Source organism: Podarcis muralis, chromosome 9 (assembly GCF_964188315.1).
Source record: "Podarcis muralis chromosome 9, rPodMur119.hap1.1, whole genome shotgun sequence".
Classification (NCBI taxonomy): Eukaryota; Metazoa; Chordata; class Lepidosauria; order Squamata; family Lacertidae; genus Podarcis; species Podarcis muralis.
This window is the reverse complement of record NC_135663.1, coordinates 18,743,267-19,896,699: the sequence shown is the minus strand read 5'-3', so window position 1 is coordinate 19,896,699 and position 1,153,433 is coordinate 18,743,267. Positions and strand designations below refer to the sequence as shown.

General features: G+C 42.0%; 4 protein-coding genes and 1 long non-coding RNA gene across 27 annotated transcripts; 1 reads left to right on the top strand and 4 right to left on the bottom strand.

The window, feature by feature from the left end:
• Positions 1-259,600: 259,600 nt before the first annotated feature.
• Positions 259,601-319,845, bottom strand: LOC114603945 (uncharacterized). Of its 2 annotated transcripts, none has more exons than XR_013394141.1 (3): positions 319,726-319,845; positions 305,586-305,722; positions 259,601-261,485 (listed from the first exon to the last, which is right to left on the bottom strand). It is a non-coding gene; the product is annotated as an uncharacterized LOC114603945 (long non-coding RNA). The 2 variants fall into 2 exon arrangements; XR_003708187.2 differs by lacking the exon at positions 259,601-261,485 and adding an exon at positions 275,636-277,462.
• Positions 318,838-621,756, top strand: UNC5C (unc-5 netrin receptor C). Of its 3 annotated transcripts, XM_028743496.2 has the most exons (17): positions 318,839-319,791; positions 497,848-498,069; positions 522,112-522,255; positions 540,116-540,219; positions 557,402-557,582; positions 560,631-560,798; positions 563,007-563,171; positions 576,270-576,326; positions 579,424-579,615; positions 582,360-582,704; positions 584,713-584,800; positions 590,380-590,548; positions 593,148-593,381; positions 601,923-602,072; positions 603,226-603,390; positions 612,559-612,737; positions 613,883-621,756. In XM_028743496.2, the coding sequence occupies exons 1-17, from the start codon at positions 319,665-319,667 to the stop codon at positions 614,046-614,048; spliced, it is 2,856 nt and encodes a 951-aa protein (XP_028599329.2). In that variant the 5' UTR covers positions 318,839-319,664; the 3' UTR covers positions 614,049-621,756. The 3 variants fall into 3 exon arrangements, with proteins under 3 accessions (XP_028599331.2, XP_028599330.2, XP_028599329.2); XM_028743498.2 differs by lacking the exon at positions 563,007-563,171 and having other exon boundaries at positions 318,838-319,791; XM_028743497.2 differs by lacking the exon at positions 576,270-576,326 and having other exon boundaries at positions 318,838-319,791.
• Positions 617,276-870,471, bottom strand: BMPR1B (bone morphogenetic protein receptor type 1B). Of its 4 annotated transcripts, none has more exons than XM_077933848.1 (13): positions 870,144-870,471; positions 759,491-759,572; positions 720,494-720,706; positions 670,785-670,944; positions 653,850-653,952; positions 652,318-652,420; positions 647,309-647,405; positions 645,058-645,196; positions 642,843-643,035; positions 640,501-640,798; positions 637,627-637,802; positions 636,286-636,416; positions 617,276-632,465 (listed from the first exon to the last, which is right to left on the bottom strand). In XM_077933848.1, the coding sequence occupies exons 3-13, from the start codon at positions 720,564-720,566 to the stop codon at positions 632,340-632,342; spliced, it is 1,599 nt and encodes a 532-aa protein (XP_077789974.1). In that variant the 5' UTR covers positions 720,567-720,706; positions 759,491-759,572; positions 870,144-870,471; the 3' UTR covers positions 617,276-632,339. The 4 variants fall into 4 exon arrangements, with proteins under 4 accessions (XP_077789974.1, XP_077789975.1, XP_077789977.1 ...); XM_077933849.1 differs by lacking the exon at positions 870,144-870,471 and adding an exon at positions 821,967-822,111; XM_077933851.1 differs by lacking the exon at positions 720,494-720,706.
• A 39,287-nt stretch (positions 870,472-909,758) lies between these two features.
• Positions 909,759-1,037,454, bottom strand: PDLIM5 (PDZ and LIM domain 5). Of its 13 annotated transcripts, XM_077933846.1 has the most exons (22): positions 1,037,196-1,037,381; positions 1,031,286-1,031,421; positions 998,863-999,014; positions 974,919-974,961; positions 967,571-967,587; positions 966,714-966,728; positions 965,685-965,702; positions 963,827-963,999; positions 962,682-962,718; positions 958,576-958,605; positions 953,492-953,602; positions 952,438-952,542; positions 950,927-951,055; positions 948,979-949,188; positions 946,941-947,087; positions 945,388-945,525; positions 934,182-934,366; positions 921,288-921,465; positions 916,075-916,255; positions 914,900-915,020; positions 912,217-912,332; positions 909,759-911,057 (listed from the first exon to the last, which is right to left on the bottom strand). In XM_077933846.1, the coding sequence occupies exons 2-22, from the start codon at positions 1,031,379-1,031,381 to the stop codon at positions 910,968-910,970; spliced, it is 2,292 nt and encodes a 763-aa protein (XP_077789972.1). In that variant the 5' UTR covers positions 1,031,382-1,031,421; positions 1,037,196-1,037,381; the 3' UTR covers positions 909,759-910,967. The 13 variants fall into 13 exon arrangements, with proteins under 13 accessions (XP_077789972.1, XP_077789973.1, XP_077789968.1 ...); XM_077933847.1 differs by lacking the exon at positions 966,714-966,728 and having other exon boundaries at positions 1,037,196-1,037,378; XM_077933842.1 differs by lacking the exons at positions 965,685-965,702; positions 966,714-966,728; positions 967,571-967,587 and adding an exon at positions 972,059-972,501 and having other exon boundaries at positions 921,288-921,462; positions 1,037,196-1,037,390.
• A 27,871-nt stretch (positions 1,037,455-1,065,325) lies between these two features.
• Positions 1,065,326-1,107,889, bottom strand: LOC114604147 (melanopsin). Of its 5 annotated transcripts, none has more exons than XM_077933836.1 (11): positions 1,107,365-1,107,889; positions 1,106,829-1,107,034; positions 1,087,611-1,087,747; positions 1,084,579-1,084,712; positions 1,084,018-1,084,221; positions 1,080,504-1,080,675; positions 1,079,153-1,079,311; positions 1,077,868-1,077,975; positions 1,073,313-1,073,487; positions 1,068,057-1,068,203; positions 1,065,326-1,066,691 (listed from the first exon to the last, which is right to left on the bottom strand). In XM_077933836.1, exons 3-11 carry the CDS (start codon positions 1,087,736-1,087,738, stop codon positions 1,066,293-1,066,295), a joined length of 1,626 nt encoding a protein of 541 aa, XP_077789962.1. In that variant the 5' UTR covers positions 1,087,739-1,087,747; positions 1,106,829-1,107,034; positions 1,107,365-1,107,889; the 3' UTR covers positions 1,065,326-1,066,292. The 5 variants fall into 5 exon arrangements, with proteins under 5 accessions (XP_077789962.1, XP_077789964.1, XP_028599830.2 ...); XM_077933838.1 differs by having other exon boundaries at positions 1,106,829-1,107,009; XM_028743997.2 differs by lacking the exon at positions 1,106,829-1,107,034.
• Between the last annotated feature and the right edge of the window lie 45,544 nt (positions 1,107,890-1,153,433).

The window sequence follows — 1,153,433 nt, the reverse complement described above, 5'->3', positions numbered from 1 at the left end:
TTGATGTTTTCATTACAATCATCTATCTATCAATCATCTATTCATCTATCTATCTATATCTATCATCTATCTATCTATCTATCATCTATCTATCTATCATCTATCTATCTATCTATCTATCTATCTATCTATCATCTATCAATCTATCATCTATCTATCTATCTATCTATCTATCTATCTATCATCTATCATCTATCTATCATCTATCTATCATCTATCTATCATCTATCATCTATCTATCTATCTATCTATCTATCTATCTATCTATCTATCATCTATCTATCTATCTATCATCTATCTATATCTATCTATCTATCATCTATCTATCTATCTATCTATCTATCTATCTATCTATCTATCATCTATCTATCTATCATCTATCTATCTATATCTATCATCTATCTATCTATCTATCTATCATCTATCTATCTATCATCTATCTATCATCTATCTATCATCTATCTATCATCTATCATCTATCTATCTCACGGATCTACCCCAATCACTAGAGAGAATTAGTAGTGCTTAGAAGTCAGGTTTATATGCCAGAGAACCTGCAGAGCATTGGAGAAATGCTCACAGAAGCATGTACACAACCCAAAGCAACCTCACAATGAAAAGGTAAGCTTCTCCCTGCATCCACTGGATTCTAAAGAAATTCTTAAGCATTCTGCAAATGAGGCAATAAACAGAAGCCTACTTTGCAAAGGAAGAAAAACCTAAAAGAAATTGGGGAGAAGTTTTTGGTACAGCACTAGCACGACTGTGATTTGGTAGCAGAAAAGACAACAATGACAGTTCTTGAATCCTGCCCCTATCATTATCTTTTATTTTTATGGCACCTATTGTATACTATATCCTGATCTAAATCATAGTCATTTTCCAGGTGGTGCCCAATTATTTTTTACCTGTTTCCTTCCTAGAAAATGAGTTTTGCTTTTATGTCTCAAAAGAATGTGCAGTGAACATGTTTATTTAGTCCTTTGACAAACAGTATAAAATTCTAAGGTGCTGCCAAGTGTTATCATTAGAGATTCCTTTATCTATTTTATTTTGGAAGCTGATGCAAGTATCTGAGATAAAGCTTTTGTGTTTATTTAATTTGTTTGACACCTTTGATTTTAGGAATTCAGCGAGGAGGAGGAGGAGGAGAAATAAAAATATTGATTTTTCTAGGTGGAAGTGGATTCCCAAACTTAGTCCAGCCCCATCCTTAGCCTGTTTCTCATGACAAAATGGCAGGCTGATTCCATTGCTCAAGCCAGGTGAAAAGAACCAAGACTCTTAGAGATGCTTCTTGAGCAGAGAGAACTGGCAAAGGCCCCGCATGAAAGTGAACTCAGGAAATGAAAAGAAAATGGTGAGAGGAATGCTAATGTTGAAAGATTTTGGCTGAACATGGGGGAAAAGAATATGAAAATATCAACCTTCCTCAATCTGGTGCCCTCTAGGAGCTTTAGATACCAGCTCCCATGAGCCGCATCCAGCATAGCCAATACTCTTGGGAAGAAGGGAGTTGTAATTCAACAACAACTGTTTGCACTGGGTTGGTGCAATAAGGCAGTGGGACATTGTGGTTCAACAAGAAATAACTGAGTCCACAAACTGTGGAAGCCAATCATGGGAAAGCAGGAATAGGGTGACCCAGCTGGATCTATACACATAAAAAAGTTACAGAAAAACACGTTGTAAATTGGCTCCTGGGCCTAATTGATACATTACTGATGTAACTGCCATAAAATTGGCCCACCTTGCCTGGGCTTCACACTACACTAGTTACATGTGGAAGCATCAATCACTAGTTATCTAGCTCACTGATTCCTTTCTTAGGACTCTATGACAGTCCTGGCACTGGCGTAAGAAGTAACCAAGTGGACATGGGTAATCTGTTTCCGAGCACAATTCAAAGTGCTGGTGTTGATCTTTAAAGCCCTAAATGGCCTTAGCCGAGTATACCTGAAGGAGCGTCTCCACCCCCATCGTTCTGCCCGGACGCTGAGGTCCAGCGCCGAGGGCCTTCTGGCGGTTCCCTCGTTGCGAGAAGCAAAGCTACAGGGAAACAGGCGGAGGGCCTTCTTAGTAGTGGCACCCGCCCTGTGGAACGTCCTCCCATCAGATGTCAAAGCGACAAACAACTACCTGACATTCAGAAGACATCTTAAGGCAGCCCTGTTCAGGGAAGCTTTTAATGTGTGATATTTTAGTGTTTTTTGGTTTCAATGGAAGCCGCCCAGAGTGGCTGGGGAAAGCCAGCCAGATGGGCGGGGTACAAATAATAAATTATTATTATTATTATTATTATTATTATTATTATTATTATTATCCATGAGATTTGAGCAGGGTGACTTAACTGATGGCCTTCCCGTTGGACGTCAACTCCTACCAGTCATAGCCAGCATACTCAATGGCTAGGGATGATAGGAATTGTTGTCCAACCAACATCTGATTAGAGCCTGCATCAGGGTGTTATCCAGATGCAAATTGTTGCTCAGAAGTTAGCATAGCAGACTATGGTATGAGTTGGGCCTTTGCTTCTTACTCTTAGGCATTGAATAGAGTCTATTCAATAGACTGTGTTGATCATGTTCCTTTGAAATCTGATGTTAATAAAGAGAGAAGGATCTTCTTGGAACAGCATTATTACTGTGACATTTGTAACAGATACATGTGCTGGGAGCTAGGAATCCATGACTGATCCAATTAAAATGAAGACTTCTAAAAGTTTTTGGTGTTTTAATTGAGGAAGAAGCAAGAAGAAGAAAGCAAGGTCCTGGGTCCTTTTTCTTCTGCTGCCAATGAGGGTGTAAGTGATACAGGAGAAGCCACTGAAACATTCATGCCTTCATTTTCCACTTTGTTCAGAATGAGAGGCTTCATTACCTTAAAGGGATATTTGAGAGAAAATTAAATCATGAATGCATGTGAAATGCTTGAGCTGCTACAAATATGAATGCAACATAAGTCGCAGTATCCATTAATAACTTAACAGTATTGTGGAGTCTGTGATAGCCATGACTAAGACAGGATATTGCTGAGAACCATAGGAAAAGACATTTGCAATAAAATAAAGCAGAAATTGGATTCAGTGTTGCAATTTCTCTCTCTCTCTCTGATGTCGCTAATATCACCTAGCAGAAAAGGTGAGGACATGTCATTGTGATTTGCATTTTATGTAAAATGTTGTGCTTCCCTCTCCAAAAAATGCAACCAGAAATTAATCAAATTCAAAGAAAAAATATTAATATTTATGCCTTTTTCTGATCTAAATATTTCTAGAAATGAAAGCATTGTAGTGAGGGTATGCATGTCTATGATATGCAAACACATATATGTGGTGTTCCTACATTAAGGTGTTCGTGCATTTTCTATTTGTGTAGAGCCCAGAATTTTATCTCACAAGGCTATTTGACCTGATCTGTAAATGTGTGTGTGTGTGTACACACTGTGTGTATACATTTGGAATGTTAGTTGAATAGTTAATGTGTACAACAACTGGGCATTGTACACATTCACCAGTGTGCTTGGCGAATCCTTCCATGAATTGGAAATTGTGCACATCTTCCAGTCAATGTACATAATCTTCAACAGGTCTTGGGGAATGTACATATATCAACTGAGCTCTGTACATTCTGTCTCCATTATGTATAATTTTCAACAAGCTTTGGGGAATGTGCAGATCTTGGCTGGATTTTTTACATTTTCTGGCTAATATGCGTGCTCAGTAGATATGGGAATCACAGGGTGGGTGTCAGATGGAGAAGACCAGTTAACTACTAAGTTGTCTTCAGGCTGCTTTCTTATGTGATAAGAGTGGGTGTGAGTCAAGCCTCCTCTGGTGCATAATTTCCCCCCTTTTTTAAATCTCTCTGTTAGTTGGAAGGTGGTTCTGAATGAGCGGGACTCCTACCCACATGATTTCAAACCCTGATTATGCTGTAGAACCCTGATTATGCAGTACTTCATGAGTAGAAGAAGCCTAGAACTTCATTCTTCAACTCATAGAGAGCCAGAAAAGGCAGGGGGAATAGGGACAATAAACAGGGAAATATGGGAAGTTTGTATACAGACCTGCCATTTCCTCTAACAGTCTGTACATGGAATTGTTGTTGTTTGTTGTTTACTCATTTAGTCATGTCCGACTCTTTGTGACCCCATGGACCAGAGCATGCCAGGCACCTCTGTCTTCCACTGCCTCCCGCAGTTTAGTCAAACTCATGCTGGTAGCTGTGAGAACACTGCCCAACCATCTCGTCCTCTGTCGTCCCCTTCTCCTTGTGCCCTCCATCTTTCCCAACATCAGGGTCTTTTCCAAGGAGTCTTCTCTTCTCATGAGGTGGCCAAAGTATTGGAGCCTCAGCTTCATGATCTATCCTTCCAGTGAGCACTCAGGGCTGATTTCCTTAAGAATGGATAGGTTTGATCTTCTTGCAGTCCATGGGACTCTCAAGAGTCTCCTCAAGCACCATAATTCAAAAGCATCAATTCTTCGGTGATCAGCCTTCTGTATGGTCCAGCTCTCACTTCCATACATCACTTCCATATATTTCATACATGGAGTACCCATGCATATATGCCAAGGTTGGGGGTCTGTTATGCCCTGTTGAGATCTTGCTGTGCTTGGTTACTGCACCCACATAGCAAAGGACCATGCCCTTTGCTTCAGAGGGAGCAGCTGGCATAGTTAAATTAGACTCAACTATGCCACCCATTGAGGAACCACATCAGAGAGTAGCTTGCATGAGAAACAACATTCACAAGTTCCCAGTTGTCACCAGCTACTGTATTATTGAAACCACTAAAGAGATGAATTTAGCTTCATTGGGTCAAGATTCAAAATTGATCTAATCAGAAGGGGAGTATTATTGTGTTGGTGAATAAATGCCTATATATAAATAAATACCTAAATAATAATGGAGTAAAATGGATTGTTTCTGGTTCAAGAAACAAGCAGCTGCCTTTTACTTTGGTCTGCTTAACAAAAAACCTGTCTGCTTTGACTGGCAGCAGCTCTCAAAGGTCTTAGGCTGTGGTTTAGCTCTGCACCGCTACATGGGATAGCTCAGTCAATAGAGCATGAGACTCTTAATCTCAGGGTTGTGGGTTCACGTCCCACATTGGGCCAAAAATTCCTGCATTGCTGGGGGTTGGACTAGATGATCCTCATAGTCCCTTCCAACTCTATGATTCTATGTGATACTTTTTGGAACAGAGATGCCAAGAATGGGATCGTCTATAACCTTAGGAGGTACTGCGCTCTAATACTGAGCTACAGTCCCTCGCTTATATAACAGAAGCCATTTATACCACACATTAAATTGCAGTGACCTCCATAGAAGTAAAGCACATGTCACCATCCACACAGCAGATCTTGAACCACGTCCTTGCATGGAGATATGTGCAGACTGGAGCTTCAACAAGAAGTAAGGTAAAGGTAAAGGTACCCCTGCCCGTACGGGCCAGTCTTGACAGACTCTAGGGTTGTGCGCCCATCTCACTCAAGAGGCCAGGGGCCAGCGCTGTCCGGAGACGCTTCCGGGTCATGTGGCCAGTGTGACAAAGCTGCATCTGGCGAGCCAGCACAGCACACGGAAACGCCGTTTACCTTCCCACCAGTAAGCGGTCCCTATTTATCTACTTGCACCCGGGGGTGCTTTCGAACTGCTAGGTTGGCAGGCGCTGGGACTGAGCAGCGGGAGCGCACCCCGCCGCGGGGATTCGAACCGCCGACCTTTCGATCGGCAAGCCCTAGGTGCTGAGGCTTTTACCCACAGCGCCACCCGCGTCCTTCAACAAGAAGTAAAGCACTTATAAAAAAAAGAGATCTGAAGTCATCATATGTTATTAGCAATATATCTTTTGAACCACCCCCTTTATCTGCTTGTGCTAGCACCTTTCATTAAATAGGGAAGTTGTTGTTTTTAAAACACACACACACACACACACACACACACACACACATAACATAAAATATTATGTCTAAACAAAAAGCTTGGTCAAGGCAATTGCTGACTACATGTTTTTATGTTTCTCTGCTTTGGAAGGGAGACGAAAAGGAGATATTAATGCTATTGATGCCATTAAATCAAAACTCGGCTAATGATACCCAGGGGATCAAGGTGAGGTCGGCTTCTTCTCTAATTGGATCCACCATTTAAAATATCTGGGCCAGCTATTTGTTGGCAGCTGCGTAGAAGTTACAAAGGCTTTGTGAGTTTGGTTTACGGGAAGATTCAAGAATGCAAAGCTGCAAGGCTAGGTGGTGCTTAAAGAGCAACCAACAACATTGGCCTTGAGAGACTCCGCTATTGATTATTTCTTTTTATGAAGCTTTGGGCTGATTGAATTTCTCCATGATTAGTAACATTGTTTATTTTATTTTATTGCCCTGAAGCTGGAATTTCACTGCCTTCAGGTGATCACCTGAAATGCTCACAAGGGCATTGTGGGATAGAATCATAAGGTGTGTGGGGGGGGGGGGTATAAAGGCATCCTGCACTCACCATCAAGGCTTTTGGCAGTGTAGATCCCTGGGATTTCTTGATGATTGGAGAGTTCAGGGATGGGAAACCTTTTTTGTAGCTGGGGTCCTGCACTCCCTTTGAGGGGTGTGCGTGTGATGTACTAGTCATGGGTGGGGCCAGAGAAAAACTAAGCAATGAATACCAAGTGGCTGGGTTTGAGAGCTGCAATTTCCAACAATAAATCATCAGTTCTGAAAAATTAAAATAGCATCCTCCAGAGCTAGATGCCCTAGATCAGTGGTTCTCAACCTGTGGGTCCCCAGATGTTGCTGGACTACAACCCCCATCATCCCTAGCTAGCAAGGTCAGAGCTCAGGGATGATGGGAGTTGTAGTCCAACAACATCTGGGGACCCACAGGTTAAGAACCGCTGCCCTAGATGAATGCTATGTTGGGAGCATTGTAGGATATTAAGTGGTGGCTCTCACATCTTTTCAGTGGAGGCCACCTGTTGCTCACCACAACACACTTTGACTACCCACCACTCCTGCCACCAGATAAACCCACCAAGAGAGCCCACCAACATAGGAGAGACCCCACCAGAAGTCACCTTGACATGAGACCCCCTTAAAGCTAGAACTAGCTGTGTTAAAATGGGCCTTAATTTTGTTACTATTCACCTACTGTGTCCAACTAAGAGTTAAGCACTATTTTACAACACAATCCCAACTTTGTAATTACTAAATTGCAGGCTGCAATCCTAACCCTACTTTCCTGGGAGTAAGGCCCATTGAATGCAATAGGGCTTACTTTTGAATGATCATAGTTAGATTCCACTCTTAGTCTTTGGGGAGAGGATACAAAGAACCAATAGAGTCTGGGGAGGGACTGCTGTAGGAAAGTTGCACAATGATTAAGAGATTACTAAGGAATATTGTTCTACTCAACCACTTCCATTCCTGAGAAGGTACTAGAATGCCCATATTGAATGACATATGGAATGCTATTGTCTCTCAAAAGCAGGAGCCTCCCTTTCTCATGCCTGAAACAGTCCTCACAGCTTATCCTGTTAATGCCCTCATTTTTTCCCTTTGACATTAAAAGCTAGTTGGATATCAACTGTGACATCCAATTGCCTCATTTCTGATAGGAGTGGTATTTAATCAGACAAGTGGAGATGTACTGGTTTAGGCAACTAAAGACTTTCATGTGAAACAAAGATAGTGGAGAACGACAGAGGTGCTGCTCCATAGAAATTGGAGTTTTGTTCACAGAGAGTTTATATAAATTGGACATGTCCTCTGATTTCAGACATGAATAATTAAGCAAGGCCACGGGAGGAAAAATAAGAAAATGAAAAGATGGGCTTTCTGGAAGAAGACAAGAACTTGGAAGGATTCTGATCTCTGCTCCGTATGAACTCAGCATTTAATTATGAATAAAATTTTTAGGTAAATGGATTGAGATTCAATGGATAGGACCACTACTGTTTGGCTCTCCAGGGTCTCAGACAGGTTTCACATTACTTACTTTAATTTTTACATTATATAACACTTTTCCTCCAGTGAGCTCAGGGTGGTGTACATGGTCCCAGCACCTCACCCTATCATCACAACAAACCTGTGTGGTGGGTTAAGCTAAGAATCTGACTCAAGCTGAGCTTCAGTAAGCTTCATGACTGAGTAGGGATTCACTGCTTCCCCACATCTTAGTCCAACACTGCAATCATTACACAACACTGCCTCTCTAACCTGTTAAGTGATCCTTTAAAAAACAAAACTTCATGGCAAAAAAGATCAAGGATAATAATTTGAAACCTAACTAAAAGATGCTGTGCAGTGATGTGCCATATTGATTTAGCGCATGCTTGGGGTGAAAAAGAAACAGTGCTTATGTCAAACCATGGCCCCTAACTTGGGTCAGAAATAACTCAAGCAGTCAATTGTTTCCTTAATGACAAATGGTTGTTAGTGGATAAGAATTTCAAATATCACCTCAGCCATGAAGGTGGCCTTAAGAACCCACTGTCTGTCAACTTCATCCTCTTATGGGGACAAAAACATTGACCTTCCATGCTGTAAGACAGGAGTGGCATAAATGTGGTGTCCTCCAGGGGTTGTGGGACCATAGCTTCCATCATCCCTGACTGTTGGCCATGTTGGCTGCGGCTGATGACCACTGGAGTCCACAACAGGAGGAGGACCACTGGTTAGCCTTCTGAGGGCCACGTGCTGGTGGTGAATGGGGCCAGAGGCAAACATGGGTGGAGCAATTAATGTAAATTTTACTTTGGTACAGTAGGCTAGATTCTACACGTGCTTGCACACCTCTTTGTCTATCCTCCATCCAGACAAACCAGAAGTTAGGGTTCAGAGTGTGAAGCAGGGCTGTTGAGGAGGATGGTTCTGGGGGAGAGAGAATGTTCCAAAGAGCCATATAGAGAGGCCTGGCTGGGCACATTTGGTCCCCCAAACCTTAGGTCTCATAACACTGTGTCAGATTATCTCTTGCTTTAGCTCGTGTTGAATCTAATCAGAGTAGGAAGTGAATTCATAGCCTTTAAAATTAAAAGAGATCCTTGCCATCATGAACTGCTGTCTTTGCACATAATCAGAGTGATCATCTACCCAGCAGATGGGTACTTAGCCAGTTGGCTAAGGGTTACAGTACATTTGCATTTCCAAAAAAAGAAGAGTGGGCTTGTTCAACCTTTTTAAAGCTACTGATTTCCCATGATATACTCTCACAATAAAATATCTTTATAAATGGTTTATTGGCTCAAATGCAAAGGTCAAAAATAGATATCCAACCAACTAATTAAGGGACCATTTTAATAACATATTTTAATCTTACCCCACTTATTACTTCTTGATTTTACAATCCTGGGAAAAAAATAATGACACTTGAGTGAGCATAAAGCTTAAACTGCACGGCTGCTCTGGATAATCTTTCAAACATTTAACAGCTTTTTGGCCATATGGATACCATGCATCCCATTAAAAAAAAATGGGACATTTCATCCACAGCCATACGATTCTGCTGGTAAATTGCAAGAAAATGTGCATGTAGAGGCAAAGGTAAATACCTAATTAAAAAGCCAAAGAGTGACGGTAGGATGAGCTTTGAGTAGTATGGATGTTTGTTGAGTATGACGAAATAACAGAATACATTGCCTATGCACAGGAATGTAGGAAGGTGCTTGTGTTCCATCTTACTCAGTATTTTCTACACTGACTGTAAGTCCAATGTTTCAGGCAGTAGTCTCTCCCAGCCCCACCTGGAGACACCAGGGACTGAACCTGCGACTTTCGTCATGCAAAGCAGATGCTCTGTCACTGAGCTGTGGCCCTTCCCCTATGGCACGGACATCCAACTCCCAAGAAACTGCGATCTACTCACAGAATAAAAAACTGGGAGTAATCTATCCATTTGGGGGTGGATGCAGGTCAAGGTTGTTGAGCTTTTTTAGGGAGGCAAGTCTGAATTGTTGACCTTTGATTAGGGGTGCAGCTCCCGCCAGCTACCATTCTTGAAATCATGCGTGGATAAATGAAAGAGGGAGAGGCGGGGCCAAATGCTCCTTCCTTCCCCATGGACAAATAACAGTCCACGATCGACCGTGATCAACTTCTGTTCTACCTGTTGTACATCCCTGCCCTATAGGAGGAACGGAATCAACGGAGTCTTTGGAGAAAAGACTAGCGACCTATTCACAAGCTCAAAATCTCCCTCTATCCAAGGTGCCACAGTTGTCTTTTGGGATAGCATCATATGATGAACTCTTCCACCATCACTAGCCATCTTATGTCATGCTTCCCACTCTCTATTGCACCTTTCTCACACTTTGACAAACTTTGCTCTCGCAGAAAGTTGTGTCCAACTAATGAGTCGGAGCAGACTCACTGAAACTAATGAATCTAAGTTAGTCATGTAGATTAATTCTAATGGGGCTACTCAGAGAATTGCTAACACTGGATACAGCAACATGTGCCCAGTGGAAGGGAAGAGGAGTGCGGGGGGAGCACACCACCCCCAGCAGCGTGATCCCGGGACCAGCGCCAGCCCTCTCTTGTAACTCTTGTAAATTCTTATTTCTAGACGCATGTTGAAAAAGAAACATAAAAGAACTATATGATATGATATAGACTTCCAACAGATTTATAGTCCTCAAAAAACCGAGGTATGGAACCAAATATCATGATATGTGCTAATTCACTTTAGAATGTATATACTTTATTATATTTATGATCTATGGAATTGAAGAACCTTGATTTATTTTGACATATTATTTGATATTACCAGCTGAAGAAGGCGTTTACTCAGAAACAGGGCCCTGTCCTGGTCACCACTACTGAGTCGTACATCTGATTCATACTCTGGATACTCCTTTTTGGCTCTTTATTCTTTATTCTGAGTTTATATAATATGGACTCTTTTTGACTACCATTGAGACTTGTATAAAACTATTGTTGTGTACTGGTATTTTATGTACCTTTATACTATATTATTGTATACTAATATCTAAATTTATTATTATCTTAAAACCATTGTACTCACACGTTGTGTTCAAATTTACTATTAGCTTTAAACTGTCATTCTTTGCAGAATATACACGTTTTTTTCTTTTCAACTCTTGAGTAGTAATTAATCCTTACATTGAAACTTGTGGCCAGAGTTCTTGGTTTATCCTTTTCAGGTACAGCGATGCAGCAACTTTGATGATAATTATTATTTCCTCCTTCCAAGCTGAAGAAAAGGAAAGGTGCTGTGCTACTTGAAGCTGAAGTGAAATTCAAATATGGTTTGGGCTCAGGACATAAAGACCCGGATACAGTCGTACCTCGGATCCTGAACGCCTTGCAAGTCGAACATTTGGGTTCCCAAATGGCATGAACCTGGAAGTTCCTGCAGCCAATCGGAAGCCGCGCCTTGGTTTCCGAACATTTTAGAAGTTGAACGGACATCTGAAGGCAGGCCTGTTTAGGGAAGCTTTTAATATTTGATGAATCATTGTATTTTAATATTCTTCTGGAAGCTGTCCAGATGGGTGGGGTATAAATAATATATTATTATTATTATTATTATTATTATTATTATTATTATTATTATTATTATTCTGTTCAGCTTCCGAAGTATGACTGTATTTCCAAATGGAAAGAACAGGGGACTCAGCTACATTAATCAAAATACAGTGTTATAAATGCGTTATAACACTGTGACGCCAAGAGGCACTGTAGAGCTGAAATTGCAACTCAGTGACGTTTTCAATTGTGAGCTGTACAACGGTCTTTTGCAGAGCAATTTTTGGGCGTTTTTTATAGCTGTGTAGATCTTGCCAGGGTTTTGTTTTTGTCTTCTAATGCACACACATAAAACACATAAACCCAGAGTTGAATCCAATGAAGGTGTTCTGTTCACATAACGAGTTATGCTTGCACAACATCAATTGCCCTCCCTCGCTTCTGCCTCATGGACCGCCTCCCCTCCCCCAAAATCTGCTCTGGAGAGTTTAGAAACCCAAAAGAGATTTGACGTACATGGGGAAGGAGAGGCAGGGGACATTCCATTGTGCAAAAGGAAATCCTTATGCAAATGAAATGACATTGCTGGATAAACTCTCCACTCACCCACCCACCCACCCACATATAGACATTTCTGTTTTATTTCTCACAAGAATGCAATTATTATACAACTTAAATTCAGAGAAGAGGCCTGTTCCTGTAAAACTGGTGGTGGTGTTTGTTTTTTGAAGGGCTCCTTTGGGGGATGAACAGGATGATGATGATGATAATAATAATAATATCAACAACAACTACAACAGGGATAATGCATTATATACTAGCATATTAAGAATACATGCTTCATACAATACATACCAAGATGTTAATATAAATAACATTACAATCCTATTAATCTTCTAAACAGCCTATAAATATAACAGTATATTGTTGCTCTTCAGATACTTAGGTACACTTAAGGTAAAGGTACCCCTGCCCGTACGGGCCAGTCTTGCCAGACTCTAGGGTTGTGCGCTCATCTCACTTATGGGTCACGTGGCTAGCGTGACAAGCTGCATCTGGCGAGCCAGTGCAGCACACGGAACGCCATTTACCTTCCCACTAGTAAGCGGTCCCTATTTATCTACTTGCACCCAGGGGTGCTTTCAAACTGCTAGGTTGGCAGGCGCTGGGACTGAACGACGGGAGCGCACCCCACCGCGGGGATTCGAACCACCGACCTTTCGATCGGCAAGTCCTAGGCGCTGAGGTTTTACCCACAGCGCCACCTGCGTGTATTGTGTATTGTAAGTACACTTACAATATAGTAAATAAAATGTACTTAAAAATACTTAAATACTGAGTAGTCACTTAATAACTTTAGCTTCTTCAGTTATAATTAAAGAGCAGAGACACTTAAACATTGATTATGTACATTAGTCACTGTGTGGAAAAGCTTCTATGCTGATCAGTATCCATGTTCAAATTTTAAAAATTGCCTGTCACCCTTTAAACATATAAATTCCACTGAGTTTACTCATCTTGCAGTCCTCCATATCTTTGCAGAACACTCTTTTTATTGCAGGTGAAATGCTGTTTCTCTATTTTTGCACTACTGACATTCACGCTGCTATTAGCAGGTTCCATAGTAGCTCTAATATCCACATTTTTAAGCAAAGCTGTCATGGGATCACAGTGATGAATCACTCTCCTTTGGGGAGGGGTTGAGGTTTGCAGAGCACCCTAAACTAGGCTGAAGCACTATGCAGGATACTCCATGTTCACCATCTGCTTCACACAGAAGACAACCAGTCTCCTGCAGCCTCCATCTATTCCCAATTCTGCAGCAGTTACACTTATACAGTTCCCAAAGTCTTATTCAAATTAATGCCAACATCGCATGAGCAATTACAGTGCTGCGTGCTAGATTAATCAAATCTTGTGTGAGTATCTATACTATCCCCCCCCACTCCAGAATAAGCGACGGTATTACAAGAAAATAATGCATTCAGTTGACTTATACTCAAAATATTTTTAGATTAATATGCCTGTCATCACTCTCTACTGTAGCTGGTAAAATACAATAATTAATGAATAAGTTAGTTGCTTTTAATGTTCCATGGTTTGGTGATATACAACTTGCAGCTTCTCAGAATCTTTTAGAGTTATGCTTAGATGAGCAAGCCCCTGATATATTGCTTCTTTGGTAAGAGTATAATAGCCAAAGAACAATTACTTGCTATGTGAGGATGGCATTTTATCAATGGAATTTCCATTAAGTTAGCCTTCCATCTTGTTAATGTCATGGTCTTTTTCTCTAGACCTTGACATCATTATACTATGTCACTGGAGGAGGAAAATCTGTGAACTTTTGAGGTACCTTTGGTATAAACATATATCTCTGCACCCTGTTCCCTTAGTGCAGAAAGCTAATTTTTCTCTCCCATTCTAGCAGCACCAGTATGCCACACACAGCTATAACAGCATTTGTGGCACAGCTTAATCAGGGGTGAGGGTGCAAAATAGTTTTGGAGCAGATCTCTTAACCTTGCTCATGCATCAGATTTCAACAAGGGCTTGCCATTATTAAGCCTCCCAACCTGTTTCAGATGTCAGGGGATTCTGAACCTAGACAGACATGGGTAGGACATCATTATGGAATTGCCTGTGATTACAAGCTCAAGAAGGTCACCAGAGAAGTCATGTGGCCATGTGATTACAGATCTGCGGGTGCATCATAGCATTATAGAGTTTGGACCCATCTAAACCAATCTCCTGCAATGCAGGAATCTCAACAAATGGCCATCCAGCCTGTGCTTAAAAACCTCCAATGAAAGAGACTCCACCACCTTCTGAGGGAGTTCATTCCACTGTTGAACAGCTCTGGTTGTCAGAAAGTTCCTCCTGATGTTTAGACAGAATCTCCTTTCTTGTACTGTAACTTGAAACCATTGGTTCAGGTCCTACTCTCCAGAACAGGAGAAAACAAGCTTTCTCCAACTTCCATGGGACAGTCCTTTAGATATTTGAAAAAGGCTATCATGTCACCTCTCAGTCTCCTCTTTTCCAGGCTAAACATACCCAACTCTCTTAACTCTTTCCCATAAGGCTTGATTTCCAGACTCTTTATCACCTTGGTTGCCCACCTCTGCATATGTTCCAGCTTGTCATGTTCATGTCCAGCTGCACATGTTCCTTCTTAAATTGTAGTGCCCCTACCTGGGCATAGTACTTCAGCTGGGGTCTGACCAAAGCAGAACAGAGTGGTACTATTTCTTCCCTTGATCTGGACACTACACTTCTGCTGATGCAGCCTAGAATAATATTAGCTTTCTTTGGTACTTTATCACACTGTTGACTTATGTTAAACTTGTGGTCTACCAAGATCCCTTGATCCATTTCATATGTACTACCAGTAAGCCAGATGTCCTCCATATTATATTTGTGCATCTGGTTATTTCCTGCCTAAGTGTAGAACCTTGCATTTGTCCCTACTGAAATTCATTTTGTTCGTTTTCACCCAGTTCTCCATTCTTGACTCCTGATTCTTTCCTCTGCAGTATTAGCTATCTGTCCCAGTTTGATTTAATCTGCAAGTTTGATGAGTGTCTCCTCAATTCTTCATCCAAGTCATTTATATAGATGTTGAAAAACACCAAGCCCAGGACAGAACAATCCTTAGGTCAATTCAGTGAGTCTGCTCAGAATATAACAGCATACAACCCATTATGTCAGATTGCAGATTTTAAAATCAGTGAATGGTATCCTAACAATACGATCTGTGTATCTTATTAGATCGTATATGACTTTTTCATCCACTTTATTTAGACTAGTTGTGAAGGAGGAGTATTAAGCTAGCAGGGGCTAACTTGTCCTGTTTTAGTGAGTAATAAGAAATAAGGGTGGCTGTCTCCCCTTCCCATGATTTCTCCCTTGAAGAAAGACTCTTCCTCTATTGCCATGAATGTTAATGGGGTAATAGTTACTGGCAAAGATATAAGCAAAGGACAAGCCTATGTGTTGATATGCACATATTCCTAATGAATATGCCATGTGTATTCCTCCAGGATGTAACTTTGTGCATAGGCTTCACATACTGCCTGCCTTGGATAGTGTGCAGGTGAAAAATGGACGCAATTTTAAGGCTGCAACAATTTCCAGAACTCTGTTATCATCTGACACAGCTGTACACCAACAAATTGCTATTGTGTCTTATCTAGGCCATTGGGGGGAAATGGTCAACATAGGCTATGCCATCGGAATGACCTCTCTTTTATATATTGCCTTCCAGTGCCCATCAGTATACTGTTGCTCATGAAAAACTGCTCAGCCACCTTTACTCACTTGAAACACTAACATAACTTTATTGCACAAACTGCACATATCCTCACTTGGGTCTCCCTGATCTTTTCTCTTCTGGTCATCACTTTTTGAGCATCAGATTCCTTCTCTTAAAAACAGCAATACTTGTTTTCTGGGCTCTATGGAGGAAAGTATAAGCACCCTGGCCAGAGGCAGAACAGCGTTTGGTTTTTAAGAAGCATGGAAAGATTCGAGAAATAAAAAGGAGACCACTTATTCCATAAGTAAGCAAAGATAACCAACTAAGAACCAAATTACGTGCAATGTGAAACATCCATAATCAGATCTCCCAGCATCTTTTTATTGTCCTTAAAACAGTATTTGGGCTCACTGGGAAGGTTAACTATTTCTGCCTCTGCCTATTTCCAATGCAAATCCCCCACCTCAATCTGCTATTAGCTGTGGAAGGAAAAACCAGGGCTGGCTCTACCATTAGGCAGAGCAAGATAATTACCTCAGGCAGCAGATGCTGAGGGAAATTGATGGCAGCCTCCTGAGCCTCCTGGCAATTTCCCTCTGTTGCAGATCAGAACCATGGTGCCATACTTTAAATTTCCTCAGCTAGCCTGCACCGGAGGACATCATCCCATTGCCAGAGTTGAAGTATGACCCAAATCCTAATCAACCTCCTGAACTTTGCCACAGACAGCAAAATGTATTGGACCAGCTTTTGAATACCTGTATGTTTTCCTCTTAACAGATAAGAATAGCCTTGGGAAAGGTGCAGTTTTCATTGCAGGATCAGCATGAGTCAATCCCTCTCTCTCCATGCCATAGCCCCAATCCAAAAAGCAAACACACACACACACACACACACTGGTGAGTCTGCTTCAAACTCTGTAATTATCATTTGCATCAGTTGTTGCTAAAAACCCTGAATCTGTTATCTGCCATCTTACTCCTCTTATTCAGGCACGTTCTCACTTGTGGTTCTGGTGCAGAAGCATCATTCATCCTGTAGCTCTTGCTCCTAGGCTTGGAATGTATAGTAGTTGTTGGTGGTGGGGTTCTGTCCCCAGGTTTAGATGAGTCCTCCTGAAAAATGCTGTCATGGGACTTTCCCTTTCCAGTTTCCAGCAAGTGTGTTTCTCTGCCTTCCCTATTTCCTGTTTGTTCCCTTTCCATAGGCTACTCAGAGGAGGGTGATGATCTTCCATGTCCCTTTCTTTCTCGTCCTTAGGGACTGTAAGTTGGAGGTGACCATAAACTGGCTTGTGGATAGACTCTGCTACACCCTGATGAAGCTTTGATCTGGGTTTGCCACTCAGAGCATTTCGGTGTATGCTGCTATCTCAGATATCTTCATTCATGTCCTTCCACTAGCTTACATCATGACATATTTTGGATTTGGCAAACAAGTGAGATAGGACAACCCTTCACTTCGCAACCCAGCTGCCTCCCCATGTGCTCTTACAATCTGGCAGGACCACTGAATATCTACCAAAGTTATCTTTTGCCTTAACAGGCACACCTTGTTGTGGAGCCCTTCTCAAGGTCCCACTACAAAGGAAAATCCCAGCAGAAGTAGGAAAACCACAAACCAGGAGGCTGCCTGAGGGAGGGCTTGGATGGCTACAAAGACGTGGTGCTCCTGAATGATTGCAAAGCTTTGATGCGACTGGATTACATCATACTCACAAGGAAATATGCAGCTGGGTGGCAGGGGTGGAGAGTTGTCTCCCTTTAGAAGTTGCCCCATGCCTTAAGCACATGGTACAGAATTCCATTGCTTTATTTATGCCCTTGCAAATTCTAAAAACAAACAACACCCAAATATTCTGATGATTGTGTTATTCCAAGAAATATTGATTGCGCTTCACATGTAACCTTGTAGGAAGCCCAATGAATCAATCTCTCGCTACCAGTTACAAATTTACCTGTCTTTTCACTCTGTTACTCAGGAGTCCCAGAAGATCCTCGCAGCTCCAGGAGAACACTTGCATCTGGTGGGCCCTATGCTCTCAGAGCTCAAGAGCTCCTTCTCTTTCTGCTTCTGTGCTACCACTTCCATCTGCCTACCCAAAGAGCCACTCTCCCTCTTTTATGTTGCTGCAGCAAGAGGCTGGCTGCCCTGCACCATTCCATCCCTGCCCACCTGGATTTACTTCTGGTTGGGTCAATAGTGGAATGAAGCAGAGGTGTGCTGTGCTCACGTCCACCTCCTCACACCACCTTTTATCACAACCATTTGTGTCACCCACTATTTATTTTCCTTTCCATACTTGCTCTTCACACTGAACTTTCAGATGGCATAAAACTGAAGGTAAGAACACATTAAACTGGGGAGATGAGATGGACTTTAATTATTAGAGGTATTAAAAATGCTTCAGATATCCCCCCCTCCCTGCTGTCCCATTAGCCAGACCTGCAAACATTGTCAACCTTGTCTCAGCTAAGGTGATTAATCACCAGAGGTTAGCAGGCAACTCTCGGGCACCCTCTTTCTCACCTTCCTTTTGCAATGAAAGATGATTTATGTAATCCAATGAGACTTAACAAACTTATCACAACTATTCATACTATTTTATATGGAGACCACCCTTGTGGCACTTCTGCCAAGCAAACAAACCTCTTACATAGTACAGAATCATGCCCAGCTACCCACCATTCTTATGAACTTCTTGATATTAAACAGCTAATCAAGGTATCTTTTCACTCACTTTCACCTTAATCGCTGTAAAGGAAAATGAGATACACATGTCCCAAATGTAGGAATAAAGACTGAAATTCCCTTAAAAGGACCCCTGACCATTAGGTCCAGTTGCGGACGACTCTGGGATTGTGGCGCTCATCTCGCTTTACTGGCCAAGGGAGCCAGCTTACAGCTTCCGTGTCATGTGGCCAGCATGGCTAAGCCACTTCTGTCAAACCAGAGCAGCACACGGAAACGTCGTTTACCTTCCCTCCAGAGTGGTACCTATTTATCTACTTGCACTTTGACGTGCTTTCGAACTGCTAGGTTGGCAGGAGCAGGGACCAAGTGACGGGAGCTCATCCCTTTGCAGGAATTTGAACTGCCAACCTTCTGATTGGCAAGCCCTAGGCTCTGTGGTTTAGACCACAGTGCCACCCACATCCCGTAATTCCCTTACCACCACCAAAATTTTAAACCATCACAAAATAATGAATATCAAGGGCCTAGATTTTATTCATATTTGAACCAGAACACACAGTACCAGTATCACAGGGTTTTGTCATATGTTGTGGGACTGGGGGGTGGGGTATGCACAGCAGAAGAATCGGAGTTCTAGCTCAGCCCTTAGAAAACCCCGAAGGTTCAAGTGTACCCTCCATTGCCAGTTCTGAGCATGTTGCCACCAAACACGCCAAAGTGATGGAAAGTTCTTAGACCATGCACTTTAAAGAAGAACCTTCCCTTAAGATATTTTCCTTTGCTTTTTCACAACCTTGAACCAATGCTTCAGTTCACCTCCCTAATTGCTGAAAAAGAATGCAGTATTTTCATTGTGCAGAAAATTTCATGGTAAAACTAGCCTTTGAGCAAAGAAGTCACACAGCATTAGCAAAATAATTAGTCCTTGTCAGTCCCCAAGGACAGGGCTCAGTGACTTATTTCAATATCTGTCTTTTGTAATGTATAATTATAATTATAATATAATATTATAATATAATATAATATAATATAATATAATATAATATAATATAATATAATATAATATATACAATACAATACAATACAGTACAATAATACAATACAATACAATATGTTTTGGGCACATACACCCTGCCTTTATATGAAGTACAGTATTCAAGGCATCATAAGACAACATCCTGAACAATCATATACATGTTAATTTGGAAGTTGGGATTCACTAAACCCCTCTAATCAGTGGAAGCCCTGTGCAAGGACTTCTGCCTTTACAACAGGGCATCCCCTCTCCTCCCATTGCATACCTCCTGATATTGGTCCTGCAGGGGTCAGAATAATCCGCAGAATAGATCACAGGGGAAGGAGAAGGGAGATCACTTCATCTGGCAATTTATTTCCTCCCCACCCCGTGATATTCACTAGCCAATTAGTATTATTACTATTATTTATTAAATCTGTATATCACCTTTCATCCGTAGATCTCAGGGCCATGGAATGAATGTTCAGAAAAGTGTTTTGTTTTTGGAATTTCAGCACAATAGTACTAAATATTACCATGTAAAAAGTGAAGCCATTACCCTCATTTCCTCCAAAGAATAGCAGCAATAGTTTTGCAGGATTTGGGTTCATCAATAGGTGACCTTCAGCAAAGACACTCCAACTAAGCTCCTATTAGCAACAAGGCCATAACAGTGATCATTCTGAAGATAACCAAGAAGGAAAAGCAATGTGATATGCTCAGCATTTTAATCAGGGGTGGGAAACCTCATGCCCAGAGTCCAAATCCAACCTCCCAACCCCTCTCTGTGACCTTCAGGATGTTCCCATGGCACACCTCCACCTGCTGTCCCCAGACCATGCCAGCTCTGCTTCATATCCTCTTTCAGTGCTTTTTTCATGGCTGGAATGAGCCCTTGAACTCTGATAATGCATCTTGCCTGAGGGAGGATAGAGAGGGGTGTTTGAGCATGTGTAGAAACTAGCTGTCTATGGCAAAATTCATTGCTCTGTCCACTTTTGCCTGTGGCCCCAGCCATGGGTGGTATGTGGGCCCTTTGAAAGTTACCCAGTAAGGATTGCATATGGAAATAGGGATGTCCTAAGGAAAAGTAGGACATTCCAGGATCACATCAGAAACCAGGATGGCTTCTGTAAATCTGGGACTGTCCCTGGAAAATAGGGATGTGGGTGGTGCTGTGGGTTAAACCACAGAGCCTAGGACTTGCCGATCAGAAGGCCGGCGGTTCAAATCCCCGCAACGGGGTGAGCTCCCTTTGCTTGGTCCCTGCTCCTGCCAACCTAGCAGTTCGAAAGTACATCAAAAGTGCAAGTATGGCGTTTCCATGCGTTGCCCTGGTTTGCCAGAAGCGGCTTAGTCATGCTGGCCACATGACCCAGAAGCTGTACGCCGGCTCCCTCGGCCAATAAAATGAGATGAGCGCCGCAGCCCCAGAGTCGGTCATGACTGGACCTAATGGTCAGGGGTCCCTTTACCTTTAAGGAAAAGTAGGACTTTCCAGGATCACATCAGAAACCAGGACGGCTTCTGTAAATCTGGGACTGTCCCTGGAAAATAGGGACACTTGGAGGGTCTGGAAAGGCAGTCTTTGATAGGAAAAAGTTTCCAAGTCCCTGGGCTATACACTGAACTATGCATCAAAATCACAGGATACAAGCAGTATAATACAATATCACAGCCTTCTTGAATCAGGCATGAAATGTATACGAAAAGGATATTACTTCAAGCAAGGCCAATTCAAGGGGAATAGAGAGAAAGAAGGAGAGAGATTCAATTTTTCTCTTGCCCTTTTCCAGCTATAAAAGTTGACAGCCCTAGACCCACCGCAGCCATTGATGTTTCTTAACATTTCCCCAACCCCAAGAAACAATAATGTATTTCCCAGATATCTTTATCAGCCCTAAGGTGTTATGTATGGCCAGAGCATTTACTTTTTTATTTCCACTGACTGTATCTTCGCAAAGAGCTTTTCTTAAGCCAAGCAGATACAGAGCCAATAAAAATCTCTCTCTTGTGCTCTTGGGCCATTTCGGCAACATAAGTTTTTGATGAAAGAGCATTGACCTTCATTATTGTCCTTCCTCTTTGCAGGGATTTTTAAAATTAGGAATCAGATACTGAAATATCTTATTACTTGCTTTGTTTGTCTATACTTTTTCCTCCCACTTACATCACTGGAAACATATTATTATTGGTTATGAGTCTATAAAGTCTACTTCACCCCCCTTTAAAGGTAAAGGTACCCCTGCCCGTACGGGCCGGTCGTGACCGACTCTAGGGTTGTGCGCTCATCTCACTTAAGAGAGCCGGGAGCCGGCGCTGTCCGAAGACACTTCCAGGTCACGTGGCCAGCATGACGAGGCTGCACTGGTGAGCCAGCACCAGTGCTGCACACAGAAACGCCGTTTACCTTCCCGCTATAAAGCGGTACCTATTTATCTACTTGCACTTAGGGGTGCTTTTGAACTGCTAGGTGGGCAGGAGCTGGGACCGAACGACGGGAGTTCACCCCGCCGCGGGGATTCGAACCACCGACCTTATGATCAGCAAGTCCTAGGCACTGAGGTTTTACCCACAGCGCCACCCGCGTCCCTACTTCACCCCCCTTACATTGGTGTAAGTGCAAGGACTTCAGTGCACTTCATGTGATTTGTATAGGGCAGGACTGGGGATTCTCAGGCCCCTAGCCTGGACCCCACCTGGAGACTGGCAATGAGGAAGCATGGGCCATCAATGCGCTGAATCAATAGATAATATAATGCTTTGGGGGGAAAGTAGGTGTGGGCATCACACTTATTGATTCCACCCCCTTGGTTCATCTGGCCTTCTTTACAGAAAAGTGTTTTATGTTTGTATTTGTTTATTATAAGCATTCAATTACTGCCTTTCAACTGAATGTTCCCAGGGCAACCCATAAAAGAGCAACCAAAATGGTCAATGGGGCTAAAGCAGCCAAGCAATGAGCCTCTTTTTGAACAAAAGAAAATACAAAATAAATTATATACATTTTTGTATTAAGTATGGGGTGGAGGAAGCTGACAGAGAGACTTTTTTCTCCCTTTATTATAATATTGTGAGATGGCCTGGGGTCTTCTAATGATTCTAATTGTTGGAAAATTAAGAAGAGGAAAAAAGGAAGTGCCTTTTCTTATAGTGTATGGAATTTGCTGCTACAAGATTTGGTGATGACCACCAGCTTCATGGAGGATATGTCTGTCAATAGCTTCTAGCCATCATGGCTATGTTCTGCTTCTACCATGGAAGGCAGTAATGCTTCTCAAAAGCAGTTGCTGGAAACTGCAGGAGGGGAGAATGCTCAGGCCATGCTTGCCAGTTTCTCACAAGCATCTGGTTGGCCACTGTGAGAAGAGGATGCTGGAATAGATAGACCATTGGCCTGTTCCAGCAAGCTATTCTCATGACACTGACCTCATGGTTTGCTTCTGGACTTCCTAAGGTTGGCCAATATGAGATGCAAGATATTGGACTAGATAAGCTTTTGGTCTGATGTAACAGGGCTCTGATCTTCTCACTGGAAGGACAGATCCTGAAGCTGAGGCTCCAATATTTTGGCCACCTCATGAGAAGAGAAGACTCCCTGGAAAAGACCCTGATGTTGGGAAAGATTGAGGGCACAAGGAGAAGGGGACGACAGAGGACAAGATGGTTGGACAGTGTTCTTGAAACTACCAGCATGAGTTTGACCAAACTGCAGGAGGCAGTGGAAGACAGGAGGGCCTGGCATGCTCTGATCCATGGAGTCACGAAGAGTCGGACACGACTAAACGACTGAACAACGACAACAGGGCTCTTATTTTTATACAAATAAAATCCATACACACTGAGACAAAACCAAAACCACTGTTCGAATGTAAACATCAGGCTTTGAATGGGTAACTGTTTGTACAGTATGTGTACATGCATTCACATTAATCTTACAAATGAGAGTACTGTGCTCTTGTATGCATGCCCAACATGTGTCACATAACACATGTGTATCATGACCGCATCCCATTCCATACGGTACATTTTCAGAGCAGGGCCCTTGTAAAGTACATGCAAATTTGTGAGTATAACTTGCATATCACAAATATGCACATGTAGACTTCACAGACCTGGTACAGCACACATCAATTTATTACCCAAAATTCATACTTGAGAATGATAAGCAAGGTGCAACTCAGCCCCATGACTTCTAGAGTTTCTCAGTCTATTCAAATTCAGACTTCTCAGGGAAATTGAATTTGGCTCACATATTAATAATCATTGTGACTGTCAACTCTCATATTTAAGTTAAATGACTTTATGCAGCACAAATTAGTTACAGATTGAAAAGATAATGAACCAGTGTTTCTTGAGAAGTTGCTTTTGTAGGGGTTTTTTGTTGCTGTTGTTTCTCTGAAGCTGCTGGGTACTGGCTTTCAGAGGCCTAGTATGTTTGTTAAATCACATTCTAGCATGGCTAGCAGCCCTCATTCGATTTCCAGTGTCAAAATGTTTGCATACGTCTACTGATGTGAAGGATTAAACCGCTTCATAAAGTATAATGGAAAGCATGTGATTAAATGTCTTGACGGGGAAAATAATTGCCAGCAGTTATGAAAAACAATGTGATTGTTTTAATAGAATGAATTTTAACATATTAACGAGCAGCACAGGGAAGCGTAGCTATATGGAGAAGCTTCATCAGCCTGACTCTAAATAGGTGGTATTACTAGCTGCCACTGCAATTTCTGGTCAGAGGCACCTCAGTCAGCACACACAGTTCTTGATCACTGATGTTATAGCCCCAGTCAGGGCACGAGCCTATTAGCAGCCAGTTAACCCATCTACTTAGCATGCTGAAGTTCCTTACAATATGCAAAGAGTTATAGGTCTGAGGAAGAAGCTGGAAAATAACCAGTTAAACATCCTACTACTCCCATAAGCTCATCAGGTAGCCGTAGGCAAGCTGCTATATCTCTCCTCTTAACACACACACACACCCCAAATTTGCAAAACAGGGATAATACTTACAGGGATAATACTTTCAGGTCCCACTTTCAGGAATGTTGCAAACCATAAAGCAATATAAAATATGGTTACCAGACGTCCCCATTACTGGACAGTCCCCAGATTTACAAATTTGTCCCTGGACAAAATCTGTCCCCGAAATGTCCCCGGATTTCATTTAATGTCCCTGGATTAAGTGTTGCATATTTATTAGTAGGGAATGAATGTTGCGTGATTGGTTCAACGGCACAAGACACATCATATGGGGACTTCCGGCGAGGCAAAATGGCGGGCGCCACAGCAACGAGCAGCTCCTGAAGCCAGCCAGAGCCAACTGCGCTACCAGGCTGGCTCCAGGCTGCTGAGACTGCTGCTGCAGCCACCACTGCTGAGGGGGAACCGGGGACGCCCATCGCATCAACTGGGGGAACCGCTGATCCCCACCATGTGACCCAAATCGAGCTGGGAGTGAGAGCACCTGGCCACCCGGCTGACTGCCCAGTGGCACTCCGGGGCCAGGAAAACCCCAGAGCAAACACAGGAAGAAGGAGGAGAGGAGAAGGGAGAGAGAGAAAGAGGAAGGAGAAAAATGAGGGGAGCCCTGACCGCTGCCACCGCTGCCGCTGAGGAGAAGAGGTAGGAGAGCACCAGGAGGGCAAGAACACATGGCCGAGCCCAGGCCTGACCTGAGCCTACTCCATGGCAGCTAGCGCTCCAAGAGAGCAGGCCGGGGCCCAGAGGAAGGCTGCACGACAGAGGAGACCACAGAAGATAAGATATAACTGAAGCACACCAAACAACCAAAGTACTGTAAGAATTTGAAATATGTTCCGAACATAGGAGCCAACTCCTAGGGGCCAAGGTCCCTTCACCCCTACCCCAATAAAATATTTGAGGGAGCCCCCCCCCCCAGTTGATGGACAGTGCATGTGTGTGTGCTGTGTCATGCAATCAATTATGCAGGGAGGGACTTACCTGGGCCCCCCAAATTTCATTCAAGTTGGCACCTCTGGTTCTTAATGATGTAACATTATCATAAGAAGAGCCCTGAGGGTTCTATCCAAAGATCCACCTAGACCAATGTCATGTTGTCAAAGTGACCAAGCAGACGATTATGGGAAGCCTGCATGCCACAGGCACTCTCACCACCTGTGATTACTAGCAGCTGGTATCTATTAAAAGGTATGGATTTTATATAGCATGCATTCATATCCCCCCAAAGTCTCTTTTCTTATGGCTGAAGGCAACATGGCTAGTCTGCCTGATGGCAAAGAAAATCAATACGAACTACTGTGTTTTTAAAGCTTAGTTGCTTAGGAAATGCGTAGCATTCACAATCAAAAAGAGTACACACAGTATGTCTTTAAGAGAGAAAAGATAACATATACAGAATAGCCTGGTTGTACTGTGTGCAGTCAAAAACACATACTGGGAAACACTAACCTTTCCCCACTTTCTTTTCAAAAAAAATATTGTTAAAGTTATATGGGTGAAATGATAGCTGCTAGCTTTTTTCTCTCTGTGAAACTGTGAAACCACATGCTATTTACTAACTGGTATCTGATCATGTTTGAACAGACCTAATATTCTGTTCTTCAACCTTGGGCCTCCAGATGTTGTTGGACTACAACTCCCATCATCCCCAGACAGCTTACCAATAGTCAGGAATGATGGGAATCATAGTCTAACAACATCAAGGCTTTAAGTCGGGGATGGGAAAGTTGTGACCCTCCAAATATTGCTGGATTCCAACTTCCATCAGCTCCAACTAGCAGTTTCAATGGTCAGGGGTGATAGAATCATAGCTGTCAACTTTTCCCTTTTCTTGCTAGGAGTCCTATTCGGAATAAGGGAATTTCCCTAAAAAAAAAGGGGAAACGTTAACAGCTATGGATAGAATCCATTGTCTATGCTCTGGAAGGCCACAAGTTCTCCATCCATAAACTAAGTTGGGGAGCCATGGAAGGGAAGTGAGAGGAGGTTTAGCTGCTCATGGAAGTGAAGCTGGAAGAGATCAGACCTTGAAGTGCACCCGAATATATTTCACATGGTGAGCTTGGAATAATCAAAGTTATTTCCTGTTTCACATTCCACCACAAAGGAATGTGCCAATCGGGTGAGCAAAAGCTACATGACTGGAGTGTCCCTTCAATTTCTTTGGCATGTCTATGCATGCTTTCCACTGACAAAGGGAATATATTCTCATGTAGTTCCTTATATTTTTGCACGTGTCTTTTGTACCCCTGATGCTGTACCCTTTAAAATTTGAAACACACCACAAGTTAAAGTGATCTGAGTTTCTCTTCTGCCAATTCTTGAAGGAAAGAAGCATAGCAGAAGCATCACTAAATAAAACAGTAAGCCTGAGTTGAAACACACACACACACACACACACACACCGGTTTTGAAGAACCCCCACTTCTCATCACATACAGTACTTGGAACTGCTACAGAATAAAAGTGTCTTAAAGTAGATCTGGAGTTCCTAATCCTCGCCTCCAAAGTTATCGCAGATGTTGTCACAGTTTTAAAAGAGAAATCACTTTAAAAGGATCCACCACTGTGAAATAACTGTATTTGGTATTTAATTGACCCGTGAAACTGATGCTTTGTTAAAAAGCTGATTCTGCAAGAAAAGCTGATTTTGAAAGCACCGTGGAAAGCAGATGCATTCTGGGAAGGAATTAAGTGCCTGCTGGTAGGGGGGTGATGGGTTGCTTCATTAATAAAATGTGAACAGCAGATAATGAACAGATACCATGGAATGCACATACAAAATTTATATAATCAAGGCACCTACCCAAAAGATCCAGCTTTAATTTATTGACAATACATGGGCTTCTACAAAGCAAAACTTTCCTATGCAAAACAGAGGGTGAATAAATAGTAATAGTATAATAATAATAATAGTCATGCCAAACAACTTGCAATGAAAGCAATCTAATACTGCTTTCCCAAAACATATGGCTAGACTTAAAGGCACATCAGACTTTATGGTTTTCCTACACAGAAAGCATTTCAGTGTAGGAAAAAGGAGGAAATTCCTGGAGAGCACCATATATGGTAATTGTACATATATGCATATTTGCTGTGGCTACATGAGCTAAGGCTAATTGCAGCTTCCCAGTCATGCAGCCAAATGCAGGCTGCTTTTTCTTTATCTAAGAAATGGGCTCTAATAGGGAAGAGAGTTTTTTCTCTGTAGTGGAGGAAGGTTTTCACCCACCAATTTCAGTTCCTTTACTAGCCCCCTTAACTCACATGATAGAGCAAAGGGCAGCCATTACTCTGGCTTTTCTACTGACAATATGAGGCTCCCCTTGCTCTGTCCCTGCTGCCCATGCCTTAGCATGAATGTTTGAGGTGGTGAAGTATTTGCATGTAGCCTTCCAAAAGTGTAGGCTATCCTAGAACCTTGATCATTCAGGTTTCCAGGACCTTCATGAAGGTTTCCAGGTCTTTGCATGCAGGCTGGACCATAGAGATCAGTGGAATCACACATAGCTGAGTATTGAATCAAAGATGTGGACCCACACAGTTGCTCTCACCCTCTCTGTACTTTGGCCCTTGATCAAAGTAGCAGATGAAAGGAGCTGCTCTCTCCCATAGAAGTGAATTGCAACCATTTAATTCTGTCGGAAAAAGTTAGCTGAAGTTAGAGCAAAATTTCACCCCTGACCTGCCAGAATGTGTGTGGCCCTGGTAATATCATTAAGAGCAACCCCTAACTTTCTCTCACAGAAATCTGCAGGAGCCAATTAATATTATAGAAGAAAATTAAATAACTGGATAGAAATTTTAGGTGGAAGTTAATTGATTTGGGACAGGAAAACAGAACTGGAAATAGAATTCCATCTGCAGACAGCAGACTTATCAGGAGAGCATACCGAGTCTGGTGTAAAAAAAGACAAGTCTGCTCATAAGTAATTTTAAAAATAAACAAAGCTGCACCAAATGTTCAGGCACTTACAAATTAAAAGGGATCCTGGATCATAACAAAACAATACCAAACACTTTAAAGAATGGTTTGCCTCAGATACATGCTATGAGTAGCTAATGGGCAGTGAAAGAGATGGAGAAGTGATTTTACATAGCACATGCAACCAGTTCTTCAAGAGCAGCTGCATACTTTTGTGAACTTCACTCGTATACTTCTGCATGCTTTAATGCACCTTGTGACAAAATTGGTTCTGAAGTAACTGTATGCTGAGGACAATGTACCATAATTTGAGACACCAACTGAGGTTTCTTCTATATAGTGGTACCTCAGGTTACATACGCTTCAGGTTACATACGCTTCAGGTTACAGACTCCACTAACCCAGAAATAGTGCTTCAGGTTAAGAACTTTGCTTTAGGATGAGAACAGAAATCAGGCTCTGGCGGCGCAGCAGCAGCGGGAGGCCCCCATTAGCTAAAGTGGTGCTTCAGGTTAAGAACAGTTTCAGGTTAAGTATGGACCTCCGGAACGAATTAAGTACTTAACCTGAGGTACCACTGTACAGGCAACTTCCAGTTTACATGGGGGTTACGTTCCAAGGCACCGCACACATCAGTGAAATCACAGATATTTGAAACACCATTGGAGAAGCCTGCAAATACCCTCTAAACATCTTTTGTAGATAATCAACCAAGGTTTATATCCCCTCTCTACTTAAACATAGTCAGGGACATTAATTGAATCAAAACTACTAGTGCAATGGGTTGTTGTGGTTGTTGGGTGGGTTACAGCACATAAAAATATAACACAATGATTACAATTTCGAAAAACCCAGTCCTAACCCAAAACAATGATTCCATACAACACATTAGTCATGATGATTAATATTAGTTGGATTGATAAATTGATCCATCAGTGTGACTATGGCAAATTTTAATTGCAGACAAGTTTTAATGTCAATCGGCTAGTTAAATATAGACTTGGTTAGGGTATTAACAGTAAGAAGGTATGAAAAATGAAGCATAAAAATGGCATTTGTCATTTTTGTTTATTAAATTTTAAGCTCTTCAGTTTCTCAGAAAGTCACTAGGATTGAGGTTTGGGTAATATGTTTGTAAGCATATTTAAATTTAATCAATTAAGTAACTGATTAATGGGTTAAAAGGCAACTGTAATACAACTAAAGGTGTTCTAGTTGTTTGACAGCCTGAAAAAGGGGGGGGGGAGAATTGCAAAACATACCCTTCCAAATATTTTTCATTCCTTTAATGATTGGGAGTGAGGTTTTAATAATCCTTTTATACAAAAAATGTTTCAGTTTAATATATATTATAAATACCCCGTAGTAGATGAAAATTATTATAGCTATTAAGGCCTTCTAAGGCATTATGCAAATTCTCCTTTAACTGTAATACTATTTCATACAACCAGGAGCAATGAAATATGAGATTAGTTTAATTGTAAGGAAACAAAGCACGACAACTTTGCTTAATAAAAAGGCAGGCAAGTATGGTGAGACCAACTCCCTATTCAGTGTGGTAGATAGAAAGGCACTGATATTCATTCAAAGCAGTACATTTTTACTAAACTGTGGTGGGAAACACCTCAGGTCCAGGGTCTTAAGTACAATAGTAGGGAACATTCAGTGTGTGGCTTAAGGAGTTAATTTTGTTACTGGTCTTGGGGCTAGCAGACTGGTTTGCTGGAGGTCCTAACCAGTTTAGCTGTCAGTGACGAAGACAACTGGGATTTGACAGCTGTAGTAGTTGTGGGGAGCAGTAGTTCTGAAGATGTTTACCCCCGTTGTAGATCTGGCTTAAATAAGACAAACCATCCTGCTTATTTCTCCTCAAATTGTGTCCTCTTTTGTTTGGTAAATTATCAGTTCCCCCCACCTCTGGATTCCAAGATGGCAGGATCCCCAAGGTCATGCTCTACAGGGAGCTGGCTTCAAGCACCAGGCCTATTGGCAGACCAACTATGGGTTACAAAGATGCCTGAAAATGTGACATGAAGGCTGCCAACATCAACCCCACTGTGTGGGAATCCCCACAGACAGTCAGCTTGCGTATCCAAGAAATGACCGCTGGGAGGAGCACAGAGAGAGAAAACACCATGGTGCATCTGCAGAAGCACAACCAGGCACCTTCATGTGCCCCAGATGCAACAAAACACACCTTTCTCTTATCAGACTCTACAGCCACAATAAGTGCTGTCACTCTCCAATGGTTTGTCTTCACCCCCAAAGCAGCACTCCTCCATTGTCTCCTGAGACAGATGCCAACAACATTCCAGTCACTCTGCTAACATAGACTTTTCTATCCAACCCCCAGGACTCTGCCCAGGCCACCCACCTCTCCTCAGGCCACCCCTCTTACCAGCTCTCTTCCACACCCTTGTTGGATGCTTTTACCTGCCTGAAATGTATTCTTGAGTTGTGATGATGCCTTTTGTTCGCCTGCGAGGAGAGAAAAGCTGGCTTTTGTGTGGCTGTGTAGTCTACTGGACAAATGTAAAGCCATATCTGTTGCTCTGCCCATTTTCATTTCTGGCCCTGGGCATAAGACTAAAAGCATTCCTCACCACTTACTAAATAGTGTCATCCAAAGCAATTCTAAAATAGGAGTAGGAAACAGACCTCCAAATCTAGAATATTCTTAATTAATGATCTCTAAATAATAAACACAGCATTGTCCTGTTAATTATAGAAGTGGTTTGGTTCTCTCTTTTGTCATAATACAAACATGAGGAGTACAGTGGTACCTCAGGTTAAGAACTTAATTCATTCTGGAGGTCCGTTCTTAACCTGAAACTGTTCTTAACCTGAAGCACCACTTTAGCTAATGGGGCCTCCCACTGCTGCCATGCAATTTCTGTTCTCATCCTGAAGCAAAGTTCTTAACCCGAGGCACTATTTCTGGGTTAGTGGAGTCTGTAACCTGAAGCATCTGTAACCTGAAGCATCTGTAACCCAAGGTACCGCTGAAGTTCTATGTGTGCAGGAGTAGTTCTATGTGTTTACATGACTTGTTAAATGTGCAGCCAGTGGGGACGGGGCTATGTGCCACACCCTCATGGTCCTCTTTCAATGTGTTCTCCTCATGCGAATCAATTTTCAGCCACAGATCAGGATGCAAAACATAGTCACGTTCTTCCCTCATTAAAAATATTAAAGACTGAAAGATGAAATTGCTACGTTGTAATCCAGATCTTTTCTTTTCTTTTCTTTAAAACGGGAGTGGGATCCCTGTGGCCCTCCAATTTCCATCACATTGGCCAGCATTGGTCCCAACAACATCTGGAAGCTTACAGCTTCTCCACCCTGCTCCAAATCAGCTGCTTAATCTGTAGCAGACTTAAGAAGCACAAGGAGGATCATCAAGGTTGGGTCTTGACAGCAACACAGTTTAAGGACTATGAAGTTGCATTCTTAGATACATGCATACATTGTGTGCCTACTAGATAGATGTTCACCACATGAGAGAAATGTATTTAGAAAGGTTTCCATAAAGAACTAAGTGGGTCACTGGTTAGTCTCAGCTGTGAAATGTTGGAGGGTATTCAGTGTGTTCAATGAATCTCAGCCAAATAATTTTTTAAAAGCAAATTTCTGGAGGAAAGTAGGGCATCTACTGATTCACCCATGCAATGTCAAGATGAAAAAGATTATTACTGTAGTGTACCACTTCCCTCACACTACAAATAAAGCAAAACATTGTTTTCTTTCATTAAAAACAACCAAAGCTAAATCTAACATGCGTTTGCAGCAAATTCTCCCTTGAAATTGATATTGGCCCAAGGCTGATCAATGGCTTCAGAGTTAATGCTTTATTTTCTGGTGTTACTTAAACTAGTAACACACAGAGAGAGAAGTTTCTAGTGAACATCTTCTCAAATAGACTCTTAAAAACTAGCTATAAGCCAAAGGTTAGATGCTGGAGAATTCCTAGATTGACTCTGGCTTTGATTCTGAAAGTTTTATTTCTGGCATAAGCCCCAGCCACTACAATGGAGCCTTTTTCAACAAATGGCTCTGAGAGGCAGCTGTCAAAGTGGGATGCCATTTATCTATTTAGATACATGACCCAGGTTCTTTCTAACAAGACTTGCTTCAAATAGTTAAAGATTTTTTTCTAGCCAATTAACTGCACAGCTTTGCAGATTAATCAATGTTTTATCTGATTAAAAAATAAAAACTCAGTTCTGATTTTATTTTTTTTGCTTAAAAACCCTCTCTCATTTTGTCCCACATGAACTACTTTCCCCTTTCTTTCGCTTTTCCAGAACTAGAATTGTAAATAATGTACCTTATTTGTTTGCACACAGATAAGAAGAGAGCTTGGCAGAGCTTCTGCAGTACCCCAAATGGGAACATATCTTAAAGACCTTCTGCCTATATACTGGTTATGTTCTGCCTCCACTGTTGAAAGCAGAATGTTTCTGAAAACCAGTTACTGAAAATCCCCAGAGGGGCAGAGTGCTTTTGTGCTCTGGTCCTACTTGTGTGCTTCCCAGCATGGTGTAGTGGTTAAGAGCGGTGGACTCGTAATCTGGTGAACCGGGTTCGCGTCCCCGCTCCTCCGCATGCAGCTGCTGGGTGACCTTGGGCTAGTCACACTTCTCTGAAGTCTCTCAACCTCACTCACCTCACAGAGTGTTTGTTGTTGGGGAGGAAGGGAGAGGAGATTGTTAGCTGCTTTGAGACTCCTTTGGGTAGTGATAAAGCAGGATATCAAATCCAAACTCCTCCTCCTCCTCCTCCTCCTCCTCTTCTTCTTCTTCTTCTTCTTCCCATAGACAACTGGTTGGTCACTGTGAGAGCAGAGTCCTGGACTAGTTGGGCCACTGACCTGATCTAGCAGGGATTTGTTCTGTTCTTATCCTGTTAGTTGACTAAGAATACAAGGACTGAGCAATGGGCCAATGATTCCCAGTCCCCCCCCCCAAAATTTCCACAAGATTAGCCTAACTGACCAACAGCTTTATCATAACCATGAATATTTGTTTTCAATGGGGCTTCATTCCTCTTTCACATATTTATAATTGCCTTGTTCCATCAAGAACTTTATATGACTTCACAAAAGAAATCTCAATGGACTTCAAACAACCTTTGGGATTTAGATACCACTCCCTAATTAGAACTGATTCCCCTACTTGTACATTCCATTTGAAATGCCTATCTTTGTTGCTGACATTATAGGATCCTGATTTAGAGTTTGAAGGCAAAAACCATTTGGCTCTCGATTATATGTGACTCCACAGCTGCTGTGTTTGTTTGTTCTCCCAGTTTCTCTATTATCAATGCTCTTATTTTATTAAGAAATATAGATCTAATATTCTTTTGGATGCTCTGTTTTTATGAATTTCTATTACTTCTCTAATAAAATGCCAGGCAAATGAATTTATGTGAAAACATAAAGAAAAACTAGAAAATGAATCCATAGGCAAGACAAAGAAAAAGGCACCACAGTATGAGTTCAGTTATTATCCACTAAAAAAAAGTTTATTGTTGCATTTTGTTTACTCAACAGCATATGTCTGCAAAAATTAACTTTTTATAAAGCCAAATATTCTTCCCCAGGCTACTCAGTACTATAACTTCTGCTGTATCCTTTAGATGCTTCTTAATACTCTAGCCAGAATAGACAGCCAATCTGTTACTTAAGTTACAAACTACTATTTCAGATGTGAAAAACTGGGACAAAAAATGATAAATGTCCACTATGGGTTGTGCTAGCATTCTCTGTCTGCTAGTGTAAGGGCAGTTGTGCTATCAGGGAAGTAAGATTTCATGCTGCACGATAGAGGAATGCAGTGTAACAGTTGCGCTGGCAGAAACTCATTGTGCAACTGATTGCACAATCTATTGTGCATAAAAGTTACCAGCAACCAGCTTATGCATTCTCTTCTGCAGCTATGTTCTGCTGGTGAGTGTACCAACCACTAAGTGACTTGAACTTACATTACATTAGATACAACCCTTGGTGTTTTAAGAAATAAAATCACACAGCTTTTGGGAACACTAACAGAAAGAATGGCACGTGTAGTAGCAGAGCTTACCTGGATAGAAATGGAGCAGAACAACAGTGAGATTGGAGATGCATGGGTGAAGCACCACCACCATTCAGCACAACTGCCAATGCACCAAACCGTCCCAACCTCACTGCTACCTTATCACCCTCAAGATAAGCAGCAGCAACATTGGTGTTGGAAGAGTGCCTCCATCCCAATATGTGTGCCACTACTACAGTGCTTTCCCAAACTTGGGTCTTCAGCTTATTTAATACTAAAATTCCCGTAATCTCTGAACCAGGAAGCGAGCAGGTGTGGGGGACTCCCTAGCCCTGAATGGGGTAACTGTGCCCCTGAAGGTGTGCAGCCTGGGAGTGATTTTGGACTCACATCTGTCCATGGAGGCGCAGGTCAATTCTGTGTCCAGGGCAGTTGATTACCAGCTCCATATGGTACGCATACTGAGACCCTACCTGCCCGTGGACTGTCTCGCCAGAGTGGTGCATGCTCTGGTTACCTCTCTCTTGGACTACTGCAATGCGTTCTATGTGGGGCTACCTTTTAAGGTGAACCGGAAACTACAACTAATCCAGAATGCAGCAGCTAGACTGGTGACTGGGAGCAGCCGCCGAGACATAACACCGGTCTTGTAAGACCTACATTGGCTCCCAGTACATTTCCGAGCACAATTCAAAGTGTTGGTGCTGACCTTTAAAGCCCTAAACGGCCTCGGTCCCTGAAGGAGCATCTCTACCCCCATCGTTCAGCTGGGACACTGAGATCCAGAGCTGAGGGTATTCTGGTGGTTCCCTTGCTGCGAAAAGCCAAGTTACAGGGAACCACACAGAGGGCCTTCTTGGTATTGGCACCTGCCTTGTGGAATGCCCTCCCACCAGATATCAAAGAGAAAAACAACTACCAGACTTTTAGAAGACATCTGAAGGCAGCCCTGTTTACGGAAGCTTTTAATGTTTAACAGACTATTGTATTTTAATATTTTGTTGGAAGCTGCCCAGAGCGGCTAGGGAAACCCAACCAGATAGGCGGGGTATAAATAATGAATTATTATTATTATTATTATTATTAACCACTGGTATTGCTAGCTACGGATAATGGGAACAGTAGTCCAAAAACAGATGGAGTCCCAAGTTTGGGAAACACTCCACTACTAAATGTGGGTGTGATGTTCTGAATGCAACTTCTCACCAGCTTCACTGATTTCAATCTTGACATATTTTAGCTAATTAGCCAGCTGGGAAGAACTATAAGTACTTGCATAGTGTTAGTTATGTAGTGGTGACTTTACACATGGAACAGTAAAGGTGAAAAGAGGTGAACCTCAAAGCAGTGCCATATGGAGATTATATTCAGAAAGTGCAACTGTCTGATGTGTTTTGACAAAATATATTCTACAACAGCCATAGTTTGGTTCTCATAGTTCTCCTGTGAGAAACATCCTGTAAGTACAAAAACACTGAGGCAACACCTTTTTGACAGATTGCTATAGTCAGGCAGGAATGAATATGCATTTGTAAACTAGCCTTTAGTTTACAATCTCTTAATCTTCCTAAACCAGGTATCTGTGTTTTGTATCTATCAGTGTAGCCTTGTATGGTTGTCTCTCACACAATGAAAGCCTTCTGTAGTCGATGTTGGAATGATGTCGTTTCAGATGTCTGAACGTGTCCCTTACCCTAAAGGAATTTGCAGTTCATTAATTCTTTATACCTGCTGTTGTATAAGCTACTCTCTTTTTTTCTTAACGTGAAAGAAGTGTACTTATTCTCATCCCAAATGTGTTAGTGGATTTGTCAATGATTTAGCTTCGGTGTGCTCCACTGCAAGTTAATTTTTCAAAAGCCAGTTTCTGTGCTATGTACAAGATGGGATGGGGCACACAGAGAAGGGCCTCAGATGACAAACGAAGGGTCTGGGTTGGTTCATATGAGGAGAGGCAGGCCTTGGAGTACTGGCATCTTGAGCCTCATAAGGCTTTATAGGTCAGAACGAGAAATTGGAATTGGGCTCAGAAACTAATTGGTGGCCAATGCAGCTGTGCAAATTGAAGAGCTAAGAAGACTATACCCCAGATTTTTTAACATCTTTGCTCTTTATCAGATTCATGCTATGTTCTCTGGCCCTGGCACCCCTCAAACTCAGAAGAAATCCTGGGCAGTGGAGGGGGACACCTCTTGAAGAGTCATCATCATCTTCTCCAAGACACAGCATGGAAGAAGACATGCTCCCTGCCATGTCAATAGCATAGAAACCAATGACTGCACAATAAGACAACTGTATTTCAAGGTCTTAGGCAGGTTCACAGAAGGGAGTGGGGCTAAAGGCAGAGGAAGGCTGGCTGCTACGCCTTGTTGGAACAGAAGCTCTTCTTACTATAGATCAGAGATCAGGAACCTGTGGCCCTCTGAAAGTTACTGGACTATGAGTCCCATCATCAGTGACAATTGTCCATGTTTGCTGAGACTGATGGGAGTCCAAGAACATGTGGAGGGATGCAGGTTGTCCATCGCCGCTATAAGCAAAAGCCTTTTCAGCCAGTGCTCTGTCCAAGGTTCTGATTGGTTCTGCTTAGTCTATCTTGCCTTACCTACTGGGACCTTTTCTTGCTGGATGTAACTTGACCAGGTTCTTGTCCTCAGTGGGTGCGCTATTGTCTTGTCCAAGCCTTACTTTGCCTTACCCACCTCCATATCTTCCTGCTAGCTGGTACCTGTACTGCAGCATGCTTTCCTGGGACCCTCAATCCTAGCAGGAATGGGCCAGGTCATTCTAACATTCCAATGTTCTGTTTGCTCAAAAATCTGCCGGCAGTGTTCCTCATATGCTGCATTCTTAGATGGCACTTTAATAAAGAAAATCTCCAGGGTTATAACAATTCTCAGCTGACAGTGTGAAAAGAAAGGAGAATTATTCACACTAGAGGAGTTTCTAAATTAGACCCCTAGTGTGACTGTAACATGATAAGAAAGCACATTAAGTAAGCAGCAGCCTGCTACTAGATTAGCACTTCTTTGGAGAAGTGCATGAGAGCCTCTATGATAACTCAGTGGCTCCATATCATATAAATGATGCAGATGCACAACAAAAGTAGTAGCATTTATAAAACTGGAAGAGATATCAGGGGGTCCTTGGCTAAATTTCATATGACCCTAGGCCTTATTTCAAAAGCCTTATGCAAGCAGTAAGTTCAGACCTCAGGAAAGAGCCACCTCTCTCTTTCCCAGCAGCCTCTGAGTAGACTAATGGAGGAGAGAGAAGAGGTGGCTCTGGTTTTAGCTCCACCCACTACAAGCATATGGTTTAAGAAGTCTGAAGCCAGCTGGTTCTCATCAGTGCCACCTGGTTCTCATCATCGCCTGTTCCTCCATGTCCTTGAAGGCTGAACAGCTGAAGGGGGAGTCACTCTGCCTTCTCTCCTTTCAGGCTGCTGTTCAGCAGGCAAAGCTGACTCCTGGCCCATTGCAATAGTCAGAGAAAGGGCAGGAGGTTGTTGTTGTTGTTGTTGTTGTTTCAATAGACCTTCCACTCCAAACTCTAAATCAGGGGTGGGGGAACTTGTGGCCCTCCAGTTATTGCTCAGCTACAATTCCTATCCTCCCGACCATTGAGCATGTTGTTTGGGTTCAATGGAAGTTGGAGTCCTAGAACATCTGGAAACCATCTGAGCAGTCATAGGTTCCACACTCCTGCTGTCAATAATTTGAAAACTGATGTACACAGAAGGGTTTTGGATCAAACCAAAGGCCCATCTATCCAGTATTCCCTTTTCACACCACTACCAGGTTTCATCTGTCATCACTCAGATGCAATGCATGTTGGACATGAACACATTATCCCTATTCTGTTTCTCTTGATTGTCCTATATTATTTGCAAAGATACCCTGTCTCTGAACAATGGAGGCTCCACTTAGCTCTTATGGTCAACATAGCACTTGAAAATGGAAGCAAAAACCTAATACAAGGCAAAAGGGACATTTTCCCATATCCCCATGATACTTCCCTAGGAATCATCTGTGCAACTTGAAAGAAATTGAGAATGTACTCTCCTCTATATTCATATCTGTTCTGCGAATGCTGAGTACAGAGGGCACTAGTTTTTATTTGCACTGTGGCATCATGAGACTGTATTACAGAGCAGAGAAACCCATAATCTGGGCACCAAAGGAATGCTTAGAAATACAATGTGGTGTCATCTTGAATCTTGAATGAAAATAAAGCAAATATTTGTAGTGCCTTGCACATAACCCCATTAGAATCTGTGTCATTCATGCCCTGCTCGCTGTACTTCCTTAAGCACAATTTGTGACTTTTGGACTGCTGAATTGTTACCAAAGGCAACTGCTGAAGGATGACAATATTTACCCAAGGTAAATGAGAGTGAAAATACATGGCTGTGCTCCTCCCCCCTCCGATGTGTATGCTGAAAAGTTGCAGCTTACAACGAAGAGCCCATTTTGCTGGCTCAGCCATTTGAGTTTAAGCAACCTGTATTACTGAAGAAGTACGATAAGGGGCAAGTCAACCTTCTGGGAACTGCATGCCAGTGTTGGTTGGGTCCAGAGGCAAAAGTGAGCAGTGTAATTAATTTAAATTTCCCCTTTGGTCCACTCAACTAGTTCCTACACAAACATACATACATACATACATATAAGCATGGGTTTTTAAAAACATACAGTGAAGAATGATGTTATAAATGGACACCAATGTTTAGGGCACCTCAGAGGCTAAATGTGGACCCCCAGGCCTCCCCATCAGGTCCCCAGGAATCTCCCCAAGCCACACCCCTCCAAAGCCACAGGCCACACCCATCATCAACTCTATACCCTACTTGGGTGTTTTTGCCTAGCAAGAGCATGTTCTTGAACTTTTATGTTTCTTGGTTTCCTAAAGGAAGGCTAGAGAGGGATGTGTGTAGAAACTAGCCTACCATACAATGCTAACTTTCGCATTTGTTACTTCAGTTATTTCTGCCTCTGGCTGCACCCACCATTGGCATGCGGCCCCTGGAAAGTTGTACAGCTGAGAATGTGGCCCTTGGTCTGAAAAAGGTTCACCACCCCTGTTGTATAGCATTATTGGGGGGAAAGGAGGTGGGGAAATTATAAGTCAGGTTTTTGTGCATAAGAACTCCTGCATTACACCTGCTATATATTTTTGAAAGTTGTTTGCTTGTTTGTTATGTATCAGGACACCTCTTAAGATATCAAGACCAAATTCTGCATGGTGGTTCCTGAGATCAAGTGTTTGTTTATTTTTGGATACAGTTGAAAGTCATTTTGAATCAAGATGGGAGAGTGAACCCTTCCAAACTGCACCCCTTTTAATCACAGATTTCAAAACTGCACTTTTGGGGAGTGGGGTTCCTTTCAATTCACAAGCAACCACAGGCATGGAGCTCGTAGTGTTATATAATGTGAAGAAAAGGATATACCCACTTTCTACTGCAATGGCTTTCACATTTGTGGTAAGTGTCTGAACCAGGATATGAGTGGCAAAAAGGGTTATGCTGTCAGAAGCAGTAATATGGCTTCCCCACCAGTACAGTTTACAATTCCTTGCTGCTTTAGTATTTATGCTGTGCACTTTGAATGACAGGGAGGATACTTGTGGTGGCCACATAAATCATTGCTACATTCTGCTGACTTTTCAGCCGGATCCTGCAGGTGTGACATGCTCGACTGGAGAGTCTAAGACCCATAAGCTACTCTCCTGTTCCGTATCCCTTTATACCCTCCCCATGGACTACAGCAGTTTAACCAGGTGGCTGCCACACAGGGAAATCATACTGCCTTGTAATTTTAAAAGCTATTGTTTGTGTTTATGGCAAGAGCAGAAAGTGGTGCTATCCAATTTCCTGAGTCACTGGCAAAATAGCTGGAGGCTAGGTAGGTTATTACTCTTTTAAAAGCAGATGGCAATACACAAAGGCCATCTGAGAAGCACCCAGGTCCCCAGCACAGCACATGATTCCTTGAAAACAAGCCATCCAATTTATTGCAGATTACATGAAATCTCTGCTATAAGCCTCTATTATCATTCTATTAAATATTCACCATGCAGCAATGCTTGTCAACACAATGAGCTTTGTTATTCAGGGTTTGGTGTTAAACACAAAAAGACTCGTGATATCTTGATTTTACAAGTATGCATTTTGGCATAGAAGCCAGTTTACAAAGTGAGTACCAATGGCTTGCCTTAGCTAAGGAAAGTTGGGTCACCAGATCTAAAGACAAAGCAACAGGGTGGTATTATCTGATAAATTTCTTTTAATGCAACCTCTAGATACAGCAATGACAAAATTATTGCTTCCCTGGTTTCATAGGACATCTCACTATTGAATCATTTCAGCAATCCATCTAGACTTCTTAAGGATGATTGTGAAAACAGGTGATGTGTTAGTGATCCATCAATATCACTTGTCCACTTATCTTATTTAAAAACAAATTAGTGAATAAATTATTTCAGTATTGATGGCACAGCAGTTTCGAAGCCAGCCCATCCGTGGATGAACAGTGACTTTTCCAATGCTAACTCTGCATTATCATACCATGGTGAAACCAGCTCCATAAAGTCTTCACAAATCTGCCAAGGAAGGACAAGACTTTTTTTATGTACGCCACAACAGCAGCAAGAATTCTTCTAGCAAAGTATTGGAAGACACAAGAACTACCCACGTTGGAAGAATGGCAGACGAAGGTGATCGATTACATGGGACTGGCAGAGATGACTGGCAGAATTCGAGACCGGGGGAAGGAGGCGGTGGAAGAAGATTGGAACAAATTTAAAACATATCTTAAAAACTGTTGTAATTTGGATGTAAATTAAGGGTCAGAGTGATAAGAAACAAAGAACTACAGCTGTTACTAATAAGTTAAGGAAGTTAATATATGAAATGAGTAAATGATGTTTATGACTAAAGGGTTGCTGGAAAAATTTGAAACAAGGATGCAGAAAAGGGGTGGTATGGGGAGGTCCATTTTATGTTTGTTTATGTTTTTGTTGTGTTTTTGTTGTTTTTTATTTATGGAAAATTAATAAAATTTATTTTTAAAAAAAAATTATTTAAAAAAAAAATTAAGTCTTCACAAATCAAAAGATGGTCAGGCATGGAGCACAGAACGTAAATTAGACAAGAAAAAGTCCAGGACAGGATATACCATACCTGAACTGATGAATTTGAAGAGGAGATGATTGGTTAAGTAAGTTTTCACTTTTCAGTAAAAGTCATACAGACCTGTAACTTGGGATAAAAGGCACACACAAGTATTACCTGTGACCATGTCTAAGGTCAAAGTTGAACATATGTATTACTTGAAGCCACAAGTAAACATGTTAGGAGTATATTGTGGCCTGCCTGACCTTCTCCCTGCAACTGTGTATACTCTGCCTTCATGATTCCCCCTTTCTTATACATGCCCTTCTTAAATCTCAGCTCATCTGTAGACTCCTTATGCAGCTACACCGGTTCCTATAGATGCCTCCAATTTTTCTTTCTTGGTGTATTTGTTTGCATTTGTGCCTTCAATATTTCACCTTTAAGAAATTCCCATCCCTCTTGGACTCTCTTCTCTTTGACTATTTATTGTGGGGATGTTAAGGAAAATAGGAGACGATATATTGTTTTGATACCATCTCTCCTCACTCACACTAGTGAGTAAACAGCAGAGTACATTGCCTTTGCAACTTGTTGGAAGCCGGTTGATGATTCGTTAGAATCCTTTAATTAAGCAATCCAGTCTGGCTTATCCAGTCTGGATTGTTCCTGGTTAGTTTCCCCTTTATTTCCCTCTAACAGCAACAACAACACAGTCTTCTTTAAAAGTAAGAATAAGGTTTTACTTACATTTAGTTCAAAGCAGTAATCTGAAGGCTGGATTTATCTTGTGGTTACAGTAAAAAGAAGTCTGAGCTACATCTCAGACTTTCTACTTGTGGGCTCCATCCTATGTGAAGGTTGAGCCATGTGTTGGCTAAGAGCCAGGAGACCAAGAGACCAAGAGTAAGAGTCCAAGAGAGAGATGGTTGAATGGCTAGCCCATTTATCTGGTCAGCTACAGTCACATCCATCTACCTGGTCACACACAGGGGGAGGAAGCTTCAGAGTAGGTATGATAAGAAGTCCTCCCTGTCTGGAGCCACATTCCCCTGTGTGTCTTTTTTAGGCAACAGGAAAATGTCGTAATTAACTAGTAATAATGCATCCCACATTTCTGACCATTTCATCCAGTAGTTCCTCAAAATCAACCTTATTAAAATCCAGAGTTCATGTCCATCTCCTGTAGTGGACGTGAATGATATGGATTCCCCAGTTCTTTGTTTTTCTCTCGGCAGCCTGAGGCTAAACTGGCTGCTATAGCAACTGGCATTTGCCACAGTTCTGACAGCTACGGCCAGATACTAAACCAACACGGCCTTTGAGACCCCACAGAAAGCCTCAGAATGGGCAGATGATGATGATGATTTACTGAATTTATATACCACCCTATACCCATGGGTCTCAGGGCAGATATCTCTCCTGGTCCTGCAAAGCATTTGTCAGCCAAGGAGGCCATAATTCTTGTCCAGCTTACATTTCAATCTGAGCTGGAGAATTCATAGAAATTGCTTAGAATGTACCTGCAATTTTGCCCCATAACTTTATTTCTAGGAGGGCTAGAAATATACTTAAAAAGAAAGAAACTCAGAGTCTGGGGCGGGCATAGGTAAAGGTGGCCCTCCAGAGTTTTTAGTTTTGAGACTACAATTCCCATCCTCCCTGACCACTGGTCCTGTTAGCTAGGGGTGATGGGAGTTGTAGTCCCCAAACATCTGGAGGGCCGAGTTTGCCTATGCCTGGTCTGGGGCATCTGTCCAGGGGTACCACTGAAAGTATTTATCACCGCCGTGGCATCTGAAAACACGGGGTTGGCAACCCCTGAGTCAAATTCAAGGATTGATCCAGTCTTAATCTTAATCACCATTACAAGGGTTTTGCGTCCTATTGAACACAGTGGCAATTACTTTTAAATAAACAAGCTTCAGAGTCATGTTCACAGAGGGTAAAATTATCCATCAAAGCTGTGTGTGTGTGTATGGATGTATAAACACACACATACAGCTGAGTCAGGGTTCTTTTTGGCATTCCAAAAAGGAGCAGAGTGTACACCACTTGCATATTATTACAGGAAGCTGCTAAAAAGCAATTTTCAGCATTATAGTAAAGCATATATTTAGTCATCATTATTTTACTTTTCAGAGTCTAGATGATATCATCCTCTCAGCTGCTCAGTGAAGGAGAAATCATAGAGATAATTTCTGCTGAGAGGAAGCAACTGTGAGGCTGGAGTGTCTTTTTGGACTCACATTGAGACTGCATGGCGTCATTGCTCAAAACAGATCCCCAAACAGTTTATTTTTTTTAAAAAAAAAACCTGCCCCCCCCCTTACTCTTCATGCTGCTTAAATGTAAAACCAATAACTACAAAACCAATTAATACCCCTCCAAAAATGAATGATTTTGTTAGTTAAACTCCCTGGAATGTTGAAAGGCAGTAAATACAGGACATGCTTATTCATTCATGCAGATATGATTCCTAGTAAAACCTACCGTATTTTTTGCTCTATAAGACTCACTTTTTCCCTCCTAAAAAGTAAGGGGAAATGTGTGTGCATCTTATGGAGCGAATGCAGGCTGCACAGCTATCCCAGAAGCCAGAACAGCAAGAGAGATTGCTGCTTTCACTGTGCAGCGATCCCTCTTGCTGTTCTGGCTTCTGAGATTCAGAATATTTTTTTTCTTGTTCTCCTCCTCCAAAAACTAGGTGCGTATTGTGGTCTGGTGCATCTTATAGAGCGAAAAATACAGTATTTCCTGATTTCACCAAAAGGCCAAAATTCAGGTTCAGCCTACTCAAGCAGCAAAATGTATTGGCAAAGTTCTGGTGTGGTTGAAGAACTACTTAGAAGTGTTTGTGGTGACATCAGTTTGAATGCACACTCTGTAAAACCCCAAAATCGGGGTGTTGTTGTTGTTTTTTAATTTAGCACATAAGAGAGAAAGGTTCTAGCACTCCTTGTTGTGCTAGCTTTATACTTGCAGGGATCTTTTTCACACAGAGTACCATTTCCCACCTGTTTGGTTTCTGCACTAGACCTTGTACAAAGAAGATGCTTCTGTTGGGAGCTCAGTCTTCTGCATAAAGAAGTGAACTCATGAGAAATCAGTTTCTTTCTCTTGCTAATGCTTTCTTGGCTTGTACCTGTGTTATCTTACCTGTAACAGGGTTTCAAGACCAGAGATGGCAGAGTTCGTTAATTGGACAAATTCCTCAGCTGTGAAGTGACACTGTACACTCTCAGTTCTGGAAAATCACAGTATGGATGTCTTCTGATTGGCTGTGAGGACTCAGGCCAGTTGCTAACCTGAAAAGTATAAATTGCCCATATTCCCTTTGGGTAATGCCTCACCTTTTCTTCCTTACCTTCCTGACACCTTTGTCCAGGTGGGGTCCTGGATTGTAGCAATATATTAGACTAGGCTAGTTTAGCCTTATCTTTTTTCATGTTTCCCAAATGCTATTGTATTCTTAACAGTATTTTCCTATTCCATTTACCTCTTGGTAAATTGGTTCTATTTTATGCTGCTATTTTAATTATTATTAATAAAATTTATCTCTTCGTTTTGGTGTGTTTTTTTAGAATCTAACCTTGGTACTAAATCCAGTAAATTGACTGTTTAGTCAAGTTGCTGCTGTATGATTTGGTTTTTGCTTAAGGCTCCATAAGTAGAAAGTGGGGAGCCATTCTATAACCTTCCAACTTCATCCTGTCACTTGCTTAAATCAAACTAAAGTAAGAAAATAAAAATTAACGGAAGTTCGGAACAATTTCTTGCCAAATCTGAGGCAGATTTTCAGGCTCAGTGTTGCAATGTCAGGCCTAGGTTTCCAGCTAATTCAAGTGGCATGCTGTTTGGAATACTGCAATTTGTATGAGGTGAGAGCTAATGGAACAAAGCAGCTGCAAATTCCATGATTAGGGAATAAGCAAAAAGTCTGCCAAAATAGATCGCAGGTTTAGCTTGCATGCTCACCCAGGCTACAATGGTGGGAGAGGACTTGTGCCATTGCTTCTGCAGAGATACCAGGTCCAATGCACTCCCTCCTGTCCCAAAACAGATTCCATTACAGCTCGTCACTTAAGAAAACTACCATTTAACTTGAAAAATTGACACTTGAGTTTGTTTTGCCCCCCCTCTTCCCTTCTCATCCTTTTTTCCTTTTGTGTTATTTGCAAAAGTCTGTGGGTAGGAGATTTGCTTTCATTAATTATATGTAAGCTACTCTGTGAGTTATTTCAGTTGAAGAGCAGGTTAAAAAAATACTCTAAATAAACAATAAACTTGGAGCACTGCCTGTTTTTATCTATGCAATCTTTTCCTTCACTTTCAAGGCAAAGAGTATCAGTGTAAAGAGTTGGACAAATGAAAGTCTTACGGGTTGGAACAAGTCGTGGTGTAGCTATCACGATCTGACAAAAATAACTAGTAACTTTATAATCTCTATGAAGGTATCTAAATGAATTTCTACAAAATAGGGGACAATCAAAAAGTTTTACAATAGCATGTCTCCTTGCTTAAATGGCACCATAATTGCTGGGTTGGCAGTTACACTGTAATTATCATTTAGCTGTGAGATAATTGTGCACCGGACCCTCTTATCATGACTGGGAAAATGCATGATGGTTTCTCTTTTTAAGTATACAGAATACTTGCATGCTTTTTTGTCATTAAAGAATCTGAGGAGGAAGAAGAAGGGAACATATAATGACTGCTCTGTTCAAGCTGATGTTCCACCAAACTTAGATGAATGTGAGATTAAATGCATGGGGTGCGGGTGGGCCGAGAAGTAAAAAAATTAGATGTGGGGCTTGCATAGAACTTCAGGGAAATGCTACAATTGGAAAATGCTACAATAAATACAACAAGGAATCTGTTTCTGTATGAGCACAACAAACCAGCTGCATTCTATTCAAGGCCAATGGCTAGTTTACACTTTTCATTCGGGCAGAGAAACCCAGGTCAGGCCGTAAGATTCCATCTTGTCATGTGTATAATGTTCCATTTTCAACTCCCCCTTTCCAGCCTAAGGCAGTGGGGCTTGGTGGTGCAAAAGAAGTTGCCTATTTGAAGTTCAAACATTTCTGTTTTTGCTGCCATTCCTTCAGTATCATCAACTATTCCAGTGTCCCAGCTGCTTTCAGGTGTATGTTCACATTTGCACTACCTTGTGAGTGTTTTAGTCTCCAAGCAGCACCAACAAGTAATTGTGTATGCAATTTTATGCATGCATACAATTTGAAAATTTCTAAAATGTGCCTTCATTTAAAGCATAGATTCCAGGGTGGTTTATCTTACTATATAATAAACTTGTAAGGCTGTCATCACATTGAACATGTCAAAATTGGCCAACCAGGTCAATCCTCATATGGATATGGCCTGTGGAGCCTAAAAGGTTCCCCACCTCTGCTTTATTGGTGACAGTCAACACTGTGAAGTAGGTGGAGAAATGTATGTTACCACTAGCATGAATCAAGTTTATGGATGTTTAGGAAATAGCAGCAGCTCTCCAGTCTTCTTTAATCCTTGGGGAAAAACTGTAGCAGAAAGTTTCTTGAACACTGTGCGCTATTCAAAGGACTTAACCAGACTCACTTTTGTGCCTGTGTAGTTGTATAGAAGTTTTCCCCTCTGAGACTGAAACTCTTAAGCAAGATCCCACAGTGGAAGACTCTTTAACCCTACATTTCTCCATCTTTAGAACATCTCTATGGTAAATCCTGTCTTTTAGTTAAGTTCCCACTGTGTTATAGATTTTTTTCCTGAGGTCAAGAGATAGAAGAGAGATGGTTCTTTTCTTTTCTGGTGCATCTTGGATGAAGTGATACAATCTTTTCTTAATGCAGGCTTCATTTTCTCTCCCTTTCCCCTGGCAATATACACAAGGTTATCAAACCCACTTCAGATACCACATAATAAAAAGGAATTACAGGATGTTGCCAAGCTAAGATCCAGAAAGGTTGAGGAGGGCTATGTACTCAAAAGAGCCTGCCATGTTGTGGTGGAGAAATAATGTAGCTGACATTGCACCACTAGGATTTTATACCACTGTTGAAGCACAACAGTGACTTCCAAAGAGGGAGTGTGCACCCTGCGGCCCCACTGAACACTTGCTGTGCAGCAAATATCCACCATGATTCTGCTACATATGTGGATCAGAGTTCAGGTGTAGCTCTTGCCCTCACAACACAAATGAGCATGTGAAACATGTTTTGGAGTCCAGGTCACAACTTTATTAAAATCAAGGACCGGCAAGGGCAAGGACTGGAATATACTGCTTTAGATATGACAGGAGACATTTTGTTTTTGCAGGAGGAACAGCAGATGATTTTGAAAATGAATTAAGTTCTCTCTCTCTCTCTCTCTCTCTCTCTCTCTCACACACACACACACACAGCTTAGCTTTAACTACAAAAATCAAACAGAGCAGCATTAGACAGTCTCACATCTTGCAAAGTCCAGGAACCTAGATTAAAAAAAACATAGGCCCCCATCGTCACTTTGCATTTAAAGCAGTAGCATACCTCTTTAGTCAGTTTTCCCAAATAATCCTGGTGACTGCAGCTTGTTAAAGGTGCTGAGAGTTTTTAGGATACCCTTATTCTCCACATGGAGCTACATTTCTCAGAGTTCCCTGGGAAAGGGGATTGAACATTAAACTACTCCAGGAATGATACTGCTTTAAATGTATTGTGCAGACGGGGACACAGTGATACCATGAACAGCAAAGTAGTGATATATTTTACAGCAAATTAGAGATGACAGAAAAAGAGAGCAGCATGAGACTTTGTGGCGATCCTGATTTAATTCAGCAGGGGGCAGCATTCTTGAAATTTTAGTTCAGCTTTAATTAGGAGAGGTAAAATCACCCTGATTCATCTCATCATTTGGCCTCTCCTCAGCCCTTGTGTCCTCAGCTTAAGCAGGACTTTGGAAAGGAGGCACAAGGCTCTGGCAGTGTCCCAGAGCCCCGCTCCACCTCTTTCCCAAAGCCCAGTAAGTGCTTGCTCAGTTTTTGGGAAGGAGGCAAGAGAGATCTATGACCCTGTCAGTATGCTCACACTTGCCTTCTGAAGCTGGGCAAACACTTATCAGACTTTAAGAAGGTGTACTCCTAAATTGCATGCCCAGTGTGACTGCACTACTTGCACTGCCCCAAATCTGCCTCTGCTGCCTGCCTCTCTCCATGTGACCTGGATTGGAAATCTATTTTGAAACAGCAATTTTGGAGGAAAATGCATTTCTGAACAGTAAATATTTTCAGTATATGGGGAATGGTGGATCAGGAATTCAGGATTTGGATATTGCAGAACATAAAAACCCTATGCTGGGTAAGACTAGGGATAGGTGATTCTGTAAATTTTTGTTTCTCTCATTTTCTTATCTTAAATTCACTACATTTCCACTTCAGGTTGTGATCTTTTTTTAAAAAAAAAAAAAGTCTTCATGAAAATTCGTCAGAGTTTCGGTGCTAATTTATCCCAATATGCATGCTTTGGAATGCAATTTCCCCTAACACACATTTTACAAAGCATGTTCTCCTAACTGAATCCATTTTATATGTTATTTTCACTATTATATGGATTTTATGCACTTTTAATAGCCGTGTATGCATTTTGGTACACATTACTCAGCTGAAAAACTACATTGCAAAATTCAGAGAACTGCAGATTTCAACATATGGCTTTGTTTCAGTTGCTTTATTGTTTTTGGAAAGTGTGAATCAGGTAGGTTCATCTTTAAGTGTGAGTTGAATCTCATTTTCCCCTATATCCGATGAAGTTAATTAAGGGTTTAGTCCTATGCACCATTACCTTAAAGTGAGCTCCACTGAACTCTGAGTAAATATGCATAGCATTTTGCTGCTCATGCAGAATTCTGATTCCAGCACTGGCTACCAGCAATGCCCAGAAGCTCACAGACAGGGCAATAAGCTTATTTTTTTTCTCCTGCTCTCAGAATCATCTGATTTTAGCTGTATGCTACCTGTGAACTTGCCATAGCTTTTGGTAGCCCTCTCTTCTACCAATTTCTCTATTCATCTCTCTCTCTCTCTTTTTAAAGTGGTCTAAGATACCCAGCACCATATTACCTCATATTTCCTTCTGTATCTTAACAAACCTCAGCCTGGTGACTGAGTAATCCACTGAAAGACAGATGGCTGATGAAATAAAAGTTATCTAATCAGCAGATTAAGCCTGCAACTCCTTGCAAACTTACCCTGGAGTAAGCATCATTGAACATAATAGGATGAGTAAGCATTGCACAGCACAGCACTATTAGAAAATATATTGTGGCACCTTCTGATAAATATCTGCAACTACATTGCTAAAGTTTGGAAGCTCCAGTACTGTGTCAATCAACATCCTCTTTATTAGTATTACAGGAATAGAGGGGTGAAAATTCACACCCAGCAGGAACTGGCAGAAGCATCTTACCCTAAACTCATAATTTGCTTTTATTTTGCTGCTGTTTTTAATCTTTTGTCCACTAAAAACATAATATTGACTTTTTATTTTCTTTTTTGAAGCAGACCCCTTGACATTAGAAAGCAATTCCAGTTACCAATTGCTCAGATTCAAACAATAAGAAAATTCCTTTAAATTCTATCAAAGTCTATTAAAGTCTGTTCCTTGTGATTTCAGGGTACTTGGTTGTCAAGGTTGCTGCTGTCTTGAGACTTGTTCTCTTTCTTCCCATTTTGTTGGAGAACAAACATAAATGAAGATTTGCACTGCAGAACTTTAAAATTGTGCATTTGCATGTGCGTTTATTATACAGCCCATGGATTTTGTGCACAGGAACACAAGATTACTCTAAATCAACCCGCCCTGACCCTGGTAGTGATCCTCACCATTGGATCTTCTTGCCTTCATTTTGTAAAATGGATTATTAATATGCATTCACATTTTTGATGCATTTATTTTAGTTTGCTGCTACTGCTGCTTTCTTCATTCTTCTGTAACAGACCGTTATGTTTCTGCTACACTGCTGAAAAAACATGGGGTAAACAGAATGTGGCACCCCTAACTAGCGTGGGATTCCCATGATATTCCCCTTGCAAAACTATAATTCCTAGAGTTTCCCAGGAAAGGAGTTTGATGGTTAAACCTCTCCAGAAATGTTACTATACCACTTTCCCATTAGGTTCCAACCCTTAATATCAATGAGCAATTTGTGATTGGCTGAAATAGTTTGTTGGGGCATAGTTTTTAAAGTACTGCAACTGTTTTCTGGGAGCCTAGTAAGCTGTATCAAGCAGCAGAACAACAAACAGAAAATCCTCAAAAGGGGGAAAGAAACAAGAGAAATTAGATAGGCCAATACTTTCCCCCAAAATAGGATGAGGAAACCAAAATAAATATACTCCAGCCTGGCTTCTGGGACACAAGGAAACTCCTCAGCAATTCCATTGGTTTAGATTTGTTCTCTGTTAGATGTCAAATCCTCTGATTCTACTCTACAATTTGGCCCTGTGTTCAGGCAATCCTATAGTTGGAAGTAACACCCCAGAAAGCTTTTCTCCATCTTCTCTTGCTTCCTTTCCCATTCAATTCTTGTCCTTTGATTGCCAGAGTTTATTACCACAGTATGCTATAATTCCTTCAGATAATGTCTTTGAGATTATGAAGAGGAGTTAAATTACTACCAATGCTGCCAATCCTCCGTACATCTTGCATACTGCGAAATCAATACTTCAAGGATTGCATTCACTGCTGTGAAAGAACATTCAGTGATTAAACATTTGTGGGTATCATCAGAAAGCATCTCTTACCACTTGAACAGAATGCATTATGTCATAGTGGCCCAACAGAAATACTGAAGGGCAAAAGAACATAAAACAAGCCCTGTTAGATTAGATCAAGTGTCCCTGTTTTGTGTGTGTGTTTAAAAAAAAAAACATTTATGAAACTACTGGAGGAAGTCATCCAGAGGTTGTGGGTGCAATGTCACCAAGACATGGATGACATTCAGCTCTGCCTCTTGTTTCAACCTGAAAACTCCAAAGAGGGTGCAGAACTCCTGAAACAATGTCCTGGGTTGCTGTTTTGGGGTAGATAAGGGGAACAAGCTGAAGCTTAATCCAAATAAGGCAGAGGAACTGTGGGTATGAGGGTTGCTGTCTCTGGATAGAAGTAAGCAACAAGTATTTTTACCTGTAGGGTGGCACTCCATCCGACTAGCCAGGTTCTCATTTCGAGAATGAGCCTCCTTGCAATCTGGAGAAACTGTGCTGGCGGTACTTTTGTGGCTCTGCTGGTTGGGACCACTTTTTCCAGCCTATGCTGTTACATCAATTGCAAGAGGCTTGATTTTGTCTCAGCTATCCATGCACTTGTCTAGTCTGAGACTACTTCAAGCCTCAGAAACTGTCTTTGAAGCCTCAGAAACATTGGCTGTGGTCCTGTTGTAAGCGCCAACAGTTGTGTGGCTTCTCTCTCATGTAAAAGCCCCCCTCTCTCAGCATCTCTGTTTTATCTATTTACATGGACATAGGCAGCGTGGCCTCCAGCCTGTCCTTGGTTGCTGGGGAAGCATCCTGCAAATATGCAAACAGCCATGAGTAGATGACTAGTGTCTCCTCAAAATCAGTTTGATACTGATCAGTTGTCCTTTGGCCCTGAATTTTGACTGGTTCCATATTTCCCGGCTCTGACTCACCTGTATATGGAGGCTCCACTCTGCTGTCATGTCCCAAAGCTATTAGCGCTTGATAGGCCTGACCTCCAGAAATGTCTGCACAAGTACGTAAATCTTGATCATGTTCTTTGACATTCACAACACCTGGCACACATTATTGGTGAATGCGTGATGATTGCTCATTGACTACCGAAATTAATAGGCTTGCTAGTTGATTGATTCAAAATGAGCATTTTCTTTTCTGCTACTCCTTACACATGCTTCATTTTGGAGCCATTCCCTCTTCTTCCAGCAGTATAAGCAAATTAGCACCATGGAGACTTGGAAACCATGAAAATACATATTCTGAGCATCTGTTAAGTGGATTTTTGTTATGCCATCTAAATGAGAATCAGACCTAGGTCAGGTCAAGTACTGTGAAGGACACACTAAACATCTCAATTTGCTGCAGTCATTCATTTGTATGTAAGGCAGAGAGAACAATAGCCCCTTCTTCCTTCCAGTGTGACAAATTATTAGAGGGGAAATTGACAATAGCAGAATGTAAAATTATAAGAATGAAAGAAAATAATGAAGACCTGTACTTCATTAAACATTTATTTATTTGTTTATTTATTTATTTATTTATTTACTACCTTCATATCCCATTTCTCTTCCATCATCAGAGCAGCAGGTATGGGGGTTCTTGGGTGGTCTTCCATCCAAGTACTGAACAGACCTTGACCTGCTTAGCTTCACCAAAGGGTGCTTCATTTGTCCTTAGACCATACCCTGGGACTAGGACCTGCCTCCCCTTGATTACAATGTAAGATGTTGTGTCATTTATTCTCTTCAAACTCCAGGAGTGGAGGGAATTGGTAAAATTGGAAAAAAATGATAAAATTCGTATGGTCCTGCCATAGTGGTCCATACATTCATAACCTCACAATTAAAACTACTGTGATGTGCTGTATGTGTGGTCCAGTTCAGAAGCTTCAGCTAGTACAATATAATACTGCTAGGATGTTTAGTGAGACACCCAACTTTACATATATTACAGCCATGTTGAAGGATCTATACTGGCTGCCTACTAGTTACGAAGCCAAGTTGAAGGCATTGTGGTTGACATTTAAAGCCTTGAGCAACTTGGTACAAGGATACCCAGCAGACCACCTTCCTTGTCTGATGAGACACAGCCATGATCAACACATTGTGAATTGGTGACAACACAGAAATGGGCCTTCTCGGCGATAGCACCTGCCCTGGAGATAGCACATGCTTCACACATACAATGACTCATCCAACGGTAACATGGATGGTAACATGATGATTGCATTCCTATTCCTCATGTAACTATTTTATAATTTGTATCTTAGGTGTAAGTTAGGAACTCTAGTGGTTGTGCATTAATTCTGAATCCAGTCCTGATAAGTCTATCAGTTAGGAACTTATCCAAGCTGAGCTTACTCCTGATGCAAAGGCTTCTGCTTCCTGGAGTATCTGTGACTTGGGTAGCCCAATCGCTAATCTACAATCAATTGTATTTCCAGAGAGACTGCCATTTACTTAATGGGCTTTATTTAGGCTCCAATGCAAACAAACAAACCCATTTGGATTCTCAGTTGGTTAAAAACTTTGCATGTCAAAACAATGGTTTATTAAGGAAGACTTTATTGTCCCCGCTCATTGCAATTTGTTAGGTTTTTGTTTTCTTTAAAAGTGAATGGTTGTAAACCTTATTGGGCACACTAATACTTAATGATACATTTCGATTCCATTTTACTTAAATTATCAAACCAGCTAGATCCGCCGCTTTGTGGCCAAGTTGCTTTGGAAGCACTCAATCAGCATTTTGTAAGGCATTTCCCTCAATTAACTAAATTGCTATCTGACAAGACTTTTTTTTTTTTTTAACTTCCTGCCTGGGGAAATTTATAGTCTAAGAAGGCCTGAACAAGAACTGAGAAGCCCAGTCAAATTAATAGATACATTCTACAAAAACATACAGAAATCAGACTGTGATATCAAGAAGAATTTACAGGCCTGCTAACAGTCTCTGTTATCAGCAAAGAAAACCACTCTGCTAGGTGCCGCTATGACTAATATGTCACCGAATCAGCCCTTCTTTTATGGCGCCAGCAGAGAGAGGTCCCAATAAATCAGAGTTGTTGTAAGGCTAAATAGCAGTGGAATGTCAGCTAGATCCTGATCTCAGTGTAGCACGATAATGTGTTTGGGTTTTTGGCAAGAAGGAAGCCATTTTCTGAAGAATTTCTTGCCATCTCTCTCACTAGTTCTCCTATCTTCTTATATCCTTTTAACTTGTCGTATCCCTTGGGAACTGGGAAGGGCAGTCACTGTATGAGGAACCCTTTTAATGGGTCTGGCCTAATACCAGAAAGCAGGAGGAGTCAGGATAACTTCAATGGTTCTGTTTAGTAACGAACAACAGGCTAGTAGCTCAAAGTAGCAACTAGGCCTTGCTGCACAAGGAACACCAAGGGATCCAATTAGTACCTACTGAACATTGGGCATAGGTGGCACCAGAGGGGAGCAGGTGGAAAGTATCCCCTCCAAAAAAAGGAGCTTGCGCCCACCCTCATTTTCTTCCCACTACTGCTGGATTCCTGACATTGCTATGTTTGTTGTTGTTTAGCAGTTTAGTCGTGTCCGACTCTTCGTGACCCCATGGACCAGAGCACACCAGGCACTCCTGTCTTCTACTGCCTCCTGCAGTTTGGTCAAACTCGTGTTGGTCGCTTCGAGAACTTTTATATGCCTGTTCTCTCTGTCCATGGAGTTTTCTTGGCAGGGATACTGGAGTGGCTTGCTGGTTCCTGCTCCAGGTGGATCACATTTAGTCAAAACTCTCCACTATGACCTGTCCATCTTGAGTGGCCCTGCATGGCATAGCTCATAGCTTCTCTGAGTTATTCAAGCCCCTTCGCCACAACAAAGCAGGGATTCATGAAAGAGCATTGCTATATATATATATATAGAGAGAGAGAGAGAGAGAGAGAGATTGATTTTTCATTCAGAGAGCTTAACATGGGACACAACTTGCCCACCTGGATATATACTTTTATAAGAATTCTAAGGTCTCAAATATAGAATAAATATTCATAAATGCACACATACCTAAATATATAAACCATGTGTCTGAAATAGTACTGGAGAGCAATCCTGAAGCCATTTTGACTCTCCCAATGACCTCAAATATTCCTCTGCAGTAAGGGAGGCAAATGGGGAAAGCCTTCCCATTCTCTTTTCACTTACAAATCCTGTCGTAAGGGCTTATTTGTGTATGAGTAGGGTCAGCATGTGACCTGGATTCAGGAAGTAAAGTATTAACCACCACAAAAGAATGGCCAGGCTGCCCAGGTAATGCAATCAGCTACCATTATCAGGTATCCTGGCAGACAGGATTTCTGCTGTAGACCGCCTCCTATGATGTATGTATGATGATTTGGGAGTGGTCTTTGGCTAAGGGGGTTGGGCAATGTCAAAAGTCTTTAAAGGTTCCTGAACACTTTTGTTCAGGGTCTTTAACCCCTTGGAAGGAGGGGAGGGAACTCTGTTGCTACAGAAAAATAAAGACCTGCCTTGTTTTCCACTGAATCCAGTCTCCATCCATTTTTCTCTGACCAATCATGGACTTAGGAGACTCAGAGTACCATAGGGAGTTGGGCAGCAAAAGCCAAATCTCAATTTTTACATCAATACTTTCTCCCCCCCCCCCCCCCGTGTGTGTGTGTGTGTGTATGTATTCTGGTGCTGGCACTGGCTATGGGGGCGAACCACACATTGGGGCAATTACATTACTGAAGAGGCGCGTGAGACAGGATATACACACTGCATAACCTGAGGGATGGCTTGCTTTTGTGGCTTCCCAAATGCAGGTTTCCTTTAATATTCAAGCTGCCAAGCTGGGAAGGTTTGCTGCAGTTTTCTTAATAACATAGTTTCCTAGAAAAGAATCAGTAGTACAATATTTGCTCACTGAGTGCTCAGTGGAGCCTAAGAACACAAGGAGAACCCTCCTGTATCAAACCAAAAGTCTATCCAGTCTAGCATGCTGTTCTCACAGTGACCTCACAGAAAAGCCCCAAAGCACAATACTCTCCTGAATGATGGTGATTATTACCAGTACTATTTTTCAAGGAAAAGAGGTGCCAGAACTCACCGTGAACTTCTCCCTTTGTTCACTTAGAATGGCAATGGTGCCCACTTGAGAGGTGCTGGAGCTGAGTTCCAGTGAACTCTGGCTGAAAAAAGCCTGGGTTATTATTATTTGCCCGTCGTGTTCTTGATGGGATACATAGCCTCCAATATTTCGCTGATGAAAATAGGGGTGCCCTATTGAAGAAGAAATAGGGACGCAGTTGGCGCTGTGGGTAAAACCTCAGTGCCTAGGACTTGCCGATCGTATGGTCGGCGGTTCGAATCCCTGTGGCGGGCTGAGCTCCCGTCGTTCGGTCCCAACTCCCGCCCACCTAGCAGTTCGAAAGCACTCTTAAGTGCAAGTAGATAAATAGGTACCACTTTATAGCGGGAAGGTAACGGCATTTCCGTGCGCTGCGCTGGTGCTGGCTTGCCAGAGCAGCTTTGTCACGCTGGCCACGTGACCCGGAAGTGTCTCCGGACAGCGCTGGCCCCCAGCCTCTTAAGTGAGATGAGCGCACAACCCCAGAGTCGGACACGACTGGCCCGTACGGGCAGGGGTACCTTTACCTTTACCTTTATTGAAGAAGAAAACCTCACCCATCTGACTGGGTGGCTTCCAACATATATAAAAATATAATAAAATATTAAACATTTAAAAACTTCCCTATACAGAGCTGCCTTCAGGTGTCTTCTAAAGTTTGTATAGTTACTTATCTCCTTGGTTTGGGAGTCACAGGACTTCATACCTTCCAACAACATTTCTCTGATGGAAATAGGGACGTCCTACCATACCTTCCAACATTTTCCCAATGAAAATTAGGTGACATAGGGACACTTGCAGAGTCTGGAATTACCAATTTTGGGGGGCTGGGGAAAACTTCCACACCTTTAAGAGTCAAGTGAAAAAAGACTTGTTGAGAAGGTTTAATACTACACTTGTATTGCACAATGAATACCACATGTCTGCTTGGTGGAGGGGGAAAAACATTTTTCTCTTTTTTTGCAGTGTTGTTTTTATAATGGCAAATTGTTCTGTTCCCTATTATGAATATAGCACTAGTAGCAGCAGCAATGTGTATTTTTCTTCAAAAAGCAAAGGCACCCATGCTTTGCTCTAGGGCCTTTTTACCATGATTAATAACTCATGATATCTAAAAGCATTCATCATTGCTAATGCAATTCAATAGGCAGCCCCCCGCGGCTCACACCAATAATTATCTGTCAATACTAATAGAGGAAACCCCTGAATACCCATTGCAGGAACAATCTGGATTATGTGGATTAAAGTAAGAGGGTGGCAGGTCTAGAGGATTGTAAAGAAGGTAACACATTGCAGGGCAGAATTACTCAGTTTGCTGCCACAAAGGACAAGAGGAGGGGTTTAATAAGTTTTTACTATAAAATGAAAGGTACCAAGTAATTTTACAGCACAATCCTATGTAGTGCTTATTGGAAGTAAATTGAAATGAGTCCAATGTAGTTTATTTGCCATACAAATGCATTGAGGATTTCAGTCTACTGCACACTTACCTGGGAGTAAGCTCTGCTGAAGTGTTCATTTTTGTGTTTAACTAACCACAGTTCATTGTTATGTCTAAACCCAGACAAACTGTGATTAGTCTTAAATGTTGTATTCATGAATCTGGCAATAATGGTTGATTAAGTTGTTGCTCTTAAACATGGTTGGTGGGGGGGGCAATGTTTAGGAGTTGGATATAATGTTCTTGGCATCCATCTGTCTCAGGAGACAATGAAGGAATGGGCCTCTGGGGATGAAGTCATATTGGAAGGTCACAGCGCCTGCTGTGGCTGTTGAGACCAATACAGGAGAGGCATTTTTTGTTGCAGCTGGTGCAGATGAAGGCATCCGGTTGTGCTGCTGCAGATGAACGATGGCATTTCTTCTCTCTGAGCTCCTCCCAGCAGCCATTCCTCCTCTGGTCACTGCTATGGATGCACGTCCTGACTGCCACTCTCCAGGCACTGTGGTCATCTGCAAGAGATTCCCACACAGTGGGGTTGATGGGAAATGGAAGCAAAATCTCCTCATTGCTATGATACCAGAGGAGGGGAGGCAGAGCACATGGACATAACACTAAACAGTGGCTTAGTTCCATTCAAACCAGGCATTTATAAGATACCTATTAAGGTACATACAGAAACTATTGGAACAGTTCTCTTCATCAGTTCATGATACAGTGGTACCTTGGGTTACATATGCTTCAGGTTACAGACTCTGCTAACCCAGAAATAGTACCTCGGGTTAAGAACTTTGCTTCAGGATGAGAACAGAAATCATGTTCTGGCGGTGCGGCGGCAGCTGTAGGCCCCATTAGCTAAAGTGGTGCTTTAGGTTAAGAACAGACCTCCGGAACGAATTAAGTACTTAACCCAAGGTACCACTGTACTTGAAGTGATAAAAAGAAACTTTTTATTAGACTATTTCAACAGCAGTAGTGTCTAGAAACAGGTTCAAACCTTTTCATGTGAGATTGATTTGGAGCTATCATATTAATAATAAACCTCTTTTAGAATCACATTCTTCAATACTATGGTCCACATATTTACCAATATCTGCCTGACAGCTACAGCTGTATGTTCCTTCCTAATATTGTATTGCATCAGGTCTAGTTTAGTATCTCAAAGAGCCGGATACTTAGCTATGTCAAAATGTATTGATTGAGATAATGGTAAAGAAGACTGATTCAATTTACACCAGTTTTTACATTTTTACACTGTTGGCTTTATTAATGTTATTTACAAGTTTTATTTTCAGAGCACACTGATCAAAATAATACCAAGGAAAGAAAGATACTGGAAATATTGGAATTGGTCATACTAGCACAGAAATTGTACCCATTGTCTAGAAATACATATTATTCAAAACTGACAGGTTAATGCTATTGCAGATATTAATATTGTGCAGTTTGAAGTGACAGGATGCATAAAAAACTGAATCCTGGGGAAAAATGAAGTGTTGTACAGACCCATTAAATTGTTCAAAAATTTAATTGCAGAGCTTGCTTCAAAACAAAAGCATCAAATGATGCATCCAAACAGTCCCTTAAGACATATGCCAGTCCAAGGCATTGGCTCAGCATCTTGCAAAATATAAAATAATTCCAACAGAGATAGAAGCAGGAATCTGCCTCTCTCCACTGCCTGCATCCCAGCCTCCATTTGCCTGGAGCTGTTTACCTGGAGAGCTTCATTTACATCCTCACTCTCACAGAGCCTGGGAACAAAGGACTTCAGCCACCACATTTCCAAGATGGTGAATTTGTAATTCAATACCTCTCGTGTGATCTAAGGTTAAACACTCAAGTGTCAGCTAGCAGAAAACAACAGTAGTTAATTATCAACTCAGTTAAAGCTCAAAGTCCCTTATAACACTGCAGTGGAATTTTCTAATGTTAAATTGTCCCCCCCCCCCCACACACAGAGACATAATCATTTCAGTGTGAATTAAATAAATTATACTTAGCAAATGCAGATGTAGGTGGCAGGGAGTCAAGTCTACAAGCAGCACCACATAGTCTGCAGCAATCAGCCAGTCAACCATTTAGATAATTTGGTTGTCAAGGTTGGGTATATCATTTCACTGTCCTCAAGTACTGTAGGCATAAGCTTGATCAATTCATCACCTAGAAAAGAGATGGTCAGGAAGGAAGGTAAACCTTATAGATGGCTAAACTGTGGTAAGGACAAAAATGGTCTTGAATTACTAGCAGCAAGCTACTAGTCTAATGCCTGGTAATTTGTGAAGGCAAGAAACTTATACAGAGGTATCGCACAATCAGGAGGAGAGATTAAAACCAGTTGATGTCTGAAGACTAAAGGGGCTATCTTCTACAAACATTCACATACCCCTCTCTGTCTTACATTCAGGCAAGCAAGAAGCTTGATCAGAGCTCAGGGACACATTTCAGTCCAGTAAGAACACTTGAGGAGGGGGTGGAGCTGGACTCGTAAGGAGTGTGACTTGGGGAGAGGAGGTATGAGCTGGGGAAGAGTCCTGTGGTCCCACCTTCAATGCTTGCCCTGAGTTTCTCAACTGCTGAGTTAGCCCAATGCATGGGGGCTTGATGAGAATAGCGTTCCTGTTTCTGATACCACATTTGCAAAGCTAAGCAGGGTCTGGTATGGTTTCAAATTGGATGAGGGACTGTGTGTTGAGATTCCTGCATTGCAGGGGGTTGAACTAGATGACCCTCAGGCTCCCTCCCAACCCAACTCTGATTCTATGATACTGTTCTAAAACAAGAAACATACTGATATAATGTTGCTCACATTCCCTTTTTGCTGAGAAGCCCTGAAGAGAAGCTGTTTTTCAAAAAGTTGTTTTTTCTAGCCCAGGACATTGGGTTACTTTTCATTATGATACATTTTCATTATGAAGTATACTCTAATCTCTGTGAGTGCTATTTTTATTTCTCTCATGTTTTAAAGAAACATTTCTTAAGCAATCAATACGATGTTAGAAGAAATATTTTCCATTCAGATCCTAATCTTTTTTTAAGCCTATATTTGGAGTTCTCTTTGGCAGATGTATTGTATTTTTCTAAAAACAATAAAAAGCCAGCGATTTTTCCCCCTTTCCATAAACCATTATAACCTTTATGAGATCCACATAGGCGGTGTTACATAGCAACAGGAAAAATTGCTCTCAGTTCAGACTACTCAGACACCATCTTACAGGGTTAGATTTTCTAAAACTGGGGAGAATAAAATGTTCTTTAAACTTCAGAGGGATTATTCAACCAGTGGCCTACTACTAGGAATTAATAAAGAGTTTAGAACTGGTCATGTGGCATTTGGCTGTCGTGTGTTCAATGTAAAAGGCCATGAATTTATAAAGCCATCTAGCAGAATGTTATTGTATCACAGCTTTCTCCAATCTGATTCCCTCCAGATGTTTTCAGATGTTTTGGACTAAAATTCCCATCAGCCCCAACCAGCAGCTGTGTTGAATGGGACTGATGAGAATGGTAGTGCAAAACATCTGGAGGGCAATAGGTTGACAAAAGCTGTTGAATCATATATCACATGGGAGGGAGTGTCTTGTTCCATCCACCATTGTGATGGCACACCATAGTTCGCATGTTATGGTACGCACATGAATTGCAGTGTAAGGGTGTCTGCCTGAGGAAGATGTGTTGAAGTAGATTGTTTTCTTATTCATCTGATCCTGATGATTTGCAGTATGTAATAATATGGCCAAGCTGTGTCTTGAGCACCTCATGCTGCTCTTGATCCATCCATAAAAATAAACACTGTAATTGAATTAGGTTAATTTAGCGTTTATGTAAGGTTGCGTGTGTACAGGGCTGGGCAGTCCTGAAGAGAGAAGAAACTTCAGGGCTTTGTTGGGAGCTGTACGCAGATTTTACACAGCTGTTGTAACACAGTGTAGCAAATGTACTTGGCTTATATTTGAACGTAGGAGTGGATGAATCAGTCTGTTTCAGTTTCTCTCCATTTCTTGTTTTCCAAACTTAAGCTCAGTTTGCCCAGTTTCTATATCATTTTGTGATTTCTTTTAAAGTCCTCATAAAAATTTGAACGCAAAGAATACATGTAGAAGTCACAGGCCGTGGGCTAGTCCTGCCTTTTTCCAGTAATAGGTTTGGTTGCCATGCCCTCTGCTGGGAAATTTGCTAGGGGGATCTTCTGGTATATACACACAATGGAAGGTTCTGGTGCATTCTGGTGCACTCTTACCAAATGTAACCCTACTACTCACAGCCTCCTTGAATGCATTGTAAACACACCCAATTCCACAAGCCTTTAAGTCCTTATTGGTGCCAGTGTAAGTACATATGTGCTAGTGCTGTGCTGAAAATTTATCTCTCTTTTTTACCATTCCCCATCAATTAATGAGAAAAAAATTGCATTTGAAAATAATCAAAGGGGGAGAGAAACTTTTGGTGAAGGACTCATGTATGGGATGCAGGGTTTCTGCTGTCATTGTTGCACTGACTTTGGAGGTGGTTGAAAGCTGTTTGTGAGTGCCTCTCCTTTCATTTTAATATAGCTGTTGTTATTTCCATTTATATTCTGACCTTCCTCCCAAAGGAGCCCCGGGCAGTGAATTTTCACATCAGGAAGCACAAGCAGCTGAGGAGGGTATGGGACACTGGATAAATGTTTACACAGGGTGGAGGGAGGACATGCACTAACCTTTAGAGAAATTGGGGGACAAGCCTCAACATAGCACTAGCATGTACAGCCCAGTGATGGATCTTGGGGTCTCAAATTTCACTGGCACCCTGTGAAAGGCCAAAATTCAGAGCTCAAGTGTAAATCATAGTTGTGGTGCTCCTGGCAGCGCCCCCAAGGCTCCACACCCAGTGTGACCAAACCAGTCATACTCCCCTAAATCCACCTCTGCACATTCCCTAACCCCCTACCCCCCTTTTAAGGAAACCTTCATTTTCCTGCATACAGTACATTGAAAATCTTTCCCCAGTTTATAGGAGTCCACTTCTTTCCCACATTTGTTCAATATGTTGTCACCAGCATATCTTGTTGAAATTCAGATGGATATATTCTTGTTGAACTTACTTTCGGATAACCTGACCTCTTCTAAGCTTCATCCACCATTGCATTTATTATGCTCTTTACTATGATAGGCATCAGTCAAAAGGGCTAGATCTTGAGGTGTTAAAAAAATTTAATAATCATATTATCTTTGTGGCATGTGCAGATCGACTTTTCTCTTAGCTTCTTCAGATTTTACAGGTGAAGATGATTCAAGTGCTTAAGATATAACATCTTTTTCTTTTTTACAGCAGTCACAGTTCATGGCATTCATAGTGACAGGTCATCTATTTCTGGTCCTCATCATTTTCACATTTGTTTATTCATAGCTTTCATCCATCCTGTTTATCTATAATGTTCTAATTTTTTTAATTCACTCAAAAATGTGTATTGAACTGGGAATTTAAATACATTTGTAAAGCTTATTTTTCACAAAATGCACATTTATATTTTTTAAATGTCCATCCTAACACTCATTTGATAAGGACAACTACATCCCAGTCCAGACGTTTGTTTCAGAGGTACAGGTTGGAGGTTGGAGATTGCAAATAACCTAATTTCCCAAGCACTCCTATCCAACAGCACACAACAGGGCAAGGGAAGTCATGTCTCTGTGGATGCTGCTAGACTACAACCTCTATCATCACTGGCCATTTGCCTCTATGCCTGGGGTTGATGGAAGCTGGAGTCCAACAACATCTGTCATAGGTCCCCCAAGCCTGGAATAAGTTATGGCTTGAAATGTCGAGGATACTATGACTCTTCACTTCCCTGTGGTTGCATAGGAAGACTTGATTTGCTTTGGCTGTGAACTGATGAGAGTAAGATTTGTTCAGAAGAAGGCTTCTGTGAGCCTTATGCAAGGTCTGAGAAGATTCAGGTTATCATTTCATCATAATCTATGGACAGCAGATGGAAAACAGCAAATGAGGGGGCATGGTACAACTGTATGTCAGTTCACACCACTGGGATGAATCTGTTTATCTTTGCCCTAGTACACAGAAACAGGTAGGAATTTCTGCACTTTGACCAGAGGTTCACATATAGAGCTTTTATACAGTACAGTACAGTGGTACCTCACAAGACGAATGCCTCGCAAGATGGAAAACTTGCAAGACGAAAGGGTTTTTGGTTTTTTGAGTTGGTTCGCAAGACGATTTCCCCTATGGGCTTGCTTCGCAAGACGGAAACGTCTTGCAAGTTTGTTTCCTTGTTCTTAAAACCGTTACTACAGTTGCAACTTGGCTTCGAGGAGCAACTCGTAGCAGGCGGTGTGGTAGCCTTTTTTGAGGTTTTTGAAGACTTTGGTGATTTTTGAAGCTTTTCCAAAACTTTTCCGAAACCGTGCTTCGCAAGACGAAAAAATCACAAGACGAAAAAACTCGCAGAACGAATTAATTTCGTCTTGCGAGGCACCACTGTAGATGTATTTCCTATTGTTACAGAGAGTTTGAAATGTGGAGTTCATAATGGCCACAATTCATTTTATTCCTTGCACACATTTTATTAACCCTTACCACTCTGGGATTTTTTTTTAAAAAAATAACAGTTGACATATTGGGGGGGGGGGAATGCACTGATTGTGAATATGGCTGCAGGCTGGATCCTTTGAAAGTCCATTTCACACTAAGCTTTCTCAACATGACCTGCATAAACAGGAGGGATCACTTGGAGGAGACATAGTTTGCATATGTGACCAGGCCCTCTGTCCCTCTTGGCAATCAGAATTTCATGATGGTTGGTGAAATACACAAAAGATGTTATTGTTCTTTAGTCGTTTAGTCATGTCTGACTCTTCGTGACCCCATGGACCAGAGCACGCCAGGCACTCTTGTCTTCCACTGCCTGGTCAAACTGATGCTGGAAGCTTCAAGAACACTGTCCAACCATCTCGTTCTCTGTCATCCCATTCTCCTTGTGCCCTCCATCTTTCCCAACATCAGGGTCTTTTCCAGGGAGTCTTCTCTTCTCATGAGGTGGCCAAAGTATTGGAGCCTCAGCTTCACGATCTGTCCTTCCAGTGAGCACTCAGGGCTGATTTCCTTAAGAATGGATAGGTTCAATCTTTTTGCAGTCCATGGGACTCTCAAGAGTCTCCTCCAGCACCATAATTCAAAAGCACGAATTCTTTGGCAATCAGCCTTCTTTATGGTCCAGCTCTCACTTCCATACATCACTACTGGGAAAACCATAGCTTTAACTATACGGACCTTTGTTGGCAAGGTGATGTCTCTGCATTTTAAGATGCTGACTAGGTTTGTCATCGCTTTTCTCCCAAGAAGCAGGTGTCTTTTAATTTCATGACTGCTGTCACCATCTGCAGTTATCATGGAGCCCAAGTGATCTCCTTCATGGATCACTGCCTTGTCGTGGTAAAGGGGCTTGAATTACCCAGAGAAGCTATGAGCTATGCTGTGCAGGGCCACCCAGACGGACAGGTCATAGTGGAGAGTTTTGACTAAACGTGATCCACCTGGAACAGGAACCGGCAAGCCACTCCAGAATACCTGCCAAGAAAACTCCATGGACAAAGACAACGGACAAAAACACAAAAGATAGTTGTTAGCAATTAGGGAGATGCGGACCTAGCTAGAATATTATTATTTTTCTGAGCACCTAACTGGAGGGTTGTTCAACACCAGCAGTTCACCGGATGCACATTTCTTTTCAGGACACCAGGAATCTGAAGCTGCTTGCAGAAAACTGACAATCAAAACCCATTATTTGAGAGTGGGAGAGAAGCAATCTTCACCACAGTGTGTCAACTGATTCTTTTTTATTGATATGACAATGGCGAAGAATCTGTCTGTGATGGCACAGTGAGCATAGATGGGAAGCCTGAAAAAGTATTTTTACAAGAACCTTAAATGCTTGGTAATCATAATAATAATATAAAAGAAAGAAATCCAAATGCTATCTGCCCCCCTCCCTAACCTGGCAATTGCAAGTTGGCAAAATAGAAGTTAATGGTTGTAATCCTGATTCCTTTGGGAATGGAGATAAATGCACATTATCTTCTCAACAGAAGCATCAAAATTGCCTTTTCACCCTGACAAGGATGCTTCTATGCCCACTGCATTACTGTCCTGCTTAGGCCACATCCTGTATAGGGAAACAATTGTACCACTCACCATAAGGAAGTGAAAAGCCTGTTCTTGCACAGGTGAGCAGATGGGCTGTTGAATCCCCTAACGTGAGGGCAGATCAGCCTTCACTTAGAAGAGGCCCCTTCCCGTCCCTGCACAATCACATTTGATTTCCACTTCAACCATCATGTAAGATTGATTTGATCTCTCCCCCCCCCCCCCACTTGTTCCTGATGTAGATCTTCACTCAGCCCTTCTTGTCTGGCAAAGAAGGGGAGCTCCATTTTGTGGTTCACCTCAGATGCCAAAATGTCTTCGGCCAGCCCTGGCTCCCTTCCACATGGCAGTGGTGGGCAGGACCCAAGCGAGCAGAGCAAATGCAGATTTTATCTTTGTACATTAGACTGTTGTCTACACCGACCTATACACCACTTTCTGTCCTTCATCTGTTCATCCATCCATCCATCCATCCATCCATCCAAGCAAGCAAGAAAGCATCATCATCAGAGTTCAAGAACACTTTCCAGGTAGAAGTTGTAGTTTGGGAAGAGTGCCAAGGGCCAGATAAAGTGGCCTGAAGGGCCACATTTGATCTCCAGGCCTTAGGTTCCACTTAGTGACTGTTGAATTCTCTTAGGGCTGAGGAACCTTCTTTTCAAGGGACAGCCCTGCCAAAATGTAGCATGTTCAGCATAACAATAGTGTATCAAATGTGGAGAAATGCAGGAAATAATACACTGGCTTCATATAAATACCTCCTCTGCACTTTGCTTATATGGGTGTAGGATTGTGACCAATAGATCTACTCAAAGATGCATGACAGAAAAGCATGCTCTATCATTTGATGGGCCAATGTAATGCAATGGCATCCAAAAACTTTTACGAGTGAAGAGAATGTCTTTCTGAAAATCCTGGGGCACCAACACCAAAAAGAGAGAGTGCAAATTTTGCATGAAGAAAACAGGAACATACTTTTGTAAACTGGTGGTTTTTATCAGAGCTGGTTAATTCCTTAAAAAGAATATTTGCTTCACTATACTTCCCCTGTCAAATATTTGATAATGTCATGTTTATTTCAGTTGCACAAACAAAGTAATATTTTATTTCAGCTGTGTGCTTATTACAGCCACATCTGATTGCTTGGATTTTTTAATAAAAAGAAAGAAAATAATTCAGTGTCAACAATGTAACAGTTTGCCCATGGGTAACTAAACGGATAACTGATCTGGAATTAGCCATTAAAACATGTTAAGTCCTCAATTTCTAGTGAATAAATCTCATTTGCTTCATGATTTATTTCATAGATTTTTTTTGGTATAAAATAGAATTCTTCTTCACTAACTATCTCCTTCTACCATTTAAAGGAGATTTGATTAATTCCATGTCCTTGTAAGGATGAAATATTATTTATTACTATCATTACTATTGCTTCAGTAAGATTAAAATGGTAATCATGGTGATAGAAAGCAAAAGCCATAAATATTTCTTCCCTTTCCAATTTGGCTTTTATTTTTCCAGTCACTGGCCCAGTGTCATAAAACGTGCCTCAGGTTACAGAGTCCACATGTCCTCTCTTTCAGAAAAGCAGAAGGAATTAACATGCGCTGCTACAAAAGAATGCCAAACCAAATACCTCATTCTATTCAGTTCCCAAACCTACAAATCATGTGGGAGGTTGTAAAGAAAAGAGGAGACAACCACCTTTTTCTAGCATTCATTTCTTCTACTTTCCCTTCCTGATTCAAAATGGCACCCAACACAGGCAAAAACCTGTTGCTTGGACTCAGGAACCATCACGCAAAATTTGGTTACAATTTTTTAAAAGTTGCCCAAATACATAGCAAACAATTTTCCAGTGGACTAACAGACAGCATTGCTGAGACTTCTAAGAATCTTTTTTTTAACTTTTTCTTTTAATGGAAAAAATATTGTTTTTAGTGTATTGCTGTTGGGTAAACTGTAATATACTTTACTGTTCGGTTAAAATCAGCACAGCCTTGAAAAGTTCAGTCCACCATCTTGATTCAAAATACTGTCCAAACATAGACAAAAACCTCAATCTGAGAAACTCAGCCTGAGAAACTGTCATGCCAAATTTGGTTATCTTAAGAGGAGTCCAAATGCATGGAAAACAGAAAGACTATCAACTCTTCAAAATATAGATACAGAAGAAAAAGATGAAAGATTAAGTAATTTCTATTTCTGTGATTGTAAGTTGTTTTAAACAGTTTTAAATGTTGTATTTTAAATTGTTGTAAGCTGGTGAAAGGCAGGTAAACAACAACAACAGATCTATAAAAGTGCTGGGACAGTTTGGGAATGGCCATTTACCCTGCTCTGGGTAGGTGGTATTTGCAGCACCTCATGGGCTGCCCTCCTTTCCAGATCAACAAGGAGTCATGTCCTTGAGGCTGGCCATTGCAAATCCCTGGCCAATTAGCCTGCCAATAAACAAAATCTGAATGACCCAATCATGGGCTGGTAGGGGGTAGGGCTTAGTCAGCAGACCTGAAAGAGGAACTTCTCATTCTGGTCTGCTGGGAAAGTTTAAATCAGGCATAGGCAAACTTGGCTCTCCAGATGTTTTAGGACTACAATTCCCATCATCCCTGACCACTGGTCCTGTTAGCTAGGGATCATAATCCCAAAACAGCTGGAGGGCCGAGTTTGCCTATGCCTGGTTTAAATGAATCATAATCAAAACCATATCTTGGACAGCCCTTTGGCACCAGTGTTGCAGTCCTATGCCTGTCTACTCAGATATGCCTCCCATGAGGCTTAGTCTCAGGAATGTGTATTTGCCAATGCAGCCTAAGGGTGCAATCCTGTATTCATTTACATGGGAGTAAACCCCATCGATTTAATTGGGACTTACTTCCAAGTATACACACATTCAGTTAGAGAACACTATACAATAGCATTCAAGCTATTCCTTGAAAAATGTTTGACTCTTCTGCTGACTGTGAAAAAAAAGCCATTTTAATCTTGGGGGTAGGCATACAAGGTGTGAGATTTCTCCATTTGCAATCTTTCAGAGGGTTGCAGGAGAGAGGGAGAGGCATGTGGAAAATGTTTCTCTTTTGCAGGAAGTTGAAATATGTATTTCAACAGACAGGATCTGTACTGCTATTTACATATCCAATACCAGCACAAGAGTAACATTAAGTAGAAGAAAATAGGTGCATCGTTTTGGCTGATGGGTAGTTGAAATTTACTGGAGGAGAGAGACAGCAAGCTACAATAATGGTATCTCTCTATTTACTTTGACAAAGCCATGACAGAACCATTCAGTTTCCTGATTTCCTGACTCATACGATTCTAGGAAATGTGCTGAGATTTCATCTTTGTCTGATGCTTTCTCTTCCCCAACCCCTTTTAGTAGCCGGATTTCATTGCAAACAAAATTCAACCAAATGGAGAGAGGGGTTTCTCCCTTTAAAATGTTCATCATCATCACCACCATCATTCTGTTTATGTGTTTGGAAAATTGCACAGGAAATACATTGATGGATTGGGCCCATAAAAACATGCAACTAGATAATGGATGCAAACCAGTGGAAATGTTTGCATGGTGTCATTAGTGGCTTCACATGGAGCATAGAACCATAGAGTAGACATAAGGAACCTGTGGCTTCCTGATGTTGTTTGATTCTAGGTCCCATCAGCCCCAGCCAATATGGCCAATGGTCAAAAGTGATGGAAGCTGTCATGCAAAACCATTTGGAAGGCTGCCTTTTTCATGTCTGGCACTGAAGATTCTTCACTGTGTGGAAGCTCTCCATCACATGCCTGGTGGCAACTGATGCGTGTGTGCAGGTATGTCACATGGATTGGAATAGTACACTGGTAAGCATGCCTACACCTTATATATTCACCTAGAACTGCTGCCACACAGAAGTGCTTCCCAGGCCTCCATGTAGCTTCTGCGATGTGAAAAACAGCTCTATAAAAATTGGTTTCGTGGGCCTTTTTGCACTATTGGGCATTGATGCCTGGAAACTGCCTTATACCAAGTCAGACTGATGGTCCATCCAGCTCACTACTGTCTACAGTAACTGCCAATGACTCTTCAGGATTTTGGACAGGTGTCTTTTCCAGCCCTGCCTAGAGCTGTGGGGATATAACCTGGGACATTCTGCATGTAAAGGAGATGCTTTGCCACTTGACTTCTTACACACAGAGGGGAGGAAATGGAAATTTATTCCCTATAGTGCTATTCCATGCCTCACCACTCTGAGAGAGGAAGAAAAGCAAAATAAGGTGATAGACACATGGAAATAGCTCTGTTCACATGGTTACACAACGTAAATCCATATTACAGAAACTCACATCTGGCAAAGGTAAGTTCTGAAGAAAGTAATTATGTGAAGGATTTTCCCTTTTCATAGTGGCTGAGGGGAGTCTTATTTCATGTGGGTTTGAATCCAATTTGAATCCAGGTGTCTCCTATCCTATTTCTTACACTATCTTGTTGAGAGGGTTGAACTGTTGCCAAATCTACAAAGGATGCTTTTTTCTGAGGTGCAACTAGGCAAAGCAGAGGAATTCTGTGGATAGAATTTAATAATAATAATATGAGGAGAATCAAGCATGTTTGTGATAGTGGGAGATGTTGGTTATAGCTTCTCCCACCCCACTTTCCCACATCCACACTGAAACATATAAACCAACTAGTTGCCTCACAGGGGATGTTAAGATTAAACTTCTTCCCTCCAGGACTCCAGGCATGAACTGAAGCTTCAGGAAATGACAGCAAGTGATCATCTGATATGCAGTTTTTCTTTTTGATCTCCCCATTCAATTCTACAGATAGAGGAAACTACGAACTCCATGCTGCCTTGGAGCATCCTTTCCAGTTAAAGAGAAAACTAGAAAGCTTATCTTCCTAGCAAGTCTTCATCATGGTCAGTGACTACCTTGCTCTTCTCAAAAGTAAGAAAGTTGTTTTTTGAGGCGGTTGCGAAGTACTGTCAAGTGGCAATGAATCTTATTCTGAGCCAAATTTTCAACCATTAAACCCTCTTCACTCCAAGTGGTCCCCTCTCATTTCACAATGGTTATTTCCTTTTTCTTTTATTTGAGATAGGTGAATGGAGGAAGGCAAGTGTGTGCCTAATACACTGTTCATTTTTTGAACTTTTATTGTGAACACCTGAAAAGGTTTGAGGGACCTTCCCCCTTCCACAATGCACTCTCAAATAAAATTTGCAAAAACAAGTGGAAATCGGGATGAGCTAAGAAGCATTTGTCAATCAACATGTATATTGTATATCTCCATTTAGAAAATTCATTATTACAAAGGCATTCAATTTGCTATCTCACCTGGAAAAGACAAGTGTAAATATATATTTCTGCTGGTGTGAGAGCTCACATTGGGAGAGCTCACTTAGTCGGCAGATATTGGGCTTCATACTTAAATGGAAAATGGGTTTGCTCTAGCTAATACATTCCCAAATGTTGCTGTGAGTCTCACCTTCTTCAGTAAATCTCATAAAGTCACTCCTCGGTACTGTTCAAGGTATCCATTACAAGAATCAAAGTGGATGAGAAAGCTAGGACACCATGAAATAAGGAACAGTATTAAGCAGAGAGAACCGGAAAGGAATATTCTAAAATTTCATTTCTGAAATGATAATGTAATGCATTCTCAAGCACAGATAACTTCCCAAGAAGATTATATGTTTTGGGAAGGTTAAAAAAGAAGAAAGCCCAGAAAGGTTACGTCAACTAGAATATTGGACAAGTATTAAGAAAAACACTTTGAGTCAACATATCCTACTAATGTAGTTACAGCTAGTGTCAAGCTTCATAATGTCTGGTTTAGAAATGCACATTTCATAATGTTCACATAGCAGTCCAGAAAAGATGTACCCTTCTCCCTTGCCCCTCACCTCCCGCAAAGCTCCTTATTTCCTTCCACTCAACCACTCAGTTCCCTTCCTTGCCACTGCTCTACAGAGAAGAAGGGAAGGTAGTGTCTCATTCTATGTGTCTTTTCCCACCTCCCCTTCTCTGGCATTACTAAGAACCCAAGAATAAGGTTGAATCAGGCCAAAGGCCCATCAGGTCCAACATCTTGCTTTCATGGTGTCCAACCAAATGTCTCTCCCCACTTAGATTCCCAGCACCTGGTTTTCAGACGCACCTCTGACACTGGGGGTGGGAGGAAGGTGGCATCACCATCAAACTTAGTAGTCTTATCTTCCATGCAACACATTTTACTTAGGACTGACTCTGAAGATGGTTTGGAATCTTCAGCTGGTTGCTCACCCAGGCAAGATGTTTGAGCGTATTTCACCAATCCTGGCCCACCTGCACTGGCTGCCAATTAATTACTGAACCGTCTTCAGAAGCAGTCCTGCATATAATGTGTTGCAGTAATCTAATCTAGAGGTTACCAGAGTACAGATGACAGGAGTTAGGCTATCACTGTACTGATAGGGCCACCAGCTGAGCCACCAGCTGAACTTAATGGAAGGCACTCCACATCTATGAGGCCACCTGAGCATCAAGCGACAGCAAAGATCCAGAAGGATCCCCCAAGCTATGTACCTGCTCCTGCAGAGGGAGTGCAGCCCCATCAAGAACAGCCCATCTCCCATCCATCAGGTCTAGGAAACCACTCATTAATAGTGCCTCAATATTATCCACATTGGGCTTCAGCACAACTCCTGCCACACCTGCAGATGTAAACGAGATGTAGAGCTGTGTGTCACCAGCATATTGCTGACAACATACTCCAAAACTTTGAATAACTCCACTCAGCAGTTTCATGTAGGTGTTAAGCAGTAGAGGGGATAAAATTGAACCCTGAGGAACCTAACAATGAAGGCTCTGAAGAGCACTCCCCAAGCATCACCCCTGGAAACAACCATTGAAGTAGGACCAGAACCACCACAAAGTGGTGCCACTCACCACTAACTCAGACAGCCGCTGCAAAAGGATACTGTGGTTGATGGTACTGAAAGCCACTGAGAAGTTGAGGACAATTAACAGGGCCACATTTGCCCTGTCTCTTTCCTGACAGAAGTAATCATACAGGGTAACCAGAGCAGTTTCTGTGCCAAAACCAGGCCTAAGCCCCAACTGAAATGGATCTAGAAAATCATAAACTTCTTAATTTCTCATGGGTCTTTGCAGAGGCAGAGCTATGTTTTGCCCTACTGCACATTATGGGGAATGTATGACAAATGGGTAGATCATTTCTCCATCAGATTGGCTTAGAAAAATTGTCCAATTTTTGCTAGTTTGGGGAAAGGGAGAGAAACTGGATAATTAACAAGTCAATCTGTGGTGAATTTGGGAGAGTTTGCACCTATGTATTTCAAGTTCATTTCAGCAAAAAATCAACATATTTCAACACGGTAAGTGTGTTTGCGAGGACTGTGAGGAAAGCAGACTGTGAAGCTGCTAAATCAGCAGATAAGGTCATAGTATACTCAATTTAAATTACAAGTAGAAGGCCATTTTCAGAGAAATAGGATAGAAGTTGGAGATCTGAGATGGATTTATCGTGTGTTCCTGGGTACATAACTGGACCTCTCTGTTTCAAGTCTCTTATATAATATGAAATTGTAGGCACCTGAATTACAGGTACAGAAGCTATTATTGTTCCTGGGGATGAACAGATCTTTCACACAAAGCCTTTTTCTACAAACCTCCAGGCTTGAGGCTTGTTTCAAACCCTGAATCAACAACATTTATGCAAAGGAAATGCTTTGCCTTCTGCACAAATACTGTCATCTTATATTGCACTAATAGGTTCTCATGCAAAAAGCAGGACAGGTTCTGTGTGAAGTTACTGGCAGATGAAGACTGTTGCTGCAAGAATAGATTGATTAAAAAATATATGCATTTCTCAAGAAGTAATATTCTGGTCAGCATAACATGTGAGGATTAGTTTGGCTCAAATTAGAAAATTAAACCCAATTTAACACCCAGCAATTGAAACAAAACCCAAACTCTTTTAATCCAAGTAATGCAAAATTAGCAGTCAAAACACTGTTTCTTGTTGTATTTACAACAGACAAATGGATTTTGTATAACACTGTCTGCCTGATTAACTTTTGAGTTTTATTCTCTACAAATTAATGAGATTTGGATTAGCATTCATATTTATTCTTTCCTCCCCAATCCCAAATTACCATTATAAAAGTTCTGATCATGTAAATATTTATTTAAGCATTCCCATAGGACAAAATCCCCATTGGGGTTTGGCCATTATCAGCATGCAAATTTCATTCTTTTAAGAACAAAAACCAAAAAGAAGAAATTTTAGGTTAAAGGTATATTTCTACTTTTGCACTGAAGAAGACACTTTATTACGATTATTATTCCTAGAGCTGAATGGAAGTCGGTTTTGCTTCCATATTTTCTTGGGTTATCATCAAATCTGGTGGCAGGGAAGCTTTAAACCTTTTCCAAGGGGAGAATATTTTTTTGACAGCCCATTAATTTAGTATTGCTCCTTGCATTGTTTGCCTTTCCTTCCAGAATTGCCGTGAAGATGGCATTTCGGAGTCATCCCGGCAGGTTTTCAGGAGCACCACGGTAAAAGGAAGGCAATGGAATTGATTGGAGGAGGGACTGCTGTCTGACGTGGCAGAATTTACAGTCAGGATGTGTTCTCTTCTCAATTCCCAGCCTATCATCTTTCATTAGGCACTTCAGTGTGGGGACTGAACACCTCATGGGCTACTTGTCACACGGACCAAGAAAAGAGATAAGAAATGATGTAAAACTATTTCCCTTGACACTGAGACACAGATGGAGACTTCATTCTTACCATATTGTCTGCTTTAGTGCCATCCCTGAAGCCATTAACTATCATAATGATGGGTCTCTGGTTATTTATTTCTTCCCGGTTTCCTGATGCTTTCCTCACATTCCATCAATGCATTGCATATTGTAGCAATCGTTCGTCCTTGAGATCTCCCGTAATTGTTCGCCCTTGCACATGCAAAACACTCAATCCAAGGTCCACAGATAACAGGTCAAGTGCAAATAACACAGATGAGAGGGCTGGTAAGAGAAAGAAAGCTAACACCAAGAACGGAGCTGTTGTTTTTATTTCACAGTTTCCCCATATATCCTTAGGCTTCAATTTATCCCTGAATTTAATTGTGCTTACTGTGCATTTGTTTCACTACACATACCTACACACATCACTTTATTTGTATGTCAGATTTCCAAAGTTAAAACCATGCTCAAGCGGCTTACAACATAAACACATTTGCATAGTCATGAAAAATAAATAAAACACACCAAGAAGTGCACAACCAAATTGAACAATTTCCACTTTAAAAATGCATGCATGCACACAGTGAAGACATTGACAATATTATCATTATAATACTACAGCTGGTAGTATTCTGCAAATTGGTGAATGCCAACATGACAAGTGCATAACCAGTTCTAGAGTTCCCCAAAGCAAAACTGCTCTCGCAAGACTCTCCTACTGCAGAGAGAGAGAGAGAGAGAGAGAGAGAGAGAGAGTTTGTGTGTAATATGATTGAGTGCTATACCTTGGGTGACACACTGGGGATGGGGACCTTGACCAAAGTCAAGGAAAGTGGAATGGCTCTTCTCCTCACATAGTTTAAGGATCTTGATTTTCTTTTGATTGACAACAAAGGGCTCCTCCAGACAGCATGTTTATTGAGCATTAATCCTGGTTTGATTGCAGAAAGCTCGCATCTAGTCTTTACTGATCATTCATTCTTATTTGTTTGCAGAGAGGTTACATGGCAACAGACTTTTGCCCTGCATTCATTTTGGTTTGCTTGTAGGAGGTTTATACATCTTCCCATTAATCATTTGTTTATGCTAATGAATTTCCATGTCTGCTTCATTTTCAGAAAGATTTGTTGCACTCAGGTGTCATTGCACAAACCTAAATTTCTTAGTGTGCACTTGATCCCTCACATGAAATACTGAAAGTCTGAAGGAGAATTGAAAAAAATCTGTCAGTTTCAATCAAATTGTCTAGTCGTTCTGTGATAGCAGGCAGTGGAGCCAATGCCGCCCTCCTCCTCCTCCTCCTCCTCCTCCTCCTCCTCCTCCTCCTTCTTCTTCTTCTTCTTCTTCTTCTTATCACTTGTAGCCCAATAAGACTGTCTTCCATGAACATGGTCTTAAAAGTGAGTCCATAAGTGACTGTGGAGGCCAATTCTGGATCCACAAGTCCTTCCACAGTGGGGACATAGGTTTCCAGGCGGGAGTTAATCACGGCGAGGGTTTACTAAATGTGCTGCCTTCTTAGCACATTCGTCCTGAGTTTGAGCATCTTCAGAGTCCATAACAACTTTGGTAAAGGTTGTTCTCCAATTGGAGTGCTTGCAGGCCAGTGTTTCCCAATTGCCATTGTTCATACCACTTTTTTTTTTAAGATTTGCCTTGAAAAAGTCTTTAAATCTCTTTTGGGACAACCTTGTCCTTCTCCTCCCAGTATGCTAATAAATTTAGGTGAAGAGAACTCATTAACTCCTGCAGAGAGCCTGAGAAGTTGACTGTTTTGTTTGGTAACATTCAGGCTGTTGTATTAAATTATTACCCCTCTTGAAGATCTTGTCAGAAAGGCAGTGTATAAAATTTTAAAAGCCAGTGAATAAATAAATGTAATGGATGAGGTTCATGTTGGCTTGCTTTTTTTGAATGCTGACCCCTGAAATGAATTGTCAAGATCTGAAGGGTTAATTTCCTCCCTGCCCTGTGCTCTCAAAGTGTAAAAGTTCTGAGAATTGGCTCGAGGCTTTCCAAGCACTATTCTGAAAGAGCAAACATTTTCACCTTTCACAAAGTCAGCTCCCATCCACCTTTTGCAGATGCACTATGACCAGGAATGCAGCGAAACTGAGACAGAAATTGCTGATAAGAAGTGTTTTACATCTGTGACATTTTCCTCTCCGGGTACAGTGGAGAGTTGCCTTACATTTCCCCCTCTCCATTCATGCCCTTCTAACTGCAATTGAGTCCAATGGGAGTTATGCATATAGACAACGGAAGACAAAATATAGCCCTTGGAGGCGTAGAGATATTTTAACAGGTGCTTATCTCTACCAGAAAGAGACCATAAAAGGAGAAAATTTCAAAGAGCAGAGAGATCCATCCTTGCGTTCATTTGCTTTCATTCAGGTGAGAAACTTGCCAAAGTGTTGGCCATGCCAGTTAAGCAATTACTGTGATCTTTAAGAACCCTGTTCTGTGTTGCATAAGCTCCATAAAGAAAGATATTCTTCACACGGACGGCGTTCATGAAGCTGCCTTGTCAATATGGGTCAGCAAACTCTCTGCGGTAGCTTTGAAGTCCTGTGTGGAAATTAATGGGAAGATATGTGGTCCATGGAGTTATTGCACAGAAAAAGCGTAGTAAGTATATCCAGTACAAAGGTAACCCTTCTAAGAAATGCAGGTACAGAAGCCAGTTCAGCCATGCAAAGGTGGGTCAATGTGTTGAGTCAAACCAGCCTTTGGTTTTTGCATCTGACTATAATGAAGATATACAATCACCAGCAGAACATTTAGATAATTTCAGAGTCTGGGCCCCAGGGTCTTTAAGAAGGCCACTCTTAATATGGCAACATGCATAAGTTCAGCACAAGACCCAAAACTCTTTTTGGAGATGCTGCTGACTTTTAAAAGCTACATGTGAGCAGAGCAGTCCTTGAACCAGAAGGCACCAATGCTCCCAGGGGCATTTGCAGCCCCGGCTTAAATGTGTGTGGCATTTCTAGTCATTCAGGGTGGTTATTTCCCATTTTAAAAAAGAAAATTAAAACACAGCTGTTGAACCACCTTGTAGAATTCATTGTGGATGCAGAATCCAAGAAGGGCCACATCCTAATCTGCACATAAATCCAGGAGCTGTTGATCAGGTCAAGTTGTTTCAACTATCAAATTTCTTCCATTATCCCTAGGTTTGATCCAACATGAAACTAACCACACATGCTGTCCCAACTATACTCCTATATGCAGACGTCCATAATTAAGGGTTGCTCTATGCATGGATGGAGAGGCCCTGGTGGCCTAGTGCCTTATTTCCATCCTTTGTCTTTTCCACAGAGAATCTCCATGCATAAAATATGTACGCATTTAGACTCTTTGCAAGAAAACCAATGACTGTTTGAAGACTGGGGGTGGGGCCAGCAATTACACTGCTCTTCCGTGTCTCGAATAGTCAAAGATTTTAATCACTGGCCCAGGGATCATGTGGTCATCCTCACAGTAGTGTAGAGGAATATGAATTTTGGTTCTCTTGTGTCTTGAAACTGTGAAGCCATATTCCACAAACTGAAGGTGGTGGAGCATTTGCTTCGAATGCAAACTTTCTGTAAGGTTGGTGTTATGTTATGTCATGCCATCACTTTCATCCTTCAGCAGCAAAGTGTGATACACATTTTTATAACAGTGAAATGTAAGTGGGTGTGCAGGTTCACCTATAGGCCCAGATTCTACACTGACATCTTTCTGTTCTGCTCCGCTGGTGTGTGAAGATGCAGAGCATTCAAAGAACAAGTCCAATTTAACTGACACTCAAACACTCTATAGCTTTCTCTAAAGTATAGGTTTAAATGGGAAAACTCTGCTAAAAATAAAGTTTCCATCTGCTCCGCCTCTCGGTGCATGCAAGCGACTGAATTACTTGAAAAGTTTGCCATACCTGTAGACAATTTCTATTCATTATCCTTCTATTCAGTGTCTAATTTGCTGAATTATATTGCCTGCATGACAACCTCGTCAATAAATTCTAAATAATCAACTGTAATTTATGAGCATGAATTTATGCATTCAGCTACCCTAAACTCAAGTACAAATGGCTTAATTATACCAAAATAATAGCAACCCACAGAACTGACTATAGTATATACATGTATTTATTGCTTATACCTTCCAATAAATCAGATATTATTCCTGTTGAAATCTGCCTAACTGACATTTTTCTTCTTCAATTATTGCCTGGAAATTTACACAGGGAATCAGACCAGATGCCAAAGTTTAGTAAAGAGAAAGACTATAGAGTCAGTTAGCCTGAAGAAGTGCATTATTTCTTATAGGAATGCAATTATTATATTCAGTAACAGGTTGTTTTGATAAGGGCCATTTTGGCTCAGCCCTAATTTCAGGCACAGTGAATAGTGCAAGTAAGCCAGCCTCCTAACTTTCTTCTTTTTGACTATATTTTCTTCATTGTTATTATGACCACTGATTAGCCACCTTTTTGACTATAGACATGTTCACATGTTACACTGAACCCAGGTCCAATCTGCCTGAACACATCCACAAGTGTTTGTGTGAAAGAGTGTATGCTGGTTGAGTTGCACAGCTCAGCTACTATATATACAAGTACACAGAATGTATACTCACTGACTGTTACATGTGAATAATTGAGCATAGAACTTGACTATTTGTGCACACAGGTGAGATTGTTTGAGTTCTGCTGCAGTTCTGCTAAGGAGCCACACATGACCCTGTAAAATAAACCTGTTCGTTGGATGGAACCTGAATCCAATGATCAATATTCAACAAACAGGAACTGCTCCAGAATCTGGTTTGCTGTAACTCCCAGAGTGGATTTCTAAATGTTACTGAAAGCAGCTTTAAGAGTAATTGTAGTCTAAAATGTTGTATACTAGCTTCTGCCTTCCAAAATTACCAGCATCTGAGGATCCTTTAGTATACATTTCTTCGTCCAGATCTAACACATCCTAGCTGCTAAACTGAGCATCCTGAACTACCAACACAGCAAGGTCAAAACAAGTGGGTGGGAAACAGTTAAATTATATCAACCCTGTTGTCACCACTTTTCTAGGAAACAAAGAGGTTTGTTTCAAAAGTTATTATTGGCCTCTGAGCTGTTGATTTGTTTTGTACAGTATTTCATATTGTATGGATTCATCTCATAGTCAAAATTATGGGTAAAGATAATACTGAGGTATATATTTGGGGTGAGAGCATATCTAATAAGCTTACAGCTGGATCAAGATGATTCTGTAGCCACAAGGATCTTTTTGTTGCTGGTGGCTCTTGAGGGATCCAATTGAAATCTGTATTTCTTCTCCCCAGATTTCAGAGGTCCAAATTGTCTTGTTTCCAAAGAGGAATTGATACATTAGGAAATCTCAATTGCTCTAGTTTTTTTGGTTGTTTTTTCAATGTAAGCTTGTGCAGCTTTCAAATTCTTCATCCCTCCCCAACCCCATTTAATTACCCAAGGGGATATCTGTATTGGTTGTTGTTGTTTAGTCGTTTAGTCATGCCTGACTCTTCGTGACCGCATGGACCAGAGCACGCCAGGCACTCCTGTCTTCCACTGCCTGGTCAAACTCATGTTGGTAGCTTCAAGAACACTGTCCAACCATCTCGTCCTCTGTTGTCCCCTTCTCCTTGTGCCCTCCATCTTTCCCAACATCAGGGTCTTTCCCAGGGAGTCTTCTCTTCTCATGAGGTGACCAAAGTATTGGAGCCTCAGCTTCAGGATCTGTCCTTCCAGTGAGCACTCAGGGCTGATTTCCTTCAGAATGGATAGGTTTGATCTTCTTGCAGTCCATGGACTCTCAAGAGTGTCCTCCAGCACTATAATGCAAAAGCATGAATTCTTCGGCAATCAGCCTTCTTTATGGTCCAGCTCTCACTTCCATACATTACTACTGGGAAAACCATAGCTTTAACTATACGGACCTTTGTTGGCAAGGTGATGTCACTGCTTTTTAAGATGCTGTTTAGGTTTGTCATTGCTTTTCTCCCAAGAAGCAAGCATCTTTTAATTTCGTGACTGCTGTCACCATCTGCAGTGATCATGGAGCCCAAGAAAGTGTATTGATAACACAATATTGTTATCTGTATTGATAACACATTGCAAAAATGCAATCTTGATTAGTCCTTAATTTATTCTGTTGGCTGTGTTAAATTCAGTCATTTGTGAGGGAGAGAGGCAACAAATGGAACCCTGTTAGTATGGTCATGACCTAGATTATTGGCTTGTGGTGACATGGAAGCAGACCTTTTAACTGATGGCACCAGTTTTATTCAAAGCAGTCCCTGCCGGGAGGTCGCATCTGAATTGGCATTCCACTAGCTTTCCACACACATCTTAACAATGGCATTCCTTTAATTGCTTCACTGATTCTCCTGTTTTCATTGTTACACTGTTTTAATGGAATTGTTTTATTGCATATTTGATTTTGGTTGTCATATTTTCATGTTTGTGTCATTGGTATTTATACCTGTATACTACTTAGAAGCCTATAGTGGTATTGTAGTAGTATATAAATTTCACAAATTGTGGTGATAAAGAAATTGCCCTCGAAAACCAATGAGAGGTGGTAGAATTTTAATGAAACGTTCAGGGGGTGTATTGGGGTGTGTGTGTGTTGACATTAACATTATAACTGTTTATTTACAAGGTTAACTTTAAATGTTAAAAGAAGCATAAACTCATGCAGCAATCTGACATCTCCACGACTCTGAAAAGCCAAAGCTCAGTGGCAGGACATTGCTTTGCATGCAGAAGATCGCAGGTTCTCCTTATCTGAACACAAACTTTCACTTCCATCTTTTAATTAAGTGCTCTATTTTTAATATACGGTGTGTGCAGCAGGCAAGTGCCCCTATCCCATTTATATGTGATGAGTGTGCACCTCATTGACTAGAGGAGAAGTGAAGTTGTTTAAAAAGTGATGACCCTGTTGTTTAAGAAGTGAAGTGACAATCCTATTGTTGTGATTTCTGTGACTGGTGTGCTTCAACGCAAAGTGGAAAGGAGCGTACTCTCCCACATGCTCCTGATTAAGTTTTCACTATGGCTCTACAGCTCAAAGGTCTCCAAACCAAATGAATAAATCTATAGATGCTGTCAATAGTGCAGCTATTTATTTATTTATTTTGCTGCTATACTTAGTGCCTGAAGAGAAAAGGTTAGCTTAGTTAACTTAGCATTGGTTTAGCTAATGGGCTTGTATGAGATACATACAGAGCAAATGGTTTAATCATTACAACAGATGCTTCGGAGCTTGCAGCCATAGATTTAAATCCCAGCAGGGGATTTACGATTAGCCTTGCCATTAGCATAAATTGATCGCTCTGATTGGCTAATCACTTAATTAGGAAAAGGCCTTTGCTATTGAGCCATTTGGAATAATTTCCATAACTATAGGACAGTGTTCAGGTTCAATCTCCATGTTAGGCTTCCTTTTTGCTTCTCAGGCACTGATGTAAGAATTCATTAAAGATCAGGCATTTTTTTGGCAGCAGCTAAAGTCCTTTTATATTCTGAAAATCTCCAAGAAGAACAGACAGTCTTCATGAAAAATTACCAGTTGCTGGAACCCACAGAAGGCGAGAGAGTTCTTGTGCCTGGGTCCTTATTGCAGGCTTCCCATAGGTATCTGGTTGGCCATTGTGAGAACAGGATGCTGCACTAGGCAGGCCATTGACCTGATACAAAAGAATATAAGGTTTTGTGACACCTCCATGTATGCAGTGCACCATTCACTTTCTGGGGTGTCAGGAGTGAGTTAGATGAATAGATGATAGACTGAAGCTAGTAGGGTCCATCTGTGAGATGAAAGGGCAGATACTGTATATGAGAAGTGTGTGCATGCAATCTAATAATAATAATAATAATAATAATAATAATAATAATAATAATAATAATATATTTTTGTACCCCACCCTGCCTGGCTGGAGCCAGGCTCAGGGTGGCTAACATCATAAAACTAACACAGTAGACAAAGAACATAAGAACAGGCAATCAATTAATTAAAATACATCTTAAAATTAGTTCAGAGCAAATTAAAATCTGGACAGATAGCAGTCCAGAGGTAAAATTGGGAGTGGTTAATATTCTCCAGGGCCAACTGTTACCACTGGTCTCATAAAGGACCTGTGAGCAGGCTAGGAGGCCTCTTTAATGCTTGTTCTTATACAGAAAGAAAATAATCAGACTGAACCCCGACCAAAGGCCTGGGAGAACAGCTCTGTCTTGCAGGCCCTGCGGAAAGATGAGTGTTCCACCAGGCTGGGGCCATGGCTGAAAAGGCCCCGGCTCTGGTCAAGGCCAGTCTAATCTCCCTGGGGCCTGGTATCTTCAGGGTGTTATTATTTGCAGACCTTAAGGTCCTCCGTGGGGCATACCAGAAGAGGTAGACCCGTAGGTACGAGGGTCCTAGGCCATAGAGGGCTTTAAAGATTAAAACCAGCACCTTAAATCTGATCCTGTACTCCACCAGGAGCCAGTGCAACTGGTATAGCACCGGATGTGCTTCCTATTTAAATAGGAAGTCTATTATTTTCAATCAATAATTAAACCCCAGCTAGATAGATTGAAGGAGTGTTTTACAATTGTAGCATATGCAGCACATGGCATCCAAGTTGGAATGGACATGAGCTATTTCCCCTCTCCCTAAAAAATAATGTCACCAGGGTCTGTTTCATCATCCTGGGGACCCCCATGAAGGAAGATTCTCACTACCCACTAAGCTCTATTAGATAACACAGTGCAGATGGAATGATGGTAGAGAACTGCCCTCTCTTCATCTTCATCATCACCCAGCCCAGCCTGAGACATTTCACTACTGAAGGCAAAATGCCCCCTGCCCTCTGCAGATCTGGGACCCCTCACCCTCCCTGCCCCCATCATGGTGCCCATGCTGCTTCCAGCCCTGTCTCCACAACTGCAGCCTCACCTGCGGTTGCGCCTGCTCTGCCACCACAACACAGTGGCAGCAATGCAAGTCCAGCAGACAAAGTGCCAAGAGCAACAGAACTGTGTTAGTGGCACACAGCCTGAGCTAAATGACTTGACCTTGCCTGATTCCCAGGCCGCCCCTGATCATCACTGCATGTTAGGTCTTCAAATAGGCTTTAGCCTCTGTTCAGTCAGATTCATCCCTCATCTTTCTCTCCTTGTAGCCATAAGGTATTATCTCCATCTTTTGTATAGCTGGTTTTGCCCAACGGTCAGCATTTTTTCTACACCTAGTTAAAGCTGTTTCCTCTATGGTTTCAGGTGGCTAGAAAACATTTCTCAAGGGCCTTAAAATAGTTGGTGGCTACTTTGAGAAAGACTCCCATATTTTCTATTTAGGAGGCTCAATGGTTGAGAGCCAGTGTAGTGTCGTGGTTAAGAGCAGTAGACTCGTAATCTGGTGAACTGGGTTCACTTCCCCGCTCCTCCACATGCAGCTGCTGGGTGACCTTGGGCCAGTCACACTTCTCTGAAGTCTCTCAGCCTCACTCACCTCACAGAGTGTTTGTTGTGGGGAAGGAAGGGAAAGGAGATTGTTAGCTGCTTTGAGACTCCTTAAAGGAAAGTGAAAGGCAGGATATCAAGTCCAAACTCCTCCTCCTCCCCCTCCTCCTCCTCCTCCTCCTCCTCCTCCTCTTCTTCTTCTTCTTCTTCTTCTTCGAGCTACAGACTGGACAGCGGAGGAGGCTGAGAGTTGCATCCCATGCTGCCTTGTGCAACATACTTCCAATTGCACAGGAGAACTTCCCCCTCCTCTCCCACACAGTCACCAGTACATCATCAAAATCTGTTCCAAGGGACTGGGGGAAACCATGGAGTAGATTTTGGAAGTGCACAGGGAGAGGAGAAAAAGGGGAAGTCCCACTGTGTGAGCAGAACACCAGTTGCACTGTGTTGGATAGAACCCAGAGGTTTTGCTGTTAACTTACAAGGAGCCACCGTGCTGTTGGATCCCATTTATATATACAGTCTGATGTTGGCAGAAGTGCTGCTGTTTTATAGATTGGTACCGTCTGTCTGGACAGATGCTCTGCCATGCTCCACAAGTATATTTTAAAATAAACAGATATCATAACTAGGGATGCTTGTTCACTGTGAATTGACACGATCTGCATCTCCCCAAATGTGTGTATTGGAACATAGCTTTGCATTGGATTTCACACTTTTCTGAATGTTGCAACACTGTTCTTGGTTGGAAAAAAGTATTAAAATATTTTATTTTATTGAGTGAGAGAAAGAGAGAACACATTTAAACTGTATATCTTAAGAGAATATACAGCAATTTAAATGAAATATTTTATGCAAAAATTGTCAATACTAGATTAATGGCAGAAGCAGAGAGAGAGAGAGAGAGAGAGAGAGAGAGAGAGAGAGAGAGAGAGAGGATGGAACAAGTAAAAATAACAAGGATCTGAATAATAATAAAAATAAATAAATAAATAAATAAATAAATAAATAAATAAATAAATAAATAATTTTATTTATATCCCACCCTCCCCAGCTGAAGCCGGGCTCAGGGCGGCTGACAACAATCAAATAATCCAACATTCTAAAAACATTTCATTATAAAAATTAATTAAAATCAAATTGATGGCAACCGTTAAGCAAAATTCTGTGCAGATTGCCAGAGGAGGGAGTCAGGCTGCGCCCTGACCAAAGGCCTGGTGGAACAACTCTGTCTTGCAGGCCCTGCGGAAAGATGTCAGGTCCCACAGGGCCCTAGTCTCTTGTGACAGAGCGTTCCACCAGATTGGAGCCGCAGCCGAGAAAGCCCTGGCTCTAGTTGAGGGAAAAAATGAAAAAGACTGAGCCATCCATTCCTAGCCATAATTCTCCATTGTCCCACTACTAAATAAAGAATCATATCCTATTGATATCTGGGTATTATGACCTGGAACCCAAGTGGATGTTGTGGCCCAGGAAGTATGTCAGAACCCATAACAAACACACCTATGCTCACACCTTCTGTCACAGAACACATCTCTGATAACAACTGATCTCAGCCTCTTAAGGGTTGAGTCTGCATAAACACGTTATCACAACCACAACCACAAGGTATCTGTGCCATTGCCCTGTATTGATAATGTATTGGAAATATAGCCACATCTCTCCTGCCTGCTTATTTTGCAAGGAATTCAGTGCTGCCTTGAAGTTCTAACAGCTTGCTAATTCTCCCTGCACCCCCTACTTGTGAATAAGAAGGCACATTTTTGTATTTTGCTGCCATAGCACCCATTGTGGGCCTCTCTTATCAGCTTCCAAGGCAGAGAAGAGCAAGCTAACCTTGAGCAGAAGAAATACTGGGAGATCTTCAAAGAAGAGAAACAGTAAATTCTCCTGACCCAGACAAGTCTTCATGTAGCAGATAGCAGAAAGGCAATATTTTGTATGAAATTTGCTTAAAGATACCTGTTGCCATAGTAATTAGGGGCAGGTTGTTCTAACCAATGAAATTAGTTTTTGCAGTCCACAAGCTGTCCCTGCATTCTGTTATCCAACCATATTACTGAAAAGGATTGTGCATGAGGTGATGACTCATGTAAATGTGATAAAAGTGTCTTGAATTTTGTATTCAGGGTCCAGAATTTGGAGAATTCCTCTGCACCATTCATTCTTGCTGCAGCCTGCAATAAATACGACGCTGCTGTCTTTATTTGGCTAAAGAGGAACAGACTCCCTTTGCAGGGTAACACTATAGCGCAGAGGTGGCTAACCTGCAGCCTTCCAGATGTTTCTTGACTACAACTAGTTCACTGACCTGTCAATTTTGGTTTATCTCAGACTATTCTTTTTTCCAGCCTTAAGTTCAGTTCACCAAATTTGTTTTCACCAACATTTGTTTTCTTTAAACAGTAATCACAAAAATTAATTCACATTTTAGTGTGCATTTCTCAAACTGTACACATTTTTTGCATGCATTTCCCCATAATATAAAGCATTTTAATGTATTTTTTTTTACTAATCTATCCATACTAATGTACACTTTCCCCTAGTGTACATATTAGAATAATAGAATCGTAGAATTGTAGAGTTGAAAGGAACCCATTTTTGCACATTTATTTTGGTTGGGGAACTGCACCACAAAATTCAGACAACTGCAATTTTTTGGAAGGATAGCTCTCTTTTGGATTCCATGATTTGAGGAGTTTCACACTGAAATGCAAACCAAAATATATTTCTCCCCAATCCCTAACTTTAATTTCCACTTTCCCTGACCACTGGCCATTCTGTTGTTGTTGTTTAGTCATTTAGTCGTGTCCGACTCTTCGTGACCCCATGGACCAGAGCATGCCAGGCACTCCTGTCTTCCACTGCCTGGTCAAACTCATGTTGGTAACTTCGAGAGCACTGTCGAACCATCTCGTCCTCTGTCGTCCCCTTCTCCTTGTGCCCTCAATCTTTCCCAATAGCAGGGTCTTTTCCAGGGAGTCTTCTCTTCTCATGAGGTGACCAAAGTATTGGAGCCTCAGCTTCAGGACCTTTCCTTCCAGTGACCACTCAGGGCTCATTTCCTTCAGAATGGATAGGTTTGATCTTCTTGCAGTCCATGGGACTCTCAAGAGTCTTCTCCAGCACCATAATTTAAAAGCATCAATTCTTTGGATATCAGCCTTCTTTATGGTCCAGCTCTCACTTCCATACATCACTACTGGGAAAACCATAGCTTTAACTATACGGACCTTTGTCAGCAAGGTGATGTCTCTGCTTTTTAAGATGCTGTCTAGGTTTGTCATTGCTTTTCCCAAGAAGCCATTCTAGCTGGGGCTAATAGAAGATGAAGCCCAGCATCATCCAGAGGGCCACAGTACCTGCTCCCCATAGTGGCAGCAGCAGCAGCAGCAGCTAGAGTTTTCTCCTCTTTGAGGTAATTGCTGAGACACACACACACACACACATACCTCTGTCATGCGGAATGAGAAGCACTGATACAGAAAGTGGAGTTCAGCTTTCCATTTAAAGATAATAGATGGGAACATGTTTCCTTTTCTGCAAAGGTAGGCATAAGACATAAAGGCTATCCTTTGTTGTTGTTTCAAAGGCCAGACCAACAGTTCTGTAAAAGAATCCCAAGGGCCTTGTTGCCACTTCACTTTCTGATGAGGCAGATTAGCTGCCTTGCTTGGTGACATCATAGAGGAACTAGTTGAAAACAGCACTTCAAGAGTTTCTTTCTTTTCTTTTCTTTTTTTTTAAAAAGCAAGAATTAAGTGAGCCTGTCTCATTTAATTTCATTTAATTTAAGTGATCCTCTGAACTGCATTCCTTTGCTCTAGCATTGAGCTAGGAGCCATGCTGACTGATTAATGCTTGGCTGTTTGAAGCATACTCTTTTCTTATCTGGTCCTGCACAGGCCTCACTACAGCCTGAGGAGACCTGCTGGTAAGTCAGCGCTTGGGGAGATTTTTGCCTGCTCCACCCCGAGGAGGATGGAGAAGAGATAAGCGGCAAGCTGTAAGACAGAAAACAAAATGAAAACCTGTTGCCCCATTTGAAAAAAAGAAAAGAATGCCAACCTTTTTTGACAAAAGGAGATGAAATAAAGGCCACCGAATCTCTGTGTTATATACAACTTCTAATTTCAGCTGTGCATTAATAATGATAGCATTTCAGTCAAGGATGATCAGATAGTACCATTGCCTAACAACTTAACATTGGTCTGAAAATGTCCTTGTTGCTTCCGTTTGGTCACAAACATAATGCATAAACACCGTGATAATCATTTCTTTCATAAAAAGCCAGTGTCATTATAGCTGGGGAGTTAAAAAGCCATGCATTTTGAAGATTTTAAGTGGCAGAGAAGGTTATTAGTCTGGAATTTTTAAAACCTCTGCTCCATTTCACAATGCTGCCTCTCAAGCATCCCTTCATGTAAGAGATACAACTCGCATCATCCCTGCCTATTGGCCATGTTGGCTGAGGTGGATGGGAGGTGGAGTCCAGCAACATCTGGAAGGCCAAAGGTTCCCCATCTCTGATATATACAGTAGTGAGAAGTGGCTCATCTAGGGGTGTAAGGAGGCAATGATTTCTGCCTCATCCTCTTTTCATCACAATCATCATTGTTTCTGTTCCAGTATGGTCTGTCACCCACTAAGTCCTACAATATTTGTCTTGCTATTCTCTGTGGTTGAATTAATTAATTATATAATCATTTCAGAGAAAGGGGAACATAAAAAACAACACTGAAAATGATGAAGCTAAATATGTAACACTCACTGACTAAAAAACAATAATAGCGAATACTGCTCATATTAGCATGAGTGATTTCCATTCCTTGGATAAAGAAGAAGAAGAGAAGAGTTTGGATTTGATATCCCGCTTTATCACCACCCGAAGGAGTCTCAAAGCGGCTAACATTCTCCTTTCCCTTCCTCCCCCACAACAAACACTCTGTGAGGTGAGTGGGGCTGAGAGACTTCAAAGAAGTGTGACTGGCCCAAGGTCACCCAGCAGCTGCATGTGGAGGAGCGGAGATGCGAACCTGGTTCACCAGATTACAAGTCTACCGCTCTTAACCACTATACCACACTGGCTCACATGTGAATTGGGCCTATTTCCATTCCTGTTCCAATTCCAGTGGAATTCTCTGACATCCCTACTTCAATAGCTGTTGCAGTGGTGATACGAGCTTGTTCAAATTTCAGGATATAGGGCCCATTGAGAGCCACAATAAAATCTTCAATTGGCAGGATTGTCGCTCTATTTTTCTGCAGCAGAAAGAGTCTTTCCCTAACATCTGATCTGTGTAACTGGCAAAGCCAAAGATTAAATCTTGGACTATCTGCATATAAATCTTGTGTCCCAGCTCTGGAAGCAGCCTAGGCTACATTCCCCAGTTCTTCCAATACTCATGTCTACAGCAAATTCTCAACCAAGGAGAACAAGCCCCTGGTCACTGTGTTTCATCTTTCCACTCGTCTGATTGAAGAAGCATTGGGAATACTGCTAAGGAGTGTGTTCTTGAGAGGCTTTCCAACTTCTGTAATGATAGAAAGTTATGTAAATGTCTCACTTTGAACATATAAATGATACTTTATTTGAGTAAGTTTTGATCTGATTGGTGTTGGAGCCAAGGAGTTAAAACGGAAGAAAGGGGAAGAGGAGTCGTTTGTTGTTGTGATTTGCTCTTGCTGTTTTCTTTTGCTGGTGTGACGGTTTTCCCCAGGCACACCATCAAACCGAATAGAAGACAGCATCCACCAAGATGAAATGAAGGTGGGCGGGGGGGGGGGGGACACTTGAAAATGTTTCATTTCACAGCTAGTGGATGAGCTTGAAGGAGACAGCAAGTGGTGGTTAAACCATGTTCATTATAATGAAGGGTGGCTTCCGATGCCTTTGTTCCATTGCAGTGATTTGTAGCGCCTGTTAACACTTTGATATCCATTCCAGTAAGAAGAGTGATGAAGGAAGTTTTTTTTCCCCCAGCCAGAAAAAGTAGTAATAATTTAGCAAGGTTATTATTTTGTTTAGATATTCATCCAGCACACATATCCTATAAATAAATATAAGTGCAAAATGGGCTTGAAAAATGGCAGCCACCAGTTGCTGTGCTGAATATAAGTCACATCCAGGTAATTGGGCAGAGAAGATGGAAAAGAGTTGGGTTTGCTTTTTAAAGTAAGCTATTGGCATCCAATAGTAGAGACATCACCTTGCCAACAAAGGTCCGTATAGTAAAAGCTATGGTTTTCCCAGTAGTGATGTATGGAAGTGAAAGCTGGACTATAAAGAAGGCTGATCGCCGAAGAATTGATGCTTTTGAATTATGGTGCTGGAGGAGACTCTTGAGAGTCCCATGGACTGCAAGAAGATCAAACGCATCCATTCTTAAGGAAATCAGCCCTGAGTGCTCACTGGAAGGACAGATCGTGAAGCTGAGGCTCCAATACTTTGGCCACCCCATGAGAAGAGAAGACTCCCTGGAAAAGACCCTGATGTTGGGAAAGATTGAGGGCACAAGGAGAAGGGGACGACAGAGGACGAGATGGTTGGACAGTGTTCTTGAAGCTACCAGCATGAGTTTGACCAAACTGCGGGAGGCAGTGGAAGACAGAAGTGCCTGGCGTGCTCTGGTCCATGGGGTCACAAAGAGTCGGACATGACTAAACGACTAAACAACAACAATTGGCATCCAGGCATATATATCCATATATATGCAAACTACGATAGATTGGTAACATACATGGATATATTTGCTAGGCTGTTGTAAAGCTGGCCTCTTTAATACAAGGTGAATTTTCTCCTAATTGTTCACTACCACTAGAATGACTACAAATGGAAAGTCTCTCTCTCTCTCCCCCCTCTCTCTCTCTCTCACACACACACACACTTAAACCATCTAGAATTGTATTTTGATTGATATAAGTGGTGGGCATTACCTAAATCAGTCTTTCTCAATCTGAGGCCTACAATCCCCATCATTCCTGATCATTGACTATGCTGGCTGGAGCTGATGGGAGCTGCAGCCTGAAGCTTCTGGAGGGCACCATGATGGGGAAGGCTGATCTAAGTGAATACCACAATTTAAAGCAGGTACCCCCAAACTCGGCCCTCCAGATGTTTGGGGACTACAATTCCCACCATCCCTGACCACTGGTCCTGTTACCTAGAGATGATGGGAGTTGTAGTCCCAAAACATCTGGAGGGCCGAGTTTGGGGGTGCCTGATTTAAAGTGAAACTGAAATTGTAGTAATAATGTAAAAGCCAACTTTTGTCATGTAACACCCTCAAAAGAAGGCTTTTAATGGTACTTTGGAAGCCTTTCATTACATTTTCAAACGGCATTAGGTTATAACTTTTCAGCATATAAATGTTTTTTAGGCACTGCCATTCTCCAGAAGTGTACTTCCCATCCCTCAAATAATTATGGAAGAAATTCTCCAAGATACAAATAGCAGGATCCAACACCATTAAGTCTGGAGTTTATATATGCTTTCATGGACCTTTCTCTTCTCTTTCTTCCAATATTCCCCACAGGAGGTGCATTGACTCGAGTGAATCAATTATTGCGCTTGTTATTTACTGTGCATACTTACCACACCACACAGCTTTCAGGATTGTTCTTCCAGCTGTAATTTCAACAGGGTAAATCACAGTGGCAATTTGCACATAAAAGCTGGTCCAAAATGCTCATTGTCCTTGCGTGACCTTCAGGCGAGCCATTTACCAGAATATCATTTTTCCTTTAGACTTTCCAGGGGAAAGGGGGAAAAAAAAGGTTACCTACTGTTTTTGAACTCATTAGTCTCATTAATTCAGAGTTAATCTACTGTAAATTAAATGCTGTGTCATGTATCGTATCTCTAACATGAATTATGCAAGATGATATAAGACATTGCACTCCAATGGAAGAGTTGTGCTTTACCTTATGGGTCTAACTGGTGACTAGGAATAGTTCAGCACAGGTAATTCCTCTCTCACTCCTCTGTTCTAAGAACTTTTTTTTTAGAAGACCTGTAGCCAGATATGTAGGGACGCGGGTGGCCCTGTGGGTTAAACCACAGAGCCTAGGACTTGCCAATCAGAAGTTCGGCGGTTTGAATCCCCGCGATGGGGTGAGCTCCCGTTGCTCAGTCCCTGCTCCTGCCAACCTAGCAGTTCGAAAGCACAACAAAGTGCAAGTAGATAAATAGGTACTGCTCTGGTGCGAAGGTAAACGGCGTTTCTGTGCACTGCTCTGGTTCGCAAGAAGAGGCTTAGTTATGCTGGCCACATGACCCGGAAGCTGTATGCCGGCTCCCTTGGCCAATAAAGCGAGATGAGCGCCGCAACCCCAGAGTCGGCCACGACTGGACCTAATGGTCAGGGGTCCCTTTACCTTTAGCCAGATATGTGGTGATGCAGATGAAGACTAAGGACCCACACTGCAGCATAGGAGTGGGGGTTATAACGCAATGCAATGCAAAACAGAAATACCTAAATGAAAGTCGTATCGTGTTTATTATTGATGTGAGCAATCCTGAGGAACCTGTTTCAGTCTGGTGAAGCTCACAATGCGCCCTAGTTTTTAGTGTGAACATTCAGGCTACAAAAGGCTGGCAGGCATTAGAGTGCAAGATGGCACAAGACCTATAGTGAACATTATCAAACACAGCATTCTTGTATACTGTTGTTACAGCATTTTCATTTATGACGTTCAGTTGTTTGCAGTGCTTTGGTTCACATGTACAGATGAGGGTTTGGATCAAGGAGTGTCAGTTTTCTGCTTGAGCCCCAGGTTAAAAACCACTAAACTGAATGCCTTTCCATCCCTGCATGGTGCCTCCCTAGTTCTTATAGGCAAGATTATTACCTGGTGAAGGATTTCAGAAATGTGCTCCAAACTTCTTGGAAGGTTGCCTTTTTATGTAGTTAAAGAGCAGGATTCTCTCATAGTTCTGCTAGGTGTAGGAAGTCAGGCATCCAGTTTTCCATGCTTGGCGTAGCTTAGACTTTCCAGTATCAGAGGACTATTCATTTTGCTGTCAATATGGCTCCATGAAACCATCCTTCCTGTCCTTTCTATAATCTTCACCAGGCAAATATGTAGAAGGTTGTTTTGTTGGTGCCTCCTGTTAGTAGGGGTTCATTCAGGACCAAGTTAATTTGAGTCTAGAAGGGTATAATTACTGGCTATTTTCATAACAGATGAATTAGGTCTGCTTGTGTCATCCGTGGGTGTAAGGGGCATGCCATACCCTCCAAGTATTTTCCAGGGGCAGTTCTGGAATTACAAAAGACATTCCAGCTTCTGATTTGATCCCAGAATGTCTCTATTCCCCCCACCAGTGCTGCCGCTGCTCAGCTTGGGAGGAGGATGAGCCAGTGCTTGTCCTGAGCAATGGCGCCGGCGGCAGTGGTGGCTATGAGAGGGCATCCTGTTGACTCTCCATGGCTGCTGCTGCTGCTCGTTTCCTTTGGGCAGCTCGTATTGGCTGCTGGGGAGTCGGTGAGGAGGAGGAGGAGAAGCGGCTGTTGCTGCTGTGGTTCAGCCCCATACTGCTGAGGGGCAAGGAGAGGGCAGGGCTGCCCAGGGCAGGAAAAAAAGGGGGAGCAGAGTGGAGCACAAGGAGTCTTGGTTTAGAAAAACAATGATTTGTGCATCCATATCAAATCTTTCCCCTTTCTAAAATTTATTTTTGTAAATCTACCAAAGAATAAAATAAAATTCAATTAAGGGGTTTTCTAAGGAGGGTGTATGTGTGTGTGTGTTGTGTCCCATTGGTACACTGATAATGGAAATGCTCTCTGGAGGGCAGGGAAAAACAAAAAAATGGAGGGGTTGGGGAGGGTTAGTTGAGGGGATGAGAAATGTCCCTGTTTTCATCTGAGGAATGTTGGAGTGTATACATGCATTTAATGTATGTTGGGTGTCCAGAAGGCCCAGAATACTGTTTTACAGTGGGTTAGCCTCAGTCTATAATTACTTGTGCCTAGTTTGATACTGTGCAAGTGTTTTTCACATTGTACAGTTGTTCGCCAAGCTTCCATTTCTTGGTTCCATTTATGCCTAATGGGATCTAGATCAGGACTTAGTTTTTAACATATTAATGTGTTCAGACACTATTCAACCCTGAATAGTGTCTACTTGTGTGAAGATAGATAGATAGATAGATGATAGATAGACAGATAGATAGAGATAGATAGTATTAGAGATACATAAAGTAAAGGTTCCATGTTGCTGCTTGCCCACACTGCACATGAATTTGGCTACAGTGTTTAAAATAACGCAGTTTATTTCTGCAGTTCTTTATAGTTCTTTAAAGTCAGAATTATCCACAGACAATAATGACTAATTATTCACTGTCTATTTTTGTAACTGAAATATCAAAATTAATGTGAACCTGCAGGAGATGTGAGAAGCGAAAACAGATTTTAGACAAATATAACAGGAAAGTTTGCAGATTCAGACATTTCAGGTAAACACTTTAAGTGCATAAGTGGAAAGTGATAATGTATCTGAATAAAGCTATTTGCTTTTGTAATTAAGGCTGGGCTGTGGCCTGCTTGGAACCTGCCATGTCCATTCATATTGATCCTGACTGCACAATCCTATACATGTATACTCAGAAGTAAATTTCACTGAGTTCAGTGGGGATAATCCACCTGTATCACAGCCTAAGACCTCAGTATTATAACAATACAGTATTATAACAATAGCCCTATGGAAAACATGGGCAAGGAGGGATATTATATCTTTTACAGGACCTTTCACAGATCCTAACACAATGCAATGAATTTAAAGCATTTGAGATGCTCCAATAAGAATTTGACCTTCCCCCAGCAGCTGCTTGACAATTCTTAAAATTCAAGCACACCATTGATGCAAAACTTGGCCCAGATGTGCTGAGTGCAACCGACACAACATATCACATGCAAACATTATGTACCTTCACCTTCTTGAGAAGGTGAGACACTGTTCAGGGCTGGCATAGTTGGGCATATGCTGGGAACCCACTCAAACTGCCCCGTCTTTTTACCATTGCAGCCTCCTTGCTTGTTTACTGCATTTTGCTCTGGCCCAGATGACTGTGGTGGAGGAACAGGAGACACCACTGCCTGCTTTTTAATTGGCTTCATTGCCTGGCAAACAAGAATGACAACAATGAGGTGGAAGAGGAATAGCATCATTGAGGAGGTACACTAACTAAAGGAGGAGCTCTTGCTCAAGAGCTTTCCAAAACCTGGACCTGGGCCTAGCATGGCTTCAGCATATATTTCCTACTGACTGATAATTCTATTTTGTTCTAGTGATTGCAGCCCCCACTCAGGAATGCCACTCTGTACTGCTTCCCCATGGAGCACTTTCTTCCATTGACACCGGAAGCCTAGGCTCAAGCAGGCTGGTGCATGTCACAGTCTGTGGTTATTGAACGGGAGACTGACAATCATTCTAGTTTCATTTAGAATATGAATATGTTTTTAATATTAACTTTCAGACTAATAACAATATAGATTGGCTGTGCAGCAACCACAAGATTCATCTTTTATCTGTATCTGCGGCAGGAGAATATGTTTTCAATCTGTTCTATGCTACTCTGATTTGATTTGTTATTCAGGTCTGAAAGTGATCTGTCAAACCCAAAATTCTGTTTCACTCCCCTCCTTTCTTTTATTTTAATGGCAATATCTAAAACAGTTATAATATCCCCCCCCCCATTCCCACATAGCTCAAATTTGCAGGCAAAGGCCCTCCAGGGTGGATTAAGCCTGCCAAATTTCAGGCAGATCCAGCTCCGAGGGTTCATGTAGGGTACTTTAAAACAGGAAAAGCCAATATGGAGCCCTTCAGATTGTGCTAGATCACAATTCCCACCATCCATGACCATTACACCCTCTGGCTGGGGCTGATGGGAACTGTAGTTGTCCAACAACATCTCGGGGCATCATGTGGGCAATCCCTCTTTTGTTTTGTTTTCTTAAAGAAATTGCATTTAACTTCTTTATTTGCCACCAGAACTCAATGCAATGGTCACCACTTCTGAGGGAATGAAGCCTGCCAAATTTCAAAAAATGGGTGCAGCAATTCTTCTACAAGGGCAGATTTCACCATTTGGGGCTGGAAAAATAGAAATCATGTTTCTCCTCAAGTTTTGGTTTTTGGTGTGTGTGTTTTTTGTGTGTGTGTGTGTGTGTGTTTTTTTTTTTTTTTGCAGTAAATGAGTTTGAAAACTAGGGCCATGAAGTGGGTGATTTTTGGTAAGGAATCTGTCAAAGTTCAGACAACTAGGTCCCAAGACTATTATGCTTGGTGATTTTAACTTCTTTATGAAACCCTGGAAAAGCTACATTTTTTTCACCACTCAGTTCCTTGAAGTATCTTCTTTGAAAGAGAGAGAGAAGCTTTGGTCTTGTTGTTTTTTGTTTGGGAAAAGAACATCTAGAAAAGGAGCAGGCCACCCCAGTTATCTAACTCCACCATTTACCCCCTGATCTCACAGCTAGACCTCAAAGGAAAGTGACAATCCATGTGAAGAACAACTCTTTTTATTTTCTACAGCTTCCCTTCTCCAAATCACTGTGATTGGAGTGTAAGGGGGAATAACCTACTGCTATTAAAAGTCAGGCCACATCTTTAAAACAAAAGAGCCTGCCCCACTCCTTTTCCAACTTTCCCTCTCCATCTCTGGACACTTCCCTAGTCAGCTTGGTTTTGTTTCTCAGAAAATGAAAAGGGGACATGGTGGAAAAGTTGTATGTTTTAAATACTGGGGAAAACTGAGGAAACATTGCTGCTTGGAAGTTTATGGTCTCCCTGATCTTCTTTGATGTGCCTTGTTAATTGTGTGATCTGACTTGGGAAGGCGAGAGTCTGCTCTGAATCACCTCAATGTATCTCATTATTAAGATGGGAGCTCAGCTCAAAAACTTTGTTTAGAATGACTGGTGAGTTGCTGAACATCTCAGAAGAAAGGTTTGATCCAATTCATTCTCTCTGATTGCTCATTCTGTTACCATATGCCATCCATTAGTGCAATTTCACTTCTGGTTAAGATGGGGCAATACAAGTTAATACGTGTCATTGTTTGATGAGTTTCAGAGTGACAGCTCTTCTTGACAACACACCAAATGAGACTACAATCGCACAGGGGGAGAAGTAAGTGGGAAGCATACCTCGAGCCAGTAGTTATCTCAGACCATTGGCTAGGTTCCCACCGATGGCATAGCAGGCACCAATGATTGTGGGAAGCAGCTGACAGCCGCATCAAAACCAGACTTGGACTCTGCAGGAATCAGTCATTGAAAACCACAGTGGCTTCAAACATCCTCTGGTGGGAACTTTGAGACAAAAGAGGAAAAACAGCTTGCAATGTTCTCATTATTTGCAAACAAAGCATTTAATAAGCATGCCAAAATGCTCCCTGTTTGCAAAGTCTGATTGCTACAGACCTTACGCTAATGTGGAAAGTCAGAAACAGTTGCCATTCTTTAAAGCAAGAGGAGGTTTATTTATATATCCACACCACCACCTATCCTATGTCAACCAACAAGATTTATCTGTATGTTACTTATTTAAGCAATTTATGTACTGCTTAACTACAGGAGTTTACCAAGTGATTTACAAAGATACTGTACCCCCCAAAATCAGTTAAAACTATAAAATCAAACATCAATTAAAATGCCTGTGGGGGGGAAGTCTTCAGTAGGCACTGGAAGTTCAACAGGGAGGGGGCCTGTCTGACCTCAGCTGGAAGGAAGTTCCATTAAATTGGGCCCACAATACTAAATGCACAGTTCTTGATGGATACAAGCCATGCCTCTGATCCATGGGGGACCACTAACAGTGACTCGCTTGATCAACTTCGTGATAAGAAAGGGTGGTTGCTGGCATTCATCTCTCTTGAGAGACAATGGAAGAGTTTGCCTTTAGGGGTGAAGTCAAATTGTTGGAGAGTTACAGTGCCTGCTGTGGCTGTGGAGACCTATACAGTAGAGACATGCTTTGTTGCAGCTGGGGCAGATGAAGGCATCCGGTTGTGCTGATGCCAACACTAAGGCTGAGGTTCAAAGAAAAACCAGAGAACTAAAGAGCACCTGGTAGATAAAAAAAGCTCAAGAGATCCAATACTTAGCCAACACTCATGTTGCACAGATTTTTTTGAAGCCACAAGACCATCTATGGACCAATAAGTCATGGCATATGCCCTCTTCTAAAAGATACCCCAGAAGGTACCCCACTTCTAAAAGATAAAGAAGGTATTGCACTGTGCTGAAAAGAACATTACCAGCATCTTCTTAATGGCAACTCCCCTGTAGCTGCTGAGGTCCTCTCACAAATTCTGCAAAAACAAAGTAGAGATGACTTTGCAGTATATCCAAATCTGGGAGAGTAGTGTACAGCTATTTACCAACTGAAAAACAACAAAGCCAGTGGACCTGATGGGATACCTGCAGAAGTCTTCAAAGTGGGCAGAACTGAACTTACACAACCACATCACAAGCTCATCGAAAATATCTGGGAGAGAGAGGAGATCCTAGCAGACTTTAGGGGCCAAAATTACCAATCTTTTTAAAAAGGGGGATAGAATGGATTGTGGAAACTATTGAGGCATCTCTTTATTAGCTCTGTCTGGCAAAATTCTTGCAAGGATTTTAGCAAACCGTCTCCTAACAATATTTGAGGCTACCCTTCCTGAATCCCAAAATGGTTTTCAAGAAAAATGCAGAGAGCACTTTGGTTGTTCTTTCCAGGCATGGAGCTTGAAAATGCAGGCCTGTGCCTAGAAAACTCAGGGCAGTCATCAAGTGACTGTAATCTGTTGAGAATTACACAGGCAAAGGCTTTCCCCCATAGCACTCAGCAGGGAGATTCCATGGTAGTTGTTACAGTCATGGCGGTCACCTTTGTTGTTGTAAAAGTTCACTATGCTGGAGTCACACATGTTTTGTGGCATGAATCCTTGTTCCCAACATTGGAAGAGGAGGCCATGGAGGTGTGACATGAGGGAGGAATCAAAGCCAGCTTTCAGCACTTCTGTTGGAATGCCACCCTATCCTGGGGCTTTACCACATGTCTGAGAGTTGATGGCGTTCAATTGTCACTGTGGCAGCTCCATGTCAACACACAGTGCTGACCATCTGGTAACATTCAAGTCTATCTTGTGCCCTTGGCCTGAACTTGGATTTCTCCAGGACACTTCCTGTTGTGCCTTTGTAGAGAAGAACATGCTTGTTATGCAGAGGCTGTGACATGAGCACAGTTAGAGTAGATTTTGTCTATTCTTATTCATGCTACTAATTCCAAAGTGTCCTATAAAGTTGTCCCATTTGTGATGAGCATTCCCACTTCCCAACAGGAATAGGTGTTCATGGTCTGGAACCCTCCTTACAGCCTGGGCTAGTTCCTCATAGAACTGATCCTTGGTCTATATGTCAGAGCACATATTGGGAACATAGATGCTCAAGATGGTAATCAGACCAGAGATGGTTGAGAGGCAGAATGAAAGCACGCATTCTGGGCCCTTGGTTGGTGGTTATATTGCAGTCAGAAGAGAGTTCCTACCTACAAAGCCTACATGTATATTAACACAAAGAGCTAAACAGAGGTGACATACCTATGAAAACTAAATCAGAACAGCATCTTGAAGACATCGGGTCTAATGAATAAACCTTATGATTGACTAGCAGTGAAATCCTAACCATGTGTACTCAGAAGTAAATCTTACTGTATTCAGTGGTACATACTCACAGGTAAGTGGGTTTAGGATTACAGCCTAAGACATGATAGTCTCGATCACAGAAGCCTGAAAAACACCAGCACCATATGGTGCCTCCTGTGCATTTGTGTGTGTGTGTGTAAAAGAGAGAGAGAGAGAGAGAGAGAGAGAGAGAGAGAGAGAGAGAGAGAGAATCAGTCACACATATATCGTAATCAGTCCAGGAAAAAAATATTCCTTTTTCAGTCGCTCTTTGGGAACATAAATTGTCAGTTTGTAAACAAACATTTTTTTAAAGTAGGGTTTTAAAAGTGCTACTTCCTCTGTATGAAAAACAAGCCATTATCCATGTCTCTAAATGAGACTGACTATATTTGCCAGTACCTCTAGCTTCTTTAATGTATTTTTGTTCCTTGACAGGAAGCCCTTTGCTCACTAGTAAAACCACCCCCAAATTTCCCATACAATCAAGGAGGTCTGGTTCTTCTCTTCTTCCAGTTGAAATCAAGCATTCATCCAATACAAGCAATGCAGTTACTGGCTGAAGTGCAATCTGTTTCCATGCTCTCCAATGTGTCACAAATGAAGAAGACCATGCTGATAAAGACTTCTGCTCTCATAACAAAGTTCACTTTGCAAATCCACTTCTTCCTTTGAATGTTATCTGTTCCTGAAATAAGTTAGATCATTCCCCATCAGAGTACATAGGAAAATAAAAATATTTTTTTAAAATAAACTTCACAAATAAATTAAGAAGTACGCCATGAAACTTTCCTGAAACTGAGCAAAATTCAGTAACCTGACACCCTCATATAACTGCTCTAGCTTCAGTCTTTGAAGCTATGATTTTGAAAGAAACATGCTGCAGAATCAATGAACCTCCATGGAAATAAATGACTTATATCAGGACTAAATTGACGACAGTGAAATTGAACAGACAGCTGCCTTTCCGCATAGTACATTGTGCCGATAATAACCAGTTCACAATATTCTGCTGAAAAAGTGCTTATGATGGAAACAACGCCCATCTCTTCCAAGTGTAGGTGAAAATGAATGCAAATCTAAATTACTCTCGTAGAGACAGCCAATCTAAAAATGTATATATTTGCTAGGAGCATTTTTGTTTTATTTCCTCTCCTGATGTCACTAACAACTTAGAAAGGACAGGCTCATAACTATGCTCCCTAACCCCTGTCGGAAATTACTAGCTACTCTGGAGATTGCTCCAGATGATGGAAAGATAATCTTCTGCCTCCACACATCTGCATATCCATCTGCACAGCCTCTCAAGATCAGACAAATTACTGATAAATGCCATAATAATTTTCTCTTTCCCCCTCTCCCTACTTCCCTTTGCCTTACCCTTTATCACACTTTCACGCCTGATGAACTGCTGTGACTAGTAGGGAGAACATTTATATATGCGGAACTCAGTGTGGTTCACTCTCAGAAAGAACTGGCTCATTTCATGGACATTTGTAATTTTTTCATCAAATGCCCATACATTTCTGGCAGTCTGGAAAATAGACAGTTTTGAATATGTCACTGCTGTCAATATGGATTCTCTTTATAGTCAGTGAAACACCCACCCACCCTTGCTCCTGTTTCAAAATAAAAGCAACCCAAATGAGTTGGGGGGGGGATGTTTAAAATTACCTTCCCAAAAATACCAGAGTCCTTTTTATTGGGAATAACCCAGACAGAAATTCCTAGGCATCAGAAAAGGCTATTTATGTATGCAACAACAGCAGCCTGTGTTTTGCTAGCCCCCAAATGGAAAATGAGCGAGGTCCCAGACAAGGAGGATTGGCAACTTAAGATGTTAGAATATGCAGAATTTGCAGGTTTAACACATAAAATAAGAGAGCAAGAAGAAAATATATTTAAAGAAGAGTGGAAAACATTTATTGAATATATGGAAAATAATTGCGCATAACTGAAAATGCTGGCAGCATTAAGATAAATTCAACAGTGTGATTAATGTCTGAATGGTGTAAAAACTGAAAACTAACTTGAATGGTTATAGTAAAATATGCAGGAATGGAAGATATATGAATGAACCGTGGAAAGAGAAGAAGGGAAGTCACTGGATATCAATAAGTTGGTAAAATGTTTATTTCAAATGGTAAAAAATTGAAAATGAAATATATATATATATATATATATATATATATATATATATATATATATACGCACACACATATATATACACACATATACATACACAAAATAAAAGCAACCCAAAACAACAATATATTTTCTTGCTTTAACTTGGTTTGGCTATTTCTAAAGATGTGCAGATATGTCGGAAGGAGGACACCTCAGTATATCTCATTTTCTGTTCCTCGGAAAGTCCAGAGTAGCTCTCATTTAAATTAACAGTGTTAACAATTTGCCTTGTGGGGAGTGCAACTATGGCTGAGAAATGATAATGATAATAGAGAAAACTGGGTGGGGCAGAAGATTTCCTGCTGCAATCCCACCATTGCTGCACTGACTGCTGCAGAAGAAGCCACATTATGGGAAAAGGCCGTAGCTCAGTGACAGAGCATCTGCAGAAGATCACAGGTTCAATCCCTAGAATCAACAGTCAAGACTGGAAAGAAACAGCCTTCTGAAGCCCTAGAGAGCTGCTGCAGTCAATGTAGGCAATAGTGAACTAGAATGTCCAATGCTCTGACTAGTTATAAACCAGCTCCCCACAATTCAGCATAGGAAGAGAAGAGGGATCCACCAGCTTCAGTTTCTGCCTGGTCTGTTGGCAAGGTTACCCCATCTGGGGACAGTAATTTCTTATTACCATTGGTAGAAACATAACTGTTGTAGGAGACGATTAAGGAAGGGTTCAGGCTGGCCCTGCTCTGCATCCGCTAAGTCAGGCTACTGACCACAAATGAGGAGAAGGACACTATCACCAGTGTTTGAAATGCCAGTCTAGTCTAGTTTCTGTACATAGAATTGGTAGAGGAGATTTGGCCTTCGCAAGGCAGCAAAATGTCTTAAACTGACCTTGAAATAACCCTCATTGATTTTCATGTATTTGTGGGAGTGACACAATTCTCAATGGCCATTCCTGCTCTTCCTTTTTGAAAGAAAGAAAATAGTCCAGGAATGGGTGCTTGGTTCCAGTCCTCTTTGTGAACCAGTACTGGATTGGTCTGCAAGACCACAGTTCCTCACATGCAACATTGCACTGCATGTACAAACAGTACCCTTACCTGAAAACCAGCTGGCTGCTTCTTTAGGGGAGGAGGCCAGTAAAGGAGAATATGATCAAAAAGTAGAGGAAGTCCAGAAATGTTTGAGAAATCCTGCTGTGGACCACATTTTCAACTTCCGCAACGAGAGTCAGTATAGTGTAATGGATTGTGTGTCAGAGTAGAGAGACCTAGGAGCAAATCCCACTCCCAGACTTAAAGCTCTCTGAATGACCTTGGGACAGTCGTCATCACTCAGCATAATTCAGCATAGGAGAGCCTCTATTCCAGGGATAGCCAAAACAGAGCCGTCCAGATGTTGGTGGGACTCCAACCGTCATCAGCCCCAACCAGCAGAGCCAATAATAATGATGGAAGCGGGGGGGGGGGGGGGGTTCCTGCCGGAACTCACTGGAGCTCAGCTCTGGCACCTCTCGGGTGGGTGTAATTGCCATTCTAAGAGAAGAAGGGAGAAGTTCATGGTGAGCTCTGGCAAGTCTTTTTCTAGAAAAATAGGAGTTAGAGTTCAGCAACATCTGAAGGGCACCACATTGCATAGTGGACTGTTGTCAATAGAGGCTGCAGAAGGCCTAGCCTTATGGAAATACTTTTACCATACGAAACTTGATTTTGTTTGCAGTCTAATTAAATTGGAGGAAAATCTTTCAAATCATTTGAGATAAAGCCTTGGTGATCAAAACAAAAAGCATTAGATTTAGGCTATTATTGCACTAATAGGCAAAGGATAACGCTGAATTAATTTGGAAAGATTATATGCTGTCATGTAACTAAATCTTAGGAAAGGGTTAGGAAAAGAAAACTTTTTGTACCAACCTGGGAGACAGTGTTCCTTGGAATCCTAATTATATACAATGCAGTATAAACTGTAGCATTGGCATTTAACAGAATTTCTTCACCCTGGGGACAGTGCCTCAACATGGAGCTTGTAACATGAGCTCATTTGCAATTCCAACAATAGTTTAAACTCAAGTCAAGGTCAAAATTAATAATCTGAAAGATGGGCAAGCTACAGAACTCCTCAGATATGATATAGAATTACAAGGAAAGAACACTGTGTTGCACATCAAAGTGAAATAGGGAAGGGCTGTAGCTCAGTGGGAAAGCATCCTGTTTTGCTTGCAGAAGGTCCCAGGTTCAATCTCTAGCATCTCCTTAATAAGATTGGGAGAGACCCTTGTCTGAAATCCTGGAGAGCCACTCCCAGTCAGTATAAACAATATTGAGCTTGATGGACCAACAATATGACTCAGTATAAGGCTGCTTCCTAAGTTTGTACGCTTGTATTAATTGTTGTCCCCTAGGCTATGCAGATCTACCGGCTGGAGAAGATTGGGATTGCATGTAGGTGCCTCCTAGAGAAAAGCTACGTCTCCCACAGGGCCCCTCATCGTGCTTGTGGAAAGCTCTGTGGACTGGTATTAGGCACAAAAATGTAGCATTCCAAGGAGGAAGGGGAAGCAGGGGATAAGCAGCTTTTGATCTGCTGAATCCAAGCCCCCTGCCTTCTTTGAAGTGGTGACAAGATAAGGCCCACCCAGGCTCCTCCAGACATCAGTGTAAATAATTTCCCCTCAATGAATCCAATGGAAGGAAATTCAGGGGGTAAAATGCTACTGGAAAGAGAGTGAGGAGAAGGGGAGAGATTCTGTGCATGCAGGTGTGAATGAGAGACTGAAAGTTTGTGTGAGAGAGATGTAATCTGTGTGTGTGAAGGATCTGTGGATGGTTTGTTGTTGTTTAGTTGTTTAGTTGTGTCTGACTCTTCATGACCCCATGGACCAGAGCACGCCCGGCACTCCTGTCTTCCACTGCCTCCCGCAGTTTGGTCAAACTCATGCTGGTAGCTTCGAGAACACTGTCCAACCATCTTGTCCTCTGTTAAGTCCAGTCAAATTTGACTATGGGGTGTGGTGCTCATCTCCACTTTCAGGCCAAAGGAGCCAGCATTTGTCTGCAGACAGCTTTTCCTGGTCATGTGGCCAGTATGACTAAACCATTTCTGGCACATGGAGCACCATGACAAGTGCCAGAGCGCACAGAAACACCATTTACCTTCCCACCACAGTTTTATTTATCTCCTCCCACTGGTATGCTTTCAAACTGTTAAGTTGGCAGGAGCTGGGACAGAGCAACGGGAGCTCACCCCATTGCACAGATTTGAACTGTCGACCTTCTGATCAGCAAGGCCAAGAGGCTCAGTGGTTTAGACCACAGCGCCACCTGTGCATTGTTCATCTTGTTCATACAAGTTACCAAAGCTATATGATTTACCAAACCATGTTAGGTGGTCTCCCCAAAAAATGACTTCCCCTCACAGGAAGATACACATTCCTTGTCAGACTCATTCAAACACATGCCCCACCATCACCTTAAGATTGGGTCATTTAAGCTTGCTAGAGAGATAACAACTGAAAAATGGAACCCATACAGTTAGTGTAAGATAAGGTTTAAAAAGACCCACATTTAACACACACACACCCCTGCTGCACTGCATGGAGTACTGCCACCTGACCATGGTTTAATATAATTTCTTCCAGTAGCACCTTAAAGACCAACTAAGTTAGTTCTTGGTATGAGCTTTCGTGTGCATGCACACTTCTTCAGATACACTGAAACAGAAGTTGCCAGATCCTTCTATATAGTGAGAAGGTGGGGAGGGGTATTACTCAGAAGGGTGGTGGGAATGTGTGATTGGCAGATAGCTGAGATGAGCCTGTTGATGACTCTTAACGACTGCAATAGGTCTTACAGGAAAAAGCAAGAAATACTCCTACCCACTCAAACCTCTCTTGTACCTGTGATACATTGACGATATTTTTATCATCTGGACACATGGTCAACAGACCCTGGACACCTTCCACCAGAAATTCAATGATTTTCACCCCACAATCAACCTAACAATGAATCAATCTATGCAAGAAATACATTTTTTGGACACTACTATAAAAATACAGGATGGGCGCATAGACACCACCTTATACCGTAAACCAACTGACCGACAAACATATCTACATGCCTCTAGCTACCATCCCAAACATACCAAACAGTCCATTGTATATAGCCAGGCACTACGTTACAGCCGTATCTGTTCCAATTCTACAGACAGAGACTCTCACCTAAGAGATCTACAGCAAACCTTTTTAGAACTAAAATACCCAGCAGATGAAGTTAGACAACAGATCAACAGAGCCAGACTGATACCCAGAGAGAACTTGCTGCAAGACAGACCCAAAAAAAGAAAATAACAGAACACCTCTAGTCATCACATACAGCTCCCAAGTTAAAACAGTACAACGCATCATCAGAGATCTACAACCTCTCCTGGACAATGACAGTTCTCTTTCTCAAGCTCTGGGAAGAAGACCTTTCATTGCCTACAGACAGCCACCCAATCTTAAACAACTCCTAACCCACAATAATACTACAACCAGACTTAACACGGACACTGGCACCAGAGCCTGCAATAAACCCAGATGCCAACTTTGCCGCCACATACACCCAGACAACACCATTACTGGCCCCAACAACATCACACATACCATCTCGGGACTATTTAATTGCTCATCGTCTAACATTGTGTATGCCATCAAATGCCAACAGTGTCCTTCAGCTTTCTATATTGGACAAACAGGCCAAACCTTACACCAAAGAATAAACGGACATAAATCTGACATCAAGAATCACAAGACAGAGAAACCAGTAGGAGAACACTTCAATCTCCCAGGACATTCTATACAGGATCTCAAAGTAGCTGTTTTACTACAAAGGAATTTCAGAAATAGACTGGAAAGAGAAGCTGCTGAATTGCAACTCATTATCAAACTTAAAACCATGGAGAGACCTGGTCTGAACAAAGACATTGGATTCTTATCTCATTATACATGACAAAGCCATTTTTCACCTTCTCACCCTTGCTTTTTCCTGTAAGACCTATTGCAGTCATTAAGAGTCGTCAACAGGCTCATCTCAGCTATCTGCCAATCACCCATTCCCACCACCCTTCTGAGTAATACCCCTCCCCACCTTCTCACTATATAGAAGGATCTGGCAACTTCTGTTTCAGTGTATCTGAAGAAGTGTGCATGCACACAAAAGCTCATACCAAGAACTAACTTAGTTGGTCTTTAAGGTGCTACTGGAAGGAATTTTTTTTTGTTTTGACTATGGCAAACCAACACGGCTACCTATCTGTAACTAATATAATTTCTTTTATTTTTCTATGCCACTTTCATTTTCAGCTTGGGCTATTTCTCAAATACACTCAGCAGGAATTTGTTCCATATTTAAGGCTGAAAAATTTGTTGCATGGAGGAATATCAGTAATGCTGATGCAAAGCCAAATCTCTCTCTCTCTTCTCTCTCTGTCTCTCTCTCTCTCTCTCTCTCTCTCTCTCTGTGTGTGTGTGTGTGTGAGCACGCATAGGAACTAAACAAATTGATGCTGTATCAGTGGGCTTAAGATGCAACATGTGGGAAGATATATCCTAAGGCTTTTCAAACAAGATTAGTTTATCCTTGAATAATCTTGGAGAAGACTTAATTCCAGTGTACCAGAACAAAAGGTTGTAATCTTCCACCTTAGGATATAAGAAACTAAAGAAGCTTAAAAGAAAAGCATTTCGGAACAGCTCACCATTTGAGCTAATTTCCACTCCCCCACCCCCCACCCCAGACACAAACATTAAGGAGCTGAGTCTAAATGGCTGACCTATGCAATGTTTGGGGAAGGAAAAGACATGGGGGTGGCACAGCTTTAAGGAACTTCTTTGCAGTTTCTCTCTAACATTTGCACCCAGCATTCCCACTCAAATACTTCCATATTTTGCTTTCCTCATTTCCATAAAGTGAGTTGTTGAATGCAAGGTGCCATTTGACCCTTCCTGCCCCTCGTTGACTCCCAGTGAGAGCCAGTGTGGTGTAGTGGTTAAGAGCGGTAGATTCGTAATCTGGGGAACCGGGTTCGCGTCTCTGCTCCTCCACATGCAGCTGCTGGGTGACCTTGGGCCAGTCACACTTCTCTGAAGTCTCTCAGCCCCACTCACCTCACAGAGTGTTTATGGTGGGGGAGGAAGGGAAAGGAGAATGTTAGCCACTTTGAGACTCCTTTGGGTAGTGATAAAGCGGGATATCAAATCCAAACTCCTCCTCCTCCTCCCAGTACTTTCCTTTGCCTTGAACAGAGTACCATATTTCCCCCTGTATTCGATGAGATCTTTTGACTCAAAAATCATGTCAAAAAACAGGGGTCATCCTGTACATGGATAGTGGCGTGGGGCGGGGAGCTGCAAGCCGCCTGTCAGCTGGTTGGCAGCCCATGCTTTAGGGAGCTTTCCACCCGCAGTGGCGTGGGGGGAGCGGCTGCCCACTTTGCCAACCCCTGCTGGGGTGCTGGTGCGCATGCAATTCCCCCTTAAAAAAGCTCAACATCTTTTGAGCCATCTCCCCTCATTTTCTTTAAATTTAGTCCCCCCCCAAATATACACAGAAAAATACGGTACCTTACTTTACAGGGAAGTGAATAGAAACCAATAACAGCAGCAGCAACAAATAACAATAACAGCATATAGCAGTTCTAATAAGGTGGAGATCCCCTTTCCCCAGGACTAGATGTACACACCTACACATCATTTCACGTCACTTATGGGCATTTTGGGGATGCGGTTGGCGCTGTGGTCTAAACCACAGAGCCTAGGGCTTGCTGATCAGAAGGTCGGCAGTTCGAATTCCTGTGACGGGGTGAGCTCCTGTTGTTCGGTCCTTGCACCTGCCAACCGAGCAGTTCGAAAGCATGCAGTGCAAGTAGATAAATAGGTACCGCTCCGGTGAGAAGGTAAACGGTGTTTTCGTGCGCTGCTCTGGTTTGCCAGAAGTGGCTTAGTCATGCTGGCCACAAGACCCGGAAGCTGTATGCCAGCTCCCTCGGCCAGTAAAGCGAGATGAGCGCCGCAACCCCAAAGTCGGCCACGATTGGACCTAATAGTCAGGGGTACCTTTACCTTTACTATGGGCATTTTTATAGGCTCTTCTTAACTATGTTGGAAGGGAAAGCAGCTTTTAGTAATGCTATATGCAAGCAGATAGTTTCAGTTTTGGGATGCTGGTTCTGGCATCCTTCAGAACAGCCTGCTCTTTAAAAAGGGCAGCACTCCAAAGAAACGTAACAAAATAATGAATGATTTTGCCACCATTGGCTTAGTATGATTGTCCATTCATCTTTAGCTTTTCACATCAAAGTCTCACAACACTGAACTAATTCTTCCGCTGCTTCAGAAAGTCTGAAAGAGAGAGGGAGAAATATCCACTATCAACTAAATCTTCAAGAGCCTGACACCCTCATTTCCCCCACATAAGTTCTCTTTCAAATTCTTACATTTAAATTATGCCCAAAAGACCGCATGGGCAAACCAAGGTAAGTGGGATTTAACAATACTCAGGGCTAACTGTCATATTTTTGGGGTGTTCACAATGAACGGATTAAAATTCTAACTGTAAACGTAAAGCGCCAGATCAAAGCCTAACACAGATTAAATGCTATAGACTTCAAAACTGGAGATCTAGAAGAACCATGCCTCTAAGACTAATCAGAAATTAAACTGTAGACAGAGAAGCAAGGTTCTGAAAAACTTTTGAAAGTCTCTGTTATCTCGTCTATAAATAAATAGCAAGTTGCATGAGAGGGTGCTTTGCATAGAAACACAGATATGCCTGCAGAAGAAGGTGAATGAAACTCAAAGAGCAGGGGAAAGTGCAGATCCATGGAAGTTAATTTGCAAGTGAGCATCATCTATGAGACTGCAGCCTGTTTCCTGCTTATATGATATGAAAAGTTAAAGCAGGTGCCTTAACTTTCCATACTTATGCTTTTTTGTGTGCATGGATTTTGTCAGGGAACTGACATCAGAGACACGGGAGAAGGAGAGGGTCTCAGACTCTGCCGGTGAAGGTCCCAGCACAAGGGGGAGACTCAGCTCGGTGGAAGGGGAAGGAAATACGCGTTACACCAAGAGTCCAGGAGAGCAAGGGGAAGAGGAGGTGGAAGGGCTCCGGGATTCTTCACTGGAAGTCAGTGAAGAGAGCCCAGGCACTCCGCTACCCACGCCCACCCTGCGCAGGAGACTCCCGCGCAATGAGAGGCGGAGACGATTAGGTGTCAAACAGCTTTTATGCTGGCAGAGGTTTAAGAAACGCCCACAGACAGATTCTGCCAGTGACTGAGGCAGTCAAGCGGAGATGGGCTGTGCAGTCCAAAGGGTTTAACCAGGCAACCAAGCACCCAAACGGGGTCGGCTTACGCACGAGTAACTCCAAACCACTACAGATTTATTTGCAGGTATCTTAACTCCTTTATCATGAAGGGCTTTGAATCTTCAATTTAATCTGTATGTACCCTAAGCCAGCAAGGGAATCAGAAAGCAGACAAGCTTCAAGAAAACAGCCAACGAGGATCTGGATGTTCATTTGCAATTCCATTGTAATGTGTGCCTTTCCAAATTCTGCAAAACCAGGAACCTTGGCATTTGTAACCTTTCATACTAACTGGGGTTCACTCTTAACTGCCAGTGGTAAGGAATGAAGCCTGGATGGTTCTGCCCATGACTGAAGTTGATAATAGCATAATATTCCAGGAGAACAAATGTTATTGTCCTGATTACAGGCTTCCCAGAGACATCTAGTTGGCCACTGTGAGAAGAGAATGCTGGACTGGATGGGTCATTGGACTGATCCAGGAGGCTCTGTTTATGTTCCTTTTCACTGTTGCTGGAGGGAGCTTCTGAGGGCAAATCATGCTCTCTACATGCAGAGAGAGAGATCTGCAAAATACTATGACCACTGGGGATGCCTTGCCAGGGCATCTGGGATTGAGCCCTTAGGCTTTTAACAATTATCTGGTTCCTCTTGTAGTGACCAGATGTTTGTGACAGGATGAACACTCATCCAATCCTTCAACCAATATTCCACTGTATTGTAGCAGCCTGTTTTTTGGGACTTTCTTCTATGTCATGTCTATGTTATTCACACTCACTCCATTCTGAAAGTGAGAGCAGCATGTTTTTTAGAATATCGGCTGGATCAATTTTCTCTCTGCACTGTGAGCTGTACAAGGCAGCAATTTGATTCAAATGATAAGCATCCTTGTCCCCTCCAAAAAAAAATTAATAAGTATTGCTCATGACAGCAGAAGGTATCTAACTTATCTCATGATCATTGGATACCCATTTCACTTTTGTACCAAAAGAAACACAAATTCTATCTAGAATCCATTCAGCTGTGGTTTCTTCCTATGTCTCTACATCCTCCGTAAAACACTTCTACACCAAAGCTTTCTGTTGCTTGTTAATAATAGCTTTAATTTTCCTTGCAACCACAGATATCTTGCCCTGATTTATTTAAAAGCCTAAAAAGCAAATTTATTCCTAACTAGTCTCAGGAAGAAAAACACACACTCTCCTATTGTGTGAGCCAACTGATGTGGAAATTCATTTGCCTCCTTCATGTTTTAGAGTCTTAACTGCTTCTATAGAATCTGGACAAAATTCAAATGTGGGGAATATTCATATCTTGAATCCCAGATTTTATGTGAAGCCTGCTCTGTTATGCAGCAGTAACATTACTGAAAGATGACATTATGCTTTCCAAATGTAACTAGTAAATACTACTTTTCATAGAATTATGGCTGTCTCAGAAGCTATCCCCCTTCCAACAGAGAGAGAAAGAGTCTTGCTGGGAGAAAAAGGCACAGTTGATTAAACTATTATTAAAATGTCACAAAGAGGAAGGGGTTGATATTTGCCATCCAAATGGGAGCCCACTCTGTTTGCATATATCTTAAGTTGTTAACACAGGCATGGCAAATCAACAAAAGCAAAATGAAGGTATCACAGTCCCTCAGAGGCATGGCAGGGGGTGAAGAATAAGGTTTGCCTTGTATACTAAAGGTAAGTAGGTAGGTATATTGACATTTATAGCACAGCAACCGCTAGTCCTGGTTGCTGCCCTAGCAGCAATTGCCTAAATATTTATGTATTTACTTACTAGCTTTATATGCCGTCCTGCCTCCCAAAAGAGTCCAGGGCAGCCAAAAACAAAAACCACAATTTTTAAAATTAATTTTCTTGGTTACACACAGAGATGATTCTTTCTCATAGCATGAACTCAGCCAATTAGGAATCACATTGTGAATGACATCATGTTACAATGATATAAAGTCCACTGAATTCATCATTAACCAGCAGTGACATTGTTACAGTCAGTGGAGTCAATTCAGAGTGAGGGTAACTAGAATTTTAGCCATGGCCGCTGCTTCATTAAATGGTTAATGAAGTCACATACCTGTTTGCAACTCCAACTCTGGTGGGTTTCCTGAAGCCAAGGCAACTGAGGTACTTTCCTGTCTATGGATCCACCACATGCTGTCCACCACAAATTAGCTACAAACATTCTCCTCCCAAAAGTATGGGCTTGTTTTATGGTCTGCTAACAGGGGTGTGTGACCTCAGGAGGTCCACGTCAGCTCAGCCTGAAGCGTGCTTTATTTTAATCATAAAACCATAGAAATGTAATTGGAAGGGACCCTGAGGATCAACTAGTCCAGGCTTCCTCAACCTCAGCCCTCCAGATGTTTTGAGTCTACAATCCCCATCATCCCTGACCACTGGTCCTGCTAGCTAGGGATCATGAGTGTTATGTACTGAAGTTCTCACCCTGGGCCAGCAGGGGGATACTGTAGATAGTTTTCACTCAGGTCCACATATGCAAATAAGGGATTGGAAGTGACGTTCAGTGATCGGATATGTATAGAAAGTTGTTACTGTTGCTTTCTAGTTGAGCTCTATATAAGTAGGTTGGCTGAACCCTTCAGCCTAGTCCTGTTCTGGCCTGTGAATAAACAAGAGCTGTTTGAAGAATCGCTGTGTCGTCTGATATGTTCACCCACAACCTAACAATGGGAGTTGTAGGCCAAAAACACCTGGAGGGCCGAGATTGAGGAAGCCTGTACTAATCTAAGCCCCTGAAATGCAGAACTATGCAGCTGTCCCATACGGGAATCAAACTTGCAACCTTGGCGTTATCAGCACCATGCTCTAACCAACTGAACTAGGACCAGCTTGGCAGAGGAGATGGTCTTATGTATATAAACAGAGGTGTTTTTTTAGGTTGATCCAAGTGAGCAAAAAAATTGAAGCAAAGGAGAATTGACTAAAGCTAACAGCACTGCTAGACGAGGAAATGTGGTATTTTTGTTTTGCTTTTATGGGACTTTTTCTTGAAGCAAGCCAATGGCGCTGGGAAATGATCTCCATGTGGGATAAATGACACCTTTATGCAGAAGCCTGTTAGACTTAATCTGAACAGATTTCACAAATGTGTGTTGGTATTCTGATATTGTTTGCAATAATAACTCTAATGCATCTGCTCCATCTTTGCACAGTTACCTAGACTACCTTGCCTGACACCACACTCTGATAATAACCTCCATCTGCTCTGCTCTGTCTGTCATTTCTTTTCTTCATAACGTATTGTGACAGAGGCTTCATTTACCTAAACTTATCTTGGCAACTTGTACTTCATTAAAGGGAATCCTGCAATCATCAGTTAAAGCTTTTTCCTATCTGGCCATGCATAGCTAAGCTTCATAAATCATTCTTTCACTTTCCATTTTGCAGCTCCTGGAAAGGTAACATTATTGAATTCAGATCACTGGAATAGACCAGTACTAAAATGTTTATTGACCGGCTTTTAGGCGCTGAGCGCTCACTTTTGAATGCAGACAGTAATATTAGCTAAAGCTTTCGAATTTTAAAAAAGGATGTCACTAATATGTTTTATACTTTGCTATAAATACTCCTGATGGCAGGCCATTCCAACAAAGCTGCTGGCAGAAAGCAAGCAGCGTTAGCATATAATTCCTTTTTCCAACACTTTGGTGCTCCGTTTAGTGTGCACTTGCAAAACAAAGGGCTAGGAAGGAAGGCATTCCTGAATACACACAAGAGATTCACCATTCGTTCTATGGAAAGTAGGAGGCACAAAAATGCTCTGAATTTTTTCCCTACCCATTACCCTCTCATATGATTGGCAGATAGCATGAAACCAGGAGCCATAGGAACAATGGGAGATGCCTTCAAGCTCAGCATTGTCTACACTAGGGTGGGACAATTCATTCTTTCTCAGCTCAACGCCCCATTTCCTTCTGGGCAACAATTTGGGGGCCACATGGCCTGAAGCTTTCCAGGTTTTCAGATAAAGGAGATTACCAGCCCTACCTGGGCGTGCTGAGGCTTGAACCTACGACCTTTTCCATGCAAAGGAAATGCTCTTCCACTGAACTATGGTCCTTCGCCATCACCTGCAACCCTGTTCAACATTGCCCTTTTCATTCAGTCCCATGCATGTGTACAATCCAAATTGTGTTTATAAATTTATACAAATTTCATGCAAGTGATCACCACTGAAGGAACTGAAAATAAAACTGCCAATATCATGATGCTATTGTACAAATTCATGTGCATAGTTCTGGTCACCTCCGCTCAGAAAATGGTATTGTAGAGCTGGAATGGGTTCGTAAAAGAGCAACCAAAATGATCAAGCAATTCCTCAATGAGGAAAGGTTGAAGCATCTGAGAAGAACTGAGAGTAAGAAGCTACATGATAGTTTATAAAATTATACAGCATGGAGAAAGAAACACTTTTCTCCCTCTTTCATAACAACAGAAGTCATGAACATTCAATAAAGCTGAATGTTCAAAGACTGATCCTTCATGCAGCACATAGTAACTATGTAAAGTGGGGAATCTTTGGCCAATGGGCAAGGATGACTGAAGTTGTAGTTCAGCAATAGGTAAAGGTAAAGGGTAAAGGGACCCCTGACCATTAGGTCCAGTCGTGGCCGACTCTGGGGTTGCGGCGCTCATCTCGCTTTATTGGCCGAGGGAGCCGGAGTACAGCTTCCGGGGGTCATGTGGCCAGCATGACTAAGCCGCTTCTGGTGAACCAGAGCAGCGCACGGAAACGCCGTTTACCTTCCCGCCAGAGCGGTACCTATTTATCTACTTGCACGTTGGCATGCTTTCGAACTGCTAGGTTGGCAGGAGCAGGGACCGAGCAATGGGAGCTCACTCCGTCACAGGGATTTGAACCGCCAACCTTCTGATCGGCAAGTCCTAGGCTCTGTGGTTTAACCCACAGCGCCACCCGCATCCCAGTTCAGCAATATCTGGAGCCAAAGTTTCTCCACACTTGTGTTAAACCAATGGCCTTTCCCCCTGCTTCCATTATGGGAGGGAAACTATTGTGTGGAGTAACACAGTTAATCAGAATAACCTAAGATTCCAAAGAGTGCCAGAATTGTTAGCAATTTCCTCCTGTGCCTTTAAATAGTACTTACATTTTCACACTGTTCCCATCAACAGCCTATTTTGCCTAGAGTCTTCCCAAGGAAGAATTACGCACATATAGCAAAAAATCTTCACCTACATATTCTAATTGGTTGACACTGTTTTATTGTGTTGGCTGCATTTTATGTACCCTTAGGGTAAATTTTGCCTGGAGATAAGATTTTATTCTGGGATTTACCAGTTTTGTTCTTCTACCCCTGCAATGATCTATGCTGATGACACAATCATCTCAATGTGACATAGTCACAGATTAATGGGTTTAAAAGAATATATTTGTGCGGATAATAGTCTTATTGGCCAAAGATAATAGCTGTCGCAATAGCTGCTTTTTATTTGTCTTGCAACTTCAGCTTAATTGATTTGATGCAGAGTAAGCCATCTAAATGCAAGCAAATATCCTCCAAATTGCAACAATTACTACATCCCATTAGAAAGGTGCACCTTAACGGCTGGGAAAATTGCTACAGGAGTTGATAAAAGATTTTTGCACATGATATGTGTTTATATTCTGTAAATACTGGCCTAAGGGCAGACAACCACTGTAATGGACAAAAACATGGAGTCAACTAAACTAAGGCCCCATCTGCAACATTATGCCACTTCAAACGGCCATGGCTTCTCCCAAAGAATCCAGGAAACTGTGGTTTGTTAAGGGTGCTGAGAGTTGTTAGGAGACCTCTATTCCCCTAACAGAGCTAAAATTCCCAGAGATCCCAATGAGGAGGGATTGATCCCTAAACCGTGGGGAGGATATTCCACAAACAGGAAACCATTACTGAGAAGGTCTTGTCACAGGTCAATGTGACAGCATCTAGCAGTGGCACCACCAGCAGTGCCTCTCCTGCCAAACGCATGACCTGAGATGGTTGATATCAACCCTTTTGGAGACTTGAGTCCCAGTCCCAAGCTTAGAGCTTTGTAAGCTAGTACTAACATCTTGAATTGGAGCCAGTAGCTCAGTGGCAGCCCATACAGCACTTTCAGGCCCAGTGACACATGGTCCCAAACAGATTGCCCTTCTTCACAATCTAGTTGTCTCATGCTGAGTTAAGTAGCCTTGCTCCATCCCATTTCAGTTCTGGAGGTAGATAGGCCAATGGTGTGATTCAGTATAAGGCAGAATTCTGTGTTCCTAAAACTTCTTACCCAGACTCGTTCCTCCTCTCCTGAACAGCACATAACAACAATCCTAATACAGTTTAAGCAGCCAATTATATCTCTTGGCAATCTCATATGGAACATACGCAGGGCTTTGTTTGATAGTGATCCAGCAGAAAAACATGTTTGGAAGGGTTGTAGCATGAAACACAGCCATCTTTCAGCATTCCCATGTATCCGAATTTTGTGTTGCAGTTCTTCAACCAAGCAATATTCACAAAAATGCATATATTCTGGGGAACTGTGCTTAAAAATTAATATATTAGTGAAAATAACATAATAATATATTATATAATATATTACATAATAAAATAATAATAATAATAATAATAATAATAATAATAATATACACATTTTTAAAATAACTTTTACCTAACTGAATGCATTTTTAAAGAAAATGTGTATATTATTATTATATTGTTATTGTTATTATTATTATTTTATCTATTGACTTTATATCCCATATTTCCTCCCTAAGGAGCCCGTGGCAGCAAAATGGCATGGGGGGTGTTTATAAGGAGGCATTCACATAAAAATGTTGGGGGATTTTCATGAGGATTTTTTTAAAAAAATAAATAAATCACAAATTGCTGCAGAAATTGGGAGAAATGAATTTAGGATTGGAAAAAATAAAAAGCTGAGGGAACATAAACTGACAGATACTGCCATCCTTATAACATTCACCAACTTTGTGGGGTTTCTCACAATCAGATCAACAATTTTATCCCAAGGGTGCATGTGTGTTTTGAGCGCTATGGTTAAGAGTGGTAGTCTCGTAATCTGGTGAACCGGGTTTGCGTCTCCGCTCCTCCACATGCAGCTGCTGGGTGACCTTGGGCAAGTCACACTTCTTTGAAGTCTCTCAACCCCACTCATCTCACAGAGTGTTTGTTGTGGGGGAGGAAGGGAAAGGAGAATGTTAGCCGCTTTGAGACTCCTTCGGGTGGTGATAAAGTGGGATATCAAATCCAAACTCTTCTTCTTCTTCTTCCTTTATTACTATGACACTCACATTTAGTAACTCCAGTCATCCTGTTCTTGTTTTATGCAGCACCTATGAAAAAGCATCTCTCCTGGTGTTAAGTAACTATTATCAGTGAGATAAAGATGTGTCACATTAGTCCTGGAGCCAGCCAGTCCTTATGTCCCCATGAAAAAGTAGCACTCTCCAAATTTGCTAAGACTACAAATTACAGTTTGCCGTAGGTTAGCAAAATCCTTAAAACCTTTGAGAATCAAGACTTATTGAAAAATCCATTTTGCTAGCTACATTTAAAAAAAAACAAACCCCCTCTTAAAAGCATTCTTTGTGCCAAGTGAAGAAAATGCAGCGAAGGTGGAAAGACATTATTACTGAGGCAAGTATTTGGCTTTTATCTTGCAATCCTTTCACTCTTATTAAAATGTTATTTCTTTTTTTCCCCCTTGACAGTGATTTCCCTTTTTCATGATAAAAGCCCTATGTGTCATCATCTAATTTATTTTTAACTGGGTTTGGGGTTAGAAACAGCAACACATACACCCAATTCTGTACAGCAGAGATATTTCGATTGTGTGCTGGACACCAGTGGCGTAGCGTGGGTTGTCAGCACCCGGGGCAAGGCAAGTAATTTGCGCCCCCTAACTCATGGATTTGCGCCCCCTAACCCATGGATTTGCACCCCCTAACCTGTGGATTTGCCCTAACCCCAGATGTTGCGCCCGGTGCGGCCGGCCCCCCCTGCACCCCCCACGCTACGCCACTGCCGGACACCAACATACTCATATACATTATGAGTACTCTAAATAATTTAATTAATGTTGCAGTTCTAGGCACAATCTACATACAAGGTGAAAGATCTGCTTCTGAGCAAACATACTTACTATTCTGCTGTCATGTGATCATCCAGATAGAAACATGGTGTGACAAAGCCATGGAGCCACCCTCCTGACGCCATCATCACTGTACATTGCCTGGACATGGCTGAGGCAAAATATCCAGAACAGGAATCAACCCGGTGAATGTTATTGGCATTTGCTGCTATTGTTGCTTTCAGTCCACAAATGATAGATAATTTATTATGCCCCCCCCCCCGCCAACTGTAATGTGCTGGCATTGCATTGAAATTAAAGGGGTGGAATAATGCAATTTATGTGAATAGCACAAGATTAATAACAAAGATGATCTGCAGGAGAAAAGAAACAGTGTCGCATGTGATGAATACAGGGCTGAACAGAAAACAATGCCTTCTCACATCCCAACTACCAGTGCATTGATGCAACCTTGACCAAGTTGTAGCGATGTCATTGTCAGGAGGGCAACTCTGCAGCTCTTCCCCAGCCACTACTGCCACAAGCATTGTGGCATAATTCAATGGAGGGGGACAAAGAGAGAGAGGCAGAAAAGCATATCTGCTTATTTCTCAGCTATGGAGTATGGCAGGTACACTGAATACTTTTCAACAGTATGCCAGTTCTCCAGTGGTATTTCCAGAGTTCCAGGGGACATGGAAAGCAGAAAAGGTAAATATGTCAGAATTTTCAGTGCTTATTTTATTTGTTTAAGTTGTTTTCTTTGCCACCTGCTAGCTGCTATGAATTGATGACTCTGAACCCTAGAAAAAGCTAATGGGGAGTAATACTAATAGCAAACTTAGCTTTCTGATTGCAGGTCCTTACATAGCTCAAGCAGCATCATACACACAGAGAGAGGTATCAGCGGAGTCAGGGCACTCCCAAAGTTTTCAGAAGTACAAAATAACCTCTAGGAAAAAATAGCCCAGGGCAAGAGAGAATACTAAGCAGCATGATGAGGACCAAGCATGTTCACTGGACATGGAATGTTGACTGGTTGCCAGGAGAAGAGATTGGACGCTGGGAGGAATAGGGAAGAAATGGAATAGCCTGAACAGAAGCATTTTGTTGCAGGTCCCACTTGACACTGTCAACCAGTCATCAATAAGTCCCTTCACCGGGCACCCAATGGAAAATTATGTCCAAGTTGATATGCAACCCCTTCAAACCTCATGTGTGATCAAGGCTATTGCTTCAATCACCCAGTTCACTCCACCAAAATGGGTGGTGATGAAAGTATTATAAGAAGTGTGTACTGTATATTGGATAGTGAAATGTGCTTTGCTCTTACATTTGACTACCTTCCCATGCAAATATGTGAGTCTGTCAACAGTTTAAATTAGAAGTGTAAGGACTGTGTATCTTTCCCTCAAATACAGTGTAATCCTATATACATCTTTGCCTAAGTAGGCTACACTGAGATCAATGGGACTTACACACAGCAAACTATGGTAAATTCTTAAAGAAATGGGAGTGCCTGATCACCTCATCTGTCTCCTGAGAAATCTCTGTGTGGGACAAGAAGCTACAGTTAGAACTGGATATGGAACAACTGATTGGTTCAAAATTGGGAAAGGAGTACGACAAGGCTGTATATTGTCTCCCTGCTTATTTAACTTATATACAGAATTCATCATGCGAAAGGCTGTGCTGGATGAATCCCTAGCCGGAATTAAGATTGCCGGAAGAAATATCAACAACCTCAGATATGCAAACGACACAACCTTGATGGCAGAAAGTGAGGAGGAATGAAAGAACCTTTTAATGAGGGTGAAAGAAGAGAGTGCAAGATATGGTCTGAAGCTCAACATCAAAAAAACTAAGATCATGGTCACTGGTCCCATCACCTCCTGGAAAATAGAAGGGGAAGAAATGGAGGCAGTGAGAGATTTTACTTTCTTGGGCTCCATGATCACTGCAGATGGTGACAGGAGTCATGAAATTAAAAGACGCCTGCTTCTTGGGAGAAAAGCAATGACAAACCTAGACAGCATCTTAAAAATCAGAGACATCACCTTGCCGACAAAGGTCCGTATAGTTAAAGCTATGGTTTTCCCAGTAGTGATGTATGGAAGTGAGAGGTGGACCATAAAGAAGGCTGATCGCTGAAGAATTGATGCTTTTGAATTATGATGCTGGAGGAGACTCTTGAGAATCCCATGAACTGCAAGAAGATCAAACCTATCCATTCTGAAGGAAATGAGCCCTGAGTGCTCACTGGAAGGACAGATCCTGAAGCTGAGGCTCCAATACTTTGACCACCTCATGAGAAGAGAAGACTCCTTGGTAAAGACTGTGACGGGGATGACAGAGGACAAGACGGTTGGACAGTGTTCTCGAAGCTACCAACATGAGTTTGACCAAACTGCGGGAGGCAGTGGAAGACATGAGTGCCTGGCGTGCTCTGATCCATGGGGTCACGAAGAGTCAGACACGACTAAATGACTAAACAACCACAACAAAGTGACAATAGGCGTACATGGCCTTTGAACCCACAGCTTGACTTCAGATCTTTCCCAAGTGCTTGGATGCAGAGAGAATACAAAATGTTCATAAATGCACAGTGTAGCAAAAGAGTGAGGGAAGAGACCTATACAGACATATTTCTGGATCTGTTCCAGAAAAGCACTTTACCTTTTAGAGCAACCTTCTCAATGACACTAAAGGGAACTACTCTGATATGCCTGGATCAGGACACAAATAAGTGTAAACACAAGTTTTCTTTTTTCTTTCTTTTTAAAGAAAAAACTGTACAAATACACAAACAGATATCTTCTGGTTGGTTTCTTGGTGGTTGTTGTTTTAATGCATCTCCATTTCCTTTTGGAGGTTCAGATTTGTACCTGACAGTAAATATGCAACAATGAAAATTAGTTAGATAACAATTTGTTGACCGTTCAGGATGCCCATTACCAGCTGACCAAGGCAGCCACCTCACTCTACCAAATAGTAGGACTGGAACTCAACACAACTATTATAAAAGGCCACTTAGCCCTTAGTTACCTCATTCAAAGGAACCAGAACCTGCACATCTGGATTTCTAACCCCTTGGGCAAGGAGGGGCCAACACATGAACAGTACATAATAGTAACTGGACCACAGTTTGCTAAAGTTAGCATGAAGATGAGCATGCTGGAAGATCTAAGTTGAGAAGAAGAGATCTATTTGATACACAGTGTCATTTTGATTTTAATGGCAAGTTTCACTTCTGGGTAATCCACATTTTTTTTTTTTTAAAAAAGTTAATGATCAAAACCCCAGATGGAAACATCTAAAACATAAGCAAATGTTAATGGGCGTATTCTGAAGCAACAGAAATAACACATGCCTTTTGGGAACCCATGTGTACCAAATCCATATTTTCACTAAGATATCTAACATTTACTCTCTCTCTTTTTTTTGTTAAATAGCACTTCCCCCCTCAGTACATCTTTGGTGCATGTTAAATGATTGCCTTCTCAAACTGATGTGCACCCTGAGCCTGGAGGAATCAAAAAGTATCAACAGCACAGTAGGCATCTGAGAATGTTAAGACATGTGAAGAATTGCCTTGCATCCTTGCATCCATATAATCAGCACAATACTCCATCCTCTCTCGGCCTAATTGCAGGGTAGTTGAAGGAACAGGTGTACATTTTGAGCTCTGTTAAGCACTAAAGTTTTTAAGTGTCTCTCTGGACTGATGACTGATGTGTCACTGGCCTCTGGGAAGTATTGAAATATTCCGTAAATAATGTGGACAGATTCCCATCAAGCTTTTCCTTTGTACCTTTGTCAGCAATTACTTAACATTAAAGGTTTATCTAATTAAATTCCTAGTATGGGGAAGAAACTGTAAATGGAATGGACCGCACAGCCTGTGAAAAGCAGGGTTGGGGAGCTGGCCATCTTGCAGATGTGGTTGCACTCAAAACTCCCATAAGCCCCCAGCCATAAAGGCCAATGATCAGGGAGGATGGGAGCTGTAGTTCAAATGGCTGTTGTAAATAGACAAATTACAGCAGGCAGGCAGAAACCAATGAACTGGGCATACAGTGTTCCCCAGCAAAGAAATGCCAAAGATGAGTTGTACAGCAGCAAGCCGTTTAGGTTTTGCTATTAAGTGTAATGCACATTAAAATCCAACCTCCAACTTAGAGGAAAGAGCCTTGTCTGAACACAGCCAATGGAAACAAACCAGATGGGGCCATTTTAACTTGGCATTGCCAAACAGCTACAGTTAGTTCATGAACTTGCTCACATATTTTTTTTCTTGCAGACTAAGGGACTAGCTGTCCTAGCCGAATTATGTGCTGTCATTAATTCACTGACCTTGAAATCTGGGACACAGACGTGGTCATGGACCTATTCAGGAAAAGAAAGGTCATATTCAACAGAAGTTACTCTATGATTTATTTCAGCCTAATATGCTAGAGGGGAACTTCACAGCTTCCAGAGACACAGCTGTGGGAAACATCCGTCTGTCCCTTTGGGTTATGCAGGAAATTTGCCAAAATACCTACAATTCTGAGATCACAGTGTGTGCGTTCGTATGTTCACACTAAAACAAGGCTTGATTTTTCTTGCCTATGGAATTTAATAAACTCAGGTCAATATGCAAGTCATTCTCTCTCTCTTTCCAAAGATTGAGAAAAAATGATTTTTTTTCTATGAACATATCAGTTTATACTGCTTTTTCAGCCAAATGTTGCCCACTTATATCCATTTTTTTCTCATTTTCCAGCCTGGATCATCCATTTTATTCATTTTGCTCACAGTGAAATGACGGTGTAAAACAGCATTCCCCAATCTGATACCCTCCAGATGCCCACAATTCCCATCAGCCCCAGCAAGCATGGACAAAGGTCAAAACACATGGGAATTATAGTCTAAAACATCTGGAGGGCACCAGCTTGGCGAATGCTGATTTAAGACTTCTACTATAGGCCAGTTTGCAGGATGACATATAGCATGCTTCCTTTGTCTACCTACTTTTCAAAGGTTTACAGTAGAGCACAAACTGGGTAGGGATAGTGATAATGAAAATTATCCATGCAAATTAGAAGTACGGTACTAAGGATATGAAAATTTTTTATAAGAGGACCACATTCATCGATTGACATCTGTTTTCACCCAGAACAGTATTTAGAGGCTTCTCTTCCAGTGAAGGACCTCAAGAATTCTGAGTGAAGCCGAAAGACATAGATTTCAGATTTCTATAGTTGGATAGAACTCATCTGAAACTAGATAGCTTGCTGAAATTCATTGTTCCTTGACAATCTAGAACAGGGGTTGTCAACCTGGTCCCTACCATCCACTAGTGGGCATTTCAGGATTCTAGGTGGGCGTTAGGGGGTTCTACGGCACAAGCTGAATCCTCCTTCCATCGAGCACTGGTGGGCGATAAGGAAATTTTACCATCAAGAAAGATGCATTAGTGGGCGGTAGGTATAAAAAGGTTGACTACCCCTGATCTAGAACATTCTTTAGTGGTACCTCGGGTTCCATACACTTCAGGTTACAAACGCTTCAGGTTACAGACTCCACTAACCCAGAAATAGTACCTCGGGTTAAGAACTTTGCTTCAGGATGAGAACAGAAATCATGTGGTGGCAGCATGGCAACAGCAGGAGGCCCCATTAGCTAAAGTGGTACCTCAAGTTAAGAACAGTTTCAGGTTAAGAATGGACCTCGGGAACGAATTAAGTACTTAACCCGAGATACCACTGTACATAGATTGCAGATTAGGCACTATCCTTTTCTGATGCTGCAGCTGCAGGAGTGGCAGAGAGGATCCCAAATGGTTCATGCATGCAAGGATTTCTAGACATGCATGTTCACCTGGATAGCCAATTCAAGCGGCTATTAGGACTTTATGGAACCATGGCTGTTTGTTAAGGGTTTGTTTGTTAATAGTTGCTGGAAATTGTCACTCTGTGAAAGGTAAACCACAGTGCCCATAATTCTTTGGGGGGAGAAATGTGTTTGAATGTGCGTACAGAGCCCACAAAGAGCCTGATATGATTAAACAAAGTATGAGCCAAAATCCTCAGGGAGATCCAGCAGAAATCTACCACCAGCTCTAGATATGACTTCATGGTAGAGCACAGGCAAACTACAAGAAAATTGCAATTCAGTTTGGAAAAATGCAACACCACAGAAAAGGATTGTGGCAATAATTTGCAGGTGATCTATTTGGCTTCAAATTAGATAACATAGGCCCTATTTACTGTCCTTTAGGAACATGTAGCCACCATCTGGGACATGTATTAGCCAGTATATTGAATCAGAACTCTGGCCTAAATTCTGGAAAATTACATCATCTAGTTCAGAGGAGTGGTAAATCTACAGAACCCACAAATGGTGGGCTACTGTGATTGTGGTTGTTTTCCCTACCCATTAGATTGCCTTTCTCATTATCAGGCCCAGAAGCTAACCCATACATCAGACATAACAGACATAACATAGCTTACATGCATAAAGTACAATATGTTAAATTCTAAACAATGCATTTATTGACTATTATTGTAATGAAGATTAACTGTAATCTGGGAAGCAGATGCATTACACCTAATACATGGGCATCCAGTGATCTTTGTGGTGAGACTGCAAGTCTGGTGGGTGGATCGGCCACAATTTACCTCCTCTTTTCTGTTAAGTCTATAGATTTAGAACCTTGTTCAAGTCAGCCCCAGGTGCTCGATGCTTAATATATTCATATATCACATACCATGTTCGTTTAAGAATACACATCCTTCTTGAAAAGAACACTCAAACACAAGAATTGTCAAGTATCCTTATGTCCCTTATCTTCCTGTCTCTCGTGTATAAAAATGTGTGTGGTTTCACTAAATAAAGAGAGACTGGCTGCTCTCTTAAATTTATATCCTTTCTTAAGTGCTTTGCTGGATCAGAGCCTTAGTCAATATGCATGACTAAAATTATTTATTGTTATTATGATATATATATTTAAGTTAGAACATCACATTTTTAATATTCAAACAATCTACATCCAAGCATCTACTCAAAGAAAGACCATTCAAATTTGAAAGACATTTCAGATTTGATTCTCTTATGCTGGTTAAAGAGGGAAATGTTAATTCGGTTAAAAGAAAATACAAACATCATGCTAGTCCTACTCAAAGTGATTTTTCACTATATCCCCCAAATAGCAAATACTTCCCAACTAGTTTCCCTGAGGAGAACAGAATCACAGAACAATCACTATTCAGCTCGCAAGTCCCTCCAAACCACCCAATTTTGAATGCTAATAGAAATGATAGCTGACCAGTAAAGCCATGCTATTAACAATCACTTGAAGAGAGAGAGATCAAAGCTCTACTTGCTGGCCCCACTCTGCTATCAGCCCATTCTCCCCACATCATGCATGCATTGGGAACTAATATCTGCAGCTGGAAGCCTGCCCTATGTCCATGGCCCCCCGCAGTGCTATTTTTCTAGGGAAAGGGGTGCCAGAACTCACCATGAACACCTCCCTCATTCTCTTAGAATGGCAATGGTGACCACCTAAGAAATGATGGAACTGATTTCTGGCGAGTTCTGGCTGGAAAAAAGCCTGGGCTCCCCTCATTATGTGAAATGATGATCACACATAGAGTAGTCACACCATGATAGACATGACCTAGAAGATGTGGGCAGTAGGAGCTAGGCTGCAAAGGATGCATGACCTCACTCTCCCACACCATGTGATTGTTATTCTCACATCCCAATTCAGCTGCACATCCCAATTCAGAGCCTTCATGTCATTGGGTGACTGCCATTACAATTAAAATTGACCCCCTGAAAGTACCTCCTGCTTGTAATTTGGCAAGCTGAATCCACTCTTAAGGGCAGGGGTCAGCAAACTTTTTCAGGAGGGGGCCAGTCCACTGTCCCTCAGACCTTGTGGGGGGCCAGACCCACCTCCTCCTGAAAGCACCCGCCTCCCAAAAGGACCCCCCCTGCCACCACTCATGCCGCAGCCGCCAATGCTGCCTCGCCTTCAGCAGCGTCGTCATCGTCCTCTGCCTCGGCCAGGGGTCCATGGAGCACAGAGTCCAGGCTACTGGCCTGGGGGCAGAGGCAGCCTTCCCGCCACCACCTCCTCCCACTCGGCTCTTGGCCATAAGCGGCCGCCTCAGCAGGAAGGAAGGGGCATCACCCAGCCGTCTCCGTGGCTTCACATTGGCTGCAGGAGCTTCCTGCAGCCAATCTGAAGCCGCGCCAGCGTCGTTGCCCTCCCAGAGGTGCCCATGGCTTTGTATTGGCTGCAGGAGCTTCCTGTAGCCAATCCAAAGCTGTGCCAGCGTCATGGAAGTCAGTCCTCGCACAGGAAGGCCGCCGCGCCAGTTTAGCATGGGGACTGATCAAATGGCCGGCAAGGTCCGCAAGGTTCGTGGGCTGGATTAACAAGCCTGGTGGGCTGCATCTGGCCTGTGGGCCTTAGTTTGCCGACCCCTGCTTTAGGGGCTCCTGTGCCTGAAAATTTCATTCACTTCTGTCAAAGGGGGAGAATTATAGCCATTTTTAGATTCCCAATAAGAGTGAATGGGGGAAACAGAACGTTGTTGTATACCGAGTGGATCAGAATTCAAATCACAGACTGAAGTAGACGAGGCACAGAGCGGTACAGAATCCCATATCTCCTCACAAACCTGGGGCTAGCACTACTTATCTGCTTCCTCCATTGTAGTCGCAGTGTTGCCCTTGGAGGAAAATTGGAATTAGGATCTGCCTGTCATTGGCTCCAGCTCCATCTACTGTTGGCTTCCCTGCCTTTCAACCTACTGATTTCAATGGGCAATGGCTGCCACATACTTGGGCCATACATAGAAAACTGAAAATGATGCTCATGAAAACTGTTGACTATAATCAAACAAGTATCATTGGCACCAGTTACCAATTAGAGGATGCCGTGAGTTTCTGAAGAGCAAATAAATCCTGTAATTTACAAGTTAATTACATGATAAAATGTTTTAGTACTCAGTTTACTTATTTGTGCGTGTGTTTGTGTGCATAGGGGGAGAAAGTGAGTGAGGCAAAAGCAGTCCCTCATTTGATTAATAGTCTTTAGCATAAGAACTCTATTTTTTAAAGAAAATTGGTCCAACTTGGTCAACCACATGTGACTTTCAATAACATAGTATGGATTTGTCCATATTTCATTGTGGATAGATGTAAAGGCATTTTTCTAAATCAGCCATAAACATGTTCCATTAAACTGAGTCATAAAAGATACAAAATGTATATACAGACTGTGCTCTGCAAAATCAGTTTTGCTTGCATCATCTGTTTATTACAGAAAAGCTAAAGTACTTATGTAATCTTTTCCATCTAAGTAAAATTGCATAAGCAGGCTTTGGCAAATTTCACAGAAGATGATCACACCATCTTCTTCAGATAGAAAAATCATGAAAAACCCATAGGAATGAGCTTGGCATAATACATATTTCATCTCTCATAAAAAAAAAAAACAAGTTGCAAAGTATTTGGTTAGTCAACGGGAAAACAAGCTGTTGGGCTAGATGGGCCCGATCCAGCAAGCTCTCTTATGTTCTTAAGCCTAGGAGAGTCTACTTCATCATATGAATAAATTTCCACATCATACTTGGGAGTACTTAATCCAGTATTTGCAATTTGCAAGCCACTGAGGAAGGCAACATGATTGAACATGTCTGGAAATTTGAATTATTATTACTAATTCCACATTTTCTGACTGAGCCTGCTTATGTTGTCAAAATGGCAGCACTTGTACACAAGAGGGAAGCCAGCCCGCTTGGGAGACACACAAATTTTGCAGAAGCACAAAAAACAAAGGGGGAGAAATCCTTACATTTTGAGGGAAGGAGGAAGTGACCCAAATCAGCCCAGTGAGGATGGAAATGTGCTCCATGGCTATGAAATACCGGTTGTTGTTGTTATTTTGTGGGTGGGTGAGTGAGGGGAAATAGAATGGAGTGGCTGGAAATATAAACTTCTGTGATTGGTTCTTTGTTTGTTTTCGTAATCTAAAATGGTTTATTTGAAGGAAAGCCACCCAATAAAACTCTCTTTAGTCCATCAGCTTTATAAAATATAGAGGCATGCTCTTAAAATAAAATAGAATTGGTTTAGCTACACATAGAGCGCTTTTTGTCTCCTAACCATTTTTAAAATTTGTTTTCTTTCTTTCACTGCAGAGATGTATTGGGAAATGTTTTCCTCCTGTTGCCATTCCAATGGTTGATTGGCTAGAAAGACAACGTGATTTATCATCTTCACTTCAGCTGTTAGGGTTAAACCTTTTAGGAAATGCTGCAGGGCTGAAAAGGGCATTGTTATCCCTATCTCCATCTCTCACTTTCCTTTGATTTGCCCATTGCTAATCCAGTGAGCACTGTGACTAGATTGCCCCAAGAGCTCACATTGCTACAATTATGGCATGCCAAGCCATTAAATCAGTTCACAGCACAAGTCAATGGAAATAAACTGTGATCTTAAAACATTTCAGGTACTGTGGCAGAGAAGGAGAAGACGATTGAAGCAAAGTTAAAAGCAATGTTAAGTCCCTTTGTTGCTAGCTAGGGATAAGTTGGGGGCTAGCTATTAAGTAACTTTGCATAAGTTTCTCATTATCTGATTACAGAATTTTAGGCTGCGATCCAACCAGTGCACACGCCACAAACACAGCATGCTTACAGCTTCTCAGTCTTCTAGGAGTCCCTCTCCCATGACCCCCCCCCCCAAACCCCTATTGCACTCTGGTCTTGCTTGCAGGCTTCCCATAGGCATCTATTTGGCCACTATGAGAACAGGGTGTTCTTTTGTTCTTATAGCACAAAATACAGTGGTACCTCAGGTTACAGACGCTTCAGGTTACAGACACTTCAGGTTACAGATTCTGCTAACCCAGAAATAGTACCTCGGGTTAAGAACTTTGCTTCAGGATGAGAACAGAAAACGTGCTCTGGCGGCGCGGGGGCAGCAGGAGGCCCCATTAGCTAAATTGGTGCTTCAGGTTAAGAACAGTTTCAGGTTAAGAACGGACCTCCAGAACAAATTAAATTCTTAACCTGAGGTACCACTGTACTACATAAAAGTGAAGGGTGCTACTGTGTCATGGCCCAATAGGTCATGCAACATAGTCCAGGGAAGGCAAGTGTGACTATGAAGGGTCAGAGATGCAGATGGCCCTGATCTTGGACAGGCAGATAGTGGGGTTTCAGAAAGTGGTGGGAGCAGCAGAAAGGAGGCAAGGTCCAGAAGTATGGATTAGGGACTAATGGGAAAGTCAAGCCAATTTGCATTTAAAGGCAAAGCTATCAAATTCACACTTTCTGAATGCACAAATTTGCTGCAGAAATGTGGAGAGCTTGAAACTGAGACTGGGAAAATGAGAAATGGAGAGAACCAAAATTTGCAGAGTCATTCATTCCTAGTTTGGATGGTGACTATGTTGCTCAAGGCTAGGGAACCAAGCCTGTGACAGTTGTCAGATAAGGCAAGCATGGCCCCTATTGGCTCTGCAGATCACCTGGTCTGACACAGCTCACTAAGTATGGCTTATATCCCTGCTCCCTTCAGTGTGGTGCTGTAGAGAACTAAGACTCAACACTGGCCATTTCATTCAGCCGGAAGTTGCACAGGTGGTACAGAGAGGAAGGTCCTTCATCCTGGTTTGAGCTGCGTATAATATTTCTGCTCATGCCATTAGGTTTCAAACAGACCTTAAAACCCCATTGTTTCAAATTGCATTCTATTAAAAGTTTAGTGAGTTGGGTTTTCAACTGCTGCTGCTGCACGTTTTTGTAATTAGATTGTTTTATCTTTATTTTTAAGATAGCTTTGTGATTTTAGGTAAGGCACTATGAGATGACTTTTCCCTAGCATATAAATATTGTAAATAAATGCATGGATTGAATAACAAAAAAAAAACAACAAACCTCTGTAAAGGTAAGGTAAGCCACTACCATCGTGAAGGTAAGCCACTACCATTGTGAGCAGAAACATTTGTGTCATGAGATGCACAGACTATTCCACCTATTGCAATTCAGCATGTTCCTGCAAATGGCTAGGACCATCTATTAGCCTTGGTGTGCTAAATACCAATGCATTTAGGGTTTGGCAAATGTGAATGTAGATTATAAATAATATACCTGTTAATTATGCATTGTGATACATTTTAATTTCAGAACACCACTCAAAACACCAATATTTTCCAACTCTATCAGCCTCTACTTTATTTGTCTGTATTTCTTACAATGGATGGATACTATTTTATCCCCCACAATCTAAATGTATAAATTATTCCCCTAATGATTATCTAAATTTAAATTGTAAATTATTGATGCTGTATAAATAATAAATAACGCTATTTTTTTCACCTTCTCTGACCCTGGATTTATCTCCCAATATATTCTCATTAACATATGTTCTAAGAATGAAAAACTCTCCAAATCTTTTCACGCCAACATTTCAGAAAACTCTCTGTATAGACAGTGGCAGGCTATCTCTCTTTTTTTAAAAATATTTTTTATTGAGTTTCTTTTCTTAGGTTCATAAACACAGGATAACAATAAGAAAGTGCAAGAAACAAATACAAAAAGAAGTATTAGAAAACAAAAAAAGGTTATTTCTGTCCAAGTTTCAATAGTTTTTTCAATATTCCAGGTGGACTTCCCCACATCCTCCAGACCCTGCGTTCTTTGCAATAAAAGTTTCAGCAATTTGTTACCTTGTTTCTTAACTTACTGTATCTTTCAGTTATTATGTTTCCGAATTCACAATCTCATATCCCAAACTTTGTACATTTAAAATTAACATAATAAAGTTGTTTCATATTACCACCTCTTTTTTCTTGTCTTAATTTTCAATTTACCTAATCAAGTTGCTAAAGCGAAAATTTCCTAATCGTGCATATTTCTTAACATTCATACAACTTATAATGTTTTTGCAAATAGTCCTTAAATTTTTTCCAGTCCTCTTCCATTGTTTCCTCTCCCAGATCTCGGATTCTGCCAGTCATTTCAGCCAGTTGCATATAGTCCATCAACTGCGTCTGCCACTCCTCCAACGTGGGTAGATCTTGAGTCTTCCAGTGCTTTGCAAGAAGAATTCTTGCTGCTGTGGTAGCATACATAAACAAAGTTCTGTCCTTCTTTAACACCCTCTGGTCCACCATGCCCAGTAGGAAGGCCTCTGGTTTCTTAGGGAAGGTATACCTAAGTGGCAGGCTATCTCAACATGGCACCTTCAACACAACACTCACCATTCCTTTCCATTATGGATGCCTGGGCTACAAACTTAAATATACCAACTAGGGAGTAAAGCTCAACAAACACAGAGTGACATACTTCTGAGTAAACTAAATTTATATAGGATTCTGCTGTATCTTCTGCTGTATGTGCCCCTTTGTTCAGCTCCCAGCAGTGAGACACCTCTTTGCATGGTACACAAGGCAACCTCTTGTTTTAATATACAGTGTACACCCAAAATTCTGTTCGCATATTCCACTGAGCACAGCTACAACTGTCTCTACAAGTGTATACACTTGTTGATTTGTACAGCTCAGCTACTGCATACACAAGTGCTCATTTTTACCTATAAAGCCTTAAATGGCTCAGGATCGCAATATCTCAAGGACTGCCGCTCCCCATAAGAACCTACCGAGACCCAGAAATCGCCATCTGAGGCCCTTCTTCAGGTTCCCCCTTCATGAAATGCCTAGAGAATGACAACACAAGAATGAGCTTATCTCCAAGGGTTGTCTGGCACCTTTATTATATATCTTGAAGTGGCAGGCAAAACCATTTCTCCTCAAACAGGCCTTTAACTGATTAAGATTCTACAGCCTTTTAAACGTTGGCCTTTAAAATGTTTTGTTTTCCTTTTGTTTTAACTATGTATTTTGTGCTTTCATCCTGCATTTTTATATTGTGAACCGTCCTGAGATCTTCAGATGAAGGATGGTATATGAATTTAATAATAAAAAAATGATGATAATAATAACAACTTTAATACTACTGTCAGGGAACTGCCACCAGAGGCACGGGAGAAGGAGAGGGTCTCTGATTCTGCAGGGGAAGGTCCAAGCGCTAGAGGGAGACTCAGCCGGGAAGAAGGGGAAGAGAATGAGTGTAACACCAGGGATCAGGGAGAGCAACGGGACAGGGAGGTGCAGGGGCTCCAGGACTCTTCATTGGAAGTTAATGAGGAGAGCCCCAGCACCCCACTGCCCACGCCCACCCTGCGCAGGAGACTCCTGCGCAGTGAGAGGAGGAAACGATTGGGCGTCAAACAGCTCTTATGTTGGCAACGCTTTAAGAAACGCCCACAGACAGATTCTACGAGTGACTAAGAGCAGCCACGCTAAGATGGGCTGCGTAGTCCGGAGGGTTTAACCAGGCAATCCGAGGCTCAAACGGAGCAGGATTACGCACGAGTAACTCCCAATCCCTACAACTACCACTAATAATAACGACGGTACACTCATTGAATGTTGCATGTGTACAGCTCAACTATTCATGGACACAGGTGCACATATTGTACACATGTGGAATGTAGTGTGTGAACACCCCTAGTATGGCATAGGAATCTTTAGTGTATGCCATACCAAAGTTTCATAAAGACTAAATGTTTGTCTTTTGAAATTCTATGAAATTCCTTTGAGACATAGCAGCTGGTTTGCAGAAATACAAATGACAAAGCAGTAAATAACAAAATAAGAAATTGTACCCTCACTTAGCCCCATGCAGCTTACTTAACTGGCAAAGTCGATGCAAGAGAAGAATTTGGTCTCCTATCAGGTATCCCTATGGAATTAAGTTATCTCCATTATACAGACGTGCTCATGGTAAATCAGTTTTAGTTACATGCTGTATCACATCAATTCTGGGAAAGAAAACACGGCTCATTTAATCAAAACACTCCTGAACTATTACAAAATTATCCTGCCTGCAAATCTGAAAATGTGACATGGCCTCAAAGTACATATTATTTTAATGAGTCGGTACACTATCTTTAAACATATGTTGATAGGCTAAGGATTCTATGTTTTTAAAGTAGTTATCAAATGGATTTCTCCTAGTAAAGAAGGCAAAAGATAGAATACAGATAAAATATAAGCCCTTCATGAAAGCACGAAGGGGGGGGGGAGTATTGTTCCTGTGTGTGTGTGTTTTAAAAAAATCGTAGTCAATATTCAGACATTGCATAGACTGTGCATTAGATCAGACAACAAATTGGATATTGATAGAGCCATTCTGAAGAGTCAATAAGCTTTTTGATGACTGATACCTTTAGGCTGGCTGGTAATATCAATACCACTATTTGGAAACTAGAGAAAGACATTGTAATGTAATATTCTCTTTGTGATATCCTTAAGGGTAACCTAAGCTCAGAAATCTAGCCAATTGCTCAGGCTCTAGGGTTTTCATTAACTTCTCTTTAACAGTAATGGGATGAACAGAAAATTAATCCTCCTTCAGCTCTTTCTATATGCTAGTAACAAATTAAAAAATTGAAGGCAGGGAAATGGTCCACCAAAAAGAGATTTTAGAGTATGCAAATAAATAAACAGGGAATCATACAAAATTAGGTGAAGGTTTTGCAATAAACAAATGAACTCTAAAGAAGCCAATTCTGCTAACGTGGATTAAGTTGACTTGATTAATTGAATTTATAAGTTGCCTTGCTATTAATTAGAACACTCAAGTTATGTAGAATAGGACATGATCAGCCAATTGAAAAAAACAACAACAGAGAAGAGCGGTAACAAATGTTCCATTAAATCCAGCTGCTGCTCCTAACAGCAAACTAAAGTGCTATGTGCTGACAGGTTTGTGGCTAAAATGGGGTCACTTGGGAAACAAGAGAAAGATAGGATTGCACATGGTGTGGAGACAGTGCATATGGAGAAGTTTTCGTCCTTCTCTCATAATATTAGAACTCAGAGCTATCAAAGAAAGTTGAATATTGGAAGATTCAGGACAGACAAAACAAAGCACTCCATACATTGCATTGGAATTCTTTTCCCCAAACAACAGTGATGGCCTCCTACTTGAATGGCGTGATTCAGTATGCCTCTGAATATTGGTTGCCGAGAATCACAAGCGGAGAGAGTGCTATTGCCCTCAGGTCCTGCTAGCAGGCTTCCTGAAGAAATCAAGACCCCTGCGTTGCAGGGGGTTGAACTAGACGACCCTTGTGGTCCCTTCCAGATCTACAATTCTATGATTAAGTTGGCTACAGTGCTAATAGGTCACTGGACTAGATAGGCCTTTGACCTGATCCATCAGGGTTTTCCTTATGTTCCTATCAGTATTCATATCTGGGAGAACCTGGAATTTCCTGGGAGACAATAAACCCACATATACAGCCCAATGAAGACTGATCATGCTTGGTAGCCACAGAATGGTTGGAAAAGAACAGTGGGACACCTGGTCTTCAGGGTGGTTGAGTTTTCTTGTGGGTGTTCAGTTGAATGTCTCCCTGCTCTTAACAAAAGGCAAAAACCCTCTGTTTCATTCTGCTCAAGTTATATACCATACCCTCTAACATGCTGAGGATGAAAACTGGGATGCACGTCTTCCCAACCGTGCTCCTGTGGGAGTCATGTGACCTGCACAAGAGCATAGTACCCCAAAATGGGATGCCCCAATTTATAAGGGACAATCGAGGGGTATAAACTTGTTCAATAAACTTTTACCAGGCTTTCTTCACTGGACTCCATCTACTTTATTCAAATGCCTCTGCTAACAGAAAGCTATGGTGTTTTTCTGCCATGTTTATTTGTGCCCAAAGGCATATGGCTGGCTCATACTGGAAATAAAATAGCAGACTAGTTGGGCCTTTGATCTCATCCAGTGAGGTAAGTCATGAGGCTTTTTCTTCTAGTGGAGTTTCATTCTGTACTCAAGGCCCAGCTTCTGCAGCAAGGTGTGCTATGTAGCCATGGAGAGGGGAAAACCTTTCATAAATCATTGTTGTTAGAATTGAATAGGCCATACTGTGTTATGGAAGTCCATGCAGCATATATTCTAATTTGTTTGTTCGTTGCTATTATATTGCACAGCCTCTTTTTCCTAATACAGACTTAATGAATGCACAACACTTATGGCGTATTAAGCAGGGAGTTAAAGAACATGTGTGGGAAAATGAATAAACATAAATCCTCTACTGAGAGAGATAAGAATAATAGAAGCACTGTGGGCCCCTCCCACACACAAATCGCAATGGAAACTTCTGTGGGCCAACAAAGAGATGGGAATTAAAGATGAAAAAGACTGAACAGAATTGTTCTCTAAAGTAATGGAAGAATTATGTATAAATAAATATAATCATCTGCTGACAAGGAGAGGCGTAAGCTGTGTACAGTTCATTTTTCCATATTGAAGCTCAGTAACCACTTATACTTACACATATAGTCCCACTGGCATCAGTGGGTGTATGGCAATATTAGCAACCTCTGAATAGGCTTGGGGCAACATCTGAAACATCCATCAGTTTGCAGTGCTGGTGAACCTAAAGCCATTAGGACATTGACTTCTATGCACAAGTTTCAGACTTGGGCTGAAATTACTGGAGGAATGGATCCCAGGAAGATGGGAGTTGGTAACAACAGCGAACATCGAAAGAGATCTCATCAGATGGATTATGTAGAATCTAAGAAGTGTGGCTACTGAGATACAGGAGTAGCAATCCACAGACACGATGAATGAAAACTATGGTGAAAAGCTAAGGGAGGTTAATGAAGGTAAATGGCAGGAAGAAGCATGGGCAATCAGGGAAGAGGAAGTATAGGCAGGCGAATACTCACTGGGCTGTACAGGCAAGTCCACGCAGGGAAGACCAAGACCCAACCAAAGAGTATTGACAGCCAGCCAAGGTTAGTGAGGAGCTGGACCAGTGTGCTTCTAGGTGGGGTTAAGGAATGGAAAGACAGGCAGGAGACAAGAGAAAGAGGGAGGGGGAGAACAGTAATATTTATCTGTCTGTAGTGTTGAATTGAACAGCACTAGAGCTGTTTGTGTGTAGACCAGGAATTTCCTGGTTCAGCTTTGGGCTACTACAATAGCCCTGTTCCTAATACAAGTAGGGAATGTGCAGGAAGCCTTGTTGCCCCATGTACTCTATCCAGCTTTCTTTCATTGAGTCTGAAGGGGTCTTCTAAGCACAAACAGGATTCCTGCACTTTCAGTTAGAAATCTTGTCAATGGTCATCTATAGGCAAACTGAAGATCCCTTCATATATTACTTTTCCATGCTGGAAGTTTAGATGTGGAGCCAGCATGCATGAGGACATTAGAGGAGAGGATAGCATTCACAGCCCACTGCTCCCTACAAGGCAATAACACCTGAGTTCCCAGATTCCCTGATATTTCCAGATAAGGACAAACTAAACAAGTCTTCTATCTAGCTTGGTTCAATACTCCTTTATTTATTCAGAGTAAACAATCCACAATTCACATAGACCACTGATCTGACTGTATATATGATTATTCCTTATATATGTCAGAATATGTTTCCTCATACTTGTAGACAGATAAAAACAGGAGATGACAAGTGTTTGTATTGAATTAGTTTTGCAAAATCAAACGACAAGTCTTCAGACGTCACAAAGCAATGATCACACAGCTGTTCCACAAGCAAAATGTCTCAATGGATTTTTCTAAACGAACCCAGAGACCACATAAAAGCTTACAGAAATACAAATCTACACCACAGAATGACTGAGAGGCAGTGACAAAGAAACATTTCAAGTAGACATTCTCAAAAAGCTCAATATTAGTCAAGATATTTAAGAGGACAAATATTACCCATAGAATGGAAAATTCCTCTTTATTTTATCAGTGCTAAGAACAGGTGGTGCTGACTCCAGCATTTACCTTCTTCAAAAGGTGTTCTTATTTGAAATGTTAAAGTTAAGAGGGAAACAGTGTGGTATTTCTTTGTGTTTGCTGACTTGTTGCAAACATAAAAATGACAGATGTTTGAAGTGAGAACTTTTCACAGTTTGCATGGTGCTCAAGTGTGTGAATGATATAAACAGGTATATGCATACATGCATATCGGGGTACCAGATGTTGTTAGACTCTAGCTCCCCTTAGCCCAAGCCAGCATGGCCAATAATGAGGGATGATGGGATTTGTAGTCTAACAACATATGAAAGGCACCATGTTGGCTAACCCATTACACACACACAAACAACATTCAATGATTTTTTAAAAACTGCTTTTTCAATATCAAAGTTAAGGCTATCTCACTTTGGTTCAAGCTATACAAATCTGGGAAAATGGGGTTAAGATTGATGCCTTAACACAGGGATGGGGATCTTTAGACCCGGGGCTCAAATGTGGCCCTCCAGGTCATCTGAACCAGGTCACACCTCTTCCCAAAACACACCCCTCCCCAGCCCTGTACCCCCCTTGATTGTTTTTGGCAAGATAGAATGTGCCCTTGTACTTTTATAATGTTCCTTGCATGTCTATATGGAAGATAGAGAGGAGCATGGGAACTCAAGAAAACTAGCCTGCTGTACAAAGATAAGAGTCATATTTGATGCTCCACCTACTTTTTCCTCTGGCCCTGCCCTCCATTGGCATGTGGCCTCTGGAAGTTTGCCCAGAAGGGAATGTGGCTTTCAGACTGAAAAGTGTTCCCCACCCCTGCCTTAACAGATGTGTCTCATAATCAGAAAGGGCATTGAGCAATGTTGCAAATTGTGCTTGCCTACAACTTGTCCGCCATGCACCCACACTTTTACCTGGTCCTTCAGTCCCAAACTGAGATATGATATAACCAATAAACAGGCATAGGTCAACTCAACAGGAGGATTCCACTAGTAATTCAGTAAGGCTCAGGGTCTTCCTAAGGCAATAAAGAACCAGATAAGGTGGGGCAACTTTTCTGCTCCCAGACACTCCATCCTTCCTGTTTGGATTTGGGTCCCAAAGACATTTTCATCATGCTGTATGTTGTTTTGCTGTGTCACATGAAGAGTGATATATATATATATATATATATATATATATACACACACACACACACACACACACACACACACACACCCTTTTATTATACAAATAAATAAATATAAATCTTTAAAAAAAGTATTTGGATGTTGTTGTTGTTGTTGTTGTTGTTGTTGTTGTTGTTGTTGTTGTTGTTGCTGCTGCTGCTGCTGCTGCTGCTGTTATTCGCCATTTTCTGAATAATGCTTTCTTTAAAAGCACTGTATGGCACTTAAACTAACCAGTAAGAGTTATACCAATGGTAAGGTTTAGGAAGAGGACAGGGCATGGTTTGTTAGGCTCAGCTGCAAAATACATTGCAAGAAAACAAGAGGAAGGGATGATCATATGGTATGCCCATATCTTTGCAGGAAATAACCAAGAACCTGGGAGATATTCTATAGTACAATATCATAGAAACATTAAGAGGAACCCTGCTGTATTTGTCAAAGGGCTTCTAGTCTAAATCACTGAGCCTCTTGGGCTTGCCAATCAGAAGGTCAGCGGTTTGAATCCCGTGATGGGGTGAGCTCCCGTTGCTCTGTTCCAGCTTCTGTCAACCTAGCAGTTCGAAAGCATACCAGGGCTAGTAGATAAATAGGTACTGCTGCGGCGGGAAGGTAAACGGCATTTCCAGGCACTCTGGCTTCTGTCACAGTGTTCTGTAGCACCAGATATGGTTTAGTCATGCTGCCCACATGACTCAGAAAGCTGTCTGCGGACAAACACCGGCACCCTCGGCCTGAAAACAAAATGAGTGCCACACCCCATAGTCGCCTTTGACTGAACTTAATCATCCAGGGGTCCTTTACCTTTACCTCTCACATTGACCAACCAGATGCTCATGTGAAGTCGACCAGGAGAACCAGAGTGCAACAGCACTCTTCCCACCCATGGGTCCCAGCAGATCAAAACTGTGCTAAAGCCCAAGAATGTTAGTGAGGAATGAAGCTATTTATAAATGTTCCAATACTCCATGCAGTATTCTCCTAGCACGCTAGAATACTCCTGGAGAGACAAGACACCCTCTGGGCATTTCTTGCTGCAATTATAAACAAGCCTAATGAAAACATGACAATATTTGTTGATCAAGGGAAATAACTAAAAAACTTTTCACTATGGCAGACACATTGTATAAAATGTCTGGAGTGGGATTTGTTAAGAGTTTTGAAATGGTGGCTGGAATTCATCAAATTCAAAAGGGCCAGGAGTGGGGAAATGCATTTGCCACACCCTCGCTACTTTTCAACTCAGCAGAATGCCTTTCAAGACATATAAGCATCCCAAGTTCATTTTAATGAGTTGCAAACAACTTCACCCAGGTTTTGAAAATGGATGACAAATGTTAGGTTGCAAGGAGTCTCCTCACTTTCTTAAGGCATGAAGTCCTTGAGAATGGGCTGGAGCCCTATCACACAAAACTTGTCTGTGATTCAAACCTTCTGCAGAAGCAGACGCAGATTTAGGGGAGCACAACCAGTTTAGTTGCACTAGGTGCATAGCCTCAGGGGTGCCAAAGCAGGGCGGGTTCCAACTGTATTGCAGAATGGAAGGCAGGGGGCACCCAATTTTGAGATTGTACAGGATTCCACCGAAATTTGAGACCCCAAGGCCTGCTGCTGCCGGAAGGTCCGTAAACATATTTCATCGCCATGTGAGCAGGGTCAAACTGACTAGCCCTATGCCTGAAGTTTTTGCAAGTTGCATGAATGTCTGCAGCAGGGAAATTTTTGCACATATACAGCTGAATGGGCAAAGGCTTCCAAATGATCTGGGTACCAGATCTGTGCATTCAGCTATATACTCACAAAGGCTTTCCTGCTGCAGACATTTGCACTGTACACCAGATGTCCAGAGCAGGGCAGCTTTAGGCAGCATGCTCCAAATCCCCGTTTACCCATCTATACTTGAGTCTATGAAATATATGTTGGTGGTTACTGTTGGCTTGCCCGTAAACAAATGAATGCCTATGGTATTTAGCTGAAACATTTTTATGCCGTCCCAGTTTATGAAAACTCCCAGGGCATCTTTCAACCATCATAACAACAATATCAAATGCAAAATATATCAATTGCTGAAAACTGATTTGGCTCTGCTCAGAGCAGACCCACTGAAAGTAAAATACTTAAGTTAATCATTAATTTCAGTAGGTCTGCTCTGAACATGACTAGCTAGAATCCATAGTCCCTGCCTTCTACTTGCAACATATTACACTGCACTGCACTAGCTACTAAGGAAGTACAAGTGACAGATTCACAAACTATCTGAATATGTCTCCCCCAGTCTTTTTTTAAAAAGGAAAGCAAAACATGGTTACAGATGTACAGACAGTGAAATAGGCACAGCTTGATCATCAGAGGGCATTCGCCAGGAACACCACAAGGACTCAGTGCTGTGTACAACGTGTCAACAGATCAATCTCAGACATAGACTGGGAAGAGTGGCATCATTCCGGGAAAATTATCCACTGAACTACTTATAAATGTGCTTGTTTATGAGGGCAGCAAGATGGTTATGTCAGTAGGCTTACTGAAAGCAGTGTTAGAATGCCTGTGTGAAAATGAAGAGACAGAAATTCAGCTATCCAGGCAGGCCTCCTCTCATGAGATTGTTTTTGGGGCTTCCATCCCATGGACTTCATGGGACTTGAAGTGGCAAGTCCATCTACACAGGTGAGTGATTCCAGCATAGACATCTATTAGGAGTCTTGACTAATGCCTGCATGTTAATTTACTGTATTTACTTCGATTTAGAATGTTGTTATTGTTGGGAGCGTTGCATCCCCAACCAGTAGATGGTGCTACGTTATTCCTGTCCACCCAGGGAGTGTTATGTATGCTTCCATCTTGTTGTTCAATTCTGAAAAGAAACTGGATGTTCATTGACATTGTAGTATATTTGCTGCATTGGAGATGCTGTAGTGCATTAAAGCTTATTTTGTTAAGCAAGCCTTGCAATATGTCAGAATCCTTCCTCCCTCCTGCGAAATTGAAGATGAGTTGAAGTAAAATAGCAAATGAGCAACGTGATCCTAAGCCATCAAGAAGTACTAAAAGGAAAGCCTCTGAGTTGCTCAGAAGAGCAAGAAGATTTGCCTAAAATTTGGGAAGGTTTACCTAATTCACTCTGACCAGAAGTGTAAACAAGTGTACAACCAAGTGGTGCAAAAAATTATGAAATAAATAAAATAATATTTGCACTTTTGTACACATTGGTTGGAGAATTGCACTAGGTACATAGCCTCAGGGGTGCAAAAGCAGGGCGGGTTCCAACTGTATTGCAGAATGGAAGGCAGGGGGGACCCAATTTTGAGATTGTACAGGATTCCACCGAAATTTGAGACCCCAAGGCCTGCTGCTGCTGGGGTGATATGATAGCCATGTTCAAATATATAAAAGGATGTCACATAGAGGAGGGAGAAAGGTTGTTTTCTGCTGCTCCAGAGAAGCGGACACGGAGCAATGGATCCAAACTACAAGAAAAAAGATTCCACCTAAACATTAGGAAGAACTTCCTGACAGTAAGAGCTGTTCGACAGTGGAATTTGCTGCCAAGGAGTGTGGTGGAGTCTCCTTCTTTGGAGGTCTTTAAGCAGAGGCTTGACAACCATATGTCAGGAGTGCTCTGATGGTGTTTCCTGCTTGGCAGGGGGTTGGACTCGATGGCCCTTGTGGTCTCTTCCAACTCTATGATTCTATGATTCTATGATTCTAATTGTATTGCAAACATCTGAGGTGTGAATGTCAAATGATACCTGTGTTTCACTTCACATACATTAGGAAATGTGAATTAGGATCATTTGCTTTACAATGTGAACTAAACTGAATTTCTCCCCCATTCTTCTTCTCAGAGCTCCCTGGAGGCTTACGACAATTTGGGGATATATGTGTTAATATCTCTCTCTCTCTCTCTCTCTCTCTCTCTCTCTCTCTCACACACACACACACACACACACACACACACACACACTGTGCGTAAGTGAAAGGTTCAACACCCCCATTAGACGTATAAGCCTATACCAGAGAGGCTCAGCTTTCTATGTCTCTCTCTCAGTGTGACTCCAAAAACTGCAGACCTAACTCATCCCCCTCCCACAGGCCAGGAGGATGATAAAAGAATGACATCTTCCTTTGGCCCATTTACAAAAGTTGAAGCTGAGCTGATAGCCTTCAATGAACAGAGCAACATGCCTGGGCAAAGATCTTTGCAGACCAGCTCTGGTTACTGGGAACACAAGAAGCTTCCTTATATAAAGTCAGATCAAGTTCAGTATTGTCTACACGGATTGGCAGCAACTATTCAGATATTTCACACGAGGATATCTCTCCAGTCTACATGGAAATGCCAGGAATTGAACCCAAGACCTTCTGCATGCAAAGCAAATACTCTTCCCCTGAGCTTTGGACCTTTTCCTTAGCTGGGGAGAAGCCATGAAAGATCATTCAGAATCACCCTCAAGCCCATAAGATTTTCAGGTATTGAAAAGAGATGATAATGCACACCTTTCCTTGACTGCTGCTATAGACTAGCTTAAGTCAATGGCAGAAATCCAGTAATGGAGCCCTCTACACAGCTCCATCTGCTACGGCCAGCAATCATGCCCTGTGTGCAGTCGGGATTCTGGACTGCAGCCAATGACAATATTAACCAGCTGAAGATTTCAACTGGGAACTGCTGTGTCCTTCTCCTCCTCTCCGTTGGACTTCTATACTGTTTACCATTCATGAAATAACCTTTTAGAACTGAATGTTGCTACTTGAGTGCTCGAAAAAGTAAACAGAAGAAGTGGAAACATCTGACTAACACTTACTATTGCTTTCCAAAATATTTAAGCTGTCCCTCCATTGTGGATTACCTTTCGTGCATTCCTGGAAGCACAGTTTGTGATATCGTAATGTACCAAATCTTCGGTAATGTACGAAGATCATGGCCGCTGGGCCCATCACCTCCTGGCAAATTGAAGGGATAGAAATGGAGGCAGTGAGAGATTTTACTTTTTTGGGCTCCATGATCACTGCAGATGATGACAGCAGTCAGGAAATTAAAAGACGCCTGCTTCTTGGGAGAAAAGTGATGACAAACCTAGTCAGCATCTTAAAAAGCAGAGATATCACCTTGCCGACAAAGGTCCCTATTGTTAAAGCTATGGTTTTCCCAGTAGTGATGTATGGAAGTGAGAGCTGGACCATAAATGCCCTATATAATGCTGGCCACCTACTACTATATAAATGGTAAATCTCAATAGCATCGGGATTTAGAACCTAGTTTAGGATTGGCTATCCTGTTGTCCGTATAGTTAAAGCCATGGTTTTCCCAGTAGTGATGTATGGAAGTGAAAGCTGGACCATAAAGAAGGCTGATTGCCGAAGAATTGATGCTTTTGAATTATGGTGCTGGAGGAGACTCTTGAGAGTCCCATGGACTGCAAGAAGATCAAAGCTATCCATTCTGAAGGAAATCAGCCCTGAGTGCTCACTGGAAGGACAGATCCTGAAGCTGAGGCTCCAATACTTTGGCCACCTCATGAGAAAAGACTCCCTGGAAAAGACCCTGATGTTGGGAAAGATTGAGGGCACAAGGAGAAGGGGACAACAGAGGACAAGATGGTTGGACAGTGTTGTCGAAGCTACCAGCATGAGTTGGACCAAACTGCGGGAGGCAGTGGAGGACAGAAGTGCCTGGCGTGCTCTGGTCCATGGGATCACAAAGAGTCGGACACAACTAAATGACTAAACAACAACAATGTACTGAAATAAGCCCTGTATTGCTTTCGGAGTCTACTACAAATAGGCAAGGGCAGTACTATGTCACATGACAGAAAAGGTCACCACCAGCTTTGGGACTGCAAAGGTTCACCCACCATAGGAAAGTGCTTGTCTGCCCTCTCTATGACATGCCCCATCAGTGAGGTAGACCATTGGCACCTGAGACCTCCCTCCCATAACAGTGAGGTATGGTGGCTCTTCAATGACTGGATAATCTGTTTGGGTGATTCACTGTGCTGTCCAAGTGTGTTTAATGTAACTTCCTCCCAGGTAAGCGAGTGTGGGTGGTGCTAAGGGTTCTTTTCATTTGTTTAAAAGCGTCATTTATTCACATATTTGTTTGTTTATGAATCCCTTCCCAAGCAACACCCCAAAGCAATGTACAATAAGAACATAAACAATAAAAACATAATATTAAAACCAATTTCAAACCCAGTACAGACACAGCCTGGGAAAAGTATTTCTGCGTAATTTTTCTTTCTCTCATTGAGACTGTGTCAGCCAGCATAATTCTTTTCTGTTAATTCTGCTCTTAAGCTACACTCCCCAACCTCATCAAGAAAAAGAAATACAGCAAATAACTATTAAATTCTTTAGCGTCGCTCCCTTCAGACACAATATTGTGTCAGTGCCCTATAATCTTCATTGGTTTCTTCTGCATAATTTCCAGGTGCAATGGAAAGTAATGCTTTTAACCTATGAAGCCCTAGACAGTCCTAATCTATATGTTTCATTATTACCTCTTTCAGTGGCAGCTGAGTTCTAATAACATTCTTGGGCAAATATTTTTGACTATCATATTTTTCCAAGGAGGAAATGAGGTGGGGGAACTGTTAAGCCTTTCTTTTGTCCTTTCCCCCAGTCAAGAAAATCAAAAATCTGATGATGATGCATGCTCTAGTCTATGGAAACTCTAGCTACAATAAATAGATTATTCAGTAAGATTACATAGGACCAATAGTTGGATTTTATTTCTGGTGGTGGTGGGGAAATCAAGTGGCCAGAGGGAAGGGGGAACTCATAGAATTTATGAACCCGGCTTGTTTCCACTACCCATACCGTATTAACCAATGCTTATAATAATAAACACACTAAACTATGGCTAAGCTAGAACAGAAACCTTTGATCTCTTCCTCAAAGTGACATGAAACAGGAGATGAGGGAGTTATGCAAGCCTGGGTGAAGTGTAGGCTCATTCTTGTAGAGCTAAACCATGGTTTAGCATGATATCTGAACACAGCCACTGTGATGCTCCCAAACAGAACAAAAATGAGCACTAAGGCTGATTTGGTATGTGTGCTTTGTACTTGAATCATTTAACTTTAGATAGTATGGCTAGCCTGAACACCGAATCTCACACTATATTTCCTGGACTGCAAGGAAAATATAAAAATCCTTGAAAAATATTGCATCCAAAAATATTGGATGTATTGCTCCCAAATTCCATTGAATTCAGCTCACTAAAATGTAACGTGCCTGGTTTACATAAGAATTCCTTACCCCTTTCCTTCTTTCTCTTTTGTTTCCCGGTCGATCTCATGTATAATTCATCCATCACATTCTTATCACTTTCCATGCTAAAAATAAAGGATGCGAGCATGATTTACTAGCATTGTTCCATTCTTAGATCAAACTCTACAGGACATGCATCCAATAGAGATGATCACAGTGCCAGCCAGAGCCTTCGACTCAGTACATTACTTCCGCTGTTGGAAACTCCCCCACCGCCACAACGTAATTAAAGCAGAGAAGGAAAGAGTTACAAATTAAACACCAATGCAATTAAATGGGGGAATTCTCACTCATAGGGTGGTCATGCCATTCATTAAGAATTAGGCTGCTTGTCTAATTTACCTCTTGTCATTTAGTTAATTGTCCTGACAATTGGAAGAATGGCCATTGTTAAATATCATTGAATTGTTTTGAAACTGCTGATGAGCTTTGGTTTCATGGTCATCCCACTAGGGCATGATTGCCCATGATTTACCCACCTGCTGGCCATTTCCTGATCCATTCTGGGGGCAATGTATTCATCACAGCATTCGCAAGTGAGAGCACTGCCAGCCAAATTCCACTCTAGGGCCCAAATATGGTAGCAGCTGCCACAATGATCTCTTTTTGCACAGACGTGTGGGAGGGGTCCCACCAAAATCAAAGAGATCTCTGGACATGCTTCTGTGAGCATGTTTCTTATTTGACTGTCCAAACACATACACATGCATACCACCTCTCTCTTCCCTGTATTATATTAAGCATAATCTGGCAATGTTTTGAGGGTGTCAAGAGCATTGAACACCCCAGGAGCAAAAATACTTATTAAGCAACAGTAGCATTTATTCAGGAAAACATAAGATAAATTCAAGCATATAAAAAGCAACATTAAATAGCTAATTAATTCTGACTCAGCAGAGATATTAAATACCACTGCTCGGGGCATCTGATTTAGCACAAAGCAAAGCTGATTTATTCAGGATAATAAGGCAGCGGGATACAGAAGATACTGCTTTCAACCAAAGGTAAGTTTTATATCTAAAGTGGGCAGAAAGTTAAAGTATGGTTCATGCATATTATACTTTCCTGTATCTTTTATTCCTTCTTTTCCTGAGCTACACCTTGCTTATCCCAACGTGGCAATTCTGGGCACCACTGCACTCTTGGTGTCCATCAAGGCTAGGAATGGAGATGAAATTTAATTCAATTCACTTTTAAAGGTGAAACAACCAAATTCCCATATCATCAAACAATGTGTAAGGCAAAATGCAGAATCATTTGAAATGTGCACTCTGAATTTTGCTATGCAGTTCTATAGCCAAGTAATGTGTACTAAAATGCACACACAAAAGAGTGCATAAAAATGCATGTATAAGTGAAAACGACATACACCAATGCATTGTATTGGGGAAAATTTCTTGTAAGAATGTGTGCATTGGGCAAGATTGCATTAAAAAATGGGCATACTAGGAGAATTTTGCACCAAAATACTGGTGTGATATTCACGAGGACTTTAAAAAAAAACTAATGTGGAAAACTGAAGACTGGAGAAATGGAAAATGGTCAGAAATTAAAACTGACAGATTTGCACATCCCTAGTCAAAGCCTCCTCTGAATTTTTGAAGTTTTTTGGGGGGGGCGTCCCTTTCAACAGAAATATGTGGGCCTGCCCCCCAGCCTCCTCCCTGCAGCAGAGCAATCATGGAAGGGAAATCTGAGGGTTATTACTGTTTATAATTTCAAGAAAATTCACAAACTGATTCTCTTACCTCTCTGTCGCTCTCTCTCTCGCAAACACTCTCACCCCCCCCCTCTCTCAACACACACCAAGCCTAAAATATATATCATAAACTGCTAGGCATTATTGAAAATGTTAAGCTGATTTAAAATGACAACGAAGGCCCAACCAGTCAGCTGGGGCCCATTTTGTGGTCAACCACTATTCTGAAAGAGGTAAAGCTGAACCATGATTGCCTATACAGAGCAATTGAAATGATCAAGAATTACTGAATGAAGCAGGCTTTTTGTGATCCACATTTTGGCAGGAATCCTGTGCACAGTTCTGTATAGTTAAATTCCACAGAAGTCAATGAGACTTGAAAGCACATAACTGCGCACACACAGCCAAAGTGTTTATCGCTGTGATACAAAATCATATCATTGTGCAGATCTGAAACAATTGCTTGCAGGCAGAATCTATGTGTAACATAGTGGAGGCTGGGGATAGAGTGTAATATGGTGGCAGCTCCTCTCCATGAGGAGATAGGGACTCTGCATTTGTCACCAGGGAATAGCTGTTTCCACCTGCCTTGTCCCAACCCTTGTCCCATCACAAACAGAGTTGATGCCCAAAAGAACTGTGATGGGGCTTTAAAACCACGCCCCCAAGATGCGTGCCATGCCCCATGGGGTGGCGTGCCACGCTCCTGGGACGTGCACCATGCCCCCGGGGCACACACCAGCCACACCCCTGCCTGCTCTCTGCCCCGGTGCCGGAGGGAGCAGCTTCGCCACTGCCCCCAAGCAATGAACCTGCTCCTTCTAAGTGAGTGCAACCCTATTCAGAACACGTTGTATTCCCATCTCCTGACTGAAAGGACTTGTCAATTAGCATAGAATATAGGAGTTTAGTGGATAGGTTGACAGCAAGGATTATTTTGGGTAAAGTAATGTCTCATTATGGCACTAACACAGATCCTCCAGGTGTCCCTATTTCCCAGGGATGTCCCTGATTTAGAGAAGCCGTTTTTGATTTGATCCCAAAATGTCCCACTTTTCCTTAGGATGTCCCTATTTTCATTGGAGAAATGTTGGAGGGTATGGAGTTATCCACCCCCCCGAGCTGTCTGAAGGCAATACTGTATAGAGAAGGTTTTTTTTAATGCTTAATGTTTTATGTTTGAAGCTGCCCTGAGTGGCCGGGGCAGCCCAATAAGATGTGTGGGGTATAAATAGTAAAATTATCATTATGGAAAGGGACATCCCTATTTTCATCAGCGATATGTTGGAAGGAACAGAGGAGTGTTCTGGGAGTTCAGCTGCCTGTCTTTGTAGCTTTCTTTACATGGTCGCCATATTCTGTTGCAAAGTTTGTTTCTCTGATTTGGCATGAAACTTGCATTGAAAGACTCAAAATGCAAGATGTACAGACTGCTGAGCTAAAAGCTTCCCAACCCACCTCTTTTATCACAGTAAAATACTCTAAACCACCTCATAATTCTTCCACCTACTTTGTGTGTGTTGAAGGGTTTGAAAGTTATAATCAATTTGCCAAACAAACAACAGTGGGGGGGGAAGAGGGGGAGAGAGATCTGTTGTTCTTTGTGAAACCTATAACTCACCAATAGTGAACAAACAGCATGTGCATACAGATTTGTAAGGATTTATAATGCTAAATGTAACTCTCTCTCCTACTCACAGAATTGCTTAAAATTCGAGGTCCTTGAAATTATATTATCTGTTCAGTAAAAGAAAACAGAAAGGAAGATAACTCTGGATATTAAACCTACTTTTTTAAAAGAAAAAGAAAGTAGTCATATATCTAATCCTGAATTAGATATGAAAGTGACTGGTGGGGTGCTGTTGGAAATCCGCTTTAATGTGCAAAAGCCAGGGCCTTCTTTGTTCCCACACAGATACTATGTTTAAAATTATGAAGTGGAGGGTAACTTAAAACCCTTCTTATAGGTTTATGAAAGATTTAAACATGGGAAAGAAAGAAAAGAAAGAAAAGAAAGAAAAGAAAGAAAGAAAGAAAGAAAGAAAGAAAGAAAGAAAGAAAGAAACCTGGGCTTCATTCATCTCTAATGAACCAATCCCTATTAACTGTTGAGCTGCTTTTCGTAATGACATTTTCATACCTACAGTGTGAGTATGGACTCGATGGCCCTTGTGGTCTATTCCAACTCTATCATTCTATGATTCTATAAAGCGAAAATGGTCAAACCACTGTATTTCTCTAGATGCACGTAGCAAAAAAGTATGTGCCTGCTTCCTGACACATGTGGTGGGTCAAAAATATACTAGCACAAGCATCCCTATGTTACAAACACATCATATATATTTATCATTCCCAGGGTATGTCATGGGGTGTTGGTAGCAGTCTAGAGTGAACCAGGAGTCTGGAACCATGGATGCAGACAGTAGTCAAAAAGGGAAGCGTTTTTCCAAAGGAGGCTGTACTGAGGAGCAAGTCAGGACCGAAGAGCAAGTCAGAAGTCAGAATGAAGGACATACTGGAAGGCAGAATCAAGGAACAAACCAGAAGTCAGGATCAAAAATTAAAGATGAAGAAAGACACCTACCAGAACTCTGCAAGACCTCTGTTCTTCTCAAGCCAGCCTGAACTAGAACACAGTGCTATTTTACGTTCCTTCCTTCCTGACCAGGTGGCTCTAATGGTGATGATGACCTCAGCCTTTGCTGACCAACTGAAAACTGCAGTTCAGTGGTTCACCACATGGGGCAGAATTCCATATGTAAGCATTCCATGTACAGTACAATTCTACGATTCTATGATTCCAAGACCACCAAGGTAGCTAGATACCCTTCATAGAGATCATAGGGATCATGGAATGCCACCTTTATTTATACCTGTTGGTATAAATAAACTTCATTATTGTGCTTTCCCACACTTCTGCTTTGCCAGGACTAGAAGCATACAAGCTGAATTCCTGCTTGATAATCTTTTGGTCCAGGAGCAGTTTTCCTGGTATGTCAGAGCTGCAGCAAGACCATCCCTCCCCAGCAGTGGCATTTCTGTAGTGACATTGTAGTGACATTGCTTCACTGGGAGAGGGGGTGATAAAGACATCAGCAAGGTCAGGTTGCTTGGATGTGCTCATGGAACCAATCCAGACTCCTACCACCACAGTGGCTGGGGAAACTCAGCCAGATGGGCAGTGTAAAAAGGTAAAGGTAAAGGGATCCCTGACCATTAGGTCCAGTCGTGACCGACTCTGGGGTTACGGTGCTCATCTCGCTTTATTGGCCAAGGGAGCTGACGTACAGCCTCCGGGTCATGTGGCCAGCATGGCTAAGCCGCTTCTGGCGAACCAGAGCAGCACACAGAAATGCCGATTACCTTCCCACTGGAAGGTATCTACTTTGACGTGCTTTTGAACTGCTAGGTTGGCAGGAGCAGGGACCGAGCAACGGGAGCTCACCTCGTTGCAGGGATTTGAACCGCCAACCTTCTGATCAGCAAGTCCTGGGCTCTGTGGTTTAACCCACAGTGCCACCCGTGTCCCATGGGCAGGGTATAAATAATAAATTATTATTAAATTATTATTATTGTACCTACACGGTTCTGACCTTGCTGTAATCTTAGCCATTCGCCTCCTAGGCCATTGCTATAGTTCAGCCCCACTGAATGAACTGCTTCTGTTGAGGTCACAAAGCGCAGTCAAGAGTGGATATGAGTTTTCCCTTTGAACATTGCAAAGGACATAAAAGCAGAAGATGTGCTAGTCACTCATGAATTCTTTCTGCTCGGTGTACAAAGTTGTCTTAAATGTGAGTCTCATCTCCAAGAAACATTCCAAGGATACATACTTTTTTGGCCAACATGATAGCATTGATTGTTCATGATCTTAACTCTTTAATTTAAAAAAGGAAGTTAATTCTTTGAATAAATTGTTGCATTGGCTTATAGGACTTTCTGACTTGTCATCTGTCATACTGTCTTGTTCCTTGCAGATCACTAAACTCTACAGTTTGTAGCCATCATTTAAACTTTCTCCCTCTTCCATGACCTTTCAGTCTCCCCATCCCTTTTGAGCTACCAGAGCTATTAATGACACATGGAAAGTCTCCAGGACTGTTTGGTGACTTTAGGTTTCACCGAGTCATCAAAGTTGGTATCACAAAGGAAAACCTCATTAAATCCTTCTCCAAGAAGTGATTCCCTCTAGGAAGCTCCACCAGATTATAATGGGTTTGCATCCCTCGTCCTGATTAACATAATAATAGCCCATAAGAATATAATGAAGCAATGGTAGAAGTTTTCAGTTCATTACTTCCAAATATTAGTTTTCCTTCTTGCAAGCTTTGCCCTGTAAATTAAAGTATATGAAGAATGGCATAAAAGAAAATGGGATATGATGATAACCTCCAGTATAGGCCTAAGAGTTTACTTTGTAGGTGATGTTTTGCTTTTCCCTAAAAGAGGTAATCTCCATGCTGGGGGGGAAGAGTGCCAACTTGCATGCATGAACTATGGTACAAGAGCTTTTGTTTTTGTGATAAGTGCACTTGTCTGTTGACTGAAGCATGGTCCTCTTGCAACACTGTTGTGTACTGTCTTCCCTATATGGAGATCTATTTAACTTCCACAGATATTACCAGCTCAATGAATGGCAACATGGTATGTTCGGGGCATCTCCCATATTGCAAACACACACACATATACAGTGGAACCTCGGGTTACAGACTCTGCTAAGCCGGAAGTAGTACCTCAGGTTATGAACTTTACCTCAGGATGAGAACAGAAATCATGCGCTGGTGGCGTGGTGGCAGCGGGAGGCCCCATTAGCTTAAAGTGGTACCTCAGGTTAAGAATGGTTTCAGGTTAAGAACGGACCTCCGGAACGAATTAAGTTCGTAACCAGAGGTACCACTGTACATAATTTAATGGAAAGGTAGGATTTCTCAATGGTGGGTGCCTCCTGCCTAGCTCCAGGGCTGGACTCACCCCTGCCCCACTAGGAAGATGCTGTGCCAGTCAGTTCCAGACACCTCCCCATTGTAGGATCAGCCAAAGTGCCAAATGCCCCTACTAAAGTGGGCTAAAGCGTGGACTGGGGCAAGAGCAAGTCTCAGCCCCAACATCTGCATGCACATGACCCCATTATTCAGTCCCCGACCTTCCCCATGTTGAGTGGGGAAGGCTTGTAGGTGGCTTTTACTCATGTTCCCTTCAATGTGAGCAGAACACCTTGAGAACACCTCAAGTGAATGTGAGTAAAAGCCTCCTGTGAACCTTTCCCACTTAACCCGAGGGCCAGGGATTGAGTGTGCAGGGTGATGTGCAACTGGAATGTTGGAGATGGTGTTTGTATGGATACCACTGGACCCTATTGCAGATATTAATATTGCGCAGCTTGAAGCAATTGGATGCATAAAAAACTGACTCCTTTTGAAACAAACCATTGTTCAGACCCATAAGTATCATTCAAAGCTTTGCTAGCCAGAACATCTTTAAAACAGGTACAACAACATCAATGAAACATCCAGAAATCTGTATAAAGCATATACATATTGAAGCATAGGTTCTTCTTAAATATACGATCAGAGCTGAACTCAGAGGTCTGTTTCTCCCATAGTTTGCATTAGTCTGTTATCATAGCCTTTCTCTTACTGTGCCTGGGAACAAAAGACAAAGTTAGCTCCCTTCAAAATGGTGAATTTGAAATTGAATACCTTAATCACATGTTCTAAGGTTAAACACTCACATAAAGACTAGCAGAGAACATCAAAAGTTCATATTCAACTCAGCTAGAAGCTTAAAGAGAACTCTTTCTAGTTCAGTATACTCCAATGGAATTTTCCAATGTTAAGCATCCTCCATTGTAATGTGCAGTGAAACCATCATACATTGCCAGATTCAGCATTTACATGTTCAGGCAAATGCTTAAAGCATGCCTTGAGGACTCGGGTATTCTGGAAAAGGCATGTGAGTCCCATGGCTTATTGATTATCTGGGCACGCTCAGAAGATCAGTTAACCCACCCAGCCAAAGAAGAACTTCCTGGATAAATGCTTGATTCAGAAATGTAGTCAAGCATTAAATACTGGAGAAATTCATATTCGTAATGAATCTTAACTGATTTTCACTTCAGGACTTTTTTTTTAAAATGGACATTTGTTCTATCTCTACTCCTGTAGCTAATGGGGCAGGAGACACCCCCCCCCCAAGAAGTTCCTGGTTCCTAGTGCAGAAAACCAATATTGTCTCCAAAGCCCCTTCTGAGCTCTTATTAGGCTCTGTGTTTAACTTCAGGGACTTCTGCCTCAAAACAGCTTTGGCTCTGTCACCACGCTGACTTCCCTTTCACAACCACATGCCTCCCATTACTGATGAGCAGCCTCAGCAAATTATGTTTGTTGTCTCTTATGTGTCTTACATGTTGTGGATTTAGAGAAGGAATGAATCCAAGCTGACAAGCTGCAGGGCTTTCCAAAAAAACCCTAGATGGTGAAGTGCAAATGAAGTGTTTGTCCTGGGGGGGAAATGAACACTGAAATGACATCCCAGTCTTGCAGAGAAATGGGAGATAGAAGGGAAACAAGGCAAACCAGAGAGCGGACTACTCTCCAGCAGGGCTTCACGTCTAAGTAAGACTTCAAGGATACAAACGAAACTGATTTGTAGAAAATGGACCCTGAAAAAAGAGACATCGCACATACTTTTGTAAACCCAGAAACCTTTAATAAAGACTACATATTTTTTTTAAAAAAGGGATAAAGGTGGCAGTGACAATCAAATTCTGGAGTTCTGGGTTCTGGATTCTGAAAATACTAGCTCAGGCTTCCTCAGCCTCGGTCCTCCAGATGTTTTTGGCCTACAACTCCCATGATCCCTAGCTAGCAGAACCAGTGGTCTGGGATGCTGGGAATTGTAGGCTCAAAACATCTGGAGGGCCGAGGTTGAGGAAGCCTGTACTAGCTGATGAGAATGTAAATTGCTTGACAGAACACTTTGTATGTTTGCAGACATCAGAAAATGCACAGGGTTCCCTGTAGTCTTTATCTTTTAATGTGATCTTTAAAAAGACATTTTAAGAAAAATCATCTCTTTTTGCTGTTGATACTTTTGTGTGTGTGTGCTTCTTACTTTTCCTGTCATTTCGTAGGTTTTTGCCCAACTCTACACCTATTTCTTGCTGCTCTTTTGTACTACCTAAATTAAAGTGGCCAAGATTGGATTTCAAAAATATTTGTCTCCCCTGAATGGGTGGAATCAGAACCTCAGTCTGGGCATGAAGGGACAACGCAGAGTGAGGAAGGCCAGGGGAAGATACAGCAAAGGATGTGACAGGTCAAAAGCAGACCAGGAACAAATTATTTCTAATTGAAATGGAGTCCCAGAGGAAGCTTCTGGATTGTGGCTCGATTGTGACTTTTCAGTCCAAAATCTTGCATACTAGAGATACTGTGGTGCTTTTAGTGAGATATGCATAGGAAAACTTTCCCATATTCTTGATCAGTTGTAGCTGTTGTCTAAATCCTTTCCAGTTTAACACCATCACTTTTAAGCCCTAAAGGAACTTTCCCCAACAATAGAACTGCAGCTTGTTACATAGAAAGGGCATGTGTGGAATGGACTACCTTAGAGGAAGCAGCAGCTGTGAGGTGGGGATGATGTTGATCAGGAAAGTGGCACCAGGGAACCAGGTTAAACAACCTCTTCTTTCCTTCACTCCAATGAAATTGACAGCTTCCTGCAATTGACCAGACCAGATCCAGGCACTTTTGCAAGAAACTGATTTTCTGAATCCTTTCAAACGGGGTTTAGCCCTGGCTTTGGCACAGAAACTGCTTTGGTTGCCCTGTATGATGCCCTCTGTCAAGAGAGAGACAAGGGTTACACTTGATGGGGTTACACCTCCTCTGAAGGAGCAGGCTCATAGCTTGGGGGTCTTCCTGGATCCTTTGCTGTCGCTCGAGGCTTGGGTGGCCTCAATGGCCCAGAGTGCCTTCCATCAGCTTCGGCTGGTGGCCCAGCTACAACCCTATCTGGACAGGGATAGCCTAACTACTGTAGGGGCTATGGTCACCTAAAGATTACTGCAATGTGTTATACGTAAGGCTGCCTCGGAAACTTCAGCTAGTGCAGAATTCAGTGGCCAGGTTGCTCAGCAGAGCAAGACAATTTGAGCATATTACACTGATCCTTGTCCAACTGCACTGGCTACCCATTAATTTCTGGGCCCAATTCAAAGTGCTGGTTTTGACCTATAAAGCCTTAAATGGCTCAGGACTGCAATACCTCAAGGGCTGCCTTGAGGTATTGCCTTGAGGTAGGACTGAACCTACCCAGACCCTGAGATCATCTTCTGAGGCCCTCTTTATATGTCTTCTCAAGAGGTCTGGAGGGTGGCAACATGAGAACGGGCCTCCTCTGCAGTGGCTCCCTGTCTGCGGAATGCTCTCCCTAGGGAAGTTCGTCTGGCGCCTTCATTATACACTTTTGGCACCAAGCAAATATGTTCCGAGTATAGGACAGTGTATAAATTCAATCTTCATCATCATCATCATCAACAACAACAACCACAACCACAATTGCATTTCAGTGAGCACGGAAGAAAACAAGCTGAAAGATCAGTCACAATCTCATGCATAACTTGTGCTTTGGTTCTATGAAACCTTGAGGTTTCTGACACCTTTCTGCTAAAACCAAAGGTACCTCTTTTCTCCAGAAAATGTCTACTTTGAGACTGAGAAAGGTCACAAAATGACATTTAAATCAGTCACTAGGCAGTGATATTTCGCTTATAAGAGGGGCAGTGAAGCATTAATGTTTTTAGTTGAGTCATTCGGAAAAATTTAAGAGAACAGGGCTTGTTTTTTCTTTCTTTCTCACGCCTGTGCAAACTTCCATTCAGAGTTTTATACCTTTCTTACCTGAGGGCAAGGTTGCCCTTGTTGCTTCCTGAGACATTCCATCCAAAGTATATGTGTTTGTAGAGGAATAGTGGGTTTACAGGTATTAAAGAACACAGAAGAAAATACTCTTAGCACAGCGACTAGGCAATATGGGCTTGGTCAATGTATGCAGAATGATAAGATGCTAAAATACTTATTGGTTGTACCTTGCCAGACCAAAGGGGAAAGTTATTAGGAGGCCGCATTCCCCCCACAGAGCTACAATTCCCAGAGTCAATCCTGATTCCCAGGGAACTCTGGAAATATTAGCTCTGTGAGGGAAATAAGGGTCTCATAACAACTCTTAGCGTCTCAGGGACGTGGGTGGCGCTGTGGGTAAAAGCCTCAGCACCTAGGGCTTGCCGATCGAAAGGTCGGTGGTTTGAATCCCTGCGGTGGCATGCGCTCCCGTTGCTCGGTCCCAGCGCCTGCCAACCTAGCAGTTCAAAAGCACCCCCGGGTGCAAGTAGATAAATAGGGACCGCTTACTAGCGGGAAGGTAAACGGCGTTTCCGTGTGCGGCTCTGGCTCGCCAGATGCAGCTTGTCACGCTGGCCACGTGACCCGGAAGTGTCTCCGGACAGCGCTGGCCCCCGGCCTCTTGAGTGACATGGGCGCACAACCCTAGAGTCTGTCAAGACTGGCCCGTACGGGCAGGGGTACCTTTACCTTTACCTTTAACAACTCTCAGCACCTGTCAGGGGACTGCCATCGGAACAGGGAAGGGAAACAGAGGGGCAGTTGGGTTACAGGGAACCTCCGAAAATCTTGCAAAGCAGTTCCTCTTCCTCTAGTGGGGAAAGCCACACCTCCAGAAGGGACCAGAGGATGCTGGAAGAGGGGAAGGGACCAGAGGATGCTGCTGGGAGCCTCAGCACCGCTCCTGGTCAAGCCAGGCAGAAGGTAAGCATGCCCCTTCCGCCGCCCACCCTGCGCAGAGGTGTAAAACACAAAGAAGGAAGGAAAAGGCTGGGGGTGACTAAGCTATTATGTTGGGGGAGGGCCCGGAAATGACCACTCCTGGATTCTGCTAGCGATTGAGGCAGACATGAACTTGTGGTTCTGCATTGTAAATAGTTTTGCACCAAAATAAAAACCTGTAAAAGACAGGCCAGAGTCCTGACTGGTTACTCACGAGCAACCACCATTGCCATCTGACAGCACCCTTATCAAGCTACACTTCCCAGGATTCTTTGAGGGAAGCCATGGCTGGTATGATACTGCTTTGACGGTATAGTATAGATGGGGGGGCGGGCCTAGATTAACCATCTCTTAGAGTTACTTCCTTTCTTTGTGGAGTGAATTTTAGTTCAAGGATTATTCAAATATATGCTCTTCTACCGTAAGTACCAACTACAAACTGAAGTGGTAGAGTGTGCATAGACCATATTGATAGATTGCATGCTCCAGAAAACACTGTTCCCTCTATTGTCTCCACTGTGTTCATTTATAGAGTGGTAACCCCTCAGGGCGGTGACCTTGCTGCATATAATTTGCAAAGTACCAGCAACAACAGCTAAACAGACAAGCCACTGTAATCTTCGTATACCTCTGCATGATGGCTATACAGACGAGAAGCTCAGGCAGGGAACACACACCATTAGCTCCTGAAATAACCATCAACAGTCTGAGGAACTGTTAGAATGCTTCTTCCTGAACCTTCCCGGGGGTTAGGACATCAAAAACAATGCAGTACAAGCTGGAGAGCTTGTGATGTGAGGTTCTGCAGGATTCTGTCTTGTTCCTTATGGTTTTCAAGCCATTGGGAATAGTCTATGATCAAAGGGCCTTCTCTATAATGGCACTACAGTTGTGGAACGCGTGCCTTCTGTACTTTCAGGTTGCACTAATGTTGTTTAGGTGCTGTTTGAGAATCTGCCTCTTGTTCCAGGCTTAATTTTAACGTGGAGTGATGCCTGGATTTCAGAAAACTGATTGATGTTCTATCTAATATATTATTGACTTTAAAATGTTTCTCTTATTACTGATTGTTTTATGTATTTTGTCTCATAGTGACCTCCCAGGGGTCACTAGGATGAAGGGCAGGATATACTTTTAAAATGTAAAGAAAAGAACCCACATGCTGGCATGCACACCCCATTGCTGAGTGTGATTGTTTTTGCATCTATTTTCCATATTGTTCCAGGAAGATTTTGTGTGTTTAGTTAGGCCTTATCATCTATAACCACTGGGATTGTTCCTTATGCCTGAGCATTCAGCACACATACGGTTACCAAATTTTATAGATCAATCATGTTTGCATAGAATCTGCAGTGACGGCATCCTAAGTGGCTGCACCAGGGTTGCCATAATAGTGGTTTGTTCACTCACAGCCTTTGTTCATGAAGAACTTTCTGCTCTTCCTTGCTGTTTTCTGGTTTTGATATTCATAGACCTTGTGCCTCTTATTAAAACTATTCTTCACGGAAACTTAGGAAATAGTCAATGGAGTCATAGAAATCAATCTATCTGTGAATGAATCACAAGGAGTATGAATGTTTTATGCACTCTGTTAGTCACCCAGCTTGGCTCATTACAAATTGGAATATTATTGCAAAGGAGTAGGCAGTTTTTACATTTTGGTCTGTCTCCTTTTATGTGCTTCACATTTGACGGTAATTCCTATAGTAGTAACACATTTCCAGATGCTCAGGTTTTTCAATAACTAGCCTAGTTAACAACCTGCAAAAAAATATGAAACTTTCCACTTTTATTTGATCATTTAGAATCTGAAGTCAATCTGGAAGATTCAGCTCATACAGAATGAAATGGCCCATCTGCCTTCAGGCAAGGGTGGAACAAAGGAAGCTACATTACAATGAAGCAGGCCATTTGTCTCCTTAGACCAGTAGCTGACTGGCAGGGGGCCTCCAGTGAGGAATTAAAGAACCTCTTAATGAGGGTGAAAGAGGAGAGCGCAAAATATGGTCTACAGCTCAACATCAAAAAAACGAAGATCATGGCCACTGGGCCCATCACCTCCTGGCAAATAGAAGGGGAAGAAATGGAGGCAGCGAGAGATTTTACTTTCTTGGGCTCCATGATCACTGCAGATGGTGACAGCAGCCACGAAATTAAAAGACGCCTGCTTCTTGGGAGAAAAGCGATGACAAACCTAGACAGCACCTTAAAAAGCAGAGACATCACCTTGCTGACAAAGGTCCGTATAGTTAAAGCTATGGTTTCCCAGTAGTGATGTATGGAAGTGAGAGCTGGACCATAAAGAAGGCTGATATCCAAAGAATTGATGCTTTTGAATTATGGTGCTGGAGGAGACTCTTGAGAGTCCCATGGACTGCAAGAAGATCAAACCTATCCATTCTGAAGGAAATCAGCCCTGAGTGCTCACTGGAAGGACAGATTGTGAAACTGAGGCTCCAATACTTTGGCCACCTCATGAGAAGCGAAGACTCGCTGGAAAAGACCCTGATGTTGGGAAAGATTGAGAGCACAAGGAGAAGGGGATGACAGAGGACAAGATGGTTGGACACTGTTCTCGAAGGTACTAACTTGAGTCTGACCAAACTGTGGGAGGCAGTGGAAGACAGGAGTGCCTGATGTGCTCTAGTCCATGGGGTCACGAAGAGTCAGACATGACTAAACGACTAAACAACAACAAGAACTGTCAGCCTGAATTGGCCACATCCCAGACCTCAAACCACACCAGGCCCTTCTGGGGCATGGCACCATCTGGGACATGGCAGAATCAGGTTGAAGGAGCCCTGGGTCATCCTTATTCATATCAGAACCACCTGGAGTGATCCAGAGCTGAAAATGTGCGGTGGTCTGGTGGCAATAATGGGAGGAGATGCAGAGGCAGCATGTGTGCATCTCCTTCTCACCCCAACCCCAAGTTTAAATAGGTTTCAAAATACCAGTTAAACAATTTGGCTGGGAGTGGGGAGAAGAAGAGGCACATTTTCTCCTTGGCTAACCACATGAGCCTTCTCCAAAGGACCAGATTGGGATTAGGTGGGAGCATGCATAGCTCTTGTCTGCAGGGTTTCTGGCAGAAGAACGTCTTTCTCTTCATCACCCACTGTCAGATCCTTCTTTGACTGAATATGCCAGCAACTAAACATGGAGTCATCAACATTCAAAAAATATGCTCTGCCTTCCGATTGCACATTTCTCCTGTCTGTTCACAAAGATGTTTAGTTTACTTGCAAATTTAATTCCATGTTCTTTAGACTTTGAAGCCCACGTATTTTGACAATGATGCACTGCACCAGTAGCTAGCGTGTACACCTTCATTTGAGCTGGTTACATCTGTAGGGACACAAGGCAGAGAAGCAGTGTCTTCCACTTGGAATGTTCAGCCAGAACTATCATTGGCATATTGGGTACCTGCCTTATATGAAGTCAGACCTTTGATCCATCTAGCTCAGTGTTATCCTCAACAGCCTTCCCCAAACTGGTGCCCTCCAGATGTTTTAGATTACAACTCCCATCAATTCCAATCAGAATGGTCAATGGTCCAGGACTATAGGAGATGTCATCCAAAACATGTGAAGGCTATTGGGGTGGACAAGAATGGCCTACACTCTCCCCCGTTTCAAGTAGGTGTCTTTTAAGGTAAAGGTAAAGGTAAAGGGACCCCTGACCATTAGGTCCAGTCGTGACCGACTCTGGAGTTGTGGTGCTCATCTCGCTTTATTGGCCGAGGGAGCCGGCGTACAGCTTCCGGGTCATGTGGCCAGCATGACTAAGCCACTTCTGGCGAACCAGAGCAGCGCATGGAAACACCGTTTACCTTCCCGCCAGAGCGGTACCTACTTGCACTTGACGTGCTTTCGAACTGCTAGGTTGGCAGGAGCAGGGACCGAGCAACCGTAGCTCACCCCGTCACAGGGATTCGAACTGCCGACCTTCTGATCGGCAAGTCCTAGGATCTGTGGTTTAACCCACAGCGCCACCAGCGTCCCTAGGTGTCTTTTAGGCAGGTTCAAATTTAAGGCTGATGTCTTTCCCAGCACTACCTGGAGATGCCAAGGCTTGAACCTGAGACCTTCTGCATGCAACTGAAGAGAACTCCTTTTTGTTTACTTTTTCACAGACAGCTATACTTGCATGCTAAAATAAATAAATAAATAAATTTGGCTATTTATTTTCAGCATGTATAAAGGTAAAGGTAAAGGGACCCCTGACCATTAGGTCCAGTCGTGGCCGACTCTGGGGTTGCGGTGCTCATCTCGCTTTATTGGCCGAGGGAGCCAGCGTACAGCTTCCGGGTCATGTGGCCAGCATGACTAAGCCACTTCTGGCGAACCAGAGCAGCGCACAGAAACGCTGTTTACCTTCTTGCCAGAGTGGTACCTATTTATCTACTTGCACTTTGACGTGCTTTTGAACTGCTAGGTTGGCAGGAGCTGGGACCGAGCAACGGGAGCTCACCCCGTCGCAGAGATTCGAACCGCCGACCTTCCAATCAGCAAGCCCTAGGCTCTGTGGTTTAACCCACAGCGCCACCCGCATCCCTTTTCAGCATGTATAGCAATGAACAAAACAGAAAAAGGAAAATAAACCATATCCAGAGATTATTTCTAGTCTACCTACATTTCCTCCAACAGTTCAGTGAGATTATTACAAGTCCAGAGAGAAAAAGTAACAGGATCCAGTCCAGCATAAAACAGATTTTTGCTCTCAATCATCTGATGCAAATCCCCAGATAGCCATGGACTAAAAATTTTAATTGCTCCATTCATCTCTCTGATGGCACAGGATTTGTTTTTAATCTGGTGCTTTTAAACACCTCTGTTTTATGCTCTTGGGTGCTCTTGTTTATTGATTTTTGTTTATTTATGCTTTTGTTGTTGGTTTTATGGTCACAAAATAGCTGGTTTTAGGTTTTATTTTTAGCTTTAGTTTTAGGTTTTATTTTGTGCATTGCTTAGAGCATTTCCCATGAGTGGGAAACCAATTCACATATTTTTTAAATAAAAGTTTAGAAAATTAAAAGACCATATAGAAATTAGCAATATGGGGGGTGGGCGTGTTGCTTTCTTCCCATATGCCCTTCCTTTTCATATATCTTGAATGGATCCATGTTGCTCTCCAACTGTTTTCTGACTAGTCTGTGGCACATGATATCATTGAACACTTACTTCTGCTGCAGAGATTAACTGTCTATGCTGGATTATCTATTGTAGTATCAAAAACGTTTTTGATGGAAGCAGCTTGTGGCTCATAGCCCCCCCTTATCTGCTGTGCAAGATGTATTCTTTCTGGGGTTCCAGAATTAATGTGCTTTTCTGCTCCCCCAGTCCCCCAATTAATGTGAACAAGGAGAAATAATTGTAGCTAATAGGCCTATCCTGAGTTCTCGCATGTCTCCTTTATAGCAGTTATAAATAGATGTTCTGTTTTTGCTGTTGCCAAGGTTTGTAGCATTGATGATAAGGAAGGGAATTGTCCATCGAAACCGTCAGGCAAATGAAAAACAAAGCCAGCTTAAATAAGTTGTTCAGCCATTACACTGGAGTAGATACTTCTAAACACAGTGGAACAGAACCTGAATCAATGAAATGTCAAAAAGAGACTAGACAATACAGCATGAGTTCCTTTTTTATAAAAAGTGCCAGATTATGCTTTCCAGGATGACACGTGACTCACAGAAACAAGCAAAATAATTGCCAAGCTCAGACAGTACGATTTGTAAGTTCACATCATTTTCCAGAATCTTTGTATCTTGAGATTTTGCTGAGCTGCAGCCTCCATCAGCTCCAGAAACCATGGGCAATGGCTAGGGATGGTAGGAGTTGTAGTTTAGCAATATCTGGAGGGACAAAGGTTTCCAATACTTAAGCTGACTTTTACTGATTCAGACCATCTAACTCAATATTATCTACACTGACTGGTAGCAGCTCTCCAGGGTTTCAGGTAAGGGAAAGTCCCAGCCCTACCCGGAGATGTGGAGGATTGCACCTGGGGGCCTTCTGTACTCAGAGCAGTTGCTCAGCCACTGAGCTACAGCCCTTCCCCACTTTGAATCAAAGAACAGGCACCTCAGAGTATATCTTTCAGCCCAATAATTTGTTTTCACTGCTAGAACCAAGTTCATAGCCTCATCACACAAAAACCAATTCCTGTTTTTCCTTCAAGTTCCAGAAGCCACCCTTGTGTTCTGGGGTGTGGTTGGACTTGTTGCCAGTGTTAAACAATTGGGAACCAAAAGGGATCTGCAGCAAATCATCCGGAGATCCACTAGCAGAATTCACTTTACCTTCTGTCCACTCCAGCCTGATCTATCTAACCAGTCTTCTTTCATGTCAAAGGATCCAGCAAGGGAAGAAGGCAACCTCATCATTTCATTTCATTTCAATTATTTTGTGGTGTTTCTTGTGGGTAGAGAAAAAGAATAAAGTTGCATTCTTTGGTACACAGTGCATAAAATTTCCTCAGGGAATCATTAGAGCATCTTCATAATCAGTCATCGTTTTGAATGAGACCTTCAAAGACCCTAAAAAATTTTCTTGCCTGATTCTGATACATTTAATATTGCATCTGAACCTGTGGCTCTGTTCCACTGTGCTCCTGGGATTCAACTGTTCTTCAATATTGAGTATGTTTTGTTGCATTTCTGTATCTCTAATTCTAGTCTCCAGAGCTTTAACAGCTTTTGTTCATTGTTTTCTTCTTTCCCGATGCTTGCCTGGTTATTTTGGCTCCGGGGACTACTTAAGCAGAATCCCACAGGAAAACCAAGGAAGTCTTGGCCCTGTTGCATTAATGCCAAAAGAAAAGATTGTTTTTAGCCATCCACCCTGAATGAAAGCAAGGAGGAGGAGAAAGGGAATGAGTTTTAAAGGAATTGTTGATTCTGGCACTTGACTCCATGAAGCCCTACCTTACACGTGCCATAGCAAAGTGTTCCTATGTACCATAATTTCCTGTTCCAGGTTGTTGCCTCCCATATATTTTGGACTACAACTCATCAGCTCCTGTTGGCTGGGGCTGATGGGAGTTGTAGTCTAAAACATCACACCACCTTTGGTGGGAGATTCTTATGAGTGAAAAATTAACCAATTCTTGCATAAAATGCAAGCCACTGGGGTCTAGAGAACATGGCTGAATTAGGTCAGCTTGCTGCCGTCTCTTGAAATTAGGGTTGGGGGGAATTCGGTTCACATTTATAAGTGAACCTAGCTAAACTACACTTCCAAAAACAAAATATGAACTGAAACACAGCCATCCTTAAAAATCCATGCTTCTCAGAGTCCAAGGTGCCCCTCAACCCACTAATGCTTCAGGGTGGAAGTGCAATAATGTATTTCCTTAGCCTACTTGCCCAGACTGTAGATAAAGAGGGGAGGGTTCCACAGCTGCAAAAGGAGGGGGAAGAGGAAGTGGTGCATCCATAAATGCAGGGCAGAAGTGCCCCCTCTTGTAGGGTACTCCTGCACACATGTAAACACCCCCACCCACTGGGAGAGAACCAACTCTTACTTTTTTTCCAGACAGGAGCAGGGAGTCAAACTCATTATCACTGAAATCAGGAAGGACATTATCCATGCAAAACAACTGCTCTACCACAACTGGTTTCTCCTCAAAAATGTATACTTTGTGTGCTTCAGGTTATCATATGGTGAGGTCACATGACGTTATATTGCCACCTTACAGAAAATCAGCTAGGAAAGAAACGACACAAGAGGAAGAGGTGGGCTACTGTAAATCCTTATGGAAAGATGTCTCTCGTGCAGCACGTCACCATTTGTTAAAAGTATGAGTAACATTTACTGTACAAATGTCCAGATTGAACTACCACGTCTTGTGTGTTTGTGACCTTCAAAAAAAGCTACTTAGCGAAGTTTTGCACAGCACATTTGTTTGCTGAATAACACATATTTATGTGCATTATCTTGAAAAATATAATGCACATAAATGTGTGTTATTAATAGATTCTAAAGCACTTGGTTGCATTGTTCGTGTTATTCTATAGCAAGATGCTTGAATAGATCCTTGGTTACTAAAGGGATGTCAAACTGAAGGTTATGCATTGGGGTTAACTATTGTTTCAACCATCAGTAATAATACAGCCCCTTCAATTCAGGGAATTCAAAGCACACTTCAAATACGAATGAGTTCAGCCTTATGGCTCTCATGTGCAATGGGCAGGCAATAATAGACCTCTTACTGATGAAGAAAATTAAAGATGAAATGACTCTTTTAAATGTTCACTCACAAAGGAACTACCGGTATATTATGGCAAAGTGTGAAAGTCCAAGGGCTCCCCAACAAAACTAGCAATTTTTCCAAGAAACAATTGCAAAGCTCCTGCTCAATGTTCATAGCCAGACCTAACCTCAAGGAATGCAAAGTGCCCCCTTTGACTTGCAGATTTTGGGCAGATGGGCTACCAAAGTGAAAGACAGGCACATGTGAATTGGGAGGGAGGGGCAAAGATGGATTAAAATACCTGTTTCTAAATGCATTTTCACTCAAAATACATATTTTCATGCATTTTTATATTGAAATTAAATATTTAAAACCCTGTGCATAATGTGGCTCATCTAGCTTTATTGGCAAGCGTTTTATGGTAGTGGCCTACAAATATAATGTAGCTGCATTTTTTCCACTTTCCCCCCCTCAAGGACATTTTGAAAATGAGATATAGCGTCTTGGGTGTTTTATCATATTAGGTAAAACGTTAATACATGGATAAATCTGAACACCTGCTGAATCTTGGTGGTGCTTGAGGATGTTTGAAAAGGGGCTGGAAGATTGCTCCGAGTATTTGGAAATCAAATGTGAATACCATACCTCTTGCCATGGCCACCAATCCTGAACAAAGTCTAATACTAGGGTGGAATTTACACGTGTAAAAAAGTCACCAACAAAGCTGTCTTCAGGAGTTATTCAAATGGAGATGCAAGCAGATGAGGTTGGACAGTGGTGGTGCACACAACCCCATAAGAACGTAAGAAGAGCCTACTAGATCCTGTCAAAGACCAATCTAAACATAGAATTGTAGAGTTGGAAAGGACCCCAAGGGTCATCTAGCCCAACCCCCTGAAATGCAGGAAGCTGGCCATCTAACCTATGCTTAGAAACCTCCAGCATTCTGTCATCTAAGTGGCCAAACATTTGCCTATGTGAAGCCCGCAAGGAGGACTTGAGTGCAAGAGAACTCTCCCTTGGTGTTCAAATGCATACTGCTTCTGACAGTAGAGGGAAAACATGGCTATCCTGGCTGCAACCACACAATCCCTTCCCACTTCCATCATCTTCCAATTCATTAAAGGAAACTGTCTGCTGTGGGGATCCCTCTGTACCCATGGAAGCTCCCCACATGTTTTGGAATGCAGATTTTTCCAGGTTTCAGGACTAGGAAAAGCAGTTGCCTAGGACATTCAAGAGTTACTGCCAGTCGGAGCAACCAAGGTAACTTAATGTACAGTGGTACCTCAGTTTAATAACTGAATCCGTTCCTGAAGTCCATTCTTAAACCGAGACGCGCTTTCCCTAATGAGGCCTCCCGCCGCTGGTGCCCTTCCACCATTCGATTTCCGTTTGTAGACCAAGGTAAAGTTCACAAACTGGAACACTACTTCCAGTTTTGCGGAGTTCGTAAACCAAATCATTCGTAAACAGGACTGTTCTTAAACCGAGGTACCACTGCACTGAAGTGTTGGTCTGGAACTGGGGGAATCGGAGTTCAGATCTTCAGTCACTATAAATGGTTGCTCTTGGCTTAGTTGCATATTGTTAGCCTAATCTACTTTACAGTGTTCTTGTGGCGATAAAAAAGTAATGAGCATTGTCTGCTACTACCCTGAAATCCTTGGAGAAAGGGTGGGGAATAATAATAATGATGATGATGATAATGATGATGATGATAATAATAATAATAATAATAATAATAATAATAATAATAATAATAATAATTTGTTTATTATTTATATCCCGCCCATCAGGCTGGGTTTCCCTAGCCACTCTGGGCGGCTCCCAATGGTATAAATGTGACAAGTGAATACTGGTCAAATGGAAAAATTGCCTACCTCAGCATAAAGACAGCATGCACATCCAATCGCCTGCAAAAGAAGGCAGCCCTTGCTAATCCAGTTGTTTTAGTTTTGCTTCAAAACTAATGTAACAGGAAATACTGTGAATAATATCTGCATCATTCTAGAAAGATGTGTTAGTTTTAAAAAGGTATCTATCTAGCTAACAGCTTTTCATGAGGGCAAAGATAAATTACTATCAATTATAATTAGTCAAATTGATAATGAATTGCTCTAGCATAAATATTTGTGGCGTTAAAAGGGTAATTATTTTAGTTTCAATCCAATGCTTCATCTACAATACGTATTATCTCAAGTTATAGCTGTCCATGACAACACAACATTAAGATTACATATTTGCACATCATGTTTTGGGAGATAAGCAATGCCGTTAGACCAGGTTCTAAAGGATTATGAATATATTTATGTAGTATTCTTAGGTGAGTGTTTACCCTGCAATAGTCAATAGTCACTTCAAATGTATGGTGTGAATGTTGCCTAGATTTCATCTGAAGTGAAGTTCAAAGCAAATTAGAGTTCTTCATCTGCTTTGGTGAATTTACACCTGTACCCATAATACAGCCTTAAATCATGTTCCACTTGGCAATCAGGCTTAGAAGAATTGAGGGTGTGTGTGTGTACACATTTATTTACCGTAATACCTGTTCTGGAAGGTCCGTATAGTTAAAGCTATGGTTTTCCCAGTAGTGATGTATGGAAGTGAGAGCTGGACCATAAAGAAGGCTGATTGCCGAAGAATTGATGCTTTTGAATTATGGTGCTGGAGGAGACTCTAGAGAGTCCCATGGACTGCAAGAAGATCAAACCTATCCATTCTGAAGGAAATCAGCCCTGAGTGCTCACTGGAAGGACAGATCATGAAGCTGAGGCTCCAATACTTTAGCCACCTCATGAGAAGAGAGGACTCCCTGGAAAAGACCCTGATGTTGGGAAAGATGGAGGGCACTAGGAGAAGGGGATGACAGAGGACGAGATGGTTGGATAGTATTCTCAAAGCTACCAGCATGAGTTTGACCAAACTGCGGGAGGCAGTGGAAGACAGGAGTGCCTGGCGTGCTCTGATCCATGGGGTCACAAAGAGTCGGACACGACTAAATGACTAAACAACAACCTGTGCTGGACCTTCAGTGGCAATAAGAACTTACAGCAGGAATGGGGGACCTGCAGCAGTCCAAACTGCTGGACTCCACCTGCCATCAACCTAGACAGCAAAGCTGATGGTCAGGCACAATTGGAGTAGGAGACCACAGGCTCCCCACTCCTGCTTTAAAGTAAAATAACAAATTTCAGCTGTGTACCTCTGAATTTACTGAATTTCAACAGTGCCACTACAGCTCCAGTCAAGTTAGATGCAGACTTGTCCATGTGACCTTGCATAGATTGTTACCGCAGTCAGGAACAAGCCTGTATTATTTCCACATAAGGGGTTCGTGTGCATCCGGCCTTGTGAGTGAATCCTTTCTGCTTGCAGTGACTTGACAGCTTTTACAGTGTTTCCAATTTTGCTTCCAGGGAACTGGAAATGACTTTTAAAACACACACACACAAAACTCAAGCTGAGGAAAAATATGATTGACATCTTGTCAGAAAGGATTGAAACATGCAACCAGATCTATTGCCATTATTGTTTCCCCTTCTTTCTTGTTATACATGTCCAAAGGTTTTTCCTGCTTGACGTGAAATATCGTAAATAGCGCACGTATGTGCAGGTCTGAGCCAAACTCCTGCTTTTGCAGCAATGGCTACTCGTTGTATAGCATAGGAAATAGTATGGACCTCCTCCATTGCATCCTCTTTGGGGAAGGGCTTAGCTCAGTGGGAGAACAGGAGGTTGGACCATTGGTCTGATCCAGCAAACTCTCGTTATGTTCTAATGTTCTTATCTGGAGACACGAGGGATTAAACCTCCATGCAAAACAGATACTGATTTTTCCCAATGTGGGGCTCAAACACACGACCCTGAAATGAAAAGTCTGATGCTCTACCACCTGAGCTATCCCAGCAGGATAGCTGGCGGCTATAATAAAATCAATTATTGATTTTATGTTATTTATACAAATTATTATATACTGCCCTCTCATAAAGATAACAGGGTGGTGTACAAAAATATAAAATCATAAAAATTATTACAAGCAGAACAGAACAATCATTAAAATGACTGACTACTCAAGGGAATTTTAAACAACTGCTATGCCTGTTAACAGAATTTGTATACCGTTTAATTGTAAATAAAATCTCTTAAGAGCTCTTGCCTGGAGAATGCACAGGATGATGAAGGGAATCAGTGGAATGACAAGAAAATCAAGCGCATGGTTCCAGATCTCACACTAAGGCAAGACATGCTAGTTTAATACATAACACATCTCTCAGTATTTGCACTCCTGTGGCGTAGAACTTGGATATCTGGGAGAAGCGATGCTCAATTCATAATACATCTGAGCATTATGAGTAGGAAAAATTCATATTCCAAACTGGGTAATTGCAAACTTGGGTGCTATCTTTCTTTGCAATCCATCATTTTAAACTTCCATTATCCTCTGCTACAAAATGTACTGGGAGCTAATTTTCAAGGTTCTGAAAATATTTGGCATATTTCTTTTAAAAATATCTATAGTATGAGTTTGACACTTCCTGAATTCATATCAAGCCTCTATACTTCAAGACAGACATTATAGGAAAAAAGCACACTATCTCAGGATTCTAAAAAATATCATTGCATAAATGGATGAGCGAGGAAATCCAACAGCCTATAGGGGTTTCTCAGTGTTGTTGCCCTTAAAAAGAAGAAGGGCTACTTCAAGATCCAGGAAGCTCCACACAGAACCGATCCTTCAGGACACTTATACAAATTTATTAAGTCACACACTATTCACAAAATGTCAGTGTTTTTGGTTAGAACTTGACATTTTCAAGAGCTGGCTCTATTAAACTGTAAGTTTAAGTATCCAGATTAACTGCCTTGCTTGTACCGAACCGTAGCTTAAGAATTTAGAACATAAAGTATACAAACCTTAATGAAAAATGAACTTGGTAAAACTTAACTATCATTAACACCTACATTACTGTCACATTGGAGGCTATACAAGAAATTACATTTATAGAGCACTCCACTGTGTATATAGAGGGAACGGAGATTTCAGGTGGGAGGGAAAGGAGATGGTACTTCATTTAGAATTGCCATACATTTCCCCAGGTTCGAAATTCATTTAGACCATTTTGAAAGCCCGAAAACATGCCTCGAATGTTCAGTGCACCTGCTTAATATTCATGTCAGATTTTTTCTAAAATGAGCATGATTTCTCACATGCACATTTGCTGCGAGAGTACACTGGAAAAGATAAGCAAAAGGGATCAGAAGGCCCAAACAGTACTCTAAGGGATGACTGCACAACTACTTAGCTACATTGCTAATGTAGCTTTGCAACCTGTAGAGCTTGATCTTCACATGTTCATTCCCGTACCTCTTTTTTCTTAGTTCAACCTAGCCTAACTTTAACTTTCCCCATGAATTGATTAAATGTGTAGGACATTGGGCTGTTGCAAAGTGCCTTCCCACAATTATTTCTGATGCAGGGGAAATTGGGGGAGACATTCTGCCAGTTTTTTAGGGTAGGGGCCCTCAAATTGGTTTAGGAAAGGGAAGGCTGCACAATTTTTTCTTCTTTTAGGTTTGGAAGTTTCGGCTTCTTTCCTTCCATTATCCACCTTTATCATGCCCATCTTACCTTTTTTTCTTAGCTATAAAGTCCCAAAGATGCTTCTAAGGTGTGTTAGCTTCCTTGAGACTCCCTCCTGCTTTTCCACTCAAAAAAAGGGTCTCGTTTCTTTCAGAGTCCAGGTCCGGGGAGACCATACAACGAATGCAAATCTGGGAAGACGAATGAGCTAAAATCTCCATGTTTCTTTGGCCACAACATATATTTGAAGCACCAGGATATCACTTTAATCTGTTACGGCTTCCCCCAAATAATTTTGTGAGCTGTAGTTTGCTAAGGGCATTGAGAGTTGTTCGGAGACCTATTCCCATCACAGAGTTACAATTGCCAGAGTTCCCCAAGAAGAAGGAATGATTGTTAACCTCCTCTGGGAATCATAGCCCTGGGAAGGGAATAGGGATTCTAACAACTCTCAGGATCCTTAACAAATGACAGTTCTGATAATTATTTGGGGGAAGCCATGACTGTTTAAAGTGGAAATATATTGGGGGAAAATTAAAAAATTGTCCAGTAGCACCTTAGAGACCAACTAAGTTAGTTCTTGGTATAAGCTTTTGTGTGCATGCACATGAAAGCTTATACCAAGAACTAACTTAGTTGGTCTCTAAGGTGCTACTGGATTATATATATTATAGATGTGTGTGTGTGTGTGTGTGTGTGTGTGAACTGTGTCAGATCAACATGGCTACCTACCTGAATGTTTAAAGTGGTTTCATGTTTCTTTGAATGTATCGTGTGAATGTGACCTTAGAAAAGTTGCATGTGCACTGGATTTCCATATAACCTTTTGCATCTAGAAACCATACCGCTGTTTGATATTACCCACATACACCAGATATTTAAGAGGCATAGGCCAGAGCTTATGAATAAAACTGATCTTGAGCGTGCGTGCATGCACACCCACACACCCACACACCAATTTTTATAGAAGAACTGGATCTAGCACACCAATTCAGTTTGTGTGTGTCATATTTAAATTGGCACAGCAGCCTATCCCCCCATATAGGATCTTGGCAAGCGTGGGTTATAAAGTGCACTGAGCAAGCTACAAACTATACTGATTGCTTTTGCAAAGAGCAAGCACTGTAGCTGGGTGTTGGAACCTTGACCATGCACTATAGATTTAACACTAACTGGTTACTGTTTGATGATTCCATTCTAAGCACTTCTCTTGCATCTGGATACCAGGATGAAGGCAAGTTCAGGCTTTGTTTGTTTTTTGTTTCTTTATCTGCCCCGCCCACAGCAATATGGAGCCTACTTGCAAGGTATTGATTCAAATGTCGGAGCTCAACTCAAAAGTACGAAAGATCGAAGGAAAAGTTTCAAGTTTTCTTTTTAATGATCACAGCTCACTTCTTTTTATACTTTTCTAGGATGCAAGAATAAATAATTATTTGTATTGATAAAGAAGTGGAAATAAATCATACATACATTTTTATATCTATTAACAATATTTTCTGCTATTGTCTGAAATTTATGTTTTGGTCCTTACCCAGGCTAGTTCCAAAATTGCATTTCTCTACACTGTTTTCATCCAGATTTTAAAACCTGGTCCTTTAAATCCACTTTAGAAAAGAAACTATACTTTTGTGGTTAGGAAAGAGATCAGGTAATGCATTGAAAAGTGTGGGATGAATAATGGTTAGTGAGAAGATACCCCACAACTGAATTAGGGTGAATTCGGGATGAATGCTCATTGTCATCTAACCACCCTGAAAACAAATCAGAACAAATGCCCAGTGAAGCCCAGATGTAGTCTAATCTCCGGGGAAGCTTTGAGCAAGTATATCAGGACAAATGCTCAATAAGCAGGTGCTGTGGAAGTCTGACTGTGGTGGCCAGCTAAAGAGACCCCACACCACTAAGCCTGTTAGTGGCATGAGGATAGAGTCAAAGATGCTAATCAGAGGAGTGTAAGAGAGAAACCGCCTGTACTGGCCATTGTGAAGCAACACAGATGATTGTCTCATGGAGAAATACCATTTCCTTAAGGGCTTTTTGACAGTAAAATTGAACACTCCCTTAATTACTAAAGAGGGTAGCTGGCATATGGGCACAGGGCAGGGATGTCAGAGAGTTCTGATGAAAATGGGAGAAGAAATTGCCAGCATTTATTTGTACTTCCATGTCTGGAATAGAAATCAATCCAGTGAATATGATTGGTATTTGCTGTTGCTTTCACATGATAATGGATAATGCACCCCATTTGCACTGAAGCTAATGTGGTGGAATAACATAAGGACAATTACCTAATTAGTTACGTATGTTACATAATTCCGTTACAGCAATGTGGAAGACAGGCTGCAGCAGAAGAGAAACAGTGTTGCATGTGATTAATAGAGGGCAAAATGGAAAACGATGCCTTCTTAAATCCCTAGCACAGGGGGCCAAAACAGATGGAGGGAGAGGACAAGGATCTCTAAAGATGGGGGTTCTCCCCAGAGCCATGCAGGGAAAACTTCTTCTCCTCTAAAATGAAAACTCCATTTCTTTCCCCAAACAGACATATATTTTTAGGATTTTGAGCACTGAGCAATGGTTGATGTGCACAGTGTGAAGGCAGAAGGAGAAAGAATATCAAAGACAGAGGAGTTGTATCTCATGGGAGTCTAGGTGTTGATGTAGAAGATTCCACAAGCATTCACAAAAGCTTAAAAAAAATGTTCACAGAACAAAAGAAGGTGAGAAGATAACCCAAAGGCAGTCATTTTTTTCTAAAAAAACATGTTCAATTCAAATTAATTCACTGGCAATTAATTAGAGTCCAGAGCGGACTGGAATGGATGTGCAGTGAGTGGGGAGGGGGACCTGAAGAAACAACATTGAATAAAGTTTGTAGAAGAGACTGAAAGAAACTAGACTAGGGGAACAAGGCACCTTACATATACAGAAATATTATATAAAACAGGCAGAAAACTGTTGACTCACGGTCTGGTTCTGGCTCCCTAAATTTCCCAAGTGACCCTGCCAGCCCGATGCAATTGATCAGCAGTAGCACCACTGAAAAAGCAAAAACCCAAACCACAAATGTCAAGTGGGGACCATAGCAAGCCTTTCCAAGGAGCCCACCAGCCAACTGAGTCAACCTCCATCTTCAAGGGCATGGAGGCAACAGTGCTGGCATGAAGAGCCACACGTCAGTCTCTACAGATGAGTATATGCTTGCTTGCCAAGTTCTGACATCACCTGTCCAAATAGCTGTGTCCACCTGGCTTTTCTAAAGGAGAGTGCAGGGGGCATGTCAACTGTTTGATTAACATCTTAGCTAAGCCTTAGCTAAGTCTTACAGTTCTCTGCTGCAGTTTACCTGCTTGTAACCTGTAAATCAGGATGGCGTCCCAGCCTGGAGGCCTGGTGATACCAGTGAGAGGTGTTGCTGCTGTCACTGTGGCAGCGATGGCAGAAAGGGGTGTGTGTGTGTGCAGTCATATTGGGGGTGGGGTGGGGCTGTGCCAATAGCTTCCTGAGGTCTGCTCCCAGCCTGCTTATAATATTGGGGCAGCACTGCCTGTTGTTGTGCTTCACCTGCCCATTTTGTATAGCTCTAATTGCTGCAGAGGAAGAGAGCAGATTTCCAACGAAAAACAAAGACAGAGACTCTGTAGGGCACAGCAAGCCAGCAGGTTGACATCTGTGAATTATGCAAACAGCAGAGCAGAAAACAAGCTTGTCCTAATAGGCAGGGCATATCGAGGCTGAAGGAGAGAGCCGGAGAAGGACTCTCAGTTGACAATTATCAAAGTCAGAGGGAGGGCTTATTCCCAAGGCCCTTTTCAGAGCAGAATAGTTTTGTTTTGGCTTGCCTCTTCAAGTGGAAACTTATGCGAATTAAAAAGGGGCATGCTGAGTTTTAGGAGCAGCCCTCGTGCTCTTGGCCAGAGAAGAGCTTTGGGCCGAGGGCAGCTTGTCATTGATCTTGGAAGCCTGGATACACTTTTTATCCCCTTCTAGTGAATACTAAATACTGCTTATGAATGAAAGTTCATGCTAATCAATGGAATCTTCACACAGCTGCTTCCCAATAATCACACACCATCCCACAGCTCCTCATACATGGATTGCTGCAGCATAACCATTGGCCTTATTTAGGAACACCGATGAGTCAAGTTATCCTATTCGGAAACATATTTCTGCATAAAACTTATTTTCTAGATACTTCTCTAACTTCGGCAGATTTTGTTTCTGATGACTGCATAAAGAGATAGTCTTGATGGCCCCTACAAACAAAGCTCTCTATTGTCAACAGCATTCCAGTATGTAACATTCCTGCTGTAAATGTTTTGGTAATAGTTTTCTGCTACTGAAGGCTTGCTGGATCTGTTTAATGGGTTATTGATATTTGTGTTATATGCCTTTGGCTCTTAATTTGTGTAAGATACTCTGTTGTTGTTGTTGTTGTTGTTGTTTAGTCGTTTAGTTGTGTCCAACTCTTCGTGACCCCATGGACCTGAGCACACCAGGCACTCCTGTCTTCCACTGCTTCCCGCAGTTTGGTCAAACTCATGTTAGTAGCCTCGAGAACACTGTCCAGCCATCTCATCCTCTGTCATCCCCTTCTCCTTGTGCCCTCAATCTTTCCCAACCTCAGGGTCTTTTCCAGGAAGTCTTCTCTTCTCATGAGGTGGCCAAAGTATTGGAGCTTCAGCTTCAGGATCTGTCCTTCCAGTGAGCACTCAGGGCTGATTTCCTTCAGAATGGATAGCTTTGATCTTCTTGCAGTCCATGGGACTCTCAAGAGTCTCCTCCAGCACCATAATTTCAAAAGCATCAATTCTTCGGCGATCAGCCTTCTTTATGGTCCAGCTCTCACTTCCATACATCACTACTGGGAAAACCATAGCTTTAAATGTACAGACCTTTGTTGGCAAGGTGATGTCTCTGCTTTTTAAGGTGCTGACTAGGCTTGTCATCACTTTTCTCCCAAGAAGCAGGTCTCTTTTAATTTTGTGACTGCTGTCACCATCTGCAGTGATCATGGAGCCCAAGAAAGTAAAATCTCTCACTGCCTCCATTTCTTCCCCTTCTATTTGGCAGGAGGCAATGGGACCAGTAGCCATGATCTTCGTTTTTTTGATGTTGAGCTTCAGACCATATTTTGCGCTCTCCTCTTTCACCCTCATTAAAAGGTTCTTTAATTCCTCCTCACTTTCTGCCATCAAAGTTGTGTCATCTGCATATCTGAGGTTGTTGATATTTCTTCCGGCAATCTTAATTTCGGCTTGGGATTCATCCAGTCCAGCCTTTCGCATGTTGAATTCTGCATAACTAATAATAATGATACCTAGTATACAGAGAGCCAGTTAGGAGCACAGGAATCTGCTCATACCAGGTCAGATTATTTGTTCATCTATCTTAATACTGCCTAGACTAACAGAGGTTCTCCCACTACCTGATTCTTTTGACTGGAGATGCCAGGGGAACCTTCTTTTTTGGAAATCATGACCTCTATCACTGCTTTCTCCCCAAGCCATTAAATGTGCTGTCATGTGTTGGATGAAGAGAGCTGTAGTCCAAAACATCTCAAGGGCACCCAGTTGAAAAAATGCTAGTTTAGAGCAATAATACCTAAACTGAGTATCACAAGATGAGCTTAGTTAGGACTTTTCATATGCAAAAAAAAAAAAAGGGGGGGGGGAGGGAATTAACCAACCATTTATAAGTCAATGCAACAGCCATTAGTCTGGAAGTGGGGATTTCTGAACTGCACTGAGCAAGAAATTGTGGATCTGGAATAAGAGATCCTTAAAGTAATAAGAGCAGAGACCTCTTGATGCTCTCAACATTGACCTCAGAAGAATTGAGTATCCCAGAGAAAGACATCCCTCAATCACTATTTGACTCCTAGTGTCAGTAGGTCACATCTAGAACCCCCACATTCAAGACCACCCTCTTCCACAGAGTGCTCCAATGCACACCAAAAAATGAAAAGGAGTTCTGAAGGACATTGTTGAGAAATATCATCCAATATACACCTCTTCCATCATTCTCCTAATGCAGAGCATAATTACACAAGATTTAGGCTCCACACTTCAGACCTTCTCCCACGAATAAAGTCTGGAGTAGAATTGGCAGTAATGCAAGGGCCAAGAAAGTGAGTAGTCTTCATCTCCCTTTCAAGCTGTTGTTAATTCCATGAGGAGAATGGGACTCTTCTCTCCCTGTAATTCTGCCCAGAACTTCCATTTATTTGACCCATTTGAATGTGAGATGCTGGCTTATGACAGCCTTACAGCGAATTGAAATGTAAGGGGTAAGATGTAATCTCAAGGGTAATTGTTGAAGCAAAAGCCTAGGGATGTTGAAGAGGAGAATATTCCTCTTCAACATCCCTAGGCTTTTGCTTCAACAATTACCCTTGAGATTACATCTTACCCCTTATGTGGCACTGTGGGTTAAACCACAGAGCCTAGGGCCTGCCGATCAGAAGGTTGGCGGTTCGAATCCCTGTGACGGGGTGCTCCCGTTGTTCGGTCCCTGCTCCTTCCAACCTAGCAGTTTGAAAGCACACCAAAGTGCAAGTAGATAAATAGGTACCGCTCCGGCGGGAAGGTAAACTGCGTTTCTGTGCACTGCTCTCATTCGCCAGAAGCTGGCCACATGACCTGGAAGCTGTCATGCCGGCCACATGACCTGGAAGCTGTACATCGGCTCCCTCGGCCAATAAAGTGAGATGATCAATGTTTCTATACTGGCTTTCTTTATCTTTCCTTTGGCTCTTCAGCAAAGACACACACAGGTGCACAAACACAGAGGCAAATAGCAAGGAATGTACAATGTAATTTCCCACTGGCTACAGCAAGGCCCAAATCATAGGCACATTGGCTCCCTGGGGCGTTAAACCACTGAGCAGATGCAGCTGAGCACCACAGGTACACCTGCAATCTGCATTACCTCCCCTTTCGTTTGCTACCTGGCCTGTGATTTCAAACACCACCCAGGTAGCCAGAAATAAATTAACTCTTCTCCACACACCTTCCAACCCCCCCCACCTCTTTTATTATTAGACTTAGGCTATACAAGCATGTAACTTGCACAATCACCAATACTCCAAGTCGTTCTGAAGATTGCAAATGACGTTGCGCCATAAGGAAAGAGACACTTTCGTGCCTGGCTCCCTTGATGGCACTCCCACAGCAGCTCCCCCACCCCACCACCCTGACTTAGACATACAGCACCGCATGTTTGTTTTATTCAGCACTTCCACGAAACGAGTCTGCAGTACAAATTCGAGCAAAATGTTTTTGCCACTGTGAGCCAAAGGGCGTCTGGTGCTTGCGTCGATTTCATGCTGAAGCTGAAAAGAGAAATATGTCATTAAGGATGATATCCTACACACACACACCCTTTAAAAAAAAATAAAGAAGGAAGGTAGGAAAGAAATGGATCATCTCTTAAGGATGCACACAGTGGGCTTTTGACTCTCCATCTCGATTTAGGATTCTGGTGCGAGAACTGACATGCCTCCCTCTGCCTGTGCTGTTTGCTCCCTGCTTGATAGTGCTGCTGTCACTTCTGTCCTCCTTTCATTCCTGCAGGTATTCGGCATCTCCAGGGAGCACTATCTTTGTGAGAATGAGGAATATGACACTGCAGGCTGGAGCCGGAGTGTTAATGGATCACTGAATGACAGCTGAGCCTTCTCTCGGCGGTATCAGGCTAGCGATCAGTGCCAGGAACACAAGGCCTCGACGTTGAAGCGTGCCAATTTAATTTCTGTCACATGTGGCCTAAGCTGTACACCCAGGGCTTCTTTTAAAAGCCTCCTTTGACAAGGCATGCACTGACACAGGCCTTAATGGAACATTGAAAGATGCTAATAATGGAATAATTGCACGAGGGGACTATCTGTTTTTACCAGTGTAATATAGATTTAGGGGAAATCACGGAAGGCAGGTTTAATATATCCTGGGCGCGTAGAGGGATATTAAATCCTTCCAATTTGTCACCCACCACACTGCTGTTACTTTTGCCTCCAAAAAAAGAGCTAACAGTGTGCTTGATTTACAAATTACAATAGTTCTTGAAACTGTGGCATACAAATAATCGCTCTGATTAATTAGCTTGAGGTGGGAGGGTTGGGGGGAGATTATCTATTTGTTTTAAGATCATTTCTGTACTGCCTGCTACTTCAAAGAAGGCTCTAAGCAGTTTGCAACATTATAAAACCATCACAAAGGCAAAAATGCAATAAATTCACATTTGAAAGCTGCACAGAACAATAAGGTAAAGGTAAAGGTACCCCTGCCCGTACGGGCCAGTCTTGACAGACTCTAGGGTTGTGCGCCCATCTCACTCAAGAGGCCGGGGGCCAGCGCTGTCCGGAGACACTTCCCAGTCACGTGGCCAGCGTGACATCGCTGCTCTGGCGAGCCAGAGCCGCACACGGAAATGCTGTTTACCTTCCCGCTAGTAAGCGGTCCCTATTTATCTACTTGCACCCGGGAGTGCTTTCAAACTGCTAGGTTGGCAGGCGCTGGGACCGAACAACCTTTCGATCGGCAAGCCCTAGGCACTGAGGCTTTTACCCACAGCGCCACCCGCTGTTCCTGCACAGAACAATAAGAGCCTCTTAAACATCAATATAGGGACACAGGTGGTGCTGTGGTCTAAACCACTGAGCCTAGGGCTTGCCGATTGGAAGGTCGGCGGTTTGAATCCCTGCAGCGGGATGAGCTCCCGTTGCTTGGTCCCTGCTCCTACCAACCTAGCAGTTCGAAAGCATGTCAAAGTGCAACTAGATAAATAGGTATCACTCCAGCAGGAAGGTAAACGGCGTTTCCGTGCGCTGCTCTGGTTTCACCAGAAGCGGCTTAGTCATGGTGGCCACATGACCCTGAAAAACCGTCTGCGGACAAATGTCAGCTCCCTCGGCCAGTAAAGTGAGATGAACGCCACAACCCCAGAGTCGTTCACGACTGGACTTAACTGTCAAGGGTCCTTTACCTTTACCTTTTTTAATAACATCAATATAAACTAAAACAACCTAATGTATTAAAATTATTTATTTCATTTCATTTTTAATTGCTTCGCAAGAAACATCCTGAAGTGACTAAAGATTTTAAAACTCCAACCATAAAATCCTATGTAGAAACAATTTTGCCTCCATCACCTATCCTATGGCACTTCAATGTACTGTAATTCCAAGTCCTGTATACATGGCAGACCTGCCTGTCGGCCCGCCCACAGGCTCAGAATTACAAGCTTTATTGCTTGTCACTGTTCAGTAAAATGTTTGACCAACAGTGGCAAAGGATTTGCTCACAGACCCACTCTTGCAAATCTGCTGGCAATAATGACTCACTGTAAATCCAACTTTTTAATTAGTGTTAAATCTCATTTTTAATCTACCCAGAATTAGAGGGAGAAACAGATGAGCACTTTTATAAGGTCAGCGGCAAGCCTTATATTTAACTGATAACTCTAATAATAAAAGAAAGTAGAGATCATCATAAGCACGTTGCTTCTTGCTGCAACATATAATTTTGATAATGTCACTGACGGATGATCCTTGTGGGGAAACTCGCTCAGAGGATTATGCTCTCAAGACACTGCACATGCTGATAGTCCTAAAAAACCAGAGAGTTAGGAACTATTTCAAAACAAACAGCCATGTGTCAAAACATGAGGCCAGAGACAAATTCAACAATCTTCTTGAACTTATCTTGCAATGAACAACTTGGGTTTCCTTGTTCCCTTCTTCCTGTGTGCCACTGCAAAAATGGAGGGGAGAAGTTAGAAGTTGCACACGCTGGACACCTCCACCATGCCACTCACAGCCAAAACAAACTTTATGAACATAGGAAGAGATCTGGCAGGCCTTTGGAGTAATCTATCTAGTTCAGCGTCTTGTTTTCCATGGTGGTCAACTGGTTAGCTATGGGAAGGCAGGACATGAGCACAATAGCTCTCTCCTGGTGCTGTTCCCAGAGGCTGGCAGTGTTCAGTGAAGACAAACAGCACATACCAAATCATTCTGTACTGCTTCTGAGTTCATGGAGCAGGGATGGTTTATTTGGAAGTGATCCCCAGCTGAAATTTATCCATACAATGCAACTGTCCCACTTTAAGTGGAACATCCCGGAATTACAGATGCACCCCCTCCATTTTCTGAATCCACCTTGGGATGTCCCATTTTGACTCCCACACTCTGGCTGCACCAAGGCCATGTCTGTTGAGGCCGTGTCCCAATTTGCCTAACCAGCATGTTGGAAGGCATTATTTACCTGAAAGAGGAATGCTAATGTCCTAGCTGTGGCAGATGGAGAGATAAGAGATCAGCTCCGTGTGGCTCCCACTCCCTGAACTCTTTGTATTAAAGCTAGTCTCTATATGAACTTTACAACTTAAAGTTATAAAGATGGAGAGACTGTGGTCCTCCAGGTGTTCTTCGACTCCCAAATCCTATGAATTCCAGCCCTCAGCTGCATGGTCAATCATCAGGGAGAATTGAGAGCACTAGTTTCCACCTTGGGCTCCATGGGAGAAAAGGAAGGACAGAAATATAACAAATCAATAATAGTCCAGCTGAAATATCTGTAAGGACACAAGTTCCCAATCCCTGTTTAATGGACTGGTGCTGCCTGAATTTGCTTGCCTGCCTTCCCAGCCCCATTTGGGACTCGTCTTTTAGACTGTAAGTCTGTGGGCAGGGACTGTCTTGTTTGTTATTGGTCTATTCAGTAAACAGGATAAAATGATTATGGGCAGAGGAACACTGAATTGGGCCATGAAGGCATGGAATAAGCCCTGGGGTTGGTGTGGGTGGGTGACTGAGAAGAGGGAGTAACAATTCCACACCCTTTTGCAGACTCACCATCCAAAATAAGAAATTTGCATGAGTTTTCTGCTGGGGGGAGGTAACACGTTCTCAAAATATACCTATATATTGGCTTCTTCTCAACTTTACAACCCAGTCTGCAACTTCTCTCCTTAAAGTACTGTCCCAACTCCCACAGCTCAACTGCAATATTTTTAGACACATTTTTGCTATGTTAACAAAATATATAAACACCTTTTCCCATTATTTTTCAGCACTTCTTACAAGATACTCAACGCCTAATTACAGAAGTCATTTTGGCATATAAGTGGTAAATTAATAAATAAATGAACAATACACCACTGTGTTTTGGGTTTGTTTTTGTGTGTGTTTTTTTGCAAATTGACTTTATTTGCTCTGCATGATGTTATCAGGTAGGAAAAGGTCATTTGCTAAATAGCATAGTGACATCCTCCATTTCACTGTGTGGTCCCTGATTTACTTGGGATCTCGTATAACTAATGCAGAACAGAGAACACAGCATTAACTAGAAGGCGAAATATTACCAAAGGAAGAGCTGGGGAAAGCACTGGCCCAAAGTATGATTGGTAAAAGGCTGTTTTGTTGGGAAATACTTCTACAACCCTCTCCCAAAAATGTTTCGCTCCCAGAATAAAGCAGGTGGCCACGTCTCTTGTTGTCTTCTAATAGCTAGTAAATATTTCCTTTTCCTCCTCTTTCTTGGCTTTTGGCCTTGCTGTGTGGTTCATCTTATTTTTTATCTGCTTTGTCTCTGCTTTGTATATTTAATTGTCATTGGGGACTTTATTTTGAAATTGCATTTAGTATTATTAAATCTGCTGGAAGCTGCCTTAGACCATGCATGCACACTAGAAAGCTGGGGTAAAACGCTGCCCTTCAACTAACAGCGCCCATGCTTAACATGGTGGCAAGTACATAGTGAAGAGGCAATGCTTTTGTAAATCTGATGTAAATGATAAGCGATAATAGACTCTGGGAGGGGTATTTCCTGGCAAAGCTCTTCTGTCGCCAACTGCCAGGAAATGTCTGACCTGGATCTCAGTAAGTATGAAAATATTAAAAATGTGTAAAGAAATCAATTAAGTAATTACCTTTATTAATGCTGGAAATGGAAGGCCAAAGAGCACAGCACATTGTGGCCGTGACATTTGGGTGTGTGGGTGTGTATTTATATATATTGCTAGCAGGAAATTTAAGCCAGTGTCAAGAGTAGCAGCCTTGAAATGGAAGACAAGAATGTAGATAGCCTACTCAATCGTACAATGAATAACAAACTTTCCTGGGATCACATGACACCAGGTTAGGGAACTTCAGGTCCAGGGGCCAACTGTGGCTATCCATGCCTTTCTATCTGGCCCTTCATACCCTTCTGGAGTGTTTTTATCTCACTACCATCCTTGAACTGACGTTGTGCTCCTTCTGGGTAGTTTGTCCACCTTTCGTCCTCACACTGCACTCAGCTCTCACCTGTGGCTCCTAGAAGCTGTCAGCATGCAACAATGGCCACACCCTGGGAAACAGCTTTGATTGGCCAGTTAAGGCAGCTGGGAGTAGCCGATGGGTCTCAATTCCTCAGCAAGGTAGGGACTTCTCCTGCATGTAAAGACAGGCTCCGGTGGATTGAGCTGACAAGAACAATAGCAGGTTCAACAGTCAAGAAGATAGTTATTGCACATGCAGTAGAGGCAAATTAGAAGCAGATGAGGCTCACCAACTTGGGAAGGTAGCCCATCTAGGAGAAGGAAAACTCTGTTCCTAAGCCTCCACTGTCTTGTGGCTATACTCATGTATGAGAAAGGCTTTTGGTGAAAAATCTGTACCTGCCGCCTTGTGGGATATCTTCAGGAGAAGAAACGCTAGGAGTAAATTCTACACAAAGCCAGAGTGGATTCCCTAAGACAGTTGGATGACACCTTGTACGCCTCCTTCCAACAATTCCTGCAGCCAAGCTGGGTCCAAATGTATTGCTCTGCTTTCCTTTGGACCACATCAGAGAGGCTGATAAGGCAGCCCAGGACCTTCATGAGCAATGTTCAGGCTTGCTCCCTGGAGAGGTCACCTCAATGCTGTTAATGCAACAAAAACAATGTGGGAGGCAGCAGTTATGAGTTACCAGTCTCTGTAGCCAAACAGGTGCTGTGATTTTTCCAGCAGTCTGACTTCACCCCCCAGAGGTGCACTCCATTATCTTTTGAGACAGACGGATGTCAACAATATCCTTGAACTCTGACAATGCCTCTTGGTTGTCTGGGTGGAGGATGGAGAGGGATGTGCGAGTGTGTGTAGAAACTAGCTTACTCTACAAAGATAAAATCAGCATTTGCCTCTGGCCTTGCCCAGCACTGAGATGTGGCCCCTGAAAGGTTCTCTAGATGAGAAAGTAGCCCTAGGTCTGAGGAAGATTCCTCAGCCTTCCATTAAACCAATTCTGCAACAGCTGCATTGGTTACTACCGTAATTTGTTTCCTGGTATACCTCAAAATATTGGTGGTTACCATGAAAGCCCTAAATAGCTTATCTCCAGCATACTTTAGGGATCACATCATCACAAACCATCCTGCCTTTACCAGTGCTCTCTCATCCCAGTGCTTTGGGGGAAAGGGGAAACTTTGCAAGAGTGATGACAGATCCTCATCTATGCCATCCAGGGAACTGTAGTTTGTTAAGGATGCTGAAAACTGCAGCTCTGTGAGGGGAAAACTATAGTTCTGAGTTATATCCTTTAAAAGTGCATTGAATGTGCTTTAAATTTATGGCCTGGATTTGCCCCCAGGTAGGAACTTCCCCATCACTGGTTCCTTCACAAATGCAGTTATTATGTGCAAGTCAATGTTTCCTTCTTTGTACCTGGCTGAATCTCAATGGCCCTATTAGGCATGTCCTCTGCTTGGTAGGTCTCCTGCCGCTTTCTGTGCACCTCACATTCTCTTTCGCAGGGGAAGAGCCATCGATCCAATTGTCTCAGGCACAGTGATTGCACACAATAATGTAAAACCCCTGTTGCTACGTCTTGTACAGCCTCCAAAGTTTAACAGCTGTTGTGCTTGCAAAATTACCAGGAGAGGTACTGAACTAATTAAGAGCAATACAATGAGTAAGATCAGTTGTTTTCATCTGCATTTTTGCCCATGTTGAGGAAATGAGATATTGTGACCCAGATCATTGGTTTCTTTCAAGCAGTTCTTCTGATAATGACCTTGAACCAGGATCACCTGCCCAGGACATCTCAAGAGCAAATGGGACTCTGCCCCACCAACCTTAGCCAGCCCCCACCTGCCCAAATTCTTACTTACAACCAGTGACAGACCTCCATTTTGGGGGGCGTGAAGCTTTATTTGTTATGGGGGCCCCTTCACAACCAGCAACAAGGTCTGGATAACCACCATTATCTTCAGTGAAGATGATAGATCACCACATTTTTTAAAAAAATTAAAAAATTAACAACTACATCTCAGATTTTGAATAAAATTGCTGTACTGAATTATCTCGCATGTCAAAGTTACTGGTATAGATTTCCTATACCTTATAGGTTTCGAGTAATGGGGGAGATGAAAATTAGGGAAACATTATATGCATTCATGATGCATCATAGAATGATCGTGCGACTCAGATTGGGTCTACTAGAACCAAACTTTTAAAGCAATATGGACGAAAGTCACTTCTGGAGCCCCTCTAGGATTAGAGGACCTGAAGCTTAAACTTCATTAGTTTGACAGAAAATCTGTCCCTGCTTACAGGAAGTGGTATTTGCCTGGCAGCTTCCTCTTCCTTGAGTGTTGCCCTCATAGAACACAGGAAGGAGGAGGAGCAAAGTTCATATACTCTGGCTCCATCTACTGCCGGTTTCCCTGCCTTCCACCCAGTCAGTCCCAATGGTCATGAGTCACATATCTCAACAACCTGCCAAACTGAGTACCCAAAGGAATCTGCTCAGTGTCCTTGAAAGAGGAAAGAAAGCTATGAGTAATACTGCCTAGGATCCTCAGTTTAGGATTCTGAATTAATCCATCCACCATCAAGATTGTTCACTAACTTCAAAGGCATTGTTGGAGAAGCAAAAGACCACAAACCAAGGCCACCAGAGGCATTACAGCACACCCTGCCCCAAAGTAGAGTGCATTATTTACATTGCCTGCCATTTCACTCAAGAGCTAAGACTCTGGCAGTCACCGAGTCTTGCTTTAGACCTTGTTAGATATGTGTCCACCTTCTTGGAGTGACCTTGCCATGAGTGCAAACATTTAGGCAGCTCAAAGCAGGGCATTTTTAAAAAAAGGCTTTTTGAGGTGGGGAAACAACTTTTTTATAAAAAAATAAATTCCCCCTAAAAATCAACAATAACATCTCCCTTTAATAACTAAATAAATATTACACACCTGGTTTTGGTGCAGTTCTGAATGTCTACACTTATAATATCTTCAAACTGAATGCTGAACGTTGCTTTTTCTATGGAAAAGGGGACCACTGGCGAAGATGCATTGGCACTCAAGAGTAGAGTGCTATTTAGATAAACTACCTAGACGATCTCACAGATAAGAGAACCTTAATGAAGTGAATTGTTAACTCTACATGCTAGACTGATGAAGAATATATTTCCAGGAATGTTTGCACTGGATTGGTTCACAGGTACAATTTTTGGCTTTTTGCAGCTCTTACAGAATGCAGATATCCTTTGTTCTGTAAGCCAATGCATGGAATTGTACCCTGTCCCTTGATTTTTATAGAGATAAGGTGAAACAGTGAAGCATTATTCCCTTGATTATAATTATACCGACACACCACAGACAGATGTTCATTGGGTTAAATTTGTGTACTTAGCCTGTCCCCAAAGCGCAATGATTTTGACTTTTAAAATTGTTCTTGTCACCTCACTTTCATATTCACATTGGCTACACACTGATGTTTCTTTCAATTTGCAGTATTCATGATGATGAATACCCTGGGGGGATAGAGAGAGAGGAAGGCAGAATATTAGGTTGTGAGGAAAACTCTTTCCGGGTTAATAGGGCAATTTCAAGCAGAACGTCATATTGCACATACCTTGTGGTAGGTCTTGAAAGTATTGCCACCTTAAATGATTGCCTAAGAATGCAATCCTGCACACCAGGTGTGGGCAACCTGAGGCTCTCCAGATGTTACTGGACTACAACTCCCATCATCCCTCACCATTGACCCCAAAATCACAAGCTTCTGTAGCAGCTAAAAATGTTAACTACTATTAGTATCAATTTTAAACCAACCTTCTAGTCTGAAAAAAAGAGAGACATCATTATTAGTCCCCTATCCAGCCATCTTTTTCTTGGTGCTAGGAACACTTTCAGTGAAAAACAAAGAGGAGAAAGTACACAGCTCATAGTAGTGGCATGAACGGATCATGTCCCTAAGTCCCTGCTGTCTTTTTCTCAATTCTTCTTTCCCCAGGTCCTTTAAAACGTTGTCAAAAGCTTCAGGTCTAGCCAAATGGTTGTATCCAATAAAGTAATCCCACCTGTGCAAAGACTTCCAGATGCACAACAGAATTTTCCCTCCCGGGTTGTGAGGTTGCCATGAAAATGCCTGCACTGTCACCATGGTTTGCAGCAATGACTAGAAAGGTTGTGATCGTGGATTTATTTATTTTTAAGCTCTACAAACATTGCCAGTATGCCTGGCTCTGAAGAAGGATCCCCTTGGCACTTTCTCAGAATGGGGTGAGGTTGTGGGGAGAAGGCGAGGGAGAAGTTGTCACCACTGCTACTTCTAAGTACTTACAGTACTAATGTGTTGGCAATTTATGTTATTTTAATCATGAGAGTGGGCACGGTGGGAGGGGACGGAATGGAGACAGAAGCAAGAGGACAGCAGTGCTGCCACTATTGCACAAAGATGGGGCAGCAGTGGGGAAAGGAGGAAAGAACAGTGGAGAGAAGAGATGGAGAGGCAATGGCAAAGCCACTACCTGCCTCAGGCAGCATAATCCCTTGAACCAGGTCTGCCCAGGGCTATGAGCAGTTGCACCATCTTCCATTGTGCTCCTGTAGGTTTGCCATATTTCAAACAGTGAAAATCTGGGCAGATAAGTTGTTGGCCAAAACAATGCCATTTTGGAGATATTTTTTTATGGAATATCAGCAAACCAGCATTGCCGACATGGGCTGCCATATGTCTGGCTTTTCCCAGACATTTTGCCAATTTCTGCCCAGACACTGCTGCCGACTGCAGTATTCCAGATATGTCCGGACGTATGGCAACCCTAGACCTGCCACATTATCCCTCTGCTCTTTCTCATGCAGTGCAATTACTGTCCTGTTGATAAAATGTTTTATCTCTCAATGATGGCTTCTCCCCCACCCCATGCAATGCAATGACTATCACTGCCAATAAAATGCCATGTCAGTCACTGAAAGCTTCCGCCTTTTCAGCACCGCTGACCCACACTATGGTGCTGAGGCAGCTACTTAAAGCAGGAAGTTACAAAGTTGTCCATTTGCCTTATAATATTATGTTTTCATTTTTACAGCTCTGCAGCTCAGAGCATCAAATGGATCTGATGACAAGTCTTCCTTTTTCTTTTGAAATGACTATTGCCTAATACTTCGGATTTGGGGTTATCATGCTCTTAACTGTCATACTGTATCCTACCCTGCTGCAAACAAAGCTGCCATTTTGTAGTTTGGTTCAAATATAGCATGTTACCTGGTGAATCACTGCTGCCAACCTCCCTCACACAGTCTTCCAATTTTGTCCCATTAAACCTTTTGTTTCTTAGCTCAAAGTGACATGAATCATCCAAACTGAAAATTATATGTTTCACTCTTTTTTCTTTGAGGTGGTATAATATCCCTGTTCCTTTCCTGATAAGTTTTTTTTTTAATTGCAGACTTTAAAGTAACTTATTATCATTTATATGCCATTGCAATTATTTGCCAAAAGGATGCACCAAAAGGCAAATGATATTTTTCCATTCCCCAAAAAAAGAATTGTAATTAAATATTTTGGCCAGCACCCAAATTATTATTCTGCTTGCAGTAGTTATTTATTTCTCTTTGAAGAAAGTGCTTTTTGCATAAGTAATTGCATAAGAACACGCTAGACTAGCCTTTCTCAACCTGTAGGTCACCAGATGTTGTTGAACTATAACTCCAATCACCCCTACCTAGCAAGACCAGAGCTCAGGGATGATGGGATTTGTAGTCCAACAACATCTGGGGACCCACAGGTTGAGAACTGCTGTGCTATACCAAGCCAATGGGCCATCTAGGAAGTGGAGAAAGAAGTAGGGTGGAGACATGAAATCTAGTACTCAGGACTGGAGGATGGAAGTTCTCCTGTTGTGACTCTAGATGTTGGAGATGGGAAAGATCATCCACCAGCTCTCCCCTCTTGAAGTGCACAGTGCCTCATTGGAGAGGGAGGAAGGCTTTGACCAGCCAGTGGGAGAATCTGAGCACATGGAAGTGGAGTCAGAGGGACAGAACACAGTGTTGTTGCCAAGATCTAGGTGGCACCTCCATAGGGTTGCCATATTTCAAAAAGTAAAAACCAGGACACCCCAAAAGTTGTTGAGCTTCTTTAAAGGAAATCACCAAAATTGTTGGGCAGCCCTAATTAACCTGGGATTTAACCAGGATGGGTTGAGGCACCCACAGTTCATGTTTAGCTGGAGTGATCTGTCAAAAGGTAGGGCTAGTTGGTGGCAAGGAGTTGGGGGGGACACACATGTAGGCAGTTCAAAACCCTAATTAAACCCTGTGAAAGACCCTGGATTGGTTTGGGAACCCCAACCTGGGTTGGATTCTGGATTAGACTGGAGCTGCTCTAAAGGGCTGGATTGGGTTTGGAATCAGAAGTGAGGGTTGTGCACGGCCCTAGAATTTATGTAATTCACCTGTTAGATTCCCCGTACATGTTTAAAGCATCAAATAAAGCTTTGCCAAGCCATCTGCATGTGCCCAAGTCCTCCCTATTCTCAGATTTTACATTACCACCACCAGCTTCACTTATTTGTTTCCTGGCTCTGTTCAAAGTAGCACTGTTAACCTTTAAAAAACCCTTAATGGTCTGCAACCAGAATACCTCTGGTTGCTCTCAAATGGACCTGCCTGAACCCTGAGATCAGTTTCAGAGTCTTTTCTACTGTGAGCAGGCATAAAGAACAGGGTCTTTTCTGTGGTGGAACCTAGTTTGTTGAATACCTCCCTTAGGGTGAGTTGCAGCATTCCTTCTTCACTTCCTTTCCAAATCATATTTTAGAAAACAACTTGATTCAGCCACACTTTTTACTCTCTGAGTGGCTGCTGTGGTTGCTAGTGATCTACTGATGTTGCTATGTCTTTTTTGTTATGCTGGTTTCATTATTTTACGTCTCATGGACTGGTTGCTTAAATGGCATAGTTAACTAAATTAAGAGGGGACTTAATTCACCTTTCTAGGACTGAGCTACAAACAGGTGCCAGAGTGCATCCTGCTGAATTCTAGCACAAATTAAGAACTGATTCTGGTGGCATTTTCATACATGATATTAAGTAGGATTGCCATATTTCAAACAGTGACAGAAAAGTTGTTGAGCTTTTTGGACAAAATGGGGGGGGGGGGTTACATTGTTGAGGTATTTTTATGGGAAGTTGGCAAAAACAGCACTGCCAACATGGGCTGCCATACGTCCAGATTTTCCCAAACATTTCACTGATTTCTGTCTGGACACTGCTGCTGACTATAGTGTTCTGGACGTATGGCAACCCTACACCTCCATTGATGGGATCAAACACACTAGCCCTGACTGAGCATGTGTTTCCACACGTGGCAGTCTCAAAAGGCAAGATAGTCTCATCAATGATCTTGCCCCACCTCATCTTTAAGAGCTTGGTAGGAGGGGGTGCCAACTGTTGGGACATCTTCATTGCTTCCATCCAGTTCTGCATCTCTTGCCCTGCTCATGTACCTTGGACTCATGATTTCTGGATTTTGTGGTTGCTGCTTAGCCTGAATAAAGGTCTCTTCCTTACTCTCAGGTAAGAGCCACTGTCACTGTGTTTTGGGATAGGAGCATGGCAATGGAATTGCAGTCTAAATGTCCTATAACACCTCACTGGTCCTCAAATGTATCTAAAGATAAGAATATTCTCTTGTGGAACATTTAGTGAGAGTGAGGTAGAAAGATGCTCTTTAACTCTTAGCCTGACTGTCAACAGAAGTAAGGTAATTATTTTTTTCATGTTGATTAAAATACTGATTTTGGTCCTGCTGTGTGAAGATTTATGGGACTGTGTCTGTGGGAAACTGACATTTTGTAATGTCAGGGATTTCTTTGATATCCTCCCGAAACTCTTTTAATAGCTAAGCAGGCACAGCCACCTTATATCAACGTTAATTTGTAATAGGGTGATAAAATCAAAGGTGCGCTAATTGTGTTCTGCTCTGCTGCCTTTGACCTCCTGCTTTCTGTCACATTCTGCAAATGTAAAAATGCAAAGCTTTGTGAGCTCATCCTTTAGGGCAAGACTCCTTTCACTAGACGAGCATAGCTGTTTGTGGGAGGGAAGAAGACATTGGCCTTGAACGGTGTGCATAGGCTTTACCAATACAAGTACAGTTCCCCTCTCCATATGGGAAGGTCACAATAGGAGTCAGCATGCACAGAGACGTTGGGGTCAGGGTTAGCGTTCCTGGCCTTGATTCTCCCTACATGACTTCAGGCAAAATTTTTGAATACGGTTAGAGAAAAAATACTAATCAGAGAGCTAGATAAGCTCATATGGATGCACACAATCACACTCAAGCTGGGTACAGTTGACTGAGCACTTGGAGGAAAATCCAGAATTGCCACTACATACTAGTGTGCTGCTTGCACATACAAAGGTCTGCAGGGCTGTATTCATATATGTCAAGGGAAAGATAGGGTCAACTCATATATAAATTGACCAGCTTCTGTCATCACATTTGTCAGGCTTGCATGGAATTGGTGTGTCATGTCAACCAGTGCCCAGTGGCGTAGCGTGGGTTGTCAGCACCCGGGGCAAGGCAAGTAATTTGCGCCCCCTAACCCGTGGATTTGCGCCCCCTAACCTGTGGATTTGCCCTAACCCCAGATGTTGCGCCCGGTGCAGCCGGCCCCCCCTGCACCCCCCACGCTACGCCACTGCCAGTGCCCGCAACATGTGTTGTATATATTGAGCCATATGACCTTGATGCTGGTGTTAACTTTTCGATCCACTTCTGTATTAAAAGGGGAAGGAGTAGAACGTCTGGAGGCAGGGGAGGTGAGCAGATACACACAGTACGGCCTGGTTCAGATATTCCTCTGTATATAGTATAGGTGGACATGGGAAAGAAGGACAATCCCATGCCTCACACCTGCCAGTATTTCATTGAGAATACTCTCGGTGAAATAGCTTCAGAAGGTCCACTATCTGAGGGCTGTTTCATTTTCCTAGAAGCTGCTGCCACCTTGCTAAGTTAAAGCTACTTTGCAAAAATGTGCCGCCATGTGATGCAGCCAAAAGGAATGTCAGGCCACTCTTTTGAATGGGTTGTAAATGAACAGACCTAGCAGTACATACAGTGCATTGACTTTATGTTTCAGTGAATATCAAGATTTATTGTCCCAAGAGCTATATATTGACTAAAGCCAACAAAAGTCAATATCTCCTATTTTACATGCTCTAGACTGCAATTAAGCAAAAATAACTGGAGGGGAAAGCTACACATCTTGCAGGGTTAAGTCTTTATTCTGCTGCCCATTAAACATGACCTTCTCTCATGACTCTATGAAAAAACATGCTGTGTTCCTTTTCTTAGATGAACTGTTCTTGTGTGGTTACAAAACCTTAACTGATGTTCGCCATTGTTAACATGGTGGTGTTAATCAGCATGGCCAAATTTGAATGTCTTATAGCAGGCATAGACAAACTCCGGCCCTCCAGAGGTTTGGGACTACAATTCCCATCATCCCTAGCTAATAGGACCAGTGGTCAGGGATGATGGGAATTGTAGTCCCAAACATCTGGAGGGCTGGAGTTTGCCCATGCCTGTCTTATAGACTATGGCTACACACCAACACAGTGTTACATGTGGTTAACATACCTAACTCTGAGCTAGATGGTAGTCTTTTTGTGCCTCTTGATGTTTGTAGTCTTGAAACGTGGTATATTAATTGCAATGTGGTATATAAGTTCTTTTATTATCATCATCATCAACAACAAAGCAGGGATGGTGAACTTGTGGCTCTCCAGCTGTTGTTGGACTCTTAACTCCCATTAGCCCCAACTAGCAAAGGATTTGTGGTCCAGCACCATCTGGAAGGCCATAAAACTGCCCATTCCTAGACTATAGTAAACCTTGCCAACAAGGTCTCTATAGTAAAAGCTATGGTTTTCCCAGTAGTGATGTATGGAAGTGAAAGCTGGACCATAAAGAAGGCTGATCGCCAAAGAATTGATGCTTTTGAATTATGGTGCGGGAGGAGACTCTTGAGAGTCCCATAGACTGCAAGAAGATCAAACCTCTCCATTCTTAAGAAAATCAGCCCTGAGTGCTCACTGGAAGGACAGATCCTGAAGCTGAGGCTCCAATACTTTGGCCACCTCATGAGAAGAGAAGACTCCCTGGAAAAGACCCTAATGTTGGAAAAGATGGAGGGCACAAGGAGAAGGGGACAACAGAGGACGAGATGGTTGGATAGTGTTCTTGAAGCTACCAGCATGAGTTTGACCAAACTGCCGGAGGCAGTGGAAGACAGGAGTGCCTGGCGTGCTCTGGTCCATGGGGTCACGAAGAATCGGACACGACTAAATAACTAAACAACAACAACAAAGACTATAGTAAACACATACACAATCCATCCAAAGTACTCCAATCTGAACTAGTTTTAGTGGCATACATTGAAGTGAACTGGTTGCCTATCTTTCTGGCTTTCCTATGAGCTGAATTCCAGCTGTCAGTTTGTGGCAGCCATTCCACCAGGATGCAGAGCAGAGGGGAATAAGAGCAGCAGGACCATTGCCTCTGCTGAGACACCAGCTGCCTTCATCCTCCTAGAGATGGGTGAATCTGTCAGTATTGGTTGCTTCCTAGTAATTGGTTCGGTTCTCCATATTTCCATATCAGTTTGCAATTTTTAAAAAAGTCCTCATGAGAATCCACCAGCATTTTTTGAATGAATTTACCCTAATCCATACATTTTTATATGCAACTTTCCCTGATATACACATTTTTGCAAAGCAATTTTCCGTATCATAAAGCATTTTTATCTGCTATTTTCCTACGTTACCCCAGTATATGCATTTTTGTACACAATAGTTAGTTTGGAGAACTGCATCACAAAATTTGGGAAATTGTGATTTTCAAAGGATGGCTGTGTTTTAGTTCCCATATTGTTTCAGATGCTGCAAATTAAGTAGGTTCAGAAGAAGAAGAAGAGTTTGGATTTGATATCCCGCCTTTCACTCACCTTTAAGGAGTCTCAAAGCAGCTAACATTCTCCTTTCCCTTCCTCCCCACAGCAAACACTCTGTGAGGTGAGTGGGGCTGAGAGACTTCAAAGAAGTGTGACTAGCCCATGGTCACCCAGCAGCTGCATGTTTAGGAGCGGAGACGCGAACCCGGTTCCCCAGATTACAAATCTATTGCTCTTAACCACTACACCACACTGGCTCACCTTCAAGTGAAAACTGAATCTAATTTCTACCCCATCCTGAGTGTTCACTAAACTGACACCTAACAGCAGTCATTCTATAAGGAAACTTGAATGGTTTCCAGTCCAGTTGCTATGAGAACTAGAGGGATAAAAAACAACTGTGCCTGAGCTTGCTTCCCCTCCCCCAGTCCACCCCAACTCATCTCTTTTCCTTGCGTCATGTCTTTTAGTTTGTTGAATCCAAAAACAGGTACTGTCTTACTACCGATTATCATAAGCCTTTTTTTAAGCTAAAGAAGGGATTAAAAATGCTTTAAAGAACTATAAATAAAAATGGTTGAGCCACAAAGAACATACTGCGAGGAAGAACCTGGAGCACTTTCATAAGCCAGTTTGCAGGGAAGGAGGTAATCAAAGGAACTTACTTCAGGTGATTTAATACATGGAAGGCCAACTCTGGCTTAATCTGAGCAACAGTTTAGCCCTAGGTCATGTCCCTTACACAATAGTTCAGCTAAGGAAAATTTGAAGGCATAATAAACAAGTATATGCAGAGTAAGGAAGCACAAGGTAAATGTAAAGGGACCCCTGACCATTAGGCCAAGTCATGACCGACTCTGGGGTTGCGGCGCTCATCTCGCTTTACTGGCCAAGGGAGCTGGTGTACAGCTTCCGGGTCATGTGGCCAGCATGACTAAGCCACTTCTGGTGAATCAGAGCAGCGCACGGAAACACCATTTACCTTCCCGCCGGAGCGGTACCTATTTATCTACTTGCACTTTGACGTGCTTTCGAACTGCTAGGTTGGCAGGAGCAGGGACTAAGCAACGGGAGCTCACCCCATTGCAGGGATTTAAACTGCCGACCTTCTGATCGGCAAACCCTCGGCTCTGTGGTTTAACCCACAGTGCCACCCGCATCCAAGGAAGCACAACAAGCCATCAAATGCATCAGAGATTGGAATGGGAGGGTCTGCTCAGAACAGACTGCCCCAAATGGATTTGTATGCTTGATCAAATGAGCTATTAGCCTGATCCCGCAAACTCTTCTTCTGTCCTTAATATGTTCCAATCATCCCCGCAGGAGAATAATAACAGCAACAACAACTTTGACATAGTATCCCATATCCTCCAACATCCAGGTGATCCAAATTGGGACACTCGTATGTATGTATGTATGTATGTATGTATGTATGTATGTATGTATGTATGTCCTGAGCTCTAGTGGAGCCAGCTGACTTATGCCAGAGCGCCGGACCAAAAACTGGGACATTCTAGGATCCAATCAGAAGCCGGGATGGCTTCTGTAATTCCGGGGTGTCCTGCTTAAATCGGGATTGTTGAGCAGTATGGTATCCTAGCATCAGAGAAAATAGACAGAGGTTCTGCATCTGCCCCTTCCTCTATAAGAAAGATATTCAAACTACCAGCCACATTCTCACTTTTCAACACCAAACTCACAGTTAACAGGATGCAACAAGAGTTTTTATGTAGCCCTCTCACTGATGTACTAATTTACTACAAGCAAGAAGCTTTTGATGTGAAAAAGCATTTAAAAATACCCCCTACAGTCTTAAGTGGTACAGTTGAGAGAGTTCCACTACCTTTTTATGCATAATATTGATTTGGTTTACAGATGAAGCTGAATGGGGTGGTAGAATGGTCTGTACCTCTTCAGACCACACAAGTTTTTGATTTCACAGGGGGGGAAAACACACCCCTACAAAAGAAAAGGAGCACAAACAGCTAGGTTGAAATATTTCCATCTTCTGCTTCTCTCCCCTCAGGTGCTTGAGTGTATGTGTTTAACATGACAGAGAACTTTCAAAAATGGTATTCCTCACCTGAAATGACACAGCCTATTCTATAGCAGACCCAAATCTCAGAAGCTTCTAATTTTAAGAATTAAGTAGAACTTGCAGCTGAGTGAGTGACGGGTCCCCCTTTTAAATTCCAAAGTCTACAAGAAAAGTCCTCTTTGCTTGCATTTGACCTCTGTTAGTCACAGTAAAAGATACCTGAGGCCAATAAAATACGCTCTGAGCATGACTAAAATTCCCTTAGCAGCTGGCCTGGAGAAGCTTATTCCTTGTTCTTTTAAAATGTCTCCTTATTACTGGACTGGACCCCTGCCTTTTCTGGGAAAAATTAAGCCACCTCTTTGCTATTATGGTAATGGATGAAAAATCAGGTGGCAGGGAACAGCCCTCTGAAGATTGTAACACAGTCTGCAATTTTCACGTGTTCTGCCTCCCTCTCCTTCCCTTTTAATAGCTGCAGGAAAGTCAACAGATTTTGAAGTAGCAGACGCACAGTAGAGCCCTAAGCACTGAGCAAAATAAACATCAGGTGAAAGACAAAAGGCTGGAAGAATTGATTATGCCACTTGGCTGCTCTCCTGAGAAAGATAAAAAGAGGCCAGGACATGCTTCGCTACTCCTTGCATGTAGAAGTCAGGCTCAGGAAACAATACCCTGACATCTCTGCCATGCAGATAACTCCAACAAGCACAGTGAGTGATTTAACTATTCTTTTGTTGTTGCTGCATTTTCCCCTCTTTTGATTGACAGCTGCAGAGTATATTACAAGGGTCTCATCTTTGTGGACTGGTTTCTTGGTGGTGGAAATAATCAGATGAAAAATTTAGGTGGGGTTTTTTTTTTATTTAAAATTTTTTATTTAAAAAACAAAAGAAGCTTACCCACCAGCTGCAAACAACACACATTTAAAGCACATGACTCCCCCTAAATAATCTGGGAACTGTAGTTCATTAAGGTTGTTGGGTAATGTAGCTCTGTGAGGGGAAACTACAGTTCCCAAGATTCTTGGGGGAAGTCATGTGCTCTAAATGTGCTTTAAATGTATGGTGTGTGTGGTCAAGCTAAGAATAAACAGAAGGGTCCTAATGTTGGATTTGTAAGGGCAGATCTCTGCAAGTAGGAAACGTGTCACAGAAGGCTTGAGTTCGAGAAAGAATACTAGAGGAGAGGTAAGTTGGGTTACATCCTTGTGCAGTTGGGTTGAATAAGATGACGTTTGCCAAGTTTGCTGCTGCAAATTGCATGAATGATGCAGACATAAACTGTGAAATTATTTTAAAATGGTAATACCAACTACCAGCTTTTTAGGGTTTATAATATACCCTGTTCTTGGTATTCCCAAGAACAACCTTCTTAGCTATAACCACTTAAGGAACACTTTCCTTCCGGCTTAGTATCACTCCTAAACATTTTTTTATAATAATACTGTATCATTTGTACATTGAAGTTTATGTCCAGGATGCAGACGTTTTCAACACCAAGGGCCACCACATGCCACTGGTAGGGCAGGGACAGATGCACAAGAGAGCAGTGCATTGAATGTGACTCTTACTTTTGTATAGTAGTCTACATTCCAATCATGCAGACACTGAGTGTTCACTTCAAGGAACAAGGGATGATATTGCTACTCCCCCATCCTTCTTCATGTGCATGCTTCTTTCCCGCTATGATTCCCCCATGAAAGAACCAAATGCCAGCATACTACCCCAAATTCCGTCACTTTACTCCTGTGATTTTCCAGGATAAGGGGGCTGAAACCTCCCCCCTCCCCCGGAATGAAATAACATGGAAACAATTGCTAAATAAGCTCTTACATTCCATTAGTTTTCCAGAACTGGCCTTTACGTCATGTGAAAGCTCAGATGTAACGCAGTAATTAAGAGTTAAGGAAACCTTGGGGAAATGGAAGAAACTGCCATGGGAATGCAGCCTCAGATGATCTTTGAAGCCCCCTCATAGCTTTATAATTGTAAATTTTGTGCTGCCGCTGTATATCAGACAAAAGATTCGCAAAGTAGCTTGGTTTCCAATGAGCCGCCAAAATTAAGGCTATTTCCATAGTTATCTCCTGCAGCCAGATTTCTGAAACAGATCAACATGCTGAGTAAATGAAAGAAGAGCTTTGGAAACCCGGCCCATAGCAGGTACTGCGTTTAATGAACAGTTGCTTTGTGCTTGTCTTATTTCATCCTGCTGTTATTCCTTGAGCTCTGATACAGTCACTGCAAGGATCCTCTAATCCAGCTCAAATGCCATGTGGCAGCACATAGCAAGGTCTTCCAGTAGAGGAATGGCTGGCATATAAGATGCAGGCAAGGAGGGCTAAAGGACTTTAAATGGCATGCCTCCCTTTCATTCCTTAACTTCTTCTGCATCTCTGCTTGGTTGTTCCACATCTCCCTTCCTTTTGGAACAGCTGGTTCTATACTTGCTCTGTATACAAAGGGCTTTCATATCTCTCCAAAACATAATTATTTTATGTGAAGTCAGTCTACATATTCTGCTGTGAGCCATCTTGGCCATGATGCCAGCTGTAACCAATGGGGTGCCCTCCATATGTTGCTGGAACTACAACTCATGCTAGCCCTGCTGGCTTGGGGCTGTTGGGAGTTGCAGTTCAAAACATCTGGAGGATGGTCTACACCAGGCTTACTTGAGATGGCACCTCCTATCAGCCCTAGGAAATAGGTGCATAGGAAGCTGCCTTACACAAAGTCAGACCTTTGATCAATCTAGGTCCGTATTGTCTACAGCAGCTCTTTAGGGTTTCAGACAGGGCAGTCTGATGCCTTGGAGATACCAAGGTTGAACGTGGAACCCTCTGCATGCAAGATTCATTCTCTAATCACTGAGCTACATCCCCTCCCAACACAACCAATAGTGGTAGTTGCAGTGCAGCATAATCCGGAGTGCCCCACATTGTCTGTCTCAGTTATAAACCATAGAATGAATGTGTACGGGATATGATATTATTGCTGAAGGTTATACCCTGACATACTGTATGTGTGTTCATTGAAATGAATGTGCAGCCATCAGGGATAGATGCAATCCTCATCCAGCATATTCATTCAAACTGGTTGGAATGCTTGAGAAGAAAGTTAGTGAGAAAGCACCTATGAGCCCCAGAGACTTGGGATTATGTGATGGGGAAGCATATGAATATTGTTCTCGGGTACTCGGTGTCCAATTCTCTTGGAGCCCCTCGAATCAACATCTGTGTTGCAACTCTCGTGTGTTAACTTCCTATTTGACCAACAGTACTTGGTGCAAAGGGGCGCAGGTGGCGCTGTGGGTTAAACCACAAAGCCTAGGACTTGCTGACCAGAAGGTTGGTGGTTCGAATCCCTGCGACAGGGTGAGCTCCCATTGCTCGGTCCCTGCTCCTGCCAACCTAGCAGTTTGAAAGCATGTCAAAGTGCAAGTAGATAAATAGGTACCACTCCGGCGGGAAGGTAAACGGCATTTCCGTGCGCTGCTCTGGTTCACCAGAAGCGGCTTAGTGATGCTGGCCACATGACCCGGAAGCCGTACGCCAGCTCCCTTGGCCAATAAAGCGAGATGAGCGGCGCAACCCCAGAGTCGGTCACGACTGAACCTAATGGTCAGGGGTCCGTTTACCTTTACCTTTACGTGGTGCAAACCAATTTGTGTGAGAAGCCCTCCAGTGGTTGTCAAACGTCAGAACAGAGAACGTAAGAAGTTGCCTTATACTGAGAGAGACCATTGGTCCATCTAGCTCAGGACTGTCTGCACTGACGGGCATCAGCTGCCCAAGGTTTCAGAGAAACCAGTGGTCTCATCCAGCCTTGTCTAGAAATACCGGGGATTGAACCTGAAACTGTCTGTGTGCAAAGCAGATGACTCTACCACTGAGCTACAGACAGCCCATCCTTCTAAACTTCAACTCCTGCTGACCATTTCAAGACTCACTCCCCCTCACTCCCCTGCCACCTCGCTCCAAAAAAGAAAATATATTGAAAGTGCAGCTGCACTGCATCCATTTAAAACTTGACTCTCTGTTGGTGAGCACAATGAAATCCTCCTGCCCTCTTCTAGAGCTGTTACATCTTCATATGTTCTTATATTTTTCCAGGGGGGAAAGAGTTGAAATCCTTTCTATGTGAACTTTTGGAACCATTTCCTCCAAAGAGAAACAATAAGATTTCTACACTCATATTGTAGCCTCAATAGATACAGTCTAAACTTCCAGACAATTCAACAGCAGCAAAACATAGAAATGGACTGTGGACCACAGACTGAATGGTGGCTAAGCCTTATTAACAGCCCAATCACTTACTCTGCTGTGTGCCCCACAATGGCCACTGGAAGCTCATTTTCCACTGTGAAAGATGCAGTTTGATCAAATTGTAGCTTTCTTTCTCTGGTAAAAATAGCTAAGTAATGTTTCAAGTCCTGGTCACTTTGTATAAAGGTTTCCCCCCTCTGAATCTATGCCTGTTATAAAAACCAGTAAAAGGCCCCTTTGAATATATTCTCTGAAAGATTAAGTGTGATATAACAGGGACATATTGAGAGGTGGTTCAGAGAAGCTGGAGGGAGGCAAAAAGAATGGAAATTGGTTTGGCCCTTATTACAAGAATAATGGAGATGCATCAGTTCATTGCTTGTGACCAAGAGAGTTTTAATGGTGTAGGCTGTAAGGAAGCACGAAAGCCAAGTTTTTTCCCAATGCACAGAGCAGTCTTTACAGACACACACAAAAGGTGACAGTGGCACAAAATCAATTTGAACAACAGCAAAATGCATGCAGATATATGGTATTTATTTGGAATAGCTCAGTTGGTAGAGCATGAGAACCTTAATATCAACCGCATAGATTCGAGCCCCACCTTGGATGAAAGATTACATTACAGGGGCTGGACTAAATCAGGGTAAGGGACACAGGTGGTGCTTTGGTCTAAACCACTGAGCCTCTTGGGCTTGCCAATCAGAAGGTTGGCAGTTCAAATCCCTGCGACGGGGTGAGCTCCCATTGCTCTGTCCCAGCTTCTGCCATCCTAGCAGTTTGAAAGCACACAGCACAAGTAGATAAATAGGTACTGCTGTTGCAGGAAGGTAAATGGCATTTCTGTGTGCTCTGGCTTCCATAATGGTGTCCTGTTGCACCAGAAGCAGTTTAGTCATGCTGGCCACATGACCCTGAAAGCTGTCTGTGGACAAACGGCAGCTCAAAAGCGAGATGAGTGCCACACCCCATAGTCCAGGGGTCCTTTAGCTTTACCTTTTTAGATCAGGGTTTCCCAAACTTGCATCTTCAGCTTTTTTTAGACTACAGTTCCCATCATCCCTATCTAGCAGGAGCATTGGTCAGGGATGATGGGAACTGTAGTCCAAATACAGCTGGAGACCCAAGTTTGGGAAACCCTGGAGTAGATTATCCTTGTGGTCCCTTCCGACTCTACAACTGTATCATTCTCTGATACGGGGAATTAGAGGCATAAAAATGTGGCTTTATGGAAGCGCATCATAGAGAGGGTTGAAGAGTTGATATCATTACTCTGAGGCACAGAATTTTGTTACCTGTGAAAACAACCTAGTTCAGGGATCTCTCCAACAGTAATACTGCTGTTAATTTAATCCCAGCATGCAGAATTTTCACTGATAGTATTTACTGTATCCTGCTTCTCAAAATACATTGTATTGCAAAGATAGGTAAATAGCTCACCTGTTTTATAACTGTTCAGGGGGCATTCCAATATAGGTGCCCAGGAAAGGGTCTCGTTCACCTTTCTTCTGTGATATGGTACTTGGGTCTTCAATTGTGAGAAGCAGAAACTTGGCTACTATTCTCCTTTCCAATATTTGAAAGAAACAGTTTTTTTGTGTAACTTTGAAATTCTGTGTGTGTAAAATCTGTAACAGCTTTAGGCTTTGCCAACATGAATTATTGTGGGAGCAACATGAGCGGCGTATTGTGAAACTAGCACCTGTTTCAGCAACTTGATTGACTGTTGGAAAGATATATGGCAAACGGAATAAAAACGGCTAGCTTAGGTGAATTAGAATTTTGCCTCCTCCGGTGTTCTATATGAATCTCTTAATGTTCCTGGGATTCAATTCATTTTAGGAAAGAAAGAAAGACAGACCCAACATTCAATGGGCCTGTATTTTGTGCTGAAAGTATTGTCTGGAAGAAGAGCATGAAAAAAAAGTGAATTTCTCATTTTTTCCACTCTTCAGTATTCCACATTGCCACATCAGTTTGAAGTTCTGGGGTTTCTTTCAAAGTAAAAGCTGCATGAAAATTCACCAGCATTTTAGTGTTAATTTTGCCTAATATACTCATTTATGCAGAACAATTTCTCCTAATATAGTGCATTTTTGTATGCTATTTTTGTGAATATATGCATTTTATGCACACTTTACCCCAATATGTGTTTTTCCCCCTACCAGTTACAATTGCAAAATTCAGATAACTTTGGATTTCAGAGGTTGGCTGTGTTTAAGTTCCCACGTTGCTTTGCAAAGCGTGAATTAGGTGAGTTCACCATTAAATGAGAACTGAATCCAATTCCGCCCCCATGTCTAGTGGGGCCAAAGCAAAATATGAGTAGAGCTGGAGTCAGAACCAAAACCAAAAGTAGGTGGGGCCTCCTGATTTTCTGTCTTTCAACCAACATCTTTTCTGTTTCTGTCACACACACACACCCATCTCTCCTGGCCACACTCCCTTCCCCTCTCCTTGACAACCACATAAAATTAGCCCAAGGGTTGTATGGTGTTCTGGGGGCCACACCCTCCTCATGTGACTTCCAGCGTGGCTGGAATGGATCCTTGAATTCTGATAAAGAGCCAGTGTGGTGTAGTCGTTAATTAAGAGCGGTAGATTCATAATCTGGGGAACGGGGTTCGCGTCTCCACTCCTCCACATACAGCTGCTGGGTGACCTTGGGCTAGTCACACTTCTCTGAAGACTCTCAGCCTCACTCACCTCACAGAGTGTTTGTTGTGGGGAAGGAAGGGAAAAGGAGATTGTTAGCTGCTTTGAGACTCTTTCGGGTAGACTCCTTCAAATCCAAACTCTTCTTCTTCTAAATGTGTCTTGGCTTTCTGGATGGAGGTTAGAGAAGTGAGGTGGAGAGAGACAGTAGAACCTCTGGCTTTTGCATAGTTGGGATGTAGCCAACTGTACAAAGATCAGAGTCACATCTGTTGCTCTGTCCACTTTTCCCTCTGGCCTCTCTTGACATTGACATGCACCCCTTCCAAAGGTTGCTTATGAGGGAATTGGCCTCAGGCTGGAAAATGAAGTATGATGGGAAACTTTATTTACCTGTAGCTGTAAGCACCAGGCAGTCACTGCAAGCTTTTCCTGCTCAAACGACGTGCAACATAAATTCTTGTGACACGGTTCATATTGCCTATATAGGTGCTTTAAATTATGCTACATGATCCTCAGAGAGGATGGCCATGTACACATTTTCACATATAATGGTTGTTGTCACTTCTCATCCTGAAAATCCACCCCATTATATGTTTTAAATTCTTTTTTTCCCTGGAAAACATCATTACAATTCTGCGATGCATGAGTGCATCCTTTGCCACAGACAGATCTGTATATAAGAGGTGGAGAAATTTGTACATGTTGAAATGTTAAATCAAATAACCTTGCATTTTTAGGTCTTTAAGCTTTGAAGCAGATGCTTTCTTGCTATGCTATCTCTCAGCATCACCTGACATCTCAAGGTCATGTGTATGCAGCTCTGACTTCTTTGAATAATGAGTCAAACTATTGACATTTTGCTGTATTAGTTACAGTTTACAAGGTTTGGCCACTGACTTCTGAGTAAATATTGACATGGGCAGTTTCTTATTTGGGAAAGAAAACCTGGCACCTTACTATTTCTAAATTCTTGCAAACCAAGCGGTATGCATTTAGTGTACCGTGCATTAACCATCTTCTGTGGTGACACTCATTGGATCATTGCTTTCTTGCAGGAGGAAAATAAATCTACTTGGGAAATTGTAGCAAAAGGGTGCTTCCAGCCTGTCGCTATTTTCAGGGAGGATTCAGTCACATACTGGCAAATTCAGGTTGCCTAATTATCACAAGGACCAAGGAAAGTGATGGAGAACTGCACTGGAATGTGTGAGATAACACTTGCTTTGGCACAACATCATCTAATCTCCCCATAAACCAATGAGAATGAATGCTCGTTAAATAGCCAATGCTATCTAATCTCCCCCCAAATGAATCAAGATAAATACTAAATACACATGTCATCTGAAAGCACCCATTGACTCCTGGATGTGGCATTATTTATTCTCATTTGAAAGGGGAATCCATTTCACCTTAGAATGAGTGGGTAGATTTCGAGGTGTGTTTTGGAGGAGTGATTTTCAAGATTTGGGGGAAGGGGTGAAAGTGAAAGTGAGCCTCATGGTAGTGACCAGATAGTTGTTTACATCCCTCCTTCCAGAATGAGCACTTTGTGTGACACTAGCAATACAGAGAGTGGGCTCTTTTTTTTTTTCTTTAGAAGAAAGAAAATGGCAGCCCCTTACTGGCTGCCAATGAGAGAGTTGCTCTTCTGCTGCCACGCTGAAACCCAGGTAGCAGTGGTGAAGAAAATCAAAAGGAGGAGAATGATTTCCCATCCCATTTTGTTCCTAAGCCCCACTCAATTCAGGCTGCAAGTTCATCTCAGAACTTCATCTCAAGGCTAGTTGCAATGGCAGAGTTTGCTTGTTGGGGAACAGTGTTGAATAATTGGGGCTCTCTTGCTTAGGGAGGGCCCTGAAACCACTGTGGCAAGATAAATCATTGCTTATGCCATTGTAATCCATGACAGTAGCCACAACAGGGCTGCTTTTTCATCCTCACACTTTATCTTACATTGACATCTGAAATTGCTTGAAGCAGAAATTGAACGGAAAAAGAGTTGTGGAGTTTCTCCCTTTATTCTCCACCCCTTTGTTTATTTTTGTATATTTTCTGAGGGCAGAGTAAGCTTCATTTTCAAAGCAACTGGAGGGGATTGTGTTCAGCAGATAGGCATATAAAAAGTAACCTGGCCACTTTCTGTATCTTACACTGAAGTTAGCATAGTCATTACACTTCTGATACTTTGATGCTTTACAAGTAGAGTATGTGCTTGTGTGAAAATAATAGTTCTTTTCTTTCCTTTCATCACTTTTCTCAGAACTCTTGAGCTCTGGTGTGAAATGTGTACTGTTTGTCAAAAAGCTGTTTTCTTTGGACATTACATAGCAGGCAGTTTCGTTTCTTCTATTGTGCACAGAATGCAAGATTCTTGTTTCACTTATGATAGAGTCTGACTTCAGGGAAACCTAGCAGTGCCAATTGGTATGACTTGCCTGAATAAAATCAAAGGTTGGAGGAAGGAGAAGTCTAGTGGTGACTTGGGAGAGGACCCCACCCCCTTATTGCAGGATCTCCTAGTCTCTAACCCACCTCCTGAAAACATAGTCCCCATAGTAGTCAAGGAGATGGCTGGGCAATCAGCCAGAAGTGGAAGGAGGGTGGGAGGCTTAGACTTTGGCATCACTGCAGATGCACGAATATTTATGCCAGCATGAATAGACTTGACCCACCCTCTGCAGGAACACAAGAGCAGTCTTCTCACAAGAACCTCATAAATGCCTGGACCTACCCTGCTCTTTAAAAGTAAAGCAGAAAGGCTGTGGGGTTGACAATATCTGTGTTATTGCCTACCCATGAATCCTTAGGGCTCTGCTTATAGACTTTGACTTGTGTAACCTGTCCTTTGAACTGATGCTAAGATGGTCTGCTGATTCATTGAATAAAGCTTTCAGGTTTCCTTGAGCCAAGATTCCAAGTACTATGTCACAGGTTGAGAGACAAGACATCCAGTTCAGTGCTGTTGCCACAGAAAGAGTGATCCCCCTCTCTCCACTACCCCCCAGTGTGGTGTAGTGGTTAAGAGCGGTAGTCTCATAATCTGGTGAACCGGGTTCACGACTCCGCTCCTCCACATGCAGCTGCTGGGTGACCTTGGGCCAGTCACACTTCTTTGAAGTCTCTCAGCCCCACTCACCTCACAGAGTGTTTGTTGTGGGGGAGGAAGGGAAAGGAGAATGTTAGCCGCTTTGAGACTCCTTAAAAGGGAGTGAAAGGCGGGATATAAAATCCAAACTACTACTCTTCTTCTTCTTCTTCTTCTTCTTCTTCTTCTTCTTCTTCTTCTTCTTTTTAAGTTCATTTGCATGCAGACCACTGGTGGAAGTGTGACTTGTTCATGATGTAACTGGCCAGTTCTTATCTTTCATTGACAAGTTGTTTGTCCACCTCCCTCCCTGCCTCCATCCCCCCCCAAGAGTCCTTGTTTGTCACTTGGTAGCTCAATCCATGTAGTTCCACCCTGCCTCTGCCTTCTCTGGTATGATCCTGATCTATGAAAATGTATTTAAGCCCATACCTTCTTGAGCACTGCTAATCCAGAAGTGAGGCAAAATGGGAGTCGTGGTAAATCTCTGTCACTCAACCTTATGCATTCATTGCTTCTGCCTTGGTTTGGTTTCTCAGTGGCATCCCAATGTGGCATTCACTGTCTGCCTTCCCTGTTTAGAATTCAGGCCAGCTCATCTAGGAGATCCGCCCATATGGTTTTGTGGTAGAATGTGAGCCAAGGCGCTGTTTACACCAGAATGCACACAACTCTATTAAGCTGCATTCATTTGTAGTGTCAGCAAGCAAGCATCTGTCAGCTGAAGTATAAGTTCCAGTCCTCTTCAATTGACATCAGTCTTTTGTAGACTCTGGCTCTCCATCCCTTATGCAGTGAGCAAGTAATTATGCTCGCACAGGGACCCATTTATGCAGGAGCTGTATACATCTGCTTGTGTGTGTGTATTTAACTGGAAACTGGTGGGGAACTTCAGCCCAGGGGCCTCAATCCTCTCTATCTGGTCCTTGCAACTGTCCCCAGGCCATGCCTCCTCTCCCCAGATTATTTCCTAGGCTACTCCTTTTGCCTGGCTGGAATGTGTTCTTGAACTGGGATAATGCCTCTTTTTTTCTCTGGATGGAGAGGTCTCTGTATGTAGAAATGTAAGACATTTGCATGGTTGAATGTAGCTTATTGTACAAAGATAGCACCTAACCAGACCTCAGATAATAGGGATTTCCAATTTAAAACTTGGTTTTCTTCCAGAGCAAGTATTGGAGTACTTGTGTGGCATGCTGTCTTCTCAACCTATCCTCCATCAAAAGCATTAACTTGAGGATCCAATCAATGCTAGGGTGTACCATGTCAAGTCCTTGCCAATGCACCAACACTGCTTGAGTCCTTCACTCAGGGCCAGATTTGTTCAGCAGTAACCCAGTGGACAATGTTTAAAGCATAACCAGTGATGTCACGGTCCAGTTCATGGGCAATCAAAGTCCCGGCTGGGGACATCGGGACCGGGGGGCAAGATGGCGGGATGGGAGCAGGAATGGGAGTCCAGAAGCGAGGGGTCAGGAAGTCAAGAGTCCGAGGGTCAGAGAGCCAGGAGTCAAGAAGCCAAGGGTCTGAGGATCAAGAAGCAAGAGATCATGAAGTCAAGGGTCCAAGGATCAAGATGGAAGGAGTCAAGGGACCAAATGCAGTAAGGCAGGGAACGTGTTGCTGTGGCAAAGAGCCAACAGGAAAATGCTGACCTTATATCCCTTCCCGGCTCTTGCCACCAGGTGCTGTGTGTTACCAATCGGCCTCACCTGTGTGGCAATGCCTTGCCTCTTCAGAACAAATTTAGGAAGGCCCCAGTCCTGCAGAGTCCTATTGGTCACAGGGCCTGGCTCCTGCACGCACACCTGACAAGTGATAACTATGGACTTGATCCATGTATTGGTATACAAAGCTTACTGGCTTGGTGTACAGTAGTACATATCATGCTAGTATCATGAATCAGGATCATCAGGCAAATGCCAAGACCCTTCAGCACTGGAAAGGCTTACCAATGATCTTATAACAAGAAATGCTCTAAACTTTCATTCACAACCATATTAATGAATGGGTTATCACATTAATTGTCTTTCCTCCTTGGAGTTCCAAGAGGTGTATATGGTTCTCCCCTTCCCCATTTTATTAGCACAGTGTCCCTGTGAGATAGGTTAGGCTGAAAATTGGTCACTGGCCCAATATCATCCAATGAGTTTCATGGATTAGTTGGGATTTGCACCCTGGTCTCCCTGTATCTAGACCTACACTCTAACCCAGGGGTAGGCAACCTAAGGCCCATGGTCCGCATGCGGCCCAATCGCCTTCTCAATCTGGCCCGCAGATGGTACGGGAATCAGCGTGTTTTTACATGAGTAGAATGTGTCCTTTTATTTAAAATGCATCTCTGGGTTATTTGTGGGGCATAGGAATTCATTCATATATATTTTTCCAAAATATAGTCCGGCCCACCACATGGTCTGAGGGACGGTGGATGGGCCCACGGCTGAAAAAGGTTGCTGACCCCTGCTCTAACCCTTCTTAGATGACATTCATTTATGTCAGCTAAAGATATTTTGTTTCTTACAGTCTCTTTAGTTTCTTAAATATTGTGTAGGCTTGAATTTGTTCCCAAGTTATCATGGAGTAACTTTACTGAAATCACTTCAACCCTTGTTATGGTCATTTTCTGAAATCATTAGTTATTACTGGATTGTCAAACTCTGTAGATCGATTGATTTGGGCAAATGAGATCTGTTGTTTTAAACATGAATAAGACTTGTCCACTTTATTTAGTCAGGCCAGGAAAAAGTATTGTTTTCATGAAAGAACCTCACCTCTATTGAGATACTGTAATGGATTGATTAATGTATGCATCAATCCATTAAAATCAAGACAGCTAATGAGCTATGATTGGCAGCCATCATTATTACAGAGAGCAAGAATGACATGACACCTAACACATTTGCACACTGCTCTAAATGGCAATTTGACAGTAGGTTAGGATTTATGTAATTTACATGCACACATACTCTATAATCTGATTTGGGCTTTGTCCACCTGTCTCCCATTCATGCTTTTGTGGTTCTCTTTGAGTCCTAGAACTAGCCCTAGATAGCAGAAAGCACATGGAGTTAAGAAGCCAAGGGTGATGTGAGCTTAACCATTTACAAGTAATTGATGCTTTTATCTTGATACTGGTCGTTGACCGTAATAAACGACTACTACTACACAAGTCTACTGTCAATGGCTAGATCAGTCAATATGTCCTGGACCAAACCAGACCACTTTAAAATAGTCATTGACATCTCAGCCACTTGCATCGCTCATTGTAGAGACTATGAGGCTGGAACTCTTCCCAATGATAGTCTGTAGATCCATGGTAGAGAATTAAAAAACAAATACTATGACTGTAGACTGCCGAGTTACAGATTTCCATACCTCCTCTCTCTCAGAGACATGCACACAGTTCCAAGCAATGAATTGTGATCAGAAACATTTAGAGATCAGATTTTTAAAAATCATTCATGTAATCTAAGTCACTGCACTGTAAAGCTCAAAATTTGTCTCATACCCCCGTATAGATCCCTGTATCAGATAGATTTCTCTGATAAAATGTACACTCTTCAAGGACACACATTGCTACTGTACAAGATTAAGGATGTGAGGAACCCACTTGGAGGAATTTCACACCTCTCCCTCTTCCTTCAACTTCCTCGTATTTGACCCCTGATCAGGAACCACCAAATATACTCCAAAATTTCACTTTAGAGTTAACTTGGTGTCAACTAGACTCAGTAGCAATTGATGGGGGGAGGTTGCTCACCTGTCTTCCCAACTCCAAGCATAAGAATAAGTAGGTAAGATCAGATTTGTGCAAATCAGAGCCGTGGAACAATGAGAGAAGCTATTGAACCAGGTGGGATTAATTAGTACACAAATCAATCAAACTATGGGTCAAGCAAAAGTGTGGGTGAGCCCGAAGAAGATAGGTTTGTGGCATTATGCTAGAGGTCATGGACATCCAATGAAACAGAACATCAGAGGATTTAGGACAGGGCAAAAAGAGGCACTTCTTCATGCAGCACATAGTTAAAATATGGAATTCACTATCACAAGGTGTGGTAATAGCCTCCAACTTGGCAGGCTAATATAGCCTTGATGCAGGTAGGTAGCCGTGTTGGTCTGACGCAGTCAAAAAAAATAATAATTGTCCAGTAGCACCTTAGAGACCAACTAAGTTTGTTCTGGGTTTAAGCTTTCGTGTGTATGCACACTTCTTCACATACCTTGCCTTGATGGTGATGCTGTACCTTCATTGTCAGAGGTAGTAGATCTCTGAATAGGAGTTGCTAGGAATCACGTGTGATGCTGTTGCCCTCAAGTTCTGTTTGTAGACTTCCCACAGACAACTGGTTGGCCACTATGAAAATTGGATACTGGGCTAGATGGGTTTTTTTTTAGTATAATCTGATCCACTGAGCCCTTCTTGTGCTGATGGATCTGCATATACTGCCTCTTGATGGAGTTTGAGGGCATTTACTTCCACAGCAAATTCCAGTATTTCTGTTTCGGATTTCAGAAGAAAATGCCTTTATGTTTGTTTCTTTGCATGTGCTTCTGGGAACTGGATTTGTGAAAACATTTATTTTGCAGCAACAGGTAGATCTTTCTACATGTTGGAGATGAGGGTGTCTTTCATTTCCGAAAGGGTTGTTGTCTCAAGGAAATAGCTCCTGTGATTGATTACTAAGCAGTACTATAACTGGATGCAATCCACTGAAAGTTAAATTACACCGAAATCCATGATACCTTACAATATTATGCAGTGTGAGCCTTGTATGTTTATTCAGTTCAGAAGTCTTCCAGTGCTCAGTGAGATACTTCCAAGTGTGTGTAAAATTGCTGTCTTAGTGGCATTGATTTAGCTGGGACTTCAGCATGTCTAATTTCCACAAGATCTCCACAAGATCTCATGTGATTTTGGCTGTGGGGGAAGCAGGGTAGACAGGGAGCTTGTGGGGCTACCATGTTGGGCACGTTGGGCAGCCGCCTCAGTCTGCCTAATGACTGAGCTGGCCATTCTCCTCAATTAATGAGGGGGGGAAATCTGCAACAGTGGAGTGCAGGGCTTTGCCATGTTTACTTTACTTTTGATGTGGCCAGTGCTTTCTTTTCTGGGGAGATGCAGGGGTACGCATACCCCTAAACATTTTGTGAATCTTTGTACTTTTGTCCATTTACTGTACAGTGGAACCTCGTGTTACGGATGGGATCCGTTCCGGAGGCCTGTTCGTAACACAGAACTGATGCAAGCCGAAGTATTGTGTCTGCGCACACGCGTGGCGTGATTTAGCGCTTCTGTGCATGCGCAAGCGGTGAAACCCGGAAGTAACCTGTGATGGGATGATGAGCTGCTTGTGCGTGAAATCCTAGTCCCTCAGAGTTTGGCCAAGTCCGCAAACCTCTGCCTACGACGGAGCCCCTCAAGCATGGCTCCGTCAGTCGCTAGCAGAGTCCGACAGTGGGCGCTTACGGAATCTCTTCCAGCATAAAAGCTCCTTAATGGAAACACGTCTTCTGGACTCTCTGCGCGACAGTTTCCGGCGAGGAGTGGATGTCCCTATAGGAGGTCCTGAAACCTCCCCACTATTTTCGCTGGAAGTGTCCCTGAGCCATCCCTCCGACTCACTTTCCCTTGGAGCTCTTTCTCTCCCCCTGCTGGTTCCCTCTTCAGCTGCTAAGTCTCTCTCAACCTCTGTGAGCCCTTCCACCTCCTGTCCTTCCGATGGCAGTTCCCTGACATAACCCATTCCGGTACTTCCGGATTGCCACAGGATGCAACACGAAAACACGTAACCTGAAGCGGACACAACATGAGGTATGACTGTATTTATTTTTCCCAATTTGAACTATAAAATGGTGATTTTCTTGAGTCAAAATGTGAGTAACCCTAAACATTTTATTAGGGGGGGAAAGCACTGGATGTGGCTGAGGAGTATTTGTATGTCCTTTCTCTCATTCTGTACATCATCTCATCAGTAATCTGCATTCTGCAGCCTCCTCAGGTGCCCATGCTTCAACTAAATTCCAAGGGGAAACATTGTGAGGTAACTCCTTCCATAGGCCCTTTTTCAGGAAGTGCAGGCAGTCAGGTTTGAACGTGAGTTTAATGGAAAGAAAAAGACACACACAACCCTTGACTAACTTGCAGTGCTAAAATGAGTTCAATCTGTCCCCGCCCCCCCAAAAAAAACTTTTAAGTGCTCTGCGAATGAGGCAGAAAATTTGAAATATTTTGCAAGGGAAGAAAACGTTGACAAAATTGGAGGATAGATTTCAGTACAGCATCCATTTTAACCATTTGACTGCATTCCTATGCCTGCTTGCTTGAGAGTAAGCCACATTGTACTCAGTGGGACCTTCTTCTGGGTATACATGGACAGGATTGGACCCTTGGAGTATTCTGTGCTCTCACTATGCAGGCTCCTTGACAGCATCTTAAGACTTTCCAGCTTTGTTATAGACCTACTTAGTAAAATCCAGAGCAGGCCAAGTCGCTCTCTGGCTCCCCCTGGCCACACCACTTGAGTAGTTTGTCATTTCGCTGAGGCCTGCTTGACCTTGTTTAGAGGCTCCTTAATGAGGGTACTGATAAAAATTTCAGCATGACCCTCTCAAGTGCGACAGGGCTCGACTCCTAGCAGCCTCCTTGGCTTCCAAATGGCATAGCACTGATTCTCCACTCTGAGTTCTTGACTCTATTCATTGTGGCTTCTCTGTCCCCTTTCAATGCCCTGCCTAACTAACCTTGAGAAAAGTAATTATGCACTCACTATTGATTAGCAGGGATCCATATTTAATTATGTGTAACATGTTCCACTCTCAAAGTTTTAGCTCTTTGTTCTCCAGCGCATGCCAAGTCAGATTGCTGTGTGCTTTCAGCCATTTCAGTAATGATCTTCAGAGCCATGCAAATGTTCTCCTATCTTTGAGCTGAACCAGGGAAAGGCTTCTTTCCACCGTCTTGAAAGAAGGTCAGGCTCATCTTTTGGGTATGCAAACTAAGCCAGAATTTCCTTCTTGATGCTAGCCTGTTCTTTTTCGCTTTTTTCCCATGGAAAAGTCTTTTGTTCTGTATATGATTGGAGCACTTTAGAAAATAATACTCATAGCACATTGGCCACAGAATGGATTCTGTCTTATGTGACAGATCTTGCTATAATTTATATGCTATAAGATCCTTCATTTCTGCATAATAGAGATCTTTTGTACTATCTCCTGCCAGTGTTTTTTTATGACTAAACCACCAAACATGTTGGAAGAAGTGGAATTGACAAGGCTGATTATTTCAATTGATTATTTAAAAATCCTTTTGATATTTTTCTATCACACTCACACACCCTTCTTTGCTAATTTCTGGGTGGATTGTGGTATTTGGAAATTTGATTAACATATGTCAGGGACTGGCTGGTGAAGAGGAGTGGTGGAAGACACCAGCCAGGGAACCTCCAAGGGAAACCCCAGAGGAGGAAGGCTCAGAGCCAGGGGGTTGGTGGTGGGACATTGAAGAGGGGTCAGAGGAAGAAGAGTGCAAGGAATTGTTGGGTGCTGAATGGGCAACAGGATTTGGTGAACAGGGAGAGCCTGTGACAGAGAGCAGTTCCGACTCAGCTGAAGCAGAGGAAGAGGGGCAAGAGGCTGCAGAATAATATAGGGAGCCTGCCTCTCCAACTGTGACAAGTTCCCCTCCCTCCTTGTTTCCAGTGACCCTCAGAGTGATGCATAGCACAGAACAGAAATTAGAGATGCCCCGCCACAGTCTGAGACTACTTGGGAAACATGTGGCAGTGGAAGAGCCTTAGAGTGGGTTGAAGGTGAGGACTGTCAGTCCTGGGAACTGTTCTATAGGGGCAAGACTTACTGAGAAGGGTTGCTGAGTTGTATGCCATTTCTTTGAATAAAGAGTTAATTTCTGTGACAAACTCTGCTTCTGCTAGCTGACCTGCATCTGACTCCAGCCCTGACAGCATCTCACGTTCAAGTTGCATGAAATCATGTATGTTACCTAAAACTAACTGATAATAATAATAATAATAATAATAATAATAATAATAATAATAATTTATTATTTATACCCCGCCCATCTGGCTGGGCCTCCCCAGCCACTCTGGGCGGCTTCCATAAAAACCACAAATACAGTAAAATACAAATTGTCTCTTATATCTATGGTCGTGTGTGTGTGTGTGTGTGTGTGTGTGTGTGTGTTCTAAAACTCTTCAGTAAATGCTACCAAGAGCTTCATTGTGAAAGCTCAAAGAATCTTAAGTAAAAGTATTTTATTTTCTAGAGATCATGGTTAATTTTTATTCTGATTCATTGAATGATTGCTAATTTATCTATCATAGCACACCAATTCTAATTAACACTTACTTAATATTAACCATGTTGAAATGATTAATCTTCTCAGTTGCGCATATAATACTGAAAACTCGAGCAAACTTTTTATAATCCCTAAAGTCATTCTTTTGTCTAATATTACAGTAACATGTAAAACTAATGATACTCCCAGAAAGGGATATGTCTCTTCCTTCATTACACAACTTTGAATTTGCAAAACAGCCTTAACTTTCAGGTTAAAATGCAGATTTATGCAGGGTCCCGGTAGTGCTTCTATTTCAGCTAGAAACAGTTTTAGATAAGCTACAGAACTGAAAAGTTGAGTAACATTGCTTATGATTGAGCTAGGAATGAATGAGACACCCATTTGTGGATAAAAGCGGAATAATTCCTGTCAAGTGATAAGACCCAAGAATCATTCTCTGCTAATGTTGAACAGAAAAATACAACACACAGTATTATCCATAAACCTACCCTATCTTATTCTCTCCAACAAAGAATTTTCTTCAGATTCATGAATTATCCAAGGGGAAAACATTTTGGGTAGCATGAAACAAAAATACATACAGCAATAAAAAAGCAAAAGCTCTCTGGTCTCAGAAAAAAAATGCTTTTCGCAATGGTAGAAAAGAATCTATAATAACAAGAAGTTAATGTGTAGATTTAATTTATTAATTATGGGATTAAACTGTGGGCTTTAATTGGATTTATATCGAACCTATCCTTTATAGGATGATGTTTAACATAAGCAGCAGTATATGTATTTATATTTGTTATAAGAATTATTTTTAGGCTTGCACTGGAGGGAAAAATTAGAATCCTGAGGCAGAAGTTGGCACCTCATCAAAATCACCTTGTGACAATTCATTCACCTCTAACTGAGTTTGATATACTTCATTTTATTGAATTGCAAGCATTTCCAGAGAAGAATCACTCCTGCATGATGGCCCAAGCCACCAGTTCACAAACTATTTCCCCCCTGTGGACCACTTGAAAATTGCTTGATAATTTTGTTTTACAGATGAAATCACATACAGTGGTACCTCAGGTTAAGTATTTAATTCGTTCCGGAGGTCCGTTCTTAACCTGAAACTGTTCTTAACCTGAATCACCACTTTAGCTAATCGGGCCTCCTGCTGCTGCCATGCCGCCAGAGCACAATTTCTGTTCTCATCCTGAAGCAAAGTTCTTAACCCGAGGTACTATTTCTGGGTTAACGGAGTCTGTAACCTGAAGCGTATGCAACCCAAGGTACCACTGTATCACTGATATTTTAATAATTGCGGTCTTGCCCTTCTTAAACAACAGATATGCCCGCTTTTGTGAGCAAAATTATGTGAAATCTGTCTATGTCATCAGAAAAAATAAATCGTGCAGGGAGAGAAAGGGTTAAGCACCCTCTCCTCTCTGCTATTGCCCCAAAGATACCGGCAGTCTATGTGGCTGCATTTCAGGTACAAATATATACATACATCAGGATATTGATCACAGGTCTCCTGCATAATGTGTAGCTTGGCCCTTAGGAACAAAATAATCTCCTTCAGTAAGGACTGAGAGCCAATCAACTTTCAAAATATCCCGACTGCTTTATAACTGACTTTGCACATAAAATCCATTGTGCTCATACGCCACAATGGCCTTAGCTAAACTTTTTGAAATTTGTTGATCATATTCATCTATTTCATTTTCCGGGCAACCAATAACAAACATGACACGGAAGGAACTCTGCGCTCTGCTTATGGATGTGTGCGAGAAGTGGATGATTCTGCTATCACTCCTGGAAAGTTAGGCATGAATATTTACATACATAAGCAGGTTGTGTTTCTTGAACCAAAAAATGTGCTAGGCTGTCTTGACGGAAGTCTGTATTTATAGCATTATCTATAATGAGAGGGAGCTTTTCTGGCTTTTCGGTGTTGTTTAATTTCGGAAGGTTTATAGGAAGGTTGGAAAGTCTTAAAAGTGTAAGACCTTTAAAAGCTGTGTCTGGCAACTTCATTATACAATTTCTGCAAATACTGAAGACGCTCCTCTTTACTGTGGCTTTTGACATTTGGGGTGTATATTTTTAGGGCCTACCATATTTCTGTGATTCTAAGTTGTTTTCAGCTGTTTTTAATACTTCATTTTTTTAATTGCTGTAACAGACCCTGGGACCTTAAGGAGGAAGGAGAGTAAACAACACACAACTACAAGATCCCTTGGACATCATGCATATAGACAGGGGAACATTCAACCCAGCACAGAACTAGATGAAAAAGTGGAGCTATGTGGATGCATTTAGGTCTTATTCTCGGTGACAAGAGTCACCAGCATTGGCATAGCCTTTGCACTGATGGCATCCCCTTAGAGCACTGGGGGTGTTTTCCTCGATAGTTGAATGGTGTACACAGGTGTATGCAGTATTTCTCAGAGGCATTTGCCAGCATCTCATCCTTTGTGCAAGGGGCTGCTGCTAAAAGGACCCACCATACCACCCCCGGTGTACAATGGAACATGCTTTCTTCTAATCCACTGGTTTGGTGAAAGCAAACATTGTCCCCTGTGGCCTTCTGGATTCTGCAAAAGAGATGCACTACCCTGTGTACAGTCATCCCTGTGACGTTAACATATGAGAGTGCTGGAGGTGAAATAGTTAAACAGGTTACCCAATCAGAACCCAGGGGGGTGGAGTCAGAGGGACATAAAACCAGCTCTGGGAGGGGCGAAGAGGAAGAGTTCATTGGGAGTTGCGTGGTTGGTTGGAGTGGGAGTGAATTGAGATAGAGTCTGTGGGTAGGTTGAGTTAGTGTAGTGAAATAAGCGGAGCCAGGAACAGTTAGGAGCTAGGAAGACAAGTATTTATCCGAGAGGTGGTTTAGTGAGTGAGAGCAGGTAGCGGAAGTTATAGGTCTGGATAGGCACCCCATGATTGTAATTGACTGGTACCATTTATGAAACCACATGCTTGTTAAACTGCAATAAATAAACAGAAGTTTATGTTCCAATTTAACCCTGACTGGACTCAGTATTTTACCAGGTAGGGCCTGGGTGGTGGCAGCGAGAAATCAAGTGGTGGCACAGGGATCAATAGATGGTGAAACGTCCGGGGACCCTGTGTGATCGCCACAATCCCCTTAACCCATCTCCCAGGGCCCTTGCAATATACAAGCCTTCCACCACAGTCCCTCCACCTATCAAAATGACAGGCATTGTGTTAGACACATATTCCTCACTCAGTATGCATTAATACAGTTTGCCCTAACAGTGATATATATATATATATATATATATATATATGCTTTCGTAGATTTTCACGGGTATAGGAATGCAGGTTTTGGTGTCCTCGGGTGTCTTCCCGTGTAAAAGTTGGGGTGTCTAGGCGACGTTTCGACGAGGTCTCACTCGTCATCTTCAGGCTGGTGCTTTCGGCTTCTTGTTACTGGAACAGAGCAGGATCTCAGTGTTTGAGTTCCTATAAATACTGTTGAGGGGTGTGGTGTATAGCCTCCAATGTTCTGGGCAGAGAGGAAGTTCCCAGGCTAGTGTGCCTTTTCTTCTTTTGTTCCTTAATTGCTTGAGGGATATCTTGAGTGATTTCTTGAGTGATATCCTGAGTACCACTTAGGTGGGTCATTAGGTATGGATTAGTTGCTAAAGCCTTTGTGTCTTGACCTCTTGAACTTTGTGAAGAGTTTTTCTGAGAAGATGGCTGTACTGCATTTAGTTGTGCTCTGGCTTGGCTTCGTGTATAGGGGCGATCGTGTATATATATATATGCTTTCGTAGATTTTCACGGGTACAGGAATGCAGGTTTTGGTGTCCTCGGGTATCTTCCCGTGTAAAAGTTGGGGTGTCTAGGCGACGTTTCGACGAGGTCTCACTCGTCATCTTCAGGCTGGTGCTTTCGGCTTCTTGTTACTGGAACAGAGCAGGATCTCAGTGTTTGAGTTCCTATAAATACTGTTGAGGAGGTGTGGCCTCCAATGTTCTGGGCAGAGAGGAAGTTCCCAGGCTAGTGTGCCTTTTCTTCTTTAATTAAGGAACAAAAGAAGCCTGAAGATGACGAGTGAGACCTCGTCGAAACGTCGCCTAGACACCCCAACTTTTACACGGGAAGATACCCGAGGACACCAAAACCTGCATATATATATATATATATATATATAACTGCAGGCTCAGGCTTTCCAATAACCTGCAAGACTCATCTTTCTTTTGTGTGCATTTCAACTCACCAAGATTTTAACCCACACAAAATCACCTATTTTAATGGTACATTTCATATGCCACACAGATGGCGAAAATAATAGACAAATGCGGAGAATGCATACCAACAGTAAACTGTCAGTATGCAGAACTACTGCATGTGCAGTGCAAAAGCCAAATTTTGCAAGTGCAAATGAAAATTTAAAAAATAAAATAGTTGTCTTACAGTGCACTTACAGTGCACTCCTAGGCATGTTTCCTCAGAATTATGCCCCACTGAGTCAAATAGAACTTGCCAGCATTCTATACCCCGTAAATAGTTCTGTGTTTAAATGAGCCACTTCAACACATCTACTATTATTAACTCTATATTTCAATATAAGGTCATATCTTTCCACAAGCTTCCCTAAGTGCAAGAACAGGAGCAAACTATTAGATTGCTGAGCTCCCATTAAGGGCTTATCCATACTTAAAGCTGAGGAGCAACAAACTGCAATTAGATTTTTTCGTGGGTTGCCATTTGCTCTGATTCAGCTTTAAAGAGCGGGTTTTGATGGGGAAAGCTCTGGAGCAAAGACAGGGGAAAAGAGCACTTGGAAATAGAGCTTTAAATCACGTCCATGCCTGGAAAGAGCGGAGGAAAAGTGAATGTTTGGATAAGCCCTTAGTTGTTCAGGTCAGCTTTCTTAGATAATGTTGCTAGTCCAATAAGTGCTTTTAATGAGACAGGACTGGATGGTGATGGGGGTGGGGGACAAAGGGAGAATTAATGATAGAAAGTGGGAAAGAGAAAATGAGCTTTATTAGTCATCAATCTGATATAGCCAATTTTTTTTAAAAAATGTCCATACAGTGGTACCTTGGGATAAGTACTTAATTTGTTCCAGAGGTCCATTCTTAACCTGAAGCATCACTTTAGCTAATGGGGCCTCCTGCTGCTGCCGCGCTGCCGGAGCACGATTTCTGTTCTCATCCCGAAGCAAAGTTCTTAACCCGAGGTACTATTTCTGGGTTAGTGGAGTCTGTAACCTGAAGCGTATGTAACCTGAAGCGTATGTAGCCCGAGGTACCACTGTAGTACTATTATGCAGGAATTTTTGTCTGCCCTAGCTTTACTCATCCCATAACAAGTAGAGAATAATATCTGACGATTCTAAACAGAACAGTTTCAGATTTGATGGGACACTCGAGAGCTGTGCTGTCTTGCAGAATCTTAGCATGGAACGTAAGTAATAGGGACAAGGCTAAAGCATAAGCCAGCAAATTGAATGCCTAAACCTACCTCACTGTGCTGGTTTGCAATCCGGTTTGATTCCTGGCTTGATGGCTTTCCTCTAGCCACTTGATATGGTTAATACATGCCAAGCTGGCAATAACCAGACATGTCTAATAAGCCAATCATTTCATGTCAGTATGCCAAGTGAGGTAGGGTGGTGGTGGTAGAAAACCAGTGATAATCACTTTAGAAAGAGGCATGCCTGATAGCAACATCAGAAAGGGAGGGAGCAGTCAAACTTTGTTACTTGCTGAAAAAATTTCTTAGCTAGCCAGAGTTAGACAGGGCTCTCAGTATCTATCATGCAACGATGGGATGTTCTATTTCTTTTTAAGAAGAAATTGCAAAGACAACAGATATTTCTGGCAGCTGTTCAAAAGATAGAAGCAGCTCCGGTTTTGTTGTTGATGTTACCATGAGCACATTTGCCCCACTCTTTCCATAAAACGTTTTCAAATATTTACTCCTTATAAAGCACCATCAGTGTAGTCGGCACTGGGAACATATCAGAACACAGGTCCATACCCTCCAACATTTCACAGATGAAAATGGGGACATTTCTTTCTCCCCCACAACCGATCCTCCTCAACTCCTCCTCATTTTGTCCCCCCCCCCATGGCAGAACATTTCCTATCAGAAGAAGGTGAGTGTCACCACAATTACACCAGTGGTACACAGCACACATACCCTTCGCCGTCCTAAGAAAATCTCTGAATCCAAATTTTATTTTATTCCTTGATAAATTTACAGAAAGAATAACACACACAAATAAATAACTTTTAGAAAGGGGGCAAGATTAGATGCATAAAGGATTTTAAGAAAGAAGAAAGAAAGAAAGAAAGAAAGAAAGAAAGAAAGAAAGAAAGAAAGAAAGAAAGAAAGAAAGACGGACTCCTTGCACTCTGCTCTGCTCCCTTCCCCCTTTCTTCCCACCCAGGGTGGCCCTGCTCTCTGCCTGCCCCTCAGAGCTGGCACATCGCATAGGGCAGGGCCTCAGAAATAGCAGCCCAAGGGAGAAAGCTGGCAGCAGCAGCCATGCAGAGGCCATGGAAAGACCATGGAATGCTCCCTCACTGTCGCCTTCACTGCTCAGGACAAACTCCGGCTTAACCCCCCCTCCCCCAAGCTCAGCAGTGGCAACACTGGCATGGGATGATGATGATGATGATTTATTATCCCCCAGTCCCTTTCCTTATCTAAATGCCGTAGGTACACACATGGCACTTCATATTTTCTCCCACAAAGCTAAGAGCAACGCCCAGGGTGGGTGCAATTTAGCTTTGGGAAACGACCTACAAAGGAGCAGTTCAACACCCCAGCCCTACTTCCCCAGCCTTCAAAGCAATCACATTAGCTAATTAGTTTTTTTAAAACAAAAAACTGCAGGAGATCTTAATCGTACACCCCCTATATCATATCCAGTTTGCGGCCGAGGGTCCATGTGAGCGCTCTCGTTTCAAGCTCTCCAAGGTTCTGTTTGCACAATCAGTTATCCTTAGGTCGCAATCCCACAACATGCAAGGGGTGATTCAGAGGACATTGAAGAGAAGTGAAAGAAAATCAATAGCCCCTGGCACGATCATCTGCAATTCATGAATCTTTTCTCTTTGATTCAGGAGCAACGGCTGATACCCGTTGGAAGCAAATGTAGTAATGGAGCAATCTGTTTCTTTTTTTAAAATAATAATAATTAATTAAAGCGGTGTCAGGAGGGAAGATCCATGAAAACAATAATCGGGCTCATATTTCAGGTGAGGGGGAATTGAGCTCCACAGCTTCATACAGGAGCAAGTGACTGCCCCAAGACAGTCAGCAGAGTATCTTGAAACATCCTGAAATTCTTATATATACAAGTGTCATCCCATAAAACAAGCTAGAAGAGCACTCTCCAAATATTAAGAATCAGAACCAATGCTTCAATTGGATACAGTACCTAGAGTTGAGATTCTGAGACATCCTTCAAGGAGAGCACATTGTCAAACGGTTTATTATTACCCACTATAGAAGAGTGCCATTTTGAATTTCTCTCTCAGGTACCAAAATATTTTCGGCCACCTCTCTTCAAATTCCCTGCTCAAAGGCTTTAAGATCCTTCAGGTTAGATGTCAGACACAGAGCAGACAATATAAATGATGAGCTTTTATAAACTGAGGTATTCGGCCAACCATATTCTATCCACTGATATAAAATTCAGAGTTTCAGCACCAGAGTGGTTCCTGAAAGATGATCTCCATACTCCAGGGTTTATCAGCAGAAAGTCTTAATATTTGGGGCACTGTCAATGGCAGCAGACTGCAACTACCAGCTCCCCTTTAATTTAGTGTTCCATAAGTTTTGCCTGTCACATCACACCTGCCAGTTTGAGGAAGAGGTAGGCTGTGCTTCTCCCACTTCACTGCTTAACAGCGCAGCTGCTGGTTCAAAGGGAGAGCCAGGCCTGAGCTCACTGACGCAAGAAGCGGCAGTCAAGGATTAATGTTTAATAAAGAATAGGCCAGCTATGACCAGTTTTAATTGCAGAACGGATTGACTCAGAGAATTTAAGAGCAAAACGTGGAGCCCCTTCCTACAATCTTATTTTGAGATTTGAGACTTCAAGGGTGCCATTTTCAACATTCAAATTCACTTTGCATCGCTGCAGCTCCCAGAGTAGTTTAAATGCCATGCACCCTTCCCAGGGAACTCTGGGAATTGTAGGTCTGTGAAGGGAATAGGGGAATAAGGGTCTCATAACAACTCTCAGCACCCTTAACAAATTTTGGTTCCCAGAATTCTTTGGGGGTGCCATGACGGTTTAAAGTGGTATGATAATGCTTTAACTATATAGTGCAGCAGCCCAGCTCATCTACTCTTCTGGAAAGCAAGGAAAGGTAATTTTTCTAGCTTTAGTGTTGTTTTCCCCCAAATCTGCAACTATTTTATGAAATAAAATACAGTGGTACCTCGGGTTAAGTACTTAATTCATTCCGGAGGTCCGTTCTTAACCTGAAACTGTTCTTAACCTGAAGCACCACTTTAGCTAATGGGGCCTCCTGCTGCCACTGTGCCGCCACCGCGCGATTTCTGTACTTATCCTGAAGCAAAGTTCTTAACCTGAAGCACTATTTCTGGGTTAGCGGAGTCTGTAACCTGAAGCATATGTAACCTGAAGCGTATGTAACCCGAGGTACCACTGTACTGTCTCTTTTATTCCAAAACTACATAGAAAGAAGTGGGGGAAGCAATTTTTTCCAGCATCTTTGTAGGGGGAAAACATGCATCAGGCCCCAATTCCCTTCCTCTTCCAATTTCAGGATTGGATCCAAAACCAGTCTCGTTCATTTATGAAATGTTACTTTGCTCCTTGCATGTTATGCTTGTCTAACCCTTTGGCTGTACACATTGTCCCTGCGCACAACTGACCACCTGTGGTTAGAGAGGGGATTTTATGTATATATACAATCTGCTGCCATCTGGAACAGCTTTCCTATCGCCCTGTGGTTTGTCTGGCCGCCATCTACTTTCAAATCTCAGCAGAAAGCATACCTTTCCCTCACACTCTCTTGACTGTACGTCTCTTGGTTTCACGCTTCCTCTGCAATTATTTATTATTTAGCGCTTCAGCTGTGTAACGTAGCTCTATAAATCATTCAGGCACACAACCGGAAAGGGCTGTAGAAAAATAAAACTGTGTTCCACCGCATTTTAGCACAGATAAACAGGGTGATGGGCTACAGCCAGGGTGGTTAGCTTGTATCTTCCCATATATTGTTGAACTCCAATGCCCATCACTCCCAGGCTCAGCCCAATAGTCAGGGATGATGGGAGCTGTAGAATTGTAGGGTTGGAAGGTCACCCTGTGGATCATCTAGTCCAACCCCCTACAACGCAGGAATATGCAGCTGTCCCATACAGGGATCGAACCTGCAACCTTGGCATTATCAGCACCATGTTCTAACCAACTGCTAGGTAGCTCAGAGCCATTTGTCTATTTGGGGGGCTTGAATGTTCTATCACTGAGCTATGGCCATTCCCCTTAATTTAAACAGCAACAGCTTGACCAGAGAGAATGCAATTAAAAACCACTGATCTAAAAGGCCTGTGGAAATAAATGGGGTTTCACCAGGTGCCCAAAGCACAAAAAACTTGGTGCCATCTTTTTTTTTAATGGGGAGACAGTTTCAAAGCTGGCGTCCACACAGAGAAAGCTCTGTCTCCAGTTCACTTTACCTGTGATAGCAGGAAGAAGGACCCCTGAAGAAGATCTTAATACATGTAGAGACTCGTGTTACAGTTACAGAAGAATCAGACGCACACTCAGACACTCAGACACACACACACACACACACACACACACACACACACACACACACAAATGTAGCGTCAACTTGGCTAAGATGCTAATGGGTTTCACATCCCCCTCTCCACTTTCTTTGTCATAAGTGATTTGGTCATCTCACTCCAAATATCTGCAGCCACTTCTCCAGTCAACGCCTTTCCATAGTGAATCTGAAGTCTGCAGATAAATGTACCGTGAGGTGGATCTAAACTCTTAAATGGACTGGTGGGACTATGCTCCTGGTTTTTATTTTTGCAGCTTTAGATTCCAGACTGTTTTTTTAAGCTCAGTAGTAACCACTAGAGACATATTTTTATCTTTCTAAGAGTCAGCTGTTTTACATAATGAATTCTGTAGTCAACCGGATTGTATACTGTATATATCTTATTACTACCATATGGCCTCTGAAATTCCACAATTTATTTCAATTTCTATAATATCTTCTGCACCATTTGACCACAAGTCTCTTCTGCCCCAGTTGTACATTAGTTTGCTTTTAAATCTATATCTATCTATCATCTATCTATATCTATCTATCTATCTATCATCTATCTATCTATCTATCTATCATCTATCTATCTATCTATCTATCTATCTATCATCTATCTATCTATCTATCTATCTATCTATCTATCTATCTATCATCTATCTATCTATCTCCATGTATGGGTTTCCTGCTAAATACATACATGTATTTTGTTTTAAAATTAATATTTCTAAACATTTTTTCCTCAAGACGCATATTTTGAAACATATTTTGATACTGTTTTTGAGATCAGAACTGTGACAGAACTTTTTGAGTATGTGAAAGTCAGTGGATTACTCATGTCTGATCCACACATGAGGTCTGAGAGGTTTGGACCATGTACATTAGGGGTATAGATGGGCCCCAACAGTCATCTTGTGTCTATCTGGTTCTTTGTTGTTGGGGTGGGTGTGGGTGTATTATGAGAGAAGAATATATATAATCATAGAATCATAGAGTTGGAATAGACCACAAGGGCCATCGAGTCCAACCCCCTGCCAAGCAGGAAACACCATCAGAGCACTCCTGACATATGGTTGTCAAGCCTCTGCTTAAAGACCTCCAAAGAAGGAGACTCCACCACACTCCTTGGCAGCAAATTCCACTGTCGAACAGCTCTTACTGTCAGGAAGTTCTTCCTAATGTTTAGGTGGAATCTTCTTTCTTGTAGTTTGGATCCATTGCTCCGTGTCCGCTTCTCTGGAGCAGCAGAAAACAACCTTTCTCCCTCCTCTATATGACATCCTTCCTCAGTTACTGTGTGCTCTCATCTTCAGTCTGTGTTTTGGGTTCCAAGCCACTCTTTATTAGATGAAGCTAAAATGGGGAATCTGCAAATGGGTATAACTTTTCCTCCTTTTGACAAAGGTTAATGGAAAAGAAGTGCTTCTAGAGTTGATTAAGCCTGCCAAAGTTCAGATGGACAAGTCTGGGGTCTTTTACAAGGAAAATAAATCAGGTTGAATTTCTTCAATAATCTCCTACCGGGGGAGCAGGTGTTGCTGCTTCTTACCTTAAAATGGGCAAGTGATGACTATTCTTCTTTGTACATTTTGTTTAAATTAGCACCTTCACACCCGCCCTTCTTTTCTGGTGATTGTTCATGTCCTCCAATAGGAATTTAATGAAGCTTTTTACTTTGTCTTTTTCTCAGGTCACAATTTGTCTAATATGTCCTTATTGCCAGAAACCTTTTTTAACCCCCCCCCCCAAAAAAAGCATAATGAACTTCAGAATGATGGTGTTAATGAGAAGTTATACTTTTAAATAAGAGTTGTCTGTTATTATCACTATACCTGTGAAATTCTCATATGAAGGATCATCATTTTAAATAAAGGTAGCAGGTTATCTTAAATGACACTCTGTTATGTGTGGTTGTAGTGTTGATGATAGGTAAAACACATACACCCCAAAACAGGCACACAAAAGTCCTCTATCAGCATGCATGCATATATAGATACATATAGATTAGATAGATAGATAGATAGATAGATAGATAGATAGAGATGATATAGATATAGATAGATATAGATAGATAGATAGATAGATAGATAGATAGATAGATAGATAGATGATAGATAGATAGATAGATGATAGATAGATAGATGATAGATAGATAGATGATAGATAGATAGATAGATAGATAGATAGATAGATAGATAGATAGATAGATAGATAGATGATAGACAGACAGATAGATAGATGATAGATAGATAGCTGAGAGATGTAGGTTTTACCTTGTAATAGGACGGTTAGCACTTGAATTAATAACTTGTCTCACTGATTTCTTAAGGATCATTATTCACTCGAAAATTCTCACCCAGATATATTTAGAATCCAGCAAAAACCTCGTTAAAAATGCCTTATAGGTTGGCTGGGGGTATAAGAGAATTCTTTAAAGATTTTTTTTAATTTAAAAGTAGTTCTCTTAAATGTCAGAGATGTCAATTTCTGCTGACACAAAAATAAGGATTGGTAAACTCCCTCCAGCTTAATTTGGAATCAGCTCAGTAACTATGAACTTCCTGTGTGAGGATTTGAGTGGAGAAAATAGTTTCCAAAAGTTTTCTCCTGGTTCATAATGTTGACACACACACACACACACACACACACACACACACACACTGTTTTCTCAGTCTTCTTAAATCTGAACTGAACTGTGAATGCAACATGAACCAAACTAATTTATTTAGTAAAAGGACCGGCATGAACTGGAATTAGTAGCTTTTGGGACATGGGCAAGTTGAACTAGAACTAGTTCCTTTTAAAATGAACATTCTAAGCTTTGCCAAAATGTATGCACACCCCCTCCCTCTTGGAACAATGCACACAAGCTAACCTTCCCCCTCCTTTCTCTTACCCACCCCTCAAATCAGTTTGTGGTTTTAGTGAATAACTTGTACTGCTAGTCTAGCCATTACTCCTCCTTTGTAGGGACCATTCTCCATATCAGAGAATGATACAATTGAAGAAGAAGAAGAAGAAGAAGAAGAAGAAGAAGAAGAAGAAGAGGAAGAGGAGTTTGGACTTGATATCCCGCCTTTCACTCCCCTTAAGGAGTCTCAAAGCGGCTAACAATCTCCTTTCCCTTCCTCCCCCACAACAAACACTCTGTGAGGCGAGTGAGGCTGAGAGACTTCAAAGAAGTGTGACTAGCCCAAGGTCACCCAGCAGCTGCATGTGGAGGAGCAGGGAAGCGAACCCGGTTCACCAGATTACGAGTCCACCACTCTTAACCACTACACTATTCTGGCTCTCATGTAGAGTCGGAAGGGACCACAAGAATCATCTAGTCCAGGGTTTCCCAAACTTGGCCCTCCAGATGTTTTGGGACTACAACTCCCATCATCCATAGCTAACAGGTCCAGTGGTCAGGGATGATGGGAATTGTAGTCCCAAAACATCTGGAGGGCTGAGTTTGGCCATGCCTGATCTAGGCTCAGTGCTGCTTTCTGCACCTGGGCTTAGCCTCTCCACCTCTCTTTTAGAGGCTTTTGGAAGTGCCCACAGAGAAAGACCAGCCAGACCATCTTGTTCTGGGGGTGATGGTATCAACTGGGCCTCTGTGAATCTACTTCTCATATGAGCCAGCACATTCCAGCTAGACCCCGGAAGGCCAAGGACCCAATCCATTATGGTGAACCACTTGCAGCTGCGTTACATCTGCTTCCAAGAGGAAAGGGCTATTTCTCAGGAGACTAATAAGCCCCCCCTTTTTTTACCTGTACACAACCTGCTGCCATCCCATTGGTAACATTTAAGAAGGACGTGTCTGTTTGCTTTCCTCTTCCCCACCCCCACATGCCTTTTTCCATTGTGTTATCATGTCCTTTTAGTTTCTAAGATGAAAGGCAAGGATTGTGTTTTGCTTATTGAGATATTAGCCACTCTGGGAGTCTTTCCAGTAGAAGAGTGGGATATAAATGGTTTGTATTAAAAAGAGAGATAGAGGGTGAAATCACTTTTTTTTGGGTGCAAACTACAAAGAAATAATGGAAGGTATGTATGCTTTGTTGTGAAATGTTGAGATGTTATGTGTGATTTTGTGGGCAGGCGGTGAACTCTGTTAAAATTCCCGTTTTCTAACCAGTGTTCTGTTTATTAGAGTTTGTGATGACTTAGGAATTCAGCCAAATTAAAGAAAACGCCCACACAACACAGGGATGAATGCACGAACCTCTGATTAAATCAGGATTATTATTTTAAAAAAACCAAGCTTATTAAACAGGAAAAAGCAACTTAATTTGCTAAATTACTCATTGCAGATTACTCAACTCTCTAGGCTTTAGATAAACTCTTGTGCTGCTCAGGGCAAGAAAGGGATTTGAAGAGGTCATATCAAGGACTATAGATTATCTCAGCCATTGCCCTCTAGATGAAAGAATCATAGAACTGTAGAACTGGAAGGGACCCCAAGGGACATCTATTCCAACCCCCTTGCAATGCAGGAATCTCAGCTAAAGCATCCAAGACAAATGGCAATACAACCTCTGCTTAAAAACTTTCACAACCTCCCAAGGGAGACCGTTCCACTTTCAAACAGCTCTGTCACAACATTTTTTCATATGTTTAGTCGGAATCTCCTTTCTTGTAACTTGAAGCCATTGGTCGAGTCCAGAGCAGGGGGAAACAAGTCTGTTCCCTCTTCTATGTGACAGCCCTTGAGATATTTAAAGATGGCTATCATATCTCCTCTCAGTCTCTTCTTTTCCAGGCTAAACGTTGCCAGCTCCTTCAACCATTCCTCATAAGGCTTAGTTTCCAGACCCTTGATCATCTTGGTTGCCTAAGATGTTTCAGACTACAACTCCCATCAGCCCAAACAGCACTTAACAACTTGCACCATGTATGTTTCAGCCCAATATGCCATGTAAGATTAAGTCCAGAGTTGCCTCCCCTCTGGTTGGTTCCATTACCACAGTTATGGGCCGCAGCTGGTTCTAGAGCACAGTAGGGTTATCTAGAAATTTGTTGTTACCAGAGTGAGCATTTACCCTGTCTATGTAGGGGTAATGAAAGTCACCTAGGACCACAACACTTCTTCATTTGAATGCCTCCTTGATTTCATTCTTCATCGCAAGATCACCTAAGGCAAATTGATCAGACTGTAAAATGTTCTCCACCCCTCTTCTATATCAGTCTAGATCCACAAAAGAGCAACTGTCATACCTAGGTTCTAATCCAGTTGCATGTCTTCCTTTGCTTCCAGTGGAATACATATCTGGATTTACACCCTCAGCTCATTGTGCATTTTTGCTTGCAACTTGAAATGAACTAGGGTGCAGGTGAATACGGTATGACATATCTCCAGGGATATTTTTGTTTAGTTAGTTATCAGTGTTCATGAAACTTTATCCAATTATTTGGCTGTTGCTTGTGAAGATTCTCCCAGAGTGGCCTTAGCAGAAGGTTAGATCAATGAAGACTCAGAATAGATTCCTGAAGGGACTGTGGGCTTAACTTGCCTCTTGACAAAAGATTTCAGCTTTTAGATAATGCCCTCATGTGATGCTCACTTTCATGGCAGTTGCTGTTCACTGGCTAATACTTCATATTATACACTAGGTTTATACTCCAGTGAAATTATAAATTGCATTTTCCTCCAAGCTCATTAATGTTTTTATTACACCACTTTAGGCTCTCTGTAGACTTTGACTATGTCTGCAGTTTTAAAATATTCAGTCTATACTCATGTAGTTTTGATCTGCACTGGTTTCAGTGCTCCTGATTCACATTATGGGGTCATTCCAGTTCTCTGAATTGTCAGGAATATTTTGTTCTTTTGTGTGCTGGGGTTGTCTGAGCTAACTTTTAGAATGTACTTGTCTGTTACCCTCATAGGTGATGCTTTTGCTCTTCTTCCATTTCCCACAATGTATTATGAATGCATATGATACATAAAGAGCATGAGACAGAGAGGCAGAAACCTCCAACATCAGAGAGGGAGTACATAAGAATATAAGAAGAGCCTGCTGGATCGGGTCATTTGGCCCATCTAGTTCATCATCCTGTGCTAATCCACAAGCAAGATTCGAGAAAAAGAACACTCTCTCCTCCTTTGGTTTCCAGCAACTGGTATTCAGAAGAACTATTGAGGAGACCAGCACCATCATGGCTTCCATAGACTGCTCCTCCATGAAGTTGTCTAAATTTCAATGCTAATTTTAAAACTGTCTGAATTTTAAAGCCATCTAGGTTGGTGGAATCACTGCCTCCCAAGCAAGTGAGTGGCATGGTGTAACTATGAACTGCTTGAACAAGTATTTTATTTTATCTCTCCTGAAACGTCTAACATTCAGCTTCTTTGGATGTCTATGAGTTCTAGTGTTGGGAGAAAGGGAGAAAAACTTTTTTGCATCCACTTTCTCCACGCCATTAATCTCACGTTACAGCCTTTGTCCGACAGTGATGGCTTCTCTAAGGTCCTGGACCAACCAACATCAGTGCTCTGACATCAGAAGAGACTGGATTTCAAAGCGGGAAGGGCATTTTGGGAAGGGACTGGAATTCAAAGGTCCCTGTCATTTCCCCAAACTAAGGGGAAATGTGGTCATACTCATGCACTAATCTCTCATTCTTCTCCCCCTCCCTTGGTTTCCAGTGGGTGGGGGTAACATTTTTTAAGTTTTTTAAAAACAATTCAAAACCAAGAAGGAGACAGAAGAATGCAAAGCATCTTTCCCACCCTCCAGCAGGGCTTTGAATGAACTCCAACTCCACACACCCCAATCAACCCTAGGATTGCATTTTATAAAGAAAAGTGGGATATGCGCTCTTCAGAAAAGGAATAAATTAATAAAATACATTAGTCTGAATGCTAAGTTGCTTATGAATGCTATTATTCTGCTTTATCTTCTGCATTAACAATTATCAGATGAGGTTCAGTGTCAATAGGAAGCGCCAAGTATGAAAGCACCATTACTTTCAGTAACACTACATCAGACTTCCATAACATGGTGCCATCCATAGGTTTTGGATTACAACTCCAATGGACTACAACCATTGGCCATGCTGACAGAGAATGATGGGAGCTGGAGTCCAACAACATCTAGAGGGACCAGGCTGGGTAGTCTGCCATCAGTTATTCTCACATGGTGTCTTCTCATCAGTCAAATGATGAAAGGCAACTAATTGTTTCTGCCATTTTGTGTTGTTGTGATCTAAGATGCGCTACCCTCCAGATGCTGTTGCATAACAACTCCCATCATCTCTGACCATTGGCTATTCTGGCTGGGGCTTATGTGAGCAGTTGTCCAACAATATATAAAAGCACCATATTTGCTGCCTGTGTTGTAACCTGCTCTATGCTACCTTGATCATTTGATAAACATTTTCAATTGAGAATAATGCCTACAATTTCACACCAAAATAAAAAATAAAAAATGCAACAATGTACTTAGCAACCACATGAACAGATACACCTTCAGAATTTTCACATATCCCAAGTAGCACACGTTATCTTCATTAGTGTAATGCAGACTACAAAGTTTCAGCTAATGGAGCATGAGCAAGTTGCCTTTCCATCTAGCTTATTGAGAAGAAATATCAGCAGTTTTAATGTTCTCTGTTTAGCTGAATGAATGCCAATACAGTCCAGTGATAGAGTGTGTTTAAATAGAAAGGTGACAGCAAGGTGACAGCCTTAATTTACACCATGTTGCATATCAGCTCTCAATTCAACCTTTAGGACCAACAGATTACATCACAACTGTTGCTGCCATCTGTAAGGAATATATTTTTCCCTTCTGACTTTGCTTCTTTTCTGTAAAAAGGACTCATTATCAGTTTTTTCCCCTTTACAAAAACCTTTCCACAAAGCAAATGATCAGTATTGTACAAAAGGGGTGAGGAACACATTTCATTATTCCCCCCCGCCCCACCTAGTGTAAAATCAATGTTAGACTTGTGCCTGAACCACGTATTCATGAGTCAAACATACTGCAGCTCAGCTCACAAAATCTCCTGATATTTTCTTATGAATGTGTGAACACTGGATAATATACAATCACTTCCTGCATTTGTGTTTAGTTCTTTACCGAATGTATTTATAACCCACTAAGATGATGTATTGAAATAGATAATGATACCCTATCCTAAAAATTATGTGCATATTCATGGCCTTCACTGACTCAGTAGCAGAGAAACTGCTTTGCATTCATTGGGTCCTAGGTTCAATTTATCTCATCTCTGGCTAAAAGAATATCAGGAAGCCTAGCTGGAAAGATCTGTACATTTCCTTGATATCTCCTAACCTGAATCTCTTGATTTTATTGTTGCTTTAACAATGAGTCCCGCTGGGATGCTACCTGATTGGTTAAATAGCAGGCCAAATGGGTTGCCAGTAGGGAAAGGCAGGTCTGTCACTCTCTCAGGTTCTAAATTTTCCAGTCTTAAGTTCAATTCTTAAGTTCAGTTTGTGATTTTTTTTTAAAAAAAATCATAAAATTCATAAGCATTTGAGTGCAAATTTCTCCTACTATACACATTTTTTTCTGCATTTTTGCTAGATATACACACTTTTGCAAAGCAATTCTGCAAGCATGAGGCCACTACTGAAAAGACTCAATTAGGATGGTTAGCATGAAAGATGGGGTCTTTTTAGTAGTGGCCCCATGCTTGTGGAATTCCCTTCCTAGACACATAGTATACTGCTTTTCCAAAAGAAAATGTGGTGGTGCTCTGTATATGTTGTTCTCCACTGCTGTTTTTGTATTATGTTGCTGTTTCCTTGACATTGTGCATTGTATTGTTTATATGAGCTGCATTGGGACAGTTTTCCCCTAAAAGTCAGCATATACACTTGTGAAACAAATTTGGTTGCCTCCAAATGACCTGTTTCTTGAGCATTCATTCCGATTTCCTTGCCCAAAGTCTGCAGAGAGGCTAGGCCATATCGGATATGTTCATTCTGGCTTCTTTGCAAGGAGGTTGTATCATATTGTGTCACACAAATGCTATCCCACACATTTCAGTTCTTTTTTCCATCACAATGCGCAACCTGATATTTTTGTTATGTGGTTGAATCCTACTCAAAAATAGCAAGCATCTGGATGCACCCTAAAATGTTCTGTTATACATCATGGGTGGAGCTGTGAAGGATAGTGAATGCCAGCGCTTATTTTCAAAAATAAGCATGATAGTTTATTTGAAAGGAGCTTCTTGGCCAAACAGGAATTTGAACCTGGGTCTCCTCAGACTTGTTCAGACACTCTAACCACTACACCACAGTAGCTCTTTAGTGCTGTGCATTATTTTAAAGCCCATACAATTTCTCTATTACTCACTACTTGTTGCACAGGTTAGAACTGCCAGTAAGTAAAAGCAGTTATACAGTCAGAAATAAGTAATCTCTAACCAGACACATATCAGCATTCACAAGAAGATGGATATGTGTGGGCGTGGGCACATAGAAAGAAGATAGAGTTTGAGTGCAGAGTGCAAGAAAGAGAGAGAAGCTACAATATTAGAATTTTTCTGTGTGTGAGAGAGAGGGGGGGGGGAGAGAGAGAGAGAGCACACATACAAACAAACTCACAATATATGCATGCACATATATTTACACCGTAGAATCTATTACTGAACATTTAACAACATCGAAGTAGTTCCTCCTTCTCGCTCAAAAGAGCTAAGTAATCTATGTGGGATGTCTTTGGAAGCATTCGTTCTCTCCAAGCAAACAGAATAATAATTTTCACCCAGGAGAGTACTTGGAGGCAGACCAAGTAATGCTCAGAGAAACTCGGAGCTGAAGTGTTATTTCCTGAGCCATTATCAGCTCCACTCCCATGACTAAAATGTATTTCTCTGGAGGGGGGAAAGGGGAAATCCTGCTGAATGTGTAGCCATTTCACTTGAAATCATTTCTGTTTTCCTTCTGGAGAATGGCAGAAGCACTCATCGTGATACCGAAATTGAGCTTTCTCGGAGAATGAACTTTGAAAACACAAGCTGATAGGAGGACAGCAAAAGATTCCATGGCCTTGGGAGCCTACAGAACTCAATTGTTTTAGTAGCATCGCTGCCCCTCTCTATATTGGATCAGTTAGGGGCAATGAAGGGCCTATTTCATCACTTGCAGATGGTACAGCAAAGGGCTGCATGCATTGGGTTCCAGCTGCTTCAGAGTCATGGCACAATTGTCATTTGCATTTGCAGTCAAGAGGAGGATTTGGCTGTTAGTAGCCTCCTGCAAATGTCACTAGGCAGAACTGATTCTCCTATAGTTTTGGCAATACAATCTATTTTAAAATCTATTTTTTAAAAAAAAAAAATCTACAAACATGGGGGGAAATCACATACTCTCACAGTTAATAATTTCAAGGTTGCCAGGAATAGTATCTGAAAGCCACCAAATCCCAGGATCATAGAAACAGAGAATTGTAGAGTTAGAAGGGACCACAAGGCTCATCTAGTCCAACTCCCTGAGATGTAGGACTCTTTTGCCCAATGTGGGGCTTGAACTGAGATTAAGAGTCTTGTTCTCTACTGACTGAGCCATCCCAGAAGGCATGTTTTAAAATTATTCCTGAAAATTAAGAATGAGGTTGACAGAGACACACACCTTTCTAGGGAGGGCCAAATGGAAAACAGCCACCAAGATGTCCCTTAATGAACCATACCATTACAGGATACTGCTAAAACTTTCTGTAGGACTTGGAAGGGAATTTTCAGTCTTCACCTTGCTCATTCAACATCATGGCGCAGCTTTTAAACCTCAGTACATCATCAGAAAAAAACTTATTTATTCAATAAGTTTCTCCAAATTGGGATTGTATCCGAGTTTGCTTATTTCCTCTTTCCTCTCAATCCATTTTCCCTTTTGTACTGTGTCAGCATGCCTGAGGGTAGGAACTATTTTGGGTTTGTGTCTTTTTAAAGTGATCTTTTAGCCACTCTGGAACTTCCTTTAGCTGAAGGACAGGGCCAAAATTCCTTAAATAAATAAATTGGTGGGAATGCAAGATGGTCGAAACTTCATGAAGCCACATGGCTGTTCAACGTGTCCAGTGCTAAAGTAAATCAAACCTTGCAATATATTTATTTTTATTTTAAGCTGAATAGCCATACTTTGAACTATACCAAGCAAGAGGATCTCAGCTTTGAAGTGCAGGAACCGGTATCAGCAAGACAAACCTTCTTTTAGCAGAGCATGGGGGGGGGGACTCTTGCTTTGAAATACAAGCTGGGGAACAATTTTAGCACAGTTCATGATAAAACGAAGTACAAAATGTGCTTTTTAGGGAAAAAACAAAGAGGAAAGCTGGGCTTAGAAACTTGAAAAGGAACAAGAAAAGGTACACAGTGGTAAATGCAGCATGGGGTGGGTGGAAAAAGTAAGTCTAAGTGGGCTTGAAGTTTGGAGCCAAAAGCTTTTGACTCATGTATTTCCCCCCAAAAATTAACTCATTACAAGTCTTTGCCTACTCCAGTTTCTCCATCCACAGAGAGTGAATGACTCAAGGAGCCTCCATCACTGGGGTGTTGTGAAGCGAAAATAATATATGTTGCTTTCAAGCCGCAGAGCTGTTCATGTGGGGTAAATATTATTACGGCAATTATGGATGATGGTCGTTTCTGTACAAAAGGAGAATAGCAGGTTGCCTGAAAACTGGAAACATACAAACGTACTGTTTGGAAACAAGCAAGCTCCTTTTATATGTATACATATATAGATATATATAAACAAAATAGCATGAAAGGCTAAGAACATTCATTTCATTTTTTTTCTGCCTCCCCTTTAGAGAGAAAGTGGGGGCAGAGGAGCGCTTTGGAAAGCGCTAAGCCCATTCATTTCCCAGAAAGAAACTGCATGTCAAATAGCCGTCATGTGGCAAAGAAAGAACTTGAAGTATGACCTAGTCTTTTGCAGCCCAAACTGTACTTTGTTTCGGATGAGTTACACAATATCTGGGTAAGACATGCAGCAGCTGGGTTGTTGATTGAGATATCCCCTCAACATCCTATAATACTTGCGCAGAGGCTGTTGCACTGGTTGCCAATATGGCTGCTGAGTACAATTCAAGGTTTTGCTTTTGGCATATAAAGCCCTAAGGGCTTTATATCCCAAAGGGATCACTTTGCCCCATTTATCTCTACTCAAAAACTGCACTCCTTAAATGGGACATTACTGAGAGTAATGTCTGAGAGTGATACTGAGAGTAATGCCCACAGGGACACTTAGCTTGTAGTAGAATGTGGGTTTTGGGGGCTGCATCCCCAGCCCTCTGGAATCAGTTGCTAGCTGGAATTAAACAGGCGCCCAGCACCAAGAAGTTTAGGCACCTACTGTGAACACATTTCCACATAAGAAGGTTTCCCTCAATGTGCGGCGCAGTCGTTTCTGAAATATTAATTGTATATCTGTAGGAATGCATTGATCATCAAAAGTGAACTTTTCCATCTCTCTGCTCCACCTCCCTGCCTAGAACTCTTCTAAGGAGCCGTAGACAGCAAGGATTGGGACTAAATATCTTTATTATCTCATTCTTCTGGTGCAGTCAGCACTTGAAAGATACATCTGGTCAGCACAGCTAGATATTTCAGAATATATTGATGTGATATTATATATAGTGGGAGTGTGTTTAACTAACATTTACTCAAGAGTAGACTCATTAAAATTACTGGAGCTAAGTTAATCATGACCATTAATTGCAGGATTGCAGCCTTTTTCTTTATTTGAAAAACAAAGAGCTTAAGTTGGAAGAGTTTTAAAGGCTCAGGTTAATACCACTGAAGTGTCTAGACAGGGTAGAAGCCATGTTACTTGCTAAAATATCCAAATGGGCCTCATAAGTTTGGCAGTCCCTGAATTTGTTTCATTCACTTTATTTTTTTACATTTATATATCACCTTTCCTTTAAGGAGTTCAAAGTGGCACACATGATTCTCACCCGCCCAATTTTATAATCACAACAATCCTGTGAGGTTGGTTCAGTTGAGGTTGGTTAGACTGTGACTGATCCGAGATCATCCAGCCAGCTTCATGGCTGAGTGGGGATTTGAACCCTTGTCTCCCAAGTCCTAGTCTGACATTCTAACTACTATACCACACTGAATCCAAACAGATGTTACTCAGAAACCTAAAAAATGGACTTGAAGTAACACTTTGGGGGATCAGCTGCAACAGGTAGTGGTGCTCCTAATATTCAAAGGCTCCAAAGAAGCAGTCCTGGCATTTGCTGGACATGAAACAAGCCCATTATTTCACAGTGGGATGCATGTGTGGGTAACTAGACACAGGATCAAGAAAGATTAATAGAGGAAGAAGATAGAAGGTTTTCATTTCTCAACTTGGGCAGAAATCCCTTGAATTCAACAAAATATATGAAGGCTCTAAAGATGGTGGGGAGGGGGGACATTCAGCAGTCAACAATTTTGAATTCTGCACTGGAGAATGGGCTGTTCAGCATGGTGTATTTATCCTTTTATTCAGACCCCCGCAGGATTACTTTATTTCATAGAAACCAGGCAACATTAATTAGGTTCTTAGTTGTGATAAGCAAAAGAGAAATGTTTTCAAATGCAAACATGACGGTGGTCTCTGCCCTGCTTATAACCTTTTGCAAATGCAATTTATTTTTACCTTGAAAAACTCCTCCTTTTGCACTTACATTACATAAACCAGAGCTGTTTATAAGGCTATTTAATTAAAACCAATTATCGTGAAGCGATTCCACTTTCTCCTCTGTAGTCCCACTGCTTTACTTTACGAAGGCTCTGAATTTCCATCAGCCTGACAATTAAAGTACCAAACCAGTTACTAAAGCCTTTTATATCTGGTCTTCATTAGTTCATATTAAACGATTCATTGGCTTGATTTTCACTTCAGTGACTCCACTCATAAAATCTAGTTAGCCTTGATGGTGATACCACGTATGAGATGAAATGAATTAATACATCAGCAGAAAATACTTCCTAGCCAGTGGTTTTTGCTCATCTTTTATCATTTCTCCACTTATATGTATAACTCATGTACCAGAATCATATACGGAGGCCACACGGATAAAAAAAAAAAGATTAAACATCGTTAAGTCAAAAGAAATTCTTTGACATTTTGTTCAGAGTGCATTTGACCGAGCAGGTGTATAGTCAGCAGAACTGTACAGGAAAGTCTTACCCTATGGATGGGCTCAGTGTCATAACAGTGCTCACTAACACTGCACCAATTAAAGGTTTCTCTTGCTTTCCATTATAAAGCCATATTTTCAGATTGGTTTATAACAGGTCTATAAAATGAGTCTTGCTTCCTGTTAAAATAATTGCTGGCAAGGTATGGAATTTAATTTTTTTAATAAATTAGATGGGAAGACTTTACCACCACCACATGAAAGACTCCAGAATATTTAAAACACAGGCAATACACACTATGTTGGAAACACAGTAAATGCCTTCCAAAAAACCCCCACCTCTGGTGAAATAGATGCTTAAACTAGATAGGCAGGACTTACAATATCTGCTTAACTTTCTTTTTGTCTACCTGCACAGCACACATTCCTCCTGTTCCCAAATCCTGTATGGTTGGGTTTTCCCCCCACAACCAACTTGACCTCTCACCTTACTCACTGAATTTGCATTGTTTGCCAGTGTTCTATTGCTGACAGTATCTCCTTGAGGCTTGAGGGCTATATACACATATTCTGTAGTCTCATCACAACTCAGATACAGGCAGGCAAGCAGATCACATGCGACCATCTGATCTCAGCATTTAGATTCAGAATTGTATATTTAGAAACTGCTATGACTTCCATGATACTTCTTTTCATTTAGTCTTGAGGTACATTGGTACAACCCAAAACCAAGTTTATCTTTCCTAATGCAACTTCTTCCATCATAGACTACAAATATTCTCATTAACATTTCAGTCTGGCACATCCCTGAATGGAGCTACATTAAACCACAGCTGCCTCAAAACTTTCAGAACTGAGGTATTCACATTCCTACTGCCTTTTGAAGTTGTTTGATTGTATCTTAGGATTTTTCTATTTTATGGTTGCAACCTGTATTTGAATGAGTTGTAGAACATAGAATCTAGAAGGACCTGGAAGGTCATCTAGTCCAAATCTCTGTCAATGCATGATCTGTAACAAGGGTGTAACTACCGTCTCTGCAACCAATGATGAATTAGTCTTTGCTTAAATATCCCCAGAGAAAGAGAGTTTGCCACCTCAGGAGTCTATTTCACTGTTGAACAGCTCTTACCATTAGCTATTCTTTCCTAACATTTAACTACAGTCTGCTTCCCTGCCATTATCCGCCATTGATTCTAGTTGTGTACTAGAACAACAGGCAACAAGCCTGCTCCATCTTTGGCATGATAGTCTTTTAGATATTTAAAGACCACTTTCATCTCCAGGTTAAACATACCCAGTCCATATAGGACTTTGGTTGCAACCCAGATCCCATTAGATGTGTGGTGGGGAGATTGAATGGAGTTGTGTCACCACATAGCCCCGCCAGCTGACACTCCTGGAGTGACACCTCTGCTACTTCACAGGTATGTGGGTTGATGGAAGTATGGTGGTACCTCTGGTTACAAACTTAATTCGTTCTTAACATGAAACCGTTCTTAACCTGAGGTACCACTTTAGCTAATGGGGCCTCCTGCTGCCGCTGCACCGCTGCACAATTTCTGTTTTCATCCTGGGGCAAAGTTCTTAACCCGAGGTACTACTTCCGGTTTAGTGGAGTCTGTAATCCAAAGTTTTGTAACCCAAGGTGTTTGTAACCTGAGCTACCACTATACCTCTGTGGTAGCCTGCAGAAAGCCTCAAAATAGGGCAGTGTGGGAGCAGGGATGAGCTGAAGTGGCCTTGGATCAATTCCAACATTTGACAGCATCAGGCTTGATTTGAAGCTTCAGGCTGGCATGGCAATTTGCCTGACTCTTCCACCCTCCAGCCGCTTTGAGCATTGGGGCTGCCAGAGTAGAGTAGAGGTCACTCCATTGTGCTGTATCACACCCCACTGCCTACCTTGATTGCACTTTAAATACTGCACTTAATTGTGGTCTAAATACCTCTCAGCATCCTGGCTCCTCACCTCTGGACACTCTCAGTTTGGTCACCATCCTTCAGAAACCTGGAGCTGAACATGGTACTCTAAATGTGAACTGAGCCATAAGGATGGAACAATGGCATCAGCACAACTTTTATTACACATCAGGAAGAAGGGGGACAACCCAATACATCTTAGGAGCAGGTCTGTTTTTCTCACATCATGTAGTTTTGACCTACATGTACACATTCTGTTAGATTGCTTTAAGAATTTATATTGAAACCTACAAAAACCTTGCATGGTGGCTAATCCGATGGACTCAGAACAAGACTCTTCCATGAGAGCACCAGTTTCAAGATGCAAACATAATCCAAGTAATATTTTCTCCTACATTTCCCTTTAATTTCCCTTCATTTTCAAGGTGTTGTGTTTGCCAAAAAGAAACAGATTTCACTGCAATTAAGGAGGGGTTTTTGTTTGTTTTTACTGCATCACCATGCAGTGAAATCAGGTGTGCTAATCCTTGCTTGTTACTGTGGGAAAGTACAGTCACACCCAAAACTAACCTTTCCCTCATTGTGACAGAATGTAGATTTGTTTTTCTTATGAGCAGCTGATTCAGACTAGACTTTTATGTGTAACAGCTGACAACCCCATGCTGAACTACAAGCCTATATTGCTACATGTTCTTTATCTGCACTTATGCAGCAAGAGCACAGAAGCAGGCATATATACATAAACACACACACACACACACCTCCCTCCCCCCCCCCTCTCTCTCTCTCTCTCTCTCTCACACACACACACACACCTGAATTCACTGCATGGTGATGTGCAACATTTTCTAGGGTGATGAGTTACAAAGGAGGACAGAGCTAATTCACCTGTAATAACCAGATAAAGGCAGGACTGGTAACATGTGCAGCTTGTTCCCTAACCTTTAGGTAGGGGAACCCAGTCCATTTTGCCTTTGATAATTTTCACCCACTCTCTTATGCTAATAATACTTTAGGGTTTTTGAACAACAAAGTAAAATGTGTCCACCATGTCCATATCAATATAGTTATTCAATTTGTTTTCAAATCAGCTTTCATCAATTATATATCTGGTTGCTGTCCAAAGAAGAATCAAACATAGTCATGCAACTATAGAATACAACCTTGAAATATAAAAGCTATAGCAGACACACAAATTTAAGAAGGCAGCAGGGACAGAACAGAACATACTGGTAAACAAACAAAATCCTGAGCAAATATAAAAGGGTTTTGGAGCCAAAAAGTTAATGAAGCTGGCACCAGTTGCACACCAGCGAGGAGGATGTTCCAAAACTGGGGCAATATGAGGGAGAAGACTCCCTCATTGACACATTAGGAGTAGATGGTACTTTTAGAAAGAGCCTCCACCACAGATATAAAGATGCAAGCAGGATGATATAGGTAGACCTGCTCCATTATGTATCTGGGTCCAAAGTAATTTAGGACTTTAAGCCTTCACCTTGAATTGGATAAATATGCAAATAATAATATCAGAACATTTTAAAAATGCCTGGGTAAATAAAAGATTGCAATATGGGTGTCAGGCAAGCCTCATTAGTGCAGGCCTTCCATTAGTTTAGTAAAGCAAGTGTAGGTAAGAGGTTCAGTATGGATAGCACCTTGGACAGCTCCATGAGGAATTCATACTAGTCTCAAAACCATGGGTAGGCAAACCTAGGCCTGGGGGCCCCGATCTGGCCCAATCACCTTCTAAATCCGGCCCACGGGTGGTCGGGGAATCAGCGTGTTTTTAGTAGTATGTGTCCTTTTATTTAAAATGCATCTCTGGGTTATTTGTGGGGCATAGGAATTCGTTCATTTTTTCTTTCTTTCAAAATATACTCCAGCCCCCCACAGTGGACCGGAGGGACAGTGGACTGGCACCCTGCTGAAAAAGTTTGCTGACCCCTACAAGACTGAAATGTTGCTTAAGTAACAATCAGACCCTGAGTCATCCTTAAATACTCAGGATGGAGAAGAGCTAACAAAATGGACTTCTTTTGCAGTGGAGCTTCCAGTGCAATAGGAATATCCAGGGGCAGGTAACTCCCAATCCAAAAATCCATGGTCACATCCTTTGAAGATAGGGATCTAGTCCCTGGAGTCATGGTGCTCAGTTGCAAGCTTTTGTGTGAACCAGCCCCAAGTGTTCTTGCCAGTGTGGATCAATTTAAATTGATGAGCCTTACTTTCAGATAATGGTTCAAATAAATTAAGACTAGCAATTCACTAGCCCAGAAGCTAAAGAACCACTGTTTCAAGATGTGAAAGAGTTCCATATAAGACACATATTAATCAACCGTGGTAGCACACCAGGAGAGAGCTTGATAAGAATATATTTTTGTTGCTGTCATATGCCAATTCATTGCAAGTTTTCCCTTTAGTACATTTTTGTGATATTTAACTTTTTATGAAATTATTGTTGAAATTTTAATGGGAAGTTGACAATTTAATAAGTGTTTTGATTGGGTATTTCATTAATAGCATTAATTCAAAGATTGAAGAGGGGAAGAGTGAGTCAATTTTAAATCTTGCAAAAGAGGTATTTTTAGAATTGTCAATTTCACCTACTTACAGAGGCCATTTTGTTCATGGTAGCTATTCTGGAAAGGAATATAGAAGACCAACTACAACATTTTTGTATGTTCACACAGCAGAGGGCAATCAAACCCTTTTGCCACCTTAATATATGAGCAATTGACCTAACTTCTGTATTTCCTCCATCCACTTTAAAATATAGATTTACACTCCTAGTCAATTCCTCAAAGGATTTGCACTTTTTGATAAATTGTCATGCTCCAGGGGATGCCTAGGGGGACTAGGATCTCAGTTACAGGAGATCTAAGCCTCCTACTTGCTAATAAGGAGAGGTTGCAGGTGAAGCACAGTCCAAACAAACGAAGGTCAAGCACAGAGAGTAAGCCTAAGTCCAAACAGAATCCAGAAATGAAATATTTGGGTTTTTAATACTTTTGATTTAGTTTTGACTTTTTATCATTTTTATTGTTATTTGTATATGTAGGTTTATTCTTTATGGGTCATCTTGGTGCCCCCCCTTTTTTGGCCCAAAAGTGGTATAGAGTAACATAGTAGCATAGAAACATAGTAAAACACATTTTTCAGAAAATCTATATATATATCCTGAAATCTCTTTATTTTGATCCTTTGAAAAAAATCCACCTCGCAATGTATACGATCTGAATTTTAAAAGGCATCTGAAGGCAGCCCTGTTTAGGGAATTTTTTATGTTTGATGTTTTATCACTTTTTAATTATACGTCAGGTTATAGACTCTTCAGGTTGCGTGTTTTCGGGGTGTGCACCGCGCTGAACCCGGATGTACTGGAATGGGTTACTTCTGGGTTTCGGCTCTTTTGCATGTGCAGAAGCACTAAATTGCACTTTGTGCATGCGCAGAAGCACTGAATCTCGACCTGCGCATGCATAGACATGGCGCTGTGGGTTGTGAATGCTGCGGGTTGTTAGCATGCCTCCCGCATGGATCACGTTCGCAACCCAAGCATCCACTGTAAATTATTATTATTATTACTACTTCACAATATACATTGCCCAGGAACTTTGTTAAAACTTTGCTCTACCTAGCACATGTAATGTGATTGTCTCTTCTGAATTGACCTACCTTGGTGTCTATCTGCATTTACTCTGCTTTAAATTAGCATGTGTAGTAGGAGTGTTAGTTTTCATTTAAAAAAAAAAACCCCAGCTAAATGAGCACAAACTCACACATTCTTGTGGAATAAACAAATTGCTCCCCAGACTGCAGCGCATTCTGCCGAGACCTTCTGGCTATAAACAGAGAACAACAACTATGACCTCGGGGAAGCAACTGGCACACGTTTTCTTCTCGAAGTTGCTTTGATTTTGGCCATAGGCAAACCAGCAATTGAAATCAGCCTTTGGGACTTGCTTTTCCAGTGAGGCGGCGCAGCACAGGCAACTGTGGCTCAGTTCATAGACACTGAAGATATTTCTCTTCACTCTGCCCGCTATTACTTTTCATACACACATAACCGAACGCTGTGGCAGCCTTAGATGTTCCAGCACCTGTAGTGAAAAACTGAGATGACTCCGGCTGCCAGATTTGTACACCTTTCAAGCAGCCACCCAGAAAATAAAAGGGGAGGTTTGTTCCCTAGATTCCAAAGGATACTTACAAGAGGCAGGATGAGTTGGAGGGAGAGGGGGTGGAGAACTGAGAAGAAAGCAGACGATCTGCAGCTTGCTGAGCTACTGTGAAGAAAGGCACTCCTCAAAGTTTTATCTGGCTTCTGCTACTAGTGAGGCATTTTTAAAGCTTACATTTCACTTACTTGTGTTTATTTATTTATTATGCTGTTTAGTTGTTTGATATAGTTATATTCCACCTTTTCCTCCAAGGAGCTCCGGGTGGAATACATTGTTTTGCTTCTCCCCACCTTATTCTCAGGGACGCGGCTGGTGCTGTGGGTTAAACCACAGAGCCTAGGACTTGCTGATCAGAAGGTCGGCGGTTCGAATCCCCATGATGGGGTGAGCTCCCGTTGCTTGGTCTCTGCTCCTGCCAGCCTAACAGTTCGAAAGCACATCAAAGTGCAACTAGATAAATAGGTACCACTCTGGCAGGAAGGTAAACGGCGTTTCCGTGTGCTGCTCTGGTTCGCCAGAAGCGGCTTAGTCATGCTGGCCACATGACCTGTACACCGGCTCCCTCGGCCAATAAAGCGAGATGAGCGCCACAACCCCAGAGTCGGTCATGACTGGACCTAATGGTCAGGGGTCCCTTTACCTTTACCTTATTCTCACTACAACCCTGTGAGGGCCTGTTAGGCTATGAGACAGTCGCTGGCCCAAGATCACCCAGTGAGTTTCATGGGTGAGTGGGGATTTGAACCCTGGTCTCCCAGGTCTTAGTACCACCCTCTGACTACTACACTATACTAGCTACACTTTGCCATATATTTTTTCAGGGGAGATCCATAGCTCAGAGCACCTGCATCACAGTGCAGAATCCCTGGCTGGGAATGTCCCCTGTCTGAAAACCTGGGCAGCTACTACCAGTCTGTGTAGACAGCTACTAGCTAGATGGACCCCTGGTCTAAATTGGTATATGATTCTTATTTATTGTGTTTATTCGTCACTTTCCATAAGAAAACGTCTCAATGTGGGCTTACAAATCCATAAAATAAAAAAACCCAGCTTGACAATCCTTTAAAACCAAATATATCGAAGCAATAGCATAAGGCAGCATTCTACGTTTTACTGCTTGGGTATGTGTGTAAGCCAAGCAACCCACACAGTTTAATATTTAATATTTAATTTTACACAGATAGTGTTTGCTTTTAATAGCCTATAATACTGCGACCCTTTCCCCTATATTCTGAAATGTGGCTGGTCTAACCCCATGGTCAGCTCTCGCTGCAGAGACAGTATTTGTATATGCCTGTATCCAAGAGGTTATATACAGGTGTAGGCGAGAAACGCTCCCCCCCCCCCATCAATTAGTTTTCTACATCTATAAAAATACTTCTTGTGGATGCATGTTCTGGCAGGCCATTTGCCCACTTACAGTTGGCCAGTATGGGAACAACATGCCAGGTGGCCTGCTATTTGTGTAGTCCGAGCCTTGTCTCACAGAACATCAGGACTGAAAGCTCATTGCCTCCTAAATATACACAAAGAGAGAGGGAGGGAGAGAGGGAAATAGGGCAGATTAGTGAATTCTTCCATCCCTGCATAGTACTGGAATGACTCTTAAGTGACCAACTTTTGTATAGTTAGTAAAGGGCAAAGGGACCCCTGACCATTAGGTCCAGTCGTGACTGACTCTGGGGTTGTGGCGCTCATCTCGCTTTATTGGCTGAGGGAGCCGGCGTACAGCTTCCGGGTCATGTGGCCAGCATGACTAAGCCACATCTGGCGAACCAGAGCAGCACATGGAAATGCCGTTTACCTTCCCACCGGAGCAGTACCTATTTATCTACTTGCACTTTGACATGCTTTCGAACTGCTAGGTTGGCAGGAGCAGGGACCCAGCAACGGGAGCTCACCCCGTCACGGGGATTCGAACTGCTGACCTTCTGATCAGCAAGTCCTAGGCTCTGTGGTTTAACCCATAGCGCCACCCGTGTCCCTTTTGTATACTTACTTGCCTGCTAATACTCTCTGATGGTATTTTCTCAATGGACTGTAATGGCAATAAGGTGTTTCTTAGGTGGGCACTCCTTCTCTATCCAACAGAGTGGAGGTAAGACACATGTCTTACCTCCATGGGAGATGGAAAAACAGCTTGCAGAAAACTAATGAAGCCTGCAGAAAAGAAGCAGATTACCTGGTGGGGAGACTGAGGAATTGGTGCTGGGTTATCTTTGGAGAAACGTACTGTTCTGTTGACCAGAATTGGTTTTTAATCTATGGATACTTTTCTCATCCGCCATGCTCTACCTGTGCTTTACCTTTGACAGTGGGAGATGGGCGTTAGAAGCCAATATCTGAGGGAACCACAGCCACGTCCCCATCCCAGATTTATTAATTCAATGTGCTGTGCATTGTCCAGAGGCCACATCAACATGCCAGCCCTCCCTCTGCACATACCCAACCCACCACAATGACACACATTTTGATACTGAAATAATAATAAGCTGTAGAATATTCTATTTCCACTATATACCTAATTACTCTTTGAAAGCGTCTAATGATGATTTTGATGACTATCACGAGTACTCAGCAGTGACAGTTTGTTCAAAAGATCCTTTTTTCTCGGTTTACTGAAACATCAACTGGATGAAAACATCTTATTTCTCTCACTGGTGTCTATTACTGTTTTCCCAGCTATCTTTGTTTCACAATTTGAAAGGAATAAAAATCCTATCTGATGAGCTGGAAGCCGGCAGCATTATTACAAGGCTTGCTCATGAGACTAAAATGTCACACGCAACAAGAAGGAGTGGGAGTGGGAGAAGTTCTGCTGCAGTTCAGGGGATAATGATAGCCATCATAAATTAATTGCACCTGCACTGGAGAAACTGCAATACAAACAAGGAACTGGAGAAAAATATACAAGTGTTGAGATTTGGGATTTTTAAGAGTTTGTAAGGAAGCCAAAATTTTGTTCTATCTATACTACAATGGAACTGTGGAACGAGAGGAAATGTCTATCTGATGCAAAACTCCATAGGCACCTTAATATAGGAAGATCTATATTCCAGGGCAGAAGTTAAGAAACCACTATTGCCTGCCTTTCTTCTTTATGAGCTAGGCAGGTGGTCTGGGGTACTCCAATATTCCTTGGAAGCTTATCAGGAATCCCACAGTGAGAAGTTCAGAAATGGTAGGCAAGCCTCACTGAAATGAGACTTGTCCCCTCATTACCATCATCCTCTTAAACAGGGGTAGCCAACATGGTGGCCTTCATGTTGAACTCCAATTTCCATCAGCCCCAGCCAGGGATGATGGGAGTTCAAGTCCAACAGTATCTGGAGAATACCTCATTGACTATCCCTGCAGCCATGTGCAGCCATAAGGACCTAGCTCAATCAGACCAAGTCTAGAACCTGGCTTCCCACAGTGGCCAACCCAATACCTCTTGGAAGCCCAAAACAGAGGTTGCTCTAGAGCAATGGTTCTTAAACTTCTTTGGGGTCACAGACCCCTTTCAGACTTTAGTGAAAGCTATGGACCACCGCCCCAAGAATACACAAACACATCCCCACAAAATTTCGAGCACAATTTATTTTATTGTGTTGGGGAAATCATATTTTTCTTGCCTGCATAACAGACTCCCTGAAGCTCATCCATGGACCCGTGGACCACAAGTTAGGAACCCTTGCTATAGAATCACAGGGCATGCATTAGGATTTGGTCTCAGTGCAAGGAGCAATGGTATGACCCTGGAGGCTTGGCCACCCACCTACATAAACTGAGTGTGCTTTATCAGAACCCTTGCCAACATTCTCTTGAGCATGCAGGGTCTTCTTGGTAGACCCTGAAGGCCTCTCAGGGGATACGTTGATATGGAAATGGTTCCCTCAACCGAGACCATTTAAAAATCACTGAGTTAACCACTGAAGTTTCAGGTCACTTGCTGTTTCCCAAAGTTTCAAAGCTTGGAACTAGAGATTGATCAATGAGTGAATTTCTGCTCCAATTCATTTCCACACTTCTTCACTCCTAAGTCAATCCCCTACCATTTCCATATATTTTTTATCTGCATGAAAATTCACATTTAAGTATGTAGATTCTCTCAAAATGCATATTTCTAGGCATATTCTATTTCAAAAGACAACTACAATTCATATGTAGGAAAACTATGCTCCTGAGAAAAGGTTGAAAACACTCGTCAGTTCAGATCTAACAACAAACCAGCTTCAGACAAACCATAGTTTGCTGTTATTTTCAAGCCATCAGACCAGGTGTGGGTCCCTCCAGCTATTGTTGGACACCAGCTCCTATCAGTCCCAGCACAGCCAAAAATATCTGGAAGGGCCATGGGTTTCCAATAGGGATTTCTGGTTGTGTGAAGCCCATGTGAGGAAACATGGACCAGAACACTACTTGAGAGTAATTGCACATTGTTTGCAAACATGAAAACATGACCTCCCTTGTGAAGAAGAGTAAAGAATGTCACCAGCAAAACTCAGGGAGGTGAGGCAAGTTCTGTATCCTCATGTGGCATATCTGTTGGGACAGATGCACTTGATCTGCACTTGAAATTTACAAAATGTTCTCTAAATCCTAATAGATACAACATTATGTAATTATTCTGTCTGGTTCCAGAACAAAAGACACTCTGTGGCTTTGCGAACATCATGTGCTGCATTTTCTCCTTCCAGTGGAAAAAAATAGATGGATTGCTAAATTATATTGTATTAAAAGCAAAATGGTCTGCACATTTTGCCGGAGAGCATGCATGGGTTGAAAGGTTACATTTTGTACAGTATCATTGAAATGGCATGTTTTGCTCCCACGGTAATCGATGGAAACCTTGTGTGAACAACCTCAAGTAAGACTTTGACTAAAGGCTGTAATACTTTATTAATTTTTCATTATCAATCTCAGAGAAGTTAGATGTCCTTAAATACATTTGCTGTTAATTTAATTACAATTGAGTGGGATGGAGCAGACTGTGTGTTAACTGCAATCAATCATTATGGAAGAGCAGTTCTACCACGTCAGCAAATCTGCTAAAGGATCTTCATCTCTTGGGTCTGGTAGAGAAGGACTGGTTTATTATACAATAATGAAACCATAAAGCTGAAAGACACCCACTGGATCACAAAGAATCATCACCTGCACTGACACACCTTATACCTACAGCAGGACTGGCCAGTCCACAGTGATTTTACCCCCACCAAGCTATTTAATATTTCCTCTAGAAGCCCTACCAAATTTAAATCCAGGCATTGGTAAATCTTACTCATAAGAAAAACAGAAGATGCTTTCATGTTGCAAGAAAATATTATTGTATGCTTTCATTTGGCATATCTCCTTTTTTTCTCCTTTGTTTTAGTACACAACATGTAGTCAGTTGACTCTCCCAGTCCAATTGGAAATCGGCTAGCAAACCAGGGAGTGGGTCTTTCAGGACTCTTAGGTAAGATGGTCTCTGACAGAGACATTATTCAGAGGCATACTGCCTCCAGCTGTGGAGGTAGAGATAGAACATAGTCATAGTGGTTGGTAAACATTGATAGTCTTGTCCTCTACCAAGATGCTTGATTAAAGAGTAGTAGGGGCAGGTTGGGAGATACTGAGCATACTTGTATCCAGGTCAGGAGAACTAGTAGTTCCTGCTTATGGGCAACATAAGCATTGTAAAAGTCTACTCAGCATGGAGCCATAATGCAACAGAAAGCCAGTACCCCTGTAGCTGAATGTGCATTACAGTATCTGTGCTGTACATAGTGACTTGCTCAAGGCTTCCTAGGGAGCTTCATACTTTGGAGAGAATGTCAACCTAATTTCTCCATATTTAACAAAATTCTTCGGTCACTATGCTTCTGTTCCTAGGTTCAACATTTCTCCTGTACAGAGCTGGTGGATGCATGAATTCACAGCAGAATGTTTCAGGTGCTGCTGAGGGGGGCTTCTGTGTGGCCTTTCTAGCGCCACCACTTCTGCATGACTAGAAGTAATTTATTGTACAAATGTAAGAGTCATCTCTGTTTCTCCACCCACTTTTCCTCTGTCTTGCTCTCCAATAGCATATGGCCCCCAGAAGATTACCCATGAGGGAATGTGGCCCTTGAGTTAAAAAGTGTTCTCCACATCTAGAAATCAGTGTCTCTCGATTTCTCAGTCTTAAATTCAGCTCGCCACATTTCCACAACAGTTTGTTAATTTTTTTAACATTCTCATGAAATTTCATCAGAATCTTTGCTTGAAATTCTCCTACAGTGCACATTTTCATATGCATTTTTCCCTAATATACGTATTTCTGCAAAGCAATTCTTCCTAATAGTAAACAATTTTGTGTGCTATTTCCACTAATATATACATTTATATGCCCACTTTAATATACATTTTTTGTACAAATTGCTTAACAGGAGAACTACATCACAAAATTTGGAGAAGTGCAAATTTTGAAGAATGGTTGTGGTTTGATTTGCATATTATTTCAGAAACCGCAAAATAGGTAAGCTCACCTTTAGATGTGACCTGAGCTGAATTTCTCTCCCACCTCCACGGACCTCTGACTTACTCTGTGCCATTTTAACATGATGCATGTTCCTACCCCTGCTTCCTGGTACATGGACTGATTGGGGAATGTTATTGGCACATGGTAAATATTAATTGGAAGAGGTGGGATAATGTAGCATGGTATCCCCAAGTTAGCAGTGGAGTTATTCCCATGTTAGAACCTACACTCTTCCTAATGTTCTTTGGCCCTTAAATCTTTTATCAAATATGGGTGATTTTGAGCATGAGCTTTGTCAGCACTTAACACAGCCAGAAGGGTCAGTCAGAATGTGAATGGCTGGTGATCTTCTAAGTCAGGTAACACAGACATGAGGCTGCTAAATTATTAACTTGTATTTGAAAGCCATATCAGGAAAATAAAGAAGAACTGCTAGGAAAATACATACAGCCAGACCTCAGACTGTATGGCTGCTTTATATATATACCTCGCCATAGCCCCAGACAGAAGCAAATGGAAAATTCTAAATTTGGTTTCATCGAGACATTTCTCATTCTAAAACTAGAGGAACTTTCACTTGGGTTCAGAGAGCTCTTTCCCCTTCAACCTCCATATCCAACCTTTCAAATTTATCATGACTCTGATCCTGAAATATTGTTATATTACGTAGCAAAATTAACCACCACCACCATTTGTAAGCTGCCTACATGCTATTACCAGATTGTTATTTCAGATGTTCTTTTAGCTATAGCAACTGTTTTGTGCTATGACTTTATAATCACTCCTGTATTTTTCCTATTAGAATACACAAGTGGGGCCTAAAGTAATAGAATCATTGAGCTGGAGGATACCACAAAGGTCATCTTATCCAAACCTCTGCTGATGCAGCACATCCATCACTGAAGCATCTCTGATAGATGATCATTCAGGCTCTGCTGAAAAACCTCAATGACGGAAATTCCATTTCTAAGGCAGTCTTTTCCACTGTGGGACAGTATGTACCATTCAGAAGTTCCTCCTAATGTTTAGTCTAATTCTTCTTTCTTGAATTCTGCTTTCCAGCCAGCCAGGCATATCCTCCCCCAGGATACTACAGTATAAGCAGTAGCAAGCTCAAGCAGGACAATTCAATTTCCTCCCATCTTCTTCTGTTTTCCATTATTCTTTTCCATTTTCTGACACTCAGTATGCTCCGACTCATGGTAGCCACTGAGCATGTTCAGTTCTTATTCGACTGTTTTGTAGGGAGGTTTAAAGGAGCTTGTTATACTTCTTCAGACCTTGGGAGTTCATCAGAGCATGCTGATACCTCCCTCTCCTTAACCCATTGGCTCCATTTTTGTTGACACAGGGCATGGTGTTCCCTGTTAGAGAGAGTCATAATTGGTGGCATAACAAAGAACTACATAAAGCATGATCCAGCCAAAGTTAAGTCCAATGGGCTCTTTTTTTAAAAAAAGTTGTTTGTTGTTGTGGTTAGAAAAATAGAAATGAAATTGTAAAGTACTCGAACATGCATATCTTGAAGTATTCAAGATAATCAAACAAAAAGGAAACAGGAGGAAAAATACTCAGCTATATCCAACTAAGTTTTACTAGAAGTACACCTACTGAAATAAATGGACCTAACTTAGTTATGTTTGCTAATTTCAGTGGGGCTACTCTGATTTTGGAGTTCGTTTTAATTTTTCTGGGGGTTTCTTCACAGAGCTCATCTAAGATGGCTTGTAGTTCAAGAGTTCTGGGGACTTAGATCAGCTATGGATTATTCCATATGTCTGCATATAGAAGTGCTTACCTTTGCCCCGCTAAACCTACTTCAGAGGGTCCTCCAACACATTCAGCATTGTTGGATACAACCTATAGGTTGAAGCTTGCTATTTCCCAACTTTCTTTCAATCTGAAGCACAGTACTAAAAAAAATAAAACAAAATCCCCCGAAGGGCAAATGTTAATAGGAAATATAACAAGCATGAATATAAGCACAAGGTAGAAGTGGCCAAGAGCCAATCTACAGTCTGTTATGGTCACTAGAAGTTTTCCTATTGGCTTTAGTAGCATTTAGACCCGAATTTGCAAGAGCAATAAAGCCCCAACAGAGTCCATTTAAATTCAATCAGTTGTTGTATGGGGAGTTACAGTACAGCAAGCTAGGTGAGGATGATGTAAGCATTGTTTCCTTTCCCTCTGACAACGCATGCTGATCTGCTGTGCTACGAGGAACAGAGTGGATGTGCTCCATCACTGTTGTTATAGGTAGAAATAAAAATAGCTTGAGGAAGGGGAGGGGGTGTGCACAAAGGCAACACAATGAGGAGTTCCAAGAACATTGCCCCGCAGAAAAGATGGAGACTGTGGGTTCTGTTTACACCATAGAATTATATTTGTGCCGTTCACATCACATATGCATTGTATGCAGCTTCCTTTTTGCCAGCACAAATTAGGAACAACATTCTGATCTTAACATAATGGCAGCATTGAAAAACCAAATGGAAAAAAGAGAGTGAAAGGAGAACTAGCTGGTGGCTCCTACAGAGAAATATGTATTGACATTAAATGGAAGATTGTAGAATTCCAGTGCAAATGAGCACTTATTGTGAACTGTTAATGGGGTGTTCATAAAAAAGCAGCTCTTATCAAAAGCATTGCATAAGATCTAGCTAATCTTTAATAACGTTTAACATATTAGATGAAAACCTAACTATGAAAAGGGCATGCCCTGTAGGTCTGTGAGGGAGGTGCTTGTTATTTTCCCCATTTTACAGTTTGTTAAATATCATTGAGGGACTCATTTATCCACAGCTACACAATTCATGGCCGAACAGGGATCCAAATAGCTGCAGAAGGGATGTGGAATCCTCCAGATATTGTCTCATTTTCTCTGATCATTGGCCATGCAGGCTGCGGCTTTCTAAAGACACTGTGTCCATCAGTTGTTGCCCTTCTGGTGGTTCCTCCTCCTCCTCCTCCTCCTCCTCCTCTCCCATTATTTCCCATGTTTTCCCCTCATCTGCTTCTGAGCTGTAACCTCCCTCAAACCCCTGCTGTAATTCTGAACTGTCCTCTTCTTCTCTGGATAGGTCAGGCTGGGGAGGCAGTCTTCACCGTTCCTCCTTTGCCCAGTCCCTGACATTATTCCACTCCTAGACCTACAGTTCCCAGAGTTCTCTGTGAAGAGGGATTGATTGTTAAACCACTCTGAGAATTGTAGTAACTAGGATGAAGGAGTTGTAATCCAGCAACGTCCAGTGGGTCAATGATCCCTCACTTCTACTCCATAGCAAAAGGTAAAGGTAAAGGTAAGGTAAAGGACCCCAGGACAGTTATGTCCAGTCAAAGGTGACTATGGGTGCGACACTCATCTTGCTTCAGGCTGAGGGAGCTGGCGTTTGTCCACAGACAGCTTTCAGGGACATGTGGCCAGCATGACTAAACCTCTTTTGGCGCACGGAGTACCATGACAATTGCCAGAGCGCATGGAAACATCGTTTACCTTCCTGCCGCAGCGGTACCTATTTATCTACTTACACTACGATGCAGATGGTGCTGTGGTCTAAACCACTGAGCCTCTTGGGCTTGCTGATCGGAAGGTTGGCAGTTCAAATCCACGCGATGGGGTGAGCTCCCGTTGCTCTGTCCCAGCTTTTGCCAACCTAGCAGTTCAAGAGCACAGGGATTGGAAACCTGTGTCTCTCCAGATCTTGTTGTATTACAATTCCCTTCATTCTTGACTACTGGTCAAGTTGATTAGAGCTGCTGAGAGTTGGAATCATGTCACATGGAGGATGGAGCGAGCTTGTTTTCTCCTGCTACAGAGGCTAGGACACAAACCAATGGAATCAAGTTACAAGGAAACATCAGGAAGAACTTTCTGACAGTAAGAGCTGTTTGGCAGTGAGGCAGACTCCCACAAGAGTTGTTGGACTCTCCTTCCTTGGAGGTTTTAAAGTGGGGGTTGGATGGCCATTTGTCATGTGTGATCTAGTTGAGATTCTTGCATTGCAGGGAGTTGGACTAGATAACCCTCAGATGTATTCAACTCTACAGTTCTATGATTCTATGAATGTGTTCTGACCTGTGTAGGTGATCTTCAAATTCTTCCAAGTTCCTCCATGGAGTCATGTTGATTCCTTGGAATAATCCCACTGATTTTTTTTCTTTCCAAGTTGGTACACAGGTAGTGCGCCCAACATGATGTTCAGGGACCCTGCGCTGCTTCTTTTCAGCTAGAACAGGAAATCAGATCCTCCAGCACTTGTGGCCATTAGTATATCTTTGGCATTCTTCCAAGAGAAGCAATGTTAACTTAACCTTGGTGTCCTGGATTGAATCCAAATAGGTAATTAGGTCCTTTTTACCTAAAATTCCCCTCTGCCGATTTAAATGAAAGTTATTCTTCCCTCATGTGCTTTGAAAATAAAGAGCTTCTGCAACCTCTGCACATTGTCCAGACTGATGACCTAGTAATCTGTTATGTTTGCAATAAGCAGGGGGGAAAATCTGTTCTTGATTTTCCATCCTAAATGGATTATGCAACTGTTGTCCTGTTAGGTTCTTATAGATGGACACAATGGTGGCTGGTGTATACTGGGACTGGTAGGGTGAAGGGCCAACAGCAGCAGAGTTAGAGCCATAGACAAGCAAAGCCGCCTAAGGCAGAAGCTGATAGCCACTGCCATTCCCTGGACTGGTTGTAAAGACAGGTAAGTGGGGTCTAGCTGGAAGCGGAATGAGGTTGACTGATAGGCAGTTCCCCATTTGCTCTAATAGGCCAGTCTCCACTGTGTGCATCTCCTGTATCTGGACACACTCCTTTATCTAGAGACACCAGTCACTGACTTGCTCTCTATGTTTCCTTTTAATCTCATTGAAGAAAATCAAGGTCTCATAGATTTTTCTCCCAAGGGATCTATGCAAGGTCTGAACTCTGCCTCTGAGACTGTACAACAAGCAGAGTGGTGCCAGTGAAAGTGTACTGGGCCCATAGCCCAGAAGTCAATGGACTGAAACCATTCTCTGCTTATTTTATTTTGGAGAGCCAGTGTGGAGCAGTGCTTAAGATTGCTGGACTAGGACCTGGGAGACAAGGATTCAAATCCCCACTCAGTCATGAAGCCCACTGGGTTACTCCGGACCTCTCAGTCTAACCTACCTCGTAGCATTGTTATAAGGATCAACAAAGAAGGGGAGAAAGTTGTGTGTCACTTTGAGCTCTTCGGAGAAAAGCTGGGATAGAAATGTAATTAAAATAAAACAAAATCATGGGCCAAGCCTGATTAATAACTGGCTAAGTAAAGACTAGGCAATTATTATGCATGGATATGGTAACAGTAGTGTTCACCACATTCACTATTTAAACACTAGCTAGCTGTCACAGCAAATGCCAGCTAGACGCAGTGCATCATTCTAGTCTAACAAGTGCTCATTTAAAACACACACACACACACACACACTCCACTGTGTGCAGAGAGTTTCCTCCTTGGTTCCTTGTTTAAGCCACCAGCCCAATGTGTTGTTGCTCATCAAGCAGCACTTCCTCTGATCCAGAAAAAAAGAAACTATCCACAAAGCTGTTTGTCTGTTTGAGACATTTATCCACAATAGAGAATATGCCTTGCCACCTCAAGGTGTGTCTTCAAAAGCATAGCTATCGACTGCATAGCACAGCAAAAGACATTCTGGGAAAAGGTTAAAGAGGTGTGAAAGCCTTTTTTAAGAATCTATTCATGCCCTTGTAGGCAAGATTATGGACGGGGCTACGTAAGAGGATCCTAAATGAAATCCACTCATGACTCTCCCCAAATTTAGATAAGTCATGTCCATAACGACAGCAGCTAAGGAGGATGACGCACACAAAAATAAGAAAGCTGGGATGATATTGTGCACGGCAACATTTAACAATCACATTTTGAAATGCCCATCTTTTGCTGATACATGGAGAGGTAGATGAGCTAACAGGCAGGAAACGAACACTGCTTTCAGAAGTTGCGGCATTCTTTTAAAGGACTAATGTATATTTTGGTGTTAACTAAAAGGCTTTATACCAGAAAATTACACCCACTGTAAACAGAGATGGACAAATCTGTCAACTTCAGTTTTTCTCAGTTTCTCACATTCCCCATCTTAATTTCAATTATCCAGATCTCTCCATCATTTTCCAAACAACTCATCACAAAATTATTTAGCATTTTTGTGTGAGTCATTAATGCACACTTTTTATTAGCTATTTTTCCCTCATAAAATGCATACGCATATGTTATTGTCATGAATATGTGCATTTATATGCATGCTGTTCCCTGATATGAATGTATTGGTAGACATTATTTGGTTGGATAACTGCATTGCAAAATTCACACAAATGTGAATTTCAAAGGATAGCTGTGTTTCAGGTTGTATGTTGTTTGAGGAAGTGTAAGTTGAGCAGCTTCACATTGAAATCATGAACTGAATTGATTCCCCCCCCCCAGCCTCTAAACATACTGTTATAAATGGGGGGGACAGGAGAGAGTTAATGGGCCAGAAGAACCTCTTGAAGTTGCTCAAACCTTCTGGCCAGATGAATCCTATTATTAGGTAAACTACAGCTGATATATTGCCATGGGAATTACATTGCCGGACAACAGCTTTTTGTTACAGGACTATTTTGGTGATATTCTGAATAGGAAAGCCCAATCAGAGCTGGGGGTAGACATGGCCACCTCCCAGCCTAGAATCAACTAATGTAGGTGAAGGAAATGAAAGATAGGGCTGCCGTATGTCTGAGACATAGCCGGGATTCATTCGCTGAAAATGGTGTCCGGGCAGAATATTCAAAAAGAGGCTAAAATGTCCATGGAAACCCAGGTGTCAACCCATATTGGAAGTGTCAATATTTTGGCGCTGTTCCTAAAAGATAGGTTAAAACCTTCATTTTTTTCCCCTCAACAACTTTGGGTTTTCACTTTTTGAAATATTGCAGCCCTGCAAAAGACAAGCTGTACTTCTGAGCTAGAGGCAAGCAGAGAAAGACAGAGCTGAAATTTGGGCCTCCAGCAGTGATCAACCTATACATAGTTTTAAATACCCACAAAAATTACAAAAGTGCCCAGTGATCTCATTCCAAAGGAAACCAAATCTGGATCAACACTGAACTTCTCACCACTTGGAGAAGTGAAACGAGCATAACAATAGTTTGCGTTATGCTTCACAAACTATCTCCATGGAAATGCAGAGTTGACTTTCTCTCTCTTCCTTGCAAAAAGGTTTGGAGTAAAGATCACTCCTGATTTGAAATTTAAATTCCAGTTTCTTTATGAATGAGAGAGCTCTGTTAGTCATGCATGGTATCATTGAGGTTCTGTTTTTTCTTATGATTCTTCCGCCGCTGCCCCCTTCCCCACAAATGGCTACTCACTCCCATTTTCAGGCTGATGGATTCCACATCAAACTTGAAAAGCCACAGTAGACTTTAAAAGTGGCAGCTATTTGTCCGGGGAGCATATTTCAATATTTTCTGATGTGAAAGCAAAAAATGCATCTGAATCAATTTCACTACATTCTGATGGAAACCTTGGAGGGGGGGTTTATTGGGGAGGGGAAATGCTGTTCTTCACCCTTCCCTAAGCATAGCTCTTGCTTTCATTTTAATGTATTCACAGCATGAGGGGGTTGCATCAACTGGAACATCATTTAACATACACTGTGTGATAAACTAGTCTCTGATACCACTGGTGCATGGTTAGGCAATGAAACCGAGAAGAGAGCTCATACACTGTTATTACATTTTTTTCCACATTACCTCTTTCACAGATTGTGGTTGATAGCCCAACTGTAACTTAAGGAAAACTAAGGTTATTCTGCTTTCATGTCTACAAAAGTTGTACTTGCAGAAGCTTCTAGTATCGAGTAAATTCATACATCTGATACACCAATTTTGTTCTTTCGCCTGTGACGGCTGCCAGGAATTGGTGAATCATCCCTGTGATTCCATTCACCATGAATGGAAATGGCCAGAAACAGCAATCTGCAATGGTGGCTTTTGGTGGTATGCAAAACTGATGGTTTTCCTGGGAAGAAGGATTGATTGTTAAACTGTTCTGGGAACTGTAGCCCTGCAAAAGTCTCCTAACAACTCTTAGCACCCTGTACAAACTATAGTTTCTAGGATTCTTTGGGGCAAATCACTTCTTAAAGTGGTATCATAGTGTTTTAAATGTATCTTGAAGATGTGGTCTAAGTCCCATTGCCCACTTGATTTCATCTACTTACATCAAAGTATTCCATGTTTAACTTGATTGCCATATTGTAATCCTAAAATCCATTACTCGGGAGTAATCTTAGTATTTTCAATTAGGCTACACTAGCATAATAGGCTCTCAGACACAATGAATGCATACATGTATATGAACTAGTTATATGTTTATACAAGGCCACATGCTTTGTTTATATGCTTTACATTTATATCATGTAGTAAAACCCATATTCTTTGGCTAATAAATATCAGAGTACACTAAGCTTCAAGTTGTGTGAACATCTCTGTGATCCAATTGTCTTTATTGCCCTTCTCAGAAAATTATAAACCTACTATCAAGACTTAATATCCCATCTAATCACATTTTAATTCATTTTAATTATATATGTACTCTAAACAGGTCTCAGTTCAGAGTTTCCATTCAGCACAGCATTACAAAGCTTGGATAATTGGTACGATAATTTTAAATTTAAAAGGCAGTAAACATTTTCTAAGAGTATAATAAACCTTGGGAAACTTCTAGTGGAAGATACTGGACTGTGAACAACAATGCCTTAAGAATTCATTTGCACTTGTGTAGAGTTAGTTTATGAGCAACCCAGTACTAAAAGCATTTTCCTTAGAGTATTGTTAATTTCTATAGAGTTTGCTCTTAAGTAAATGCACTTAGTGTTGTAAGCAAATGTCCAAATCCACCAAATAGATATGAGTGTTGTTGTTTAGTCGTTTAATCGTGTCCGACTCTTTGCGACCCCATGGACCACAGCACACCAGGCACTCCTGTCTTCCACTGCCTCCCGCAGTTTGGTCAAACTCATGCTGGTAGCTTCGAGAACACTGTCCAACCATCTCTTCCTCTGGCGTCCCCTTCGCCTTGTACCCTCAATCTTTCCCAACATCAGGGTCTTTTCCAGGGAATCTTCTTTTCTCATGAGGTGGCCAAAGTATTGGAGCCTCAGCTTCAGGATCTGTCCTTCCAGTGAGCACTCAGGGCTGATTTCCTTCAGAATGGATAGGTTTGATCTTCTTGCAGTCCATGGGACTCTCAAGAGTCTCCTCCAACACCATAATTCAAAAGCATCAATTCTTCAGTGATCAGCCTTCTTTATGGTCCAGCTCTCACTTCCATACATCACTACTGGGAAAACCATAGCTTTAACTATACGGACCTTTGTTGACAGCTTTTTAAGATGCTGTCTAGGTTTGTCATAGCTTTTCTCCCAAGAAGCAGGCGTCTTTTAATTTCATGGCTGCTGTCACCATCTGCAGTGATCATGGAGCCCAAGAAAGTAAAATCTCTCACTGCCTCCATTTCTTCCCCTTCTATTTGCCAGGAGGTGATGGGATCAGTGGCCATGATCTTCATTGTTTTTTTTATGTTGAGCTTCAAACCATAGTTTGCGCTCTCATCTTTCACCCTCATTAAAAGGTTCTTTAATTCCTCCTCACTTTCTGCCATCAATGTTGTGTCATCTGCATATCTGAGGTTGTTGATATTTCTTCCGGTGATCTTAATTCCGGCTAGGGATTCATCCAGCCCAGCCTTCCGCATGATGAATTCTGCATATAAGTCAAATAAGCAGGGAGACAATATGGAAGCCTTTTTCTTACACCACCAATATCTGGATGTTTGACCCTTTCTGAAGGCATTAGTTATGATTCTACACTACTATTTTCCCATGTCAAGAGCTGAATTAAGGGTGGAAACTGTACCTCTCCAATACCAATCCAGCCAGTGGTGTAGTTAGGGCTGGTCTTCACGACTGAAGTCCAAGATTCCACAGTCCAGGAGAACCTACTGAGAGAGTGGGAGATGATGAGGTCAGTGGCAAACAGGCCCTGCATCAGCACCTGAGTTGCTATGAGCATATCAAAGCCCACCAGGTCCAGCACCGACTGCCACAGCTTCCTCCCTTCCTATTATCAGCAACATTCATAAGGGAAGGCTGGCTAGGCATGTACATGGTTGCAGGTGTTCGTTTTATTATTTGTGTTTTAAAATACATTATCCGTTTCTACAACAATGATGGTTATTGCCAGGTATATGTGTCCTGCATCATGGCAGCAGAAGCAAATGCCATGTTATTCCTGCATTCGTGATGGTGCAATGTATGACGCTATGATTAAAGTGAGTTTAATATGTGACATTGCATGTGCTCAGAGTCTTCCTTCTTCATCAGGGTAGGCAAACTGTTGTTGCTCTAACATATCAGAAATGTAGCTGCAGCTGTAAAACATGGAATGGTAGCAGGGTGTGGGGAAGAGAAATGTTAATTGTGTGCATCATAACTGAAGTCATATACAAGGCTGTCTAAAGCCCACCCACCTCCAGCTATCCAATAAGAACATTAAGTCCAGGGTCTAAAATCACCTAACTATGCCACTGAATTCAATAGTCCAACCACTGCACAATGCCGGCTCTCTCTACACAAGTTTTGTGAATAATCATTCTTTTGTCTGGAAAAAAAGCAGTGATGAATATGAAATATTCATTTGGCAACAAAACAGCAGGCCCAGTTGCAAATGGATGTCTGTGAAGCTGAGTCATTTCATTTGCTGGTTGAGTGTCATCCACCTTCTTTGAACTGCTCTAGAGGAAACTAGATGATGCTTAGAGTTGCAACCATCATTTTTGCCCTGAAACATCATACTGTCAATGTGTACACTTATGTATAAAAGCTATCCTCCGCTCATGCTAAATAAAAGAATATATAGTTCACTATGGATATGACTGTTCCCTTCCCTTTCAAGGCCAATGAACTGCAATAGAGAAAGTATAAAAGCAACCACTTGAGAAGAATGAGGGACTTATGAACTTTTTGTTATTAAAATCTCCATGCTGCTTACTCAGTATGGCACTAAGGCAGCCATGGATTGGTGGAAGTTTCTACCTAGAGTTTTCTTCTCTGCGTGTGCCAGGTTATCTTGGATTCAACTGTATATCCAGAGTGCAGCAAGTTTCTTTCTTACCAAGTTACAGTGCTAGGCAGAATTCTAGAGGTGTAGACTGAAAGCAGGGCTGGCCCACCGCAGGAGGCATAAGCCCATGAGGCTGCCCCACCTCCCCTGCCGCCTCCACCACTGGTGGAGAAGTAGTGCCAGCAGCAGCTGCTGCAGTTTCCAGAGGGAGATCCTGCTGGAATCTTGGAAAAATCTTGTGAGGTATCATGTGTTCCACAAGCTCTCATGACAGTTCTGCAAGATCTCATGAGATCTTGCTGCTGCCACTGCTTCGCAGGCACCATCGCACAACCCAGGTAAGGGCAGCACTGATGGGGGTGGCGGTAGCCCCCAATGAAAGATATATACACACAAACTTGCCATTACCATCTCATCCAGTATTGCTCATCCAGTCTTTCCTAGGAACTAGTTCTCAGAATTCTTTGGGGCAAGTCATGATGGTTTTAAAAGTGTTATCATGGTACATGACTCCTAGAGTGTTTTGGCAAAGATGAACTCTTTTTCCTTGGGCCAGAAAAAAGGGGGGAAGGGGTTAACCTGCTTTAACACCTGCTTTAAGTGAGTTTGATGACATTATTTTCAGAAATGTTAACACGATCCAATGAATGTGGCTGCAGTAAAGGAGAAATATTATTAGAGTACTTTTGAAATTTATCAAAATGAGTCAATAATACTGTTTAAAGAATCTTGACACTGATCATTTAAACAGGCAGGGGAAAGTCAATACAAACAAATAATGGCCTATTTCCTTAAATTTAGGGCTCTTTTATGTTCATATTTAAATGAGGATTATTTACAATGCAAAGCTTAAAATCCCCTAAACTTTGCTCTCACCCAGTTGAGGTAGTGACAGAATAAATGTATGGTTTAAGTGTAGACAGCACTTCTGTATGTAAAAGCTGATGTTAGCCATTGTATTAATTCACAATGGTTCCATAAATCTTGCACCGATTGATAAATCAATCATACTTAATACTATTAAGCTTCCTTAATGCAAGCAATACAGAATATGTATAAGAGGGTGGGTGTAAAAATGCTGTTATTAGCATAACGACAAGCACAGCAAAGGAGTGAGAGAAAGAAAGAAGAAAATCAGGAAACTGGGTCATGTAGCACATGCTAAGATTGCTTTGAGTTGTGAAAGATTTGTCAAAACCATAAAATTATTCTAGTCTGCTCCATCATCCAAAATGAGATTGCAATAGCACAATGGAAATGGGCTCCAAGTTGTAGGAAGCTACACACCCATGATCACTCAAGAGAAGGACCAAGGCATGTCCATGGCCAGCTATAGCTGACTCTTGAAATGCAGTGTGTGACTTGTGCAGTGAGTGTGTTCTTCATAGGAACATAGAGAGTTGCCCTGTACTGAGTCAGACCAATGGTCCATCTACCTTTGTACTGTACCACTCTATTCTGCCTTGGTCAGACCGCACCCGGAATGCTGCATCCATTTCTGGGCAACACAATCTAAGAAGGATATTGACAAGCTAGAATGTGTGCAGAGGAGGGCAACCAAGATGATCAAGGGCCTAGAAGCCAAATCTGATGAGGAACATTTGAAGGAGCTGGGTATGTTTAGCGTGAAAAAGAGGAGACTGAGAGGAGATATGATAGCCATCTTCAAATATCTCAAGGGCTGTCACATGGAAGAGGGAACAAACTTGTTTTCTCCTGCTCTGGAGGGTAGGACTCGAACCAATGGCTTCAAGTTACAAAAAAGGAGATTCCAACTAAACATCAGAAAGACCTTTCTGACAGTAAGAGCTGTTCAATAGTGGAACAGACTCTCCTTTATTGGAGGCTTTTAAGCAGAAGTTGGATGTCCATCTATCATGGATGCTTTAGCTGAGATTACAGCATTGCAGGAATTGGAGAGAGTTCCAGAAAGACATCTACTTCTGCTTCATTGACTATGCAAAAGCCTTTGACTGTGTCGACCACAGCAAACTATGGCAAGTTCTTAAAGAAATGGGAGTGCCTGATCACCTCATCTGTCTCCTGAGAAATCTCTATGTGGGACAAGAAGCTACAGTTAGAACTGGATATGGAACAACTGATTGGTTCAAAATTGGGAAAGGAGTACGGCAAGGCTGTATATTGTCTCCCTGCTTATTTAACTTATATGCAGAATTCATCATGCGAAAGGCTGGGCTGGATGAATCCCAAGCCGGAATTAAGATCGCTGGAAGAAATATCAACAACCTCAGATATGCAGATGACACAACCTTGATGGCAGAAAGTGAGGAGGAATTAAAGAATCTTTTAATGAGGGTGAGAGAGGAGAGCGCAAAATATGGTCTGAAGCTCAACATCAAAAAAACGAAGATCATGGCCACTGGGCCCATCACCTCCTGGCAAATAGAAGGGGAAGAAATGGAGGCAGTGAGAGATTTTACCTTCTTGGGCTCCATGATCACTGCAGACGGTGACAGCAGCCATGAAATTAAGACGCCTGCTCCTTGGGAGAAAGGTGATGGCAAATATGCTTTGCATGTAGAAGGTCCAAAATTCAATCTCCAGCATCTCTGCGTAGGGTTGGGAAAGACTCTGTCTCTGAAAACCTGTAAAGCCACTGTCAGAGACTGGTTAAGGATGAGCTGACTCTTCCTAAAGCAGCTTCCTGCATCTTTGATTTGTGGCAGTATTCAAACCACTAGGCAAGGGGAGAGTCCAATAGCATGGTCCACTCCCTCAGCTCAACAGGGACTAGCTGCAATTTCACACATGTTCATTCATTATAATCATACTGTGTTTCCACATTGATTTTGTTTTTAAAAAACAAAATTGTTTATAGAAATTCCCATTTTGATACATATTTTATCTTCAAATCCTTTACCCTCAAATACATTTTAATGCCTTTGGGTAAGTTTCTTGAGCTAAGAGCTAGATTGTAAAATTCAGAGAAGTGCAAAATCTGAAGGATAATTACCTTTGGGTCCACACATTAGCCACAGAGGTACTGATCAAGTCAGTTTCCTCCGGAATTCACAGAAATCAAATTCCTCAAACATCCCTACTGTGGAGTAGATTAAGTTGAGTGACAGTGACCTGCCCAAGGTTATCTAATGAGCTTCAGACCTTGAATGAGCCACATTCTTTGTGCCAAGATTTCGAGGTTTTGTGCAATGTTTGTTCAGCCAGGGCATTAGGCAAAGCGAGGTGACTGCCTCAGGCAGTAGATGCTGGTGAGCAGCAACACCCTCAGCCTAAGCCCTCTACCTTTCAACTTTGTTGCCACATGGGCCTCCTAAACTGGCCTGTTGCCTCAGGTGTGGAAGAGGATGCTATCACTATACAGTCATGCTTTGGGTTGCACAATTTCGGGTTGCGCACCACACCGCACCCAGAAGTACCGGAATGGGTTCCTTCTGGGTTTCAGCTCTTGCGCATGCACAGAAGTGCTAAATCGTGCTTTGTGCATGTACAGAAGCACTGCATCATGATGTGGCACTGCGGGTTGTGAATGTGCTTCCCGTATGGATCGCATTCGCAACCGAAGCATCAACTGTAATAGAAATTTGATCTAAATCAACAGGACTTAAGACATGTCTCACTTTTCATGTTGATTTCAACAGAGTTAAGGTGATCACCAAAGAAGAACTTAGTTTGGGTTGAACCTAGCAGTAGTAATAGTGCTGATACTGCAGGACTCTTGCTCAGAAGGACACAAAGTTCCTGGAATGGTCCTGTGTTGGACTGCAGAAATCATGCACTGTATTTACAATTCTGGGCATGAAGAGTTGGGATGAATACAAAGGTGGCTGCATTGCAAATAAGGTGAGCAACAGGGGATTACTGAAAGGGGCAAGAGGGTGACTTAATATTAAAGGAAGGTTTTGCATGTGTCTGAACCATTTTGCTCTTCATTGAATTTAAAATACAGAATGTTAGTCTGTTTGCACTAATACATTTGATTAACTCTACTGGCTTCTGGCATTTTCCTAGTAAAACTCAATTCTATTCATATAGATTTTGTAGACAGCATCTTAAAAATCCAGGCTGCCGTGAAATTCAAGGGGGCTGGGGGTAGGAAATCATTTGCTGATTTCAGTAAAGTGTAGATTAGAACCTTAATTGCAAGAATTTAAATAAGGGGGAAGAGCTCGCTAATGCCTCTGTCTTGGGATTGCTATAAGACATTTTCCTGTATGTCTTGCTGTCAAGCAGCTGTTGTTACAGAAATGGCATTTACCTCCTGTCATCCTGGACGAAACTTAAAAGGAAAGCCTATGGATAAAAGGCCTTCTGTTGTTGCAATTTATCCTGTCTAATTAGCCTCAGGGTCAGATTTGTATCAAGAAGTTTATGGATCAAGAAAAATAGAAATTCCCAGAAACAATGGCCACAATCCAAAAGGCCATGTAACCAGCTCAGCAAGCCTGGAGACACTCTTGACAAACAAATTCAACACCATTACCAGAAACAGACAGCATGGTAGAGCGCAGGTGCTTTACCTGACACTCCTGGCAGGTGAGTCACTGCTGCTTACTGGAAATGGGAGGGGCAAGACATTGGGGAGGGTGGCCTAGTGCACTGGATTGATTCCACTGGCGCATTTGCACCATGCTGACCTCACCATTACTTCCCCCTCCCCCACCTGGTAAGCAGCTGTGACTCACCTTTTGTCTCTCCCTGGATCTTCCAACATTCTCTATCCACTTTCTCAATACCATGCATAATCTTATAGACCTTCACCATGCCCCTACTCTACTTGCTTTCCCCCCACTCCTAAACAAAGAAAAGCCCCACATATTGTGGCCCTTGTGACACTGGGGAGTCGCTCCAGACCCCTGAACATTTTGGTTGCCCTTTCAAAATGGCACGAGGGGTGGCTGCTCTTCCAAGAGAAACATTCCCAGAAATCCCACTGTTGTGCTCAAGACGTCACGGACCTCTTTCTGTCATTTACATGTCATCCAAAAACACACACACCATTCACTCCAGCTTTGGTTGTAGTTTCAGGCCTTTCAGCTGAGACTAGGATGCCACTTGAAATGCAATAGCACAACAGATGTGTAAACATCTGCTTGCACACCAGCAGCCAAAGTGGTGCCAAAGGATCTGTCTGCTTGTCCCACTGACTTCAATCAACCTGAAGAGTGTTCCATATAAGCACTTCAACTTGCAGATTGGGCTCTAAATCATTTGTTCCAGCTCAGTCCAAAAGGTGTTTGTCAATCCATAAATGCTCTTTTAATTGAAAATTAGCAAGGGAGCAAAACCTTTGTCAGTAATACGCATCTTGAAAACTTCCTTCTGACATTTCAAGATGCATCAATCATATCTCTCATCTGAGTGAACCAAATCCATGGAGGCACTACTTCAATTGTCAAAAACATTTTTTAGTGGTTCCCCAAAAGAGGTTTGGATAGATCAGATGAATGTAAATGGTTCTCTTGTAAGACTGCAAGATGCTTATTTTTTTTATTTAAAAAAATCAGAATCAGTTTTAGCTAGTTGTGACTTTGGGTACTTCCAGTCCAGACAACCTTTCTTTTGCAGGAGGTATTCAGTCACATACCATTGAATTCAGGCTGCATGGTTAAAACAGACTGGGTGCTCCAGTGATGGGAAAATGCACTGGGTAGAAAAGCAATAGCATAAAACATGTTATCATTTCCATAAGCTCAATAAACAGCCATCATATAACCTCTTCACAAACTTTGTGGAAACAAATCAGGATGGGTGCTGAATAAATAGGTCATCTGGAAGCAGCCTTATGGTCACAAGTTGATGGGTGCCTATGGGATTACCTACATGTGTAAATGTGACCTGTGAACTGATGAGATAGCAGATATTTTATATGCTGCTTTTCCAGGCAAAGCCCATTCAAAGTGGCTTACAGCTCTAAAGTGGTTTGTGTCTCCATATGATGTTAAAAGGCTGCTAAGCAACAGCTAAAAGGTGTGGTAATTTGCGCTGAATTTAATGGGGCTACAGAGTGAGAATTACAATGAGCGAGAATTGCAGAGTGAGAATCACTGACTTTCTGTATTCCAGCTACTTGGCCATCTCTGCTAATTTCATCCAGGATGGCTGCAGACTCAAATTAAGGAGCGCAGAGGATTTGTTCTGGAATTGCTTGGACTATGTGCATTGTAAACCCTTTCTGAGCCTAATGGAAGCTTTCATTTTGGCGTACTCATGGAATGATGTAGAAGACTGGCTCTCTTCCACTCTCTGATTAGACTATACCCAGCCTGCAGGACGGGGTTTCACAATGCATTCAGTGATCATCCTCTCTCCCTGCTGCCCAGCATCAAGTGTATTAACTCTTCCCCAATTTATTTGTGCATTGCAGAGCAGGCAGAGGCAGAAGGAGTCTCTCACTACATGCTGTGTGAGAGAGGTGCTGACCCACTCTCAAGCTCTCTGGCATGTGTGAATTATGTGGGGGAAAGGAAGAAGCCAGTCTCTTGCTTCTCTGTGGGCTTCAGAGGCACTCAAAAGCAACCTGAGATAATCTTGGTGCTGGAGCAGATCCAAGACAGAAGCACCCTTTTAAAACTGATTTTAATATTGTGTTTAAATGTTGTAATGCACCTTGGGACCTTAGGGTAAGGGACGGGTGGACAGAGAGGAGGAAGCCTGGCTCCTTTACTTTTCTGAGTCTTCTAGAAGACTTGCAAGAGAAGAGGGAAAACCATGAACATCAGGCAGCTAGGTCAGGGAATGATGGACTTTACCAATAATTATTCTTGCCAATGGGGGTTGGGATCACAAATACATCAACTGTTCCATCTTGACAATGGTTTTTTTTTCTTTTCTTTCTGGATTAGGAGCTATTTAACTATACTTGTAGAAAGAAGGAGAGAGAAAGAGAGAGCTATGACTACCTTAAAGCAGCAGTCCTGGCTGAAAATAACTGCAATGATTGTTTTAAAGGGTAGTGTTGCTAAGGGTATTTCAAGTTTGCATTTTAACTTCGTTCTCGTTTAGTACCAGTGCCAATTTCACACCACCTCAGCCCCTACTCCCTCTTTTTCTGGGTTTCCAACCCACTCCCACCCCCATCTTGAGGTCCAGCTCATTTATCTTTGTAGCTTTTCCATTCACTAGCATGGAACTGCTGCCGAGCACATCGCTCTTCGGTGAACACAGCCAATTAACTTCTCCTTTTGTGTGAGAAAAGACCACCCCAGCTCCCCTCCTTCTTTATTATTACAGTAGGGTTAGCCAAAGTACATATTAGCTGCTATAAATAAAAATGCTTTGAAAATGTGTATAAACATGTGTCGTCCGTTGCCTCTCCTTAGTCTTCTTGAGGAATGGAAAGCTAATGCTGAGCCAGTTTGTGGCCCCTCCACGTTGCTTTCCATTGTTCCAAAAGCACAAAAGACAACAATTTGGTCATGAATGTGTAAATCAGCCAGAGATACAAAGCAGGGATAACAAAATTCAATGGCTGCCCATTCAGTTACCATCCCCCGCCCCCCAACAGAACTCTGAAATCCCAAAAGAGTCCTAGGCTGGATCTAAACACATGAAAGAAGTGTTTCAGTTTAAAGCGCTATAAATTTAAACAGGGAAAACAGGTGGAGAAAAACGGGGCTCCACATTGCCACCTGGTGGCACAATGTTATGTCGCATATAAAGGTAAAGGTAAAGGCACCCCTGCCCGTACAGGCCAGTCTTGACAGACTCTGGGGTTGTGCGCCCATCTCACTCAAGAGGCCGGGGGCCAGCGCTGTCCGGAGACACTTCCGGGTCACGTGGCCAGCGTGACAAAGCTGCATCTGGCGAGAGACTTCCGGTCAGCGCCAGCGATTAATGGCGGACTTACCTCCGAGCTCTGGGGGAAGTCTGCTCCGCGGGTTCGGGTCCTGCAGCTACGGCGAAGCGGGGACCCTTTAAAATCACAGGTGCGGAAGCCTGTGAACAAGGAGACCCGGTGGGCACCTTTGGAAATGTAAAGAGACTGAAGGTACATTCTTTCACCTTTGGTGGACTTGCCCAAGGATTAAGGCTTTCTGGGAAATGATTTATAATGAAATGAAAAAGGTATTTAAATATACCTTCCTGAAGAAACCAGAGGCCTTTCTCCTGGGTATGGTCGGCCAATTGGTGCCAAAGAAGATAGAACATTTTTTATGTATGCTACAACAGCAGCAAGAATACTCATCGCAAAGTATTGGAAGACAGAAAAACTACCCACCGTGGAAGAATGGCAGGTGAAGGTGATAGACTATATGGGACTGGCAGAGATGACCGGCAGAATCCGAGACCAGGGAAAAGAGACGGCGGAAGAAGATTGGAAGAAATTTAAGGACTATCTTAAGAAATATTGTAAAATTGCTGAATGTTAAAACGATGTTGATTTAGAAATTAAGTGGTTGTTAGCTGTAATGAATATGCAAATAAGAAAAGAAAGGTTAAAATTTAAATAGAAATTAGGGGAGGGATTTGCTGAAGAGAATTGTAGAGATTGGAATGCAGAAAGGGGAGGTATGAGGAGGTCGGGAAAGTAAGTTTTATGAACATAAGGGAATGAAACTATACTTGTGATTGTATGTTTTTTTTGCATGTATTTTTTTGTTGTTGTCTGTTTTGTTTTTTGTTGTTTTAATGTTATAAATCTTTTTTGAAAATTCTAATAAATATCTTTTTTAAAAAAAAGCTGCATCTGGCAAGCCAGCGCAGCACACGGAACGCCGTTTACCTTCCCGCTGGTAAGCGGTCCCTATTTATCTACTTGCACCCGGGGGTGCTTTCGAACTGCTAGGTTGGCAGGCGCTGGGACCGAGCAACGGGATTCGAACCGCCGACCTTTCGATCGGCAAGCCCTAGGTGCTGAGGCTTTTACCCACAGCGCCACCCGCGTCCCTATATCGCATATAGAACACATATAAATCGCTTTTTCCTTTTCCCTAGACTCAGCCTGATGGGACCATGCCTCCCTTGTACCAATACCTATCAGTCCAAGCTGGACCAACTTGAAGTCAGCCAGGAAAGAAAGGCAGAAAGAAAGGCAAAAATAAGAGCCACTGTTCACTAAGCAATGGGTGGCTGTTTCTTGTTGAGAAGAATCAGTTTAGCACCCCCATTTGCTTGGATAGAGAATTCCCTGCTTCCCAGAGGATCAGCTCCTGGTTATAGAATTGTGGCCACTTCCTCGAGTCATTAATAGGACAGAAATGCAATTACACCTTGGGTTTTGTTTTGTTTTGTGGGGAGTGGATTGGTATAGTTTTATTGATTATACAAACAGAAGGGCAAATAACTGAAGTGTCCCTTCAGCCTACACGAAGATCCAGAACAGGTAATCTCACATATATTTCACCTTAACATAGCATCTACTCCAGCATTGTGTTCTCACAGTGGCCAACCAGATGCTTGTGGGAATCCCATAAGCATCGCCTGAGCACAAGAGCTCATAAAATTAATAAATAATAATTGCAGGTGCTTCGAGATGGGCTGTTTATTGAGCATTCACCCTGTCATTTATGCACTATTTAATGAGATATTTAATTAGCAGTCATTCTGATTTGTTTGTAAGGAGGTTAGGTGATGCTCCCTCAAAGCAAATGTTATTCCACACCCCTTTCCTTATTGTAAATAGTCTGATTGTTTGATTTTTTAAAAAAATATATATCAAAATATGTGTCAGCTTTACATGTCTAGGTAGACTTGCCTAAACAGGAAAGTTCTTAGCAGGTGCCAAAAAGAAGACAGCAAAAGTGGTTCCTTAATTTCAATGGATGGGGAGTTCCAGAGCTTAGGAGATGCCCCACTAAAGGAGCCAGTGTGTTGTGGTGTTTAGAGAGTTGGACTAGGAACTGGGAGAACAGGGTGCAAATCCCCACTCAGCCATGAAACTTCACTTGGTGACATTGGGCCAGTCACTGCCTCTCAGCCTAACCTACCTTGCAGTATTGTTGTCGGGATTAAATGCGGACAGGGAGAACCTTGTACACCACCTTGAGCTCCTTGGAGGAAAAGGCAGGATATAAAGGCAGTCAATAAATGATATTGATTGATTCCTTACAAGAACAGAATGGACGTTATGTGGCATTTGTAAAAGTGCCAGTGCCACAGATCCAAGTGGTCAAGCGGGCTTATATGGGCCCAACAACATGTTTCTTAACATGTTTTTTGCTTGTCATCAGCTGAGCTTTCCAGAATTGTTTGTATATGTATATTATGTGCTCTCGTAGCATAGTCTGTATGTTGTAAATATTCTGTTTGATTTTTTTGAGAAGCAAAATTAAGGTTTTATAAACTTATTAAGTTTTTATAAAGACCTTCCACCTTCCTAGTTTTTATTTTTGGATTTAAACTTCTTTTTGCCACATCCCTAATTCTGGCATATCTAGTGCAAGTGAAACTGTGTGTATAGTCAGGGTTATCAATGCAACAGAAAAGAAAAAGGTAGGGGGGATCAGCCTAGCCTTCCCAAGCAGCCTGATATGCAGAAATCTTGAGGCAAAGCCTCTGTGCCCAGGTTGCATCGAGTGAAGTCATCCCACCAGGAGAAAAGGGAAAGGAAATTCCATTACACAAGTGGAAGCTCTTGTGCCAGTGGGATGACTTTGTTCAATACAAGCCATTATTAGCAGTGGATATTCACGGAACAGTCATTGTTGAAAAACCTGGTGTAATTATCACCATTTGTACTTTGGGCTTTGACACTGCCCTAAACACTGCAGCCTATGGCAGGAGTGGGGAGACTGTGGTGTAGTGTGGTTTGCCAGCATCCAGGACAAGGCAAGTATCCTCAGCACCACATGCTGATAGGCTGGAACGAAGGGGCAATAGGTCAGCGACCTACCTGAGTGGCAGCCGCAGCTCCCTGTGAGCGTCAAACACAGCAGAGAGTGAGACAAGGGATTGCTCAGGAGAGCATATCTTTCTAAAGCCTGTGCAGAGGGTGCCCTAGCAACCAGCCGTCCTCCAAATCTGCTCCTTAGTCTACTCACGTGAACATTGGGAGATTTTCTGTGGAGTGGGAGGATACACTGTTTTTTATTTATTACTTCAACGCTCTCTTTTTTTCTCTTCTGAAATTCTGCACCCCTAAGAATTCTGAGCCCAGGGTCCAACCCACGCTATGCCACTGAACTCTCTAACTTCAAAGATGGTGGTCAGTTAGCCCAACCTGGCACACTCTAAATCAGCTTCATTGTGATCAATCTTCCTTGAGCATTTCCAACAAAAAGAAGCTTATTCTTGGAAGAACTTCATTTGGGAACTGTCTGAAATGGAACAATAAGTAAATGAGCATGATTTGATTGTTTCCCAGCTTTGTGATTAACTATCTTGCGCCAGTCAACATATTATAATGAAAGCTGCATTTTAAAATGATAGACTTTTTAGCCAGGCTCGTATTCAGTTCATGAATTAATAGCAAACATGGCTGGCAATTAGTTCATTAATCAAAGCCTTTTTTCATAAATCAGTTTATGAATACATTTTAGCCTTTAGATTGATTGTGAATAATCTGAGCTAAATGCTATTTAGGTCTGGCTCCAGTTTCCATTTATGCCCCACCTCTCTCATCTGTCATTTTGTTGGCAAGAATAGGGTCCTAACTTACATCATGCATTCTTGCTGCGATTCTACCAGATCCATCATAAAGCTTCCTGTGCCAGCATAAGTAAGGCTCTTAGAATGTGATAAAGCACAATTACTCCCAGTGGCGCCATCAGGGCAGGACTGTGGGGCAGAAGTCCAAGGCCCTACTTCACAAGATGAGCTGAAGGGTCCCCAAAGGCAGGAGGGCTATTTTGCCACATTTTGAAGCAAATTAGCTTCAGGGGGGGGGGGGGGTGGACTCCATATGACCATTAACTCCAGGGTCTGAAATTACCAAACTGCATCATTGATTACTCTTAGTCCATCAGCATGGATATCCAAATGCAAACTATGTGTGCCACTTGTCAAGCCTGAAAGGCAAACACATGCAAAACATATTACATGCGCTCCTACGGAGACCTTTCCCCCCCCCCCAATAGGCAATTCACAGGCATTTAAAAAGCAAGGTGCCCTTTGTTGTTAGATATTTTCAAAGAAAATTCTAATATAGAACCCACTAATCGGTTTATACAAAAGACCACTGAACATATCCATGTTATTATTTCTTAAACAAGGTTAAAGTTAAAACAAACATCATAGTTGTGTTCAGGTGCCACAATAAACTATGGTTTATTATGATGAGAATGAACATTGCCTTCTCCTAGACTCATAGACCTCTCCTTCTCCAGCATGGTCACATCTGCTTCCAATTTCAGTTAACGGAAGTTGAGTGTTACGTACAAACTATGGTTAATCTTAACTATTGTTTGTTGAAGCATGCCTGTTTCACAAACCGTGGTTGAAGAAGGGTTGTATAAAATAAACCATTGTTAAAATGCACCACAGTATGTCAGGTTTGGACAACACAGCAAGTTGCGGCTAATCAATAATGGAAGCCAAAAACTCCAAACTCCTCTTCTTGGCGGCATCAGTGGAGTAGAGAGGAACGCATGAGCGCATCCCCTCATGATATGGAATGAGGAATGCCCCCTTGTTCCAGGATGTCATTGTGTCTTTCACTCTTGATGGATTTTGTGTGTATTTTCCACTGATGTATGCATCTCCAAAATGTCACAAAAGAGCCAGTCTTTGGGGGTCAGTTCAGAAAATACAGGGTCGTTCTCTTTGGGACTAGGATATGTTGATATATCATGATAGGCACAACTGGACACATTCATCAGCCCCAGCTGCAACAAAACATGTCTCTCCTTTATCTGTCTCTACAGCCACAGCAGGTAATGTAACTCTCCAGCAAATTGACTTCACCCCCAAAAGCACACTCCTCCATTGTCTCCCGACAGATGAATGCCAACTACAGTGGTACCTCGGCTTACAGGCGCTTCAGGTTACAGACGCTTCAGGTTACAGACTCCGCTAACCCAGAAATAGTACCTCAGGTTAAGAACTTTGCTTCAGGATGAGAACAGAAATCATGCGGTGGTGGCACAGCAGCAGTGGGAGGCCCCATTAGCTAAAGTGATACCTCAGGTTAAGAACAGTTTCAGGTTAAGAACGGACCTCCAGGAAAAATTAAGTTCTTAACCCGAGGTACCACTGTACTACATATAGCTTTGGAATTTGTTTTTATTTTTTCAGAATGCTGAGCAGGAATATTATACATGTTATTAAAATTGTGAGTAGCATGGAGAGGAGTGAATAGGGAAATATCTCCTCTCAAAATGCAAAAACCTTCAGCACCATCTACTCAAGGAGTCTTGGGACACCTTTACTGTGGCATATATATATATATATATATTACATGCTTTTGTGGACTTGAGCCCACTTCAGTGGATGCAATGTTATCCTCTGACACTGATATGCTACCAGTTTGAAACTACTGAAGGCAAATCTTTACACAACACACTTTTCACAGCAGATTAATGTGATATCCACTTACATGAACAGCTTCCATCTATTTATTTACCAGACTTCCAGACTGTCCTTCATCGCGTAGCAATCACAGAGTGGTTTCCATAAACAATATATAAAACAACATATTGTACAGAATAAAGCCACAATTAAAAATCAATTAAAGCCAATTAAGCCATCACAGGCAATGAAACAAGAACTCAGAATAATCCTAGGACATTGGAAGGCTTCAATTAACTTTCTCCAAAGGTCTGAGAGAACCAATATGTTTTAACCTGGCATCAGAATCCCAACATATGTTAGATCTGTTAGTTCTTATAAGACAGTTTGAGTGCTGCAAATTATTTTAATATAGTGCTTTTTTAATTTGTCATTTTATGCTGTGAAGTCCAGAGAACAATGTTATTTGGCAATTGTGGATTAATATAATAAATAAATGTATGATAGCCAAATATGCAGTTCTGTTTGGAGACAATATACCGTACTACCTAATGCAAGAAAGGCATTTGCACATAAACTTCCCAGGCATGTCTGATTATGGTGAACCATTGGTCTGATAAGAATAATCATTACTGGGATTGGTTCTTGGGAATGTCTTGAACCCACAGGGTAGGGTAGGAGGAGAAAACCCAATAAAGAATAGAAGATGGCGCAATCCTTCATTCTGTAACTTTCATCCAGTTGCTAACAGGAGCAGTGGTAGTCAACTATTTTTACTCGGAGTAGAAAGAAAATGAAAATGACTAAGGAAGGTCCATTAATTTTAATGGGTCCACTCTGAGTAATACTTAGTTGCAAAACCCATTGGGGTGATGACAGAGATGGACAAATCTGTCTATATAGTGGTACCTTGGGTTACAGGTGCTTCAGGTTACAGGCACTTCAGGTTACAGGCGCTTCAGGTTACAGACTCCGCTAACCCAGAAACAGTACCTCGGGTTAAGAACTTTGTTTCAGGATAAGAACAGAAATCGTGCAGCGGCGGCGCAGCAGCAGTGGGAGACCCCATTAGCTAAAGTGGTGCTTCAGGTTAAGAACAGTTTCAGGTTAAGAAAGGACCTCCGGAATGAATTAAGTTCTTAACCCGAGGTACCACTGTATTCACTATTTATTTATTTCACATATTTATATGCTGCTTAGACAGTCTCTGTCAGGGCTTTTTTTCCAGCAGGAACTCACCAGAACTCAGTTCCGGCACCTCTCAGGTGGGCACCATTGCCATTCTAAGAAAATGGAGGAGGCGTGCATGGTGAGCTCCAGCACCTACTTCTCTAGAAAAACAACACTGGTCTCTATGCTAGGTTATTGAGCTTCTCTTTTCTCTTCTTTTTACAAAAACTCACATAAAAAATTGCCTAAAATCCAGGACAAAGTGCTACCTTTCAGAAATCTGCCCCCTAGACATCAATTCCGCCTTTGACATCCCACTAATGTCCGGACATGTGGCAGCCCTACTGTATTCAGTTTACAAAATAACAAATACAATATGCACTGTATATATTGGAAATGAAAAATTGCAATATAATACAATGTGGAATTACAATACAATGAACATAAAACAATAAAATCTTCAAATCTTCAGCATGGACTGAAAATCCGAGAGGCTGAAAATCCACCCGGTGGAGCCAACTTCCTTTCCCCTCGGCTATTCTTCAAAGAGAGTAAATCAGCATTGTTTTCCCCACCTCTTGGTTCCGTGGCTTCCCTGGGACGATGACAGAGTGTGTGTGTTTCTTGTAGCAGCCAAGTGTCCACTAATAATTACTCTGGGTGACACTATGAATGATGATCGCAAAGATGAAACCAAGCTCTTCCGTGGGAATGGCGCCGACATGAGTGGAGGTCCTTGCCTTGACCTGCCTATTAAGAAAGAAAGATTCCCGAGTCGCAGAGTACAAGGACTAACATTAGTGAACAAAACGGCTGGACTCGGTGACAGGCAGCTACCACTTTGGGGAACACTCGAAGGGAATTATGATGCAGCTGCACACATAGGACACTTAAAAGAACCATGATTCCTTCCACCTGAGAAGGACTCGGCCATAAACCACTTGAAACCAAGGCTAATTGACACTGGGACTGCATCCAAGCAGCCTCAGCATCCTCCTTCTTTTCTTTTCTTATTCTTTTGCCATTTTGACAGGGTCCTTTGCAAGCGTTTCATTGTATCCGAAGAACAAGCAGTCGTGCGGTGCAAAAAGAAGAGGCTACGCCATCTAATCCAGTTGGCGGCAAACTACTTTGGATTGTGCTTATTTAGCCCATTTATTGACCTTCTCCTCTTTGCAGTAAGGAGAAATAGCATCACCAAAGATGGGATAACGTGGTTATGCCAACTGCACATCTGCAGAGCAGAAAAACCAAAGACATGAGAACTCAGTAACCAAAAGCAAAGAACTAGTTGCATCCAGTCCTCACAGAAAGGCCTGTGAACAGTATACACAACTGTATACTGTAGACTCGTAATCTAGGGAACCGGGTTTGTGTCTCCGCTCCTCTACATGCAGCTGCTGGGTGACCTTGGGCCAGTCACACTTCTCTGAAGTCTCTCAGCCCCACTTACCTCACAGAGTGTTTGTTGTGGGGGAGGAAGGGAAAGGAGAATGTTAGCCGCTTTGAGACTCCTTCGGGTAGTGATAAAGTGGGATATCAAATCCAAACAACAACTCCTCCTCTTCTTCTTCTTCTTCTTCTTCTTCTTCTTCTTCTTCTTCTTCTTCTTCTTCTATAGGCTACCCCAGGGTTTAGGTAAGGCATACGCTGCAATTATCCCAGGGGCAGTGCCACTTCAAACCACAGTTTGGCATTTGATGTTTGATTGCTACCTACCACCATCACTTAGAAGTTGTGGGTGGTGTTTAATGTGAAGGACCTTTCAAAGATGAGATCGTCCACTCACAGTTGGTGCAGTTCAAGGATTTATCTGAATGTGAAGACAGTTATCCAATATTGGTACTCTAGATTATCACTGGTCAAAATATCTACTCAACTGCAACTCCCTACTGGGTGACCTTGGGTTAGTGTCAACATCTCTCAATCAGACCTACCTGAGCTTCATGCAAGTTTGGTGTGGGGGCCAGCATTTTTTAAAAGTTTCAACAACTAGATAACTGATTATAGTGGTACCTCGGGTTAAGAACTTAATTCATTCCGGAGGTCCGTTCTTAACCTGAAACTGTTCTTAACCTGAAGCACCACTTTAGCTAATGGGGCCTCCCACTGCGCTGCCGCCGCCGCGCAATTTCTGTTCTCATCCTGAAGCAAAGTTCTCAACCCGAGGTACTATTCCTGGGTTAGCGGAGTCTGTAACCTGAAGCGTCTGTAACCTGAAGCGCCTGTAACCCGAGGTACCATTGTATACTGGAAGTGTCTATATCCCTGAATACTCATGACATTGTTGTCTGAGCATATTATGCCACATGGTGCTTTGCAAAACAAGGGAATCTGGAGTTCTCCTTATTCTGTTCCAAATATGTCATGTACCTTCATTAGTCTACGCTTCTTTCCCTTCCAGCTGTCTTTTCCTATCACACTCACACATAAAGCAGAGAGATCTAAGTTACCCTTTTCCCCACAGCGGTAGGATATATTCCAGTCTCCTGGCCACCCTAGAATCCATGGTGCTATCTTCTCTTTGAAGCACTGAACGCAGAAGTGTAATTTAAAAACAACAGCAGCACAGCTATTTAGCAGGGTGCTTCCTTTCTCCTTTGCATTTCTCAGCTTCCCTGTGCTGGGAAAAAAACTCCGCCTACTGGTTCTTTTGTAGATCACAGCGCAAGGATCGTAATAGAGTAAGAGATTATCAATGCAGCACAACCAGAAACTGCTTGTTCTGTTCGCCCAGCAGTTTATAACTGGGGAGAGTAAATTTCTAAAATGCTGTTCTGATCTGGAAGCTTTTTCTACCTTCCTCTATATGTTCAGAGGATGTCATCTACAGGAAAGGTTGCCTGCCCAAGCCCATTTAAATTAGTGGGGGCTGAACAAGAGCCCCTGTCTTGTGCAGTTCTAATTCATTTTGATGGGGGTTTCAAGAGGAGATCCTCCTGTTTGATTCTGCCCCAAAGGACAATACGAGTGCCAGGCCCTAAATGCATTGTCACTTCAATTGCTGCCTACTTAATTGTTTCTACCAGACATGTACAGAGTGGATTAAATCATAAAATGTCAAGTGAAGTCTCTCTCTAAAGTGAGTTTGGGGCATTAATTTAATTTACTAGCCAGTGGAGCTAATAGTCCTTCACTGTTAAATCAGCATGCATGTTTCTTTAATATATCTTGAAAGATTTTACCTCTGCTGTCAAGAGGCAGTATGTCTCTGAATATCAGTTGTTGCAGCTCACAGGTGGGGAGAGGGCTGTTGCGCTGAGAACCTGCTGTTTAACTTCCCAGAGGCATCGGGCTGGCCATGGTGAGGACAGATGTTGCAGCCAGATCACCCTCACATCCATGGTGAGAACAGGTTGCTGGACTAGATGGGACAGTGACCTGATCTAGCAGAGCTCTTCTTATATACTTATGTTCTTACTGCTCACCTGTCAGTAATTCTCCCAGCTGAGCTTAATAAGCTTGCCCATCTTAATTAGAATGCAGAACCAACAGGAAATATAGAATCCCCCATTCCCCCCCTCCTTTCAGCTCATGAATTTGGCATTTGTTGAATTGTTATTCCACCCTGCTCCACAAAAACTTAGGTTGGTATATATATAACCCCAACTTTAATCTTCACAACAACTTTGTGAGGTAGGTTAGTCTAGCCCTAGGTTTGGCTCAAGGTTCTCCAGAGAGCTTCATGGCTGCATGAGCATTTGAAACCAGGTCGGTCCTAGTCCAACACTCTAACCCAGTGGCAGTCAATATGCAGACCTCCAGATGTTGCACTACAACTCCCATCAACTCCAGCCAGCATAGACAATGATAAAGGATGGTGGTAGTGCAATCCAACAGCATTTTATGGACACCAGGTTAGCTCTAGCTAGCATACCAAGCTGAAAACTCAGCACATAATGACTGCAGCACGGAGCAATACTCTGCATGTGTGAAGGAACCATCACTCATCAACTATGCCACAGGCAGAGCTCTCAGGTCATCTTGCGCACCATCCCAGACACAACACTTTTCAATGACACCAGTTTGCACTGGTGGCTTGTCAAGTGATGAGATCTCATGTCATTGGCACACATTTGTAACTAGCGCTCAGGAAGGTGATGACGAGGTTTAGGAGACACTCGGGTGCCCTGGGGACACACCAGTACAAAGAATGGATGGTGTCGTCATTGTTGGCTAGGATCCAGAGGAGCTGAAAGGACTCCACAGGTGCACAGGAAGATGCAGTGGTGGCTGGTGCCCGTTAAGTCGGGTGGGGCAGAAGGTAGGGAGACCAAAGTAGGTGGATCCAAAGCCATAGAGCCCATTGTCCTCCCTGCTGAGTTCTACAAGGGCAGCACTGGAACTGAGGAGGATGCCAACAGGCAGGACCTCCTCCTGCCCTGCTTCTACAGTGCAGGCAGACTGAGGTAGATGGATTACTACCCCATTTGACCTAATACATCAGCCTCCACTGGGACGATGGTGATGCAGTAGAGACTGCAACTCACAGAACAGAGGCAATTTTCTGCAGTCCTGAAGTCTCCTGGCTCATCTCTTTCACTTTTGGAGGTGGGTGGGGGGTTGTCCTCCAATCCTCCTGCTCAGGCTAGGGAGTACAGAGGGTTGCAGCAAAAAGGGAAACTCTATGAAAATTGCTTCTCCCATATTCTATGAGTGAAAATTCTATCTCAGGACCTCTGGATCCAAACCATTATTTGTTGAGGGTTTTTATTTAAACGAATTGTTATTGCTGTTCTTTTTCTGCACTTGTATTTTCTGAGCCTCTTTTACTGCATGTTTATTGTTCGAAAGCAGCATTAAAAACTAATCATTTAATGTGTGCCAAATCCTATCTTGGAGTGAGAGAGCAACACAGACAAGTGTGGGGAAAGGGAAGTGGAAAGGATGAAGCCATTCAAACTGATGTTAGTTTCACAATCTAAGGTGTGTGTGGGTTTTTGTGTATAGAATCTATTCTTCAAAATGTGTGAAGATTACTGTGAGGGGGGAGAGAAAGAGAGAGTTATATATAGACATGGCAGAATTAGGTTATCAATAAACGTTGATTTCACCATCTACACACAAAGGGAAGAAAAATAGCAAACAGATCACAGTCTAAATTTAGAGCCACCGTAATAAATTTGATGTAGAACCCATACTTTTCGCTCTGCCAGAACAGAACAAATGGGAAGAGGAACAATTTGTGGGAATAAAAAAAGAAGAAGATGTTTTGAAGTGTGATGTTAGCTGTTCCCATTACTGTGGTTTATAACAGTACATCTCGGTTTTTGAATCTAAGTCGTTGCTTTTAGAAAGTAATGCTTTTGTGTGTGACATCAGTCCAAGGGAGAGAGACCTCTCAAAGTCTACACCATCCAAGTCTTCACAAAAGAGGAGACACCATGTTTAGAAGGGCTTGCATAGAATGTATATTCTTGCTCATTTCACTGAAGTAAAGAAAAATTGACTGAGAGTTTTTCAGAAAGCCAAATGAAAGATCTTACAATCTCTTAAGGTATGGACCCTCAATGTTAAGGACACAGGCAAATGATCATGAAATTGTTTTTGTGATGTCATTTAACCTCCTTCATTCCTTCTCTGGGGCTTCTGGCTAATGCTTTTTCTGGTCTAGGAAGATTCACCATGACTCCCACCTTCCATATGTATGCCCACAGTGCCACCAAATGATTCATGGCTAAGAACCTTTGCCTGGCAGATGGGGACTGCTCTCTGCCATGTTTCTGGACGGCTTTGAATTCCCTCTGCCTGACTCTTGGCCACCCTTTCCTGGCTCTCTACTGCTTCTGTTTTACTCCTGGTTTGTTCCTCTGTCTTTTGCCTTCTGCTTTCTTTCTCTCCTCCTTGCTCCCACTTGTCTTATTATTATGATTATGTATCTATACCCCACCTTTTCCCCCGAAAGGGACTAAAGGCAGTTGAATTTCTCCCTTCCTTGCAGCTTTGATTCACCCTTTGCAGCCCAAGGGTTACATTCCCTTCTGGGAGTGGCCACATGCCAGTGCCATGTGGGGCCAGAGACAAAGGTTGACAAAGTAATGGATGTGACTGCTGCCTTTGTACAGTTGGCTACATTCCAGCCATCTTATATCCAAACACAAATGCCCCCTCCATCCTCCATCCAGGCAAGCAAAATGAATGAGCACAGTTCAAGGACATCTTCCAGCAAGCAAGAGGAGGAGTGTATGGAGCAGAGTCAGTGAAGGGCATGGCTTGCTAACAAGCTGTCTAGGCAATCTAACTCTGCAGACCTGTGCATCATCTGGGACACTGGAGCAACAGGGTAGCCATGCCCCTTCCTGCTTTCTTAAATTCCCTTGTCTGATGGCTTCTCCTGACTGGCAGCTCCAGCTGCTCCCATCCATGACCATGGGAACAGTTGAAGGTGGGGGACAGAGGTCTCTCTGGACCCATCACAGTCTCTTCAGCTTCCAGGACATCATCCAACTCTTTTCCTGTCTCCTTTTCCTCTGCCTCTGACTGCCCATTCTCTTCCTCCTGGCTCCCATCTACCTCCACCCCCAACAGCTGCCTCACAGATGGTACAGAAGCCCACAAATCACTAGCCTCTCCCCTTGGATCATCCTCTCTCCAACTTGCCTCCTCTGCCCACACATCATCCCACCCCTCACATAGATATAAGCTGTAGGCAATAGAGTCCACAGTCAGCCCAGATCAGCTCTCACTGCAGCAAATAGAGCCAATGGCCCATTTAGTCCTGCTACATGAAGTCTCCCTAGGGGATTTCCCTTCCCCCAAACAATACTCTTCACTGGTCTTTTGCCTGCTGGAAGATGTCCTTGAACTGTGCTCATGCCTCTTGCTTGCCTGAATGGAGGATGGAGAGGTTTATTTGTGTTTGGATATAAGACTCTGGTTTTGAATGGCTGGAAACCCTGGCCTAAATGAATGTAAGAAACGTCATGTTGGATCAGGCCAAAGGCCCATCTATCTAATCCAGCACCCTGTTCTCACAGTGGCCAACCAGATGCCTGTGGGAACCCTCAAGCAAGACCCGAGCACAAGAACACTCTCCCCTCCCGTGGTTTCCAACAACTGGCATTCAGAATCATTCCTGCCTCTGACTGTGGAGGCAAAGTATAGCCTTCATGGCTAGTAGTCATTGATATATTTTCTACTGTGGAGGATAAGGCTAACAAGCAAAATCTATTTCCCTAACTTCTAGGGGAAATCGTGGAGAGCTGGGCCGGAGAATGACAGCCACTGAACTTTCAGAGTAATGATCATTTCAAAATTATGGTCAACCTCTGTTTGCAGGAATTTGTAAACAACGATGGCCTGCTGTAAATGAAATGCTGACATTTCAGGAACCTTTGCTAAATCAGAGCTTTACTCAGCTCTGCACACACACACAAAATTCCTTCTCTACTTACCCTAACATCTTATGCAGATGGCAAATTAACTTCCATTACAAGAGTTCACAGCAGACAAGTTTTGCTTTACCATGTGTGGCAACCTTGCTGTTAGTCTCAGTAGAAAGAACAGGGAGGGAAATGGGCATGCAGGGTACTCAAGACATCTCTTCTTCATCTGAATAGAGGCACATTGGCAGCGGAATGCAGGGGAGTTTGTACTATACCTAGTCTGTGAATAAACAGAACTTCAATCTCATGGGCTGTCAATTCGACATGCTTCGCAAACTTCCAATTCACATAACATTTTTTCCCTTAAATTACATCCAGGATGAGTGGAAAGAGGTTTCCAATCACAGAGATGTAAAGTGCCTTCTCAGTAATGTTTGGTGTTCTTTTCTTTAAAAAATAAAATAAAATAAACATATACACAACCCACTTCCTTTCCTTTTTCTATAAACGTGCTGTTCCTGAGTGGTTGCAGTTTCTATTTTAGATTCCCCCAGCCAGCACTAAGAGCTGCCAGCTCTTCCCAACTCAGCCTAGAGTCCAGTGGGGCCATCCCACTGGGCAAAGAGAAAGAGAAGGGCCATGTTGTTGCAGTGATTTATGTCACTTCCAGAACAATGCATTTTAAAAAAACCAAAACCATGCAGCCATAAGGGAACTGAAAAAGAAGCAGCCTGTTGTACTGAGTGTATATATACAATCTGCGCAATGTTGTAGACCACTGTGCAAGGGTACCATTTGACTGCTCCATCAGTGTATACCACAGCCTATGACCTTGTGAGAATGCTGACCCAGCCCACCCAGCAGCACAGAGTGGCAGAAGCAACTACTACCACTGCCAAACGTTGTGTCATTGAGCCAACATGCATGTCCTATGGGCCCACGAAAAGAAAAGAAGGGTTGGGTGGGGAAGGGACATCTCTCATTGGTAAAGCCATCTTCTTTTTATGCAGAATAGCCCAGGTTTAATCCCTGGCATTTCCTGGTACAGCTAGGATTGTCCCCTGAAACCACTGATATGTTAATGTAGACCATAATGAGCTAGATGGACCAATGGTCTGACTTGGTACAATGTTCCTAAGATTTCACAGTATCATAGCACTTTGCACACTATACAGCCAGCTACCATGAGGTGAAATGTTCGTCTGTAGGCCATTTCCTGTACTCTCCTTCCGCTAGAAATGCAGGTGCTGAGGCCTTTGCAGTTTCATCACCTCAGTTATGGGCTGCCCTTCAAAGTGAAGTCTACTGCCCTCCCCACCATCACTGGGTTTTCTCCACATCCCTTTCTCCCTAGACCTCAATCTTGGAGGATGCCTGTAATGTGTGAAGTGATGTACTGTTTCACCCAGAGGGAAATATTAGTCAGCAATGGAGGAACCCAAATCATTAGAAGTAGAGTAAATGGAAAAAAAAACATGGAAGGCACCAGATTTTGCTTCCATGAAGTTGCTTAATTGAAGGAAAACACAGCGTAATTATACAGAGGATGCATTCAAAATTAAAGTGGGAAAATTACAGGAAGGAGTTATTTTAGACTATACGCTTTGGATACGTGCAATGAACAAAACACATTTTTACACTGATGAGATTTTAATTAGACACATTTCCCATTAGCTAAGATTAAGAGTTAGATTTCATCTCTGCCTTTTCCTGAAACATGATAGGATGATGAAAAAGAACGAGTGAAAAGGACCATTAGCACAAAAAAGTTTTGCTGTATCTGGGGATATGCTAAATAACATCTGAACAAAGAAAAAGGACTTTGCTTCCCTGCTCACCCCAATCCGCTGATGTCTTTCGTGCTGATAAACCAAAACAAGAGACAGAGTGAGTGTTTATGTACCGGAGAGAGATTTCTTTTAAATATTTATAGGGTGCAAACTCCTGAGGAATTTAGAGGAGGCTTTGTGAATTCATCATGAAGTTTCATATTTTATGGAAATACTTAGATACCATGTTGAAGGATTTTCTGACCTACTCAACTTCAGCTTGACTGGCCTGAATGGGGGGAAATGTCTTTGCTGAAGTTCACTGATTCCACACCCTCAAATTTGTTATCAGTTTAAGGTAGATAATTCAAGACCTTGGTCATGTGCACCGAAACCCCAAGGGTGTGTTCTATGGGGAGCTGGCTTCAGGAACTGGGCCCTTTGGTAGTGCAACTCTGTGTTTAAAAGATGTCTGCAAATGTGACATGAAGGCAACATTAACCCTGCTGTATGGGAATCCCTTGCAGATGACCATGGTGCATGGAGACAGACAGGCTCTGCATCCATAGCAGCGACCAAAGGAGGAAAGACTGCACAGAGAAAAGAAACGCCATAGTGTACATGCAGCAGCACAACCAGATGCCTTCATCTGCCTCCTCTTCAACAAAACACGTCTCTCCCATAAATAAAAAATTAAAAAAAATGTCCAGTAGCACCTTAGAGACCAACTATATTTGTTCTGGGTATAAGCTTTCGTGTGCATGCACACTTCTTCAGATACACCGAAACAGAAGTCACCAGACCGTTATATAGAGTGGGAGGGTGGGGTGGGGTTTTTCTCAGAAGGGTAGTAGGAGATGGGTGATTGACTCAATGGGTATGGTAAACCTGTTGGCAACTGTTAATGGCTACAATTAGTCCTACAGGAAAAAGCAAGGGATAGTATGCAGAAATAGCTTTAGCATATGTAATGAGACAAGAATCCAATATCTCTATTCAGAAAAAATTAAGGGTGACTATGCCTTGCTATTTATTTAATTGAAATATTCTCATACCACCTGTTTTTTATCAGTCCTATATTACATGCAATACATTACAGTCAATCAAATCATATAAAGCAAACAAGGGGGAAATGCACCATAAAGGGGGAAATTAACCCATAAAAATGAATGTGTTCAAATGGATTTTGAATACGTATATACAAAGAACTGTTCACTCTCTTTCCTACATGACCTTATCATAGATTTGATCAAGGTTGTTGCTGCAAATTTTGGTAAGTTCCTTGCATCTGCTCTCAATAAATATATGAAGTAAACATTCTCTGTGACCAAAATGTTCTTAACCCAAACGCAAATCCAAACTTGTATACAAGAAAAAGGAAACAAATGAGTGCTTAACAGCTACAGTCACATTTCATTCCACCAAGCACTATAGAAAGTATCCCATATATTATCAAAGTCTATTTAGTGTAGCGATGGGGAAACTGAGGGCTTCCAGATATGTTGTCTACTACTTTGGGCACATTTTTTGGGGGGAGGGGGAAGTGACATACAAATAAACAGATGGTGGTGATAGGGATAGATCTTAGATCTTTCCTGATCCTCTGAGGAGTCTGTGCCCAATCAGAACCTGGTGGCTGAGGTTCAGAAGATAAGAGCTTCATGGCTCAAAGGATTACTGAGATAAGTACTTTTGAACAACAATGTGCTGCAACAACAATTTAAGTATTCGAAATATATTTAAAAAGTAAAAAAAAAGAAAATGTCCAGTATGTGTATGTGAAGAAGTGTGCATGCACACGAAAGCTTATACCAAGAACAAACTTAGTTGGTCTCTAAGACGCTACTGGACAATATATATAGAACTGTGAAGACACCTGTTCACAGCCATGGAAGAACCATGAAAACACTCAAGCAACCTTTTCACAGCCATTCTGGCCTGTTACTTTAGAATTGCAATCATTTCGACTGTGTCAGACCAACACAGCTACCTACCTGAATTTAAGTATTGTTTTACTTTGAACACACCCAGGTTACCAGGGTTTATGTTAGATGAAGCAAGTTTAGTTACACAAAACACTGGAGCATATTTTTGTTTGTGTGAGATTCGTCTGCTTTAAATTCTCGATGTGAAGAGAAAATAATTTTCACTGATGAGATTTTAATTAGCCACATTTTGGTGTCAGCACTGAAGCATCAACACCACATGCCCTCAACACACTTTGCCACACCTGTTGGCTTTTATGTTCCAAGTAATGTATAAACAATATAAAGGATGAATACAAGGAAGAATACAGAGCTAGAGAGTGCAAGAAAACAGATCTCCATTCACGAAACACATCTAAGTCCAATTATTTGAGAGCAAGCCCTACTGAACACAGGGGCACTTTCTTTTGAATTCTCCTATCAGGTCAAGTGTGACAATGGAGGTGCTGGACTGTTGTCCTGCTTCATTAATGGACAGGATGAGAGTCAACAAACTGAAGCTCAATCCAGATAAAACTGCAGCACTGTTAGTCGGCAGTTCTCCAGACGCATTTTGCAGATGTAGGAAATATTGATATGCAAACCACCTATAGAAAAACATTATATGTACACCTTCCTTCTACAAGAATAAATCATTTTGTTGCTAGACCTGCAATTTCCCAGCAGACAACAAAGTCTTACCAGATGCTTCTGTGACCAGCAGAAAGACATCCTGACTCCGAGAAAGAAAGAAAAACCTAACTTGACCTTCTTAAACTAAATGTAGTCTCTCACATTATAAAGCAAAACACTACCTATTGAATCCTAACACAGTTAAGGAAGACACACCTAACTTAACAAAACAGCTATCTTATAAATCTTGCCTTATCTTATATCTTACTAATAGTATATAAACTCCACTCAGATATATAAACCAAGACTTGCAAACCTCACTTTATAGAAAAAGTCTCTAACAGAATACTCAACAGAGCACCTCTCTAACAGAGCACTTATACAAACTTCACACTATTTAATCTCACCTTTCATATACCTCCACGCTAAATAAACTTCCACCTAGACAACTAGTCCATTAATTGATTGACAGCTTCAGTAAATCACAGTCTCACACAGTTGCAGGTCAAAAATCCCTGACACTGACAGCTTGGAACAACTACCTGGTTCAAAGAACTGTGAAGACACCTGTTCACAGCCATGGAAGAACCATGAAAACACTCGAGCAACCTTTTCACAGCCATTCTGGCCTGTTACTTTAGAATTGCAATCATTCTTGCCACACATCAGTGGGACAGGACCATGTGGGAAGACTTATGGTGAACGCAGATGCCTGAATCAAGCCTCTGACCATAGTATGGTTCTTCCCATTTGAGTTTTACTTTACTTGAGGACCATGTAATGGGGACATAGATAAGTGGCAATTACACCACTCTCATACTATAAGAATCAGCCCTTCTTCAGATCATGTTTACTTTGGGCTGCCTAAAAGTTCATTTTAATATCCAATTGCCTCTTTGAGAGCTGCCCATAAGTGAGGGCCTTTTAAAATGGAACTGAGCTCACCATAGAAATAAGAATTGCTACAAGAGTGGAATTATTTCAAATCTAATAGGCTCAATCATTCCAGATAAACTAGAAACATACAAGGATAGTTGAAAATGGCCACTTGACTCTTCCTTCTCTTCCTTCAGTTGCTTGCCTGCGTGACAAAATCTCATTTCCAGCAGAGAACATTTTAGCTCGTGAAGGTAAACAGATTCCAAAGTTGAGAGAATCCCAGAACAGGATGGGCTATCTCAGAAAATAGACCAGCCAGCAGACTGAAAGCCAAGGGAAAAAGACAGTCACTGTTATTTCTGAGTTATTGGGCAATTATAAAATGACTTCCAGACATCAGCTGAGATCATCTTCCTGAGCCCATTGTAACTTTATGATTCACTTATATTGTATAAAAAACACACCAAACAAACAAACAAAGCAAAACATAATGGACTGCACAGCCCTATGTCCTTTATTTCTTCTTCTTCTTCCTCGCACAGATTGTAAAAGCTTCTCTTAATCTCCAGGAGTACAGAATGTGCATTAGGATGACAAAGAGGTGTTATTGCAGGAACATAGCATATGCCCTTTTAAAACTCAAACAAATCCAATGCCATTGAACAAAGAGCTTTTAATTTATGTCATATGCAAAGCAGTGAATATATTGCCAGTATAATCACAGTGATATGGTTGGTATGATTACCCATAGAACTAGAATTTTCATTAATCCACAGCTCAGCTTCAAGGTGTGTGTGTGGTCCCGTCCCCCGTCCCCCGAGCAAAAATGTCATTGTAATTCTGTTCAATAGTTTTCAGCATCAGGAGTCTGAGGTGAAGCTTCTGAGACTGCTTAAGGAGTCTACTCTTGACACATAGAAGGTCTTGGGGTTTTTATGTAATCAGAGAATAAAAGAACTAGAAGATTATCAAATAGAGTAGTGTCCTGAATACTGCACAAACTCAGATTAACTAATGCAATCCTGACCATGACCCCCCCCCCCAAGGCACGTGCCTTAGGATCATATATATCCAGGCATTTGGATACTGGGTGCTGATTTCCAATATGTCTGCAGAATAGCCAGCTCCCAATGTGCTATCTCTAGTGCCCTAGGGGTGATCCTCACTACTTGTTTCCTGCTCCAGCCTCCCACTTACTTCCTCAACTTACCTGCTTACCTGGTAACAGTGGACTGGGTCTCTGAAGCCAGCATTCATTTAATTTTCTCCACAATGCTCCAGAGCAGTCTTTTCTCAGCCACCTTGGGATACTGTGGGGAAATGAGAATGGAAGCTTTGTGGCCACCAGCACCAAATGGTCACGGGAGAAGATGGGATGAAGGACCAAGTGGTGGGCACTGCTGTGGTACTTCAACCTCAGCAACTGTTTGAGGATGTTGGGTGCTGATGCTGGTCTTGCTACGTTCATTGCTGCACTCTAACATAACTGATGGTAGCGGGATCTGTGGGCGCATGCAGATGGAGTGGGGCTTTGCAGGTGGGAATTGCCTTATTTGTCAATGGTTCTTAGAGGAAAAAGACAGCTGTAACACTCATCCCCACCCCCAAAGAAACAAATGTTACCAGGGGAAGGGGGCACGTAACTAGCCCACTGCTAGCAGCAGTGCTCCACAACTTCTTTGTCTACATAGTTCCACCCAGGAATCCGTTAGTCAAGCTACAGTGTGGCAGGGAGACAAAAAGCTGAACTAAATATTAAGGAGATATGAAGGTTGGAAATGGAAATCAGAAGCTGGCTTGAAATTTCTGGAGACATCTGCTCGTAAGAACATACCTTCTAGCTGTAGCAGGGGATGGGTGTCCTTCAGTCATTTAAGAAACCACACTTGAAGACAACATTATAGAGGGAACAAAAATCCCCACATACATTTGTTTAAGGGTTTATGCATTGCTTCTCAAAAAATGTTTCCATAGTGGTACAAAAGGGGGGAAAAATGTTTAGAAAACCAAATACAGTGTGTGTGTGTGTGTGTGTGTGTGTGTGTGTGTGTGTGTAAAACAATAAAAAAATATTTAAAGCATCAAATTACACAAGTTCCACAAATTTTCAGATAGAGTGAACCTTTGTCCTACTTTACAGAGGACAGCACTCTGCTTGAAGGGTTCTCCATTCCAAATGTGATTTAAAGATTTTTTTAAAAAAACAACACAAGAAACATAATAAAAGAGAACAGAGACCTTGAATTTACCCATCAACAGCAACCTAGGGAGCAAACGAAGGCGGCACACAGGTCACAGCCTTCTCCATTGTGGCAATATGCATTGTATTTCTATTTTAAACTGTTTTATTTCTAAACTTATGTCTATACATATAAATTAGTATTTTTAAATTGTGTGCAAACTGTGTCCTCTTTTTTGATGCATTTTCTTCATTTTCAACAATGCATAAGGGACAACTTCCTATTCCTGCAAAAATAATGGACATCTCAGAAGACCCTGTGTGGGAAATTGTAACTGAAATGCCTGATAAAATGGAAACCTTCAGGAGATCCCAACAAGTATAAAACATCAATAGTAAATTATTATTATTATTATTATTATTATTATTATTATTATTATTATTATTATTATTAATACTCCGCTCATCTGGCCGGGTTTCCCCAGCCAATCTGGGCGGCTCCCAACAGAATATTAAAAACACGATAAAACATCAAATATTAAAAACTTGTCTAAACAGGGTTGCCTTCAGATGTCTTCTAAACGTCAGATAGTTGTTTATTTCCTTGACATTTGATGGGAGGGTATTCCACAGGGTGGGTGCCACTACCAAAAAGGCCCTCTGCCTGGTTCATCCGATTTAAAGCGCTGAGGCCAAATTCATATTTCAATTGAAATTCCAACCTTAAACATGTGCAAAATGCCAATGCTCAAACGGTAAAATCTCAGAATTTCAGAGGTTTGAAAATATTTGTTTCAGCTCTGATATTTATCATGATCAATTGCTTTCCTACAATTACTATCATGCTTGCAGCACATTACATTTTATTTTTAAGGTGGAACTTGCCTGATTTCTGCAACAGACCCATTTGCATGAATTAGGGGGTAGGAATCTTGTATTTAAAATACAGCATCAGTTCACTTAAGATTTAGTTCTACAGACATTCTCTCTTTTAAATTCAGTTAAGGTCTAGGAGCTCACATCATTATTACTGTCAAAATGTTAATATCAGAGGTCTGGAAATGTAATAGCACAATGCAGTAAATGTCTTTTATCTGTATTGATTTCAGAGATGAGCCTGGCTAGAAGAATCTTATGCCCCGACATATATTTCAAGTAGCCAACCAGCATACGGGGTATTTAAGGCAGTGGAGTAGCTTTTTGCTAGGATATTATTCCCAGAGGTATAGCAGTGATGTAGCAATATGGATTAATCACTATCTTTCAATGGTGTGATGTCATTACTCTAAAGCTCTGCTTCCAGGAATGATGAAAAGCCAGCACACTAAAAACCGGCAGCCTGGATTTCACTTCCTAGTGCTCTTGAGGGTCAATGTGGACTTCTGTCTAAAGCATCAAATATTACTTTGACCATTTCGGCTGCTTCACAGAAGACTCAAAATCAGTTTTTGAATTTCTCCCCTGCTGGACCTTCATTTTTCATGCTTTCTTCCAAGTCTGTCTTTTTGAGGCCTCTGCCTGAATCACTCAGCTCACTCATGCATGTAGATTGTTCAGTGACAGCAACACCAAGTGGTACCTTCCATGTGTCAACCAGTCATCACAAATAAAACACCACAGGCAGAGCTTTTTCACCGGGCATTGGGTCATAAGAAGAGCTCTCCAGGATCTGACCAAAAGTCTGCTTTGCCCAGCATCCTGTGCCTCCCACAAGCAAGAATTTAAGGCAATAGGTCTTTCCCGCTGTTGCTTATCAGCATGTAGTGCAAAGTGGCATGTTGTGGGTCAGGCATCTGATATCTCAAACATTTAGCTAAAGACTACATAATGTACTCATGACAATTTCTCCCTTTTTTGCTATTCGCCATCAGTAGCAAACTTCTCCCTCCAGCCACAAACCCTTTTTTCCAAGCATTTTCACTTTTAATTATCCTCAGCTTGAAGACAACTTACTGAGTTTCCTGAAGTCAACAAGAAAATAAGATTTTGGTATGAGCTTTCGTGTGCATGCACACTTCTTCAGATACACTGAAACAGAAGTTGCCAGATGCTTCTGTATAGTGAGAAGGTGGGGAGGGGTATTACTCAGAGGGGGGTGGGAATGGGTGATTGGCAGATGGCTGTGATGAGCTTGTTGACGACTCTTAAGGACGGCAATAGGTCTTACAGGAAAAAGCAAGGGGTGAGAAGGTGAAAAATGGCTTTGTCATGTATAGTGAGATAAGAATCCAATGCCTTTGTTCAGGCCAGGTGTCTCCATGGTTTTAAGTTTGGTAATGATTTGCAATTCAGCAGCTTCTCTTTCCAGTCTGTTTCTGAAATTCCTTTGTAGTAAAACAGCTACTTTGAGATCTTGTATAGAATGTCCTGGGAGATTGAAGTGTTCTCCTACTGGTTTCTCTGTCTTGTGATTCTTGATGTCAGATTTATGTCCGTTTATTCTTTGGCGTAAGGTTTGGCCTGTTTGTCCAATATAGGGAGCTGAAGGACACTGTTGGCATTTGATGGCATACACAATGTTAGACGATGAGCAATTAAATAGTCCCGAGATGGTATGTGTGATGTTGTTGGGGCCAGTAATGGTGTTGTCCGGGTGGATATGGCAGCAAAGTTGGCATCTGGGTTTATTGCAGGCTCTGGTGCCAGTGTCCGTGTTAAGTCTGGTTGTAGTATTATTGTGGGTTAGGAGTTGTTTGAGATTGGGTGGCTGTCTGTAGGCAATGAAAGGTCTTCCTCCCAGAGCTTGAGAAAGAGAACTGTCATTGTCCAGGAGAGGTTGTAGATCTCTGATGATGCGTTGTACTGTTTTAACTTGGGAGCTGTATGTGATGACTAGAGGAGTTCTGTTATTTTCTTTTTTGGGTCTGTCTTGTCTAACTTCACCTGCTGGGTATTTTAGTTCTAAAAAGGTTTGCTGTAGATCTCTTAGGTGAGAGTCTCTGTCAGGGTCTGTTGACCATGTGTCCAGATGATAAAAATATCATCAATGTATCGCAGGTACAAGAGAGGTTTGAGTGGGTAGGAGTTTAGGAAACGTTGTTCTAAATCTGCCATGAAGATGTTGGCATACTGTGGGGCCATGCGGGTGCCCATTGCTGTGCCGCTGATCTGAAGAAACAGGTCATCACCGAATTTGAAGTTGTTGTGGGTAAGGACCTTGTTGTGGGTAACAGACCCTGAACACCTTCCACCAGAAATTCAATGATTTTCACCCCACAATCAACCTAACAATGAATCAATCTATGCAAGAAATACATTTCTTGGACACTACTATAAAAATACAGGATGGGCGCATAGACACCACCTTATACCGTAAACCAACTGACCGACAAACATATCTACATGCCTCTAGCCACCATCCCAAACATACCAAACAGTCCATTGTTTATAGCCAGGCACTACGTTACAGCCGTATCTGTTCCAATTCTACAGACGGAGACTCTCACCTAAGAGATCTACAGCAAACCTTTTTAGAACTAAAAATACCCAGCAGGTGAAGTTAGACAACAGATCAACAGAGCCAGACTGATACCCAGAGAGAACTTGCTGCAAGACAGACCCAAAAAAGAAAATAACAGAACTCCTCTAGTCATCACATACAGCTCCCAAGTTAAAACAGTACAACGCATCATCAGAGATCTACAACCTCTCCTGGACAATGACAGTTCTCTTTCTCAAGCTCTGGGAGGAAGACCTTTCATTGCCTACAGACAGCCACCCAATCTCAAACAACTCCTAACCCACAATAATACTACAACCAGACTTAACACGGACACTGGCACCAGAGCCTGCAATAAACCCAGATGCCAACTTTGCCGCCACATACACCCGGACAACACCATTACTGGCCCCAACAACATCACACATACCATCTCGGGACTATTTAATTGCTCATCGTCTAACATTGTGTATGCCATCAAATGCCAACAGTGTCCTTCAGCTCTCTATATTGGACAAACAGGCCAAACCTTACGCCAAAGAATAAACGGACATAAATCTGACATCAAGAATCACAAGACAGAGAAACCAGTAGGAGAACACTTCAATCTCCCAGGACATTCTATACAAGATCTCAAAGTAGCTGTTTTACTACAAAGGAATTTCAGAAATAGACTGGAAAGAGAAGCTGCTGAATTGCAAATCATTACCAAACTTAAAACCATGGAGACACCTGGCCTGAACAAAGGCATTGGATTCTTATCTCACTATACATGACAAAGCCATTTTTCACCTTCTCACCCCTTGCTTTTTCCTGTAAGACCTATTGCCGTCCTTAAGAGTCGTCAACAAGCTCATCACAGCCATCTGCCAATCACCCATTCCCACCCCCCTCTGAGTAATACCCCTCCCCACCTTCTCACTATACAGAAGGATCTGGCAACTTCTGTTTCAGTGTATCTGAAGAAGTGTGCATGCACACGAAAGCTCATACCAAGAACTAACTTAGTTGGTCTTTAAGGTGCTACTGGAAGGATTTTTTTTTGTTTTGACTATGGCAGACCAACACGGCTACCCATCTGCAAGAAAATAAGAGATCAAGGTGTCACCAAGATGAACAGTTTGAAATCACCAACTTAACAAACAAAAACAAACTGGGGGAAAATAATGAGGGGGAAATTCTTCAAATGGACCAGCCACTCAAGCCTCCACAATGCTTTTTTTCTGGCTCTTTGTGTATGAAAAGAAAAATGAGTGATATCCAATGTTTGTCGTGCTCGGAGTAAGCTCAATGAAATTAATGGTCTTAGGCAAACTCCACTGATATCAGTGGGCATGACTAACATTAGATATAACCCTGTGCCATGCATCACTGGTGAAAGTGCCTTTATTTTGCAACTACAAATGTGATTCACATGTTATATCTAATAAGAGTGTATTCCCCTGCATTCGATCCTCACATCTAGGAATATCTCAACATTCTCGTCTGCTACATTTTCCCATAATGTTTCACTAACCAGGAATGAGAAGCTGCTGCTTCCCTGATTATTCACTTGCTCGCTCACAAAGAACAGGTGTGCATGCGACGTTGTCTGCCGTGCTCTTTCTCCCAATGAAAGTGTGTCTTAGGTCTGGTTGTGTTAACAGCACTGCATCATACCGACCCATCACACATTCCACTCACCTTGCCTCAGGCACACACCATATGCCATTGGTACTGCCAGAGGGTTTGTTTGCTTATTGTTTTGCAGGGATGCCTTGGGAATGGGTGGAAAGATTCCTTTTCCAATAAGCGTCTCACAGATATTTCAGGAGAGGGAACACATGTGAACATCAGAATTGCCCTGCTCAACCAGACAAAAGGCCCACCAAGCATTCCATCTCCCAAGAGTTGCTTGCTTCCAGCACCTAGTCCTTAGAAACACTGTGCCTTCCAATGTGGTTAGCTGGTATGCCTAACAGTAACTGATAAACCTGTCCTCCAATCTTATATGCTAATAGCAAACTCAAACTCATTCTACCAGTAGCAATTCCTATGCCAAAATGGAAATCTCCATGCACAAGAGAGAGGTATCAACAAGCGGGGGAGAATCCCGAAGTTTGCAGAAGTACACAAAAGTGAGGAAAACCTAAGGTGGAAATCCCCTCTCCAAATAGCCCAATGAAGACTGAGCATGCTCAGTGGCCAAAGAACACTGAGTTGGGCACTGTTAGAAAACAAGGGGAGTGCCAATGGAATGGAGTATTCTGCAAGATTGTGGGGTTGGCTGGTTCAAACTTGAATTCTAACTCTGCAATATTTTGTTGCAGGTTTCACTAGACTTCCTTAAAAGCCATTGAAGCCTATTTGGTCCTTGGTTTTTTTAAGTCGACTATGCATTTTTCAGAGTATTTCCTTTTGCCTATCTTGAGCCTACTGTCAGTCCATATCTTTGGTGTCCCTAAGGTCCTAGTATTAACTGACAGGGTGAAAAGGTTTGTTCTATTTATATATCACTATGACTTGTACTGCACTTGCAGGAAAACTTCTTGCACTGATTGGCTGAGCGGTTGTGAATACTCCAACTCAAACATTCTAGTTGCTCAAGAAACAAAAAAGATGTTAGAATAATCACAAAGGAGGCAGGGAATCAAGGCAATCTGGGACTCCCATAGGAGGTTTATAATATTTAAGGTCAGAAAGGGCTTGTGATTTCTTCAGGTGGAAAGGATCAAGTTCTGTGGAAATTCTAGTCAAGACACAAATTGGTTAAAACAAATTTGACTAAATAACATAGGGCCTGACAATCTAGGAGGGGTGGAGAGATGGAGCAGCTTCAGAAAGTAGAATCGAGGCAAACTTTACATGAGGTCAGGGAATGGAAAGAATGTACAGTCTTTGCAGGAATGAAGCAGGTAGCCAAGGAACAACTGGTAGCCTATGTAGGTCATAAGCCTAAGGACCAAAGAAGCATAGGGTACTGGTCTAAGCCAGTTTTTCTCACCCATGGGTCCCTAAATGTTGTTGGAGTACAACCCCCGTCATCCCTAGCTAGCAGGACCAGTGGTCAGGAATGATGGGAGTTGTAGTCCAACAGTATCTGGGGACCCAAGGTTGAAAAAAGCTGGTCTAAACTGCTAGGTCTACACTCTAGATCAGGATCAATGTAGGGCCCTTCAAATGCTATGCACTACAGCTCCTGTCTGAACTGACCACTGGCTATGCTGATTGAGGCTGACGGGAGTTGTAATTCATCTGGAGGGCACCATGCTAGCTATCCCTAGTGACCTTCAGATGTTGTGTATTACTACTCCCATCAGTCCCAGACAGCATGGCCAATGGACAGGTGGGAGGGGAGCTGTAGACCAGAACATCTTGAGGGCATCATGTTGGCTAACTGCTGGATTAGACTGCTAGTACACAGAATAGAGCATTTGCCAATGGTGGGCTTCTACTGTCAATGCAATCAAATCAAATCAAGGTTTGTTGGTCAACCAGATTCAGGCTATAATGTCAATGCAGCATTGTAATCTGATAACCCCAAAGGAGCCACGAGGGCCAAGAAGCAGGAAGGAAGTAAAGCAGAAGAGCTGAATATTCATACTGATGGAGCTAACCAACCTATTCCATGGCTGCTGACTTTTGGTATCCCAAACCCTGCCCAATCAAAATTCCCCAAATCTTAGGAAAGTGGCCACAAATGACCCTTGTCCTACTGCTTCTCATATGTGTTAAAGTTTTGCACTAGTTAGTTCAGCTGTGAGCACAAGTTTTTCTCTCTGGCCCACTGCATTCTTTATGTGGCAAGTACAGAACTGGAGTGGTGAGGAGATTAAAAATGTGTGCTATATAACTAAAATTGAGGTAAAAGGTAAAGGACCCCTGGACGGTTAAGTCCAGTCAAAGGTGACTATGGGGTGTGGCGCTCATCTCGCTTTCAGACTGAGGGAGCCGGCATTTGTCCACAGACAGCTTTCCGGGTCATGTGGCCAGCATGACTAAACCACATCAGAAAACTGTGATGGAAACCAGAGCACACGGAAATGCTGTTTATCTTCCCACAGCAGTATTACTATTTACCTACTTGCACTGGCATACTTTTGAACTGCTAGGTTGGCAGGAGCTGGGACAGAGCAATGGGAGCTCACCCCATCATGGGCATTCAAACTGCCGACCTTCTGATCAGCAAGCCCAAGAGGCTCAGTGGTTTTGACCACAGCGCCACCCACATCCCATATACAATGATGGTTGCAGAGTTTTGATGATGCTCCACTATAGATAACATACTTAGAATACCAATTCATCCACTCCTGCCTATTAGCCAAGCAAAAGAGAGCTTTTTAAAAAAAGCACCTCTTCTATTAATATTTTTAAACCATTTGAGTGGAGAAAGAATAATAAAGGATATTAGAGCTGTGGAATTTATAAGGCTTTACTACCATATTTTCATATTAGATGTCACATCACCTTCCACAGAAAGGAAGGAAGACTTTTTTCAGGACACTATAAAAGCCAAGATTCAAATCTGCCTGACATCTCATCAGCATCTTAAAGACCCCAAGAAGAGCTTTATTTTATTTTTATTTTTATTATTACTGAAAATGTGAATATCTTTGCAGAGGATAATGTAGAATATTAAGTTTTTATTAACAGATTACCATCAACTAATTTATGACTGCATATGGTATGAAATGAACTAAGAGATTCGGTGTAAGCTACTTAATAAACCTTGAACATAGATTGTCTGAGACTTCCAATAATAGGAGACATTGTGTGCTATCACAACCAAAGGACCATCCATTATACAGTCATTTATTTGATATTAGATTCTCTCGTGTTACTGAAAAGAAAACTGAAACAATATAAAACAAAATATAAACCTAGAATTAAAGACATAACAGTCTAGACAGATGATGATAACCCTCAGTTCCCTAGAGCAAGAAATGAAAGATTCAAGACTGTTATGCTTACAGCAGATACCGCTCTGCTAATAACCACCAATATTTTGCAGCATGTTTCATGAGTGAATAACTTATATATGCTGTGACGGATGAGAAAAAAGCTGAACTCCAAATACACACTTCCCTGGGAGTAGACTGTACTGTCTACAGTGGGATTTATTGCTGAGCCAACATGCAGGGAATCGGGTGGAAAGCCTGCTTTCCTATGCACACTTACTTTTAAGCAAATCTCACTGAACTCAAAGAGTCTTTTCCACCAAGCAAATGTGCCTAGCATGTGGCAGAAAGGATCTGTGTTCCTACAAAGTGCTTCAACCACCAATTAAATTTATGCTAACGGTACCACACAGCCACACGCATTAGTAATACACCATTGTGCAGTGCATGGTTGCCGCAATCCAACCAGGGAGATGCCATACAGAGAATCTCTCTTCATTAGGAACCACACGCTGCAGGCTGCAAGAGCTTCTTCTTGCCTGTGACTTCTCAGTAAATAGTCATACAAGTAAGTATGTATTGGCTATACAGAACTCCTACTTTATGGATTTCTGGGTAACAGCCAAGACATGAGATGTGACATTGCACATCTAGTGCAATGCACTCGTTTTACAAGCACGTTATCTCAGAAACAAATAATAATAGTAATAATAATAATAATAGAGTCATACCTTGGGTTAAAGATGCTTCAGGTTGCATTTTTTGGGGTTACAGACCCACCCAAACCCAGAAGTACTGGAATGGGTTACTTCCAGGTTTTGGGGGTTGTGCATGCACAGAAGCACTAAATTGCGCACGGCGCAGAAGCGCCAAATCACAACCTGCGCATGCGCAGACACGCTGCTGCAGGTTGCAAACACTGTGGGTTTTGAATGTACATCCCGCACAGATCACGTTCGCAACCCAAGCGTCCACTGTATACCCTGCTCATCTGGCTGGGTTTCCTCAGCCACTCCTGCCAAAGAAAACTGAACAACAACAAAAACACAATCTATGGTCTCAACTCAATACCCTTAAATGGTACAATGTGGTACATCATGTGCTCCAAATTGGGATGGGAGGTGACTACGTTGGATAGCTTATGTCTGGCTTCACATTGCAACAGAGGAAGCTGCCATATCTAGCTCGGTGGGGATGTGGGTAGAACTGTGGTCTAAACCACTGAGCCTCTTGGGCTTGCCGATCAGAAGGTCGGCAGTTTGAATCCCCATAACGGGATGAGCTCCCATTGCTCTGTCCCAGCTCCTGCCAACCTATCAGTTCAAAAGCACACCTGTGCAAGTCGATAATTAGGTACCGCTGTGGCAAGAAGGTAAACCGTGTTTTCGTGCACTCTGGTTTCTGTTACAGTGTTCTGTTGCACCAGATGCAGTTTAGTCATGCTGGCCACATGACCCGGAAAGCTGCTTGTGGACAAATGCTGACTCCCTTGGCCTGAAAGCGAGATGAGCACCGCAACCCCATAGTCACCTTTGACTGCACTTAACCGTCTAGGGGTCCTTTACCTTACCTTTTTTTACCTTTTACCTAGCTTAGTATTGTCTGTACCGAATGACATCAGCTCTCTAGAGTCTCAAAGCAAAGTCTTTCCCAGCTTTTTCTGAAAATGCTGGGGATTATATGTGGAACTCTTTGCATGTAAATTTTCAGGTTTACCCCCAGCTATGGACCTTTCTGCTACATGATCCCTAATCTTATGTTCTTAATCCATGTAAACCATGGATTATCAAGAGGGATTCTGTGCCCAGAGTCCTTCTAGTTGGGTTGAGACCAAAAGTGTGTTGCAACTGCTATACATTTGATTTTCAACTGTTTCAGGAGTGGCTACCCTAAATAAGTGATGGTTGACGTTATAAATAGACTTAGGATTCATATGCAAATATATGTTCTCTTCCCAAGTAGACAGGCTCTTAGCACGTTGATTAAAGCATAATTTATATCAATACAGCTCTAGATATGCACATTTTATAATGCACATAAACATATTTGAGGGGTTAGTGAATAAGAGTGTCATTAATGCATAAAAAGGAATTAACTTGCACTCTCAAGGAAATATGTATTAATCCCCCCCCCCCGATTCCCAAAAGGAAAAAAAACCCACAACTTGGCACATCATTAAGTCTCCCCCCCCCCCCTAAATGTATGCAGGGAGATGCAGGGTTGCATATTGTGGGTGGTTGGAGTGGGGGAGATGTCGGCACATTAGTTTTCATTCTCTGCTATCTTTGTTTCATAAATATGTTAACAGTATAGCAGGGATTACAAAAGAGATTAATTTGTCTTTACTGATAGCATAACTTAGGAATTAATTGTTTTTTGGGAAAACGTTTTTAGGATCTGATTTACATAACTGTGAAAGGGAACTTCTATAGCCAAACATTTTACATTCCTAGGAATCAGCTTATCTTGGAGCTATAGAGTATTTACGAGCTAAATGTCAACTTACTCTGTGTGTGATGTGGAATGATCTTAACTCTTTTGGAGAAAGATGTACAAATGCCCATTTTCATTTCTACCCCCCCTCTTAATGTGTGCCAAAGAGTCCACACATGTGCACTAAATATAAGCTTCCCAGCTAGTATTGGAATGTGTTACTTATTTTGTGGGACATATCATAAAGGTAAAAGTACCCTTGCCCGTACGGGCCAGTCTTGACAGACTCTAGGGTTGTGCACCCATCTCACTCAAGAGGCCGGGGGCCAGCGCTGTCCGGAGACACTTCCGGGTCACGTGGCCAGCGTGACATCGCTGCTCTGGCAAGCCAGAGCTGCACACGGAACGCCGTTTACCTTCCCGCTAGTAAGCGGTCCCTATTTATCTACTTGCACCCGGGGGTGCTTTCGAACTGATAGGTTGGCAGGCGCTGGGACCGAAAGACGGGAGCGCACCCCGCCGCGGGGATTCGAACAGCCGACCTTTTGATCGGCAAGCCCTACGCACTGAGGCTTTTACCCACAGCGCCACCCGCATCCCTTGGGGGGACATATCATATCACCCAATATTTATGGAGTGTTGTGAATTAAAAAAAAACTGGGTGTGTACAAAATTTCAGCCTTCACCCTCCTGGGAAGAGAGGATCTAATGTCAGTTTTTCACTTCAAAAAAAAGAAGAAGTCAAATTTCAGTTACCTAGGCCCTGCTGAAATGTTAGGAGTATATAACCATTTGGATAACCCTGTACCTGACTTACATCTTTATGTCTTTATTACATGTATATGCAGCACCCTCTGTTTGTGTGTGTACCTGCCATTAGCCTCCACACCAGGAAATGGCTTCCATATGAATAAGCCATCACAGATCTTTTTTAAAAAAGTACCGTCAGATTATCCAACAACTCCTTTGATGTGCTATTTCATTTTTGCAGGCTGCAAATTTAGCAGCACACTATTGTACGATTAGATATGAATGCATCTTTCACTAGGAATGTCAGTTCCAACCCCATACAGATTCACTATGCTCCACCACTTGCATGTAAACAACCTAGGACAGGGGTCTGCAACCCGCGGCTCCGGAGCCGCATGTGGCTCTTTTACACCTTTGCCGCAGCTCCGGGGCGGATACTAGCGATGGGAGGAGGCGCATTGTGCGCCCCGACACTCCCCACTGTGGCGGGCGCTGTACTGGCTGTGACGTCACATGGGGGCGGTGTGTGCGTTAGTCACGCACTGTCCCGACGTCACCTTCCCGGTTTTGTGGCTCCCAGTTTTTTTTTCTTCGGAAACGGGTCCAAGTGGATCTTTTTGTCTTAAAGGTTGCAGACCCCTGACCTAGGAGGTAAACAACCTTATACCAAGTGAGACCATTGGCTCATCTAGCTCAGTAGCTCTCCAAGGGTTTTAGGGGAGATTCCCAGACCTACCTGCAGATGCCAGGAATTGAGCCTAGGATCCTGTGTGTGCAAAGTACACACACTATCACAGAGCTACAGCCCTTCCCCTATGTAACAGGACAGAGATGTGTCCACATAATCAGAGAGAGAGAGAGAGAGAGAGAGAGAGAGAGAGAAAGAGAGAGAGAGCACAAGCTGTGCTGTTTGTACTGCTCACTAAGAAATAATTACTTTTTCAAAGTATTCATCAAGTTGGAGTCTTAGAAGTAGTGATCTAGATTGAGATATTTAACTAGAGCAAATCTGATAATCATCAAAAAGCCAAAATGCTTAGCTGTGAGAATAGAAAGGATTTTTCACAGTAGGGCTGAAGGCTTGAGGAAAATGCTGGAGAAAGTTTGGAGTCTCGTTCTAGGAACCTACCAGAATGACCAGGCAGTGTGCCCTCTACTGTCTGAAATCAGAACTGCTTTCTTGTGCATCATACACAATTAGACGTGGACGTTGTTTAACTGCTCAGAAAATGAAGCGTTCCTGAGAACTATAGTTCTGGAAACGTCATGTGTGATGTTTCTTACAAGTGGACTTTCTCAAAGGGGTTAGAAAAGTGCTATAAATTCAAAGTTCTCCACCAGGAAAAGCTGATGTTATGCTCACCCTGTGCAAACACTGGGGGGAACTAATATTTTCCCCAACAGGGAAAAGATACCAACCCTAAATGAAAAAGAAGGATCTTGCAAAGTTTTCGTAATGCACAGAAATTATCCAACGATATTCAGTTCATTTTCCCCCACACCCACCCATTTCTCTTTTACATTATAGTGAAGGCAAAAATCAACCATATTGCAATAGATGAGGGACAGATAGAGGAATGGGCTCACAAAAGCCAGTAAGGCTCATAACATTATTACCCTTGCAGGGTGATATTTCCTAAGTCATACTGGAGAACAAAGTCCTGATTCCACTGAGGTTAATGTTACTGGTTTCTATCCTGCAAACGTTCTGCTGATAAAAATCCAGTTCAGGCTGATTGACGACAGGTTAACTGTGTGAAGGATTGCAGCATTTGGACTTCAGTGGAGTCAGAAATCCACATCTAGTTTTCATTGGCTGGAAGCTCGTGCAGCATAGGATCCCATCCAACATGAGAAATGCCTTAACCATGTTTCTTTATTAGTTCAAGTAACAGAGTTGGGTCAGGGAGGGAGCCACAAATTGCAAAAGCCCTGTGCAAACCTGGACAATCAAATACCTGCATGACAGCTATATTGCAAAGACAGTATCTTTTATCCAACCATTTGTGAAACTCAAAAGACACAAAAAAGGCATGTAAATGTATTCAGGATCAAAGCCTTTTCAGTGGTGGTCCCACTTATATGGAACTCCTTCCCATGAGATATACACATGTGGTTCCATCATTACTGACTTTCAAAAAAAGAGAGAGAGCTTGAAAACCTATTTATTTCAAGCTGCTTTTAGTTGAGATGCAGAGATTTATTGGTTTGTATTGGTACTAAGTGTTAAATCTCTTAAATTGTTTAATCTAGGTTTATTTGACTGTGTTTCTGGATTGTGAAATGTTTTTAATGTGCTTTTTAGAAAACTGTATTTTATTGGAATGTGATTGTGTAGTTTCATGTGTGTGTTTTTGGATGTAACCCACCTTGAAAGAGCTTTCATCCTAAAAGGTGCCATAGAAATATAAAAATTTTCAACAATAACAAAATATATCCCCACACTGATCCTAGAAGTATTTCTGTTGAAAGAAGACTATAATTGAGGGGACAATAATTTTGTATATATGAATGGCCATCTGTCATGGATGCTTTAGCTGAGATTCCTGCATTGCAGGGGGTTGGACTAGATTGGGTCCCTTCCAACTCTATAATTCTATGCTTCTATGAAATATATCCACATACCATTAAAATGTTGACCAAGTCAGCCTAGAATGTCCAGGTGGTGGTAAGAGATGGAAGCATATAGGCCACTGATGCATATTTTCATAAGAAATGATGATATACGGTTTGATGTTCTTGAGAACTTGGGTTCCATAAACCTGGCAATAAAAATGGAGAAAATGTTTTTGGCTGACTTAGAACTCAATCCTAAGTGTGTTTACTCAGACTTAATTCCCAGTGAATTATTATTTATTGATATAAGAGATTTATAAACTGCTTTTCTGAAGTTCAAACGTGTAGCCAAATAATAAAAGCACTATAAAACAGAATACTAGATACAAATACCAATGCAATAAAACATAATAAAAGAGAACTAGTCAGAAAACCAACCAAAGGTTATTAGGAAAGATTGATCGTACCTTCTAAATCCCAGGAAAGTTGTAGATTTCCAAGTTTCCACCGAGTAATTGTAGCACCAGTTGTGGGGGGAATGGTGGGGGATGGGCAGAAAGGGCAAAATGAATTAGGGGGCAAGCTTTGTCCTGTGTTTATTTTCTGAATGAAGAGTATCAATTAAGTTCACATTAAAGCTCCCATTCTGTGCATATTTTATTGGATGTAAGTCCGATTGGTTTTTATGGATAAAAGTTCCCAGTAAACAGAAGTGGGACTGCTGACTTATTTTAATGCCCAGTTCATGATTTCGTTATAATTTGTATGTAAATAGTGTCTTTCCTTCAATTAACCACAGGGGTCTACATTGTAGGTCTTTCCCTGCATGCTTAAACACAGAAGTAAGTCCCAATATTTCCAGTGGGACTTCCCGCAGAAGATGTGCATATGATTCAGCCTTCGCCTGCAAGACACTTAAAGAACCCATATGAGCCAATGTCCCAACTGAGGTTGAGCCAACACAGCAGTATCACAATTTTAGTATCCAATTTCCTCTTTTCAGCAGACAAGGCAATGGACTTGAAGGAAGAATCTGAGGGTGAGAGGAAATTGCCCCAAGAATGAGCCATGATAATTCCATATGCTTTCCTTTGCACATGGAATTTTCCCATTCACTGAGATCTACAGATCAGACCCACCTGTTGCTCCATCCAACATTGATACACACATACACACACACACACACACACACACACACACACACTGCCCTGCATCCACAGACCCTCCAAGTGCCCCTATTTTCCAGTGACATCCCTGATTTAGAGAAGCTACATCAGAAGTTTCTGATTTGATCCCAGAATGTCCCACTTTTCCTTAGGATGTCCCAATTTTCATTGGAGAAATGTTGGAGGGTTTGAGTTCACAGAGCAAAATGCAAAATGCAAACGCAAAATACATAACAGCATAGCAACAAACAAACAAAAAACCAACGATGCTGCTCCCATAAACACGTTTAAAAGGCCATTGATTATTTAAACAGCCCAAGGCCTGGTTATAGAAGAACATTTTTGCTTGCTGCCTGAAAATATACAGTGGTACCTCCAGTTGCGAATGGGATCCATTCTGGAGCTCTGGCCGCATCCCGAGGAATTCGCAACTGGAGGTGCCACTTCTGCGCATGTGCGCGTGGCGAAACCCGGAAAAATACTTCTGGGTTTGCCGTGTATGTATCCCAAAGGATACGTAACCAGAGGTGAACGCAACTAGAGGTACCACTGTATAATGAAGGCACCAGGTGGACCTCCCAGGGAAGAGCACTCCACAAACAAGGAGCAACCACAGAAAAGGCCTGTTCTCATGTTGCCACCCTCCAGACCTCTTATGAAGGAGGCACATGAAAAAAGACCTCAAATGATGATCACAGAGTCCAAGACAGTTTATTTGGGGAGAGGCGGTCCTTGAGGTATTGTGGTACTGGGCCCTTTAGGGCTTAATAGGTCAAAACCAGCAGTTTGAATTAAGCCTAGAAACTAACTGGTAGTCAGTATACATCTTGCACAAGTGGGGGAGCACCTTCCCTGTTATGGCACCCAGTCTATGGACTCCCTTAGCTGTCTTTTGGATCTGTTACAGCCATACCTTTTTCAACAACTCTTGCTGGTTCAAATACCTAGCTTTTAGTAATATTGCTTTATATTGTTCTGCTGTGGTTTGCTGTTTTCGCTCTCTGAGTTCTTGCTAGTTATATACATACTGTTTAATGTACTGTATCTTGTAAACTACTGTGGAATTTGATAATGAAAAGCTGTACATATTTAAAATAAAATAAATTATTTTCTTAAAAATTATTTCTTAATATCTGAATTTTGCAGTTCCCCATGAAAGTAGATTTCCATGAACATTGTTTTTTAAAAGGCTAAACAAATTTTATCTCCCTGTTGGATGTTAAGTAGCTGAGTTTGTGAGTGTGTCCCAATCCCTGTCCAGAGATACAGAGGTATCGTTCAGACAAATGCCTGACCATGCCTTAAATGTAGCAGATACAGCTAGGATGTTTTGGAAACTGTACAGAACCATGGGTCCCATGAGCAGCTTCCTAGCCAAGACATTTTGGTGCTTGAGGCAAGGGAGCAAATAGCACCCTTCCCTCTAGTAATGGCAGGCTTCCTCAAACTCGGCCCTCCGGATGTTTTGAGACTACAGTTCCCATCATCCCTGATCACTGGTCCTGCTAGCTAGGGGTTATGGGAGTTGTAGGCCAAAAACATCTGGAGGGCAGAGTCTGAGGAAGCCTGGTCCATAGTATCCAAAGCTAGCCAGGTTACTTTGGTACCTGAAGCAGAAAAACCTTCAAGTACCTCTTCAAGTACCCTGACAGTAAAAATGCAAAAATAATACATCAGATAACCCACCATATGCTGCCCTTCTCAGACTCCCAAGTCTTCATCAAAGCTAATTCACTATAAGGCCAACCATGATCTCAAGTCAAATGTGAATCTTCCTGACCTGTCTCTGATTAAGAGAAATGCACAAGGTACCCAGGTTTCTAATCCTCTGATTTGCATTTCCTGCATTTTTTTGTTTTACGGCGTGAGATAACATTAGTAAGACAGTGCTCTAAGCCCTAAATGATAGAAGTAAGGAGCCAAAGAGAAGGTCCTTCTCCCCTTCTTGTGGGTCAGTCACTTTTAATAGCCTCCCAGTGAAATGAAAACAGTAAATCATACGTGTTATGTAGGGTGACATATCCAGCAGAGGTGGTGCAGGAGAAACAGAGGGAATCTCAATAGTATTCTCCTTTTAAGTTTATTTACACTGCATTATTCATTACTGCATTATATTCCTCTGAGGGGCTCACAGCAGCATCCATGGACCTCCTTTCATTTTCATCCTCACAACCACCTGAGAGATAGTGACTGTCCCATCCAGTGAGTTTCATAGCTGGGTAGGGGTTTGAACCCCAGTCTCTCAAGTCCTAGGATGACACTCTAACCACTACACCACACAGGTGCTCTACGAAAGAAGAACTGGACGACACTGTACCAAATACGTCATCCTTCTCCACTTCAGCATTAAGATCTTTCATAAGCAATACAAGTTAGAAACTTAACGTCAGCTGCTTGAACTCCCCAGTATAAGCAGAATAAATGCTTGTGTGTTCCCTTGCTAATAATGATTCACACAGTGTTTCTCCTGAGAGGACAAGCTATTTGGTCAATGATTCCTGTTATCAGCATTAGCATCCAGCGGAGCACTGACAACTTGCTGGATCCCACTACACATTACTCAGACCTTGCTCATCCTCTGTCTAGTACCTATTATCACACGCAGAGAGACAAACTTCAAAGATGGAAAATGGCTTACCGAGGCCCTAAGGAAATACCCTATGTCAGATCGAGTCATATTCTGCCCGAAGCCATCTGGCCCATCTGGCCCATGCTCTTTGTGTCATTCTAGTTGACTTTATACATATTTATTCACTTGAGGTCCTGAAGCAGCAAATGCTCACAAAGTCTTCTGGACCTGATTGAGACAGACAGGAAAGAGATCTGTTCCAGGATACTGTGAAACTGGGCTTTGGGTCTCCTCAAGACTTTCACCTTAGGCCTTGGGAAGTCTCTTCATGCGTAACATTCTCCCTATATCTGAGTGTAGAGAGGAGCAGGGAGGGAAATGTATATTTATGAACCCCATCATGTAAATAGCCACGGACAATGGAAAATCCCAGGTACGCGTGACACATTTTCCTACACCCTTGAAGGGAAAAAAGTTAGATGTGAGGTGGCTTTGAGATTTTAGGGTAGGCCCTTAGGCTTAGCCATGGGTGACAACTGTACTTTGGGACAAGTCATTAATACACACTGAGAGTACTATGAGGAATAAGGCATACATGGAACACATCTAAACTCAAAGAACATGTCTGGCTTCCAAAAATGGAAGTTAGGTTAACTATTTGACCTGTGCTCATACCTATTTCTCATTATTATGAGGCATAACAAAATGTACCACACACAGGATATACACCTTTGATTTTTCTGAACACTGTTTTCATTATGCTTTTATGGTGATTTTGATTTTTGTTACATATTATGCATTAATGCATAATGTTTTTTAATGATGTCATTATTATGTCTTTACCAGGAACTTTATGTTTAGGCTATTGTATACGCATCATGATACTCATAATTACCAGTCTCCTGTCTCAAAAAGATGGACTGTATCTCCCAGTAGAGATCCATATGAATATTGCATGCATGCTGATGCAAAGTCATCAGTCTTTATCTTCCTGCACAATACTTTTCTATGTGTATCACATTTTCTGACCAAAGCATAGAGCTCTGTATCTTGGAAAATGTGATATAGATAGCTATTGTGTTGGCTGTGTGGAATGTGATTGTGTAGATTTCATGGATGCCTAAGTGGATATTTGAAAATGTCCCTGCATAAAACTGAGTTGCAGAGTCATGAGAGAGACCTGTTCCAGCCTTAACAAATGGCCATTTGGATAGGCCCTAGGTTATTCCATACAGGCTCAGCCTGATCTTATATATATAGCCTCAAAAGTAAGACCCACTGAGTTAAGTGGCACTTACTGCGAGGTAACTGCAATCCTGACAACACTTAAAGTACCATTTTTCTTCCTCAAAAAGTAATGATTAACGATGTGTGAATGGATTGAAGGTACTTCCAGACTATTTTGGGGTGGAACTCAATCACACAACAAATTTAAGTGGCTCAATTAAAGTTTATTTGGAACTCTTGCAAAACAAACATACTCCCTCCCCCCCCCACACACACATACAAAAATGACTTCTGGTTGGGGAAAATGTCAGTATTCCGACCAGGCCATTCCACCACCACTACCACCAACCCATTTTTCAGTGGGTTTTCAGTGTCACCCAAGCATCAGACAGCTACCAAGCATGTTCAGTCTTGAGACTGTTTTGAGAAGCTTCCCCACTTAAGGGGAAGTTAAAGATGCTTTGTGGTTCAGCAAGGCTTGGGGTTCCCTGGAGTTTGCCCAAACTGTATCTCTTTTGTGTGTGTGGTGAAATCTTGGTTACTTAAGAAATGGAAGCTGAAGACTGCTGTTAGTCAATAATGATAGTGATGATGGTAATAAGTCTTCAAACCCTTCAAAGTGTCTTAGCATTATTATCCCTGACTGCCTAAGGGCAGCCATCTAGTGAATAAGTGGTTGAAGTGACATTTGGGCATCAAAATCTTAATGATTTCACAACAATAGCTCTTCTTTCTTCTGGCGGGACTTCATATACCACAGGAGAGGGAACATTTTATGGCCAAGTGGAGTGGGGAGGTGAGGATCACTTTCCCTTTTGGGCAATCTCCCATGGGCCATAGACCAGTGGTGAGTGGGGCCAAAGGCAAAAGTGAACAGAGCAACAAGGATAATTTTTACCTTCACATAGTAGGCTAGTTTCTATGCACAGCTGTCTCACACCCGTATTGAGCCTCCACCCGGAGAAGAAAGAGGTGTCCCCAGAGTTCAGGGGCACATTCCAGCCAGGCAAAATCACTCATGGAAGGTGCAAAGCAAGACTAAAGGAGAGATTATGTGTAGATGGCATGGAATGCAGAGATTCCTGAGAGCTAGATAAAGAGGATTAGAGGGCCACATTGATCCCCTCGATCTGAGGTTCCCTACCTCTGATGCAGCAGCAAAACTGCAGCTGCAAATAATGTAACAAATAGCACAATATTTTCCCTTGCTAGGCAGAGCAGCACGTGTTGGATTTCCAATTGCGAAGGAGCTGTTAAACGCAGGTGTGGGAAACCTTTGACTCTCTAGATGGTGCTAAACTACAACACCCATCATCCCTGAGTATTGGCCTTGTCTGCTGGGGCTGATGGGAGTTTAAGTTCAGCAGCACCTGGAAGGCTAAAGACTCACTACACCTGTGTGAAAGGCTCGGGAAACTTCCCAGCAGTCTTCTTTTTTGCCCTTCGGGTAAGTCTGCTCCGCAGGAGCCTCTTTCCCGGCAAAGGCAAGGTGATTCGCCTTCCCCGCTCTCGGTTCCCTTTACCATCCTTGCCCTCTGCTGTTGTCGTCACTCGAAGAACACCAAGCACACTCTGAAGCCTATTGGGAAAGGGGGGAGACCCCCAAACTGAGCCGACCTTCTTTCGCCGTGCTTCTACTGCAGGACATGGCGACGCCATTCCGATCAAGGAATCCAGCTCGGGTTTTGCTGGTGTCTTGCGGGAACGCGAAACTACTTCGGCTGTACGGGCGTTGGGCACAGCGTTCCTTTGCCGAGGCTTCGCCCTCGGCTCCTGCGTTTGATCAAGAGGCCGAGGGACGGGAGGACCGGGCGTGCTCTCGCGCCCTGCTTCCGATCTATCCGACAGGCGCACCGGCACACTCTGGGCTGCTCTGCCTGCGCGGAAGCCTCTCGTGCGGAGGCATTTAAGGCGGGATCGACGCGCGAGAATCCGGGGCTTCTGTGGCCAAGTGGTTGTGCGCCTTGCGGGGGAGAGAAATCTCAAAGCATCCTGACCCTCCGCGATTTGAGGTTTCTCGACCCTGGCGGTGCTAGTGGGCGAGGGAGCCTGGATCGACTTTCATCGGCAGGGCACGACGAGGGAGAGAAGCGAATTTGGAACAGGGCTCCGATTGCGCAGCTCAAAAGCAGCCTCGTCCGATTTGCTCGGGAGTTTCGCGAAGGCTGTGCGCATTTATCTGGGAGTACATCCCAGAGAACCCAGTGGGGCTTAAACTTTGGACAAGCCAGGTTAGAGAAGGCGAGGGGGGGGGCGCATTGCAAGCCGTTGGGTAGAACGAGGGCTCGGCTAAGAATCAGGATTCCCCCAGTCCTACATCACCCCTCTCCGTTTCTATAATACTTCGTAGGCAGAGTTGCTTGAAAATACAGAGGGATGGAGACGTGTGTATGAATGATGATATCGGTGCACAGCATTTAAACTAAATCGGTGGAAAAATATATACAAAGCACTGTCACATTACAGAACCATTCTGGAGGTTGAAAAAATAAGGAGCTTTTTCAACTCCACTAGGCAGTAGGCAAAGTCGGTTCATTGTCACTTTGCCATCCGACGTTGCATGCTAGTTTAAAAGTGATCTATAGTAGGAATAGGCAGGTTATCATGGGCATAGCCAAGGGGGCAGCTCCCCCCCCCCAAGATCAAGTAAAACAATAGAAATACTTAATCACGTCGGTTTTTGCCCCCCCTCCCCCCAAAAAATCCTGGCTACGCCCATGCAACTGATCAAATCTTTGCAGATACTTGTAATTTGTCCAGGTCCAGCACATTCTTGCCTGCATAGGAGCCAACTCCTAGGAACCGAGCCCCCCCCCTAAAATAATTGAGGGGGCTGGGCCTCCACAAAGTTGATGGGCATTTCCATTCAAATAGTGCTGCGTCTTGTGATCAGTTATGTGGGGTGGTGGTTACCTGCCCCCCACCCATATTTTATTCCAGTTGGCACCCCTGCTTGCCTGTAACCATTGCTTGCTCTCCAGAGTCTAGTTTGGTTGCAAGATACCAACCAAGGCACGTGGTTGTATTGAAAAAAACTTGTTTCCATTTGGTGCCTTTAGCAATTATATAAAAAATAATCAATTCATACATAGTAGCACAAAGTTGTTTCCATTCCTTTCTCTCGCTATTTGATGGCACATAATGTAACTCTCAGCTACTTGGATTCTAGAAAGGAGGACTCCCATCGGGATTTATATGGGATAATCTCATTGGAAGAAGTAGAGTGCTTTGTTTTTTCTTTATATATTAACTTGTTATTACTGTTTCGATTTATAAGTCACTTGCCACATAAGGCATCTGCAAGCAACTTGCAAAATTTAAAGTGTAACATAACATCAGAAAAAGAGCAATATGTTACTGTATGGCTTTTATGATAATCTATAAAACAGACCCTGTAGAACAGCAGCAGAAACTTCAGCAGCAAAAGACATACCATCAATAAATGGCAAAATCATCATAACCTGTCAGATTAGATGGGAGAAGATGTACATTTTTACCTGGCACCAAAAGGATGTTAACGAGGCCACCAGGGGAAAGCATTCCACAAGTGGTAATATTGCACATGCACATTAAAACAGCACATTATTGGGAGCAGAGGGCTAGTGCTTTATTCTACACTTCTGTAAATGGTGGTGGGGAACTACATAAACGGTGTGCATTTAGGAGATCAGTTAATTGCAGAAAACTGTATGCAGCAAAGGAACACAAAAGTATCTACAGCCAACTGCTTTCCCATTGCATAAGTCTTTTAAGAACCAGCTTAAGGGCCTAAATAGATGTTTGGGAGGATTTGTGGCCCCTGCTAACTCATATCACCTTCCCTACATTTCTCTGGTAATGCCTAGCATTGAGGGGGTGGGCAGCTTGTGGTCCTAGGACCACATGCAGTCCTCAGTCTAATTTGAAAGGGCATCTGCCAACTATTAGGTCAGATCTCTGGCAAGAGTGATTTGTTTCCCAGCACTGCAGCTGGGCCAGGAGGAGGAAGAGAAAGAGACAGAATGAGGAAGATAGGGTGACTCCACAGACGTTTTGCTCTGGCTCTTCCTCCTAATGACTTCAGCCCCACTCATGGAACTGGCATGGAACTCCTAGCAGACCAACCATGAGAGAACGTGGCCCTCAACAGAGGAAAACAAGAGGCTTCCTACACTGAATCTGGTGCAGGGGTGAGTAAACATTTTCAGTTTGAGGTCCACATTCCCTTCTGGGCAGCCTTCGTGGGGCTAGAATAAAAAATGGACAGAATAACTAGAGCCGTAGCCAGGTTTTTTGCCCTGGCTGAAGCCTCCAAAGGAGCACCATTGAGGCTCTCAGCCTGTATGGGTGTGTGTGGGTGTGTGTACACACACGTGTGAGTGTGGGTGCCAAACTGGTTCTTTGACCTAGGTTGAAATAAAGCCTAGTTTTGCTCCTGGAATAACTAATGTGTATGTTAGTTTTTGTACAAACCCCACTCTATCTAAGCAAGCAAGAGGTAAGATCAAAGTTCAAGGACACTTTCCAGACAAGCAATTTGACTATATTTAGTAAAACAAAAAAATACATGTTCATTCAGAAAGCCAAGTTTGTCATAATTGGAACTCTTTTGCATATGGGGAAAATAAAAACAAATCAAGGAACATCCTATTTCATGAGCAAAGAAGGGGAAAGGGTGTATTTGGACATGGATGTGTTTGGAGACAAGCACCCAGTGAAGAAGGTGAAATCCTCTAATGGCTGGGAAAAGTCCAAGTTTTCAGTGTCTTTATCTTTTGGGTATTAATGCTCTATCTGGCCATCACAGTTCATCTCCACTACTTTCTGAATTTGTTCAGTGGGTCAGCCTCTGACTCCTTTGGAATACTTTGTCTTCCACAACAAACAAAGATTTGCACATCCATTCCAGATTCATTTCTCATTCCGTATTCAAATGTTAGCTTTGCAGCAAAGATCCTTTTTTCATTTCCCTATTGCTACAATTACAGTATAGCTGGAATCACAAAGGGCTTTCTTCCAGATGTTACCTCTAAGAACTGCATGGTAACTGAAGGAACAGGAAGTTATTGGGGAGTGTCTACGTGGTTGGTAAACTGCAAAATGATGGGGGGAACCGTCCGCTCCTCATGCATGACTTAGGAACAAGTCCTTAAACTGTCTGGGTCTAAAAATTGCTACCAATACTGCCATCTGGTCATGACTCCCAGACTATTGAAAATAGAGAGCAACGAACAGGGGGCTGACTGATGGTGAAAGGAGGAATGCCATGCATTGGGTAGTCCAAGAATCTGGAGGTCTTTCATCTCAAAAACACAAAAACAGGATACAAGCTTCTGCCCTACACATAGGCTGTGTACACACTCCTTTTACTCTGTACCCATCACAGCCTTAGCAACAATCTATCCTAAATCTATCCTGTAATTTATTAGGGAACACTATGTTTCCCCTCCTAAACAAGCTTAGATCCCATCTGAGAAAAACAACAGATTAGCTGCATTTTCAGCTGGTAATGCACACGCAGTCGCGATGTGCCTAACTTTGCAGGTCACCAGAGCCCACTCAGAACAAAAATGTATTCTTGAGAACCTGCTCAATGTTTTGCTCCCTAGGAGATGCATATTCTCTTGGAATGGACTCTGGATTTTACAAAAAAAAATCATCACAAACAAGGCTGCCAAGTCAAATCAGGCCGTGTTTAGCCAAGTTTATTTTGCTTTTATTGGTTAAAGCCACAGCAGCATCTACAGGTACAGAACAAGAAGTTGTGCATTACAGCACAATGCAGTGACCCACATAATAGGCTTTTGACAATTGTTTGCAAGCATCTTAACCCCTCTAGCTCTGTTTGTCCACTAAGCAAACCAAACACTCTAGGCAGGCATAGTTGACAGGTTTTGATTATTACTGAGGTAATCCATTTTTACATTAGCTGGCCTAAAAGCAGCTGTAAGGATCACAGGCAGGTATTTTGGGCAGACAACAGGATCAACAAAGCTAATCAAGAAATAAATGTTTTGCTCTTCCTGACTCAGTAGGCAGAATGTACAACTGCCCCAAGCAGAAATCCTGAGAAGAATATACCGGTATATTGGAACTGAAGGATTATGCTGTCCCTTATAATCCCAACCAATCACTTCCTCTCTGCAGGAGAAGGCCCCCTGCACCTACCCTTTGTCTCTCGTCCATAATACATCAGTCAGGTGCTGTCCCTGGTGTCTGTTGAATACCTTCCTTTTCCAGCATACGTTTAAAGGGGAGATTCTTATCCTAATTCATGGGTAGGCAAACTAAGGCCTGGGGGCCGGATCTGTCCCAATCGCCTTCTAAATCTGGCCCGTTGAAGGTCCGGGATTCAGCGTGTTTTTACATGAGTAGAATGTGTCCTTTTATTTAAAATGCATCTCTGGGTTATTTGTGGGGCAAAGGAATTCGTTCATTCCCCCCCCCCCCCGCAATATAGTCTGCCCCCCCCCCAGGTATGAGGGACAGTGGACCAGCCCCCTGCTGAAAAAGTTTGCTGACCCCTGTCCTAATTAGTATCTATAATGGAGAATGATCAATCAATCAATCAATCAATCAATGGATGGATGAATGATAAATAGATGCTTTCATTGTCAATCACTTCAGGGTATTTCATTGGAAGCCCCTTGGAACATTATTTACAACATTTTCAGGTTTCTTGTTCTCCCCTTTGGTCAACCACTTTATTGACGCAGTAGTTCTTTATATTCCAAAGGAAATGAGTGTAAATTAGCCTTCTCCAGACCAAAGAGCCTCACTACAGCCTATAGGTTCAAGCCTGGCAATGCTTGGTGTCTTCTGGTGTGTTGCCAGGTCTTCACAATGCTCTTCCCCAGGGATGGTACTCACATCGCTGCAGCCTTATACAAATGCCCCATTGCCCTACTGTCGTGATGTTATCCCTGCCACAAGCACAGGGCCAGGCAATGAGTTCCCAAGAAGGTGATCTGACTTAAATAACAACCATGCACAGGCTCCAGAGTCACCCCACACTTAAATAACAACAATAATAAATAATATAGGATTGTGGCACAAGTGTCCTGTTGCATCCACTACAGGCAAAGAAGTGCAAGTCGGTAGAGCATGCGACTCTTAACCTTAAGGGTTGTGGGTTCAAGCCCCACATTGGGCAAAAGGTTCCTGCATTGCAAGTGGTTGGACTAGATGATCCTCATGGTTCCTCCCAACTCTACATTTTATTATTCTATGGAACTAGATGAAGGTAAAGGGTTAAAATCTGCCTCTTTCTAGCAGATAGCAGCTGGGTGGATTTTCTTGTAAAATGTGGAACATAAATATTACAAATAAAATACACATATAAAATCTGGAGAGAACCAAGCTGCAGCTTGTCTCCATAGGAAGGGCAGCAGCTTGCTTTCTCTCTCTCTCTCTCTCTTTGGCTTTAAAACATGAAGCTACCTGCCATAGACCACATTAGATCCTTGGCCCATGTAGTTCATTATTGCATACTCTGACTGGCAGCACCATTCCAGGGGCAGAGCAACGGGAGCTCACTCCATCATGGGGATTTGAACCGCCAACTTTCCAATCAGCAACCCCAAGAGGCTCAGTGGTTTGTCCCAGCTCCTGCCAACCTAGCAGTTCAAAAGCACTACTTTACTTCCTTTGCAGTTTGTGGCAAAGGTCTAGAATTATCTCATTCCAAAGAGACCTAACTTAGGTAGTATAGAAAACTGCTGCTCTTGTTTTACAGCTGTTAGAGGACTCCTGACACCACAAAGGCAAGATCCCAGAGGTGGCTGTATCCCTCATGAATCCAGTCTCATGAACATATTCCTACTGTTTACTCACACAGCCGCACATTTCCAAGCATGTTTACTCAGAAACAAATCCCTCTAAATTCATTAGGATTTCATAGTGGGATTTACAGCCACTTAGATGAGAAGCTCCGCTGTTTTCTGGGTGTGGTCACCATTCAGCATCAGCGGTGAGAATCTTTGCTGAAATCTGTTCTCTGGGTGTGGTGAGATTCCTTTCCCTTATTACTCTCATCCCCCCCTAATCACAGCATGCAGGCTTTTAAAGGCACAATATCAACATCTATCCTTGTTACCCACGTCTGGTCTCAAGTAAGTGTCCAACCTGCCTATACCTGCCTACTTAAGAGTAAACCCCAATGAGCGAAGGAGACTTACTCCCAGTGGTGTGTATAGGATTGCAACACATGCCATATTTGCGTTCAGGATCGCTGCCCCCCTCAACAGTCTTACTACTCTCGAGTTGAGGGAAGCGCGTCAGCAGCAGCAGCCAGGGGGAGGAGCCAGTCCCGTCCGCGAGTCCAGCTCCGGTTTTGCAAGTGTCCCTGGGAAAGCGGTGCTCCATTGGCTAGAGCGCGTTGTGCCTCCGCCAGGGCTCCGCTCCGCAGCTCGTGTACCACATTCGAGGGGGGGAGAGGCAGAGGGGAAAAGCGCGCCGGCTCTCTCGCTCTCGCTTCGCCTTCACGCAGGCAGCGCCGCGCTCAGGGGCGTGTGCCTCTGCGGGGCTGCCTCGCCTCGCCTCCAGTTGAGTCCCCGCGGCCGGAGTTGGGAAGAAGGATGCTGCCGGAGCCGGAGGCGCTTCCCCCCGTCCTCCCGCCTCTGCCATCTCCAGCTCCCTCAGACTTCTTGGCCAGACTATGAAATGACCATTCCTGCTCACCTCGCAGCAGCAGCAGCAGCAGCAGCTCCCGCCGCCCGGACCCCGCTCTTGCCGCTCGCGCTTGGGGCGAAAGGGCGCCCGTCCTGCCTGAGGAGCAGCCCCAGCTGGGTCTACCGGCCAAGTCAAGGCGGCTGAGGGAAGAGAGTCGGCGAGGCTGGCGGGCGAAGCCCGTTTCGGAGTGGCTGCTTCTCCGTCCACCTCAGACCCGCGCGCGCCCCTCTGTGCCCAAGTGTGCCGCCTGCCTGAAGGCGCTGCTGCTGCCGCCGCCGCCGCGCGCGCTTCCTCTCCTGAGGCGAAGCGAGGCAGCGCCTCTCTCTGAAGTCTCGGGCCACTTCGCCAACTGCTCCCGCTCCGCTTCGCCCTCAGGAAAAGTCGCGAGGGCGGCGGCGCTTCCAGGTGGGCCCGTGGCCGACGCAGCAGCCCATCACCGCGGAGAAAGTAGGGGCGGGAGGGTGGGCTTGGGGCACCGGCGAGCTGGACTTCGGCTTTGGGGTTTGGCTGCTTCCCCCAGCAGCAGCAGCAGCAGCCATGGCGAAAGGGCTGGAAGCCGCCGCCGCCGCCCGCTACGGACTGGGACTGGGATACTTACTGCAAATGCTCGTGCTGCCCGCCTTGGCCATCCTGAGCGCCAGCAGCCCCGGCTCCGCCGCGCAAGGTAAGGCTGCCCTTCTTCGGCCAGGCGGCGCCTGCCTGCCTCCCTCTCTCTCTCGGCTCCTCAGAGTTCTTTCCCGGCCTGCCCAGGCTGGACTGAGTGGCGCTGCCTGCCTGTCCACCTTCCCCGCAGAAGCCCGCAAAGGCGAGAGCGAGCGCTTTCCTCGCTCACCTCTCCACAGGTTAATGGATACCAGCAGGTCCAGCTCGGGACGGGGGTGGGGAGCAGCACCTCTCTCATTAAGCGCTATAGCTACTTCTACCTTCCTCTGCCCAAGTGGCCCCGACACCTTTGGGGCGTGTTTACTCGACGTTCAGTGCCGACGGATCCAAAAGGGGGCTCGTCTCCCGAGCCTTAGAACTGCCGCCTTCGAGGCGCCGCATGGGGCTGGTGGCTCCTGAGAGAGAGAGATGGATGTGTGGATGGATGTCTTCAGGCATCCCCCCCCCCCGCGCGCGCACCTTCGCCTCTTCCTCCTCCATCCACGCAGCTTCTGCAAGGGAGAAACTTACGAAACGAGGCTCTCCCCCTTTCCCCTCGCCAGGAGATGGGGAGCGAAAGGGACTCTCCCCTAATCCAGCTTGATCTCTAGGACTGGGGGGGGGGGGGGGAGACCCGCGATCTCCTCTAGTTGGAGCTGGAAAGTGTGTGTGTAGACATATAGGTGAGCGAGGGACGAGCTCGATCGCTTCGCTTTCTCGGGTGAGGCGTTGGAAACGCGAGTGGCGAAGGGAGTGTTGGAAGCAGCCCGGAGTGAAGCTGTTCTGCTACGCAGGCGCCTGTACTTCGCAGTTTAGGAGAGTAGGGTCAGGATGCCAGGCAGAGCATGTCCCCCGTGCCCTCGCCTCCCCTCGGCATATCTGGGGAAGGAGGAAGGAAAGGGTTGTTGCCGGCCTTGCCAGTAGCACCCGGGGCTTTCGCTTCATGTGTCCCGGCTTCTCTCTGAGCGTGTGTTGCTATGCAGCTAGGTGTCTTTGCCATTACAAGAGAACCGCAGTTCATGGTGAGTTCCGGCACCTCTTTTTCTAGAAAAACAGCACTGCAGAAAACCATTTGAAATCCCACACACACCCTCAGCTGAACTGATCACAGCCAGAGGTACTCCTCTAGGTCCAACACATTTTCTTTGACTTCGCTAGGAGACGTCGCCTGCCTAGTTTTGTGGCACCTTAATAACTGGCAGGTTTCTTGTGGCAGAAGCCTATAAGGTGCCACAAGGCTGGCTCTCTGCCCATCACCTTCTTTCTCCGTCTCTCTGTGTTTGATCTGTTGAAACAGACTTAACAGGGCTACCCCTCTCGAATTTGACTTTCAGCAGGAGCACTTCAGAGAGAGTGAATCGCTTGCATGCTCTATAAACATGAGCCAAAGTGAGACAGCCACTTCAAGTGGCAGGTTTTGGCAGCCATGAAGGGTGGGAGGGCAGGAGAGTTGAGTGAGAGACAGATCTGCCCCATGGGGTAGAATCCAGTGGGGAAGCATTCCTGGGCAAGCTGCCTGGGGCAAGCCCTATCAAAAGAAACAGGAGCTGGATGCAATGCTTCCCTTCTCACAGATGCTATGCATTTCAGTTGGAGACTTGTGAAGGAGAATTTCCTGATGGATTGTGTACCATATTAAAACAGTAGTTCAAGGCACTATTTATGTTTTCCACCGTAGGCATAAAAAATGTCTGAGAGGCACCTCCAGAGCAAGTGACCTCTTGCTTTACACTTCCAGCCCTCAGGGTTTGGGGTGATATTTTTTGCCCCTACCCAAATATTAATATGTGGACAATGCTATCAGAATGCTATACCACCCCCACCCCCCACTTGAGTCAGAATGTTTGTATTTGTATAGCTACCAGGAGTGCACAGTACCCTGCTGATGTTCCTTTGCTGAGATCCCCAATGAAAAGGACCCTTTGCAAAGTTTGCAGTCTCTGGGCAGTATCAAAACTGGTTGGTTGGCTCAGCTCCTTTGAACCCCAGCACTTGAATAAAAACAAGAGGAGAAACAGAAATCACACTTCTGCTGGACCTTTCAAGAGGAGCCAGTTTCCATGTGAAGGATTAGTAACAACAGGCACCAGCAGAAGGGTGGCTTTTTAGGTTTAACAAACACACTCTTCTGTTGTCTCCCCAGACAGACAGGTGCCAACTAACTTCATATATATATATATATAATGAATGCTGGTTTTCCTGATATAAGACTGAGGAAGCCAGAAGGAGAGACCCTCACCCCTGAATATTCACTGAACGAATTAATGAGAGAAGCTGATAAGGCTCCAACTCATGTTGAAAGGATGGCACTGTCTTTATCTCATAACCTCAAACAAACAAATAAAAGGGTTAATTGGGGAACAAAAGCAGGCTCCATAGAGATAGCCAAATGGGAAGATAATCTGATTAGTACTGGAAAGGGAGGGGGCAAGGCACTATGAATGGGACAATTAGTTGAATTGCTTATGGCTAATATAAGAAGCACTATCTGACAGGCTGAGGTGCCTGGGAGTTCATCCTTCTTTCTCCTTTTTGCTTTGCTCAGCAGGAAAAGAGCTTTCCTGAAATGTTCCTCCGTTGGTTTCTAAGCCCCCTTGCCTGCCACCTCTTTCACTGCACGCCTAAAACATAATCTTCGCCCAAAGAATTTGCCTGTGTACATATAGAAAGTAGCACCATCATACAGAGATATATATCACTAGCTCGTTTTTTAAACTGAGAATAAATCCGCAGCCATTTTATTACTATTATTATAGCCTGAAGATGACTGTAAAATATCTCCTTCAGAATTATCTCTGTGTCCCCGGGAATGTTTTGCTACATTCTGACTAACCTTGCACTAGAGAATCAGGTCTCTACATTGTATTTGCCTTGGCTTCTACATCACAAGGCATTTCCTTTGCAAGATGCTTTAAGCGAGTGCCTTCTTGAACTTCCCTTGCCACACACCAGTTGGCTCAATAACAAATGATGGAAAGAAGTTCCATACATGTGTTGAGCTATATGTCATATATACAATAACAACAAGCAGTCTCATTAAAGCTAGCTGAGAAACCTGTTTTCATTGTTACCATGGTAAAAGGAGTGGAGTGGGTAAAAGAGACACACACCAGAAATTCACATTTTCAGCAACAGCTGGAAGAACATTGTGTGCATAGAGGGCCCCACAGAAGACAACAAGGATAGGTGTTTCCCAGGACACCTGGAATATTGTCCAGTTAGGTTTCTTTGCATAGAGCACCCAATAAAGTCAGTACCAGAATCCTTTTCAGTGTGGGCATATTTCCTCTTTCAGGTTCAGGGAATTCACAGGAATCCCCTCAAATCTTGGACATGCAGTTTGTAAAGCATTCCAATAAACTATTTTTTTAAAAAAAAGCTTTTCTGTTAAATGGAAAACAGTGACATCAATTATACAACATGCCTTTTTTGAACTTTTTTTAATATAAAAAATAACAACAACCACCCTACTGTATTAAAAACTTCTGTGGTCCAAGGAATTCCTGTGGGTCTTGGGAGTCTGGAGGACTGCCACTTTAGGGATCAATAAAGTCGCCACTATTAAGATGTCTATGAAGTTGCCGCTACTAGGTTTATTGTGCATGACAATCTCTTGGATCACTTTATTTTTTATACTGAGAGACTGTTTTGGGGTGTCATGTGGGTGAACTTAGAAGTCAGTGCTACTCTTCGATCTTTATGAATGTGAAGAAAGAAGCTAAAAATATTTCCCTGTGTTCTGGATTGGACTGCTTTCTTAGAGATGAGCAAGACTGAAGATGGCAAAATAGCGCCCCCTCTGGAATCTGCTGTCTGGTACAACTGCTTCACATTATTTCAGTTGCAGGTGCTGTGAAGCTCTGACAGAGTCAGAGGTACTGATTCTCCCATTGTCATAGCTTTAATGTAGCCACCAAGACTGCTAAGCTAACTTGGAAACTGCAGAGTCTTGAAATATATTACTGTAATGTTCCTTTCTACAGCAATCTATTCCCATATATGCTTCCATTTGTGATTAGCTTGTTTTAGGAGGAACCTGACATGCCCTTTTCTAACTCTCTTCTAATACCAGTATTGGATTCATATAATAATAATAATAATAATAATAATAATAATAATAATAATAGTAATAATAAATACCAACCATGGAGCAGCACATTGCATACATACAGCTCTGCTTGAATATTATTTGCAATCATATGGTGGTGAGAGAGCTGCCACTGGGTTGTGGGGTTCAGAGTCCAAAAGGTTTGAGAGGTCTGCATTATTTCATAGCAAGGCTGGTCCTTATTCAAGTGCTCTAAAATAAGGCTGTTCTCCTTTCTTTGCGTTTGCATTTCACATCTGGCTTATGATGTGTAAATAGTGGTGTTAACGATGCTCTGTGTAAACTTCTTGTTTTTCACATTCAGTAATTACAACTATAGTTAGGGTTGGCACAGGATTACCTGTAGAAAAGTTTCTGCACCTGTAGGCAGAGGGAATTGCAGGAGTGTCTGTATGTGGAAGACTTTTTGTTGTCCCCATCTGTGGAGAACATTCATGTAGTGGTTAGCTAATGTTAACGTTTTACATTTCACTCTCTCTTTCAATTATGCATGTTGCTTTTCCCGTGCAATTTTAATAATATTATGATCGTTAACTTCATATGGGCACATTCAATCTTAACTGTATATGGCATTCTGATTTCATTTAAACTGTGTAATGAATGAAAGAGGAGTCCTGCTACTATAAGATGTCCTGGAAATAGAATAGTGGATGTAATAAATACATAGGTGAAAACCATTGCAGAAAGAGGAGAATGAAGCATAGCCATTGGAACTTTTACCAGGTGTTCATGAAGCTTTTTCTTTTCCTGACTTTCTCTTAGTCACAAATATGTGAGAGCAGATACCAACTGAGAAAGCATTAAAGCAAAGGCTGAACAAAAATTCATGACACTTCAGCTATTTCTTTTTAATTATTTGACCCAGATAGTGTAATTGACCATAGGAGACTGATATTTTTGCTACAAATTTGGATGGTTCACAGGTCCCCCCTGCTCCTTCAACTGATATAATGATGCATGTTGCCCTATGCAGATGTTTACAGAGAGTATCAAGGGAGGGATTGTAGTCATGGTCGCAGAGCCCATCCCACTAATGGGCCCAGTGTTATACTGGTCATAATATCTACACAGAGACCTGCACAGGATAGGACCCTGTGCACATAGAACTCTGTGCAGACACTATGGTCAGTGAATAGCATTTCCAAAATGTGGCTCCCCAGATGTTGTTGGACTACAACACTCATCATCGCCTGTCAGTGAAGCTGGAGGTCAGGAACAATGGGGGTTGGAATTACACAACATCTGAGGATCAAAGTCTGAGAAGGGGTAGTATGGGGTGCAGGGGGGTGGTTACTGGATCCACAATCTCCTCTCTCCTCTTTAGCTGAATTTTGCACCACAATTCTTTTTTTCTGGCTTAAAAAAAAGACTCCCTAAAGCTTATGGCGACACTCTTGACTCCATAGTGCACTGCACTATGAGAATTAGACAGCCAGTCTCATGAGAACTCAGATTTCAAACCTGGCTTTGCTTTTGTAGGATCCAAACCCAATTAAATGAATGATTTAAATGAAAACTACTTCTAGTTTTTCCATTTTAGTAAGTAAAGTGGGTCTTTTCTTTTGTCTCAAAAAACTGTACACCCTGGAATGATTTTCATAATTATCAAGCATTTTGCCTTGTTTCTTCTCTTGATCTTTTGAAGTAGGGCATGGATGCCTTGGGCAATTCTGGAGCCCTCTCCATTCTCTTTCCACTACAACTTGGAAAACAAATTCACTAATTGAGAAATTGATGGATTTTTTTTTTAGCCCTCTCCCTAGAGAGATGTGCTGCTCAGCATACGAATAAACCACTGAGGATAAAGCATTAGGAAGAACTATGTTTATAATTAACTGGGAAAATAATTATAGTTTTCTATTGTATTACTAATCTTTATTTTAACATCTCAGGCTGTGTGCATATTTGACTTCTTCAAGCTGCCAAGATTTCTTTTGATATTTCTTGGGGAGAAGTTGTTAGGTGTGAGCTACAACCAGTGGCATAGCGTGGGTTGTCAGCACCCGGGGCAAGGCAAGTAATTTGCTCCCCCTAACCCGTGGATTTTAGCACTGATTTTAGCAGTGCGAGTGCAAGTGCCCCCCCAGATGTTGCGCCCGGTGCTGCCGGCCCCCCCTGCACCCCCCACACTACGCCACTGGCTACAACTTACGGGCCTTGGAGTACCGTATTCGCTTTCATAGGGCTTAGCAAAGGAGTCACACAAATGAACAACAATGCAATTATATATATTATAATATCTATACAGTACTTTATAAGTTCAGGGTAACTTACAGTGACTTGCAGTAATATACATGAAAAGTAAAAGCTACAGAACATAATAAAATAAAACCATAATGTCAGATTAAGAAAAGCAGAGCCAGCTGTTATCCATCCCTTATGATGAAATTTCCTTAAGACTTTCTTAAAAAGAAATGACTTGGGCTGCACTCCTGCACACAAATCAACTGCATAAATCCCATAGACCTCAGTGGGATTTACGCAGGCTAATTGTGTGCACTGTTGCATCTTTAGGACATACTTCTAGTAATATGTGGACATGGGAGAATAGAGCTATTTTGAAAACTTTTATGAAAGCAGGTAATCTAGCAGACCAGGCAAGCTGTTTTCCCCTTTAGCACTCTATTTGCCAAAAAGGAGGACAATCAGCTGCAGGAAACACATTCATAACATCTCAAACTGTACATGTACTTCCTGCTTGCCAGCACTATGATGCACTGTGGCCATAAGCTAGCTTCTAAATGCAAGCAGGGGAGTGCTGTGATAATTCTCCCTAGGAAAGTAATTCTATAAAATGGGGCCACCACTGTGAAGTTCCTATTCCCCGTATATTTGCTAATAATGCTTCATAAGAGATTAAAACTTGGAGCAAGGCCATGGTGATAATAGGGAACAGGATACCTCATTTGTGGCTAGGATTCTCCCTAAACAGTGCTTTGCATTTTGTATGATCACTTCTTCACTGTGACCCCAGAGCTGTGTGCGTATTTAAGGTTGCAGCGCAAAGAGTATAGATTCTAGCACTGGAAATCAAAGTGGAAAGAAGCAGAGAAAGACCAGACAGTATACTACTCGAAAAGCTTTTTTTAACTGGGGAAAGAACCAGATGAAGAAGGATGGAAAGTGACTTACTACACCCCTAAGCTATAGGAAATCTTTAGGTCCTTTCTCATTTGTAGGTGTCTTGTGATGCCCTTCTTTTTTAAACAAATAAATAACCCAGCATAGCATGCTCTGTCTTTCTCTCATCCAAAGCTGTATCGCAGGAGACTGGTGTTAGCCAGTCCAGATCTCTGAATGCTCAACTACTTTATTTAGTGAAACAATAAAATAGCAGTCCAGATTTCAGATAACTACCAGACTAAACCCCACATATCAGGTTGAAGTAGGCAAAATGCCCTTATCGACTAAACTTCCCTTACTTTGATATATCATCTCTGCATTTAGCTTGCAATGAACTGATTACTGAACATTTCTGGCTTATGCCTTTAATTATGCATTCTGAAAATTTCTACTGATGTCAGGTACTGCAACTATTCTCCTCGTGGCACAGCATTCAGGTCCCCTGGTGACACACACAGCACTGACAGATTTATATGCTGAGGATGATGGTGAAAGAGTTGGGTTTGAAAGTAGAGGTCAAAGGTTATGCATATTACACAGATTTTGTTTCATTTGTTCCATGTGTGCATGCTGGCAACTATATTGTTAAAAGTTACCAAGTCCCCCCCCCCCTCAAAAGAACCTATAATTAAATTAAAGTGATAATTCTGAAAGAGGAGAATAAAAGGAGCCATATGTGCAGATATTTTCTCTAACTCACTGTATTAGCAACAGCAGCAGTTTGAAAATGCTTGGTGTGGAAAAAGTGAAATATAATATGAGAATACGCCAACCTTCTGGGGATACGCTTTTTAATTAAGCACCTAAATGAATCCTGTTGCCGAAAGAGAGAAGGAGAGAGGGAGGTTGGAGTGAAAAAAAGGACTTAATTATCTTGATGCATCAGTGAACCAGTTCTATTTGATATGTTGGCTGTAACTATTTGTATTTGTAAAAGAAGTGCTGAGTAGGATTTGCCTGTAAACCAGTTTGCAACATTCTCTCTCTCTCTCTCTCTCTCTCATATTCTGAGCTCATGCACTTGATGGATTCAACAACCTTAATAATTTGGAACCTGTCTGCCACCTTCACTTTCATCTTATTGCACTGGTAGCCACACATCATGATCAAAGCTGTCCACTGGGGTTCCTTGCAGTGCAGAATGCAAACTTCAGCAAGACAATGGAAACAATATCTTGTGTGTAGGTGTATAATGATATATAATTTTGTGTGTGTGTGTGTTCAGTACACCTCATAATTATGTAAAACTCTATCCACTAATACCTGATTTAAACAGTTAAGAAAACATGAAAGTTATAAAGTACAGTCAGTTTTTAGTTCTTTTCCACATGGATGGTGTTTATATGCATTTTTGTTATAAGAGTATAATCAGTGGTCCAGTTTGGACATAATGAAAAACCGTGGTTACCTGCTCTGTGAGCATACATCTTCCAGTTGGGAACTGTTGATTTAATTTTCAGGTAGAGAATGCATTTGAAATAAAAACAAAAATGTTAGGAGCTTAATAGGAAGTGTATCACTTCCATGGCCTAGCTACTAAACAGACAGAACAGGGATATATTATAGTTAGGGCTTTTTTGTGACAGACAGTATTCATCAGTACAGCACCTCTTTTTGTGGCTTGCAGAAGCTCCTTTGTGCTGGCACCCATGACATTTTTATTAATATATGAGTACCAGCACTCCATCTTTTTACCAGAAAAAAAACGCCAATCATAGTAATTAAAATGTCAGAATTTTTCAACTTGTTGATTTGTGTTTGGACATTACTCAACATGGAATTGTCATATATAATGTAAGCTAAAGCCATGATTTGGACATTACTTTTGTATATTTCTTTTAGATATATATTGCATCTTTAGCTTTCAAGAGAATATGGGATAGAAACCAGTTTGGCATATGAAAAAATATGTCCAATTGTCTTCAATGGATCTTAATTGGAGGGTGCTGAGGATTGACCAGTCTTCCCAGAAATAATTCCCATTGAATTTAATGGTTTTCTTTGCTTTGGAAGCATGCTTAGGCAATTGGAAAAATGAAATGGATGACTACTCATCTTTTACTCACTCCTATTAATTCACTGTAAATTCAGTTAATCAAGAATATGTTCTTGCTCCAGCCTCATCTAAAATTACCTTGAGTTGCTTAAGGCTGTTGCTGTATTTCTGCATATCCCCCTCCATTCATCATTGTAATGATGGCTGATGTTCATGGTAGATATAAGTCCCAAATCAAAAGTAAGGGCATTTAGAAAATGCCTTCAGAATCCCGTGCAGCATTCTAACTACTTTTGAGGCATCAATAAATTGTTGCTGAACATCAGTTTCCAAAACAAACACTAGCTGTGCTAGGTTTTTTTATTATTATATTCGATTAGTAGGTATACTTTAGTTCATCCATAAAAACATGATCATGGAGAGAGCGAAAAGGAAATGTATTTCTTTGTCTATGTAGTTTTTAGCCACCCAGTGGAGATGTTAAAATTTAGCAGGCAATCTTGACATCAGAGCTGATAGAACAGCAATGCCATTGCTGGTCATTTGTGTTAGCATGTTTCTTTTCAAATATTTAATATGCCGCTTTTCCAGGGAAAGCCCGTCCAAAGCAGCTTACAACAGTGAAAGTGACAATTATAAAAACCGGTCAATTACTAAAACAAAAACAGATCCACAAGAATAAAACAGAGTCAGAACTTGAGCAACATACAAATATTACAGCCTCCATGTGACGAGGAGGACAAAAAAAAATTACTAAGGGGAGGCCAATAAAATAACATGAGTTTTTAAGGCCTTCTGAAATGCCCGACGTGTAACTGCCCACAACAGCTCTATTCCAGAGATGTTGAAGCAGCATAGCAAAGGCTATGGTTGCACACTTCACAGACCTATGAGTGGCTGTACCAGGACTGAGCCTCTCAGAGTGTGGGGGCAGAATGCTTGGGCCCAAGACATTTAGGACTTTAAACATTAACACCAGCATTTTCAATTGAGCCTGGAACTGCACTGGATGATACTGAATGAAGCTGACTACTATGCCACTATCAGGAATCTAGTATAGCAGCATATTGAGCCTGCTGAAGTTTACGAACTGCCTTTAAAGGCAGTCCCACTTTGAGTACATTACAGTATTCTAGTCTAGTTTTGGCTAGAGCATGAGTCATTGTGGTTAGTCTCCCCTTTTCAGAAAGGACTGCAGCCGGTAAAATGAACTCTTGACTGCTGGTGTTAGTCATTTCCTCAGAGTCCTGCCTTTAGGCTCTATGTTCTGTGATGAAACAGTTTAAGCACTTTAGGCTAGAGTTCTATACCCACTTACCTTGGGGTGAACCTCCTAGAACTCCATACCCTCCAACATTTCTCTAATGAAAACAGGCACGTCCTATTCCATAATAATGATTTTATTATTTATCTGGCTGCGTTACCCCAGATATCCAGCTTCCAACATATATAAAAATCTAACAAAACATTAAAAATTGAAAACCTTCCCTATAGAAGGCTGCCTTTAGTTGTCTTCTAAAGGTTGTATGGTTACTTATTTCCTTGGATTGGGGGCCGCATAACTCCATACCCTCCAACATTTCTCTGATGAAAATAGGAACGTCCTAAGGAAAAGTGGGACATTCTAGGATCAAATCAGAAACCAAGGGTGGCTTCTGTAAATCCGGGACTGTCCCTGGAAAATAGGGACACTTGGAGGGTCTGGAACTCAGTGGAGTTTACTTCTGTGTAGATGTGAATAGGGTTTTGCTGTCAAAGGCCAAGTTAGGGATCAAGTGTGAAGAATAAAAGAGACAGGCAGTTCCTCTTCCTGTATGAAGTCATAGTTCAAGACTAACTGCTTTCAAGGCCTCAAAAAGAACACAAATGCAGGAAGTGATTTATTGCAAGTACTCCACAGAGCTCCCAGTCTCACGTTAAGACACCACTTGAGCTCATTCTATCATAATATTGTTAAACAGGCAATCTTAAGGAAATGATATTAAGCCTCTGCAGTGCAAATTTTATCTAAGCAATGACTTAATTTGCAGCATTTTGCAATTAATGTGCTGAAAGTGTAGGGAGACACAAACAAACAGAAACAAGGGAAAGCAGGGAAATGTCAAACTCATATTAACATAGTTCTTTGACCTCTCAGTTCTACAGATGCTTCATTTCAATGTGACATTTTTAAATAATGTTTATAAGCAGTGTGCTTATGTATTTTAAAAAGGAATGTAGCTAACTATCCATCTAACATTTGTTCTATGACTCTTCGCCATATGATAGTACACAAAAAATGGAAATTTAGACAAGTATATTATGCAAGAATAATGATAATTTATGAAGTTTGATTTGTGACAAGATTAGATATGAGAATGCATAGAAGCTTGAGGGAAATATTTTTCACCAGCTTTACCAAAACTTTAATTTACTGCACTTAACCTTTTATGGATGTTTTGCCCAAGCTAAATGTGCTGACTCTTGGGAAGCAAGTAAGGAAAACCCTAGATTAAATGTGCCCGTACTTCAACGCTTGTTAATTGCTGTCTCATTTCTCAATATTAAGGTAACTTTAAGATTCTGAAATAGTGTGTCAATCTGCCAACTTTGTAGCTTTGTACCCACAGTATTCATTAACACAGATTATGTAAATGATAATTGCCTAAAACAGGCTGATCGCTGCAACTCTGAGTTTCTGCTCTGTGTGACATTAAATGTATATTTGCATTTAATATGCACAGTGTTTTTTAAATGCAAATAGGAGCCACTGAGGGGGCTGGTTATTATCAGGATCATAGCAGGTGAGAAGGAAAATTTAACCCTTTCCTCCTCTGCTACAGCCTCAAAGATAAACCATTCCTTTGAAATTACTATTTGCATTGGGAGAAACCAGTAGCAACATCACATCCAACTTGACCTTAAGTTGCTCATCCTTGAAGCAAACCTATAAACATATTTACTCTGAGGTTAATCAGTCTCAATGGGACTTTTGCTCTAGTCACTGTGCCTTAAAGTATTTTCATAGTGAGAAGCAGGTCCAGAGATGGTTATAAACAGTGTAAATTATGACACTCCCATATACTAGACCTGCATGCAACAGAAATTTGAGCCTTGCCAGCATGCCATTATGAAATTAGTCATGGCATTGGTATCTGTATGGGCAGGGCTTAGAATGAACTACTTTATGGATCTACGTGAGATAAGTTACGGGAGAGCATTACAAAGTTCACACAGAAATATAAACAACGTTCCTTTCAACTCGCTTGTGGAAACAACTTGGAGGTTATTAAGAAGAAAAAGGATAACAAGGAGATGGGAAGATGGGACTGTGAATATCAAAGCAGCAGAAATATAAGATGATTGGACTCCTACCGAACTCGAAGCATGGGTACCCCCCACAAAAAAAATTAAAATTCGGTTGAATATTTGGACTCTGTGATATGTATTGGTATAATTTGGAATAATTAATTAATATGATATGATTGGTTTGGTAAATGGAAATTTAATAAAAAATATTTTTTTAAAAAATAGAATGAACTACTATAAAGCTGTAAGTGGGTAGCATCCAACAGAATGATATTCATAGCAGACCCACTGAAATTGTTGACTCTAGTTCATTGATTCCAGGGGTTCATATTGTGTGCTAGAGGGATCTGATCCACACATTCCAAGCACAACCAGTTTGAAAACATGGAACTGCAAGGTAGTTTTGGTCTCTTGGAGAGCTTTCCCCTCCCCTCCACTTTTGACAGATTTCCTGCACAGATTGGTACAAAATTGAGCTGCCTTTTAAAAATATACCAGCCAGCTTTATGAAGTCCAACTTGTTCAGTACTCATTCATGCCATATCTGTCACCATAGCTGTCTGGGGTAACAAGGTAATTAAAGCCTAAGGACAAAGCCGTATTTCATTATTCAGAAAGAAGGGCCCGTCTAATGAATCCAATTTGCTTAAAATTGTGTCAGGAACATTAGCCCAGATTCTAATCTCACTAGATAACTTATCTCTCTGTTGGATCTTTTATTCAGTCCTCATTATGGCACACCCCCTAACATTATTCTTCTGACCTGCTTTTATCAGCACCATTCCTGAAAATTGTCCCCTTGCTTCCTTTTAGCTTTCAGTCTGTGAAAACATTGGATTCATTCCCCTTGCCACCTCTATGGATGTGGTATGAGCAATGCTTTTAATCTTTATACTGCTTACTTGATATGCAAGTGTAACATTATAAAAAAATAACATAATTAAAATACACAATTTCATCCAAAGATGTAAACACCCATAATGAAGTGTACAATAAAACAAACCCATTTAAACACTTAAAGCAATTAGATCAGGAAGTTGAAGTCAAGAGACCAGGGGCATGGTTGTCTAAACAGATATATCTTCAGGAGCCGGTGGAGTACCAGTTCTGATGGAGCCTCTCATATTTCATCAGGGACAGCAATTCACAAGACAGCTGTTACCCTTGAAAAGATTTGCCTCCGTGTTACCACAAGCCAATAATCACCATACCGTAAGAAAACTTATCTTTTAACATAGAATGTTTAACATAGAATGTTAAAAGTCCTTGCAGGTCATGGCAGACCTGCAAGGCTAGATGCAGAGTTGTCATCCTTGACAGATGGCTGTCGGCCTCCCCTTAAATACCTACAGTGAAGAAGAGCCTTCCACTTCCTGAGCCAGTCTGTTGCTTACCTTAAGAAGTTTCTCTTAATGTTTAACATAAATCTGTTTCCATGCACATTCCAACCAAGAAATCCGGGGCAAAAAAAGAGTGGATCCTGCTGTACATGCTGTGTTGTGACATCACTAAACAGCATTAGTTGAAAAGTTGGCATGTAGTTGTAGAATGGCCCAGGGGAGGATTACAGCAGGATAAAATTCATGAAGTGTGGCTGCCCTTTTTGTGTATATAAATAATCATAAAGAAGAAATGCATCCCCTGACTTTCCAGTACTCTTTTTGGAGGAATACATTTGTATAATTTATAATATTCTCTGGGTTTTGTTGTGACTGTTACATTGATGTCAAAATTGATTGTATTCTTTGCAGACCTGACCCAAATAAAAAAAAATCTTAATAAAATTTATATATATATATTCATGTTTAGCAACTGTGATGCTAATTCAGTAGGATTCCATCAGGCAGCAGCTGATTTCCCCTTTTAGTCAGTTTTCTCAAAGCAAAGTGAGTTTATTGCTAAGAGGTTGAAATGTTAAGCTATGCGGATTATCAGCAAATCCTGTGAGAAAAGACCCAAATTTGGATTTACCTTGGATTCTCCCTTGGGTGCAGACTCTAAAAGTCTGAGAAACCTAATTGTGCTTCTTACATCCAAGGAATTTGTGTATGTGTTCTTATTAAGGGGAATTTCATTTATTCTGATGGAAGTCTTCATTTATTTTTTGTTGTATGTTCTGCACACAAGAAAACAGAGCATGAACAATCTGTAAGTATATTTGGAAGAATTTGGCTTCAAGGGCCGTGTTTCTCTTCCCCACTCCAAAAGAGAATCAGTGTGGTGTGGTAGTTAGGGTTGTACTGCGGTCTTGGAGACGAGGGTAAATGTCCCACTCAGCCCTGGAGGCCACCCGCCTAGCAGATTTCGGGGGCTTGTGGTGGGCTGGAAAGTGGAAGACCCATTGTGCATGTACTGTAGATTTCCATGCACAGGCAGTTGGGTAGCATTGGATGTCACCCACAGAGTTTCTCTCTTATACACACATCTGGAAATTAGGGTGTAGCACAGATGTATTTTCCAATAATAGTGTTTTAAGTGCAATGTGCAGAGTTACCCTTCATGCAGAATGCAGCAGTGCCATTTTTGTATTACACATTCATCAATGGGGATAACTGTTTTTGATTTGTCTGCTTCGTCTTGCAATGTTATTTTAAAGGTCCTTATTTTTTCAGAACAAAACAAATCCTTACATACTTCTGAGTAGTGATCACTAGTTCAGTGAAGCTCTCCAACTATTTGTGTGTGTGTGGTAAACGTTCACTTATTTCCTTCCTCTGCAATAATTTTTGTGGGATGAAATATCCGGATGTGATGTGTGTGTCTCTTGAATGTGCATTTATAAGAGATCACAGAATAAATGGACTTCAAATAACTAAAACTAAGTGATACACCACAAACCCCTCATCTGGTGTATCTCACAGCTGAGTTTCGTCTAAGTAATTTTGCCTTAATTGCACAAGTTTTCTACAGAGACCTTAAACATTAGTTGGACCACATCTTGTTCTCATCTTGGGAAGAGTCAGACCACTGTTTTTCTCAAGAAAGGAACCTTATGATGGAGATCTGTGTAACACTATTTTCTTGAGTGAGGTTATATGGAGTCTCTTGGCTCTTTGCCTTTTATAAATTTGCTAAACCCCTGGCCCCAATCGCAATGTGTATTTTGACAATTGTAAGGTTGGACTGAGGTTAATGAGTTGGTTCTACAGATAACATCAGATTCCAGAGACGTCAAGTTTGTTTTGCATTCAGTGACAGTCATTAAATCAAAGGAAGGAGCCTTCTTAAAAGAAACACACTTGAGGAAAAGAGGTTTAAAAAAATAAAAATGGTGTATTCCTGCTAATAGCCACTCACTGCATATAACCCCACTGACATTAAAAGTCCATTAGCTAAGCCCAGTTTAAACAGCAGCTGATGCTATGTCAGCTAAATGTACATTGGAATTTTCACATAATGCACAAATGGGACATCTGTAATTTTTCTAAAACAATGTACATTATAGGAAATCAAATATCATCTGGTAGAAGTAGATATGTAAGAGCAAAGTACCTGTAATCAGCCAAACCAATAAGAAGCAGAAGAAAGCAGAGATGTAACTAAAAAGACCTCAAAGTTAATGAAAGCCAAGCAGCCTTGTCTCTTTAAATGTGTGTCTCATTGAATTGCATTAGTCTTATTTTCAGGTAAATGTGTGGGGGAATAAAGCCTCAGTTGTTTGGGGAGAAGTGTACTGGGAACTTTCAATAACATGTAAAGTCTTTGTATGTACCGTATTTTTCGCTCTATAAGACGCACCAGACCACAAGACACACCTAGTTTTTAGAGGAGGAAAACAAGAAAAAAAAAATTCTGAATCTCAGAAGCCAGAACAGCAAGAGGGATCGCTGTGCAGTGATCCCTCTTGCTGTTCTGGCTTCTGGGATAGCTGTGCAGTCTGCATTCGCTCCATAAGACGCACACACATTTCCCCTTACTTTTTAGGAGGGAAAAAGTGAGTCTTATAGAGCAAAAAATACGGTAATTTTTCACGATCACAGTGTGTAAGAGAGTGTGCATAATTGATGTTTATGGATGCATGCGGTTACTCACATTGCATGAATTTATTTATACACTGTCATAAGTAGAGGTGGCATATGTGACAACATAAGCAAAAATACAGGCCCCACCCTGAAGACAGTAAGGATCTTCGAGTTTTGCAGTAAGGCAAGATCATCTCTGCCTGGAAAACATCTGCCCTGTGGACTAATATCAGTTGGCCTCTAAGACCAAGACTTCTGGGTGGGGCCAGATAAATTGTTCTGCCTTATGTGGGTAGCAGTGCCCCCGGTGACAGCAGAGACACAAAAGGAGTCTAGCCCCTTTGGGAGGGCGAGTGCAAGGGGCAAGGACCCACCTTCAGATATTTTAGCTAACAGATTTACTTCTACTTACACGAAAGCTCATACCAAGAACTAACTTAGTTGGTCTTTAAGGTGCTACTGGAAGAGATTTACTTCTAATGGCTTGGGAACTGTTTGTGGTTTTGTTTCTTGGTGGCTTGATGAGGGGTGATGGGTTTTGTTTTGCTGAGGCAGGTAGAAGAATAGGAGAGTTTTCTGGTGGTGGATTGTGTGTGGGCCCAATGGGGTAAACATGATTCACAGCTGAGGGTTGGATGGTTGAAACAGATAACTGAAGTCTCTGCCATGTTCTGACTATTCTTCCAACCAAATATTTGTTGTCTTGCCCTTGAGTCTCTGTAGATGCCAGGTCAGTCTATAATAAGTTCTCTGTAATCCATTATTTAATCATGGATAAGCCACTGATCCAGTCTGTATAACCAAGACCTGGGTGGGGAAGCAGGCGGAGGGTCAGTCTTTTCCAGCTCTGCCTACCCAGGTATTTGGTTCAGCACAAGAATCCACATTTAAGACTGGGCTACTATGGTCTACAAATATACCATATTCCTCTACAGGTTTCCTATTCATCTAGGTGTCAGTTTGTTGGGCCAGCAGCATAGATTCACAGGCTTTCCACAGTTCAAAACATGCTCAAGTCAGCTTACAAAATGTAAAGAATACATAACTACAACATAACAAAAGTAGTCATAAACAATAAATGATACTTTAAAACACACACAACCCAAACGAGCAACTTCAACATAAATCACAAGATCTAAAATAAACATTAAAAAGTAACAACTACCCAACAACAAAACCCCTAAACAATATCCCAACCCAAGAGTCTGTTCAGCAGCCGCAGCTTTTGTAGCTGGAGTCAGTCATGGCCTGGGCCTCCCAGGCCAAGTGGAAAAATACAGGGAGCAGGTCTTCTAGGACCCACAGCCAAGATGGTTACACAGCTGGTACCAGAACTTTTTCCTTTCAAGGGTTGGTGACCACATTTCCCATGGCCTGTGCCACTGGTGGCTGCTGAACTGCAGGTTAGCCACTCACTGTGATTTGCACAGCCTAGGTTCAAGCGGAGGAGGGGGATGCATTGAAGTCAGGGGTGGAAATTGCCTGCACAAGGAGAAGCAAAATGTATTCTAATGCACAGTGAGTTTTTTTCCTTTAATGTAGGCACGTTTAGAGATAGATGCATATCTTTTAAGCATGTCAGTTAGTAAGAACCTGAAATTCTTCATACCCCATGCTGTGCACATGTGTGCCTCTGTTAAACCTAGCTTAAATTGCAGCACTCTTCGGGCAATAAATATCCAGACCTGCTGAAGCAGATGTTCATGGAGAAATATATTTTGAAAACATTCATCGCATAATTGAAATGCAAAAAATGGAAATCATAAGTGACAGTGCATTAAAAAAAAGAATTGTATTCTTTACAGAGCTCTGCTGTTCATGCTGAAAACCAAGCAGTGAACTACAAGCTCTTAACCCAGATATCAGAGGCTCCTAAAATACAAACAGCTTAATGCCCAAATGCTGCTGGCATCCAACCCCATTTTGATAGGTTGTTATTTTAAAGTGTCTTGTGAAAATAGTCATTGTGCTGTTTCTGTAATGCCATTGTGGAGACAGAGGGTTTTTTGGTAAGCTAATGTGCAAGCTGGGATTGGAATAGAGCAGTAATTAATCACTTTTCTGTCACACTTATAACTACTATGAAATATTACTATGACCTCCTTCTCCCACTTCTATTACCAGTCCATTAGCAAAAACCTGTGCAAGTATCAACAAGTGTTCCTAAGTGTATGGCCAGTGGATACATAATCATTACGAAAGATTAATGCCTATGTGGTTGCTTGCTATGCAGAACACCATCTACCCCATTTCAGTTTGAAATAGCCTTATTCTTTGCAAACTTTTTCAGAGAATTTGTGGAAAGAGCCTAGAAGCCCTGCCAAACTTTAGTTCCTGGGTATCCTGTATTATGGGATACAAGAATAACTAACTCTTTGCAATATGTGCAGAACCCTTTAACATTCGCCTACTTGCCTCCAATCATCTTTTGGCTTCAAACCACTAGTCATATGCAAGCCTTCCAATATGTTAACATTCTGTTTCTAACAATTCCCCCTATTAAATTAAAATGTTTCATTTGTTGACAAAATTATATATGTGGGTATTTATGAGCTGCGAGAACTATAGAATTGAGTTAATGTTTAGAACTAAGAACGCTGTGCAGATGGAAACTGTAAAGATAATGCAAAATTGGTTGTGAAAGTGGCTGCATACTATAGACCTTGTATATTCAGCAAACCATCAAAACTCAGGGAAGGTTTGTAGCTCAGTGGTAGAGCATATGTTTAGCATGCCGAAGATAGCTGGGGTCTTTATGTAGGGCTGGGAGAGGCTCCTATATGAAACCCTGGAGAATCACCGCTAGTTAGTATTGAAGAGCATGAACCAGATGGACTAATGCTTGGATGGTATAAGGCAGCTCCCTATGTTGAATGCCTGGTAGATGAATATAAGATAATACATCTAATCCAGGGATTGGCAAACTAAGGCCCAGGGGCCGGATGCAGCCCACCAGGCTCATTAATCCGTCACGTGGACCTTGCAGACCCTGCTGCCTACTCAGTCAGTGCTTGCGCTAAACAGGCACAGTGCGGCACGGCGGCTGACTTCTGTGATGCTGGCGTGGCTTCGGATTGGCCACAGGAAGCTCTTGCAGCCAATCCGAAGCTGCAAACGCCTCTGGGCGACACCCTTTCCTTCCTGCTGAGCTGGCCGCGTATGGCCAAGAGCTGAGTGGGAGGAAGCGGCAGTGGTGGGGCAGTTGCCTCTGCCGCCCAGGCCAGCGGCTTGGGCTCTGCGCCCTGCAGACCCCTGGCCGAGGCAGAGGATGACGACTACACGGCCGAAGACTAGGTGGCATCAGCAGCTGTGGTGTGAGTGGTCGCAGGCCTTTCAGGAGAGGGCTGTCCTTTCTGGAGGGGGTTGCTCTTAGGAGAGGGTGGGTCTGGCCCCCCACAAGGTCTGAGGGACAGTGGACCAGCCCCCTCCTGAAAAGGTTTGCTGGCCCCTGATCTAATCCATTCTCTCAATGAATGGTAGAATAATAGTTGAAAGAGTAAATATTTATGCAAGCTTTACCTACCAGCTTTTACTCTCTGATGTTGCACATATTATATGGTGCATGCTTGTGGAGATCCATGAACATATGCAAATTTAGATAGTACATTGACTGGGTAGGAAAGGAATAGGGATAAGATGCATGCATGTGTTCAGTAGCACCCAATGCACCCACTTCCACACTTTTAGACTAGTGCAGCTAGTTTAAGTTCTCTGTAACTTTGTAAGCTTTTAAGGGTTTCTCAACAGAAACTTTGAGCAAAAGCTGCTGCTCTAGTGGTGAGAACATGCACACGCCAAGTTGTGTAGTGGGCTGATAAAGAAACTAGCCATTTGAGACAGAGGTGCAAGAATAGTTTTCTAAGTGAAGGGGAGACAGAGCAAAGATTCAAGGAGTGGAGACTACTTAAGGAGCATTATATGCATCTATAAAAGTAACACATTAGTGCTTAGTGTGCAAACATAACTTTTGGTAAAGTTTTAAAAAATTAGACATCTTGTGTAGAAGAAAGTTGGATGTTTATTCCTATCACATAGGTTAATACCATTTCTATGTTCATTTTGTTCAGCCTGCATTATGAAAGCAATCTTGGTTTATTTGTGGAAAGAAGCAGTTCAGTATTAATGGCAGAATGCATTGTGCTGCTTATTTCCAAAAGCCTTAAGTAACCATGTAAGAATGGTTGCTGCAAAACAAAATCTGATAATGCACATTGTTGTGAGTTTTTTTTGGGGGGGGGGGAGTTAGCCTGCAAGATGCCTGAGCCTCTTGTAATTCACGGGGTCCTGGATCCAGCAAGGGTTAAAGTCTAATGGAAGATTCAAATGTTGAATATCTAGGCCAGCTTCTTGGTGAGTTAATGGACCCAAGTTGGTATAACAAAGGAGGTTGTTCTGCGCCAGAGGACACATGGCTGGGCAACCTTCCTTACCTGGCTGATAGTGAGAAAGATGGAAGCTGGGCTAAAAGCAGGCTGGTGGCAGCAGCCAGAGAGACAGAGCCATGCTTGATTTCTGCTTCAATCAGAGACTGTGACTATGGAAGAAGCAAGATTTTGGGGGGTGTTAATGCTGTGAGTGCCACAATCGTAGGCTTAGGTTGTATATACATGTAAATAAACCATATACCATAAAGACATCACACTCTCTGCTGTCCTTCATTCCCTCATTCATTTAACATAAGATAACAGTACTTCAGTCTGTTTTTTGCTAGTTTAAAGATATATCTTAACAGGTTAAAAGGATATATCTAATGACCAAATGAGGCAAAATCGGGTTCATGGCCTCTCTTTGGTTACGCTTTACTTCAGACTAGCTGACTATATAATCAATCCAGTTGTTAGAACTGCCAGTCATCAGCCAGGACATAGTCAACCACTTTCTAACTGGTATCTTACCATGATGGACTTTCAACCACAACCACACATCAGCATCTTATCCAAAACATGGGAAGTTAAGGACATAGGGTTGAATAAGAGGATAATTCCTGTTCAACCAACGGTGCCTCCTTTTGCTCCTTTTTCTCAACTCCTGAAAATCTCCAAAATGGCCCCTCCATATTTACCAGTGAAATTTGTGGAAATGTTGTGTCAGTACTGACCATTGCAGATGTGGTTGTATGCATAACATGGGAAGTTACCACATGATAAATGGTCAGCTGCGTCCACCCACTGTGACGTGAGATGACAGAGCAAGACCATGTGGCTAAAACCTTCTGGGGTTCTTATAAACAAAAATCAAAGATGGGCTGTAGTTTTGAGTTAGGATTGTAAAACTCCAGTAATCACTATTTGAAAGGATGATGATTCCACCAGCCAGCTTTTGAAAGATACTTAAGATACCTGTAACAAAACAGAAACAGAAATCTTATGGAGTCCAATAATTTATGGTATACGTTTTAGCTTCAGTTCAATTAACTTAAACCCTCTTTTGTACTAACTGGAGACCTTAGTATTGGGGTGGGAGTGTCTCTTCATCAAATAGGCCTGTCATACGTTACTAGAATTTCACTAATTCTGTGGGAATAGTTTCAATGAGAAACAAAAGCAAAAAGGAGATGCAGCGGGGAAAACCATTAGTCAGAAATTCTGGCATTACCAATGAGATTTTTTTCTTGCCACTGAACAGTCATGAAAATAATCCTCCTGTATCTTTACAAGATCTCTTCCCACTTAAAAGGACCAAAATAAAAGACATGCATCCAGAACAGCAATTACTGGGTTTTAATGGCAAGTATGGGGGCTTAAAAAATACTTTAAAGGGAGCTCGGTTTGCAAAGTTTTCCTTTGAAAGCTTTTAGTCAACCGCTGCTAGCTCTGTACCCTTACTCAAGCAACTTTTTGAGCAATTAAAAATGAAGGATATAAATCTTTGTTACTTCTTACAAGACAAGAAACATTTCTCATTCACATGGCACTTTATGATCAAAAAGTCTTTTGCACACTGCTCTCCTGCTTCCTTGTTGCTGTCAGGAGATGTAATGATCTGCTTTTGTCTGTCCTGCTTTCCTTCATAATCAATTTATAGTGAAAATTCAAGGCAAAACCGAACTCTGCAAGTCTTTCAGAACATCCACGTAAATAACTTCCGACAATTTTAGTTGCTCCTGCTTCCAATTAAGTGTGTTTAGGTTCACACTTACATCCTGATCCTAAATGCTTAGTGTTGGGCTCAGTGGCCAAACCCTGTGTTCCTCTGAAGCAATGATAAAAAAGTTGCATGAAACTTCACATGCTGTAATAATACAAACATATTCAGAAATAAACTCTGTGAAGTTCATTGGGGAAGTGTGCACTGACACTTACTAAGGTTGCAGTTCAACCAGAAAGAGATGTCAGCCCTGTTTTGGGAAGTTTTTATGACTGATGTTTTAATGTATTTTTAATCTCCTGTTGGAAGCCGCCCAGAGTGGCTGGGGAAACCCAGCCAGATGGGCAGGGTATAAGTAAATTATTATTATTATTATTATTATTATTAGTAGTAGTAGTAGTAGTAGTATTAAAAACAAACTTGCCTGTATAGTTGTCATTGGATTGCTAATTCCTGCACATGCAGAGTTTGCATGCCATGAATTCATAGCCATTTTGCACATGGAGCGCTTATGCTGTGTGCACAGGAAATGGCAACCTAATGTAAAGGCAACAACAGTCATGTTAACTTGGCGTGGGTAAGTTTATTTCGTTTGCACGCTGTCACTTTTATAAACCACTTTTATAAAATAGGGAGCCACTATTAGGCACAAAGACATTGCAAAGTTACAGCATATTTGGCTACATCAGTGGTGCAGAATGTTTTTAAGAATAAGGGCTGCATTCCCCTCTGGGCAGCCATCTGAGGGCCACATGCCAGGGGTGGCTGGGGCCAGAGGCAAAGTTAGGAAGCAGCAGATAAAATTTGACAGTAGGCCAGTTTCTGCACATCCTCACACACCCCTCTCTATTCTCCATCCAGACAAGCAAGAGACTTTATCAGAGTTTAGTTACACATTCAGGCTAGGATTGTGGGAGTGTAGACAGATCATCAGTTCTAGTACAGTTGATAAAGCTTGCTTATTTTTCCTATCACCATTTTCTTTTCTTTTTTACATCTCATATCAGATATTCAAAAAAAATCAGACAAATTCGGACTAAATTTGTCCATTATTATTCTTACCAAATTACAGCACCTTCCTTCTCTAGCTTTAGATTTTTAAAAATAGATTTCCCACAATGCTAAATGGCACTTTTTGGCCATCTTATAACAGTTTTGTTATAATTTACTGCCACAGAGGAACCAAGAGCTCTTTCTAAGAGTTGCCAAAACTCTTCCTTAATTATTCCCTGCATTTCTCTACTCTTTTTGTTTCCATAAAGCTTTGAGTTTGCATTCAGAATAAATATACACAATGTTGCTAATAGCATCACCTCTACTATATAATTTCTCAGACTGTTTTCCACTGACTGAAATCCTATTTTTTCTTCTGATTTTTTTGAAAAAGTTTAGTTTGAATATGTTGAAAAAAGAGGAGTCTCTTGTGTTCGTAACTTCTGCAACTTTTTCATATTATGCTATAAATGTGTATTTGCCATATTTTGATATTTATGAAGAAAATTCTATTTCTGAATGCCAATGATACAGTAAACACAAAGTTCTTTTGATTAGTCTTCACTACTCCCTACATTTTTTTTTTAAAAAAAGAAAGGAATGAATCTATTTATTGAAGGCAGATTTTGTTCTGAGGGCAGTTTTTACTAAAGGATGCATTAACTCTAGGGAAATAGTATACTATATATTTAATAGTTCCATAGGACTAAGGGGAATTTTTTAAATGAAAAAAAACCAGCACAATACTTTAGAGATTATTCTATTTCAGGCAAGATATTTTAAACCTCTCCTCTTGGTTCAAGACTTCAGTAAACACAAAACTCCATAATTACCACAGGGGTTGTGTACAACATTCTCTTTGCTGGTAGTTGTTTGTAATCAACTGGTGGAATCTTTCTTGTCTTGACATAAAACAGAGGAAGTGGTTAGGAGACAGGCCTGTAATTATCAGCAGCAGGTGCCCATAATGGAATGCCAGAGAGAGGGTTGAAGAGAGACAAATATTGCTTTAGGAAAAACTTCAAGGCTGTCAAAAGAAACCAGAAGACAGCAAAGTGAAAACCATGTAGAGGAGGGAAAGAGACAGACTGAGCCTTGACTGTGGGGGGAGAAAACAAGCTAAAGCAGGAGACCTTGGAGACAAGACTGCATAAAACCTATCCTGCTTTTATCATCTTTTGGCTGCAACCTTATGCCAATTACCTGGGAGTAAGCCTGATTGAAGTCAATAGGATTTACATTTGAGGAGCATATAGTAACTGCACTGATTACACAATTCACTGGTGGCAAAAAAATGACTCCTTACACTAGAAAAGTAAACTTTAAAAAGGTATGATTAAAAAAAACAGCAAAAAACCATCCAAACAATACATTTAAGAGAATCCAAAACAACAAGAAAAACAAAAAAAGAAGGCAGCCACTATACAAATGTCTTAACAATGGTACAGTAACTGAAATAGTAAACTTTTTGGTAATTTGTTAGTAAGCATACTGAAAACATTATTAAAAGAAGAGGGAAATGATAACATTTTACCTCTGTTTTTCCCGCTAATTTTTCTGAGTTTATTTTCACAAGCGACTCCATATGCATAAAAGCGAACTTGTTAAATCTAGGTTCCCAATGGGTCAGGTAGACAGAATTGTGCCAGTTGAAATAGGTATTTCTGGCAGGTAAATTAACTAATAATGTCAGTTATGCAACTACTTAAGTCCAGGAGAGATCAGATCAAATTACTCTGGAATAATGAGCACATATATTCAGTATGCCATATAAGCTCAGCCTACATGTTGGCTAAGCCCTATTGGAGTTGGAGGCCAAAATACCTGGAGGGCAATGGATTGGCAAAGGCTGCTCTAGCCCCTGAATCACTTCTGTACTTGATTTCTTTGGGTTCACTAAGGTGAATGCAGCCACCAGACTCTGTGTATAATGTGACCTGACATAGGCTTGGTGCATCTCTTGTTTTTTGCTGGAGCTTATTGAGGTTGCCAGAAGAAATATCAACAACCTCAGATGTGCAGATGACACAACCTTGATGGCAGAAAGTGAGGAGGCATAAAAGAACCTTTTAATGAGGGTGAAAGAGGAGAGAGCAAAGTATGGTCTGAAGCTCAACATCAAAAAAACCAAGATCGTGGCCACTGGGCCCATCACCTCCTGGCAAATAGAAGGGGAAGAAATGGAGGCAGTGAGAGATTTTACTTTCTTGGGCTCCAAGATCACTGCAGATGGTGACAGCAGTCACGAAATTAAAAGACGCCTGCTTCTTGGGAGAAAAGCAATGACAAACCTAGACAGCGTCTTAAAAAGCAGAGACACCACCTTGCCAACAAAGGTCCGTATAGTTAAAGCTATGGTTTTCCCAGTAGTGATGTATGGAAGTGAGAGCTGGACCATAAAGAAGGCTGGTCGCCGAAGAATTGATGCTTTTGAATTATGGTGCTGGAGGAGACTCTTGAGAGTCCCATGGACTGCAAGAAGATCAAACCTCTCCATTCTTAAGGAAATCAGCCGTGAGTGCTCACTGGAAGGACAGATCGTGAAGCTGAGGCTCCAATACTTTGGCCACCTCATGAGAAGAGAAGACTCCCTGGAAAAGACCCTGATGTTGGGAAAGATGGAGGGCACAAGGAGAAGGGGACGACAGAGGACGAGATGGTTGGACAGTGTTATCGAAGCTATCAGCATGAGTTTGACCAAACTGCGTGAGGCAGTGGAAGACAGGAGTGCCTGGCGTGCTCTGGTCCATGGGGTCATGAAGAGTCGGACATGGCTAAACGACTAAACAACATTGAGCCAACATAGGTGGTGTCCTGCATTACATTGGCTATCTATTAGATTCAGGGCTTCCAGGTAGACAGCTTCTCATTAGGTCTGATCAATACCAGCAGGGGACTAGTCATGTGAATTTTCTGGGACAACATAGTTTGAAATCTCACTCTATGCTCATGAGGACTAGATACTTTTCTAGGAAATGAAACTGCCTTTTAAAGGGATTCCGCAATCCCTTATGTGCTATATATTGTTCAACCTTGTCTTGAAGTTTTATTGCCCCCAAACCCAAGTCTAGACATTACTGAATATCTCATTAGAAGATTTAACATTTGTCTCAAGTATACAGGTTGATTCTTCTTCTTTTTAAAGGCAATTTTACATGCCTTAGTGCTTGTTTAGATTTTGAGTAATGGTCACCTTGGTACTCTTCTGTTTATAAAATGATGTCAGTGTACAGCTCTGCAATATATTGCAAACCATCCACCCTCCCTGATTTTTGTCTACAAAAAAATACTGTCTGGATCTCTTGAGTGGTAGAAGTGAGAGAATTCTGTTCAAAAAATCTTCTAGGCTCCTTTAAGTAAATAAATACTGAAGCTATCTGAACATTTTTTTAAAAAAACTTTTGAAAGGCTGGAACCAATCAAATGAAGATGGGGGGGCTAGCATCCAAATGCACTTTTCTAAGTCACTGTGGCTGCAATCCTGTGCATGCTTACATGGGAGTAAGTTCCATTGAATTTGATGGGTCCTACTTCCGAGTAGGCACACACTGTAACTTAGTGAAATTTAAGTATTTCCCTGAATAGGGCCATTTTTGAAAGGGGAGTTAATATGGTGCTTAGGGTTTTTATTTTTTGGCATATTTGACATATTTATAGGTTTATTGCACTGAAGAGTAGAAGAATTTTGGTGGTAGCTAATATTTAACAGAAAGGATTAACCCTTGGCTTCCACTTTAGCTGAGCTACTGAAATCACTTTCTTTATTGACAGAAACAGCATTTTCCCCTTCTTGAAGGTTAATATCCAGAAGACCGTGGGCAAGATTAGCAGACCAGTATTGCAATGTCACATATTTTGAAGAGTAAGCAAAATACATGCAATTTGTTTCTAAGGTGTTTCGATACACATTTACCAGTATTTCAGGTTAGCCTTCCAACTGCTTTTGCAAAAGAAGGTACTTGTTGTACTCCTTCTGGTGTAGTTTGTCCACCTTTGGTCCCCACCCTGTACTCAGCTCTCATCTGTGGCTCCTAGAAAGAAACTCTCAGCATGCAACAGTGGTCACAACACAGGGAACTGCTTCGACTAGTCACCTAAACCAGGTGAGGGTAGCTGATGGGTCTCAAACCCTCAGTGAGTTAGGGACTTATCTATCCCCAGCATGCAAAAGTAGGCTGCTGTGGATTCAGCAGACGAGACCAGAGAAGCGGACACAGAGCAATGGATCCAAACTACAAGAAAGAAGATTCCACCTAAACATTAGGAAGAACTTCCTGACAGTAAGAGCTGTTCGACAGTGGAATTTGCTGCCAAGGAGTGTGGTGGAGTCTCCTTTGGAGGTCTTTAAGCAGAGGCTTGACAACCATATGTCAGTAGTGCTCTGATGGTGTTTCCTGCTTGGCAGGGGGTTGGACTCGATGACCCTTGTGGTCTATTCCAACTCTATGATTCTATGACCAACAGTGGATTCAATGCTCAAGAAGGCGGTTTCTGCATGTGCTGTTGAGGGGCAGGTGGGGCTCATCAACCTGAGAAGGTAGCCCATCTAGGAGAAGGAAAGCTCTCACCCTAAACTGCCTTGCACCTATACTCATTCATGAGAAAGCCTTTGGGAGTAAACCCTAAGGAATAATTCATACCCACTGCCTTGTGGGACATCTTCGAAAGAAGAAAAGGCTAAGGAATAAACCATACAGAAATCTGAAGTGGAGTCCCTAAAGCAGTTTAATAATAATAATAATAATAATAATAATAATAATAATAATAATAATAATATAAATAACATAATTTTATTTATACCCCGCCCTCCCTGGCCAGAGCCGGGCTCAGGGTGGCTAACACCAGTAAAAATTACAGTAAAAACATATTAGGGGGGGAAAACCCAATTTAAAATATAGGTTAAAATGCAATTTAAAATGCAGCCTCATTTTAAAAGTAGCCCGTAGATCACATAAAGGGAGGGAAACATGAGGGTCAGACTGAGTCCACACCAAAGGCCAGGCAGAACAGCTCTTTTATCTTGTATGTTGTATGTCTTGTATGTCTTTTTCTGGCAACTCCTGCAGTCAAGCCGATGTCACATCAGTGCTGCAAACATAGAAGGGAGGAAAGTCTTCTCATTGCGTATGCCAGGAACCCTAATGAGTTTCTGTGGAGCTCTTCCTCAAAACTATCATATGAGGATGGGCGGAATCCAACTACTTTTAAAACTGGTTTCTGTAAGTTCTTGGCTAGTGGTTCTGGCTTCTTCCGACTCCAAAATCATGCTCCCTGATTTTTTTTAAATGGGTTTCAGCTTTTCGAATCTATAGAGCCTCAATGGTGTTGCCTTCTAATTACTAGTTATCTTAAAAGATAATGACCAACTGCTATTTGCAGCCATAGTGGAATGTCTTTTTAGCTCATATGGCACGCATCTGTGGAACTAAAGAGTATGAGTCCCACACAGAGTTATGCAAGTGTTGGTAATTGTATGTTGCTGCCTCAAGATTACAGGTTTGCTACAATGTATTTTCCCTGGGGGCCAGTCCTTTCTTCCACGGTTAGCACTGAAATCAGAGCACTGCTATTCAGTTTAGGTTTCCTGAGACCCCACCTTCCGCGGAGACTGGCTTCTTCCATCCCCTGCTTAATCTGTAACGCTTGCAAAGGTTTCATTCACCCTGAGCCTTAAGGATAGGGCAGCCCACTAATCAAAATATTTATGCTGCAGCACATAAATAAAGATAAACACACACCAAATGATTTGGCTACATATTAGCAGACTTGAAGATATGTTTTTCTCTGAATTTGATGAAATGATTAGTGCAGTTAGCAGTCAACTTAAAAAAAGGGGGGGGGAGTGGCAGCCCACTAAGTTTTACTTAGAGTGCACCTACAGAAATTAATGGGCCTGACTAATTTCAGTGAGTCTACTCTGAGTAAAACTTAGTTGACTACCACCCTAGAATTTCAGCTTTGTCGAACATTGCAACATGTTTACTGTGACTGAATGCAGGGACCTATATGTGCTGATCTCGGTGTAATTCTACAGGAGCTGTGGGGTTGATAAAGGGAGCTATCTGAAACCTGCAAGGCAGATGTCATTCTCATGTAAAAGTCAGTGTTTGGAGTAGAGAACTTCAAGTCACGTTTATAATATTGCTGACCTTTTCGGTGACCTAAATGTGAAGAAGTTAAGCATGACGAACGAGCTGTTTTCATTCTGTGAGGTATTGGAAAATGCTGGATTAGTCAGTCAATTGCATATTAATAATGTATTAAAACAGGGTTGTAGAGACATGCTTCTCAGAGTAAAAAAGGGAGTGCCTGACTTCGACACTGCGCACAATAATTCTCTTGATGAAAATGTGAAATGTTCATCTGCAATGAACATTTATATGAGCATTATGGAAAAGTTGTAAAGACAGACACTAGTCTTGTGAGCAGTGCTTATAGAAGCTTTATATGCACATAATGTTCTATGAGTAATGACTGCAGTTATAGTAATGCACTTCCTGTGAGAGCGTTCACTGCGCCTGAAGCATTGCTTCCAGATATCGGTTTTTACCAAAATGAGAAAGTGTTAGCTGTATGGACCTTTTTTAGATGGTGCATCAGGGGATGGATGGATGGATGGATACTGGTAGATATAATTTGTCCTAATAGCCATGCATGAATTGATGGGAAGAGAAATAAATCATAAAATTCTGTATCCACTGAATATCCTTCCTGTTTTTGTTTTGGGGGAAAAAAACACAAATTCCTGCAGAGATGCAAGGGAGCTGCCAGAGCTTGTGCCATAAAACAACAGAAGAACTGACAAAAACACAGACCGAATTTGTGTTGTGGGGTGTTATACAAGATAGTGCAAGCTAATCTGAAATCTTCAGAAATATGTTTTCTGCATGACAGCAACACAGGCAGAGGATAAAAGCATCAACTTGGAGGGGAAATGGTTTCCTGAGTCCAAACAACAATTTGCCAAAGAAGGAAAACAGCCTGGCCTTTAGAAACAAGGGTGCAAAGCAAGCTATGCAGTGTGTAGAAGGAGAGATTGAGTAGGGATGTGGGGGAAGTTTGATTCAGTTTGCATTTAAAGTCAAAGCTACCATATTTTGACTTTGCAGAACAAGATTGGAACTGGAATGCAGGCATCCTTTGGAATTTACACTTCTCTGAATTTTATAATGCAGTTTGAGTTTTGTTAAGGAAAAACACAAACCTTATTTCCCCTTCTCTCAGGCTTTAAGGCATGGCACTGAGATCAATCAATGGATGGTGATCACTTTCATTTCTTGGGATTTCATATCCTTTGAAGAATATTTTAAAGATAAGGGTCAGGGATCAAAATACACTTGGGCCTCATCTTTGGGGATTGGGTAACATCTCTTAACCTTGTATTATGATTAATAGTAAGGAATATAATGAAAGCCTGTGAAGTCACACCGAGTCTCTACCATATGTTGCTGAATAATGATGCTGAGTATTCCATTTTATTTAAACAGGGGAGGGGAAGTGGAGGAGAACTCTATAGTTCTATGCTTATTTTCCATCAGTCTGTCCAAGAGAGGGCTGTGGGGTTTTATCACACAAGATGTATTAGGAGAGAGGATGCCCGGCTTATGTCTTAAAACACTCCCTTCAATGACATTTTAAGCCAAACTGAGATGAGATTAAGCAGCCTCCATTCTCGAAATCTGCCAGGATGTGAACCTCTCTGGTATTTTATCAGTGCTTGAATAGGGAGTTCAGAGTTAACTTGGATAACACATTCATATCTCTGTTGATTTTTCCGCTATTAAGTAAATCAGCTATCAGTGTATAGATAATGGTCCTTGAGATTGGCACTAAATGCTGTTGTTAACTTATCCCAGATGTTGTAAAGTCTTGGATCCAGCAAAAGTTCTTCATCTATTCCCCGCCCCCATTTTTATATGAGCTAAATAGTACTGCACTTAGAAAGGAAGCCATGCTGCCTAGAAAATTATTTGGTGGTCAAATACAGTTTGTAACAAAACAAGAACTAATTCACCAGCCTATTGACAAATTATTTTTAGTTATTTCTTTGACATACGTTTTCTTTTAGTGGGAATGTAGCCACTGATTGTGATCCAGCTCTAGTTGCAGGCATCTTTTACAGTATTTTATAACTATTTTATAACTGAAAATATGAGTTTTTCAAATAAGTTAATTCCTCATTGCCACATTCAAGTAGAATGCTCGTACAATACATTATTCATAGCATGCATATATTTTTAGTGAACTTTTGCAGTTCATATATGGACATGGATGAATGCCACAACAAGTTTCCCACCTTTGTGTCTGAACTGCTCTCCTTGGATAGGTAGTAAATTCCCTTGGACGATCCATGTATCATTGTTCCCCTTCCTGCCTCTCTTATAAAGATGTGGAATGAAGGACAAAGGCCTGTCTGCTTAATAATATTCAGCATGCTTTCCTACATGCTCACAAGTTCTGATGCTAAGGCTGTAGTTTTCAGAGGACTAAAATGGTAGTAACTGCATGGGAGCACCAAGTTCTGAAGAGCACCAGGAAAAATGGAAACCTACAGATCTTCTTGCATGTGCTTCCAAAATAGTCGCAACCGGCCAAGAGAACAATGCTCAGACTGAAAAAGAAACTTTCGCAAATGCATGTTGTGATGAATGCAATTCTACAAAAAAACAGTAACTGTAGAAACCGACCACAAACTGTTGGATATGGTTTTCATCAAATGGTGTAATGCTCCAAAATCTCTATTAAAGCTGCAGAATTAATAACTACAAGTAAAATTGGACAAGAAAAGAGTTAACAAATGCTAATGCTCTCTTCAAGGGATTACATGGAACTAGGAGAAGGAATAAGCTCTGAGAGGTCTGATATTACTATATGCAGCATGCTGTAAATCTTAAAAAAACAAAATTAAATGAATTTCTACCAGCAACTGCAGATGAAAAGAATGTTTAACGATATAAACGATATAAAATGATATAAAAATAGTATTTTGCAGGAAAGACCCTGATTGATTTTATCTGATACAAGCATGAAGGCTCAAGAGGTCTAAGCTTATTGGAACTATGGAGGGGAATTATGTATACATGATGGCCTAATTTTTTTTTTTTTTAAAGACAGAATTCTGTTACAAAAAAGGCAAAAAGAAATAAGTAATGAAATGAAAGTCACCACAGGAATGAGTTACATAAATGAAGGGTTTGTGAGGCAGTCTGCTAGAGAGGCATATATGCCAAAATTCAGGACTTGTCAAACCTTCAGAACCTTCCCACTTCAGCAATACCACTGAGACACTGGCAGAAGCTGGTAATGGATTTATTTATATCTAAAGGGAAAGAAAGAAATATGCTTGCCTGAGAACATCTCAAGTAAACACTGTAAATCTGTATTTGCAAGGCACTGTATACCATAGAAGAGATTGTGATTGACAACACTATTCAGTTTTGAGGATGCTGAAATGCCTGTGGCTACATTAAAAGGCAGAACGATAAGAAAACTTATTAACTATAAAAAATAATGTTTCCTTCAAAAGGGATATTTAATGATAGTAGGGATCTTTCATGAATAGAAGCATGGAAAGAAAAACGTTATGGGGAACATCAAGAGAATCGATAACCAGAGAAGCAGCAATTGTAATACCAATATTTAAAAAGTTGCACTGTATTAAGAAAATATTTTCTTCCACCATTTGTGTGATGATTTTATAATAAGTCCCATCTTATTTGTTCCAGTAGAGTGGAGTAAAGCCTCTGTCTGTCTGCCTTCCACAGCTTCTCTTACTTCAGTAAACAAAACATTGACGCTTCCAAACAGGTTGCTTGAATCCTATCTTCTAGTCTAGTGGGCTGCTTTAGTCACTTAGGCTGCCAGTTAAGTCCACAGTTGACTATACTAAAGATCCGGCTATTTTAAGAACTTACGAATCCTTCTGGACCCCAGACCAAAGGCCCATCTAATCCAGTCTCCTGTTCTCACAGTGGTTAATCAGGTGTCTTTGGAAAGCCTACAAGCAGGACGTGAGCACAACAACACTCTCCTTATTTGTGCTCTCTTGCAACTGGTATTCAGAGATATATTGCCTCCACTGACACTTGGTCTAACCCATGTTTTAACGCCACTCAACTTGGTGACCATAACTATAGCTTCCATAGTTTTAAATATGAGCTGCATTAAGAATTACTTCCTTATGTTCTATCCTGAATCTTTCAACACATAGTTTCATCGGATGCACTAGGGTTCTAGTATTATGAAAGAGGGCGAAAGATGTTCCCTACATCATGCATAATTTTATGCACCTCTGTTATGCTCTCTATTGCTCATGTGTCCTTTTTTTGTAAACTTAAAAACCCCAAATGTTATAAGCTTTCCTCATAGAGGAATTGTTCCACCTCCATGATAATTTTAGTTTTCCATTTTTTGATCCCTCCCCTGAATTCTACCATATCCTTTTTGAGGCGTGGTGGCGAGAACTGTATACAGTGGTACCTCTGGTTAAGAACTTAATTCGTTCCGGAGGTCCATTCTTAACCTGAAACTGTTCTTAACCTGAAGCACCTCTTTAGCTAATGGGGCCTCCCACTGCCGCCGCACCGCCGGAGCACGATTTCTGGTCTCATCCTCAAGCAAAGTTCTTAACCCGAGGTACTATTTCTGGGTTAGCGGAGTCTGTAACCTGAAGTGTCTGTAACCCGTGGTACCACTGTACAGATTTCCAAATGTGGTCACACCACAGATTTGTATAACAGCATTATGATATTGGTAGTTTTATCTTCAATTCCTTTCCTAATGATGTGATGCTAATCATTGAATTTGCTGTTTTTGCAGCTGCCACACAAGGGCTTGACATTTTCATCAAGCTATCCACAACTCCTGTCAGTCACCTGCCAGTTCAAACTCCATAAGTGAATATTTTACATGCTGCTTTTTGTGAACTAAGGCACAGATGTTTTCTGAGATGCCAAAAGAACTAGTAGTCGTATAGATGTTTTCCTAGGTCAACAAATAATCTAATATACTGTAGGGTTGTTTGTTTGGTACTTATTTCTCTACACAAGGAACAAATTCATTAAACATTAGTAACCTTCATGACAATGACCAATGCCACAGTGGCACACTAGGAAAAACAGGGCTGTAAATTATGAATACTACTTTTTATTGAACTGCACTGTTTCAACTTTGCAAGCAAAATGTATTGGTAGGATCCTGAGGGCCACTTGAAAGCAGTAAGTTGTTTTTTTTTTTACTTTCTTCACTGCTGTGAGTTTTATGCTCTGTTTAGTTTTTAGTTTTTTAAAATGTTCTTGTAGATGCTTGATGTTTTTGTACAAAGATTTTCTGTAATTGGTTTATACATGGACATGGACTGTGACAGAGAAAGACTACACAGCATGAAAAATATTCCCTTGCATTACTAATACTTAAGCATATAAAATCCACTATGCATACTTGGCTTTGGATTTCCTATAGACAAACAACATCTAAAACAACTTTCTTTCTTTACAGAATTGTTTTTGCCTAAGTCTGTTACTGATACATGGAGCATAATAAGAGCCCCTGCTACATTAAGTCAAAATGCCCGTCTAGTTCAGCATCCTGTTTCCTGCTGTTGCTAATCAGATATCACTTGGGAAGCCCACAAGCAGGATATGAAAGCAATAGCCCTCTTTTGGCACAGTTCTGCAGATACTCATTTGGAACTTCTCATATGGCTGTTCTTAACACGGGACAGTAAAATGACAATGGCTCAGTGATACATCGTTTTTGTAGCTTTCTCCTTCCTTGGGTTTTAGTTATCATTTCTGGAGATTGAGTTTCACCAATTTATTGCATCACTCCGGGTACCTTCAGTCAAAGTTTAGTGGCAGGTTGAATTCATCCCTATTCACGCTGCTAGTGCATTTCCTGCCAGAGGGGATGCAGTGGACAATGCTACCAAAATAATGAGGAGCAGCGCATGTTTTTCAGTGTATATTCAGGAGTACAGAAACATGGGCTAGCTGAAGATACTGCTGGGCAGCAGAAAAGCTCCGAAACTCTGAGGACAGTGACACTGTGTGAGACTGAAATTGGTAATCTACACTGGGAGCTGATTTCCACAATATATTCTTAAATAAAAATGGCAAAGTATGCAATTTAATATTTGTTCAAAATCTGAGAGGCTTCTAAGCAATCTTTTTCTGGATTTGCAAGTCTTATACACACACCCTTTTGCTTATAACCTATATATATATTTACAGTCACACAATTCCCCTCCCCTTGCAAGAGGGGGAGGAAGGAACCATAACGAAGTGGTAGAGAACATGCACTGTATGGAGAAGGTTTAATACCTGCCATCAGGTTGTAGAAAAAGTAGGTGATGTGAAAGTCCTCTGAGGCTTTAGCTTGCTGCTGGCTGTTGGAATAAACAATACTAGGCTAGATGCATAATCCATTTTACCCTTTTATAAGGCATCTTCCTATATATCTAACTATAAATACCAGAGCAGCCAATAATTGCTATTGCACATCTTTGGGAAATGATGTGTTCCTAAAACCTTCATTAATATATATTGTATATGATGGGAACACTTATGGGCAGTTTATACGGTTTGTAAAATCAAGAGATAAAGTATTTTCTGGACTGTACCACTTCAGGCTTCAGATATGCACATACTTTCTCATGAGAAAAAGGTCCCAGTATGTAGAAAACTAGCAGGATTGAGGCTAGGTGTTACCCTATCAGCGGGGAGCTGCATTCTTCAGTTTCTTAGTTTTTTGTAAGGGAGCATTCAAACAAACAAACAACCCTGTATATTCAAAATTGAAATAGCACAGCCCAGAAAAAACTTTAATGCTTGATTCTGTTCACTGTAAAAAATCACTGCTGGTTTTGCTGCTGGGTCACCATCACTTGCGTACTTGAAGGTTGGTGTAGAGCAAAAGTCATTTGCCTGCTGTTCTCTCCTTTTCTACAAACCTGGGCTTCCCACTAGGGTTTTGGGTTTGATTTTTATTGGTAGAATGAGGGCTGTGTCTTCTGTTTATATGCCATCGTGAAGATTAGCTATTGCTTTGCAATGGCTTTGAGACTATCGGATGAGAAGTGCAACTTAAGTGCGGACATTATTCTGGTTAATAAAACAGCCATGCAATTTGCTATTGAAATAGTGATAGCGAACAGTTTGGATGTTGTACTAGTCTAGTCATATCAGTTCTGGGAAACAATGTTCATTATCCAGAACTATGCTTCCCCTGCTTTTTATTTATAAGAAAATAAAGTTAAGTGTACGTAATGAGACAGCGCACAGGGAGCAGACGGTGTTAGCGCTACATCTCCAGCTAATTCAGTATGATTGTAATGTGCATGGCTTCTACAGCTATTACTGTTGTATAACACAATGAGTGACAAACACTATTTAGCATACTGAAAGGGGACAGCGTCTCCAGCTTTAATCTAACTAATGCCCCCACTGCAAGATATAAATAGATTAAGTGAGGAAATCCAATATTTTCTCCATTCTCCCACTAGAGCGATGCACATTAGTTGTTTCTTGCCATCTAATTGTATTACATGGCAGAGATGCGATAAAGGTTTAATGGCAGTTACAGTCATCTGTCACTTCCCTTTAGATGCATGCTGCTCAATATGATTTACATGCCTTGCACTGCAGCAACACATTCCTTCTGCAGCTATCGCAATTGTAAATACGCCAATAAAGTTTCGCTGATGGGGTTTTTTTGAAATTAAAATCTTCTCCCATCCCCCTTAGAACAAAAATAACAATAATGTGTACTGCATTTCTGAGGTAAGCTAATCTGTCCTGATACAACAATGTAGGCTTGGTGCAGAATAGCCTGATGCTGGCTTTTCCCAATTCAGGAACGTTGTGTTCCCTGTTCCATACCTCCTCTCCCTCAGGAGCAATGTTCCTTCTTTGTCCTTGCATTAACCAGGATGCTGTGGGTTAAAAGTGGTGGTCCTTGGACGCAATAGAGTGAGCCTCAAATTCTGGGGAAACCTTGAAATGGGCATGTTTTGTTAAGTTCACTGGGTGCATTTTTGTGAAGAGAAGACCTCTGACTATTGTACTTTAGGACTGAGGTGGAGGTACTGCTGCAAGTAGACACAGCACAGTTTCCACTGATAAATAATAGTCCCTGTGCTTTCTGACCTTGCCAGATGCTTCTACACATGCATGCAGTGGCGTAGCGTGGGTTGTCAGGACCCGGGGCAAGGCAAGTAATTTGCGCCCCCTAACCCGTGGATTTGCGCTCCCTAACCCGTGGATTTGCGCCCCCTAACCCGTGGATTTGCCCTAACCCCAGATGTTGCGCCCGGTGCGGCCGGCCCCCCCTGCACCCCCCACGCTACGCCACTGCATGCATGCAACAATGTCCAGGCATATTAAGGAAGTTTACACCATTTATTCATTGAACAGAATTTGTATACTGCTAGGTTGTAAGAAAACCTCTAAGCGGCTTACAAAAAAATATAAAATAAAACATTAAAATTATCCATAAAAACCTGTTGAAAACCGGTGAAGTTTGAGAAAGGAGGAATACTTGTGATGAGGTGGGTGGTGGGGAAGCTTTTAGACCCCGTTGCATCTAAGAGGATACCTGTCAATAGCCCCATGATGGAGACAGCCTCAGAATGGGGCTGAATTAAAACTTGACAAAATGCTGTGTTGTGTTCCTGGGCCTGTCCCATCCCCACTGCCAGATATCGATATACACCAGGGGCTATTGGCCCACTTGCTTTGCTTTACAACCCCAGCTTTCTCCAAACCTGGCCAACTCCACCCTATTCCCTTTACACCTTGCCTTTCCCCTTCCTTTAAATTTCTCCAACCCCAACCTCTTACCAAACACCCCTTAAGATTGCCAAACCCACCCTTACAACTCACCCAAGCCTCACCTTTCTTTACAACTCACCCAAACTGCACACCCGTCACCTTAGAGCTCACCCAAACTGGATTCCCTTGCCATACAGCTTGCCCAAACTGTGGCCCAGGTTATCCGCAGTTGAACAGACATGGCATGATAGTTGCCCAGCAACCATCTTGTTCTGCTGCTGCTTCCCTCTTCCTTGGCCCCCAACATTGCTGAGACTGAAATGGTGGTGGTGGTGTGAGGTGCACAGTGACACCAGAGCAGAATGGTTGTTGGGAATCCATAGCTGTTCCTCTGAGGCTTGCCTGGGCTGCCTGCTTGGCAACCTGCAGTTTTTGTGGCCACCTACTGGCCACACATGTGAACTACAGCTTGACAACATCCTTACAATTATATATACACATACAAACACATGCATCTCTGTTCACACACAGTTACATATAGCTTCTTTACCTCCTTTCTGTCTTCTGTCTCTATGACTCACCATGGGCATGGTGGAAATGAGTGGGACGTGGTGGTTCTTCCCTCCTGAATCTCCCACTCTACTCTGCCCATCATGGGGCCAATGCCACATGCAGAGTTCTGATTTGTGGGAGTAGTTTCCCCCCATTGAGTCCCCCCCCTCTTTTTGTTGTTATTGTTCTGCAATCCCAAGCACAGTGCTGAGGTCAGCGGTGATGGCTGCACATACACTCCCAGACTTTCCCTCATTCATTCAAATCTTGAAGCTGTCAAAAAAGCTAGTGGGTCATTTGGTAAGGTACTACACTGTGTAGTATATATGAATAAGTTGAGTCTTAAGTCAGGCATGTCCAAAGTTCGCTTTAGGGGCCTAATGCGGCCCACCGGTTGATTTAACCTTGTGGCTCAGCGACTTAAATCCTAAAAAAAGCTAAAAAGCTCAGCAACATTGGGGTAAAAAAAGCCCAACAACTTTGGGGTAAAAAAATTTTAAAAGCTCAAAAACTTTGGTCACCCCTCACACATGTTCACTTAATCAAATCTGACCCTCTTTGAAAAAAGTTCGGGTACCCCTGGTCTCAGTGGTTGTGAGAATGACCAAAGAACCCCACATTTGAACAGAATTAAACCAACAGAGTTGTAAAATACTTTCACGCAGTCCATCATAAAGCCAATCCAGTTTATAAACAAGTTCTCAGCTACAATAAATATGAAATGTATTAAAAAGAGTAGCCTCAAGGCCCCTGTAGCCCATTAACAATCCCTTGAGGCTTGTTATTTTCCAGCTGGGCCTATTTTGAACTCCTGCTGAGATTTCATTTCATATCCATTCTCATTTTGCTGCTCTTTATGCTTAGAAGTGGGGGGATGGGGGAGCTACTTCAGGCTGGCACAAGAAGGCAGCCCTCACTCAGTAGATTCCCGTAAGACTTTACTGACCCAGTGACTTCTATCAGTTCTAACAAAGATGAAAAGAAAATGCAATCCCAGCAATTTAGCTTATTTAGTGGGTGAGGTACAACAGGGGAAGGAGTGGGTGTTGCTGTTATTATTAATAATACTGCAAGGATTTCTCAAGTACAGCAAGGTGAGTACAGAAAATGCCGTACTCTGAGGCTGCCCCGAGATTTAACTTCTCATGTTCAAAACAGTTGGAAAAGCTTTTACATCAAGAGGGCAGATTCATTTAGGTGTATGTGTGCTTCTTTTCTTCGCTGGTTTGCTAGCAAGGTAGCTGCAGCTATGACATTATTATAGCCTTCTGCTAATTTGACAAGGTCAGATCATGTGGCACTGTCTGCATTGCAAACAATTACCAAAGGTTGTTGAGGCAGCTTCTGTGCTATGAATCACTAAATCATTAACTTCTTTGTCACTGAAAAAGTATCCTAGCTACTGGCCTGTCTCAATCAATATCCCCAGACAGAGTATCTGTGTCCTTTTTCTTTAATCTCCCAAGAGGATGAGTCAACCATTGCACTACTTCCAAATCACTCAGCTAATGGGTACAGGAGTGGGGACCCTGATTGTCCCTGACACCAACACAACCACTTTTCTTCTTTGCATATCAATGCTATACATCTCTGTCGCAGAGGAGGCAAATTGAGTTATGGAAATGCTAAGTCTGCTCTCGAGACTACATTATATTGAATTTGGGGCCTGCAGACTTGATTCTGTTTAACATACCTGATAATTTTAATATCCTCCTGAAAGCAGTTATTTGTCATTCATTGTTGAGGCTGTCTAAATTAACTCCAGTACCAGGGTCATGTGATTTGTGTGTGTGTAAAAGAAATACAACTTCCTCTCTTTCCCTCGAACGCAACTTTGCCAACCCTCTGATTTAAACATGACCAATCTCATTTAAAGTGATAAGGAAAAGAAATTAAAAGGAAACTGAGAGGTGGAAACTGAAAATAGATCCTATGAATGTAAGAGATACAGTAATAATATTATGATTTGATTGCTAAAATCCAGTCCATTGCGTGAATAAACAAGGAATTTAAGGAAGCAGAAGAATATAGCATAGGTGCTAGATTGCAGTAACAACACCCTCTAGTGGTTCTAGATGATGATTAAAATATTAGTTGCTTCATATCTGTGTCGTTTCTTTATTTTGCCCAGAATGGATCATTTTACGAAATACTTATTTTACTTTAAACATATGTGTGTTTCTAAATATTTAAATATAACTTTGATATCTTTGAACTTCTGTCTTACGTACGTTTTGAAGACCAGTTGTGCCATGACATACAGCTTAAGGGGAAAATAAATACTACTGATTTATTATTTACAACCTTTAAATTTAATTATGTAAGAAAAGAAGGATTTATGTTATAGACTCGGGTTACTGGAAATGCTTAATCCTTGGGAGCATGTCTCTTGTGGCTCCTTCCTTACCCTGTCAAAACTGTTGGATTATATATGGTGGAGATTCTGTGATGTAATTGGCAAGTATCAAGCCCTCCCAAATGTCAAACAAGTCAGCCGGGAACATTTAAAATGTAACCAAAAACAGGAAAAATAAAACCTTTGGTTTTTGCCTTTCAGGCAGGTTCCTTTATGTTTCTGATAACATATTCCTATAATCAGTATTACAAATTAGGGTATTCCTTGTGAATTCCTTTCTATGCTTTCCTTCACTGATTTTGAAATAGGAGGTTCTGTCTTAGCTGAACTCAGATGTTCACTTTCATATGTGTTGATCCATGAACATGTAGACTGACAAGTTCTGAAATTTCAGATCCACATTGTGCAAGTTTGGCATGGAGTCTTTCTCCTGCATCCTCAGTGCAAAACAATATTCCATTTGTGAAATTTGCAAGTCCAGTGATCACAAAGACCATACCCACCAAGTGTTCTGGAAAAAACAGGACATTATGCTTTTTTCACACAGGATAGTGGTGGCCATTTTGGGTGCCATGATCTCGTGCACTCTTGCACAGCACTCTTACCCTGAGAAAGTGCTTTTTCCAGGGCTAGATTGTGGTGCTGGTCATGTGACTCACCTGGGAGCACATCCCAGAAGACGCACATCCCAGTTTTTTACCTGAAAAAGTTGGGTGATATGCGGAGGGAACCTTCTATCACCTTTGGTGGACCTGCCCGAAGATTAAGGCTTTCTGGGAAATGATCTATAATGAAATAAAAAAAGTTCTGAAGAGAACGTTTGTTAAAAAACCAGAGGCCTTTCTCTTGGGTATGGTGGGCCAAATGGTGCCAAAGAAGGATAGGACATTTTTTATGTACGCCACTACAGCAGCAAGAATTCTTCTAGCAAAGTATTGGAAGACGCAAGATTTACCCACGTTGGAAGAATGGCAGACGAAGGTGATCGACTATATGGGACTGGCAGAGATGACTGGCAGAATTCGAGACCGGGGGAAAGAGGCGGTGGATGAAGATTGGAATAAATTTAAAGTTTATCTTAAAAACTGCTGTAATTTGGAAAATTAGGGGCTCAGAGTTATAAGAGATAAAGAACTACAGTTGCATTAATAACTAACTGAAGTTAAATATATGAAATATATTTAAGTTATGATCAGAGGGTTGCTGAAAAATCTTGAAACAAGAATGCAGAAAAGGGGTGGTATGGGGAAGTCGTGTTTTTGTTTGTTTATGTTTATGTTTTTGTTTTGTTTTATGGAAAACCAATAAAAATTTATTAAAAAAAAAAAAAGAAAAAGTTGGGTGATATGAAAGACTTGTTCTATGTTGTGTACTTAGGTACAATGAACCAAGTGTACACTTTCCCTTTAAACACAACATGACCTCCAGAACCCTCCCGTCTTCTCTTTCCTTGGATTAATGGACACCTTGCTGCCTGTTTGTGTTGTTAAGGTTGTTTTTTTACCCTATTCTTCACCAGTAGGTCCCAGTATTACAGTATTAAAACCTGTTATAACAGTTTACAATCAAGAGAATAGGATGGGCCTTTAAATGTATGTCTCAGGTATCAAAGGGCATCTTCATCATCAGATGCATGTCTGTGGGGAGGGAATTACACAAATTGGGGGCTGCTACAGAAAATGCTGTCTCTGGCTACCTCCCCTCAAACTTGATGAAACTACCAAGAGAGCCCTCTCTGTCGATTATAATACCCTAAAGGATCTGTATTGTAGGATATTTGGGGTCTTTCAGATATATATTTTTAGTTAAAAAAAGTATTAACAGTTTCAACATAACAACATATCAATACATATCATATTCATTATTTTCCCCCACCCCCTCAAACTCTCCCTCCCCTCCCCCAGAGACTTTCCTCAGCTCCTCTCTCTGATTTCTCAGCACATATTATTCTCTGCATGTTATAAAATTATACGAATCCTTACATTATCTATCTACCATGTTGTCAATCAGTAAACTTGTGTATGTTTATTCAAAACCTGCCAAGGAGTCCAATTCATTTTGTTGTCTTTTTAAGTAATTTGTGATTTCCATTCTTCTTTAAAGTCACAGTTGTCCTTATCTCGCAGTTTGTATGTCAGTTTAGCCAATTCTGCGTAGTTCATCAATTTCTCTTGCCACTGTTCTTTTGTCAGGGTTTCCTCATTCTTCCATCCTTGGGCTAACAAGACTCCTGCCACTGTTGCTGCATACATAAATAAATTCTTTTGTTTTCCTTGGCAGGTCTTGTCCTACCATCCCTAACAAAAATGCTTCTGGTTTTTTAACAAATGTCATTTTAAACATTTTCTTCAATTCATTATATATCATTTCCCAAGGGTCTTTCAGATATTTGGGGCCTAAGTCGCTTAGGGCTTTAAACACTAATGTGAACACCTTTAATTGGGTCAAGAAATGAACTGGTTTCCATTTTTTTAAAAAATAAATAAATCAGGAATTATAGAATCATATAATTGTAGAATTGGAAGGGAGCCTGAGGGTCATCTAGTCCAACCCCCTGCAATGCAGAAATCTCAACCAGGTGATACGTGACAGGTGGCCATCCAACCTCTGCTTGAAAACCTCCAAGGAAGGAGAGTGCTGCGCCTCTCATGGGAGTCTGTTCCACTGTCAAACGCTATAAATTCTAGATGGAATTTCAGCCAGTAATCTGGCTGCTGCATTTTGAACCAAGATTCCGAATTCTCTTCAAGGGCAGACCCACATAGAGTGCATCACTGTCCAAAAGCAACTGTAGCTGGCAGACCAGCCGTAACTAGAAATAGGCACTGCTAGCCAACAAGACCACCTAATGTCATGTGACAATATCTAAGCCAGGAGTATTCCCAAGGTATGGACCTGCTCCTTCCAGTAGGGTTGTCATGTGTCCTCTTTTTACAGGACACTTGCTTTTTTTCAGGGTTAAAATTTCTGTCCAGGTGGATTTTTTAAATTTGCCAAAATGTCCCTGGTTATACTTCCTGGAAGAGACATAGACATAACTGGTGGCTTTCCTCTTCTCTTCTCCTGCCCCCCTCAGCTTCAATAGCCTACATATAGTAGGGGTATTTAAAATGAGAGTTGGGATAACGTCCTCTTTTTTGCTCTTCAAGATATGGCAACCATACTTCCAGCAGAGTACAACCCCATCCAGAACAGGCCATCTCCCCACCTACTGAATTCTAGAACTTGGAACACATAACGCCAATATATTAGTCTATCACTGCCTCCAAACACAGGCTAGCACCTCACTCTCCTCTCCTTACTCAGATGTGTCAAAGGATTGTAATGTCAAATAGATGGGCCAGTTAGATCTACCTGAAGGGCTGTAAAGGGTGGGGAGTAAGAATGGTCAATCCCAGATGTTTCAGTAGCAGCTTCATGATGGTGTCCTTACGTGTCCTCCCAGAACCTCTGCCATCCATGCCCACTATGATGCAGGGACGGATCTATATTTCTGATGTAACAGCAGACATAATTGCAATGAAAGTCAAATGTAGAGTGCCCTCCTCTATTGCATGGCAGGCAAGTACTGACATCTAAAAATTGTTGCCAGAGCCATTGTGTCTTACAGCAATTGATCTATCATTACCTATTCATAGGAAGCGGCGGGAGTCCTCTGTGTATTCTTGCCTTTCTTTAATGTGCCTCTAAAGTGCTTAGAAGTTTGTTTGCAGTTGCCCTATCCTTGCTCTTTTCCATTTTTGCTCGCACTATTGTAAAATTATACCTCGGTGGTCACTGTAGTTTGAAATCAATGGAAGATAGTTGTCACATTATCATGTTACTGCTGCATAAAGACTGCCTCTTTCTTAATCTTTTTTAAAAATAAAGTCAATCCTGTGATAAATGAAATTAAAGTTTCATCAAGGCAGCCTTTTCAGGGGCTGTTTTATACAATCATCACTCGCTTAAGGCCACATAGGTCATCACACAAGATGTAATTAGTGTAGCTAACTATTGAGCAGTCCAAGATAAACAAGAAGCTTAATGTATACACAAAAACTTGCTAAAGACACTTGACTATTAAAGTGTGCTTACATGAAATATATCCTTGATAATGACAGTGATATTTGGAGGTGTAGCAAATTGTACATTGAATTGTGCAATATATTAGATACATTTAAAACTAATCAAGTATTGATGCAAATCAAGAACTAAGAGGTCTATTTCTCATTTAGAAACCAAACCCTAGCTTGATTCATTGGTTAACAATTTTTGTCATTAACAGTTGGAAAACATCCCAGAGTATATTGCAAAGTACTTTTGATTCAACCAAAATTATGGTAAAGCTCTGACAAAGGGAAGTAAGTTTTTTTTTTACTGCCAAATATTGCATATAATGCATTCGAAGGAAACCTAATGGAATATTGAGATTTGTTGTCTTAAAGGGTCTGCCTTTATACAGGAAATATTTTGCAATGGTTTGCCCTGAAACAAACATCTTAATTGTTCCCAACCAAAAACATGGGAAATGTTCCAGAGGAAAGGACTAATGAGTATAACAGGAGTTAGGGCTCATCCAAACATCCTTTTGTGCCAGGCTTTTCAGGTCCATGTCTGAGCAGGGTTGTTGTCTTTTTTGTCCTACCACTTCCCACTGGCAAAGCCCGCTGTTTAGTGCTGAATTGCAACCAACAGCAATTGGATTTTCCATGGATTGTCATTTGTTCTGATTCAGCAGTAAACAGTGGGTTTTCCCTGGGAAAGTGGCAAGACGGGGGAAAAACAACAACCACAAACCTTAAAAGTGCAAACCTATGCCTAGAACATGCAGTGCCAAAGGAAATCTGGGTGAGCCCTTAGTGTCATTGTTTTCCTGCTGCAATTAACGCAGCTCTAGTAGAGATAACTACAGTACTATATAGTTTATTTGGTATATAAGCAATAGAGCTTTCCTTTGCTTCTCCCCTGCCCTTTTTATGATGTGTTTTTAGATTGCAAGCCTGAGGACATGAACTGCCTTATTATATTTGTAAGCTGCCCTGGGGGGCTATTTTATACTGAATGGTGGGATAAAATGCTTTTCATATATGATCAAACAACATCAGGAAGCTGTTTTAGAGTTTAGTTCCTAAGATTCACAGTAATAATACTTGCCTGTAGAAGCTTTTCTGCGTAAAAGGATAGCAGGAGTGCAGGATCTAGGATGCAACAGACCAAGGCGTACAGAAGATTCTTCTGTCTCCCTTCAAGGTTTGCTGCTGCAACTGCCCCTGCCTCTTGTCTTGTTGCTTGTTGCATCCCTGTAGAGGTATGAATGTTCATGGGGGCAGGGAGCAACCTGAGGCAGGTAGAACCAGCTGGTGTTTTGCCATCACAGGCATGACCAGATTCAGAAAGATTCACTGCCCTAGTAAGAAGACATACCTTCCTGGTCTACAAAGCTCTCCATACATTCACCAGTACAGCTGGGTTGGGTTTTGAGAACCAAGAAGTAGGGTAGATTTAGGACAAGTGCCAGGAACTATGTGTTAGACACACCATGTGGATTTAACACACTGTTAATAGCAGGCCACGTTCAAGGGATTATCTTCACACTGCCATTTCAGAGCACTATGGTATATAAATATACATTGACAATGGGGGTGGCCTTGCAGATGTTGCTGGGTTACAGCTCTCAATAGCTCTAGCCAACATAGCCAATGGTCAGGGATAATATGCAACATGTGGAGTTCTAAAGATTTCCCTTTGTTAATCAACAATATTTCTTGTTGTGGAGGGGGAAAAAGAAGAGAACGTTTTTTAAAATAAACTTTAACCTTACAGAAATGCACATAAGGAGTCTGTTACAATTTTGGTATCTTCTGCTAAACAGTCTCCTATCTTCCCATTTTACTAGCTTGAATTACTTTGATCTGGGTGGCAGGCCATGTTTGTGAGGCACAGCATACAATTAGGAAGTAAATTCCTATACTTTTGTGCTAACTCGGCAGCGGGCACAGCTTCTGAGCCTGAATTGAGATCTTTGAAGGCGAGAGAGCAGGCTACTACAATGTGCTCTTTGAAAAGCCTGGCTAAATCACAGATTAGTTGCTGAAATGTTTCCACAGTTTATTTTTCTAGGATCTCTTCCATGGCTGCTTTCTCATAAAAAGACAAGGCTGTGGAAGGAAATCGGGCCTCTTTATTTGCCTGGCTCCACTGACCTGCACAATGGACTGTTGCACATTTGGGGTTTCAACTTGTTCAGGTACAACTGCTTAATTGATAAATGACCTAATAATTAAAACCAAATACAAGTCTGTCCACAAAGAAGCCATGCTGCTCAGGAAATGGAGATCTTCCTCCCCACATATTTGGGCTGTAAGATTGAGGGAAAGAATTATTCCTCTCGTTGCTTGCAGCTTAACCTTGAATAAGTTGGGAATACTTCATATGCAGTTTCTGAAAGGAAAATACCATGGGGTTGTGTCCAGTGCTAGTCCTGCTCAGAGTAGACCCATAGAAATGAATAACCATGACTAAGTTGGATCCATTAATTTCTGTGGATCAATTCTGAGTAAAATTTAGCAACTCCCTGAGACAGAAATTAAGCTAAGCTATGTTTAATTTTTCAAGGCAAACCCTTCTGTTTAATTTTAGTGTAAATCAAGAAGACTTTTTTGCTGCCTTCTATTTTTTTCTGCCTGAATATGATGGTGTAATTTTTAATGTAATTATTTAAATCCATTGCTAAATTGCTTAGTAGTTTTTAAAATGCAAACAGTATACAAATATAACATAAAAACAATAAAACGGCAGACAGCATCATAACATATATATATATAGCATGTTTGGTGTGTGTTCACTTTCACCTCACCCAGTACATAGGGAATTCAATGGAACTTCTGAGTAGACATGTATAGAGCTGGGCTGTCACCATAACATGGTATAATACATTTTTTAATCCCCAAGAAAAGCTGCTGATGAATTACACTAATTTTTAGTGAAAGGGCATTTTGACTTAAATATGGAGTGAGAGGCCATTGCTGCTCTAAGAGGTCACATTTGCCTTGTGGCAAAGCATGGGAAGCGATTTGTTGATTGGCCATTGACATTAGCAGTTTGTTCATAGTCGTTCTTCGGACAAATGTCATTTTCATCTGATGGTGATCTCTTGCTATTTAGTTGATCAGGATATTTTGGGTAGAAGAATCAAAATGAGCACAAGGCAGGATAGGCGTGTTGCTGATAGCTATTGTATACCGTATATACTCGAGTATAAGCCGACCCGAATATAAGCCGAGACACCTAATTTTATGACAAAAAACTGGGAAAACTTATTGACTTGCATATAAGCCTAGGATGGGAAATGCTGACAGCAGCAAAGGCAGCGGAGGAGGAAGGAGCAGCCGCTGAATGTCCTGAAAAAGTCGGCTTATACATGAGAATATACGATACTTAAAAGAGAGAAGAAACCTAGTAAAATAGGGTGGGTTAAAAAGTGGTGCACCTGGAGAGTAGCTTCACTTTCTAACAGGCACGTTTGCAGAGGAAGCCAGTACTACCTGTTCTACTTTACCTTGGCTGTTCTTTCTGCCGTCAACTTTTTTGGGCCAGTGTGCCCATCTGAAATTTTGGGGAAGCGTTGGAGCTGCCAGACACAAAATAGTTGCAGTGGGGCTGTATCACAGCACAAACCTAAAAATCGTGCTGGCAAACGTTCATCATTCAGCCCCATCAGTAGGGGATGGGAAGCACCTACATCACCCAGCACTCTGCTTCTTTAGTAAGCTTTCTACACCTCTCCTCTGGTCGAAATGGGAGAGTGGACATCCAGTCCCTGCAGCCAGTAAAATGTGGGTATGTTTAAGAGGGCTGTTAAATGCAGGCAGCCACTGGCACCTCGTGGCGCTATAATGGCAACCTCTTTTTTTACTGCTAGAGGAAAGTGTAGACCTAGAACTGGGAAAGGAAGCTTGGTTCTGGGTAAGGGTGTACAGTGGTACCTCAGGTTAAGTCCGTTCTTAACCTGAAACGGTTCTTAACCTGAGGTGCCACTTTAACTAATGGGGCCTCCTGCTGCCGCCACGCTGCCACCGCTGCACAATTTCTGTTCTCATCCCGAAGGAAAGTTCTTAACCCAAGGTACTATTTCTGGGTTAGCGGAGTTTGTAACCTGAAGCATCTGTAGCCTGAAGAGTCTGTAACCCGAGGTACCACTGTAATTCCTTTACAATGTGGTGGGCTCCCTTGAGTTTTTCTTAACCAGCAGAATGGTTTTAGAGATCTTTCCCCCTTAAGCGAATAAGTTGCAAGCTAGTAGAGATTGCTATCCAACCAGCAAGGAGAAAGCACTGCCTTGCTTCTGCATGATATAAGAAGTCTTGTCAATCCATGCTTCTAAGAGGCATTAGCAATCCAGCTGCATGAATGTTGTCCTGACAGCGACATTGCCTCCTATCCATTTTGTATGCAGTCTGCTGCCATTTTACCTTCAAATAATTGCAGAACAAAGAAGCAGATTTGGAGGAATTTAGCACCAGTTTCTGTAGCTCCATATCTCCCTTTGCTGCCCTCCCCCATTGCTTGTTCTACCATTTTCCATTTTCCACTTTCCACTGCAAATGCAACATTGCCAGTACTTCTTACATTTTAATATTTGCACAGCTATTCAAATAAAATATTTTTAAAGGGAAAAAGTCAAGAATCTTATCAGGGCTGGTGTTAAGGCTTTGGCTTTTCATATTTGGAAGGTTTTTGTTCCAGTTTTTAGCCTGTCCAGTTTAAGTCTGATGCTGCTGTTTTAAGAAGAAGAACTGGTGCATTATACTATAATCACTGGCTTGAGAGGAGTTGCTGTTTTCTCAATTTATTTGTTCTCTCTTGCTGTTGACCTTTAAGTATTAAAAAATTCAGAGTGTTGAAAAGATGACCTGTATATAAACCCAAAGTCCCAATGATGCTTAAAATTCATCCCATTTCTTTTTGAATACTGCTGCTATGAAGTGAACTCTATAAAGAAGCACTTAAATGAACAACATCAGAGCGTGTGTGTTCCCCACCCCCCAAGGTAAAATGTTAAAGCTGGCATATTAGCAGCCAACATAGACAGCAAAAGAAGAAACTAATCTACTAAATTCCAAAGACTGGGGAAATGGAGGTAGGGCAGGCTTAGTACAGAGTGATTTATAAACTGTTTTTAAAGTGAACAGAGTGTATATTGAAGGGTAAGAGGGGGGAAATTGTTGAGGGAGAGAGCAAGAAGAAAACCAGCAAGAAGCAGAAGTGAGTAGCAGTGTTTGTCTCCCAGGGATCACAGCTTAGTTCAGCCCAACAATGTTTCTACGAGGGTCTAAGTGTATGAAGGTAGAAATTAGCAGAATACTGTGTTACTGGAGCAGAATATATATAGCAGGCACGTCCAACTGCCTAGAGACTATACAACAACTGGCAGTCATGTACCCATTGTCATTGGGGGGGGGGGACTTGGAGTTGTTGAGCTTTTTTTGGGGGGGGGGATAGGGAGCCCGCAATCGGGTAAGTACTGGTGATATATAGCATTTTTGATTGTTCGAAACACTTCACACATTGCCTCAGGAGTCCCTGTTACAAACGTATATTCACTATTTTTTCATGTTGTGATACAGACCACAGTTGTCATATTCTTCCTTGCTATGTTTAATCATAATTTGGATGAAGGAGTGGAGGGAATCCTTACCAAATTTGCATATGCCACAAAATTGGGATAGATCTTTGAGTTGATTTCAAATAAGGTGCAACTGTGGATTCTTAATTCAACAAAGCAGTAACTTTCTTCAGATCTTAGGTTCTGACATCTTACTCTTTAAATATTCTATGTTTGCATATGCTTTACATGGGGCTGCTTTTAAAAAATTGTTGGAAAAGAACAGCAGCAAGGCTCTTTGACAACCCCAAGTAGTGAATTTTCATCTCCAATACACCGGCTCTCAGTTTGCTTTTGAGCCATGATACAAACTGTTGTTTTTCACCTTAACTCTCTTAAGTGACTTACTGCTAGCATCCGTCTGTCCTGGGAGAGAATGGAGGAGTGTGCCTTTGGGGGTGAGTTCAATCAAGCTGTTTGCAGAGACTGGTATGGGAGAGACATGTTTTGTTGCAGCTGGGACAGATGAAGGCATCCATTTGTGCTGTTGCAGAATGACTTAGGAGCCGAATATCTGAAGGACTGCCCAATTATTAAGATCCTAATTAGAAGCATTCAGAAGTTGGTACTATGAGGAGTAGGGCCTCCTCAGTGATGGTACCTTTGTTTTGAAACTCTCTCGCCATATCACTTCAACTGGCCTTTAGGCACCAGTAAAACAATATTGCTTTCCAGGATTTTTGAAATAGTTTTTAGGTTGATTTGAAGTATCTCTCATTGATGTAACAGTACTCTAGCAGCTCTTGAGGAGTCTGGAAAAAATGCTGCTGTATTTGCTTCATTCTTGGCGGTTGTTAGTTGTGCTTAAACTTCAGTTATAAGCACAAATGAAAATGGCTGGGTGAATGGTAAGTACTATAATATTTTAAATACATGTAACCTACAGAATAAAATATTATATTGTGCGACATGTACCTGAGTTGAGATTTGAGGAGCAATCTCCTATGACAAAAGTACAAAACACTACTCTGTTGTAATTGTACCAGTTTACTCAGTGAAGGTCTCAATGTTTCTGCTGCTCCAGAGGTCAAGGTCCAAAGCAATGGATTCAAGTTACAAGAAAGGAGATTCTGACTAAGCAATTAGAAAGAACTTTCTGACAGTAAGAGCTGTTTGACTGTGGATTGACTTCCTCAGATGGTGGTGGACTCCCCTTACTGGAGTTTTTAAGTAGAGGTTAGATGGCCATCTGCCACAGTTGTTTTAACTGTGATTACTGCATTGCATAGGGACGTGGGTGGTGCTGTGGGTTAAACCACAGAGCCTAGGACTTGCCGATCAGAAGGTTGGTGGTTCAAATCCCCGCGGCGGGGTGAGCTCCCGTTGCTCGGTCCCCACTCCTGCCAACCTAGCAGTTCAAAAGCATGTCAAAGTGCAAGTAGATAAATAGGTACCGCTCCGTCGGGAAGGTAAATGGTGTTTCCATGAGCTGCTCTGGTTCACCAGAAGCGGCTTAGTCATGACCCAGAAGCTGTACGCCGGCTCCCTCGGCCAGTAAAGCGAGATGAGCGCCGCAACCCCAGAGTCGGCCACAACTGGACCTAATGGTCAGGGGTCCCTTTACCTTTACTGCATTTCATGGGGTTGGATTAGAAGACCCTTTGCATCCCTTCCAATGGTTCTATAGTTCTATGATTCTATTATTCTGAATACTGTTCAGTGCAGGTAAATTCTAAATTATCTTAGTTTATAATTAAATTGCTCTGAATAACTCTTCTCCTTCTCCCGCCACACACAAATGTTTAAAAGTGCCATTGTTATACTGTGTAAATAGCATTTCTGTTTGTTTGACATCTTCATCCTTCCCCAAATAATTTGGATGAAGGAGGACCTGGTAAGTGGTTGTATCCCAATACCTCCTAGCATGAAAAGCAAAAGCAAAAGCTTTCCCCAATAATACAAACATAATTAAAAACAAACAAACAAGTGTGATTCCTAAATGAACAGGTTTGCCCAACCCCATTTCCAAACAGAGAGGTAGCAATGATAGGCTCCCAAGATCAATTCTTAAGGGACACACACACAAAGCGATGCTATCTAGTCAAGGCTCAGGTAGTGTACAAAGCGTGTACCTAAGAGATGCTGTGGCTTGATAGATGGACAGGCAGAGAGATCAATCTGCTCTTGCTCTCCACAAGACATGAATACCATCATTGTCCTTGCATCAGGGGAACATTAGTTTGAAGGGCTTTCCAAAGGTAAAATGTTTTCCTCGTATCAAGCTGCTTGCTTATTTAAGAGACAATTCAGGCATATTAACAACACACCATGCTAACTCCAGGGCCTGTGGCGGGGGGCTTAAGCAAGTCACCCTTCATGGAACCCTTCTATGCCTCAGTAAGTCTACCTGTTCGCTACAGAAGCTCCAAGTGGTCTTGTAAATGGGCCTCCTCCACTATTCGCATAATTACCACCAGCCAATTAAAAGGGGGTTATGAAAACGATTCTCCTTGAAATGTGATGGATGTCTGAGGCAGGGTGAAGCCAAAGGTACTTTAACATAGAGGTGGGGAAGCTAAAGCCCTCCACAGGTTGTTAGACTGCAGCTCCCATCACCCCAGGCCAATGGCTTTGCTGACTGGGATGTATGGGAGTTGGAGCCTAACAACCTCTGAAGGGTGGTAGGTTGGCCACCCCTACTTTAGCATTTTTGAAGCCCCCTTTTCTCAGTAATCCTTATAACAACTTGACATAATTTGCCCTTCACCACAGACATTTGCTGAGACTGGCTTTTCAAAGGTCACCTAGTGAATTTATGCCAAGGTGTTGAACCAGGGATCACCTGGTTTGTTTGCTTGTTTTTAGGATAAACACTGTAGCCTTAGCCACTAGACTATTCCAGTTCTGATTATGCAGAAAGCTGGCTGTGTGGTAAGAAGCAAACCACAAGCTGTCCACTGTAATAAAACTTCCACTGGAGAGATCACAAAGAGCTGGTTTTCCTTTAGACAATTTCACATGCCAGGAAAATCCGTTCTAGTTAGCCTAACAAGAGGGCATCTTGAGGACAATCTGGAAAAGCAGCTCCAAGTATGCAGAATTGGTGTAATACACATGTGTAAACTAGCAAAAGCAATGCCAGTATTGATCGTCCTTACACAAGAGTGTAGTTAGGTTGCATGCAGGGATTAGTCATCACTTCCACTAACTTTGAAAACCCCCAGAATGCCTCCCTGTCATGTACAGTATGAGTTCCTGCAGCCAGCTATAGTAAATCAAGCCTCATAAGGCATGCAAGATGCTTTTTTAAACTGCTGACACAGGAGAATGAACCCACCTGCTGGATTACAGCCATAATGTGCATATTTGTACCCCACAAGGAGATCAAGGTAGCATACATAGAAGATACTTTACTGGGTCCTAGCAACAATCTAGTATTGTACTTTAGGCTGAGAGATAGTATCCAGCTCAAGACAACTCTTAGTAGCCTCATGGCTGACCAGGAGTTTCATCTAGGGTGGCCACATTATCAAAACAGAAGAGCCGCATCACTAAAAGGAAGGCACATATTTGCACAAACGTATTTGTACCTAGTTTGAGCAGGTGATCTGTATGCTTGCTCAGTCTCCTGCCCAGATGCTTATGATTGATGGGCAACTTCAAGGTCACTGCTATCCCTTCTTATGTTTAAGCAGCAATGGACATGACAGCCCTTGAAATGGAAAACTCTCCTTTATAAAGTGGAACATGTGGACACCCTAATTTTAGCCTGGGCTCCTCAAACCAAGTCCAACCCTTCTGCCATTGTACCAACAGACTTAAAACAGCAGCTCAAAAGATTGGACAAGCAGCTAGATGAGAACTTCCAAAATGGGGGAGTGGTAGAATTACTGTAACAGATTCCCAATGAGTGCTTTCAAATCTCCATCAGTAGAGGTGTTTAAAAGTATGACAGACAGGCATTTTATTGGATTACTTGGGGTTGCTTCAGTGCCTGAAGAAGGTCTGAAAATTAGACCCCTTACCATCATGTTTGGTTTTCTATACAAAGGTGATGAAGTACATCTCTGCTGGTGAGGCATAGTCCTCTAGCAAGGATAGCTTGGTGTAAGTTCCTTCATCTAGCAAGGGGCTGGACTTAATAAGGCCCCTTCCCAGTTTATCTTTCTATGTAGGAAAGTATGGGGTGAGTGTCCTTAAAAGGCTACAAATGAAAAGCAGCATTCATTCATGGTGCAAAACACATCTAGACAGAAATGTCATATTTAACGGCAGAGGCTGAGAAAACTGTCCTTGAAGGCATCAGCCTAGTGTGGCAGCAGGACAAAAGGCAAATATGATTATAGGTTCATCAGAGGAAGCAGGGAATACAAATCCTCAGAAATTATGTTGTTGTTATTCAAGGCACAGAGTTTAGACTTTATCTAGTAGACAGGCTTCAGGTTTGCTCAACTATTCATAGATAGACTATTGCTGGCTTGGAGCCATTGTGGCACACAGCAAAATGTTCTCTTGTGCGTGTGTGTTTTTTTTAAAAAGGAGACAGCTAAAGAAGCAAAGTTTATCGCTGATCAGAAAAAGCAATTTAGCAATATGTAACAAGGATTCTTTTTTAAAGGCAGGAACAGATAAAGAGTAGAAAACTGTTGGCAGTAGTAGGTGTTTAGAGAAGGCAAGTAACCCAGGCAGGGACATATTTTTGAATAATTAGGAGATAAAGAGTAACACAGAGAAATCAGGCAGAACTATTTTGCTCTAGTATCAGTAAACATGCAAAATAGCTCATTTGGTACATGTGACAAAAGCAGTGAGGTAAACAAATTAAAAGTTAGATAAGTTTATGTAAAAGGAGAAGAAAAAAATCTAATTGCAATCTAATCATGAGTACAACTTGAGAAGCCAGTGCTAATGAGCTGAGATTAAAAAAGTCAAGGTTCTTCTCCTGACTTTTATTTTTATACCATAAAACCACATTGTCAATGACTGCAGATACATTGGAGCTCTGCTGTTCTGTTATCCTGTTACTACATTTAGAAGACTAATTTTACTACCTGCCCACATATGCAATAACTTCTACAGTCATTATTTAGAGTGGTACATCAGGAATGCTAGTTTCTGAAGGTGTATGTTGGGTGTAGGAGGGAGAGTCTCTACACTGAAGGGAGTTGGAGTCAAAACTACTTGAGGATACCAGGTTGAGGAAAGTTGATGTAGTCAAGGTATCTTCAACCTTTCAGAACTTTTAACCCAAACATGCATTTGAGGACCCATTTCTTAATCATTTATGATCTATTTGCATGGTGGTAGTGCTCATGTTGTGACCCATTCGTGGGTCCTGACCTGCCAGCTGAAGATGAGTGAATTGTAGCCCATACCATCTAAAAGTAAGGTCCACATAATTTTCTCCTAGTCTGTTCCACAGTACCCTTTGTAATGTGTCGTGGTGATGCACTAAATTGGATAAGGTACCCTAATCACCCAAGATTTTTGCAGAAGGGTGTGCAAAGTATCTCTTACAGGGTGTTATTCTAACCATGTCTTCTCAGAAATAAGCCTTGTTGAATTCAGTGGGGCTTACACCCAGGTTAGTGGGGATATGAATGCAGCCTTAATTGTTTTTGGAAACCCAGCATCCCACATCCAAACAAAAAAAGAGTGCCACTATATCTATATTGCAGCCTGCTCACACATACAAAATTTAGACAAATTCCCTAAATACATAATTAAGGAATTCTAGGTTGTTTTCAGCCACAGCTGCCTTCTGTTTCTCTGTGGAAGTGTGTGAACTTGAATCTGTTGTTTACATACTTCCATATCCTTTGTTGGAACAGAAATGAGATGCTCTTGTCCCTTCCAGAGTTGTTAAATCAGTTTTAACTCACTTGAACTTCTGATTTATCCTGTCCGGGACTGGTTATCTCTGCCTAGCTGATTCTGTTAAGATGTGTTCATGATGTGCTAGAATTGGGGATCATGGGCATCTGTAGTGACAGAAGTGCTTTTAAGGCAAGGAAATATCCCTAAATACAGGTTTGAATAAGGTGTCCCTTGATAACCTTTTTTTTTTTTTTTTTGCGTTTGCTACCTAACAATATTTTGTTTGCATTGAGTCATATAAGGAGGACCTGCATACCGGCTGAATATATTATTTTAATTTCAGCAGGTTTTGGATCAAGTCTGCATTATTAAATGTGTCTAGCAGGCACAGTAATGCGATGATGCCTGGCCCAGATATGTCACCAACAATGTAACACACATAATACGAATTGTGCTCTTTCTTCAAAGTGCTCTGCTAATGCTAAACTTGATTCTCAGTGCATTAAACATGTAAGGGAGCCTGCTAATTTCAGTCTGACTGCTCAGTTGAGGGTTTGGTATATCTAAAAATGTACACTCACCATTATTATGTTGAGACAGGAGATTCCAGCAGCCTAATTTTCCTCACATTGGTTGTGAGCTTTTGGGATGATTTTGTTGCAACATTTTTCCTTCCAAACAATATTTTTGGAAGCATACATGTGACAAATGATTTGCTGAGAAGCTTAATCTACTTAGATTCTGCCCTGTGACATAATACATTGTTCTCCTCCAGATGTTCCTTCATGGAGTAAAAATGTTACATCAAAATTGGAGCTGTGGTCTTAACATTCCTTCCTTCCTTCCTTCCTTCCTTCCTTCCTTCCTTCCTTCCTTCCTTCCTTCCTTAACAGCTTAAATTTTTAAAACAAAATCTAAGCAGTGTTCAACAGTAGCAATCAACATAAAACCACCAAAACAATATCCTAAAAATAGAGATAAAAATGCCATTGGTACACATCAAAATATAAGCTTCATGTATGACAGAGCAAAGGGCATTACAAAGCATAACAATTTTAACAGTCTTGGTCCTATTAACCACAGTTTACTGAATCAAGATCAAGTCTGGTGCCAAAAAGCCCCTGCTCCTACCTTCCTCCACTTACCTCTCTTGCACCTTTAATGCAGAATTTGAGGGGGTTGTTAGACCACAGTTTCCTGATTTGTGCATTTTAAACTCTGACTGCACTCTAGTATTGGAGGCCATGGTTTTATCTTTGTTTGGAACCTAGGTTAGTTATGTCTCATCCAGGTGAGTGTGATGTTGTCGACTGAATGACAGAACTTGGGAAAAGGAATACCTGAGTTTGAACCTCAGCTCAGCCAGGAAGTTTATAAGGTGGTTTTCGGAAGCTACTGACTTTTATTTTTTATTTTTTTGGTCTTCCTATCACACATATAATGGGATATAATACTGAGTTCCTTACGGGAAGTGAAAGAGTCTAAATAAATTATCCTTTTGCAGGTCTCTTTAGCAGAATTAAAAAGGGAACAACAATATAGAGCACGTACATCCAGTCCTGTCGAGTATCAGATCTTTGGTGTTTCAGGTTTGTCACAGAGTGGGTCTGGATGCTTGTCTGAGGTGGTCTGTCGTAGAGCAGACATTTCTATCAGCAGCAGAAAGCCTTATGAGGATATGTTTCAAAATAATAAGAATAATGACAAAAAAGAGGTAAGAGGATATTCATCACTCCAAGAGCCTATTCAAAGGCAACGTCAGCCTTGTAATTCAAGACAGCTTCAAAGCTGGATACCTGGGGGCGGGGGGAATATGAGCAAAGGAGTGCACAGTCAGTGTGTCTGGCGTTCTTTGGTCTTTGCTTGGTTCGTTTTCTGCCTGTCACTCAGACGTACAGTTCTTACTTTTGTGCTTTATACAAAAGGACATGTCTTTGGCTACACTGGTTTTTAAACCAATGGAATTTATTTTTTATTGTTTTATGATGGTTTCATGCATTTATTATTGGCCTTCATGCATTTATTATTGTCTTTGTTGTACACAGGCCTGGAATCCATTTGAGCAAAGACCAGTTTAGACATTTAAAAACTAAAAACTATATTTTTTTTTAATTGCAAAAAGGAAAAACGAGTTTAAATCAATATGGTGTTCAAAATCAAGTATCCCATTTAAGATATTTTCTAAAGAAAAGGGAACACAAACAGCATATTATTTCATAAGGGAGGAGTTATAGCCTAGTAGTAGAATACCCATACAGAAGTTCTCTGGAATTGCCAGTTGGAGCTCAGAAAGATTCCCTGTCTGAAACCATGGACTGCCACTGCCAGCCATTGTCAACAGTACTGATCTAGATGAACCAGATTCCTATGTTCTGTTGTTCCTAGTCAACATTTAGATCACAGCTATATAGCTGTACAGTATAAGGATGATGTGCAAGCTGGTTTATTTGAGGACAAGTTCAGTTCTCTACCACCACCCCTTTGCCTATGTAATTTCCACAGTTCCTCACTTCTTCTAGTCATCTGAGAACTAAACAAATTGAAAAACTCAGATAGGTAAACATAAACTTTGAGAAAAAGAGTACCTAGGGGAGATTGGTAGATGACCCTAATGGCATCTTCTGGAGCCAGGATCTAGTTTCAAAAATCCAGATTAATTGGAGGTTTTTTGCACCTGCGTTAGATTGTTGTATATGAGAATGTACCAAGAAATTGGTAGAGGCCAATACATTTTAATACAACAATCACGGATCTAATAAGAAAATCCGTCTCTATTCCTTCAGGGAAAGATTAAGATAAAACAACTGTTGTGTCCTGGTACTGTGTTTGATGCAAAGAAAATAGTAATTAAGCATCTTCCCATCTGGTTAAACAACAGCAGCCTTAATTTGATTATAGACAGTGAGCTCATGTTTTTCCTTAAGCTATTGGTTTGCTAGGGGTATACTGATAATACAGAAAATACAACAGCAACAGCAATGTTGCTCTCATTTAAAGGGCTTGATCATATCAATCCATTTTATCTACAGTGGCACAAATAATTTATTTCATTGCTTTAATTCAGGTGTCAGGAACCTCTGGCCCAGAGGCCAAATGGAGCTCCTCAGACTCCTCCTTGTGTCCTTTGGAACTCTCCTCAGGCCACACCCCTCACAGGCCAGCTTTGCACCCTGCTTGATTTTGCCTGACTGCAATGTGCCCTTGAGCTTTGCTAACATCTCTGGCTTGTCTGGAAGGACGATAGGGAGGATTTTGCAGGCGTGTGTAGAAACCAGTATCCATTGCTTTGCACATATTCCCCTCTGGCCTCAACTACCACTGGCAGCCCTTAGAAGGCTACCCAGAAGGGAATATGGCTCTTGGACTGATTCCCTATGTGCTATGAAGGAGAAACTGTATATTGTGTGGAGTGATTTCCTCTAATGCCCATAGTGAAGGCAGAAACCGAGGCAGAGGTGAAAGAACATCAGTCGTCTACTTGTTCTCCTCTATGAACTGGAAGCGGTAGTGGTGGAAGCCATGAGAAATCTGTCCTGGGAGTTTTGATCTGGCTGAGGATAAATTGGAGTCCTCAAAGATGGAGTTAGACTTTGGCTGTAGAAGGGATACCACCAATAAAAAAATGTAGTGTTCTGCCTCTACTGTCAGAGGAGTCCAGTGGGGAGTGTACCATTACACTCAGCTCCTCCTTGTGGGCTTCCCATAAGCAGCTGGCTGGCCATTGTGAGAATCAGTTGCTGGACTAGATAGGATGCTGGTCTGATTCAACAGGGCTGTTCAAATGTGCTTCCTACCTGAGCTTTTTGCTAGCAACTCATGGCCTTATAAAACATTGCTTGCCTGTGGGATAACTGTGTGTGTCAGTAATCACCCAAGTTCAGCTTACCTTTTAGATGTATGTGTTTCTGATTCCAGTGTAGGACGGAGAGTTTGATGTCCCACTCCCAGAGGAGATGTCCCCACCCCAGTCTTAATCGAAATGATCACCACTACAAAAGACTGCTGTTGAGAGGACATATTTGTTCCTGATTTTAAAACAGCTGCATCAAATAAGAATGTCCTATGAGTAAATACATTTCGCATAATCAGATATCAAGAGATGTATATAAAGAATAAGTCTGCTGCATAGGAGATAATAACAGTAATAGCCGACAATACTTCCCTAGCCACAAATACAGCTATTGATCAGGCGGGTTAGAAGCAGATGATGAGACTTGAAGCCACAACCTCACAGAAATGATTCTCGGTGTCTGGTAGGACACTGCAAATAAATTGTTATTGGACGCAATCAGTCTAACAAATCAATATTATGGCAAGAACCAGGAATTTGAAAACATCTGTATGTCCACTTGGGAGTCCTTTCCAAATGCTCCATCTTGGATTGAGTTCTTTTGTACTAGGCTCAGCTACATGCAGGGTTTCCACCGATAGATCATAATATGAAAACAACGCTTCGTTTTGCTTATTTCAGCTACATGAGGTTAACATTTTTGGGGGGGTGGGGAACCTGTGTCAGGCATCTGGTTTAACTTTAAAAAGTGCATGAGTAACGCCTTATTTATTCAACCCTTAATAGAAGGAAGCCCAATTTCAGCTCATAACATTGCAGCTGGCATGCCCTAAGGGAGGCACAAAAGTGTTCTTAAAAACTTACTTTACATCACTTTCAATGAATTCTGATCATAGACAACCCCTAATTATGCCGCATATAAAACAGGGGCGCAATGTCTTTCTCTATAAAGATTTCACTTGTGTCTCTAGATGACTGCCCTTACCATGGGAAGAATTATATGGACAGTTTTATAAGTTATTAATCCAAGGGTAACCTTGTGCCCTCTTCAAGAAAGATGCACATTATACAAGACTTAAATATTTAAAACTCTTTTTGAAATATTTATTTATTTCATAGAATATATACACTGCTTGATTTTAAATACTACAACAATCTCAGGGCAGTTGACAAAAGGACAAAACAATAAAATCATGAACAAAGTTGCAGCCCTACTTTAAAACATACAAAAGTTAAAATTCAAAAATGACCTCAACTTTCTAAGCTTCTGCGTAGGCTTGTCTAAACAATACTTTTTTTAGCAGGTACTAAAAAGAGTGCGATGAAGGCAGCTATTCAATGGTGTGCGGTGTAATTTTTCATAGGGGAACAGTTAGGGCCAGCTTGTGAGGGCAATTGGTGGGTTGGGGGAGCTGCGCGCATGAACATCACAACTCCCTCCCTAAGCCAGGCAGAAGCTTCACAGGCTATGGGAAGGAGGCACTAGGAAAAGATTTAGGGGACTAGCCTTTCATCCTAGTCCAGGGGTCTGCAACCCATGGCTCCGGAGCCGCATGTGGCTCTTTTACATCTTTGCTGCGGCTCCGGGGCAGATACTAGCGAGGGGAGGAGGCGCATTGTGCGCCCCGACACTCCCCACTGTGGCGGGCACTGTACTGGCTGTGATGTCGCATGGGGGCGCTGCGTGCATTAGTCACGCACCGTCCCGATATCACCTTCCCGCTCGCCTGCCCGCTACATTGTAAGGGGCATGTACGCTGGTCACTGCATTGAAAGGGGGCATGTACGCTGGTCACTTTTTTGAAGGGGAGTGAAGAACACACACACACAAAAAGGTAACTTGTTAATTTAACGTTTATTTCTATGAGGAGGAGTAATTCTGAGGGGTCAAACAAAGAAATAATAAAAAAGTGACAAAAAAGTTATTTTTATAATGACGAGTTTTGCGGCTCCCAGTTTTTTTTCCTTCGGAAACAGGTCCAAGTGGCTCTTTTTGTCTTAAACGTTGCAGACCCCTGCCCTAGTCCATTGATTGCATGCTGCTACACCTATTTGATTCTTATCTGTTCATTCTATTGCTTGTTATCAATTTCACTATGACCAAAGGTGTTCTGTCTTGCACCCTGAGCATCTGAAGGAGAACTCTGATTTGTCCCATCAAAGCTGCTCCCTGCTCCCTGGATACCTGTATGTTTTTCCCAGTAGGGCGAATAGCATTTTGGGAGTATTTAACCCAGATAAATGGCTTAATACCTCCCCAATACTTTGCTCCCAATCTGATTCAGGGTCAATATTTTTGTTTTTATCGGAGAGAAGTGGGCAAGGTGTTCATACACACTAAATTAGGAAGAAATCTGTTTTATGCATTTTGTTTTCAGCCTTCTAATGTGCATTATACTGTTAATTTCATTTGTGTGTGTACTGCACAAATGTGTCAAAATAATGTGGAGGTGAAAATAGCATTCCCCCTGGTAGCTTTTTTTATTGTAAACGCTGAATGTGAAAGTGTGGTTCACCAGATTGCATTATCCATCTGTTACACAAGAAAGCTTAGCGCTTCCTGGGTTTCTTTGAGTTATTTACTTTAATATTCTTCCTTTTATAGAGAAGATTATCTCAAAAACTGGATTGTCCATACTAGATGGACTTTATTATTTAATTGTATTCTTGATATCTCTTTCTAATTCTATCCTCCCCCCTCTTCTCTTAAATGAAATATTGCCTTTTCTGATGTGCTTACATAAAAATACCCCAGATTTCACTTCTTATGTTTATAATACTGCCTTGAGCACAGTGCCTTTCCTTGCTGCATATTATTGAGAAATAACTCATCCAGGAATCTCTGGCTGACCTAATCCCTTCTATCTTGGCTTCTGTCTCCTACTCTGGTGAGGTCTGGACCATTTAAATAGTCATATATTATTCTACTTTGGGGAGACGTACGGGGCAGTTCAGTGATGACCCTTTTCTTCACTTAAGTGGATTTGGATCAAACCTATTAATTAGAAGGAGATATTGATGGTCCCTTCAGTACAGGAGGTCTCCCCAGTAAATGCTAGCAGTAGAACTTTATGGACTGTAGAACAAGTAGCACTTCCATGATGACTTACCTACTATGAAAGCAACTCTTAATGTTGCAGTCATTCAATGATGGTCATGCCTAGACTGTTTCAGACTTTCAGTCCAGGGTGATTGGATGCATTTAGAAGGGGAACTGATGGACCCAATCCCCATCTGTGCAATTTAAGTTGAATATTGGAACAGTACTTACCACCATACATTGTCAGAATCCCAGCTTTTTCAAGATTCCTTATATCTTGGGACTCAGCTAGACTGGTAAAGAAAAAGTGATTTATATGTGTTGTATGTGTGCCACCAGATGGCGATGGGGAGCCCCATTTTCCTCTACCTGTTTTCCCTGTTTAAATTTACAGCGCTTTAAACTGAAACGCTTCTTTGATGTGTCCAGATCCAGCCTTGGAGAGCCTTTCAATTGAACATGCATAGATAAGTGGTCAGGAAAGCGATCCTCTTTTGTGGCACTTTCTTTCTCTCTGAAAAGAGCTGTTGTTTGAGTTCATCTTAAGAGGCAGGCAGGAAGGCTCTCCTTTACATGCTGCATTAGATTGTGGGCTTATTTTTAATTTTTAAAAAGTATGTGTCCTGCAAAATACAGATTGAAGTGTGTGCCCCTGGGATGTCTGGGCTACACATTCAGAGAGGTCAATAAACAAAAATAATATGTAAATGACTAATGCTGGCTTTATAATACCGTCTCAGAAAAAGAAGGGGAAAAAACCTTTCTCTTTGTCTGTATGAGATGGTCCATCTGTGCATTTGGAAAACAAGGGCATAAGCTAGAGCATTTTCCCAAACTGTGTTGTGGCAAAAGAACTGCTATCATACTGGGATTTAATCAACTAAGGATCCTTTGTACCCAAAGTAGTTGCCCGCACAGGAGGTTGACTGATGCTTCTGTTCATGATTCACTGGTCTGGACTTGGTTCCAGTCCAAGCTCAAGTCTACCTCCAGTAGGGTTGGATAATTCTGTCTTGTCTTTGCATAGGTGCAAGAATTTATATCAGAAATATTGGGTATAGGCTCCTTTTACACACTAGGTAACAATTTGACTTATCAGAAACTTGGGAAACACCTGTTTTAGAAGTCCTTGTTTTCTTTTGTCTTCGTTTCCTTTTGTCTCTGTCCTTTCATATTCATTTGTCTCTGCTCAGTCACTGATGCAAAGACAATGAAATATCTTCATCCCTTAGCAAATCACTTTGTAAATTAGAGTAAAACATTTATGGGAGTGTTTTCCTAAGTCTCCTTTCCAAGCTAAGAGAGAAATAAACACCCACTGATTGACCAACAAGCCTCTGCTTTCCTGCCTTCCTTTTCTGTCCTCCCCCTTTCCTTTACCTCCCTTCCCCATCCTCAATAACTCTACTTCTCTGGCCCAGATCAATGTCAGTAGTTAAATGGATCAGTTATTTGAAAGCTGTCTGTTGACCTTTCCGCCGTGATTGATTGCACGAGAGTGCACAGGAGTGAGGATTCCAGGCAAGGAGAGCAGTCACCGCTGCCTGCTTTCCCCTCGCCACTCCCAGAAGGCTGCTACAGTTTCCCACAGAGGAATAAGCTGCATGCGCAGATGCAGGACCAGAGAGTGCTCTCAAGTAACCATAATGAAGCCGAGAGCCCGCATCTAGTCTTCCTCGGTGGCTTAGAGGAATTATTTATGAAGAGGAGTTGAGAGCTGAGTGGTTTACTGGCCTTTGACACACTTCCTGGCCTGAGGTTTGGAATCAGAAAGTCACAGGAGCCCTGTGTGACAGCTGCCCTAGGGTGTTGCCCTGCACACTACCAAAATAGAAGGCAAAGTGACAGGAGGCAGAATCACAGAGATGTTTTGTGTCTCTGTTCCCCCTCATCCAGACCAGCAATTTGCTTTTTAATGTACCATTCTCTCCTTTTTGGCATTGTTAAAGCACACAAATAACCCACATAACAAAGTGTGCGGAATAGTCCTTCAAGAACTCTGTCCCCTCTTGTGTTTTCTTTCTGGAAGTAATTTTGCCAGGGCCTTTAATTTGCTTTTAAATCTCCTGCAACCTGTTCCATGGAAGAAAGAGGCTTTGACCTTTTTAGCAATCTGTTTTATTTAGTTGTTGAGGATTCTCTGTTAGCATTACGGATAAGAATACCACCCACTATTCTTAACTTTTGTAATATACAGTTGGATAATTCAGTGAATGCCATCCTCCCTGTGCATAGCCGAGGAATACAAATTACCTTTAGAGTAGAAAACAAGAAGCAAGTTGTGCGTGATTATTTTGTTTTTCATCTTTTTAAAGTCGCTTGAGATGGCTGTAATTCACTGCATGGTCACAATTTCCAATCACTTACTTAATAAACATGTAACACCACTAGAGTATTCCAGGGCACGTCACGGCAAGCTTCCTGAGCTGAATCCATATTTTGCAATCCAGTGATACAAAGCAAATAATGAAAAGTTCATAGGGTTGCTGGTTTGTTTCAGATTATCAGAGAAGAACAAAGTTTATGCATATTTGACAGAACTCGGAAGGAACTTTAGACTAGTTCACCTTCCCCAACTTGGTACTCTCAAAGATGTTTTAGTCTTCAGTTTTCATCAGTCCCAGCCAGGAGGGCCAGAGGCAGTAATGCTTCTGAATTCCAGTTGCTGGAAGCCACATGAGATGTTTCCCACAGACATCTCCCCATTCTAAATCTTTTCTAAAGGGTTGGGAAACAATCCAGAGCAGATTTAGGAGAGTGCTGGGGGAAATGGCCCAAAAATGATTTCCCTTCCCATTTCCCTTACAAGAACCTTACTGTCAGCTGAGTTGGTTGCACTGTTGGGTGCAGCCCATAAATTTGGAAAAATACGCAGTTCGACAAAGACCACATAAATGTTTGCTTCTTTTAAATTATTTAAAGGGTTTCTTTTGAACAATGCCATTTTTAAGATGATTTTAAGATGTTTTATTTAGTAGTTGTAGCTAAGTACTATTAATGTTATTTGATATTAGCTTAGGCTATGTTTTTTCTGTGTTCCTGTTTTTGTGATCTTGTGTTACAGGAAAAAGCTGCAATTCTCAGACCTTTGCAGATGGACAGAACCATGAGCATTTTCAAAGAAACCTTTTTATTTTGAATCATTAATGGAAAATACAAAGCAATAATTTATAGTTTTTTTTTAAAAAAAGATATTTAATGTAAAAGTTTGGGGGTTTTTTAATGTTCATGGCTGTATCCATCTGCAGAGCCCTGAAAATCTCAGCTTTTCCTTCTCTTTATGACCAAGTTTCTAATTCTTGGTTTTGAAGAAAAAATTGGGGCAGGTTTTTCTCAGATCTTACAAACTGGGCAGGTTTCACACATCCCTCCCCTGAAATTCCAGACGGTTTAGAACTTTCTGTATATTCCTAAAACCTTCTTCTCATTGGGTCTACAGAAAATGATATGGATTCTAGTTCCAAATGGCCCCTGATTTCACTGATGCATGTGAAGACTGTTGCACAAGGACTAATCACTTGTTCCAATTTATATACCTAGGATAGAAGAAGAAAAAACGGTATCTTTTTGCTCAAGCTTGAATCACTAATTTGTAATACAAGTTTGCTTTTGCTTTTTAGAAAACTACACAGAAAATCTTTTTAGCCTTTTAACTATGTAGAAAGTGACAGACTGACAAGAGTTGAAAGGGAATACCTAAAGTGACACCATCTGTTTTAGTCCCATTGGCTCAATGGCACTTACATACTACTAAATGAAAGAAGAGTTGAACATGTAATGTTTTATATGTTAGTGGCATAACTGACCACCAAATCATAGCATGTACCTCCAGAATATACCGTAAGAACATTCATTATAAGGAGTAATAGTTTCTTGGGATTTAAAAAAGGATGCTAGTTTCTATGCAATAAGAAAGACAAGGCGTTCTAAGTCCGTACTCATTAGGGAGTGCTACTATAGGTTAGGAACCTATTATAGGTTAGGAACTTGGAAAATGAGCAACTTATTATGTTGGCCAGTTGGATCAGGAAGGCCTCATTCAAAACACACAAGGAGATGTGCATAAACAAAATAACAACAGGTTCCTACCTTGAGGAACTCACAATTTAGGAGGAGGAATCTTGAGGAGGAATCACAAGTGCACCAAAGGAAAGCCATGCTTCCTGCAATTCCTAAATGGGATTTCACTGCAAAGTTATCCACAAAAATGCATCTATGAAGAGAGGTTTTGTGGCTCTGAGAGAGAGAGAGAGAGAGAGAGAGAGAGAGAGAGAGAGAGAGAGCGCTGATTGTAGCTATACATCTTATTAGTCCTTCTTGGATTGAGGCTATTCTGTTCTAAAATCTTTTATATGGGGTAATGAATGCCGCTCTTTGCTTATCTGAGTAAACTGTTGGTGCTGGTGAACAATGCTTCAGAGCTATTTGTCTGTTCTGTGCGATAGACTAATTTGTCCAATAAAATCCCAAGGAAAAAGCACGATGGAGTGGATAAAAAAGGGCAAAAGGACTCATTGACTCATCCATTTCCAAAACTATCTGTGTTTAATGGTAAGGGATCAATTAAGGATGTACACTGGTAGATTAACATTTGATTGGGTAGGGATTTGGGGAAAGAGAAACAATGGCCAAGTGTTCTTTTGTTCTCTTTTGGTGCTGTAGAATAGCTGGAAACAGTGGAAAGAGCAACTTTCTCTCTGTGTTGCTTTGCCCCAGCCTCAGATCACTGTCTTAATAGTTTCTATTGCAGGTTAACTTACCTGCATCTGTAACAAAAATACACTGTAACAAAAGTTGTGGTATAACTGGACTCTGAACTGAAAACCTTTCACAATAAATTTGTGCATTCCACAACAGTCCCAGTATTAAATGAAGAGGTGTTATAGCTAATGATGTGGGAAAATAGTGCTGACTTCTCAGACAAAGGCATGGTTAACGTACATCGCATAGCCAGGCCGTGGCTAAGTATGAATGTGCAAACAACCTTAGCAGAAATCACGACCACTTCACTTCTCCAGTCCTGCTGGCTTCCAAGCTACCATGGTTTGGCTCAGCATTGTGTCAGAATCTAGACTCATGGCTTGGCTTGCTGCTGACAAACCATGAGCAAAAGTTTGCCCTTGGCTCACAGGCCTAGATTTGGATTTAATGTTAAGCGAAACCAAGGCTTAGTGCCAGAAAATGCTGCAACAGAAGGACACAGGAGTGAAGCACCTGTGATTTCTGCTGTGTTCACCTGCTCACTTGTCCACTCCCACTCAGCCATAGTTTGACTTAGTGTTACATGTGACCATTGTTGGTTAGAAGACAAAAGCCATCAAACACTGGGCTGTTGTTTTACACTACTGAGGAAATGAATGCAAGGTAATTTGATAATTATGATAAGACAGGCCTAAGGAATAATAAAATGGTTGTTACTAATTTGATCTGTGTTGCTATGTTTTTATTATGTGGTAAATGCACACTAACACATGCACACACACGCGCGCGCACACACACAATTCTTTTATTTTCTTTGCCTTGCCTGCTAAAACAACATAAAATATACCTATAACCAAAGGAGAGGCACTTTGGCAAGCAAAAGTCAGTGAAGAGTGAGGGCAGTATTTTCTTAATTTGACACAGGAATGATCTCACCTAATCAGGCATCACACCAGAATGACATCACAGCACTTTGGGCTCATGAATAAAGGTTTGTTTGTACTCGGTATACTGCCACCATCAAGGCCAAATGCTTTTCTATAAAATGCATGCACCTTCTCACCTTTGCCAAGACCAGTACTCTTAGAGAATAGGGGGACTCAAGCAATTTAAAATATATTTTGCTTCTGGCCTACAGCCTGTCCTTGTGAACTGTTGTGTCTCATGGTGCTACTTAAGAGTCTTGTTATTCGGAGCAACTTTCCTCCTTGTGCCAGCCAGGGTTGTGACTCAACCCCTAATACCAGTGCAACATAAGTTGTTGGTAGTGCTGTGTTGGAACTTCCAAAATGATGCCACAAAAGAGGACTTGTGCAGCTCATGGAGAAAGGACTTTGGGTGCCTTCCAGCCTTCTTCCGCTGTTGACATGTAGAATAACTTTATATAAGCCATGACTGGTGTGTGTGTGTGTTTTCATTAGAGTAGTCTTTGCTCCTTGGTTATGAAGTGTAGTGCAGCACTTCATTATGGTATTGTGGGGGAAAGAAAATGATAGGTAATTGTTTTTTGCCACTTCACCATGAAGAAATTAGAAGGCAAATTGAAATGTTGTGTGCTCGGATATAAATCTGTTCAATCCTGTGCTGTCCTTTTATTAATGTAAAGGGAACATGGGGCAAACTGGAGGGAATTAATGTTTTAATTTAGTTGCTTTCATGCTGTCTAGGTGCCATCGCTGTTTTTAGAATGTTTGAAGATAAATGCAGGTCACAGACTCCTGGATACTTGATAAAGTTTCCTAGTGAATGTTGAGTACATAATTTGTTTTATCATATTGAAATGTGGCTCCTGCCGTGAGTTATTTCTTTGCAAATGCCAAATCAAATGTTTCAAAGAAGTCTGGAGATGAAATGAAAACGAAGGGAGAAGACAATATAGATGTCATTAGACTGAAAATTGTTTATGAGAATCAGAGCTGACCGGCAGGTCTAAATGACATTGATTTGCATACTTTAAATTAGAGTTAATGGATTAATTCTGTGCTGAACTCTTGGCAGGTAAAACAAAGTGGTGTCTGGGAACTATGTTGAGATCCCTAAAACATGAGCAGGTCTGATTACGCTACTGATAAGTTATTTACTTGTTTACTCATTTATTTTTCCTTACTGGGTCAAATGCACAATGGCATTTTGTATTTTGCTTCTACTGGTATGATTATAATTAGGGGTGTACCAGTTATTCTTCAGTTTCGATTTTCAAACCAAAATAATTCTTTCCTTGTTTACAAAGTGTTTTGGTATTTTTTAAACCCTTTTTGTCCTGTCTAGTTTCACTGTTTTCCGTAGCTGTTGTTTCAATGCCATTTTTATTCTATTCTACTGCGTTTAAAAATCTTTCCTGGAACAGACATACAGGTAATCCCATCCCCTTACAGATATTGCAGTGAAGATGATGTTATAGCATTTCTATATAGCCAATTATGTTTGATTATGTGATGATGGCAAATGAAGTCAGTTGAAAATGAGGGCAGTGATTCCTGTATCTGTCACCTGTGTGATACAGCTGATTAAAGAATTATATCCTAAGCATGATGGCATTACGCTATGTTATGATATCATGTGACAGCATGTCAACTTTTACCCGAGCAAGAGAGATCAATGTAAATAAACCCATGAACATTCTTCAAGCCTGTTCTTAAGTTCAGGTCCCATCTTACCCCAATGACATCAACAGGACATAAGCATCTTATCCCAACCCTGCCCTGTGAACCCCCTCAAAATACGTCAACTTACCACCCCTTTTGCCTCCTTACATTTCCCAAAGCTCAGGAGCCATGGGAAATCAAATTTACCAGGGGTCCTGGTTCTTGAGCTGGTATGATGCCAGTCTTGGGTATACTGTAGGCTCTGGCATCAGCTCTCCCATAGTAAGATGCCCTTATTATTGCTTCAACTAGCATATATTTTGAGGATAGGGAAGAAATTGTGGGATTTTAGTTTGAATGGGTTTAAGACCTTGTATGAGAGATTTGGGATATGTGCATTTAGGCTCTGTAGGACTAGCAATAATGCTGGGAAGGCTGGCACAAGGTATGGCAAGGTACTCAGCACCCACTGAAGCAGACTTTCGACAGTAATGAAGCCTTATGAAAGGTGAGGTGGACTCCTTGCACAAAGGGTTAAGGCAGAAATGGCAGCACCTTCCCCCTTTTCTCCATATTGTAAGGCAGACTTTTGCAGTAGTAGCCCCTTAAAAGCTCAGTGTTTCCACCACCCTTTTAATATTGGGTTGTTGTTGTTGTTGGGCTGAGGGCTTGGGCTGACATTGAATGCCCCACTGTGCCAACACCTCACACCATTAAACAACATTTCCATGCACTCTGGTTTCCATCAGTGTTCTATTGCACCAGAAGCGGTTTAGTCATGCTGGCCACATGACCCAGAAAGATGTCTGTGGACAAGTGCCAGCTCCCTCGGCGAGATGAGCGCCACAACCCCATAGTCGCCTTTGACTGGACTTAGCCATCCAGGGGTCTTTAAGCAGAGGCTTGACAACCATATGTCAGGAGTGCTCTGATGGTGTTTCCTGCTTGGCAGGGGGTTGGACTCGATGGCCCTTGTGGTCTATTCCAACTCTATGATTCTATGATTCTACCTTTACCATTAGGAGCACAATGACGCTGAATGTTTCAAAATGCTTAGAGATCAATGTATTGTTATTTAGTTGTTGGCTTTCTTTGTGATGTGCCCAACTCAAAACTCAGTTTAAATTTACCATGTTGCCACCGACTGATTTTGGAAGCACTGTACTGGTAAATGGAACCTGGGTTTCTGAACTGGATGCACACTGTATTCCTGCACAGCTATGTCTACACTGCCAGATACAATATATGTCTATTCAATGGCAGAAGCCCACACCTTATTTCTGATTTTATCTTTGTTTTATGAGCCCTTTAGTATATTCACAGAGGCAGAATTTGGCACAATCTGTTAAATGCATCAGTGGCTTATAAAAATCACTGCTTGTTTCTTGCTTCCTATTAAGTAAGACATGCCAAAACTGGAAACCATTTGAGACATGAAATATGACTCAAAGGTCAGTGCTTAGAACGCGGATAATACAGTGCATGAGACAACACTAATCTCTTGGTACTGTGATGAATATGTTGACAAGCATTCAACTTTTAATAATTAATCATGAAAAAACAAAGCCATGTTAATAATTCAAGGCCTACTAATGTAGGGTGCTATGGCTATTTGAATACCGTGCTTTCTGCTGAGCTTTGCCTGTGTTAATTTTAACCCAAAGCACTCTTGAGCATCATCTCCTTTTGTGACAGCGTTTGCTCAAGCTACCATCACCACAGAACAGGCCGGCTCAACTACATGTAGCAGCTTAAGCAGCAGAATTGGGAGCAAAACAGTTTTAAAAGCCCAAAGGTTAATCAAAATCATGAGCAATCCTTTCTAACCATTTTCTGCTAAAAAAAATTTTTTTAAAGCAAGATTTGCCCCCCCCCCAGCATTTTGTTCTTATTCTGCAGCAGCAGTACATGTGTAATGTTTGCTTTGTGGTTAAGTTTCTGAATTGTATCCCTGCTTGGCTCTCCTTTTACCAGCTTACCGGTTCTACAGTAAATGAATGGATACAGTCATTTCTGTCTCTGTCTTCATGCCTTGTGTGTTTCCTGATACTTACGATAGGAAATTCCTTGAATACTGGAACTACCAAAGCACCTATTTCGTGGTCCAACCCATTTGGCCCATTAAGCAAGGGTGATTGCTCCTCTCAAGTTGCTGTTTTTGCAATTGCACACAGTTCCTAGATAAACAAAAGGCTGACGTTTTCTAAAGAGTACCATTCTGTTAGCCTTGTTGAAGTTGGAGCCAGTAACTGGAGGGAGAAAATGCCTCTCATGTTGCATGTCTGGTTACAGAAACCAGTTGACTGAGTGTAATTCTTTCCAATGTTAGTGGTTTAAATCCCTAATTTTGTTCTATGTTTGGCCGGCTTTTTTTTCTTTCCAAAAAAGTTTGCTGCTCCTAAAATGTACTCAGAGAAATTACACTAACTCTGCTTTTAAAAGCAGAAAACTACAGGATGTAGATGAAGCATCACATAAGCAATATCTACGGTTATTTCAGCATGTTTTGATACATACCACTTGAAGCAAAAGAAAGAAAGAAATAACCAAAACAAACAGTATACTTTAAAGGAGTTGAAATACGTTTGCAAGGCAAACTCTAGTCAGTGGCATTCCAATGTTTCAGATAACAAAAGAAGGGTGTATGACACTGTACTGTTGACCACAATCTACAACCCATATGGTAAATCTTTAGTCCAGTCTGATGGCCACAATCCCTCATTTGCAACCATCCAGAGGGTTACATGCTAGTGGCAGCCAATTCTGGGGTGAAAAGTGTTAGAGAGAAAAAGTGGGGAGGCAATGGCTGTGCCTCCTTTATACATTCCAAAATTAGAAGTTTCTTTCTAAACATACACCCATCCAGAACAAGAGAGAGATATCATAGTTCAAGGATAAATTTTAGCCAGGTAAAATGCTTGAGGGTGTGGAAGAGGGCCAGTGGAGTGGTATTGCCTGGGGAGACACTCAAGAGTCAGATATCCAGTGCCAATATTCCCCATCCTGATCTACAGGAATCTTATTTCTGATTTACACCATGCCCAATAAGTTCCCTTCTATTGATGCTTATCTTCAAGAATCAAATTCCTTTCATGAGTGGCAGTTATTTCATGGAACAGTGTTAGTTTTATTCTTTAGGTGCCTCTGTATTGATTGAGTGAAAGCTTCATAGTAAAGTTAAAGAGCTCTGGGTCCTTTAAGAGCATGATGCATTTAATATTTACATTAGACTTTCAAAAGCTGAAAGCTTCTTGCATAGATTTTCCAGTAGAATTCCATCCAGGAACTATGCACCTTTTCAGTTGCAACATTTCCAGATCACTGATCCCAACAGATTCTAACCATTGCAGTGACCAGTAAGTTGCAATTCTGGAGCAAAAACGTGATGCAGTAATTAGCCAACAACACTCCTCATCTTATTTGCTAAGTTAGACTTCACAAGCAACCATGGCAATCTAGTAGTACCCTACATTTAAATAGCTACCCTGAGAGCACTGAAACAGGCATGAGAAATAGTATGATTTATTTTTTGTTACTTTTTAGCTTCAAAGCCCCAAAGAGGTGAACAACTTTAGTGTATATTTCTTTTGTATTAATATGTAATTCAATTGCGATACAGAAATCACACAAATCGAAATAATATAAAATAGCAACAAGGTTTTCAATGGCCAGTGGAGGGAATGTGTGGCCCTCCAGATGTTGTTGGACTCCAGTATGGCTATTGGTCAAGTTTGATGTGAGTAATAGTCCAGCAATATCTTATTATTTTTATTTATTTTCAGGATGGATGGATGAGTTGAACCAACTGGAGCCAACAAATACACAACAATCTGTTTGTGGTGGTCTCTTAAAATCCAGAAGGAAAATAGCTACATTTTCCTAGCTTGCAAAACCTTTCATAACAGCATAGCATAACAGTACAAAGTGCAAACAACTGAAATAGTGATAGCTCACAGCTTTCGCCTACATGTATGGGCATAATCCACCAAGAACAGATCCTGACCAAGCCTCATTTCAATAAATCGAATTTCTGCAACAGCGTATCTACACTCACTAGGGCTTGCACAGGAGATATACCTAATGATTTGTGGCTTGTAAATGGCTGTCCTGCAGAGAATTGCATGCAGAAATGTGTTTTGCAGTCCTCACTAAAATCCATGCTTTTAAAATATGGACAGAGTATGTTTATTGGGAATTGAGAAATATAGGAATATCTGAGTTACAGTAAATCACTGTTATTTTCTGGTCAGGTTCTGAATAAAAGATACTAGTATCCCTTTCCCCACCCCTTCCGTCTGCAAATCTATAAATCTTGTTTGGTATTTTTCTGTATCTGCAACTACAGACCAGTGCTTAGATAAGATTAGGAATGGTGGGTCTGTTTATTTCTGATACATGTCACATTCATATGCATCCACCCAGAAATCTGCTACATTCAGTTCTGCAATTTTTTAAATGTCATGTTAAAAATTGTATTGAATGTCCATTTAAATCTATTATATATCTATGTTTCTAAACAGATTTTCTCTGAATATACATCTCTGAAGATATTTTGATAGGTCTTTTGAGACAATAACTTCATTGGGACACCTGGGAAGGGTAAATGCCAGTGGTAATAGACTCCAATCTGCACATTAGCTTGAGAGATTCAAAACAGGTTAATTTTCTGTGGTGGCATCTTGACACTGGAAGGCCTTCCCAATAATTTAAATAAATAAATAATAAGACCCTGATGACACATGTATAGCATCTAGATCAAGGGAAGTAATAGTGCCACTGTATTCTGCTCTGGTCAGACCTCACCTGGAGTACTGTGTCCAGTTCTGGGCACCACAGTTCAAGAAGGACACTGACAAACTGGAACGTGTCCAGAGGAGGGCAACCAAAATGGTCAAAGGCCTGGAAACGATGCCTTATGAGGAACGGCTAAGGGAGCTGGGCATGTTTAGCCTGGAGAAGAGGAGGTTAAGGGGTGATATGATAGCCATGTTCAAATATATAAAAGGATGTCATATGGAGAAGAGGAGGTTAAGGGGTGATATGATAGCCATGTTCAAATATATAAAAGGATGTCCTATAGAGGAGGGAGAAAGATTGTTTTCGGCTGCTCCAGAGAAGCGGACACGGAGCAATGGATCCAAACTACAAGACAGAAGATTCCACCTAAACATTAGGAAGAACTTCCTGACAGTAAGAGCTGTTCGACAGTGGAATTTGCTGCCAAGGAGTGTGGTGGAGTTTCCTTCTTTGGAGGTCTTTAAGCAGAGGCTTGACAACCATATGTCAGGAGTGCTCTGATGGTGTTTCCTGCTTGGCAGGGGGTTGGACTCAATGGCCCTTGTGGTCTATTCCAACTCTATGATTCTATGACACATTTGGCAATTACATTACCATCCTCTTGATGCCAGGTTAAGACCCCTTTGTTAGCTTGGGCATTTTAGATGTAATGGTATTCTCTCTACATTTGTTTTGTTCTGATCTGTGGGGAAGCTCACCACTGAGGAGATTCCCAGGTGGGATGGATGGCAAGGTGAGAGTCAGCACCTCGAAAAGAGACCAAGGTATTCAGGACCATGGATAGGGTACCTGACATGGAGGCCAAAGATCCAATTTGTCTCAATTGTAGCCTATCTAAGAGAAGGAAATCTCTCATCCTAAACCTCCACTGCTTTCCAGGATATCTTTGGGAGAAGAAAAGGCTAAGCTGTAAATTCCACACAAATCCAGAGTGGAGTCCCTAAGATGGTTGGGTGGTGCCTTTCTATGCCTCCTTCTGGCAATTCCTGCAGCCCAGCTGGTGCCAAACATATTGCTTTCCTTTCCTTTGGACCACATCAGTGAGGCCAAGAGGGAGGTCTTGTCGTCTGGGCAGCCCAGGACCTCCACACACACTGCCCAGATCTGTGCCCTGGGGAAGGTCACTTCGGTGCTGACTTCACCCCTGGAGGTGCACTCCATTGTCTCACAAGACAGATGCCAACAACAACAAATGTCTTACAGCAGTGTGCCCCAGATATTGGGGTCTATCTTGTGCCACCACTACTGAATCTGGCAGTAGAGTTGTACCCTTGGGGAGGTTGACTCCAGTGCCCACAGACTCACATGGTACAGGCTAGGACAGTGATCCATCTCCTCAAGTTGCCGAAGGTCATGGTAACATTTGTGTGTGTGTGTTAGTCAATCTTTTATCTGTCAGCACAAAATAATTCTGTGCTGAAAATTTCTTCTGAGGGTGTGAAGCTGGGGAGATTGTCTGCTATGTGCTGCACATTGTTGTTTTTAATTGAATTATTTTTACTTACAAACGAATTGCTGCAGAAATCAGAATCAGAACTTTATTAGCAAAGCCAACAGGCCGCAGCTATGCAAGAATTAAAAATAAAATAAACTAAGAATAAAAGGAGGATAAGAACAAACAGAAGGAGGTCCGTCAGATGAACAAGTCTTTCACTCAGATGGTGGCCCTCAATTTCATAGCTCTCTCGATGTACCTCGCGACCTTCTCTGTTGTCTGACTATCCGTATCAGATAAGAGAAAAAACAGTCTTGTGAGTGGCCGGGGTTGGGGAGAATGAGTGGAGTAATAATCTCATTCCTTAGGTCTTTGTAAAGGGGGCAGGATAGGAGGACGTGGGACACTGTTTCCGTGTTACCATCTCTACATGGGCAGAGTCGTTTTTCAAATGGAGTCTTTTGGTAACGACCTTCGAGTACGGCAGAGGGAAGAACATCCCATCTAGCCAATGTAAAGGCACGTCTGTATTTTGGGATGGTTAATTTAAACAAATATGAAGCTGGAAAGTCAAAACGGGAAGGGGGAGAGTAGGTATACCATGGGCACAGTTTCTTTAAGATAGTCAGGTTGTTTTGCCGTTCAATGTCTTTCAGGCGCTGGCCTATTAGACTCTTTGCTTTAATGAGGCCCATTGATAATAGGGATTGCGAATGCAGACCGCATGTAAGGAGTTTTTGATGCACAGTTTTGAACCACATGCTTTTATGAGGGTCTTGCATTACTAGAGGCAGTAGACCAGGTGGATTTAGATTAAGACGAAGCCAATAGTTGAGTGTTCTTTGCCAGGTCTGAGTTTCTACAGATGGAAGGCAGGCCTCGAGTCGTAAAGTTATTTTTAAAAGAAGGACTTCCCTTAAAAACAGAATATGTCTGTACTCAGTAGCTATCCTTCCTGGCTTCTTAAAAGCACAGGGGAGGGTGTCATGCGGCAATTCTTTCCATGGGGATTTTGAGATCAGGAAGCACCAGCAGCTAGAAGAGTTGCAAAGCGCTTGTGAAATTGTTTAATAGAAAGAAGGACACAGAGAATGCTCTCTGCCATCTTGCAACAATAAGATAAGCTCCGCTCTGCACCACCAGAATTGTAAAAGGGGGGGGGGGGAAGCATACACAGAAAAACAGAAACCTGTTTTGCTGGTGAAGCAGCCTTTGGAGATATTACAGGGTGGAGCAGCACTGATGCAGAGCTTTTTGAGAGTGGTACATACTCCTTCAGAAAGTGGTGGACTGTCCTTCCTTGGAGGTTTTAAAGCAAAGGTTGGATGGCTATGTGTCCTGGATGCTTTAATTGAGATTCCTGCGTTTCAGGGGGTTGGACTAGATGACTCCCTGGGTCCCTTCCAACTTTACAGTTCTAGGACTCTTTGACTCTATGTCTCTATTCTTATTTCTTGAGCTATTTTAAAAGAAGGTGGCATGGATCAGTTCCTGAAACACATCCACATTCAATGCATGAATTTCATCACTGCGTTAAGATTCACCAAGCTAAATGGGGTCAGTTGGGAGGAATTTGCTCCAGTTGATATTTGTCTGCTTTTATGTGCATATGGAGTACTTTGAAAGTTTATTTCTATACCTTGTGTTTTTAAGTTACTATAACTGGCCCTGAGTCTTTGAAATGGGGTGCAATAAAAAATTAAATAAAATTTCTGAATGCTCTCTTATCTTACTAGCTACTGTCTAGCATAAATAAAGCCTACATATATTTTATGTGCAATATATGGACAGGAATAAAAATCAACCCAAGTGTATTCAAGATTTATTACAGAAGGGGGAAGCTATTATTCTTTGATTTCTAGCCAGCAGAAGGCCTTTATACCTCAACCCTCTCCCTACTAAATAACATTATAAGTGTGTTCAAGACAGACTACCATTAGGTTTATAAAAAGTGAGCCTTGTTTAGGAACTTTTCCAGTTGTTGAAAACACTACTGCTTGCATTTCAGTTTTATCATGCTTTTCACCATTAAACAGTCTGTTTGGAGCCAGCTTTAATATAATAAATCAACTAAATAAATGTTTGCAAGGTTTGGTTTGGGTTTTTTGTTGTTGTTTTTTTAAAAAGGCTGAGTAAAGTATTGCTTTGACATGCTTACTTTGCATTTAGAGGATTTAGAACCACTGAACATACAGGATACACTTTTTTTGCTAGCCTTTTAAAGTCTGACTGTGTTTTGTGTGCTAGACAGAAATTAATAATCTACTTACTCTAGAATTGCCTTTTTGTAGTCATCCCACTGAGCAGAACATCTATGAAGTTAGTGGTTTGAGGTCTACAAATTTATACAGTAAAGTATAGATATTTCATTATTCTTAATTTGGAAATTTAATCCCATTATAATCATTGGCATGCCAGAGGAAGGCAAAAGCAATGGTGGTTTGGGAAGTCACCACATAATTGCATCTGTCCCATACAGTTCCTGTGTATACATCACTTGATCAAACCAGGCATAAACAGTTTCCATAGGAACTACTGCCTGAAGTAGGACGAAGTTGGATTCAAGTATGATCCATTGAAATAAAACACAGCAATTCACTGGAGTGCCTAATTTTCTTTCAAGTGCCTCCAGTATTCACAATATTCCCTGTTATCTGTGTACTCTTATCCCACCCATGAGGATGAGGATGTTGCAATATAATGCAATTTCTTATCTTACCTATAAGTTAAAACAATTTAAAGTTAAAATATTAAAATGAGTTGAAACAAATTGCAGCCAAGGGAATAGGGTGTGCCCTATACAGTAATATATATCTCAGGTCTCAAAGGCAAGGGTAAAGTGGTGTGTCTTTAACTATGCCTCCTTTGCCCTTTATACGCACTTGCTAAGAATTCATATACATGGTTCCATCATGCAGGGGGGGAAATCACTTGGGTCAAAATAGATGCTACATTAAATAAATCGCTCTCAAGAATTGAGGCTTGCAGAGTGTAGAATCTGAGGGTGCAACTATTGGAGCTACATCCCTTTGAGGGTGTTTGTGGTAGAAGAAGAAAAAGCAGCGATTTTGTTAATACAGGAATGGGGAACTTGTGGCCCTCCAAGTGTTGTTAGACTACAACTCCCATTATCCCTGATCACTTACCATGCTGGGTGGGATTAATAGGAGCTGGAATCAAACAACACCTGGAGGCTCACTTTTGATATCTATGAATAGAGGAGGAATAGCTGGATAATTTATGTTGCTGTGCTTCAACTGTGATTTACGTACTTTTTTCTATACAGGTTGTGTAGATGCCATACATTTAAAGCACATTTGAAGCACATTCCCCCCTCCAAGAATCCTGGGAACTGCAGTTTACTACTGATGAATCTACTATTCGCAGTGCCTTTACCACACTACAGTTCTCAGGATTTTATTTTATTTTTTATTTGGGGGAGAGGGGTGAGGGAAAATGTGCTTTACATGTATAGTGTGTAGGAAGGCACAGAAGGCCCTTTGAAAGGTCTAATGAAGTTTGCTTAGTGGGGAAAAGAATCACAGCACCAGGTTTCACCTTTGACCGGCATGCGTTCATTAGAAGTCTATAGAAAACCCCTTCATGCTGTTTGGTCCACGTGACTTGAAGAGTTTTCAGCTGCATGGAGTGAGATGCAGGGGCATCTCTCTATAGATACTGCTATGAACATGTGTAGGTCAAGCAGAACTTGCCAGTGTGGTGCTGTTGCTCATTCCTTACATGCTTCCATTACAGCATTTGAATGAGGCTAATGGTAATCCCTGTTTGTTAAAGATGTCACATGCTTTTGCTTTTGACTCAGCTCATTAGCAGTAGAAAGAAGTATATGAAAAAGGAGGAATCCTTTCATTGGTTTCATTCTTGGCCAGTTCACTGTCTGTTAATAGGTGCACATGAACCAATCGAGAGACACAGCTGCTGCTTGCAGCTCAATTAGTTAATCCAGACCACTTAAATCTGAGAGTTTAGATATGCTGCAGTCAATGGAACAAACTTTGCTTGTTCGGCAGCTAAGATGGTGTAAAGTGGAGAATGCAGTATTTTCAAGGTAAGGATGCAAACCTGTATGAAATACAACTTTGGTTGTGTCATGTTACACTATTTCCCCTTGTTAATTCTTTATTTCCCTATAACGAAGAAAAATATGGCTAGACAAAATCTGGAAATCAATGACAAAACACTAAAGCATTAAAAGAAATAGGAATGCACCCAGCAAAATTTCCCAGGTTTTGTATTAGCCAGAAGGGAAAATGTTTGAATCTTGATGTCTTTGGTAACCCTGCACATTTGAGTCTCGCTGCTAAGCACTAACTATACTGTCCTTCTAGCAATGTGCAGGTAGTATGAACTCTTCTTAGCAGCAGAGATCGATAGATATCAAAGGCAAACATAGACCTTTCCTGTGCAAAGCTGTGTTTGCCCTTAACTTGCTCTCCTCCAAATTCAGGAGCCAGCTGTAGCTTTCCTCTGTGCATTGAAGCGCCACAGGAGAACTATACCTTGTAGGATAAATGTGATACTACATAGGGTACATTAGGCATTTGATGGGCTTAGGAAATGTACTGATACTTATATGTTAAGTACCCTGGCCCATTTTAAGCCCTCCTGAGCCTTTTTAATACATGAAACACAGTGATCTGAATTATAATAATGTGGATTAGTATTCTTTTTTAAAAAAAGGGATAGAATAGATGTTTAATAAATTGCATTAATATTCAAATCACACACACACAAGCATATATCTCACATTGACATAAATAACGTTAACTGAACATAGTGTGTAGGAGAGTCTGTGCATTATGTACACAGCTTTTTCAAAGAGGTTTTAAACATTAATAGAAATCATTAAATTAATTATGAAAATTCTTTATTCAGAGCAACTCTAATGTGGGTTAGTGGCTGACAGTTAATGAATTTCTACTTCTTTCTGTGGGAATTGTCATCAGAGGCACTTCACTAATAAGACAGCACATTGAATTTAAATTACAGTATAAATTCTATACCATAAAATGCCTGTACTGCTAAGAAGAGAGAGAGAGAGAGAAGTACAAGTGACAGATATTCTAAACAGCATTTATTTTAAGACTACTACAACACTCTGCAATGTTGTGTCAACTTGGGGAAATGGTTTAAGGTAGCTTGATCTTGCTTAGCTTGTTCCTCCCATCATCTGTCAGCATTGAACTCCATGTGCAACGAGTTCCATTGAAAGGGCATGTCAAGCAAGCTGTTCTCTTTTGAATTGTTTGTTTTTTGATCAAGTGGCTTTCTAAAAAGTTCTTCAATTGTAAATAAAGGCAGAAAATGATGCTTTGCAGGATTAAAACACTTCAGCATGTGGTTTAGCCACTGGGTGCAAATGCTGAACTGCTGTCTTAGATCTCTTTTCTCTACTTAATGAAAATAATTCACTTAAAGTTTGAGGCAATTGCTGTGAACCAGCATGAAAAAAGTCTAATCAGCGCCACCTCTTAACCCTGTCCTTCCTCTCATAGTACTTTTGAGGAAGATGCTTCATCGTTGTGGCCTGACATTACTGTGCAATTGTGTGGAAAGACGGTCAATCTGCACAGAGTGAAGGGAGTGTGTAAGTTGACATTGCTGACACCCCCTCTATAGATTTCTCTGTCTTTGCCTCACATGCATTATTCAGCCTCCTGTTGTGCAGTTCAACTTTTGTAATATCCACTTAAAAATTGGCTAGATAATGCCTGGCCCCTGGACCACAGTGATCATGCTGCTGACTTGACCATAGGCCAGCTGTTAGGAAGAAAACAGGGGAAATCTTTATCTGTTACAGGAAGGCAATGGCAGGTTGAATGTGACCTACAAGATGTACAAAAGGGGAAAGAGTAGGGGTGTGAAGCTTGGAACTACTTTGGGATCAGACTATGCATAACATGATACAAAGCTGAAACAAAGGAGTTGTAATTAATTAACTTGCTGTAGTAGGTAAGACTCTGAATGAGTTTCATAAAGCAAGGGAAATTCTATATTTAGCTTGGTTGCAGTACAAGAACATTACATGCAAAGCAAGAAAAGAAAATAATTATTCTGGAAACTTTGTCATGGTGTCTTTTCGAAATGCTGTGCCCATCCATACCCCTCCAGAATAATGTTACCAAATTGCCATAGCCAGGACCGCAAAAGACAAATCTCTAAGAATTAAGATCTGGCTCCAGTGTCTGTTGAGCAGCTACCTTTTGAAGCTTTTTATAAATCAGTTAGGAACTCCCATTGTGCTAAACGAACTGAAGTCTGAAGAGACAAAAAAACAACAACTTGGAAAGGGAAAGGGAAAGACAGTGGAAGGAGTTGTTGATTTGATTCTGATAGCTGCTAGACAAAATGGTCTGACAAAAGCATTAAATGCCTCTTTTGGGGTTGCTCGACAGGAGGTCAAAGGACACACAAGAGAGGAAAGGGTCTGGGTGAGTTATTTTATGTCTGAAAGACTGTAAGACTGATGACTTATTACGCCTGAATGCAGGCAAAATTACTTGCCACTGATTGTCCTAGTGTACCAGAGCAGAGGCTTGGACTTCGAATCTCCATAGGAGGTCATGAAAGAGAATAAGCAAAAGGCTGTTGTTTGCTCTGGGATGGCAACAGTTGGCATGTGGGAACTGCTTTTACTCCCCACTGGTGTGCCAGCAGAATCCTTTGTAGCCCTGTGAAAATGGACCATTCTTATATGAGGCATGGTGAAGGAGCTCTACAGCTGCTCTGTGCTGGGTGGTAGCAGAGAAGTCGCTGAGGGCTTGAGTGAGTGTCAGTCAGACAAAGTCTTTTGAGCAGATGCTTAACACAACAATATCTCCATACTATGACTACAGTTTTATGATGAGGTCTGCTGGCATGAGACAATAGTGATGGCGGGGCAGCACTTGTTCCTGAGGAATTTAGTCTCTTCTTGCTGTTTTTGTTTTTCCAAGTGCTTGCCACTGCTTTGCATACAAATGAAAATGAAAGATGGACAATATATGGGTTTTGTTAAAATGGCCTTAAGAAGTAAGGGGTGTCCTGATGAAGAGAGACGGAAAGATGGCGAACAGCTGGCGGGCTTACAACTGACTGCTTATGTCTTTTGACCATATTTGTTCTGTGTTAACTATGGCTGTCCCATAAAATACTTTTGAAACTGTTCTTGTGTGTTCCATTAATGGTATATAGCTGATTGTGCACAGTGTGCTGCTCCCTGTAAGACCAGAGGCTTCGTGATTGTGGGATGGGGTCCATGGTTGCAGGGAAACGTCATGCTCCTAAGCATGTAGAAAGTGGATTTCTGGTATTGTAGGGTATATGTCTAAGGCAGGTCCCTACAGCCCAATAGTGGGCATTTCAGGATTCTAGGTGGGCGGTAGGGGGTTCTACGGCACAAGCTGAATCCTCCTTCCATTGATCACTGGTGGGCGGTAAGGAAAGATGCATTAGTGGGCAGTAGGTATTAAAAGGTTGATGACCCCTGGTCTAAGGCATGTCTGGAAGTGATGAGATCAGATGTGTTATGTGTTTTTTTTAGGCACAGACAGTACAGGCTGTGGACTTGAGAATGGTCTGAAGACACATGATGCAGTTGTGATGTTAGAGCTAAGGAAGTCTGATTCTTAGCCACATTTCATTGGAAATACCCGTATAAGCTGCTCTGAGGCATTTTGGTGGGAAAGGAAGTTACATAAGAGTTTAGATTACAGTGGTACCTCGGTTTACGAACAGCCCTGTTTACGAACTATTCGTTTCATGAACTCCGCAAAAGGTATTCCAGTTAGGTGTTCTGGTTAGCAAACTTTACCTCTGTCTACGAATGGAAACCAAATGATGGAAGGGCCAGCAGTGGGAGGCCTCATTTGGAAAAGTGCACCTCGGTTTAATAATGGTTTAAGAACGGACTTCCGGAATGGATTAAGTTCATAAACCGAGGTAAAAAGGTAAAGGTAAAGGAACCCCTGACCATTAGGTCCCGTCGTGACCGATTCTGGGGTTGCGGCACTCATCTCACTTTATTGGCCGAGGGAGCCAGCATACAGCTTCCGGGTCATGTGACCTTCCCGCCAGAGTGGTACCTATTTATCTACTTGCACTTTGACGTGCTTTCGAACTGCTAGGTTGGCAGGAACAGGGACCGAGCAACGGGAGCTCACCCCATCACGGGGATTCGAACTGCCGACCTTCTGATCAGCAAGTCCTAGGCTCTGTGGTTTAACCCACAGCGCCACCCGCATCCCAAACCGAGGTACCACTGTAATTCTTTAAAGGAGACTGTCAGTTTTGGAAAGTTCAAGGGATGTTCCCTTAAAAGGATGCAAGTATGGTGTTGACTGTAAGGTGGCAACCAACATATACCTTCAAACACCATCTGATTAATTCAACAACTATTAGAGAAAAGTTGTAGGGTACAGAAAACAGACCTCATATTTCAGAACAGGGGCAATAGCAATATAATGATGGTGACTCTGTTCTAGGTCAGGAGAAGCTAAGGCGGTGCACTCCAGATATTGTGGGCTCCAACTCCCATCACCTCCAGCCAGCATGGCCAAATGTCAGGGATGATGGGAGTTGAAGTTCATCAACATCTAGAGGTACCACCTTGACTGCCCTTGCTTTAGGTAAACAGCTGCTGCTCCTTCAGATGACTTCTCAGACTTTAAGGACCCAAGGAATACACATAGCATGTCTCGATTATTTCCCTCTCTTTAAACACACACACACACACACACACACACACCCATACACACCCATACACACCCATATCCATTTACCACTCAGTCTGGCTTAGTTCACTCATTTCCCCCCACCCACCCACCCACAGCACAAACAGCCTCCACATATGCTTTGAATTGTTGGCTCTCAAAACTTCTTTCCATGATTTGCGTCAGGGCAAGACTAACGAGGCATGAAATCATCCTGGCCATGAGACATTCTCTAAGCAAACTCTGCTCCAAGACAAGCAGGCACTCTCAGCCCAATGGGGCAGTGAAAACTTTAAAGCACACAAGGAGGGCCTTGGAAAACCACACTGTTGAAGAATGCCGGTGATATTTCTACTTTTATCCACATGTGTATATGAGTATGTTATGATTGCGTGTGCTTTATAAATCCTAGTTTACTCACAGTAGCTGACGGCAGGGCCATGAGACAACACGTCTTTCTAGATAAGGCAATAATGCAAAGCGATAATCTGAGTATGGTAAAAGAGAGAGAGAGAACTATTTGCAGTGGTGAAAAAAAGATAATTGTATTCTGGTGAGATATTGGCAGAATTGGGCTGAACATATTTATAACTAAGTTGTAGCTTGTATTGGCAGCTTTTGTGTAAGTGTGCCAAGAGTTAAGGCATACTTGTTTCACTTGGCATTTGGTGGAAGGTTGGCTACTGAATGGCTGGCAAAATATTTTAAGCTAGTTTAATGCTGCTGTCTCTTAGCTTGCTATGTTTTCAACATTGGCTGTTGTAAGCCATATGAAGGGAGTGCCTGAAAGATGGGATATAAAATGTAGAAATAAAACAATTGAACAAACGTAGAAAGGACTGTTTATTTTTGGCAAGTGGGTTTTTAATGAACACTATATTATTTGCCTATTCATTGTTATTTGGCAAATGCATCTGAAAGTCTGTAATCTTATTTAAGAGCTGGTTGTTTGGCATTTGGTCTTTGTGATTCTTGTGCAGAAAATTGCTACTGGTTCAATATTTTTTAATGTCAAGACCTGTGTCTATTTTACTGTCAAGAAGGACCAAACAACATGACTTTCTTAAATGACAGGTGTACATATCTGGCAACATGAGTCTTAAGATAAATGTTTGTCAAATGCAGCCACTGAAACTGCTGCAATAAATTGCTTAGACCTGCTCAGAGTCATATGGGAATTCCTTGGCAAACTGAGGAATTGTGCCTGAGCTTCTCAAATCCCAGTACAGCACATTTGCACAAGATCATTCCCTTTGAAGCAGCAGCAACATTTTCTTGTCATCCAGATACTGCAGCAATATTTTTATTCTGCACACACCACAGCATAGTTAAAACTTGGATATTTTAAGGCTTGTCATGTAGATCGTTGACCATGCGCTTTCCTTCAGGAATGTAAGTTACAGAAAACAATCATATACACCATTGAGAAGTGAGCAGAGCAGCTGTGACTAAGCAAAAACTAAGCAAAAACTCAAAATTGGAATAATTAAAGTAGCTTTCTGCAAAATGCTGCAGGGAGGCTTTTTAGGAGAGGAAATTTTGATAAGGTTTTTTTGTTTTGTTTTTAAGCAAGCTGAGGGTCTTAACTATCTATGATGGTAAAAGGTAAAGGTACCCCTGACTGTTAGGTCCAGTTGCGGATGACTCTGGGGTTGTGTGCTCATCTCGCTCTATAGGCCGAGGGAGCCAGCGTTTGTCCACAGACAGCTTCCAGGTCATGTGGCCAGCATGACTAAGCTGCTTCTGGTGAACCAGAGCAGCACATGGAAATGCCGTCTACCTTCGTGCTGGAGTGGTACCTATTTATCTACTTGCACTTTGTGCTTTTGAACTGCTAGGTTGGCAGGAGCAGGGACCGAGCAATGGGAGCTCACCTCATCGTGGGGATTCAAACCACCGACCTTCCAATCAGCAAGTCCTAGGCTCAGTGGTTTAGACCACAGCGCCACCTGCATCCCTTCTATGATGGTATCATAGTATGTAGTTACCTTTCCCCTTTTCTCTCATATTAAGTACAAGTGTGTGGAGGCAATCCTTACAGGTAACTACGGTTGGGCAAATCTTTTGGTCTCAGTTTCTCATTTTTCCAATCTTAAAATTTAGTTTTCCACATCTCCCCATCAGTTTCCATTTTTTTAAAGTCCTCATAAAAAAAATTGGCATTTTAGTGCAAGTTTCCCCTAATATAGACATGTTCTGCATATTTTCCATAATGTAATGCATTTTGTATGTTTTTACTAGTATGTGCATTTTTAAAATAGATGCTTTACCCCAGCATATGCAGTTTTGTACGCATTACTTGGCTGGAGAACTGCATTTCCATATTCAGATAGGTGTGGATTTCAAAGGATGGCTGTGGTTTGCATAATTGTGAATTGGTCTGTAAAATGTAAACATTAATAAAATCCAGGTGGTTGAAGGGAAATCTGTTTGGATTAGTAGCTGTTTGATTAATTGGTGAGGAATTAACAATAGAATTTGCACCAGCTGCTGACACTGATATATGATACTGGTTTAAGATAACATACTTCTTCTGCAGAATAGTTTCTGCACTGAAAAAAACCATTGCAGTGTGATGCAAAATCTATACGGTTTTTCATTGGAAAGATCCATAAGCATCAACAGGTTGGAATCAATTCTCTTGCTAGCAATTCCCACCCCATCCACCTGCAAAATTTATGTATATCTTGTATGGTGACATTACATTTTTCATGAATATGTCTCCTTAGGTCTTATTTCACTGAGGAAACAACATTATATATAGTTTTAGAATACTATATCTCTGATGCAGCTAGAGCTGGAACTTGGGTCCCAAGGCCAGAGCCCCACAGCAGAAGAGGACTCCAAATACAGAGAGCAGCAGATGATGGGGGCATATTGCTTCTGTCAGGATCTAAAATTATGCCACTGCAATTATGCAAGCCTAATGTCACTGATCTAGTACAGTGGAACAGCTGGAATAAGTTGTAGTCCTTCACAATAGAAGGTGCATGGAAGCACACCTATCAGTCCTGTGGCTCATAATAATACAGTCAGAAGTGGAAAGGATTAGGGGAGAAGTTGTTGGCCTTGTTCTTTGGAGTGCAACAAATTTACCAGTATGACTTCTCTGCACAGCATGAGTGATCAATCAGGCTGCAAGCTGCTAGCAGCACCATGAAGAGACCTCTGCTGGGTGCATTCAAGCAGTGGCAGCACAAACTATTAAGATTCCAGCAGAGGCTTGGAAGAGTGTGTTCTATTGCCCGGAAAAAGCCGCAACAGGTAGCCAATGCCATGAATGAGGCCCACCTAAAGGGACCAACTAGCACAGTTAGCTCAGGAGAATTAGAAATAGACTCTGTGTGACTTTTTCTCTGTCTGCAGAAAGGTTTAAATTCCAGAGGAACTGAAATGGGATTGGATGTAATAGGCAGGGAAGTTGTTCTTACCAAAAGATTCTGCAAGCAGATGCCAGGGTGGGCAGCTGAATAGTAGGACTAATGTTATGAGCCTTATTTGACAAGCAAACCCAATTGTATCTTTCTATACAATACATGAAAATGTAGGACTGGAAAGGCATCTGTTCTTTTAAGACATTTTCTTTCTGTAAATACAGTAATGATTAAAAACAATAAGATCAAATAAAACTAAATAAACCCGGCTTTATTTGTAACCTTAGCTACAAGGGAACGATCACACGTTGCTGTATCCCAGTGCTATCTGAGGAGTTGAACCAGACTGATCTTGTGCATTGTGCAAGTTCTAGTTCCCTGACAAAACAAACAGATAAATGCAGGTTTTCCTTTGTTCCTTCTGCCCAATATAATATTAAGCAAAGAATACCAAGGAACCTTGACATACATTTCCTTATCTCAAAACCCCTTCCCCTGTTAGTTGCAGAGCATTCTCATTGGTCCTCACACATCAAAGAAAGGCAAAATATGGTTTACTGCCCTTGTGTGGAAGTGTGAGCTGTTGGAGAAATTAAACCTTATCTACAGCTCATGGTTAGCAAAGAGAGAGCATGACCACAAACCTGGTCATGTTGCTGTTGCTGTTGCTGTTGCTGTTGCTGTTGTTTGTTTGTTAAATTTGGATAATGCCCAACAGTTCCCCTGAATTTTAAACAGGATTGTTCTGCAGGAGCACCTATCAGGAGGGCACCACTACTGATTTGGCCACCTAGCAGCAGCGTCACAGGCAGATACTGTGATGGGGTGGGGCAGGGTATTGATGTGTCTTGGATAGGGTGGGTGCACTGGCAGAATCCATCTGGCACTCCTGCCATGTGCCTAAATCACCCCAACCTGATCACTGCCCTGTTGTACTCTCACACTATCCCAGTAAGCTGCAATGATGCCACTGCTGGGAAGATGAGTCTGTGATGACAAGCCCTCCCTACCAGCTGCTCCTGGTCTTTTGCATCGCTACCTGGAGATACCGGAGGTTGGACATGGGATCTTTTCAAATATGGCACTTGGCAAAGGAAAATGTCAGTCACCAGAACACACAAGGATTATGTCAGCTGCAGATGTACATTTGACAAGTCAGTCCAGTATTAAGTACAAATTCAGTGCAGCTAACCAACCTTTATTCAGTGACAAAGCCGGTCCTACTCATTTTAACATTAGAGTGTACATAATGGCTGTGTGGGGGGTGATTTTTTTAAAAAACAAGATTGCTGCAGCTTCATATTACTTGGCTCTCCGTACAATTAGTGCATATAAGCTAGAATATTGTTGGGCGAGAGCATTTTTAAAAAAATGGTTTACAACAGTAGAACAAGCCAAATATCCTTATAAATTATATTAATGAGAGAGATTACTGCTTGTAATTGAGCCCCTGTGCTCCACATTGCTCTGTGTGCAGATGTGCCAGTTAATAAGCCCTAACAGTGTTTCTGTTCATGGAAAATGAATCTGAAACGATTGTCAGATTATCTATTTGGCATGCCTGCCTAGTGTCTGGAATGGCACTTTGCTAATGTGCTATTACTCAGTGTCATTAACCTAGAGATGTGATTGAAAGGTGAATTCATGTTTGCATTGTCCTGCTCAAAGGAGGTGGTGCTTCAGTAGTAATGAGCTTCCTGGGGAAGGATGCTGCATTGGGTAAAATGAGCCTTTCTTGTACTTGACACATACTTTAATATCCCTTTTGAAAACTGGGGTGGAACTAGGAATGCTACTTGTGTTAAAATATTATAGATCACTTCACATCCATGTACCTTATTCTTGCTTTAAGGTTTGCCCAGTGTCCCCTGCTTCAAATGTTGGCTAGGCACTGGCAGTCAACAATGGCAGTAGACCTGTAAGATCACTGAGATCAACTGGGGAAATTCTTCTTGTGGTACCCTACCCTACAGTATATCATTGGGTGGGCCTTTTCTGCTTGTACAATGGATTTCCCTTCCCTCTGCCATATGCGAAGCAGCAAACATGCATTGCTTCAGATGTCTTGTAAAGATGGATCTTTTTGCCCTGACCCAGAAGTCTGGACCCTGTTTTTATTTTTAATTCTCTGAGTTCATGCTTTTATTTACTTTTATACTGCTGCATTGCTATATTTTTGTTCTAACTTTATTCTTTGTTCTATTTGTTGTTCAGCACTTGAAGATTTTTTAAAAGTATTAAGTGACTTATAAATGCTTCTAAGTAAATAAGTAAAATAATAAAATACGCCAGCCTTTTGCAACCTGATGCCACCCAGTTGTTTGGGAACTGTAGTCCAAAAAACAGCTGGAGGGCACCAGGTTGGGTGAGAGTACTATACTTACTCCACACAGACAGGAGGCTTTCTCACAGCTGAGGTTCTCCAAGGTTCTCCAAGAGGGAATGGAGGACAGATGAGGGACATGGCCTGGGGAGATGGGATATGATCTGGGAGAGTTCTGAAGACCAGGTAGAAAGGTCTTGAGGCAGGGGCTGTATTCAGCCTGTAGGCCAGAGATTCTCCACAATTGGAGAAACACAATTGTCCTACAATTGTCCTAAGGGGTTGAAAGAGTTGTTTGATGAGGTTTAGACCTGCTCTGTTCTGTTACTTTTCTATAAGTAGCTGCAGAGCTACACTTTTCTGGAAAGCGATAACTGCTAAGTAGGCATTGTGGTGGTGGTGGTGGTGGTGGTGTTGCTGCTGCTGCTGATTTTTTTGTACTGTGCTTAAATGTGGTGTGTGAAGGGTTGTATTTTTCATATGTGGTTTTTTTAAAAAAAGTTCATGTTTTATTCTGTTGGAACCCACTTTGATCTTTAAATAAACGAAGAGACTTGTTTCCTCAGTCATTGTTTGCAATGCTCTCTTAACCACTTAGCAGTATTCATATTAAGAATTGCTTTAGGAAGGTTGCCAACCAGTGACAAAGAAGCTAAGTCCATTTTGAGTAGAGGGAAGTATATGCCTATTTAATTTATAATGAAGTATCTAATTAATTCTGCTGCAAATTGTAAAGCAGAGTGAAACAAAACAAAGCAGCAAGACAGATCTTTTTTTAAAAAAAATAGGGTGAAAGGACTGATACAAGCTTTTAAATGTATAAATGGCTAAGTTTGAAAACACAATATAAAGGAGAAAGAGTAACACATAATGTTAGTTTCAGGAAAAGAATCCAAAATCCTATGCTTACACCAGCGTTATCTGTCTTCAGCCACCAACTTCAAATAACCTCCTGCAGGAAAATATGATGGTTTGTGTTAAGGCTAGATGCATGAACATACCAAATGGAACTCCAATAAAACACTTGCCCGAATTATGATATTATACTGACCTTATAATGAACACTAAACTGGTACAAGGAGGAAACAGAGTGGTAAAAGGTTTTGGGGAATATAAGCAAATCAGACACCAAGAATGCACGTGTTACAGTAGAGGACATTTGACACAATGTCAGAAAATATGGCAGCATTAACAAATCAACTCAGTGGAAACAGCAGACATGTGCATGTTGATCTTAAATGAGGGGTGTCATAGTAACAAACGACTTCTTGGAATCCTGGTGACAAGCTAGTGTGTCTTGGGTCAACATGTGGAACACCATATGACAAGCCAGGAAGAGGAATACATCACTGTGCTTTGCACTAGGTTTAGAGATATTTCTTAATGAAAAATCCCCTAAAAGTTATGTTTCTGATATTTTAATATTATATATATATATATATATATATATATATATATATATATATATGCAGGTTTTGGTGTCCTCGGGTATCTTCCCGTGTAAAAGTTGGGGTGTCTAGGCGACGTTTCGACGAGGTCTCACTCGTCATCTTCAGGCTGGTGCTTTCGGCTTCTTGTTACTGGAACAGAGCAGGATCTCAGTGTTTGAGTTCCTATAAATACTGTTGAGGAGGTGTGGCCTCCAATGTTCTGGGCAGAGAGGAAGTTCCCAGGCTAGTGTGCCTTTTCTTCTTTTGTTCCTTAATTGCTTGAGGGATATCTTGAGTGATTTCTTGAGTGATATCCTGAGTACCACTTAGGTGGGTCATTAGGTGTGGATTAGTTGCTAAAGCCTTTGTGTCTTGACCTCTTGAACTTTGTGAAGAGTTTTTCTGAGAAGATGGGTGTACTACATCTATGAAATACCCTGCAAAGTCTGCCCAGCCACGTACATTGGACAAACAAACAGACGAATAAATGCACGTATCGCAGAACACAAGAATGCCGTCAAAAAAGAAGAAAAAACTTCCTCTCTCTTCCAACACATGAAAGAAACAGGACACGAAATTAATTTTGCAGATTCCAAATTGCTCTCTAACATGGAACATCACCACAAGAGAATAATCATGGAAGCCATCGAGATAGAGAAACACCCTCACAACATGAACAAGCGTGACGACACATCCCGCTTGCCAGACATCTGGAAATTAGCCCTCCCCACAAAAACTGACACCAGATCCAGAGGCACACAGAACGCCATCACCAATCAACCACACCAGACCCAAACCCAGACCCTCTCCACAGATAAATTACAGACACCATCCAGTAGCCAAACCATGGTGGCACCTCCGGATGCTGCACCCCCCTGCAATCCCTACACAGATCTGGCTGGCACAGGCCACAAAACCACAGCTCGCCCCTATACACGAAGCCAAGCCAGAGCACAACTAAATGTAGTACACCCATCTTCTCAGAAAAACTCTTCACAAAGTTCAAGAGGTCAAGACACAAAGGCTTTAGCAACTAATCCACACCTAATGACCCACCTAAGTGGTACTCAGGATATCACTCAAGAAATCACTCAAGATATCCCTCAAGCAATTAAGGAACAAAAGAAGAAAAGGCACACTAGCCTGGGAACTTCCTCTCTGCCCAGAACATTGGAGGCCACACCTCCTCAACAGTATTTATAGGAACTCAAACACTGAGATCCTGCTCTGTTCCAGTAACAAGAAGCCGAAAGCACCAGCCTGAAGATGACGAGTGAGACCTCGTCGAAACGTCGCCTAGACACCCCAACTTTTACACGGGAAGATACCCGAGGACACCAAAACCTGCATTCCTGTACCCGTGAAAATCTACGAAAGCATATATATATATATATATATATATAAAATAAAAATTGCAATTACTCATTAGATGAGAAGGAGAAATAGTTCATGCCCAGAGTCATTGTTTATCCTTAAGGTTTAATTAGTGAGGAATGTGCATTCCCAGAGAATTGCATAGTACTCCGGTGGGACAAGCTTATTCCATGACCAGTTGACTTGCTAAACAGAATATTGATTTTGGCCATCAATTATGGTTGTTCCCAGACATCCTTACCTGTTGCTGCTTTTACTCACAGCCACAAGGTTTTATGAAGAACCAAAGGTTGATTGAGAAGAAAGGAGCTTGCTAGATCACAACCAGCTTTTTACTAGTACTGAACACAACAACCAGATGTGACGTAGATCATTTCCAGCTCCCTGTATTGTGGCACTGACATGCATGCTTGGACTGGTGCAAAGCAGTCAGAAGAGGCAGGGTCACTTACTGGCTGGACATTCCTCATTTATGAAGAGCAGAATTAAAGACAGCTTTTCATTCTAAGACATTCAGCCCATGCTAAAACTGGAGGGGGGGGGAAATACCCTGGGTGTAGTCTAGCAGTTTGCTACTCTGTCTCCAGCCCTTACCTACAGGGGTACTTTAATATTATTATTTATAAAATTTGTATACCACCCTATATCTGCAGGTCTCAGATACTATCAGAGTCTTTCAGTTCTAGCAGAAATTTGGCCTAAATATAGCCCAGAGGCCTTTTCTTGTTAAGCTAAAGATGAGTACAAGTACTGTTAGGTATACTATTATGTAGGTTTTATATTGTTTTCAACAGATGCAGGAAGTTAACCTTTGCAAAACAGCTGCTCTGCCACTATGCTACAGTCTTTGGAAACATTTTGTTGATAGCTGCACTTGTTCTGTTTCTGTTAACATAGTTTCACTGTGTTCTGTGTGGGTTTTCGCCACTGCCTTCCAAAGCGCTTTACTTTTTTGAGCTGTGTTTTATCAATGCACACATGCACTGCTGCCAATTTTAACCTGGAGAGGGGAGAACGATAGGAATAAATAGAAAGGTCTGGAGCATAAGCACATCAGTCTTTACAAAGTCCGGAAATCAAAACCAGAATAGCAGATTGCAAAATGCATCTGTGCCACCTTGCAAGCAACACTTGCAGGTAATTTGTAATACCAAAATCCAAGTAGAAATTCTGACTTGGAACAATTTTGCAAGTATCTGTATCCGGAAGTTCTACAAGGCTTTTCAAACTAATTCTGTTCATGGTTTATTAGATTGTAAGCTGTATGTAGCTAAGTAAGGGTTCTGCCTCATCTTGCCTATTCACTGTGATGCTATCAGCCTGTGGTAAATCACCCTTTGGGGAAATTGAGGAAAGGCATATTGCTCCAAATGTTCCCGGGGCCTTCCATTCCTTACCCCTGACATCTCTGAACACTTAAGAAGCTTAGTGATTTCCTAGCATGAAAGCTGATATTATAGTTTCTTGTGCTCTGAATGGCCTATTGGCACCTTTGCAAACCTAGTGCCCTCCAGTTGTTTTGAACTACAACTCCCATTAGCCCCATACAACACCTACGGGTTAGGGCTGATAGGGATCGCAGTTCAAAACATTTTGAGGGCACCATGTTGGTGAAGACTGGCCCAATATATTTCCAAAAGTATTATACTCAAGTTTGATTTCATCTTCTGATTTATTGAGAGGGACAATCTTCCTTTCTTCAGAAGCAGCTCTTTTTTTGTTCAGATCTGCTTAAATTCTTAATAATGTAGTCAAAAGTAGAAGGCTGGTTTATGTAAAAAAGAACTTCACCCAGGAACAAACAGTGAAGAGGCATGGAAAATATGATTCTTGCAGGAGGTCATGCAAAGAAATCATGTATCCCCAAAGCATACAGTGGGGTGGGTGGGATCTTTCACTAGCGAAATTCAGCATCTCTGACAATTCTGAAGTCAGATGGTTTGGCAAAATGCCACTCAGTGGGAGCTTCTCATTCCCTCTTGAAAAATACAGCTACACTTTACTTCACGGTTTGAAAGATCAGCTCCAGGGAGAGGAGCTGGGATTGATCCTTTTGTCTGCATGAGAAACCACCCATCACTCTGTCTCCTGAGTGCTCTTGGGCTTTGTAATTGTTCAATTTTAATTTTTTATTGTTTTTTGTTAGCTTAACCTGCAGCTGACCCATACAGATTTCATTTGGAGCTGTGCCACTTAGTAGTAATGCATTTTCTGACACCCTGCAGAAACTGTGCTGCCATTTTTGTGGCTTCTGCCGTGGTTGTTTTTTTATTTTAAAAAAATTGTACATGTCCTTGTGAAGAGCCTAGTTCTTTTCCATTATTTAATACCCCACTTACGGCATTTGAACTTCAGAACTTTTCAAGTCTGCTTCATTGCCCTGAGTTTGATAGCAGGTTGGTGAACCCAGAGGACAGGGATGGGGATGAAAAAAACAACCTTGAGAACAAGAATTTTCATTAGAAATACATAACGCACAACACCCACCACGATAGTTTCATTTTAATAAACCTTTCCCATCCCCCTGAATCTCTCCATTCTCTTCTTCTTTTCCTTCTTCCCAGCCTATAGTCAAATGCCTATTGCTTCTCACTTTTGTCCCTCTCCTTTCTTCTGAAGCTCATGTAGAAAACTAGCACATCAGATAAAGGCCTTGCTAACAGCACTTCTCCCTTGCATGCACTTGTTTATGGAGTGGAGTACTTTCAGAAGCGGAAAGGAAAAGATTTGCAGCCTCAAATGATCCCATCCAAGAATGGCATAACCATGTGGCTTTGCTGAACTGGTCCTTTGGTTCTTACACATGATTAAGAGGTCCATCAAATTTTTATGTTAGAATTTTTGATTTCTAGAGTACAGATGAGCAACATGGTCGAGCTCATTGTGCAGACCTTTTCTGGCCAGTCTACAGTCCTACAGTGCTGCCTGGGGTCACGCCATATAAGTAAAATTTCAAATCTCAGCTCAGTTGTGAATGTATGTGGATAATATTGGAGCATTACAGTAATACTATTTGTAGTGGGGTATTTGTAGGACTACTAGGATAAAACTTTTTGTGTGCATAGAAAAGCACTACAGTATATGAAAACAAAACATTGTGCCAGGTCAGTATGTTCTATAAAAAGCCACACAACTTAATTTAACATAATCCCTTTAGGACAAAGACGCCACTGTTTTTACCAGCACAGAGAAGGCATCTAAATTACGATTCTACCATCAGATCCACGTCAACTTGACCCTTCTACCTAACCTGGGGAATTGGTAGAGAAGGAGAAAAGAACAACATTGAGACCTCTGACAGTGTCAGTCATGCGATCACAGAGACTGGGAGAAACACAGAATAATCCCCCTGAGCTTCTTGGTGGTTGCATTTACAAGTTAGTGTTTCTGTTTGATAGGGCTAAATAGCTCATTGATCTCACTTGCTGTTCTACCCCAGATTGTTTTTTGTGGGTCAACTAACAGGGGCAGTTTTCACTTTTGATGTACCACCCAGCTTTCTCAGATGTCATATGGCTACATTCCTTGTCCATTTCACTGAGATTTTAATCAATGAGATATTTGCCCTGTTAAAAGAGGAAGTCTCTTCATCATTTATTTCCCCAAATTTCACTTATCTTCTATTAAGAAATCAATAGTGATCTTGCAAATGGGGGTATCCAAATTGGGAGTGCCTGTTAAGCTAGCTAAGGATCTAGGAGAGGCACTGTTGAGATGCAAAAACATCATCTTGGGTTTTCAGAACAACATTTCTATGATGCGATGATTCCATAAAGTTTAATACTTAGGCACCCTGTTTATACCAGAGGCCACCAATATGGAACCCATGAGTGTACAGTTGTAATTCGGTTCCCCAAAGCCCCAGAACTCATATGTTTTGGCTCCCGAATGATCAAAAACCGGAAGTGAGTGTTCCGATTTTCAAATGTTCTTTTGGAAGCCGAATATCGAACGGGGCTTCCGCAGCTTCTGATTTGGCTGCAGGAGCTTCCATTCTATTTCTCCTCCCTCCCAACCACTTAACATTCAATCAACATTTCATGACCACTGAGCATGTTTAGTTCTCATTTGACTGTTTTCAATTTTTCCTCTCTTAAGATTCTTTCCACTCCTTTTTTTTCCTGTGCTTCTGAAAAATCCCACAGCAGTTAAATTAGCAGTACAATTTAAACACACACACACACACACACACACACACACACACACACACTGTATATATACATTAAATGTGTATTAAGAGCAAATATTGTGGTTAGAACATGCCCCAGAATCTTCTGAAGTGCATATGGGTTCCATGGGGTTTCTTCAGCAGACAAATGAGGTTTCCTTTTAAGTGTAAAGTGTAAAAATCACTGCCACATGTATTATTCACACAGTCTTTATGTATAGGGGTGCTTTCTTCAGTTTTCTCTTATATACTTCAAGTGCTATGCTATACCATCAGCTCACACAATGATAAGGCCTAGTGAACTACCTCATTGACCTGTATCAACTGAGACTACCCCTGGACATCTCTGCATTGTGCATTGCAGGGGAAGATCAGGAGTGGTGTCAAAGATTTTTTTCAAGGGAGCATGTTCACCATTCCTGATGCTCCCATTCTGAGGTTGCCCAGGACCACAGTGTCTTCAGGAACACAGGTCATTAATACAGAAGTAAGGCTCATCCTCCTGGATAAGATTACCTGATTTAATCTTTTTTATATATATTCCATTTGAGAATGTCCCAATTTTTTGATATGAGGGACAGGAGACTTTTATTTCCTCAAAAGGAGCCCTGATATTATGAAGTACATCCAATTCAGAACATGTGTGGAAGCAAAGGGGATTCCCTGCCTCCCGCTGCAAAGATGCCCAGATTCTGATTTAATTCACTATGCAATATTTTAAAATTTGAATTAGTGGGAATGAGGGCTGTGATGTTTTCCATAAATTGTTCCTTTATTTGCTCCCCTTTTTCTGAAGGCTGTATGTAGAGAGAAAGAGAGGAAATGCAGCAGAATGTCTGTGGCTGATGTTTCAGAATGAAACAGAGAACAAAATTTCAGTTTGACCCTGGTACCGCAGCTGCTAAAACATTAATAGCATTAAATGCAGGTGAATCGGAAATGTGTGTGCAGGGCAAAGACTCCTCCAGGCAGTTTTCTTCTAGCTTGCTTGTTCCCTCCTTTGGTTGCCACAAGAGTAGAATCTCATCTGCTTCTCTTGCCCAAATGAAGAGTGACAGAGGTGATGAGGATCGTGGATATTGCAACAGCATTTCTTTGATAGCAGAAGCTGTCTGTCTGATAAGATTTAGCAGGCAATATGGGTTTTTCAGGAAATACAAAGCTACCTTTGAAACGTACAGAGAAACTCAAGGGAGAAATGTTTGTGCGATCTCTGGCTGATGCATGCATATCTCTAGATCTCTCTCTCTCTGTGTGTGTGTGTGTGTATTTGTGTGTGTGTATTTTTATTTAATTTTTGTGAAGTACCTATAACAGTGGGGAACAATTTTTTTTTCATTTTCTGTTGCATGAGATTTTTCAACTGTTCTTATACGTTCTTTCAATGCTGATTTCAAATCTGAAATTGATTTTCGTGTACATGCTATAATTAATGCTCTTGTTCATTCAAATAAATATATTTTGAAATCAAGAATGAGATTTTAATAAGGAGATGTTTCCTAATGATCTTGGAATTTGAAAATAACAGATTCTTCTTAACGTTTGGAGATGTGATTGATGCAAAAGAAGCATTATGACCCCAAATTGTTCTTTACTATAGACTTATTCAGTTTCTGCTGAGCTTCCATTCCTACAACTGGAAGGTTCATGTGGATATTAAGATTCTGTGTTCGATCCATATCAAGATAGTTGTATTTTGTTCCCATTGAAGTCAATCAGACTTAAGTCATTACAAACTCATCCCATTGATTTAAATGGCTTCAAATAACATTGTTTGGATCCAACTTATTAAAGGTAAAGGAATGTTTGTTTGGTTCAATTGTGTGTTTTTACAGACAATTTACTTATTTTGAAGGGCTTATTTTGGCATGCTCAACCAAGTTTCTTGAGCATAGGCTTTTATATAAGAACAAGTCCATTTATCCCTCTATGTAGAGTCTTCAGCTGTAGGGTTCACTCTAAAGTACTAGAGGGCTTTTTCTCCTTTCTTAACAATGATTGACGAATTTTCAGAAAGGTTAAAATTGGTTTATTGAAAGGTTTACTAGAGGCAGAGATGCCTTATGGCTCTGACTTAAGCCAGGCTTTGGGAAGGAAGCATGAAGCTCTGGCAGGGTCCAGGAGCCCTCCTACCTCCTTCTCAAGGCCCGGTAAATGCTTGCCCAACTTGGAGGAAGACACAGGAGGACTCTAGGAACCCATCAGAGCTCTCATGCATCCTTCTCAAAGCCAGTGAAACACTTAGCATGCTTTCAGAAGGTGCCCTCCTTGGCTGCACACCTGGTGTGACCGCACCGTTCGCACTGCCCTAAATTCACCTCTGCTCTACAATGCACAGTGTGGAAACTGAGGGAGATTTCCCCCCTCCCTTTCTCAGATGAGTTAGCCTAATGAATTTGGTAGTAGATTCAGAACACTCAAGACAAGAGGAAGTATTTCTTCACATAGAATGGAGGATTATTTGCCACAATGTGGTCAGTAGCTTAGACGGTGTTACAAAAAGGAATTAAGTAATTTTACAGAGCCTAGGCCTCTCTACCAATAGCTGTTAGCTTTGGTACCTCCATGTTCAAAAGCAGTATGGGGTTGATTGCCAGGGAAAAAACATAGCAAGGGTGGGCAACCTTTGCTGTGTTCACAGTCACATACTGATGGTGGGTGAAGCAGTCTGAAATGGGTGGGGCTTCTTTCTTTTCCCTATCTTCTGCTACCCACTCCCCACTCTCATTTTCCCACTCCCTTTGTCACCTTGGCATGGGCCAATGGCCCTACGTGGAGATGTTGCAGTTTTGTGTGCACAGCTCATGTTCTATCACTGAACTGTGGCCCTTCCCTACTTCACATAAACTGAAATATTTGTGCCAGTAGGAAATGAATGGTGATTGTGTTGGGATCAAGGTGAAAGATGTGCACTCCAATAAAAAGTCTTAAATCCTGCCACAGGAAACTCCACCCTGTTATTACTAAGGCTTTGATCCTATGTATACATACCTGGGACCAAGTTTCACTGAGCACAGTGGGTCTTAAGCTACTGAGTAAACATGTAGGGTATTGCTCTAAAAGTGCAATGCCACCCAGTGACTAAGCAATATATTTGACACATTCTGAATAAATTCAAGGTCTGAATAACTCATTGACCTCCAAACAACCTTGGAAAAAAAGTACCTTGCGTCATTAGGAATTCATAGAAATTATTATTTTCTTTTTTTCCGAGAAGACTTGCACATGCAGAACAAGTGCTTGTTCAAATGCAGCAGGTGTCATCCAACCTAGTGAACTTTCAAAATTGTAATTCTACAGGGAGCTAATTGCGCCCACCTTTAAAACGTGGATCGAGTACAGTAATTTGACTTTCTAAAATAATATCTTGAAATTCATGAACCATGAAACATATATATCATCGGAACTTTGACAGGTATTACATTTCAGTACTGCATGTTAACGGATGGGCAGACTTGAAGGGAGAAAAGCAAACAAAGGCTTTGCTTCCCAATATAGCAACTGTCAGTCTTTACTGTAATACTGCTCACAAGTAGTGTAATTGGGGAATATATGAAATCTCATGCAAAGAGAGCAGGAAAACCATACTTCGTCATATTACAACAGAATATTGTAATACAGTGGTACCTCCGGTTGTGGACGGGATCCGTTCTGGATCTCCTGTCAGATCCCGAGGTTTCCGCAACCGGAGGGACCACTTCTGTGCATGTGCATGGGGCGAAACACTTCTGGGTTTGCCACTTTCACAACCCGAAGTTTACGTTACCCGAGGGTAACGTAAGCCAAGGTGCTACTGTATCTCCTGTCGATACAATTTTGTGATCCTGCCCCTCGCATCTTCCCTTAGTTGAGGAGGCAGAAATCTCCTTGATAAATTCTAAGTACAAATAGGCATCATGCCATAGTCATGCAACTGTTGTGGGGCACAGAGAGAATAATTTAGAGGCAGAAAGAATACAAAATAGATTCAGAGCAAGCCTACTTTGTCTTGCATAGGCAAGTTGTTAGAAACAGTACTCTGCAGTTGGGAGAGGGCAAGAATGGACAAGTCATTTTCAGAGATCACATGTCTGCTTTAATGCTCTGACCAGCTAGCAAATGGGGTGTCATGAAAGATGAATGCACTAGTCTTTAAGAACTCACTTGCCTCTATATTGCAGTGTGGGTGATGCACAGGTTCAATGGGCAATGCTAGGCAAAGGGCCAGACAGCCGAATTTTTGTTTGTGTAAGCAATCACTTAAAAGGAATACAAAAAGCATTTTAATTTTTCAATTGTTGTTTCTTCATCACCATTACATGGCAACAGATGCTGACAGCCTTGATTAATAGTTTTTCAGCTGGTGCTTTTTTGTCTTGTTATAAGGGTTTAATTTGCAAGCATTATATCGCCAGGATGAAATGAACAGGTAACAAAAAGTACAAGGGGGGGGGGGAGAGAGAGAGAGAGAGAGAGAGAGAGAGAGAGATGGTTTAACGAAAGCAATTTGAAAATACTGCTTCAGGGCAAACATTCAAATCTGTACCCAAATTGAGCACACAAATGAAAATAAAGCAACATTGTAGGGTGTGTGTTTTCAATGTATCACTTTCATCTTTCCAACAGTTCTAAACATCCTGAATATTTGGACAATCACATTTACGTTGTGTTTATATTATTTCATTTGGTGCTTTAAAAAGAAACCATCTTGAAACAGGGGTGTTTAATAGCACAATAAGAACATCATCTGTCCCATTTTATGTTATCTTTTCTAATATGGAAGGTAGTTGCATTTGGTATTCTTATGGAAAAGAGAATCCCAAAAGACATTTTACACACACACACACACACACACACACACACGTTTCCCTGAAGAACAGTGTGAGATTTCTAGTCTTCCGTTTTAACACATAAAATATTAAGAGCCAATTTTCAGCTGCACCTCTGTCACTTCCATTATCATTCTACACGTCCGAGGGCGATAATGGACTTGGTAAATTGAGGCCTTGTTTCCATCCTAGGCCACGAGGGTTTTCACTTGGGGGACAGTTCTACACTAGGGGTGGTAGCTAAGCATTAATGGCATCGAACAGCAGCAGCAGATGCAACAGAAGGCATATTATTTAAGCGAATAAACAGAAGTGGCCTACAAAGGGCCTTACTTTGAATCTGAGTTCAGATTTCACAGATTCCCTGATCCAAGCTTCAGGTAAAAGGAATTTGATACCCGTTGATTGTCGTCCCAGAATTTGTGGAGAGGGAGAATCATTCTCTGTTTTAGCTCAGAGCAAAAGCACGTGTGTGAGGAAAACAAAAAGATTTCATTTCAGAATCAGTAAGAAAATACTTCTTTTGCTTACAAAATGCATCCGTATGTTCCCTTTCAGGTTGGAGGAACATGGCTGACAGGACAAATGTTAGTCCAAATTGTTTTCCTTTGTGTTGCCCTACCTGAACCCCCCCCCCCCCCAAATGATTCAGTTTCTTTCATGGTGGTAAACATTACTGAGAGCAATGATTTTTTAATTAGCATGTGACAGCAAAATGGACCAGTGTGCAGGCGCTGAGAGAGAGAGAGAGAGAGAGAGAGAGAGAGAGAGAGAGAGAGCAGGCACTCAGCATGTCAGCTAAGTTCAAGGGCAGAACTCAAAGTCAGACACACAGAATCTAGTTAGACAGAGAAATATTCATTCACACTTGGAGCTTGGCTTCCAGCTTTGCTTGCAGAACTGGCACAGAAAGTGGCAAAATGCTCTTATCCGGGCCTTGTTTCTTCCTGTTTCCTGGTGAAAAAGAAAGCAAAAGCACACACAGGAGTGACTTCATCTTACTTCAGATTTGCATTCTGACCTTGGTTAGGTGAAAGGAATGTTTCAGATTGTGGGTTTTTTTGCCTCTGAGAAGGTTTTTGTTTCCGGCTCCTCTTAGAAGTATTTACTTGGATGCAGGACTAATTTATTTAAATGGGAATTACTTCCAAGTAATGTGTTTAGGATCAATAGGCCAAATACTATGGCTTTTTAAAAGACCCAGATCAATCTCTTTCCACATATGCAAGAGATTATGGACATACACTTGGACTTTATATTCTTTTTCCAAATACTTTTTCCACAGCAGTGCTAACTCAGGAGAGTTTTGGAGAACAGTCGGCAGTTCTGTTTACACTGCTGTGTTTGGGACAAGGAAACAAATCTCTCATGTCTGCATTCAAATACATCCCACCCTCCCACCCTTTTCCTGGATCAGGTCTGGAATATTTTAATGTATACTGCTGGCACTAAATAAAATGTTAATTAGGATTCGGAGTACTAATGAATTCCAGTTATTGTAAATAGCAATCAGAAAAGTTGACTTCTGTGTAGCTTGACCGGACAACTCAGCTGGTTTCCAATATTGCTATATCAGGTTTCCTATGCACGTTATAAATGCTGGCTTTTTAAAGATCTTACTTGACCGTTTAATCTTTTCCATGAAAGGTGGATGAATTGATTAAATTAATAGGGAGAACACAGGTGAATCTATGGAACTAGTTTCAAATAAATAGAACCTTTAATAGAAGATAGGTTGTGGATTCTGAACACCTCTGGCTGCCAAACATTTAAGCAGACATAATAGGTAAGATGATAGCTTCAGCTGGACCTCCTTTAGCTGGCTGTCAGAGTACAGTGAGGCATCAAGAACTGTCCTTCACACAGCCTATCCCAGCTCTGCCAAGGGTTATATAACAGATAAATAATTGGTCTTTTTGAACAACTCTTTTATTAGCATAGGTGCAAATGACATCTTGGTTTTTCATGAAATCATTTTTATCTAACATCATATATATTAGTCTTCACCTAATGTGACAAAGGAGGTGTGCACAAGGAAATTTACAGATTAGAACAACATAATTCTCACAGTGTATTGGAATAGAGCTGAGAAAAGAAAACTGCTGTTAACTGTGAATATTTACAACCTAAGCTTATAGATTTGAAACAATGAGAACTGCTGTGAAAATTAGCTCCACAGTGATTTTTTATTTAACACAAGCTTTGAACTTTTACATAGGTAGGTAGATAACTTCCTACATAATGGTTCCTGTGTACATCTGAATATGAAACTTATTGAGTTGTATACAATATTTTAAAATGGATGTTTAGATGTCAATGTAGTAGACATGATTAAGGAGGTTTGCCACTTCTATTGAATGAGATACGTGATTTTATGCCCTTAAAGACTGGATGATTTTTGATTGATTATTTAATTTCTATTTATAAATATCTCTAAGTGGTGTACAGAAAAGAAGCAACAACAGACAACTTAAACAAAATATTACAAAAATACACAGTTACATATTAAAATGTTACACTAACACAAGGTTACTAATATATAAAAAACAGTATCAATTCATTTTCCTTCTGATATGCCTTCCATCTCAGCCTCTGGGTTGTCACCTAGGGTCCAAACAAACTCTCAGCTCACCCACCAAAGTCTCACAATGAGAGAAAAGATCCTGGAAACCACAGGCATCACCTTAGTCTATCACTTTGGACTTGCACTTTATGGGCAGGCCCACAGCTGTATCCCATTCAGCTACACTTCCCACACCAATTCCAGGAACAGCAGATTTATTGAGTTTCCCATGGGTTCCAAAGGATGGGGAAGGGTTTCCCCTCTGCACAGAACTATTTCTTCACCCTCTGTCCTCTCCTCTTCCTCTTCTACCTGTATGTCAGTTTGATATATCTGTATGATATATCTGTAAATGAAACCTCACATCTCAGGCATAAGAAGATGCTCATGGTGGCAAATTGCTGTCTAGAAATGAAGCATGGTACGTCCTTTAATATACGTAGAGGTGTTAAGTATGGCAGTTAGGCTTGCCATACGTCAGCTCAACAATTTGGTTTTGTTAAAAAAAAAAAAGCTTGGTGGGTTTCTTAAAAAAGCAGTAACTTTTTTGGGTGTCAGGAATTTTATTTTTTGAAATATGGAAACCCTAACCACAGTTGTGTTGTAGGCAGTGTGTGACCCTGTTCTGCAGTGTATTGCCTCCAAAATGATGAGTTTCGGTCTCAGTGCCCAAGATACAATATTGCCACCTGGTGGTTTTTAACATATTCTAGTTGTCTAGTTAACCTTGTTTGGAAGTCACATTCTATAAAGTTCAGATAAAAATAGGAGTAGTAATTTCTCACCTCTGAAATGGTGGCTCTTTTGACAGATTCCCTAAAGCATTTGCATCAAGCTAGAGATTAACTAGTCTTGTGTTCTGCTGTGCATCTCTTAGATAGAAGAACAAGTCTTAGAAGATTTCTGCTTTACAATACTTTTTTAAACTCAACAACTATAACTCATATGATATACACAGAGGAAAGGCTACCAGAAGGCAAGTGTAGAATTATTTTCTATCTCTGTTCTTTGATCCTACCTTGTGTATTTTAATTGTCACCATACCTAGAGGACTTAATGAGTATTCTGTCAGTGTGCAGAGCTCCAGCAGTTCTATGGATTGCATGATTCTTCAAACTATTACATGACAGAACCATGTAACCCATTTGTTCTTCATAGGCCTATATCTTCTCTACTTAGCGATTCTTAAGACGAATCAAAGTAGATGACCTCAAAAAGAATATGAAATATGTACAACTCACTCTAGAAATAAAAATGGCTTGAAGATGGGTTGGGGTGGCACTTTCAAATTGCAACATGGGGCCAGAGAGAACAAATTATCTTAAAAAAAATAGATTGCTTGTTTGTTTCTGTCCTGTCAAATGATGAAATGCATAACAGCTGTGTCATACATTAGAAACTATGTTTATTCCCTTTTTACCGTTTTTGATTGGCATACTGTTTCAGGTGCATTTTATGCCTCTAGCTCACCTTAAAGTGATTTCAAAGTAGGAAGAATTTCCATTAAGAAGGATATTAAAAGTATACTGATACCAAAGCATAGACTCCACTGTGAGATTATGAAACCATTGTTGGTAGTCACTGGTTTGAACGCTACAGGAAGGTCATAGTATTTAAGCAACCTGACCTAAAATTCATATAAAATGGTTTCTAGGAATTTTATGTGGGTTTGCTTAAATACTATGACCTTACTGTAGAGTTCAAACCAGTGACTACCAGCAGTGCATAATGAAAGTAAACAAACAAACAAGCCTCATATATTCCAAACCTTTGTATGTTTAGTTGGAAATAAGTCTCCCTGAGTTAAGTGATGCTCACAACCAAGTAAGCGTGCAGGAAACTGTAGCCGTAATCTACCATGATATCCACCTTCTGATGTAACTGGTAGGGAAAGTCCTCTGTTTTGTTTTGCTTTTTTAAATCACATACAGAGGTTCTTTAAAGAAAAGAAAATGCATTTCAGCATCTTAGGGAGATTAATATTTATTAGGTAAGGCAAACAACCTTGAGTGAAGCCTTTTTTTTCTTTCTGGGAGCTTGGAGAAGTGACAGTGAAGTAAATTGAGCTCTCTATGGTGCTGTTAGGATTCCTGTATGTCATGAAAATGCAGCTTGCTTTATAAATAGTCCAGCACTGAGGTCATGGAGCTTGTCTAGGCTGATTGAGACATGTGTGAAGTAGGTTTCCTTCACCCTATTATGGTCCTCCTTGTCCGTACAAGATTCATAACTGGGGTTTCAAGGAAGAGCAAGCCTTCCAATTTCCTTGACAACACACTGTTCTGAGAAATGATTAAAATTCATCCTGCGTGGATATGCTTTTCCTTTTAAAGATTTGGCCTTTTCTCCTTTTCTCTTTTTGCTGTCTATGATAGCAACTCTGTATTCATCTGCCTATGCCTCTTCCTCTTCCTTATGTAAATCCTAGAAGTGGCTTGATTATTTATCTGTAATACCTTGCAGTTCCCGATGAAGAACACTTACTGAGAGGGTGTGAAGGATGGAAATGGGACTTGACTTGACTTGACATGGGACCATTTAGCTCTGACTGATGTGCATCTCATGGAATCATTTGTCTTGTTTTGTGGCAAATGCATAATGGAACCATACTTATTTGTAGTGCTTTCAGAGTGATAGTGCATTTATTGAATAGCTTTCCATGGGTATACAAGAGAAGTTTTTTTTTAAAGTAATATTGGAAACATAAATAACTGGTGTAGCCAGCATTGGTATTGGATTGCAATGGTTTGTCCTTGACCACTGGCTTTGTTGGCTTGGACTGGTAGATTTGTAGTCCAACCACTTATAGATCACACCATATTGACTCCCCTGGTCAATAAAGTAACTCAGTCTGATACACTTCATGTGTATTAAGATTAAGAAATGCTTCATAACCTGAAAAATTCATACACTGCCATGCAACATGCATATCAATTGTAATGTAAGTGGATTTCACGTGTGTGTGTGTGTGTGTGTGTGTGTGTGTGGCTTTGCATCAGGGCAATGCCCAGTATAAAAACCTGCATGTGAAATTTATTTTTTAAAATACATTCAGGATTGCTTATAGCAGTTAAACACACATTTAGTTGTGATTCAGATCTAAAACTTGTAAATAAAAGAAGTGAATCCTACAAAAACAAATTCAAAATCAATACCATATTCCAAAACATGCAAGCCCAATTCCACAATGTAAAAGATATACAAGTTCAAACATAATTTTATATATATATCTGAACTGGCAGACCAATTGAATAGCAAATCAAAAACTGTTGATAGTTTGCAGAAATTTTGATTCACCATGATGTCCAACACAGCATATGTCTGGCTGTTCATGTACATAGCACACATTGTGGCAAATGCCTGGCCTACCCCTACTGCAGTTTCCAATGGGTCTCTCCCAACACTGCTGTCACCACTGTCTCCCACTGCTGTTGCCAGTCACTTATTCCTCCTCTCATGTGTGAGGATTATGCCCAACTCTGGCACTGAAATCTCCCAGCAGCCTGTCTCCCAGCAGGCAGGGACTCTCCTGGCAGCCTGGCCTAGTTCCTCATAGAACTTTATCTATGTATCAGAGCGCATAGTGGAAGTATAAAAGCTCAAGATGCTAACTAGACCAGAGGTCAACAGGTAAACAAGTCTCTAACTCACTGAGGGTTTGAAAACCACAGGCTACCTTCACCAGGTTTAACTGGCCAGTTCAAGCCATTTGCCAGGGTGTGACCACTGTCACGTGCTAACAGCTTCTAGAAGCCACAGGTGAGAACTGAGTGCAAAGTGGGGACCAAAGATGGACAAACCCCCAGAAGGAGCACAGTGTGTCCCCTCCCCCCACCAGAGGTACTGCATCCATACACCTCCATGAGACACCTGGAATAACTGCATAGGCCACGTTGGTATTGGCATTATGAACAATAACAAACAAAGGCTGCTTGAACTGTGGTCATACTGCAGCTTCTGCAACACAAACATGTTCTTCTCTACCAAGGCAAAATGGTGAGTGTCCTGGAGAGATGCAATGTCGGGCCACTAGCACCAACTGTACTTGATTGTCACCAGGTGATCAGCACTGAACTGTGTTTATGTCAAATGACTCCACCACAGTGCTGACTGCAACATTGATTTCTCCCTGTTGGCGAGCAAGATCATTCTCCAGCCAAAGAAGACATAGAACAAAGCAGAAAGTGTGCCCATGGATAAACATAGCCGGAACAGCCATACCTGAACTCTATGAATGCTTCTCTGATGCTGTTGAACTAGCACCGCTGAACTGCCTCTGAGAGAACTTTAAAGTAAGGTGGAACCACATCAAAGAGGCAACCTACAACACAACTTATGTCCTCCTTTGGAAAAAGAGAGCAGCAGATCCCTGACTGGTTTGAGGCAGGCATTAAGAACAGGACTGTGCAGAAAAAGTTAACATTTTCTGAGGAAAATATTCTTTTGAATTACATACCTACTATATGGAATTTGACAACTGGACAACATAAATGGATTATTTGTGCCATTACTATGGCCAAAAGACTGATATTGATCCACTGGAAAGATAAATCTATGGCCCCCTTTAGTCAATGGATTAAAGAACAAACACAAAGTAGAGTCTAGGCTGTTGCAGAATAAATAAATATTTAGAAAACAATAGGCCAGAGTAGAGCTTTCAGTAATGAAATATGAATAACAGGCCTTCCTTCATGGAAGTAATGTGGTGTGAAAAACAGAGGATGTTCGGTGTGTGTCCTTATTTTCAGCTGTTAAATGACAGCATGATGAATGGGTAGTTCAACAGGTAACCCAGTAGTGAATAACTGAAGATGCAACAAGGCAGTTTTTATCTGGATTAAACTGATATTTTGAAGCAGCGGGTAGCATACCCCGGAATGAATGCTATGCAGGTCTTTTAGAACTCTCCATGGTGAATTTTTGTAGCATCTGAACTCCTCTTTTCTTAAATGCTAGTGGAAGAAGGCAGGCATGGCTGGTGAGATAGATCTGAATTTCCAGCAATGCTGACAGAAGATTTTCCAAGTTCTTTAAAGTGGGGGTGGGGGGCAGAGTCAATGTGTTCTTCCCTCTACAACAAAGCTGCTTTGTTTTTGTTTCCAGTAGCTGAATGAAATCTGCACAGATTATTAATGGAGGCAGGAGCACAACTGAGCTGGCACTTACCCACCACTCTAGCCTTATCTCTAACGTTCAAATAAAGTATGGCTAAATTGCGGAATTAATCACACTAAAGTCCCGAGCCCTGATAAAGAGCCTGCCACTCTATTTTTATTTATTTTGAGCTTGGAAAACAATTTAGCAGCATTCCTCAGGATGTACCAATTGCTTCCAATGCGGTATCATGTGACACTGCTTTAGATCTTATCACTATGACTGAGTTAGTGTGACAGAACAGCATTCCGGGGATTATATCTACCTTTTTCAACTTCATTGCTAAGTGAAGTGGGACAGGAAAGCTAATTGTACCTCTGCTATAGAGGATGGTTTTGTATTGCCCAGTCCACTGATTTCCAAAAGGACTCTGTACTGTGTGCTACAGCTGCCCTCAGTATGTATTTGGAAATGGACAGGTTGATCTCCCTGTTGCAAAATTCAGTGCTGCTTTGGCCCTATGGACAGTGTTTGATCTCTCAAGGTTCTCCAGTCTTGAGACAATAAGAACTGATTGTTGAAAAGGCTACAGATTACTGTATTATCCCAAGACCCTTCAAACTGCTGCTTCTTAATTCTCAAACTATAAAGTCTATCCATTTCCCATTTTTATCCAAAGCAGAGTTTGGTATCTTGAGAGTAGAAAGTAAAAGCAGCATGCCCAGGCAGTATCCCATCCAGATACAAAGCAAACTAAGACCTGTTGAATTTCAGCCCACTTGCTGCATCATGTAACTTCAGCCCATGGCCTAGCATGACATTTCTCTCCACTGCCTGTGTTTATACCACTTCTGCTTAATTATCCTCTGGATTTTGTACTTCTCTGAATTTTGTAATTTTGGCTATAAAAAAGGTGTATTTAAAATGTGTAATTTTTAGGATAAATACACATTTTGTGGTAAAGTATGTATTTAAATAGAATTTTTTATATGTTTCTGTGCAGTTGTTTTTTTAATGCAGGGACAGAACTGATTCATGAATGGACACATGCAAGAATGAAATGGAGTAGAAGTAGGATATTCTATAATTCCCTACTAGTAACACCATAGCACACCTTGAAAACCTTTATACATGTCTGTCATAATTGCGCAAATATTATCAGGATTTCAGCACCAAATAAATTACTGTGTATAAGTCGACCCCTATTTTGGGGTACTACAATCTAAGAAAATGGGGGGGAGATGGCCCAGGACTGTTGAGCTTTTTTGGTAGGGAAATGCAGAAAATAATTCACAAGAATGACAAAACTGCAAATCGCACATGTCACAGAAGTCACCAAGCGTTGGCCCGCTAGACAACAGCAGTCGGCAGTTACACAACCAGTTACCACAGCGGCAGCCAATCTAAAGCAGCCCTTGCCACAGCTACCAATCACCCACCAAATCACAGCTTAATAGCTTCTGCTCGCGGCTGCAACCAAACGCCCATCCCAACTCAGCACTATCCGTGTATAAGACAACCCCCAATTTTTAATATTATTTTAGAGTAAAAAAATATTGTCTTATACAAGGAAAAGGACAGTAGTATTATGTGCAATGTTTCCATTTTGCAGCACACATCTTTTCTGAGATCATTAAATGCTGTGTGTCCCCAATATAGATCTATCAGTCACATTTTAATGTTCAGTTGTGTTGAAACGTTTGCATCTAGGCTAAAAATGAGCTGCATTTCTACCAGTTTCGGACATGAGGCTAGGCAGCATACTCCACCAAAAGAAGAAGTTCATAATGGAAATGCTGACAGATAGTTCAGCAGTCATAAGCACGCTGACAGGTTTAATTGAAAGTAATGAGCTCATGCCTTCATGGAAACTTTTCAAAATGCAATTGCTGCTTTGTACAAAAAAAAATGAAATAAAATACCAATGAGCAAAAAGACCTCATTTTGTTTTCAGCACACTTTGAATGCATGATGTCTTCCAGCTGTCTGTGAAAATTTAGGGCTATTTGTTCTCTTTTAATTTCATTCAATGCTCCATTTGACTCCAGGTGGAAGTTCTTTATGAGGGACTGGGCATAAACAAGGTACCTAACAAGTGGGTTTTTTAAACAACTATTTGTTTAGCTTAGTTGCATATGCAATAACTTGTAATTGACATATTCTAAATATACAAATTCTAAACTCCCCAGCAGAATGCTGGGGGGGGGGGTGGCTAAAATTGTCTCTGCATATTCTGCTTTGCTGGATGTTTTTTTATTCTTCTAAAATTATTAATTCACCAGTGAATTAACTTCATCTGTCTTGAACATTAGACATCAGGGATTTAGAAAATTTATACTTTTAAAATAAGTCAAGAATGCTCTGTTTGTTCTTTTCTAAATCTTTGATGTTATAATTACTGGTCAGCAAACAATGGCTATAAGGCAAACTCCTCTACTCCATATCTAGCCAACATGGAGCTTTCCAGTTTTTGTTGGACTACAACACACAGTCAGCATAGCCAATGGTCAGGGATCATGGGAGCTGTAGTCCAGCGACCTCTGGATGGCCACAGGTTCCCTACCACTTATGTATACTTCTGTGAAATGTAATTAAATACCAGAGGGGTAAAAGGAGAGTGATGGCACAACCCCAGTTTACATAACCTTCCCAGTACAAGACCATAGAAATGAAAGAAAATGTAGGACCTTGTGTAGAAGTTCTAACATGGAATATCCAATTCCATTGCACTTTGATACAAGGGTTATTCTACAACACTGTGCAGGCATGGATAACCTTCACTGTCTTCTGGCACACCCTTGCCTGCAGAGCTGAGGGACAGGCAAGGAAGTAAATACATTAAATGATGATATTCACAGTCTGTACATTTTGGCCATGCCTCTCACAGTTTAGCTTGTGGCACAATTCTATCACCACAATGTCACTTTGCACGACCATGTTGTTGTTGTTGTTTTTAACCTATGGGCAGTTGTTATAGCACACAATCACGGAAGAGCATATTGCTACATAGGGTTGTTCACTAGCTCTGTGGTTTTCGTCTGTATTGCCAGGATTTTTGCCATCTTGCTTTCTTGAGTCAGTGGGCAAGTTGAGCCATGGTCTCCTCTTCTTATTTTGTTTCCTTTTTTTGTCTTACTGAAGTGGCAATCGTACTACTAATTAATGTGGACATTAGAAACAGAATATCAAAACCAGTAGATTTCTGAAAGTATTCTGTTTCCTGAATGGCTGGTGCCTTTATTTCTCTAGTTTCTAATTAGCTCACTGTTTTGTTTGGTTTTGTTTTGTTTTGTTTTGTTTGGTTTTGTTTTGTTTTGTTTTGTTCTTCATTCATTTTATTCAGAGGGACAATGAGAATGTTGACTAAATAATTTGGGGTACAATCCAATGCCACATTTTCCTTCTGAAACCTGTCTGAACTGTACAGGGGCTGTGCAAGAAAACTAGTGGATCATTCCCCTTTGAGGAATGTGCAGAAGAGAAAGTGACGGGGGGAACTCTTCTGCTGGGTTAGTGCTGTGTTCTTACTTTTCATAAAGATGGCTGAAGCCAGCTGCAGGCACTCTGATGCCAGTTTTAATAATTAAAAGCTTTATTCCCTGACACAATGTTTTTATATGCATAAACTTTGGGAATTTCTGTTCTGCCGGCTAGAACTATGCACATCTTTGTTTTAACTGCAACAAAGAAATCAGCAGTGGTTTGTGGCCCTCTGGCAGTAATGTGGAATGTGTGACTCTGGCAGGTGGAAATAAGCAACACATTTCACCGGTCAGGGAATGGAGAGTGTTGTGGACAAGCAAATATGTTTTTGTTGCCTGAGATCCATCTATGTCTATTTCTGAGCAAGTGAGTACATCTGTAATGATGTACTATGACAGCCTGGCAGAATGTAGCCCAGAATCCAAGGGAATGTGGGTTCCTTTGGGTCCTAGTGCAAACCCCTACATAGATAGCTACACAGTATTGCTCAAAAGGAAAAAACAAAGGTTCTTCAAGTGGAAATTTTGTTGATTCAAAAACTAGAGAGAAGGCAAGAAGACAGGACCTGCCTGTAGCCTGCGCTTTCTCCTTGGCATGCGCTACTGTTGGAGTGGGATTAGTTTTGACATCTTATTGCAATGAGTTCTTATGGTGCAACCCTTTGTGTGCATGGAGATGCTTCCCATAGCATGCCGACAAAGTGAAAAGGGGGAAACTCTTAAAGAGTCATTTAATCAACTTCTGTATCGTCACTGTGAATTTGATCCTGCTCCAGAAGAAATAATGCAGTGGTGGTGACCAACAACTGTGAGGTCAGCTTTTCCAAGTGTGAAATGATGGAAAGGAAGATCAAGTAGGACATAGTCCATTAACATTAGTGCACACAGTTCTGGTGCTGAGGACAAGAGGCAAAATGCAATGCCTCCTTACATAAAACAAGGCATGAGATGAGTTGAACAAAAGTATGTCAGTGCACTTTTAACTAGAAAGCATGCACAGAGCAGACTGAAACAAACACTTAAATAAAATGTTTCAGAAGCTGGTCCCTTCTCTTAAACACTTGACATTTTAACTTAAACACAGAAAACGAGTAGATAATGAAATCTGTGTGTATATATGCATCTTGAATAAATCAGTGGAACTTTCAGACTGCTTCACAACTATTCTGTTCTTCAGCCCAGTTTAGCCATAGCCCAATTGTTACATTTTTCAGAAGTGGGGTGCAGTAAGCTTTTGGTAGCAGGGATTGAGATTTGGTGCATATGTATGCATGGGTTAGTTTTATTTTAGGTATAATTAAATAGAAATACATATATTATGTATCCATCCCTGCTTTGAATTGTTTTTCACTCAGAGTTTGAGTAAATAAAGATTTTTAAAAATGCATCGACTCTGTTGCCCAAAGAACAAATCAATGCAGCAGCAGCAACCTAACCATTAAGGCCACAACTCATAAGCACTTTTAAGTTTTATTGATTTCAATGAGAGAAGAGTGATTATTGTGTTTTATGGGACACAAAGGTGCTTAACTGTGGCTGGATTGTGCCTTAAGTAAGATGAGGGGAAGGATATTTTTCCAGCTCCGGAAATTACAGGGTGGATGGGGGAATATGATGAAGATGTTCAGTGATCATTGCCAAAGAGCTGTTGCCTGAATGACCAACTGGATGCAATTTGTTGCTTGCATGTCTTGTTGATCTGGATTAAATCAGAGACAAGGGACTGGTTTTCAGTTGAGACAGGTATGCAGGCTGGAAAAGCATTTCCACCCTCAATTTCCTGATAAAGTCCAGACCATATACATAAACAAATTTAAACAATAAAGCTCAGTTTACTGTTAAGCAATTGCTAACATTTCTGCACATTTTAAAGACCAAGTACAGTGGTACCTCGGATTACAGACGCTTCAGGTTACAGACGCCGCTAACCCAGAAATAGTACCTCGGGTTAAGAAATTTGCTTCAGGATGAGAACAGAAATCGCGTGGTGGCAGCAGGAGGCCCCATTAGCTAAAGTGGCGCCTCAGGTTAAGAACAGTTTCAGGTTAAGAACGGACCTCCGGAACGAATTAAGTTCTTAAACCGAGGTACCACTGTAACAGTAATCTAAATGAAAGGAAATATGCCGGAAAGGTGATTTAATACGGGTCTGGCTGTGATTCTTTTAGGTAATGTCATTATACTGCTCTCATTAACACGGAACCTAAAAGAAGGTGACTTGAGCTGCAGATTTTGCTCTCAATGCCTGTAGTACAAAAAGATTGCTTGGGGCCCCTTGTCAGCTGCCATAGCTTAGATCACCAGGCACATAGGAGAGAAAGCTTTCAAATGCTTTACATGAAGCCATTACAAGAGGCAGAAAGTGAAGACAATGAAAGAAAGGGACTGTTATGGAAGGACTTAGAGCTAAGGATCAGGGTGTTGGAGAAAGTGAATAGCAGATAATAGACTTCTAGTGGATGGTCTGCATACAGTGAACTGTAGGGGCTTTGTCAGTATGAATAGTATTGATGGCTTTTGCCCACTTGACCTTTACTCTGAATGGGTGGGCTTAAAGGGATCACAAAAGGCTTTGCAGAAGGGTGTTCGGCTGAGATTCACTGGTGGCCAAAATTCCTTTATGAGACTTGGATGTTGAAGGTGATCTGTCCTTTTCAAGATGCTCTTTGCTTGTTGTATGCCTTTACGAGTACTTTGGAATATTTACTTCAACAAGTAGTGGAAGGAGATGGTGCGATTTATGTGAGTGCAATATCACAGGATTCCATTTCTCTGTCTCCTTCAGACACTTTCCCATTAACCTGCACACAACTTGGCTATTCACACAGTACACATTCAGTACTCTTACATACAAACACGATGCACATGTTCCATTCACATAGATTCTCGTATGTAGAAAACACTCATGCATGTAATTTAATAGTTGATAAGCACTTCATTATCTACCGACTCCCTTCTTTGCTGAAAGATCTCTCACAAGCTGAAGATAGACCCATCTGTTACGAGGACTTGGGATGCTGACAGTTCTTTAAACTTCTGAGCAGTTGAAAAGTTCATAAACATTCAAAACATAGCACTTCAGCAGCTGAGCCAATGGCTAGGAGTGGTTCACTTCAATGAATTGAAATCAGCGTGCTCTAAACCAGGCATAATGTAGATGGCCTCCTTCGCTTTTCCTTTGTTATGTTGTTGTTGTTGTTCTAGTGACTTTTCCTTTGTTTGTCATGGTGTTGTTGTTTATCAAATTTGTATACTGCTCTTTATAAAAATACAATATAAAAACATGGAATACGTAATAAAAACAAGAACAGAACAAACCAATAACCCCCCTCCCCTCCACCCCTTCCCACAAAGACATTTAAAAGGGTATAGGATGTTAATCAGCCAAAAACATAGTGGAGGAGGGATATTTTCAGCTGGTGCCTAAAGGTATATAATGAAGGTGTCATGTCCATCTGATTTTGGGTGATAATTTGGCAAACTTTTTCTTTTTCTATGAATCCATACGTGAAGGACCTCACTCATCTCCCTCAAACCATCTTAAGCACCTGAAACATTTATCCACAGCAAGGGATGACTTTGAAGATAATGACGTAGATCAACGAAACCAAAGCAAGGAGAATTAGTAATTAAATGATTAATTCCCTCAATGCTCTCCCCTTGCCAAAATGCTGGCATAACATAGGAATATAGGATACTGCCCTACACAGAGTCAGACCATTGGGTTATATTCAGTTACTTTTACTCAGAGTAGACCCATTGATATTAATGGTGCCAAGTTAGCCATGGCCGTTAAATTCAGTAAAAGTTAGTTGACTACATGTCATTGATCCAAACCAGCTAATTGCAAAAAGTTCTCCAGGGTTTCAGGAAGTTTTCCCAGCCCTACCTGAATATGTACTCTACCACTAAGGTATGGCCTTTCCAATCATACCTAGGGAGGCATGTGCTGCGTTCAGACAAAAAGAAGAGGAGTACAGACTGCCCTAACACCCTGCCACCAAACAATACAGTGGGTGCTAAATTAGGCCCCTATACTGTGCACAAAACCTAACCTTGAGAGCATTGTCAAAAGGTCACTTTTGATGTGACTTATGGATTCTCAGTATGCAACCTTAAATTGCACCTGAGCAGCTACATAAGGTGGTTGTTTTTCAGTGCACAGTTGACCAGCCAACATTCCTTAGAGAGCAAGATAGTACTGAGTTGCCAGATCTTCAACTGAAGAGGAGGAAATGAGATAGAAAGAATCAGTGAGAAGTGTGAAAAGAAAAGGGTCAAGAAGTAGGTTAAAAAGAAAAGAACAAGGGGGGGAACCTCTGCTTAATTGAAATTACAATTGCTTTCATTTTGGGGAAATGTTTTCTTAACAGATTGCTACAGCCTTCTGCCTCGAGGTTTTTCCTGATTAAATTAATGATGGTAGTGATAAGCTCCATTAATGTTGCCATTTCCAGAGGGAAATATTTCTGCGACGCATTCCCTTTCTCGATCTTTTCCCCAAATCTCAGGTACAGTGACAGAATTCATAATTGGGGCCAGAGCAGGCCAAGAGGATGAATTTCCTTTTATTACTATGCAAATGTAGGCAATTGGGGGGGATTAATATTTCATGTGTGTCAGTCTTAACACACACTGTTTCGCCTACAGGCTCCTTTGCACTCAGCTCGGAGGGCTTTTGAGAAGGTTGTTGCTGCAAGCAGAGGTCCTGAACTTACTTCTGTTTTATGTTGATGACTATTGTTGGCATCAGGCAATTATGTGAAGTGGGCTGCTGTTGAAGTTGTACTACACTTAGGGGAGATATCGGATATACTGACTATTCAGGGTCTCCATGGTAAAATGCATGTTGTGTTTACCAGGAACAGTTTCTGCTTTTTGTTGTTCATTGTCTCTGTTTTGTCCCTGTTTTTGCCTTTTTACAGGTTGCACCCTCTCAAAAAAAGACATTTGCAGAATATTTACATATGCTAATTTTATGTATGTATGCGTATTTAGGGATATTTTCTATAATGTAATTAGAAATGCAGTAATCTCACCATAGTGTTTGCCTGCTCAGTCTGCTTTCCCAGTGCTTACTATTGATAGATACTTTCACTGCCCCTGCTATGGTTCTTTATCCTTAAACTAGGCTGGGACATGGCAACCTTTCAAACAGTCGTATCTTGGTTGTCGAACGCCTTGGTACTCGGACGTTTTGCCTCCCGAATGCCACAAACCTGGAAGTGAGTGTTCCGGTTTGTGAACGTATTTGGAAGCTGAACATCTGACGCGGCTTCCGATTGAGTGCAGGAAGATCCTGCAGCTAATCGGAAGACGCACCTTGGTTTTCGAATGTTGAATGGACTTCCTGGTAAACACAACCAAGGTACAACTGTATGCCTTCAAGTAGAAAAATGTCCTCTTCAAAGTAGGATACATTGCCACCCTAGCCTAAGTATGATATGTTGAAAGTGTAATCTACAGCATTATTAGCTTGCTTTTTAAAAAAGTAATACTGCATGGACACAACAGTATGCTAAAGTACATGGAGAGGGGATCTGTGAAATTTCTCCCAACCCTTCAGCGATTGCTGATAGGAAAAAGGAGCTCCCTTTGGGCAATTGCTTTATGCAGAACAGGCATTTTTTTAAAAATGGAGGCTGTAGCTTCGGATGTTTAAATCTCCCCTCCCCATGCTCTGTGGTCCTAATGAAAACACACACCACACCCTACTATTACTAAGTTAGTAGTACTAATTCTTATTTTTTTAAAAAACAACAACAACAACAACTGATGGTGATGCCAACAACACATTTAACATGGAGTTAAACACTGAGTTGCAAGGGTTGTCATTTTCCAGTGTTCTATAGAACTTACATCTTAAAGTCAGGCGTGGGCACACCTTGTCTCTTGTGCAAAGTGCATCTAAATGCCTGTGCTTGAACTTTTAGGCACCATGCAGTGCTCAGCCTGCCATTTCAGATGCTAAAGCTGCTGAGATTATATTTTGAACTTTTGTAGGGTACTTGCACTTTTAATTAACCGAAATAACAAACTCCCCTTGGTTTGTAAATGAGTGGGCAGCAGGCTGTGACAAATCAAGCAAGGAAAGGCAGCAATGGGAAATGATAATGGGGTTAAAACAATGATACCTGGTATGAAAAATTGGGTTAACAAGCATGTCCTTATTTGCATCTCTGAAATTTTGGTCCCTAGACCAAATGGTGCCTCAGGCTAGAAGTCTTTGGTGTTTCGTTCATTTATTCATTCATTCATTCGTTCGTTCGTTCCACTGTTCAAAAGCATTTTTTTATTGATTTTGTAGCCCATTTCATAAACTCTGATGCCCAGTATGTATGCATGATTTATCCTTGTCATATAAGTTGATAAACATGCATGTTAAGGTCTGTACATATGTACTGTAATACAGTAAAGTTGTTGAGTTGAGGAGATACACCATTACACACACCCTCCAACTCTGGCACCCTCTTTTCAGCTACCCTCTAAATCTGGCCCAGGGCAGTACCTATAGGTACTTCAGTACTATGGAGAATTACAAGACTTTAGCTATTCTCACAACTTAATATTGATAATTTATTTATAACAGAACGTTTTCTGTGGTTCCTTTCCCCCATAAAGTTTGACAGCAAGAAGAAAAGCTTAATATTCATATAAAAATGAACTAGATTTTACTGGTGCTTCATTGATAGGCAATAGTATATAATTTGTGGAGGGACCAAGAACTCAGCAGGGATGGGAAATGATTGTGCATGATAAACATGGATATGTCTGTTTTGTGTAATGAATGTATTCAGTCTGATTGCTGTAAATGCCACGGCAAACAGATTTAATCTTCCAAAAGGTTAACAGAGAGAAAAAAAATAATTATTATCCTAAAAATACACAGAGATAATTTTTGAGTAGGTTGAAAGCCCAGGGATGTAGACAAGGTGCTTGCAGGGGCTCATATGACCACAGTGCCCTCTCAGTCTTTGTCCATTGTGACAAGGGTTTCTTTTACTAGGTGGGTCCAGAGTCTAGTCATTGCATCATTGCAAGAGGGAACATTCTCTGTCACCTTTACAGAGGCAGTAATATAACCATTCTTGGAAAATAACTCAGGGTCCAAAGGTTTTGGGTAACCTCCTGTTTGCAAATACTGTTCTTTGTTGCAAGGTGCTTGAGGAGATCGTGGCAGCTCAGCCATGGACACTTGCGATGGGTGGGCCTGATTATCTGTATCCTTCCAGTCTGGATCAGACCTGGATCTGGGACTGACCTGGGCTTAGCTCAGATGGATTGCCTTAATTACCTTAAACAGGAGTGAGAAAGGGTGGTGTGGCCCTGCCATTCTTACTTGATCTCTTGGCGGCTTTCAGCCACGGTATCTTCTGTGAGCCAGAACGGGAGGACATTCTTTTTGAGTGATGCTCCTAGCCCTTGAGCTGAAAGGGTTTCTATATCGTCGACATCCAAAAGGAATGTTAGGCTGAGTGCTGAGGCCATTACTTTACCAGTGTGTAAACTGTGGGGAAGGGATCTCAAATAAATAAATAAAGTAAGTAAGTAAGTAAGTAAGTAAGTAAGTAAGTAAGTAGCCTAAGGGTATTGAGATACACTTAGTATTTGGGGCAACCCCTCTTCTCCCCCACCCTATGAAATGTCTATCATTTGTACTGGCAGAAAGCAGGGCAAGGGAGGTCAGCATGCTTGTAACTAAAAGAAAATGCTCCATCTGAAAGAGCCATTTGAGTGGGGGAGAATTAACGACAGAAGCAGGGCTATCAGCCATAAAAATTATTCTAAGCCTTGAAAATAATTTTTAAAACCATTAAATTGCATATGAAATACTTATTAAGGGTAACAATTACTTTTAAAAGATCTGCATTTTTGGTACGGTGACAGTCGTTAGAAGCATTCCAATTTGCATCGTTATTATTTGTTAAAAGAGGCTACAGTTTTCATGAATTCTCCGCTGCAAGCAGCATGTAGAGTTTTGACACTTGCAATAAAATAATAGATGTTGGCAATAGAGTAACAACAGAAACTGGAACTAGGCCTAAGCAATTAGAGCCTGTCAGTAATTGGGACTGAATAATCAATCTAGACACTAAGAGAATGTACACAGTTAGCAACAGTCTTGCATTGACTGTGAGATGGATTAGCTGAATTGTGAGGCCTTTTCTACCGCACTGTCTATGGTTTCCTGACAGTCTAATCTATGAGCAATTTATTTCTCAGATTTAAACATCAAATATCAATATGTTATGTTATTCTCCTTCTTTCTTTCTTTCTTTCTTTCTTTCTTTCTTTCTTTCTTTCTTTCTTTCTTTCTTTCTCCTCTCTTCTTCTGCTTCTGAAATAGACTTGAACAAGCTGGAGGTCTTGTTACTGAAAGGGATAAATGTTCAGGGAAGAACCTGAAAGAACTCGCAAGGATCAATGCCCACAAAATCAGCAAAATCAGTTGGCAGACTCCTTTTGGAACTATCATCAGTTCAGATTGCAAGTAGAGGAGTTGCACATTTTAATGTGGCCTCATCTTGTTTAAAAAAGGCCCTGTACCTAGAAAAAGGTACAGAGAGCAGTAGGTGAGGACCTCCTTCCTAATCTTCTACTTATCTACATGCAAAGCATTCAAAAGTGCAACCAGCTCCCTGCAGTCTGAAATGGCATAGCCCAAAAATGTTGCTACCATGTAAAATTGCAGAAATTGTATCTTGTACTACACATGACAGGTACAATTGCTGTCCAATAAGGCATATTTGTTGTTAAGCTCCAAAGTGACCTCCGGATTTTTTCTCTCACCATCAACAAATAACATTTTGAAAATCTGGAGGAACGTGTTTTGTCCTTCTGGCCTGTCCACTTTCTATGAGCAAATTAATAATGACTGGTTACTTATAGAGTTTGGTAAAACTCTGCAGACTGTTTGGGTGAAGACTAAATAGTGCAGAATCTTTGCTGCATCGTCCAAACATATCAGTTCCCAAATCACAGGGCCAGATCTTCCATGATCCTCCAAAAATGGCATTTAGGGATTGTAATCAGGAGATAAACTAGCTTTGTGCCTCTCCTTTTATTGCGAAGCAGGTTTCATATCCAGGTCCTGGACAAAGTTTAATAAAGGGGTAATTGGATTTCAGTACTTTTGGAAGAAATTTAGATGCAGCAGTATGGAGTAGCCCAGTGATGTATTTTTTTTAAAGCTTTCTAGGTTTCCACATTGCCATTCCTTCATTAACGCCGAGGAATTCTGCATATCATTTGCCAGGGAGACCTGGCATTTTGCAGAGGTTTTGAGGTCAAGTTTTAGGCAGAGTAATAGTGGGGAGCTTTTTTCAGCCAAGAAGCCTTTTCCAGGGGCCATATGCCAGTGGTGGATGGGGCCAGAGGCAAATGTAGCAGAGCAAAAGGTTCTTTGATTCTTATCACTCGAATCACAGGCACTGAGGTCTCAATGTGCCCCTCCCCCTTGTAGAGCACAGGCCCCTGCGGCTGTGCAGTTCAATGGGATAGTGATGGACAAGTTGTCTTCAGGGAAGCTTGTCAAACATTTCTGATCTCCTGATTGACAAGGCCCTAGTAAACTTCCACATAACCCCACGGTTCCCCAGAACACAGTTTGAAAACCACAGGGTTAGCTGAATATTTCTGAAAATACTGTAGAAAAGAAGCTCAGTATTGACAAGAAAAGTACAGCTTCCAAAATGGGCCAACAACAGACACCGTAAATGGCTGTCAATTTCCAGCAGCAGTTTTTGGCACCGGCTCTGAAAAGGAACGTTTCCAATTATGAAGAATGGCGTTGGGTTGTTGTGCTGGAGATTGCAGCCGGGGAGGGGAGGAAAGGGGACTGCAGGAAGAAAGTCCACTTTGTTGGGAGTTTATAGATGCCAGACAGCCACATGAAAGTAAATCTGTTTGGGCCTAGAGGCATATACAACCTTAGCATTCTGCTCAGTCACTAGATATGTCAGTCTTTCAGTCTGAGTGCTTTTAAAATGCCTGGCACTCCTGGCTTCTGTTTGACTTTAGACATCACAACTGAACACTTTAAGAAAGAACAGAGAGGGAGGTTAAAAATAAACAAGCGTGGTAGAGTGTCTGTCTTGAGGGTCTCTGTCCTTTCAGCACTTTGCAGATTTTGATAAAGTCATTTTCCAGTTAAAAAGTTAAAGCTTCAATAGTCTACCATGTAACTGACCAAACTAAAGGCTTCATTATCAGGAAAGTGGTAGGATATAATAGTCTCTGTGCTAGGTTACAGCAAGTTTTTTTTTTTTTTTTTTGTAGGAACTGCTATTAGGGAAGCTGTTTAAATGATGAAGGGTGCTAACATTCTTATCCATTCATTTTATAAATAAAAGCATTTATATCCTGCCTTATCATAAAATATCAAGGTGATGTTCAGCAATATAAAAACATGTTTTCATTAAAAAAGCAATACAGAAATATAATTAATTATATAAAAATAATAAATGCCATGATCAATGGTATCCTGCACTGCTGAGAGGATTCAGGGAGGAGTAGCACCTCCCACTTTCTGTCTCCCATAAAGGCTATTGAATTGAGGAGAAATGTTGAGGCTGGAGGAAAGGGGGGGCAGGTCAGAAAAGGGGGCTGGGGAGTATGTTTAGGCAAAACATAATCAATCCTTCTACCAGTCAGTGCTTTTCATTATCCCTGCAGCTTTCTTCTGAATCTGTTCCAGATTGTTGGCATCATTCTTTAAAATTATTAGGCGAGCAACCTTTTATTAAGTGCTCTCTTCATTTAAGTTTCCTCCTTTTTCTGATGAGAATCATCTCTGCTCTGCCCTGTTCATCATCTTAAGTCTATTATTACAGGAAAAATTGCTGAAGCTATTAATACATACAGAGGGAAAGAAAAATTAGATTTTGATATCATCTGCTTTACACATACACACAGAACCAACCCTACAGTGCTTTGAGAAATAGTCTATTCAAAGCTAAGAGGGGAAATATGTCCGTCTGAAGCTAGGAAGTAACAGATACATCGCTATGAGAAATTAGGCAAAGTCACGTTGTCTTCATTTTCCTGCTGTCTTTTGATAATAACTAGATTATGTCAAATTTAGTAGAGAAGCAGAGATCCATTTGAAACTAGAGAGTCCTTCCCATCAGCCGTGTCCATTGCTTCAAATGCAGTAATTCCATTACTCCTGACCTCTGGTGCATTGACTTTTCAGCTACTCTGAGGGATTATCCACTTTCATCTGTACTATAGAACTCAAGGCAGAAACAGTTTGTATACAAAACAATATCTCCAGGTAGGAGAGGTAAAGTGAGTGGTGTCTTTTAAATGAATTGCAGAGGTTCTGTGTAAAATGATGCACACAGGCACAAAAATAAATCCCAGCTACACATCTAGCACTGATGAGATCTGAATAGGCTGGGACTATCCAGGTGTGAGATCTTTGGAAATGAAAACACCAATTCAGTGAATTGTGTGCTTGAGATTGTTAGAAAGGGTATTGAAAGAAAATTAGGGAAGGACTAAAGATCAATAGCAGAGCACAGGTGTTCCCATTTTCAATCCCTGGCATCTCCAGGTAGGACTGGGAGATGCTCAAGATTCTGGAAAGCCTCTGCCAGTCAATACCAACAATACTAAGCTAGATGGACCAATAGCCTGACTCATTGTAAGGCTGCTCCCTATGTTGCTGAAGATAAAACAGCAAGCACCACCATGGCTTTATCCTATATACTCATAGTGAAACAAATTCAGTTAAGTGTTAGTCCATATGTAGCTAAAATGGCACCATCCTTGCACAAAAGGGAGGCATCAGGACTGGAGGAACCTCAAAATTTGCAGAATTACCTCCCCCCCCCCAAATAATAATACTTAGGGGACCAAAAACAAGCACAACTCAGTGACCATTGAATGCTGACTGAAAGTTGTGGAGAGGGATAGATGAGATATTGTAGGCAGAATGGAATGGAATACTCTGGAAGAAGGCATGGCTGGGTAGAACTGTGAGCAGAGCATTCCACACTGCATTCCACACATTCTCTTATATAAACCTATCTTCCACCCACCTTTTGAATGCAGGGCCAATCTCATAAAATACTGAAGAACAATAATGGTGCCCTTAAGAAGGGTTTTTTCAAGCTTTCTAGTTTAGGGGAATTAAAAAATGATGATTTGAGAAAACACGATTGGCTTCTACAAAATACTAAAATTATAAAATTGTGGAAGAAACGAATGTGGGGGGGGGGAATTACCCCTCTCTCGTCATTCTGGATCTCAGGGTTACCTAGTGAAAGTGATTGGTGGTAGATTCAGTACAAAGGAAAGCACTTGAGTTTGGAAGCTGTATTCCAGCAGTGAAAGGGGGCAAGAGGTTGACATTTGGAAAGGTTTCCCATTTCGTTCCTGAAATGGGTGCCTCTGTCTCTGAGTGGGGTGTCACTTATGGAACAGAAAGCACAGAGATTAAAGGAAGCAGTGAGTTAGCCCTGAACCCCTTGCTGTGTGCTGCATTGCATGTTTGGAGACGCACACTTCTCCAGTGGAATGCCAGCCTGCAAAGGGTTGACTCATAAAATCGTTCATTTGCTGGTAGTGTGTACCTATCATGGCTATGACAAATCGCTTTGCTGTTCCTAGGGAAAAGATCATAAAATAAAAAAAGGACAACCTTCAGGGTAGCCTTAAGCCAAGTTATTTATTTATTTTTTATTATTAACACTAAAAGCTTTACTTCTACCCCTTAATAGACGGCTGTGTTTGATGAAGCTTTCCGGGCTCTACAAAACGGTCAGGTGTCAGAGATATATGGGCAGCTGGTGTTTGTTTAGTAAATGATGTTCCTGTTATTGTAGTAGAAGACAGGCCTCGGTAGACTATAAATATACTCTGTTCCCATGCATTATGCCACAGTCCAAAGGCATATTTCAGGCTGTGGTTGTTTACTTTCTAATCGGTTTCCATTTCATTAGGGTGCCCCCCGCACAACTAAATTCTTTCCATATCGCAGAGTTTGCTGAAAGGTGAGCAGATTACCTCATTCAAGCCTGAAAGGAGAATTATGGACTGGCGATAAAACAGAGATAAACATATGTCGTGATCGCTGTTAAAATTCGCCATCCATTTGCGAGGAGCTGCTACTGCTGTTTAAAAGGCTGTGAATGCCATTTATGGAGCTAATCAGGAAACCATAAAACTGGAGGTTTTTAAGTAAGAAAAGAAAAAAAATTAGCACTTGACGCCACATTGTTAAAAAGCAAGTCCTGAGCTATCTAGCTGTTTTGGTTAAGACAAGACTGCAAGTCATGTACCAAGGGTCTTCTGGTGGTTCCTTCACTTGTAGGGTTGCCATATTTCAAAAAGTGAGATATTTTTAAGGAAATTCACCAAAATCTACACTTCCGACATGGGTTGCCATACATCTGGATTTTCCTGGACATTTTTAGTAATTTCCGCCCAGACACTGTTTCCGATGGCCGAATAACAGCTATGTCCAGGAAATTCCAGATGTATGGCAACCCTAATCAACGTGAGAAGTGAGGTTACAAGGATCCAGGCAGAGGGCCTTCTTGGCAGTGGCAGCCTCCCTGTGGAATGCTCTTCCATCAAAAGCCAAGGAGATAAAGAACTACACAACTTTTAGAAGACATCTGAAGGCAGTCCTATGTTGGGAGGTTTTTAACATTTTACGTTTTATTATGTTTTTAAATGTGTTGGAAGCCACCCAGAGTGGCTGGGCCAATCCAGCCTAATGGACAGGGTATAAATAGTAAAATCATCATCATCATTATTAGACTAAAATGCCTTTGCTTCTTACTAGTGGGAGACACTACTATATTTACAGTCCATTTCCCCTTCTCACATAGTGAGGGTGAATGTCCAAGTTGAGTTTGAAGAACTGCCTGTTCTTGAAAGACAATCTTTTGGTACTTGGGTAGCTTTGTGGGTAGAGTCCGGTAGCTCTGGGCTGCATGCAATGAGTAAAAGGGACAGAGCTTAATAGTTCAGGGATAGAACCCTCTAAATCAGCCTTTCTCAACCTGTGGGTCCCCAGATGTTGTTGAACTACAACTCCCATCACCCCTAGCTAGCAAGGCCAGAGCTCAGGGATGATGTGAGTTGTAGTCCAACAACATCTGGAGACCCACAGGTTGAGAACCGCTGCTCTAAATTGTACTGCTGTTGGATGTGCTGACAAGTTTTCGGCTACCACACTATCCCATCTACACATGATATCAGGTCCCCAGAGATATAAACATTTTCACAAGTAGAAGTGTGTGCAGAGAGAATAACTTGTGCAAGTGAGCCCACCTGCAAACTACAAGTCACATGTCTGCAATATATTAGTAATGATTCTCTGGCATCTGTATCACAGAGCATCTCTAACTTGCATTATCAGCCACAGAGGTAGGTGGTAGCAGCTGAATGTTGTAGGGACGGTGTAACTCATTCCTTTTGATCCAGAAATGAAACACTAAGATGAACAAACAGACAATGTGGTTATCTCTGCAGGACACTGGGATATGCGACACTTCCTTCTCCCCATAAATTAATCATCTAGAGACCCCTGCTGAAAATCCTGGAGAGCCTTTGCTAGTTAGTGCAGGCAGTTTTGAACTAGATGGGCCAATAGTCTGACTCAGTATAAGAAAGCTTCCCACACTCCTAATTTTTATTATGAGAAATGTATTTTCACAGTGTTAGCATGCTGATAAAAATGTATGTGAAGACCACCATAATCAATTTTGAGTTTTCTGTCCAAAAGAGCCTTCATGATTTGTTTGCTTTGTGTTTTGTTGTTTTAGCTTTAAGTATGGTTTTCTTTTTATATATATATAAAAAATGCTGTGTTCGGACCTCTAAAAATCTGCAGCTCATGGAGAGAAGATGCTTGCTCACCTCTTTCTGAGTTTGTTTTTATGTTCCTCAACTGATGTTCCGAGCAAAAGCTTTGAAGGAGCCAAATAATTGGCATCTTCGGGGAACGGATTGTTCATTTTCCAGAGAATATGAAACTAATCGTGCTAAACAGTGAATAGAGGAGGACATGGTAAAGTGTTTCTGAATATAGAAGCCAAAAGACAGCAATAGCACAAATGGAGGGCTGGGGGAAGAGGAGAAAAGGGAGGGGATGTCATGAAATGACATTTCCCTAGCTCATCTTAAAAACACAAATCCTTTTTAACAGCATTTGGAACCGATACCATGAAAGAAGACCCAATTAATTTTATCTTCATGCTGCTATGCAATCCGTTGAATTCTTTTGGTCACTAAAATGTCTTTAGTACATCATGTTGCTCACAAAGGGCTCATTCCCATTTTAGAAAAAAGAAAAGAAAAAAGAAATAAGGACAAGAAATCACATTCAATCTTAATCAGTGGATTGATCTCTCTCAGTGAATTATAGAAAACCTCAGCCGAAGAAAAGTGTTGATAATATTCAGGCCTGATAAAATTCTAGAAGACTTGAAAGAAAGAAAGAACGGGGGATGGGGACTGACACATAAATGCAAGTGCAAAATATAACATAGAGACATGTGTGTTGATGCAGACAATGTGATCTGGCCATCCAGATCAAACCTTGGACATATAATTACAGTGACCTTACAATTCACATCTTAGTTTAACTATTGGTGGTCAGGAAAAGTGAGGCTTTTAATGAAGTGATGCATAGCTATGCACTCCACACATAGAGAGGTTGGCGCAATGCACTCAGCTGCTCATTTTGCCACAATAAAGTTGCCACCCAAAACATAGGATTTTCCTTATGGGAAAGACATGCAACTTGGACACCAGTGTTGTTGAAGACAGAATGATGGACTAGATGTAACTTGGCATGATTAAGGAAAGCAGTTCATAAGCAGTGGTTCATTTTTTGCCACTGTGAGGATAATTGAAGAAGCCTTGCATGTCCACAAGTTGCACTTGAGCATCAGAGACATCATCATTCATAACTCAGGTTTATATGTGTATGGAGTTTCCCCACCCACAATTTTCTTTTTATGTTATGAAAAGGAAGCTTTTCTGCTGGCCCTTCCAAGAACTAGATTTGGGTGCCATTTAAGAGCAGCAAAAAGGGACATAATCCACTGGGAAACGGTCTTTCACAGGCCAAATTAATTTCAAACCGGGATGTACAAAACCTCAATGGATTCTACCCTATTTTCATTATTATATTTTCATCCCTGCACACCAAAATGTCTTGGCTAGCCTTTCATGGGCAATACATTGATCCATATAAGGTTTCAGATTGAGTTCAATAACCAGTCTACCATCTGCTGGTCCTATTCTGCATTTGTAATACTGTGGGGCTCACTATACTATCTCCTGCATGTGATTCATTGCTTTGAACTATATAATTGAAGACTGCCTGTTTTGTACCTTCAAGTCCTGAGAGACAAAATTCAAGCTTCTATTGGTTTAGAACGTCTCTTACAAAGTAAGCTATATGAAACATTCTTACCATTTAAAGGTATGTTGTTCTACCAATCTCTGCCCACTTTGGGCCTGTCCAAGTTTTTGTACAGCACAAAGTATCTCTTTTTTTAAAAAAAAAAAGGCAATAACTCTTGCATTTAAAGCAAAAAGGTATGATAATATCCCCTATATAAGTTAGAACTGTCAGTGGCAGTGAGATGTATTAATCTTCCCTGTCACTGGCCCTCTGTACTTAGCTCCCAGGGGAACCCAACACTTGGTTTCCCTGAAATTCTCCATAAAGGATGGTCAAATAAGGTATTTTCTATACTCCCCTCTTCCAAGCCTTTAACTTCAGCTAGAGTGTCTTGCAGTGACAATTAAACCAAGCTGTTGCCCCAGTTTAGATGAACATTGTTATTACAGCATTTGTCCCTTCCTGACAAATTGCATTATTTTTGTGCCCTTAGACCATTAGGGGAGTCTGCAGGGAGCCAACCAGAGACCCCCAAGCGGCAGATCTTGCATTCTTTAACCCTGAGGCAGATGGAAGATGACTTACTGAAGTCCTTTGATTCCATATATTAGTTTAAGAGGCGATGCTGGGGCGGGGCGGGGGGGGCGGCAGATGATTCTTTTGAACATTGGTCTACACTCTGATCTGGCGGCTGTCATCTTCTTAATGTTTAGAGTGTATGTGATGCCCTCAGACACATTCAATAAGCGCTTTCCCTCTGAGCCTCAGGCTCCACGTAGCTGAAGGTTATGGAGCTGTATTTACGTCCTCTCATCCTCTTTCCCCAACATTCATCTTGTTCTCTCCAGGTTCCGTAGTCTTGTCTTATTACTATGAGAATTATTGCCAAATAATGCATTTTCTTTTTCAAGAGTTTCCTTTCCTTTCCTTTTTAAAAAGACAGAACTAAAAAAAAGCTGTATACTGACCAATGCAAAATCAAATGGCATATTGGATGGTGATGATGTAGCAGTAGCTGCAGCAGTAGTTTCAAACTACTTTATTACACTGGCTGATATGCCAATCACTGGATCCTCGTGAGTTTGGCAGGGGTTCCCAAAGTGCTGCCTCCTAGATGTTGTTGGACTACAAATCCCATTATCCCTGACCATCGGGCATGCTGGCTGAGGGTGATGGACAGTGCATTCCAGTTGAATTATGTGTGGGGCACTGTGCTGGCTACCCCTGCAGTATAGCTATAAAGCCTTATGTGTTTCTCATCACTCTTCTGTGCCTTACCTCACCCCTTTAAAAAATAGTTTTAATTTATTAATAACTTGCCTCTTTTGCCCCACCCAAGTGCAAGAGATGTTTTCTTCTGGTACCAGTTAGCAGCACTACTTCCTCTCTGACCTTCCAAATGTTGTTGGATTCCTCTTTCCAACAATTCCCACCAGCATGACCATTGGTTATGGTATATGGGAGTGGTGGTCCAGCAACATCTGGAGAGCCATTGCTCATTTATTCCTGCACTAGGTATAGGTGCTGGGAGTAAAATTTCTGCTGGGTGTATCCACATGACTTTACATTGACTGGACTAAGTTGTGGTTAAACTAAAAGGGAGGGGAAAGTAAACTGGGTAAATCATGTGTGTGATTATTCAGCAACCATGCACATGTCCTCTATTTCTTCCTATTAACAGTGTGGGATGTATTCATGTTTGCCTGGCAACCATGTCATCTCCTGGTCCCTATTTTCTTCCACTTTTGCAGTTTAGGGCTTATTTCCATCTAGAGTGATGTCACACTAAATATGATAAACTTGGTTGTGTGGTGATATCAAACAGAGCAAATAAAGCATATTCAAAGTGATTGCATTCACCTGGTCTTTCTGCCATGAAATATTGTAATACATTGCACAATGAGGATTCCTACGTAACATGCACCACCATTGTGTGTATTTATATATTTCTGGGTCTTTTTGCTGGTTGTGTATATATTTCGCCCTATGCTGATGGAGCTGCTCCAGATCCGGGGGCTGCGCGCGTCCACGCAAAGGGCGCCCCCCGTTTTATGCGGGGAGCGGTCATTGTGCCATGGTCTACCAAACTTTTGCCTCCATTTATCCTGACCTACTTTCCTGGGAAAGCAAGCCATCACTTTTCTAGTTTTTTTAAAAAGCTCCACAGTCTGTCTGTCTCTCCTTTTTTTTTTTAATGCCTTTTTAATTTAGACTGCTTGAGGTACTCATCATCTCATGTATACTGTAAGCCTTTTTTCTGTTTGTTTTATTTCCTCAGGTACATCATGTACTTTCCAACAGAAATCTCTTTGCACATTTCTCATTAGCAAGTCTCTGTGATTTTTCATGCCACCGTTCTGTTATGTTAAATAAGCAGATGTAGTTTTCTCTTTTAATACTTCTTTCTTACTCAGCATTTCAGTCTGGCATAAAAAAAACCTGAGACTCGCTGCTGTTGATTGTACTTTAGTATATAAATGCACTTTTCAGAGAGTGACTCAGGCTTTCTCTCAACTACAGGCATCCAGTGCAGAAAAGAGCAAACACAGTTAATTCCAATGCTTTGATTTGCAATGCAAAAATGTGTGTTGTTCATATAATTTGTAGAGCTGGAAGGGACCCCAAGACTCATCTACTCCAAACCCCTGCAATGAAGGAATCGCTATGTTAGAGCATAGTGAACTAGTGTGATTTAAAGAAAAGTGTAATTCAGTGATTTGGAGAAAAATAAAAGTTCTAATGAAATAATGTACATTGGTAGACTAATCAGTGCTTCCTTTGAAACATACTCAGTGAAAAGCAAAGGAGTCAGGGAGGGAGGACTGAATGGATGTTTGTTCTCCATCACCAGAATCCTGGAGCAGGGAAGAAGCAATGGAACCCTAAAATTACTATCATCATGTGAGTCTGAACCTGACTATGCTTATAAGAACAAAAAATCAGCCTGCTGCATCAGGCCAGTGGCCCATCTGGTCCAGCACCCTGTTCTCACAGTGGCCAACCCAATTCCTATGGGAAGCCTATAAGCAGGATTTGAGCACGAGAGCACTCAGAGCTGCTGTACATCTAACAAAGATTTGTTTAATTCTTTGGCCATACCATGTTAATTCTTCATTGTACCATGTAGCAGCAAAACAGGCTTTTTGGTTACGTGACCTGGCATAGGCTAGAAGCTAAGCAGTTGGCTCCTTACCTCTTTCGCCCTGACCTAGCCACTGTGATCCACGCGATGGTCACCTCCAGACTGGATTATTGTAACTCACTCTACGTGGGGCTGCCCTTGAGACTGACCCAGAAACTCCAGCGGGTTCAGAATGCCGCGGCGAGACTCCTTACGGGGTCCTCGCTGTGAGATCACATTCACCCAGTGCTAAACCAGCTGCACTGGCTCCCGGTGGAGTACAGGATCAGGTTTAAGGTGCTGGTTTTAAGATTTAAAGCCCTATATGGCCTAGGACCCTTGTACCTACAGGACTGCCTCTCCTGGCATGTCCCACAGAGGACCTTACGGTCTTCAAACAAAAACATCTTGAAGGTCCCAGGCCACAGAGAGGTTAGGCTGGCCTCAACCAGAGCCAGGGCTTTTTCGGCTGTGGCTCCGATCTGGTGGAACGCTCTGTCACAAGAGACTAGGGCCCTGTGGGACTTGACATCTTTCTGCAGGGCCTGCAAGACAGAGCTGTTCCACCAGGCCTTTGGCCAGGGCACAGCATGACCCCCTCCTTTGGCAATCCTCACAGAACTAGAGTCTAGCCCAATGGTTGCCATTAATCTGATTTGAATTAATTTTATAATGAAATGATTTTAGAATGTTGTATTTATTTTATTGTTGTTAGCCGCTCTGAGCCCGGTTTTGGCTGGGGAGGGCGGGATATAAATAAATTTTATTATTATTATTATTAGAAGTTTTGCAAGTTGCAGCTTGCAGTTTCATCTCCCCTTATTTCCTGAGCACTCTTGTCTTGGACTGCCTGGTCACCCATCTTCATCTCCTTTCCTCCAACTCTCACTAGAGATGTTGTATTTCACACTACTCACCAGTTTATTGTCACGATGCTGGACTGTGTGGTAATATTCAGGATTGCCTTTATCTTTCCACTGCTTTTGACAGTTGAAGAAGCCTTTACCTGTGAAGGTAAATACCACCCAGCGGCTGTTCATAGTTTTATGGCTTCTACTTGCTCTTTTCTTGCAGAATGACAGGTGGAGATTACCCATGACTAAAGTGTTGACAGCCATCAAGTATATTGCTTTACATTTAATTATGAATTAAATATTTTGTTAGTTGCTTTAGAGTCTTCTGTCTCTTAGTTTTTTTCAGAACTCTCAGAAAAATACCATCTGGTAGTGGAATATAATTTCTATATCAACAGACTTGCATCTGTTGCTCCCTTTTCTGTGAGCAATGAAGATTTCACAGCGTTGGGTTGTTGTTGTTGTTTGCAAGGGGAATGTCTTTTCCCAAGGGTTGGTTTCCTTTCTGAGAAAGTAGAAAAATAGAACCTCCTGGTGTTCCTTCAGAAACATTTTTGTTTACACATTTTGCAACCTTAAGGGAGGCAAATGGGTGGGAAATCACCTTGTGTAGTTTTGCAGCCACCATGGCCATGAAACCAGGATTTGCTTCTTTCTTTTCTCTCTTTTGAGGGCTATACCTGCTTGAAGGCCCTTACTCAGCCTGTCCTAAATTGCTTTGGCAGGATCAAATACAAATCATCCACTTGCCTATTTAAGAGCCTCCCTGTGGCTGTGACAAAAACAGGAGCAACACATGGCATGTTGAATTAGGCTTATTAACCCACCCACCCCATATTTGCTCTACAAATAGCTTAAGAATTAGATTATTGGACACTTATTTCAAAGTGCTGTTAAAACCAATGAGGCCATAAGTGAACGCGTTTAGCATAAGTGCCAGGGTTGGCATGAGCAGCCAGCATGGCTGAGCATCTGCCAGGGCCCACACATGGCTGGATGCCCACTTCCAACCACAGCACTCCAGATTGTGAATGCCAAACCATGTGAATAATCTTCAGCAGAGGGATTGAACTGGTGCATTTTTCGTGCCCATTTGAAAACCTGGACAGGGAGAAGCTAGGCAAAAGGCCACCTGATGCCTGTTGCCCATCTCCTTCTCTCTGCAGTGATCTAAGGAGCCTCATATTGAGGTCCTGCTGTGCCAGAGATTCATCCTTCCTAGGGAAGGAATCTTGCTTTCTAACTGTCCCATTTCAGATCTCTCCAAGTGGAAAAGAAGAGCAGATGGATAAATGTGGTTCCTTACCCCACTGATCTTCAAGTAGTAGGTGGGGACTCACTAGTGGGTTGTGGCCAGATCCATAGTGGGTCACAACAGGAGCACTACTATCACACAAAGATACAATAAAAGATTATAAATGGGGCACATATGCATGTTTGCGTTAAAAATAGGTCCTTGGTTTACCTTCATCACATCGAGTATAGAATTATAATATTTTGTTACATCTGAATGAGAAGATAGGTCAATCCTCTTTATTGCATGTACAGGTAACTCCAAGCAGTGCTCAACCCCATCCTACAAGAGCAATTGTGTCAGAGCTAGAACTGTAGCTTTACTGAAGTCTGTATATTGTTGTAAAATGAGTATAGCTTCCCATATGGTCTTCTGATGACAGCTTGCTTTGCTTTTCTCAGCTCAGATCCTGCACACTATACCAGGAGAAAGAACAGCAAGTATCTTCACAATGCAGCACATGGAGCATGATTCATGAGCATGACCCACCACTTGCTGCCAAATGTGATACAAACCGAGGCAGTAATGCTTCTGAATATCAGCTGCTGGAAACCTCAGCAGGGGAGAGCGCTCTTGAGCTTGGCTTGACGGTTTCCCAAAGGCATTTGAGTGGTCACCACTGGCCTGATCCAACAGGCTCTTCTTCTGTTCTTAAACAGGATACAGGAGAGTTTTGCAGATCCTTTTTCCACAACATATGATTAATTTAGCTTAGAGGACTTCAAAGGGATATTGGACAAACGGATGGAGGAAAAACCTGTCAATGGTTGTTAGCCAAGTGCTCTTCAGCTCTACAGGTTGCTTGCAATGTCTTGTGTATGACATTAGGTTAGAAAACAAGATGCTGGACTGTTGGTCACATATTGTTACATTCTCAATGGTAGTTGAATGGGGAACCCGCCTCTTTTTCACTGGGCAGTAACTTGCTATTGCTGGTGAGTTGCTGTTATCCCTTTATTTCTTAATATGAGAGCCTGTCATCCCTGGTGTTTATATTCTGTTTGGGTCTAAATTTCAGAGTACTAAATCCTAAAAAGATATAAATAAGTAACTTCTATGCTTCAAAACAGATACATAAAACAAATGTTTTGTGATTGGGTGTTTGATTGGGCAACCTGTCTTTTTTTCTATTCTGTTTGATTCAGTGAACTCTGAGCATCAGAAAAGTGCTCTTAAAATTCTTCTTTATAAGCTACTGTTTTTCTTTGGCTGTGGTTTCCTCTAATTAGCTACACACCAACTTTCTGTCATAACTGATGGGCACCTTCTTCTGCTTTCTCATCCCCTCTCAGAAAACACTTTGGCAGAAAGAGGGCAGGCCGTGGAAATTGCTTCTACCAATTAGATGGTGCACACACAAAAAAAATCATTATGCTGAGGATGTGTTTAAAACAAAGTCCACATCATTTTTTATAGGGAATCTAAAATTAATGCTGTAAAATCTCCCAGAAGCATATGATTTGAAAGACACTGTACAAAACGTACAAAAAAATGAAGTTTTTTAAAAAAAAATTGTGAAGGACAGTGGCAATGTTTCTTCCAGATGCAACCTCTGAAACATAATAAACTGTTGTAACAGATCATAGGGCTAGAGGTCTGCAAGAGTTGTGACACCCATGTTCAAGGCTAAGCAATGTTCGGAGTTTAGCTTTTACACTACAAACCCCCATTAAGACTTGAGTCTGCAGTTCCTAGCATTTTGACCAGTTCAAAACTTGATCATTTCTAGTTTCATGATAATGAGATGTGGAACATAAATACTCAGCAGGGAAAGATATTTTTCTTGCACAAAGTGGTGGAAAATAGCTTCCTGTGATTAGGTATGCAGTTGGAGCGAGTGGGAGAACAGTTTGATTCTAGACACAGAAGTCTTTGTCTCCATTTATACAAGTTCAGTAGTATAAATTCTTTTCTGTCCTGTGGGACTAAGCTTACAGGTAATAGAGAGAAGCATTTTATATAGAAAAAAGGAAAGGGGAAAAACTACATTTAGACAATTGCAGCCCAAGGGCGTAATAAAGAGACCAATTCTATGAAGCCCAAATAGGCCTCAGCCACATTAAATTATGAAGTGTGAGAGCAACACAATCAATTATAGCAGAAACGGCACTTAAATGTAAATGAGAGCTAGGGAGAATGTTTTGGATAATAATCTTTGTAATAGTACAATAAAGTGATCTGTATACCTTGCACGGAAGAACTTATTTAAAATAAAATGGCTTCCCCTGCCCAAGACAAAAGCCAGAGATTTGATGTGAAATTCTAATATCTGTCATTATTACCTAGACAGACTGACGGCGCTTAATTCCATGATTTTCCTAGGTGAACATGGTGCAAAACTGAATGAGCTCATGTTAAATTTGTATGATCATCCTCTAAGAACACAAGAACCACCCTGCTGGATCAGACCAAAGGCCCATCTAGTCCAGTATCCTGTTCTCACAGTGGTGATCGATAGAGACAGAGATATGAGAAGCCCACAAGCAGGGCGTGAGGGCAACAGCATTCTCCCCACACAAACCAGCAACTTACATTTAAACTTATATTTAAACCATGATCAATGGTTAGGGGTGGTGCAGTTGTTAGTCTTGCAGCATCTGGAAGGCTGCATGTTCCACCATGAGAAGAGAAATCCCTGCAATACTTTTGCATGTATTTGGTTTAGTAGATATGCAAAAGCACAGGGGCAGGGGCAGAGCAGAGCAGAGCAGAGCAGGGAAGTACTCAAAGACATTGATTTTTGTTGTGTTTAAAAGAGAAGATGAATTGTGCTTTTCTTTTCTTTTCAACTTGTTTTGTCTTCAGTCCTACCTGGACTTCTGTCTGCTTCCTGCATATGATGACAATGTCCACGAAAGCTCATGCTACAGTAACCCCAATGACTCCTAAGGTGCCACACATTTATGGTTCTGTTTTCCTAAGGCAGACAAACATGGCTGCACTTCTTTAATCCAAATGTGGTATACTGCCTCCCTTTTCCCTTCTGTCAGTTGTGTTGCACTTCCCATCTTGGCTGTTCAGCAAACGAGATCTAAGCAGAACGCAGAAGCTGGCTGCCACCCTGTGAATCTTCATAATGACAGTGTCAAGGAAGCAGCACATCTTTATTAAGCCAGCAGGCTGTGGTTTTTTCCCTGAGATAGGGTTAATTAGCTTTGCTAGGGCAGTGGGGATGAAGCGACTTAAACTGTGACAGCTGTTACATTAGAAAGGCCACAGTGGAAAGCTGTTGCTGCAGGTGCCCCCTCCAGAGTTAACCTTTTCTGACCAGATATCACAAGCTTGTAGTTGAAGGGCTCCCCCCAGCCCCTGCCCCAGCTTCTCCTTTCTTTTTTAAAATGATGGTGTTTTGATTAGAGCTTGCACATTCATTTATTTTTAACGTAGCATTGCTTTTCTTTGCTAGTGATCTGCATATTATTATTTTTTGTCATCCCACTTTTTGCAGAGAAAGAACTAGAAATGGCTCACTTGGGAAAGGTGTTTTGTCTTTAAATGTGATTTGTAAACTGCATTACCACAAGTCTCTTAAGCACAACTAGTAATCAGCTAGCCTCTCAATGTTCAAAAAGCTGAAAACATTAAGGGAATTAATGCAATGAAGGTGTGTCAGAAGTACTTTCTATTGAGTGAAGAATTATGTAGAACAAATGACCTCTGCAACCAAGGACAACCTTTATGGATTGAATGTTGAAGGGCTAATATGAGCAGGGTCCCTAAAACAGAGAGTCGTAATGGTGTGGTTGAAGAAACTGCATGGGTTCAAGTTGAATTGAAACAGACTGAATTATTACAGTATTATGTTGGGAAAGCTTAAGCATATACATTGGAGTAAATAGTTAGCACCTCATCCTGCATATCTTCACTTTAGGTTGAATTTATACAACTGTGCAAGTTATGTTTAATATTAGCATCCAGTCGTACCCAGCATTTTTTCTTGGTTCTAAGGCTTCATTTATTACTTTCTCCTTCTCCCAAATAGTATCTTCAAATAGTAGTACCTCCCCTACTATCTGCTGAATAGTCACCCACTTATTATGGTGCCACAGGGCAGTGATGGAACAGCTTTTGTTGTTGTCTGTTTAGGGTTTGATGTTATGGAAGAATGTACCTAAAAAGTGTTTCATCAAACTAATTTCTACACAGCTATGTGACAGGTTGTGTTCCAGTTTTTTCCCCTACCTGTATTTTGCTCCACTTCCACTTCTTCCATGCAGATATTTCCTGGGCAAGTCTTAAAAATAACTTAGAAACCAAGGGTGTTTGTCACAAAATAGATTTGTAAGTTGCCAAATTCCCCATCGTTTGATGAAAACACTAATGCCCAAACTACTGAAAAAATAGTTTTGCTAGGGCTTTCCAAATAATTTGTCATTGGTGATTGAAAGGTCTTCCCAAAGGGTCAGAGGTGAAATAAATTCAGTTTTGGCATGCAGGGCTATGGGAGAATTGTTTTTTGTTTGTTTGTTTCTATTGAGATTTCACTACATATTTGGACCTAGAGACAACAAACCAGAAACATTCTGTATAGAGAGGCATAGGCTTCAGATGAGTTTTTCTAGGTTTACAATATGATACGGAGGCAAGTCACCAGGACAACATGATAGTGCTTTCTTCAAATCAAATAATTGGCATGCTAGGCTTTCCACTTGGCTGTGTCAAAGGATGGGGAGAAGGGCCATTCGGTGTGTGTGTGTGTGGTGCAAGTTGGGGGTTGGGAAGCAGCAGGCTCAATTTGAATGTTTGCCCTCTGAATTAATTCTAGTTGACCTACTTGAGCAATGATTGAAGAATATTTTATGTGGTTTGCCCTGATCTATCCCCTAGTGAGCCCGTGCTTGTTATTTTTTAATGAAACCATTTTCACAGCCTGTTGTTTTAGGTGTTGAGAATGCAGGAGGGTGAGGTATGTATGTATGTGTAGATATAATATTTTAGGGTTGCTGGTGCCACTAAGATGCTTTTAACTTTGTACCTCACAGCAGACTTCACCATACTTATTTGTCAGAACAGCAGGGTTATTTTCACAAACCGACAAAAATTGAGAGAAAGAGAAAGATCAATGATCAAAGAATCTCTCTAATGTTACCTTTAGAATGAAATACAAATACATGAAAACTTTAAAGGCAGCCCTCGGATCATCTCACAAAAAGGCAAATATAATGATGTGAAAATTCAGATGCGTGCAAAATTCAGAGTATAACTATGGTCAGATCTGCACATTAATCCAGAAGGTGAGGGTCAGTTCGGTTCAGTTTGAAATGCAGACCTAGCAAATTCCTCTAGTATTATTTCTCTGACGTAGCAGTGTTAGCCAATATGGTGCTCTCCAGATTCTACTGGACTACAACTTCATTCCTAACACCATTGACTATCTTGGCTGAGAGTGATGAGAGTTGCTGTCCAGTAGCATCTAGAAGGCACCATGTTGTCTACCCTTAAAGGTTACACTATATGTGGACTAGGAACCTAATTAAAGGATAACCAGGCTGTTAAATACTGTCCATTTCCTTTCCTTGCCTTGCCTTCTTGACTTCTGTCACAGGTTTAGGCAATGTTTCTTTGTGCATTCCACATGGATTTGAGGGGGACCCCATGTTCCTGACCTCCATACATATGCCACATTATAAACTGAAAATGTGGAGGTCACAAATGCAGATGACATTCATGGTCCTTTTCCCCTTCAAAGGTTCAGTGCAGTGTCTGAAAAGCAGTTGTGTTTTCATAGCGACATGGTGATCTGTGCTGATGAGAATCTTCATTTAACAAATCTTAAATAATACATAAGTAACTAAAACATATTATGCTACCTCCAGCAAGAAATCTCTGCTTGCTGAAACAACTGGAAGATTAAAACTGCTTAAAAGTTGCAGTGGGAAGGTTTGCACCTAACTATTGGGGAGGGGGTAATAGAGTTAAATAATGAAGCATAACTGCAGTTCCACCCCCACCCCACCCCCATAGCTATAAATTCATGCACAGTCTATTAGGGTCAATACGCAAATATGAATCAACCATTTACTTTTGTCAGTAGTTTAAATTCTCTGATTAAGATATAAGCTTTCTTTAGCCTACATAAATAAATGGGGAAGGGGTTCTGGCATAATACAGTGAATTTGTTCCACCATATCCTACTAAATAAGAGGACAAACAGTTTATTTAATGCATATTTAAAGATGAAAGAAATCCATGAAGACACACTGCGGTATTCCAGCTTCTGTGTAACTAGCCAGCAACAGTTTTCATAATGGAAGACCATTATCATAACTTTAATCTTGTTTAAATTCACAATTCTGTCTGCAAGCCTCTGGGCCTGGAAGAAAGAACTTTAGTAAGTTATCTTAAGGAAGCAGATTGCATGAGAATCATCACTTCTTATAGCCAATAAAAGTCTTTTGTAATTCATGTAACAACTGTCCATAATAAAGCAAAATAAAGCTCTTCTTTGTATCGTGAAATTGAAATAAACACATGCTACAGGGGAGAAAAGTGTGTCTGCATAATACATTTTCATAATTTAAAAGGTACAGGTTCTAATTACTGGCTTTTCTGTATTTACTTATGAAATGCAGAGGAAATTCTACTTTGGAAAGTACTATCAGATCACATAATTGACAATAGAAATCAAATCAGAGGTAAGCCACCCGAACCAATTATCCAAAGAGAACTCACTAGAGAAGCTAAGTGATAATGCATTGGTGGATGAGAAGTGCTGTCTTTTAAAAACAGGTTTTGTTAGGATAGTTCACTCAAGCTAATAATTTCTGGTTTTCTCCCTGCAGTTTACCGCATACTAGCAAGTTCAAGGACAGTTTGAAGACTAATTAGGAAAAGGTGGTGGCTGAACATTTCAAAGAAATAATAGGCATTCAGTTGGTACCCATGACTAGCACTGTAAGAGATTTTACTACTGAATTATTGTTTGCAGAATGCATGCAAAAAACTCTATTCTCCTTGTGTTCACCCTCTGTCTAAAGCAGTGTTTCCCAACCTTGGGCCTCCAGCTGTTTTTGGACTACAACTCCCATCATCCCTAGCTAGCAAGACCAGTGGTCAGGGATGATGGGAATTGTAGTTCAAAAACAGCTGGAGGCCCAAGGTTGGGAAACACTGGTCTAAAGGAACGTCTGCACAGGACTTAATGGTTCAGACCTTTGCAGGTCGCCTCACACTTCCTAACAATATGGGCAACCGTCTGCTTTTCCAAGTGTTAGCACTAACAGACATTAACTGTGTGGCTATCAACCGCATCTAGGATATTTGAATTTAATAGGTGACTTAGGGACCCCATTTTTTTGTTGCAGCCACATCACAAGTGGGAAATGAGTTATTAAACCCTTCCCTTCCCAGCTATGATCTTGACAAAAGGAAGCTCTGATATGCAAATCAGCAGTAGAAGGAAAAGTTCCTACAGGTGCAAAAGAGAGAGAAGTAATTCCTTTTGGCAGTTTTCTTTGAACATTCACAGCATATATATAAGACAGGCAACAGTAAGCAACCTAAAAAAGAGGGGGTGCTGCTGCTGAAAAATACTGCTGTTGGACAATTTATGATTGTATGTGACTTCCTTCAGAAAAGGGGTCCCTTGAAAGTGTAAGACTCCCAGTGGCATGGAGAGAACAGTTGTGTACACATAGACTCTAATTTGTTCTCCAGATGAATATATGGAGGAGCCTTCAAGTGGATCTCAGAAGTAGGGGCCGTCCATATGAACCTATCCCCTGCAACACATTCTAAACATATGAAAGGATTCAAAATATCTGAAATGAGACTCTTGCTTTCTAACATTATCCTGCCCACGGGAGCATACAACCCCTTCAGCTTTAATGTTCTTAGTTCCCAGTCTCCTCTTCTCTTTCCCTTAAATTGTGTTGTCCACATCCTTTTTTTGAGGAGAGGGGTTGTCTTTAATCAGCTCTCTACTTTTCACCCTTATAGCTATCCTTTACCATCCCTGCATCCTAGGACCTCTTCTCAGTCCGCAGTCTATCCTGCAAAGTCACCAGTTGTCGCCAAGGCTTTAATGCCAGCAAAACTGACAACTTTCCCTTCCCTCACAGAAAGCGGTTGAACAGTTGTGTATTCCGTGCCATCATATCTGCTCAGCCACCCAGTGGCAGAATCTTCCCTGCTATGACAACAATATACTATAGGTTACTTTAGCCGTCTGCTTTTCCTACCAACTTTCCTACCAACTCCCACCAACTTTGTGGTGGGAGATCGTGCAAGCATAACCAACTTGCTACACTCCAGAAGTGGTTGAATTCAGACCATCTTTAAATATTGGCCATGCTGGCTGAGGCTGATGGAAATTCTAGCTCAGTAACATCTGAAGGGCACCACGTGGGTCATGTCTTGCATGAGACATGTCTCTCTTAAATTATCTTTGCTGTTTCTCTACAGTCTCTTAATAGACTGACAGTTCACGCTGCAAAAGTTAATTATTGTGTCTCACTAACTGGATAAGCTGAACAGATAGCATGGTGGAGTGGTTAGTTGGCTGGACTTGGATTGGACTTGGAGATGGGCCTTGAAGCCCATCTGCTTAGCCATTAGTCTGACTCTGTGAACCTGGATCCAGTTACTGTCTCTTTCTAGCATACCCTACATGGACACTGTGAGAGTAAAACAACAAAAGAAGGAAATAAGGATACAAATGTGCAATGGTTGTCTCGAGGACAATTGTCATTGCTGGAGCTGATGGCAATTGGACTCCAACATCATCTGAAAGGGCACAGGTTGCTCATTCAGTGTGTGTGTGTGTGTGTGTGTAAAAATCCACATCTAAAAAACTTTTTTTTAATGTACAAATTATAACTTAAGATACCTATTTCAAGCATTTCTTCTAACTTGATAACTTTTCAGTTTTTGTCATACAAGCTGTTTCACAGATGCAGTGCTGCCAACATGAAAATATATGGAAATTGTAGGACTTCAAAAATACATATGAAAATATTTTCATGTCATGGTGAGAAGGATGGAAGGGAAAAGCAGAACTTCACCAATGGAGGGGGTGGTTACAGAGCAGGTATAGGGTTCAAAATGAAGATGGAAGCACCAGCAGATGTGCCAGGGGCACAGAATCAATCCCTGCAAAGAACAGGACAGTCCACTAGTGCTTTCCTTATTCTAATATACCACTTACTGCTTTACTGGTTCACGTACCTTACTCAGCTGTGTGCTGTGGTGGGTGTCATCACCTTTAACAATCTGCACTACCAAAAGTGATCACTCAGGCATGGCACTGTTGACGCGTGCAGGTGTAATAGCATTCCACTGGAAAAAGGATATGCTGTTTTTGAGGCCTCAGTAATTTGCTTGTGGTGATTTTAGTGGCTTTTCCTAGGGTTGGTAATGGAGGGCTGAGAGAAAGCAAAGCTGTTCTTCTGCTGCACGGGCTATAAACTGGAGCTATTAGAGCGTGGAAAAGCCTGCTGTATGAGCACCATGCCTGCCGTGCATTTCTTTGTACACAATAAAAGGGCTGGGAATGGAGTAGGGGGAGGGAACCTCTCCACGATCAAGAACCAGAAGCTGGTAGCATTAAATTTCCTTCCTGCCTTTTAGTTTTCAAATGTGTCCACCTCTGTTTTCACACATTAGAAAGTTGGCGAGCTTAAAATATTGGGGGGGGGGGTTGGTTCTGTGTCCTTTCTCCTATGTAAAGTTTTATCTGATCTCTGGTTTGAACTTCTGTAAATATGCGGTGAGTAAAATCCTTCCCATAAAGGTAGATCATGATTTCAAGGTGATCTAATAACTTCCATAGCCAAGGGCAACAACCCTCTCCCCTATTTTATTTTTAAAGAAATTGTGGTAGTTTAGGGAGCTATTCAAATAGTAGTAATCCTGTTCGACGTGGAAGGTGTATGAAGACGTATAAAAGGGCCATTCTTAAAGCAAGGAGGGGCACTGCTTTAAGACAGGCCCTTCAGGTTTTCTCCAGTCCTATTGATCTGGAGGAAGTACACATAAAACAGAAAAGGTTGTAGCTGTCTCTAGACATTGTAGCCACAAAGGGGCAACCCTGGTAGGACAGAGATGCCGTGGCACATCTTTCTCCTCTCCAGCAGCATTGCATGCCTTGGACCAGCTGTCCCTTGGGGGAGGGCCATGGCTGAGAAGTATAGGATTGGCATTGCATGCAGAAGGTGCTAGGTTCTGTCCCCAATATTGTCCTGAGCACAAAGATATCTCCAGGGCCAGGAGAGGAGTGGCATGCTGAGACTGACAGGAAGGGCAAACAGGAAGATGACATGGTGGGGAGGCTGAGAAGGAGAAGGGAAGGGAAGCTGGGGGAGACAGGTACTTCACCCTCCCTGGATCTGGCTGATCTGGCTAGGAAAACAGGACTCACATTTCCCTTCTTCCCTCCCAGGGAAAGGAGCACAGTCACACACAAAAAACAATGAGCCATTGCTGGGGATGGGAGAACAGTTTTGTAAAAAACAATCCAGGGTTTGCCACTTATCTGTGAGACAATGTATGGCCTGTTGAACAAATTTTAGGGAAAAGAAACAGTGGCTTGGCATTATGTGTGAATGCAGCCACGTTCAGGATCATGGCTCAAACAAAAAAAATACTGTATTTATTCTTTTACAGACCAACATCTTTCCCCCCCCCCCCCCACAGTAAGAGGGAACAGCAGGGACATTAGAACTTTGTCCTTTCAGTATATGTGTTACAACAAGGGTCAGCAAACTTTTTCAGCAGGTGGCCAGTCCACTGTCCCTCAGACCTTGTGGGGTGCTGGACTATATTTTGAAAGAGAAAAAAAAAAAGAATGAATCCCTATGCCCCACAAATAACCATGAGATGCATTTTAAATAAAAGCACACGTTCTACTCATGTAAAAACACACTGATTCCTGGACTGTCCGCGGGCCGGATTTAGAAGGTGATTGGACCGGATCTGGCCCCCGGGCCTTAGTTCGCCTACCCATGTGTTACAACCTCAACTTGAGTCCCCTTACATGTAAAATAATCACATGTACACATACGCAAAATTGCTGACCTAGCTGTGAACCTCAGATTGTTGGCATGATTCCATGACTCTCATTTTTTTAAAGGAACAGTAATATATACACGTATGCATGGTGCAGATATAGATATAGATATATATGAAGCTAGATCATCTCACTGAATATTATAGATATGGGACCTTCCAAGGTAAGTGGTTGACTTCCATCAAAAATACATGAACCACTGCAGGCAATGATTACAATACAGTTAAGCAGATAAACAGAGTAGTGCAGCAAGGGCACACATCTGTACCAGCATGAACAATAATTCGTATTCAATAGGTAAGCAGTCACATTCATACTGAAAACAACTCATTGTGGTTGACCTATTTTCAAACAAACAGACAGAACTATACATGGAATTCTTTAATAGGATGTTGAAGGCAACAAACTGAATAGCAGCTGCAATGGACAGAGGCACAACAAAAGAAAAGTCATGTATTGAGTTGCATCATTTTAATGTGGGCTTGTGTGCGTGTGTGTGTGTTTACATAAAGGAATTCCTTGATTGAAATTCTGTTATATTAACCACAAGAGATTTTCGGTGGATTACTTTATAAATCCTGGGCTATTTTGCCATAGAATGCTATATAGCTCTTCAGATAGCTAGATAGCTATGTGGTCATGTTTCATAGTGGCTTCCAAAAATGAACACAGAAAATAAATCCACAACAAATGCAGGCTGAGAACTACAGCACAGAATTAAGCACAGAGCTTTGACTGGACCAAGCAGACATAAGTACACTTTACCTTTAAAGTTGCTTTATGTCCTAAATATCCAGTAGCAGTGACACTGGGAGGGAAATACATTGTAATTATACTTACATCCTATTCTCTAAATACACAGAGCAATATCGTACTATGCTTCCTAAGCTTAACTCATTAAGTTAGCCATATATTCCTTTCATTCTGGGTGTTGGAGAAGGGTGATAACTAATATGCTTTCTATGCAGAAAGTCGCAGGTTCAATTTGCAGCAATTCCAGATATCTAGTGAAATGGTAGGTAGCAGAAAGAAGGTCTTTTATAGACTCAATCCCCTAGGATGAACAACTCTGGGCTTGGTAAGCCAGATTTAGTATATTCTAGTATAATGGCATATAAATTTTCAGCATTTGTGTAAAGTGACCAATCCTATCTAGTGTTATTAGGGAGGCGAGTTGTTTAGTTTTGATAGGAGTCAAAAAAGAATTGTGGAAATAGCCGAATGAGCGTATCTTTGAGAGGAGATTGAGGATTGGGTATTTGTAGGTTAGATTAAAGGGTGGTGAACAACAAAGTTTTAACAGGCTTGCATGTACTGACTCACTCATTTGTCATTGAAGTTGAAAGAACACACCATGTGAATATTACTGGAATTCTGAGAGTGGTTTCTCATACTACATTTTGTAGAAGGCATGTCATTATCGTAACAGTTCTGAAAAGCTTTGGCAAATTGCCACTTCCACCTTTAATAATGAATACAGGACCCCAATCTCTTCCTGGTCCTTGTTGCTGTGTATTTTAAAAAGAAAATGAACACAGAGACATGCCCTTCGCAACTTGACATGATATATCTGTGTATTTCGCCAGCATGATCAGAATGTAGCACTAGAAGCTGCCCAAGATGCACTTTGTTATGCAGCAACCTGGATAATCAGGTGGTTTAGCATCATTACTATTGCTGGAAAATCATGCTTATTTTGACTGATAAACAGAAGACACTTTCTTATAAGCTTCTGACTTCTGAACATAGAGGCCAGCATCAACCCTAGGCTTGGTTTCCCTTGTGACCAGATGTCAGTGTTGTGAAGGTGAGTTTGTGCATAAGAGACACAGACAGCTGACCTCAGCTCTATTTCTGCCTAGTCTATCACACAGTCGTTTTTGAGGATGACACAATAGGTTGTATCCAAGCTATCCTCAGAGTAGTCCCACTGTAATGAATTGACCTTAACCATGTAGATTAATTTCAATAATATTCTCTGAGTAGGACTAACCTTGGATAAAATCCAATGTGTGCTGGAAACCACAATGGGAATTAAAATGCCTACCATAATGGCAGTCTCTCCAATGCAGCAGTTTGACGTTACCCATGGAAGCACACTCCATTGTCTCTCAAGGCAGATAGATTTCAACAACATTAGACTTGTTACACAGCACAGCAATCAATGTCTGTTATGTTTATTTGAAACCACGGCATGGAAAAAGTGTGAGGTTTTTTTAAATGCAAATAATGTTGCTTTTAAATGCAAACTTTTGTTTGTCCCCCATTGTACCCCATTATAATATATACTGGCAATATGATGGATATATAGCAGGAGCATCACTAGAGTGTTCCATGTGTCTCCAGTAAGTTAATCAGCCTTTGATACCTGAAAATCTCACTGGAAAACACGGCCCATAAGACGGATGGCACAATACTGCAGTAAATTGTTTCTTAGCAGGAAATCTGCAATAGTGGTGTAATTTGGACAATGGAGCGTTTGACAGCTAACCTATCAAGAACAGTGCACCCCAGGGAAGCCGCTCACTCTCAGTTTTACATTCAGTCAAGCATTGATGAAGCAGGGGCTAAATAGGGGAATCATTTTCCAATCAGACAACAGAGTGGCTATTTATCCCATGGCCCAAAGGATCTTTGTCAAGTACAGCTCCTCACCTAGCTATGTATACTGGTACCTTCAGCCAAGAGATGTCCATTGTATGACCAAGGTGTTATTGAAAATGACCGAAAGCTTCATTGCCCCATGTGGACTTATCAGCTTCTGTAATGCAAGATACAAAACACTGCAGGTTTTCTGGGGCTTTTCAAGAAAGATTTTGGTTGTATTTAACAGCTTAGTGAAAGCACAAGGAAGAAAAGATTTATGTACTCAAAATACCTGTTAATCAGTTTGTTCCATCCAGCTGTTTGGGTAGCCAAATAGCTTTAATAGTGCCCTGCAAGCATACTAAACAGTCTTATGCATCTACTGTTGACTAGTTAATCTCCAATTGTCAGGGGTTTTAAAATACAAAATGCAACTGTGGTTTAAAGAGTGGGTGATTGGGATTATCTAGGTATTAATGTAACTATTTCTTTAAAATAGAACACCATGATCCATGTTCATCTCAGTTCTGAGTATAAATGGACAGCCAGTGGAAAACATGTTTTTGCTTTTAAAATGACAAGATAGTAGACTGTGAACAAATTTGTATTTAAACCGTTATGTAATATACATAGAAGTCTCTTTATATATCTACCTCTTTGCAGTATCTAAATATCTGATCAGTCATCAAAGTCTCTGAATAAGTGTATATTGGCTTAAAGGGTCATTTTGTATACCATATGCATGGCGTTTTACAAACGTGTCCATGCAGAATCTGTAACACGCTGCTGCTTACTGCATAGCTTCTAACTAGGAAGGTATTTTATCTTTTCCCAAAAAAATAATTCTAGTACAGAGCTACAGATGTAGAGCCCCCGGGAATGTAAATTGAGCCATCAACCATTTGTCTTTCTTCTGTTTATCTACACCATTTCCTTTCCCCCAGTTCCCATATGTCAAAAGACAACGACTTATCTTCTTAACCTTACATGTTATAAAAATCATGTGCAGTGATTTCGTCCTCAGATTGCTCTGATTCGGTCATACATCTAGTATCTTCTTGTATTATGACAGAGATTTTGAAATTACACCACTGTAAATCAGTCTACTATCAGACCACTTCTTCAGAATACATATTATCCAAGATATTTTTTTTTAGAAAAACCATTGCAATGTCAAATTCATTTGTTAAATTATGTTCCTGTTTATGAGCAAATACTGATCTAAATTACAGTTCTCAGAATAGAATTTGTAGAACACTTGTTAACAAATTTTCCAAGATTGATTTTGGAAATGTAAACTGTATGAATGTAATAGTTAGGGTTTATCTGCCCCAAAACTGCAGTTAGTGAAAAAAATATACCAGCATGATTACCACCATTTAAATGACCAAAGGTGGATTATTCAGGACTCTGGACAGTTCCGAGGAAGACAGTAAGTTGTTCTGACAAGTGCAGGGTGCTAACAAATATAAAGGCCACATGAGAACACTTATTTATTCTTCTTTCTACATTTATATCCAACCTTTCTTCCATCATGGAACTCAAGGCAGCATTCATGTGGCTTCCAGGCAATCACCCATTCAGGCACTGCTTTATTTCAGCAAGGTGATGGTCCCTTGTGCCTTCAAACTTCTCGCTGACATTTAACCATATGTATAAGGAGACTTTTAGTATGGAGGAGCACTCAGCATTGCAATCATAGCAGTTAAGATCTGCAAGTGAGAGCTTTTTCAGTTTGGCCTCCAGAAGAAGTAAGGCCTTCTCTATGATGGGCTCAAGTGCTCTGGAATGATCTTCCACAAATGTTTATATGGCCGCCTTCCTCTGACAAGGCCATTCCCCTAACCCAAGTAGCCTTTAAGTTAAATGAGTTATTAATGTTTATCAGTTTTATTCAGTATTCTAAACTGGTATTTTTATACAGTGCTTCAGATTTTTTTAAAAAAATGAAAAGAGAAGGGAATAAATAAATATTCCTCCATCTATACATTCAGCTTAAGGTAATACAATCCAGGAAGTGTTTTATCCATCCTCATCTGCTGATTGTATGAGTTCACAAGTGGCTGTCTTTTATGTCCTGTCCTGCGCTTTTACTAATCCATCTCAGAATTCTAAAGCAACTGCTCATTGTTACTACTGTATACCATAGCAGGATTACAGTCACTCTGAAGTGCTTATTTGCTATTGAGTTACTTTCAGTTGACATCATTCAAGGAATGAAACCTTGCTTTCCAGAATGAAAGCTTGAAAATGATTAAAGTCTGAGTGAATTCAGGAAGAAAATAATGGTGAGCATGAGCCATAGCTTTACTGATAATGTAATACTGGGCTTACCAAATGTCTGCCAGGAATTGCAGAAGAAATCTCCCTCTCTCTTTCTCTTTGAAAGTTTGCACATGCATTAAGTGAATATGGAAGGTAAGCACTCCTAATCAAAAGAATCAAGACTTCTGGCAATAATGCCATGAGTGAGACAGTAAACGCTCTGTAGGAACTTCCAAAAGAAAAGGTCATTGATTTGAAGAAAAATCTCCATATACTTCCAGATGCATTTGTATTTTTCAGACGATGTGAAGCTGAGATATGGACAGGTTTATCTAAAATGTAGCTGCATGCTATTTACTGTATGTCATAACCTTATCTTCTTAGCGGATTTTCCAATACTGCACACTGTGCATCTGTGACTGAGACAAAATCAATGCTTATGGATTTAGCTGTGTAATCCTATCACTTGTCCTGCAAGATATGATTTGAAATGTAAAGTTTGTTAAGGTTTAAATGAACTTGAGGATCCTGGGTCTCCAGAGGAGGTTTTAGTTTCTTAGGGTGTAATCTGTTTGCTTCCTCCCCCTTTTTCTTTCTTGTTAGCTGTCTTCCTTCTCCACATCTAACTCAGCTCAAGGCATTCCCAGAGTATTTCAGTTTACCCATTTGAAATCCAAACGGTCTATAGCTGTGAGTGAATCAGGTTAACAAGGGTTCTGAAAGCATATGGAAATACAATTAAACAGCTCTGAGTGCTTTTATGAGGAGTAGAGGAAAGACTGTATTGATGTTGAAAGAGAAATTAGTTGTTGACTTGAAATGGAATGACTATTGCTGTGCTGCAGTATTTCTGTATTAAGTTACCTTTTTCATTTTGTGATGTTCTGAAGGACTCGGTTGAACGTGCCTTGATAAATGGATGAGCATCCTCATGCTTGTGCAAAAGCGCATTCTACAGGTGTTATTAGCTCTGTGCAATTGAATGAGGTGGGTACCGCCCAGAACAAGTCCCACTGAAATGTGCAGTGCAATAGCATGATAAAAGAAGAAGACCATTGTTTTTATGAAAAGGGGTGGTTCCAGTTCTGCATAAATTAAGCAACACTGCATATCCTGGAAACTCTTGATATAACTGAAGCCATTTCCTGTATATAGGGAGTTGTGTGAGTCAGTCCTGATGTGTTATATAATTTTAGTGAGTTGATGATGGGTAATTTAGGCTTCTGGCAGAAATGAGGGAATCTGTGGCCTTCCAGATGTTCTTGGACTACACTTGTCATTCCTAACCACTGGCCACATTGGCTGACTGGGACTGATAGGAGTTGGAGTCCAACAACATCTGGAGGGTCACAGGTTCCCCATCTTCAGTTGATGCTAAGGCAGCAACTGGATCCCAAAGTATGCTAACCTGACAAGTTGAGACATCCACTAAGAAAACCAGGCACTCTGAAGAAGCACTTTAAAACAGGCAAAATTCCTCGGATGAGTTTTCAGGCATTTGCAAACAACCAGATTCCCTCTGTCACCTGCTACATCAGCTCTCTCCTAAGGGGAAGTGAGGCTTGGGTCAATGCAGCAATATCCTAGTGATAATATCCCACTGGGCTCCTCTTACACAGCAAAAAGGAGAGCATGCTACCTGTGCAGTGATGTTAACATTTCTTTCTACCAGGGTTCATGAATAATGCTCCTCTTAAAGGGAACCCTTCATCCCCTGCTTCTGTGACCCCTTTCCCAAGGTGAGTTTTTCCCCTTAGAAAAGAGGAATTTACTGTAGTAGTCAACAATGGAGGACTGGATGCAGAATGGAGGCATTCAGTGTGGGCTCTGCCTGTCTTGAGAAGCTGCTCAAAGGCCAAACAGGAGTGGCTACCTCGTTGAGCAACCCACTTTGACTATTCACTCAATCAGTAATGGCAATAACCACTTTAGACCTGGCTGTGGTTATGATAAGATCATTTTTTCCCTACCTTACCGTGGACTTCATTAGAGAAATGAATCTAAACTTTTTGCTTCTTTGGAAATTCAACATTTGTAACCAGCCTGGGTACTTATTAGAATTGCTTTGGCATGGAGTCAGCTGTGTTTGTGTAAGTAAAGAAGTGTGCAAATATGTTTTGGGCCCTTTCAAAACATTGCTTGGCATTGGCCTGAGGCTATTAAAAGAAATAGCTAATTATTCATTCATGTTCCAATCTCTAAAATCTAACCTAACACTGAGATGTAGGGCTGCCTACCTGATAATAATGGTCTCTTGCTTTAATGGATTAATTTTAAGAGTGGGATCGGGTATTCTAATGTCTTCACTGTAAAATATGCACTTGCCACAGTGCCTGAGAATCAATATCCAAGCAAATAATACAGCCAGCTCCCAATAGGATATGTTCCTTTACTTATTTTTAAATCTTTAATTATATCTGAGGGTATTCGGAGAGTACAGGCAGAGCTTGTTCTGACCTCCTCATTCCTTTGCCACCCTCTTGTCATCTAGCTTTCTCCCAAATGACAGCAACTAGAGGACAGAGAATCCTAGGGCTTGTTGACATACTGAAAGAGCATGTTTGAAATGTGTTGTGATCGTAGCAATCCTAACAGCAGGCAAAAAGTACAGGGGTGAAAATCCCACTTAATTGTGTTAAATTTTAGACTAGAAAACAAGTCAGACAATTAGATTTCCCACTCTAAAGGCCATGTGAACTGTAGATAGATGAAGTGTGAATTAAATGAGGGAGTAAACTTCTGCTGTTTTTAAAAGGTGGGTGCAAAAACAGGAGAAAGTGTGCATGTGTGTTTATCTCCTAGATTTTTCCCAGCTGGGTAGCTTTTATATGCCTAGCAGACAACAACAGTGGCAGGAGAGATAAGTGTGTTTGATACAACTAAGTGTCTCAGATCATTTATATAACACCACCATCCGGCTCCCAGGTGCGATAGCAATTGCAAGAAGATTACTAATAGGGTGATTTTTTGTCTGTTTGTTTCCCAGAAAGAGTGTGCAGATCGCTCAATAGAGAGTCTTACTTTGAAAATCATTATCAGTGTGGGCAGATGCTGGCTTATATATACAAATAGAGCCTGTAGGCTCAACTTTGATGTAAAACCTTTTCACAAAGAACAATCCCCAGGATGACCTTCAGCCGCAGTTCACCAATGCAAGTATAAGCCAATTTTGCACTGGACAAATCTACAACCATCACAAAACAATAGTCCCTTCTTTTTTCTACACTACTTTGCCTCCCTCCCTCCCTCCCTCCTTTGAGGACAAATTTGCTACTTGATAGTAGTATTGTTTTTCTTTACTTTGCACTGACACTTTTTTTCTAGAACATCATAGGTATATGCAGTGATTTTCTTCATCTAAATACCAGGTTTTATATTAAAATCTGATATATTTGGTCTTTTACAGGGATAGTCCAGATGAGCATATCTCAGTAAGCCAAGGTAGGGACTACTAGAGCCCCTCCCACCCTCACCTTCACCCTGCTGGAGCCCCTTCACACCTCCCTTTCTGGTGGGAGCAAACAGCTTAGGAAGTCTCCAGACTGGGAAACCATGATTTTCATAACAAGCTAGAGTATGAAGGGAGCTTCACACAGTTTCATATCATGGCATATTCCAAAGCAGTCAACCAAATGTTCCTGGTTTGCTATGTAATGCTATAATTAACAGGAGACACCCTGGTTTTGTTTCATTTCATCTCCCATTGTGAAGGGACTGCAGAGACAGCCACATAGCACAGTCGTATCCTGGCTTAATTAGCTGACATATGATCGACTACAAATATCATCATAATATGATGCTGGGATATAAATTGACAGAGGCAGCTAGTGAAGATGGACTTCGGATTTCAAGTTCTGAGGTGTTAAGAAATGGGATGCGGCTTAGTGAGGTATACATGTCAGGAAGAATAAGAGCAGCTTGCATCTTACTTTATCTTGCTTGTGTGATAATTACATAGTGTAATTACAGACCACCCAGAATTGTATGAGTGGTCCTAAATTAAGTCTGTGCTTTGTAGCTGATGTCATTTCATTGTGTGTGCAGTCTTTGAGGGATAAGGGAGCAGTCATTTTCAACTAGTCACTGTTGTTTGTCCCGAAGAGTCACTTGTGCATTTTATATTTGAATCATGTGATGACACCCATGCTAGGTGTGGAAGGAGTAGACTCTACTGCCTAGGCTACAAGTGGCTAACGTGTGGCCCTCCAAATGTTGTTGAACTACAACTCATCATCCCTGATCATTGGCCACTCTGGCTATGCTAATGGGAGCCAGAGCCTAAAAATAACTGGATGACAACAGGATAGCCAGTCCTAAACTAGGTTCTAAATCCCGATGAGATTTACCATTTATGTAGTAGTAGGTGGCCAGCATTATATAGGGCATTCAACAAAGTCCTGTTTGTTGACCAAGTTCAGAAGCAGAGGTAATTTTATATTCTGAGCTGGCAAAAATTTAAACAGCCAATGAAGAAAGGGAATGGATGTGTTACTTTTTAATTTACCATGGTTGAATGCATGAAGGTTTTTATCTGCAGCCCTAAAAATCTATATGTGCACTTGGAAGAGAAACTCCACATGGTTTGCACATATCTTTGAGGTTTCTAACACAGCTGGGGTTTTAATGTGTTTGGGCTGCAATCCCACTTTTCTAGTAGTATTATATTAGGATAACTTTCTGAGGTTGGATAGACTTAACATTGCCAAGCCACAATGGAAGCTTCATGGTTGGATCTGAACCTTGATTCCCACATCCAGATCCAAGTGCTTTAGACACACCACTATGGTAGGTTGAAATAATAGAAGAACCAAAGTTTGTACAAAATCCTTTTGCACTAAAGTGGGGGTAGCGAGAGAAATACTGCTAACTTAACTACAGAAAAACCTTCACCTTTAATCTGCTACATTTTGTCTTTGTTAAAGCACGAAGTTGAAAACCCTATTGTGTCCTCAGCCTAGGGAAATTTGATGCAAACAATATAATATTCCTGGGGGCCTCCAGATAGGAACAGTGCTTGTTGTTCAGCATAATGTGTGCCCCCAAAAGAGATGCAAACCAAACATGGAAGTGAGTTCCTTTTCACTTGTCTGACTTGCAAATGGCTGTGCATGTAACTCTTTCTGCTGTTACAGTTTACCTCACAGGAATGGCTTGCAAGGACACTCCCTGGAGAAGAATTAGTAGTGTAAGAAGCAGGCTTATAAAAGCAGCTGTTCTCCTAAATATATTAAGCAATTTACTTTAGGTAATGTAGCCTATAAAATTTTAATTTTGGATTAAATAAACCATATCCTTCAGCATGACTGTTGCACCTTGATGTTCAAAAGATGATATATGGGCACATTTAGAGAATTTCTTCTCTCGGATGCTCCAATGGACCAGGGTCAATAGCTGCCTAATGAAAGCAGTCAATAGTAATTTCTCTTAGTGAGCTCAAAGAAATTAGCATTAAACAACAGGCGTTCATGGATAGAGTCTGATATGATTACATGTTCTTAAGTTTCTCCAAGACAAAACATATATTCAACAATTTACCTGGTTCATTTTTATAAAATTTGTACAGCGATTATATGATGTTGCTGTCAAGTTATTCTGTACTTTGCACTGTAGTTTTCCATCACTTTTCTTACCGCAAAAGTCCAGGGAATTTTTAAACAGATTTGTTGCTCTAGAGTGCTATTTAGGAAGCTGCCTTATACCAAACAGACCATTGCTACATCTAGCCCACTGCTGTCTACACTGACTAGCATTGGCTTGTCAGAATTTCAGACCGGGGGCATTTCAAGCTTTACCTGCATTTGCTAGAGATCGAACCTGTGACCATTAGAGGCCTTCCCCGAAATTAGCAATTGCTATTTACTGCAATGCATCTACTTTCTTTTTGAAGGTACACAGAGATCATATGTCAAAATTTAATCAAATGTGTGAGAGTTACACAAAAAATAAATCTTTCTTAGACAACAACAACAACAACAACAACAACAACAACAACAACAATAATAATAATTTATTTATACCCCGCCCATCTGGCTGGGCTTCCCCAGCCACTCTGGGCGGCTTCCAATAAAATATTAAAATACATCAAACATTAAAAGCTTCCCTAAACAGGGCTGCCTTCAGATGTCTTCTAAAAGTCTGGTAGTTGTTGTTCTCTTTGACATCAGGTGGGAGGGTGTTCCACAGGGCTGGTGCCACTACCGAGAAGGCCCTCTGCCTGGTTCCCTGTAACTTGGCTTCTCGCAGTGAGGGAACCGCCAGAAGGCCCTCGGTGCTGGACCTCAGTGCAGAACGATGGGGGTGGAGACGCTCCTTCAGATATACTGGACTGAGGCCGTTTAGGGCTTTAAAGGTCAGCACCAACACTTTGAATTGTGCTCAGAAACGTACTGGGAGCCAATGTAGGTCTTTCAAGACCGGTGTTATATGGTCTTGGCGGCCGCTCCCAGTCACCAGTCTAGCTGCCGCATTCTGGATTAGTTGTAGACACTGAAACTCCCTTGGCCACATAAAATCTGATGCATTGTGCTCGTTAAAAACATTCAGGTGTTGGCTTGCAGGCTTTCCCTAGGCATGTGGTGGTTGGCCATGGTGAGAATAGAATGTCAGATCTAATGGGCCTTTGGTCTGATCCTGCAGGGCTCTTCTTCTCTGAAACTGTAGAGGCCAATATATTGTCTCTACAAAGATAGTTATCAAATGCAAAAAAAATCCAATTTCATTTTAACTGTACTAGTTTTTGATTTTGATAATGGGAGTTCTGTGCATGGTAAGACCCATGGCCAGCTATAGATAATGTCTGCTCCACATGAAGCAAAGGCTAATTGTTGAGCAATGACTTCAGCTGTTCTGCAGCAGTAGCATCCAAATGAATGACTAAACTGCTCAGTAGTAGCTGGTGCTAATGAGGTGCTAATTATCCCGTTTCCAAGGAGCCTAACAAACTACCGGTCAGTCTCTGTGTAGCCTTAGAAGAAATGTCTATTAGTGATCTGAAAGAAGACTTTTAATCTTTTTTGGACAGTATGTTACAAGGCAACGAACAGAGAAATGAATATTGCAACTCCTTCCTGGGGCACATTTTAGGTGATTTAGTTCAGACTATATTGAAACAGAGTGAAAGTGTTGTTCCTGTTCAATTTTATATTTGCCTTATCAACAACACAGGGGGGAAATAAAATAATTTATTTGGCAGCAGGCATATTCAGTGATCATCTAAATGTTGGCTCTTTTGCTGCAGAAATGTAGTCATTGGCACCTGCTGAAAGTAAACTACTTATCTTGGGTTAATTAACCAGAAACAAATAATACCTCATGGTTTTCTGAAATCATAATCATGAAAGGTAGGTTAAACATTATTACTCCATGTATAAACCCACAGTAAAATAATAAAAAGTTTGCTTAAGTTATCTTCAGTCTGTCCTCCTGATGCTAGGCTCATTGACTGATGGTTTTGTTATGTCACAACTTGCTGTCTAGCCATTGGAAATATGGAGCAAATTCTTAATAGATTTGCTAATAATTGACTGCTAATTCTTCTACTACTGAATGTGTGTGTGATTCCACTGAAAAGCCACATTATGTCTCTCCTGATCTATTCACACATTTATTTGATGTTGTATCCATTATGTAATGAATTGCGGAGGGTTGGACTAGATGACACTCAAGGTCCCTTCCAATTCTATAATTCTATGATTCAGATGTGTGAACATGCATGTGTGAACCAGACCAACTTGTATTCCCAAAGTTTGTTTAACATGGCATTTGTGGCATGTGACTCCATTACATAATGAATGTTGACACATGCTTCTCCCAACTTCAGTGTAACCAGCTAACAATGCATGGAAGAAGCAAGTCAGTATGCACAGTTCTGCTGATCTGAATGACCAAGGATTGGAAGAACTATTACTAGCCAGCTTCCTTTCACCTTCCATATTTTTTTAGTGGCAGCCCCTAATAGTGCTTATATCAGAAAAGTCAAGTTGTACTAGAAATGAGTTGTGCATATTTAATTGCTTCAGAAGCAAATCTGTCAATAGAAGCAAGGAACTGGGATGAGTTGGCAGTGGGCAAATGCTTAATGTATGCTGAGTTTTGTTTTCCCTGCTTTTACACTTTTTTCCCTAAATCAGATTATGCTGTCTAGAGAATTCTGTTGAAAACCTGGGCAGGGGAGACTGTTACTATTATTACTACCAGTACTACTACTATTGTCATCAGTACTAGTAGTAATATTAATACTGATAATGGCAGTAATAGTCTTGGCCGTTGGTGCTCCAACTGATTTAAATATTTCCAGAGCTATTATCAAGCACAATTTTATAATCCTATGGCTGTGACTATTGCATCCTTTTATGTTGCGATTCTAAACAGAACCTTTGTAGCACTTGTATGTGAGTCTATTCATTTCCTTTAACGCGAACAAGGACACCCAAATGAATTTCAGAAGCTAGGTTACCGTATTTATGGTGCCAGCTGTTTGCATAGTGAAAGGGTCACATTAAGCAATTCATTCAAAGTACACCTTACCGTGGGTCAGGTTTTGTTCTCTGCTCTACCCCGAGTGCTTGTTTTTTGTACCTGTGCTGACAATGGAAGTTGCCTTTCCATACTCCCAGTAGAAGCTTTCCTTCCACAATTCACCACACAGTTACTACTGCAAACCCAATAACAATGATGATGTCAAAATGTTGCTGTTATTTAGTATCTACGTAGCCTGAAGCTGTCGATAGCATGCACATCCCCATATCCCCAAATCAAAAGGTAAAGGTACCCCTGCCCGTACTGGCCAGTCTTGCCAGACTCTAGGGTTGTGCGCTCATCTCACTCTAGAGGCCGGGGTCCAGTGCTGTCTGCAGACACTTCCGGGTCACGTGGCCAGTGTGACAAAGCTGCATCTGGCGAGCCAGTGCAGCACACGGAACACCGTTTACCTTCCCGCTATAAAGCGGTCCCTATTTATCTACTTGCACCCGGAGGTGCTTTCAAACTGCTAGGTTGGCAGGCGCTGGGACCGAACGACGGGAGCTCACCCCGCCGCGGGGATTCAAACCGCCGACCATGCGATCGGCAAGCCCTAGGCACTGAGGTTTTACCCACAGTGCCACCCGCGTCCCTTATATCCCCAAATAATCCCTTGTAAACTCAGCAGTCATGGGATAAGAGGAAGGTTCTGCTTCATGGCTTTCCACAGGCATTTGGGCAGACACTGTGAGAACAGGACAGTGGACTAGATGGGCTAGATCCAGCAAGCTTCTCTTACGTCCTTAAGGCTATGAATGCACATATCTTTGCTCTTGCTTGAGACGCAATGAGCTGACATAGTCAGTGGGTGCTGTCCAGCTACATACAATCTGATCCAGAAGCAGAGAAGCAGACTTGACTTGTCTCAGTGATGGGATGGGGCGGTGGAGGAGGCCAGTAGCAGGCTTGGAAATTAAAAGAGTAGTGATTGAGTTCCTAAGGAAGAAGGGACAGAGATTTGATGGTTCTTTGAGGTCCAAGTGGTTTCAGGAAAAAAATTAAGTGATGGGAAGGTATGATGGGGAAATGAGGAATGGTTTTCAACTGTGACTGCTTGAGTTAAACAGCTTGATAATGAAGCAAGCCTGGCTGTCATGTCTCCTTGCTAATCTCAATGAATCCTGGGAGTTTTAATTTGAAGGATATTCGGGGAAGATGAAAGGGAGTGCTTCACACAACACATAGTTAAAAACTATGGAACTGCTGTCTTAAGATATGGTAGCCTCGTCCTTACATGTGAGGTACACTGAGATCCTTCCCTGATCTTAATTGCTGCTGGTTTTATATTTTACAACTGTGACTTACTAACATTTTCATTCTTATTTGGCATGATATTTAAATGCTGCTGTCTTAGTTAATTTTAATGTTATGGGTTTTTTTAAAAAAACAAAACCCTTAAAGGCATTTTTAAAATATTGTGAATAAATTCAATAAAATTTAAGGTGCTGTGATGATGGCTATCTGTGCATGTGTGTTCAGTATCCTATTCTTCCTGACATTGTTTGAAAGAAACAAATTTGACAACCAAAATGCAACACTTCCTAGCAGAATAATTTGTGGGTGGATCAGTTTTCACACTTAGAATCCACTTGTTTGGGGAACTTAGCATTTATTTATTTTTAAAGTGCCTCTCTGTACTCAACATTTTCTTAATTGAACATTCTGTTCCATGGCTTTGGGGTTCGGCAAAGCAGCTACCTCACGATCCTTCTCTGCTTGAGCAATGAAGAACAACCTGCTGAACATGACAACATTTCATCTCTTTATGGCTGGGGACAGTAATGCATGAGCTGTAGGTGAAGACATTAATCTCCTTAGCTCTCCAGAAATGAACTGTCATGTAGAACAACTCGTTCTTCACTCTGCTCCTGCATATTTCCTAACACACACCCCCACCCAGTTTTCATTCATATATATCAAATACCTGCTGGTATCCTTCAGATAGAAAACAGATAAGGTCAAAACTTTTCATTCAGTTGGACCAACTTCTGAAGGTAGAGGAGTACCAGAAGAACCCTTGATCTTTCTTATATGAAGCTTTTTTTGTGCAATTGCTATTATTCTCAAGGTCATTTCAGAGTTTGCTGAGTTAGGATTGAACCTGGATAGTGACTGTTGGGGCAGAAATTTGATTAGGTTTGCATTTTAATGCACTTTCTGAAACAATGCATCAATTTGAAACACAGTTATGCTTTGAATTTCATATATCTCCAAATGTTTTGATGCATAACTGTGTTTCAAGTTGATGTATTGTACAAAAACGTCTATATTGGTGAATGGTATGCATAAGATGCATATATTGGTTAAAGTGGCATACAAAAATGCATTATATTAGGGGAAGTTGCTTGCAAAAATGTATATAATTGGGGGAAATGGCATACAAAATTGTGTACACCAGGGAGAATTTGGGCTGAAATATAAGATGTCTAGATATCCAAAACTTGCAATTTATGATGTGCTATTTTGTGGTACCATCTCTTGGACCAAAGTTGGCAGGGAACTCCAACCCCCATCAGCCCCCAAAAAGCAATGGGAGTTGCAGTTCAGAAACATCTGGAGGGCCAAAGCTTCCCCACCCCTCGTATAAAAGATTACAAATAGTTTGTGAGCTTCATTTAGGAAGTCATTTCAATAGATAGGAATGGTCCACACAATACTCTGCAAATAATGTGTGTATGTCACATCCCTTGGGATCTCAGCCTTTTGGAAACACTATTTGTCCATCCATCCCAGTATTGACTATTTGGACTAGTGGCATCTATCCAGGGTCTGAACCAGAGCTCTCTCATGTGTGCTGTCTGATCCTTAATCACCGGAGAAGCTAGTAATTGAACTTAGAACCTTCTTCATGCAAAGCATGTAGGTTAAGTTTCCTCCCCGCTTAACAGGGGAAAAGGTTAAGCCTTATTTATTGGTGCTAACTGCACAAAGACTAGAATGGGAACCAGACCAAAACACTTAGCTTTCCCTAAACACTGGACACTGAAGTGCAGTTGTGTACAACCCGTATTAACACCGAAGCACACAACAACTCTTTCTAAATGAGGTATTAATTTACTTTTGCTGTGACTTTGCCACTTATGATGAAGTGTTTATGAGAGTACAATCGGATCAAGAAAAATGGCCTTTTTGGCCTAAAACTTTCTCTTTCATTAATCATGTACGTGTTTCGCCTTAAAACTTTTCCTCCTAAAGATCCATGTAGCCATGCAGTGTGACCTTTTACTTGCTGAAACCTGATGTAATGTTGCTTTGCTCTGTTAGCTGCAAATTAGAAATCTGCTGAATGAACCTGGCTAAGCTGACCTTATATTTATGCTGCTCAGAGCAGTGGTCCAAATGTCTAATCAAAAGCTTGCTTGATGGTAGGTATTGATTGGATGCTGAGACTGGCCTCTGATCTCAGACCCTACATAAGACTCAAATTAGCTTATGCCACCCAGTGAAGTTTTATGCTGATGTGCTCAGGAGTAATGTGATATTTTCATCTTGTCACTCTTCTGGACGTTCTCATAAAGAGCCCCGTGCAGGTAACTAATGGGGGGGGGGGCAGGAATCTGCCCTCTGACCCTGCCTCCAGCCTCATTGTCTTTGTCCCTTGTGCACAGAACCTCTTTGTGTATAGGCTGCATGTACATAGGTGCTCATCACACAGTTATTGCACACTACAGATCTGCAATCAGCTTATATGCAGAGGCTCTGCCTCTATGTGGGATCAGGGACAGGAGCTGCAGGACCACTCATGCATTCCCCACTTTGTTGTCTTCCTCTTGTGTAGCTGTGAAGTATCTGGGACCTTTTGCATCCATTTTCAACCAACTGTGGTTAGTATGTTTGACCCTTGATAAGCTGTGACCTTGTCTTTATTCTATAAACCACCGCTCTGATTTTCTTATGCAGAGTGATATATAAATGAAATAACAAAAAATCAACAAATGATAAAGCCTTACCCATGGTTAGGGGACGTGAACCAACTAACGCTAAACCATAGCTTGACTTTACATGTGAAGGAAGCCAGATTGGGGCATGGGGAATGGGGGGGGGGGGGAGGGGAGACAGCAATGAGAGGAAACATTGATAATGATTAGGTTCAGAATCCTATTGGGGCAGCATGTTTTGACTCAGTTGACTTGATCAAAGGTCAGATAATTTCTTTTGAAATTTGGGAGTGAGAGCCACACCTGCACTTTCCCATATGGCCATTTTCTGCAGTAAAATCTTGTGATCAATGCTCAAGATTGTAAGGAAGAAATGAAAGAGGAGACCATATAACTCTTCACTGTGTGTGCTTTGCTAAGAAGTACCTTAAGTAATCTCCTTAAATAACTCCTTAAATAACTCAAAATAAATATTAAAAACAAATTGACCCAAATCTTTAGATAAATTATCTCTGGTCTTTTTTTATTCTTCCTTAATTAATGTACATTTGCACTTACAAGAGAAATATATCTAATCTTTCATTGTTATATGCTCCCTGCACTGATAGGAATAGTTTAATTTTTTCTTTAAAAGATAGCGATTAATAGGCCATAGTAAAATTACTGCATGCTCCAGACTCCTAGTATTGGGTGCTGTTGTTTTTCAGACCAGTGGTTTGTAATTGCATATGTGCAAAGGTAACATGTGGGGACTATGTGAAGAGAAAACAAGTAAAAATCTTTCAACAGAAACCTTTGAACAAAAGAACCATAAAGAACAAAATTATGATCCTAACTGGAAACTGATGTCTTATGTTTTGATTATGATCTATTTGTTACTGCCTAGACTAGGGATGGACTGTATTCCCCTGCCCTGCCCCCCATACATATATCAATTAATTTATTTAAACCCTACTTTCCAGCCAAAACAATATCTATCCTGCTTTCCAGCAGAAAAGGCTTCAAGCATGGGTTACAGATACAGTGGTACCTTGGGTTACATACGCTTCAGGTTACAGAGACTTCAGGTTACAGACTCTGCTAACCCAGAAATAGTACCTCGGGTTAAGAACTTTGCTTCAGGATGAGAACAGAAATTGTGCTCCGGCAGTGCGGCAGCAGTGGGAGGCCCCATTAGCTAAAGTGGTACTTCAGGTTAAGAACAGTTTCAGGTTAAGAACGGACCTCCGGAACGAATTAAGTACTTAACCCAAGGTACCACTGTAATAATAAGTAAAATGAATTGCAAGACCATCCATGAATCCTGGCTTAGAATCTAAAAGGTGCGACACAACAGGAAAAAAGTCACAGGGAGGAAGAAGAACAAAAATACACCCAAACACCAGTTTCCAAAGCTACACTTCTTGCAAAGACCTGGATGGAAAAGATTCACTTAGTGTAATGGAATGGCTTCATCTGAGAGTTGAGGAAGAGCCAGAGATAGCTGGTTTCTCAGCAGCACTGATAGAACTGCCCTGCTTCCTTTCCCTTCTCTCTGATCCACATCCAGGTGGAATGGCTGCCACTAGGTGAATGTTGGGGATGGCCTCTCATATGTGTTTCTCTTATGTCCTTTCTGTTTGCAGCTTGATGGAATGGGAGACTTCCTAACACATGCAAGCAGCCTGATTTAGTATTGTGCATGAATTTCTGAATTTTTTCCTTTAGCAAGTATATGTCATATACCTGCCCACATGTTCTTTTTGGGATTAACTTTGATGTCAGCCACATAGGGGAATAAAGTATAAGATTTTGAGTTGAACCACAGTGTGGAGAAGGGAATGTTAGACCAGGAGGGCAAATTATGGGAGTTCTTTTCCTGATTCGACATCTTTCCTTAAATTAAATCAATTGGGGTGGCAGGAGGAATGGAAGCAGATGATAGCAAATCAGTCAGATTTTACAAAGGGGGAGATGATAGAATTAGATACTGCAGGGGGTAAGGCATTGCAATATGTAACCAGATAGTGCCCTGGATTACAGCACTTTTGTGAACCTTTTAGCTTTGTGGTTGTAGATTGCTTCTGTTCAGTCATATGAGCCAGATGGAAGTGTAATGCCCCACTGTGAGCATGGAAATTAATCAATTGCTGTTTAAATCTTGGAGGGGAAACCATAGGGTGTTAACATCAATGCAGTGGCTGTATTCCTGAATGTTTTACTGAGTCTGTTGGTGGCTGAGAGAGAGCAGAGCTATGGAGAGTGAATAGTGTGCCCGCTTGTACATAAACACATGGACTGAAAGAGCTGCTTTATGTACAGCTCTTCAAATAAGGAATCTGATCTGCAAGAAGAAAGGTCACTCCAGGAATGTCTTTTAAGCACCAGCTTATTCACACTATTTGGAGTTTTGGTTCCTTACGCCTATGATTTTACATCCCATTTTTTTTAAAAAAAAAAATTGCATCCATTTATTAGTATTCTTGACTCCCAATACACCATGTATGTGTATATGGTTATATAACGATCAGCTTTATTTGCTTTAGAGTCTGTCTACACATGAAGAAGCCCAGAAAAGTAATGTTGCTTTTAGGTAGAAAGGCAGGGGAAGGAAGATTAAAACAGGAAATCCAAGTCAAAAGTTGCCTGCATGTAAATTAGCAGAAAAGAAAGCTAGCTTCAAATCCTTCTTTCCTTTTTCTATGGCGAAGCATTCATCATTGCCATGTTTGCATGTAGTGTTATGCCAAACAAAGGCTCAGTGCTAGTGTGCTGGCTCCCAGGGAGGAAACTGCAACATGTTTGGCATGGCGTCTAAACCAAACTTTGGCTTAGCATGCCGTCTGAACCTAGGATCATGGTTATGCTCTCTCCTTAACCACAATCTGTAGCCACGATTTGTTCTTCTGTGGGAACCAGCATATTTGTACAGTCATACCTCGGGTTAAAGTTGCTTCAGGTTGAGCATTTTTGGGTTGCACTCCGCAACGACCCGGAAGTAACGGAACGCATTACTTCCAGGTTTCGTCGCTTGCGCATGCGTGGATGCTCAAAATGACGTCATGCGCAGAAGCGACCCGCGCACACGTAGACATGCAGACGTGGGTTGCGTTCTCTTCAGGATGCAAACGGGGCTCCGGAACAGATCCCGTTCGCATCCAGAGGTACCCCTGTACAGGGCTGGAAAGCCATAGTTTGAACCAGGACCGTATCTCATGTTCATCTTCTGTATAATATAATTGTAAACCAACATGCACCCCAAACCCATTCACCCTAGTCTTGATCCTATTACTTTGAATTTGGGAATGGTTTTGCTTATGCTGCATTTCTATTTGAAGCTTTATTTTGAGTTCGTAATTAACATCTTACTGCTTGAGAACAAGACTGCCTAATTCAATATTAAGATAGTCATTATATTTATTAGTTTTTTTAAGTGTGGGCTTTTTTCTTGCCAGCCTTCTCTCTAGAATGTCACTAATGGACTTCTAATGCAATTGGGACTTATGCAGAAATAAATCAGTCACAAAGAGAAGGATTTATGATTCTTGCAAAATTGGCAGTAGGTGCATTAGATAACTAGTGTCGGGCAAATAATGCATACCATTAGGATCCAAGGAATAAAGTAATGGGATGGCATCTAAAAAGTAATACTTGATCATAAGGAAGATGCATTTATATTACATGCAAGCCATTTTAATTGAGCTAGAATACTGTGTAATTCTGAACAAGCTGTTTTCTGTGTTGTCTTCTTCAGGATTATGTTTCCTATATTAAGGGAAAGTATTTGGTTCCATCTTTTTTTAAAAAAGGAGAGATGCAAAACTCTAGACAAATAATATGTGAGTGCTAACAGAAGTAATTCTTAACTGCTTGTACCAGAAGCAGATTTAGGGCAGTGCGACCGGTTCCGCTGCACTGGGTGCTGAGCCTAGGATGAGTCACAGGGCATCACAACTATGAAATAGTGAGTTGAGCAGAACAGTAGACGAGTGGCAGGGGCATCAGATTTTGGCTTTGCACAGAGCACTACTCAAATATTAAAAACCAAAGTAATGCCCCCCCGCCCAGGTTGCACACAACACTTGATTATTTATATTTGGCATGTGATTGCCAAATAAAGCCCAGTTAGCTTCGTGGAAATGGGATTCAAGTAATACAGTTTAATAGACTACCACCAATTCATGACAGTGGTGGTAAAAGAGCTATAACTGGCTTCCCACCTATTACTGGGCCAGGTTCAATGTTCTTGCACCAGGGTACAAAGCCCTGAACAATTTCGGCCCAGGGTACCTTAAGGACTCATGTCAATGAGGAGTCATGCCTTCATTGCAGTGGAACCACTCTGGGATTCCTTCTCGTTAGAAATCAGGGAGGCATAGTCCCTGCTGGGCTTCAGAAGCCAGATTAAAGCAGTTTCATTTCAGGAGTCCTTTACAAATGCTTTTCTGATGCTTTATTCTTTGATGCTTAAAATTTCATGTTTAAAATTTTGCATATGGTATGTTTTCATTTTTTGTAAGCTGGTTTAATACCTAGATGCAGTTAAAAGTAGTACAGACAGACAGACATATATGGATATATTGGCCAAACTGCATACTCTAGTCATTACCTTATTCTGGCCCATCATCAGTAACAATGAGAAAGTGGCATATTCAGCATGATATTTATCATTTGATACACATTTAATGGGACAAACTATTACTGAGTTTGAAAAAGAACCCCAGAGGGTCCTATATTTTTCCACTGGGCAGTGGCGTAGCGTGAGTGGTCAGCACCCGGGGCAAGGCAAGTAATTTGTGCCCCCTAACCCGTGGATTTGCACCCCCTAACCTGTGGATTTGTGCCCCCTAACCCGTTGATTTGCCCTAACCCCAGATGTTGCGCCCGGTGCGGCCAGCCCCCCCTGCACCCCCCACGCTACGCCACTGCCACTGGGCATAGTGCTCAATGTGGTTAATATTTTCCTGGGGAAAATACCTTGTGTGAACAAGGCATGTTTGTATAAGAGCAAAGTATATCTTTATAATGAACAAACTTTAATACTGACATCTATCAGAGTTCTGTGTCCAGCTATCAGCTGTGCTAAAGAACAACAACCTCATTTATGACTGTAAAGGAATATCATCTTCTAGGATAATTTACACCACATGCTTGAGAGCATTAGTAGGAAACCTAGCATTCTTGTTGGACGTATATTTTGAGTGCCATATATATAACAGACGCCACAAAAGTTATACTTCTCTGTGTGTGTCTCTTGCTCCTTGTTCCGTGTTTTAGCATCAGCTTTCATCTTCATGTAAATATGCCAAACTGTGTCCTAAGTGACAAAGTGTGCCTTAAGGGGACTTAAGAATGAATAGGTTTAACAAAAACTATTTTAGCCTAAGCCTTGTCCATCTTTAATTAGTTATCAAGGTTAAAGGAGGGTCAAAAGCCTGAAGCAGTTTCAGGACTAATGTGTCAAAGAAAAATGAAGCCTTACACTGGGAAGGAAATGATGTTGCTTAGAGGTGCAATAATTCTGTGACCCCGTGTCAACCATTAGGACTACTAATGGTGGTAGAGAGGGAAAATATTTCTCGTGTTGCAGGTGGTTCAGAAGCTCCAACTGCTCAGAAGACAGGCTTTTAGGGAGAACAAACAAAAGCCAAATGGAATAATGCATTCAAGCTTTACGAGCAAATTGAAAAGATGAGATCCTATCTTTTGACCCTGAATTCTTCTGCCAAGCCATTGCCCCTCCAAATCCAAAAATCAGTTATACAAGGAAAGCGAACACCTTATATTAATGATACTGAACTGCTCATAATCTGCCGTCACATCACAACCGCATCTAATTTGACTAGTGTCAGTTTCCTAATTAGATAAAGTGCCCAGAGCTCACACTTTTGAGTGCTTATGATCTACAGACTACGTGCTTTTGTTGCATGAGAAAAGCTGCGCAGATAAAGTTCCCTACTCAATTTGTGATCCACGGTTCCTTTATTTTTAGAGCTTAAATATTTTATTAGTCTTAAACAAATAAAAAGAAAAGGTGATAGCACAAAGGAATATCCATGCAAAGCTTTGTAATAATTAGAAGAAAGTTTCCATAGCATCTCCCCCCCCACACACACACACCTTAAATGGGCATGGCAACCTTTCTTTTCAAATGAGGTTCTTTTGATAAACTGAGCCAAACCAACTCCATGTTGGCAGCCAATTATTGAATTTCTGCCATGGCAGCTAGGAGAGATTTGTAAATACCCCAGTTTCTGGTCACCTGGAACAATTGCTTTCAGGTGATGAGGCAGGTAAGATCTGCAGAAGTTTGCATTTGCCATAGTCTTATTTATACCAGTCTTGCAGATAGCCCCCCCCCCCAAAAAAAAACCCCTACTAGTCCATAATACTTTTAATAGTTTGGTTAGCCAGCTATACCTAATTTGTAATTGGTGGAAACACGTTGGTGTGAGAAACTGCTTTAATGTGCCGCACCCTAATGATGAAAAATGAATGGTGGTGTGATTTAGCCTTCAGCAGCTTCATGTAGTAAGACTGTAAGATGATGGTGATGATGATTGAATTTATTTACCGTCCTATACCCGCAGGTCTAAGGGTGGTTCACAGAATAAAATAAGATCTTATGTAGGTATGCACCCCAAAAGCAAGAGCTAACTTATGTACATGTCCTAAATCCTAAATTTTCTTCTGCATGTGAATAACTTGGCCCCTTTGTTGCATTGCACATTGTTTTAGAGCATTGTGCAAGCCAGAAGAGCAGCTTGAATGAAATGTTGTACCTTGAATGAAATGTTGAGAGACCTGGGTTCTTTCTCAGCCATAAAGTTTACCAAGTCTGCCACAACCTCTTAGCTTTTCTTTTGCAGGTAAAATGGAGTTGTGGACAATATAATACACCTGAACTGACCATACCTGAAGGGTGGGATAAAAATTGTAAGGGATATGTTGAACTTACCAATATTTGAAATACGATTTTCTCTGACAGAGTTTACGAGCTGCCATACATATTTACCTACTTTAGTTGGCTGGTTGCAAGAAGGGAGGGTTGCATTTTTTTAAGCACTAGTGAGTAATAGTCCCTTTGGAAAGAAACACACTAAAAACAAGACATTATCTCCTGCCTAATAAAGTTGCCTGTCCAAAGTGGCACCTGCTGTTAATTTCACACAAAACAGGATTTGTTCTTCCAGAAAACCCTTTAATCATAACATTTAAAAACTAAGCACAAATCCCAAACATGCAGTTAACTCCAGCTGCCTTTGTTGTAATGTATTGCAAAAGATTTCACTGAACGATGGAATCCAAAAGCGAATGGAATTACCTTGGCAGCTATTTCTTTTAAATTGCTCTTGAACCATCCCAAAGTAAATTCCACTTGAGAAGAATTTGCTTTAGATCTCAGGAAGATAATAGTCATATGTATTATGATGTAAGTAATAATAATTTAATCCCTGAGATTTAGGAAAAGATACATTATGTGAATGGGTGAGAATTTATTCTAGATCTGTAGCGACAAGTCTGGCAATAGAGAAATAAATGTATTGGTGTATGGAACCTGTATTATTATTATTTAAGTATTTAAAATATTTTTTTGGCTGCTTCTCAGGACATGTGCCCATTCAAAGCGGCTTACAGTCAAAATAGTCCTGCTCTGGCAGGAAGGTAAAAGGCGTTTTCATGCGCTGCTCTGGTTCGCCAGAAGCAGCTTAGTCATGCTGGCCACATGACCCAGGAAAACTGTCTGCGGAGCAGACAAAGGCCAGCTCCCTCAGCCAGTAAAGCGAGATGAGCCCCGCAACCATTAACGTTTGCCTTTTTTGCTGTCTATTTTATTGTTTACTAAAATACCATGACAAAACAACTTAACATGGTGGTTATGGCATTTGTAGTAGATTGCAGGCCTGGAACTCCTAGGAATGGGAATCAGTATGTAGAATTGGCTTACAGCACAATCCAAACCCAACATCCACCAGAATGAGAAAGCCTGGAGTTGGTGGATCTTTGGCTGCCCTGGCTAAGCTAGGAGATTCCAAGGACATGGTGGGATGGAGAAGGGAGAGAGTTATACCTATACCAACCCCCTTTCAGCTTGGTCACGTGACCCTGCACCTTAGCAGAAAAAGGCCAGAAAAATAGGAGGTGTGAGTTGAACTCCTCCTGAATCGAGTTTGGAATAGGGTGGCTTGTGCTAGCATAAATTAGACCAGCCTAAGTTACATTGACTTTCTATTGTTAGTGTTCCTTTGTACATAAATGTTAGACTACAATGCTCCTGTTGGGTCTTTAAATATAGCAACAACTAGACTCCTTGGTTCTTTTGTCTAGAGTTTGCTCTCTTTTCTTCCCTGTCTACTATAAGGCCTGTGATGGATTAGTAAATGGATAACCCAGGGCATTCTGGAACACTGGATAGAATGAAAATGGATTTACTAGAAACGTTAAAAGTATTCTTAACATTTTGAGCTTTGGAAACAGGCTGAGGCTGCATTCCAGAGAGGGCCCAAGATACTTTGTTGCCTGAGGCAGAAAATCCAAAAGGCACCTCAGATGTAACAATAGCATTTATGCCTATTAGCCGTGTCCTGAAATCCACTCCCTTGATGGCCTGTACTGTGGTCACGTGAAACTAAGCAAACTGTGCTAGGTGCATTATCCTTATTGCCTTACTGCTTCTACTTTGTGTTTTTAAGAACAGGAACATTTAACACAGTGCTCAGCCCCAAGAAGATTGTGGTCAGTGAAATCCTGGGAAAGCATTTTGGTTGTGCTTCCTAGAACGGAAGTGGCTGTGCCAGTGTGGTAAAGCGATTTCAGTTTGTTTTTTCTCTCTGCCTTATTCCCACTTGCTGATCCAGTTGCAGTGAAGTGCCCCACTGAAATCATTCAAGCATGCCAGAATGTAAGTTTTAATCTTCGCAGTGCTTGCTGACCAAAATGAGAGACTCCTTTTGCCCTGCAGTGTTCTTGTGAATCCCGGATGTATATGCAGTTAATGGTGAGGGGGAAGCCCCCTGTTCATGTACAAAGACTGTCCAGTTATCATTTCATTTACAAGGAAAGCTGGTTTCTGCCTTAGCTCTGATTCAGGTGAGTTGAATTAATGCTCCACATTTTGTGGATTATAGCAAGGCTATCACACAGCAACAGTGAGATACGAGGGCACATTTTAACTGTGTTTAAGCATGCCCAGGTTGTGATTTGCTCCCCCCCCCAACGCACCCACCGTTATAGCTGTTTATCTAAGGTATATACAGAAACAGAACTTGTAAAGACATAGTTTGTCTGCCTGGGAGAAAAGGAAATAACGTTTTGTGCTCTTGCTTCAGGAGATCTAATCGCATCTGAGAACCCAGAAAAGCACAAACCGAGTTTCCCGCATTGATTCCATCAGTCTGATAAGGCTGTGCCTATTACTCCTTAGCGGTGTGCAGCAGATGTGTAGGCTAGAGACCTGGAATGCTGATGGAGAGGAGAATGTACCATCTGATTGTTTGGGTGCTTTTTTTATAGGGTGTAGAAAAATCCAATCATTGTTCCATTATTAGGCATTCTCTTCTGCACAGCTATTATCTTGGTGAATAATGAAAAATGTAAACCCCACAAATGAATGAGAACATGCTTGTCTGAAAAACATTTTGAAGCAAATGTGTAAAATGAATGCCATTCTGTTCTCAGCAATGCTGTGTGGGTGGTTGTTTTCTCACAGTGCAATCTTACTTCTACGTCTACTCAAAAGTAGGCAAAGGTAAGGTAAGGTAAAGGACCTCTGGATGGTTCAGTCCAGTCAAAGGCAACTGTGGGGTGAGGCGCTCATCTTGCTTCAGGCCGAGGGAGCCAGCGTTTGTCCACAGGCAGCATAAGTAAGCACCCTTGAATTCAGTACTCCCAGGAAAGTAGGTAAAGGATTGCAGACTTGATCTCTCAAAGAACAAAGTAAAATATGTTGACGGTGAAAGGTCCTTATTTGAAACAAGGCTCTTTGTCAGAGATTTATATATCACAAATCTGGAACTTTAAGTACAGCAGAGAAATTCTAGTTTACTCTTTGATAGCATGGTTATGAACATTATCTTCAGTAAATGTGTTGGGAGCTCTCAATGAAAAACAATACTTTTTTGCAGTCACCAGGAATTAGCAAGGCAATACTTGTTTAATTATAAAACATATGCCTGCTTTGTTAGTTTCCATCTGTCTCTTTGCTGATTTGCAATTAAATGACCAGAAGAAAAAGATGTGCCCCGAGGCTATTGGGGGGGGGATGACTCATCTCTAATGGTTACACTTTATACTTTGTTTTTGTGCATGTGTGTATGTGAGGTCTTATTCACAATCTTCTTCTTTCTGCTTGCATCTTTGAAAAGTATTTGGGGATGCAAGCACAAAATGGCTAAAGAGAGGGTGGGGTAGATGTAAATAAGGCAATTGAAAATCAGCAACACACACACACATCAGTTTAAACCATGGTAACTTCTCCATTGATACTACGCCATATGCTTCCAAAACAAATCCAAAATCTGCAAATCAGGCAGAGTGTTCATATTTGATAATGATCATGTTGATTTTTAATCAGCATTGAAACACCTCCTTTCACTCATTTTGCTAGATCACACAAAATGCTTCGCCAGACCTTGACTTACGGTACCAAGCGGCTGTGAATGTGTGGACTCATACTTACTAAGGAGAGAGCATAGCCATGATTCCCAGTTCGAGCAACATGCTAAACCAAACTTTGGCTTAATTTAGGTCACATTCACACTATACATTTAAAGCAATATTATACCACTTTAAATGGTAAGATTTTCCCTAAGGAATCATGGGAGCTGTAGTTTGTCAAGGGTTCTGAGAGTTGTTAGGGGACCTTTTCCCCTCTCATAGAGCTACAATTTCAGGAGTTGTTTGAACCCTCTTCCCAGGGAACTCTTGAGATATAAAGGCTCAGGCAGCCCTCTTAAAGTATCCTTGGCCTAAGTTGTTTAGGACTCCAATAACTCTTTTGGCAGTGTATAAACAGACCCTGGTACCTTAGTTCACTTAAAGGAAAATGTTGAGGTCAAATTGGTGTTTGCTCAGGGATTTTGTAGGAAGCAAAGAGAGTTTTGTTACAGAATGGTTAATTTTTTTCGGGGACGTTTCAGCCTTTCTGCAAAAAGAGTTAAATACAGTGTTTTAAATGACAGAAGTTTTTTTTTTATTGATTTGTGTTTCATAAACAGTTAAATACTGCGCTTTTAAATGACTGTGGAAAGGTTTGCATTCTTCTAATACAGTTTGAGAGGCTCCGGAGGTCCATGAAACCTCAAACCCTCTTGATTTACCTACATCCAATAAAGACATGGTGTAACTCTAGCTATGGAGATAGATATCGTGGTAGCAATCTATCCAATCCCTTTCATCTGTCATTGTTCTTTCTTTATCTGTCTGTCTACAAAAGCTGTGGCTGGAGGAAGAGTCTTTCATATCCTCTGTAATTCTGGACACAGGAAAATATAGGTATATCTAGTGTAAAGAAAGGTAGTTGACTGACATTTAATCTTCATGAAGACTGACACGAAGGGGAGAGCTAACCTTCTGCAGTATTTCTAGTTTGATATTCTGTGGCGCTTTTATTGATCATCTCCGGCGTCGGTCACTGCCTATAACGATAACTGCTTCAGAGGCAGAAAAGAGGAGATTGAATAAGGCCTTCAGGACTGTCAGCTTCTTACTGATAGATCTGTCAATAGTTACTGCTCCCTCATCCTTTTACCACTGTGAGAACTGTTTGTCTTGGGCATCTTGGATACTCTTGCATATTGACGCTAGAGTTTAAAGCCAGCAGGATGAGCTTTTCCCTGTGAATCACTGTGATTTTCCCCTTTAAAGAACGGAATGGTTGTTGTTGTTGTTTTAAGATTCTAACAAAGGAGAATGATGAGGCTGTCTGAAAATTAGTTCATTCCCAGCAGTTTAGGTCAGATTAGTTCAGTGAAAGGAATTACCATACTGATGTAAGAAGCTGAAGTTGATTATGAGATCACAGAGCAGGAGGATTATGGTTAACTTACTTGGGTTCATTGAAATGGGTCTGTGATGTCAGCTCACTTCCGAATTGCAAATCCCTGTGCATAATTCTCAAAGCAACCAAAGGAAACTATGAGTTCATAATTGAATCTGGATTCCAGTCATGGTGAGTGGTAGTCATTGTGAAGGGTAACAGATGTTCATCCTATGTTTATCGATGCCCCTCGCTCTGCAGCCTACCTGTAGTTATGACTCCATCCAATACTAGCACCCTACCTATCCATGGTGATCAGGCTATCCTGAGCTATCCTGGGAGCAAAATACAGAAAAGAGGATTCATTAGCAGTACAGTGGTACCTCTGGTTAAGAACTTAATTTGTTCCGGAGATCCATTCTTAACCTAAAACTGTTCTTAACATGAGGTGCCACTTTAGCTAATGGGGCCTCCCGCTGCCACTGCGCTGCTGCTGCACGATTTCTGTTCTCATCCTGAAGCAAAGTTCTTAACCCAAGGTACTATTTCTGGGTTAGCGGAGTCTGTAACCTGAAGCGTCTATAACCCGAAGCGTCTGTAACCCGAGGTACCACTGTAAATAGCACACTGTCTTCACTGTGGTTGCAGCCAAAGTTAAACAAACCCTACTGCTTGTCTCATTGCTCTCATTGGATGATTTTGGCTTCTGTAAGAGATTTTACACCTGTATTACCTGAGATGGGTTTTATGGATGCAGTCTCAGCGGATAAAGAAGGATGTAGTTCAGGAATCTGCTTTGCATGCAGAAGGTTCCTGGGTTCAATCCTCAGAATTTCTAGATAGGACTGGGAAAGATTAAACGATACTGAGCAATATGGGCCCAGTATAAGACAGCTTCCCTTGGCCCAGTTAGCTTGGGCTGGATTCAACTGTCCCATCACACTCCCTGCCCCATGCACTCCCCCACCTCCCCCAAATCCATTTTGGAAGGTCAGAACAGTGTGTGTCGGGAGAAGCATAAATGATTGTACTGATGGAACAATATTCTTTTTGCTACATGGAATTCTACGCATCAGCTCCAGGGACCTTAACCAGCATTATTTTCAGTTGATTCAGGAAAGGCCCACAGTAGGCTTCCATAGGTATATAAGTAACCCACATGATCTTAGTCTCATTCTTCTCAGTTTCTATTAAATCATTGTTTTTGAGGTTTCGGCTAGGCCAAATTTGTAATCAGTAGGCACCAATCTTGCATATAATGCCACCTAGACTATGGTTTAATATTAAAATTTGCATTTAATTCCTCATATGGTAGAAGAATATAATCTTCAGCCATGAGATCTTTGATGGTGAACAGAGATTAACCCAAACATACCACATAAATGCCCTTTTGCCTGTAAGTCAGTCAGCTACTCCATACAGCAAAAAGATAAGTGTTTTGATCAATGTTAAACAACTTAATACAACCCTGCAAAGCCATCGTACTCCTGTTATCATTATTATAGAAACACTTACATTATTAAGATACTGATAAATCAATGCTGCTCAGCAAGGAAGAGGCCACATGTAGAAGTATTCCAGATGTACACATCGAATCCATCTAAACAGGTACATCTCATTGTCACCAGTATTGTAACTGTGTGTTAATAGAGCCTGCTGTTGGAAAAAATTGAATGCGCCCGCTTGAAAGGATAGCTGCAGTTTTGTCATAATGATTCCCCCGAAAACTGTCTTAAAATCAGCTATATCTTTTATTCGAAACACTCATAGGGCAATCTTCTAAGAATATGTATCATTCATGTAAGGATTGCCATCTCTATTTTCTTCTTGTAGTGAAAGCTGAAAAACAGCTTTCAAGTTCAGATTCAATTTTATTTAACAGCTTGTTAATGTTTCCCTTCCAACTTCTTTTCTTGCAGATGATGACTTTTTTCATGAGCTCCCAGAAACCTTCCCTTCGGATCCTCCAGAGCCACTTCCTCACTTCCTCATTGAGCCTGAAGAGGCCTACATCGTGAAGAACAAACCTGTGAACCTGTACTGTAAAGCTAGCCCTGCCACCCAGATCTACTTCAAATGCAACAGTGAATGGGTCCACCAGAAAGACCATGTGGTAGATGAAAGAGTTGATGAAACATCTGGTGAGTTGTTATTGTTTTGAGAAAATGTACTAATGGCTATGTTGGATAAATTATTTAAAATATAATTGCATAAGTAATCTCTCTTTATTGTACTGCTGGAAAAACAAAACGTCTCCTGAGTTGTGCTTCATCATAACTTGGTGGTGAAAACAGACAGCAGGGGAAATCCTAAAATCTGATACCATGACACACCATGACATACAGGTAATGTTAGCTCTCAACAAATATTGATGAGTGAGAAGAATAGGATAGAGAATGCTGACCCTATTATAACCTAATCTCTATCGTAGTATAATTCTGGTAGAATTAAAATGCAGATATGCAATCATCATATATGCATCAGGCAAACAGTATCAGATGCATGTAAAAGGATTTCCTTGATGTAAAATGTGGATTTTTATCAGCCTGGTGTACATGTCATTTCTGCATATGTGTGTGTGTGAACAGGATAGTGATCATAAATCTTGGGCATTCATGGGTCTGACCTTCATTTATTGGTCTATGCCAAACAGACTATGTACAAAGATTTGAGTCAAGCAAATCTATATACCCAGTTTTCTCATGTACAGAGCATGTATTTGAAGAGGTCACTCTCACATGTTCAATAAACATATGGAGGTTAGGCACACCATGGTGTGAAACTTGCCACAGTAATTGAGTTCTTCCCACACACGCTGGGAAAAATTACTACTGTACTGAGTTACATGTGCTTTGATTCAAGTGTGCAGTTTGAGACTGAATGCACAGGCAGACATTACGTTCCACGTCCATTCAGGATGATGAATGCATGCACAACATAACAACTGCATAGGGCTCAAGGCTCCCATTGACTTCATTGACCACATTTAATATCTTGAAAAAATCTAAGAGACTTAGAAAACATCCCATGGGCCATAAACATATTTGTGTCAATGATATGATTCCTCTTGTTTTGAAAGATTAGTAATCAATATACTTTGGGTCACATACAAGATAGAGAGAAGTGGAGCTTAGTGCTGTCTGACAGCAATGAAAAATAACTGGCTAGCAAGGAAGGTGATTTCTTTCATAAGGGAATTGTACCAGCACTTGGCCTAATTACTCAGAAAAAATAATTCCACCAGATGCCTTAGAAGTCTCATGTGAATTGGGCTTTATTTGTTTCAGCTCATTTATTTGCACACAGTTTTTATATATATATAAAAAATGCACTTTTAACAGTGCAGTGCTGTGCACAATTTGAGAATAGGAAATCAGTGAGGTGTTGCGGTGGGACAATTACTTAAGTTAAACTGGTGCAGGGAAAATCCAATACCTAGGTTTTTATATGTAGAAGAAACAGATAAATTAGCACAACTGCAATGGTTAGGAAATTGTCTTATTCATTCATGCACACATACACACATGCACACATATCTAGGCCTGGTTTGCCCATCACAGCAGACCAAGCTTTGGCTTACCAGGACCATGCAAATATTCTGGCTCCATAGAGGAGCTAACCCCTGCTGTTCTCATTTTAGCACAGCAACACAACCCAGCCAAGGTTTGGCATAGCATGCTGTGTGAACCCCAAATCCTGGCCGAAGTCTTTCCTCTGTAACCACAGTCTATAGCCATGGTTTGTCCTATGGTTACAGATCATGGTTAACCATGATCCAGGTTGGGATGACATGCCATATGGTGCAATGCTAGAAGGACTGGGGAAAGGAGCTAAGCAGGTGCCTGTTCCTCTCTGGGAGCTCACCATGTTTGTGCCATTTTGGTAAAACATAGTTTTGTTTACCATGATGTGCAAATAAGGCCATAGAGAAAGGAAGAGAGAGTTGGACTGATAGGCATGGATATACACAAATGCACACATATTAATTCCATGTTGGCATTTAGATGCGAGGCCCAGGTGGTCCCAGTTAGTAATGAGTGTAAAAATCCTGTTCCTCTATGCAAATTCAAGTAGTTTCCCTCTTCTCGATCCAAATCCAAGAGGTTTTGCCTATGTAATATAACTCAGCAGTGCTGTGCTGTGCATAACAGCCTTTTTGGCTGTGCCACATTTGAAAGCAAAGCAATAAATCAAGATTATGCAGCATTTTAGGGTGCTTGTAGATGCTGTTTTATTTATTTTTCTCAATGATGCTTAAGTTCTTAATAAACCGGCTTGTAAATAGCTGTCTAACCTCACATAAGTGTTTACCAGTGAAAGAAGATTAAATTCACATTTCTCCTTCCTGTCGGTATATCTGCATCAACGCTCAAGTAACAGGAAGCAAAGCTCATCTTAAATTGCTTCTGAAATGCAGGTTTTGAATCAGATTTTCTCCGAAGTCCTCCAATAGCAAGCAATGACAAGGGAAACAAGACAAGCAAGTAGTAAAATGCATGTGTGAATGGCAAAATCTGATCATGCATTCTATCCTAAAAGGCAGGTGTTAGCCAGAGATTACAGGGATGAAGGACCAGGAATGTGAAATAAAGGCATAATGTTCAATGTACTTGGCACAGCAACTTATCTGGGATTGTAAAAGGTAAAGAGATAAGGAGAGAGAAAGAGAGAGAAATCCGCTAAGGGCTGTAAAGGATTACATGTTCATGAACTCAGAAGCACTGTAAGGGCCAAGCCAGATGAAATTGGTGCAGTAGCTTGTGTTCATTCCTGTGTGTGTCAGAGTGTATCTGAAAGAGGGAGAGAGGGAGAAATAGAGAATGAAAGAATGAGCGTATTTTGTCACTGATCAATACAGCAGCAGAGCTGTATATTCTATTTCAGCTATGACTGACGATGCAGAAGTTCTGGAGAGAGTGTGCCTTAGTTATCCCAATTCCCATTGAGAATAACTAGAAATATATGTCCTTTGAGGCCCAATTATTTTAACAAAAAGAATCTTATACCCACTTGCTGACTAAAGGTTGAAAGTTAATATCAATATAAGTCTTGTAAAGTGCAGTGCTTAAAAGTATGCCTGAGTATATTAGACCAGACTGCGTTCCATGGGTATCCTCCAGAGTATTGACCTCTAGTGTTAAAACATCTTGTTACTAGAAGTGCAACTGGAGAGGTTGGGCAAGTTATCTTGCAAGATTTGCCCAGCTTTAGCTTGCTCCGCATTGCCCTCTGACATTAATGAAGCAAAGTTCACCACTCATCTGACCCATACTTCCTTTCACCTTCTGCAATAGGACTTCGAGCCAGCAGACCCTCCATGTATGTAGCTGCTTTTGCAGCTTTGATGATGACTCAATAAACCAATGTGGAAACATAGATTATTTTGCAATCATTATAAATTAATCAAAAGAGAGAGAAAACCCCGTGATCATCTCTCCTTTCTGTTTGTTTTCTTTCGGCATGTTGGATACACTTAACTTCATTTTAAAAAAATGCATTTATTGTAGTGGTGCATATTTTGTGCCAACTAGTTCTGTGCTGCAGCCAATTAACTAATCCAGTTGCTTAAAATGGAGTTCAGCATCTCAGATTTGCATAGTAGCCAAAGACATTTTTCTGCTTGAAGCAGAGCCCCAGTAGTTTGCCACCATGCTAGGGGCACTCTAAGAAGCCTTGCTGCATCTTTCACCAATTCCTGTCTTCATTGTATCACCTCAAGCAAGTTTCTTCCACTCTCACCCTGTTAGTACTTCCTAAAATAGGAAGACCCAGCTTGACAGGCTACTTGGCAGCTCAGTCTTGTTTGTGCTTTGAATTTTGTGATAGTCTTGACTCTTAAGAATCTTGTTTAAGGACATCCTAGCCAGAACTACTTGATGGTACAGTGTTGTTGTTGTTGTGGTTGTTGTCTAAATTTACACCCCACCCTTCCTCCCATAGGAGCCCAGGGCAGCCAGCAGACAAATTACAAAACAATTAAAATATCTATAAACAATATTAACACAGATGCAGACTGGGAAAAATCTCTACTTAAGAGATCAAGGTCCTCAGTAGTCATTGAAAAGATAGTATTTAACAGGAGGGGGTTAATTCCAGAGGGATGGTGCCACATCACCAAAGACCCAATATCTATATTGTGTGGAAAACATCTCCTGATATGATGGTTTCTGCAAGAGGCCTGCAAAGGGCTCCATTGGGTATATAAGGATTAAGACCATTTTTCAAGTTTGTAGCTCATTAGCAGTTAATGCAGTTCATTCACCAGTGGAATAACATTGTGTCGATATTCTGCCACAGTGAACAGTTATCCCGGCACATTTTGCATTAGCTGAAGCTACCAGACCAACCTCAAGGACTGCCCCACATGAAGCTCATTGCAGCAATACCACCTGAAGGTTACCAAAGCATGGACAACTACAGTTCTTGTGCTTTTAGGGATATTTTCTTTGGAGCAATGGCCAGACCAAACACATCTGCTGAATGCACAAAATAGTCTGTAAAACCTTACTAAGGCTAAGGATTAGAAGAAACTCTTCAGTTGTGAGATGGTCAGATAACTGCATCAATGCAGTTTTAAGTCAGCCGAGGTTAAACACATAATCAACAGGGCAATAGCAAATAGAAAGTTTTTGGTCAGGAAGCTTAAGTGCATCTGCCAGAATTGCAGGCTGCATGAGCAATAATGCCAAATGCTAGACAAAGATGTTCAAAAACTCTTGCAGTATACATGGTGCAGAATGTATATCCCATTTGTCTTGTCACTGGGTAGCTGTATTTCACAACACCGCTATAATTCTCCAGTAACATCATAGCCATAAAATATGGAATGTGGCTTTTCCTACTCAATATGAAGTATCCATGCAGTTTTCCCCCTTTATCATATTTGACATTTAGATTGCTGTCATTTTAAGTGTCTCTCAGGCTTCCTTTCTCCTTCCTTCACATATTTTCTGCTGGCTATTTGAGAACAGAGAGGCTCATAAGCAGCATTATTAAAAGCATGGCTTTGCAGCTTCTAAATCAAGCTTTTTTTTAAAAAAAGGGGGGGGAGGCCCAGGCCTTCAGTGGATGAAGAACAAACACAAGGCAGCAAGTCCCTTGTGGTCATATTTACCAGAAGAGCAAAACTTGCCATTTTACATTTGAAAACAAACAAGCACCTTAAATGGAAAAAAGTAGCACACACTGAAGCTTCAGAATAGCACAGATATTGGTAGGTTACAAGTAATCCAAAATGCCAGATATTTCAGATGTTTATAATTTTCATAATTAGCTAATGCAATGTCTTCAAGGAAGCTTCCTGACCTTTCAGTTTGGTGTTACTCAGCCAGAAACATGGGAGTACTAGAATTACCATTCCCTAATCAATGGTGCTGTTGTATGAAATTCCCCTTCATCATCATTTCTAGGACACACTATCCACTGGTGCTGGTACTGACTCTGTTTTGTACCTTAGTAGATAAATTTGTGTTAGGTAAATGTGCTGATTTTCCAGAGACCAACAAATTATGACTGCACAGAAACATGCAAGCCTGAAGTTAGGTTTCAGATTTGGACTCCAGCATCCCTTCACCATGCAGGTGGCGCTGTGGGTTAAACCACAGAGCTTAGGACTTGCTGATCAGAAGGTTGGCGGTTTGAATCCCCGCTACGGGGTGAGCTCCCGTTGCTCAGTCCCTGCTCCTGCCCACCTAGCAGTTCGAAAGCACCTCAAAGTGCAAATAGATAAATAGGTACCGCTCTGGTGGGAAGGTAAACGGTGTTTCCGTGTGCTGCTCTGGTTCACCAGAAGCAGCTTATTTATGCTGGCCACATGACCCGGAAGCTGTACACCAGCTCCCTTGGCCAATAAAGCGAGATGAGCGCCGCAACCCCAGAGTCGGCCATGACTGGACCTAACGGTCAGGGGTCCCTTTACCTTTATCCCTTCTTCACTACTCTACAGCAGGAGCATGGCATTAGCAACAGCATTTTAAAAAATGTAATCTAGAGGTAACCTAAATTGGCAAGCTTTTTCCAGTATTACCTTCCCACCATCATATGTGAACTCAGAACTGTGCAGTTCACCACTGTAGCATCTCTCAACCCAGATGGGAGGCAGAGACAGAGGTAGGCCAAAGAGGAGGGGCTGGATCATTGGTAACTGAGGGCAACTCCTGGAACTGCCTGAGGTATCAACTCTCAGTAGGAATCTTTTCGTGGCTGTGGGGTGTAGTCCAAACAAGCCATGTGTAGGCTGGGGCATCAAGGCTGCAATGATCAAAGCTTCAAAAAGTCAGAGGCAGGGTCTATACAGTGTAAGCCCATCAGGGTCTGAGGCAGTGGTAGTGATGACAGGTACAGTCAAAAGGTCAACATCCATATGAAGCTGGATTAGGCAAGGCAAGGATCACATGTCTGCTGCTGCTGTTACTTCTCCTTGTAACAATGAATTGCTCAGTTGCTCAGGCAAGGCTTTATTGACCTCCAAGAACCATGGTTAACCTGTGGGCTCTGGAATTCATAGTGTTTTGCAGGAGTGGCAGACCACTGGTGGTGCAGGGGTTAAGGCTCCAAGTCCTGATGATTTGAGATATATGCACCCCTGCTGCATTACAATGAAACATGGGAAATATGACCACATCAGATTTAGGAGCTGTGAGATGAGCTGTATAGGAGGAAGGTAAAATTGGGAAAAGGCTACGAGGTGGCCCCTGCCCAGAACAACTTGTATAAGTTGCCCTAGGAATGTGCATCAACAGCAAGGATGTCATATAATACAGCCTTCAAGTTCCTTTTCGTTTATCAAAAAAACTGGCAAATCAACTGAAGCCTGTTCTTAATTTGCACTGGTAGCGTGGGAGCTATTCCTTCCTATGCTGAGAAGTCTCATATCGTGTGAGATATGTCTGCTCCCCATGCCAGTATTGTCTTTCCTGGAGACTGGGACAATGCTGGTACAGGGGAGAGCCACAGAATATACTCCTTTCTGGCGAATATTCTCAGTCTGGAGCTGTTTATGTTTCTTTGGAATCATGGGAAGGTCCTATGCTGTGGTGGGGCCCATGCCATCAATGTAATACTAGGAGGGCCCTCAAGAGAAGTAAACCTGAATACTGATTGACCTATCCTCTAGGTTCTGGATTCTTACAATAAAATGTGGGCATTCTTTCACCACTCAATACAGATACATACATCTTACTGCATAGTTGCTCACAAGCTGGTAAGAACCAAATAAATAAATCCCCATTATTTCAGTTCAAGTTAGCATTGACCACTGAGTAAAGGATAGCCTTCATCATTAAAATGTAGACTTGCCTAGCCTCTTTAGATGGCTGCAAAGACTGTCACAGTCTGGTATGCCCCTTCATCGGTCCTCCTTTTTCTTTTTTTAAGATACAGGGGGTTTTTTAAGCACCCAGGGCTATCTGTACACCTACATGCATAAGGTACACACATCCTAAATTAAGAGCTTGGCCAACTGCACACTGCTTCACCATAAGGTTAGCTGTGAATAGAACAAGCACTGAAATTAACAGAGTTGTCAGAATGATAAATGAGGGATAGAGCTGGATAAGCTCACTCCATTCCAGATCTTTCCATTGACCCACTGTCACGGCAATCTCCAAGCAGGACTGAAAGTGTCTAATTCCCATTGACTTCAATATAGATTTTCCAGTAAGTAACCAGCAGGGTTATTGATGCTAGGAAAGGCCTAGATTTCGTGCCATCCCAGTGGAGTCGGTAGGGATTTAATGGTGTGTGTACACAAAGGTGATGCATTTTATTTCACATGTCCAGGTGGAGATTTTCAGAAGATAATTGAACTTGGCCACTACCTTTTCACACTTCTGTTCTGCTGACAACTTGTTTCCCTTTCGAGAGATGTTGCCCCTTGATGGTCAGAAGGTGCATTAAACACTCCTGACTGCTCAGAGACCTGAATGTGCTTAAAATGTGGGAGTAGGTGTTAAATTCCCAGAGCCGCTGTCTGTCTGGAAAAAGTCACTTTTCTTGACAGTGCCCTGGAAAAGAGCTGGGGAGGAGAGAAACCTTTGAGATCGGTTGCTTTCCTTTCCTTTCTTTTTCTTCTTGTGTGTGTGTATGAGAAAAATGTCAAGCTTCAAAGTTAGCTGTGAAATTTGATCCCTCACTGACAACAGAAAGGGGGGAGGGGTAGAGTAGTGACTTTAGACATCTACCCTTGTCCTGCTCCTCTGCACTTTATGAACTAAGAAAAATCAAAAACAAGCCTTCAGCAAGGCTCCCTAGTGACCCCTTGTGTCATTTTGCCGATTGTACTTATTCCCACAGTCTCCGACAGTCACTGAACTGTGACACAGCATCAAGAACACGGGAATAAGGCATTTCCACACACACACACACACACCCTCATCAAAACAGTATCTCTAAAAGTATGTAGTATAGAAGAATTTTTAAAAATAGAAACTTTTTTATTTTCAGAATAATATTTATTTTACTTCATTTGTACCTTGGTTGCACTAGCAGGATGCAACCATATTGTGCAATGTTTTCTTTTGGTTCCAAATGGCTGGATAGAAGTGCTGTTTTTCTTTTCTCTCTCTCTCTTTTCACTCTGATTTTCTCAGCTTCCTTTAACAAGTACTAAACGGCCATTATGCTTTCTCACTGCACATTGAGATTCATCTGCCAGCTCTAAACTGCCTCAAAGTGCTTCAGTTTTGCATGAGCACTAAACTGGGACTGGGAAGGATTACCCAGTGCTGAAGGGCTAGATCATTAGAAAAGGGCATGCAAATCCACTGAACCAGGGATGAGAGAGTGCACAGATTTTTCTTTGCGAAGTCTGAACTGCAGTTTATGTAAATCATTAACCTCTGGCAGACTCCCCCCCCCCTCCAAGCTTCCTTCCTTCCCTCCTTTCCTCTTTTTCTTTCTCTGTCATTTACATGTGGAAATAGATGAAGCCACTCTGGGCTTTCTGTCAAGTGCAAGAATAACTGGTGCCATCACTCTTTGCCACATTTCTCAGCTTGGACCTGGCCTTCCCGTGCTCCTTTTCACTTGTACCAGTCCTTCAAAGCACTGCTAAGGGATCCCTGCATGTGACAATAAAGAGCTACTGAATGACAGGAAGCACAGAGCAGCACAGACAGCTTGTCACAAATGTATTTATGCTCATGAACCGGAGCCTATCTTATTTTAGAAATTATTTAACTCAAGTGTCACTGGAAAGGCATGGGGGCTAAGGCTATAATCCCACCGACAGTCCCTTACTAGGGAAGAAGCCCATCTGAAACAGTTGGTATTTTATCCAAGAGTATGCGCATGGGATTGCATTGTAGGTGCCCAGGCCATTGCCTGGGCACCTACAATGCAATATACAGAGTGTGTTTATATGATTTAAACTACAGCCAACCCTTTCCCAAAGGCTTGAGAATGGGTCGTGGTTAATGAAAAACAAAATTCAGAATTAAGTGCAATTAAATCCAGTAGTTCTAAACAGAGCCAGTCTTGCCATTAGGCAAGGTGAGGTGGCCTCAGGCAAAAAAAAAAAGTGAACCATTAATTAGCAGAAAATTATTAGTTACTTAATATTATGCACATATCTAAAAACTGTGAGTTCAGCATTCTGCCAGAGGCATAAAACATAACAGTTGTTAATTCCCTCTTTACCAAGGCTGTACCAGATGTTGCTGGACAACAGCTCTCATTGACCTTGATCACTGGAAGTTGCAGTCAAACAACATCTGGAGCGCTAAAAGTGCCCTTACCCTACTCTATCAGAATAAGCATGGTTGACCTTTGAAAGATGCTCAGGCTTCTGCTTTAGAAAGTGTCCAAGGGACTATGAGCTCCATACTTACAGCACTGACAAAAAGAACTATAATAAGCAGAGCCTTGCTTTAAGAACGTGGTGCATGGATGGTATCATTTAAGGCACTTTGGAGATTCAGTTTGATTCTCACTTGTTCCAGTCCAGATAAGCGTTTCCATTTCACATCAGTCCCTTGGATATTGACAGTGATCTGCCTAAACCTTGCATTGGTCACAGCTTACAAACTGACCTCATTAAAACATTACTTAAGGGACTAGATAAAATTCTACCAAAACAGTGGGGGGGGAGAGCATATATTTAGAATTGCATATGGAGAACACTGCTGCATCAGAGAACAGCATCCTATTTCTCACAGTGACTAGTTGGGAACTTCCAGGAAGCTTATCAGAAGAGCTTGATTGAGGGCAATAGACTCTCCTACTGTTCACCACCACCCCCACCACATCTGGCACTTCCACTTCTGGAGCTTCCATATAGCTTAGGGATGGGAAGCCTGGAGCCCTCCAGATGTTGTTGAGCTATAATTCCCATTGACCACTCTGCCTGGGGCCAATGGGAACTGCAGTCTAACAATAGCTGACTCACGTGGTTTAGCTATTGTGTCCAGAATTGTTCTATCTATATCTATCTATCATCTATCTATCTATCATCTATCTATCTATCATCTATCTATCTATCTATCTATCATCTATCTATCTATCATCTATCTATCTATCTATCTATCTATCTATCTATCTATCTATCTATCTTTTATCTGTTTTATTATTATTATTATTAATCAATTTAATTTCTATACCAGTGTTTCCTTGGGCCTCCAGCTGTTTTTGGACTACAACTCCCATCATCCCTAGCTAGCAAGACCAGTGGTCAGGGATGATGGGAATTGTAGTTCAAAAACAGCTGGAGGCCCAAGGTTGGGAAACACTGTTCTATACCACCCTTCATCAGAGGATTACAGGGCGGTTTACAATATAAAAACACAAAAATACATAGCATAGTAACAAACAAAAATCCCTCCCCAGGTTTAAAAGGCCGTATATTGTTTAATTAGTCAAAGGCCTGGGGAAAGGGGAATGATTTTACCTGGCACCTAAAAATATGTAAAGAAGGTGCCAGGTGAGTCTCCCTGGGGAGAGCATTTTACAAATGGGGAGCCACTGCAGTAATTACAGGTAGATCCATCCAAGGTAGTAGCCATCTCTACATCCATTGGCCAAAAGGGATGACATAAAGGAAGGTTATCAGAAGTGCTTGAAGCATTATAATCAGGATAACTTACCCTGCAAGATACACCAATTTCAAATGTATTATTTGTGCAAAACAGTTTTACAATAAGACATCAGTTTTATATATGAAAGCATAGTTGCTCCAGTTTTGGGATTATTATTATTATTTTTTTAAAGATCAGGTTCTCAGCCTAAAGCAGAGTGAGAGAAAATTCTGCTAACTGGAACCAGATTGAAAAGTCTAAGGAAAGGCTTCAGGGCTTTGCCTTAAGCATCTGAGTTTTGAAGGAAAATGTATAAATATATCCCCATTGTACATAGCTCTATAATCATTTTACTGTTAACTGCCCATAAAACCTGGTATGTCAAATATTTGTGTCAGAGGAAACTGCCCCATGGTTATTATCTGATGTACCATTTGAAAGAAGTTGTTTGCAATGTTCATCCACATATTGAATTCACTAATAAACCATACAGATATGTTGTGTATGAGGCATATACCTATATAAAATTATCACCTTCCAGATCAGATGCAGATAGCATTTTTCTTTTTCCTAACCAACATCTCCTTCCCTCCCTCCTCTTTCTATCTTTCTCTCTCTGGCATCTATTTATAGAATCATAGAATCATAGAATCATAGAGTTGGAAGAGACCACAAGGGCCATCGAGTCCAACCCCCTGCCAAGCAGGAAACACCATCAGAGCACTCCTGACATATGGTTGTCAAGCCTCTGCTTAAAGACCTCCAAAGAAGGAGACTCCACCACACTCCTTGGCAGCAAATTCCACTGTCGAACAGCTCTTACTGTCAGGAAGTTCTTCCTAATGTTTAGGTGGAATCTTCTTTCTTGTAGTTTGGATCCATTGCTCCGTGTCCGCTTCTCTGGAGCAGCAGAAAACAGCCTTTCTCCCTCCTCTATGTGACATCCTTTTATATATTTGAACATGGCTATCATATCACCCCTTAACCTCCTCTTCTCCAGGCTAAACATGCCCAGCTCCCTTAGCCGTTCCTCATAAGGCATCATTTCCAGGCCTTTGACCATTTTGGTTGCCCTCCTCTGGACACGTTCCAGTTTGTCAGTGTCCTTCTTGAACTGTGGTGCCCAGAACTGGACACAGTACTCCAGGTGAGGTCTGACCAGAGCAGAATACAGTGGCACTATTACTTCCCTTGATCTAGATGCTATACTCCTATTGATGCAGCCCAGAATTGCATTGGCTTTTTTAGCTGCCGCGTCACACTGTTGGCTCATGTCAAGTTTGTGGTCAACCAAGACTCCTAGATCCTTTTCACATGTACTGCTCTCAAGCCAGGTGTCACCCATCTTGTATTTGTGCCTCTCATTTTTTTTGCCCAAGTGCAATACTTTACATTTCTCCCTGTTAAAATTCATCTTGTTTGTTTTGGCCCAGTTCTCTAATCTGTCAAGGTCGTTTTGAAGTGTGATCCTGTCCTCTGGGGTGTTAGCCACCCCTCCCAGTTTGGTGTCATCTGCAAATTTGATCAGGATGCCCTTGAGTCCATCATCCAAGTCGTTGATAAAGATGTTGAATAAGACCGGGCCCAGGACAGAACCCTGTGGCACCCCACTAGTCACTCTTCTCTTATGTTTAACCTATTTATTAATTTTTGACTCGCAAGCACTGCAGAGTATGTGCTTTGAAGTATTTGAACAGAAACACTCTATGGCTGCTTGAGGTCCATATTTGAGAATCCTGTAAACATTTCTTCGAAGAACAGGGATTAACTCTACTTAAAATCAAAGGCATTTTGTTTCCTGTATTCTCTCTCTCTCTCTTTCTTTCTCTCTCTCTCTCTCTCTCTCTCTCTCTCTCTCTCTCTCTCTCTTTCACACACACACACACACACACGCATGGACATTTGTTCAGGTCCCACCATGGGAGCAGCTTCACAAAAAGTATGTTGAGTAGTAAATCATAGAGATAGAATCATAGAATATTAGCATTGTAGAGTTGCAAGGGACCCCATGGTTCATCCAGCCCAACCTCCTGCTTTGCAGGATAGTTAAACTAGTGGTATGTCAATATTTCAAAAGCGTAATTCCCTTCTGAATTTATTTAGAATTTATTTAGATTTTGAAGGTTGTGGTTTCCACTTGATGTTCCCCAGCAATCTGCAGCCTCCCTGACTGCTCATAGCTTTGCTGATCTGAAAAAAAAAGTCCACGTGAGAAGTTACCTCACAATGTCTTTCCCTGAGCTCTAAGTGTGGGAAGCCCAGGAACTGCAGAGTTCAGAGCTGAGATGAACTGTAGAAAGAAAGGAAAGGCGCCCACAAAACTTCTTTGTCCACCACAAAAGGTGAACACAACAAAAATTCCACACTTGACTCAGGAGAATTTCCCCGGGATTTTTTTCTTGCCTTTGATAATTTATTTTCTCACTGATTGATGGAGAGTGGTCAGGAAAAGGATACGGGAGAAATTTTTGACGCCACACTAATTCTAACAGCTCAATCCTATACATGTATGCTTAGAAGGAGGTCTTTCTGAGTTCAGTAGGGGTTTCTCTTGCATCTGCATAGGTTTGTTGTATTGGGAAGTTCTTTATGTTTGACATTTTGTTATGTTTGTATATGTGCTGGAAGCTGCCCAGAGTGGTTGGGGAAACCCAGCCAGATGGTCAGGGTGGTCACTACTGGTCACTACTAGTAGTAGTGATAGATGAAATCTCTTTCACATCAGTTTGGAATTCAATTTTATAAAAATCAGGAAACAGCTGCTGCTTCTTTCTGAAATATATACCCCATTTTGCTCCCATCCCATTGTCAAGAGCATGAGTCTTAATGTGCCCCCACAACACTCTCTCAACTCTCAGTTCCAGGTTGGGTGAGTTTCCCAGAGGCCTCAAGGATGGCAAATAAGACAACCCTTTCCCTCACCACTGTTTCTCTAGTCTGCACACTTGTGCTTCAGACACATGTAAATCTGTTGGGTGGCTTCTTGCACTGACCATAAAAGTATTCTCAGGGAAACTATACTCAACCTTCCTTGAAAAGCCACCACCTGACAAGGTCACAGAAGAATAAAGAACAGTTCCTTCCTCAGTTTTATCACAATCTTTAAGAAGAAGACAGAATTGGGGGGGGGGGAGAGAAAGAAAAGACAGGGTAATAAAAAGAAATAAAGCAGAATTAACAATGCCGTTGTCTCCAACTGTCATGCTAGTTTTATATCTCACATTTAAAAACTGAATTTTCATTGGGGGGAAAGAAGCAAAGTAATTTAAGGATTTGGATTAAGGAAGAGGACGAGTAGGGCGGGAAGAGAAGGTGTCAGAAGTGAAGATTTTTGGAGAGAGATAAAAGTGGTAAGCTAGAACAAGAAATATGAGCACCATATATACAGTGAACCAAAAGTTAGCATATATGATTTCGGTCCAGCACCCAGCCCTAACACACATACACACAGTCAACAGTGCTTGATACCAATTTGGGCAGGTGGGGTAGATTTCAGATAGGCAAAGATTTCATTACTGACCTATAGTGGGCCATTTCATGTAATTGCTTTGATAAACAGACCTGTTTAACTTCAGCCGTAGAATTGCATCATCGGCTTTCCAAGACATTTCCTTACAGCACTGTTCAGATGTATCCCAAATGCGGACGATCAAGCAGAATGATTGTGCCTGCTAGTCCCATCTTGCCTGTTATGTGCATTGGGTCAGAAAACTATATAAACTGTCCTTGAATTGGCAAGGTCCTCAGTCATAAAGATAAAGGTTATGTAAGGGCAATTACCACCCGGGACGCGGGTGGCGCTGTGGGTAAAACCTCAGTGCCTAGGACTTGCTGATCGTAAGGTCGGCGGTTCGAATCCCCACGGCGGGGTGAGCTCCCGTCGTTCGGTCCCAGCTCCTGCCCACCTAGCAGTTCGAAAGCACCCCTAAGTGCAAGTAGATAAATAGGTACCGCTTTATAGCGGGAAGGTAAACGGCGTTTCCGTGTGCAGCGCTGGTGCTGGCTCACCAGCTGCAGCTTCGTCACACTGGCCACGTGACATGCCGGAAGTGTCTTTGGACGGCGCTGGCTCCCGGCCTCTTGAGCGAGATGAGCGCGCAACCCTAGAGTCGTACACGACTGGCCCGTACGGGCAGGGGTACCTTTACCTTTTAAGGGCAGTTAAGTGCACATTTAGTTTTCCAAATGAATGTACAAAGGAGGCAGGGCCAGGGAACATGGGCAAGGTCTGGCAAGAGTTGTATCTGAAGGGCATCAGGTTGTGGATAGCTGGTCTATTTACATGAACAGGTTGGTGCTGTCTTTTTCTCATACTCTTATACTCTTAAGTATTCATCAGAACTTTGCCAAAGCGGGAGTGAATTTAGGGATTCCTCCTTTGGTGAGACATTCATGGAAAGTGGAGATGGCCTGAAGAGCTTTGACAGGACTAGTAATATTTCTCAGAGGGATTTTCACCAGACTCGATGCCAGCAGTCAGCAAAATCAGGCACTGGCTGAGATCACAGGGGCTTGGAAGAGCCTTTCACTGTGCCACCTTTTGCCACTGACCCTGACTGCTGGCTGGCTATGTTGTCCCTCCACTGTTGGAAACAGTAACCCTTGAATACTTGTTGTTGAGAGAAAAGGGCTGTTTCACTCTAGTGAAACACGCTTGCTGGCTTCCCAAGCCTAGATCTGCTTTGCTTCAGGAAAACTGCTGGATCATGTGCCAATTTTGTGCCATGGATTTGCTTTGTGTCATGTCAAAAGTAATATTATGGTGCCTCTCAATATGTACAGAGCTGAATTGCAGCTTACACAACACATATATTCGGATGAGAATGGAGACAGGGTATGGTTTTTAGATTCTAAGGGTATGGCTTCTAAAATCCCAGTACTTACCCTTTTTTTCATTTTATTAAAAAGATGTAAGAAATATGGGGAATACCCTAACCATCACTCTTTCAGGTGCATTAGCAGCACCAAAGTGACCTTCCTGGGCAATATGTATGGTGGTCCTGGGCTGCCCAGATGACAAGACCCCCCCCCCAGCCTCACTGATGTGGTCCAAAGGAAAGCAGAGCAATCAATGTGTTTGGCACTAGCTTCACTGCAAGAATTGCCAGATAGAGGCATACAAGGTGCCATCCAACTGCCTTAGGGACGCCACTCCAGATTTGTGTAGGGTTAACTCCTCAGTCATTTCTTCTCCCAAATATATCCCACAATTTCCCTTCTCCTAGATGGGGTACCCTCCCAAATTGATGGGCTCTGTCTGCCCCTCAATTCCCTCTACAGCATGTGCAGAAAATGCCTTCTTGATCACTAGACCCACTGTTGGTCTTGTCCACTCAAATAATTATACATAATTATGTAGCATAGGAAGCTGCCATACGTATAGTCAGAGCATTGTTCCTTCTCTGAGTGGCAGAGAGTTGGTTTATTCCAGAGTGTCAGGCACAAGTCTTTCTAGTTCTACCTGGAAATGTTTGAGATTGAATTTGCAAACTCTTTGCATGCAAAGCATGTGCTCTACCACCACAGCCCTTCCTTCTCTATTGTGTCTTTTCTACTTTTGGAAAGTAAAGGTTTTCAAACTGGGGGATGTGTGAATTCCCTCTCTGTCCCATGATGTTTTGACTTTATTTGTGCTCACCATGGAAAAACAGCAGAAGCAGTACCATAAACGAGTGCAGAAGACATTTCATTACCAATTCTTAATTACTGGGATTTTATACTGTGCGCAGCACTTATTGTGCACTATGGGTCTCTGCAAACTCATGCAATTATTCCCCTACAATTAAGTTTGTTATGACATAACTTTAAATGGAAAGCACATGCTTCTGAGCCTTGGTGTTTGAATTTATGCAAATATATTAATGTATGCAAATTTGCAATTTCCTGGATTTCTCTCAGAGGTTACTGGCAGTTATTCAGTTGTGGATTTTGGGTGTATAAATGGATGAGTGATGCTGATTCTTGTCTGCCAGGAACTAGATGAAACAATTAACTCATTTTAACTTCTTTTTTCACCATAGTGATCTCCTGGTGGGCAAGGACTGCTCAGTTTCATCACCCCTTCCCAGCAGGCCCTTTTTAATTGTTTATGACTATAGTCACTCAGCATGTTGAAGATATCAATGCTTCCAAGAAATGGAAATATGCCTGGAAACTTGGGCAGGATAGAGGGCAACTACCCCTCCCTTTGTTCCTGAAATAACAGCCATGGTTTTGTCCTACAGTGGAGGCAAATGATATATTTTGGCAAACTGACCATCTGAAGCAACGGTCCTCCAACCTTGGACATGGTTTCAGCACTTACTAACTGGTTCTAATTATCAGGTGCAACAAAACAAAACAAGTCCGAAAACCGAGAAGCTAAAATGAATGGTATTTAATATAGGGCCACCACAAATGTACTCTTAGGGACTGAGACCTATTTTGATCTATTGGCCTCAACTGGTCATATATTGTGGTCAAGTGGCAATACTACCTAGGCTTAACCATGGTCAACATGACTGTATTCTTGCAGACATAGGCTCAGATCCAAAGTAGAAAGAAGTTTATGAAAGGGGATTTTCTTATCCCTTCCTCCAGCAGCCCTATGCAGCCCCATAAAGCCTCTCTGGAGGGCTGAGAGACCACCCTCTGTGATGCTAGATGGGGTGCAGAGAGCTGCTGTAGTAAAGGGAATTGATCAAAATTCAGCCACACCTTTCAGAAACCTTCTTCTGCTTGTGGTTCTCTGGATCCAAACCATTTCCTTATACATTTATGCTTAGGAAGAGGAAAATGAGGCATAATCCTGAATTAAATGTACTGGTCTTTGGTGCCTTTTAGAACATCTCAGCATACTGGCTACTACTGAAGCATAAAAGGACTTACATTAACTTCTACAGCAAGGAATAGCAAGCATTCAGATATTACACAGGTGTTCTCTTCCCTAAGTTAACATTCTCCATGTGCAGCATGTCTGTGATACAGCACCAGATGACCACAAAGAAGAGAAAATTAGCTATTCCATATGGTCTACCAAATCACATCATACACTCACACAATAAATTCTGTGCCATCGCAGATGCTTTAACAGATTAAATTTTCTCTAACACACCTAGGAAGTGTTGTCATATTAGGGACTTCAACTGTATTAGCAAAGGCTAATAAGATTTAGCTTAGCTGACTTGATATAACACTGGAGAAATATATCATTTCCAGTTGCTGAAGCCGTACAGTTCCCTTTGTTATTTGGTCCAACAAGTAGTTTCTTTTACTTCCGAAAACTAATATTTCTAAAGCAAACCACTATGGCAAGGTTACCTTAACTGAATACATGTATAGCTAATAAATCATGATCATTTTCAAAAGCCAAGCTTGTGATCTAAGCAGAGACAAGCTGGGACTTGTTTAAATATTATATATGTGTTTGCAAGGCGTATATATAATTAACATTTCCATCTTAAAATATTATCATACCATTTAAAGTCGCACTCTTTAAAATGTATTTATGCCATTTTTAAATTTATTCGTGCCATTTGGAAACACATCCCTTGATTACATACATCTATGAAGATGCATGCAGAGTTACAGAGAGGCAGTCCGTATGCCCATGCAATACTTCCAGAATCATGTGTGCTAAGCCGTACTGGTGTGCCACAAGATGTCAAGGACAGGCAAGAGTCTGAAGGGTGGGCAGAGGAGGCAGGAGGTTGAACTAGGGGGAAAAGCCAGTGATTTGTGGAATACTGTGCCAACCATGAGACAGGGGGAAGGCAGTCAGACGGGAGAAGAAGAGGTGGGTGAAGAATTGCAGGCAGGCAGGCACAGAGGTGGAAGAGGCAATCCTAGAGATAATCACATCATTAGAACCTCCTCTGTTCCCTCCCACACTTTCCCAGGACAAGGAGGGACTTAAAGTGACACGAGCAACTGGAGCTGATGTGCAGGAGAACTTGCCAGTTGCTTGCATGTGTCACATCAGAAGAGGGGGGTTAAATGTGCTAATGGAGGTGTTGTCTGTCCGTACACCCATATAGAGCCCACGTCTTCAGCGCCTGCATGAGTTGGGTGTCAAGAGCACCTTCGCTGACCTTCCGATCACAGGAATGCAGGAACAGCAGAGCACAGCATTCCTCTGGAACAGGTCCTGGTGCTGTGGACTCACATTTACTATTGTGAGCACCTCAATAGTAGCAGAGCAGTGGAAGCAAAACAGTGGAGGTTTCGTTGCATACCTAATCTTTTACTACTGGTTAAACAAAACAGAAGAACATAACGGACATGCACGAGAAAGCCAGCTCTCTCGTACTGCCACCTAGTCTCTAGACAGATCAAAGAAAAACCAGCACAGTGCTAGGGACGGAAGTCTGGAAGAGTGGTTTCCACCCTCTCCTTTCTCTGCAGAAAGTAAAACAAACGTGATCTGGTGATCTTTGCAATGGGAGGGATGAAAATACTGACATTGTCATGGCGCTGCTACACCTGTCTGGGTCAGGTCTAGGAACAGGTATGAAGAAGGAGGTGCCTAGCCAGCCATTTAGCAGGGGTTGTGCATGTGATTCTTCTACCTCAGGAGCTGGTGTGTGCTTTGCCAATAAGGACCTAAACTTACAATCACATGTCCTCGGATGGGTGTGCTCAGGACACAAGAGGAGGTTATGAATGCCTTGAAAATTAAGCCCCCATCTTGAATGCAGCCACTATGCTATGACCACTCTTGTTCAGAGGTTACAAGAAAAATTAGCTCCCCTTTCTGCTAGTATCTAGACAGTGAATCATAGAACTGAAGGACTTCAATGGTCATCCAGCTCCTCTGCAAATGCAGGAAATCCATCAGGTGCATGTTACAACAAACCAAAGTAAAACCAATACTGGGGCATTTAGGTTGTCACAGAAGTGCTATTATTAAAGAAACATTTGTTTCTCAGCTTGAACAAACTATCAGCAACTGTAGCTCACATCAAATTAAAACGTTTCCAAACCTATTAGGCAAATATATGCTTGCATTTAGAAGAATGATCACTTCCCAACTGTTGCAGTTCGTCAGACTGATTTGGAGCCTACTGATGTCACTTTTTATACGCTACACTGCCAAGGCTAAACCTGTGAAAACAAGGGAAAAGGAAGCTGCAACCTAGAAACAACTGCACTTCAGAATTAAAGCAGATTTCAAAATGCATATTGTGTTTCCGCATATTAAACAGGGGAGGAGACATTACAAGGACCACTTCCTAGAGTGGAAATTGCTCATGAACGCACACAAAAAGGTGGAGAGAGTTGTGTCTGCAGTCCACTGTCCCTGCTCAGTTCAGTTCTTGAAACCACAGCAGCTATATTGTCAGTCTTTTAATTTCAAGGTGAAATGCTATTATGCATTTCCCCCAAAGTAGTTCATAATTTGATTGGCAAAATGTCAAGGATAATGAATCTTTTAAAAACAAAAACTGGCATACAACAGAGGCCCTAACAGTACAGTGCATCTCATTAAGTCCTCCCCTCCCACCAGATAACACTGGGCTACATTTATATGCTTCATTCCCTCTCTTGTTATAATGTTGAAGGTGTTTTTGGCAGTGCCTTTTTTTAAATTGAATTGGCATACAACCTAAGTGGCAGTATGCAAGTGTATGCAGACAGTAATTAATTGCCGGTTTTTTCCTGTGAAACTGGGAGCAAAAAATAAGGAGCATTCTTGCTTTTTGCTTGCCAGGACACACTGTGCTGTATAATTAAGGATATCTGCGCTATCTTTCTGAACTTGCAGCGCATTGCTAGGTCCTCAAAAGACTTTGACAAGCCCATGACACAAATGTACATATAATTTGAATATGCTAATTTGCATGCACATTTGATTTGGCTTTCAGAGGAGCATAATATTAAAAAAAGTTTGGGGGTGGATGGGCCAAGAGACCTGGGACTCATTGTAATGGCTTTGGTCCCTGGGCCACTCTTTAAGAACACTCTGGCCACATACACACCATACGTTTGGAGCACATGGATTGAATCATAGAATAATAGAATTGTAAGGTTGGATAGGACTCCAAGAGACATCTAGTCCAATCCTCTGCAATGCAGGAATCTCAACTAAAGCATCCATGACAGATGACCATCCAACCTCTGCTTAAAAACCTCCAAGAAAGGAAAGTCCACCATGATTCCCCTAAAGAATCATGGGAACCACCAAAGGTGCCAAGATTGAGGGGGCCCATTGCATGCCATGTGAAATTGCATCGTTTGGAAGAGGACGAGTGCGGAACCCAGCACAGTGTGACTTCAATGGCCTATAGCTCCTCCTCTTTCTTGCTCAGGAGGAGCTGACCACTGAAGCTGTGCTTCGCTTAGCTCTGTGCCGCCTCTACCTCCTTATCATTGAGGCGGGTTGGCTCCCAGCCAACAGATATTGGGAGGGCGAAGACAGCTCAGCCCCATAGAGTTGGCACCCCTGGGAACTGCAGTTTCTGAAGGGTCTTGGAAAACATAGTTTAGTGATGGATAAGGGTTCGGGGCAGGGGGTGATGTGCTTTGATTGTGTGGTATGTATGCAGCGTCTGGCTTGCCAGAGGTACTCCCGTTTGCTCTCAGTAGAAAATCTCTGGGCCAGGCTGCTGCAGTCCCACTGTTTTATACACAGAAGCAGAAAGCCCAGACAGAAACCCTTAGTTTAGCTGAATGTCAAACTGCACATTTTGAGATCCAGATACTGTTTAATTTACATTTCCTAGCAATCTTATACAGAGGTGAAAAAGGCCCAATGTGGGTCTGAGTCTTTTATCAGTGTGGAGTTTTGTAAATTGCGTTTTAAAATATTAACGTGCATACTCACGCAACACTTTTATCAACCCCTTGTCAAAAATAATACGAGAACAAGTGCTGAAGAGTGGTGTTTTGACATCTCTAATGCTTTCCTGTTTGGTTAGTTTTGAAGTATTAAAGATGTGTAGGCTTGGACTATTAATCCTGAATGTGAGAGTGGCATCAAGACTCAACCTGAAATTATGAAACAAAACATCAGCTGATGTTACCCTTGGTACCTGCCACCAAACATTGTCGCATTTCTATTTGTCTGAGAAGGGAGGGGGCATTGTTATGCCATGGATGCTTGAGTGGGGAATTTATGGACATTTTTAAATTATAAAATGGTTGTTCATGTCAGGTTCCCAGTTTAAAATCCATTATGGGTCAGGAAGAGGAGGCTAGTTAGTACTTTGAGGGGCAAATCATAGAATCATAGAATCATAGAGTTGGAAGAGACCACAAGGGCCATCGAGTCCAACCCCCTGCCAAGCAGGAAACACCATCAGAGCACTCCTGACATATGGTTGTCAAGCCTCTGCTTAAAGACCTCCAAAGAAGGAGACTCCACCACACTCCTTGGCAGCAAATTCCACTGTCGAACAGCTCTTACTGTCAGGAAGTTCTTCCTAATGTTTAGGTGGAATCTTCTTTCTTGTAGTTTGGATCCATTGCTCCGTGTCCGCTTCTCTGGAGCAGCAGAAAACAACCTTTCTCCCTCCTCTATGTACAAAGTTGTTTGACATTTTGAGTCTTTAATTATAATTGTAGTTTAATGATAAGTTTTGGAGCTGTGGTTTTAGATAACTGATGTTTGTGATCACTGATCTGCTGTTTCAAAGTGCAAATTAGCAGCATTAGAATTCTGTTAGAATTTTGCTACAAGTGTTCCAGATTTTAAAATATCCAGATTTAACATAGCATCATTAAGTCCAGTGTATTGGGAATGATCTGCTACATATATTAACATTGTTTTGTTGCTAGGTGAATTAAATGCTATAAAAGTCTCTTTATTTATCTCTACCACTTTGCCTTAATCACTTTCTCAGTAAGGTGTATACAACTATATTGTAACCACTTTGATCATAGAAATGATAAATGTTAGTAACACCTCAGTGAATCTTGGGTTGGCGGGTATTTCAATAGCAATAAGGTGTGTTCCAGATTTCTTTAAAATATCTTAAGGAGTGTCATTTTCAGACATTCAAAGGTGCAAGGAGCAAAGCTGCAAAATTAGACTTTGCCTACTGTTCTAACTCTTCATTGCAGTGCTAACTCCAGATGGCCAGAGAACAACAAACACAGAGACCAGGAGACCAGCATAATATTTGCAAGAGACTGCATTAGAAGGAACAAACTTTAGTCAACAGTGTGCTGCTACCAAACTATATACAAACGTGAAACCAGAGAGATGAACCTAGTTTCCTTTCCCTGCTGGTCTCCCCCAGGACTGATCCAGCCAATACAACCATTTCTAAATCACTTTAATTCCTGCTTACATTATAACCAAGTCCTATGGGGTTGAAGGAATTGGGCATGTTTAGCCAGGAAAGCAGACAATTAAGAAAATTACAAGAAAAAGGATTCAGACTAAACAATTAGGAAGTTCGAGCTGCTTGATAGCGTCAATAATAATTTCATTTATGAATCACTTCTCATGAGCCATCCCAAAGCAATTCACAATACAATAAAAACACATATAAAACAGTTACATGTATAAAAACCTGTAAAGCAATTGCATGTATGAAAATACTTATATATCACACAGAGAGAGATTTTAAGGCAACAATAGGACATTCATAAAATCAATTCAAATCCAATACACGTGCCAACTGGGATAAAACTCTCCATTTAGAAGGCTTGTTGAAGGAGGAAGATCTTTAGCAGGCAGAGAAGATGCCTGCCTGGTATTTAATGGGAGATCCCAAAGCTATCTTCCACCACATTAAAGGCGTTGCATGGAATGGACCTCCTGATAGGATGGTATCTGCAGGAGACCCTCTCCTGTAGAACACAGTGATTGGTTGGGTGTTTAAAGGAGGTAGATGGCCATGCAAGTGGTAATAGTGAAGCTGAAGCTAAGCCACACCAAAGCAGGTCCTGGGAGTTCTTGATGGTGGGACTCTTCTGAGGTATGGGATGACCTCAAAGTGTGTAGAAAGGTCCCAGGATCATTTTGCATCGACTCTGCTCCTTTTGAGTATCTAAAGCCAAGATGTATGCAACCATTTCATTTCATTACCCAACCTTTTCACCCAACAACATGTAGGCTTCAAAGGTAAGGTCATGCAGCCTTTTCCGTCCCCATGCTAACGAGCACCATGTCTGCTGCTGTTAACAGTTCAAACAGCATTTCCCCCCAATTCTGAAATAAATATGGGGATATTGATTGTGTTCTGGCAGGACTCATTGTTCGAGAAGTCAGCATTGAGATTTCCCGCCAGCAAGTTGAAGAACTCTTCGGGCCAGAAGATTACTGGTGCCAGTGTGTGGCTTGGAGCTCAGCAGGTACTACGAAGAGCCGGAAGGCCTACGTTCGTATCGCATGTAAGTATTCATGCTTCTGCATGGCTCTGCCTTGTTTGCATGATCAAACCTTGCATCACAGGAGTATAGGAAGCTGCCTTATACTGAGACCATAGGCCCATACAACTCTGTATTGTCTGCACTCTCCAGAATTTCAGATAAGGAGTCTTTTCCAGGCTGTACCTGGAGATGCTGTACTGCTGAGCTATACCCTTTCTCTCAAAGGGAAACATATCTACACACTCTGCATTAGTGTAAGGTATAGTTTGACCCTCAGTCTTCATTGCTGTTGGGAATAAAGGTTAGAAGGATAAGCCTTCATAGAAAAGGTGCACTTTGAAGACGTATCTGAATGCAAATCTCCATTGGACAACCTGAGATTTTAATTACTGATAAAACCCCAACACAATTACTTGTCAAACACAACCGGTAGAGCTTTTCAAATTTGTGGCTCACCTTCCAGTATTTATTTTCTCGGCTGAATGTACATTACAAAAACCCACAGAATTAGTGAGACTTTTAAGTCCACTGTGAACATTTCTTTCAGCACTGCAGATGAAATTAAAATGAATAGTGTTTTCCAAATTCACAAATCAGAATTGGGTATTTATTTCCCTTGACAGATACTTGAACTTAAGAGTCGTGCTATGCGGATCCATTAATCTGTCAGATTTGAAGTGCAGTGCAAGTAATGGTCCTCAACCCAGAGAAATTGCCTGTAGTCAAACAAACAGTTATTATATCCAAATAAACCTTCTGTCAGGATGTATGCAATCCCAGAGTGGAAGATTAGATATATGCAACCATTTCATTGCACTGTGAATAAAGTCTGGATAAAGAATGGATGTGGCCTATTTTGCCTTAATCAGAAGAGAATAAGACTGTAAAAAACCCTGTCTTTGCCCTATTGACACTCATATTAATATTAAATTTTCTCTTCTCCCATCACATCTGTACTGCCCTGCTTCCCCCGACACAATTCAAGGCGAGCAGATCTTAGAAACACAGATATCCATCTTATTATACAAATATTTAATTTTCATTAATTTTCAAAGGGAGGACTGTCTTTCAAATGCTGTATTTGCTCTGGAGACTCTCATTTCACTACCATGTGGATGAAATGAGTTTACCCTGACTTACAGTGGAAGTAAGCCACATTACTCAGAGTCAGGTTTTCTTTGCCTTTGGGGAAATGAAACAAAACAGCTTTTGGTGAATGCTCACTAGAAGCTGGCTATCTGTCTGGCATTTAGCCTGACATTTTAGTGAAAAAGAATTTCACTTCTAGTAATGTGAATGAATTCTCCAAGAAAAAACTGTTATTGGGATGTACATTTTTTCCAAGAGGTTCTTGCTCTAGAGGCTATCAGAAGAATTCGTAAATGAGAAATTAAGGCACAGTGAGGTTTTAAAAACTGAAAATAGGCCTTGTTCCTGTGCTCACCTATTTCATACTGACAATCATCCCTGCTTTTCCTGAATCATATTTAGTCTTATTTCCAATTATGCTTCTTGCTTTTGATTAACATTGGTAGAAAATTAAAGATGAATAAGTGGTTGTCCAGTCTTTCTGAATAATTTCTAGTGGTGCCCTGACTGAGAGGAGCACACAGGACTGCTTCAGATGTTCATAGATTCATAGGTTCATAGAACTGTAGAGTAGGAAGGGACCTTGAGGATCATATAGACCAGGGGTTCTCAACCTGGTCCCTACCACCCACCAGTGGGCGTTTTAGGATTCTAGGTGGGCAGTAGGGGGTTCTACAGCATAAGCTGAATCCTCCTTCCACCAAACACTGGTGGGCGGAAAGGAAATTTTACCATCAAGAAAGATGCATTAGTGGGCGGTAGGTATAAAAAGGTTGACTAGCTGCAATGTGGGAATACGAAGCTGTCCCATACGGGGATCAAACCTGCAACCTTTGTTTTATCATCACCATGCTCTAATCAACTGAACTTTCCAGACACATGTTTTATCTCGTGGTGGCTGCCTCATCAAGTGATGACTCCCATATGTAAATATTCATCATCGCATACTTATTTCCATAGGATTCACTTTTGTGTGACCTTACACACCACACTTTTCTATGTGTTTACACATTCAGATGCCAGCCATCAAGTGTACAGCAATCAAATGTAGAAAAAAAAGTGATATGCATACATGTGTGAACTGACAAATGATACAACTCCTTCACTATCTTAACTTTGATGCTTAATCAACAACTTTGACCTGAACCCCCCAAAAGGGGGTAGCTCACTGCCAGTTTTTAACTGTGAGTAGATCGCAGTCTCTTGGGAGTTGGCCATCCCTGCTCTAGACACATTGGCAAAGGGAGTTCTACTTCTATTAAATGAGAAATGGGGTGATGCTCTCCAGCTTTACCCCTACATATTTCACCCAGGATGCTTGCCCAGAAAAATTATGTTAATGGCTCTAGAGTTATATCAAGGGATAGGATCTGCAGGTGTTATTACATAGTCTACGGAGTGCAAAGCTCTGCAGTATGCTACATTTTCCACATTTAAGATCCCAGGGTACTCTAGTTGAAAGGATCACAGGGCTTGGCAGGAGTCTTGGGGGGGGGGGTTTCTGAGACCCTGAAGAACAGCTGCCAGTCAGATGATTTCTTCATGCAGTGCATTAGTTAGTTTATGGAACTTGCTGCAGCAAGATATGACAGTGGTCACTGGTTTTGATGGCTTTAAAAGGGAACAAAAACATCCATGGAGAATAGTGTATCAATGGCTATTAGCCGGGAGAACTAGAAAGAATCTCCAGATTCAGAATATATATGAATTCCAGTTGCCGGAGGAGAAACAGCAAGGGAGAGCTTTTGTCACCATGTCGTGCTTGTGGGCTGCTGAGAACCATCTGGACAGCAGCTGTTAAGAAACAGAATGCTTGACTAGATATCTCATGTTCTGATCCAGCAAGGTTCTTCTTTTGTTCCTACAATGTTTTGTAGGGCAGGGGATCTGCAAAATGTTTCTGCTAAGTATCCATTCATTCACTGAAAGCCTTTGCACAGGCTATAGTAAGGTTTAGAAGGGCAAGCAATTAAATGACAACTGAGCCCTCGTGTGTTCCAGGAAACCCTAACGTAAGTATTTAACAAGACATATATATCTGGCATTCTGCTGGGATTATACTTCTGGTAGCAAACAAATATTGCAGCCTTTGGGGACTTTCATGACAGATGAATGCTAAACTTATCCCTTCCAAGCGCTAGCAGTGAGCTAAAGATCAATTTAGAAATGTTTCATAAGTTTATTCTAAGATGATAAAAATAAAACTACATTAAATTATGAAGTGGATTTCAGTGCCTTGTCAGGGAATGTGTGACAGATTGCTACCATGTTACATTTAATTGGCATTGTTGTGATCTAATGTAACAAGGCAAAATTGTTAAAGCCATGTGTATGTAATCACATGTCATTTGCAGTGAGATATATTGATGTCAGCTCTCCCTTGCTAAGCTGAAATTCTCTGAATGCTTCTCATACGTTCAATTTATTGTTTCCATTCAACTAGTCATGCGCTGGTTGGCTTTTACAACAGCAGCACACAACACCATCATGGTTCCTGGTCAGCTGACAACTGCAAGCTAATTGGGACGATACCCTGAACTTTTCATGGTAGAGTTATGTTGTCCAGTGTTTATAATTCAATACGTATTTATTTGTTTTACAAATAATCTTGCATATAAAATTGTCATTCAGATTGAAGTGACGGATCTTTCAAGCTACTCTTTTAAGAGAGGAAGAAAAACAAAAACAAACTATGAAATGCAAAATGTGATAGTACCAAGGTGACATTGGGTGTATTGCGCTCCCCTAATTTAGAAGTGAGTTTCAGTTTCTGATATTAAAATTTATGCTTTCAGGCTTCTTTGTGCAGGTGAATTACTGTTCTCAGTTATGTTGGATAATTAGCCAGTGCCAAATCCTTCAGCTTCTGTTGACAGATTTTTTGTTGTTGTATTATCAAACCCTTGGCCTGAAATGAGAAGTGGCAGAAGTACGTTTACTGAAAATTTAATGAGAGTTCTTTTCACATTTCAATATAAAGAACTGTGCTAACAAGTCACACCCAACTTAACTTACAACGGGGACACATAGATGGAGGTCCTGACCACAACAGCACAACCTCCCACTTCTGCTGCTCCACTCCTGGTACGCAGAGCCACACCACCTCCAACCGTTTAAAAGTTACATAGCTATCATAGCTAGGACCCATTGACAGCTTTATTCTTTATGAAGTTGTCTAATCTCTTTTTAAAGCCTTCCAAGTTGACAGCCATCACTAGAAGCGATGGTAGTGAATGCCATAGGGTTTCTTTTACCGCAGCCGCATGCTGGGTTAACATCATCAAGTTATCCACTGCAACTCCAAGATCATCACCAGTTTAGATCCCATTATATGGTTTCAGACCATTGGTCCATCTAGCTCAGTGTTTGTTAACAATGACTTGCAGTGGCTTTCCAGAGTTTCAGACAAGAACCTTTTTCACCCTACCTGGAGATGCTGGCAGATTGAACCTGGCATATTTTGCCTAAAAACCATATGCTCTTTTGAGCTTCAGTACTTCCCCTGTAATGGCCAATGAACTGTCCTTCTGTGGATGGATAATTTGGCTTCCATACTGGCCATGTAAGCTCTCAGCACAAGGATCAGACCCATATGAAGTGGGATCCTTCTCAAGCACCATTTGATGATGACAAAAGGCAAGGAGTGATGTGTCTAAGCCACAGTTTCTGCAACTGATGCTCACAGGACACCCTAAGTTTGCTAAGAATCCAGGAGTGACCGAGTTAACTGTCTGAAGGAGCATGCTGAAGCTAAAGAGCTCTGGACTCATAAATTGTCTGGATGGTAGATCAGCAGTAAAACATATAGGTGTAGCTTGACATGCTCAGCTATGTCTTGTGCATGGGTACTCATATGAATTTGGGGAACATTATGGCGACTAAAAGTCAATGGGTGGCAAGTGGTTCGGGGGGGGGGAATAAAAAGTTTCAATCAATTCTAGCTCTAAACCTCTTGCTGCTCTAATAAACCAAAATCTCTCAAGTCACATCTGGTTTAGCAGCACTTTTTATACTTCGTTGTCTCTCAGTTTCATCTATGACTACAAAGCTAGTACTCTAGCTTAGATTGATTAAATTTCAGCCAACACCAGTTGTAAGCAGTCGCTCTTTGTGCTGTTTCAGCCTTTGCTTTAAAACTGCTATGCCGCAGATGCTTAAGAGCCCATAAGCATTTTTTTAAAATGTTTTATTTGAACCCAGGTTGATAATTAGTAGATTTGCTAATGAGCTGAATTTGGTGGCTACTTGTTAGCAGTGGCATCCAAAAATTAAATGTGCTCTGGACTGAAGAATAAAACAAGCAAAATGCATTTGCTAAACAGCATAATGTGCAAACATCTTCGCTATTTCAAACATATCCATGGTTCAGGGATTTACAGTCTGATTCTGTTCACATTGATCTACTAAACTCAGAATGCACAGGTAGCAGTCTCTCTCTTGGCCTCCCTCTCTGATAAAAATATCTAGTTGAATAACAAGACAAATTGTCTTTACCCCTCCCCAAGTGCAATGTCAAGAAAAGTGCCCATAGTCAGACTAGTGGCCCTGCAAAGCCTTGTTTTGCTGTTATTCTGTATGCCTCCACTCTCTACTTTTCTGTGCACCTGGGTGGAATTCAGCCTTGAGCTATTACAAATATTTCATGTGTGCAAGCATTTCAGCTTGTAATATGGAATGATTCCCTCTCTGCTCCCCCTGTGTGCTGTTCTAGGGGTCCTCCCAGCTTCCTGCCAAGCCAATTTCAAGGGGTGTTTCGGAAGGAGAGGGGGAAAGCACCATTGCACAAGTAGACGTCCTTGAGCAGGGCTTCCACTGAAGTGGCTCATTAGCCAAATTCTGCCCTAGATCTCTGTACTCCTGTTCTATGGGTCCATGGGCTGTGCAAGAAGGTGGGCTCTCTAAATGCTGCCCAGAGAGCACTAAAGACAGGGGTCAGCAAACTTTTTCAGCAGGGGGTCAGTCCACTGTCCCTCAGACCTTGTGGGGGGCCGGACTGTATTTTGGGGGAAAAAAGTGAACGAATTCAGATGCCCCACAAATAACCCATTTTAAATAAAAGCACACATTCTACTCATGTCAAAACACCAGGCAGGCCCCACAAATAACCCAGAGATGCATTTTAAATAAAAGGACACATTCTACGCATGTAAAAACACGCTGATTCCCAGACCGTCCGCAGGCCAGATTGAGAAGGTGATTGGGCCAGATCTGGCCCCCAGGCCTTAGTTTGCCTACCCATGCCTAAAGAGCTCTGGGTGGTTTTGTTGCTGTTAAAGCAAAGCAGCAGATGGTTTCTTTAAAAAGTTGAACTCTTTATTTATCTTTAAAAAACAAAAACAAAAAAACTTCCACTGCTTTGATTGGAAGAAAAAAATCTTCTGCAGAGAGCATGAAGGACTACTGCATTTTATAATGCCTATTAGGGGGTGCTTCATTCAAATTCAAAGCTAAGCTGGCCAGGGTAAAAGCTGCTAAAGTTCAAATGTATGTACAGGCAAGAATACACACCTTTCTACCTGAGACCCTTTGTTGAAGGGAACATCTCACTAAGGGTTTACTCCTGCTCTCTCTGACATTTTTGTGGAGGCTGCCCTTTACCTTTTGGCAGAAACATAGATGTATTTGGCTGTTGGCCTTTTCTAAATGTTGGGATTTTGTTGTCTCAAATTTTTGAAAATTCCATATATTTTTTACTTGAATTTTATATTTGTGTATGGACCTTCGGTGGTATTATTATTATTATTATTATTATTATTATTATTATTATTATTATTATTATTATTATACCAGTCACTCTGGTATAATAATAGTTTCCCCAGCCACTCTGGGCAGATTACAGAATATAAGGGGACTTTGGGAGTCCCCTTAAGGGGCTTTTTGTCTGAAGGCAGCATAGAAATGAATTCCAACAATGCATTTACACACATCTGTGTATGTTGCAGATGAAGCCAAAGCCCAACTATGCATTTTTCCCCTGCCCCTAGGTTGTGGTCTGAATACCATATGCCACAGAAATACATATATTAATAATAGTTGAAGAAACTGTGAGTGGGGAGAGAAGCAGGTTTCTCCCATGAGTGAGGTCAGGATTATTATCCTCATATGTCTAATGCCTTGTTTTGACAAGTCCAGACCAGCCCCGACCCATATACCATATTTTTCCGTGTATAAGATGCCCTCATGTATAAGATATTTTGGGGGACTCCAAATTAAGAAAACACCCTTCAGCACTACCCATGTATAAACGAGCCCCAATTTTAAACCTTTTTTTTGGTAAAAAAAAAAAAACCCTAGTCCTTATACACGGAAAAATATGGTAATCTGCAATCTATTTGCTCCAGAGGAAAGCTACTAATGTAAATGGAACCGTAGACTGCAGTCAGTATAGTGTGAATGCAGAAAGTAGTGGGAGAAAAAAACATAATACTTTTATTCTACATCTCACTTGCCTAGGGATTTTTTTCATTTTTAATAAGTACTATTATGAAGAGTGTTATATTTGGCAGGAGGAAAGATAAACATAAAATGCTCAGTTTGCCTCTACTTTCCTTTAATGGCTGCTTCTGGCGATTTCCGGAGAAGCCAAACTGTACTACCATGACAGAATTAGTGCTTTTTAGTAATAAATAGTGATGTTTAGGTAGTCGTTTCATAACATAATATTCAGGGTGGTGCCAGCTGCTATAAACAGAATCACCATTTGTGGGTCGCCCCACACATGGCATCAGTATATTCCTCCTAAAATTGTTTTCTGGACATGTGATGAGTATACAGTTAGGGAAGGAGCCAGTGAGTAACCCATACAGAGAATCAGACTTTATGCTAATGTCCATCATAAGCTAACTTCAATAGTCTATTTTTAGGGGGAGGGGAATATATAGATATTGACTTGCCTCCAACTGTGACATTATTTTTCTTTTTTAAATTAAAAGAACTCTCTTCTTGGCAGCTTGCTGTCTCCCATGGTAAACATTTTGTGCTGTGTTGGGTTGGGTTGGGTTGAGTTCACTATTTCATGGATAATAATAATGGACCCAGCTGTGTAAAAATATAAACTAACTCTAAGATTATTTGGTGAGGGGGAGAATTCTGCTGGAGAGTTATACAACTTCAAATTAAAGTCTCCCACACATCTCTCGCTGGATCTGTTTGTCCTCAGAAACCCAGCGATTTAATTTCCACATCGGCTAACTGCGTGATAGTGAAAGAGGAAGCTTATTTCAGGAAGCTGAATATCGGCTAATGATGACCTAGTTTACTCCCTTACTATTCTAAGCAGCACCTGGTCAAGTTGTGTTGAAAGGGTGCTAGCAACATCTTCAAATACTGAGACTTGAAACAGATATTCTACAGTGACCATTGCTTTAAAAAGGAAAAGAAGGAAGGGGTGTGTCAGAACCGCTTTCACAAAATGAATAACAAAATTCAGTAATTCTAAATTAATTCATGTCAAAGAGCAATCCAGTCCACTTCTGGGACATCATTAGGACTGCAAAGTCCATTGTCGTTATCGGTTTATTTGCACATTGCATTTTCTGCTAGTAAATCTGTGCTCACAGCAATTTTAAGAAAAAATAAATAAATTTAAATACAATACTGTAATACAATAACAATACATAAGCATAATAATACATGCAATATCACTGCAACACTTATAATTAGTAAACAAATAACAGTTCATTTTAACATATATAAACATTGAACTAAGCATAGAGCATACTAATTGGTCAAGTCAAAATACATTCCACCATTTCCTTCAAAGAAGTTCAGGGTGGGGTAATGATCCTTTGAGCTGTCGGACTAATGATCCTTAACTTATGTAGTTCAAGGCCCCACCTTCTTCCATCATCCTAGTCCATGACACTATTCGTACTGAGTTGCATATCTTCTGCTTTGCAGTTCATTGTGCATTCCTTCCAACCTGCCTTTCCTTTACTCAAATCCCGACCTTCTCCCCACCCCCCCGAAAGCTTGTAAAAAAAGCACACTGCAAACCTCTATCAAATGTAAAGGTAAAGGTAAAGGTACCCCTGCCCATACGGGCCAGTCTTGACAGACTCTAGGGTTGTGCGCCCATCTCACTCAAGAGGCCGGGGGCCAGCGCTGTCCGGAGACACTTCCGGGTCACGTGGCCAGCGTGACAAGCTGCATCTGGCGAGCCAGCGCAGCACACGGAACGCCGTTTACCTTCCCGCTAGTAAGCGGTCCCTATTTATCTACTTGCACCCGGGGGTGCTTTCGAACTGCTAGGTTGGCAGGCGCTGGGACCGAACAACGGGAGCGCACCCCGCTGCGGGGATTCGAACCGCCGACCTTTTGATCGGCAAGCCCTAGGTGCTGAGGCTTTTACCCACAGCGCCACCCGCGTCCCTTATCAAATGTAGGGTTGTGAAAATGAGCTACAAGGTTTTAGAATTCTGTCCGTTCTTTTGGACGATCTAGAAAATTAAATAAATATATCTTTATAGTGTATATTGAAATCAAATCAAGAGTAGCTAAAAAATGCCTTTGAATGAAGAAATCAATATTACTTTACTTTTCCGTGTACAAGACTAGGGTTTTTTTACTTTAAAATAAGGTTAAAAATCTGGGGGTCTCATACATGGGAGAGTCTTATACACGGAAAAATACGGTACTTGAAATATTTGTTGTTACTGGACTCAATTTAAAGACATCTTTTTTTCAGCAGATTTATTCTAATCTCACCTTTTCCCAGAAGTTTGTTTTAGTAAAAGGAAGTTTAATGGGTAGCTTGCATTCATGGATAAGAAGGGTGTGACAATATAAAGTGGGAAGGCTTTTCTGATTGATTAGTCTTCCTTTCTGGAAAAAAATAACTTTCCCCCAAAAAGAATTAGTAATTACATGTTCAATATTGACACTCAACATTCTGCTCACACTATTCTGCAGTCCAGTGTTTATATGTTATCTTGTCTGAAGTTGATTTTCATATCCCTGTCTTTATAATGCAGACCATGTTGTGAGGACAAAGATTGATGGGCACCAGAAGATTATATTGCAGCATATTAAAAGAATAAGACAAAGTCAATGAGATAAACTAATCATGAACGGTAAAGAACAATAGACTTACTAAATTTCCATAGTGCCAAAATGAATACAGTCGACAGTCCCTGCCGGGTGTTGCTGCTGCCACACTAAACATTTCATTTCTTACAAATGTAAAAAGGAGTATTATGTGGCACCTGTAACAGACCCAGTTCTGCAGATCAAATCCGCTAAGTGGGCATATATGAGGTAAAGTCATATCACAAGTAAACTGATACCAAACTGTTAAGGGCTCTATACAGTGGTACCTCTGGTTAAGAACTTAATTCGTTCCGGAGGTCTGTTCTTAACCTGAAACTGTTCTTAACCTGAAGCACCACTTTAGCTAATGGGGCCTCCCACTGCTGTTGTGCCACCACCACGTGATTTCTGTTGTCATCCTGAAGCAAAGTTCTTAACCCGAAGTACTATTTCTGGGTGAGTGGAGTCTGTAACCTGAAGTGTCAGTAACCCGAGGTACCACTGTATACTAATTGTAATAGTACTAATTGTGAACTTGATCCAGTAGCAAATTGACAGCCAGCACAGGGCTCCAAGCAGAAGTGTTACATGCTGATGGGGTTTCACTCCTGCAAGCAATTGTGCCGCAGCATTCTGCACTAACTGCAGCTTCCAGATCAAGCTCAAGGGATGCCCCACATAGAGCACATAGAGCAGTAATCCAATCTTGAAGTATCTCGACTATCGCTTTCACAAAACCTATTGATGTAAGTATAGAGGATAAATTGGGTTCTGAGTGGGGAAGCATGACAGAACAATTAACATGTTATGGAATATACTCCCCCCCAAAAAAAACACACACACAAAAAAAAACACACCCAACTAGTCTGGATGCAACCTTAGTTATCACAGTGTTGGATTCTTTGGATTCTTTAGGATTTTTTTCTTCATTCTAAATTTGGTGTATGTGAATTCTTTTTATCAATAATGCAAGTAGACATGATAACTATCAAACATCCATGTATGGTATTGTCTCAGTCAATATGCCTACGGCTAAAGAAATCAGAGCAAAGTTATCAGTTCAATCAACTGACGCAATGAGAGCAGAAAATTCTTCTAAAGAAAATGTTATTAAGGGGTTGTTAGAAAACTGGAAAAGATTCCTGATCCCATAAGCTACAGACACAACAATAATCCCTACCTCAACGATTTCAGATTGGGATACCAAGTTAGTATTTGATGGTTGATTGTCTCCTGCTAGACTCCATTTTAAGTAGCCTTTCTCAGCTGAGATGAATTCAAACTTGCTCTGATTACTCTTTAATGAACACTGGTAAACAACAGACTAATTTACTTAAACAATAAGAATGGAGGCTAAAAAAAAAAAAATTGTGTTCATAGTGAGATGTTCATGGAACAAGTGGTGCCTTCTGTTTAAAATAAGCAAAGGAGAACAGCCAACAACTGACTTTCCAGACTTCGCCAATGGATCTCTAATAATATTCTTCTTCTTCTTTGACAATCACTCGTAGCCGAGTAAGATTGTCTTCCATAAACACGGTTTTAACAATGAGTCCATATGTGACTGTGATATTTATAAATACATGACCTTTTACTAAAAGAGGAAGAAGAGGAAGGAAGGAAGGAAGGAAGGAAGGAAGGAAGGAAGGAAGGAAGGAAGGAATTGAGAGAGAAAATGGTTATCTGAGAATTCATGGTCCAACAACTGGGCAGGCAGCTGAAAAAGCTTATGTGCTATCCATCATTTGGCAGGGATCACCTGTGTATGCTGTTCAGGGCTTTAAAAGAAGAAGGGATATACCCAGCCATAGACATAACTGGAGATGACTAATTGTTCAAAACAGTCATGTATTGAACTGCATTTTAAGTTAACCATGCATTTTAAGTTAACATCATTAACTTAAATAACCAAATTGACACTTGAATAATAGCACGGGGTGGTGGTGGATGATTCTCACTGCTTGCGCAAATTCAGTACAGTAATATTCTTTCCCATCACTGCTCCTTCCTAACAATACTGACTTTGACTTCAGTAGGACTATGTACAATTTTGGATTTCTGATAAGTATAGCAGCTAGTAGTGGTGGCTGCTTGTTTGTGACAAAAAAAATCTGCCCAGAAGATAGGATTATAGGTAATCCATTATAAATAAAGTCGTCGTCCCATCCCCCCGCCCCCCGCCATGCCAAAAAAAAAACAACCCTACTGGAATCTTGACTTCCATTATGCATGTGCTTAAAAGAATGTGAATAAATTCATACTATAAGCTTCTTGGGTCTTTAAAGTTATTTTCTTGAAATCAAGTGTAGAAAACGGAGCTTAAACACCATCAGTTTGCTTTAAATCAAAGTTTCAGTCAAAGAAAAATGCATATAAAAGCCCTTCTTGTTTTCTGTAGATTCCTGCTCTGTTTGTTTTAGAGGGAAAGACCCAGGTAGAATTACTGAAAAGGGCATGTGAGAGGAATAAGGAGTCTTTAAGGTCTACCAAGGGCAAAAATCCATCTTTCTCTGACAGTAATGCACCATTCTTCAGTATGTTCCTGGTTTACATTTAATTCCTAGCTGACAAGTGTCCGTTTTTCATGCCTATTCATTAGTCACCCTTGCATTAGCACTGCCTTGAAGGCATCTCACCTGCCTCTTATCACATTTCGCGCAAAATGATAAAATATATCCTTTAAGTTTTACCCACAACCCCCTTCCATCACAGTGAAGTCCAGCCAAAAAAATAAAATAAAATAATACAGGAGGAGATTAAGTGGCAATTTTGCACAAAGGGGAATTCCTTGTGGACTATGAATTTAAAGAGGAAATGATGTGGGGAAGTAAAGTGTGAGTAAAAATCACATAGAGGTGGAATACTTTCAGAAAGTTAAATATTGAATCCACACAGTGTTTCAGATTTCAGAAAATTACAAGGACACAAGGAACCTTAAGAGGAGGAGGAGAGGCCAGTACTCGGTAACATATATAATAATTTGCTGATCTCCAGATGTTGTGAGACTGCAACTGGGGCTCATGGGAGTTGTAGTCCAATGACATCCAAAGGGCACCAGGTTGAGTAACATTCCACTACATGCTTTCCTTTCTAAACCCTCCAAGTTGGTCCCTGGTATTTTACAATGTGATTGATCTCCATTAATTGGGCTAAAATGAAGCCCTCCCAAAAACAGAGGGAATCCCAGCCAGTCTGGGTTAAACTGTCGTGGGTTAGGCAACTCTTAACTTTAAATATTTCTCTAGAGCTTCAAAATCATTGTAACACTAGGGCCTTCTTCTACATTTTGACTTATCTGTTGATTCAAATGCAGTATTTCTGTAAATTCTGAATGTTTGCCATATCAGGTATGTTGTTTCCATGAGAATAGTTTACATATCCAAGAGGAATATAGGTTGGTGAGATATGATTGAGCTGGATATTAAGTTCCTGACTTGACTCTCTCTTTTTTTAGTATTTTAAATGAAACTTTAATTTTTGTAACTTTATTTGGCTAGCTTTGAAAAGAGAGTAAAATCTTGCTGCTGTTTGAGGGATTTCAGTCACAGAGAATGGCATTCACAGAAACTCACTGTGAAATTGCCACCTGCAGCTCTGCACTCTTAGAAGCACAGCCGCTTTTAGCTTACAGATGCTTGCTGTGCATCCAGCGCCGAGAAGGGACTTTACTTTTTCTCGTTCAGCTGTAATCTGAATGTAGCAAGCCACATATGAAGCTGTACAGCAAGAGAGTCAACAGGCTTCTGAGGAATGTATAAAATAAATAAATAAGATCTGAAGGGATAGTGCTTGTCACTCATTTCATCCGGGAGACACACACCCAAAAGCCTTGTAAGTACACAAAGGGGCTAAGTGCGGGAATAATTGTGTGTTTTGAGCACTTGGAAAAACATGACAGTGTTGCAGCCTTTAGGGAAGACTTGAACTCAAGAAATGAGAAACCCATGAGACATTTGTAGTTGCGCATAAACTAGTTATGTTTAGGGTTGCCATGTTCCTAAAAGTGAAAATCCGGAAAAAGTTGTTGAGGGTTTTTTGGAACATCTCCCAAAGAAAGTTTTTGGGCTTTGGGGGGATTTCTAAAGCTGCTTTTAAGAAAAGATAAAAAAAATCACCCTAGTTGCCATACATCCGGGTTTCCCCGGACATTTTGCCGATTTAGAAGAAATCTACCATGGACACCAGTTTTTGGCACAATTCCCAGATATATCCAGGAAAACCTGGACGTATGGCAGGTCTAGCAATGTCTGATTTACCTGTGCTTTCCCACATCTTTTGTATTCCCCAAAGGAACTGGTTGGCATTTTCTTTTTTATTTTCTTTTCTTTGCATCCTTGTGGTTGCTGTGTGGAAAACCTGTCTAGATTAGAAATATAGTAGTGGAAACATGGCTCTAAGTACACAAAAGGAAGTAACCAACAGAATGTAAGAGCTCTGCTGCCTTGTAAACACACAATTATATCCTTCTTGAAAGGGGGGGGGAGTATTCTTTACTTTGATAGTCTCTAATGGCTGTTTTAAGGGCATTAGAGTCTATTATGTCAGGGTCTGTAGTTAAGAGTACTTTTAGTTTGTAGATCATTGACCCAGTGAAGCATAATGGTGCCTTTTCAAGTGTTAGTGCATATCAGGTCACTATGATGGACATAAAGAGGAAATGGGAGTGGAGAGTTTGGAATCATTAAATTCTCCTGAAGGGCTGGTAGGAAAGGGGCTTCATCTGTGCTTCCTTTTTCCATTATAACGAACAGGATTTAGCTTGCTGGGAAGCAGCAAAAACAAATTATCAGTGTTACGAGTTAATGAAGCTGCCTGCAGAATTGTGCTTTCATAAACAAAACGTGTTATGAGCAGAGAGGATCATGATTTAAAAGGTTGGTGCATTAACACCAGGCCTAAATTAATGCTTCGTTGGGTACATGGGGAAAAGTAAAACCAAACTCCAGGGAACACGCTTGGATTATTATCTGTTTCTAGCACGCAACTGCTTCTCTCACTGCAGTAACCTGGAATGGTTGCAGTTTATTATCTGTCCATGATCTGTTGCTGTAGCTGTGTGCTGCTGCAGCCAATACTGCGTTTTTCCTTCTTGCCACCTCATGTTTAATATGACGGTCAGGTATAATAATAGTTGCATCTATAAAAATGCAGATTATATGGAGGTCGTACAGGGCTGGCAGCAATAGTGGCCTGTGGGGTGGCACAGATGGGACTTGGTTGCTCTCCTGGCTTCCCAACACAGCGGGCTGCTGGTGCTTACCCAGCAGAGAGTAGGTTTGGGGAGATTGGTTGTCAAGCGGGCACCTACTTCATCGAATCATATAATTGAAGAGTTGGAAGGATCATCTAGTCCAACACTCTGTTATGCAGGAAACTTTTGCCCAACATGGCACTCAAGAGACTCATGCTCTACTGACTGAGCTATCCTGAGTATTCAGTGATCAATTTGGAAACATGAAGGCACCACCTGGATATGAACTCAGGCCCTTTCAGATGCTAAAATGGGTGCCTTCTTGGCAGAAACACAGGGGATGGGCAAAGGCATTCCCTGTAGCAGTTCCCAAAATGTGGAACTCTCTCCCATAAAGGTGTGTCAGGCATTTGCTGTCATTTCTGTCATTTGCTGAAAATGCACCCTGGTCTTTGTCAGATTCAGGTTGGTAGCCATGTTGATCTGACGCAGTCAAAATAAATTAATAAATTGTCCAGTAGCACCTTAGAGACCAACTAAGTTTGTTCTGGGTAAGAAGTGTGCATGCACACAAAAGCTTATACCCAGAGCAAACTTACCTGGTCTTTGTCAGTTATGATTTGGATGAACTATGTCTCTAAAACTTGCTGAGAATCACTGGTGGGCAGAGGACTTCCCAAAGGCATCCAGTTGGCCACTGCGAGAACAGGATGCTGGACTAGATGGGGCATACAGCTGGCTCATCTACTGTCATGGTGTTGTGTGTAGTTTGTGTGGGACCACCTCTGTTCTTCTTTGGTTTGGTTTGAATTATTTTATTGGTACCTTATGGTGAAGGACAGGTAATAAATCTTTCAAATGGATAAATAATAAAACTCTGGCAATGGGTCCGTGTCCTCTGCTGAATCTCTGGGCAGCACACCATCTTAGAGGGCAGAAGGCATGTCATGTGGCATACAGAGTGCTGCCCTCCTCAAACAAATGTTGCAGAAGAAAAGTGGTGGCAGCATGTTTCACATGAGCAGATGAAAAATGTGAACATGCCTAGTACCTGCTGGAGTGCTTGACCTGGGTTGCCTGCCTTTTGGGTCTGCTCACCCAGTGAACCACCTTTTCCAACAGTGCTGCCTTGTGACGTGTTGGGACAATATGTCTTTATGAGTCTTGATGAGTCCAGGCCAGCAATAACAAAGCACCCATGCCACTGGGACAATGGCTTTGGAGGGCCAGAATAGATGAGGGGACTGTCCCCAGCACCTGCCATCTCAGGCAGCTGCCTCACTCTGCCTAATGGCTGGGCCATCCCCAAGACAACAGATCACCCCTACACTGTTTCTTAATACAAGCCATGTCCCATTGAACCCAGCAGAAAAGTGACTACAGAGCTCAGTGATTCTACTTCCCACTTGTGTTTTAAAAGTCCCATAATTTAGCAGACTAGAATAGATCAGATTGTTTATTGTCAAATATGGGAATTAATCTAACATATATGTATAAATGATGGTCAACCTTAGGTAAATAGACCAAGTAGCAAGTAAAGTACCAAACTCAACAACTAGGAATATTACTGCTATCTGTTGCAAGGTGATAATTGTATTAGGGTACTTGAAGATAGAGTGAGGAGCAGGTGCTGAACCTCTGAAGGACTTTCTGGAATCTTTTCCCTCTCACACTAATACAATGCACTCTTGAACTTGATACTTTGTGATTTAGATGTTTCTATAATATGTAATTTCATTTCCCCTAGAAAACATTTCTGTTATAGAGAACCTAAACAGATTTTGCACTGCTTCTGCATTCCTGTGGCTTGCCAGTGGGCTCAGTTGAAAGAAGTAATCTAATGGCTAGGAGTCCTTAGGTCATCTGTTTGCTAACTGTGATGTGTGCCCATCAACCTGCACTCAGTGCATTATGGATTAATGCCAACAAAGCAAGATGGCATTGGGCCATGTCGGCAGATGATCGAGGAAGTACTATCAGTGACTTCATAATCGGCTAAGAAATCATTTCCAATTTGATTCCCAAAACAAATTAGAGAACAGGCATTCAAATCTTCACTTGCCCTGGAAAATAATAAATAGTATCTGTCATGGGCAAGATTACCACACACTTCATGTTATCTGCATCTATATAAAAACTGAGAGTCTGCCACACTCTGCTGTGGCCAAAAAACTGCACCTACGATCAGACAATGAAAATATTCAGTTCTAAGCAATGGCTTAATTTTAATATAACAGGTGATGTCAGAAAGCAGATTTAGCCGTCAACCTGAGATGGTTCCTCAGTCCCCCCATGGGCTTACCATCTACTTTCTCCCACATACATGGTAACTGCCATTCATTCCTGCAGAGGAAAATAAAACACTTGCACACAGCAAGTGAGGGCAAAACATGTCTTCCATCATTGGCATTGTGTAGTCCAACTCTCAATAACCAAATATCACAAGAGGGTGCAGTGGTGACAAAATAGGAGACCTCTTTCCATGTACACACTGCAGCCATCATTACAATGCACTTTCCAAAGCTAGAATAAACACTACAGTGAAATACTTTTGGTCTTCTTTTTTCACCCTAGATCTGCGGAAGACTTTTGAGCAGGAGCCACTTGGGAAGGAAGTATCTTTGGAACAGGAAGTCCTTCTCCAGTGCCGGCCACCTGAAGGAATCCCAGTTGCAGAGGTGAGTGGCAACAGCTTTTCTTACGGGAGGGAAGTAAAGGGAGGGGGAACTGACACAGTTATCCTAACTGAGGCCTAATCTGTGGCTAATGGTGCAGTGAATTAGGCGATGGCATGATAAATGGGAGGTAATGGAGATCTAACTGCCTGCTGCTGGTAGAATAGATTGATTGGGAACTGATTAATGACTTCAGAGTCAATTAGAATGCCCCACTAGGCAGAGCTACAGGCAGTTTAGTTTCATTCTTCTGCTCCCTTTTCAAGAAACAAGAACAGAGCAAAATTCTATCTGTTATCTCTAAGACAAACACTGGGAAGAATTTATGAATGCATCACTGTTATCTCCCACCCAGCCATCCCTATCCTTTTCAACATGCTACTATTGTGACAACGGGCTTTCACATACATTATTAAAAACTTTTTTTTTCTCTAAATGCTGTGTTTTGTTTTACTACTAGACTCGTGCATATGGCAAGTCATTCAAGCTGCATGACTATAAGAATTCACATGCTGTGATCTGATAGGAAGCTAGAAGAAAGGAAGACCATAATCCATCTTTTAATGTTCCATGTCTGTTTTACTTAATAGCAATTAAAAACTCATGGGTGGGTATTCTTTTATCTTCCTTGTGGAAGTGACCCTACCGAGAGGAGGAAAAAAGAGTCAGCTTTCAGCATGGGGACACCATCTGTGAAGAATAACCCCCTAAGTCTGGTAGTTGTGCTGATTATGGAAATGTACTGTTCCTTCTAGTTGCTGATAGTTTAAAATAAGCATTCTCCTCCTCTTCTAAGTACATAACGAGTTCCTATTTAAGCTCATAATACAAGCTGCACAGGCCACTTCTATTATTGTTGTGTTCCACTGGATCACCAAGCAGCTGCCATCTCTCTGGGAGAGTTTATTATGTTTAATTCACCTATTTCAGAATGTGGCCCTTATTTTTCCCATCTGCCAAATTAAAAGTCTTGCCAACTTGCTAAAAGACAAGTAAGGATTGTTTAGTGTGAAGCTGCTTGGCGTTTGCTTTGATGGTTGATTTCTTGTGAGACTCTACATGCTACCTGAGCCTTACTCTGAAACTACACATCACAGTTCCAGCAAAACTGGGGGCAAGCAACTGAATAAAATAATATATGATTAATTCTGTTTTATTCCCATATTTTCTTTCTTTGCTTTCTTATTTCCTGGGGCAGGAGAAGGAGGAGGAATAATAATAATTCAGTGGAAAGATGCGCTGACTTCTAATAAGCCAGCTTTGCAGTGGCCATGGTGTACTAATCAGCTGATATTCCTTTGCCTCTGAACATCCCACCAGCCAGCTGTTGCAGACAACAGAATCTGCAACAGGGCATGTCATATTGCAGATGCATGGTGGTACTTAGGGACTTCATTACCTTTGCAAGGAGCTGAGATTACTCATGACTGGTAGATTGTCTGCGTGCAGTATTACATGCATAACACAGATCTGTACCTCCCAATATCTTAATAGTTAGGAGCAGGAAGTCTGATTGCGTGCCAGAGATAGAGGGGAAAACAGCATGATGAGTAGACAGGAAGCTTTCACTTTTGTTGTGCATAGCCTGCCAAGAAATATTATCGTCTTTTTCCAGAAAAAGAGGAAAAAATAGTGCCATAAATTGTTTTGTTTTTTTAATTATTTAAAAGATTGGAAAAGAAAGATGACACTCCAAATATAGAAAGTACCAAACATTTTTTACAAATGCTATAAGCTTCTAAGCACACCAGCTGACAGTGCAGGAAGCATTTTGATTTAACAACATACGAAATGGGTAGCAGTATTTCTTACTGTTTGTTTTCTCTCGACGGAGATGATGAGAAGAACCTGTGGCCCTCCAGTTGTTGCTGGACTACAACTCCCATAATCCCTGACCATTGACAATGATGGCCAGGAGTTGAAGTCTAACATGTAGAAGGCCAGAAATTCCCCATGCCTGCTCTAGACCTAATCACATTCCCATAAGGAAGAAGAAGAAGAAGAGGAGGAGGAGGAGGAGGAGTTTGGATTTGATATCCCGCCTTTCACTCCCCTTAAGGAGTCTCAAAGCGGCTAACAATCTCCTTTCCCTTCCTCCCCCACAACAAACAGCCTGTGAGGTGAGTGGGGCTGAGAGACTTCAAAGAAGTGTGACTAGCCCAAGGTCACCCTGCAGCTGCATGTGGAGGAGCAGAGACGCGAACCTGGTTCACCAGATTACGAGTCTACCACTCTTAACCACTACACCACACTGGCTGTCTATAATATGTAAGGTCACAATTTTTCAAGCAATGAGACCCTTCTTTGATTTGCCCCTTCCCAAACACACTTTTAAAAAAGGTAATTTATTCATTGACATAGTCTGTCAAATTTTCATAGCTATTCCACTCCTGAGGATAGAGAGAAAAAAATTCCTCATAAGAAGTATTGAGGATATGTGCAGCAAATGACTAACCTAGTTTATTTATTAATTTATTAAATTTATATACTGCCCTTTATCACAAAGGTTCACAGGGTGGCTAACAGAATAAAATACAAGATAAAAACACAAGTACAGTGATACCTCGGGTTACAGACGCTTCAGGTTACAGACTCCACTAACCCAGAAATAGTTCCTCAGGTTAAGAACTTTCCTTCAGGATGAGAACAGAAATCGCGCAGCAGCAGCAGGAGGAGGCGCCATAAGCTAAAGTAGTACCTCAGGTTAAGAACAGTTTCAGGTTAAGAACAGACCTCCAGAATGAATTAAGTTCTTAACCCAAGGTACCACTATAAACGATTAATACAAAAACAACAAAACAATACTCCCCTTCCCACAGAAACATTTGAAAGGCTGTAGAATATTACTCAGCCAGAGGCCTGGTTGAAGAAAAATATTTTTGCCTGGTGCCTAAAAATATGTATTGAAAGTGCCAGGTGAACCTCCCTGGAAAGAGCATTCCACAAAGGTGGACAAACAGCCCCAAAAGGAGCATGATGTGACATGTCCCACCAGAGGTACTACCTGTCCACTAACACCCCACACCCCCTGCAATGCATGAAGGGGAAGGGAATAATAATTAGTTTGAGGCAGGGTTCACCCAGGAACACATGAAGTGGTAAACAGGAGGACAGCACCTCTGAGCATGTACAGACTGCATTTCTGTCACCATTTAGTAAACAAAGTCTGCCCTAGCTGCTGAATCTGGGTTGAGTTGAAGAAGGCTTCCAGGCTGGAAAACATTCTTTCTACGAAAGCCCTGAGCCTTCCCATCATGTCTCGTAAAAATGCATCACGGACTGAACTCTAGAATGATCCTCCCCAGAGCTGGCCTGTTAATAGCTGCCATTTTTCCAGACCATGCAACATATTAATTCACTTTGTCAAGCAGAAGAGATTGATGTCTGCAAGCTAATTGTCTGTTAAACCTATTTGTACTGCAGTCGGGGCAGGCACCAATTAACACTTGGTAGGTCCTAGAGTCATCTGTGCAGTAGCTATTCTGAATAATTCTGTTAATGGCTTCTGCCCATCTACCTCCCTCCACCTTACCTTGCCTTCCGACTTTTACTTTTTCTTTTTTCTTTTCTTGCTTGTTTTTGAAGCCAGGAGGGGGAGATCAAACACCCAGATTGGAGATTAGCCTAATAGAGCTTCTGTATAGACTCCTTCCAACGCTATTAAAGGAACAAAGGACCAAACACAAATGAGCATGAATACCTTAATGTGGCGTTTTACTGCTGCCACTAGCTGTAACTGGCGAGATAAAGTGATGAAAGATAACTGGGTTGGTTAAAGGATTACATGATTATTTTAATTTTGGAGATGAATGCACGCTTTGTTTAAGGCTATGCTCATTTGCTTGAAAGACTTTTATTATAATAGCATAGTTAACAGAGTAAGAAGTAGCTGTGGGAAGTCAGACAACTAGCTATGCCCCTGACTTCGGAAGTCAAGCCAGATAATGTATTCAACACAGTCACGTGTTACGAGTTGGTCTTATTTTATGGAAGGTGGTGGACCCTCCTTCAATGTAGGTTTTTAAGCAGAGCTTGGATGGCCATCTGCCAGTGGTGGTTTAGTTGTGATTCCTGCATTGCAGGGGATTGGAGTGGATGACCCTCGGGGTCCCTTAAAACTCTATAATTCTGTTATTTTATGGTTACATTAAATGGCTACATTTTATGGTTACCTTTCCACCAAGGAGCTCAAGGTAGCGTACAAGGTCCCCACTCATTTTATCCTTGCAACAATCCTGTGAGGTGGGGTAGGCTGACAGACTGCGATTTTCCCAAGGTCACTCACTGAGCTTCATGGCTCAGTGGGGATTTGCTCCCTTCCCAGTTCAAGACTCTAACCATTACTTCCTGTTCCACTTAGCAGAAAAGTAAACCCAATAGCCTAGCATATTTAAATGTCCACTTTTTTCCTAAAATTTGTGCATTTTTTGTCTTAAGCTGAATCACATTTGGAAAAGTGCAAAATGCAGTAGACAGTTATGTTCTGAGCTGCACTTTGGTCTGAGAAGTGTAGATTAGCTCATTTCATAGAAGAAGTTGTAAAGAGTTACCGTATTTTTCCCTCTATAACACGCAGATTTTTTCTCCTAAAAAGGAAGGGGAAATGTCTGTGCGTGTTATAGAGCGAATGTGTGGTCCCTGGAGCCAAAAAATCAAGCAAAAGTCAAATCGCGAGTCACGGAGAAGGGAAACCTGAAAAGAGGAAGTGGCAGCTTTCCTGCATTCTGCCTCAGGGTCTTACTGCCCACCCTCCTCTGTTTCGTTGCTGTGATTGCTGAAACGGAACAAAGAGCAGGGAAAGCCCCTCCCCTCCAGGCAAGCAGAGGGGAAAAGTGTCGTCTCTGTGCTCCGGTACTGCTGGGGGAGAGGGAGAGAGAGTGGGGGAGGGAGAGGGAGAGGGGGGGAGGGAGAGGGAGAGGGAGAGGGAGAGAGAGAGAGAGAGAGAGAGAGAGAGAGAGAGAGAGAGAGAGAGAGATGGCTGGCTTGGGGGGGAACTTTTGCCTCCCACCCGTTAAATCCCTCTCCAGCATTCTTAGCCAGCTGCTTCTCTGCACACCCCTCTCATGTCCCTTCTTTGTTTTTCCTTCGCTCCCCACTTAAAATGTGGTTACAAAGCATAGATCAACATGGATCCTCAGGATCTTTGCATTGGGTCACCCCAAATTCACCATCAGATCACATAGCATGTCCATGGCTACAGCCTGCACCAAAAAAATCACGCACCCACTGTTGCCTGGGGCTGCAATGGTGCAAAAACGTGGTTAAAAAGCATGGATCCACATGGATCCTCAGGATCTTTGCATTGGGTCACCCCAAATTCACCATCAGATCACATAGCATGTCCATGGCTACAGCCTGCACCAAAAAAATCACGCACCCACTGTTGCCTGGGGCTGCAATGGTGCAAAAACGTGGTTAAAAAGCATGGATCCACATGGATCCTCAGGATCTTTGCATTGGGTCACCCCAAATTCACCATCAGATCACATAGCATGTCCATGGCTACAGCCTGCACCAAAAAAATCACGCACCCACTGTTGCCTGGGGCTGCAATGGTGCAAAAACGTGGTTAAAAAGCATGGATCCACAGGGATTCTCAGGATCTTTGCATTGGGTCACCCCAAATTCACCATCAGATCACATAGCATGTCCATGGCTACAGCCTGCACCCAAAAAAAGCACGCACCCACTGTTGCCTGGGGCTGCAATGGTGCAAAAATGTGGTTACAAAGCATGGATCCACAGGGATTCTCAGGATCTTTGCATTGGGTCACCCCAAATTCACCATCAGATCATATAGCATGTCCATGGCTACAGCCTGCACCCAAAAAATCACGCACCCACTGTTGCCTGGGGCTGCAATGGTGCAAAAACGTGGTTACAAAGCATGGATCCACAGGAATTCTCAGGATTTTTGCATTGGGTCACCCCAAATTCACCATCAGATCACATGTCTGTGGCCACAGCATGAAGCACAAAAATGATACATCCACTGTTTCATTCAGAATATTTTTTCCCTTGTTTTCCTCCTCTAAAAACGATGTGCGTGTTATGGTCAGGTGCGTGTTATAGAGCGAAAAATACGGTAGTTAAGAATCCCTAGTCCATCATGAAACTCAGGATAATGACAAATATGGACATATCTTTATTGTTCAGAAGACTGAAATGTACAGCAGTGAAAGTGTGGGTTTGCTCTGCCTTCAGATTCCCAGACTATCCCTGCTCCTTGACTTCCTTGCCAACTTCCCTATCTCTTTAAAGTTTGGACGGATGCATCTTAGGTCACATCCTGTGCACAACTGGAAAGGCCTGGAAACGATGCCTTATGAGGAACGGCTAAGGGAGCTGGGCATGTTTAGCCTGAAGAAGAGGAGGTTAAGGGGTGATATGATAGCCATGTTCAAATATATAAAAGGATGTCACATAGAGGAGGGAGAAAGGTTGTTTTCTGCTGCTCCAGAGAAGCGGACATGGAGCAATGGATCCAAACTACAAGAAAGAAGATTCCACCTAAACATTAGGAAGAACTTCCTGACAGTAAGAGCTGTTCGACAGTGGAATTTGCTGCCAAGGAGTGTGGTGGAGTCTCCTTCTTTGGAGGTCTTTAAGCAGAGGCTTGACAACCATATGTCAGGAGTGCTCTGATGGTGTTTCCTGCTTGGCAGGGGGTTGGACTCGATGGCCCTTGTGGTCTCTTCCAACTCTATGATTCTATGATTCTATGACTTCCTCCTCCTCACACTTTTCTATCAAACCTCAAGATGAGAGGTCTTTTTGGATCTATCCTCAGAGAACAAAAGAGCAAGCATGTCTGCTTTGTCTTCTCTGATTAGTTAGGTTAGAACTAGAAACCTTTTCTATTGAAGTTATGCACTTCCTATAATAAACAGCTTCATTGTTTTCTAACTCTACAATATCTCTGTGTGTATGATTGTCACAAGTAAAGTCTACTGCCTAGCCAAATGCACAGGCCACACACTGCACTCTTTGCATACCAAAGAGCTCAGTTTCAATACTGCTTTGATGAGCCTAAAGAGTTGACTGGTCTTCAGGACTGTGCCTGTTGCATCTAGCTACTAGCCACTCCTGAACTTCAAAGTGACCTTTTGTACAGGAAGCTACACCACGGTTTCCATCTTTCCTTCCAGCGCTTGTTCAGATGGGCATTGGCTGCTCTGTGTTGGTTTCCCATTATAAGGCAAAGTAGAGATGCAGTTGCTTTACTTTTGTGTGAACTGCATTCTGGAGCCAGCAGGAGCTCTAGAAGCTGCCATTCCCAAGACCCAACACATAGGAGGAGCTGGCTAGCAGCCAGTTACAGTTTCTAAAAGCAGCAACAGCTCAGCTTGAGTTGAGGCTTCACTGAAACATAGCATTTGTTTGAGTGGATTGGAGTTGCAGGCCTTGTAAGAGACAGCCAAATCCAAATGAATGGGTGTGTGTTAGGAATTCTACACATTGCCCCGAAGGCCCAGAGTCAAAGCCAGATTCATTATTCTGGGTAGCTTGAAGCCAGGAAAGGCAACAGACGATTTGTTCAGCCAATGGAAAATCAACTCGGCATCTCTTTCACTAGTATTAGTGCAGCAGCAATCTAGCAGCTGGTGAAGGAAAAGGTTAATGTTGTAGGAAGAATGGCAAAAGCAATATGACATTTCCAGTAGCTCTGGCTTTTTTCTACCAACATCACTGGTTGCTTAACCATAGTTAATGAATCTGTGTACAGCACCATGGTTAAGGGTTATGTTAGCAGGTTTTCCCTGTTAACCCAGGATCTGAAGTCAGATGATTGTTCTAGCTACCCAACTCTTTCTTTCTGAATATGGATTTTGTTATTTTCAAGAATAATTTTCAACTGAGAGACCAGTAAGCAGCAGCAACAACAGTGGAGTACATTATTTAAGTATTCCAAATTATGCACAGTTGAGGCCAAAAGTTGAGGCAGAGCCAGCAATAAAAGGTATATAACAATATCAGTCCACAACTGTGGGGTAGGTTGGACTGAGAAACAGTGACTGGCTCAGTCAGCCAGTGAATTTCATAGCTGGGCAGGGATTTGAGTCCTGGTCTCTCTGGTCCTTGTCCAACACTCTTTCCGCTATGCCGCACTGGCTCTACTATATTGGGAAAAAAATACACATTTCTTTTTATGACACCAAGACACATCAAATTTAAAGGTCTAGATTGTTGTCATAGCATGTAAAATGGGGCAGGAGGTGCAGAAAAATGACGGCTAACTTCCTCACAGTATGTTTCTGGTCTGAACCAGATGGCACCACTAAGAATTTGTGATTCTCTTAGTTCCTTCCAAGGAAAACCTTAACACAACCTTTGGCATTGGAGCCCTAATTGAAAGTGACATATAGTCAGTGGTAGTGTGGATCCATTTGTGTTGGGTTTCCAGAGTGGGTGTCTTTAACAGTATTGCCCTAGTGAAGAGTGCGGTCTTAGATACTCTTTAAACAAGGCCCTACTACCAGTAGTCCTCTGGGAAAGACAAGTCTGTGTTCTCTCTCTTTCCTTTCTAGGACACATACTGATCCTTCCAAAGTAACACAGCCAAGTTATTAGCAATTAATTCATTTTCTCTTCGCTTCTACTCTTTTCAAAGATGCCCGAATCTCATTGGGAGTGAGGAACGGTCTCTGAGTGAGGCAGACTCATCAAATTAACTCCTAGCAATAAGGTTATAGATCAAACATCAGTGAGATCTAAGATTAGTTAATATGCCATAAGCAGCTAAATGAAGTTTTGCATTGGAATGTGTGATTCGCTGCACCTTCAACAAGGGGATAATTGCCTCGCTAATTATAAAGGGGCTGCTTCTCCCTAAGAGTTTAATTGCAGAACATCAGCTGTAAAACTTGGTGACCCAATTGGGCTTCAAAACTGCCATTGTACCTGCTTAAATCCAGTTAGATGTGGGTGAGGGGAGGCATAGGGGGCAGTTACTGTGGTGTCGAGCAATCACATTTGCTTGTGAAGCTGGGATGAGCGTGACTCAAATTCTGCTCAGCTGGCATTGTCTGGGCAGAAAGCTCAGAGCAGCCTGGGACTTATCCAAATATGCAGCATCAGGTGGCTGCTGTGTCTAATTGATTGTTAATATAACTGCTGTTTGCTTTGTTTGATGAGAGTGGCTCTTGTTTTTTTCTCTTTTCTTTCTCTGCCGTTATCCCTTAATTGGAACTCCTGTGTGTATGCATTTCTATGCAGGTGCTCTTGTCGCCCTGGCTGTGTTTTGTATTCTGTTCAGAAAGGGGAAAGCTTTTATAAGGCGGGTGGAACGCTAGAGGCAGAGATGCCTGTGAATACTGATAGGGCAGGAAGTGGCGCTGTCACTTGCAAAGATGTGTGACACCTATTGTGGGGCATCATCTGGAAGGTATCAGTAGGGCAAAGAAGGCAAGGAGGTTCTGCAGAGCTGCTGTGTATGTTTTAAAAGTTACAGAGGATAAGTTCAGAAACGGAAACTTTGGCTGCAGCTGAAGGAATGGGTCACTTACCACTTTCCTGTTCTGCACACTGCTTCCTTTGCCCCACCTTCTGAAGACTTCCAGACCAGTGCTCTCAGCAATGGGTCACAGTCTGTGCTCTTGTTAACTCAAGGCAGACAAGGAGCAGAGTAAGAGGGCAAGAGCATAGACTGAGGAGGAATGAAGGCAAGGTGGTTCCAACACTCAGCTGGGTGACTTGAGTGGCGAAGAAGCTGCAGCGCCAGAAGGGGTTCCCCCCCATGAAATAAAATGAAACAGATAAGAAAGAATGGTATAAAGGGTGAGAATCTCGGTGCTTCAGGCAACAAGCTCTTTTACCTTCCACTGCCTGAAAACCTGTGCGAGATAGCGCTGGGCTACTCCTTTCACTTGCCCCACTAGGCCCCCTCCTCCTGAAAGCCTCCTGCCCTTTCACCACTTTCTGTTATGAATTTCCTGGTCTGTTCAACTAGCTGCTGCCTTCCCTTGTTCCTCTCTGGTTTTTTTCTAAATCACCATCAGATTTTGCCCTGCCTTCTTTTCCTTGGGTTTGCTTTTGGTATATCTTTACTGGTACTTCTGCATCATCTCCCTCTTAGGCAATTGCCTGAATCTGCTCCCTGGGTGGATGAGGGCAGGTCCCAAATTATCCTCTTTGGATTTATTTCTATTGGGCCCTGCTTATGTCAGGTTCCTTCATTCCAGGTTCCTTTAGGCGTGTTCACCCATGATCCTGTAAACCAGTAGAAGCTGTCTGTACACATGCACACTGTTTGTGTGAAAGAGTGTATGCTTGTTGATTTGTATAACTCAAATACCGTGTAAATAGACTGTATACTCATTGAATGTTACAAGTGAATAACTGTACAAGCATACAGCTCAGCTACTGTGGGCAGAGAAACAGCCTGCACACTCATTGAACATTATATGTGATGGATTAAAAGTGTACAGCTCAACTAGCCATCTACACCGGTATACAGTGTGTACACTTATTGATATTACATGTGAAAAACTTTGAGTATACAGCTCAACTACTGAGTGCACAGATTATACACTTATTGAATGTGACGTATGAACACCTTTCTTGCATGTCTCTCCTGCTTCATCAGCTCTTAACCCAGGTCCAGTTGCCTTTACCAGCTGTACTTTCTCACTGTTTCTTCCAGTAAGATCCTTTGATGAATTCCTTTTAGCTCGTTGGAAGCTGTGATGATGAAATTAATTTTAGTAACAGTTTTAACTCCCTCAATTTTTTTTTAGTCTGCTGTGTTATATTTGTTAGTGTTTTAATTTGTGTCAGCTGCCTTGAGTTCTGCTGAGGAAGGATAGGATAGAAATGCTTTAAATAAAAGAATTATTTTCCCACTTAGTGGGGGAAATGGCAAATTCATGTTTATTAAAGTTAAGACAGAGCATGCTCAGCGGTTGTCCTGTTTTCCAGGATGGGTGCCAAACTGTTGCTTGTGTGAACAGATAACAAAGTAAAACCCTGTTATTATTTCACACTGTGAGGGTCGCCTCCATATATTGTACCTGGTGATGAAGATAAGCTGCTTCCCTGATTCTTAATATGCTATAAGGAGGAGCGTGGCTGGAAAATGACTACCTATGGAATTATGAAATTGTTTGATGCTGATAGGAGGACTGGGTTGCAACAGGCAGAAAGCACTTCGTTGCTAATTATATTGATGACTTTTTGTGAAGTGTGCAGTGCAGCTGTTTGTGGCTCAAAGACATATGGCACGGTTAGAAGCTTGGTAGCACCTGAAAAACCCACTGCCAAACCCTTGAAGAGCTAATTTAAATTGTCTCGCATCATGATAAAGCTCATTCCACCAGACATTGTTCAATGCTTAAGTTTAAATGCAAAATAAGGTTTCATTATATGATGTGCATGTATATTCTAGCAGGCCCAAATGATAGGCAAATCATTTTCTCCTGTGAGGAGGAGGAGTGTGCTTCTTTTAAGAATACAACAGTCCATGATTTGTATACAGATTTATATTTTCAAAGGTTAAAAATTAAATATACGCCACCTAATCAACTGGTGTGACTTTTAAGTAGACTATGCAAAACCTAAAACTAATTTGCTTTGCCTGCCCTCAATTCATTATTTTAACATTAAACAGTTGCTCAAAATGTTCTACAGACCTGATTAGGGCCATGCAAGGCAGCCCTTGTGACAATTGTGGGTTTTTCTCCCTTGCTGATGGCTGTTGGTCTCACATTTCATGTTGGGTGACATGTGGCAGGTTCCCTCAGTTAATTAGAACAAATGTGCCAATTATGTTAATATATCTTCCGATGCCAATCAGTGAATAATTAGAGACAACACATCTGTCTCCCACCAGGGAGTAGGAGAGAGTGAGCAAGAGAAAAAGCAGGAACTACAAGGTGCAAAGTGCTCTAAATTGCTGCCACAGTGGATTGTGCATTTCTCCCCTATGAATGCAGTGTCATGAAAGCCTTGCACATGCTTTAGCAATAGTGTGTGTGTGTGTGTGTGTGTGTGTGTGTGTGTGTGTGTGTGTGTTCACACACAGGGAGGGCATGAAGTTGCATGCAGTCACATTTTCCTTAGGCTGACATATTGGAAGAATTATCCAGGTGTTTTGTTACAGTGAAAATTCTGCAACAGCACTGTAGTATTTATGGTGTTAGGGTGTTAGGACCCTGTGGGTATTGCAGCTGCTTCTTTATGGGCAATGGTGTGCATCAAAAAAGCAAAGGAGCTTCAGTGACTTATCTATTATGTTATCACTGTGCATGAAAGGTGCTCTAGCCTTTGTGGGCTAATTGTTCCCATATTGCAGATGTAGGTGAGGAGGGTGAGAGAATATATATGCATCTTTTAGCATGAAATTTTTGCATGGTTGAGAGATACGTTAATATTTTGCTCACATTCAAAGCTCCTTCAGTGTGATGTAGCCAGTGTGGTATAGTGGTTAAGAGCAGTGGACTCGTAATCTGGTGAACCGGGTTCGCGTCCCCGCTCCTCCACTCACAGCTGCTGGGTGAACTTGGGCTAGTCACACTTCTCTGAGGCCTCTCAGCCTCACTCACCTCACAGAGTGTTTGTTGTGGGGGAGGAAGGGAAAGGAGATTGTTAGCCGCTTTGAGACTCCTTTGGGTAGCGATAGAGCGGGATATCAAATCCAAACTCTCTTCAGTTTCCTTTTGTGTGAGCCATGATTGGCTTACCGCAAACAAGAAAATGTGTGAGCTCCTAGTGGGGAGTTTGTGGCTGCTTTGCTCCTGTGGTTGTTATGTGGTTGCATTGCACTAAGTTAAACTATGGCTTGTGTTAGTGTTGCATCCAAACCCTGGCTCATGTTCCATATACTCTCTTCCAGACTAACTGTGAGCATGTCCTATGGTCTACAGCTCAAATTTGTCTGGCAGAGTTAAACCATAAACATGAATTCAGGAAACATTGTAGGTCAAACCATGGCTTAGCACAGCAGCAGAATGGCCAGGAAAGGACCAAAACAGCTGCCATATTTTCTTTGGGAGCCCACACATTTGCTCATTCATACTAAGCCATAGTTTAGCTCAGTGTTACGTGCAAACGAGGACAGTAGGGATAAAGAAATCCACTAGCTGCTATCAGAGTGAGAAGACCTGGATTCACAAGCAGATGTGTTATTTGCATATATATCAGTTGCAATAACCTTCTTTTTAAAAATAGCAGCTGTGGAGGGCCCTGATCCAGATTGGCTCCATGGTATTGAGTAAGTAGGGACTCAACCCTTTATCCATGGCATAACTGTTCTGTTAGGACAGAAGCTTCAATTCACACCAAAATTAGAGGATATAAATCTGACGACATCACAGGGGTGTCTAATGTAAAGAAGCATAAAGCATAGAACTGTAGTAATATGGAGCTCCTAAATTACTGAAATATGTGAAAATATAGATGAAGCAGGACTTTTTATTGCAAATTGTCCTTCATTTTCCTGAGGTAATTGCAATGTGCATTTTCTATCTGGAGCAATTGTTGTTTGCCTTATATAGTACTATTACCAGTGGCATTATAACTCTCTCATTTTTTAAAGGCCCTACAAGTAGATCTGGTGGTTTTGGTCAAAGCCCCAAGGAGCTTAAAATGCAATATCCTGTCTTTTATGATAAATTATACACATAAAACATTGGCAAATGGTTTGAATTTTCATCCTCTGAGTGTGTATCCAGCATTTTAGAAGAAATTATAACAGAGCTCTGATGAAGAAGGCATAGCAAGGCTTGATTTTGAGAAACATTATGAAAGAGATGGAACCATAGGAGGGAAGTTAGCCTAAGGTACAGGAGAAAATGGCAAACATCATTAGAGAGGTTTTTCCAATCATCTTCTTTTACGTGACTCTGCCCCATATCTCAACTCCATCTTGTCTTTCTTGTGGCTTTGTGCAGCTGTGCTTACGTTATCTGGGTTCTCAACATACCTTGAGCCAGTTTGCCTGTATTATTACATCTACAATGTGCAGTATTTAGTTTTACTGTACTTTTTAATAAAGTTCATTTTGTATTCATAGAATCATAGAATCATAGAGTTGGAATAGACCACAAGGGCCATCGAGTCCAACCCCCTGCCAAGCAGGAAACACCATCAGAGCACTCCTGACATATGGTTGTCAAGCCTCTGCTTAAAGACCTCCAAAGAAGGAGACTCCGCCACACACCTTGGCAGCAAATTCCACTGTCGAACAGCTCTTACTGTCAGGAAGTTCTTCCTAATGTTTAGGTGGAATCTTCTTTCTTGTAGTTTGGATCCATTGCTCCGTGTCCGCTTCTCTGGAGCAGCAGAAAACAACCTTTCTCCCTCCTTTTATATATTTGAACATGGCTATCATATCGCACCTTATCCTCCTCTTCTCCAGGCTAAACATGCCCAGCTCCCTTAGCCGTTCCTCATAAGGCATCGTTTCCAGGCCTTTGACCATTTTGGTTGCCCTCCTCTGGACACGTTCCAGTTTGTCAGTGTCCTTCTTGAACTGTGGTGCCCAGAACTGGACACAGTACTCCAGGTGAGGTCTGACCAGAGCAGAATACAGTGGCACTATTACTTCCCTTGATCTAGATGCTATACTCCTATTGATGCAGCCCAGAATTGCATTGGCTTTTTTAGCTGCCGCGTCACACTGTTGGCTCATGTCAAGTTTGTGGTCCACCAAGACTCCTAGATCCTTTTCACATGTACTGCTCTCCAGCCAGGTGTCCCCCATCTTGTATTTGTGCCTCTCATTTTTTTTGCCCAAGTGCAATACTTTACATTTCTCCCTGTTAAAGTTCATCTTGTTTGTTTTGGCCCAGTTCTCTAATCTGTCAAGGTCGTTTTGAAGTGTGATCCTGTCCTCTGGGGTGTTAGCCACCCCTCCCAGTTTGGTGTCATCTGCAAATTTGATCAGGATGCCCTTGAGTCCATCATCCAAGTCGTTGATAAAGATGTTGAATAAGACCGGGCCCAAGACAGAACCCTGTGGCACCCCACTAGTCACTCTTCTAATTCATTCATTCATTCATTCATTCATACTGTATTCATACTCATTTACTTGGGAGTAAGCCCCATCAAACTCTGTAGGACTTATTTCGGAGTAGATATGTATTTGGTTACATCATTAGTGTTTGCTTCTCTGTATTTAGTTTCCATATTTGAAAAGCACTGTCGTTATATCGGTATGATTTTTGCAGCAAAGTGCGCAAAGTATTTTGGTTTCCTTGTACTTTCTTACTACTTTCTTACAACAAGAGCAACAACAACTAAGTATCATCCTTCTTTAACAAATAAGAATCATAGATAGGTTTGTTATATAGAAGTCTATTTCATTAAATTCAGTTGGACACCCCACCCTATCACTAGGCAGAGGGAGGTAGCTGCCTCGGGTGCAGATGTCAGAGAGAGGAAGCAGTTCTGCCACCATCTGCTGAGTCTCTAACTAGCCTCTTCTACACCTCTTAAGCTACTCAGCTGCCTTTAGGCACCACAGTGGTGAGGACTGCAGGTGATGTGCATGCCTACCTATAATGGTTCCTAAGGGGGTTGCTTGTGCGTAAGCAGGTACCTATCTTCCTGGCTGGGTGCAAACACCTGGCTGGGTTGCCAAAGTGAACCTCCTCTGTCCGGACAGCCACTCGCCCGTGGCTGACTCAATCGCTGGCAGAATCCGTGAGTGGGCGTTTCTTAAACTTCTTCCAGCAAAGAAGTTCTTTGACGCCTAGTCTCCGCCTACCCTCTCTGCGCGGAAGCCTTCTGCGCAGGGAGGGCGTGGGCAACGGAGGACCCCTAGTCTCCCCGCTGGTCCCAGGCAAGGAGTCATGGGACCGCCTCGCCACTTCCCCCACCTGCCCCCCTTCTCCACTGGTGCTACACTGATTCTTTTCCCCAGAAGATGGGCTGCTTCTCCCGATCCCTGGACGCCCTCTGGAATCCCTCTGGCTTTCGCGCTCTCCCTCCAGTACTGATGGCAGTTCCCTGACACTACCTATGGACAGGGCTTTGCACATTTGCACCAAACGATCATTTAGGGGATAACATAGAACACTCGGTTCAAATATGCATATTCCTGCCTTGGAGTCATCATTCCTTTGGTGGGACTTAACTGGTTCTAGCAAGGAATGAATCAAGCTTTGTGTTACTGAAAACGGGAGAGGCTTACTGCCTATATGCTCATAGTGTTTTCTGTGACTGAAATAAGATGGAGCAGGCTTCGTTGGCTTCCAGTCTCCTTGGGCAGATGTTCAAATGGTTTAGGGTAAAGGGGATGTTTGTCAGGACAAACCGGGTCTTTATTAGTAGTGAGACCCTTCTGTGTTCCATTGGGTTGGCCAGGGGCTGAGAATATTTCTGTTTTTCTTCGTTTCATTAAATTGCTGGGCACAAATTCCAATGATCCAGTGACATGAAGGCACTGCTTTGATCCATCCTGGGTCTCTAAAGCATGCTCAGTTCAAAAGCAAATAAGCCACTGAATGTTCAGCCAAGTTATGCTAGACTAGCTTACCTCAGGCAGCTCTGGGAGAATGGGGTGCTTCTCTGGAGTGGAAATGAATGGAATATTGTATAGCTAGAGAACGCATGTCTATATCTTTAACTATTTCCTTCTGTTTGACTACAAACATTTTTTTTAAATGTTCGTATAACGATTAGGAGTGTAAAGTTGCAACTGTGGCTAGTATGCTTGTAGCATATATAGTAGAATCTATGCACACATTATCCTTGTTTTTACATCTGAACACAAGGTGTTTTACTTGTAAAATGCTTTGGGTTTATGTCTACAAATGTAATATGTGAGGGAGGCAGATTTGCAAGCCTATAGCATTGTGAGCACACTCAGCCAAGATGCATCATTTATTGTAACGTTCTTTGATTCTATCTGTATTGTACATTTTTATTGCTAGACACTCTAAGAGTATTGCCGAAGGGCAGGGTAGGAATGCAGTTGTTCCCCTACACATTTTGCTTCATATTTTCCTTTTCAAGAGGCCTATTGACTTACATTTATATATGCAAAAGCTCAGAGTGCCATCTGTTTCTGTCTCTTGGTGGCCCTGTATGTAGACAATACTGAGTTAGATGGACCAGTTTTTTTGATTCCGTATAGAGCAGCTTCCTGCATGTCTAGTCTTCTGATATAGATATTAATTTTAAAAAAAAACTCCACTGCATGCTATTTCTGGTAGGGGCTGCTGACCTTCCCTGTGAATCTCAACAGGTAGAGTGGCTGAAAAATGAAGAGGTGATTGATCCCGTTGAAGACCGGAATTTTTACATCACTATTGACCACAACCTGATCATAAAGCAGGCACGCCTCTCTGACACAGCCAATTATACTTGTGTTGCCAAAAACATTGTGGCCAAGAGGAAGAGCACGACTGCTGCTGTCATTGTTTATGGTAAGGGGAAATGGCTTTGCCTCACAATGAAACTACAGCTTGATCTACCAAATTAATACAGTGAGTTGTACCATCCAGCTGGCTATTTCTCTCCAGGACCTGGCAAGCAGAATATGCATATGATCACATGGCTGTCAGCTAAAATGTATATCCCTTGGAAAGACCTTCTTGGACAAGGGGGACATGTGTGTATGTGTATTTAGGGATTTATATTTTGCCTTTTTGCAAATGACTAACGGTGGCTAAACTAATCAATAGCATTAAAACAACAGCAGCAAATAACAAAATCTGCAGATTAAACAAAGATAACCATAAAAACAGTGACACTAGTGAGCCATTAAAACAGTTTGAATTAGAGTAGTTATCCTAAAAAGCAATCAAACGTCATTAAAACACTAGCAGAACACAATGGATATCTCTTCTCCAATAGCCACTTGCCCAACCAAAGATTGTACTTGATGGAGAGATCAAATGACCCAAACTGGTCTATAGACCTTGTCACCAACTATTTTTTGGACTAGCACTGTGTGGAATGGAATAAATCACAAAGGTTCTTGCCCTCTTCCCCTCCTCCCCAAACACAAAGCCTATGGACAATTGGCAAATGTTTCAGCATCTCAAATTTCACTGCACTAGCTATGGCAGTGTTGTCATAAAGCTACACTGATCCTCTAAATCATGAAGTCTTCTGCCTCATCACATAATCCAGGCAAATCCACCTATGCAATCCACTTATTAAGCATCCCTACATATAATGCCCCCAGTGCAGAACTGCCATACCACATAGAAGTTTCCCAGTTGGCTCCATGTGGCTGGAACAATGTACGTATAAACTGTCCTTTGTTGTCTACTAAAGTGAGAAAAGTATTGTGAGGATAAAACCTAGCTCTAATGGTACCATAGATGATCCTTGTTGCTTTTATCACAATCAGTTTAATTACAAGACAGATTATGCTAGAACTTTTATTTTGCAGGTAGGGCAGCAGTTTCGCTTAATTGTAAGCAGTTGTCTCAGCGAAGTCACAGTGAGGGCTTTTCATTCCTCTTTCTGTGAGGAAAATGGTTGAATACAGCTAATTAGCAGTATTTGTGATACAAAGGAGGCCCAACAGACGCACACAGCATAGTTCAGCTGGAGAGCACAATAGCATGCAGGAACAGAAGCAAGGCTCAGCACACACTATATATAATTATTCTTTCCAAACACAAAGAGTTTGACTAGGTAGGTGGAACTTCGTCACCTGTTGCTGGAATGCTGTGAGGAATAGGGGATTGGAGTTGAAAACCTGATAAGCCTACCTAAGATACTTTTTGCATGAGCTCACACCTCTGTGACAAAGACTGTCAGTGAATTAAGGAAAACAGCCATTCAATCCTATACAGAAGCCAGTAGTCAAGGTTGTTGGAGGCTAAGTTCAGCAACATATAGAGGGCCTTATGCTCTCTACCCTTGACCTATGACATGCTGCAAATGAGGATAGGAATGAGGATGCAGGAATGAGAAGAGCAAAGGTGCACTGAGCTATTTTGGTTTTCCAATAGAGCATGTAGAGAATGGTGTTTTTGTTTGCTAGTCACACTGGATATCAGTTATTCCCAGTATCAGAGGCTGTATGCATCTGAAAACCAGTTGCTGGAGAACATGAGTGGGGAGAGTGTGATGGTGCTCATACTCTGCTTGCAGGCTTCCCATGGGAAGCTGGTTGGCAACTGTGCAAATCAAAGGCTAGGCTAGGTAGGTCTTTGGTCTGATCCAGAAGGAGTCTTCTTACATTCTCATTTTTAATCAAAACACAGTGAGCTGAAGAAATTAGTTCTTCTTGTTACTGTGGAATGCTGACGTCCCATGCCTTGCTTTTTTTTCACATTTCATTACCAAGGCATAAAAACAGAACCAGTGGGAATATGCAGTCAATACTGCCTTTGGCCTGCAAGAATTAGAGCCTAGACCCCATATTACATTCAACATGTGAGAGCAGCCTGGCGTTCTGCTGTTGAGAAATCTGAAGGCTTCCTAGGGAAGAGATAAAGGGAGATAAAGAACTTATAAAGAGAAAGAGAGGTGACTAAGAGCACCTTTTCTGTCTATGTGGTTGCATTCATTTTCAACTTTCTCTGCCTCAAGGCAGGACAACCTTCAAAATTCTCAACAGGCTGTTGTCACATGGTAAGCATTAATATTATTATACTAATTATTAAATTTCTATATTATTCTTCATCCATAGGGCAGTTTACAATATGAAAATAGTTCATAGGGCAGTTTACAATATGAAAACATAAACATATATTCCATAATAACAAACTAAAACAATACACACACAACCCCAACATATACAGTTTTATAGGCCACAGATTGTTTAATTAGCCAAAGGCCTGCAAGAAGATGGATATTTTTGCCTGGCACCAGGAAAGATAATAAAAATAAAACAGATAAAGTAGTTAAAACAATATAGCACAGTCCCTTACTCCTAGCAATTGTGAGCTTCATCAGAGCAGTCTGGAAGTCCATCTATCTCTGGGAAGGGTGCATTTTAGTGGCATGCCATATAACGCTGTTTAAAATGGGGAAGGGGAGAAAAGTTAACTGATAACAGAGTTGTGAATTAATGCTCCCTTAGAAAAGGAATTTTGTAATTAGGGTTGGTACATCTACTAGGGGAAGGATACATTACTCATTTGCATTTGCTGATTCATTTAATTAGAATTCATAAATTGTGTGCCAGTGTTCCACATATCAGCTGGGATGGAAATAAAGATCAGTTGAATCACTACCCTAATTGTAGTGCACTTAACTGAGGAGTTTGGCAGGCTGTTGGAAACCAAAAGGGAAATTGCATGCAATACATAAGAGTGAAGAGCTTCGGCTTTTAAGAAGCACCAGTTCATGTGTATAGATAACTAAAGCTCCAACATTCACCATACCTGGCTTAATAAAGAGGCCAACACACTACATGAAATAGTAAAAGCATTAGGATCCCTGTGAAATCTCAGTGTTCATTGACTTATATACCCTGCCTTTGAGCCTTCTCGATTTCTCTGTCTTCTTAGTCAATGGAGGATGGTCAACCTGGACCGAGTGGTCTGTCTGCAACAGCCGTTGTGGAAAAGGCTCCCAGAAGCGCACAAGAACCTGTACCAACCCTGCTCCACTCAATGGAGGTGCCTTCTGTGAAGGCCAAAGTTTGCAGAAAATAGCTTGTACCACATTGTGTCCAGGTATGTCAAATATAACTCTGATGGGTCCACTTCTGTATATTTTGTTTCAATCTTGTTCTTCTAGCATCAAGCTTTTGGGAGATAACTGTTTTCTTGTTCCCCCCTCCCCTCCCTTTCAGCGGGTAAATGTTTCATTCTGTTATATAAATGCACAGAATGGTGTGCAAACAGCAGTAGGTTCATTCCAATTATTGCACAAAGCTTACCCGCCATCTCTGTTCTTTGTAATTTGCAATTTACGTAACATTTCAAAGCTCAAAATCTTAAGAGACTTAAGTCTTAGCTCTGTTGAAATCTCTGGAAGTAAACTGGAATTTAAGTATATAAAATGATTCTGAGCAGTAAAGCTGAAAACAATATTTTAAGCTCTTGGGTGAAGACTTTTTTACCTGCCAGGACAAACAAGGGAATTCAGAGGGGAACTTTCCCCCCTTCTTGCTACATTTTGGTCACCTTGCTCAAAGACTGCTCACTAGAGATTTGATATTTTTGAATACTTGTCGATATATTTTGTTTTAAAGCATATTTTAGATATTTTGTTTTTGTAAACTGCCTGAAGATTTTTTTTTATAGTAAGCAATCTATAAATTGACTAGTAAAGAACATAATGAATAAATAGAGACTGGTAAACCCTCCACATCTCATTTGGGATTGATTTTGAAATAATCTGAGGTTCCACTCCCACCTCTGCAAAACAAAATAAACACAAAGAAAGAACTTGGATAATTTTCTGAACCAACGCAAGTCTCTGAAAATGACCCATCCTACCTATCTCCATCAGACCCAGAAAACACACACACACACACACACACACACACACACACACACACGTACCTGGCCAGTGACAACATGAACCGTAGTAGTATGTGGGGAAATGGGATATGGGGAGGTCTGTCTACCTTCCCATCTGTCACCATGACTTTCTGGCCCTTGAAAGTTGTAGTAACTGAAGCAATAGCACTTGGAATACTACAAATCTAAAAGACCACTGTGTCTCTCTCCCTAGTGCACTGCTATGTAGGGCTCTAAGATGATGGACAAAGAGAGGGCAAGTGTCCAACTTCCCATCTCGCTATGTGCTTCAGTTGCTTGTGATACTGCTGATGTTGTCCAAGTATGCAAAAGAAACAGAGAGCATGTTTGGCAGAGGAAACAGCCTAAGGGCAACAGTGTTTTGGGGTCAAGGAGGGTCGGAAATTTGTCACTTCTGCATCTGTGCTCAAATCTTGTGTGTTTGGATGGGGTGGCAAGTGAGAATTATGGTTCAGCTAATCAGTATTATTAAATCTAATGAGTGACACAAACCTTCATCTAATGATGAATGTGGTAGCCTGGCAACTTGCCATTAGACTGCTGCTTCTCATACTACAAGAATTGTTAAAGCAGAAAGTCATCACTGTGGATAGTTGGGCTCAATCTTATCATGAAGTCAGTGACCGCATCAGAGTCACTGATTGCTTCCATATACACTTCATATTGGATGTTAAACATGATTTATGTTCGCACAAAGTTTGTGGAGGTGTTATACAATGTTAGCTGTTAGATTTCCTCCTATTTGTTTGCAGTGGTGCTATATGTCACAGTGTCAAGCAATTCTTATCCCACCACATTCTCCTTCACTTTTCTTTGCTGTAAAAAGTACAGATTTTTATTTGGAAGAGGGTTTGTTGTACAACCCGAGTTTGCACAACCTGAATTTTCTGGGATGCATTAAATCCCACCCAACAAATAGTGGGAATCTGGAAGTGTCCACTGAATCAGGGTGTTAGTAGCCAAATAGAAAGGGCTGCATATGTACATACACTAGCAACTTTCTGGGTGGAATTTGCTGTCCTTGAGCAATATGAATTTAATGTCAGATCACTGTAAGACTTCATTACAGCATGGCACCCCCACAATCTAGGCTGTTCCTTAAACAAATAAGGCAAATGGTCCAGAAACAGACTGAAACGAAGCCCTTTAATATAGGCTTCAGAGTATTTTCAGACTAAAATAAATATCCTTGATATTGCATGATCTGTATTTTGGATAAATAAAATATTGGCTTTCTCAAATGTTGTACCACTCTTCATGCACAGCAGATTCACATCTGGGTTTTGTTTTTTTAAAAAAAGACTTTATAACCAAGTCTTTATTTGCATCTCTGCCTCTTGCCTCCCTCCCCTTCAAAATTGATTTATTATTTTTTTTTACTTTTTTCTGGAACAGTAGATGGAAGGTGGACACCATGGAGTAAATGGTCTACCTGTGGAACAGAGTGTACCCACTGGCGCAGGAGGGAATGCATGGCCCCAGCACCAAAGAACGGGGGGAAAGACTGTGAAGGCCTTGTCTTGCAGTCCAAGAACTGCACAGATGGTCTGTGTATGCAGAGTAAGTAGAAGTACATGAATGCAGCTACACTGGCAATGTGATTTGTAGAAGAAAGAAACCTGCTGGAAAAAAACAATTAAAGATTCAATATTCTCATACTATATTGCTGGAGTGGATCCAAAAAGGAAACTCCGCTTTATGACAACACAGTGGTGGGTGGGAAACCCACAATCCTGCATTTAAAACATTTGGCAGAAGTTTCAGAAAAAACTCTTGCTCTGTGCTCCATTTGGGAAGAATTTCGACTGAAGCTTGCTAGGCATGGGAGGCCATGCTTCCTTTAAAAAAAAAAAAAAAAAAAAGGGTGCACAATTGCATGAGGGTTTTAACAACAAATCCTTCATATAATTTTTATTTATTTTTCCACCTCACCTTAATTTCTCACTCCTGGGATTTGGACTTGCAAGCTTCAGTATGAGACCTGGCAAAGTTCTTGTGTGTTTTCTAGGTCTTGAGTACAACTGGAACCTGAACAAATCTCAGTCTGGAAGTGCCTTTAGGCGCTGGCTGGACTAAAGTTCCAAACTTTATTAGATAAGTGCTAGTTTCTGCTTAGTGTATACCTCTATGGGATTGGTGTGGGTCTAGTCCTGCATGAGGATTTTTTTAAAGGAAAAACTGTGGTCATGGTACTAGATTTCTGTTGGCTCCTGTTCCTAAATACCTGTTTAATGACATATTCGTTTAGGCTACAATCCTCAGCACACTAATGAGGGATTAAGCCCCATTGAACAAAGTGGGATTTTCTTCCAAATAGGAATCCAAGAAGCCGTCGTACACCAAGTGAGACCAGCTCCATCCAGCTCAGGGTTTCCCAAACTTGGGTCTCCAGCTGTTGCTGGACTACAACTCTCATCATCCCTACCTAGCAGAACCAGTGGTCAGGGATGATGGGAATTGTAGTACCAAAAAAACAGCTGGAGACCCAAGTTTGAGAAACCCTGATCTAGCTCATGACTCTTCATACTGACAGCCAGCAGCTCTCCAGGATTTCAGGCAGGGAATATTGCCAGCTCAAACTGGATATACCAGGGATTGAATCTGGAACCCTTCAACATGCAATGTGCATGCCTTACTACTGAGCTACAACCCTTCCAAAGTAAATGTGCACTGATAGGCTCACATATTTAGGAGTCAAAACCTTTTGAACAAGCTTCCAAATAAACATGCATAGGATTTGTACTGATAGGATGTATACAATGGGCAGTTTTCACTGGGCCATGGCAATGGTATAATAAGAGTGATCATTGCCTATGGGCAACACACATTAACTTTTTCTGCCCAAATATAACCACTGTTCAAATAGATTGTGAAGGCTTTTGAAGCACTGCAAAGACTTTAGGGTGATGCTTCCCCCCCTCCCTTTTTGGTTCAAGTTACCTCAAAGGTAACAAAAAATAATTTCATGTGATTTTTATCTGACAATATCTGTTCTTGTCAGCCATCTTGCAAGGTTGTCTTCAGTTCATCAGTGTATGGGAAGGAGGGAAGAAGCTTATGACTTTAGAAAAAAGCATATTTTTGTAATACTGAGTGGGGGGCAGGGGAATATCTATTCTTAACTTAATTTCCTGACAGTATGTCTTGGAGATAGAAGAGATAATGTACATATAACTCTGCTGGTGTGAATGGACCATTATGACAAATTAGCACAGAAATATATCTCCATTTCCAGCAGAGCTTTACTGCCAGATTATATTTAGACAGGTGTGTGTCATCTTTGTGTGCGTGCAGAGTCATTTAAGCAGAAATATTTTGGAGGGGGGAGATTTTTATGTGACTGAAGAATAAGAGCCCTATAGGAATGTCATTATTATGTAGTTAGTATATTTTTTTATGCTATTGGATACAAACCTATATTATTAGCCATAGGATGGAAACTTTCATGACTTGGTCCAATTCACAATATTGGCTTTGGGTTCAGATTCTTCCTCAGATACAAGCTAGGTAAGTAATGTTGGGCCTAGTAGTAGTAATAGTGAATGGAAGATCTTAGCCATCTGGAATGTACTTGTGATAGAATACACATAACGAAGAAGTTAATCCTCTTATACACAGCCAGGGATATGTAGCTGCATAAATAAATACAGATGTCCTAAAAAACATTGCTTTGTATCTACAAGCCTTTTCTCTTCCAGTCCATTATTTGCTACAGTAACATCACTCAGGCAAATCAATAAGCTCTTTCATTCACCTAGCCCTACTCCTGTGTAAAGAAGCAGTCAGAACTGCTATCGATTTCTTTGCGGATAAAAACTGTGGAGGTTTCCTTGAGCCCCTCCGCCCCTCAAACCCTCATAATTATAGTATTTTTCACCCAAAGCTGTAGTTTCTGCTTACCGCTAACTGTGGTATTTCTGGTGCAACTTGGCTGTCACATTTATTCAGACTAATGATCTTGCCAGTACACACACTCTCTTATTCTGTAGTTAGTATTTTCCCCCTAACGTGAAAGGATGAATAGTCATTAAGTCAGCGTGCCTTCAGAGAGAGGGGGGAGAGGGAGGGAGGGAGAGGGAGACAGCAAGACCGAATTGGAAAATAAAACTAGCTGTAGTGAAAATTTTGAACTGTTGTTATTAGAAAAGGCCTCCCAAGTACACAACCTCTACTAGCTGGAGCCCTTACAATAATTTAATAATTATTGTAATAGCTTTAATTAGGCCTCAGCCACTGTCTGCGTTGCAAGGCACATTAAAAGTCCGGCCATCTGCCATCCGGAAGAGTTCATTTATTTACCTCTACATGTGCCATATTTTCATGTGCATTAAACATCAACAGTTTAGAAAAACCAGTGTATCAGGATTGCATAGAAAGAGATAACTGTGGAGTTAATAAAATGAAAACTGTGGGGATGACCCAGTGCATAGTCTGAATAAAAAAAATGTAACCTGTTGTGGAGAGAACTTTGGATCTAGAGTGAGCAAGCACCTCCAAACAAAGAGCTGCTTCCTCCCTAGACCTCATTGTTGGACCCCTGTGGTTACTTGAAGGAAAAACAATTTTCACGTATAAAATAGTAAATTATTCCTAAGCGGGAGAATAAGGCTGCAGTCCTAAGCATACTTTCTACTTGCAAAATAAACTTTGCATATAAATCAGCCTTATTCAGGCATTCCATGTCTATGCACAGCATGAGGCAAAGGGGTAGCATCTGGGGCTGCAAAGAGAGGCAAAAGTGTTCACCAAAATTGTTCAGAGCGAGGGCAAAGCTTTCTGCCCTAACTCTGAATTGGCTTAGTGATGTCATGTAACCAAATCTGATTTGTCTTCATGGGACTGCAACATAATCACTCCAGCTGAATAATATCCTTGATTAATACTAGGATGCTATGAGCGGGGGGGGGGGGCATATCAGTTCACACCATGAAGTATTTTATCACCTTCAGAGGAAGATTATTATTTTTTTATGTCATGGATCTGTAGCTTCACTGCAGTCCACTTCTGTTGAAATTACCACCTGTCCTTCAGTGGTGGACCTTGGGCTCTCAAATTTCAGTGGTGCCCTGTGCTACACTAAAATTTTGCCCTCCCCATCTCTCACACACTGTTCTACATCATTATTACGGCACCCCCTGTGCGTGAGTCAGCTGATGGGACATTCCAGGATCCAATCAGAAGCTGGGATACTCTACTTAAATCAGGAGGGTTGAGCAGTATGGGAACCCCAAGGCAGGAGGAATCCAAAATGGAGACTGACTGAAGGTGGGGGACAGACAACCAGGTGGGAAGGGAGTTTAGAATCAAGTAGCTACAAAGAAAGAAGAGCAAAGGAGAAAGTCACACACAGAGAGAGCGAGAGAGGAGTCTCTCTCTATTCATACTGATAAGACAGGACAAAATAGAGAGATGACAATAAAAATTGTGAAATCCAGGATTTTAATGGTGCTGGGCTTAGGCACAAGTATGCCATAGGTCATCCACCCAAGCAGCCACAAAAGATTGCAGCAAACCCTGCAGGGTCAGTCTCAGTTAGATCTCAGTTGCAGGTTGGAGGGCTGTGCTGAGAGAAAGTAGTTTGCGTGTTCAGACCTTTAAACCTCCCCCTTAAATAAATTCAGACAAGACTCAAATTTTGGTTTGGTTTTTGGCAGAATTTAGGCCACAACTTTATTGATTACAGCAAGTGAGTGGTTGCATAGGCTCTGGTTCGACTAGCTCCCTGCACTGTTGCAGGTAGCACTGACCCAGGGCACCAGCACAGGTCAGCCTAGCATGAACACCTGGATAAGAGGAAAGCCGGAAACAGGCTATCTTCGCCACCCAAATGCCCCCCTGGACCTAGGCACAGGCACAACACCCTCACAGGGGTTGACCAAACCATTGAGTCCCTGGATTCCTTTAGCGGAATACCCTTCACATAGGGATGGCGAGAGCGTTCTTCCATCCCTATCACATGAACCAGTGCCTATCCGCAATCTTACAAGTTGTGACGATTTGCTACGCGGCAGGCGAAACCCAAATGGCATCAGCCAAGTGGGGGAAATTCCTGCCGTGCCCCTGTCCCAACGACAGACGACACACGCCGGCATAGCAAGGTCAAGCGCACAGCCCTAAATATAGGGAGAGGTGGGCAGGTGTTCCGATGCACGCACCGAAAGAGGAAGTTCTGGGTCACGTGCCTAGGTATATATAGGTCCCTTGATCCATTTAGCTTGCGTCCCATTGGCCTGATTGAACCCAGCATCAAGGGACCTACCAATTGGCTGTTGTGGCTATTCAATCGAACCCACCCACAACCAGTGGCGTAGCGTGGGGGGTCAGGGGGGCCGGCCGCACCGGGCGCAACATCTGGGGGGCGCGCACTCGCACTCGCAGCTCTCTGCCCCTACCTGGCTCACTCTCTCTCACTGCAGTGCTGGCTGTGCGAATCCGATCCGAGCTGCAGGGTTGCCGCCCACTGTGGGGGGGGGGGTGTGCCAGGCGTGCTAAAACCGAGTGCTAAAATCCATGGGTTAGGGGGCGCAAATTACTTACCTTGCCCCGGGTGATGACAACCCACGCTACGCCACTGCCCACAACACAGGGTTTAGTTGCCAGGTCTCTCTGCAACATGTGTCCTCTTTAAGGGAGGACCCGATTTACAGCAAGCCTGCAATGTTAAAACTGCTAATACTGTATGTCAGAGGTGAGACTGAGACTAGTCCAGATTCCCATTCCAAAATGCCACTCAGGTTGCAGCAAAGGTTAATCTAGGTGAACTACTGCTTCAGTCTTCCTTGCTGGCCAAATTAAACCCTTGGTTGCATGAAGAAACCTAATGCTCCACTAACTAGCATGCAGACTGGTAGCACTTTAAAATGTGCAAATACTTTTTTAAAACATGCATCCAAGTTAGAGCAGGGAGTCCTGTTTATGATGCTGTTTTTTGTTTGCTTTTTCAGTGGCTTGGGTAACACACATGAACACACACACACATACCAGGAGAACAGGCTGCTTGCCCATAAATCCTGAGCTATGGATTTAGTCATAGCTCTCCAGGAGCTGCCCTCTCTATGTTTTGCACATTGACCTCCAAGCTGTTCCTTGAGGGGAAAGAAAGGTTAATTTAACATCACTGTCTTTTGTGTTGTAGTAATGTTACAACACAATGTTAATCTGGCAACACACATAGCCCTGCATAATTAAGTGGTCATGTCAGGCCTTTCCTATGCAATATGTGTTCAGATTCCCTCTGTGCTTATTTTAAAAGCTATAATGGATTATAGATCATGATATTAGTGATGTGAACCTATCAAGCCCTTGAGCAGATTAGCTTGCAGTAAGCAAGAAAGGAGGCTTTTGCTGTTGTTGTTTTGTTGTTGTTGTTTTAAAAAAGCAAAAAATAAAATAGTTTTCTTGGAAGATCATCACAGTGAAACCCTCTTGAGTGCACACAAAGGAATTAAATGAGCCTTTGTATTAAAATGGAATAAGTCACTCTGAATATACCTGCCTATCTGCATAATCACATTCCCAACCATCCAGATGCAAAGCACATGCACACAGGGGCTTTCTGCACTTGATATGGCACTCAAGCACTAAATTATATGCAGGAAAGCATTCATGCAAACAAAGATCAATGGGGGCAACATGTTTCTGTACTAACATAATTTACTTCTCTGTCAGGGCTGCCTTATTAGGCCAGGTCCACAATCTACTCCTACCCCCTCTGTTGTGTGAACACATGTGTGATAGTGGTTGAACAAGGTAGACATGGGAAGCTATTAGATAAAGACATTGTAACACTGGTCCATCTAGTTCAAGGGTGGAGAACTTCCCCCTCTCAGCAGGTGAAAAGTTTATCATCCCTAACCATCATGGACCAAATGATGCCAGTTGATGATGTCATAATGATGTCAGGTGATGAGCCTCTTTGAAGGCACACTGGCTGCAGAAGGAGGGAGTAGTTTCATTTCAAACTTCTGATGAAGCTGCTTTTCCTTCATTTTAGCAGCAATACTCTTCCTGCTCCTGGTGCAAAGTCCGCTCGACCTGTGCATCAGTTGATGGGTCCTGGAAGCACATCTGGCTCCAGCAAAGGAGCACTCAGGAGCTCACTTGAAGCTCCCAGGTTCCTTTGAAGCAACATTGATACCTGCCCTACACTTGACATCACAGATGACATCAGGTGTGGGGCAGGTGGGTGTGGTTTGCCAAGAAAGGGTTGGTGGACCAATTTGGGCCCCCTTCCAGGCTGAATAGAGCCCATGGACTGGAGGTTACCCACCTCAATCTAGCTCAATGCTACCTATGACTGGCAGTCATCCTCCAAGGTTTTTAACAGAATTCTATCCCAGTTCTGCATTGAATTGCCAGGGATTGAGTTTGGGATCTTTTGCATACAAAGCCTATGCTGTCAGTACCGCTGAGCTGATCTATGTGGCTTTTAGGAATCAGATGCACTAAATGAATGAGAACTTGTACACAGTGGTGAAGGAAGGCTCTCCGGCACCCGGGGCAGGGTGTCGAGGGGTGAGCCAAACTGTCCACAGGGGCAGGGCAAACCACCCGGCGGCACATCTGTGGCGCCGATAATGACGGCACCGCTCAAGTGGCTTACGTACAGCGCTCGAGTGTCACCCTTCCTTCCGGAGGTCCGTTTTTATCCCGAGGCATGCTTTTGCTAATGGGGCCTCCGGCATGCGGTTTTTGTTCGCATCCTGGGGCAAAGTTCACAACCAGGAGGAGCTACTTGCAGGTTAGTGGAGCTCGTAACCTGAAGCATTCGTAACCAGAGGTACCACTGTAAATTCAAATGCATGCATGCAAAATTTCCCTACTGGGTATGAAAGATGGAAGAGCGAATGATATGAGCCAGATAGCAGCCTAAATCTGTACCATCTAGATTTATTTTATTTATTTTTAAAAAAGCTGATATAACATTATGTTCATAAGTAAATGGTATAGCAGTGTCACTATAACTAAAACAGAGTATGGAAAGATCCATGCAGAATCTACTAAAGAGGATGGGTAGGTCTAGTGCGCTTTAGAACTTGATTTATTGAAATTTGACTACACTAAATAAAAGATTACTCAGCTCAGGTTCTGGTCCCCAAGACAGACTTTTAGAATGAACAGCAGCTGTCCTGCATGCCACATGAATCTTACAAAAACTCAATATAAGATGTTAATAAAAATGTTAAAAAGTCCTACTAGGAGTTACCTTGAAAACATTGTCCATTCTGTCTTTCTGCAGCCCGTAGAGCTCTATAATAAATTAATAATAATAATTTTTTATTTATACCCCGCCCTTCCCAGTTTAAAAACCAGGCTCAGGGCGGCTAACAGCAAATATAAAACATTGATTAAAATGCGACTTAAAAACAGCATAAAACACAACATAAAATGCAGCATGAATAAATCAATAAAATTCAAAAATTCAGGGATCAGTGAACTTTGTCACAGGACAAATGCTTTCGTAGAATAAGAAATGAAACACATTGAAGTTTTTAAAGTGAAAACAAATGCATGTTGGAATGATTTGCCTCCCACTTGCACACACCTAGTTTTCACTGGGAGAGTTCTTTCCAGTGGTTACCAGAAAGAAATAGTTCCCCCCATAATGTGAGCTTTTTCTTGTGATACTTCACTGCTGCATTTTGTGCCAAATTTTGCTATGCTTGAGGTCAAACTAGACATGATTGCTAAATGATTCTTTGCATTTAAAGTTCAGGTTTTTTTTAATGCAAATATCAGATTGGGGGAGGAGTTGATAATTACTGGAAATGCAGCAGTCAAAGGCAATAAAGTTAACTTTCATCTTAGGACTGAATGAGGGTTAAATTCCTCTTCCACAAGCACCTGTGATATCTATATACCAGCCTCCAACACTCCAAACTAAATTTTTTTTTAATCGATGCCTGCAAAGACTTGGAGAATTGGAAAGGGAAATACTATTGCATGAGTGGATGTCGACCTGCATATTAAATGCCAAGAGGCATTTAAGTTTCTGGTTAATTTGGCTTACTAGGAGGAAAAACCCCTACTACAATCTCCATCATGACTTGCTTTTCGCTCATGAGATTTCACTGCAAGTACTTGAGGCCTATGTTGGGTGTGCCGCTCACAACCATACCACAATTTCTACATTGCTTTGACAATCATGTCATTTTCACTATGAGCTCTCAGTGTTACAAAGTTGAGAACTGGAAATAGAGCCAAAAATGGATTTTAGAAAAATCATTGTCAGTATTGGGAAGAGGTGGGGGGACCCATAAATGATAATGTAAGTTTCAACAGAGCCTTAAGTCTAGCTGTGCCCTACTTTTTCCTTCTTAAAACTGGAATGAATAATTCCCACCCCTCCAAATAATTTGAGATGTTCATTTAAATGCAAGGAAGAAACTAAGTGTCGAACTAACAGCACTTTAACTATTCCTACAGTAAACACACAAGAAGTTAGCAACAAACACTGATAGAACCTTTGAAAATAATTTTTTTTTGTTTCATCAAAAGCCACTTGAGGCATCTTAAATTACTTTTTTCCCCCTCAAAGCAAGTTACCGACTATGACACCAGCTGCTCCAGGCACAGATCAACAGAGCCAGCAACTATTGTGGAGTCAAATTCAGCAGCACTTTTTTCTACATTTACCCTAGTAAAGAAATGTGGCAATGATAGTTGAAGTCCCTCAGGTACTTGCCATGCCGCAGTGCTGATACTGTGAGCAAAATAGATCAAGGAGGAGAGACTACAAATCCCTGCTTTGCACTGTTCTCACTTTGAAGCTGGGAGAAAAGTCATTTTTCATTATTGCAGGTACTAATCTCAGCAGATTTGCCTCATTATCTGAAGAAAATGTCCTTTCTTATTATATGGAAGATCAGATTGCCAAGCATTAAAAAACACACAAAAAACCCTAAAGAGAGATGGCCAGGCTCACATCTTATGAAGCAGTTGACACCAAACGCCGATTGTTTGTGTCCCCCAAATAATTTCCTTGCCCCTCCCAAACCTATTAATATTCTGAATTAAAATGTAATTTCAGAAAGGTGCTAAAGTTTCTGATTTAAAGTAAATTCCTATTATCAAAAGTGTTTGCGTATAAACAGTTGCGAGGGGGGTTATGTTAATCACCCATGAGTATTTTTTCAAAATGCCTGCATTCAGTTGATACGTATAAACAACATATGCTGAAATAGAGTTATTTCTTCTGAATCACACAGAGCAAAATCACCATTTACACTTAGTGGTAGTGGTTTGTGCAACATGGTCACCCCACCCTTAGTCTTATGTTGAGCTTGCATCATGAGATCTGACATTAGTTGACCACTCAAGTGCTGGGTAGCTCTCAGCCAAATGTGTGAGCTGACCTCCCTGAAAATGGAAGGGGTCAATCCAGTCTGCTATGTTTAGAGCACAGAGGGATTTACATGGGGCATCCCATATAGTTGTGTTGCCACTTTTCCCTGTGGTGCATGCATGTGGATATTCAGAGCATCAGACCATTTTAGGGAATTAGAGACTTGTGAATAACTCCCACTGAGTGCCCATGCACAAACTCTAACGGTGGAGAGCTGAATCAAGGCTTTCTTTGGCCTTGTGGAATTGTTCTGCATGTGGGCACTGGGCCTATGGTGTGCTGGATTGAGCTCAAGGTATTGTAGCTGAATTGACGTAGGATTACTCTGCAATCGCTCTTTCATAAGGCACTTCACATTACAGTCAATGGCTAGTGAAGAGGACTTTGTGAACCATCTGGCTGCCACATTGATGGTTTCCACATGTTGCACACCTCTCATAAAAACCTAAGGGCTCTGCTGGATCAGGCCAATGGCCCATGTTGTCCACCATCCTGTTCTAACAGCAGCCAACCAGATGCCTATGGGAAGCCTACAAGCAGGACTTGAGTGCAACAGCACTCTCCCCACATGTGATTCCCAGCGACTGAGATTCAGAGACATACTGCCTCTCACACTGGAGGTATTATATGACCATCATACCTATTAGATATTGATAACCTTATCCTCAGTGAATTTGTCCATTCCCTTTGGAAGCCATTCAAGTTGACACCTTGTGCGGGAGTAATGTATACCTGAATGAGCGTCTCCACCCCCATCATTCAGCCCGGACACTGAGATCCAGCACCGAGGGCCTTCTGCCGGTTCCCTCATTGCGAGAAGTGAGGTTACAGGGAACCAGACAGAGGGCCTTCTCGATAGTGACTCCCGCCCTGTGGAATGCCCTCCCTTCAGATGTGAAGGAAATAAGCAGCTATCTTCTCTTTGAAAGACATCTGAAGGCAGCCCTGTTTAGGGAAGTTTTTAATATTTAATGCTGTATTGTTTTTAACACTTGATTGGAAGCCGCCCAGAGTGGCTGGGGAAACTCAGCCAGATTGGGGGGGGGTGTATAAATAATATATTATTAGTATTATTATTATTATTATTATTATTATTATTATTATTATTATTATTATTATTAACGTGAATCAGCTAGGAATCTGAAAGCAAATCTAAGTTATGGAATGGTTCAGCCTTTTCATTAATAAGAAGCCAAACCCAATAACAGGAAGTATGTATGGAAAGAGACAAAACCCAGCCATTAACATTCAATCTACGGAGAGTTTAGAAGCATCTCTTGGGTCTCATAGTGATCTAATTTCACTCTGTCACCCTTGCGGCACTATCACCCTTGGAACGTAGGAAGCCAATTATACCGAGTCAGGCCATTGGTCCATCCAACTCAGTATTGTCAACACTGACTGACACTAGCTCTCCAATGTGTCAGACAGGCTTCCTTCCCAGCCATAGTTAAAGATGCTGTGCATTGAACCTCAGGCCTTTTGCATGCAAACCATGAGCTCTGCCATTAAGCCACAGCCTTTGAGCTTTTGCTTTTCTGCAGTATTGACTGGGAAATAGAATTATTAGGACAGGTGAAAGGGACAGAGTGTAAAGTTGAGAAGCCAAGTCCGTTCTTTTGTCCACTTTGCTTATTTCCACTAACATATTCATGGTGGTCTGAGGCTGAAAATGGTGGACTGTTATGGGATTGCAAGTGATAGTCGCATAAACACATGCCTGAGAAGTGTGGCCAAAGCTAAAAAGGTGTCTACAATGTGCTTGTTTCATAAAACTTATACACCACTTACTTGTAAAAAACCTCAAAAGAAAAGATAAAACAATAAATTCAAGAAAATTTCATAAGCAAACAAACAAATTTAAAATACTAAAATATTTTAGTTACCTCAACTTTCTAAGCATCTGGGTTGACTTACTTAAACAAGAATGTTTTAGCAGGTGACAAAAAGAGTACAGTGAAGGTTCCTGCTTGATCTCAATAGACAGGGAGCTCAGAAGAGATGTCTAGCCACATAAAATCCTAATTCTTACATATTGCAGTATCTTTTACAGTTCCTTTACCTTACACAAAACACCATGTCCTCCATTTATGTAGTATTGCTTTGTTTGAATTGCTTCTTGAAGCCACACATTTGAAGTTGCATGGGCCCATATTTTAGAGTCCAGGATTTGAGATGTACATGTAGAAATGGTAGCAACTTCTAGCAGTCTTCAGACATTTTATTTCCCACATGCCCAACATTGCAGTGTTTTTCTATCTAGGCACAGGGGGTATTTTTTGTGAACACAAGTGGGGCCAAATTCACTCTAGCTGGTACCCTGATCCTAATCATGTTTGCCTGGGAGTAAGTCCTATTGGTCTCAGCAGGAACTTACTTCCAAATAATCATGTCTGTATTGGCACAAAGTAACAACAACAACAGCTTTTCTCCGTCACAGGAGCCACAGGGCAGATTGCCTAGAAGCATTGAATTATCACAGGAAATCAGGAAGAAAGTCACTTTTCTTGCTATTTGTCTCCAGGATAAAAAATGTGAATTGTGCAATGATTTTGTCAATATTACACAAAGCCTTCAAAATCTAAAATAAATTACTTTACAATCTCAAGGCTCCTATTGATTTTCTAATGATCTCAAATGGAACACATTCCATTTCCAACTCTCTGGCAAATTGCTTGCTCCCTGGAGAATTCCTATTGGATTTCTATTAAAGGGGAGGTTAAAACCATTCCCCGGAAATCTAGGGGAAAGGGAGGGGCAGGGGGAATGAGGCTTTTGCATGGGCTGAGCTCTCTGTAAATGGGTATTTAACCTCTGACCAATGACGGCAGGTCTCTTTCAGTTCTATTAGGCCAACAGCAAGCTACTATAATTAAATAAAAAAAACTGTTTAGAGCCCCACTGAACATGTCCTGGGAATTAAAGCATATGGCAAGGATTGGGGGGAAGAAGACTTTCCATATGCTAATGACCCTTGATGTCTGAAATAAATTAGATCCATTAGAGTTTATGCTCAATAAAAGAAAGACTTTAAGCACTCCAAAGTTAGTGACTCGAGACCGATTTTTGGCTCTGAAATTCAATCTGCCTACTTATTAATTCTTAGTGAGGCTCCTGAGCAGACAGGAGATGCAAAATTATAATAGTGTGCTGAATCAGAATTTTAAAGTGCCATGGGTTTCCTTTCCTTTTCCTTTTTTTTCTTTTTAAATTAAACCATTCTTCATGTGTTGTTTGGTTTTTTTGGTTTTTTGTTTTTAAAAAAGCTCCCTTTGTTAATTTGATTTTGTTCCCATCTTTTTTTTCTTTTAAAGGTTTCATTTACCCTATTTCAACCGAACAGAGAACCCAGAATGAATATGGATTGTCTTGTAAGTGTTGTTTGATATTATGTTCTTAGATACCAATTTCCTGCTCCCAAGATTTGCTTTCAGCCTAACTTGTATGTGTTTTGCTAGCTTTAAAGAGGTGTATTGGCTGCTACATTAAAGAAACCAGTGTAGATAATGGGATGAGAAAAGGACAACAGGAAAACATGTGGAAGCGAGAGACTGAGAGAAGTGTATTCAGATCCCCACAGAAGCCGGGGAACAGGAAGCATAACATGGCTGCAAACATGTGATTAGTATTAAGCAAGAGAAACTTGCAAGAGGGAATATATGGTTGGCAGATTTTGCTTCTACTCTTGTTTGAGAAGGCTGAATAAAATAAGTGGCAACAATTGCAAAATGGAGCCTTTAAATTCCATTAGCACAGAGTAAATTGAACTTGATCATTCCTTGTTGGAGATTTCTCCATTTTCAGCTGTGTAGCTAGGACTCTGTTGGGGAGTTTAAAGGAAGCAAAGAACAAAAAAAAGTGTGTTTCTCTCTCTCTCTCTCTCTCTCTCTCTCTCTCTCTCTCTCTCTCTTTCAGAAAAGTGTTATCTTTATACAGAAAGAATGCAAAGTGGCTTGCTAAAAAAATTGTTGATGTGTTTGCATTTCCTAATCTTAGCCTTCTTGAAAATAATAATGGTGGGATTTTTGTCCCTCTCTACATCAAAACTCTGCATCAAATTTGTGTTACATACTTAAGCCTTTTGGAAAGATACCTTGAGGGAGGGTATGTGCAAAGAGTGGCATTAAGTATTACACTGGGATTAGCAAAGGAGATGTGTTACAAGGAGATAGTGAAAAGTCTCACAAGCTGGACAGGCTCCCTTAGGAGAACTACTGAAAATCCTGGCTTGCTTTTAGAGGTTTTTATAGCACTTGAATCTGTACTGAATTCTGAGAATAAATGTAACAAAGTAAGTAAGCTGGGAAATTCTAGCTCAGTTCAGCTGTGAACTTGGTAGGCGAACTACTGTTTCTAAGCTTTTGCCCCAATATGGAGCTAATAGTACTGTCCTACGTTACAGAGGTTTTGTAAGGGTTCATGGGATAATCTTATGTGTAACATTCTGGAGACTCAGATATGTTCCGTACATTACTTTCTTTCTTGTTGAGTCAGTATTAACTCTGCCCTTCCATTTAAAAAGTTGTCCTATACATTAAAAGTAAAAGAATCACAACAGCATAAAGCCACATTTAGAGCAGGACCGCGAAGCATGATCCAGAAACACACAGAGTGACCAAACTTTTGCTGATAAGACATTGAAGTACGCAGAGCATTCTAGAGCTAGAACACATTAGCTCCAAAAGACTTTGCCACCAGTTGCCAGACACCTCACTTCTCAGAGGGTTGAAGAAGAACCTTCAAACACTATTAATGCATGGACAGATGCACAGGGGAGAAAGGACTCTTCAGCTTGTATTACCCTGCTTTGTGCATATAGTTCAGACTCCATCCCCAGAGTTAAGTCCAGTAAGTGTTTCAAGCCATGGCAACATTTCTGTTTATTCTGCTGTTATATGTAGAGTTGACGGGATTGTCGCTGTCAGCCCACACTGGAGGCAGGAGAAGCTCTTGAGCCTTTCCTAATTCTTTGGGCAGCTGCTGTAGGCTTCTTCTGCTTGGCAGATGGCAAACCCCTTGAATTCTGTCCATTTGCTCATAAATGCAGGAGGGGACCTTAAATCCCAAGATCGCTTTCAAGTCAAAGTCTTGAAAAAGAGCTTTTTAAAAAAATAATAATCAGTTATTTTGATATTTTATTTATTGTTGATTAGGAGCCTGTAGGAAACATTTCTTTGTTAGTTGTGTGACACTTTCCATCAGGTTCCTGTTGTGTTGCAGAGCTTCCATAATGGCTGGTCCGCTCAAGGCTTTAGAGCTGGCATTGGGAAACTGTGAGCTTTCAGTTGTGATTAGCTGACAATTTAGTATATGTTCTGCTGAAGTAATCATTCCTATTGCACTATGCATGAAAGCTGGAGGCCAACACCATCTAGAGGGCCATAGGTTCTCCAACCTTGCTTTAGAGGAAGCACACCGTGCTATTCAGCAGCAGTGTACCCACATCCCCTTAGTCATGAGAGCGCCCATGGAGCTTTCCTTGTCCCTTCAATAGAGGGGGCAATTCTCCACATATGTGGATTCTGGTGTGGATTGCTAGCTTGTTTATTGCAGACAACAGAGATCTGCAGGGCCATCTCAAGCCATCTTGCTGCCTGAGGTGAAAGAGCACTCTTCCCAATGGGACATACAGAAACCAGTTGGGTTGGCAGTTGAATCTTACTGCAGTACTGGTGAACGGAAAGTATCTTCACCTGCGATTAAGGACAGCCAGCTGGCATAAGGGGTACAGGGCAGGCCGCATGGCACTCACAACTGTATTTCCTCCCCACCCCTCAGTATCTGCTGCCTGAAGCAGCTGCCTCACTCTGTCTAATCATAGGTCCGTTCCTGAATATTTGTATGTGTATGCAAGAGAATTCTAAACTACACAGGCAATCACAGTGAATATCTTGATGGAAACTTTGAGATTAACCGAAGACTGAGTTAGTTCTCTTAAGCCCCCTTTCAGGCCATGAAATTTTGGCATATAAGTTTCCCTTAAGAAATATGCTTGATGAATATCAGATTCAGAAGATGACTGCCATTTTCTGTACTTGTTTAGTTTAAGGTTGGCTTGCTTACATTCAATGTAAGGGGCAGGGGAGGAAGAAAGAGAGTCTGTTTTATGATCACATGCCTTGATGAATTAGCATTGATAATTTCACCATGAACTGCTATGGTGAATACCTCTTTTGATTAAATTTGCCTTGTTCATCCGGTTATAAACAGTATGTTATTCTACCTCCTTACAAGAAAGAGGAATACATAGATGAAGAATTAGAAAACAGCTATGAGAATTATTTTTAATAAATATAAATATCTACTAAAAGTGGAGAGTTCTTGAAGTAGTTTTTAAATTAACCTATAAAGCTGGTAGTATGCATCTGTAGGAAAGGATAGCAATGTATAAGTACGTTTTCATACATTCTTGAGACCGTAATTCATACTTTATGCTTCTGTGCCCCAACCCACCCACTTTCCCCCCAGCTGCTCCTGATTCAGATGACGTAGCTCTCTATGTCGGGATTGTGATAGCCGTGATCGTGTGCCTGGCTATTTCAGTGATCGTCGCATTATTCATCTACAGGAAGAACCACCGGGACTTTGAGTCAGACATTATAGACTCCTCAGCGCTAAATGGTGGATTTCAGCCTGTTAATATCAAAGCTGCGAGGCAAGGTTAGTTTCCCTTTGGCCTTCCACATTGACCATAAAAAGACAATCTCTAGGGCCATGTGAATTACAGTACATTTCCTGAAGGGGTCCTAGCACCTAGCACCCTATAAGGAATCAAAAGTTATCTGTATGTATGTCTTTGTATATACTCTTATCTTCCTACCAGGTTTAGTGACAGCTAGTAACTTGAATGGCCATCTTTTAAAAGAGGATTAGACAACTTTATGGAGAAGAAGACTATCAATGGCTATAATTGATATGTTCTCCCTCTACTCTTGGAGCCGGTATGCCTCTGAATACCATTTCCTAAGAACCACAAGCAGGGAGAGCACTGTTGCACTCAGGTCCCAATGTGCCTCTGTGTGAGCAGAATGCTGGACTAGATAGTCCTTTGGCCTCATCCACCAAATCACTGAATTAGAAGGACTATGAGGATCATCTGCTCCAATCACGTGCAGTGTAGGAATCTTTTACTCAACATGGGACTTGAACCCACAACCCTGAGATTAAGAGTCTCATGCTCTACCGACTGAGCTATCCAATAAGGTTTTCATTTTGTTATATGTATTTGTTCCATGGGACAAGTGCTAAAAGGCAGGTCATGAAATTATGGATCAGCAATTAATCAACAGGATGAAGACAGAATGTAGGTTTTCACTGAATCCTATCAATTTACCTTCCCTTATCTTCCATAATCCCATTTTAAACCTATTCGTTTCCCTTTCATTGTGGCAAATCTAGATGGTAAGTCTCTTCAATCAGGAGTCTGTTTTCGGTACAGGGTTTGGAGACACCAGGACCAAATCCAGCCTCAGATCATTCAACCTGCAGCCTTCAGTAGTACAGCCCAGGGGGGTGGGAAATATATTGATGATATAAATTGACCCTTGGGCTTGATTGTGCTCATAAATATTTGTGGCTATGATGCTTCAGAAAATGAAGGCATGTAAGCCTCTTGGCACTTGATGAAAAGCATTTGCTGAGGCTGCAATTCTTTTTTTCTTTAAATAAATCATATTTTGCAAATTAAAGTTAAATCAAGTTGGTAGCAAACATAGCCAGAGTTTTGTCCAAGGCAGAAGATTAGCAGAGCTGCAGTTTGGTTGCCAAGGATTCATTTAAATCATTGCTGCAGAAGACACTCAAGAAGATGCCACAGGCAACAATTCAGTCCTGACTAGGAATGATAAAGTACATGATTTCATAGTTATTTGGAATTCTCTGTTTCATTTTCCTGTTCCATTTGGTTGCATAGGCTGATGTTTTGCAGTCAGCATTTTGCATGAAAAGTATGACAGAGAACATTTTCTTCAGAGAAATTTGGAGTTGGACTCCACTTGCCATGACTATAGCCTTATTAACTGTTGCCCTCTGTCCAGTACTTTAAATCCAGTCCTGACTTATTGCTCCATCACCACCATCATTATTAAACATTTGCTGGTACACTTACTTCTATACTATAGAAATTTCATATAACCAAACAAAGTGCATATGAACCAGGCACTTTCAAACTTGCGTCAAAATTAGTACTGAGGGGAGAGAATCTGCATTCAGAAACACAATTATAAATAACGAAGCATACTTGGCAGGAGCTGAAAGAAAAATAATTCTGAGTTTCACACTTCAAAACTTTACTAATATTTTGGCATGAATTTGGGGTTTCATTATTGCTAGCTGTTGGGCTTCATGAAGAGAAATACAGTTTTCAAAATTCTGAGCTTGGGTTTAGCTCCTGCTAAAATCAATATTAAAAGTTATGGGATTTGTCTAGTCTTGGGTTTTTGGAGCTTTGCTGACCTAATGCAAACAAATTATTGGTTGTGGTTCGAGGACCCGATCCCCGCTTAGTGAAATGAAGACACAGGGACACGTAATATAAGGTTAATGGGCAAGAAAAGGCCACAACTTTATTGATTACAGCAAGTGAAAAGGTATTGGCTTAGGCATTGGATCACGACAATTGACTCCACCCACTCGAAGAGGGAGGAGCTTAAAAGGGGGGTTATTCACCAGTAGGTGGAGCCTGTTGATGCTAATACAACTATAAGCTCTCCCCTGATGTCACCGAGGGTCGTGCCATGGCCCCCCGCCACACAGGCATCGGACAGGATCCACGACCACCGGATTCCTTTAATGGAATACCCAAAATTGAAGGCGTAGGCAATGGCCACACCTAGCCCTTCCACACACCACAAACACATTCCAATGCCTAACCGCCACCCAAGCCCAAAAGGCTCACCGCCAATAGCCTCACAGCTGTAACCAATCCCTAATACGACGGGAAGGCGGAAAATGAGGCTGCATGGCTGGCGCAGCAGCAAGTTGAGCTGCAAACCCCACCCCCTCCAAGCCACCCGATTGGGGGCTTACCTGTGGGCGAGGTGCACCAGCCAGGTGAGTGGGGGGAGCAGGGGGCAATGCCCCCTGCATGAGGCAGACATCGGGTCTCGCCCACAACCCCTCCCCTCTTTGCAAGAGGAGAGGCTTTTTCAGAGACTTGGTAGAGTAATAGGGATGTTCATTTTTCCTGAATTGCATTAGTCTCCTTTCAAACTGGCTTTGGAGTTGTTGCAGTTTTTGAAATATTATTTGACTTGTATAGTAAAAAGAGGAACTCTTTAAGGTTAGAGAGATACTTTCCTTTATTTTCATTATTTCCAGTAGTATGTTCAGTTAGAATGAATTTCCCTTTTAAACTTTTAACCTGTTGAATAATTTCCATATTACTTTTCTTTTTATTAACACAGACCTCCTAGCCGTGCCTCCAGACCTCACTTCTGCTGCAGCCATGTACAGGGGCCCCGTCTACGCTTTGCATGATGTGTCAGATAAAATACCAATGACCAACTCACCCATTCTTGATCCACTTCCCAACTTGAAGATCAAGGTGTACAACAATTCGGGTGCAGTCACTCCACAGGATGAGCTGTCCGACTTTTCATCCAAACTCTCCCCGCAGATCACTCAATCCTTGCTGGATAATGAAGCATTAAACATTAAAAACCAGAGCCTTGCACGGCAGACAGACCCATCGTGCACTGCTTTTAGCACCTTCAACTCTCTTGGAGGTCATCTGATTGTACCAAATTCAGGTAAGTGACTTCAAATACAGTAGTTGATTTTTCTATATTTATTTTTAAAACTGACTGATGTGTCCAAAAATATGGTTTAAAGTGTGCGCGCACACACACACACACAGTCACACACACCAGCAAATAAAATTATTTAGGTCATTCTTGGAAATCTATATCTTCTGTGTTTAGACCAAAGAGTGCTTTCTCCAATTTGGGTTTATTCAGCTATTACACATATTTGCTCCCCAAAGCCCTGGCCTTCTTTAGCAGAAAATTGCAAAGCTCTGAGTCATTGCCTTCAGAAGCATTGGCCTCTCAGCTTCCATGTGTGAAGTGGGATTCAGAACCCTTGACCTTTTCTTTCATGTAGCACCAAAAGACAAACCAACCTTCAAGGCAGAAAGCCTCACTGTTGGCACTAGACATAAAAGGACAAATTAATTACAAAACAATTTAGTCATTCCAAGCTTCAGTTTGCTGTAAACACCATGGATAGAAAGGAAGATGCTTAGAATACGAAGATTTTTATTTTTCTCGGCGCAGATTCCAGTGCAAAGTGTTGGTCTTGCTGCATTGAACCCCTCAATACATATGTGTTTTCGTATTTGAAAGGTATTATGCAATATTTAGGGGTTTCTAATAGGGAAAGTTCTTTTTCCAGGATTATAATGGTCATTTTCAGAAGTACATATAAATGCACACAGAGCATTGCAAAGGAAGGGTTTCTAGCTGTATAGGGAGAATGTACTGTGCATTTAACTAAATGCATGCAGGCTCTCAGGAATTTTCACAAATGTGTGTAGCTCTGGGATGGAGTATGCTGCCACAATGCCACCACCCCACCCTTCCTAGGTGTCCATTGCACCCATTTAGAACATCTGAAAAAGGGTAGCCTGGATAGCTCAGTAGGTTAGAGCATAGCGCTGATAACGCCAAGGTTGTAGGCTCAATCGCTGTATGGGACAGCTGCATGTTCCTGCATTGCAGGGACTAGAAGAACCTCAAGGTCCCTTCCAACTCTATGATTGCAGGGACTAGATGAACCTCAGGGTCCCTTCCAACTCTATGATTTTATAATTCTGTGATATTGCATACTGATTTAAGGAAGGTCATGGAAAGAAAGCTTCCCTTCCCCTTCTCCCCCCCACAACAACAACAACAGCACCTTATCAGGATGTTGGAGGCCCTCCTGAACAAACATAGGGAAATGCATAGGAAGTTACCTTATACAGGGTCAGAGCAATGGCTAGCTCAATACTGTCACTGGCAGTGGTTCTCCAGTCTTCCCATCCCAACCTGAAGGAAGCAGGGGTTGAACGTGGGATCTTCTGCAAGAAAGCAGAAGCTCTATCTGTTTGTTATAGTTCTTCCCCTGAACATGAGATAAGTGGGGGGGGGGGCTGGGAGGCAAGGGGTTGCTGAACAGATATGAAACTTTCCTTCCATTAACTTCCTTCATTTATTTTAGGATCTGGTTTGGAGTGATTCCTAACTCCCCATGCCCTATTCAACAATATTCAGGACTGACTTATCACATCTAAATGGTAGATGATGACCAGATAAACTGATATCTTCTGGGCGGCAGAAAAAAAATGCTCCTGTTGTTTCATGGGGCAATGCTTTGCTGGCCTTTCTAAAAGTTTAATTAAATGAGAATTGCCAAGGGAAATGATCCCATTACTACTGTTTGGAATAGTAGATGTAATTGTTGTTTCCCCCTCCTTCATTTTTACAATGTAAGCAACAGAGCAGCCATCTGCTTGTTCCTTAAATAAAACAAGAAGGGAGGGGGAAACACCCCCTTTTCCGACTCCTTCATTGCTGGAGACAAGCGGAAGAGGCATCAGCAAGTAATAAACTGCCAGGTAAAAGCATCAAGATAGCCATAAAGCACCCTGCTTTGAGTGGGATTTTGGCATGCAGAGCCATGTGTTCCCGAGCTTCTTCCTCAAAAGGTCAGCCTGCCTTTCTTTTCCACTCTTTATTTTATCTGCTTTTCTCTCTCTCTCTCGTTGTTGTTCTGCAGGAGTAAGTTTGCTGATTCCTGCAGGGGCCATTCCCCAGGGGAGAGTCTATGAAATGTATGTGACAGTTCACCGAAAAGAAAACATGAGGTAAAAGAAGGCTCTGCTTACGGTGCATTTGCTTTAGCGCTAATTGCAGGGAGGAGGCAAAGTGTGTGAACACAGCGTTCTGATCAGCATATATCTGTATCGACACAAGACTGGAAAAGCTGCTGAGGCCACAGAATGGTTTGCAAGCAGACCCAGAAATGGAACACTCTGTGTGTGTGTGTGTGTGTGTGTGTGTGTGTGTGTGTGTGTGTGTGTTTGCAAATCTAACCAGAGTCTCTCTCATGCGGTGTAGGAATTTGAATTTTGCAGCTACTCAGCTCTCAGGTTCATGCCAGTATTCAAGAGGTGAGGGGGAAGCAGCAGCCTTGAAGGGGCTGTTCAGCAGGGTTATATCCAACTCCCTCCCACACATCCATCTCCAAAAATTGTCACACAAAAAACCCATCAAGAGCTATGTAAGCCTGTAGCATGGCAGACCAGCATCATTCTGAAATCCAGGATTTAGGATCGTTTATCACAATTGCACAGGGACGCAGGTGGCGCTGTGGGTTAAACCACAGAGCCTAGGACTTGCCGATCAGAAGGTCGGCGGTTCGAATCCCCACAACGGGGTGAGCTCCTGTTGCTCAGTCCCTGGTCCTGCCAACCTAGCAGTTCAAAAGCACGTCATAGTGCAAGTAGATAAATAGGTACTGCTCCGGCGGGAAGGTAAACGGCGTTTCCATGCACTGCTCTGGTTCGCCAGAAGAGGCTTAATCATGCTGGCCACATGACCTGGAAGGTGTATGCCGGCTCCCTCGGCCAATAAAGCGAGATGAGTGCCGCAACCCCAGAGTCGGTCACGACTGAACCTAATGGTCAGGGGTCCCTTTACCTTTACCTTTATCACAATTGCACATTTTACAAAAACACCAATAGAAATAATCATCAGTGGTAGTTGTTTGAGTACTGAAGTACAAGCTTGATTTTAACAATGGAAAGTTACAAGCCAAGTTCAGCACTGCAATCCTGTACTTGGAAAGAAGTCTCGTTGAGTCCAATGGGTCTGATTCCTAGGTACCTGTGCTTAAGACTGTAGCCTAGGGTAAACATTCATAAGATTGTGTTGCGAGTGTTAGAGGCATGAGAAAACCAGGCCCTCTTCGAGCAAAGCTAATTCGCTGCAAACATGGCGTCCCATGAGCCTCACTTCAGAATGTGACAAAGCAGCTCTTAATAGCTCAGACTAAAAGCAGAAATGTGTTATTCCTCCAGGCCTCCATCCCAGCTCCTTGTTTTTGCACCTCCATGCTCCAGAACTTTTATCTCTCTTTCTAATCTCCCTAGATTCATTCCGCTTGAGCTTGACAGCATTCACTCTTTGGCCAAATAATAAAGCTGCTCTTTCTGCTGGATGAAGGTTGTGGGTGTCAAAGCACTGTGAGGCCTCTCATGTGCTATCTTCCCATTAAAGCATATAAAAGCCTGAGGGTGTCAGTGAAAGTGTTAGTAAGCCATCAGCATGGGAATCTAATGGTCCATATGAAATGGTAGTGTTGCTGTCAGATACTCACAGGATCTCGCTTCACTCTCCCCAAAAGGCATGTTAATGGCAAGGAATATTCTGTAAGTTCAGCATTGTTTCAGGACTCTCTACCATCCCAATGTAATTATGCCCATTGTTATTTTTGAGATATGTGTTATTATTTTTATTTTACAAAATACTGTTGCAAAAATACATAAACAAAACTTCCCTATATTATTATCCTTACGAATAATAGTAAGCACACCTTTTTAAACATCTTCTAAGCTGTAATGTGTGGCGCGGGTGGCGCTGTGGGTAAAAGCCTCAGCGCCTAGGGCTTGCTGATCGAAAGGTTGGAGGTTCGAATCCCCGCGGCGGGGTGCGCTCCCGTTGCTCGGTCCCAGCGCCTGCCAACCTAGCAGTTCGAAAGCACCCCTGGGTGCAAGTAGATAAATAGGGACCGCTTACTAGCGGGAAGGTAAACGGCGTTTCCGTGTGTGGCTCTGGCTCGCCAGAGCAGCGATGTCACGCTGGCCACGTGACCCGGAAGTGTCTCCGGACAGCGCTGGCCCCCGGCCTCTTGAGTGAGATGGGCGCACAACCCTAGAGTCTGTCAAGACTGGCCCGTACGGGCAGGGGTACCTTTACCTTTACCTTTAAGCTGTAATGTATGTCAGCGACAATCTCTAGAACATTAATCACTTGATTAACATCAATAAAAGTATGTGTTTTGCTGTTTCAAAACTTGAGAAACAAACAACAGTCTTTGTTGTAATAATTACATCTTTGTCTTCCTTCTTTGGTTCTTACGTGTTGATTTTTCCTTAATTTCATATCAATGAAATTTATCTCTTTCATTCCTCATTTATAGGAATTGTTCTTTTGTTACAGTACTCAGCATAAAGAAAGCTAGCTGCTGCTACCATATGACATAGCAATTCTTTAGCATCTCTTAATTACAGATTTAAATCGCAAAGTATAATAAAGGAATGAGATATATATTCTTTCAAATTATTCTATTAATTGCTCTAGCAACCGTAAACCAGTACTTTATTAGCAAAGAGATAAGGATTAGTGCATGCTTTCCTCAAAGTAAGCCCCATGGAAAACACATGAATGTTATTTCTGAATAGACATGAAAAGGGTTGCATTGTGCAGCAGGGGACACAGGGGAATGGCCTTAATTGGTGAAACATCCTGGACCAGCCCTGGATAAGCTGCTTCAGCCAGCATTAAGTCTCCAGCCCTGGCTTAACCCAATATACGCAGGCGGAAATTGCTTATCCTGGCTCTGCCAGCTGAGCTGAAGCTGGTAGAGTCAAGACCGGTGTAAGGTAAAGGTAAAGGGACCCCTGACCGTTAGGTCCAGTTGTGACCGACTCTGGGGTTGCAGCGCTCATCCCATTTTACTGGCCGAGGGAGCCGGCGTACAGCTCCCAGGTCATGTAGCTAGCATGACTAAGCTGCTTCTGGTGAACCAGAGCAGTGCACAGAAACGGTGTTTACCTTCCTGCCGGAGTGGTACCTATTTATCTACTTGCACTTTGATGTGCTTTTGTACTGCTAGGTTGGCAGGAACAGGGACCAAGCAACGGGAGCTCACCCCGTTGCAGGGATTCAACCTTCTGATCGGCAAGTCCTAGGCTCTGTGGTTTAACCCACAGCACCAGCCACGTCCCAAGTCTCCCCAAAAGTGGTATTTTGGGAGTGGGGTGGGGTGGGACCAGAGAAGAGGGACTTAGGCTGGATCCTAACCATGTTCAGCTTGGTCACATCACCTGGCAACCCAGCAAAGAGCACTATTTTAAAGACTTTGTTTTCCCTCTATGAGGCTTAGAACCCAGCCTAACCTGAGCACATTTAAGTCCCATTCATATAAGTGGGCAAGTAATGCTTTTGATTATTATTGAATCTTTGCAAAGGTCTAGCACTATTGTGATTACCATGTGATGTTATTAAAAGCAGCTTCCAGAGCACATTTGCCATCTCTTGGTGATGGTAGAATGCTGTGATGTGGGTGACTGGCAAACAGATATTGAAAGATATTGAAAAGGAGCAGAATATTAAAATAACATTTATGAGATCCCTTTATGAGTCGGGAGTTGGAGAATTATTTTTTAAACACTTACCCTTTTTTAAGGAATGCATTTGACAGAATTAATTTGATCATCGTACGAGTTTTATTAGCTCACCCTAGCAGCTGTGAATAAAAAAATCCAAATAATTAAAAGCCTGTACAGACATCCTCTCTGTCTCAGTTTGGATCTGTAGACAAAATTGTGAATCATTTTCAGTTACTGGGAAATTTGCTCACCTTTTTCAAAATTTAAACATGGAGGAGGATAAAAGTGATAAGAATGAAATGGGAAATCCTAATTTGGAAGAAGAGGCAAACAAAAAAATTAATAGAGCAAGACAGCAGTAGGAAGACAATAGAGGTTTAAATTTGCAAAGCCTTTAGTTAACCCGACTGGAAGGGTTACCATTTGCTCTTTGTGAGTGATTCATTTCCCTCTTCTCACTCTACGCTTTTCTTTCTCCTTTTCCTTGAAAATAGCTGTTGAAACTGCATGTCAGTCAAAAAGCAAGATTTTACTTTTGCAAACCAAATCGCAGACATACTGACAGATGGCACAATCGGTTTGCTAGCATGAACTCCCCATGGGGAATCCTGAGATTTGTAGCTCACTGAGAAGGTTAGGTAGGGAATGGAATTCTCAGAAACCTTATATAAAACTACAGTTCCCAGTGTTCCTTGAGAGAGTCAAGACAATTAAACTATTTTAAACCTAGTTAGTACAGTGATGCCCTTTATGATGAACAAGTAATCAAAAGCATTCATTTGCACCACCCTGGTAAGCCTTGGTTTAGCATACTGTGATGTGTGGACTAGGCTGGAGTCTTTATAACTGATAGATATTTTGGGAGTGCAGCTTACTCCCTTCTCTGCTGGACCTTTTCTCATCCATAGTACAGAATCCCTCCATTTCTAGGCCTTGTGTGCAGGCAGTGTTATTTTTTTCAACTTTCGAACCATGGTTCTGCAGTGACATAAAAAGAGGGAGAGAACATTTAAAGATCCAAGAAAAACAAGGAGGGAAGAAGCAGGAAGGAATGAAGGGACTCTGGAGGGATAGGAGAATGGAGCAGCTTCAGGAAGTGCTGAGGACCATATAAAATGAGATTGGGGCCACAAGTCTATAGTCTAGGGAAGGTGGTAGGCACTTCTGGGTGACACATGAAAGTGGTAGGCATGGTCACAATTCAGCCATGCAAAAGCCAGAGGTTTCTACAAATGCACACCTCTTTGTCCATCCGGAAGAGCAGCAAACATGATCAAATGATGCATTCTAACCAGGCAGAAGCACTCAAGGTGTGTGCAGAGAAGGACCAATATGGGGTGTGGTTTGGGGAGAGAATGTGACCTAGAGAGGCTTGGAGAGTCACATTTGACTGCTTGGCATGAAGTTCCCTGCCCCTGATCTAGAACCACCCTCTGGAATCACTTACCAGCCTGAATTAGACAGTCATTGAAGTCATTGAAGATGTTTGTATTGAAGATGGCTTTCCCTGAGGGTGTGACCCAGTTGCCAACAGAACATTCATTGTATATTTGCAGATATGTGACTGTTTTAATAGAAATGATTTATTGCTTTTAGAAGTCGTGTCTTGTTTTATACTAATTTTTTTATCTTGTCTGCTGCTTCGATGACCTCCAGCCATGAGCCGGTTTATAAATCTAAAATAAAAAATACAATTAATTAAAATTGCTCTATAGAAGCCTTCTCCAACCTGGTGCCCACCAGATGTTTTGAACTACTGGGGCTGGTGGCACATGTTGTCCAAAACATCTGGAGAGCACCAGGTTGGCAAAGACTTCTATAGTTTATAGTCAACTTGAACTTTGCCGCACTTACCAAAAAGGCTGGCTACCATTGTTCTGGGATTTTTGTGTTTTTTCTTGCGTGCTTCCTTCTTGTGCAATGGTTTAAACATCGCATCTTGCACTGAGGAATAACTATGATGATAGATTTGAAAAACAAACCTGCTTCTACATAATATTTATTAAAATCATGTGGAAAAACATGGATTTCCCTTCCTATAATCTTGCCAGGCCACCAGTAGAAGACAGCCAAACTCTTTTGACCCCTGTGGTGAGCTGTGGACCTCCAGGAGCACTGCTGACCCGCCCTGTCATTCTGACAATGCACCACTGTGCGGAACCAAACACGGAAGACTGGAAGATCCAGCTGAAGAACCAAACTGCCCAGGGACAGTGGGAGGTGAGTCTACAGACCTTCAACATATACCACCATAATTGCTTGCTTGCCACAACTCTTCAGGACAAGTTATTAGTCATTTGTTGTAAATTATCTGGCTATTCTAAATAATAGCAGCATGACGCCACTGCTGGACCGGATACCTATGCCAGCAGGGCTGCAGATATGGCACTGATTCTGCCTTTCTGTGTAGGTCTGCAGACAGAGGACGATGGTTTGAATCGTGACCTTAGATTAGATGTGGGAAAATTATAGCTCAGATTATTTTTCACATGTTTTGCATGCACAAGCTACTTGTTTATTTCAAGGCCCAGTTCAAGTGTTTTGGTTGTGTGTTTAAAGTCCTACACAGCTTAGGTTCTGCCTCTTCTGCATATATTCCCCATGTGCACTGAGAAACTCCATTGCAAGTGTTCTTGCTTTCTGTAATGCGGTGGAATTGAATTAGGCTTCAGTTGGAGTCCCTGTCTTTTATTCCTTGTGCGTGCTATTTACTTTTATTCTGTATATGGCGTTTCATTGTGTTTATTGCTTATATTTCATTTTTGTATTTCGTTCATTGAGCCTTGCTGTGAAGCAGTATAGAAATGCAATAAAAAAAAAAAATATTGATTGATGGATTGAATTTATATCCCCAAGGAACCCAGGACAGATAAACACAATTTAAAAGCAAAGCTAAAACACTCTAAAACAGAACGTTCTAAAAACAATTATAATTATAAAAAAAAAACCCAAAGCAGTTACAGCTAAATACATTGTTTCATCCATTAATGGAAGCCCTGAGGCATCTCTGAATCCAGAAGCTCAGGGCTGCGAAAAGCTCTCTGTCTTCCTTGAGACAGAGACCAATGCTCCAATGGAGAAATGGACCAATGCTCTTTTTCAGGAGAAGGCAACTTCATATGTTCATCATGACCATGCAGTTGTTAAAACTAGTTTCCAGAATCACACACATAGTCTGCAAACAGTCACCAAGGTTCTTGCACAGTAAGCCTCACCTTCAGCAAGCTTCCTCACTCACGCTTTTTTGGAACCAATCTCCTGTCTCTTGCTCTTACGCAGTTGAACAGATGTTTGCATGGCTGGAGGCAGGTCAGCCTTATGAGTGCCTGCACAAATGCTTCATGACTTGGCTAGCAGGGGTGCGTAGAATCAGCATTTCAGGTGGCACCTTTCTTCCTAGCCCTTAAGAAGGATGGTGTCACCTTTGCAAATGTGCAGCATCACCTCTACCCAGAGTCTTAAATCTGTTCCCAAGCTAGGAAATAACCAGATCCAGCAGCCCTATTTCCCTGGATCACCAGCATTGTCAGCATCCTTTGGAGACTGCAGAGAGAAGGTTCGTCAGAGCGCCGTGTGTCACAGATACAACATTTGCAGTTGAACATTCCTCTGTTCTTGCTTGTTTTATTTTTGAACCAAACTTACCAGACACCTTTTGTCCCCATGCAGTATTGCACAGAAAAATAAGCAGGGAACGTATTCAAAAGTATCTCTTTGCCTGTGGTCCAGTGGTAGGAAGCTGCCTTCCTCTCAGTCAGACCATTGGTCCATCACTACTGTCTGCACTGACTGGCAGCACTTCTCCAGGATCTCAGGCATGGGTATTTATTTCCTTGCCCTACCCAGGGATGCTAGGGATTGTGCCTGGCACTTTCTGCATGCAAAGCAGGTCATCTGCCATTGCACTATGGCCGTTTCCCAATGGTTTTGTCTTGCATATGGAACTGTGAGCAGGATAATTGTCCACAAGCATAATCAGTTATGCAGGTCAGTTTTCTCCATGCTCTTGATCTTCACTTATGCTCTTCCTTAGTAAGCTTGCAAATAGAATGAGTGAGATGGCATTTACGAGATGATTTTTTTAGAAATAGATAAGCGCACCTTTCCTGCTAGGCTTTCTTTTAGAAGTCAATGTATCTGATATAACTAGTGTTTCTTTTTAGTGGTAGACTCATGTTAGACATGCTTCTTATTGTTGTTGTTTAGTCATTTAGTCATGTCCGACTCTTTGTGACCCCATGGACCAGAGCACTCCAGGCACTCCTGTCTTCCACTGCCTCCCACAGTTTGGTCAAACTCATGCTGGTAGCTCCGAGAACACTGTCCAACCACCTCGTCCTCTGTCGTCCCCTTCTCCTTGTGCCCTCCATCTTTCCCAACATCAGGGTCTTTTCCAGGGAGTCTTCTCTTCTGATGAGGTGGCCAAAGTATTGGAGCCTCAGCTTCTCAATCTGTCCTTCCAGTGAGCACTCAGGGCTGATTGACTTAAGAATGGATAGGTTTGATCTTCTTGCAGTCCATGGGACTCTCAAGAGTCTCCTCCGGCACCATAATTCAAAAGCATCAATTCATGCTTCTAGAAATAAGTAAATAAAAAACAAAGGTCCCGAAAGATATAGTCCCTAAACTTATTTGAATGCTGGCCCCTGATTCTCAGCTTCTTGGCTATCTCTGCTGTCAGACACCTCCTGCTTTTGAAAATCTCACCATTGCACCTTAATTGGGTAGGTGGTTCCTGAATCATAACAGTGAGCTGGATGGATCCCATCAAGCATATGGCTGATTTGTTCTTTTGTGTTGTTAACTTCCCACCTTTTAGGATGTGGTAGCAGTTGGAGAAGAAAACTTCACCACCCCATGCTACATTCAGTTGGATCCAGAGGCCTGCCATATCCTGACAGAAACTCTCAGCACCTACGCCTTGGTAGGGCAGTCGATCACCAAAGCAGCTGCCAAGCGTCTCAAGCTGGCCATCTTTGGACCACTGATCTGCTCATCCTTGGAATATAATATCCGTGTCTACTGCCTGGATGACACCCAAGATGCTCTTAAGGTAATAATTAGACTCATTCATTTTAGAATTGTGTGTGTGGAGATCTAAATGCTGCAATTACCATATATTAGCCTCCTGATTACATCTATTGTGCATTTTTTTAGACTTCGTCTTTTGTGCATGAGGTCGGATGTTGTGCAATACTTTGTTTTATAATACAGAGGGGAGCAAAGAAAGAAAGCAGAGATAAGAACCAACACTGCCTTTTCCATAATTATTTCTCTTGTACATTAGGCTAATTCTTCTCCCAGCATTCTTCCTTCTTTTGTTTACCTGTATCATCACCTGGATTCTGAGATTTTTGCATTATTAACAGGCCATAAGGTTCACCAGAACTTCATTGGTGGTTCATGTATTTTTAATGCTAAGTGCCAGTTCCCCAGAGATGCAAAACATATAAATGCCTCTTTGTAAATAGTTGATAACGATAAAAAAAAGCACCAGGGCTGTTAATCAAGCGCTTGCTGCTATATTACTTTCTTCTATGACTTTGTCTGCAGTTTTTTGCCCTGAGAATTTTTGCCCTGAGAAATTTACCTCAGTTGCTGCTTTCCCTATCGGTGCATGTGGCCTTATATAATGCAGATTTAAATGTATTTAATTTCATTTATTTATTTTGTTTCAAGCCACTCTTCATCAAGCAAGTGATCCCAGGATGGGGTGCATCAAATATAAAATCAAACTAACCATAAAACAATATACCAATAAAAATAGTTAAATGGCTCCAATAGAAAGCATAAAAAATATCAGTCAATATTACCTCTCTTCCTGCTAACTATAGAAATTGCTGTCCTAGTGCATCAAGGAGCCACAGCATTAAAAGCCTTGGGAAAGAGATAGGTTTTTTAGCTGGTGCAGGGGGGAAAGTGTTAACTGATATTCCATAGCTGAGGAGCCACTGCTGAAAAGACCCTTTTATGCGGAGGAGAGGTACAAACCTCACTCAGAGATGAGCTAACAAGTAAAGCACAGGTGAGGATCCCATTGGGCTCAGTGGCCCAGGTCTTCATCTCTTCCTTAACTCTACTAAGAGTGGCATTTTACTTGGAGCAAATGTATGTAAGTGCTTTTGTGAATTTGTTACAGCAGGCCTCCAAGGGTTCCAGTAACCCACCATTTGGGCCAGATCCCCAAAGCCCATTGACCACTTAGAAGAACTCAGCTGAAGAACTACTTGAAGTCACAAGGATGGCGGAGTTCTAATCTCTCTTTCCTGCCATCCGCATCACCCATTAGGCAATAATCATCATTGCAATAAACTTATGAAACCAGGTGCTAGTTCTATCCTGCAAGTTAATCCATGTACACTTGCGATCAAATAGAGGGTAAGTTTAGGCTTGCCATGCATCCGAAAATTCCATACATATACAGAAATCGGATGCCTAAAATGACGTACAGGGAGAGGATGGGGGGGGGGTTCTGGTTTTTTTATGCGGTGCACACGACAAGGGCTCCAGCTGCCCATGGTGCCACTGCTGTTGGCACTGGCCATTGTCTCATCACTTGGCTATGCGCATCCGCCCTGTTGGGGAACCGCTTCTCTGAGGTGCAGATGGTGTGGTAGGCAGCAGCAGCACTTCAGCATGTGGCGGCAGCACAGTGTCCTGAGTGTGGGCTCTTCCAGTGTGGAGAGCCAGTGTGGTGTAGTGGTTAAGAGTGGTAGACTCGTAATCTGGTGAACCGGGTTCGCGTCTCCGCTCCTCCACATGCAGCTGCTGGGTGACCTTGGGCTAGTCACACTTCTTTGAAGTCTCTCAGCTCCACTCACCTCACAAAGTGTTTGTTGTGGGGGAGGAAGGGAAAGGAGAATGTTAGCCGCTTTGAGACTCCTTCGGGTAAGTGATAAAGTGGGATATCAAATCCAAACTACTACTACTACTACTACTACTACTACTACTCTTCTTCTTCTTCTTCTTCTTCTTCTTCTTCTTCTTCTTCTTCTTCTTCTTCTGTGGCTGCAGTGCCAGCACCTGGCGCTCCTTTCCCAGGGGCCTGGACCCACCATTTACATCTCTGAGCCTGCCCACCTGGCCGCAAGATGTGAGAGCTCCTGCCTGACAGCTCTCACCATCTCCTGGAGGTTAAAGGTTAAAGGGAGGCAACACTGGTGACATCTATACAGTGGTGCCTTGGGTTAAGAACTTAATTCATTCTGGAGGTCCATTCTTAACCTGAAACTGTTCTTAACCTGAGGTACTACTTTAGCAAATGGGGCCTCTCACTGCCACCGCGCCACTGGAGCACGATTTCTATTCTCATCCTGAAGCAAAGTTCTTAACCTGAGGTACTTTTTCTGGGTTAGTGGAGTCTGTAACCTGAAGCGTCTGTACTGATGTGAAGTTTAGATTGACATCATTAAGTATTTGGCTGGATTGCCAGTATCTTACTGCAGCCACTTGCAAGTTTCCTACAGAGTGGATTATTCCCAAGAGTTTTACATAACAAGAATCCATAACAATATCAATAACCTCTGCCTAGAAGATGTTTGCATTTTATAATGCTTTGCTAGCAAATTCAATTTTCATTCCGAATGCATTTTGGCACCATGTCTTCCGGAACATCAAAGCGTACTATCTTTGTTACAAAAGCAGAGTGACTGGTTTCTGTAGTGATTGGAAACACAGGGGGGAAGTGTTTGAAGGAGTAGGATGAAGACAAGGTTTTGGAAAGCTGAAGGTGGTATCAAAGAGGTGTCGCCCTTGGTGGGTGTGCACTCATTCCCATGTCACCACAGGTCAATCCAATTTTGTAGGTATTTGTAGAGTGGTTAAAAAAACCTGCAACACCTATTTGAAAACAGGTAACAGCAGAACAGAATAAATTAGTACACCATGGGCGATACTACCTGTGCTTTACCATCTTAAACTCTCTTAAAAACTATTATCTGCCTGCAGCTGAAAAAAGCAAGCCAGCAAAGCTTCCTTGCTCTGCATGAGGTTTATTTGGGGCAATGTCTGACAGCTTCTCTTGGAAAATTACTGCATTTTATTCATCATAATATTATTACTTGCATCCCGGACTCATTAAAAGGGGATTAAGTTCTAAGCAGTGTCAAGGTCTGAGTCTCCCAAAGACAATAATCTTTTCCTATCTGCCCATCTTAGTCCACATGGTCCATGGGTGTCTTCTCATTTTCTCTAGAATTTGCATGCACAGGAAAACATCATCTGAGAATTAGTAATAGAGGCATCTAACCTGCTGACATATGCAGGAGCCAATGAGGCTGTTCCCCAGGTCCTTGTTGGTTGCCCATATATGCACTGTCTGCATAAAGGTAGCATACAGAAACGTTGTGCATGTGTCTACGTACAAGTATATATGCATGTATATATATATATTTGTGCATGTGTATGTATTCTGTTGGTTTGCTTTGCAGATGTGCAGATCTTGACTAACATAATAAAACTAAGCACAACAAATGTCCCACAGGACCATATGTGGCATGCCAGCAATACATTGTGGTTCACCAGGTGTTTTATAAAGTAGGAGCAGGAATAGTGGAGTTGCAAAGCATGTGACAAGCCATTGCACATGGCTGGTGTGCTGCGTATGCCATAAGGACCACCTGTTATGCAGACCTGCCTGAGGTCTCATCCCAGGAAGCAGCAGCTTTCCCCATGGCTGATTTTAACAGTAGCCAAAAGCAGAGGCAGCTACCTTAAGGCAGGCCAGATGCAAAGTGAGATAGCAGTACTCTGTTACTCTGTAAGATGGTGCCACCAATGCTGATTTAGCTAGTTTGTGGACTGTCGTTTGACCTAGCAGGAAACAGCAGGGATTGTCACAGCTGTCATGTGGCTTTCAGGCTTCTGCTGCATTGAATCAGCATGCTGACCAGTCAGAAAAAGCCCTCAAACTTGGAAGTGTTGTCAACCAGATAATGCCAAGGAGACAGGCTAAATTTGGGATTCTGCACACTCTGCAACTGAAACAATCAAATTCTTTAAGTGCTCCCTGCTCCCTGCATCACCTTCATTAGTTTGCATGGGGAGTTCAGGTTGGTCACTTAGGCATCGCCAAGCAAGAGCACCAAAAAAAGAGGGCAAAAGTTGACATGGATTTTTGTAAGATTTGCATAGGCTAATTGATATGTAGAGATGCAAATGCAGAAACAATTGCTGCAATTTAAGTATAAGTACATCTCAACATAGTAGGAACTGTCTTCTTTCCAGTTGCTAACTATAGATAGGCGATTTAAAGACCCCTGCTCTCTTTTCTTTATCTTTAAAAGGACTTGCACTTTGGACAGAAGACTGATCTCTATGAAGCAAGATACATGGGGACCCTAGGGATTGATTTATACAGTTAACACTAAAAATGAAGCAGATTGTCGAGGAGTGGTGGGAGGCACCAGCTGGGGAACCCCTGAGGAAACCCCCAGTGGAAGAATGCTCAGAGCAAGGGGATTGGTAGTGGGACAGCGACGAGTGGTCAGAGGGAGAAGAGGGAACAGACTGGGAGGTGTCGGAAGCTGAAGGGGCAATAGGGTTTAGTGAAGTGAGCAGGAAGAGGCTGTGGCAGAGAGCAGTGCAGAATCAGAGGCAGGAGAGCAGGGCGGCCAGGAGACAGAGGTGAGGCAGGCTGCTGAAGTCTCCCGCTCCTTCTGTGATCAGCTCCCCTCTCTCCCTGGTCTCCTAGATCACGCAGAGAAATGAAAAGAGCAGATCAGAGATTGGTTGTGTGCAGATACTGTCTACGATTGCTTGGGAAAGACCCTTGAGAGGAGGGGACTTCGGCAGCTGTGGGGACATGAGGACCTTCAGTCCTCACAACTGCCTCATTGGGGGCAAGACCTACTGGGAAGAGTTGCAGGGATCAATAGGCCTTCACCGTTTAGGTTGATTTGAATAAAGAATTAACTTCATTGACACCTGTTTTTTTCTGCTGACCTATGTTGGACTCCGGCTCCTGACACAGACTGAAATATGACAATAAAGATATTATTATTATTATTATTATTATTATTATTATTATTATTATTATTATTGAAGTGGGAGCTTCCTTTTTTTTTTTATGTAGAATCCCTTCTAGCTGGTTATAAGACTATTGCCCTGGGATTGCCAGCCTGCCAATACCCACTATGGTGTGTGTGAAAGGTCTCTGTAAATCAGGCTTCCTCAAACTCGGCCCTCCAGATGTTTTTGGCCTACAACTCCCATGATCCCTAGCTAGCAGGACCAGTGTTCGAGTTTGAGGAAGCCTGTTGCAAGCATCACCTGGATGAATGTTTGTGTGGAGCTTTTGCCTTGAATTGTCTATCCAGCACTGTCTTTTCTTATCACATTCTGGCCTGTTTCTAATTGGTATGGAGACAAGGAATGGTCCTTGGTACCAAACAAGAAATAAATCATAGAATCATAGAATCATAGAGTTGGAATAGACCACAAGGGCCATCGAGTCCAACCCCCTGCCAAGCAGGAAACGATAGTGGAGCGGAGAGAAATGGTGAACTCATTTCACATGGATTCTTCATTAGTGACTTTTTCATTTGTGGGAGTTCCATTGACCCAACTTTATGGTTAATTAATATGTGCTCACAACCCCTTCCTATATACAGTGTCTGTATAGAGTGTTTGTGTGCTAATTTTCCTAAGCTGTCAATCATATATTGCTATTTATAAATCATCCATGGCTTGTCATGTACATACCCCCCCAAACATTCACCAAAGGCTGAAGAGGCGTTCTGATTATAAAAGCACAATGCTGCATTTCTCCTGACAGACTTACTCCTCAAATTATTCAGCTGAAGCATTCCCTGAACAGTTGCCAAAGTCTTAGGTGCAGCAGCAAAGCCTAATGACGTGTCATAAATAATGCCTTGTTCCTTGTAAAAACGGCTTGTTTTTCTTCCTTGTGTAATGGTAGCAGAAATGTTTTTGTCTCATCCAGCACTAATCAGTAATAAAGCTTACATGGTGAGATGTGGTAGGAATGTGCAATGTGGGTCAACTAGAACCACTGTTCTTCATTTCTTTATGGGTAAATGAAGGACCCCTACCATTATCCTTTTTAAGAAAATGCAAACAGAAACTGTTGAAAACTTACTGCAAACTCTCCCCTTTAGTGCTGTCAATTTCCTTTCCTTTCCAACCTTTCTGCACCACAGTTTGCAAGACTGAGGACCAGTTCTTTTGTTAAATTTGTATCCCACCTTTCCATCTGATGGTGCTCATGGCCAGCTGCGTATTTGCTGTCTCGATTACTCTAGAATTGTGGAGAACAGCTCCCCCACAGCCAAGCTTCACACTGCAGTATTCAAGTCTGGGATCACGTGGCTTTCCTTAAGTTGTGTGTGTCTATTTTTGTTTAAATTGCATCTCACTTTATAGTCCCAGTGGGACCCTCCAGGCAACTCACAAAGCATCATTAAAATCACAATATTAGAAAATGACAGCCATATCATAAAACCAACATACACTATAAATTAGGTAGAGAAACAGCAGCAGTAAGAATTCATTTTCAGAGTGGCCCCACGTGCCTTTTAAAATAAATGTTTTGACTGATCTCTGAAGGTTATGTTGTGTAGGGAGTCTCTCTAGGGCAAGGGCAGACAAAGTTGTGCCGCCCAGACGTTGATGGATTACAGTGCCTGCCACCACTGGCTGGCTGGGGGTGATGGGCTGATGGGAGCTGGAGGCCAACAGCCCCTGGAGGGCATTTATTTGGTTCCTCCTGGGCTAGAGAGATGATTTCACAGTTTTAGGACCAGCCCTTCCTTTGGGTACACAAGTAACACTCTCGTCATGAGATGCCTTTCACTCCTGGGTCTGGTCCCTCAACTGCAGCCTTTAATAATATATATATATATACTGGCCACATCTATCCATGTCCCAGTAACACCCAGGCTAGATAAATATAATGTGTACAGTGGACAGGTTTTTTTAGACTGAAGATTTCACCTGCTTCAGAGCATGGCAGGTAGACCGTTGCATCGATCCAGTTTGTTTCCGTGCACAATGCAGAGTGCTGATTTTGACATATAAATCCCTAAATAGCTTGGTCCTAGAGTGCTTCCCCATATAAACCTGCTGAGCCCTCCACTGAAGAGGCCTTTTTGCAAGATCAGGTGCCATTAAAGAGCATTGTTTCAAATTCTTACTTAGTGGTATAATTTTTGATGATCTGATTGTAAGCTGCTCTGGAGACCCTTAGAGTGGAAAAGCATAAAAGTACTTGAAATAGCAGATCAAGGCTGCATTCTTATGCACAGTTTGAACACAGTGGGTCTCCCTTCCAAGTTAACAGGCATTGGATTGGCATGCATTTAAATAAATGTCTGAAATACAGGGCCAGCCCTATCATTAGGGAGAGTGAAGTGGCCACCTAATGCAACAGATTTTGAATGTCATAAAGAGGCAGCAAATTGTTGTTTAATTTATTGTTGTATTTTTACTCCCAGGGAGGAGGAGAGGCACTTGTGGGCGTACTAATATAACTTGACTAGCTTTGGGTAATGTAACTTGAGGGCAGGAACATTGCTGCTCTGCCTTAGGCAGCAAATTCCTGTGAATTTACTTGAATGTCTAAGGTTCTATACGAATGATGATTAGTAGTAGTAGAATTATATTAGCAAGTTCATGCATATGCATGTGTAAGTGAAGATCTTTCATGGTATATACCAAGTCAGTTTGCTGTAAGGAAATGTAACAAATTTTCCTTTAGACAAAACTGGGAGATAATTTGGGTGTAATGAACGTTGATAGTAATCAAATAATTACTATCGATTTGCTCTTTAAAATGTCTTCATGAGGTAATTAAGGCGTACTCAAAGGAACCTGGAACTGATTGATTGGCAGAACCTTAATTCTAAAAGCTTTCTAATTACATTCCTTTTCTTCTAATAGTGTAAAGACAAACACCATTTTGACTTTAAGACTGGTCAGGTTAGTAGTTGGGACACCAGACTTGTCTCTTATGCTAAACAGACAACATGGCAAACATAATGCTCTTGCATTGCACTGCTCAAGCAAAACCACATTTTATACTGGATTTCAAAAGTTTTACCTGTTTCTGTGCATGGATTTGTAATGAGAGGGGAAAGTGGTGAACTGATTAAGTGACCTGGGATTTTGTGATAATATGAGCTGAAGTCTTTTGAAGGCAAATAATAAGGTGCTGTTGAAGACCTCTCAGAGCAGAATGCAGAATGACACAGTAGTCTGGTTTGCATGCAATATCTACCATGGTTTGTTTGATTGTCTGAACCCTGAATTTTGACTTGTTTACTGCCAGCAAACAAATGAAATCTGAACCCATGGTTTGTTATGGTTTGTTAAACAATCCAGGGATTATTGTTATATGTGAGCCACACAAATGTCAATACTGTTCCATTCACTGTTGAAATGGATTCTGATTGTGTCCTTTCTCTGGTAGAGGGATGTATAACAAATGTATTCCTATGATGCTGTCTAGTAGTAATGTCCAGAGAGGTGGTTGTGTTAGTCTGTTGAAGCAAAATCAGCCTAAAATCTTTTTAAACATACACACACACACCCCAAAAACCCACCGTTAAATGGATGTTGTCTTTCTTTCAATACTCAGGAGGTGCTACAGCTGGAGCGGCAAATGGGTGGACAGCTGCTAGAAGAACCAAAGGATTTGCATTTTAAGGGTAGCACTCATAACCTCCGCTTATCCATTCATGATATCACCCATTCCCTCTGGAAAAGCAAGCTGCTGGCTAAGTACCAGGTAAGCATTTGGAACTGCTAGAAACAACTACTGTACCAGTGTGCTAAGAAGAATGCTGTGGGAAGGCCTAGAGATTCAGTGCCTCACCTGCATGTACAATAATACTTTAAAGCCAAATATGCAGTGGCTCCCTAGGAACAAGTATGCTTAGGTTCCCAATACTTTTACTTTAGGGACACAGGTGGCGCTGTGGTCTAAACCACAGAGCCTAGGGCTTGCCGATCAGAAGGTTGGCAGTTCGAATCCCCATGACAGAGTGAGCTCCTGTTGTTTGGTCCCTGCTCCTGCCAACCTAATAGTTCGAAAGCACGTGAAAGTGCAAGTAGATAAATAGGTACCGCTCCAGCAGGAAGGTAAACAGCGTTTCCGTGTGCTGCTCTGGTTTCGTCAGAAGCAGCTTAGTCATGCTGGCCACATGACCCAGAAGCTGTATGCCAGCTCCCTTGGCCAGTAAAGCGAGATGAGCGCCGCAACCCCAGAGACGTCCGCAACTGGACCTAACGGTCAGAGATCCCTTTACCTTTACCTTACTTTTACTTTAAAACTAGATCTCCTCCTCCTCCCCAGTATATTCAGTGTTTATTTCTGTTTCTGCTCTGACACGGTTCATCTTTGTTCATGCCAAGAATGTAGAAGAAACATATATTTGTAATATGAGAAACTAAAACCTTTACATTTTTGCCCATGTACTAAAAGGAGCAATTCAAGGAATGCCAAACATGCTTTCCCATTAATTGATCTCACAATGATCTCTGCTAGCAGCTTTCGACATGCCTTTTGTTACAGAATTCTATAAGTTAAGGTTACCAGACGTCCCCGTTTCCCAGGGACAGTTCCCAGATTTACGAATCAGTCCCCATACAAAATCCATTGAAGTTGAAAAGTGTCCCCGGATTCATTTTTTAAAATCTGGTAAGCTTAAGTTAAGTGTGCACTGTGCATTATTATCTTTAGCTGGTTGTGAATAAGCCAATAAACAGTGGATGGAAGTCAATGTTAATCATACCCAGAGAGTAGACCCACTGAAACAAATGGATCTACTCTGAGTATGACTTAGCTGGACATCACACATTATCCTTGCTATTAGCCATAGTCACCTTCTTGCTTGAGAGTTTTATCTAGCTGAGGCTTATAGCTATCACTTCTCCAACAGGAAATTCCCTTTTACCATATCTGGAGTGGATGTCAAAGAAACCTGCATTGTACCTTCACCTTGGAAAGGTTCAGTCTGAACACACTGGAGCTGGTGTGCAAACTTTGCATACGGCAGGTTGAAGGAGAAGGGCAGATATTCCAGCTCAACTGTTCAGTATCAGAGGTAAGGAAACTCATTATCTTCCCACAGTCACCAATATTACTTAACCGGGTTCAGTAATTTATGTGCATGGTATCCATTAAACCGGGGTGGGTGATCTTGCAGTCATCTTCGATCCATCTACTGGGCAAATGTGAAAGGTGCTACTTACATATTTTGCCCTCTGAAAAGGTCCAAAGCTGGATTGGGGAGTGCACTGGAAAATTTACATAGGGAAAAAAGTTCATTTTGCACCATTTTTTAACTGCAAATTGCAGGAGCAATGAAAGTTTGTTTGTTTTGTTTTGTTTTGTTTTCACTATCCCCTACTGAAGGATCCTAAACTCAACAAGGTCTCCTGCACTGGCAATTAATGTTCAAAATACAATCCTGCACTTAGAGACACAGCTATGTAGCTAATATAATGTGTAGTTAGGCCCTGAGAAGTATTCGAGAGTCAGCTTAATGATGCATCAGGAGATAATCTTACAATTCTGCCTGGAGAATGCCTGTATACAAGGACCGCAGGAGAAAAAGGCATGTAAAACCACATCTTGTTTAGACAAGATGGACATTAGTCTCTGTTTATATAAACTGGGAGGTGATGCTCAATTGTTCTGGATTGGGGTCACTCTCCCCCTAACGTATCAGGTTTACAGGTTAGTGGCACTGTTAGATCTGGCCCTGTCTTTCAATGCCTAGGTGGCATTGGTGATATGAAACATCTGCCGCCAGCTATAGATGGTTCACCAGCTGCAACACCTCATGGGCAGAGATAGGCTGGCTGCTGCTATCCATGCTCTGGTAAACCTCCAGATTAGAGTTTTGCAATGTTTTGTACATCAGGTCACCCTAAAACGTCAGCTAGTCAAGAATATATATGCAGTAATTGGGCTGGGCTGGGTGCACTTTCTGTCAGTTCTTAAACAGCATCACTTGCAACTAGAGATGGACAAATCTGTCAATTTCAGTTTCTCTCCCAATTTTCCAGTCATAAGTTCAGTTCTCCACATTCCTACCAGTGTTAAAAACTGAGATATGAAAGCTAGGAGCTAAATGGCGCCTAAAACCTAGGTTATGGCCACAACAACAGAATGTCTAGGCACATGTTTTATAACAAGAATAGAAAGCTGAAAATGAATGAACTGCAGATAAAATATTATATTTATTTTTCACATGGTCTAGTCCTTCCCCTGCCCATGCCCGTAATATTCTGAAGAGGGTTTCTTCTTCAGTCTTCAGAGAGTAGCTGCAAGTGGGGAGGCAGAAAAAGGTCCTCCTTTACTTCCACTCTGCAGTTTTAATCTGAAATCTTTGGGGCAGTACAACGCCCAGAGTTCAGAAACTGCTCACACCAATGAAATTCCCTGTTGCAAAATGCGCCTAGAACAATGGCTGTGTTTTGATTCGCATAGTGTTTCACAAAGTTCAAATTAGGTAGATTAACATTTAAAAGTGAACTGAATCAAACTTCTGCCCCATGCCTACTTGCAACCCATTTCTTTCCAAGTGTAATTCATTGTGCTCGGTCTCTAATATAAAATTTGGGACCGACCAATACCATAAGATATAAATAAAATTGATGATGATGATGATGATGATGATGATGATGAACCTGATCAAGCATTAAGATCACCTTCAGATGTCCTGCTCTGAGCCCAAGTAGCAATCAGGGAAAGGACCTTAGTGGTATTGCTCCACAGAGACTGCTGAATCTTTTGTCCTTTCCATGCCAGGCAAAGTGTGTCTTCTCACACAACCTTTTAGTATTTTGTGGTTTCTTAGTATCAACTCCTGCTGACTTCCCCGCTTTTTACATAACTTAAAGCTACCAAACTGAAGTGCAGGATATTAAATTTAGTAAATAAATAAAATTGATATTTAACAAACACTCCTTATTGTGTTCCTTGAAATAAAATGCAACTTAAATGAGGGCAGCTTACTTCCAAATAATATGTTTAGGAGTTCAAACAGATTGTTACAATGGGTTGGATCCAAACTAAGGTAGCTGCATATACAGCACACTGAAGTCAAAGTGGCATGTTAGTCCCCATTGAAATAAATTGAACTGGAATCATGGCTAATTCAATGGGAACTAATTCAGCGAGGACCAATTAGTCTGGACCCAACCCAGCCTTTGCCAACCAAGGGCCCTCCAGATGTTCTGGAACTCCCTTCAGCATAGCTAATGCTGATGGGAGTTGTGGTGCGAAACATCTGGAGAGTACCAGGTTTGCAAAGGCAGGTGATGATGATGATGATGATGATTGAATTTATATACCACCCTATACCTGCAGGCCTCAGGGCGGTTCACACATCTAACCCCATGTAACTTTTCTAAACTGGACTTGGGCTAAAAGGTTATATTGTGTATTAGAAAAAGTCATTGCGTGTAACACTGATCTATTGAAATCAGCGGAAAACTTAGAGTCATATAATAGTAGAGTTGGAAGGGACCATGCAGATCATCTAGTCCACCTGTTACAGTGCAAGAATCTTTCACTCAACATGGGACTCGAACCCCTGGGTCTGAGATTAAGAGTCTCATGCTCTACCGACAAAGACTTGATACAATGGACAAATACAATGGACTTTCATTATATACTCTCGAATTAACTAGTGAGCACTGCTCTGGAGAATCAGAATTGGTGTGAGAGAAGTAGACTTGGACTTGCTTCACTTCAGATCAGAGGAACTGACCTACTGACTGCCCAGAGATACAGTGGCAGAGTAAATGCCATTACTCTGTAATTTTATTTCCAAAGTGTTTTGAAGTGCTGCCGTCTCACTCATGAAGTGTAAGGGAAAAAAGAAAAGCAAATCCAAACAGTCGCGAGGTGAAGCATTCTTGTCTTCATTTTCTTTTCACGTAATTAAGGGCAAGTCATCTCGTCTGTCAGGCTGCTGCCTTGACCTCCTCTCTCTTTCTCACAGCCGGCTACGGTGCAGCCAACATTTCCTCCCAGAGTTTCGCCACCCTCTTTGACTTACAAACAACTTCAGTCAAAGACCCCACTGACATTAATAAGGAATGATCTTGATGTCATGGCGCCATGGCAACCAGCCGGCAGGTTTCGTTCTGCAAGCCATATCTCTGAGCCGCAGAGCTCCACCCCTGCTGGTTTTGGACGGTGTTTTCACCGCCGAAGCCCAGCAGGTCTGTGAAGTTCAATAACCACACAACTCCTGCAACAACAGAAGGAACAGCTTTTGGAGGAACAGGGTGGAAGGGCCAGCTATGCCTCTGATGAGTGCTGCCCGTCTGGTGTGCACAAGTGCCAGCAGATAAAGAGGGAGGTGGGATAAGGCAGAGAAACAAATAATGAGGAGGAGAAAATCCCCCTTTTGTGGAGAGATGGTTCCTCAAAGAGGGCAGCAGCAACATTAAGATTTCATTTGAGTTGACCTGGGATAAAGAACGATTTATTTCACAGTTCATGCAGCAATATGAGCTTCCAAATGGAGTAGATAAATGAAATGCTGATGAGGTTTTGTGCTAGCAGCTGACATCATAGATAAACAAATTGATGGGCTGGGAGCTGATTGATAAGGGAGGAGGTCTCTATTATGTGATATATGCCACTTTGCAGCAAGTAACACCATCTAAGGGCCATATTAGAAACATATCATGAATTACCCAAGCTGATGTAATTCAGCTGACAAGTGCAGGGCCCAGGTTGGTTCAGGTGGGGAGAGGTGGTCCTTAAAATATTGAAGTCCTGAGCATTTTGAATTAGGCCTGGATACTAACTGGGAGCCAGTGCAATAGTGTTATATGTGCAAACCATCTTGTTGTGGTGAGCGTTCTGGCCATTGAAGTTTGCACCAGCTGAAGTTTCTGACCTGCTTTTAAAGCTAACCTGCCTTTGATACACTAAGGCCTTATATGCACTATACATTCAGCTTCCCCCAAAGTGTCCTGGGAATAGTAGCCTGTTGAGAGTTGTTAAGAGGCCAATTTCACTCGTAGACATATAATTTCCAGGGTTCCCTGGGAAGAGGAGTTGACTGTTAAACCACTCCGGAAATGGTAGTCCTGTGAGGGGAATAGGGGTTTCTTGACAGCACCTTTAGCAAACTAAAGTTTCCAGGATATTTTGGGGGAAGCAGTGACTGTTTAGAGTGGTGTGATACTGCTTTAAATGCTTAGCTTGAATTCCTGTTTCCTGGGAGCTTATTACATGGCAAACATGAACCCTGTAAGCCCACCTCCTTCTGTTGCTGGATTTTACCTTCCATCCATCCCAACCACCATGGCCAGATTGTGTCAGGGAAGAAGGGATGTGTCAGGGAAGAAGGGAGTTATACTTTAACAACATCTCGAGGACCATGGATTCCCCATCTCTGCAGCAGAATAAGCATTTATTCCATTGTCTGAGGGACTATCCAGTGTTCATCAGCCAGAAAGTGATTTTTTTTTCTGGATTATTTTTGAAAGGCCAGGAGATGACAGCTGAAAGTTACTTAATTCTGCATTTTGCAACATCGCTTGTAACATCTGCTTGGTTATTGGGTATAAAGTTATATATTCAGCTGGGGACTCCATAACATTAAAGACAGATGGTAAAACAAGTATCATAAACAATTATTACAATAAGTACTGTACTGAAGTAATCTCTAATTTAACCTAGCAAAGGAGCAAAAGAGCAGGTATTATATTTAGCAGCGAAACTCTGGAATGTAACAAATGTCATCTGCTTATATATAATGAGACCCAGTAACAGCAAAATGTGGAAAGAACATTAATTTTTTTCCCCTGTGCTCTGATTCTGTCTATCAGAGAGAATTATGGAACAGGGATAACACAGCTGCAATGTATTTAATGGGTGATTGCACGCCAGGGCTGTGTAAGACCTGACCCTTTTATTCTGGGAGAGTTTTGCCTATGGCAATGCCACCATGAATACACCTGATCTGAACTGATCACAGTAGCTAACAAGGGGCAGCCCCAGTTAGTATTCTCTTCACTTGCCTGTCCAGCAGCAAAGGCAGGAACAGTGGCAGGACAAGTATGTGGGTACATTATCCATTGTCCAGGTTTTCTGCTTTGCATTATTTTGAAAAGGAAGCACGGTGGCCCAAGGAATTTGCAGTCTTTTCGAAGGCCACTGTAATGATGATTGTATTTTGGAGCCACAGTTTTAGCTGCAGACTTTGAGCACAGATACCTGTAAGTGAAGTCTTGTTTCCTAGTGTCAGGGATGGAGTGCACATTTTCCGTTCATGGTGGCAGAGCCCATGAACAGTATTTTATTTCTCCATATAGGAATTAATGGGATCTATACCAGTTATCTCTATAGCTCAGTTGGTAGAGCATGAGACACTGAATGTCAGGGTTGTGGGTTTGAGCCCCACATTGGGTGAAATATTCCTCCATTGCAGGGAGTTGGACTAGATGACCCTCGTGGTCCCTTCAAACTCTACAATTCTATTATTCTACCATTTTTTGTTGTTGTTTAGTCATTTAGTCGTGTCCGACTCTTCATGACCTCATGGACCAGAGCACGCCAGGCATTCCTGTCTTTCACTGCCTCCCGCAGTTTGGTCAAACTCATGCTGGTAGCTTCGAGAACACTGTCCAACCATCTCACCCTCTGTCGTCCCCTTCTCCTTGTGCCCTCCATCTTTCCCAACATCAGGGTCTTTTCCAGGGATTCTACTATTTGTACTTGGAGCTAAACCTGTTCCCTGTCTTAAAAAGCCAAACCTGCTTTTATTTCCATAACCCTCTTTTGGGTCCTGTTTCTTGGACACACTGAAGGCTGATGGAAAGTTGGGAGATGGGAAAGGAATGTTGACCATATGTCCAAGGACTCTTACATAGAAAAGATCTCAAGGTTCAGTCCAGGAGAGCCATAAATCAAATTAAGACGTTGCCCAAGTGGTAGCCATACATCCCTCTACCTCCATGCAGCTCAACAAATTGGCCATACTGAGCAAACAAGTGGAACTATCAAGGGAAAAGAGAAGCATCCAGCCTCCCAGGAGGTAACAGTAATGACAAGAATGCCTAGGAGCCGGTGGTACAGTGCATCAGGGTCCATGGAGTGACCTAGCCCTGTTTACCACATCTCAAGTAGGTTTTGGAGTGCATGAAGGCAGTGAATAAGTCAAAGACTGGGGAGATTACATGGCGAAGGCCATGGGAGAGGCTATGGGCATAAATAATCAGCCACCACCATCCTGGTTTATTTTATAGTTATGAAAGAGAAGGTCTTATGCAGCTAAACAAATCATACAGGGGCTTAGAAAACCCAGGTTCATATCTATTTTTCCTGTTTAACTTCTGATATGACTCTCTTCCTCCCTGCCTCCCACCTTCCTTTTCTCCCCCCCCCCCCCCATTTTTCATCTTTGAAGATGCCCAAATTCAGTTTATTTGGTCTACAGGCCATAAATATCAAACACGGTGCAGGGTTAAAAATAGAGAAAATTTTGGCTCAGTACTCATCTACCCTTAGTAAGTGTGACCTAGTTTTGATGGGTACAGCAAGGAACTTAGCTATATTTTCTATGATCTTAGGATTGGAAACTGCCATTAAAAGTGAGGCATAAAATTCATCTGAGCTCCCCAAGTGAAAAGAAAGTACCAGGGAGATAAAATGGGATCTTATGTCCCTATAAAAATTACAGTGCAGGAGAATGTGGACTAATGTTTCGACTGAGCCACTTCCGCAAGGACAAATTCTCTGATGCCAAGACAGCCTGGTAAATCAGCCTCCCATAACTGCTGATGGCAAAACATTTAACCAGCCATTGAGAATGTTCTCCTATATCTAAGAACATTTAATCTTGCTAAATACCTAGCCGGCCGATAATAACTGCTAGGTTGTAGGACAAGGTGCAGCGGTGAGTAAGCCACGTTTGCAAGAATTAACAAATTTTGCATAAGATCTGTTTGACGATAGTAAGAGCCAGGCTCCTTTAATATAAGACTTCTAAAGGCTAATCATTTTGGCAAAGAATTCCAGTCTTTGCATTCCTGTATGTTTGTCCTCATCTCTGTCAAATATACCTGGGTTTCCTCCTTCAAGAGTGTCAGTGTCTAAATAATAATAATAATAATAATAATAATAATAATAATAATAATAATAATATATTTATACCCTGCCCATCTGGCTGGGTTTCCCAGGCATGCGCAGCACAGTGGATTACAAGGAACAAATATCTAACAGATTCTGCTGCACATTTCCGTGGGTATGTAGTACAGATAGCTGAGCTCCTTAAACTTACTTTCTCTGAAATAAAGCAGAAGAAATAAACCCTCATAGGAATGAGTAGCGCCATTAGTTCATATGGGGACAGTGAAAAATGGTACAGACCAAAATTGGAGGATGTGGGCCAAAAGTTGCCATCTGTGGGTGATCTTTGGCCCATAACCCCCCAATCCCCCCCCCCATCATTTATTTTTCTCCACCCCATTGGAATTAATGGAATGATTTGTTCTTATGAGGGATTTGTTCTTATGGGGGGAAAGCCACTCCCTCTTATGTGTCATCCATGGGTCACCAGAATTTTCTCCAAACTTCCCATCTCTTAAAATCAGTTGTATGGAATGGAATGGAATAGCCTAACTCTGCATTAAGATGCTTGTTCAAAGCATTCATCAGCCGGAGGAGGCAGTCGTTCTTGGATTTCAGTCTGAGTGGGAGAAGAATTTGAGGCTTTTAGAAACTCACCTCTCATTTGAAGCATATTTTTATGAGTCCCCAAAGTTCTCATCTGAGCTTGGCTTCGGTAACCTTCCCCAACATCCCCAGTGTATAGAACAGGTGAAACTATATTTAAGATGAAGCTTCTGAAAAAAAACGCTTACCACCATCTATGCTAACTTGAAAAACTTTGCACCCTGCATTTTCTTGTTATGGTGGGTTCTATTTAAGCCCTGGAAAATGGCATGATTTAAAGTGGTTCTATTTGTGGCAATGCATTGTGGAGAGCCAGTTACCTTATAGCTGGGAAGGCAGCTAGTTGAAATACAAAGAAATTGACATTTAAAGTGGGTCTTTTTATTGTTTTAGTTGTTCATAGACAAGGCTTGCTTTACTTTTCCAGTTGGCTGATGTGATGGCCAAATTAATTTCCTTTCTTCCGCTGCAGATGAAAGATCCTGAAATGATACGTTTTTATTCTTCCCATCTACTTTAAATGTCACACAGTTTAGGAGGGGGTGAGTGTGTGTGTAGCTTTAATACAGGTTTTAACAATATATGTCTATCTCTGACTGTCAACCTTTTCTTCGAAGGAGATAGGCACTATTTCATATAATTTCATTCGATAGTGAATGCAGAGGGGAAAGTGTGCTGATTTGCGGGGGGGGGGGGGGGGAGCAAGGCAGAGGTCAGAGTGTTAGTTCTGCTACTGAGTTGTTTATGTTTTCTTGGACATGTTTTGACCTCAATTTCCCCATCTGCAAATCAGGGTAATCATGCTTTGTGAACTGATTTAGAATACTACAGATGTGGTGTGCTGCAAAGGAGGGCAACCCCAGTTTTATCAGGCTGCCCAATGATGTGTATCCATTATTATTTGCCTTTTTTGGTTTGTCAATATGGTTTGCCCAATGGCTCTGAAGCGCCTCCTCCACTGTGACATTTGTTCTTGCAGAAAGTAGTTTTATTTTTAACAGGCTCGTTCAAAACGTACATCTTTCTTTGTGGATTTATACGGTTGACAATCACCTGCAGAGCTCTCGCCAATTTTGTCTGAAGACAAGCAGCATCTGGAACTTACAATATTTAGGCCATTAGGCTTTTGCCTATTTGAAAAAGACATTTTATAAAACTAGCGTGAAGCAGTTTTCTCTGATGTAATAGAGAGCAGTGCATCCCTAAGTTAAGGATGATAGGTGGTATAGTCAATAATGAACTAAAGGAATGGCTTGCCTAAGCATAAGAAGTTTTATTTATGTACATTTTTTTTAGAAATAGGTTGTTTTCCCACTAAAAACCCATCCAGAGTGGCTTGCAAAGTGCTTTCATCTGTGTTCTTCAATAATATTTATTCCTTCTTTTTATATATATATTTGTATTCCACTTCCTCTGAGGAGCTCAAGATGGTGTACATAGTTTTACTCCTCCCCTTTTTTATCCAGGAAACTATGCTTCACAGATTGCTTCTCTGTAGGTAATAAGTTTATTTCCTCTTCTAATAATGCTGCCGTATCCTCTACTCCTCTTCTCTGAAATGCAGGAACCTACTGGCATTGAATATCCACTCATGGACCCAGCAAACACCATCACCACCGTAGTAGGACCTTGTGCATTCAGTATCCCCCTCCCAATCCGACAGAAGCTTTGCAGCAGCCTAGATGCGCCTCAGACAAGAGGTCATGACTGGAGGATGCTGGCCCACAAACTGAAATTGGACAGGTGGGTAAGCATGCTGGCCACACAAGCTGTGCAATGTGGCAGAGGATCGATAAATGGGTGCGTGTGCTAGTGAGGCCTGGCACAATCCTTTGGGAAATTCTGAGATTCAGTCCTCCAGTGAAATTTGCACAGATTTAGTCATCTCAAGGAAGCCAAGTATGGAATAAGGCTTCCTGGAACCAGTGAGATGCTTGCATGCCCATCTTTGGATTAGACTTTGTGTCCCGTAATGCATGTGACAAAAGGTCATTGTTATGTACTGAGTTGAATAGGATCCAACAGGCAGCAGTCTGATTGGTCCTAGAACAATAGGATTCAGAATGCAGCAGTCTGATTGGTCCTAGAACAGTAGGGTCCAGAATGCAACAGTCTGATTGGTCCACAGGAGCCACCCAATCCAGCTCCAGGTGGAAGTGAATCCACAACCTGATTGGCCTACAGGTGAATGCCGGAATTAGCCAATCACGTGGGGCCCATTGTGTAAATAATGTATATAAAGCAGACATCCTGGGGGAACTTCCATTCCTCCTCACCACTATGAGCTGAATAAAGAGCATGAAATCCACTCTCAACTCCGAGTATATTTCAGTCATAGTTGTTTTTGTGTTGACAATCGGAGAACATAGGGAATGCATGCCATTTCAAAGCATGCTTACTAGTAGAGCAGAGTTATTGGTCCTGCAAGCGGGGCAGAATGTGGTGCTTCTGCATGACAGCTAAAAGGAACAGGGGCTTCATGTCCTTATAATAGCAGGTGTTGCTGGAAGGAAGTGGCTGTGCTGTTGTCTACTCAGCTGCTGCATGCTTCCATGATTAAGTCGCAGTTGCCCCAGCTTCTGTCCATGACACTGGCCAGTAAGTGGTAACTGTGGCTGAATACTACATTCACCACAGCTGCTGCACATGCAACTATGCATAACTGTATTGACATTGTAGACCAGGGATGGACAGCCTTGCAGCTGTTGCTGGACTCCAACCCCCATCAGTTCCAACCAGGATAGCCAATGATCAGTAATGATAGGAGCTGTAGTCCAGAAACATCTCAAGGGTCACAGGTTCCGCAGCCTGTTGTTCAGCATCTACGTTGATAGTGTGGGGTCAGGTGAATGGCAGCGCTCTTAACTGTAGTCATTGTCCCGTTACAGGTACCTCAATTATTTTGCTACAAAATCAAGTCCCACCGGTGTGATCTTAGACCTTTGGGAAGCTCAGAATTTCCCTGATGGGAACCTGAGCATGCTGGCCACAGTTCTGGAAGAGATGGGAAGACACGAGACATTCGTTTCACTGGCACCAGAAGGAAAGTACTGAGGCAACCTTAGGAGGAGAAGGAAGGAATGTTAACCACGTCGGCTGTGACTAACTCAAACCGAGCACCCCAGACCAATGCGTTCCAGTGCAAGAGGCATTCCAGAGTGGGGGGAAAGACACAAAATCCTGACTTTTCACATGCATTCTCCTTGTACATTATCACAGGATTTAAAAGAAATCTCACAAAGTTGTTACCTTGATAATATAATTCAGTCTAACATTCCTCTCAGCTTGGCTGTACACTGCTTGGTACAGGATTTTACAGTTTCCTAGGAAACGCTTTTTATTGCTATCCAGATATATGGATAAACTTTCTTAACAATCCCAGTTTCTATGAACATTGTTTACATCAAATCCTGGGCAGCGGGATGGAAAGGACTGTCCATGGCTCTCTTTTATATATATCTATATTTTCTTCTTCTTTTGTTGAAAGCCATTCTAGACCAAGCCATGGACAAAGCAGGGTTGTGGCTATTTCCAGATAAGTCAGTTCCTCACACCCATCTCAAATGCATTTCATGGTTGCAAATCTGTCCATCAGATGTCTTAAAATAATCCGTCACCAGACTGCTTTCTGGATTGAGTTGTTAAGCCAGAGTTTTAAATTTGTGCATCTGGCAAGGAGATAATGTAGATTCTGAGCAGGAATGCAAGGACCTCTCCCTACCTTCCCCAGGGATGCCTGTGCCCCTTGGTGACTTAAACTGCAGGGATCTTCTCTCCCAGCTCAGTGTCCCCTGCCTCCATCATCAAAGTGTGGGTGTGTGGGTGTATGTGATATGCAATTTGGCGTGGTTTGGGGGAGAGAGAGAGAAACCCTACCAAAAAGGGGGGGAAAGAAAAAAAGAATTTGCTTGTATGGTTATTTACTGAATAGTATCTAGTGCAAGGAATATTATATTTCTTATTATTATTACTACTATTATTTTTGCTTTCCAGATTTATCCACAGCATTAATCATTTGAGCAATGGCAGCACCCACCCTGGAAGCTGTATGTGGCTGCCAAGGGTCTTCTAATCCCTTCTAATGGGAGCTTTCATCCTCTCTCTGTCCTTTTCTAGCTCTGTGGTTCCCCTCAAAACCAGTTCCAGTGAGCTGTTGAATGGGTTGCTATCAAACTGCAAGCCTTTCGCGCTGCAAACTTGCCTTTTCCATGTGGATTGTAATGCATTCATATTTATAACAGAGGCCAACTTAAGTGGACCATTTCGCGCAAATGAGATATTTCACATGCAAGAAACACTGCAAGTTAATCTGCCCTTACTCATTTCAAGACGTTCTCTAGCGGTGTTGATGCTGGCTTCTCTTTCTGTTTGCCATAAACCAAAGTATCGTGCAAGTCAAGGGGGACTTGGTGAATTTGCAGTTTAACTGACCAATCCTAGGCGTATCACCACTTTAACAATATTGGCTTCATATTCCTATGTTAATAGAGGAGTCCTTGCAGTTATTGGTCTCAATCCAAAGATGCATTTTATTTTATTTATTTTTAAAAGCTTTCCATTCAAGTTATTGGATGACAGTTTGGCTTGCATATACTCATTTATTTCTAAAGGTAGGGGCAAATGTCAATGAATTGCTAAGTTTAAGGGCAGATAACTTGCTTGTGTGGCGTCTCGGACCTTTTAAAGTGGATTAAGTCTCAGCATAAACAATGGATTACTGTGAGTTCCATTGCACGGCAAGAAACTCTAAACAGAGTGTGCATCTGCAAGGCCCATCGGTGGGACTGATGTTGATTTCACGTAGAGGAGAAATATCCTGCAGATGTGGCCCCTTCACAGCGCAAATGAGAGATTGCTGACTTGGAGCAATGCTTTGCCTCAGGCCAAGGAAGTGACCATCTCAAAAACATGTAAATACCGCCCCCCTCTCGAATCACATGCACAGGCATTTTCTTTGAGGGACTAAAATCAACCAGTTAGTACCATTTTGTGGAAACAAATGTGAGATTCTCGAGAAAAGACTTTTTTACAAAATGAGAATGTCAGAGTTTTCCATCCTATAGCCTCGGTGATCCAGGACAGTGATGGAGCAGAATTCAGTTCTCAGTTACACACAGTGGCCTTTTACAAACCTTGTAATCTCCCTGCATCCCATTTTAAATGAACACCCTGGGGTCAGTGAAGCACTGTTGTGTCCTCAAGTTAGAATAGCCAGGGCAGAATCGTCCCTTTCATTTTGATTTCTTAGTTTCTTTTCCCATGTCGTACTTGTTCTCAGAATTGTTTGTCAGATGAGTTCATTTTCTTTGTTGCTCTGTGCAAGGATGTGTTTTCATTTCATGCCTCCCTGTCAGCTGCTTTGAAGTGTTAGGACACCTGTTGCCTGTTGACAAATGAAATTGGTGGTGGTTCAGTTGGGGCCCATACGTAATAAGAAGAGGGTCTTCTCTGCAAAAACAGGGTGTCCCTCTTTGGCTTCTGTTTACAACTTTCCCTGCCTCTCTCTTCCTGTATTAGAAGAGCTCTCTTACCATCCCCACTTGCTCTGAGGCCTCAGTCCAGCCAGCTGATATTCAGATAAGCATGATTTTATTTCTCTGAAGGTAACTGGAAATGCCACTGGTTAACACACAAGGTGGATTTTGCCTGACCTTTTCCCCATTTTGACATTTCCACAGGCTTTTATGTTCCGTCCAGTGACCGTGTTTTTATTAAACACAGAGCAGCGTTCATAAAAACCTTTCACGTTAGGAAAGTAGTTGGCCTTCAGCCTTTGACAGTCAAAAGCAAGGTACAGGTTTTGGCTGGGTTTGTGGTGGACACAGGGCGCTTTTCAAAATGTGGTCAGGATTTGGTCTGGAATGCTCTAGCTGAACTTTTCGAGTGACTCCGGACCCAACTTGCTGCCTTCTGGACTAAGTTGTTCTTTGTATTCAGAGACAGCCTCTGCTTGACTGTCAGAAAATCAGATGCAGGAGCTTTTTGAAGTAAAAAGTCCTTTGCTGTATGGCTTTTTCTACCTGGTATTTTAAAGGGAAATCTGTACCACCACTGTAGAGGCATAACACAGACCTTCCAAGTGTCCCTGTTTTACAGGGACAGTCCTGGATTTGCAGAAGCTGTCCCAGTTTCTGATCCCAGAATGTCCTGCTTTTCCTTAGAGCACCCCTATTTTCATAGGAGAAATGTTGGAGGGTATGGAGTTATGTGAGCCCCGAGCCAAGGAGATAAGCAACTATGCAACCTTTAGAAGGCAGCTCTGTATAGGGATTTTTTAAAAAAATGTTTAATGTTTTCTTATGTTGGAAGCCACCCACTGGGTGGGGCAACCCAGTCAGATGGGTGGGGTATTATTTAGTAGTAGTAATAGTAGTAGTATTAAATAGGACACACCAATTTTCATTGGATAAATGTTGGAGGGCATGATAACACAGTGCTGTGGAGTACAAGCAAAGAGAGAGAACAGAACATAATGACAACAATATTTAATTGCAATGATAACAATTTAATGGTAATGGGAAAGTTGCGTTCAGCATAATTTCCTGTTCTTTCCCCTAACATCTCTTCCCATTCTCCCTCGAGGTTTCACTTCATATTTTTCATTTACATTTCCCCCCCCCATCCCCACCAGGGGAGATTCTGTTACCTCAGTATCACTAACCCCACTCTACCCCAAAGTTCAGTAAGGGAAACGAAAACATATTTTCAAGAACAATGTTCAATCATTAAGTAGGCTTGGTAGCTTTTAGAACTATATTGTTGTCTCCAAGGCCTTCTGCATATTTTTTTTCACGTACAAATGAATACCCTCTGTCTCCTCCTTTGTTGCACATGTTCCAATATCAAAAATTGTCTTTTGGAGCATAAAATGCTACTTTTATTTTCAAGGCATTGAAATCTTTTGAGAAAGAGGCTATCTGTGCTCATCTTTGGGAAGAAAAAATATTTTGCACGTACATTGGTGTTTCATTCTTCCATCTTTCTCAACGTGTTCTTTCTGAGGTGTGAAAGATGCATGATGCCCTGATGGGTTTTTTTATTCTTATTCTGAAAAGTCCTGGAAAAAGACAATGTGTGTGTATTATTTAGGACAGCCTCTCCTAAGCTGGTTCCACTTCCATTCAGTTCCATCCACTGTGTCTGATAGACAGGGATACTGAAAGTTTCTGGTCTGAAAATTTGGAGAGCATCAACTTAGGAAAGGCTGATTTAGGGAGAGGTTCATTTGTAGAATACATGTTTGGCATGCAGAAGGTCTAGGGTAGGGTTCAGTCCCTGGCATCCTTTGTGAGGGTTGGAAAACCCCAGATAGCCATTGCCAGCCAGCAAAAACAGTGATGAGTTGAATAGGTGAATGGTAAAACTTGATAAAAGTCAGCTTTCGGTGTTTCTAAAAACAGTGTGATGCTTGTTCCATCATATTCATATTTATGAGACAGGAGTAAAAAATCCTGACTGAAATTGTGTCGGGTAGGTGGGTGATAATAAGGGGGGTGGGGTGAAGAGAGAATACCTTTTAAGAACAGTTCCTAATCATTATTCCTTGAAAGTAGTCTTCAGGTTGTTCTTGGCTATTTTTTTCTGCTTGTAACTTGGCCTGTTCACTCCTGTCAGTGCATTGCTTGCTAATTTCTGCAGCCTCTAAATTGGATGAGCATCAGCTGCTGAGGTCTCTGTGACCTCCAGGCTCACACCTGCATGGTTCAGGTGAGTAGAGAACTCCTTGATTGAAAGTTACCCATTTAGAAATCAAAGCCAGCCAGTTGTTCCTAGAGAGAGGACTGGGAAGCAAGGCGTGCCACCTATTCAGTGCAAGAAAGGAAAAGTCCAACTTTCTCCTACGCTTTGTGGTTATTACAAGCCTCGTTGAATTCCCAGGTAGGTGGGCATAGGATTGCAACTTTCGTCAGCTTACTCCTTTCGTAACTCCCTAGGAACAAGTGAGCTGTAGCTGATGTGTGGGACGTCGTGATTATTACAAAGTTTGTGTGTTATTAATGGTGTGCTAGAGAGCTCTTCATAATGCCCCTCTTTTAAGAGTTTTTAAGGATTCCAACCTCTCTGAGAAGGTGGAGGAAGTAACATGGAAGCATAAACAGCATTAGCACCATGTTCTAGGGTTCTAGTTTGTGCTTTGTGACTATCAGAAGTGAACTGTTAGTGCCATTCCTCATTTCAGCTGCCCCCACTTAACATCCATCATTACACTGATTTGTGAGTCTTCTGGAAGGATTTTAGGCTGTGTCATTTTGCTGTGCGTAAGGGGGGCGCTTTTCTAGTCTTTTATTATTACAGGAAAGGAAGGGAAGCTCAGAAAATTGTGTTCACAGATTTGGTCTTCTGAAAATAACCAAGGAGAGGGTTGTTGGGATTTTGATGTGGATACACGCTTTATCTAACGTTTCCTATGTCCCACCCCCATGGAGACAAATCTCTATATAGTCAAATATGCATTGACTCCCAACTCTCACTGGCCTTACCAGCAGTGGCCAGGTATGTTGGGGGCTGCATTACAGATGGGGAAGACTGGCTTGTGTAAAATTGTCAGGAAACTGTCTTCAGCCATATAGCTTGGAAAGAGACACACAAAATGGCTTCCCAACCTCTGTATTTGCTATGACTGTATTTGCTATGAACATATACATGTTAATGTATGTGGGTGTGTGGGTGTTTTCACACACGCTGATTCATGTCTTATATGAAGCAGCCAGGAAGAGAGAGGTTCTGGGGAAAAGGGAGAATGGTAGAGAGAAGCTTTGAGAAAACCAGAATCCTTCGGCTGCATTTCTAAATGCTTGTTCTCACTGCCATCTAGTGGCAGCATACGCAATCTGACTATGTTGCATTTTATGGTTTTTTGTTTTTCAAACTAGTAAAAATACTTTTTTATCTTGGGAATGAATGTAATTACTTTTCTTTCTTTCTTTTAAAATAACCAGACTCAGAGCTAGTACAGAGTACAGGATAAGAGCTTGGCAAACTGCATTTATGAGGAATTTAATATTAGTCAGCAAAGGAATCCAACCTAGAGAGAAGGCACATTTTTAAATAAAAAAAAAAATGCTAAGCTTCCACAATTGTTACAGTCTTTTTAGTTCCATTTAAAGGAATTGCTTATTTTTCCTATTAGCCTCTTATAATTTTGCAGTTTTGTGTATTGTATACAGCTACTCATGACATGTCAGCTGCTAGTAATATAAGTAAAATATATAAATTTATATATACATATACATCTATATAAAAGTACCTAGAGATGTTGAGAACTGTTTTACTTTATTTTAAAAATCCTTTGATGAGGAAGAGTTGCTTTAGCTTATTTGCAATTTTCTTCTAGCATTTTCCTTGACAAATCATGTCAGAATATTCTTGATATAGCACATTCTAAATAGTTTAAACAGATCATCCTTGGAATGGTCTCAGCTCATTCCTAGGGTGCTTAGATGTTCTGCAGTCTCTGCAATGGACTTTCTTCTTTCCAATGTAGTAATTGCAGGTGGCCCTTACATTTTTCTACATGAGCTTCCCGTGTATTAATTTTGACTATTTTATCATTTGAATAATGTCTGAGGGATCATCATACACTTCTGTTTCCTTTGCTTGACATCTGGGGAGACCACTGGGTTCATTCACCCCCAACTCAGCAAGGAAGGATCCGACATACAGCTTAAAGGGGTTTAGTTCAAGTACTAACAGTCTCCATCATTTCTACAATAAAGAGTGATAACTTAAAAGTTGTCAATAGATGCAAAGCTGCTGTGAGCATCTCTGGATCAGGCTAACAGCTTTTCCCCATTCACTCCTTTACTTCTTCTTCAGTCTGAAAAACATTTCATTGTTTTTGTAGTGCAGTCAAGGACTTGGGAAATAGTACCACACGTGACTTTTTTCATCTTGGTAATGAATGTAATTCTTGCCCTTTTTCTTGCTTTCTTTTTCTTTAAGTCTGTACTGAGAGCTAGTGCAGCAGCAAGGGGCTTAAAGGCTGCAAGCTGCGAACCAAGGAAGACCCTAGTTTAAATCTTGCCACTCAACAGGAAGCTTGAAGCCCTTGCTCTCAGTTCCTCCACCTGTATTGTGGGCATAGCAACAGCAACCTGGCTGAACAATGCTTTGAATATGCAAATACCCCTTAAAATGCTGGGTAGCATTGTTCTCTTAGTTGTGGGAATAATCATATAACTGATGAGCAAGCAATAAATATAAAAGGCATGTGACACACACACACACAGCTGATTCTGGCTCATGCGTTCAAGAAACTTTCAGAGGATTTTGAGGTGTTTCTTTTTCTTCTTCCTCCTCCTCCTCCTCCTCCTCTCCTCTCTGTTCCAAAACTCAGCTAACAGTTTCTGAATGAGAAACCAAACCCCAATTCCCTCAAACTTTACCTCTGTTGAGGTAATCAGGTGTTTTATCTGATCAGGTGTTTTATCTGAAGGGAAATTCTACCTATGTTACTTATTTCCATATTGCCTTTAAGATGTTCGCCACAAAAAAACTCACATGATGGATGCTGGCATGGTTCCTGTAGCATTGCGGTGTTTGTTTTGAGTGATCAGGCTGCAAAAGCAGAAGGGTGAGTGAGCAGCTATGAGGTGCTGGAGTCCTCACCTGAGACTATCACTGCTTTGAGGAAATGGGGAAGGCTTTTTTGCTTCTTGTGTTGTGGCGCACACTCTCTCTTATACTAAGGTAATATCAAGGTTAGTTGGTGACGTTGTGGTTGTATGCCACTTCCTCCTTAGCAAGTAGTTGCTTGCATAGGGGGGAAAAAGTAGAACCAGGAGGTGTTCATTAGCAGAAGACAGTTGTGTGTCTGACTCATGACTCCTCTCCCAGGGTCATTCTCCCAAGGTGGCTGGTTATAATGTAAATCTTCACGTAAGCTGATGGTTTGGACTAACGTGAGTAAATGGAATCGCTAACTCTTCATGTCTGCAGTGCATGAGGGGGTTCACAAAGCATAAGAGATGGGCCATAACTTCAGAACAATGTACAATAGGTTGATCTTCCATCAAGACAGGAAAAGAGCTTAGCAACTTGTGTACAACTCATTGGTATTATAGTTTACTCTTTTTCATGAAGAAAGGAATTTAGCATTTTCTATGTCAGTGAAAATGTGCAGTGGTTTTAGCATCTGTTGCAGGTCAGAGATTTTCAGCCACCCCACTCCACCCCCTTTTCCCTAGAGGCCAAGTTAATTGTATGATGGATGCAGTCTTGTTAGGCAAGGAAACCACAGAGGCGGCATCCTTATCTAATGATTTTGAATTTCCTTCCAGGTTTATGAAACCAAATGTCACTTCCTTTGGCAATTCCTTTTGAGACTGGTGGGAGTGGGATGTCTCATTTCCTGGGATAAACCATTGTTGCATTGTTTAGCTGAGCTTGTGTGGTCCACACACAACTATTTCCACAGACTGGCTATAATATAAACCCAGGAGATAAGGGGAGGGAGGAAAATAATGCAACCGAGCAAACAAGATAATACCGAGCAAAGCTGCACACGGTGCTCACTTTCATTCTCCTTCGTGGTCTTTGCAAATCATCATTTCCAAAAATAAATCCCTAACCACACATCAGCTTCTAACCCCTCTTTCTGAGAGGGCACTGAACATAATCGGCACTAAGACATACGATTCTCCTGAGGCTCATATTATGGCATCTATGTATGTGACTTCCTTCGCTGAGCGATGCTCTTTCAACCTATTACTGAGCAGTAGCAGTAAGAAGACTTAGGCATTTGATACCTGCCTTAAGCGCAGGCAAATGCAACCTTGGCAGCAGGGTGGGAATGGGCAAGCGGAGTGGAAATGAATGGCTGTCTAGTCCAGGCTTGGAAGGAGAATTTTGTTTCTCAACTTTTTGCATCTCAGAGCTGAACCATAGCAGCGTTACTTAGTTTGTGCTGGGGGTGGTCTTTGTTTATTGTTTTGCTGATCAGCTATGGGAAAGTGTTTGGTTTGATCTCCCTTATTGCTGTATCTTCTATGCAATTCCTTTTTCTAAAGATTAACTAACAGAGCAAAGTGCTAGCCATTGCATTTCTTTGTATTGCTGTACAGTGGAAGTGTAGTTTACTAGTTCAGAGTGTGCCTCTGTCCCTTTCTCCTCGTTTTTTCTTCTGCCCTCCGTTTGTAAATGCTTGCATTTATGCTGTCAGCCTGACATGTACAAAGTGTAAGAAAGAATTTTTAAACAGGTTATAAATTATATTTATAAGCAAGTGGAAAAAAAATCCTATGTGTCTTTTCATTTAGTGACCAGAGAAAGCATCTTCTTCTGCCTTTGTCTGCAGGGACATAACTTGTTTTCCTCTCCATCACTGGCGAAGAAACCTGTTGTTCACACACAAATATCTGCTTTAGCCTCATTTCCAGCCTAAGGTCAATAACACACTTGCTGTTTTGCTGGTGGGCAGTGGTTTGACTTCACCCCCAAAGGTGCACTCCATTGTCTCTCAAGAAAGACAGATGCTAACATATTCAATTTCATATCCACTATTTTAGGTTGCACAATAAATGGGTTTGGTGCTGTTGCACAACAAATCTGCTTCTCAAAAATAAATAAATAAACCCTTGGACTTTTTGCAGTAAGAGAAGTGATGGGGGGAGGAAGCACTGGAAAGTGTGGGAGGAAAAACTGCTTGATGTGACCCCATATAACCTCTTTGCAAGCAAACCAAATGTTGTGCTTTTCACCAGCTTCCTCCCAAACTTGCTCAGAGCATTATTATTTTTTAAATAAATAAATATCAAGTTGTGGCAAACACTGCCAGCTGTTGAATATGGCAATGATTAGTCAAGGCCTCAGGAACTTTTCCTCCAAAAATGTGCTATTAAATGTTGTTATTTTTCCCTATAAAACATTTAGTCCACAATACCGTATAGAGGTAACACATGAATAGATTACCAGTGGGACCCAGAACATAAATGAAGAAGCTACCCCTTACAGAAAATCAAAGCAGTTGTGTCGACTTCTTTCACCCTTCCTCCCCCTGCCCTCCCAAACCTTCTGAGCTCACAAGACAATTAGGCATTTGTTTTTCCAGTCAGATCAGCCCTCTGGAGCCCCAAACACCACATACTCTTTTGTATCAGAAATCTTTCTGTAGCTTGAAAGACACCTGCTTTTTTATGCATTCAAAATGTCTTGCTTTGTTCTGCTTAAATCAAAGGAGTATAAATCAGAGTTAAAAAGTAATTGTTTTGCCATGCTGTTTCCCAGTTGGCTTCCTCATTACAGTATTACAAAACTTCCACTTTTCACTTGGCATCATTTAAATGCAGTAAAACACTGGAACTCAAGAGGCCCATTAGATACAGTGATGGCCCAGCCCCTGTGCATCAAGTGTGGCTCATTGCCAAATTCCTGCAACACCTGGGCGGTAAGAAGCAATGGAAACAAGGGAGAAATGGAACCATGCTGCAGACAAAATGGCTTTCCAGTATGTGAACTGATCCCATTTACTCTCATAGGCCAGAGGCAGGGATCAAGTAGACTTCATTTTGATTTGCTAGCATAAAACTGCACAAACCACAAGAGGCAGCTGGTGGATCATTTTGCACAGGTCTTCGATTGATTGATCTATCTAGCCTATTATAGTGGGATCTCTCATCAGAATTTTAGCAGATGATTTAAACCAGGGGCCAGCAAACTTTTTCAGCAGGGGGCCGGTCCACTGTCCCTCAGACCTTGCGGGAGGCTGGACTATTTTGGGGGGGGGGGATGAACAAATTCCTATGCCCCACAATAACCCAGAGATGCGTTTTAAATAAAAGGACACAGTCTACTCATGTAAAAACATGCTGATTCCTGGACCATCCGCAGGCTGGATTTAGAAGGCGATTGGGCTGGATCTGGCCCCCGGGCCTTAATTTGCCTATCTATGATTTAAACCAATACTCTATTGTTAATTTCACCATTGAGCACTTGAACAGGAGATGGCATTATTCTTGCGTTGTAGGAATTGGACTAGATGACCCTTAAGGTCCTTCCAACTCTACAATTGTATGACTTATAAGCATTGTCTCTAATCACCAAGTAGTCAGCTATCTCCACAAATAGGAAGAAGCAGGATTTAGAGCTTCAAGGTTCTAGGACGGCGGTAACCAATATGGTGCTCCCTCCCCAGGGTGTTTTGGACTACAAAACCCACCAGCCTCTGCCAGCATTGCCAATGGTCAGGGATGATGGGAGTTGCAGTCCACATCTGGAAGACAGCATGATGGCTATCCTTGCCTAGTGGTTTTACCTTTTAGGCACCAGTGCATGCTCTCTTGCAGAGAAAGGAGTTTGGTTATTTCTTATTTTTCTGAACTGCCCTTCATTCCAAGGATCACAGAGTGATTTACAATATAAAAGCACAAAATAATAGCATAGTAACAATTTAAAAGGCCATAGATGGTTTAATGAGCCAAAGGCTAATAGTGGCTCAGCACAGTCAGGGATGGGATTAAAGGAAAGGGGGTGTCTAAAGCACACACATGTGTAGGTTTGCAGACTTGAGGGAGCAACCCGCAAGGAGTACAGTTTACAAATGATGGTCTCCTTGGAAAACACTTAGGTACATAGAAAGGTACCTTTATAGAGTCAGGCCATTGGAGCATCTATCTCAGTATTGTCTACACTGGCTGACAGCAGCTCTGCAGCATTTCAGGCAGGAATATCTGCCAGCTCTACTTGCAAAAGTGAGGGATTGAACCTGTGACCTTTTGCATGCAAAACAGATGTGCTACTACTGAGCTCCAGCTTCCCCCTATTTCTCACAAGGAGATACACTAATGACACAGCCCCCATTCCCCCTCACCCAGTATTTCCCTGCTTCATTGAAGAAAGTGCCTGTATTCAAAACTAGGGTTCCTTTATGTTCTATGGCACTACATTATAGTCTACATCCTCACATTGATCTATAGGAGGAAATTCCTCCCCCAATGCAATGGGTGTTTTACATTAAAATCAATAGCAGGATGCAGCCAAACCAATATCCTGACGAAGTGTGTGGCATTATTATAAAGCATTCAGATGGACAGGGTGCAAAAGCAAATGAGTATGCAAATATAAGATTGGTCCACAGTACAAATCCGATGTCATTGTCTTGCACAGAAGAAATTGAGGTAGGTAATTAAACCCTGCTGATCAGGCATAACCTTAGGCATGGCTGAAAGTGGGCCTTTGGAGGCCAGTTGTGATGCTAGATTGGTGCCCTGCATTTCGTCTTCAATCCCTTGAGGTTTGGCAGGGCAAGGGGAATCCTACACCACAACTCATTGCAACACTTTCCCTTGGGCTAAACAGAAGGGAAGTGAAGAAAGCAAGCAGGAAGGGCCAAAGAGGTCAGATAACCGGCTTCTGGGAAGAAAAAGGCAGCAGCTGGGGGATGCATGACATCCCACCACAAAAGTGCTGCTGATTTGAAAATTGATTTGGCTCCAAAATATTTTTGACATTTTGGTTGGCCACTTTTTTGTCCACCCTCGCACAAGTCCGAAACAGAGCTCACTTGTGGTCAAAGCACCAAAGTGACTGGCAGAAATGAAATGCACATGCAATAAAATATAGATGTGAAGTGGAGGATAAAAATCAGAAGAGGCTTGTGGGAAGCAGCAATAAATTAAAGATGCACACACAAAACATCCACTTAAAACTGGTTCGGAATGCATAAACCTTTAGCGATATAGCCCTGTCTCAATGCTAGCTTAACCCCAGCTTTCGCCTCTGTTTTACACAAAACCAAACTACCCCACATGGGCCAAAACACACTGTCTTCCCCGACTATATATAAATGACCTTGGCAAGTAGCTGGCCAAGATTATGGGAAGGAAACACTTGAAACCGGAGATCACCATTGTAGGGTGAGACCTGGGAAGGGAGGTATGGCCTGTTGACAATCCAGGGGATTCCTGGAGGACCACTTCTGGTCCCTGAACCTGACTCCAACTCCCACGGTCAGGAAAGTTAGTAACTGGAGTCCAACACCTTGAAGGCGACAGGATTCCATACCTGCCATTTTTGACTCTCCTGTGCCAAACCAGCTCTTGAAGAGGCTCAGTGGACCGCAGGCAAAGCACACACCATGCTTGGTACTCATTAAAAACTGGGGAGAGAATTTGTGCAGTTTCCTGCTTGCTAGTTAAATGAAGACACTTTTAATAAGAAGCACGGCACCTGACACAGCCAACACATCTATCATTGACCAATAATGCTAGACATTACAAAGAAGCCAAACTATTTCAAAGAGAATTGTTTTGTTTTTAAACAGGGAGCTTAAAACGCTTTATTTAGGGAATGTTAAGACAGACATATACCACTTTGAACAATTACAATACAGGCTTGTTCCCTAGATGGTGCTTTCTTTCTTTCTTTTTTAACAATTACAGTATTTACAGATTGAATAAGGCACTGGTTCTCAAAAAAGAACACAAATCAGTATCAAGAAAAAAATTACATTGTCAACCATTCTTCAAAAGAAAGTTTGTGCTGTGTCAGCAAAGGACTAACAGTTGCAAGATTATTGTTCTCCTTGGTCTCCTCTCTTCCCAACATAAATGTCATTAAGGTAGTTTCACAGGCTACACATTTTAATCTATATTTCCCTGAAAAGCTCTCCTTTAAAAATTCTGGTGTCTATATTTAACTATTAACTATGTCAGATATTTGAAGACCTAAAAAATGGTGAATTCTTAGACTAGTGGCCAACAGGGACATCATCTTTAAGGTTCATAGCTCAAATTGCTACTGGAACAGAAGAATTACTGTTTGGCAATCTTAGTGAATAACTATGTGGTCAAATAAAATATTGGTGCTAAAGCCAATTTGCAACACTGGCTGAGGATGCGTTCTGTCATTTTGAACAACCACATTGCAAAATCTGATTTCAGAAAAGCTAACGTAAGAGATGAAGGGGGAAACAGGCCCTTCCAAGTCTTGCAGCAAACCTGAAGCAAACAAACTATGTCATTATGCCCTTTTCACTCCAGTACAAATGCCTCTCTTCTTCCATTTTACATTGTCACTATGAATTGTCAGCCTACATGTTTTCATAAATAAACACTTCGCTTAGTGCTTCATCATCTGTAATATTTTACTCTTGATCCACATAATGGGGTTGACCTCACTCCCAACTGTGATATATATATATTTTCACACAGACACACACAAATATTTCCTTAAAATGCAAACCTGAACATCTCAACAGATTTATATATATATATTTTCAAAAATAAGAATATAGGGCTTATGGACCCTGGCATCCAAAAGTCCATTTACTTCAGGAACCATAGAAGAAAAGGCTTTGCATCTTTAAAGTATTTGGAAAATCCAAAAACTCAGGTAATTACTAAGGCCCTGTGTTTGAATCATAGTGAAATAAAATTATTTGTGCCCTCTGTGGAGTCAGCCTCAAGTTAAAGGAAAAGAAAGTCCTAAATTCCTTTTTTAATAAAATGAGAAGGGGGGGGGATTATTTTAATTATTCAGTCTGAATTGAATAATGGGGACTGCACATGCCCATTTTTTTTGCAGTTCAGCTGCTGGTGAGGCAATATGATCTGTTGTCTGCCAATCTTCAACTATTCTCACTGCAAATTCATCCCCCCCAACCACCACCCAAATGCTCTGGGAACTCTGGTGGCTGTGAATTGTGTGACTGGCTTACCACAGACTGAACTGCACACATAATCCATCTAATCCCATTTTAGCCGCTATCAGGGTTCTATGATTTGGCTGCAAATATTGTGCTGGAGACAAATATCCAGCTTTCCTTGGGTGAGTAGGAGCAATCACTTTTACATTATCTGCTTAAGCGGCACCATCTTCAAATTTTCAATGATTGCAGAAACTTGCTGTTTTCATAATTGTTAAGTGCAAGCAAAGTTACTCCAAATATACGGGGGTGGGATTCACACTGCACAACAGGGAAGAGCTGTGACATCCATTTTTAAAGATGGTATGGGAAGGGAGACCCTGTGGACTCCCATTTCTCATCCAGTGAGAGTTTAAATGGGCTTTCCCCACTTCTCAGTCCCAGCCATGTCAGAAAACTCCTTAGTGCTATGCATTCTTAACCTCCATTAACTAATCACCACTCAAGGCAGAGGTGATTTATGGTGCCAGCTGTCAAGACACAAGGCACCCAAGAGAAAGAAGAGGACAACTTCTGAAGAAACTAGCTTTGTGCATGATTGACTCTGTTTTGGAACAGAAATGTTCATGTAAAAACAACTAATGGCTCCAGAAGTCAAATTGCTTTCAGAATAGCCCATAAATTACCCCCAAATCGATGAGAATCATCCACGCTTAACTGCATGCAGCACTAAGCCCATTCAGGTTTTGAAGTATGTGGAGGGTTTGTGGCTGTGCTTGAGCAAGGAATCTTTACAGATGGCTCCCTGTACGATACTTACAGGAGGGATCAGAGGTGGAAATTCTTCTGTTATTACCCACCTAGGCTGCAATCTTAAAGTGAGGGTGAATAGGTAGAAACCAAAGGTGGTTGAACTATCTTATGTAAAACCCTACCAGGTTCTCAAGAGGCATGGTAGGAGCGAGGGAAGAGAGACACGCCTTTGCTCTTCGGTTCTGCAACTTAAAATGCTTTTCTGATTGCATGAAAGGAAATCAGTGGAAGAGATTTAAGCTAGCTCCTGAGCTAATCTGTATTTCTGTCCAATTCATGAGTGTCAAGTGCATAAGATAGCATTGGATTCCTACTTCCAATGTGTTTGATGGTCCCAAGTCTCCAACAGCTTTTGTCCCATTGGGCCTTTCAGTGTTGGAATTCCAACATTCAGTCAGCCAGGGGTTCAGAGGTTTTGGTGGGGATTTGGATCTGAAACTGGATCTCCTGCTCCACTATTAAGAGTATGCTCTCTGACGTCAGCAAGGGAGATCATTTGGCCTCTGAAATACCCTCCCAGGAGCCACTGGACTACAGCCTTAAACTTTTATATCAGGGGGAAATACATATCTCCCCCATCCATCCATATTTCTCTCTGAAGTTCAGAGTCTGAAACTGCATCAATCTGTCAGTCAGCTCCAATATTTTGCACCAAAAAATTAACTTCACACAGTATACTTTTTTCCCAGCGTCTTAAATTCTTACTTCCACTACCCTTGCAAAGAGAGAGGGAGCACTGACTGTTATGCATGTGGAATCCAGCCTATTTAAGTGGATTTTCTTTGGGGAGGGTATGCACTTCCAACTTACAACAACCTACGGCTCCCACTGCACTGGGAATCTGAAGCTGCACAGTGCCCTCTGCAGGCTTCAAAATAACCTTAAAGGGACTGTCAAATGACAAATATAACATAACAGCTCAACAATTCAAACCTACATTTAATTTTCCAAAGTGAAAAATAGCTCAGCAACCTAGAACTTCATGGTCAGAATTTTATGCAGTTTTGTTTGATAATTATGTGTGCCTTTAAGAAAAACTTGCAATGTTTTTTAAAACTTGTAACTGGAGGAATACACATAGCATATTTTGCTAGCTATGATGCTACAAATTATTTTATCCCATTTATAGTTCTATTTCTTTAGTGTATTACTTTAAAACAACAACAACATGGTAGCCCTTACAGAAGACAGGCCAAATTCAGGGGATTCAGGGAAGGTTCTGAAGGTAGGACAGGACTGAAAGTGCCCTTATGCAAGCAAAAAGGCCTTCTGCATGCATATGGAAACTTGCCAAATTTTGGAGGGTGTGCCAACTCACATTCTGGGGAACTGGGTGCTGCAGGAGGAAGAAGAGTCCCCCAACTCCTTGTGCATGCAAAATACCTAATAAGTTCACCTCAAAACCAAAATAGGAGTCTCAGTGAGTGCTTCTTTGACCAGAATTGCAGAGGAGAAAACCTGGGAATTCAGTACTCCTCCAGTAGAATCTGATTTTTAAAACAATAATTAAAAAAGAAAACGTTCTGCTCCCATAAAGCATGTGGCCCAATAATCCAATACATAAAAATCCCCTTCACTTTAGAAAAACTCTCTCAATTTCCTTTCAAAATTAAAAAGGAAATTATATTTTTGAGAAGTCATAAAAAAATAAAAACCCCTCCTTTCCAAAGCAATGCTCACCTACATGTGTTTAGAAACACAGTGCAGTTTTCTTCTACCCCGTTAGTGGCAAGTTACCATTTCCAGGCGCACGCTGAACAGAGCGCGTCCTTTTGTCAATACTCTTCATTTTCTTAATTCTCTTAAGGCAAACAGTATGCAATGCAACTTGGTCAGCTGTTTCATCAATCAGGGACTTTGCCTTAAGGAAAGGTTAGTGCGTATAACACCATATTCTACCAAACTTTAATTCACACCAATTTCAGAATTATTGTTTTGTGTGTAAAATGCCAGGAAAAAATTCCCCAAATAATAGAAGGTAAAGGGTGCTTGGTATCACTTGAGCTTGATTAGGGTTTTTTCCATTGTCTTCCACCTTTCACATCTAATGTTCCTTACCTTAGATGCCTTTAACGGTGTTGCTTTAATAAACCTGAAACGTGAAGGGCTTATACAAGGGACACTGATGGATCATTGGGCCTACTGTGCACAAGAAACTGCTTGGTAGCATATCTACCGATTCCCATCGAGAATGCGGTCTATCTATCAGGAACAGCTTGCATCAGGGACAGCCAATATGGTACCCTCCAGATGTTGTTGGACTACAACTCCCAACAGCCTCAGCCAGAGTAGGATGATGGGAGTTGTAGTCCAAAAAAATAATCAGAACACCACATTGGCTTCCTTTGGCCTACGTCATATATGTTGCCCAAAATCAAATTTGTATAGGCGATCACTTATATTTCTATTATATTTTTCTTTCACAACATAGTGTGTTGCCTTGGGAGTGCAACAGTCTTTCATCAGCAGGAAATCATAACCAATTTGTTTTATACTTCAGATGCAATTTTGCTTGACTTTCCTCCACCCCCACTCCGCTTTAGAGTAACAATATAATTCTTTTCTTGTACTTTGTATTTGCAAAGGTTCGTTTTTATGAAAATTAAACAGTCCAAATATAATAATAATATTAATATTAATAACATTAGGGGCTTTCACAGAAAGCAGCATGCATAATCTTGAAGCAGTTATCGATAACTGTTTCTCCCACCGCTTCCAAAAGAGGCCAAAGGTCTTCTCATCCGGCAGCCGAGGAGCCAAACTTGATGGAGCCGCGTTGCTTTCTTTCTCCTGGAATGGCCTCTGCGCCAGAGTGGAAGATTATTTGCCGAAAGACTGCATTCAAGGTTTATATTAGTGAAGTCTTGTAATTCCTCTTCCTGTCTCTTTGAAACATGAAGGAAAGTCCATTTTTCTGAGATTTAGCAAAGAGGTGCCTTTCTTCAGCCGAATCAGAGCTTAATGTCCTGTGACTCTGACATTTTGGCAAGAGTTTTCTTCACTCGCAGAGCTGTGAGCCGAGAAGCAGGGTTGTGAGCCCAGCATTCTGTCATGAGTTTGCCCATTTGTCTTAGGCACTAGAGGAAGAAAGAAAACATATGAATGCATCACACACACACACACACACACACACACACACACACACACACTTAAAGGTTTAATCTTGGCTGAAAGCCAAACACTACTCTGGAAAGAAACAAAATGAACCTAATTGAGAACTCATACTGAGCATGGAATTCTGCCCCATCCGTTATAGGCCTCATGTACAGCAGGACAATATGCAATCACACTGCCCCAAGACATGGTTCACAACTAGACGGGTGGTATTGTGGCTTCGTAAATACCATACATTTAAACCACATTTACCAAGCATATGGATTCCCCCACAGTGGTTCCTGTGAATTGCAGTTTAACCCTCACAGAGCTACAATTCCCAGCACCCACAACAAACTACCGTTCCCAGGATTCTTGCGGAGTTTTCAATGTGCTTTAAACGAATGGTGTGTACACAGCCTGTATCTGCACAATTTGTCTTGATGCTGTATGATCCTTGTCACTTGCACTGCTGAATAAGGAACAGAAGATCAAGGCAATGTGTGCTAGACTGCAGATGCATGTGTGTTTGTGTATGGATGGATGGATAGATAGATAGGAAGCCCAGGCCAGCAACCATCAAAGCAGTAGAATAATACAATTAAAAATAAAATCAAACATGTAAGAACAATTCAAAACAAGCAAAACAGTCACATACCCTCACAGCTAATTGGATTAGGGGACAGAATGATTTAGATATAAACACCCCACCTTCCTTCAGGTTTTTCACCTTTGCACCCTGCTAACGAATGGAAGAGAGTCATGTACAGCAGCTCTTACTGCAGCATGGGATGCATGGCTTCACTGTTACGCTACTTTAATTCAAAGAATGGGTTAGCACTCTGAAGGATAGTAAGTTACTGTAGGAAGTCAGTGGCGCCCTCAAAACTCTTTTTATTCTGTGGTGGGCCATATACCAAATTTTCTCATTCTGCTTTGCTAGATCATTCTTTCTCGTGTGTGTGTGTGTGTGGTGTTTTGGGTGTGTGTTTTTTTACATCCCCCCTCTGCGACCCTCCCCAACGCACTCAAGATTGTTTACAACTCTTGCCATTTAAGTATTTTTAAATCTAATTGCAGAATACTTAAGTGAAGACTGCTATTCCCAAATCACAGCTGCCTCCTACAATAATAGCATTACACTGTACCACTTAACAAGATTAATGACCTCTGCATAGCATCACCATAACTGTCGGCAGATTTGTCTGCGGTACATCAATTACTGGTCTACTGATTCCAAAACACAATTTTGCTTCATTATAAATTCTCTGTGGAAAGTGTTCAGGCAACTTCCTCCCTCCCCTAAAGGAAAATACCACTACAGCTTTGAAAAGCAATTTCCTATATTAATTGACAAAAAGTGGAATTGAGAGACAGAAGACTAACACACAGGCTTTCAACTCCCCTCCCAATTTGTTTTTCCTTTTTACAGACACTAGTACCCTATTGGTGGGGCTTACAAAGCAGCGTACATACATGTATATAACATATTCGTAAGATTATGCACACTTCCTTGTATACAATGTAATGTACTAGTATTCCATGGGCACTTGGAAGACCCACCTGCTTTTAGACAAGCATGCCCCCTTATCTCAGGACCTGAACCCCGTTTTAATTGGCTTGTTTCATTGCACATTTTAAACCACAGGTGTCTATTTTCATGAAATTGTTTTAGTGGCAATTAGGTAAAGGGACCCCTGACCGTTAGGTCCAGTCGCGGACGACTCTGGGGTTGCGGCGCTCATCTCGCTTTATTGGCCGAGGGAGCCGGCGTACAGCTTCCAGGTCATGTGGCCAGCATGACTAAGCCGCTTCTGGCGAACCAGAGCAGCGCACGGAAACGCCGTTTACCTTCCCGCCGGAGCGGTACCTATTTATCTATTTGCACTTTGTGCTTTCAAACTGCTAGGTTGGCAGGAGCTGGGACCGAGCAACGGGAGCTCATCCTACCGTGGGGATTCGAACCGCCGACCTTCTGATTGGCAAGCCCAAGAGGCTCAGTGGTTTAGACCACAGCGCCACCCGCGTCCCTTTAGTGGCAATTATGTGTGTTTAAATGTTTTGAAATCGGTTTTATACTTGTAAACTGCTTAGAAGCTACCTTGGCAATTAAGGAGCATATTAATTAATTAATAATATCAGAGGTGAGAAACCTGTAATCCTCCAAATACTGCTGGACAACAATTCCCATCAATACAGGAGTAGGACCTGTGTGGCAGGTCAAATCCTGGGCTCCCACGTCCTCCTGGGGGCTACTTCAAGAGGAAGGTGAGGCGGCCCATCTGTCAATCATCTGGTGCTACCATGACATCAGGTGACTCAACTTCATAGGAAACCATCTTTTCCTTTCTTCCTTTGCAGGTGCAGTTTAAAACAGAATGCAATGCAAGGGAACATTCTTTCTTTGCAGCCATGGCTTGGACTTGAGCTAAGCTGCTCTACCCCAACACCCTCTAAAGATCAAACTAGACCAGGATTCTCACAACCTGGTGTCCTTCAAATGTTGTTGGACTATAACGGGGTGGCCATCTCCCAAGAGACTGCAATCTACTTACAGAATAAAAAACTGGCAGTGATCTACCCCCGTTTTTGGGGGGTTCAAGTCAAAGTTGTTGACCTTTTTTGGGAAGGAAAGCCCCGTTTTTAAGGGCTTTGGAGGAGAAAGAGGAACAGCCGCTCACCAACAAATCACTGGGGAAACCAACAGCCTCAGTGAGAGCCAGTGTGGTGTAGTGGTTAAGAGCGGTAGTCTTGTAATCTGGTGAACCGGGTTCGCGTCTCCGCTCCTCCACATGCAGCTGCTGGGTGACCTTGGGCTATTCACACTTCTTTGAAGTCTCTCAGCCCCACTCACCTCACAGAGTGTTTGTTGTGGGGGAGGAAGGGAAAAGGAGATTGTTAGCCGCTTCGAGACTCCTGAAGGGGAGTGAAAGGCGGGATATCAAATCCAAACTCTTATTCTTCTTCTTCCATTCTACAGATCGAGCAACAATGGAGGGGGGGCGGTTTCAATTTTACCAATACTAAGGAAAGGGAGCCAACGATCGACCGCGATCTACCAAAACCTCCCAGGGATCTACCAGTAGTTCATGACTGACCTGTTGGACATGCCTGGACTATAACACCCATGCTATCTGATCACTGGGAATGCTGGCTGGGGCTGATGGGAGTTGCAGTCCAACAGCATCAGAAAGGCGCCAGGTTGACTTTCTCTGATTTAAAAGTCCTCAGAGCAAAATCACTGGTGGAAGGATCAGTTGCATCCTGAGTGTGTACCGTAGCTCATGGACAGAGCCTCCCTCGCAAGGAAAAGGCATTTAGTTACTCCATCCATAGCCTGATGCAAATGGTGACAATCTGCTCTGAGCTGCTATAGAGACCAAAGAGTTGATGTGCACATTCAGTGTATATTTAAAACATTTCAGTACTCTGGTTTTCACTAAGAAACTGTTCTATTATAAACTGTGGCTTTTAAAGGAAGATCAATATTTTGACATTTTTATTTGCTTTTTAATGAGGCTCAAATACCAAACTGTAAATGCTGGTCCTGGAGTGTTTACTTCCAACATCAGTAAAATCAAATTAATCAAAAACTCTTAAGGGCCACACTAGGCATGGCATTTGTCACAAGCAATGATGTGTGGTGGTAGGGGGAAATCCCATTTCGTAAGTTCATTAGTAACAATGAATATCCATTTGAAAACATAGCATTAAGAAAGCTGGGAAGTTTCAAAGTTTTGAATTGAAGGGGGTTGAACCTTAGGGGTCCCCCCCTTCCAACTCTAAAATTCTATGATTTCTTACCTCATCACTGCTCCACCTGTTGGGAAACGAGGGACGTAGCTTCTTGATACCTACTATTTCTCTCATGTCTTCGTATGAAGGGTCAGTGGGAACAAGGTCATGATATGGAAGCTGATACTCTTCAACTATACCTGGAAAATGTGCCATTTGTTAGCGTCAGGTAGGTTTAAGAACAATGCTTTATCAAAACCCAAATGAATAGGCATGCGCAGACTGAAGCTCATTGAGAAGGTTCATTGGGATATGGTAGTAAGAAGTAGCCAAGTGAATGCTGAATCCATTTTAGCATGTGGGTCCACATATAAAGGTAAAAGGTGACTGCAAAATGCTTTCAAAAACAAGTAGCTTGAGATGTCACAGAACTGCCCCACATATGTCCTGCGTCCTAAAACTCAGGCTAACTGTAGGTATCTTTTCCACTAATAACCAGGGCTTAATTTATAAAATTCAAAAGCAAGCTGGAATTCACCTTCCACATTGGAAAGACCTAATCCTGACTCAAACTAGTTGTTTGATGCTGTGCAATTGAAGGGTGTTTTTGGCGCATGCTCCAAGGCCCTTTCCTAATTTCATTTTCTAAACCTCATGGCTTAGTCTTGGTGTTAAAAACCAGATCAAAACCATGATGACCTTAAGTCTGCCCTCTGGTTCCCTGTAGTCAAAGTGCTGTCAATAAAAGCCAACTTCCTTCTTCAAATGCCTCGAGGCTAGCATACAAAATCTCTGCATTGCCATTCTTAGACAGGTAACAGAAAGCTTTGCAAACAGCAATCAGCCAGAGGAGATCTAGCAGAGGAAAATACAAGAAAGTGGAGGAACTGGGTTTAAAAATGCCAGTCTTGCCAGGTCTGGAATTAATTTTATACAGGCAACAATGCCTTTTCAATACAGGTTTCCTAATGCTAGCTAACACCTGCTAATGCTGATCCTCTTGCATCATACCTGCGTAATCTCCTTGTTAATCATGGCACCTAAACAAAACCAACCCCATTCCTTTTCTACATAAGCAAAGGGAGCGCTCTCGGTTTAAGCTCTGATGTTTATAATTCTGGAAGTGCCCATAAATGAGCTCCAAATTCCCATTGCAATTATGAAACACACTACATCTTTAGAAGAGACTATTAAAAGAGAGGATAAATCTTTGCGGCTAAATGAGGACCTACAGGGACGGGAAAAATGAGTTCTAACAACCAGAAAGGAAATGGGAATAAATAAGTTCAGCGACAACACTTCTTTGAAACGGATGGTTTTCTCTGTCTCTCTTAAAACACACACACACACACACACACACACAGAATTGAAGTAATGTAGAGACATGCGCCAGTGCTGTAAGGCATTTACCTCCTGAAACACATCTCCTTGCTATTTCCCAAAGGATGAGTCCGAAGCTGTACATATCGGCCATGATATATGACTGGAAGTGATTCCGGTTTAAGCTTTCATCTAGGACTTCAGGAGGCATGTACCGCTTTGTACCCACTCTGGTGTTCGGTGGTATATCCACCTCATTTGTGTCACTGAAAGATGAAGGGGGTGGACAGAAGGAGACAAAAATGAGTGCGTTTTCCCCCTAAAACTAAATTGTATATGAAAGGCCAGGGTGGGCAGGTGGGAGAGAAAGGGACCTCAAATTAAATCCATCTGTGAGCAAGGTCAAAGTAAAAGAAAACCTTAATGGAAATGATCCTTTCAGTTTTTAACCAGGGACTTTTTTGTTTTGTGTTTTGAGGCTTCCATGCCTGGGGATGCATCAAGCATCCAAATGCAAACACACAACAGCGATAAGACTCAGCAGGGGTCGCTGGTAACATTTGTGAGATTTCATTAGCATTAAGATGAAACTCCCCTGCCAAAGATAGCAATCCAATTTCCCTGAAAGGTTGTTTTCTTAGCAGGGCTCAGTTCCCCATGCTTAAATATGTTTATTAATCTTATTAGGTTCATTTATATATAGATCTTAATTTGGAAAAATTCCAGGGTGGCAGCGCCGTAGCTAGCAACTCAGGCTCCTGGGGCGGTGCACACCCCTGTGTGCGTGCGCCACACATGGGGGGGGGGGTGAGCTGCCACAAGGGGTGGGGCAAACCACCCACCAGGCAGCGCAGGCCAGGGCAGGGAGAGCTGGGCGGAGCCTGCAGGAAGTCCGCCCCCTGCCTCCCTCTCTGCTGTGAGACTTTGGGGAGTGGGACGAGGAAGATCTATAAGGAGGAAAGGCAAAAGGTAGTCCCCTCCCTGCTGGCTGTGTGCAAATCAAACCAGACAAGAGCAGAAAAAGGAGAGAGTCTTTATTCAGGCCTTACCGGACTTCTAAAGCCACGGTTTCTGGGCGCCAAATTTTTAATCCATCATAAGGGCTTAAAATCTGGAGAGAACAGAGCCAAGGGGAGGGGGGGAGTGAACGCATGCACCCAAAAGTTGTGGCTTCGTTTCTCGGAGAGGGAGGCAGGCAGGCGGATGGAGAAGGCAGAGGAGAGGGTTCCTTTGCGCCAACCTTCTCCTCCCCTTGCTGGGCCAAGAAGCAGGGCTGCCAGGTGCACGTCACAGCGAGGATTTGGCAGGCTTTAAAGGCGCCTGGCCCAGGGAAGGAGGAGCTAAGGGGTGCCAGCAGCAGGTGGCTGCACCACTCTGCTCCCCCCAGTCTGGTGAATGCATCTCCCCTCACACCAGCAGTGTAGCTAGCTGTTCAGGGCGCCCTCATGGTAGTGGGTCGAGATGCCGCAGAGGTAGGGTTAGCTGCCCATGGGGCTGCCCATGGGGCAAGCCACCAGGCGAGCCTGGGCTTGAGTGCCCTGCAGGCTACACATGTCCTATGCTGCATTTTCAGGCAGCGCTGGGCTTGCCTGCTGGAGGAGATGAGGGGAGGAGGAGATGAGATCCTCACTGAAGAGCAGGCAGAAGAATACCATCTCCCAGTCAGTTCATGAGATAAGATAAAAGCTGTGGGGGTAGTGAGCCACTTCCTGAGGCCTCGTAGGCTCTGGTTTGGCACCCCTTGCTTTAGCTGAGGACACACAAAAGGCAGGGCACTGAAATAAACTCTCTTGAAAGAGACTTTATTTTCCTTAAGGACATAAGTAGAGCCCTGCCAGATCAACCCTAAGGCCTGTCTAGCCCAGCATTCTGCTCTCACAGTGCTTATGAGAAGCCCACAAGCATGGCAAACATGCAACATTATTCTCCAGCAAACTAGTATTCAGAAGTCTCTGGTACTGGAGATCATATATAGCAGAGTTACAGGTAGGTAGCCGTGTTGGTCTGCCGTAGTCAAAACAAAATAAAAAAATTCCTTCCAGTAGCACCTTAGAGACCAACTAAGTTTGTTATTGGTATGAGCTTTCATGTGCATGCACACTTCTTCAGATAGGTATCTGAAGAAGTGTGCGTGCACACAAAAGCTCATGCCAATAACAAACTTAGTTGGTCTCTAAGGTGCTACTGGAAGGAATATATAGCAAAGCCATCATTACTCGTAGTCCTGATAGCTGTAGCTATCCTCTGTGCATTTATCTAACTATGGCTATAGCTGCAGCTTGTGGTAGTGGCTCCCATGGTTGAATTATGTACTTCCTTTAGTCTGTTCTCAATCCTCCAGCACACAGCTTCATTGGGATGACTCTGAGTTCCAGTACCAAGAATGAGAAAAACTGCTGTCTGCTTTTCTTTATGCACTTCTATCATATCTCCCTTATTTGCATTTCCCCCCTTGTCATCAAAAATGCTGCAAAGATGGCATCCTTTCCTCAAATGGGCTTGCTCCAATCTCCTGAGCATTTTGCTTGCCCTATGCACCACCATTCTTCATATGAGCTTTAACCAAAAATCTCAGTGGTTTCCTCCCATTCATACAGTTCTATTTGTATCTCATCATATCTGACTCAGCTGCATCAGTTTCTAGGGCTAAGATCCAATGACCTATGCTAGCCTCCCTTGTGGCTGACCACAATTCTGTACCACAACCACTTGTGGCGTGTGAAGCCAGTTAGCACGTGGCTTGCCTGCCCCATAATTTCCAGCTACAGAGTGTGAGTTTCACTCTGTGTTGGGATGGTCACCATGATCTCAAACAGTCAGTCTTAACCTTCACAAACAGCTCATGTGACAATCCACTGTTTCCTTCCTTGTCACAAGGTCCCAACTCCAGGCCCCCTTTGAAACCTACTCCCTTTGCATGTTCACAAACCAAGTTTCAGCAAGAAAACCCAGTATTTTGCTCACCTAATAAACTTAACTGCCAAACCCAGGTCTGCTATACAGCAAGTTCCATTCTTTTTCACCAGGATGTTTTTGCTTTTGAGGTCCCGGTGGGCAATAGCTGGCTTGCCTTGAGTGCTGAAGATTTCAGTGTGCAAATGGCACAGTCCGCTGACTGAGGAATATGCCAGCTTCAGCATGGCTTTTGTATCCAAGGTAGTGGATTTCAGGTAGTCGTACAGGGATCCATTCTCATGGTAGTCCGTGATAAGATACAGCTGAGTCCAAGACCCTGTGCCTTTAATGTCCGCAGCAATGAAGCCTACAAGGAGGAATGGAGACAGGGCTGTTCAAACATTGTGTATGTTTTGAAAGAAGGTACAGAGTTAATTTCTTTTGAATTCCAGGGTGAAGACACCATATCCAATGCTGCTTGTACTAATTGGAAATCTGAGAAGTCAGTGGAGTTACTATAGCTCTACATTCCATGACACATGTGGAACTGATACTGCAGTATCAAGACTATGTTGACCTAGAATACCACCAAGCAAGTCTTTGCACTAGGGCAGGCATGGTCAAACTTGGCCCTCCAGCTGTTTTGGGACTACAACTCCCGTCATCCCTAGCTAACAGAACCAGTGGTCAGGGATGATGGGAACTATAGTTCCAAAACAGCTGGAGGGCCAAGTTTGGCCATCATTGCACCAGGGGCATAAGTTACACTTAAAAGGATAGCCCTACCTACATTAGCCAAATTTGAAACCCTTGTCCACATTCCTGAACTCAAAACACAAACTCAGGCTGAAAGACAAGGAGTTGAAAACCTACTGTAAATTCAATTTTATGAGCATGAACAACGATTTGAAGTTCGGTGCTATATTTATGATTCCCTCCTTCATTGTTGGAGTCAGAATCATGGAAATTAAAGTGCAGAATGAAATTTGTGTGCAAGGGCTCAAAACTCAAGTATTTTGAAATTTGTTCCAAGTTCAGTTTTTAAAATTCAAATGAATTTGAGCAGTGGGACAAAACAAATGCACAGCAACTGAAATTAGGAATTGTTGAAGACCATATCTATGACCCTGAAAACTGTGAAGGCATGGGTTTCTTTCTCCTTCTCTGGGCAAATGTGAGGAATCCCTGAACTTGCAAGTCCTCAAAATCACAGCTCCTCTTAAGGGAAGTGATCTCAACTTTAAGTCCACAATGTCAGGTCTAAGCTGGAATTTGGAGGTGAGCTGCTATACAGGTGTTTTCTCACCTTGTTTATGAAAGGCTAAGCAGCAAGCAGGGCTAAGAAGAAACCAAGTTGTCAAAACGAAACCACTGCTAACTTTGGCTTTTGATACATCTTTTTAATACTCCAGAATACACATCTTGGCTGTGAGTCTTGACAAACCTTTCAGGCCTTTTCCCACCTGGTCTGGGAGGACGGAGCCCTGACTGACTGACTCCCTCCAGCTACAAAAGCTAAGGCTGTTGAACAGACTCATGGGCTAGAGCAAGCTTCCTCAAACTAGGTCCTCCAGATGTTTTGAGACTACAATTCCCATCATCCCTGACCACTGGTCCTGCTAGCTAGGGATCATGGGAGTTGTAGGCCAAAAACTTTTGGAAGGCCAAGTTTGTGGAAGCCTGGGCTAGAGTGTTGTTTGAGCAGAGGGGTGTTGTTGTTGGGTTTTTGCTGGTTTTGTTATCTTTATTTTGGATCTTGTGACGTATGTGGAAATTGTTCAGTTTGGCTGTGTACTTTTTAATGTTTCATTTACCGTATTTTTCGCACCATAGGGCGCACCGGACCATAGGGCGCACCTAGTTTTTAGATGGGGAAATCAATAAAAAAATCTTCCCCCCCCCCAGCCCCAAAGAGCAGCGTACAGGCTGCGCACAACCTCTCCCTGCCAGAGGGGTTGTGCGCGGCTATGGCACAAGCCAAGGCAGCAAGCGGGATGGATCGCGCTGGCTGTTTTGGCTTCCTCTTTAGCCCCGTGCAGCCTCTCCCTGCCAGAGGGGTTGCGCGCGGCTATGGAACAAGCCAAGGCAGCAAGCGGGATGGCTTCCTCTTTAGCCCCGCACAATCTCTCCCTGCACAAGCCTGCATTCGCTCCATAGGATGCACACACATTTCCCCTCAGTTTTTGGAGGGGGAAAACTGCGTCCAATGGAGCGAAAAGTACGGTATTTTTTTACGACTACCTTTGTTATGTGGTAGTTATGCCTTCCTTTTGTGTTGTAAACCGCCTTGAGCGCCTGAGGAAAGGCGGTATACAAATAAAATTATGTACGTATGCAGCTGCAAAATACGGAATTAAAAAATGGGGCGCCTTAAATGACCAGGACCCTTACTTTTAGTTTGTGCCACTCACCCAAAATGTTTTCATGCCTCATCAGAACAGTCTGATAGATCTCCGTCTCTCGAAACCAACTGGCTTCCTCGGTCGTAAAGAAAACTTTGACGGCCACTTTTTCTCCTCTCCACTTCCCCATCCAGACCTCTCCATAGCGACCTTTACCAATCTGTTTCACCATCTGAATCTGCTTTGCTATAGTCCTTTGCACCTGTCAAGAGAAAAGGCAATGGTGCTATAGTACCTAATGCTGAGACAAGCTGCTCGCAGATAGACAGCACCCTCAAGGACTAGAAAACGCCAGCAGGGGGAGCTCAGTGTTTGATAGACATAACACTGCAGTTGAAAAGTCGGGATAAGCAGTCTATGGTCACATCCACCCTCGGAGCACTAGGCAGGTCCTCTGCTGTATTGTTTTCAGTGCCTGCTAAAAGTGCTTTTACTTAAACAAGACTAACCAGAAATGTAATTTTAACATTTTATTTTATTATGCAGATTTATGCAAAACTGCCGGCTTTATTTATTTCTTGATAAATTCCATATCGACTTGTTTCTAACGTTTGACTTCACTGGAATTTTCTTATGAAATAATATTTATATTGTTGTATGTAAAGCTCTCAGAGGTTTGTTGATTTAGGCAATACATGCATCTTGTTCAATAAATAAACAGACATAAGTCACACTCATCACAGTGCCACTTCTGCTTGGGCAACCACTGAATGAGGTTGTGGGAAACCGACCACAAAAATGGGGATCAAGAAAGAAAGAAAGAAAGAAAGAAAGAAAGAAAGAAAGAAAGGAAGGAAGGAAGAAAGAAAGAAAGAGCTCCAGGTGCAAGAAATTAGGATTCCAGATCTGATGTGTTTCAGGGGGAAAATATCCTCCCTTTGGAAAACATTTGTAGCAGTAATTCTCAAATGCAAGAAATGTATGCCAGAAACGTGTTCCCAAGGAAGAATTTCCTTCCAAAACATGTTGTGCCTGGAATAAATGTTATTTCTATCACCCCAAGTTTTTCGCCTCTTTTTTCAAAAGGAAAACCATACTAATGTTTTGGGGGAGTTTTTTGTACTTTTAGTTAAACAAAATGTTAATTTGAATGCAAAATCTTGGAAGTAATGTTTTTTTTAAAAAAAATATATTTATTTATAGTCCACCTTTCCTGCAAGATGCAAAGCGCTTTCATAGATCTCCTCTTCCCCATTTTATCATCACCACAAGCCTGAAAACTTGAGGGACAATGACTGGTCCATCATCACTCAGTAAGCTTCATGGCCCAGGCTTCCCAGGTCGTAGTCCAACACTCTAAGCAGTACACCACACTGGCTCTCTTGGTTTGCTTAACACCTAGCCTGATGAAGTATTCAGGTGAATGTGAAAGGTTGCTCACTATCCTGTGGTAACTTGGAACATTCAAATAAAAGTACTGCATGATGTTTGGGATTGTGGAGTTTATCTTATAGACTAGCACAGCTACCTTTCCTTTTCACTCTGTTAAGTTATAGAGATAGCAAGTTTATTAACAAGTCAGCTCATCGGCAGAAGATGAATTGTTGGCTATAGCTCTAAAAATGGAGAGCCTTTTAAGCATTAACCAGAGCAGGTGTTCATGCAGATATTGGCACTACAATCCTAATCAGAGTTCAGTAGTTTTCAATCCCTCTTCCTTGAGGGTTCATCAGATGTTTATTGAGATATATATATATAAGAAGACTGAGAAGACTGGCAAAGGTGATGAAATGTACACCCCCCCCAAAAAAGGTAGCCTACTTACAAATTACAAAACTTATGCCACAATGTGCATCTGCAGGACAGAGTTAAGACTGTCGTACAGGATGCAAAATGGTGGTCAGTTTGCTTGCTGCTGCCACTACTTGCAGTGGAAGCAACGAAAACAAACCCCTAGGAACCAATAAAAAAGCTGAAGGAATAAAGCAATTTTGCTAACTGTACCTTAGGCTGAATCAACTTTGGTTACCATAATTTCTGCACTCAGATAACCTTTGCATTTATGCTGGATTACTTTTGGCTCTCCAGATGTTGCTGGACTGCAACTGCCATCAGCCCCAAACAGCATGACCAATGGTCGGGGGTGGCGGGAGTTGGGAGTCCAACAACTTCTGGAGGGCCACCAAGTTTTAGGCAGAACCAGGGCTGCAGATAGCGATGGTGCTCTATTCCTATGCCACTATTATCATTAATATGTCTCCGTGTCTCAGTACTCCTTTCTCACCAGAAGAGGGAGCCCAGAACCGCTTCCCGAGCTCTGAGACTGTTCAATGAGGTCTTTCAAGGATTCTCCAGGTGGAATGTAAGTCTCATCTTGTTCAAGCCCGATGCTGTACCGAGGTCTGCTTTCTTGCCTTTTAAACCTGCAGTTGTGTATGAAAATAAACATAGGTTGACTCTGCACCGCTGGGTGGTCGCAACATCAGGCAAAAGTTGCTATTTGGGTCTGTTTAACTTCCCACTAGCGTTGCATATTAAAAAAAATATCTCTAAAGCTTTCACGTTTCTCGTCTATTTTCAACAACCTCGGTAACAAAGCAATACTTTCATCTCTGCGAATTTGTGCCCAGGCCATTGCAATTAGATGTACAGTAGCATGGGATTTTTAAACACACACACACACACACACACACACACACACAATTTTATTCAATACCTCAATTCACACTGAAACTTTAAATACTGGGTGGCCTACCCCACCCCACCCCATGTCTTTCCCCCACAATCTGCCACTTTATAATATATAAAATCAGCTACCATAACCTTCCTCAACCTGGTGCCTTCCACATGTTCTGGACTACAGCTGCCACAGCATATTGGCTGAGGCTGATGGGAGTTGTTTTGGGTGATGAAGCATAAAATTGTAGGGTTGGAAGGGGTCCCGAGGGTCATCTAGTCCAACCCCCTGCAATGCAGGAATATTTTGCCCAACGTGGGCCTCAAACCCACAGCCCAAAGATTTAAGAGTCTTGTGCTCTACTGATTGAGCTATCCAGGTGGACTACAGCGCAAGGGCATCAGGTTGAAGGATGAATTAGTAAGATGGGACAGACCAGCAGCAACATTCCTTCCCAGTAAAGCCAGTATCAGCTGGTGAGAGCACACCTTGCTCCAGCAAAAGAACCTTCAGGAGTCCAGTTTAGGTTCCCAGGTGTTCCTTTGAATCCCCACCCTTACCTGCTCATCATCTGGTATTAGGTGTATGGTGTGTGGGCACTGCTTCTTGTGAATGCTCTGGCAGACCAAATAGGAAAGCCTAGCTGGTTGTGTTTGGTCCACCCCTGGCTCTAGCCCATGTGGTGTAGTGGTTGAGTGCTGGACTAGGACCTGGGAGACCAGGGTTCAAATCCCCACCCCATCACTGGGTAACCTTGGGCCAGTCACTATCAGAGACAGATTTAGGGCAGGGCGACCAGTTCTGCCGCACTGAGCACCAAGCCCAGGGGGTGCTGCAAGGTGATGTTGTGAATTGAGCAGAACAGAAGGTGAGAGGCATGGGGGGCAGGCAAATTTTGGCCTCGCACAGGGGTGCCACTAAAATTAGAAAAATCAAAAGTCGGCCCCTGTCACTGTCTCTCAGCCTAATCTACATCAATCTATATCCAAGGTACACCAACTTGGGCACCTTGGAGGAAAGAGGGGACATAAATGCACCAGGCATGCCCAAAGTCTGTTTCGGGGGCCTAATCCGGCCTGCCAGTTTATTTCCGGGGTAAAATCCCAAAAACATCTCAACAACTTCAACCCTAAAAAAAGCTCAACAAGTTTGGTTGGCTCCTTAGTCGGCCCTCGTGGCCCTTCACTTCATCAAATCTGGCCCTCTTTGAAAAAAGTTTGGACACCAGTGCACAAACCAACGAACCAACCAACTTGGCACTGGCTAAGTTGGCTATCCTTGCTTTACTTGAAATACCACTCCATTTTCATTCACTTTTCTTTTCTGCATTACCTCCCACTGGAAACTCTGTGCTGAAGACACTATGCATTTTCATGACTTTTCCCTAACTGTTAAATTCTTCATTAGATTTGAGCTTTAACAAGACATAAAAGTCTCTTCTGGAGCTATAGTGAAATACAGTGGAAGTTTAGTGCTCATGTCCATGCTATTTGCTTCCAGGGGAAAAAAATCAGTTTGCAAGTAATACGGAAACTAGTGCTAAACTTCTAGTATAGTTCCAAAAGCGGCTTTTACGTCGTGTGGAAGCTCAAATATAATGTGGAAATCAACCGTTAGGGGAATTTCTAGAAAAATGAATAAACTGCCATATGAATGCAGCCTAATAACAAAGCTCATTCGCACTACCAGTACTCCCAGTAACATTTTTGTAACCTCAACATTACTAGGATACATAGGATTTTTAAAACAAAATCTCCAAACCAACCACTGCATCTGTATAGATCAGAAGCTCGAAATATGAATGGCAGAAAGAAACAGCTACCGGGGGGGGGGGGGACCAAGCTTTTCTGGACCGTACCTGAAGTAACAGAATATGATGATAAGCACTAGGAGGACACTACAGACGGTCACTGAAATCAGTAAGGCCTTGTGATGGACATTTCCCTCTTCCAAACCTGAAACGAAACAAAAGGACTTTTAGCAGGTAGGTAATAACTGCATTTATCTCCCTTAAGCCACTTACTCTCATTCTTTCTCTCCCCCCCAAGTGTTTGAGGTGGCTTGCAAGCATGATAAAAACAAAGCTAAGGATATATACCATATTTTTCCTGTGTATAAGATGCCCCCATGTATAAGACACCCCCTGATTTTGGGGGACTCCAAATTAAGAAAACACCCCTCAGCACTACCTGTGTATAAGCCCCAATTTTAAACCTAATTTTTAGGTTAAAAAAAAAACTAGTCTTACAATGGAAAAATACAGTATATTTAAAGATAAATGAAAATAAACAGCCATCGTCTAACAGCAGAAACTCGGAAAGGGTCCAGCCTGGCCTGGAGTGGCTTGAAAGTTTGCTAACTGCCAGGAAAGGCCAGCACAGTATGTGAGATGGCACAGGAGTACGTCAGAGCAGTGGCAAGGTCAAGGCTATGCAGGGACACCACCAGCAAGAGCAGCAGATTAGCATTGCTAGTGTGCCTATAAAGTTCTATGCTGTTCCAGTAAAAGTAGCAAAGCCACTGTCTGGAGGATGGCTCCCCTGCCACAGCTGCTTCTGCTGTGGAATTGTGTATGCCAAACACAGATGGACAGGGACACACACATCCCAATTTCTGAAATTTGCCAGCATCCACTTATGCGGATCAAGGCACCAAGATATTCTGGGAAAGCAACCTTCTCCAGTACGGGTGTGAATTTCTATATCCACAACGCGCTAACATATCCGACGTTGCGTCTGATTACTTGGGATCAGAAGCAGGATCTATCTTCCAAGATAAGGATGAGCAGGGCATAAGCTGTGAGAACTCTATTCTGATTGATCTCTCCTGGAACAGGGGCTATTGCATTTCAGGTTTACTAGAGTGATGCGAAAGGGAAGTTCCATGGGGACTCTCAGCTTTCCACTATGCACTTTTATTTTATTTCCAAGCTCTGGTTTCTTCTTCTATTTTGGCCACTGAACAGCGGCGTTTTCCTTCTCACTTGCTCCTAATGTAAGAGGCTGGCAAACAATGTCTCTCCTGTTAGCACCAGGCTCAGTGTTTTAACCTAACATTACCTGCTACTAGCGCATTAGTGGCATAAACATTCAAGACACTGCCGTCACTTTTTGTAATCCCTTTTGTAAGGAGACACTGGCAACCGGGAAAACACTAGCGTGCTGTATTCTCGCTAGGCCAGCAGATTTGTACCTGAGCCATCGCTACGAATAAGGGGGACGGGAAACTGAGAATCCGCCAGGGAGATCACTTGTCGCTATGAAGGAAGAGGCTGCTACTGGGGGCAAGACAGGCGGGGAAGCAAGCGCTCAGTTTTCATTGTTAATCAGGCCTATACTTCTGCAAGCCATTTATCTCCAATGCACACGGCTTGTAATAGTTGTAAACATGTTCCAGTCTGTCTGCAAAGGGATAAGGAAGGCTTGAAGATGAGAGAAGGGTACTGCACAGCTGAGAATAGGGTGGTTTGTGCCTGGCAACACAAATCTGATTTTCAGATCCGAGGTCAATAAGGCCTCATCTGCACCATACACTTACAGCACTATTAAACACTTTTGACAGCCCACACCATCTAGAGTGCACGGCGCTGGCTACCCCTGCTGTAGACTGTATGCATTGTACGTACACATACACTCAGCTCTGCTTCTAATCACGTGAAGCAGCTGTGAAAAACTGGAGAGGGCTTGAGAGGGACTTGGGAGTGAATCATTCCTTTCATTTTTACTTGTGAGATGTTGGTGGGGCAAGCCCCAGCAAAAGGAATAGGAGCTTCCCTCTTGCAATTCCTACTCAGTTTCAGCAAGGAGAACCTCCTGGTGTACTGTGAGCCCTTTGCTACATCTTCCCCCAGGTTCACAATGTGCACAGGGCTTACTGTAGCAGCAGCAGCAACAACAACAACAACAGGACTGTGGGATGCAGTACACATATCAAACCCCATCCTTTCCTCAGTCATCACTGCCCAGCTCATTCAATCACCAGCTATAGAGACTGCGAGCCAGACATGGTGGCACCAACACTTCTGCTTATAAGGGCGTTAAATCAGTAAAGACGGATCTCTCCTCTCATCTCCCTGCAGTCTGCCTTTTCATTGGGGTTTCCAGTAATATATTTTTTATTGTTTAAAATGGCAGTGTTATATTGGGATCTGATTATTTTTCCTGCTTTCTTAATAAGCAGACTGCCTGCCCAGCACAGGGTCTTCTTGTACTCATCAGGATGTTTTTATTTTATTTGCTGGGCATGGAAGCTATTCAGAATAGTGAGCAGGGAGTGTGGCTGAATTGTTTTTGTGTGTTTATATTCCTTCCTACATGCTAAGACTTTCCTTGCTCTCAGGACGGGTTAGCTTTAACTCCGCATTCTGAAATACCCAAGTCCACAGAACTCCTTTGTTCCTTTCATATATATTTTTTGAAAACTATCCTTTCCCTTTCTAGCACATTCAAGGCACAGAAAAGCACTCTCAGCGAACAATGTCCCTGCTTTTGCTGACATCACCTCTGTGCCTGGGTTAATTTGTAGTTCAACCACCTCTGACCTACAGCTGGAAGACCTCCTTAGACCTTAGCATCCCCTGAGATGTGACCCTAGTCATACGACTCCTGAATCAGAAGCAACATCTATTCTGTTTTTCACATGCCCACAGAAAGACACTTGTGTTAGAAAATAGTTTTTGGTAAGGTACTTTCCAAAATAAGGAAAAGGGTGACAATGAGATTTTCTTTGTATGTTCTCTTGGACAGTCGCCTGTTTTGAATTTATGCAGAAATGAGCCAAAACTACTACTGGCTTTTGTTAACATCTGTAGCAGTGCTGAAAGTGTCCTCTTTATGGCAATTTGTCAACATTCCTTGAGAAATTGGGCATTTATTAATTTAAGTTGCAATCCTAACCATGTCTGCTCCAACCAAGGGGGGAATTTGGTGTTTCTAATTAGTTGCAGGTCCCTTCTGGATTCTATCGGGAGGAGCCAATCTCTTGGTTGACGCTTCTTCAAGGTCAAAGAGAGCTCAGTTCTGGGAAATATTAATAGTCTAAAACAGCCTGACAAGCTGCTTTCCAGAGTTGCTTATCGCCCAATTCCATACAGTACAAGGCATGAAAATGCTCAATAGGCGTAGTAGCAATTTCTTAAATATCCTTTAACTGAGCACAGACTGCTATTGCCTTAATTGTTGGCCACCTGGGTTCTCTACAAAACAAGAGATGCTCATACTCTTGATGGTAGAGAATATATATTCTGGGGAAAATATTCTGCACAGCTTCCAAAACTTTAATAGCGTTCTAATCAGAGCCCTAAATTCCAACAACTTGGAGCATTTAGATAAGCATTTTGCTACCAAATATCTTTAGGGCAGCTTTAACCAATTGCCTTCCCTTATTGTAATAGAACTTTATCAATGCCCCTATAGTTTTATGCGCTTTGCCTCCATATGACACTTCCATCTCCTAAGCATTCATATTGGTGCCAGAGGTCTTGCTTCAATCTTGATAGATGTCATTTAATTGTTTAGCTACTGAATTTGATGAGGACTTAAGAGACCGCAGACCTACCCCCCATCTTTAGGTGATTCCAAACCATCACCAACTTCACTTTCTTTGCTGGAAGGTTCCAACTGCAGGGCTACCATTAAGTATTCCTGTCTCCACTAACCTGATCAGTGTACCTGTTATGGCACTCGAACCAGAAACGTCATTTTCCAATGCTGTCTGCTCAGAAGCAAGTCGCACTGAATTCAATGGGGATTACTCCCAGATGAGAGGGGTTAAAACTGCAGCCTTACTTAGCCCTCACATTTGGGCAGATTTGGGCAGCCAAATCTGATTGGCTATGAAGGATCGAGACATCAACCCATTTGCTGAATGATTCCTGATTGGGTAGATGATGAATATAGGTGAGTCAGGAGGGAGGAAGAAGCAGCCCTGCTGGGGGAAGGGAGGCATGACTCTCAAAACAGTCCTAATGCAGCAACTTAAGCAACAAGAACTTAAGAGCCATGCTGGGTCAAACCAAAGGCCTATCTAGACCAGATGCATGTGGGAAGCTCAGGTGCACAGTGTGAGGTCTGTAGCACTCTCTTGCTGTTGTTTTGCAGCAACCGGGATTCAGAGCCCATACTTCCTCTGATCCTAGAGGTAGCATACAAAGGTCATGACAAATGCCAATTGATACCCTTATCTTCCATGGAGTCATCCAATCCCATTTTAAACCCACTGAAGTTGGTGGCCATCACCACATCTTTAAGGTGAGAATCCTATGATTCAATTAATGTGCTGCATGAAGAAGTATCTCCTCGACCACCCCCACCCCCCGCCGCCCCGAATCTTCCACCATTCATCTTCATTACATGGGCCCTGGCTTCTAGTACTATGCAAGAGAGAGAGAAAGAGATTGAGAGAGAGAGAGAAAAACCACACATCACTATCTATCTATCAAGTTAATAGGGAAAAGGCCCCAAATAGGATTTTTTAAGAGATAAATTTTCACACAGTTGAAAACGTTTTCAGGAGGAAATGTCTACTTCGAGGTAAAAAAGGTTCAGTCAGAATTAGAAAATGGATTCTGCTTTGAGAAACTCAAACCCAGGCCCATTAACCAATAAAATAACTGGATAAAAACAAATATTGTGTTTTTAGGATGTATAATGGAATGATATTTTTTTCTTGACTCTGAAGCATCAACAAATCTTTTTTTCATCGGAAACCCATCTTAGAAATGTTATAGCTGGATGAGCAAGCAGTGCGCCCGGAATGCTTACACTGCAAATGTTGCCACTGGCACTGAAAATGTTATCTGCAGTTTTTGTTTTCTAGAAAGAAAAGCAATATGCAGATTGGAAATTAAAGATTTGCCTCTTCCGTTACCTCCTTTTATCAGTGGTGGCAGCGTAGGGTGAAGATCTTTGTTACAATAATCCTGATCTGTGCAGCATTCAATTAATCTTCTCGGTTGGGACAGTGGTGTGTCCTGCAACAGATAATAGTTATGAGCAGCTTTGTCCACATCCAAAAGGCATTAGAAACGCTGAAAGTTTTCAGATGTGAAAAACCATGCATGTGCTAACACCTTAATGTGCTTTTAAAAAACCTAGATGACAATTCCTTTTAAACTATATAACAATCTAGACCTAGATACAGCTTAATAAACAGGTGTCGTTTTTACCATTTCGTTTTTCGATGGAGGGCAAAGCTTAAATCTGGGTTCTCAATATATTCAGAGAAAGCAAATGGTACTGTTCTTCTAGGCTTAGACAACTTCAGATTATAAGTGGGGGAAATGCATTACTGAATGCCTACAGAAAAAGCCCTGCACAAGGAAAATTAGTATGTAAGGGACAATAGCTGTAGCCTCCTCCTCTCTCTGCTAGCTTTCTATGTTCACAGAAGGTGTTGCTGTTGTTTTTCAAGTGAACAAGAATTCAAATATACCGTTTTTAACCTGAAATGGTACACAACTGTGTGGGTTTTCTGAACATGTATATTGCTTCTGAGCCTAATGCAGAAGGGGACTTTACATGAGGGGTGACAACATAGGTCTGTATCCAGTCCTGAAAACTATTAGCATCTAGAAAACCCCTCTTCATTTTCTTAGAGCAATCAGTATGTGGGCAAGTTGTCACAGGGTGGCAATATGGGAACACAGAGGTAGGGACAAATGTCTTAGTGACCTGAAAATTGCCTGACCTCGTACAATGGCAGCATTCTATGTCATGGAGAAAGGGGGCTGGGAGCAGGCAACTCCTGTATACAAACCAGCACGCAGGGTAAGGAGGGTAGATGCAAAGGCTAAATGAATCAGGCTCACCCCGATTACATTTCATATTTCACCTTCATTTAAAGCATTAAGGCAGCAGTCCTGAACATCTTACTAGGGAGTAAGCCTCTCTTAATACCGTGGGCTTACTTCTGAGTAAGCATGCATGTGATTGTGCACTAAATATTGCACCTGAGCTCTTGAGAGGGGCATTTAAATAAGTAGCACAGAAACATTATGAGCCCATTCTTAAAACGCTGTATCTCAAAGATGGTATCATCTTGCAAAATGAGGATTCCTGCTGGGCTTTCCGACCTGTTAGTGCTCTGCTGACTTCTGCTTGCCTGTGCTATGGACCACTGGAAAGACCTACAAAGATATTCACAGCCTGACCTGCATTCTAACTCCCCTGGAGGAGAAAGGCAACAGGCCATATATCTCCATTCCTAACTATTTGTAAGGTTAGGGTACTAGCATGGTACTCTGCAGATGTTGCACTGCAACTCCCATCATATTTGAGCACTGGCTGAGGCTGATGGAAGCTACAGTCCAACAACATCTGAAGGGCACATTGGCTACCCCTGACCTAAGCTGACTCCCAGCTAAAACTAAAGACCAAATCTAGTTCAGAATATATTCTTACCCGGCACTGGAAGTCAGAACCCTCTAACCCGATACAGCCTGTGGTGAAAGTCTGCCCTCCAGAGTCTTCATCTTCTACCATGGCAAAACAAAAGCCATCAGTACTGAATGTGGGGAAAGAAAAGAAACAAATGTATTTGATCAGAAACTTGTTATTATTAGCTTCCTGTATCTTTCTTGCAGTTCAAAGATTACCCTGCTATGGAAATCATTAAAGGGAAATCAACCAAAGCTTTCTTAAGGCGCATGCTATAAAGTAAGCCATTATTTGTGGTCACCACTGACCCTGACCCTTTCCTGAGACCTCTAGAATATGTAGAGGACTTTGAAGGTATATGGCTGTATGGTTGTCACAGTTGCGGGTTTTGGACCAGGCAGAAACAGCAAGCAGTACTTGTGCTATTTCTGTCTGCTCCAAAGCCCAGTACAACATGTGATCGTTTGATGAAGTGCTGTCAAAAGCCACTTTGAGCTACTCCTTTGTGGAGAGGCTGCAGAATGCACATGGCAGCTCCCTTCAAATGCCAGAGGACCTGGGCAAAGGCATTTTCTTCTTCTGATGACCTTTGGAGCAGGCAGAAGTTTTCTGGAGCACTACCACTTCCTTTGGGAGATCTGCCTGGCCCCATTGCTCGTTATTTTTAGATGGGAAGAAAATGTGTGTGCGGTTTCTCCCCCAGAAACATTTTGCAGAGTAACATCTTTTTAACATATATTTCTGCTGCTATTGCTTTTGTCTCATTACGATGTCCTTTTGGTATTGTTGCAGTTCTCCTGTTCTATTGTTGTTTTTTATTCCTATTTTAAGTTAACTTAAATATTTTACGGGGTACATATTTTGAGAATATATATTAAGGAAATAAATACACCTCGACCTGCTGCAAAATGCATCCACACATCTTTCTCTCTATCTATCTCTGCAATTCAGAGGAGAGGAGATCCCTTGTGTTCTTCATGTTAAGATTTGTGAGCAGCAAGATTTGTGGGGGTCTGATTATGCTAGACATTTCAAGCATACATATTAATTACTGGGACACAGTGGTATATGCATCAATAAAATAAAATGTAAGTCCAGAATGGCTAATATTAAGGGCTTTCACACACTGCATTCAGGTGTACAATTTGTGCCCCTGTGGACACAGCTGTACAGATCAACAAGTGTAGACTCTTTACAAGTGTAGAGACAGCTTTTACCTGTGGTCTGTGTAATGTGTGAACAAACCTTTTCTCTGTGTTTTAATTGCTGTAACCCTTCCTGGTAGACTGGAGTAAAGGGCGGGCAATAAATTGTTGTAGTAGTAGTAGTAGTAGTAGTAGTAGTAGTAGTAGTAGTAGTAACAATGCACCCACAAAGACAGTTGTATCCAAATCCTGTGCCATTTATTCCAAAGGAAATCCTATTAAGTCAAATTGAACAACCACCTGGAAAGGACAACCACTGGAATTGAACAACCACCTGGTACATAGGATTGCAGTTTTATTGGGTATGGTGAAGGGTGGAAATATAAAAGTTAGTGTTGTTGTTTTTAATAATGTCACTCCTAGCTACATTTTAGGGATGCCTGTTTTCTGAGTTTCCTCCTGTAAAGATTATCCTCCTTCTTCAAGGTAATACCATACTTCAGTTGCTGTTCTTGAGCCAAGAAAATAAAGCATTCCTTGTGTTTACTACAATGTTGGTAATTTCTTAATCTTAAACTTCCACATCTCCTCTTGCAGGAATGGCAACTGGGAGAGCAGCTGGCGCATTGAAAGCAGATGATGATGTTAAAGTTTTTGAATTATTGTGGGGAGGGGGGACATTTTATCAATATGTTCACAGATGATATTGTGCTATTCCTTTCTGTCCCTGAAACCTCATTACCTGCTGTTACGGACCAACTTGCTATATATGGCAAGATATCTGGGTTCACTGTTAGCTTCACCAAATCTTAAGATCAATTCCAATACACACCCTATCAAACCTACAACAGCATTGGCGCAAGACAACTGGCCTGAATCTCTGTAAGATCAACTTTAAATACCCGTGAGTGAATATACCTAAGAATCTAAACCAGTGGGATTATACAAACTCAGACAAATCAAAAATCCTTTGCAGCTCCAGCTGCTCTTTTTATTTCTTTTCTGTACAACAAACTAAGTTCTGTTTTGGGTTTTTTTTTGTCACTTGAAATTAAAAATCAATTTTTAAAAACCAGAAATGTGAAGCCAAAAACGGGGTAGGGGTGGGGAGTGGGGGAAGTGAGAGAACAGCTGGGGAAACCCCAGCCAGATACGTCCAAGGATGGGCAAAATATCTGTATAACCAGATTCCTAAGACTGATACCTTAAATAATTGAATCCTGAAAACTTAAGCTGCACAAACACCATACATTTAAAGCACATTTGTGCCCACCAAAGAATTGTGAGGACTGTAGTTTGTTAATAATAATAATAATAATTTATTATTTATACCCTGCCCATCTGGCTGGGTTTCCCCAGCCACTCTGGGTGGCTTTCAACAAAAGAGTTAAATACATTAAAACATCAATCATAAAAAACTTCCCTAAACAGGGCTGCCTTCAGATGTCTTCTAAACGTCAAAAAGTTTAGAACATCTGATGGGAGGGCGTTCCACAGGGTGGGCGCCCTGTGTTGTGTTAAGGGTGTTAAGGGAACTGTAGCTCCATGAGAGGTATACCACCATTCCGAGGATCAATTTCTTTTTGGTGGGAGGTGTGCTTAAATGTATGGTGTATGTGCAGTTTTGGTACAACTGACCTTTTCTGAAACATTAGCGATTTATGAAGCGCAAAGAAGCAGGCAATTCCTAATTACTCCTACTGTGCTCTAATGCAATGTATTTGGGTAATTCGAGTAAGACAATTGTCCTTCTGGGTACCAACCATTATGACTTCATTGCTCAGGCTCAGGAAAAGAATGATAGGAAGCACTGCCAAGAAGAGGCGGAAAGGCATCCATTAGGGTGGGATATTATATTATGTTACATTTTGTTTAATTGCATGGTGCCATTCATCCATATCAACGAGCAAGGATAATTGAGGGATACAGTGAAAAACAATGGATAACAATTAACTTCTTTTAAACAAAAACAAAAAACAATGAATGACACAATCAACTAATGGTTGCCAATGAAGTTTTGACAATGAGCTTCTCCAAGAGGAGAAAGATAAGGACTTTCACAAAGAACACTCCTGTTTACGAACGATTTGGTTTACGAACTCCGCAAAACAGGAAGTACTGTCCAGATTTGCAAACTTTACCTCGGTCTAAGAACGGAATCCGAACAGTGGAAGGGCATCGGCAGCGGAAAGCCCCATTAGGCAAAGTGCACCTCGGTTTAAGACCGGTTTCGGTTTAAGAACGGACTTCCAGAACGGATTAAGCTCGTAAACTGAGGCACCACTGTATTAGATGACGTCTAAGTAAGAAGAAGCATTCGGCCAAGAAGAGCAAAAGAAGTAAGCCTTCTGATGCCGAGGACGATTCAGAAAAGCTTCCTGCTGCCCACCACCTGCTGGGTTCCGAGCAACCAGTTTGTGGCTGTTCTTTTTGGTGGGTCTGTGAGCTTTTCAAGACCGCTGGTGGAAATGCCCCCTGCTGCCCGGAAAGGCTGTTTACCTTTAAAACATGAAGACGCTGGGTGGTTACCTAGGCACTTCTCACCTTCATGCGCATACTTACAATTTGGCCCCTGGCAAACACCCGTGTTGTACTCCCAGCAAACCTCATGGTGAGGGACTCGCTTAGCTTCAAATTTTCCAACTTTCCTTTTTCCACATAGGGACCCATATGCTCCATCCAGTCATTCTGGTCGCTCGGAACCCAGCAGGTGATGGGCAGCAGGAAGCTTTTCTGAATCGTCCTCGGCATCAGAAGGCTTACTTCTTTTGCTCTTCTTGGCCGAATGCTTCTTCTTACTTAGACTTCTTTCTCCCTTGCCCATCATTGGAGACTGGTGCTGTTCTGCAGCCGCTGCCACTTCCTGTTGCCCCTGCGTCTCTTCCTCCGATGATGTTTCAGAGCCCCCTTCCACGGTAAAGACTGAGGTTGTGAATGCTGTAGAATACTGGGAAAGTGTGGGGTATACTGAGAGGCAGAAAGGTTATAATTGTAAGCATGAGCCCTATCTCCCAAGGATCTGTCATTGGAGACCCAGGGACACGTAGACTGTAATTATGTGTGAGGATGCATAAATGGATTGCTACCCGAATGTGGAACCCTAAATAAGGAGGCCAAAGTGCGAGGGAGCTCCTCATTGCTGGACGGAAGTACTCAACCATTTGGGGAGAGGCCGCAGTGACCATGGGCCTGAATTGCTGGTAAAAGGTTTCAAAAGCAGAGGAAACACTGACTAGGCCTGTGGGTTGCAGGGCACAGGAGGCTACCCTGACCCATCTTGGACACAGGACCCACTATTGAATCATTGGCTGCTCTCAGCACTGCTGCGGTGGCCGCGGAGGTGCCAGGGCGGTCCACAACGTTAGGTGGCGTATCCGGGATGCATTCTTGGGTGAGCGCCAGAGGTGCCGCTGCCACCTGGTCTGCAGGCCTATATTGCCTATAAAATGTCTAAAAAGCATTGAAAAAGTGTGCCAAAGCCTGTGGGTTGTTAGGCACTACGAAGGCCTGAGGCCCCTCTTGGTTCCCTTGTGCCCCCCCCCCCCCCCCGATACAGCAGGCATTACAAAGCCTGGGACCCCTCCTAGTTCCCTTGTGCCACCCCAGATATAGCAGCATTTTGCTGGTTCTCTTGAGCAGACATAGTTTGATACCCTTAATTAGCCTATCAAACTATGTCTGCTCAAGAGAACCAGCAAAATGCTGCTATATCTGGGGTGGCACAAGGGAACTAGGAGGGGTCCCAGGCTTTGTAATGCCTGCTGTATCGGGGGGGGGGGGGGGGCACAAGGGAACCAAGAGGGGCCTCAGGCCTTCGTAGTGCCTAACAACCCACAGGCTTTGGCACACTTTTTCAATGCTTTTTAGACATTTTATAGGCAATATAGGCCTGCAGACATAGTTTGATACCCTTAATTAGCCTAGGGGACGCGGGTGGCGCTGTGGGTAAAAGCCTCAGCGCCTAGGGCTTGCCGATCGAAAGGTCGGCGGTTCGAATCCCCGCGGCGGGGTGCGCTCCCGTTGTTTGGTCCCAGCGCCTGCCAACCTAGCAGTTCGAAAGCACTCCCGGGTGCAAGTAGATAAATAGGGACCGCTTACTGGCGGGAAGGTAAACGGCGTTTCCGTGTGCGGCTCTGGCTCGCCAGATGCAGCTTCGTCACGCTGGCCACGTGACCCGGAAGTGTCTCCGGACAGGGCTGGCCCCTGGCCTCTTGAGTGAGATGGGCGCACAACCCTAGAGTCTGTCAAGACTGGCCCGTACGGGCAGGGGTACCTTTACCTTTACTTTTAATTAGCCTGGTTCTGTAAAATCAACGCCAACTAGCTTGGATTATATGCGTGAGCTGCGAGCAATATCACGGTAGTTCAGTATTATCTGCACTGGTAAGTTTAAAGGACCCAAAGATGCCTAACTAATCTCCAACAAATTGTATTTAGCTGCAAACAATATCACCGTAGCTCTGTATTATCTGCACTGGATAGCAGTCCAAAATACCAGCCCACACCTCAAAGCAATGTATTTAGAGGAATACTGAGTCTATAATAAACAGAAGAGAACCTTTGATAATATAAGCAGCTATGCAGCAAGCCAGAGGTAGAATTATAAATTGTAACCCAGCAATACAGCAGTGAAAAATGGTAAATTGACTTATGCAACAAACCTATAAGCAAAGCAAAGCTCCCAAGAGCCCTTAAGCACTATTATCAAAATCAACCAAATGAATTAAATTGCCAGATTAAATATATACTTACAAACTAACAGATGAAATACCAGAAAGAGATGAACGTAGAAGAGGCATGAGCTATTTACTTTAGATTCCCTATAAACCTGTATGCAAAGATTATTTTGCAGGCGAAGAAGCCCTTTAATAAATCAAATTATATAAAACCCGGATCTCTTTTTCCTTATAACTATGAATTGACTATACAGTGGTACCCCGCAAGACGAATGCCTCGCAAGACGGAAAACCCGCAAGACGAAAGGGTTTTCTGTTTCGGAGGCGCTTCGCAAGACGAATTTCCCTATGGGCTTGCTTCGCAAGACGAAAGCCCATAGGGAAATCTCCGGGGACCTGTTTTAAATTGCTGGCGGTCGGGAGCAAAGACTTTCGCCCACAGCCGGCCTTCAGAAGAGGTCCTGGACCTCTTCTGAAGGCCGGCGGGGGGCAAAAGTCTTTGCTCCCCCCCGCCTGCCTTCCCGGGACAGCGGAGACTTCTCCGCTGCCCCGGGCGATCTTAAAATGCTGGCGGGCGGGAGCGAAGCGTTCGCTGCCGACCCCCAGCATTTTAAAATCTCCCCGGGACAGCAGAGAAGTCCCGCCCCGCTCGGGATGGCGGCGCAGAGCTGTCTGCCGTGCCGGGATCAGCGCAGCTCTGCGCGGCCATCGGGAGCCGGGGGCGAAGCCCGACCCGCTACAGATGGCCGCGCAAAGCTGCCTGCAGTCCCGGGACTGCAGGCAGATCTGCGCCACCATCCCGAGCGGGGCGCTAAGTCCCGCCCCGCTCTGGATGCCAGCGCAGAGCTGTCTGCCGTCCCGGGACTGCAGGCAGATCTGCGCCACCATCCCGAGCGGGGCGCTAAGTCCCGCCCCGCTCGGGATGGCAGCGCAGAGCTGTCTGCCGTCCCGGGATCAGCGCAGCTCTGCGCGGCCATCGGGAGCCGGGGCGAAGCCCGCCCCGCTCGGGATGGCCGCGCAAAGCTGCCTGCAGTCCCGGGACTGCAGGCAGATCTGTGCCGCCATCCCGAGCGTTGCGCTAAGTCCCGCCCCGCTCTGGATGCCAGCGCAGAGCTGTCTGCCGTCCCGGGACTGCAGGCAGATCTGTGCCGCCATCCCGAGCGGGGCGCTAAGTCCCGCCCCGCTCTGGATGCCGGCACAGAGCTGTCTGCCGTCCCGGGACTGCCATCCCGAGCGGGGCTAAGTCCCGCCCCGCTCTGGATGGCGGTGCAGATCTGCCTGCCGTCCCGGGATCAGCGAAGCGTTCGCTGCTGACCCCCAGCATTTTAAAATCTCCCCGTGTCCCGGTGAGATTTTAAAATGCTGGGGGTCGGCAGCGAAGCCCTTGTTCCCCCCCAGCCCCCCCCCAGCCTTCAGAAGCCCTTGTTTCCCCCCCCCCCCCAGCCTTCAGAAGAGGTCGGGGGACAGACTGTCCCCGGACCTGGTCTGAAGGCGGTTTCCCTAGGAACGCATTAATTGATTTTCAATGCATTCCTATGGGAAACCGTGCTTCGCAAGACGAAAAACTCGCAAGAAGAAAAAACTTGCGGAACGAATTAATTTCGTCTTGCGAGGCACCACTGTACCAAATTATAAAACTTAATGCCTAGGCAGAGAGTAAGTGACACAGCTCCTCAGAGCACCGCAAGCTGAATGAAATAAATTGAATTCCATTTTTTTTAAATAAAATTTTTATTAGGGTTTTTACATTACAAAATAGAAAAAGAAAAAAGAAAAAAATACAAAATAAAAAGAGTTGAAAACAATCAATCTTTTCATCACATTATTTTTCATTTACTTGTTTCCCGGACCTCCTCGTACCTCCCTTTTTTGTATTCCAGTTCAATTTATTAGCTCAGCAGTTTCTTTCCCTCTTTATTCTACCCAGATCTTTAATCTTAAATTGTTATAACATTAAATTTTTACTTATAAAAAACCATTTTTTCATATTCTTTTATACCATTAGCTAGAAACCACTTAATTTCAATCCAACATCATTCTAACATTCATTAATTTTACAGTATCTCTGTAAATAGTCTTTAAATTTCTTCCAGTCTTCTTCCACTGACTCTTCTCCCTGGTCTCGGATTCTACCAGTCATTTCCGCCAATTCCATGTAGTCCATCACCTTCATCTGCCATTCTTCCAGAGTGGGTAAATCTTGTGTCTTCCAATACTTTGCAATAAGTATTCTTGCTGCTGTTGTAGCGTACATAAAGAAAGTTCTATCCTTCTTTAACACCGATTGGTCAACTATGCCCAGGAGAAAGGCCTCTGGTTTCTTCAAGAAGGTATATTTAAATACCTTTTTCAATTCATTATATATCATCTCCCAGAAAGCCTTAATCCTTGGGCACGTCCACCAAAGGTGAAAGAATGTACCTTCAGTTTCTTTACATTTCCAACATTTATTATCGGGCAAGTGGTAGATTTTTCCTAGCTTGACTGGGGTCATGTACCACCTGTATATCATTTTCATAATATTCTCTCTTAAGGCATTACATGGAAATAATTTGAATTCCAATATACTGTGCACTAATGCTTCAATTTAATTTAAATGTGTTTCGTATATTCCCAGAATGAAATTCTCAAGAGTGTAAGTATAAACAAAAGCAGTCAAATTAATTAGAGGCTATCAATTCTAAGATCAGCCTAGCCAGAGACGCTGTAGCCAGCTCTATACAAGCTTATGCACCAAGAGAAGGGGCTCCCTGCAGCCCCTTGTGCGCTCTTATTTAAGCTAGGCTATTTTAATAATTGCACTATCATCCTTTGTTTATATTGCTTATGTTTATTTCCTTTGTTTATATTGCTTTTGCATTTAAAACCAATGAGAAAGTGAGGGGCACTCGAAAAGGAGATAGCTCCCACGTGGTTTTGCCTCTCCTAAAATGGCTGCCGCCGCAAGGCCATGTGGGCAATCAAAATGGCGGCCGTGATGCGTTCCTGTTGCCTAGCGACAATGAACACGGGCGAAAACACTTAACACTAGCCCTTTAACACTGAAAAATTCCGCAGCCTCAAGAGCAAAACCTGCAGGCATTCCCCACGTACCCCTTATGAACATTAATTATTCCCCTGGTTTTCTCGCCGGTTAAGCTTAAAAGGGAGGGTTTGTAAAATTACTTCCCACATAGAATGCCTATAGTAAAATGGCGGCCGCCCGGAAGGGCATGTGGGCGGATGAAATGGCGGCCGGGGCACGCTGGTTGCCCGGCAACGGCACAGCTGCTTCCGAGGCTTTCCAAGTCTAAACTTCCGTGCGAAAATAAAACAGCCTGTAGAGGAAGCATGTGGGTCTATGAAGAGCCACAAAAGGCTGGTCTTTCTAACAGAGCTGACTTTTGCTACTGTCGGTACCCTGTCAACAGAGCCCTCACTGGTTGTACAACCTCTGCAAACTCCTTCATTGCCTTGGCATGAAGGTTTGGGTCCTCTGCCAAGTGCCTGAAAAGATTTACGGGTGTTGCACTCCAGAGGACCTTAGGCATAGGGATCTGGATAGGCAAGGTTGTTGTTGTTTAGTCGTTTAGTCGTGTCCGACTCTTCGTGACCCCATGGACCAGAGCACGCCAGGCACCTCTGTCCTCCACTACCTCCCGCAGTTTGGTCAAACTCATGCTGGTAACCTCGAAAACACTATCCAACCATCTCATAGGCAAGGAGATGTTACCAATAAGGAAATGCTGAAGATATATCTCCTGCAGGGCGGTGTGCATATACAAGAGGATGTCCTGAAGTCTTCATGCACAGCTCTCAGGGCCCCAGTCCAACGGGGGCTGAAAGAGCAAGAGATGCATCAGGCAAGACTTGTAGTGATAGTTGGTGAGCACCATGTTCTTCCCCTCTGATGGGCTGGACTCTTTGAAATAGATTATGATCTGGAGACATTTCAAGTGGCAGCTCTCCTCTGGGACTCGCTGGCTCACCCACTTAAATTCCGATTCCGAGGGCAGCCCAGAAGGGTTGAATGCCATGAGAGAGGCAGGAACATCTCCTTCTTTTTAAATCTAAGGGCTTATCCACACTTATATTTTGCCCTGTTCTTTCCAGGCTGTGCTTTAAATATCCACCTCTGAGTGTGTTGAACGAGAGGTGTGGCTTTCCCTGCTAAAACCTGCTCTTTTAGGCCGGAAGGTTTGAGGCCTAGTTCTCCAACTGTCACTCCTCATTGGAGTGACACTCCTCCAACTGTCACTTCCTTATTGAGAATGCCTGCCGGAAGGAGAAAACGAGGTGCAAAGAGCCAGAAGACCATTCTTGAGACTCGCAATTCCTCTAAAACAAAGAATCGGCAGAGAGCCAACGCCATCTGCCCTGGCTCAGAAACAGAGCGGGTTGAGGAAACCGAGAAAACGGAGCAAATAGAACAAACAGTGAGTAACAACGTTGGGGGGACCTCACCCCCCCTTAAGGAGGATGTCGTCGAAAAGAGGGCGAGCCCCCTCTGCGTCGGCCCTAAATAGGGCAGGTCACACACACACACCCCCAGCCAGCCGATTGGCTGGCTGGGGGGGCAGACAGGGCCAGGATTCCCCTGCTCTCGCGGGGGCTGAAACCAGCCCCCACTCACGTGGGGGGGTGGGCATGAAGCCCGCAACCCCACCTCCTGGGCAGGCCGGAAGTGGCTTTCCAATGCATAGTCTTCACAGAAAGGCTCTATTCCCATGGCTTGAGTGTCATGACGACCGGTAGATTCTTATCTGCTGCAGCCTTCATTTGCCTTCACAGCCGTTGTAACATACTGCTTGTTATCTTCTGCGCATTCTGCTGTTGAGGACTTCTTGGATCATTCTTTGTCTAGCTTCTCCCCCTTGACCTTACCACCTTGGGTGACCCTACTGGGAGTACAAGACTCCTGGGGGCTTTGCTCACAAGGATCATAGGAACGTGCAAGCCCACTCACCACGACAAGGTGATGATCCAGCAAGTGAGTTAGGATATGCAACCAGGATGAGACAGGAGGGGAGGAGGGATATGAGTTCATTCTCAAATCATGGTTTATAGGACTGTTATATCTAAACTGCCTGATCTTCAAATAAAAAAATGCCCACACTTTTTTTTAGCTTCAAGAGAGCAAGTGGGGAAGAGACAAAATATAAACATGTTACTTAAACCTCAACCCATATTTTGCATCATGTTCTATTACAGTGCAGCTTTCGGATGAGATAATTAAGAAAGCAGAAGGTTTGGTGTGTCATGTTTCTCAGCCGAGAGTGAATTTTTACAGCCAAGGAAAACACCTGAAAAAATGTGGTTTGTAACGGAAATGCTGAGAGACGTTGCTGTCAAAGATGCTTTTAATTAAAGATTTGCCCAGTCCAAGGAGCTGATCTTAATGCAGACCTTTACTAAATGTCAAAAGAAAAGGAAGTGGGCCAGCCACTTTGCAGCTGTTTAAGCAGATGTCTTTACTGGAGAAGGGCCCACTTTTTGTACAAGTCACAGCACCTTAACTACTAAATTTGGTCAAAGAACGCCTTTCCCAGCCCAGATATTCAAACAGAATCTCAGGAGGAATTTCCCCTAACAGACTTATACTAGCCATGATGGCTGTGTCCAACCTCAAATATACAATATATAACACTACCTTAATTTGCAAAATACTTACAGGATATCAGGATGGAGAGAGAATGAATATTTCTTCTACACAACAGTGCATTCAGGATATGAGGTTGATAATTGAGATCCAGAACTATATATTCTTTAAACCAGGGTTGAGAAATGTGGTCCTTCAGATGTTGTTAGATTACAGCTTTCATCCTGGCTTGAGTTGATGAGAGTTGGGAGTCCAACAACATCTGGATGGCCACAGGTTCCCCACTCTTACTTTCCACCATTCTTAAATTAGCTCTTATGGTTCAGTTTTCCATGTTCATTAGATGAAGAACCCTTCGTCAGACCAGGCACTTTTGACCTGAATCTATACCTCTTACAAATTGTTGTATCAGTAAATTCAGTGGAAAGCTGGATGTGTATAAGATCTAACAAGAGAATCCTAACCACATCTACTCAGAAGTAAGATCTATTGAACTCACTGGGGGCTTACTCCCAGGTAAGCAGGATCAGAACTGCAACCTAAACCACTCCTGCTCGTAGGTTATATTGTTGCTGTTGTTGCTTATACACATAACGTTCACATCCATTATTCAACCCACTTTCAGGGTGGCTTGCCCACACCTAACTGAGATTGCAAATTCCTCAAGGAATGTAGACTGCTGAATGTCAGCAGCCAGTGATATCAGTTGGATATATACAACATCTCTTACAAACCTATCTGATGCACATTTTGGGTGGGGGCAATGTCAGAGTAATTCAGCTGCTGAACCCATGAAACCAAGTAAGAGTGTGCTAAGCAGCCAACATCTTTCTTCAGCTGTGTGGGCAACCACATTACATATTAAAGCCTATGGGCATTTAAGAAAGCACACTGAGTCAAAGGTTAGTTGCTCTGTATGCAGAACAAAAAACAAAAAAAGCCCTATCTGACTCAGTTCCTCTACTTAGCATAGCCTATCCTTTTATCCTTGGTGGTTAATGTAGGTGCCAATGAACTAATGTAGGTAGAGCCAGCTGAAAAATTCACACCCGTTGCAGAACTTTTAGGCGTACCCGGTTTTGTTTTTTATCCTGGTGGAAAACTCCAGAGTGTTCAGCATGCTATGTTGGGGCTTACTTACAAAACAAAACAAAACAAAAACTTGGATTGGTACACAAGGAAGGAGCCATGGGGTTATCCCTGCATGCTCAGGCTGCTGTTGAATGCCTGCAGCAGACACCTCCCTCCTCCCATGCTGGAGCCAACTTGAAGGAGGGAAGAGTGGGTGGAGAGAAGAGGCGGGGATATCCCCACAAGCTCAGCCTATCACTGCCTGCCAGCAAGTGACAGACATTCTCATTGTCCAATTCTGGATCTTGCCTTTTTTTAAAAAAGAAGAAGGGGGGAGTGGAGGCATCCCTACACATTCAAGTTGCTGTTGCCTGCCAGCAAGGTGGAGCTGATAGCAGGTTCTTCCTTTGGCCCAGGGCAGAGCTTTCATGGATTTTTTTTTTTTTTTGGGGGGGGGGAGAAGAAGGAAGAAGAGGAGGAAGAGAGTTTGGATTTGATATCCTATTTTATCACTACCCTAAGGAGTCTCAAAGCGGCTAACAATCTCCTTTCCCTTCCTCCCCCACCACAAACACTCTGTGAGGTGAGTGGGGCTGAGAGACTTCAGAGAAGTGTGACTAGCCCAAGGTCACCCAGCAGCTGCATGTGGAGGAGCAAAGACACAAACCCGGTTCACCAGATTACGAGACTACCGCTCTTAACCACTACACCACACTGGGAGTGGGTGGGGGGGGTGTGTGAAAGAGAAAGAGAGAGAGAGAGAGAGAGCGCTATTCATGTATAATTTGTGTGAGATATGTAATTGTTGGGGGTGAGTGACGGAGGAAGGCAGGGAGAGGCAAATTCAATGTTTTCTGTGTGCATGTGAAAGAAAAGGGGGGATGTATGCGAGGTCAATGTGCAGGAGAGGTGCTCTTGGATAGAGGGAGAGATCTATGTGTAGCCTGTGAGAGGAAGAGACTAGGAGATACCTATTTATGTGTATGCTGAGTGCATGGATGCAAGAGGGAGTGTGGCTGACGATATTGTGGTACAGTATTAGGGAATACACCATGTTGCTATTGTGTGCGCATGTGCAGAAATATTGTATGATTGCCATAATCAAGGCCAACATGAGTTGTGGCAGGGGGCAAGCAGCAACGACTCTCTCATTTTGTGCTTTTATTTATTTATTTTATTTCTATATTGTCCTTCATCACAAGATCTCATGGCAAGTGCTATGCCACACCCCTGTGGTGGAAATGTTGTGCTGTACCACGCATCCCACAGTGGCTGTTTTTGCGATTGGTGCCCTCAATTTTTAATTCTTTATAACTCAAAGTAATGAACTTCACCTATAAAACATATGAAACATTACTTATTATGTATTTTTAAATGCCAGCTTTTAAAGGTTTGTCACAAATTCAATAGGGAAGGTGGGGGCAAGGAAGAAGGGAGTGATGGGAGAGGCATTTTATAATTCAGCAAGATATGAGTGCTGGCTCCTCATTTTTACACACACACACACACACACACACACACACACACACAGCACTGCACATACCTGAATAACTATTAAAACGTGTGGTATATGGGGGGGAAACCCCAAAGAATGTGGCCAGCTCTCCAAAATAAGCCATGCCATGACTGAAACTATATATATTTCAGTTCTTTAAAGAGTGGGGGTACGTTGTGTGTTCTGACAACATCAAAGGTTTCCCATAGAAAGATGTTCATAAAAGCCTGGCAAATAAATGTCTATTTGGAACTCCCCAGGTGCACGACATATTCACAGAGACAGTTAAAGTTTCAAAAGGCTGAGGGGCTAACATAACCTTTACAAGCCTAGGTTTAGGGAACCCTTTCAAAAGGTTTCACCTCTCCTGGAGAAAGGTCCTTGTTAATCAATCAGTCTTCCAAACACCTGTGCACGTAGCCGCCACCTCCTTCAGATACCCTGACAGTATTTACATATCCTTTGTGGTGATGTAAGGTAACAAGTAAACCCAATACCGCAGCCTTGGAAAGCTACCAGAGCCCGTGTCATTCATACTGAGCCCAAAATACACACACACACAAGAAACAAATCACCCTTCTTCTGAAATTCAAGGTGCAAAGCAGCCATTTGGGGGACCAAATTACTAGCCAGCCACTTTGCGGCACTTGGAAAAGAGCCAGGCGTATTATGTAACCAAGTAAATATTTGCAGTTGGATAACTTTTAATGTTTGCACTCTTCAGAGTATTTATTCCCCAGACTCAGTACGAAGTAGCACAAAAGGAATAGGTAAGGTTACCACCTTATCTTACATGAGGGCTAGCAAGTGCTAGGAGATCTAAAAAAAAAAAAATGGTGAATGCTTTTTTAAAGGCATTAAAAAGATGAGGTCAGAATTAAGTGATCAACAGTTTAAAGCACAATGGCAACCTAAATTTATCTGAACGTAGGAGTCTAGCCATAGTGAATTCTGAACTGTATAGTTTGGAAATGAGCAGTTGATTTTTTTAAACTCACAAATAAAAGCTTAGAATAGTGAAGAGAAAATTATAATGAATGAGACCGTGTCAAGGACTAAACAAAAACTGTCCCCAGTTGTCATTTAGCGCAAGGAAGAAGCTGGCATTGCCCCCAATGGCATGTTCTGTCCCATGCCAAGCAGTGACATGATGGGGGGGGGGGAGTCATTAAGGCTATCGTATGGGAGGAAAAGGTTAACTCTTGTCCTCATGGGTCCAATTCTGAAGAGCCCCACAACTGTTCTTTGCAGTAAAAAAAACCCAAAACAGTGGACCATGCAAGACCAATCTGCCTGCTATAGACTAGCCTGAAGTGCACAACACCAAAAGGAACCAGTAGAGGTGTAAGGTTAATAATGGGTGGGGTGGGGTTGGGGTGGGGGTGGAAGGAAATATACATGGAATGCTGGTGCAGGAAACCCAACTTTCATCACCTTGGATCTACAGAAATTTTCCAATCAAAGTTCTTAAGGCAAATTTTCTCTGTACCACCCTGTGTCCCAAATGCATCATTGCACCTAGAGGCTAATCTTCTCTTGGTAGAATTACGGATCTGGTGTATTACACTTAACTATTGGCTTCGCCTAAACTCAAATCCCCCTGGTCTAATATCCCTAGTGCTGCAAGATTGTCACAAGAGCGCCTGGACTAGAATTGTCTATCCAAAACTTCACTCTTGTGGTTTATCACCATAACAGCTACTCACTTTGGGTTTTAGTAAAGCAAACAGTCTAATTTGTCAGCGCCTAAATAATATCGAGCGTCAGAAGAACTTGGCCATAAGGAAATTTTGCCCACGGTATGACTATTTTCCACCTTCCCATTTCGACTCTCGGGCACCCTATCTGCATAACATAGCAATTCTAAAATATAGACTTTACTCTCGCAAGATTGAATATATTGCCTTCAGATGTACTTGAGGGATGATTCCAACAGATTCCATACGAAAAAACGTTTATGTCCCTGTGGAGATGGCAGTACCGAATCAGTGGCAAATGCCCTTCTGGCTCGCACTCTTTATAAAGACTTGAGGAATGAGATTATCACCCCTCTTTTATTGTCTATTCCGGGTCACCCAACCACTGCCACAGTGTCCTTTCTCTTGGCAGATCAAGATGAGCAGGTGACAGCAAAGGTTGAAAGGCTTTTAGCTGCGGCAATCAGAATAAGATCCACTATTTGACTATTGATTCAAAACCCTAAAATGTATTTTATATACAGTGGTACCTCGGGTTACAGATGCTTCAGGTTACAGACGCTTCAGGTTACAGACTCCGCTAACCAGAAATAGTACCTCGGGTTAAGAACTTTGCTTCAGGATGAGAACAGAAATCGTGCTCCGGCGGTGCGGCAGCAGTGGGAGGCTCCATTAGCTAAAGTGGTACCTCAGGTTAGGAACAGCTTCAGGTTAAGAACGGACCTCCAGAACGAATTAAGTTCTTAACCTGAGGTACCACTGTAATTTACTTTTTATTTCTATTCTTTGTATACCATATTGTTGTTTTATTGCTACGGCCAATGGCTGACGCAAATAAAGATTCATTCATTCATCAGCAGCTGGAAAGCTCACTTGGTTAGACTGTGGTGCTGATAAGGCCAAGGTTGCAGGTTTGATCCCCGTATGGGACAACTGCATATTCCTGCACTTCAGGGGGCTGGGCTGGATGACCCTCAGGGTCCCTTCCAACTCTATGATTCCATGAAAGCCCACAGACCATAATATAGCCCACTGTCCTTTTTCCAACAGTGGCCAACTAGATACTTTTGGGAAGCCCACAAATGGGGCATGTCATCAACAACCCTTTTCCTCATGGTTTGTACACCAACATCATATTGCTGATGCTTCCATTAGCTATCACGGCTAACAGAATTTTAAAGATCTCTCCTTCCAGGCTCTGTCGTCTAAAACCATCGAAGCCAGGTAGCTCTTGGATGCGCCCCCCCCCAACATTGTGTGGCAGCAGACTCCGCAGGTTAATCATTCCCACACTCACCTGCAAGTGTTGTTTTTTGACTCTTCGGGGCAGTAGTGATGGCAATGGCAAAACAGCTTCTTCTGGGGAGGAGATGCTGCTGTGCTCCCACTATCTTCCTTCCTGGTTTCCATGTTCACCTTCCCAGAACTCCTCAAGGGCCTGCTGTCTAGAAAGTTTGCTGTAAAAGAAACAGAATGAAATAAAAGGTAAGTCGCTGGGCAGGAATGGCTGAGAGCGGTTTTCCGAAAGACTTTTGAGGCTTTATCAGCAACTGTTTGCTTGATCATGTGTGGATAAGTACAAAGAAACATAGGAAGGTCTCCTACACCAAAAATGACCATTGACACTTCTTGCTCATTAGTGCCTACACTGGCTGGCAGTGGTTTTCTAGGGCATCCCTGTTGTTGTTACTGCTATTCATTTTCATTCATTTATTATACTTCTTTGCTGCTTTTCACTCACACGAATCACAAAGCGGCTCACAAACGAATTGCAATAACAGAACATCACAATACGACATAAATCATGTAGAATAATTGACAAATCAAAAATTACAAATCATCACTAAAACAACCACCTTCCATAAAGCACAATTAACAAAACAACTACAAAAATAAGCTGAACAGCACAAACAAAAGCCGTATTGTAATATTTACAAAGCACCGCAGCATTCATAACTCGCAAAACAATATTAACAATATTAACAAACCAGCAACCAAAAACAAACTAGGCACTGTTGAAATTCACACACACACTTTCCCACCCCCATGATTCAAAACCTTCTACTCATGCGCCTACACATAATGTCTGTGGCAGTGATTTTTTGTTTTAAAGCCGGCTAGGGCTTGGAGGGTGGGTCAAGACAGGTAGAAACAGCCACTGCCTGATGGTCAGCGCAAAGTCTTATTCCCCTTACCTATTATCATCATTATCATTATCATTACTATTACTATTATTCATCTCCCACCTTTTTTTCCTAACAGGGACTCAATGCGGCTAACAGCTAAAATAGAAACAGCTAAAAAAATACCATATTTTTCGTTCTATAAGACGCACCCGACCATAAGACGCACCTAGTTTTTAGAGGAAGAAAACGAGAAAAAAAATATTCTGAATCCCTGAAGCCAGAACAGCAAGAGGGATTGCTGCGCAGCCTGCATTCACTCCATAAGACGCACACACACTTCCCCTTACTTTTTAGGAGGGAAAAAGTGTGTCTTATAGAGCAAAAAATATGGTGTATATGGGGAAAAGTAACTTATACTGGTCTACAACCACAATAAAGATTTGTTGTTGTTGTTGTTGGGGGAAAGTAATCATTAAAAACTTTCTAAACATCAACCCACCAGCCCTTTCTTTAAAAACTGTCATTCTCAAAAATCTGTTGGGACAAGTACCTGCTGTCAGAAAGAAGTACAGTGATGATAGAGACAGAGTAGCCTCTTTAGGGAGGGACTTCTGCAGTCTGGGAGGAACCACTAAGAAGGAGAGGAGATGTGCGCTCTCAAGAGTTCATCACATGGCCCCAGGGATACTCTCCCAGATACCATAAGATTGCAGAAGAGGATTCATAGTGTTGCAGGACCCATGTTGGAAACTGGCCCGTTCTAGCCTCCCCTACCCCATTAGTTTTCTAAGTGCATGGCTGGTGAAAGTGGCTTTCAATGTCTTAAGAACATTCAGATGTGGAAAGCTTCATGTTGATCTGCAGCTAGAAAGGCCTGTGTAGCATGACCTATTTCTAAATGCATTGTTCAGTGTTTTGCTGGGAAACTTTCGTCCCTCAATACAGGGTACTGTAACAGGTACACTATCCTTCTGGCTTCCTTTGGGGGGGCGATGATTGTTTGATATTTTAACAATAATAACTTTAGATTTTGAGCACATATTACCTTCAGCCTACGAGCAGCAATTACCATTTGGTTCCAAGCATTTCTTTTATACTACTTCTTTCTGGGTGGTGGTGGTGGGGAGTTTTCTCTCTTGCTCTCTCAATTATTTTGGATTAGGATATTTTAAAATCCAGCCTACACAGGGAAATTTAGCATCAACAGATGTTCACTTTCTGGGTCAGTGGAACAGAGCCTTTTCAAACCAAGTCCCCCTTTTCTTCAGCAGGTATGCACAAAGCTAGGATTGTGACTGAGTTACATTGTTATTCATGGACAGAGAATGAACTTTTAAAAATGTTCTAGGCAGAGGTTTCAGACATCTGGCTCATGATGCAACAGAGCTAAATAAAAGATATTAATAGTAAAGAAGAATAAAAATACCAGCCTTCTTTCATCCACACCATGATACTTTTATAACTAAATTTATCCACCTTCTGGGGCAATTTCATTCTCTCTCTCTCTCTCTACACACACACACACACACAGTCCTCTCTGGCTCTTATTACTTAGTTACGTTGTTATTCATGAACAAACAGTGAACTTTTAAAAATGTTCCAGGCAGAAGTTATAAATAATATACAATAATGTGTAAATAAAATAATTTGAGACAAAGTCCTGCCAAAGTTAGACACATTTTGTCCTGTGAAATTAAATGGGACAGTATTGATTGGAAATTAAGTATCTCCCATTTAAATCATTGGGGATCGATACTGTCTCCTATCACAGAATTGTAGAGTTGGAAGAGATCCCAAGGGTCAGTGCAGGAATCTTAACACAGAATATTATTATTATTGCATTCCTGAAAAATTGCCATATTGTTGAACAATTTTCAGTTGCTGAAGTATTTCCTTCTATTATACAATATCAGGAAGTACCCAGCTGTAGCGCTGAATGCACAAGAGCACAATCAACAGCCTGATTATATCTGAACAAGTCAAATTACATCCTAAAAAATGACTGCTTTTATGGGAAAGGGAAATATTAACTGCTTTAACTCCCTATATTTTTCAGGCATCAGATAAAGGAATTTCCACAGGATATTGTTGGCAACCAATCAGTGACAGAACAGCAGCACAGAAGGAAAGTGCAATAAATTATCCCTCTGAAACCACAGCCACAGCCTACTGTATAAAGCAGTTCTGAGAGGGACAGTAAAATAAAAAGTTTCACTGATAAGGTTTCACTGGCAACGATCATGTGCTAAATAAGGCATGGGCTAGCTACCTCTCCACAGTTCATGGAATGATAAAACTGGGAAGCAGTCTTAAGAAAGGCACCTTATGTCAGATATTCAAAATGAAAATTTAGGTTAGGAATTTTATTTTTAAAATCTGTCCTCAGTTTAGCAAGTGGAATGCTAGGGGTTCAGGCGCTTAACTCAGGGTTTGGGTTTCCTGTTCATAATGAGGCATAGCAGAGACTGTGGTGTCTTTACGATATATGGTTTATACACATCCTGAAACTACGATGGAGGGATTCACAGCATTACTACTACAAGAGGGTCTTGCTTCTCCCATGGGTGCAGCCTTGGATCCAAGCAGAAATCAACCACTGAACTCTAACCCTCTCTCCAGCTTTCAACCTTTAACCAGCCTGCAACCTTCTTTTCTCAAGATCACATCACAGCCAACTCAAACTCCAATTCAAACTTTGCCTTTGTCTTCTATCTAAGAGTTGGAAGAGGGATCCCACCCACTTGCCATCTGGCACAGAGCCTTATCCCTTTGCTTTCTCAATGGGCCATCACCTTTCCTTTGTTTTCCTAATGGCTCATCTCCCAGGCGATTGTGTCATGAAGAAACTAGCTCAACTTATTTAGCTTTCAATATTTGCTTGGTACAGGGATTAAGTGTCTGGCACCCACAAATGCTTAACAGTGTGTGTGTGTGTGTGTGTGTGTGTGTGTGTGTGTAACACCTACATGTTTTTTTGGGGGGGAGGAGCAGGCATCAGAAGGACAGTGGTTGTGTGCATCAGTTTAATATGGAACCTGTTTCAGTAGCAGAAAATGTGTCTAAAGGAAATGGTAATTAAATACAACACATAGAACAACAATATTAAACCTGCGGTCAAGGAGCAACACTATGTAATTTGCTCAATCGATTAAAAGAGTACAAACACATTTATGCTTTTCAGAAATGCACAACAGCTGTTAAGCTTCGCTGTGGTGGAAGCACATTGACTTCCGAATCTTCCAACAAGAATACAGAGGAATCCATTTGGTCTTTTGGCAGCAAGCCACAAATTTCAGGGGAGGGAAAGCCCTGCCTTTGATTAGGAAAAAAAAAATGCTGTGTCAACTATCTACTAACTGCACTGCACTTGAGCTTAGCCAAAAGACCAAGAAGCGACAGATTCATCCATTCCTAGATGTGGGTAAAGGTAAAGGTGCCCCTGACCGTTAGGTCCAGTTGCAGATGACTCTGGGGTTGCACGCTCATCTCACTCTATAGGCCGAGGGAGCCGGTGTTTGTCTGCAGATAGCTTCCAGGTCATGTGGCTAGCATGACTAAGCCGCTTCTGGCGAACCAGAGCAGCGCACGGAAACGCCATTTACCTTCCCGCTGGAACGGTACCTATTTATCTACTTGCACTTTGATGTGCTTTCGAACTGCTAGGTTGGCAGGAGCAGGGACCGAGGAACGGGAGCTCACCCCGTTAGGGGGATTCGAACTGCTGACCTTCTGATCGGCAAGTCCTAGGCCCTGTGGTTTAGACCACAGCGCCACCCGTGTCCCTCCTAGATGTGGGTGGGAAGGGAATAACCTATACAAGATTCTATTTCTGCTTTTACACACGCAAACATTTCCCTTTCACTTCTCTTATCTGGAGCTTAAAGAAGGAAACCATTCTAAAATAGGAACGTATTAATAGCCAGGTCTATAAAACCAGCTGAGCCTGACCACTTGGGCATATAAGCTGATTCATGAGGACTGTTCAGACATTGCTTGGTCTTTTTAACGAGGAAAAAGCAGGAGGTCTTGGGTTTCTAGGTTTCCTTCCCCATCCCTCTACTGTTCGCTTAACACAGGGGGAAAAACAACCAATGCATGGGGAGAGCCTACATTTGTTTAAATGTGGGATCTTCTTGACCCACAAAGTAATGTCTACAAGGACATCAGGCTTCATGTGCCCCAACTGTCCTTATTTCCTCTGCCCCTTAGAAAATCACTAGCCCAATTCAAGAACTCAGCCTGACCACAGGAGGGTTAATTGTGTGGCCCCACCCCAATGTCCCCTGCACACAAGGCACTCTCTCTCCTCCTGTCCTTCATGTGTTTAGCATAAAAGCCTGAAGGCGGCTTCTAACTATGTTCAGCTGAACATGGCTAGAGACCTTCCATGTGATTGGGAAATCTGTGCTATTTGGAGGTTTCTAACTACTCAATGTGCAAAGGACTCAGAAGGGCTCAGATGAATGGGGACACTTTGGGTAGGGCCTGTGTGAAAATACAGAAATGCAAGGCGGTGTGCACAATAACATCATCTTAGCCCCACAGGTAGTAGCACTTCAATTAAATGGCATTCTCCGGTCATGTGTGCCCAGGCCTGATCCTTTGTAAAAAGCCACTGAACCTCTCCCCTACCCCTGCAAAGAGGATAAACTCAAAAGCTCATTCTTCCTCATTTCCCCCCTTCCCTAAAGTATTCTGTAAAGGTTTGGGGGGTTTTTTGGTTTTTTTTAAAGCTGACCTATTCTACTTACATTCAATTTCCGTAGGCTTGTTATATCCTTGCCAGATTCCTCCCTTGGAGGAGAACCATGTGACAAAGCAGTAAACTACGGCTGCTAAGGGGCTTCCATTAACAAAACAGAGCTCCGTATGTTGGGTTAATCCTGCACCTGTGATCTGTTATTCAGCAGTTAAGAAATGCAACCCAGGCTGCCGTTGCCCTAATGCAGTTCAGCTGTTGCCCCTACCCCACTGGGCCCCTAGAATTCTCTTTGATTGTATAGTTGGCAAGCAAGAAATAGTCCAACCAGGCACAGAACTACATGAGGGGACAGGGGAAAGGAAAAGGAAAGCCTCACATTAGAGAGAGTGGTTGGCTTTCTGCTCATTCACCATTCCTTACCATTTCCAGATGGGTTAAAAGCTTCTCATTGAACCTACATGTGAACTGTCGCACTGCAGCTTTTAAAGTCCAGAGCTCTTTTTTTGCCAAAGGAAATTTGTCTGATTGTTTTTTAAGTGGCATTTTTATAGTGCTTACATAAGAGTATGATATACCAAGGTGTGTGGCAATATTAGTCAGTGCTAATACTCAACAAGAATAACACTCTGCACAGCACTTAGAAATATTTCCAGTATATTAAACGGTGTAGAAATTAAATAACCCTCCTTCAAATGACCGTAATAAATTACAAACAAAAATTGGTATATTTTGACTCTTGTTTTTCAGTGTTACACGAACAGATTCAAAACAGTAATGCCTAACTAGGATGACTCCTTCCCTCATTGGATATGAACTATGGACACATCCACCTATACCAGTACGAATCTTTAGCCAAAAGATAAAAGGTGAAGAAGGAAGTGGAAATGTAGATTCCTTTTATTCCTGCAGGCATAATTCTCCCAATGCATTTATGCAGGGGTTTTTTGTCCTCATAGCTGACCCTGTATGTCCTCCAGATGTTGCACTCCCAACTCCCATCAGCCCCAGCCAGAATGCCTATGGTCAAGGATGATGAGAGTTGTAGTCCAGCAATACATGGAGGTCACAGGTAAGCCGGCCCTGTTGTATGCAATTTGTGCAGGCGCTAAAGACTAATCTGTGTGGATCAGGTGTGGAACAGATACATATTCAAATGCATTTTAAAGTACCCATGAATACAGACCCTATTACTCCCACTGTCCTCTCCATCAGAAATTTTCAGCTGTAAAATAAGCTATGCTACTGTTTTTCGGAAAGCTTAAACCAATGGGAATAAGAGTGTTGCTCTGTTGTTGATATTGGTGGGAAATGCAAGCGAGGTCTGTCCCATTCTCTTCCAATTCCTATATGCAACAATATTTTTTCCCCTAAGGGTGGGAACTCTTTTTCAAGCCTCATAGCTGTTGGGGAGGGAAGGAGATTTTTTTGGGGGGGGGTGCAGCTGGAGAAGAAAGAGATAAACCTCTCTTTCCAACATGTTGTGATACCACTGAGAACAGGGACTCCCTATGCTTGTAGTTACTTGAAGAGAATAAGAGAAAATGAAACTGTACACTACACATTGAAGCAAATATATCGTTTGGTTTTGAATTTGTTTTCAACTTGTGGCTGCAAGTGTTCAAGCTTTTTTTATTTTTTCTAATCTTAACTTTTCTATGTCACCCTGCAAGCACATGCTTCCATAGAAAATGCAGTCCCCAATAGGACACCACATGGTCCGTCTTCATCCATGGTGCATGTGGTGTAGAAGGGGGATATTTTGAGTAGTGGGTGATGCTCTTAGGGTGATTGCAGCCTGTGCTGGTGCCACATTGCATTTGGTGTGGTTTCTCCTGGGCAGTGGGGTCTCGGTAGCATCCTATGAAAAGAAGGAGAAAGTGGAAGCAGCAAAACAGTCTCTACTTGCCCAGCTCTGCCTGTGCATTCTTTAAGGACAGAGCAGATATTTCCAAACTGCTCGTGTTGGTGACACACTTCTGTAGACATGCATCATTTCACAACATAGTAATTCAGTTTTACTAGCAAACCAAAGTTTAAACTAACCCCATTCCAGCCCCGGGAGGAGAGCAGGGAGCATACATGCCACACACTGCAGCTGACGCACTAACCTGCCACGACACACAGTTTGGAAATCTCTGGACTAGAGGATACTGTGTGCTCGCTTGCTCGCTTCTCGGACTTCAGTGCCGAAGTGTGATACCTGCTTTGATTTCCTCCCACGTCTTCTGTACCCACAGAGGAAACCAATAGCATGCCCAAACTCAGAGCCATGGGAAACAAATAACCCACCCACCACGTTTAGAACATTGGGAAATACCATAGAGATGTCTATAGCTGGAGAGTACAATGTATTCAATTATCCTGATACGTGCAACTGTTTTAGCACCGCTGGCTTGAACTCAGCTTGCCTTCATATTCATAAGCTGAGCAGTTCAGTGACAGTAAGTTAGCTGTGTCTGAGGACCTTATTCTGTTCCTAATTAATGCAACAGAGCAGTGAAAGCCATGGCTACAGGCGCCAGTACATCCAAACTACCCACATGCTGTTTGGAGGACTTTCTCTTTCTGCAGAGTTCACTGTCTCCTAACTTGTTCTAGACAACAGATCAGTAGTTATGTACAAGCCAGCAGATCAGATCACACTGTTTTGTCTAGAAAAGGCAAGACGGAAATGTGCTGACGCTTCTTTCAGGAACTATTAAACTACAAACAGTGCTTGAAAGCTACTTATCTGCATTTTTAGAATAAGCAGGAGAAGGCACTCAGTTTAACACACTATGTAAAATATGCTGCAGACTGTCAAATCATTTAACATTTGCATTTGTTTTTAAAAAGAGTGATATCGCTTTTGATTAACGCAGTCCCGCTCCACAAAAACATCAAACATGCATATTCTATGACCATTTATTTAGGATATTGAGAACGAAAAGTGCAACTCAAGTAGCAGAAGTGCAGAATGGGTTTCAAGCAACTGCTATGTCAAGGGCACTTAAAAATGCACAAGGATATCTCAGTTTAGAAATGTTAACATATAAACGTACAGCAAGTCCGCTATGCTCCGTGACCTTGTTTGAAAATAGAGGCAAGATATGGCACCATAAGATAAATGCCCATGCATTAATTTTCAGAAATCAGCAGCACATACTATGCTCTGGAGACATTAAAAGAAGAAGAAGAAGAAGAGTTTGGATTTGATATCCCGCCTTTCACTCCCCTTCAGGAGTCTCAAAGCGGCTAACAATCTCCTTTCCCTTCCTCCCCCACAACAAACACTCTGTGAGGTGAGTGGGGCTGAGAGACTTCAAAGAAGTGTGACTAGCCCAAGGTCACCCAGCAGCTGCATGTGGAGGAGCGGAGACTCGAACCCGGTTACCCAGATTACGTGACTACCGCTCTTAACCACTACACCACACTGGCTCTCCAGTAAAAGATTTTCAAAGCAAAGCCTCTTCTCTTCCCCGAGGCTTTGTGAGCAGGTCTCGCTTCCCACGCTTCGCAGTGGGCGTGGGTGGCCCACTGCGTCACAGGGCGTCCCGGGCCCGTGTCATGCCCTCAGCCAGCCAATCCGGCTGGCTGGGGGGCGTGGTTTGCCACTCTTAAGTGAATGCGGGACCGTGGCTCAGCCTGTTTCTTCCTGCACATACAGATCTCCCGCCCTCCCTTCCTCTATTCTCGTGCATTCAACACCTGACCTTGCTATGGACCTCGGTTGGTTGCCTGTTGAAGGGGCCTGGTAGGAATTTTTTCCACTTGGCAGATTGGCACCAGCCATTTGGTTTTTCACCTACCTCATAGCAAATCATCACAACATTGTAAGGTTTGGCAGTTAGGCACTGGAAAATGTGTTGTGTATGGGAGGGGAGGTTGTGGCCATCACCTACCCCTCCCCTTGAAGGGTATTCCGTTAAAGGAATCCAGCGGTCATGGTTCCTGTCTGATGCCCAGGGGGTGGCTAGGGCTATGGCACAACCCTCCAGTGACTCTAGGGGAGAGCTTCCAGTTGATTTGCATCAACAGGCTCCCCCTACAGGTCGTTAACCCATGTGTGACTTCCTGCAGAGAAGGAAGGAGTCAAGTATAGTCTGTTCGGATCCAATGCCTAAACCAATACCACTCACATTCTTTAACCAATAAAGTTGTTGCCATTTTTAGCCCATTAACCTAAAACACTGGTGTCCATGTGTCTTATTTCATCATGAAGCGGGGGGTGGGGCCTCGACTCACAACCAATTAGCCTGGACTTTAACTCAGTTCAGTCTGATTCTGTTACACACTCAACAAATTAATCAGATAAATCCCAGAAAGAGAGACACAGCTAATGCCTGGGCTTGGCCTTCTGATATCTACCCCTTACACAACCATCTACCCATGCCAAGCAATTCACTCTTCTTCCAGAGGGTGTGGTAAGTAACAATGGAGTGCTCAAATGGGGTACTCCATGCACACTGTCAGCACTGTTTGTAATGGAGTGCATGGGCCTATGGGAATCACCATGAAGATCTGAAGCAGATCTTGCCAAACCTCATCTCATTATAGAAAAGAAAGCAGTCTGCTCTGTGGTGGCACCTATCCTGTGGCATGCCCCCTTGAAGATTAGGTAGGCACCAAACACATGGCTGGATGTTTCCAGAGTGCATTGAAAACTATATCCTTGCTAAGGTATTCCCATGCTGTTGATGCCAGCTTGTAGTACCCGGATTATTGTAGCTGATATTAATATTCTACTGGTATGTATGGATTTTTAAATAATTTCCTTGGTTATTTTAATATTGTTATTTAGTTTTACGTAAATAAAAATTGTATGTGCAGATGAAGCTTAAGGGTGTATGCAAATGCCATTAGGATTATGTGTGTCACCAATTTAGCGAGTCCAAGAAGAAAGGTCCATTTAATTCAGCATCTTGCTTCCTCAACAGCTTTCTTCCACTGTTGTCCCCTAGCAGTAGACATTCAGCGGCACAATGTCTGTAAACCTAAAGATTCCATATTTATCATATATTAACAAAATAGTAGTTTTCACACAAAAAAGTGTCCAAAGTGACTAAGAAGATCCAAACATCCAAAAACAGAACATTAAAACAAATGAAATCCTAACAGCCATCATGACGAATAGCTGCTCTCCTCAAATATGTCTAATCACCTTTTAGAATCACTACAATTAGTGGCAGCAAGCACCATAAATTAATTGTGCATTGTGTGAAGAAGTACTTTTGTCTGCTCTGAACCTCCTGCCAATCAATTTAATTGGATGACCCTGAGTTGACGTTTTTGTTGAGCTATTCATCATGACCCCGGGATCACTTGCCTGGTTGGTTACCATTAGTTCAGACACTATCAGTGTATATATTAATTTAGGATTGTTGTTTCTTGGGAATCGCAAGTAGGGAGAGTGGTGCTGCACAGAACGTCTTGCTTGTGAGATTCCTATAGGCAAATGATTGGCCACTGTGAGTACAGGATGCTGGATTAGAGGGGCTTCTTGGCCTGATCCAGCAGCCTCTTCTTGTTTTCCTGCAATTCGGATGTTACATGTGGGTCCCTTAGACATGCAGAAGTGGCCATTCTTGCTTAAAGCTGCCTAGAATAGCTGGGGTAACTTAGTCAGATGGGCAGGGTACAATAGTAAATTGTTTTTGTTGTTGTTGAATAAATACAAATGAATGGTGGATCTAAATGGCCTATTGGAGTGCCAATGCAGTGGGAAAGACCCATGCAATCAGACTTACCCATGCAATTATTAGCTCTGGCTGTGTGGATCTGTTCACAGACAAGCAGTTCCCATGCAGAATAGAAAAGCAGGCACCATGTTATTTGTACTAGATGGCATTCAACTAAAGTTTACTCAGAGTAGACTCACTGAAATTAATGGGCCTAACTTAATCATGGTCATTGATTTCAATAGGTCTACTCTGAGTAAACCTTAGTTGAATACCACCCACTGAATTTAATTATACAATAGCAACCACTTCTGCACACCTGAAAGAATGGACACATTACTTTGGTTTATGTAGGATATAAGGTGTAACTGAAGAACTATGGATGAGATCCAACATAATGCCAGTGGGCATCTGCTCATGCAGTGGGGCCTCTACTTCCTTTTGCCTTTCACCTCCACATAACAACAACAAAATCTGTTACAGATGGTTGGAATACCCTTTAGAACAGGTGTGGAGTGCACTCATGGGACTGCGAAGAGGAAGAAAAGGAAGAAGAATTTATTATTTATACCCCGCCCATCTGGCTGGGCTTCCCCAGCCACTCTGGGCGGCTTCCAAAAAAAATATTAAAATACTGTAATACATCAAACATTAAAAGCTTCCCTAAACAGGGGAGAGAAAGTTCTGTTGCACACGTGGATTTTTGGTGTGTATGTTGAGTAGACATCACAGGATGTTGTCCCATAAATCCCATTTCATCACAATTTTCTGCTCAGAATTGCTTCCCACGACAGCTCTATGATACCACACTTCCTTCAAAACTCCTCTTTGCAACTCAAAGTTCCTTCAAATCCTTTAGCACAGGGGTAGGCAACCTAAGGCCCATGGGCCACAAGCACCCCATAGGGGTCGTTAAACCAGCCCATGAGCCTCCCCTGAACTGAGCTGCCCACTCGGTGAGTCCCTGTACGCTGCACTAAACCGGTGTAGCGCAGAGCCAGGACTCGCTTCCGTGGAACCGAAAATCTCATCTGCACATGCACAGGCGTTGAAAAACGTGTCTGCGCATGCGTAGATGCCAGAAATTACGTCTCCACAGATGCAGACGCCAGAAATCGTGGGCAGGCGCATTCACACATGCGTGCAATCTGGCCCATGAAGGGATCTCTGCTGGAGTGAACCAGCCCAGGCAAGGTAAACCTTTCCGTCTCCTGCTTTAGCAGAACCTTACTGCAGCTAAGTTCCCATGCCTTACTGCTACTAAGCAGGCATTTAAACCTAAGTGAAACCACTTCTTTTCCGTGTCAAATATTCACCTGCAAGTTCCTTGGTCTTTGTACTACACTGCAAAGTACCAAGAAGATGCTTTCCCCTCACTACTGAGCACATCAGTAGAAGAACAGGACAGAAACACCACTACCATCATCATGCTAACAATATTACCAAACATCTGCATAACAAAGCATTAGCATGCAAAGCTAATGATAAAACAGAAAGTCAAAAGCGCAGGTGGGAAGCAAAATTTCACCTCGTCAAAAAAACTTCCAACCTTTTTCTTTCTTTAAAGCTATAACATATTTTCTTTTCATCCATAAACAAACAAACAAAGAGCCACACAAAGCCCCCTAATTTCAGCTGTCAGGGTCTTTTCACTGCAACTTACAGGTCAAAAGAGAGAACACACAGGTGTGCATTATGTCAGTAACTGAAAGCAACTGAGTTAAGTCTGGAATCTGATCCAACCACCCACACATTCCGGTGGGCATTATAAAACACTCCCTGAAGGAATATTACACTAATACTGACTAATTTTCACAAACACCTCTGATCTCTTCAGGCTTCCCATCCCCCCTTCTGGGCATTGTGCAAAGCTGGTTCGGCTGGTAAAGTGGATCTCTGCTGTTTCTGCTCACATAAAAGCTTTTATTCTTCTCTCCAGGTTAGGTCTTCTATACAAACAATGCACAAAGAAGGGTTCGCCATTTACTACCCTAACTCCACTTACCAAGGAGTAAGCTGCATTGAATTCAGTGGCTCACACTTCTGAGTAGATACCATTATCTGCTTGGAGCCTGTACATCCTTTTTTCTGACCATCCCAGTAGAATAGGTCGGAGCTTGACAGGGCTCAATAAATATTGACTAACGATAAACAACAGTAGATTAAGTCATTGCAGCACAGTCAAGACAGGTAGGCAAGAGGGAGGGACTAATCCATTATATTTTATGAGGGCTGACAAGCATTCCAAACATTTTCACTGGCTGATATAATAATGATGATTGGCTTGTGCCCATTTCATTAACTGAACATTTTAGCTGCTTGTGCAACAAAAGACTCTTCAATCAACTTTTTAAGAGCATAAGACATAAATAGAAAATATAGTAAAAACATGACTGTTGTTTTTTTTTTAAAAAAAACACCACTATAAACCACCACAATATATAATCAATAAGCAATAAACATCACTGTGGTCCATCAAATGCCAAGGGCAATAGTTCAAAAAAGATATTAGTTTATGCTCTGGGGAGAGCATTGAATAAATCGAGTGCCACAACTGAATAATAAATAATAATAATAATAATAATAATAATTTGTTCTTGTTGTTTATACCCCGCCCATCTGGCTGGGTTTCCCCAGCCACTCTGGGCGGCTCCCAACAGAATATTAAAAACACGATAAAACATCAAACATTAAAAAACTTCCCTAAACAGGGGGAAGACCCCCCCCCCTTGTCATTATGCTCTGAGACTCCCTCAAAGGAAGGAGCTGAAGACAACAGAGAAGATCTAGGAGTTTGGGTAGGTTCATATTGAGAGAGGCATTCATAATTGCAAGCAATACACTGATTGGTCCCTCAACCCACCCACTTTATTTTTACATTCACTATTAACTATCTTCAAATACAGAACAAGGATTTCTACTGTATTAGTAACTACCCATTCAGAGGTTGTGTTCCTTTAAGGTTTAAACTGCAGGGATACCATCTTCTCAAACATTGTCCATTTGGCAAGGATTAATGTGTCTCTAGCTTTCCATCACCCCCCTTTTTTTATTCTGCCACCTATCAATCTTGTGCTGTGGGAAGAACCAGACAGTTACAACTTGGTTGAGCTGAACAGAACTTTCTATACTTCACTTGCGGCTGGAACGTTTTAAGCTTAGCAATAGCTGGAATGTATTTAGAGGCTCCCACATATGTTTATTTACAATAACTATATATAATAGTTATCACAATATAACTTAAATAACTAATGAATTTATCTTTCCCCAACAGCAAATACTTTGTGCAAATGAAACAAAGCACAACTTATCCTGAGATTCTGACTGGAAGTTATGATGCAATTGTTACTTCGAACTGTGGTGTTATTATTTTTTTAAATGCTTTATTTTCTCTCCAATCTCTGGCTTTTAGATTTTCTTCTGTTCTCCACAGAAAGATATTGTTCCGTGACAGTGCTTTCCTTTAAAAACAGCTGGCCAGACCTTAAAATAAATACTGAATAATGAGAAGTAGGTGACTAAAGCAAATGCACTTCATGGTGGCAGGTTGTATAATTTCGCAGAGAAAGAATAATATTTTCCCAGGGTTTTTAGCTTTTTCAAAGTGAATAAAATACTTTATGTAATTGGTGAGCAAACCTTGTTAAAATTAGAGCAGTGTGCAAATGGATATGGTATAATATAGATACTGTTACACACAAATAAATGCACGGACTGTTGAGCATTTTTCCAGCCTATAATGCAGCCTTTTGCCAACCTGGTGCCCTCCAGATATTTTGGACACCATCCCCCACCCCATCACCCATCCTGGCTGATCTAAAGGCACCAAGTTTCTGAAAGTGAAAGAAGACTGGGTAAATAAGGAGTACAGAATCACAGTAACAGTCCCATAGACTGCAAGAAGATCAAACCTCTCCATTCTGAAGGAAATCAGCCCTGAGTGCTCACTGGAAGGACAAATCCTGAAGCTGAGGCTCCAATACTTTAGCCACCTCATGAGAAGAGAAGACTCCCTGGAAAAGACCCTGATGTTGGGAAAGATGGAGGGCACAAGGAGAAGGGACGACAGAGGACGCGATGGTTGGACAGTGTTCTCGAAGCTACCAGCATGAGTTTGACCAAACTGTGGGAGGCAGTGGAAGACAGGAGTGCCTGGCGTGCTCTGGTCCATGGGGTCACGAAGAGTCGGACACGACTAAACAACTGAACAACAACAACAACAACAAGAAGAAGAAGTCCTATTTTGCAGTGTAAAATACTAACCGTTCTAATGTTACAATGATAAACAAAGATCTCATGAACAAAACCTGTACGTTCTAAGTTACACTGCCATTAACATGGGTCTAAGCAACATTGCAGAATGTGCTACCCATGCTGTTGAGATGGAGGATATGTAAATAGGAATGTCCTTTCTTTTTCCAGCAAGCACTAAGATATTACAAACTATCTAGATAAATTTTCCAGCTTACCATTATTAAAATTTTAGCGAAACAACTGGCCAATACAGAAGCCAGGGCCAAAGGATGTTTCAGTCAGCAAGGCTGTGTCTCACAACTGGTCACCCCCTTCCTTCTGCCTGTGCATTTCAACCCCTCCTGCTCTTTGCTGGTTCATGATTTGTCATCATCTGAATCAGGCAGAGGGGGAGAACGAACAGAAACAAGGAGTGAACATCAGTTTGCAATATTTCATGCAATTGAAAGCAGTGGTGCTGAACTTCCAGTTCCCAATTTGGGCTGTAAGGTGGTTCCCCACAGCGTATGCCCATCTGTCCCACACTTAACATCATGTGTTAACTTTAAAAATAAGTTTCTTTGCAACCAGCTGATTGATGATTATAATTGTTTAGTGGAGGTAGGAGGAGGGAAAAGGAGAAAGTTTAGGGCAAGTACTCTTTGGTGAGGGAACACCAGCAGAGATTTAAAGTCAACAAACATGCATGCAGCACAGTAAAGTAAGGTTGTTAGACCTTTAAAATATGCACTTCCAAGTGAGTTCCAGAATTTCCCTCTTCCCTCAGTATAAGGAAACACCACGTTTGGTGAGTTAGAAACTGTTTTACTTACAAAATCTTCAAAGGTCTGGTTCATGTACTTTCCCATACATGGGTCAAAAAAATTGCACAGGCAGTAAAACTTAGTTTAGTTATAAAGTGGCAAAAGTTCCTGGTTTATTGGTACAGGAACGCAAGAGTTGCTGATGAGAGCAGGTGAAGAATCTGGGATTCAGCCCCCTGACTAGCTCCAGTTCCTCACCCCAGGTTTAAAGGAAAGTATATACTGAGTAATATGCAAGAATACTTCTATGGTGATGCCTATGAATTGGCAAAAGGGATGAGAAATCATAAACATTTAGGTCTCTTTTGACATTCACTTTGGATACTAACCAATCTAATCGAAAAATATGAATGGGAAGTATATATATTTTTAAAAGGATTAGAAGTGGACTTGTAAGACTAATTGGGGGCAGGGGGAGATGGAGTTAGAAGTGTGGAGAAGCAAATACCCTATATACTTAAGTATAAGCCGACCCGAATATAAGCCGGGAAAACTTATTGACTCGAGTATAAGCCGAGGGGGAATTTTTCAGCATAAAAATGTGCTGAAAAAGTCAGCTTATACTGGAGTATATACGGCATGTCTGTGGCCAGAAATATCTAGAAATGAGATAGGGATAGGCAAGCAAAGGGCAGAAACAGAGACTGGCACTGGAGAGTATGTCTTTCTTACAGATGGGTGGGGGCACTTACTAAGGGACTTATTATCTGAAGTAACCATGCCACTGACTTGAAAGTTAAGGCTGAACAGACAGAAACTCTAGAGGGGGGAAAGCTGGTTATTTAGATAACTCCAATCCAGGCAATACCATCTCCCCTGTTTATTTTACCTATTCAAGTCTGGTTTCATGTATCTCTTGATGGGCCCAGCAGAAGGAGCAGCAATTTGTTCTGCAGCCATTCATTATAGTTTCAGCAGTGATTTGCTCAACTGAACTAAAGTAACGACCTTAAATGCCAGTGACAGTGCTGTGTTTTGTTCAGTTTTGCCTCCAAGAAAGTCCCACCCTTGGGGGCATTAAAAGTTACTGCAAATTCCTATGGACATGGCTCTCCCCCTCCTTTTTTCCAGGGGAAAGAATGACTGCTACCAGCCAAGTCAGGTGTGTGGAACCTATAGCTCTCCAGATATTATCGGACCAAAACTCCCACCATCACTGGCCACTGCCCATGCCGGCTGGGGCTGGTGGGAGTTGGAGTCCAGCAACACCTGGAGGACCAAAGGTTCCCCACTCCTGAGCTGAACCTTTGAGCTGAACTTTGGCAATGCACAAAATTACAAATACAGAAAGAGAGACATCTGACACAGCTTTGAGAAACTCTGGTAAATTATTTCCCAGGTAAAACCAGCATAACGAAAACAAAAAGAGGAAGTTATGTTTATCTTCAAGTTTCCCATTACTCCTGGGTTGATATTTACGTTTTAACACAATTCTGTGCACAGAGCACAGGAGTAGAATCAAGAGTCTGTTTCACTTCAAAGTATTATACAAAAAACAGATGGCTGAAGTAATAAGCATGACAATTCAGAAACCTGTGGCAAGTGTGACTAACCCTCAGAAAAATTTATGGGTTTTTGTGATTCTGGAATCTTTTAAAAAGAGAGCTGTGGATCACATCAAAGAGATGCTATAGTTCATGAAATGCAAAAACTGTTGAAGGAATTGTTTTGGTAGCTACCTCTGCAGCCAAGTCATCTCTGTATTTGCAAATAAGGGCCGTTTGAGACAACATACTGGTTTCACAGCACACTTAAGAATGCAGGTGTGTGGTCACATTTCAATGTTCTTAGAACTGAAAAATATTCTGCACACAGAAAACCAGCACCCCGGTCAGTCTGCCAAAGTGTAACTCCTCCCCTCCAACATACTACTGTTCATAGGACAGGGAGCAATTTCTTACCTGAGCAGTATACACAATACAATTTACAACATTGTAATAGCAGGTGCATGACTTTTGCACCTGGCTCTGACTGGTAAATATTATAGTTGTAGTAAAAAAATAAAATAAAGTAGATCCAACAAGCCTGAAGTTTGCCCCCCTCCCCCCAATATGCAGTATGGTCTAACAAACTGAGTTGAGGGGTTTTGTGTTTTTTAAAATCCTCACTAAAAGCAGCTCCTTTTTGCAATGTGACCTGGGTATTGTTTGTTTCCTGTGTTTTGAAAGCATAAGCAGATAAGAATTTGGACATGTCAACATTAACATTGCAAGCATGCAAAAGCATAATGTCAGAACTAACATTCAGCTAACTACCTGGACCAACTGAATTACTGTTTGGTCATGAGTTAAAGCTAAGCAGCGCATTTCTTCCACATAGGCTCAAAACAGCAGTCCTTTTACTGACAAATTATGAAAAATCAGTTTTTGAAAACCTGGAATTAGGGTTGGAGAAGAGTCAGTATTTAAGTCAGTATTTAAGCCATGAAGGGCTTATGAATTTGCAATATGCTTGACAGAAACATTGATACCACATAAAAACATGTTTTGCCATAAAAATTGCAAGCACTGTCTTGCTTTGTTCCTCAACCTTCGACAGGAGAGACTAACCCAGATCACTTTCATCATGTTTTCTTCTTCCTTGCTGAAATATGATCTATTACCATTTATGAGAATAATCAAGGTACCACTCATATGCCCAATAAAGGGGAAGAGGGAACTCAAGACTTCATGGTCACCATGACAGCAACCACAGGACTGTCCCAGCATGTCATCAGCCCAACACATGCAGCAGGACATAGAAACATAGAGCCAGTTTCAACTAAGTTGCTCCACTAGCAGAAGCCAGAGCAAGGACTCAAGAGCCCCATTCTACTAGCACGGCTTTAGATTCCATCCATAGAAAGCTGCCTTATACTGATACTCAGGTCATTAGTCTATCTAGCTCAGTGTTGTCTGCACTGACTGGAAGCAGCACACTAGGATTTCAGACAGGGTGTCCTCCCTTTGCTACACAGGGATACCAGGAATTGAACCTGGGACCTCAGCATACACCGCAGATGTTCTACCTCTGAGCCTCCCCAAACACATTCTTGACTTGGATTTCATGGTGGTCTGATAATGAGGGATTTTGTGTTAACTGTCCCTTGCTGTGGTCAAATAACCTTATTTTAGGCTCACAAGAACAACACCCTTTATTTTTTCCAGGGATAGGGGGAGCTATTGGAATTGTAAATTCCTGGAAACTAATGAAGACTCTGAGGAACTCTTTGAAGGCTTTGGAGGGATTTCCAGCTGCTGAAGTTCTGTGAAATACAGAAATGACTTCAGAGGGTGATACATTTGCTCTCAAGGACCTTCTCCACTGAGCAGCGCCCATATGGCTCTCTGGTGTACATCTCAGATAAGCGCAATGAGTTGGGCTAAGAGACAGCTATCACACAGGTGGATAAAGACTCATATTGAGTCTAATTAGAAAAAGAGTTCATAACTGAGTCTATTATGCGGCAGAGATAAGGAGCATTTCTTCACTACAACCACTCTGTCTTTCTCAGGGTTATCCAGTCAAGATGTTCTCAGCACTGCTTTGGGGTTTCACAATTTGGCCCAGACAATATGGAGGAATCATCATGTTGACAACTAGACACGATGAGGTCAAAATTGCTTGCTTCCCATGGAGATGTCCAGAGCACCATCTGGTCCAATTTTATCAGATGTCTTTCCATCTTTAAGACCTGAGGACAAGGTGTTTGGCAAGCCTGGCTGACCACTTGTAAGCTCGACCCTTGACCCTCTTGGCTTATTACATATAGCAGTGAGAGAATGTCCCAGCTGGACCCAAAAGGTTGTAAATGCCTGTCTGAGAGTCCAGGTGGTCCCTGTTTTGTCAAACAAAGCTGTAATAACCTGGGGGGTGGGAGGTATCTATCTACCTGTACTCATTTTCCTGATCTAAATCACACAACTCTCAGCCAGTAGCTAACATTCCTTTCCCAGGCAAGGTGCTTGAGCAAATAAGCTGCTGGACAAGCGATTTTCTAAATCCATTTCAACTGTGTTTCAGCGGCCAGGTTTTGGCATAGAAGCTGCTTTGGTCACCTCATGGGATGACCTTTGTCAGGGGAGGGGCTGGAAGAGTGTGGCTCTGTTAATTTTCCTGGAACAAGTGGCTTTCATTAGCATCAGACATGGTACATTTCTAGATAGGCTGCCCCAGAGTGCTGTTGCAGTTAATGCTTTCCTGTGATTCCGCCAATGGCAGAGGTTTGTGCTGAGTAGTTTCTGCACAACTTATTGGCATTATTGCTTTGGGATCCTGCGGGGTTCTATTTCATCCATCATGTTGTTTAACATCTCTATGAAGCCACTCAAATACCAGTAATCACTCTCCATTTTTGCCTAAGTGAGAGTAGATTGGAGTTTTAATGCTTTTATGTTGTTAGTCACTTCAGAACATTCTCCTGTCTGTGAAAAGCAGTTAATTAAAAAAGCATTATTGGGTCCTGCAATCTGGAAGGGAAATGAGGTGAACATAAATGTGTTCCTCCTGTGTGCATGCTTGTGAAAAACAACAATAGAGTGCTCTATGAATTGGGGGGGTAAGAGTGGTTTTTTATGTTTTACAAGTCTCCATTTGTTTTTCGACAAGAAGCATGCCTTCGTGGCCCATAAACGTCTACATTCTCAGTTATTTGATTAGCTTTTAAATGGGGACAGTGCATTTTATCTTTATAATGCACTTCCGTTCAGACAGCGCCTTTGACACTCCCAAGAACGAAATAACAAATTTACTGAGCGCCATTTGGCCAGCCTCTGAGCAAACCCAGGCATGACATTTGCAGATCCGTTTCTCTCAGACCAAGTAGAGCTTTATGGAGCAAAACGAGTGCCGTCCTAGAAACAACCTTGCTGCACGCAAGTGGGCGTTTTTTTTTTTTTTTTTTTTTTTTGTTTTTTTTTTTTAATATTTTATTAAGGATTTTCTTGTTTTACAGAAGTGTAGTGCCTCATATATATTTTTCCCCATGTAACATTTTTACAAATCCGTTTCATTTGTTGAGGCATTAGGGGGAGAAGAAAATAAAAATAAAAATAAAAAAAGGAGAGAAAAGAGAAAGGGGGGTGGAGAGAGGGAAGATGGATAAGGGTGGGATTGGGTGGCGGTGTTTCTATTATGTTTAATGTGTGTAGAGTTTGGTGTCAGCGTGCTTGTGTTGTTCACTTGTGTTCCTTTGGTGGTGAGAGAGGTTGGGGTTGGCCTAGGGTGTGATTGTTTGCTTGTGATTGGCTGTGGTGATCTTTGTTTTCGTGTGTGAGTGAGGTGGGTGGGTGTTTTGGATCAGGTTAGCCATATTGATTTGTATGCTGTTGGTGGATTATTGTCATTGTCCTGTTGGGCTGTGTGTGTGATAAAGGGGAGCCATACCGGGGTGAAGGCATCTTCTTCTGTTTGTCCCCGTGTCAGTTTCAGTTTATTAGTTAATTTTTCTAGTAGGGCTGTTTCCCATACTATTTGATACCATTGGTCCATGCTTACTCCTGACAGGTCTCTCCAGTGTCTGGTTATGGTGTTTCTGGCTGCTGAGAGCAGGTGGGTTATGAGTTCTTTGTGGTGTAAATGGGCATTGTTGTCTTGGAAGATGTTTAGTAGGGCCAATTCTGGGGTGGTGTCTATTACTTGCTTAGTTATTTTACAAATTTCTTGTATGGCTGTTGTCCAGAATAGTTGGATTTTGGGACACTCCCACCACATGTGGAAGTATGTGCCTGTGGAGGTGCACCCTCTCCAGCATTTTGGTGAGGTTCCTGGGTGTATTAGCGCTAGTTTCCTTGGTGTTAGGTACCACCTGTAGGTGAGTTTCAGTGTGAGTTCTTTTCTTTTCGTTGATATGGATTTAAAGGGGGGTTTAGACCACATTCTGGTCCATTGAGTGGGGTTTATCTCATAGCCTATGTCATTCTCCCATTGATTTTTGATTGCGTCTAGGGGATTTGCGAGATTTTGGAGTAGTATTTTGTATATTGCGGATACCATCCCTTTACCGTTTCCCTTTGTTGTTAGGAGGAGGTTTTCGAAGGTTGTCAGGGGCCTAGTTGCTGCTGATTTTACTGTTGGGTTGTTTAAGAGGGCATGTAGTTGGTGTTGTGTTAACCAGGGCATTTGGGTGTCTTCTAGTTTGTCTTGTATTTCTTGTGTTGACAAGGGTTTGTTATTTTTATAAAAGTCTATTAGGCGATACAAGCCTTTGGTTCGCCAGGTTTTTATCTTGAGGTTTTGTGCTGCATGGTGGAATAATGGGTGGTACGCCAGGGGTATTAGTGGGGATGGGGTTGGGGATAGTTTGCCTATTTGTGTTTTCCATGCTTTGAGCATGGTCTGTGTGTACCTGTTAAGTGTTGTGGGAATTTTCTTTAGTTTGTTTGGGAGGAGTGGGTATGTTGTGGTGCAGGTGTTTTCAATTGTGTCCTTCTCTAGGTGTACCCATTGTTTTGTCTCATCTTCTAGTATATATGGGATTATATGGCGTATTTGGTTGGCGTTGTAATATGCTTCTATGTTGGGGATTCCCCATCCTCCTTCTGAGGTGGGGAGGTGCAGGTATTTGGGGCTTATTCTTGGTTTTTTATGTGAGAAGATGAAAGAGTGTAGTTTTCTCTGCCAACTGTGAAGTTGGGTTGAGGGGATCCAGATTGGGAGGGTTTGGAATAGGTAGGTTAGTTTTGGGAGTGTGATCATTTTGATCATGGCTATTTTGTCTGAGAGAGTGAGGTTCATGTTATTCCATCTCTTTAGGTCTTTGTTAATTTGTCGCCACAGGGGCTTGTAGTTGTGGAGGTATAATTTATTGAGGTTTCTGGTTATTTGTACCCCTAGGTATCTGAACTTGGTGTGGCAAAGTTTTATTTTGGTGACCTTCGTGAGTTCTTTTTGGGTGTGAGGAGGGGTGTTGAAGCACATAGCTTCTGACTTTGTGAAATTTACCTGTAGGCCCGACACCATTGCAAATGCGTTGAGTTCTCTGATTAGGGAGGTTGCTGTGCTTATGGGGTCTGGTGTTGTGACCATTAGGTCATCTGCAAAGAGCCCTAATTTATAGGTCCTGCCTTTTATTTCCACTCCCTTGATGTCTGTGGCTGCTCGGATGCGGATTGCTAGGGGTTCCAGAGCCAGGATAAATAAGAAGGGAGACAGTGGGCATCCTTGTTTCGTGCCTCTTTGGATAGCTATAGTGTTAGAATCCATATTGTTAGTTCTGCATTTTGCTGAGGCTTGGGAGTATATTTGTTTGAGGATTTGTAGGAAGTTGGGGCCAAATTTCATGTTAGTTAGTACTGCTAATATGTATTTCCACTCCAAGCAATCAAAGGCTTTGAGTATGTCTAGGGACATAATTGTCAATGGGAGTTTGGTTGCCTTGCTGTGTTCGATCAGGTTCAGTAGTTTCCTGATGGGGTCTGTTATATTGCGGCCAGGGACAAAGCCAGTCTGGTCTGGGGCTATTAACTTGTGTAGGAAGATTTTTAGGCGGTTGGCCAAGATTGATGTGAATATCTTGTAGTCTTGGTTTATTAATGAGATTGGGCGGTATGATTCTACTTTGAGGCTGTCTTTTAGTGGTTTTGGGATGGAGACTATTTTGGAGTGGGTCCAGGTTTTGGGGATGGGGCCTCCTTTTATGATGTCGTTGAATAGGCGGGTCATGTAGGGCATCAAGGGTTCTTTGAATTTCTTATAGAATTCTGCTGTGAAGCCGTCTGGGCCTGGGGCTTTGTGTGGTTTCAAGTTTTTGAGGACCGCATCTATTTCCTCTGGGGTGATAGGGCTGTCCATGAATTCCCGCTCCTCATCAGTTAGGGTAGGCATGGTCAGTCCTGCTAGAAATTTTTTGATTTCCCTCTCTGGTGGGTTATGGGAGGTGTATAGGTTGGAGTAAAATTCTGCAAATTCTGAAATTATTTCTTTGGGGGAGAATGTTATGTTGCCGTCTTTTTTGGTGATGCAGTGTATTCTTGTTTTGAGTGCTTTTTTCCTACATCTATTTGCTAGTATTCTGGAGTTTTTCCCTCCATATTCATAGAAACGTTGTTTAGAGTATAGAATGTTGATCATTGTTTTGTTGATTTCTAAGGAGTCTAGTTCTCTCCTTTTCTGTTCTATAAGTTTGAGGAGTTTTTTAGATCCTGTTTGTTTGTAGCGTGATGAGAGGGCTGTGATGTCTTGTTCTATTTTGCTAATTTTTGAGGAGGTTTGTTTTTTAAGGAATGTTTTCTCTTTTATGCAAGCTCCTCTGGTGACCGCTTTCATTGCGTCCCATAGGAGGGGGGTTGTTGTATTGTTTACATCGTTTTCTTTGAAGTAGTTTTGGAGGGTTTTTGTGAGACTCTCTCTAATTTGTTTGTTTGTAGTTAGGATGGGACTGAAGGACCAGGATGGGGTGGTTTGTGTTCCTTCTCCTATTTTAACAGTGACTTCTACTGGGGCGTGATCTGTGATTTTAATGTTACCTATGTTTGTTGATTCTACTGAGGGAATCAGACCCTGTGTGAGTAGAATGCTGTCCAGTCTGGACACTGTATCATGGCGTCCCGATTGGAATGTATGGCTGATGTCTCCCGGGTTTTGCTCACCCCAAATGTCATAGAGACCCCTGTTTTTTAGCATTTTTAGTAACTTGTAAGAGTTCCTGGTTGTTGGGGGTTTCCTTCGGAGGAAGGTTGCCCATGGGGTTGTGGGGTGGATATCTTTCAGGGATATACCTTTCATATTTAGATTGAGGTCCCCTCCTAGGATTGCTTCCCCTTCAGAGAAGGAGAGGAATTTGTTTAGTGTTTTCTGGAAGAATTCTAGTTGTTTCGTGTTTGGGGCATATATGGAGCCGATTGTCAGTTTGATTTTGCCATCTAGTGTCCCTTTAGCGAAAATGAATCTGCCTTTTTTGTCCTTGAGGACTGTTGTGGCAGTGAAGTTCAGGTCCCTACTGAGTATTATGGCTACACCACGGGCTTTCCCTGAGCCTTGTGCGACCCACTGTTGACTAAAGCGGGGGTCGCTCAGGAGTTTGCTGCCTTTGGGTGGATTATGTATTTCTTGTAGGAAGGTGATGTGTGGTTTCATGGTGTTTATGTATGAGGTGATGCGTTTTCTTTTGATGGGGTTTCCCAGCCCCCTCACGTTTAATGTAATTGCTTTTAGGTTAGCCATTTTGTTTATCTATTATGTGGGGCGATTCCATGCCAACCCGTTCGGGTTGTCTTGTGTCTCTCTCTTCGTGTTGTTTAAAGAACCAGTGGGGTTGCGCTGACCTAGGGTGTGGTGGATGGGGGGCTAGTAGGATTAGAGTGAGATTTGGGTTAAAGAGTAGGGGGTAAGTTGTAGGGAGTTTCCTATATGTAGTCATATAGGTGTTTGTTTGGGGTATTTTGGGCCATCTGGCATTTAGCCAGTTGGTCCTAGGTCTCAGCTGGTGTGGAAGGCCGTGTTCAAGGACAGGCCGTCCCCCCTGTTGTCTGCGATAGGGGGTGATCAGCGAGACAGTGTGAAGTGACTTTGTAACGTCGCTGTCAGGTATAAGGTTTGTAAGCAGTGTTGCCAGTATTATGAGCAACATTGTTGGTGTGTTGGGGTGGGGATGTGGGTGCTGGTACGCTCTGGTGCCACCATAGTGCTGGTTGGGTATCAGATTTTAGCCTGATTGTGGGTTGTGTTATTAAGGTTGGAGTTGTTTTTCCTTAGTATGGAGTATGAGGATGTTGAAGGTGTGGGTGATGGGGAATGTGGTTGAGGTCGTATGGACTGGTGTTGGGGTGGGGATTTCTGTGGGGGTGCGGGGCTGGGGGGGGTGTTGATGGTGTTAACTAAATCTATGTTTTGGGGGGGGGAGGGGAAAAAAAGGGGGGGGAATCACCAGTCCTTCAGTTTGTGGTTTTTTCCTGGTTGCTTCTTTCAGCCGGGGTTGTTGTTGTTGTTGTAGGGTTGTCCATCTGCGATGAGTTGGTTTGGTTGATCTTGGTCTGGTTTCTTGTGTCGTATGGCCGGCGGGACGGTTCTGAGCATGATGCTTGCCTGTATTGGTTTGCGTTGTTGCGCCGCTTCTGTTGTATCTTTTTCTTCTGTACCATTGTCCAGTTGTTTGCTGTTGTTTCCTCGTGGTTGGGGCTGTCGCTTGGTGGGTTTGTCGGTTTCCATTCCGGCGGGAGGTCGAGTTCAAGGTTCTTTAGTAGTTGCAGGGCCTCGGGTATGTTGGTAGCCATGTGTTGTGTTGTGTTCGTTGTTACAATGAGGCGGAAGGGGAAGCCCCATCGGTATTTGATCCCTGCTTGTTGGAGACGCTGGGTGCATGGGCGCAGGCTTTTCCTCCGGTTTAGGGTATCCTGCGATAGGTCCTGTAAGGCCAGAATGGGGGTTTCTCCATATCGAAGGTTGCTTGAGTTTCTGAGTTGGTGCCATATTTCTTCCTTCTTTCGGTAGCGTGTGAAACATACAATGATGTCTCTTGGGGGGGCGCTGGGTTTTGGCATAGGTTTTAGGGCTCTGTGAGCCCTCTCCAAGTCCTCTGCCTCAAGTTTCAGGCTTGGGATTGTGTTTTTCAGCCAGCGTATAATTAGGTCCGCTGGGCTTTTCTCCTCTGTTTTTTCAGGAAAGTTGCGGAAGCGGATGTTACAACGTCTATTGCGGTCTTCAAGGTCGGCTTGCTTAATTTTCATCTCGTTGTGTTCTGCTTCCATTTGGTTTACCAGTTCGTCCAGTTTCTTGTTCACACGTGCATTCTCCTCCCGGTATTGTTCTATTATTCTTTCTTGCATTTGGTTCTTGTTCTCTAGAGCTTCCACTTTGGAGGTTAGATTGTTGATTAGTACCTGCATGGGAGCCATTGTGGCCTTCAGTGCTTCTTCTAATCGTGCTTCCATTTCCCTCAGATCTCGTTTCGTTATTGGGTGGTCATCATCTTGAAGGGGAGCTACCATCTTAGCATTGTTTGCCATCTCCCTGGTTGGTGTCATCTCGGTCTCCCTGATGGTTTTGGTTTGAGGTTGGCTTGGCGTCCTCTTGGGGTTGGGCGTGTGATGGTTAGGAGTTGTGGCAGTGGTGATTCCTGGGTATTGTTGGGTTGCTGAGCTGATCAGGCTTTGTTGGCTGGTGGCTTTTACAGAGCGTTTCGATTAGGTGGTCATTTGTGTCACTTCTAGCCTGTGTTTTAAGAACTTCTCTAGGGCTTCTGTAGATGCCTCAGCGGTGCCGCCGAGGCGGGGGGGGGGGCAGGTAAGCAGAGATGGGTAGACTAATGGACAGACAGTTCATATAAAGGGAAGGGGGTTAGCAGGTAGAGATGCAAGAGATTAGAGGGTATATGTTTAATTTTCCTCCATTTTTAATTACTTTCCCACAAGCAAAAAATAACAACAATAACCAGGGGGAAATATTATTCTTAAGAAAAACAAATCAAACAAAACCATGCAGTTATTTTTTGTTCTCCAAATGGGTATATGGAGGAAATTTTTGTTTTAAAAGAGAGTGGTGGTCGTAGCTGGGGGCGATAGATTCCCCCCTCAGGAGCAGGCGAACAAGAGCTTTAAAAAGAGAAAGAAAAGAAGAATAATTGTATGGCTCTGCTCTGTCTTTTAAAAAATAATAATAATATGTCCCCCCAACCACCGCCACCACTCTCCGTCTGCAGAAAAGCAACCAAAAATGTACGGGTAAAAGATAAAAATGAGAATTAAAGGTAAAAAAAAAAAAAGGGGGGGTGTCTTTAAATAGAGCTTTTTATTTTTTTTTTTATTTTTTTTAATGAGTAAAGTATAGGTAAAAGAGGGTAGGTAAAAGAGAGTGGAAAGTCTGGGGCGGAGTGGCAGTCCCAGGAAATGGCCTGTGATGGTTCAGGGCTGTTTTCTGGGTACTGCCATTTTAAATCTTAAGAGGGGGGTTTGAGGTGGAAATAAAATGAGGTTTAAATTGAGGATGTGTGTGTGGAAAAGTGTGTCTTTAAATAGTGAGTAGAAAAGATAGAAATAAAAGTAAAGATTCAAATAAAGGGTGGCTGCAGCAGCAGTGGCCCCTCTTTTAAAAAGAAAAGTGGTAAAAGTAGGTATATGGGGGGGGAGGGATAAGAAAGATGTATATATATATTTTCTTTAAAGGGAGGGAGGGAGGGGGAGGAAGGGGTTAAAAAAAAGGGGGGTGTTAAAAAAAAAAAAAAAAGGGGGGGGGAAGGTTGTTTTTTCTTTTCTGTGGTCTCCTTTGTTATGCAGCTTCTCTGTGTTCTCCTTGCCGCTGGAGCTCCCGGTAGGGCTCAGCCACGTGCGTTTTTGTTTTTTTTCCCTTCCTCCCCGAAGCCTATTTTGCCTTCACCGTGCTCACCTACCTCTCCTCTGCTTTCCCGTCGGCAGAGATGGGGGCAGCAACGGTAAATTTGGGGCTCCTTTTTCTTTCTTTCTTCTTCTTCCTCTCTCCCTTTCTTTCTCCCTCTTTGCGTTAGTTCCACTGTCCTCCGGGTTTTGGAGCTCCTCTTGGCTGTTGGGGGGGGGGTCGGGTGCCTTTCCGGCTCAATCAAGGTCGTGGGGGGGTGTTTTGGCTCCTTTGATAGATGCCCGGGCACCCCCAATTCCTCTCCGTTGGCAGTGCTGGCAGCAGCAGTTCTGGGGGGTCCGGGAATCGGTCACCAGAGCCTTTTACTCTGGCTGGCTTCAGGAGCTCTTTTCTTCTGCTGCTGCCGCCATGCTGCCTCGCCGGAAGTCCCCTCGCAAGTGGGCGTTTTTAAAAAATAGTAGTAGCCGGCTTCATTTGTCCCAGCTTCTGGTGCCATGATGCAACCCAGAGTCCCAAGGAGAAAGTAAACTATATACACTGTTGTTGTAAATTTCTTTTTCAGACTGGCTTCTAGAATCCTCTTTCTCCTTTTGTTTTGTTTATAAATTTGAATGTCCTAGTGCTCCTGCAGCAGGAGCCTTCACAGGAAAAGCAGCTGAACATTTCTATTTGAGGAAAATCTCTACGAGATTTATATCCTCCGAGTGGGAAAAGTCTTGCTGAACCTAAACAAATGCCGTTTGAAGGTAGCAACATGTCTAGCACAGCTATTTTCTGGTGCATGGGTGGTTTCCTCGCCATCACTCCACCCTTCAGGAATGTATTGTACAAGCAAGGAGGGGAAGAAGCTCACTGCTTTAATCTGCTTTAAAGCGGGAATGGGGAACTTGCAGACAATAACATTTGGAGGGCCACAACTCACATCACCCCCCAGTCCTTGGGCTATGCTAGTTTGGGCTGATAGGAGAGGGTTCATACTTAATGGATGTGGATAAAGCAAAAGGGGATGAAGCTACAAGAACTTAAGACAAGCAATATGTAACAAAATATTTATATATATATATATATATATGTGTATGTGTGTGTGTGTGTGTGTGTGTGTATACACATATACATATATACATATACATATATATATATATATATATATATATATATATATATATATATAGCAAGACTTATGATGCTGGAGGAGACTCTTGAGAGTCCCATGGACTGCAAGAAGATCCAACCTCTCCATTCTGAAGGAAATCAGCCCTGAGTGCTCACTGGAAGGACAGATCCTGAAGCTGAGACTCCAATACTTTGGCCACCACATGAGAAAAGAAGACTCCCTGGAAAAGACCCTGATGTTGGGAAAGATGGAGGGCACAAGAAGAAGGGGACGACAGAGGACGAGATGGTTGGATAGTGTTCTCGAAGCTACCAGCATGAGTTTGACCAAGCTGCGGGAGGCAGTGGAAGACAGGAGTGCCTGGCATGCTCAGGTCCATGGGGTCACGAAGAGTCGGACACGACTAAACGACTAAACAACAACAACAATAGTTAATACCATGGTTGCTGTGAAACTAAAATGTTGCTATGAGGAAAAGATGGGCATCTTTCTCTCATTCCTTTAGTAAGCAACACAAACAGCTTCAGACAGCTCCTGTGCACAACCATTTATCCAATCCGATGCAATCATTAGATTTGCTCTTTTAATTTAACAAACACAATTATCCTTAAGATTTATGTACTGTAATTGGATTTGCATGACATTGTATTTATTGGCCGCCACTGCAATCTTCTGTGATTAATCATGTTCACCATGGAAATAATTTCCTCTTTACAGAATAGCTGTAAGTGACTACATTTTAAAATTGTTATTGTGCTGTGCACATGGGTATAATGAGGAAAAGCTAAAAGGGAAAAGAAAGAGAGGATTTGGCTTTTTGTGGCAAAGAGATTTTCTGGAACAGATTTGCATACGTGGAGGGCATTTTCAAATATGATGCTTGTTAGAGGCAAGTCAAATATCATGAATTGTTGCTTCCCCCCCCCCCCACTGGATTGCATCCAGTCACACTCAGAATACATACAGCCACTGATGTGGCCAGTTTAGGTCCATTAATTTCAATGGGTCTACTCTGAGAACAACTTGGTTAGATGCAACACACTTCTTTTCTGCCAACAAGAACTGTGCATTCAGATATAAAACAAGGATAGCTGCGTGACTTGAAAAATGACTTGCAAGCAACAGTGGTTCCCAAGTTAGTTTGTAGAACACATAAATAGCAACAAAAGGCAGAGAGAACCGTGCCTTTTACAAGCAATGGGCCTTGCTTCTCAGTGTGGTGGAATCTTAAGCCATGGGAGGAGGTATTGCCAGATTTGTATGGGAACTACGGTTTTGCATTGAGTGCCATGTGGAACCTCATTTTAATTCCTTTTCCAGCTGACTGGAAAAATAATGCCTCGGTAGTGCTAAGAGGCCCTAATGAGGAGGCCACCCTTCTCTTACTGTGTGGCATTGCAATCTGCTTTAAATAGCTTTCCTATTTATCCAAACATCTGAAAGCTGCAAAAGCCTTTTGGGGCTTTCCTACTAACAGCATTCTATGTACTTATTTTTGGAAGGCTAAAGCTCTTTACACAGCAAAATCCCCATAGCATTTTTCAATGATAATCATTTAATGCATTAATTACAGACATGTCCCATCCTTTGGTGGGGGGAAACACACACATAGACCACCCTTTCATTTTATCCTCATGGCTAGCCGTTGAAACAGGTTAGACTAAGAGAGGGAAAGGAATTCACACATCCCACCAACCCTAGTCCAACCTGGAGATGTTGGGAATTGAACATGGGATCTTCTGTACACAAAGCAGATGTTTCCTACCACTGAGCAACAGCCCTTCTCTTAAAACAATACAATACAGCAAATTCCTTGCTAGTTCCGAATGTTCCTTTCTAGCAAGGTAGCTTCTTAATATTCTTCCCTTTAGTATTTTAAATGTGTTCATATTCAGTAAACACACTTACGGTAATTGTCTAATCAGTAGCATCATTAAGGTTGTCGGAATCATTCCACTCAGCATGTAGCATTTTAAAATAAATTGCATGTGTTAATACTCAAAATACTCCACTACTCACGGTGGGGCACAAAGTTCTATCAAAACACATGCTATTGACATTCCTTAAGTGACACTCTAACCATTCATTCACCGTGACGCATTGTACTTCTGTACTGGTCAATAACTAAACTGACAATGTAGATTTTTGACTCTCCAGTGCTAGGCAAGAAAGCAAGTGGACATTATCTCCACATTATTCAAAGCAGAATAAGGAAAGTCATCTTTGACTCAGATATGCTATCTACAAAGGTCGTATACCCAAGGGCTAAAGTAAATGCAGACATTTAGGCTGAGTAAGAAGTCTAATATTGTCAAGCACACTTGACTGGTCCACTACAACCAGGGTAGCAACCAGAATAACCACCAGCTCAGGAAAGCAGCCGTGTGTCCTTTGCAACCAATTAAACATGCACACTATCTGTAGAGCAGCAAATTGCCATCTTAGCCAACCGGCTCAGAAACTAATGGGATTTGACAAGCAAAAGGAAGGAACAACTCTGCCCTTAAGAAAAGTGCTTCTGACTCCTCCTTATTTATCTATTACATTTTTATTCCTCCCCACCCCAACTACCCAGCATAGTAAAGCAATTAAGAGTCATCTATGAAGTTCATTGAGATGTGGGTGGCGTTGTGGGTTAAACCACAGAGCCTAGGGCTTGCCGATCAGAAGGTCGGCGGTTTGAATCCCCGCGATGGGGTGAGCTCCCCTTGCTCAGTCCCTGCTCTTGCCAACCTAGCAGTTTGAAAGCATGTCAAAATGCAAGTAGATAAATAGGTACCTCTCCGGCAGGAAGGTAAACGGCATTTCCGTGCACTGCTCTGGTTCGCCAGAAGCGGCTTAGTCATGCTGGCCACATGACCCGGAAGCCGTATGCTGGCTCCCTCGGCCAGTAAAGCGAGATGAGCGCCACAACCCCAGAGTCGGCCACGACTGGACCTAATGGTCAGGGGTCCCTTTACCTTTATGAAGTTCATTGGCGGATCTTCAGCCACTCATTCTGCGTCTCAACCTAACCTACTTCACCGTTTTGATATAACCGTGTACGCTAGCTACATCGAGTTTCAGAAGAAAAACAAAAGAAGCTCCACAGCTTTGGTCCACCCCAGGGATGCACTGGCTGGGATTGCTATGCCGCTGTCCACATGTGCTCAAAATCTCTCTCAGCTCAAGGTTCATGTCAAGCTAGCCACAAGTAACTGTGGCTTACTGACAACTTGGAACAAAGGAAGGAAGCCTGAAAGTGTGAGGGGTTAGCAACAAGGGGTAACACAGGCAAGAGGTCTCTTCATATGCTGGCGCATTGAACCAGCTCATTCAGTTTCATGCCTGTTTTAACTTTAGTTTTTATGCAAGGTTATTGTGGATATTGGAGTGTGCCCAACACCACACATGTGGAAGGAAAGCGCCCCCCCTCCCTTCACTTCCTCCCACCTGCTATCCTCAAAACTCTTTAAAAGCATCTTCAAAGTATCAGGGGACCTACCAAATTTTGCGATATGTGTCATCTAGGGCAGCGCTGGGAGAAGGAAATGGATTGAGAAGGAATGATGTTGTCCTCCTTTGGCACATGTTTCCTCTGCACAATTTTGGGCAATTCACCCCTGCCCCAAGTAGTATCAGGTGACATGGACCACAATGTTCTGTAGGTCCCCTCAACCATTAGGGGAGGCTTTCCAGGGGGCATAGAGGTCAGAAGAGAAAGATCCAGCACACAAGCTGCACTCCACTCAATGCAATGTTGGATACAGCCCATGTGTGTTAAAACTTGTTGCTAGTTGCTTTGGGAATCTTTGATTAATGGGCGAGGAGGAAATCTTTTAGATGAAGAAATAAGCAAAGAGGAATTTGAACTCGGGCCTCTCCAGTCCACGTTAATCACCGTATCACTTTATCAGCTGGCTTCCTAGGGCTCATTTGTCATTGAATCGCAAAAAAATATTATACAGTATTTACCTAGGTAACCAAAGATAACCCCCAACACTAAGGAAGTTGGGAGGCGTACACAAATCATAATGAAATATGGGGTATCTAGAGGGAAAGGGGTATGTGTAAAAATAGAAGCCATACCAGCTGATGTTCTTTAAAGCTGAGATTTCTGGTCTTAACACTGACTTTTAACATTTAAGTACCAAGCAGGTGAGCTTAAAGAAAACACTGTATCCAAAAACTCTTGTCTGATAAACATACAGCTTGCTTTGCAAAGAAATACAGCTGAATGGCTTGGGCCTTCTCCAAGGCTAATTTATTGCACGTCTAAATATAAAGTAGGTTCCCTTGACAGAGAACTGTGTAATGTCTGCAAGACAAAAACCAGCACACACTGTTAGCTAGACAGACAGGGCGATGGACAGAAATGACTATTCAGTGCCTTACTGGCTGCCTGCCATTCTGCAAATGGTACAATTATGAAATATTTGAGAACATGACTTTTCATAAGATTAAATTTGGAGTTAGTTGTTTGTGATGAATACGCAATACGGACCATAACTCACCTTGGATACCAAGTCCATAGCCATGCAACATTAAACTGCACATTTTTTGAAAGCACAAAAAAGGTTTGGTTCTAGAAATAGGCAATGCACAGCTTAGCCTAGGTTTCTAAACTTTTTGGGACTCATGGATACTTTGGGGAGCAGAAAAACTGGCAGCGCTCAGAAGCCTCTCCCCCCCCCCGCGCCCCCCAAACAGGCAAAACACCTACAAAAAAAGGACAAAAAAGCAATCAACCCTCCTCAACCAAACAATCCCCTCCAGAAAGCAAAAAAACCCCCTATTTTCTATTAAAAACCAATAAAAATTTAACGAGGCAGGGCACCTTGGCAGATGCCAAGTTTATACCACAATGCCCATGGTTTGCACAGGCATGTTGCATTTTTCAACTTTCAAATTCCAAAAATGAAGAGTGCTAACATCTTGTAACATGACCTTGGAATTCAAAAGATATTTTCCTTAAATTAATATAATTTAGTTTTGCAAAATGTGTGTAAAACTGCCATTACAATGATTGCCAAGCACTTGCGGTTATACTACATATTAATATTATTTTCATTCTTTATTATTATTTAGCACTGCCAGACATTTTCAGAAGATAAAATTAAAATTATCTGACTTCACGTAAGCTGCTTATGTGCTTCTGCATCAAAAGTAGACTTCCCAGGCTAAATGTTGTCCAATCTCAAATATAGCAGCTGATTTGAATTCCTCACACCCAGAAATGGATTTTTAAGACCACTCACTGAAGAAATTTGCAAGAATTAAGCCTTATCTCCCAAAATGGCACACTGCCAAGTTGGGGGTTCCAGGCTTGGGCTGCATCTTATTACAACTTATCCCCCCCCCCCAAGCATGATGTTTTTTCCCCAATGGAGCCCTTGCTCTAGAAATTGTTTAAGAGAACTTTTTTTGAGGGGGAGAGGTTAGACACAGACTAATCTTTACAATGCCTGTGTTTGGACATCAAGCTAAGCATTGGCCATGAAAGAAAGTTCCCATTCCATGATTTAACATATCACCCAAATAAATCCCACAGAATTACGGGGAAGGAACCACAACATGCTCCAGAGTAAGTAGCTTCTTAAGAGAGGGAGAGAGAATGCTAAGATGTCAAATAACATTAAGACACTGTTATGTACTGAAGTTCTCACCCTGGGCCAGCAGGGGGATACTGTAGATAGTTTTCACTCAGGTCCACATATGCAAATAAGGGATTGAAAGTGACGTTCAGTGATTGGATAGTTACAGAAAGTAGTTACTGTTGCGTTCTAGTGGAGCTCTATATAAGCAGGCTGGCTGAACCCTTCAGTTCAGTTCTGTTCTGGCCTGTGAATAAACAAGAGCTGTTTGAAGAATCGTTGTCGTCTGATATGTTCACCCACAACTTAACAGACACAACCTTGCATTTCAACACCATCCCATCAGATGGACAGATATAGCACTAGAGAACTGCTGTATATAAGTAGACCCTATAAGCTCCACCTTAGCAGTGGCAGAGAGTGGCTATTCAATTTCTACTTGGAGAAATGAAAACTGCTTTTTTTATGTGTGGGATGTGAGCACTACAGAAACAAACACAGTGCATTTTGAGCATTGTTGAAATGCCTTGAATTTCACTGTGGTGTGTGCCTAAAAGGTTTCAGTGACCTAAAGTGCATAGCCCTCCTGGACATCTTTTGAGACTATTCTCAAAGAGGACACCACATCCAGCTTTATTCTTTGGAAAGGGACATACGGATATTTGAAACAAACAACCAGTCTAAACTTAGGCATTGTGATGCTGATGGTTTTGGAAATCATCTGTAGAGGCAGTTCTGAGGGAAAGGCTTCGGTTTTGTTTATGTGTTTTAATCCACATTCTCTACTCCATCCCAAGCTGCTGACAGGAAGAGTCCATGTTTTGCTTAACCTCGAATTACTCCCACAGAAATAGTGAAAAGGGAACAAGGGGGGAAAACAGGAGATGGCAAGCAGGGAGGCTTTTCCTTATTTTACAAGATTAACAGCCCCGTGCAGATAAAGAGATTTTAATCCTTACTTCCTTACTATTCATTTTCTTTCACAGAAGAAGGAGGGGGAAAACCTTTCCACTTCTGCAGTATATATCAGAGTCAGCAGCTCTTATACAACAGGAGTAAACACTGCACTTTTGTGGAAAATGCATCCAACTAATAGGCTGTTGCTTTGCAGGGCCAAGAGGGATTAACACTATCTTGTAGGAATAATTATTTTCAAGCCCCTGAAAGAAGTGAAAATCTTTTACATACTACAAGCTACCTTGATAATACTATTTCTAACTTAAAAAAAAAATAAACGGGGATCACAACTACTTTATTTTTATTTTAGTACATTTAGATCCCACATTTCTTTGAATGCAAAACTCAAAGCTGCAAAGTTAACTATGTAAATCGCAACGGTTTGTGTTCAACTTCTTGTTGATTATAAATTGATTCTGCTTCAATGTTCCAAGTTTTTAGAAGGAATTGCAACTTCTTTCTTTCTTTCTCTTTCTTAGCAAGAGTTGGGAGCTTGACGGTAGGGAAGGATAGAGAAGTTAGATCTAGATGGGCAGCAAAAGCCAAGGCTGGGCAATACTAACCACAGGGAAATAATGTGTTCAGGCAATAGTTCAACCACAAGTTTGGGTCTTTTGCTGACATAGTCTGTCCCTGAATAAATCCAGTCTTTTCTCATTTCATTTATTCACTTTTCCCTGAATTGAGGGGAATGCACCAGCCGGGAGCCTGCCCTCATTCTGTCTGTGAGTACAATCCTGGAGTGAAATATTGCACTCAGATGCCTCAAAACATAGCACCTGGCTCCCTGGCCAATGGTAAGAACATAAGAAGAATCCTACTGCATCAGGCCAAAGGCCCATCTGCCCATCATCCTGTTCCCACAGTGGGAGCCCAGATGCCTTATGCAAAGTTCACAAGTAGGACCCGGGTGTAACAGCGCTCTTGCAACTTATGGTTCCCAGCAATGGGCATTCAGAAGCAGGCTGTCTCTAACAGTGGAGGTAGTCATGGTCAACAAAAATCCTGATTATTTCTAAGATTTATTAAGGAGGTACGCTCGCCATCTTCAAACATTTCTCCACAGTTACGAAGTCACGACAGGTAAAAAAAATAAACCCTTTTATAAATAAGGCATCTGGAATCCTCAAGATGCTAAACAGTTAGATACAAATCAGACTTATCCATGTTTGCAGCCACTTAAGGACGCGGGTGGCGCTGTTGGTTAAAGCCTCAGTGCCTAGGACTTGCCGATCGAAAGGTCGGCGGTTCGAATCCCCGCGGCGGGGTGCGCTCCCGTCGTTCGGTCCCAGCGCCTGCCAACCTAGCAGTTCGAAAGCACCCCCGGGTGCAAGTAGATAAATAGGGACCGCTTACCAGCGGGAAGGTAAACGGCGTTCCGTGTGCTGCGCTGGCTCGCCAGATGCAGCTTGTCACGCTGGCCACGTGAACCGGAAGTGTCTGCGGACAGCGCTGGCCCCCGGCCTATAGAGTGAGATGGGCGCACAACCCTAGAGTCTGGCAAGACTGGCCCGTACGGGCAGGGGTACCTTTACCTTTAAGGACTGCAAAACCTAAAAAAGCAGTGCCAAACAGAATACAGCTGGGTGAAAGCAGCTGTACTGTCCAAGGACATTTATTAATTAAGGAGACTACAGTGAGAGGATTCCCCCCCCCCCTTCTCCTTTGTTGCATTAGTTTAACAAGGTCACCACTGGTGACAATACATCTGAAACCACAGTGACAGTTTTTAACACACACACACACACACACACACACACACACACACACACGTAAATCTTGAAGGCTGACATGCCAGAAGTGAAAGGCAAATCTTGTTGTTTTCACTAATAGCCTTGTAAAGACAAACCGCTGTCCCATTTGTACCACATCTTTAATTAGCTCCTTAAAAACCCTTTTAAGTATCGAACACAGGACTTTAAAAGCTCAGCCACAAATCCAGAGTGCACATTCACCCAAACCCATGGCTAAGGTGCACACTTCCATTAGAAGTAAAAGTATAGTTACTGGAGATCATTTTGCAAGCACCGTGGTGGTAATTTGCTTCTCAAAACAGTATTCACAAATATATTTTATTGTGGGGGCAGAGAGGGGAAGATGACAGTGCTCATCAGAAACCTAAACTGGCGATTGTGGGAGCTCCGCACATCGAATTACCAATGAGCACAAGGGGGAAGAGGAGAATGCATTAATAAAACATTGAAAACGATGAATCAATACTGTAATGTTAGAGTTTAACCTAAATAATATCTGATTAGGCAGAAGTGGGCTCTGCTAACAAAGGGAAATAAAGCAACTTGTTTCGGTTTTACATTCTAGATGGGGAGATGTGCATATAAGTTGTTTTATACACTATTCTTTGGAGGGGGGAAATCCTTTTTCTAAAATTGTGTTTAAAACCATTTGAAACCCTGAATGGTTGTGATTTTGGACAACCTGCTTGCCGCCACCACCACCCAGAAAAAACTCCCCCCCCCTCCCCATATTTGAATGGTCCTAGTTTCTGAAAGCTGTTTGAGGCAGTCTCTAATGCAGTCTGTAACGAGGAGAAAGCTATCTATCAGGGATGCAGAGGCTGTGCAGATTAAACGAAAGAGTATCTTCTTGTTGGGCAATTCCATGACTAAGAGAATTGAAACAGCTACTCAAGAACGAATGCTTAAAAGAGCTGGGCAATGGCTGAAGGCAGGTGGTGAGGCAGACACCTTGGGCTCATCCTTACTTCCGTCTGCACCACTGTTTTCCCAAAGTTCAGCACAGAATCGGAACAAATGGCTATCAGGTTTTCCAGCAGATTGCCGTTTTTCCTGACTTAGCGCCCAGAGTGGGTGTTCTGGGGGAAAGCAGCAGGACAAAGCAAAACTTCTTGGATCTGTGCTTAGAAAGCATGGGGCAAGCAGAAAACTGTGTGGATGTGCCCCTTGTTAAAGTGAAGCATGCTGCCTGGGCCTGGCAGCAGTGGTAAGTTAAGCTGCAGCAACATCCTCCTCCCATAGGCAGCCAAGATGGGCATGAGATGGGGCAAGGCGGTGGTGGTGAGGCTGGGGACACCTGCACAGGTGGTGGCCATGCAGTGAGTATTTGCGGGACAACCAGCAACAACATGGACCTCCCTTGACTCCCCCACCATCTCTCCTAGCCATCCCAGTGACTGGCAGTGCTGTTGCCACTGGGGGGATGCCACTGCAACTCTACCTTCCTTCACACATCACTCCTGGGGGCTGGCGGGTGCCTGGTGGGGATACTGCCCAGAAGAACACTATGCATGCCATCTAGAGTTCCATATATAAAGTTAATAAATCCATCTGTCTCTCCTACAGGCCATGCAAAGAAGGTGGAATCCAATTTTTGCTAGTCAAGTCATCAGCCACTGCCAGCTGTATTCACAGAAGAACTGTTCCAAAACCACCAAAACAACAAGCAGCTTCTGGAAAGAAACAGGCTCTTGCTTAGGGTACCCTTTTTGCAAATGAAACGCAGCTGGCTAGGCAAAATATCAGGTATCTCAACAGTGCTTTCATGGGCTAAATCAAGCAGAAGAGGTGAAATATTGATGAAAATTAAATCTGCAAGGAGGATTCCTTTAAGCTTAAGAGAGAGAAATGGGGGGGGTTTTTCTTTCTGAATAGACAAAAAACAAAACCCCAACCCCACCCACTTTTCCCCACACTGAGACAGGTCTGATTAAAATGGAGATATTCACAGGTCTTCAAGTTGCTTTTGTTTCATGTAACCAGCTAAGACTTTAGTCCCTGTACATTCCAGAAGCTAGAGTCACTGGTACTAATCCTGATTAGTGCCATAAACTATACCCACCAATGAAACCACATGGGTAAATTTCTTTCCCAACAATACAGCATCTCAGAATGCAGCCTATTGCAGAAAATAATGGGGTAACAAAGCAAAAAAAACAAACAAAACAAAAACAGCTAGGAATTAAATTCAAGGAAATATAAAGAGTAGGTAGAGCTTTAACCACAGCAGCACTCTTAGAAGGTCTTTCATGCTACTGATTTTCTTGTGTTGTGCTGGCACTAAAGCTCCTCTTTTGAGAAGTGTCTCCATGAGTGGAGATATGCAAAACATATTGCAGCTTTAGTCTTCTAAGCATTTCCCCCCACAGGGCATTCAATAACTGCCAAATACAGGAATGAGTTATCACAGTGATAGCTGCTTTCTCCCTCTAAAGAGAAGTACTTAGGCAGGCTTCAAGTGTAACTCACATTCATTTCTAGAGACACACCAACATTACAGAAAGCAACATATTTATTCAACTTTTTTGGACAGCAACTTTTTCTTTTTTTAAAGACATTCCAAATAACTTAGCTAGAAACATGTGTCCAATAAAATGCACAGATTAAAATGTATCACTTTGACACAGTCACTTAATACAATCCATACTAACCAATTAAATAAATATGTAGACGTAATAAACTTGTCAAATTTTGCTGAGCAGTTAAAATGCAGTGATTTGGGATTATTAGATTGCAGATTTAGAGCCAGGGACTTGTTAGCCTGATTTTTATTTTTTTGTACAGTGCCTACTTATGTTAGTTGCTTTATAAATAATAAATATAATCGTTAATAAATATAGACTGCTTCAGCTTATGGCCGAAACAGAAAAATGCATTATTACTAGTTTGGAAGATGGCTTGGAATATTATACCTTTTCCACAACATAAATGGGAAGGAGGGAGAGATGAAAAAGGATGCCAAGTTTATGTCATTTCTCCCTTGGGAAAAATCACAGATGAGATAAAATTTCAAGCATCTGTAACACTGAGCACAAGTTGTGTTTACTGAAATTTTTAGCAGGAAATTAACAGGAATGCCAAGGAATGGACGTAGTGTAAAACCTTGGGGCAACAGTCCTCAAGTCAGTACCTACAATCCTCTTTTTTTCAGAGGGACACACTGCAGCTATCACAGTATTAAATATAAACACACACACACCCCTGGTTCACGCGTCACAGGAAGCCAAATTATGGCTTACTGGGACTGCATGTGTGTGCAGGCTCTTGGAGGAGGAAGGCAACAGTTGCTTTCCTCTTTCCTGGTCTCATTTACTCCACACTTAGCATGTTTTCCAAACTTTGACTTGTGGTTAAGCACTCTCCTCAGTCATCACGAACTGTAATCAAGAAGAAACCACCTTGGAGTGAAAAAGACCTGGGAAGAGCAAAGTAACTGTTCTTTTGAAGCCCACACATCCACACGGTCCTCATAAACCATAGTTTGGTTTACTGTGACATGAGAACCAGGTCACAGTCATGACTCTGTGTTAACAACTGTGCCTACACATGCTGTAGAGGGAAGTGAGGGGCAGATGGGGCTTGTCAACCTGGGAAGGTAGCCCACCTAGGAAAAGGACAACTAAATCTCCGCTGCCTTGCAGGACATCTTCAGGGAGGGGAAGGCTAAGGAGTAAACTCTACACAAATCCGGACTGAAGTCTCTATGATGATTGGATGGAGTCTTGTATTCCTTTTTCCGGAAACTCCTGCAGTTAAGGAAATGCCAAACGTATTGCTCTGCTTTGCTCTGGGCAATATCAGCAAGGCCCAGAGGGGGGTCTTGTCGTCTGGGCAGCCCAGGACCTCCAGACATACTGCCCAGGGCTTGCGCTCCACAGAGGTCACTTCACACGCTGTGATTCACCTCTGGAAGCACACTCCATTGTTTCCTGAGGCAGACAGGTGGCAACTGTCCTTAACTACTGCAACTTCCACTACGTTTTTTCCATATGGTGCCCAATATCATTTTATTCTGGAAAAGTATTATTGAAGAACATGACAGAAGACTGTGACACATTGTCTGCTCCTCAGACCGTACACATTCATGTACACACCCTCTTATGGACAGTTGCATAGAAATATACAGCCAGTCCACAAGTTACAAAGTGGTGGAATTATGTTGGACACAAAGATCTCACCCATTATCCATAAACCAATCATTCTACTCTTTTCTCTGTGTTCTCTAGGTTTTCTTCTTTCCAGCTGTCACTCTGCATACCATGGCTAACGAGCCTGTTAAGTTCCCACTGGGCTGTTTTTAGACATTTTGTCTCACTGTTTTGTTGTTGTTTTTTAAAAAAGAGTTTCCTGTATTTCTGCCAACCTTGGGGCTACCCTGAACATGCTGGAAAAAAATACTTCTGTGTTGCATCTTAGTGGCCCCATTTTGCCTACAGTACATTCCTTGTGGCTTCCAAACCTGTGAAATTTCTACTACAAAGAGCAATACCCTGCAACACAGGTCCTATTGCATAATATCTAGCCACATTTCTTGACACCCTCAAACAATTCTAGAAAAAAAAATAGATGAGACAAGAACTCACAGAACATTTTTGCCTAACCTATGCCAAACATAATGGTGTTATAATTTCTCACGTTGTGGTACTATTCTTTTGTTAAGTAATACCAAAGGAGATGTTATGTTTGGGTTTTTTGGTGACTGATATGGATGCTGCAGACCACTATAATTCAAAGGTCATTTTAGCTGTATCTTTGTTAAAATGAAATTTGTTCTTCACAGGTCAAAACTCTGATTTATATCACTATAATAAATCATATGATATAATTTTAATATGCTATATATAATTTTAATTACAGTGGTACCTCGGGTTAAGTACTTACTTCATTCCGGAGGTCTGTTCTTAACCTGAAACTGTTCTTAACCTGAAGCACCACTTTAACTAATGGGGCCTCCCACTGCTGCCGTGCTGCTGGAACACGATTTCTGTTCTCATCCTGAAGCAAAGTTCTTAACCCGAGGTACTATTTCTGGGTTAGCGGAGTCTGTAACCTGAAGTGTATGTAACCTGAAGCGTATGTAACCCGAGGTACCGCTGTATATCATTTTAATATAAAATTTTTATCCTATCCTCTGTTTGCAATCCCTCCCATTTAATATCATTTATAAATCAGAACAGAATACTCTTCATTTCTTTGTTAATCTAGACACATTGAATGCAGGATAGACCCATCCACAATCTCTACCCTGCTGGTCAATGGCTCATTAGAGCACCTTGGCTCTGGTGTTCAGATCCATTGTCTACCTGACTTATAGGTAGCTCCTTACTACTCACACCTGCCCAACATGCTCAGCTGCCCACTTGCTATCACTGCTTTAAATCAAACGAATGTCGTTGGGAAGAGGATGCATACCGCCACAGTTCTGATCCAATTCCCCACCCTGTGTCTTGCAGCTGCTCTGAAGAGAAACCAAGAGAGTAGGAAGGTCCAGTAATCACATATTTAAAATTTCTCACCTACTGCTCTCCTTCATCTATGGGTGTACCAGATTTCAACTTTCTACCTGGTTTGAGAATACCTTAACTGGGGGTGGCCAATGTGATGTTCCTTGAAGGTGATGGCTCCAACTCCCAGCCCCAGCCAGCACTGTGAATGGTGAGGGATTATGGGAGTTGCAGTTCAAAACATCTAGAAGGAATCACATTACCGACCCTGATCTAATTTTTTTCAGTAAAGAACAATGGTCCAATGTGGACATCACACTAAGCTTTCAGTTCTGACTTAATAAGGAGAGATGGACACAAGCTAAGTGAAGTTGCATGTAGCTCCTTTCCAGCTGCTTTGCTCCTCCCTGCATATGAGCAATGAATCTATGGTCTATAATCATAGAACAAACCTCAGCTGCAGATCATGGTTAAGAAGGGGAGATCTAAACCAGGGGTCGGCAAACTTTTTCAGCAGGGGACTGGTCCACTGTCCCTCAGACCTTGTGGGGGGCCGGACTATATTTTGAAGAAAAAATAAACGAATTCCTATGCCCCACAAATAATCCAGAGATGCATTTTAAATAAAATGACACATTCTACTCATGTAAAAACACGCTGATTCCTAGAACGTTCGCAGGCCAGATTTAGAAGGCAATTGGCCGGATCCAGCCCCCAGACCTTAGTTTGCCTATCCATTATCTAAATTGGGCTTCCTCAACCTCAGCCCTCCAGATGTTTTGAGACTACAGTTTCCATTATCCCTGACCACTGGTCCTGCTAGCTAGGCATCATGGGAGTTGTAGGCCAAAAACATCTGGAGGGCCAAGGTTGAGGAAGCCTGATCTAAACCATAATCTTGGGCTCAGACAAACTTCAGCATAGCTGCCCCACCACGCTTTGCTTAAAGGACCAGGGAGGACCACAGCAGGTGCAAGCTCCCCCCCCCCCCAGGAGCCAGCATGTTTACATGATCACAGTCGTAATCCATAGTCTGGCCCCATCCACACTATACATATGAAGCAGTATTATACCACTTTAGTTTGTCATGGCTTCCCCACAAAAATCTTAAGAACTGTTGATTTTAAAAGTGTTGGGAATTGCTTAGAGACACCCCGCCCCAAATCCCCTCACAGAAGTACAATTCCCAGAGTTCCCTGGGAAGAAGGATTGATTGTTAAACCACTATGGGAATTGTAGCTCTGCGAGAATACGGAGTCTCCTGAAAGCTCCCTGCCCCATAGTAAGCTACAATTCCCAGGATTCTTTGAGAGAAGCCATCGCTGCTTCAAATGTATAGTGCAAATGAAGCCCATGATCTGTAAATTATGCCTGTGAGTTCATTGTCGCTACCCCCACCAATGGTTTCCTACTGTAGTAGAAGGGACACCTGTTCTACTTTTGATCTGGAAATACCTTGGGGTATTATTTTAGTCTCTGTGTGAAAACAAGTACAGTGGTGCCCCGCAAGACGAATGCCTCGCAAGACGAAAAACTCGCTAGACGAAAGGGTTTTCCGTTTTTTGAGTCGTTCCGCAAGACGAATTTCCCTATGGGCTTGCTTTGCAAGACGAAACGTCTTGCGAGTTCTTGCGAGTTTATTTCCTTTTTCTTAAAGCCGCTAAGCCGTTAATAGCCGCTAAGCCGCTAATAGCTGCTAAGCCGCTAATAGCCGTGCTTCGCAAGACGAAAAAACCGCAAGACGAAGAGACTCGCGGAACGGATTAATTTCGTCTTGCGAGGCACCACTGTATAAATATCCTAATTTTAAGTGAAGTAAGATAGATTTATCTTTGCCTATGTATGCAGCAAATATCAGGGTTCTATGTAGCTAACAAATGCTCCTATCAGCAAAGGAAAAAGCAAGGAGGATGATTGTGTATGTTAATGGACGAATATTGTTGCATGACTATTGATAACATATCACATGTTAAACTAAATTAGTTCTCCTAATTTGACTTTGTATCCCTTCATATTTATTTTACTTTTTCTCATGTTTCCCATTTGGAATAGGCCTAATAAGACAGCAAAATTCCATTTCGTTGGGTAGAGAGATTGTCAGTGTTTGCCTTTCAGCTGTCCACTGCAGGTTTCCTGCATAAATCTTTCCACGCCCTTACAGATGTTCATATCTTAGTACAGATCTGTTTCCCTTGAGGGTCAGCCAAACCATTAAGAATCTGTGTTTTAATGTGGGAGGAGCTGCCCAGCATCTGGCAATGGAATATAATCTATATATTCAAAATCTGTTTAAGGCTTCTTTAATTTTTCCAAAGCCGCTCCTTCAACTTCCTCAGTAATATTGGAACGTTTTCTTCCTAATGGGTCCTCCGAGATTAAAAACGAGCACCTGTGCTTGTACAATCAGATTTTCACACAGAATGCGATCTGCAGCAGTATGCTTACTTGGAAACAAGTTTTTGCAATTAAGCTTTCTTCCCAGAAAATGCTCTGGGATGTTAAAAGGAGTGGAACAAAGAATGATGGAAAATTAACGCCTCTCAAACTAGCACCACATCTTACGGAACAGCAGGAAAGATAGCCAGCTACAAATGACTCCAGCACAATAGTAAACATATTTCCAAAATTCTGGAAACCCATGAAGTAGATTTGGAGCACATTCTTATATTCAGTATCTGCTGGCAATAGGATTTGATGGAAGCCATGAAACACCAACAGATTGCCATGAACACTTCTGCCACCAAAACACACACCAGCAAAGATACAGTGACAGAACAGGTGAATTTGGGTGCGCTCATGCGTCTTATAGGAGTGACACGGGAGACACAAAATCCTATAAACCTTGAGTGGTATTCAACTAAGTTTTGTTAAGAGTGGACTCATTTTAACTGATGGACCTAACTTATGTTCATTAAATTTAATGGATCCACTCAGAGTACAACTTAGCTACGTGTTACCCCTTTAATTCACAATCATAGTTTAATAAGAATATTTTTTTGTTTTTTAATATACCCTGCCCAACTGGCTGGGTTTCCCCAGCCACTCTGGACAGCTTACAGCATATCTAAAAACATAAAACATCAAGTATTAAAAACCTCCCATTCCAGGGCTGCCTTCAGATGTCTTGTGTCATTTTTTATCTCCTTGACATCTGAAGAGAGGGTGTTCCACAGGGAGGGCACCCACTACTGAGAAGACCCTCTGCCTGATCCCCTGTAACTTCGCTACTCGCAGTGAGAGAACCGCCAGAAGGCCCTCAGAGCTGGACCTCAGTGGCTGAGCGATGGGGGTCGAGACGCTTCTTCAGGTATACTCAGTCAAGGCCATTTAGGCCTTTAAAGGTCAGCACCAACACTCTGACTTGCGCTCGGAAATGTACTGGGAACCAGTGAAGATCCTTTAGGACCAGTGTTATATGGTCCCGGCAGCCACTCCCAGTCACCAGTCTACCTGCAGCATTCTGGATTTGTTGTAGTTTCCGAGTCACCTTCAAAGGTAGCCCCACATAGAGCACATAGAAGCAGTCCAAGCAGGAGATAACCAGGGCATGCACTATTCTGGTGAGACAGTCTGCGGACAGGTAGGGTCTCAGCCTGCGTCCAGATGGAACTGCTAGACAGCTGTCCTGGACACAGAATGGACCTGTGCCTCCATGGACAGCTGTGAGTCACTCCCAGGCTGCACACCTGGTCTTTCAGGGGCACAGTTACCCTGTTCAGGAACAGGGAGTCCCCCACACCCACCTGCCCGTCCCCCCAAAACAGTACTTCTGTTTCAACTTCAATCTGTTAACCACCATCCATCTGCCAACCACCTTCACCGCCCTCACTGGATCTGATTTGAAGGAGAAGTAGAGCTGGGAATCATTTGCATACACAACACACACACAGAAGCCTACCAATTTGTTCTCTAACCTATCAGAGGAAAAACGATACATCTTTGAGAAAAGTTTTTTAAAAAACAAACAAACCAACAACCATACATTAATTTATTTGTATCAAAGGACTGTCCCTTCCAGTTCTTATACTTTATGGCCAGGGTTTGGATCTTCAGTCCCAAGGGCCAAATGTAGCCTTCAGGCCACCCACCTCCTACAGCCCACTTCCTCCTTGAACATTCTTGCCTGGTGGTTCTCCAGTGGTTCTGGTTTCATCTCCAGGGACAGCTGAAGAAGGTAGCATTAGATTAGTGTTCCTCAGCCCCATGACTCTTGAGTTATATGGTGCCAAAGAACACTCTATTGTATCCTGTGCTGTTTAACATCTATCTATATGAAATCACCAGGAGTGGTCAGTGGGAGATATGGAATGAAGTGTCATCAGGGCACTGATGTAACCCAACTTTTTTTCTCGATAGCATCTGCATCAGGAATGGTAGAGCAGGCCCTGATGTCCAGATGCAGTGGTGGACTTTGAGGGCTAACAACTAGGTCAGAATCCTGGCAAGTCAGAGGTAGGTGATTCCCATGTTGAGAAGTCAGTAAATTGGGTCCCAGTCTCCCTGAATGACTAGGTGTGTAGTTTGTGGGTGCTCCTTGATCCCTTTTATACCTATGCATGTCCTTAGGTTTTTCTTCTGTTTTGGTTTTCTACTAGTTTTAAGATTATAAATCTAATGAGCACAATAAGTAAATAAATAATAGATCTAGCCCTGTTACTGGGGGCGTAGGTCTCTTCAGTAGCTAAGGGTGCATTTGACCAGCTATGGCTGGTAACAGTGCTTTTTTTCTGGGTGGACGCAGGGGTACGCATACCCCTAAACATTTTGTGAATCTAAGTTCGGCCTCATTGAGGGGCAGTACTTTAATATGAGTAGGAAAATGAGAGTACCCCTAAACATTTTTTTAAGAAAAGATGCACTAACTGGTAAGGTGGCTCTGACTGTTTCTGAATCGGGACAGCTTGACCACACTTGCCCATGCATTAGTAACATCAAGGCTGGATTGTTGCCATACACTCTATGTGGGGCTACTCTTAAGGTAAGTCGGGCGGCAGCAGCAAGTGCAGAACACAGTGGCTGTTTGGGGGGGACAAACTACTCTCAAGATACAACACCGTATTTTCTGGATTTGCACTTGTTTCCAGTCTGCTACCAGGGAAAGTTCAACATTTTGGTACTAACATGTAAGATCCAATACAGCTCAGGACAAGGTTACTTGAGAGAACAGCTTATCCCTTATATTCCCAATAGATCACTGTGTTGTGCAGGGCAATTTCTCCTTAAAGTCCCCAAAATATCAGATGCAAGAACTCAAGAACAAGGCCTTCAGCGTAGTGGCCCGTTTTGTGGAGCAGCATCCCTGTTGACATACCACAAGCAAACCACTAGATGTACTTTCCAGAAACAACTGAAGGCAATTTCATTTACACAAGCTTTTCCAACCACATGAAAATATATCTGCATTAGGTTTAAAAACAATACAGAAACAAAACCTATCTTTAGTTACATTTGTAGTTTTTAAAACAATTTTTAGCTGTTTTATGTTATGTTTGTAACATGCCTTGCGACAAATGCAAAAGGTGATTCATGAATTAATTAAATAACAACTAGAATGGTCCTAAGTTCTGGCTTCTGTCAGAGCATCTTCACATTTCTAAAGATACATCATCCTCATAACTAAACCGTTAACTAAACACATTTATTTATACCAGTTTGTCTTCAGTTCAAAATCTCCCTTTGGCGAATGTCGATTTATACATTCTTTTAAAACTTCCCAGATACTTGTTTCCTGTGCAGTTCATTCATTAACTTCACTCTTCACTTTCCCCTTTTTAAAATGAGAACCTTTTCAGTCCTTTTAAACAAGCTAAAAGTTATTATGCTGACTCATGTTTCCCAATCATTTGCATTCAACTCAGCTTCCTTTTTAAAAAGCAATCTTATTAAAAAATTAAAAGGCATAAATCTCTAAATTCCCGCTTAGATTTTTTTTCTTTTTTGCATAATTTTACTCCAACATATCACTGATGTAATTTCAAAGAACTGTATCAACAGTGTAAGAGCAAACATCAGTTGCTACTGATACCAAAACGACCTTAACGGCGTTTTGCTGCTTCTATGAACTTCAGAATGCTATCACCCTACTCAAAAGCAAATGGCAACGTGACTAAAATGCAGGGTAGGCGAAGAAAAACGCAGTAAAGCAGAGGCTTGCAAGTTTAGCACACATCAGCTTTCAATTCCCACGCACTGCCCTAATGGTGTTGTGCACAAGCTGAACTTTTTTTTATTTTGCACAAAGCACCGGTGGCTTGCAAACTCCAAGCTACTCTCCCCTAAGCTTTCCATTTCACAATAGCAACAGAGCAGTTAGAGGCTATCTTCAGCTCATCAGCACCCTGTCAGAAGTACATTGCACAACATTTTATCTCCTTACCCCTGGTGTGCATCGAGAGCAGCATGAGGAGGGAAACGTGAAACCTCCAGTTTGGTTCTTCTAGCCAGTTCATTGCAGTAGCAGCAGCAGCAGCAGCAGCAGTGATTTGCTTGTGGTTTAAATCTCCCGTTTCTTTCCTTTTCTTATTTCACTTTGCAGCCCTTTTGCACTCCCGCCTCTCTCAGATCCTCACATGAGTCTTGCCAGCAAAGCCTGGAGAGGAGAAGGTGAAAGACAAGCCTGTTACAAACTGGTTCTGTCACCACATAGTCCTCAACTGATCACCCTCGTGGGGAGGACAACAAAAGGGCAGCAAGGCTCTCAAGCCGGACTGGATTCCTGAGACAGGAGCATGGACTGATCGCTGCCCACACTGGGAATGTATGTAAACTTAGAAGCTGCAGCCAGAGAGACAGAGGCAGAGAGATTTCAGCTCCTCTCTTCTCTTTTACACTCATGTGCACAAAACAAAGCCAGGAGATCCTTGAGGAATACAAAGAAAGTACAAAACTGCCAGGCGTTATTATGAAAACAAAAGTACAACTGTGATTTCTTCAGTTCGAATTAGTTTGTTAACCATGCTTTGCACTGAGCAACAGAAAGTTGCGCAGCTTCAAATTATGGGGTTTTTAAAAGCTGTTTGTTTGGCTTCTCATTTCAGCCTATTCCCGAGGAAGCAAGGCAAAAAAAAAAGTTTTTTAAAAGTGGCATTTTAAGTAAACCGAGCTTTAGATCACTGTGTATTCCACTCGGCACCAGTCATACGGTGAGGCAGAAGGAAGTGGGCACATCAATCTGCAGGTTTTAAAGGGTGATTAATCATCAGAAATATTTTTTCGTTGTTTCTATAGTGATGGGTGATATTACTCAAACTGGGCTTTCCTAAACACAGGCTAATTTCGGCTCATTTTTGATCAGGCCCAATTACTATTTTAAGCACAGCTCCATCAAAGCTCCATCACACTTTTGGAGACGCCACTGGAAACACAAGATCTGGAACAAGCTGGGGCTCTGAATGCTCTCCATCGCTTCTGCAAGGCTCCCTGCTCTTCTCCTTAACTCTCTGCATGGAACGCTGGTGCCCCAGAAGTGTCCTTTCATAAGAACCCAAAACACCAAGAGTCTATAATTTCCTTGGCTCCTGGTGCCAAGAATGCATGCTAAGGATTCCTAGGAATTGTCCCATTCAAGGGTTCCTTTGCTAAGGATCCAGAACCACTGGGAAATCACATCGCACATAGCTTTTGTCGTTGCAGGGCCTAATGAATGCCTAGCGCCTTGCATCCTTGCTGTAAGGCAAGTTTCAGCAGTGAGGTGGCTGGAGGCTGCTCCTGGGGAGGTAGAGGCTCGGCTTATTATGAGCTAAGCTCAAACTCCAGAAATCTGGAGGTGGAAGGGAACAACTACTCTAGAAATTTTGGACTTGAGAAGTTTGATTCTGAAGTTTGGGTGCATCACTATTAGACAACAGTCCTATGCCCTCTTACCTGTGGGTAAAGGTAAAGGGACCACTGACCATTAGGTCCAGTCGTGGCCAACTCTGGGGTTGCGGCGCTCATCTCGCTTTATTGGCCGAGGGAGTCGGCGTACAGCTTCTGGGTCATGTGGCCAGCATGACTAAGCCACTTCTGGCGAACCAGAGCAAAGCACAGAAATGCCGTTTACCTTCCCGCCGGAGTGGTACCTATTTATCTACTTGCACTTTGATGTGCTTTCAAACTGCTAGATTGGCAGCAGCAGGGACTGAGCAACGGGAGCTCACCCTATCGTGGGGATTTGAACCACCGACCTTCTGATCAGCAAGCCCTAGGCTCAGTGGTTGAGACCACAGCGCCAAGCCCTGTTAAAAACTCACTGGGACTTACTCCTGAAAAGACATGGAGAAGATGGCACTGCTAGTTACTAGAATGTCTGGGGCCAAACCTGGCTCCACTTTGTAAGCCTGGGTTCCTGATGTTTTTGCAAGATAGCATATCCACTTGCTTTGGGGCACCCACAATGGCAGATTAGCCATAACCCCGATATCAAAATATAGCAGTACATGTTGTTTGTAGTTTAATGTTATATATTTACTGAGCAGCCACAAACCATTTTCTGTGGATGACATCTAGGTTATTTTGATCTGATCAAAGAAAGGTTGTGCAGGTGAAATACACCTATGCTCTTCAACAACCACAAAACATTATTTTGACACAAGACTCAGTCTTTCATGATGAATTTAGAAGTTAAACTAGATGAAAAGGATAGTGCACACTGAATCAAAAAATACAAGCGTACCAGTATACCAACAGTGGAGGGGTCATTAAAAATATATATGTATATGCAATATAACTGAATATATTGCACAAACCAATATTTCACCATTTCTTACCATATATACTTATACAAAGTTTTTTTTATTAAAAAAAATAACAACATCACATTATTGCAATTTTAAAAATGGTTCATAATTCAGTAGTAAAACATTAGCTTTGTATGCAAAAGATCCCAAGTTCAAACCCTGGTGTCTCCAGTTAGGGCTTGTTAAGCCTCCAGCCCGGAACTCGGAGCGCTGCTGCAAGTCAGTGTCAGCAATACTGACCTAGACAAACCAATGGTGTGACTGAGTACAAAGCAGTTTCTTATGTTCCAAAATCAGCAGGACACCCTTTCATTTTGTTTCTTTCTTAAAAGAAAGAAACAAAGGGTCTTTCTCTAAGGGTCTGATCTTAATTGAAAGAATTCCCATTTCTGAAAATAACAACCGAACATCTGGCCCAAACAATACTGTTGTCCTTATAATACTGCAAGAAAAAGGCAGTGTGTGCGGAGAAGATTCTGTTTGGTGGGTAGGACATGTCAGGAGTTGAGCCTACACTCGAGTAGGACCCTGGCAGAGACATATGCCTGACTGGCATGTTCTCTCCCTCCTGGTTGTTCGTTCGGGAGCTTCAAAAGCTTTCTTCTGCCTGAACATCACAGCGACCGATGCCAACCGACACCGGCACACTTAGGGATCCGCAGAGTTTGCACGCTTGCGTAACAGACCTCAGCAACTCAGCATTTTGGCTAATCTACTTTATTTACATATAAACACACACGGAGCACTGCAGCATGGCTCCCTCTCTCTCTAGCATCAGACAGCAAAGAGAAAAAACAAAGGACAAAAGTCCCACTTCACGGAACCCAGTAACACAAACATCCTGCCTCAGTCACTTCCCACTCTGTGGAGTCAAAATATACACCATCATGTGAAAGACAAAAATCCTATTACTGCAATCACGGAGCAGGAATTCTAACAGGACAGTGGTGGCCACAAGGATGGCAAGAACTGAAACATGAAGTGAACTAGAGGGCAGTGTGAAGAAGCAGGAGGAACAGAGGCGTTAGGAGTTCCATACTTGGCATTTCCTCCTAGACTGTGGAAAGAAGAAACACAGGGCAACAGGAATGTGTGTTCCGTTCCTGGGCAGGGAAATAGGAACAGAGGGCGGAAGGAGCATGGTGTATTCAGTGAAGGGACTCAAAAACTATCTGAGGAGGAACCCCTTCCTGAAAAAAGTGAATAATAAGCAGACACAGAGGATTTGGCATAAAAAGCCATCTCCACACCTACAGGGTTTCATGCACCAAAGTCTGGTCGAAGCAGGGATTAACATTGTAAATAACAACATAAAATAAAAGCTGAAGATGCTGCTGTCTTCATTATTTGTTTGTTGGAGTCGTTTGTAGACCGCCTTTCCATCCAAGAATCCCAAAGGAATTGGAATAGAATTCCAACACTAACTGTACCCCTAACCATGCCCACTCAGAAGTAAATCTAGAGGATTAAATGGAGATTACTCGTATGCATGTGGGCCCAAAGTATTGAAACACATGTAAACATACATTAAAAACATATGTAAAATCAAAATCAAAAGGAGACAATGGCTTGGTTCGCACAATATTATGAACTTAGTGATACTGCGGCTGCATTCACATCACAATTTGTTCTGTTTTCACTACGTTTCCCCAACATTGTATTTGAGTTTTCACAGGATGTAAAAAGCCAATTCCAGAACTATAGTGGAATATTTCTGTATTATTTACAGGTGGATGTTTTCTGGAAGCAAATAATACAAAAAAGCAGTAAACCTGCACTGTTGTTCTAGAAGCAGCTTTTATGTTGTGCAAAAGCTCAAATATAATGTGGAATATAAGAGTCATGAAAATCAAATAAACTGTCATGTGAATGCAGCCTGAATGGATATTGGATCTCCCAGAGAGCAGCTTGTACTCACTTAGCTCCTCCCTTGCCCTTTCTGCTAAATGCACTGCATGAGCAAAACCAAGGTTTGACTTAGTGTGGCCTCTGAACTAGGACTTGTGGTTAAGTTCTCTCCTCACCAACCACAGGCTAAGAGGTTTGGACCTGGAACAGCACTACATTGTGAAGTAGTGACATACTTGGGTGGGGGAGAGGCTTTCCCCACCATGACTAATAGGGATGGAGGCTTAGACAGATTCTCCAAGATCAAAGGCAGCATGCTTCTGGAATAACAGCTAGGGGTGGCAACTGCCCTGACGTGCTGCTTATGCGCTTTACAATAAACGTGTGGCTGGGAAGATACTGGGCTGAAAACCCCCGAATAAAATTCATTACATATTTTGCAAAGTTGTTTGCTTGCTATGCATCTGGACATTTCTTAAGATATCACAACCAAATGTTGTGTGATGGTTCCTCAGTTCAAAGAGTAGGTTTCTATCTATGTTTGGATAACAGTGGCTGCCGTTTCTAAACATTTCAAAACAACACAGTTTTTAACCACTGATTTTAAAACTGCACTGATGATGATGTTGTTGTTGTTGTTGTTGTTTGGAATTCCAAGCAATGCCAGGTACCAGGCTCCTAGTTTAATTAATTAAAATCTCTAGAAAACATTTACATGATAAAGTGCAATTTCCAGTGACGGTACATATTTACTTGGGCATAGCCAGATGTTGATGGACCTCAACTCCCATCAGCCCCAGCCAGTATGGACAAAGGCCAGGGATGATGGGAGCTGTAGTCCAATGACACTGGGAGCTCATTGACTACCCCATTCTACACCAACACCTCACTGCCCTCTGAGCCACCAAGGATGGGACATCAATGAGAGAAGTAACCATGCAGCCGCCATGATCAAAACATGCACAGATTAGTCTGAGTATCATATGGTGAAGTTTCAACATCAACCATATTACAAGAATAATGCTACGAATCAGGCCTATGTACATATCATGCAAAACTGAAAGCGAAGATAAATATTGATCATAAAAGGTAAAGAGAACAAACGAAACACACAGAGAGACAGCCATTTCCCATCTCTCTCCTTTCTTTCTGAACAGGTGTCATTTGTACATGTTTGTACTAGCTAGCCCAGGAACCTATTTGTGGCTCATCTCACAACATTTTTCATGTCACAAAACTGATTCTATTACAGTTCCTAATATATCGTGAACGTGTCTGCTTTGTTTCAACGCCACTTTGCGAGTTTCCTAACAGAACTTACTTGTCAGCATATGCAGTGCTTGCAAAAGTGTGGTTTATCCATCACTGTCACGCCACTTTAGAGAAGGAAAGGGCCAATATACTCATGAGGACTGCTTGTGCTTCTATCTAGACCGAGCCCATAGCCTACCAAGACTATATGCACATTAGCAGCTTAAAATGGAGTGAGGTTGTTGTCCCCGCCCACTGTATTTCAAGTCACATTTGCACACTATTGTACATACCAGAGAGGGGGTGGGCATGGGCATTGTCTCTTTGGTTTTCCCACACCTACAACTGAAGCTGTCATCTGCATACAGTGGTACCTCGGGTTACAAACGCTTCGAGTTACAAACACTTCGGGTTACAAACTCCGCTAACCCGGAAGTAGTACCTCGGGTTAAGAACTTTACCTCAGGATGAGAACAGAAATTGTGTGCTGGCAGCACGGCGGCAGCAGGAGGCCCCATTAGCTAAAGTGGTACCTCAGGTTAAGAACGGTTTCAGGTTAAGAATGGACCTCCGGAACGAATTACGTTCATAACCCGAAGTACCACTATATGCACAATGGCTATCTCAAAAGTGCACAGCTCAGACTAACTGCAAAGTGACTTTGGCTTAAACTTTCGTATTGAGGGAAAACACACCAAACAGTAGTATTTCTTAAGAAACGTCAGGATAGCTCTGCTCCATTGTGGGTAATGCCATGTGTACATGGATACAAAAAACCAGCAGTGGGAGCATGCTGAAACCAGAGTAAACAGTAACGTTCTACACAGCCTTTCCCTCTACTTCCAATGTGACAGCACAGCTAAAGTTTAAGAAGTCTGGCTGCTAACTTGGAGGTTGGTGGTTCGAACACACCCAGGGATGGCTGTGGGCAGGATTCCTGCATTGCATAGGGCTGGACTAAAAGACCCTCGGGATCCCTTCCAATTCTACTCTTCTACTATTCTGTGATACTTCATTTGGGCAGCAGCCATTTCTTACACCAGTAAGCTTCTGACTTTAAGAATCCAGTAACGTATAAAAGATGCCACTGAATCAGCAGCCCATGACAAAAAAATCATGTTACGTCTGCATCTGAATCCAACCCTGAAATAAGAAGGGACATGTGCTGATAGTTCTGACGGGAGACCAACAAGCATCCTTATCTCCTTGGTAAGAGAACAGAGGCTGCTGAGCTGTATAATGCTAAGGGAATTCTACTGGGAGGCTCAGGTTTTACTCAGTTTTATTCCTGCTTTCATATTACTGGTGCAATTAAGAAGTCAGACTGTATTCGCTGATACTAAGTAAGTATCAAGGGTCCTATATGTGGCAACAACAGTGTGATTCAAAATAAATAAAGCGTGTAACTACTATGATTATGCCAGTTTTGTAAGTAGACGTCAAGGCTTTCGGAGTTTTGCATTTGATAAGTCATTTAATCCATATTACATTTTCCCACTGTACAAGGTTAGCACAGTTACTATTAAATCCTGTCGGGGGGGGGGAGGTCCTTGAATAAAAAAAATTCCAAGGTAATATAAATATAAAAGGGGGAATCTCGCTTGTTTCCATGGTTTGGAAAATGACATCATTGTTTCCATGCTTGTTAATCTTATCAGCCATGTAACTCTAGCTCTTTATTTTTTTTATGCTGATCATCTTATTATGTGCTTTAGAAAGCCACTGAATGCATTAGGTAAAGGAACAAAACCAACAGCCACACATTAATTGCAACAAGAAATCCTGCCTTGCTCCCTCTTCAAGCCCAAACCAACTATGATACTAAATTGGGAAAGATTAACAGTCATGCTTCTCCTTTTTAAAAAAAAATAATAATGTTATCTTTAGTAAACGTTTGGTACAAAAATGCATATGCTTCAGTTGTTTTAAAAGAAAAATCATAAATTGTTCAGAAAAGAAGTCACTGAGAAATGACTGTATGCCAAAAGTTCCTCTACACATACTAGAATTACTATTAATTTTTTACAATATACAATTCACTCCGTATATTAGCAGTGTTCATAAATGCTCAGTCACTACAAGGCCAGTTGTTCTGCGTCAATGTTATCACAAATGATATCCTCAGCAGAAGAAAGCTGATTGTGCAATATGCGTTATGTTCTGGTTTGTTGGCCAGCTGCTTGTTCCTAGCAGAAAGGTGTAAATTCTCAACGAAGAAAGCTAGCCTACTTCATAGTCACTTTCATTTCCTCATCCTGTGCGCATACACTTGAAAAGAAAGAATCAATTTAAATGGGCTGCTCCATGTGCACAAGCATGCAGGAAATTGTTTGCTTTTGTGGCATTTCATGTGTCTAGCATCTCATTTCTCATAACGTATCCTGTCTATACACATGGCCTTAGCACATGTCAGGAATCAGTGAACTGGAGCAAGCGCCGTACTGATGTGCTAATGTTGCATGTGGGTTGCCAGGGGACCATTTTACAGTGGTACCTCGGGTTACATACACTTCAGGTTACATACGCTTCAAGTTACAGACTCCGCTAACCCAGAAATAGTACCGTACCTCAGGTTAAGAACTTTGCTTCAGGATGAGAACAGAAATCGTGCTCCGGCGGCGCGGTGGCAGCAGGAGGCCCCTTTAGCTAAAGTGGTGCTTCAGGTTAAGAACAGTTTCAGGTTAAGAACGGATCTCCGGAACGAATTAAGTACTTAACCCGAGGTACCACTGTATATGTGAAGCATTATGGTGTCGGTTTTAAACCAGGTCCCAAATCCCACAAGTCTTATGCTTTGTAGATGTGGGCTAAAACCATTCGGCACAGTTTCCCAATCATTATCAAAGCGCTTTGATACAGCCTTTTTTTCCCCCGAAGCCAGAGAATTTCCCCCCTCCCCAGTCCATTCCCAGCTCTCAACATTCCACATCACAGGCCAGTAGCAACCAGTAGCGGAGAACTTGCTTGAAACTCCCAGTGAAAAGACTAACACTTTGTTACAAATAAACAATCCAATCCAATCACCCCCACCGCCCCCTTGAATGAGCAGCATTATATTCCAAGCACGTATTCCCTTGCTTTTCAGAACGATGCTGGCTCTCGCCGCAGCCCTCAACCTTCCAAGGCGAGGGGAGAAAATCCCATAACTTTTCCAAAGCCTGCAGAGGATGATTTGTGTTCTCGCTTATGGGGTATGACTGTCACTGTTGATCTGCTTTCAGGCCTAGATTACATGTGATAAGGGCTGACCTTATTTGAGTATTCACACATTATGCACTCATGGAGTGCAAGCCAGGGAAACAAAAGTCCCTCAGATGTTCTGTGCATCAATCAAGCTCACAGCAGGGAGGCTGCCAAACTTTTCTTCCATTTAACTGACAGAGAGGAAAGGAGAGTCCAAGGCAGACTTAATAAAGTTTAAAGCTGTGCCACAGTAGACTTGGGGCCCATTGTCTTCCCCCCGAAAAAGTGTGGTTTTCAACAAATTCCCTGCAGTTGCTATTAGCAACAATGTCTTAAAGAAATTTAGCATGGGGAAAGTGAACAAACAAATTGGCAGAAATGTGTTGTGTGTCCGTGTGTGTGTGTGTTTCTTCTTCCTCCAACCGTTCTCTTTAATAAATATAAGCAAATTTCCCATGAACCTGCAACGTGACATTATTTTAAATGCATATCTTTTTATAAGAAATTGGTGTGTAGTTGAGGGAGAATTTCGGGGTACATCACAAAATAGAGAGGCGGGAAACCTATGCTCACTTACTCAGGAGTAAGCAAAATTGAACCCAGTGGAACTTAATTCCAACGTAAATATTTACAGCAATGACTGCAGAATACCTAGCCATATACATTTCAAGAATGCAACAATATTTCAAAGAAAACACTGCCGGTAATTGTCAATATTTGTTCTTCTTGTTTGCTTTAAGCATTTTGCAAGACTTGCTTATATTTATATTATTTTCTTTATTTCTTCACAATTTCCACCCCACCTTTCCTCCAAATTGTTCAGGGTGCATATGTGGGGAGTTAATCCATTTTATCCTAACAAGAACCCTAAGGGGTAAAGCCAGACTGAGTGAGTTGGGAATTAAGGGCACATCCACACCATACATTTAAAGCACATGGCTTTCACCAAATAATCCTGGGAACTGTGGTTTGTTAAAAAATCCTGAGAATTGCAGCTCTGTGAGGGGAAAACTACAGCTCCCAGGTTTATTTTGGGGGGAAGTTGTGTGCTTTAAATATGAGATCAATGTGTGCTTTAAATACATGGTGTGGATTTGCCCCAAATCATCTTAGCCTATATCCAAAATTTTAACCACTTTGCTTCTATTTCTAATAAGCTTTGGCCTTTACTTTTATCCCTTCCAAGCTCCAGGTCATGGATCTCTTCTCAAATGAACACATCCTTTATAAATACTCGTCCCTTCCTGTTGTGTCTATTCCTTCAGTTTCTATGTACCAGTCATGAGTCTCATCGCACTGGGTTTCAGTAATGCCTATTAGGACATACTTGCCATCCTGTATTAAGAGCTCAAATTTGTCTTGGTAGTTTCCCATACTCTGTGAATTAGTATAGAGACAACTAAAACCATGAGTCATTCTCTCCAGCTGCTTCCTCCTTGTAGTTTCCTGCTCTTCAGCAGGTTTCTGGAGCACTGCCTCAATTTCCTGTGCATCAAATACACTATTATCCCCCATACCAGGTGTTCTTCTGTCTTGCTCCTCCATAGGATTTAGTTTAAAGCTCTTCTGAACTCAGCAAACACATTCTTGTCACTACTGTGATGTGCAACTGTTGTAAACAAAAATCTGCCCTTTTTTCCCTTATGGGGTATCCAAGAGCCCATAACCCATCTCTTGCCAGAAGTCCTTCCTCAAGGAAGCAGATACCATGGTCAAAGAAGCCAAACATTTCCTGAAATCAACACCAGTGCAGCCAGTAGTTTACTTCTAGTTCTTTCCTCTTTCTTCCTGAGGCATGACCTTCAAGAGGAAGGAGTGTTGAAAAAGACCACCTGCACCCCAAGGCCCTTCAGCTTCCTGCCCAGAAAGAAACAATAAGAAGCCACTATCTTGCATTGCCTTACAAATGTTCCAGTAAGAGTTAATATCTCATTCATCTATCAGAAATCCACGTCTTTTTACCAGTTTTGTAAACATTAATTTAAAGTATGAAACAAAAACTCAACCAATTTCAGTAAAGAAGGAAAAAACACTTTGACAATGAAAAGTGTGTGTGTGTGTGTGTGTGTGTGTGTGTGTAAGTAACAATTGTTTTGAATTACCGGTACTTTAACATCGCTTAGGCTCATGTTAATATTTCAATATTTAATAGTCTCTTAAATAGTCATAATGGGTATGTAAAAATCTCTTTTCATGTAGCCTTACTTTTCATGTAGCCTTACACTTCAACCCAGTGCATGTTTACACAGAATTAAGGCTTAATCCCATGTGAGAATGGAAGTAAGCACCACTGAATTCACTGGGACTTACCTTTGAGCGCACCTGTATACAACTTTACTGCAAATCCCCACCCCACCCCTGCTAATGCAGAATGCTAAGAGGTGGCATTCAGTCACTGCTATTCAGAAATTCTTGCCTTCCCACAATCGTTGACCTGAAACCAAGTATTGACAGGTTTAATGATAGTTATGCAGAACTGAAAAGTTTAATGGATTATATATATTGGTAAAGCCCTTTGGAGACCTAATTCCTTTGTACATGTGCTGGCACCTTCTCATTATGTTTTCCTCTCTTCTTGTATTATATTGGAATCGCCCTGTGCAACTAGGCAGAATAAAGCACCTGTTGTTTTGACAATTGTTTATCAGTGACAATTTCAAGAGGCAGAGCTTATATTACTAAAGTGGCACTAATGGGAAAACTACACCAGCCAAATTTCTCATTCCTATAATTTAAAAGCACAGGGACCCTGCCCAGACCTAGCTTTCACACCTTCCAACCTTTAAAAGATGAAAATAGGGATAAGTTTATAGCATACCTATTTTTCACTCTGCCCAAGCACTCCTTGCCTCCTCGCACAATGCTGAAAGTTCTGCTCTATCAAGAGTAGCCTGTCCTATACAATTTTAAAAGCCAAGAAGGGGGTGGGGAAGAGATAAAGGTATGTTTATAGGCTTCCTATCAAAGTTCTGTGAGTAGGGCAATCAGTGTTGGTTACCCTGAGGCAATACCAGACCAACCTCTTGACAAAAGACTTGTTGATAGCTTGTAATATTCAGGCAACATGTCTCCAGGAGAGCTAAGATGATCGCCAAAAGGAGGGAGGGCAAGGTGTTTGTGTGTGGAAAGAACAAAAGGTTGCAGTTTAGACAGAGACACAAGAGAGCTACATTTTGAGATGTGTAAGTGTCAGGTTCTAGCTATCTCCCTAGAGATCTGATAGTGGACTTTCACTGTCTGTTGCCTCCACCTATATTCAAACCTGTACATTTCAAAATAAGCTCACAATTATTATCAGCCAGCATAAGCCTCCAGTGACTTCTCCCAAAGGAAACCAAACTTGGGTAAACACAGTGCTCTTAGAATTTTTCAGGACTCAGAGGAGTAGGGTGACCTAACAGCAGAGAAAACATGATTGCTGTGTTACCAACAGCTCACAATACACATGAAATAGCAGAGTGTATACACTGCATGATACTTTTAGAATTCCATGTGCATGCATTTACATCAGGGGACAAAGAAACTGTGGCTCTCCACATGTTGGGAGAGTTCTCATTAACCCCAGGCAGCATGGACAAGGGTCAGGGATGCTGGGGGGTTTGTCCAGCAACATTTATTATTATTATTATTATTATTATTATTATTATTATTATTATTATTATTATTTATTTGTATACAGGCAACTCCGCATTTACATGCTTTCAAGGCATGTACAGCCACGTGCATCACTGTGAACACAGAATGGTTTGCTTAAGACTGTCCAATCTAGTAACTCACAGCAACAAATTTATAATGAGGCTTTCCCCCAACAGGCAAAAATTAGGGGGGGGGAGGAGAGTGATTTACCAGGAAGTTGTAAAATAAAACAAAATACTTCTAATGATAACAACAGCAGTAGTGGCTCTTCCTGGTAAACAGAGAATGTTGAAATGTATGTACTTGGTCAAATTTATGGCGCTAAACTAATATGGAATGGGAATGCACCACAAGCTCAATTATGTGCCTGAGACTACAAGGAGAGTTTCTTTACAAAACAAGTGTAGAGACCCATGTCAACTTGAATACTAGGATGGGAAACATACTAGGATGGGAATATTCTACTATAAAATATGAATTCAACTCGGGTTTTTTGGGTTAGGTATTGATTTTAAACGCTTGCAAAAGGAAAAGCCTTCTTTTTCCCCCTTTTAAATACCGTACCCTGCTTCTTAACTATTGCACTGCTTTTTTTTATTCCCTCAAATTCTTTCACCTGTCCCCAGTTAAACAGTGCAGCTGCTTGGTTTATGGGATTTTATTTTATTTTTTGGGGGGGAAATTGTTTTATGCATGTGTGTTTTTGTGAAGGAACAGTCCGTGATAATCTCATTAAATCCCTTTCTAACACTTTCCAGTTTGTACAGGATTTTCCTCAGCCTGGGTGAGTGCAGCCCTATATGAGTTGTTTAAACAACCTTCTAGGAAAAGAACATTTAAAAAAACGCAGAGAACAAAGCATCACACTGGCTGACACAGTGCAGAGAAAACAGGACTTAACAGAAAGTGTGAAGCTCAAATAAACAGTGATGCAAGCATTCTCTTCATTGGCCTGACCTATGATACAGCATTAAATAGATAATCCTTTATATCCTGTATGTCTATGAAAATATCTATCAAGCAGTAAGTACACCTGCAAATCATTTCTTTTCAGTCAGGGTGCATTCTCAAGATCACTCAACGTGGAGTAGTTCCCAATTTAATGCATTTGCACTTTTTTGTCAAAATTCCACCTAACTGTTCTGGTTAAAGATTTTTAAAAAGAGAAGTTAATCTACTCTTACCAGCGACTATTTATATCCACAATGTTAGGGTTCCTGCAGACTATCATTATTTTGAGGGAGGAACTTTAGGTTTGCTCAGTTAAAGTGGATTAAATACGTAAAAAATGGACTTTTTGCAGATAGGAAAGTGACAAGAAAAAGCGAGGGATGAGAAAATTAGTAACAGGAGGATGCATCAAATTATTAACAGGAAGATGCAAAAATATCCCTAAAGCAAATCAGGATTAATGCAGGTTTCATGCTCATTGTCATAAACAAATCAGAATGAATGTTTGATAAGGACCGGACATATTCTAACCACCCTGCAAACTTTGTGCAAGCAAACTGGGATGAATCCTGAATATGTAAGTCATTTGGAGGAGCCCTCAGTAAACAGATGGAGAACCCTGGCTGATTGTTTTGGAGTACTTCATGGTGCAATCCTATGTATGTTTGTTCAACAGTAAGACCAACTGTGTTCAATGTACTCCCATTTAAGGTACATTTAGATCACAATCTTAATCTCACCACAATCTTAATCTCTTAATCATTCAAAATAATAACTCATATGTTAGTTTCACAGAAGTGAAACAAACATAAAACAAATGAGCACCATATAACACCAGTCCAAAGGGATCAACACTGGCTCCCAGTATGTTTCTAAGCACAATTCAAAGTTTTGGTGCTGCTGACTCTAAAGTCCTAAAGGTCTCTGCCCTATATGCCTGAAGGAGCATCTCCACCCCCATCGTTAAGCCAGGATACTGAAGTCCAGTTCTGGGCACCTTCTGGCAGTTCCCACATTGCAAGAAGTGAAGCTACAGAGAAACAGGCAAAGGGCCTTCCTTCTTGCATTCACTCTGTGGAACATCCTTCCATCAGATAGAGTCAAACAGATAAACAACTATATAACTTTTAGAAGACTTCTGTATGGGGAAGTTTTTCCATACCCTCCAACATTTATCTGATTAAAATGGGGACGTCCCATTCTATAATGGGGTCGCAGGTGGCACTGTGGGTTAAACCACAGAGCCAAGGACTTGCCGATCAGAAGGTTGGCGGTTCGAATCCCTGCGACGGGGTGAGCTCCCGTTGCTTGGTCCCTGGTCCTGCCAACCTAGCAGTTCAAAAGCACATCAAACTGCAAGTAGATAAATAGGTACCGCTCTAGCCTCAGCGCCTAGGGCTTGCCGATCGAAAGGTCAGCGGTTCGAATCCCCGCGGCGGGGTGCGCTCCCGTTGCTCGGTCCCAGCGCCTGCCAACCTAGTAGTTCGAAAGCACCCCCGGGTGCATGTAGATAAATAGGGACCGCTTTCTAGCGGGAAGGTAAACGGTGTTTCCGTGTGCGGCTCTGGCTCGCCAGAGCAGCGATGTCACGCTGACCACGTGACCCGGAAGTGTCTCCGGACAGCGCTGGCCCCCGGCCTCTTGAGTGAGATGGGCGCACAACCCCAGAGTCTGGCAAGACTGGCCCGTACGGGCAGGGGTACCTTTACCTTTACCTTTATGGAAGAGTAAGCTTTTATTTATTGATATCCCACCTTTCCTCCAAGGAACTGATGTTTAGGCTGAATAGGTAGTTACTGATCCAAGTTTGGCCAGTGGGTTTCCTGGCTGAGCAAAGACCGGAAACTTGGTCTCCCCAGTCCAAATCCAATCATCTAACTACTACACCACAACCAGCTGCCATCTTTTTCAATATGCCAGGCTGCTGCAGCCAGACTCAGACAAGGCTCCATTGCAGCTCACACAGTCTTAAAAACCATATACAAAACTCTTCTTCACAGGAAACCGGTCTGAAGGATATTTCAGTCTGACGCCAAAGCCTGCACTTCCAACATTTTTAACTTTAATGGGTCCAATAAAAGGTACTGGCTTGTTCTGTTTGTATGCTTTATGTCTGTTCAAACCACTGAGAAAAGTGTGATGTGAATGTCTCCGCTCCCTAAAAATTAACGTGTGGGTTTTTTTAAGCCCCACACAAGAGGCAGGCCACCTTATACGGGGAAAACAAACAGATAAACAGCTGTACTCTCTAATTAGAGGGCAAATATGCACAGAATATAATTTGGCAGCAGCTGCCTGCCATGTGTACAATCTGCTTGTAATAGGTATACATATTTAAAATATGAACACGAGTCAAAACAAGGTTCAGTAAATCCCTGCATCCTGTTATGTCCCAAAGTGGTTTTTGCATCAGCTAAGTGCATGCAGTCCTTACAATTTGAACATTCAAGAGAAATAGATTTAGGCTCTGCCTGCTGAGCTGGGATTGGAGTAACAGCTCCTGACCTGGAGAGTGCACCTCTTGTTTTTACAGCTCTAGTGTTGGGATAGGAAGGAATGTTTGGAAACAACACATTCTCCTGTAACGATGCAGCAACCCATTTGGCTACCATGCTTCACTTCCCATGGAACAAAGCTGAATTTGAGCTTTTCTCTATAGGTAGCAGCAAAGAAGGATGCCATGAACAAACCACTGCAGTACCAGATTGGGAAACTATGTTTGTGTATATATATATACACACCCTAACATTTCACAGGTGCAAACAGGGACAACACTTACATAGTTGTCACCTTCTCAAGTCAAGCATTAACTTCCTTTTTCTCTTTTCTGCTTTTAATTGCATTCACGTATTCTGCGATAGCTTGTCCATTTCACCTCAGAAAAAGTACTGCAGAGTATAAAAAGTCTCAGAAAACGGCAACCAAAACAATCAAGGAATTGGAGCAACTCCCCTATGAAGAAAGGCTGCATTGTTTGATACTTTTTAATTTTCATCCCTAAAAGTGAAAATAAATCATTCATGTTCAATGGAAATCTACCTCTGAATACCAATTGCTAGGGAGCAACGGCAGGAAAGACTTCTTGAATTCAGGCCGTTTGTGGGGTTTTCACAAGCATTTTGTTGGCTACTGTAAAGAGTGGGAAGAAGGGAACTGGATAAAAGTCTCACTCAGTAGTCTGATGCTCGGGGAGAAGGAGCATGAAAGTCTTGTTAACACTCACATAGTAGCTCCTGAAGTCCCCCAGCCCCACAAATTAGAAAACTACCAACATGTGCAGTTACATTACATGCTGAATGGCCTTTCCCCCTCCCATGAAACCTATCTGCTGTGTGCATGTACAAGGTTTAAAGGGCAGCCTCAGGATTGTGTAAAGCCCAAGGAATCTCTGCTAGGGTTACTGAAACGCAAACTCTCTTTATGCTTACAAAGGAAGGTTGTAAAATTGGGGACTTGGAAGATATGTAGCAGCACAGAACTCGGCTGTAGCAATTCTGATGCTAAATTAAAGTACCTTCCTGTTTAGTATTCAAGGGAACCATCTATTAAAAAGAAGCCCCTGAAGTAAATACAATACTGGCTTTCTAATCTCCCTGCTTGCAAGGTTATATAATCTTGCACAATCACAACCTCCCCCCAGCATAGCTAGTTTATCAGTTTAGAATAGGTTTCCTCAACCTCGGCCCTCCAGATGTTTTGAGACTACAATTCCCATCATCCCTGATAACTGGTCCTGCTAGCTAGGGATCATGGGAGTTGTAGGCCAAAAACATCTGGAGGGCCAAGGTTGAGGAAGCCTGGTTTAGAATATTTCCCCCACTTGCAATTCCAAGCAACAGGTATTCAGAATCATACTGTTTTGAACAGTAGAGTTGGAACATGGCCAGTCGTCATGGATAGCCACATCCTCCATGGATTTATGTAATCCCCTTTTAAAGCCATCCCATTTGGGGCCCATCACTGTAAGAGCCATGATGCTGCGGGAGAGATGTGACCCTTCCCTCTTTGCGAACTTTGCCAGTATTAATCAATATTTAATTTGTTTTAAACCACAGATTCACATACCTTTAGACTGCATGCCATGCGCTCTCGCACACCTCACTGGACTTAAATGGGCCCTACTTCTGAATCAAGAGATTCCAGAGCTCTTTATGATAGTTTCAAAGCACCCTCTCTTTTCTCCCACGGATGAAAGGTAGCATTATATGCATTTCCATTCTGAGATCAGTGGGATTTTGTAAAGACTCTTAAGTAAAAAGCTTTATTCCATGAAGGTGCTCAGCTGGAACATACTTGGAAAGCTGAAAGCAGTTTAAAAGCAAGCCCACAGCAGCCACTCTTGAACAAGTCAAGATTACAAGGTATTTCTATTTCTCTCTCTCTCTCTCTCTCTCTCTGAGTAATCAAATGGTTGCCAACAGTGTTAAGAATGAACAAAGTCACTGCTACAGGCAACAAGCAGATGACCAGTTCAGGTTCGAGGGTTCACTGCACATGGACATCCAGAAATGCCCCCTGACAGCTTTCACAGTATAATGAACCATGCAGCAACTCAGGCAGGCAATTGACACAATACATGAACATAAAGCCTCTAACATTAAAGCAAGGCATACTTAGCTAGCAACTTGTCAGTCCAACCCAGCTGAAGCAGCATTATCTCAAAAGATTCCTTTTTTTTAGATTCCAGAGATTTAATTAGCAACGGCTCTGCTCTGTTTTGGAAATGCACAGGAACACAGTCTGTGAGTTATTAAAAATAACTGCACTATGCATTATTTAATTGCCATACTAATTAATTAGCAGAAAGCTTTATAGTTAAAATGGTGAGGTGTGCGCACACAAATGAAATAACCTTTCCTTGGCATAACTGATATATTATTATGGAGTCAATAACATCTGGAGAGCCACAGGTTCCGCCACCTCTTGATGTAATATGATCCTGACAGGTCAATTCCGAATTAGGATGAAAACAGGTCAATTCTATTATGCCAAATAATGCTTTTAAAGAATCACCAAGGCAGTGCCATATTCAGCGCAGAGTAGACTCTAATTATGAAAGTGTGACAAATAATCACAAGATCTACTTGCTGAAACTTCTTGCCCTTCCATTTTAAAGTTCTCCAGGGCCTCACCTTTATACCACCCTTAGCTTCCCAAAGGTCACCTGCTCTCTTGCACAACACAACACCATCTTAGATGGCTTTTTAAAAAAGGATTAGACAAATTCATGGGAGGGTAAGGCTATCAATGGCTACTTACCCTGATGGCTATGTTCTACCACCTCCACTGTTGGAGGCAGTAATGCTTCCACTTTCTGGAAAATGCAAGAAGAGGGAGTGCTCTTGTGCTAGGTCTTGAGGATAGGCTTCACATGAGTATCTGTCTGGCCACTTTGAAAACAGGATGCTGGACAGGCCGGACTACTGACCTAATCCAATCAGCTCTTAACCATTCTCTCCTGGTGCTCCTATGCCTGGAACTGTGTCCCAGAATTACATACTCCCATACCACTTCCTTGATGCTTTTGCTTTTGAATTGATGCTTTTGAATTATGGTGCTGGAGAAGACTCTTGAGAGTCCCATGGACTGCAAGAAGATCAAACCGATCCATTCTTAAGGAAATCAGCCCTGAGTGCTCACTGGAAGGACAGATCGTGAAGCTGAGGCTCCAATACTTTGGGCATCTCATGAGAAGAGAATACATCCTGGAAAAGAGCCTGATGTTGGGAAAGATTGAGGGCACAAGGAGAAGGGGACGACAAAGGACGAGATGGTTGGATAGTGTTCTTGAAGCTACCAGCATGAGTTTGACCAAACTGCGGGAGGCAGTGGAAGACAGAAGTGCCTGGCATGCTCTGGTCCATGGGGTCACGAAGAGTCGGACACAACTAAACGCCTAAACAACAACATACCACTTCCTTATTTTGTTTCATCTTCCACCTCACATAAATAGCACCTCCGCTTTCCAAGCACTATGGAATCAAACTGGGGGATAGTGGCTGGGAGTTGGCTTACAGCTACAAAGGTAATGTGTAACCAACGTTCAAAAGTAACGGGGCTACTTTTATGGAATTTGAAATGGTTTTGTGACTGTAGCTTTCCAAAGATTAAAATGTCCAGTATATAAGGTCTATTTTACCTTTCTGAGTGTACACTTAAAAGGTAAACCAACTTAGAAAATGTTGCTACTGGATGCATTAAAATGTAAATATAGTTGGCAGTGTAAAGCATGATTGCAGTATGCGCAAGTATCAGTGCAGATACAATGGCCAGGATACTGGAACTGCCTGCTCCTGGTTGTAAATCCTCATTTGCCTTTACACAGTGTATGAAATAGCTCTAAGTCTCCTTAGTAGCCCATTTAGCATCAGTTCTCACCTTCTCATCATCCTAACTCTAGCACCTTTGCTGCACAATCATATACTGGATTCCCATTTATCACAGAAGGAATCTAAAATGGAAGGGAGAAGGAGGTCAGATGAGGAAATTTAAATCCCATCACTAATCCTGCCACTAATCCTTTGAGGGCTGCATCTTTTGCCAGTGCTAATTTGGAGGATATCCTCCTGGTGATACATTTGAGACAGGAAGGTGAATAAAAGGTCAGGAATGCCTATGCCTTGATGCCACAGAATAGTTTTGCCAGCTGAATATCTTCCAAGGATTTATAGGATGCGTTCTCATGGCTGGTATGCAGCTAGAAGTACCACTGGAAGCACTTACTTCCCTGCGGTTTGCAGTCTTCCTTTGTAAGGTTGGTGCAAATTCTGATTTGTAGACCTGACAGGATGGATTCGCAACACAGGGGAATTGCTGTTAAAAGGAAGTAAGTCTGCATGTTGAGTACAAAGTGTCCCTATGCAGATCTCGCCACATAACCCCACTACCAGCTGTAAGGAAAAGGCAATTCCTCTTTCATTATGTGGGAAGAGAAAATCAATGCAAATGGGGAGCAATGGAATCCCAACAGAAGTTCTGAAAAGCCAGATTCAGTTCCTCCTTCATGACACACCTGCACAGCCTTCTATTGCAATATTGGGGAAAAGGATCCGTGCCACAAAACATGAATGACCCAGCACTGTGACCGTCTCCAAGTACAAAGGTGACTGCCATGATTGTAACAACTACCATGGAACCGCCCTGAGTACTGTGGGTAAAGTCTTTGCCCTTGTAGTTCCTCAAGAGATTACAGTTACTCGCTGACAGTGCTATCTCAAGTCACAATGCTGCTTTAGAGCTCAGAGGTCAACAGTCAACATGATTTTCTCACTGTGCCAGCTGCTGAAGAAGTGCTGAGAGCAGAGACGCCCCTTGCACATTGCCTTCATAGACCTGATGAAGGCCTTTGACCTCATCAGCTGAAAAGGACTCTTCACACTGCTCAACAAGATAGGATGCCCACCTAAGCTCCATGAGATGATCCTGTCCTGCCATGAGAACATGAACAGCACTGTCCAGTATGACAGTTCATTCTCAGATGCCTTCCCTATCAAAAGTGGTGTGAAACAGGTCTGTGTTCTGGCTCCAAATCTCTGTGGCATATTTCTCTCCCTGTTGCTTTCCTATGTCTTCAGCTTGACTGTGTACTTCCATTAAAGGAGTAATGGTGCTATGTTCAAGTTGGCACATCTCCATGCCAAGAGAAAAGTGCAGTGGGTCTTTGTCCAAGGTATCTTGTTTGCATGGGATGCAGTTGCACTCTGAGGAAGCTCTACACAGACTCATCAACTGTGTTGTCCATCAGTCTGACAAAGACCAACAGGACGTCACCAGCATGCCACTCATCAGCACTGGTGACCACATGCTTGAGGTGATAGACAGTTTTGTCTACCTGGGCTTCCCACCATAACCAGCAACCTTTGTATTGATGCTGAACTGGACTAGTGTATTGGCAAGGCAGCTACGGCAAAGGCTTGCCTTTGCAAAAGGGTATGGGAGAATGAGATGCTAATGATCAACACCAAGATAAAATTCTACCTTGCTTGTGTGTTGAGCATGCTGCTTTATGGAAATGTGTTGTGGGCAGCTTACACCCACCAGGAATGATCCCTTAATGCCTTCCATATATGCTGTGTCAGGAAGATTTTGAGCATCACATGGGACGACAGAGTTTCAAACAAAGATGTGCTCTCCCAAGTCCATATTCCCAGCATGGTCACACTTCTGTCTCAGGTAATGTCCACCACACAGAAGATGGAGGTATCCTCAAGGATATGCTATACAGGGAGCACTAGGCCTATTGGCAGACCTACACTGTATTACAAAGATTTCTGCAAACATGACATGAAGGCTGACAACATTAAACCCACTGTATGGGAATCCCTTGCAGACAACTGCAGTGCATGGAGACAGACAGACAGGTCACAGATCCACAGCAGTGAGCAGCAGAGTAATGACCACTGGGAGGAATAAAGAGAGAATAAATGCCATGTTGCACTTGTAGCAGCAAAACCGGGTGCTTTCATCTGCCCCAGCTGCAACAAAACATGTCTCTCCCATATTGGTCTCTACAGCCACAGCAGGCACTGTAACTCTCCATTGATTTGACATCACCCTCAAAGGGATCACTCCTCCACTGTCTTCTGAAACAGAAGGGTGCCAGCATACAACACACAATTCTATGAATGTTTAATTATTTTTTTAATTATTATATTTCTATGTTTTTAGCTGTTCTTATTTTATCTGTAAGCTACCTTGAGTCCCTGTCATGGGAAAAGGTGGGGTATAAATAAATATACAACAGCAACATTTAGAATTCTAGGCCAAAGGCTCCTCTGTCCCCAAAAGGCCAGTGCCTGTTTAGTCTGAAGTGGTCAGAAAGAGGTCACATCGGTATGGAGCTCCCTTTCTCATTACTAGCAGGCTGCTTGCAACTACAGCCAACGTTCCCAATTTAGAAACACGCCAAAACACAACTGAATTGTCTAAGCTAATAATTTCCCACAGAGTATGGCTACATTGCACTTTTAACACTGGTTATGCAAAATGAAGATTTTTAATTTTTTTTACACCATTCAATAATAGACATTCAATACTGTGAAAAAACAAGATGGACTAATGGTCAGGCTTGATAGGAGGCAGCTCCCTATGCTCCTATGCTTTCTAGCAAGAGTACCAACTTGACCCTGCAACTATGGATGCCCAGGGCCACAGGGGCCATGCAGCATGCATGGCCCTAGCACCAAAATTTGTGGGTGCCCTGCCCCTTCATGAGGAATATTGTGGGTGCTTGGGCACCCAGGTTCCCAGGGAGTTGGCACCTATGCCTTCTAGATTCATATTGTTGTATTCTTTTTGTAATCTTGGGTAGCTTAATTGCAGGGATTCATTTGAAGAATTCTCAGCATTGAATGCAGAGACCTTCCTAAAAATAAATGCCGTATATTTGGATAAGCTTTAATGAGTGGTTATTTCCAGACAGCGACAGAATGTTTAGCGTACTCAGCGATTGCAGAACGGGTGCTTAACCAGCAAAACTCCTAAATAGTACAAAAACAACAGCAATAACCCGTCAAAGTTCATGAGCCCTTATTACACATTACTTTTCATTAAACAAAGAGATTATACAGATGCTGCTGACAAGGATTATCAAAACAGAATGGCACCACCTGCCCCCTGCAACCTCACTAATTAGTACAGAATCTGAGGTGCCAATTAACAAAGAAAAGAGGGAGGGGTCAGTAAACACAGTCCGAGGCCACCATTTCATGCAGAGCACAAAGGCTGTTGCTGCTGCATTACTTTGGGATGGGGCTACTTTTATGCAGAGATTGGAGGTTTCAGCTACGCTTCAGTGGCATAACATACTTCCCTGATTTTCCTCTTGCTTCTCTGATTCTCAGTCCTCTCTCTTTCTTGATTGCACCTAGAGCTAGCTGAAAGTGATTTTAGACTATTTAAATAAAAGGAAAACACGTAAGGTTGTATCCAGTTCTGTCTCCACTGATGGAGGACTCTTCAATTCGCTGGAGGAGAGGGAAGGTGGGGTTTTTTTTGCAAATCCCCCTTTTTTGCCTGAAATCCCTTATACCACCTATCATGCAGTTTCAAAGTGTCCCCAACCTTCTGGAGTAAATCTGGGCTAGGCGGGCAATTTTGACTTCCCTATTTCTGCTAATGGGAACCATTGCTGGATAAGAGAGCCTTCCATCAGTAGTGGACACAGCCCCAAATACTATACAAAACATTTCTAAGATGGGGAAAAAATGAATCCCTTCTCAATTAAAGTAAAACATTCAAAAATATTTGCACAAAATTCCTAGTGTGGTTTTTAAAACAAAGTACTAAATACATTCACAACATCTTTTTACTAACTCATAGACCAGGCTTCCTCAACCTCAGCCCTCCAGATGTTTTGAGACTACAATTTTCATTATCCCTGACCTCTGATCTTGCTAGCTAGGGATCATGGGAGTTGTAGGCCAAAAACATCTGGAGGGCCGAGGCTGAGGAAGCCTGGCATAGACTCTCTCTCTCTCTCTCTGTCTGTGTGTGTGTGTGTGTGTGTGTGTACACCCACACACCACTGTTATTTTTCTAGAAAAAGAGATGGCAGAGCTCACCATTAACTTTTATTATTATTATATTATTCTCTTTGAATGGCAATGGCGCCCACCTGAGAGGTGCTGAAGCTGAGCTCCAGTGAGCTCTGGCTGAAAAAAAGGCCCAGATATACATATACATAACGACGAGGGAAAATAAGTGTTTTCTATACCCTCTGGTAATTGTAGGGCTAATATAACTCTGATTGAGTTATTCATCAGTACTGCACATTTAATTGACCCACCCTAAATCATGTAGTGTGAACATTTCTCTCTGCCTTCCTCCCCACTTCCCAGAGCATTAAAGGACAATGAAGAGACATTTGCAGCCAGGGGTTTACTTATGAATTGTTGCTCTGCATTCTATGGAGTCCTCGGAATCCAATCTGCAAAAAGGGATTTTTAATTTGATCTATACACTGGATATACTACATACGTTCAGTGAACAAAAGGTGGCCTACAACTTTGCTAAATAAGTCCCACTAAAATGCCACCATTCCATGGCCTCATTTAATTCTTATGCAGGCTAGCACTTATTGTACTCAAATTTCCATTAAATATGGAATTATAAAATACTACCATGTCTGAATGTGTATTTTGATTACAATATTGTTTAAAATGTATTTGGAATATTAATTTCATATACAATAATTCTCTATACCGCCAAGTTTTCGGACAGTGTCCCAATCAAGTATTGACAACATCCAGCCCTGCTTAGTTTAATTAAGGTTGTTGCATCATGTACCATCGGCCTATGAAGTTAGTAAGTTCCTTGGGGCAGAAAGCTGTTATTTTTGCTCAAGGAACTCTGCACATTGATGGAACAGCAACAACAACAGTGTGGGAGAGAGCCAGTGTGGTGTAGTGGTTAAGAGCAGTAGTCTCGTAATCTGGGGAACCGGGTTCGCGTCTCCGCTCCTCCACATGCAGCTGCTGGGTGACCTTGGGCTAGTCACACTTCTAGACTGGTGACTGGGAGTGGCAACCAGGACCACATACACCGGTCCTGAGAGATCCGAGCACAATTCAAACTGTTGGTGCTGACCTTTAAAGCCCTAAACGGCCTCGGTCCTGTATACCTGAAGGAGCATCTCCACCACCATCGTTCAGCCCGGACACTGAGATCCAGCGCCGAGGGCCTTCTGGTGGTTCCCTCAGTGCGAGAAGTGAGGTTACAGGGAACCAGACAGAGGGCCTTCTCGGTAGTGGCGCCCGCCCATCAGATGTCATGGAAATAAGCAGCTATCTTATTTTTAAAAGACATCTGAAGGCAGCCCTGTTTAGGGAAGTTTTTAATATTTAATGCTGCATTGGGAACCGCCCAGAGTGGCTGGGGAAGCTCAGCCAGATGGGCGGGGTATAAGTAATAAATTATTATTATATTATTATATAGCAATCCCTTTGCATGGGGATGGAGCCATGCTGGAGCGCAGCGATACATTGCTCACAATCCTGTAGCTTCAAATGGCATTCTTCAAGGAATAGCAAATGCAGAAGTCAGGGGCCTCCTAGTTCCAGCCCTGGCAGATCCTGACAGTTAGACACCCTAAGAATATCAACAGAGACTCACAAAGCAGACACCACAAAGACTCATCCTGTCACACCATTTTCTAAGTATGCAACATCCACAAGGGAACACAAGGAAGGCCACATGTTTCCCTAATCCCAATCCCGCATCAGTTCCACTAACAAGGCACCTCTCTATGCAATATGGTGTAAAAGTTTACAGCAACACTGTGCTTAAATGACTGTTAACCTCTGGATGAAACTCAGTCTATAATCACCAAGGTCTGTTTTATTATGAAGTATATGTTTATTGATGCAACAGTGAAACACAAACTTCTTTCAAGGGGTAATTATTAGCATGATTTGCACAACCTTCCAGCCAAAATCCAAGCCCACCTCATCGTTTCCTGAAGGTCATTCAACAGATGTTGAAGAAACAAACGGCGTGCTTACATTTGCCCAGTTAAGATCAGTGTTAATACCTGCCTTTCCCCCCAAACTCAATAATTATTGCCCTGAGGGGTGATTCATTTTACCGAATGTCAGTTCAGGCACCCTTCAGCGGCATTAAACTGAAATTCCCATTAAATTCTGAAAAATTAGGAAGTTAAACTTACAGTCTCGTAATTGGTGTCGCCTCTTTTCAGAATTTACTCCACTGTCACATTTAAAGGCATTGAAATATAGCAGGGTCATCCCCCCCAAACTCATCTGCAACAGGCAACTTGTTAAAAAAAATCAGCTCTAGAAGCGTTTTCCTTCAGAAAAGGCACAGGTTTTACTTAGGTCAATTTATTTGTCATTAACAGAACAGTTCCACATATGTGTTACTGCAATTAAAGGTAACATCTTAAACTTAGGTCCACATTTTTAAAAGAGCAAAATGATGTTGGTGATTAAGCAAATAGGCACAGATCAACAAATAACAATTTGGGAATCCCTCTTGGACTTTTCGTTGTCAGAATAAATGAATGATTCTGAGACACAGGCTGAAGACAAATATGGTTTAACAGAAAGCGAAGAATACAGATATTAACATGGACTGTATGTCTTAAATAATCTTTCTCTTAATGTAACCGGCAAATGGAAAATTAGAAGCTCATTTTCTCCATCTCTAATGTTCATTGTCCCTTTGTTTTTTCCTCTTTCTTTCATTTTCTTCTTCTTTCTTTTATTATGTTTGCTCTGTTTTTTTTAGTTTGTGTAGCTATTATTTTATCGTATTATGTAAAACTTTAATAAAAAAATAACTTTTTTTTAACAAACCCCGACAACCATTATCTAGCTCACTTGCTTCAACAGTAGCTATGTGATGCAAGTGTTATTAAAAGTTTAATTAGGCACACCATTTTTTTAAAAAAATGCTCTGCTAATTATATAAATTTGCAACCAATTATTTTCTTCACGGTGAAACAAACCTTCAGCAGCTGTTAAAACTCTAATGGGTGAAAGCTTTGCATCCCTGCCAAATGGCTTTCCTTCTTCAATGGCGGGGAGAAGGATTTGTAAGTGTTTACACACTCCCACTACCCTTCAATAGCTTACGATGACTTCAAATCCCACATTGATCTGTATATTGCAATAGGAGCCCAGGCAGAGGTTGAAAATATTTGTTTTGGCTGTAGGTTTGTGTCAAACTCAACAGCCTGTAAAATCCCATAGCCTGTAGCCCATTTTAAGACTTGCTGTGCCAGCACACAAGTTCTTAGAGAAAGGACATTAAACTGTCGCACCAATGCAATCGCAAACAAGAAACCTAATGGCCCAATGCATTAATGCAAAATGCCCGTCATTTGAACAGGTGTGGTATGTGTGCAGAAAGGATGCATGTACTGCAAGGTGCCAGGGTAGGGAAGCTGCAGGGTATTTCTGAATGGTCTGCACATGGAACCCCTGCTCGACTAAACCTACCATACTGGGAGCATCTGGACACTGAGTGTTGGGGTGAATGTTTTGCCCTCATTGCAACAATGCATCATTTTACTTCCCCCCTATCGGAGTAAATGGCAACAATTTACTTACATAGAAAACCTGGGCGGGGGGGGGGGAGTCAACCACCAGTATGAATGTCAAAGCTTATAAAGGTAAAGGTAAAGGGACCCCTGACCATTAGGTCCAGTCGTGGCCGACTCCGGGGTTGCGGTGCTCATCTCGCTTTATTTGCCAAGGGAGCTGGCGTACAGCTTCCGTGTCATGTGGCCAGCATGACTAAGCCACTTCTGGCGAACCAGAGCAGCACACGGAAACACCGTTTACCTTCCCGCCGGAGTGGTACCTATTTATCTACTTGTACTTTGACGTGCTTTCAAACTGCTAGGTTGGCAGGAGCAGGGACTGAGCAACAGGAGCTCACCCCGTCATGGGGATTCAAACCACCAACCTTCTGATCGGCATGTCCTAGGCTCTGCGGTTTAACCCACAGTGCCACCCGCGTCCCTGTCAAAGCTTATACTTTCCGCTAATAAGCCACTCGAAGAATAAAGCCTGATGCTACCTGCATAGCTCTAGTCTGGCTTCTGTTTCTTGGTCATACAAAGGTGTGACAGAACACTGGCAACTTTTATAGATTGTTTCCAGACAGCTATTTCAGAATTTGAATTGTAGGTACCATCTTCATTTTCTCTTCTAAGATGTATTATACACTAGTAAATGCAGCTGGCATGCAACAAACAGAAATTCCCTCTCCACTGATAGATTGTTAAAAATGTGAAGGAAGGAGCACCAGCAGTATTCACCAATTATCAGACTGGCTGCCATGGCAAATCTGTCCTGGTTCACACGTCACACCAAGCCAGCCAAGGCTTAGCATGAATTTGTGAGAATATGGGGTCTGAGAAAGTATATTGCTAAGAGATATCTTAGCCCAGTGTGTAATCCATACCCAGGCTCACAGTCATGAGCCATACACCATAGGACAAACATATATAATATTTTTTTTTTTATTTATACCCCGCCCATCTGGCTGGGTTTCCATGGTTGCAGACAATGATTAGTCTGTAGAGAGCTAAACCACGAGCTTAGGTTTTGATGATACACTAAGCCAAGCCATGGTTTTGCTCAGAATGGCACAGGAGCAAAAGAATGTAAGAAGAACCTGTTGATTCCTGCTGAGTGCTTATTGAGCCTCCTGTTCTCGCAGTGGCCAACCAGATACCTGTGGGAAGCCCCCGCAAGCAGGACCTGAGTGCAAGAGCACTATGCCCACCTGTGATTTCCAGCCACCAATATTCAGGTGCATGCTGCCTCTTACAGTGGAGGTAAAACACAGACCTTGTGGCTAGTAGGTGTTCATAGCCTTCTTCTCCTTGAATTTCTCTGATCCTCTTTTAAAGCCTTGGATGCTTACACTGACCTCGTTGAGACCTACAGCTAAGCCAAACCAAGGTTGAGCAAAACCGAGCAAACAAGCAAACTACTGGAGAGGAGATTGTAGCCTTTTCACTCCCCCTAAGGGAGAACCGAAGTGTTAAAACTTAATGGCAAATGCTAGCACAGCTCCATTCCTTTCAATGGGAATCGCACACTAGAACTTCCTGCCTGGCTGTGGCAAAAAGAAATAATGCAACATTTGTTCTGGTTATATTGCAGCATGCTTATTATGTATACTGGGGCCTGTCAATATACACTGACAGTTGGGGAGTGGGGGGGGGGGAAGGATATGGAATTTGCTGCTCTGGGAGTTTGTTTGTTTTTTGTTTTTGCTGAAGAGCAGAATAAAAATAAATAATAGAATTTCACCCAGCTGTTCATTGGGGATAAAAATGGAGCACCTGGAGACTCCTTGCCAGATGCCTCTAGATAGGAAATACATTCAGAGTATTATATTAGTTTATACAAGTAATATAGAGAACAATGGAGAAAAGGTTTCAGATATTGAGATGGCCTTAAAATTATCATCATGCCATTCCTCTGAATAGTTCAGCATATGTTTGTTACTAAAGCAGCCAGATGTAGTACTGAGAGGAGATAAACTTAATCCTTTAAGCATCGGGTCTCTTTATTACACATGATTTATGATAGCCTTGAATTAAAAACCAAACCAAACCATATTGCATTTGCAGCATAGTCACTGGCGGACAGATAGTATATACACTGTACCATGAAAAGTACACTGTACCTAGAATTGTTCTAATTTAAACTTAGCCTTTTCTGTCCTGATGTATTAAACAACAACTTGGCTCCTATAGCGACCTTGCAATACCTGTGTATGATCAGATTTATGCCAGTAATTGCCAGCATAACGACTATATCAAATGAAACCCAAATGCACTGTGTGTGTGTGTGTGTGTGTGTGTGTGTTTGGTGGCTGAGTCTAATAAGCAGAAACAGAATCCAGCAACAGCTGTCAACAGAGAGAGATTTTAATAGACAGAAGCAAATACATCCTACAAGGGCTTCGAACTGAATTATCCAAGTTCAACACTGTGCTTTGCAGAAACAACTTTTCTTTTTGCTACTTCCAATTCTACCAACACCAGCTGCTATAAACACTCCTGCTCCCTTAAATGATCCTGCCCAAACTACCTTCCTGTCCCCTAGACTTAGAACAACACTGTCTTTTCCTTAAAGGTAACCTCTTCAGTGATGTCTATGGTTTAACTCCCTTGCCCCTATATGTCAGGCTCTGGCCTAGCTCTGAGACTGGGTGAAGCTGAGATCCAGTTCAGGTGTGGAGGACAGGACCAGAAGAGCAACAGGCATGGTCAGTGGAAAGGCTGGAAGTCAGGGGTCAGATCAGACAGGAGAAGATCAAATGGCCAGAAGCAAGAACAGACTCAAGTCAGGCAGAAGATCAGTTTCTAAAGCAGCAGTGGAAGACTGAGGGGCCAGAAGCAGATGCCAAAGGCAGGCAAGCAGGTGATGGTCACTAAGGCAGGGGTCAGCAACCTAAGGCCCATGGGCCGGAAGCGGCCTGCGGAGGTTGTTTGACCGGCCCACGAGCCGCCCCGAACCGAGCTGCCCGCTCACGCACTGCGCTAAACGCATAGCTGGCAACCTTCCCTTTTTTTGCGGGAAATTCCCTTATTCCAGCGCCGTTTCCCGCTGCTATCCCGGATTGTTAGATATCCCGTAGACTGTCCCCAGGACAGGTGAGGCTGCTGATCCCTTATTTTCAGGACTGCTGATCCCTTATTTTCAAATCTGAAAGTTGACAGCTATGGCTAAACGGGACTCGCTTCCGTCGTGCTGAAAATTGCATCTGTGCATGCGCAGACGCCGAAAACTCTGCACAGACGCTGAAAATCACATCTGCGCATGTGCAGATGCTGAAAACTGCAGGTGTGCGCACGATCTGGCCCACGGAGGGATCTCCGCAGGACCAATCTGGCCCAGGCAAGATAAACCTTGCTGACCCCTGATCTAAGGCAAAGAAACCCAGCAGAAGAGAGAGAGGAGAAGCAGGGAAGCAGAAGCAAAACTGGGGTTTGGAGAACAAAATTATACAAGTAGGTACTGGACAGGCTATGTCAATTTCTCTGCCTTAATTTATCCTTCAAGTTCAATTATCTAAAAAATGGCATTAAAAGAAGTTCAATAACTGACTTGCAATGAGTCCAAGGGTAAACTTTCTCAAGTTAAGTGGTGGCTCTTTTAACTGCTGCCCCATCTAAGTTCACCTGGAGTCTGTGGGAGGCAACAGCTATTAACATTTATTTTGCAAAAAAAAAAAAAACCCAGAACGGCCAACTTTGACTAAAAGTTCAGGACAATGCACTGGATGGATTGAGATGTGACAGCCCTTCTATACTTAACCCCTGCCTGATCACAATGACATGATCTCTGTCTAGACTCCAGAGACGCAAGGCTGACATAGGAGAACGCTGAAAGATGTTTGCCTCTGACAACAGAAAACCCTGATACACTTGCCACAAAACCATCTAGAGTAAAAATCCTCACTAACAATGCACTATACTCAGGGAATCATGCCATTTCCAAAGGAATCAGGCCATCTCCAAAGCTACGTTAACCATGTTACAGCAGGTGTCTTCAACCTTTTCAGACCAAAACCCACTTTTAACCCAAACATGAATTTGGGGACCCATTTCTTAATCATTTGCCGGTTGGTGGTTCTCCTGTTGGGTCAGGCTGCAACCTGCCAGCTGAAGACCAGTGGGCTCGAGTGTTCGATTCTGATTGCGGAAATATCCACTCAGTCCTGAAGCACCTTGGGACAGTCACCCTCTCTGATCCTAACATATTTCACAGGGTTCATAGAATTGTAGTATTGGAAGGGACCCCAAGGGTAATCCAGTCTAACCTCCTGCAATGCAGGAATCTCAACTAAAACGTCAATGGCAGATGGTCACCCAACCTCTGTTTAAAGCCTTCCAAGGAAAGAGAGTCCACAAGCTCCTAAGGGAGACTGTTCCACTGTGGTTGCAAGGTTAAAAAATTGGGGTGGAAGGGGACAGGAAATGTGCACACCATCTTCAGCTCCTTGGAGGAATAGTGGGATATAATGTTCCTGTTAAAACCCCCCTTTTTTTTTAACAGACAAGCCTACCCAGACATGTAATTTTGTGATGTATATTAGATTTTTTTAATCCACTGACTTTTCTTTTTATTATTTCTACCTTTGCTTTATTGGTATTTTCTTATTAATATTTTAGACGCTGTTTTATGTAAACTGTTTAGAACAGTTTTTAAAAATTAGATTGTACACAAATATTGTTAAATGAATACATACAAATCTAGTTTTTAAAAATGGCACCAGCACTGTTTGCCGAAGACCGTAATTAAGGGGATAGATAGAGGAAGCTACTCCTGGTTCTGATTACAGCTGCTTTTTTAAACAGCATTAACTTAAGCAAATTACGACTTTTTTGGTAATTCAATGAACATTACCTAAAGTAGAGATGAAATTATTTTCTTCGGGCTTAGATGAAAAGTAACCCTATGTTTCCATCTATTGAAGAAGGGAGTACGGAAAATGCTGCATTTTAAAGTTTCTCTGCTTAGTGCACCAAGAGACCAGAAGCAATAATGCAATCTGAACAAGTGACACTACCTGTTGCAGGTATCAGGAACCTTTGGCCCTTCAGATGTCGCTGAACTACAATTCCCATCATCCCCAGTGCTTGCCGGAGTATATGGAAGGTGCGGTTCGGCAACATCTGGAGGGCCAAAATTTCCCCACACCTGCTCTACTGCGCTTCTAGTAGATCATCCTACAGTATTTCAACATGGCATCTCTGCTGGTTTGACACAATAATGCAGTACTAGCAAGATTCAGAAGTAGGCCAGCAACAAACAGCCAGTGCAAATATATCCAAGCACCTAATTATTCTCTGAACATTAATCTGGGATGAAGTTTTATCTTATTAATCCATGCATTATATGCCTTAAGGTTTATTTTTAGATTTTTGATACGGCAATTTCTCTCAAACCTTTGAAGAAGGTGGGCATGAAAATACTCCCCCCCCCCCGTACTCCTCCAAAAATGAATGGATAACAATAAGAGTTGGTTTTGTAAAAAAAAAAAGTCAAAACCCTAAAAGACACTCGTCTGATCTAAGGTTGCTTTTATCTGTTAAGAATATAGCGTTATGCGACACCTTAAAGGCAAACAAATTTATTAGGCTATAACATTTTTGCAAACTACAGTTTACTTTATTCTAGTCCACAAAGCTTGTGCCATCATAAATGTGTTAAGTCTTTATCATGCCACAAAACCCAGTGTTGCTTTTTCTGCAACAGACGAACAGAGCTACCCCACTTGTATATGTAATTAGGGATGATTTTTATGTAGGTTATTACAAGCACAATATACAAGTGGCCTGACAATGTGTCTCCTGCTCAACCCCAAAAAAGTATTTTTCTTTGTCAAGATTCCCATAATGACTAGTATATCCACAATGGTAAAAGGCCAAGGGGCTTAGAAAAACTGCTGCTTTCAATTTTATTTTTATTTATTTTACTCCTGGGTCTACAAAAATAAAAAGACATACTTTCCTTTTCTAATTCTAGCCACAAGAGGGAGTATGCAGAATTTGTTTAAGCCACAAATAAATGTATACACTTTGCTTAATCGTATTTTTGTTTTTAGGAGGGTCATAGAAATGTCACCAAGTCGCAAAATTATTTTGGTTTTAAAATTAGCCTACAATCCGAAGCATATTCAGTCTCCATCAAAATCTCAATTGCAAAGCGGCAGAAGCAAAATGCAAGACAAAGTAAAACAGCAAAATAGAGGGGCATGCAAGAAGACCCACAAGCACATCCCTGAGTTGAAACCCTAATGACACACCCACTTCGTCGCATGACACACTGCTCTTAAAACTAAATAATCTTGCAGTGCAGCTTGGGAAGCCCCTGTTAAGAGGGGAAGTAAGAGGAACCACGGCACTCATGAAAGCCCATGTAGGCTCACAAAGAAGCTTTGTGGATCACTGTTGAAGTCTATATGATCAAGGTGCTAGAGGTCTTACACAGAAACGCTTGAGCTGGACTTGTGCTAAACAGCAAAGGCAGCATTCTCTTGGAGATGGCATTTTGCTTTCGCACTGGTATTGATTTGTTAAGCCACCAGGATGGCCCATGGGTGGGCTAGGAGGCAGAAGAGGGTTTTAAAACCAAAACAGAGCGCATTTGGAGCCAGTCATGAATTCTAGCCCTCCACCCACCCACCCATGGCCAGACTGGATATAAGGGACTCCCTTGTACTGAGTCAGCCTATTAATCTATCTAGACTGACCATTCATCCATCTAACTGACAGGAAAGCTCCCCAAGGGCCCAGAGGGAGCGGTCTTTCCTATTCCTGTCTCCCAAGATCATTTTGATTGATGAACACCAGGCCCTGAAAGTCTATGCTCTGTCTCTCTGCCACCAAGCACCAGTGGGCCTCAATGCTTAGTGGCTTGGGCTAGAAGCTGTGAGACCTGGGTTCAAATCCCTACAGAAACAGGAAGCTCTTTAGGTAACTATGGGCCAGTTACCATACTTAGGAGGAAGGAAATGGGGAGGAGGAAATGGGGAGAGGAAGAGCCTTGAGGTCCCTGGAGGAAAGGTGGGGTACAAATAAAATATAATAGAATAAAATGACATTGAAATTTAATCTACAGTTTGTGGGGTTGCTGCTCATCCCCATATGTTGTTGTTGGTATCCATCTGTTTTGGAAAACAATGGAGGAGTGTGCCTTTGGTGGTTAAGTCAACTTGTTGCTGCAGCTGTAGGGACTTATACAGGAGAGACATGTTTTGTTGCAGCAGGGGCCGATGAAAGCATGTGGTTGTGCTGTTGTAGATGCACCACGGCGTCTCTTTTCTCTGCACTCCTCCCAGTAGTCATTCCTCCTGTGGTCACTGCTTATGGATACATGACCTGACTATCTGTCTGCAGGCACTGTGGTTGTCTGCAAGGATTGATGCTGCCAGCCTTCCTGTTACTTTTGCAGACATCTTTGCAATGCAATATTGGTCTGCCAGTGGGTCTGGTGCCTGAAGCCAGACCCCCCACCCCCCCACCCCGTAGGGAGAGCACATATTTATTTGAAACTGCCCTGCCGTGATGTTCCCCCATCTGGGTATATTATTTTTTAAGCAAGGAACCTTCATAGGGATTCTAGACCAATAGGCTGCCCTTGGGAAGATCCCCCATCTGTCATCACTGACAGATGTTTAACTCTACATGGTTGAGATGAAAGGAGGCTCCAATGAGATGAAAAGGAAACGCCACACAAAATGTTCCTGCAGAACAGATAGGTTCCAGGTGGCTTAACCCAAAGGTATTTCCAACATGGTGCACATTGGCCTGTTTCTTGCATGCCCCTTTTGTGGCATGAAATAATCAGCAGAGTATGGGGGAACCTTTCATGAGCACAGTGGATCTGCCTGGATACCAAAAACTGGACTAGAAGTTCATCAAATCCAATATTACCCCATCTAAAAAACCTCAGTATTATCTAAAACAACAACAGCCTACTATTTTCAGAAACCTTGTCCGAAGAGAGAAATTCAGGTTTCTGAAAATAGTGGGCTGTTGTTGTTTTAGATAACTCCATTAGCTAACTCCATTAGCACTATCTCCCTAAATTTTAATTAACAAAGGAGAAAATGGCAGCACCTCCTCCCTTAAGACCCATACTTGTTTCTACTTCTTCTCCCTCCCCACTCATACCACCCTTTCCATTCTTCATTTAGCGATTCCTTTAGCTACTGTATTTCACAACCTAGATCCAAAGAAGGAGCTCGCAATTCCTCAAAGGCTTCCCATTAATAGCTAACCAGGTTGCTCACTTTGTAATGAGATTCATTATAAATCTGGGGGCAGGCTGGGGGTAGAGATTCAATAGCCTTCAAAAGGTTTTAGCAGAACTCTGTGTCCCAGGTCACTCTGCTTCCTCCAGCCTACCACTTGACTTGCCAAACTTGATTTACCAGCAGAGTGCCGACAATAAACATGTAAATCACGTTTCAAAAGATTAGTAAATGTCAATAGCCATGCAGGTGACTGAGATAGGAAGGCACAAAATGGAATACAGGCATTTCTTGTATTAACAGCACACAACTTGTTTGTCATAGCTTGTTAATTAGCAATGCAGTTTAGAAAACCGCTGAAAAATGACAGCTGAGAAGGCTAAGGGCATTATATAATCGCAGGGAATGTAGGCATAGCCAGCTAACCATTATGGATGCTGATATGCAATTTTCCAAGTCGAGGCACAGGGACAATGTGCTTGTTAATTAAAAGTCATACTTTACACTTTAGACTTCAGGGAGTAGGGTGCTATGCAATAATAAATAGCGGCAATTCGCTGGATTATTTCAGTTTTCAACAAAAGGTCCTGCCTCAGTGCTCTGGCACCAAACAAAGGATATGCTGACATATGGTCTTATGGTAACATGATCTGGACCATGAAGGATATAGAAAAATTAGTATAGCTAGACCCCTGCTGAGAGAGAAGGCTGTTCTCAAGGGGTGATTTATCATAAACAAGCCAAAGCCCTAGCCTCACCAGGGTACTCACACTTTAAAGGAGAAAAGCTGCCCTGCCAATTCTGTCTTCCTGGTTGCTGTGTGAACTGAACACCTGAAGAACATAAAAACCCCGCTCCTCACCTATGCTGCACCTTGAGAAGCAAACAGATTGGACAGTATTTCAAAAGCTAACAGAGGTGGCTTTTGTGTCACGTTAAAGATCAAATATAATGCCTGGCTTAACAGCTAGAGGAAAGTCATGAAAACAGAATAAATTGCCATGCGAATGCAGCCTTACAGACCCTTAGAAAAGAAATATTTAATCTCCCTTCCTTTCTTAAAACAAAGCAACACTTGCATACAGAGCAAATGACAGGCACAAAATTCAGGAAAGGCATACTTACCAGCTCTAGCCTTAGAGCTATGGAGTGGGCAAATATGCACAGCGACAACAGAAGCAGCATCATTTGAACAGTCTGGTTTGAGGTTTCTTAAATCTCAATTTACAGATAAAAATAGCCTTCACTACATGGAACCTTTCTTATCAGACCAAACTAACTAGTTATCACCCCCTCACTCTGGCCAATGATCTAGGGTGAACATTTTGTTGTTCTCTTCTCCAGCCCACATATCAGATCACTTTAATCTGCACAGATTATAGTCTACAACTGGCATGGTATGGAATAATTTATTTTGTGTATTTAGTATTGTCAACAACACATGTATGTGAATATGCATTTGTGTATGTGAACCAGTCATAATCCTAATATCAATCAATATCGGAACAACGAAACAATCAAACAAAATAAACACAAGAAATGCAGCTCTCAGTTCTAGTATGCATACAATCACTAAAACATTCTATAATTTAAGTATAGCAAAACAAAACAAGAGAAGTCTTCTAATTATAGGATATCCACAATGCGCTCAATATTGCGAGACCCAACATCATTCTGCATGCTTAAACTTAAGAAAATATAAACAAATACTTTATTCAATAACTGAATTGCATTCATCGATCCTGCTTTTACTAGGTACAGTCACTGTAGCTCTGTTCACAATCACTTGATGCCAAACTTGCTGAAACCCTTCTCCCAACAAAATAGGGTAGACATTTCCCTGTCCTGAGTTCATAATCCCCAACCTATTCCAACTTTGCACTGCAAGCATTTTCTGTTTGAACTGTCCAAGTCCAGCTTTGGTTTATCAATTATAGCTTGCCTGAGGTGACCTACCAAGGGCTAAACTATAAATGATGTCTACATTTAGCATGCAGGGGTTTTGTTTTATTTAAGTGCAAATTGCATCAGCCGGTGAGTGTGGGCGGATGTGATCAGTAACTGGAACGGAGCAAACGTGGAGAGGGGCTTTTACTTTTCCCTTCCAGCAATGGTGTTAAAGCTAGTTAACATTTGGTCCTAAGTTTATCACATCTATGTGAGATTTGAAATATAGTAAATAGCACCACCTTTCAGATGCGGGAATCACATTGCCTGAAACTGGGCATGATGCACATTTCCAACAGGGAAAATACACAAGCTTCCCTTTGGCTACATATAGCAGAAGCATGAAAACAACAAGTTCAAATCACTTCCGCTTCTCCTACTTAAAGAAATAAATATGCGCTGTGACAAATGGAAACTGAAAACAAGTTTCCTCAAAAGTATGTTATTCCTTTTAAAAAAGCATTTTCTATACTTAAGCATGCTGTTGCTGGAAGGAAAGGCCTTTAAAATAATCACACACCCTTTTCCAAGTATTATTTCATTCTGGTTTTTTCTAATGTATACCCCGAATAATGTACACAGAAACTGCATGCACGGTAAACGGATTCCGGAGGTTATAAGTACACATTGCACTATACTGTATATGAAATTTAATTTCCTTCTATTAGCCAAGAAATGTATATTCGTTGCATAATCCTGAAAAACACACACGTTTTATGTCCTGCAAAGACCTTTGCTATCGGCTGTTCTCCCACTCCTGCAGTGTCAAATTGTACAAGCAGGCTTGGCAGACAGCATGAGGCAGTAGAAACCACACATAGCAAAGGGAGACTCATTTGTTTAAACCTGGTTTCACTCCACTCATGTATGAAAATGGGGAGGTATGTGTCTGAACTTTAAAGGAAAAGGAGAACCAGAACCTTCCTTGCATCCATCACTTACTTCTTTGAAGATCTCTCACGACATGTTTTTACCTACTGTGAATTTACTGGAGTTTGGCGAGAAGAAAAGTACCTGGTGAGAATACTGTGGATAGATAAAGGTTTAGCGCCGTACCTTACCTGTGTCACATCAGCAATAGAAATCAGACCTACGCAGCACATACATTATAAAGCAAAGAGGCCACCAACACATATAGTCTGAACACTACAAGCATGCAGACACTGACTCCCACCCATTTTTTTCTTTTCATTTCGACTCTAGACTGTTTAAAAGAGGTGTTAGAAGATGTATATAAACTACTTGCAGGTGCACCCACGCATATTCAGGTAAATGACTTGTCAAGATGGATACTTGAAAGCAGAAAATTGCAAAGTACACATAAGTAAATGTGTGTTTTTAAAAGATGAGTGCTTTCACTCATGACATGGAGTCATGTCCTCTTTTCAAGTGCCTTAATGAGTGCACGACTAAGGTTTCTCCATCTTCATATGATTTATTTGCAAAGGCAGCCACACTCACAACAACAGTCATAACTCAACGGACAGCGGTAGCCACTGACCACAGGGCTTCTGCTTATGGCTGCACAGCTCTCAAAAGGGCACAGCATGCAGCGAGGCGATGTGAAAGGTGAAACTGAAAGAGCAGTTACATACCTTTAGAATCCTTCCTTTACCCCAGAATTCTCCGTCATTGGAACAAGACTGCTATGATTCACCGTTGAATAGCAGTTTAAACCTGGTAAGTGAAAACAACAACACTTAGATGTTTGCATTTGTAAATAAAATTAATTAAAAGAGAAATGCAAAACTCTGCTGCAAATCCAAGCTTCCTTTCAGCCCATGCTTACTCTTATTTCCCTTCTGCATATGTCTTTCTCTCTCTCACTCACTCCCACTTTCTAGAATTGCTACGTAGTGGTCTATAAATATTGGCCCCGACACTTGCCTGCTCCTTTACTTGCTCATGGCACAGGTCTGTGTTACTGTACACCATGGTATTACTGGGCTGGAGTCCTCAGCTGCTCAGACAAAGCCATGAATTGGCTCCTACCCTGCAGCTCTTTGCCTGCCTGGAAATACCATTTTGCTGCCAGCTTTACAGATGCTGTGGGCCTTTCCTGGAGGCTCAGATCAGGCACAGAAGGGTAATTATGAGGCTTGTCTGAAGAAACAGAGCTTTCTCCAAGCAGGTGGAAAAGCCGGAGGAAGGAGGAAGGGGAAAAGGAGGAGGGAACAACTACCTTTGTTTTGGCTAAATTGCCTGATCTCCAACCCCCTTTATGGCTTTACATATCTAAATATTATTCAATTAGGATCATTAAATTTAATTACTGTATAATATGGATGTCAAAAAATTTCTGGAGGAGCATTCTTTAAAAGCAGCTTCTTAAAGAGTAAAAAATGTGCTTCCTAAGTGTTTTAAAGAGCATGCAGACTTTCTGAATGGCAGCAAGACACAATTACAGAGAAGATAATAGACTTGGTAACAAATCCAGTGCAACCATATTTAAGAATATCAGCCACAGAAACCCAAAGCATTTAGAGCTACGGAAGACAAGTGCTAATAGCAAGTGCTAACTGCGTTAACAAGACAGACAAAAATGCAGATTGAATTTGGAAAACTGAAAGATTAATTCAATGGGATTTAATCCCAGGTCAAGCATGCATATCAGGGATTGCACCCTCCAGAAGTTGTTGACTACAACTCCCATGATCCCAATCCCGTGAGGCCAACGATCAAACATGATGGGAGTTGTAGACCCAAACATCTAGAAGGCACCTTGGTGTATATGATTGAAATCTGCCAGTCTGGCCCAGCGCTTCCAGTGATTTCCATTAACTTGTCCTGCAAATCTGCATGGTTTATTGTGCAGTGACCCGGCTTCACAGAATCACATATTTGTAGAGTTGGAAGGGGCTGCAAGGGCCATAACCCCTTGCAATTTAGGAATGGGAATGCCTCCATTTGTTCCATCATTTGTTCCATTTGGCCTCCATTTGTTCTATGATGTGGTCAGACTGAGTGAAACATCTTGCAGTTACTCTGAAACTGCAAGACACATGCATCCCCTATTTCTCCCTGTGCAGGAAAGGATTCAGGGGTCAGTGTACTGAAGCTGTCTTGTACAGAGCCAGGCTTTTGTTTCATCTTGTTTCAGTTCTTCTTGGCAGAGACCCTGCAGTGTCTGTCAGAGATCTCTTTCACCTCCTAGCTGATCATTTTTTAACTGGAGATGCCAAGGATGGAATCTGGGACCTTTTGTATCTAAAGCACGTATCTCCTGCATACAGAGGGAATTATTTGGGTCAATTCACATTGGGGAAGGGAACCCATGGTCCTCCAGATGGTACTGTGCTACAACTCGCATCATCCCTGACCATTGGCCATGTTGGCTCAGACTGATGACAGCTGGAATCCAACAACATCAGGGCAGTATAATGTTGGCAATCCCTGGCCAAGATTAGGGATGGGATGGAAAAATGCTTCTAATAGAATTTTCTAAACTGTGAACAGGGTTTCTCCCCTGCCAAAAATAACATCCTAAGTAGGCCTTGCTTTCACTGAAGCCAGCACTGGCAACATTTCTGTTTACTTTTGCATTGCAATTAGCTCGTTAGTGGTTTATAGTAATTGGCAATCTTCTAACGAGTTCCAATAATTAACACATTATTTATGAATTATTCAAATTCATCTTTGAATACTACTCAATGGCTCCACTGGAAAGCAACCATAAGACTAAGAATGTAAATAATACATTTATCACAGGCTACATTTTTAATATTATATTATTATTATTATTATTTATACCCCACCCATCTGGGCGGCTCCAAATAGAATATTAAAAGCACGATAAATATAAATACATCAAACATTAAAAACTTCCCTAAACAGGGCTGCCTTCAGATGTTTTCTAAAAGTCAGGTAGTTGTTTATTTCCTTGACATCTGATGGGAGGGCGTTTGACAGTGCGGGCACCACTACTGAGAAGGGCCTCTGCCTGGTTCCCTGTAACCTCACTTCTCACAGGGAGGAAGGACCTCAGTGGCCGGGCTGAGTGATGGGGGTGGAGATGCTCCTTCAGGTATACTGGGCCAAGGCCATTTAGGGCTTAACAAAACAACTGTAGTTCTTTATCTCTTATTACCCTGATCCCCTAATTTTCCAAATTACAACAGTTTTTAAGATAAACTTTGAATTTGTTCCAATCTTCATCCACCGCCTCTTTCCCCCGGTCTCGAATTCTGCCAGTCATCTCTGCCAGTCCCATATAATCGATCACCTTCGTCTGCCATTCTTCCAGCGTGGGTAAATCTTGCGTCTTCCAATACTTTGCTAGAAGGATTCTTGCTGCTGTTGTGGCATACATAAAAAATGTCCTATCCTTCTTTGGCACCATTTGGCCCACCATACCCAAGAGAAAGGCCTCTGGTTTTTTAATAAAGGTTCTCTTCAGAACTTTTTTAATTTCATTATAGATCATTTCCCAGAAAGCCTTAATCTTCGGGCAGGTCCACCAAAGGTGATAGAAGGTTCCCTCCGTTTCATTACACTTCCAACACTTGTTGTTGGGCAAATGATAGATCTTTGCTAACTTAGCCGGAGTCATGTACCACCTGTAGATCATTTTCATAATGTTTTCTCTTAAGGCATTACATGCCGTGAATTTAACACCAGTGGTCCATAACTGCTCCCAGTCAGCAAGCTCAATGTCATGCCCCATATCCTGTGCCCATTTGATCATACTAGATTTCACCATTTCATCTTGAGTATTCCATTTCAACAGCAAGTTGTACATTCTTGACAAATTTTTAGTATTGGGTTCTAACAGTTCTGTTTCTAGTTTTGACTTCTCCACTTGGAAGCCTTTCTTTCTGTCCTGTTTGAATACTTCATTTATCTGTCGATAATGTAGCCAATCTCTCACCTTAAACTTCAGTTTCTCGAAACTCTGCAATTTTACTTTTTCACCATCTTGTTCTGTAATTTCAAAATATTTGGGCCAATTAGAACCCATATTCAATTTTTTCACCTCTTTTGCCTCCATTGGTGACAGCCACCTAGGGGTTCTACTTTCAAACAAATCTTTATACCTTATCCAAACATTATACAAAGCTTTCCTCACCATATGGTTCTTAAAACCTTTATGCACTTTTACCTTGTCATACCATATATATGCATGCCAACCAAATCTGTTATCAAATCCTTCAAGATCCAAAATATCTGTATTCTCGAGGAGCAGCCAGTCTTTCAACCAGCAAAACGCTGCTGATTCATAGTAGAGTCTTAAGTCCGGCAGGGCAAAACCCCCTCTATCTTTTGCATCTGTTAATGTCTTAAATTTTATTCTTGGCTTTTTGCCCTGCCAAACAAATTTCGATATGTCTTTCTGCCACCTCTTGAAACAGTCCATCTTGTCTATTATTTGTAATGTCTGAAACAGAAATAACATTCTAGGCAATACATTCATTTTGATAACAGCAATTCTGCCTAACAAGGAAAGTTTCAGCCTTGACCATATGTCTAAATCTTTCTTGACTTCTGTCCAACATTTATCATAATTATCTTTAAATAAGTTCACATTTTTCGCTGTCAAGTTCACCCCCAAGTACTTCACTTTTTTTGCTATCCCCAAACCTGTTTCATTCTGAAATGTCTCTTTTTCTTCATTTGTTAGGTTTTTCTCCAACACTTTAGTTTTTTGTTTATTCAATTTGAATCCTGCGACTTGACCAAATATCTCAATCAGTTCTAAAACTCTTTTTGTACTAGTGTTTGGCTGCTGTAGAGTCAAAACTAGGTCATCTGCAAATGCCCTTAGTTTATACTCTTTCACTCCGACCTGAATTCCTTTAACCAACTGGTCCTTTCTAATCATATTTAACAAAACCTCCAGGACCAGTATGAAAAGTAGAGGGGAGATAGGGCATCCCTGTCGTGTTCCTTTCTCTATAGCTATCTCTTCCGTTACCACATTATTCACAATTAGCTTTGCCTTCTGCTCAGAGTATATTGCACCTATACCGTTTTCAAAACCTTGGCCTACCCCCATCCCTTGGAGGTTCTTTTTCATAAAACTCCAACAAATGTTGTCAAAGGCTTTCTCCGCGTCCACAAAAATCAAAACTGCTTTTCTATTAATGTTCATTTCCAACAGTTCCACAATGTCTATTATATTCCTCACATTGTCAGACATATGTCTTCCCGGGAGAAAGCCAGCTTGATCCTTATGAATCTCACCTATCAATACTTTCTTCAGTCTTTTTGCTAAAATGTCTGCAAATATTTTGTAATCCACATTTAGTAATGATATTGGGCGGTAGTTCTTAACCTGATTCTTTTCAGTCTCAGTTTTTGGTATAAGTGAGATAAAAGCCTCTTTCCGTGGACTTCCGGGTTGACGCGATCGGTTTAATGGCGGATTCCCTCCGAGCTCCGGAGGGAATCGGCTCCATCGAGGACGGGTCTTGCCGCGCCGGCGACGCGGGGGCCCTTAGAAACCACAGGTGCGGATACCTGTGGACCTGGTGACTCGGTGGGCACCTTAAGCGCCCTCCTTGACAGTCGAAGAGCCTTTTTAAAGGCTGCGGAGAAGGTCTGAGGAGTGGAGTGGTGCTGAGAGTCGATCGCTACCTTGGTGGAGCGAAGCCGCAAGCCATTGCCGGAGAGCGTCAACTTTCTTCCTGACATTTGGACTGAAACAAACACCCTCGTGAGTAAAACGAAATTTGGATTTTAAAAGAAATCAACTTTTTTAATTTGGCGAACGGGGGGGCTGTGTCAAAAGGAAGTCCGCACCCCCCCCTTGCATGCACGATCGGAAGCAAGGAGAGAAAGCCTAAGATCGTTGTCTTTTGGGACTGATAGAAGATTCCATCGATTTGTGAAAATAAGCTTTTTTTTCTTTTATTTTTTGTCTTTTTAAGTTGTGCTGGAGGAAGAGGTGTATTTGGGAAAATGTTTGGGAACCCCCACCCGGGATCCGGGAGTGTTCCGCATTAGCCTAGCCTGAAAGAAAGGGAGTTTGACAGCTGTCATCTGAGCTGTCAAACAGCGGAATCAAGACAAGAACTGTATCTTTATATCTCTCTGATCCAAAGGTGTTATATTTAACCAGAAGTGGCTGGAAAATAAGTAACAACAAGTAATAACAAAGTAATAGACTGTTGGTAAAGGGGGAAAAAAATGGCAACCCCCCTAGGGGAGACCAGAGACATTACAATGGCTGCAGAAGGAAAATTACAAGCGGAAATAGAAAGAGCCCTTTTTCTCGTGGGAATTCTACAAGAGCAAGAGATAGTTTTGGACAAACAGCTCACGGCTTTGATTTCAAAAACAAGCAACTCTACTGATGGAACTGAGGATTTGACCTTGAAAGATTCTGCAGCTGAACTGGAAAAAATTTCTTTGAAGTTGGAGGACAAGGAGTCTGGAGGGCAAAAAGTACAGGAACAGGACTTCATGCAGCAAGGGGACAGAGAAGTTTATTGGATTATGGATTTTGAAAAGAGAAAAGTAAAGGAGGAAGATTTTGGACACTACAGATGGGAAGCTGAAATAATGAAGAAATATAACTGGGACTTCCTCCTCTTTTCTGGCATTGGTGAACGTGATTTAAGGGAATATTTGGCAGAACCCCTGCAGCAAGTTCTTTCAACTAGGATTGACTGGAGAGAAGGTGAAGAGACTGTATTGGACATCCCTCGAGACTGGAAGATCAATAAGAAGGATTATCAACAAAACAGGCAGAGAGAGACTCAAATGGTGTTAGAGGCCTCAGATGTGAGGAATCCGGGCTAGGAGTCTTATAAGAGGGCAGATATCTAGGAAGGGACAGATATCCGGACAAGGAGGGAGGGGGAAAATAGAAAGTTTTAAAACTAGTTTATGACTTTCGAGTTTTATAATTTTGACTTATATTTTAACATGAAAATGGGGAAATTTATGGTATAAGAACCTCGATCGATCTTAGAAAAAGAATTTAAGGAATATAAGAAAATGGGATAAATAAGTTGGGCCTAATAAAGGGAATTAAGTTTAAATATAATAAGAAGAGGTTTAAGGAATGAAACAAGAACTTGCTGAATTATGTTTGAAAATTGGAATGCATGGGCGGGGGTGGGGGGAAGTCAATGAAAGAGGGTTATGAAAGAATCTATCTGTGATTATTTCTCTCTCTCTTTTTTTTCCTTCCTTTTTTTTTCTTTTTCTTCTCTTTTTCCTTTCTTTTTTTCCTTTCTTTCTTCTTTCTTTTTTGCTTTGTATTAAAATTTGAAAATCCAATAAAAATTATATTAAAAAAACAACAACAAAAAAAAAAAAATAAAAGCCTCTTTCCACGTTTCAGGTGCCTTTTTCCCCTCCAGTATTTCGTTGCAGACTTCTTTCAATGGTTGCACTAAACATTCTTTCAAAGTTTTATAGTATCTGGCCGTCAAACCATCTGGTCCTGGAGACTTTCCCAGTTGTGCTTTTTGAATGGCCTCCTCTATTTCTTGTTCTGTTATTTTCTCATTCAGAGTCAACTTGCTCTGTTCTGAAATTTTAGGTAGTCCATGATTTTTAATGAATTCATCTATTTCTTGTTCGTTCACTGGCCCTTGTGTGTATAATTTCCTAAAAAAACTTTGGAAACAATTACTTATCTCATTTGGCTTATGAATATTCTTTCCCTCTATCTCCAAACAGGTGACTGTATTCAATTTTTGCCTCTTTTTCAGTTGCCATGCAAGGAGCTTCCCACATTTGTCTGCTGACTCGAAAGTCCTTTGTCTCATTTGTTTGATTTTCCATTCTATCTCTTGATTTGTCAGTTCCATGTATTGCGTCTGGTAATACTTTATTTCTCTCAAAATTTCTTGAGACTTTGGTTTAGACCTCAGTTTCTTTTCTCCTTCCTTCATTTTTTCTAAAATTCTTTCTTTCCTTTCATTTTGCTTTTTCCTCTTGATTGAATTCTGTTGTATCAGGAAGCCTCGCATCACGGCTTTACTCGCGTCCCAGATTGTTCTTTTTTCAACTTCTGTTCTCAAGTTTATCTCAAAGTAATCTTTCAATGTCTTTAGGGCCTTTTTACAAAATTGTTCGTCTCTAAATAAGGAGTCATTCATTCTCCATCTAAAGGATCCAGTTGTTGTCATTTTCATTTCCATCTTTACTGCGTTATGGTCGGAGCAGGTTTTTGGGCAGATTTCTACTTTCTTTATCTTTGTAGCCATCACACTAGATACCCAGATTTGGTCGATTCTTGTCCATGTCATTTTAGATTCCGAGAAAAAAGTTCCCTCTCTCTCGAGAGGGTTCCTTGTTCTCCAGATGTCAATCAAGTCCATATTTTCCGTCATCTCGAAAAAAGTCTTTGGTAATCTTCCTTCTTTAGAAATTGTCTGTCTTTGTGCCTTATCCATGTTTGTGGAGACCACTCCGTTCATGTCCCCCATCATTATTATTTTGCAGTCGAGGTAGTCCAGTAAGGTCTCATGCAACTTCTTAAAAAATTCTGCCTTCCCATCATTTGGTGCATATATTCCAATTATCAAATATTTTTCTCCCTGGATCTGTACTTCAATTGCCAAATATCTTCCTTCATCATCCTTGAATTTCATTTTTGGGTCCAATTTTTCTTTTGCATAAATCACTACTCCTCTCTTTTTTACTTTGTCAGAGGATATAAATTCTTGTCCTAGTCTTTTGTTCACCAACAGTTTCCTGTGAGCTCTGGTTATGTGGGTTTCCTGTAGACATATCAGATCCAGTTGTTCCCTTTTCAAAATGTGAAAAACTTGTCGTTTTTTTCTGGGAAGGTTCAAACCGTTACAGTTCCAGCTAAGAAGTTGCAGCGACATTTTGTTTGTTAGATGTTTGACCCTCCGACTGCTCCAAGCTTTTCTTCCTCTTCAGTTGGCGGTTGTGGTAGTCCAAATGATAGATTTGCAATGTCCGTTAGCCCTCCTCCTTCTGGTGTTGATCCTTGTCCTTCTCTTGCTGGGTCCACCGTACCTTTCTGTAGGTCCTCTAGGTTCCTCTCCAAAAAGTATTCTTTTTCTTGTACTGTTCTTATTCTTACTTTCTTCCCTTTGTAGTTAAAGGACAACCCCTGTGGAAATTCCCACCTGAAGGGTATAAAGTTCTTCCTCAGCAAATTGGCCAAGTCTCTATAGAAAGTCCTCACTTCCAAGATGTATTTAGGGATGTCCTTAAAGATTTGGACTTGAATGTTTCCAATTACCAAAGCTTTTTGATAATGAAGGTTCAGTATCTTGTCTCTTTCCTCTTTGGTTCTGAAGGTAATCAGACAATCCCTTGACTTCTTGCTTTGCTTTCTACCAAGTCTGAAAGCAGTTGTTATCTCTACTTCATCCTCCTCCAGATCTCCTTGCCAATTTTCCAAAATTGCCTCTGTGAGAAATTCCGTCAGATTGTCCTCTTCATTCTCTGGAACCTGTCTTAATTTCAGATTCCGTTCTTTCCGTTGTAGTTCCAATAAGGAGAGGGCCGCTTCATGCTCATTCACCTTTTTCTCTATCGGCGCAAGTTTTTCCTGTGTCTCTCCTGCAACAGATCTTGCACTCTCTGCAATTTTCCTAGTTTCTGTAGATTCCTGAATCAGTCTATTTATAGATTCTGTATTAGTCGCCACTGACGTGGTGTTCAAGTCCAATCTTGCTGTAAGTTCTGTCAACTTCTTTGAATTTTCTGTGGATTGCTTTGTTAAGGCCTCTAGGGATTGATTTATTTTAAGCAGTGCCTGTGTCATAGATTCCATTGATGCTGCTGTCACACTTTCCGGTGCAGGCACTGTATTGCCAGAGATTGAGCCTCTTTTCTTTTGTGTCACTTTAGCTTTAGATCTGGTTCTTATCTCCTCTGCCGTGCCACTCATATCCCAAGGTCGTTCTCACAGGAAAAACTTGCAATGGAAAATCCCACTGTTAGTCAGTTACTTTGCAGTTTTTTCCCTCTTAGTCCTCAAGAGGGAGCAATTAATAGTATCCAAGTTAGGGGAAACAAAGAAGCAGAAAGCCGGATGTGAAGAATCTAAAGTCCGCCATTAAAGTTATTTAAAACTTTTTCTCCAGTTAGATTTAGGTAGTCAAATATCTGTAACAAAGTCCCGTTCAAATCTTAAAGGTCTTAAAACTTTTTCACCATTTAAGGTATAGTCTGTATCCACTTCAAACCTATTTTAAAGGACAATTTTCCCCGGTGTTAACTCCTGGCAGATCGTCCCCAGGGGATCAGGGCAGTGGAAAACTTTGTTTCCCTTTGAATTAAGAGTATCTTCGCAAGACTGTCTTTTTTCCCCCCTTCTCCTGCCGATCGGGGGGGAAGAGATACTTTTGACAGCTCAGGGTTGACAGTTCGCAACTAAGTTTCTTGTAACTGCAGCGAGGTCTTTCGTTGCTTTAAATTTCTGCAGTCCGGGGGGGGGGGCAGACTTCCTTATTTTATGCCCTCCCGTTTTCAGCCAAATTTTCAAATTTTTAAGGGTCCCGTTCCTTTTTTTTTCAGCTCTTACTCACGGGAATTCAGTCCAGATTTTCTTTCAGGAAGGAATCGGCGCTCTCCGCTTATGGCGACGCGGCTTCACTCCGCAGGCTGGGTAGCGACTCTCAGCACCGCGCTCACTCCCGATGCCGCTCCGGAGCCTTTAAAAAGGCTCTTTCACAGTACCGGGGGGCGCAAAGGTGCCCACCGAGTCTCCTTGCTCTCAGGCTTCAGCGCCTGGGATTTTAGGGGTCCCCCGCTCGCCGTAGCGGGTAAGACCCGAACTTGCGGAGCAGTCCTTCTCCGGAGCTCGGAGGGAGGACCGCCATTAAGCGCTGGCACCGACCGGAAGTCTGTAATTGGCAATCTTCTAACGAGTTCCAATAATTAACACATTATTTATGAATTATTCAAATTCATCTTTGAATACTACTCAATGGCTCCACTGGAAAGCAACCATAAGACTAAGAATGTAAATAATACATTTATCACAGGCTACATTTTTAATATTATATTATTATTATTATTATTTATACCCCACCCATCTGGGCGGCTCCAAATAGAATATTAAAAGCACGATAAATATAAATACATCAAACATTAAAAACTTCCCTAAACAGGGCTGCCTTCAGATGTTTTCTAAAAGTCAGGTAGTTGTTTATTTCCTTGACATCTGATGGGAGGGCGTTTGACAGTGCGGGCACCACTACTGAGAAGGGCCTCTGCCTGGTTCCCTGTAACCTCACTTCTCACAGGGAGGAAGGACCTCAGTGGCCGGGCTGAGTGATGGGGGTGGAGATGCTCCTTCAGGTATACTGGGCCAAGGCCATTTAGGGCTTAACAAAACACATATCAGGTTTAGTTGAAAGCAACTTTTTTTTACTGGTTATGATATTGCCTGCATTCGCAACACTAAAGTAACATTAAAGCATGGCATTAAATGGGCAACAAGCTACATATGAACCAGGAATCACAGCTACAACAAATTCTGGTTAGTTTCAACAAGAAGCCAGATTTGTAACACATGGTTTTAAGCTGACTTGTTTTGAAACTTACTAGTGTTTGTCATAAATCAGTTATGTTTGCCTAACACATGTGGATGCATTTTCCTTTTAAAGAATGCCAGTTACAGCATTGGAAAAGGTTGCCAGCTTGGATCTTGCGTTGTTTTGTTGTTGTTGTTGTTGTTGTTGTTGTTGTTGTTGTTGTTGTTGTTGTATATTCATTTATTTATACTCCACCTTTTTCCCTGACAGGGACTCAAGGCAACTTACAGATAAAAATCAGAACATTAAGGACTCATTAAACAGTGACATTCTAATAAAACCATACAAATAATTACAATAAAAACAGCACAGCACCAGCACTTTCATTAAAAGCAGTTAGTTCCCAAAAGCTTGTCGAAACAATAAGCCAGCCTACCAGCCAGTCTATAAGCCAGAGCCAGCCAGTCTGGTACCATCTTTAGGGAGGGCGGTTCAAATGGGCACATACAAATTTTATTATTTAGAATTTTTCTTATTTGCTTGATCAAACAATTCTCTAAGCATTGTGCAAAAAACACCACCACCACCTCACACAGATAAAACATGGCTAAAATCCTCTAATACAGTGGTGCCTCACAAGACGAAAAGAATCCGTTCCGCGATTCTTTTCGTCTAGCGGTTTTTTCGTCTTGCGAAGCAAGCCCATTAGCGGCTAAGCGGATTAGCGCTATTAGCGATTTAGCGGCTTAGCGGCTATTAAAGATTTAGCGGCTAAGCTGTTAAAAGGCTATTAACGGCTTAGTGGCTTTGAAAAAGGGGGGGGGAGCGGGGGGGGGAAACGGCGAGACTCGCAAGACGTTTTCGTCTTGCGAAGCAAGCCCATAGGGAAATTCGTCTTGCGAAGCGCCTCCGAAACGGAAAACGCTTTCATCTTGCGGGTTTTTCGTCTTGCAAGGCATTCGTCTTGCGGGGCACCACTGTATATGTGTGTCTTATCTTATTTATTGATGTAGGTTCGTGGAAGAGAGAGTGACTGGCCCATGGTCACCCAGCGAGCTTCATGGATAGCGGTAATTTCTTTTTTTTTTTTAATATTTATTAATTTTTCAACAATTTAAACACAACGCTACAGAAAACCAAAAAACAAACAAACAACAACACAACAATACAATACAAAAAACACTACAAAACCCTAACACAAACAATTAACAAAACAAAACAAAAACCATTCAAAACACAATAGCGGTAATTTCAACCTGAGCCAAGTAAGACACTATAAGCAGTAGATCACATGGAAAAGTATTTGTGTCATGCACTTGAGATCCTGTTGTTTTGGGCAAGGTAAGTACACCTGTAAAAACCCTTTACACTGGTTCCACCAAACTTCAACGGGAATGAATCAGTAGAGGTTAAGTATTTTTTTGCTAAACTACATTGTAAAAAGTGTTGTTGTAATATCAAAGTGACATTAATAAACCTTATGGGAGTCTTTCTATAACATATTAAAGTAACTTCACCTCAACAAACTGCAGTAACCAAAAGTAAGATGTAGAGGAAGTAGCATGAGGCAATTATTTCTACTTTTTCAATCAGTACCTACAATATTATTGTCAACAAGCCCTAAATGCCAAGCTGCTCCTGCCTGATTGGCTCAACTGAAAGCTGCCAGTTCTCAGCCTCTTTCTCATAGGCGCTCTCATCTTCTTTGAATGGCTTCTGCTTCCTCTTTCCTTTATAAATGGACTTGGCTCTCTGTTGGCTGTGTTGCCCCAGCAACAGGGCCAGTATCATTCTGGAAGCCAGGAGTCTTATGCTGGGCATTCTCTGCCTTTATGCTCTTAGCGAATAACACTTCTGACTACCCGCTGCAGGCAACCATGGGGGTGGGGGACAAACTACTATTGTGGTCAGATCCTGCTTATGGATTTCTGACATGAATCTGGGTGGCCACTGGGTGAGAATAGGTCGCTAGACTAGATGGGCCAGAGGCCTGTTCCAGCAGACTGTTCTTATGTTCTTATCTGTATATCTTCTCTTAAAGCAGGCATAGCCAAACTTGGCCCTCCAGCCATTTTGGGACTACAATTCCCATCATCCCTGACTACTGGTCCTGTTAGCTATGGATGATGGGAGTTGTAGTCCCAAAAAGACTTGGAGGGCCAAGTTTGGCCATGCCTGTGTTAAAGCATCCTTCACCAATCTGGTACCATCCAGATGTTTTGGACTACAACACCCATCATCTGTGCTGGCTGAGGCTGCTGGGAGTTGAAATTCAAACCTGATTGGCAAAGGCCGTCTTAAAGAGATGGAATAATGGGCTCAAAACTGTTAACTACAAATTACATAACGTTCTATGAACGATATAATACTGAACCATGACTAGCAACTAAACTAAAAGATTCCCCCCAGTTATTGACTGTCAGAGAGTTTGTCTACCTTCCATCATCCCAGGACCACATGTTGTTAGTTGACAATATTTGTAATTATTTTGCTTATTCAGTTATAGTTACAATGTAGCCCATTCTGTATGGTCAGGGTGGGAATTAAAACATTCAATTATCATTGTCCTGAAGATCAACCCAGTCCAATTGTGGAATTGAATGTTCACATACCCAAGCAGATGCACTCAAAACTGTTCTGTGATCAGCCAGCCCTCAAAAAAATAAGAAAACCACAAAAAACAAAAAACAAAACAACCCCCCCCCCCAAAAAAAAACAACCCCCACAAATCATGCATGATTTACAGTTTTGGCATCTGAATTACTGGAAGCTACATGTGTTCAGAAGCTACATGTGTAATAAACACTACACTCTAAGCAACTTCTGACATTAATGATAGGTGCAAATGCAGGAAGTAGCAAATGAGTCGCACTTCCTGTATCCATGCATATCTTTAACGTCCCAAACTACTCTCAACACCATGGGTCTGAAACCCTGGGCTCTTTGTTTAGACAAAATGACCGTGCAGTAGTGTTACATTCCTCACAAACTAATGAGGGCATGAAAAATATAGGTAATGTGTGAGCTTACTCTTTATGAGCAAGGCCATTGGGAACTGTGGCATTCAGCAAAAAGGGATTACAGGGGTAAAGGGTGCAAGTAAATCTCAGTATGCAGTATAGCCTGTTGAAGGACTATTATTAACTGTTTTCTGCCTTCCCATTTTATGAGCATGCTGTTGCTATTTAAGCACCAAGTTGCTTACCTTTGACTCTAAGAGTCTTTGTTTTCACATAATAAATACTTTAGAGTCCTGGGACTAGACAGGAAGATCATACATGACTCCAAAAGACTTCTACTGTTGACAGATCATTGTAGGTGCTTATTCATTATTAGCTGCAAAACTATTGACTGAACACTTAATAAATACACTGGGCTTTTTTAGCCATAGCATCAGTACAGTATAACTTCAGAGAAAACCTAGGAAACTCTTGAGCTTGGGAGTTTTCAGTTCGCCTCGACATCCTTGCAAAATTAACAAACGCTGAATAAAAAAGGCAAGAGTGCTACCATTACTTAGATAATATTTCAGCAATGAAATAGAAGATATCTAATAAATGCGGGACGCGGGTGGCGCTGTGGGTAAAAGCCTCAGCGCCTAGGGCTTGCCGATCGAAAGGTCGGCAGTTCGAATCCCCGCGGTGGGGTGCGCTCCCGTTGCTCAGTCCCAGCGCCTGCCAACCTAGCAGTTCGAAAGCACCTCTGGGTGCAAGTAGATAAATAGGGACCGCTTACTAGCGGGAAGGTAAACGGCGTTTCCGTGTGCGGCTCTGGCTCGCCAGAGCAGCGATGTCACGCTGGCCACGTGACCCGGAAGTGTCTCCGGACAGCGCTGGCCCCCGGCCTCTTAAGTGAGATGGGCGCACAACCCTAGAGTCTGTCAAGACTGGCCCGTACGGGCAGGGGTACCTTTACCTTTTTACCTTTAATATTTGCAATACTTGAAAGAACAGCATGTTGAGGTGGTTCCATGATTACTGATTGCACATATAGAAGGTTGTACTGTATCCAATGCTGCATGAGCTGCTAAAGAACTTCTCTTTCTCCCCACACACATGCCTCCCCATCTGCCCCAGAGAGTTCCCCAATGCTCTGGAGCAGATTCTGAAGTTCTTGAAGGAGGGCTGGAGAGGAAGGAAAGTTCTGTCGTGCAAGCAGAATGCTGTTGTTTGAGCAGAACAGCAGCAGTGGATACAACCCAGAAGTCTTTCATCCTTCTCAGAACATTAAAGATTTATCGAAGTCCAGCATCTATGTTGGCAGGAATTAGTCTAGTTGGGCTGCACCAATAAAGCTGCCAGATTCTTAATGGATTCACACATCAGAAATCACCACAGTGGGAAATAATTAGCGCTGCTGTTGGCGAAGCATACTTGTGGCTTCTATGATTAACTACCATCACTGCCTTAGCAAATCGTCCTTCCAGGCTGAAATAGATGTTATGCCAATCTAACTCAAGAACTGCAAATATCTTTCCAATTGTTGAGTTAGGTTGGCCAAGGAGCATACAGCAAAGCTTGTTTTGTGTTTTCCCACTGACTTTCATAAGACCTTCCATGACCTTCTTTAATGTGATGTGACAGCAACCAGCATCCTCTGTGAAAATGGTCAATAGCGGCAAGAAAAGTGGTTTAGGAAAGTCACAGCAAAATGTGCCTGCTATTTCCCCATAGCAAGGCAGTTATACGTAGTCTCCATTGGGAAAGGTAATTAGGAATTTCGTAGTAAAGTGACATCAGAACATTGATTACATGCAAGATCCACTTCATTGACCCTCTATTTTAATCTGGAAGTCACCAGTTAAGTGTTTGTATTCATGTGCTTAAGAGAGAGAGATGCAGTTTCACCCAAAGCCTCCCTCAGGTAGTTCATTTTATTATGGAGATTTGATGCCCACCAACAGCTGCCTGCCTGCTCTCCTAGCTACATAATTTTGCCGCGAAATCACTGGACTCATAGCTGAGGGCAGGGAGGAAAAAGAAACAATGATATGCTATGAATGCTTAAAAGCAGACTAAACATTTCAGTTAGCATCAAATTCTTTCTAGGCACATATTGCCAGTCAGGCAGTAAGAGTTGGACTCATTTGCAAGACTGAAATAAGTTACTAATTAAGACCCAGAATCCAGGTTAACTCACTAAAGAGTAGCAATGTTCTTGAACAGATATAATTCAGTTTTCTTTGCTGCCTTCTCATTGCAATTCAAGTTTTGCCAAGTTTTAAAGCTCCCCACCAAGAATTATATACACAAGACATGCTTTTACAAGACAATCTTCATTTAAGGGATCTGTGCCTGAGTTCTGATATTTGTAATTCTAATATAAATTACCATGGAAACAATACTAGTGTTGTCTTAATGGGTGGAGATCTATGCTGATCACACATGCACATTTAACACTTGACAAGTGCAACATAAAGTGGAAAAGATCTATCAGAGATCAAACATCAGAGACACAGGTTTCAGAGCCCCTGAGACACATCAGTCAGCTGAAACTTGCAAAATGTTGAGTAATTAGGTCATGCACATGCATGCAAGAAAGTCTTTTATGTACTGAAGAAGATTTTTATAAAGAAAAAAGAAAAAAAGAAAAAAAGAAAAGAAAAGAAAAAGGTAGAAGTCATGAGAAGGCAAAGATAAAGTGGTGTGTGGGTGCAATTCCTCCCACAGATTTGATAAAGGGTGAGAAAAAGTTACTTTTGAACTCCTTTGAAAAGAAACAAAGAGAGATGCTTCTCACTTAGAAAAGAGAAGGAGCAAAGAAAAACGTTCCACATTGTAAAAAGAATGCAGCTTCTGGGACTTCACCTTAGAAAGGCCAGGTTGGACCAACCTGTTTGAAGATGAAAATACAGTTGGGAAGTCAGTGGACATGAATGCTTGTAAACAGCAAGATGAAGGAGGCTTTATGAAGCAGGATAATAGAATTTTATACTTGGAAAGGCACATGCATGAATTTTGCAATAACAATTTTAGCCACTGCTAAATTATGTCGTTGGATGCGGGTGGCGCTGTGGGTAAAAGCCTCAGCGCCTAGGGCTTGCCGATCGAAAGGTCAGCGGTTCGAATCCCCGCGGCGGGGTGCGCTCCCGTTGCTCGGTCCCAGCGCCTGCCAACCTAGCAGTTCGAAAGCACCCCCGGGTGCAAGTAGATAAATAGGGACCGCTTACTGGCGGGAAGGTAAATGGCGTTTCCGTGTGCGGCTCTGGCTCGCCAGAGCAGCTTTGTCACGCTGGCCACGTGACCCGGAAGTGCCTCTTAAGTGAGATGGGCGCACAACCCTAGAGTCTGACAAGACTGGCCCGTACAGGCAGGGGTACCTTTACCTTTACTAAACTATGTCATGTGAAGTAGAACCCACCACCTTCTGAGTTAGGTTGCTCCACTGTGAAATAGGCTTCTACCTAGGAAGCTTCTCCTAACATTTAGCCAAAATCTGTTTCTTTCTTATTTCTCCTTGTTGATTCTAGTCATGCACTCAGGAACAATAGAGGGGACAAGCCTGCTCTGTCTTCTACTGATTTGAAGACAGCTATTACGTCTCCCTTTAAATCTTTACTTCACTCAAATAAACATGCCCAGTTCTTTCAAGTATTCCTCAATACTTGGCTCCTAGACCGTTTACTATCCTGCCCCTCTCTAGTTTGTCCATGTCCACCTTAAAAAGTGGTGCCTAGTCCTGGATTCAGTACTCCATGTTCTTCAAACAAGAACACCAGAACAAAGGATCAACAACGTAGATATTGGAGGCCACATCTGGCTTGTCAGGCTTTCCCCTTTCCCTGCTAATCCTGCTCTACAACTGTTCTCTTGCTCATAGGCCAATTATTTAGGGTTCAAAGCTATCCCAGAGAGCAGGGTGATTACCACATGTTGCCCACCCTGAAGATTGACAGATGAGTTGAATAATACAGTAGCTACCAAGCCATTAGTCTTGTCTTATACTTACAACAGCTTTCCTGCTGCTGCTGGGGCACAGCAGTGAATCCAGCAGTTCCATGGTGAAATGCTCAGGATGGCTGATATCTCCCTCTTAAATTTATAGAGCTCCTAGAGGGAGAATCTGGGTTGTTTAAGGGTTTGAAAACTGCATTTGTGCAGCTCTTGAATCTCCCATTCCAGAATGACTTTCTCTTTAAGAAGTGTGTTGCATGGAGCTTTGTTTAACCCAGGGCTTTCCCTTCCAAAAGCCTAGGGTTTATCCACACTTCCTCTTGTCCTGCTGATTTCCTCTGAGGAAAACTGCTCTTTAGTGCTCAATTGAAGCAAACGGTAATTGGGTTTTCCATTGACTGCCATTTAGAGCTAAAGAACTGGTTTTCCCCAGGGAAGGAAGAGGGGCAAGGGGAAGACCACTTGGATGTACCCCTGGAAAATGTGGGTCAAGCAGAAAACTTATCGGATCCATGCTTTCTAGGCATGGGACAAACAGAAGTGTGGATGAGCCCCTAGACTGCATGGTGCTCTACATGGGAGGAACATAGGAAGGTGCTTTAGACCCTATCATATTGCTTGCCCTTCTAAGCCCAGTATCACCTACTCTGTCCGGCAGCGGCTTTCCAGGGTCTCAAAGAGAAAATTCCATTGTCTGCTATTCAAGATCTTTTAGAACAGAGATGCTGGGGACTGAACCTGGGATGTCCAGTATGCACAGCATGTGTTATGGTCCCTCTCCAAAAGGTACATAGGAAAATACTTGGAAGAAATCCCAACTGCTAGATGTTTAAAACGCTGAGATCAAATGTCGTGAGGTTCTGAATTAATACATCTTAAACTATTTACCATCCTTCCAACATCCTTCCAGCAGGTGGGGACTGGGCATATCAACAGTGACCTTGGAAAAAATAGTCCTTATGGACAAAATAATTTGATTATTGCTCCTTATTATGACTCCTTGGCAAATGTTTACTGAGCCTTGAGGCAGTCTGAACTTGGAAAGATAAACGCAAAAGCTGTTTTCTGCTAAACAGCTTAAAATGAAAAAGAAAAAAAAGATAGAAAATTGAAGTCATATTTCCATCATTATTTATTAGAAAGAACAAACCCAGAAGATTTCACTTCTGTTAAAACAATACTGTGTGCTTAAAACAAAAGCTGGTGTCTATTAAATAGGTGTCATGGCATAGCAGATGGTTGGCTTAGTCTTCCCTCAAAGTTAATACCTTTTCCATTTCCCAAGCTGTACTCTGTAATTAGTGACAAAAATGTGTAAACTGAGATTAACTGTAATCTGCACACTAATTTTATAATACAGGAAATAAACAAGTCATGTATGGCAAAACTAAAGGTTGCAAAAGATGTAGGGATATAGCCAGAACTATCATCCCCATGTCTAGTTTTCCATCGTTCCTCTGTAACATCTAATGAAACTCAATATGTGAGTTTAAGTTTGACAGAGCCTAGAAGAGACAACTAACAACATGGATGAAGCACAGGAAATCTCACTGCACTGGTTCACGCATTGCATTAAAACAATAGTTAACATATAACTATGGCTGCATGGAAATAAGCAGCATAGTAGTGCTCTACTTCTCAAAAGCCCCCACTTGGTTCCTCTAATGCTCCTGGACCATGCCACACTGGAAGCAACGAAACAGAAACATTGGCTTGTTGTGCCATCAGAACCCCATATTGTGGTTTGTTTGGTGGTAGCCAAGGCCTACTGCTCATGGTTTCTTTGAGGAAAGCAAACAGTGAGCCCGAGTTCAGATGACACACCAACCCAAAGCTTCTGGTTTGCTGCTCCCAGCATGGTGTAGCCAGGAGGAGCAAAGCATGGACTTTTGAGCAGTGTGCACCAGCATACTGCTCATTTGCATTAAACCATATTTAATATGAGCTGTGGTTTAATGTGAAATGTGAACACAGCAGCATGGATATTATGGGAAAGAGAGAGAGAATCACATACAAGGCTACCATTTTTGTGGCTTCAAAAACTTCTAGTTGAACTCTGACTTGCATTATATGCCTTCACCTTTTCAAGCAAACGTGGCTAAACAAGAAAAATAATACAAATATCTCCCATTTAAGCCTGATTTCCACCAATGCAATTTTTAAAAGCAGCTTAGCTATTCATCATTATTGCCACTAAAATAAAATTGAGAAGGTCAAAGCATAAATCAATGGTTGTGGTGGTTGTTTTTAAAGACCTAGAAGTCCACAGATATGGTCAAAGCGGTCACACAATTTGCAACCTAAGTAAAAAAAAAAAAAAAAAAAGCTATGAAAAACTTTGCACGCTATATTTGTTCCCCAACTGAACTTGTTTAGCAGAAGTTCTCGCCTTCTCAGTGCCATAACTCATATTTTTGGGAAGCTAAAGAAGCTACAAATATCTATATCCAGATTAAATATTGCATATAGGACAAACACCCAGGGTCCTTCTATAATTCCTAAAGTCTAGACTCATTTGGGGTTTCCATGGGGGCAGGAGAAGTAGGCCAGCTATGGAGCTCTCATTTCACCACCTGCAATCATGGCTTCCATTCTCTCATTTCAGTCCTGCCTGTACCAAAGGGGGGAAAGAACGCTGAACTCCTTTTGCAGCTACTGACTGCACTCCTCAGAGCCCTCCAAATAAAATTTGTTCAGATTCACTTCAGAGTAGCTTGTCTGAACTTCCTTCATAGTTTGATGTCAAGATACAGCAGCAGTTGCAGCTCTGGGATGCATGAACCAATGTTACAAAGGCAAAGGAGAAGTAGCGTAGCCTTAGAGGAAAGCAGGAAGCAAAGCAAAATGAATAGATATGTAGAGAGTTAACTCCCCATAGTATCCAAGCACATAGGGGCAGTTTAAATTAGAAGGGGATGAGACAGGTAAGGGTGCACTTACATGAGCCTTGTGGCTCCTTGTGGATATGGAATTTAAGGCTCTCTAATGTTTGAAAGCATCACTGTGTCACTATTTCAGGTTTGTGAAGGAACCCTATCTGCTTTGCCTGTAGGTGTCTGCAGAACTTCTTCTTTCCATAAACAATTACTTTTTCCTCTCTGCTTTTTCAGAGAAGTACCCTGAAGTATACAGGACACAATATGTTTCACTGCACATGCCCTACTGCATGCACCGTTGCTAAAGATATGCACACCTATATTTCTTGAAGCTCTGGAGAAGCTCAGTATGCTGCTGTTTTCCAAGGAAATGCTGCAGCGATGCTTTCCAGACTTCGTTGTGTAGCAGTCCCCGATGAACTATACATTTGCAGCCATTTTAATTAAACATACACTATAGGAAAGGAAGATAAATCGTCAAGGGGAAGTGGAACTAATGACTTCCACCTCAAGAGACCTGGGCCCAGATCAGGGCAAAGGTCACAGGTGGAGGAGAGACTCATAAGCTTACTGTTTTCTTGTGTACAGCACTCTAAACACACACAAAACAGAGCAAGCATGTTTTGCATTGCTATAGTTTCCACCTTTCATATTTCAAAATCTTTATCGCTCACTGCTGTTTAACAGGATTTCTACTGTTGCAGCCAGTTAACTTGTTGGCCTAGTACAAACATAACAGAAAATCATGGTTTCCCACAATGTGAACAAACTATGGTGAGCCTCAGGCTGACACAATCTACTTTCCCATCTTCTTTTTGTATTCCAGGATATCAGAACCATCAGTTGCTGATTATATACTAACTGCAGTTACCCATTTTGGGCGCTGTGGTCTGTTTAAACTATGATTTGAGAATGACCCTGGGTATGAAACTAATGGATTATGTTAAGTTGTGGGCGAACATATCAGACGACACAGCGATTCTTCCAAAGCAGCTCTTTATTTGTAAGTTGGAACAGAACTAAGCTGAGGAGCTCAGTCAGCCTGCTTATATAGAGCTCCAGAACAATGTAACTGTTGCCATTTTCTAAAACTATCCAATCACTGAACGTCACTTTTCAATCCTTCATTTGCATACAAACTATCCAATCACTGAACGTCCCTTTTCGATCCTTCATTTGCATAACTATCTACAGTATCCCCCTGCTGGCCCAGGGTGAGAACTTCAGTACATAACAGATTGGAAAGAGGTACTTAGATGAGGATGAAAAATACTTATAAATAATTATTCTTAACTGGCTTGTAATCTAACTGTACCACTGAGAGCCAAGGAACAGGGGGAGGAGAATACAGGATTTTTTGTTGTTGTTATTATGTCCTACCGTTTTCATGTTCAGTGTCACAAAATTATAAAATCCAACTAAAAAGAAAAGCTATAATTAAGTGAAATATACTTATAGACTAAACATTGCCTGTCAGCTTGACACCTGTGAACTTGCTAGGTCTTACTTAAGGTGTAATGATGTCATGGAATGCTCACGAAACATTTTAAGTGCCAAAGAGGCAGGGTCAGAATGCTGGGAATTAGTTCAAGTGCTGTCAAGAAAATCTAAAGCTGTTCAGGCAAAACTTCACTAAGGTCTTACAGATGGGACTGTCATATACTTTTGAGGAGAAAGGAATCAAAGAGTAAAATGGGTGGACATCTGAGTAGCAGTAGAAAGGTGAAGCAAGCAATGGGGGAGGTCTGCCCTTGATGGATAGGAGGTCAAGAAGTCAAGGGATCAGGGACAGCAAAGTATACACATCACATACTTGAAATAACTGCCCATATCTTTACTTGAGCATCTCTAAATTCACCTGATTCAACTACGTAGGCTAACATGCCACATGATACAAGGTCATAATACACAATCCAAACAGGCTTTTAAAATGGCAATGGTCTTCTTCATATTTCAGGAGTTGTGATGTCCCCATAATCAGTCCTTGCATGTCAAATATTTGAGACCTTTGACCATGGACTTAAATAGAAAATAATGGACTCATGCACTGAAATTCCTGGGACCAAGCCTATACAGTAATTAAATTGCAGCAGCCATATGGTTTCCATACACTACCTTTGTCTCCCTAAATGCACAAGAACTGATTTCCTTTTGAGCAGAACTAGTTTAACCTGTGCAAAATTTCTACTCCAAGAAAGTAATTCATTAAACTGTTTTTTCCCGTTGGTCAGTAGTAGTAAAACTATGCAACATTATGAGCAGTTTCCATATTTGACTCTAAATATTTAGGATCTCTGCCTAAATCTTTTTAGTTATAGCAGACCCCCACTAAACTCCTTTTACTACCTATTCCAAATACCTTTTGGAACTTCATGTGTTTCATTGCACATTTCTAAAAGGTTTGCAAGAAAACTATGAATGAGAATTGTAGCAAGCCTTTTGCAATCTGCTGGTAGTCAGTACATCAGAAGAACAGAATAATTCTCTCCCCCCCAAAAAACCCCCACATCCATCTGCGAACCTTTTGATTTTGAAACATATTGGTTATATTATATATACCCAAACTTTAACAATAACTGATTACACAATGGCTAACAAAATTGTAACAATTAAAACATCAGAAAAAATGAAAGTAAAACACAGCTTGAAATCTTCCTAAAATCACAGGCTCCATCTTGCTCATGATCAGGGCAACTGGACTGATACATACATTATTTTAAAATACAGTAAAGCTTAGCTATGGTTTAAAGGTTGAACATACAGCATCCTGGTGCACGAGACTGAAATCATACTTACTTCACTTGTCCTCCACTCCTGCTATACTTGGCATAGCATTACATTGGAACTCAGGCTCATTCATTTCTCTACACAAACCATGAGCTATAACCAAGGTTTGTTACTCCCATGGTTTGGCTTAGCAGCACCTCTGCACCTGGGTTCATGGTTTGCTTTTACAAACCAATTATGAGCAGTAAGACATGAATAAAATATATCCCAGGAGAGGCAAAGACAGGTCTGTACTAGGTTATGAACAAATATTCAAACTGGTAGAATTAGAATGTGAAAAATCCTGATGCACAAGTTAGAACCAGCATAGGGTGGCCACATGACCTGCTTTTTAGAGGACAGTCCTCTATTTGGAGGGTTGTCTGCTAACAGCCATAAGAAGGGAAACTAGAAACCTTTAGTGCACCATCAACTGTTAGCAAATCTTCCCTTTCTAATTTTAGAGTCTATTAAGTTAGCAATGTATAAAATGATTATACAATTTTTAAAGCATTTATTCAAGGGGGGGTAAATACCAAAGAAGTAGAAATAGCACATATCACACCCTGCTTTTCCAGCTGTTTATTGAACATTCATTCTTATTTCTTTGCAGGGCAGTTATGAGACAAGATAACAATAAATATCCATCCTGCATTCATTCTGTTCATCATTCATTCATCCCATATTTTTCAATGCATTTCCCCATCACTGCCCTAACTGCAAGAAGGTCCATTTCTTTTCCTTTTTAAAGTACATTTGTTGTGCTACAACAGCATAGTGATTTAATCCACTTTTTACTGCACAAGCTAAAGTTATGATTTGTGCTTGAATCCCACCTGCAAACAGTGACAGTCTAGAATCACCCTCAAACTACACAAAAGGTTCTGCTGCATGTTAAACTCAATGAAGTTTAATATACCAGGATTCTCAGTGGTCAGTATTGTCCTTACCCTACACATTGTAACTTAGTTGCTCAAAAACGCAATCTGCCTTTGTTCATTGTGGCAAAAGAACCTGCACATTTGCCCCTGATATATTACAGAATGCTCCTGATGGTGAGCCCCCCCCCTTTTAATAAAATACAGGGCCAGTTAAAAACTTACTGGCTCATCGCTTGGCCCTAATCATTTTGCTGCATCGAAAGCTGCATCACTGTCACTTGCGTGGAGCAGGAAATCTGCTACACTTTGTAACATAAAGCATTTAAAAAGTACATGCAGCTGTTCTTATTTTCAAGAAAAGTCTGGTATAGCAATGATGTCATGGAAAAGCCTGGAATCGATTAAAATGTATCAGACAGAAAGACCATTCAATCACTCGAAATAATACATGTTCACATATTGAGCCACGTGCACTAGAGTACAAGACAGCAGAGAATGGAGCCCTTTTCAAAAAAATATCATTGAGATTGGGCAATTCACATGCTTTTTTAACTTTATTTAATGAAACTGTGATCATTACAAGACTAGCAAACTGTCAAACAAATGGTTTGAGACCCACATCTCTCACACCCTGCCACAAACACTAAGATCAACCAAGAGTCCTATTAACAGAACATATATGTAGTATGTTTGGATAACGAGGGCTTCTAGAGAGATGTTCTTGTTGGTTGTCTGAACTCTGTAAAAGCACTGGGGAATAAAAAATTTAGTGCCTAGAAGAATACAATTGTATAAATCAACTTGCCCATTTTTGAAAATCTGATCCTTTTGAACTTCAGCTGTTGCTTATAATAAAAGCTTTGTGTTAACATATCAATGGAATTTCTGTAACAAGCACCAAAATGAAGTTTTGTGATTCACCCTCCTTGTTCCATGAACTTAGCAAGAGCTTCAGATTGGCATGTCAAGCCAACTGAAGTCATATTTATTATACAAAGCCATATGGTATAGATCTGCATGCATCTGCAAGTTTATGTTAGAAAACTTCTTCTCCTATAGCTCTATGGATGTTCAAAAGGTAACAGGTCGAAAACTACACACGTTCAGGCCTAATGACCATGGAGATCAGCTTTCCACAACCTGGTGTCCTCCAGATGTTTTGGACTCCAGGTGTTGTGAACAACTCCCACCGTCTACAGCCAGCATTGATGAACTGGCCAGGGATGATAGTTGTAGTCCTAGACAACTGGAGGGTACCAGGTTGGGGAGGGTGGGTGTACATGATAGGTTTGCTGCTCTTGAGAAGTAGGGGAAATATCTGAACTGTTCCCCTGGAAGCAATACTTACAGCTCAAGACTGTTAAGTGTTTGGATTTTGAAAAGCAGCTTGCTTGGTCCAGCTGTGGAAGAATTAATTCTGAGCACACAGCAAGAAATTATAGGCCAAACATGGGAAAAGAAGCAGGATGGATAACTTATGTCTGAAGCCTGGCTGATAGCCTATAACCCAACTGGGCGTGGCCCTGAATATGGCAGCTGTGTTGTGGCGATAAAATTAATTCTTTACATCAGTTTTAAAGGCTGTAACCATTATGGTGTCAAATAGGCCAAAACAGATATACAGAGAGAAAATGTAGATAAAGAGAGGCAAGAAATGAAAGTTGGGGAAATCTTGTTGGACAGGGAAGTCCTGCTAGGTGAAGAGTGCATACAAGCAAAGTCGGAGAACCTTCACAGTATTCTTCAGTTGAGGGTCCCAGTTGAGTGGGTGGACTACAAGCCCCATTATACACAGCCAGGTTAATCCAGTGGTTAAGGATGAGGGGAATTGTAGTCCATCCACATCTGAAGTCCCTTGGTTGAAGAACACTGTTCTAAGGGTTCTATGTTTGATTGCAAAAGCAAAAGATACATATTTGGAGCAACAGGCAAAGGAACACAGTTTGTGCAATGTTGGTGAACTGGACCTCCTATGTCTTATTATTATTCTATATGAGATCTAAGCATCTTTAGCTTCCACTGCACCCACAATGTGATGGAGAAGGGAAGCCTTCTTCCCCATACTATTTTCCTGATTTCAATCACACAAACACACTTGGAGAACCTAACACAGATATTCAACACACAGGGAAAACACACATGTGCCCATATTTCAGAGAATAAAGCATAATGTGCAATAGTCCAGTCTTCTGGGAAGCAGCCCAGTGGTATACAAAAGGCTTTCAGAATTTTGACAGGAAACAAATAAGCAACAGCAAGCCAACAAGTAACTGTGAATTAATGTATTACCCTGTGTTTATTCTGAAGGCAAATGCCCAGGACATGCAATGTTATTCTTCCACAAGGTGGAACTATCCATGAAAATAACAGGAAAGGTTGTACACATCCTGATTTTGGACCTTAAATAATACTGTGAGAGCCTGCAGGACCCTCATTCCTATTTGTTAAGTGAGAAATTTATTGTTTTCTAATCAAAGAGTCTGGAAGAGTAAAATAAATCCAAAAGGTGTCCCATACATTTTTGAAACGTTTCCAACAATAAATAGTAAAACAGACATACAATAAAATGTTTCTATAAATTCTTTGAGCTATAACCGCATCTCAGTTTGGCCAAACAGCAGGCTTCTGAAGCAACTGGCATCAGGCACCGGAGCTGTAGTAAAAGCTGAGCAGCCACTAAAACACTTCAAAGAAAGGATTAGCTGGATAAAACCTGGTCTGCACTCAACAGAAGACACTTCAATAGTGTATATATTGAATCAATAACTTTACATATTGAATTCCAATGAATACCATATCATGCAATTTTGAGATAAAACACCCCCTCTCACACACATAAGCACTGCACATGTTACTTTTGAAAGTTAATGTACAGACAAGCACACACACACACACACACACACACACACACACAGAAAGATAGAATATATGATACAATGTATATCCAAAACCATTTTATTATTACCTTACTAATAAGATTTGTTCCTATTTTTATTTATTGAATTACTTACCCACCCTTCACCATAAAGTCCCAGACATAGGGGCCAACTCCCCAGAGTCAAGGTTCTTTCAGCCCCCCATAAAATATTTGAGGGGGCCACCCCCCCCAAGTTGATGGGCATTGCCATTCAAATGGTGTGTGCATGCCATGTCATGAAACCGATCATGTGAGGTGGGGCTATTTTATTCAAGTTGGCACCCTGGGTCCCAGGGCCAGATCACATCAATACAATACAACACAACACTAAAATCAGTTAAAAGCAGAAGAATAGTGTGGGTCTGGAAAAAAAAAGATATTGCAAGTATCAAAGGGCTGGGTAAAGAGGCATATTTAATTTAAAATATTTTATTGTGCTAGCCAAAGGCCATGTAAAAGGTAAAGGTAAAGGTACCCCTGCCCGTACGGGCCAGTCTTGACAGACTCTAGGGTTGTGCGCCCATCTCACTCAAGAGGCCGGGGGCCAGCGCTGTCTGGAGACACTTCCGGGTCACGTGGCCAGCGTGACATCGCTGCTCTGGCGAGCCAGAGCTGCACACGAAACGCCGTTTACCTTCCCGCTAGTAAGCGGTCCCTATTTATCTACTTGCACCCGGAGGTGCTTTCGAACTGCTAGGTTGGCAGGCGCTGGGACCGAGCAACGGGAGCGCACCCCGCCGCGGGGATTCGAACCACCGACCTTTTGATCGGCAAGCCTTAGGCGCTGAGGCTTTTACCCACAGCGCCACCCGCGTCCCGCCAAAGGCCATAGCAACGTCCAAAGAAGGAAGAAAAGAACAGTCGCTGCATATGCAGTAAAACCATGGACAAATCCACCAAAATTTCTTATTACACAGAATGAAAAGTAATTCTCAAATAAAATGTGCCGAATAGATCTCAGAGTCCCCTTTGCAATTGACTGCTAGCCCATCCAGTTCTTTCTTCCTAATCTTCCTAGCTGCCAGGGCATAGAAAGTCACCGAGTCATCAGTATCACTCAGCAGCCATTTCACCCTCTCCGCCTGTAAAGAGGGATATGATGAAAGCTATGCAATGAAGCTATACAGTGAGGGTGCTAGATGCATACAACAAAAGCTACACAATGAAGGTGCCAGATACAACTCTACGGAGAGAGAATTCCACAGCCTAGAGGCTGTCATGTACAAGTAGGCTAGGGAAAGGCTTATACAGCATTGATTTCTAAGTCAATCTAGTATAGAATCATAGAATTATAAAGTTGGAAGGGACCCAAGGGTCATCTCGGTTTTACTAATCATTGCGGTTGCAATACATCTGTATCTTTTTCACATTTACTATGTTTAGGAGGCTGCAAAAGCAAGGGAAACTGCAGTATTGTGATACCCTCTGCTCTCATTCGCTAACACTGCAACACTGGCCTTGAGTGTGTCTGCATATAGACATATAATGCCAAACACTGGTTCAGCATTATGATTGAACCATTGTACAAGGCATAGTCTGTGAAGGGTTGCCAATCCAGGATGTCAAACTACAGTTTGACACTGGCTTGCTTTGATTTTCTGTTATGTCCGAATTCCCAAACCATAGTTTGGGAATTGCTGAGCTGTAACAGAAGGGGAAGAAATGGAGGTAGTGAGAGATTTTACCTTCGTGGGCTCCATGATCACTGCAGATAGTGACAGCAGGCACGAAATTAAAAGACTCCTGCTTCTTGGGAGAAAAGCAATGACAAACCTAGACAGCATCTTAAAAAGCAGAGACATTACCTTGCCGACAAAGGTCCATATAATTAAACCTATGGTTTTCCCAGTAGTGATGTATGGAAGTGAAAGCTGGACCATAAAGAAGGCTGATCACCGAAGAATTGATGCTTTTAAATTATGGTGCTGGAGGAGACTCTTGAGAGTCCCATGGACTGCAAGATGATCAAACCAATCCATTCTGAAGGAAATCAGCCCTGAGTGCTCACTGGAAGGACAGATCCTGAAGCTGAGGCTCCAATACTTTGGCCACCTCATGAGAAGAGAAGACTCCCTGGAAAAGACCCTGATGCTGGGAAAGACTGAGGGCACAAAGAGAAGGGGACGACAGAGGACAAGATGGTTGGACAGTGTTCTCGAAGCTACTAACATGAATTTGACCAAACTGCAGGAGGCAGTAGAAGACAGGAGTGCCTGGCATGCTCTGGTCCTTGGGGTCACGAAGAGTCAGACACAACTAAATGACTAAACAACAACAACAATGCACCAACATCACTTGCATGGAAGTGTATTAGCTATGGTAATAATTGTGAAATGGAGGCAACGGGCAAAGTTATTTTACATAAGAAGTGTCCGCTTCATTGAAACAATAGAACTTTTACCTGCACCAATCTTAAGGGTCAAAATGTTTTCTTCATGCTGTCTAGGTAAACCTAAAACATAGCCATGGCTATGCAGTAGAACAGAAAGGCATATCACTTGAACCCTGAACATGATACGCAAAAGCTTCACACTTCAGCCAGAAGAGTGAGTTAGCTGTTTCAACTATTTAGCTACAAAATATCTTTTTGTTGAAATTTATGTCAAAGGGAAAGAGAAATGTTTTGATTGCCTACCTTACATTAATGACATGGATTATGTTGCAGCATTAGAAATATATTACCATAGTTTATTTATATTATAAATAAATAAATAACTAAGAGCACACAGTCCATAAACCACAGTATATTTTTACAGCTCAAAATACTAATCAATGGGATTAAAACATTTCATCAAAACCTCAAATGGGTAGCTTGACCGTATCAAATTCTTACGCATAAGCTCTACAGTTTAAACAAATAAATTATCAGGCTTGTTTCATAGTATATTGCATTTTGCAAATCAGTATAGATTGAATATTTCTTAGTAGCCTCAGGGTATAGTCCTGTACTTCAGATCCACCAGCTGAGGGCAATAGGATTCGGCAGAAGCTTTGATACACCAATGAGAACTTGTGTTGTACTGCCAGCATGAAAGATACACCAGTGAAACTGCCTAGATACGCCAGTGGAATAGCCAAAATTGGGCCATTCAGGTAGGTCAGGGGCAGCAGAGGTAAGGAAAATCCAGAGGCTGTCATTGGTGGTTCAACTTTACACCAACTGCACACCTGGTACAAAGCGTTTCCCTTCCACTGGTTCTAATGGGGGGGGGGGAATGGAAAACCAAAAAGCTTCCTCCATATTTATGACCACCCCACCCATGCTGTTATGATAATGCATAGACTGTGGTGCAACTCAGCAGCACCAGTATATAAACACTTCACTTAGAGCAGGGGCCAGCAACCTTTATCAGCCATGGGCCGGTCCACCATCCCTCAGACCATGAGGTGGGCTAGACTATATTTTTGGGGGAAATATGAACAAATTCCTATGCCCCACAGATAACCCAGAGATGCATTTTAAATAAAAGGACACATTCTACTCATGTAAAAACATGCTGATTCCTGGACCGTCCGCAGGCCAGATTGAGAAGGCGATTGGGCTGCATCCGGCCCCTGGGCCTTAGGTTGCCTACCCCTGACTTAGAGCAAGCAAGGAAGTGAGAGAAACCACTGAGAAAGCTTGCTTTGCACCAAAGAGCCTGCCTTGACAATGTGCATGGGAACCGGAGCACATCACTAACACTTGCATGTGAAAACTGTGCTTACTGATTCACCTGAAGGGTTTCTGAGGGACCATCTTTTCCTGAAGGGAGTGAGAAGCAGCAGCAACAGCTTTTCCCAAACAAACAAGTTGCCTTTTCCATTCTACTCTAACTTTGTTTTTTGTAATCAGTGCTGACTGTTGTAATAATCTTGTGTTAATGGCTTAATAATTGTCTCCATAAAATATCTGCATATCTAGGAAGCAAAACATCCAGTTACTTTCTGTAAAATTCAGAAACCTTACACTCATATATTTTCACTAAGTGATAGCAGCACTCAGTTTTACAGTAGGATGTGGCTGTTTTATTGCAGCATATTTGTGGTGGACCTTAAGTAATTATCTAGTTCATAATTATCTAGTTCATTCATAAGGTTATGAATGTACAGAAAAGAGGGATGGAGAAACAACGCCTGGGAATAAAGCAAATCCAGATACGTCTGGATACCATCTGATAATTTAACAGTGGTGGAAAACAGTTCAGTTTGTTCACATTTTTCAACAGAAAGCCATCCTTCACTATGGGCCAACTGCCCTTTCCTCTATCCTCAACACATTGCAAAATACTAGAACCCACACTGGAAACTATATTACCTGGAAGCTCTCCTGAACAACAGAACCCTCTGTGGGTTACTTTGTTCCTTCTGGCAAGTGTTACAATGGACTTAATAAATTACAGCAAAATATAGTAAGGTTAAAGGAGAGTAAGGTGGCTGTGTGGTCTAAACCACAGAGCCTAGGGCTTGCCAATCGGAAGGTTGGCAGTTTGAATCCCCATGACAGGGTGAGCTCCCATTACTCAGTCCCTGCTCCTGCCAACCTAGCAGTTTGAAAGCATGTCAAAATGCAAGTAGATAAATAGGTACTGCTCCGGCAGGAAGGTAAACTGCATTTTTCTTCACTGCTATGGTTTGCCAGAAGCGGCTTAGTCATGCTGGCCACATGACCCGGAAGCTGTCTTGCGGACAAACATCGGCTCCCTCGGCCTATAAAGCGAGATGAGCGTGCAGCCCCAGAGTTGTCCACAACTGGACCTAACAGTCAGGGGTACCTTTAAGCCCCAAGGGGCAAACTTACATTCAGGTAAGCATGAGCATGTTTGCAATCCTAAACAGGCATACTTGGAACAGTGGCAGAGCTTCATGCTCTGGCACCGGGGGGCGGAGAGCAGGCGGGGGCGTGGCTGGCGCGCGTCCCGGGGGCATGGTGCCCAGCGCTGGCGGGGGGCAGCCACGATGGCACCCCACCAGGATCACGCTGCCAGGGGCGGTGCACTCCCCCCCCGCCCCCTCTTCCTCCACCAGTGACTTGGAAATAAGGTCCATGGGAGTAATTCCATGTCCATGCATTTGGGATCAGCTTCCAATGTTAGATAGTATGCTGCAAGGCTACTACCCAGTATCTCAGGTGGATCCCAAATGCATTTACATGGAATTATTCCAATGCATGCTTAGGATCATAATGCAAGACAATACAGGTTGGTTACAACAATACTGAAAGATTCTGCGTCAAAATGTACGGTAAACTTTGTGAAGTGGCAAATTCACAACTCCTCCGCCGAGTTATAACTCACTTTGGTAACGAAGTTGAAAATAATGTAAAAGTATGCTCTTAGCACCACGGCTGAGACTGTAAAACACTTGCAGAAAGTATTAAAAACCAAGGTCTTGAACACATTATAATCATTAGAAAAACAACACACAAGACATTTCCCAAGTAGAGAGGTGTGAGCTCTAACATTCTGGCCAAGTTTTGCCTCAGTTAATTACTTCTTAAATACACCTAAAATTTCCTTTGCACTTGCTATTGGACACATTATTATATCCTTCCTGAATCCAATTATGACCTGCTATCACCACTATATACAAATTATTACTAACAGTCTAAGAGTCCCATCAGGGAAGGATGCTTTCCATTTGGCAATTCCAAAGCAGACTACCAAATGTAGAGCATCTGCTAGCAAGTTTTTTCTTGCTTCTGGTTTGGCCTCTTAACACCAAACTGAGCATTTGGGAGTTGTTGCTCCGGCACTGCAAGTGTACTCACATATGATGGGGCATTTGCACTGACATTGCACATGTGGATCAGATGAACAAAGAAGGCTTTCCGCTATGCACAAGGCACCAATTTAGACTCAGCCCAGGAACTATGTGGCTGAAGGAAATAGATACAAGTACTGTCCGTTTATTATTACAAGAAACACATACATCATGTGCAGAGTCCCAGTTTGGTTAAACAAGCATGCATACACTGGAAAGGGAGGTTTAAATGTTGGAAATAGACTGAAAAGGCCTCCCCCCACCCCAAAGCCTGCCCTCTTTCTGCTTCCTTTTAATTTATTTTTATTTTGCCAAACACATAAAGCTGAATGCGCACAAGTTAAATGTACATAAGTTGTGAGTTACCTGTACTTATTCTTAAACATTTGTGCACATTGGTGTCCTTTTCTTTTTTTGGCACATGGTTTCAGCTACATGCTCATCTCTGCTCAGATATCAAGCTTGCCAGGTGTGAGCTTATAGGTCTGAAGACAATTAGACATTGTGATAAAAAGGAAGCTATGCTCATGTCCCTTTGTAAATGTGGTAAAACTTAGTACCTACATACTGATAATTGTGTTGTCTTTCCCCCCAGTGTTGCAGGTGTAGGGAAGCAAACAACATGATCCTACCAGGCCACAAAAATGTTTATGACATGTAATAGAGGGAGGGAACTCAACAGAAGCAGCCATTTTCAGTGTTTTGTGCAGCATACACTTCCACTCTTAGTTGCTCCCAGCTCATAACTATTCTAAGACGGATAATAGCAATGAAGAGTCTACAAAAAAGACACACTTGGTTGACAAAAAATGGTTGCAGATAAGTCAAATCTGAAGCAAATTTTCATTTACCAAGCAAGTTTATTAAAATCCCTTACCAAAATTATTCCCCCTCTTTTCCTATTTCTTCTATTTCTTCTCTTCATTCTTTTATTGTTCTTTCTTCCCCACATCTGGTTTTGGCTGCCCTTTAGCATAATTTTAAGTGCTGCATCTATATTTCTTTTGATGAATTTGTATTCCTTGTTAATATTATTGCCGTGTTACAGCCTTCTATTTCAATTTTCCAGGAATCCCATGCAGGTGACTGGAATAGGAACAGATTTCTCTATCCTTCCTCCACCGTCTGGCTGAGAAAGAAGCCAGTCCCTCATTCCTCCTCTATGGTCTCCTTTTAGCTCCCATCAAAAAGACAGGATACTAGTTTCTTAGAAGGCTAGTCGACAAATCTGCAGGTTAACGACTTTTGTGAGCTTGTTTACAAGGCTGTAATATTGGGTTTATTGGTTTATGTAAACCACTTTGAGCACCATTTTCTTTTTAAAAAATAAATATATAGATGGGATCAGGTATATAAATGTCCAGTTGCACAAGGTCAGCTGCATGTGTCTATCATATTGTCCTTCATTAAATGAAGGGCCGAACTTTTCAGACATGACTACCCAGCATGAAGGAACAAATGCCTTGGTCCTGTTACAGCATTTGCAGCAGCGTGAGGCCCTCTTGGGACATTAACAAAAATGCCTTTGATACCCAGAGTCTCAGTACCACCAGAGTTGATGTCTTCCACCTCATATGTCAAACGCTTCAATGAGCAAAACACTTCCCAATTAAATAACTACTGAGGAAAAGATTTGCAGCCATTGTAAGGCTTCATGTAACTGATTACACACTATTACAAGCAAGAGGGTCACTCGGAGGTCAAATTCTGGCTTACATTCCTTGACTAATTAAAATCCAAAAACCTCACAGAAAATTTCAAGGCTAAAATCTGATAGCTAAAATACATGGAAAATATCTGAGTGCCTCTGAATTAAAATTAGGGTTCCCCCTACCCAATTTAATGAAAGCTGGCATACGGCCAACCTCACTAATTAAGACTGCTTAAAAGCATTCCCATTATAACTTTCCATCAGCACTGTTTCCCCCCACTCCTTCTTCTGAGGTACATCATCTCAAATTTGTAAAATCAAAAAATGAGATGAGGTATTAAATACAAAAATAAGGCACACGTGTGCTTCTCTGGGCTAGTATCCAAATAACTGCTTAACAGTAATGTAAAGGAGTGTGCATTATTAGCCCATGGATTTTTTTCCCACTGTTTTCTTTAAATCAACTGACTACCAGTTGTTCTCCTTTAAGTTTCAAGAGCTATCTGTCATGTACACATCTTCATTGTTCTTTAGACTCTAGCCTTACAATGGAAGAACTATGACGCAAACTAAGATATGGTTCTTCAAGGATGTTCACAGAAGGAAGGTTTACCACCCCTGGCTCCTTACTGCACCAACCAAAAACCCCAACTATAGGATCATGGGCTCTCCTGAACAACGTTGGTTAAGGCATGCAGGCTGCTGCACAAGGGTGAATTGCTATAAACTGAAGAGCAAGACCTGCCAAAGTTCAGGCAATCTTACCATGTCCCCTCCGCCAGGGCTTTTTTTATAGCCAGAAGTCGCCGGAACTCAGTTCTGGCACCTCACAGGTGGGCACCATTGCCATTATATGAGAACTAGGGAGGCAATTAATGTTGTTCTTTTTCTAGAAAAATAGTACTGCCCTCACCGTTGCTCAGCTAGGCCCTGGCCCTCCAGATAGGTTTTCAGGCGGGGGGCACAGGCAGTTGACCTAGCATACAATACAAATAACTGATCATAAATATTATTTATCTATTATGTTATGTTATGTTATGTTATGTTATGTTATGTTATGTTATGTTATGTTATGTTATGTTATGTTATGAATTAACAATGCATGTGGATAGATGGGCTTTGAGTTTGTTTCTCATTAGAAGCAGGAAATGGACTTTTTTTAAAAAAACCCAAAAACTGATCACTGTATTTAGTGCTACTTTAAGATACACCCATGTCTGTATGCAGCCATTAAATGAAGTGTGTTACACACATCTGCTGTTCAGACAAGCCTCACACAGCAACCAAGCTAAATGTGCACATACCAGTCACATGTCCTGGTTTACATGTAGTTCACAGCTACCTATGCTCTGTAGATTAGGAGCGGCCATACAGTTTTTTTAAAATCAGTAAGTATGGCATGAATAATGATGGACAAATTTGTCAGTTCTGGTTTCTCTCCATTTCCCTCTCCCCCCTATCATTTCTGCATCAGTTTGCAATTTACATATATCCCCCCGCCCCCCCAAAAAATCCCCATGAAAATTTGTCAACATTTTAATTGCTCCGAATCAATTTTCCTGATACAATGCATTGTACTGATATACTGGTATGTTACTTTCATTAATACATGCATTTTATGCACATTTCCCCCAATGTACATATTTTTGCCCACATTTTTCAGCTAGAGAACTGTAAATAGTCAAGAGATATCTGCATTTCAGTTTGTGTATTGTTTCATAAAGTGTGAATTAGCTTGATTAGCATTAAAACTGCAAGCCAAAGCAAATTTCTCCCTCATCCCTAGGCATGAATTTGCTACTAATTTCCCTATCTGTACCTGTAGAGCAGAAGGGTCCATGCTCAGGATGGGATTGGATAGAATCCCTACCTACTGGTAACAAAAGATAGTTCCCAACTGTCAGTCCCCTGCGATAATTCAAAGCACTGCAGTGGTCTGCAATGGGATTATTTTCCTGAAGATCACATCAATGTGACCTAATAAAAGTACATTTTAAAACAGCAACTTACAATGTACAGCCAATTAAGCACCACTGAAAATGCATTAATAGTATTTTTCCTTCAAGTAAAGAACAAAGGGATGAAATATTTAATTTAATTCAACCTCTCTTTCTGGACAAATACTTCAGGTCTATATAACGCAGCCAGGTCGTGCACAATAAACATGGAAGTACAGGAAGCAGCTCATGGGGAAATTCCATCCACAATTGCTTGCCACTTGGCCCAACTGGGCAATTATTGTAGGTTTCCATAATGCAGATCTTGGATGGCACTTGTCCCAAATCGCCCTTTAAAATTACGTTCCATAGTTTAACAACCGTGGCACTTGCTGTGATGTCAAGAACGGTTGCAGGAAGAGATCCCTTTTTAGTAAGTTTCTTGTAGTTAGTGTTAGGTTAAATACAGCACCTGACTGGTGGGGACTTTGAATCACAGTTGTATTGGCAAAGTTTATTTTCTGTAATAACAAAAACAGAACTTGTCCCTGGAAAAAGAGGACTGAGCTGTCCCATAACCTATTCAAAATATCATGAGGGGAAACAACGTGCGCTGGAAAGTCTGGTGTACTTTCCACGCTTCCTACAGCCCATCCATGAGCCAAGGGAATAAAGAGAATGTGTCAGTGCTATGGGACAGGCAGCACTGGGACTGGAGATTTCAGGTGCATACTTTCAGGCTGGGTTAGGCTCCTTTTGTATACCTGCAATTCAGCTGGGACAAGGAGAAAAACTCTTGTTGTAGACAAGGTCTTGTTATAAAATCCCAGACAGAATTATCTTCATGTGTGTTATCTGCTTCTTCCATCAATGGTCTTCTTGTATCCCCTACCACTTCATATGAAGATGCTGTAACAGCTAGCTGCATCATGATCTACTGCTATCACGAACTTACCAATGAGACTGCAAACCAGTGATTCATCTGGCCCATTGCAATTTGCTGTGCCCATGAGTCAGAAAATCATCTTTGGCGGAGGGAGGGAGAGAAAGAGAATAAAACTGGCCAAGGTGCATTCTACCAAGCAGCAAGGTGATTGGTTTTCCTAGTAAGCAAGCAGGAATATTAACTTAGGCTCATCACTAGCTGAAAATCTCTCTTCCCAAGTTCTGATAATCGATCCAAATGGTTAGCAATGCATGTGGTGCCATCTTTTCCTGCAGCAGGTGGCACGGTGGTCACATTGCTGCTCCTTATGCAGAGGTGGAGAGGGCAAGGTGGAAGTACAATGGTGAAACCAATCCAGTGCGCCACCTGATGCATTTGCACTATGTCAATCTCAAAACCACATCAGTCCTGCTGCTCTTCTTCCCAGTAAGCAGCAGTGCAAGTGCTGCCACATGCTACTTATCTGTTCTGCCCAAACATGTAACTTGCTTTCGTATATATTTTAAAACTGATGATTATATCTGTATTTTGGTAGTTTTATTCTACTTGTTTTAAAATCTGTTGTTCCTTATGAATATTTTTACACTTTTTATGCAAACCTTCAAGAGGATGTTATTGTTTCTTCATGAAGTAGTATACAATTGTTGGTTAAAATAAATACACCTTCACTTGATTGTACTACTCCAGCCTTGCACATGAAGGTGGTTTGTTGCCCCATGCTAAAATCTTTCAGCACATAGGATGCCAGTACAACAGAGAAAAAAGCTATGCTGAAAATGTTTTTCATGATGTGCTAATTTTATGACATGGGGGAAACATCAAACACATCATCCTCCATGTGAATTCTAAAGCCTGTAGGATTTAGTACTTGCCTGCATTAATGTGTTTGGCCATACAGGCACACTGTGCAACTTATGCAATAAATATGGGATTTGTTGGGGAGGGCAGGATACTGGACTAGGTGGGACTTTGGTTTGACCCAGCGGGGCTCTTATGTTTTTACTTGGGTATCTGCACCTAAGTAGAAAAGGACTGGTAGGAATTTCCTTCAAATCCTCTGTTCCAATCCATGTTTCAGCTTGTAACATACAACAGAACATCCAAATCCACATTTCCAACAGTATCCCTTTGCTCTGAAAGTCACTATTTATGACATTTCTAAAAAGAAATTCAGAAAAGCCCTGGAGTCACAATATTTATAACTCGAACAATCCTCCTGGTGTCTACCAAAAAAGGGGGGTTATAAAAAAAACCCAGTAGACAGAGTAATTCCCTAAGCCTTTAAATGGATTATTTAATTTAAAATGTTGCTTTTTTCTGGCATTCAGCTCCACACACACTGCAGCTGTTTTGAGGCTAAGAAAAACAAATAAGAGGAAAATACACTTTTTCAAGCTCGTTTTCCTTGACATCCAGCACATTGGTACTAAGTGTTAATCTGTGAAGGAAAAGCAAACTAATTCTACAAAAGTGCCTTTGGTTTCAGGCCATGTAACACCAATCTTGCCATTCTCAAAGGTGTTAAACATTTCCAGACAGGCAAAATCATATTAGCTAATTGCACTGACAAAGAGCTTCTCATTTTAACAGAAAGAATGAGTTATACATTTAGATCTTATTTTCTGTTACTATTTTTGTCTGCACAATTATACATCAAAATATGCATCTTGGAACCGAGAGCCACTAATTACATTATTAGATATTAATGTAATAGTCAAGATGTTTAACAAAATTGCTATTTCCTTTTGTTTTTCTTTTATTCCTTTTCTAGCTGTTTATTTCCTTGGGGAATATAAGGTCCTCAGAATCTTCTGTTTTTGTGATTTCCCCTATAAACATAAACTTACTTAATCTAAATATGAAACTAAGACTATGCTCACACTAGCAGCTTGAAATGTTTTCCACTGATGTTCTTTCCAAGTCAGTTACTTCTGCCTCTGTTCACATCAGAGTAAGAACAGGGCTGATTTTACCTGATGATTTCTTTCCCCACATCAAGTGTAGCTTACATTTAAGCATGCATGGTCATCTGTGCGTGCACAAAAGCCACCTGACCTGTCCACACCATAACAGAACTGTGGCTTCTATTTTTTAATCAGACAGAAGACAGTCTGAGGAAAATCACGTCAAAGAGGGGTATTTCTTGGAAAGCCACAGGATACAGATGGATTGTGACCAATGTGGTGTGAACCTAGCTTTAAAAACCAGTGGTGCATCATGCTGGAGCTGTGCTAAATGGTAATGTGAACACACCCTAAGTTTCAAACGCACGATGTATTCTGTAGTGGCCTTTAAACATAGCTATGGCTATAGCTAGGGATAACTAAGAGTACACCTATGGTTATGGTCAGAAATTAGAAGCAATATTCAGAAATTTTTTGAAAAAATACTTGTTTTTCCCTGGAGTTCTTCCTAAATGGATGCAACATCATTTGCACTTTACTGCACACAAGTTTTTTCTTAACTTTTCTTAACAGTATAACACAGATCTTATACTGGAACTGTTTATATTTATAATAGTTTTAAATAATGAAGAGTTAAGTGCCATTATAACAAACCTAACTGTCTTATTGGCGGTGGGTAGACACTTTCTCATCCTTAGAGCTGTTTTTCCTCTGGCTCACTATATTAAACACTAGATTGTATCAAGATTAAGTGAACTGTACTTGGTTCCCATTTAAATCAGTGTGAAAAACTGACCATGACTTCAATGGGAACTAAGTGCAATGTGCCATGTAATTCTATAGCTCTACAATTCTATAATACAGATGCATAGGAGTCAACTCATAGTGCTTGAGTTCCCTTTATCTCCCCGATAAAATATCTGATGGGCATTGCCATTCAAATACAGTGGTACCTTGGTTTAAGATCAGTCCTGTTTACAAACGATTCGGTTTACAAACTCCGCAAAACCGGAAGTCCCGGTTTGATAACTTTACCTCCGTCTAAGAACAGAATCCAAATGGTGGAAGGGTACCAGCGGCGGGAGGCCTCATTAGCGAAAGCGTGCCTCAGTTTAAGAATGGTTTCGGTTTAAGAATGGACTTCCGGAATGGATTAAGTTTGTAAACCGAGGTACCACTGTAGTGTGTGCATGCTGCATCTTGTGATCAATTATGTAGAGTGGGACTTACCTGCCACCTCTCAATATTTTATTCAAGTTGGCATCCCTGCACAGACACAAGTCCCACTTTGATCAGCTGACCTTAATTCTAGGTACACCACATTATATCATGGCTTATTTGTAGACCACTTTTTGGCTCAAAGTTTAAAATAAGGAAGGAAAGTGTATATAGGATTGCCGTCTAATTCAGGTTGGGGAAGACTGGCCTACCCTGACTGGCAGTAGCTCTCCAGAGTTTTGAACACAAGTATTTGTCCAGTCCTACCTGAAGATGCCAGACACTGGACTGAGGACCTTTTGCACACAAATCATATCCTTATTGCAACACTGTGAGCCCTTCCATTTGAGTGTCATTTTTGAGAGGAGCCGAGGAAATGGCTTAACAAATACATGTAATAGATAAATAAATAAAATACACATATTAGTTTTCCCATCAAGTTGCTGTCCTCTGCCACTAAACGATTTAAATGCAAAACACAAAAGCATCCACTGTCCCGGTTTTCACACCATGGCTAGTGGTTTTCCATAAACACACTGATCTGTGCCGCTTTGCTCCTTTTGCCACTAGCTTGCAAGGTAAACAAACCATGATCCACTGTCCAAGCATTATGTGCAAACCAGCGGCCGTAGTGGCATGCTTCACTCCAAGCAACGCGCAATCTGCAGCCCAAGTTTATTCTTAGCTTAATAATGATCTAAACAAAACATGATCCTCAGTTCAGACATAATAGTAAGCTGGGAATTATGGTTTGTTTGTCCTGTGCAGCAGTGGGGAAAAGCAAAGTAGGCATGTTCAACACGTTTGTGGTAAACAAAGGGAGACTAACCTGTGGCCATCTAGATCTTGTTGAGTGGCACTTCCTATCATTCCTGACCACTGACCATGCTGCCTGAAGCTTAGGGGAATTGGAATAAAGCAAATCCAGATACGTCTGGATACCATCTGGATAATTTAACAGTGGTGGAAAACAGTTCAGTTTGTTCACATTTTTCAACAGAAAGCCATCCTTCACTATGGGCCAACTGCCCTTTCCTCTATCCTCAACACATTGCAAAATACTAGAACCCACACTGGAAACTATATTACCTGGAAGCTCTCCTGAACAACAGAACCCTCTGTGGGTTACTTTGTTCCTTCTGGCAAGTGTTACAATGGACTTAATAAATTACAGCAAAATATAGTAAGGTTAAAGGAGAGTAAGGTGGCTGTGTGGTCTAAACCACAGAGCCTAGGGCTTGCCAATCGGAAGGTTGGCAGTTTGAATCCCCATGACAGGGTGAGCTCCCATTACTCAGTCCCTGCTCCTGCCAACCTAGCAGTTTGAAAGCATGTCAAAATGCAAGTAGATAAATAGGTACTGCTCCGGCAGGAAGGTAAACTGCATTTTTCTTCACTGCTATGGTTTGCCAGAAGCGGCTTAGTCATGCTGGCCACATGACCCGGAAGCTGTCTTGCGGACAAACATCGGCTCCCTCGGCCTATAAAGCGAGATGAGCGTGCAGCCCCAGAGTTGTCCACAACTGGACCTAACAGTCAGGGGTACCTTTAAGCCCCAAGGGGCAAACTTACATTCAGGTAAGCATGAGCATGTTTGCAATCCTAAACAGGCATACTTGGAACAGTGGCAGAGCTTCATGCTCTGGCACCGGGGGGCGGAGAGCAGGCGGGGGCGTGGCTGGCGCGCGTCCCGGGGGCATGGTGCCCAGCGCTGGCGGGGGGCAGCCACGATGGCACCCCACCAGGATCACGCTGCCAGGGGCGGTGCACTCCCCCCCCGCCCCCTCTTCCTCCACCAGTGACTTGGAAATAAGGTCCATGGGAGTAATTCCATGTCCATGCATTTGGGATCAGCTTCCAATGTTAGATAGTATGCTGCAAGGCTACTACCCAGTATCTCAGGTGGATCCCAAATGCATTTACATGGAATTATTCCAATGCATGCTTAGGATCATAATGCAAGACAATACAGGTTGGTTACAACAATACTGAAAGATTCTGCGTCAAAATGTACGGTAAACTTTGTGAAGTGGCAAATTCACAACTCCTCCGCCGAGTTATAACTCACTTTGGTAACGAAGTTGAAAATAATGTAAAAGTATGCTCTTAGCACCACGGCTGAGACTGTAAAACACTTGCAGAAAGTATTAAAAACCAAGGTCTTGAACACATTATAATCATTAGAAAAACAACACACAAGACATTTCCCAAGTAGAGAGGTGTGAGCTCTAACATTCTGGCCAAGTTTTGCCTCAGTTAATTACTTCTTAAATACACCTAAAATTTCCTTTGCACTTGCTATTGGACACATTATTATATCCTTCCTGAATCCAATTATGACCTGCTATCACCACTATATACAAATTATTACTAACAGTCTAAGAGTCCCATCAGGGAAGGATGCTTTCCATTTGGCAATTCCAAAGCAGACTACCAAATGTAGAGCATCTGCTAGCAAGTTTTTTCTTGCTTCTGGTTTGGCCTCTTAACACCAAACTGAGCATTTGGGAGTTGTTGCTCCGGCACTGCAAGTGTACTCACATATGATGGGGCATTTGCACTGACATTGCACATGTGGATCAGATGAACAAAGAAGGCTTTCCGCTATGCACAAGGCACCAATTTAGACTCAGCCCAGGAACTATGTGGCTGAAGGAAATAGATACAAGTACTGTCCGTTTATTATTACAAGAAACACATACATCATGTGCAGAGTCCCAGTTTGGTTAAACAAGCATGCATACACTGGAAAGGGAGGTTTAAATGTTGGAAATAGACTGAAAAGGCCTCCCCCCACCCCAAAGCCTGCCCTCTTTCTGCTTCCTTTTAATTTATTTTTATTTTGCCAAACACATAAAGCTGAATGCGCACAAGTTAAATGTACATAAGTTGTGAGTTACCTGTACTTATTCTTAAACATTTGTGCACATTGGTGTCCTTTTCTTTTTTTGGCACATGGTTTCAGCTACATGCTCATCTCTGCTCAGATATCAAGCTTGCCAGGTGTGAGCTTATAGGTCTGAAGACAATTAGACATTGTGATAAAAAGGAAGCTATGCTCATGTCCCTTTGTAAATGTGGTAAAACTTAGTACCTACATACTGATAATTGTGTTGTCTTTCCCCCCAGTGTTGCAGGTGTAGGGAAGCAAACAACATGATCCTACCAGGCCACAAAAATGTTTATGACATGTAATAGAGGGAGGGAACTCAACAGAAGCAGCCATTTTCAGTGTTTTGTGCAGCATACACTTCCACTCTTAGTTGCTCCCAGCTCATAACTATTCTAAGACGGATAATAGCAATGAAGAGTCTACAAAAAAGACACACTTGGTTGACAAAAAATGGTTGCAGATAAGTCAAATCTGAAGCAAATTTTCATTTACCAAGCAAGTTTATTAAAATCCCTTACCAAAATTATTCCCCCTCTTTTCCTATTTCTTCTATTTCTTCTCTTCATTCTTTTATTGTTCTTTCTTCCCCACATCTGGTTTTGGCTGCCCTTTAGCATAATTTTAAGTGCTGCATCTATATTTCTTTTGATGAATTTGTATTCCTTGTTAATATTATTGCCGTGTTACAGCCTTCTATTTCAATTTTCCAGGAATCCCATGCAGGTGACTGGAATAGGAACAGATTTCTCTATCCTTCCTCCACCGTCTGGCTGAGAAAGAAGCCAGTCCCTCATTCCTCCTCTATGGTCTCCTTTTAGCTCCCATCAAAAAGACAGGATACTAGTTTCTTAGAAGGCTAGTCGACAAATCTGCAGGTTAACGACTTTTGTGAGCTTGTTTACAAGGCTGTAATATTGGGTTTATTGGTTTATGTAAACCACTTTGAGCACCATTTTCTTTTTAAAAAATAAATATATAGATGGGATCAGGTATATAAATGTCCAGTTGCACAAGGTCAGCTGCATGTGTCTATCATATTGTCCTTCATTAAATGAAGGGCCGAACTTTTCAGACATGACTACCCAGCATGAAGGAACAAATGCCTTGGTCCTGTTACAGCATTTGCAGCAGCGTGAGGCCCTCTTGGGACATTAACAAAAATGCCTTTGATACCCAGAGTCTCAGTACCACCAGAGTTGATGTCTTCCACCTCATATGTCAAACGCTTCAATGAGCAAAACACTTCCCAATTAAATAACTACTGAGGAAAAGATTTGCAGCCATTGTAAGGCTTCATGTAACTGATTACACACTATTACAAGCAAGAGGGTCACTCGGAGGTCAAATTCTGGCTTACATTCCTTGACTAATTAAAATCCAAAAACCTCACAGAAAATTTCAAGGCTAAAATCTGATAGCTAAAATACATGGAAAATATCTGAGTGCCTCTGAATTAAAATTAGGGTTCCCCCTACCCAATTTAATGAAAGCTGGCATACGGCCAACCTCACTAATTAAGACTGCTTAAAAGCATTCCCATTATAACTTTCCATCAGCACTGTTTCCCCCCACTCCTTCTTCTGAGGTACATCATCTCAAATTTGTAAAATCAAAAAATGAGATGAGGTATTAAATACAAAAATAAGGCACACGTGTGCTTCTCTGGGCTAGTATCCAAATAACTGCTTAACAGTAATGTAAAGGAGTGTGCATTATTAGCCCATGGATTTTTTTCCCACTGTTTTCTTTAAATCAACTGACTACCAGTTGTTCTCCTTTAAGTTTCAAGAGCTATCTGTCATGTACACATCTTCATTGTTCTTTAGACTCTAGCCTTACAATGGAAGAACTATGACGCAAACTAAGATATGGTTCTTCAAGGATGTTCACAGAAGGAAGGTTTACCACCCCTGGCTCCTTACTGCACCAACCAAAAACCCCAACTATAGGATCATGGGCTCTCCTGAACAACGTTGGTTAAGGCATGCAGGCTGCTGCACAAGGGTGAATTGCTATAAACTGAAGAGCAAGACCTGCCAAAGTTCAGGCAATCTTACCATGTCCCCTCCGCCAGGGCTTTTTTTATAGCCAGAAGTCGCCGGAACTCAGTTCTGGCACCTCACAGGTGGGCACCATTGCCATTATATGAGAACTAGGGAGGCAATTAATGTTGTTCTTTTTCTAGAAAAATAGTACTGCCCTCACCGTTGCTCAGCTAGGCCCTGGCCCTCCAGATAGGTTTTCAGGCGGGGGGCACAGGCAGTTGACCTAGCATACAATACAAATAACTGATCATAAATATTATTTATCTATTATGTTATGTTATGTTATGTTATGTTATGTTATGTTATGTTATGTTATGTTATGTTATGTTATGTTATGTTATGAATTAACAATGCATGTGGATAGATGGGCTTTGAGTTTGTTTCTCATTAGAAGCAGGAAATGGACTTTTTTTAAAAAAACCCAAAAACTGATCACTGTATTTAGTGCTACTTTAAGATACACCCATGTCTGTATGCAGCCATTAAATGAAGTGTGTTACACACATCTGCTGTTCAGACAAGCCTCACACAGCAACCAAGCTAAATGTGCACATACCAGTCACATGTCCTGGTTTACATGTAGTTCACAGCTACCTATGCTCTGTAGATTAGGAGCGGCCATACAGTTTTTTTAAAATCAGTAAGTATGGCATGAATAATGATGGACAAATTTGTCAGTTCTGGTTTCTCTCCATTTCCCTCTCCCCCCTATCATTTCTGCATCAGTTTGCAATTTACATATATCCCCCCGCCCCCCCAAAAAATCCCCATGAAAATTTGTCAACATTTTAATTGCTCCGAATCAATTTTCCTGATACAATGCATTGTACTGATATACTGGTATGTTACTTTCATTAATACATGCATTTTATGCACATTTCCCCCAATGTACATATTTTTGCCCACATTTTTCAGCTAGAGAACTGTAAATAGTCAAGAGATATCTGCATTTCAGTTTGTGTATTGTTTCATAAAGTGTGAATTAGCTTGATTAGCATTAAAACTGCAAGCCAAAGCAAATTTCTCCCTCATCCCTAGGCATGAATTTGCTACTAATTTCCCTATCTGTACCTGTAGAGCAGAAGGGTCCATGCTCAGGATGGGATTGGATAGAATCCCTACCTACTGGTAACAAAAGATAGTTCCCAACTGTCAGTCCCCTGCGATAATTCAAAGCACTGCAGTGGTCTGCAATGGGATTATTTTCCTGAAGATCACATCAATGTGACCTAATAAAAGTACATTTTAAAACAGCAACTTACAATGTACAGCCAATTAAGCACCACTGAAAATGCATTAATAGTATTTTTCCTTCAAGTAAAGAACAAAGGGATGAAATATTTAATTTAATTCAACCTCTCTTTCTGGACAAATACTTCAGGTCTATATAACGCAGCCAGGTCGTGCACAATAAACATGGAAGTACAGGAAGCAGCTCATGGGGAAATTCCATCCACAATTGCTTGCCACTTGGCCCAACTGGGCAATTATTGTAGGTTTCCATAATGCAGATCTTGGATGGCACTTGTCCCAAATCGCCCTTTAAAATTACGTTCCATAGTTTAACAACCGTGGCACTTGCTGTGATGTCAAGAACGGTTGCAGGAAGAGATCCCTTTTTAGTAAGTTTCTTGTAGTTAGTGTTAGGTTAAATACAGCACCTGACTGGTGGGGACTTTGAATCACAGTTGTATTGGCAAAGTTTATTTTCTGTAATAACAAAAACAGAACTTGTCCCTGGAAAAAGAGGACTGAGCTGTCCCATAACCTATTCAAAATATCATGAGGGGAAACAACGTGCGCTGGAAAGTCTGGTGTACTTTCCACGCTTCCTACAGCCCATCCATGAGCCAAGGGAATAAAGAGAATGTGTCAGTGCTATGGGACAGGCAGCACTGGGACTGGAGATTTCAGGTGCATACTTTCAGGCTGGGTTAGGCTCCTTTTGTATACCTGCAATTCAGCTGGGACAAGGAGAAAAACTCTTGTTGTAGACAAGGTCTTGTTATAAAATCCCAGACAGAATTATCTTCATGTGTGTTATCTGCTTCTTCCATCAATGGTCTTCTTGTATCCCCTACCACTTCATATGAAGATGCTGTAACAGCTAGCTGCATCATGATCTACTGCTATCACGAACTTACCAATGAGACTGCAAACCAGTGATTCATCTGGCCCATTGCAATTTGCTGTGCCCATGAGTCAGAAAATCATCTTTGGCGGAGGGAGGGAGAGAAAGAGAATAAAACTGGCCAAGGTGCATTCTACCAAGCAGCAAGGTGATTGGTTTTCCTAGTAAGCAAGCAGGAATATTAACTTAGGCTCATCACTAGCTGAAAATCTCTCTTCCCAAGTTCTGATAATCGATCCAAATGGTTAGCAATGCATGTGGTGCCATCTTTTCCTGCAGCAGGTGGCACGGTGGTCACATTGCTGCTCCTTATGCAGAGGTGGAGAGGGCAAGGTGGAAGTACAATGGTGAAACCAATCCAGTGCGCCACCTGATGCATTTGCACTATGTCAATCTCAAAACCACATCAGTCCTGCTGCTCTTCTTCCCAGTAAGCAGCAGTGCAAGTGCTGCCACATGCTACTTATCTGTTCTGCCCAAACATGTAACTTGCTTTCGTATATATTTTAAAACTGATGATTATATCTGTATTTTGGTAGTTTTATTCTACTTGTTTTAAAATCTGTTGTTCCTTATGAATATTTTTACACTTTTTATGCAAACCTTCAAGAGGATGTTATTGTTTCTTCATGAAGTAGTATACAATTGTTGGTTAAAATAAATACACCTTCACTTGATTGTACTACTCCAGCCTTGCACATGAAGGTGGTTTGTTGCCCCATGCTAAAATCTTTCAGCACATAGGATGCCAGTACAACAGAGAAAAAAGCTATGCTGAAAATGTTTTTCATGATGTGCTAATTTTATGACATGGGGGAAACATCAAACACATCATCCTCCATGTGAATTCTAAAGCCTGTAGGATTTAGTACTTGCCTGCATTAATGTGTTTGGCCATACAGGCACACTGTGCAACTTATGCAATAAATATGGGATTTGTTGGGGAGGGCAGGATACTGGACTAGGTGGGACTTTGGTTTGACCCAGCGGGGCTCTTATGTTTTTACTTGGGTATCTGCACCTAAGTAGAAAAGGACTGGTAGGAATTTCCTTCAAATCCTCTGTTCCAATCCATGTTTCAGCTTGTAACATACAACAGAACATCCAAATCCACATTTCCAACAGTATCCCTTTGCTCTGAAAGTCACTATTTATGACATTTCTAAAAAGAAATTCAGAAAAGCCCTGGAGTCACAATATTTATAACTCGAACAATCCTCCTGGTGTCTACCAAAAAAGGGGGGTTATAAAAAAAACCCAGTAGACAGAGTAATTCCCTAAGCCTTTAAATGGATTATTTAATTTAAAATGTTGCTTTTTTCTGGCATTCAGCTCCACACACACTGCAGCTGTTTTGAGGCTAAGAAAAACAAATAAGAGGAAAATACACTTTTTCAAGCTCGTTTTCCTTGACATCCAGCACATTGGTACTAAGTGTTAATCTGTGAAGGAAAAGCAAACTAATTCTACAAAAGTGCCTTTGGTTTCAGGCCATGTAACACCAATCTTGCCATTCTCAAAGGTGTTAAACATTTCCAGACAGGCAAAATCATATTAGCTAATTGCACTGACAAAGAGCTTCTCATTTTAACAGAAAGAATGAGTTATACATTTAGATCTTATTTTCTGTTACTATTTTTGTCTGCACAATTATACATCAAAATATGCATCTTGGAACCGAGAGCCACTAATTACATTATTAGATATTAATGTAATAGTCAAGATGTTTAACAAAATTGCTATTTCCTTTTGTTTTTCTTTTATTCCTTTTCTAGCTGTTTATTTCCTTGGGGAATATAAGGTCCTCAGAATCTTCTGTTTTTGTGATTTCCCCTATAAACATAAACTTACTTAATCTAAATATGAAACTAAGACTATGCTCACACTAGCAGCTTGAAATGTTTTCCACTGATGTTCTTTCCAAGTCAGTTACTTCTGCCTCTGTTCACATCAGAGTAAGAACAGGGCTGATTTTACCTGATGATTTCTTTCCCCACATCAAGTGTAGCTTACATTTAAGCATGCATGGTCATCTGTGCGTGCACAAAAGCCACCTGACCTGTCCACACCATAACAGAACTGTGGCTTCTATTTTTTAATCAGACAGAAGACAGTCTGAGGAAAATCACGTCAAAGAGGGGTATTTCTTGGAAAGCCACAGGATACAGATGGATTGTGACCAATGTGGTGTGAACCTAGCTTTAAAAACCAGTGGTGCATCATGCTGGAGCTGTGCTAAATGGTAATGTGAACACACCCTAAGTTTCAAACGCACGATGTATTCTGTAGTGGCCTTTAAACATAGCTATGGCTATAGCTAGGGATAACTAAGAGTACACCTATGGTTATGGTCAGAAATTAGAAGCAATATTCAGAAATTTTTTGAAAAAATACTTGTTTTTCCCTGGAGTTCTTCCTAAATGGATGCAACATCATTTGCACTTTACTGCACACAAGTTTTTTCTTAACTTTTCTTAACAGTATAACACAGATCTTATACTGGAACTGTTTATATTTATAATAGTTTTAAATAATGAAGAGTTAAGTGCCATTATAACAAACCTAACTGTCTTATTGGCGGTGGGTAGACACTTTCTCATCCTTAGAGCTGTTTTTCCTCTGGCTCACTATATTAAACACTAGATTGTATCAAGATTAAGTGAACTGTACTTGGTTCCCATTTAAATCAGTGTGAAAAACTGACCATGACTTCAATGGGAACTAAGTGCAATGTGCCATGTAATTCTATAGCTCTACAATTCTATAATACAGATGCATAGGAGTCAACTCATAGTGCTTGAGTTCCCTTTATCTCCCCGATAAAATATCTGATGGGCATTGCCATTCAAATACAGTGGTACCTTGGTTTAAGATCAGTCCTGTTTACAAACGATTCGGTTTACAAACTCCGCAAAACCGGAAGTCCCGGTTTGATAACTTTACCTCCGTCTAAGAACAGAATCCAAATGGTGGAAGGGTACCAGCGGCGGGAGGCCTCATTAGCGAAAGCGTGCCTCAGTTTAAGAATGGTTTCGGTTTAAGAATGGACTTCCGGAATGGATTAAGTTTGTAAACCGAGGTACCACTGTAGTGTGTGCATGCTGCATCTTGTGATCAATTATGTAGAGTGGGACTTACCTGCCACCTCTCAATATTTTATTCAAGTTGGCATCCCTGCACAGACACAAGTCCCACTTTGATCAGCTGACCTTAATTCTAGGTACACCACATTATATCATGGCTTATTTGTAGACCACTTTTTGGCTCAAAGTTTAAAATAAGGAAGGAAAGTGTATATAGGATTGCCGTCTAATTCAGGTTGGGGAAGACTGGCCTACCCTGACTGGCAGTAGCTCTCCAGAGTTTTGAACACAAGTATTTGTCCAGTCCTACCTGAAGATGCCAGACACTGGACTGAGGACCTTTTGCACACAAATCATATCCTTATTGCAACACTGTGAGCCCTTCCATTTGAGTGTCATTTTTGAGAGGAGCCGAGGAAATGGCTTAACAAATACATGTAATAGATAAATAAATAAAATACACATATTAGTTTTCCCATCAAGTTGCTGTCCTCTGCCACTAAACGATTTAAATGCAAAACACAAAAGCATCCACTGTCCCGGTTTTCACACCATGGCTAGTGGTTTTCCATAAACACACTGATCTGTGCCGCTTTGCTCCTTTTGCCACTAGCTTGCAAGGTAAACAAACCATGATCCACTGTCCAAGCATTATGTGCAAACCAGCGGCCGTAGTGGCATGCTTCACTCCAAGCAACGCGCAATCTGCAGCCCAAGTTTATTCTTAGCTTAATAATGATCTAAACAAAACATGATCCTCAGTTCAGACATAATAGTAAGCTGGGAATTATGGTTTGTTTGTCCTGTGCAGCAGTGGGGAAAAGCAAAGTAGGCATGTTCAACACGTTTGTGGTAAACAAAGGGAGACTAACCTGTGGCCATCTAGATCTTGTTGAGTGGCACTTCCTATCATTCCTGACCACTGACCATGCTGCCTGAAGCTTAGGGGAATTGGAGTCCAACAATATCTGGGTGGGCCACAGATTAAGCCACTCTGGTTAACCATGATGTGTGAACAAGTCTAATGTCACCCCATCTGACATAAAATGCACACATATTTTGCAATGGAACAAAATATGACCACCCAACATACCCCACTCAGTGGTGTTTTCATTTCCACAAATGTAGTTCAAGATGAAATGTTGATCAAACTAGTCAAATATCTTCTTATTTAAAACCTTGCTGTGATTTCAGTTTTGTGTACTCAAAGGTTCTGAAAATACACCTGGAATGTTATGTCTAAGCCTCTTCTGAGTCTGCTTTGTCATCTCAACTTATGAATGTCCCGATTTTTAGAACCAATCCACATTTAAAAGTAAAAACCTCTCATATTCTGCAGCTGGTTCAATAACATCTGGTAACAAATCACTGGCAGTGCATTTCATAAATCATGTGTGTATTGTGGTAGAAGAGGAAAAATAGTTAATTTGTACTTAAGGTCTACTACAAGTCAATCTGACATACTTAGTTTCTGGAGGGAAAAGAAGAAATGGCAGCTCAGTTTGAGCATAAGGAAGGTTTGCAATAAATTAAATTGTAATTACCTGCCTGAATCCAGTACAGGTCACTGAACTTAACCCAACATCATATTGCAAAACACTATGAAACATACATCTAGTGGACATTTTGCTTTACTTCCCTCCCACCCCCCTTCCTGGGTTGAAGGCTTCCATTTCTGGTTTTTGTTTTGATTAATCCAATACAGCACAGTGTACATATGGGAACGCATAGCAAGCACTTCCCAAGAAATAATAAATAAAAATAAATAGAAAGCAGGAGTTTTATAGCTAGTTTCTGTACTGGTTCCTGCTTCATGGTTACTTGCATAATTGCCAGTGATGTGAATGTTAAGTTGCTCTGAGGCCAAGCTCTGTAATACGCATGAGTACAGTTCACAGCACTGGCTCCAAATCAAGCAGCTTCTAACTAAGCTTAATTTAGCATGACTTCTACTGGCTTGGTCAATGGAAGCCAACCCAGTAAACCATAATATGGCTGTGCTAATTCTAGGGTAGTATCCTGAAGTCAGTGAGACCACTTTAGAGCACAGGAGATAATGAATAGAGAACTTGAATGAGCATTTCAAATGATTCTTTCCCACTTGTAGGAAGAGGAGAAGAGATTTTAACCTCCCGGTGTAGCAACTGGATTTGGTGCAATGAATAAGCTACAGATCCAAAGGTATAGTTGCCACTGAAACCATGTCCTCATCAATGATCTTTGGGCAACAGATAACACATACTTTCAATGAATTATGTGCTCACAAGTGGTTCCTTCAAGTGGTTTCCAACCACAAGGCTAGAGCATATTTGCTAGTTGTCTGACTGCCTTGGAAGGCTTTGTGAGGTGGGGATAACCATGGAAAAATCAGAATGGTCCATATTTTTAGGCAAGGCTAATAGTTATTTATTGCTGCAACAGACTTTAGCTTTGGCTGGGCAAAATCATATATTGCTATGGTACATAAATATGATATAAACAGGTCTGCTGAAAGCATGTAACAAAGAATGGCAAAAAATACTATTAAGCAAGAATGCAGTCATAGATTAAGTAAGATTCATGCATTTCTGTTATGAGTGGTAGACAGAAGTATTACTGATTACTATATAAATAACAATCTTAAGGCAGGATCTTCTTTGATGTTCCAGTTACAGGAGCTGTCTAGCAAAGAGCTAGCCCCAGGGCCATGAGAAGATCTCATGCCTGAGCAAGTTATTCTATTAAAAAAATAAGGTTTTATGCAAAGTATACTGGGTAGTCTTATTTGGAGAATAAGACTTCAGACAAGTGAACTGGGTTCCATTGGAAATATATATTTCCCACCTATGCACAGTATATACCAATGAATGCTGACCATCTCATTCAGATGACTTTCAACACTTCAGCACCTTGGAAGGTGGTGGACTCTCCTTCAGTTGGATGGCCATCTGTCAGGAATTCTTCAGCTGTGATTCCTGCATTGCAGAGGGCTGGACTAGATGACTAACGTGGTCCCTTTGAGCTGTACAATTCTATGATACTATCACTTGGGAAGCATTTGATAACCATGTCTTCAGGACAGAAAAGTGTCTCTCCTTAATCTCCACTCACTTCACTTTCAGATGGTGGAGGATAATTAGTATCATCCAAGAGTCTGGAGTGTCTAGTGTTGTACAGCAATCAGCTGCATTAGTACTGTGCCCAGGATGAACATATATTAGTGACTGTCTAGTACAGTGGTACCTCGGGTTACATACGCTTCAGGTTACAGACTCCCCTAACCCAGAAATATTACCTCGGGTTAAGAACTTTGATTCAGGATGAGAACAGAAATTGTGCTCCGGTGGCGCAGCGGCAGCAGGAGGCCCCATTAGCTAAAGTGGTGCTTCAGGTTAAGAACGGACCTCTGGAACGAATTAAGTTCTTAACCTGAGGTACCACTGTAGTTGGTGCAGTCCTCAGGATCTAAGGAAGGTTTCTTTATGAGTGACCTTACAAGTTCCTCTTTCAAGGTTCCTGGAACCTCTCACACTTATACAATGATTACCTCCTGGCACCCAGCAGGCCAATCTCCTCCAAACATCAAACAAACAGATGGAAAACCATACAGTGGTACCTCAGGTTAAGAACTTAATTTGTTCTGGAAGTCCGTTCTTAACCTGAAACTGTTCTTAACCTGAGGTACCACTTTAGCTAATGGGCCTCTCGCTGCTGCCGCGCCACCACCACACGATTTCTGTTCTCATCCTGAAGCAAAGTTCTTAACCTGAGGTACTATTTCTGGGTTAGTCTGTAACCTGAAAGCATCTGTAACCCGAGGTACCACTGTACTACTTTTAGTTTATTTGCATCCTTGGGTATCAGGAACTAAAACTTATTCATCAAAAATTATCCCCTAGACAAACTGAAAGCTAGCTACTGTTATACAGTGCAGCATTGAAGACTCAAGCCACTTTAATAATTTATTGTTGAAAAGTGGTATACAAATATTCGAGACAATTAAATAATGGACATAAGAGTTCTGGCACATCCACTAACTGTATAGTGTCTATACTGTAAAAGAAGTGACAGCCAAGTCTCCATCAGTGGCTTTGTTCTTGTGCTCAGCAAACAGAAGACTAAGGAATCATAGAATCATAGAATCATAGAGTTGGAAGAGACCACAAGGGCCATCGAGTCCAACCCCCTGCCAAGCAGGAAACACCATCAGAGCACTCCTGACATATGGTTGTCAAGCCTCTGCTTAAAGACCTCCAAAGAAGGAGACTCCACCACACTCCTTGGCAGCAAATTCCACTGTCGAACAGCTCTTACTGTCAGGAAGTTCTTCCTAATGTTTAGGTGGAATCTTCTTTCTTGTAGTTTGGATCCATTGCTCCGTGTCCGCTTCTCTGGAGCAGCAGAAAACAACCTTTCTCCCTCCTCTATGTGACATCCTTTTATATATTTGAACATGGCTATCATTAGAAGCTGCCTTATACCAAGTCAGATCATTGGTCTAGCTAGCTTAGCATTGTTTAGATTGAGTGATGACTCTCCAGGGTTTCAGAAAGGGGACATTCTCAGTCCTAGCTAGAGTTACTGGGCATTAAACCTGGGACTTTCTGCAGACAAAACAGATGTTCTACCATTCAGCTATTGCCCTTCCCAAGATGTATTTTCTGGTGCTGCTGAAGAGCAACAGGGGACGGGCAGGGATGTGATTGTAGCAGAGAGCTGTTGCGTCTCTGCAGCCATTTAGCAGGTAGACTCTAAGATGAGCTCAGCTGCATTTTTCTACCACCTATACTCTAGCTATCATCTGCTTCATTGCTCACTACTTCCAAGAAAACTAAGGAGCTGCCTTCGCTTATCTGTCCCCGGAGATTCATTTACTTTAATAATGCACCATGGTGAAGACTGGAGTCAGAAAAATGGTGTGTTGCCTGTCTGGAATTGGCTGCCTATTGTAACATATTCATGTCTCTTCCAGCACTAAGGACTCCTATAATGTATGTCGGTGTGTATAGGTGACTATGCTATACAGCAACCAAAGGTAAAGAGGTAGAGGTAAAGAGAAATAAGCTAGCAGATGATGGACAAAATTAAACTGGCATTTCTTTCCAGCATCCCACTATATATAAAACCATGACTGCTTCCAAGTTTTCATCATTTTGAAAGTCAGCCCATACATACTAAGAACAAGTCGTACAGGAAAAAGCCAAGTGAGGTTTCAAAAGTGGCTGTGATTTCAAGACCTCTCTCACTGTTTTTGAAGGCGCCAAACACTTATTGAAAGCCTACATTGATAAGAAGTCTGCTTCCCATTCCCCCAAAGGAGTTTTTATGCTCCAAAATAACTAGACCAGGCGAAATGCTGATCAAGCCAAGCACTCTGACTCTTGAAAGGTGAAGGTCATTTATCACATATGAGTATGAGTGTGTGTGTGTGTGTGTGTGTGTGTGTGACTCAAAGGAACACATTATAAGAAGTCCCGTTACTAAGTAGCCAGTCAGCCATATTGCTTGTGAACTGGGAATAAAACAGTCCTATATCAAGGCCTGCTGAAAGTACACAGACATTTTCAAAACTCTAAAAATAAACTTCAGCTGGATAACTGGCTAGCTGCATATTTCAAATCAATATGTAAAAATTTAGGAGCATGCTTCCCTCTATTAAGCTCCCTTAGTATTGCCAGATCACAATCTTTCATTATTAAGGTCCGGCTTCCTAGTGTTGTGCCAAAACGTGTCCTCCAATTTCTCGAAACTTCTCTTGCCCTCCCCCCCCCCCACAAAAAAGACTTCCATTTTATACTCTCTTTCTCAGGGCACTTTAGAATTTCAGTTGGTACTGTGTTTTGAACTTACCTTATTATTACAAGAGAGCTGTGGGTGGTAAGAATGACTTTCTCTGGCATTCTGCACTCTCCTTGACTGCATGTGCTTTTGAAAGGCCTTTGGGATAAGTTACCTCATAACATCTTTCCCTTGAGTTTGAACTGAGAACTGCAAAGAGGGGGAGGCTGGCTACTGAACACCTGAAGTCATTCAGTGCACTCACAGATTTCATTTTTAAAAAAAATGGAAGTCCTTCATTTTATCCTTTTTTAAAAAAAAATTCTATACTGATTTCTTTGAAGGTAAAAATGCTTCACTTTAAAGAATGACAAACAGCTGTCAGGCACATGGAAAACAGCCTCCTCACTTTCCTAGGCTTACAAGAAAGCCAAGCCAATAAAGCAATGAGGTTTTCTGGAAATGCAGGCAGATAAGAAGGCTGCAGACAACAAGCCACCAGAGATATTTCTAGGTTACTCTTTTAGGCAATGCCTAAGATGATTTATGGAATGGAAGATAAGACACTCACAAACACCTGCTGAAAGTTAAGTCAGTGCAACTAAAATCACATATCCAACCCCATGTGAATTTCTCTGAAATTTTCTCTCCCTTCTTATAATTCTAAATTTAATTTTCTTTTAAATCTCTGGAAAATGTGCCAAAAGGCACCCTAAACTCTCTAACAGATGGTCTCAGGGCTTTTCCTCCAGGCTTTTCCACCTGTCCTTTCCTAAGGCCTAAGGCCCACATACGTTATTTTAATTATTTTCGCTTTTCTATGCTGCTTTTCAGTCATGTCAACAAGCTTACTTCAAAGCTCCACAATAAAAAGAACCAATCAGCTATATTACAGCTGCATATACAACATAACTTTAAAGCGTTTGGCCTGATCAAACTGAAATGCCTGGGAAAATAAAAAGTTTTCAATTGTCCAAGGGTACAGGTTTGGAGGGTCTTTGTGAAGAAGGAATACTGGAAAATTGGAGACACTTCTTGTAGAAAACAGAGCAGTGGCAGAAGGGAGCAATTCTTTGTATCAGATATTCTGTGCCTAGGCTGCTTAGACTCGTTGATAAGTTTGTTCTTCTTTGCTCTAGGTGAAACTTAAGGATGGGAGAAGAAATTTGGTTCAGAACCTACCTAATTCATATCGTCCCAAAGACAACAGGGGTCAAACACAACTAGCTTTCGAAAATCACACCTCTCCAAATTTTGTGATGCAGTTCTTCCATCAAAAAAATGTGTACATTAGGGCAAAGTGTGCATTAAAATACATATATTTGTGGAAATAATGTACAAAATGCATTTTAGTAGGGGGAAGTCATTGCAAAAATGTGCATATTAAGAGGGGTATAGAATAAAATGCTGGTGAACTTTTATGAGGATTAAAAAAAATATAATTGCAAACTGACGTAAAAATTTGGCTAAGGTTGGAAATATGAGAAACCACAATGGACAGATTTGTCCATTCTTAGGATCTGAAAGCACACAATAAAGTTCTACCGATACTATGCAGGTTTGACCACGGAAGCTGTCTAAATAGGAAACCACTTGGGAAGCATATGTAAACTGCTCCAGTATTGCCAGAGGAATTGGGATGGGGGCAGTTCTTACCTTGTGCTGAAAGAAAAATCAGGCAGCTGTTAAATGTTTTTGAGGTTCTCCAGGTGTTGATTTTAAAAAAAGTCACTTTGAGAACTGTTCATCATGACAAGTTTTACAGACACCTGCTTTAGCAGAAAACCCCCAAACTGAGAGAAGCATCAACTAAGGAACTTCCAGTTTCCTGCATATCTTACTATTACTTGATCAAGCAGATGAGCAATTACGTGTTTGGCCTTCCCAAAGAATGATTCAGTGCCTGTTGCTTCAGTTGATTTCCCCTCCCTTGAGTACCATGTTTCCCTTCACTTTCTGCAGTCAGTCTGCTGAACAGGAGGCTAAGCGTACCAGAGATGGTTTATTGCACATGTTTGGGCTCAATGACTTTTGCAAATGCCTTCATCTAGGCTTCAACCTGCATTCACTGCTGACATGTGGGACGTACCTGACAAATGTTTCAGTGCTATATCTAACCCCAGAGGCCAGACAGATGGGATTTGTTTTTGGTTTTTTGCATAATTCAAATTGGCAAGTGATGGGAAGAACCCCATTTTAAAGAAACGATGCAGGTGCCTTACAAAGCAGTAATGTGATCTCTGCAAAAGTCACTTGTCAGAAGGTTAGGCAATTTACGAAGCATTAGTTACAGCACAAAACAAGCACTTAATTTACTAAACATGCAATCAGCCAGCTCAAAGTAGCAGCAGAAGAAAATGCCCTGAAAATAACAAAGGGCTAGGTTGCCTGGGAAACAGCTCCTCCTTGCATAGTATTTGCATGCATTTGAAGTCTTGCTAAAATCCTAACACTAAACATTTTAACTTATTTAACTGCTTATGTGATGCCATGTTAAACTTTGCTACAATGGCAGTATAACAGCTGCTGTTGCACACCCTTGTTGTGACCTGGCAAAACATGGACTCACACCATATATCACAATCTTTCTGTGCTTTCTATGAGAAAACTTCATCACTCAGTGCCAAATGAAATAAATGCCGAATGAAATAAATGGGATTCTGTCACACCCACACACAATATGTCAGGAACTGGCAACTAAGTCCTTGTTTTCATCTTATGAAGCCACAATCAGTGAACACAAATCCAGCCTTTTCTGCACATATCAGAGTCATTTACCCAGATGTGGATACAGTAGAATACATACATGTGATTGGGAAGTGTTTCAGTGGGTTCAGTGTTGGAAACAAAAATAGAGTCCACACATCCTAGCCATCTGATGCTTTGCCTTTCTGTATTCACTATTAAATTCCCATGGTAAACAGCACAGTGGATTCTGCTTTCATCAGTACAGCAGTACGATGGCTATGCTGTGCCTCTCTGGTCAGAGGCATTATCTTTCTGAATTTCAGTTGCTGGAAACCATAGGAGGGGAGTGTGCGCTTGTGGTTGGGTTCTGCTAGCGGCATCTGCAGGCATCTGGTTGGCCACTGTGAGAACAGGATTCTAGACTAAATGGGCCAATAGCTTGACCCAGCAGGCTCTTTTTGTGCTGTCTAGACTACAACACCCTGGTATAGTTCAAAATATCTGAAAGCACCAGGTTGAAGAAGGCTGCCTCTATGATATTCTTGTTCCCCACAACAAAATAATACAGTGGTACCTCGGATTACATACGCTTCCGGTTACATACGCTTCAGGTTACAGACTCCGCTAACCCAGAAATACTACCTCGGGTTAAGAACTTTGCTTCAGGATGAGAACAGAAATTGTGCTCCGGCAGTGCGAGACCCCATTAGCTAAAGTGGTGCTTCAGGTTAAGAACAGTTTCAGGTTAAGAACAGACCTCCAGAACGAATTAAGTACTTAACCCGAGGTACCACTGTAATCCCTAGTCTTCTTGAAGTCATGCAGTAGCTGTCAGGCTCAATGTTCTTATTGACTTTACAGAATCAGTGGCAACTTGATTTCTTTACGTCCTTAGTAACTGTTACTTAAAACTGCAACATCTCTTCATATGCCATGCATCTTTTCTGCACCATTTTGTAAAACCAGGTATGTTATTTACGTGCAAAAAGTGTGACTTGCGCTATATACGGTGCACACACATTGTGGAGAAAGGCAAGAAGCCACTGGTTCTGCAAACACCCCCCATTTTTTCCCCCTTTGATCTAACCTTAACATTCATGAAGATCCCTTTGTAATTAGTAGTATCTCAGGATGAGATGGTGCATCATCAAAAAGCCATGCACCAGAAAGCACCTGCTCTCAGTAAGTGAAACATGAGAGCCACTCTACCATCAGCAAGCACACGAAGGACTGTGCGGTGTTGCCCAACCTTAGTAGTGAACATTTTACTTCATTTCACCTGTCCAGGCCGGCATGGTAATATTCAATGTTAATCTAGTAACAAATATAAAACATGTAGTATTTTAAGCATTCCTATAATATTATTCAGGTCAAAGCAGTTTGTGAAACTAATAGTTTCAATAAAGAAGAAGAAGAAGAAAAAGAGTTTGGATTTGATATCCCGCCTTTCACTCCCCTTCAGGAGTCTCAAAGCGGCTAACATTCTCCTTTCCCTTCCTCCCCCACAACAAACACTCTGTGAGGTGAGTAGGGCTGAGAGATTTCAAAGAAGTGTCACTAGCCCAAGGTCACCCAGCAGCTGCATGTGGAGGAGCGGAGACGCGAACCTGGTTCACCAGATTATGAGACTGCCGCTCTTAACCACTATACCACACTGGCTCTCAGAACAGAATACTGGGCTAGACAGGTGTTTGACCTGATCCAGCCAGGCTCTTCTAAAGGCACAAGAATGCTACTACTCATAGTGCTAAAAGGAGTCAAAAGGCTTCAGTTGTGAAGTCCTCTCCAGAATTACTCAGAAAATACTTCTGATGCTTGTGATTATACTTTGAGGGTCTGGGCTTCCCAGAGAGAGACTCTTCTAGGACTGTAAGAGTGGCCTTAATGGAGTATATGTAGAACATACATTTGGTGTGCCTTAAAGAGGATATCGGGACGCGGGTGGCGCTGTGGGTAAAAGCCTCAGTGTCTAGGACTTGCCGATTGAAAGGTCGGTGGTTCGAATCCCCGCGGCGGGGTGCGCTCCCGTTGCTCGGTCCCAGCGCCTGCCAACCTAGCAGTTCGAAAGCACCCCCGGGTGCAAGTAGATAAATAGGGACCGCTTTCTAGCGGGAAGGTAAACGGCGTTTCCGTGTGCGGCTCTGGCTCGCCAGAGCAGCAATGTCACGCTGGCCACGTGACCCGGAAGTGTCTCTGGACAGCGCTGGCCCCCGGCCTCTTGAGTGAGATGGGCGCACAACCCCAGAGTCTGGCAAGACTGGCCCGTACGGGCAGGGGTACCTTTACCTTTACTTTTTACCTGATGACTCACAGCTATAGCTCTATAAACACCCTTGGGGAAAGTAGTGGAAAAGGCAGAAGGTACCCAGCTCTTTCATGCTTTTTTGACTGGTTGCTAAGGTATTGCTTGTACAGTGGTACCTTGGGTTAAGAACTTAATTCGTTCTGGAGGTCTGTTCTTAACCTGAAGCTGGTATCAACCTGAGGCACCACTTTAGCTAATGGGGCCTCCTGCTGCTGCCAAGCCACCACCACGCAATTTCTGTTCTCATCCTGAAGCAAAGTTCTTAACTCGAGGGTTAGCGGAGTCTGTAACATGAAGCGTCTGTAACCTGAAGTGTCTGTACTAGCAGAGGTTTCAGTGATGAATAGAATGAGCTGTGTGCAAAAAGGGGGTCTAACAAGCTTTTAAAACCTTCACAGCTTGTCAACAGGCATGCTTAATTTAACAAGCATTTGCTGTTCTCTTCCTTAAAATATAAGGCCACTTAAATGAAAAAGAAAATAGTCCCACTTTCTAAACTTCCACTATCTAAAAATAAAAGCACCATCTTAACAATACACCTCTCCATGTTGATCTTTTGTTCCTATGTGGGTGTGCTAGGAAGGCAGACTGAGAACAGCTCTTAAAACATTGACTTGGAGGGTTTGTGGTGGGAAATATCCCTCTTATGCTGGGCTTTTAAAGAGGTGGTGGTGGAAACATCCAAATGAGAAAACCCCGTTTATCTTTATCGCATTGAAACATCAAGAAAACACACAGTCCTGTTAAGGAGCTCATTAGCAACAAAGCCCTGACGCACCGGCATTCTCCTACACAAAACCTCTTTCAGGGACGTCAGAAATAGAATACTTGCAGCATTTGTCACCTCTCAGGGCTGAGTTTCCAGCACGCTTCTTGTTATACACAATTAGCTCCATGCCAAGATTTGGTACTTTTCATAATAAATCCCTTGACCGCATTTGCTGCAGGCTTGGCAGACTTGGAAAAGACTCTATTCATTAAAGAAGAAAGCACACACACACACACACACACACACACACACTTACCAGACATTGCAGCTCATTTGCAGAACTCCAACACACACTACACATTTGAACGGCCATCACTTCTTCCCCTTCCTGCTTGCTTAAAGAAACCCTACCATATGAATGTGATTAAGAAGGATATAAGAAAGCTCCAATCAACTTTTCTGATTCTCCATCTTTTGCCTCCCCCTTTTCACCTCTCACCTCCCTCAGCACTGCTCCCCTCTCCTCTCTCTATATGTGAGGTAAGGAATGGCTTATGCATGCATTTAAACAGTAACCATCTGTTACTTGCAGGAAAGCTCCTATCTCCTTCTCAGGTTTCTCCATTTTTTGGTCACATGGTGGCCTGACAGAAAGCAAGCTCAAGGCTGAGAAAGTCCTGCCTGAGATGCACACAAAAGAACATTGCAAGTTATCACAGCAGCAGGAGCTCCTGTTGGTGACACTGCCGTGCATTCACAAATGAAGCAAAACAGAAAAACCTCACATTTTTCCAGCTGCTGCTCTCTAGCATTCCAACAGCTGCAACCACAAAAGCCGGTTGTGAAGACGGCATGTAAAATTGGCCTTGCCTGTTATTAGGGTGGCAATAAAATATTCCTTCTTAAATTCTTATGCCATCGCTGAAAGTATTGTGATGCACTTAGGAAAGCACAAAAAGGTTTCATTCCCACAAAGGTTTGAGCTGCATTTAATTTGCAAGTATATCATCAGACCTGGTCAGGCACTGACTAACGAAGCTGGTATGAGGAGGGAGCAAGTTATTGGTTCTTGTAAAGCGTCACCCCATCCCCATCCTTCAAGACAAAAAAATAACATCTGAACTAGCAAAGTACCCATTTCTATCCATGCCTGGAATCTCCTTGAACATATACATATATTTTCACCAGTCCAGAAACAGCAAGTTGGTTTCTGAAGACCCTATGTTAGGGTTGCCATACATCTAGAATTTCTCGGAATACAGCAGTTGGAAGCAGTGTCCAAGCGGAAATTGCTGAAATGTCTGGGAAAACCTGGGTGTATGGCAACTCATGTCAAAAGTCTAGATTTTGTCAAAAACCTTTTTACTTTTTTTGAGATTTTGCAAAAAACACACACAAACAAAAACCAACTCAAAAACATTGGGCAAAACTAAACTAAACAAAGTTCAAAAACTTTGCCCAAAAATCTTTTCTGTCCGGAATTTCACTTTTTGAAATATGGCAATCCTACCCAATTTATAAATCCTACTATATTCTTCAGCTCAAATTTGCTCATCAAATTTGCACATGGCACCAAACTGGGAGAGATAGTTATTGCAGCAGAAGACAGAGCTGGTAAAAGCTATAATGGCAAGGGACATAGCTTAGTTGTAGAGCCTCAATCTCTGGCATCTCCAGCTAGGGTTGGGAGAAATCCTGAAAAGCTCCTGCCAGTCAGTGCAGACAGTACTAAGCTAGATGGACTGTGGTCTGATTCAGTATAAGGCAGTTTCCTGTGTTCCCATGGCAGTAGGTGAATCATTCTACTAAAAAGAAAAAATGTGCCATTTCCAGTTTCAGCTATTTTCCCCATCTAATCTCTCTCTTTTAACTATCCCCCCAAACATGCAAAATAAAGACAGACATGAAGATGTTACAAATATTTTACAAATCCATCATGTTGCCTGTAATTTGTACATTCCAAGTTCAGGAAATCCAACTTAAGTGCCATTTAAGCCTTTTGCTTCAAATACTAGTGATATAATTGTGGAAGGAAGTATATAGAGAAATAGGTGGTGAGTTTACAAAGGCATCAGGAAACAGCAGTGAGAGATGGTGGGTCAATGATCTTTCTGCAAAAAGCTATTTAAATCTGGCATAAACTTGTGACAACTTTGTATTCCTGTTATGTTCTCTTTTGAAAGCAAAACAGTGGTACATTCTGGAGTGCTTGTATGAGGCAGAACAGCTGGGCAATATGTGTTCTCCTAAACAATCTAGACATATTTTATGCCATAGAAGCCCTTCATCTTCTTGTGCTCTGACAGAGTTCCTCTTGCTAGCTGATGCAGTGTTTATCTTATGCGTCATACAATTTGCCTGCTCACTAGAAGGAGCTTAGCTGAGACCATGGCAAAGACGTTTTGCTTGCAGAGCCTTCATAACTGAAGGTTATTTGTGGTCTTCTGCTTTTCAGCCAACCTTGATCATTGATATGCCTCTGTGTTTGTTACCAAAATGTAATAGGGAATATAATTGTAACATACATAGAGAAGGGTTTATTCAAAGCATTTGTAACAGTTGCTGCACCATGTCTAAGAAAGATTTGTTACATGCTTGCTCGTCAGAATAAATAAGTCACTTGTTGGACTGCAATTTTTTGCAACAAAAATGAGACATGAATATACTAAATGTCCTACTGTAGCAACCAGAAACCAGTACTTTGTGATGTTTGATCTCTTATAATAATGATAGTAATAAATTATTATTTGTGACCTATAAAGTAAATAAATTGAATGAATTTTTGACCTATAAATAAATGGAATAAATGAACAAGTCTTTCATACTGTCAGATTGCGGTGTATAGCACCAAGTCTCCACTGGTGCAAAGCAGAAAGCAGCCTCTTCCACATTCCTGTGGATCGTGCCAGAATAAATGGAGGCACCGTGTTTAAAAAAGAAACAAGCATCACTTCCTACATTGCACACCTGCTTGTCTGCATTGTATGGAGCACCAGACAAAGACGACTGAAGCAATTAACATGGAAATAAATCCTTATGGTATGAAAACTTGCAATCAAGAGTTTTACATGCCTTTGAAATGATCAAGTATGTCACTTGACTCCTTTGTTTAAAGATGAACATGTCTACAGAGTCAACATAAAATGTCAATGTTTTATGCATTAAATATCTGAACTTGTCTACAACTTCCAACCTTGAAGGTTGTCACAAATAGATGCCACAGCTTCCCCATTATTTGGAATAGTACGACCTCTGTTCTCATTTTTTCTTTTTTTGTTCCATGTTGGTTTTAACCAAGTTAACGAAGTGTGAAAACCTAAGATAATAGGAATGCAAAGAACACATCCTGATAGCTGGTGTGGAAACATGAATACAATACATAAGCCGAACAGTTGCTGGAGCATCAAAGCATGAATACTGCCTCCATATGGTGCCCATTTGCAGCACCAAATGGGAAGCAATTATTGCTTGTTATAACAGCACCACCCATTACCCCTAGTCAAGACTCTGAGAAACAGCCTTACATTTGTGAACACATTCTATTGCTGAAGTTTCCCCGCTTCATATGTCTCTTGCAGGGGAATATGTTCTTCTCAGTATTAGAGACACTATACTTACAAAATTAAATAATTTAACATTGCTCATTTTCAGCCCCACTAGCTCCCAAAGAATAAGATTTTTATGTGTGTTTGGTATTTTATCTAGTAGAGCAACTTCAAACTCAAGGTCCTTCCATACATTGTTTATCTGTACAAAAATGCCACATTTATCTACCCGATTAGCTTCCTGATGAAGCAAATCTATCTTGCTGCTATGTGACAAGGACATCACAATATCCTTTAGGATGGTATGCAAGTGGTTTTGGGTGGTCCCCACAAAACCCTGCAATGCCATGTTTAAGGGATTCCCCATATCACAGCTATAGCAGCACCAGTGTTTGAAGAAAGAAGAAGGTGATGCTTCTTACACTCTAGGAAGCTCAAACACGGGGTTTCCATGCATTCCTATCCTGAGCCCTGGAGAAGCAGCTCAGGCTATCAGAGGCTCTTAATCTCTAAACAGCCACAGCAGTGCATCAATCAAATCCAGAAATTCAACTGTTATACTAGTACTTGCAGATTTTGCCCAACACACCACCAGGAAGAGATTGGGAAAGAAATCAGTACTTCCTTTCCTCTCTTCAATATGAAGGTAGAATGGAGGTAGGGCTTGCCATATACAGTAAGTGCAGGGTTTTGTCATTGGGAGATTTTCTGCCCCACTTTAGCCAAACAATCCAAAGAAATGCAGTTCTCTGACAAAGCAGGTGATTGAGTTATTGTTTTACTGAGCTGCAGATCACTATACTTCATGGAAAACTGCTTATAACAGTAGTTTGGCAAAACTGTTGGGCACAAGCCTGAAACAACTGTTTAGATCCTGGTCTACATCATCATCTGTCAACTTATCCGCAGAAAACAAAATTAATTGTTATTCTACGAAGGCACTAATGAGCTTACATTCCTTTTCTCTTCATTTAAAGCGTCTGAAAAGTAACACAATATTTCTTAACAGCTCTCACCACCTGTGCAAATGTTTGATGAACAGCACAATAACTGGGTAAGCAAATATTTTAAATTAACCTGAGTGTGGGAAATGCCACAAGTGACCGTGTAACAAATTTCTATCCACTTTGTTATGTTGAGCTACAGTCATTTACTTATCTCAAGAGATTATGTCTCAAACAATCAACAGCAAACTACCAATTTCAAGAGTCTGTAATGGTCTTTGCAAGATTGTCAAAAAAAGAATTTACAGAATGTAAACAGGGTATTCCCTGAACGACACTTAACTTCTACAACTTGATTCTAAGAATTGTTGCATTCACACATATGTATTATAGGTTAGATCCTGAGATATGTTAATGGAAGAAATTCTGGCAGTGGCGCTGTTCTGCAAACTATTGCACAAGAGCTAGCTGCAGCCTTCACACAAGACAGACTTAGAACAAGCATGCAATTTGACATTTTGCGTGAAACTTTGTGCAATCACATATTAGGTTGCTGTGCAAGAGATGGCAAAATGCCTTGTGCTAGCATTTCAGTTATCTTTTATCACTCAAGAATGAACCTTTAAAGCCATGTTTTTCCCCCACCTCTAGCGGGAAGCAGGTGGCGCTGTGGGTTAAACCACAGAGCCTAGGACTTGCCGATCAGAAGGTCGGTGGTTTGAATCCCCGTGATGGGGTGAACTCCCGTTGCTCAGTCCCTGCTCCTGCCAACCTAGCAGTTTGAAAGCATGTCAAAGTGCAAGTAGATAAATAGGTACCGCTCCAGCGGGAAGGTAAACGGCGTTTCTGTGCGCTGCTCTGGTTCACCAGAAGCGGCTTCGTCATGCTGGCCACATGACCCGGAAGCTGTACGCCAGCTCCATCGGCCAATAAAGCGAGATGAGCGCCGCAACCCCAGAGTCGGTCACGATTGGACCTAATGGTCAGGGGTCCCTTTACCTTTAGCGCGGGGGGAGCAAATGGGAAACTAGATAGCTCACCTTGACATAGGTTGTTGGAGATTTTAAACAGGCTATTGAAAGAATAGATGCTTTATGAAGAGAGGACTGGAATATATAGGAAGCTGGTCATAAGTTAGAATGCACATGAACTTTTTTTCTTAAAGTGGATCTCCTTGGCCAAGAGAGAAGCTAATATTGTGCATACACTTTCCCCCCCACAGACACACACACACACACACACACACACACACACACACACAAGCTAGCAACAATCCAGAATGTGCTACAAGAAGAGGCAGGCATCAACAAGATGCATCACATCAAAACGATGGAAGAACATATAGCTTCTGATGATATTAGAACCTTAGGTCCTCATCTTAAGGGTGTTCACATAAGATAAGCTTCCCATCCCCTCCCACCTACAAAAGCCTCTCAGAGGTATTAAGAGGTCTTACTGAATGGGACAGGATATGGTGGAAAGAGAGAATCTCCCCAAAACTGCTCCTGAGGATTATGGGGAACTCAGGGGGAACTCAATTCAGGGTTTCTCAATTCTTAGGAATGGCTTTCTGGGGAGTACAAGAGGCTGTGCACTGGGTTGGAGGATGGCAGGAAATTACTACTATTTCTGTTCATGGTTCTCAGGAAATTTAGTGTTCGAACTTCTCTTATTTTGAAGAATGAGAGAAGAAGAGATATTCATACTGGGGTGACATGGCTAAACCAGTCCCCCGAGGCTGCAACTGCTCAGAGAAGTGGGAAGGCCATCAGTTTGAGCCTTCAGGTTCCACCACCTGGAACAAATTACTCCATTTGCCTGCTGGGTGGGCTGGATCATTCCTCTGAATTCCTCACCAGCAGTTTTAAAAAATGACAGGTAAAATCAAAGATTTAGCAACGCTGAAACAGAAATAGTTAAGGAGGTTTTTGTTATTAAGCATGCTCTGTAAAAAGTCATCAATGAAGTACAACATTGTTGCAGTTTGCTTTCAGAACCTCACTGCGCAGAATTAAAAGAAAAGAAAAACCCAGCTGTTAAAACTTCATGCATTGTGAATAATTCTGCAGAAACAACATCATGGTAACTCAATAAAGCAAGTTGGTCTTTATCCTGCCATGCCAATTATATGCCCCACCAGGCAATTTCTGATAAAAAGGAACATCTTGGAATAATTACAGAGACAGCATTAGGATAATTAAGGAAATTACTTAAACTCAATAGAGCTCAAAACATCTGAGAAGATAAGGATCTATCATTAAACCTCTGAGAGCACAGCAAATTACAAGAAAAGTGTTACAATACAAAAAAGGTTATATTTCATTTAATGCCTCTTCTGCACAGCAAAATCAATGAGAATGCTTGCAGGAGAAAAGACTGAATGTAATACTGAGTGTAAATCCTTTGCAATACTTCTGAGAGAAGCCAAATTTAAGGGGCAGAGAACAACTTTAGATACTGAATCTACAGTATAGTGGTATTTATTTTTATAGAGTGATTCATCAGTAAAAGCGGTTGATAACTGTGTGTGTTGAAATAATCATTTTCTACAATAAATATCTAAAGACAAGGAAAGATGTTAATTAAGAGTAGTAAAATAATAATAATAATTCTCAGGTACTGAGAAAATTGAGTAGACGAAACACAGATTTTAAAAATCACACATTAAGATGGAAAGTTTCCATGAGAAACAGGAAGGTTGATGTAAATCAGTGGTGCAATTAATCCCAAAAAGATGGAAGTGCTATTGTTCAGGAGTTCTGACCACCTGAGAGAATGTACAAGCTGTTCTGGATGAGTTTGTGCTGTGTCTGAGGGAGCAAGGATTCAGCCTAGGAGTACCTCTTGGCCCAGCACTCTCCATGGATGCACAGGTGGTGGCAGTGACTAGGAATGCCTTAACCAGTGTCAGATAGTCTTTCCAAAAGACCTGGTATCCATTATCTATGTTCTAGTCATTTCCAGGCCGAGCTACTACAATGGTCTCTAAATGGACTTTAAAAATAACCCCAAAACTTCCAGTTGGGACCAAGAGATCCAAGCACATCCCTCTAATCTCATGTCATCTGCACTAATTGCCTATTTCTTTCTTTAAAAGTACTGATAAAGGTAAAGGGACCCCTGACCATTAGGTCCAGTCGTGACCGACTCTGGGGTTGCAGCGCTCATCTCGCTTTATTGACCGAGGGAGCCGGCGTACAGCTTCTGGGTCATGTGGCCAGCATGACTAAGCCGCTTCTGGCAAACCAGAGCAGCGCACGGAAATGCCATTTACCTTCCCGCCAGAGTGGTACCTATTTATCTACTTGCACTTTGACGTGCTTTCGAACTGCTAGGTTGCCAGGAGCAGGGACCAAGCAACGGGAGCTCACCCTGTCACGGGGATTCAATCTGCCAGGCTCCCTCTCTATTTCTCATCAGATTTTGAAGACCTTTTTATTCCAGTACTACAATTTTGATACTTCATACAGTTTTATATTTTGATTTTATATTTGACTACATCTTTTTTTCTTAAGCCCTTTTTCTTTTTCTTTTTAACTAACAATAAATTTATAAACACCACTATTAACAGCCATAACAGAATAGCAGGATAAATATGCCATACATGCAACAAATATAGTAGGAATTAAATTATTGAAAAACACTCCAGTTCTTATATTTATGCCATAAAACCAATAGGGGGAAAATGTTGTGAGCTCAACTTCAAGCAGCAGTTATGACTTCAACTCAGAATGGGAGCAGCCAGCCAGTTTTGTAACCAGTGATATAAGCAGCAGAGGTGCTAGATTTGAATCTCAACATTGAGCCTGAGAGCCAAGAAACACCCTCATGAGAGGTAACACATCCCAAGTCCTTAGAATAGTTGATATTCCTCAGGAGAGGGCAGAGCCTAGGAGAGATAGCTAGAAGGGATATAAGGACTCATAGCAGATAGAAAACCATTTGAACAAGTCATCTGCTCTCTGTGAACTGTCCAAGGTACTTAAGGACCTATCTCTTACTGTCCTTGCCATCTGCCTCGATTTAAGCACATAGTCCATAACAGCTTTTGCCAGAGCTGCCTCCTGGTCCCAACCCTTTCATGGGCTCAACCTAACTAGACTATCAGGGGATATAGATCTTTGTCATTAGTGTTTTGGAGTTCATTTGAAATAGGACACAAATGCACAAAATCATGTCCGGTTCTCACCTTACTCTGTGTACTTGCCCTGCGTTGTGACATCTTTGTGTTGTACATTTTCCACACACACAGCTGGCTGCTGCTGCTGCTGGCTGTTTCCACAGTAGTATTCAATACCCCATAGATTCCAATGACCACAACAACATTATTTTATATTGCAAGGCACATGTACTATGGCTTTGGCTTTCTTGTTTGTTAACACCAGGGGTAGGCAACCTAAGGTCCATGGGCCAGATGTGGCCCAATCGTCTTCCCAATCCAGCCTGCGGACGGTCTGGGAATCAGCCTGTTTTTACATGAGTAGAATGTGTGCTTTTATTTAAAATAAATATAGCACCCGGTGCTATACCAGCTGCACTGGCTCCCGGTGGAGTACAGGATCAGGTTTAAGGTGCTGGTTTTAACCTTTAAAGCCCTATACGGCCTAGGACCCTCGTACCTACGGGACCGCCTCTCCTGGTAAGCCCCACAGAGAAACTTACGGTCTTCAAATAAAAACATCTTGAAGGTCCCAGGCCACAGAGAAGTTAGGCTGGCCTCAACTAGAGCCAGGGCTTTTTCAGCTGTGGCTCCGATCTGGTGGAACACTCTGTCACAAGAGACCAGGGCCCTGTGGGACTTGACATCTTTCTGCAGGGCCTGCAAGACAGAGCTGTTCCACCAGGCCTTTGGCCAGGGCACAGCCTGACTCTCTCCCTCAGCAATCTTCGCGGAGCTCTGGCTCAATGTTTACCAGTGGCTTGAATTAATTAATTTTATAATGAATGATTTTAGAATGTTGTTTATGCTGTACTTTTGTACTCTTTTATTGTTGTTAGCCGCCCTGAGCCCGGCTTCGGCTGGGGAGGGCGGGATATAAATAAAATTTATTATTATTATTATTGTTATTGTTGTTGTTGTTGTTGTTGTTGTTGTTGTTATTATTAAAATGCATCTCTGGGTTATTTGTGGAGCATAGGAATTCGTTCATTTTTTTCTTCAAAATATAGTCCAGCCTACCACATGGTCTGAGGGACAGTGGACTGGCCCATGGCTGAAAAAGGTTGCTGACCCCTGGTTAACACAATCATTTGTGTGCCTGACTCCACATGCATTTATGAGAGCTAAAAACATAGGCGTATCAGATTATTGGCTGTGCTATCCATGTGTTAAGACCTGGCAAAGAAAATTCACTTCATCATTTGTTATATAAAAAAGCATTCCATAACTCATGCATTGTTTTTCACCAAATGAGAGAGAGATTGATGAACACCACCATTGCCTCTAGATATTATTAACAGTGCATTCACCAAGGAGGACCTGCATTGGCCATAACAGAAATATTGGGCAAACATAATCAATTAGCCCTGGTTACTATTGTACCTAATTCAGATTGCATGTCTGCTTCCAGGAAAAAAGCAAAGAGTAAATATAGATAAGAGATAAAATTATAAAAGCAAAGTCACCTTTCCATAACAAAAAAACCCCTTCTCAGAGGTCCTAAAGCTAACAGTAAATCAGCTAAGACAAGTGCCTTTGCATTTAGAAGGGTGTGCTGAGTTCAAACATACTAGAGTGGTCACAATTAAAATATAATTCATCCACAATTACAATGGACTGATTAGTAAGCTAATATTGCATGCCCTTAAACCAATCCACACCTAAGTATTTGGTTGTTACCAGAACAGAAAAAAAATGTGTGTTCTAAGGCCATTCCACTAAACTAATAACATTATATTCTTAAAGCTCAAATGCGGCTTCAAATTCATGAACTATGAAGTCAAAGAACCATACACACTCCTGGTTTTTGTTGTTTTTTCTAAGTGGTGGAAATTCAAGTTTTAAACACAAAGCTCTATTGCCATCATGTCTGGTTTGGGTCTGACAATTAAGGATGAAACAAAAGGAGGGAAAGGCTAATAGCTTTCAATTCTAGCTAAGAGAAGGTTGTCTTTGCTGATATTTTGTGAGTTGTTATGAGATGCTATGTTGTGTATTTTAAAGACTGTTATTTTAAGTATTCTTTTTATCTTGTGTCACTTTGTTGTAAGTGACTGTGTGGCTTCTGCAAAGGGTGGTATACAAATAATCTAAACCAACAAACAAGCATTATTCAAGCATTATGCTTTCGGTTTGCACAGCTTACACACTGGAAATTCTCCATCATATAGTACTAAATAATAATAATAATAATAATAATAATTTATTATTTATACCCCGCCCATCTGGCTGAGTTTCCCCAGCCACTCTGGGCGGCTCCCAATCAGTGTTAAAAACAGTACAGCATTACATATTAAAAACTTCCCTGAACAGGGCTGCCTTAAGATGTCTTCTGAATATCAGGTAATTATTTATCTCTTTGACATCTAATGGGAGGGTGTTCCACAGGGCGGGCGCCACTACCGAGAAGGCCCTCTGTCTGGTTCCCTGTAGCCTCACTTCTCGCAATGAGGGAACGGCCAGAAGGCCCTCGGCGCTGGATCTCAGTGTCCGGGCTGAATGATGGGGGTGGAGACGCTCCTTCAGGTATACAGGACCGAGGCCGTTTAGGGCTTTAAAGGTCAGCACCAACACTTTGAATCGTGCTCGGAAACGTACTGGGAGCCAATGCAGGTCTCTCAGAACCGGTGTTATATGGTCCCGGCGGCCACTCCCAGTCACCAGTCTAGCTGCCGCATTCTGGATTAATTGCAGTTTCCGGGTCACCTTCAAAGGTAGCCCCACGTAGAGCGCGTTGCAGTAGTCCAAGCGTGAGATAACTAGAGCATGCACCACTCTGGCGAGACAGTTCGCGGGCAGGTAGGGTCTTAGCCTGCGTACCAGGTGGAGCTGGTAGACAGCTGCCCTGGACACAGAGTTAACCTGCGCCTCCATGGACAGCTGTGAGTCCAAAATGACTCCCAGGCTACGCACCTGGTCCTTTAGGGGCACAGTTACCCCATTCAAGACCAGGGAATCCCCCACACCAACCCGCTCCCTGTCCCCCAAAAACAGTACTTCTGTCTTGTCAGGATTCAACCTCAGTCTGTTAGCCGCCATCCATCCTCCAACCGCCTCCAGGCACTCACACAGGACCTTCACCGCCCTCACTGGTTCTGATTTAAAGGAGAGGTAGAGCTGGGTGTCATCTGCGTACTGATGAACACCCAGTCCAAACCCCCTGATGATCTCTCCCAGCGGCTTCATATAGATATTAAAAAGCATGGGGGAGAGGACAGAACCCTGAGGCACCCCACAAGTGAGAGCCCAGGGGTCTGAGCACTCATCCCCCACCACCACTTTCTGGACACGACCCAGGAGGAAGGAGCGGAACCACTGTATGACAGTGCCCCCAGCTCCCAGCCCCTCTAGACGGTCCAGAAGGATGTTATGGTCGATGGTGTCAAAGGCCACTGAGAGATCCAGCAGAACTAGGAAACAGCTCTCACCTTTGTCCCTAGCCCGCCGGAGATCATCAACCAGCGCGACCAAGGCAGTTTCAGTCCCATGGTGAGACCTGAATCCCGATTGGAAGGGATCCAAATGGTCCGTTTCCTCCAGGCGTGCCTGGAGTTGTTCAGCAACCACCCGCTCAATCACCTTGCCCAAGAATGGTAGATTTGAGACTGGGCGATAGTTGGCCAAATTGGCCGGGTCTAAAGATGTTTTTTTAAGAAGCGGTTTAATGACCGCCTCTTTCAGCGGGTCTGGGAAGGCTCCCTCACAGAGGGAAGCATTCACCACCCCGCAGAGCCCATCGCCCAGCCCTTCCCGGCTCGCTTTTATCAGCCAGGATGGGCAAGGATCAAGGAGACAGGTGGTCGGTTTCACTTTTCCAAGCAGCCTGTCCACATCCTCGGAGGTAACAGACTGGAATTGATCCCATGTAACAGGACCAGACAGAACTCTAGCACTCTCCCGCCCTGGCCCTGCTCCCACGGTGGAGTCTACCTCCTTCTGAATCTGAGCGATTTTATCTGCAAAAAACTTTGCAAAAGCATTGCAGGAGATCTTGGGGTCCCTACCAGGCCCCGGTGGTGGTTAGTTTAGTACTAAACTAAAACTTAGCTCCATCATTGGTCATTTGCTATGAAAAATTGCATTCTAATCCCATTAAAGCTTTCTGTTTTACAGCAACATTCTCCTATAGGGAAAGGGTATCTAAACAAAAATATATTTTTAGTTTATTCTGCTTGAACTGGCTTTTCATCCATTGTGCCAAGTCCACATTGCACCTATTAAGACAAATACTTGGCTTCCAAAGAAAGCACCCTCTTAAATCATTTCCAGATCCCTTTCAGTATACCTGGAACAATACAACAACATATTGCAGGGCTAAAATATTTTCAAATGCTTGTCAAACATCTGTCTAGGAATCTGCCATAAAAATGTCAGCATCTCTTAAGATGCAAAAAGAGAGATCAACTGTAGCAGAACATTAAATAGTTGGGGGGAAACTGCACCTAATTAGGAAAAAAAAAAAGTAAGCACTTTGAAAAACTATCAGGAGACAGAACTAGTTTATTGTGCATTGTCAACATCCTCTCCACAAAAAAGGAAAAGCTGCAAAATGCCAGTGACCTCAAATTCTTCACTCTTTTATTTTCCAACATTTTAAGTTTGCTACCACTGTTTTAAACAAAGATAAAAAGAGCATTTACATCATTCTTGAGCAGCATGGTCACTGAAGCTAACTGAATCTTTTTTTAAAAAAATGCCTAAAACAAATATCCTCAAGGGTACACCAGCATGTCAATACTTTACTATGAAAATGAGTTAAATGAGTTGTTGTTGCATTCACAATTTTTTATACAGATGATGTTTTCTGATGCTAAAGTATTAGGACTCATTCATACATTCAGGTATACATTGTAGCCAATGACAGGGCTCAGTTGATGGTGAGGCTTCTATCATCAGAATGGGAAGGGAAGCAATTTTTAGCAATTCCCTGTTTCCTAAAGCCTGTAAGTCTGCTCTAGAGGGACCCCAAAACTCTGGAGCAGTGTTAGACCGAGGAAGTTTCAAGGAAGAGGCAAGTGCCAAAAATTGCTTCATTTCCCATTCCACTCATGGAAGCCTCGGTATCAGCTGAGTTGCACCATTGTTTACATCCATCTATTGTTTACATCCATCTATTTATTTTATTTAAGATGAAGAACAGGAGTAAGCAGACTCCATACCTGAGGGAGCTAACTGTTCAATTTAGTAGGACTCCACAGTGTTCATCATGCTGGAGCAAGGTGAAAAATAGTGGTTCAAGGGGAAGACATACAGCTGGTTCATACACTACGCTATATATTAGAACTATGAGAACAAACTTGGTGAGCCTAGGACTCATATTCACCACCTCCCCTCCTATGGCATGGCCACAACTTTCCTGCCCTTTTTACAATAACTACAATTTGTTGTGATGCTTGAGCCTGGGCAACCTGGTTCATCTTAACTATGGCTTGTAGAAACAAGAGCATCAAATTATAATGAGAAGTGTGCTTGTTTCAACAAACCATGGTTAGTTTTACCAACAGTTTATGGTGCAACTGGGCCAAATGTTGTTGGGACTTCAACTCACATTATCCCTGAGCATTGGCTATGCAGGGTGGGGCTGATAAGAGTCAAACCAGGAGGGCCACCGTTTTAGAGTTTAGATGAAACCCCAAACTATGGGGACAATGTAAAATGGAAGTGAAATCTTCCAACTCCAACCTTCTTCTCTGGGCCACTCCTTCAGAAGGAAGTGTTTAAATCCAAGAATTATTGTTCCTCATCCTCAAAATATGAAACCATGGTTTAGCAATATATGTGAACCAGTTCATACACTTATAATGAAGGGAAAGGATGTTTATGAGCAATTGTTCAGCTATGGATTCATTGCCATTACCATTGACTTAGCTCACAGACTTTCCACATAAAATTCCACTCATGATTCCCACTGCGAAACAAAAACTCAGAAGCCTATTGTTTCGTGGGGTGAATTTTTATGTGGTAGCTATTGTTAGCCAACTGGAAAGCATAAAAAATTGCTGATCTATTACAAATCAACCAGAGGTTTACTAGTAGATACCTTATAATTACCCCAGTCTAGAGCATTTTCACATATGGCACTAACATTATGCAGACTGGCTAAACAATAGGGAATGTTTTATATGCATCAAGGTTAATAATTATCAAGCTAGTTTGACTGCCATTAAAATGCATCCTGCCTGTTTCTCATACTGTTTTAGAAATGGTGCCCAATAGACCACAGGCATCAGCCTGCCAATTTATTTTCATGTAAAGATGAAAGGAAAGATAATTTAGTACATTATTTACCAATTGAAGGGTCACACTTCACTACATGTAGCCATGCTTACATCCATCCTCCAAAAATACCACAAGATCTAAAAATATTGTGCAATAGTTATCAAATTACTCACTGCTTTGCAAATTGACTCATTTTTCTACATTCTACAGGAGCCAGTGTTATGTTTAATGCAATTAGAATTAAAAATAAATGTATCCTTTGTATTCTAGAGCAGCAACTTTACTTAGCAGTGCCAGCGAATGTTAAGCAAATATCAAAGAATGACCATTGTTCAAAATCATGCAAGTATAATATAAAAAATAGTAGCCTGAGACCCTATGGTGGTGCTGATGGATGCCCTACACAAACACCAGTTTCTCTCTTGTTTAAATACCTACAGCAGGGGGTTGCAACAGTTCAGAATCAGTAACCTAGCAGTAACCATCTCTCTTGCTAGAGATGTAAACCAAAACAAGCCAGTAGATTTGAAGAAATGCCTCAGCCTACACAAAAAACTACTGTTTGTAACAATATAATCCATGGATCAGGGTAGTTAATGCCATGTTGGCATAAGATGTTAAGCTGAAGCGTGTGGCATTTTTTGAGCTCCCTGTCATAAACCCAGAACAATGGTGAAGCCAAGGAAGTGAGGACTTGTGAAGTGGCTCACATAAGGTACCCCTGGGAGTCATATGAAATAACTTTCTAAAGGAAGAGCAGATCACCAGTGTTGAAGCAATGATTCTTCAGCATCAACTTTGTTGGACTGGTCATGTTGTGTGGATGCCTGATGATCGTCTTCCAAAGCAACTACTCTTTTCCGAACTTAAAAATGGAAAGCGTAATGCTGGTGGCCAACAAAAGAGGTTTAAAGACTGTCTCAAGGCAAATCTTTAAAAATGTAGTATAAACACTGACAACTGAGAAACACTGGCCTGCAAGCACTCCAATCGGAGAACAGCCTTTACCAAAGGTGTTGTGGGCTTTGAAGACACTCGAACTCAGGACACAAGGGAGAAACGTGCTAGAAGGAAGGCACGCTTGGAAAATCCACACAGTGATCAACTCCCACCCAGAAACCAATGTCCCCACTGTAGAAGGACGTGTGGATCCAGAATTGGCCTCCACAGACACTTACAGACTCATTGTTAAAACCGTGTTTATGGAAGACACATCTTACTCGGCTACGAGTGATCGCCAAAGATGGAATAACTTTCTAAAGGAAGAGCAGTGTTCAGATAGGCAGATAAATCAATATCAGGTCCATCTATTTTTAGTATTAAAAACAGCAAAAATTATGCCAATGACATTTGTTCTAGGAGGTGAAAATCTAATTATAGTATTCTATGTCCACATACAAAATGAAATGTAGCTGGGCCTGAGTTTAATTTATGAAACTTTCCTATGGTAACAAGATAACAATAGTTTTAGACCAATTCCATTAATAACTATGAATAAGTTTTTTCAGTGGTTCTGTTTTCACATCCTGTAATCATTCAACAGGAAACAGCAGGTTAAAGGTTCAACTTGTGCTTTTACAAAAATGCCTGAAATTATAAATTAATCTGACCTTAGCCTGAGGCAGAAACTTCATAACCTCTGCAACCTTCAAACAGGCTGTAGCATTTGATATTTAAATCTTGTATGTGGTTGATGAAGATGTAGTCAACATTAAACAGAACAGTCATGCCTGAAGTACTATTAAGGTAGCAATATACAAACCATTAATAGAATAATTAAAATTGTTCTATTATAGCCTTGAAATAGAGCAGCTTGAAAATTTTGAAAACATCAATTGAAACAGGTTTGTTCTGCTTTCTTGCAAACTTTCATAGCACTTTTTCACTCCTGTGCTTGTCTAGGTTTGCACATAACACTGAATCATAGCTCAATAAACCATGGCTTAGCATTTTGTGTGAACAATACTAGCAGCTTAACTATGCCTTGTTCACTGCCAACAAAACACAATCTGGAGCCATGGTTTGTTCTTGGTTTACAAACCTTGGAGGTCTTGGTGTTACATGCGAAGCCAGCACCCTTCCTTCATGGTTTTATTGTCTACCCAATCCCAGACCCAACCCAACCCCACTATATTACAAAGGCACAAGTCAAGAGCAGCTTGAAAACAAATCAAACTTGGACAGACAAGTCATGGTTGTTTGATCACCTGTGAGACAACCTACTGTTTGCACATCATTTGTTAAATAAACCATGGATTTTTTAAAAAATAATTTAAAAAGCTTACCATTTTGTAGAAAGCTCTGAAAAACCTTTGCAAACATTTTTACATTTTTACAGAGTATTACCAGGGGTAGATGAAGAAAAGTTGCCATTAACCCACGCAAACACACTTTGTACTGCTAATATCCATTGCACCAATTTACTGAAAAGGTTTTACAAAGGAACCATCATCAGTGCAGCTGATGAATCTTCCTGAGTTTTTCACTGGCTAAGCAAAGGAGGAACTCTGAAGTATTCTTGAGTCATGACACATTCAAATGATAGTGTGAATGAAAAATGCTCCTTGTTCAACAGCCTACATTACTGTACTCTTTTCACTGGGGAAGATCATTACCCTTTGAGTCATTTCTCTTCCCTCAGCAATAGCAATCAAACAATCATATTTGGAAGATAAGGCTCATCACTTTTTTTGGCAAGTTTGTTAAAATTAGAAGCTCCAGGAAAATCCTGAAAGTAGCTGGAACTATCTTCTCTTTGTCATCTCGACCTTGGCTTTTATCAGTTACTTGGAGCCATTCTACTATAACTTACTCTTCCTAATTTGTGCCTCATTATCTTAGGCAACTGGTTTCAAGATCTGGTAAAAGAAGTCCCATCCAGAAAAAGATGACTTTGTTTCACATGAAACATACTTCAGTCTTTCTGGCAAGTGGGCTGATGACAGGCAAACAACAGAAGCCAGAATTGTCCAAATGGATACAGTGCTAGGTTTGGATCCAGAATATCTGTATTTTCATCTGACTTCAGACATACCGCAAAGCAAGCAACTTTGGCCTGAATTTTCCACCTATGAAAATGGGAATCTATTCCCCATTTTTACCATAACAAGTGAAAAAAATGCACCTGGGACATTACAATATAATTTATATATTGAAGTTATTTATATTTCGTATTAGGTGGTGGTTAGGGATATACTGTAACAGAACATTTAAGGCCACTTTACATAGGAAATGTGTTTCCAGGATATCCATTGTATGCCTCCTGGTGGACTCCATTACATTTGAAATGGCTATGTGCCCTTGCTCAGTTGGTAGTGCCTGAGACTCTTATTCTCAGGCTTAGGGTTCAAGCCCAATCTTGGGCAAAAGATCCCTGCAATGCAGTGGGTTGGACTAGATAACCCTCATGGTCCCTTCCAACTCTATGATTCTATTATTAATTTTCTGATATTATCCCATGGACCCCCATGGCACACATTCCACAGAAAGCTATGGTGGCACTGGCTTCAAACATTATGGCAATCACTGTGAGACAGGAGTAGAAGGTTGCATTCCTTTGTGGGCAGCCTGCTGGAGGGCCCCTGGCAGTAGTGGGTGGGACCAGAGGCAAAAGGTTGGGAGGGACAATGGATGCAACACTTCCCTTTTGTCATTGTCTCATCCTGAGCAACAATGAGCAGAGCTCAGTGGAGCAGGACACCAGCCAACCAGCAGAGTCTCTGAGGTGTACTTGCCTGAAGGCAGAGTCAGTATCCAAAGTGAGGTCCAGTCCTAGGGTCGAGTGAACAGCAATCCATGTGGTCAAATGGTCCAGGGATCAGGGAATGCAATGGTCAAGGGCCAAGACAAGCAGAAAGCATGGCCTGGGGGAGAGTCCTGAGGTCTAGACAGAGAGGCTTATTGAGCCCTATCCGGTAGGGGTTCCCCACTCCTGCAATAAGACATACTGTAGATAAAATGGAACTATGTGTGTATGCAAAGGATAATAGATATAAAGACCTTCATTGGTCCTGACCTTTACGACAATATAGGACATCTCTCTTTGCATAAGCACAAACTGTCCTCTGGAAGCTTTACCAGTACACAAATCACCAATTTCTTTGTTTCTGGTTAGCATATAGGTGTTCTTGTTCTACTTCATACTTCCTACAAACACACACACACACACACAGAGAGAGAGAGAGAGAGAGAGAAACTAAATAAACTGCTGATTGTGGACAGAAGCCAAGGACAGTGACACAGTGCAGTCACTTGTTCAAACGTGAAGCTGTCACTTTGGATTTGCCAGGATGTAACCGATAAAACTCAGTGGCCAATAGAGCTATTGTTCCAACATTATAAATTTCCCCCTCTTGATTTTAGCACATGAAAGTACGGTATGTGAAACACCTGCTGCATTTATTGCAAACAAATGAGGCCCTTGAAAGCCAGCTCCAGCAACAGCAAACTGAAAGAGAACCACCTAATTTGGCATCAGAGAACATGACGCTGAATGAGAAGACAGTTCTGGCAAAGTCAGAAGGCAGGTCCATTGCATGATACTGGAAACTCATGTGGTGAGTCACCAGAATTGCAGCTTGAAGCATCTTCCTGTGCAAAGAATTAATCTCAGGCTGTGGACTGACAGAAAAGGCCATAAAAGCATTCCTATTTGGGCTGGGACTTTGCCTAAGCAACCACTGTCTTCCTATAAGTTCATTTCTCTACAATGACTTCTGGCTTGACTCTATGCCTTGACTCCATGGTACAACACTGTGGCCAATTCCTAACACCCCTCTGCCACCATCTTGCCAGTAAGATGTTCTTATACTTAGTTTACAAATTCACAGTTGTTTGAGAGATGTGGGGTTTTTTTTTGGGGGGGGGGGGGAATTGGACACTCTCCCTCTCTACTTTTCCGAACACAGGAGAGCTGCAAATAACTTCTCTTTGGAAGCAAGTGTGGCAGTGGCTGATATAGGTCCCATTTTGCCATTTATATGGGTGGGAAGAGGGCTAGCCAGACCAATTTGTGGTCCTGTCTCTTTTCTTTGCTCTTTTAGATGTGGCAGCCGTTTTGAAATATATGCCAAGTCCACACAGCACTTTCTCAAAATTCCAGATGTTCCCACCGACCTGAGTATGTTGGTGACCCCTGCAAAAGACTTGACATTACAAATACTTTGCTGCAGGAAATGAAAATCATTTTGATCTGAAATCTAGTGGATGTGATTCAAAATTTACACAAACAATATTATTGCTTAGCATACTAAGATCCAATGGCGGGGGGGGGGGGGAGAGAAAAACGTGGTGGTCCTAAAACACACCTCGAAAGTCCTATAGATTTTCAGAGCTAACTAAGGCAGTGTTTCCCAACCTTGTGCCTCCAGCTGTTTTTGGCCTACAATTCCCATCATCCCTTGCCACTGGTCTTGCTAGTCAGGGATGATGGGAGTTGTAGTTCAAAAACAGCTGGAGGCACAAGGTTGGGAAACACTGAACTAAGGCAATCGTTCCAAGTCATTAAGTAGTGGCCAGGTCACTGACCAAAAATCATTCACTGTGATCAAAAGAGAGAACCTATCCAGAAACGTGAAGTACATTTCAAACCTAAGGCTATGAGCAAACACAATAGGATAATTTGGCTGAAGAATGCCATGTCAAATCAACTTTCCCCCAATGCTTCTGCAAGTGGGAAAGGCTTACAAAGAATATCCAGGCCATGTTTACTCCATACAGAGTTCCTCTCTCCATAAGGAAAAAGTCCTTCAGAACTTCTCTCCCTGCGCACTAATTGTGCTTTAAATGATTTAGTACATCTACTCATTCTGCCAAAGTTACAGTATTCACACCAAGTAACTTCCCTAATGCAAGGCTCACTGCTCTTGATCTCTTGCCCCAGCATGCCTTGGATTTGGAAATTAACTTTGCTTTTGCCTTTAACCCTCATGTCTGTCTGAACATGGCACCTCACCTGCAGATCCCTTCAACTATGACCTTTGCTAGCCTTTGGGCACACTGCTCATCACCTTCCTTGAAAATATTCTCTTTCAGAAACTTGGATCTTCCGCTTGTTTGGACTTGCTATGCCTCCAAATCTGCTCTGGCGACTCTTGCCTGCCCTGGCTCAGTGCATGGGCAATGATAGCCACCACAGTTTAACTTGACATAACATAACTGAATTATCACGCTGTTAGCTGGACACTAATCTGCAATGGCAGAAATTACCTTCCACTGCATACTTCACTGTGGAGATATCTGGCTACACCCCCCCCCAAGGGTCACTTCCAAAATCTCATTTCTGTTATGTGTTGTTCTTAAAACATATGAAGAAAAGGAACCAGAACACAGAAGCAATTTAGTAACATGTAAATGGCAAGTCAAGCAACTAGAGATCACAGGGCAAAATCTGCCCGCCCACCTGCATGGTGTACACATTGCACATCGGTGGCCAATCAGCAGTGTGATGAGGGAGCAGTGTTGGTGTGAATGGGTCTTGCTGGCAATCCATTTGGGGTATCAGGATTAGAGCCTGACTTTCTCTATCACCTACTCAGTTAGACACTCATGTAAATCTAATGCTTAAGCAGAAGCTTAAATGCTATTACAATCTATCACACTCTCCTTTGACCTTCTGGCCATTTCCTTAGCCACAGTTTAGAGAAGCAGCCCCCAGCACATGGGCTTCAGTGGTGATCTGAAGTTGGGAAGTTTCCATGTTGCACGAGAGAGTGGGAAGTCAAGCCTGTTAATACTGAAGTGAATGCATGCAGTAAACCTGTGGAAACACTTCTGTTTCAGCTCTGAGCCACACTTTATAAACTTTTTCATCATGATTAAATCTGGGCAGTTTATTAGAATTAGTGCTACAATAGCATGAGAGGCAATTAGAAGGTTTCTCCAATTCTATTTCGCCACCAAGAGATCCATTAAAACGGTTATGTGCTCACACATTTTTCCACCTATCGTAATGAACTGAGCAGAGCTTCTGGTCAGCATATCTTGGCACACTTAGTTTTAAAGGGTTGCGCTGGTAGAGCAGGGCAGCAACTAACTTTGCCAACAACATGCTTAAAACTGTGTGGTATGGAAACAAGCCTCCTTGTTGACTCCAATTAATATTGTGTGTGGTCTCAGAATGGCAGATACCACCTTCAGAAAACTCAGAAGGAACTGCTAAGAAAGTTGGGACAGTCAGTTCCACAGAACTCTAGGGGAGGGCAAACAGGTGGCCATGAGTGCCTGTATTTTATTTTCCAGAGCAGCCACTTGGGTGGTCCTCTCGAACAGCTTATACATGGGATCATATCTATCTCAGCCACACTTAGAAACAGATGTGCTCTAGTTCTCAGGTCCAGGAAATCAAAAGAGTGCCAGCCGTTTCTGCCACTGAAGGCAAGCCATAATGTCTAATTGTAGGATGCATGATGGACTATGGGAGCACACTGAAAGGTATTCAGTGATGAAGCACTGTGGACTACACTTAGGAACATAAGAAGAGCCCTGCTAGATCTGGACAAAGACCCTGCTAGTCCAGCATTCTCTTCTCAGTGGCCAGCAAGATGCCTATGGGAAGCTTGCAAGCAAGACCTTGGTGCACCTGTAGCAGCAAACTGGACACCTTCATCTGCACCAGCTGCAACATGTCTGCAGGACAGAGTCTCAAACAAAGATGCGTTCTCCCAAGTCCACATTCCCAGGACTAAAACCTGTACCCTATATTCTGCCATATGGAGATAATTTACTAGCGCCCGCCGACCCCCCGAGAACCAGGGGAGTCGTGGTGGGATAACGAGTATTCAGAGGGAAAAGAAAGAGCAGATTGGAAGGAGGAGGTGTCAGAAGCAGAGGAGCTAACAGGGTTTAGTGAGCCGGAAGAGGCTGTGGCCGAGAATCAGGAGTGGAGGCTGGAGACGAAGGGGCCCAAAGAGGCAGAGTTGAGGCAGGCTGCTGAAGAATCTAGGGAGTCTACCCCTCCTGCTGTGACCAGCTCCCCTCCCCGTTGGACTCCTAGAACACAGAGAAATGAAAAGAGCAGAGCAGAGATTGGTTGTGCGCAGATGAAGTATGTGACTGCTTGGAACAGACTGTAGAGAGGAGGAGCCATTGAGAGTGGTGGGAAGGGCAGGGACTTTCAATCCTTGCAACTGTTTCATTGGGGCAAGACCTACTGGGAAGAGTTACTGGGATCACTAGACCTGTGCTGTTTTGGTTTCTTTGAATAAAGAGTTAACTGCACTGGCACCATGGTTTTTTGTTTATTGCTGACCTACACTTAACTCCGGCTCCTGACACCAGTGGTCAGAAATGGTGGGAGCCATTTACATTTACATCTCTATCCCTGATGTAAAGGAAGCCCACTCATACTGATGCAGTAGCACAACATCATCATGCCAAATTATCTCCCTTCTCCACGATAAATATACAATAATACTTAAATGTCAATATAATATTACCACTTTTGAAATTTCAGTGCATTTTTAGGCCAATAATGTGCAATGGGAGATGAAAATTCACAGCATGACAACTCCACAACACAGGTAAATGTTACAACACATTGTGGATGGAGACAAGACACAAGAATGCCATGTTTAGGGGAGCTTTTAATGTTTAACAGACCACTGTATTTTAATATTTTGTTGGAAGCTGCCCAAGAGGTTGGGGAAAACCAGCCAGATGGGCAGGGCATAAATAAATAAGTTGTTGTTGTTGTTGTTGTTGTTGTTGTTGTTGTTGTTGTTGTTGTTGTTTGCAGCAGCAAATCCATTTATTATTATTATTAAAATCCATATCCTGCTTTTGTGCCTAAGGTTGCAGGATGGATTACAACATCAAATGGCATTAACAAGAAATTAAATAATTAGTCAGACTAAATCACTAAAACCTCTAAAACCAGCAAATACGACAGTCTCACTCACAGTATTTCCCATCGCTTAAGAACAGCATAGTTAACAGCTACAACAAATACTTGCAAGTTTTGGCAAAATTAAAATGTCCCTGTGGCCAGAACTCACTCGGTGTAGTAGCCTGCCTGACTGCAAGGGGAAGCTTGTTTCAGAACCAGGGTTTAGCTGGAGCATCTAGTTTTGCCTCCATTATACTGTTATCATGAGGAAGTTGAAAACATACAAACAGAATTTTATTTGTATACTGCCTTTCCACAGTTCAAACCATGCTCAAAGCAGCTTGCAACATGAAAAAAATACATAACCGCAACATAAGAAAAGTAATAATACACACAACCCAACTGAACAGTCCCAACAAAACCCCCAAAGCAACACCCTAGCCCCAAAGTAAACAACAACAACTCCAAAGTAGCAGCATACTGCAGGGAAGAACATGGATCAGCCACATACTAGCAGACCAAAGTTAATGTTGAAGAAAGCTGACCTTTTTGAAAAAGGAGAACGCCAGCACAAATCCTGAAGTTTGGCAAAATGGGGCCAGAGCAATGAGAAAGTCAGGTTACACTGGCAACAGCTGTGGATAGTTTGGAAAAGGGAGAAACAACATCCTTCAGAGATTACATCGGTTCTCAAAGCTTCAAGTTTCATACCACCTTATTAAAGAAAATGCCAAAAAGTAACAAATTAAATTCTGCTAACACAAAAAAGGGAAAAAAGTATGTCCGTTTGCTGGCCAAATTACTATTCAACCCAACAGTACTTAATTTCTGGGAAACATACATGACTTTTATTGTCAATTGGCTCTTGCTTTTAATGACTTCTTAAACATTAATAGGCCAATGGATTGAAAAGACTGTAGGCTTTTTTTCCAGAATGTTCTCTAGAACAGTTCCAAAATTTCTGAGGAAATAATAATCATTCACACATTTAAATTAAATAGATCGACACTTCATTTGACTCCTTCCTGAGAATTTTTGTACGGGTAAACTTAATAATCAAGAAGAACAAACTGCTTCATAGCAGGTGTATAAGATGTAAGTAAATACAGAATAAGAACACATGATTGTGAAATGTTCGAGATATCCTAGTGACATGGTTTGCTTTGCACGTTATTGTAGCCAATATAAATTTATAGTAGTTACATTCCTTGGCCAAAATCTTTAAAATGTCAAACATAGGATTAGGTGTCTATGTTAAATAAAATCCAGCAAATTCTTTGCTTGACCTCCTCAATTTTATATCCCCAGCTTGTGGACATAAAATTCCCATTACTGGATTTTCCTCATATCTGATATACTGAACTTACAAAACAAAAATGTGCCCCAACAATATTTAATTAAGTTTTCAGTGTTTGACATCTGGTCTGTATGGAAAAAGATACCGTATAGAACATCTATTTAAATGTCTGTAACTTTGAGGAATCTGATCTTAAATAGACAGAGCAATCTTAAGATAACAATTTAATAATTAGAAAAAAATATTGCAATTATTATTTCATTTGTGAATCGCTTCCTGTGAGACATCCTTCAGCATAAACTGAAGCATAAACTGCATAAATCAAAAATTAAATAACAACTATAAATTTAAAAGTGGTACAAAACAACAACTGCAAATACATAAAACCAATTCAAATGCAAGACAGATACCAACTGGGATAGAGATTTTAGAAGCCTTGCGTTATTGGCCCCATGACACCAGCCAGGAACAGAATGGGAATGGCAGGATCTATGAAAGGAGGAAGATTCCAATGTCTGGGCAGTGGTGTTGGGAACATTCAGTTAGTGATGGAGAAGAGGGACTTGCTCAGCTGTTACCAGGTGTCTCTGTAATGGAGGAAAAGTTAGCTGGGCCAGTTCTTGCTCTGTTTCCTGAGAACTAAGATCCCAGGGTAGCCAAAGAGGCACCTGGCTAAACAGTGGAGCTGGGTGAGTTGAAGGCAGAGAGAGAAAGAGTTGGAATGGTTGGACTCAGGTCTCATTGCTAAGGCTACATCACCATCTGGGCTGAGGCAGTAGCCACAGCCACAGCCCCACCCCGTAGGAGAGCTCTCACTTGCAAGCAGTCTCCTCAGTTGATGAGAACCATGCAAATCACTGCTCCTACCCCACTCTTTAAAGCATGACAGCTGGTTGAAAGAGGAACATTGACTTTTGTAAGCGCCAAAAAGCCAGCAAAGAAGACAACTCTCTGATATGCAATGCAAGGGAGTCCAAAAAGAGTGGATGCTGCCATACCAAAGGCCTGATCCCTACACAGCTTAAATCCATGTCACGGCTAAAATGGCCGCTGTTTCTTTAATGCTTAAAAAAGCTGGGTCAGCATGAGTCAGCGGCCTGCACCGGGTTGTATATATAGAGTGAGAAATGTTTGTTGTGTTGGGTTGGGTTGGGTTGAAAGCTGGTAGTGTTGATGTATGTACAGTTGGTCGGTCGCTTTTGCACAAAGGCTTTTAAGAATAAAAGCAGAAAGCACTCTGCACGGATATTCTTGTGGACTCTTTTATGCCAACAAGGGTCTGAGAACCAGGCTGAGGAGACAAAGGGAGGTCAGAACCCTTTCTTCTTCTTTTTTTTTTTTTTACAAACACTGACAATCCAAGCTATCCGAAAGATTATATTCCCTCATATGAACCTGCTCAGGTTTTGGGATCTTCAGGGGAGGCCCTTCTCTCAGTCCCACCACCCTCATAGGCATGTTTAAGTGGGGATGTGGAAGAGGATATTCTTGGTGGCTGCTTTCAGAATCTGGAACTCCTTTCCTGGTGCCGTGCTGTTTTTATTTTTATTGCAATTATTTGTCCGTTTTAACAGATTTTATATATGTATATAGTTTTAATTCTATTGATGTTTCATTCTTTTTTTCTATGTTTCTAGCAATTCTTGTTTTTATCTGTAAGCCAACCTTAAGTCTTGTCAGGTAAAAAGGGCAGAGTTTAATTAAAATGCATGAATAAATAGTCCATTAAAAAGAGCATGCGTCCCTTTTACAGAAACTAAACATGAGATCTAAAGTTTTATTTTAGTCCAAGCAATTTATTCTCTTGCTTAGAATCTGTATATAAAAAAAAACCCCAAACATTTAAAACAGAATCTGGAAACTACACTGAAAAGTTTTAGTAGAGGAGACAACGAGAGTCATTGGCTCTGGTCAAGAACAACCACCTCTAAGTTAACTAACCATTGTTTAATCTTAGAGATTATTTCTCCAAAACAATTTCAGTTTTAAAAGGACATGCCCTTTGATTTCTTCTCAAATTAGTCACTACTGGTCTATAGACGGGATCAGCCCAGTGTATTTCTTGAAAATTGAATGGGCGTGTATCTTTTTCTCTTTCCTCAAACGCTCCTATTTATAACCTGAAAACGCTGTCGGGAATGTCAGTACGGCCAAGCCAAAATATTTGGTACTTCCAAAAACCTAACATGTGCTCATAATTTAATAAAATGGCCCACCTTAATTTGAAGAATATCATTTTGACACTGCTTGTCAGCCTGAATTACTTTGTCCCTTCCAATTTATTTCCAAGTCTTAAAATACAGGTTTTTTTTGGGGGGGGGGAGGGGATGAAGTGCAAAAAGTTGTCTCCCCCCCACCCCTCAAGTTCTTATTCCAAAGGAATCTATGAAGGTTTTTTTTGTAGTTTTCTGAACACTGACAAAAACACTCTGTCTAATAAATTGACCTTGAACAGATTCAAAATTAAGCTTTCCCAAGTCTCCTGGGTGGACTTTTAGTACCTCAGTGCCAAATATTATTTTAGTTATTTCTCTTATATCCTGTTCTTCCTCCAACGAGGTCAGAGCAGCTTACTAAGTTGGTAACTACACAATCAAGAGAATAGTAAACAGAAAGAAGTTATTAAATAAACTGGGGTGGAGCTAAGTTTTAGTCTGTGTCTTAAAGCAGAATGCAACAGAGAAAGCTGATGGGGGAGGCTAAAATGAAATATGTCAGGTAGTCTTCAAAGAACATTTCTTTCTCATAGTCTGAAGAGTCCCACAACTAAGAGTCCCATTAACGACTATGTTAACGACTAATGAGTCTAGGTTACCGCATTTCTTGTACAGTAGTACAACAGCTCTCCGTTCCATACTGCTAAAAATTTTTTGAAATGTATAAAAAGGTTCAAAAGCATTTTGGTTGACATGGCATGCTTTCAAACTATAATGCCATCAATCCCAGCAAGCATATGCAAATTCATGAGTGTGGCTAAAATTATGGTTTGGGTCCTGGATACTTAAACAGAGCATGTGTACAACAGCTGTTCACCACAGTGAGTTCAGATGACACAACATACAAGAGCACTGAGACTGCCAGGATTCTCCTGCACGCAATTCTTCTGCAGGTTTTCAATACTAACATGGCAGTTGCTGAACTTGAGTTGGTAAGGAATGTGGCCTGCATTTTTCTAAAACTGCATTCATAAAGCAGTTATTCTCATTTTTAGAAACAAAACAACACGCAGAACTCAAGTTGGAGGTTCCTGGAACAAAGGGCACCACAAAAATAACCACATCATTCACTACAGAATAAATACAATTGTGTCTCTTGACTTATGTGTAACATACAATATTGAGTCCTGAAGTTAACTTTAAAACAGGCCACCAATGCTGAGCTAACTGAAATGGAGGGAAGTAAGAGACAAGGAAAAGAAAATCCCTTTTTTGTTTTCCTTAAGAAACTGCAGCCAAAAATCACAGCCATTGAAATTTATGCATCTTTCTCCTGTACGTATTGCTTCAGTAATTTAAAAACTGTTTAAATAGAAATTAAGACCTTTCATGCACAAAAGTGGCTAATATGCATTTTGCTCAGACAGATTAGTGTGGTGGTCTACCACAAATCAGGGCCTCATTGATTTACAGAATTCTCTCCTAAAGGCTGTGCGCTTTCTTTGAAAGGAAATACTGCTGCAGACAGACGGTGGTCAAACACAGGAATGATAATATTATACACCATCATTATAATATCAGAGAAGGCAAAATATTTCCATTAGAGATAAACTCATCTGCAATTCAGTTAACATTTACAATTTTAATATTCTAATACTATTTTGTATACAATCTCTTCTGTTGTTGCTCTCAAATTCTGATATAGCTCCGCTTTTTGTTATTTGGGGTATTAGAACAATTTCAGCAAGGTTGCAATAAATCTTGCTTATCAACTTTCAGAATCGTTCTTGGCATTAATATTAGTTATAAGATACTTTAATACAACTACCAGCTCTTTGCTTCTCAAACAGACTACAACCCTGTACATCTTATTAGCTGCAGCCATGCATTTTTTTTAAAAAAGCACATAAATGGATACTTACTACAGAATAAAGCAGATTTCTGGGAGAAAGCTATAGAAAGAAAGCTACAAATATATACTTTAATCCTCAAACTATTAAGTCAAAACCCAATGAAAATCTCTCTCCCTGGTGCCAATAAGAGCTGTTTTTCTCCCCTGAGGCTAATTGTCACACCCACAGATGGAAATTTTTGTTGCTAGTGGGGAGGGAGAGATTTAGGCACCTCTCCTAAAGTGCTATGGTCCTGGTGCAAAATCATGGGAAGGGGCTGCTTGGTATTCTTTTTTCTCTCTTTTTTAAGCCTGACTCATGTTAAAAGAAATATCTGGTTTGGTTCTGAAATGTGCTTCTGTTCAGCAACAATCTAGGACCCCAAAGATATATGTTGCCACAGAGCATCTGACTTCACCCTGCAGAAGCCCATGCTTTGAGAAGTAACTTGTGACGTAACAATGCAAACAGGAACATGCACACAATAGAGATCGTGATACTATTTATTCATTTGGAAAGACAGAAATAGACAGCTCCAAGGGTGGGGGGAAGATGGCCACCCAGAAGGCTGAAGCCAGTCACCACAGCATTCCCTTTCTTCCTATTTTTAAAAACATTTTATAGTCAGGGTGGCAAGCCAGATACACAGATGCTCATTTTATTATTTTTACTTAATATATATATATATTACTCTTTTCTTCAAGTATGCTGCAATCAAGACCCCTTTGGCCCTAGGCTAGGAGTGGGGCTGGATTGGGCTGAGCTGTCCCTCCACCCAGTCCTGCCAACTTCTGCCTGCAGACTGATGCCAGCATGAACTTCCCATTTCCACTCACAGGATCCCCACTGCTATCACGTAACAGCACTGAGCCCACCAGGAAACCAAATCAGCTCTTAGGTGGCACAGCTGTTAGACGACTCCTGCCCTACCTTCCAACCTGGCTGGCACCAGAAGCAGATTTGCAGATCCAACAATGGCTGCACCACTCTGTAGAGCCCACCAGGCACTGAAAGCTGCAGTGCTAACCCCACTCACCTGGGAGTATGCACCATGGAACTTGCTTCCGAGAAGACGTTATTTGAAAAAAAGAAAATTCCAGTTTAGAAGCAGGTGTGTAAAGCACAGGAGAGTGGCTGGGGTGAGGAGGGGAGTGTTGCATGCTTCAAAACTGAACACAAGCCCACCGCATGCATAAGACAGTTTAGTCCAGGATCAAACATTGGCTAGCTGCTGCACCAGTAGACATATGAGTTGTGTTAATGGACTGATAAACCTTCTGAATAAACTGGAATGTTAATTCTGCAACCCTATGTTCACTTACTTGGTGTTTACCTTGAGTAGGCATACACAGAATGCAGTGGTAAGTGTACCAAGAGAATGACTTGGAATCAACCTGAACCATGATCTCTGTAGCATTCATTATGCAAGAACTGTTGTGCTCCTCTTGCAACAGAATTAACTTCACCACGAGGAGAGCATATGTTTAATTTATCAGCTCTATTCAGATACTTTATTTTGTGTTTATCTCAGGAAGTGAATTGGTGTGTGAGTAACAGAAGCATTGTGTTAGGCTTGAAAAACCCATTTTGAATAAGATAAATAGTACCACAAAATTGTGATTTGGTAACTGCAAATATATTATTTTTAGCTTCTTGGGGAGGAAAAGAGACCCATACACAGCAAAGAATAAGTGCAACACATTTGGGGGAGATGTGCTTTAAATGTATGGTGTAGACAGGATCAGGATACATAGCACATGGTTGGGGGAATTTACTCAAACTTTGCCAAGAATCGAAACAAAATAAAAAAATTCCTTCCAGTAGCACCTTAGAGACCAACTAAGTTTGTTCTTGGTATGAGCTTTCATTTGGTATCTGAAGAAGTGTGCCTGCACATGAAAGCTCATACCAATAACAAACTTAGTTGGTCTCTAAGGTACTACTGGAAGGATTTTTTTTTATTTTGTTTCAACTACGGCAGACCAACATTGCTACCTACCTGTAATCTGCCAAGAATGTAAGGTCCAACAAGTTCCTCAATTGCCTCTCTGACAATTTCATTTCCCAGAAGGTGGAAGAAACAATAAGGGGGTCATCTCGCTTGAGCCTGGTCCTCACCAACAGGGAGGAACTGATCAGTGGGGGACTTTGGGCTCTCAAATTTCAGTGGTGCCCTGCATAACGCTAAAATTTGGCACCCTCCTGGCATTGTTGTGGTGCCCCCTGCAACACAGCACCCAGTGCCACCGCACTAGTTGTGCTAAGCTAAAACCACCTCTGAACTGATTGATGAAGTGAAACTAACCTTGGAAGGAAGTGATCATGTCCTCTTGGATTTCATTATACACAGGCAAAGGAAAGCTAAGTGAAGTTGTATATGTACTCTGGACTTTAAGAAGGCTGATTTCAAAAAGCTTAAGGAACTACTGTGTGGAGTCCCATGGCCAGAAATACTCAAAGAGAAGGGAGTCCAAGATAGATGGGAATTTTGTAAATGTGAGATATTGATGGTAAAAATGCAGACAATTCCAACAAGAAAGAAAAGTGGGAGGCACCTAAAGAAACTGGTGTGGCTGCATAAGGAGCTAAGGAAGGATGTTGACAAGCTGGAACATATGCAAAGGAGGGCGACCAAGATGATCAAGGGTCTAGAAGCCAAGCTTTATGAGGAATGGTTGAAGGAGCTATGTATGTTGAGCCTGGAAAAGACGGGACTCAGAGGAGATATGATAGCCATCTTCAAATATTTGAAGGGCTGTCACATGGAAGATGGAACAAGCTTGTTTTCACCTGCTTTGGAGGGTAGGACTCGAACCAGTGGCTTCCAAGTTAAATGAGATTCTGAATAAACATCAGGAAAAACTTTCTGAGCTGTATGACAGTGGAACAGCCTCCTTCAGGAGGTAGTGGACTCTCCTTCCTTGGAGCTTTTTAAGCAGAGGTTGGATGGCCATCTGTCATGGATGCTTTAGCTAAGATTCCTGCATAGCAGGAGGTTGGTCGCTTCCAATTCTAAGAGTCTACGACTGGGGATATTTACAGTACTATTTCTTTACTGAAGACCAGGGTAAGGGAGTCCTGTTTGATATATATATTCCCTGCAGCCAAGTAAAACATTTTGGAGTCTTCCATTCGGTCAAGGGAGAAAATTCTATTTGGATCAAAGAGAAGGTTCACTGCTTAGGTACATGGGCTAAAAAATAGTTTCCACATTGCATAAACTGTAATGCTAAGTAATAGAAACAAAGACACATATATTCAACTCCGCTGTTGAACATATACACTTGAAGAACTGGATATTGGAGATGGAAAGCAATTTAGTGTTATAACTCTATTTTTGCAAGTACTTCTACCCTTGAAATGTGCCAGCTTAAATATAGGTGATATCAGTTCATACAAAAAGGCTATACAACTGAGGTGGTGAACCTTTTTTTTCCTGTTGAGGGCTGCATGGATCAGGCAGAAGGCCCACCTAGTCCAGCTTCCTGCTCTCACATTCCTGTTTCTCATTGGAAGCCCCCAGACGCCTACCCACACACACACAAAAAAGAGAGAGGGTGTAACAGAAGTACTGTAAAATAGCCACACATTTTATTTAATATATTCGAAGGCTCTGCAAGCAGGTAACAACAACTTAGACTGTGTAGGATCCTATAAATTTTAGGCATAGGATCATATACCTACACCTCAAATTTTGGGGGTGAGCTTCCATGGCTTAGGACCTCCCTGCCCATTAACTCACATCCCCACTCTAAAGCCTTGTGGTACTGACAAGAAGGCATGAGGAAGCACACCTTCATCAAGCAGAAAGCTCTTTGCCCCTATTTTTATCCAGCCCTGCATGACATTAACCAAGAGAGAAATGAAGGCCCCAGTGCCACATCCCTCCAAAGTCTGTGCAGCGCAGATGGAGGGGGGAACCTAAAGAACAAAAATTCCTACAAGATTCCAAATGAAACTGGCAATCCATAAAACCCACATTGCCCCGACAGTGGGCAAATAAGGACAATCCAACACGTGAAGTGGGCAGCAAAGCAATGTCCTCTCAAGCCAAAACAAGGCTTTGGAGCCATCCCTGAGCTTGTGCCAGGTGCAAAAGGTGCAGAGCCTCAGTCTCGAGCCTTGCCAAAGCAAAGTGTCAGTGGAGGCAATGGGTGACATCTACATCCAGCAAAGGAACTAGCAACTCTTGTGACTGCACAAGTCATGGAGGCCATGCAGTGCAAGGGGATGGGAACTGGAATGGTTTCATTCTGGTTGGGCCAGGCTCAATAACATGCATTGGAGAAAGTGGGGTAGTTTTAGGTCCACCTGAAGAGAACTGCAATGGTGTCCCCAAACTACCACACTTCAAGCACTGACTGTGCAACAGGGAGACCCAAGTAGTGTAGGGGCTGTTTGAAGTAACAAAAGCTGGCAATGGAATACATATTAAAACCAGCAATTATTTGGCTTCAAAGCTGGGCTAAAAAGTGCCAGTGACTCACTACCAATTCAGTGAAATTACTGAAGATCTGCATATAGCACTCAGCGTCCTTTTCAGCCACTGGTATGCAGATGATGTGAGCGCACGCGCACACACACGCCAATTAATTTGGGTGATGCTGGAAACCACATCAGAAATCTTCTCTCCTGGCTCTGGAAAAGGATGCTGGCCTTACTAATAAATCAGTTCCCTGGCTGCCGGCGCCTCTCCTCTTGTCAGCACCAAAGGCCACCAGCTGCCTCACTCACATTCCTTCTATACCACCACGTCTCTCACTGGGGGGCAAATGGCACTAGAAAGTGCCCACTTAGCCAGAGCAGAGGCAACTAAATCTGTCAAGAAAAAATGCTTAAGTAAAAGCATATGTGAACAGTGAGGCGGGCAAATGAAAGACTTAAGCAACAGAGATGCCAGCTTGGGATATAAGAGGGTAATAGTCATATGGTGGTGCTAATAGCAGTCAAATACTTAGTGGCTCCCATGCAATTGTCCACGGGTAACATTGAGGCTGTCAACAAGAATCCCAAGCACACTCTGAATTTATGGTCTGGCATTTCCATGTGAGGCCAAAATGAGCAGTACAATTATGGCAGTCCTTTTTCATACTGCTACTAATCCAATCTATCTGCGGGTCCCATTGGTTCACAAAGTGGCCCTGTGCAATTCTCTACCAAGACAGCTCTGCTGTCATGGACTGGCTGGATGCAAAGGAATGGTGCAAGTTTTCAATGGTTAAGTTTTTTAAATCATCTATGAGTGATAGGAGAAATGTAAGAAATGTAAGCTGCTGTGGTTGTGGATGCCTTCAAATGATAGCTCAGATTTATGCAGATCCATCCATTTAATGGCCTCAGAAAGACAGGCAAGATGGAAAGGTAAGTTATCTGAATCAATCCTAAACTATAAAATAAAAATGGCATAGATTCAGGTAGGTAGCCGTGTTGGTCTGACGCAGTAGAAATATACCAAAAAATAAAAAGAAGTGTGCATGCACACGAAAGCTCATACCAAGAACAAACTTAGTTGGTCTCTAAGGTGCTACTGGACAATTTATTTTATTTTATTTTTATATAAAAGGGCATGATCCCTTTACAATGTCACTGATTCAATGGGAGAAAGACTTAAATCAACGGGATTTTGTTGTGTTTAACTTTGGCTGGATTTTAAACGATAGTTGTTAAATAATAATTATGTTTTTTAAAAAATAGGAGACCACCAAAAAATTAGGCTTGTCAAACTGGGTGACAGATGGGGGGGACGGGACCATTCTCAATACAAATAATATGAATCCACTGAAACAACAAACGCAGCACAACCTTTTGTAATAGATTAAAGGAGTTTCTCAAATGAACTGCTAAAACAACAGCAAGATAAGCAAGACACACCTTCACTAAAGGCAGTCTTAAACCTAGTACTTTTTTGTTAAAAACAAACAAGTTCCCTAACTAGGACACCTGAACAGATTCCACAAAGAAAAGTCACATCATGAGAAAACAAAAGCAGTATCAAACCCTTTAAAGTTGCAATGAAGATTGAAGTATTGTTTGATGGTACCATTGGCTAGGGATCTAACCGTATTGTCAAACAGGTCTCCCAAGACAGAAACTGATTATTGTGCAGAATTTAACAGCCTTTAATTTTCCATTTCCTTTTTAAATAAAGCAAGGTTTTTATTCTCATAAATGAGCAGGTGTGGTCGAGGAACTACTTGTTTGTTGTTTATTTATTTTGTAAGAATTTCTCTAGCTTTCCCTTCATCATACAATCCCACTGCAGAGTATATTACAATAAAACCACCACAACAGTTCACACTCAATCTGTAAAGGTAAAGCAAAAATGTGACACAATAACATCTCCCTACTTTGAAGTAGCAACACTAATACTAATCTCCCACAAATTCCCAGGCAAACAAATGGGTCTCTACCCGGTTCTGGAATGAAAAAAAATGTCAGTTCCACTCATGCTTCTGGGAAACGGCATTCTATAAACAGGGCCCCAATGCAGAGAAAACCCTATCCTTGTCAACACATAATGGACCTCTCCCAGTTGTGGAACAAGGAGAAGGGCCTCCCTCCCAGATCTAAAGACACTGGCAGGCTGAGACAGGGAGTGGCTGCTTCAGACATCTGGATCCTGAGTCATTTGGGGATTTATAGGTCAAGACTAGCACCCTGAAATCAGCCCAGAATCTGCATGCAAGGCAGACAGTGTAAATATAGCTCAGCTGGTTAGAGCATGGTGCTGATAACACCAAGGTTGCAGGTTCGATCCCCATTCTGGACAACTGCATATTCCTGCATTGCAAGGGGTTGGACTAGACAACCCTCAGGGTGCCTTCCAACCCTACAATTCTATGATTCCAGATTGGCTACACATGCAACCTTTAATTGGAATATGGAAAAAAGGTGTACACATCACTATAATAGGCAGATATCAGATAAAAACCTGAAGGTGTCCCCCATACTGCTAAGAGTGTCTCTCCAGAGGATTAAAGTAACCAGACAGATGAGACATTTCCAAAGAAAACCTGGTCCCAATTTGTTCAGGGCTTGAAATGGCAATAGCACAACCTTAAATTTGGTGCAGTAATGTGTTGACAATCAGTGCATCTCTTTTAGCACAAATGTTACATGCTGCTGATAGGGCATCCCCTTCAACCACCTTGCTGACGCATTTTACACTAGCTGTGGCTTCCAGGGCTTCATAGAGCGTATTGCAGTACTCTAGTCTAGAGGTTACCAATGCCTGGACTTCCATAAAAAAGCTATTCCAATCTAGGAATGACTATGGCTGTCACACCAACCTAAACTGGGAGAAAAGAGCTCCTAAACACTGATGCCACTTAGGCTTCCAGTGATATTTAATGCAATAATTTATATACTGCATAAGACCATCGTGTCAGAAGCACCCCCAGGGTACAAGAGGGCACATAGCTGGGCACATTAGTGCATGTACATTTTCCATGTCGTCAGGCTGCATCAGCTGAATTTGATTCCACAAAGTTGTAATATTGGACATGTCACCAGGAGATGTCATCAAGATAATTCTAAAGGTGAACAGCTTTATCCTCAAAGTGTTGTACAAACATGTTACAGTGGGCCTTTGAAGCATCCCGTGGTACGCCCAATTCCAACCCTTTGTACTACACTGGTATAGTAAGAGTCAGTGAACCTTTTGCTCCACATACCCCAAAGATCAGGTGAGGGGGTGGGAGGTCTTTGCCTCTTACCTTCCAAGAGATCTCTTTGCTACTAACTTCAGAGCAGGAAATGAGTTGGCTATCATTAGGGGAAGTCAAGAGGTAGGGGTTCTGATTTTCATTAAATTCCTTTCCTTCTCCCCATAACCACCATTGCTCTAAACTTGCCTGCTTAGCTGCAGTACAGTCATACAAATGCCCTTTGCTTTTGGAATATCTGGCATTAGTGAGTCAGGTGAAACAAAACATACTGATCACACCCATACCCACAAATTCACTGATTCAAGCAGAGTCATATTCGATTACAAGACATACAGTGTGGATTTGTTAAAAAAAAAAAAATCTTCTACAGGAAAACAGAGACTCCTGAGATCGAGAAAATATAATCACTCAATAAATGTGCTGGTGCATATCTCCATACCACTCGGCATCCTTTGCTTAGATACAGCAAAAGTACCGATAATTAATTCAAATGTTTAATAGTATCACACATTGCAACACAGAATCACAAAATGAGAGTTGGAAGGCACCCTGAGGGTCATCTCCAACCTCCTGGGTCCCCACAATATTTTATTCAAGTTGGCACCCCTGTGTGAGCTCAAACCACCAACCTTCTGGTTAACAGCTGGATGCACTGACCCATTGCACCACAGGAGGAAGCATACTTCTTGAAGAAGATCCTTATGCCAGGAGCATTTGCAAGGCAATTCTTCCCAATAAGCTGAACAGCTAACATCTGACATGAGTCAGCCATAGCAAAAGCATGGATGTTCACAGCCTCTCCCATCTTCATGAATGCCATAAAACTAAACAACAATGCGCCTTTGCCATTCAGTCACAAGATCCCTGTCATCCCATTCCTAGATCTGCTTTAGACACAATCTGTCAGCTTGGGTTTTAATCCTTCTTTCAAAGAGGACTCAACGGAGAACAAACTCTTTGCAGTTCCCTAACTTTTCAAAAGGTGCTGACTCCTCACAATTTGTAATGGTTTCACCTTTGAAAATCAGGTCAAAGGATCAGGCAGCGTATCAGCAGCAGAGAGTGAGTGGGGAGAATACAAAATCTTTGCGGGGAAATAAAATTATGAAATATTGCCTTTGCAAACATTAACAGGAAAAGCTTTCATTCCTCCAGGGGACAGAAACTTGTGCAAGGATACACTGATGCACCTATTGTCCTAAGCAACAATGCATATGGATTGACAAATAATAGCTGTGATTGATCAGCTGCCTTCCTTGCCAACACCTGGTGCCTGGGAAAGCTGAGCGTAGCCTTTTTCTAACATCTAGGACCCATTTGGAATAAATAAGCCATGTCACAAGGCTGATGTTATTGCTACCTTCCATAAGAAAAAGAAGGAAGACTTTAACCTAGTTAAGTTCAAATCACATTTACAGAACTGGGTGTGTCTGCTAGATTGACACCCGTGTCCTCCTATGTCTCCAAATATACAATACAAGCGCTAGGAAATCACTTCTCTACCCTGTCTTCTCTGGTGTTGGGGTGACTCATGTCTCCAAACACATTACATGGGACTGGGGAGTTGTTGACGTTGCTGCAGTTTCTTCCATTTTTATTATTGACCTTGTTGCGATTTATGTGGACATTGTTTAGTTTGGTTGTGTATACTTTAATGTTTTATTCATTGTTTATTACTAGTTTTGTTATATTGTAGCTATGTATTCTTTTCATATTGTAAGCTGCCTTGAGCATGGTTTGAACTGTGGAAAGGCGGCATACAAACAAAATTAAGTATGTATATATGGTATACATCTTCCAGTACTTCCTTTAAGGAGCTTAAAGCTGCTTCAACCACCATCCCCATATAATGGGAAAACAGCATATCTATTTAATTTAATAAGACATCTGTTGCATCCAAGCCATGCTAAGGTTAAGTATAAATCTCCAAATACAGAGTGTGCTAATGTTAGAAGAAAAACACAAAGGAAGCTTTCTCACTCCCGCCCAACTTTCAGCACCGTACACTCTAAATGTGTATATCTGACCTGGACCACTGAGAAGGAGGATGATGTAATTTGTAAAAACCACTTTTCAAGCTATTACTACATTTTCCACCTAATACTTCTCCATGAACTCACCCAGACAGTGACTCAATGGTTCAATAGCTCTATTCACAGAAGAAACAGGGCCAATACTTCATGCTTTAAACATCTGAAATTCACAGCAGCAATACAGATAAAAAAATGGCAAGCCTTATTTACCTGAGTCAATAAATTTCATGTAACTTGCTGCTGCTGTTTCATGCCACAACAGTCCAGAATATAAGGCAACAACCTGCAGTAAAGAAGATTTCAAAAGAAGAACCACTGTTGTCTTCTTTTAAAATGACATGCTTCATAGCTAGGCTAAACTGAGGTTGCAAGGAAGGGATCCAGAAAATCCCCACAAATTACCATTTGCTCAGGAGATTCATAGTGGGCTCTCATGCAAGCTTTAACCTGGTTCAACTAATGTTTTCCATGATGTGTCCCCTTATTATTTCATGAGATCCAAATCAGGTCACCTGATACTGCACACATCAAGGAGCTTGTAATGACATTATGGTTAGGCACAAGGGCAAAGCTCAAGTGACTTGTGATGTCACTAGGCTGCTGAGCTAGCTGACAAATGAAAGGAGGGTTTCCTTGAGCAAAATATTATGCCAGGGAGTAACTTTCACATTTTAAAGCCTAGTTGATGCGGATCTGCTTGCAACAAAGTGAACCTATTTCCACAATGGAAAACTCCACCTGGCCTACACTGTCAATTAATCCCCTTTCGGAAGGGATCGGATATAAGAGCAGACTTCATAAATTCATCACCAGCGATGAAGCAGCTGACCACTTACACCCTACAGAAAAGTACAGTACTGAGCTACTTGACCACATATAGAATGGAAGCTCAAGACATATTATCATCTGCAAAATAACAACATTGAATATGATCTGGATCCTTCCTTTCTCACTTTTGGTTCGCTCTGTATTAAACTGAAAATAATTGCATGCTTTCCATTCTGATCCTGTGAATTTTTAATTAGAATTTAAAGTTCAATGGGACTTGGGCTGCAATTGAAAACACTATTTCAGAAGAATAAGCCCCACCCCACTAAACACAACAGGTTTATTTGTGAGTAAACAGGTTTGCATTGCATGACTACACACAAGTATGCATCAGATCAAAATCCTAGACCATCAGTTTTGGGTAGAAAAGCCATAGAAAATTGGCAAAATGTGAAATTCAGGTCGAAATTCAGGTCCCAAAAGATTAATCAGCTGAGAATTTCCTCTATTGTCATGCTTCAAAATGTGAACAAGCCAGATGGCATCTGTATTCACAAGCTCAACCTAACATGCACAAATAATGATGATGATGTCATAGCGTTGCGCATGTGGCTGACAACTGCACTAATCTATTGATGTTTCAGAACTGATACGACTATGGGGAAACCTGTGGCCCTCCAGATGTTGGGATACAGCTCTGACCATTCTCAATGATGGCTGGGGTTGATAGGATGTGTAGTTCAAAAACATTTGGAGGGAGACATAGGTTACTAATCACTGTTTTAATATAATCTGAATATTCAGGCGTGGAGAGAAGGAATCTTTTTCCTTCTTGTGGAATAGGAACAGTAATTTTTTTTTTTTTTTTTTTTACAAATATTAGCTTTAAGAACAGCTTTTCAATCCCTTTCCTCATGAACGTAATGTAGTGAAGTTCTACCAGACTATAAATATGCTGCATTGTAGAAGTGAATGTGTTTTCCATCTGCTCCTCAACGTGTTTCATTTAAATCAGAATTATTCACTTGTATCAGCTATTTATTTTACCCCTTAATAAAAAACACACACAGTTCTGATCCTTGTCTAAAATATGTGTTTGTGATACTATGGAAGGATATGCACATTACAGGCAACAACTGTTTTGCATGAGGGTTATGTTCCTGACCCCCATGTGCATTGGGGGAACTCACTCCGCCCATTACACCCCACCCCAGCCACCACACCCCCTTTTCTGGTCACCTCTGGGTTGCTGCGATGCACTTGTGCACGGTTGCACATATATCAGAGAAGCATAAAATGGCGTAAAACAGTTCTCCTCCAAGGGTCTTCTGCTGTTCCCTCACTATGAGAAGCAATGTTACATGGAACCAGGCAGAGGGCCTTCTCGGTAGGGGGGGGGGGGCTCCCTTGAAACACCCTCCCTTCAGATGTAAAGGAAATAAACAACTATCTGGCTTTTAGAAGACATCTGAAGGCAGTGCTGTATCAGGAAATTTTTAATGTATGGTGTTTTAGCATGTTCTTTTAAATTATTTTTTTTTACTCAGAATTAAAACAAAACATACTATCCAGAAACATATCATCCTTATTTCCCCCCCCCCCATTTTCCTCCCTCCCCCGCCCTCCCACACAAAACCCACCCACCCCGACTTCCCTCAGTTCCATTCTTTGATTTTTCTGAGAATGCTGATTTCTGCATGTTACAAAGTTGTATAGATCCTCAAACTATTTAGCTGATTATTATCAATAAAAAGTTTGTGAATGTTTATTCAAAGCCAGCCAAGGAGTCCAGTCCGCTTTGTTGTGTCTTCAAATACTTTGTAGGTTAGTATGCTCTGATATATGCTATGAACTGCCCAGAGTGGCAGGGTATAGATGATGATGATGATGATGATGATGATTAGCAGAACACAGCATTCATTGACCTAATCAAAGGAACTGAGCTTCACTCACAAGTGGTGCTTGCATCCAGTTAGTATTATTGAAAAAGAGATATAAGTAGTAGGAGTTGAAGTAATATTTGGTTGCAATTTAGAAGGAAAAAATGGCCACCAGATTAAGACACTGCACTGCATCTTCAAATCTGTCATTCCTTTTATTTCCAAAGTTCAGGCTGTGAATGTGGTTGTGTATGTAGCCAAAATGGCATACCTCCACTCACCACCCCAAAGAAGGAAATATCTGAAGGCTTTGGAGAATGTCAGGGTTTGCTGAAGTACAAAAAAACATTTCTGGAAAATCTTAGGGCTGTGGAGAACCAAACAAACCTTCCCAACAAGGTTTGCACATGCCACACAAATGCTGACTGACCATACCAGGGAGTTGGGACAGGGTTGCAAGGAGGGACGAAATATTAATGGTGAAATGGAATGGCTGGAATCCTGAACAGCAGGACTCCATTCTGCAGCAGTTTGTTGCAGGTCCCATATCAACTTCTGAAAGGTCTAAGAACTTAAGAAGGCCCCTCCTGGACCAGGTCAAAGCCCCATCTAGAGCAGCATCCTGTCACCACAGTGGCCAACACAGTGGCACTTTGTGTAGCCCCTAAATAAGGCAAATCAGGGTGATTAGGGTCATGATGTCACATTCCCAAGTCAGATCGCACCATTAGCAAGGTGTCTCAAGGAGGTGTCAGGGTCACCGCTAAGCTTCTAAGTCACTCTGTGACTTGGACAAGTTTTTATTTTATTTTCTGAGATATTAAACAAGCTGACTGAGGAATTTCCCAGAGCTTAAGAGAAGAGATGATGAAGATGAGAGGGAAAGGGTGGAGAGAGGGTACAATCTTTCATTTTGACATACAAGCCCAGCTTATAATCACTGTTAATTGTTTTACAAGAGCACTTCAATCACTGTGATTTGGTGGAGGGATTTTGAAGTAAACAGAGTTGTTCTTCTCATGGGTCATCATTCTCCAGTGAGTTTTGTCTGTGAGAAAAGCGTGTAAACAGCAGAATAAAGACTTTTGGGGTGGTCTGCTTCTGTCCTAAGCATTCTTTTTCCTAACAAACAATTAAAAACCATAGCTTTTGCTGTCTCTTTTCTTCACAGAGCGGAACTTCAATAAGGCGGGTGTGAGAAAAAAAGGTATGACTTTTCCAAACTTTGGCAGGTTTCTAACCCAGCACCAATTCTGCCCGCCCCCCTAAAGAAATTGGGGGTGGAAATGTGATTTCTATCTACCCACTCCAAAGTGGTAATGTCTGCCTTTGTAGGAGAACCACAGCACCTATCTTTCTGAAATGTGATAGGCTTCATCTCCTCCAAAGTGTGACCACATGTGCAATTTGCATTCAGTTTCATCAGAAACTAAAAGAGACTTTCCCCCTTTTTTGCATTTTTAACAAAGTTTTCCTGCATAATATCCCCTGAATGGATCTACCTGAAATTTGGCAGGCTTAATTTGCACAGGAGGGGTTCATCTGCCTGCAAATTTCATCCACTTATGTGAAGGGGAAAAGAGTCATAGCCATTTTTAGTCAATGGGGATGAAACAGATATTCAGATTTGGACGCAAATAATAAATTGTATCAGAGCAGATCTGAAACACAATGGGCTGCTTCCAAATGTTACAGATACAAGGCAAATCTTGTGGCCATTGCACACCCCTGATTTCTGATATATAGACATGATCTAGGTGTTCAGGAATGCAGTTCAGCAACCAGAACATCTTGGAGGCTGGGGAAGATGACTTACTGCAATTGCCCGCCTCAGAACTGCCCCTATTGTTGTCATCCGCCTCCTCTGAAAGAGTGAAAAGGGAGTCAGCTGTTAACCATCCAGCCTGGTGAGAAAACCCCCACGCTCTGTGCACTGATTTTATTCAGCAGTGATCTGCCTTATATTATTAAATATTAGTATCTTTGTGTGAAGAAAGACACATACACCTTTGTTTGTCCCAAATGGATTTATTTTTATCAAACAAGCAAAAATCTACCTTATTAAATCTTATCATCACCACCGCCACCTTACTGCATGTGTGGGTTTATCTCCCTCACACACACACAGTACTGCCGATTACTACACTACAATATTGTGTGCACAGGCAGTGTTGTAAGAAGCAAGGCATCACTTTGACATTCATCACCATCATTGTTACACAGACCCCCCCCCCCTATTGTTAGCAATCCATTATTGTGCCTGATCATGAGGCATGCACATGATGTTGGCAGCAAACCATGTGTTGCCCCCAGGGAGCAATGACTGGGGGCAATGGCAGAGTTGGGAGCAACACTGGCCATTTGGCTTACTCCTCATGCTCAAATGCACCAACACTGTTGAAGGCAGGAGCAGTGATGCCAGGCAGCAGTGGCAGCTTCACCCCAGCCTCAGTGTTCTGAGACTGGCAGCACTAGCAGTGGCAGCAAGGTACAGATCATAGTCTAGGGTTACTTTGAGTTGGCAGTGGGTACAAGCTATTCTAGGGATGCGGGTGGCGATGTGGGTTAAACCACAGAGCCTAGGACTTGCCAATCAGAAGGTCGGCAGTTCGAATCCCCGCGACGGGGTGAGCTCCCGTTGCTCGGTCCCTGCTCCTGCCAACCTAGCAGTTCGAAAGCACGTAAAAGTGCAAGTAGATAAATATGTACCACTCCAGTGGGAAGGTAAACGGTGTTTCTGTGCACTGCTCTGGTTTGCCAGAAGTGGCTTAGTCATGCTGGCCACATGACCCGGAAGCTGTACGCCGGCTCCCTCGGCCAATAAAGCGAGATGAGCGCTGCAACCCCAGAGTCATTTGCGACTGGACTTAACTGTCAAGGGTCGCTTTACCTTTACCTTTACCTTTACAAGCTATTCTATCTGCTCACACTGCAGGAAGCAGCTGAGCCGGCAGAAGGCACTACACCACCAGCAGCCTCATCCTGCACCTGCACCAGGTCCTCTTGCTCCAAGAAGATGCAGAGCCAGGGAAGTCAGGCAGAAGGTTGCAAGACACCAGTCTACTCAAGTCAAAACACTTCACTTGCATCTCTGCATGCAGCACTACCTAGGGGACACGCATCTAATGCCACTGAATTAGTGACCACAGAGAGAGAGACAAAAATCACATAGAGAAGGAAGCAAATCAGTTACAGTTTCCCCCTTTACCAAAATGTGCCTATCAACACACACACATGGGGGTGGGGAGAGGCAAACAAACTAGGACCCATTTTCCTAAAATTTGGCAGGTTTTATCCACTCTGGACTCTAGAGAGGCTCCTACAACAGCAGATTTCATCCACTGCTGTCAAAAGAGGGGAAGTTACAGCTGGTTTTTATTTCCCAATAGTAGAGGGGAAAAGGAAATGGAGCTTCATTTTAGTCAGAAAAAGGTACTGAACCCCATCAAATCGGGCAACCTCCAAAGTGATTTGGACTGAGGCAGGCTGTAAACCTGAAAAATCAGGGTCCAAACTGAATCTCATCTATTTTGCAAAGTCTGTCTTTGCCCAAGTTCACAGTTACTGAGTAAGACCATTGGCACATCTGTCCCAATACTGTCTAATGCTGACTGACATTGGATCTCCAAGGTCTCAGGCAGAGATCTCTCCTTGCTCTGTTAGTTAGAAATGCCAACAATTCAACTTGGAACATTCTGTGTGCAAAACCTGTGATTAAGGAACGAGCTATAGCCCCTCTCTTAAATCCCAATAAGCATACTAGATCTTCTCTTAGCCACTTCTTGCCAAGAATGGTTTATTTGTAGCAGTCTACAATGGTTTGCAGACTGCATTCCTTCTCACAGATTCATCTCCATGAAACTATGAATATGGAATCAATTCTTCCTTTGCCTACATGTTCTTCCAAGAAGAGCGGACCTTGTATAATTAATGCTTATTGAAGCCACCAAAATCCACTACCTGTCCTCTGATATAATTGTCCAAAAAAGTCAGATGTCATTGAGTCAAGACAGAAAGTATCTATGTATCTTTACAACAGTAAAGTGCAAAAAAATGCAGGTGTAATGAATAGCATATGGATTACTATCCTTGCTGAGGCTTAGTTAACTTGATAAAAGTTCCTAGTAACCGGTGGGTCATCTTACCAGCAGGAATGGAAAATTATAGTGGACAGAGGACACCTGTTAGAACAAGGAGTTTGCAGTTGCTGCCAGTACAGTTATTGGATAAAGGACACTCAGTACCATACTAAGTATTAGACTACTGATCGCGAAGTTGACTTTTAATGAATAGAAACCTTTTTCGCCTTTAACGTTCAAAATGCCCTCACTCCAAAAGACCACACATGGGGCTAATTTCTTTCGCGAGTGAAATGACCAACTACAGGCCAAATGTGCAATGTTGGTTCACATGGCTTTTGTAACTTAGATATAACCACACCACACCACACCACACCACACCCCCCAGTAATTTAGCTGGTGTCAAATTAGAAACAAATGTGGAGTTTTCAGCAGTGGGCTGAATACATCTCTCTCCTAACTCCTACCACCAACATTCCTCAGCTGAAGGGTTTCCACCACCAAGCTGAGGAGGTGCGCCTGTCCCCAACATTTCTACGTTGTCTTGCTCTAGTTTCTTTTTTTAATCCTACAGAGAAATGTGTGGTTGTGTGCAATTAATCACATTGATAGATCAATCTGCTACAGAACTTCCAGATGGTTTTGCCTGTATCTGCTTCAAACACACACAATGCCTGCAATCTCCATGGTGACTGTTCCCAATCATTGCGTTGGCCATTGCTACTCCAAACTAAAGAAACAGCAACAGTGACACAAAATCAGTTATCGTGCCAGCATTACTCTTCCCCCCAGTGACTGCAAGTTCAACGATGGGAGAGGACTGTTGCTCTCATGTCCTGCTTGGGCATCAGTGTAGCCAGGATTTTTGTTGGGGGAGGGGGCAGAACCCCAGAGTTGTATTGATTTTGATTGATGGGAGGGCAGCTGCCCACGTGCTTGGAGTCTTCCTATAGGCATCTGGTTGGCCATTGTAGGATAGCAAATACATTGTGGGATAGCAGGGGTGACAATTTTAAATTGAGCATTAAGGTCAGTTTGACATTCTTGCACAGCAAAACTGTTTCTCCACCAAATCAAACTTTTTGCAATAAGTAAAGTAACGGGAAAATGTGCTGCAAACTGTGGGCTGACGATTGATTGGTGCAACATTGGATACAGCCCTCTGATACTTTTTTTTTTTGGAAAAGGTAATACAATGTTAGCCCTATTCAGAGTAGATATAGTGAAATTAATGGACAGGAGTAATTTCAGTCCATTCATTTCAAGGAGTCCACTCCCAGCATAATTTAGCTGCATACAACCCAGAGTGGGTGCTCAATAAATAGCCAACGTTGTCTAATCTGCTTGCAGCCTTTGCACAAACAAAGCAGGATGCGTGCTCAAGGGGCCATCTGCAAGCAACCACAGACAATCATTTTCACCTAGGGTAGGCTAACGCAGTGTTTCCCAACCTTTTTTGGGCAAAGGCACACTTGTTTCATGAAAAAAATCTTGAGGCACACCACCATGCCAGATGGGGAAAGGTCACTTTTTACTTATGTAAAAAAAAAAAAAAAAAATAGTAACAGCATAGAAGGTAATGGTTAGGCTAGCATCCCTCTTCCAAATATGCTAGGTTTTTATTTGCAGGGACTGTTCTACATGGGAAAGCATTCAGCACTGTCATTCTCCCATCTGCCATCTGAATTGGTACTATTCTGGGTCAACTTACTCTGCTGCATGTGTAGATGAAAATGGCACCAAGTGTGGGGGAGGGGGCAGAACAGGTTTCAGATACAGGATATTAAGCATACACGTACTTCAGATTGAACTGGTTGCTTGCTTTGCAAGTTTTCATTTCCCAAATGACTGCCTTGGCAAGCGCAATACCTACCAGGCTCAACGCCGGTCTCGCGCTGCCGCTTCCCGCGCTCTCAAGGACCCGGGAGGAGGAAGGCGTGAAGGGAATCCCGAAGGCGCGAAAACCTCGCGCATGCGCAGGCCTTCCGCCTGCGACAGCCCAGTAGGCCGGCCGAAGCGAGCTGCGATGGGATGTGGGAGGGAGCTCGCTCGCCGCCCCGCGTGTGCCTATGTGGGGCACGTTACAGCCCCGTGACGTCAGCGCCACGCAGGCAGCCAGGCAGGCAGACGGTGAGAGCCCCGCGCTGGGCGGCCTCTCCTCGCCGCCCCGCCTCTCGCCGCCCGACTCGCCCGCCTCCCTCCAGGCAACATCTCGCAGCACACCAGGCAACGTCTCGCGGCACACTAGTGTGCCGCGGAACACCGGTTGGGAAACACTGGGCTAACGTTGTCCTACAGGTTGACCTTAGGGCTACAACACCCAGCCTAAACTTTTCTGCTTGGTTTGCTTATTTTTCCTCAGTCCCCTCCTGCTTTGTCTCAACATCTCGCCTGACGTAGAGTCCTGCTCCACTTGGAAGCTTGCTACTATTCTGTGACATCTTCGTTGGCCCTAATCAAAGGAGTCTCCTCCAGCTGTGGGTTCTCCTCGGCGGTCTTCTGCTCTTTATCGGACTCCTCTAATATAGCAACCGGCAGAAGGACGAGAAGCGTGAGGTGCTCGACTCGGTCTCCTGCGTTCAGAAGCCCTGAAAGCTTCCCCGGCAGAACCCCGTGGAAAGTGAGGGGAGGGCCGGGCTCTGCCGAGGAGACCGATGAAGGAACCGACGCCGCGGACTCGGACCCTTCCCAAACTGAAGGGTTTGGGGGCAGGAATACGTTGCCCCTCTCCCTCCAGGCACCTCTCCCCCCCCCCCCGCACGCCCAATTCTGCCCAGGCGCTTCCCACCGCCACCCTCAGGAGCCCCCCCGCCTCGCCGGGAGTGAAAAGGCGCCTCAGAGACTACTGGGAGGGGGCGGGAAAAGGTGAGGGGCGCGCGGACAGACTCCAAGTAAAACGCGGTGAAACTAGCGCGGCAAAAATTAACACCCCCCCCCCCCACCTCTGAGAGAGTTTTGTCCCTCAACAATACACAGCACCCCCACCCCGGCTCAACTCTTTTCCCGCCCCCGGGCTGCTCCCAAACTCACTCGCAACTCCTGGAAACCCGAAGTCTTGCTGGCAGGCTGCAGCGGAGTCACGCCGGGCTTCCCTTCCTGGGCTGGGAGGAGGCGGGAGAGCGGCGTCGCCCACTTCGCGCCGCCAGAGGCTGCTTCTCCTCCCTGCGCGGCGTCTCCGGCGTCCCCTCTCGACGCCGCTGCTCGTCTCCGGGCTGAGGGAGCCGCTGCTCCAGCTGCTCTCGCCTCTATTCTCTCTCAAGGACGGATCTGCTCGGCTTGGCTTCCTTGCCCTCTCCAGCTCCCACTAGTGATTGTAGAGAGCCAAATGCTTTCAAGGGAAGGGATTATATGAGGCAGCTCTTTTTGCCTCGCTCTTCTCGCTTCTCCACCCCCCCCTCTCCGCACGCCGAAGAATGCAGGCGCTGAACCTTCATTCACACGTTATCGAGCACGCTACGTGTTGTGGGTGAGAACGCGCCGCCTGCGCGCGATGCATCACGTGCAGCGAATTTACTGCTTTATTGAAATTTACTCGATGGCTTTTAGAACCCACTTTGGCTTGTATCAGGGATGGGGAATTTGTGTGCATCCCCAGGTGTGTTTAAGCACCGACTTCCGTCAGTTCCAGACAGCAGAGTCAATTATGAGAGATGATGGGTGCTGGAGTCCGAGATCGTTTGCCGGGCCACAGGTTCCCTATCCCTGTTAAGTGGATCCTCAAAACAGGCTGAGAGTCAATCCCAGGTTGCTTGCAGAGGACTTGTTTAGGGTGCAGACATCCTGATTTGTTTGCAGGGAGTTTATTATGACTCCAGGAGTTTATTAAGCATCCGTTCCAGATTGTTTGTGGGGATGTTGCAGGGGTGTTCACACAACACATTCAGTGAGTGTACTATCTGTGTAGCTATGTACAGTGGTACCTCGGGTTAAGTACTGAATTCGTTCCAGAGGTCCGTACTTAACCTGAAACTGTTCTTAACCTGAAGCACCACTTTAGCTAATGGGGCCTCCTGCTGCTGCCGTGCCGCTGGAGCACGATTTCTGTTCTCATCCTGAAGCAAAGTTCTTAACCTGAAGCAATATTTCTGGGTTAACCAAGTCTGTAACCTGAAGCGTATGTAACCTGAAGCGTATGTAACCCGAGGTACCCACTGTACACAAATAGGCAGACTGTACACTCATGGGGTTACTCACATGTAGTGTCCAAGGAGTTTACCATCTGTGTACACAAACAGATGAACTGTACAACATGTGTACACACAAAACCTTTTACATGCATACAGGCAGCTTGTGCCTGAGTTCAGTGTAATGTGTGAGAAAGCCTTGCGCAGTGTCATGTTATCCCACACTTTCCAATGCATTTTCCTGTCCCTTAACCCAATAACTCTGATTTGATTTGGGAAATGGGTGTGTTGAGGAAGAGCACCCAAATTTGCTTATGCAACCTGAATTGGCCAGCATGTGGTTGAAGTATATCTGCAAAAGAATGACGCTATGGATGTGCTCCTAGGCATCTTTACTCAGAGGTAAATTCCGCTATGCTCCATGGAGATTACACCATTTAAGTGTGCACAGGATTAAAGACTAAGACAACATCCAAATTTACTTTATGCAAACTGCCAAAGAGATAGGATTGGTCTGGTCCTGTAGCAAAAGAAGTGTAAGAAGGCGGAAATGAGTTGTACCACCTTGTTCTATAAGGAAAGGCCGTGGCTCAGTTGTAGAGCACCTGTTTTGCATGCAAAAGGTACCAGGTTCAATCTGTTAGGGCCAGGAGAGAGCTCTCTCTGAAAGCCTGAGGAGCTGATGCCAGCCACTGCAAACAATAGTCTGACTGAGTATAAGACAGCTTCCTATGCTCCTTCTAAGGGAGATGATTTCTGTCCACTTCCCACTTGAGGTATCACCCTTATTCTGACTTATCGTACAGCCGATCCTGTGGGGAACAAACATTTCATCCTTGCTTCTACTCCATATCAATTGTGCACTGTGTAAGGTTGCCAGTTCCAAGCCCTCCTCACTTATTTCAGTACTGGCCTTAGGATAGTACAGTGGTACCTCGGGTTACATACGCTTCAGGTTACAGGCTCTGCTAACCCAGAAATAGTGCTTCAGGTTAAGAACTTTGCTTCAGGATAAGAACAGAAATCGTGCTCTGGCGGTGCGGTGGCAGCAGGAGGCCCCATTAGCTAAAGTGGTCTTCAGGTTAAGAATAGCTTCAGGTTAAGAACAGACCTCCAGAACGAATTAAGTACTTAACCCGAGGTACCACTGTATCCTGCATCACACCAGAGGGCAGCAGGCCAATTAAGGGGGTGCAGGACAGTTTTGTCCTCCAACAGAAGGGTTCAGCCAGGGGACGCTGAAGGGCAGGCCAGAGGGTTTATGTTGCCACTGCCCCCCAACATCTACCACCTGGTGCAGTAGATTTTCTAATTGCACAAGTTATCTTATCAGGCACACTGTGCACGCAAAAAAGCAGGGTAGGGTAAGCTGAAAAAAGTGTGCTTCTCCCTTTGTGTTTTTTTCCATAGGAGTCAGTAGTAGCAACTTTTTGTTGGCGAAGGTCCATTTATGAATCTGCCTTAGTACAGTAACTAGCAAGCACAAGAAAGGAGTACTTTTCGTATTATTATTTAAGAATGTAATGAAGCATTACCTGCCTGAAGATAAAAGTGAAGAGGAGGTGGTGCCAGCCAAAAATAAGAAGAAAGTGGGCCATTTGTTTTAAGTGTGGAAACCAAGCACATCCTTTTACTGCACATGCTGTCCCTGGCATTGGTTGTCATTGGATATGCTCATCATGTTTAATTCCCCCTCGTCATTTTTCCAACTGCACAACCCCCACCCAAACTCCACATTTTGGGTGGCATTACACTACATTTTACTCAGCGTAGAGCCACTGAAATTAACGAACAGGGCTAAATTAGGTCCATTAATTTCAGTTAGTTGAATGTCACCATTGTGTTCAAGAAAAGAAGTGAGGTGGGTGTCTCATTCTGCCTAATGGTAGGGCCCTGAATGCTACAGACCACCTACACTGTGAAGGGACGCGGGTGGCACTGTGGGTTAAACCAGAGACTTGGGCTTGCTGATCAGAAGGTCGGTGGTTCGAATCCCCGTGATGGGGTGAGCTCCCATTGCTCGGTCCCTGCTCCTGCCAACCTAGCAGTCCGAAAGCATGTCAAAATGCAAGGAGATAAATAAGTACCGTTCCAGCGTGAAGGTAAACGGCGTTTCTGTGTGCTTCTCTGGTTTGCCAGAAGCGGCTTAGTCATGCTGGCCACATGATCCGGAAGCTGTACGCCGGCTCCCTCGGCCAATAAAGCGAGATGAGCGCCACAACCCCAGAGTTGGTCACGACTGGACCTAATGGTCAGGGGTCCCTTTACCTTACCAACACTGTAAGTGCCCAATTGATGTGTTTCTGAAGCACATGCACAAAGGCCAAAGCTTTTGTTTTTCATATTGTTTAGGAATGCTAAGGAAGAACGCAAAGAAGTGCTCTTGAGATTTTGGGACATTGAAACATACCGAGGAGTGTGCAAACCAGTTCAAAAGCAAACACACAGAAACAAAAAGTTCCTCCACCTGACCTGTCACCCACTTTGAGGACTGAACCTTTGATTAAGTTCTTGACATGTTGGGCGAAATCTTGTTTGCCTTTTTCCTTTCATGCACCTTTGCACTTGTAGGCCCTGCCTGGGACCCAAGCCAGAACTGCTCAAAGCGTGCGAGAAAAGGTTTAGGACTGACTGAGCCTGGAAGCGGAAATATTGGAGGCTTTACAAGAAAGATTGCTCTTGTTTGATTTCTGTGGCCTAAGCTTGCAAAATTCATGTTCACAGATTATCCTCACACATTCAAAACCTCTGGCTCCTTTGGCAATTTTCCTGCTCACAGCACTGATAGATCCCTTCGTAGGTGTTTACCGATCCCCGCTGCCCATCAAACACTTTGCTGCCTCATGTTGAACTGTTCCTTTCAATATTTTATACCCATAGGTATACTATGTAGCACAAAAGAGTAGAACAATGCTCAGGAAAAGCATAAGAAGCATGCACATGTCATAAGATGGAGAGAGCAGGAAATAAAGAGATAAGGTATATGGGCAAATATTGGCTATATAATTAGAGTTTGTGGAAAGGGCAAAACCTTCAGAAATGGAAAAAAGAGTATTAAAAGAAAGAATGAATAGAAGTAGGGCAAAGGCAAGGAATTAAGCAGCATTTTATAGAGTGGAAAACACCTCAAAATTTTGATGATTATGCTTTCCTTCATGATTGAAAAAAGGCAAATTGCTTTTTAAAGCTATAAATAAGATTAGCAGACTATATACTGTCAGTATATGGTCAATGTGATATTGCTAAACTGGAGAATTATCAAAGCAGAAGTTGTTAAGCTGTGAAAAATAAATAAATAGGACCAACGAGCTTTGTCTTGCAGGCTGTAAAGCTAAACCGGATAGACCAGGGCTGTGGAACCTATGGACTTCCAGATGCTGCTGAACTCCAACTCCAAAAATATTATTTTTTAAAAAAAATAATTGCTGAAACACTGACCATGTTTCTTCCTGCCCTTCCGCTTTGTTTTTCCAGGGGAGACTACTTCATGCATAATTCATGGGTTAACAGTCTCTTTGAGCTGCTTTGTCTATTAAATGGCACTTGTAAAAACTCTTGGCCGCCAACAGCAATGTTTCAGAGCTCTCAACAGCGATGTTTCAAAGAAGAGATAGAGCTATCTGACAAGATGCTGCTTGGAGTTGTCAGCAGCAACACTAGTTGGTAAGTAATTGTCTAAAACTGATATTACTTCCAAAGCAAACAAGACAAAAACCACAGAAATGTTCACTCTGGTTTGCAAAGTGGTCTGCATGATTTCAGCTCCCTGACCCTCAGAGTGTTGAACGGTATTCTTCAGATGCCCTAAATATCAGCATAACACAAGCCCCTGTAATCACATACTGTATAAACAAAGTGTCAAGGGGACAAAAATCATCACTTGCTTTGAAACTTTGTTCAACAATTCCTGCAAAATATTTATGATATTCCAGTCTTATACGGTTCATCCAACAGTTTTCCATTCTAGGGATTGACCCAAATCCACACCTGAGGTGCTCTCAGGCTATTCACCAGACCAAGCGGTTAAGTTGCCCTGAGATGTGTGCTCTGTTTTCATCTCCTGCAAACAACCCAGATAAATATGTTTGTTAATCATATCCCTTTGCAAAGGGATCCTATTTTTTCAAGACATCATTCAGGATACCTTGAGGATATTACTCTCTTCCGCCTTGATTAATTTACCAGCATTGGAGGTCATCCACACTTGCCATTTTCCTGTGGTTTATCAGTTCTTCTTTTTGCATTTTTACTGAAAATTGTAACAAATGTAAGAGAGAGTGAGTGCCTGGTTTGCACATAATACTAAACCATGGTAAATAATCGCTTAGCATTATGTGTGAACTCTATCCAGCACCTTAACTGCAATGTTGTTTTGTTTTTGTCATCAAAACCACAATTTGAAGTCATGTTTTGTTGTTGGCTTACAGAACCTGGGTTTGTTTTAATAATGGCTTGGCATTACATGTGGACCAAGCAACTTTCCGTAATCATGGATGGATGAACCACCTTGTACTGTTTGACAAGATGGTTGTTCAGGGTAGCAGCACAGTGTCCCTGGGTGGCTGCAGTTGCTCCATCAGTCCGTGGCATCCTCCCTTCCTCCCTCTGTATCCCACAGCCCAGCTCCCCAGAAAGTGATGTCATACCACTTACACCTGGCATCTTCAGGTAGGACTGAGAAAGAACCTGTGGTTCTCCATATGTTGTTGGATTAGAACTCTGTTAACCCCAGCCAGCATAGTGAGGCTACAGGTTTCCTACCCTGGTTCTACTCCATTTGATACACCAGAAGGAGCTGCTACCAGATTCCCCCTTGTCTTGCAGAACTCTGCACTAGAAGGGGGAATATAATTGGTGGAAGTTGAAGGATTAGGATCAGAGGACCTGAGCAGCATCTGAGGAATGAGGAGGAAATAAACTGAACTTTCTTGAGATAATTTCTATCAGGACTGGCAAGATGCTGACAAGTGTGCAACAGGGGAAGCAGGGCTGGAGTCTGACTTGGGAGATGGGGCCAGTGATTTGTGGGGACCTGTACTAGCCAGGAGGCAAGAGAGGCAGCTTCAGAGCTGGCGGGAGGAGCACAGGGAGAGGAGGAGAAGAGGCAGGTCTGGTCAGTGAAGGGGCAGGTGCTTCACCACCATCTTCTGCACCACTGTCTCCCAGAACCAGGAGATAATTGAAGCGGGGGAAACAGAGGCAGCTTCCATGCAGATGTAGTTTCTACCTGCTTGTGTGCACCCTATTGGGGGAAGATACATAAGCTGGTGGTGATGTTGACCCCTGCTGCTGCAACTGCTCCCTAGAGTGCAGACTGGGGAATAGCTGCCTAGATGTTCAACTGGTGTGCATGGGTATTTGGAGTCATAGAAGCCTTTGTAAGTGCTCGCTTTTGACAGTAAAGTGTTAACTATACTATCTTCTGTGTACATTCTGTGATTATTTATGGCTGAGTATATCAGTCAGTAGAGTATCTCAGAGTGGTGGGTTTGAGCCCCATGCTGGGCAAAAAGATTCCTGCATTGCACCAGGTTAGACTAGATGAGCCTCACAATACCTTCAAACTCTACAGTTCTGTGATTCTATGTTTATAATAGGGATTGGCTTCCCTGTTCTGTACTTGCTTGTCTTTTGATCACCTCATCATAACTCAAACCCAGTCTCTTGTGGTCTTGATTTCTGTAAACGTACATGATCATGGCCCAATTTGGAGGTTTGTGAAAATAACTTCAATCGTTTTTGTTCCTCCTGGCAATGCTACCAGCATTTGCTTAAAGGTAAATGTAAAGGGACCCCTGACAGTTAAGTCCAGTTGCAAACGACTCTGGGGTTGCGGTGCTCATCTCACTTTACTGGCCGAGGGAGCCAACATTTGTCCGCAGACAGTTTTTCTGGGTTGTGTGGCCAGCATGACTAAGCTGCTTCTGGCGAAACCACAGCAGTGCACGGAAATGCCATTTACCTTCCCGCTGGAGTGGTACCTATTTATCTACTTGCACTTTGACATGCTTTCGAACTGCTAGATTGGCAGCATTTGCTTACATAATTGATATTGCTATTTACAGTACTGCTACCGTAATTCATTGCCCATCATCAAGTACATCCCACTGGTACAGGGGATGGGGTGGTAATGGACTCTATATGTCCTAAAAATATCCATGGGGGGAAAGTGCCTGCACTATTATTTTTTAATCTGCATAAGAAATAAATGAAAAGCATGATATTAATATATTACTAATTCAGGATGAGATGTGAGGAGGCTAAATAAAACTAGTGTAAATCAGAATGAGCTCAGTTTTGTACAGAATCACAGTGTGACTTTGTGAGGAGCTCCGTGAATCATCATTGCTTTTAAAATTCATTTGGCTGTGTATTTAGAAAGCTGCTATAACCATTAAGCATTACAACCTTACACCCACTTGCATCTAGCCTGTAATAAAGAGCTTAAAATGTAGGGAGATGGGATAAGAAACATAATGAATATTAATGGAGACAATCATAACCTCAATAAAACCGAGATCAAGGGAGTACATATTTTAGCACATTGCTTCTTAGTATAGTCATTAAGTTCATTACACACATACACAAATTACACACAAGCACACACACACACATCAGTACTATTAAATATCCCTAGCAGTGTCATGAAAACCAGTTGTCTTCTACAGTCAGTCAGTCAGTGAGTGAACAGCGCAGAGCTGGCATTAAAATTCTATTATTGTAAAATTCTCCACCATCCCTAGTGTACAATATTAAATGTCAAATGATGGCGTGATGACCTTGAGGATATGGGTTACTGTTTTCTTTCTATGCCTCACCTCTGGAAGACAAGCCAGGAGACAGTGGCGGAGCTTCATGCTCCGGCACCGGGGGGTGGAGAGCAGGCGGGGGTGGGGCTGGTGTGCATCTCGGGGGTGTGACGCGCCTCCTGCAGGGGCATGGCGCATGTCCTGGGGGCATGGTACACCGCCTGCGGGGGCATGGCGCCCAGCGCGGGGGGGCAGCCACAATGGTACCCCACCAGGGTTGCGCTGCCGGGGGCGGTGCGCTCCCCCTGCACTCCTCTTCCTCCGCCAGTGCTAGCAGACAACCCTGTTCTGAATTATTTCACGGAAGTGGTCACTTCAACTTACATGAGTACTGCTACTGCAAGGCAAACTGGGGATCTTTTTAGTGTAACTAAACTGTAGAACTCAAGTTTTACAATGCAAAAAAACCTTCAAGCAGGTTCAAAATGATAAAATATAAAAACAAAGAATCCATAGTAACAGGCCTCCACACAAACACAATGCCTTAGGGTAAAAATAGTCTCCTAATACTTCTACCCTCCCCCTGGACAAGGGAATATCCCACAGCGAACTTTGTACACTCCACAAAAAAAACCTTATATTCACAAGCTGATTTGCTAATGGATGACCACACTGGAGCTCAATGGCATGCCTCACGTCAGCAAAGCTGTTCACATTTCCTAAATGTCTCAAAGATCATTTTTCTCCATCTACTTTTCTTGGGGCTGCATTTGATTTATTTTCATTCCCTGAACCACTCATTATGCGAATAATGTGGACTAATCCCATTTTTAGCTTCGTGTTCTATGGTTTAATTAGTTTAATCTAATGGTATTTATTCAGCGGTGCTGACTCTTTAGTCAGATTCCAGCACATTACTAGTGTAATCTTCCACCCAACCAGGGCTTTTGTTTTCAGCGGGTACTCAAGGGTACGCAGTACCAGCACCTCTGTTGTTGTTGATGATGATGATGTTAAAAAGTGTGGCATTTACTGTAACAACTTCATGGTGAGTACCAGCACTTATTTGTCTATTTAAAAAGCACTGCACCCCACCCACTTTTCTAATTAATGCATTTGCCTTCTGTGAACCAGTAGAGAGGGGACTAGCTTTTCTATAATGCAATATTCAGGAGAGAGAGAGAAAGAGAGAGAGAGAGAGAGAGAGAGAGAGAGAGAGATTCATACATGGTTACCAAAAGTTCAGTTATAATTTTATCATACTACTACTACTACTACTACTTGGAATTGATTTTTAGCAATTGCGTTTGTTGACCTACAGTATCCTTTGCAACTTTCTTGTAAGGTTGGTCGATATTTTCTACATGACCTATGGCATGTTTAGACAGTAAGAAACTGCAGTGTTTGGTCTGTACTCTCATTAGGCTCCAGAACAAGCTACTTTCCATCTAACCCCTATCCAGCTTGTGTGAAAGACATCAACCTGCATCATTCTCCACTCTTATTTACACTACTGAGCTTCAGCCAGGATTTTATTTTTTTAATCTACTATATATTTTGGAAAGCTGCATGTCTGTTCACTATGCATTTGGATATCTCTTAAGATATCTTAACCAAATTTTGAATGATGGTTCCTACGATCAAGCTTTTCTTCTATGTTTGGATATAACTGGACGGTACTTTGGTTCAAGATGACAGACATAACCTTTCAAAAGTACCTTGATTTTAACCACCAATTTCAAGACTGCACTGATATTTTTTAAATTACTGAGCAATACCAAATATAAGGCTGCTAGTGGTAAATATTCTGAGAAATTTAAAATGTCTTAACAGGTTGAAATATTTTAAATTTCTCAGAAATATTTACCACTAATTAGAACATCCTCCCCCTTTAGGAAGGAGTTAATTGTTGTTGTTGTTGTTGTTGTTGTTGTTGTTAGAAGTAGTAGTATACCAGCCTTTATCTGAATATCCCAGTGCAGTTCACAACAGAAAAATACAAAAATGAGAATACAAAATACATAACAAAACAAAAACAAATCAAACCAATAACCCCCTTCCCACAAACAGATTTTAAAATCCATGGAAAGTTAATCAGCCGAATGCCTGAATATTGTTGAAGGTTGCACATCACTGCAGCCTGTTGCATCAATATAGCCTGAAACAGCTTCTTCTCCGTTGGCCAGTTTATGATCCCCAGCCAGCCAGCCTGCCCAATGATTAGTCCTGATGATAATCCAATAAACAACCCCCACCACCATATTCCCCACCCCCAATGTACTGATTAGGGCAGTGGTTCCCAATTAGCCAAGTCCTACAGACACCCTGTTTTTCAAAAGCCAAGCCAAGGATCCCTTACTTTAGTTTTTGTTATGTGAATGGTGCCACAGATCCCAAGGTTGGATTACAAGGGCCTCCTGGAGTCAGCAGACCACAAACTGAGAACCACTAATATTTCTCCATGTGATTGTGAACCTTCTCTGCAAGTTCTTATGAAGAAAGTAGGCTTCAGGCCTCATATTATGTTGACCAGGTAATTTCTGCCATGACACACCCTCTCTCTCTCTCTCTCTCTCTGCATTAAAAGCAGTGCCCTAGACTTCAGTCTCCCACAGGACACACTGTAGGAGACTTACATGGGGAAATCAATCTTGAGCTTCACAGAAATCTTTGGCAATGAATATTTATTTTTCGCTTTGATTTTGCGTTTCCACTCAGAATGAGGTTAGGCAAAATCTTAGGTTTCTATGCCTCTGCACTTAGAAAAACATGTCAGTTGTATTTCATCTGCATTGGCGCATGAAAGCAGGAACTCACCATTTCCTTTTGCATTTCAACCCAGGTCACCGTTTTACAGAACTCACCCACCCCATACAGATATTTTAAGCTAGAAGGGTTTGTTGTTGTTTTTTAAGAAGAAAAAATGGCAAGAACTCTGAAAGCACAAAATTGCTCAGATATAGCAAAACTATTGCCTTTGTGAAAATCTTTATGTAATACATTTGACATGTACATTTGACATGTAAATATCCAACTTTCCCCCCTTTTTGCTTTGAAGCATCACTGGGATATCCTTCGAAACACATTTAGGATTGCTGTTAGAGAATCTCCTTGCCTTCTTGAGAACTGCAAACTTTTTAACCTGAAATTATCAGTAGGATAATTGCCTGAAAAGCATTGTTCAGAATAGCAGTTTGCTAAAGAAGAAGAAGAAGAAGAAGAAGAAGAAGAAGAAGAAGAAGAAGAAGAAGAAGAAGGATTTAATAGAATACATCTTGCAGAGCATATAAAGTCCCTACACAGAGACAGAACATTTTCATCGTATGGCCAAGACTGACCAGTGCTGTTTCACTGCATCTCCCATTGCACAACATCACCTCATAGCTGTCAGTTCACCAGTTCTAAAAATAAGAGCCCAGTGGCATTATGGTCTCAAAGTACTCCCCAATACTTTGATATGTTGCTCTTTCAAAAGATGCCATGTTACACAATTTGCTGGACCAGTTCTTCTACCCCAGGGAGGCACAGAGGATTTCCAGCACTATTTTGGTCCAATTAAGCTCCAAGGGAATCAGATTTCTTTTGATCTGGTAAGCAAAAAATAACCGAACTAAACCAGGCCCCCCAGTCCACAATTCTTCTGGCTGGGTCCAAGGAAAGGTATGTGATTCATCCCTTCTGCCCAAGGGGGAAGAAAAATGGATCTATAAACACAATCTATAATTTGCAACCCATTTGGGAATCCTTGGTGGAAGGAATTCACCAGGGCTTGGTCACAGGGAAAGATATCCAAATTAACAGGAATCATGTGAAAGCACATCTCTGCTCAGTTGCATGCCCAGTTCATTTTAGTGGAACATGTGCAGGAGGAGTTCATGGTGGATTATCCACACTCTCTGCATCATGAATTCCAAATAGTTTCGATATGGTAGATGGTTTTAATTTGGTCTCAGGATTGGAACCAGCCAACAGGTGGAATCCAATTAAAGATACAGTTCTGTGGACAGGTCCCCTCTAGTAAAACCTTTTAAGAACCATTGGTCTGTATCTTTACAGCAGTAAGCAAAACAATCTATTTTATCTCAAGAGCTGTTATCTAGAGACTGACATATATAGAGTTTACCCCATGGGTAATTTTTTTTAAAAAGGGAAGTGAGGGAGGTGAACACATCCAGGCACTTATGTTGCTACAGCCACCAATGGGACAGTCCCACTTGCACAGGTAGAGTTATATTTCCAGATTGTGGCAATTAATTGCGGAACTTGATATGCAATGAAAATCTCTCTCTTGTCCATTTTTGATTTTGAGGCCTGAGATTTAATGCACAAATAACTTGTTGTTTATTCTATGACAATAAATACTGGAGATCCCTGACCATTGATCTAATAATCTGCAGGCACCACTAGTTGTGGACCCTGGGAAATTAACACACCAGCTTTGTGCATGTTGGAAAAACAAACCAATTGGCAGCTACTTGATTTATTCATTATGTGGTAACAAAAAAATATTGTTCACCAGAAAACCATGGAAAGATACGTTGGGATGAAGATACATAGGTTGATTGTGGGTTGACTGGTGTTTTCCTTCTGTGGGTTGTTCTGTGTTGTGTGTGTGTGTGTGTGTGTGTGTGTGTGTGTGTGTACGTATACCCACCCACTTGATACAATCTTCCCTGGCTTTGTTTACCATCTAACCCAGTGGTTCCTAAACTTTTTTGAGCCACAGCCCTGCTAGGTCCATGAACTCATCCCCAATGCCCTAACCTATAAAAGGCATTATTCAGAATAGTGGTTTGCATGACCCATACACAATAAAATTCAGAACAGTAACATTTAATTAAAATCCAATTAAAACTATTTAGTTTGATTAATTCAACAAAACTGATGAACTTAATCTAGTGATAACAGCTTTTCAAAGTCTGGTAATCATTTACACCTCTAGTGCCCCCTGCCATTCCCTTGCCCCTTAGGCAATCCTACCACCCCACAGGGGGCAATTCCACCCACTTTGGGAATCACCGATTTAACCTGATCAATAACATGTGCACATTCTTTTGCAATAAGTCGGTTGGCCTTACAAAGGTATTTCTGTTATATGGATTTGGGAATCATCAACACAACTATGTTTACTTTCTGAATGAGTAGGAAAATACTGAATTTAGCTGTGCAACAGCATGAGCCTAACATGGAGGAAGAGGGTCTTACACTACCTCAAAAGGAACTTAAAGGGATCACTCCCTTTAATTAATGCTGTCAATTTGGTTTAATCTAGCACACTGCCTAAAATACAATTCTACTGCTGTTGATAGAAAGACTGCTTAGTTTCTCTTTGTTTTGTACCTACCAAGGAACCTGTGGGTTTTGCCTAATGATGGAGACAAAATTCAACAACAGCTGACTGTTGTAATTCCAGAGGCAGAGAATCAGCCATTGTTATGTTTCTTCTTCCCAAAAGGCCATGGTGCAACCTGATACGTGCATAGCAACTAAAACAATGTCTGCTACTTCCTCTAACCTTTCTTCCTTAAGATTCTTACCAGATGTGGACTCTGGGTGTTAGACAAGGGTTTTATCCCCCTCTCCCTGCATTTGTTTTGTTTACCATTTAGCTTGATCATAAGTTCCTGAGAACTCAAAATCTTGCACAGGTGTGAGATTCCAGTTGGCCTAATAAAGGTATTACTCCAACATGCATTGTGGAAGTCTACTGTATAAAAAAATTACCAGTGGGCAAGAAAATTATGTAGACCCTTGTACTGCGCACACGTGCGCGCGCACACAAGTCCACATATTATTATGTATAGAAAAATACAGACTAATGCTATAAATACCATTAACTAAATGTATATAGCCACCAAGATTCTAACCAAACACACTTTATATATATATATATAAACATGGGAATTGCATGCAGTAAAGGAGGAAATGAACATAAGCACAGTTGACTACAGATACAAAATTTCTGTATTTACATTCATCTTAAGTATTGTATTTTTAAAAAAAGATATGTAATATAGATTTTGAAATGTTATAACCTTTTTTTTTGGCTGGACATTTGGGTGCAACTCAGCTCACTGAAAGGGGTTTGCAGGGGGTTAAAACAGATAGTTCAGGTGACCTCAGGATCCCCAGACTACCTCCATGCTGACCTCTCTGTCCATTAAAGTTTAGACTGGTATGTCTTAGGCTGCATCCTCTCTACATCTTCTGTTTCCTCACACTTCTCTCTCTCTCATCTCAAGATGAGAGATCATCATTGAACACCCCTACTGAAAGTGTTAACTCTCACACAATTCACAATCCTCTGATGAAGACAGTACGGCTGTGCCTGTTACCCAAGCCCCACCAGCAACTCTCTGCATTGGGAAGGAAAGTCTGAAGCAGTGAGCCTGATCTACCTGTCAACATGCACAAAAATATTCAGAGGGAAAGAGCCAAGGATTCAGGCAAATCTGGGCAAAGTCCTGGAGCCATTTTTTAAAAAAAATATCTGAGGGTTATCCTTGTAGTTTATGTTTAGCTTAATCATCGAGTGACGTGGCTCTAGAGGAGCCCTTCTTTCATCAGTGAGTAATCAGAATAAGCCCCAACACATTTGGGATTAGATATAGGGCTTCTAAAACAAGGCACATTTCATCCTAGCAGATTTGGGACCCGGTTCTTTTCAGGTTAGATATTAACCATTGGAAGGAGCTTCAACTGTGTATTATGACAGCCTTTTAAATCCTGCAAATCCCCACCTGACAGTAGAACAGGAGGATGAAGAATCTCTGGCCTTAGATTAAGAGAACAGAATGTTCATTTTCTGCTGAGTAACTCTTAAGAAAAATAAACAAAAGCCCTTGCTTATTTTTTTAGGATTGTACAGCTGTCTCTCCCAACAAAGACAGGGCATAGACCTTTCATGTAATTTTAAAACGATGATTTATAAACATACTGACAGCCATTTTCAAGGCCATCCCAATTATGTACTCATCGCAGTGTAGACTGAAGAGAACCTTTTTAAAAAATGAAATGAAATAAAAAATAAAATAGGAGTGCTTATCTAATTAAATAAATGACTTTCTCAGTATTTTTTTCTGGCAGTATATATATATACTGTGAAGGGCAGAATTGTTTGTGTCCTGAACAGGTATTAGCTCTGCTAGGCTAATCATAGAGTTGGAAGAGAACCCCCTGCAATGCAGGAATCTCAACTAAAGCACCCATGACAAATGGCCTTCCAACCTCTGCTTTACAGTCGCCAATGAAGGAGAGTCCACAATGCCTAGCTTAGACATGCTGCTCATATCTACACCCAGGTAGCAATGGGCAAATCTGTTAATTTCATTTTTTAAATTTTCTCAGTCTTATTTCCCCTAATGTAATGTACGCGGGTGGCGCTGTGGGTTAAACCACAGAGCCTAGGACTTGCCTATCAGAAGGTCACGGTTCGAATCCCCACAACGGGGTGAGCTCCCGTTGCTCGGCCCTTCTCCTGCCAACCTAGCAGTTCGAAAGCATGTCAAAGGGGAAGGAGATAAATAGGTACTGCTCCGGCGGGAAGGTAAACGGCGTTTCCGTGCGTTGCTCTGGTTCGCCAGAAGCGGCTTAGTCATGTTGGCCACATGACCCGGAAGCTGTACACCGGCTCCCTCAGCCAATAAAGCAAGATGAGCGCTGCAACCCAAGAGTCGGTCACGACTGGACCTAATGGTCAGGGGTCCCTTTACCTTTACCTTTAATGTGCTTTTGTATGTTATTTATCACAAACAAATGCATTGTTATGCATGCTTTACGCCTCGTACATGCGTTTTTGTAAACATTAGCTTGCTAAACAGCATTCCAAAATTCAGAGAGATGAAAATCTTGAAGGATGACAGTTTCTGTTCATGTATTGTTTTGGAAAGTGCAAATTTGTTCCCTATACTAGCCACTTCCTCTGAGTTTTTAAATTCAGATTATTCCATTCATCCATCCCTTCAGAGTAGGCACACTGCATCACTTTAACACAGAAACACAGAATCATAGAGTCGAAAGGGACCCTGAGGGTCAGGATGTCTAACCCCCTGCAATGCAGGAATATGCAGCTGTCTTATATGGGGATTGAACCTGCAACCTTGGCATCATCAACATCACACTCTAACTAACTGCACTATCCAAACATGTGCTGCTATTCATATTCAATTCCCTTTCTGTGCTTGGCTGTGCTGCCTCCTCTTCTCCCAACGGTATACCAACACCAGTCTCTGCCTCAACAAATCCCAGCTTATTCCTTCTACATATCAACCAAAATGGCAGCCCAGGCTGTAAAGCTGGGAATGGGCAGCAGCAATGGAAGGGAATGATATAAATGATAAACTGGCTGCTGGGGATTCTTTTAAGCACTAGTAGCAAAGGCACCCAACCTATTTGATCTATGGATAAGCCAACACTGCAGGGGAGAATAGTGTAATTCCTTGGACTATCAAGATGTTCAAAAGAGAATGAGCCTGTCCTTGAGCTTATAATGAGCTGCACAGGTCAGAGACAAGCTCATAGCAATAGCTACAAGCCACAGCTATTCATTCATCAAGACTTAAATTCAGTCCTAATAAACTAACCTCTTGGCCCCGTCACTTGCAGCTGCAAGAGGCAAGGTGATGCATGCCACCATTCACCAAGAATTGTCTACAAAAGGATTCCTTGTTCCCTCTCAGCAGCAACCAAACTCATCCAAACTTCTTCATGCTACTCAAACCACACACAGCAGCAGCCGCTTCACACAGCAGCCTTGAGGCTTGAAAAATTATTATTATTATTATTTATTATTATTAGTTGTTGTTATTGGATTGTACAGTGGTACCTCGCAAGATGAATGCCTCGCAAGACAAAAAAACTCGCTAGACGAAAGGTTTTTCCGTTTTCGATTTGCCTCGCAAGACGAATTTCCCCTATGGGCTTGCTTCGCAAGACGAAAACGTCTCGCGACTTTGTTTTCTTTGTCTAAAAACAAAGACATGTTTTGTTTATAAAGTTAATTTATTTTCCCTTCAATTTTTGAACTGCTCTTTACAGTATGTGTGACTTTAAAGAGCAGTTAATAAACTGTTGTTGTACCAAATTTGGCTTTGTTTGGACTTTTTTTGACCATAGGAACGCATTAATTGATTTTCAATGCATTCCTATGGGATTTCGTGCTTCGCAAGACGAAAAATTCGCTAGACGACAAAAATTGCGGAACGAATTAATTTCGTCTTGCGGGGCACCACTGTATTCAACTACATTCTATTCCAAGTAGGCCCATTGAAATCAGTGGGAATGTGTACATTTAGCCCATTGATGTCAATGGGTCAGTTCTGAGTAAAACTTCATTGGCTACTACCTTTATTTATTTATATATATATTCATTCATTTATTTAGTTATATGCTGCTTTTTTCAGCCTCAAGGCCTTCAAACAATGAACAAAAAATAATAAATAATACACTAACACACACACTAAAGTCCAGTAAGCTGTCATGATTCAAGAAACAGTCATGATTCAAGATATCATGATTCAAGAAATCACAAGAAATAGAAGAATCACCCCTGCCCCCCATTTTAGTTATACAGGGGTTCAAGGTGAACAACGAACCCATGTAATTAACTGCCACAAACCCCTAGCTTTTAGACAAACATGAATAAAATTAGAAATACTTAAAATATTAACAGTTGCCACTAGGGGTTGGTTAGATCTGTCAGTTTCACTTCTCTCTTTCTATTCTCCATGTTTCTGCAGCAGTAAGCAATTTTTAAAAATCCTCATGAAAACTCATCATTTTATTGCAAAGTTCTAATAAACACATTTTGGTGCACATTTTGTCTAATGTACATTCTTTTACAAAACAATTTACCCTAATACAATGCATCTTTGCATATTATCTTAACTGCATTTTTCTGCACACTTTACCCCAATATATGCATTTTTGTACACATTACATGGCTGGAGAACTGCATAACAACATTCAGAGCACTGTGACTTTTTAAGGATGGCTGTGTTTCAATCTGTGTATTGTTTCAGAAAGTGTGAGTTTGGTAGGCTCACCTTTAAATGAGGACTTCACTGAATTTCCATTCCCCCCCCCCCCGAGTTACCACAAAAAGGAAGAGTCCAACATCCTTCCCCAAAGTTTCTAGGTAGATACAGTCCCCAAATCTTGGGATGGAAAGGATGTATCCAGTTGGAATATAGCTAGATTTCAGGAGAGCAATGTGACTTATCTGGAAAAGTCAGCAATAGTAGTTAATATTGGCAGGAGAGTGTAATTAAGGGAGAACCTAAGTAATAAATTATCATTCACTGGGTGGATAAAAAAGGTGCTCCCCTTTGTCAATCCCATCTCCCTCTACCTGTGAACAATGTGTATTTTCTATTGTTTCTCCTTTCCCACTGCCTCAGTCCAAATGTCGTTGGGGTCAATTAGGTCCCCCAATAACCCTTCTCAATGCCTTTATCTGATAAACTGCTCCTGATCCTAGAAGAATGTGGGCATTGGGGTAAAAAAAGAGATAATCCTAATATAATGAATTACAACCTACTGGGTTTTTTTTTTTTTGTTTTGTTTTGTATTGGGAAGTTTCTTGCATTGACAGGAAGTTGGACTAGAATACATTTGAAGTTGTACCCAAGTCTGTGATTCTATGATAGTATTACTGTATATGAAAGGTCTAAATCAGGACACACTTTAATAACGTAGTTTTTTTACAACAAACAAAAAACTTTCCTTGGCTTCAAGTCTAAAAGTATCTGAACCCAACAAAATAACCAGAAATGTCACAATTCAAATAGACAGGTGTGCTTAAAAATGCAATCCTAAGCATGTCTACTCAGATCGTTGAACTGAGTTAAAGTGTCGCTTACTCTTAAGAAAGTGTCTGCAGGTTTGCAGCCTAAACCTATTTATTTAAAAACAACAACAACAACACATGCACACACCTAAATCTGTTGGATTATACTCAGAGAGACTATTTGGTATCACTGAGCTTTGGTAACTGGAAAATCTAAACTTGGAGCTAACTCTTTCCATCAATAATATGCCATGCTAAAAGACTTTCCTATTCTTTTATAATCATGTACTGGCTGGTAGATATAAGGCAGATGGGGAAAGAATGGCATTTCATACTTGTTGGCACAGATGAGAAAAGATGGCAGGCAGCACAAATTGTATGTCAGTTCTTCTGAATGACCACCTCAAGGATTGTCAAGGCCAATCTCTGCATAACCTTTTGACCTTCTCGTTTTGCTTGCTTGGGGGCAGAACTGCTACACTTCATCTTTTTCTCTGTTGCAAATAATAGATCTGTTTCACAGTGATGCACCAGCAGCTAAAGGTTAAAATCAGGACATGTATTACAGTTTAAACTGAGAATGCCTGTAAATAGCTATGACCAGATTGAACACAGGAGAATCCTTATGACTAGTGAAGTGCAGGGACCCATCCTGAGCAAGGACCTCATCTAGATTATTTACCGTTCCCTGAAAAAAGTCCTAAAGAGCCCCACCAGAAATTGGGGGGCTATAATGCCTTTATAGGATATAAACAGAATGGGAACTCTTTGTGGAGGGATTGATTTCATCCAGAACCAGAACCACTAATTACCACCACCCACCTCACCAGCAAAACACTTAAAACAAGCTGTTTCCTTGTTGACTGTTTCCTTCCCTTTGAGCCAAAGTCTGGATGTTAAAAACTGCCATGCTTTCGGTGAAGAGAAAAATCAGAAGAGAGTCAAGTAGTAACTGATTTTTTTTTCTGCTCCCCTTTACAACATGGTGCCAGTTTTGCTTTGAAGGCCAAAAAATATTTTTGACAGCTCTTTTTGAAAAGGGAAAGTGCTGATATTTCACTTCACCCCTCCTCCTCCACTGCATAAATCCTCTTGGTATTCTAACAAGAATATGGGTGTGTGAATTCAGTGACAATTCTCCAATGTACAAACCGCCTTGCCAGAATTATTAATTCTTTACAGAGTCCTGTAATTATTTCATTCATATACCCCTTGCTGTTTGGCACAAAAGGCATGTTTTTACTTGGCTTACTGTTCAAAGACCATTTATCAGGAAGAAAAAGATGACACTTGGGGAGCTTCCAGACAACCTATTTATTGAGCGTCCACCCTGATCTGTTTGCAGGGAGATTAGATAGCATCGACTATTATTTTATTTTATTTTATTTTATTAAATTTCTATACCACCCTTCTCCGAGGATCACAGGGTGGCTTACAATATAAACCATTTACGTTGAAATGTTTCCTGGAAGGTTAAATGATGTTGCATCCAAGGAAGTATTCCTACACTTTCCAGTGCATTTTTTCCCTTAATTTTCCTTAACATAAAAATGCTTAAAAAAAGAGAAAAGGAAGCAATGGTGACATACCAATGAGATGTGACTCTTAATCCAAAATACTTTTCATCTGGCTCCTTGAGATCATTTGTTACCCAGTTTAATACAGCCTGTTTTGCATTCTGAAATATTTCTGAAAGTCAGAAAAGGAAATGTATCCAAACTTTATAAATGTCTGATCTGGAGTATCCCAGCCATAAAATATAAAGTGGTGTCTGGAATCCTGTTTGAATATATCATCAGGATGTTGTTAGCCACGGCTCAATACTCAACTCATGTAAACCTTTGATTGTAACTTCTCACATTCTTTTCGAATGAGGTGATATGCAATTGAGATTCCTGCCTGATGTTTTTTAAGACCAGTTGTTATGCTCCAAACAGGGGTTTTTCCTTGACCATTTAACTCCAGACATATTAATGTAATTAAATGGTTTCTGAAACCTGGAAAAATCATTACGCCTTTCATGATGGAAAAGCAATTGTCTCCAGGAGTGGTTTTTTTTTTTTAAAGACATATGTCTTCAGGACCCTTTTCAAAGTTCTGATCTCTGATGGTGGTAGAATCAGTCTGTTCAGAAAACATGCATGCAGGTTTCTTTGGAAGACAGAGTTAAAAACCCAAGACAATGACAGGTGCATGCAACCATTCACTTAAATGGAATGAAGCACACAGAGTCATTTTCTGAAATGGGAGGCCAAGCCTGCTGGAATAGATAGAAAGATAGATAATGATAGATAGATAGAGATAGATAGATAGATGATAGATAGATAGATAGATAGATAGATAGATAGATAGATAGATAGATGATAGATAGATAGATGATAGATAGATAGATAGATAGATAGATAGATAGATAGATAGATAGATATAGATGATAGGAGGGAAACTGAGAAAACTGGGGGGGGGGAGAGAACACAATATTTTGTTTGTTTACAGGAGGTATCAAGTTTTTCTCTTTCAGGTCTAGAGCCAGCCCAATACATTTTGCTATCTGAGGCAAACAACAATACATATTTATTTTTATATATTTATTTTTACCCCACCTCCCCCCCCCGAAAGGCTTTGCAAACCATCTTCAGAGGCAGCCCTACATATAATAAATTGAGGTAATCTAACCTGGAGGTTATCAGAGCATAAGCAACAGAGCTTAGACTATCCCTGTCCAGATAGGGGTGCAGCTAGGCCACCAGCCAAAGCTAATGGAAGACATTCTGCACTGCTGAGGATACCTGAGCCTCAAGTAACAGCTATGGATTCAGAAGTACCACCAACCTGCGTACCTGCTCTTTCAGAGGGAGCATAACCCCATCAAAAGCAGGCCATCGCCCATCAGTCCAGTCTAGGGAACTACCAACAAACAGTGTCTCAGTCTTATCTGGATTGAGCTTCAGTTTGTAGGCCCTCATCCAGTCCGCAACCATCCACTACCACACCTGCAGATGTAAAGGAGAACTAGACTTGTGTGTCATCAGCATGTTGCTGACAACATACTCCAAAACTCCAGATGAAACCACTCAGATAATGACTACAGTGGTACCTCGGGTTAAGAATTTAATTCGTTCCGGAAGTCCGTTCTTAACCTGAAACTGTTCTTAACCTGAGGTACCACTTTAGCTAATGGGCCTTCCGCCGCACAATTTCTGTTCTCATCCTGAAGCAAAGTTCTTAATCTGAGGTACTATTTCTGGGTTAGCAGAGTCTGTAACCTGAAGCACCTGTAACCCGAGGTACCACTGTATAACTCTACCCACTTGTCCTGTTCTGTCTCTAAAAGCCTCTTCCGCAAAATGGACCATAAAAGACCTGTGTTTGTTTATTGCTTATCGTTGATTCTTTAACGTAAAGTTCCAATAGTACGAAATCAATAATACAGTCCTTTTTTCAAGGTTGCAGAATGGACTCATAAAACTGTGTAACATCAGGAAGAACTTTCTTGTGGTTAGAGCTGCTCAGCAGTGGAACAGACTCCCTTGCAAGGCTGCTGGGGTTGGAGCAGATGACCCCAGGGTCCCTTCCAACGCTACAATTCTATGAGACTATGATTCTATAACAAATCAAACGCCTCTTTATTTAATCTCCCTTTGGCTCCCTTTGCTGTTTTTGCCATCTGTGCAAGTTTGAGAAAATGGGAATCTTAGTTAATCAATTAGCATCCTAAGATTTTACAGCTTCTCCCACATGTAACAGGAGGGTTAAGTTATGGCTGTATCAAGTATGTTGCTTCTCAACAAGCAGATTAACAATGAGTATCTTAGAGCACGCATGACTCATTTATGACCTTTCCTGACAAATTCCATGGCATTTTCCATATAGAACCACCCTGGATCAGAAAATGCTCTTACTTGAAATAACATTGTGTACCAGTATATTGCTGGCAAAAATATAATGCCCCTAAGTCCAGATTTTAAAGTCTGAAAACCTTGGAACTTCCTTCTGTTTCCACATCCCTTGCTATTGTTGCTATCTCAAGTTGCGAGTGAAGCAAGCATTGAGAAACTCTGGCTTCGGGCCCAAAGAGCCAGCAGGGCCACGTGTAATACAATACAGTATTAGCATGGGAGAAGTAATAACAGAAATAACCATAATCAACGTTAGCATTTATGTAGCACTTCCATACTGTTCAATGTTATTCACATGCATCTTAAGGGGAGCGACCTCAGCTCATGCTTTGTACACAGACCTCAGATTTGATCACTGGCATTTTCAGTTGTTCCTTTTTTAAAAAAGGAAAAAAGGAGCAAGTTATAGGAAAGACTTACCTGGACCTCTGGACAACCACCGCTAGTCAGTAATTTGTGAAGCAAAATTTGAGCAGGCAGGTGTTCTCTCTGGCATAACACTTTTCTTCCTCTGTATCAGGGTAGAGGGTAAACCAAACACAAACCATAGAAGCTACAGAAGGGTTTCATACCCAACACCTGGAAGCTGCATCTCAGCTCAAACCTCTGAATGAGACACAGCTGTGAGTGTGAGGAGTGAGCAGGTGGAGCAGCCCCTTAGTCTGAACACTGCTTGGGGAGAGTCAGATTGAGAGGCAGAAACACTGGAAAGAATGAGGCTAGGATGAGAAAGAAACAGAAGGCAGGAGTGGTGGATGGTTCCAGAGGCAAGCTTGGGAACAAACAAACCCAGCAAGCAGCAAATGAGGCTGGAAAGGCAGATGGCTTGGTGAGCAGCAACCTAGATGAGAAAAAGTAGCCATATGGATAAAGCTCTGATCCTTTTGGAGCTCTTCACAATCCATTTTTGTTTTAATCACCTTGAACAATTCCGCAAACTTGGCCACCTCACAGTTTATTTATAAACAAGTTAGAAAACACAGGTTCCACTTTCCACATCCCTCCCTGGAAAAACTCTCAATTTATCCTTACTTTTGGCTTCCTATTTCTTAACCAGTTTCTGATCCAGAAGAGGACCCTGTCTCTTATCCCATGACTGCCCTGAAGTCTTTGGTGATGTGTTTTGTCAAAAACTTTTTCAAAGTCTAAATACACAAGATCAACTGGATCTTCCCTATCTATATGGTTGTTTACACTTTTAAAAACCTCTAACAGGTTAGTGAGATAGGACTTGTCCTTGCAGAAGACATGCTGGCTCTGCTTCAGTAAAGCTGCTTATTCTCTGTGTTCGGTTATTTTGTCTTTAAAAATACTTTCCACCAGTTTCCTCATAATGGATATTTTCTTTTGTTATTCTAAACCTTGGCTAACAAATTTCATATATTTAAAAAACTTGACAGAAAAATGTAACAGGAATTCTACTTATTTATTTAGCATAATTTATTGTGCGCTTAGGAATTGTCTTAAATCAGAAAAAGACCTCTAGAGAACACATAGCCTCAAGTTTACAGCACAATTCACATTTTCTTAATTATTTCAGGCAGAATCATTGTTCTGAAATTTAAAAGGCCTCTTAGTTTTTGGAGGTCTACCTACATTAAATCCCTGTTACAAACGTGTTAATTTGGTTTCTATTGCATTAAAAAAACCCATCTCAGGATAGAGGATACCACTTCTCTTTCATTTCTTATACAGCCTCTGTGCTGGACATCCCATGGTCTCATGCTGCACGCTTCTTTCAAAGCCTGGGAATTCCTGGTGCCTGCTTTTCTGTTTCCACAGCTTTTCTATGGACACCTGTTCCAAATGCAATTGGAAAAGCTTCTCTGCATCCCAGACCTTCATTTTCTAGCCAACACGAAACCCTTTTATAGGCTTAAAGCACAATACTGTGTTTCATTTTGCTAGGGTCTGAAACGTTTATGAAAGAGCTTTGTGCTACAAAACCGTTTTTGCTTGATAATCAAGCTTTTGCAATTTGTTCCAGTTTGCACAACTCTTGGGCAGCAATTCCAGAATTCTCTGCTCAGGCTTCAATATTATAAAATAACATGCTCATGTGCAGTCCAAATATTCACTTGTTGAAGACACTTCCTGCTATATCTCTGCATGATTGGGAATTTGTCCTTTACTTGGTCAGGCTATCTTGCCCAGGATTAGATAACTGCCAGCAGCTGTCCAGGATCTCAGCCAGAGGTCTTCTCCATCACCTATTGTCAGATCCATCAACCTTGAGGGCAAGGTTCTCCTTTCGGTTCCAAACATTGTGGAGCTTAAGAGATCAAGTGATACAGTATATCAAAGAAACCGAAAAAATAATCAGCTTCTTCCTTCTTTGTTGAGTCCTTCTAACTTTTCATCATCAGCAATATTGTTTATTTTTCAGTAACTTAAAATGCTTCCTTCTGTGCGTATTTTCATTATGAAACAGATTGGAAAGTAGAACAAAAAACCCTTACAAAATTACCCCAAAAGTAATTGCAGCCACTTTTCAATGTTTAATATCCTGTCCATTTAAATTTTTTACAAGATGTAAATGGCAATGAAATCACACTATTTGCTAACTGATTGCCAATTTTTTTTGTTTCATCCCACAGCACTTATTAAGTCAGTACATTTTTTGAAGTCGAGGGAGTCAATGCTAAGAAATCATGATCAAATATTTTGCTTTACATAAAAATATGATTAATTACAAAGGGGTGCAAGGCAACCTGAAAATATTTACCATCTTATTTATATATATATATATAAAGCTAAATTACTTGCTTATATATTTAATTTTGAAATAATAATAATAATAATAATAATAATAATAATAATAATAATAGCAGCAGCAGCAGCAGCAGCTAGGAAAGCATATATTTAGGGATTCGGCTGTATGCCCAAGTCATAAACTCCTGAAAACAAGAGCTTATAATGGAAGTTTTGACATAGCTTCCACTACGGGGTGGAAGGTTGCGGAACCATGACAGTGCCAAGGCTATAAAATCCAACACCACCAACTTACAACTTCGTACCAAAAATAACCAAAAAGGAAACAAATAGGAACACATTAAGAAATTAGACACATACTCTGTTAAAACTTTTAAAGGCTAATAAAATGTCATAGACCCGTTAAAGAGTATTCTGTGAATATAAGAATCTGCGCCAAATAGTATCAAGGATTTCAGAAGGAAAAATAAATTTTAACAAATGCGAGGGCTTCCAGCCTAAGTGACAATTGACCGCCTATTCTCAGGACAATTTCAGACAGCAACAGGAAGAGGGTTTTTCCCCCCTTGCTAACTTTTGGCCTGCTTTGGCATGTGCCAAGCCTGTTATGTGAACCCTTGTGTTATGTAGCACATTCAACTGTCAGCAGACGTGCAGTGCTCCATGTTACATTACAGTCAAGGCTTGCAGTGCTCCACAAGTTCCATTTATATCCAGCTTTTCTTCCCAATAGCTTGAGGGTTGTGCATGGACTGTGGGCATGTTTGGCTCCTCCCTCCTTTGACTGTCACCAGGCAGGAGCCATTGTGTCGGGCTGTGGCAGAGGTGTGTAGAACAGGGCCCCTCTATCAGTGCAGTGAGAGATGAGAAACTTTCGGCTCCTCTCTGTTAACTTTCCCACCCAGTGCCAGATTTATGTATAAGCTATAGCTTAGGGCCCCACTCTCTTGGGGGTCGCCAAAAAAAATTAAAGGAAAAAAACTGGTTGTACATTTCCAACATATAAGATAAAAAACAAATAAAATAAAACTTACATGCAGCAAGTTTTGTGTTGTGTAGGCTCCTGTGATGTAAGTAATGGGCCCCACCTGCTAGCCAGCTCCCTAAAATATCACTAGTTTGCTCATTTCTATGTATAGGGTGCCTACATTCTGCATGTGCAAATGGCTTTAGATACATATTATTTCCATAAATTACCATATAGCATATATTCAACACAAGAAACAGCGGCAATTTGTTGTTGACAAAGGACAGCTGGACATATAAAGGGCCCCATTACCTTCAGTAGCTTAGGGCCTCATCAAACCTAAATCCAGCCCAGTTCCCACCCCAGCTGGTTCTTAGAAGAGGACCTGAGTGCTTATTTCCTCCTCCCTCCCACTCTTTTTTTGTGTCATGTAAGCCAAAGGGGCAAGGAATGTATTGTTTTTATGCAAGCCCCTATGGGAGGCCCTTAGTGAGGTTAATTCATCAATTAACTTGTAAAGCCCAACCAGTTTAATTTCTTTGGTACATCTGCATTAGTGCCATCAGAGCCAGCCTTTGCACTGAATTCAGCCTGTAGTGGTGAAAACTCCCAAAACAAAATTTGGGTTTTAGGAAGCCCTCAGTAAAGTGCCATCTGATGGGCCACTTATTACTTTGGTGGGTCCTTATGCTAGGTTGTCCAGCAGCATCAGTGAACTGCAATCAATAGCTTGTGCTTTAGGGGTGCCATGCTCATTTCCCACAATGCCCACCAAGCAACATCACTCCAGGGCAGTGGTAGGAAGGCTTTGGGTTTGTCAGATCTATTTTGTTTTTACTAGAACTCCAAGAGGTACCAGCCAGAGCCAGGCACAAAAGGCCTATAGAATGAAAGAACAGCGTGCCTCTGAGCACATTCTAAGCCGATAAGTACTGCGAATGAAAACAGATTTTCACACAAAAGACCACTCCTGGTTAGCTTTCTTCATTTCAGCTGCGCAATTAAAGTGGGGAAATTCATTTTTTGTCATCGGTGTTAAATAAATAGGAAAGCCCCAGGGATCTACTAGAACAGGCTTCCTCAACCTCAGCCCTCCAGATGTTTTTTGCCTACAACTCCCATGATCCCTAGCTAGCAGGACCAGTGGTCAAGGATGATGGGAATTGTAGTCTCAAAACATCTGGAGGGCTGAGTTTGAGGAAGCCTGTACCAGAATCTTAGAATCAGAATTGTAGAATTGGAAGGGACCCTGAGGATCATGTAGTCCAACCTCCTGCAATGCAGGAATATGCAGCTGTGCCATATGGGGATCAAACTTGCAACCATGGCATTAGCAGCACCGCCCTCTAAACAACTGAGCATCAATGCCCCAGAGCAATGTAAGAACACAGGAGAACCTGGTGGAGATTCATCTAGTCCAACGTCCTGTTCTCACTGTGGCCAACCAGATGCATGTGGGAAGCCAGCAAACAGGTCATGAACGCAACAGCTTTCTGCTCTCCTGCAATTTCAAACAACTGGTATTCAGAAGCATACTGCCTCCAAAAGCATGCTTGAGCGATCTCTGGATGGTCAACTCAGTAGCTCTGATCCACCCTTGCTCTAGGGCACTGTAGGAAATTCAGATGGTGTCTCCCTAGGCCCACCTCTCTGGCCCAGGGAGCCCAGGGCAGTGTTGCCATGCTGCTGTCAGGCCTTAGAACGCAAGTGGTCTGAAGCAACTGCAGAGCAGCACAGACTGAACTTCTCCTGCTGCAGCCACCACAGACAGAAAAGGGCAGTCTGTTTGCCCCTAAGTAGGATGTGCGGGTGGCGCTGTGGGTTAAACCACAGAGCCTAAGACTTGCCGATCAGAAGGTCAGTGGTTCGAATCCCCACGATAGGATGAGTTCCTGTTGCTCCCTGCTCCTGCCAACCTAGCAGTTCCAAAGCACGTCAAGTGCAAGTAGATAAATATGTACCGCTGCAGCTGGAAGGTAAACGGTGTTTCTGTGTGCTGCTCTGGTTCGCCAGAAGCGGCTCAGTCATGCTGGCCACATGACCCGGAAGCTGTACGCTGGCTTTCTCGGCCAATAAAGTGAGATGAGTGCCGCAACCCCAGAGTCGGTCATGACTGGACCTAATGGTCAGGGGTCCCTTTACTTTTACTTTAAGATGAGATTCATGCATTCCTATGGCCATGTGCCTGTTGCTCAGAGACTGCTTCTAACTGACTAGAGCTCCATCTTGCTGCCTTTAACAGGGCAGGAGAACCTAGGCCCTTCCAGATGTTGTTGGACTGCAGTGCTCATCATCCCTGATTGTTGGCTCTGCTGGCTAGGGCTGATGGGAGCTGGAATCCAATGACATGTGGAGAGCCGCAGGTTACCCACCAGTCTTTAATGGGTACAAATGACAGCCAAGTAGGTTGCTTGGATCCTGTGGTTAGTTCCCGTCTCAGAACTTTGAAACCAAGAATGCACCAGGCTTGTAATTAACTCACTTCACCATTTCTGAAATGAGAGTTTTGCTGTTGCCCTTCCCTCCATCTCTTGGTATGTATGTACACACACCCCCCCCCCCGATAGAATCCAGTTTATATGCATAAAATGTATCTGTTGTGCAGAGAAATATTTGTGGGCATCTCACTAGTGCTTGTGTACTGCAGGTCAATGATAGCTCTGTTTGTAAGAGTCTTTCACTTGTGGCATGCAAATACCATATTTTGAATATCACTACCAAGCGTCTCCTGGGACAAGGAACAAGTGTCAAGTGTGCATGACAGTCTTCATGGCTGCACACAACCTATACCTTTAAGCTCTTTTCAACTTTGGTTCCTGAGCGATTTTTTTTTTATTTAAAAAAATTGTTTGCATAAAGTGCTGCTCCAGTAGACTAAACAAATGGAATGGCATGGAGACTTAGGTTATAGGTAGAAGTGCCAAAGTATACAGTATTGAAGCTCTAGTAAAGAAGGAAGGCTAAGCCAATATTTTGGAGAAATAATGTTGCCTATTTTCTGCTGTAGCATTAATACGTTTTTAACGGGATTAAAACAGCTCCATTGGCATCCCTAGTATTGCCAAGCACTGTTCAAGGGGCTGCTGCTTGGGACCAGGATATCTCAAATCATCAATTCAGACCACCCCATGTTTTCAGATCTTCTGCTAAGACCTATTATCAAGCCCCTCCCCACCTACTGACTTGGTGGGGAACCTGTGACCCTCAGCTACCATGACCAGTAGTCACAGGTGATTGGAGTTAGTTCATTTGGAGAACCACAGGACCCACTTCTTGAGCAGCCTCACATGCAGCTATTTGGATAGTACCTCAAGGGCCCCGAGTCTCCAGCTTGGCTTGCCATCTCCTGTGAGCCTGGAGGTCATGAGAAGAAACTGTCCCATACCTCAAGTAAACCACACAGGACAACTTGTTTATCAAGCATCCATTCCAATTAGTTTGCAGTGTGGATAGACGATGTTGGAATCAAAGCAAGAGGGTTATCCTATGCATTTCCCCATCACTTTCCTTACTGCAAAAAGCTCAGACTTTGGGAGAAGTGGATTTGTTGAGCAAGACCTTCCACTCAACTATAATTGCATGACCTGAATTTGCTGGTACGTGATTGAATCCAGAAGCAGTCTGGGAGTGCCCACAGATCCCTAGTTAGGCAGAGAGCGTGTTCCACTTTGTCACCCTCCATTATTGAGTTTCAAAGAGATTACGAGGAGCCATTATGGACATTCTTTAAATGTTCACTCACACAGCCTAGCACCCTGTGAAGAGATTAAAGCAAGTGCTGGGTTCTTGCCATGTAGTTAAAGTTACCAGCAAATTTCCAAATATGTCTGCACTCATTTTATACATATTACTCCCAAGATAGCCAGGAGCCAGCCAGCATTCACAAAGCCGGTATAGTCTTTATTACACCCATTCTTTAACGTGATAATTTTTTGCAAGTCTTTCTTTCTTACTTACTGAGCATTTGTATATCGTGGGTGACCAAAGATCTCTTGTAAAACGACAGCAGAGATAACAATATAATTTTCACAATGGATATTTAACATTTATAGCCAGATGTCCTACGTGAAAGTGACCTGGCAGCTGTGATTACTTTCTCTCACTAAGTAAACGACTGACATTATCTGTAACCAGATCTGTGTTTTGATTGATAAAGTTCCAGAAATAGCAGCTAGCTGCTCAACTATAAGCCCAATACGATTCAAAAGATAACCCTGGAAAATAAGTTTACTAGTCTAAATGCTACAGTGGGGAAATAGAAACTCCTAATACTAGAGAAAACTAGCAGTTTCATGCTTGTACCCCAAACAGTGGGTCCAGAGCATAAGCCATCATCCTGACTGATCCAAGCACCTCTTCCACATCCTCAGGCCTTACCAACTGAAACTCATCCAACACAATAGGACTGGACACCCCTTGAGAGTCCTCTCCTGTAACAGTGGAGTGAATGCAACAATTTTATCCTCAAAATGTTTTGCAAACCAGTCACAACAAGTTACCGTTGGTTCTGCCAACCTTATCTTTGTATGTATATAGGAAGGTATACAAGGACAAACTAACTTTAAAAACAGGTAAGCATAACATTAGGGACGCGGGTGGCGCTGTGGTCTAAATCACAGAGCCTAGGGCTTGCCGATCGGAAGGTCGGTGGTTCAAATCCCCAGCTCCTGAAAGCATGTCAAAGGGCAAGTAGATAAATAGGTACCGCTCCAGAGGGGAAGGTAAACGGTGTTTCCGTGCGCTGCTCTGGTTTCGCCAGAAGCAGCTTAGTCATGCTGGCCACATGACCTGGAAAAACTGTCTGCGGACAAATGTCGGCTACCTTCGCCAGTAAAGCGAGATGTGTGCCGCAACCCCAGAGTCGTTCGTGACTGGACTTAACTGTCAGGTCGTCCTTTACCTTTAAGCATAACATTTATAAAAATAAAGATGAAAGATAGATAGATAGAACCAGCATTTTAAAACACATCTGCATAATAACATTACATGTCTGGTTGATCTTGCCAAAACAAAAAAGTTTTCAGCAGATGCTAATGAAAGTGCCTTAATATTAAAAGGGGGGGGGGGGTTCTAGTGGGTAGCCGCTGCCACTCAAAAGGTTCGGTTCCTTACAGGTATGGAATGAATATTATGTGGCACTTGTAAAAGTGCCAGTTCCACAGATTGAAGCATTTGAGTGGGCTCATGTGGGACTCAGGGTGATCCCTCCAAGTAAAGTGGTCCCAAACTGTTACATGCTTTTATATACTAACAGAGCAACTTGAATCTGGCCTGTTAAGAAACCTTACAGAACAAATATAGGAGCTTATTTTTCATTGTGATGCAAAAGAAAACCGAAAAACAGTTCTTCATAAGAATGTTGTGATCTTCATGGTAAAGAATGAATTCCCAAGTCAGACATCCTTCCAAAGCAATATGCCACATTATTTGTCCACCGAGTTTGAGATTTATTTGCTCTGAAGGAGTTTTGGAAGAAAACGGCTAGGAAAGACAGTGATGAGATGAGAAGCTTAAGGATTAATGGGTTTATCCCCCATGATGTAATCTTACTCCAATGGCTATTGCCCATCCTCCCCCTTGTAATTACACCACACATTCCAAGAGACACCCCCCCACCCAAAAAAGCCTAATGCACTTCTCTTAAGTTGTATGTAAATGTGCATTTCTCTGAGGTTTAATTCAGCTGCTGCCAAAACATATGTGCCCACAGGAAGACTTTAAGAACTCCGCGGGGGATAGAGATATAGAGAAACTGCAGTAGAACATGTTGGCTGCTGTCCATATTACAACACCACACTGAGAACTATTCCAGATGGAGAGGAATTCCAAAGGAGTTCAGACCCTCTGTCGAATGACAAGGCAGTGTATCAAACCAGAGATTAGGGCTGGAGAGATCCCGGAGCAGTTATTCCCCAGGGAATGACATAAAGTAGTCTACCAAAAGCATGCCGTGGAGTATCACCAGATGCAAGCACATAATCTGCATACCACAAACACACACTGGGGTTTGTTTAACACAGTGAGCCATGGCAACTACCCTTCAGGATCTTTCCATCATCTATAGCAGCTGCACCAAACTCCGATCCTGAAGAGCTTGGAAGAAGCTTGCTCTTGTGCTTATATTTTATAAACACCGTGCAAATAAAGAAAGGGGGTGCAAATAAAGAAAAAGTGGGGGAAGTACGGTAGGTTTAGAGCTTGACACAGTATATAAGACAAGGAAAGGTTTCAGCTGAACTATACGCTAGGTTCCCACAGGCAGTCAAACTGGCATGCTCACATGCATTAAAAAATGACAACAGTTTGCATAAAATGCATGTGCTAATTTATGTATAGATGCAAATCTAGACATTATTACTATAGTTTAAATGAAAACATACATCTTCATTTATTTGTTTGTTTGTTATCCTGCCTCCCACCCCCCCGCATGAGTCCAGGGCAGCAAACAGATACACATTTTGAACACAGTAACATTTAAAAGCAAAAACATTCTAAAATAGATCAAAACATTCTTAAGAGCAGTCACAGTTAAAAATCTTCCATCCATGGAGTGCAGTTGCCAGGAACAGTATTCATCAGCCACCAAAGCTGGGTAAACAGGAAAGTTTCCATATTCTCCCCAAAATTTTATAATGATGGGAGTCAGGTGCACTGCACTATGGAGGGCATTACAGGACAGTGAAAAGGCACTGTCACAGGTCAACACCAACCAGGCAGACAGAGTGATCGCAGTGGGGAAAACTGTGACCACAATAACTATTATATTAACTAGACCCAGTGCTTTTTTCCTGGCAGAACACGCCAGAGTGCAGTACTGCCACAAGAGTCCAGGGCTGCCACTTGGTTGTTGCCGAGGAGAAGCCAGGATAGTACTGGGTTGTGGGACATGGCACAGGAAGCAGATTGTGGCACGCAACATCCCTGCAGAGCAGAGGTGGTGGTAGCAGCAAGCGAGCTCAAGGTTTCTCCTCCTCACAGCTGCCATAAAATGAAGGGTCAGATGGAGCCTGGGTGAGCTGGTGGTTTCTGCGCTGCCGCTGCCCCAGACCAGAGCAGCAGAGTGCAGGATGGACTGGGACGGGGGGGAAGTGCCCTCCTCCTCCTCCCACAGCCTGCAAGCAATGCACACATTGACACCCTCCTTTTCCTTGCATGGCAGCTTGGGGATGGACGCAGGAGAGAGAGAGAGAGAGAAGCAATTGACTGTGTGAGAGAAGAGTATGTTTCCGAGTACAATTCAAAGTGTTGGTAGTGACCTTTAAAGCCCTAAACGGCCTTGGCCCAGTATACCTGAAGGAGCATCTCCACCTCCATCGTTCTGCCTGGACGCTGAAGTCCAGCACCGAGGGCCTTCTGGCGGTTCCCTCACTGCGAGAAGTGAGGTTACAGGGAACCTTCTCGGTAGTGGCGCCCACCCTGTGGAACGCCCTCCGACCAGATGTCAAAGAGATAAACAACTACCTGACATTTAGAAGACATCTGAAGGCAGCCCTGTTCAGGGAAGTTTTTAATGTGTGACATTTTGATGTATTTTTAATCTTTGTTGGAAGCTGCCCAGAGTGGCTGGGGAAACTCAGCCAGATGGGTGGGGTACAAATAATGAATTATTATTATTATTATTATGAGGCAATTGAGCGGGGGACGGGAGTGCATGCATGTGTGCAGTGGATCAAAGTTGCATCCAGGAGCCACTGACTGACCACCCAATGGCTTAGCCAGTTGCCCCGAAAGTGAGAGAGCGAGAGCGGGGACGGGGGAGGAGTCTGGCCTCGGGAGCCCTGCCAGCAGGAAAGGTGCCTCCCACACCCAAGCAGGCAAGTGCTGGTGGTGATGGCAACCCACAGGGGAGGCCTCTTCACCTGGGTAGCAGTGCCCCAGTAGATGAGTGGGTGGGCAAGGGAACTTCAAGCAGGTAACCTGCCCACCTTTGCCATACGCTGCCCCCCCCATGCCTGCTGGTGAGTACCAGTCCTTTTTCTCTCGGGGGAAAAAAAAAAGCACTCGTTACACCCCACGGTATTAATGGACAGCAGCAAGTTTTTGCTCTGGCTATACCATTTTATGTGTGTTTTAAAAAGATTTGGCATGAACCACACGGTTGCCGAAACATTTCCCACACAAAACACAGATGTGAAGGAGAAAACACACACACACACACACACACACACACACACACACACACACACACTGCTTTCGTTAACATGTTCCTTAATATAAACATGGCAGGTATTTGCTTTTTTAAAAAAATGTTCTTCCATTTTAAAATCCAAACATGGTTCACAAAACATAGCTATTGGGGGGAGGGAGAGAGACGAGTTATAATCACAAATGGCTGCTCACAGGGAAGGAAAAACTACCACCACCAAGGAAGTATAAATATGCATAGATGCTTTTTGTCTGCAGAACAGGGGGCACCTATTTTCTTTTAATGAGCCTCGGATATCAATGAATCCATTTAGAACCGATCATTTCAACATTTTGGAAACTTTGGCTGGGTAGCACTACTTCCCCCTCCCCCCCCCCATTTTAAAATTTAAATAGCACAGAGGAGCCAGTGACTTTGGGAGGGTCTCCATGATTATAGCCAAGTCTTCCTCAGAGGAATTTTGACACCCTGTTAATTAGTCAATTTTGAGTAGGAGCTGGGCTCTTTCAGTGACTCCTATTCTGCCATCAGTAAAGTGTGATTTCCTAATAAATTTCCATCAAGCCAACTATTTCTAGTAACTCCCCCTAATTAACACCAGGTTGCTAATAATAAATTAGGCTCTATGTGTTTCTGATATAACCAAGATCTTGTCTGAGCACAAGATATTAACGTCCCCAGAAAAGTAAAACTCCAGCCTAAATTAAGCCTGTGCTGGTTAAAAGGATTTATGTGCAGTCCTGTAAGAAAGGCTTTGAAGATCTTTAACACAGTACATTTCAACCAGAAACCTTTTTGACTGAAAGATTTGTTCTAGGTTGAGCAGTGAAAGGGGATTTATTGTGAAAACACACTGTTGAGTTTTAAGACTATAAATATTACACTAGATTACAGTTTCTTAATGAATGAATGACAGATCTCTTATTTTTGTTTCTTGGTGCATTTTAATGTTAAATTATATTGTTGGTTGACAGAAACCAACCCTCTGCTGTTAAAATGTCAAACCCAGCCTTGATGCCTTTAAGAGTTTGGCTTCTGGAGTTTAATATACTGTTTTGCAAATAGACTTGCATTTGTCTTTAATTGTAGCCTAAACAAATGCAGCAGGGGCAAGATTCCTGTAAAGCTGGCTGTAGCTTTTTATAGTCATATGCAGTGCTCCCCCTTTCCTTGTGCAAACAAGGTAGAAAACAGCAGCACATTCACCTACTCAAAAGATACCCAGCTCATAAGAATCTTATGAGGCTACTGTTATCACGGAGTAATTGACCATGTTACTATAGATGGTTAAGTATCCTAAGGTGAAATCAGAGAATGCTTTGTGCCAAGGCTAAATACAGTATCAGATAAACCCAGTCAGAGGAGATAGAATGACAGTTCCTATTTACTCTCTCCAGTTTAGAGAGGACATCAGACATCTTTGCACACAACTGTCAAATACGCTGTTTTGCACCCAGGATTTGGGAAATTAAACAATAAATTATTGCAAACAAAGATTAAAGGGATACGGGGCATCCAATTTAGATTTAAGCATGCTGTGGTCTTGTGAAAACACAGGTTGCATTCGCACAACCAAATCCTGGCTTAATTAAGATGGGAAATGCATGAGCTCCATGCACTTGAAGGCAGGCTATTTATTCTCACTTTGCTCCTCCTTTTGCAGGAGTTAGAAAACAAACCAGGAAGCTGCAATTAAACCATAGCTTCCCATTACATGCAGACTAGGAAACTTCCAAGCAAACCATGATATGAAGACATGGTTTAAAGTTGGCTTATGTATGCTGGCCTTAATGGAATATATCATGTACTCCATGGATCTAATCATTCATTGATTTCAATAGGTCTACTCCAGATATAAAGGAGTTGGATGTCATGCATGCCCTGGTTTATTAAGCCAGGTTTTGACAGTGTAAGCAAAATCACAGAGATGAGCATTTTTATAAATAAATCATAGAATCATAGAATCATAGAGTTGGAAGAGACCACAAGGGCCATCGAGTCCAACCCCCTGCCAAGCAGGAAACACCATCAGAGCACTCCTGACATATGGTTGTCAAGCCTCTGCTTAAAGACCTCCAAAGAAGGAGACTCCACCACACTCCTTGGCAGCAAATTCCACTGTCGAACAGCTCTTACTGTCAGGAAGTTCTTCCTAATGTTTAGGTGGAATCTTCTTTCTTGTAGTTTGGATCCATTGCTCCGTGTCCGCTTCTCTGGAGCAGCAGAAAACAGCCTTTCTCCCTCCTCTATGTGACATCCTTTTATATATTTGAACATGGCTATCATATCACCCCTTAACCTCCTCTTCTCCAGGCTAAACATGCCCAGCTCCCTTAGCCGTTCCTCATAAGGCATCATTTCCAGGCCTTTGACCATTTTGGTTGCCCTCCTCTGGACACGTTCCAGTTTGTCAGTGTCCTTCTTGAACTGTGGTGCCCAGAACTGGACACAGTACTCCAGGTGAGGTCTGACCAGAGCAGAATACAGTGGCACTATTACTTCCCTTGATCTAGATGCTATACTCCTATTGATGCAGCCCAGAATTGCATTGGCTTTTTTAGCTGCCGCGTCACACTGTTGGCTCATGTCAAGTTTGTGGTCAACCAAGACTCCTAGATCCTTTTCACATGGGGGGGGGGGGAATAAACTGTAATTCCATGCCTTTATTTATCATGTTGCTGACTTTGCTTTTTGTAACAACTGGATCCAAAGACAACTGGATTTAGACAACATGTTTAAAGGGAGAAAAACAGAGAGAAGCAACAAAGCAAAGCATAACATGCCTATCACCAGAATCCATTGACTGGAGCAGAACAAAGCTGAACACAATGATCTAGGAAATCCAAGAGCTGTTTCTGTCTGTCTTGCTTCTGAATGTCATTGCTCCCCCACTTCTGAGAAATACTGCAGAAGACCAAAGTGCAAGTAGTCCCAGATTTTGCTTTAGCTCTCTTACTACTGGAACTTTAAATATTCTGTTTGCAGATAACTGTGTACTGGCTTATTACAATATGCAAAAACATCTTAGCGCAGCTAAGATTTTGCTTTACTTAATGCCTGATGCTCATAAACAGTTTGGGTTTCAGCTCTGCCTTCTGAAACAAGCTATTTTCTAAGTGAAGTGCTCCTAAACTTGCATACAAATGTCCTTTTCTCTGTTATTTTACGTTGTTGTTGTTGTTGTTGTTGTTGTTGTTGTTAGCTACTGGTACATTTGGAGACTACCACTTGGTGGAACTGCTTGATAAATTCTTGGCATTGTCCACTAAGCCGTTTTGAATATTATTTTTCAACTTGTAAGTTTCCCAGCCAATTGCCAGGTCGTGAACTTTGCCACATCATATATGTGTAGAGAATGAAGAAAACGACACATCTAAAAGAGTTTAGAAGTAAAGCTTAAAAGAATCATATATGTATTTATAGAAGAATTTCATCACCAAAAAAGTAGCCTGTGAGAGATACTGAATTAAAGTGCACTGCAAAAACCTTGGCCACTGCTATTAAAAGTATGGTAGGAAATATAACTTTAATTCCCATGGACTTTACTTGTCTCTTGAGTATATTTATATTTTTGGGTGGTCGTAAGTGCTTGGCAGAGCTTACTAGATCCCAGGTTAATAATGAGCCATGCTTTAAGGACTGTATCCAACTTAAGTTCTAGAACAGACTTACTGGAATAAGTTGGAAGGGACCCCGCAATGCAAGAACCTAAGTTAGTCATGTCTTTTTATTTCAGTGGGCCTGAGCTCAGTACAACTAAAGTTGGCTATAACCCTTTGTTTCTATTTGTTTATAACAGAAACCAGTTTAACACAAACAACTATTAACCAGGTGGGGTATGCAGCCACTTGGTCCAGCCAGCTAAACTGTCCTGCCATGTAGCAAGGACAGAACAATCAATAATGTGCACATGAACCAAAACAAGGGGTTCAATTTCCTCATCCTATGTGAGAATCTGCAACATGCGTGCCTCCAGGGCATGGGACACTGAGCAGGATTTGCCATGGCACAACAACATAGCCTAACATGTAGCTGAGAGAATCATGAGTCACCATTTTTGACTGGTGGAGTGGAAGCCAGGTGTCCAAGTATAAACTGGCATGTGGCCACTTACAAGTCAACGTTGGCCAAATAGCTTAAAAACCACATTCATTCTATGCTTCTGAAGTTTAAAAGCTAGAATACATAAACTTTATATACCACTTCACTGGAGTGAATAAAGCTGGAAGTGGAATATTTCATGCCCCACAGTCCAGTCTGTGAAGTCACACAATGTGACACAGCATTTCATAATTCAAAGCAACAGTTCTTTGTTTTGTAGTCATTCTTCAGAAGTGACTGAAAACCAAGGCAAGCACAGCTAAACTGGCTCCTATGATCAGCTGGAAAGGATTGATTTACTTTTACTTTAATTAAAAAAACCACACACCCCAGTTTGGTACTATGGCCCATTAATCTTCTATGTAGATTCCACAGAAGCCAACTTAATTCTTTCAACGGAACACATAAAATGTATGTGCATATTCACACACTTATTAGTCTTGTTTGGATGACTAAAAGTTACCCAGAGGTTGCAGACTAATTGCTTGCCCTTATTGGAATTTCCCAGCTCCTCTTATAGTAGGATATGCTTTAGTAAACAGGTATGGGGAACTTGTAATCTTCCTGAAGTTGTTGGACTCAAATACCTATCAGCTCCAGCCAGCTATCCCAAATGTGAGAATGATGGCAACTGTAGTGTAACAACATCTGGATGGTGCTACTTTTGCATCACAGTAAAAATTATTTCCCTTCTTTCCACTTTCAAAGTGATAAATACTTAGAATCATAGAATCATAGAATCATAGAGTTGGAAGAGACCACAAGGGCCATCGAGTCCAACCCCCTGCCAAGCAGGAAACACCATCAGAGCACTCCTGACATATGGTTGTCAAGCCTCTGCTTAAAGACCTCCAAAGAAGGAGACTCCACCACACTCCTTGGCAGCAAATTCCACTGTCGAACAGCTCTTACTGTCAGGAAGTTCTTCCTAATGTTTAGGTGGAATCTTCTTTCTTGTAGTTTGGATCTTGTAGTTTGGATACTTTGCTTTGCATTTCATTACAAAATCATCTTCCTAACTCTGGAGAAACCAGAGGGATTGACATGCGTAGAAAGAACGTCAACTAATTCATGTATCTATTTACAAATTATGGCAAGCAAGCAAGCAAGCACCTGTGTTAAAATGGTAAATCTATATAATTCACAATGTCCTAACACCACAGCAAAAAATATTATGTTTATTTTTATTTGATTTACTATGCTCTAGTGCAGTGAGAGTATTGCATCTAAGAAAGCTGACATTGTTTCATACCTCACCCTTCCCTTTTCTGTTACACCAAAGAAGTGCACACAATAAATAAATATGTGCACACAATAAAGTAAAATTATATACAAGAAAGTATAAGATGTGATCTAACGTAACCCAAATCAGACTTACCCCACCCCAATATTCATCAGTCATTTTCTAGAAATATTTATGGCATTTTAAGAGCAGGTAAGTTGCATGTTCTTCCTCTGCACTCATACAAGTTATACTCTGCATGGCCAAGTGTCTCATTAATTGGTTAATAACATGTTAACTCTTCCCCCCACATCTTTTAAGGGAGAAAATGAATGCAAAAAGGCAAATATTTATACAATGTGGGAGCTAAAAGAATTGGCTTAACACTGCTTAGTTTCAAATTTCCTAATTACCTACAATAATGAATACTCCCTTTTGTGCCAAACAGTTTCATGTTGTTGGTTATATTTCTGAAATGCATATGATACATACCAGTTAAACTGATTATCTAAAATTGGACCTCCTCCCTCTCTCTCCTACCTAAGGAAGCAGCAATAAACCCACCTTTAGTTTACCACTAGTGGCACTTAAATACAAATGCAAGCTGAGCTACAAAATGTGTGATTGAAAAAATATCACCCTTTCTTAAAAAGAAAAACGAAAGAGCCCACCCCACAAAGTCCCAAAGGTTTGCTCTCACTAAGAGAGAGTGTCCATCTTCATTTGTCTGACAGTACTACTCTAAGTCATTTTAAATCAGGGGTGGGGAACCTGTCGCCCCCTCCCCTGCTCTTATTATTATTTTATTATTTATTAAATTTGTATGCCACCCTATACTCTCAGGGCGGTTACAACATAAAATCGCTATACAATAACACAACATATATACTTGGGTTCCAATTTCCATCAATCTCAGCTAATGTGGCCAATGGTCAGGGATGATGAGAATTTGAGTCCAGCAACATCTGCAGGGCTCTAAATGCTCCTTGTTGTATTACATGAAACAGTCATAAGCTTTATCCCTTCCCCACCCCAATCTCCGCTTCTACAATTAAAAAGTCTAGATAAATACTTCAGTAAGCCTACTGAAAACCAAAACCCAGGAACTTTATTTCCCTGTCAATATCTATTATTCAGCAGCCCCCAGAGCTTCAGATGTTCACAGAGTGGGCATGTTTCTTGCAAAGGGGCTTGTCCTTCTTGGAGAAAAAAGTGTGGCCTTCCAAACTCTCACAGCACACCTGAAATGAAATTCAAAAAGACAGAAATGTTTCTCGTTTCAAAAATTAGCACATCGGTTAATAACAATGTAGGTGTTTTAGGTGCTCATCACGCTGAATTCTAAACGAACTAGTTTTTGTTTTGTTTTTTTGCTTTTAACATGAATAAAATATAAGTGGAATCTGCAACAAAATGTTGCGGTGTAGAGTGCTCTAGCCAGTCATGCTCTCTTTATGGGTGTCCATTCCTTTATCCTCCCATTTAACCCAAACTAGCATTCCTTGGCTACTTGAAGATGCTCAGTCTTCTACTGAACTGTTTTTGGGTCCCCTACTTTAGGATGCTTTTTTCCCTAAGCATACTTTTTGCAAACACTGGGTTTCCCCCACAAGGCTGCTGATGCGTCTCTCTCATGTGTGTGTGGCTGTCTTGCCTCAGCAAAGATCCATACTTGAGAAACGAATTCACTATTGAACTGATTTGATTCAGTGATGGCTTTATTCTGTGAATGTTCTACTGTTGTTAGAAGCCACCAATAACCTTTCACCTAGGAAGGTCAGTCTCAGGAGAGGTTTTCTGGGACAACCAGGAGCTACAGTGGGAAGGATGGTGTGGCGAATGCCACTAGCTTGTGCTCACAATGGGTTGGATACAACTTGTATTTTTGTACTGCTCTTCTCCCAAGGAAAAATCTAAATGGGCTCTGGCTTCCCTTTTTTATCCTCCTATGTTCTTTATGAACATAGAGATAGTGACTGGGCTCAGAGCACCCAGTGAGCTTTATAGTTGAGTTGGGAATTGAATCTCCATGGTTTAAGCCCATCTAGGAACCATTAATGTAGGAAGCGCCTGCATGCAGATAAGATGCTCTACCACTGAACTACAGCCCTTCAAACAGAAGACTACAAACTTGCATGTTTGGCAACTGATGGGAACAAATCTGAATGATTAAAGGGTTTTAAGAAAACAGTGTCAAACAAATTCACAAATATATCTTTAAGGAGCAAAAAACCAAAAAAGGCCAGCTTTACACAATAGCAAAGTGCTCTCCAAACAATTATGAAATAGCCATAACGCACACAATATAACACTATTAAAAGAGCATTTCAGAAGTTACTCCTATCTTATTCAGGCTGGCAATGGCATTGCTGCCATTGATAACCAAGTTTTTATACTTACTGAGCACACAAAGCAGGTATCATGCCAAGTGTGGCCCAAGGCTTCCAGGAACCTGTCCCCAGCTTCAATGGGGAATTCACAGCCATGGCACATGGTCCCAAAGAGTCCATAGTAATCTGTGCAGGCAGACACAAACATGGCCACTGAACAAAATGTCTCAACTTGCAACAAACGCTACATCTGAATAAATGTCACATAAGCACATAAGTGCTCAAATAACACACCATAGGTAAGGTATGCCAAGATTTAAGAATTGAGAACATGATCACCTTTCCCTTTGGCATTCCACCACTACATAAGCGACACCCAATGTTGGTCATACATGGAGTAGAGAGACTGAAACCAATGGGCTAGAGCAGTGTTCCCCAACCTTGGGCCTCCAGCTGTTTTTGGACTACAATTCCCATCATCCTTGACCACTGGTCTTGCTAGCGAGGGATGATGGGAGTTGTAGTCCAAAACCAAGGTTGGAGAACACTGGGCTAGAGTATCTCCTGTTTTCAGTGGGTCTCCTCTTTGTACTACTTAAGTTGGATTATCACCCTATGGCTTTTCCTTAACTGAAGAGAGACACATCAGAAAAACGAAATTCTGCAGAATTGTGGAAATGCAATACTTTTCTTTCTTTCTTTCTTTCTTTCTTTCTTTCTTTCTTTCTTTCTTTCTTTCTTTCTTTCTTTTATATCCCACCCATGATTCCCCCTTCAGTCCTTACAACAACCCTGGGAGGTAGGTTAGGCTGAGAGGCTGAGTGTCTGGTCCAAGTCACCCGGGCAGCTTCATGGCCAAGTGGGGATTTGAACCTTGGTCTCCAAAGTCCTAGTCCAACACCCTCACAACTACACCACACTGGCTCTTTATTTGCCAGAACCATTTTTATTTATTCATTAGGAAATTCATATGCTGTACCTCCCTTTCATTTGTGAGAACTGTCAAAGCATCTCACGTAATCAAAAATACAGTAAACTTAATAATAAAAATGTAATCAATATAAGCACATCAGAAACAGACAGCAAGGAAACCCTTCCATTTTTCTTCAAGGAATCCAACACAATACATTCCTACAACAAAAGCAATCTCAGCATATGGCTATAACTCTCATTGCCCTTCTCCCAGTGACCAACTCAGTTCCTTAAGATCATATGGACTTAAGATCATATTCTACAACTTAAAGGGTTTACTAAGTTTGGTATAACTTACTACTCAAACAGAGCTCATTTTAAACCTGAAAAAGTCCTCTCCATTTCACAGTATCATATTGAAAATGGGTGCACGCCTATTTAACTTGGCTGCTGTTTACAGTTTCAAGAGGTTTACAAGCTTTTCTACAGAAGACAGAAAACAGTAGCCAGGGCAGATTGAAAAGCTTCTGTTTTCCTTCCCTTTCAACCCCAGACACACAGTCTAAGATTTTTCTCCTGTTACGTTAACCATGGTAACAGCAGCCTGAAGTAATTTGTGCACAGAAAATTTACAAAGGACAAGTCAGTGATGTCCTGTATTCAAGCTTGTTCATCTAATTTCCTGTCTCTGATTCCACAGAGAAATCTAGCTAGAAGGCTTGCTGGGTGCAAAACTGGTGCCTTAAGCTTAGACTTCTAACTATTCTTTCTGTATTACAGCTTCACTACTTCCACTCAATGCCACTGAGTTTGGTTCCCAGGGTTTACACCGCCATCTACTCTTAGCTACTGCCAAGTTTGAGGCATCTCTTGGGTTCACACAGCAATGTGTTATCCTGTGCCAAAAAGACAGTTCCTTGGTTTTGCCAATCCTATGTCTTGTTGGGGGTGGGGGAATAGCTTACCACTAACCCACTCAAAAACACAGGAAAAGCAAACAATTGTGATTTTTAATTCTACATTTTTGCATTTTTAATGATAAAAATAGGGGAACTATTAAAAGAACAAAGGAGAGCAAGAGAGAGCGAGAGAACACAAAGGAAAACAAAATCGTTTGCCACTGAAGGAAGCTCTGCAAAGCACATTCCAATTCAGACATGTGTGAACATGTTACTTTGGGATTCTTACTTTAGTATTCTCACTAGCATCTTAAGCAGTTACTAATGACCAAGATCCAGGTTAATGAAGTACAGTTTTCTGTAACAGCTAAATAAAAACAGCTGAAAAATACCAGCTGCTTATTTCCCTTTCTCCATCAGAAAAATAGTTCTTCCATTACAGGAAAGAAACATTTGGATCTAACCCTATATAGATAATCAAAATAATGACGGAAATGAACCAAGTGCCATTTCCCCCCCACTTTTCCTACCCAATCAGGGACTCCAAATTTACTTAAATCTGATTTTATAGTTTCAACTGATTTTTACCCTTTAAATCTATTGTCTTTTTTAGACACTGCTTAGAGGCAATTGGAGTTAAGCAGTATATAAATTGTTTCTTTTAATCAGGCTTCCTCAACCTCGGGCCTCCAGATGTTTTTTGCCTACAACTCCCATAGCTAGCAGGACCAGTGGTCAGGTATACTGGGAATTGTAGTCTCAAAACATCTGGAGGGCCGAGGTTGAGGAAGCCTGGTTTAAACAAACAAGACAAACTAGAGAAGCTCCATCTGTAAAAGTTTGAAGTACTGGTAACAGCAAGGGATGGGTCTTGTTTTATAGAGGAAAAACATGATGCCAGTGTAACTAACACAAGCATACTGATGCAAGTAAAATACTCACCTGTCTCACAGTAGGGATCACCATCCTCCAAATGGAAAACGTTGTTGCGTATGGGCTTGTGACAAGCCACACACACAAAGCAGGAAACATGCCAGGTTTGTTTCAAGGCATTTATTACTTCCTAGTTGCAGGAGAGACAAAAAAAACCAACAACACCATGTTGATCACTATAGGACTGGAATGAGATGGATAGCTGTTCTCTTGACCATGAAGAAACCCTTTTTTCTTACAAAGAAGGAAAGAAAGGAAAGAAACTGGAGAAAACACTGAGGAATGTAGGTCTTGAACCAGATTTTCTGAAGTTACTGCCATTCGTAGTCTGAGAATCATAACAAGGGAGCAAGAGACGGGTGAGTTCAGGTCGCCCCATGCCTATGAATTTGAACACATAATTTGAACAATTTTTCTGCCCTGAATAAATTTCATACCTAAATGTTTTAGGTAGCGGGTGCTTATTTTTTTTACAAGCATTTCAGGCAGAACGCCACCTGGGGTATTATGATTACAAATTTCACAGGATACTAGTAAAGGCTTCCTAGAGACATATTGGTTTGTTTCTGTGCTGTTATGTATTTTGTGTTCTCATTTTTTTATTTGTATGTTGTGATCTTTAGATGATAGGCTGTGGAATGCCCTCCCATCAGATGTCAAGGAAATAAACAACTATCTGTCTTTTAGAAGACATCTGAAGGTAGCTCTGTTTAGGGAATGACGTGCTCTGGTCCATGGGGTCACGAAGAGTCAAACATGACTAAATGACTAAACAACAACAATTCTGTTGGGAGCAGCCCAGTGTGGCTGGGTATAAATAAATTATTATTATTATTATTATTATTATTATTATTATTATTATTATTCACATTTTAATCATCATCACAATTCAGAGATTATGAAGTAGGCTATTGCATCATTCCCACCAGCCTCCAGCCCATTCTTTTCTGAACTTAAATCTAATCAGGGACATGATAAAAAGTCTTTCCACTGCCAGTGTATTATTTAATCCTGGATAAGGTACAAGAGAAGGCATTTCCTGACTTTCTACAATTCAGTCTTTTAAACGTGGTTACGAGGTTCCACGGTTAGGTCTGCATATGTCCCAATACTTCTGAACTGATCTAGCGTTAAGGATTCCAACATCTAGTCAAAAACTTTAACACAACAACTTTATTTCTTACCCCAAGTATCTTCCTCTGGCATCGGGCACATTCAGGGGCAAGGAACTTCTCATAGCAGCCCTCACAGTAAAGAGCTCCCTTTTCTTCCACAAAGCCAATGTAAGCCATGGAGGTTTTGCAGTGTGCACAATTAAACTCTTCTGGGTGCCAAGATTTTCCCAAGGCCACCAGGAAAGGCCCTCTATTTTGAACAGAAACAAAATCATCAAATGCTATGCAATTAGAAGCAGGGAAACGTGGACAATTTTCACATTAAGAACATGCCGCTAACATACCTTAAAAGCAAAGCTGACTTATAAAAATATATATATACTGAGAGAATGAAAAGGTACAATGGAATGTAATTACATTATTTTCAACAGCTAGTTTAAAGGTTTTAATAAGTTAGATTTAACTCTGCTAACAATGCCTGCCCTGGTATGATCCATTTTTCAAGGGAAAGGTGTTGAATTAGCATCTCTTAAAAGACAAGACTGTTGAAGAAATTAAAAACTGAAGATGTTGGAATGGAATGTTGGAAGACATCTGAGGGCAGTCCTATTTAGGGAAGCTTTTAATGTTTGACGGACTAATGTATTTTAATATTTTGTTGGAAAACCTGCCCAGAGTGGCTGGGGAAACCCAGCCAGATAGGCAGGGTATCAATTTATTATTATTATTATTATTATTATTATTATTATTATTATTATTATTATTATTACTACTACTACTACTATCATTATTATGCGGTTTTGTGAAAAGGGCAAGTTTAATGCAACAGGGATGGCCAACCTTTTGTGGGCCAGGGACACATTCAGAAATCTAAATGGAGCACCATGATATGCCTATTTCACAGAATGAAACAAGTGATGCTCAGAATTCTTCCCCCTTCCCACAAAACTCCAGCAAGAAACAAGTAAAATACAGAGAAAAAGAAGCAGGCGACACTCCTGAGAAACAAACATCATCCCCCAACAAACACCTCTCCAATTCTCAATTTTGAATAATAGAAATTTAGAGGGGAATAGTCCTTGGTGTGCACTTCTTGGTCATTTCCTGGATGCAGGTGAGAAGTCTGCCCAGCCGATGGAAAACTCTTGAAGCAGCCCTGTGTGTGGTATGCAGCCCCTTTTCATCAACTCCAGCATCAAATTTATTTACAAGTCTTTGGCTTAACCAGTTTCCTCTGCCAAAGAACGGAGGCTATCTTTTAAATACCAGCCAGATCTAGAATTCCCGCTGCATGTTTGCACAACCATTCAAACATCTAGAAAAAGAGGGCACACTATTTCATTTAGAAAATTGATTTTTGTCTATCTATGGCCTGTTGGCAACTTTAGAACTTATTGCAAAGGGTTTTATTTATTTTTTACACAGTTCTCCATGCAGCTTTAAGAGGACGGTCCAGAATTCTATAGACACCCCCTGCTGCCATGTGATTACCTGAACAGTGCAAATACTGACCTAACCCGATACCCTCCAACCTCTGTACAAGCACCTTTTTACATCAATGCCCTTTCAGTTATGTAGCGATCAAACAATACAAGTCCTTATGTACAACAAAGTGCTCCCTTCTCACTGTGTCAGCAAAGGCTAATTTACCAGACTCATTAGGAACACAGAAGAGGTCCTTCTGGCCCCAGGTGGAATCAAGTTTCCAATTGTCTGCTCTAAAATGATAGACTTGGATGCTAATGAAGTAGGAAGGGAGGAAGTGTTTTTACACCACCTGTTACATTTATCAAGCAGTTTTTTAAAATACTTGTTATATTTAAGTTTTCTGCTGTGATTTTACAGTTTTGACATTGCAAAGTGAACCGCTCAAAGCAGTACAAAAGTCCCAATTTAAGGGGGTGGGGAAGCAACTGTTTTCTTCCAGTATTCATGACTTCTGCAGTTAAAAGTGCCATGTTTAATGCATGGAATCACACCAAGAAAAGACCACAAAGTGATTATAACATTACTTTCACTGATCCAGAATTTAATACTCATGCTCTGAATAACATAATGTGAATTGCAACACGGGCCAAGAAAACATAAGTGTTAAGTACTGGCTGTCAGTCAGTGTACTAATTTCAGTCTCTCCCCCGTCCATTGTACCACTTTGAAGTATCAACAGAACTTACATCTGAGTGTACACGCTTAAGATCCATGCTAAGTCCTTCAAATGTTTCCCTAGTAGAAGAACTGTAATCATTTATAGGACATGCCTTGTAGTCTCCATTTATTAATGAATAACAACAGTTTGGATGAGGTTTAAGCCTGCTTCAGTGATTGCTTCCTGCACTCAAATTGCTTTCTGTTACTATAGTTGTGGCCAGATACTCAGAACCAGTATTACTTTCAGAATTTTTAGACACGGATGTGTTCCCCCATGGATGAAAATATCCAATATTTCCATATCCAGTGTTTCCACATCCAATGTGAGCACTTTCTTCGATTTGTATTGTTCAAACAGTATCTGAAAGGGCACTGATGGAAAAAGATTGCTGGAGTGTATCAAGTTAGTGTCACTGTTTGCTCTGTTCCAGTAACCAAAAGGCAACAACTCTGGCCTGATTTCTTTGAGTTAAATGAAGATAATATAAAAATAAAAATCACATTTTTATACTGCATTGCTTTTTCATTTCCTGTGTCAGGCAACACTTAACTCCTTATTTATCTTGGGGGATTCCCCCCCCCCCCACTCTTTTTTAGCAGCTGACAAAGCCTATGATAACTTTGTTTTAGCACGAAAAACCTTAAAAAAAAACCCATTGCATGTAAACTACACAAAAATACATATGAATTTGAAAGTGATAGCTAACTTAGTTATTCTGACATTCAAAGACATGCCATGTTGCATGAGTACTTGACTACTGTCAAAGAACACCCCGTCAGATCCACATTACAAATATTTTGTAGATTTGTACATATGCAATAGGCCTCCCCCCCTCCCCCTGCAATGCTCCCTGCCAAACCTTGCTCTGGGGTGGCTGGCTGAACCCATGGAAGAGCACACAGGGTGAGGAAAGGGGATATTGTTTTGTCTGGGAAGCTGAAATGCTTGCACTGACAGAGTGATCGCCATGGCGCTACGTTGAATTTGTCATCTGTCTTAGGTTTCAATGCAAAAAGAAGGATTTTTTTTAAAAAAAAACTAGGCCCAGGAAAGTATCTATGATGACTAGATGATAACTTGATCAATAATTAAGAAAAGAAATTAAAAAGTTATGAGGTGGCCTCTCTTAAATTTTGGGAGCTGGCATTTCATGGTTATTTTATGTCTCAGTGTAAAGTAACCAAGTCTACAATGCAGTTTGGCTGCAAAACAGGTGTGCTGTGGAATGTCACTTGATCCAGCGCTTACCTTTTCATAGGTAATACTGCCCCAAAGGGCATGAACTGTAATTATGCTAAAACCTCAACCCTGAAGGCTATCACAAGTTTCCCAAACCACTGTAGTGCAAGAGTGTACGGAGAACATGATATATTGATTAAGGTATTGTCAGATGGCTTCAGTGCATATCCTTCTCATCTGGTGTTTTCGGCTTCCTTTCATTTCCTGAATAAAGCACTGGGATAATTTGCCTGCAGATACTGTGGGCATCAATTACACATTGCATCCATACCCATGCAATATATTTTATAATTCCCAGCCTAGACATTGTGAGCATTAATTATGCTTTGTTGATCCTCCTACGTTTTTCTGATATGACTGATCATGGAGAACTGGTGATACAGTTCATGGACTTCATGGATCCTCCTTGGGTTGGCCCAGAGTTCTCAGAGTGGGGGCCAGGTACGGTTATTGCTTGTCTCCTCGTAATTTTCCTTATGGAATCATGAAAGTCTCAATTCCATTCAATGCACAAGAGCCAGCTCAGCTAAGTCATATGAAGGGGTGGAGTAATCATTTTCCTTGACACCCCTACGGTTTCATCATTTACTTGATGACTGGCCACAATTAAGAGTTCCAGTGTGAATTTACTAATCCAGGCAGACAATAATAGCTCTGTAACCTGCCTTGGGGATTTGGGATACCTGTCACTGACAAGGTTGTTACAGAAGGCAGTGCTGGAGCGCAACCTGCAGGCTGTCAATCATTGTTATTACATGGGTTGAACTTGAAGACGACTTGTCAGAAGCAGTCAAACTCCTAAGGAGCTTGTGTAAGCATAGTACTAGGAATGATTCAATAGTTTGTTTAATTGCCATTTAAGTTTGATAGAGGCGGTATTGTTTAGTTTTATTTTACCTGTTCTGGCCTTCAAAGAAATATTTGCTACTGCATATTTCTTGTTTTATTTCCATATCACCTGCTATTTGCTTTTCACCTTGTTTACCTTCTGGGTCTGATTGCAATGAATACTTATTTGCTTTAAGTTTCACTTCTGGTGTCTCCTGCTCCTTGTGCCAATGTCACTAAAAACAGTTTCAAAAAGTGTCCATAGCTACTGGGAGTGTATGATATGCAGTTTATGTTTATGCTAACTTCCTTCTCAGATTCAAATTATCATTCAATAATGTGCAACTTTGTTTTTTTCTAATATGAATTACACAAACATTAACTATATCTATATATACAAGCTGTTTCAAGTAGAGTTCTAGAAACACCAGCTAGTAAAACTTATACAGTGGTAACTTGGGTTACATACACTTCAGGTTATATACGCTTCAGGTTACAGACTCTGCTAACCCAGAAATATTACCTCAGGTTAAGAACTTTGCTTCAGGATAAGAACAGAAATTGTGCAGTGGTGGCACAGTGGCAGCAGGAGGCCCCATTAGCTAAAGTGGTGCTTCAGGTTAACAGTTTCATGTTAAGAACAGACCTCCAGCACAAACAGTTGGGCCTGGTGAGCATTTAAGGTCCCCAACCCTAATCTGCGGGTTGCCATCTGATTGGATTTTATTCTGATCCTGATCTGATTTGAGGATGTATTGAGTGTGTGATTTTATGTTAATGTGTTATACATTTGATGTTAGCCGCTCTGAGCCCGGCTTCGGCTACGGAGGGCGGGATATAAATAAAATTTATTTTATTATTATTATTATTATTATTATTATTATTATTATTATTATTATTAAGTTCTTAACCCGAGGTACCACTGTAATTTATAATGTCTGTCGGGTTTTTAAGAGAAGACCTGGAATGGTCTTGTCTATGGGCTAAGAATACTCAGGTGTAAAAATCTTGTAGATTAAACATTAGAAAGCCTTCACCTCATGTTAAAAGGGGGGAAATTACAAACCTAATTACTTGATTGCAATGAGCACACATTGGAGTTCGCTTTCCTGCCGGGATATGCTCTGCCATCTGAACCAAAGTGTCTTCATCTGTTGGCAGAGGTGGTGCTGCTGGACTTTTTTCACTTGGCACAGTTGCTCCGGGTCTTCCACTCTTGTCTGATGCCCATCCACTTCCAGCTGCTATAAAACAAAATGGAAGGAAAACTTTATAATAAACTATGCTTGCAATGATAAATATGAGTAACCTCAAAGAAGTTTTGAGGCATATCATATGTAATGATTAGTACAGATTGCATAATCTTTACTATTATAATTACAAAGTAGTTTATTTCAGGTCATAACTATAAACCCTTATTGGTTTGTTATAGTGCAATAAGAGCTCTTAGGCAGCAATCCTATTTTATTGTTTGTTATCAGTGCTTTATTTAGTAAGTAAGAAAAATCTGGCCCTGGTACTCATATACTGATAAAAGTGCTGTGCGTGCCAGCAAAAAATGGTTGCCATGAACAGCAGACAAACAAACAAACAAACAAACACACACACACACACACACAGGGGCTGCTACTCCATACTGGTGAGAGTTGTTGCAAAACAGCATTATCATCATCATCATCATTTCCCACGGCAGCTGAGAGCAGCAAAAAGCATCAAAACCCACCTAAAAAATACATTGCTGAATCCAAAATGTCTAAAGTTCTTTTGGAATCCAAGAACCATACACTCAACTATTAGTTCAAGAAAAGGGTAGCTATGAATGGAAAATGCGGGGTGGGTGGGTGGAGAAGTTACTGGTTTTGAGATTATGTATGTGAGATTAATTCATTTATCTATTAAAAGGTCATCTTTCGTCTTTTGTTATAGTATAAATTTTATTTGTTAAAGAAATATCTTTTTTTAAAAAAAGAACTGTACCTGTACCTTTTTTAAAAAAAAGAACCACCTGGACATAAGTGCCATTTAACTCCATGGAGCTTATTTCTGAGTATATATGTACAAAATTGCACTTTAAAAGTTTTTTTAAAAAATGCTTTAATAAAAAGCTTGAAAAGTTGTACCTCAAAATATACTCATACAAATGGTATAGCTATGAGTACTTAATTGCAAATAGAGAGGTTTAAGACAAGGAAACAACATTTAAAAACAACTTGAACTTTCATCAGGTGCAGATTATTGTCAATCAGGTTGTTTTAGCAAAAGGAGTGGGAGGTGACAGAATTTTAAAAATATGGTCGCCATAAAAATAATGAAGACACCTGTAAAGCACGATGAACAATCCGATTTTATTTGGGATAAAATGTTAGTACGACCCCTCCCTTTCAATTGCAGATCTGGATGAAACACAGTTATTGACACTATGTGTCTAACATTACAATGTGAAAGCTAGTTTTTAGATTTATTATCTTGTTACTACCTATATCTAAAAACAGAGTTTTCAGACAGTCTGAGAGCAACTATGCATTCATATGATTTGAATCACAGTGTGACTCAAAAGCGAAACACTATAGATATTAAACTTTAAGCAAACAAATGAGGGATGAATGATATGCTACCTTCTGACACATTTACAAAGGCAATACAAACAGAAGCGCGTTTGGAAAAAAACATACTTTCATGAAGCATGTCAAGGAATGTTAGGACGTTACGAGAAGTACATTTTAATAAAAGAAAGCTTGCTTCCTTTAGTTAGCTATTACCAAGAAAAAAAGGGCCACGGAAGAGGCATTTTCCTCATTTGAAAATGGTGACCTGATGTGTTCTGTACAATGTTGCATAATAGCCAGAGGAACCCAAGTGGGGCTGGGCCACTGAGAAACAAGATAGAGGTGTTGAAAGGCTTTAGGAAGCACCAATGTTCTCAGAAGCAGAAAAAACCAACAACCCACCACCAAATGGGGTGATCCTCCAAAATACACCCCAATGAGGACTGAGTGGTCAACAGGAGTTACAGAATATTGCATGTCAGTTGGGGTGGAGAACCAGGCAAGGGGACAAGAGACAGAACTGGCCTGCTTTTGCTGAACCCCAACTGTACATTGTAATGTTCAGAAACATGTTTACAAATATTCAACTGGATAAAGAAATACCACTCCTTAGGCATGCAAAAAAAAATATTTCACCTATTCATATACAAACACTGCATTTTCCATGAAATATTATTACTACTACTATTTTGATTTTCTATATCACTATTTTAAAGCCTTAAAATTAAAGGTGACAATATTTGGCACAGCCAAGGTTTTATTAATAGTATATTATACTGCTGATTGCCAACTCAATAGTGAAGCATTGGTACGAGGGAGTAAGGTCAGATGTGTGAGGCAGTTACTCTGACAGATGATCTCTTGCCCATGGCAACAATACAACAGACTAAATAGTTCAGCACTCACTTAAATATAAGATCAAGTGCCATGTAATGTCTATAAATAACAATACTACTTCACTGTGCACAATTTCATTTTCAACTGCTGAAATGAAATATAGTGCTATTAGACTAGTATACAACAAAATGCTGGTTCTTCAGCAGAATATTAACACACTCTTATACAGTAGCAGTTCTTTATTTCCTGTCCATGTGGAAGCTGAAGGAATTTATCATGCTTAAATAAAAAAATAATTATGGTAAATGTATGAGATACTTTAGTCCCTTAAGATCCCCCAAAGAATCATGGGCTCAGGCTAGAAGTAGAGAAAGAGCACAAAGCATTCAATAGCCACATTTTATTTTATTTTGCTGAATTTGTGGAATACAGTTAAAGCTTTAAATCCTCTCATGATGAAAGGCAGAACAGGAAGGATTATGCTGTTATCATTTCTTAAAATGACTGAGAAAGCTAGAATGTGCACCATGAAAATCAGAACAGGTGCATTAGAGGCCCGGTTACAACTTCAGAGGGTTAGTTTCCTGCTGTAGTAGCTAGCCTTTCATCTCTCAAGAGCTCAGATTAAATGGGCTGTGAAGCTTCTTAATTAAAATGAGCATTCTGGGTTGGCTTGGGTCATCTTCTCATCTGCTGCACCATAAGCCACTCAAAAGTCAGCACAATTTCAGAGTTGTGTGTGTGTGTGTGTGTGTGTGTGCTGACATACACATACAAACACCAAGCAAGAGCAGTTATAGAACCTGGGAAGGAAGTAGCACCTCGAAGCACCATCACATCCTATTTACACCCATCTATTTATTTTAGTTTGGTTAATTTTTGCATCAAGTAGCATTACTCATTATATGTCATAGATTTGTGTCTTGGCTGGCTTCATGGTTTTCCCCATGTGATTTTTGCATAGTGTACACCCACACCCACAAACCCTTCTCATGATCTGTGAGATCAAAAATTATGAAACCGATATCACAATAAGGACTTCAAGCTGGTTTGGGACGATATATTACTTTATCGCCCAGCCCAAGCTCTGGATAATGCCACTGGGGTAATTGGGACGCCATACTGGGACTCTTTAAAGTAGAACTACTAAGGCAGAAATGGCCGTGAGAGATAGAGACATTCCCACATTCCAAGACAGCAAGAGACTTCTGCATGGACAGTTCCATGCAGTTTGGAATGATGATGGCAGCAACCAGACCCCCCAAAAGGCACAATGAAGATAAACACACAATAAAAACCAGTAGTTAACAATGCAAAATTCACAAGCCATTACCTTCAGGTACAATAAAACTAGGGTTGACATATGTCTGGGTTTTCCCAGACATTTAAACTGTACTATCCTTGCTGCTAAACAGAACTTCTACAGGACATTTTCTACAGGAGAGATGAGAGCGCTGACTGTAAATCAACTAGCCTGATAAGAAGACCCTGTCTCTGAACTATATTTAAACTAGGGAATGGAAGAGAATTTCATTCAGTTTGCAATTTTAAGTGAACTGACCTGATTCTCATCTCCCAGACTAGCACATAGTCTGGAACAATACATCCCTTGACTCAAAAACTGTACCAAGTGTCAAAAATATATATTTTAGGATAAAATTGTTTAGAAATATGTTCAATGAGATAAAACACATATTTTAATATGAATTTTTGGATGGATTTTTTCCCTCATTAAAAAAAACAACAGTTTAATGTGGAAACAAATTCATGAATGAACACATGCAAAATTGACACCAACTGGAAATTAATTAAGGACAGATGGAAGAGACTAACAGAGGTTACTGTAGTCCCCTACACTTCAGAAAGGCTAACTAGTACAGTGGTACCTTGGTTTACGAATTTAATCCGTTCCGGAAGTCCGTTCTTAAACCAAAGCATTCTTAAACCAAGGTGTGCTTTCCCATAGAAGCAGGGGGCTCAATTTACAAATGGAACACACTCAACAGGAAGTGAAACATGTTCTGCTTCCAAGGAAAAGTTCACAAACCAAAACACCTACTTCTGGATTTGCAGCGTTCTTAATCCAATTTGTTCATAGACTAAGCTGTTCTTAAACCAAGGTACCACTGTAGTTGAATTAGCTTTGTAAACTATTTTTATTTTTTGCCTGTTAACAAGTAGGAAGTGAAATCAAAGTTATGTATTAAGTCTAGATCTAGATTATTTCACTGCATTACTGAATCTATCCTATATATATCCACACCCACACAGGTGCATTTACTATCAGACCATATTTCTCTCTTTATTCCCCACCTTTTCAAAGCACTGTAGCAACACCTGAGCTGATTTTGAACTGCCTGCACCTCGTCTAATCATAGCAACCTATGTGAAGTCGGTGTCAAATGCTACCGTTTTGATCTGATAGCACCTCTTTTGCAGAGGTATATGTTGCAATGGAGAATCATGTCCTAATTAACTAATCAACCCTCAACAGCTTTTTGCTATCGCTCTTTGTCATGGGGTAGCAGGGAAAATTAGAACTTTTTGTTTTTTTACAGGACTGTCTGAATGCACTCTGGATAACGTATGGCAAATTTCTATCCATCATTGATCCTGGGACATGTCTCTTTGTGCTGCAGCACTGCAAATGCTTTCTAGCAACGGGGTTAATTCACCTCTTATTTTGCCATTTTAAAATGTTATATTGTTTGGAACCATGCACCCTCTGGGTGGCTGAGACAACAATAAATAACAATAAATAATAAAATGTTATTTATATCCCACCCTCCCCAGCTGAAGCCGGGCTCAGAGCGGCTAACAACAATAAAAGTAACACAGCATTCTAAAATCAATTCATTCTAAAATCAATTCAAAAACAAATTAATGGCAACCATTGGGCTAGAGTTCTGTGAGGATTACCAGAGGAGGAGGTCAGACTGCGCCTTGGCCAAAGGCCTGGTGGAACAGCTCTGTCTTGCAGGCCCTACGGAAAGATGTCAAGTCCCGCAGGGCTCTAGTCTCTTGTGACAGAGCGTTCCACCAGATTGGTGCCACAGCCGAAAAAGCCCTGGCTGTGGTTGAGGCCAGCCTAACCTCCTGTGGCCCGGGACCTCCAAGATGTTTTTGTTTGAAGACTGTAAGGTCCTCCAGGCGGTCCCGTAGGTACGAGGGTCCTAGGCCATATAGGGCTTAAAGGTTCTCTCCCTTAAATTTCCCATAGCGGCAGATCCCACCTAACAGGGTAGCCTCATTGCAGAATTATTGGGGTCATGGCCGTGCCTGGCTAGAGGCCAAGGAAGGATGTACTGTTGCCAGAAGTGGGTGGGAGGAGGAAGAGGATATGGGCACATATTAATCCATCCCCTCTGCATCTGACACCATAGGAGCAGCAAATGGGCTGTGGAAGCAAACAATGCAAGCATTTCAAAGCTCTCCCACTACCTGAACCTAGATATGAATAGTGCTAAATATTTCCACACCAGTTTATAAACCAATGAAACAATACATACAACCCCCCAAAATATTATATGGCCCCCATTGTATCTTCCAGTGGTCCCAGGAATTTCACATATTTTCATTTATATTTGCACAATCCTAAAAAAAACCTTGAAATAAAAACCAAAAATAAACCCCACTGCCACGGTGATTTCAAAAGGTTGACATTTCACATCACAAGTAAATACCCCAGCTTTAACAGTTGACATTTACGAATAGCTTTGCTGTGGTTTCACAATATACTTTCTTTGGCTGCGTCGGAATTCACATTAGTTAACTTGTGAGAGTTTGTGGTATGCCACCTCGTGACAGAAAAACAATTTAGAATTATTAATACCAGACTGTCCATTTGTTAGAATGAAACTCCTCTGATGTTGCTACTGAACTATCTATGCAATGTTTGTAGGGAATTAAGGTCTATTCCTACATTTGCTATATTGGTTGACTGCAGAGATGCCTAATCGCATCCTCTTTTATTCTTCTGCAAAAAAAGGGGAGGCAGGTTCCAGAGAATGATTTAAAAATCTATGCAGAAGTGAAATTGCTGAAACAGGTCTAGGTCTGATCATTTAAAGGAGTCCAACAATGCTGTATTTTAGTTTGATTAAAAAATAATGATGATTTAGCTCCAGCGCTGCATAATCAGTATTTCTATATTCCTACGGTCTCCCTATGCCCGTAAACATATGACCTCAACACTGCAAGGCATTATGAGAATATTATTTACTGCCTTCTGCAAAGAAAATGATCTAGTCATTAATAATGCTAAATCCAAATTAGTGGTCTACTACGGTAAGAGGAAAAAATGTTATACAAATAGTACATAGACTTAGAACAGATAAAATCATGTTATCTTGTAACAGCTTTTTCTGCTTCGGGATCTTGGGCTTAAAAATAAAAATAAAAATAAAAATAAAAATGAATGCTTAGACTCCTGAATTTTAGGCACCTGTGATCAATATGGTCATTTTAAATGTCTTTGGAGCAAAAGTGCTGCCAATGTTTGTTTTCGACACATAAATCGAGGGCTTTGCAAATATCACCAGAACAGAAAGAGTTCAAAGGTGGGGGGGGGGGGTTGCATGTGAGTTGGGGTATTAAAATCTCCCCCTGCTTATTTAATAAGAACAGTTATGTGTTATGGCAATCTCTGGCCTAACACATGTTAGGATATCTAATTATTGGTGCAGATTATTTCAAATGGGTGAAGATAGACTTCCTAAGACGTGACTTAAAGAAACAGATGGCACCAGCTCTGAGCAGTTTCTGGTTTCAGAAATTTTCCAAGTTACTAGAACAGTATGGATTTTCAGGGCAGGCTCTGAATTCACTTGTGGCCAGAAACATCTTTAAGTATCAGATGTCGGAGCAGAAACTGACAAAGTTGAACAGAAAAGGGCTGCTATTATGCATTGATTGTCAGTTCCAAAACAACTGTATTTTCATACTGATGCTGCTATTTCCCATGAAAACAGAATACCAGAAAGCTTTTATCGTACTTCATTTTGAACAGATGGAATCAGTGATGCAACTGGAGAGATTCCTGGGCATCCATCTGTTGGGCAGCACTAACAGGGTACCTACCTCAGTATATTATCTGTAGTCTAATATTAGAGAACGCTATGTAAAGTCCTTACAAAAAGCATGAAATATTGGAGACTGAGTGGGGGGGAAAGCTTTATATTATAAGGAACTAATCAGTATGTAACTTGGAAGGGAGCCTCTTTTGTGATAAAAGTCTTCAAGTCTTAGGGTGGCATTCAACTAAGTTTTATTCAAAGTAGACCCACTGAAATTGATGAACATGGCTAAGTTATGTCCATTACTTCTAGTGAGCCGACCTCAACTGTTAAGTTGTGGGCGAACATATCAGACGACACAGCAATTCTTCCAAAGCAGCTCTTTATTTGTAAGCTGGAACAGAACTGAACTGAGGAGCTCAGTCAGCCTGCTTATATAGAGCTCCACTAGAATGCATCAGTAACCATTTTCTGTAACTAGACAATCACTGAACGTCAGTTTCGATCCTTCATTTGCATACAAACTATCCAATCACTGAACGTCACTTTCGATCCTTCACTTGCATAGCTATCTACAGTATCCCCCTGCTGGCCCAGGGTGAGAACTTCAGTACATAACATCAACTGCCTCATGATTCAGATGGAACAGAAGGACAGAGGTGGGTATAATTAAATATTGCTAACTCCTAACTCCTCGTCTCCTTATGACCACTCCCAGTAGATTCAGACACAGTTAAATAGCATGGGAACAAGATTGACCCCTGTATTTCCAACTTTCACAGTGCCTTAGAGGGGCCCCCAATAACTGCTTTCTGTAAATGGCTCTAGAGGCAGAAGCAGAACCATTAAAGTACAGTGCCCCCAACTTTCACTTTCCTGAGCTACTCCAGAAGGCTATTGTGGTCAAAAGGTGCCAAAACATCAAGCAGAATGAGCAGAAGTACACTCCCCACATCGCTCTTTGATGACAAATGTCATCAGCCGGGGCGGGCCAAGGCAGTTTCAGTTCCCTGACTGGGCCTGAAGCCAGGCTGAAATAGATCCAGACAATCAGTTACCTATTTTTACCTAGCAGTTAAACTATTTTGCAAAACCTGGACAAAAGCACTTAAATATTTCATGAAGTAGCTGCAGTTGCACGAGGAGCAAGTATCCGCTGCTAAAAATAGCCAAATGTAATAATGGGAAGTCTTTGCATGTCCTGTACTTGGTATAGATTTCCACAAAAGCTCAAGTTTTCCAAATGTGTTCTAGGATCAGTATATATATATATCTCCTTAATGCTTCACAGGTGGTGTTTATCACCAAGAAATCCAACAAGTTTCATAAACAAGCTGATGAATGCACTGTTATGCTACCATTGTGGATTTTTCTCACCTTCTTTTTATGGACAATTTCATCTGCATGAATGCCTTTAGATACAGCCCTTTGTGATTGCTGTTATTTTCACTTAAGAAGAACTGGCACATTATCTTTCCCCCCACACAGCATCTTTTAGAAAGTACACTTTCAAAAGCTACTCCCTCTTGTCAGTCATCTCCCACCTTCAGACAATTCGCAGAGCCTCTGTCAAAATCATCTTTCTCCCACAGTCACTGAAGTCATCCTTCTGTTAATCTTCTGCACTAGCTCAACTTCCTTTTTAACACTAATTTAAAACTCTAATTCTTGATTTAAAGTGCCACCAACCCTGGCCTTCCCTGCCCAATCACCTAGAAGGCAAATGGCTAGATATATGATTGTAAAAACCATTATCTTTCTTTGCATCTTTTGGCTTATTTTTATTGCTCAGAGGCCTCTCACGTTATCTTGAGAGAGACTTCTTGGGTGTGAGTTCTGGAAGACCTGCTCCATGACTTGCAGGCATTTTCCACTTGACTTGACAGGGCGGGGCCCGGACTGACTCCAACTACAAAAGCTAAGGCTGCTGAACACACTCTTTGGCTGGGGTATTGTTTAGGGGCTTTCACTGTTTTGTTGTTGTGGTTGTGGTTGTTGCAGTTATTTATACATATTTTTGTATTTTTATTTTTAGATCTTATAATGTGTACTTTTTACTGTGTTTTAGTTATTGCTTATTGTTTATGACTACTTTTATTATGTTTGTAATTATGTAAATCTTTTCATGTTGTAAGCCGCCTAGAGCATGGTTTTTAACTATGGAAAGGCAGCATACAAATTAAATGACAATGATGATGAAGTCAGCCTCAGGAAACAAAATAATGTGTTTACTTAAAATACACACACACACACACCCACACACACCCACACACACCCCAACAAGGCTGTAGGAGATAAGAACCAACTCAAAAGAATGATAGGATCAGTCATGAAACATAATAGCTTTATGAGGTGTTTTTGCGCACAATTCAAATTGCAGGTTTTAACTTTTTAAGCTTAAACATTTTGGGAGAGGGTTGTTTGAAGGACCGTTGGCAAAGACACAAACTTGCCCAGACTTCAAGATGTGCCTCAAGAGGACCTGCTCATGTGGCTGCGTGTGATGTGAATTTGGTTAGTAAGCTTGAGAGAAAGGGCCTTTTCTGTGGTGGCACCCAGATTGTGGAAACAACTGCCCTCAGGGATGGGCATAGCCTTTAACTGTGGGTTTTTAAAACGGCTTTAAGAAACTTCCTTTTTTGAGCAGCTTTCTCTTAAATGTCTCCCCCCCCCCGACATGAAAGGTATGTTGCAGAATATAGTTATATTAGTTGTTGTGATAGTCTTTTACTTGTTTTAATCGGCCTTTATAATGAGCAGTAAATGTCACTCCTTTTATCAGCCCTGATTATTCAAATTTTTCTCCTTATGTTTTTATGATGTGAGCCACCTTGGGGGCAGCATATAAATATTTTTATAAACATAAATAAATTAGCGGCAGTGCTGTGTCAAATCCAATCACCAGAGTTTTTCTAAACCATTGTCCTCTTTATTCTGCCACTTTTTTTTGGAGATGGGGCAAATTTCAGAGATGAGGCAGGCTTGGTCCATACCAGTTACATAACTTTATAAGGTGGCTGAGGAGCCAAGAGAAAGCTCCTGAAAACAAACAGTGTGCCAGTAACAACAAGCGTGATCCTGACTTTCAAAGGACTTTTTTCAGCCTGCTGGGATGGAACGGGATATACCACTCTTTTCCACCTAACTGGGGAGATCCTTTGAAAGCCAGGATTACCATCACTGTTACTAGTGCAATCCCTGCTTTCAAAGGCATTTTCTCTCCCAAAATCACCTCACAAAATTCCTTTCTGATAGGGACCTCTAAAATTCACCATGCCTCTTCCCCAATTTTCAAGGTGGATTTTTTTTTAATGCTTCCCATCATCACAATCATTTGCTTTAAAAAACAAACAAAAACAGCTGCACTCGTAAAGTTCAGCTCAGCTCCAGGCAGGGAGCAAGAATCTTTACTCTTCTGTAGAGCATGTTAACACAGTTGTGGCCCTTGCTGTTGAGCTGGCAACAGCAGAAGTGACAGCGGCAATATCAGAGAGAAAAAGTACTGAAATGTCATTTTGAACATATACATTAAAAAAAATAAAAATCAACCAGTTATGGAAGACTGCATACTAAGACTTTCAACACTCTTAACTTTCCACCACCAAATAGAATAATCTGAAGGTCAAACACTGCATTTTTGTTAAATGTAGCATATCTGAAAAGAACACAGAGCATTCAACGAGGCTATCGTCTTTTCCTTTTTCTAAGCAGCCTTAACTTTGTCTCACATTTTTGCCACTAAAAGTGAGTTCAATGGGGCATAGATATGATGATTTATCGCCACCTTGAGGATACTTTGAAGTTCCACACCTCTGAAGCCCAAAGAGTTGTTCGTTTATTAAATGGTTGCAAAACAGCCATATGCTCAAAGGGCCGCATTATTAAAAATACATGGCACATTAACACCTTATGTCCTCTCTTTTACTTTGAGATTTTCCCCCTAACTTGTAAGCACATTCCCTGCCTCCCCTGAAAGGACAAATCCCTTTAAAGTGCCATTGAAAATATAGCTTTACAACTTGAACCATTGGAGAAGCAGGTAAGGGGACCCTACCCTGTATTCAAGATGGTTGATAGTCAAGCTATTTGGCACCCGCTGAAAACATTCTTGTTTAGGCAAGCCTACCCAGATGCTTAAGGGACACAGGTGGTGCTGTGGGTTAAACCACAGAGCCTAGGACTTGCTGATCAGAAGGTTGGCGGTTCGAATCCCCACCACGGGGTGAGCTCCCGTTGCTCGGTCCCTGCTCCTGCCAACCTAGCAGTTTGAAAGCACGTCAAAGTGCAAGTAGATAAATAGGTACTGCTCCAGCGGGAAGGTAAACGGCAGTTCCGTGAGCTGCTCTGGTTTGCCAGAAGCAGCTTAGTCATGCTGGCCACATGACCCAGAAGCTGTATACCGGCTCCCCTGGCCAATAAAGCGAGATGAGCGCCGCAACCCCAGAGTCGGTCACGACTGGACCTAATGGTCAGGGGTCCCTTTACCTTTGCCTTTTTACCCAGATGCTTAGAAAGCTGAGGTAATTTTAAACTGCTTTAGTATGTTAGCTTTTGTATGTTTAGAGTATAGTTCTGAATTTTTCCTCGATTTTACTGTTTTATCTTGTTGTAAACAGCTTCAAGGCGTTTTTTAAAAACAATCAAGCAGTGTATAAAACTTATGAAATAAATAAGTGGCCCGTTTTAGATAGCAACACCCTCAGTAAATTTGGGTGTTTAAGAGCCTATAAGGATACAGATTTGTTAACTAAGGCATAAGGCACATCCACACAGGGCAGTTACATCCACTCCCTTTTCAATAAGGCACCACAGACCTATGTACCTTGAGAATTGTATTTTTTTTAATGTCTTCTGTGTTATTGTCAAAGTAGAAGTTTCCTGCAGGAAAAAATATAGGAGTGGAAACATTTATTCTCCACAGAACTGGCTGTATAAGTGCATCATATTAATAATTACTGATATACTTGAGAAGGGTGGCTTTTTTTGTATGTATTGTATAAATGATGCCACATACTCTTATTATAAAAAAGAACCCCTGGACATTTAAGTCCAGTCAAAGGCGACTATGGGGTTGTGGCGCTCGTCTCGCTTTCAGGCCAAGGGAGCCAGCGTTTGTCCACAGACAGCTTTCTGGGTCACGTGGCCAGCATGACTAAACCACTTCTGGCGCAACGGAACACAGTGATGAAAACCAGAGCGCATGGAAACGCTATTTACCTTCCTGCCGCAGTGGTACCTATTTATCTACTTGCACTGACATGTTTTCAAACTGCTACTCGCACTGGCGTGTTTTCAAACTGCAGGAGCTGGGACAGAGCGACAGGAGCTCACCCTGTCAAGGGGATTCGAACCGCTGACCTTCTGATCAGCAAGCCCAAGAAGCTCAGTGGTTTAGACCACAGGGCCACCTGCATCCCTACTCTTATTATATCCTTTAACACACTAGCAAAGTAAGGCAACTAAAAACTCTAACTTACAAACAGGAATTATCCTCATCATTTTACCTTTTCCATATACACCTTTTGCATTTTTAACTGAGCAAATAGTAGTTGCTAAATGTACCTGGCTGATTAGAAGATTGCCAGCTTGAGGTTTTGACTGCATACTGAGGTCCTGTCGGCTTGACAGCTGGCACAGATGCTGGATTGGCAGGAACTGGTCCACGTGTGCCGTTCTCTGGAGTTTCAGGCATGCTCCTTACTGTGGCAGCAGTGTAAGCAGTAAACTGTGTTTGCTCCTGGGAATCACTATTTGGAAACAAAATATTATCCCTTAGTTTAAAGCATTCACAAAACAAGGGTAGATGAAGTTAGATGAATGTGCTCTTGATTTACATAAATATGAAGGATAATTTTTATCTGAAACTCTATTCTGAAATATTTATCTTTCATTATATCCAACACACACACACTCACAGAGCAATGTATTTGTCTTACGACAATTCGGACTCAGGGAATATGACAGCTCTCATTTTCAATGTTTTGAAACCCAAGCACACACTGAAATAGCAAAATGCTGAGATCAGTTACACAACTGGTACATAATGCTAAGGTATAGTGTTTCTGAAATGCCCAAGACAAATGAACAAACAAATCAGGAAAAATACTTTTAAAAGATAAGCTTACACCTCTGGAAATAAGAAGCTTATTCCAGGTTGCACTGTGGCTGATGTCACTATTGAAAATTCAGTGTTTTTGTTATCAAAACACTGGTCAGATGCACCCAAGGCTTTCCGTTTGAAGCCATTCCAGTAGGCAAGGGAAACTAGCAGATGCTTTAAGTCTGTTATTTTTTTGCTGCTACTTACTATTACAATTATATCCCATCTTTCCTCCAAGGAGCATCTAGGGTCTGAGTACATGGTTCTTCCTCTTTCATTTTAACCTGTGAGTCATACTAGGCTAGGCTAAGAGATAGCGATTGGCCCAAGATCACCCAGGGAACTTTGTGACTGAATGGGGATTTGAAAACAATTCCCCTTGGTCCTAGACATTTCACTCACAATGCCACACTAGTTATTACACACAAATTAAATAAGCACAGAATGGAACACTATATGTAGGATGAATGATAACAGTAAAAATAAAGCCATACAGCTGCAATGCAACAAACTATGGGTATTTTAATGGAAGGGAAGGCTGCAGCCTTAGTGGAGAGTGGCCTTTTCATGAAACTTTTGATTTATAGCTCACTCCGATGCCTATTGAGCTTAGAAGGAGGCTCTCTGTCAACATTTGCGGCAGGTCTCACACACCAATAACTGTTGGAACTGTTTTTGTAAGATGTACTTCATCAAATCAGAAAACATTTTCCTCTTCTGCTGCTGCACTCCCTCTGGGCGTCCTCCCAGTGGTAATCTTTACATCACGTTCAAGTAATCATGGAAATGCTGTCAATATGCAGCACGACGACTTAAAAAGCACTAATTTCCATAGCAATTGGCTTTCTGGCATAATTCTGTGTATCAGTCAGACTGATTAATGGGACAGTGTTTTGAGGGAAGAAAATCCCACATTAATATTGAGAAACACTAACACAGAGTTGCTCATCTGTCAAGTTCATTTAACACAGCCAGCAAAAAGCTCAAGAATGAGCCCCCCCTGGCAACTGGGTACCTCCCTCAGAGGAATGAATCTTTTACCATTAAAAGTAGTAAAGGACTTTTAAGTTCCTTTAAGTGATACAATTTCCCTGATCTGTAGCTTTAAGAAAGCCTTTCAAATTGCATTTAAGAATCGGGGGGGGGGGGGACCATGTGCCATGCATGCAAAAGGTTTCAGGTTCAATCCCCAACATCTGCAAGAAAAGAGATTCTGCCAGTTACTTGGCCTCCGGATAGTGTTGGACTCCCATCAGCCCTGACCATTGGCCATGCTGGCTGGGACTGATGGGAGTTGTAGTTCAGCAAAACCTAGAGGACGAAAGGCTCCCCACCCCAAGACAAAGATAGATGGATGAATCAGACTCATATAAGGCAGCTTCCCATGTCCTTCTTTTAAAAGACATAAGGCAGGCAGGCTAGAACATGTTATTTAATGCATCGCCATGTGCTTTTCATTTTCTTATGTATGATAGGTTGGTACTAATTAAGTTTCAGTTTTAGGCTGAAACGACCAACACTCCTTTTATCAAAAGAGCTAGTAAAAGCTCAGAGAAATTTTGAAGGTGGGAAGGGAGACTTAATTGCTGTGAGAGCTCTGGCCCCTTTCCCCTCAGCCTTCCTATTCCTGCTGCCCCTTACCCATCTTCCATCCCCTCAGATTCTCTTACTTTCTCTTTGCCACCAAAAGGGTCAAACCAGATACGATGGGGCAGCCATATTTGTTGTTCACGTGTCTGTCCTGTTTGTGCATTGAAATGGAGGGAATTCAAAGAGGCATGCAAGTGAGAGGAGCTTACCTCTCGACACTTCGCCTCCCTGAGATCTGTCACTTCAGGTACTTTTCTCTCAGCTCACTTCCAATACCGGAGACAGATTGGGAGAAAAAGTGCCTGAAATGATGAAGTGCTTTCCTAAAGCAGGAAAGACAAAAGGGGCTCACGCCTCACACGTCAATGCCCTGGTTTCACTGTCGAATAGTGAGATGGAAAGGGTCACTGACATGACTGTTCCTAAGCCCCCTCTCTCACCATGGGAAGTTTGGGAGGCTGCTTGGTTTACCGAAAAGCTTCAGAAGATAAAGGAGGCCAGACACTGTCTACAGCAGGTGGCACACGTTCTGGTGTGAATCTGATCAAAAAGAGACACGAGTGCATAGCCATTCCAACTGGATGGCACTGATGGCTGTGAAAAAAGCATCTCTCTCTGCCTCTGTTGCATCCTCAGTGAATCACCCAAGTAGGGGCTATTAAGAATGGTAAATTAGGTGGTCCAGACCAGTGTGGTATCATTGACAGAAGACCAGTCAATAGCCTTCTGTGAGAGATCTGTGAATCACTTTGAGGGGGGGAGGGAGGTGTGTAAGGGTATGATTTTCTCATCTTATTTCAATTCACAGCAGAGATCTATCCTGACAGTTTGCCTGAAATCAATACTTCCCATGTCTGACTTCTGAGGTTACATATGAGGATATTTTGCTTTCAGCTTCAAGATTTAGAAACCTGCTTCAAGTCCTCCAGAGATCAAATCAAACTCACTAACTGTTAAGAGCATTGCAGCTGGAAATATAATTTGAACATGCAGAAAATAGAATTAATTAAATTTAGTAAAAAGCTAAATTAGCGAAAGTGACTAATGAAGAATGAATTAGAGCAATAGAGCCACTTAAGTAAAAGTTAATGAGATACAGAAGAGCTGAAGTATGCAAAGCACTTGCCTAACCTATGTATTGCATTTCCCCAAGCTAGAATTAATTCTGTAAAGTAGATCTCTACATACATTTTTAAAAGATTTCCCCCCTCTTCCTCATCTACCTAATTTATTGCCGTATTCTTGAAGAACAATGAACTCTCTCGGGCTTTTATGGGGACAAGACAGAGAACTGCTGCAATCCAGGAACTCCCTTTGGTGCAAGAAATTTAAAAAGTTACACATCATGCAGTACAGGTTAGGGTGCTCTTTTGTGAAAAGGAATGAATTTCAACATGGGCAATTTTGCATCATTGTCTGCCTAGATTGCAACTTGGTACATGAGCAACAAGCTAATGTACAAAAGTACTTCAGAAAGTTAAGCAAAACAGTGGGGCGGTCATTCCCAGGGCAGACTACAGAGGTCAGAAAGGCCAGACATCTGCTGGATTCTTTAGATCAGAAAGCCTACAGTTCAGAGCCACTACTATCATTTTGCATTGAAGAAGAGAGTAGCAGGCAAACATTCCTGGTCAAAAATCCCCCACTAGTGAGACAGCTTGCCCATACAGATCCCTAAGCACTGGCCATAGTGCTGTTAATTCCAGAAATAAGTAAATCTACACAGAAACAGTTTATTTTTCACCACAAAAAGCAATTAACTCTAACTTTTAAATACGTTTCAGTACCCTCTGTAAGCAAAACCATTTCTCAGCAAGATTTGTGCTCTTTAATCCTTCCAGTTTTGTTTTCTACATTAAATGTCAAATTTTATTCTCATTGTATCAAGCATGGTTCACCTCTACCAGACAGCAACCCCCCTGGGGGGGTGGTGTTTGGTTTTATTCTGCCTCCCAACACTCCCTAAAATTTGACATTTTTGCCCACTGTTGCCAATCTGTACATGGAAACTGCAAGGCAGGCTGATAAGAGACTGTACTTATATGGTATACCATTTGACAAAGGGAATATGAAGACAGACTTAGCAGGTAAAGCAAAATATTGGGGGAAGGGAGATTAAAGGAGAGAGTCAGTCATACTGCGTAAGTGCTCAGACAAACTTTGCATCAATGTTTCATGAGGGAAACTTGAAAAGTGCAAATAGATGCACTTTTTTGCAGGAGAGCATTCCAAAGTCAGGCCACCACCACCACAAAGATCATATTCCATAACCACCTGCCTCGCTTATGAAGATAGGGAAACACAATTTGAGAAGGACTCTTTCTAGAACCTGTTGCTGGGTTGCAACTATAGGTCAATCCTTTAAGCTATTCTACTGAGTCCTGGGCTTTCCTTAAGGTATCTTCTTTTACTACCTACTGATTTAGAGAGCAGCAAGACTCTCCTTCTAAAAGGAGACTCCCCTTTGTGGCAAAGATGTCTAATCAGTGAACACAAGAACCAGTACATTTATTAGATGCAGGCATTCTTATAACTCTAGCATTCTGACTTAACATGCTGTCTCTCCAGCAACTATTCCCACTCCTTTTTACAAATACCATATTTTTTGCTCTATAAGACTCACTTTTTCCCTCCTAAAAAGTAAGGGGAAATGTGTGTGCGTCTTATGGAGCGAATGCAGGCTGCGCAGCTATCCCAGAAGCCAGAACAACAAGAGTGATTGCTGCTTTCACTGCGCAGCAATCCCTCTTGCTGTTCTGGCTTCTGAGATTCAGAATATTTTTTTTCTTGTTTTCCTCCTCCAAAAACTAGGTGCGTCTTGTGGTCTGGTGCATCTTATAGAGCAAAAAATACGGTAGTTGTACCTTGGAAGTCAAACGGAATCCATTCCAGAAGTCCGCTTGACTTCCAAAATGTTTGGAAACCAAAGCACAGCTTCTGATTGGCTGCAAGAGGTTCCTGCAGCCAATTGGAAGCCGCGGAAGTCATGCCGGACATTCGGCTTCTGAAAATTGTTCGAAAATCAGAACACTCACTTCTGGGTTTCAATCGTTTGGGAGCTGATTTGTTTGGGAGCCAAGGCGTTTGGGATCCAAGGTACGACAGTATTCATATATATATATATCTGTTTGCCCCATATTCCCCTAATGCTAGCCCTCATGTTACCCAACCATAATTAACCGTCATTTTCCTAATGTTCTGTACTAGTCACTTCCCTCTAGCTCCACCCAACATTCTATTCCCCCACTGCCAATCAACCTTCCCTTTCGACTTTTGTTATAAAGATACACTCTCTCTCTCTCTCTCTCTATATATAACAATAATAAACAACTGTTTAACTACCTTTGCTTTAGGACTGCAGCCTTAGTCGTGTCTCTGTTTTAAGGATTAACTTCTAGCTAGCTTCTAATGAAAATCAACTTTTTGCTATGTTTCAGGCATCTCTTTTTAAAAACAAAGAGAAATGCACAAAGTATTTAAAATGGTTCCACCTTTTTATCACCAGTAAAAGGAGGGAGGTATTGAACTCTAATTTGTGGCTTCTGGAATGTTAAACAGAGATCAACAGATGTAAAAATAAACCTGCCATTTCATAATGTTTGCAGGCGTAACAGAAATGTTTGGAGGAAAGATGCCTGCACGATGGCAACATAAAAAAAATGCTTGGTGCCAAGGTCACAGGAGACACAAAGGGAGAAGAAATTCTTACTTTCCACCCCATAATCCTATTCTGCTCTTTTTTAAAAAAACTTTCCGCTGTAAATTACAAAGGTAAATGTTTATGTTGCTAAAAGTAACAGTGTTTCCAATGGTCTATAAGGAAAAAGGAGGAACTGCCAGGCTCACAAAGAGGTAAAAAAGAACAAATAGGGTAATGCTATTCAAGTTCTTTTTGCCTTGGATTCTGTTAAAAAGGGCACACGCGATAAAGGTGTGAGAAGTGGGAATCCAAGTTGCATCAAGCACAAAGCATTTTTTTTCAGAAGCAGCATAATCTGTTTCCTCAAAACACACCATGGTTTCCTCCATAACACTAAATCATTAGTGTTACAATCCTAGAAAGGTGTCAATTATGTGCTAATAGAGGGAGTTTGGAAATTCACAATTTAAAAGGCAGCCAAGGCAGCTACTTGCCTGATACAAGTAACAGAGCGAATTATACTTGCATGTTTTACAATGCCACCTACCTGTGTTTGGGCTGCTACTGCAGCAAAATCCTAGATATCTACCCTTGGACTTCTGAGTTCCCAGGGAAATGCATCCCTAGGACAGATGTGCACAAAGTTCTCTCTGCCTTCTCTCATTACATGACCAATGGACTTTTGCAACTAGATTGTAGTCCCTACACAATTTTCAAATTGGAGCCCAAGGAGCACATGCTTCCCCCCTTCCCTCTCCAAGGACATTCTCCTCCCTTCCTTTGTTAAATGTGCACCAACAGAAACCAGAGTTCACCCGTAACCATAGTTTCCAGTTCCATTTTAATCTATGGTTTCAATTCAAGTTTATTTAAAAAATTGATTGATTATCTGGCGTTTGCCTCCTAGGATGGGTCATAAGGAAAGGGTTAAATGAGTGTGATGTGATTGGCCAGTGGGAATGCAAGGGGGGAGTAAAAGTTAGAGTGGGAGGTTTTGAAAGTCAGTTGAGGTTTGGGAATTGGAGAAGGAAGAGGGAGGAATAGGCAGTGGGTTGGTCGAGTTGTATTGTGAGAGAATGAGAGGAATTGTTAGGTGGAATCAGATAGATAGTTGGGGATAATAATAATAATAATAATTTATTATTTATACCCCGCCCATCTGGCTGGGCCTCCCCAGCCACTCTGGGCGGCTTCCATAAAAACCACAAATACAGTAAAATATCACACGTTAAAAACTTCCCTGAACAGGGCTGCCTTAAGATGTCTTCTGAATGTCAGGTAGTTGTTTATTGCTTTGACATCTGCTGGAAGGGCGTTCCACAGGGCGGGCGCCACTACCGAGAAGGCCCTCTGCCTGGTTCCCTGTAGCTTTGCTTCTCGCAATGAGGGAACAGCCAGAAGGCCCTCGGCGCTGGACCTCAGCGTCCGGGATAATCAGTTTGAAGTTGTTAGGAACTGAGATTAAGAAACTGTCAAGAAAAACTAGCTGAAACCATAAGCTTGTTCCTGCATTTAAAAATAAACTTGATTGTTTGTTTATGTTAACAACTGTCTGGACTCCGCGTGTCCCCGTGAGAAACGGGGTGGTGGCAGCGAAGAAAGCAATCACAGTGGTGGCACAGGGTCAATAGACTGTCAAACGTCCGGGGGCCCTGTGTGGTCGCCACAGTCATGTTTGTCAAAGGCGCTTCCCATCTAAATAATGCACACAGCAGAGAATGAACTCTTTATTGTCAAAGATAACACAGTCACTTCTGGAGACCTACACACAGCAATCTACTCCTTAGGGAGCTATTCCTAGGTCCGTGTTCTGTGGAACAGGTGCGGCAACTGGTGACCACTCCCCTTCCACCAATTTATGTACCTTTCCCCAACGGGCTGTGAACACCTAGTCAGAGACTACACCTGCAAGGAAGCTGCTTCTGCTCTTCCAACTTCACTTCTCTACTAGTACTGGGAGACAGTGGTGCAGAAGAGGGTGGGCAAGCACCTGGCCCTTCACTTGTCTGGCCTGCCTCTGCTTCCTCTTCTCCAGCTCTGAAGCTTCCCCTGCGCCTCTGATTCTTGCCTCCTGGCTGGTACAGGTCCTCAGACCACTGCCCCCCTCTCCAAAGTCAGACTCCAGCTGCCCTTCCCCCAGTACACACTCTGAAGAGGAGGAAAAACCACATTTCTGAGTCTGGCTCCTAATTAGCAAATCAGTTTGCAGAGAGTTAGCATTGCATCTACCGTATTTTTCGCACCATAGGACACACTTTTTCCCTCCTAAAAAGCAAGGGAAAATGTGTGTGCGTCCTATGGAGCGAATGCAGGCTTTCGCTGAAGCCTGGAGAGTGAGAGGGGTCGGTGCGCACCGACCCCTCTCGCTCTCCAGGCTTCAGGAAGCTATCCGCTAGCCGTGGGAGACCCAGCTCTCCCACGGCTAGCGGAGCGCTGCATTAATCCCGAAGCTTGGGGCGTGCGGAGCTCAGCGCGCCCCAAGCTTCTGGGTGCCGGAAAGGTCTCCACTAGCCCTGGGAGAGCCCCGCGACGTCGCGCGGCTCTCCCACGGCTAGCGGACCGCTGCGCTAATCCAGAATCTTGGGGCGTGCGGAGCTCAGCGCGCCCCAAGCTTCTGGGTGCCGGCAAGGTCTCGCTAGCCCTTGGAGAGCCCCGCGACGTCGCGGGGCTCTCCCAGGGCTAGCGAAGCGCCGCGCTAATCCCGAAGCCTGGGGCGTGCGGAGCTCAGCGCGCCCCAAGCTTCTGGGTGCCGGCAAGGTCTCGCTAGCCCTGGGAGAGCCCCGCGACGTCGCGCGGCTCTCCCACGGCTAGCGGACCGCTGCGCTAATCCAGAAGCTTGGGGCGTGCGGAGCACAGCGCGCCCCAAGCTTCTGGGTGCCGGCAAGGTCTCGCTAGCCCTGGGAGAGCCCCCGCGACGTCGCGGGGCTCTCCCAGGGCTAGCGAAGCGCCACGCTAATCCCGAAGCTTGGGGCGTGCAGAGCTCAGCGCGCCCCAAGCTTCTGGGTGCCGGCAAGGTCTCGCTAGCCCTGGGAGAGCCCCGCGACGCCTTGCAGGACTTCCCCACAGGGCTCCCCACGCTGCGGATAGCAGCCTGCTGCCTGGCGGGTGGGGCGCCCTGAAGCAGAGCGCCCCTCGCGCCAGGCAGACATCCGCAGAGTGGGGAGCCTTGCAGGAGTTCCCCACAGGGCTCCCCACGCTGCGGATAGCAGCCTGCTGCCTGGCGGGTGGGGCGCCCTGAAGCAGAGCGCCCCTCGCGCCAGGCAGACATCCGCAGAGTGGGGAGCCTTGCAGGAGTTCCCCACAGGGCTCCCCATGCTGCGGATAGCAGCCTGCTGCCTGGCGGGTGGGGCGCCCTGAAGCAGAGCGCCCCTCGCGCCAGGCAGACATCCGCAGAGTGGGGAGCCTTGCAGGAGTTCCCCACAGGGCTCCCCACGCTGCGGATAGCAGCCTGCTGCCTGGCGGGTGGGGCGCCCTGAAGCAGAGCGCCCCTCGCGCCAGGCAGACATCCGCAGAGTGGGGAGCCTTGCAGGAGTTCCCCACAGGGCTCCCCACGCTGCGGATAGCAGCCTGCCGCCCGGCGGGTGGGGCGCCCTGAAGCAGAGCGCCCCACGTGCCAGGCAGACATCAGCCAGCCCCACAAGCTCGGGGGACAGCAGGGAGGCGCAGCGCCACTATCCCGCTGTTCCTCGACCTGGTTCGGTTTCCCTGACCTGCTTTTGGGGGGGAAATAAAGGGGAAATTTTTTTCCTTTATTTCCCCCCAAAAAAACTAGGTGCGTCCTATGGTCCGGTGCGTCCAATCGTGCGAAAAATACGGTACATACAGGCAGTGGTAGCCAGATTGTGGTGGTAAATAAGCAATTGACTGGGCGACATTTCCCCACTCGTGTCCTAGTCTAAAGGGTACGTCCATTCCAACCACTCTTCCTGTTTTCAGAGGTGCAGGAAGTGAAGAAACTTTTCGTGTCATGCCCCTGTGTTTCTGCACTGGATGGGTCAATTCAAAGATATTCCACAGGCAACCGACACATGACTAGAGTATATGGCAGCGGTCAATTGTATGGAAGCACATTATGTATGGAAGCACATATGCAGCTACACTAGCACAAAAACAACTCCTGTTATTTAATGATAGAACAAGCCTTTGAAGACTGACTGCTTTCAACTGACTGTGCTGCTGAAACGTGAAACCCTATACTCCTGTAGTTTCATAATATTTTCTCATATGCCTACGATTTTTGAAAACGTTCCCTCTTTCCAACCTTTTCCTGCACCTCACTATTGTGAAAGACATATGGTAGTACTTTCATATATTATAAAACTGGCCTAGAACTGGCATAACAACCCAGATTTGGGGAGGGACAAGGACAAAGTTTTATGAAGTATGGGGGGGAAAGTTGCGCATCAAAAAAAATGGGGGGGGGGGGAGGGGAGACACTCATCTAGCTGCGGAATACATAACAGACATTCACTGCTCTTAAGGAATTTATGATACAACAAAACAAAATCCTTTGTATACTGTGACTTGGGATATTCAGAATTATGCCTGCTCCTGAGGCACGTTAATAGTGAAATGGTCCATGTGTGCCAAGCTAGAGGAAACTAGTTTGCTAGACACAATAAATGAGCTAGTTGCATCTAAACCATCAAAACACAGACGTCTGGTTTGTAGGTTAAATAAAGCGTCCAAGGAAAGTTAGGTCTAATGTTACCATAGTTGTGGTCAGGAAGTATGACACAGAACAAAATGTCCCACCCCACAAGGAAACATGAAACATTTTATGGAGTAGCTGTCAAATGTGTATAAAACCATTTATTTGCTCCCCATTTACCGACAGTAACAGCCTCATAAGATTAAGTCAGGGAATATCTGAGGAAGAGAGACTCTCTGTTCCAATAATACAATAATGTGGCTTCTTCACCGATGGAGCTGTTGCCAGTACCTCATTCAAAACGATTGATTCCACTCTGGTAACATTTTCCCACCTTGCGGTTAACAAAAAGGTCGCACCTCTTTTAAATTAAGGGAAAAGGTTCGGTGCTATGCAGCACATCACAAATTCAAAATGAGTTGGAGGGCCACCACCAACCTGCACAATTTATGATGACAGCTTTTTAGAGTGATTAACAGCTCTGTGCCCCCCACCTCCACACACACACACACACACACACACACACACACACACACACAAAAGCAAAGCAAAGCTTCCCCCCATGCAGCAAGATTCCCTGTCCCATTCTATTAGGTTGTAATGGATATTTTGCTAATAGTGACTGATCAGTACTAGTGAAAATAAACCGCAAGAAGACCTCCATTGCTGGAGCTAAGTACTACATGAGTGGTATACGTAAGTGTGAATTAATTCATGACAGTCCATTAACAAGTTAGAAGATAAGAAGTCAAAGGAGTGCAAAACCATTCCTGTCACACACTCTTACGGTCTCCACTTTCTTTGCATCTCGAAAGCACTTGCTGATTGTCTTGATGGTCTTGTACTTTCCAGAGTTGGTGGTTTGATAATAGGAGTAATGAGAAGGGCATCCAACAGTGTACGATAGGTACTGTGATCAGAGAGTCTGGTAAGCATTTAAAGAGAATTTACTTTGGCAGCTGGTTTACTCGCAAAGTAGAAGGTTAACTAGACATGCTACAGTCGTGAGAAGCGATCCAGTGCAATTCAGAAATGAGTCGCCAACTCTAAGGCAGTGCTCCCTCTACTCACAGTCCCCCCAACAGGGGTGTTGACAAGTACTTAAGGGCTTGGGACAGAGGCTTCAACAGCCCTGTAAATGGGGGGAAAGGGGCAGGAGACCCAGGCTTCAGGGGCCTTTTGTCACCCCCTAATACCACCCCTGTCCCCCAATAATTTTAAACTGACTCATGATTCTGGTTGTAATATACAATGCTCCTGAGCCTTTGAGAAAAGGCAAGATGTTCAGCCTCCAAATTTGACTCACCAGGCTCTGAGAAGCTTTCTAATCCCAGCAGCCAATAATAGCATCTGCAAAGGCTTTACTAAGCTCTACTAGCTATCCTTCTATCCTGTATTTTCGTGACAGCTTCAACTTATAGCAAGCCAAAAACAAAACAAAAAACCCTCTTCCCATATGCTTCTCCGTTCATTGCAAATATTTCTTTTTGAGGGAAATAACATTGCTGCTTGAGAATTATGAGGCATGCAAAATTCTATGTTGAACCAGATAATTCCAAGTTTTGGACACATCACTATATCAAAATTAGAAGGCTGGGCTGGATAGTTGTTCAAATGTAATGAACAGAAACTGCTAAGTGCATCCAAATCACCTTGTATGGGTTCATTTAAATAATTAGAGTGACACATCCTGGATTCTGCATCCATTATAAAACCCCAAGGTAAAAGACTGAATTTTGGTTTGTGTGACGTGTTCAAGAAATGAGCAGAGCTAACTTACAATTCATGCCTTTTCAGCTTCTGCTGTGTATATTTGAAAGGAGTTATATTACTAAAGAATATATTCCCTCCCTCTGGTGCAGGTTCAAGTAATTAATTCGCTCGGTTGGGGAAATGATGTGGGGTTTCGAAAGACAAATAATATCCCATACTATGTCCATGAATCTTGAGTGTATTGTAAAATGCTAGTACGCTGGTTGAATTCACACAACTATGTACTAAAGCAAAACAAATAGAGCCTTGACCCTCTGGTTTCTTACTGGGCAGCCATGATGGTGATAGCAGCTTCCACTTGTTTTAGATTAACAGAAGTTGAACATTGTCATCTGAATTTGGCTTGTTTTCATTAGCCAGCCAGTTCCGACAACATGGCAAATGGCAGTATTTCAAAAACATAAGTAGAACTTTGCAGCTACCTCAGAGAAAGAATACTAAAGCAAACCTTTTGTTTTAGCATCATGTCTGAACCAGCTCTTTTAAGTTAGTACCACTGAATTTCACCACTTGCAAGTGAACATGTTCCACCTCCCACCCTCCATGAGATACAAAGATATTCCAGACCTCCGTACAGCAACTGCAGCAGACACAGCAGCAGCGGCACTTTTAACTTGTGACGATTCCACCTTTGGAAGTAAAGTAGAGGGGATGGGAGCAAACGTTACATTACTTCCCAGTAGATTTTCCAGTGGCTCTTTCATAGGGTAGAAGCTTCCGTTCAAATGGAGAAAAAGCAAGGAAGCGAAAGGATAGAGAAAAAGGAAATGAGAAATAAAATATACAAGACACATTTATAGAAGTAATTTCAAAGCTCTTTCCTAGCAAAGCAGCAATAAAACCGCTAGCACATTGGATGGGGGACCACATGTTGATTCCTGCATTTAAGGGGATTGGGTTAGATTACCCTTGGGGTCCCTTTCAACTCTATGGTGTTTTTCTTTTGGGGGGGGGACATTTAAGCCACCTAGCGTACAATTTCATTAATGAAATTTTCATAACTGCTTCAGAGACTTTTAAAGTTGGCTCTGTAATGGGAGTTTGACTATGTTCAACCCATGTAGTGGTGATGGCTCTCATATTTTAATCGAGACAAAAGAGGAAAACTGTTGCCTTCACATTCTCCTGAAAGACTACCTGGACTAATCTAATAGCAATAATGCAGCATTGTATGTGTGTGTATATGTTAGGATTCTTTCCCCGTGTTGCAGTCATGGGATTGTTTTATCACATGACGGTGTATGTTTTCATTCCACATAGTCGGAAGTAACGGAGACAGGATGTTTATATTACTGTGTTTCTGTGATGTAGAATTATTGTCCTGTGTTCTTTCTCTTGTTGCTGTTTGATGTTGATGAGGAAGGAGCGGAGTCAGAATGCTCTGAGTGTATTATATGTAAATAAAGTAGTTTAGCCAATATTGATGTGCTACTGAGTCTTTCACGCTGACTGACTAACACTCTGCTGATCCTGAAGTGTGCTGATGTCTCTGAGGTATCAGTCCCTGTGATGTTCAGGCTGGAGAAAGACTTTGAGTCTCCCGACCGACCAGGAGGACAGTACTGAACATGTTGGACTAGTCAATAGCATAGCTCTCCCAATATCTAAGTGCATCTTTGATTGATATGCAGTTACTGGAATCGTAGCCATTCAAAAGTGAAGTTCAGCCTGCACTACTAACCCAGTATGGAAAAATCAGCAAGGCCTGGCTGACTGAATTTATGCATTTCCCACTTTTTCTTCCCTAAGAATGTTATTGAGTCTGAAGCAGTTTCTGTCATCAATAGAGGATCCAAATCTAAATCCAACACAGAATGCAGCATGCTTGCCTCCACTGATTTCAATGGGGTTGCTGAAGTCCATAGGTTTCAATAGGCTTAAGCAAGCTTAAACTTTGTATCAGGTTTAGACCTTCCTTTTGATCTTCTTAAGATGTATCTCCATAATTCATTTAAAGCTTCAAATCAGCATGGTGGCTTTTATAAGGCAATTGTAAAGAAAATTTGATGCATGATCGTCTCTGATCGTCTTCCATGAATTTAAGCATGGAGGATTTGGTTTCAGGTCATTGGGACACAGAGCTTGAATTTTGTAATGAATAACTCACTTCAGATGTTAAAAGAAAATTAGCTGACCCCTCATCAAAACAGCAACCGGGGGTGGTGGGGGGAATGTATGAGATTATTTTGAGCAACATTAGTATTCAGAAGCATTATATATATTTTCAAAGTTACTAGACTCCCCAGAACAATCAGAAGAGGTGTGTCAGCATTGCTGTTATTCCTTAGGGTTAAGCTTCCAATAATTCCCTTGTGGCCAGTTTACCTGGCCAAAGACTTACTGTTATTGAAAATGTCACTCCGTCCATATTTACTAAATTTCTTTGTTCTGTTTTTGTTGGACAAACTTTTCTGCAATGTATTCTTGGCATTTCAGAAAGAAAAGAATTTACTTTTACAGTTTAAATTTTATGGATAAAAGCAAAACCTCCCGCTTGTCATGCTTTTGCACACACACAAAATAAATACAGGGAGCCTTATTTCCCTTTTTTTTAAAAAAAGGCACAGGAAGTAATTTGGTCTTCAAAATTCTAGGATTCCAATACCTGCCAGGAAGAGAGGGCACCAGTGCAGATTTCCCAGTCTGGACTGTCAAAGTAGATCCCTCTGGAGCAATTGGAGACATGAGGGTCTCAAATGTCTGAGTTGCCACTGTGCTAGTCAGGGGTAGGCTCCTTTTATTATCAGCTTCATTTGCACCCAACCTTGCAGGAGCTGGGGAAAGCTCTGGAGAACCAGTTTTTATCCTACTTGACCTTAATTCAACAAGGATTATGATACATTAAACACAAATACCATACTTATTTATTTAAACGTTACCTAATAAAAGGCGTAACCAACAGTTACAGTGCTTGATAGGGTTTTCGTGTTTTTTTTAATGAACTACATCTGTTCAAAAGACCTGTGGTATACAAATATCCGGTGTTTATATTTGCCAAATGTCCAATTCCCCCCCCCCCCTTCTTTGGATAACTCAAGTCAATTTTGGATAACGAGAATGCGAAGGCAGTCATGGTTTCCTTCCCCGGAGATGGCACTCCTCCAGCTCGTAACTGACAAAAATTATACGCCCAATTTCATTCCCTGAACTTGAATGTTACCATACTTAACACAGAACTTGGATGGTGGTCAGAAGGGAGAACTAAAAATTATACTGAGTCAGGGTCACTTGACACAACTCAGAAAGATCAGTCAGTGTAGGATTTTAAGAAAGCCTGTGCGCCAACATTTCCAGTGTTATACCAACCAGACTGCATATGTCTGGAGTACACACAACGCAAATTTCAACAGTCATACAGAACATGTCCCCTTATATCCATTTGACAAAATTTATATACTGTTTGAGTGTAAGAAAACCTCTAACCGGCTTACAACGAAAATGCTTATACATGCTGATGGGAGAGATGGCAGCATCACTGAAGATTAGGTCCGTGTACAGAAGCTATTTTAACTTGGGTGTCTAATGAAATACCACTGCAAGCAGAGATTTGCCTTTTACGTTGATGCTCATGGGAACTATTGATCAGAAAATCTGTGGTTTCTGCTGTTACTGAGCCCTGCTGCCATCTTGTGGACAACAGCATATCTAGTGTAGGAACATTTGAACTATCTGTTCTCAGGGCACTGCATGTTCTCAGACTAGCCAAATGCAAGTATTTGCAATGCCATTAGTTACATTCTAGACCAGAACCAATTCAGAATAGTTTGTGACTTGTTTGAATTTTTCAGGAATGGTGGAGAAAACACAAATGCTGTGATATGAAAACAAGTAGCATTTCCTTTTGGTTGAGCTTCAAATACATTTGTTGTTGCCCCCAGCAAAAGTGGACCATACGTAAGAGACATTTTGAACTTCCATCTCTTGATCACATTGAATGTCTGAGCAGAGTGAAATACCTCACCTCCCCCTTCTCACTCATTCTGAATACAGATTGTCACTTGGAGGTAGAGGTAGAGGTAGAGGTAAATGACTCCTGGACAGTTAGGTCCAGCAGTTAGGTTCCGTCAAAGGGAACTATGGGGTGCAGTGCTCATCTTGCTTCAGGCCGAGGGAGCTGGCATTTGTCCACAGACATCTTTCCCGGTCATGTGGCCAGCATGACTAAACCGCTTCTGGCACAACGGAACATTGTGACTGAAGCCAGAGCATATGGAAATGTTGTTTACCTTCCCGCTGCAGCGATGCCTATTTATCTACTTGCACTGGTTTGCTTTTGAACTGCTAGGTTGGCAGAAGCTAGGGCAGAGCAACTACCTAAGGTAGAGCAGAGCTGTAGGATAGGTCTCAGAAGTAGGGAAGTTGGACTATGGAGAAAGTTGAGGAGAGAGGGAGAAGAGGCAGGCAGACAGGGAGAAAATTTAGGAAACCCAACATTCGCTGTTCTTCACCAAAGTTTGACAGACATTTTGCGAGCTTCAGAGAATAATAAACAGTTTTTAAAAATAATTTATGATATGCTTTGAACAAAATGTAATAAATTAGTATGAAACTACCTAGTGTAGGTTGATGCCGTTTTGGACACAATGGCTACTTGGCTGCTATCACTTAAAATATGAACAGTAGCAGGTGGATATGGTGCACACTTGGGCAAGGCCTCCAATGGATTGTTGAAAAAAAGTTCTCTGAAGAAGAAAATGACAAAGTTTCTAACACCAGAAGTTCTCTTAGTATCCACCCCACCCCCAGCAATTGCACAAATGTATCTGAAGTTGGCTTAAGTTCCCATACTACGCGGTTAATTTGACAAACTTTACAGGCATGGCTATCTCCAACCAATTTCTGCTCATGTAGGATCCACAAATATCTGTCTGTCGACAAGGAAGATAAAATGCTGGGCTAGATCAGTGTTTTCCAACCTTGGGTCTCCAGCTGCTTTTGGACTATAGTTCCCATCATCCCAGACCTTGCTAGCTAGGGATGATGAGGGAGTTGTAGTTCAAAAACAACTGGAGACCCAAGGTTGGGAAACACTGGGCTAGATTAACCAGTTATGGTGAAAATCAGTGGTGGAAATTTAGAGGTACACACGATTGACCAGAAGTCTAATTCATAGACTCCAACAAGGATACACAGTTTCTGTTGTTTTTTGTGCTGGCAGTTTCTGGGATTAGCTATGTCTGAGGTGGGGAACATCAGGCCCGGGGGCCAAATGCAGCCCTGTCTAACTAATCTGGGACTCTACACAGCCAGCCATGCCCCTTATTGGCTGCAATTCATGCCTGAGCTGGAATGTGTCCTTGAACTGTGGTAATGGTTTGTGGCGAATTGGTATATGGCGCGACCCCGCGACCCCCGCTAATTGATTTATTGGTCCTCAATTAGCTTTTATGGCAGCCCGGTCCGGCGCGCTTCCCTCAGCTGCGCACGCTCAGCTCCGTCGTCCGGTAGCTCCAGTCACACCTTAGCAGAGATAAACACAGCGGTGATAAACTGTCACGTCCTTCACTTAGCTCCCAGACAAACACAGAGTCCGAGGTTTGTCCATTTCAGCTCTTTATTCCGACTTTCCCCCAGGGATCTCCTGGGCTCCTTTCTCCCATTACAGGCTCCTCTTTCCCCCTCAAAGACCAGAGGAGAACAGGAAACTCCTCCCGAACTCCTCCCAGCTTCTAGAAGCTGACGTCTGAATGTTGAGGCATCCTGGGAACTTCTTAACCTGTTAAGTTCCAAACCTGACATGGTTGTCTGGAAAGAAAAGAGGTAGGCGGTGGGGGTGAGTCTGAAATTTTGCATGGCTGGAATACCGCCTAATATTCAAAGGTAGGATTTGCATCTACTGCCCCATTGACTTTTTGTCTCTGGCCTTGTCCACCACAAACATACAGCCCCTAAAGGTTTTCTGTCAAGGGAGTGCCCCCCCCCCCAGGATAAGAAGGGTTCACCACTGATGGATGTGAAGGTGTTAGCCAGCTGGGATAACTCACTTTCCCATTAACAGGAAGTAAATAAGGCAAAGGAAGAACTTTCAAAACTAATAATCCAGTAAAGAACAGTAAGTATTTACCTCTTGTGAGATATAGTAGAAAGATTAGGAGCAGGAAGATTGGTTGAAGAAATAGTGATAAGAGCTGGATCTGTTACCACAGAAGTACTTGAAGTTGCTTCTGCCCTGATAGATAGCAGTTTGTTTCAATTTCGCCCCCAAAATCAGAGAATAAGTCAAGTTTATGAAGAAAATGTTAAATTCTACAATCTAAATGTGATTTGACAGGTGGCATTTGTGCACAAAACTATTAAACCTTCGGGGTGACAACAAGTATACAAGAGTTTGGCACTGAGAGGTAGCCACTGCCAAAGCAGAAGGTTGCAGCTTTTTCTAGATTTTCTAGAACTTATTTGGAGCAGTCAAAGGTGAATTCACAATGCAATTCAGACCTTGGTGAGAATTTTCAAGTTTGTTTCATAACAGTGATAGGGAGATCCTAAAAGCTGAGTATGTTTTGCATGCTTTGAAAACACACTTGAAATTAAATGATGGAAGTTTCAGTAAAAATGGCAAGGGCACTCTGAACAAATCATAGTCCAATACAGAAATAACTTTTATTTTGGCCAATGGAATACACATATACAACTTCAATATCTCATTCGCACTATTAGCTCTTAAGTTGTTGTTTCTCTTAAAATTAATGAATAAGAGCAATCCAGTTTGCCACGGCACCCTGCTTTTTGCTGTGTGCATTGCCCTGTGCAAAATATTTTTTCACAATAATGCTTCCCCCACAATTAACAGCTTCCCATGCACATAACACACAGGAGTGCTGGCTGTGCCCAGTACCATTCATAGGGAGTGAGTATATTGGCTCCATCATTTTCCAAAATAGGGAGTGGGAATCCACTGGTCCAGTGATAAAGCAGTGCCATTAAGCAGTGACAATTGTGACAAGGATAATGCGTGATTAATTATCAAATTTAGTGCAAGTCTGATTAACTACTTGAGAATAATAATGACTTCTTCAAGTGTCATGTGCATACATGTGTGGTGCAAAACGGTTTTCCACAATAAGGTTTAGTCATGTCAGTGAACCATGAATGGATGGAACAAGGACAGAGAAACAGACCTTTGAGCTGGCAACGGTGGTTGTTCTGACACATCAGGTATTTCGCAGGTCTGGGTAGCTACTGTATGGGAATGCTGGGGTTCCAATCCATTAGTTAGTTCTGTAGATATGCTTTATTCATAATAGTAACAGAGAACACACGATTTACGTAACCAGTCACACGTTTTGAGGCTATATAATATCTAGCTTAACAGAGTTGCTAAACCTCTAGGAAATGCCAATGTGAGTCTTCAGAATTTCAGCAACCAGTTCAATCATTTTGATAACAGAGGGCAAGAGGACTGCTTTAGCCATAGGAGACGAAGATAAATTCTGAGCTACTAATTTTGCACTGAACCTAGACTAAGCAAGGCTGCAATCCAAACCCCTCTTTTGCTCGGCTGAGGGGGACTTGGATTGCGTATAGACTTACCTCCACTCACTTCAGCCAGCTCAGCTGGCCTCCTCTGGAAGAGATACCCCTTCCTGCTCTCTGAAAGGTGGTTCACTGGCAGCATCACTGCCAGCACTGTCCAGCAGAAAGCACCCAAAAGGGGTGTTCTGAGGGCAAGGCTTAGCTGGCCTAGGTTCCTGAAGTGCTTCCACAGCCAGCACTTGACAGCATCAGGTCTACAATGGGCCGAATTACTACCTAAAATTGGCATGGAGCTCAGATTTTATCTACCAGCCTCACTTTCTACTGCAGCTGCCATGAATCAGTGGGCTACAGATCTGTTGCGAGCTCCATGTTTTGTAGAGCCTTGGTTGCAGCAGCAAGCAATATGGATCACTCTGTTAGCCACACTTTAGTTCCACTGAGATCAGTGTGGCATAATTTAATGATCTCTATACTGTACCACCCATTTCAAAATTTCTAAAGCAAGATGTAAGTCTCAATCCAACCATCTCTCTCACTTTTTTTAACTTTTTTTTTCTTTGCTAAATGTGCTGTGGGTGCCAGCTCAAAAGCGATACTGGGGCGATAATGGGAGTGTAGATAGGAAAATGCCTGCATCAGTACATCTGTTCACCCTTTCCCTTGATTCTGTTCAGTGCAGTTGTCTCCCCCTCCACCCCACCCCAACCCTGGTCTGCTACAGCCAGCCATCTATGCTGCTTACTAACAAGCATCCAGATGTGAATTGCTGGGGGGGATTAAGATTTGTGTGCTGTTGCCACTGACAGTGCAGTCTTTAGCATATGCGCCACCGGGGTGCAAAGATCCGCCCAGCGCCCCCAAATTAGCCCCCAAATTAACTTTTATTATGATATAAGAGTTAATTTTGCGTGCACGGTGCCATTGAGAATGACAAGCGCCATCATTGAGTCTGACAAGCGCTGCTGTTGTGAATGACAAGTGCCGCCGCTGGTGCGGCGTGTCTTTGGTAAATGAGCGCACAAAGCTGAAAGTATTTTAGTGAAAGAGTAGGTATATGTTTCGGTAATACCTAGTTATATATGTATTTTGTTTTTATGGCTTGAAAAAAATTATTTATTATTTCATAACGGGTAGATAGTTAAGAGCTTAGGTGGCTGCAGTGGCGGGAGCTTGGTACACCCCAGAATTCGGTGCCCGTTTGTCCCGCACCCCTTGCACCCCTGGGTAAAGACAGCTCTGGCCACTGAACTCCGTAAATAGAGATAAGGTAGGGGGGAAAGATAGCCATTAGAGACTGAAGAAAAGGAGGAAACAAGATAGAGACAAGAGTCTTGGTGGAGGGGAAAAGAAGGGACTGAGATATGTGGTACAAGTACACATAATCCATTTTAGGTTCCTGGACTAACAAAGCAACTTTTGATGCATAAAGAATATGCATCTTTAAATACTTTTTAAAGAGTATCGCATTTTTTCAACTCCCGCCCCCCAAAAAATATATTTTAAAAACAAGCAAACCTGGGAGGAATGTCCCCCTCTTCAAAAGCTTCAAAATTTCACAGAAATTGTACATCTCTACTAGATACCATCTTTGCAGTAAAACTGATTGACACATCGTTCACTGGGGAGGGGGTGGGGAACCCTGCATCAGACCCATATTTCTAGCTCACAGACAGAGCTAATGGATTACAGCTGAGAATGAAATGGAATCTGGTAGTTATTAAGAACTTTCAAGTGTTCTAGCAGAAGAGGGTCAGGCATCCAGATAAGTTGAATGCTCATTGTGCCGGGGGGGGGGGGATTTTTCTTGGACTACACAAAAGTGATGACAAAAGTTATGGGCTTGGAGCAATCTAAGCTGCTTTCCAGCCATTCAAAGTAGTCAAAATAGAAGCATGGGGAGTTTGGGTGAGATTTGGATGCACTGGACACTGTCAAATGCAACACAAATCCACGTACAATGAGAATTGATCAGTATTTCGATGCTATGGGTTGCAGCAAAAAGGGGGAGCAGCTAAGAAATGGAACTGCAGTAAAACCTGTGCTTATGGAAATGAACAGATAAAAAAGCGCAGAGCTGAGATATGGGGTGGGCACAGGCCTATAGTAGGAGATGGGGAGAGAAAGGAGTTGGGGGGGGGGATATGTGTCATGTGAAAGCAAAGAGAGAAACGGAAGCAAGAGGAGTTCCAAGGAAAAGAGAATGTGCACTATATGTTATCCAGAGGGGGGAAACTGAAAAATAAAGCAATAGTTACAGAAAAGAACAACTTACAACTTTAGGGGGAAGGGGAGAAAGAAAAAGAAAATGTGTTACAACTATTGTCAAAGCAATGAATCCTATCTGCATTAATATAAATGCAAACGTGGTCTTCAGAGTGATTTGTGCTATGTGTGCTCCTGATCTGTATCAAACTCCGCAAATAAGGAAGGCCACCAGAAGTCTCCAAAACACAGTTGTAATTGAGATTAATTGCCAACATTTAATTGAGCAATTGCCAGAGAATAATACTTTTTTTTTTACACTGTTTTTATAGTGGCTTGCGACAAACTCAGAAATATTCACTTTTAACTTTCTCAGCAAAAGCCGTTCATTTCAACAGGCCTTCAGCAAGAAATGTTGCTCTTGGTGGTGAACAGTGCCTATTATCATTAAAAACAAGTGTTTCAGCACCTTAACATCTTTATTATATATAGGTTTTTGTGGGCTCCAGTCCACTTCATCAGATGCATGAAGCTATATCCATGAAAGCTTAGGCAACAAAAAATTTGATTTCTTTGCAAGAGACTAACATGGTTATCCTTTGGATAATATTGCCAAGGGACTATTGATTCTACACATCTATTGTGTCTTGCAGTGGCTTTCTACATTTGGAGAATTCCCAGCATTTCTCTGTAACCTTTGAAACAGAGTACCACCACACCCTCCACCTCTGGTTATTCAAATATTACCGAGAAGTAGAGGAACCAGTTGTATAAGAAATGACTACTATTTGCTCCACCTTCATCCCTCTGAATTTGTGAAGTAGGATTGCCATATTTTAAAGAACAAAAAAAGGACACATTTGCCATCTTCTACTTTCAACTGTGAATAGCCATGACGACTCTACCCATGAAAATGAGAAAGTGTCCTGGAAAAAGAGGACATATGTCAACCCTATGTGAAGTGGCTCCTGGAACTGTTTTAGACTAGTAATAAATAATGGTAATATATAACATTTGTATTCAAAGGACTTCAGTGTTCAGAGTGTTCAAAGGACTTCAGATGCATTATCTAGAAATATTTCTTACAATCATCCTGTAAGGGTAAGGCTAGATTCACATCATACATGGTACCGCTTTAAACAGTAATGGCTTCCCTCAAATAGTCCTGGGAAATATAGTTTATTAAGGGTGTGCTTTGTGTGCATGGTGTGAATGTGGCCCTAGTCATTATTCTGTCTTGGTTAGACCACACCTGGAACACTGTGTCCACTTCTGGGCACCACAGTTTAAGATGGATATTGACAAGCTGGAACATGTGCAGATGAGGGCAGCCAAGGTGATGAAGGGTCTGGAAATCAAGCCTTATGAGGAATGGTTGAGGGAATTGGGTATGTCTAGCCTGGATAAGAGGAAACTGAGAGACAAAAGGATAGGCATATTTAAATATCTCAAGGGCTGTCACATGGAAGATGGAGCAAGCTTGTTTTCTTCTGCTCTGGAGGAATGAACCCAAACCAATAGCTTCAAGTTACATGAATGGAGATTCTCACTAAAGATCAGGGAGAAGTTTCTGATGGGAAGACCTGTTTGACAGTGGAACAGATTCCCTCAGAAGATGGACGACTCCTTCCTTGGAGGTTTTTAGGCAGAGGTTGGATGCCATGTATGATCTTGTTGAGATGTGTGTGTTGCAGGGGTTTGGGCTAGATAACCCTCAGGGTCCTTTCCAACTCTTTATTTCTATGATTATTACTCTCCATATACCAAACGGGAAGAGGAGGATGAGAAAGACCGGCCTGCCTAGTCACCCAGCGAGTTCATGACAGAGGTGAAACTTGAACTGGAAACTGACTTCATAGCTCAGTTTCTTTAGCTGCTATAGGGCATTCATTTGCTTATGAATCAAGCTGCTTATTGAAGGGATAGTCGTTATGAAAATTAAACCTATGATTAGGTCATAATGAATATACAATCTACAAAATGGGCCCCAAAACAGAGGAAAAACGCTCTTGACAATAACATCTGCAAAACTGTAAAATAAGGTAAAACGTTCTAGTGCCAAAAAATTCACTGTAAATATTACATAAAAGCCACAATACATTCACATAACAAAAGTGAGTTTACATTGAATCAGACTCTTCACCAGCTAAATGAATACACAGCACAGTGGTGTTTTCGAACATTCCTGAAGACTACTCTCTACGGTGCAGTGCACATGCATTAAACAGAGATGTGTCATTTTATTACATCAACAAACGTGACAATTCAGTTCGTTTGAAAATGATGAAGTAATAATTAATCAAACCAATCTGAGATTGAGGCCCCCCCCCCAATTGAAACAGCTTGTGGTTTTGAAAGAGTCAAACAGAATTTGATCACAAATAGCACACTATTGGGTTTTTTTAAAATTCTATAATGTAACCAAAAAAAGCAGAAACACATCTTAGTAGTTTAACAGCTTGCCCTGGCATATTTCAAGTTTTCTCCACACGTGGCTGTTAATGTCAAACAAGTGAGCAGTTACCTCAAATCTCCATTTCCTGTTTGACTTGCCCTAGAGATAAGTCAACAAATAGTGAGCTGAAAATATTGTTAGGCAGTTGCCTTTGGAGAACCTGCATTCCCCACAAAGTAAATGCTACAGAAGAGAAGTTTTGAAGCTGGAGTGGTTCAAGGCTTTCTTTTGTTTGCTTTAGTTGTAATTATAAATAAAAATGTTTTTTCCTGAAGTAATCCTGCTGCAAGGAGGATCCTAACTAAGTACCTTTTAAAAAAAATTAAGCAGAGCTTAAAGCTAGGCTCGCGGGTGGCGCTGTGGGTAAAAGCCTCAGCGCCTAGGGCTTGCCGATCGTCAGGTCGGCGGTTTGAATCCCTGCGGCGGGGTGCGCTCCCGCTGCTCGGTCCCAGCGACTGCCAACCTAGCAGTTCGAAAGCACCCCCGGGTGCAAGTAGATAAATAGGGACCGCTTACTAGCGGGAAGGTAAACGGCGTTTCCGTGTGCGGCTCTGGCTCGCCAGAGCAGCGATGTCACGCTGGCCACGTGACCTGGAAGTGTCTCCGGACAGCGCTGGCCCCTGGCCTCTTGAGTGAGATGGGCGCACAACCCTAGAGTCTGGCAAGACTGGCCCGTACGGGCAGGGGTACCTTTACCTTTACCTTTAAAGCTAGTAGGAAAATGTGGCTTCACTGGGTTTTGCCCTTCCCATGTAGCTCTGGAATGGAAATCATGTGTGGAAACAGGACATTGACAATGATGCTTAGAACACAGTGCAGCAAAGAAGAGGAAGAGTTCGCATTGTAGCCTCCTCCTCTTTGCCCATCTTCAACTCTGAAGCAACTCATGTACCCTGCAGTTGGGATGGATATTCATTCATTCATTCAGCCAGTCAGTTATTTTATCTTGTCCAGAGCAATCCAAAGCGACTTACAACCAAACAAATAGACAATAACCCCACACGGATACATTAAAACCAAGAGGAAAGAGAAATACAGTAAAAACATTCCTCCCACCCTAATTCACTCTTCTGCAGGGCTCTTTTGTTATTTCCTTCTTCTTCTTTTCCACCTATGTAAAATGCTATAATTTGGCTGACTGGCACCGGTCATGGCTTGTGGGCTAAAATCATGGGTAGGGTCGATTAATTGCAAGCTCCTTAATGCAGCTGCCCAGGTGAGGGATGGCACCTCGCTCCTGGCTGGCTCAAGATGAAGTTGCAAGGAAGTGGGGTCCTTGTGCTAGATGGACATACTCTGCTGATAGCTGGCAATGTCAGAATGGAGAGGTCTACAGTTCGCCTGCGGTGCTGTTGGGAGCAGATTAGGAAGGGCTCAGTCAACTGGCTGGTACAGGACCCAAGCCAAGTGTTTGGCCACTTGTTTGGCCGCTTAGCAATTTATCCCAACCAGCTTGAGTTGAACTGCCTGCACTTCTATGTTGCCTAGAAGTAGCAGATTTGCTATCAGTAAAAGTATGACCGTTTAATTGTGCCATGTCTTCAATTGAGTGTAGGGAACAAAATGCAGGCATTTCTATAAGAAATTTGCTCAAACATATTTTTTTCTAAAAACACTACAGGTATATAGCGGCCTTCTTTGCCAATACTGTCAATGTGTGTGCTGTGCACAGAGTTCAAAAGACTTGAAGAATAAGGCAAGAGGGAAGAAATTAACTTAAAGGTAACATTTATTAAATACTCTTCAAGCTTCACAAAGCATAAATTAAATCAATATGTATTTGCTATAATACATTATATTACAGAGTAATATGCACCATCAAAGCTGCTATTAAGGACAAAGAAAAAAACCACCCAATAATAAATAAAACCTACACTTACTACCTCATACTATTTTCATTGGTTGTTATACATGGCCCTGTTCCAGTGTTATTTTTCCTAGGTTTATAGCCGAGGAGAGTTTAGAAACCATGTATGCACAGTGACATTTCTCTCAAGTTGAGCAGAGTCGCATTATGCTAACATTCCTAAAACCCCCAAAATGGCGTCTTTTTCCTTTAATGCATTTGAAACATTTACATCCCGCTCTAAAATGCACCTACTACTGATTCTGAAGAAGCTATATAAGGAAACTAACAACTGTTTCCATCAAAATCAAACAAAGCTGTACAGAATTAGCAGAATGGTTTCTTAATGTACTGTCCCTTTTCCATGTTAAACTACTGCAGCCTATTCTTTCTCTGCAATAGACAAGAACAGCTTCTTCTCCAAGCTACTTAGAATATTCTATATGCCACTTGTGTGCTGGCTGCCTATTTAGATACTGATTTTAAAACAGAACATGTTCATCTCATTCTTTACACATCAGTAGGAAACTGTTAGAAAAAAAAAGTATAGAAAAGGCTAGAATTTCTCATGTAATCAAAGCTAATGGTTTTCATTTCTTTATTTGCAAAGCAAGTGGAAGAGAAAGAGGAAGAAGGATGGGACACGTGCTTTGTTTTTAAAGCTTGGCAAGTCACTGGACGTTAAGGACACGTGCTGAGACGCCATGGTGCCAGTCACGTAATTTTGTGTATCTGGGACCTATGATGTGAAGGGGAACCTTTTCCCTGTGGAAAGAAGTGACAGAAGAGATAGATAAGAGAGGGAAGAGGTTTGCATCGCAGCCCACTGCATGCAAGAACCTGAGCATGCAGGATTCCATGCACTTTTAGCAACTCTGCTTGGTTACACTAACTGGACTTGCACTGGGATGCAAATTTCATAGAAGTGAAAGGGTTTTAAGAGAAAGAGAACTTCTAGCACCTAAGGCTGACAAGAGGCACTTGACAATGTGTGGTTAATACCCACTGAATTCTCAAAAGCCAGAACAAAGCCTGGTTTTTCAGCTGTTGGGGGGGGTCTTTATTATCCTTGTCCCTCCCATGGCTAGCTAAATCAGAATCATGTAATATAAGAAGCCATGCAAATCTTCAAACTGCATTATTTACACAAGTCACAAAAATTAGCATTTCCCGGTGCAGAATCTTGATTGTTTTTCAAATGCCAACTCCATGCATCTAAACACAGCCCTGTTGAACACAGCCCTGCCAACATATTTGCCTTTAATTGCACCATAAACTGCAAGGCCAGTATATCACAAGGAATACCGTCCTTTTGATGTACTGCTAAAGCCACAACAAACACTCCATACATCCCAAGCACTTATAAATCTGCTGCGACTGGTTGTAGAAAATATGTTCTGTTACGAACTAGTGATGGGCAGACCAACTACATCTGATTCAGAACTGATCCAGTACATATAAGTTTAGACAATAAAAAGGGTGTGTAAGGCTTTCTGCTTCCACTTGGTAATCCAGCAGGTCCCATTGCCCACCTACCTTGGCCAAGGCAGATGCCACCACTTTGTATTCCTTATAGTAAAGTTTGGGAAAGCTGAATGTCTGTAGTGGAGACCAAAGGCTGGAGAGTCTTTGGTCCCTCAAATGCTGTTGTACTATCATTCCAGACCACTGTCCCTGCTGGTTGGGACTAATGGAAGCTGGAGTAAGTGGTCTACCAAGAGGATCCCAACCATGACAGAATGGGTACAGGCTACAGAGAAAGCATTACCACACATGTACATTTGTTCAAACAACTGGAGGTCTTTAGAATCCCACCTGCCTGTCTCCTTGGTAATGTCACTTGCTTATCGAAGTGAACATTCAACGTAATTTGAAACAGTCTCATGCCACTTCTATGAAAAGTGGGCCAAAGTTTAGTAACTACCACATGATTTTGAGAAAAGGATCATTTGCTTAATGAGTGAAAGGGACCGAATGAAGTTATGAAGGTAATTTAAAGATGAACAGGGTAACCAATATTCAAGGTGAAGCACCTTTAAAAACTCAGTATAAATCTTATTCTCTGCTTTCTTGCTCCTGCCTTTCCATTTCTAGACACAGCCTGAGAAAATGTGAAAATTGGCCAAGTTTTATAGCAAAATTCATCCTTGCAAAAGTATGTCAAGAGAATAAAAGGGGCACTGCTACGTCTTACGCTGCTATCTACAACAACGTGCAAACACTTTAAAAATGTCTTGAACTTTGCACCCACATGAAGAATTTTTTTCACACTATTAATCAAAAATAAACCATGCAACACATCAAATTATATTTCAGATCAATAACTTACTTTGCTTTCTTTGAATTATCAGGTTCTGGTTCTTTCACTGCAAATAAATAAACCACTAATTACATTTCCATCACAACACCACAGAAGTTTTTGTTTTTTAACATTCCTGCCATAATCTAGAGAACCACCAAGCCTAATTTCCTTTATGAAAAATAATGACATCTAGCATCCTCTAAAATCACAAGTGTCTTAGGTAGGGTGCCCTATTTTTAAAGGAAACCTACTAGGTTCTTTTTTCTTTATGGGCAACCCACTCCAATGTTCAACTAATCTTATCATTATTAATGATTTAATCTATAAATCTTAGTCCTGAGGTTTAAAACTATTGCTTTAAGCTTTTCGATATGCCTAACCAATTACCACTTGTTAAACTGTCATGAATGGTTTTTTTACCACTTTTTTGTCACCATTTTTAATCAACAACACCTCTCCCCAATATTTTCTGACATTTCTGTCTGGCTGCTTACGCACCATACATGTAAAGCACATTACACACACACACACCTAAGAATTCTGGGAACTGTAGTTTACCCCTCAAAGATTTATAATTCCTAGCACCCTTAACAAACTACATCTCCCAAGAGTCTGTTGCACTTTAAATGCATGGTATATATGCAGCCTCCCTCTCACTCACTCTCTTTTAAACAAAAGTATTTGTAAAATGGGATTGATTGACTAAATGTATGGAATAATCTCATTTGAGAAATTAAATATCACATTATGTAACTACCAAGCTTTACAGGAAAGACTCAGGCTATTATTTAGAACAATAACAACAACAAAAAACTTTTTCAGAGTAACTTTCAAAGACTGGCAAAAGTAATAGAAAACATTAAGCAAACTCTCCTGGTAGCTGGGATCCAAAGAGCTGTTTAGACTCATGCAAGGGACTCATCCTGCCCCATTGGGAAGTTTTATTCTTTCACCACCCAACTCTCAAAATACTTTGAAAACTCTCCTCACTTTCCAAAAGGGGTTGGTCTACTGCATAGCACACACTGCACTGCTATTGTACCCACTGCTATTGGACCCACAGAATTAACTACACAGCTTTTTATTTTTTTGACTATTATCTGCTGATGCTTCCATAATACATGATATAGGACAATGCCAAATGCCACAACCATTCAGAAAGTGGAACTCACTGTGTTCAGTGCCAGTGATCTGTGCAAGGATGCGGAAAGAACGTGATTGGGTAGTTCCTGTCCTTGGATGCCAATCCTCAGTATCCTCAATCAATCGTTTCTTGCTGTTGTTGCTGTGAGTGGGTGGGTGGTAAAACTCTGTATTTGTATACACAACATGCTTCCGAGGTGGACTAACAGAATAGAGAAAAGATGGAACACCAGTAAGTGAAATAAAATGTAAACAGCATCATTGCCATTGCTATTATTATTATTATACTAAACTGGTTTGCACGTCATGTTAAACCACAGTTAACATACCTTGGGGTTGTTGCACCATCTAAACCCTGGCTCACAATTTGTTTATCTCCAAATGGTAAATCCTTGAAGTTTGTACTTGGTTTATAGTGCCAAAACACGTTTTTTAAAACAGCCACCAGTACACTGCTTGGTTGCATTAAATCATAGTTAAAACATGAACTGTGGTTAAGCATCACATGTGAACACAGCCACTGGCTGAGATGGAGACACTAAATACCTGCGTTAAAAATCAGTTTCATTGAAATGTATGATTCATTTTTGCAAATAAATCCATTTAAGATTCAGTCCTGCCCTTTTGTCACAATGGCTGTATATGATGTAATTTGCAATCGATTTCTACCTTACGGAATGCATGAACATCAGCTAACATTACAAAACGTGCAGCAACATTTTCTCTCTTTTTCTTGTCTTGGTTCACACATTAGCCTCTTAAAGAGATACCATATTCTTGCTTTGCACCTCTAGAAGTAAAGAAGGGAGGTTCCATGATCCCCAGATGTAAACATTGCTTAGAATGCTTCTAATGCTAACTTCCTTCCCTATTATGCCTACACTAGCAGATTTATACAAGACACACAGCACACATGAAATACTTGTGCAGCATTTCTCAGGGTCCAGCGTCTAAAGTGCTCTTTTTAAAATCTAGGTACCAGGGACTTGCATGCAAAGGAGCCACAGCACAAGTTTAAAAGAAACATTTTTTAAAAAAGAAACAAGTCACCAATGAGAGTGGAATTTTGCACATTTGTTTTATCCTTAGGGTGGCGCTGTGGGCTAAACCACAGAGCCTCTTGGGCTTGCCGATCAGAAGGTCGGCGGTTCGAATCCCTGCGATGGGGTGAGCTCCCATTGCTCGGTCCCTGCTCCTGCCAACCTAGCAGTTCGAAAGCATGAAGTGCAAGTAGATAAAGAGGTACCATTCCGGTGGGAAGGTAAACAGCATTTCCGTGTGCTGCTCTGGTTCGCCAGAAGTGGCTTAGTCATGCTGGCCACATGACCCAGAAGCTGTACGCTGGCTCCCTCGGCCAGTAAAGCGAGATGAGTGCCGCAACCCCAGAGTCGGTCATGACTGGACCTAATGGTCAGGGGTCCCTTTACCTTTACCTTGCATCTCATGAATCAACTCTTAAGGAACCATTGCTTTTGCCACATGCAATACTGACTTGCCACTGCCCCAATCTCTAGCACAGTGCTGGGGAACCTGTGGCCCTCCAAATCAACTCTCATCATCCACAGCCATTGGTCATGCTTGTTGAGCCTGATTGGAGTTGCAGTCCAACAACATCTGGAGGGCCACAGGTTCTCCACCTCTGTTCTAGCACTACTCAAAAGTAAGATGAAGACTATGAGGAGCCAGAAGCAAAGTTTGTCTGATTCAGAAGCTGCCCCCCTCCCTTTATCTGTTAATACAGAGGCTGATTGTGCATATGGAGAACATTTTCCAGCATCTGTAGGTTATGAATAAGCCAACATTATCTTTCTCGCACAACATAAAAGCTCCATTTGAAGCATGCACACATTGCTGAACTACACATACAGGTGAGCTTTTGGCTATTACCGTTTAGGTGGGTTTTGCCTTTTATGCATTTGAAGGGCATGGCAGAAGTATGGAAAGAGTCCAGTATAAGGAGAAATAGGAAGAGGGAGAGAGAGGAGACAGAAGACAAAAAGAATTAAGAGGAAACAGTTGAACGTTTCTGTTGTATTTGATAACCAAATATACTTAATATATATTTCCCCCATTCTTCTATTTTTGCATTCTCACCCTGCCTTTCTGTCCCAAGCAAGAAGGATGTCATTACAGATATACACAAACATGGTCAAGTATAGGAAATGGTCAGTACTGTGAACTGTTTACTTGTACACATACAATGTCTGCTGTGTGCTACAATGTGTCAGTATAGGATGAAGAACAGGACTGTTTACAAAAGACAAAAAATGCACAGGGTCTTGTGGACTCATTGCCCCTAGTGATACGTCTGTAAATAGACCCATTACACACGCAAAGGTAAAAAAGGTAAAGGACCCCTGGACGGTTACGTAAAAGGCAGTTCATAAATAATCAGTAACTGTTTTTCTTGCTACTTTTCTCCATTTTTCTTTCTCATAACCTGGACTAGCTGGAAAAATACTTGCAATATAAGTATAAAAGTATTAAAAATAGATATATGTATAATAGCCCCCTTTGAGCAATAGTCACCTTTGACTGGACTTAATCATCCAGGTGTCCTTTACCTTGAACAATTGGTTCAATATGTGTGCAATGCACAATTAAATTTCCCATCAAGAAATATTACAAAATGGGAGAGGAGGAGGTATGAATCCTTCTCCAAATAAGCAGCTCATAGTATTAACATGGGTCTTTTGGGGCATAATTTGTGTGTACAAAGATTTTGTATATTCTTATACAACTGTGTGATGTTAACTTTACAATCATTTTTCTTTTTAACTGAAGCAAGCTATTTCTAAGAAATCCAGAGGTTAATTACAAAGAATAGCTATAGAATACAGCATTGTTTTATGTACTGTTGTGAGGAAAAACATGCTTAAGTAGTTAAGAGGCAAATTATATTAGTGAAGTACTTACACCTCATCAGGGTTACTGAAGGAAGGGAGGGACAGAACAACAGACAAACAATGGAGAAGATTCCAGGATGACGGAGTACAGATAGGAAATTGCATATAAAAGTGAAGCAAGAAAAAGTTAATAGAAAATTAATTAGGAAATTAGAGCAAATGAGTAAATCAAAATCAGTAAGATTTAATAACAGGCTCACTCAGAATCATGAAACTATTACGTTAAAAGCTAACAGATATTGTGAATGGCAAAGGTTAACATAAGTCCTTTGGGTTGGCCCTTTCTAGTAGTTACCAAGTTTGGTAGCAAGATGGTGCCACAGGCAAAGCTAAAGTTAGAGTGCACTCGCTTCTTTTCACAAAGACAATTTATATAGTAATGATTTTAGTTGACTCTAGCCAGGAAAGTAGGGAAGGGGAAGCAGGTAGGAAAAAATGGGTACTAAAAAAAACCTTTAGCTATCTCAAGTTTAACTGCAACATGCTTGAGGCTGCAACCCTAAACATAAGCGCTTGGGTGTAAATCCCTTTGAACTCAATGCAGCTTACTTCCATGGAGACATGCATAGGACTGTGGGATAAAAGGTCTAATTGTTACAATTTTTATAACAGTAAAATTAATAATTATATTATTGTTTCTGTTATTGCTATTATTATTGCTACAAATGAAACACTGCAACAAAACTTATTTGGTTAAAAAATGCATACTGTGTGCAGTGTAAAAATGCAAACAATTAATGTTAATCACTTTTTAATAAGCGCTGCATTTGTCCTGCAGATGTTGAATTCTAAAGCACAACCGTCATGCATGCTACTTCTTAAAAAACATGAAAACACAATTCCACTCAAGGTGCTACTGATACTAACTTTGTCACTGTGGCTTCCTGCAAAAGAAAAAAGAGCATTCGTATGTTTATTGTACTGACTTCCCTACTGCTGCATCCTGAACATATGCCAGGGTCACCGAAGTCCAAGTGCCTACTCACATTTTTAAATTAAATACGTCAGCAAACTTGTAAGAACACATTTTGTTCAGTGCAGCATCAGGTGATCGGTCTGATGCTAAGAGAACGATGTTCATGCATAGGTTGTTGACAAGACAATAAACATAAAAAACAGAATGGCACACAGCAACTTAAAAAGCAAGCCAGCCCATGCTGCAGTTGAACATAAGTCTTCTCAGGACTTACCTTCAACCACGTGAACTATTTCCCCTCCCCCACTGGGGGTTTGGGATGTTGGATGACATTTGCTAATCACAACTCATGTGGCATGGTGATCAAGGACATGTATGATGTGGGTATGTCCTTGGTTCATGGTGATCAAGAACATGCATACACACATGCACGTGTGTCCTTGGTTCATATCTCAGCTCAGGCATGAATTTCCCCAGAGTGATCTTAGGTAAGCCACATAAGGATCATAGTGGCCTACCTTGAACACCTATTGTAGGAAGTACTGGAATAATCTGAACACGGGGGGGGGGGCACATGACAAGGCTGAAGTTCTGTGCTGCTTGCTCTGCCACACCTAAAGCCCTTGCAGCTTGCTATGCTTGGGGCAGGAAGTAGGGGCTGACTTTATTTGTTCCCCCTGCCACCACCCATTTTTTTAAAAAGGAAAGCCTAACTGGATATAATGGAAGGGAAATCAACAATTCTACCTCTAGGGCTAGAGTGGTTTCAGGCCCAATAGGTAAGTGTGTCTATGGAACAAGAGGAATTTGGCTCTACTCTCCAAGCATCACCCTGAAATGTCCTGTCCTGGGTCCTGCCACCACCAGAAAACTACTAGCAGTACTTTTGCTTCTATTTTGTCTTTGGTTTTTTTGATGTCCTCTATGTTGGGTTAATGAAGGGACTGTATGCAGATGAAGGTGATGGCTAGCCCTGTGTGAGAGGCAAGGAAGGGAAGATCTTCCAGCGTGGGAGGCTGGGAGAAGAAAGGGAAGCTCACAGGTGAAAGCTGGGAGGGTCCACCTATTTCTGTGTGAGACAAGGGTTAAGACAGGCACCCCCAACCTTCAATCCTCCAGATGTTTTGAGCTACAATTCCCATCATCCCTGACCACTGGTCCTGTTAGCTAGGGGTCATGGGAGTTGTAAGCCAAAACATCTGGAGGGCCGCAGGTTGGGGATATCTGGGTTAAGATCTACCTGCAAGAGAAGACATTGCATTGTTTTTCCTCTTTGTTTTTCTGGTTTTTCTTTAGACTAGTCTGCTTTTTTATTGTATTGCTTTATGAGATAGATAGAGGATGATAGGTAGATGATATAGATGATAGATAGACAGACAGACGGCTAGATAGACAGATAAATAGGTAGGTAGGTAGATGACAGATAGATGATAGATAGAAAAACTACTAGCAGTACTTCTTCGCTAGCTTTCTGAAAGCTTTCTGCTGGCAATACCAAAGACTCTTCCAGGGGCGTTAAGTGCCATCCTGGCAGTGAAACTGCTCTCCAGCGAGAGAGAAACCAAGATTCCTCTGCTGATACATATAAAAGTAATGGCTGTTAATATGTAATTTCAAAGGTCTCTTTATATAAATACACTTCATGTGACACATTTTGATTTAGAATTGTAATTTCATTTTCAGATGTATAGAAATGACTGAAAGTTCATTTTGCACATGAAAGGGCTATCCTTGCTCTCATTTAAAACATTGACAAGTTTCCCATTCATTTACCTTTCTTTTTGAAAAGTTTTTGTTTGTTTTTAGTGCAACAAGACCCTTTGTTGCTTTTGCTGTTTAAGAGACTGACGTGGCTACTCCTCTGAAAATAGTTGCCTGAAATAGTTTCTAATTTCTGGAAGCAATTGTACTAGAACTATGGCCTCAAGCCATACACAAAAGCATGCTTGTACTCAATCTCAGAGTGCACTGCATGTATAGATGTGACGTGCTGCGGACTAGGAAGACCTCCAGTAAACAGATTGTATTACTGAGGTCTAAAAATATTTATAAAAAGGGCAGTGCAACGTCTTGCTGTTTAATCAGCACTAGATCTCTCATGTGTAAGCAAATTCTTGTCACACTAATAATTGCTCGAGCATCATTTGAAACCATAATATTTTCAGTACAGCTAAGCCCAACAAGTCTACAGCTATTTCTTTTTTACTTCGCTAGATAATATCAGAAACTAGGCTTTGAATAATATTGGAAAATTGGAGAATTGCTTAGCTAGACTGCACTGCTGCTAGATTTTTGCAGTGAAGAATGTAATGGATATATATGCTACCTTAAGGGAAGTTAGAATATATATATATATATATATATATATATATATATATATATATATATATATATATATTTGTTCTGTTATTTATTCATAACACTTATTTATAAAACAGTTTTGGGGAAATGAGCAAGAAAGTACAAAGCTCAAGGCTCTTCATGTGACCCAAGGCAAGTCAGAGCCCTTTCATATCTTCAATATGGAGATAATGGTATTGATATACTTTATGATATTCTTGTAAGAATTTCTGGAGTTCATGTACGTGAAGCAACTTAAAGTTATTTCTTTAAAATTATACCGTGCAAAGCATTATATAACCTAATGACCAGAATTTTCACTGTTTGCTAAATTTACTGGTTAGAAAGCAGTTTTTAGCCTGTCATCAGATTTCAGCTTGGGGGGCAGAAGGGAGAGACAGCCCTGAGCCTTGGCAGAACGAAGTCATTTTCATTGTAATAAATTGTATTTGAATGCTAATTACCGCAGCTGAATGGCAGCTCCCACGTCTTTGCAAAAGATAGCTTTTCCTGGAAGGCTACAAATGGTTTGCCAAGATATATTTATGTTTTTGTTTGCTTTGGGTTGTCATGAACTCTTCCCCCTTATTTTAGATAGTGTGGGACTATAGCATCATCTGCTCATGAGAGTTGTAACAATTGCTATGCCATCTGTGCAACATAAGATGCATAAGGCTTGCATTGTAGGCATTCTGTTGAAGTAAATGTGCTGGCCGGGGTGGGCATTCCAGACACAAAGGTCAAACCTTTTATCTCTCAAAGCACTTATGAACTTTCACTACACACATTAAATAGAGTGGAGCTGACTTTAAAGTGCACATGTACAAATTGGGCTAAAAAGGCTTAGTTTGCTACCTCTCTGTGTGAAACGCCTTCTCCTAGAGCTTGGTCCATCTCATTATGCCTGGCAGGGATGGGGAACATATTTTCCTATAGAGGGTATATTTTCTAAGGGACAATCTGTTGAGGGCTGCATGCCAATGGTATAGGAACCATTACCAGTGCTATGTTTCTAGAAAAAGAGGTGCCAGAACTCACCATGAACCCACTTGAGAGTTCCACCAAGTTCCAGCTGAAAAAAGCCCTGATGGTACCCATATGAACTTACCTGGACCCCATGATCATCATCTGAGGCCCTTCTTTATGTGCCTCCTCCATGAGAGGTCTGGAGGCCAGTAACACAAGAATGGGCCTTTTCTGTGGTGGCTCCACGTTTGTGGGTTGCTCTCTCCAAAAAAGCTTTAGGCGCCAGGCAAAACCTTTCCTCTTCTCCCAGGTCTTTGGCTAATTAAACAATCTATGGCCTTTTAAACTGTGTATGTTTTGTTTGTTTGTTACTATGATATACATTTTTTGTGTTATAATATTGTAAACTGTCCAGTGATCCTCAAATGAAGGTGGTATAGAAATTTAATTTTTTTTAAAGGGTGGGTGAGTCGGCCAACCATTCTCTCTCAATATAGCTCCCTCTTTTTTTATCTCTCTTCATGTTGTGAAATGGCAGATTGCTCTTCGACTAATGATTTCCCTGGAGCACTTTCCCTATCTCCTCTTTCCATCATTCCAACCTTTTGGCCTACTTCCCATTTCTGCTAGAGTCCTCCTTCTCCCTCACACACACTGCATGAAATTAAGCTGAGAACCACAAGCTCTCCACACCTGGCCTCAGTAAAATAGTACAAGGTTGACTGCTGAGAAAGGATTAAAATACAGTAAGAAGCAAGTCACAGGCCTCAGTGTTTGATGAAATAAAAAATGTCCACAAAACCTTTCCACAAAACAACATTGTCCATTCCACATACTTAGAACTTGCTCAATTGTCATTTCATAGCTAGGAACTGCAGTTTTGTAAGAGGACTGAGGTGTCTCCAACACATAATTCCCAGAACTCTCACCTAACTATCGTCCTTAGGATTCCTTTGGAAAAGCCATTACAATTAAAGTGGCTTAAAAGCAAGTAAGTTATTGGATACGCAGCCAAATTTCATCGAGAAGCTCTTTTAAAAAACGAAAAGGTAGAAAGACAGGTTCATAAATTGCCTAGGAAACCCTTTTTAAGACCATCAAAAGAGGGGGAAAGGTTTCCTGAAACCACCTACCCATTTTGCTCTTTACTGTCACCCTGGTTCTCTCTGAATCCTCTTCGCTGTCCCTCTGCCACCTCCTGGGCATTGTCGTTGAAAGAGGTGTTCAAGGATGCATTGTGTGTGGACTGCCATGGGATATTAACTGCAGGTTTAGCAGCGCTCAGCTCAGGTGAACGCTGGTCAGCGTTAGACTTGGCGTTAGCATGCAGTCCGGAGGCGGTGAATGCAGTGGGAGGCGTGACATTGGCCAGTGGTGTAGGGGAAGCATGTGATGAAAAACTTGCATGAGCTGGAGTGAAGGCAGATGATGGCGATGGAATGGACGTGATCTTGGAAGCTGACATAGACCCAAAGGGTCTTGGGGCCTTATTGAAGGCTATGTTGGCTGTGGATGAAACTTTGGGCACGACTGCGGACGGAATGGGCACAGGCTTAACTAGTTCCTTAGGCTCTACCTATGTGAAATAAAAACAACAACACAAAAATACACAAGAAAGCCACACGGACACACACGCGCACATACAAATGGCATGCAAAATATAAGTGTCATCTGTTGCTGTTTCATCTTGAAACACAAACTGATGACCAATGAAGGATTGCCCATTACATAGCTTTACCCACAAAGCACTAGTGCTAATCACACACGTGGCATGCACTATTGAGGAGAAAAAGTTGAACACGCATGAGCTGGGAACTGACCAAAAATATTCATAATTGACTGGGCTCGAGTGCTAAGAGATAAAGGAGACTCACCCAGTGCAAGAAAGTAGTGGAAGATGCAAAGCCCAACATAAATACCTTCATTTTTCGGCCAGTATTGAATAACCATTTTGCTATTTTCTAATGTGACCAAGGGAGTTCTGGGCTTGTGTTTCTTGAATTACCATCTGCCCGTGAATCACTGCCAACCTCTTTTTGATTCAAGGTGATTTTTCACAAGCAGTTTGCTATATCACATGGGGCTGTGCTGCTCAAAGTGTGTGCAGGGTTGTGTGTGTTAAAAAGTTCTCTTAAACACATCCAAGGTCCTAACATTTTTTAAAATAGTTCACTGTGCTGTATAGCCTTCATTTACACACTTCTAGGGGGAAAGTCAGAAAAGGGCACCCAGAATTATAAAGGGAACGGCTCAACTGTTTTCCTAGAAGTTTGTAAAAGAAGGCTATACAGTAGGAGGAACGTTTACAACATTTGTGGCCTTTCAATTTAGAGAAAAGCCAAGTGAGAGGGCACATGACAGAGGTGAATGGAAGTATCCATGGAGAAAGTAGACAGAAATTCTCTCTCTCTCTCTCTCTCTCTCTCTCTCTCTCCCCCCTCTCTCTCCCTCTCTCTCTCTCTCATTGGGATACACAATGAAGCTGAATGTTGCAAGATTCTGGACAGATGAAAGAAAATACTTCCTCCCACAGTGCATAGCTGAATTATGAGATTCACTCCCAGAAGAGGTGGAGATGGCTACCAACTTGCATGTCTTTGAAAGAGGATTAGATAGATTCGAGGAGGATACGGATATCAACAGCTACTAGCCACAATAGTTCTGCCAGTACTGTCAGAGGAAGTATGCCTGCGAATACCAGTTGCTGGGAATTGCAAGCAGGGCTGCTTTAGAGCTCAGGTTCTGATGGCAGGATTCTCATGGGCATCTGGTTGGTCACTGTGAAAACAGGATGCTCAACTAGATGGGTCTTTGATCTAGCAGGGCTCTTCTTACCAATAAGACAGAAATTGCTGGCTGCACTAATCCTTGGGTTGTTTAATTAAAAGGCAAATTTGCATATTTGTTCTGAAAAGGGAATCTCAATATGAGGCATGAAGCACCTACCATTTCCACATTTAAGGTAAAGGTAAAGGGACCCCTCACCATTAGGTCCAGTCGTGGCCGACTCTGGGGTTGCGGCACTCATCTCACTTTATTGGCCGAGGGAACCAGTGTACAGCTTATGGGTCATGTGGCCAGCATGACTAGCTGCTTCTGGCGAACCAGAGCAGCGCACAGAAACGCTGTTTACCTTCCTGCTGGAGCGGTACCTATTTATCTACTTGCACTTTGACGTGCTTTCAAACTGCTGGGTTGGCAGGAGCAGGGACCGAGCAATGGGAGCTCACCCCGTCGCAGGGATTCAAACCGCCGACCTTCTGATCGGCAAGTCCTAGGCTCTGTGGTTTAACCCACAGAGTTATTCAGCTAGCCATGAAACTCAGGTCTAATAAAGTGAGATGGAATCAGACAGAAAAGGAGAATTCAACTACTAAAAAAGACAGGGACAACCTTAGGTCACCTATCACAAGTATGTCCCTTTCAAGAAGCTATGTTTTCTGCCTTTCCAGAGTTCTTTTTAGCTACTGTATGAACTGCGACTTAACATCCAGGCCCCCTGTATTTTGGAGACTGAAGTCATAGCAGTCTGTGAGGAAGATATAGCAAATGTATCCTCAGTAAAAAACAAAAAACACAGCTGCACACTCAGTTCTTATTACAAAGACACATGGACTCCATAATCTCCCAGAAGGCTTTGTACATGGTTAAGTACATTCTAGAGGTAAGAGAACAATGGACTAGGTAGCGTATGCATGATGTTAACATAGTTTGGTCCTGATTGAAACAGGTATTTCCTTGGTATTGTTGCTTCTGTGCCCAGCTTTGAACTCCTGTATTATCCTAGTGCATAAGTGGCTATGGCCTGCATAGCATACCCAGTCATCCTCAAAATGAATGCAAAGATAGGGCTTTACAGATCAAGATAAACATCTTGAAACACCATTTTTGTTGCACTGGAAGAGCTCTTCAATTAATACATGTTAAGAGAAGGATTTCAAGGAGTTAATTGGTTACAGTGATACGCCCCTGGATTTGAAGTGGAGGACTTACCTGTTGCACAGGTATGGGATCAGGTTTCGGAGCAGAAGGTGCTCTGAAAAAAAGAAAAAAGAACAGGCCATGTAAATTCTAAAGAAACCTACCACACATAGTTCAATAATCTTCTAAATCACTATATAGCCTCTAACAGCACAATCCAATCAAAAGCTAAGCAGTTGGGAACCCACTGATTTAAGCAATGCTTAATTCAAATCAGTGGTATTTGTCAATGGACCCACAGAGCTTTACACAGTGTATTAGTTTTCTTAGAATCCAAAGTCTTATTTCAAACCACAAGAAATCAGTTGCTTAACTTAGTGTTTGAATAGCAAAGCATTTGCATCCCAAAGTTGAAGAATGACTTCCGAGTATATTGGATGTATTTGAAACTGAAACATTTCCATGCTTAAATTATGACACAGCACCACACTCCAATGGGTTAGCCAACAGAAACCACACAGTTCACAGTCTATAAGGTGGTGGTGGCAGATACAGGAAAAACACATGTATTCTATCATCCAGTTATAGTCAACAGATTGGGCTTCCCATTGGATACTGGTGTACCATGTACAGGTATACATTTTGCCACTGAACTGCAAGTAAAGAAAAAACCCAAGGAGAATTTAGAGATTCCCAGAAAGGCAAAACACTTAGGAAAATCAGAGATTGAATGGGAGGAATCTGATATGGTTAGAAACAATTTCAGAGGGGTCTCACTCTTCCCTACTGGATCCGTACTAATTAACACTAAGAACAAATAAGACTTTGGCTGGATCTAGGTACCCCTGCCCGTTACGGGCCAGTCTTGACAGACTCTAAGGTTGTGAGCCCATCTCACTCAAGAGGCCGGGGGCCAGCGCTGTCCGGAGACACTTCCTGGTCACGTGGCCAGCGTGACGAAGCTGCATCTGGCGAGCCAGCACAGCACACGGAAACGGCGTTTACCTTCCCGCTAGTAAGCGGTCCCTATTTATCTACTTGCACCCGGGGGTGCTTTCGAACTGCTAGGTTGGCAGGCGCTGGGACCGAACGACGGGAGCGCACCCCACCGCGGGGATTCGAACCACCGACCTTTCGATCGGCAATCCCTAGGCGCTGAGGCTTTTACCCACAGCACCACCCGCGTCCCTGGCTGGATCTAGATGTGTTTCAGTTAAATGCATTGTAAACTTTGTATGAGAAATCAGGCTGGTAAAAACGGAACTCAACAGCACTATCTGGTGTCACAGTGTTATCATGTATATACAAGGCATATAAAGCGCTTTTTCTTTGCCAGTGTAGCTGAGTCCTTTGAGAAGCAGGTTTGTTCTCCTGTTTCAGAGACCATCCAGTGGGAACATCCCATGAAACATGACTACATGGCTCCCAAGATAAACATTTGGATAAATCAGTGTTAACATGCAATTACAAAGTAGTCAGTTTATAGAAATACAATGAAGAAATGGCCATGGTTCAGTGGTAAAACACATGCAGAAGGTCCCAGGTCCAATCTCTGGTAGGGCTGGGACAGTCCCTGTCAAACCATGAATAGCTGCTGCCATTTAGGAATATGCTAGAAGGGCCAGTGTGGTTCTGTATTAAACAGCTTCCTAAGTACATAGAAGCAAAACTTAAACCAAGGCAAAGCTTCAACTATAGCTGTAGCTAATGAAAATGGTTGCTTTCTCCGTAGTTGTACATATAAAATGAAAAAACATGTATTGTTCCCATATTTGCTTTCATCAGGTCTGGCACAATGGAGTGGAGGAAATCAAACTACAGCGTCTAGAGTTTCAACTAGAATCTTAAATCTTGACTCTCCTGTTCCAGAAAAAAATCTTTTCTGCATGCAAATGGAACACTTCAAATTACCATGTTTATATTTGATGTCATCCTTACAACATAAATATCCAAAGATATGGTCCAGGCCCCTATGGCTGCAGTGCCTGTATGCAGAGGGGTTGCCAGAGTATTAAATAAAGGCTTATTGCCCCCCCCAGCACACACAACATACTGGGCAATTATGGGGATTAGGAGCCCCTCCCTCTTTGAGTTTGAGTAACTTGTCCTGAGGGGCACGCAGACGTCACAATCCCAATATGAAACAAATCTCCCACAGACATGCAAGAGAGGTTTGCTTCAATCCATTTCTATCCCAGCTATTTGCACATACCAGTTTTGTTTATTAAAAAAGCAGCATTTCTATGGCTCTGCAGCTGAACCTAAAATGCAGGATTTGTGCAGGCAAGGCATGGCATTGAACGAATTCTGGTGATAAAATTGAATGCCTTACAGTATGTTTCTTATAAATTTGGGATTCAATTACTTACCACCACCACCCCTCCCCCTTAACACATTGTGGTTGGAAAATAACTATCTGCCCAGAGATTCCTGAAATGTTCTAACTGCTATTACTCAGTTCAGGGTATTGTGTAAGATGGAACACAGAACCATATATAAAAATCAGTTGGGTCATCAAAATACGAATGAGAAAATTGCTGTGGTTGTGAAAATTGACAAGGAGGGGAAAAATAAGGACGGGCAACACTTAATGATGGAAAATGCTTTGGCACAATAATATCCATGTATAATGTTAAGCGTGAATTCAAATGAATTGCTGATGTGTTAAAAATGAACAGACCCCATTCTACCCTGGTGTAGAAGAAATCCATGCTGCTATGAAAAGAGTCTGACTACAAAACTACATGATTGTGGCTTCAAGTCCTTCCCACGTCATCATTGTCCTGGCTCCTGGCTGGAATGTGATGGACTAGAGAGGAGCCACATGATTTCACCTCCCCTCCATTTCCTAAACTCAGCGCAGTGCAGCATTATGCTTGCACCAACGTTAATAAAAATGGTTAGGTTTAACCAGAGTACAAGAAACTCCTTAGAACACTGCAGTGTTAACACCGGTGCAGATGTAAAAAGAAGTAGCAGAAGTAGAAACTGGGCTGTTTTTTTCCTCCTGTCTTTCACACACAGCCACTAGGACTCCCTTTAACCTCAGTTAAGAATTCTGAAATGTTATGTCTGCACAGAATCAAGGCACCTTTATGAATTACTGGGAAAGAAACCACAATATCCATTGGGAGACATTTTTCATACTTCTCATTATAATTCACTGATTACTTGATGAACATTTAAGAATTTGAAAATGTATTTAAGTGTTTCTCTACAAGCACTGAGAAATTATTCGTGTACTTTATCTTAGCAAAAAAAAGTTTAATAATAATAATAAAGCATGGTGCCATTAACAACCAACACATCACATTATATCTTTGTCCTGCCTTGGTTTGCTAGAACTCAAGGTGTGTATTGCTAGAACTCAATACACAGTGTTGCTGGTTGAGGAACTGACCAGGCCGAAACCTGCTTAGCTTCAGCAAGTTGGCTGCATCATGCACTTTCAAATAGGAGGTTCACTAAGCACCAATAAATGCAGGTCTCATTGTTGTGAGAACTTATAAGACTGTTGTAGCTGGCACAACAAGGCATTCCTTACTCTTATTTTCCTGTGTGATGGGGAGGGAGATACAGTAAAATCACTTCAAATTGTACCAGCATTCAGCACAGCCATATATGAAAAATGAGGCAATGTGTTCTTTGCTACAGGAAATCTGGACCAGCACACTCTTCGTTCTTTACATTCTTGTTTTATTCACCTTTTCCTGCTTATTTCAGACATAAAAATAGGTTAACACAATATGAAGAGCTCTGGCAAGTTATCCAACTATCTGGAAATGTTTGTGCTTTGCCAATAACTGCATTGTTTCGGGTTATAGTAATTTCAACTGTGGGTTTTTTTAAGCAACTAAAAGAAGTGGGAAGAGGGGGGAGCCAGCTAGAGGGCAGCTATTTAGCTAAGTGAGACCTGAATTCAACTCCTCAGTAAGGCATAAAGCTTATTGAAATAGGGCAGTTGGCTCAATGCCCCCTCATCTCACATTAACTAACCTTATAGATCAGTTGCACCACTTTTAGGCTGACATTCTTTTCACCCTTCTGTAATTGCTCCAAGAATTTCACAGCAGCATATACAATAATTCATAAGCAATTACCTTAACCACACTAGCATTATTACTGTGATACAAACAGAGGTTTAGCAGTAACTGTGATGAAGTTGCATTGTCGGTTGAAGAAAATGGGTCAGCAACAGAATTTCTTTTTTTAAAAACAACATTCCACTTTTGTGAGCTGAAGTGAAAGGTGTGGTTGACTAAGAACAACCATCACACGTTGCCCTAGTAGTGTCTAATATGTGTGGGCAAGGTAGGGGACACTGAAAACACAGTCCAGGTAGAGTGCAGGAAGTTAGAAGTTAAAGGACAGGAAACCAAGATGCAGGGAAACAGTCCACATACTGGATGAAAATACTAGAGCCCTTAGTCAGAGGAGATGGAGAAGACAGGTCTGAAGGAAGCTGAGGAAGAGTACAGCTGTGCAAAAGCCTAGCAGGGCTTAAAGACAAGAGAGATTGATGGAAAGAAAAGAGTGTGAGCAGACAGAGAACATGGTAAAGGAAGTGAGGTGGGGGAGACAACAGGAGATGACACTGAAAAGGAGGAACCTGGGGAAACAAGAGTGTGATGAATGCAGAAAGGAGGTGGCTGACAAAGGGGTGGGGGAGGAATAGGCCTGAGGCCAATTTCTAGTTTTTAGGGTAGAAGCTGTGAGCTAATGACATAAAGTAAGCAGATATGCAAAGGATGGACTACAGCAAACCATACAGAATGAAAGCATCTACATTATATATCTTCATACTTTCTTCTCATCACGTGGTTTTTCCAAGACACTCTACCTTGTAATAGGGTAAAGAATTATCAGAACACTTTTAACTACAGATGAACAAAAATTTATTTATCTTAGCACGCTCAAAACCTTTTGATTCACACTTTTATTATCATATTGCTTCTAAATATTACACTCAAACTTCTAAATAGCTACCACACACAAACCAACACGGTGCCATTAACTAGTAAAATTAAAAGCCAACATTTAAATCTGTCAAATGCATTTTGACCAAAAAAGAGAGGTCCTCTTCAGCAGCTTAAAATGATGAATTCCTTAAAAGAACTGCTCGACATCTTCAAGATCTGGATGGGCAGGACCAGGCTTTCCCTGTAATGAACTCTCTCCATTTTCACAATTCCTAAAAGAAGGTATATCACTTTTAAAAATACACAAACTAATGTCCGCTTACATAGAACCATTACGGTGAATAATTCTCATCTTGTAATCTAATCTGTATGTATACCTACGTTGCTATCAAAACAGATGGAACAAGGAGAAAATGGAAAGTAACAACTAGATTAGGTAAAACTAAGCAGAAAAATATTATTACTGATTTCTGGCTAACGTGGCAGTCTGCCAGTCACAATGTTATTCTCTTTCTACATGAAAGACTCAAAACTTTTGCCACCATGTGGCGGAATTGTCAAATACTGACAGTTTAAAGAGTTGGAAAAACTGCCAACTCTGCTAGAACTTGCCCACAAATCCTTGGAAAAATTGTTACACTTTCAATCCATCCACCCCACAATGTACTTGCAGTTTCGCATTCATGTGTATAGTATGACACAGTAAATTGATTTAAGATTACGCACAACAACGTTGCTCAATGAGTATTTCCCCCATCTCACTAATCTAGTTTGTGAACCATGTTTCCTCCCCCCCCCCATAAGTTTCTTAGCATTTGATTTGACAGGCAGTATCTAGTCCTTGAAAAAACAGTGGAAAAAATCAAATTCAATTCCTGATCGCTGGCATAGTTTGGAATGTGTGAATGAGTTGTAGTGCCCCTTGGGCACACATACTCCCTTCCTTATCCTCCACAGCAGCCATGATTAATAGCAGCTTGTTGCGATGTCCAATCCTGAACAAGCAATGGATACTAATAACTATGTTTTTTTAAAACAAGCCAGCTTCAAACCATACCTTAGGAATCTGGGTTGTTTCAACAAACCATAGTTAAGATTAACCACAGATTGGATTCCACCATCACAACAAGCTGTGGCTAATATAAAATGGGGGGGGGGGGAGGGAACCTAATTGAGGACAATATAGGACATGTGGGTAACAGGCAAGCCCAGGTTCTCTGCTGTCCATTTTCGTAACACTAAGCCATGGTTTAGCATTGCATTTAAAACACAGCCTATAAATGCAAAAACCATCCATGGAGTTAAAGATGGGGAAAACATAACATATGACTGATTATCAGCAGCAATTTAATTAGAAAAAGTAAACCAAGAACATATAACAGGACCAAAGGATTGGCAACAGTTTCGATTTGGATATTAACAATTATTTCAATATAAGTATGGTAAAAGGATTTTAGTCACTGCGCCACATGAAACTAGCATATGAATGTTAGTGTGCCATGCTAGAACATAGGGCACAAGCAAATAATCTTTCTGCCCTTTTAACTTAATTTCTACGCATGCCTTTTAAATAACCCAAATATGCTCTGTACAAATAAAACCTAGAATAGCTGGAATATAAACTTATAGTGGACATTGCTTATTTGTACAAGCAATTACTTTTCCATGTACTAAAATAAGGAGGATGTGAAGAATCACAGCTATTAAATGGAAGCCAGTTTTGCCCTTTCATCCTAGTTGAAGTATCTCAGCAACTGGGAGTAAAATGCCTTTCATTGCTTTTAATTAGTGATTACAGTGATATAAAGATGCCCAGGTATAACTAAGTACCATTCATCTTTCCCAATGAGTATTAAATATTTTTATTACTTATTCTTCCTCTCAGCTAATGAAACCATTTTTCTCCTTTCCACATTTCTCTTGCAGGAAATTATAACGTTCCTTCTAATTAGTGTGCTTGGAATGCACATGGCCTAAAACTCATGGCAGCGCATTAAAGGCAGTTAACCACTCCCGGGGATGGTTTGCCTTTGAGGTAAGTCTTTAAAGAGCTAAATTTAAAAAGGGAGCACCTTCCACACACATTTTTTTTAGAGTTGTTTTATCTGGAACTTATAACAGCTTTACTTGCCTCGTTTTCTTAAAATTCTGGAAAGTACGTTTGCAATCTGCTCAGTTCATATTCTTTTTCAATACCAAGCACTGCTGTCAATTCCCATGCTCTAATGTCTGACAATTATTGCAACCATACAAAGCTTCTATCAAACATTCAAACTGTTCACTGTCATTGTTACAGCTGGCTTTAACTATATTCAGGATAGTGGAACCAAGCCTGTGGAACTCCCTCCCAACTGAGATTGACAGGCACACTCCTTGCGGAACTTCAGGTGCATGACTAAGACTTTCTGTTTCAGCAGTCTTTTAAAGGCAGTGAGAAGAAGAAGAAGAAGAAGAAGAAGAAGAAGAGGAGGAGGAGGTGTTTGGATTTGATATCCCGCTTTATCACTCCTCGAAGGCGTCTCAAAGCGGCTAACATTCTCCTTTCCCTTCCTCCCCCACAACAAACACTCTGTGAGGTGAGTGAGGCTGAGAGACTTCAAAGAAGTGTGACTAGCCCAAGGTCACCCAGCAGCTGCATGTGGAGGAGCAGGGAATCAAACCTGGTTCACCAGATTACGAGACTACGGCTCTTAACAACTACACCACACTGGCTCTTTGGTTTTATTATCTTTTTTTTTTTTTTTACTGTTTTGCTCCATTTTCTGAGCATTGTTTTTATGCATAACACTTAGAAATGCAAATAAACGATCAAACAAAATGTACCTGCTGCTGTGTACTCTACTGCATGTATACACTGTAAAAGACAACGTTGACCTGCACCAAATGCTATGGCGTATGTGTGCTATTCCTTCGCAGAAGAGATAACTGTCTAGGAAAATAGTCTTGCATAAGGTAGGCCAATGTAGTTTGCAAATGTTCAACACCAAGCGTCTTTATTTTCGTTATTTGGGCTACTGCGATGTATTTTGATGGGATTCCAAGTACTGTACGAAGTGTCACTGTAAATCAGGCATAGGCAAACTTGGCCCTCCAGATGTTTTGGGACTACAACTCACACCATCCCTGAACACTGGTGCTGTTAGCTAGGGATGATGGGAGTTGTAGTCCCAAAACATCTGGAGGGCCGAGTTTGCCTATGCCTGCTGTAAATGCTTGCTTACTTGGATAATGCTGGAAGGAAAAGCGGCTCTTTGTAAACCAAGAAATCTCCTTGAAATCTGTTTAAAGAGTGCTTTTCCATGGCAGAATGCCACATTCTGCTGTAAGGGATGCCTGCAAGTTAGCAACAGAAAACCTGTAATCAGTGGTTATATGGTTCAGGTGCGGTCAACAGCTATTTAGTGAAAACAGAAAGAAGAGTGAAATGAAGCCTTAGTAGTAGTAATTCAAGACGCTGCCTGGTAAACCCATGATGAATGCTTAGAAGTGGATATTACCAGCAAAAGGGAATGCATCAGTACCAAGCCTCCTCCCTGAAGTGCCTCCACTTCTCTTATCGTCCCTCTGACCTCATCAGTCTTGGCGTCTCCTCCTCAGCCCCCAAGCTCTGCCTGTCCATCACTTGAAGCCATTGGCTGGTCTGCTATGATGTCATAATGAAAATCGCACCCTAGGTACCCCGGAACTGAATGTTTAGGAGGTTATTCGAGAACTTAAAATTTGAATGCCATGTTCCTTAAGAGCTGCTCTGAGTAAGTTGAACTCCTTCTTCCCTGGCAGTACATCTTGGCCTTTTCAGTGACCCCTTGGAGCAAAGTTGTTGAGCACAGATCCTTTTGCCAGCAAGTGACAGACAATACTTACAGCTTGTATATAGCAGAGGGCCCAAAACTGCTGTGTTAGCTGCAGTTGAATTAGGAAACGAGTGTGGAGAGTACTATTTCAGCTAGGTCAGGACACACATTCTTTAGAAAACAAAAGATCCATCATCCAACTTTCGATAGCTTTCGCACATTAATTCTGCTGCTGTCAAGAAGAGCAGATTCCCAGCTATGGGAAAGAAATGCAGCAGCTTAATTCAAATGCCCCACGTGAATTCTCTAGTGAGCCCTCAGCTCACACAGGGGCTTATGCCCAGGAAACCAACATGGCTTCCTCCTTCAATGCACCTCTAGCTATGGCTCAAATCACCAGTGTTTTAACACAACTGGGGAATGAAACTTGTGCTTGCAAAGTAGCCAGTTAGTGCAGCAGAATGCAAGATGTGACCAAATGTGATGGAATGAAACAATTCCCCTGAGGGAAGGGCTGGAAAAACAAACAAACCATTTTTTCAAGTCCAGACAGTCTAGAACTTGAGAATTCCCTAGCTTCTTGAAGGTTATTTATTTATTTAAAGGGTTTCTTCTCTGACCTTCATAATAAAATACCAGAGTGGATTTCAACAATGTAATCAGTTTTTGCTGTCCGTTTGCTGCCAAAACATCCTGCAGTTGTTCTGGGTGGGGAAGGTGTTGCTTTATATATATATTATGAATTGTCTGTGTTTGTGTGAATGTTAAAAGCACAAAACCATTATGATATTAAGTATGTTTCAAGTTGCTTTGAGTTGCTCTGTGTTACAAGTTGCCAACAAGCCAAATAAACAATATCAAAGAAAACAGTAACGAAGCAAAACCCAGACAATATATAGAGGAAAGTCCCGCAAAAACCTTAAGTTTCAAAAGGCCAGCACAAAGAAGTGTGTCTTCAGAGTGCAATAAACACTGTGTAATGGAGATGCAGAGGAGAGAAGCTACACGATTTAGGGGTGCCACAGAGAAGGTGGAACTGCCATGAGGGTACCCTCTGCCAATCTTAACATCTGAGAAAGTGGGGTCTAGGGAAGGCTATGTCAGATATTAGGGACGCGGGTGGCGCTGTGGGTAAAACCTCAGCACCTAGGACTTGCCGATCGCATGGTCGGCGGTTCGAATCCCTGCGGCGGGGTGCACTCCCGTTGTTCTGTCCCAGCGCCTGCCAACCTAGCAGTTCGAAAGCACCCCCGGGTGCAAGTAGATAAATAGGGACCGCTTACCAGCGGGAAGGTAAACGGCGTTCCGTGTGCTGCGCTGGCTCGCCAGATGCAGCTTCGTCACGCTGGCCACATGACCCGGAAGTGTCTGCGGACAGCGCTGGCTCCCGGCCTATAGAGTGAGATGAGCGCACAACCCTAGAGTCTGGCAAGACTGGCCCGTACGGGCAGGGGTACCTTTATGTCAGATATTTGGGTCTAAGTCTTTTAGAGTTTTAAACATTGCCAGCTGTAAAATAAACTATCATGGTGCTGGAGATCAGGCCAATCTTCTTCTGGATAGCCAGGTGCCAATGCAGAGTACAGTGGTACCTCTGGTTATGTACTTAATTCGTTCCGGAGGTCCGTTCTTAACCTGAAACTGTTCTTAACCTGAGGTACCACTTTAGCTAATGGGGCCTTCCGATGCTGCCGCGCGGCCAGAGCACAATTTCTGTTCTCATCCTGAAGCAAAGTTCTTAACCCAAGGTACTATTTCTGGGTTAGCGGAGTCTGTAACCTGAAGCGTATGTAACCCAAGGTACCACTGTACTTCAATCAGATATCATCATACCTATTAGGATTTAGTATTTTGGGTGTGAAGCGCTGTTTCTCTCCCAATCTTTAGAATACTAGAAGCAAATACTTGTGCAATTTCATAGGTGGTGTGTCAGGTTTTTGGCACTTTTTATCCACCTGTTTCCTAACTCATTTGATTGCAGGAAAAAGGGGAGGATCAGTAAAATTATGTTTCACATTCCCATATCCAAGCCCGGATACCTTATTTCTCCCTCCTTCCCTTCCCTGGCTTCCTAGAGTTTCTTACAGATCAGTTTGATAGCTCAGGTCCTGAAGAGGACCTTGATGCTTAAAGTGGAGGTGTGGAACCTGTGGTTTTTGCAGATGTTCCTGGGCTGTAGCCATCCCTAATACAAAGCCAAAGAAACTACTAAGAGATTTGGCAAATGGCCAGAGATTAAACCCTGATGGAGCTTTTCTGTTATAATTTGAAGTCCATGTAGCAAAAGTTGCTTCCCGCGGGTCATTCGGGAAATATTTTCTTGGTACGAAGTTTGCTAGAGATATTAACACCTCCAACCCACTTGGAAATTTCTATGGGGTATTACACCATCCAGACTATGCAATGACCGAATATGCCACTTGCACCGCTAAGCCAAACAACGAAAATATGGATTACAAACATCCGAATTTGAGAAGTGCTCTCACATTTTCAGGGGCATGATAGTTCTTTTGACTGCAACTAATTCCCTTCCATTTTCAGACATGTTCCTAGCCTAGTTAGCATGTCTCTCATAAAGGTTATGTTACCAAGTCCATGGAAATGTGCCAGCACATTCCCTCAGGCAGAAAACATGAGGAAAGCTATCTGAAGATGCCTCCGTCATACCTTCCTTTATTATCCCTGCCAGCTACTGTGCACTTATACACTGGACCTGTAACTACTGTATGGCTCTCCTTAAAAATGAACGCACTCAGACACCACAGTTCTATACATGCTTACTCAGAAGTTAAGTGCCATTCAGTTGAGCTTATTCCCTAGTAAATATTTTTAAACTGGGAATTGTGTGCAGTTTAAAATAAAGAGCTTGTTCACAATACAGCACATTTAGCTGTTAATCCACTTTCTCCCCATTCAAATGAGACCCAGGTACAGTGGTACCTCGGGTTAAGTGCTTAATTCATTCCGGAGGTCCGTACTTAACCTGAAACTGTTCTTAACCTGAAGCACCACTTTAGCTAATGGGGCCTCCTGCTGCTGCCACACCGCCAGAGCCCAATTTCTGTTCTCATCCTGAAGCAAAGTTCTTAACCTGAAGCACTATTTCTGGGTTAGCAGAGTCTGTAACCTGAAGCGTATGTAACCTGAAGCGTATGTAAACTGGGGTACCACTGTACTGTAGTCTACACCCACAAGTATTTGAGTTTGTATGTGTGGAGCAACTTCAGTTTTCCTCACTCATACCAGAAATGTTCCCTTTTGTGTTTACCACCACTTTCCAAATTTGGTGAATCTGCTGATTAAGTGCTGTACCAACAGGGCATGCACCTATTGTTGTTGTTATACTATTATTAATAATAATGTAACACTTTCTCTCCCTGACAGTTTACAGACAAAAACAAGAAATGCTTAGGCTTCCCACGGCACTTATCATTTCTGACTCCGCCATCTTAGCAGCTAGTCCATCAATAAATTGCTCTTAAGCTTGTGAAATTTCCTAAAATCTTCTAGGCTGTATTTTCCACACTAGAACCCCATCTTGGATTGGGTCACAGGAAAAATCTGGACTCCTGCTGTTACACTCACACCAAAATAATAATAATATATATATATATGGTGTAAGGGTTTACATATCCTTCAAGTGTTCCAATTTTTCTGGGACATTCCGGAATTACAGAAGTCATTGCAACTTCTGATTTGATCCTGGAATGTTTCATGTCCCCCCCCCCCCTCCAGTGCTGCTGCTGTTGAGCTTGGGAAGGAAGATGAGCTGGTGCCTGCAGCCAGCGCTGGCACTCACTGCAATGCCGCTGACTCAAGTGGCAGCGCCACACACAAAAATACACACCCCAACTTTCACCAGAGTAATGTTGGAGGGTATGAGCTTCTACTGGAAACTGTATTCCAAGGCAAGTATGTATTCAAGTGTGTATTCAATGCAATCATCAACTAAAAGAAAAATATTTCATTAGGATCACAGTATATTATTTTACAGCTTGACAATGAGCCTTCAGCTTAAGTGCAGTGTTTTGCATGGTACTAAGCAGCTATTTTTAAGAAAAGAGTACCAACAAGACTAAATGTCACCAGGGATCACACCACCACCCAAAGCATCTGTATTATTTTAAGAAGTTAAGATAAATGCTGGCCAAACTGGCATTGTTTCCCTTTGTCATCTTCTCCCTATCCCAACAGGCAGAGCTTAAAATAAATGTACAAGGGCAATCGTGCCACATTCTAAATTCTGTTTGGCAAATCCCAAGGCTGGCTGAATGCTGTGCTAAAGGAGCTATGCATTAGGTAGACCGTCTGACTCATCTTTCCCAAGTGGGAGCAAAGGGGTGGAGAGAATGGGGGGCAGCAGACCTGGTATGATTTAACACATTTGCACACACCACTACTATTCCATTGCTGTCTACACAATGTGATCCACGGTAATCAGGCTTCCTTCCCTTCCCAAACATGCTCACAAAATCTTTCCACCCATAGTTAGTAATAAAAGCTGCACATGCAGGCCTCTGGATTGTTGGAAATGTACCTAGCAGAAGAAGCACATGGAGTTTGGCTGAAGGAGTGAAGAGAATTTTCTCGAGTGACAGCAAAAGGTCTAATTTAGACTGTGTGCTTTTAGGACCAAGGCATTAAAAATGTTTAAACTGTGCCATTCTTAAAATTGGTGTTTTTGTTTTTTTAAAAATTTAATAAAATTTGTATACAGGTTAAGTACAAAATAAAACCTCTGGGTGATTTATAAACTCTTGTTCCTCCTCATAGGTGATTTCTATACAATCCATTCCGGGGGGCTGGGGATATCTATCTGTCTGCAACAGACTGAACAAGTAAGTAAACATCACTTAACTAGTGTAATCTGGACGAAGTAGGTTAAAACATGTGAAGAAAGGAGTAGTTTTCTGTAAATTCTTTAAGACAAGATTGAAGATATGGCCAACCCAAGACTTTGGGAACATGGAGAGTAACCAATAAAAAGATCTTTGTCTATGCCATAGTAAATTTTTATTTTCTGTGATGACAACACATTTTTAATGATTCACCATGGAAGAGGTATCAGTGTTGTTATTTAAGTGTGTGTGTGTGTGTGTGCATGTGTGTCCCACTTGATTGTAATAAAACCTCAATGTGGCTTGCAAAAACAAAAAAGAACAAGCAGTAACACAAAAATTTAATACACATGGGCTGCATTTGAATGCTAAGTTGTTTTTTTAAACCATGGTTTGTTGAAAGAAAGTAGGATGTGTTTCACAGAGAGTAAAGTGGTTCACAGGTGGTTTGTTTCACTTAATGTTGATTTTATTTTCTAAGATACTCTTACCTGATACCTCTGTAGTTATGCAAGTTTCTGAGGCAGTGTGCAACAAAACAAAAACCTATGAACAGTGCGTTCTGATGTAACTAGAAACCATGGTTATCACAAGCCAAAATTTGTAAGTCAGCTTCAAACCATTGTTTCATACTCTGGTTGACTAGACATAAACAAACTATAGTTAATTGTCCAGAGTAGGTTAAAAAAAAACCAAGAACCACTGCTAAGGTAAACAAACCATGGTTCAGCATTACATGTGAACCAGGCTATGTTGTCCAAGGCATCCCAATTACTGGTTACAAGTTAAGAAAATATCACAACATTCCATTTTAAAACTTGTGGCACAAAGACCACATGTAGCACTGCATATTTTGGAGAGCTTCAGAAGTGGTTTTGCAAGACGTTTACCTCAGACTTTTATCTAACCTTTAGTAACTAATTTCAAAAAGCAGCCTTTTATCAAAAGCCTGATGACGAAAGCTCACCTTTAGAATGTAATCCAGTAAGAATTCCAGTTCCCTGAGGTAAGAACGACAGAGCTTGCCAGGCAAGAGGGAGGAGCGGTAACTAATGAATGCCAACCTCACCAATTAGTCTGTACAAAGAGGCATGTACATTCTAGCACAGACTTTACCTTAACTAAATCAGTTCGACACAGTACAACATATTTCAGAAAGTTGTAGCAATTAGGTTGTAGTAACAAATAGTTTTTCTTTTAAAAGATGGTTTCACCATTCTAGATAGCTATGCAGAGGCCCATTGAATGCCCTGAGAACACCCAATCCTGCAGTACTGTTGATGTTACGGAGGTGTGGACCTGATCTGTAATCTGGGTGGAGTAACATTAGGATCATTATGTCTGTGCAAAGCATTCCCTCCTGCAAAAAAAACGCTGTACAGAGCATATGAAATAACTATACAGTTTATGCAGTTCCTCAGCTATTTTGAAGGCCTAAACTCTGAGGAGGCATCCATTGCACCAGAAGATCAACGACATCACCTGGGAAAGGGATGTGTACAGACACCCGTGTGTGCATTGCAGTATGTGCCAGGTTTTTTCCCTGCAAGTTAAGTAGTTTTGGGGGACATATTTACACAGCTGGTATAATTTTTGCTATTTCAGTTTTTACAAGTAACGCAGCTCGGGTGTCTCCCCCAACCCCATCCCAAATCTTGGATTTCTGTTATGCATTTGTTAGGGGAGGAGATGAAGTAAACTAGAATTACAACACTGTGCAACATCTGAAACTCTTAACATAAGCCTTCAAGTACATGAGGTTCCACAATGAAGGACAGTGTAAAATGGGGGTGGGGGAGAAGAGGAAGGAAGGGAACAGGCTAGACCAGCGATACACACACACACCCCTTCAGCTGCTATGGCTCTTTTGAAAATTGCATTCCAGATGACTGAACGTCAATCATCAAGGAAATAAAGGCAGCTACTGTATTAGGATGTCAGGTGAATCAAGTCTTTACGTCATTGCTGCAAGTCTGGTGGCTAAATACGGGAACAGAGTCGCTTTGGAATGGCTAATCCTGCATTCCACAGCTAACTGGAGAAGAGATGCTTTCGCTTCATAATAGGAAGTAGTCTTGCCTGTCTGTGAAAGAGAATTGGAACATTGCTGTCATGGGTCAGCAGTTTCACTTCTATGGGACTTAACAAAGATGTTACATATTGAGAGGTTTGTTTGTTTTTTGAAGGGGGAAGCCATTTGGCATTTCAGAAATAAGAATGCTTTGTGCTGTCATTTGATGCACTTAGCAAGTTAATCATTGGGCAGTAACTGGATGGCTCAATGGCAATCACTAAATATACAAAGTATATCGGGTATTGTCTGGGATGCAGAATGTTCTCATTTCAAAGGTTTTTATGAGAAATTCACAAACATAAAAAAGTTGGGAGTTTTGGAAGAGCTGGGGATTAGGATTAGGGGTCTGCTTTATTAAAGGTAGAGAATGAAGGATTTGACATCCCATGGTAAACGAGATAGTGGTTGTTGGTATATGCACATCAATTTTCGAAATCTAAACACCAGATATGATTACTGTACTAACGAAGGAGAGCCATGGGGCTCAAAACAAGTGTTAGTTCTACATGGAGTAAACCCACTGAAATTGATAGCCAGGGCTAACTTTGAGCCATTAATTTCAATGGCTCTACCCTGAGTAAAACTTAGTTGGATACAACCCTGCATTTTGGATGTTGCAAAATAGGCTAATCTTTGTTACAGATAAAGTTTATAAATGCAAAGGCACAACAGCTTTTACAACATGTTGGCAAGTGCCTTACAAGACTGCTGTGAAATGTTATTACCATTCTGTTATGATGAATTCCACATTGCTTCCACCTGATAGTTTTGCATATCCTGTAAAAATAGCTGACTTTTTCACCTCCCTTCCAGCTTTCAGCATTCCATCTCTATCCAACACGATTGCTTTTGAACTTCACTACGGGGCTTAGCTGTGTCAAATTCATTTTACTTGCAGGATGCTTTGAGGTTTTTAAAACTGTGAGCACAGGGCAAAGTGCTGTCTGCCGAGGGTTAAACATAGCTGGAATCAAGAATTCTGCCCCTTGTGTTTATTTAAAGTTTTAGGAATTCCGAAGTATAGCAAATTCCACAAAATTGCATTCATATGGGAAACTAATTCACATCAACTTTTGCCAGCCCCTCAAGGGAAATGTAGTACCTGCCAGTATACTCACTGGCATTAAAAAGAGAGAGAGACAGGAGGAAATAGCCAGTTAGTTAATACTGTGCTCATCGTGCAACTAGCATTTTAAACCAAATCAGGCAGAATAAAAATAGAAAAATAACTCAATGAGTTCTGATGTAAATAAATCCTATTTCTGAACCAAAACCAGAATCAAAACCCTAAGCTATTAACTTTATAGACTATTTAAGGCAAAAGAGATCAAGTACTAGGAACTCTAGCAACTTATCATATCATGAGCCTAAGTACTTCAAAGCGAGTGACATCAAGGAGGCTTGCTTCCAAATGCAGGATTAAAGCATCCCTTCATCCGGCAAGTTAAGAAATTTAAACTGGGCAATTGCTACTATCTGCATTTTAGATAGCCAAAATTCCTTTGCATGAATGTTGACTGTATTCTGGGGTACACCCTCCAAACACATATATGTCAAGGCCCAACTTGATCCTAGTGTCATAGAATCAGCCACAACGAAAAACCATTGTGTTTAATTACAACCCTTCTGCAGAAGTGAAACTTCACAATACCATTTTTTTTAACATACCATAACTTTTATTGGCACACAGTCTCCTACAGATAGTTTATGTTGTTGCAGTCTACAGTTTGAGTAGATGCAGAAATTCATTAAGAAAGAAGTGGGAGAAATGTACAGCGAATACTACATATCATTTTACTGATATCTTTTAAGTTAATGAAGCTGGAGAGAAGAAGCAGAAAACAGAAGTCCTAAATGTAATAAAGAGGAACAGCTCCTCTCTGAAAGCAAAAAATGGAATGTAGAGGAGAAAACAAGAGGAATTTGTGCTTTAAATAAGAGGTCATTGATTCACCCTTCTAATTTCCTCTGAAAGTGTTCGAGCATCTCTTGAACTTTTGGGAAGGGGGTAGTTTATAAATAGCAATTCTTGATAACATGGAAGAGACACAAAGCTAGACATCATCATCATTATCATCATCATAGTTACATCTCCAATAGCCCTGTGCACAATTTAGATTAATATTTTTAGCGGAGCAGGCATACTATATGGTTTACACAGAAGAAATGATTGATGAAGACTGGAATAACCAGGTACTTAGGATTGCATGCACATAATTGTGCTTAATGTTGAGACTATGGTTTGTAAGGAAAGGGAAAAAACATGAGGAGGATTGCTATAGGATATATGAGAAGGATCACTATGGTGAGAAGCTCCCCTATAGGCTCTTCTCCAAATTAACGCTAAAACAAAAGATGCCAAGTACATTCCACACAAATTAGTGTAATGGAACCCTGATGCTCTTTTTTGTTTATAAAGACAACCAAATTTTCAGAGAAGGGAAATAGTTTGAACTGTGGTTGGTGGGTCTGCGTAACCCTTTTCCCATGACTACTATTGCTTTGCTCAAATTTCTCCAGTACCAAAATGTTTGTTTTTTAAAATAAGCTTTCAATTGGCATTCTGTTTCACATTACGTACAAGAAAGAGATGGGTGCATGGAATGGGGGGTGGGGAGTGACTTATATAACTGCAGCGCTCTATTTACTTTCTATTACTGGTCTCTCCAGAAGAAAAGTTGTAAAATATCATCCCCATTCAACTCAACTGGAAATAGATGTACCATTTAATACATTTATTTTCAGTAGCTTATAAAATAATTTATCCAAGTGTGTGTTAAATGACTTGGAGTTGAAGTCTGTCCAAAAAATTGCATCTGGTTTCCATCCGTTCTCATGGGAAACAAGTCTGTACTTCAACTGAAAAAGAAAAAGAAATCAAATACCAGGGAGCAAAATAATAATAATAATAACCCTACAAAGCCATTGGGGAAGTTAGGGTGCTGTGAAAGATGGTTATAGACATGCTCACAACCTTAAAGAGATTTCATGTGCCTGATGACGAGAACAAACTAAACCATAAACAAAGCAAATTATATAGCAGAAAGTGTTCACAAGAACACTACCTGTGCCAGTTTCCTACTTCACTGCATCCCTGATTTTTCAGTTCCACTCTTATCTTATCAACCTGATGTGAACAAGGCTTCTGGACTGGGAATATGTGTTCTGTTCAAAACATGGTACACTCTTGATGCTAATAAAGATAGTACCAGTAGCTGCAGCAGCTGCTGAAAACATTGTCAACATCCCCCTTCACTCTTAGAGTACCATTCTAACAGTTCAAAGTGTTAAAAAGAAAGAGGATGGAACTTGTGCATTTTAACAGGCAACTGCTGGAATATATCTGACAGAGGGAGCAGTTTAGGAATGTTCACACCAATTCACTCCTTTGATGAAAGTGCTGTCTGCTGTTATTTCGGCATAAACCGAAATCACTGGCATACGCTGCAGTCATTTACCTGTTTTCTAGTAACAGCATAACAGAAGCTTCCTTGAAACTGTATGTTTATTAAAGGGGTCTACACATGATGCGGGTGACGCTGTGGTCTAAACCACAGAGCCTAGGACTTGCTGATCAGAAGGTTGGCGGTTCGAATCCCCACGACAGGGTGAGCTCCCGTTGCTCGGTCCCTGCTCCTGCCAACCTAGCAGTTCAAAAGCATGTCAAGGTGCAAGTAGATAAATAGGCGGGAAGGCAAACAGGGTTTCCATGCGCTGCTGGCCACATGACCCAGAAGCTGTCTGCGGACAAAACGCAGGCTCCCTTGGCCAGTAAAGTGAGATGAGCGCCGCAACCCTAGAGTCGTCCGTGACTGGACTTAACAATCAGGGGTCCCTTTACCTTTACACATGATAAAGAGGAAACGATGCTGTGTGCACAGCCCTGCTTTGAAAGTCTGGAGCCCCAAAGGTCACTGCTGGAACCAAGAGCAGAAACCTACATGCATAGAGATGCATCATGCAGGGCCCCAGTTTACCTAGAGCTTTACACCTAAAGGCTTCCTATTTGGGGACATCCACATGCATGGTGTCAACATTGGGACATTGGTTCAGTGACAAGGTCTGGGCAAGGGCAAGCTTCCTCTTCAACACATGAGGTCTCAGTCATAACATGAAGGGAGCTACAGACTTCCACAGCTCTTGCTATACAGCAGACATGGGGGCCAAATGCAGTGATCGACTTCCGGGTCAGCGCGGACAGCTAATGGCGGATTCCCTCCGAGCTCCAGAGGGAATCGGCTCCGCTGGAGACGGGTCCAGCCGCGACGGCGACGCGGAGACCCTTAAAAACCGCAGGCGCGGATGCCTGCGGACCTGGTGACTCGGTGGGCACCTTAAACGCCCCCTCTGACCCACGAAGAGCCTTTTTAAAGGCTTCGGAGAGGGTATGGAGAGCGGCGCGGTGCTGAGAGTAGACCGCTACCCCAGTGGAGCGAAGCCGCGTGCCATGGCTGAAGAGCGCTGACTTTTTTCCCTGAATTCGGCTGGAAAAGAAGCAACCCGTGAGTAAAGTGGAATTGGGACTTTAAAATATTTATTTCTGAATTCGGTACGACGGGGGGGGGTGTTAAAGGGAAGTCCGCACCCCCCCCCCCATTGCAGACGATCTAAAGCAACAATAGAAGAACTAAGCTGGAGAGCCTACCCTTTGCGGGGTGAGTTAAAAAAGACATTAACTTCCAAGATTTGGCAAAAAGAAATTTTGAGCTGGAGTGAAAGAGTGGAATCTTAGAAGCTTTCTTTTTGTTGTGTACAACCCCCCTCCCGGGCCCGGGAGCGTCCTGTGTTTGAGCGTATGGAAGAGGAATACGGAGTTTGACAGCTGTCAAAAGCTGTCAAACGGACAGTTTAAAGCTGTAAAAAATTGTTATTTAAGATCCCTCTGGATTAAAATGAGTTACAACTGAACTAAAACTGTTGGAAACAAAGAAACAATAACGAGTCAGAGGTTTGTTGGAGAAAGATTATTAAGTAACCAGATTCCCTCTAGGGGGAATTCTGTGATATTACAATGGCTGCGGATGGAAAGTTACTAGCGGAAATCGAAAGAATGTTCCATTTGGTGGGAATCTTACAAGAGCAGAGTCTGGCTATGAATAAACAACTCATGACCTTGACTTCTGGAATAAGCAGCTCTGCTGAATGTATTGAGGACTTGAATGAGAAAGAATCTGCAGCTGAATTAGAAATGATATCTCAAGAAGTGGAGGAGACTAAACAAGGAAAAGAGAAAGTAAAGATGGAAAGTACCAACCAGAAGCTTACACTAATGGAGTACAAGCAAGGAGACTTTTGGATCACATTGATTACAAATCTGCGAAAGATGCAAAAGACGAAGGAGGAGGCCCCTGGAGTATATGGAATACAGGCACTTAAAACAAAGAAGAAATTTGATTGGGGCCCCCACTCTGACTCTGAAGATGCATGGCCTGTGGAACTTTTGCAGCAGTTGTTCCTAAATATCCTTGTGGGAAGAGAACCTGGTTTGATGGGGATAGAACTCCTTCGAGATTCGACGACCAACATAAAGGACTACCAACAAGACCGGCGGAGAGGGACTGAAAGAAACTTGAAAGCCTCGGACGTGAGGAATCCAGGCTAGAATGGTTATTTTGGACACGTATTGGGGAAGGGACAAAAACCGGGGATGGGAGGGAGGGAAGAATAGAACTTTAAAAACATTTATGACTTTTGGGTTTAGTTAATATGACTTTTATCTAATACAAAATGGGAAATCGATGGAAGGGAATTTGAGTCCAACTTAGGAAAAAAACTTATTTTTTCATAAAAGATGTAATATTAAGATGGTAAAGAGGAGAAATAATAATTTGCTGACACAATTATGGGAATTGGGATGCATGAAGGGGGGTGGGGGGAAGTCAAGGAACAAGGTTAAGAAAGTAGGATTTTTTGAAACTATACATGTTCTTGTCTTTGTCTTTTTTGTATTGGAAAATTAATAAAAATTATTTTTTTAAAAAAATGCAGTGCCCCCAGGCGTCTATCTGGATATAGCATATCCTGCAACCCTAAGTCTCCTTTCTACTAACCATTTCCAGGGGTTAGTTTATTACAGCAAATATATTAGTCTTATGGCACCCTAAGGACAAAAAAAAAAATTTATATTGTAGGCTTTCATGGACTACAGGCTATTTCATAAGATGCAAAAAGTGTAATCGTAAACTGGCAGATTTATATGCACATGGGTGTAGATAAATATATGTACAATAAGTGGAGGAAAGAGGGAAATGAAATGAAGAAGACTGAGACAATTCAGGCTTGAATGAATATAAAAGAATTACAATGACCATTCACAAAGCAGTGTTGCCAGAAACATGAACTTCCAGACAAAGAACAGCAATTCACTCATCTGATTAAGTGGGTTCCAGCACTCAAAACCTTGCACCCTAGTAAAATTTGAGGTGCCACTTTTGTTGCTTCTGCTAGTAACCATGGCAGTAGGAAAATATGTGATAGGCGTTGGTACTGAGACAACACTGTCTAATGTTTCCGGGATCCAAAGAGGATTAGAAACAGATGGAGAATATGGGACTGGAAACTGGCACAAACCCACAAGACAGCATTCCCCCTTAAACAATGCTAAGATACCAAGTCTGGTACCAAAGGACAATTTATTTGATCTTTGCTCGCCTAATCCTGTGATAAGCTGACTTTGCCTCCAGCTGTCAGGTAGCAGACACTAGTGACTCATATCCTGTATGGAAGCTGAAACACTAACTCATTCACTATCGGAATAACTCAGTGGAAAGCTCCAAGGATCTTCCAATTTAGGTACCAAATAAAGGCTAAAAACCAGGATTGCTGCCACATTCCACTCCCCATATTGCCCTATTACTGCTCCACACACTTCCTTCCCCACCCCCAAGCTCTGATGAGGAAATCATTCTTGCAAATCTGTCATATGCAAAAACACGTGCACATATAAAAACAAAAGCAGAACAACATAAAAAACAGCAGTAATTCAACTTGTATAATATCAATTTCAAATCCAAAACAGATAACCAGCTGGGGTAGCCATCTTCACTGAGAAGCCACAAGGATTCTCAGTGAAGATGGCTATCCCAGCTGGTTATAAAAGCAAACACCTAAAAGATAACAAAGATAGTGGTTGTCTGATACAAAAAGGAAGGTCCCACCACATTCAAGGTCCATTTCTGGAGGATGCTCTCTCCTGCACAACAAATAAACTGTTTACAGTTTACCGGATGCTATTTTACTGTAATATAAACCCTGCCTGAATGATGCACTCTAAAATCTAATTTCCAGGTGTACAGGATGAATTATAGTCAACTCAGTGATGAAGAGGGGAGATGCTCTCAGGTTTCTATTTTTTAGGTACTGTTCATATTCCAAGGCTCAAGCTTCCTTATTGAGAACTGGTCCTAGGCTGAGCTCCAATTTAAAACTCTGGTTTTCTATCACCACTATCATTCCTCCCTAAACCAAATCATTGGATGGAAACACACACAGAGGACACTGACACTTACAAGCAATAGGTAATGCAATCAAACGTTTTTGTCAGGTCTCATACTTGGACACAGAAGCAGATTTAGATTTTGGGGGAGGGGTAGTGGTTTTGATGGTGACGCGGGTGGCGCTGTGGGTAAGACCTCAGCGCCTAGGGCTTGCCAATCGTATGGTCGGCGGTTCGAATCCCCGCGGCGGGGTGCGCTCCCGTCGTTCGGTCCCAGCGCCTGCCAACCTAGCAGTTCGAAAGCACCCCCGGGTGCAAGTAGATAAATAGGGACCGCTTACCAGCGGGAAGGTAAACGGCGTTTCCGTGTGCTGCGCTGGCTCGCCAGATGCAGCTTGTCACGCTGGCCACGTGACCCGGAAGTGTCTGCGGACAGCGCTGGCTCTCGGCCTATAGAGTGAGATGAGCGCACAACCCTAGAGTCTGGCAAGACTGGCCCGTAACGGGCAGGGGTACCTTTACCTTTTACCTAGTGGTTTTGATAATGATAGTTCATTCTCTATAGGTTCAGAGTATAGTAGTTCATTGCCTTTAGGACATAAAAACAAAGACAAGATACAAGGTTTCAAAGGAAGTATAAGGAGGAAAGGTTACAACTATCACTAAGTTAGGTGAAATTTTAGCTCTGTATTAGCAAGCTAAAAGCTCAGGAGATATTTCTCTACAGGGTGATCTGACAGGTTTTTTGTCATACAAATACACCCAACCATTTTAGTAAAATAATAATAATAAATTAATGATGCCCCTTCAAGCTACATAACTCAATTACATCGCAAAACATCAAAGGATGCTACCAGGCAAAGGTTGATATACATGCATTCCAACATACAAAAAGAACAATGTGTGGGTTTTCCTTAGAAGTAAGAGTTATTACTTTAAAAAAAAAAAGCATTTACCTTTGCAGATTCATAGTCAGTTTGCCTGAACAGGTCTTGATCTTGTTTTGTGCTTCCAGGTGAGTCATGCCATCGGCACTTATCCCATCGATACTGAGAACAACGTCACCTATTCCCACGTTTGCATTAGCCGCTTTGCCTCCATCACTCAACTGCAAGGTAACAAATGCAAAGATATAAGTATTAGGTTTTTTTAGAAAATTACCACCCAAGAGCATTACCCCAAGAGTTAATCAGAGTTTGTGAAGTTTCTAAGTGGTCATTCAAAAACCAAATGTTACAAACGTTCTTACAATAAGAATTCATTGTAAGGATCAAGTCACGTGATCCCAGCAGGGCATGGTGACCTCTAGAAAAGGGCATTCAGTCCATACTTTAAAGTCCAGCTCCAACAGTAATTGATGGAGGGGAAGGATTATTTGATTATTTGACCACTGGCAATGTTCACTTAAGTTTTATACAAATTAGCTTCCTGTATGTCAGTAAATAATTGGGTCATGTTGTGCTACAACCATACAATGATCAGTACAGAACACTAACAAGTCATAGAATTATAGAATTGTAGTGTTGGAATGGACTGTGAGGGTCGTCTAGAGACCAACACCCTACAATGCAGGAAATTTTTGCCCAATGTGGGACTCATACCTGCGACCCTGAGATCAAGAATCTCATGCTCTACAACTATACTGTGTGTAGTACTCAGCATAGGTTCTCTCATGGCAGCAATGTGCTGGTAGGACTGTGTGATTCAAAAGCAAACCCCCTCCTCATCTTGAGGACCATGCCTCCAAGTGCAACTTTAGTACTATGGACCTAGAGTTGTTAGCAAATAGATCTAGGGAAATCGGCATCACCAGTCCACATGAAATTGGGAATGGGAAGCCATCCATAAAGTTGTCAGCGGAGAACAGATTAGAGAGGGCCTTGTGAACACACACCCAACTCCCTGGACCAATTAGGAAACATGCCTGCACATGCCCAGGGCAGGTCAATCACCTTCACTGAAACCAGTAGTGAAAACCAGAAACTTCTTGCATCTCTTTAGAGAGGTCACTCTCATGTTGTGAGCATTGCATCTAGAACTGTAGATCCTTTTTCATTCAACGTGACAAGGTTATTCATGAGTTATAAGTGAAGAAGTAGCACTACAAAATGACATACAAAACTGAAAGTGAGATAAGTGGATCCAGAAACTCGATCAAAGCTGCCGCCATCACCAGCACAAAGTATGGGTGTAGCCATGCATTATCTCTGCATTGATTATGTAAATGGAAGCCCAGACAATATTCTAGGCAGTTCCAGGCAGCAGCCTTCGTACTCTATTATATTACATCAGACATGGGAAACGATGCTTTCTGAGAATACAAGTGGGAGGCAACTAAAATAGGCCCAAAAACTCCTTATATCTAACAACGTAGGAGTTTAAGAAATGTTAATATGAAAGAAGTTCGTGGAAGGAAAGTTTCTCACTCACCTCTGTAGCCCCCTTTGTCCACCGAAAAGTTTCTTTGAAAAATTGGGAGTCTCTTGAAAAATGTGGGATGGTATTGGAAACAGTGTATAGGAAACTTTCGTTCTAGTGACCTACTTCAAGTTAACTTATCTTAGGATTCACGCCCAATTTTGTACTACTAAAAGCAAATGCTCAATTTAAAAAACACCTCTTTTAACAGACACCGAAATGTTGTTATGGTTGGTGCCTTGTGAGGGTGGGGATGCTAAAGGCTGAACAAACAGAAGAGAAGTCCTTCTTGGTGACCACCTCAAGATGTACAGGTGAAGGCAATGGAGCAACCAGGAGGACATGCTCTGTAGAGCTCAATAATTACAGATCACATTTAAAAATGCAGATCTTGCAGTAATAATATGCTTCAAGAATCTGACTGCAAGGAAACAAATTTTAGTAGATCGTTGCAAATGCTATCAATTGATGTTGTGCAGAAAGGCTTCTGTCAGCAAAATAGGATGAGACCTAATTCTCAGTGATGTCCCCTCCCCTATGCAAGCCGCCTGCATCCTCCTCCCCTCAATCTCCTCTGCATTAACCGCCCCCCCCCCAAAAAAAACACACACCTCTGGAGCAGATTTAGGGGCTGTGGGGACTGTGGGGGGGAGGGATTCACCAAAAATTGTCCCCTCCTTATTCCACTGTTTTCTGAGCAACAACCCAACATACAACCCTTTTTACTCTTTTATTTTGATCAAAATTCATTTTAAGGTATATATTGGTATTATTAGGCAGCAACAGCCAGAGAGAACCTCAACATTAAGTCGAAATCCATGCCCTTTAACTCAACTATTTAACATTTTAAAATTTAGATCAAATTAACCGGCAAGGGGAAAATCAGCATCTCTTGCTTGAAGAGAATGAAAATAGTTCAGTAATTATTCAGCAGCAAGTGAATGAATAGAACCGCCACTGGGAACATGAATAAAATCTTAAAAGAATATAAAGATGGAAAGAGCAAGTTATCCTTTCCATTCTGCCTGCCAATGTAGCATTATTCCCTTCTGTATGTTCGCATATGCTTCTGTTCTGCCTAGTTTCAAGTGTCTCACGGCATGGGCCTTCCATACCTTTCTCTAATAATTTATTGCACTGCTGTGCTGCTACATAGACCTCACTGTTGATAAATTAATTACCCCTGCCCCATTCACATAAAGAGCATTCGGTCTTGGAGGGGAGAAATTTCCATTGCTCGCATTTCCAACCATTACTTCCCAGCTATTAACCATAACTCAACTCACAAATGATAAATCAGTCTCACTTTTGGGTTTCTGCTCTTGCCAATTCCTTTCAAACAGAGCAATGCTAAATGAAAATGTTAATCTCTGTCATTTGATTTCTTCTATTCAGCCTTGCGAATAAATGCCGTTTCTCTTAATTATTTTATGACTGCATTTTTGTGCACACATGAACAAACTTCTTTAAGAGTTTAAGCCGCTGCGAGCAAGTAGAAATGCCCCCACAGTGCAAAAGAGGAACACGCTTCCCTTGTATATCATACACTTTCTGTATTGTCTTTCAGGCACCAATTGAAGTTGTCCCTCTTTCAACAAACCCTCTGAGTAGATAATTTTTATCCCAGTTGGTAATAGTGTTGAATTTGAATTGATTTAATAAGTGTGTTGTTTCAACACACACACACTGGAGTACACACACACATTCCTACATGCAATCACTTTAGTAGTTTTTATATGTGCAATTATTCTGTGCATGTTTTCCTTGTAGAGTTTTGGAAGTTTCATAAATGAAACAAACAAACAAACAACTGATTTGTGGAAGAAACCTGAACATGGCCATTCTCCATATTGCTGGTCACATCTAAATGCCTTTAACCACATGCACTGCTCCATCCATATCCATTAGTGCCCACAGAGGCAGCACCATCACACTAATGTTATGTGGGAATGAGCCAGTTCATACAAGTGCATTGCAGCCTTACAACCAGCAAACACACCCTGCATTAATCACATGAGGTACTCCTCTTCTTATTTCCTGAGAAACTTTCCAATAGCACCTCTCTCATAATACAGCAGAAGGGTGGAGTTGTCGCTATGCCTTGGCTTTTATCCTGTGTCATAACACTTAATCAGCTCTATTCGCAGGAATCTCCCCACGCATATCTTCTGTCATGCAATGACTCCCAGGTCTAAGCTTGGACTCTATCAGAGAAAAAAAAGTTCTTTCAGCTTTTGGGGATGCTTGCTAGAAGCTGACCCATGCCACACTTTTTTCTCTGTGTCGCCCGTCCTGTTCCATGGGACTATATTCTTTAACTGTTGCAAGTGCAACAGCAAGCTAAGCTAGCTCAGCTTCCAGTTCTGGAGGGCAGGAAAGGCAAAACAGATATAGTAATAGAATAAATTTATTATTTGTACCCCGCCCATCTGGCAGGGTTTCCCCAGCCACTCTGGGCAGCTTCCAACAAAGATTAAAAATACATTAAACTATCAGACATTAAAAACTTCCTTGAACAGGGCTGCTTTCAGATGTCTTCTAAATGTCAGGTAGTTGTTTATATCTTTGACATCTGATGGGAGGGCGTTCCACAGGGCGGGTGCCACTACCGAGAAGGCCCTCTGCCTGGTTCCCTGTAGCTTTGCTTCTCGCAGTGAGGGAACTGCCAGAAGGCACTCAGCACTGGACCTCAGCATCCAGGCAGAATGATGGGGGTGGAGATGCTCCTTCAGGTATACTGGGCTAAGGCCATTTAGGGATTTAAAGGTCAGCATCAACACTTTGAATTGTGCTTGGAAACGTACTGGGAGCCAATGTAGGTCTTTCAAGACTGGTGTTATATGGTCGCAGTGGCCACCCCCAGTCACCAGTCTAGCTGCCGCATTCTGGATTAGTTGTAGTTTCCGGCTCACCTTCATAAACTAGGGGAACAAAGCTTTCATAAGAGTCAGAATTGTAGAATTGTAGAGTTAGAAGGGGCCACAAGGGTCATCTAGTTCAACCCCCTGCAATGTAGGAATATTTCACCCAACGTGGGGCTAAAACCAACGACCCTGAGATTAGAAGTCTCATGCTCTACCAATGGAGCTATCTTTCATCTGGCTAGAATTTGTCCCTGTTAATGCCTCTTTGGCTGTCTGGATGGAGAGTTGTGTGTCTTCAAGAAGGGTAGAGATAACTGTGAAACAACCTCTGATGTACTTGCTATAGTCAGGAAAATGCTGTCCTAATCTCCCCCATCAGCATTTCCTTAACCCTATAGCCTCTTTTTGAACATTGTATTCTATTGGAAATTAACCTCATTGTTTCATGCGGCAACTGTTCCTGGCTCTTTCAATTAATCCAAGCTTTTCTACTTTTTTTAAAAAAAGTGTCAGAGGTTATTTATTGACAGCATGTTAGCTAACTACGGTCCTACAAAATTTCTATTTCTGCAGCAGATCCAAGAGTCAGTAGTATGGTTGAGCTGCAAGACTATGAAATGGCACTCAAGATTTGTTGCTATCGCTGCTTGCTCTTTTTGGTGAACACATGTCGCTTTTTGGCAGAGTGCATGCTAGATGTCCGATTTGGAATGGTTCATAGAAGAAACTGCACACTCAGCCAACTGCTATATATAGGGATCCCCTCTTTATTTCTCTTGTATCCTCTTATAACCTGATAGCACTGCAATGTTCTGGATTCCTCCTCCCCAAAGGACAAGAAAGGTTCCCTTTCGACAAACAGTTTCGACATGAGTCCAAGATTCATTATTTCTAAACTGGTTGTTGCCACACACCTTCCTCCTTACAGCAATATTATTTTCCTATTTAAGTCAGTGCAGACGCAATGTTCCTGATTTTATAATCATACTAAGATCAGGGTATATGTTCCTCCAGCACCTTATATTCTCATGCTTAAATTCACCCACTCCTTCGCCACCTCCACCAGCCACTAGATGATCCAGAGTTTTGTCTAAATCAATGTGTGCAAAGCAGCAGATCTTTTTCAGCTTTGCGCTGAAATGCTCTATTTGTACAAGACCAAAAAAAGAGTGTTCATGGCTTTAAAAAAATATGCGCTGATATCCCCCTGATAAGCAAGACAAAGTGGCCTACTGGGAGTTATCAATGTTAAAATGTGGCTTTGGCTAATGTTACAGTAAAAATTCATCTTGTCAAAATGGAAAGCAGGATTACATTCTTGTTGATAGTGCTAATTAACATGGAATTGATTTCGAGTGAAGTTTGTTAAACTTTGCACTCAAACACATTATTTTGTATGTTAATTTTATATAGTAAATGCAAATGATTAGTGCCAAAAAAATAAGATTTTGCACATATTTTTCTTCCCATAAACTACCCACCATATAACAATGAATTCATATTTCTTGGGAGCATTTTTCTTACCTTCATGTATAGTCTAACTGCCTTTAGTATACAGAAGCAGGGGGGAGATGTCAACTGTAAATGATGGTGAGAGTATATGTTGCAAGAAATGCCAACTGACTATACATCAGAGAGCACAGTATGAAGCCACCAGCATTATTGCACACTCACCGATGCCTCCTGCCCTGTCTAATTTTTATATTTACAGGAATTAGAAGTGGCTGCCTGTTGTTGTTTTTTTGATCAGGCTGCCTATGTTTTATTTGTTTCAGAAGAGTCTAAGTGCCTTCTGGAGGGTCCTGGGAATCATTAGCGTTTTTCTCTCAAGATTTCCCATTGTGCAGGTTGGAGACTCCCTTAGAGTTTAGTGCATGTCTAATGTAAGACTCAGCTAGAGTCAAATGTGAAGTTTAGTGGATAATGTGCATTCTTGGGTTCTGTTCCTTGGGCCATTCCATTAACCCAAAAGACTTTGTTCCCCTGGTAGAGTCTAACAAGTTTTCCTATATAACTCTGAGAATTATTAAAGCCTGCCTATTAATTATATAGGAATGCGGGTGGCGCTGTGGGTAAAAGCCTCAGCGCCTAGGGCTTGCCGATCGAAAGGTCAGCAGTTCGAATCCCCGCGGCGGGGTGCGCTCCCGTTGCTCGGTCCCAGCGCCTGCCAACCTAGCAGTTCGAAAGCACCCCTGGGTGCAAGTAGATAAATAGGGACCGCTTACCAGCGGGAAGGTAAACGGCGTTCCGTGTGCTGCACTGGCTCGCCAGATGCAGCTTTGTCACGCTGGCCATGTGTCCCGGAAATGTCTGCGGACAGCGCTGGCCCCCGGCCTCTTGAGTGAGATGGGCGCACAACCCCAGAGTCTGTCAAGACTGGCCCGTACGGGCAGGGGTACCTTTACCTTTACCTTTTATTAATTATATGAACCTAAAGAGAATAACTTCACTTGTTTATGAAAACAAAAAATAAGTGCAAGCAAATATAGTCCAATCAGAATGATATTTTTGGCGATTCCAATATCATGCCTATCTTCACATTCTCTTAATTTAACTTGTACACAATTCCAGATTCATGGCAAGGTGCTTTCATTTCAAAACTCAAAATGAGTCGCAAATGAGCAAACTGGTTGGGAAAATGTTTGGTTCCCCCAGTGGAAGGTGCTGCAAAAATTGAGTGCTGTTGGTATTCAACAGCTTATGTTTCACAAAGGTGCCATTTACTTAGTGCTGCACAAGAGCCTGCCTGAGCCGAAAGCCCAGCATGAAAATGTACATGACATTTGCTGGTACTGTAAATGTCATTAGACACATACCATGCCACGGTATGTCAACCCTCAGTAATAAGGATTTCAGAATACGCTTCATGCATTCTACTTGCCTGGCTGCATCAAGATGATAAATTTGTAGTCAGAAGATCTGGCCAAGAAATTTTAGCTTCCTGTACCATGCTTATTAAGCAGACCTCTGCTACAATTATGGTGCTACACAATGAAATATACTCACAGCAAAGTTGCTTGGTTGCTTTCTATCGAAAGTACAGGTATGACTTTTCACACAATTCTGGCTTCAGTTTTCCACCAGCCACACCAATTTAAATAGCAGTTACATTACAAGTATGACCTGAAACAGCCTGTTGCAGCGTATTTTCAATCCATAACAGGAGTACTGCTCAGAGCTGCAGCCAGGCATACTTTGAAGACTGAGTTTAAGCAGGGCTATTATTTCTTCCCCTGCCTTCAGTTTTTCCTTTGTCAGTTGACACTCAACACTCTGTGGCTCCTGCAGGCCACTAATCATGCTCAGTGTTCACTGGGTTGGGGTTTTTTTTGGGGGGGTAGGTGCGCCTTCTGTTGTTTTTTAAGAAAAGATTTTGTACTTCTGTATACTGTACTTCAGGGATGTGGGTGGCGCTGTGGGTTAAACCACAGAGCCTAGGATTTGCTGATCAGAAGGTCAGCGGTTTGAATCCTCGCAACAGGGTGAGCTCCCGTTGCTTGGTCTCTGCTCCTGCCAACCTAGCAGTTCGAAAGCACGTCAAAGTGCAAGTAGATAAATAGGTACCACTCCGGCGGTAAGGTAAACAGCGTTTCCGTGTGCTGCTCTGGTTCGCCAGAAGCGGCTTAGTCATGCTGGCCACATGACCCGGAAGCTGTACGCCGGCTCCCTTGGCCAATAAAGCGAGATGAGTGGCGCAACCCCAGAGTCGGCCACGACTGGACCTAATGGTCAGGGGTCCCTTTACCTTTACTTTATACTGTACTTCAGGGTTCAACCCACGAAGCATGTTGATGCCTTGCTCTTTTTTCTCTGTGGCTCTGTGCTATTGCCACTCGGCTGCATGCAGTTTCCTCTTAGATGGGGATGGTTCACACCTTTTAAATAGCTGGCTGCATCATCCTTTCTATCACATACTAACTATATCCAACTGTTCTGTAATCCATCTATGTAATTTTGCTTTGGATTTAAATTTGGTCTTTAATTCCTAGTTTGCAAATGAGTACTGAGGAAGAAGTTGGCAGTGAAGACTTCACCCATAATACTGGCATTGAAACTATGTGAATAATTACAGACTTGTCGTTTTCTCCCAAGGGTACCTAAATCAACAGCAACACTACTTTATAAAGTGTCGAGTATTTAAACAGAGCTAACAGTAGAGTGATTCTTCCCTGCAAATAGAGGACATGAAGTGCTATGGACCATTGGGATAATCAAGATTTGGTGAGCACACAGCCCACTACTGCTTTGCCTTCCAGAAAACATGCCAAAAAAATCTAAACTGCTAGTTTTTATATAATAGCTCCAAAGAGGTATCTGGCACAGTCTGGTGGGACTGCACCACTTAATATAGGCAGGAGAAACATACAGAAATCATTTATATTATTTCCCCTATTCAACCAAAGTACATAGGATTCCCAGACTGTCCTCTATCAAGGAAGTTCCAAACCTGCTTAGCTTCACCAAGACTGTAGCTCTGAGAAGCTACGGACCTTGCTCTGGGACCAACAACCAATTTGAAACAGCATTCAGAAAGAAAGGTTTCAGCCTAGGCGTCTACTTGATGTGCTACTTATTCCAGGTCTTTACGGCTGCATAACAATAAAGGATTGGGGACTATTCAAACATTCTGTTCCCCCATATGCATTATGTGTATCTTAAATATATTATTTCAGTCTCTATTTGAGAATTTTATTTTTACTTTTAAAACAAAAACGTACCTTTTGGGAAGGATCAAAATTGTGAGTATTCCAAGGATAGCTCCACAACCCACTTCTGTGTATGGAAATACACATACACACACATACTAGTAAAAATCCAACATGGGGATTACACCTGTGGCACTATGAAACCTTCCCTATTCCCCACTAACAAACTGGAACGTGTCCAGAGGAGGGCAACCAAAATGGTCAAAAGTCTGGAAACGATGCCTTATGAGGAACGGCTAAGGGAGCTGGGCATGTTTAGCCTGGAGAAGAGGAGGTTAAGGGGTGATATGATAGCCATGTTCAAATATATAAAAGGATGTCATATAGAGGAGGGAGAAATGTTGTTTTCTGCTGCTCCAGAGAAGCGGACACGGAGCAATGGATCCAAACTACAAGAAAGAAGATTCCACCTAAACATTAGGAAGAACTTCCTGACAGTAAGAGCTGTTCGACAGTGGAATTTGCTGTCAAGGAGTGTGGTGGAATCTCCTTCTTTGGAGGTCTTTAAGCAGAGGCTTGACAACCATATGTCAGGAGTGCTCTGATGGTGTTTCCTGCTTGGCAGGGGGTTGGACTCGATGGCCCTTGTGGTCTATTCCAACTCTATGACTCTATGATTCTATTTCATACTGAGATTAAGTCAGCAGCAATTGTAACAGCTGCTAGGGATACAGACTGAATTGGTCTGGAACAGCCTCCCTTGGGAGGTGGTAGACTCTCCTTCCTTGGAGGTTTTAAAGCAAAGGTTGGATGGCCATCTGTCATGGATGCTTTAGCTGAGATTCCTGCATTGTAGAGGGTTGGACTAGATGACCCTTGGGATCCCTTTCAACTCTACAATTCTATGATTCTATTGTCTGGGGTGGGGGAGCATCTTGATACTCATTCCCAGTTTGGGGCTGTTTGGAGAAGCTGTTTCACAAGATCAGCTTAGCTGCATTTCACTGAAACCCTCTCTATAAAAAGGCAATATATCAAAACAAACCCAAGGCCATTTGGGGTATTTGGAAAGGAAAAAGAACGTTAGAGCAATAAAAACCATAAGTGCTGCCTGGAGGTTTGGGAAGGAATGTTTCAACATCAGCTGTATTATGAGGAAAGCTTCCTCCTTTCTTGATCTGATCTGACTATTGGGACACCAATAGCTCTCACTTATTTGTTTTCCATTTCAACTGAAAGGGAGGAGTTGTGCTTTCCCAGGAATGCCATGTGCAAAACAGAAAGGCTCCAATTTCTGCATCCTCAGTTTGGTTCTGCTTTTAATAGCAGCAGCCCTCATTCCCCACTATTATTACCTTTTTCATGGATCCACCCAAATCCCAAGTAGCAGTACAAGTGCTACCACTGCAACCCTTTATATGCACTGTGCAATCTCCTACTGATGTTTCTACCCCTTGACTTTGTAACACCGAGTTTTAACAGCCATGGATGTTTAAACCTCTTTGCATGTATATGGTTCTTTCTATATGAGATGCTACATGGGAAACAATTCACAAATAAAATAATGTGATGTTAGGACAGCATGTCTTGTTTTTAAACCTCAAGCTGCCATCGTAGATTTTTCTTTAAAAAAACAAACAAACTGGTCAATTTCTAGTTTTCATCCATCCAGCTAAAGGGATAGTCTCTCCCAACTTTTATTCTCAGAACCAGTAAATTAGGCTAAGAGACACTGTATGCGTCTCATTGTTGAACCATCAAGAAAAGTTAATTAAGTGGTGAAACAGAGTCTTATCAGTGTTGACACCCTGACTAGGGCATTCCTCCCCTTAAGCAACACAACTAGCAGTGAAACTGTTGTCATTTTTTCATCAGGTGAAAACTCATTTCCTTATTTGGCCTTTTGTGGATTGTTAGGAATTTTATCACAGCTGTAAGTGAGGAACCCATATTGTGGCTCCCTGGTTATTTCATTGTTGTATTTTTATCTGCTTTTGTAAAGTTGAGTTGAACTAGTTTTAATACAGTGTTTTTTCTGTTTTATTGTACAGGACTGCAGCCCAGTTTAGGATTATATAATGGAGAAACTAGAAATGGTCATATTAAAAAAAAGAAAATGAAAGACAGTTAGGAGAGTCTCCCTGCAGCACACTTTAAAATCATCAAATAGGTCTGAGATGTAAGGTAATTTTGGTATACTAACTTGGACTCCTTTTGTGCTTGCTTATTTGCAAGAAAGCTCAAAAAAGGAGACTTCTGACAATTTATGGTGACATAATTTATTGTGGCACAATCTTTATTCATGGCAGTCTAGGTTTTTTTGAAAGCATTCATTCATTGGCCTTTTAAAACCTTCAGGGCTTACTATCATAAACAAATGGCTTATGGGATATTTTATTGCCAGAAAATCCTACAAAGCACAGTCAGAGATTTACAGAGTATTCAATCCTATACATGTCTGCTCAGATGTAAGCTGAACTGAGTTCAAAAGGAGCATATGGGATTGCGGTCTACATGGTTATTTTTATTACTCATGTAGATATTCTTAAGAAAGATACAGAAAGAAAATCGCTAGTGGTAGAAAATATGACCCTGCAAACTCCTCATAACAAAATGACCAAGACTAATTCCTATTAAGAGGTGCAAAGGTACACGTTTAATACAAAAATAGCAGCTTGATGCCTGTGTTTGCATATGGAAAAGCTCAAACTGTCCCTAGTTCTTGATATACACTTAAAGCTTTTAACAAAAAAATGTGTTTTCCAGCAAGCATATCCACACACTGCAATAACGTACAGCAAATAATTTATTATGCTTCTATCAGTCATGGAGAGGGATAAAGCATTATGAAGAACACTAAAACCCTGTTTCCAGAACACAATTCTGTCTGCTTATAAGATTTTACAAGCAGTCATTCAATCACATGCACTTAAGGCTAACTTCTGAAATTGCAAGGGCTAGGAACTGGAAAGAAAGAAAGAAAGAAAGGAAAGAAAGAAAGAAAGAAAGAAAGAATCACAAGCCCTACGTTTACCTTCATTGAAGGCACTACCTTTCATTTACTCCACCTGAGTATTTCATAAGAGAAAGCTGTACAAAAAAACACCCTACACACAAAACTAGAAAAGCCCATAGGCTTTGTATAAGAGGAAAACTGTATTTCGTAAGATAGGTGTTGGGAAACATCAACAACAAAGCCTCCTCCAAAATGGCTTTCTTCCTTTCGCAGCCACCTTTTCAAGAAAGGGAATTTGTCTTTACTTTTTGGGTTGCAACTAAAGATTTGTTGGTTTTTTTGTCTGTAAAATAGTGCTTGATTGCATCAAAGTAACATTGCACAATTGACGTTCTGTTCTCAAACCATGAAGGCTCTTAATATTGCATCATCTATATGACCACCACAACCGCTGGAAACACTCTTTCATTTAACCTTTGCCCTAGCAGTAATTGGGTTGTTTTATATGCAGTGTATATATATTTATGTACACAGTTTGTATCTACAAAAAAGAAAGGAACAACAGCCTAAGCTTGCAGTGTAAAAAATAATAATAATCAAATCCTTAAATGTGCATTAAGAAGAATTCCACCACAAGGGAGACAAAATACATACTTTAAAATACAGTGACTACAATAAAGCTCAAAAGGACAAATAGGTTCATGACCTGACAAGTGGTATGAGGTTATACATCCAAGAAAAAGCAGAGAGAAAAACAGTGTCCAAATAAGGAAGAGATGAGTGTGAAAATTGAGCCTTGCAGAAATTTGAGTGTAGTTGCTGGAATAGTTTAAGCTGTCACTATGAACAAACAGGCTAAAAAGCTTTCATTTTAAAAGGTGGTTCAAATAATTAGAAGTTCCTTTCTGAACCTTTATGCCTTTAAAAAGAACAAAAACAACAGCAGCAGTAGCACAGTGTCAGTGAAAATCTCGCTACTGGTCAAAACTCTCATTTTCTTGCTCCTCCATGTTAAAAATGTAACTGGATAAATTTTGTTTCAGTTCTGTTTTCTGTAGGAATTGTGAAACCCAGTTCTATCCAAGTTAAACCAAATGGGCCCTGCTTAATTCAGTGGGACCAGCTTTAGCATATAGTAATACAGCCTAAAAAAGCTTCATATCACTGTCATGAATCGTAGCTAAATCGGTTAAGATAATCTTGTGGAGGCCTCCAACATCATGTTTAGTTATGGAGCCTGGAAAGCAGAACGTTGTGATAATGACATTTTAACTCCTTTTAATTAAAAGCTACTGGTTTTAAGAAGCAGGGACCGGGGAGATCATTTGAAAAACAAGATAAGGGTGAAGAAAGCATCAAAGAGGCGAAGAACAGGGCCTTATGCTGATAAAGAAACAGTAGCTCTAGAAGTTTTGCTTTGCAATGTGTCAACATTAAGAATGACAAATGTATCCTGGAGCTGCCTTGGGCTTTTATGTCCCTTGCCATGTTCTGAACAATGCATCATAATTTCAGGTCTCACGGACATTACAAGCCTCCTACCACATTGCGATTAGCTTCAAAAGAGACACAGATGTTGCTTTCTGAGGACTGCTGAGGAGTACAGTGGAAACAAACTTCAAAGCGAAATAAATAAATAAATCAAAATTCCTTTCCTAGAAAACTGGACAGAATTTATTTATTATGGCTGAGCTGACAACATCAAGTCAAAGAAATAGGAGGCACAGTAAAAGAGGCTAAATATAAGGGGAAGGTGGAATGGATGATCGTAGGAGGAAACTACTGTCTTCCATCAAAGTTGTCACTAAAACAGAGTAGGGGTAGAGAAGTAGTTTAGTTTTGTTTTTGTTCTAACTATTTATTTATGCTTTTATCTTGTATTTTTATCTTGTGAACCATCCTGAGATCTTTGGATCTTTGGATGAAGGGTGGTAAGTAAGTAAGTAAGTAAGTAAGTAAAAAAATAAATTTGCAGCAAAAGAAAAGAGTCTGAGCATATCTATAGATGCATAATGATGTGAAAACTAATTAAATTTTTCAGTGGTGAGAAGGATCTTATAGCAGCCTTTCACAATCTGGTGCCCTTAAGAACTCCCAACAGCTCCAGAAATATGGCCATGTTCAGCACATCCCAAGAGCCCCAGGGTGATAAGAGGCTGATCTACAAGCTAATCTACAAGTCTACCTACGATGGTACAGCCATTAACTAGGAGACGTGCAGATTCCTTCCTGGCTTTCCTACATAACTTGGGAGCCACCTTTCTGAACAACATTAGCATAAATATTTCTGCAACACCTTATTTGCTGAACCTGGTCCACAAAGGGGTCAAGTAGGACACACATTCATTAAGGCTGTCTCTTGAGAGCCTTAAAGAACAGAATGGGTACACATGACTCTACGTTGCTTCCTGCAACCTTGTTGAAGGCCATGGGATGGAAGATCTAGAGCACATGCCACTAAAGCAAGTTAAAGGGACAATCTTTGGAAAAGATTAGTGGATACAGATAGCTCAGATGTTGAAAAACAAATGTGTGCATCTAGGATGTACGCTTCAGGGTTTTTACCCAACCTATGTCAGATGCATTCCAGGGCTTTGGTACACCTAGCAGTATGTTATGATTTAAGACTTTGTGGTTTCTCTTTGCTATAACAGACTAACACTGCTACGTCACTGAACCAAGGAGGCGGGAAATCAAGCATATACCTTAACTCTGTAGCTAATGTCCTCAGAATACAAAACAGAGGGCCTGCAGAGTTTACCTTAAACCTTGCTTTTTCCATAATGGTTTGGCCAATTAAAAAGAAAAATGGAAGCTTAACCATACTGGTCAGTAGAGTTGTTTTTGGTCTTTGCATGCAAAAGAAAGTACAGGAGGAGATTCTGCAAAGCCGTGAACTCTACTGTCAGTAGTAACTTACAAGAAAGGCTCAACATTAATGCTCCGAGGAGGGCAGAAGTTACTTAGAACCTATACTGGCACCTCACTTTTACACACTACCCTGCATATTAAGTTTCAGTTCAGCTACATAATGGACCTTTAGATTCATCTCTCATCCCGAGTGAGAGAACTGACCCTACAGATTTAAAAAAAAAAAATCCTTATTTTTTCCCCCAAAAGTCCTGGATCGTGCTTTTAGTAAAAAATTCTGCTTATGTCCAGATGTGCAAATAAGATTACAAGGAACTGAAACACACAACAGATGCCTGGAAGAAAGACAAAAATTTAAAGTTAATATACTTTAAAGAATATTTTAATGTTATGCCCACTTCCAACACATATGCAGAAGCGCTTTTCAATTATATATTAAAACACAGTATCTAAAAACGGAATATTATACTCTGATTTTAAGTCTGTAAGACAAATTTTAAACAGTGCTTGCTTGATGAACCAGTGTGTAGTAAGTGCTAGGAAAAAACAGGCACAAACAAGTAGCACATTCAGCATCCACTACTGATTACAGCACTCCTAAGCAAACTTTGGAACCAAGATTCCAAAGTGATATAGATCAGAGGTCATATACGTCATAAATGCACACTCCTGGAATCTGGGGACATGGTGTTCCAGTGTAGACTGTTGCACATACCAGACATTAATTTGTAGAATTGAAGCATACATAACAGTACTTTACTCTGAATTTTCAATGCATATACTTTGCTCGTTTAAAAATTTGGAAGCTACTGCATCAAAGAAAATTGTGGCATGAAGTCCATCACACATTTCTCTCCACAATTAGCACAATTTCACTATGCAGTAAGTCACATTTTTGCAGGTTAGAGCTACCCCAAAGAAAACTGCATGAGAAGCGTTTACAATTAAAGCAAATGTTTAACTCTTTTTAAAATAATTGTTAAGGTGTCAATGCTGTGGGTTCGAAGGCACAGGATGCAGTAGCCTTGCTGAAGCTAAATTAATCTGTGTGTGACCAGACCCAGGAATAAAGAGGCAAGAAACAAGTAATGGGCGGAACATTTTATTTACAGTACCTATAGGGGAAATGAGAAGAGTGGGAACCTAACTTAACTTCAACCTTGGGTGGGCAGAAACATACCCATTTCAAGGGGCATGACAGGGAATAGCCCTGGGTCCCACTTGACTACGGAGGCCTTTCTGTCCCACAACTCTGGGTAGATGTAATGTTCCATTTCCAGGCTAAGGGCTCCAGAAACCAGGTAACTGCCTAGTTTCCGGAAAAGCCCTTCACCGTCAAAAGTACCTAAGGAAGGTCACCTGTTATCTAACCTTAATCTTTCCTGTATATGCCCTGCCAACAATGTGTCCAACTTAACCACGCATCCAAATTGTTTAACAGCACCGCCCCCTCAACACTCTCAGATTTGGTAAAGAGCAGACTAGACAAAGCTCTTCGACCAATCTGCAGGTAGGCAAACAATTCCTACTCAGCCCCAAAGCTACCAGTGATTCTATACTGGAACAGAGCGCAGGCCGAGCAGGTGCAAGAAGAGCACCGAAGAAGACTGTAGGAAGTGCGGCCAAGGCATATGACTACATACCCAGATACCAGGGCCAGCATGGTCTCCCTGCATCCAGGGCCAGCTGAAACAGTGCTCCCAGATGCCCTCTCCACCACTACTCAGCATTCTGATACATTGCCATTACAGATGACCCACATATAAATGGTTGTCTCTGTGCATGCACATCACTGGTGTTTGGATAAGACCTTTCCTCTTCAGGGATGGCAAAGTAGCAATTAGTTGCCATCAACCAAAAAGCCAGCATTAGGCAGCTTAAGATTTAAAGTTTCTAAAACGGATGCTTATTTTATTCCAGTAAAGCCTGGGCAATTCATGGCCAACAATTTCACTCTGCAAGGTAAATCAAGCACTGTTTACAGAAAGCTGGGGGTGGGGGGAGAGAGAGAAAGGACTTAATGATTGATGCTTTCAATGTCTGATGCCTTTCGATGTCTGATGTGCATAACCGAAATGGAAAAGCAATCTCGGTTTGCAGTGGGAGGTTTCATGGGAATGGCCTGGAGTTAGTTAGCATCTGGATGGATTATTGCAGTAAAAAGATGTGGAGCATGTCATTGGTTTGGCATATGGGCATAAACGTACAGGATACGCTGCAGTAAGAGACACACTGGGGAAGCTAAGGGGGAGAAAGTGCTTTTAAAAATCCAGTAAATGTTAGGAGCTTTTTCCCAGGCTATTAAAAGGAAAAGACAATAAAAGGCATGAGAAACACACAACACTTTATAGCTTTTCGTACACATGCAGTTGGATAATTGCTAACTAGCAGTTCTGGAGCAATGGCTGCATAGCACCACTTACCAGTCTAGGTGTCACAACCTGTACAATGAAGTACAAGGACTTCATAGCACCTGAACTAAATCTTAATGCAATTGACTGCAACTTAAAGTGGTAAAACATATCCTGATGATGTGTCACCAAAACTTTCCAATTAACTACATAAATAAGTAAAACTCTGTCTATTATTTAAAAAAAAAAAAACCCCACTATTGAAGCACAAGGAAACCAGTATCCCAGTACCTTCACACTCCTAAAAATTTGGGCAAACTTCCATTTTAATTTGTTTGCTCAAAGTTATTTCACACGTTATACTGCTGGAGAAACAAAAAAAATTCCTTCCAGTAGCACCTTAAAGACCAACTAAGTTAGTTCTTGGTATGAGCTTTCATGTGCATGCACACGAAAGCTCATACCAAGAACTAACTTAGTTGGTCTTTAAGGTGCTACTGGAAGGAATTTTTTTTGTTTTGACTATGGCAGACCAACATGGCTACCTATCTGTAACTGCTGGAGAAGTTAGGCATGCTAGTAAAATGCACACTTTCCAAGTTGTGGTATGACCCAGCATACAACAAATAAATATCCGGGGTGGGTGGTGGAATTGATGCAACACTTTCAGCTGCACTAACTGTTGCATACAGCATCTACTTTCTGGCACAATGGAAGGTATTTGTTAAGGATGACCAAAAAGAAAGAAGTTAGGAAATAGTGCTCATAGCCTTCCAGCTGTACACTAGAATTTCACACAGACTGAAGAAGCTGAACCCTGATGGATATTTGAAACCAAGCTCTGTGCAAGCTAGTAGCAAAATTGTTTCATTGGACACTGTATCTTGATGCATGAGACTTTAGCTGCAATGACTGTGAAAGGAGAGGAGTTTGCCTAAAAGTGAGTCAAAGTTGCAGATACAAAGAACACTCAAACCATCACTTGTCGTATTTATGCTTTCTCCTCAACTTCTATATCAGGGCTTGCCAACTCGGCACTCTTGGGCAAAGGCTTTTACTGATGGCCCTGGGAAGCTGCCCTAGACTCTGAGTTGTTGTTTTAAGCAAGTCTTTAGTCCTCCTGGAAAGAAAGTTATGGGTCAAAATGTGCAGGTACTTTTAAAGCAATTTATGTGAAATGAGAGCAAGTGCCGTGTGGCTACCTTGTATATTTTCCCTGGAACTGAGGAATGTTCCCTGCTGCTATTGGTTAACAACAGCATCAGTGTGTTTGTGTGCAAGAGAGAGGAAGATATCAATATTGTGTGATCTCCACAAGCAGGGCGTAGCTGACTTCCCATAAGGTTGTTGTGGTGGCTGTCTCTTATTTTTGTGTTTTGGCGCGCATGCACAGAGCAATTATTTTGTGATAGGTGCCACCAGAACTCTCTCAAAATCTAAGCTGTGCCTTCTGGTCCAAAAAGGCTGGCAACTTCTCCTGTTCTATAGTCATGGAAAAGTGAAAACAGTTAATAGACGGAAGTTTAGCTCTGTTTGTTTGTTTGTTTGTTTGTTTGTTTTTGTTTGTTTACAAGATCAAAATCTACCACATTCAACTATTTTGAGTGTGGCTTTCTCTATATGCATGCAAATCAGCTGCCCCAGAAAGCATTTTATTTTCAGCAAGATGCTAACCACCATCTTATCAGATTGGCAGCTACCATTAACATGACATTGCTGTTTGAACAAGTGAAAACTAAGGCAATTCTCTATTAGCCGCCAAAAGCTGGGGGGAAAGCAAATATGTTGAAAACTATGAAGTAAGAATTTTTAGCTTGATTTTAGCTCAAAGTATTCCCAGTGTTGGATAAACTGTAAAACTAACCTTGACTTCGATTTTTATTTATTCGGACATTATATCCTAAATTTACATGCAATAAAATCCAACTCGCAAAGGCTTATGATGTAAATATAAATCACAATGGTTGTTGTTGTTTTTAAGACAATAAAAATGACAGTAAAACAACATCATAAAAACCACACCATCAGCAGCAGACCAATAACATAAAAAAGCTCAACTAAAAAAAAATGTCCACCTTAACACAATAGCTTTTCCATATGCTAAGAAGACCCTGTCTTTGCTTCCCAACAGCTGTATTTTCACTGGCAAAGGGACAGTGAGGAATGCTTCAGAAACTGAATTGCAAATCTCAGGCAGCCTCTTATGGCAAAGAGGCAATTCCTCAGGTGGTTCTTTAGATCAGAGGTAGGGATCCATGAGCCCAAGGGTTGAAAAGTGGTGGTCCATGTCTCCCTGGCCCTTGGGACTTTCCCCAGGCCACATGCCTAACTGGCTCTGCTCCACGCCCTTGAGTGCTTTTGCCTGGCTGGAAAGTGTCCTAGAATTATGCTAATGTCTCTTGCTTGCGTGGATAGAGACACAGGTGGAAGTGTAGAAACCTATGACTAGGCATGACTGGAATGCAGTCTATTGCACAAAAGGCAGGAGTCACATCTGTTGCTCCTTGTTGCCTCTTGACCTGCTCACCCACTGGCATGTGCCCCCACCCCACCCCTGGATCCCTGAGCCTTAAATTGAGCCCAGAAACAAACTGGAAGCCAATGAAGTTGAAACATAACTGGCATGATATGATCTGCCTTTCCACCCCCCACACAAAAGTCTAGCCATCATATTCAGAACCAAATGAAGTTTCCATGCTGTCCCCAAGTAGAGTGCCATGGCAGCAGTGTAGGCTCCAATCTTGCACCGATACAGTTTATTACATGGCTCCTATTTCTCTGTAGCCACCAATGTTTCCTGTGTGTGCATTGGTTCAATCTTCAGACCAACTTCAGACTGGCGTCTGCTTGATTCATGATTCACACCGCAAGCTGAGCCAACACGGCAGCACTCCAAAATGAAAGCTTGCTCTATGACAGGCCATTTAGTCACATTTTCACCAATGGTTCATTCAGTCTGGCATCCTTCCTCAGACAGTGGACAACTGGTGCCTCTGGGAAGTCCACAAGGAGTGAATGGAAGTGACAGTCTTCTCCCACTACCAACATCTCTATTGTTCATAGAAGTTCATAGTAGGACTGTAGAGTCCTTATCTGCAGATGAACTAGTTACTTCATATATGAAAGTACTTTATTCAGCAGCTGAGCACTACAGCTTTGAAGAACTCTCCAAAAAAGATGCCGCTTTGTGATACACTATAGCACTACTAGCACCTCAATCTGTCCTTAAATATCAAGAGTCTTCAGTGCTATAATTGCAGACTATCACTGAGAGTGGAAGTCAGGGTGCTAAGGTCACATAGGGCAGCTGTGTGAAAAGTCACTTCTCAATACTTAACATCCATTAAGAAAGTCTAACAAGACCATATGGGCAGTGTTCAAAATTAGCCAGGTGCATTTTGAACCTGGCTTTTGACCACTTTTGACCAAGTGAAGATGCCTGGGCAGCAGGATGGTGCCTGACATTTCCACCTTCTGGAGGTACATGCCTGGTAATCATCGGGTCTGGACTGCTTGTACACACTAATACCCCATCCTGTAGAATTCTATCAGTTGTATTTTATCTGCACAATCGGAATGAATTTCTGGAACCAAAATGCTATTTCTGTGCAGCCTGAGCAGGAGCAATCACCATTAAGAGAAAGAGGTCAGAATAGGCCAATATATATATATGTGAACTGTCCCTGGGAAAAGTGACTTTTCTTCTTTAAGTTCTCAAAGCTCTTAACCTAGCTCAAGATTGTCGTCTGAAATAGCCAGATGTTTAAATGAGAATCAATCACAGCCAGCCCATTGTTTTGAAAAATAAGACTTTACAGCCATCTTGTCCCAAAATGGCAACTAAACATTCCATTTTGGTGACTGTAACCTTGGTTTAAGGAGCCATTTGGCATCTAGCGTACATATCTGAGTTTCTAGCACTGCATATGTGCGCTTGAAAAAATATGAGTATACATATACAAATGATTACCAATATAAATCACCTTAGTATATTTCATATATAACTAAACTCACCAGCAAACATGGATTCACATGAGCTAATTCAATGATAACAGAATGTTTGGTGCCATGTCAGTGACAGACAGCAACTTAATTCTGCACAGTTATGGAGCTGACCTAGGCTATTCATTAAGTACTTAAGGCAGCAGTCTCACCCAGGTCAAGTATCAAAACAAGTTCATGACACTTAATCCTGCCATGATCAGCATTTGATTTAAAAGTTCAATCTGGAGGGGGAAATCTTCTATGAGGAAACTGGGACAGTCCAAAAGGCCAGAGGCACTGGAAGATGATCTTATTCCACTTTTTAAAGAAGTGTTGCAAAGTTTGGTTCTGAGAACTTCTTTGAAAGAGCTCAGTTCACTATATGATGTACAATTAAATTTAGAAAGATTCCACTCCCCAATTTGTGCCAGTCTGCCTGCAGGCAAGTTTACTGCTTGCAACTTTGCACCAACACAGCAGTAAGCACACCTCCTAGAAACCACTCAGTTTCCTTGGTGTGGTATATTTCTATGACTGAAGCATAAGGTGATATGTGATCCACACTCAGACAGCATAGTTTTATTCAAAGTCCCAATACCCAATTCTTCTTTAAACACACCCGTTCCTTCAACTTCTGCACCCACAATACAAAAATGCAAGCCACTACTATTTCTTCCTGAAGTTCATCTGAGAAACTGTTTTACAAAATACCAAAAAAGGAAATGTGTCATCTGGTTAGGCACCAGAATGTCACTTAACAACACTGGGAAACACAGACATACCACAAAGGGGAAAGATCGTGAAGGTCACTTGGAGTTTCTGCACCACATTGACAAAGCTGGAAATGATTACCACAACCCTCACTGGCTTAGCTTATAGCCCACGATCTTCTCCAAAAGTCTGAAACATCTATCGTGTATGCTGCAGCCACAGAAGTATCTGTACTGTGTTAACCAAAAGATCAATGACAATAGCCAGGCTTCCACAAATAACAAAGGAAGTAGGAATAAGTGTGCAGTTCAAGATATGTGCCCCCAAATCTGTTGGAATGTCAGAGGAGACAGAGGGGGAAATTCTGGATTGCATAAAACCAGTGATGGTTATACCCAACATGCTCTGTTACAGTGATTCTGGTTCATAATAATAATAATAATAATAATAATAATAATAATAATAATAATAATAATTTATTATTTGTACCCTGCCCATCTGGCTGGGTTTCCCCAGCCACTCTGGGCAGCTTCCAACAAAGATAAAAAATACACTAAAATGTCACATATTAAAAACTTCCCTGAACAGGGCTGCCTTCAGATGTCTTCTGAATGTCAGGTAGTTGTTTATCGCTTTGACATCTGATGGGAGGGCGTTCCACAGGACGGGCGCCACTACCGAGAAGGCCCTCTGCCTGGTTCCCTGTAACATGGCCTCTCGCAGTGAGGGAACCGCCAGAAGGCCCTCGGAGCTGGACCTCAGTGTCCGGGCAGAACGATGGGGGTGGAGACGCTCCTTCAGATATACTGGACCAAGGCCGTTTAGGGCTTTAAAGGTCAGCACCAACACTTTGAATTGTGCTCAGAAACTTACTGGGAGCCAATGTAGGTCTTTCAAGACTGGTGTTATATGGTCTCGGCGGCCGCTCCCAGTCACCAGTCTAGCTGCCGCATTCTGGATTAGTTGTAGTTTCCGGGTCACCTTCAAAGGTAGCCCCACGTAGAGCGCATTGCAGTAGTCCAAGCGGGAGATAACCAGAGCATGCACCACTCTGGCGAGACAGTCTGCAGGCAGATAGGGTCTCAGCCTACGTACCAGATGGAGCTGGTAAACATGTTTTATTGCTGTTTAACACAGTCATGTGGGGGACAATCATGCATCCTGGTTCAGCCTTGGTTCAGCAAGATGCTACTTCTATTAGCAAACAGCAATAAGAACACTCCACCACATGGGCTAAGTTGGGGTAGGATGATGGCAGCACCATATGATTCTACAAACTGCCTTGTCATCCACAAGAGAGAGAAGCAGAAACCAAAGGAACAGTGGCCTGTTCCTAATTTTAAATCCAGAGTTGTCTGGTACAATGTCAAGCTTGCAACACTTCATGACTGCTGGAACTCAGTCCCAGAAGTAACATCAACCCAAAGGCAGCAAAGAGAATTACCATACCAATGGTTTAACAAAATGACCTAATCTACCAATGACATGGAAGGGCACAATTAAGATACATACAGCTGCTGCGGTCTTGCTCCAATTTTGGTTGCTAGAATAGGGATGGGGAGTGCCTCAAATTGTTCTTTGGCAAGCAAGGTTTGCTGCCAATGTCCATCAGTGGTGACAGAAGGCCCTGCAGAGTTCCTAATCATTGAAGACAGCAAGACTTGCTTGCTAACAAATAATTGGGAGCATACTTTTAAGCTTCCTTTGGTTCTCTCACAGCCACATCTCTACCTGGCAGGAGGGGGTGAGAAGGCATGGCTTAGGAGACGCAGCCTTGCCAGAACAAATTAGGATCTGTGCAGGGTCTAACTTGGTGCACAGGTTGATTGTGCCCAAACTCTGCTATACAGTGGTACGTCTGGTTAAGAACTTAATTTGTTCTGGAGGTCCGTTCTTAACCTGAAACTGTTCTTAACCTGAAGCACCACTTTAGCTAATGGGGCTGCCGCCACACCGCCGGAGCACGATTTCTGTTCTCATCCTGAAGCAAAGTTCTTAACCCGAGGTACTATTTCTGGGTTAGCGGACTCTGTAACCTGAAGCGTCTGTAACCTGAAGCATCTGTAACCCAAGGTACCACTGTACTGAACTCATGTAGATGGCCCAGAGTTGCACAACACAGCACCATACAAGCGCTCAGTTTTTGTGCTGATGGATCACGGATACTATAATAATGTACCAGCTTGCTTACATTTATTTCAATTTCCCTTTGTAATAAATACTTCTTATTATGATTAGAATATTCAGTTTGATAAATGGTGACTCTTAGTTACTGTTTTTATTGTATTGGTTAACTTTAATATTTCACATCAATTCCCTATCTTATGCAGTTTGTTATGTCTGTGTTGCAGCTTGCTAACTATAATGCAAGTAGGAAAAAAACACAAAACACTATTTTATTGTCCTATAAAATACCATTTGACCATCATTTCCTTGAGCAGCAGCTCCCAAAAGACTAATCTTGCATATCTGAGTAACCCATATACATTCTACTAATTTTGAAAGGCAAAGTGCTCCCTTTTCTCTACCTACCATGAACCACAAATGAATTGTGTATATTGCAGAAGTGCTGCCAAGCACATGATAAAAAATGGGAAAGACCAATTCCCTCAACCCCCATCTATTACTGACATAGAACAAAGAAGCTATATAAGCCAAGAGACCATATGTTTAAAAGATATTTTGGGTTGCATGTAGAGTGTTTGCTTTAGCACTTAAGCGTAACATGCACAGAGTGTTATGTAATAAAAGTCATGGGCTCTTTCCGAGCTTAAATTCATATTCATTGAACATCTAGAAAGCTGGGCTGGGTGCAAGATCCACACAAGACAAAATTATGTAAAGTAGCTAAGGCTATAACGCTAAAGGTGAGTCACTAAAGAGATCCTGAAGAAGTGATTGTAACAACTCGACTGATTGGGGGTGGGGAGAGAATGCAAATGACAAAATAATTCCAGGCTCCCTGTGGATTATCTTCACAACATCAGTACAATGGCATGAATCCCCAAATAGAAGTTAAATAACTCAGTAAGTCCACATAGGAAAGTTCCCCAATTTTTGGATAATTCTCCACGTCCATAATACCCACCATGTCCCATTCTACATCATTCAGGCCACTATTCATATGAATACCTTTGCAAAGGGTGCAGGTGATTGCAAAGGGAAGGAAGGGATGAGAAACTTTCCTTCCATGAATTAATTTCCTTTAGTTAACTTGGGAGCCAAGCCAATATGATGCAACAGTAAAACAAATGTGCAAGGGAAACAGGAATAAAAGTAAGTATGACACAACCATGAATTTCTAAGAGCATTAAAGGATGCAAAGAAAAGCAACAAAACAGCCAAGTAAAGGCTGAAAAAAATGGTTCATATTCTTAAGGCAATACTACCAAGTGCTCTGGCAGCGAGGCACCTGGGAAATTTTGGAGCTCCTGATCAAGTGTCTAATTCCAGAGAGGTTGTGTTAGTCCATTGCAGCAAGCACAAAGAGACTTGCTTGTGGCTCCTGTAGGATTAACAAGTTTATTGCAGACTAAGTTGCGTGGCAAGTTACCTCCCCCAATGAAATAAAGACACGGACACAATGATATAAGGTTAATGGGCATAAAAGGCCACAACTTTATTGATTACGGAAATTGAAGGTATTGGCCTTAGGCATTGGCTCCTATCGACTACCCGGCATGGTGACCGGGAAGGGTTGAACACAACCGCGGGAGTCCTGTTGAAGTACGCCAACTAGGATCCCAACGGGCGTCACCGCTCGGGGGCGTGCCGGGGGCCCTACCTCACAAGGCTTCGGACAAGGCCACGCCCCCCGGAGCCCTCTAACGGACTACCCCTTCACATTGGGGGAAGGTGATGGCGCTTCCTTCCCCCCCTCCATTTGTCTAACATTGCCCCATGCCAATGCCTAACCGCCAATACCGAGAAAGTTGTGACGATTGCTACGAGGTAGGCGAAAAAACCAAAAGGCCGGAAATTGCGCCAACTTGGAAAAATTCCTACCAGGCCCCTTGCGGCGACCAACCGAAGTCCATAGCAACGCCAAGCCTACCTGATCTAAGGGTGGGTGGGATGGGAAAACCGCTCTTCAGCTGGGCGAGGGGGAAAAGAGGGCGGTCCCCGGGCGTGCCTGGCCCTAAATAGTCCGGGCCACGCCTCCCCCGCCCGCCCATTGGCGGGCTGGGTGCAGTCACGCCCGGGGATTCCCCCCCCCCCAAGTATCGCGGGGGCAAGGGAAGCCCCCCGCGGATGTGGGAGGATCCTGCCCGCAACACCCTCTCCGCTGCAAGGGGGCGGAAAGGGCTTTGTCATGTCTTGAGTCTGAGCCAATTTTGTGAAGTGGACACTTAAGTAAGTAGGTAAAAAAAGAAGTATGTCAGACTCTTGATGCTTTTAAATAAAGTACAAAATATCAATCAATAAAAAAGAGATAAATAGGTGGCAAGGGATTACACAGAGCACAAGTACAAACAGAATCCAATGGATGAATGTAGATTTTCTCTGATGGAGAAAGTTTCACTCCTGCCTAGCAGACAAGCACATTGGTATCGTACATCAATCATATGATGCAGTAAAAAAATTAGGTTGTTGCTCAGAATAGACACTCTCAGTAAACTAAATTAAGCAAGTTTTAAAATTAAAGATATCTTCAGACACAAGACAAAACAATTTAGACCTTACTGCATGCATCCATTTAAGGCGTAAACTGACAGGGTTTTGCTGCATTCCTAAAGTTCAGAAGCCAACTATGAAAAACATTTTATTTGGTCAAGGAAATACCAATTTTCCCACTATTTTAAGCAAACAAAAGATAATCTTCTGTCATGCATTTCCTTATATGGATAGTAGGATGGAAGGCTTTCTCCCCTCCTTTCAAAAAAGTTAGAAACCCATATTATCTCCTGGCACTCAACCAAGAAAAACAAACAAACCTTTCAACTCCCTGTCTCTTCTCACAATGCCCTTAAAGATAACCATCGACAAATGAATAATGAGAAAGCAGTTTCAACTAAAAATAGCTCTTCAAAATGGTGGGGACACTGACTGGAGTAGCCAGCCCTCTGAGTTTAGTATGAAAATAAGAAAAACAAAGTCTAATTCTTCCTTGTTTACATTAAACAGAATGTACTTGTGTGGAACTTGCCCAAAGGCTCATTTTGGATGTTTTGCAACTAGCCATCTGCTTCTTTGTTATTGCCTGTCAGTTAATGCTCTTTCTTTGAAATGAATATAAGGGAGAAACAGATTCAGTTAGGATGGTTTCTCATGCTACATTTTGCATTGTGGATAACTAGTAACAAGCAGTATAATGTAGAGGAAAGGGCACATGAAAACTGCTTCTTTGCCCTTTAAAATAGAGAATGGGCCTGTTTCCCTGCATGCCAAGTTTCACCAACATTTCATGTGTTCCCCAGCATTGTGGCCCAGAAAGGTCCTATTTCCCCCCTGAAACTAGTGTGGAACTGGTTGCACAGGGCAAATTAGGTTGCAAGTTCATTCAGAAGCTTTCCCATTGAGAACCCTCTATTGATATAAAGACAAATGAGTAGTGCCACCCACTATTCAGCTGAAGTATGATCTCTTGAGCTGCTATGTGCCCAACCTATCTCTGGTCCCAATACAAACAAGCTCCAGTGTACACTATTTCCAGGTTTCCCACAATAGCACAGCCAATACTTGCAGAACACATGCTTGGAGTCACCACCTACCTAAATGTTCAAGCCTTGCTTGGCTTGGATTTTCTTTTTAGAACAGCAAATATGAATATCTAAGAAGTGATCAGGCTTCTCTGCCTTTTCCCAGCTCCCACTGCAGCTTTTCCCTCCCTCCCTCCCTCCCTCGCTCCCTCCCTTCCTTCCATCTCCTCTGCAGCCACAAGCCACTCACCCTACTATTCTCCCCCTCTCCATCCGGTTAACATGGTTAACAGCATCATCCAGTTGAGTGTTCCTATATCTGGACAAGTGGAACGTTCAGCAGATATGAGTGAACTATGGAGAGCACATATACAACTACTGAGTGGCTAAACCTACCATGTCTGTGTGTGAAGAGTGGAGGACAGAGAGAGAGAAGTGGGGTCAAAATATACAAATATATTATGTAAACATATGCATCTGCAAGTTTCCACTCGTTTGTTCAATTTGTTTTGTTACAGGTATGAAATTAAGCTTTCTGTCCACTAGGTTGTGCTTATAGGCAGTCACTCCTAGCAAACAAACTCTACAAAGTTTATTGCTACGCATATTTCATAAGTATTTAAGTCTATAGGAGTGAGGGGAGCGGTGTGCACGACAGATCCAGGAATCTGTGTCATGCTTCTATGCTTCTTTCAGAGCATTTCAGTTGATATGAAAGGCATCTTAAACCTATATGACTTACCTTCATTTGACATTTAACTGAAAGCTTCTTATTTTAAACAGTCCAGATTTGCAACCTATTTTACAATGAAGCCGAGCAAGAAAAAAAATGTTTGCTTTTCCTATAGTGGTATAATTCGATCCCAGTCCAGCAACTGCGGTGCATGGACGTATGTTCACTAGACTCACAGAGGAACCAGCTCCCTTTGGAGACAAAGAATGCTCAACTAATTATATTAGGGAGGATACCCACATACGCCCTCTGAAAATCAAGCAAAAGAAGGGGGATTCAGAGGCCTCCTTGGAGATTTGATACATACTCCTCAAGAGTAAAATTCATCCTGTTACTCAACAAAAAGCGCTGTGAAACAATGAACACAATACTATGCTGGAAGTACTCAATAGTGTTTTAAACTACATCTACTGGCTAAGGTTCTTGTGCTTGCTTTTCAGCTTAGGAGCAAAACCTAAGGCTTCATGCCCTTTTACATTTGCACCTCCTTCACAGTCTTGAGAATGGCAGATGGAACAGGATCAGGAGCTTTGCTATGCTAGTACTGTATCTGTCTCAGTGGTAGAGCTTCCATGCTCCAGATTCAACCCCTAGCAATGCCAGGGAGGACTGGGAGAGGCCCCCCGCCTGAAGCCCTGGAGAGCTGTTGTCAGTCAGTACAGTGGTGCCTCGGGTTACAGGCGCTTCAGGTTACAGACGCTTCAAGTTACAGACTCTGCTAACCCAGAAATAGTACCTCAGGTTAAGAGCTTTGCTTCAGGATGAGAACAGAAATCGTGCTCCAGCAGCACGGCGGCAGCAGGAGGCCCCATTAGCTAAAGTGGTGCTTCAGGTTAAGAACAGTTTCAGGTTAAGAACGGACCTCCGGAATGAATTAAGTACTTAACCCGAGGTACCACTGTACAGGCAATGCTGATGGACTGATGTTCTAACTCAGTCTAAAGCAGCTTCCTGTTTTGCATCTGCCTGCAGAGCCAGGAACTGCAAGGCAAAACAGCAGCAGCACATGTGAGGAGGTTGCTCTGCAGGGGACCAGCATCTGGCTACTTCAGCTGTCATTTCCGAGTCTGGATCATTTCCTCCAAGATCTGCTCCAGAGATTCGGAAGCAGAATGACAACTGGAATAACTGAGGGCTCGGGGGGGGGGGGGGGCGGGTGGACGACTTTTTGTTACCTCTGTAGTAATTCTTGTTTATGTTACTGTATCTTAAGCTATATATCATAAGCCACCTAGACAACTTCATTTAGTAGGTGGGCATAAATACTCAAAATAAATAAATGCCTAATCTAAAGAGACATTATACATAAGCTGATTTAATGTAATGGTACTCCTAAAATACCCTTTAATTCCGTTCAGAATTTTGTTCCCTTCTACTTTTTACTCCCATTAAATGTTTTCCAATTCTCTCTCTCTCTTCCTTGCTGACTACCTTTACTTTACTGCTTCCATTCTAGGAAGTTAGTCACTAAATGAGCTTTCCCCAACATGGTGCCCTCCAGATGTTTGGGGCTGCATCTCCCACCAGCACACCAATGGCCAGGTATGACGGTCATTATAGGGCACCAGGTTTGGAAAGGCTGCCCTAAATTAAATATGATTCCATGGGTCTTCCCTATAATCCAGTTTTCAGCACCATAAACCGGGTTGAAAATAGCAGGCTTGCTATGGCAACCCTGAAGGTAAAAATGGCAAATTGTTTAAAGTTTCGTAGCTTGCAATTAGCTCAGATCAAAGCCGTCTCCATTCGCTTGAGCTTACTTCACCGGGCATTTGAAAGCTGAAATCATTTTTTCCATTTCAAACAGGCAGCTACCAAGTCTACTGAAGCTGTGAGTGCAGCGGTTTTTATGAAGGAAACTCTTGGTGCTTTACTGAATATGACATTTGCTTTTATGGACGCTCTTGCTAATAATAAAATCCATTAGGAACTAATTTCTATTTAGTCACCGTTTAAAAGTGCTGTTGAAAAGTATTTTTAAGCTTCCCTTTGTACGCAGCAGTATGGGGATGCCAGCTCCCAATACAAAGCCATAAAAATAACTTGCTCTCGCAGTGCAGAATGAATTGCACGCATGACTTCCCCCAAACCCAAGAAGGTCACAAGAAGACAGCAGGACCTTGGTAAAGGGCACATAAACAGCTCTGCTCCTTTGTTCGCGCATTTCTTTATCAACATTTAATTAGCTAGCACTTCTGGCTTTACTGGGAAGAGAAGAGTGTTGTGTTGTACACCCTGTTCTGATGTACCCATAACACAACACAGTTCCATTATACTATCAGAGGAGCAATTGATCAGCATACCAGAATGAAGTGCGTTAATTCTAACATGCCGTACAAAGGAACATACACTGAACATTAACTCCAATCTACATTTAGACTGTGTGTGTGTGTGTGTGTGTGTGTGTGTGTGTGTGTGTGTGTGTGTAATGTATTGTAGTCCTAGTTCAGACTTATTAATATGGATGCAATCCACTGGGGACCTGTCACAAACATAAACATGATGCATAAATGGCATTTGCTTTCAGGAGACTTGCATTATTAAATTTATATCCCACCCTTCCTCCCAAAGGAGCCCAAGGCAGCACTGCTGTTACAAGATGCTAGTGGGTTATGTATTGGGAATTAATGTGTTAGCCGGGCCATTTTAAAAATGTGGTCTTTTAAGGAAGCAGATGGAAGAGTCCCTTTATTTACCCTAGCATACTTTAAGGACCCCTGAATGGCATGAAAAAGGTAATACACCTTTTTCAAGTTTAAAGGAACAACTTGCAAAATAGATCCAACCTAGAGGCTCCATGACAGCTTAGAACTCCTCAACATAATCAGCTTCGGAGAACACATTTTTCCAAGTGTTGACTCCCCTAATGTGTTATCTTAAACTGCTTGCTTTGTATTTCCTTTCTGCTATACTACCCATTTCCTTTGTTTTCCCATTGTCTATGCCAACTGGTGGATGAAGACTTACCACAAACATTACCATCATGGGTTCCCAAATGCATGCTTGGGTTATAGGAAGGTCCAGGGTTAAAAAACATTGAAGGCTATTGGACTGTGCTATCCACCTGTTCTCTCTGATCTTATGATGTCAGGAAACATTTCTGTCTACCATCACCACACACAAGGGCCCTTTTTAATATTTTTAAATGAAATAATTTGAGCTACCTTTGCAAAAGAAAGTAGTAAGTATTCTAGTCTGGAATAGTTAACAGGAAACTATTTTCTGGGTAAGAAGTCATAGGATTGCCCTTTCGCAGGGCACATATACATTATTCAACAGCATTTTCCTAGTCAGTTGACTACTTTTACCTAAGGATGGGGGGACGCTGGTGGTGCTGTGGTCTAAACCACTGAGCTTGCCAATCAGAAAGTCTGCACAATGGGGTGAGCTCTCTTTGCTCTGTTCCCAGATTCTGCCAACCTAACAGTTTGAAAGCACACCAGTGCAAGTAGATAAATAGGTACCGCTGCGGTGGGAAGATAAACGGCATTTCCGTGTGCTCTGGCTTCCGTGACAGTGTTCTGTTGCACCAGAAGCAGTTTAGTCATGCTGGCCACATGACCTGAAAGCTGTCTGTGGACAAACGCTGGCTCCCTGAGCCTGAAGTGAGATGAGCGCCACAACCCCATAGTCACCTTTGACTGGACTTCACCATCCAGGGCTCCTTTACCTTTACCTACCAAAGCATGGGTATGAGAAGACCTGGGCATTTTAACAAAGCCCCAGTCCTAAATTAAGTACCACAGCACTGTCTCTCCACATCTCACTTACACTAAAGGAAGGGAAAGTGAATCAGGTTCTGGCAGTTGCTTTTTGCCATTTTATAACCAGAATGTCTATCACAAATAACACATTCAAGTGTATTCTCTCACCATGTCGTAACTCAGATGCACAACTGATAAAAAGCAAGAACATGAGCAAAATACTAATTTTGATACAAACACAAAACGACAGGAAATACTCTTTTAATTAGCGATTATGTCAGTTAATAAACTTTTGAAGGCCATTACCACCACCTCTAAGATGGGACACTGCTACTTCTCTTAAAAACAAGATGAATGCCCAAATTGCACCCAAATGAATGGAATGCCTCTTCATTCAGCAGGCACATAATGTTAACAAATATTCCTTTTCACTAGTTTCAAGTGGCACATGTTGCTGCAGCTTTTGGCATAAAAAAGTTTTTAAAAGGCAAAATAGGCTCACCCGAGAGATGGTCAGAGGCATGTTGAAGTCTTTGCCACCTTGAAGCCTGAAACCCCAGGGGGCAGGACCAACCAAAGAAATGCTGTAGTTGTTCATGGCGTCTGGAAGTCAAGGTCTAATTCCAGAGAATGAATGCCTGTAAGGAAGTTTTAAAGGATTATTTGGAAAGTTGAAGAAACTCACATACAAAGAACAATTGCAATACGGCCTTCAGATATTAACTTTTTGAAGTCTCTAAGAGGAGAGTCACCAACGCCCAAAGCCCAACCTGTGAATTTTCAGTGGGGGGGGGGGGATATTTCATAAGGTCAAAAGTAACAATGAATGGATGCAACACTGCAAACAAATACTAGGTGAGCTTGGAAGTTTCAAAACTTTTAGCTTTGTTTACTAAATACAAGCAAAACAAGCCTGCTAAAGTAGACCATACTAGGGTCTCAGAAAACGTCCTGATGCAAATCACCCTGCAAAAGCTGACTAACCAATTAACTAGAACCTTTGTAAGAGAAACACTGACGTTAGTAAAATAAGGAGATGAGTACTTGCCAGTTTTGGACAGGGCAAATATCAGCCTAAAAATAGACCTTGCAGCTTGGAAGTACACCTCGTGTTCCTCATATGCTGGTTGCATCTGTGCCAGGAGTGCTTTTTGCTAGCTTTGGCTGGTTGTCCAGCTGCACCACTTCCTGCATGACAGGGAATTTGCAATCCTGCTTGGATTACCACAATGAATTCTCACTCAACTTCTCTTAAGAGACTGTTTGGCAACTACCACGTAACTGATGGATGCACAGTCACAGAGAACCATGAAATGTTGCAGTAGCAACCAATTCTCTCTAAAATCCCTAAGACAGGCTTCCGCAAACTCAGCCCTCCAGATGTTTTGGGACTACAACTCCCATGATCCCTAGCTAGCAGGGCCAGTGGTCAGTGATGATGGGAATTGTAGTCTCAAAACAACTGGAGGGCCGAGTTTGAGGAAGCCTGCCCTATGACTAGTATCTTATGGCAGTGTTCCCCAACCTTGGGCCTCCAGCTGTTTTTGGACTACAACTCCCATCATCCCTCACTAGCAAGACCAGTGGTCAAGGATGATGGGAATTGTAGTCCAAAAACAGCTGGAGGCCCAAGGTTGGGGAACACTGTCTTATGGAACACCACTTCCCCACCAAGGTCTTCAGAGACCTTGCTCTGGAAACCCACAAGTTTGTAGTCTACGTTACACCAGGCTGGAAAGAGGGACTTTCCCGGAATGGTGCTACACTTTTGAAATCCTTTTGCAGGAAGGCATATATCGCACAGGGTTACACAAATGTAGTATCCCTATCCAGGTAGCCTAGCCACTAGTGAACAAGGAATGTTTTCCTGTTAGGTTTATTTGCAGATGAGCATAAAGGAGATCTCTCTCTCTCTTCCCCTTCCCTGAACCACAGACCAAAGGAACAAACCCCTCGCATCCATATTCCAGCACATGCAAAGGATTCAGGGTGGAGAGGGAATGGGCGCTTACTTTGTAAGACATTCACAAATAGAAAGAATATCTCAAGGGGGCTGTCCTTCTCTCGCTCTCTGCTGAGCTTCTGGGTGGCGACAGACAGCCCTCAACACCTGGAGATAGAGATGCATCATGTTCTTGTGTGCTTCCAAGGCTACCACAAAGTGAGAGCTTCCATCTCCTGAGTATTTTGCTCATGTGTTGCCTACATCCTTTTAAATGCGTTTGTGGGAGGAGGGTGGGGGGAGTTGTTGTTTCATCTTTTTCTTGTTTTTACTATATATTTTGTGTTTATATTTTGTATTTTTATGACGTGAACTGCCCCAAGATCCACCTATGAAGGGCAGTATACAAATTTAATAAATAAATAAAATTGAATAAGTGCTAGGTGTTATTTCTAGGTGCTTTTTCCCACTTCTACTGCTATGTTCTTATTCTGTGTTGCCAATACCAATAGAAAGGTGGGAAACAACAGAATTACAGATAGAATAGTGAGCCATCTTTGCTCAGAAAGCTTCCTCTTTCATTCTAAACATGGGTGGGGACTGGAGAGGTGTTGCTCCTATGCTAAAGGTTAGATGCTAGATACTGCATATACATATAAATATTCAAATCCCCATGACGGGGCGAGCTCCCGTTGCTCAGTCCCAGCTCCTGCCAACCTAGCAGTTCAAAAGCACATCAAAGTGTAAGTAGATAAATAGGTACCGCTCCGGCGGGAAGGTAAACGGCATTTCCGTGCGCTGCTCTGGTTTCCAGAAGCAGCTTAGTCATGCTGGCCACATGACCCAGAAAAACTGTGGACAAACGTCAGCTCCCTCGGCCAGTAAAGCGAGATGAGTGCCGCAACCCTGAGTCGTTCGTAACTGGACTTAACTGTCAGGGGTCCTTTACACACACACACACACACACACGGGAAGAAGTCCAAATTTGCTAGCAAAATGTACCCCTAGCAAGCTTCCTATGTTACACATATGGTGTTTAGGTTTACATGCAAGATGCTTTGTGTACACACTGAAAAATGCCATACATGAACCCTGCTCAGCCCAGTTCCAAAAATAGATTCCATGGTCGAGTCCCCTCAGAACTCAGCCCTGGGTGTTGCCTCAGTCTCTCTCTTCTGAAGGAAAAATGCTTTACAGGCGCAAGAGAATGGAACTGAAAACATTGCACATAAAGGATTCTAGGTTGCCGCTGTTTCATTTCCTCCTACTCTGCAACCACCCTCAAGTCATCAAGATGTCTAGCTTCTCCAAAGCCTTGAATGCCACTTATTTGTTTTCAGTCAAACCATGGAGGATTAAGCCAAATGTTTAGTGTCACCCCAAGATAAGGAAGGGTTCTATCTCCACTGCCTTAAGGTGAGCAAAAGGAAACATCTGAGCACGGATGAAAGAATAAAGAATTGCATTAAGTGTTACACAGTAATTACAAATCACAAGGGTTATTCAATTGTTACCCTAAGCTCAGGCCGAAATGATACAATGCAACAAGAATTGCATTGTTACACAATAATTACAAATCACAAGGGTTATTCAATTGTTACCCTAAGCTCAGGCCGAAATGATACAATGCAACAAGAATTGCATTGTTACACAATAATTACAAATCACAAGGGTTATTCAATTGTTACCCTAAGCTCAGGCCAAAATGATACTGCAAAACGTGGAATTGGGGTCTGCACACATATGCAGGTACCTTAGCACATATCAGGTTAGGATAGTAAATAATTATGAATGCTTAATCACTGGCTTTCTTGCTGTGAAGTATCTGCAGCTCTCTGAGTGTATTGTTATTGTTATTAAACAACCAATAAATTTATAGACCAATAGTCAAAGCAACTTCCTTTTAAAACTGCATAAAAGGAATCAATATAACAAAACATTCTTAAAATGAATGATTGTATCATTTTTCATTTTAAAAAGGGTTTCTCAGACTTTATGAATTTAGAAATGTGTGCATATGAGCACTACTGTACAGTTACAGCAAGTGTTAAAGTTAATGCAGTAAAAACAATAACAGCCCTTGAAATCTTCTACCTAACTCTTAAAGCACACAAAGCAGTAGCTAGCAGAAGTTACATAACACAAACCAACATTTTGCAAGCGAAATATTTGCATATGAAGCCTAAGGCATTTTTTTAATGGTAGATTTGTTGCTGCTGTTCAAAGTTCAAGCGAAGTGTTTCAGCACCACATGAGATAAAATATTGTAACTGAGCCTTACGTAGAAGCTGTTATCCATTCCCATCGATTTGGAAAGGCTGAGAGGCTGCACAGACTGTAAAACGAAACCAAAGCATGGTATGGAAAGATACTAAAGCTACCTAGTATTTATGTGGAACTACATTTACCCCAAGTGATTTGGGGAGTGTTATAAAGGATACTTCTTATTTCCTTGAATAATATTTACTGCTGTGGTGTGGGGAGGGGGGTGGCAAAACTACAAAACCAGTAGCATTTTTTAATGTTGCATTAACAACATTGCCCAAATATGGTTTAGCATACCACAACAATTCATATTAAAGTTTCTCAAACCACACAACAAGCCTCCCCAAGGCAGGGGTGGGGGACACACTGTATCAAGGCAAAATTCTAAATACATATACACAGTGGCGTAGCGTGGGGGGTGCAGGGGGGGGGCCGGCCGCACCGGGCACAACATCTGGGGGTTAGGGTTAGGGGGCGCAAATCCACGGGTTAGGGGGCGTAAATCCACGGGTTAGGGGGCGCAAATTACTTGCCTTGCCCCGGGTGCTGACAACCCACGCTACGCCACTGCATATACACAAGTACATAGTTGAACCAGCATCCTTCTAGTGGCTGTCAAATTGAAAGACTACTAGTATCTCACCTCCTTCAAGAGAGAGCCTTACTACTGCGAAAAAGCCTTCTCTTTCTCTGCCAGCCCCAAAACCAAACCTGAGACCCACTGCTACAGGCAGGAGTTCAAAGCACAGAATGTCAGAGGTTAGCAATGTGCTTTAACCTGCACTGGCAACCACTCATAGAACATGCTTACTGCCCCTTTCTGCAATTAATACACAGCATGTCTATACTTGAGGCTGTCATATTCTGGAAATTAATGCATTAATGGTGGTAGTTATCTGGTTTAATGTACTGTATGCAGAACACACGTACTAAAGACTCGCTTAGCGCCATTATCTGCTATCTCCGTTTCACCTCCGCGTTTCATTAAAGCTGCAATCGTTTTCTCTCAAGAGACTTTAGATGCTCATTTTGACATTTAAAGACTCGCCCTTGGCTAATGCTGCCAACGCAACCTTTTTGGAATGTTTAAGTTGCATCTCATTGCTCCCCTAAAGTCTCAGATGGGCATCTGTTCCCATGAAGATTGTATAGTTAAATAAGCAAGGAACAGGTTGCTACGCTGCATTATATTTTTAAGGATACCACAAAATATGGCAGCTACAGGGCACCAAACCAAAAAGCCCTACCCTTAAAAGTCCAGCCACACTAACCATATACCATGTGGGTGTGCATGTATGTGCACACACACACACAGGGGACTTCTACTTTTTCTATCTGGCTGCAGCCTAGTTACCAAAGCCCTGACAACGGCCAGAAAAACAGAGCCATCAAACAATCCCACACCCTTCAACCTGCCCTGCCCTGAATGTGTTCCCTAAGACTCATTCCCCCTCCATGCTGTCTTTTGCCACGTCCGGATTACAGGTTTGTCAGCAGGCTGCAGGAACGGCTAGCTAAAGTCTTGCTGATGAAATGTGATTTTCTTTTTCAAGGGGGAAGTGAAGCTGACCCCAAGGAGAGGCAGCGCAGGCACCTAACAAACAAGATTATAGCTGGCTGCTCACTTCCCGTTTACTCGATCACAGGTCTTTGAAAGGGGGGAGAGGCAGACAGACAGGCACTCTTGAGACTTCACCCCAGTGCCGCCGACAGGAGTGCGCCTCTCTGAAAAGATAAAGTCGGGGTATTGGATGGGTGGAACTGGAAAGAGAAATAAGAAATCTCTGAATGTCTTATATTCCGGACTTTGAGGGCTGCCTCTCGGTACTCGAGCCTCGTTCGCTGAACTCTCCCTCCCTGCTTTTACTCCCTTCCTCTGCGCGCACTTTGCTACCGACACAGGTCTCCTTCGCGGCGGGCTTCTCTCACGCCCTCTCGGCTCGGGGAGGAAGAGGAGCAGCCCCCTGCCTCTCCCCACGCCCTGGGCAAAGGCGTCGCTCTCCTCTTCCGCAGACCCTGCCGCCGCCGCCGCCCTCCTTTGGCTCCGCGAAGGGCTTCCCCGCGCTCCCCTCGGCCGGCGCGCGGTCTTTCTGCAAGGAAGCCTCCTCCTCCTCGCTCTTTACCTCGCGCAGCGCGTTGCCCCCTCCGGCAAAAGTCCGCTTTTTCCACTCCCTCCCGCGCAAAAGACAAAACCCCTCCACTCACTTCCGAGGCGCGCGGAGTTCAGGGCGCACAGGCAGCAGCAGCAGCAGCAGCAGCAGCAGCAGCAGACCGACGACGCGCAGGCGCTCCCAGCAAACTCGCGAGCGTGTGAGAGCAGACGGCAAGCCGAAGCTCGCTCGCTCTCCTCGGGCTCTTGTTTGCACTTCCGCCCCTTTTCGCGTCGCTCCTCCCCTCCCCGGCTCAGGAGGGACGGCGAAGCTCTCTCTCCAGCTGAGAGGGGAGGGAAGCCGCGAAACGCGAGACGCCCGAGGGGGGCGGGGAGACCGGGACCCGGCGCAGGGAAGCCGAGCTCCAGCAGAACTAGCCGAACAGCCAGGGCTCCTCTCCCCCCTCTCTCTCCCCCCTCTCTCTCTTTAACGTACGTTTCTTCGGAAGTAATTGACGCTAGCAAAGTATACGTAAGGCTACGGTCTCCCTTAAATACATAACAACTTTAAAGCACGGTCCACTTCGAAGCGCGCCCAGGCTCTATTATTAGCCGGTGTTGCGCACATACTTAAGACGGTATAATTCTATGTTGTTGTTTAGTCGTGTCCGACTCTTCGTGACCCCATGGACCAGAGCACGCCAGGCACTCCTATCTTCCACTGCCTCCCGCAGCTTGGTGAGACTCATGCTGGTAGCTTCGAGAACACTATCCAACCATCTCGTCGTCTGTTGTCCCCTTCTCCTTGTGCCCTCCATCTTTCCCAACATCAGGGTCTTTTCCAGTGAGTCTTGTCTTCTCATGAGGTGGCCAAAGTATTGGAGCCTCAGCTTCAGGATCTGTCCTTCCAGTGAGCACTCAGGGCTGATTTCCTTCAGAATGGATTGGTTTGATCATCTTGCAGTCCATGGGACTCTCAAGAGTCTCCTCCAGCACCATAATTCAAAAGCATCAATTCTTTGGCGATCAGCCTTCTTTATGGTCCAGCTCTCACTTCCATACATCACTACTGGGAAAACCATAGCTTTAACTATACAGACCTTTAATTACTTCTAAAGGAAGAAAGTCCCAGGATGGGGCAATCCATGCTGTGTGTCTTGAAGGGGTGCCCTGCAAGCTGCTGTGGTGGTTTCTGGGTTCCAGTGAGATCTTGCAAGAGCCTTACAAAACCACCTTGTGCCATCTTGTTGGAAGCCACAGCTGCCCTGGTAAGCAAGGCTGGGTGTCCGGTAGCAGGATAGGCTGTGTGGTGTGAGCATCTTCCTATCTTGCCTCAGGCGGCGGAATGCAATGGGCCATCCGGGTAGATCCTGTTGAATTTTGAGGAGCTCATGCCCAAGTAAACATAAGAGCAGGCCGGCCTATAGCAATTCTAGGTGCAATTTATTAGGGAACGAGACCCATTAAAAGCAGTGTGGGACAGGGCACTTCTCCACATCAAGGAAAGGAATAGTCCTGCTCTGTTCTGCCTTGGTCAGAACACACCTGGCATACTATGTCCAGAATGATATTGACAAGCTGGAACGTGTGCAAAGGAGGGGGACCAAAATGATCAAGGGTCTGGAAACCAAGCATAAAGAGAGAATTCGGTGTGTTTGGCCTGATAAAGAGGAGACCAAGAGGAGATAGGATAGCCATTTTCAAATATCTAAAGGGCTGTCTTTGTGGAGGATGGAGCAAGCTTGTTTTCCTGCTTCAGAGAGTAGGACCCAAACCAATGGATTCAACTTGCAAGAAAGGAGATTCTGACTAAATATCTAGAAGAACTTTATGGTGGCAACAGCTGTCTGACTGTGGAAAATAAGTGCATGAGAGGTAGTGGACTCTTCTTCCGTGGTATGATCAAGTTGAGAGCTCTGCATTGTAGGGGCTTGGACTAGATAAAGAGTTGGAGAGGACCTTAATAGTTAAGTCTTTGATTCTGTTATACCCCCACTAAAATCAACAGAATTCAACAGAGATGGTAGCCTTTGAATTCAATGGATAATAAAATGCACAATAGCATTCATACACCTAAACAATAAAGCTTCAAATATTTTGAAATGCAAGAATGGATATCACATCACAAAATAAAATTGATTATTGAAACTGCATGTGCCTAATGCTCAGGTTGGTCAGAGTCAGTCCGAACATGATTTGAGACAATTGTCTCAGATTGAGTGTGTGTGTGAACTGGCACTTGCTGTCCCCACTCGTTTTGCTCACTATTAGCCCAGGCAGGTCCAGAGAAGCCTCTCAAGAGGCTCTTCCTCCATCCTGTCTTGCTCTGAGAAAGGAAGGATGGGCCTTTCTTAAGGCAAAGCATTCTGGACAGGGTGGATCTAGTAATAACATGCTGTTGCCTTGTCTTTCGTTTTTAGACTACAGTGGTACCTCGGGTTAAGTACTTAATTCGTTCTGGAGGTCTGTTCTTAACCTGAAACTGTTCTTAACCTGAAGTACCACTTTAGCTAATGGGGCCTCCTCCTGCTGCTGCCGTGCCGCTGGAGCACGATTTCTGTTCTCACCTGAAGCAAAGCTCTTAACCCGAAGCACTATTTCTGGGTTAGTGGAGTCTGTAACCTGAAGCGTATGTAACCTGAGGTACCACTGCATTGTAAATGGTTATGAATTATGTGATGTAGAGTCAGGATGTTAGCAGGTTGGACTTGGGCAGAAAACACCCAGTGTTACATCCCCATTCAGATATGAAGTTCACCTTGTGCCATTTGTTATCTCACAGCCCAACCTACTTCACAGGGTTATATTGTTAAGATAAAAGGGACGGGTCATGTTGTGAACTCCTTGGAGGAAAGATGGGGTGAAAATAAATGGATGATAAACACAAAGCATTTGCTCTTGTCAAGTGTGTTTGCAGCAGTTTCTCCTACCTGCCCGTTATAATGGTCTAGAATTGCAGGCCTGGTCCTGAATCTGCTGACTGATGTCTTGTTTGACTTTGTACCAGACTAGATTGCCATGCTTGAAAAATAACTTCTGTTTCCAGCATGCTTGGTCATGTCAGCCTTTCCTTACCACCCACAGTGATGCATGCATTCATCATCTCCTGGCTGAATGAAAGGAATCCATTGTCTGATGTACCAGCCTGTTGTAATTAAGCAAGCTACCTCTCTGCTTCAGAGGACACTAGACCCCCGCCAGTCTCCATGGCTGACAGAGACCAACATAGTACCAAGGTGGGCTGTGTAGTTTGCATGACTGGTCTCCCATTGTGAGTGAAACAAGATCCTTCCCTTCCCTTGGTGGAGCACATCTGACGCTTCCAGTTATGGGCTTAAAGGTCTAATCAGGAGCACAGAAAACTGCTGTCTGAACATGCCTTACATGCTATTTCACACAGCAAACAGCTGTTCAGCTGCCAGTTTGAATGGAGCAGCATGGAAGCTGTTGCATTGTGTATTATTATTATTATTATTATTATTATTATTATTATTATTATCCTGCCTTTTCCCCTTACAACTAAAATAGAAACAGTTAAAAACATTGGGGTGGGGAGCCATAATTTTAAAAAACAATTAAAGATGATTAGATTTAATATATATATATATATATTTAAAATATATATTTAAAACGTACAGGTCATTACAATAAAAATATTACAGCGCTAGTCCTTTCCTTAAAAACTCTCAGTTCCACAAAGCCTGTCTTCACCTGCTTGCAGAAGAAGAACAAAGAGGGAGCCAGTCTAATTTCTCTAGGGAGTTCCAAAGTCTGGGAGCAACCACCGAGAAAGCCTTCTCCTGCGTCCCTACCAAGCATACCTGTGAGAGTGGTGGGATCAAGAGAAAAGCCTCCCCTGGAGATATCAAAACCCATGCAGGTTTGTATGAAGGAATCTGCTCTTTCAGATATCTTGGACCCAAGCCATATAGGGCTCTATAGGACATTACCAGCACTTGGAATTGTGCTCAGAAATATGTAAACACAGGGTTTTTGTTATTGTGATGCCAATAAAGGTATTTGATTTGATGTTATGGTACAACAGACCAACTGTTCTGGAAAGCAAGTGAAAGTTATTCCTTGCGTATGACAAGAATACATAGCATCAGACATCAGGGAGCTGGAGACAACCAGGATTTTATTTTATTTTTAAAGCCATCAATTTATTTTTATCAGACAAAATACTGGTCCTTCCAGTTGTTCTAAAACTACACAGAAAGCATTGAGGTTGGACAAACAACACTTCAACAATTCAAGACAAATAAGAGATCAAACCAAATGAAGGAACTCTGATGAGGATGGGGCTGCTTCAAGAAGGATGGTGGGGTTGCATAAAATGTGTTTGGAGATGCATGGAATTCTGCAAACACACCTTGGCTGCTTACACACAAAAGGCCTGCTTACATCAGATTTGGGAACTATAACTATGATAACTATAACTATAAACTTAACTGTATTTTATGCATACACCCTATGCATTTTTGCTTGAGAGTAAGCCCCACTGAATGGAATAGGACTTACTTCTGAGCAAAGATGCATGTGAGCGCTGAGTAAAAACATGCAGATTTCAGCAGAAAGGATAAGCATGTGCTTAAATATATCCCTTAGGCCTAGAAATGCTTACGTTTACTTAAATGTGAGCAGGGAAATTCACAAGTTTGTATCTGAAAAGCAGATTTGGAATAAAGGAGGGATTTTGTACTTATGAATATATTGAAAAGTGTAAAAGTGAATCTGGTCAGGATTCCAGGGTCAGTTATTTATTATTATTCATGCCAGTTAGGGATGTTGTTTGTTCAATTTATTTATTTTGATCAGGTCTCACTCATGAGGTTTGAAACATAGGCTAGCTTATCCCAACAAGGCCTTACATGCAATGAGAGAGAAAGTGTATCTCTCAGCTGTCCTCTTTCTAAAACTAAAGCCAAGTTGCTCTGTTTAATTCCATTGCCTTAGCAACAAGGAGTGAATGTACTGCTTCATTTTTAAAGGGCAGGTAGCTGTCAAGCTGGTTAAGAAGGAGTGGTTTGGTACAGCATGTTCCCAATTGCTATGCGCATGTGCACATAGTGTGACAACCCTTGCAGGTCAGTGACTAAATGTTCCAGTTGGTCCTTTAGCAAAATGTTTGCTTATTATTAAATTACCTAATTCATTTAGAATTGATGCTTTTGAATTATGGTGCTGGAGGAGACTCTTGAGAGACCCATGGACTGCAAGAAGATCAAACCTATCCATTCTGAAGGAAATCAGCCCTGAGTGCTCACTGGAAGGACAGATCCTGAAGCTGAGGCTCCAATACTTTGGCCACCTCATGAGAAGAGAAGACTCCCTGGAAAAGACCCTGATGTTGGGAAAGATGGAGGCCACAAGGAGAAGGGGACGACGGAGGACGAGATGGTTGGACAGTGTTCTTGAAGCTACCAGCATGAATTTGACCAAACTGCGGGAGGCAGTGGAAGACAGGAGTGCCTGGTGTGCTCTGGTCCATGCGGTCACGAAATGTCGGACATGACTAAATGACTCAATGACAACAACAATTCATTTGATTGGTATATTTACTGCCATTATTTTGCTGATGGAACTTTTTAAAAATCACATACTATATAATATCTGTTTGTCCAGATATATATATGATGATAGATGGGCTCAGAAAGAATAGATGATTAGGCTAATGCTATGGTGGTAAAGGAGGAGCATGGCTCCTATTTAAGCATCTTCCCTGGGGGCAGCCAAGAGGCATTAGCAAGCAGCAGCATGAAAATAACTGGGCTTGGCAACTAGTGAATGCATTGGGTTTTAGACCACAACAGCCAGCAGGTATCATAAATGCCTTACACAAGGTAAAGGTGCACTTTGGTTGATATCTGACTGCAATTTTAGGCTTTTAGTACTCATAATTTGTTTTGTGGCTTGCTCATACTGTTGAACTGGGAACATGACACACACAGAAAGCCAAAATGCAGACTGATCTGTAACTTATCTCCATACAAACTTAGCTGAATAGTTGTATGTTTCAGTGCCGTGCAGTGAAATTTTCCATAGAAGAACAGTTAGGGCCAGAAGCACCAGTTTACAAGGGCGATTTGGGCTGTGGGGGTGGTAGGGAAGAGTTGTCATTTGTGTGATATTCCAGCATCATGCGCATGAGCATCACGCCTCCCTAAGCCAAGCAGAAGCTTCCCAAGCTTTGAGCAGGAGGCAGCAGGCCTCTGATAGGATGCTGGAGCCAGGCGGGCTTTGGGAAGGTGATGGGAGGGTTCTTGGACCCTTTAGGGGACTAGCCTAGTCTCCCTAGTCCATTGACTGCAAACCAATTTTTAACCTCAAATCTGGTATTAGCTCTCCTGGCCATCAAAAGCAATTCAAATCCCACCCTGGTTCACAAGGATCTGCTAGCTCTGCTGCTGGCTGTAGCCAGACTTGAAATTGCCAGTCTGCATTGGGTCCCTCTAGAGATGGGTGGTTTGAGAGGGTGTGGGAAATTGCCTTGTCTGAGTATTTAACCTATCACAGGAGGGTTCTAAGAGGGGCTACAAAATGAGACAGTTTTGATGTTGTATGGTCTCTGCTTATATGCTTCGTAGGCCCCCAGTGACACATACCTATGTATGGCAAGGCTACCTTATCAATATGGGACCCAGATGTCCAAAATGCCCCTTTGCAGAATCTATTTTATTAAAATGTCTACAAAAGTGTGCTGAACCTTCTGTAATCTGCAATCATGAGCAATCACGTTCTTAATTTCTTTACTATTTGTCTTGTTAGTAAACACATCTTTAAAATAAAAAACCCTTAAAACTAAATAAGTTTTGTCTATTTTATCTCATTTTGTACACTTTTTATTGAAGAAATAAAAGAGGTTTTTTTTTGGGGGGGGGGGTAATTCTAAACAGTCACAGCCCTTGTGGCTATTGAACTCACTGGTGTGAGATGAGAAGGGCTGAAATCTACATTCCCACAGTAAATAAAACTTCAGCTGACAAGAGCCGGGAAGAGAAACGGCCTACATTTTTATGTGTGAAATGCTTAACATTGTTAGGCTGCTTCAACCCCTCCCCTGCCCCCCCCCCAAAAAAATCTTGAACTGAACATAAACACCTAGATTAAATCGGTTTCCCTAGCTAGACTGTTAATCAAAACACCCATTGCCTTGGTGGCTAAATACCATGTTTGCAGTAAAATTGATCTGTGCATCGTCAGCAGAAAGTGAAACCTTCATTGGACTGATGTGTCTCTAGCTCAAAGGAAGCACATGTAGCTAATGGATAGCAGCCGAGACTGAAATAGTGATGAAGAACGCCCAAGTCTTCTAGCAGAAGGGGGAAATGCAGCCAGGTAAGTTGAATGCTAGTCGTGGCAGGAAAAAAAATGGGGAAGGGGAATCTGATTTTCCCAGCCAACATAATAGTGATGACCAAGGTTATGTGCTTTGAAGCAAATGAGGAGGGGCTTGCTGCCCCTTCATATCATTGAAGATGGCTGCAAGCACGGGGCCTGGCAGAGATTCATTTGCGTCACTCAAATGCCACATGCAAATCCAAGTAAAATAGAATTGGATTAGCATTTTGAAAAGCAGGTAATTTAAAGGTCTTGTCCAGTACATAGCTTGCAAGTTTTGTTTTTCCTTGTTGGGGAGATGTCTCCTGACTCCCGCGCCTTGCAAAGAGAGAATATTGCGTTGTGTGCAGACTCAGACCACCTTACCAGACCCAGACCCTCCAAGTGTCCCTATTTTCCAGGGACATTCCTGATTTAGAGAAGCTGTCCTGGTTTCTGGTTTGATTCCAGAATGCCCCACTTTTCCTTAGGATGTCTCTGCAGTGGTACCTCGGGTTACAGACACTTCAGGTTACAGACTCCGCTAACCCAGAAATAGTATCTTGGGTTAAGAACTTTGCTTCAGGATGAGAACAGAAATCGTTCGGCGGCAGCAAAAGGTCTCATTAGCTAAAGTGGTACCTCGGGTTAAGAACAGTTTCAGGTTAAGAACGGACCTCCAGAACGAATTAAGTTCTTAACCCGAGGTACCACTGTATTTTCTTTGGAGCAATATTGGAGAGTATCGTAGGATGCCCCTATTTTCATTGAAGAAGTGTTGGAGGGTATGGAGTTATCCCACCCCGGAGCTATCTGAAGGCAATCCTGTATAGGGAAGGTTTTTTTTTAATGTTTTGTTGTGTTTTTATATATGTTGGAAGCTGCTCAGGGTGGCTAGGGCAACCCAGTCAGAAGGGCAGGGTATAAATAGTAAAATTATTGTTATGGAATAGGGCGTCCCTATTTTCATTGGAGAAATGTTGGAGGGGATGCCTTACACATAAACCACTGTTATATCACTTTAGCGGTTGTGGCTTCTCTAAGGGAATCCTGGGAACTGTAGTTTGTTAAGGGTGCTGAGAGTTGTTCGGAGGCCCCTGTTCCCCTCACGGAGCTACAATTCCCAGAGTGATTTAACAACCAGTCTCTCTCCACAGGGAACTCTGGGAACAGTAGCTCTGAGTGGGGAATCGGGATCTCCTATTAACAAACTACAGTTCCCAGGATTCTTGAGGGGAAGCCATGTCTGTTTAAAGTGTATTAGAAGGGCAATGGAGAGGGAAGCCCAGCTCACGCAAAGGCAGGAGAAACCACCAAGCAGCAAGTCCTGTTTAAAGGTTTGTCTGTATGTACAGTATCTCCCTCATGTCTCTTTCTGCACCTGAAATGCCCCCTTCATAGGCCCCCAGCACACCCTCCACATGCCCTCTTAGCATTAAAATAAATTATCATGCTGCCAAAAGGATGACATTATGATCTGGTTCTTTTCTTTTTTGGCACCATATCTAGGTCATGCAATTATCTCAGATTGCAGGGTGAGCTCAAGCCCACCAGCGTCAGTACACACTATAACAAGTAATATTGTGCCCCAAACCCCTGAATATGAGGGAGTGCCCACCCACCGTCCCCCGACACAGACACACAGACATTACAGTGCCTCATCCTGCTTTCCAAAGGTTCCATGGATATCATATGAAAATATGAATGGGAAAGGAAAAGCACACAGACATCAACTTCACGATTAAGAAAAATAACCTCAGTTTCGTCTGCAAATATGAGTGGGAGGTGCAAATATAAAGCAGTATAAAACATTTCTTCCTAGGGTACAATTTTTTCCTTTGGGGGGAACTTATTTATTTGTTGAAAGCCTTTTTGCCGTGTACTTCAGCCAGAATAAAAAGGCTCTCAGAGCAGCATATAAGTACCAGTGATAAGGCTTATGGCCTAAAATGCACAGCAGAAAAGGAAAAGGATTTAGGAAGGAGAAGGAAAGAACACACAAGATCTGACCACCTTGTTCCCAGGCTTTGGTCTTGCTCTTCAGTAGATTTGTGCCATCTTTGTCTCTAGCTTCTCTTTCTCTTTTTCCTGTGTTCCACACGTGCTTCTCCAACATGACTAGTCCCTAGGGACTGTCCAGACTGAGCTATCATATTTCTTAATGATGCTGCACATATATTTGTGCATTCACAGGGTTGTTTCTTACTGGTTAAACCACAGAACCTAGGACTTGCCGCTCAGGTCAGAAGTTTGAATCCCCGCGATGGGGTGAGCTCCCATTGCTTGGTCCCAGCTCCTGCCAACCTAGCAGTTTGAAAGCACGTCAAAGTGCAAGTAGATAAATAGGTACCACTCCAGCAGGAAGGTAAACGGTGTTTCCGTGCGCTGCTCTGGTTCGCCAGAAGCGGCTTAGTCATGCTGGCCACATGACCCGGAAGCTGTACGCCGGCTCCCTTGGCCAATAAAGCAAGATGAGCACCGCAACCCCAGAGTCGGCCACGACTGGACATAATGGTCAGGGTCCCTTTACCTTTTACTCTTACTAAGGGCTTGTGCACACCAGTGTTTACTATGTGTTAGCAGCTGTTTGCGTTCACATTTGATTTGCAGAGATTGCATGATGTTACCCTCAAACCACACCAGTCTCAATGCTTGCCCCCTGTAAAGTCTGGTTTACTGGATAATCTGATAAATTATGGGAATCAGGCTCCAAACCACTCCACATGGGGGTCGCAGAAGATTTGTTTCTGTGATTTTGGTTGGTTGGTTGAATTGTCACTTTCTGCTACTTCCCTTTCCTTGCCCACTGCTTCCTCTGTGCTTCCATTTCTTTTCTGGCTGTGCTCATTTCCAGTGCCCTAGCTGAATTTGCATGCCAAAAAACTGCACAAACAATCCACACTAAAAAATTCTGCAACGGATATAATGGGCAGCAATCTCTGAAAAGTGTGTGCATAGAATAATAAGAGTATGTTAGAAGCTTATTCTTTTGTTCTCCCAGATTTGTACAAAACCAGAAAACTGCAAATTTGCAATTGTTACAACTGCTTTTGCACAAATCTTGGATGGAATTTTTTTTTAATGCATCCATATATATATATTTATCTGCATGCATGCCCTGTCAATGCTTAATCGGAATACTAGAATCAACAAATTACCATATAAGTCAGGGACAAAAAACAAAAGGAGATGCCAATTAGTATGAATGGGAGAAACCCAAGTTGCTCTGCAAATACATCTTCAGGTATGTGCAGGTGTGGACTACCTCCATTTAATTCAATTGCAGGGGGAGTGGATTAACAGCTATACTGTATAATGCTGAAAAGTGGACAAGCCCTAAGTCCAGAATGAGAAACTGTATGTGGCTGGTGGGCCAGATCCATATTTCCACACACACAGCCGTGGGCCAAGTTTGATAGGTGGCTAAAAACAGCAGGTGAAAGAAGCTTTGAGATCGCACCATGTGGGCAGAAAGTTACGTACAGTGCTTCCATAGCCCCAACAATCAGCTTATTGTCAGTGCTTGGGAAGCCTTGAGTTGAGATTTTAGCTGAATACACACCATGCATTTAGAGCACATTTAAGGCACTTTCCCCTGCCCAAATAAACCTGTGAACAGCAGTTTGTTAATGGTGCTGGGAATTGTAGCTCTGTGAGGAGTAAACTACAGTTCCTGTGATTCTTGGGTGGGGGCAATGCGCTTTAAATGTATGGTGTGTAAGCTGTATCAGTCATATACAGGCAAACTTAGGTTGCACAGTGAAAATGAATTGGGCACTTGCAGAAAAACCTGCTTTACAAAAAGATAAAAACAACACCCTTTCTTTTGCACTAAGGAAAACGATGAGAAAATGCACTGGAAAGTGTGGAATAACAATTGCTTGACACAATGTTGTCTACTCATGTGTGAGAATTTAAAAAAAAAGGAACACTGAAGAAACAATGGACATCCTACAACCTCTGTGCAAACTTTGTGCAAACAAATCAGCACCAACACTGAACAAGCAGGTTATCTGGAAGACAGCCCTCTGTCTTATTCATCCTGCAGTATCCCATGTCATGTGTCTGTAAAAGTAGTAGGAACAAGCTGAAAGGAGCTGGTTTGGGTGACAAATGTGGGACTCACCTGTCCTTCCTGAAGTTTAAAACTGGCACGCTCCTCTCTCATGGATTCATTCTGTCCCAGTTCTGTAAGCTTGATATCCCCAGTGGTGGTCATTTATGTGCATCTATCTGAGGAACATTTGTCATCTCCCAATTCCAGAGGATGCTTGTACACCAAGAATCTTGGGCTTGCTGAGCCCAGTTAAATTTTGTGACCTGTTTTGAATACCTGATTGTTTGTCATCTGGGACTACAGGAGCTAATTCAAGGAGAACGAGAGTAATGGCATTACCTGTTTCCAACATGAAATCAGCCCAACCTGATAGCAGGAGTGATGTCAGTCATTCTGGATCGATAAAAGACTGGCCAACAATCTCTGGAATTAGAAGCATCCTAACAGACTCCTATGGAGCAAGGCAGTGCGTTCTATAAATATACCCAGTACTTGGGTTCCATGGAACATACTGGCTCTTCTGCTGGGGTTTTATTTTCTCCTTTAATGACACTGAAAAGGAATGGGATAGCATTAAGAGCCTTGGACAGGGAAAAAGAAACCAACTCCTTAGAAATAATAACAGGTTGTGAAGTTTTGAGGCTTCCAAAATTAATAACAGGTTATGAGGTTTGGATAACAGCATGGCTATACTTAATAGCTATTCCTAGGACAGATATTGTTCATCAGGAATTGCCAAAAAGCGCTCTCTCTCTCTCTCTCTCTCTCTCTCTCTCTCTCTCTCTCTCACACACACACACACACACACACACACACACACACACCTAATTTTAAGAGTGGGGCAAGACAGACCTAGTTTCATTTCTATTTCTTATACTGTGTTTGGGTTACAGAGCCGTGTTTTGGGAAAGGCGCAATTGTTGCTATCAGTTTGACACGGTAGGCCCAAACCTTTAGTGGAAGGAAGGGGAGCCAAAGGTCCTTCAGATATTGTGGAGCTCCCATCAGTCCCAGCCAGCAAGGCAAATAGTCAGGAATGCTGGGAACTGGAGTAACATCTGCTGGGACAGAGGTTTCCCACTGCTGCTTTCATTGTTGACTGTTTGCACTTGTTTTGAGGACTGGGGAATTAAGGTATTGATGGAGGCCTCACAGCCTCCTTCACATGATACGTAACAGCTGCCAGATACAGATGTGCACCCAGGGGTTTGTGAAACCAGCCCCTGCCAAGGGCACAAGCCCAGGCATGTGTGTGTGCTTAAAAGTCACCTGGAGTGTATGACATAACTGTGTGGCGACACACCTTCACTGTTGCAGCAAGATCAAGCTTCCCGTCTTTCTCAAACCACAGCACAAATGCATTTTTTCCTGATGTGTATGTGTGTGCCAATACGTATAGCTCTTTGCCAGGGGCACCAATACAGCTCCTTGCCATGTGCACAAGTTATCCTAGGTTTGCCACCTTTGTTCTGGCAAAATAAAGGACAGGACCGGGGCGGATTGCAGGGTGATTTTTTCCGCCACCTGGTGCTGAAATGACTTCAAAGCAATCCATTGCAGTCTAACAGGATCGCCTGCTCTGGAATTTGTTGGTCACAAACACACACAAACACAAATCTGTCTGTGCTTTGCAACCCAGAGCTTAAATACATTTCATACACATGCAGTACTGTACAGCAATATATGCAGGCTGGGGCAAATAAATAAATAAATAGGGAGGCATATTCTTCTCTTATTTTACTTGAAGAAGAGGAGTGGGTAACTTTCAGGCTTCTGGGATTTACTTTGCTTTTCACCAGAACTCTGAGATCCACCATCCTAAGCCAAGTGCAAAATAGTGATTGTGGAGAATATACACTTCCCAGGCTTCTTTGGGGGGAGTTGTGGACTTTACATGCATGGTGTGTACACAGCCTAAGTGTATATTCTTCTCGGTTACTTTCTTGCACTTGGCCTTGTGCCACATTTGTCACATTAAGGAATAAGGTGCCTGTGGCATTTGCCTCCTAGGTGGGTCATAAGGAAAGGGTTAAATGAGTGTGAAGTGATTGACCAGTGGAAACCCCAGGAGAGGAGTTAAAGTTAGAGCTGGAGTTGTTTGGAAGTCAGTTGGGAGTTGGAGAAGGAAGAGGGAGGATAAGTCTGTGGTTTGGTCTAGTTGTGTTGTGAGAGAGTGAGAGAAACTGATAGGAGGAGTCAGATAGACAGTTGGGATAATCAGTTAGCAGTTATTAGGAAGGTATAGGCCGGTATAGAAACTAAGGATAAGAAACCGACAAGAAAAATGATCTGAAACCATAAACTTGTTCATGCTTATAAAATAAACTTGATTATTTGTTTTTAATGTTAACAACTGTCTGGACTCCATGTGTACCCGAGAGAAACGGGTTGGTGGCAGCGGGGAAGTGATCATAGTGGTGGCACAGGGATCAATAAACCGTCAAACATCCAGGGACCCTGTGTGATCGCCACAGTGCCTCAATTCCATTGAGGAATTTGTTTTCAGGGGCAGAGCTGAGCCCACAAACCAGTCACAGGCAACACACACAAAATCACTCCTGACACATACTCAACTTTCTTCACCTCAGTTGACTAAAATACAGGGTGAGTCCTTTAAAAGAGGCCCCATGGATACAGAGTACACATGTTCCACGGGCTTCTTTTAAAAGACTCACCCTGTAGATGGAAGGGGGAAAGCCTTGTTGTTGTTGTTAAACAATTGTCAGAAACCATTGTTGATCTGTTGCAAATCACTCAGGGATCTGCCAGTTGATCAGCCTTCTGCCCAATTTCTGAAGATTAGCAGCTTTCAGGTTCAGTGATTCTCCAGAGGAAAGGGGTTTTCCTGAATGTATTTATATGTACTTTTGGCCCCATCTTACCCATTTGCAAATATGTTGTGCAAATTGTTTCCATACTTTTGTACACATACACCCCACCTGAAATCTTTTTATCAACAGCAGTTAAGAAATATTTTAAGTAAACACTAATTTACAAAGCTGCACCTCGCTGCTCAGGTTCTCATAGAGCTCCGCTGTCAGCAACTCCCTGCATAACAACATCGCTTTAGGGTAGGAAAAGGCAATAAAAACTCTGATCTCCTGACAACAAATGTTAAAATGTACAGGAGTCGCACAGAGAACTATATGCACCCCTCCCAAGCCAAAGGGCTTAATTGAGAGGCAGAACTGCAAAAGAGTAATAGACAGGCATTTATGATTTTCTCCAACAAAGATTGTGAGACGAGATAATGTGATTTACATAGTCTGCGAATGTCTTACAATCTTTAATGCACCTACATTTCTTACTGTATAATATTATTCTTTAAAAAAAAAAGTTGTCACACTGCAGTTTGCATGACCTCTGATAGCTGGCGCTGCCAAATACATCGGGAAGACAAACATGGTGGGTAGCCGGCTTGGCAGCGGAGGCCAATGAGGAAGAAAGTGAGTGCTTGGACGGCAGAGGCTGGCAGAGGCCACAGAATCCGCGAACAGAAGGAGGAGGAATACCAAGAAGATTGGAAGAAATTTAAGGACTATTTCGCAAAATATTCAACAATAACGTAAGTAGTACCATTTGTGAGTACCAAATTGGCTTAGGAGTTATATGTTTTAAATTGTGTAATAGTATGTATATAAGTGAGTAGGATAAGAAAGAAAGATGTTAATTGATCAAGTTAATTTCATTGGAAAATAGTATTGGAAAACTGCTACAATGAGTTATCTGGAAACTCAGCTTGAGGGATTCGAGGTAGTCATTCAATAATGGTAATAAAAATATGATTATAATAGAATAAATGTTTGTATGGTTTTTTTATATTGTAATGTTTTTTCTTTTTTGTTCTTTATGTTTGTTACAAATTTGGAAAACCAATAAAATAAATTTTTTTGGGGGGGAGCGCCATGGAGTGGGCAGCAGAGGTTGGCAAGGGTGTGGTGAGCCAGGAGCCTTGCAAAACCCAACTATTCTCTGAAGTGGTGCCGCCCTCTCCACAGAGAATGCCAAACCCCTCTCGGGAGCAGTGCCCATCCGCTCTTGCTGGGGTGATGTTAACAGGAGAGAGATGCTGCTTCAGAGAGTGGTTTGGCTGGTGCAGCGGCAGGGACAGGAGATGGAAAAGAACCAAGGAAAGAAAGCCTTTGACAACAGGAGGCTTGAAGGAGAAATGTGGGTGGGGGGAGCTTGAAGGTACCCTTTCACCCCCATCAGCTGATGGGTGTTGAGAGTGGGCCTTTCTCAAGGCTTGCAAATGTTCCCTCCCCGCCCCCTATTTCAACCCCCTGCAGAGGTTTGAAGTTAAAGCATGGAGGAGGACATTTGAAGGTTTTGCAACCATCTGCCCATCAGATGATGGGCAGATGGGAGCTTTCTTCCATCTTTTTCAAAACCCCACAGAGCTTTGAAAAGCCTTTGAAAACATCTCCACTTGTTTGTAAGGGATGGGAAGGGCTGGTTTGGCGCGAGCTGTTAGGGAAGTGGAGAGTTGACAAAGTATAATCAGGTTAGGCAGGGGTGGTGAGCAACGTGGGTAGGGGCAGTAGTCCCTAATATTCAAATACTACTCCTTCAAAGGAGAAATAAGTACTAAAAGGGGTATTCCTAGCAGATTAACACACTGCATGGAGATTCTAATTAATTTAATATTTGCATTTATAATAATTCTTGACTCCAAAGTGTTTAATAACAGCAGCAACAGGACTCTCCCCATCCCTCAATTATACTGCTAAAGTGAAAACAGCTCAGAGCAACCAGGAGTCTATTTTTGTGTGGAAGAACTGTGAATTCTGTTTATTTCTGACACTCACAACTCATTCCTGGGCTCATAATTTTTTAATTCTACGTGTATGTCTTTTGCACCAGGCTCCAGCTGGTGTATTTTGGGGTTGTAGTAAAAGACAAAGTAGATCCTACAAGCCAGAGACCTGCCTGTTCCTAGCTTAAATTGTACTCATGCAGATGCCACAACAATGAATATAATGAAGTGTCTGCAAGCCTCCCCAAAAGAGTTCATCCAAGGTCAACCAGAGTCTTGGGATACTTTGGAATGCAATGGGAATGTCTATTATCCACACCTGCACATCATAGGTGTGGAAGAATTTTTTGTCTTATTAATTTGCACCTTAGGGAAAATATATTGACATTGAGCATTTATTTATTGGTCTTTATATTTTCTGTTGATGTTGCCAGGGAGCTTTTGCAATAAATATGTCAGTAATCTGGTTCTACAGCCAGAATAATCACTGTTTGCATGGTCCAATGAAGAAATTCTGCGGAAGATGCAATGATGTCCAGCCCAAACTTTAGAGGCATAGAAGGGAATCAGTCACTAAGAAGAAATTCCCTGTGAGACTTTGTCTCCCCCAAATGCTTTTTACATGTGACAAAACTAAAGAGCACATGGAGTTCTAACTTTCCCCAGCTGTTATAGTGGTGCCTACCCCCTCCCCCCAAAAAGCAACCTCTTATGTCAGGAGCAGAGAAAGACTGGAGCTTCTTTTACTATGGGACGCGGGTGGCGCTGTGGTCTAAACTACTGAGCTTCTTTGGCTTGCTGATCAGAAGGTTGACAGTTTGAATCCTCACAAATGGGGTGAGCTCCCATTGCTCTGTCCTAGCTCTTGCCAACCTAGCAGTTCGAAAGCATACCAGTGCAAGTAGATAAATAGGTACTGCTGTGGCGGGAAGGTAAATGGCATTTCCATGCGCTGCTCTGGTTTCAGTGTTCCGTTGCGCCAGAACCGGCTTAGTCGTGCTGGCCACATGACCCAGAAAAACTGTCTGCGGACAAACGCTGCCGCCTTCGGCCTGTAAAGTGAGATGAGCGCCACAACCCGAGTCATCTGTGACTGGACTTAACAGTCAGGGGTCCTTTACCTTTTTTCTTTTCTTTTATTGTATAGTCTCCATGCCTTTGGTCTCTTGGGAAAATGCAACTTGCAGGGGATAATATTGGGGGGTGTTATTTAACCCGGATATAGGTTGCATGTGTGATAAAAGAATCTTTGCCACTCTCCCCCTCTTTTTTACTCATACTGGTTTGCACATAGGAATGGGGGGGGGGTGTGGAATCTGATGAAGGCTGCATTTTAAGTTGAATCTACTGACCTTGCAGTTTATAAAACAATATGAGAACCAAAACACAACTATCTTTTGAAAGTTGCATATGTCTGAATTTTGCAATGCAGTTCTCCAATAAAAGACTGTTTCCAAATTGCATGTATTAACGAAAAGTATGCTTCAAAATCAACATACCAATGGGAAAAAAATAAGCATGCATTATACCATGAGAAACTGCAAAAATGTGTGCCTTAAACACATTTTTGCGTGCAGTTTTGACTATTTGGATAAATTTGCACTAAAACGCTGAAGAGTTTTCATGGCTATTTAAAAAAAGGAAATCTGCAAATTGCTAAAGAAATGTGGAGAGCACAGCCCACCAAAATGGGATGTCCCAATTTAATTGGGGCAGATGAGGGGTATGATCTAACATCATAGGAAGCTAAGTTATGACAAGTCAGACCACTAGTATATGTGGCTCAATATTGTGAGCATGGACAGAAAGCAGTTCTCCAGGATTTCAACCAAAGGTCTATTGTAGCCCTGTCTGGAAATCGAACCTTGGCTTTTTGCATTCTACAGCTCTTCCACAAGGAGGGAAGGAACGCAGTGTAATGTGTGAACACTTTTCTGTTGTGCAGCTGCATCCCAAGTCAGTAGACCGGCCCTCAGTAGAATGACAGTGAAAAGAATTGTTGCAGTTTTGCTCTATGTGTATTGAAAATAGTTCTTTTTTAGCATCCAGGAGCATACTATTGTTTTGGCTGGCTCTGTGTTTTGGGTGTTTTGTTCTACAACAGTGTGTGTGTGTTTGTGTGTGTGTGTGTGTGTGTGTGTGTGTGTGTGTGTATCTGCATTAATAAATCATGAAAACATAATGGACAAATGGTTACCAGATGTCTTTCCCATATAGGCCTATGGAGAGAGCCAATGTCACTAACTAAAAACAAAACAGAAGCTATGCCCTTCCATTGCTGACCTTTCTCCACACGAAGCTTAATTACAGAGGGAGGAATTGTAGATTGTCTCTCCACTAACGCAAAAGGATTGCTTGAAACTATGAGCGGCAAAAGCAGTAACATTGCACCAGGATTATAAGCTTGTGGGGGCCAATCCTGATGATTGACAGAACTGCTGTGCGGAAGGAGGGAGGTCACCACCAAATGAATAAATGGATCATGAGCTGCTTTATTTATTTATCGTGAGATCCTATGGAGGCTTTGTTAACCTGGAAAGAATTTTTAGAATGATTGGCATACTGCAGCCCAGCCCTTGGTCTCCAGAGCCTTCTCTTGTTTTGTATCCATATGATTCCATCGTCATCATCTTTTGCCTACCCTATCTCATTGAAGACTAGCCCTATCTCCGCACTTGCTTAGAATCATAGAATTGTAGAGTTGGAAGGGACCCCAAGGGTGAATTAGTTCAACCCCCTACAATTCAGGAATCTCAACTAAAGCATCCAAGACAGATGGCCATCCAATCTCTGCTTATAAACTTTCAATGAAGGATAGTCCACAACCTCCCAAGGAAGTCTGTTCCACTGTTGAACAGCTCTCACTGTCAGAAAGGTCTTCCTGCTTAGTTGGAATCTCCTTTCTTGTAACTAGAAGCTAATGATTCGGGTCCTACCCTCCACAGCAGGAGAAAACAAGTTTGTTCCCTCTTCCATGTGACAGCCCTTGAGATATTGAAGGTGACTATCCTACCTCCTCTCAGTCTTCTCAATTCCAGGCTAAACATATATAGCTCCTTCAACTGTTCCTCATAAGGCTTGGTTTCCAGACTTGCTTGTGAGCTTGTTCATACTTCACCACCAACTTCTGTCTTGAATGCTTAGACTTAAGAGTTCAGATGCTCCAATCCAGCGGCAAGGAATCATTTGGACTCCACGAGTCAGATCCTCATCAGGATTGACTTTGCAGGCCAAATGTGACTGGTGGGCAGGGTTGCTAACCTGTCATCACCTGAAGTCACAATGATGTCAGGTGTCAGGTGTGGCAAATCTCTCAAAGATGGGACTGAGGTACTGTGAATTGATTTTTGGTGTTTTTAAACTTAGTCCCTGTCGATAACACATGTGAGGTTTTTTGTATGTGGTAGTATTCACTAATATCCAGCAGCAAGAACTCTTGATAATGTGAAAGAAAAGCTTGTGACTACTTATCCCTCAACCAAATGATCACAATAAGGATGTGGCATGTGAGATGCCATCTCTCACCCTACAGTCCTCATGCCATCTGTCACTTAGATCTGTGGATGGTGATCCATTGATGGGGCCACATTCCTCTGCAGTAAAGCATGCTGTGACTCAATCTTGTGTTTTCTGTATTGCACAACCTTTAAAAATGAAGCAAATCCCATCATTCTGCAAGGTCCAATCCGCACAATATAGAAATTTAGTATTGTGACACCTACCTTTTGGAATCCCCTCCCATTAAATATCAGACAGGCACTGTCTCTGCTGTTTTTTTACCACCTACCAAAGACCTTTTTCCCCCAAGGAGAAATCTTTCCTAGTCTGCATCTGTATTGGAATTGTTTTTAGATATCTTTGGATCTTATTATTATTATTGTGTTTCCTGCCCTGGGCTCCTTCATTACATTATCAGTTTGCTGGAAACTTTTCTTTTTTTTTTTTTTTAAATTTTTTATTGGTTTTACAAAATTTTTAAAAGAAACAAACAAACACTAAAAATGACAAACATACACGTATAGTTTCGAACATATTTTCATAAACCTCTTTTCTTGGACTTCCCCATACCCCCCCTCTCTGCATCCCAATGTCCATAATTCAACTAGCAACTCCCCATTGTTACTTTCCAATCTCTATCATCTTAGTCCTCTTTTATATTTCTAACCTTATATCCCTGTACCCCTTTGTTTCTGGGAACCACAACATTTTAACATTCATTAAGTTTATAGTAGTCCTTAAGATAACTTTTAAATTTTGTCCATTCTTCTTCCACCGTCTCTTTTCGTTGGTCACGGATTCTGCCTGTCATCTCGGCCAATGTCATATACTCCATCACTTTCATCTGCCATTCTTCCAGAGTGGGTAGATCTTGTGTCTTCCAATACTTTGCGATGAGTATTCTTGCTGCTGTTGAAGCGTACATGAAGAAAGTTCTATCCCTCTTTGCCACCAATTGGCCGACAATGGCCAAGAGAAAGGCCTCTGGGTTTTTAGAAAAGGTACATTTAAGTACTTTTTTGATTTCATTATAGATCATTTCCCAGAAGGCCTTAATCTTCGGGCATGTCCACCAAAGGTGGTAGAAGGTACCTTCAGTCTCTTTACACTTCCAACATTTGTTATCGGGCAGATGATAGATTTTTGCCAGCTTGACTGGGGTCATGTACCACCTGTAAATCATTTTCATTATGTTTTCTCTTAAGGCATTACATGCCGTAAACTTAACACCGGTGGTCCATAACTGTTCCCAGTCAGCAAACATAATGTCATGACCAATATCTTGTGCCCATTTAATCATAGCTGATTTCACCATTTCATCCTGTGTATTCCATTTCAGCAACAAGTTATACATTCTTGATAAATTCTTAGTGTTGGGTTCTAGCAGTTCAATCTCTAGTTTTGATTTTTCCACCTGAAAGCCAATTTTCCTGTCCTGTTTGAAAAGCTCCATTATTTGATAATATTGAAGCCAGTTTTGTACTTTATGTTTCAATTTGTCATAGCTTTGTAATTTCCACTTATCTCCATCCTGTTCCAAAATTTCCCAATACTTCGGCCATCCGACCTCCATATTGAGTTTCTTTACTGCTTTAGCCTCGACTGGTGACACCCATCTAGGGGTTTTGTTTTCCAACAGATCTTTATATCTCATCCATACATTAAACAATGCTTTTCTAACAATGTGATTTTTAAAGGCACTATGCTGCTTAATTTTGTCATACCATAAATATGCATGCCAACCAAAAACATTGTTAAAACCTTCCAGATCCAAAATGTCTGTGTTCTCGAGGAGCATCCATTCCTTCAGCCAGCAAAAAGCTGCTGCCTCATAGTACAATTTTAAGTCCGGCAGGGCAAACCCCCCTCTTTCTTTGGCATCTGTCAATATCTTAAATTTAATTCTGGGCTTTTTGCCCTGCCAGACAAATTTCGAAATATCTTTCTGCCACCTCTTGAAACATTCCATCTTGTCAAGAATCTGCAAGGTCTGAAACAAAAACAACATTCTAGGCAATACATTCATTTTGATCACTGCAATTCGGCCTAACATTGACAATTTCAAATTTGACCATATTTCTAGATCTTTTTTAATTTCTGACCAACATTTTTCATAGTTGTCCTTGTACAAATTCAGATTTTTAGATGTTAAGTAAACCCCTAGGTATTTCACCTTCTTGACTACTGTCAAACCTGTCTCCTCTTGAAATTTCTCCTTTTCCATGTCTGTTAGGTTTTTCCCTAAAACTTTAGTTTTTTGCTTATTCAGCTTAAATCCAGCTACCTGGCCAAACTGTTGTATTATTTCTAAAACCTTTTTCGTACTAGTGTTTGGCTCTTGCAAAGTCAATACTAAGTCATCTGCAAACGCTCTTAACTTATAATGTTTAGCTCCGACCTGCACTCCTTTGACCTGCTGGTCATTTCTTATCATATTCAGCAACACCTCCAGAACTGAGATAAAAAGTAATGGGGAGATCGGGCACCCCTGTCGTGTTCCTTTTTCTATCTTAAGTTCCTCAGTCACAACATTGTTTACAATCAGTTTAGCTTTTTGTTCGGAATATATTGCAGCCATACCATTCTCAAAACCCTGGCCTACCCCCATCCCATGAAGATTCTTCCTCATAAAACTCCAAGAAATATTGTCAAAGGCTTTCTCCGCATCCACGAAGATCAATACTACTTTGGTGTTTATATTCACCTCTAGCTTTTCCAAAATGTCTATTACATTCCTTACATTATCTGCCAGGTGCCTTTTAGGGAAAAGTTTGCTGGAAACTTTTCTCCCCCCTCCCCCACCAGCCTTCTGAAATTAGTCTACTTTATTTCTGCTGCTTTTAATTCTTGTGGGTTTTTATGTTTTAATACCATGATCTGTTTTGTATGCTATTTTCTAATTCTGTCCATCATACTCAGAATGTGTTCTCGGACAGTAGAGTGGTTTATACATCCTGCAATAAATGAATAAATAAAAGAAAGCTCGCCCTACCTCCTGATTGAGTTGGCCTCCTGCCCCATGGACTCAAGTCAGAAACATTTGGCTTGCATTCTCCTGGTGGCACCACTCAGAAGGCATGTCCCTTAGGCACATGTGGCCTGAGACGGCACCACTCCCAGGTGCCCCATCTCCTAAGGAACCTGAGATTGTCACATTCCCAAAGCTTTAAAAAAGGTTTGGCACGGTGAGTGCCAAGTCAAGGAAGCTCTGGTGCCTCTGCTGCTCATACCCACCACACCCAGAATTTTAATTCAGGATGAAAAGAGCCCTTAGTGATCTGAGTCCCAAAACAGAAACAAACAAAGAAATGAGACACTCCCATGGTTAACATTTCAAATATAGAAATCATCGTTCATGTCTTGCCAGAGAGTTAATAGCCAGCGTTATTATTCATTTGTAGAGATGAAATATGCGAAGGCAAATCAGAGGCAGGAAGGATATCAACTGGTTCCTGTATCACTCTTTGCTGACATCTTAGTTACTTTGATAATCCTAAAAGCATGATCCTAAGGGTGTTTACTTCTCCCAAATGAGAGGTGATGGGTAGCTCATATTTTTTTAATGCAACAACAGGAGGTCAAAATAATGAGAGGATCAGGGAAGATCTATTTTCAGGTTTTTCTTATCTGGAGGAGGAGGGATGGAGGCTCTGTATATTTTCTCTGTCGGTAGACTGGCCACCTGGGGAAGAATTAAGACATCTAATTAAGCAGTCCCTTTCCTCTCGGGTCTGGGTTGGTTCATATGGGAAATTTAAGCTCTTCATGGCATCTGATGCTGGTCCTCTCCCTCTTCTGCTTGAGAGGAGTCTTTCCCAGGAGGGAAGCATTGAAAATGGAATATCTCAGTGCAGATTGAAGTAGTGCAGCCAGAAGTCAACACTCTGTGGCCCTTTGTGGGAGCAAGATTTATGTGAGCAGCTCCTGCACAGGTAAGATAACATTTAAAAGTCCCCCCCCCTCATTGCCACCTATAGTCCAGTTGTAGAGGATCTAATCTGCATGCAGAAGGTTTCCACAACTCCAGGCAGCACTGGGAATGCTCCCCATCTTAAACCTTAGAAAGCCACTGCCAGTCAATGTGGGCAATGCTGAGGTAGACAGACCAATGGTGTGACTAGCTATTAATACATTTATATTCCAGCCTTCCTCCTAAAGGAGCCCAGGGCGGCCAACACACAATGAACCAATCAACACATCTAAAAACAATTCCAGTACAGGTGCAGACTGGGAAAGATATGAGGCATAAGGCAGCTTCCTTTGTTCATATGCTGCATGTATAGACCAGGCCTTGCTACCTTAATGTGAGAAAACTAGATTTCACCCGTACTAGGGGAAGGACACATACCCACGGAAATGCTGAATGAATGAAGCACAAAGCTTTTCATGTACAGTTGTACTTTGGCTGACGAACGCCTTGCGACTTGAACATTTTGGCTCCCAAACGCCGCAAACCCGGAAGTGAGTGTTCTGGTTTGCAAACGTTCTTTGGAACCTGAACATCTGACATGGCTTCCACGGCTTCCGATTGAGTGCAGGAAGCTCCTGCAGCCAATCGGAAGCTGTGCCTTGGTTTTTGAACTTTTCGGAAGTCAAACCAAGGTACAACTGTATTATTCAATGCAAGTCAGAATGGCAGAGAGGGCAAGGCCAAACCTCAAATGTTACCAGAAGTCCTCTGGGCAGTAAGCACATAAAACAGGTCAAAGTGGAGAAGTAGACAAAGCTAATAAGGAGTAGACAGGTGGGTCAGAAACATCACGTGTAGAGCCAAGACTTGCATGTGTACATGAAGGAATCCCAAGGCTGGAACATCTTTTCTGACAAGAGCTTATTTGAATAATCAAGCATCTGTCAAAGGTTTGTATCTTCCAGGCCAAGATAGCTCTGGAATATAAATATTTTAAAAGTTATTATTGCCCTTAATCTTGTATGATTCGAAATGTCTCTTGCCAGACATTTATGTAAGTATATTCTTGGATATTTCGGCTTGGACCGAATACATACATTCATAACTTGATAGCTGCCACATTAAGTGCTGGCTTGCATATCTGAATGGGCTGTTAATTGCACACTCGGCATCAGAGATAAAAGTGTTTATATCACCTCAAATGAAATACTTTTGGATGGAGCCAGTTTGCACAATTTCAGCAGCCCACTGTCCACTACATAAAAATCAAGTATGTTACGTTCCTTGCCTCGTTGTGCTTAGACATTTCCGCTCCCCATTCTCCTTTCTTGTCCATTTCCCTGTGCTAAGTACATACATGCTAAGTAGGGTGTTTGTTTGTTTGTTAACTGGAAGGCTTGGAACCAATGCTTGAGATTGGTTCTTCACTATACAGATTGTCACTGAGCACGAGATCAATAGCCTTCAACCTTTACCAACTCAGGACCCACCTTTAACCCAAACATACATTGGGGGGGCCCTCAGTTTTTAATCTTTTATCATATATTTGTATGGTGGCAGTGCTGCTGGTAAGACCAACATTAGATCAGACTGTGACCTGGTAGGTAAAGGTACCCCTGCCCGTACGGGCCAGTCTTGACAGACTCTAGGGTTGTGCGCCCATCTCACTCAAGAGGCCGGGGGCCAGCGCTGTCCGGAGACACTTCCGGGTCACGTGGCCAGCGTGACATCGCTGCTCTGGCGAGCCAGAGCCGCACACGGAAACGCCGTTTACCTTCCCGCTAGTAAGCGGTCCCTATTTATCTACTTGCACCCGGGGGTGCTTTCGAACTGCTAGGTTGGCAGGCGCTGGGACTGAACGACGGGAGCGCAACCCGCCGCGGGGATTCGAACCGCCGACCTTTCGATCGGCAAGCCCTAGGCGCTGAGGCTTTTACCCACAGCGCCACCCGCGTCCCATAATTTTATTTTCTTATTCACCAGTCATAATTGTATCTCACAACAACCCTGAATGGTAGGTTAGGTTGAGAAATGGTTACTGGCCCAAGATTGCCCAGCGAGCTTCATGCCTGAGTGGGGATTTGAACCCTGGTCTCCCAGGTCCTAGTCCAGTACCCAGACCACTATACTACATTGGCCTGGTAGCAGATCCCAACCCACCAGTTGCAGCCCAATGCACTAGACAAAAGATCTCTTTCCCTGAAGTCATTTCCCTACCTCTGGGTGCCTGATTCGTATGTTTGCTGGCATGGACATTAGCAGCTGGTTTATCTATGTGAAGAATTGCTCAAGCAACTAGATGACAAGACCTGTCATGGACTGGCTCTGATTCTCTGACATCATTTTGCATTAGAAGGCATATGGCTTAACTTTAAAATCTTGGTCAACCTGTCTGAAAAATAAGTTTCTAAAAGTTAATGGGCATCTTTAGAGACAGGGGTGGGGGAACCCCCAACTCATCAGCAGTAGCAATGCTGGTGAACAGTAGTTCCTTTGAAAGCTGCTCCGCTGATGACATCTAGTGGCCACATAATTTCAAAGTATATTTGACCTACTTTGAGCAGGCATAAAATATGCCTAATTGAAGAGGAATCTAGAGCTACTTTTCCACTTTCCTTTTGCCATTTGCAAAGGCAAACAAACATTTACAAAGGTATGGATAGTGGGTCTAATGGACCTAGGAGCAACTGTATGTAGGAATGTTCGTGTGTAAGAGGGAGGGAAGGGCATCACAACATTGCAAATCGAACTCTAATCGTCTTAAATTGTGAAAGTATCAGGATTAGGCTTCCTACGACATTGCAATCTGTAAAAATCTCAAGACAAGTCGTGTCCTCCACTGGAAGCACAGATATAAGGGAAGGATCACAGGTGGAGCATCCCAAGTTTCTGGGTGGGGACTTATTCCGTTCTCAGTAAGGACTGTACAAAGGTTGCCTCCATACAGATCAGCAACAGATATATACCATACTTTATAAGATGGTTATACTGTATAAGATGGTTTTTTAAAATTAAAAAATGATGTTAAAAATTGGGGTCGCCTTATACATTGATAGTGCATTGGGGGGGATTGTGAGATTGGTTGCTGCCGTGAGCCAGAGATTGTCAGCGGCTATTGGTCTTGTTATTGGTGGCTGCTGCAAGGGCTGGTGTTGATTGGCTGTCGCTGCGACAATTGGACAGCCGATCAGAGGCTTCTGTCTGCGATGGGAATGGGACAAATGATAGCTGGCTTTTGCGACTCGTGTGAGTGGCACCTCAACAACTCTGGGCAAACCTCCCCCCAAAGAGCATAGCAACTCTGGGCAATCTCTCCCCATTTTCTTAATTTGGAGTCCCCCCAAATAGGGGGCGTGTTATACATGGAAAAATATGGTATGTAGGTATATCACATTGACTTCTGTGGCATTTGTTGATGATTAAATAGATGTGGAATTACTCTGGTCTAGTGGAGCATCATAAAAAATAAATCCTCATCAGCTGCTGAAGCTTATCTACGATCAATTTCCTTTTAATTATTCTCTCGCTCACTCTGATCCTTACTTACAAGGGATGATGCAATCAGTCTCAACCTCCAGGGTGCTGTTTAGGAAGCATTTCCTCATCAGAATTTAGAAAGGAAATTGGAATCTGGTTTTGTAGCTGGCTTATTTTACTGACAGTAGAGCAGAGATGATCATGAAGGAAATAGCACTAGAAGGGAATACGGCGTCCGGATAATTTATTTTCCAATTTAGAGTCAAATATATCAGAGATAGTATTGATCAGGGATACCCCTTAAGGTAGCCTTTCCCAACCCAAGGATGTTTGCCAAAGCAGAATACCTAAACGATGGTAAAACCCCATTTTAACTGGTTTATAATTGAACAAATTGTTCAAAAAGGAGGCCTGAATGTTTCCATTATTGTTCAACATAAGGATATTCTTATTGTGGCTATTATTTGTGTGTAAAGATGAAAGTGGGGGAGTCCGTGATGATTTCCAATACTGTTGGGCCTCTAGAGAGGTTTGCAGCACCAGAGCTAAGCCACTTCCCTCACAAGAAGGCATCAAAAGCACTGCAAGTGAGCACAATCATATATCTATCCAGTTTAGGAGAGGGAATGGGAAAGGCACAGCAAAGTTGCTGAAGATGCACTGCCGTTTTGTCAACTATCAAAGAACCAGAGTGCACAATAAAGTTCTAGCGACATAGGTGCAGTGCTTTTTCATAATAGTATTCACAGTAGAGTACCAGCATTTATTTATTTTTTGCTGCCAGTCATTTTGTGCTGGCATCCAAAATATGAGTACCAGCACCTCATTGTTATTATTATTATTATTATTTACCCAAAAAAGCACTGTATAAGTGATAAAAGACCTGTTTGCAGCTTTATAGGATATTTTCCCTAGTGATAAGTACATTGGCAACTCTGTCAATACTTGGACCGCAGTTTGGGAAATACTGATCCAAGCAGATATTGTTTCATATACGTATACAGCCAATAAATTTCCACTTTTAGTATTATAAGGTATATAGAACTGTAACTAATTGTAGGCCACCCATATTTTGTTCCATCTTCCTCATGCAGTTCTGAAGGCCGAAATAGACAGTTGTCCCCGTTTCTTCCTTTAGAGCAAAATCTGTGGATTATATATATTTTTTAAAAACACTCCCAAGGGAAACATGAAAAGCTTGCAATCAGTCCTAAAGAAACAACTGTACTAGAGCAGTTAAGTGGTTTTATTGTTATTTGTGAGTAAAGCTTATTGTGAGAATTCAACAGTGAGCTCATTACTATTGACACATATTGTTAACCACAACCTAAGGTGATTTTTTTTTTTTGCCACTGTTGACACCCTATGGGGATAAGACAGGAATGCCTGCAATAGCTTTGCACAACAGTCTCACTTTCCCTTGTGACTGAGAAGGGTTGACATCGATCTTTACATTGGACTTAACAAGTGCTATATTACATTTCTTGTGCATAGTTTTGGCCTCATTCCTGAGGGCTATTGTTTTCAAAGTGGGCTCATTTAACCTGTGAGTAATTGGGAAGTTTAGTCTTAAGGGTTGCTCATATTCATTTCTTCCTCCTCTAGTCATAGCTTCAGTTACGTAGAACAGATGGCAAACTAGCTGTTGTGTTGAGTCAGGACCAAAAGTCAACTGGTTTCTGGTTGCTAGACAATGGCTGCTTGTGCCACCTCAAACATCTCCACTTGATCTACCATCTTTCAGCTGGTGGCTAAAGTGGTGGGGAATGACCAATTCTTGGACCAGGTTTCTTGAGGAACGCATAGCTGATATTTCTTTCCGGAACCAATCTTAGTATCTGGCAATACAGCAGGGCTTGTGGTTGCTGGGCACTCCATGGAACTGCTTGGAAAGCATGAAAACTTATCCTGAATACAGATACAGAGAAATATTTACTAGGTGTTTTGGTTGGCAAACACTTGTTATCTACGCTATGGATGCTTTGCGCCTTCAGCATCTATTGCTGTTGTTTTGCTTCTGCAAAGTGCATAAAATTCAAGAAGGGCTACAGATTGCATTACAAAAAAAATTATATATAAAGTTATCTGCTTAATCTACAAGGCTCAGAGTTCTTCATGTGGGTCCTCCCCCCCTTTTTTTGGTATAATAATGCAAAGAAGCAGCAAAAAGACCAAATAGTTGTTCTCTTCCATATTTAGGACAGAAGCTTCTCAATTGTTTCAATGAGGTTGGTAGAGGGGCTAAGCCTTCCTATGTCCAACAGGTGATTCTTTCCTGGAGAAAATAATACACTGGAATTTTCTGCCTGTCCATTTTCCAGCTCATCTTGCCCCTCAGAGAGGCTGGTCTCTGAGGTAGAAACGATAACTATTTGTGGGACGGTGGGGCTCATTAATGAGTTGAGGCTTCCATCTGTTTGCTGCTCTTGAACTTCCATGTCAGAAGTGTCTGCATCCTCTTCTGTGCTGCTACTATTCAAGCCAAATGGAAGAGATGATGTTCTCAAACAACTGGGCTTGAGCAGCAGTTCTGGGGCATTCTCTCCGAACGATCTCTCAAATGGGTCATGCAGACTGATGGAGGACACTGCAACCTATGGCAAAGAAAATGGGGATGGGGAGAAAATCAGTATTCCATACTCAGCCTTCTTCAGCAGTCCTTCCAGAACAGTTGCTACATATTTTACATACCTGTCATATTCAGTTGGCCCATTCAGCTGACAGTGGCAACCCCTGCTTTTTGCCTCTGGGAGTGTACGGGGCCAACAATGTTTGTGCAGCTGAGTGCAATTGTGCAACATTCACTAACATCCTGGGATTGTCTTCATTGCATTGTTTTCAGTTTAGAAATGCCACCCCAGACATGAAATTTTATTGTGTATGTTTGCTTTAAAACTTTTGATTCCCCCCCCCCCCCACAGGGTTTTGTTTATCCAAGCAATATAATAAATCTTGTCAAATAAAATAAACAGATGGGAAGGATGGGAACATGAATACCAGCCTTTATCTTTCACTCTATTTTCTTTTTAAAAAAAACTTTTGAAGCTGAACTGCACTAACTCTTTTGTCAAGGCTAAACTTTGGAGGACAGCAGAGCAATTTTCACCCAGGAATTTTGAAACTAAACATTCTTCCTGTGGTTCTTATCTGCTATGGGGCCCCCACTTGTTTTTCTCAAGTGGGAGTTGCCTGTATGGGAAATACAGAAGCAAGAAGACAACGAATATAATTTCTGGCAATCGACATTACACCTTTGTGGCAAAATGAAACAAGGAACACAGAAGCGCTACCTGAATTGGATTCAGCGTGTGCAAGTTGCACACGGGCCATAATGTCATTGCCTGAAGTTTCCAAATGTGCAAAGGAACCTTTCAGAAAATGACACTGAACTGTGGCCAACAAGCCATCAGTTCCTTTCTTTGCATCAATGGATGATGCGTTCGGTACTCACCCTTTTCAGTTTCATGAAGGTGGAAGTTGCCAGAGTCTCCCACTGTCAGTGAGAAATAGGAATTTCTTTTTCATCTTCCCCCTCAAAGACAAGATTTCTTTTTTTAAATAAAGCAGGTCCCACCATTTTGTATCAATTCCCAAGATGGGATTTGAAGGAGATGGGAGGTAAAGCTAACTTTACTGGAAACTCAGTAAATGAACTACAGAGAATGGAAATGTTGGAGATCAAAGCACGGAGAAGCAATATGATTGTTGGACTCACCTATATATGGAGGAGCATCTGATTTGACTTTTGGATAATATGTTTTGCCTTGCCCTTTTGGGCAACACAAGACAAAAGCATACTGAAATGGATTAGTAAACTACTTCTAATACAGTAACATATGGACATCACTGTAATGGGCTGGGTAGGAATAATCAGGGAGAACGGAGTCCAGGTTGTATGTATATGCTGAGGATCAGTCACTTTGTTATTAAGGATAATTAAAAATGGTTGCTGTTTTAACCTTTTTTCCAGTCAGCACATTACAGCTCTGGGTCTTTAGGAGCAACCCAGTCTCTTCTTCTGCTTGTTTTGAGAAAGAGCGGCTTCGATGGGGTTGCTGTTTCTTATGGGCTGCCTCCACAGGCTCAAGCTCCATGTCACTCCAAGTCTAAAAAAGGAAACTGAGATGTTTATACACGAACAATCAATAGGCTGCAATTTTGCCTCTTGCCCACTAATTTTATATATCTATATCTATATCTAATCTATATCTATATCTATCTATCTATAAAAAATTGCTCTTGCACTACACTGGGAACAAGGGTACATGAGGTGTTCCACTACCGAAATGTAGAATCATAGGCTTGTATCAAATGTAGCGCTAAGCAGCCACACCACCAGCAGAAAGATTTACACTTGTGCAGCAGGACTTCCCTTGCACTTGCCCTAAGCTTGTTGTGGGGCTTCTACAGCAGATTTGGCAAGGGTGTGGAAACATGCATAAGAGATGAGCAGTCCTGATCCAGCAGGCTTTTCTTACATTTTTAAGAATACTATCATATACTCATCCCACTCCAGCTCAATCTTTTATTCTGTAGACTAAGCACAATACGTTCCATCAACCTTTCCTCGTAGGATAGTGAGATTTCCCTATAAAATGTGGTTGTTGAAGTGAAGAAGAAGAGTTTGGATTTGATATCCCACTTTATCACTACCCAAAGGAGTCTCAAAGCGACTAACAATCTCCTTTCCCTTCCTCCCCCACAACAAACACTCTGTGAGGTGAGTGGGGCTGAGAGACTTCAGAGAAGTGTGACTAGCCCAAGGTCAAGAAGTGTGACTAGCCCAAGGAGAAGCGGGGAAGCGAACCTGGTTCACTGGATTACGAGTCCACCACTCTTAACCACTACAACACACTGGGTCCTCAGGTCTTTCAGCAAGTACGTAGTTACATATATTGCATATTTCTAGTTCAAAAATCGAACCATCCACAGAGGATGTAAACAGTAAGATATAAATATGAACAGTAAAAAAACAACAACAGACTGAGTAGCATGAGGAAGAACAGACCTCTCCCCCCCTCCCATAAAACTAAAATCAGTATTACATACACACCAGTATTACATACACATACACATTTAAAGCATCCTCCAAAGAATCATGGGAACTGTAGTTTAAATGTTTGGGGTCTTCCTAAAATAGAAAAAGCTCAACAACTTTGCGGGTGTCAGGAATTTTACTTTTTGAAATATAGCAACCCTAAACATAACCATGCATGACTGCTGGTTAGTGCAGCAGGGGATTAAGGAACACAGAGTTGCATTGCTAGACAGGTCATGTGCCCTCTCCTCTGGAGAGGAAGTGGAGCTTCTTTACTCTTCCTTTTTCTCTCTTTCTCTCTGCATCATGCAACCAATGAAAGAAGACATCTGTAAGCTTGCTCCCAAGTTTATAGCACATGTTTAGAACTATATTCTGTATTGTCTACCCAAGAGTATTTTGCCTGTATTATCCTTGCTGCTGCATGGAACAATGCATGACTGAGACCTTGAATCTGTAAGTAAAGCACACTTAACAGTGTGTGGTCTGCACATTGTAAGAGGGGTAGGAAAGAGGTCAGCTGCTATGTGCAGCTGAATGGGGTAAAAAGGTCGAACAACCTATATTCATAATGCTATACTGCTGCTTAATTTTTGCAAGTTTAATCTCTGCTACTGGGGGTCTCTCCCTGCAGGAGAGAGTGCAAAGCCCCACATTTTGAATCTAGTTACCCAGCCATTTTCTTTTGTTGTTCACCTACATATGTGGGCCCACAGGGATTAATATATTTATATTTCCTCCCACAGTAATATCTAGTCGTAGAGGTTCAACAGGTTTCAGGCAGGAGTCTTTCCTAGCTCTGCCAGGAGATAGCAGCTTTTAAACCTAAGATCTTACCTATGCAAAACGTATGCCTTTAGACTGAAATACAACACAGATGCTTGACTCAAAAAGCTTTAAAAACAGAGCTGCACTAGTAAGTCTGTTTATTGGAACCCTGTGAGCAAGGATTAGACTAGACTGAGACCTTAAAACATTATCCATTGTGATGAAAGGGAACATGTTTTACAAGGCCTGAGCACGGATAAGAAACATGGAGTAAGACACTCTTGTGTAACACTTTAGAATCTCATTTGATGCTTGGTGATTGGAAAGAAAATTAAGTATAGGATGAAAGTCAATAAAGTAGTTAAGTGCATGACTGTTTTTCTGTTTCCCTGCTTTTTTATTCAAGCAGCCCATGTTATGGCTTCCATAATTTATTTTGGCAAAGTACTTTCACTGATTCTCATAACAAGGCAGGTCACTGCAGATAAATGCCCCAATTCTCTGTGTGATCCTTTATCCTCATGCACAGATGTCTTCCTGCCAGTCCCCTTTAAATTAAACAGAGCGACCTGAGTCCGGCAAGCAAAATAATATATTAAAAGAACACACCCCTCTCTCTTAAAGAAAATGTAGAATATGCTCTTTGTTGGGAGCTATCCTGGAGCTATCACACATAGAACAAATGCTGAATTACAGCAAAAAACCCTGGAAGCTACAATTCTATATACCATTTCTTGGGAAAGAGAAATTGCATTTAATTCGATGGACTTGACTTGTGAGTAAAGATGCATAGAATTGGGCTGTAAGGTTGCATAGGACATCAGAACGGGATGCGGGTGACACTGTGGTCTAAACCTAGGGCTTGCCGATCGGAAGGTTGGTGGTTTGAATCCCCGCGACAGGGTGAGCTCCCGTTGCCCAGTCCCTGCTCCTGCCAGCCTAGCAGTTTGAAAGCATGTCAAAGTGCAAGTAGATAAATAGGTACTGCTCCGGCGGGAAGATAAACGGCGTTTCCGTGCACTGCTCTGGTTTGCCAGAAGTGGCTTAGTCATGCTGGCCACGTGACCTGGAAGCTGTACGCCGGCTCTCTCAGCCAGTAAAGCAAGATGAGCGCCACAACCCCAGAGTCGTCCACAACTAGACCTAACGGTCAGGGGTCCCTTTACCTTTAGGACATCAGAACCTCCAGATGTTGGTGCCTAGCTATATCTAAGATGGAGTCTAATGACTTCTAGACAAGCAACAACTCCCATCAGCCCCATTGATGGGTGACCTTTATCATGAAAGGGATGGGACACTGTGACCCTGCTCGATCTCCCAGTGTCCTTTGGTACCATTGACCATGGTATCCTCCTGGACTGACACAGTGCATCAGAGGCACTGTATTATTATGGTGGATCTGTTTGTATCTTCAGGGGTGCGTTCAGAGATTAACACTGTTTTTATGTACAATTGTTCTTTTTTAATGAATTAGCAAGATTGTGTGTGTGTGTGTGTGTGTGTGTGTGTGTGTGTGTAAAAATAAATTATGGAAACTACAGTCCTAGAGCATCTGGAAGGCCATTGGTTCTCCATGTCTGTTGTAAGAAATCATTTTAGAGCAGCAATTTCTACTGCAGGTTGGTCTATAACTTATGGTGAGAGAAGAGGCTCCAACGACCTTGGCAAGTGATCATTCTGTCTTCCTGTTGCAATCATTCTCCTTAAGACGGACCTGCCTGATAAGTTATCACACTATACCACAACTTTGATAGATTAGTTTTTCTGAAACAGAAATCATCTCACATCCCTATTGTATCAGTATATATTGGTGCAGCTTTGTCTCAGTGGGTGTATTTAAATTCTAGGATTCAGGAACCTTTGATTTCAGCCGATCTGCATTGTAATCCTGCACTCATTCATGTAGAGAGCCACTGAAACCAACCTAGTGCAGAACCACAATCATAGTTCACAATCCTTAAAACTTTCTAAAGACCACTCATTATTTATAAACTATTTTAACTGCAATTATTTCTCAAAGTGTTTTTTTATACAACTTTTTTTTTCTTGATGGATAATGGTCTGTTCATATTTTCTTTATGAACACTGTCAACTTTTTTTCTTTTTTACACATCTTCCTTAATGAACTTGCCCTGCAGTATTTTACTAGTAAGCCCGTATACGGGTTTCCAGTATTTGAATAACTGGGTTGCTTATAACCCCTTTTCCTCTTAAGATAACTTCAATTCCAAACCATGAACTATGTGAAGCTTCGCTGCTGGAGTCCACTGACCAATCAATCTCTTGTAGTAATTCATTTTAAAAAACAAAATCTCCCTCATTTAGTTTGCTGTGGGAAAACTATAATGGAGAGCTGCTTGTTGATGGTATATGCAAACAAAGGAGTCCCAAGGCTGCATGCAGCTGAAATCTGTGAAATAATAATAGTAATAATAATAATATTCATACCCCGCCCATCAGGCTGGGCCTCCCCAGCCACTCTGGGCGGCTCCGAACAGAATATATTAAAAAGCAACCAAACATCAACAACTTCCCTAAACAGGTCTGCCTTCAGATGTCTTCTAAAAGTCAGATAGATGTTTATTTCCTTGACATCTGATGGGCGCCACCACTGAGAAGGCCCTCTGCCTGGTTACCCGTAGCTTCACTTCTTGCAGTGAGGGAACCGCCAGAAGGCCCTCAGACCTGGACCTTAGTGTCTGGGCTGAACAATGGTGGTGGAAACGCTCCTTCAGGTATACTGGGCTGAGGCCGTTTAGGGCTTTAAAGTTCAGCACCAACACTTTGAATTGTGCTCAGAAACGTACTGGGAGCCAATGTCGGTCTTTGAGGGCCGGTGTTATGTGGTCTTGGTGGCGACTCCCAGTCACCAGTCTAGCTGCTGCAAATTTCATAGTATTTGGGAAACTTTCCCTGAAGAACCAAACTTGGGAGAAACTGGTTCTTCCCATTTCTCACAAAATCCTGTTATATTCATATCTAATTAGTTGGCTTTTGTGGCAATCACCCCACCCCACCCCGTCAATCCATTTCCCCACAGATTGATTTTTTAATCAACTTTAACAGGCACACAAAGCCTTGCAAAGTAAGTGTTTGTGTGAGTGTGTAGGCATGCTAACCTTTTTGCAAGGGGGCGGGGAGCAAGGAATCCTGTGGCTGCTTAAAGAAAAAACGAAGCACATATCTGATTCTACCACTAATATCACAGAACCATAGAACTGTAGAGTTGGAAGGGATCCCAAGGATTCTCAGTGAGGTTAAGAAGTGCTTAATGAATATGAGTTTTCCAATCATCACTCCTTTTAATAGTGAACTCGGGTTGGTGCGTGCCATCCAGCAGTTTAGTCTGCCACCTTTATGTGAAGCAAAATGATGAGACCTGGGAGACTGTCACCCACGCCAAACTTACAGTTTCTGCTGCAGAAATGGAAGAAACACAACTGTTCTTGTTCCTGGCAGCAAAAGAGTGACGGCTGGACATAGAAGCCCTGAATGACGACTCGTTCACAGAACTTGTTGAAAGATCACTTGGTGAGATCCGTATAAGGAATCTCAAGCAAGGGACAGCACTTCGAATAGTTCTCCTAAAAGACATAATAAAAAATACTGTGAAACAGAACAGCAAAAATTTTAAAAAAATTAAAAAACGCAATGAATGAAAACAGAGTGTTTGGAGAATATTTCGAAAGAAACAACAGACTGCACATTTCAGGAGACCCAGCTGTATGGTATAGAAAAGAGTTAAGTCTTGGTTCTCTTAACCCCATCCATATAAGAGCCAGTTCAAAGACTATAGGCATCTCCAGAAGTCCTTTTTATTGTCTATTCATGATTATTTGTTCTTGTGGCAGTATTGCGGGTGGTGGTATTGGGTGGGTGGGTGGGGGTGTTACATGCAATCCCTTTTTCAATGCTGAAAAAGGCTTGAAAATGATGGACATACTGCTTCATTTCCAAGCAGTCCTGGAACTTCTTGCTGAAATGTTCCAGATTTCCTTTGCCTCGTTTTTTGTTGTGCTACAATGCAAGAGTGCCAGGCAGCAAAAATATGATAACACTAGGGACACATTGAAGAACAACTGATAAAGCAGAATGATGCATGGCTGATGGGCCACTATGAATCTAACACAAATGCGCTATTATTGCATCAAGGACATGTTGAAGAATGCATCCACAAAACAGCAGCGGGAGCAAGCTGCCAATCTGGAGAGGCTGACTCGGGGGTTGCGGCACTCATCTCGCTTTATTGGCTGAGGGAACCGGCATACAGCTTCCAGGTCATGCGGCCAGCATGACTAAGCCGCTTCTGGCGAACCAGAGCAGCGCACGGAAACGCCGTTCACCTTCCTGCCGGAGCGGTATGTACTTTCGAACTGCTAGGTTCGCAGGAGTAGGGACCGAGCAACAGGAGCTCACCCCGTCGCAGGGATTCGAACTGCTGACCTTCTGATCGGCAAGTCCTAGGCTCTATGGTTTAACCCACAGCGCCACCTGCGTCCCTAGCTCTACCTGTAGGCTGAGCCAAAGATCTTATGCATGCAGAGCAAATGCTCTGCTACTGAGCTACACTTCATCTGCAAAAACAAAACAAAAAAGCTTCTGCTCACAGCTTTCATACAGTCAGGTGTATGAATAAGCAAGTGTGGCTATCCCATTTGGTCCTAATACATCCCTTTTCCCCAGGACTGCAACCTGGCTATTTCTTACTTTGCACGTTTTTTAAAATTAAGTTCAACTAAAGCAGTCACTTCCTTGGGCATTACAGAAACGGAATGAACTTGTACGTGAACTTTTTATCAATGACATTTCCTGTGCCTCCTTTCCACGTATTATTTATTGACTTCATTTTAATCTCAAGCTTTCCTTCAAGCAGCCCTAGGGCAGCATACATGCCTAGCATTCCCTTTCATGCTCTTGTGAGGTAGAGGACAGGGCTGAGAGAGGAAGTTTGGTCATGCAGAGGGCTTCCTAGGGAACTCAGCTTCCCTTTGTCATAGTTTGGCACTCTAACCAATGCACCATTCTACAGTGAAGGCAAAAATGGTCTGTAAGCTACTAAAGAGTAATTGATTGCTGGCTGTGCATGGAACGGAGCGTGTCTTTAGTTCTTTGTGGGGCGGGTTTTCATTCCAACGAAGTCGAGTGACAAATTAACCTCTTCCCACCATTTGGGAACAAGCCCCCAAACAACAGTATTTACATATTTTTCATTAATCAGAACTAGCAGAAGAATGGCTTATGCAAATACATATCAGAGTATAAATTACTTGCAAATAAATGAGTCTATGTAACTAGCCTCTCTCCCCTCCACACCTGTTCTGAGCTCAGTGCCTGTGCTTCAGAGTTAATTCACACAGTGCTATCGTGTGTATGTTCCATAAACAAGTTATTCTTCCATTTACACAAGCAGAGTTTAGAATCACAGAATTGCAGAGTTGGAAGGGACCACAAGGGTCATCTAGTCCAACCCCCGTGCAATGCAGGAATCTTGTTGTCCGTCATGGGGCTCAACCTCACAACTTTAGGATTAAGAGTCTCATGCTCTGCAAACTGAGGTTGTCACTTGTATTGTGCAACCCCTTCTAGTTCAATATATAAAATAACTCTTCTGTGAGTGAAAGGAGGCCTTTAGATCCATCCCAATATTTATTTTTAAGAGGCTTTGCAGCAACTATAGTTACATGCCTTGATTCTTTGGGAGATGGAATAGAGTAAAAATATAAGAGCGCCTCTGGTCTATCACTATTTTGCAGAAGGGATTCAAGTACACACCAGAACTTTAGGTTTGCATAATTAAAGAGGATTAAAGTGCAATACAAGCCCCCTTTTAAAAAGAACAAGACTTTTGTGGTTTGTAATGTGATGGGGAAATGCTTTGAAAAGTGTGGGATAAACAAATGACCAAGGGGAAGACATGTGAATAACCTGCAAGCAAACCACGATGAGTGCAGACTAATTGTTGTCTCAGAGTAGCCCCACAAACACACCAGAACAAATGCTCAATGGAAGACAAGATATGATATAATCTAATCTACACATAAATCCTGCAGAAACAAATCAGGATGAATAAGGGATACATAGATCGTTTAGAGAAGCCCAAAGGCTGAACTTCTGCAACTGATTGTTTGCTTAATCACCCCAGGAATCTGTGGGACACCAGTAGTAATAAAACTAGGATGCATCAGTCAGTACGTATAGAAACAGCTGAACATTTTAGGAAATATCAAGCTCTTGCAATTCGAATTTAATGTTTCAATTAATCCTGCATTCATCCAGCTGGCCTAGGAGGAATATAGGATGGCAATGTAAATAACTGATACATCTGAAGGCAGCCCTGTTTAGGGAAGTTTTTAATGTGTGACATTTTAATGTATTTTTAATCTTTGTTGGAAGCCACCCAGAGTGGCTGGGGAAACCCAGCCAGATGGGCGGGGTACAAATAATAAATTGTTGTTGTTGTTGTTGTTGTTGTTGTTATACCCAAATTTAAGAAACTTTGCATTCTGAAATCCATGAATGTTTTGATAAGCAAACAAAAAGTTATGAAGAAACTCACCCAAACACGTGATGAAAAGAATGGCCGTTATGCGTCACAGAATGCTGTTAGTATACTACAAACTTTTTATAAAAGATTGTTAAGTGGTTACATTTGCTGCCAAGGATAAAATCACACAGATGATTTATGCTGCCACCTTGTGGCAGAATCATGTATCTATTGTTTAAAACTTTTATGCAGCATTTCCTTTTAGTACAACAGAAGTAAAACAAAGTCATTTATCTATTGGCCGTGATTCAAAAGAGTTATGTGTCCTTGAATCTAATAACTCTGGAGATGGTGCAATGACAGTGTTTGTTTGTGACAATATCAGAATCTCTCTCTCTTTCTCTTTCTTTCTCTCTCTCTCTCTCTCTCTCTCTCTCACACACACATACACACCCTTTATGAACCTAAGAACATAAAAAGAGCCTACTGGATCAGGTCAATAGTCCATCTAGTCCATCATTCTGTTATTACAGTGGGCAACCACTCCATGCCTGCAAGCAACACCTCAGCACAACAGCACTCTTCCCACCTGCACTTTTCCCAATGGGAAACTTGCTCATGCAACCAAGCCACATGGCTTCAGCTCAACCAGATGATGGGCAGCAGAGCCAGAGCCTGCTTTCCTCTGCCAATGAACAATTTGGAGCACACTTTAAGGCTGGGGTCAGCAAAAGATTTCAGCAGGGGGCCAGTCCACTGTCCCTCAGACCTTGTGGGGGGACGGACTATATTCTGGAAGGGGGGGGGATGAATGAATTCCTATGCCCCACAAATAACCCAGAGATGCATTTTAAATAAAAGGACACATTCTACTCATGTAAAAGCATGCTGATTCCTGGGCTGGATTTAGAAGGCCATTTCCTTCTAAATCCGGCCCATGGACAGTTCGGGAATCAGCATGTTTTTACATGAGTAGAATGTGTGCTTTTATTTAAAATGCATCTCTAGGTTATTTGTGGGACCTGCCTGGTGTTTTTACATGTGTAGAATGTGTGCTTTTATTTAAAATGCATCTCTGGGTTATTTGTGGGGCATACAGTAGGAATTCGTTCATTTCCCCCAAAAAATATAGTCCGGCCCCCCACAAGGTCTGAGGGATAGTGGACTGGCCCCCTGCTGAAAAAGTTTCCTGACCCCTGAACTAGATGGACCAATGGCCTGGCTAGAAGCTTACTAGGTTTCTATACTTAGGAATTTTCCTGGTCTTGCAAGGTCTGTGACACACTTTTCACCAAATACCCAGCGTGGAACTCTGTTCTGCAGAATGAATGCCCATGAGTGTACACACATCCAAATGGAAGGAAACACTCACAGTGAAGTGATTCAAGTAATACGTTCTCTTTACCATCCAACAGTGAATTCATTCAAAACAATACATATCTTTGTATAAAATATTATCATAGGGATGCATTCACACTACCTGTATCTTGGGTGAATGATTGCATAGATTATGGGATTGTAGATCGCAGAAGCTTTGGCAATAACAGCTGGCACAGATTTAGAATATGGGTTTAAGGTCTTGGCATAGCTAGAAACAAGAAAAAAACACAGCATTAAAATACAAGTTAATAACTAAAAGGACCAATGCCATCAACGAAGCACAAAATTGTTTGAATATTTCCTGACTGATGTGAGGTTGAAATGCTGTAGGGTAGAGGACCAAATTTGATATTTTTTTCTGGTATTAAACTTCAGGATTTCTGCGAAAAGAGCAATTACTCCAGAAGTATGAAAACATGCCCAATGTCAAGTGTACTTTAGGTGTCTTTAATTATTCTTCACTGCATATCACAAACAAAAGACGGTAGGCATTTTGCATTTGCTTGCAGCATTCTGTTTTTGAATCAGAATGTGTGGGTTATTACATGCACAAGCAATTATCTACAAATCTGCATAGGTGAGGGTGGACATTTTTATAGGAAAACAGGCAGAAAATCAGATACTTTAATGTGAAGTAGAATGGTGCACCACACTCCATTTTCTCTGCAGGAATATTCCGGGGGGGGGGGGGTAATTCACCTCTAACTAGGTGTTTGCTCTAGCTTCTGTATATAGTTGTCCACCCCACTTATGCAGGGGTTACGTTCCAGGCTCCTATACAATAAGCAAATATCACTTAATTGGGGACAGCCTCAAAACACCCTTTAATTGGAGACACTCTCTCTCCAATCCGGACCAAAAACACTGTATCCAAAAATATTGACAACTAGAATTGAAGCTCTGGGGCTGGCTGGAGGACATATGGAGAAGCGGCTGCTGCTGCGCTATTGCGAGCATCAGCTGTTAGGCAGGGAGGCTGAGCAGCCTAAACAAAACCCTGCTGCACCTCCGGTCTCTTTGGGGCTTCCTCTGCCATCACTGACATCCTCTTTGGGCTCTAGGGAGGGGTTCCTCGTGAGCAATGAGGACTGTCCAGGTCTCTCCCACCATTCCCAGGTTTGAATCGAATTATTCATTTACTTCCTGGCACCATGCGTATATGCGGTCGCACATGAGTCTATTGCGCCTAAGTGGGGGGACACTTGTAAAGATGTTTAGCCTTGTAGCATTTATTACAATTATGCCTCATTCACAAAGCAAACGAGGGAGAAAAAAGTTCTTACATCCCTCAAGGGAACTGAAGTTTCAGGATGGATTGTTTACACACACACACCCATAATCCTTATCCACCCTTGAAACTGCTTCATTGGTGGCTTGCCACTTACCCTGCCCACGCAATCAGAGTGACACAAGCATATGGGGACCAGGACAGAACAAACACCACAATAGCCACAAAGGCAATTTTTGCTAACTTCCATTCACTCTTCACTGACTGCGAAACATTCGACTTCCGGTTATAGGTTGATCCTAACTTCTGAACGTTCCTATGAAAGAAACAGCAGAAGGTTTTTTAAGGAAAAAACACTTCATTCAGCGTGTGAAAGGCATTACTAGCAGTAAATGCAATGGTGCATAGCTTCTCTTAAAACAGCACTTCAGAAAAGAGGCAGAAAATGTGTATGTGTGTTCTTCTAATTATATTTAGTTCCTCTCCCTCACCTGATATACTGGTCTCATGAACTTTTGTGAAATAGCTTACATTGGTAGCAGCTTTGGGGTGGATGAGAGCGGGACAGGAAGTACAACTTATTGCTCCTTCCATTCCCTACATTCTTCATAAGGTTTGTAAAGTGGCTCTTGCACATGGTAAGATTTGAATCAAAAACATGCACACCTCACAATGAAGAGGGCTGCAGAACTTTGGAGTATTGCAAAAGATACAAGCAGAACAAGGAATTGTTATATACATATTTGCACTATTCCAGCCTAGTTCTATGAAGCTGGGATTCTTCCATATTTACAGGAAATGGTTCAATGAAAAGTATTACCTAAGTTCCTTTGCATCCACATTCTCTTAGACCGATACAATAAATATACCCAACCAATAAGTCCAAACACCTTTAAAAAGACTGCCCAATTAAGGGCAGACTTCTAACCCCAGGTAGGCAACAGCAGGTTTCAGTGGAGTGGCAGAGACACCACCACATCCAGACACCACCACCCCACTGCTCATGACAACCAAGGTAGAAGAAGGTGGAGAGGAAGGAAAGTGTGCATGTTTCCTGCACCCAAACAAGCCTGGATTGGGCCCCTCACCACAGTTTGCTGGTAGCTAGACCAGTTTAGGGTCCAGCAGCTCCTTGGTTGACTCAGGTCCTGACTATCGCTGACAAGGGTTCTGCTGACAGTAGCTTCTGCCCATCTGTGTTTTGGGCAGTCAACAGAGGGATGTCTGTTGTAGAGTCTCCCTACTGGTAGAGCCAGACAGAGGGGACACCTCCAGAAGTCTCACCCATACTCCCTCCATTACAGCAGATCAGGAATTTGGATTGCTCTGCCCCAGTCAAAAGTCATCAGGGACAGAAAGGAAAGTAATAGATATTTCTTGCCATTGATCCTCCTCTTCCTTAACAAAGTCTTGAAGCCATAAGCAGCAAGTTAAGTGTGATTAAAAAGAAGAAGCAACCTACAAAATAATTATCTATTTATATGAATATGTTCCAGTGCTCTGCTTACCTGCCAGTACTTCTAATGGCCAGAAACATGAATAGATAGCAGTGGAAGATTATTATCAGAGGGATAAAGAACACAAAGCAACATAACATCATGGTGTAACTTCTGTTTGCTGGAGAATAGGATACGTAGTCCCATGTACAAGATATCATCAAACCTTCAGGTATATAGGAACCTGAGAATAAAAATGATTATTAATACAATGCATAAATAAGAACGGATGCAGGAGCTTGACAATTAAGAAAAAGCAGCACTACTTCATAGGAGACTGTTATAGTCTGCTGCAGTAAACATAACAAATAATTTTGTGACACTATTAACTTATTGTGGTGTAATCTTTCAGGGGCCAGAGATCACTTCTTGTGAAAGACAGCTTCTAGCCATTTTGCCACAATAGCATAATGGCACATTGGCATAACTTAGTTGTTATGCATAGTTACTCAGAAATAGTTCAGTGGAAGTTACTTGTAAGAAAGCAAGTCTTAGGTTCAATTCTCATTGGCTGTGCCATTTCATACTGCAGATTGGCTTTCACGTTTAATCTAATTGCTGCTTTTCCTGTATACCTGAAGGAGCGTCTCCACCCCCATCATTCAGCCCAGACACTGAGATCCAGCATTGAGGGCCTTCTGGCGGTTCCCTCATTGCGAGAAGTGAGGTTACAGGGAACCAGACAGAGGGCCTTCTCAGTAGTGGCGCCCACCCTGTGGAACACCCTCCCTTCAGATGTGAAGGAAACAAGCAGCTATCCTATCTTTAAAAGACATCTGAAGGCAGCCCTGTTCAGGGAAGTTTTTAATATTTAATGCTGTACTGTTTTTAACACTTGATTGGGAGCCTCTCAGAGTGGCTGGGGAAACTCAATATTATTATTATTATTATTATTATTATTATTATTATTATTATTATTATTATTTGGTTGTGTGTTGTTCTGATATCCTAAACTCCCACCAGCATGGCTAATGATCAGGGATGATGGGAAATGCATCCAAGCAACATTTGGAGGGCACTGTGTCTACTGCCCCCGATTTGAATAAAATCAATAACATGCATCAAATTATGCACATATCTACTAGGCAGTTAGCCCCTTTGAGTTCAGTTGGATTTACTCTAAGGTAAGTGACACATAGGATGATAGTCTAAGGCCACAATCCTACCCATAACTGGGAGTAAATATCATTGATCTCAATGGGGCTTACTTCTGAATAGACATGTACAATCAATGTGCATAGGTTTGCACCTGTTAGTCATGCAAACACTTGTCTGAAGCTTGACGGTACATCCCCCGCAAAAGTTTTCAGTCTCAGGGAGAAGTATGTTTGCTTTCTTGCTGAAGAGTTCAAGTCTGTCCTAGAAAAGGCAGTTATGATTCTGCTGTCTAAAAATGGCATGCATTCAGTCACCCAACTGGGCCTTATTAAGATCAATTCTTATTACGAACAAATGTATTATGCACAAGTAATCAGGAAACTGCCAATCTTCCATGAGCAACCTTTGAAAATCTTCACATGGTCACGCTGAATGCTTCCTGGGAGGCAAGAAACCCTCTGAAAATGATGCTGGCAAATAGAGATAGGGTCAGCTCCTTTTTCATAGACAAATTTGATAGCATTTATTAATAAGGTTGCTCTGCATGTCCTAGTGGTTAATGCCATTTTCATTATGGGTCTTTCAAGGCTTTTCTAGCAGGGGCTTTTGTTCTAAATTAAATCATAAATCACTGATTCGACAACCCTGAACTTTTCAAAAAGTTATGCTGGAAATTTATCTTTCTATATCTATAGGGGATGTTAAACTGAGAGGTTAATGTGCATAAAAACTGGCCTTTGTGCTTCTTATAATGATATTACAAAGATATAAATATTTTTAGTTTCCAAATATTTGTAATATTTATGGTATTATCTGTCATATATTTACATTTATGGGTGTTACATTTCTCACTACTCCAGAGTGGCTTACAAGTAAAAAAATATAAATCAGGTAAAAAACACTTCTAACAATGGAACAAAATAGACATAGCAGGAACACACAGCAGAACTCGAGAACAAAATCCCTCAGGCTTCTTCAGCTGTTAGGGTTTTCCCTCCATATACAACCAGTGGCAGCTGGTGAGGTGGGGGCAGGAGGAAGCTGAAAGCTTCCACAGAGAAGTGGCAGCTTTGGGTTGTGTGCAACTCTGCCATTCGACTTGTGCAACATCTGTCTGCTTGTGCAATGCAATTTCATTCTCTCTCCAGCAGCCTCCTGTGCACCCTCAAAATCTGCTCCCTCTGGATAAGATTTTGGGGGCATGCAAGCAGAAAGAAAAGTCCCGTTGAACAAGCAGAATGCTGCTCATTCAGTACTGGATACAACCTTGAGGAAGGGCATCACTTCCTCACTGGCATGTGCCAGCTGTGAAGGTAGCGCTGGGAGGAACAGCACCATTCTGCTGCTCCAGTCTTCATGAGAGGCACTCCATCCCTCTTACTTATCCCACACCTGACTGCACAGAGCCCTCAACCAGAGTTTCTGGCAACACTGACGGCTATGCTACTAGATATATGCTGTCTATTAACTGTGGGACCTCTGTGGGATTATCCCAGTGCAAGTATCATAGAACTGTAGAGATGGAAAGGATCTTGAGGGCCATCTTACCTGCCTATCAAAGCAGCTTATATAAATATGGCAATTTAATAGATACAGGTGAAAGAAAAGGAAGAGGATCCACAGGTTCACAGGAAATGTGTTTCAAAATGTGTTTCAATTACAGCCTGGATACTTCACAGAGCTGCAAGACTGCCCATGAAAAATAACTTGACACGTTGAGATTTCTGTCCCTTATTTTTTTCCCCTGCAGCTAGTGCCTTCCTGCTCTTTTCTTCCTTCCTTCCTTCTTCCTTCCTTCCTTCCTTTTCATTTTCTATTTTACATATAAAGGCAAAATAAAAACAAACATAAAATCCCCTTTGATTTCCCTCCCCACTCCATTGTGGATCTTAATATAACAATTTCCCCCTCTGCATCTCTTTCATAACTCTATTCCTGTAAAGCCTTTATCATTCCATAGTTCAAATTTTTACTACAAGTTTTATGTCAATCCTACCAATGTGTGTCATTGTTTACAATAGTTTTTCAAATAGATTGTAAGGCTTCCCCCATTCTTTATTAAAGTCTACCTCTTCCTGCTCTTCTTTTAAATAGCTACATGAAGAGATGCAGAGTAAGTCAGATTCCACTTAAGCATTCTGTTGATGCAGCAGCTCTCTTAATGAGGAACCTGAGGAACACCTACCGGTTCTGCTAGCTAGGACAAGTTGATATAAACCTGTTCATCTACTTATACCAGCTGATTCACTTTGAAAATAAGGACTCCACCACTATAAAAGAACCATATTTCTCATTAGCAATAATGCCCTAGAAATGCTAACTGTCACCTTATTTGCTAATGTCACTTAGCTGTCCCACACATATTTAAGAAAGCAAAGACAATGCACACAAGACAGTATATACATTAAGAAAAGAGTAAGTAACATACTCCATCCAAAGAGAGGACATACACTCCATCCCAGCGAGTAGAGCCAGACAAAGGCAATGATTATGCACGAGCGTTTCTTTGAAGACCTTTTTATAGACTGCAGAGGCTTAGTAATCACACAGTAGCGATCAACTGAAATAGCTAATAAAGTCATCATTGAAGTTATTCCAAAGAGTGCCCCACAAAAAGCATAAAAGTTACAACCTAAAACAGAAAGAAGAGAGTGCAAGGTTTTCATTTTTGAAATGCGGGGAGGGAGAAGGTACAAAACAATCGTGCATATCTTTTCACAGACTGACATGGTTGCTTATATATTATGATGGTACTGGGGTGGGGACGTTGTATTGCCTGGTCCACCTTTCACAGGCGGTTTCATTAAAAAGAAGCAGAAGGAAGGAAGAACTGACTTTAGTGACAAAAAGGCAGATATGCTCAGTAACTCTTAAAACAGGGTCAGTTTGTCTATAACAGCAAGCAGATTTCAACAACCTTCTCATGCCACAAAGACAAGTTTCATGAAATAGGGAGAGGTTCATGTGCAAAACAGCATTGGAAAAGTACCTATGTCTCCGAGTATCCATTCTGTGTGCATGCTGTTGAGAAAGCAGATTGGAGCTTGAGTTGCAGACATCAGAAAATCACTTGCCGCTAAATTCATTATGAAATAGTTTGCCGGTGTCCTCAGCCGCTTGTTGCTTAATAAGCATCATCATGGTGCCCCCCAAAAAGGTGAAAGAAAGCAAAACAGTGAGTTATAAAATAAAATAAACCACATTTATTTAGTTTTGCTAAATAAACCCTGTCACCATACTCAAGACTCAGAGGATGAGTCCCTTACAGCACTTCAACCTCCCCACACTCACAAATGTCAAGGACTCCAAAATTAGATAGGACCTCTTCAACAACCCAGCCAGGATTGTTGAGCTAACCATACCAGGGAGCTTATCAGCCTATAAAAGGTTCAGCTGGATTTTCCTCTCCACATGGACAATATTTTCCTACAGTTACCTTATTAGAAGAGAGCTTAATCCACTTGGAGCTATCCAAGGTCCTACTTTGGTTTGAACTTGATCATTGTTTGAAGCGAGCTTCTGACTCACTTGACTTTGCCTGTTTTGACTCCACATGCCTCAACTTTCTGGGACAGTCATTCATTAATTTATACAGGTATTCTTATACCACCCCTCACTCAAACCATGTACAATATACTTGCTTACCTTCACAGCCTTAAGCATCCACAGAACAGGACACTGCAGATGCGTCAAACATAGTATCACCATGACAATCATAGCACTACAATGTTGTAACAGCAATGCTGTATAAACTTATTCCATGCTTCTGTTCCAGACTCAAAGCACCATTAAGGTAGTTTTATACTGGATTCAGCTTAATAGAATTTTACATATTTATCTATCTTGGGAAATGTTTTCCCACCACATATATAGGCAGGTGTGTGTGTGTGACTGCATCATTTCTGCTAACATGGAGATAATACAAGTTGCTTTTCATTGTTTTGCTCTCTCTATGCATGAAGAACTGAATGGAAATTGAACCTTTGCCTGAATGTCTATATGTAATGTATACTTACAAAGAAATTGGGGAGGGGGGCATCGACCTGAGTATATTGTAGGCATGTGTGAATCTACTTTTTGAATCTGAAACATTAGCGCAAAATTGGTAGGTTAAACTATCCCTTGGCGCAACTGTTAAAACCATCCACTATTTATTTGCCATGGGTGCTACTGGTGCATAATTTCACATTAGTATTCCTATGTATCATCTTATGCTCTCATTCACTAAAAAGATAGGGATGCTCTCCCCTGGTGTAAAAGTTGTCCCTGACTTTCTGAATCCTACCTGCATAGAAAATCACAGTACAAGAAAATTTACCAAGACTATCAGTAAATTATTTTTATAGACCTTCTCTACAACACTGCATTGCTTTCATACCACATTACATCCTCTCAGCAGGTAGCCTGGGTAGCTCCTGAGCCACATCTTTACAGATGCTGGCATGATATACTACTCTTTGATGTTGTGCTTGTTTTTGACAGACCCTGCAGCGTTAGCAGGCAAAGACAAAACAGAAGGAATCAGAAGGAAAGAGAATAAATTATGAACTCTAGTACTGCTTCTTTAGGTCACTAGGTCAAATCTTTCCTTGTTTAAGCATGACCAAAAGTCATTACTATCTGACTGCTGCTCAGTGATCCATGTGGCATTACTCAGCAGTTTCAGTTCACCTAGAACTCAAAGCCACAGCTGTCAACGTCCACAGAAAGTTCATCAGAATATCAGGGCACAGCGCCTGAACTCCCTTATATCTGGAAGGCAACCTAGTCATAAACAAATTAATGTTCAGAAGGTACATTTGCCCCCATTGCTACTACTTTTGGAACTCAAATTCTAAAATATCCCAAGCTCAAGTTGTCTCTCTCCCACTTAAATAGATATATTTTGCAAATGTGTGATTTGCTGGGAGGAAATGTTGACGAGATTTAAAAGAACGGCACACATGACATGCAGAACAAGGCTGTTGTGCAAAAGAACATCCCATCACCGGCTCAAAATATTGTGACAATTTTAGAACCTAGGAGGTATCACCCTCAATTTCTAGTGATATTTTCACAACAGTCTATCACTGTTTTTATGGTAGCCTTTCATGAAGATTATATGTGACACTGTGATGTGACACCAGTAAGATGTTAAAACAAAACATGCTTTCATTTTCAGTGGCTGAGCTCAGAGCAATGTTAAAAGATAATGAGCAACTTGTTTCAGCAATAGAAAAACCATTACCTGGACAAAACAAACCAGGGCAAATTCTGACCTCCTATATGGAATCAGAGAAAATGTTTTTAAAATAAGTCATTTCAATCTCTCACAATAGAAAGTCTCAAAACTGAAATTCTTATACGAGTGGTTAACTTGGCCACTGTATTTCTGTTTACCATTGTATATTATTGAGGTAACAAAAACATAATAGAAAGTTGGAATGTGAATTTCATCAAGCATTCCACTACGATATACACAGTCTAAAAATCTTATTCACAATTATATGTGCAAATACCTACTTGTGTTGGCAGTATTAATGCTAGAACAGATAGGGCTTGCCAGTATTTTGGTATTTATTTTATTTATTTTATTTTATTTATTTATTTATAAGCACATCCTTTTCACATAGAAGTTGCAATCCTGTGTATGTTTCTTCTCTAGTATAATGGTGCTTTTCAGAGTGCCTGTTGAAATTCTGCACATCTCCCATTCCTGCCTAGTCATACCTCTCTCATATTCACTTTGTTGCTTTCTGGTGCCTGTTGGTTATATTTCCAAGCAGGCTTTTGAACCAGCCTCTTGTTTTCCCACCATCCCTTTGAATACAGCACCACTGCTTTAATCATCAAACAGTAGTAAGCAGGGATATACCCTGATCCTGAATGTTCAACTTGCAGGTAGGTATAAGAGCCGTATCTCCCTGCATGTGGAGGTGAGACCAGAGACACAGCCCTTCAAGTTGTTGATTTCCCCCTTTCATTTAAAAAGTACAAAAAAAAACCCTATTCAAACTTATCCCCAGCCTGAAAAAAGCATACCTGTAAAATGCATAGAGGACAAGGAGATTTCCCGTGATTCCAATGGAACCAATGACAAGAACACAGGAGCCTACAGCGTAAAGAACACGATCAGGAACATCTACTTTTATTCGGTGCTGAGTTCCCATATTCTGTGTCTGAAAGCAGGAGGGGGGAGGGAACAGAAGAGGAAACAAAATGTCACCCCAATCTATGTGTTTTCATTGAAATGATTAAAACATGACATGCAACATTACTTACCCACAGATAACTGCAGTATTTTAGTCAATCAATTATTTATAGCTTAAAAAAAAAACCATGGAAAGGAGAGTTTACAACAGAAAAGCTGACAAATGTTATTCTCATATAAGCACACTTGGAATGGTTATGTAACAATGGGTGCTGGTCTGGACTTTTTACATGGTTAATTTCTATGGATTATGGTATCAGTGCAGCTGTTGTGAGTTTATTATGAAATACAGGCAACACGCAACTTAAGGACCCCTGGACAGTTAAGTCCAGTCAAAGGCGACTATGGGGTGTGGCGCTCATCTTGCTTTTCAGGCTGAGGGAGTCAGTGTTAGTCCACAGACAGATTTTCTGGGTCATGTGGCCAGCATGACTAAATCACTACTAGCACACGGAGGACCATGGCAAGTGCCAGAGCACACAGAAACGCCACTGACCTTCCCTCCGAAGTGGTACCTATTTATCTACAGTACTTGCACTGGTATGCTTTCGAACTGCTAGGTTGGCAGAAGCTGGGACAGCAACGGGAGCTCACCCCATCACGCGGACTCGAACTGCCAACCTTCTGAGGCTCAGTGGTTTAGACCACAGCGCCACCGGTATCCCTACTGTCAACTTACAAAGTCACGTAAAGCCAAAACCACCTATAGTCAAAACACATCGGGTTCAATAGCAGGTGGGATTGCCAAAGTTCCCCCCCACTCCGATCACCCGCCCCCATTCTGCTTTTTGCCAAGCACATAAAGCTAAATGCACACAAGTTAAATGTCTAAGTGCAACAACATCCATGGTACGAGGTATCACAAATCCAAATAACTGTGTGTGGGGGGTCTCCATATTTAGACATTATTTTCCATATGCAATGGCATATGGCAGCTTTCTCCAGCCTGGTGCCCTCCAGATGCCTGGACCCCCACCAGCTCCATCCAACATGGCCAATGATCAGGGTTGATGGGAAGACACCAGGTATCGGAGAAACCAGACTGGTACATGGGATGAGAGGTGTGGAATTGGATCAGGAGGAAGCTTGCAACCCATCTTTCTGGAGAGCATCTTGCATACCTAGCTACACAGAGTGAATCAGACCAAACTAACCTGTTATTTGGTGAACATATCAGAGGTAAGATAAAAAGTGATGACACCCACTGTCTCAAATAAAAGAAAATACTGTAATAAGTGAAGTGTTCCACAAATATATGAAAATTATGCGTAATTAATCAGCAGGGAACTAAAAACTGGTGCAAACTCTTTGTTGTTTTTTTAGCTGTAGTAGAACCTGAACGTATTTACATCGTTGAACCCAAATTGGGGGGGGGGGGATAAATAATGATGTGGAATAAGCACAGGACTAGCTAACTAAATAATGATATTGTAGTGTACTTGCTAGCTTCAAACAGAATACAGACCACACAAAAACCCAGTATCTGGATAAAGCTATGTTTGAATAATATAGTTTTATGGCTCATCTGGACTTCTGTAGTCAGAACTCTTAATGGGCTGGAAAAGACAGCAAGACAGTCTACTCATTTCCAGAATTCTACTCTGTTGGAATTCCCTGCCTATTGCAAAGATGAAAAGCTCGGTAGAGAAATGAGGTAAGAACTCTGGTGTGCCTCTACCATGCCATAATGACCACTCCGTCTCTGTAACTGTTAATGTTGGTGACAAAACCTTTTATTTCTATTCTCTGACCTAAAGGCTGGAATAGTTATAGTTGTTTTGCCAAAGAATTAGGCACATTAACTTATTTCAACTTACTTTGCAATTCACATTCCTAACATGAACTATGCTTACTTTTCCCCATGTAAGCTGAACTAGTTACCACCAAAAATGCTGGTGGTAAGAGTTGAGGAATCCATGTATTTTCCCATTCAGAGCTGCCTGAAATATGAAGCTTAAAGGGGTGTGGGAGCCAAAATATAATACAGAGGTGCTAAAACCTCTACTTTATGTCACAATCGCTGTAATGCACTCATGGCTAAAAACCTTTTGTCAGCGGACTGCTTGCATGCCAGAAAGCTTTACACACTCTAATTTGTCAAAGAATGATTTAAAAGAAGAAGAGGAGGAAGACTAGATTGCTGGCTGCTACATCAATCAAAACATCATGTAAAAACATTTAGATGGAATTGCCACCTTCAAGTTTCAATACCACAAATGGAAAACTCCTCAGTCATATAATATATATAAAATCTCAGCGGAGAACACCTTTTTGTGGCAAATTGCTATTCTTTTCCTCAGGGTCTCTTTCTAGCAAGCAAAGCTGTTGCAGGGAGAGAACAGGGAGTTTCAGAGTGACCAGTGGAATGGCAGATATAGGAAGCAAAACAACCACTTCCAAGATGCTTTTCTCACTGAGACATAAAACATAAAGGCCATACTGGAATAGCTCAGTTGGTAGAGCACGAGACTCTTAATCTCAGGGTCATGGATTCGAGCCCCATGTTGGGCAAAAAAAAAATTATGCATTGCAGGAGGTTGGACTAGATGATCCTTGTGTTCCCTTCCAATTCTATGAATCTATGATATCTCAAGGATAAAAGCATGGAACAGAGTGAGTTGACAAGTGGCTGAGAAGGAGAGGGTTAAATCACAGCATTCTCTTGCTATCTCTCGCTGTTTGCAAAGATTCATAGAATTTGGTCCATGTGGTTATAATAATATAGGGGGGGTATTGTTTTTTGAGGCAATTGGTTCTTGTTTATTTTAACAAAACTGAAAAACGCTAACTTTTAAAGACCACCATGAAAAAGCTATGGTTGGCAATTTATGTCAGATGTAAGTGATAAAAACCAAGGAGTATTTATCCCCAATACATATATTTACATGATACCCTGGTTCAAGAATTTATTTTATTGGAATGCAACAGTAGCTGCCTAATCCAGTATCACGAATGCACAAATCGGGTTGCTATATTTCAAAAAGTAAAAACCAGGACACCCTGAAAGCTGTTGAAGACGCAAAGAAAAGGCACTTCTGGTAAAAGCCCTACACATACATATTTCTGCCAGAACATGCTGGGAATTTAGTGATGTGTGCTGCTGTTTCATAGCAAGATCAGCACAGATGCACAGGCACACACTTCCCACACCCATATAACTTTAAAAGAGTAGCGCAAGAGAGCAACGGAAATAGAAGAATCAAACATTCTGCTACCATACGATTTCAGTAGTGGATTACGGAGATCAGGAGTTACTACAGCATCACTTGCTTGTGGAAACAACTCAGAGGCCATGAAAGAAGGAAGGTTAACAACAGGAAGATTTAAATGAACTATTGGAAAGACTATTCAAGGCAGCAGAGACATGAGATGATCAGAGCCCCCCCCCCAAACTTGAAGCATGGGAAGTCCCAACAAAAATTTATAGGCAGAATATTTGATATGTATTTTTATAATTTGGAACATTCAATGTGACTTGATTGGATTGTTAAAATGGGAAACTTTATAAAAATGATTAAAAAAAAAAAGCAGTTACTACAGCATTACTATAGTAACTCATTTTACCACACAAACACACCCACAGACTATTATAATGCTTTTAAGCAGAAACATTTCTTATTGCTGTGGCTCTTAATAATGCAACAAATAATGCAACAAACAAGCAACACCCTTTGTTGTATAGCTCTTGGTTTTTAATGTATAAAACATTAGTTAAGAATGTAAGGAGAGCCCTGAATCAACCCAAAGGCCCATCTACTTAGCAGCGTCTTCTCAGAGCATCCAATCAGACGCCCATGAAAAGCCCAGAAGCAGGACCTGAATGCAAAATTCATTGAGACCAGTAGTCATTAATAGCCTTATCCTTCATAATTTGGCTAATCCTATACTAAGCCATCCAGATTGGTGACCATCATTTCTCCAGAAACAATCACCTGATGCCTACATTATGGGCTTTTTGGTGTCAGGTGAAGACTTTCTTTTGTACTCTTCTAGTCATTTTAATTATATGATTTAGTGCAGTAAGCTATGGGCACTAAATTACTTCCCAGTTTCTATCCCGATATTGTGCTGGTCTGTTTTTAAGCCTTTTGTGCTGTTTTTGTATGCTATTCTGATGCTTGGGTTGCATTTTTATATTTTACGATTTTTTGCAAACTACCCCAAGAGTGTGGTTGATGGAAATGCAGTGAAATAAAATAAATACTTTAAAAAAATTATTTTCTTTCAGCTGCCTCGGACTTGGGAAAGGAGGGAACAAAACAACAACCATAACAACAAAAGGTTCAGTGAGTTAATTGGCAAATTTCAATTACCAACCTGTTCAATGAGAATAATGATGCTGCACAAGATCACACAGAGACAATGGCTGCAAAGCATTATCTCTATTTTGAGACAAGCAAACTGATATAACTGTAATTAACAAATGATACCAATTAATACTGCATTTCAACTTAGCAGGGCACGAACAGAACAGCTCAATTTATACAACCAACATCACCCAGCAGTAACCCCAGGATCCCTCAGATATTGACGCTCATGAATCAATGTGTGAGGTTCTTTCTGAATTCAGCTGTTTTGTATTTAATAGAACATGACAGCTATAAATGTGGTTCGCATCAAAGCATCACGGTGCACAGACCTGATCAATACAAATAAAAGAAGGCACCTACTGATGTTATTGTTTTGCTGTTTGTTGAGTTCTTCCTCTTTAACACACTTTTATTTAGGAACTCGGGAAAGGGGTTACACACACACACACACACACACACACACACACACTTTAGGTTCTGCAACAAAATGTTGTCATGCATATGCTTTGAGTGCCCTTGTTCAGGGCTCTAAGACACTGTTCAGGGGAAGATCTTGCAAGGGGCTTGATGCAGAGAAGAAAGGATGGAGCACTCCAACACATTCAGTTCTCCTGAAAATGGACCCTAGGGTTCCCTAGCCCTGTTATCAATGTGCAACCCATTATCAGCACTGTATCTGTTTAGTGGAAGGATGGGACATATCTTTTCTAAATACACTTTCTAAATAAACAAGAAACTGAAGGACCATCTAACCAATGCAGTTCCCCTTTCCCCCACTTGCACAGCTTCCTCCCAATTTTCCTAGCTCAGGAGCTGTCCTTGCACAGCAACTGAATTAACGGAACAGGAACATATGACTCATCTGAAACACCAAACAGCCCCACTTGATGCACTAAATCATCATCATCATCATCATCATGTCAGAATGATGGTTTAAAATGGCCATCAAAATCCCAATTCTCACTTTAAAAAAAATACCACTTCTGGAGCCCCACAAATGCAGGTTACTGCACATGTGACAGTAAAGTGATTTCTTTTATTACCTTATTTCTGATGGCTTGTCAAAGTGTATTGTTTTTACCACTCTTCAGATCAGAGATAATTTAGAATTGTATTTTTTTATTGAAATTTAGGGTAATAATTTCAGAGTAAAACTGGGGCAACCCAGTCAGATGGGCGGAGTACAAATAATAAATTATTATTATAATCCAATGAGAACTTTGCTGATAAATTTCCAGAAACTAAGCTGCATATTCAATTAAACACCTTAGAAGCATGTGAGTTTTGAAGCTTGGTTTCCTGCAATGTGCTAACTTACATGTCTTAGACAAACATATTCAGTAGTGAATAATGAGTGTTTACGGAAAAACCTTCTACATCTTCCACATCCAGTACGGCCCACCGGCCATTTTCAGGACAAAGATCCTCTCCCATTGTTTTATGAGAGCTGGATGTTTGCATCAGTAGGCCTGTTTTCCATGATGAAGGAGTAGACAAGGAGAGGAAAGGAGGGAGAGAATGATATTGCTGCAATGGGAATAACCTTTTAAAAAACAGAACAATCATGTGCTCAGTGATGAAGCAGACAATACTTTGGAAGGAAGAGGGTTCATGAAGCCAACGCTCTGTATTAAATCAGTTTCAAATTTAACAACAATTTATGAGGAACAACTGGACCATAATGGATCACTAGGGGATGCAGGACTAGAACTTTTCCCTCTCACTTATAAATAGTGGGCTACAGTAGGTAACTGCAGTCTGTAGGACAGCTTCTCCAGAAAATTCCAAAGAGATCAGAAGCCTGCTGCACAGTATCATAGAGCAGGGCTTTGATGTGGCTGCATCTGTTTTTCCCTTTTATAACATTTCACGTGCCTGAGCAACTTATGGCTACACTGTTGGCCCTTCATTCTACCGGCCGAATGCTAGGGCTGAATCAAAACATTGTGCCACAGAAGCACAGCCCAAATGCCCCCAGTCTAGTAGACCAACATTTTTAAAAAGAAAGAATCATAGAATTGTAAATTTGGAAGGGACCATGAAGACCATTTAGCCCAGCCCCCTGCAATGCAAGAATCTTTGCCCAACATGGGGTTCAAACCCACAACCCTGAGATTATGAGTATCCATTTGCTTTACCAACTGAGCTATTCCAGCATTTGATGTACCATTCAGACACCATTTCCTGCCTTCTGTGATCTTCTTCCAATTCTCATGGTGCCACCCAAATTAATCACTTCAGCCAGCTTCATGTTAGGGTCAGCTCTGCCAAAAGCTGATTATGCTTAAGTATGAATGGCATTATTTCACTAAATGGCAGCAATCAAAGAAAAACACCCAACACTTAATATTTTCACCATCTTTGAAGAATATTTAACATTTTCTGGCATACATTAGTGCATGTAGGTTACTTAACATCTACTGAAGATTAATTGTAGCAGAAGGTATGTTTATAGTTTGTGCATCAGATGATGACCTTAATAATATAGAAGTACTTTGTGGAAGTGCTATCTAGAGCCAACAATAAATTTCGCTTATGAGTTTCCATGGCATTTGGAAAGGTCTGCCATTTAAACATTTATTGTCCAAATCCTGTCAATCAGATATTCAACAGAACTTGAGTATTCATGAATTTTTATGAGCATGAAGCTAAAATATATTGAGTTCAGCAAAATGAACTCTAACAGGGTCAGTTGTTTTTCACCTGTTTGTCCTTCAAAGCATGGTCTAGGTATACAGAGTTAACATTAAGACTTGACAAAGTTCACACATACAGCATTTCTTTTCAGATTTAGAATATACTGAAATCTAAGCTCATGAAGTAGACCACAAATAGAAAGTAGAAGTACCGTATTTTTCCATGTATAAGAAGATATTTTTTCCTTCAAAATAGTAGGCAAAAATTGTGGGTCATCTTATACACGGATAGCAGAGGAGCGACGGGTGATTGGTGGCAGCAGCCAGCAGACTGGCAGTGGCAATTGGGCGTGTGATTAGTCACTGCGATAAGGCCTGCTGACAATTGGCTGCGGCAATTGGGTGTGCGATTTATGGCAGTGGCGAGGCGTGCATGCAATCAGCTGTGGTTGCGTCGAATGGGCGGGTGGGGTTTTGGCGGCGATCGTTTGTATGATTGGTGGCTGTGGCGATGCGTGCGATTTGCATTGGCGGGCAGGCTGGGAAATCTCTCCCCAAAAAAAGTTAAAAAAAATTGTTGCGGTCCAAAAAAATAGGGGTTGTCTTATACATGGGGACGTGTTATACACAGCAAAATACACCATTTTACTACTCAGCCATAAGCATGCTTATCTAGAAGTAAATTACAAAGAGTGTATCTTAAATGTTCTGTCCAGAATGTTTAGTGTGAAGTTGCAATCGTAAGAACCTGATCCTACTGTTTAGAGTGCAAATTTAAATTAAATTCAGGAACACTTGAACCAATGCAAAATAGTAAGTGGTGGCATTTCATGCATGTAAATTCAACTGTGCTGATGTGGCTGCACCATACCCAGCCCTACTTGAGTCAAATGTAGGTCAAGAAGAAAGAAGCACAGGGGTTAAGCAGGCGAACAGTAACATAACCCCTCTTCTATCCCTGTCAACAGCTGGGGAGAGCTGGCTTGGTGCCTGATTTGGCTAGCCAAAGCCCTACAGGCAGCACGACAAAGCCCTTGAAGCCTGACTAAAGCCAATCAGAGATGAATAGGCTGTGGCAGATGGCTGTGAGCCAGAGGCAGAGCTCCACAGAGATGGCAATAGTTTTCCAGGAAGCCCACCACCAAAGGAAATTTGGTAGCAGCAGCAGGTAATCAGCAGTTCTGTAGAGGGTTCCCAGGCAGGAGACAACTTGTTCCAGAGCAACAAGAAACCATTCAAGCCCCTTAAATTCATTCATGAATGGATCTCAGTACTCCAGCCTAATGCCAAGCACTTCTTTGCTATTCAGCACTTTCTCTGTAGGTCTACTGATATGTCTGGGAAGAAAGAACAGGTGAACAAGGGATCTTGACAAAAGGCAAAGTGATTGCTTGTAAAACTTATGCCGTCTTGACTGCTGGTTCCTGGGTCATAGAATCACAGAATCATAGAGCTGGAATAGACCACAAGGGCCACCGAGTCCAAGCAGGAAACACCATCAGAGCACTCCTGACATATGGTTGTCAAGCCTCTGCTTAAAGACCTCCAAAGAAGGAGACTCCAGCACACTCCTTGGCAGCAAATTCCACTGTCGAACAGCTCTTACTGTCAGGAAGTTCTTCCTAAAGTTTAGGTGGAATCTTCTTTCTTGTAGTTTGGATCCATTGCTCCGTGTCCGCTTCTCTGGAGCAGCAGAAAACAACCTTTCTCCCTCCTCTATATGACATCCTTTTATATATTTGAACATGGCTATCATACCACCCCTTAACCTCCTCTTCTCCAGGCTAAACATGCCCAGCTCCCTTAGCCGTTCCTCATAAGGCATCGTTTCCAGGCCTTTGACCATTTTGGTTGCCCTCCTCTGGACACATTCCAGTTTGTCAGTGTCCTTCTGGAACACATGATAGACAGGCTCTTCACAAAGGATTCCATCTGCTTATCCCTAAATTAGTTTTCATTCTCCTTGCAAGCACATGACTTCTTCAGTTCTGTGTCCAAGGCTGGTTGTGAGTTTAGAACGTGCCTTGAGATTGTCATTGTTGTAGCTTGCTAGTTGCTCATTACACAAAAAATGACTCTGGGTCACAACATATTTATGAGCATAAACAAAAATACATTATAATAAAATTGTATTTACATAAGAACACATGCAATTCATAAATTGATAAATGGTATATAATCCTGTTACGTAGTCAATGAATAGTAGGCATATCAAAGGTCTCATGCAGCATGGAGCGTATCACAAGAAATAAGGATTTATTCTCTGCAATGGTTCTATTTGTAAACAGCAGGCAAAACAATTAGGGGAACAGGCCCACGATTGTGACAATCTCTTCCAAAAAAAGCATGGATTTGCAAACTACACTGCAAACCAGAAAATCTACTTCTCAGCCCCCAGCTTTTCCCATAATGCAATTACCACAGCATGTGAATAAAAATAACTCTGAATTCCAAACTGGAAATTGAAGGAAGAGGAAAGGGCAAAGGCGAGTGAAGGCAGAATTTTGCATGCGCATTGCAAATATTTGCGTCTATTAGAGAACATGATTTTCTTAACTTATAACTGTTCTCCCACTAAGGCCTCAAAAGGATTTTGGCTGTGATTTTATACTTGGTGAGCCTCACTGGATTTGGTGACTGGTGGTAATCATACATAAGATTTTATTATGCCAGTGTGCAGATGTTTGTGCATGTCCAAATTAAAGCTAGCACATACCCTTAGCCAGTGAGAATTTGGAGTTCCTTCTCTCTCTTTTTGCACCCAAACAAATTCTTATTCCATTTGACACCTTACTGGTGTTCATCTTGCTTTTCTTTACAGTGTTTTATGTGTGTAGTAGCTGTCTTTAAGGCCTCTTTAGCAGTCACTTCAAATCTTTGATTCACACATCCCTCATCATCTTCTTTGCACTTTCTCTGTAGTACAACTCAACTGAGTTAAGAAAGCAGTGTTTAAAGGCACTAGATTGCACTAGATATATGGCTTGTTACTTTATACAGCTGTTTAATGAATGCTCTGGGTAAGAGGTATGACAAAACCATAGTGGATTGCCCAGAAGCAAGAGAGAACTGAGGGGGAGAGGCTGAAAATGAAATATAGCTGTCAAGAAAGAACATCTGAAAATGTCTTCTATGTTCAAAATGCAAATGATCAATCAGGGGATAAAATAATGTTATGACAGGTGCAGAGATAGCCAGGAACACCTGCTACCCACTATGCATAATCATTTCTATGTTGTGAAGTCCCTACATTCTTCATTTACATTTGTAGTGTCTTAAACACATTCTGAAATCCACTTGGAAACTTTAGTTTATGCAAAAACGAGCATGTCCTGTAAATGGGCTGAGAATCTGTCAGTGTATTATGCTAGTACTCCAACATCTGCACTGACTCTCTGTCCTCCTCTGGGCAACATCCAGGGTATGAGTTTTAATCCCTAAAAGGATAAAGCTCAACCAGGACTAGCCTAAGATACCTTGGCACCTGAGGCGAACCACAAAATGGTACCCCCTTGCTCCCTGCACCAGGGAAGATGGAGTAAGTTAAGATCTAGATCAGAAACAAGGTGGGGAATAAAGATCTGCATTGGGATCTGCTGTCATGTGGATCTTGATCCCTGGGGTGGTCATCTCACCTTGCCTCATGGGTGGGCTCAACACACCTTAGATCAGGGATATACAACTCATGGCCCTCCAGAAGTTGCTGGACTACAACTCCCATCATTCCTGACCACTGGTCACACTGCCTAGAGCTGATGGGAGTTGCAGTGCAGCAATATCTTAAGGGCCACAGGTTCCCCACTTCTACTTTAAGGTTCCCCATCTGTGTCTTAGGCACTGTCTCATCCCAAACACTTTGTTTCAAGATTTGCTGAGGGTAACCTTCTTGATGACACTAATGTTAACTATTGCCAAGCACTACAGGAATGAGCGTGGACACAATGATTTGCTCAAGAAAGCCAACATCAAACCATCAGTTATGTTCGTTAACCATGGTTCATACTCATTAAGAAATCCAAAGCTTTAACTAACCGGTGTTCTCCTAAGTTTGGATATAATCACCAAGTTTGCACACAATACAAAACTGTCGTTTAGCAAAACAAAAATGAGCTACAAGGTTTTTCTGGCTCATATTCTTCGTTTTCCCCAAGTTCAGTGCAGCTACAAGGAAGTATGAAGCTTTTACTTCTCTTTCAGCATTACTCCTGAACCCTAAATTGTATTAACTAGTTTATCATAACTATGTATAGTGAGAATAAGCTAGCTCACCACAGACAAACTGCAATTTTTCAAAGCCCAGACATCACAAGCTGCAGTTAATATAAAAAAGAAGCACAAGTTCACTGTAGCTTGACCTTATAATACTAACCATACAGCTTTACATACTGTACAAACATAGCCATTGACAATTTCTAGCTTCTAGGACAGAATTGGACATATTCAGACTCATTGTGCCTGCACTTGAGGAAGAAGTCAGAGACTGCAGGACTGACAAGAGTTTTACATAGTGCTAACCCATGGTTTGAAACTACATACAAAATAGGCCATTGTGTTATGTGCAGAAATCCACACTACTTTTGGTTCTTGGCCAATATCAACAACTGAAAAACTGCAACATAATTATTTAGAGCTTAAGAACTAAAAGTAATAAGCCTGCAGACGTCTGAAAGTTTTTAATTTGATAATCAAAGAGTGGTTTATATTTCTCCTTCATTTGTATTTAGGTTTGGAAACTCTGCTATCTCTGGAGACAGAAGCAATCTTTGAAGCAAGTTTGCAGTTGCTTTCCTTTGAGCCTATATTTCCATTAGATCAAAGCTGGGAAAGTTAGATAAACCTTTGTACTGGCCACTGTTTGTTTAATAATAAAATAGATTTTAAAAAAACTAAAGTGTTGCATGCAGGGTCATAGATACATGTCAAAGGAAGTGTTGTACAATACTGGGGGGGGGATAAGTTAAAGTGCTAAAATTCGATAGGACACTGGTTCAGGCACGGGGGTGACAATCTGAGGTGGGGGAGTACCTTATTGATACACCACATGAAAAAGGCCCCAGATCCAATCCCTGGAGTTTCCACTTAGGGCTGGGAAAGACTTCTGTCTGAAACAGGAAGTCTGAGCAAGACAGTGTAGATAATACCAAATTTACCAATGGTCTGTCTAATGAAGTGACCAGGGCTTGATTTAACTCAGTCTAGCCCAAAATAATTCCACAAGGTATATCTGGCTTAGTTTCTCATAGTCTTGTCTGTAAATAACATGTAGCTCATAACATACCTAGAAGTTTCACTAACTTCAATGCATATGATTTAATGCAAATGGTTCAAATCTGAGCCAGTACAAGTGCCATAGCTCACTCCAAACAGCAGCATAGGAAGGGGGCGGTGAGGGCAGATTGCCCCGGGTGTCATCCCTGAGAGAGGGTGACAAAATCCCCCCTCGGTAGATTGCCGCACCCCCCCCCTCGGGTGCCAATCGCTGTGCTGATCGCCCCCAAGGGGCGCCCATTTCTGTGCCGATCACCCCCCTGGGTGATTCGCCCTGCCCACCTCCCCGGGTGCACAGCATGTGCACCGCTCCAGGTGCCAGAGCGGCTAGCTCTGCCACTGACTTCAAAGAACTGTAAGAACAGCAAATACAGTGGGATTTGCTGGCCATTGTCCAGTTGTTTCTCTTAACCTCCATTCAGAAATTGTAATAAACCCTAGCAGAAAAGCTTTCATTCATCCTGATCTACAACCCGGGTAAAGTAATATCATCCCTTTGCACTAATGCTATCAATGGGACAACATAAGCTTAAATCCAATTACTTTGGCTTAACTAATATAAACTACTCACTGCAAACTACAAGTTAAATTCAAAAGATCTCCTAAGCCATGGTTTAGGTTAGGGCAAATAAGCAAAGAATTCCACTTAATAAAAAAATGGTTTGATAACCAGATTTGTTAACAGACTAGAGTTAGAACAAAACACAGTTCTAAGTGTGTATGTTACATGGAACTATAGTTCACTCTCACGCACAAATGACGAAGAGAGAAGAAATGTTGGAAACCCAAGACTTGGGCTTATTCATGATAATTAAACCATGGTTTCTTGGTGTTGCAGGAAAATACAGGCCCCTAAACTGAAGTTATTCTAGAAATGTGTCATTTCCCCATCTACATTCCTATCTGCCAAATATTATCAGCGAGGTTTGGGTCACAAACCAATCCATGTGACTATTCCCAAGGTTAATATAGCTGCTTCTTGTATGTGAACTTCAGGATAAAAATAGTCGAGGTCAGAAACCGAACCAAATAAACAGAAAAGTACAAAAGGGGCAACATGTCTTTTGTACAAAAACGTTACAATAATGGCATAATACTTTACACATTCTGCAAACATTCTTCGACTCAATATGCAGAATGTAACCTTTCCATAGCAGTGTGCCAAGTGTTTAAAACCTCCTTTTTTTCTTTTTCTTTTTGAAGTTCAATTAGGCAAAGAAAGTTTGTCAAACCTCTGCTGGGTTGCCATACATGACTCGTGGGTTGTGTTTGACTACATGGATCACAATTTGTTCTTGACTACTGAGATTCATTCTGTAAGACAATAAAAATCCTCCTGACTCTTCTGAGCACCAGGAAGGAATGATCCCCACCCCCTACTTTCATATTAAGGTAGATACAGAGTTCAATATAAGAAACTAAGAGCTAATGTTTGCATGAAAAACTTATTTCTTTGATACTGTTAGAGAGAAGGTGCAACTCCATCATCATAACACTATAGTGAAAGCACAGGAACTGGATACTGTACATAAATTTAAACAAGGCAACAAAGCTTGTTAGACTAGGGCACACTGATTCTGCACAAGCGTAATGGCACAAACTACACAGTTGTATGGCATTGTAAAAATGTTATTCCAGTGCTGTGGGCAGATTGAGCTAGGAGACAAATATTTACCATTAGGATCAGATAACTGAGCAATGTCTGCTTATATTAATTAGTACTTAAGACACACATTTTATTGTTTTCTTCATACTCAAACTTGTCAATAGTAAACTGTGACTGCATGAGCAATGGGATTTTTTCCTCCACTCTTGTTTTCCATTATATCTGAGTAAAAATGCCAAACAAAAAAAAAAAATTCATCATACTGTAAAGTTGTAATGGCAAGTTGTTGACTACATGCTTTGAATTGCACTACTTAGCAGCCAACTCTTAATGGTGCCTAACAAGCATGTCTGGCTGGAGAATGACAGCTTTTCTAAGAATCCAGAGGGAGCCTAAGTATTTTAAGCACTGTCTGATTGTACTGCTGGCAGTTTTCGCACAGCTTTCCCTCACCTGTTGTCCTTAAATTTAACAAGGATTATTACCAACATCCATTTGTGAACAGACCACAGTGATGCTTCTAAAAGTAGAATGTATTGTAGCTGATCAGTTTTTGCCATTTTAGTTTCACAGATAAAATCATAGCTCTCTTATTTAATTAAATGGCAAACTTCCCACCGTGCTCATCCTGTCAGAACCACAATTCCAGCAGTCTTATCTTCTGATATGTAAAGATTTCATTTTCTATTATCTTTGAATGGAAGTAGAACTAAGACCAATTAAATATACTGATAAGATTTAAGAGATTACCATCACCCAACCCTGGTATGCTTAAAGTTTTCCAAGGGACTGAATAATTTATTTTTTCTCGTTAACAGCAACAACAGAAGATTTTTTAAGCTGTATTTTGCAACAAACTAAGATAACATGGACCAGCGCATCTACAAAAGTCTTGCGAGCAAACAATATTTTTAATGTTAAAAAGAGACGTATAATTTTAGAGTGTTATTGTATGAAGACATGCCAGTTAAACTAGCAGGGGCTCCTTCATACACAAAGGCTTTTCATCCCCTCTCCAGAGCTATAAGAACAGTCCACAAATGTATATGGGATACAGCTAGATTAAAACACCTTCTTAATTTGGTGCAGGAAACTAGCAATGATTCTTATAGTAGGACAGCAGCAACCAACAGCCTCAGTATGCCACCTGCCCAGGAAAGCCTCCACACAGGGCAATTTCCTTGGACAAGTGTCTTTTTAGGATCACATACTAAAGGGGAGCTAGAGCTCAGTTCTCCAAACGCTGCTCCTAATTAGCCAATCTGGCATCACTCAAGCACAAATAAATATATTAGCAGGTGTGGGGGAAGGCATGCAGTAGTACAAAACATGCAATCAAAGGAAATAAAATATTATATAATATCAGTGTATATTACTTCTTCAAGGCTTCCAGATCTCAAGGCACGATGCTGGTGATTCCTGTTGTAAATTATTACATATGTTGTTGTTCCACCAAACACCATGAAATGCATCATGTACCTTTTAGCACTCACAGGTGGCATGTATTCCCCCTCTCCTGAAATGATTCAAGTTCCAAATATTTTTAAGCTAAAGAAAAAGATTCAAAGCTAAAGAAAAAGATTCAAAAAGAAAAAGATTCAAGTCAGAACTGACAACCTTGCTATGGTTAACAAAGAAACCAATCCATCCCTAAACTGAGCATCCATATATCTTCAAACACAGGTAGTGGTAAATGAAGTGTAACCTGTATATGGTCTCTTGTTATATTGCAGATTTCCCAGAATACTGCAGACCAAAGATTCTGCACTGGCGGACACCCCCACCACAGGTGGAAATAGGTACCCCAGCCACCACAGGCATGTCAGTATTCTGGAGCTAGTTTGGAAGTAACACGAAATATTTTGACCAAGGTCATACACCACCCGTGACAAACCTTATGTGCATTTTCTCTTATATAAGCAGAGAGTGATCTTGCTGGTCCATAGATCTCGCCAACTCAGTCCAAGCCTGTCTCCTAAACAGCCTTTAAACAAACAAAATCTTCAGGGGGAAACAGTATGAGTTTTGCTACCACAAGACATGGTGATGGCTGCTGATTTAGATAGATTTACAGGGGGAATTAGACATATTGATGGAGGGTGCCTATCAACCTCTACTAGCCATGATAAGTAAATGGAAGCTCCAACTTCAGAGGCAGTGTAGGCAGGGCAGTGTGGAGTTGTTGCCTTCAAACCCTGTAGGTTTCCTGGAAGTAACTGGATGACTGGAACAGGATACTGGACTAGACGAACCCTTGAGTATGAACCAGGAGGATTCTTCTTGTGCTCTTTGATTCTTTAAGCATGGGATAAAACAATGACAAATGTTTTAACCTGCCAGTGGTTACCCTTGCCCAGGGTATAAAAGAAATCAAAGTAAAGGTTAAGAGAAGGAACAGAGCATGGTGAACCTAGGAAAGTATAAAATATGAAGGGATAAAGCCCAAAAGAAACAAAACCTTATGAAGAAAAGGAACATTTCAACACTGATTCCCAGCACAGATAACTCACACAAAGCATAGGGGTACAGACTCCTGTGATGAGCAGAATGGAAAGGTCTTCCAGCCCATTCAATGAACACAATGGGGTGGAAATTAACCACTTGTCTTCAGCTCTCAAACAAGGTTCACTTGGCACTTTGGGCCTTTTCATATGTTGCTATTTATTTTAGAAATTCAAATATGACATCAGAGAGCTGGCTCCTAGGAGAGGCCACAGAATAAACCTAGATTTGTTCCTGGCAGGGTAATTTATGAAATAGAGAAATTTTGCTCTAAGTCATGCATAAAGCAACATCCATCTCTCTTCTTTTTAAAAACAAACTTGAAAGGATATAAGAAAAAATATTGTGACAGGACAGAGTAGAAATCTAAAGACATATTCTTATTTAGAGTGCCTATTTAAACACACAGTCTACATTATTAATTATTATTACTATTATTATTATTATTAATTATTATTATTATTATTATCACAACTACGACTACTACCACCCACTCTTCATGAGAAGGTCCCAGGGTGGGTTAGAACAACATAAAATACAGCATTAAAATTGTTTAAATCAAACGAACATAGCTGCAGCCTTGCTGGTAAAACTATTTATTTATTTATAAAAGTATCTAAACCCCACCATCTCATAAAATGTCAGGGCAATGTGCAACAATATGTATGCAATAAAAATTAAAACACCATTTAAAAAGTACAAAATAATCATCATGATGGTTTGTGAGGCTTTGTAAAGCTGTTCTTTTATACTGTATTTTTATGTTATGAACTGCTCTGAGATCTACAGATGAAAGGTGATATACAAATTTAATAAAAAATACTAATGATTCCAGTAATGCTGCCCTTAGATTTTGAACTTCTAGAAAACCTAAGAGGGTACAGTCGTACCTTGGAAGTTGAATGGAATCTGTTCCAGAAGTCTGTTGGACTTCCAAAATGTTCGGAAACCAAGACACGGTTCCTGCACTCAATCAGAAGCTAAAGAAGTGTTGGTGGGCGTTCGGGTTCCAAAGAACATTTGCAAACCTGAACACTCACTTCCAGGCGTTTGGGAGCCAAAACGTCTGAATACCAAGGCGTTTGGGATACAAGGTACGACTGTATATTCATTATAAGTTGAACAATGTTTGTTTTCAATCGTGGTTTTTAAAAAATCATTATAGTTATTAATAGCTACTTTCCATCAGATCAGTTAATGCTATTCCCAGCTTACTAGTCTATAAATCATTTTAGGGGTTCTATAACAGTCACGAAATTAAAAGACGCCTGTTTCTTGGGAGAAAAGCAATGACAAACCTAGACAGCATCTTAAAAAGCAGAGACATCACCTTGCCGACAAAGGTCCGTATAGTTAAAGCTATGGTTTTCCCAGTAGTGATGTATGGAAGTGAGAGCTGGACCATAAAGAAGGCTGATCGCCGAAGAATTGATGCTTTTGAATTATGGTGCTGGAGGAGACTCTTGAGAGTCCCATGGACTGCAAGAAGATCAAACCTATCCATTCTTAAGGAAATCAGCCCTGAGCGCTCACTGGAAGGACAGATCGTGAAGCTGAGGCTCCAATACTTTGACCACCTCATGAGAAGAGAAGACTCCCTGGAAAAGACCCTGATGTTGGGAAAGATTGAGGGTACAAGGAGAAGGGGATGACACAGGATGAGATGGTTGGACAGTGTTCTCGAAGCTACCAGCATGAGTTTGACCAAACTGCAGGAGGCAGTGGAAGACAGAAGTGCCTAGCGTGCTCTGGTCCATGGGGTCACGAAGAGTCGGAGATGACTAAAAGACTAAACAACAAAAATATTCATATCCTCCCATCAACTTTATAAAACACAACATGGACACAAGGAGTTGCAATGGTTCACTAGCCTGACCGATGATGATGATAATTTATTACTTATATCCTGCCCATCTGACTGGGTTGTCCCTGCCACTCTAGGACAGGAGTTCTTCTGTGCTGCAGACCTGACCCATAAACCATCTAAGTTATCACCTCCTATGCTGCCTTGGACTGATAGAAGTGGGAAACCTGCAACATCTTAAGGACCACAATGCAGTCACTTATCTTGCTGCTTTGAAGAAGATTTTTAGGAATGCTCTCAAATACACCATAAAAATCAATCCTGAATGAATGAATGAATACGCTCTGAATAATGTTCATGTCCTTTTTATGTAATGTTTTTCTTTTTACCGAAGTGGACACCACAGCCAGTCTGAGGGATGAGCTCAGTGATGCCACGCAACAATTCGATCACTTTGCCACTTCATCACCACCAAGTTCTGAAGACTCCTCCTCAAAATGATCTACAACTCACAAAGGGTGCAGAGCAGAGTCTCCCTATAAAAGTCAACGGAAATGTTGAGCTATGAAGCCAAGTGGCACAAACCTTGTTCCCCTAAGAAATTGCCCAAGTTCCCTCTAAAGCAATCCCCAGCTCAGGAGAAACACCTCTAATCACTCATCAGTAGGAATGAGAGCAGATGGGATCCTATCCTACCAGCAAAGACAAATGCACAGTGTGCAAGAGTCAAAAAGGTGAAGGACCCCTGACAATTAAATCATATAGCACCTTAAAGACTAAAAGAATAAGGCTGTGATCCTGTAAATCCCACTGGACTCAATGGGGCTTCCTTCCAGGTAGCCATGGCTAGAATTGCACTACCGGGGTGCATTCCTGTACCCACTTACCTGGAAAGGAGACCCACTGAACCCAGCTGGACTTACTTCTGAGCAACCACACCCAGAGACGCACTGTGCTATTGTGGAACAAGTTTTCCAGGTGCGGCCAAGAGTGTGTGCAGCTTGTTGGGAGTCTGCTGCGATGTTGGGAACTTCGCAGAAACCTCGTCCTTGTGGTTAATTGTTGCGTTTCGACGCCAGCTGCTCTGACCGTCTCGTTTTCAAACTGAAGAGAGAAGGGCAGCAAGTCCCTTTAAATAAATATATAATGCATTTTTTTAAAAAAAAAGACGCAGTGAGAGACACTTTTTCGCAGCGCAGCGCGCCCCTGAGATTGGCTGTTTGGGGCGCTCTTCTTCTGCACACTGAAACTCCTTCGCTCCCGCCCCAGACCCACGAAGAGGGCGGTGGGTGGGGAAAGAAAGTGCCCCCCCCACACACAGCTCGACATGCATCTCCCTCGGCCCACCTACGTGCCCCTGTCTGAGGAGGAAAACTCCATTTCTGGGTCCCGTAGGAGGAAGAGGGAGCCTCTTCGTCCCGAATGCCCTCTCCCACCTGCCCGCGCGCCTCGCCTGTACCTGCTCGTGCGCCTCTGCCATGCTTCCCGCGCCGCCGCAGCCCCAACGCAGACGCCGCCGGAGGAGCGAAGCCAACGACACCCGCTTCCCTTCTCACTCTTCCCCCGACTCCATTCCTCAGGGGGCAGGGGGCGGAGACCTCCGTGGCCGGCTTCGCCGCCGCCGCCGCCTCGAGCTGCTCGGCCAGGGAGAAAAGTGCCTCAGGGAGAAGGAAGGCGAAGCTGTTTCGAACAACGTGATTCTCCTCTCGCAGCAGTTGTTGTGTGGGGTCGTTAGTTCCCGCCCGGACAGAGAGGAGGAGGAGAAGGAGATGGAGTCGGGCTGCTGGCGCCTTGGCAACTATTTAACCTCGCCAGCGCGCTGGTCATCATAATAAATGAGAGGCAAAAGCGCGGCCGGGGCTCTCCACACACTTCTCTCTCCCCCGCCTCCCTTCCTGCGCGCGCGCCGCTTCGCGCGCCTCCAAACTCCCCGAGGGCCCATCAGGCGGGAAAGCAAATGAGGGCAGAAGCAGCTGCGAGGAGGGAGAGAGGGAGACGCCGCCGCCGCCGCGGAAGGACGTGAGGCGTGGCGCGCTCAGTCTCAAGCACTAGCGCCAGATGCTTCTCTTGTGTCAATGTCACACGACGAGGTGGTTTCAAGCGCTCTAGCCCTTGGGCCGCCTGAGAGCGAAACAGTTTTTTAAAAAAGGTTCTCGCTTATGAGGAACTCTCCCTGCGAGTTGAAAAGCAACACACACACACATACCAGGCAGCAAAGTTCTAGTCCAGCCCTTGGCTTGCTATGGCTGGTTCTAGCCGTTTTCTAGGAGTTTCGTACACGCGCAGGTTAGAGTTTCGGACTAGGAGGACCTAGGAGACCAGGGTTCAAATTCCAAGAAGCTCACTGGTTGACGTTGGGCCACTCACTGTCTCTCTGCCTATCCTACCTCACAGGGTTGTTGTGGGGATTAAAGGAGGAGGGTAGAACCATGAGCTCTTTGGAAAAGAAGGTTGGGATAGAAATGCAAGAAATAAATACCTTATATAAAATAAACCCCTCATGAGCTATATGTGAACCTGGTGCAAGCTCCTATTACTTATGATAGCACCCTGATCATATAGATTGCAGAAAAGGTCAGAACGCTAATCCTTGTATTTGCCAAAAATATCTACCGTAGTTACCAATCTTATCTAGTTACCAATCTCCTGTTAACAGAAACAGAAAATGAAAATCTCTTTTAAAGTTACGGTACTTTATGATTCAGGAACTGTAAAGATAAAGATGTGGTCCTCTTCAATTCAAATGTATCTCACAAAACACAATAGTACACTAGAATGAAGACACAATAATTCAAAGGAAGCCCCTTGCCCTGTCCATAGAAGTTAGAATCAAGGTATACTTAAATTACAGGTTTTCAATTGTTAGTCAGCTCACAGTTCCAAAGGGAACCCTATCTTTGCTCTTCAGTGATCTCAGGGATCAACCCTACCCTTTGCTGAACTGCACAGATGAAAGGAATTGGTGAGAGACTCTGTTGCCTTGCTGATACAGGATTTCAAAATTGTGGGGGAAGCTTAACTCTTGAAGACGGCACATATCAACTTCCTGACTTTGTGCTCCACTAGCTCAAATGTCAGGTATACCCTACCCTCTTTTTCTTTCTTTTTGTGTGACTACTGTGGCACATCACTATGCTCACTTTTTCTAGGCTTTGGGGTAGTTAGAGACTCTATTACACTTTAGGACTAAGGTGTGAGTATGCCTTGAATGATTATTTTGCTCCCCACATACCTGCAACCTTGCTGTCTAAAGTAACACCAATATCCTCTTGTCTCTTTCATTTCTGAGTAATAAACCAATCTTCTATTTCTTGGTGTGAAAAGTTCTTTATTGGGCATAACGGTTAAAGGTGTACACACATTTTTAATGGACAAATGTCCTTACTCCCTACAAAAGATTCCATTCCTCTCAAAAGTGTACATTGGATCTATAAACATGGTGGATACATATGTGGATCTGATGTATACAGGCACTTAGTTGTGTTCTACTCACACAAGGCCGCATATATCTGCAGCGCTGGAAAATACATAAATAAATAGAATCCTACCAGAAAATGGTGGGAGAGAGCTGGAGAGTCGTTGTGGCTTGCGAGGAGACCCCAGAGCCTGAAGAGGACATCTTGAGGGCGGAGGAACCCCGAAGAGACCTGAGGCACACTGGGGCTTTGTTTAGGCTGCTCACTCTCTCCACTTAGCAGCTGATATGCAGGGTAGTGCAGCAGCAGCAGCAGCAGTTGCTTTCCCATCCAGCCTCCAGCTGGTCCCAGAGCTTTAACTCTAGTTATTCTGCTCTGGATTGGAGAGATAGCAGGAGAAAATAGACATTTAGAGGCTTTTTTGAGGGTCCTCACTTTATGCGATTTCACTTATGCACACGGGGGCCCGGGATATATCCCCCACCTAAGTGGGGTGATACCTGTGCCTCGTAACAATACCCAGAGTAAGCCCATTGATTTCATTTAGTGTACTTGGAGTAAAAATGTAAAGGTACCCCTGCCCGTACAGGCCAGTCTTGACAGACTCTAGGGTTGTGCGCCCATCTCACTCAAGAGGCCGGGGGCCAGCGCTGTCCGGAGACACTTCCGGGTCACGTGGCCAGCGTGACATCGCTGCTCTGGTGAGCCAGAGCCGCACACGGAAACGCCGTTTACCTTCCCACTAGTAAGCGGTCCCTATTTATCTACTTGCACCCGGGGGTGCTTTCGAACTGCTAGGTTGGCAGGCGCTGGGACCGAGCAACGGGAACGCACCCCGCCACGGGGATTCGAACCGCCAACCTTTCGATCGGCGCTGAGGCTTTTACCCACAGCGCCACCCGGATACTTGGAGTAGCTGGATACAAAACCCCAAGTGTCTCATGATGTAAGGTTTGCAGATATTCTTTTTGCAGATAATGGGAACTGTGGAAAGTGTTTGTTGTTTCACCCCAGTATTTATTCTATTTTCAACATCTTATTTCCTAGCAAGAAAAGCCAGACCCTCGAATCATGTTCCTGGGAAAATAACAAGTCCCTAGAGATTTTAAAGTCCAAAGATATTGGCTGAACCGATCAAAACTTGGTCAGAGAGATTTTAGGAGAGAATAAATCCATCATTTTGATATCATCATATGTCTCACTTTTTGCCCAAATGTCCTGTAAAGTTTGATGTCATGCTATTTTTAGTTGGGAAAGTTATCCATTAATCTTATCCATTGTCTAAAATAATAGTTGAATCTATACTTATTATGTTCACTTTACATATACAGTAGAGTAATGGACTGGGAGCAACACATATCACAATGGCAATATTATCTTCCTAACATTTTTATGCATATATCAATGGCATAACAGAATGCAGGATAGGGAGACCTAAATCCAAATGCCCACTCAGCAACAAAGTTAATTGGGTCACCTTTGGCCAGTCGATTGCTCTCTGTCATATCCATACCATACATTTAAAGCACATGTCAAGCACAATTCCCAGGACCAACTACAGTTCCCTGAATTCATTGGGGGAAGCATTAGGTTTTGAATGTATGGTGTGGACTTTTTGTACTTAATGTTTATAGATCCAATAATTAACTTCAGAGGTGGTTTCAGGGTAGCTCAACTGGTTTGGCCGCACCGGGTGCCATGCTGCAGGGGGCACCACAACAATGCTGTAGAACAGAGCAGAAGAGGGGAGTGTCCCAAAATTTAGCATTGCACAGGACACCACTGACATTTGAGAACCCAAAGTCTGCCACTCTTAACTGTACAACCATTATTTGCACCTATTGTTGTTACAAAGGTTTCACGCCACTCCCTCAATTTTCCCCAAGAAACCAGGGGGTCCCAGGGGCTCACCCCAGGTCACATTTCCATTGAGAAGCAAGAGGCAGTGGAGGCTGGAGTGCCTTTAAGAAATATGGTTTAATTACACATATTTATGCTCGAATTTAGATAAAGGGGCTGCAGATCTTACAGCAATGTCATCTCAAGAGCAGCTCGTTCTTCACAGCAGCTGAAATATACTCGGAGTCCTGCAGAGCAGCTCAGTTTGGAAACACAGCCATCCTAAGCACCATCCCTTTATTCCTGCTTTCCATCCAGCTCTAATGTCTGTTTCCCTTCAGTCCCCAACTCCTTGTCCTTCCTCCCAGAACCCCTGCCAAATGCAGCCCCTCCCCATCAGCCTCAGTCATTCCAAGCTTGGTGCAAAAGGCACAATTTTCCTGTGCCATTACTTCTGTAACCTTGGCAATTTCCGCCTTCCAAACCACCCAGCCACTTGCTGGCTGGCGCACAGCCTTAGCTATGCTGATAACTCCTCTCCTTCTCTTGTTAGGATAATCACTTCTTCGTGGGCCCTCTGCCAAGTAGCTTCCTGGTCCCAGGAAATATATCTCACCTATGGGGAATTTGCACAACTTGCAAACTTATAACAATATAATAAAAGGCAACAGAGTTTCTCTTGCTCGCAGAGCACAACTATAGTACCGAAGGGGAAGCTTTGATGGACACATAATCCCTTTGCCTTTTCTTTGCCATCCTATTTATGAAGATTTAAAGTCAGTGCACTACGTCTGTTTTTTAGTGGCACGAGGCCAACAGGTTACTGAACTGTCTCCCTTCTGCAAAGTTCACACAAAGTTCAATCTCAGGAAGCACTTTAAAAAGTACTAAATAGGAAGCCGCTGTATTCAGCTGTGGTGTATGAGGTTGTTGTAAAATGAAGGGTTTTTTTTTTGTATGTAGTGGCCCTTTTTGTCCTTATCAGCCATTGGCTTCCACTGTCTGTTGGGTACATTTGTCTACCTGAATGTTGTATCTGAATGGTTTTGCACGCTGACTTTTTGGAGAAGGGATATGTGTGCATTTTTGGTTAAAATATGGGCTATTATTTCATTATCCCTTTCTTATTTATACCTGTATACCTGAAGGAGCGTCTCCACCCCCATCGTTCAACCCGGACACTGAGGTCCAGCACCGAGGGCCTTCTGGTGGTTCCCTCACTGCGAGAAGCGAAGTTACAGGGAACCAGGCAGAGGGTCTTCTTGGTAGTGGTGCCTGCCCTGTGGAACACCCTCCCATCAGATGTCAAGGAAATAAGCAACTATCTGACATTTAGAAGGCATCTGAAGGCAGCCCTGTTTAGGGAGGTTTTTAATGACTTATGTTTTAATGTATTTTAAATCTTTTTTTGGATGCCACCCAGAGTGGCTGGGGTATAAATAAGTTGTTGTTGTTGTTGTTGTTGTTGTTGTTGTTGTTGTTTTATGTATTTTGTGATTAACTGAATATACAGTTTTATATCATTTGCTTCTTGTTGCTGTATTTGTTGCTTTGGATTTCCTTTTGGACGTAATAAAAAGGGGGGGGCTACAGATAAAATAACGGTGAATGGTGAGTGATATAGGGCTAAAGTTTAAATATAAACCGGGTATGGGGACCCAGATGTTGGTAGACTCCAATTCCTCTCAGTCCTGGACAGACTGGACAATGGCTAGAGATGATGGGAGTTGGAGTCCAAAAATACCTGGAGGAAAACAGGTGCTTCACCCCTGACATAAATGAACAAGTCTTTCTATTGATAACACTCGCCTTCACAATCAATCTACAGTTGCAATCTAAGCGCACAATCCTATTCATGCCTACTCAGAAATCAGCCCCATTGAGTTCAATAGGAAATGAATAGATTAAATTTACTTTCTGCTTAAATTTAGTGTAGGGTGTTATGTCATAATTCATCAAAAACAAGTGGGACTTTTTTATGCAAGTTGATAACAAGTTTGAAGCCTTCCAGTTAAGATTAATTTGGAAACTCTCTCTCTCTCTCTCTCTCTCTCTCTCTCTCTCTCTCTCTCTCTCTGTGTGTGTGTGTGTACGTACGCACACATATATTGCTTCTTAAGTACTTTGTAATGGCACAAGTACTTCAAACATTAGCAGCACAACCCTATACATGTCTGCTCAATTCTTTACTCACCTACCTGGAAGGAATCTCAAGTGAATTCAGCAGAACTTACTTCTGAGTAGACAAATTGTACTGTAGGAAAGAATAGCACATATTATTAATGTTCACCTTGTTTGTCACCATTCATGAGCTATTGAAGGCTATTTCCAATCAACTGTTTGACTTGACAGCTTATTCTTTCCATTAAATTTCCCTTTTTGCAGCCAGCTGTGCCTTGGCATGTTCCTCAGGCTTCAGGCATTACTTCACATCTGTCTCCTTGATCCCCATGATCCACATTTTTGCTTTTCAGAGCCATTCATCATTATTTTTCATTGTTTGTTCAAAGCTACTGCAAGTTGGAAAAGTACATGTTTTGAATGAACCATTTCTAGATCAAGATTTTTCCTCATCTGCTTAGCATCATTGCAGGAAGATTTTTCTGAAATTTAAATTTACAAACAGTGCTGTGATCTGCTGAAGAAAATACCACTGAAGCTTTGTGGCAAGGTGGGCCTGGCCCTACCATTGGGCAGAGTGAGGCAGCTGCCTTAGACAGAAGGTGGTGTGTACTTCCTGCCCTATGTCCCCTAAGAAAACCTGCTACACTCAGGTGTACTGGAGAACATTTGTTGATTGCCAGTGCTTTATGGCCAGCCTGGTCAGCATATGGACATGGAATGGAGAGAGGCTCCATTTTGTCTTTCACCTCAGGCAGCCAAATGTCTTGGGCTGGCCCTGCGAAGGAGGGTATTTGAAGCAATAATGTGGTAAAAAGTTGCATTTATTATAATTATTATATAAAAAATATTTTTAAAAAATAAGAGTTATCATTTGCAAGATGTTTTAGACCATTCAGATATAGCAAAATGGGAAATTAATTGATCAAGTATCAACAAACAGAATGAGGCACTGAAGTATAACATAAAAGCTACCAACAAGAGGGCAGATTTCAAGATAAAATTAAGGAACTCATATCCATTTGTTTACCCACATATTTTTTCCTTTTTTGGGGGGGGGGTGAAATTCATTGTTAGTTATACTCATTAATGTCAATGTACTCTACTATAAGTATAAGTGATATTGGGTATCACCAATGTTCTTGTCCAATGTTCTTGTCCAACAAATCCCCTAACCAGTGGCGTAGCGTGGGGGGTGCAGGGGGGGCCGGCCGCACCGGGTGCAACATCTGGGGTTAGGGCAAATCCACAGGTTAGGGGGCGCAAATCCACGGGTTAGGGGGCGCAAATTACTTGCCTTGCCCCGGGTGCTGACAACCCACGCTACGCCACTGCCCCTAACGCCTCACCACTGGCTTACACTGCCTAGGACTGATGCCAATTGAAGTCCAACACCATCTGGAGGGCCACAGGTTCCCACCCCAGCTAAAGGGAAGGAAATAGCATCTCAAAGCAAGATGAAAGGTGGAGTGCATCTAGTATGCATTTTTACCAAATGACTCACACACACCTAACCTTCCATCTTCCACCTGGCATGCCAGAGGAATTTTCACAGCTGAAGGGTGTTATTGCAGGTCAAGGAGGGTGTGGAGCAGGACCAGTGGGAGTGTGGCCTAAGGAGAGTCTTGTGGGCAAGACAGAGAGTCCTGGAGGGTCCCTATCCCTAATGGATTGAGAGTTCTGGATTCAGAATGTTGCATGCCCTGCTCTCTCACTGCCACATGCTTCAACACGCGAAGGGGGGTAAGTGTATAATAATAAAAACCGACTCCAGAATTTTTAGAGTTGTAAAAAATGTGCATAGGTAACACTCCTGTTCACATATTGTTTTTTTTTTTAAATATTTTTTATTGCTTTGTTTTCCAGGGTCAAAGTACAACATCAATACATCGTCAATAACACAACAAAAGCTTTTTTTTTTACAAAGTAAAGAAACAAGAAAAAAAAATCACTTTTTCAAATCTTTTTTCAACATCAACTGGACTTCCCCACATCCTCCATCCCTGCATTCTTTACAATAAAAATCAACAGCAAATTAAAACCTTGTTTCATGTGTTTTTGTATTTTCATCTAATTATTTACTCTAAAAGTTAAGCTTTTCTCAGTCGTAACTTAGTTTCAATCATTTCCAAATCTCAATACTGAAGCATGTTTTTCTCAAGACTTAGCAAATTCTCAACATTCATATAACTTAAAATGTTTTTGTAAGTAGTCCTTAAATTTTTTCCAGTCCTCTTCCACTGCCTCTTCTCCCAGGTCTCGGATTCTGCCAGTCATTTCAGCCAGTTCCATGTAATCCATCAGTTGCGTGTGCCACTCTTCCAGTGTGGGTAACTCCTGTGCCTTCCAGTATTTGGCTATAAGGATTCTTGCTGCTGTAGTTGCATATAAAAAGAAAGTTCTATCTTTCTTTAGCACTCTCTGGCCCACAATGCCCAAAAGGAAGGCTTCTGGTTTCTTATGAAAGGTATACTTAAATACCTTTTTCAACTCGTTATAAATCATTTCCCAAAAAGCCTTCACCTTCGGGCATGTCCACCAAAGGTGAAAGAATGTTCCTTCAGCCTCCTTACATTTCCAACATTTATTGTCAGACAAATGGTATATCTTTGCCAGTTTGACTGGGGTCATGTACCACCTGTACATCATTTTCATAATGTTTTCTTTTAAGGCACTACATGCCGTAAATTTCATACCGGTGGTCCATAACCTTTCCCAGTCTTCAAACATAATGTTGTATCCAATATCTTGTGCCCATTTTATCATGGCTGATTTAACTGTCTCATCTTGAGTATTCCATTTAAGCAACAAGTTATACATTCTTGAAAGCACTTTCGTCTTAGGTTCAAGTAGTTCTGACTCTAATTTTGATTTTTCCACCTGGAAACCAATTTTTTTGTCCTTTTTAAAGATCTCTAAAATTTGGGCGTAATGAAACCAGTCTCGCACCTTTCCTTTCAATTTTTCAAAGCTCTGCAACCTCCAAGTGTCCCCCACTTTTTCTATTATTTCACAGTATTTTGCCCAGCCACCCCCCATATTAAGTATTTTTGTGGCCTTAGCCTCCATTGGTGACAGCCACCTCAGAGTCTTGTTTTCAAGTAAGTCCTTGTATTTAATCCAGACAGTAAACAAAGATTTCCTGACAATATGGTTTTTAAATAACTTATGAAACTTTACCTTGTCGTACCACAAATATGCATGCCATCCAAAAGCATTGTTAAACCCTTCCAGATCTAGGACATCAGTGTTTTCTAGCAAAAACCAATCTTTCATCCAGCAGAGGGATGCAGCTTCATAGTACAACCTTAAGTCCGGCAGGGCAAATCCCCCTCTTTCCTTCGCATCTGTTAATATTTTAAATTTTATTCGGGGCTTTTTGCCCTGCCAGACAAACTTCATAATGTCCCTCTGCCACTTTCCAAAACACTCCACCCTGTCCACGATCTGCAGGGCCTGAAACAGAAACAGCATTCTTGGCAATACATTCATCTTAACTGCTGCAATTCTTCCCAACAAGGAAAGTTTCAGTCTTGACCAGATTTCTAAGTCCTTTTTGATTTCAGACCAACATTTTTCATAATTATCTTTAAACAAATTCAAATTTTTCCCAGTCAAATTAACCCCCAGGTATTTCACTTTTTTAACCACATTTAATTCCGTTTCCTTCTGAAACCCCTCTATTTCTAAAGGTGTCAAGTTTTTCGCCAAAACCTTAGTTTTTTGTTTATTTAACTTGAATCCCGCCACCCGACCAAACTCAGAGATTAGTTCTAAAGCTCTTTTTGTACTGGGTTCTGGCTCCTGTAATGTCAAAACCAAATCATCTGCAAAGGCCTTCAGTTTATATTGTTTTCCTCTGACCTGTATTCCTTCCACCCGCTGGTCCTTCCTAATCAAGTTCAGCAGCACCTCCAGGACAGAAATAAATAGCACATATTGAACAGCATCTCTTCAATTTTTATTTTTCATTCTGGAAAAGAAAGTTCAGCGAATCAGGAAGGAGTCTCCATTTCTATAGCACCTCTCACCCCTGAAGACCTCCAAAGTACTTAGCAAATTTAGCAAGGAATATTATTTCATCAGCAACAGAAAGCTGTCCTCACTGGGGTGCATTTTGGCAGCTGGGAGACTACTCTGTCCAGTGAAGACAGCGGAGTAACTGTCTGAAGGCTTAGTAAAGTTACCACCAGTGGAATTTGTTCAGAATGATGGGTTATCACTCCTCATCTTGCAAAAAGCACTGCAGGATTTCTAAGCATCCATCAGAATATGGTCCTGCTGCTAAATCTACTACTGTAGCTCCTGTCTCTATACTGTTAGAAGGTTTTATGCCTTTGCTTATAATTTTATATATTGGATAGAGGTCACAGACTTTATATTGAAGACTCCTGCAAAACCCAGGTGTCTGTGTTGGTTGTTGGTTGGCATCCGTCTGTCTACGGAAGAGGATTCCTTTGGAGGTTAAGGCAAATCATTGGAGAGTTACAGCACCTACTGTGGCTGTAGAAGTAGTGCAGATAAAGGAGTCCAGTTTCACTGGTGCAGATGCACTATGACATTTCTCTCTGCACTCCTTCCAGCTGTCATTCCTGCTCTGGATACAGAACCTGATGGTCTCCCTCCAGGCACTGCAATCATCTGGTGTAGTTCTGGTGCAGTGCTTTAAATCATGAAAACGCCAAGGTGTTGGTCCAATGGAAACAACGGGTTAATATAGCTATGTAGTCTAAGAAGTGATTTATTTTTCTTTTTGCTTCAAGCAATTGTTTCTTTTATCGTTATCTAATTGATGATTATTATTTCTTAAAAAAGATAGTGTTTGTTATAGATGTGTGTTTGCCAAGATGCATTCATATACATTTTGCAAATAGTAGCAGGTCCAGGTGCAAATGAAGTGCTTGCATATCAATATTTTTCAAGTGGTGCCACAATTTCCTGGTCCAACGGTTTAGCAGCAGGACAAAGATCTGCAACAAATTACTTCTCATATCCAGCTGGAGTGACTGCAATGAGCATTAACTGATTAGAGCAGCAGCAGTTATTCTATCTAGTCGATAGGCTGATGTGCGGGGTGCTTGTCTTAATGTGTGAGCAGTATTGTACTAATGCCCAGAACAGCAATCAAATCAACATGGGGTGCTGCCTTTCATCTCACAGTGGGACAAAAACCATTGGGCTCTAGTAAACGTGACCTCAAGGACGCAGGTGGCGCTGTGGGTTAAAGCCTCAGCGCTTAGGACTTGCCGATCGAAAGGTCAGCGGTTCGAATCCCCGCGGCGGGGTGCGCTCCCATCGCTCGGTCCCAGCACCTGCCAACCTAGCAGTTCGAAAGCACCCTCGGATGCAAGTAGATAAATAGGGACCGCTTACTAGCGGGAAGGTAAACGGCGTTCCGTGTGCTGTGCTGGCTCGCCAGATGCAGCTTGTCACACTGGCCACATGTCCCGGAAGTGTCTGCGGACAGCGCTGGCTCCCGGCCTCTAGAGTGAGATGAGCGCACAGCCCTAGAGTCTGTCAAGACTGGCCTGTACGGGCAGGGGTACCTTTACCTTTACCTTTTTAAACGTGACCTCAGAATACAACTTTGGTGAAAGAGGCAAAGATCCAGCAGGCTTTTCTTATGTCTTTATATTCTTAACTATTTGCTATAGTTGCATCTGAAATACTGCATATGAATATTTCTCAATTAATTATTCCTTTGATAGTTATCTAAGATAGCGCCCCAGTGTTTATTATAGATGCATTCGTATACATTTTGCAAATAGTAGCAGATCTAGCTGCAAATGAAGTGGTTGCATATGAATGTTTTTCAAGAGGTGCGACAATTTCTTGGTCCAACAGCTTAGCAGCAGGGCAAAGATCTGTGACAAATTACTTCTCTCATACTTGAGCGATTGCAACTCCATTTCAAATGCACCTACCTTTTCAAAGGACCTCATCTGCATTCCAGCTGCACACCTGGAAAGAATGAAACCATCCTATAGAAGGCATGCCCTATCTGTGCTGGCAAAACAGCAGTTTCCCACCCAGCTCCTCAAAGAGCCACAGCTTCTGAGTTATGTTAACAATTTGAAGTTAGTAGGTGCCACAAAAAGGCACATAAATTATACCCCTCCCCATTATATCACCAAAGAGTAAAAAGTATTTGCAATCATTACTTTCCCCCTAGTCTTATATTTTGCAGTGTAACATGCATCATGTGCAGGGCTGTGGTTGCGCTATGTTTTCCAAGTTGATGCCAAGGTAACAAGTACGAGGAAGGTGGAATAAATCATTCACTTGATTGTCAGTACCAAGAATACATGGCTGAGTGGGCATAGCTAGAGGTATGACATCACAGCTCCTGATTTCTGGCAATTTGTAGAAGCACGGATTTATGCCAGAAGAGTCCTACAAGTAGACTTAACAATGCACCAAGCTTCCGCTGGTTGATTTTAAAAGCAAAACACTTTCCATAGTAAACTCTCATAATCGTCATCATCTCTTTGCAGAAGGTGATTAAAATGTCTTAGCGATGATGCAGATCTGATTGGAACGATCCTTAAAAATTACCTCCTTGTCCAAAACCCATCAACCAAACAGACACTCATTGATTTTGTTTTAGCCCTAAAGGCTAATCAGATGAATGTTAATCACATAGTTCTACCCCATTGAGTTTCCAGTTGTGTTCTAGATATATTTGAATCTGCTTTTTTAAAAGGGTTGTTGGGTTTAAATTTTTATCAAGTCTCGCAGAAGGCAAATGAATAACACTGCATAAATACAAGCATTTAAAAAAAAAATGAAGATCAGCTTGACCTACAGTTTCTGATGATCACATGGCAGAATCACATGTTATTTTAGACACTGATACTAAATGAGAGGCAGATGCATTGATAAGACACTGATATTAAACGAGAGGAAGATGCATTGCCCAATTAATGGATTGGATCTAGACTCGGCTATGCTTAGAGTACACCTTTTGAAGTGAGTGGGAGTTAAGTGTGCCATTATGTTCCATTGATTTCAGTGGGGGTATGCTAAGCATGACTTGTGTTGGAATCCTAAACCCATTTAATTTGGAGCAAGCCCCACTGAATTCGATAGGACTCAATATTCCAGCCCCCCACATCACACTGACTTCACTGTGCATTGCAGGGATCTTAGCAGCCCAGCTTCTGTTTGTTCAGCAGCGACACCAAAAGCAACAAACCCTGTAGGCTAAATTCCAACTGTTCACTATAAACACTTAGCACCAGTATAATGCTGGGAAGATTTTATTTCTTCCTTTTTTCCTTGCTCGAAACAAATGGTTCTTAAAATCCTGTGGTGATGTTTTTCTTTTTTTTGGCACTTATTGGATAGGGACATCAACAGAGTGCTATCAGTTTAGCACTCCAGCAGCAAACCAGAGGCTCCGAACAAGTCCCCTGAAGGAAAACGGTACAGTTTTGCTTATTTCTAAAATGAAAGCCAATATGCCAGCTGAGAAGCTGATACAAAATACCTGACGGAGCCCCCTTATTGGAGAAGCCTGCCCAGAACGTAAAGGGGACAGGCACCATAAGGCTTAGCATCCCTGAGTTTATATACTGTGAGATTTAGAAGCACTAGAAACAATCTTACTGAAGAAAAATCTACCCATCGAAAGCCACTGAACAAGCAACTTCAGTTTTGCTTTAGAAAATAACATCAACTGACTATCAGGACTAGATATCAGCAAGCAACTAAGTGAATTGTGTTCCTGTTCCAACACTGTATTCGTTTGCTGGTCCAATGTGCATGCGGCATGACATGACACAACATGCATGAGCAAGAAAGAGCCATAATCTGCCTAAAGGTCATGCAGACTCCCTCTACCTTCTTCTCCTCCCACAGGGCCAGCCAGGATCCTTAAGCTTGTTCTTGCCTTTAAGTTAAAGGTAAAGGTAAAGGGACCCCTGACCATTAGGTCCAGTCGTGGCCGACTCTGGGGTTGCGGCGCTTATCTCGCTTTATTGGCCGAGGGAGCCGGCGTATAGCTTCCAGGTCATGTGGCCAGCATGACTAAGCTGCTTCTGGCGAACCAGAGAAGCACACGGAAACTGTTGGGATACTGCCAGGGAGACAAAAGCTATCATGCCTCCACGCCGTCTCCGGACGATCCATCAACCTCCCGTAGAAACACAGCATCAGTCAATTAGCGACACAAGCCTCAGAAATAGCTTCCCACATTCCAAGGACTGTGCACGCCCTTTGCAGAGTTCGCACAACGAAAGATGCACTCAGGAGAGCATTATTTACAACTTTATTCAGCGTTGGTCAGAACAAAGAAAACATGACTGCCTGCTTCGATGTCCAGGCACAGAGAGAGAAACAAAAGCTATATACAAAAGAGAAACTTCCTGTGAGCTGGAAGTACGCAGACTCTGTAACTCACAAAGCCTGCTCCCTTTTAAGGTGGAACGGAAATATCCTAACATAAACACCGTTTACCTTCCCGCTGGAGCGGTACCTATTTATCTACTTGCACTTTGACGTGTTTTCGAACTGCTAGGTTGGCAGGAAATGGGACCAAACAACAGGAGCCCACCCTGTCGTGGGGATTCGAACTGCCGACCTTCTGATCGGCAAGTCCTACGCTCTGTGGTTTAACCCACAGTGCCACCCGCGTCCCTTGTCTTTAAATTATCTCACTCCTAATAAAGTCATTCTAGCTATAAAGGCCACAGCATTAGAGGTGAAACCCCGCGCCCCATTTTTAAAAGCAGCAGTTCTGTCAGGAGCATAGGAGGTTCCTCTATTATACCGAATCAGACCATCGGTCTACTAACTCAGTATTGCAAACACTGATTGGCAGCATTTCTCCATGGTTTCCAGGGTCCCAATTTTACCTGGAGATGCTGAGGACTGAAGCTGGGACTTTTGGCATGCAAAAGAGAGCATCTTAGTGCTCTCTTTTAGTGCTCTTTGTTCCTTGTTTTATTTATTTATATGTTATTTGGTTTACAGTAAAAGCCCAGCTCCCCCCTCAGGCGACAGTATGCAGCACACAACAATGCCAAGGTAAGTATTGTTCATTACATGGTTTAAGCAATTTAAGTACGAAGACATTGCTGAATACAAAAAAATAATACAATGCCAGATAGCCCAGAATGCCGGTGGCACAAGTTGGCCCTTCTCTTCCTTATTTGTAAAGGTTATGAAATGTCTTTTGTTCATTGTGAAATATAAAGAAGAGAGGCCCCACGACTTTGCCACCTGAATTCCTGTAACATAAAATCAGTGGCCTGTTGTCTGCAGAGAACTCATGGAAGGTTTCTGAGTTAGCCTTACGTTGTTGCACAATTGGCTCCTGTACATGCTGTGTAAATACTCACACACGGAGAGTTCAATAAACTAATCAATAAAGCTCAGAAGTAAGTATTCTCTTAGGCCACCATGCTGCTCAAGAATCCTGTTAACCATGGCAAGAGCATAGTTATGACAAGGATCTAGTATTCTCCCAGACAGCTTTACTATCTGAAGTGTGAGCAGGGATGCCAACTTGAATCAAATATTTTTTTGGGGGGGGCAGGGAAGCCCCACCCCACATAATCAGAAGATGCGGCACATGCACACCATTTGAATGGCAATGCCCATGAACTTTGGGGGCACCCAGCTCCCTCAAATATTTTATGGGGGTGTGTGCAAAGGACCAAAGCCTATAAGGCGGAGTATTAATTTCTATGATAGAATTGGCCTAACATTTATTATCATCACCATCATTTTGTCTAATCCTCTAAGGCTGTGTTAGGGAGGACTAATGACCTCCTTTTGGTGGAGATATGCTGGCCACTAAAATAGATAGTACTTCTGTCCCATTCTGCAGAACCCTAAATAGGAAGTTAGTGGTTTAAGATACAGCTGCTTCCAACACAAGCAGAACTTTTGTAAAGCCAAAGAACAGATTTACAGAGGATGCATTCGCTATTCCCGATGCAGACAGATAGTTTATAAAGATGTTCTTTTAACCAAATAAACTAGGCCAAAGTTCCATCTCATTGAGGGTGATGCTCAACAACGACTGAAGTAACACGCACACACACACACACACACCACACCATCAACATTTACCATGGGATTTATTCAGATCAAATTATACATCTTCCTACTGTGATAAGAATAACAACGCCATTTAAATTGTTATTATAAAATGGGGCACTATTAACCTTCGTAATTGCTCCTGCCTGAGATGTACAACTCACAAAACAAACTTGTGGTTAAGTATGAAACTTATGAAATCTTTGGCTGAAATTATTTCCAAATACAGTGTAAGAATGGGCAGCCTCCATGCTGATTCTAGCTTAAATGGTTTATACACAGGATTCTATACAACTCACTGGCAGGACTCATTATCTAGGACTGCAGCAGGGCTTTTCCTAGGATGAAATGAGAAGGAGATGGAGGCAAGCCTGCAGGCTGGGTTGTCCTTAAGGGGCAGTGCACAGTTACTTCACAATGCCTGAATACTTGAGTTCCCACCAAAAATAAATCATAATAAAGTTTTAAATTGGACACTTATTTCAGTGAGACTTAATATGCAGTTAATTTTCCCTGGGCTATGTTCAGTATGTCCAGCACTGAACAGTTAGTTAAAGTAAGCAGCCACCTAATAGGAGCTGTCATTTTGAAAATTACAGCTTTTTAGTGTAACACAAGGATCAATCCAGGAACCAGGCTGCACTCTGAATACCAACAACCAGCCAGGCACAGCTTTGGGAAGGCTTAATGAATGCTGCAATAGCGAGATAGACCAAAAAGCAAGCTAATGAATTCATCTACAAGTGAGAGAAAAAGAAGGGGACTGCCAACATTTCACTGAGCAGGAAACCAAGTCTCTTTCATATAAAGGGAAACTGGCACACAGAGAGAATTCTATAAAATATGCTGTGTCATTTTTTTCACCCTCATCCAAAATTCTCCTTCAGTTTTCTGGCTTATTTAGTTGCTAAACGAGTTCTTACATCCAATCCTGTGTTACGTTCCGTCAACGTTTTCTAAAACTCAAAAGCACTGTTAAGAGGTTTCAGGCAAAAGTGGATCAATGGGAGTGAAGACAATGGCAAGACAGTGGTTCTGGGGACAGCCAAATGATGCCATCCAGATATTGTTGAACTCTAGCTAGCATGGCCAATGGTCAATGAGCTGGTGCCCATCAATGTGCTGGCATGATATTGGCTACCTAGAGATGGGGGAGACATCCAAACCAGTTCACAGTTAAAGGTGAACTAGGTTTAATTTTAAATTCTTGAAACAATGCACAAACCAAAGCATAGCCGTCCTTCAAAATTTGCACTTATCTGAATTTTGCAAGGTCAATAGCAAATTTTGCAATTACCTGAATTTTGCAAGTTGCAATAGCAAATTTTGCAATTATCTGAATTTTGCAAGTTGTTGGCATCCATCTGCATCAAGAGACAATGGAGTGATCTTCCAGGGGTGAAGTCAAACTGCTGTGTTAGCAGCACTGAAGTGACCACCCCATGACACTGAAAGACACCGCAGGGTGGGGGTCCACAGGAGAGGCAAGGGCTGGGCTGACCTGTGTGAGAAGGGACAAAGCAACTCGCAGAGGCAACTGGGGTGGAGGTGGCAGGCTGGGAAATGAGCCACAATCCCAGATAAGGTGGAAGCTGGGATTGCCAGAGGTTATTTGGCAATGCCCTGTGACAGAAATTTCATTGGGACTGCCAAGATAACAACTGAAGTCTAGCAGGAATCATTAGAGAATCAAAAACAAAGGCTTCTTCTGTAGCATAGTGAAGTTTCACTCTTCAAAATATTTTTAATTTTAAGCACTAGCTTTCATTTTATTTTGAACCATTTGCTTCTTTACCACCAGCCTCTGAAGTCAGGGAGAATCAGTGTTTCATCGTTTGCAGCTAAAGTTCAACACTCACAGCTGAGCTTCTGGCCTTGTAGCTGCTCAAGTTGATCAGCCAGCAAAATACTGTTCAATTCCTTTCTGAGGCTATGAATTGTTGAAGCAATATTGGTCGCAAAAGGGCATACTGAGGTCAGATTAGATATCCTGTAGGTTATATATCAAGAGGGATGATGAATCAGCAGCCACAATGGTGGAAAACCAAAACACAAATATAGAATCTGGGCAGAAGATAAGAAGCGTTTTGCTTATGCCTACCTGAGCAAAGAAATGCACATGGAAAGAATTCTCAGAAGATCAGAGATCCCTTGAGATCGCTCAAAAAATGTCAAGGCAGAGCTGCTCTTGGAAGATTGCAGTGGCTATTTCAGCTCCTATTTTTTACTGTCATACTTAGATAAGGCATATACATAAGTGCCTTTGCAGGGTTAATAATGATAATGACCCAAAGCTACCTGCAAACACAATATAAGCATTCAAACGAATTAGAACAAACACAACCTTAAAACCATATTTCTCCAAACAAAAGACAGGTCTTGAAGATCCTGCCCCACTGATAGAGGAATCCCTTCAAATTAATGGCCAAAAGCATAGATAAAAAGGAAAGCATTTGCCTGGTGCCTAAAAACAGAAAAAAGATGGCACCAGGTGAGCTTCCCCAAGACGAGTATTCCTCAAGCAGGGAGCCATCACTGATAAGGCCCATCCTTGTACTACTACCCTCCAGACCTCCTATGGAATAGGCATACAGAGAGAGGTCACAGATGACTATCAGAGGTTCTGGGTTGGTTCAAGCGAAATAAAGAACATAATATGAGTCCTACTAGAACTAGTCCAGCATCTTGTTTCCCAGACAGGTGCTCCTGGGAAGCCCGTCAGCAGGGAAATAGACATAACTTTGGCTGAAGTATGCAGAAATGGCTGCACAGCTTATGTGGTAAGCGGATCAGCACTTTGACACAGTTAGAAGTGCTATTATGTCCTTTTCCCATCTAATGCTCCACAATTGTTAGATTAGAGAACCAGGTACTGAGACAATAATCTCACTCTCAGGCGTTCGGCATTTCATCCTCTGGAACTGTGCGGGGGGAGGAAAGGGCTTCTGTGTTAGTATTCCCAACAAATAGATTTTTATTTATAAATGTGTATAAAGGAGTGTAAGTGTTGCATTTTGGGAAGTGGGACAGGAAAGAACACATATTTTTGGCCTATTCTATCATATTACTTTTTGCCCATTAGATATAATGAAATGAGAACAAGGATGTGTGGGGAGGAAGGTGGTCAAAGGATGCTTTTATGCCTCCCTCTGCCTGTTTATTAATTACTGAAGAGAGATTGGGCTTTCTAAGAGCAGGGACAAGGATCATAAGACGAGCCCATATGGGTCAAACCAAAGACCCTTCCAGTCAAACATTCTGTTCTTACAATAGCCTTCCAGATATTGTTAGAGAAGAAAATGCTAAGGGGTAGACCTGACACAAATCCAGAGTACCTCCTTCTGGCTATTCCTGGTTTGACTTCACCCCTGGAGGCGTACTCCATTGTCTCTCAAGATAGACAGATGCCAACAACAACAATACTATCAATGTTTCATTACTGATAAATAATAGAGATTATATTACATCAACATTATACTGACATCAACAATAAATAATATGAGAAATAAAGCTGTTTTTACTAACAAACAGCTTTATTGTAAGACAAAAATAATGAGGTTAGAGTATTCTATGTCAAAATAAACTACTGTAGTTTAGTGACAAATCTTTCTAAAATCCCAAGTTGTATCAGAATGCAATCAAATTAAAGCGAATAACTTATTTGCTTCTAGGCTGCAAGCAGCCCATTACATTGATCTTAATTAGATCAGACACAGTTTCTCACAAACCTATTGGATTTGTCTAATTTCATGGTTGGTTGTAAAATCAATCTGTTGTGTTCTCTTAACAAAAAAGTTACTTAAAACGTATTTGGTTTGAAAAGTTAAAAAGAAAACAGCAAAGGCCTTTGTGGCTGTTGACTGGCTTTGAATTTTGCACTATTTAATGAGTTCCTTGGAGGGATGATTCTGTCTCTCCTTCTACCTGAGCCTCCATAATAGGCATTCTTCACCCCGGAAGGTCTTTGAGGAATCCCCCTTCTGACTGGTGCCCTGTTCATTCATTCAACAACAGTATTCAATTTATGCATGTAGAAGGGGAGGGAACAGCATTGCAGCAGGAAGCTCCTCCTCTCCCTCAGCATGTGTGTTCATTAAACATCTGAGACCGCTTCCATTTACAGCTGTATGTGCAGAAGCTCTGTTCAGGCACTTATTGAACACACATGGAAAGGGCAGAAACCTAGATCCCTCACGAGTGCTCATCAGCCTTTTTTTAAAAAAAAGACTGAATAGGACTTAAATGACTGGTGGATTGAGGGGCTGTAAGACCCGCCCCAGACAGACAATTATGGCTCAAGGCCTTTATCAGATGTGCTGGGGTCTGAGACTCAAAAGGAACCCCCTTCCATACTCTAACTGGAAAAGATGTTCATATACATTTAAGGAACAAGTTAGATTTTCCTTTGGTGAAGGAATGAAAGTGGAGTAATATCTGTTGTATCTTTTTTCAATAGTAGCCTGAGCAGATCTGGTATCTTTTGAATTACTCTGATTCAGCTGCTTTTGCATATGCTTACATCGATTTGCACAGTATGGGGAGCAGAGCTTTCACAGGCCCATGAGTAACCACAATTAGTTCTCATTGATTAACGTTGGCTTAATAGGCCATGTAGGAAGCTAGGTCAAAGATAGTTCCAGTCATGGAACAATCTGTCAGCTGAAATAAATTTAGGATTCATCTTCTCTACCCATAAACTTCGTTCATTATCAGCAAAACTTTCATTGCATTTGATCATATCTCAGAGTCAGTGTGGTGTAGTAGTTAAGAGTGGTGGACTCGTAATCTGGTGAACCGGGTTCGCATCCCCGCTCCTCCACATGCAGCTGCAGGATGACCTTGGGCTAGTCACACTTCTCTGAAGTCTCTGAGCCTCACTCACCTCACAGAGTGTTTGTTGTGGGGGAGGAAGGGAAAGGAGATTGTTAGCCGCTTTGAGACTCCTTAGGGTAGTGATAAAGTGGGATATCAAAGCCAAACTCCTCCTCCTCCTCCTTCTACCTTTTATGGTTCTTTTAGGGCTCCTTCTGAAATTTCCTTGACTGTGTGGAATTCACTTTAGTGGTGTTCCATCTCACATTGTGGAGGTAATATTAGAAGTCCGAGGTCACAGGGATGAATCCATGACCATAACATAGGTCCCTCTCATGCCAGCACTGAACCAGTTTCTGCAGCAGGCAAAATGGTCTCTCATGTCAACTCCTGACATTACCTTCCCAGTGCAGCAAGGAATTGTGGTGCAATGGCTGCTGCACATAAAATATAATGTCAAAAGGGGCTGGTAGGTTCTGATACAAATGCTAAAGAGCTCTCGGCGCTTACTTCCTGGTAAGACAATATTACAGATATTTAAATGATTTTGTAGAGCAGCTACTGTATGCAGTCAAGGCACTTTGTTATATTAATGGCCCACCTGCTGTTTCTAAAGAAGGATGAGCTTTAAGTCTTTATCCATTGGCTTGATTTCCTACCCCCAGCCTGGTTCCAAGGGGTTTACCTAGTGCTTCAGGAACTAGGCCTGTTGGCAGACCAACTCTGTGTTACAAAGAAGTCTGCAAACATGATATGAAGGCTGCCAACATTAACCCCAACCACACATGAATCACTTGAAGATGTGCCTGAAGACAGGTGATTAAAAACATATATATATAATTAAAAGTTTCTTAGTGTAGAAAAACACGTGCGTTGTCTCTTTTTTCAAGTTGTGTTTTCTACAATTCAGTTTCATTTGCTGTGAGACATTAGTGTTACATACAATGTTAGGTTAGGAAGAAAAGGGGGGGGGAATGGTGAGTGGGGTGGGGTGGTTATGTTTCCAGTCTTCTACTTAGTATATGTGCGGGGTATTGTGTCAGCATTACTTGTATGGGTTCTCTTACTATTTGCTTGTTGTGCTTCCTTGGTGGTGAGAGAAGTTGGGGAGTGGCCTAGGTTGTGGTTGCTTGTATTTGGGTGGCTGTAGTGAGATTTGTTTTTGTGTGCAAGTGGTGTGTGTGTGCATGTGCATGTATTTGAATCAGGTTAGCCAGATTGATTTGTATGCTTTTGGCAGACAGTCAGGTCATTTATCCACAGCGGTTACCAGAGGAGGAATGACTGCTGAGAGGAGTGCAGACAGAAGAAATGTCATGGTAAACCTGCGGCAGCAAAACCGGATGCCTTCATCTGCCCCACCTACAATAAAACCCATCTCTCCTGTCTCTACAGCCACTGCAGGCGCTGTAACTCTCCAACAGTTTGACTTTACCCTTGAAGGCACACTCTTCCACTGTCTCCCAAGAAGGATGGATGCCAACAACCTTAAACTGACCTTCAAATAATTTTTTTAATGTTTACATTTTTACAAAAGCAATTGACTTCAGGAAATTCTGCTGAAGACCACCTGTGCTAATCAGGATTAGGATGGACATTCAGCACATTAGCAAAAACTCAATACATTTTTCTGCTGGGCAGCTATGGTGGGGTGGGAAAGCCTGGAGTTGGTGGTTCACCACCCTCTTCAAAAGGGAGCACCAGTGATATGTTGCAATGAGATGCAATCCCTAATCATATTGCTCTCCATGTGTGGAGCTAATATGTGGAGGATGGAGCAGGACTATGCTGACTGAGTTTTGTAATACTGTATCTCCCAGTGTGGTGTAGTGGTTAAGAGCAGTGGACTCGTAATCTGGTGAACCAGGTTCGCGTCTCCGCTCCTCCACATGCAGCTGCTGGGTGACCTTGGGCTAGTCACACTTCTCTGAAGTCTCTCAGCCTCACTCACCTCAGAGAGTGTTTGTTGTGGGAGAGGAAGGGAAAGGAGAATGTTAGCCGCTTTGAGACTCCTTTGGGTAGTGATAAAGTGGGATATCAAATCCAAACTCCTCTTCTTCTCCTCCCTGTTCAGAGGGCAGCTATGTGTGTTTAAATGAGCAGGTGCAACTGGTCCATGAGATCAGGATTCTGTATCATGGAGTGCTCTCAACTGCATGGAGAACCTGCAGCCCTTTGAGAAGGCATCTCACAGCAGACCTCATAAACACTGGAAGTGGGATGGGAATGGTGGGGCCAGAAAGCAGGGCCCCATTATACACAGCGTGGAGGAAGATGTGAACAGAGGTTCAACTGAGTGCCTGTTGATCTCCACCAGCCATCTGGGAAATAGGCTGTAAAGCTACAGCATGGTCAAGAAAGAAAGACAGGCATTTGAAATGAAAATAAGACAACCATTTCCTGGGTAAACAGATGGTATAAGATAGAGGAGGAAGCTGGAGAAGGATAGATTGAATCCAGCAAGGGCAGCCAAAAAGATAAACACCACCACTTTGTCCCTGGTGATATGTGGAAGGTGAATATTGCAGGGGAAAGATGTGAGGTACTACTTCACACATTTGCCTCACTGCATGGCAACAGCACCAGACAGAGACAAAAAAAGACCCAAATGCCCATCTGGAAACCCTTCTCCAGCGGACAGCAAATATCCTTGACAAACTGGACTTTAAATTCCTCTTCAGATTTTCTTTCTACTTCTCCATACATATAAGGTGGTGCTAAACTGACCTTTTCCTCTTCAGTTCTTTCTTACGCCACAGGTCAAGAAGAGACCCATGTTTATATCTAAGTCATTATACCATTCTGGTCTAACTTAGGGGGGATAAAACTACTATAGAAATCTGTGTGGTGGCAGGGTTCGTTTTCAAAGCATTTAATCAGATTCCTATATATACCTGCTTTTAGCATAATGGCACAAATACTCTGGAACTCTGCTCCTACTGAAATCATATCGGCACCTACAATTGTGATACCGTGTCACCTGAAAATGTTTCTGTTTCACCCAGCATGTTTGAATAATTTGATTCAGTGTCACGGTATCCATATATACACTCATGAGGAATAATTGCATATGAAGCAAAGCTATTTCCCACACGCCACTTTCTCTTATGGAAAAAATATGCCAATTACTTTTCCATGAGTGTTATATGAAACTTTCCCACTGCTGATTGATTTTCATATGCAATTTACTCCACTGGAAATGATTTTGCTTCTTTTACTTCCATCTTTCGTCTTTCATTTTTCCCTCCTGCTGCTGTTGCAGAGCTGATCAGATTGAATATTACTGAAATGGTGATATATTTCATTTACAGTGAGGTGTTTATATAATGTTTAGTTGCTTATTGAATTTGCATATGGATGTATTGTTACTATGCTTATTTAAAGCTTGTGGGCTTCCCACGGGCATCTGGTTGGTACTGATCCAGCCAGGCTCTTCTTATGTTCTTCAGTGAAATGTTAACCACATGTCACTACAGCTGCAATCCTACGGCTATTTTCCTGGGATTACCATATTTTTCGCTCTATAAGACGCACCAGACCACAAGACACACCTAGTTTTGGGAGGAGGAAAACAAGGAAAAAAATATTCTGAATCTCAGAAGCCAGAACAGCAAGAGGGATCGCTGCGCAGCGAAAGCAGCAATCCCTCTTGCTGTTCTGGCTTCTGTGATAGCTGTGCAGCCTGCATTCACTCCATAAGACGCGCACACATTTCCCCTTACTTTTTAAGAGGGAAAAAGTGAGTCTTATAGAGCAAAAAATACGGTATGTCCTACTGAGCTCAATGAGTAGATATGGATAGCACTGACAGAGTTTTTACTGTTATGCTATGAAATGCTTATGTACGATGAGATGATTTGGGTCCAATTCTTTTGTGGCAAAGCGGGACGTGAAATAAAAATGAAATTACATGTAATCTGAAATACAGGAGGAACAAAGGGCGGTCTGGGACTCCCCCATTCTGGTTTCCTCATAATGTTACTCCTTGTCAGCTGCCAGTTAGAGGACATGTTCAATGATGCTCCCAGAAGACCTGTTTATTCAGCATTGGTTTATTTATAGTGTGATTAGTCAATGCTAGCTATTAACGAGCATTCGTTCTTATCTGTTTGTGGTATGGTTTGATGATGCATCAAAAGAAGCATTTTCTCACACTTCCCATTGAAAGTCCAAGCTTGGGGGTGAGTGGGTTGCTGCACAAGACCTTCCTATCAATTCTAATAAATCAACCTTAATTTGCCAGCATGTGATTTAATCTCCCCCACCCAAAAAATGGCATCCTGAAAGAACCCCAAGTCCCAAATATCCTTATTTTGACATTATTCCTAAAAGTGGGGGAGAAGAATTGCAACTTAAAACATCATGCAGTTTATACCATGTGCCTTAATAATAATAATAAAGTTTAAAATAACAATAGAGCTCCATAGTTTACCGCTTGCTTGATTGCTTAACTCCTGATTTCTCCCATATCTTTGCAGACATGAAAGTTAGGGATAATAACAAGAAAAAAAATGAGGTTGAAACTCTTGAATTTACCATGAACTCCCCAGTTGTACATGTTTGTCTCAGGAGTCACACATAGCCACAATACCCAATCCTGCCTGTACCTTCTTAAAGATGTCTCTACTGCTCCAGAACACAGAACCCAAGGGAGGACATTGCTGGGAAGTCTATTTCAGCTGAACACTAGGAGAGATATCATTGCAGTAAGTGCTTCTGGACTCTGGAGATTGCTGCATTCTGATGCAATGTGGGGCAAATACTATACAGCCTTTTGTCAGGGATGCTGTGGTTGTATCCTGCTGCATCACAGATCCTGTACTGAGCAAGGAGTTAGACTGGATCACCTCCAACTTCCCTTCCAACTTGTTGATTTATTTATTGGAGACTAGTCCATATGGACAAATGAGATGCTGCACTTCCATTATATCCTAAAAAGGATGCCAGGAGCAGGGACCGAGCAATGGGAGCTTACCCCATCGCAGGGATTCAAACCGCCGACCTTCTGATTGGCAAGTCCCAGGCTCTGTGGTTTAACCCACAGTGCCACCCGTGTCCCTCCATTATATCCTACTTGCTTTTAAATGGAGGGTGAAAAATTAAGAACACTACAGCTAAAAAAGAGGATGCGTGAAATCACAAAACTTTGCAGAATGCATGAGGGAATTGACACATTTGTCTCTTTAAGAAAACGAGTGCTTCCTTGGTTTGAAATCCAGGGAAGCCTTTGACATCGGATGGTTCACGGAAACAGGGATTAATCAAAGTGTGTTGGGCTTTTATGCATTCCAGAGATTATTTATTGTTGCATGTTCTTTTCCTGCAAAATTATATGTCACTCTCTTCTTGACATTTCCAGAGGTCAGATAATTCTGCTATTAATTTTTAAAGTGAGAAACCATATCGAGACAATGCATTTTTAAGGGCCATGTGCCAGGGGGAAACTCAGTGTCAATTCATAACATAACCTAAAAGGCATCCATTAGAGAGCAACAAGGGAATTTACAGTTTGTTAAGAAAATTAAAGATGAGACCAGCAGACAGACGGCAACCAGGGAGCCTTTTGACCTTAAGTCCTTGACAATCTCCTTTTGTATTCCACTCTTCCCACCCCACCAGTCCGTAGGCTGCAGGTATACCTTATCACTTGCCTTTTCTTCCTTTACCTCTGTTCAGGCCTGGCTCACATATTCAAAAGTTTGCAACTTTCATTTTAGATATAGGACAACTAAAATGGACAAACATAGATTTTTCTCCCTTTCCAAATAATTCCAGAGAGTTTCCAATGAAACTGATTAGCAGACAATTTTGGACAAACAAAACGGAAAACATAGCATTAGGGGTTTGTGGGTGCCAGACCTTTCTAACTCATGGACAGAGCAAGTGTTAAAATAGCTAGCTTCCTGATGACATAGTCAACCATTAATAAAACAAAGGAAAGGTGATGGGCCATTAAGAAAGCAAGCTGCAGTCAAGCTAATGCCAAACATATTGCTCTGCTTCCCTTTGGACCACACCAGCAAGGCCAGGGGTGGGGATGTCTTGGCATCTGCACAGCCCATGACCTCCATACACACTGCCCAGGCTTGAGCCCCAGAGAGGTTGCGACGACACAACAGCATTTTTACCCCTGGCACCGTTACCCTAACCTTAACCCTGCCCTCACTTAAATATTAGTGCACCTACCTCACAGAACACCAATTCCACGAATTCGTACAAGCTACCACAGATTATCTTGTGGGGGACTTGTGTGAGGGAAAACTTAATAATTTGGAATCTCAGGCAGGAGATAAACAAGAAAGATTTTATTAAACAAAGGAAGTTTATGACATAAAGAGGGTAAACCATAGGATACTTCAGATTATAATCTTATTTCACTTCAGTTATTTCTCAGTTGTTGCACAGCTATTGCCGCTTAATACTTTGGTTCTTAAACAAGGTGGTACTTCCTGTCAGTTACACACCCCTTTGACAACCCTACTCCTGAGGTACTCCAAGTAACAGACTCACACCCCTCTTAACTGGTTTGGGAGTTTTTTCTTTCTAGAATAATCTCTCCCTCCTGACTGGAATGAGTCCTAAATAGACTGTATTCTCACAGCTTCTACTTCTCCTGGTTCAGCCACAGCTTCCCAGTTAATTCCTAGTATAATTATTCTTACAGGACACCACACACTGTCCTTCACACTAAGCTCAGAGTCTCCTTTCTTTAGCTTTTGATATATTCCTCAGAATGGATGTTTCTACCCAGAACCAACTCTCTCTCTCCTCTCACTCCCTATCTCCCAACCTATTCTCCCAACCTCTATCCCAACCTAAAAACTGTCTCTCCAAATCCTTTCCTTTTCAACCCCCTCTCCTGGAACCCCAGCCAATCATAAGCTGCCGTTTGTTAACCATTTGCTGGCAGGGAAAAAGAAAAAGAAAACACTTGTTGATCCAACCTTCCCAGCAAAACAAACTTTTCCGTCTCTTCAGTGCTGCTAACACAGCAAAAACAATGTGGGAGGCAGCAGTTACAAATTACTGGTCTCTGCAGCTACAGCAGGCGCTGTGATTCCCAAGTGGTTTCACTGCACCTCCATGGTTGCACTCCATTGCCTCTCGAGACAGATAACAACAAAAACAGTGAGCTTCCTAGAGATATCTAGTTGGCCACTGTGGGAAACAGAATACTGTACTCAGGGGGTGCTTGGACTTTATCTAATATGGTATTTATTTAGTTGTTAAACTTGTATGACGTCCTTCATCAGAAGGCCACAGCTTGATTTACAACGCAGACCATAAAAAACAACATGGGTGGCGTTCAACATAGCACTAAGTGGGTTCTGAACGTAGGGAATCAAGTACACGCATAGAATGTCTCCTGCATGCCCCTAAACCTGTTATCCATCCTCCTAAACCAGAGCAGATTTAGGGGTACAGGGAGGGACCCAGCTTACTTGAATCCCATGCTGCATGTCCATACATAACATTATATCTATGCAGTACAAAAAACTGAAACAATTAGATGTTATTTATAAGAAGAAGAAATACACAGTAAAATGCAGTGTTTTGTAACGTAAATTATTACCTATTAATCTCAAGTACAGGTATAAAATATAATCCATATTATATATACACCAACAACCTAAAAATCAGGGAACAACAACATTTTTTTTCTCTATACAAAAGTAGCTGTTAATCCCCTCTGCCCCCACAGAAAATGATGGACTATCCCAGGTCTGACTTGGAAGTGTTCCTTTCCTCTTCCAGTCTTTCATGTTGGGTGATCCTCACTTCCCTTGCCTCTTGGGGTCCTTCCTGCATCTATTTGCCACTTCCATTGGGGTGATATCTGTTAGCAGTTTCGCTCCTCCGATGCTGCATTTGTGATTGGTGTAAATCACATGCCTGTCTGAGAAGAGTGTGGGAAACAGAAGACAGTCTTATCTCTTCCGCTGTATGTACTTTGTAATGTACTTTCAGTTTTACTTGTGCCTGTTCTCTCTCGGAGCTGATGAGAGAAGACGCCATAATTCTTTGTCTGTACATAGTGTGTAAATAAATACACAGATTAGCTCTACGATGTCTCACGCTTCTTGCTGTGTGATGCTAGAAGATTAGTGTGCATATACCATCTGGTATAGGATGGTGCTGTGGGTTAAACCACAGAGCCTAGGACTTGCCGATCAGAAGGTTGGCAGTTCGAATCCCTGCGACTGGGTGAGCTCCCATTGCTCGGTCCCTGCTCCTGCCAACCTAGCAGTTCGAAAGCACGTCAAAGTGCAAGTAGATAAATAGGTACCACTCTGGCAGGAAGGTAAACAGTGTTTCCGTGCGCTGCTCTGGTTCGCCAGAAGTGGCTTAGTCATGCTGGCCACATGACCTAGAAGCTGTATGCCGGCTCCCTCAGTCAATAAAGCGAGATGAGCGCCGCAATCCCAGAGTCAGCCACGACTGGACCTAATGGTCAGGGGTCCCTTTACCTTTACCATCTGGTATATGTCACTGAGCGCACTGGAGAAGAAGGGAAATACCGTTCTGTGCATACCGGAGGACGCTCGGACAGAAAGGGCTGCAGGACTACCCAGGGCATTTTTTCCAACAGAATGGGAGACACCAAAGGGAAGATCCTTTGTGGCGCCTTCCTTTGAGATGAACCCCACATTGACATTGGTCCATCATGGTACCTGGCTTTCCTCTCACCATCCCAAAACTCAAACTCAGGGTGGGTAAAATCCAGTTTGACTGCCTCTATGCATCATGCACCTTGTGCATTTATGGCTCTGTACATGTCTTCAACATGTAACTATTTGCTCTGCCCCTGTACACCTAGCAAGCCCAATGTTTTCATTCTGCTCCCTACATAGTTCGTGGTGACAGATGGCCAAAAACGTCTTATTCACAGCACCAAATTCCATGTATATCTCAAAGGAGAAATTATTGCTAAAATTCAGCTACAGGAGCAGAAACACTTTCCAAGTTCTCTTCCCTTCCCTCCATGCAAATGCTGTGATTTAATGCAGGCTTTATGTTAAACCTCTTGCAGATGAATGAACTGTCTTCAGCCTTGTTTCAGAAGCATTGCACCGGAATGAGCATTAAGAATAATATGGCTTGTCCGTTAACCACTGATATTGAAGGGGAGGGGGAAGTGGAGATGAGGTGAGGTGGGGTCAGGGTAGTGATTCGACAATATTTGTAGGCCTATTGAGAAAGGAGCCTGTACAGAACTGTACCACGATTTGCTGATCCAATAATAGCCTGCAAACCTTCCAAAACGAACATCTGCCCAACTAAATCTTGGGATTTAATTTTAATCCATCTGACTTCCTCTGGATTTAGTCGGTGCTTTCAAATAAAGAGAGCCTCAGAATTCATCAAGAAAGTATGCCATTTAATTAATGTTCTCATCTTCTTTAATGTTCCCCTCCTGTCCACATTCAAAGGGATTGGGAACAGCAAAGGCCGTGGAGAATCATTAGCACACACCAGTGGCTCACTAACCATAATATTTACTGACACATCCATGATAGTATGGTCAGGATAAAGCTGATTCATTCTTCTGTCTTGACAAAAAGGACACACAGACATCACATTGCATCTTAATGGCATAAGGAGATGTAATTTAAAATGGGGAGGACCTGAGTAACCACTTGCCTCTACAAAAACAAAATGGGAAAAATTTCACTACCAAATGGGTTGTTTTTATGATGCAGAAAGGAGACAGAGCATGGTTGATTCCTATTTGAATCCAGGACTGTGCCTATGGGAGAAGCAAGACCCTTTTGGGGAGTCAGTGCTCTGAATCTCTCCACATTAGGCTCAGGTTGAATATATATATATATGTAAATAAAACATATATCATAAAGACACCAGTGTCTCCTCGAAGTCTGGGCAAACATGAAGCCTGGGCAAACACTTACAATCCGTGACTGCAGCCTACCACAGCACAGTGCATTCAACTACGGTGGAGCCTCGGTTTTCGATCGTCTCGGAAGCCGAATTTTTCGGAACCCGAACACTGAAAACCTTCCGTTTTTGAACGTGCCTCAGAAGTTGAATGGCTTCTGAGGCGTGTTTCTCAATTTTCACCATTGAAATTGCTGACAGCCCTTTGCGCCTCAGTTGTCGAATGTTTCGGAAGTCAAACGGTCTTCTGGAATGGATTACGTTCGACAACCGAGGTTCCACTGTACTGAAAGCAGCTGGAGGAGGAAAATAAATTTGGAGACTGGGTTTTTGTTTGTTTTGTACAGCAGCTTCAGCATTTCATCTGTGTAGTTAGAACTCTGGATTTCAGCATCAGTTCCCATTAAGATTCAGAACCAATCTTTACTCCCTCTGGTGTCAGCTTCCATGGGAAGGCATAGAATTGGGAGCCTGCCTTGAGGCAAAAGTCAGGAGAAACCTATTTACAATACCAGTGAAGTGTGAGGCAGCCTTTAGCTATAGAGCTTACTGGGTGGCCATGGGCAAATCACTGTCTCAGTGGAACCTCCTTTTTAAGCATACTGTTGTGGAGATAAAACAAATGCTAAGGGCACCATACAAATGTTAGAAATTGCTTTAAGGATTTCGGCAGCATTTCAGAAGCACACTCGGCCTGCTTTGCCACATAGAATGAGACATTATAGGATTCTCCTTTTCATTCTCGATAACCATCTGCTACAGAATGAAATAGTGGGCAGTGGTGGATCACATTAACCCAGTGCTTAAGCTGTAAGAAATAATTTATTTCGTTACTAAGTGCATTGGTCTCAAACGTCACAATACAAATCATTTCCAGTTTTAGGAATTTAGGATATTAACCTAGTTATCTTCAAATAAATTAAGCAAATACCACTTAGACTAGGGGAGAATGATTGCATATCCTTCAAAGGGATCGGTAAGCAAGTAGCCTGATCCTTTCCTGGAAACCTCTTTGAAATGTTCTGAATGTCTTACGTACATAACTTAGGAGACATAAATGGATTCCAACTGCCCCATTTCCAAAGCCTGGTACTGTACATGGAAGTGTGTGTTTCTATGTGTGGAGACACCATCTTCTCCTTCACGTCAGTCTTGGGTAAACCCAAGTTTTTGCTGTGCTCATGTGGCCACTGGTCAGGAATTATGGGAATTGTAGTCCAACAACATCTGAGGACCCAGTGCTGAAGAACACTGTATTCATGTGTATATCACACCCTTAGAAAATAAGCAGGGTGCAAATGTGACTCAAACATCAGCTGGCAATTTCCCCAAATTTTACATCCCAGTAATATGAATTATGGTCATTTTTATGTGAATCCTTTAAAAAGCAGATCTCTCTCTGCAGTCAGTATAACAGCAAAATTACTATAGGAAATCTTTGAAATGCATAGGAAGTACATTTGAAAAAAAAGAATATGCACAGCATCTCTGCAGATTCCCCATTGGAAACAGTTTTTAAAAAAAACACTAAATGGGAAGTAAACAAGCATTTAGATGTACTTGACTGAGCAAGTGCTTTGACACCTACATTCAGGAGAGATTTTTTACGCATTGCACTTCATGTTGACTGAGAAATTCTCTCTCTCACTCACTCTAATTTTGGCCATTTTTAAATGTGAGTTGCACTGCTGAGGGGCTCTAAGGTTTATGCATCCAACAAACTCTAGTCCATGAAGCTTATGCCATCATAAATTTTGGTTTTTACTTCTGAGCAGAGAGGTTGATAGAACTGGTCTGTTGAGCTTTGACATAATTCCCACAGCCTGTATTTCAATTCCAAATTCAATGTATTGAAGCTGGAAGACAAGCATTGACATCAGCTACTGAAAATATATTGTGTTCCATAATTTTGCAAATGTACTTTCAGTTCTGCTAAAGTCAGGAAGGAAATAAATCGATGTGCATCACTCTGATCCAAATTTGTTTTGTTGGTTGCTTAGCTTTTGTGATGACTGGTGGTTTTTAGAAAATAAATTTGAATGACTGACAAATTTTTATTGACTAGCTTGGCATTTTTCGTAGTAAGGAGAAGGCATCATATTAAAGCTCCTGGAGTTTGACTGTGTAGATCTGCAGGAAATTCATTCATCCTGGTATTCTGAATATTTTCTATCATGCAGGTGCTTTGGGGATTTATTTTTATTTTTGCTATACAAGAAGTGATCCGTTACTGGTGGCTAGATGGAGAGAGGGCCTTTTTAGTGGTGGTGCCAGCCTGTGGAATCTACAGCCTTCCCATTTCCCCAGGAACAAGGAACAAATGACACCATCCCTGGAGCTGCCGTAATTGTTTTCCCAACTGATGGATACCAATGGGAGGAAAACACTACAAGGAAAAAAAAGGAAACCACCGAAAAAGGAAAGAGGAATGCAAGAATGGCTATTGGCCCTCAGTTCTCCTGTGCTGACACAGGCAGGGTGCTCAGTGCCTCCATCTCTGGACCCCCCCCCCCAATTTCAAATTTCAGCCTAAGTGGAATTTTTAAAGTAAAAAACCTTTTTATCACATTTTGGGCATTTCTTTAGAGTTTAGACTGTCTGGTCAAACAGTCCTTTGGATAAGGACTGTGGCTCCGTGATGGAGCATCTATTTTCTATGCAACAGATTCCTGGCATCTCCATCTAGGGCTGGAAATGTATCCCCACTTGAAACCCTGGAACTGAATTGGTATAAGGCAACTTTCTGCATTCCTACATACAGTCAAAGAAGTGAGCAGGCTTGTTAAGATCTTTTCAGCAGTGATTTTGAAATTGTTTCCAATGCATATTCTGAACTACAAACCCATTAAGGAACACAGCAGCACTTTGCTTATGTAATGGCAGAAATTGGCTTTGTGGCCATTATAGCAAAAACTACAAAGCCCACCCCACACTTTTCCAGGTCCTGTCTCTTTGGCAAATGTGCAGCTACGATTTGTGACTCCCAGTAGTGTGCTATTTCAGGTACCTGAAGAGGTTCATAAGGGAAAAAAAACATATATAGTTATGAAACTGGAATTACCCATCGAAATAGAAAGCTGTTGTCTGAAGAAAGGCCAATAAATGTGTCTGGGGAAAAACAGGAATTTAAAGAAATTGAACACAGCAGTTACCTGAGTAAAGAAAATGGTCAGGAATTTCATGAGTGGGCTGGTTTGTTCTTGTTTTTTTGCTTCAGCCTTTGACATCAGACATATGGGTATGGGGGCTTGATTTTTGCCACCAAAGGAAATCTAGCTGGTACTTGCTGGAATTCAAGTCTTTCTAGGCATGGTGACACTAGTTAGATGGAAACTCAGCCAGACTAAGTACACTTATTTGGAAGCAGGTTCCATTGATTTAGCCTACCTAATTACTGGGAACATAAGCAGAGTTGTGATGGATCAGGCCAAAGGCCCATTTAGCACAGCATCCTGTTCTCACAGTGGCAAACCAGGTGTCTGTAGGAAGCCTGAAAACAGGACCTGAGTGAAACAGTGCTCTTCCCCATGTGTGATTCTCAGCAACTGGCGTTCAGAGCCTCATTGCCTCCAACAGTGCTGGTAGAACATAGTTGTCATGGCTAGTAACTACAGATAGCCTTATCTTCCATGAATTGGTCTAATCGCCTTTAAAGGTTATCCAAGTTGGTGGTCATCACAGCCTCCTGTGGGAATGAGTTCCATAGTAATAATAATAATTTATTATTTATAACCCGCCCATCTGGCTGAGTTTCCCCAGCCACTCTGGGCGGCTCCCAATCAAGTGTTAAAATAATACAACATTAAATATTAAAAACTTCCCTAAACAGGGCTGCCTTCAGATGTCTTTTAAAAATAAGATAGCTGCTTATTTCCTTCACATCTGAAGGGAGGGTGTTCCACAGGGCGGGCGCCACTACCGAGAAGGCCCTCTGTCTGGTTCTCTGTAACCTCACTTCTTGCAATGAGGGAGCCACCAGAAGGCCCTCGGCGCTGGATCTCAGTGTCCGGGCTGAACTATGGGGGTGGAGACGCTCCTTCAGGTATACAGGACAAAGGCTGTTTGGGTTTTAAAAGTCAGCACCAACACTTTGAATTGTGCTCGGAAACGTATTGGGATCCAATGCAGATCTCTCAGGACCGGTGTCATGTGGTCCCGGCGGCCACTCCCAGTCACCAGTCTAGCTGCCGCATTCTGGATTAATTGCAGTTTCCGGGTCGCCTTCAAAGGTAGCCCCACGCAGAGTGCATTGCAATAGTCCAAGCAGGAGATAACTAGAGCATGCACCACTCTGGTGAGACAGTCCGCAGGCAGGTAGGGTCTTAGCCTGCGTACCAGGTGGAGCTGGTAGACAGCCGTCCTGGACACAGAATTAACCTGCGCCTCCATGGACAGCTGTGAGTCCAGGCTGCGCACCTGGTCCTTCAGGGGCACAGTTACCCCATTCAGGACCAGGGAGTCCCCCACACCCGCCCACACTGCAAGAAGTACTTTCCTTTATCTGTCACAAATCTTCCAACATTCACTGGATGTTCGTAAGTTCTATTGTTATGAGGGAAGGATAAATTTTTCCCATCCACATTCTTGTTCTTCCGGACATTTGGGGTGAACCAGTGAGACCACTTTCTATTTTCAGTATTTTTAGGCTGTTCTTCTTGGGAATAAGAGGGCTCTTGTCCGCAGTTGGGGACAATACAGAATATTTTCAAGAAACAGTCAAGGGAACTGACCTAAATAGAAAAGACATTCACCAAAGAAAAGGTTGCTTCATTGGGTGGTCTGATTCCAAACAAGAGTTTGGGTGAGGTTACATTAAATATTTTTTTCTACATGATCTACAGGGCAGCTGGTTTCTAGTTTCGTGGTGACTGAGCGTTTTGTCAAAGCATTTGTTCAATAATAATAATAAAAAGGCCTGCACATTTACTTAGAAAGCTGCCAGCTTTGGGCATCTCTGCCACTTAATTCTACTTCTGGGAGAAATGACACTCCATTTTGTAACTGTGAGGCACCAGGAGAATCAAAATGGGGAATAACAACATAGGACACTGTCAGACCAGTTGAGCTCGGTACCGTCTATCTGCACTGACTGCCAATGTCTTTCCAAGGTTTCAGAAAGGGAATCTTCTCAACTGTATCTAGAGATTTTTTTTGGGGGGGGGGTGATTTGGGGGCTTTCTGCATACAGAGCAGATGCTCTACCAGAGCCACAGCTCTTCCCCAAAATGCTTAGGTATCTTACTCCCCGCACCACCAGAGTACCTTTAAGGCTGAGTAAGTTATTTGTCTGCTATTTGTTGCACAATGCCTGCGTAATGGGCAGAGGTTTACTAAAGCACATTAGCCTTGCCTGATCAGGTAGCCTGAGGAACTAATAGCAACCTGCCTGGCTTTATATAACTGCTGCTCCTGACTTTATTCCTCAGTCTGGGCAACTTGTCCATGAGTTAATATCTGCTGCTATGGAAGCTGATCTCTGGCTTTTTGAATCCTTGTCTATCTATCTACTCTGGAACCTGAACACCAGCCCACTGTTGATTATATTACTTGTTTTTGACCTCGCTGAATGTAGCACGGCATTACAAGCTGACAGGTCACATGTCAAATCAAGCGATTACAAGCTTAGCAACATCACTAACATGCATTTCTGCATGTTAATACTAGCATATGAAACCATCTGAGCTTTAGCAGTGAACAGATAAATGTGGTATTGAGTGAACAAGTGCCTTGCTTTACAGAAGACAATCCTCTATTTGAAAGGCTGTTCAATCCAGTGATTGCCAGTGCCAACTGGGACCAACAATAGGCGCAGCCAGAGCCAAAGAGAGGCAGAACCAACTTACTCTTATTTTGTCCCCATACACCTGCCTGCTAAGATCTATGAGGGCAGCACTGAAACAGGAGGAGGAAGCTGACAGACAACACCATCCTGTAGGCTGCTTCTATGGTGGAAGGAAAACAGATTGGGGCTGTCAGCAGAGTGAGTTGGGCAGTGTGCCATTCACCCTTATGGACCACCCTCCACTGGTGTGATCCAGGCTCGATTTAAAAATATGAATGGGTATAGAACACAGAAGCTTTGAGGTTGCCCATCAACAGCACCTGCATAGCAGATTGAGAAGGCATACAGATCATCTGGCCACAGTTTCTCCCACTATAGTCACATGCATTGCATTTCTATTTACAGGTGGCGCTGTGGGTAAAACCTCAGTGCCTAGGACTTGCCGATCGTATGGTTGGCGGTTCGAATCCCCGCGGCGGGGTGAGCTCCCGTCGTTCGGTCCCAGCTCCTGCCCACCTAGCAGTTCGAAAGTACCCCCAAGTGCAAGTAGATAAATAGGTACCACTTTATAGTGGGAAGGTAAACGGCGTTTCCGTGTGCTGTGCTGGTGCAGGCTCGCCACAGCAGCTTCGTCACGCTGGCCACGTGACCCAGAAGGGTCTCCGGACAGTGCTGGCCCCCGGCCTCTTAAGCGAGATGGGCGCGCAACCCCAGAGTCGGTTACGACTGGCCCGTACGGGCAGGGGTACCTTTACCTTTTATTTCTGAATGTGCATCAAAGCACATTAATTGGCAAGTCCCCATTTTATGCAAATCCAGGTCTCCTGTTGTCCCCTTTTTGGGTGATGTGCAAGTGGTTACCCTACAAGGATAGCTAATTACATATTGGCATCCATCTGCCAAGACAGACAATGGAGTGTGCCTATGGGGGTGAAGTCAAGCCGCTGCATTAGCAGCACTGAGGAGGAGTATGAGGCATCAGCCAACTGTCTTAGCGACTCCACTCTGAATTTGTGTAGGGTTTACCGTACTTTTCGCCCCATACGACGCACCGCCCCATAAGACGCACCTAGTTTTTTTTGGGGGGGAGGGGGGGAAATAAAGTAAAAAAAAATTATTTTCCCCCCAGGTGCGGGGCTGGCGCGGGGGAAGCCTGAGCTTCCCCTGACCCCAGCCCCCAGAACAGGCTGCTGCCTGCAAGCCTTGCGAGCCCGGCGGGACCTCCCGCCCGGCGCATAAGGCTTGTGGACACCTTCCCGAAGCACGGGGCATCCTCCGGAGGGCACCCCATGCTCTGGGCTGCAGGCTGCCGCCCCAAGCCTCGCGGGCGCGGGAGGCTTGCAGACATCTTCCTGAAGCACAGGGCGTCCTCCGGAGGGCACCCCGTGCTCCGGGCTGCCGCCCCAAGCCTCGCACGCCCGGCGGGGCCTCCTGCCGGGCGCGGGGCGCTTGCGGACACTTTCCCGAAGCACGGGGCATCCTCTGGAGGGCACCCTGTGCTTCAGGATGCAGGCTGCCACCCCAAGGCTCGCGTGCCTGGCGGGACCTCCCGCCGAGCGCGGGAGGCTTGCGGACACCTTCCCGAAGCACGGGGCGTCCTCCGGAGAGCGCCCTGTGCTGAAGGCTGCTGCCCGCAAGCCTTGCGAGCCCGCGGGAACTCCCCCGGGCTCGCAAGGCTTGCGGATAGCTTCCTGAAGCCTGGAGAGCGAGAGGGGTCGGTGCGCACCGATGCCTCTCGCTCTCCAGGCTTCAGCGAAAGCCTGCATTCGCCCCATAGGACGCACACACATTTCCCCTTCATTTTTGGAGGGGGAAAAGTGTGTCCTATAGGGCAAAAAATACGGTACACCTTAGCCTTTTCTTCTCTCTGAGATATCCCGCAAGGCAGTGAAGGTTTAGGATCAGAGTTTTCATTCTCCTAGATGGACTACCTTCCCAGGTTGATGAGTCCCACTTCCTTCTGTAGCATGTGCATAAACTGCCTTCTTGACCATTGAACCCACTATTGGTCTCATCCACTCAATTCACCAGACCCTGTCTTCGCATGCAGGGAAGTCCCTAACTCATGCAGGGTTTGAGACCCATCAACCACCCTCACCTGGTTTAACAGGCCAGTTGAAGCCAAGTGTGCTGGTCCCAGGGGGAGGTTACCGTGAGGCGAGGTCCAGGACCTGAGTCGAGGGTCGGCAGACAGTCCTCCACGGGCAAAGCGGGGTCCGAAGCGAGGAGCCGGGTAAGGACAGGAACTCTGGAGGAACAGGACTGGGTGCTGGCCGAAACAGCTCTTCAACGATGTTGCTCCCGCAACCTGGGACCGGGCTGACTGGCCTTTATCTTCTCTGGCCTTAAGGCGAGCACTCCTCCAGGGAGAACCCAGTTCCCTCCACCTCTCTGCCCTGAGCCTCTGCAGCTCAGGAGAGGCTGGAGGGTTACTGGACCCAGGGGGAGACTTGCCTTCCCCTGACAGGGTTGGGAGAGGCACACCTGTAGGCAATGTGTCCTCAATCCCCTCCGGAGCCAGAGTAGATTCACCTGGTGCCTGCTCCTGAGGACCCGGCACAGGTGCAGGTGCCTCAGAGTCAAGGCCCTGCCCCAGCTCAGCCGGTCCTGGAGGCGGGGACTCCTGTGCAGGCTGGAGTTCCTCCAATTCGGCTTCTGAATCGGATTCCCAGGCCATCACACCAAGTTCCCGAGGTGTGGTTGCTGCTGCTTACTGACAGCTTCTAGGAGCCATAGGTGAGAGCTGAGTGCAGGGTGGGGACCCAAGATGGACAAATTCCCCTAGAAGGAACAACAGAGGTACTTTTGCTGTTGTTGTTTAGTTGTTTAGTCATGTCCGACTCTTCGTGACCCCATGGACTCCTGTCTTCCACTGCCTCCTGAAGTTTGGTCAAACTCATGTTGGTAGCTTCGAGAACACTGTCCAACTATCTCGTCCTCTGTCATCCCCTTCTCCTTGTGCCCTCCATCTTTCCCAACATCAGGGTCTTTTCCAGGGAGTCTTCTCTTCTCATGAGGTGGCCAAAGTATTGGAGCCTCAGCTTCAGGATCTGTCCTTTCAGTGAGCACCCAGGGCTGATTTCCTACAGAATGGATAGGTTTGATCTTCTTGCAGTCCATGGGACTCTCAAGAGTCTCCTGCAGCACCATAATTCAAAAGCATCAATTCCTTGGCAATCAGCCTTCTTTATGGTCCAGCCCTCACTTCCATACATCACTACTGGGAAAACCATAGCTTTAACTATACGGACCTTTGTCGGCAAGGTGATGTCTCTGCTTTTTAGAATGCTGTCTAGGTTTGTCATTGCTTTTCTCCCAAGAAGCAGGCGTATTTTAATTTTGTGACTGCTGTCACCATCTGCAGTGATCCTGGAACCCAAGAAAGTAAAATCTCTCACTGCCTCCATTTCTTCCCCTTCTATTTGCCAGGAGGTGATGGGACCAGTGGCCATGATCTTCGTTTTTTTGATGTTGAGCTTCAGACCGTATTTTGCGCTCTCCTCTTTCACCCTCATTAAAAGGCTCTTTAATTCCTCCTCACTTTCTGCCATCAAGGTTGTGTCAACTGCATATCTGAGGTTGCTGATATTTCTTCCAGCAATCTTAATCTCCTAACACCCCTAACACCCCAGCTAATTACATGTTAAAACAAAATTGTGCTAAGAATCAAAGCAGCTTAAGACACAGCTAGGTTTACCTTCTTTAAATTCAGATCAAAGCTGGTTTGACGAAAAGATCGTCAAACCATAGTAGTTAAAAATAGGATAGATGTGGATTGTGGTTAATGTTGTGTGTACACCCCCTTCTAAATAAACATTGGAAGGGCACTGGATGCAGAGTAATTGAGTGTGAATGCAATCAAAGAGGTAACCATGGAATTCTGTCCTCCAAATGTGTGGGAGCAAGAACTTTTTAAAAAGGTAAAGGTACCCCTGCCCGTACGGGCCAGTCTTGACAGACTCTGGGGTTGTGCGCCCATCTCACTCAAGAGGCCGGGGGGCCAGCGCTGTCCGGAGACACTTCCGGGTCACGTGGCCAGCGTGACAAAGCTGCATCTGGCGAGCCAGCGCAGCACACGGAAACGCCGTTTACCTTCCCGCCAGTAAGTGGTCCCTATTTATCTACTTGCACCCGGGGGTGCTTTCAAACTGCTAGGTTGGCAGGCGCTGGGACTGAGCAGTGGGAGCGCACCCCGCCGCGGGGATTCGAACCGCCGACCTTTCGATCGGCAAGCCCTAGGCGCTGAGGCTTTTACCCACAGCGCCACCCGCGTCCCCTAAGAACTTTTTACAATACCTTTAAATATATATGCTATATAAAAATAAACTTACGGTTGCCATACGTCCGGAATTTCCCAGACACATCCAGAATACTGCATTTGGCAGCAGTGTCCAGGCAGGAATCAGCAAAATGTTCAGGGTAATCCAGACCTATGGCAGCTCATGTCATCAGCAGTGTCTTTTCCCATAAAAATAGCTCAAAACCGGCTTCTTTTTTGGCGATTTTGCCAAAAAAATCTCAACAACTGTTTGAAATATGGCAACCATAATAAACTAGTTTTTTTTTTTTTTTTCTCCTTTCCAAGTATGGATGACCTTTTAATTGCCTGAAATTTTGTGAAAAAGCAGCCCTTTGGGTGCTCTGACAATTAGGGGTTGTTTGTTCCTAATGACGGCCGCAGCATAAACAAACATGGTTTGTAGAAACTAATTTGCAAGAGCGGAAAATGCAATTAAAGGTGACATTTCCACCAAAAGGCCTACCCTTGGCTGTGGAGAAAGAAGGAGAATTGGCTGAATCAGCCCTGTCCAGCTTCTCTCCACAGCCTAAGGAAGAGGCTGGCTGTCATCTTGCATCTTTTTTGAACCCTCTGTTGTTAATAAGAATCTCATTAAAGTGATGTTTTGGGGAACAGGTTCTTTTGTTGTTCTTTAAATTGCTTTAAATTACTCACCCTTCCATTTTGGTGTCTAATTCAATGCCCTGAAGAATTTTTCTGGTGTTCCTTGGTGCTTGTCTGGTTAGATTTAGAAGACCCTGACCATGTTCACCAGTCCACAACCCTCACTGCAAAAGCTGAAGGAACTGTGATAATGTTTTTTGTTTGCCTGAATGGAGGGAGGGGTGTGTGTATGTTTGTGTAAAAACCTCTGACATTTGCACAAACCCTCCAAGTGTCCCTACTTTCCAGGGACAGTCCCAGATTTACAGAAGCAGTCTCAGTTTCTGATTTGATCCTGAAACATTGCACTTTTCCTTAGGACGTTCATATTTTCATCAGAGAAATGTTGGAGGGTATAATTTGCATGGCTGGATTATACAAAGATAAGAGCTGCATCCATTGCTCCACTCACATTTTCTCTGACTCCACCATTTTCATTGGCAACGCAGCCCCCAGAAGAGAATGTGGCCCTCATTCTGCAAATGTTTCCCCATCCCATTCTACAGATTTAACGACAGCTGAGAAACTTCTTTCAAGTTTCCAACTGGAATTTGCCTTTGCAATCAAGTGGCCTTTGGTGATAATGTTTAGTATTCACACATTGCAGCTCTTAAAATGGTGCCATCCCAAAGGCCCACTCTGTACCTGAGAACAACCTGAAAATGAAAGGAAGGGAACATGGGAAATGTCCCTTCGAAACCCAGTGGGATTCAGCAAGAGAGAACCAGACGCAGAATGATATAAAGGACATGCCTTTGGGCAGGCAAGCAAAGAGAAATGAAAATGCTTGCAACATCTTCCTTGGAAGAAGCAATGTGGGCCCCAACCAAGGAGCTGGGAGAGAGCTGTACTCTCTCAAGTGTTTTCTATTCATAGCTCTCAGCTTGTATGTAGCTTGAAAAACTATGGAAGAGAGTGGGAAATGAGTTCCTCATAGACTTTATGTCACAGTCCTGTGCGGCCAGCCAACCAGCCGAGTCTCAGGGGGTACTTGCCTGGAGGCAGAGTCCGCATGCAAGCTTTAATCCAGTCCTAAGGTCAGGTGTATCTCAGTTCACGTAGTCAGACAATCCGGGGGTCAAGAAAGCCAAGGGTCCAAAAACTTGAATTTATTTAGAGATAACTATGAAAAATGTTGGTTGGAAATCAAAAAGGATTTAGAAATTTGGTCAAGACTGAAACTTTCCTTGTTAGGTAGAATTGCAGCTATAAAGATGAATGTATTGCCGAAAATGTTATTTTTGTTCCAAACCCTACAGATCGTGGACAGAGTGGAATGTTTCGGAAAATGGCAGAAGGAAATATCTAAGTTTGTCTGGCAGGGCAAAAAGCCTCGAATAAAGTTTAAAATACTAACTGACTCGAAAGAAAGAGGAGGGTTTGCCCTGCCGGACTTGAGGTTATATTACGAAGCTGCAGCCTTCTGCTGGTTGAAGGATTGGTTCTTGCTAGAAAACACTGATGTCCTAGATCTGGAAGGTTTTGATAATGCTTTTGGTTGGCATGCATATTTATGGTATGACAAGGTTAAAGTTCACAAATTGTTCAAAAACCATATTGTCAGAAAAGCAATTTTTGCAGTCTGGATGAAATATAAAGACTTATTAGAGAGTAAAACCCCGAGGTGGCTATCACCGATGGAGGCCAAGGCTCGAAAAAGGCCCAATATGGAGGCCCATTGGCCGAAATATTGGGAAATAATTGAAAAAATTGGAGACAATTGGAAGCTGCAGAGCCAGGACAAACTAAAAAATAAGGTGCGAGACTGGTTACATTATGCTCAAATTCAAGAGGTTTTTAAAATGGATAAAAAAGTTGGTTTCCAAGTGGAAAAATCGAATTTGGAGACAGAACTACTAGAACCAAAAACTAAGATATTATCGAGAATGTATAACTTGCTGCTTAAATGGAATACACAGGATGAGACAGTTAAATCTGCCATGATAAAATGGGCACAGGATGTTGGACATAACATTATGTTTGAAGACTGGGAAAGGTTATGGAACACCGGAATAAAATTCACGGCATGTAGTGCCTTGAAAGAAAATATTATGAAAATGATATACCGGTGGTACATGACCCCAGTCAAGCTAGCTAAGATATATCACCTGTCCGATAATAAATGTTGGAAATGTAAGGAGGCAGAAGGGACATTCTTTCATCTCTGGTGGACCTGCCCAAAAGTGAAGGCTTTCTGGGAAATGATTTATAATGAATTGAAAAAGGTATTTAGGTATACCTTCCCTAAGAAACCAGAGGCCTTCCTGCTGGGCATGGTGGACCAGAAAGTGTCAAAGAAAGACAGAACGTTGTTTATGTATGCCAGCACAGCAGCAAGAATACTCATCGCAAAGAACTGGAAGACACAAGATTTACCCACGTTGGAGGAATGGCAGACGCAGTTGATGGACTACATGGAGTTAGCTGAAATGACCGGCAGAATCCGAGATTTGGATGAGGAATCGGTTGAGGTGGACTGGAAAAAATTTAAAGACTACTTGCAAAAATATTATAAGTTGTATGAACCCTAAGATAGTGCATGTTAATGGAAATGTTATGCTTTAGCAAATATGATTAAGCAAATGGCAAAATAAGTGATAAAAGAGAAAAGAGGACAAAGTGAACCAAACATATTATGTTTATTTTAAAGGTATCAAATTTGAGATACAATATATTGAATACGGATACATAATAATTGAAAGTTGTAACAAGGTTTGAAATAAGGTAACAAATTGCTGACATAGATATTACAAAGAATGCAGAGTTGGAAGGTGTGGGGAAGTACAATGGTTTTTTTCTTTTTCTTTTGTTAAAAAAAATCAAAAAATTGTTTCTTGTATTTGATTTATTCTGTATTGTTTGGAATGCACAAAATTATGAAAAGAAACGCAATAAAAAAAATTAAAAAAAAAAAAGAAAGCCAAGGGTCCAAGGTCACGAGAAGCAAGAAGCAGCAAAGTCTGGCCAGGAACAACAAATGTCGTTTCCAGCAACTGACTGAGGCTGGAAACCTTCCCGAAGAAAGCTGGAGCCAGCTGGTTCACATCAGGAGCAAGGAGGCTGATCAGGCTGCTGCTCAGCAGGTGAAGCCGACTCCTGGCCCATGACACTTGACTCCCAATAACTCCCATTTTAAAAAATGGATCCGGGGGCTGGATATCTTCTCCCTTGCTATTGTGGGATCCTAAAAAAACCCCCCACCACTTAACAGTCTTTCTTAGGAGATACAGAAGGGCTGCCAAGTGTGTTTGATATGCCCAAAGGCAAAGTTGCAGAGAGTGGCAATTTCTGCGTGATGATAATTCATTCTGCCATAGTGAGAAGCAGGCAAATCTTAAGAGACTCATCATCTGACGCCCAGGTAAATAACTAACTGTTTTCCTTGCAACCCTCCTTGCCCTTTCCTCACGACAGCCTGCCACCTCTACAGCGCTTCTGCTGGCTCCATTTTGCCTTGAAATAAGCATTTAGTGGTGAAGAAAACATGTACCAGGAGTGCTGTTGCATTGATGGGTCCAGATTATGATGCAGCCTCCTCCCACCTGGTGCCTTCCAATGCTTTGGGAAAGGCTGACGTTCAGTGGCAGAGCATCTACTATGCCTGCAGAAGATACTATAAAACAGAGAAGGCTAGTTTCACTTAAAAAAACTACAGCAAATAAACTCACTTTAAAAGCCCGAGGGCACACTGTCCTGGTCACAGAGCCTCTGAATGTGAACAGCTGCTCATGGCAGACGGCCATGCCCAACCAATGCACAATGATGCAGTGTTGAGGGTGGCGTGAAATGTTCTTGACACCACGAATGCCCTACTTACCTGAATGGCTATCCCACCCATTGCTTCCGAGTAAGAATTGATAGCACATGTGAGTTTAGGGTTGCCAGGTCAGGAGCATCCCAGACCCTCAGATTTCAGGGCCCCAACAACCTGGAACCTAGGAGATCCTGGCAATGCCACAGCAGTAGGATCTGGAGACAGAGGTTATTGCTATTTATTAAATCTCTATACTGCCCTTCATCCAAGGATCACAGAGCTGTTTGCAACAGAAAGGCACAAATATACATACAGTGGTGCCTCGCAAGACGAAATTAATTCGTTCCGCAAGTCTCTTCGTCTTGCGGTTTTTTCGTCTTGCGATGCACGGTTTCCCATAGGAATGCATTGAAAATCAATTAATGCGTTCCTAGGGGAACCGCCTTCAGATCTTCTGAAGGCTGGGGGGGGGGGGGACAAGGGCTTTTCTTCCCACCCCCAGCATTTTAAAAAACTCTGGGACAGCGGAGGACTTCTCCACTGTCCGGGCGATCTTAAAATGCTGGCGGGCAGCATTTTAAAATCGCCCCGGGACAGCGGAGGACTGCTCCGCTGTCCGGGGCGATTTAAAAGCCCCTGGGAAGGCAGGAAGGGGGGACAAAGACTTTCGCCCCCCGCCCGCCTTCAGAAGGTGTTCCCGCCCCCCCCCCGGTTTTGCAGCAGCGCTACGAAGCCCGGCGGCTGGGGCAGGTGTTCCCGCCCCCCGCCCGGCTTCGCAGCAGCGCTACGAAGCCCGGCGGCTGGGGCAGGTGTTCCCGCCCCCCGCCCGGCTTCGCAGCAGCGCTAAAAAGCCCGGCGGCTGGGGCAGGTGTTCCCGCCCCCCACCCCGCTTCGGAGCAGCGTTCCGAAGCGGGGTGGCTGGGG

Coding starts and splice junctions, on each gene's coding strand:
- UNC5C (XM_028743496.2), top strand. CDS start 319,665: ATGGCGAAAGGGCTGGAAGCCGCCGCCGCCGCCCGCTACGGACTGGGA. Junction 540,220..557,401: donor AAGGAATCCCAGTTGCAGAG/GTGAGTGGCAAC, acceptor GAATCTCAACAG/GTAGAGTGGCTGAAAAATGA. Junction 603,391..612,558: donor TCAACTGTTCAGTATCAGAG/GTAAGGAAACTC, acceptor TCTGAAATGCAG/GAACCTACTGGCATTGAATA.
- BMPR1B (XM_077933848.1), bottom strand. CDS start 720,566: ATGAACTGGCTAGAAGAACCAAACTGGAGGTTTCACGTTTCCCTCCTC. Junction 653,953..670,784: donor TCAAAAAACAACACTTGCAG/GTGAGTGTGGGA, acceptor CCCCACATTCAG/TACTGATGGCTTTTGTTTTG. Junction 640,799..642,842: donor GAGGCATGAAAACATTTTGG/GTGAGTGGCACA, acceptor TCCTCCTTGTAG/GCTTCATTGCTGCGGACATT.
- PDLIM5 (XM_028743518.2), bottom strand. CDS start 1,031,381: ATGAACAACTACAGCATTTCTTTGGTTGGTCCTGCCCCCTGGGGTTTC. Junction 999,015..1,031,285: donor TGCCTCTGACCATCTCTCGG/GTGAGCCTATTT, acceptor GTTACCTTGCAG/TTGAGTGATGGAGGCAAAGC. Junction 962,719..963,826: donor GATCACTGGCACTGAACACA/GTGAGTTCCACT, acceptor ATTTATTTGCAG/TGAAAGAACCAGAACCTGAT.
- LOC114604147 (XM_028743997.2), bottom strand. CDS start 1,107,385: ATGGCAGAGGCGCACGAGCAG. Junction 1,079,312..1,080,503: donor GCCATTAGAAGTACTGGCAG/GTAAGCAGAGCA, acceptor TTTCTTTCATAG/GAACGTTCAGAAGTTAGGAT. Junction 1,068,204..1,073,312: donor CCATTTCTGCAGCAGAAACT/GTAAGTTTGGCG, acceptor TTCCTTTTTTAG/ACTTGGAGTGACATGGAGCT.